Here is a 1,153,433-nt window from a genome sequence, read left to right on the forward strand (position 1 = left end):
TTTCATATATTAGATTTTTTTGCCACTACTACCCTAGTCCAAGTTCACCATCATTTTTGCCTGGATTACCTGACAGCATCTTTCTCACCTACTCTCCTTACAACCACATATACCATTGTTCCCTCTCCAGTGTCTCTCATAATCTTTTAAAATCAGAAATATGAATACATCACTCTTTGGCCTACAGCATTTCCCTGGCTTCTTAATGTTCTTAGGATAAAGTCCAACGTTTTTAACAAGGAAGTAAGATACCATGTGATCTGCTCCTGTCTACTTCTCCGGCCTGTCCCACACCCCTCTTTCCTTTACATTCTATGCTTCACTCATACTGGGTTTCATGTTTGCAGTGGCCAACACCTTTCAGACATTGTTTGGGTACTGGGAATACAGTAGTGAACAAGGTCAGGGATGTTATTCTTATAGAGAAGTTATATTCTTGAGAACAGTTAGGCTACCAGCAACCATGCCAATAAATGTCAAAGGTAATTTTAGATGGTACAGGTAAAAAGTATAAAGAAAATAAAACATTATGTGATAGAGAGAAAGTGATGACAAGCTCTTTGAGCTGGGAGGTCAGGAAAGATCTCTCTGAGTATTGAGCTCAGAAAGACAAGGAGTAGCCAGGTCAGCCCAGTTAATAATTGGGAACAGAGTGTTCCAGGTAGTGATGACAACAAAGATAAAGGCCCCCAGGCAGAAACAAGTATGTTTATGAAACAGACCAGTGTGGCTGGTCCACGCCATATACACATTAGTTTTCTATTACTGCTGTTAAAAATTACCACCAATTTAGTGGCTTAAAAAAATACACAAATTTACTACCTTACAGTTCTGGGAGCCAGAAGCCTGCTATCGGCCTCACTGGTCTAAAATCAGGACTGCAACCCTTGCTGGAGACTTTAAGAGAGAATATATCTTCTTGCTTTTCCAGGTTCTAGAGCTGCCCATACTCTGTGGCTCTTGGTCCTTGTCCTCCACCTTCAAAGCAAGGTGGTTTGAGTCTTTCCCTTATTGTGTTGTGTTTATAACCTTGCTTCTATCATCACATCTCATTCTCTGACTATGACTTCTCTGCTTTCTATATACTTTTAAGAATGCTTCTAGTTATATTGGACCACACAGATAATCCAAGGTAATCTACCCATGTTAAGGTCAGTTGATTAGCAGCCTTAATCCATCTGCCACCTCAATCCCCCTTAGCCATATACGGTAATTTATTCACACTCTCCAGGGATTAGGATGTGGCTATCTTCAAGAGAAAGGCATTTTTCTGCCTACCACAGGTAGAAAAGTATAGAAACCCTAAAAGGTGGGTTTGGACTAGATTATGAAAGATTTATAGGGTAGGTTAGAGAGTTTGGATTGTAATCCAAGTGAAAGGAACGTGCTTGGAGGGTGTCAAGCAGGGCACTGAAGTGATCTGAATTGCATTTTATAAGGAACATTCTGTTTGCAATGTGGAATTCAATTTCAGGTGGCAAAGAGTGGCAGCAAGGAGTCTAGTTAGGAAATATGTGAAGTTGTCTGCACTTAGTTAGTTGGGTTAAGGTGATAGCAAAAAAAAAAACTGAGAAAAGTGAATGATTATAGCATGTCTTCTGGAAGTTGAAACTTGCAAGGGAAGACAAGATTGAGAGATGAGCCCCTCATTTACTAAGATGGAGAAGACTAGAGAATCAGCAAATTTAAGGGGATGGGATGAATTTCTTTCCATGTTAACTTTGAGAGGTTCATTTGGTGGTCAAAAACACAATTATATCTGAGTCCAAATCTCAGCGGAAAAATCAGGCTTAGAGTTACGTATTTGACAGTTATGGCATAAGTGGGATTAGGGTGATGTCTCCTAAAGATACAGACACAGAGAAGTTAAAGGGCCTAGAAGCCAACCCTGGCTCCACTGTGAGTCAAGTAAAAGAAAGGTCTGCAAAGAAGACTGAGAAGGTGAGAAGAGATTGTTTCCAGCTTTTTCAAGAGGGGAGGAGGATGAGTAGCAGTGTGAATGCCAGTGAGAGATTAAATGGATGACAGAAAAGTACCTGTTGGGTTTGCAGTATGGTGGCTGTGCAGACCAAAAACAGCACAAGTAGCATGGTGGAAATGGGCACCTTACTGACGAGTGCTGAAGAGAGAAGTGGAGGTGGCTGGTATAGACAAGTCTTCTACATTCTCCAGTGTGCTATGTTCCAGCCCATTGTGAGGCCATTGCCCAAGATTTCCTCTGCCTGGTATCTCCTTCCTCCTTACTATGCCCTCCCCCACCATTGGTCCTTGCTAATTCAGCATTAAACTCTTTTACTCAACTCATTCATTGAATGAATGAACAAATTAATGTCATCTTTTAATACCTTGGATGAATGATATGGTCTTGTGTTTTTTGGTTTTTTTTTTCTATAGTTCATTGTCTACATGTGATGTTTTGCAGCCATTCATGAAATAATATAAACCTCTATCAAAAACACTTCAATTAATAGGTAATAAACATTTTGACTTGAGAAGTAATTCAGTATCTTTTGCAACACATTATTGGTGAAGAGCTTTCTAAGTCAATTCATTGTTGACACTGAGGAGCTACATGCTGTTCCCAAAAGCTAGCATTCCCCAAAGCTAACAAAAAAGCTATTCTGAAAGTCTGAAATACATTCTTTGTGGTTCTTATTATTTACTGGTTGGGTCACATTGGGAGACCCCCTAAACTCTCTAGGTCTCAGTGTCTTTATCTATAAAATAGAGGTCATTGCCCTTATTTTGCCCACCAAACAGGATTGTTAGAGTCAAATGAAATTAAATATGTGAGAACCCTTTGAAAATTCTAAAGCACTAAGAAAATCTAAAGTATTATTACCATTATGATTCCTTTTCAACACAAATCCTGTTACTGAAATGGAAAGATGAAAATACCCTCGCTTGCTTTCCTCCCTTTTAAACTTGGTATCCTCTTAAGGCACTTGCAGTAAGAGTAGATGGCATTAAGCCTCTTATCACTGTTTCAGGAGCCAAGCTTTCTAATATTTTTACTTGGATCCTGTTTGTACTGTAAGGCATTATCTGTTCCCTTCGTTTACCTCTCATGGGAAGAAAACAAGTCATTTGTGGACTTGGATTCTGTAGACAGAAAATGTGCCCTTCTTGTCTGATCAGAAATAGAGAATCTAAAAACATGAAACTTGAGGCGTTTCTTCAAAGTGTTGTGGGATTTGAGGTGAAGAATTTGAGAAAGACCAGTATTTTACCTAACAAAGATCTGTAAATATGGAAATGCGTTTGTGCTGTAAGAAATTTTCTAATATGTTTATATGGTATAGTAAATGTAGAGTGATTTTCACACACCATACAGAAGAATCCGTGTCATCACAGCTGTCCATTTCTAAGTGTATATACATATTAATACAGTACCTGGTGCAGTGATTAGAGGACAGACTGCAGAGATTCAAAGACCTTGGTGCAAGTTTCAGCTCTGCTGCTTGCTAATGTGTGGTTGTGTGCACATTATTAACCTCTCTAATTTGTGATTTCTCCACTTTAAATGGGAATTTTCTCATATGATGTTGTGAAGAATAAATAAAGTAACACAGAAAACATAATTTAGCTTATGTTAAGTGGTCAGTGAAGATTTGTGTTATCATACCGGTATTATATATTTAATCATAGATATTTATAATATATTTAGTTTAGTATAATTATATTAGTCATATGTAATTATATCAATTAATATACATGTATTATATTTTAGCATTATTAAAATAAAATTAATATATTCACATATTATTATGTATATTTCTTATCTTGCTATTGGGGTTGAATTGTGTCCCCAGTTCCTTGGTTGAAGTCCTAACATTCAATACCTCAGAATATGACTTTATTTGGAGATAATGTCTTTGCAGAGGTAATCAAGGTAAAATGAGATCAATTCAGTAGGACTGGTGTCTGTACAAAAAGAGGAAGTCAGAAGAATGGCATGTACACAGGGAGAAAACCATGTGAAGAAGAAGGCAGAAATCAAGGTGGCGCCTCTACAAGCCTTGGATAAGGATGTGACCAGCAAGCATCCAGGAGCTGGGCACGAGGCCTGAGCGGACTCTCCCTCGCAGCCCCTGGAAGGATCCAGGCCTGACAGGAGCCTCGATCTAAGACATCTGGCCTCCAGAACCAGGAGACAATAAATTTCTGTTGTTTAAGCCATTTGTTTGCGGTACTTTGTTACAACATTACTAATACCCTTCCCACTGGGAAAGGAGTGAACAGTCAGATAGATTTTAGAGGCAGCCACTTGGAAGGACCAGGATGCTCTCCTGTCCTTTCTGTCACTGTCCCCTAGTGAAACCCTGCTTCCCCTGCAGGTCCCCTCCAAAGCCATTTCCATCACAGCCTGTCCGAACCCTCTGGTCAGAAACGATTGCCTCCCTTTTGTCTTCACAACACAGAGAGGCAAGTATATTCCCTTAGTCTAGCCTTTCCCTCTGCAGTTCATCCTGCCAGTAAAACCAGATTATCTCACGTAAGAATCCTGATAACCTAGTTAATTTTTCACGCCGGTCTCCTACCCTTTCAATATGAAGGGTTTTGAGAACAAGGGTTGTCTTACTTATTTGGGGTATGTCAGTTGCATCCCCTACCAGCACAATACTGGCATAGAATGTTTGTAGAGGATGCTCAGTAAATATTTGAGAAATTGAACTGCTTTTCCCATTACTATTTCCTCATTTTAACTGCACTGTGAGAGGACCTTTCAGATAGGGAGGAACTGAAGTTCACTGGTGGCCAAAGGTAAGTACCTAAAATATATTTGTTGAGGTTTGTGGAAAGGGAACCTGTGGCCAAAAAGCAGCCAGGGAATAGAGTTTAGGGCACAGAGACAAGCAAACTAATTTAGTCCAGTTGAAGTCACAGATGGGATTGGATGTACAGCCTTGAGACAGTTCAGGGCTGGAGACTAAAGGTGGGTCAGGCTGGGAATCCTGGCTGTCACAGGGAAAGGAAGGTAAGGTCGTGGTGCCAGAACAGATGAGGACTGGGGCTGCTCGGGTGTGCAAGAGGGTATGGGGGAAAGAACAGGGAACCAAAGGGTCACTTTCATGCAGCTCCTGGTCTGGAGGGAGGAACTGGGACCTCAGCAGGAGAGACCTGAGGCCTGGGTACAAATAAGTTTGATGACATTTTCGAAGCCAAAAGTCAGAATATGTGATAAATGCAAATGAATGTATCTTAATAATAATATTGAATATTTGAAACTGGAATGATTCAACTTCCATATATTCTCTATGGCTGCAAATGTTACAGAAATGATTGTTGGAGGAGGCCTGCTGATGGTCTTTCCTTTTTCCCAGCTTCTGCCCTCTTTTTCTGTGTAGCCTGAATACTGAACTGAAATACATTTTCATTATGTTTTTGTCTTTACAGCAGGTGAATTGATTTTCTTTTTCTCTTTCTTAAAATGTTGATTAAATTAATTGGTTGTCCATACCTCGATGGACTTCTTTTCCACACTGCTTAAAATTTTCCTCCTTGCTCTAAGATCTCCTTTTTTCCTTTTTTAACTTTAGTATAAAAATCAATTTATTATACAGCAATTATGTAGAATGCTTTTTATCTATTTACAAAGAAAAATGACTTCTCCTGCCTCCCTGTCCATCCAAGTCATGACATTATGTTCTTAAGATGTAAGTACTTTCAAAGGAAAACCAAGGAGTGGTATCTTTATTTTTCAAATGAGGAAGCCCCCAGAAACATCACAAAATTATATGGAAATATTGGAAAATATTAAAATAAGTCTTTTATACACAAAGAACTGCTCTGTCCATCATAGTAAACATGATTTTGCCTTAAAAATAAGAAACACCTCTTCTGATGGGGGTGGGGAGAACCTTATCTCCCAATACATCATGTAGTTCAACATATAATTTAGGTGGGTTGAAATTTCTGCCTAATTCCATTAAACATTCCTTTTGTTAAATTAAAAATTTGAGTTATTAACAGATATGCTTACAATATTAAGTGTGTTTTCATTTCTGTGAATAGGGATATTTATTTGGGAAAAAAATTCAATTTTTTTTTTTAGAAGATCATTCAGTAATTTCTTTTTACATTTTTGTTTTAGGAAAATCACATTAAAAGTAAAATTTAAAATTTTTAAAATTTTGTTATTTAAAATTGTAACACTGAATGACAGGTTAAAATATTTACCTAATTCAATTTTTATGGTTAGATTACATAGCTCTGCATATTTCTGCCAGCCTGTGAATGGTTTATGGTTATAAGTATTTTATTAAACTTCACTGGAATTACAGACCAGATTGGAAATAGGGATCCTAAAATCTCTAACTCAATTGGGCTTATAAGTGTAAACTATCCAAGTTTTTCCCTTTGATCTGAGAGGTTACAAGCTGCCTTGTACATACAGCTGTTCGTCTTTGACATTCTACTGAAGGATGGCTTCCCTCTTTGCTCTGCAGGTATGAAGTCCGTGGAGGGACAGTGTTGAGCAGTGAGACTTCAGGGCCTCATTGACAATTATGAAAAAGCCAAGTACAGTGAATGACCAGTGACGTCTGTCTGCTCTGAGTCTCATTTTTACCTGGAATGCACTTTGATAACAAATTTTAGCCCATGTTTGACACCTAAGACTAGAGTCTAGTTGCTCCAAGGGGCTTTCTTCTTAGTCCAACTAGTCTTTTGTCTAACGGTCATCCTGGAACCTAGCTCTTATTTTAAAATGAGTTTCTGGGAGAGAACAATACTTACAACATGATTACAATGTTATAATGTGATGGGAGTGGTGGGTAAGCACCCTAGCACAAGTCATTTTTAGAAAACTATTTAGAAAAATAAGGCCAAAGGTAAGGGCATCAGACAGATGTCTGTTCATAAAAATGGTTCAGCTAGTAGACAAGGGGATGTTCTTACAGGGCACATGCAGTCTCTGTGCAGCTAGAGTAGACCAGTCATCTTTCCAAAAGTGGACGGATCCTGAGGCACAGTTCCAGGAAAGAAAAGTTAGGAAAAAGGCAGTGTGGCATTAGTACAGTGTCAGCTCACAGGTGGTGGGTCTTTTTGAATAGGGAAAATAATTTCAAAAGTAGAGCTCAGGAAAAATGGTGAAAAGGAAGGCAGAAAGCGCTTAGGATTGGAGCCAAGATGGCGGCGTGAGTAGAGCAGCGGAAATCTCCTCCCAAAACCACATATATCTATGAAAATATAACAAAGACAACTCTTCCTAGAATAAAGACCAGAGGACACAGGACAACATCCAGACCACATCCACACCTGCGAGAACCCAGTGCCTCGTAAAGGGGGTAGATACAAGCCTCGGCCCGGCGGGACCCGAGCACCCCTACCCCCAGCTCCAGGCGGGAGAAGAGTAGGCAGAGCGGGAGGGAGACGGAGCCCAGGACTGCCGAACACCCAGCCCCAGCCATCCCGGCCAGAGCGCAGACACAGTGCATGCACAGGGGGCCCTGGATACTAGGGAAACAGGGAAGCAAGAACAGGGAGTGGGTACCAGAGGCCTGGCACCGGAGGACATAAGAAAAGCAAGTGGCCATTTTTTTTTTGTTTTGTTTTGTTTTGGCGAGCGCTTTTTGGAAGTCTTAAAGGGATAGGGACCCCAATACTAGGGAAACAGGGCAGCAAGACCGGTGAGCAGATGCCTGAGGCTGGCGCAGGAGAATAAAGAAAAACGAGCGGCCATTTTTTATTTTTATTTTTATTTTTATTTTTATTTTTATTTTTATTTTTATTTATTTATTTATTTTTTGTGGTCGTTTACTTTTGGCAGGTGCTTTTCGGAAGTCTTAAACGGGCAGAGCAGGACACCTAAACCAGAGGTAGAGAATCCGGGGATCTCTGGGCACCCTAATACCCTGGGCTGCAGGGAGCTCGGAGGCCCCTTACAGAGATAAATAGCCTCCAGGCTGCTCCCCCTCCAATGCGGCTCCACCATTTTGGAGTAGCTGCCCGAGCCAGGCCACGCCCACAGCAACAGTGGAGACAAACTCCATAGCAGCCGGGCAGAAAGCAGAAGCCCTGTCTGTGCCAGCTACCCAGCACAAGCCACTAGAGGTCGCTGTTCTCCCAGGAGATGAGGGCCGCAAACCAACAAGAAGGGAAGTTCTTCCAGCCGTCACTCGCCCCAGCTCTGCAAACTATTCCTATCACCATGAAAAGGCAAAGCTACAGGCAGACAAAGATCACAGAGACAACACCAGAGAAGGAGACAGACCTAACCAGTCTCCCTGACAAAGAATTCAAAACAAGAATCATAAACATGCTGACAGAGATGCAGAGAAATACGCAAGAGATATGGGATGAAGTCCGGAGGGAGATCACAGATGCCAGAAAGGAGATCACAGAAATGAAACAAACTCTGGAAGGGTTTATAAGCAGAATGGATAGGATGAAAGAGGCCATTGATGGAATTGAAACAAGAGAACAGGAACGCATAGAAGCTGACATAGAGAGAGATAAAAGGATCTACAGGAATGAAACAATGTTAAGAGAACTGTGTGACCAATCCAAAAGGAACAATATCCGTATTATAGGGGTACCAGAAGAAGAAGAGAGAGGAAAAGGGATGGAAAGTATCTTGGAAGAAATAATTGCTGAAAACTTCCCCAAACTGGGGGAGGAAATAATCGAACAGACCACAGAAATACACAGAACCCCCAACAGGAAGGATCAAAGTATGACAACACCAAGACACATAATAATTAAAATGGCAAAGATCAAGGACAAGGAAAGAGTTTTAAAGGCAGCTAGAGAGAAAGAGGTCACCTATAAAGGAAAACCCATCAGGCTAACATCAGACTTCTTGACAGAAATGCTACAGGCCAGAAGAGAATGGCATGATATATTTAATGCAATGAAACAGAAGGGCCTTGAACCAAGGATACTGTATCCAGCATGACTATCATTCAAACATGATGGTGGGATTAAACAATTCCCAGACAAACAAAAGCTGAGGGAATTTGCTTCCCACAAACCACCTCTACAGAACATCTTACAGGGACCGCTCAAGATGGGAGCACTCCTAGAAAGAGCACAGCACAAAACACCCAACATATGAAGAATCGAGGAGGAGGAATAAGAAGGGAGAGAAGAAAAGAATCTCCAGACAGTGTATATAACAGCTCAGTAAGCGAGCTAAGTTAGACAGTAAGATACTAAAGAGGCTAACCTTGAACCTTTGGTAACCACAAATTCAAAGCCTGCACTGGCAATAAGTACATATCTTTCAATAGTCACCCTAAATGTTAATGGACTGAATGCACCAATCAAAAGACACAGAGTAACAGAATGGATAAAAAAGCAAGACCCATCTATATGCTGCTTACAAGAAACTCACCTCAAACCCAAAGACATGTACAGACTAAAAGTCAAGGGATGGAAAATCATATTTCAGGCAAACAACAGCGATAAGAAAGCAGGGGTTGCAGTACTAATATCAGACAAAATAGACTTCAAAACAAAAAAAGTAACAAAAGATAAAGAAGGACACTACATAAAGATAAAGGGCTCAGTCCAACAAGACGATATAACCATTCTAAATATATATGCACCCAACACAGAACCACCAGCATAAGTGAAACAAATACTAACAGAACTAAAGGGGGAAATAGACTGCAATGCATTCATTCTAGGAGACTTCAACACACCACTCACCCCAAAGGATAGATCCACCGGGCAGAAAATAAGTAAGGACATGGAAGCACTGAAAAACACAGTAGAGCAGATGGACCTAATAGACATCTACAGAAATATATATCCAAAAGCAACAGAATATACATTCTTCTCAAGAGCACATGGAATATTCTCCAGAATAGACCACATACTAGGCCACAAAAAGAGCCTCAGAAAATTCCAAAAGATTGAAATCCTACCAACCAACTTTTCAGACCACAAAGGCATAAAACTAGAAATAAACTGTACAAAGAAAGCAAAAGCTCTCAAACACATGGAGGCTTAACAACACGCTCCTAAATAATCAATGGATCAATGACCAAATCAAAATGGAGATCAAGCAATATATGGAAACAAATGACAACAACAACACTAAGCCCCAACTTTTGTGGGACACAGAAAAAGTAGTCTTAAGAGGAAAGTACATAGCAATCCAAGCATGTTTAAGAAAGGAAGAACAATCTCAAATGAATGGTCTAATGTCACAATTATAGAAATTGGAAAAAGAAGAACAAATGAGGCCTAAGGTCAGCAGAAGGAGGGACATAATAAAGATCAGAGAAGAAATAAATAAAATTGAGAAGAATACACCAATAGCAAAAATCAATGAAACCAAGAGCTGGTTCTTCGAGAAAATAAAAAAAATAGATAAGCCTCTAGCCAGACATATTAAGAGGAAAAGAGAGTCAACACAAATCAACAGTATCAGAAACGAGAAAGGAAAAATCACGACGGACCCCACAGAAATACAAAGAATTATTAAAGAATACTATGAAAGCCTATATGCTAACAAGCTGGGAAACCTAGGAGAAATGGACAACTTCCTAGAAAAATACAACCTTCCAAGACTGACCCAGAAAGAAACAGAAAATGTAAACAGACCAATTACCAGCAATGAAATTGAAGCGGTAATCAAAAAACTACCAAAGAACAAAACCCGCGGGCCAAATGGATTTACCTCAGAATTTTATCAGACATACAGGGAAGACATAATACCCATTCTCCTTAAAGTTTTCCAAAAAATAGAGGAGGAGGGGATACTCCCAAACTCATTCTATGAAGCTAACATCACCCTAATACAAAAACCAGGCAAAGACCCCACCAAAAAAGAAAACTACAGACCAATATCCCTGATGAACGTAGATGCAAAAATACTCAACAAAATATTACCAAACCGAATTCAAAAATACATCAAAAGGATCGTACACCATGACCAAGTGGGATTCATCCCAGGGATGCAAGGATGGTACAACATTCGAAAGTCCATCAACATCATCCACCACATCAACAAAAAGAAAGACAAAAACCACATGATCATCTCCATAGATGCTGAAAAAGCATTTGACAAAGTTCAACCTCCATTCATGATAAAAACTCTCAGCAAAATGGGAATAGAGGGCAAGTACCTCAACATAATAAAGGTCATCTATGATAAACCCACAGCCAACATTACATTGAACAGCGAGAAGCTGAAAGCATTTCCTCTGAGATCGGGAAATAGACAGGGATGCCCACTCTCTCCACTGTTATTTAACATAGTACTGGAGGTCCTAGCCACGGCAATCAGACAAAACAAAATCATACAAGGAATCCAGATTGGTAAAGAAGAAGTTAAACTGTCACTATTTTCAGATGACATGATACTGTATATAAAAAACCCTAAAGACTCCACCCCAAAACTACTAGAACTGATATCGGAATACAGCAAAGTTGCAGGATACAAAATCAACACACAGAAATCTGGCTTTCCTATACACTAACAATGAACCAATAGAAAGAGATATCAGGAAAACAACTCCATTCACAGTTGCATCAAAAAGAATAAAATACCTAGGCATAAACGTAACCAAAGAAGTGAAAGACTTATACTCTGAAAACTACAAGTCACTCTTAAGAGAAATTAAAGGGGACACTAACAGATGGAAACTCATCCCATGCTCGTGGCTAGGAAGAATTAATATCATCAAAATGGCCATCCTGCCCAAAGCAATATACAGATTTGATGCAATCCCTATGAAACTACCAGCAACATTCTTCAATGAACTAGAACAAATAATTCAAAAATTCATATGGAAACACCAAAGACCCCGAATAGCCAAAGCAATCCCGAGAAAGAAGAATAAAGTAGGGGGGATCTCACTCCCCAACTTCAAGCTCTATTATAAAGCCATAGTAAACAAGACAATTTGGTACTGGCACAAGAGCAGAGCCACAGACCAATGGAACAGACTAGAGAATCCAGACATTAACCCACACATATATGGTCAATTAATATTTGATAAAGGAGCCATGGACATACAATGGCGAAATGACAGTCTCTTCAACAGCTGGAGCTGGCAAAACTGGACAGCTACATGTAGGAGAATGAAACTGGACCATTGTCTAACCCCATATAGAAAAGAAAACTCAAAATGGATCAAAGACCTGAATGTAAGTCATGAAACCATTAAACTCTTGGAAGAAAACATAGGCAAAAACCTCTTAGACATAAACATGAGTGACCTCTTCTTGAACATATCTCCCCAGGCAAGGAAAACAACAGCAAAAATGAACAAGTGGGGCTATATTAAGCTGAAAAGCGTCTGTACAGCAAAAGCCACCATCAATAGAACAAAAAGGAATCCTACAGTATGGGAGAATATATTTGAAAATGACACATCCGTTAAAGGCTTGACGTCCAGAATATATAAAGAGCTCACATGCCTCAACAAACAAAAAACAAATATCCCAATTAAAAAATGGGCAGAGGAACTGAACAGACAGTTCTCCAAAACAGAAATACAGATGGCCAACAGACACATGAAAAGATGCTCCACATCGCTAATTATCAGAGAAATGCAAATTAAAACTACAGTGAGGTATCACCTCATACCAGTAAGGATGGCTTCCATCCAAAAGACAAACAACAACAAATGTTGGCGAGGCTGTGGAGAAAGGGGAACCCTCCTACACTGCTGGTGGGAATGTAAATTAGTTCAACCATTGTGGAAAGCTGTATGGTGGTACATCAAAATGCTCAAAACAGACTTACCATTTGACCCAGGAATTGCACTCTTAGGAATTTACCCTAAGAATGCAGCAATCAAGTATGAGAAAGACCAGTGCACCCCTATGTTTATCGCAGCACTACTTTCAATAGCCAAGAATTGGAAGCAACCTAAATGTCCATCGATAGATGAATGGATAAAGAAGATGTGGTACATATACACAATGGAATACTACTCAGCCATAAGAAAAGGGCAAATCCTACCATTTGCAGCAACATGGATGGAGCTGGAGGGTATTATGCTCAGTGAAACAAGCTAAGTGGAGAAAGAGAAATACCAAATGCTTTCACTCATCTATGGAATATAAGAACAAAGGAAAAACTGAAGGAATAAAACAGCAGCAGAATCACAGAACTCAAGAATGGACTAACAGGTACCAAAGGGAAAGGGACTGGGAAGGATGGGTGGGTAGGGATGTATAAGGGGGGGAGAAGAAGGGGTGTATTAAGATTAGCATGCATGGGGGCTGGGAGAAAAGGGAGGGCTGTATGACACAGAGAAGGCAAGTAGTGATTCTACAACATTTGCTATGCTGATGGACAGTGACTGTAAAGGGGTTTATAGGGGGGACCTGGTATAGAGGAGAGCCTAGTAAACATAATATTCGTCATGTAAGTGTAGATTAATGATACCAAAAAAAAAAGGCAGTTCCTGTGTGGAAACCTCCAATGAGTCCTACACAAGCGTATAAAGGGCATATAAAAGTGTAGGCAAAGGGTCTGTTTGTGTTTATACAGAGGATCAAAGCCTAATTGGGCTACCCCGAAAATGAACTAAGATACGATATGGAAAAGAACTTCCAACATCAGCACTCTCTGGAAGACTCATGCCAGAAGATGATCATCAAAAATCCCCAACAAAGATCCACACACTGCTACAGCTGTAGATGCACTCATCCCACCAGCTCCTGGACTTGCCATGGGAATGAGGAAGGAGATATCTAAGCTGGCCTGTGCATACAGTAAAACAACAAATTTGACTGGATCTATATTGTTGGAACTCAATCAAGAATTAGGAGAAGTGCAAATTGTAGCACTCCAAACTCTTACAACCACGGACTATTTACTGTTAAAAGAACATATGGGATGTGAACAGTCCCCAGGAATGGGTTGTTTTAATTTGTCTGATTTCTCTCAGACTGTTCAAGCTCAGTTGGACAATATCCACCATATCATAGATAAGTTTTCACAAATGCCTAAGGTGCCTAACTGGTTTTCTTGGTTTCGCTGGAGATGGCTGGTAATTACAGGTATGCTTTGGTTATGTAACTATACTCCTATTATGTTAATGTGTGTGCCCAATTTAAGTAGTAGTTTAAAACCTATACATGCTGAAGTTACTCTACAAGAAGATATGTCAAAGAAATAATCAGTCTTCCCATGTTTTCTTCCGCCTCCTACTTCTATAGCTTTTCTTCTTCCTTCCTAATTACAACCCTTAAATAGAATATGTGCCTCATATCAAATTTACCGAGTATCATAATTCTTCCAAGTGGTAAAGACACCTCAAGACAAATGCTGGGCATAGAAGCCACAGGGCATTAATATGCAAAGAATTAAAAGCTAACCTTTTCAAACAATAAGGCTTCTCTCTCACTTACCAACTTTACATTTCCCTGTATGGCCTCGGAAAAATGACTGGTTAGCCAAAGACGGGTAAGATTCCTCAAGGGAGGAACAACCTAAGACAGGCACAGTCACAGGGGGTTCATCAGGTGAGAAATTGGGGATCAACAGAGGTGAGGCTTAGAACCTCACCCCCCCTGTTCTGAGAGAAATCTTCTGCATACGTGGATGTTTTATTGCCCTTGTCTAGCTTGGATTAACACATAGTCTACAGGCACACACCTGATCATCTACATTTGCTCTCTTACAACACTAAACTAAGTTTTCTACCTTTATCTTGTATCTACCTACCACTTCAGCATTTTATTAAAAATAATAATAATAAAGAGAGAAATGTGGTATCCACATATAAATCAAGTATAAAAATCAAATGAGTATTCATATTAACTGACTGTTTATAGTTCATAATGCATGACCAAAACCAAAAGTTTCTGTGATGACTGCCCTTGTACTGCTCACCATGTAACTTATTCACTATGTAAGAATTTGTTCTCCATGTAAGAACTTTGTTATGCTTCAGAAGATTGGAGACTGACGAAAATTAGGCTTGGGGTAGATTAATGATTGTGCATTGAGCATTGACTCCCCTATACAGAATTTTATTGTTGTTAACAACCATTTGATCAATAAATATGAGAGATGCCCTCACAACAACAACAAGAAAAAAGTACACACTTCCAATTGTAAAATAAATAAGTAACCGGGATGCAATGTATAGCATAAAGAATATAGTCAAAATATTGTAACAACTTGGTATGGTGATAGCTGGTTCCTAGAATTATCATGTATATAAATGTTGAATCACTGTGTTGTACACCTGAAACTAATGTAATGTAATACTGTGTGTCAACTACCCTTCAATAAAAAATAATTATCTACAAAAAAAAAAAAAAATAAGGAAGGCAGAAAGGCACTGCCGAACATACTGTAATGTGCTGGGGCCACGGTAACAATTTAAATTTCTTTTTATTATTTCTCAAGATCAAAAGAACGTCTACCTTGCTTGGGAAACCCAAATCTATATTAATGGCTTAAGGAACTTTGCTCACCTCTTCTATTATTCTCAAAATGTCTAAATGAACAGGATTTGCAAAGACATCTTTTCAATGGATACTTCTATCTAACACAAGAATACCCATTTCTCTAATTCCCTGAGTTTAAATGAACTTCAATATATTTTTATTGTTAGGTAGTGCTGGTTGTCAGGAGTGAGGAGGAGAGCAGTACACAGGAAGAGGAGTGTGGGTCAGCCACAAAAAAGTGTCAGGTACTGGCATTGTCATTGGGCCATTTTCTCAAACTGACTGTAAAATGGGCTAACCATAAGCATTAATTATATAGGTATATAACTTTGTCTCTAACATAATCTGTCTTCAAATGTATAGACTACAGTCATGTTATGTTTCACAGAATTTCGGCTATGGCATATTCACTGGCTTCCACATGTGTCACCTATGGGCACATACTGGCTGCGGGCTGGTTTCCACCTATGCACTTCCAAGACTGTCTGGAAGCAGAACTCCTTTAATACTCCAGAAGCCCACTGTGTGCTGTATTGAGGGTGGGAGAGTTTTTGCCAAACAAAGTGATATTCAGTCACCTTAACGAAAGAGAAAAGCAGGTAAATTTACAACTTTTTCTTTTAAACTAATGAGCATTTGCTATTATAATATGTAGTAGATTGAGAAATGTTTCCATATTTTCCCCCTATATATTTTTTAGTAAATGAACAGTTAGGGATCCATCTGTGAGCCATTGGAAAGTGCTATACATTTAATTCAAAGTACTTTTTATTCATAACTTCCCCTTGACTCTTGTTCTTGAAGACTGTCTTCTTTTTTGTGGATTTTAAGAACATGTTCAAAGATATTTTTACAACTGCCATATGCTTGAGTTGATTGATAGTTTAAAACAGTGACGTCTGCTGTATAGACAAAGCCTTTTCTGTGAGCTGTAGCTCAGCTGAAGTGTTGGATGAGTTTAATAGAGAGGCGGTGGAGTAGAGGGGTTAAACAGTCCAAGCCCACCAGTGCTGCCATTTACTAGCTGCAGGCCCCTGGACAATTTGTTTAATCTCCCTGCCCCTCTGTTTCTTCTTTGATGAAACTGGTAACATTAAACTACCTTATAGGTTTATGAGGTTAAATGAGTTAATATTTACAAAGTAATGAGAATAATGTCTAACATAGTGGATATCATATAAATATTAAGTAAAATTCTTCCCATAATTGGCAATAAAAACATTTTTGATGGAATTCAGCTGTGCATTTCCTTGGTTAGTTATTACTTAACTTCATTTTCGTGTGGGTCCTTCTTAGGAAAATCTCTGGACCTTGTTTTTGGGCCTGGTCAATCGGAGATTATGAACCTGAGTAATGCACTTGGTCTGACAAGCTCTTTACATTCCCCAGGTCGGGTTTCAGCCAACAGCTGAGTGCTGCAGACCCTTGTTGCCTGAGAAGTTAGCTGAGAATTACTAGGAAAATTCTGACTGAGGGCAGTGGTAGAAGAACATTTCATTTCTGCTTTGGTGACTCAGAGTGAATCAAGGCATCAAGCTGTACTGCCCCTGAAGTTATGTGGTGTTGGGATGTGTGTATATATGGTAGGGAGGTGGATACAAGAAAAACGACAATTTCAAAAAAAAACAGCAGATACAGCTTGATGCACTTTTCTCCACTCTGCTGTTTTCAGTTAAAATCTACCGTAGAGTTATCTGCGTAGTGCTGTATGGAAGTCACCTTTCTTCGTTTTGCAGCTGCAGAGTTCTCCATATGGTTCAACCGGACAGCTGCTGAGGAACGCTGGAGTTGCACCTGTCCTTTGCTATTTCAAATAGTAGTATAAAGAATAGCCCTGTGCATGTATCATTCCATACTTCTGCCAGTGTATCTTTGGTTACATTGTTAGATGTCAAATTGCTGAATTACGAGATAAGTGCATTTGCAGTTCTGCTAGAATTGCCAAATTCTCCTTCAGAAGGGTTGTACCATTTTGAATTCAGATTGGCAGTGTAGGAATGCCTGTTTCTCCAAGGTCTTATTAACATATTTCAGATTTTTTCAATTGTACATCTATTAGATAAGAGAGATCTGACTGTAGTTTAATTTGCATTTCTCTTATTATGGGTGAGAATGAGCATCTTTTTATATAGTTAAGAACTATTTACATTTCTTTCTGTGGTTTATCTGTTAATAGCTTTAGCTCATTTTTTGGAAGGGTGTTGGCTTATTCCCTCCCTATGTTTAGAAACTCTGTTTCAGACTATTGTCCTGTTTTCTGTGCTAGAAATTGCAAATATTTCTCTCTCAGTTTGTCATCTGTCATTTTACTTTATTCATGGTACATTTCCTATGTAAAAGTTTTAATTTTTAAGGTTTTATGTAATCAAATTTATTAATGTTTTCTCTTATTCATTCTGGATTTTGAATTATATTTAGGAATGTTTTTATCAACTAGATTAGAAAGGGATTCACACATTTTTTTCAAGTACATGTGTTGTTTAATTTTTTTATGTTCAATGTCTGATCATTTTGGAATTTATCTCACACTGTAAGCCCCATACTGTGCTTTGGGCTGGCTGGGGAGTGGTAGGGGTGGACTGCAGGTGGGCAGCTGAGGGAAATGAAATGCGAGATTGTGTTATATCACCTCGCATTAAAGTGCTCTTACCAGAGGAATCAAAATGGCTCTTCAGATGAACTGAATAAATGGGCTCCAGGGGAATATGGTAAAATAGAATGGTAAAGAAATCAGTTCTGTCTGTCCAAACGAATTTAGTGATGTGCTTGAGGACACAAGGATATTCTTAGAAGAGAATGAAACAAATTCTGACAAATGCACTTACAGAATAAGATGATACAAAAGAGCTTTATTTCATGGGATACTCAAGAAAAGAATCTCAGTGACATGGCACTGTAGCTGGATCTGAAAGGATGAGTAGGAAGTCACCAAGAGAAGGGAAAGAAGGAGGGGTCATAGTAAAGGGGACATTTGCATGGCATGAAAATACTTGTCATGTTCTTGAAAAGGTGGGCGAGTTCCCTTGACTTGGTCATCCGCTGCATATGCGGTGAGGAGCAACAGATGAAAGAGAAGACTCAGCGATCCTGTTAGATCTCAGGTCAGGAAATGTTTTGTCAAAGGGCCATGCTGTAATATTTCAGGCTTGCAGACCTCTGCCACAATCACTGAATTCTTCTGATGTAGCCTGAAAGCTGCCATAGACAACATGAAAACAAGTGAGTCTGGCCGTATTTCAGCTGAATTTTATTTACAAAAACAGGTGGCAATCTGGATTTAGCCCATATGCCATGATTTGTCTTTTCCTAGATTAAAAGATTAGGATAGGAGAGCAAGTGGGAATATGGGGTGTTGGAAGCACAGCAAAGCCTAGCAAGTATAGGAAGAAAGTCAAAGCAACATCATTGTCTCTTTATTTTAGAAACCTCAAAGGGCTAAGACTTCATGCAGCTGTTATTATGATTTATGGAAATTGTATATAAATTTTAAGTCGGAATTTTCTTGACCTTCTATATTGAAAAACATGAGTTGTGCAAATCAGATAAGAATGATGATCTCATTTTGCCTTGCCCGAGTGGGAGCAGTAAAACCTAAATCTTCCAGAAACTTAGGTGATCTTACTCCAGTTACAAGCAAGTACAACCCTGTGCCAGAACTCTCAAAGTGGAGGAATTTTGACATTGGAAATCTGCCTCTAAGTGTGGTGATTAGGCAAGTGCGTCATTTTGATGATTAAACTTAGAGAAAATTTGAAGTTTATTCAAGCATTATGTAAAATTCTGATGAATTAAATCTTAGAGCAAAAGGAAAACCTCTTGATGATTTCAGTGGGATGCCTACATTTGGGGATCTGAAGGTTTAGATGGTTTAGATGGTTTCCAAATGCTTTTCAGATTTGCAGAGTCTACAACTATAGGCAGCTTAATAACAGAACCTATCAGAGCATTTGTTTTTGACCAGCTGTTGAATAATGGAGTTCATTTGTATAAATGCATTCCATTTTGGTAGTAGTACAAATCATTATTATGTATTTCAAGTAAGTCATCAGTTTAAGTACAAATTTTATTAAGTCACAATGGTGATGAGTATACAAAAATTCTTATGAAGATTAAAAAAAGCAGCTCTACATTTCTGAAGGAAAAAATCTAATAATTATTAAAGTGAAAATGACAACTTTCATCAAGGAACCAATGATGTTTCCATAATTACTAGTTTACATACATGTTTAAGTCGGTCATTATGTAAAGACTTTTTCATTTTTAGAATTCACTATAGTGAAGACAGTTATTGAGCTGGATCATTATCAAGAATGCCAGTGGGAAAAGCAAATTACCTTTCAACAAGATGGAAGTTTCATGTTAATACTAAATGGAATTCTCCAGTGTATCACCATACATTATGACATATACTTTTTGAAATATAAATATCTTGGACATTCACATGATTTCTTTCTTCTTGTTTGCTTGATTTGTCAGGAAGAAGCAGGCATGAAACATGTTTTCCCTTTTTTTCCAACTATTGCTCACTCTGCCTCCTGGGCTCTTCTGTCTTTTCCTCTCTTTACTACTCTCAATAAGTAAGGTTTTTCCATACAACAATACATATTTAAGCTCTTCAGTAATCAGTGGTCTGTGACCTAGATAATGACTTCGAAAGTGATCTCTTGCTTTAACCACCGATTATATTTGAAAGTTTGAATTTCACCTCCTGGGCTTCTACCTCGGGACTTACGATGATGGGGGTAGGGTTTGTGGAGGCAAGATTCAAGCAAGGGGATAGAAAGTGATTGTGAATTAAATATACACTATGTCCCAGGCACTATGTTAAATGTTTTCCATATATGATTTCATTTAAGGAGGTCAGAGTCCTGTGGACATCGGAGGAATCATATTAAGATGCATCTGACGAAACTATATAAATTATTTACCCCTCTTGTTTTAATGGGTTGACCAGGACATCCAGGAAGATGTTTTATATCTCATTAAAAATGACTAAAGAGTTTATAAACAAAGTGATCATTTCCTACTATTGCCCAGGTCTTCCTCTCCATTCTCCACCACTCGCAGCCCCCACCACAACTGAATACCTAATAAAATGTGCTTACTGAAATTTCTTTACATCACTTCAAAAGCTAGCATATAAAAGGAGAGGAGAGGAGGCTGGACCCCTAAGTAGTGTCCAAGCTGCGGTGGAGGGGAAGGATGGGCCATGCCAATGAGCTTGTCAATAGGGACCAAGGGAAGGGCCTTTCTCAGGAGAGCAGCATGATCTGACCTGTGCTTCAGACACGTAGGGGTTGGATTCTGGGGAGCCAAGACTAGTGGCCAGCGAGAGTGGTGTGAAAGCTTTTGTAATGTTCACATCAGGAATGGTGAGGATTGTGGTAATTGAAACAATGGAGGCGAGGATAGATTTGAGAATGGTTTAACCTTTGTTGTGTGTGGGGAAGAAAAAGAGAAAAGAGTCAACAATACCACCTAGATTTATGGATTGGATGACTAAGTAGAAGAAAGTGCCCTTAACCGAGGCAAAGAACACTTCCTGATTTATTAAACAAAGCAGTATTTTCAGAGTTCAACATGAGGCTTAATCTTGCACAGAGCAACACTGTCCAATATAAATACAATTCAAACCAAAACGTGAGCCACTTATGTAATTTTAGGTTTCCTACAAGCCATAGAAAGTAAAAAGAAACAGGTGAAGTTAATTTTAATAATATCTTTTGTTTAACCCAATACATTAAAAATATTATCTTTTAAACCTTAACCAATATAAAGTTGTTAGTGAGCATCTTATATTTTATTTTCATAGAATTCTTCAAAATCTGGTGTGTATTTCACACTTACACATCCCATTTCACCCTAGAAACATGTCGAATTCTCGACAGCCACATGTGACTACTGGCTACTGTATTGGACAATTCACCTGCAGGGCACCTGCATATACTTAAAGTGTTCTCTTCCATAAAGGAACCATCCAATTTCTGGAAAGTGACTAATAAACTAGTTCAGATAAACACTCAAACACAGCTCAAAAAGACGCCGTTTCAGTTACAAGAGAACAGAGAGATTAGCAGGAGATGTGATCTACACTGGGTTCTAAAAGGGAAAGATGTGTGATCTTTGGTAAGTCAATTTTTCTGCACCAGAGTAAATCTGTGTAGGACTCTTCACAGTTGACGTTCTATACCTGAGTCAAGAAACTGACTATTTTGTGCTGCTGCAGCAATTTTAACAATCGCAGCAGTGGTAATGATCACAGCAGACTTTCCAGTGTGTGCCAGGTACTGTATTAAATACTTTGCACATATGTAACAACGAGTCTCATGATCACAACTACCCTGTGCAGTAGGTTCTATTGTCCTGTTCATTTCACAGGTGAGGAAACTGAAGTACCGAGAGGTTATCTAAACACACAACAGAGCCAGTGGGTTGCAGTTTTGGGTTTAAAATGCAGCTACTCTCATTTTCAGGGCCATATGTTTAACCACTGCATATGCTGTTTCCTTAAAAAGTAAAAAATAAAAAAGCTGTTATTTGCTTTCAAACATCACAAACATCCATCTTTTTTAAGCTTCTAAAAATAATTTCAAAAGCAACTTTTGGGGTTGGCTTGGTTGACACAGATAATGCAGTGCACGTCCTCATTCTTAAAAGCCATGGTAATTGAAAAGAAAATAGAAAGGTAATTATTGCCTTCTCTTTTATCATCATAGCCCTTAAGCCAAACTCCTTTGACACTACAGGAAACAACAGAGGACAACAGGCAGAGATCTGAAGTTGTATAGTTCTCTATGTAAAAAGATAACTGTCCTCTCCAAGAGTAAAAACAAAATTAACAAAGTAATGAAAACTGGACCAATCCCTCTTTCCCTGAGAACCAGGCACAAGCAGTGGTATGCTGACAAATGTTTAACAACTGTCTGTCTGGAAAAAATGTATGTGTTCTATAAATAAATTTCTTATACATTTTATATATGGGATGTGTACCATACAGTTCATAAATAATAAATACTCTATACTCTTTACTGTAAAGTCCATACGGTCCACTGATTCCCCTAAAATGCTTTTTTTTTTGCTGAGCCTTTGCATCCATTGGTAACCTATCATAGCAATTGATGAATGAATATAGTTCAGAATATTGGTTCATATTTTCATTTATGTTAACCAGGAAGAGAACAATGAAATGATCAAGACATATGTCAGAGCGTCAGTCTTCAGTAGGTGACGCGGGTCTCTGCTGAATCAGAAAATGGCTTTTGAACAAAGGAAGATTATTTCCTCACTTATTTATGTTATTTGTAATGTAATATTTACAACAACATACTTTTCAGTTTCATCTGCACCATGAACATTTTCTCCTTCGCTTTTCAAATTCAAGACAATCAATAAACCAATCAAGCCCTCGTTTGTAGTGGTTTGCTAACTTGTGTAAATACCCCCAATTCCAGCTATTGACAGGATGTAACTGAATACTGAGTGGGGAAGAGATTCAGAGTGCACACAATTCATCATGTTGTATTTTTACTATATAGGAACAACAGATGTAAATAGCCTCAAGGCATAAAAACAGTAAAATGTAATAAAATAATTAGAAAGTGTTTCTTACCTTTGTTTTAAATTTAATTTACTTGATTGAAAGTTTATATAACCTTAATAACAGCTGTGTCAAACAACTGGCTCACAAAATTCCTTAAAAGTTAATAACCAGCTTTTATGAACCAGTACAAATCAACCCCAGCACAGCACTGGTACAAGTCCGGGTACCTTATATGCTAACTTACAAAGGAGAGTATGGAGGAAATCACATCCCCCAGCCTAGATACACAAGGGATTCAAAATCCTCATGAGCTGCTGCAGTTTGGAAAGATGATAGGGGACAGGAACTGGAGAAGCATAAATAAGTATTGTCCATTCAGTGCACTCATCAAAAAAAACCCACAACAACCCCTTGCTACACTTTACCAGAATCTTGATTTTAATAACCAATCAGGATCCTTGCAGAAAGGGATATTTAACTTAGATTTTTATGGAAACATCAAAAGCGTTTGTCAAGGATGACTAAGGCCATACTCTGTAATAAGATCTCTGTACAATTTAGAGTGTGTAAAAGTAACTACACAGAAAGCAGAATAATTTTTGTACAGGTGTCTGGTTCATCCTTGCTCAGGAATTGAGGACAGTGCTGTATCTGTTGTGACTGAATGGCTTGCCTGCCCCTCCACCTCTTCTGCTCCATGCCCCAAACAGCTGCCATAACTCAGATCTGCTCTGTCCTGAGATGTCTGCTTCTTGCTGCAAAGTCCTGGGTACAAAGTCAAGTCATTTCTCATGCATCTGCCTGAAGCCCACTCAGGGCTGTGAGGCTCATGTTTTCTGTCTTAGGAGGGACCGTGCAAGTCTCCAGCTCTTTGAGCCTTGCCCGAGGTGCTCCACGTGAACAGGGCCCCATGCCTGGGATCTCACTAGGGCATGAGCATTCTCCTACATTGCATCTAGTTCTCAGTGTCCAGTCTTAGAGAGTTTGGGAGGAAAATCCCTTCTTGACGGGGTTTGCTCTGACCACATATCAACTACTGCTGGGAAAATTCCTGGGCAAAACCAACAAATGTACTATTTGAATCTTGCCCACCTCCAGAACACATAAAATACAAATATGTAAAATACAAAGTAAAAATACAAATACATCATGTCATGATGTCACTACTGATATCAGGTGGGGTTTACTGGGTTAAACCATTACCGCAGTGCATCAGACCTCAATACTATTTAATTCATTTATTTATTTAATTTTGGAGTGGGATTTGGAGTAAGGCTATGATGATTTCAATATTATTTTAAAAACTTGTGACACTTCAGTCTGCTCCCCCTCCTCATTTGTATTTCTTGACTGGCTTATCATCTTAGTATTTCTTTTCACAATGCAGCTTCCTCAAACTGATTATTTAGATTGTCTTTTGCTGGGCTTTCCTCCAACTCTATTCTGTTTTTCTCAATTAACATCATATTTCTACAGTAGGACATTAGCTCTTCTGGCTCCAGGCTTGATCCATTCTCACTTGAGCCCCCCACACCATTGGCCCAATTTACATGTAGGGGATGTATTCATTCAAAAAATGTCTAGACCAGTCACATACAAAATTGTAAGGCAGAAAACTACTGGCTTTAATGCCTTGCCTTATAACACACCCTAGATTACAAGCTTCTTAAGGCAGGCATTTTATCTCATTCATCCACGTGCAGTGGGTTTCACTTTCATAATGTAGCCGCAAGTGAGATGTACAGAAAGTGTACCTTTATTCATCTGTCCTTGAATTCAATTTAGCTCTTTTCTACCCCTTTAAAGACACTCAGTGTCTTCTGATTTAAATAAGTCTTTTCCAGGAAATCACTTAAGTTCAAGATTGAAGCTCAGACCATCAGAATCCCAGCTCCCCACCATGGTTCCTCTCCTTGGTGGCTGGTTCTTGGCTTCGGCCTGGTATCCTGAGACTGTATCCAGCAAAGAAGACATTCTGTAACATTGGGTTGGGAGACACTGTCTTCCAGACTGGGCTCCTCTGTTCTGCTCTTTGGGGTGGCTATCCACATTGTCCCCACTGCTGGCCAAGCTCCTTATTCACTCTGTGGGTGTGGGGATGCACCTTGGAAGCTCCCCATTTCCCCTGCTTATTAGGATCTCCCTGCTCCTGGGGACCCCTTGTGACCTGGCTTACCTACTCTTTGACTCCCCAGCTTGTGTTATCAGCCCTGAGGCCCTCTGCCACAAGGGTATTTCCTCTCAGCTGTTGTGATTCCTCTGAGAGCCTGCCAGTGACTTCTCTGGGGGACATGAAATTTTGTTGATCCCCTCCATGCCCTCCGTGGTGGTTTCTGGGAGGTGTGGGTCATCTCAAGATCTCTGCAGGGCTGCCTCATTCAGTTTCAGGTGGAGATGGCATGTGAGCTTCTCCACCCTGAAATACTCAAGCCTATGGTTCATATTACCCTGCATCCCAGAGATTTAACCCAGGAAGGGACAGATTAAATGGTATAGCTCCTCATGAGTAGAATTCTCTCCTCCCTCTCTTCCAGTGCCCTCTTTGTGGAAGCAATGCTCCTCTTCTGTCTGCATCACTGTCTGTAGCCTTACTTGTCATGGTTTAAAAATCTCCACATTCAGTCTTCTGAATCTTGTTTTTCATATTAATAAGAAGCTTTTAGAATTTAGGAAACTCAAGTGCTGAGCTTCAATCATGGAAAGTCTAGTTTTCTTGACTAATATAGCTGGAATGTCTTTCAAAAGCCAATCTTGAAAGTGAAAAATCTTGAACTTCAAAGCTGAAGCCATTTCTCAATTCCAACTACGACAGGCTCTATCAATTTCTACACTTGCAAATGTAAAATGTAGTGCAGGACTGTTATCTTATTGTGACTCTCTCTGAAAAGTAGGAGGACTCAAAAGTCATAGATAAGCTATGCCAATGGGCCTCAGAACTTGAGAATGGGTGCTGTGTTACTTATGCCCTGGGAGCTGTGCAGTGCAGCCCTGTTAGAGTGGATTCATAAATAGGAGTGTAAGAATAAATTAAACAGCAGTTGTAATAAAATTGGAAGGAGAGGCCAATTCTGATCTCTGCTCTGTCACCTGCCTTGAGACCATGTCACACTTCTTTGGTCTGTTTGTGATTTTGCAATGGAGAATCCACATGGAGGCAGTTGTGACCTCTGGCTGAATGGGAGGAATATCATGTTGGTGAATACAATAAAGTAGGCATATGAACAAATGTCTTGATGCTATTTCATTATGTTCGTAACCTCAGAACCCAGAATGGTGTTTGGCATATATACCCTCAAGAAAGTATAAATTTATACGCTTATGTTTAATATGTAAATTGGGGAATAAATATATGACTGAACAGAACAACTGAAACTATATGTAGTATCTAATCCACCCCAAATACTATAGTTTTATGGTTGGGGAAATAACTGGGGTGCTTTCCACTTTGATAACTCCCTTGGAGGGACTCCACCCCAGAAGGCTCAGCCCCGGGCATTCCTCTTCAGCAGGGGGACCTGGAGAAGCAAGCCTGCCAAGAAGAGGCAGCTTGTCCTGTGTCTGCAGAGAACAGATCCAAATAAGAATGGGGAAGCTGCAGGGGGAAAAAATCAAAGAAGCAGATTCTAGTGACTGCAGTTATCTGAAGGTGAATTGCTACTAATCAAATTACCCATAGAATTTTATATGTCATTTGGATGAGATTTGTGATCTGTAGATAACAGGAACTCATCTAATTTAGGAAATATACCCCTTTTCTACCATTAGCAGTTGAAATGAGTTCATAACAAAGGGAGTCTAAATTCTTTGAAGCACTGTGGCAAAGGGCATAATAATTCTCTCTCAAGTATTTCATCATCTTCTGCCTCTTTTCAGTCACTTTGAGAGGATTTTTTAAAAACAGCCAAGCCTCAAATAACCATTTATTCCAACATATGATGGTGACAGGGACAGAACATAATCAAGTCATCAGGGCCTAACTGTGGCTCATTCTTTCTCTGTGGAAAGGAACAAATTGTTACTTGTTTTTACGGAAAGGACTATCATGATTCTTAGAACCCAGCTTTTATCCAAAATCCTCAAAGCCATTTGTAAGCATAAACTCATTAATTCCCACCCACCAAGCACTACTCAGAACGAAGGAAATGGAGGCAGTAGTGAAAGAATTACAAATACCACACTCGCTGCCATTTCCTGGGAGCAAACCTGATAAAATGTTGCATATTTACTTATTACACTGGAGGCTCAGACATGTTGAGTTGCTTGCCCAGGTTCAGTCTTAGTTAGTTGCTGGTGATAAGGAGGTAGCATGGTGAGGTTGCTCTATTCCTGGCCCCTGGTGCCAGCTTCCCTGGACTGAAACCCACCTACACCACCACTCCTCAGGTTTGTGACCTTGGATGAGTCAACCTCCCTGGGTTCCCATTTCCCCTTTGCAAAGTGGAGAGGATGATAATAATGGCCCCTATTTCATGGGGGCTGTTGTGAGGATTAAGTGAGTCAGGGGCTTAGAACAGTGCATGACACCTAGTAAATGCCATGGAGTGCTGGCTGTTGTGATTAGTCTGTGGTGGCAAGTAATGAGAACCCAACTCCCAGTAGCTTAAGCAGCAAAAGACGGCAGTGGCAGTATTTACTTCAGTCACGCCTTAGAAAAGAGGTTCAAATGGTGCTGTCGGGAAGCTCCCCAGTGCCTCAGCTGCTTCTCCTGGGCTTCAATGTACGTCAGACCAGCTATGTGGTGGCAAGATGGCTGTTGGCAGCAGCAGGGCTGCATTATCCCTCCAGTGAAAGAAAAAATTGTTAGGAAAATCTGGCAGAGGTCACAGGGAAGTGACCCAGCTTTGGTCAAATACCCTGAGGCATGAGACAAGCACTGAGGCAGGAGGGCTGGGTGTGTCCAGCCCACATGGCCTGAGGAGGGCTCCTGGGTAAAGGCCCCCAGGGTGATGCCCAAAGGAAGGGATCAGGGAGCAACATCAGTGAATATTACATATATATATATATATATTCTCAGGACCAGCAGGCGACATGACAGAGTGGAGATCAGAATCAGCCTGTCCCTCTAGCACAAGTTTTATTAAAACAACTCTTGTTTAATTTAGCCTTACACTCCTGTCTTTGAAGCTGTCCGAACAGGGCTGCACAGCTCCCGGGGCATAAGTAACACGGCGCCCGTTCTTGAGTTCTGAGACCCGCAGCACTGCTCTCCTATGCCTTTGAAGTTGTCCCACTTTTGCTGAGAAAGGCACAAGAAGGTAGTAGCCCTGGAATTCCTTTTACATCTGCGGTTGTAAAACAGGACCAAGCAGAAGATGTCTAATCCTACTTCTTACCAGATGCCACTCTAACTGTGCTAGCAGCCTTCTGAGAAACCAACCAGAAACGGCTGGTCTGCAATACCCGTGCTGTGAGTCAAGGCTTCCTCTTCCGGAGGCATGCCGATGTCCCGGCCGATGGACGCCAAGGCACTCAGGCCTTCTGTGACATTTTGGAGCTGGACAATAATCAGTAATAAGTAGGTTCATCACTGAAAAGTGTTTCACCTGACAAGCATCAATTTCCTGCTGTCTACCTGTGCCTGCTCAGTTTCAAAGCAGGGCTCTGTTAACACAATCATGACCCCTTTTTGCAGAAATATTTATAGTCTTCAAAGTATTGAAATGTCTTTATTAGCTGACTAATAATGGTGGCTAGAGTTTATTGAATTCCCCTGGAACCTCAATAGGTATCACTAATAAAGTAGAAGACCAAATAACAATTTCAGGAAAGCATAGCATAATAAAAGGAACATGTGTTTAGTTAGCATTACGTACACAGCAATTTTAGAAGTTATCCTTTCTAAATCCTAGCAAAAAAAATTGAAAAAATAAACTCTTTGTGGTTGATATTAGCATCTCATTTTATAGATGAGAAAAATCAGATCCAGAGAGATTAAGTAAAGGTGCACGAGTCCTACGGCATTAAACGGAAGAAACGGGGTTCACTCGTATGTCTGTCCTGCTTCGAACCCTGCCTTCCTTCCACCATTTTAACCCTTCCTTGCATAAACTTACTTTGAAGTTATGCTTTCAGTTTATACTTCTCTAGGCCCAGATTACTCAGCTCAGGTCCTGTAAGTCTTACTGAATGATGTGGTCTGAGCTGTATTTGAGGGCTGATTAGCCAATATGGATTTGAACCTTCCGAATCTCCTCACAAAATCACGGGTCCGTTTGATTGCAAACTTCAGAAAATAAGACTTGCCTTATTCAGGCTCACATCTAGGCTAAACAGCAAGGCGGGCAAGTGTATCCTTTCTCGGAAGACCGGTTCTTCATTTCGCTCTAAGAGACCCTTCCCTTCCCAATTCTTGGGTATCACTCACATTCATGACCCCACTGTGTTCCCTGGCCAGTGCTTTCCTGCCAACCCTGCCTCCCCAAAGCTTCACCAAACCTCATTGTAGTGAACACTCAGCACTCGTTGACATCTCGGCATCCTCTCCTGCTGCCTAGCACCCAGATGTTAATTTAGGGACTTGCCCCCAGCACGGTGTGTGATCTCAGGGCCTGCCTTATCCTTACAGAAGGCAGGTGGTTGCCTGAATGCCTTGCCCATGAGACCATTTCTTTAACACCCAGGGACTGCCAAGTGGAAGGTAAGCATGCAGATCAAGCACAACCAACCTGAGGCAAAGCTCTGGTGCTTTGCATCCTGAGGATGAGGCAAAGACACTTGAGAAGTTAAAATTGGTTCATTTTATAGGAAGCACCCTGGCCAGACCGCATCTGGCAGGATTGTCTCCTTCCTGTCCTCATCCTTCTTCTTCAGCTTTGACCTTCAACCCTGTGATATTCCCACAGTCTTTTTGAAACTTTCTTCCTTGTTTCAGAATAAGAAAGTTTTGTTTTGAAACCAAAGAACTCTCATCATAAACCTTCCCTCCTTGCTGGTGGCCTTTTCGTGGTACACCTCTCCCCATTTAACTGTCTTCTCACAGCTCACTGCCATGTTTTTCCTTAACCAACTCAGGGGAATCCTAAGGTCTTCATTCACCCTTTTCTGGCTCATGTAGTCTGTACTGCTGGGCATGACTGTTAAAGAAGGGGGTAATTGATCTGTTATGATGAGCTAGTGACAGAGAGAAGGGATGGGTAGGGTCCCTTTCTTGGCTTCCTCTTTGAGGCATTTACTCAGTTCATTAAGATGAACCTCTTCTCAACAGCTATTTGAAATCTATCTTGGACTTTGTCTTTGGATTATATTTGGGGCTTGGCATCTGGCCATTTATAATTGGCTTTCTTCTTTCCCAGGCTCCAGTGGACACTCTTCTCAAAAGGAGACTGGGAAGCATAAGAGACGCAGCTCAGAAGAGTTGAGTGCAGTACAGGTTGTGCAGAGCCTGGGGGTCCATATAAAAGCACAAGTAGATCCAGGCTCTGCCCTGTTTGAGACCTACAGGGAATTTCCCATGTGAACTCAAGGATTGTTTAAACCCTTCACGTGATGGAAGTTCAGACCCCCAGCTTCATCTCCAGTATCCTCACCTTTACGCCATATTCCCCAGCAAAGATAAACTAAGGATCCTTTCCTGTATGTGCCACTTTTTGTCTTTCCTCTGTGCCTTTTGTTCAGAATGCCCTTACTCTCATCCCCTCCACTGCCCCCACCTACTCTTGAGCAGGCCAATTGTTACTCATCTTTTAAGATCCATTCCTACCATTATCTCTTCTGGAAAGTGTTCTTTGATGACCTACTCCAATGCCTTACTCCTACCCTTTTTCAAATTCTCATTTATTTTTATATTCCTGGTGTTCAGCATTTTAAAGCTAATGATGATTATGAGGTCCTTAGGATGGATGGATGGTTGAATATAGCCCTTGTATAGTTGAAAAACATGGCAGCATAGGAAGTATTCCATGTGCAAGTCTTTTTAGATCAAAGCTCCCTAGTCTGTCGGGGTCTATTAGTAGTGATTCATTTCCAATCAATCATGATTCAATTTATTTGTAGAAGTCACTTAAGTCACCCAGTTAGGTCACTTAAATGACTCAGTTACGCCCATATAAATAACACCAGACATGACCTCGCTGACAGGCTCTCATTGTGACATTGTCTACTTAACCTGATTACCAAATTGATTATCAAGCACAGAACAATTACTGAAGAAAAATAGGACCTGATATCTCTTTAAAAATAGATGCTAAGGAAGCCAAAGGAAAATTAGAGTGGTCTGAAATTTCTGTGTCATAATGAGAGCACTCATAAAATAAATTTGTATGATTTAATTAGTGCCAGTAAGTTTTAAAAAACATTCCAGGGTAGCAATTGAAGATTTATCAGCTGACACAATGATGGAGTTACACATGTCTTTTTCATACTTCAAAAATACATGTCTCATTAAAGTATTTCCTCTTTTATAAATGCAATATTGCATTCATTGCCCCTAATTCTACCCAATCTTTCTAGAGGATTTTGTAGAAGTGGTGAATGTATGTACTATGTAGTTTCAACAGAATTAACATGTTTCCTTAGGAAGGTAATAATTGTGCCTTCGTTTCCTGCAAGACAGGGCCAGTGACTAAGGGGCTTCAAGCCCTCTTGCTGAGAGAATGGCAGTCAGTGGCTGCACAGACACAGCTGCAGCTGTTTTCCTGTTCTGCTATGAAACCATTATCCCAGCAGCAGTTGGGCCAGATAAGCAGCCAAGGCCACCAAAGGCACTTTTTTTTTACATGTTAAGGTTTTTCATAAATGCTTTGTTTTCTTGCCTTTCCTGGTGGGTTGAATATGTTGGAATATCTCCATACTTTGTAACATTTACTGCTGTGTCCCTTACACGAGCAGTTCAGAATTTGCGAGGCTTCCCCAGGTAAGTTTCATTTTATGAACTGAATTGGATTCATCTTTCAGTAAAGGTTATGAAATGCCTCTGGAATTCTTGAGGTCAAGTTGTTTACTCTTGAGGAGTAAACTCAAATGATGCTTCTAGAAGGGCTAAGGAAGAAGACAGGTGACAGGGAATAGTAAAAAAAAAAAGACAAAGGAACCAAGATCTAGTGAGCATCTACAATATGCATGGCACTATGACTGTCTTTAAAGATGCTATCTCATTTTACCTTCCCATCGACCCTTTGAGGAGAGTCCCCACTTGTCAAATCAGGACACTGGAATAAAGAGAAATTAAGGTAACACAGACAACTACCAAAGTCGCAGTTGAGATTCAAACTTAACTCTGTTCAACCTTCTCTGGGCTATCAGTCTGCCTCCTCTCTTTATTTGGAAGAGGCAGAGTCTTTGTGCCCCTGCACTGCATAGATGTCACTGGTCTCCAATGCCTTACTTATGTGCATCCACTGATAAATGTACAAGGCAGAATGTAATAATCAGTCTTCAATACATTCTAAGGGCAGTTAACGAACTATGAACTCTTGAACTACCTTAGTATTATGCATTGAAAATACGTGTAATTCCTTCTTCACTTCTTAATAGTTTCATCATCATTATATGCTAGTGTTCTCTCTCCTCTAATATGCTAAATAAGTTTGTGGAAAGCTGCCACAAAGAAACATAAATCTTACCCATGTCATTACCTTATAAATGAGGACTGTATTTTGAATTTCAACAAACCTTTTATGAAAGAGTAATACACTACTTAAGAGCCTGGGTTCAGGAGCCAGATTCCCTGGGTTGTAATCCCAGCTTTGCCGTTTCCTGGCCTGTCACCTTGGGCAAGATGCAACAGCCAGTTTCTTTAACCATAAAATGAAGATGCTAACAGTAATTCTTATCTCAGAAGGCTGTGGTGAATATTTCATAAATTAGAGTTCCCATACCTAGAACCAAACCAGGCACATGGTAAGTACTCAATAAATGCAGGCTGTTTCATTTCTTCTACACGTGAAGAAACAGGTTTGCAGCTCTAATTTCCTCGGGGCCCATGTTCTGTTGGTGACTGAGCTGCTGACACCTGGGTGCCCAGGACACTGCAGTGACATTCGGAGAAGTACTAGAACTTTCCCTCTACTGTTCTGCCTACTCCAAATAAACAGCCAGTGCTACTTCTGTGCTCTGAATGTCCACTGTCTACTGAAGGCATGGGTGGAGAATTCTTTTCCCAGATGGGGAATCTTCCTCAGAGTCCCTGGTTCTCTGCTGCCAAGCCAGCTGTCCCTGTCTTGGCCCTTCACACCAGCCCAGGGGCTCCCAGCACACCAAAATGTTATCAGACTCCACCAGGTCCATTATCTCACATCTATAATTCTGAAATCCAAAATGCTTTCAAATCTGAAAGCTCTTCTGTAACTCTTATGACTATAAACCTTGTTCAGACTTGAACCTATTTAGCAACAGGTCACCTGAATTGACATGATGCTGTTTATCCTTTGTATTTACTGCTCATGGTGTGTGTATTCACGGTGTACCGCAAACATACTAATGCTTTTGCTTACAGGATCCTGTCCCAGATCTCGGTGGGGATGCCTCTCAGTCAGGGTCTTGGCAAGAAGAGATGGGGCGCTCAGTCCAGGTGAATGACAGCTTAGTAAGGGAACTTCTGTGAAGGTGTGGGTGAGGGGAGGGGCCAACAGAGATGGTGCAAGAGGGATCACTGCTGCACCAGGAACCATCACCACCCCTAGTTCTGAAGGGCTAGATAGAGTTCCTGGAATCCAGAGAGAGTAGCCTGGGGCAGAGTGGCAGTGAGGAGCAACGGTCTTAGGTAGAAGGGGCCAGCTGGTAGCAAAGTAGCAAAGTCTGGGAAAGAAATCCTCAACCTGGATTTCCCCCCTGCCCCAGATCTCCTGCTGGTGCCTTTCTTTGGTAGCACCTACCTGAATCCAGAGGCAAGGGAGCTCATAGATGCAGACCAGAGGTGGGCCACCAGGACACTGAGCAGGGTGTTCGGGTGCAAGGAATACAGGAGGGCAAAAGAAAAGTATCCTGTGTGACATGTTCTGTAACACCCCATAGACATCACCTACTGTTCTTCTAAAACCTGAACACTCAAGGATGCTTGGCTCTATTTTATGAAATCAACAGCATGTCTACATTAAAAAAAATTAATACATACACATGAAACCTTATTTGGTTTGCAGTTTTAGAGTACCTCACAGACTTATGAACCATTTATAATTCCTTGGCTACTGTGAAAGATTGGAATTACTGCACTGAATAGTGCTATCTCATTCATTCACCTATTTATTCATTCATTCATTCACATGTTCGTTCATTCAGCAGTTATTCCTTACTGATTGCCTACTCTGCAAAACACCATGGGCTCTGGGGTACAGAGGCAAAAAGTGACACAAGCCCTTCCAGTAGTTTATGACTTAGTGAGAGGCATGAATTTGTTGGAAAATAGTAATACAATCCTAGGTTAGCAAACAGTTTGATCTCAAAGCTACCTTGCTCTTGCAGATTCTGTTTTGAGAAGGGTTTCTTGGACACAACTGGACTCAGAAAAAACCATTTGATCTATTAGCTGCACGTGACATGGGCCTAGAAGCGACCCCAGAACAGCGTGCAGTTTTGGCTGACTGCTTTCACTCCATGGCAGAATGAGCTTGTCCTTTAACAGAAGTAAGAGCAACTTCCACAGGAGGGCAGAAAGAGGGGTTACTTTGAGTTAGGAACACCTGAGGCATCTCCATGGGGGTAGGTGGAGGGTTGTTAAGGATTTCCAGACAGGAAAATGGCAGGTAGGAGCAGAGGCAACGTCAATGTGCAGGACAGGCCAGTTGAAGTGGGCCACAGTGTCTTGGGACTGAAAAGGTATTAGGTGGCCAAAACAGTTTAATGAGAACCTAGTCTAAGGAGTTGGGATTTCATTTTATAGCAAGCGGGTCACAACTGAGGGCTGCTGAGAAAGGGAAGTGTTGTGTTTCAGGAAAACCACTCTACCAGCACTTTGAAGAGGGGAAGGATTTAAGAGGAAGGTGATCAAAAATAATCCATGTCAAGGAAGAGTTGCCATCACCAAGGCAAGAGACGGTGGTGTGAGACCAAAGACAACAGCTGTGGGAAGAGAAGGTGTTTTTGGCAGACATTTGGGGAAAGAAATGACAGATTTGGAAACTGATTGGAGGGAACAGTCCAAGTGACTTCAGGGTGATAAACATGTGAATGAATATACCAGAGAAGGAGGATGGCCACTGATGCTGGCCTGCGGGTACCCTACTGCAATTTTGGACCTCCTGAAGCAGTAGGGCCAAAACATTTACAAGTGGTATTTAAAATTGTTTATCTATAGCTTAGAAAAAAAGTGCTGATAAGAAATTCCATACGCAGAAAAAAATTCCAATACTAAAATTCCTTATGGTAATTCCAAAATTCATAAAGGTATAAAAATTACATATTTTTAAAAAGTTTGGTACCAAAATTTATTTGGTGACAAGTACTTGACCTGAATAAATGTGAGGCTATTCATAGATTTTATTTACCTCACTTAGAGTCCATTTTTTTTTGCTGAAGAATTGATGTGTTTGAATACAGAGTGCTGTCCCAAACTGTGCTGGATTGAGTGTGTTCTATATTAAATGAAGCATGCACCAAACTACCTTTTAAAATTTAAAAAACTTACAAATTTGGAAACATGTCTGGCTGGCCCTAAAATATTAGGTAAGGCATTGTGGACATGTATCAATGCCTACATCATTAAAGCACATTTTATGAATGTGGTATCTCAGTTTTGATGCATTTGGAATAAAACACAGTAGGTGCACAGATGCATCTTTGTATCTGAAATTTTTGGAGAGGCAGCCTTCTTTGTATGTGCCTTTTCCACACAGTTGCTTGATATGTTTTTTTATTCACAAAATTGGGAGAATATGACGACGGACCTCATACAGTTGTTTAAAGAGCTAATGTACAGGATCCAACACATAGAAAATATTTTAGTAAATGTTAGTCATTATAATTCTACCCTTTAATCTACACAATGTTTTCTAAAAAGCATTTTGGATGAAAATGATTTTGCTGTCCCAACCTCGGAAAGGGCTGAGAAGACAAACGTCTCCCTTCTTGGTGAACGTGAAGCAAGTAGCTTAGAGAACCAGTATTTCTTGAGAACCTGGCATGGACTTTAACTCCACGAGGAAAATATCATTTCCCAGATGCAGCAACGGATTCTGAGATGTCAAGCAGTGTGACCCAGGTCACCCCTCACTGAGGGGTGCACTGACCTCTCTGGCCACTCCTAGCTCCTAGGGGAGCACAGCAGGTGAAACCCGGTGTCAGGGTGTGTAAGTGGGCCGGTGTGGTCCCCTTCTAGCACACTCCTGCTTCCCTTTTTAATTGGTGAAAACAATGCTGCCGGTCTTTCCATTTGCGCTCTTAGTTTTCTGTAGGTAAAGACATACTTCAGACTCAGAATCTCCGATTATGGCCCGTTTTACCTGCCTGCCTGGCACACTCTCCCCGCTAAATGAAGAACCTCTGGCTAGGGCACACATTCAGCCCATGATAATCACGTCTAACTCTCAGGCGACCCGAAAGCGCTATCTGTTCATGTGATCAGGATGGGGGGGAGGAAAGGGACTGGAGTGAGGTCAGAGTCTGGCTGCTGGGGCTTGTGGGGGGGCGGGTGGGGGGGGGAGGAAGCGGTCTGCTTACTGTGAGGGACGATTACCTGCCCCAAAGGAAACCAAGTTTATTGTAACTTGACCAAGTACACAGCGACGCAATCCGGCTCCTCGGTTCTTGATGTGGGGGCTTTGAATGAGACGGCGTCACAGTCTCTTCCCCTCTTCCCCAGACCCCACACTTAGCCCCGGCTCCCCTCCTTGCAGCCTCCTCTCCTTCCAGCCGGGCTCCCAGGCACGTTTCTTCTGCTGCCAGGCTGGAAAAGTTCCGGGCGACGGGATAAGCCTCCCGTTTGTGGGGGAGGCGGAGAGATGAGAAAAGGAAAAGAAACAGAAACAAAGCAAGAAAACTTTACCGGAGGAGTGAGCCCGAGCCCCGACGCTCCGCGGCCGGTGCCCAGCTTCCCGGAATCAGGGTCCTCCGCCCCCGCATCGTCCTCACCCCCATTCCTCCCCAGTCCCCCCAGCCGCCCACTCTTCCCCCCGGCGGTGGGGGTGGGGGCCGGCCGCGGGCGGGGCCGCCTCCCCGGGCGCTCCTGACAGCCGCGGGCGCACGGCCCCGGGCCGTGCCTCCGCGCGGGTGACGGGCCGGAGCGCCGGCCCAGCCTGGTCGCCGCTTTTGTTCTCCGGCTGGAGCGGAGCCATGCGCGGCTGACGATGGAGGTGGAGGACTCGGGCGGCGTGGTGCTGACCGCCTACCACTCGTACGCGCGCTCCCAGCCGCCCAGCTACGAGACGCGCTGCCCGCCCCGCGCCGCCAGCCACCCGGGCAGCAGGTACCCAGACGCTCCGGCGCGTGCGGGCGAGTCCCGGGCTGGGGCTCCTCTGGAACATGTGCCTCCGCCAGGGAGTAGGAACCCCCATCTCTCGATTGCGGTTCCAGGTTTTGGTGGACAGGATGAGGGAGCTCCCGTTCTTTGTGTCGTGCTTGCCTGGAAGTGGGAAGTGCCCGAAGTCTCACCCGGCAGTGGCCAGAAGGGTTGGCCAGCGGAGGTTGGCTGCGGAGCTGTGTTCTCGATGAATAGCCCTGTGCCTCATTTTTGCCAAATTCAACCCTTGAAGTACTGGAAAATTAAAAACAAAATCATTTAAAATGAAGTTCAAGGAGAAAATGAAAAGAGAATTGAAGTACATTGTCTTAAATCCTGCAATACTGCCGACAGTTTCTTTGGTAACTGCTTGCCACCTGAGTTCAAATGTAGGTGGAGCGATCCTCTAACAAGTAATCTCAGTAGACTTAAAAACAATTTTATTTCCAGGTTTTAAAGACCTTTAACTGTATAAATACATTGGCATCATTATTTTATTATTGCTAATGTTGACTCAATGCTGTAAATGAAATTATACTTCATTTCTTTTGGGTCAAAAGAAACCGATAGCCATCTCATTGTGCATTTAGATTTAATAAATCAGGGATCTATGTAAATTAGTCTGTATCCCTGTGTCCATCTATCTGATGCAAGGTCAAGGCCAATGAGACTTTCATTAATTAAATGAAAATTGGTAGACGCTTAGGAAGTTTCCTTGGTGTATTACAGTAACAAACAGGATGGTTTGATATCTGACACATATTTTGGGGAAGTATTTTTATTTAAGTGTGGTTATTTATCTATGGATGCTTTAATGAATGTTTTTCTTTATAAGTGTGGACTGGGAGTGGTGTGCTTTTTTGCATTGAGTTTATGATTTATTTTTTGTCATAATTCTATCTTTAGTTGTGTTATAATGATTATCTGTTTCCTAATTTAATTGATTTGTGAGGTTTTCAACAGATTGTGATTTTATTTCAAGGAGTACTCTTTTGGCTAGTATCCATCAGAAGAACAAACTGTTGCCATGAGATCTGTGTTAGGCTTGGCTAACAAAGACAATATTGTTTCTTCCAAAGAGAGCAAGTTGAGTGGAATCTTATTTCTATGTACAGACAGTGAGAAAATTAACATTTGTTTTCTAGCTTTAGAAACTGTGTATGTAATTTAAAAAAGCTATATGAAGATAACTTGCATTTGTCTTTAGGTTATTTTCTAAACATAATCCTTAACTATAGTCACTCAGATTGTGAGTAATTAAACAGATGTAAGTGATTTGACGAGAAGCTGGGGACTGGTTTGTACATTTTTAGATGGTCCTGGTTTAGCTGTCCTGTCTGTAATTCTCAGCAGCTGTCTAGGAGCATTAGCTAGATTGTGCCATTTGGGCTCTCTGAAACGACATCCGTTTCCAAAGCAAACTGGAGGAGAAGTTCCATTAACTCAGCATGTGGGCTTGTGGAATGATAATACACTAGAGCAGAAGAGTTGGGTGGTGTCATAGCTCGTGTTTTTTACCATATGGTTGCCAATTAGATTTATGTTGCACCAAGCTTGTATTTCTTGGTGACTGCCCTCCATCCTCTCTGTAGGAAACTTTGTGCCACTCACCCTCTGATGCTGGAGAACATTCCCCCAAAGTAAATCATGAGAGAATAGCTTAATTCCTTGGTTCCAGTAACTGCAATAAAAAAGAAGTTCCTGTATTTACCAGAAGCCAGAGGACACCATCAATCATGAATCTGATAACAGAAATAACCAGGCCCCAAGTTATTAACCGTTGACTCATTAACCTCTGATCAATACTTCCTTTCAAGCCAAGGAACCAGATCGCATTGTTCTCCTTATGAAGACAGCACTCTCTCTTTTGAGAATAGCCTTTCCTTTAAATTGCTTACGTATGTGTAACACATTTGTGAAGTAGTGCCCAGCATGGCACTAGGAAGCATGGACTCTTGTATCTGACTTTCTAAGGGTCATCACTCTGTAGCCCTGGTAGCATAGGTTCAATTCAAAGCAAGCCGTCCCCCTATTTGCAAGACTCCACTCCATCTGACCTTACATGCTTTTGATTTTTTTTTTCGGCCTATTTCTCCCACTAAAATATAATTTCTCCATCTCTCTTTCTCTCTCTTCACTGTTCTCTTTTCTTTACTATTGTATCCCAAGAACCTAGAGCAGTGTTTGGTAGGTTGTAGTAGCTCAATAAATATTTGTTAAATAAGTTAATGAATTCCTACCAAGATTATAAAATGGCTAAGATAAAACGGCAGGAATTTAAGCAGCAGAAGTCAGCCTGTTTGCTGCACTACGGGTCAGCAACCTGTTAGCCATGAGGGACTCAAAGGTGAATCAGACAAAGTCCTTGCCTTGAGATGTGGCTCTTCACCTCTCAGACCAATAGGATTTTTAGAAAAAAGCTTGAAGTAAGTAGCAATATTTTGAAATCAGGAGGCTTCAGATATAAATCTGGACTTCTGGCTTTCTAGTAAAAAGAAAAATGAAAGGATCCAGCAACATGGACCCTGCTGCTGGCTGCCAGTCCTGGCTGAAACAGGGTAACGGCTGCCCTTTACATGCCTCTCCCTGTAACTCTCCCACACTGAAGCTGCTGTCCTTGGCAATTTCTCTTGGGTCCTGCCCATTTTATTTTATGTTAAGTCGCCAGGATAAAGTATACCTGCCAGTTACTCAGGCTTGGTGTCAGACATCTAGACTCTGCCCATCCCCTGCGCTTACACCACGTATTACCACGTGTCTGGGCAACTTGCTTCAGCTTAGTCTTCCACGCCAAGGAAGCATCCGGTAATTGTTAGCTGTCTTATTCCTGCTGTCACTTTTAATCACCATTGTTGTTGATGTGAAGAGGCAAATAAAACATTTTTGGTACTTATCCTCAAAACTTACTCAGGCAGGAAAGAGACTTAAGAGTACTGTTTGTTGGGAGGAGGGAAAGTAATTCCTTATTTCACAGACCACTCTGTATTTACATTCTATTGCAAAGGATAGAAGACAATGAAGGATCATAAATTCTCAGTTCTGTTAAACCAATAACTTGAATTGTCTTTAGAATCATGTGATTTTTAGAGAGGCTAAGCCCCTAGACCCTTCTTCAAATCCCAGAGTGAAAATGGTGACGTACATATGAAATAATTTCACTTACGAAATGAGAGGTACTGAAGATAAATCTGGATATTGTGTTTTTCAAAGATTTTCATATGAATAATATAGACATTTTTTGGTGAAGATGCAGTATAAAATGGTCGTGAGTGTTTCTGATGTTTGTCTCGTTATACCATAAACTTCCTGAGAAAGGACATAAACAGAAGAAGAAAAGAACCAATTCTTCCTCAAAAACAAAGAAGCTAACCAAGGTTATCCTAGGAATTCTAATTCTACAGCAATGTTAAAGCTTTTTTAAAGGGAATATTGTTCCCTAATATTAAAATTGTTCATTCCAGTTGGAATGGCTTGATTAAAATGAAATTAATGATGATTACAAAGGAAAGATTTTATTTTCAGAAAAGACTAAATTTAGCAACTTTCAGGGACATATTTATTGGTACCTTCCGGACTGAAATTAATTAATTAGAAAGACATTTATTTCAGTGTGCTGACTCTTGCTCAGTTAAGCACTTACGTACACACAGGTACACCCGATTCTGGGGCATAGTAGTTACACTTTATTTCCAGAGAACTTAGAAATAATAATGAAGTAGGATTCTTAAAGAGAGAGTAAGATATTTATAAATCATTCTTTATGTTATGGTTGAAACCAGATTTGGTGTCTCTGGTTTCTTTTTACAGTGGGGGCCCTGCTGAGTGTAGGTGCCTCCATATATAGAGCTGTTTGAGAACATCTGGCACATTTCCTGAAGGGCCCCCACCCATAAGATGGCGAACTTCCTGCTTCTCTTCCAGGTCCTCGGTTCCCGCCAGCGCCACCTGAAGCCCAGTCACCCCTCACCCCCCTAATCCCAGCACCTAGCCAATAGCCACCAGCCCCATAGAAGTGACACCTCAATCAGCTCATGCCCCTTCCTATATAAACCAGCACCTTTCCCTAATAAAGCGGAATTCTCCGGTGAATTGCTGCTGTGTGTCGCTTCCTTCCTTTCATTGGTGCCGAAACCCGGGAGACGGGACACCCCAACTGGGCCCCGTCTTCCCCCGACACCAGCAGCAGCTTGCCCTCGTCCTCTTTTTCCGGCGCTGGCTCCTCACACTCAGCACTCCTCTTTGGCCTTTGGGTAAGTTTTCCCCCGGAGCGGGCCATTCTTCCCCGAGCTATCACAGCGCCATTGACCGTGATCGTCCGGCAAGGCCCTGACGCTTGGGGACGAGGAGGGAGCTCTCCCCGCCTCAGGCCTTCACGGCTGCGGCGGACGCTCAGGCCCCTCCTCCATCAGCCATAAACGAGGTGACTCCTTTGCGGGTGAGAACGCTCCCTTCCCGCCCCCCCCTTCCATTCCTTCCGCCGAAAATTCCTTCAGCCGAAAATTCCTAGTACAGGTACCTCGGACTCCGGCACTCTGCCTTCTTAGAGAAGTCTGGGTGACGACCCACACTTCCTAAGAAACCGACTCGTATACGAGTTTCCGCAGACCCCCAAGGATCGTCGGGGACGCCCTTTGTCTCCTTGCGGTCTGTTCCCAGTCCGAGGATCTCCGTTCGTCTTCCCCTGTTTGTTTCCTTCTCTGTCCTTTAGCCATGGGAGCCTCCTCATCCCTCCCTGAAAGTTCACCTCTTGAATGCCTGCTCAAGCATCTAGCCACCCTCTCCCTGACGCCTGATATAAAACCAAAACTTCTCCGCAAATACTGCTCCCAAGATTGGCCAACATACCCCCTAGACAATAACAACCAATGGCCCTCAGGGGGAGCTCTTGATCCTAACATCACTCACGATCTCTTTAACTACTGCCAGCGCCTGAAAAAATGGAAGGAGATTCCCTATACCGAAGCTTTCCGCCTCCTCCCCCTGCCTCCCCCCAAGTTCTCCTAGCCTGCAAGCCGTCTCCCCCACAGAAGCCTCCCACCCACTCCCTTCCCCCTCCTCTCCTGCAACAGCCCCTCCCCCTTCCTCCACTACCATCTCCTCCCCCACCTCACCCCCTGCAGATCAAGCCTGAGCATTTCAGCCCCCCTCTAACTAAGTCCCAGGAGCCTCCTCCGTCTTTGCCCCCATCACCTGTTTCTCCCCCACAGACTGAGCCAGAACCCTTCAGTCCCCCACTGCCGTGGGTCTCCGCTCTTGAGATATCTTCACCTGCTGCTTAATAGCAGGTCTGAAAAAGGCAGCTCGTAAAGTAGTCAATTTTCAAAAGCTCCAAGACATAATTCAAAGGAGGGAGGAGACTCCCTCCGAGTTCTTAGACAGACTCACTCAAGCCCTATTACAGTATACCAGCCTGGACCCAGAAGCGCCTGACGGAAGACATGTCCTCATGACATACTTCCTGGCTCAAAGCTACCCCGACATTAAAGCTAAACTCAAAAAGTTAGAACAGGGCCCCGCTACCCCACAGACTGAGATCCTAACAGTGGCCTTTAAAGTCTTCCATAACCGGGAGGAGGAGAAAGAACGCCGTAAACAAAAGGCTGATCAGGCCAATTTCCAAATGTTGGCCCAGCTGATAAAACCACAACCTGGGCATTCCTCTACAAACAAGCCCCCCACCCCCAGGAGCTTGTTTCAAGTGCGGAAAAGAAGGACATTGGTCAAGGGCGTGCCCCTCCCCCAGATCTCCTACCACCCCATGCTCCAGATGCCTCCCCAAAGGGGAGGCTGGACGAACAACCCCCATCCTAAGCCCGCCGTAGTGGGGCTGGCAGAAGAAGATTGACGGGGCCCGGGGGCTTCTTGCCCGACCATTTCCATCACCAAACAGGAGCCCAGGGTTACTTTAATAGTAGACGGTCGCCCCATCTCCTTCCTCCTAGATACAGGAGCCACCTTCTCAGTCTTGCGGGAATACCGGGGCCCTACCACACCTGCCATTACTCCTATAGTCGGGGTAGGAGGTAAACAGATTTTCCCATTAAACCCCCCCCTTTTATGCACAATCCAAGACAATCGCATACCTTTCTCCCACTCCTTCCTGGTTATGCCCCAGTGTCCCATCCCCTTACTAGGACGGGACATCCTTTCTCTCCTCCATGTTTCCATAACTATATCCACTCCCACAGCCCCCAGTACTCCCTTTCTGATGGCCCTCATAGCCGACGACCCCCCTCTACCCAATGAAAGCTCCAGTTCCGCCCTCATACACCCTGTAAATCCCAAAGTTTGGGACATTACAAGCCCCTCCGTGGCTCTATGTCCTCCTGCCTCTATCAAATTATGTGACCCCTCTCAGTATATCTGTCAGGCCCAATACCCCCTAACCACTTCAGCCCTCATAGGCCTCCAACCCATCATTCAAGATCTTTTAAACAAAAATTACCTCAGACCCACTCACTCCCTGTTTAATACCCCCATATTAGCTGTTAAAAAAACCAATGGATCTTTCTGCCTCGTCCAAGACCTTCACCTTGTCAACATGGCCATCGTCCCTATCCATCCCGTAGTTCCATATCCATACACACTTTTATCGCGGATCCCTGCCTCGGCCTCCCAGTTCTCAGTCCTAGATCTCAAGGATGCATTTTTTTTTTCTATCCCTCTGGACCCCTCCTCCCAAGATTTTTTACAGAGAATGGCTCCTCTCTGACCTGCCCGTTCCCCAAACCAAGACAGAAATCCTTTCCTTTCTAGGCCTTGCTGGGTATTTTAGAGCGTGGATCCCTAACTTCTCCCTGTTGGCAAGACCCCTATACGACCTCAGCAAGGGCCTCCCTGAAGAACCATTTTCCCCCTCACCCCGACACTCCTTCATTAAGCTCCGTGGAGCCCTTGTGGAAGCCCCAGCTCTCCATCTTCCTGATTTGTCGAAGCCCTTCTCATTATACATTCATGAGAGGTCCAGTCAAGCTCTAGGAGTCCTAGGCCAACATTATGGCCCATCCTTTGCCCCAGTAGCTTATCTTTCTAAGCAATTAGACCCCACAGTTCAGGGATGGGCCCCCTGCCTATGGGCATTACCCGCTGGACAGCTCTTGGAGAAGGAAGCTCATAAACTGACATTCGGGGCGCCCCTTACCATTCTGTCCCCACATCACCTGAAGGATCTCTTAACCTACAAAAGTTTACAGACTCTCCCTCCCTCCAGACTCCTGACCTTACTGTCCTCTTTCCTCCAAAATCCCGTTCACCCCCTTTGCCATCCATACCCGAATCATGACTTTTTCCTCCTTTACTGCTCTCTCGCTCTCTCTCGCTTTTTTTCCTCATTCCTATTGTCTTCCCCGCCACCCCAGCCTCCTTTGTATGGCGATTCAAAGTCAGACAGACTTACACACAGCATCAAACAAAAATTACCGCCCTCATTGCCACATCAGACTGCCCTCTGAAAGGCTGCTCCAAGCCTTTATACCTCCACTTTCCTCCCTCCACCAAAGTGTTCACTAGCAGCTACCTTTATTCTCCCTACCTCTGCTTCCTCTATGACCAAAAACAAGCCTGTTGCAGGTGATGGCCAGACAGGGGGATGGCAGGGGGATGTCCCTACTGGTCTTGCGCCATTCACTACATGGGTAACTCCCGGTACCCACAGTATTACTCCTCCAACCCATTCTCTTCAATACTAACAAACCCCTTCCTTACCTGGCTTTGGTCCATTGCAGGCCCTATAATAATCATTCTCCTCGCCTGTCTCTTCTTGCCTTGTAAAGTTTATCAAATCCCAAGTTGGTAAAATCTCTAATCAAACTTTTGACCAGCTTTTACTCAGGAACTACCAGCTTTTAGCCACAGAATATCCCTCACCCTCACGTAACCTCCTCACCACATACTGAGATGGACCCCTCTCTCCGCTGGAAACTGTTCCTGGAAACAATGGCCGCAGACGCCTGGCTTCTGGCACCCGTATCCTCTTGGCACCATTAGAATCACCAAGTCCTCGACCTATGGTTACAGGGAACCTTCATTGATTTCCAACCTGAAGAAGTCCACATCTACTCGTCCTTACTGTGGGGAGTCCTATCAACCCTTTCCTCCCAGTCCTCAAGCCCTCACTCCCTTCTCCACCCCCATTCAGCAGGAAGCAGTCAGAGAGAAAGCAACATCCACAACCCCATAGAGGAGAAAGGGGGGAATGAAGGGCCCCCACCAATAAGATGGCGAACTTCCTGCTTCTCTTCTGGGTCCTCGGTTCCCGCCGGCACCACCTGAAGCCCAACCACCCCTCGCCCCCCTAATCCCAGCACCTAGCCAATAACCACCAGCTCCGTAGAAGTGACACCTCAATCAGCTCATGCCCCTTCCTATATAACCCAGCACCTTTCCCTAATAAAGCGGAATTCTCCGGTGAATTGCTGCTGTGTGTCGCTCCTTCCTTTCATTTCCTTTGATCATGTCATTTGGCTAAACATTTGGCCATTTGCTCTGTCCATTTTAACCGGCTCAGTTCTCCCTGATCATTAATCCTTTAAGTATCTACAATAATTCAGGAAACTTTAAAGTGTTGTAGAGTCACTTTCATGTGAATAAGGATAACTTTTTTATTTTGATATAATACTAGACTTAGGGAAAACATGGGAACGTAGTATGGAGAGCTCCCTGTAACCTTCACCCAGCTCCCCTTCATGTTGACATTTTGTATAACCAGCGTTCCATTATCAAAACTGAAGAATTAACATTGGTATGGTACTATGAACTAAACTGTTCACTTTAACCTGACTGCAGCAGTTTTTCCCCAGCATTGGCATTTTTCTGTTGTCCAATAGAATCTGGAATGCCACACTGACTTGAATCATGCCTTCCCTACCTCCTCCAGTCTGTGACTGTCTGCCCTTGTCTTTTATGACCTTTTGGAGTACTCTCTTTTGGAGTACTGTTTTGTAGGAAGTCCCTCAGTTTGGGTTGGTCTGATGTCTTCTCATTATTGGTTTGAAGTTATGCATTTTGAGTGAGAATTCTGCAGAATGATGTCAGTCCCTTCTCAGTGCATACATTATACAAGGAGTATGTAATGTCAGTATGTCTCATTAATGTTGACATTAGTCCCGATCACCTGGTTAAGGTAGTTCCTGCCAGTTGTCCCTGCTGTAAAATAACCCTTTGCCCCTGTTTAATTAATAAGTATCTTGGGGGAGGTACTTTGTAACTATGAAATACCCTGTTTCTCTTCAAGTTTTCTTTTTCCTCCAGGGTTTTTAGCATCCATCTATTAATCTTGCCAGGAATATTTACCATGGTGTTCTAATGATGATTTTCTATTTTTCTCAATCCTTCTATGTTGATGTATTTTACATATAAAAAGTCACATTGAGTACTCTCACTGATTTTACCATTTTTAACTCCTTTACCCTTAAAAAGCCAACCAACTATAAATATGCATCAATAGTCTAACCTACTGTTCTCTTAACAATTTGGCAACAAATATGTAAAATGGTTTAATTTTATCTGAGTTCATGAAACCTATAATGATAAATTCCTTAATTTTCAACGTTACATGATTTCTTGGAAGCAAAATTTTTTATAGGCTTAAAACCAATCAGAAAGTTGCTAAATTAAATTCTGCATGAAGAGAAGGTAGTTGTTAAATCCCACTTTGCCTGGAGAGTGTTAGCAAGGCTCTGTTTTTATTTTCTTAGAACTATGTTTATATCTGACGGAAAACATTTTTCCCTTACCAGTGTTCCTGGGATGTTCCTTCAACATTTGCAAATGTATCATAACTTAAGTGAACATGCTAGTTTGCATATAAACAAATTTTCTTCTCAGTGCATCCTTAAACCAACCTTTTTCACTTTTGAAGTAATTGCCATCCTCAGTTTCCTCAATCTGCGGTCCCTGGATATCTGCTCCAGCAAAGTAAAATGTTCCCTAGCAAAGCACAGGAAGGGAATAAAGTGTTTCTCAGAAGAAAATTTTGGAAATAAAATGTATCCATTTTAACAATAGACTTTGTTTTGTGTTTAAGTCTCTTTGGATACAACAATAAAGTCAAACATACCCTTAAGTAGTGCAGAAATGAAACTTTTCTTAATGACTCACCATCAAAACAGTCTGATTATCCTGCTGTAGTAAAGACACTGAGGAGGGAGAATTTGCTTGCCTTCAGAGTGAACGTTTTCAGGCAGTCCTGAAAGCCTTTAGCAGTACTTCTGTTCTTTCTAATACCGTTATTTTAAACATGCTTTGTAATTTGCTTTTGATTAGGTAATCAAGCTTGTGAAAACTATAAAAAGAAAATGCTGTTCGAAGGGCTAAAATGTATAATCTAACAAAAGATTCTGATAGCATTTATTTGGGTTTCTTTGGTTTACTGTTTGCTTTCATCTTCTGGCTGTGTTCTGGTTTCCTGAGCTAATGGATTTTATATGAAGTATTATTCTTTATCACACAAAGTTCGTGTATCCATTTCTTTGTGCTTGTTAGAGGCTGTATGTCGAAACAAAATAATAATGTGCCCAAAAGCTTCAAGCTGCATTATTCTCTAAAGTGGGAACTAAAGGAGTAGATTGCTTTCCTCTCTATTAATCTTAATATTTGGGGTTTATGACACATTCTTTGGGTATCAAATCTGTACATCACTGTTCAATAAATGCTTATTATAGATAAAACTATTCATGTGATAGACATTAAGAGCCAAGCCATCCCAGGGATGGGAGAACATACCTTAGTACACACTTATGTCACTTAGAGAACCAGCTGTGCTGTCTCATCTTACTCTGAAAACTAATTAAATCTGTGCATTCCATTCTGATCCTTAGATGAATAGATGATGACTGCATACAAACACTCAATACAGAGGACAGGAAGGGGAAACTAGAAACCAAAGACGACTGAGTATGCAGGCTTTCTTTTAAATGGTCAGACACTTGAGATTGATTTCAGGGATTCCAAGTTGTGATGATGACTGTCTTTTATGGATAAGAGATAAATCTTCTTATTTAGGTGAAATTTTGTGGTAAGCCACGAAGTTTACTTCTGTATGTCTGTAATTTATAGAGAACCGAATCCCTTTGAAGTTTTCTGTTCAGTATTCATTTATGAAAATCAACTTAGAAAACACTGGTTGGTCCATTTGCCTTTATACAAAGGTTCATCAGTGTATGGTTTCATATTTATGTTGACAGAGCTGTAGAGAAATCTGATAGGTGTTCAGAAAAAATGGTGAACATACAAAATGACATTATAACTAATGATATGATATGTGATCTCTTCCTCCTCCACTTTTCCCTACCCTTCTTATTACCACTCCTAAAAATTCATGAGTAGCCTAAGTTAACATGTCAGTGTTTGGGACTAAACCCATGTTTAAATGGCAGGAGATTAAAAGCTAAACCAAGGAGAATAAATGTAGATAAAGAAGTAAGGACTAGATTTCCTTTCTGAAGATTTCCTTGACACTGGTAGCCGGATTGTCACCTGTAATAGTAATAACAGTCATTTGGTAATTAATCACTCACTGTCCTGTGATATCAGCTATTAAAAGAAAAGTCTAGTTTTATTGAGCCCTTATTTATTTTGACATGCATTACCTTGTCTAATCCTTGTAACAGTCCTATGACATAGGAAGAAACTGAGGCACAGGGAAGCAGCCCATGAACATAGTGAGTAATGACAGAGCCTGGATTCCCACCTGGTCTTTCGCAAACTGGTGCTTTTAACCTGTTGTTTAAATCTTGAAACATTATTTAATATGTTGTGGCTTTTGTGTCTTACTGCCTTAGTTTGGTTATAGGTTTTTTGAGAGTAGGGACAATATTAATTTATCTCCCTTAGCAAACCAAAAGTAGCAACTTTCAACATAGATGTTATACAAATATTCAGTTTGATATAGTCTTTCCTTTTGCAGTATTTTCTATTCTGTTTTAGTGAAATAAACATAGAGTGGGTTTGATGTGAATGGGTGCAAATAGTTTGAGAAATTTTGTTATCATTTAAGATAGTACAATATTAGGATTTTTCAATTTTAATTTAAAAGCTATATTCTTGCTCTTCATGCAGTTTTACTTAGGTAACAATATTTTAAAATAGACAGAATGTGCTGTAAAAGTCACTTAGCTTGACCAAGAAGGTTAAGTTCAAACAATCAGTAACAGGAAATCCTCCTATGGTTTGTTTGGGCAAAGGGGGAGGGCAATTTTTAATCCTTTATCCTTAGGATTATGTTCTTAGTAATTAGCTCTCAGAATTTTTCATTTCAATTTTGTCAATTGCTTTCTTGAACTACTAAGACAGATTTCTATGGTTAAAAACATATTTTTCACTGCATTCGTCACACTATGGCTTAAAGCATAAGAATTCCTAATGCAAGTTGAGAACCATGCTGCAGGATAGACTTCAGGAGGCTTTCTCTTTTCTCTCTCCCTGTTCAGTCAAGTTTTCCCGTTATCCTGATTTGAAAACAACCGAGGGACCAATCTAGGTCTTGGACCATGCTTTTGTGAAGTTCAGTGCTGTTCTAAATCTTGCTGAAAAATTTAGGATAAGGTAAGATAGATTGTGGCAATTCAGACACCGAACGGGCCATCCCTAGACTTCCATAGCCTGGGAACAGCCCTTATCCATTAGCGACCTTGGAACAGACAATACTGGCCTAAATTGGGCTGCAAGGTTGTCTAATTCAAAAATGAACCCAGGGCCCATTGTAGTCTGGATTTGAGTCTTCTGGAGAGATCAGAATTAAAATGGTCTTCAGGCTCTTTATTTATTTTTCAAGGTATTCATTTTTATACCCTTTGATTCTTAAGACACCAGACTACAGAGACTGGACAGTCATTTTAGTTATATACGAACTGTGTGATCTGCACTCCTCTGTTAACTGCCATACCTTAAGTCTCCTCTAACTATTCTTAACCAGCCAGGGAGTTGAGAGTGTGTTACTAACAGGAGCTAAGCTTCTTGAAAGACTGGTGATGAGTAAGGACTACGTGGAACAATCTCTGTGATACAACTGGAGAGCAAATTATGGCAAAGTATCTGGCCGAGATTCTCATAAGGAATTACCAGTGTGTTGAGCCAGACTTGATTTCATTCTGCTGACCCCTTGCCTCCCACTCAGACCACAACATGGACTAATGTGTTAGGGGAGTGGTCCAGTCAACAGCAAGGAAATCATGGAAGAGGAGAAATTGGCTCCCTGATGGGGAAACATGAGGGTATAGAACTAGGGAAAAAGTGGCCATGATTATGAGAATGGCATTTCCTTAGCTTCCTTTCAAACATGATTACAACTACTCATGTACCTTATCTCACTCGGTGTAACTTGGAGAGTCTCAAAACCATACTTGCTGCAACTTTTCATTGGCATCTTAAAGGAAAACATTTGCTGACCTCAATAGCGTGAGCAATTAAATGGGGAAAGAGCTGACTTTAAGCTTCCTCAGATTCTGTTTTTAAAAATAGAGGAAAGGATGACTAGCCCTTGTGATTTATAACATACCACAATTTAACTTCTGTCCCTCCTCATTTATAAAGCTCGGTGATTACAAGGGCAGCTTAGCCACTGTTTTTGTAAAGTGAATTGTGCTTAGTTGCAGAAAGCACTGCTCTAGAGGACTCCCACCTCTGCCAGTTGCTGGAAACATGTAATTGGAAAAAGCAGGTGATGTTCTGTCTGTTTAAAGCTGTGTCATCCTTTGTGGGGTAATGAGTCAACACCAGCTAAAACAACATGAGTCATTGCTTAGAAGAAGCCCAAATGAAACTGATTTTAATTATAGCCCTCCTAACCAAACATGATACTTCTCTTATCCAGACTTGAAAAAAGTTCCTATTATGAAAGTTCAAAAAAAAATTTCAGTTAACTGAATTTTACCCTGGTTTATTCTCTCCTGCCTCTTCTGCTCCCATCCCCACCTTGCTCAGACCCAATTCAGATCATTGCTCTTTTAACCTGGTTGCAGAACTTTTGGGTTAAAATCCACAAAATCAAAATTGTACTCTCATAACTGCTTTATCTGTTCCAGGTTCACCCAATCTTTTGGTCTGAAGTATAAAAGATGGTTTTAAGGAGGACTGTGACTATGGGTAGAGAAATAATCTAGAAGGTGAATGCTGTTCTTCAAGTAGAGAAGAAAAGGGCCTAGACTAGGGTTATGGGAGTTCGGATGAAGGGGAGTAATGGGTTCTGTGGAGAAAAGCATGAAGTTGGTATGATTTGGTAAGTAAAATTTTGCAGACCAGGAAAAAATAATTTGGGTTTCTGTTTTGAAGGGTTATGAACTTGAAATTGAAAATTCTAGTGAATGAGCTGATTGTGGGTGGGGAGGTGAGTTTAGCATATGAAATTTTGAGCTAATTGTGTATATGCCTGGCTGCTAGTTGGCTATACAAGTTGGAAACTTGGCAGGAGACCAGGGTTGAAAGTTCCAACCTATTTATTCATGGGAGTCTTCAGCATTTGGGGGATAGTGAAAAATGGGACTGAATGAGATCGGGCAGGAGGGAAGGGAGTGTCTGTAGGGACAACAGTGCCACAAAGATAGGAACCTGAGGAGCAAAGCCAGTAAGGAAAGGGAAGAGCACGGGGAGGCTCTGATGAAGAGCAGCAGGGTGAGTCCGTTCTGGAAGCCAGGGCGTCAGGCTCAGAATGAGCTCACTGCCACAGTAGCAACCACTAAATGATCAACAGAGACTGAAAACTGACCCCTGGATTTATCATGTGGCTCGAAAGGAAGATCTTTGCTGTGGCGGGTTTAGTGGAGTCACAGAGGTGGAAACCAGTTCGCTGCAGGCTGAGGAGTGAATGTGAGCTAAGAAATAAGAGGCAGCAAGTAGAACCTATTATGAAAGTCTAGCTTGTGGGATGGTGAAGAGAGAAAAGGCACACTAAAGGGGGGAGCTTTAAAAATTTACCAAAAATACTTGAAAATCTGGTCAAAGTCAAGAAGGAAACCTAATATTTCTAAAATGGAAGACTTAAACACATTAGCCTCCTACTTAAAATCCTTTGATAATGATGCTTTTGCATATAGGATGAAACTTTATCCCTAACCCCATAATAATATATAAACACGGTTATGACAAGAACACTATTTTCTTAATAGCTGAATCCTTAACTCCCTTCCCCGTCTCCCACCCAGGCCCTGGGACTCAGTAGTGTCTTAACAAATGGTTGCTGCACAAACATAGTGGAGGCTGAAATGTGGAAACATGACCTTTCCTTGGGGTGAGGATCACTACCTTTCAGAGGTCTTCCCTCATTGCCCTCCGCCTCAAACCAGGCTGGTCATATCTGTCTTCATGCCTTCCCTTTCCTGTACATTCTTCTTCTATTGCATCTATCCTACTAGTTATTAATAGTACTTATATTGTCCATCTCTTTAAAGCTCAGGTGCTTGTCGATGCCCAGGACCATACCTTACTCATCTCAGTATCCCTGGCCTAGTGCAGTGCAAGGTACACGTATGCTTACTGAGTAAATGAACAATTCATTCACTAAATAGTAGTGAAGGTAATAATCCTGTGAACTATATTGTATATTTTTCATAGTTTGCTAGTATTTTTTGACCCTAGAAGTGTTAGAACTGGTATTGCTAGGGAATATACTGTTCTGATCCTACATACCTTACATACTACCTTTCCCAGAATCTGCTAAATTCACCTTTATTCATAGGATAACATAAACATTTGATAATATGCTATGACATGAAGAATAATTAATAAAAATAAAAGCTGGCAGCAATTGTAAATGAGCATGCTTGACACATAGAACTGAGAGCAGCATGGATAATTAATAAATAGGAGGTAAATATACCCTCCATTATTTTAAAGATTAAGTTTTGCTTAAGGGTCATTTTACTTATCAAAACAAGGAGAATTTAAACTCTGATTCTCACAGTAAAAATGAATTGAACAAATATCCTCTGCGCCTCTGTAGGCCGTGCACTGGATCAGGTTGGGAGTGCTGGGGTTCTGTTCCCTGACCTCTGGAGTCTCTTCCAGCACTTGAATTCTGTTGTTCTTTAGCATGAAGTTGGAAATGAAGGTAATTAAGTAATCCAGGATCCTTAATCCAAACATAGTTTCTGCCGTGTACTAATTTTATAATGACACCTTTCCCCTTCTCATTTGCCTTTACTTGTTTACTTGGTCCCTCAGCTGTTGTCCTGTGTGGTGAGCACAAACTGTTGCCCAGTTATGTTATAATACCTTCAGTTACTCAAAGTGTGGTTTGGTTTCTTTCAGCCAGGCTGCCTAAATCAGGATAATAAGTCACTAAGGTGTGTTTGTCTTTCAGCTTTTCTTTGAAAAAGATAACCTATCCAATAACCTACCCATTAGGATCTTTATGTTTCAAGTGATTGTAAACTGGTGGCTCAATTAATAGGGATGTTGGTTGCTGTTTAAGAATGCCTCAGCCCTTCATTAATTTTTTGGGTTCAAGTTTGAAGTTAGCATTCATTAACAACATTTTTTTTTGAAAAATTAATTTTTTCAGTATCATTTATTCTAGATTTAATACTTCTACTCATATTCATACAAAATTAGAATAAACTTAATATAATTTAAATAAAGCTGAGAATTCCAAGAGACATGGGAACATGCTGTTGAATATTTTCTGTTTTTTAAGTAGTCCAACACACACACACACACACACACACACACACACACACTCTAAGGGGAAAAAATCTGTTTCACGTGTTCCCCTATTTTCTGCTTTTGAATTTTTTTTGAAAGACCAGGTCCCCAAACTGAGATAGCTGATGCCCTAAAGAAGGAATGTGTCTGTGCGAGGAGATGGACTTGGAGCCTTAGTAGGCATTTCCCCTCCACCAGGAAGCCCCCTCTCCCTCTCTTTCTCCTTGTTCCTGTCACCTTATCCTCTTATCCATTACTGTGGAGAAAAAACTCTGTAATGGCAATGATCCTAAAAATCTCCAATATTTCTGTAGACGTGTCCCAAACAAATTTTTTAAATCCTTTGTTTAGTTATTATAATAGTTAATTAAAAAAAACAGAGGTATATTCAATATACAGTAAAAAAAAAAATCAGTTTAGTGTTTAGGTGAACTTTGACCCCTGTAACTACCATCCAAAACAAGATATGGAACATTTTCATCACCTGAGAAATGCCCTTCATGCCCTTTTTTCTTCAGTTACCTCCTCCCTGCCAGTTTCTGCCTTCTATCACTGTTAAGTTAGTATTGCCTATTCTTGGAAGTCATATAAGCAGAATACTACAGTATATGTTATTTTGTGCCTGCCTTCCTTTACTCAGAATAATGGCTTTTGAGATTCAAACATTGTTTCATCAGCATCCAAAAGCGGTCAGAATGTGGGTAGAGCCTTTGGCTGCTTTATATTCTTGTCCTACCTGATTGCCATCCAGCTGTCTTACAGGCATTGGCCTCTGCACAGAAGCGGGCCAGGGAGCAGCGAGCAGGTTTAGGTTAAAACCCATCACAGTATCAGAATCTAAACAGTGTCTCCATGGTGGATCCGGGCACAACTGGGATGTAAGAAGGCTTATTTTGGTGTCTGCTGGGTTGGCTTTGTCTTCCTGGAGCCTTCCATTTCCCCATGTAGGGATCGTGTGAATTCCTACCAAGGGACTACCTGCTTAACTTAAGGTGTGTTACTTTTCCAAAGCACATGTACAGTTTTTAAGTCTTTAATGGTGAAATTCCAGATCTCATTCAGAAAACAGGATAATTCTTTAGGCGGGAAGTCACATACCTAAATGTATGTCATTTAGAACGCAGACTGGCAGAGTTTTTCTGCAAAGAGTCAATATTGTGGGCTTTTCTGGCCGTGTAATCTCTGTTGCAGCTCTGCTGTTCTTAGCACTAAAGCAGCAATAGATAAACCATTAGACGTGGCTGTGTTATGAAGCTTTATTTTATAACAGACAGTGGGCTGGACTGAGGCCTGTGGGGCATGTTGCTCAGAACCCTGATGTCAATAGCTTCTTCTGTCTACCCACAAGCCTTCATAGTAAAATGCAGGGAATTAGTTCTCCAGAACATGCAAAGCTGGAGGGAACTGTTAAAACTTCTCATTTCTTGGTGAAGACACTGAATCCCAGAGTAGTAACTTTTCAGTGTCCCAAAGAGTCGGTGGAAGAGCCTGGACAATTCAGAACTCACAAGTCTGAACAACTAATGTTCTTCGCCTGTTCAGTGTGGGGTGGATATGAGTCACATTACCTCTAACACACTATGTGATTGACATTTGGGGAACTATCTCAGCTCACTTATTTTAAAGGAATAAAAGAGAGAAAAACAGGAATTCAGGCAGTAGCCTTCTCAACACTGAAGCAAGGATTGACCAGGAAAGGATGAGAGTTATACATATAAAGAAAGATTAACTAATGAAAAAAACCCCAGTATATTGAATACTTTATCAAAGCAATTGTTTTAACATTTTAAATATATGCAAAAAGAAAAGAAACAGTTAACTGAGAAAATAGAGACCTCTAGATTCTCTGTTACTAAGTTCACCTATAGAGCTCTTCTTTTTCAGTAAATGTACATTGAGTGCCTTCTCTTGAAGGCGCAGTGAGGAATCAAAGCTGAACAAGATGCAGTTCTGTGCTGAGGGGCTTATAAGGGAGGCCGAGACAATTGGAGACCATGTCTTGTTTAGCTTTGAAGCTCTGGAGAGAACCGAGGCTTGGTTCTTAGAAATGGTGTTTGAGTTAGGCACACGGATGTACTGTGTGATGTGAGTAAATTATTGTATGTAGGGAAGCCTGAGGCAAAGAGAGGGCACAAGAAGGGGGCAATAATGCAGTTTGAGTGTATTGAGGATTGGTGAGTGAACTAGCAGTAGATTCTAAACACCGATTTATAGGATTTTATTTGTGAGATGGATTGGCTCAATGAACAAGATGTCAGAAAGCAATTGTTCCAGCCAAATCAATGAAAATAAATTAATAAAAGTACCTTTCTTTGAGAGGGTGTCTTCAACTCTTTATAGATAATATTGTGGATTGATGTAAAACACTAATCTTGAAAGAATCAAACTCAGTCATAAACTCAGTTCTCTTAGAACTCTTGAAAAGTTTAAGTGGTCCCACCAAAGCAAAATAAAATCAAATAATTGCTACAAACTAGCTTACACATTGGAAGTAGCTGGCTTAACAGTAATCATAAACATGTGCTAGAATCCTGGTAGTTTGGCCAAAGTCCCAGCAGCCTTGAGACCATACCAGGGCCACACATAGTTCTTACCCTGTTACCTTGGCGTGCAGTTGGATGACACGGCAGGATATTGTGGAAGACAGTTTTCCTGGGGTGGTGTACCCAAGGGGTACAGAGCAGGCTGAGGGAGAAGCCTTCAGTGCAACACTAAAGAAACCCTGAACCTCACTGGCATTCAGGTAATTCCATGTAGGCAAGAGTGTTACTAATATCAACAGATTTTAGAGGTCATCTCAAACTTGGTCAGCTGCAGTTAAGCCCATGGGCTGCCGGGGTTATGGAATACACCTCTGATTATTTTGGGGAAGTGGTGAAAGAGATTCAGTTGCAGGTTTTTTGCCTTCCTGAAATGACCCTACTCCTAGAATAGAATTTTCCACATACCCAAGCATGACTGGACCTCAGATTCAGCAAATATTCTATTAAGTGATTCATTTTTACTGCATCAGTACCTATTTGGGGGAACTCTATTACATTCAGAATATCTTTTTGTCTTTCCTGCTTTAGGATAAATTTATTTAAAGTCAAGTTACAAATTGTAATTATTTGTCGAACTGAATTATTGTTGAGTAATTTATAGCAATTGTCAAACTAAAAATTATTTGAACTATTGAAGCAAGATAACTTTTCACAAAGTGAACATGTACAGCAGATACTGTATTTTATTTTGGAATTTATGTTCATTACTCCAAGGTACCCAAATGAAAGCAAAAAGATGTGTATTTTATATTTTCTTGGTACTTCTAGCTTGGGGACCTGAGTTGTATTTTTACATAATGAAACAAGAAGATTGTTTTTCATCACGTAGTTCTCAGCTTTTTCGAGTCACAGAACTCTTTGGCAATCTAGTAAAAGCTTTGCTGCTCATAAAAAATATAAATTATGCATATGAAATTAAGTGCAAGTGTATGCATAATATATTTTATGCATAAATCAATATTTATATTGTACAAATTAGCCTGCTTTTTCAGGTGATTCATGGACTACAGGTTAAGAAAATGTTGGTCAGCTTAGTATTTAAAATTTCCTCTTCTTTTTTCTCCATCTAGTATATCTTCACATTTATAGCTACCATGACCATTTTATATGCCTAGAATTAAGAGTGTTTCCCTAGTACCTAGAAATTAGTTTTGAACAAATGTGGGACAAATTCAAGGCTAGAATGCCTGCTGTGTTGGGAGGCTGCCATTCTGTTTTGTCCTCTTGTAAGCAGGACGCTTCTTGGAGGCCTTGCCATGATGAGTGACGTCTGTAACTCTGGCATTTCTGGTTAATGTGAGAGAGCTGACAGGCAGAGGCCGGGAGTGGCCTGGGCTAACGCGATAATACCTGTATGAATAGGATATTTCTTCTTCTTTTTTTTTTTTTATCTTTTTGATATACATTTTTTTTCTTTTCTTTTCTTTCTTTATTTATTTATTTTGTAGATAATTATTTTTTATTGAAGGGTAGTTGGCACACAGTATTACATTAGTTTCAGGTGTACAACACAGTGATTCAACATTTATATACATGATAATTCTAGGTACCAGCTATCACCATACCAAGTTGTTACCATATTTTGACTATATTCCTTATGCTACACATTACATCCCGGTTACTTATTTATTTTACAATTGGAAGTGTGTACTTTTTTTTTTTTTGTGAGGGCTTCTCTCATATTTATTGATCAAATGGTTGTTAACAACAATAAAATTCCATATAGAGGAGTCAATGCTCAATGCACAATCATTAAACCACCCCAAGCCTAATTTTCATCAGTCTCAAATCTTCTGAAGCATAACGAACAAGTTCTTACATGGAGAACAAATTCTTACATATTGAATAAGTTACATGGTGAGCAGTACAAGGGCAGTCATCACAGAAACTTTTGGTTTTGCTCATGCATTATGAACTATAAACAGTCAGTTCAAATATGAATACTCATTTGATTTTTATACTTGATTTATATGTGGATACCACATTTCTCTATTATTATTATTTTTAATAAAATGCTGAACTGGTAGGTAGATACAAGATAAAGGTAGAAAACATAGTTTAGTGTTGTAAGAGAGCAAATGTAGATGATCAGGTGTGTGCCTGTAGACTATGTGTTAATCCAAGCCAGACAAGGGCAATAAGACATCCACGGATGCAGAAGATTTCTCTCAGAACAGGGGGGGTGAGGTTCTAAGCCTCACCTCTGTTGATCCCCAATTTCTCACCTGATGGCCCCCCTGTGACTGTGCCTGTCTTAGGTTGTTCCTCCCTTGAGGAATCTTACCCGTCTCTGGCTAACCAGTCATCTTCCGGGGCCATACAGGGAAATGTAAAGTTGGTAAGTGAGAGAGAAGCCTTATTGTTTGAAAAGGTTAGCTTTTTATTTCTTTGCATATTAATGCCCTGTGGCTTCTATGCCCAGCATTTGTCTTGAGGTGTCTTTACCACTTGGAAGAATTATGATACTCGGTAAATTTGATATGAGGCACATATTCTATTTAAGGGTTGTAATTAGGAAGGAAGAAGAAAAGCTATAGAAGTAGGAGGCGGAAGAAAACATGGGAAGACTGATTATTTCTTTGACATATCTTCTTGTAGAGTAACTTCAGCATGTATAGGTTTTAAACTACTACTTAAATTGGGCACACACATTAACATAATAGGAGTATAGTTACATAACCAAAGCATACCTGTAATTACCAGCCATCTCCAGCGAAACCAAGAAAACCAGTTAGGCACCTTAGGCATTTGTGAAAACTTATCTATGATATGGTGGATATTGTCCAACTGAGCTTGAACAGTCTGAGAGAAATCAGACAAAATAAAACAACTCATTCCTGGGGACTGTTCACATCCCATATGTTCTTTTAACAGTAAATAGTCTGTAGTTGTAAGATTTTGGAGCGCAACAATTTGCACTTCTCCTAATTCTTGGTTGAGTTCCAACAGTATAGATCCAGTCAAATTTGTTGTTTTACTGTATGCACAGGCCAGCTTACATATCTCCTTCTTCATTCCCATGGCAAGTCCAGGAACTGGTGGGATGAGTGCATCTACAGCTGTAGCAGTGCGTGGATCTTTGTTGGGGTTTTTTGATGATCATCTTCTGGCATGAGTCTTCCAGAGAGTGCTGATGTTGGAAGTTCTTCTTCATATCATATCTTAGTTCATTTTCGGAGTAGCCCAATTAGGCTTTGATCCTCTGTATAAACACAAACAGACCCTTTGCCTACACTTTTCTATGCCCTTTATACCCTTGTGTATAACTCATTGGAGGTCTCCACACAGGAACTGCCTTTTTTTTTTTTTTTTGGTGTCATTAATCTACACTTACATGATGAATATTATGTTTACTAGGCTCTCCCCTATACCAGGTCCCCCCAATAAAACCCTTTACAGTCACTGTCCATCAGCATAGCAAATGTTGTAGAATCACTACTTGCGTTCTCTGTGTTGTACAGCCCTCCCCTTTCTCCCACCACCCCCATGCATTCTAATATTAATACACCCCTTCTTCTCCCCCCCTTATCCCTCCCTACCCACCCATCCTTCCCAGTGCCTTTCCCTTTGGTACCTGTTAGTCCATTCTTGAGTTCTGTGATTCTGCTGCTGTTTTGTTCATTCAGTTTGTCCTTTGTTCTTATATTCCACAGATGAGTGAAATCATTTGGTATTTCTCTTTCTCCGCTTGGCTTGTTTCACTGAGCATAATACCCTCCAGCTCCATCCATGTTGCTGCAAATGGTAGGATTTTCCCTTTTCTTATGGCTGAGTAGTATTCCATTGTGTATATGTACCACTTCTTCTTTATCCATTCATCTATCGATGGACATTTAGGTTGCTTCCAATTCTTGGCTATTGTAAATAGTGCTGCGATAAACATAGGGGTGCACTGATCTTTCTCATACTTGATTGCTGCATTCTTAGGGTAAATTCCTAGGAGTGCAATTCCTGGGTCAAATGGTAAGTCTGTTTTGAGCATTTTGATGTACCTCCATACTGCTTTCCACAATGGTTGAACTAATTTACATTCCCACCAGCAGTGTAGGAGGGTTCCCCTTTCTCCCCAGGCTCGCCAATATTTGTTGTTGTTTGTCTTTTGGATGGAAGCCATCCATACTGGTATGAGGTGATACCTCATTGTGGTTTTAATTTGCATTTCTCTGATAATTAGTGATGTGGAGCATCTTTTCATGTGTCTGTTGCCCATCTGTGTTTCTTTTTTGGAGAACTGTCTGTTCAGTTCCTCTGCCCATTTTTTAATTGGGTTATTTGTTTTTTGTTTGTTGAGGCATGTGAGCTCTTTATATATTCTGGACGTCAAGCCTTTATCGGATGTGTCATTTTCAAAAATATTCTCCCATACTGTAGGGTTCCTTTTTGTTCTATTAATGGTGTCTTTTGCTGTACAGAAGCTTTTCAGCTTAATATAGTCCCACTTGTTCATTTTTGCTGTTGTTTTCCTTGCCCGGGGAGATATGTTCAAGAAGAGGTCACTCATGTTTATGTCTAAGAGGTTTTTGCCTATGTTTTCTTCCAAGAGTTTAATGGTTTCATGGCTTACATTCAGGTCTTTGATCCATTTTGAGTTTTCTTTTCTATATGGGGTTAGACATTGGTCCAGTTTCATTCTCCCACATGTAGCTGTCCAGTTTTGCCAGCACCATCTGTTGAAGAGACTGTCATTTCGCCATTGTATGTCCATGGCTCCTTTATCAAATATTAATTGACCATATATGTCTGGGTTAATGTCTGGATTCTCTAATCTGTTCCATTGGTCTGTGGCTCTGTACTTGTGCCAGTACCAAATTGTCTTGATTACTATGGCTTTATAGTAGAGCTTGAAGTTGGGGAGTGAGATCCCCCCTACTTTATTCTTTCTCAGGATTGCTTTGGCTATTCGGGGTCTTTGGTGTTTCCATATGAATTTTTGAATTATTTGTTCTAGTTCATTGAAGAATGTTGCTGGTAGTTTCATAGCGATTGCATCAAATCTGTATATTGCTTTGGGCAGGATGGCCATTTTGACAATATTAATTCTTCCTAGCCACGAGCATGGGATGCGTTTCCATCTGTTAGTGTCCCCTTTAATTTCTCTTAAGAGTGACTTGTAGTTTTCAGAGTATAAGTCTTTCACTTCTTTGGTTAGGTTTATTCCTAGGTATTTTATTTTTTTTGATGCAATTGTGAATGGAGGTTTTCCTGATTTCTCTTTCTGTTGGTTCATTGCTAGTGTATAGGAAAGCCACAGATTTCTGTGTGTTGATTTTGTATCCTGCAACTTTGCTGTATTCCAATATCAGTTCTTCTAGTTTTGGGGTGGAGTCTTTAGGGTTTTTTATGTACAGTATCATGTCATCTGCAAATAGTGACAGTTTAACTTCTTCTTTACCAATCTGGATTCCTTGTATTTTTTTGTTTTGTCTGATTGCCATGGCTAGGACCTCCCGTACTATGTTAAATAACAGTGGGGAGAGTGGGCATCCCTGTCTTGTTCCCGATCTCAGAGGAAATGCTTTCAGCTTCTCGCTGTTCAATATAATGTTGGCTGTGGGTTTGTCATAGATGACCTTTATTATGTTGAGGTACTTGCCCTCTATTCCCATTTTGCTGAGAGTTTTTATCATCAATGGAGGTTGAACTTTGTCAAATGCTTTTTCAGCATCTATGGAGATGATCATGTGGTTTTTGTCTTTCTTTTTGTTGATGTGGTGGATGATGTTGATGGACTTTCGAATGTTGTACCATCCTTGCATCCCTGGGATGAATCCCACTTGGTCATGGTGTACGATCCTTTTGATGTATTTTTGAATTCGGTTTGGTAATATTTTGTTGAGTATTTTTGCATCTACGTTCATCAGGGATATTGGTCTGTAGTTTTCTTTTTTGGTGGGGTCTTTGCCTGGTTTTGGTATTAGGGTGATATTAGCTTCATAGAATGAGTTTGGGAGTATCCCCTCCTCCTCTATTTTATGGAAAACTTTAAGGAGAATGGGTATTATGTCTTCCCTGTATGTCTGAGAAAATTCTGAGGTAAATCCATCTGGCCCGGGGGTTTCGTTCCTGGGTAGTTTTTTGATTACCGCTTCAATTTCGTTGCTGGTAATTGGTCTGTTTACATTTTCTGTTTCTTTCTGGGTCAGTCTTGGAAGGTTGTATTTTTCTAGGAAGTTGTCCATTTCTCCTAGGTTTCCCAGCTTGTTAGCATATAGGTTTTCACAGTATTCTCTAATAATTCTTTGTATTTCTGTGGGGTCCGTCGTGATTTTTCCTTTCTCATTTCTGATACTGTTGATTTGTGTTGACTCTCTTTTCCTCTTAATAAGTCTGGCTAGAGGCTTATCTATTTTGTTTATTTTCTCGAAGAACCAGCTCTTGGTTTCATTGATTTTTGCTATTGTTTTATTCTTCTGAATTTTATTTATTTCTTCTCTGATCTTTATTATGTCCCTCCTTCTGCTGACCTTAGGCCTCATGTGCTCTTCTTTTTCCAATTTCAATAATTGTGACATTAGACCATTCATTTGGGATTGTTCTTCCTTTTTTAAATATGCTTGGATTGCTATATACTTTCCTCTTAAGACTGCTTTTGCTGTGTCCCACAGAAGTTGGGGCTTAGTGTTGTTGTTGTCATTTGTTTCCATATATTGCTGGATCTCCATTTCGATTTGGTCATTGATCCATTGATTATTTAGGAGCGTGTTGTTAAGCCTCCATGTGTTTGTGAGCCTTTTTGCTTTCTTTGTACAGTTTATTTCTAGTTTTATGCCTTTGTGGTTTGAAAAGTTGGTTGGTAGGTTTTCAAACTTTTTAATTTTACTGAGGCTCTTTTTGTGGCCTAGTATGTGGTCTATTCTGGAGAATGTTCCATGTGCTCTTGGGAAGAATGTATATTCTGTTGCTTTTGGATGTAGAGTTCTATAGATGTCTATTAGGTCCATTTGCTCTACTGTGTTGTTCAGTGCTTCCGTGTCCTTACTTATTTCCTCCCATTGGATCTATCCTTTGGGGTGAGTGGTGTGTTGAAGTCTCTTAGAATGAATGCATTGCAGTCTATATCCCCCTTTAGTTCTGTTAGTATTTGTGTCACATATGCTGGTGCTCCTGTGTTGGGTGCATATATATTTAGAATGGTTATACCCTCTTGTTGGACTGAGCCCTTTATCATTATGTAATGTCCTTCTTTATCTCTTGTTACTTTCTTTGTTTTGAGGTCTATTTTGTCTGATATTAGTACTGCAACCCCTGCTTTCTTGTCGCTGTTGTTTCCCTGTAATATGTTTTTCCATCCCTTGACTTTTAGTCTGTACATGTCTTTGGGTTTGAGGTGAGTTTCTTGTAAGCAGCATATAGATGGGTCCTGCTTTTTTATCCATTCTATTACTCTGTGTCTTTTGATTGGTGCATTCAGCCCATTAACATTTAGGGTGACTATTGAAAGATATGTACTTATTGCCATTGCAGACTTTAAATTCACGGTTACCTAAGGTTCAAGGTTAGCCTCTTTAGTATCTTACTGCCTAACTTAGCTCGCTTATTGAGCTTTTATATGCACTGTCTGGAGATTCTTTTCTTCTCTCCCTTCTTATTCCTCCTCCTCCATTCTTCATATGTTGGGTGTTTTGTGCTGTGCTCTTTCTAGGAGTACTCCCAACTAGAGCAGTCCCTGTAAGATGTTCTGTAGAGGTGGTTTGTGGGAAGCAAATTCCCTCAGCTTTTGTTTGTCTGGGAATTGTTTAATCCCACCATCATATTTGAATGATAGTCGTGCTGGATACAGTGTCCTTGGTTCAAGGCCCTTCTGTTTCATTGCATTTAATATATCATGCCATTCTCTTCTGGCCTGTAAGATTTCTGTCGAGAAGTCTGATGTTAGCCTGATGGGTTTTCCTTTATAGGTGACCTTTTTCTCTCTAGCTGCCTTTAAAACTCTTTCCTTGTCCTTGATCTTTGCCATTTTAATTATTATGTGTCTTGGTGTTGTCCTCCTTGGATCCTTTCTGTTAGGGGTTCTGTGTATTTCCGTGGTCTGTTAGATTATTTCCTCCCCCAGTTTGGGGAAGTTTTCAGGAATTATTTCTTCCAAGATACTTTCCATCCCTTTTCTTCTCTCTTCTTCTTCTGGTACCCCTATAATACGGATATTGTTCCTTTTGGATTGGTCACACAGTTCTCTTAATATTGTTTCATTCCTGGAGATCCTTTTATCTCTCTCTATGTCAGCTTCTATGCGTTCCTGTTCTCTGGTTTCAATTCCATCAATGGCCTCTTGCATCCTATCCGTTCTGCTTATAAACCCTTCCAGAGTTTGTTTCATTTCTGTGATCTCCTTTCTGGCATCTTTGATCTCCCTCCGGACTTCATCCCATATCTCTTGCGTATTTCTCTGCATCTCTGTCAGCATGCTTATGATTCTTATTTTGAATTCTTTGTCAGGAAGACTGGTTAGGTCTGTCTCCTTCTCTGGTGTTGTCTCTGTGATCTTTGTCTGCCTGTAGCTTTGCCTTTTCATGGTGATAGGAATAGTTTGCAGAGCTGGGACGAGTGACGGCTGGAAGAACTTCCCTTCTTGTTGGTTTGTGGCCCTCCTCTCCTGGGAGAACAGCGACCTCTAGTGGCTCGTGCTGCGCAGCTGCGCGCAGACAGGGTTTCTGCTTCCTGCCCGGCTGCTGTGGAGTTTATCTTCCCAGTTGCTGTGGGCGTGGCCTGGCTCGGGCAGCTGCTCCAAAATGGTGGATTCCTGTTGGAGGGGGAGCGGCCTGGAGGCTATTTATCTCTGTAAGGGGCCTCCCTGCTCCCTGCAGCACAGGGGATTAGGGTGCCCAGAGATCCCCGGATTCCCTACCTCTGGATTAAGTGTCCCGCCCTGCCCCTTTAAGACATCCAAAAATCACCCGCCAAAACAAAACAACGACCACAAAAAAAAAAAAAAAAATTGTAAAATTAAAATAAATAAATAAATTAATAAAAAATGGCCGCTGGTTTTTCTTCATTCTTCGGTGCCAGCCTCAGGCATCTGCTCACTGGTCTTGCTTCCCTTTTTCCCTAGTATTTGGGTCCCTATCCCTTTAAGACTTCCAAAAAGCGTTTGCCAAAACAAAACAGCAAAAAAAAAAAAAAAAAAAAAAATGGCCACTCACTTTTCTTATGTCCTCCGGCACCAGGCCTCCAGTGCCCACTCACTGTTCTTGCTGCCCTGTTTTCCCAGTATCGAGGGCCCTGCACTGTGACCCGGATGGCTGGGGCTGGGTGTTCAGCAGTCCTGGGCTCCGTCTCCCTCCCACTCTGCCTACTCTTCTCCCGCCGGGAGCTGCGGGGAGGGATGCTCGGCTCCCGCAGCACCGGGGGTTGTATCTTACCCCCTTTACGAGGCACTGGGTTCTTGCAGGTGTGGACGTGATCTGGATGGTGTCCTGTGTCTTCTGGTCTTTATTCTGGGAAGAGTTGTCTTTGTTATATTTTCATAGATATATGTGGTTTTGGGAGGAGATTTCTGCTGCTCTACTCACGCCGCCATCTTGACTCCGATCTCCTGAAAGGATATTTCTATTCTCAGAAGTGAAAAATGTTGGCAGTTGACATTTACAGAGATCAGAGCACAAGAACGTATTGAATTTAGCCACTTCTCAAGGAAGGTGTAGAGGAGACAGAAGCCTTTCAGTATTTCACACATGAGGGGTAGGAATTATGCGAATTGTTGTCTAATAGGAAGACTAGGGAAATTAATCCTCTTAACTCCACACCCACCGTCCATGGCCCTTTTCCTTTCTGGAAGACTGCCCTGTGTTTCTAGTGCTTTCTTCAGGTCCCTATGCAGGTGTGCGACCCGTGCATGAGACCGCTGGTCCCTAGTCTTGTGCATCAAGACAGAAAGAAAAATGTTTGTTTATGCAAATGACATGTTTCTTAGATTAGTGATAAAGCTTCTAACGCATCTCCGACCAAAATAACCAGAACCACATGAGGCAAAAATGTTTGAACCAAAAGTCAACCTGAGCAAACAACTGATCTGACTGATCCGTTGGCATGTTTTCCATTCAGGAGGCTGTAAACCACTGCAAATAGAGATTCAAGAAAAGTTGGCTGCAGTCTTGAGTACCTAGTAGCCTATCTTTATAGGAAAGTTAGAACTATAAAAGCCAGATACTGCTCTCTCCTTCAAACATTCCTTAGTAACATTATCTGACAAATTTCTGGATGGGACAGAAAACCTCCCTTGAGATCTTATATTCTGCCTGGATCCCACACAGCCTGTTCATTGAGCAATCCTCACAGGACATGCAGGAAATCTAGCCTTATTTTTCCAGTGAGGAAACTGAGATGTTAAGGAAATTAAGCCTCCAATACTCAGTATTTTTGTATGATTTATTTGTGGGAAGGATTCATCATACTTTCTGAGATTGTCCTCTTGTGGTTTCTTCATATAGCACGTGGCATCACGACATAACATTTCTCTGTCCACAGACTAACACATGGTGTGTGTGTGTGTGTGGCAGATGTGGTCTTTTGTGGGGATGTGTGGCACCAATGGCCTAGGACCGCAACCTCCAGTCCTGGGATAGGAGGCTCGTTTGGAGCAGTGTTATCAGCTTACCCTTTGAAAAGAGGAGGAAGGCAATTATTTTGCATTGTCAGATTATTCTCAAGCAGTAGTTTAAGTGGTGGTGGCTTAAAGGACACACTTACTGCATATTAAGGTTCAGGGAGGAAAACATGACCTTCAGAATGTCATTTGTTTCTTTTTATGTAATTATTTTTTTCCAGTTTTATGGAGATATGGTTGACATACAGCACTAAGTTTCAGGTGTCTAGCATAATGATTGGGTTTACATATATATATTGTGAAATGGTTACCTCTGTAAGTTCAGTTAACATCCATCATCTCACAGAGATACAGAAAAAGAAAAGAAAAGGCAGAAATGTTTTTTTAAAAATGTCATTTCTAATAACTTTCAGTGCAGTTCTCTTTTCTGGGTTCCTTTTTCTCTGTCCTGGACTTTACCTCTGGGAGAAGGCAGCTTAGCCTGACCATGCCCTTTAAAGGTAGCCTGCCCTCCCTCACCCCTGGATCTGTATACTCACTCATCCCTGGGTCTGGATATGCAGTAATAAATGCTAACACTTATTTAGCTCTTGCTATAAAGTAGGCATGAGTCCAAGTGCTTTCATGTGCATTAAACTCCACAAGTTTCTCCTAAGAGCTAGGTACTGTTTTGCTTCTCATTTTACAGATTGGGAAGTGACACAGTGGGTAAGTAATTTGTCCAAATGAATAAAGCAGCTGCACTCCAAAACTATGCTGCTGCTTTTTTAAAATTATAGTAAAATATGTGTAATATAAGAGTTGGGCTTTTTCACTGCCATGCTTTGCGCCCTTTCTATGCATCCACTTCCTTTGCCTGAAGAGCCTTGTCCTTAGTCTTCACCGGGTTAAGGCCCATTGTTCTTAGGGATTGGGCCACAGTTTCTGTTGTCTAGAAAGCCTGCCCCAGCACCTCTTGTTCTTCTCTTCCAGTCTGTCTCCAGTTTACCTTCTCGTGTTCTCAGTGAACCCTGGGCAGCCCGCAGCCCAGTGATAATAGTGATATTACTCTGTAGTTGCTCCCTGTCCCCACACTAGGCTGCAACCTCCCTAAGAGGGTTTATCTTTGTATGTGAGTACCCAGCAACATGCCCTATAAATGTTTATGGAATGGAGGGAAGTAGGCAATGTATGAATTTTCTTTTCCAAAATTGGAAAACAAAATAATTGACACTGGTGAAAATTTATCACAGAAGACAGTGTTGTACAATAAGAAATAGAAAAAGAAACATTGAAACACAAGGAAATGCTAATCAGGGTTAAGTTCCACATAGTCAGTTGCTTATATTTTCACTTTGTCAGATTTTATTTCTTATAAAGAAAAAAAAAATCCCTGGGAGATGAATGAGAAAGGAAATGCTTTTGTTTTCAAACTGTAGAACTAGTTTCCATGACCTCACTGTGAGGTTGTCCCTCTTGGAGATAATATGTCCTCTGTATTTAGGGCTTGATAACTTAGGATAATTCAGTGCATGTCAGGGATAGCCATGAGGTATATACATGGGCATTGATATTTTGGGGGGCTGGAGCATAGAAAGGCAAAATGAGTTATGCCTGCTGACTCAGCAAGAAGAAATATCCAACTGGTGGGTGCACACATGCTGTACTGGGGTGTCTGGTGCCTTCTGGTTCTCTGCTGGGGTGCTCCACCCCCAGACAGTACTGCCAGATATAGGAAGAGCAACATCAGTAACATTCTAGCTTTTCTGTCCTTGGCACTCTCTAGGGTTATGAAGTTAATTGACAATTGCTAGGACAAAAGTTAATTTTCCTATTATAAAAAATAGCAAAGTCTTCTCCATTTTGAAGACATGCCTCCAAAACTCAAAAAAAAAAAAAAATACAAGCCATCTGGGAGAACCAACTTCATAAAATTGCATTTAATTAGAAAGAAAGGAAGGCTACATTTGTAGAACAGACCAATTTGATTAAACTACTAGGTAGATTCATTTTCAGGGCAGTCAAACTTTATTATATGCATTTAATTGACATTAAATTATATTACGAATTTAATTCTAGCTCCTTTTACAGATTGGCCAATGCCCATTCATCCTCGGCAGACTAGCAGATTTCTACTCAGCCATGCTTGTCATTAATTCTCATCACTGCTCCTGGAGGAAAACGAATGGGGCCAAATGGAATGCTTTTCCCTACTGAGTTCAACAGCCATAGTTTCTGGAACTGTTTCGTAAGATTATCCTAAGTCATTGGGTCCTCAGACCCACATTCAAACAATGAAGCAAAGCAGACCTTCCTACCTATTCTTATGGTATTACTGGCATCTAAAGCCAATAAAGAACTAGTGCTTAACTTTCAAATTTCCATACGTGCTTCCTTGGATCCTCTTTCTCCAACTCTGACTCTCACAATCTTCTCTGTCTATATCTGAGACCATCTGTGTTCATTTAATACAGACCTTATGCAGTTATAACAAAAGTTCTAGGCTCAGCAAAACAATTGCTAAGTTCACTTCAGCCGCCGCACAAAGAGGAGACCATATGTCACCAGAAAGGACTGCTGTGAAATGGGCTCTAGAAGCTTCTCTTTGGGCATGAGGTCAGTTCTTAGCCTGGGATTGCTGTGTGGTGGCATGCAGGCTTTACTGCTTCTCAGCTACAGAGCACGGACAGGTAACAATGAGGACTTGTTCTTCTCAACCCTTCTTAATCATCTCTGGTCACAGTTCAGGAATGCAGACATCAGGCTCCTAAGAAATGCAGTCAGTAACGTTGCACCAAGTTACGGGTTTATTTTTCCCTCTTTCTGTGCTCATAATCATTCTCTTTGCTTTTGCCTTTGACCCACTGGTTGATGATTTTTTTTCCCTGTTATTGCTATTAACACTATATAGAGGAATATTAAATGAGGTAAAAATAGAGCCTCAAACTCTTCCAATAAATCAATAGCTTTTGTGTCTCACAGAAATGTTGCTTATGTCAAGACTGAGTCTAGCCTATAATTTGTAAGGGGGCAGAGAAATAAGGGCTTCTAACATCTAGGGGCCCCATGGGAAATGGTACCAGTGGGCTTATTTGGTAGGTATTTTTTTTTAAGGAAAGAGTCTTTGAAAGAGACTTTAAATATTTCTTCTAATTCTTAGCACTATATTGCAATTGTAAAAGCTTAAAGTAAAAAAATTAATGAGAGCCACTGCATTTGTCTAATTAAAAATAAATTCCTTCAAATTAACCTTTCTAAATGCTTTTTAAAAAGGTATTCCTATTTTATTAATGCAAAGTGACAGTAAAAACAGGTGTTGCATTTTCAATGAGACCAAATTGAAATCAACTATATATATTTTTTGTTCTCTGTCCCCTATCTGTATATGTGGCTCATGGGGATAGTGCAATATTATGATTTCCTCTAGAACATATAATAGTTTCAGCTTATCCTACAATTGTAGTCTACATTTGGAAGAACAAACATAATATATAAAACCTCACATAGGATGAGGTTTGATTTGAGATTGACTTTTAAAAATCATTCTTAATAAAATGGATGTTTTAAAATTCAATGAAAGGATCCTATTAACAGAAATGGAACTGAGTTGAGACATCCTATTTTTGTTGCTTTTTTGAGTTTGATGGTGTAACCAGGGCATGGCCACTGTACTTTTCTAACTCTTTAGTAGAATTTCATCTTGAAACATTTCATGCTACCTATACTGATTTTTGTCTTAGTAAATGTGGTCTCTGTCCATAACAGACAAACAGGTTGCCAAGATTCTTATAGGAGTATACTTGTTAGGCTGATACACAGAGCAGTGCTCACTTCTCATAATTTGACAGGTCGAATTCTGGTCTATATTAGCAAACTTATTGATGTGAATCAATAGCTCTAAAATATATGATGCAATTGCTTTTCTGTTTGCAATTATTTCATCTTTGTTCTAAATGTCTGCTTATCTCAAATAAGACCATTTCATGAAGGAACAAGGTATCAGGTAATTAGGAAGAAACTACTATTTAAAACACTATATAGAATGGAATATATAATTTAGCTTTGGTCATGTGACTCTGAAGCTGTAATTACTTCCCTTACATCTTTAATGAAGTTCAGTTCTTTCTATTAAATGTGACCTTCACACCTCATTGCAGTTCTTCCAAAAAGGTGTCACACATCCAAGCAGCTTTTACAGGGAACCCTTAATGATGTGTCATTATCATAGTGAAATTAAACATATCTTTGGATAATTGAGACCATCTAGTCATGCTAAATCATGGTAGGAGAAGGTCTGTGATAGGGAAATTAAAGATGAATACAGTTCTGTATTAGGTGTCATAATCAGGATACGTTTAAAGACTAAGATCTGAAGAACCATACTGGCAAAAAAAGAGAGAACATTGTCAAAACTTTCAAATCACTAAGCAGGAGACATTGGGCAGGTGTCTGCCTCATGCTAATCCCATTGGCATGGAGAACATTTCCAGAACTAGTGACTGACTGTACGCTCCACATCTGTAGTTCTGTGACTGAGACCAGAGTGAAGTGGCGAAATCTCCTGCTTCAGGACTTTGGGAAACTGGTCTACAAATCGAGGGCAGGGATTTCCTCCCTTGCCTCTGCAGGTTAGTTTCCAAAGGGACTTCCCAAGCAATGTGGCGAATGAGGCACGGGAGCTGAGAAGCTTTATTTGCCTGCTGTGTTTCCCAAGTAGACCCATACGTACATGTCAGCGGATGGACGAATGCGATCCAAGGGTAAGGAAGCCAGGGAGTTTGTGAAGGAGACTGAAAGAAAAGAGTTTCCCAGAACAATTACAAAGCAATATGGAGAAAGCACAGGTCTACCAAGGTAATGGCTGGGTTGGGGATATTATCAGAAGCTTAGTGTCAGACAGCGAAATTGAATTGTGGCTTTTTGCCAAAAAGTGACAGCGTAATTCCTTAAGCATAGAAATATCCTTAGACTGGTGGTTACTGACAAGGAAGACACCATGATTTGGCAAAAGGACTGGAGGGAAATGAAGTGATTGAAATGAGAGAAATGGGGAAAGGCACCACTGAGCTCATGATGGTAAAAACGACTGATTTTAGGATGAGGGAAATGAGAGTCAGAATTATTAAAACCAAATGGAGCACTTACCAGCTTTTATACAGATATTGATTCCAAGCAGATGATAAACGATCATTTAAAATTCACATCTGATGTACCAAATTCTGTAAAATGCTTGAGAAGGAAGATCAATAGAATGTTCACTTTTATGAGCATCTGTGATTATAAACTAGAATTTATGGAGACAACTTTATGTAGCTTTAGCTGCACAGGACGTTTTTTGTTATATATATTTTGAGGTAGGGGAGGTTGGTGTTTGTTTTATATTGATTTTGCCTTGTAGGAGTGATAGAGTTAATCAAAGGCCCTAATGGATTTTATAGGTAGAAAAAAATGAAGTGAAAGATTCTTGTTAATAGAAAGCTTGGGGATGGGACCACACAAATGCTGGACAGAGAACAGCTATTGGTGGTGGTTGTCATAACCAGTGGTTTCTGGAGTTGCTGTAAAGAATGTCCTGAAACTAATTTGATAAAGAGATGGGAGCTGAATTTCATGCAATTTGGCTTGTGCCAGTTACACTGGTTGTGCATGTGAGATGAGTATTATATGTTACTATCCAAAATGGGACACCTTTTAAAGCAAAATGAGGTGCTATGCATTTATGCTTGAACAACAGGTATAAACTGAGATTCTTCTGAGCAAACCAGCATATGTGGTCACCCTATGCCTGAGTCCAAATACTATAAATTGCATTCCTAAAATGATTATCATTCCTGGACATTTGAGCCATTTCTTTATATTGTCAGTAAACATTAAGAATATCAGGTAAATTAGTTTATGTCTGAACTGCTACAGTTCATATATTGGTCACAAAAGAATCAGAGCATTTTGGTACTAAGTCACTGCTAATTTCACGTTCAGCCTCACCCATCGTGAAATGATAAACTTTGTTGGCTTTGAAAGAAGCAGATCGATGGTGAAGGGCAAGATTTCTGGAGCCAGACTCCTGGACTGGAATCCTGGCTCTTCTACCGGCTATGGAATACCAAGCACATAAAATATCCTTTCTGACTTTTTGCAAAGAATATGCCCTGTTTAACAGTTATCACAAATGAGAAATAGCCATATTTTTTGGGAGCGTGGAAACTGTTCAATGCAATGAGCTGTTCCTCTTTAACATGGGGAAGTTTGGGAAACAGGAGAAAGACCTGTTCTGTATTCTGTGGAGCCGTGCAGAATGGGGAGTAGAGCAGGACTGAAATACAGGAAGGGAAACAAATGGAGTAAAACCTAGAAAAGCAAAATGTCCCTAGAGAGATGGGTCAGAGGTAAACCTATGGAGAATAGAAACTTGGCCAGCATTACATTTGGGGGGAGTGTATTTGAATTAGAAATTATAGGGACATACTGATGGTTAATACTAAGTTTGAGTTTACAACTATCTAGGAAAATATAATTCATACAGATTTAGTAAAGGAACGTTTAAGTAGGGGTCCATGTCCTACTTAACTAATCTATTGAATTAAGAATTCATTAATGATCAGGATATATGTTATTTCCCAAAATTTTGTGACCTCTCTCGAGTTCCTTCTCTCCATCATTTCAAAGTTGGTGGGATCTGTGACATCTGAGACACAGGTACAGACTGAATAGACAATATTTTTGGCACCTTGGGCAAATTCTTAAAATTAAATCTAGTTTTCACACTACAGTGCCCCAGGAGAAAAATAATGAGCTCTGCCTGTATCATCTGTCAAGTCAGGAGGCTTTGAGGTGGTTTCCCTGGGCCGGTGATTCAGTGCCTGAGCTATGAATTTTTGACCCTGAGGGCTATTTTCCAAGTACCTTTAGTCTGTCCTTTTTTCTTTTTTCCCAAGTTTTTCAGAAAAGGAGTTTGGAAACAAACTGTAGCTTGAGCAACCCTTCCTTTTTACATAGGTCACTGCACGGAATTACAGATTTTCTAGGAATATTATGTAGAAAATTCAAAGTAAGCAATTCCTGTGGCAGTCATACCATCCTTGCATCAGATGAGAGTGGGGAGAGTACGGGTTTAAAATCCAAACAACATCAAAAAGATGCTGTGTTCTTTGGTTTAGTGCATAGAGTCTGCTCTTGAGTCTGTTGCTTGCTTACAATATTGCACCAGAAAGCAGGAAGGGAAGGAAATGTAAATGTAAATTATCTAATTTTCCTCCCAGGTGGTTGGTCTAGTAAATGTTTGTAGCATATAGATCTGAAATTGAGATTTTACTGTATTGGTGACTTTTTTTTCCCACTCTACATATGTCCACTTATTTACCTTAGATAAATGAGAGTTGTGGTATTTATTTATTTATTTTTCATGTAAAAGTGATGTTTGTAATTTTTTTAATTTTGGTATCATTAATGTACAATTACATGAGCAACATTATGGTTACTAGACTCCTCCCATTATCAATTCCCCACCACATACTCCCTTAGAGTCACTGTCCATCAACGTAGTAATTGCTATTGAATCACTACTTGTCTTCTCTGTGTTGTACTGCCTTCCTCATGCCCCCCACTTACATTATGCATGCTAACCATAATGCCCCTTTTTCCCCCTTATCCTTCCCTTCCCACACATTCTCCCCAGTCCCTTTCCCTTCAGTAACTGTTAGTCCATTCTTGGGTTCTGTGAGTCTGCTGCTGTTTTGTTCCTTCAGTTTTTCCTTTGTTCTTATACTCCACAGATGAGTGAAATCACTGGATACTTGTCTTTCTCTGCTGGCTTATCTCACTGAGCATAATACTCTCTAGCTCCATCCATGTTGTTGCAAATGGTAGGATTTGTTTTCTTCTTATGGCTGAATAATACTGCATTGTGTATATGTACCACATCTTCTTTATCCATTCATCTACTGATGGACACTTAGGTTGCTTCCATTTCTTGGCTATTGTAAATTGTGCTGTGACAAACATAGGGGTGCATGTGTCTTTTTGAAACTGGGATCCTGCATTCTTAGGGTAAATACCTAGGACTGGAATTCCTGGGTCAAATGGTATTTCTATTTTGAGCTTCTTGAGGAACCTCCATGCTGCTTTCCGCAATGGTTCAACAAATTTACATTCTCACGAGCAGTGTAGGAGGGTTCCCCTTTCTCCACATCCTCACCAACATTTGTCGTTGTTTGTCTTTTGAATGGTGGCCGTCCTAACTGGTGTGAGGTGATATCTCATTGTGGTTTTAGTTCACATTTCTCTGATGATTAGTGATGTGGAGCATCTTCTCAAGTGCCTATTGGCCATCTGAATTTCTTCTTTGGAGAAGTGTCTGTTCAGATCCTCTGCCCACTTTTTAATTGGATTATTTGCTTTTATTTTGTTGAGGTGCGTGAACTCTTTATGTATTTTGGATGTCAACTCCATATTGGATCTGTCATTTATGAATACATTCTCCCATACTGTAGGATGCCTTTTTGTTCTGTTGATGGTGTCCTTTGCTGTACAGAAGCTTTTCAGCTTGATATAGTCCCACTTGTTCATTTTTACTTTTGTTTCCCTTTCCCGAGGAGATATGTTCATGAAGAAGTTGCTCATGTTTATGTCCAAAAGATTTTTGCCTATGTTTTTTTCTAAGAGTTTTATGGTTTCATGACTTACATTCAGGTCTTTGATCCATATCGAGTTCACTTTTGTGTATGGAGTTAGACAATGATCCAGTTTCATTCTCTTACATGTAGCTGTCCAGTTTTGCCAACACCAGCTGTTAAAGTGGCTGTCATTTCCCCATTGTATATCTATGACTCTATCGTATATTAATTGACCATATATGTTTGGGTTAATATCTGAACTTTCTATTCTGTTCCACTGGTCTGTGGGTGTGTTCCTGTGCCAGTACCAAATTGCCTTGATTACTGTGGCTTTGTAGTAGAGCTTGATGTTGGGAAACGAGATCCCCCCTGCTTTATTCTTCCTTCTCAAGATTGTTTTGGCTATTCGGGATCTTTTGTGGTTCCATATGAATTTTAGAACTATTTGTTCCAGTTCATTGAAGAATGCTGTTGGTATTGTGATAGGGATTGGATTGAAACTGTAGATTGCTTTAGGCAGGATGGCCATTTTGACAATATTAATTCTTCCTCCTCAAGAGCATGGGATGAATTTCCATTTGTTGCTGTCCTATTTAATTTCTTGTAAGAGTGTTTTGTAGTTTTCAGGGTATGTGTCTTTCACTTCCTTGGTTAGGTTTATTCCTAGGTATTTTTTTCTTTTTGATGCAATTGGGAATGAAATTATTTTCCTGATTTCTCTTTCTGGTAGTTCATCATTAGTGTATAGGAAAGCAACAGATTTCAGTGTATTAATTTTGTATCCTGCAACTTTGCTGAATTCAGATATTAGTTCTAGTAGTTTTGGAATGCACACTTTAGGGTTTTTTATGTACAATATCATGTCATCTGCAAATAGTGACAGTTTGACTTCTTCCTTACCAGTCTGCATGCCTTGTATTTCTTTGTTTTGTCTGCTTGCCATGGCTAGTACTATGTTAAATAGCAGTGTGGAGAGTGGGCATCCCTGTCTTGTTCCTGATCTTAGGTGAAAAGCTTTCAGCTTCTTGCTGTTAAGTATGATGTTGGCTGTGGGTTTGTCATATATGGCCTTTATTATGTTGAGGTACTTGCCCTCTATGCCCATTTTGTTGAGAGTTTTTATCATGAATGGATGTTGAATTTTGTCAAATGCTTCTTCAACATCTATGGAGATGATCATGTGGTTTTTGTCCTTCTTTTTGTTGATGTGGGAAGTGATGTTGATGGATTTTCGAATGTTGTGCCATCCTTACATCCCTGAGATGAATCCCACTGGATCATCATGTATGATCCTCTTGCGGTTTGCTTATATTTTATTGAGTATTTTTTACATCTATGTTCATCAGGGATATAGGTCCTTAATTTTCTTTTTTTGTTGGGTCTCTGCCTGGTTTTGTTATTAGAGTGATGCTGGCTTCATAGGATGATTTTGGAAGTATTCCCTCTTCTTCTGCTCTTTGGAAAACTTTAAGGAGAATGGGTATTATGTCTTCTCGAAATGTCTGATAAAATTCAGCAGTGAATCCATCTGGCCCAGGGATTTTGTTCTTGGATAGTTTTTGATTACCAATTCAATTTGGTTGCTGGTAATTGGTCTGTTTAGATTTTTTGTCTCTTCCTTTGTCAGTCTTGGAAGGTTGAATTTTTTTAGAAAGTTGTCCATTTCTTCTAGGTTATCCAGTTTGTTAGCATATAGATTTTCGTAGTATTCTCTAATAATTCTTTGTATTTCTGTGGTGTCCATTGTGATTTTTTGTTTCTCATTTCTGATTCTGTTTATGCATGTAGATTCTCTTTTTTTCTTGATAAGTCTGGTTAAGGGTTTAGCTACTTTGTTTATTTTCTCCAAGAACTACTTCTTGGTTTCATTGATTTTTTCTGTTGTTTTATTCTTCTCAATTTTATTTATTTATTTTCTGATCTTTATTATGTTCTTCCTTCTGCTGACTTGGAGCTTCCTTTGTTGTTCTTTTTCCAGTTTCAATAATTGTGACTTTAGAGTATTCATTTGGGATTGTTCTTCCTTCTTTAAATAGGCCTGGATTGCTATATACTTTCCTCTTAGAACTGACTTTGCTGCATCCCACAGAAGTTGGGGCTTTGTGCTGTTGTTTTCATTTGTGTCCATATATTGCTTGATCTCTGTTTTAATTGGGTCATTCTGTGGTGTCCATTGTGATTTTTTGTTTCTCATTTCTGCTTCTGTTTAATAATACATTGATTATTTGGGAGCATGTTGTTAAGCCTCCATGTGTTTGTGAGCCTTTTTGTTTTCTATGTGCAATCAATTTCTAGTTTTATACCTTTGTGATCTGAGAAGTTGGCTGGGACAATTTCAGTCTTTTTGAATTTGCTGAGACTCTTTTTGTGGCCTAGTATGTGGTCTACTGTAGAAAATCTTCTATGTGCATTTGAGAAGAATGTGTGTCCTGCTGCTTTTGGGTGTAGAGTTCTATAGATGTCTGTTAGGTCCATCTGTTCTAGTGTGTTTTTCAGTGCCTCTGTGTCCTTACTTATTTTCTGTCTAGTTGATCTGTCCTTTGGAGTGAGTTGTGTGCTGCAGTCTCCTAAAATGAGTGCATTGCATTCTATTTTCTCCTTTAATTGTGTTAGTATTTGTTTCACATATGTCGATGCTCCTGTGTTGGGTGCATAGATAGTTATAATGGTTATATCCTCTTGTTGGACTGACCCCTTTATTATTATGTAATGTCCTTCTTTATCTCTTGTTACTTTCTTTGTTTTGTAGTATATTTTTGTCTGATACAAGTACCGCAACCCCTGCTTTTTTCTCCCTATTGTTTGCATGAATTAACTTTTTCCATCCCTTCACTTTTAGTCTGTGTATGTCTTTGGTTTTGAGGTGAGTCTCTTGTAAGCAGCATATAGATGGGTCTTGCTTTTATTCTATTATTCTGTGTCTTTTGATTGGTGCATTCTGTCCATTTACATTTAAGGTGATTATCGATAGATATGTTACCATTGCAGGCTTTGGATTCGTGGTTACCAGAGGTTCAAGGGTAGCTTCTTTACTATCTAACTGTCTAACTTTAACTCACTTATTGCACTATTATAAACACAGTCTGATGATTCTTTATTTTTTTCCCTTCTTATTCTTCCTCCTCCAGTCTTTATATGTTAGGTGTTTTATTCTGTACCCTTTTGTGTTTCCTTAGACTGATTTTTGTGGATAGCTGATTTTATTTTTTGCCTTTAGTTAGTGTTTGGTTGGTCTGCTTTCTTGGTGTGATTTTTTTCTCTGGTGACATCTGTTTTGCCTTAGGAATACTTCCATCTAGAACAGTCCCTTTAAAATACCCTGTAGAAGTGGTTTGTGGGAGGTGAATTCCCTCAGCTTTTGCTTATCTGGAAATTGTTCAATCCCTCCTTCAAAGTTAAATGATAAAATTGCTGGATGTAGTATTCTTGGTTCAAGGCCCTCCTTTTCCTTTGCATTAAATATATCATACCATTCACTTCTGCCCTATAAGGTTTCAATTGAGAAGTTTCATGATAGCCTGATAGGTTTTCCTTTGTAGGTGACCTTTTTTTTTCTCTCTGGCTGCTTTTATTACTCTGTCCTTTTCTTTGATCTTTGCCATTTAATTATTATATGTCTTGGTGTTTTCCTCCTTTGGTCCCTTGTGTTGGGAGATCTGTGGGCTTCCATAGTCTGAGAGACTATTTCTTCCCCAGTTTGGGGAAGTTTTCAGCAATTATTTCTTCAAAGACACTTTCTATCCCTTTTTCTCTCTCTTCTTTTTCTGGTACCCCTATTATGCAAATATTGTTCCATTTGGTTTGGTCACAGAGTTCTCTTAATATTCTTTCATTCCATAGATCCTTTTATCTCTCTCTGCCTCAGCTTTCTGTATTCCTGTTCTCTGTTTTCTACTCCATTAACACTCTCCTGCACCTCATCCAGTCTACTCTTAAGTCCTTCTTTTGATTGTGTCATTTCTATTATCTCCCTCTAGACTTCATCCCTTAGCTCTTACATATTTCTCTGCAAATCCATCAGCATGGTTATGACTTTTATTTTGAATTCTTTTTCAGGAAGATTGGTTATATCTCTCTCACCAGGCCCTGTCTCTGTCATGGTTTGGGTGATTTGGCATGGAGCAGGTTCTTCTGCCTTTTTATTGCAGTGGAAGTGATCGCCGGCAAGTGGCTCATGTGTCAGCTGGTAGAGTAATGTCCCTCCCTGCTTGCTGGTTGCTTTGCTCTTCTCCACTGCCTGTGCTGGTTATCCGAACACATGAGGCAGTCTCTGCGTTAATTCCCGGAGCTGCCATGGGCCAGGCGGCCCTCAGGATGTCCTAGGGCACTGTGGGGGCTCGCCAGTGTGCCTGGTATGTTCTCCTGTGAGAACGGGGCCCCTTCATGCCTTTCAGATTTTGCCCCAGCTTCCTCTGACTGTGCCAGGCAGCTGTACGCTGGAGGCAACCTCTGGGTCTGGTCCGGTTAGCTGCGCTCTTGGAGAAGACTCCGCGTGGTTGCTGTGGGTGGGGCTGCTCTCTGGCTGCTCCGCAGCCACAGCAGGTCTGCCAAATTGATTGCAGTGCCCTTGGGGGGCCGGGAGAATGAACGGCAGGTTGCCTTTCACTGTGAGGGGCCTTGGAGGTGTGCTACCACCCAGGGGTTCAGGGCGCCTGAAGTTCCCCAAGATTCCTAGCCTGCTGGGCTGAGTGTGTTGGGATGATTTTGTTCACCTGTTAAACCCTCGTCCCTTTAAGACTTTTAAAGCACCAGCTTTTCTTTTGTCTCAGGGGAGCCGGCTGTGGGGACCCAGTTGCAGTCTCCATCTTGGATTTTACTTTCCTATTTCTCTAATATCCACTACACCATGCAATGTGTGTCTGTGCTCCCAGTGCAGATTACTAGGGCTGGTTATTTAGCAGTCCTGTGCTTCCACTCCCTCCCCACTCTGATTCTTTTCCTCCTGCCGGTGAGCTGGGGTGGGAGGAGTGCTCAGGTCCTGCCGGGTTATGGTTTGTATCTTACCCTTTTCATGAGATGCTGAGTTCTCACAGATGTAGATGTAGCCTGGCTGTTGTACTGCATCTTCTGGTCTCTCTTTTAGGAATAGTTGTATGTTATATTTTCAAAAATATAGATGGTTTTGGGAGGAGATTTCTTCTGCCCTACTTATGCCACCATCTTGAGTGCCTCCTCAAGTTGTAGTTTTTAATCAGAGAAGATGAAAGGCAAAATAGGAAATAATGATTTTTTTATTGTAAGAGTCAAGTAAGGACATAAAACTGTCTCAGATTTGTTCTAAAGTAATGTGAAAGTTGCTTTATTAAGTGGATTTTTATTAATGAGATCATTTTTTATTATACTCATTGCCCATATGCACTGTATAATGTAAGTTTGAATAAATACTGGTTAAAATCAGTTAAAATTTAATACGTAATAAGCGTGGGGTTAGCTTTTACTTTTAAGTGCCTCTCTCTTTTCTTCTAATCTTTATTTCACCATTGATGCTTTATATGTAGTTTATAAAGAAACAAATTTAGATATCCTGGCATCTGGCTATCTAGTTCTTACACTAATTAGTTTAGACACAATTAGCCAAGTTTCAGAAAGTTTTGTTAAAGAGTTGGAGGCAAACTTGGAACCAAAGCAAGTTTTTTGAAAAGAAAAGCTTAACAATGATTAAGGAAATTCTATTTCTTATTTAAAACATCCTATTAGTGATCAAAGCTCCACTTTGGATAAAGTCTTTACCGTTTTGTGTAATAAATATAAAATTGAAATCGTCATCTTAATTCTGTGGTTCCCTAATTTATTACTAAAATGTTACTAATTTTTGCAAAGTTATTCTGCATGGTTGGTTAACATAAAAATATATATATTTAGACCTTGAACTCAGAACCTAACAAGTTTAAAAATTGTAAAATAATGTAGAGATGCTGTGGAGAAGTTTTAAATGAATGAAGGAGCTGACACCTGTAATTCATCTATGACAGGAAATAAATGCAGAGATTACAAGAGCAGGAACAAAAAGTAAAAAGTATCTCTAGTTTGAACTTTCACAGATTCTTATCAATCTGACCTGGAAAAAGAATTAAAAATATAACAGAGAAACTAGGCTGTCACACCCAGCTGCAGAGTTGCCCTGCTAAAAAGTAGCCTCACTTTAAATTTCACAGAGAAGTGGCTACTTCCCACTGAGTGTAATGGCAGAGTGTCCTGCAGTCAAAATTTTGGTCACAGGTGGTTGAATCTTTTCTCAAAAGGAGATTGATTAAGGTTGTAATCAGTACCTTGTTTGGCTTAAAGAGAAGGCTCGGCTAATTGTTGGCACTTTTCTAGGAGAGAGACATGAAAATAAAATTAGGAATTTTGGGGGTTTAAGAGGAACTTATGATACAAACATTTGCAGTAGGAGTTCACACAAAGAATTCACTATGCTAAAAAATGATGTGAATCTTCTCTGAAATGGAATTACTTCCTAATTATGCATGCCTGCATAAGTCCAATCAAACAAAACTATTTTGGAGAACCACAATGAATAGATAAGTTTTCTTTTCCCCTTTACAAATGTTGGGCAACATTAAAAGTTTGATGGCAGGAATTTTGCAAGTATGATTGTTTTTATCTTCCAGGAAAAATTGTTCCACAGTTTTTTATACTGTGATTGAAAGCTAAAGTAATATAATTCATAGAAGAACTATCAGAGCCAAGATCCTCTTGTTCTAAAACTTAAACTATAATTCCCATCCCACTAAGGAATTCTTAGGTCCAAGTAAGAAACAAATAGGAATTCATCAAGTGCCATGTAAAAAACAGTATAATGAACATACCATAAAATATTGAAAGTTAAATGCACAACTTCTATGAAAACTGTTTTAGAAAATAATGTTTAACACTAGTAAAAAAGTTTATTTTTTACTGACATTTTTATTGTTTTAAAAACACTTCCTAAAGTCACTTTGAGCTCCTTAGGAATGTGAAAGATTCCCAACTAGGAAAAGGGATTACTTTGATAAAGCAATAATTAGGATAGATTTCAAATTTATTATATCCAAATCTTATCTTAACTTGAAGCTACTGCAATAGAATTTGCCCTGTAAATCCTCTCTCACCATTACTATGGCTTTACACTGTAATCTTTAATTCATATGGAGGGATTTGTTACAGGTAGTCTGGGTGATTCAATCTGTTTAAAAGGAGGCAACACTGAAATGGACCTGTTCCTTCCGGTATTGATTTCACGTTGCCCATTTTACCTGGGAAGACCTATGGATAGGTGCTATATATCTGTGTCAGGGGTCCTTAGAATACAGGAAAATGACTTGATGAGATTGTACTTACATCTCTGTTGACAACAACCCTTTTCTCCCCCGAGTTCAATTGCGGACTTGAAATGCATGCAGCCATACACAAAAGAGTGCATATACTGTACAATTCCATTCATATACTGTACAATAGTAGCCGAAATGAATCTATGGAATTAGAGTTAAAGACAGTGGTGCCCCTAGGGGTGGCGGTGGGGGTGGTTAGGGTGTGGAAGGGACCTGGCACCATGGCTAAGTTACAGTATTTCATTAGGGCTCAGCTTCCTTGTCTGTAGAAAGGGGTGTATGTATAGTGTTCCTAGCACACACCGTGTTAAATGGTAAGGGTTTAATAAGCAACAGATACTCTCAGTAACCAGTGGTCTACAGACAGCCCCATAGGTTTCTCAGATTCCGAAGGCCCAATTCTGACTGGTCACCTTCCTTCCCCATTATCCACCCACTTGCTGGTGACCTGGGAATCATTCTCCATCCCCTGCCTCCCCTCCCCCATCAGTCACAGGGCCCACTAGCTAGCTTGCCAGTGTGTATCAGCATCTTGCCTCTCCATGGCCCGACTCAAGCCCTCAGCCTTTCTTACTTGTCTTCCTCCAAACTGCCTTCAAAAAACTTACAATGCAGACGGGTTTTTTTCAACAGGGGACTTCAGTTCACACCACATATGTTTCCTATTTGAAATTCTACAGTAGTTTCCCTTTTTCCTTAGGATGAACTCCCAACTGCTTATTAATATTTAAACTACCTTACTAGGCCTTACGTGACCTGATTTGCCTCTCCTTCCCTCCCTAGCTTCAACTCTTGCTATTCCTCCTTTACAGTCTATACTGCAAAAGGGTTAAATTTCATTCAGTTTCTCTTCAGCATGCGACACCCGACCCTTTCAGTTCACACATGTCATTAGCATGGCAATAGTAATAGGTGCAGTGAGGAAGCAAATTCTAATCTCTAATAGTAATAATAAATAGTAATATGTATAATAGTAATAATAAACAGGAATATTTCTGTTAGAAATTGTCCTCTCTCTGTGCCTTTTCCTTCCTCTCCCACTGTTATGGCCTGAATTGTGTTCCCCCATAATTCCAGTGCTGAGGTCCCAACACCCAGTACCTCAGAGTGACTGTATTTGGAGATAGGGCCTTTAAAGGGTTAATTATGTTAAAGTGGGGTCATTAGGGTGGGCCCTAATCCCATCTGACTGATCTTATAAAAGGAGGAAATCAGGACCCATAGTGGCCCCAAGGGAAGACCTGTGAGGACACAGTGAGAAGAGAGCTGCCCACACGCCAAGGAGAGAGGCCTCAGAATGAAACCAAGCCAGCTGACCGACACCTCCGTCTCGGACTTCCAGCCTCTGGAACTGAGAAAATATGTTTCTGTGTTTAAGACATTTAGTCCATGGTGCACTGTTACGGCAGCTCTAGCGAACTAACACACCCACGGGGAATCCATCCCCGTTCTTCAGGCCTGAGACTCGACATCTCCGTCTGGGACGCTGGTGCCCCTCCGCAGGCACAGGCACGTCAGAGCTGCGCCCACCATTCCCCATGGGCCAGGTCCTGGCCACAGCGCGCTGCCGTCCATCATCTCACTTCATTCTCATAAAACCTTTATGAGGGAGGTAGTTTCAGCATCCTAAATTTGCTGATCATAAAACTGGGGAAAGAGAGGTTGCTAACCATACAATCCTGTACAATTGCCAAGGTAGAATGTTCTTCGACAAGTATTAGTGCTTGACTCCAGACTCGCCTTTTGTACCTGACCATAGCATTCTTAGCATTCTTCCAAAGTGGTTGCAAATACTTGTTTGTCTCCTCTGCTCCTCTCTAAGCTCCGGGAGCCCAAAGTCTGTCCGGACTTTTCCCCAGCGATCTATCGGCTAGTGTCCAGTGCAGTGTGTGGCCCACAAATATCTGTTGGATGGTCCCAGCTCCAGTGCTGAGGCTGGCTGAGTCCTGGTTGCCTGCAGGTGGGGAAGGAGAGCAACACTGGGTGATCTTAAAGAAGAGAGGATGGAAGAGCAGGAGTGTGGCTGGGAGGGCTCCCCCGCCGTGGCCTCTCTTCTCTTCTCTCACATTGATTGTAGTTCTGTTTATTACAGTCTGGGATGGAAAGAATTAAAGCAGACAAGTAACCATCAAGAAGTATGACATATCCAGTCCATATCCCTACATCTGGTTGGCCATCTTGGATATTTTGTTCTACTGAAAATTTAAACAAAGACAGTTTTCATTAGAAATTTAGGATATGGATAATAAAAATCTAATTCTGCACAATTTAAGTTGTCCATGGAAAGAGTCCTCAGAGACATACAAGAATAAGACTGAATAAGTCGGTGAAACAAAGGGCAACCAGCTCTATTGTTGCATTGCTGGATGTTAGAAAGAAAAGAAAGCAAGTTGGCACATTCTCTAGAATTTCACACGCACTTTTTATAATCCAAGCTCCATTAACATTGGTGCAAGTCCCATGTCAAGATTGTGTGGCCACAGTGAGAGCTGGGCCAGGCTACTTCAGAATTAAAATTTTGAACTCAGAGAAGCTCTTAATTCATTTAATTTTTTGTGAGTTTTTATTAAGCACTTTATGTGTGCCAGACATTGTGGATATGAAGGTGATGGGACAATCTCTACCCTCAAAGGGTTTTCTGTCTGGTGGAAGAGACAGACATGAGAGCAAATAAATGCAATGTAGGAGACAGGGTCTGGGGAGAAATATGTTCAAGACCTGGGGACACAAAGGAGGCCATGGCCATCACAGGGGGACAGGAAAACTTCATAGGAGCAGGCCAGTTCTGTGAGGGAAACCCTTGGAACAAATATCACTCCACATAGAAATAAAACTAATTTTTTCAGACAAGTCTTCTGGCACATTACACAGAACTTTTCAGAAAAAAAGGATCATTACCAGAGGTGACTTTCAAAAAAAAATGATAACAGTGATAAATCACTAACTCTAGAGTTCTTTTTATTTTGTACTTCATGTGACTCCATTTTATTAGCAGCATTTATTTGGAATCTGTTCAGGAATTCAATTCAACATTTACTGAACACTTAACTTTGTTCTAGGCACTGTTCTAGGCTCTGGCATACACAGATATGTCAGCAGTTCACAGTCTCATAGGGAGACGCATACATAAATAAGTCTTTTAGAATACCATTGTTAATGGCCTCCAATAGTAAGTGTTCAATTCTTGAATTGTGAGGGGACTTGGGAAGATATCTTGGTGGTAGTACATCTGGATAGGGTTTTGGAAGATAAGTAAGATTTGGAATTTTCAGAAGAAACTGAAAATACAGAAGGACTGAGCATTACTTTTAAATGCAGTGTTTATGGAGGATTTTCTGTGTATCATATCAAATATAATTAATAAGTGTGTGTGCTGACCTTCTGTACTTATGTGCACTGCAACATATGTGACAAAGGACATGCATATTTTATGTTTATAAAGAAACTACAAAGAGCATAGTTTATTAATATTATTAGTATCATCTTAATCCAGATGTATGCAGATGAATAAAATGACAATTTAAGAAAGGCAATTAAGATTTTTTAATTTCCTGGGGCTGGGGCTGGGAGTGGGTTAACATCGCTGGTCAAAGTAGTTTTGTGTACCCACTGTTACACTGAATTTTGGTAGGCCTTCATCACAGCACAGAAAATTGGTTCTTCCCATCAGGAATTTAGGATTAGAAAGCCACGACAGAGTATCATACTTTTGCTGATTAAAAAAAAAAGACATACAGTGTAGGTGAAATGCAGAGCAAATCTAAGTGTCAGGCAAGGAGAAAGCTTAACAGTATTTCCTTAACACGTGTGTTTGTAAAAGAAAGATTAGTATCTTTTCATTTCCTGTAAGACAGAGATAACTTCCTTTCCTTTCCAGGAATATAGATGCAATAAGGGAATTGAAATTCTAGTTTAACTTACATACAAAGTGAGTAGCTTTCTAGAAAAAGGCTTTTATATCTTTTTATTAACATCAATTATATGAACATTACCCAAATCCTCTTATTATATTCCTGGCATGTATCACCAAGTATTTTTATATTCAGACTCCCACAATATTGAAATAATGATCTTTAATAAATTCAGGGTTTATATGCACCCACCACTCAACAAATATTTATTGAACCTATTAAGCATCAGGCCCTTTTCTCAGTATGGCAGGTATATAAGTATACAGAACAAAAAAAAATAATTTCTGCCCTCATGAAGTTTACATTCTAGTGGGTAGAAAAGAAAAGAAATGAAATGAAATTTTTAGTTAGTATGTAGTGTATTGTGTTCGGTGTTGTGGGGAACATAAATATCTAGGGGTGCCAGAAAACTGTTTGAGAGGTTGCTGCAATTTTAAAATGGGGTGGGAAGGACTGATTCACCAAGAAAAGGATGCTTGAATTTAGACCTGAAGAAGACCTCATCTGCTGGGGGAACAGCAAATGCAAAGGCCCTGGGGTCCCTATTGTTTCAAGAAACAGCAAGAAGACTGATGTTGCCATAATGGAGAGACTAACAGGGGGTAGGAGGAGATGATGCAGGAGAGGTAGTGGCAGGTCAGATAACACTGGCTCTAGTCAACCATTTTAAGAACTTTTATTTATAAACCTTTAGTCTAGATAATCATATGTTTATCACTGTGTAGAATATCTAGTTTGTATCATGCATTATGTGAAGTGCTGGGGACATAATAGGCTTTAATACTTGCCTTCTGATATACTACTTGCATTCAAGTAGTTTATATTATAGCAAAGAGTTTTCTTAAAAGTAATATAAATCAAACGTGTTGGGCCCTTATGTGCCGGGCATTACCCTAAGGCTCCTCTCTGTGATACCGTTACTATCACCTGTGGCTGGGGACACCCAGACACAACAAGGTCAAGTAACTGGCACAGTTTGCATGGTTAGCCATCAGCAGAGCTAGGCATCAAAGGCAGGAAGTCTCAGCTCAGAGTTCTGCCCTTGACCATGCTGCAGTCCAGCCTCTCAGAGCAGCCTGCCCCGTACAAGGATGCCCGTCTGAGGTTGGGTTGCCAGGCGAGCCATGCAGGTGTGGCATGAGCTTTGAGGCTGACAGATCCAATGTGACACTCTGGTCTCCCTTTGAATTTGCTCGGACAGTTTATATTGCTTGTACTTCAGTTTTTCTAATCCTTAGAAACAGGGGCAATAACATGTAACACCATAAATGCACCTTAAAGACATGTTGTCAATATTTAATTAGATGAGATGGAAACAACATAGCACAATGTTTGACCCACCCTCAGGAAACATTTAGTTTTTCCCTCTCCCTTTCCACAGGTCCATAAACATCACCCGGCGATTGAATTTTCCTTGCAGGTCTTCTGTTTAGGTGAATACTTGAGCAAGTATGATTTTTTCTTGTCTCAGGGACAGGTTCTTTAGATAGATGTAGTATCCTTTTCTTGTTCCAAGACCTGGGGGTTAGTTTTGTTTTTAGAACTGAACTGACTCTGTTTCCTTTGGGCCAGTGGAAGACAGGCATCTCTGCCGGGCACAGCTGTACCCTGCTTACCTTTCAGTATAACACCTTCTCCAGCGCTGTTACTAAGCTGTTTGCAAATGCTCTTGCAGCCTTCGCAGTGTGCTACTGTATTATTGAAAAGACTTTGCTTTCTGGCAGCTGACCTGCTTTTGCAAAGCTCACAGAGCCATATTATTGTTTCTCTATTGTGCTATATTTTTCCTGATTCAGTGTATCCATAGAGACAAAAAAATGTCATTCCCAGAAGTAGAGGACTTGTAAAAGTGTAAACTCCTGCAATGTGAATGCAAAGGTAGTAACTGGCACACAGGGAATTACTCTTCAGCTCATATAGCATCAGAGGCTAGCTCTGCGATCCTGGGCAAGCTGCTTAACCTCTCTGTGCCTCATACAGCATCAGAAGCCTAGCTGTGTAATCCTGGGTAATTTACTTAACCTTTGTGCCTCCATTTCTTCTTCTGCAAAATGGTGGTAATCATGGTAGAGCCTCATAAGGTGGTATTGAGGATGAGATTAGTTAGTGTAAGTAAAGAGCTGAGAACACTAATATGCACCTAGCAAATGTCTAACATGTTTTACCATTATTATTTCAAGCCTGGCATGACATCTTCATTGTATATGCCTCTCTATGAAAATATTAACTGCTGTTTGGCTTCCTAACATAAGAAACATAAACACTTGAGAAAAATAAAATGTTTTTATTTATTAATGATCACCGATGATCAAATTTAAAGACATAACCTATCAGGTGAGGCAAATAACTTGTTTGACCGGTAAGTGGAGAATCATGCTTGATTTTGTTATTTGTTCTTCTCTTGTTGAGGGTACATATGATTAGATAATAAAGGCTAAATAATACTCACAGGCTGCATAGTTTATTTCCTGTAGAAGAATTACCAAAGTTTGTTATTTACAACCCAAGCTTAAGAGCTATTGGAAATGGACAGTAAGATCAAGTTTTAGAAGAAGAACAGCATAAAAGCAACAGTTACCCTCTGACTTAATGCCCTTTGTATGCAGCTCAGTTAATAATCACTGGCACATAACTGTTAACAGTCAAAGTGGTCTGTTCACAGCTTACTATAAACGAGAATATTTGCCGTCCTGGATTCAGAGCACATTTCCTCCATTTGCTTCTTTTGTTCCCAGTAATCATTTGGGAACCATTTATGTTGTCAAGGAAGCAATAGTTTCACTTCTGGACTTTTTTATTGCAAAAAAGGGATGGGTTAAGACCTAGACATGTATTTAAAACTCACTTGTAAATGAAGGTATTAGCTAATAATAATTTTTCCCTAATTATCCAAGTACTATGACTTTAGTAATATATATTCACCCTTCATTTCCCCCTCCTGCTGTATGTGTTACTCTGAGATACTTTTTGGGTTTTTACTCTTCCTGGCATAAGTACTTTTGAAAATAAAAATCTGTGAGCATTTCCAGCTGAAAGAAGCTCGAGTTATAACACTGGTGAAGCTGATTTTTCTTTTGCCTATGAGTAAATTACTGCCACATGGAAAGCACAATAAAATCATCAGTCAGTGTTCAAAATGTTGTTATTAGAAGGACTTTACAAAAAGACAGAAAAGATAAAAGTAGTAAGTTTTGAGCAATGGCTAAATTTCCTTTGATCTCTTTGTCTCAGATGTTAAACTTGAGTATGTTTAGAAATGGCACTAGAATAATTCTTCTTTTCAGCAGAAACTGTCAAAATTTAATGATCAACCAAAATCATACACATTTCACCTTAGAACTGATGCCTTAACTGCCTCGTTTCCGATGGTAACTTGCTTCTTCCCTCTCCTGCTCCCTCCTTAACGTCACTTATTTTTTTCCCATTTCCATGACACTTCTTAGCTTCTTAAATTCCACATTATTTGCTTTTTTATTATCTTTATTATTATCTCCATCACTAGAATGAGGGTAAGGGTCTTTGTCTTGTTGCTTGATGAATCCCAAGTGCTGAGAGTTGTGTCTAGCTTATGGCAGAGTTAATAAATACCTGTTTGATGAATGAAAACTGTGACTAAGTTTTCTCTTTGTCCTGAGTGCAGTCATTATTCCTGAACGTTCAGAGGGACTGTTCGAAACGTATACCATATCGGAAGGCTCCCTGGGAGTTGTTGTCATTCAGATTTCTTAGTATACTTTGTACAAGTAAAATTTTGAGGAGGGAATAATGAAATTCTGCTTAGAATGATCTTTAATGGCTTCTCATTGTTTTCAGACAAGGACCAGAGGCCTACACAATCCCCAGCAACTACCTGAGCTGCAGACCCAGTCCCTGTTTCCCACAGTGGAGCCTGACTACAGCCATGTAACTTCCCGTGACTCCTCTACTCACGGGTCCAAACACAAAGCCCACCTGTCCTAGGGGCTTTCAATTAAAAAAGAAAAATATCCATGTGTACTACCTATCTAAATGTGTGTATACGTACATACACAGATTAAATTTGAAGTCTTCTTTGTCTCTACATGATAGTAAATAAAGACATTTGGTGTTTGGAAATGCAAATAAAACAAGGCATGTTATATACTTTTTCTAAGAGAAGAAAAACTGTTTTTCTTGAGGAGCCATCTGCCCCGCAGCATCTCTGCTCACAATTATCACTGAATTTGTAATGAACTGTTACAGTACTTGATGGTTTGTTCCGTATACTATCTAGTGAACCATGATTTAACCTATTTTCCAACTAGACTGCAAGGGCAGATTTCAAGTCTTAACCTCACCCTAGGGGCTGCAGCTCCTAGAATGGTCTCTTCTATCTTAGGGGTGCGCAGAAAACAAGAGCTGGCGATTCCATAGAAGACCTCACTATGAGTATCTGAACTGTACCTAATGCCACTGCAGTAAGCAGAATACTGGTTCCCAAAGATGCCCAAATCCTAACTCCTGAACCTGTGATGATGTCACCTTATATGGCAAGAGGAACTTGCAGGTGTGACTCAGTTCAGGATCTTAGATGGGGAAGATGGTCCTGGGTTATCCAGTGGGCTCATGCCAGCCACCAGGGTCCTTATTAGTCGGAGGCCGGAATGTTGGAAGGAGGTTTGAAGATGTCGCCTGCTGGCTTTGGATATGGAGAAACAAACCATGAGGCAAGAAACAGAGGAAGCTTCTAGAAGCTGGAAAGGGCAAAGGAAAGGCTTCTCAGAGCTTCCAAAAGAAATGCGGCGCCACAAAACCAGGGGCACTTCTGACCTAGAGAAACCCAACAATGTATTTGTGTTTTTTAAACCACCGAATTTGTGATAATGTGTTTGTGGGGAAGTTGGGGTTCCCATGGCCAGGATCCTCGCTGAACCTAAACTGCCTGATAATGTAACTGGCCTGTTGCTAGGCTGCCACTTCCACACCTTCAGGCAATAAGCTACTATTGTGCTATATAGAGAGCTCGGCCCAGTGCTCTGGGCGGAGGCAGAGACGCTAGTGCTCTACCTACCGCAGGGAGAACAAGGCGGGTAATAAACCCTTTCACCCCAAAGAACATTTTGCTGTCAATTTCTTTGGTCACATTGAATGCATAGCAAACTTGCCTGGGGCTGAAACCTGTTGGCAAGACAGTGTTACAGCAGAAATGGAAAACAGTACAACTACATTTTGGAAATAAATTAATCTGGTGTAAGAATCTACTCATTGCCTTCTCATAGTAGATTCTCCTTTCCCTGACTTCATCATTCTTCCTTGTATCACAAGAAATGACACAACTTTTGGAACAAGGGAGAAAATGAATTTACCATCTTGTCCAGTCAGCACCACAGTGTCCAGTCAGTTTATTTTGGGCTGTTTTTGTTCACTTATTTATTTTTGATAGATATTCTTTCAGTGGTAAAATTAGAGTTCCTTACAAGCAGGGTGTGAGGAAAAGAGATGATGTTCAGCATAATTAGCTAAATATCAGTATTAGAGGGGCATTTGGAAAGTCATAACTGCAGCTGGTCATAAAGAGCACACTTCTGTATGGGACAACAGCAGGGAATGTATGACTCCTGCAAAGCTGACAAACTCAACAGACTCTCTCGTTTGCTCTTAAGGAAGACAGTGCGTCCACTGCATGTTACGGCTGAAGGCCTGGGAAATTTGAAGCTTCAGTACCACAGCAAATGAGAGGGCTCACACATTTTGAATAAATATAAAGCTCTGAATGTAGTGGCAGGATATAGAGAATGGAGAGCCTTTTATTACTTTAAGAATTGTTATTCTAAAATAAGACCTTACTGTAAAGTCCATGAACCCTTGAAACACAAATATAGTCCAGTATTTGTATCCACAGGCATGTGCATTTTGCAGCAGAGCAATCTATAGCATTCCTCTGACCCTCAGGAAAAAATGCATAACCCTAAAATAAGCATTAGGAATACCTAATGCTTCATCATCATAATATTTTATTTAAAAAGTTTCTATACAGACTATGGTCTGCATAGAAAACTGTGAAATGTTGTATTTCTATTCTGTCTGGCTTGTGACTACGCTGATGCCTCTAGCCAAATAATCACATGTCAGGATCTCACCAGATCCTGCAGGTCAGGCTGGAAAGATGGAGGCAGAGTGAGGATTACCTCAGGAGTGCCAGCAGTGGTTCTGGGGTGGGACAGCCCATTCCTCACCAAGGCCTTTCTTCACTGCTGCGCTGTTGGGCATAGGTTTCTGTTCTGGGTATACTGAACTTAATGAAAATGGTAAAGGTACAGTTCCTGGAGAATGCAATTCTAGAGGCAGAGAAGCTGACCCTGTGAAAGATCACACATCATTTTGAGGACCTGACCACATTTACACTAAAAATGAAATGAATGGAAGGTAATCAACTGTACTAGGAAAATTCAGTACTACTGTGGATAAAGTGAAGGTTTCTATGGCCAGGATCCTCACCTGAACCTAAACTACTTGACGATGTAACTGGCTTGCTGTTAGGCTGCTGCTTACACACCTGTAGACAATAGGTTACTATTGACTGAGTCCCTATATAAAGAGCTCTGCTCAGTGGTCTGGGTGGAGGCAGAGACAAAGGAGGATTACAGACCTGCAGACTGCTGGATGCAGACATAATTCTAGTACTTGACCTATCACTCAGAGAACAAGCTGGGTAATAAACTCTGTCACCCCAAGAATATTTCTTGTCAGTCCTCGGTCTCACTAAATACATAGTGAACTTGCCTGGGGCTGAAACCCACTGGTAAGACAATTGGTAACATCAGCAGGATTCACTGTGGACTAAGGAAAAGAACAGGCTTCCCTTAAGAGAGGGATGCTTCAGCGGGCTGTCCCTATGAATGGGAGACAGTCGATTGTCCTCCAATGGGCATGTGGTCTGAGGTGGCTTGCCTCCTAGAAAACTGGGCCCCACCCCAAGATTGGGGGCAGGTGGAGGTGACACCTGATGAAGTAGGGGTGGCCTTTGGTATAGTAAGTAGGTCCTTTGATAAACAGAGTGCCTGTGAGGCAGCAGGAACAGTGGACTGGCTACCTTTCACAGTTTTAAAAAAGTTGAAGATGAGAAGAACATGCTCCTGAAAGAGACACAAGAAATGGCAGCACAAGAACACGAGCTGTGAACTGCTGTGGATTCATTGAAGAATGAAATGACATTGATACGAGAGGAGGCAGCACAAGAACGCTGGCTGTGAAGTGCTACCGAGGAGGTAAAAAATTTGTTGGTGACTGAAATGGCATCACTGCAAGGTACTGGGGAAGATGTAAAGGCCATGAAGGAAAAGGACAAACCCCTGCAAAAACCACAAGAGGGAGTGTGGGAAAGTGAGCTTCAAGGTCCAGTGGAGGAGGTAAAAGATTCCTTACAGATTGAGACAGCAGTGCTGCCAGGTGCTCTGAAGGAGACAAAGGCCATGGAGGAAAAGGACATACTCCCAAGGGAAGCACAGGAAGAGGCGGCATGAGAATGCCAGCTGCAAGGCATTGAAGGTAAGAAAGCTGCTGAGGACTGAGCTAGCATTGCTGTGAGGCACTGTAGAAAAGGTAAAGGATGTAACAGAGGAGGCACTCAGGGGAGTGAATAGAAAGGTGCCATCAACCCCAGAAATGGAAGAGCTGGGGAAGGATGAAGGGGTGGTGCCAGGGGCACTGACCCCTCCTCTGTTGAAAGCATGCTCAGTGGCTGTAAAGAAAATAAACACAGAGCAACCGAGGGTTCCCCAAGGAGAGGAGCAGCCCCCTCCCCAGGTTGTGGAGCACTCTATGCTCCGCAACTATACTCAGGCTAAGATGGTGGATTTGGGCTCCCGGTTTAGGCAGAAGCCCTCAGAGTCAATATAAGATTGGCTTCTGCATCTGTGGGATTTAGGGGAGGATGGAATTGTTCTGTCTGGATCAGAGACAGGAAAGCTGGAGTCCCTGACAGTACATCCTGCCTTGAGGCAGAGATTACAAAATGTACAATAGACCCCAGGAAATCACTCCCTCCTTGATTGGCTTATAGCTGCACTTCATGCTGTGTGGCCCAATCATGGTGATTTACCATTCTCCCCTGCTAGACAGCAGATGTATGCTGAGTTCCAACAGGTGTTATGAGAGATAGGCATAAGAAGTGCCATCTATAGTACAGAGAATTATGGCCCAGATGAGGAACCTTTTACTGCAGGGATGAGAAATGCAGTGCTTCATAGGACTCCCACATCCCTCTTTGTGTCTCTAGAGGCCATTCTTGTCCCTCATTTAGGGAAGCCCATAAATGAGGTTACCCACACACTAGAAGACTTAGGAGAGCCTAAAGCAATGAGAGAAATAGGGTCTGCAACTCAGGAATAAATAATGAAATGAAGTAAGGTCTGCTACTCAGAGGAAGAATTTAAAGGGCCCCATGAAGGTTATGAGGACCCAGATGTGGGTTGATTTAATATGGGCAGGAGCAAACTGAAGGAAATTAGATGGGAAGTCAATGAGAATCTTATTGGAGCTGTGGCGACAACTGAAACCAGAGCAGCAGTTCCAGCCATTTAGAACAAAGCGGCAAAGGCCAGAGACAGAATCTCAAGTCCAGCTTGTGCATTTGCAAGACTTCCTGCTGGAGGGTGAGCCAACCTCACTTGAGCCCACAGAGGAAGATGATTAGGGAGCATGGTTTGATTGAGGGGAAGGTTGAGGTAACTGCCCTGAGGGACCAGGGCTGGACCAGAGGCCACATGTTGAAATATATATCCATTGTTCCCCAGTGAACATACAATGTGTCCTGGCTCTGGTAGACACAGAGGCTGAATGTTCCCTGATTTATGAAACCCTGGACCATAAACTGAGTGGTTCCCATGACCTTCACTATCATAGATGCATATGGGGGTAAGCCTGTCAGGGTGAAACAAGCCCAAATCCCTTTGGGAATAGGGTGTCTCCCCCCAAAGGAGCATACTGTATATATCTCTCCCATTCCTGTGGGGAGATTATACTTTGGGAATTGATATCCTGCAGGGTCTCTGGTTGCAGACTACTACAGGTGAGTTCAGACTGAAGATACGTGTGTTGAAGGTAGTTCTGAAGGTCATGCAAGGCATCTGCCCATAGCTTTGCCTTTGCCTCAGAGGGTGACTAATAGCAAACAATACAAATTGCCTGGAGGGCATAAAAAAATTGTAGAAATCCTCCAGGAACTGGAAAATGTGGTATTATAAAGCCCACCCATAGTCCTTTCAATTCCCCAGTATGGCCAGTAAAAAAGCCAAATGGCTCCTGGCATATGACAGTGGATTACAGAGAATTGAATGAAGTTATACCTTCTGTGCATGCTGGCATCCCCTCTATTGCAGACCTGATGTATATCCTCAGTCACGAACTAGGAACATTCCATTATGTGGTAGATCTTGCTAAAGCCTTCTTTTCCATTGACATTGAGCAGGAAAGTCAGGAACAGTTTGCCTTCACGTGGGAAGGATAGCAATGGACATTCACTGTCCTTCCACAGAGGTACCTCCACAGCCCCACCATCTGTCATGGACTTGTAGCCCAGGACTTGGCAGCATGGGAGAAACTGCCAACAGTGCTACTGTACCATTATATTGATGATGTCATTCTTACGTCTGATTCTCTTTGAGATCTAGAAGGTGCAGCACCTAGACTGCTGCAACATCTATAGGAAAAAGAATGAGCTGTGAACAGCACCAAGTTTCAGGGAGCTGGTTTGTCAGTCAAATTCTTGGGGTCATCTGGTCAGGTAAGACCAAAGTTATACCAGAAGCAGTTATAGACAAAGTCCAGGTCTTTCCTACCCCTACAACTGTAGCATTGCTACAGGAGTTTCTGGGTCTTCTAGGCTACTGAAGAGTGTTTATCCCACACTTGGCACAAATTCTGAAGCCCTTATGCTGGTTGGTATGAAAGGGTATCAGGTGGTAGTGGAATGAGACATGTATCTGCCTTTACTACACCAAAACAGGCAGTCAAGGCTGTGCCGGCCTTCAGTGTGATAGACCCATCAAGGCCCTGTGAGCTGGATGTTCATGTGACTGGAGGCAGTTATGGCTGGGGTTTCTGGCAGTGGCTTGAACAGACACGCCAACCCGTTGGATTCTTGTCACAATTTTGGAAAGGGGGAGAGGAACAATATACCGTGACAGAAAAATAACTAGCTCCCATGTATCAAGCCTTGCTGGCTACAGAACCCATCACTGGAATGGGCCCAATAAAGGTAATAACCACCTGTCCCAAAATGAGGTGGATATGAGACTGGACAAAAAAGCCAAGGAATGGTGTTGCACAAATGCCTACACTGGCCAAGTGGGGTGCTTACCTACAGTAGCGTAGTGCCCTCTCTAGTAGCCCCCTGAGTGAAGAACTCCAGTGTTTATTGGGGCCAGTGACATATACTAGTGAAAAGCAGGAAGAATTTACTTTAGAACCATTAGTAGCACAGTTCTTATCGAAGGTAAGAGTCCCTGTACCCAAAGATGCATGGTACAGAGACGGCTCCATCCATGGGGAACCCCCAAATGGAGGGCAGTAGCTTTCTATCCTAAGACTGAGGCAATATGGGTGGAAAGTGGTGAGGGGAAGAGCAGTCAATGGGCAGAATTGCAGGCAGTGTGGCTTGTGATCACCCAGGCGCCCTCCCCAATAATTGTCTACACTGACAGCTGGGCTGTCTGTTGGGACTTGACCCTGTGGCTACCAACATGGTACCATGCCAACTAGTTGGTTGGTTACAGACCTCGTTGGGGGCCAGAATTGTGGCAAGACTTATGGGCACGTGGTCAGACTAATACAGTTAGAGTATATCATGTGTGAGGTCATTTGCCACTGGCATCCCCAGGAAATGATGAAGCAAATGAATTGGCCCAGGTATGTTGGCTGAAAGGAAAGCCTGCCTCTGATGTAGCCCAATGGTTACATCAGCATTTGTTGCATTCAGGGCAAAAGACAATGTGGGGTGTAGCCCATTGGTGGTGTTTGCCTGTGACCTTTGAAGAAGTCAGCCGAGCCTGGCAGGAGTGCATCAGGTGTTCTAAGAGGGACTTACACTGAGTCCCCACAGCTACATGGGACAATAGCTAAGGGGCTGATACCCCCTCATCAGGTGGCAGAGAGACTATATTGGGCCTCTGCCCTTGTCAGAATGGTACCAATATGCCATGATTTGTTTTTCCTACATGTTGTACAGACCAATAGATGACCAAAAGAGGCCTGGAGCATCTCTTTGCAGCCTATGGCTGACCACGGGTAATTGATAGGGATCAAGGCACCCAGTTTGCTGGACATGCACTACCAGAATGGGTGCAACAATTGGAAATCAAATGGAAGTTTAATGTGCCTTACAATCCTACCATGGCAGGTATGATAGAGAGGTACAATGGTTTGTTAAAATCTGGACTGAAGTCAGATACCAGTAGTCTGCAGGGTGATTGTCAGTCCACTTATGGACAGTGCTTTGGCATTTGAACAAGAAACCGCAAAAGAGAGCCCTGAACCCCCTAGACATGCTAATGAATATTGCTGCCTCCCCTATAAAACTGTAAGTACAAACAAAGGAAGAATGGTTGAAGCTGTGATTTGGCCACCAGAATAATATCTTGTTGCCAGCACCAGCTGCACTAAACCCTGGAGACTCCATTGAGTGGATGCAGCCTTGGACATTTTGACACCTGGGCCAACAATGACTGGCTGTGGGTAAAATTGTAATCTTTCCAGAATATCTCGCCTGGCTTTGGTACATCTGCATATCGACAGGCATTCAGAGGTGTTAAAAAGTAGACTTTAGTGCATTTGCATCTTTCATCTCCATATAAATGGGTAATTACCTGGGCAACAGAAGGCTTATCTGTACCTGAGAGGTGAGGGGGAGGGCTGGTGTTGTTACTGTGGGAGCAGGAGAGAGAGATGTGCCAGATGGCAGTTTTGTAATACCCTTTCACCCCAAAAGAGCATTTTGCGGTCAATTTCTTTGGTCACACTGAATCCATAGCGAACTTGCCTGGGCTGAAACCCATTGGCAAGACAAATTGGCATAGTTGGCAGGATTCACTGTTTGCCAAGGGAAGACAGTCTGCCCTTATGGGAAGGGTACTTCAGCAGGCTGCCTCTGTGAATGGGAGACAGTGGATTGTCCCCCAATGGGTATGTGGTCTGAGGTGGCTTTTCTACTAGAGGACTGGGCCCCACCCCAGGACTGGAGGCAAGTGGAGGTGACACCTGAAGTGGTAGGGGTGGCTCTTAATATAGTAAGCAGAGCCTTTGAGAAGCAGAGTGCCCATGAGGCAGTGGGGACTGTGGGTTGGCTGCTCCTCACGGTCTTAAAAAGGTGTACAGAGGAGACCCAAGAAATGGTGGTGCGAGAACGCGAGCTGCAAACTTCAGTAGATCCCCTGAGGAGGGAAGTGGCATTGCTGCAAGAGGCAGCACAAGAATGTGAGCTGCATACCTCTGTGGATTCCCTGAGGAAGAAGATGGCCTGGATGAGGGAGGAGGCAGCACGAGAGCACTGCCGGCAGCAATGCACCATTGGAGATGAGACGGCAGCACTGCCAGGTGTTCTGAAGGAGGAAGAGGCCATCAAGGAAAAAGATGAGCTCCTTAGGGAAGCACAGGCAGAGGTGGCACAAGAACATCTGCTGCGCAGCATTGAGCTGAAGGTAAGAGAGCTTCTGAAGACAGAAGTAGCATGCGAGGCACAATAGAAAAGGTAAAGATTGTAGCAGAGGAGGTACTAGGGGGAGGGGAGAGAAAGGTGCCATCAGCCCCAGAAATGGAAGAGCTAGAGCAAGATGAAGGGGTGGTGACAGAGGCACTGGCCCCTCCTGTATTGAAAGAATGCCCAGTGGTTGTAAAGAAAATAAAGACCCAGCAGCTGAAAGTTCCCCAAGGAGAGGAGCAGCCCCCTCCCCAGGTTATGGAGCACTCTATGGTCTGCCCCTATACTCAGGCTGAGCTGGTGGATTTGGGCTCCCAGTTTAGGCAGAAGTCCTCCGAGTCAATATCAGCTTGGCTCCTGCATCTGTAGGACTTAGGGGTAGATGGAATTGTTCTGTCAGGATCAGAGATGGGAAAGCTGTCTTCCCTGACAGTGCAGCCTGCCTTGAGGCAGTGATTACAAAATGCACATCAGACCCCAGGGAGTCACCCCCGCCTCAATTGGCTTATGGCTGCACTTTGTGCTGTGTGGCCCAATCTGGGTCATCTGCCATCCTCTCCTGTTAGATGGCAGACATATGCTGAGCTCCAACAGATGCTACAAGAGCTAGGCATAAGAAATGGCATCTATAGTACAGAGAATTATGGGCCAGATGAAGAGGTTTTCACTACTGGAATGAGAAATATTGTGCTTCAAATGGCTCCCACATCCCTCTTTGGGTCTCTAGTGGCCATTCTTTCCCCTCACTTAGGGCATCCCATAAGTGAGGTGACACATACAGTAGCAGACTTAGGAGAGGCTGAAGCAATGAGAATCCATAAAGAAATAAGACCTGTTACTCACAAGAAGAATTTACAGGGCCCATGAAGGTTATGAAGATCCAGATGTGGGTTGATTTAATACAGGTAAGAGCAGATGGAAAGAAATTAGATGGAAAGTCCAATAGGATCTTCCTAGAGCTATGGCAACAGCTGAAACCAGAGCAGCAGTTTCAGCCACTAAGACCAAAGAGGCAGAGGTCAAGAGACAGAGCCACAAGTCTAGCCTGTGTGTTTGCAAGATTTCTTGCTGGGAAACGAACCAACCTCACTTGAGCCCACACAAGAAGGTAATTGGAGAACATGGTTTGACTGAGGGAAAGGTCAAGCTATCTGCCCTGAGGGACCAGGTGGTGACTAGAGGCCACATGTTCAAATAGCTATCCATTGGTCCCCAGTGAACATACAATGTGTCCTGGCTCTGGTGTACACTGAGGCTGAATGTTCATTGATTCATGGTAACCCTGAGCGGTTCCCTGGGAACCCCACTATCAGAGATGAATATGGGGGGAAGGCTATCAGAGTAAAAAAAGCCCAAATCCCTTTGGGAATAGGGCATCTACCCCCAAAAGAGTATACTGTGTATGTACCTCCTATTCCTGAGTATATTTTGGGGATTGATATCCTTTAGGGTCTATAGTTGCAGACCACTGCAGGTGAGTTCAGACTGAGAGTACATGTGGTGAAAGCAGTTCTGAGGGGACATGGTAGGCACCCGCCCATAGCTTTGCCTGTGCCTCGGCGGGTGACTAATACCAAACAATACAAACTTCCTGGAGGGCATCAGGAGATTGGAGAAACTCTCCAAGAGCTAGAAAAGGTGGGTATTATAAATCCCACCCATAGTCCTTTCAATTCCCCAGTGTGGCCTGTAAAAAAGCAAGATGGCTCCTGGTGTATGACTGTGGATTACAGAGAACTGAATAAAGTCATACCCCCTATGCATGCTTCTGTCCCTTCTATTGCAGGCCTGATGGATACCCTCAACCATGAACTAGGAACATTCCATTATGTGGTAGATCTTGCTAATGCCTTCTTTTCCATTGACATTGAGCAGGAAAGTCAGGAACGGTTTGCCTTCACATGGGAAGGACAACAATGGACTTTCACCATCCTCCCGCAGGGATAACTCCACAGCCCCACCATCTGTCATGGACTTGTAGCCCAGGACTTGGCGACGTGGGAGAAACTGCTAACAGTACAGCTGTACCATTACATTGATGATGTCATGCTCACGTCTGATTCTCTTTGAGATCTAGAAGGTGCAGCACCTAGACTGCTGCAACATCTACAGGAGAAAGGATGGGCTGTGAACAGCACCAAGTTTCAGGCACCTGGTTTGTCTGTCAAATTCTTGGGGGTTGTCTGATCGGGTAAGACCAAGGTTATCACAGAAGCAGTTATAGACAAAGTCCAGGCCTTTCCTACCCCCACAACTGTAGCATTGCTACAGGAGTTTCTGAGTCTTCTAGGCTACTGGAGAGTGTTTATACTGCACTTGGCACAAATTCTGAAGCCCTTATACTGGTTGGTATGAAAGGGCATCAGGTGGGACTGGGATGAGACATGTGCATCTGCCTTTACTATAGCAAAATGGGAAGTCAAGGCCATGCAGGCCTTGAGTGTGATAGACCCATCAAGGCCCTGTGAGCTAGTGTTCATATCACTGAAGATGGTTATGGCTGGGGTCCCTGGCAGCGGCTTGAACGAACTCGCCAACACATTGGATTCTGGTCACAACTCTGGAAAGGGGCAGAGGTACGATACTCTTTTTTTTTTTTTTTTTTTTTAATAATTATTTTTTATTGAAGGGTAGTTGACACACAGTATTACATTACATGAGTTTCAAGTGTACAACACAGTGGTAGAACATTTATATACATAATTCTAGGTTCCAGCTATCACCCTACCAGGCTGTTACAATATCTTGACTATATTCCTTATGCTATACCTTACATCCCGGTTACTAATTTATTTTACCATTGGAAGTCTGTCCTTTTTTTTTTTTTTTTTTTTTTTTTTGTGAGGGCATCTCTCATATTTATTGATCAAATGGTTGTTAACGACAATAAAATTCTGTATAGGGGAGTCAATGCTCAATGCACAATCATTATTCCACCCCAAGCCTAATTTTTGTCAGTCTCCAATCTTCTGAGGCATAACAAACAAGTTTTTACATGTAGAACAAATTCTTACATAATGAATAAGTTACATAGTGAACAGTACAAGGGCAGTCATCACAGAAACTTTCGGTTTTGCTCATGCATTATGAACTATAAACAGTCAGTTCAAATATGAATACTCATTTGGTTTTTATACTTGATTTATATGTGGATACCACATTTCTCTCTTTATTATTATTATTTTTAATAAAATGCTGAAGTGGTAGGTAGATACAAGATAAAGGTAGAAAACATAGTTTAGTGTTGTAAGAGAGCACATGTAGATGATCAGGTGTGTGCCTGTAGACTATGTGTTAATCCAAGCTAGACCAGGGCAATAAAACATCCACGTATGCAGAAGATTTCTCTCAGAACGGGGGGGTGAGGTTCTAAGCCTCACCTCTGTTGATCCCCAATTTCTCACCTGATGGCCCCCCTGCGACTGTGCCTGTCTTAGGTTGTTCCTCCCTTGAGGAATCTTACCCGTCTCTGGCTAACCAGTCATCTTCCGGGGCCATACAGGGAAATGTGAAGTTGGTAAGTGAGAGGGAAGCCTTATTGTTTGAAAAGGTTAGCTTTTTACTTCTTTGCATATTTATGCCCTGTGGCTTCTATGCCCAGCATTTGTCTTGAGGTATCTTTACCACTTGGAGGAGTTATGATACTCGGTAAATTTGATATGAGGCACGAATTCTATTTAAGGGTTGTAATTAGGAAGGAAGAAGAAAAGCTATAGAAGTAGCAGGCGGAAGAAAACATGGGAAGATTGATTATTTCTTTGATATATCTTCTTGTAGAGTAACTTCAGCATGTATAGGTTTTAAGCTACTACTTAAATTGCACACACACATTAACATAATAGGAGTATAGTTACATAACCAAAGCATATCTGTAATTACCAGCCATCTGCAGTGAAACCAAGAAAACCAGTTAGGCACCTTAGGCATTTGTGAAAACTTATCTATGATATGGTGGATATTGTCCAAATGAACTTGAACAGTCTGAGAGAAATCAGACAAATTAAAACAACCCATTCCTGGGGACTGTTCACATGCCATATGTTCTTTTAACAATAAATAGTTTGTAGTTGTAAGACTTTGGAGCGCTACAATTTGCACTTCTCCAAATTCTTGGTTGAGTTCCAACAGTATAGATCCAGTCCAATTTTGTTGTTTTACTGTATGCACAGGCCAGCTTAGATATCTCCTTCCTCATTCCCATGGCAGGTCCAGGAACTGGTGGGATGAGTGCATCTACAGCTGTAGCAGTGCGTGGATCTTTGTTGGGGTTTTTTGATGATCATCTTCTGGCATGAGTCTTCCAGAGGGTGCAGATGTTGGAAGTTCTTTTTCATATCGTATCTTAGTTCATTTTCGGGGTAGCCCAATTAGGCTTTGATCCTCTGTATAAACACAAACAGACCCTTTGCCTACACTTTTATATGCCCTTTATACCCTTGTGTAGAACTCGTTGGAGGTTACCACACAGGAACTGCCCTTTTTTTTTTTTTTTTTTTGGTATCACTAATCTACACTTACATGACGAATATTATGTTTACTAGGCTCTCCCCTATACCAGGTCTCCCCTATAAACCCCTTTACAGTCACTGTCCATCAGCATAGCAAAATGTTGTAGAATCACTACTTGCCTTCTCTGTGTTGTACAGCCCTCCCTTTTCTCCTACCCCCCCATGCATGTTAATCTTAATACCCCCCTACTTCTCCCCCCCTTATCCCTCCCTACCCACCCATCCTCCCCAGTCCCTTCCCTTTGGTACCTGTTAGTCCATTCTTGAGTTCTGTGATTCTGCTGCTGTTTTGTTCCTTCAGTTTTTCCTTTGTTCTTATATTCCACAGATAAGTGAAATCATTTGGTATTTCTCTTTCTCCGCTTGGCTTGTTTCACTGAGCATAATACCCTCCAGCTCCATCCATGTTGCTGCAAATGATTGGATTTGCCCTTTTCTTATAGCTGAGTAGTACTCCATTGTGTATATGTACCACATCTTCTTTATCCATTCATCTATTGATGGACATTTAGGTTGCTTCCAATTCTTGGCTATTGTAAATAGTGCTGCAATAAACATAGGGGTGCATCTGTCTTTCTCAAACTTGATTGCTGCATTCTTAGGGTAAATTCCTAGGAGTGGAATTCCTGGGTCAAATGGTAAGTCTGTTTTGAGCATTTTGATGTACCTCCATACTGCTTTCCACAATGGTTGAACTAACTTACATTCCCACCAGCAGTGTAGGAGGGTTCCCCTTTCTCCACAGCCTCGCCAACATTTGTTGTTGTCTGTCTTTTGGATGGCAGCCATCCTTACTGGTGTGAGGTGATACCTCATTGTAGTTTTAATTTGCATTTCTCTGATAATTAGCGATGTGGAGCATCTTTTCATGTGTCTGTTGGCCATCTGTATTTCTTTTTTGGAGAACTGTCTGTTCAGTTCCTCTGCCCATTTTTTAATTGGGTTATTTGTTTTTTGTTTGTTGAGGCGTGAGAGCTCCTTATATATTCTGGACGTCAAGCCTTTATCGGATGTGTCATTTTCAAATATATTCTCCCATACTGTAGGGATCCTTCTTGTTCTATTGATGGTGTCTTTTGCTGTACAGAAGCTTTTCAGCTTAATATAGTCCCACTTACTCATTTTTGCTGTTGTTTTCCTTGCCCGGGGAGATATGTTCAAGAAGAGGTCACTCATGTTTATGTCTAAGAGGTTTTCGCCTATGTTTTCTTCCAAGAGTTTAATGGTTTCATGGCTTACATTCAGGTCTTTGATCCATTTTGAGTTTACTTTTGTATATGGGGTTAGACAATGGTCCAGTTTCATTCTCCTACATGTAGCTGTCCAGTTTTGCCAGCACCACCTGTTGAAGAGACTGTCATTTCGCCATTGTATGTCCATGGCTCCTTTATCAAATATTAATTGACCATATATGTCTGGGTTAATGTCTGGATTCTCTAGTCTGTTCCATTGGTCTGTGGCTCTGCTCTTGTGCCAGTACCAAATTGTCTTGATTACCATGGCTTTATAGTAGAGCTTGAAGTGGGGAGTGAGATCCCCCCTACTTTATTCTTCTTTCTCAGGATTGCTTTGGCTATTCGGGGTCTTTGGTGTTTCCATATGAATTTTTGAATTATTTGTTCCAGTTCATTGAAGAATGTTGCTGGTAGTTTCATAGGGATTGCATCAAATCTGTATATTGCTTTGGGCAGGATGGCCATTTTAACGATATTAATTCTTCCTAGCCACGAGTATGGGATGAGTTTCCATCTGTTAGTGTCCCCTTTAATTTCTCTTAAGAGTGACTTGTAGTTTTCAGAGTATAAGTCTTTCACTTCTTTGGTTAGGTTTATTCCTAGGTATTTTATTTTTTTTTGATGCAATTGTGAATGGAGTTGTTTTCCTGATTTCTCTCTCTGTTGGTTCATTGTTAGTATATAGGAAAGCCACAGATTTCTGTGTGTTGATTTTGTATCCTGCAACTTTGCTGTATTCCGATATCAGTTCTAGTAGTTTTGGGGTGGAGTCTTTAGGGTTTTTTATGTACAGTATCATGTCATCTGCAAATAGTGACAGTTTAACTTCTTCTTTACCAATCTGGATTCCTTGTATTTCTTTATTTTGTCTGATTGCTGTGGCTAGGACCTCCAGTACTATGTTAAATAACAGTGGAGAGAGTGGGCATCCCTGTCTAGTTCCCGATCTCAGAGGAAATGCTTTCAGCTTCTCGCTGTTCAATATAATGTTGGCTGTGGGTTTATCATAGATGGCCTTTATTATGTTGAGGTACTTGCCCTCTATTCCCATTTTGCTGAGAGTTTTTAACATGAATGGATGTTGAACTTTATCAAATGCTTTTTCAGCATCTATGGAGATGATCATGTGGTTGTTGTCTTTCTTTTTGTTGATGTGGTGGATGATGTTGATGGACTTTCGAATGTTGTACCCTCCTTGCATCCCTGGAATGAATCTCACTTGGTCATGGTGTATGATCCTTTTGATGTATTTTTGAATTCGGTTTGGTAATATTTTGTTGAGTATTTTTGCATCTACGTTCATCAGGGATATTGGTCTGTAGTTTTCTTTTTTGGTGGGGTCTTTGCCTGGTTTTGGTATTAGGGTGATGTTAGCTTCATAGAATGAGTTTGGGAGTATCCCCTCCTCCTCTATTTTTTGGAAAACTTTAAGGAAAATGGGTATTATGTCTTCCCTGTATGTCTGATAAAATTCCGAGGTAAATCCATCTGGCCCGGGGGTTTTGTTCTTTGGTAGTTTTTTGATTACCTCTTCAATTTCGTTGCTGGTAATTGGTCTGTTTAGATTTTCTGTTTCTTCCTGGGTCAATCTTGGAAGGTTATATTTTTCTAGGAAGTTGTCCATTTCTCCTAGGTTTCCCAGCTTGTTAGCATAGAGGTTTTCATAGTATTCTCCAATAATTCTTTGCATTTCCGTGGGGTCCGTCGTGATTTTTCCTTTCTCGTTTCTGATACTGTTGATTTGTGTTGACTCTCTTTTCTTCTTAATAAGTCTGGCTAGAGGCTTATCTATTTTGTTTATTTTCTCGAAGAACCAGCTCTTGGTTTCATTGATTTTTGCTATTGTTTTATTCTTCTCAATTTTATTTATTTCTTCTCTGATCTTTATTATGTCCCTCCTTCTGCTGACCTTAGGCCTCATCTGTTCTTCTTTTTCCAATTTCGATAATTGTGACATTAGACCATTCATTTGGGATTGCTCTTCCTTTTTTAAATATGCTTGGATTGCTATATACTTTCCTCTTAAGACTGCTTTTGCTGTGTCCCACAGTAGTTGGGGCTTAGTGTTGTTGTTGTCATTTGTTTCCATATATTGCTGGCTCTCCATTTTGATTTGGTCATTGATCCATTGATTATTTAGGAGCGTGTTGTTAAGCCTCCATGTGTTTGTGAGCCTCTTTGCTTTCTTTGTACAGTTTATTTCTAGTTTTATGCCTTTGTGGTCTGAAAAGTTGGTTGGTAGGATTTCAATCTTTTGGAATTTTCTGAGGCTCTTTTTGTGGCCTAGTATGTGGTCTATTCTGGAGAATGTTCCATGTGCACTTGAGAAGAATGTATATCCCGCTGCTTTTGGATGTAGAGTTCTATAGATGTCTATTAGGTCCATCTGCTCTACTGTGTTGTTCAGTGCTTCCGTGTCCTTACTTATTTTCTGCCCAGTGGATCTATCCTTTGGGGTGAGTGGTGTGTTGAAGTCTCCTAGAATGAATGCATTGCAGTCTATATCCCCCTTTAGTTCTGTTAGTATTTGTTTCACATATGCTGGTGCTCCTGTGTTGGGTGCATATATATTTAGAATGGTTATATCCTCTTGTTTGACTGAGCCCTTTATCATTATGTAGTGTCCTTCTTTATCTCTTTTTATTTTCTTTGTTTTGAAGTCTATTTTGTCTGATATTAGTACTGCAACCCCTGCTTTCTTCTCACTGTTGTTTGCTTGAAATATGTTTTTCCATCCCTTGACTTTTAGTCTGTACATGTCTTTGGGTTTGAGGTGAGTTTCTTGTAAGCAGCATATAGATGGGTCTTGCTTTTTTATCCATTCTGTTACTCTGTGTCTTTTGATTGGTGCATTCAACCCATTAACATTTAGGGTGACTATTGAAAGATATGTACTTATTGCCATTGCAGGCTTTAAATTCGTGGTTACCAAAGGTTCAAGGTTAGCCTCTTTAGTATCTTACTGCCTAACTTAGCTCGCTTATTGAGCTGTTATATACACTGTCTGGAGATTCTTTTCTTCTCTCCCTTCTTGTTCCTCCTCCTCGATTCTTCATATGTTGGGTGTTTTGTGCTGTGCTCTTTCTAGGAGTGCTCCCATCTAGAGCAGTCCCTGTAAGATGTTCTGTAGAGGTGGTTTGTGGGAAGCAAATTCTCTCAGCTTTTGTTTGTCTGGGAATTGTTTAATCCCACCGTCATATTTGAATGATAGTCGTGCTGGATACAGTATCCTTGGTTCAAGGCCCTTCTGTTTCATTGTATTAAATATATCATGCCATTCTCTTCTGGCCTGTAGGGTTTCTGTTGAGAAATCTGACGTTAGCCTGATGGGTTTCCCTTTATAGGTGACCTTTTTCTCTCTAGCTGCCTTTAACACTCTTTCCTTGTCCTTGATCTTTGCCATTTTAATTATTATGTGTCTTGGTGTTGCCCTTCTTGGATCCTTTCTGTTGGGGGTTCTGTGTATTTCCGTGGTCTGTTTGATTACTTCCTCCCCCAGTGTGGGGAAGTTTTCAGCAATTATTTCTTCTAAGATACTTTCCATCTCTTTGCCTCTCTCTTCTTCTTCTGGGACCCCTATAATACGGATATTGCTCCTTTTAGATTGGTCACACAGTTCTCTTAATATTGTTTCATTCCTGGAGATCCTTTTGTCTCTCTCTATGTCAGCTTCTATGCGTTCCTGTTCTCTGATTTCAATTCCATCAATGGCCTCTTGCATTCTATCCATTCTGCTTATAAACCCTTCCAGAGTTTGTTTCATTTCTGCGATCTCCTTTCTGGCATCTGTGATCTCTTTCCGGACTTCATCCCATTTTTCTTGCGTATTTCTCTGCATCTCTGTCAGCATGTTTATGATTCTTATTTTGAATTCTTTGTCAGGAAGACTGGTTAGGTCTGTCTCCTTCTCTGGTGTTGTCTCTGTGATCTTTGTCTGCCTGTAGCTTTGCCTTTTCATGGTGATAGGAATAGTCTGCAGAACTGGGACGAGTGACGGCTGGAAGGACTTCCTTTCTTGTTGGTTTGTGGCCCTCCTCTCCTGGGAGAACAGCGGCCTCTAGTGGCTTGTGCTGCGCAGCTGCGCGCAGACAGGGTTTCTGCTTCCTGCCCGGCTGCTATGGAGTTAATCTCCGCTGTTGCTGTGGGCGTGGCCTGGCTCGGGCAGCTACTCCAAAATGGTGGAGTCGCGTTGGAGCAGGAGCTGCTGGGAGGCTATTTATCTCCGTAAGGGGCCTCCCTGCTCCCTGCAGCCCAGGGGTTAGGGTGCCCAGAGATCCCGGATTCCCTACCTCTGGATTAAGTGGCCCGCCCTGCCCCTTTAAGACTTCCAAAAAGCACCCGCCAAAACAAAACAACGACCACAAAAAAAAACAAGAAAAAAAATTTTTTTAATTAAAAAAAAAAAATTTTTTTAATTAAAAAAAAAAAGGTGGTCGTTCGTTTTTCTTTATTCTCCGGTGCCAGCCTCAGGCCTCTGCTCACCGGTCTTTCTGCCCTGTTTCCCTAATATTGGGGTCCCTGTCCCTTTAAGACTTCCAAAAAGCGCTCGCCAAAACAAAGCAGCAAAAAAGCAAAAAAAAAAAAAAAATGGTCGCGCGCTTTTCTTATGTCCTCTGTCGCCCAGCCTCCAGTGCCTGCTCACTGTTCTTGCTGCCCTGTTTTCCCAGTATCGAGGGCCCTGCACTCTGGTCCGGATGACTGGGGCTGGGTGTTCGGCAGTCCTGGGCTCCGTCTCCCTCCCGCTCTGCCTGCTCTTCTCCCGCCGGGAGCTGGGGGGAGGGGCGCTCGGCTCCCGCGGGGCCGGGGCTTGTATCTTACCCCCTTCGCGAGGCGCTGGGTTCTCTCAGGTGCGGATGTGGTCTGGATATTGTCCTGTGTCCTCTGGTCTTTATTCTAGGAAGGGTTGTCTTTGTTATATTTTCATAGATATATGTTGTTTTGGGAGGAGATTTCCGCTGCTCTACTCACGCCGCCATCTTCCGCCCCACCACCGGTACGATACTCTTTGATAGAAAAACGACTGGCTGCTGTGTATCATGCCTTGCTGGCTACAGAGCCCATCGCTGGAATGGCCCCAATAAAGGTAATAACCACCTATCCCACCTTGGGGTGGGTACGAGACTGGACCCAAAACCAAGGAGTGGTGTGGCACAAATACCCACACTAGCGAAGTGGGGTGCTTATCTACAGCAGCGTAGTGCCCTCTCTAGTAGCCCCTTGAGTGAAGGACTCCAACGCTTGTTGGGGCCGGTGACATATACTAGTGAAAAGCAGGAAGAACTTGTTTTCGAACCATTAGCAGCAGAGAGTCCCTTCAGGAGGCAAAAGCCCCTATACCCGAAGAGGCATGGTACACAGATGGCTCCAGCCATGGGCTGCCCCAAAAATGGAGGGCCATAGCTTTCCATCCTAAGACTGAGACAATATGGATGGAAGATGGTGAGGGGAAGAGCAGCCAATGGGCAGAGTTGTGAGCTGTTTGGCTTGTGATCAGCAAGGACCCCTCCCCTATAGTTGTCTGCACTGACAGCTGGGCTGTCTATCGGGGCTTGCCCCTGTGGCTACCAACCTAGTACCATGCCAACTGGCTGGTTGGTCACCGACCCCTTTGGGGGCAAGAATTATGTCAAGACTTATGGGCCTGTGGTCAGACTAAAATAATTACAGTATACCATGTGACAGGTCATTTGCCACTGGCATCCCCAGGAAATGATGAGGCAGATAAATTGGCCCAGATACGTTGGTTAGAAGGAAAGCCTACGTCTGATGTAGCCCAATCGTTACATCAGTGTTGGTTGCATGTGGGGCAAAAGATAATGTGGGCTGTAGCCCATTGATGGGGCTTGCCTTTGACCTTCGAAGAAGTTAGTAGAGCCTGGCAGGAGTGTGTCATGTGCTCCAAAAGGGACTTACACTGAATTCCACAGCAACATGGGACAATAGCTAAGGGGCCTATACCTATATTGGGCCTCTACCTGTGTCAGAAGGATATCTGTACACGATGACTAGTGTAGACACAGCTACTGGACTTCTGGTTGTTTTTCCTACCTCTTGTGCAGACCAGAAGACGACCAAAAGAGGCCTGGAGTGTCTCTTTGCTGCCTATGGCTGACCACAGGTGATTGAGAGTGATCAGGGCACCCATTTTACTGGACATACACTGCAGGAATGGGTGCGACAGCTGGGAATCAAATGGAAGTTTCATGTGCCATACAATCCTACCACAGCAGGCATGATAGAGAGGCACAATGGCTTGTTAAAATCTGGACTAAAGTCAGATACCAATAGTCTGCGGAGATGGTCAGTCCGTTTATGGACTGTGCTATGGCATTTGAATGAGAGACCCCAAAAGAGAGCTCTGAGCCCCATAGACATTTTAACACATATGACTGCCTTCCCTATACAACTGCAAGTACAAACCAAGGAAGACTGGTTGAAGTTGAGCTTTGGCCACCAGAATATCTTGTTGCCAGCACCAACTGCACTAAACCCTGGAGACTCCATTGAGTGGATGTGGCCTTGGACATTTTGACACCTGGGCCAACAATGACTGGCCCTCCTGGCACCTTGGAGACAAGCCCTGGAAGCTGGCCTCCTGTATTTTTGGAGTAACAGCAGAGTGGCCCCTAAAGATCACAGTAGTATATCCTGATGGCCAGAGGTAGGAGCATCTTACCAGGGAGTTTTGTTTCAACATTATGGCCAGTGCATGCACCTCCAGTAGCACTATATATAGACTCCTCAGTAACCCCCAAAGGGAGAGGGGTACAGGTATGGTATACTAGACCTGGATGGAACCCCCTTCCTGCTACAGTCCTGTCATACTCTCTTGCACATATCCTACCTGATGAACAATATGTGCCTATGTTGGTGTCATTTAAACATGTGTCTTATTGCCCTTAAGGTCTTTGTGAATTGGGCACTCCCCTAGCAAAAAAGCTGCTACTCACTGGGGTGCATGGAGCTACCTATCCATACCACTACTAAATTTGAGTCATGAACTCATTTGAGTAGAATTGATTTTGAATATAGCTGAAAGAACCTCTTCAGGCTTGAAGATTATTATAATTTTTGTTACCTGTAACAAAATTTTGTTGTATCTTAATTTTGTTATTACCTCTATGTTGTTCTTATCCTCTGTTGCTGCTGTGGAATCTGGTTACAATGCTCCAGCTTTCTCACACAGGGACCACTGAAGACGACTGGGAATGTGTAGATTGTAAGGTGAGAATCCTTGAGGGGTAGAGTGTGGATAAAGTGAAGGATCCTCACCTGAACCTGAACTACTTGATGATGTAACTGGCCTGCTTCCAGGCTGCTGCTTCCACACCCCTAGGCAATAAGCTTTTATTGACTGAGTCACTATATAAAGTGCTCTGCTCAATGTTCTGGGTGGAGGCAGAGATGAAGGAGGATTACGGATCTGTAGACTGTTGGATGCAGATGTAATTCTAGTGCTCGACCTATCACTGGGAGAACAAGCCAGGTAATAAACCCTTTCACCCCAAGAATGTTCCATTGTCATTCTTCATTATCACTGAATCCATAGAGAACTTGCCTGGGGCTGAAACCCATTGGCAAGACAACTATAAGGTCCAGAAGGTGTTGATTACATGGTACATCTCATATCATCTACCTCTTCTCACTGAATTTCTAAAGCTAGATTGAAAATAATATATAAATGTACTTTGGGTCAAAATCAAATATTTGAAAATAAGGCACAAATACAAAACTGCTTACACTAAAGCTAGTACCTTACTAAGTTCATCTCATAATCTATCAGTATAGAGTATCCATTAAAGCAGGAGTTGGCAAATTATAGCCTACAGGCTAAATAGGGCTCAAACCACCTGTTTTTGTGCATCCCACAACCTAAAATGTTTTTGTGTAAATGAAAAAAAAAATCAAATGGCTGAAAAAAATAAGAGAAGAACATTTCAAGAAAATTTTCATGTGAAAATTATATGGAATTCAAATTCCAGTGCCTACAAATACACATTTCATAGGAATACAGCCACCGTCACCTGTTTACATGTTTTTTGTGGCTGCTTTTGGACTAAACCACAGAGTCAAACAGCTGCTGCAGAAACCACATAGTCCACAAATGCTGAAATATCCTAAGCCTTTGCAGGAAAAGATGCTGCCCTGTGTGTTAAGAGCTCAGGCTGCAGAAGGGAGCCCCATTCCCGCCTAGCTCTACCATGGAAGAGCTGTGTGACCTGAGGCAAGTTGCTTAAGTTGTCTGCACTTATTTCCTCATCTGTGTCTTCTACTTTCCAGGGTTGCTGTGTGGATTAAGAGAGTAAGAAAATGCAAAATGTGGGCACCACATTTGAGTTGAGTATCAGTGACCATCACTGCTATTTCTTACTGTAATTACACTAGCTCCCCATACCAGGTAAAGTATTCTACCTGCTGCAAATTTTCTGAAAATCTTGGTTGACATTAACTTACAGTTTCACCTACTCTAAAAATTATCTTTTCATTAATTGGTCATTATATCTTTGAAAATGTCCCAGTCTCCTACTCAAATGAAGACAATCTTCAATAACTGTGGCACTGTTTTGGCCATTAATTAGAAGTATAGTTCAAAAGACATTTTTAACATTAGTATCTTGTTCTATTCTGTTTCAAAACCACTTTTAAAATGCATCCCAGCTAGAAACATTGGCAAGTTAGATGATGTATTCCAGATTCTGATCCCTTTTCAACAGATAATTAAACTAGGACTCATAGGGTCAAGCAACTTTCTGGAAGCACAGGCCACCCTTAATTAAAATGAACATTCACTGACTTATATTTGGACTTTTGCTTTGCACTAGTCCGTGGCAGATTTCTTCAAACTAAAGCTTTGAACTTAACGGGTCTAGCCTAAAATTCAAAATAGTTTCTAGTCATACAAGTAGACAACTTACCATAACAATTTATCTTGGTCATGATGCTCATATTTGATTTAGAAATGCCAAAAATACATCCAGTTAATGCATTAAATATGAAAAGTCTTGCTGAAGAGACTCAATTTATTAATGATTCATTATAACTTCCTAAAGCATGTATTTGGAATTCATTTATAATTCATTTCACAGCTTAGTTGCAGTTCCCACAGAACAAATAGTTATCAAATATTATTCTGTTTAAAGTACTCCCTTCACATTTATTTGCAGAATAATAATTTTTTTTTCCAAATAAAGGCTAAACTTCCTTAAAGTATCCATTCCTCTATTCTAATTTAATGTGCATTTCCTGATAAAGTGATAGTAGTGGGTTTTCAGATATAACAGAGTACACTGTGCCACCAAACAAAAGAATAATTATTAAACATAATAGCTGGCTATAAATTGAACAAGATCTACATTTAGTACATCATAAATACTTATTAGAGAGTAACCATAGTAATTAAAAAACACAGTAATCAACACAATGGGAAAATAGCATCTTAAAACTCTGCCATGGTGAGGAAATCCTCACAACTAACCTACCAACAAACCATACACCACCGAATTACTATTTTCAGAATGACATCTGAATATCTGGACTGACTAGTACCAGCAGACTTACGAGAACAAGAAGGTAGAATATCTTAAGTCAGGCCACCGCTACCCCATCTGCAGCACTGACAGTTCACAGTCTCTAATTGCAACAGCTTAGCACAGCTACAGGGTAACTTCTAAAATGAGGGAGCACTGGCTTTGGAGTTAGAAACAACTGAGCTTAAATCGAGTTCTTCACTGCTGGTTGTGAAACCTTGGTCAAAATACTTAAATTCTCAATGCCAGAGTTGTTGTGTAAACTATTGTGGTGATAACTTTTGCAGTATATAAAAGTATCAAACCATTATGCTGTACACCTGAAACTATATAATATCATATGTCTATTATATCTCAATAAAAAATAAATTTAAAAGTTGTTAAGATAAAGATGTAATACATGACATAATTAGTAAATATCTGAAACAAAGTCCATGTTCCATAACTGGGTCTTCTTGTTCTTACTACTTCTGTAACTTCTGTGACTGACACCACCACATCCACTAATGTTACTGCATCTACTACTGCAACCATTCAGCAGTGATCACTGTATCTCACTGCTATTAGACCAGGTATTATCAGTGGTCACATGAAACTATAATAATTCAGAGTCTTTGGATCTAAACACATAAGGATAGCTAAAAGTTAAAAATCAATAAAAATTAATTTAATTCATAAATTAATAAAGTAATAAAATTTAAATTTAAAAAGAAGTAAACAAAGACAACATCAGATGTCAGTAAGGATGTGGAGAAATTGGGACCTTCATGTACCACTGGTGGAAGTGTAAAATGGCACCGCCAATTTGGAAAACAGTCTGGTAATGATAAACAAAGAGTTACCATATGACTCAGCAATTCTACTCTAGATACATACTCAAGAAAAATGAAAACATCTGTCCATACAAAAACATACACAAATGTTCCTAACAGCTGTAGGGAGAATGGAAGTTTCTATGGCCAGGATCCTCACCTGACCCTAAACTACTTGATGATTAATTGACCTATTGCTAGGCTAATGCTCACACACCTGTTGGCAATGAGCCATTATTGCTGGTGCTACTATATAAAGAACTCTGCACAGTGGTATCCACAGAGGCAGAGATGGAGATGGGCTTGCTGCATGCAGACTGCCCCAGAGGCAGACATGATTCCAGCACTCACCTTCCACTGTGATGACAAAGCTTGGTATAAACCTTTTACCCCTAAGGTTCCATTGTTGTTACTTGGTCTCACTGAATCCAGAGTGAACTTGCCCAGGGGCAATCCCCCTCAGGTGAGACAGCAGCATTATTCAAAACAGCCTGAAAGCAACTCAAGGGTCTATCAAGGATGAATGAGTAAACAAAATGCGGTATACCCATACAAGGGATTATGATTCAGAAATAAAAAGGAATGAGTACTGACACATGCTACAACATGAAGGAACCTTGTAAACATCATGCTAAGTGACAGAAACCAGATAGAAAAGGTCACATATTATATGATTTCATATATGATTCCCTGAAAATGAAATGTTCAGAACAGGTAAATCCACAGAGACACAAAATAGATAAATGAACCACAGGTGTGGAGGGAGAGGTGGAATGAAGAGTGATTGCTGATGGGTATAAGCTTTTTTTTGTGGGGGATTAAAATGTTCTAAACTTAGTGGTGATGGTTGCACAATTCTGGGAATATACTCAAAACCAATTAATTTTATGGTGTGTGAATTATATCTCAAGAAAGCTGTTTTAAAAATAGAATTAATCAAGCACATAAGGGTAACTACCTTTTTGGGGAGTGATAGGAAAAAAGTCAATCTTCACGGGATCTGCCGTGCTGTGCCAGGGAATGCCAGCACCACACACGAACCTCCAGGCAGGATAGGCAACAGGCTCAGCACAAAAGGCAAAGTAGTGTGGGGTTACAAGTGAGCCCTACTTTCCATCCTAGACCACTGCTCTCCCACTATGAAGTGGAATGTTTGTAACAACTAGTAGAACGTAAGAGTAGAAGGAGTAGGAAGACTATAAGCTCTCAAGTTGAAAACCTCTGTGAAAGCTGGGGTATAAAACCTGGTTTCCCCATATACCACCTTATGACCTTGGTATTACTTAACCTCTCTAGGACTTAGTTTCCTCATCTCTGAAATGGGTATAATGAGAGTACCTTATATCACACGGTTGTGGTAAGGATATACCATGGCATATAAAGGCCTTAGAAAAATGTCTGACAAAAACTAAGTGCTATCGTGGTCATTACTATCATTACTAATTTCGTTCTTATTCGACAGGCTGACTCTACTCTCAATATTCCAACAGAGGCATGCAGTACAAGCACATATGCTCACCTTAGCATTCCTCTGCAGAATTCCAATCAAACCCCTGTTTTGTTCACTAGGAGTGTGGACTTGTTCCATGTCCATCTACTGATGACAGTCACTTCCATGAGGCCCCTTCACTAACAGATAATGAAGGCACCTCGGGAGAGCAGCACAGGGCATTTGCACTGACTAATGACTAATAACTAGTAATAGATAGAAAGAGCCAGGCACAGGCCAGTTAGTTAACATACATTACTCACTGAATCTTCACAAGCCCATGAGGTAGGCATCATTAACCACATCACTTTACAGACAAGGCAAGTTCAAATAAGTTCCATAACCAAGTTAATAAAACAGTTAAATAAGAGTCAGAGCTGGAATCCAAACCCAGATCAGTTTATCCTATGGGACTTGACAACACATGATGCTGAATTAGATTTTTGATGGAAGAATAATTTGAAGAGAAATGAAGAATAAAGGAAGAGTACTTTTGGAGTAACAATCATTTCACACAAATAATAAGATGCCAAAGTACATGCAATGTCATTCATCCCTCCATTCACTGCCTCACACAGGCACACATATATTAAAAATCTACTATGTGCTGATGCCAGCAATAAAAATAATCTTTGAAGGATGCTGACTTGGAAAGAGAAAAATTATAGAATATGATCAGCACATTAATTAAGGAATACTGGAATATACTGGATGAAGAGGAGATCAATTGCTTTCTCAGCTGAAAAAAGATGACCCTATTCACTATCTTCAAACTCCTTAAACAAAAATTCAGAGAAAAAAACTGACACTCATTTTCAGTGTCTTTTTTGAAGATCAATTCCTTTTCTTTCTTGATGAATGGAATTTTTAAGCCATACTTCTGAATCTTGTTTCTGCTCAGAAAATTGCCAGCCCACAGACAACTTTTCCCCTCTATGTTATGGAGCAGGACAAGCATTTATCCAACTGCAGGACTGACTAGGGGAGGGTGCAGAATGGATGGTCCATCCCAGGAATGGGTTGCAAGAAGTCCGAGGCTATTCATGGGACCAAAAGCACTCCACATGCCCTAAGACATTTACGTCCATTCCAAGACTGACATACTGAATGGTATGTGGAAGCAATTCATTTCACATTTTATATAGCATCATTTTTTGAGTAGAGAGTGTTACTTGCATAAATATATCTTAACTTAGCCCTAAAATCCTAAAGGGATTTCCATTATGTCCACAACCACAAAGGTAACACTTAGTTGTTTGCTCTAACCCTGCCAGAAGTACCAGGTACTCTTCAACTCTTTTTCCTCTAATAAAGGACATGGCAATTATCATGAAAGAAAAAAAAATTGAGAATGTATATGAAATAGTTCTTTGGAAGGAACAGCTAAATTCTTGGAGATTTAAAAAGATAATGCTGAGATGGTAAATAAGAAATATACTAAATTCACTTTGAAGCTGAAGTTTTTCAAATGATACTTTAAGGTAAGGTGCTAATCTAATGCAATCATATAATAAGATGGCAAATGTGTTCAACTGGGTACTACAGTATGTATATTAGAAACAAGAAAATAATATTAAAATTATAAATAAGCTTTGATATACTATTAAGATTTAGCTTTTTCCTATAAATGCAATAGCTTTATAATGAAAGTTAAACAAGAATTCAGAGAAAAATCCTGCTCATTTTCAATGACAAAATATTACTGAATTTATGAAATAATTATGATACTCAAAAGTCATTCTCTGAGAACCATAAAAATAAACAATAAAAAGCCACAAATAAAAATGTAAGCAATACACTTAAAACTAAATTTAAAATAAAACACTGACAACAAGGTATATGGCAGAAAATACCTCCAACGTATTATTTCTGATTAGTGTTCAGCAGTTATTGTTTTCATCGTCAGAAGAATAATAATGTCAATCTACGGCTTGATAATCTGTGACCAACCCAAATACTCATCTTTACATTTTACTAAAATATATGTCCTGATTATTCTCAATGAGATAGATGAATTAGATATTTTTTCTCAAATCAGCCATATAGTAAATAGGATTTCTTTTAAATTATATCAAACTATGTTTTGAACTTAAACATATCTTGCTTAATAGTGCCTATTAAAATTAGTTGACTTCAGTCTTTTTATTATGAAAATAAAGTGTGCTTTGGTGGAAAATAATTTCTGAACTATCATATGCTATAGAAGATTTTTTAAATCCCACACCTTTCAGCTTTCTTTACAAGAGAAATGAAAACCTTGCATTTTAGGAAAATTTCATTTTGAAGGAGTGTGTATTTTTAAAAAACCAGACATCACAATGAGGACTACATAGAAATCTGTTAGTCAAACCTTTACTTCAAAATCTAACCTTTTGTTTTTAGTTGCAGTCACTGAGTGTTATTTCTATTTTCTTTTAATATGACAAATAAGAGTAGGAAACAAAGACTTAATTGTTAATATTTAAGGTGTTCAATGACAACAATTTCCAGAAAAATCTGATAATACTAACAATAAGAAGCTTTAAGAAATTATCAAGTCTTACAAGCAAACCCAAACAGGAATTTATTAGAATCCCTCTCAAAATTAGTCATGTCTAACCTATAGATTTCCCATTTCACATAGACATCCGTTAGAAAGCTCTCTACCCAAAGACATGTGACTAGAAATGAAGTCAAAGTTTTTATTCTTCTACTTTGCCAAAACATCAGTCTCTGTAGCCAGCCTCGCAGGAAGCATCAGTGAAAATGCCAGCATAACAATGTACTAATCTAAAACATGTACCTTTATTCTTTGGTCATCAGCATCTTTAATAGTAGCAACACAAATTAACCTGGGGTTTCATTTACCCACAACATCAAGTTTCATATTTGGCAGAAAACCATGAGGCAACCTCTGTAACATTACAAGTGCAGCAAGTCATGCAAAACTCAACAACTCAGATACGCTACTAAATTTTATCTAAAATGTTATTCATCGTACATTCAGATCTTTAATACACTGGAATTCAGTTTCAAGAGTTTATGCACATTATCTAGTTTCAAAAACCTGTGAGAGGGGAAATGGATTTTTGGTCAAGACAGGTAAGAAGACAGAGGCAGACTAAATCATAAATTCATTAATAATCACATCAAGGTTCCAAAAAGGATATTATTGTAGTTTATCTGTTGGTTTAGATGCTTTTTTTTCTTTTTTTGTGAAATTAAACCTTACAAATTAAGAAATTGTTGAATATTCTCACTGCCCAGTTATGGAGCATATGACCCAGAAGGCAAAATTATTTAATAAATGATTAAGAAGGATAAATATGATCCTTTACAAACCTAAATTTTAAAATAGATTTAAAAAACTGCATACCTTTGCTGTTAAACCATTTGTTTTCTTTCATTGATTTTATTTTTTACATAAAAAGTTCAGTAAAAATTGAATAAAGTAAAGTGATTTTTAAGCAGTAAATCAATCTTATCAACATAGCACAAGGCTGGCCGAAACCACAAGGCAGCGCTCTTTGGAATATTTACATGAAAACAAATTAAACCTTGCAGGAAAACTTCAACTGTCCTAACAAAGTCTTCCTGTGATCCCAGCACGGAGAGGCTGTAAGCAAAAAAAAAAAAAAAATATTTTCAATATATTCACATTTAAGATCATCAGGGTAAGGGGTCATGCGGAGGTATGCACATGGATCTGTGCGCTGACAGCACCACCAAGGAGACCCAGGTATGACAGTGAGGTCAGGCCTGGCCCAGGTCTTAGAGAAAAGGGTCTCCCATAAGCCCTCGCCTCTGCTGGCCTCTAACAACCATACCCCAACAGCTCACGACCAGGGATCACTTGTTGTAGATGGAGCTCATTTGTGTGGCTTTCAGTTGAAATCTGCAGGTTTGAATTCCCCAGGGTGATGTGTCATCAGCAGCACAGCCCTGACAGTGGGGTGGGGCAGAGAGGACCCGGAGGACTTCTCCCCAGAGTCTGTCCCCCTTGTTCACATGTCCTCTCACCCTGGCCCCACAAGTCACTCTAAGTCAGTGGCCTCTTAGGGTTTGTAAACAGCCCCAAACTTCTGCATATACTTCTTAATGTACTCCTTGGTTTTGAGTGTCACATCCTCATTGCACTCCAGGTCCTCTGGGTTCCTACAGTACTTCAGCTCCTTATTCATAATGCCGGGAGTCAGCTTTCGAGCGAGATGTCTGAAGTCTTCGGTTGTGGTAATTCCTCCTACTTTGCACTCAGGTTTCCAATAAGGGTTCAGGCACTGGACGATGAACTGGGACATCTCTTTTCTGAATACTTCTTTGCTTTTCTTAGCCAGCTCACTGGAAGTGTCTGCTTCTGCTGTCTTAGGCTTTTTTGAGGTCCTCATAGGGTTTTCATCATATGTTGGGGTTCCCAGGTCCACCTCAGCTTCACGCTCAAGGCTGGCGTCATCTCCTGGGCTTTCCCAAGTAGGAGGATCCCAGTGAGTCTGCCTTGTGATCACAGGATAGTAATAAATCTCTTCTGCATCTCGGGCTGTCTTCCAGTTGGGAGGTAAGACAATGGTGTTTGGTTTGGGAGGAGGTGGGGGATCCAGAAGATAATTTGTCACAACCATCTTTGGTGGCTGGAAGGGCTGAGGCTGCCCTGGTGCAACTATCGTAGTCACGGCTGCTGTTGACTGTACCATTACTCCTTGTGGGTGAGCTGTGAAAATCTGTTGTCCCTGGATGTATTGAAGATTTGGCTGGGCATAACTCTGTACAATTGGTGGAGTTGTCTGTGAAAAGGGTGATGTCACACCATAGACAGTTGGACAGGTCTGTCCTTGATAATATATGGTTGCTTGAGACTGTGCAGGAGAGTAGTGCTGTTGTACACTGACTGACTGTTGGTTTGAATCCCAAACACTGTAATTGGGTCCCTGGACTGGGCCTGGGGCTGGCACTGGCAAGACGGCAATGCTGGACTCTTGGTGTACCACACCATCACTCTGGCCCACATACTGTGAACTGGAAACTTCCACGGGGGCTGTCACATGTGTCACCACTGGCACAGCTGGAGGGGTACCAAGGGGTTCTGCAGAATGTTCTACTAAGGGCTGAGAATGATCATAAGGAGCAGGAGAACATACAGGGTCCAGGCTAGGTGTGGGGAGGAGCACCTTTCCAGCATTAGGGTTCCTGGGATCCACATAGGCCTGCATGGAATAACCTGGTGGGTAGCCAGCAAAGGGATGATGAGGGGCACTGTAGCCAAGAGAGTAATAGGGCAATGGAGACATCATTCCCAGGTTCTGCATCTGCTGCTGTTGTTTCTGAGCCTCCCGCTGAGCCACCTCTTGCTCAAAAAATTTCCGACGCTCCTCTATAGAAAGTTTATTGTGGTCTTTAATTTGTACTTTCTTTTTAGAAGTTAGTGTGTCATATCTGCCATCTGGGCTTTTCGTTCCCTGCTCATAGGCAGAAGGTGGTGAGAGGGAGCCCCTTCATTTCCTTTTCCCTTTATTTTGAGTTTGTTTGTCTGGGTCTCTCTCTCTTGACCTGTTAGGAGTTTTGGGGAAGCAATTTGATCTCTGAAGCCAACAGCTTCCTCTTTCAGTTATTGTTTTCTCCTTTTCAGCTTGACTTTTCTTTGGAATTCGATATAACTCCTGTAGGTCTTTCCAACTGTCCAGGAGCGTGGATGCCAAATCACTTATATCAACTGTTTTATCTGGCTCTTCCTGTCTCCTCTCAATTTCCACACCAGATACACCCTCTTCATCTTGGGATGGTGTTTCCTCAGCAATAGGTTCTTCTAGTTTTGTGCCATTGCTCTCTGTAGGCTCTATTTCAGTGTCAGCCTCTGGTTCAGATGTGGGTATCTTACTGGCCTCCACAGTGATTTCACTGTCAACTTTAGATTCAGGCAGTTGCTGTGTAAGTAGTTGTTGTAACTGTAACTCTTCCTCTTCTTCCACGGGGATGTTTCCTAACTGGTCAAGGTCCTCTTTGCCATCCTTGCCTTCTAGCTCACTGGTAGCATCAGAGATTGCAGTGTCCATGCTATTTTCACTAACAATTTTAAGTCTACGAAACATGAGCTTCTTGGGGGTGTCTGTGTCAGCTTCTGCTCTCAGCTTGGTGGAAGGATCGGGTGTGCTGAGTGCTGTATGAGCACGTGATGTATTCTCACTAGAATACCCATCTCCTTCACTCAACTGAGGCATGGCAGTCTTGGTCTGAGACCAACGTTGAATAATTGGAAGTACTTTCCTTTCCTCCAGCATATTTTTTGTAGGAATGGGTAAGTGTTCCAAAGTCTTTACAATCTCTTCTTGAAGCTTCTGGTTGCTTTCCTGGCCATCGCCTAGTTCTGCCATCCAGATCCACAACTAAGACAGCCCATAACGTTCCAGAAAAGATTTCAGGCAAGACTGTGAGTGTGTGTTCTGTATGAGCTTGAGACAGGTAAGTTTCTGCTCAAAAGTTTCAATTCTAACCATTAGCGGGGATAAACTGAGCACCTGGATTTTATCAGACAGGCCTTCCCCATTGTCCATCAGAGCTTCCAGCTCTGCATCCCCTGAATCCTTCTTACGAGATCGGTCCTTCTTCATTTTTCCCCCTGCTGCTCTGACAATGACTCTGTTCTCTCCTCCCAGGTAACCCCGGCAATTAGCTGACCCCAGAAACATTTCTGAGCTTCTTTTCCATATCTTTGGAACTGATAGTCAAATGTTAACTCTGAGCCTGATGGAAGCAGTTTGGTGGTAACAAACCCAACCCTCAGTTGTCTATTCACAATCCATTTCTGAGTCTCACAGTTCAGTTCACAGCTGTGGTTCATGAACCGAGAGCAATTTCCTTTCTGAGTGGCATCTATTATCTCATCATTCTTCAGGGCCATGAAATAGTAGTGGATGTTTCTGTTTCATGCATACTCCTTTACCCAAGCTTTAAACTCTTTACGATCAAGCACCTCACCACAATATTCCAGGACAAAGGTGTTTGAAGGGAGGACTTTGGCAGCTCTCAAGCCCCAGCATTTCTTTTCTGTGAGGATGACTTTCACATCCGCATGCTGTTTTCTCTCGAACCATCTATTGGAACAATAATCTCCATTTGGACACCGAGAAGAACATTCAATCATGAGGAGAAAATTAAGACAATCTTCCCCACACCCTATTTCACCTTGAGCTCTTTCATCTTTAGAAAGAGGTGTACACTCACACTGCATTCGCTTAATATCTCGATGAAATTTATCCTTCTTTCTTTCTGTTAAATAAACATTTTCATCAATCAGATCAAAGTGACAAGGCATCTTCCCATGCTTGGCACATTCCTTCCACCGCTGTGGGTCCCTGAAGTCCTCCATGACACAGGAAGGACCAACCAGTGTTGTGCCTGGGGTTACTGCTGTCTCTCCCTGTTCTAACTCCACTCTTTCTTTCTGTCATGAAGCTCACCATCAATTTCAGAATCACTCTCCAATCCCTGCCTCCTTTTTTTAAGAGGCTCTCTATCTTTCATATAATTTTTTTCTAAGTTTCTTGAAAGATCTTTCTTTCCATTCACAGCTAAAAAGTCCTTAATGGAATTGCTGCTTATTTCAGGTGCTTGCACTGACCCCTTATCCTTCTGAAGGGATAGGAAAAATTTACTGGACTGGCTTGAAAAGTGAGCTCCTCGTTGATCCCAATTCTCTTCCTCTTCATGATCATCTGTTAAGGAATCAGGTACCTGACCCTGAATTTGATCATATACAACCCCAGTTCCAGGTGGTCTACCTGCTGATCTTGGATCCCAGTAGCCATTGCCTTGCCAAGAATTACGAGTTCCACTGTATTGGTCTGTACTTGGCTCTTACTTCTGCCCACCATAGGCTCTGTAACTGCTGTGAGGTTTTTTATGTGGTAGTAGGCTTTTCTTGTTGAGAGAAGTCCCACCCCAGGTTTCTGAGCTCTTCCGATGAATGGAAGCCATCTACTCAGGAGATTTCACAAGACGAAGAAAAATTCAACTCTGTTTTTCCCAGTCTACTATCTGGCCTATAAGGGAACATGGTCTGATGCCGATATTTGTTTGGGACATCTTCAGAATCATCGGAAGAATGAACTGGCAGCTCTCCTTGTTGCCTAGAAACCATGTTGGCTTCCATTGTTTCCTGAGAATTTGGATGACCTGGAAGGTCAGAGTTCACATCTGCATAACTTGTACTATCAACTCCATCACTCTGAGGATGAGCAATTTCAGACATGTGGTTATCTATGTGTTTTCTTCTGGGCTGTGTAAAAGAAATTTCTGGATTCTTCTCTGTTCTTTATGAAAGAAGAAGTTCTCAGTTCGAGGACAGGCTTTACTTGCTATACTCTCAAATTTTTCCTCATATGAATGTCTCCTTGACTCCAATCTCTCATCTTCCCAGAGGTCAGAATAGTGTCTATAACTCTTATGGCTCTGAGAAGAACAAGGATTTGTTTCTTCCATAGGCAAAGTAGAATTCTTTGGCACAACCACAACAGACTGAAGACAGTTTCTTGGAACACTGCTCTCATCAGAATCTGTGTCTTCTGAATCACTTTCATCACCTGAACTTTCAGAAGAACCAGAATAATCTTCATGGACAGTAGACACAATCTCTGAGGCATGACCACTACTGTCACATTTTAAGGTATATGTTACACCATCTTGGAATTCCATGGTTAAATTCAAATCACAAGAAGAAAATACAACTTCAGAATCATCAGACATATGTGTATGTCCTCTTCCTTCTTCTTCATCTAAAGACATTTCTGATCTTCCTCTTTTATCAGGCACTCTGGAACTCCCTTCTTCTTGAGCCGCTTGCACACATTTTCTAGATAGCCCACTCTTATGCCTGCCTTCCCAGGAAGCAAATCCCCTTCCTGAATCAGGAAGGCCACTACCTACTTCTACTACTCTTTCTTTCTCTGCATGCTTTAAAAACTCTGTGCTTTTACTCTTCAAAATTGGATCCTGAACTGGAGATATGCTCTCTCCACACTGTAAGAGATTTAAACTGTCTTCTTTTACTCCTGGTGGAAGGCTCTGAAGAGATGAAGCAATACCTGAACTCCCTACAGGTTGATATAAATCACCAAAATGATTAATACAAGTTGAACTAGCACTACTGACACTCTGCTTATATTCTTCACATGTGAAGTTTGAGTGATCTGTCATATTCCTATTATAACATGTAACTTTTTTATTTCAAATGTACAGTCATAAAGCTATTTGCAGAAATCTTTGTAACTGAAGGCTCAATATTTTCAGCTTTGGAATGACACAAAGGAGGATTGTTGTCACTTGAAGTACAGTATGTATCTGAATCTTTGGTTTTACAGCAAGAAACTCTCATGTCAACTGATTCTTTAACTATTGTTTTTGAAAAATCTACAGTCATAACTGGCAAAGACATGAGTTTATTTTGGTGTGACGACACCAGACGTTCTGTTTCTCTAAATGGGCTTTCTGATTTATTATGCTGCATGCTAGTATCATCCAAGTCTTTTTCTTTACATCTATTAATATTCTGAAATCCATTTGATGAAAGCATGCATGCTTTGACCAAACAAGATACCGAGATCTAATCACACTATCTTCAGAAGACATCAAAACAGTGTCAGTTTTAGAAGTGTAACATGTTGCCAAATCAGATTCTGCCCCAGGAGATCCATTTATATTTAATTCTATGGGACAATAACTTCTTAACTGATCATTCTTCACTTTAGATAAAGAATCGAATTCCTTAATATTATCATGGCTATCATGTTCTACAAATTCAGACTTTAAAATAGGTGACTCATCTAGCTTTTTTAAAGTAGGTGAATCATTTATTCGATTTAATGGAGATACAGTCCCAGTGTTTTCTCTTTCAGGAATTTTCCTTATCATTCTTAATTCACTACCTGTTGAACAAGGAGTCTGTAAGCTAAAAGAATGAGAGTGTTTGATTTCCTCATTTAATTCTGTACAACACAAAGAATTTTTAAATTTATCACATTTGGGTATTGGTTTTGAAGTGCCAGATTTGTAACAGGAAGCACTATTCTCATGCTTGGAATATGATGAGCCCCATCCGAATCCCAGTTCATTATGGGGAGAACAACATCTTTTCATTTCTTCACATTCTGAAGTCCATTTGGATTCTCTTTCTATTTTTGAAGAATTCTTCCATCTTTTCTGCATCTCTAAGTAAGAGGACTCAGTTCTGTAGCCTGATCAGATTTAGAACAGGATGACAATGAGTTGAGGTGCGCCTCGAGTATGTCTTCTTATCCTCATCTTCTGAGTCAGAACTCTCTCATGCCCTGTTATCTGTATATGGCCGAGAATAGCGTGCCCTCTCTCGATAAGGGGAACTCCTATGATAACGGCGTTCAGAGTCATAATAATGGGATCGTTCTGTTCAGAAATAGGATAAACTAGTTCTAGAGCCTCTGTCAGATCTAGAACGAGATCTACTCCGCCTTTGCTCTCTCTCTGATCTACATGGAGAAGATATATACTGAGTTTCTCTTTCAAGTTTTGAGTAGCTAAAATATTTCTCATCCCTCTCTATTTTGGATTGTGACGATTTTCCTAAATCCTCACTTTTTAATGGTGCTAAGCTCTTTTTTGAATCTCTTTCCTTTTCAAGGCTTGAAAATTGTAAATCATGTGATCTTTGACTTGAGGAAGTCCATACAGAATCTTCATCAGATTCTGAACCAAGAAAGGTACCTTCAGATTGTGAGGATTTCTTCTTAGAACCTGTTTTTTAAAGCCCAAATTACTCCTACCACTATCTGGAATTTCTTCTTCCTTCCCAATCTGGGAATCTTCTTTCTGTGAGGAAATATTTGCTTGCTCATTCAACTTTTGAGTTATGTTCTCTTCTGAACTATTAGATACTGTGTCCTGTTTAGTGTCCACTTGGGAAGATTCTGATACAATTTTAACCAGTGTTTCTTTCAGGCTTCTTACTGCTACATCTACTGGTGCTGTCATCAGAACTATTACTGGTACATATGGCAAGGCCACTGGCTCTGTTACTGCTGCTGGTGGTGAGGATGTTGTGGCTTGGGGAGGCGGAGGTGGTGGAGGTGGAGATGAGGGTGGCGAGTCTACAGTTGTTGATTCTGCTATGACTGCTGGTAATGGTATTATGCAAGAAGGTGAAGATGCCACTGTTGTGGTAGTAGTCAGCAATGGCCTGGATGTTACATGAAGCAGATGTTTCTTAAAATGAATTTTGCCCAACTCTACTCTTGATTTTGGTGGGGAAGATTCTTCTGTAGTAGATAAGGTATCTCCAATCAATGTCCATTTTAATTTTAGGAGTCAAGTCTACTTGAGGTATAGCTGGGGAGTTTGGAGGATCATTTTGCTTGTCATTGCCATGTGCTGTCAGAAACCTGTTCTGCAAAGTTTTCCTGGTAAGGCTGAAGCTGAATGACACCCTCTGTCATCCCTGTTCCTCCAAATTAACTTTTGTCTTGGTGCCTTTGGGCAAAAACTGACTAGAAGGAACACCTTTGAACACTGATCCTTTGATGAAACCTGTTTTCTGTACATTTTCAATCTTTGCCTCATTTTCTTTTGGGGGTCACGTGCTCAGGGTTGTAGAAGTACCCTATCTTCAGAGGCGGCTGCAGCAGGCCAAACCATTTTTAAATAACACCACAATGTAATGTAAAGCCATAACCTGTGCTTTTGTTACTTCATCTGCAACATGTTAAACTGTATTAATTTAGGGTTTCTTCCAAGTCTTCAAGTGCTAGGAACCAGAGGTCTGTAATGATGGACACTCAGGAAATATTAAAGAAGATGGAGTTGGAAAATACACACTGGGACTTACCAAATCACTGAAAAATAACTTTCAAAAAGCAGAGTCAAAAGACAACTATGATAGTGTTTAAAGGTTGGCAGAAAGTTTCCCTTTGAAAACTATTATACATAAAAGAGTTCACTTGACTCTTGAAATCAAAGTGTACAAAATTCCTCAAATTTAGAAAAGTCAATAGGCAAATAATACCGTTATATATGTGAATAATTAACAGTTAAATCTTTCTCCAGTATCTTGTTTGTTTCCAGCTTTTGTGAAAGCGTATTTGCTTTCTAAAATGCACTACTGTATCTATAAGTAAGGAGTTATACTAACTATAATTAGGTCTCTGATCCTTGAAATTCTTTCTATTCTCCCAAAGGTCTCTGCCCTTACAATAAAGGTGATTGTGTCAGATTGCAGATGCCAAAAATATATAGTTTGAGGTGAACCCATAATAACCCTATCACAGAGCCTGGAAGTTGCCTTTTTAACTGTATCTTTTCAAGATTCTATTTTCTTGTAATTTTCTTCTTGGAAAAATAAAATGAGATTTGACAGAAATCAAAAGAAAAAGAGAATACAAGCAGCTGATATTTTGCTTATTGAGTGTTTTGCAATTCTTAAAACCTTTTTTAACACTCCAAAACTTCTGGTTTTCTTAATTTAATTATACTTCTTCCTCTAAATCCAGCCTATTGTAATCAATTTTTAATAAAAATGAAATAGCATTTAGTTTCAAATCCCTTTTGATCCATAGAAATCTCCTGATAAATGAGATTGTATGTAGAAGCCCACTGTATGAAATTCTGATTAAGGATAGTCAGGGAGCCTGGAATACACTGTTAGAGTTGACAGGGAACAGTTAGAAACCACTCATTTAGAATATATATATATATATATATACACTTTTTTTACAAAATAATTTATACTTGGTTCAACCCTGAAATAAATATATATGCATAATTGGAATTTAAAAAGTGATATACTAACAAATGCTAAAAGCAATGTTTCCCTCAAAATGGATAGAACTATTACACACACAGGCGACATACAATTCACTTATTTTATTCATTGTTGACATTCAAACAGTCCCTGAGATGGTGAAAGCTCTGACTGCACCAACAGAAGCAGAAATGAAGGACTCTATCATCAGAGGCTGACAAGGAGCCTTCAGGAGGCCAAGGGGCTGGTGGGGGTAGGAGGCTACTGTGTTCTTCAAAGAGGGATCTCACCACTGCATTTGTGTACAGAAACAACAGTAAATGAGTCCCCTCCTTTGCATTTTTAACTAAAAGCAAGGTAAACATTATGAATGGAACACTTCAATTTAAAAAGAAAACAGTAGAATAATTTTAAATGGCCAAATGAAGTCAATATGGACAATATTTAAGGGTAAGAGTGTATACAAATACAAACTTACCATTTTAAAAAGTTCAGCAGGAACCGCATAAGTTTGAATAACTTCCAGATAGTCTGTCCAGGAAAAATTTTCTGGATCAGGATAACCTGGGGAAAAAAAAGTAAATATCAAAAGTTTATTCATTGATATTGCGATTTCCATGACATTTGATAATAATAACACCTACTGTTAAGTTGAATGCTCTCTATTTAATAGCCCTGTGCTAAGAACTTTACATATACTACCTAACTTTAGTGTGTAACTTGTGAGAGGCTATTTTATCCCATAAAATTAGTACTCATTCACCGGTTCATCCATTCACTCAGAAAGGTTAAGCAGATTAGCCAAGATCAAATGGCAATGTGAGTACTTGGAAAAGCCAAATCATACCCAGAAGGACTCCTCAGAAGTCTGAAAAAAAACTCACAATCGCTGTCTGACCTCAAACTGTGAATTGATAATCTTTCCAATTCCTCCAATACTTCTGCATCTATTAGGGTTTTATTGTCATAAATAAATTTTTGTAATTGCAATTTCCCAGGTTTGCTATTTATCACTGCAATTAAAAATACATATTGGTATAAAATGGCATAAAGTACCCAATCTTTGAAAAAATTTCTATCTAATTGGGTTTTTTGTTTATCTTAGTAGTATTTTAGTCATAAGTACATTTGCCAGAGGTCTATATTATTGTGTCGTTTCCTTTTCCTTTCAAGGAATAAGTACTTAGATTGATTCATTAGCATTATTTTCTTTTGTCTGTAATAATAATTTTATTACTGCTTTTATTCTTAATACTTATTCCTCCTATTTTTTTAGGTTTGTTTTATACTGGTCTTATCAAATTGAATTGCAAACATAATTAATTAATTTTTTTTTGTTAAAAAATATCAAATTATTTAAGCCTGAACTTACAATCGTTGCCCCAAATATAGCTTTAGATATCTGGAAAAGCTTTAATGAACCTTTTATTTTTATCACTTTTACCTTCTAAAAAGTAATTATAATTATAATCTGTAATTATCATCTTGATTTAATCACTAGCCAAACATTTATTTTAAGAGAGAACCCAAGTGGTTGATTTTGTAGTTGTTTAAAGTTATTAACATTATCTAGTGTGCCACATGGTAGTTTCAGACTGTTACATGGTCTGTACAGTTCCTACTTGGGGGACTTTAAGGGTTTCTTTTTGGTACAATATAGGATTAACAGTTTAAAAAAATGTAAGTATATACATGTATGTAAACACATACATGTACGTTTTGAGGTATAATATCAATATACATTAATCAATTCACTCTAAATAGCTATATTATTCAAAAATCTGTTTATTCTCTATTTAAGCAAAACCATGAAGCAGATTGCTAAAATCTCTAAAATGCTTTTTCTGTACAGTTCTCTAGTATTTCTGATTATATTTCCTTCATACTGAAATTTTTATACCAAAATGAAATATATTTAAAGAAAACTATACAAATCAAGAGGACAGCCTGAAAATTTTTCACAAAGTTAGTATATTCCTGTGAGCAGAGCCTAGCCACTCCTCTCCGCTGTGCCCCCATCTGGTTACCTTCCCAGTTTCCTCAGTGAGAAACCCCTCCTGGATCCCAACCTTGGAGACAAGCTCTGCTTGTTACAGTTCTTCCTTCACGTAAATGGAGTCATTCACCATGTGCTCATCGGCGGTGGCCAGCCTTTGCTTAGCATTCTGACCAAGGTTCACGTAGACTACTGCACATGACCATTCCTCCTTTGTGTTGCATAATACTCCATTTAAATTTATCCATTCTACTGGTGATGGTTGGATCATTTCAATTTGGGTGCTATTATGGAAAGTACTGCTAAAAACATTCTAGAACATTCCCTTTGGTGACCAGAAGTATATGTTTCTGTTGAGATACATCCAGAGTAAAAGTGTTGGTTAATGGGGTATTTGCTTTATATTTCGATGTTACATTATTTGTATATAAAAGTACATGTAAAGTTCACTGCTAATTGCATTTTTTATTTAATATAGAGAAAATGTCCCTTTTGGACACATTTATTGTCTCAAATTCTTTTTTTTACTAAAAATTAATTAGTACACCACCCTGTTATTTTCTGTTTATATTTGCCTGGTAAAATTTTGCCCATCTTTTTTACTTCTATATTATTCATATTAATCTTATCTATTTTAAACATCTTATAAATGGACTTTTAAAATCATTTACATTACTTTCATAACTGGTTTGCTGTATCAAACTTCTGTAAAGGAGTTTTTCAGCTGGATATTTTTAAAAGCTCTCTTATGATTTCCTTTACTTTTTGTCCTTTTTGTCATGAGTTATGTTATATAGTTTATGTTGCAATAAGTACTTCTGCACTTGCATTTTTTTTTATAGTTTTTATCTTTAAAAACTGTCCAAACCCGTTCCTTGGATTTGGGATCTCCACATTTTTGCAAGAGCTCTGAAAATATGCATACTTTGTCCCTTCAGCACTGTGGTTCCCTCCACCCTGCTCTAGGTTCCTCACACAGGAACCCAACTGAAAGGTTCAGCGGTGACAGAAGTCAGTGTGTGGTGGGCTGAGGAATGAACGTGTAGTGAATACAAAAGGAAGCAATTAGTGCTGCTCCATCCCCTTAAAGAAACCTGGCATGTTGCTAAGAGAGGAACTATCCTTTTCACCCTTTTTGTGATCACTAAGCAAAAGACTGAATGTTTTCAGTGGTTCTTAAGCAATGGCTTCTCTGTGCTACTCTCCAGAAATGAGCCATGCATGTGCAAGAAGGGGAAAACATGTACCATACATACATTCCCAATGAATGAACCCAAAGAAGGAAGAATGTCTTACAGCCTAGGGAGGCTTAAAAAAGCCACCTACACCCACTGTCTTCCTCCTGGCCCCAGCTAGGCTTGGGGTGAGGGGCAGAAGTCAGGTAATAGAGAAAGGCACAGGGAACAGATGCATTCACAGAGCTGTGTGGAGATGCCATGATATAAGCTTTTCCAAAGTTTAAATTCCTACTAGAAACAAGGAGGAAATATATGACACTACCCCATGGAACAACAATAGTTTTTAACTTCTTCACTTGTCTTAAAAAAACAGTAACATATCACTGGCTTCCATTTATTGGTAAGCACTATATATAGAACCCCCTTTGCATTAGGTCACTTATTCCTTGCAGGTATCTGCACAGTTTCACTTTTTACACTCATTTTATAGGTAAGAGAGCTTGAGCAGCCTGCCCCATTACACAGTTAGAAAGTGGTCGAAATGGGATTGGAATGACTATGTCTGAGTCCATTACCCATGTACTAAACCACTGCATCCCCTGAGCATGTAACTCAGGGCATCCCCGGTCCAAGACAGCCCAACTGTGGGCCTTATGACCAAGTGTTTGAGCTGCCCTTGGAAGCCAACACGTAGTGTCACAAGGGTGAGCAGGTGGGAACATAGAAAGCTGGATGGGAGGCTGGGCTGTATGTTTAAATGTGTTCATTCATGTCCCACTGCATTCTACACTATTTAGAGTTTAAAATGTCAGAGATGGATAGCACCTGAAGAAAAGGAGGTCCAAGCTGTGGCTGTGGGCACAGATGGCTGAACCAAACAAGCGAAAAGTGTCAGATACTGGGATCAAGGAACTACACAGCAGGGCATAGGCCAGGCAGCTCCAGGATGTCCGTGTGGTGCTGGCAGTTGTCGGAGAGAAGAGGAAGATCTGGGGACAAATGCATCCGAGTTAGAGGATAACTGAGGTGACCAGATGACAGCAAGAGGGGATGAGGTGTGGTGGGCAGCAGAGCCTGAGACCTCAGGGAGAGCAGTGTTAGGAGAGCCCCCTTGGGACACTGCAAAATGTGTTATCGCTTTGGGGGCTGAGGGAAGTGGAGGTCTAGGGGCAGCACGGAAAGCCATGTGTGATAAAGCTGGGGTAGACGCAGGTCAATTCCAGCGCTTCGAGATGAAAGGATCCGAGTCAAGAAAAAGTTCTTAAAATGGATACAAACTCACAGGTGGGAGCAGAAATGGAGGAACTCAGGTCAAACCAGGTTAAGTGTAAATGCAAACACACCTAAATCCCATCATTCCAATGGCTTCCTGTTTCACTCAGGGAAAAAGCAAGTCCTTACAACAACGTACAAGCCCTTGAACAGCCCAACCCATCACCATTCCAGTTCATCTCCCCGTCACTCCCGTCCTGCTCCAGCTGGAACAGAGCACACTTCCTCCTCCTCAAGTTCTCCCACTTGCTGTTTCTTTACAGGAAGTGCTTCTCATACCCTCCAGGCTCCCCAGCTCACCTCCTTTCAGCTGCAGCTCCAATGTTACCTGAGCTCTCTATGTAGTACAGAATCCCCTCTCTGAATACATGTAACCTTCCTAACCTTGTTACCTGCCTTATTTGCTTCCATAGCACTTACCACCTAATATATACAAATATAAATATATTATAAAATATAAAATTATAAATAGATATATATAATTTATAAGTCATAAAATTATAAAGATAAAATATACAATTTTACATATTGATTGTTTCTCTTGCTCTCTTGAAACATAACTGCTTTATGATAGGAATTTATTTACTTCACTGATGTTTTCTCTGAGCCTAGAATAATGCCTAGCATACAGTTGTTATTAATAAATGTTTGGCAAATATTTAACTGAATGATATGTATTTCCTAGAAGTTTGGATTTAATGTTGTGGTGGGCAAGAATCACAGTGATAAGAGCTAAATATATTGGTCTAGCCTCAAAATACTAAATGGAACTCCAGTACAAAGTTGTTTCCTGCTGGCGCTGGTGGTATTTAGAGGCTCCATTAGAAAAGATGATGCTCCTATAACAGCATTGGCTATGGATTCAAATATCACTGTAGAGTGGATAATTCCAGTTGAAGGCCATGTGATTTATGGCATCTCTACATGGCAAATGTAATACTCCTCAACACTTTGTTCCATATAAGAAAGGCCAGCTTAAGTATAAGATTGGTTCCAGACTCATCTGATTATAAAATCTTCACTTATTTTTCCTCCAGGAACAATAACCTAAATAGAAATATAATTTTGACACTGAAATATATTTTCTAAAGAATTGGGATCATGAATTAATAGCAGAAGTCCTTAAGTTCCTGCCTCTGGTCTGGGTAACCAGTCCCATGGAATCTAGAGAAGCATGGCAACCATAATTACATCAGTGGCCAGTGCAGGAACCAAAAATCATAGGTGTCCTAGGACAAGCAATTTTTAAGTAATGGACAATAGTCCTGTTTAATAACCAGCAATAAAAAGGTATCTGCAAGAATCTTAGGAGAAGTTTCAATCATAACTGACAGAATATTGATCATAAATACATATGCTAAAGTAGACTTAAGAGGACACTTCATCTAACTCTTCATATTACTGAAGAGGAAGGTGAGATGTGGCATTTTAGTGACTTGTCCCAGGCAAGGCAACTAATAATGAAGTCAAAGCTAGAGCCCAGGTCTCCTGCCCTGCAGTTTACAGGAACCAAGACTTCTCAAGAGCTGCTTTCAGGTTTGGTGAGTGCTCTACAGGCTGTTGGGTACTAAGACCAAGAAAAGGCATCAATAGAGAAATGAAGGCCCTTTGAGTAGGACCATGGAAACCCAGACTGGGTTTGGCCATCATTTGAAGACTGTATTTTCTAAGAAAGCCCCTCAGATACTACTCATTTGTTTGTTTCAGGTAGCTCTCATGCAGAGCAGTTACTCATTCGAATGTCCAGGCTTCCCAGTGGTATAGTCTGAGCCTAATTCAGGTTCACCCAATTTTGTTTTCAAAAAACATGTTGAAACTGGCCTCACATTTATGGTACCTTAGATACCAGAAGTCCTGGCATCACAATTAAAGTTAAAATACCCTTTCTGAAAAAAAGAATACAAGTTAGAATCCATAATATTTATAACAAGATGTTAGATTTGTTCCTTGGTCATCAATCAGATCATTAAGTACATGGAGAACTCTTTGATCTATAGTATCGACAATAAGTACCTCAAGCATTTGTCAAAAAACTCGTTTTGTGATTGTTTTACTCAAAGTATGGCTGAGATGAAGTATATTCAGAATAGATTAAGAGAACAGAGTTTCTTCTATGTCTAGTTAAATCACCAAAAAACACCTAATATTTGCTTCATTGGCTGAGCTCTTAGTAGAATCATCTTCAAAAATGCCATGGCTTCCACAGTTCCTAATGCAACCTAAAGCTTGGTGTCAAAATTACTTCTGTTTTTCTCTCTGTTAATGTCTCTCTCTCTGTGTCTCAAAAGCTTGCATTATAGAAAGACACACTGGTTATTTTGATTCTATTGTGCTTCCAATTTCACTAACTACATAATATTCCACCAAGTAATATTCTAGGACTAACTTAATGATCCTCATATGTCTTTATTGTTCCTTGTTAATCCTCAGCTCCCACCTGTGCCTCATACTTAGTAGGCACTTAATTAACACTTGTTCAATTAATTCATTAATAATTTATATTTATCTCTAAAGTCTTACCTTCCTTATGCCAATAGAAACTGTCTATAGGAAACAGCACAGTGCCATTTAAAATATAGTAATTCTTTGTGTGTCTAAAAAGTGTTAATGGTTTACGTGATGATTAAAGGTTTATTTATACTGTAAATTTTGTTAATATAATTTAAGCTTTGCAAGAAAACTATGAAGTGAAGTTAAGTAGTTATTTGGTCCTAAAACAATATAACTTGCTAAAATATTTCTCTGCTCCTCAAACACCTAGAATATTTGCTAAGTATGTCCAGTGAACTGATGATTCTAGAGAATCTAGAGAAACCAACTGCTGTTATTCTGACAAAATACATTACCTCCTAAAGTATCTATTATTACAGCCTTATTTCTGAAAAATAAGCTTGCGTTTAGCATTCGTTCAGTCTTGAATGACTTCTAATTCAAAGATGTAGAATCAGCTCATACACTTAGCTCTGATTCCTTCTAAAGGCCACCAAAATATCAATAAAGGCATTTTTTAAATGTATGCTTATCAATACAGAAAATGTTGAATACATTTTAATACAACATGTCATATAATATGTTGCCTTCATAAAGAATTAGAACTATACCAGGTGAGTTGGAAGAGATTTGCCATGAGACACAGTAGAGCAAGATAAAAAGAACATGGGAAAATATGCACATAATATAATCTCATTTTTATAGCACAAACAATGATTTAAAAAGTAAATGGGTTCTAGAACATAAGGTTGTATGAGTGTGTGTGTAAATGTATATGTAATTATATGGAAATTAACAAAATGTGTAGAGCACAGAAAAGCTAATGGTTTAAATTATTTCCCTTTACCCTTTGGGAAAAGAGCCGAAGAACATTTCCTGGGCTCCTATCCTGTTAGATGCAGTTATGTAACTGTATTTGACAAATGCATGTGAGTAGAAATGCTGTGAAAGGCCACTTCTGAGTCTGGCCCCTAAAGCCCTCTCATGCAACCATCAGTTCCTGTCCCATTCTCAGGCTCAGTTGAAAGATTCCCAAGAACCCAGAGGATTGAGTCCATGGAGCAGAACTAACCCTTAATCAACTATGACTGTACCATGATAGGAGCAAGAAGTCAATTCTTAATGTATTAAGGCACTAAATTTTAGAGTGGTTTGGTATGCTGTTTAGCTGATGGTAATTAATACGGAGGGACTAGCAATAGTTGCTATTTCCTTGGAGGAAGATACTAACTTCAGTGGAAGTAGAAACAGAAGGTAAAAAAACACTGTAAATAAAAGTTTAAACAAAAAAGCAGAACTAAACTAATATGAGGACATAAAGCAACAATGTAAACTGGTAAAAACCCAAAAGCAGATGAGAAATGTCAACAAAATTTCTGGAAGTGTGAAAAAGAAATAAATCAATGAAATTTGATTTAAGGTAAAACATAAATCTGTTAAAGGAAAATCACCAGCAAGTTAATTTATGTCACAGAATTCTGGAAAACTTCAGGAATTTCAGAAACCAGAAACTTCTGAGGTAGTGTGGGACTCCCAACAGATTATTGTTTTAAAGGCCTCATAGAAACTGTTAGACCTGCTGGGTCATCTACTTTGCCCCACCTAACTAGGTACCTGCCTGTCCCACAGAAACACAAAATTCTGGAGGTTTTACTCTCTGGAAAGGTTGAAATTCAAAAGGTATAGATTTGGGGACCTTAGGTAACAATAAAGCTTACTCATAGAACAATGATCTCTCCACCTGCTCCCAGTACCTGGATCTCAAAGAGCTGGCAGCCTTTTCCCCTGGCTATCAACACTCTTTAAACAACACACATACACAAACATGCACACCAGGCAAAAGAAAGGCAAGGCCTTTCTTTGGAAATTGGACCAAGAGTCCTGGTTGTATTTTCATTTGGGGGTATCCAAACAAAACATCTTGGTTGTTAACAACTATGTACCCTACAGGGATGCCCACAATTTCACAAGCTTCATCAGGGCACCCAGATTTTACTATACTTCTCAGAATTTTTAAAATTAAAGGACAACTAAGGTACAACAGAAATTCAAAGACCCCAATAAATAGATAATAAAATGAAAAAAACATGAACAATAATAAAAAAAAGAAATTTAGGAAAACAGAGACGGTACAGGGAGAATACTTAAGCCGTAAAGTTTGAAAAGTAAATGAATCTCTAATCAATATCCATAGAGATATTAAGAGAAAACCCATGAAGTAAGAATGCCATTGGAAAGTAAGAAGGAGAGTTCCATTCGTGTGTATGATGGAAAAAGCCACAGAAGACAGTCACTCATTTCCTAAGAATGAGGAAAAGCCAGATATCTGAAAAAATCATAATTTTTTGATCCCATCAGAAAGCTAAAGATACAAAGATACAAAGTAAATGGAAATCCAAAGAGGGACAAGTTCCTCTAAGGAGAGTTCTAGGTCACTAGTCCCGTAGGGACCTGTGGCAGAGCACTGCAGGAAGAGGTAATTTCATCCAAATGAGTACAATGAAATCAGCTAAAATTTTAATAAATCCCTAAAGGCCAAGTGGGGTCAGCCTATCAGTGTGGAACAGCTGTCCCTAGACAGAAGGGGAGTTCACACTGACTCTCAAGTTCTTTTTAGTGGGCCTCTCCAAGTGCGCATGGAAAAGGTCAGAGGAAGTCTTCCTAGAAGACTGGAAAAGTCCCCTGTCCTGAGCACTAAAGATAAAAATTAGAAAGTAGCCAAAGGGAGAGTTAAAATGACATTCAGGGGAACAATGATAAGAGTGACAATAGATGTCTGAACAAAAATCATGATAGCCAGAGGACAATCAAGTGACATTTTTAAAGAAATGGAGGGGAGAAAAAGTCAATCCAGAATTCTATATCCATCACAAACATTTTTAAAAATTAAGGCAAAATAAAGGCTTTTTCAGGCAAAAACTATCTGAGATAATGCATTTCCAACAAACTTATGCTATAAGAAATTCTAAAGTAAGTTATTCAGGGAGAGGGGACATGAAAGAAATGAAACAGGATATGATACCACAGAAACATAAAGGATCATAAGAGGCTGCTATAAAATATGCCAAAAACTGAGCAACCTAGAAAAATGGATAAATTCCTAGAAACATCCAACCTTCTTACACTGATTCATGAAGAAACAAAAAGTCTGAGCAGACTAATAAGGAATAAGGATATTGGGGTAGTACTCAAATCTCCTAGCATTCAAAAGTCAGGGACCAGGTTGCTTCAGTTATAAATTCTACTAAACATTTAAGGAAGAATACCAATTTGTTTTAAAAGTTTCCATTAATTGAAGAGAAGGGAGCACTTCCAAACTCATTTTATAAGGCTAGCATTGCCCTGATACCAAAATCAGAAAAGGATGCCACATAAAAAGAGAATAACAGGTCAATACCTCTGACGAATAGAGACACAGACACCTTTAGGAAAATATTAGCAAACCTAATTCAACAACACATTAAATGGACTCATATACAACAATCAAGTGGGATTTATTCCAGGGATGAAAGGATGCTTCAGCATCTAGAAATCAGTCAATGTGATTTGTTAATGCACAACATTAACAAACTGAAGGATGAAAATCATGTGAGAAAACATGTGACAGTATTAAACATTCATTTATGATAAAAACTCTCAACAAAGTGGTTATAAAAGGAATACAAGTCAACATAATAAAGGCTATGTATGAAAAAACTAACAGCCAACATCACACTCAAGAATGAAAAACTGAAAGCTTTTACTCTAAATCAGGAGAAGGCATGTGAAGACAAAGGCAGAGGCGAGAGCCACCAGCCCAGCATCGCCTGGAGGCACCAGCAGCTGGAACAGGCGGGAATGATTCTCCTCAAGAGCCTTCAGAGAGCGCAGGTCCTTGCGGACGCGCTGATTTCAGACTGCTAGCCTCCAGAATTGAGGGAATAAGTTTCTGTCACTTTAAGCCACCGAGTTTATGGTAATTTTTTACAGCAGTCCTGGGAAACAAATCTACACCTGCTTATGACATTTTTGTCATATCTTCTGCTATGTGCTTCCAACCACAATCCCAATACAGGCATCATTATGATCTTCTCTTTGTTCTCTTTCTAAAACCAAATGATGGAAATATATCATGTGCTAGTAAGTAGACCTGAATGAGTCCAATAAAAAAGTGGCACAATGTAGTATAGTACTGCTTATGACTTAGTGAAAATACACAGTTTGGTATCTACGTCCAATTATGTGTTTTCTAACAAATTCTCTCCTTCTCTACACCCCCCACTGTATATTGGGAGCATATGCATATCAGTTGCTAGACCATCATTATTTTTATTAATGTATTGATACAAAATACTTATACATTCTCAAAAATATCCCTTTTTTGGGCATACACAAACTCAAAAATATTCATTTAAAAAAATGAAACAGTCCATTTTAAAATCAAATTAAAATGTAAACATCATCATTAGAAAAATAAATTTTAGCTTCATCAGATTTTCATAAAGATGGTGCTTCTAAACTGAATTTTAACAGCTAAAAGTAGTACCCATATTTGTTTTAAATGGGAAGGTGAAAGAAATGATAACTTATGTTTTCAAGTTGGAATTTGTTTCCCTTCTTTTAGGGAATTCTATAAATCAATATTACTAAGGAAAGAAAGACCATTTCAACAGTGAGCAGGGTGATCTGGAGTTAGAGACAGTCAGGCTGTGGGTTCAGGTAACGAGCATGAGGAAGAGGTGGAGAGAACAGGTTGCTAATTAACACAGGCCAGTGGGTCTCAGTCTCGACTACACATGAGAATCACCTGCAGAGATTCTGACTAATTAGTCTGGGATGAGGGTTGTCAAAGCTCCCAGGCAATTCTCACTTACACTCAGGGCAGCGAACCACTGATCCACACTGGCAGTTTGGAAAGTCCCGAAGTCTCACTCAGAAGAAGGTGTGTGCTCACCAACACAGAAGCAAGGAGATAGCCCTGAGCTTGCCCGGATCAGACCCCACCACGTGCCACACGATGTTCGGTCTCCCACAGTTCATTTGCTCCCCAGAAGTTACACAAGAGAGATACTGTTTTCACTGCACATCTGGGAAAAGTAAGGATCAGGAATTTTAAGTACCTCTGTCAAGGACATGATCCTCAAAACAAAAGAGATGGGTGGGAACAAGCACCACTTTCCTTCAAAATCAGTGTTTTCACTGATTCCTTGTCTATTTCCTACTAGTGCCAGTGCTGAGGAAAAGATAGAACCTAGCGGTCATTATTGAGCTTTCTGGAATGCATGGAGCTGCTACCTACAGGCTGCTTATGGCAAATAAAAGAAAAAAAATTTTCATTCTCAATGTAATGTTCATCCTCAAAAGCCAAACTGACCAATCTGTACAAAGGTGAGTGATGGCTTTGGGATTATCTGCAAGGCTAGGCTGAACTGCAGTCCCAGCTGGATAATCAAGCACTGATCTAATTGCTTCTGTGAAGGTATTTTGCAAAAGTGTTTAAATGCCCTAATCAATTGACTTTGTTAGTTAAAAGGGATTTTATCCTTTGGAGGTCTGACCTAATCTGGGGAACCCTTGAAAAGAGAGCCACACTCAGAGGCCCCAAACAGCTCCTTCCCTGTGGGGTTCCAATGTGTTCATGATATTCTTTTCCTGATCACCTGCCCTATATGGACTTCAGACTTCCTTAGCTAGCCCACACTAATTTAAAATTAGCTAGCTAGATTTTAAATCTCCTACTGGTTCCATTCTTCTCTTTGAACCCTTACAAGTTCAGTTACAAAAAACCCCCACAATTATGTATCTATGTGTAGGATCCTTGTTTCTAAAGAACTGTTTGAAGAAGCTCACTTAGAAAAGCACAAATTGCTCCAAGACAACTTGCCAGCCAGAAAAGATCCTACTTCATTCTTTTTTTTTGCTTTAGATCAGTGGCCTTCAAGTGTGCCACCCTATCCCACCCCCACCAATAGCACACATCCCAGTGGAAAACGTGTTACCAACACAGATTTCTCCAGCCCCAGTGTCTTGCCAATGGGTTTCAGCCATGGGCAAGTTCACTATGGAGTCAATGTGACCAAAGAAAATGACAGCAAAATGTTCTTTGGAGTGAAAGGGTTATACTCAACTTTATTCTCACAGTGGCAGGTCAGTCACTAAAATCCCGTTCACTCAGAGCAAGTCTGTATGCAGCAAGCCAGTCTCTGCCTCTGGGATCCTCTGTCTGCACTGCTGTTCTCTGGGCCCCTCTGTCCACAAAGCCATCCTCTGGGCCTCTGTCCTCTGTGCTGCCACCACTCCAGTCTCTGCTCTGCTCTCCTGCAGCCTTGCAGCCCTGCCACTGTGTCGTGCCCAGAGCACTGGGCGGAGCTCTTTTTGTAGAGTCAACAGTAATGTATTGCCCACAGGTGTGCAGTGAGCTCATCAACCAGGGCCAAGTGAGAATCCTGGCCACAGGAACTCTTATTTTATCCACACCCACCCAAGCCCACAGAGTCAGAACATCTAACAAGCTCTCATGTGATTCTGATGCACACTGAAGTTTGAGAACCAGTTCAGATGATGATGTAAGTTATAGATATTCATAAAAGTTTCCTAAAACATATAACATGAGATAAAACAAAGCAAAGCAAGTCCTAAGTTTATGACACTCATGTCTCTGTGCTTCACTGTAGAGCCTGCTGCCTTGGAAAGGAACTCTTCCAAATGGAAGTTTTGCCCACAGTATGTGAGCAGTGCAGACTGGCAACCTCCCATTCTGTAGTGCTGGCATCAACATCACGATGGCTTTATGACATTGTGGGTCACTGCTCACTCTCTTGCCTGAGGGCTTCAGTCCCGAGCACGTTCACTGTGGATTCAATGAGGCTGAGGAATGACAATGGAACTTTCTTGGGGTAAAACGGTTTATACCCGGCTTTATTCTTCCCCCGATAGGTAGAACACTGGAATCACATCTACATCCAGCAGTCAGCAGGTCCGAAACCCACCTCTGTTGCCTCCACTCAAAGCACTGGGCAGAGCTCTTTATATAGTGACTCAGTCAGTAAAAGCATATTGCCTACAGGTGTGGAAGCATTAACCTAGCAACAGGCCAGTTACATCATCAAGTAGTTTAGAGTCAGGAGAGGATCCTGGCCATAGGAACTTCCATTTTCCCCACACTCACTATTTGACTCTTTACTGACCAGGAAGTTGTCACTTGGGCCCTTTCACGTCAGGCAGTGGTGTCTCCATCCAGAATCCTCCTGTACCCTGCTTCCCAACCTTGCATTCCAATCTACAAGGCTCGGCTTCTGCCCAGCTACCATCCCATGTATTTGGGAGCAATTGCAGTGTGTTTCCCAAATAGCTTAGCTGATGACAGTTTGGTGCTCATGAGCTTATTTTGTGCATTTGACGCCTACTTTGGTCCTTTTGTTTTCCTTGACTCCATACCTATAAGCTAGTCTATGGAGTCATTGTCGGAAATTCATAGCTTTTGTCCCACATGGAAGTGGACAAGTCAGACTATTGCAAATACTTCACTATTTGAAAAATTAACTCAAGGTGCTCAGCCAGTGATGGGCCAGTGACATCAACCCAAACACTCCTTAAACACAGGAAGGAAGTCCAGTCTGATAGCCTCTCATCCCTCAGTTAGATCTTTGCATTGCCACAGGAAGTAAAATCTTTTTCAGTGTTTATTTGTATACTTAATTTTCTGTTCTGAAGCAGTATCATCTGGATGTCTCAGCAGAAGGAGCGACAGCAGTGTTGCAGATTTGAATAAGCCAGTTTACTCAAGTTTAACATCTTTGCATTTCCACATTCAACTCCATTTAAATAAGAATGTTTTATTTGGTCTGAGATAAAAATTCATGCACAATGCTCCTATCACAAGCCAACCTTCCTTGATGTTTTGGGGCCAAGCAGAAAGGTAGCAAAATAGTATTAACATTCTATAAACACCTTAGTCTTTTTTAAAGTTCATGGTAACTTTATAATACATATTCACATCACATCCCCATTTGAAATTGGTAAAAATTCTTTTCTCTAAATAGATTCAGGGGAGAAAAGGGAAGAAAACCTAAGCTGAAAACATTAGGTCAAACCTCATTCCTCAGTTAGATAGGCTTTGTTCATTCATTCCCCCATTTCTGCTTTCATCTATTCATTTCTTCATTCATTCTTTTGGTGAATATTTGTTGGATGCCTCCAATACATGACCGAGGCTTCAGTTATGAAATAACTTGATTGGTGCATGTATGTGTATATGGGGGAAGTACTATAAAAATGTGTTTAATTTTAATAATGTATCTGTTATTTTATGCTGTTGTGTGTGTATATTCTTTATTGTTTTACCATTAGGAACAACTAACATAACATTCCCACATATACGAAACGAAGAAAATCTCATACCTTTAGAAAAGGAAGCTTCACCCAACCACTCAATTTAAAATGTCAACTTAGTGTATGTAGGGAAAATGGAAGTTCCCACAGCCAGGATCCTCACCTGACTCTAATCTACTTGCCCACTGTGCACATGCAATGATGTAATACTTATCCTCCTGCACAGGCACACACTTGCATACCAGTGGCAATAAGCCATTACTGCCTATATTACTATGTAAAAAGCTCTGTCTAGTGCTAGCAGAGCAAAGGAGAGGCTAGAGGTGAGGGCCAAGCCCAGAGCAAAGAAAGAACTTGGAGCAGAGGCAGCACCTGGAGTAAAGGCTGGAGCAGAGGCAGAGAAGGAGATGGTTTGCAGATGGCCAGACACACACGTGATTCTAGCACTTGACCTACAACCATGAGAATAAACCTTTGTATAAGCCCCTTTTTACCCACAATGTTCTGTTGTCATTTTTCAGTCTCACCCAATCCAGAGTGAACTTCCTCAGAACTGAAACCCCCTTCAGCCTCGAGCTACAGTGTGATCAAATGCCAAAGATTCCTATCAGGAGGGTGAAAGCAAACATCCCAGTTGCCCAAAACAAGCAGTATTTCCAGACATGAATATTTCATCTACTCTTATTGTTTTGTCGTTCATTTAGATTGACCAGTGACTGTGTATGTGGCTGACTTTAGACAAATGGACACAATGGAGGCGATGTTAGTACTTTGACCAAATGACAAGTCCTACTTAACACTGTTAGACAGGAAAATAGATATGAGTGGGTGGAAAGAGAATAAGGCCAGGAAAGCCACCTAAAAAAGACCCAGAATTAATGAGTTAATCAGTTAAAGCTCAAAAAACTAGGAGTAACTTGGCCTGGAATGTTCGAATATTCCCCAGCTAAAGGAGGGTACCTCAGTATAGCCCATGTTGTTATTGTGTTAATCACGCAGGCCCAGCTTATTTTTTAACATTGCCTATATGCTGTTTTTTCTCCTTTAGCCCTAATCAAGTAATTTGCATCCTGGGCAACTAATTTAGCAAGTAGGCCTAGCCATAAACAACATAGTAAAAGGCAGGAAGGATTCCACTTTAAAAATAAGTTACATTTTAATATCCAGGAAGTTAAGAAGTAAGATTCTTAACTTACTCTTTAGCAAACAGACAATAACTCGGCCCACCTTGAGGGCTGGGCAGGCAGTCTTAATCCATATGTCCCCAAACCAGAAAGCTTCTCTCCTGGGACGGGACCAGAGCAGTACATTCCTTCTGTTAAGTAAATTTTAAATATTCAGAGACCACTTAACAAGTGTGCACTGCCAGCCCGTGGTCACATTCCTGAAAAATCCTTAAAAGGGTGCACTGCCAACCTTCCAGGGAAATCCTCTCTCTGAGGTCGCCCTAACTTTCTAAGTGTGTAGACTTTCTCTCCTTCAATCAAACTTAAACCTTTCAAGACGCTTCTCCTCCCTGTGGTTGCCTGCTGCACTTTTTCTTTCTTTAAGTAACTTTAAATATAACTTTTACTCTGCTTCACTACTGTCTGTGCCCTTCAATTGTTTGTTGCGGCAGGGACAAGGACTGAGGAAAATATACAACGCTCCCACCAACAACACTACTGTACATTTAAGAATGGTTAGGGATGGCAAATTTTATGTTACATGTTTAGCCATGATAAAAATAGTATCCAAGAGCAACTATGTATCTTCAAGGAACTAATATTGGTTTATAGTTTGTCTTTTGAAAGGTAGCAGTGAAGAGAGGCAGATGTTCTCCAAAACAACTGTGTGTTTAACTCTAGTTTGTCAGTTCTTGATAGCTTTTCAACTGCCATTATTCAATTTCTGAAACTTGGGGTCACTGACATATTGATGATCAGTTTCCACAATCCAGATCACAAGTTTCAGCCACTTCATGGTTTTTTGTCAATTTCTGGGAGAATATGAAAAACCATGTTAATTCTGGACATTTTAGGTGCATAAAGAAAACAAAAACAGATGTTACCTTGAAGGAATTGCAAGTAGCACCAGTGCATACCTTGCTTCGAGTGACCATTTACAGAGGATCTTGGGGGACCCAGGGCTGCTAGAATTCTGAAGGAGTATAATGAGTATCTCAGGAACAATCTCTCAACCTGTCAAAGGTGGGTGGCTGCCTGCAGCCAGTTCTCATTTTTCTCTGCCGTAACCATTGCTATAAATCTGACTGCCACTAAGGCTGCTTTAGGGAAACCAAGGCAAGCAGCAAGCTCTTTGTCAAAGACATAAAATTAATCCCTTTATTTCTGATGATCAGCCTGTGGACTTTTCCCTGGAGAGGGTAGGCTGGTGTACCTGGTGGAAACTGCTGTTTAATTCACTTTTTCTCCTCTAGCGAAGGCAGCTTTGCCAAGAAGACTAAATTCTGAGGTAATTGAATTAGTTGGCACTAAAGGCAGTCAATTTCTGGGTAATTTGTTTGGGCACCAATGTGAGCCACTTGGATTACTTCCTCAGCTACATAGGGTAGTCTTACGGATCCTTAGGGAATTGGGTTTCAATATTCTCTCTTCTAATGCGACTATCCTGGGCTTGATGTGGCCCTCCAAAGGACATGCTGCTTCAGCAGATTTTGGGATGAACCCATGCTGGTTAGAAAGTTTCAAGTGTTGAGTAAACTCTTCCCTATCATGAAGGCATAAATAACACCCTGTACTTTGACTCTTTTCACCACCAAGGTGCATGACTTTCTGTTACTTTCAGATGATGCTTACAAAATATTTTCATATCTCTCTATACATACATTTCATCCCCTATATTATGTACCCTTCTTCACATCCAATTCCACTAAAAACAGACAAAAACAAAACACAGTTAACCCTCCAACAATGAAGGAGTTAGGGGTGCCATCCCCCACACCCATGAAAATCTGTGTGTAACTTTCAACTCCCCCAGAGTTTAACTAGTGACAGCCTACTGTTAATTTTATGTTAGCAAGTAATAAAATAGACTAGCATCTACATGAATTTTATGCATTCATGACATACCCAACTTTTCTTAATTTTTCAATAGTTCTAGGGCATAGTGTTCATCTGTGAGTTTTTTCAAATTGCCATAAATCTTCAAAAAAAATTTCCAATATATTTATTCAAAAAAGTCCATGTCTAAGTGTTCACACACAGTTCAAACCCACGTTGTTCAAAAGTCAGCTGTATACAGCTGACCTTCTAGTTACTGCCACCACCCTCTAACTTCTCAGCTTCATAACCAGGATTATTTTAGCAAAGAGATATGAAGATCTTGGCATGAAGGACAACCTATATGTCTTACTCCTGTGCTCTCATCGCCCGTTCCTGAGATATGCAGTCATGTAGGGGTCCCATTCTTGACCCTCCAACCAAAGCAGGCTATCACCAACTTCTCCCCTCCAGCGATGGCCATATTAAAGAAACCAGTGCCCTTCTGTACTCCAGCTTGTGATTGGAAACCTGCTGTTCAGGGAGTAGAGATCAGGGTCGGGGTGGGCCAGGTGCTCATCAGAAGCAGAATAAAGATTGTTCGGGTTTTGAACTCAAGGCCAGAGAAAAGGGGAGAGTTTCAGGAGTGAGAGATAGAGAGGCATTCCCAGGGATAAAGTACATGTGGGGAGAATGGGGGAAGAAGGATGAAGTTATAAGACATAGGGGAAATATGAAACCTGGGACCATAGTGTGCCCCAGCTGGACCTCACGCTAGCATCACAGATAGAGGGCCCTTCCCCTACTTCTGTGCCCTTTTCCACCCATCCATCAAGTTCCTCCCATTTTACTCCCAGCAAAGAAAGAGGGTGTTCATGGTGAGAGAGAAAGCTGATCAAAACAATACCTCCCCCTCCCTGGATTGCCATGAACACACACCGTCAGAGGCTGCAGCTCAGAGGGAGCAAACCAAGCTCTCTCCAGACCTGGCCAGAGCCGGTAAGGGAACTTCTCAGCTCTCACCCACTGCATGGGTGCACAGCTGTGGCAAACTGTGGCATGAAGAGGTGCATGGCCCAATGTCGGCCAATTAAAAAAAGAAAAAGTATGCACTAAGCAAGTAAAATATGTCACCAAGTATTCAGACCCTGTCAAGTCCAGTGTCCCCACAACGTCATCCAAAAGCCAGCCAAGCAACAGGAGGCCCTGAGAATGGTGCCTCCTCCCATTAGCAGAAATTGTACTGCACCTCCCTCACCCCAGGTTAAATGCTGTAATCAATGTGTAAGCACTTGGAAGACTGCTCTGCGCATAGTAGGTTCCCAGTAAAGGTCTGCATGAGAGCTGAATGTCATCACCAGAGAGCAGCTTTGCATGCTGTAGGTCTGTCCCCATAAACACCCGAGCATAGCACGCCCTGAACTTTGGTTTAAGAAATGCTGATCCATCCTGGTCTGAGGACCCCATTGTTAGATTACATTGTTTCACCAGGTTTCCCATGGACCTGACAGAGGAAGGCCCTGCCACTGCCTGGGCATCAGTGTGTGATGCCCACAACAATTACAGGACGAGCAGGCACTGCCTACTGGGGCCTGGGAGCTCTGAAATACTTGTGGGCGCAGCAGCTGGGAGGTCTGTGGTGAGTCACAATACTATCCCTGAGTTGCACATGAGAAAAGAGGAAGAGGCAAGGAAACCAAGCTGAGTCTGCTCAGCTTGCATAAAAGTCAACTCTTCATTCATTCATTTATTCAAAACCTTAGTTTGAGTTCCTAAGTGCCCGACATGGGCAAGATGCTGATGATGTGGTAAAAACCTAACATGTGGAAGTGTGGCAGGGGGAGGGAAAACCTCATGAAACAGAACCTTTTCACTTGGTCAACGGCAGGCCTCCCTGCAGTAACCAGAGCAGCACCGGGGCCTCGCCCAAATCCCTGCCCATCACCTCTGTTCTGCAAAGCTGGTCCCTGCGAACACCCCGCACAGCGCCTGAAGGAATTCTTCCTGACTGCAGGGACACACTTGGCTCTCAGCTCTCTCTCTCAGACCAAGCCCCAAGTGCCGGGAACATAAAGTCCTGGAAGCAGCCTTCAAGCAATGATGGGTAAAACCCTCACTGTCTTACCCTCCGCTGGGATGCCACTGAGGCGTGCTCTATGCTGCCTCCCAGTGGCCAGAGAGCACCACGGGCTTCCTTGGTCTCCCATCTGACCTCCCCAACCCGTTACCTTGTTTCCTAACTCCACTTCCCAAATAAGCTATGTGTATTCACATCTTTGTCTGAGGACCTTCCTTGACAGGACCCCAACCAAAAATACCATATTACTTAGATTTTTCCGGATAGTTTCAGTTTTAAAAATTCCATCCTACCACTAAAAGGTCACATCTTCTGGTTTAGAAAACCATATATATGGCCACATAAGCTATCTACCAAAGGGTGATCATTGTTTGGAACCAGTAAAAACTCCCCAACTCCCACTGTTCTATCTTTATCTATGAATACCAGAAAGGAAAATAGGACAAGATATTAAGTTTTAAATGTTCTTTTTGTTAAGAAATTGCTTTGTATTTTAATTACTAAATATGGAGTTTGATTGATTTTTCTTGACACCTGGGATTGTAGAAAGTTTTCTGGCATGAAGTTCAACTCTCAGTCTAGCCACGATGAAGAGCCTTGGGGTTAATAAGTCCTGTGACGCTGGCTTTGCGCGGCCCTTGGTCCTGTCACCGAGCCCTTTGTTCCCTAAGGCAGCCATCACCAGCGTGCACCATGTCACAGCATATCCTTTAGGGCAAAAAGAGCATCAACTTGATTCTAGACAGTCTAGAAAGAAATACACATACGGGATCCAAAATGGAAAAAAAGATAAACAGTGAGCTTCAGAATTTTGTTTAGTGTCATGTCACTTGTCTCCCACAAGTCCTGATTTTAGCCAGACCTCCCTCAGGCCAGTCTGAAATCAGGACATTTTGAACTATTGGATCATAACTGAGCTGCATACAAAGGCTGCTGGTTTGCTATTTTTCTGTTTCATGCAAGGGATTGTGGGAACAAAAAGCTTTTTTTTTTTTTTTTTTAGCAGCTTTAGGTAATTGAAGCTCAAAAAAATCACAAAACTTTATGAAAACTGGCTAAAAGTATTTGGCTGATTGCGTTGTCATGTAAGAATTTTATACATCAGAGAAACCACAGTGGCAGAGACATGCAAACACACACCAAACACCCACTTGGCTTACCATTTTCTCAGAAACACCTATCAGTTAGTAGCACATTGCATATTCGTCTCACAGAAGACAGATCAATCTACAACAGCCACTGCTTGGCACTCACAAATTTGCTGGGGCATCCAAACCGGCTTTCTCCTTCACAGGCACTGTCTCAGAGGTAACCCTGGGAAGCAACATAAACAGATAATTTTAACAATAGTGATTTAGCAATCTCCACCCTTGGGAAAAAGAAAAGAAAGGTTACAAAGAGAGGACTAACGGTTTTTGTTAAAATACAGTTACCAATCTAACACAAGATAGAATATGTTTAGAAGATGGAAAAGCCAAAGTGAAATTTCATTATTAATTATGATAAACCAAAATCATCAGACAGATGGTAAAACATTAGAAATAGTTAAGTATGTAGCACGAGAGTTCTATTTCAGATTTTTTGAAACTATGATGTGCCAGCCTTCAGATACTTATTGTGGAAAATGCCTTTATTTCTGAAACAAGTAAAAAAATCAAAATAGGAATATGATTTTATGTATATCAAAATCAGATTAAGACACATATCACTAAGTCAATTTCAAAAAAAAAGGGGAACACTCAATTCAATCTAGCAAATTGTTTGCAAAGCATTACCAGAAGCTGGGTACTGTATTTAACCTCTCCGTGCTTGTTTCTATATCTGTAAAATGGAAAAATCATCAGACTCATCTCAAAATGTTGTCATGAGAATTAAATGAGTTAATAAATATAAAACACCTAGAATGATGCCTGGTAAATAGTACTATATGTATTAGCTTTTATTATCACCTTCATCACCATGATTATATACTGAGCACCATAGGAGACAGAAAACTGAGGTAGTCCTGCCCACGTGGGATTTGGCATGATTGTGGGAAAATATACAAAATACACAAGTAACTATAACACAAAGTCACATGCCCAAAGTCCCCTTAAAAGCTACCACAGCACACTCAGATGTGGAATCCTGGTTTGTTAAGACAAAATTATGTAAGGGAGGCTGTTCAACTAATACCATCACCCTGGCTATCAGAAGTTTGATTCTTACAGTCAAAGGGTCCACCCAGTTCAGGGGTCTGATACCCTGGAATTGTCTTTAAACTTGGGACTTTGGGCAAGTAGAGAAAGGAGTTGTTTAGAATAAATTCACCTATATTCTGTCAACTTTATGTCAGGATAAGTCATAAAAAATTTGCTGGCTCCATCTCCAGGCCTCTGTCACTAAAATGTGGAAGCCCTTCTCCAGCATGCTTACTGTCTGCTTGCAACCTCTTCTGGGATGTCCAGACAGGGATGTCTGCATCTTACTTCAGGGCACTCAGGGTTGACCAAAGATGGTTTCAGTTCCTGCTTTCTAACCCAGAAATGGCTGCATGATGAATGCTGCCCTGGTCTCTCCACACTAGGCATGTGCTGAGATCCATGGGCTGCTTGTCTGTTCCGTCCATGGATGAGCAGTGAACCATCCTAATTGCTGTGTACTTTGCCTGCTGTGGCCTTGGGGGACGTCTTTAAGCCCTAGAGGAGCACCTGCTTCTAACTTGGGGTTAGAACGGAATATATATCCCTCATTTGTGCCATGCTGCAGAACTCCCTGTGCTGATGTCCCTAAAAGGTTTCCCAGGCAACAGTAGCAAGGGGGCATTTTCAGCAAATTGGGATTTGCTGTGAATCATTTGGGGCTTGGTATCACATGGGTTGTGATGTGAGCACCGTAGTCAAGCTAGAGGGTGTCACAGATGAGAGAGGTCATACACGGATGGGCTAGTAGGTGGAGGTGGAGGTTGGAACATGGGTCAGGAAAGCTAAGGAATGGCATTTGACAAGGTCTTAGAAAAATTTATGAGGATGGAAAAGAAGTGGGATGGAAGGAGGGAAATATTCTAGATACTGATTATCCACTCTGCACCTAGGACCTTGGCACACGGTAGGTGCTCAACAAATATTTAGTGAATGAATAAATCAGGGAAGAGCACAGGCAAGGTGCAATGGTGAACAAGAATGATGGAGGTTTTCACAACACTTTAATTGTTCTATTTTGACTCTAACAGGAAACCCAAGTTGCAGTGCAATGGGAAACAAAGGTTTTTGAGTGTTAACAGTAATGCATCAGTAAGCAAAACTCATTTACTATTTTAAAACCTAGGCTTCTGTTTTAAATATAGACTGAATCTCTTCTTTCCTCTTTAATTTCCATCCTTCTTCCATCCCTTTCTGCTCTCTTTTCTCCCTTCTTTCTTGCCATTTCATTCTTAAAATGCCTACTATATATATTACTTCATATGTAAAGCACACATAATTCATGACTTGCAAAAGATTAGAAACAGACCTATGCAGTAATGTATTCATTGTTATAATTTCATAACAGATGTTCCAAACAATGAGACAAAGATGACTCCTTGCTGACCTTCCCATTCACTGTCTTCAAGTCAGCCAAATGGAACAGGGCTCCTGGGCGAGAGGATCTTCAAGGTTACAAACATGCCGCGGTGGTTACAAATCTGCGTGTCATAAATAATATTGCATTTACAAGTAAACTTGAAAAAGGTCAGCGCATTTTCTCTGCTCTTTTAAAGCTGTTCTCTTTAGTTATTAAAAGTGTTTGGGTTACAGATTAGCTTTCAGCCTTTACTAATGTCTCTCTTGCCTTGAAACCAAAACTGTGCTTGGAGAGAAACAATAAATGACTGGCCTATTTTACTGCATTTTTAAGTACCTCTGAAAATCATTTCATTTGTGAATTTGATTGCTGTCTTGGGCGAAAACATTTACCAGCCAAGGAGAAGAATCAGGAAGAGACAGAACCTAGTATTTAGAAAGAAGGAATGTCTTGTCCCAGGAAAATATTAGATAAAAAGCTAAAACCTCACCTCTTAGAAAAAATAGGATTCATTTTTTAAGGATTCAGGACTCTGTTAAAAAAATTACCTTATGAATACTTAATAATAGAAGTTGAAGTCCCTCTCCCATTTTTAGTCATACCAGGTAATTAGCATACTTTTTGAAGACACACCTTGAAAGAACAAAAGGTGGCTCCACTGAGAAGTAGGCGCAGGTTTTTTTCCTCTCTTGGGACCAGCTGCCTCCCCTCGCCTCTAAGTCACTCAAATCCTGCCTCCAGCCGTCTGGCGCAGAAGCAGAGAACAGGTCAGCTGCTCCAAGAGGAAACTTCCTCCGCAGGGAGTCGCAGCTCAGAGCTGCTGTGGGGCAGCTCCGCGGGCTCCAGCCGCCTGGCAGTGGGGCGGCAGCTCCCGCCTCGTCCGCCCTCACTAGCCCTGTCGTGGGAGCACTGAGGGACCTGGATTTCTTTTGTCATGCTTCCTTCCTTCCTCCCCAACTCTAAAATAAAACCATGCCCACATTTGCCGTGACCCCTAACCCCAAGGACAGTCTCTCTGCTTAGAAGCAGGCACGGTTTTCAGCGTGTAGACAGCCTTCCAGACCTGCTGCGCGCCCACATACGCAAAGATGGATGTAGTTGTGTGTGTGGATGCGTTAATTCAAAGGGTTGTATACTGAGGGTAGTAATCTGCAGTCAGGTTTTTAAAAATATTTTATGTATTATTAAATCTCCAAATAGATATAAACTAACCTGTAATGTGCCTAAGGTATACAAAACAGCAGTACAAGGAACACCTATGCATCTAACACCCAGTTTAAGAAACAGAATCTCACCTTTGATTTGGAATCTCCTTTAACCTCCCCCCTCCCCCCCTTCACCACTCACATCAATTTTGTACATATCATTCCTTTACCTTTCCTTATAGTTTTACATGGGTATGTCATCCCTCAACAGTCTGTTCTACAGTTTGTCATGGTTTTTGCACTACATGTAAATGGAATCAAATCCGTGTGTGTGTGTGTGTGTGTGTATCTGTAGCTTGTTCGTTTTCACTGTTCTACCATAGCTGATTGCACGAGTAGACCACCGCTGATGTATACATTTGATGATTGTCTATAAATTTAGGTTACTGTTAGTTTTTTGGTTTTATATTCCCCTGATGAATATGTACAAAAGTTTATCTAGGGCATATACCCAGGACTGGCCTGCCCAATGAGAATACACATCTTCAATTCAACTGATAATACCAAATTGTTTTTCAGATTTACTGTACCTCAATTACATTCCTGCAGGTAGTGGATAAAGGCTCTTGTTTCCTCCACATCCTGTCCAACTTGGACATTATTGGATTTTCAACATTCTGACAATAGGTGGCTGTGAAGGAGCCTCTCCTTGTTTTCATTTCATTTTTCTGATTGCTAATGTGGTTGATCATTTTGTCCTCATCTGTGAATGGCTTATTCATGTTTTGGGTCCATTTTTCTACTTGGTTATTTGTCTTTTGGAGAGAGGTGTTGTAGGAGCTCTTTATATTATTTATATATATTGCAACTATTTTCTCCCTGTTTCTGGCTTATATTTTTACTTTCTCTTGTTATCTTGTGATAAACAGAAGTTCTTAATTTCAGTTTAATCAAATGTATCAAAATTTACTTACTAAATTTATGATATTTTGTCTATCTTAAAGAACTCTTTACTTCCTCTGAGATTATAAAAGGAGTCTCTTTTTTGTTTTCTGTGAATTTACACTTTTGCCTTTCACATTTAAGTTTTTAATTTACCCAGAGTCATTTTTGTCTGATGAAAAATAATATTCAATTTTCATTGTTTTCATATGGATAATCTCTTGACCCCACCCCATTTACTGAAAAGTCCATCCTTTTCCTATTGATTTATAAAGCCAGCTCTGCAGGAACTCGTTTCCATATGCCTGTGGGTATGTTCCTGTGCTTGATATTTTGTTCCATTTGATGATTTTTCCTATGCAAATACCATTCAGTCTTATTTGTCATAGATTTGCATTAAGTGCTGATATTTAGTAGAGCAAATCCCCTACCTTATTCCTCTCACTCAGGAGTGTTTTGTAATTTTGTTTACTCTCATTCTTTATTTTGGAACCATGTCATCAAGTTCCATCAAAAGGAATCCCCCCCCCAAAAAAAAACTGTTGGGATTTTGATTGGAATGCATTGAATCTATAGATTATATTGGGGAAAACAACTATGCTTATATTATTAAGTACGTCAATTTATGGACATGAAATATAACTCATTCATTTTGATTTGCTTTACCATCTCTCAATAATGTTTTATACTGTTTTCATAAAGTTCTTTCACATCTTTTGTTAGATGTTTTTCTATATTGTTTATATTTTAATTGTTTTACATGATATTTTTTATCATACTTCACATTTGTCTCTAAAGTATACACATAGTTAGTTTTCATATTGATTTTTTGCCAATAAACTGCTAAAATTTTAATTATAAAAATGTACATATATATTTTTTCTCTATATAGACAATAATAGTATTTGAAAAGAATGAGTTTTTTTCCTTTTTTAAAAAAAGTCTTTGTAAACTTTCCCTTTTTTGTGTGCCTTACATCAGTTAAGAGCTCTAATGCAATGTTGAATGTTGGATAAAATGGTGATCATAAGCAATCTTATCTTGTTTATGGTTTTAAACAAAATGTGGTCATGGTAATGTTTCACTCACAACCCAAATAAGAAAGAATTAAAATACACCAGGCTGTGGGAGGAACTCAGATGGAACACAGACAGTTGAGCCTAACAATACAGAGATCACCATAGCCATGGGGATGGAGGGGGTGGGAATGTGGACAGGGGTGGGAAGAACTAATCTAATCATTTTGGAAAACAATATCTTGGTTGTACAGTGTAACTTTAGCCTGACAAAAGGACTGTGCTCCAATCTTGTACTCAAGATTGCAAATTCGTTTTTCACAGACTATGGCTTAGAGATTCTGAAGCTATTTTAGATGTATATTAGGATGAGAAAATTAGTAAATATAATGTGGATTATGAGAGCCAGGTTTCTCATTGTCAGAGAAAAGGGTTTCAAATAAGGACAGAGGGGTAAAGGCTAGAATGAACCTGGGGTGTTGGGTTGGAACATGTGGGCCGAGTGTGTTTTTTTATTATATGCAGGTATAGGAAAATCAATATCTCTTACACATTTTAAACTCATTTATTTTATATTAAATACCTTTTTAATACTCTATATATTCATTATATCTGAAATCTTTGCAGATCTGATTGTGTTCATTTCTATAATTCTAATTCTTCCACAGTGTTTTTGCTTTCAGATAAATAGGTGATAGATAGATGATAGATGATAGATAGATAGATAGATAGATAGATAGATAGATAGATAGATAGATAGACAGATAGATAGATAGATAGATAGATAATAGATATTATTTTAAGATATGAGCTCATGTTTTTCAGACCTTTATCTGTGGAAGTTCTTTGAAGCCTGGGCTGAAGGTGGCACCCTCTGGAAGGCTTGTATTAATATCAGCTGGTTGTCTGGGTTCCTTCTCCATTCTAGGTCACTTGAATTTGTGTTCTTGATTTGAGGTTTGTTGATCCAACACAACAGTGTGAAATCAGACTGAAAATGCATGGAGTCCAGTTTGTAGTTGCAAAATAAAAAAAAACCTTCATTAAACAGCATAGATATCTAATTAGCATTGTGGCTTTGGCCCCCTGTGGGCCTCACTTAGGCACTTCTGGGTAAAGTACCTGTACACTGAGGAAAAGGTTATGTAAGCTACAGCTAGCTATCAACCTGTCAGGCAAAGGACGTAAGACACAGGACAGGACCTCTTGCCATCTTAAGGAAAAATGCAAGCCAACCTCACCCTAATAGCAGGGCTGTTTCTGGCTTCTGGACAGCTTGCTCTCTTGTCTGGAGAATGTACTGTTCGCTTTAACCCAATAAATTCCTTGCTGGGTTTTTTCTTCTCATCTGGTCTCTCACTGAATTCTATCCTCTGAGAAGACAAGAACTGGGGAAACACAGTGCATTCTGCTGTAGCATCATGTGGAAACCGTGGGCAGGGAGTCAGTCTCCTACTCCTCCATCTCTCCCCCAGGATGGGACCTGAGGTTTGACTGGTGGACCCATAACCCATCACAAAGTAAACAAATACATAAAAACAAACAAAGCTCAGGAAGTGTGTGCCCTCAACACAGAAACCTAGTTCTTTGCTCTGCTTCCCACCCTGGGACCCCACTGTCATTTAGTGTTTAACCCAGGACTCCTTCACTCTTCCTGCCAATCAATGCAACTTAAAACATGTATCTCTGCACTTTATGCAGAATGTGTAGTTGTTCTGAGCAGAAGGGTTGGTGCTGGGCTGCCTCTAGCAACACTAGCAAAGCTAGGACACTCTGAGGATTTGTCTATACCAGGACTCTGTCCCATTGATTATCTCCTGTTATCCTCACACCAGCCCCAGGGGACAAGCACAATTGTTTTTGCTATTATACAAATAGTTTTAAGTACTCATATTTAAGGTCCCATCATCACATAGTTCAACTGTAAAATAAGTTTAGACATTGTGCTTCTTGAACATAATTCCTTGTTCAGAATTTTCTTCCAAGTCAGCACTAAAACAGCAGCTCTAAGACGAATTGAAATCCTGGTTGAGTATTTCCTCCAAGCAGTTTCATATTGCGTGTTACCTTGTAAGAATTATTTGACTAGATGGAAAAGAAAGGCACTCTCTGAATAAGTAACAAGATACAAACGTCTCATCTCAGAAGGAGGCATTTGAGGCCTATCATGGTTGTTCTGGAAAGCCTTCCGAGGATTATTGCATTACAGGGGGAAAATGTCTAATGTGTGTACCAAGAAAAGTGAAAGATTTAGACCCAAAACTGTCTCTGTTATTTTTTCCAGTTAAGGCTTGATAGGAAGCTCACTGTAGGTATTTTCATTTTATCATATTTAGAACATTAGGTTACTCTTCATTATAACTTATTTTGTCACTTTAAAAATATCCCTGAAAACTAAAGCAAAACAAATATATCCCTGATAATTCTATAATGTATCAGATATATTTTGTATAAATATAAATAATATATAAATATCTATTACTTGTATACATATAAAGAAATATAAACACAATTTTTATATATTTATAAAAATTACTTGAAAATAAACGATCCTTTCGGCAGACACACTAATTTAAATGATGTTAACAGACATTTTTAGTTGTATCTGTTTAGGGCTGCTTTCTGTAGAACCTTATTCTAAGGACAAAAATTTCAAGCAAAATTTGACACATTCACTCTGTTTACTGTTCCTTATGGCATTTTGAGTCCAGCAATAATTTGACAAATTTTTAGACCTCACAAGTAGATTTCTCTGTAAAATGCTGAGGATTTAAACATTGTCTAAAGCTTCACTGGGATAAAGCTGTTCTTATCAGCGTCGTGCCACAGGGGTGAAATGTGTGGATTTTCTGGAAGTAAATTTCTGTATTTAGTTGAAGCTACATCCAGTATACACACTCTGGCAGTAGTTTCTATGTGCATAACCTTTATAATATGTATCTGTCCTATATTGGGATGAATTGTTTTAGTTCAATAATAAAACAACATTGTCTTCCATGACTCCCCTATTTCATTTCATGTCACTGTTAAAGTCAGCATGAGAGATTAACTTTCATATGAGAAAACAATTCACTGATGGAGTTTGTCAGGGGAGACAAGAAACACATATGACTTTGTAACTACAGGGGAAAATCTGTCTCCCAGCCCGGGGCAAATTACCTTTGAAATCTAAATGAGTCAAAGGGAGAAATAAAGTTGAAGAAACCCATTTTTTGCTTACAAGCAGTTGTCCACTTCTGCTTACCCATGTATCTCAGGTCCTGGCTGCAAAAAGGGGCCCCACCCAACCTCTCTGGTCCAGATATGCCCTCACTCCCCCTTGTAATTACCTATTGATATGGAGATGAACTACTTCTCTCCACCCCTCAGAAACACCTATATATACAGAGATGCACTAAGGCCAGATGAGAGATTATGGAAATATTGCAATTTTACCCACAACTGTACCCATTCATATGAAGTTAGAAAGGACAGACAACATGAAGTGCATACATCTTCAGTGCCATGCTTTCCCATATTGCTTTCATTTGAATGAAGACCAGCCACCTAGAAAACTTGACAACTTTAACTAGAGAGCTAGTTACCTTTATAAAGCTGTAGAACACTAGCTCTTTGAAGATAGTAAAGCTTTTAAAGTTTGCTTTGAATACCTATCTCATTAACAAATTACAGGAAATTTAGTTTAATGTTATTTGGAACCCTTTGGATTATTTAATATTACATATTCATCTTCTTCAAAGGGTGTACTTTTGCTTATTTATCACATGGTATGATGCAGCTACTTGAAATCCTTTCCAGACTAAGTCAGAGTTTAAATACATACACACACAAAGTAAACTTTCCTCTTACTTAAGGTGCTGCTAGGGTTTCTTTCTTTCTTTCTTTCTTTTTTATTTTTTTTGTAGCAAAACCAAATTCTACAGATCCAGCTCCTTGGTAATACAAATATAAAATGCTTTCACATTTATTATTTCTTCATAGATTAAAAGCTAAACCTATGATATAGGCGAAAGGATACTATCGTCTCAATTTTATAGATGAGGAAATGGAGGCTCAGAAAGGATGGATATCCTGACCATTGTCAGAGGCACTTCAGGACAGAAGCAAGTCTATAATTCATCATGGCTGATGAACCGTGGAGTTTCAGATGAAGGAGGATGAAGCACATTGTCTTAGTCCATTCAGGTTGCTAAGACAAAACACCACAGACTGGGAGATTTATCAACAACAACCTTATTTCTCACAGTCCTGGCGGCTGGGAAGTCCAAGATCATAGTGTCAGCAGACCCAGCGTCTTCCTAGACCCCGTCTTTTCGTTGTAGCAAGGGATCTCTCTGGGGTCTCTTTTATGAAGGCAGTAATCCCATCAGATGAGGTCTCTACCTTCATGACCTAATCACCTTCCAAAAGACCTAACAACTACTACTATCACCTTGGGTGGTAGGTTTTCAACATAAATGAGGGAGTGGGACCCAAACATTCAGACTCTAGCGCATATATGGCATTAAATTTTCAGCATTGGAAGTATTCGTTTGGAAGAACTTCCTCACAGCCAATGCCGAAAAAGAGTATAAACCTTTCAGGAGCTCTGTAATATTGGGTTAATCATTCAGTTGCTTGGGCTAGGGAGGGATCTAAATTAAAGGATATCTTTTTCCTCCCCTAATCATATGGTATTTTGTTTTTTAGTTAATGAAGTTTTTAGGTCAAATAGGTAACAATCTAGAATATTGAGAGGATGGGAAGATATTTTGTTGCTGAATAACATATCCAGAGAAGACCACATTGAGGAAGCATAGAATTAACTTAAATTTATATATGTATATATTATTCCTGGAGAATGGCTGTCATGTAGTAGGCGCTCAATACGATTAGCAGCCTTTTGTGAACTGGTCTTTGAGTGTCGCACTGTGCCATATATATCTGCTGTTTGCCTGATTGATTTTGTGTCTGTTTAGGTTTCATTCCTCCTGCTGGTAACAGCACTTCAGATTTCCTTGGAAAGCCATTCTCTCAGTCCATGTGATCCTTCTAGAACTAAACATATCCTCCTTCCAGAGATGAGCACATGACCCAGGTTAATCAGCAAGATTCACAGTAAATAGCTGAAGGACGGGCAGGTAGACTGTTGATGTTCAGGCCTATACAAATATAGCCAGTGATGGGAGCAGCCATGGGTTGGGAGGGCTGAATTAATTTAATTTGAAAAGTGTGGATACTTCAGTGTGACTTGGCATCAAGCAGAAACATTACTGCTATTACAAATTTGACTTCTAGCACTGTGTTAGCCTCTCAGTCTTTTAAGATGTGCCATTACATGAATGGCTGTACAGTTTACATGTATGATCTACTTATTTCTCCCTTTATTTATATTCGAGCAGATCTTTCCACACTGGAGGAAGGACAAAAAAAACTCTTTGTCATTATCATCTCCTGGATACTACCCAGGAAGAGAACCTGTGCTTCAGACAGATAGACAACTTTGTCCTCATTTATTGGCCATTGGCTTAAAGCTTAGTTCCTGGGATGGGCTAGAGTTGGCCACTACAGGACTGGAGCCTAATTCTGTCATGAGAATAACATCAAATGAATCTACATTCAGGAAGCCTGATGAAATGATTGTTTGGGTGCTTGTTTTCATGAGATGAAATCCAGCCCTTCTCAAAAAACTCTTCGTGGGAACTTTATGCCACAACTGAAAGTTGTAGGAGCATCATAGCTGTTGCTATGGAGATGCTAAAGGTAGTCTTGACAGCCCAGTCTATCATAGGTGAGGACTAAAGCAAGGCAGGAATGCAAATTTTCTTTGGGGAAAGAGAAGGGGTGACACTGTTTAGTACAGGGACAGCCGGAGTGGTTGCAAACTGCTTCAGGAGCCTAGGAGGAGCAGAAAGCCGAGAAGGTCAGCAAGGCAAATTACAGCTGGTTTTCAAGGTTAGGTAGGAGTAGTCATTTAAAAGGGGAATAGAGACAGGGTGGTGGAGGCCCAACAGAAAGAGAGAGGGGAGCACTGGTCTTTTAGTAAGAAAGGCAGTCCCTCCCCTCACAGCAGTAGGCAGACAAGGGTTTTGATACTGTGAAATCACAGAGCCTAAAGCTAAGCAGAAGCACAGGGATTTTTGCGAAGGCCTGGGAGAAGTTACTAAGGATTTCTCTTTTGAAGCCATAAAGGAGAGAAAAGAGGAATCATAATGCTTGAGGATTAGTGACATAGGAACCAACTTCTGGCTTAGACCAGAGATTCTCAAGTGTTAATGTGCACACTTCCCCTGGAGGGAGAATCAAAAAGTTTCAGATCATGTAGCTCATGGAGTGACTTAAAAATCCTTCAGTGATTTACATTTGCATTAGAAATAAAATCCAAATTCTCTATCTTGGCCTTCAGAGCTGAACGGGGCTGGTCTAACCTTCCTCCCACCTCAGTTTACCGTTCGCTTCTTACGGGGACTGGAATGAACCTCACTGCCCGTCGTCTTCCTTGGCCACAATACCGCAAGCTTTCCTCCCCCGAGACCCATTGCCACAGCTGCCACAGCAGGGAACACACCACGGTGGCCCTCCCCGACTTGGTCTGGGCCTGCCCTCTCTCCCAGAAGACTCCCCAGCCCCCAGGAGCCTCCCTAATTACTTTCTCATCACTCAGAGTTTGTTACAACCTGTAATTATTTGGCTTATTCATTCATTTGTTTATCTTTCCTCATTAGAATGGTTATCCATTCAAATGCTTATTCAGTCAAACAATATTTACTCAGCCTTCCCAGTACTCACAACAGCACTTGCTTTTGGGGTTTATCAGTGAACAAAACAAAGATTCCCACCTTCATTCCTTACATAAAGGGGAAGGGAGACCACAGCAGATAAGCAAAGCCCCTAGTCTGTCAGATGGTGACATTTGCCCTGGACAATGTCAAGCAGGAAGGCAAGTGCCAAGGGCTGGGGGAGGGGCTGCAAAGCGGGCAGACTGCACCACCAGGCCCAGTGCGCAGCACAGCACAGAGCAAACACCCAGCCAGGAGTCTTTTTACATTCCTAACTCACCTGTAATCATGGTGGCACCCCACAGCTGGAGGGGAAAGCAGCTGCCATGCACTGCCTTAAACTTAATTGTTTTTAAACTCTCTCTATGCCCCTCCTGAAATGCAACTATCTGTGGGTTGCTTCTTTGCTTTCACGCAGTATTTTCTGGATTGCAGGATAGAATTGATTGCAAGGCTCACCAGACAACATACTAAATATTCACATCAAATCTAAGATGCATCTTGATATAAGACATATTAAAATGTTGGAAAATGTGGATCTTTTATCAAGGAACTATATTTAATTTTACCTTTACGAGTCATCAGTGGGGAAACCATGATTTCCATGTTGATTTTAGGCAAAGCACTTGTTGCCTGCAGGTAATAAAGTCATTACAGGAAAAAGTGCTTAAGGAGGAAAGACAGACTTAGTGCTTTATACAAAAGCTCAGAGTGCTAATAGATGTTGAAGTCCCTTGGTGCTGTGAGCCAGCTAGGAGTGGTAGGCAGGAATCCCACTATTACAATGTAAAGTGAAGTTTTCTTGTGGAAGGGTTTTAGGAATTACAAAGAGGAACCTGTACAGGGAGTGCTGCTCATTACAGAAAAATCCCAGTGTATTTTGCATTTAAAATGTCCTTTTCACATTTAAAACCAGCATGATAATCTCCAGAAATGCGTGTGATAAATAAGCCACTAACTCTGACTCTTCCCTCACTGCCAATGCCAAGCTGACAATGAAGTGGTTAGTTTGCTCCTGGAAAATCATGCCTGGTCGGCCTGGACAAGAAACCAACAAACCATGAAACGCATCCTCACATAGTGGTGTAGAAGGGGTCAGGGTCAAAAGTTATAATAAGCCCTAAGAGAATCACATTGTTCACCTGTCCTGCAGTTTGGTTTTATTGGACTTTTAATTTGCCATTGGTTTTGGCCTAGAAGTCTTTTGTTGCAGTGGAATTCAGCCTCTACTTTCTTTGGACTTCTCAATTATTCATACCAAATGGAGAGGCCATTAGTTATTCACTTAATCCCTCTGTGCTAAAATGCTCTTTGGATCCTTCTCATGCATTTTAGTTACTTAGACATACTTAGCCAAATAAATGACAACTCTGTGTTTTAGGAGCCATTCATGCATAGCCTTTGTTTCAACAATGGATTTCTAAATATGATATTATTATTCACAGCAAGACTGCTCAGGTCAGGGTCTGGTATGACTGATCATCGAAAGTGACTAGAGATGCCCCTTTGCACAGGCTGAAAGGCGGTCCATCCTTATTTCCAGCTCCGGCAAAGCTTCTACATTTTTTCCACCTGCCCAATCAATCAATACTGTTTTAATAACCTAGGTGGTGGTTATAAATCATCCATGATATGTCCAAAATGGTTTATTGCTGAGCCAACACAGGCTCATACTTGACCTGGGCACCTCTTGTACATTTCACAGTCCTCCGAGGCTGCCTCTCTGAGGGTGCTGAATGATTCTCGCAGGTGCCATCTCACACTTGCGCACAGCTGTGCACACCTCTTCCTTGCTCTGGGGCCTGCAGGAAGCTGCAGTACAGAGCCCAGAGTTTGGGAAGTAGGCTGGAGTTCACCCTCTGTTCCCTGCAGAAAGCAGTCCTGAGATACAATCCCAAGAGTTGTGGGCTGGACAGAGCACTGGTAGCCAGAGAGGAGGCCCTTGGAGAATATGCCCTTGTATTAGCTTTCCCTCCTTCCCTGCTTTATGCCCATTGTCCCTCATCCTGGCCCCCTGAAATATACCATCTGTGCAAGAGCCTTGTCTCAGGCTCTGCTTTGTGGAGGACACCAGGCAGCACAACACTATTTAGTTTATGTCTTTACACAGGAACAAATATTTCATATTTTCCTCAAAATAAAAAAGATACACCCCTGTTAGAAAACCACTAAGTCAACATATAGCCTGGTAAAATGCTAAAACCAGCTCCAAGAATCAGGAAACAGGGGCCCAGGGGCAGCTGTGGGCCGTCATCTGTCTGGTAAATATGCACTAGCATGAGCCAATACCAGGCTCTCTGCCATGGCAGGTACAACATAGGGGGGAGAGGGGTGTTAGCTAGTATCAGGCTTGGCCACCCTCCACCTCCATCTCCGTGGAGGAAACACATATAGGGCAGGTCACGGGTCAGAGGCCTGGGTTGGAATTCATCTTCAGGTTATTATTGTTGCCTATATTACATAGTATACTCAAGCAAAATGATTCCTATCACCTAATACTTAAAGCAATCATACTGTTTGGCTTGTGTGAGATGCTGTCAGGCTAGAAAGCTGTGTTAACCCTTCCAGGCCTCAGGTCCCCCCCAGCTTTCCACACCACAACGGCCTGACCTCAGAGCAGCGGTACCACCCAGAGAGGCCTTCCTGGGAGGTCAGGGGCCTGCCTGGGCTGGGCGGACCATGCCTCTGGGAGCCTGTAGGTGGTGCTAAGGCAGCACAGGACCCCAAGCTAAACTTGAGTTTCACATGCCCTTAAGTCCAAACAATGAAAGGTGATTCTTCCTTAGACCTTCAACCTGGACTGAATTTAGTAATTCTTAGTGTTCTGCAACTGTAATCTTGCCTTGCCAATGGGTTTCAGCCCCTGGTAAGTTTGCTATGTATTCATTGTACCAAAGAAAATGACAGTAAAATGTTCTTGGGGTGAAAGGGTTTACTCCCTGGCTTGCTCTCCTGGCAGTAGATCAAGCGCTAGGGTCTCTGCCTCTGCCCAGGGCCGAGCTCTCTATATAGCTCAATAATAGCTTATTGCCTCTGGGTGTGGAAATAGCAGTCTAACAACAGGCTAGTTACATCATCAAGTGGTTTAGGTTCAGTGAGGATCCTGGCCATAGGAACCCCAACTTCCCCACAAATCTCCACATCATTTGTCTTAAACTTACTTCTGGCTCTGTTCATCCCCAAAGTTCAAAATAGTTTCAATTCTCTCTGATGGCCTGTTTTGCCAGAGGCCTTATCTCACTTTCCTTCTCATGGTCTAGACCTAACATCTCAGTAGGAGCTCTGGAAATGCATCTGATGCCAATGAAGTATCCACCTAGATGAATCATTCATAGATGAACAAGCCAGGATTCTGGGGGGCCCAGTGGTTTGTTCAAAGCCACGCCAGCAGCCTTTGACCAGCTTAGGAGTTGCCTCAGGACCCCTGAAGTCTCTCTTTTGTTCCACATTACCTGGTTGCCAATTCTGAGAAGCACCAGATTATTCTCTTTATTATTGTTTGCAAAACATTTAAAAAAGTTTTTAGCATCTGAATTTAATATGAGTTAATCATTAATTTTTATTCCATGTACAGAGAAATTCACTTAATGGACATATTTGTTTATTAATACATATGACATATTTAATTAAAAAAGAAATCTTCATGTCAAGGTTCAAGAACCTCAATTTTCATCTACTTTAAGTTATTCATTGTGGTATCATTATACACAACAGCGGAATTGTATGATACTAAAAGTTCATTTATCCAACGTTAGTGGGGTGACAAAAAGCTAATTCAAAATATAAAGTCACCTTATTCCACATTTATAGGCCTCAAAATATTTTTGGAAAATGCTAACCATTTTGGATGGGTAGATTTCTTGAATACAAGGTATATAAAATATGGCATACAATCTAAGTGATTCAGTGGGGGCTGAGAATCCCAAATGAACTTTAGTTTTGCCCTGTGGAGTGGTATCTTCAGGCTGACAGCAGCCTCATTTGACTGCCTACCCCATTTGCTGTGGCAATAAAGGACTCTGGGCTCCTTACCCCTTTTCATTGTTTCTGCTTGTTTGGGTTCCACGTCTTCTGTTCACTACCATTCTGTCTGCTCTGCTTCCCCCTGCTCTATCTGTTTGTCTCTGATGATCTTCTTCACCCTGCCCACATCACCTAAAACTACACACAACTAACTACTTCCAATCCATTGTGGGTTGGGAAATTGTTTGTAAAACTATAATAAAAATAATCCCCCCAAATCATGTGCCTTGCATTAGAACACAGGGCAAGAAATATTGATAAAATTATTGCCATGAATGGCCTTTGAGACTTGGACATTGAGTTTGAGTTCTGCACCCAGTTTAAATGTGGGCAGGGGAGGGAGGTGGTTCATACATCAGGCAATGCTGGGGCACAAGCTGAGTATCCAAAAAGCCAATTCAATTCTGACTGTCTACCTGGAGGTAGCATCATGTCCTTCAGGTTAAAGGTTTAGTCCCACAAGACTGAGCCCCGCCCCACACCCCCTGTCCCCCGCCCCTAACACCACACACAGATATACACACACACACTTCAGCCTCCAGCTATAGAGCAGAGGCTCCAGTGACCCCTTCCTTAATTTTATTATTTTTCTAGATGGGATCACAGGACTCAGAAACATTTTCCTCACTAGATTATTATAAAAGGTGATCCCTCGGGAACAGCCAGACGGAAAAGATGGTAAGGTATGGGGAAGGGCAAGGAGCTTCCTGCCCTCCCCAGGCTTACCTCTCCCCAAATCTGCACACGATCACCAAGCAGGAAGCTCTCTGAAGCTCATTCTTTTGGGTAATGGAGGCTTCCTTACATAGGCATCATTGATGAAGTCATTAGCTACGGGTGCTGGCAGTCAGTCTCCAGCTCCTCTCCCCTCCCTGGAGGTCAGGGGAGGGACTGAAATTTCCCTTTCACCTGTAACCAATCGGCTCTAATCCTTAGGTGCTCTCCGAGAGCCACCTCATTAACAAACTCAGGTATGGTTAAAAGGGGTTTGTTATAAACACTAAGACACCTTTACCATCACTTAGCAAATTCCAAAGGTTTTAGGTATGGAGACCAAATATATTTCTTATTTTAAGTCACAATATCAAAGAGAACCTGCTTTTGGAGCACAGAGGCTTTTAGGCTAATGCTATGTGGTGAGCTTGCTTGATGAACAACTTCCAATTCTTTGAGGTTTTCAGTTTTCTTATTTATTAAGTTTAACGTGCTGATATATCCATTTAGCTGATTTTTCACTTTGGGGAGCTCTTGCCTAAGCATTTGCAAAATGCAGCGCACCAGTGGTAGAGACAGCTTAAGTATCAGCGAGGACTGCACGAGGTTTAAGAGAGTAGAAGAAATAAAATCACATAGTTTTCAAAGAGAAGAAACCAAGCAATATTAGCTTGCCATAGTCCTGGAGAAAAGCCAGTATTTTGGGGTTAGCTATCACCAGAGCTGCAATTTTAGAGCCGGGACTGGGAGTCAAGTTTGCTGGCTGAGGAAAGAATGTTCTAAAAGTATCCATACTTTCAGGAATGATGAGTAAATGTATGGCCCAACTCCAAACACCTTCTTTCGGAGCAGGTCTTCTCTTTGTCTGAAGACCTATTTAGCTGTTCTATAATTACTGGCCTTTTTTTCTCTTTATTGTGGAACCATGTCTAGTCTTTCTTATTATGGGACATGTCATATCTCTGGCTTAATTGCAAAATATTCCATAGCAAAAAGCCCTATTATTAATGATATTATTCAGCCAAATATGCTAAATTAAATATTGTCTATACTGCCCTTAATTTTAAGTACTCTGGGGAATGTAAAATCTCTGAAATGACATGATTTCTGTACCATACACTTAGCTTATCTGGCTCTTCACTGACGGGTTCTTTTCCAGCCTCTCCTTCGGCTCTTTGTTTGGATTTGGCAGCTCAGCTCTTCCTCCTCTTGTCCCCTGAATGAGGAGGCTCCCGCAGCCTAGCTAAGGGCCCTCTGCCTTCTCCACCCACGGCCTCTTCAGAAGCACACCTCCACACTCACAACTCCACTAGTAACTCCGGCACAGAACTCCCAGATCTACGTCTCATGCCAGCCACCCCCTCTCACCATACCTTCAAGGTCGGCCCAGTTCTCCTATTACTCAGCCCCAAAATCGGGAATGATTTTTCACTCAGTTAACTCTCAATAGTCTTGGGATGTCAAGCAAAAAACTTCACATCAATTTTCACTTCAAAATGTCTCCAAATCCTGCTCCGTTCGTTCTCTTTATTCTTTGCTACATCTGGACTCCCTCCCCTGCCCCCATAGAAGCCTCTGGATAATTGTGCTTGCCTTCTAACTGACCTCTCTGACTTCTGTTCTCCCATCCTGCATACAACCACGAGACTAATTTTTAAAATACGCTCTCTTAATTACATGACTTCCCTACTTAAAAATCTCCATTGGTTCCTTTTTGACTTACAACATAGAGTATAACTTCCTCTGCCTACCTTGCCAGGCTGTCTCTAGCTGGGTATGGGCTCCAGGGCAGCAGACACAGGTTCATGACCAACTCTGGCACTTACTAAACAATATGGAAGATCATACCTGCCTCAGAGCGTTTTGTGAAAATTAAATAAGATTTCCAATGTCAAGGACAGAGCTTGAAAGATGGTAAATGCTAAAAAAATATGTGCCATTTCCCAGACAACTTATCTTTTGATACGATTAGAAACAGTTACATTATTGACACTGGAACAAACCAGGCAGGACACTTGTGAAATGTGCTTGATGAATGTATACACGAGGCTGGGAATGTTCATTTGAGTGAGTGCTTTAGAGATGCCCTGATTTCAGAGATGACAAGTTCCACATTAAGAAAGTGGTCATGATGGCTGAGACGGAGGGGAACAGGGAGGCCACTGATGAGGAAGACTGTGATCCAGGGCGACAGCACTTCAACGATGAGACGGTCAGTGCCAAACCTAGGGGTCCGTATGAGCATTACTAATCACAGGTGTACCTTCTAAACTGATGCCTTGAGACTTCACAATGTCATGATCCTTCTCAACTGATGCAGTGTGAAGTCCACCACATTATCAATGATCCATTCTAGCTAAAACTTCTTCAATTCCATCCGTTAAGTCTTTGGAGAGAATTTCCATTTAGGTACAATTTCCAGAACACATACATATGGCAACCATACAACGTTAGGCTTGGAGCACTGCCTGCAGCAGGTGGTAACTGAAGACCTCTGGATCGACACCTACGTGGCCGTCTTCCCTCCCTACAACCCCACCTGTCAGTAGCCAAACATGCTGAGGATCCTGGGGCAGGTCATTCCTGTGAGATGCAGGACATCCTTTTTGTGCAACTTCTGGCTCTCCATCACCTGCTGGAGCTTTCTTAGAAATGCACGGTAGTCTGTGACTATATTCCCAGTCCTTTCCTTCCCCTTTTTCACAAGTCTCAGACCTTCATCTGACAGCTCACAGCCTTCCCCTGCTCCCTCCCATTTCGAATTCAAAGGCATAGCCCTTAAGAAATATTTTGTACATTTAATCCCACTTTGGCATCTGTTTCTCAGGGAACCAGAACTAACACTAATGGTGCTAGGAGTTGTCTAAAAAAATAGACAGTAAGGCTGGACTTGGAGACTGGCTCATTTACCCCTCAGGGGACAGAGAGAATGTCATTCTGAGTATTATGTGAGATCAAGTAAATCCCTGGCCCAAAGAAGGGCCCAATTGCTAAAGATTTTACTGATGGCAACCTGGGGAAAGTGCCAGGGAAGGAGAATAAATACCCTTGTAGGGGAAATTATTCAGATATTTGAAAAATATGTGGGAACAATGCCTATAAGGATGCTAGAGCTGGCTGGTTACTGTCAAGTTTATTGCTTCCCTACAGAGGAAAAATGGGAGATTGAGGGCCATTAGCAGACTAAGTGTGAGAGGCAGCTGGCCTCTTCGGTGCCTGACAAAGAGGCCCTTACATCCTGCTGCGGAAGAGTGCACACAGCTGTGAAACAGGCACAGGCCTTGATAGAATCACAGAGCTCCAGAGATATTTCAATACTCAGCCAAAGCCTGGCATGCTAAGGGCAGGCAGTAATAGGCTAGACCTGGCTCTTCCTAGTTCACGAGAGCCAATTATTAGCATCTCTGCAGAGCTCCACATTCAATGACATTGTACTCATAGCTTGAAATCAGCCATGGTGGAATATTTATACCATGGAAATGAGGAAATAGGAAGATTCAGGGGAATTTCCCCCCCTCCTTTTATCACACCTCTTGTTGGGGCTTTGGCTGATAAAGCCTGGGATTCTGTAAAATGGGAGGGAGACATCTGGTTGTGAATTCCAGCAGATGCTGGCTCTGCAGACCACCTGATCCCTCAGAACTCTCAGAGGTGGCCGACCCTCCCTTAGGGAGGACCAGTGAACCCTGAAAGCCAAAGCTGCTGCAGCAGATTCGCTTCTGCAGAGAACAAGCGTTGCCTCCACCATCTCTGCTAGCTTCCAGGCCTATAGAGGGTTAACCAGCATAATCTGGCTGGGAATGTATTGGACCTGATAAAGGAAGAAAGAGAATACAGAGGGAAGAAGCTGCAAGAATAATCTAGAATGGCCTCATGGGAACCAAGGGTAACTCTGGGTTTGGATTTGAGGGGAACAGAGTATAAGGCTGGATAAGAAGACTTTATTGATTCGAAGATGTTTTTGAAGACCCAGGATTTAACACCTTGGCAAGAACCCCAGGGAGGGTTACCAGATAAAATAAAAGTCTGTCTCATACAATATTTGGTGCACATTTAAGCTAAAAAGTATTTGTTGTTTATCTGAAAGTCAAACTCAACCATAAGAAATGGGCAAGCTTGCTCCTAGGGGAGTTCTTTGAAGTTAAATGTTTTTACCACAATAAAAACAATGTTTTTAAATGGATGTTCTAGTATTAAGAGTAGACAAAGGAGACAAAGGAGCAGAGAGACAATTTAGGAGTCTATTGCAAGGTTTAAAAAAGAAAAACATGATTGGCTTTGACCAATGTAGCAGCAGTACAGACAGTGTTAGCATTAAAAATATATATATTTTGTAAGTACAGACCATTGTTTTTCATGACACATTGTGACTTTGGGATACTTTGCCTGTGCAACTGGAAGGGTGGAGTTACCGTAGACAGAGATGAGGAAGGACTCCAAAGCAGCAGGTTTGGAGAGAGACCAGGAGCTCAGTAAAGGACAGGATCAGGCTGAGAAGTCAAGTAGACCTTTCAAGTGCCAGGAAGAATTTAGGAAGGGGTTTTAAGATGAAGATAAATATTTGGATTTTAATATCATGTGGGCTGTGCTTAAAGTCACATGAGTAAATGAGATTCCCAAAGGATGAGCACAGATAGAGAAGAGAAGGGGATTAAGTAATGAGCTCTGTGTAGGGTGGCCAACCATCTGAGTTTGCCTTTTATGGAGAAAATTCTGGAACATGAGACTTTGGGTTTTAAAATTTGAAAAGTCCAGGGCAAATAAGAATATGTTATTCACCCTAGTTCTGAGCACTGTAAATGACTACAAGGGAGAGAAATGAGCAAAGAGGCTAGAAAGAACAAGAGAGGTAATAGAATGGGAGTTTGTTTTCTGGAATCTAGAACAGAAAAAATACCAGTTGGTGCTGATGGGTCAAGCACAATGGAGACTGAGAATTGAACACTGGATTTACAAGTAAAGAGATGCAATATTATGATTTATAAGAAATATATATTTCATCATTTAGATTTTTCGTAGGTATTTGGTCTTCCTGCATGGTTCCTGGATCACAGATCTCAAAACCCTTGGAATTTTCTGAGTGATAAGAGGAATTCAGGTATCTTTCATTACATAATTTGGTCTCTTGTCCTTAGTCCTGAAAATGTTTCAGAACCATAAAGGATGGGGGCTAATTGAGAAGGGATCCAACCACGAATAGAAGGGTGGAAAGTTTAGCCCCACCTCTGCTTACTGGGGAAGGGAGAGAGACTTGAGGTCAAGTGAATCACTTGTGGGTTGATGATATAATCAATAATTCCTCCACAAAAACTCATAAGGAGGGGGTTTGGAGAGTTTCCAGGTCCCTAGTACTGGAGGGAGCAGAGCAGATCTTATTATCCATCCTAATGTGTGGGGGGCTATCTGGAGGTCCTTTGTTTCCTCTAAATCACTGATAACAGTAGCCACCTATGTAAATAGAAAAACCACTATTAATGTAGTTCTTTGTAGCTCCTATTTTTTTAATTATATGTTTAAATGGCAAGTGCATAAACAAAAATTATAAATGCATATTAATGGGCACACAACAAAAACATAATAGAAAATAGTATTTCACTTAAAAATAATATAAGGGAGACGGAGATATATAGAAGTGGTGTATTTATAGACTATGGAAAATAATTTCATATTATTCAAACTAGGTTGCTGTAAGTTTAAGATTAATTTTAGACCTATGGTCACCATTAAGAAATAAATTTAAAATATCTAGAAAGGGAAAGAAGAAAGGAATCAAAATGATATACTACAAAAATTAAACTAAATTTTAAAAACGCAATAATGTGCAAAGCAAGAGACAACAAAAACAGACGTACAGAAAAGAAAGAGCTAAATGGGAGAAGGAGTCTTCCTTAGTACTTATTTTTTACTTACTTCCTTAATACCTAAGTAAGAACCAAAAGTACTGAAAGTACTTACTTAAGTGTAAATGGATTAAACTGTTCAATCAAAAGGTAGAAATGGGCAGATTGGATGAATAAAATATAACCCATTTATATGATGTCTACAAAAGACTCAGTTAAGATACAAAGACACACAAGGTTGAAAGTAAAAAGACTGGAAAGAAAATCACTTGAAAATGGTCAACAAGTGAAATCCAAAGTAGCTATATTAAATCAGACAAAACAGACTTAAAATTAAAAAGTTTATAAAAGACAAATAAGGACATTACAATTTGATAAAAATTTTAATCAAGCAAAAAGACAATAACTATATATATATATATATACATACACAGTTAATCATAAAGCCCCCAAATATGTGAAGCCAAATTGAAGGATTAAAGAAAAAAAATAGACAGTTCTAGAATAATGTTGGGCAATTAGCAGAACAACATTATAAATCAATTAGCCATAAAAGACATACACTCACACAACATTCTACCCAAACCAGCATGATATGCATTCCTCTCAAGTGTGCATAGAACATTCCCTAGGGTAGACCACACGTAAAGCCAGAAAATATGTCTCAATAAATTACAAAATCTTGAAAATCACACAAAATATCATCTAAGAATACAATGGAGTGAGTTAGAAATCAGTGACAGGAGTCAAACTGGAAAATTCACAAATAAGTGGAATTAAAAATCACATTCTTAAACAAGCAGTGTGTCAGAGAAGTCATAAAGGAAATTAAAAAATAACTTGAGACAAATGAAAACAAAGCACAACATACCAAAACTTATGTGATGAAATGAAAATAGTCCTAAGAGGAACGTGTGTATGTATAAATGAATATATTAAAAAAGAAAAAAGATCTCAAATCAATAATTTAACTTACACCTCAAGGAACTTAAAAAAAAAAGCAAATTAAACCCAAAGCTAGTAGAGGAACAATAAAGATTAGAGTGGAACTGAAAGAGATAGGGAATATGAAATCAATAGAGAAAATCAACAAAAACCAAAGTATATCAACAAAATTGACAAAGCTTTAGCTAGACTAAGGGGAAAAAAAATCCCTAAATAGCTAAAATTGGAATTAAAAGTAGAATTGTTACTAACATCCTTACAGAAACACAGATGATCAAAATAGATTACTATGAGCAATCATATCTCAATAAATCTTATAACCTACATGATATCAGTAAATTTCTGGAAACAAACTACCAAAAGTATTTGTGTCTCACGAAGAAAAAGTTGTGACTCGGGAAAAAATAGAAAATCTGCAAAGACCTTTACCTGGTAAGGAGATGGCAACAGTGATCAAAGGCCTCTCAACCAAAAGTCTAGGACCAGATGTCTTCACTAGTGACCTTTACCAAATGTTTAAAGATGAATTAACACCAATCGTTTCCAAACTCTTCCAGAATATAGAATAGGAGGGAACACTTCCCTAATTCATTTTAGGAGGCCAGTATTACCCTGATACTAGACATTACAAGAAAACTATAGACAAATATTCATTATCAATAAGATGCAAAAACCTTAACAAAATACTAGGAAACTGAATTCAGCAGTATATTAAAAGGCTTATACACCATGAACAGGTGGAATTTATACCCACAATTCAAGCATGACTCAACTTAAGAAACTCAAACAGTATAACATACCACATTAATGGAATGAAGGAAAAAAGAAGCCCATTATATTCTCAATGGATGTAAAAAAAGCATTTAAAAAAAAATCCATCATCCTTTCACAAAAACATTCAGAAAACTAGGAATAGAAACAAGCTTCTTCAAAATGATAAAGGTGTTTATGAAAAACCCACAGCTAACATCATACTCAAAGGTGAAATGTTGAAAATCTTTCCTTTAAGCTCAGGAATAAGAAAAGGATGACCGCTTTCATAACTGCTATTCAACACTGTACTGGAAGATCCAGCCAGGGCAATTAGGCCAAATAAAGAAATAAAATTCATTTAACTAGAAAGGAAGTAAAACATCTCTATTTGAAGATGACATGATTCTGCACATAGAAAATTCAAAAGAACACACACACACACACACACACCCTACTAGATCTATTAAATGTATTCAGGGAGTTGGAGGAAACAAGATCAACATGAAAATATCAATTCTGCTTCCAGCAAAAGAAGCCATCAACAAAGTGAAAAGAAAACTAAGGAATAGGAAAAATATTTGCAAACCATATATCCAACAAGGGATTAATATCCAAAATATAAGAAGAAATCATATAACTCAATAATAAAAAAAAACAAATAACCCAATTAAAAAGTATGTAAAGGGAACTGAGTAGACATTTCTCCAAAGGAGATATACAAAAGGCCAACATGTACATGAAAAGATGCTCAACATCACTGGTCATTAGGGAAATGCAAATTAAAACCACAGTGAAATATCACCTTATACTTATTAGAATGGTCTTAATCAAAAAAGACAAAAGATAACCATTGCTGTCGTGGATGTGAAGAAAAGGGGACACTTGTGCATTGTTGGTGGGATTGTACTTTGGTGCAGCCACTATGGAAAATAATATGGAGGATCTTTAAAAAATTAAAAGTAAAACTACTGTATAATCTAGCAATTCCACCTCTAGGGATATATCCAAAGGAAACAGAAACACTAACTAGACAAGGTATTCACAGCAGTGCTATTTACAATAACCAATACATGGAAATAACTTGTGCCCATCAATTGATGAATGGATAAAATGTTGTGGTATAATTATACAATGGAATATTATTCAGCCATAAAAACAAGGAAATCCTACCTTTTGTGACCACATGGGTGGCACTCAGGGCATTATGCAAAGTACAATAAGTCAGAGAGAGAAAGACAAATGCTGTATGATCTTACATATATATGGAATCTTAAAATAAAACATGCTCATACAAAAAGAGATAAAACATGTGATTTCTAGAAGTGGTGGGTAGGGGGAAGGGGGAACTGGAGGGAGGTAGTCAAAAGGTACAAACTTCCAGCTGTAAGATGAATAAGACCTGTGCACTGAAAACTAAAACCATGGGTGAAATAAATTAAATACCTCAATATTTAAATGGAAAGATATGTTTGTTCATGGGTAGGAAGACACTATTAAGATGGTAATATAATCCAAAGTGATCTATAGATTCAAGTCAAAATTCCAATGGCCTTTTTTTTTCAGAAATGCAAAAGCCAACTTTCAAATTCATATGGAATTGAATGGAGTCCTGAATACCCAAAGCAATTTTGAAAAAGAAAAACAAATTTGGAGGACTCATACCTCCTGATTTCAAAACTTAGTACAGATCTGCAATAATGAAAGCAGAGTGGTACTGACATAAGTACAGACATATAGATCAATGGAATACAACAGACATCCTAGGTGTAAACCCTCCTGTATATGGTCAAATGAATTTGCAAAGAATTCCAAGACCATCCAATGGAGAAAGAATAGTTTCTTCAAAATATGGTGGTGCAATGACTGGATATTCACATGCAGAAGAATCAAGTTGGACCCTACCTCAAACCATATACAAATACTAATTCAAATGTGTCAATGACCTAAATGTAAGAGCTAAAATTATAAACCTCACAGAAGAGAATAGAGGGGTAAAAATCTTTACTAAATTGGATTTGGAAATGGCTTCTGCTTATGAAAAACAAATGCACAAGCAACAAAAGAAAAAATAAAGTTGAGTTCCTCATCAAAATTAAAACACATTTATACATCAAAGGACGTTATCAAGAGAGTGAAAAGACAATCTACAGAATGGGAGAAAATATTTGCAACTCAGATATCTGATAAGGATGTAGAATCTAGAATATATAAAGAATTCCTACAACTCAACAGCAACAAAAACAATAGCAAACAAAGTGGGCAAAGGACTTTAATAGACATTTCTCTAAAGAAGATATAAAAATAATAAATGGTCAACAATCACGTGAAAACATTCTCAGTATCATAGGGAAATGCAAATCTAAACTACAATGAGATACCACTTCACACCCACTAGGATGAGCTATAACAACAAGAAAAAGTAGAAAATACTAAGTGTTGGCCAGGATATGGAAAAATTGCAACACTCATATATGGCTAATAGGAATGTAAAATGGTTCAGCCAACATTTGCCAAAACAGTTTGGCAGTTCCTTGAAAAGCTGAACATAGAGTCATCATATGACCCAGCAATTATACTTCTAGATATATACCCACACTGAAAACAGAAGTTTACACAAACACCTGTACATGAATGCTCACCGTAGTACTATGCACAATAGCCAAAAGGTAGAAAAAACCCGAGTCCATCAATGGATCAATATACAAATAAGAAGTGGTATAGCCACACAGTGGAATAGTATTTGGCCATGAAGAGGAATAAACTATTATTACATGCTATAATATAGATGAATCTTAAAAAGACAGTGCTAAATGAAAGAAGGCAGATACAATAGGCCATCATATTGTATGATTCCATTTACACAAATGCCCCAAATAAGCAAATCTGTTGAGACAGAAAGCCAGTTAGTGGGTTGCCAGGGGCTGGGGGATGGAAGAATGGGGAGGAATTCCTTAAAGGGTATGGGATTTTCTTTTGGGGCCTGAAAAAGTGTTTTGGAACTACTTAGAGATGGTGGTTGCACAGCATTGTGAACTGCTTGCTTTAAAATGGCTAATTTTATGTAATGTGAATTTCACTTCCATAAAAATGAGAGAGAATAAGAGAAAAGAAATTAGATGTAGTGGATTTAGACAACTTTTAAGAAGTTTGCTGTGGATGAGAGTGAAGAAATGGAACTGTGGTTGGTGGGGGAAGTGTAATCAATAGGTTTTGTTTTCTTCTGGTTTAAGATGAAAGGAAGAAATTTAAGTGTGTTTCTTTGCTGATAAGAATTATCCATCAGAGAACTAATGACATAAGAGAGAGAGGTAAGAATTACTGCAAAGATATCCTTGAGTAAATGAAAAAGATGATTTTACCACCTAACAGAGATTTACCCTGAATAAATCACAACGGCACCTCCTAAAGTAAGACAACCTTAGGCAAACAGAAGGACTGACTGAGTTTAACCCACACTGAATAATAACATGGCAGTGCTGTTCAGAGTTACCTGTTTCTCCTGATTAGGGCACTGCTGAACCCTCAGGCCAACACGGGCAGGGAAATACCTGTTGTAGGACCTCTTTTCCCCTTTCCTGGGTCTGCGGAGTTTATTGACTCCCCTGTTTCATACTGGTTGACATCCATCTCAACTGAGCCCACACTGAATGGCTTCCACTCCTCAGTACAGACTGTTCTGTCTCTGACTCAGTATTTCAATTTAAGTCTTCGAAGTTCAGAGAATTTTTATTCTAGCTATACAGATTTTATCACAGAATTTCTATTACTAAAGTTTTCAAGTTTCTGTGGCATTTTACACATCATGCAATACATACAGCTCAAGAGATATGACTTTATCTAAACATAAATGCCCTCTGCAGATGCCTTCTGCAAAATGCAGGCTGTCACTGTATTATTTCTACAAAATATCTTCCTCAGGCAGAACGGGGTGGGTAATAGCTCTCTCTGGAGTTGAGGTTATCACCCTCCAGTTTCAGTGTCATCTTGAAGATCCCCCTGCCTTTTTCTCAGATGTTCTTTCACTATGCCTGTTTCCTATATCTGTCTAACACACACCTCAAATATAGAAATTAATCTCCAACATTCCCTGTGTACAGTTTCTTGGGGATTTGTGAGTTTATACCTTCAAAATCCACATGGTGGATTTTACCCAGAGACTCCTGAAGAGATTGCTCTGAACAGATACTACAGTTCACCATTTTCTATGAATAGTTCTGGGCACACTGTCTCCTGAGAATCTAAAAGGATGCTTAGTTACTACCTTCTTTATTTAGAGGTATTAGAATCTGACCAGACCTAATGATTTCAAATTACTTATTGTCACGATGCCCACTGGGAACCAAAAGCACTCTCAGTTTTCTTCTCCATCATATAGGTTGACTATATAGCAACACAATTAGCACACCAAGTATTATTTTTTTTTGCTTTTTTTTAAAAAATAATTTATTTATTTATTTTTATTTTTTTGAAGAACATTATGTTTACTAGGCTCTCCCCTATCCCAAGTCCTCCCCACAAACCCCATTACAGACACTGTCCATCAGCATACTAAGATGTTGTAGAATCACTACTTGTCTTCTCTGTGTTGCAAAGCCCTCCCCTTTCCCCCACCCCCCACATTATACATGCTAATCATAATACCTCCTTTCTTCTTCCCCTCCCTTATCCCTCCCTACCCTCCCATTCTCCCCAGTCTCTTTCCCTTTGGTAACTGTTAGTCCATTCTTGGGTTCTGTGATTCTGCTGCTGTTTTGTTCTTTCAGTTTTTCTTTTGTTCTTATACTCCACAGATGATTGAAATTATTTGGTATTTGTTTTTCTCTGCTTCGCTTATTTCACTAAGCATAATACCCTCTAGCTCCATCCATGTTGTTGCAAATTGTAGGATTTGTTTTCTTCTTATGGCTGAATAATATTCCATTGTGTATATGTACCAGATCTTTATCCATTCATCTACTGATGGACATTTAGGTTGCTTCCATTTCTTGGCTATTATAAATAGTGCTGCAATAAACATAGGGGTGCATCTGTCTTTTTAAAACTGGAGTGCCACATCGTTAGGGTAAATTCCTAGAAGTGGAATTCCTGGGTCAAATGGTAAGACTATTTTGAGCATTTTGAGGAACCTCCATACTGCTTTCCACAATGGTTGAACTAATTTACATTCCCACCAACAGTGTAGGAGAGCTCCCTTTTTTCCACAACCTCGCCAACATTTGTTGTTGTTTGTCTTTTGGATGGTGGCCATCCTTACTGGTGTGAGGTGATATCTCATTGTGATTTTAATTTGCATTTCTCTGATAACTAGTGATGTGGAGCATCTTTTCATGTGTCTGTTGGCCATCTGTATTTCTTTTTTGGAGAACTGTCTGTTCAGCTCCTCTGCCCATTTTTTAATTGGATTATTTTCTTTTTGGTTATTGAGGAGCGTGAGCTCTTTATATATTTTGGATGTCAAGCCTTTATTGGATCTGTCATTTACGAAAATATTCTCCCATACTGTAGGGTACCTTTTTGTTCTATTAATGGTGTCCTTTGATGTACAGAAGCTTTTCAGCTTGATATAGTCCCACTTGTTCATTTTTGTTTTTGTTTTCCTTGCCCGGGGAGATATATTCATGAAGAAGTCACTCATGTTTATGTCCATGAGATTTTTGCCTATGTTTTTTTCTAAGAGTTTTATGGTTTCATGACTTACATTCAGGTCTTTGATCCATTTTGAGTTTACTTCTGTGTATGGGATTAGACAGTGATCCAGTTTCATTCTCTTACATGTAGCTGTCCAGTTTGGCCAGCATCATCTGTTGAAGAGACTGTCATTTCCCCATTGTATGTCCATGGCTCCTTTATCGAATATTAATTGACCATATATGTTTGGGTTAATGTCTGGAGTCTCTAATCTGTTCCACTGGCCTGTGGCTCTGTTCTTGTGCCAGTACCAAATTGTCTTGATTACTGTGGCTTTGTAGTAGAGCTTGAAGTTGGAGAGTGAGATCCCCCCTACTTTATTCTTCTTTCTCAGGATTACTTTGGCTATTCAGGGTCTTGGTGTTTCCATATGAATTTTTGAACTATTTGTTCCAGTTCGCTGAAGAATGTTGTTGGTAATTTGATAGAGATTGCATTAAATCTGTATATTGCTTTGGGCAGGACGGCCATTTTGATGATATTAATTCTTCCTAACCGAGAGCATGGGATGAGTTTCCATTTGTTAGTGTCTTCTTTAACTTCTCTTAAGAGTGTCTTATTGTTGTCAGGGTATAGGTCTTTCACTTCTTTGGTTAGGTTTATTCTTAGGTATTTTATTCCTTTTGATGCAATTGTGAATGGAATTGTTTTCCTGATTTCTCTTTCTATTGGCTCATTGTTAGTGTAAAGGAAAGCCACAGATTTCTGTGTGTGAATTTTGTATCCTGCAACTTTTCTGTATTCCAATGTCAGTTCTAGTAGTTTTGGAGTGGAGTCTTTAGGGTTTTTTATGTACAATATCATGTCATCTGCAAATAGTGACAGTTTAACTTCTTCTTTACCAATCTGGATTCCTTGTATTTCTTTGTTTTGTCTAATTGCCATGGCTAGGACCTCCAGTACTATGTTAAATAACAGTGGGGAGAGTGGGCATCCCTGTCTTGTTCCCGATCTCAGAGGAAAAGCTTTCAGCTTCTCGCCATTCAGTATGATGTTGGCTGTGGGTTTATCGTATATGTCCTTTATTATGTTGAGGTACTTGCCCTCTATGCCCATTTTCCTGAGAGTTTTTATCATGAATGGATGTTGAATTTTGTCGAATGCTTTTTCAGCATCTATGGAGATGATCATGTGGTTTTTGTCTTTCTTTTTGTTGATGTGGTGGATGATGTTGATGGATTTTCAAATGATGTACCATCCTTGCATCCCTGGGATGAATTCTACTTGGTCATGGTGTATGATCCATTTCACATAATTTTGAAATTCGGTTTGCTAATATTTTATTGAGTGTTTTTGCATCTACGTTCATCAGGGATATTGGTCTGTAGTTTTCTTTTTTGGTGGGGTGTTTGCCTGGTTTTGGTATTAGGGTGATGTTGGCTTCATAGAATGAGTTTGGGAGTATTCCCTCCTCTTCTATTTTTTGGAAAACTTTAATGAGAATGGGTATTATATCTTCTCTGTATGTCTGATAAAATTCTGAGGTAAATCCATCTGGCCTGGTTTTTTTTTTCTTGGGTAGTTTTTGATTACCGCTTCAATTCCTTTGCTGGTAATTGGTTTGTTTAGATTTTGTGTTGCTTCCTTGGTCAGTCTTGGAAGGTTGTATTTTTCTAGGAAGTTGTCCATTTCTTCTATGTCTTCCAGCTTCTTAGCATATACGTTTTCATAGTATTCTCTAATAATTCTTTGTATTTCTGTGGGGTCCATCGTGATGTTTCCTTTCTTGTTTCTGATTCTGTTGATGTGTGTTAGTTCTCTTTTTCTCTTACTAAGTCTGGCTAGAGGCTTATCTCTTTTGTTTATTGTCTTGAAGAACCAGCTCTTGGTTTCATTGATTTTTCTGTTTAATTTTTCTCAATTTTATTTATTTCTTCTCTGATCTTTATTATGTCCCTCCTTCTGCTGACCTTAGGCCTCTTTGTTCTTCTTCTTCCAGTTTCGATAATTGTGACATTAGACTATTCAGTTGGGATTGTTTTTCCTTCTTTACATATGCCTGGATTGCTATATACTTCTCTCTTAAGACTGCTGTCGCTGCGTCCCACAGAAGTTGGGGTTTTGTGTTGTTGTTGTCATTTGTTTCCATATATTGCTTGATCTCTATTTTATTTGATCATTGATCCATTGATTATTTAGGAGCATGTTGTTAAGCCTCCATGTGTTTGTGAGCCTTTTTCCTTTCTTTGTACAATTTATTTCTAGTTTTATACCTTTGTGGTCTGAAAAATTGGTTGGTAGAATTTCAATCTTTTTGAATTTACTGAGGCTCTTCTTGTGGTCTAGTATGTGGTCTATTCTGGAGAATGTTCCATGTGCACTTGAGAAGAATGTGTATCCTGTTGCTTTTGGGTGTAGAGTTCTATAGATGACTATTAGGTCCATCTGTTCTAGTGTGTTGTTCAGTGCCTCTGTGTCCTTACTTATTTTCTGTCTGGTGGATCTGTCCTTTGGAGTGAATGGTGTGTTGAAGACTCCTAAAATTAATGCATTGCAATCTATTTCCTCCTTTAGTTCTGTTAGTATTTGTTTCACATATGCTGGTGCTCCTGTGTTGGGTGCATATATATTTATAATGGTTATATCCTCTTGTTGGACTGAGCCCTTTATCATTATGTAATTTCCTTCTTTATCTCTTGTTAATTTCTTTGTTTTGAAGTCTATTTTGTCTGATACTATAACTGCAACACCTGCTTTTTTCTCCCTTTTGTTTGCATGAAATATCTTTCTCTGTCCCTTGACTTTTAGTCTGTGCGTGTCTTTGGGTTTGAGGTGAGTCTCTTGTAAGTGGCATATAGATGGGTCTTGTTTTTTTATCCATTCTATTACTTTGTGTCTTGATTGGTGCATTCAGTCCATTTACATTTAGGGTAATTATCGATAGTGATGTACTTATTGCCATTTCAGGCTTTAGATTCATGGTTACCAAAGGTTACAGTTTACTTTCCTTACTATCTAAGAGTCTAACTTAACTCATTTAGTATGCTGTCACAAACACAATCTAAAGGTTCTTTTCTATTTCTCCTCCTTTTTCTTCCTCCTTCATTCTTTATATATTAGGTATCAAATTCTGTACTTTTTGTCTATTCCTTGATTGACTTTGGGGATAGTCAATTTAATTTTGCATTTGCCTCACAATCAGCTGATCCACCCTCCCTACCATGATTTTACTACCTCTGGTGACAGCTGTCCAACCCTCGGATCACTTCCATCTATAGCAGTCCCTCCAAAATAGACTGCAGAGATGGTTTCTGGGAGATAAACTCTCAGCATTTGCTTATCTGGAAATTGTTTAATCCCCCCTTCAGATTTAAATGATAATCTTGCTGGTTAAAGTAATCTTGGTTCCAGGCCCTTCTGCTTCATGGCATTAAATACATCATGCCACTCCCTTCTGGCCTGTAAGGTTTCTGCTGAGAAGTCTGTTTTTAGTTTGATGGGCTTTCCTTTGTATGTGATCTTATTTCTGCCTCTGGCTGCTTTTAGCAGTCTGTCCTTTTCCTTGATCTTTCCCATTTTAATTACTATGTGTCTTGCTATTATCTTCCTTGGGTCCCTTGCGTAGGGGGATCTGTGGATCTCCATGGCCTGAGAGACTATCTCCTTCCCCAGATTGGGGAAGTTTTCAGCAACTACCTCCTCAAAGACGCTTTCTATCCCTTTTTATCTCTCTTCTTCTTCTGGTATCCCTATAATGTGAATATTGTTCCGCTTGGATTGGTCACACAGTTCTCTCAATATTCTTTCATTTTTAGAGATCCTTTTTTCTCTCTGTGCCTCAGCTTCTTTGTATTCCTCTTCTCTAGTTTCTATTTCATTTATTGTCTCCTCCACCATATCCAACCTGCTTTTAATACTGTCCATCGTGTTCTTTAATGATTGGATCTCTGACCTAAATTCATTCCTGAGTTCTTGGATGTTGATGATTTTTATTTTGAACTCCCTTTCCGGAAGTGTCACAAGGTCCATATCATTTCAATCTTTCTCGGTAGTTGTATTAAGAATTTTACTCTGGACAAGGTTCCTTTGGCGTTTCATGTTTGTATATGGCACCCTCTAGTGTTCAGAAGCTCTATTCTGGAGTTGCTGAGCCCCTGAAGCAATGTCGGGGTCACAGAGGAGCGGTACTGGTGGTAGGAAAGAGCTGTTCCCCGCCTCCTGGCTCCTGTGTCTGTCTCCACTGCCTGTGCCAGTGGGCCCCGCACACAGGTAAAAGTTTTTGTCCCAGAACAGCCAGATATGGATCCCTGTTTTCCACAAGCAGCCAGAATCCCAGTATCCCCAGGAACTCTTCTTGTATTAACTTTTCAGCCCGGAAGTCATGAAAGTCTCATGAAAGCACCATGAAATGTAGGTTTGTGCTCCCAGCGCAGATCTCCGGAGCTAGGTATTCAGCAGTCCCAAACCTTCCACTTCCACCCTGCTCCGTTTGTCTTCCTCCCGCCAGTGAGCTGGGGTGGGGGAGGGGCTCAGCTCCCGTGGAGCCACAGCTCTGGTACGTTACCCCGTTTGCTGAGGTCTGCTCTTTTCTCCAGGTGTGTGCAGTCTGACGCGTCCTCTTTCCTGTTGCTCTCTCAGGATTAGTTGCGCCAATTAAATTTTCTAGTTGTATCCAGTTTTAGGAGGAAGCCTCTGTCTCTCCTCTCATGCTGCCATGTCACACCAAGTATTTTTTAACTGGAGGAAGAGACAATCTTTATACAGAGAAAAAGCTCAAACCCAAGTAACTCCTTCAATAATAATGTACACACCCAGAATTCAATCAGTTTTATTGTACAAAAGCTATTTCAAGAAAATACCTTATGTTTCTAATTTTATCAAAAGTGAGCTTAGTAACTCAATTCTAAAAAGACTCTGGATATAATTTTATTCTAATTAATTTTGTCATTTACATTTTACTTGGGATGCAAACTTTTCTTGCTAGTCTTTACATTACTCACAAAAAAACTCCATGGGATTCCACAAGAGTACAGAGATAAGTGCTGATTGCACACTGGAGAGCCTATGCAAGATTTAATCATAAAACTAATTATAAAGATAATTAACAAATCATTATTAGCTCCACATAAAAGACAACAGAAAATAACTCTCACTTTACATTGTGATTAAAGTCCAGGGTTCCTTACGCATTAATTAATTTTTCTGCTTTGATTGAATAAACCAAAAATAAATGTAAAAATTGAGTGTTAACGCAGTATTCTAAGAACGTATCATTTACAGAACATGTAACTGTGAGTCAGACATCTAGTGATCTGGGATCACCCACATTTAATATTAAATATTAAGATTAGTGGACTATATGCTTTATTTAGCCATAGGCTGAAAAACTGCTTCATTCATCTCTGTTCTCATATGACACACAAGAGAATCTAAATGTGTTCCAAAGTATAAAGTCCGTCCTATCATGAGGCAAGAGCTAAGGTACAGAAGTTACAACACTGAGCTAATGTCAACCCATTTACGGGGTTGTCCCTGGATGGGCGTAAAAGCAGCATCCTCTGGTACTTCAGTGTTCCCTGAATGGGCTCTGAAGCGTTTCCTTTTAGACTGACCACCTGTTATGGGCTGGATGTTGATTAGGTCATGAGGGCAGAGCCCATGAATGGGATTAATGCTCTTTTAAGAAGAGTCCAGAGGGCTAACTCTTTACCACCTGAGGACACAACAAGAAGGCAGCCATCTGTAAGCTAGGAAGACAGCTCTCACCAGGCACTGAGTCAGCCAACACTTTGATCTTTGACTTCCCAGTCTCCACAACTGTGGGAAATGAATTTCTGTCGGTAAGCCACTCAAGTCTGTGGTATTTTATTATAGCAGCATGAGGTAAGAGGTTTTCCCTCACTTTTTTTTTAATTCTCACTTTTGACCTTAGCTTATCATGTTTATGTAAATAAAACAGCTTGATAGACTAATTTTCTACTTTCCAGGTCTTGACCTTGGATTTGTTTTAATTGAAATACAAGTCTGACTGCTGTAACAAAGGGTGAAATAACAGTGGCTTTGTCAAGATAGGTTTGTATGTATACCTCCCACAGCAGCATGAGTGCAAATAGCCCAGAGCTAATACGGTACCTCTGTGGGGTTGGGGAGCTAGACTCCTTGCTCTGCTTTCCTTAACACGCAGCTTCCAGCTTATAGTCTGTGACTGAGCCCCTTGCCTCTACTTCTGTTCACTTTCCAGCCAGTGGGGAGGGGTAAAGAGAAAGTCGGAACCATCTCCCTTTCCCTTTAGGCAAACAACTCAGAAGGTGCATGCATCACGGTCAACTCAACATTCGACTGGCCAGACTGTATTTGCATGGCCATGTCTGGCTGCAAGGGAGCTAGGAAATGGAGCCTTTAACTGGTTAGCCATGGGTCCAGCAACTAAAACCGGGGCTAAAGGAAGAAATGGACAGGGGGAGACAGTAGCAGTTTCAACCACAGATTCCACTCCCTAGTTTCACTAACAGCCATTCTTTAGTAGGAGTGGCTTCTCCATGGATAGATATTTTCAACTTAAGCTACCTTTTGGGCCCAGCTCTGGGGATTTCCTCCGCCTGGTACTGCCCTCTTCAATAGCCTCTAACAAGTATAATCAGGCCCAACAGGTATAGTCTGGACAAAGAACTTAGTGTGGATCACTGAGGTAAAGGCAAGGCCTAATTATACAGAATATCCTAACATATGCTCTGACATTTCTGTCTTGAGCATTTAGATATTGCTATTGCTATAGGATAAACGTGTGATAGTTTTGCTGTTTGGAATGCAGCCAAGCAAACATCTTTTGGCACATTTGCTTTGCCAGCAAGTTACATCATGAGCTCTTTGGGGCCAAGAAAACACAGAAAGGGGTCAGGATCTCACACAAGTGGCCTTGATGGGGGCTTGTTTGCGTCACTAAAAGGAAATGAACAAACAGTTGTCCAGGAGCTGACTGCTTCAGGAGCTTTCTGCCACTTGGGCTGTGCTCAGAGCAGGAGGACAGCTGCCAGTTTGATTTTTGCTTGAGTGGAAATGTTTGGCATTTTGCAAAGGTTAAGAAGCCCTTTCATGAAGGTTATAAGATCATCTAATTTCAAAAGTGCTTGGTTATGCCTAGTAGTAAATCTTGAATAGTTCCAGAAAATGTAGAAATGACAAGCCATGGACCTTTTACTAAAAATTAAATGTAACTATCATATAAACTTTCATTCCCAAGCTCTAATCACCTGGTTATAATCAAAACTGAATTAGACTCTTTGGGAACCTTAGAGTGGCCAGTGTTTCCTTCTCAGGGAGTCTTGACATGTATTGGGGAAGGAAGATGGCTGGAAATAAGCCCCAAAGTCCTTTACATGGGACAATCCTTAGGCTAAGGGTCCTCACATAAAAAAGGGTCTCCAGATGCCTTGCCAATGGGTTTCAGCCCCAGGCAAGTTCACTATGGATTCAGTGTGACCAAAGAAAATGACAGTAAAACGTTCTTGGGGTGAAAGGGTTTATTACCCGGCTTGTTCTCCCAGCAGTAAGTCAAGCACTAGCATCACTGCCTCTGCCCAGAGCACTGGGCCGAGCTCTCGAAATACTACAATAATAGCTCATTGCCTATGAGTGTGGAAGCAGTAGCCTAGCATTTAGAACATACCATACATACAAAGAATTCCTCCAACCAACTAGGTGACTAGGTTTCAAACCATCCCTCAAATATACAAAGACTGAAAATCTTTCTACAGGAGTTACTACAAACTGTCATCAACTGTCTCCCTGATCTAAGGCTCAAAGTTTTCTTAGAATATCCACCTGATAAGTAATTTTAATTTTTAGTAGCTCAGTTTAAAATATAATTGTTCAAAAATGTGTGTAAGTGGTAAGAGTGAGTGGGCTTTTTAAGAACAACAGGTCCAGCAGCTGGGATGGAATTAAAACAGAAAATTCACTGAGCATTAATAATGCAAGAAGGATTCATGTTGAAAGAAAAGGATATCCAATTAAGAACATTTTGGTAAAATACAATTAATCGTGCTAATTTCAGTTTGGGATTAGTTGGAGGTATTCAGTTTGGGATAGGAGAAGTTTGATCCATTTGAAAAACAATGGTAATTAAAAGGTGAAGATAAAAATGTGAGTTAAAGGCACAGATTACAGCTATAGTTATATAGATAATAGCTATAGTTAAGAACATCTAAGATTTAAAACAATGAAATCAAAAGGAGGGAGGCCTAACGGAAATAGACCGTGTGCTTGTTTTTTGTTGTTAACCTGTAGAATGAGTCTGTCTGTTCTCTGCATATTCCTTTTTCCTAGCAAACAACTTGGGAAATGAGCTAGATAGGTAGAATAATAATCTTTTAAAATATAATTTTATATTACTAAGTAAAGGTACTAACTCAAGCTACAAAATGTTTGGAAAATAAAATAAAAATAATCATTCATAATATCATTACTATTGCAAACTTATTTCTGGTGTTTTCTTTCTATCTTTAAAATGTATGCATACAGTTGACCCTTGAACAACTGGAGGGTAGGGGTTCCCCACCCCCATGTGCATCAAGATCCCGGTATATTTTGACTCCCCCAAAACTTAAGTACTAATAGCCTACTGTGAACTGGAAGCCTTACCAATAACACAATGAACACATATTTGTATGTTGTATGTGTTTATTCTTGCAATAAGGTAAGCTAGAGAAAGAAAGGGTTCTTTCAAACTGTCACAAATCTCCAAAAAGTTTCCAATATTTTTATTGAAAAAAATCCCTGTATAAGTGGACCTACAGAGTTCAAACCCATGTTGTTCAAAGGTCAACTGTATTTTGTTTCTTTCATTCATTCATTCATTCTTTCATTCAGCAGTGAACAATATGGACTAAAAAAAATCCCTGCTTTCATGGAGATCACACTATTAGGGGAGAGAGCAGATAAAGGAGTAAATTAGTGCACTGTGTTCCAAGGTAGTGAGTGCAGTGGAGAAAATGATGCGGGAAGTGGGGATGGGCCCAGCGGCTACTTCCTCATTTTTAATAGAACTGTCAGAATGAGGCTCCACTCGGTGACCTTTGTGCCAAAGCAGGAAGCAGGTGGGGAGTGAGCCATGAGGGTGTTTGGGGACCAAGAGTCCAGGCACAGGAACTGGTGACTGCCAAGGCCATGCAGGGAAGCTTGCCTGGCAGGTCTGATGTGCTCCAGCACCACCTGGACTAGCGCTGGTCTCCTGGGGGGTCTGCCAGCCGGGGTGCTGCCGGGACCTGGAGGCCCTGTCTTCACTCACATCACTTGATTTATTCTAATCCCCCCAGGCCCCATGTTTTGCCTTGTTTTCCTTTAGGCCCCAACACCCGTTGTTAAGACTGTACCCCCCAGGGATACTGTCTAGTTAGTTACTCTTCTGAATGGAAATTTTTAATTGCAGTTTTTTTAGGTGGCCATTGATGATATATATACACATTTAATTTTAGTATATTTACTTTGTGATAATTGAATTCTTTTTAAATTCTCATAATTGGTCAGTTGTATTTTTGCCACTTTTAGATTTACAATTATGCCATCTACAAGGTGTAATAATTTATCTTTTCCTTTTCTATGCCTATACCTCCAATTTTTGTTTCCTGCCCTTTTGTAATTATCAGAAACTACCTAAAATACTAAACAATATTCATAATTTTGGGGTCCTTTATTTTATTCTGGATTTTCATGAAACTGTTTCTAGTAGTTACTGTTAGGTACTTTTGATTTAAACCACATATTATTCATCACTGTGAGAAAGCATCCTTTCATTCTCATTTCCACTCATGAAGTTATTAGGAATAGGCACTGATGGTAATCAAATTCCATTCTCAGTATCTATTTAGATTATTTATTTTAAAAGTTCAATCCTTTGATGTAATATACCAGTATTTAAGCATCTTCTAAAAAGGAACTTTAATTACATTTTTTAGTTGATTTTCATCATGAGGGGCTTGTAATATAGTATTGAAGTTTAGACACTGGTATTAATTGTGAGATGTGTACATGTGTGTTGAAGCTGCAATTTTCTTTGGGAAGCAGATATTTGATCAACATATTAAACAAGTAGGATTTTCATAGAAACCCAAACTGGTCAAAGAAAGCAAGAAATAGCATATATGAAGAACTGTTGCAGCAATTATCATCTGATTCAGAGCTACCCCAGGCAATGAAAGCAAGAAAGGACAGGGTTCTGTGCTCCCCTGCAGATGGGCTGGGCGCTGTGACATCAGATCTCAGGAGCGTGGCCCTGCTGCTGAAGTGGAGCACATGAGGATGGCGAAGCAGAACAACAAAAGGTGGTTGTCCTGCTGTGGAGGTACTTGATGATCAGTTTGGGGTACTTGTGGTGTCTGAGGCACTCATGGTTGTAATCAGTTGTGTGCTGGTGTAATGTAGCTTCTGAACATTTAAGTTTGGAGCTGTGTGCTCTGAGCACCTTTGGGAATATATATCATCTAAACAAGACCTGTCACCTGCATCTACTGCAGACAGATACTGAGGCTATGAGTTACGATTCTTCTAGCAATAATTCAAGAGTTTCCCAAAATCGTTTGTAAAAGTGTTGCACTGGAGAGGCTGGGAAGGTGCTGGAAGCTTATCACTAAGGAAGTCCTTGCAGCAAATTCTCAGTTTGTTCTGTGGTCTTTAAACGGGATTAAAAAAAGTTATTTACTAGAAAGAAAGAAGAAGGAAAGAAAGGAAGAATGGAAGAAAAAGAAAACATTTCCCCCAAATCAGAATTCCACAATGAGTACAGCAATTATGTTATATACTAACATCAGTGGGAGCTGAGGAATATATAAAATATTCAATACAAATATTTTGGAGAGCTGTCTTCACAACTTTCATAAGTTCACTTCCTGGAAACATCACTATGTCTCTGCCATGTTTTGTGAAATAATAACATCAGAGAAAATCATTAACACATACAAAATACAACAAACATTACAGGCATACCTCATTTTATTGTGCTTCACAGACACTGCATTTTTTACAAATTGAAGTTTTGTGGCATCCCTCCATTAAGCAAGTCTGTCAGCATGATTTTTCCAATATGATTTGCTCATTTTGTGTCTCTATCATATTTTGGTAATTCTCACAATATTTCAAATTTTCCCATTATATTTGTTAAGGTGATCTGTGAGCAGTGATCTTTGATGTTACTATTGTAATTTTAGAGGAGCACCACAAACCATGCCTATATAAGATGGTGAATCTAATGGGTAAATGTGTGTATTCTGATTGCTTCACTGACCGGCCATTTCCCCATCTTTCTGGTTCCTCAGGGCCTCCTATTCCCTGAGATACAACAATACTGGAATTAAGCCAGTTATTAATCCTGCAGTGACCTCTAAATGTTCAAGTGAAATGAAGAGTTGCATGTCTCACTTTAAGTCCAAAGCTACAAATCACTAAGCTTAATGAGGAAGGCATGTCAAATGCCGATAAGAGAGAGGAAAAGATGGAGGTGTGAGTAGGGTGGCAGAAATCTCTCCAAACCATATATATTTTGAAAATACAGCAAATACAACTATTCCTAAAAGAGTGACCAGAAGTTACAGTACACGAGCCAGTCTACGTCTGCAAGAACTCAACATCTCACAAAAAAGGGTAGGATACAAAGCCATGACCTGGCAGGACCCAAGCACTCACCCCAGCCCAGCTTACTGTCAGGATGAAAAGAATCAGAGCAGGTTGGGAGTGAAAGCACAGGACTCTGCTAAATAACCAGCCCTAGTAATCTGCCCTGGGAGCATAGACACACATTGCATGGTGCTCTGGATATTAGAGGAGCAGAGAAGCAAAATCCGAGACTAAGACTGTGAACAGATTCCCACAGCTGGCTACCCTGGGACAAAAGAAAAGCAGATACTTCAAAAGTCTTAAAGGGACAAGGGTTTAACAGGTGGACAAAATCGTCCTGGCATACTCAGCTCAGCAGGCTGGGAACTTTAAGGGACTTCAGGCACCGTATCCTCCTGGTTGGCCAAGAACCCTCACAGCATTAAGCAGCTTGCCATTCCTTCCTCCCAGACAACACCTGCAAGCAAACCAGTTGTACCCACCATTACTATAGACCAGCGGGAGAGCTACCCCGCCTACAGCAGCCACACAGCTTAACACAGAGGCTTCTCCCTGCATGCTGCTAACCAGCTCAAACCCAGAGGCTTCTCTCTGCATGCGGTTGACTGGTACAGACAGTGGAGACAGGAGCTGATAAAGGGAGGCACAAAGGGGCTTTGTCCTTGCAGCAGACAAAGGCACTACTGGCCTGTGACCCCCACCAATGCCCTACGCCATGCCAAGGACCACCCCAACCATGGCAGCCAAGGGGATTAACCCAGAGGCTGCTCCCTGTGCATGGTTAACCAGCACAGACAGAGAAGACAAGCAAGGCAACCACAAGCAGGAAGGGACTTCATTCTCCCAGCTGACACATGAGCCACTTGCCGGTGACCACTCCCATTGCCATGAAAAGGCAGAAGAACCTTGTTCAGCCCAAAATCCCTCAAACACCAGAAAGAGGACTTGGTGAGACTGAAATAAGCAATCTTCCTGAAAAAGAATTCAAAATAAAAATCATAAGCATAGAGAGAAATATTCAAGAGCTAAGGGATGAATTCAGTAGGGAGATAACAGAAATGAAACAAACAATGCAAAGATTTAAGAGCAGACTGGATGAGGTGGAAGAGACTGTTAATGGAATAGAAATCAGGGAACAGAACACATCTAGAAAGTGTCTTTGAAGAAATAATTGCTGAAAACATCCCCAATCTGGGGAAGGAAAAAGTCTCTCAGATCATGGAAGTCCACAGATCTCCCAACACAAGGGACCCAAGGAGGACAACACCAAGACAAATAATAATTAAAATGGCAAAGATCAAAGACAAGGACAGAGTATTAAAAGCAGCCAGAGGTGCTCACTTCGGCAGCACATACACTAACATTGGAATGAAACAGAGAAGATTAGCATGGCCCCTTTGCAAGGGTAACATACAAATTCATGAAGCGTTCCATATATTTTTTAAAAAAAAGAAAATATGTCACACTTCATGAAAAAAAAGTGCAGCCAGAGATAGAAAAAATATCACCTACAAAGGAAAACCCATCAGGCTATCATCAGACTTCTCAACAGAAATCTTATAGGCCAGAAGGGAATGGCATGATATATTCAATGCAATGAAACAGAAGGACCTTGAACCAAGAATACTGTAGCCAGCAAGATTATCATTTAAATTTGAAGGAGGGATTAAACAATTCCCTGATAAGCAAAAGTTGAGGGAATTTACCTCCTACAGACCACCTCTACAGTATATTTTAAAGGGACTGCTCTAGATGGAAGTATGCCTAAGGCTAAATACTTGTCACCAAAGAAAAAATGAAAACACAGCAAAGGAAGTAGACCAACTAAACACTAACTAAATGCAAAATAAAATCAGCTATCCACAAAGTCAGTCAAGGGAAACACAAAGAGTACAGAATAAAACACCTAACATACAAAGAGTGGAGGAGGAAGAAAAAGAAGGGAAAGAAATAAAGAATCATCACACTGTGTTTATAATAGCTTAATAAGTGAGTTAAGTTAGACGGTTAGATAGTAAAGAAGCTACCCTTGAATCTTTGGTAACCATGAATCCAAAGCCTGCAATGGCAATAAGTACATATCTATAGATAATCATCCTAAGTGTAAATGGACTGAATACACCAATCAAAAGACACAGAATTACACAAAGTATAAAAAACCAAGACCCATTTATATGCTGCCTACAAGAGACTCATGTCAAACCCAAAGACATACACAGACTAAAAGTGAAGGGATGGAAAAAGATATTTCATGCAAACAATAGGGAGAAAAAAGCAGGTGTTCCAGTACCTGTATCAGACAAAATAGACTTCAAAACAAAGAAAGTAACATGAAACAAAGAAGGACATTACAGAATGATAAAGGGGTCAATCCAACAAGAGGATATAACCATTATAAATATCTATGTACCCAACACAGGAGCACCGACATATGTGAAACAAATACTAACAGAATTAAAGGAGGAAATAGAATGCAATGCATTCATTTTAGGAGACTTCAACACACCACTCACCCCAAAGGACAGATCAAGCAGACAGAAATTAAGTACGGACACAGAGGCACTGAACAACACATTAGAACAGATGGATCTAGCAGACATCTATAAAGCATGCTACCCAAAAGCAGCAGGATACACATTCTTCTCAAGTGCACATAGAACATTTTCCAGAATAAATCATATACTAGGTGACAAAAAGAGCCTCAGTAAATTGAAAGAGATTGAAATCTACCAACCAACTTCTCAATCACAAAGCTATAAAACTAGAAATAAATTGTACAAAGAAAACAAAAAGGCTCACAACACATGGAGGCCTAACAACATCCTCCTAAATAATCAATGGATCAATGACCAAATTAAAACAGAGATCAAGAAAAATATGGAGACAAATGGAAGCAACAGCACAACACCCCAACTTCTGTAGGACACAGCAAAGGTAGTTCTAAGAGAAAAGTATATAGCAATCCAGGCCTATTTAAAGAAGGAAGAACAACTGTAAATGAAAAGTCTAAATTTATTATTGGGGAAATGACAGCCTCTTCAGCAGCTGGTGTTGGTGAAACTGGACAGCTACATGTAAGAGAATGAAACTGGATTACTGTCTAAATCCAGACACAAAAGTAAACTCAAAATGGATCAGACACCTGAATGTAAATCATGAAACCATAAAACTCTGAGAAGAAAACATATGCAAAAACACATGAACATATCTCCCCAGGCAAGGGAAAACAAGCAAAAATGACCAAGTGGGACTAAATCAAACTAAAAAGCTTTTGTACAGCAGAGGACACCATCAGTAGGGCAAAAAGGTATCCTGCAGTATGGAAGAATATATTCATAAATAACATATCTGATAAGGGGTTGACATCCAATATATACAAAGAGCTTACATACCTCAACAAAACAAAAAGCAAATAAGCCAATTAAAAAAGGTCAGAGGACCTGGATAGACACTTCTCCAAAGAAGAAATTTAGATTGCCAACAGGCACAGGAAAAGATACTCCACATCGCTAATCATCAGAGAAATGCAAATTAAAACCACAATGAGATAACACCTCACATCAGTCAGGATGTCTACCATCCAAAAGACAAACAACAACAGATGTTGGCGAGGATGTGGAGAAAGGGGAACCCTCCTACACTGCTGGTGGGAATGTAAATTAGTTCAGCCATTGTAGAAAGCAGTATGGAGGTTCCTCAAAAAACTCAAAATAGAAATACTATTTGTCCCAGGAATTCCACTTCTAGGAAATTACCCTAAGAATGCAGCAGCCTAGTTTCAAAAAGACATATGCACCCCTATGTTTATCACAGCACTATTTATAATGGCCAAGAAATGGAAGCAATCTAAGTGTCCATCAGTAGATGAATGGATAAAGAAGATGTAGTACATATACAGAATAGTGTATTACTTAGTCGTAAGAAGAAAAACAAATCCTACCATTTGTACCAACATGGAAGGAGCTAGAGGGTATTATTCTCAGTGAAATAAGTCAGGTGAAGAAAGACAAGTACCAAACGACTTCACTCATCTGTGGATATAAGAACAAAGCAAAAACTGAAGGAACAAAACAGCAGCAGAATCACAGAACCCAAGAATGGACTAACAGTTACCAAAGGGAAAGGGACTGGGGAGGGTGGGTGGGAAGGGGAATAAGGGGAATAAGGGGCATTACGATTAGCATACATAATGTAGGGTGGTGCCCAGGGAAGGCAGTATAGCACAGAGAAGACAAGTAGTGACTCTATAGCGTCTTACTATGCTGATGGACAGTGACTGTAATGGGATATGTGGTGGGGATTTGATAATGGGGGGATATCTAGTAACCACAATGTTGCTCATGTAATTGTATATTAATGATATCAAAATAAAAAAAAAAAGAAAGAAGAAAAAAAAGCCGAGATAGGCCAAAAGCCAGGTCTCTTGTGCCAAACAATTTCCCAACTTGTGAATGCAAAGGAAAAGTTCTTGAAGGAAACCGAAAGTGTGACTCCAGAGAACACACAAATGATAAGAAAATAAAACAGCCTTACTGTTGATATGGAGAGTTTTGGTGGTCTGGAAAGAAGATCAAACCAGCCACAACATTCTCTGAAGTCAAAGCCTAATCCAGAGCAAGGCCCACACTTGCTTTAATTCTGTGAAGGCTGAGAGAGGGGAGGAAGCTGCAGAAGAATAGTTGGAACCTAGCAAAGGATGGTTCATGAAGTTTAAGGGAAAAAGCTGTCTCCCTAACACAAAGCACAAGGTGAACAGTTAGTGTTGATGTGAAGCTGAAGCAGGTTACCCAGAAGATCTAGCTAAGCTTATTGATGAAGGTGGCTACACTGAACAATACATTTCAGTGTAGACAAAACAGTCTCAGAATGCAAGAAGATGGCATCTAGGACTTCATTGCTAAGGAGAAGTCAATGCTTGGTTTCAAAGCTTCAAAGGATAGGTTGACCCTCTTGTTGGAGAATAATCCAGCTGGTGACTAAGTTGAAGCCAATGTTCACTTACAATCTGCAAGATCGTAGGGCCCTTAATATTTATGCTAAATCTCCCCTGCTGTACTCTAGAAATGGAACAATAAAGCCTAGATGACAACAGACCTGTTACAACATTATTTACTGATTCACTGAGTATGTAACCTACTGTTGAGACCTACTACTCAGAAAAAAGATTCCTTTCAAAATTATTACTGCTCATTGACAATGTACCTGGTTACTCAACAGTTCTGATGGAGATGTACAAGGTTACTGTGTTTTAATGCCTGCAAACACAATGTCCATTTTGCAGCCCATGGATCAAGGAGTCATTTCAACTTTAAAGCCTTATTATTTAAGAAATACATTTTGTAAGGTTATAGCTGCCACATATAGAGATTCCTCTGATGGACCTGGGTCAAAGTAAATTTAAAAACTTCTAGCAAAAATTCACCATTCTGGATGTCATTAAGAACATTCATGATTTATGGGAAGAGGTCAAAATATCAACATGAACAGGAGTTTGGAAGAAGTTGATTCCAGCCCTCATGGGTAACTTTTGAGGGGTTCAAGACTTCAGCAGAGGATTCTCAGCAGATGTGATGGAAACAGCAAAAGAACTAGAATTAGAAATGGATCCTGAAGATGGGACTGAATTGCTGCTTCTCCTGATAAAACTTGAACAGATGAGAAATTACTTCTCATGGATGAACAAAGACAATGGTTTCTTGAGATGTAAACTATTCTTGGTGAAGATGCCATGAAGATTGTTGAAAGACAACAAATAAGGTTTATAATATTACATAAACATAGTTGACAAAGCAACCACAGGGTAGGAAAGGACTGACTCCTATTTTGGAAGAAGTTCTACTGTCGGTAAACATTATTATCAAACAGCATTGCATATTTCAGAGAAGTCATTTGTGAAAGTAAGATTCAATCAATGCAGCAAACTTAATTGTCTTATTTTAAGAAATTGCCGTAGCCACTCAGCCTTCAGCACCCACCACCCTGGTCAGTCATCAGCCAGCAACATGGAATCACGACCCTCCACCAGCAAAAAGAATACAACTCACTGAAAGCTCGGTCATGTTTATTATTTCTTAGTAACAAAGTACTTTGTAATTAAAGTTTGCACATTTTTTTATACATAATGTTATTGCACACTTATTAGACTACAGTATAGTATATATGTAACTTTTTTATGCAATGGGAAACCAAAAGATCCATTTGACTCAATTCATTGTAATATTTGCTCTGTTGCAGTGGCCTGAGAGAGAAAGGGTAATATCTGCCTTATCTTGTTTAATCCTCATTTCAACCCATGATTCTGTTGTTAAGGAAAAATTCTGAAATGTCCTAAATTAAGTATTGTAAGGGCCAGACAATGAGGGAGAAAGACAAGGGAAGGTAATCAGTTAATAGCAGCAGGACAGAGTTAACCAGAAACTCCACATTCCTGGATGAAGTCCTTTGAACAATTATCTACAAGGTCCACAGAACCACCCTTGTGTGCATGACCAGTGTCTGTCCATGATCAATAACCAATCCACAGGCCTTCTCTACGGACTAACCATCTAACCCTAGGCTTTCCCCACTTTGAGTTAGGCCACCTTCTTTATCTATAACCAATGTGAATTTAAAGAACTTTCTTTCCTTAAGACCCCTTGTAGTCCCCAGTTTCTTGTCTGGCAGACTTAAGTTGATCTGTTAACTGGCCTTGACACTGGTGAAACAGAAACTTTCTGTCCCAGGACTCAGTCCTTTTCCTGGTCACCTCTGTAATGGCTCAATTGGCCCTTTTATTTCAGAGATTTCTTGGTCTCCAGAGTTTCTGATTCATCACTGTGATCATGACCGATTCATAATGATGACTCTGAAACTCAGAAACATAACTTACATTTCCCTTAGTCACGTGGCTAGTAAGTGGGAAAACTTGAATTAAAAAAAAATCTTGCTGAGAGAGACGTATAGATGGCAAGAGGGTAAATTGACTAATCCAATCCAACAAATAGCGAACATCTGACATGAACCAGAGAAGGCTAGACTTGGTTATCAAGGAGGAAGTAGGTGAGAATCTTTAAGGTCTCCACTCACCTTGGTGCACTTTTCCTACCAACCTCCTTTCTTTCTCCCCTACTACAGCTTCCCTGTGACTTGCTGTATTTTAAAATTCTTTTGATTGCACTGCGGCTGAAAGGTAATAGTAGTAATGACACCAACAGCAGCAGAAATAATCACTAAAATTCATTGAACCTGTACTTAGTGGCAGCCATGGTTCTAAAGGCGTTAATTCCTTTACCACCCCCATCCCTCCAGCAACAGCCCACTGAGGTCAGCACAACGATTACTACCCAACATTAAGTCACTTGCCCGGGTTTGTAGAGATGGAAGTATCAGAGCCAGGCTATGAACTTGACCTCAGTTTTTCTAGTGATCAGTCCATGACTCAGGCCCCAGAAATCAGTGTGCTGTGGGCACCTGTTAGTATGTTCAATGGAAGGTATACAGATCAAGGGTGTATTCAGCCAGACAGTAGAGGTGTTCTTTTCACTCACTTCTGGCCTCTCCATTTAGGAAGTGGCATGAAGAAAATTGGCTGAAACCAGAGAAAAATATCACATCCAAAATTAAAAACTAATGAAAAATTAGGTTTGTGAAAAAAATATTAAGAGTTTGACTTATTTGGTGCATGGGAACGTCAGCAGAGGGATGACCTGAGTGTTTTCAATTACCTAAAGAACTATGTGTAAGGGTGATAACTCGTGATTAGCCATTTCTGCAGAAGGCACATTAGAGGAAATAGACATCTTGAAATAGAAGAGTTTAAAATAAAAGGTAATGCTTACTGACAGTTAAAAGAGAACCATTGGAAAAATCTACAAGGGGACATAGGGAATTCATGAGATTTAGAGAGGAGGGCATGAATTTCAGATGGTTAAAGTGTCATCCTGTAAGAGATTTGGACAAATGAGTGCTTTTCTGTGCAGCTCTAGCAGTTAATTTATTCCCTCGCTTTTTATTGAGTGTCCACCATTTGCCACTTACTGCGTAAGCTGCCTGGATACATGGTAGAGAGAAACTGATGTGGCTTGGTGTTCAAGAAATTTACAGTCTAATGGAGCAGACAGATAAAAAAATCAAATCACCTCCTAATAAACAGAAAACTGCTTGACTAGATATACTGATGACACCTCCCCCCACCCTCCATACCTACTTCCATTTGCTCAGCCAAACTGGGAGCCCAGCCCTGCTCAAGGCCTCAAGGGAGGCAGGAGGTGTGGAATGCCTGTGAAGTTTCTCAGGCTGGCTGCTTTAGTATAATAAAAACATAAACCCAAGGGATGGAGATTGTCTGAGGTAGAGGAAGTAGCTAGTCAGAGCAGAGAGATTTCTTTAGGCTTGAAGGGAAGGGAGAGAAAGAGAAAGATCCATGGTTCCTAGAGAGAATACCTCTAGTAGCAAGACCCCTGAAAATACGTGGGATCCAGGAACAGAGGGGATTTATCACCTTGATGAAGAAAAGTTCTGAGATGTCCTAAAGTTGACAGAAGGCCTGAAGTATTGAGGGGAGAGACAAGGGAAGGTCATCAGTCAATAGCCATGGGCTGTGGCTAACCAGAGACTCCACATTCCTGGATGAAGTCATTTGAACAATTAGCTAGAAGGTCCCCAGAACCACTCTCTTTAGCATGAATGGTGTTTGACCACCATCAACCACCAACCCATGGGCCTTCTCTACTGACTAACTCCCATCCCTGGACTTTCCCCACTTGATGTTAGCCTACCTTCCTGATCTATGACCAATTGTAAATTGAGGAAACCATCTTTCCTTGAGACCTTTTATAAATGTGCCCTGCTTCTTGAGCCTGGCAGACAAGCTGTTCCTGTTAACTGGCCTGGCCTTGCTGCTGGTGGGGCAGGAACGTCCAGTTCCAGGACTTGGTCCTTTTTCTGGCTGCATCTGTGAAGGCTCAATAAACCCTTGTATTTCAGCTATCCCTCAGTCTCTAGCAGTTCTGCTTTTTCCACCCACACCAACATCATGGCCCCACTGGGAGGTAGTGACACCACAGGAGAGAAATCTCTTCAAGTAAAGCAGCTCCATCTGGTTTATAGAATGGGTTTCAAATGAAGAGAGAACTCTGTGGCTGAAGTTTGAAAACTGCTGTAGAAATCATTTCTTGCATGGCTTTATTCTATGCAGTTTAGGCTGAGTTAGCTGTAGGACCTTTATGTTCAACACCGTGCATCACCAGCGTCACCAGCCCCACATGCAAGTTAGCATTTATGCTCTTGGCTCTCCCTCCATGAGCACCTGGCACACAGATACTGTCCCCAGGACAGGGCCTCCGCATTCCCTCTGCCACTTGCCATTCTTTATGTCCAACCCTTCCTCTTATTTCTCTTAGCCTTGCAAGGCTCTTCCTTCTTTGTTTTGGTTCCACCTATTTGCTTACATTGCACTGATGAATGAAAAATGTTCCCACTGGAAAGATATCAACAAAGTGTTAGCTTGGGTAGTGTTGTCATGGAATAATTTGCATATTAGACTAGTGGTTTCCGGAGAGAGGCACCACTATAGTAATAACAGTAGATATTTACCAAATGATGTCATTTACCAGGTGTCAGTTTCAATGTGTTAAAGGGATGATCTGCTTAATCCTTATAATAAACTACATAGAGCAAGCATTGTTATCAGTTCCCTTCTACAAAGAGGAAAATGAACATACAGAAATGTTAGGTAATTTGTTCTAGTTTACAAAACTAATAAAGTGGAGTTTTAACCCAGTTTGACTCTGGAATCCAAATTCTTAATCACTTTGCTATACTGCCTCCAAGCAAATAGAGTTTATTCTGTTATTCATTTGTATTTGTTGACTTCCTTATACAAATATAGTACCATTCTATGTATGGTGTAGTCACTGTTATGAGTCTATAAATCAGTTTCTCCAGTAAATCCTTACAATTTCTAAAACATGCAAATAAGGTAATAAATTTTCATTGCACATCTTTCCTAAGCATGAGGAGTGACCTTGGAGAATTTAAATTGTCCAGATGTATAAATTTCCATTATACATAATACAACAATCCATACACAGTAGGCTTAAAGTACACAGGATATTTATTTTATACTCTTTATTTAGGCCCATATTCTAATGCTTATTATTTAGTTTAATAATTTATATTCACATAATAAACAAAATAAGTCTGGTTATATTTGTTGAGCTGTTGGCTTTATCTATGAATTCATTCTTCTTTTTTACTTTCTTTTGAGAACCATGGAAAATGGATCTTACTTTTTTTCTTTAACTGAAGTATGGCTGACATAAATTTATATTAATTTCAGGTGTACAACATAATGATTCAACATTTATATGCATTATGAAATGATCATCATAAGTCTAGTACCATCTGTCACTATACAAGGCTATTACAATATTATTGACTATATTCCATATGCTGTATTTTACTCCCCTGTAAAATTTATTTTATAATTGGAAGATGGTACCTCTCAATCCCCTTCATCTATTTCATCCCTTACCCCACCCAGCTACCCTCAGGCAACCACCAGTTTGTCATCTGTATCTATAAATTTATTAGTTTTATGTTTTTTGTTCACTTGTTTTGTTTTCAAAATTCCATATTAGGTGAAACCATACAGCATCCATCTTTCTCTGCCTGGCTTATTTCACCTAGTGTAATACCTTTTAGGTCCATCCATGTTGTTGCAAATGGCAAGATGCCATTCTTTTTTTATGGCTGAATAATATTCCAGTGTATATATAACACATCTTCTTTATCCATTCATCCAATGAATATTAGGTTGTTTCCATACTGTGGCTATTATAAGTAATGCTGCAATAAACACAGGTATAGATATCTTTTCAAATTAGTGTTTTCATTTTCTTAGAATAAATACTCAGAAGTAGGGTTGTTAGATAATATGGTAGTTCTATTTTTCATTTTCTGAGTATCTTCCATAGTGCTTTCCATAATGGATGCAACAATTCATATTCTCACCAAGTACACAAGGTTCCCTTTCCTCCACATCCTCACCAACACTTGTTTTCTCTTGTCTTTTTTATAATAGTAGTTCTAACAGGTGTGAGTTGATATCTCACTGTGGTTTTGATTTGCATTTCCCTGACAATTAGTGATGTTAAGCACCTTTTCATATGTCTGTTGACTATCTGTATGTCTTCTTTGGGAAATGTCTATTTGAGTCCTCTGCCCATTTTTTAATCAGATTGTTTGTGTTCTTGGTTTTGAGTTGTGTAAGTTCTTTCTATTTTTTCAATATTAACCCCTCATTGGGTATATCATTTGCAAATGCAGTCTCCCATTCAGTAGGTTGCCTTTTTGTTTTGTTGACGATTTCCTTCACTGTGCAAAAGCTTTTTAGTTTGGTGCAGTTCCAATAGTTTATTTTTGCTTTTGTTGCCCTTGCCTAGGGAAACAGATCCAAAAAAATGTTGCTGAGCCTGCTGTCTGAGAGTTTACTATGTTTTCTTTTAAGGGTTTTATGGATTCAGGTCTGAAATTTAGGTCTTTAATCTATTTCAAGTTTATTTTTGTGGATGGTGTAAGATAGTGATCCTGTTTCATTCTCAGGCATGTCGCTGTCCAGTTTTCCCAACACTGTTTATTGAAGAGACTCTCATCTCCTGGGGCTACTTTTGATGTTTGGTAAATCTTAGCCTTAGTAATATTTTATAGGCCAGTAAATATCCGTGAATTAATGTATATGTTTATGAGTGTTTACATAGTAATCGAAAACTCTTTGTGCATCAGTGAAAGAATTAGGGTAGATCAGAGTCACCCATAGGTTTTAACCCATTTCTAAATGTGGGATTGCTACTGAAACAACAGTTACAAATAAAGTGGAAAACTGGTTCACTTGCCTGTTTAATTAAATCCAAACACTTATTTCACACCAAATATGTGCCTAGTTCAGCAAAGAATAATTTTTTTGGAAATATATACATAGACTGAATTTTTCCTGTCACTTTGGACAGCCAATTATTATGTCTTACAATTCACAAAACCTTTCACATAAATGATTTCATGTAAGCACAAAACCAGAGCTAAGAGGTCAGCATAAGGGTCATGGAACTGAGCCTCATTTTAAACCTGTTTCATTCCTCTAAATCCAAGGCTTTGTGTAACATAATGCAGGCTTTCCATGTATTGGGCCACAGCTTTCAAAAATAATTTTATTTTGTAGATTCATATTTTGTTAAAAATGTCCCTTTTTCTGCAGAATTGTAAGACCAAAGGTTCTTACCATGGAGTTCATGGGAGTATAGGGCATCCAAGTAGGGAGGGCTTCAGGTCTCTGTGGACCCCTTAAACCAGAGGGAAACTGTGCTGTGTCTGTGCAGGCAAGCATTTATTTGAGGAAATAGCTAATGGTTTTCAAAACATTCTTAAACATGTGGACCCCCTCCTTCCAAAAGGATGAGACCGCTGAGTTAGAGAGTCCCAACTCAGTCTCTGCTTTTCTCCTTCTGTGATCTGCTTCATGATTAAGGATTAAATATGATGTGGTCATGTCATGACAGTAATATCATCTGAATGAATTTATGAAGCCATGTGGCCCAAGTCTCGTTGCTTTGTTTCCTGCATTGTTAGGTGGCTGGGATATTGCATTTTGGTTTTTACCAATATTTGGAGGAGGATAATCTCACCATCAATTCTGAAATCCTACTGCTCAGTGTTGTTCAAAAGTGGAATTTAAAAATAAAAACTTTCTACATGATTTGGCTGAAAACCATAACCTAGAAAATAAGAGTACAGAACTTAAAGCAGGTAACCTGGCTTCTTATTTTGGCTCTAGAATTTACTAACTGTCAAGGTTTACTGAAATTTCAATGCTCAGGTATCCTTGTGTGTGTGAGGTAAATATACATAACATAAATTTACCATTTTTAAGTGTACTGATTATGAACATATTTTCCTCTACATACAGGTATTAGTGGTATTAAGTACATTCACATTGTTGTGCAGCCATTACCAACATCCAACTCCAGAACTTTTCATCTTCCTAAACTGAAACTCTGTACCCATAAAACATGAACTCCCCATTCCCTCATATCTCCACTGTCAAGCACCATTCTACTTTCTGTCTCTATGAATTTGACTACCATAGGAATTTGATTTAAGTAGAAGTAGACATTATTTCTCCTTCTGTGACTGGCTTATTTCACTTAGCCTGTCTGCAGGGTTCATCCATGTTACAGCATGTGTTAGCATTGCTTTCCTTTTGAAGGCTGAATGATACACCATTTTATATATATTTTATAATATACATTATATATATTGTATAATATATATACACATACATATGTATGTGTATATATTTTATACACACACATACCCCACATGTTGCTTCTGATTCACCCACAAGTCCTTTTTTCAAATAAGGCTTCAGGCTGCAGGCATTAGGACCCAGTATCTGTAGGTGGCTGTTATCTGACCTGTTAAAGTAGGATCCTTCTGAGGAGTCATGGGGGGGGACCTGTGTTAGCACCAACACAGTGCCTGGGCTGAGCTAAGCACATCATGAGTGTGTGAGTTATTACTACTGTGTATTCAGATAGTGGAATCAGTCACTAACAACTTGAGGGTGCTAATAGGACTCTTTCTTCACACCTCTTTTACATTTTTCTCAAAATTGGCAATGATGCCAACTGGAGAATCCCCAAAAGAAAACAAGAGGGACAAATCATGTGACCCATCCCCTCCTCTCATACATTTCTGCAGAGATGGTATGGAGTAAACTGGAAATTTGCACCCAGAATTCCCTTCCCTATTTGTATATTAACAGGCCACAGCAGGGCCTCCACCAGGGCAAGCGGTGGAAAGAAAACAGCTCTTCTCTCCTCCCCTCCCCTGGTACATAATCGGTCTGATGCCTGCTAGTCACCCACCCATGGAGTTTCTCTCGGAAAGGGCGAGTGGGAGAAGAAAGCACGCCACGGCCATCGGGGACAGATGGAGCAAGGGCTGGCTAGCAGACCTGAGTGAGCTGTGAGCAATAAACCTTGTTTTCCCAACCTGCCCTTTCCCTTGTCTTATTTCAGTTTAACTGGGTTCATAGAAAACTTGCCCCAGGCGGCACACTCCCTTACTCCCAAAGCTACAGATGGAATCTGGTTAAGACTGGTTCTGATCCTGAAAGAGAAACTAGCTGTGGAAAGCACAGACTGAGGGCCAACCGAGGGCCTTGCCACCCTGGTGATTAGGTCGGGAGGGGCTGCTGCTGTTAGGACACGAACATCTAGATTCCTGTCTTTCCCTGAAACAGTGGTGCATCTCAGGAGCGAAAGGGTGGGGAGATAAAACAGGTTTAGTCAACAAAATTCATTCTCCTCTACATACAGGGCTAATACCAAGTGAATGTAGAAATATGATCATCTTGAAGATTTTGCTCAATTTGAATTTTCCAAAGACAAGCATTAATTATATCTAAATGGACAAACCAAATGGAAATAAATATTGTGTACATAATATGGAGTACATAATGTGATAATAAAAATATACATATAAGTAATAAATTATATACATACAGGCATATGCACATATTTCCCTTTGGATGCAAAATTTATGAAATTTACTCAAAATTTCTGAAAATAAACATTGAATGCCTACTATATATCAGGCCCTCTCTCAGGGCAGGTAAGAGACCAGTGGTCAAAATAAACTGAGTCCCAGCTCTTACGAAACCTACATTCTAGTGCAGAATGAGAAAGACAGAAAGTAAGTAAATAAGGAAACAAACATGTAGCAAGTCACATGATGACGGGGAACTGGGTGCTGTTTTCTCTATGGTAATTTGAGCAGGACTGTCCTATAGGCACATAGGAAGACTTTTCCAGGAAGGTGAAACTGCCAGCACATCTCAGTTCCTTCTCTCTTAGATGCATACAAATAATGAAGTAGCTAAAATCAATAGTGTCTTAGAGTCACCAAAATATATACAAACACCTTTTTACTGATGACTGTTTTTATTTTCAAGGCAAATTAAATTAGAGATAATATGCTTCTCACTTAAGTTGAATTAAGCCAGAAACCAATACAATTCCCTATTCTCTTCTGTGATAATTCATTTTGGTGCATCCCTGTGAAAATATATAGTAATGGGAATAATGGAGACCCAACAAACCCTTTTTCGGAAAGCCTCATCATCACCCACTAGAGCATCTTTATTGAGTTGTCTTCTTAAAATTCATATGTTGATCTCCTAACATTCAGCATCTCAGAGTGTGAACTTAGCTGGAAATAAGGTCACTGCAAATGTAGTTAGGTTAGGATAAAGTCATTAAGTGAGTTCTAATCCAATATTACTAGTATCTTTATAAAAAAGGAGGAAATGTGGACAAAGAGACAGATATGCAGAGGGACAATGTGAGGAGATGCAGGTGGAAGACAGCCATCTCCATGCTGAGGAGAGAGGCCTGGATCCTTCCCCCACGGCCCTCAGAAGGCACCGGCCTTGTGTATACCTTGATCCTAGACTCCCAGCCTCCACATGAAACTTCATTGCAGCAGTCCTAGTAAACTAATACAATCGTAATCTTTAAACTATAATGTATTAACTTACAATTACAGTGAAATGAATACCTAGTGGATAAAAGCTCCAAAGGAATTCCCCCCAAAAATGTTCCCTTATGTCGTGGATGTTGTCACATTGGATAAAAATCTTTTATTAAAATAGTCATCCTTAAGGGTCTACAGTTTTCTCCCCAGAGCCAATGTAGAAAAAATACAGCCAATTTGTATGTTGTGTATAATGCTTGTCTTCTACATCTGCAGTTATATACAAATGTATAAATAACTTACATTATTTTTCTAATAAGGAGACAACCTACATTTCCATGCCTATTCTGCCTAATGACAGAAATTGTGGTTATTTCTCTGATTATTTCAGATTTGAACTTCAGTAATTTATGATTTTGCCTTCTTGCTGAGGAGCTTTCCATTTTGAAGTCAGCTATGGAGTGAAGTTGGGGGAGGCATGGGGAGGGATGGGGGAGCAGATTCTTTGCTGTGTGCAGCCTGTTCTTTCATCTGCTGGCATCTGCTGAGCCATAAGCCGTTCCCCTGGGGCCTGGCAGGGGCCATTCCTCCCCATTGGTACCTACCACTGTGGACACTGGCTTAGTGGGGTATAGCCCCACTGTGGAAGCAATCTTCCTGCTTTTTACTTCCAGGCTCCTTAAGATGCACCAGCCTTCTCTGATGTTATTCATGTCCTCTTCTGAAGGTGGTAGGAAGCTTTCGGATCTCTCTTATGCCCTTTGGAGGTTGCAGACAACTCCTGGGACTGTCCTAGGCCTGTCTTAGCCTATACCTTCCACCACTGCTCTTCAGGTGCTGCTGAATGGAGAGAGGATCTCACATCTGGCTTGCTGTACCAACTTTCTTGAACCTTACAAGTCACCCCTACCTTGGGCTCTCCTAATTTTCTGGGGCTCTCTCACTGGCTCCACCCACTGCACACACTTTTTGGAGCTAACTTGGCCCCCATGGGGGGCAGTGAAGTACAAGGCCCCCTAATCAGACTCACCACCAAGACCACTCTGGGAGTGCTTCCCTCTGCTATGCACAGAAATTTGTTTTTCAAGTGGATTGCCACCTTACAACCTGCCAAGCAATTTGTTTGCTTTCCACCTCCTAAAAGTTAAGTTTTGAGGTCTCTAGGTTTTGGAGCACAAAAGACCTACAAACAGAAGTCAGACAGGGCAGGTCCCAGGATCACAAGAGCAGAAATGCAGTGATGCCCAAAGGGAGTTACTCTGTCAAATATTATCCTGCTACAGAGGTTTTAATTTTGAGTGGTATATTCCTGGTTCTTTTTCCTAGCAGAAAGGGGTTTGCTTATTTTTTAATACTTTTATTGTTGATAAGGGCCTTTGTTATTCCAGTACCCTATTAGTTAGCTGGATGTTAAGAAAGCATATTAATTTGCATGTTTAGAAAAAGTAGTATTACGATGATGTTCCTGCTTTCATATTATTGAAGGATGCATTCAGGAATGAAAGCATATGGTTAATGATTAATTATTAAAAATGCTTATTAAGTTGAATATTTTCACAACAGATAAAATACCAACTGTCTTATAGTGTATGACTTAAAATGCAGTAGAACAACCAGTAAAACTGATGACTAATCTTCACTTTCACTTGTACTAATATTTATTTCCCTCTTCAAAAATACATATAATTTGTTAGTGTTTTTTTAAAAAATTGGCTTTTGTTCATGCTGAATCAACTTTACAGTTAGGAGGGGCTTTAAGATTTTTAGTTTCAGTTTTCTATTTTCTACTATAAATTGAGGTTCAGACTATTTAAGTGATTTTCCCAAGGTCACTGAGCAATCAAGATCTTCTGTTTCCCCAGGCCAAGAGTCATTTAACTAAATTGTGCTGGTTTTTATACCAAATTTAGAATATTCTTTATAAGGAACTGTTGTTTAACATATGTCTGATTATATCTGCCAAAATAGTAGCGGCGGGACTTGAAATAGGGGCAGAATCCAATTTATTAGCATGCTTTGCCAACCAAATATTGTTTCACTGACATAAAATTCTGCAGAATGTAGTTCACAGTCATCCTGAGACATTTTCCAGGTACTTTTTTTAGCACAGCCTGTAGAAAAATGAAACAGAGTCCTTTGTCCCATACTTAAAAGCAAACCAGATTGAGCTATTTGATGTTTTCATCCACTTTCAAAAATGATCAGTGATGCAGCTCTGAAGACTGAGGAATAGACCATGTGTTAAAGTACCATTATTTCTGGGAGAACTGTTAGCACATCAGATAATGTAATCCAGAGAGTGTGAATTGATTTGCAAAAACAATATAAGATGGAGGATTCTATTTAAACATATGAAACGAAGAGATGCTGTAAGAAGCCAAGGATGATAATGGATTGTAAGGTTTCTAGACAGTAATCATACTCCCAAAAGAGTGTTAATTTTGAGTAATGCAACCCCTATGTAGCAAGTGAAGAAAGAATTCAAGGGTTTCAAATGTCTTCAAAGACACATTCTGCCAAGGACACAACAGTCTGAATGCAAGATGGATCTTTCTAAAATGGCAAAGCTCTTTCCCCCTGCTCAGCAGGTGAAGGAAAATCATTGTGAAAGGAGGAAGGGGGAAGAAGTGTTGCAAGAGCAAGGAGGGCAGCCGATGTGGAAGGATGCACAGTGCAAGAAGGGTGAGCTCTGCAGAAGTGTTAAAGGCTCTGTGCTCACCAGTAGATCTGCCTGGACTGTCCCAGCAAGAGCAGAGGTGGGAGGGCAGCCTAGCAGGGGGACTGTGCAGTCAGACTGTCTGGCTTCAGATCTGGTTCCTTTGCTTTCTAGCTGTGGACTTTGGGCAGACCACTTTACTTGGAGGTTTGTGTGGAGGAGTTAATGAAAAGCATGTATGCAAAGTGCTTAGTGGGTATATGGAACCCAGGAAGTTTTCAATAAATGTTAACAGCTATTATATTAGCACAAGGTAGCATTTTATGAATGTTTTTTCTCTTTCTAACCTTCTTAAGGGGAGTTTTCTTAATACCTCCAGGAGAAGGCTTGGAGTCCCAGCAAGACAAGAGCAAGGCCCTGGGCCAAGAGTTTACTGATCTCGGGCAGTGGAACTGATAATTTATTAAATAGCAGCACATTAGTTTGCCAGGGTTGATCTAATTAAATAACACTGACTTGAGTGGCTTAAATAACAGAAATTTATTTTCTCACAGTTCTGGAAGCTTGAAATCCATCAAATAATGTAACACAGGAAGCATTAAACAGGGAGAGAAGGTATTGGCTGTGCTGGTTTCCCCTGAGGCCCCTCTCTTTGGTGTGCAGTGGCCAGGTTCTCGCTGCATCCTCACATGGTCTCCCCTCGGTCTGTGTGTTGTTTGTTTCCTCAGCTCCTCTTCATATAAGGACACCAGTCATATTGGATTAGGGTCCCCCATATGACCTCATTTTACCTTAATTAACTCTTTTAAGGTTCTATCTACACATACAGTCACATTCTGAGGTACTGGTGGTTAGGACTTGTACATAGAAATTCTATGGGGACACAGTTCATCCCACAAAAGGAAAACATACATGTCTATATCAACAGTTTAGTAATTATACCTAAATAATCACCTGCAATCTAGAAAAGTTATCTTTAATTTCAGTCTCCAAGTCCTTATGAAAGATCCCTCTTCTAGTGCTGATGAGTTAACTTACAGAGAGTAACACATTGTAAAAGGTCAGGTGCTCTCACATTGACTCACAAGGCCTGGCTTGAATCCTCTATCAACCACCTGAGAGTTTTGTGATCTCTGGATCTCTCCTAAATTCTACTCGTCTATAAAGTGGGGATGATAATCTCTACCTCAAAGGGCGACTGTGAAAATGAGATGAGGCAATGTACATAAGGCAATGGAGTAGGAATTCATGGAATGTTCTTTTTTTTTTAAGTACACATAACTAAACAAGTATAATCTGACTGAGGTTTGGTCATGAACTTGGTACTTAGGCAAGGAATCCTATTAATTATTTAAGCCCTCTATTACAAATACATTAGTTATAAAATAACTTCTTGGGGGGTATTATTTGGTTTGGAAGTGATGACTGGCCCCCAAGCAACCCTACTGAACCATGTGGTAGAAACAAAATGTTGAGGATGACAGAGTAATGTGATAGAAGAAGCCTGGTCCCTGATGACTCAGTAGCTGTTGTACAACCTTACACAGCCCAACTCTAGTCTTAAGTTATAGGGGGAAAAAAATAACTTCTGTCTTGTTCAGGCCACTATTATTTGGGAGTTTTGGCATTCACAGTTGAACCTCATCCTAACTTATATTAAAGTTTTCATATTAATAATTTTCCGTATTCTTTAATAGAGTTTACTGTATAATCTTAGTACAGTATCTGTTACATAGTTTAAATTGTAGCTGTCAGTGTCATCATATGAATATAGGTTCATAAGCTCCAAAAAAGTCAGTAAGAAAAATCTTCAGAATAAACTTGTTAAACAAGGTTGCAGGGACACAAATACACAGAGATCAATTGCATTCCTCTATGCAAGTAACACAAAGCTAGAAAATAAAAGAGATTCCATTCACAGCAAAGGCAAATCATTTGATTCTTGGAAATTTTTCAACTTGAATGCAAGATTTTATTAACAATAATTTAAAATCTCATAAGCAAAGAGAGAAACAAGAACAACAAAAAAAGACAAATCCCATACTACTGACTAAAAAAGACTGTTAAGAAATCAAGAAATATATGAAGAAATTAATAGAGTTTGTGATAAAACAGCAACAGACAGAGAACTTTTAAGGTGTCTAACACTGATCTCAGTCTTAATATGCATAACTCTTTACATACTTTAACTCTAATCCTATAGAGTAGACATTATTATAATGCATGTTTTTCAGAAAAGGAAATGAGTACAGAGAAATAAAGTGACTTTCCCAAGCTCACAAGCATACTAGAACTCTTCATTAAAGTACACACACACACACACATATACACACACACACACGTATGCATGCACACATAATAAAAAATACAACTAAATCCCCATTAAACAGACAAAAATTCAGTTATTTGATAGTGCTAGTTCTGAGATGGATATAAACATGTGACTACTGAAAAATAGAGCTTAACACCAAAGATGAATAACCTGTTGGATATATTCAGTTTAAAGGAAAATGTAACAAAATAAGAGGTAAATTGGTATTTTTATATTATAATTAAAACAAAGATTTTGTCCTTCAGGATAATGGCATATTGAGTTCATGCTTTGAAATACTCCCTCAACTCTAAAGGCTTAGCAATAAATTGATAAAAAAATAAAAATAAAAGCAAGGGAAAATTCAGATTCATAAACATGTAAAACCCTTCAGTGCATCAAAACTTTACCAGCAACTCAGAACAGTAAATAGGGATGAAGACTGTTACTACATTTGCTCCAGGTCTGGAACAAGTAGGTGGTAGCCAAGGAGTCCAGTTTCTGAGAGGTGGAGACAGGTTGAAGAACTCCCACAGGTTGGCGAACCAGAGCGGCTGCAGAGGGGCTCCCACACTCTGAAAGGAAGCTGGAGAAAAGGGTGGCCACCCACTACCTTATGCTGTGACTTTCAGCAAGCCATGGGCCCAAGCAGGTTGGAGAACAGACACAGCAACGTAGCTGGGAATTGAACCATGCCAGCCACCAGCTTGGCTTCAGGAATGGATATGTGCTATTTCCAATATTCCCACAACATTGTAAGAACTCAAAATCATTAACATGTCCATTCGTCTCAAATTGATGCCATTAAAATACATCATATTTTTTTCTGGAACTTTATAGACTGAATCTAATGTATTTTAGAAGAGAAAAGGGCCACAAATTGACATTAAATTTGTAAAGAAGAACAATAATGAGGGATGATCTTCAAATAGCAGGCTTATAATACAGCTAAGTTTTAATGAAAGTGAAAGACTAATACACCAATGAACCAGAAGAAAGAGCTCCAAAGCACAACTATGTCCATGGAAATCAGATAGATGACAGAAATAATAAGCCAGTGGGGAAAGGAAGGGTTCAATAAATGGTTTGAGGACAACTGATCACCCAAACTAATGATTACCCGTTAGGGAAAAATGTCACTCTCTACCATACAGACTATGAACAAAAGTCACTTCTTAGGTGAATTAAAGTGTGAAAATTAAAACATAGGAAAATAACTTTGTGACCTCAAGTCTCTTTGAGATGATACCAAAACACAAAATATACTTATGAAAAGATGGGGAAAATGTAACTGTTTGATAGTAAAATGAAAAACTGTGCACCAAAAAACACTATACACTGAAAATACAAGCCATAGATTAGAATATAGTTTGTGTGATGCACATAAACTGCAGAAGATTTGTATACAAAACATAAAGATCTACACACATTAAGAAATATGACAGAGCAATTCAACAGAGAAATGAGCAAACTATGTGAACAGGAAAATGACAGAGGAAGGAACTAGAAAGATGTTCAACTTCACTTGTGATCAGGAAAATGTAAAATTCACAGATGGGTGGAAAAAATGTAACTATTTTGCAGAGCAATTGGGTAAAAAGAACCACTTCTAAGTGCATATGTATATGTGTGTGTGTGTGTATATATATATATATATATATACACACACACACACACATTTCACTTATAGCTATATACATAGTATGTGTCTATGTTTATATATATGTAAACATATAAAATATACATATAATAAGCAGAAAAAGATGCAAGAGAATTTTTGTTGAGTTATGGTTTATACTCTTGAACAATTAGAAACAGACATGACCTTCAATCCGAAAAAAGATTATTTGGAACACTATACAGCCACTAAAATAAATACACACATATACAAGTTTCAAAGTGAGCAAACTTAATAGGATATTTCAACATACTATAAACAGCAAAACTAAAGCATATGTATAGAAAATACCATTTAAAGTTTAAAACATGCAATCATCCCATATATGCTTCATGTTTACATATGTATGTAGAAGTAGTATGAATCACATTTATAGTTACAGTAAACACCATGTTTGGAGTGACATTAGCTCCAGAGAGGGAAGGTAGGGATATAATTTGGGGAGGATTATATGGGGGCTTCAGCTACATCAATTGTATTTTATTTCTTTCCACTGAGGTATTTTCAGGGTATATTTTATAAATTTTTTCTGTGCATTTCTGTGTGATTCATACAATTGATACACTTTTTTAAAAAGCTTACTTTCCAAAAGATCCGAATAATTAAGACAAATCTATAATGGCTAACACTCAAGTTCCATTTGGTGATTGGTTAAAGGAAATGAACTAGGCATCCAAAAACAAGGAACCACAAATAAAAATTATCACACTGATTAATCCATATCTTTATCATTATTTAATGAACATAAAATGTAGCAATATTTTAGATATGATTATATACCTATTTACTAAGTACATTGAAACTATAAAATGTCAATTTATGGATCTGTTGGATCTGAGAATGACATATATTTTAAATGTTCTTAAATTTTAAATGTTTCTGGTCACATTTTCAACTCTTAGTTTTTCTGGAAAAGACACCTTGAACTGTGGAACTATTCAGTATTGTATGGAACAATAATCCTACTCTATGAAATATTGTCCAAATAATAAACAGATTAAAATGTTATTTACTTAGAAATATTTACAGTAATGCTATTTATTATTACAAACCCAAAACCATAACAGGGAAAACCCAAATGTCTAAGAGTAGAAGATGGCTGAGTAAAATATGTCAAATTACATAGAAGATCACCGAGGAGCTATAAAAATGTCCAGTGTGTGGCTCATGCTGATGCATTAAAGTATGAAATAAAATTAATTTTATCAAGCAGAGTTATGAAAGTGTCAACTGTGAAAACTATGCTGACACATGGTTATTAAAATTAAAATTAATTTGAAAAAGCAGAACATACCATTTCCTGATTTCATGATTTCCACTACGAAAAAAACAATACTTGGCAAAGATAAAGAAGAGAATTTGAAGAGAAATAAATAAATATAGTTCAGTTTATTGGATTCTTATTCTTTCACTTAAAGTTGCCTAAGTTGATTTGTATACTAAAACTACAGGGATTCTATCAGCAGTAGAATGATTTTATGAATAAATAAACATGTCTGTGTCCATGTAGTGTGATTAGAAAGCACTTGACTTTTTTCTTCTGATGTTGTCCATCCTCGAGGCAAGTAGCTACATGACGTGCTGGAAGAACAACATTTTTCCCTAATAGATGTGCCCAGTCTGAGCCATGTCAAAATTTTACAATTTGTTTGTTGCTTTGTTTCCCATATTGTAAAGAATATAGCTGATGCACAATAAAATGTTAAATCCATTCACATATGTCAACTAGAGTAGTTTATAGCAATCTTGTGGCCATGACTTACAAACCTATTTTTCATGTACAGCTCCATAGACCATTCTGTGCCATAGCTGAGGCTTATCTTCCATCTGAATCAAGACACACACAAATCAAAGGAACAAATAAACAACAAACAATCTAGCTTAGTTCCCCTGCTAAAACTCTTTTGTTATAAATGAATGCTTCAATGAAATTACAGAGGAGGTAAAATTCTAACAGAGATAATATTAGAATAAAATTAGTTCCCTGGGATAGAGAAGATGTGAATCATTTTTCAGAAGAACAAAATTATTTTTGAAGTCTCTTGTTTTATGTTAAAAAAACCAAGCACATTTTGTCTCTACTTCATAATATATCCATGTTTAATATAAAAATAATGTTATACATCATCAGCTGAATAATTTAATTCTCCCTCCTGCCAAAGCTACAGAAAAAATAATGTCCCAAGAAGATACCCATGGGTTTGTGTACTTCAGTATGTGGGGATTAACAAGCCTCTGTGAAGGGGTGAAGACTACACCCTGAACTGGAGGATCTGAATGACAGCATCAAAATCACGAAAGGAGGGAGAAGAGCTGATGTTCATTTTGTTTCTAAGACAGTTTTTGATTTGAAAGTTTTTTGTATTTCAACAACAAAATAAAATTAGTAAATTTTGTCCTTTACCTTAAAAAGGTAAGGGATGTTTATACTTTTTACTAGAAAAGAGTTTGTACATAGTTAATGACTTGTTTTCTGAACATTAGACTTACAGTTGGTGAAAAATAATATATAGTGCTAACTTTTCCTTCATAAAGTCTTTACATATTGAACTACTAAAAGAAATGATAGTAAATGTTTTGCTGTCAGATATTTAGCTATTTAAGATGTTCTCAAGGTCGGATTGTCAGAAATCAGTGAAATCTAACAATACTGTAGAAAAGAAGGAAAACAATAGAAAAAGTTATTTTCCCATTTACAAAGTAAGAAAAATGATGCTAATAACTCAATGTCATGAGAGAGATTAAGACTGAGTGAAATACTTAGAAAGAATGCACTAAATGGGTGTTGAAATATTGACAGAGTCAATACTGTACTACTGTAATTTGCTACTTAAAATTTTCCGGAAGAGCTTAAATGGAATGTAATGATGATAAAGAAGAAACACCTGGATAAATGTTGAATGATGCCTCTATAAAGAAGATTAATGCACAAAATTTTGAAAATGCTATTTGAATGTAGCATAAGTGGTAAATATAGTAATACAGTAAAATATAAGTAGAGCATAAGACCTTACCTATGTGCAAGTAAACAACGAACCAATCCAATGAACACTATTCAATGCATGGTACTCTGGTTTATTAGTACTTACACACATGAAAATTTTAATTTGATTATTAAGACTGTTGGTGATAAAATAGGAGTCCCATCTTTTGATTCATGTTTGCTGTTCATTTATCTTGGTTGATAGTTCATTTCCAGGCTTAAATTAGAGTCTGTGGAAGAAAGATGAGAGCAAAGGACGAGCCTATAGATTGGAACTCTATAACAGAAACCAGTGTGAGTATCAGGATTTATGTGTTGAGTTGGAACACAAGGTAAGATTATATGTGGTTCAAAAAGGTCAATCAGATTTTTTGGAAGATGTAGCTTATCAAGTTGCAGATCTAGAGTTCTGTTTAATAGCCTCTGTGTTGTTCTATATTCCTGAGTCCAAGGAGTAGGCCCTAAGGAGAACAAGAAATAAAGAAAAAGGAAATAAATGGTGGAAGAGAGATGAAGTTAATTTAGTTTGCAAAATGGTGATTGAAGGGTTAACGATAACCTCAAACAAATAGGTTAACTATCTACATTCATTTCACCATGATTAGTGATGGCAGACAGAGAAAGTAACATCCGAAGATATAATAAATGCAAATACACATGAGAAATATTATGTAGGTTCCTTAGGGTTTAGTTGTAGATGCAGCAACTCTTCTTTCATCAGCCTGTCATCCATAAGCATTTGTCGAGTAGTAGGTAATTGTCTGTTCTGGCAATTGTTTGTGCCCACCTACCTTTAGAGCCACTCTATTCATGAAGACAGGGATGAAATCTTGGAATCCTTGGCACTGAAAGGCTTAAAGTTCATCCAGTTCAATCCCATATTGGGGAACAAATTTCCTCCACAGTATATTTCTGACGAGCATCCACTCAGCTTTCCCTGGAACATGATGCAGTGGTTTTAATTCTAGAAACTTTTTGGGGGCACTTATCATGTACAAAGAACTGTGCAAGGGACTGAGAGGAAAATAAAATCAAATTAGAAAAGGAAACTTGGAAAACTCACTGAGTTCATCTTTGAAGTACCTATTCTGATCCAAACAATGCCACTAAAATACATTAAAATGATAAGGCAGTCATTTCCATGTTCTAGAAACAAGCACATGAAAACACAGTAAAGTGCAGGGGGAAAAACTAGGGGTTTCTGGGTCCTGAAATTTCAGAGATGAATGGCAGTTTCATTCTGGTCAAAAAAGCATGTCATGCTTAGTGGGGGACGGGAGCCAGACTCCCTGTCTAAAACTGAGGTTTGATGCTTTCTCGTATGCCTAAAGGAGCCTGAAAACAGCTACATGCTGTGTTCTTGCAGTGCATCAAAAAGAGGAAGGCGTAGGACTTAGACTAAGTTCCTCACTGTCTTGGTGACTGTGTCTGCAGTACTCTCAGCATCACCATAGAACGGAAGGCCAGTGCTGCCAAGAAAAGATCCAAATCTGGACAAGAATGTGAGCAGCAGATGGAAGCAAAAATGGAAGGCAGTGGAGAGTGGGAGAGGACAACACTGACCTCTTCTCAGACTCCTGAGATAATCAACACCGAGAAAAACAGTCAACAAACCAAAGCTGTAGGATGAATTTACCAGTAATAAAGTATGAATAAGAGAAACCCATCAAAACAACTTTAAAATAAGTATGTTTAATATCCTCCCAGAAATAAAGGGATAGAATCTATGAAATATGTCATTAGGCAAGGAGTGATAATTAACTATCTCAGTTGAAGCTGAATGGGCATCTGGTAATATCCAAACTTGTTCACGTAAAAACAAACAAAACATACTTGGTAATAAAAGAGAATGGAACTTCTTTAACCTATGAAAGGATCTCTGTAAGATCTTACAATAAACATAGTACCTTTAGAATCATCCCCATTAGAATCAGGAGCAAATTAAGGCTGCCCACGATCCCCTCCAAGTACTTGAGGTCCTAACTAATACACTAAGATTTAAAAGTATTTAAGAAAAAACATTATCATTTATAACCTTGAGTAAGGGAAGGATTTCCTTAAAAGACATGAAGCTCAGAAATTCTAAGGATAAAGGCTTGTGGTAAAAGGATTTGCACCAGGCTCATAATAGTTGTTGCCTTTGAGAAAGGGGGCAAAGGGAGACCAATGAAAGATGATGAAGGAATTCAACTTATATATCATGTTTTGTTTCTTAAGAAATGTTGAGTATAAAGTGTTAACAAATGTTCCTTCTGACTGATGGACGTATGGGTGCTGATTGCACTACCTTCTGCATTTTTCTGAAAAAAAAATTTTTTTTAAAAGGACAAAACTAACAACAAAACCCCACAGATAACTAAAAATATAAACAGTAGCTTAAAAAATATGGATCCTCTTCTTCAGAGACCATAGTTAACTGAGTTATATATGATGTAATAAATAATAAGAGTAAAAACCAGAAAAATGTAAATGCAATATATATGTATAATCAAAATGCTATGGGTAAGTAGGTGGAAAAAAAAGGAAGGCAACAAATTGATAAACACTTCATGGAAGAGATTTTGCTGGTGCTGAATACTCAAAGATACAGCATATTTCCATATCCAGAAAAAACCTTGATAGCAGAGTTTTCTTCATATGTAAGGTTTCGTGGGCAAACTGTCAAGACTTGCAGCCATTCTGAGAACAAGGAGTGTGTTGTCCACAGCGATGGAGTGGGAGATGGAGCTGGCTGTGATGCAGGGCAAAGCATGGTGGCCTTGAAGGGCTTAGGGTAACATTTGTACTTGGAACTGCAGGCAAGGAGAGCCATGGAAAAGTTTTTGAGGAGGTCTTTGAGGGAGAGAAGTATCTGCCCATTCTGAACTATACCTATGCCAGGTGTGGGCATCTTTAGCATTCTGAATATGTATCCTTGCTCACTTACAGGTTAAGAGTAGACCCATGAGTCAAGCTGGACCAATTAATCTTTTTCTTCCAGGAATGCAGATGTGGAATTCAGCATAGTGAATCAGTCTAGGAGGTGCTTGAACTGGGATGGCCGGGTGGCCACGTACTTCCTGCAGAGGCAGGGAACAGAGTGCGTGAAGAGCAGAAAGGACTTGAGGGACCAGAGAACCTGGAGTGATGGCCCAGTGCCTTGTGAGGTCAGGCTGTGCCCCTGGATTCTGAGTTCTGGAAAGACCTAAAAGATGCCTTTTTTCTAAGTGACCAATGGGGTTTTTTCCCTGGCTAAAGCCAAAGGGTAGGATTTGAAGGAGATTAGGCTCAGTGTCCTCAAAAGTTACAGAGGAGTCCAGTAAGGGCATGACCAGATGATGAAATAAATTTGGACAATTCTAGGGCCATTGATGACCTGTAAGGGAAGTGTTTTGGTAGACCATTGGGGGCAGATGCCAGACTTGGAGGCATTATGATGTGAGTGTACATTATAGATAGATTTTTATAGGACTTGGTAATTAAAGGACAAGGAGTGATAGGGCTACCAATGAGCGAAGCAAAGTCAAAGAAAGACTTCTGTTGCTATCACTCAGGAGGAAACCTGTGAACATCCTTGCAAACTAAAGGGAGATAATAAATAAGGAGGCAGGAATGGCTGAATAAGGGAGAACATTAATGCATAGTAATGATATGTACTGACCCACATTTTTGTGCAAAACATACACAGCTGTGTTTGTTCCTTATGACACTGTCCCTGAAATCAGAATGCTGAACTTATAGAGCATCCAAGCTTCAGGAGAAAAGAACATCTAGTAGTGACTGAATTTTCTCCAAGAGAAAAGAAGTAACATTACTTTAATGTCATAATAAACCTTTTGGGTCACATAGCTACTGCTGCATAAAAAACACCTCAACACATAAAACCATACCTCTACATCTTCCATGGCTCTCCTTGACCTACACTCCCAAGTTCAGATGTTACCCTAAGCTCAAGGTCAGCATGCTTTACCCCCACATCCAGCTCTATCTTCCACTTCATTGCTGTGGACAAGATACTCCCTATTTTCAGAATGGCCACAAGTCTTGTCGACTTGCCCATGAACCATTATCTGGGAACACTCTGTGACCAAGGTTTTCCTGAATATTGAAATATGCTGTATCTTTGAGAATTCAGCACCATTGGAATGTCTTCCATGAAGCATTTCTCCATGCTAGAGATTTAACACCACAATCATTTTTCATTCCTCACAAGTGTATAGCTTGGCTGGATGGCTCTGCTGATCTTGGCTCAGTTGATCCTGCTGGGCTCATTCATTCATGCCTATGTGGTCAGCTAGTGGGTGGTGGGGGGCTAAGTGCCCTTTCACACATTGAGAGCCTTAAATGGAAGAACTCTGGGCTATGTTCCATTCTCCAGTAGGTGAGCATAGTCTCAGGGTGATCATACAGAAACCAGACAGAAATCGGAGCACTCCAGGCCTCCGAGGTCTAAGCCTGGAGCTGGCACACTATCACTTCACCTCCTTCTATTGGTCAAGGTAAGGGCATCCCTGATTCAGGGAGTGGGGAAATCAGCTCTCATTCAGGGAGTGGGGAAATCAGCTCTCCCACTTAGGGAAAGAAGTACATAGTTACATTGTATAGGGTATGGGGAAAGGGAGGCCACTAATTGAGGCCATTAATTTAATTAATCCACCACATTTACAAAGAGCTGAGTTTTTCCTGTTTGAATGGAGTAGGGGAATATCTGAAGTGTCAATGAGGGGTTTTTCAAGGAGAGCATGAGGAACTCAGAAGTTTAATACTAAAATAGAAGGCTTAAAAACAACGTAGGAACAATTTCCTTACCCATATTTTATGTTCTCATCAGAGTTCAGGTTGGTGAGCCTTGTTCCATTCAGGGATATATATACACGTGTGTGTGTGTGTGTGTGTAATATGAGTAATTCAGGGTAAAATGAATAGCTCAGTCATACAGAGTAATTAACTTTCTTCAATCCAGAAATAGGGGAATATACAATATTCAAATTCAAAGTATTAACTGTATATTTGGCAATCTAAAAGTCTAAAGAAACATGCAGCTTCTTTCCCTTTTTACTTTTCACACAAATGTCACTTTAGTAGTATTAGATCAATTCGTATTTCTAAAATAGAAATTTATAAGAATCTGTATTGGGAGGATTAAAATAAAGAACAATAAATGCATAGTCAATCCAGAAAAAGTGGACTCTATATTTTTAATGGACTATTAGATTTTAAGATTATGTACTAAACAAAAGCTGATCTTTTAATTTTAGTTAAATGTTTAATGAAACATAAAATGGAAAATAATCCAAAATGGAAATAATCCAAATAGGTTTTATTTAGGTAGTTAGCATGCAAGTATGGTAAGGTTCTTTTGGATTTTTGAAATTGTCAAGAAGTTAAGAAAGCCATCCTCTGAGAGAGCTCAGAAGGAAAACAGAAGCAGCTCTCCCCAAGAGATAGTTAGTAAATGTATTGGTGATGGACTTCTTCAGAGCACCAAATCCAGTCAAGGGGGCTGGGGAATATACCCCAAGGACTGGAATGCAAAAGGAAAGCAGATCTCAATGAATAGTATCACATCCAGGTGCCACAGTCTTTGGGCCTCTTGGCTAGACACAGCCTTCTGGGACAATGTTTGTATCAGACAGTTGTCGCTTTTTGACACTTCCCATTACAAGAAGCCAGCTCTCCTTGTCCTGATTTCATGGTCACTTAGCAATCTTTTAACATAATTTGCCTTCCTTTGTACATTATAGTGGTGGGAATATGCTGACCCGAAAACATCTATCATTTTGGCATTTATTTCTATCAGTAGAATTGGCATTCTTGTTCTTGGCTGGTTCCCCTAGCCTGATCACTTCTGGGAACATTAACAAACTCAAGTTTTTGGACAATACTGAAAACTAGACCTAGACTCTGAATCTGGAGATCTCTGAAGTAAGTGCTGTGCCGAGAGACACATTGCATGGAGTCAGCAGGTTTCTTCATGATGGGTCACCAGGAGAGGCAGGAATAACCACCATCTTTCCTGAAAACCTAGCATGTGTTCTATATATATGCCATTTTTTATGTTCTAGGGAACTCATGTCTGGCTACAGTTATTTGGGGGCATATTATTCAAGAAAATATGAATTGCCTACCTCTAAACTCCCATTTCTCTTTTTCTAGATCTCAAACCTTGGGGATGGTATGGTTGTGTCACCAATATCTATGAAAATGAGATTACAGGGATTGACAGATTTCCTTCTGCAGTTTTCATGCCTTTTTCCAAACCCTAGTAGTTGATCCAGTGATGGTTGTAGAGGGAAGCGAAGCTGGCCTGTTGATATGATAATCCTTCTTTCGTTTAGTTTTTACAGATTCTAAGCATAAGTAGAAATATTGGGTACACAAATTTAAAAAAATTCCAGTGGATACAGTGTTTTTATGCTACTTTGTGATAGCTTTGTTCTGCTAAAAGAAAAGTACAAGTGTAAAAATAAACCAGATTTCCACTGAAACTTTAAATCATTATTCAAAATAGCATAATGTGTATATTGTTTATGAAGCTTTTTGGTATCATTTATTTAAAATTAGTTTTAATTCTTCGATATTTTTTGCAAACTTCTTTCTGAACCAATATTTACATTTAAATGCAATTCTATGCAATCATTTATATTTCAACCCATTGAAGGCAGTTTACTATTGGACAGTCCACTTAGGAAAACAAAACTGTAATGGAGAAAATATAGTGCGGTGCAGGAAAAATCATTAACAAATGGCATTTAATGTGAAATGAACTTGATGAAAATTATTATTGATAATGAATAGTGTGATAATTGTAGCTGCAATGAACAATGAAATAATTTGAGCTGCAATGGACAATCTGCTTGTGGACTAAGCATAAAATGTTGTTAAGATAACTTATCTTCAGTTATACTAAAGTGTGTAAAGGAATTCATTCTGTACTTAACTCTTGCAAATGATCCTAAGTATGTGCTAGGAAACAACTACAAATCCTAAAAACACATCTGTGTCATGGCCAATCCTGCTATTGATCAAATAATAAAGCAGTTTAATTTAATTATATTTGGAGAAAAATAACATATATACATCTAAAAATTATATATAAAATTTTAATGAAATATAAAAATTACATATATAACAAAAAGACCAAACTAGAAAAAAATAAATCTAAGAAATTTTAAATGAGTATTACCTGAATAAAGCCAATAACTACCTTAACAAAATCACTATCATTTCTACCCACGACAAATAAACATGTTAGAGAACTGCTGTGACATTTATGTTTTGGTGACCTGCAGAAAGGAATTCTTCTGTACTTTCCATGCCACCAGGGGTTCCTATCCTAACAACTAACCATCCTTACCTAGCTGGTCAGTATTGACTTTGCTACTAAGAGTGTGTGAGATTCAGATGAATTATAAAAATAAATGCTTAGTAACCTTCATAAGGGACCATTGCTAACATTACCATAATCAACAATGTGGCAATTTCATTTTGATCTACAGCTGTTCAAATAAAAGGAATTTACTACAACAGCTTTTCAAAAATTCTGTAATAAGTGTACCAATGCATTCTTGCTTATATTTCCATGTAATTTGAATAACAGTATCATTTAAAACAGATGTCAGCTTCTTTGAATATAATCATATGCTGTTGTCAGCATTATGCACCCACAGAATTACATTTAAGTAATCTAGGATGAGGTTCTCTGCTTGTGTACCTGTTTTATTGGTGCATTCTTTTCCTTGTTTAAACCCGGCTCATGTTTCTGTTTTCAGAAATATAAGCCAAATATATTCAATAAACATATTATAATAATAATTCTGTTTCCTCAAAACAGGTGAAGACAAGGTAAGGTGAGGTAAATTAACTCTATTTGGATTTCAATCCAATTTTCTTTGATTTTGTATAATATTAATATTGATTTTTATAAGGGGCAGGTGAAAACAGTAGTGCTCTTAACTCTTTCTGTGTTGGGAGCATTTTGATGTTTATATCACTTAAGACTTTATAGAGTTTTTAATGATAAACACCACTGGGAAGGACTGGGGTTGCTCTGCAGTATTTGAAGCCCTTATCCTGTATCTCTGCTCAGGTAAGTAGCAAGAAGAGAAACGGTCACCCACCCCACTGAGTCCCTCTCTAATTTCATGCAGTCAGGTGATCAGATATGCAATAGTGGTTCTCTTAAGTGTGTCTGCTGTCACAGAAATACACAATTCTATGAGGTCTTTAGCACAAACACATTAAAATTGGACGAAAATAAGTCCACTCCCTCATTAAATGTTCTCTGTAGCCAATACTGATGCCTTCTGCTCCCCTTTCTTTTTTTCTTTGCTGCAAATCTCTTTTTCTTAACTGATTAGAGCACAGAACACCGCTGGTGCTGTAGACTTACACATTTCTATGATCATGGTTCCTAACTTAAAAACTGCATTAGCAAAGGGTTTTTACACTTCTCTCTTCAATAACGCTGTTATGTTTCTACTGAAGTACCAGCCTCACCCGGAAAAAAACAGTTCTAGATGTTGAGTTCCGGTGGTCAAAAACAACCCAAAAAGATCATTTTGGAAATTATTATTGTTAATCACGTTAAATTATTGAATTTCTTGTTGGAAGCAACAAACTAATATTAATTTTGTACCTATCAGTTATTACTTGCATCCTAGAATTTATAGACAAGGCACCTCTATGAAAGAAAATTCCATTGAAAAAGCCACAAAAGTCTTTAATTACCAGGTATTTAAAATTATTAGCTAAAATAAATGATTGAATAAGTTCCTCTCCAAATCAGCGATAACGCTTTGTGAAAGCTCAACCTTAACCTGTAGGACTGTAAGTTCCATGAGGGTAGGGACCCCGTAGCTCTTGTTCCCTTATCAATCTCGGGCAGCTAGAACAGGGTCAGTCCACGTTTGTTCTCCACGCTTGCAGGGTATCTTTTATTTTGAAATGGCATTCGCGGACGCGAGTGCAGCAAAGTCAAGAGCGGGAAAGGGGCATCAGAGAGGAGGTTGCAAAACCTGAAAAAGCAGCAGGACAGAGGAATCCAGGAGGGAGAAGAGCATTTGGAATGGGAGCCCTGAGAGCTGGGGGGAAGCAAGGGTGAGGACCCGGGGATCCCATGGCGGGAGCAGGCAGTAGCCACGATTTGGGAGGCTCCTCCCGGAGACACCCGAGGAGAAAGGCGCATCTGAAGAGCAAAGCCGCAGCCGCCGTCGCGCACGTGGGAGCCACAACCCCGGCTTGCCCCGCGTCCCCTCGGCTTCCCTGGCGCAGAACCCGAAGTGAGGCAGGTGCGGTGGGAGCGCCGGCGGGCAGCGGGGGTCGCCCCCCACCCCGGACACGCCCCTCGCACGTGCACCTCGCGCCCTGCCTCCCGCGGCCCACGCCCGGCCAGCGGCGCCGCAGCCCGGGCCTCCAGAGCCCTGTCGCTCCGGCTCGCGCCCCGCCGGCCTGTGGCCCAGTCGGCGTTGCGGATGGCGCGGCTGTGTTCGGGTAAGGAGGACGCGGGCGGCCGAGCGGCGCGGGCGGGAGACCGCCGGGGCCCCGCCGCGGGGACTGGCCCCGGGCCCAGCGCCGGGCCGGGGGGCGTGCGCGTCGCCCGCGGCGAGGCCGGGCCGGCGGTGGGGGTCGTCAGGAGTCGGCGAGTCTTCTTTCCCCTTCGCTGCCGGGCGCGCGCCGGGTCCCCCGCGCGAGGTGCTGCCCCACTTGCTGCCCACTTCGGACGTGCGCGGCCGCTGCTCCGTCCCGCTGCCGTGCGCTGGGACGACTCCGCGCTCCAACGCCGGCTCAGGCCAGCGGGCGCCCGCGGGGTGCGTTTGGCTTTTGTTTCCTCGCGGGGCTGGCGGGCCCCATCTCTCGCTCCCCCACTTCGCTTGCAACTTCCCAGACCCCCTTTCCGGCCCCCAAGTCTGCCCAGCGCCACGGACGACTCTCACTTAAGGGTAAGTTGGTCACCACTAGGACTTGCCAGTGGTGGCACTGTCCCCGGATCCCGCCTCTGGAGCTGTTCTAGAAGATGCTTGGGACAGGCTCCAGGTTCAGTCCTTAGCCCAAATAAGAATAGTGGGATCTGGTGTTTTCTATTCCCCTAACTCAAAAAAGGTTAAAGTGGCCAACAGGTGGTGATGGGATGGAGTTTGTTCTTGATATTTGATAATAGAGACTTTGAATGCTTTTGGCTTTTCACGAGATGCTAAAAATGCCTACTTCAGTTCCTCCTTCTGGTATTCTAGAATTGGGAGAAAGTGTTGAAAGAGAGCTTTCTGGATCATCCAGATGGACTGGATTCTGCTACATTCAACTTGTGTAATTGTTGAGTAGGAAAGATGTGCTTACAGCTGCTATTAATTATGCTCTCGGATTGTGAGGTATATTGATGAGTTTGTATTACAGGTAGCCTTTGTGGAATTGTTTACTTAGCACTTTGCTGGACAATATCGTTGTGCCTATGAAAGCTCTCAATCTGTTTTCTAAGAAAGGGTATTTGGTGGGCAAGTGGTCCAGAGAAGACATTATTGAGGGAAGTTAAGGAACTGCCTTAACTTTGCTTTAAGGAGAAATACGTATATTTTTAAGTTCATCCTAAGAATCCTAGGTGAGCTGTACCATCTGTATATTGCATTGCAATATGTGTACGATTTGCATTGCAAGTTACACTTCTAATTCATCCTGACTTTTCTTAAAAAAACTTCAATTGTCATTTGTACAATAAATTATCTTCTGTGTATGTTCATACATAGGTATGTTGGGGAGATAAAACATACAAACCAAACCACTTGTGAACAAGAAGGATTTGAGACTAAAACATTCTAAAATGAAACACCAGCAGTGCCAAACAGACAATGGTCAGAAGGTTTGGCAAGAAGTGGGTCTTTTGGGTGTGGAGCGATCAGAAAAGGATACAGAAAGAGCTGTGTCTTGGGCAGAGTCTGGAGGAATGGATATAGTATCGACTGACAGGGAGAGGAAGAAGAGTTTGTGGGCCTCAGAGGGTGAAGGGGGCTTCATGCCTCAAAAGGAATGATTATGATTTATTTAAAAGAAAGATAATTTACAGTGTTCAGATTGGCCAGTGTGGACTGTCTGCTCTCCGCTCAAAGCCCCTTCCAGGCTGGGCCACTTTCTTCATGATACAGTGTGATTCCTTCTCTGTGAAGGTTTCCCTGATTTTACAACCTGAGTTTTTTCCTTTGACTTCCACTTTCCTTGGCTCATCTGTAAGTACATATAAAAAAACAGATTTTGTTTTGTTTTGATTGTTCAGACCTTAGATTTTGCTATTTCCCATTTATTTATTTAAAAAATTGAGACATACCACATTATATTAGTTCCAGGTGTACAACATAATGATGTGATATTTGTATGTACTGGGAAATGACTACCACAGTAAGTCTAGTCAACATTCATCACCACCTAGTTAAAATTTTTTGTGTGTGATGAAAAATTCCTAAGATCTACTGTCTTAGCAACTTTCAAATATACAGTACAGTATTATTAACTACAGTCACCATTATAGTCATAAAAACATTTTTGTATATTTTTCACACCTTCGTTTCTGTCTTTAAGTAACGCATATGTTCTTAAAAGGGCAGGAACAGTCCCTAGTTCTCTTTATTCAGAGTATTTTTGCACTGTGGTCATAGCTTTTTAACTTAAATGATAATTAGTCTGGTGCCTGGCATGGTACTTGACCATGGTTAAATGCATACCCAACAGTCCTATTTGTAGGAGTGAGTCTGTGTGTGAGCAGGCAGCTGCTGAGCAGAGCAATGGGGTAATAAAAGCAGCAGTCAGAGATCATTCTGGTTGCAAAGGGAGATTTGCAGATGGAAAGCCCTGGAGTTCTCACTGTGAAGAAGGGGGAGACCTGAAAGCCACGGGAGGGAGCTGGGTGGGCTGCATAGGAAGCACGAGGCCACCCACAGTCTGACCCAGGAAGCAGAAGAGCCCCAGCCTCTTTGCCCCCACGTCCCCATTCCTCCAAGTGTGTTGCAGGTTCCCCTTCAGTAGAGCTGATGGAGGGTTTGAAAATCACCATTAGAGAGTGTGTGAATTGTTTCAATCAATTATTTTAAAGAAGAAAGAATGCTGCTGCTGTTGAAATGGTGAAGTGAGCAGGAGAACCAGGGGTGGGTTGGGAACAGGGTGGGGCAGGTAAGTTTGGTTTTCACAATACTAAACTGTAAGACAATGGAGGTGCCCATGTGCGGAGAGGGTCTCTGATGGGGGCCAGGAGAAAGCCAGGTAGGATATATTCAGCAGCTACAGGAGTGCCAACAAAGAGCATGAGACAGGGTGAATAAATTAAGCACCATGACTGTGGGCTACACCCAGTGAAGAATCAGTGAGAGAAACTAAGACAGGGTCCGACGAGGGAAAACCAGGCATCACAGTAACAGGGAAGCCAGTGGCAGACCTGAGGAGGAGCTCAGTGAAAAGTCTCATCAGTGGCTGATGAAAAATCCCAGCCAAGAACTTGCCTAGAAAGAGGCAATCTCAGTGGTAAGGCTTTGGTGTGACCTCTTGGTAGTGTTTTGTCTTCTGTTTTAGGTATGTATGGACATTCCCCTTTCATTTGAATAGTGTTTTATATTCTATAAAGCATTTCCACCTTGTAACATTGGTAAACATATTTTAAGGATAGTTTTTTTTATAGGAGCTTATCTCCAAGTGAAGAAATGTTTTAGGTCCATTTAAAAACCAATGGGCTGTTCACATACTTCAAAGGGGCTCTTACAACAAGTAGTATAAATATAGATACTATGTAGTACTTCAGCAAAATAAAGGAAAAGCAGTGAATTAGAAGATACTTGGGAGAAACAAAACTCTTCAGTTCATTCACACCTATCATTTTTTGCACTATTTTTTTCTTTAAGAATAGTGCTTTAGAATAATTTATTCCTGCTTTAACTTGCAAATACATTTTCCACAGTAGCAATGGAAAAATGAAACATTTACTTCCAGCTCATCAGAGTTGCCACTGCTCTGCTCCCCAGGCCTATCTGCACCTTTTTGGGGGGATGTCACTACAGTCAGGCCCCTCATCAGCATCACCTGCAGAACCTTTATTTTGTGTTGATTTCAGCTTATGTGTGAAGCACTCTCTTAATGAAGCTAGATATTGTGGAGAACACTGCTGCCTCCCTTCTGAAGATGGATCTTGAATGATGGAAGTGACGGTTAAAAATTGACTAATAAATTGTTTAGAAAGTATCGGGTCGGGGATGGGGGTGACAGAGCAGCAATGCGTGCATCTTTTTTTTTTTTTTTTGTCACCATACCTACCTGAAGAGGACATGCAGCTAGAGGGACAGGCAGGCAATACAACACTTATATGCCCAGTGTTTTGGTGTGTAAGCTGTTATGATAGCTTTTAAGATTATGATAGATTTTTAGATTAAGTCATTGTTGCCTGGCTCCCTGTTCTTTTGAGGGGGGATGAGTTAAGGAACAAGGCATTTTTGCTGGGTGTACACTTGATACCAGTTGTGTGCTGAGTGTAAGGGGTTGATTAACACAGACATAACCCCTGCCTTCACGGAGTGTATAGTCTAGTGAGAGGGCAGATACTAAACAATCTTCTAAATAAATGCAAAAGGCACACTTTAAGTTAACTATGATAGAAGTCCAACAGGAATGCCTAATATGGGTTTGTGGGTCAGAAAAGGCCTCACTGAGGACAAGTAACTGCTAGGAGGGCAAAAAGAAGTTCAGGCAGAGGGAAGCACATGTGTGAAGCCCCCAAGGCGGGAGAGAGCTCCGTGCATCGGTGGGCAGGAGAGCCAGGGAGAAGGCATGGGCTGGGGGTTTTGCTGGGGAGGGGTAGTCAGGGCCAGAGTGGGAAGCCCTGGGAGGGCCATGTCAAGGATCGCGCATTGTTTTTCTTGCCGTGGGAAGGCTTTGCAGAGTCCCAGCAAGGGTGTGACATGATCTACTTTACTGCTTGATATCAGGAGAGGCCCACTCTGGCTGCCAGCTACAGAATACTATGCAGGTGGCAAGACCAGTCCCTGTGCCGTTACAGGCGTCCAGATGGGAGTCATAGTGCTTGGACCACAGAGGTGGGTGTGGAGATGAGTGCAAATGGAGGGACTTCAGGAGTATTTTGGAGGCAGAATTTACAAAACTGCTGGTGTGTTAGAGAGTAAGGGAAAGAGTCTGAGATTCTTCCCTGATCTTTTAGCATGAGACACTGAGTGAGTTTTCATAGATGGGGAAGACTGGGGAGAAACAAATTTGTTGTCTTTGCTTTAACCATTTTTCCAATGAAGGCTACTAGATATAAGCTATTTTTAGGGATAAAGCTCAGTGTCATCAGATGTGTCAGGCACCTACCACTGTGGTAGGTAAATGTTTCTGGAGTTTAGCAAATGTGGGATTTATTTCCCTATTCTGTGGCCGTGTATTTTGTGGCTCTCTAGCTCACACCTGATCTAATGACTCTTCCTGGATTGGAACAGCCAGTCTGTCTGCAAATGGAAACATGCACTCAAATAGAAGAGGCCCAGAACCTGTCAACTTCAGTCCTAACCAGCAAGGTCTCAAACTATTGGATGTGCTGTATGGACCATTCTTATTCATTTCCCTATGTTGTGGTGCCCAAACACTGATCCTAACCCCGGGAGATGCCTCAAGTCCCTGAAAGGTCTCTGGCCCTTCTGTTAGGGGCCTTTGCTTATTCCTCATGCTTCCTTCTTTTCTGAGCACATCAGACTTTAAAACGAGACTTTCTTGAGTGACAACATTTAAGAAATTGCTTTTGGTCCTTATTAGTTTTGTAATTTCTTCTAAATAAAAGCCATGGAGCAGATTTTAGACATGATTCCGTGCCTGTGTGTATGGATCCAAATTAGCACTGATGCCAGTTCAAGGCCCAGTTCATAGATGACAAATATTCTGCCATGGCCTTTGGTTTCCTAGATCTGGCCATGCATGGTACACTGACATGGTGCTGTTTGGCAAATGGAATTAAGACCTCAATCTAGGGTCACCAATTTGGATGTCTCAGAGGGCAAGGCAGGTAAGGGAACTGAATGAAGCAGGCAGATACAGGGAAACTCACAGTCTCATCTTGATTTCTCTTTAGTTTCCTCACGTTTGAGAACTGAGCATAGGTACTTCTCTGCTATAACACATTCTTGAATTATAGGGATAGTAAAAAGGGAGAAAAATCCCCTCAGTGCTGTGGGACACTAGGGAGTAGTGGAGACTCTGGCAAACTAGGGTTGTTATATAGTCTAAAAGAGTAGCTATTATGTAAAAAAAAGTCAAGTTGGTAATCTGTATTTTTAAAAATGTGAAACCTCCCTTATTAAAAATACTGGCTCAAACTTTTTAGGACACTGCTTAGGTAAACAGAATATATTTGCTGACCAGATAGAGTTCATAGGCTGCATTTTGCCATCTCTGACTTGTGGGCTTAGCTCTGTGATTAGCTGACTGTACTTTCCTTTTAATCAGATTGCTCTTCTTACTCATCATGAATGCCTTTCTTATTTATCATGATGGAGAATATCAGAAAACATTCCAGCTTCCTATTCCACTGATTCTGCCCATTTAAGTCTGACTTGAAGTCCAGGCGTGCAGAATGGGGAGCTGGGCCAAGCCCCTGACCCTGTAAAGCACATACTCCTGCTGTTTGTAGAGTTAACAAAATTTGGGTAGCTCTTAGGCTTTTTAAAGCTTTCATTCATGTTTCTATGGAATATTTTTACATATTCCCATTGTTAAAGTGTATCTTTTTCTCCAGTTGTCTTAAGAGTTTGTGTAACTTCTGGACACTCTTACTTTTTGTATGATTGGAGGCAACAATGTCTTCCTTTGCTTGTGGGCTTTTGTATGTTTGTACCTGCCTTTCTTGTGAATTTTCCTCCTCCAGGAAGCCTCCAAGTCTCCCTAAAACTGGATCCCTCCCTTTCCCCACTGTGTGCTCCCCCCACCCCCACCATGTGCTGTTGTCCACTGTTTCACTCTGAAGGGCAGATCCTTACTTCTCTGTGTTCCCTAGGGAACTTTTTGGATTAAGTTTACCATGTGTTTCCAAAGCCTAGAAATTTCTGGACATGTGTTAGCCAACAGTAAATTAAGGTTGAATGATTTTGAGTTTATTATTGACAGGCTTATACAGAAAAGAAATGTTACAAAATTCCTAGCATTTTATGATTCTGTGATTCAGTTAAGGCTTGGGATTTAGTTGAAAATATGAGCACTAACCTTTCAGCCACTCACTATTATTTTTCGTGGTTATATATCAAAAGGAAATATAAAGGCTCTTCTCTTTTTGCTTTATGGCAAAGAATATCCTTGAACTCCCTATCATTATGTTGTCTGTCTTGGTCCTAGACATTATCAAGGTGAATTATTAGGACGTCAGCATAGTGTTTCCAAATCTAAACTTATGCAATCAATTTTTGAGGATGGTTAGAACAAAGATTGTTTCCCCCCTTTTCTTCAGAAACTGTGAGCTTTCTGTGTTTATTCCCAGAAGATGTAGGGATGTTTTCTGGCCAGCTTAATACATGTAATTGAGCTTAGAATAGGAACTGTTGAGGCTAACAGACCAAGAACTTGAGAAGCCTCACCCAGTACAGGACAGCATCCTTTTGCTAAGTGTACTTGGAAAATTGCCATACTTATAGGTGATTTAAAAGTTGATGGAATTTTTTGTAGGGCAGTGAATATATTTCATTTGTTAATTAAATGCCCCAATTATTTGGTACTTTTTAGGAAGATAATAGTGTAAGTCACACTGCTGGATGCTGCATCCATGTAAATAAGCAGCTGTGAATGGGTGCCAGTCCTGCGGATGGACCCTGTATATGGTACAGAAGTGTCTCCACTTCCAGCTGTTGCCATCATTGTGTTTTGTGTGAATGGCAGTGCCCATCCATTTTACTGCAGCCGATCATTAGTAATCTTTTAGGGCCACTTTATTCTTCTGTGAGGACAGGGAGAGTATCATTGTCCACTTTTTCAGAACCTTGCATCTGTGTCCAAAACAATGCCCATTGCTATGGAGTAAATGGTGAGAGAAGGAAGACAGGACCCTGTGAAGGGAACAGTTACACATTAACCACTAACATGAGGCCCAGGTGCAAGGTTAGTAGACATCATTTTAAATTGGGTTTATGTCCAAATAAGTTGTTTTTCAAGAACTTTCTAGAACTTAGAGCTCAGAGTAGCTGTAACTTGTATCACAGGCCAGCTGTAGCTTATGAAGAAGCTTCTGCTGTTCCACATTTAGCAACTTAGACTCAGCATTTTTTTTTTAACTTTATGGAGTTTGGAAGTAATCTAGTTCAGAATTTTGTCGATTCTCTACAATAAACAGATGATTTTTTGTTGTAAGGGGCTATCCTGTGCTCTGTAGGATGGCTCTCTGGCCTCTACCCTCTAGATGTCTGTAGCACCTCCCCCCACACTGAGTTGTGACAAACAGAAATGTCTTCAGACATTTCCAAACATCTGCTGAGTAGGGGAACTTGCCTCTGGCTAAGAACCACTGATCTAATTCAGCCTGTTTATAGATGACAAATCAGAGGTCCAGTTACATTAAGCAATATTCCTAAAGCTAAAAGTCATTATGTCAGAAGATGTGTTAAAAACCAAATTATCTAACTTGAAGGAACGTCTTATCAATTCAAAACTCATTTTTCTTTTGTGGAAAATAGTTCTTAATGATAGTAAATGGTGCCTCTTGATTCTCTCTTGGCCTGACTAGCCAAATACAGCTGCCACTCCTGTTAATCAAACTGTAGCAAGGATGTAAAGTATTAACAGTACTTTGAAATCTTAACTTTCAAAGTAATTGAAATGTTAAGACATTGGTAAGTAAGAAAAATTTATAAAATATACTTTTTTAGGTTTTGGCCTCTATATTCTATGGCTTTATACTCTGCCTACCTCATAAATTTGTACTAATAATGAGGATAAAAAAATCCTTGTCACATGTATTTCTAACCTAATCCCTTACTGCAGGGATGCCAAAATAGTTTTACCTAAAACAGAAGTTCAGGGAAAGCCCTGATTTGTCCACATGTATGCCTCTGAGTAGTGGCAGAGTTGAAACTATGACCTGTCTGTCCTGAACCCGTTCCCCATAGGTTTTTGGCAAAGCACATTAACCTTTGTTTTCAGAGCCAGATTTTGCAATGAAGTTGTGTTCAGTAGCTTGGTGGGTTTTATTCTAGAGCCATAAGTGACCGTGTGCTTGCACAGTTGGGAATTCTGATGCCAGCAACATAAATATCTGCTAAGTAAGAGTATGTTCATTCATTCCATAAGTATTTATTCCAGTGTCTGCTTTGGTCAAGGATGTGCTAATCTGTGGATGTGAGGTATATGAGAAGGAGCAGACACTGAGACCCCAGGAAATCACAGTCAGGGAAAGAACTTCAAATTTGAGGCTCCTTTGTATCACATTAGAAAAGATGCGCTGGTTTATTCATGCATATTTCTTCATTTAACAGCATTTTTGAGTCCCTGTTGCATGGCAGGCATTGGCATCAGCTACTCTGTCCTTTTTGCCTAGGAAATACCCAGAATAAAGCTGGGAGGAAGGGATGATGTGCACTAGTGAGTGGGCCCTCAGACTCTGCAAGAGAGGACTAAGAAACACTAGTGCCTGTGGTGGCAAGGGAGCTGCCCTGCTTTTAAAAGTTAGAGTGAGAGTACCTTTGTAAAGTCCATAACTGACAAGCATTATTGTTCTGCTTCACAGATGGTACCTAGGAGCTGACTGTGGACGGTCGCACCCTGGCAGGGCTGTTACCGTCACGCCAGGTCTAGTCATTGTCAGCCCGATCATATAGTGCTCCCTCCAGAGACTATGCGTTACAGATGGAAAAAAATGTCTGAGCTTTTAATAAACCCCTTGTAGGGATGAGTGATGTGTTCAGGATAGTGCTATTTCTGTGTTGTTTATGTGGCCGCTGTTGGCATATGGCACAAAAGAAGAAAGAGTTCACTTTGTGGAAATTAAAAATCTGTTCTCATCTTTTAATGTTCTCATTGAATTTTATATCACAAGTGAAGAAAATAAATTCACCAATTATATGACCTTCTGCATGAGCATTAAAAAAGTTCTCCAAGTTTTTCCAGGCTGTCACTAAAAATGTCAGTCAGAATCTAAAATAAAAAAGAAATAGTATATAAATTATTTCGATTGATGATTTAATTCACATATCTTCTATAAATTCTTCTGATTTTTACCTAATCCACTTCAAAGATTCCATAATGAAGATTCCTATGGTTAAGTAAATGCACAGTTCCCTGTTTAACCTTCCTTAGGATCACACAGTTGTACAGCAATGAGGACTCTTTCTTCTGGGACTGAAAATGAGGACAACTTATAAAGAATGGACAGTAGATTGAGCTGTTTATCTATCTATCCATCTATCTATCTATCATCTATCTGTCTGTCTATCTTAATCTATCTAATCTATCTATTAATCTATCCTATCTATCTATCTATCTATCTATCTATCTATCTATCTATCTATCTATCTATCTATCTATCTATCTATCTATCTATCTATCTATCTATCTATCTATCTAATCTATCTATCTATCATCTATTTATGTTCACAGAGTTTGAACTTACTCCCACCCCTTGCCAGGAATAAAATAAAAGCTTTAGTGAATGGCTTTGGATGCACTTATCACCTGTATTCCACCTGTATTCCTTTTTACTTGTTTGTTGGGCCTATGTAGAATGAACTGAGGTAGAAGAAAGTTCATTAATGTTTATTTAAGGGTTACGACTTTATCAATTCTCTGATAACATATTTTTAGCACTCCCTTAGTATCCTGAGATGAAATTAGTAGGTAAATGAATTACCTATACCTATTTTCAAAAATGTCAATATAATGCCTATATATAATAAATGAAAGAAACAATGGAAGGTAATTTATACTACAGTGATATTTCAAAATGCTTGGACTTGATTAGTCTAGAAAATAAATTGAAGCAGTTGGATGCTTGTGCCTATGTTAAGATTCACCAATAAGAATGTTATCGTGGAGATTGTATCAAGGAATGGGATTCTGCACAGCGCTGTGCTCAGCGACATTTGTGAAATAGTGAACAATATTTGGTAAAGTTCCATATGAAACAAAGTAAAAACCTTTACTCAGTTTACACAGAGTTATATTCCTGGGGAAGACAGGAAATACTAAACCATGCAAAAAAATAATTTTTTATTATATGTAAAATGAAATTATGCCCAAGGTTTAGAGAGCATAATAGGTTTTTTTCACATACATGGATGTCAAGTGAGGCTAACTCTCACCTTAAAAAGTGAGTGTCTTTGCACTATCTCATTCCATTTTTTACAAAAAGGGCATTAGTTTTAGCATGTGGGGTTTACCTGTGTACGGCTTGGCTATCACAGTCCTTGTATGTCAACTGCATTCCCTCCTCATTTTCACTTTATTTGTATCTCCTAAGCTGCCCTCTTGCCCAGGGCAGTTGTTGCTATGGGTACTTTTTGAGGTTTGGTGTGAAAGGGGAGTGGGATTGGATTCCAGTACACTCTTAAAGCTTGAATATGGTGTAAGAAGCAAAAGAAATAAGACTCAAATTTCCACAAAGTATTATTTTAATGCTGTTTGACAACAAGGCAACATTCAGAGGATGAAATATAAGGTGAATGATAATGTCTGTAATGGTGCTTGTAAGTGAAAGTATGTGTCACATGCTGATATTACACAACCAAACACCACCAGGCACATGACATTATGGGGTTTATTGTTGATTTGGTAACCATTACTGTTCATGAGAGATCTAAAGGTATATTCCGCTTAAGTTCAGTTTGCTTGCTACCGTATAACTAGAATTAGATGTAAGCTTGTGTTTGAAGTATAGGGCGTTGTAGTCTTATGAAGTCTTTTTCTGATGATGCAAGCTAGAGATGAGAGGGGCTGACACAAGAGATAACTTAAAGTTAAAATTGTGTCTTAGTCCAAGAGCACAAATGGAGGGCACATTATAAGCCTTAGCTTCTGATCCTCAACAGTGAGGATGGGGGAGGTGTGGGAACCTGAGGGCTGTGGCTTAGTGGGTTTGGTCTCTGTCACTTGGCTACATTGGGAACAGAATTCAAAGCCTGGAGCCTCTCTGAACCTGCATTAGATAACAGTTCTCAGGAGGTATAGATGGAGTTTGGGGATAAGCATTAAGGCATTTTCTTGATTATTGCCTGTATGTTTAGAGCTCCTGGTAAGTTTCCCAAGCTGTTTACAAAAACCAGACTCATATTTTTATAGTCATTCTCCTTTGATATCATCTCTGACCTTTCACTTTTTGTCTCTTGTTTCATTTTGTCTATAGGCTAAGTGTAAAAACATCTGGGCAAAATGCACTTAGTTAGTTTATCAACTAATGTGGGCTTACACCTATACCCAATGCGAAGGAAGCAGAGAAAATTGGCATATTGTTCAAGGCTCAGTCTTTGAATCTCGGAAGGTTTGTTGATAGTCTCTAATTTTTTGGTAGAGTTAATGTAAAAGAATTTTTCAAAATTATGATGCAGACCATCATAACTTAGGATAATTTTCTCCATTTCTTTTTAACACCATACAAGGTGAATTTTAAAAATGTTTGGTATTTCTATAGTCTTTTATACTTTTATAAAATATCATGTGGATTTGTTATTACTTTTTTAAAACATGCTAGTATTGCTCTACAGTAATTACTCAAGGGCAGAGTTATCAGTGGCAGTTAATGCCATTTAAAATATGTCTTTGTTTTTATTTACAGACTTTTTAGTTGAATAAAAATGAGTTTTACATGTCATCTATTCAGAATTAGTGTAATAGAAGAAATGGTTTTATAGGTGAACTAAAGTGCTTAGTGTTTTGAATATTTCTGTGTATTATGCAAAGGAAATTCATATGAAAGGTCTTTTCGGGTTAGCTGAATAAAATTTACTGTTATTTCTCCATTAGCTATATTAACTAAGAGTTATTTTCTAAGATGTAAGTATAGTGAAACTTGACATTTTGCTAGTTTTTAAAAAGATGACAATGGCTAAGCTTTCTTTGCTTAATTATTCCAGTCAGTAGACGTAAAAATGAATTGGAAGTAAATGGTTATGGCTGACAATTAACATGCAGTTCAAAACCCCTTAGAACAAAGCCACTTAGACAGTTAGGTGGCACTGTTTCCTTTTCCTTTCCAAATGTTCTGCTAACTGTAATTAAAATATAAAGAAATTTCATGTGGCCTTATTTAGATATAGTCAGAGTAAAAACAAATAGGAAAAGTAAATTAGGAATCAGTTTAAGGTGAAGACCCAGCCTCCTTCTGTCATTGAAACATCTCTTCCAGCCCAGAAGCATAAAGCGACTGGTTGTTTTAGGTTGCTGAACAAACACGGGTGCTCTCTAGTGTTGCTCAAGGCAGGCCTCAAGGGTCAGGAACCTCACTGTCTCTTGCGGCCAGGCAGATAACTTGAGCAGGTGAAGTGGCCGGGTTCAGGTGGGTGGGGATACTGGGCTTGTGGGAGGATTGGTTTCTTTGGGAAGGAGTTTTTCTTTGTTGTCAGGCTTAATTTTTTTTTTCCCTGTGGAAGCCAGAAATACAATTATTTAAAATGTGTGTAAATTTCTGAGTTTTAAGTTGTGTGAGGCACAAAACAAAACATCTGCAGACTGAATTGGATCCAGATGGTCAGTCTGAGTCTTTTGGCATATGCAACAAGAGTGGGGAGGCAAGGAAACTGAGGAGAGAAAAGGCTATTTCCACAAGTTTAGAGCATTCTTCTTTGCATGTGCAATGTATAGTGAATTTATCGTGGACTCAGCTCTGTGAAGAGGCCCTAAGCCTACATGATGCCCTGGTGGTCCTTGTCATTGGCATTCTGACCCCAAGACTAGAGAAGGGACACTCCGCTCAACCCCTGCTGGCAGGGCATGGGCAGTGCTTGTCCCACCTGCAGGGGAGGAAGGTTCTCCAGCTCTCTTCTCTGCACTGAGCACTCGAGCATCTGCACCATTTGTTCCAGACAGGGCCCTCTGAACTCATAGCGCTTGGTATCTGAAGCAGTGGTTCCCGGATTTGGGGCTGTTTTATATATCAGAAATCTTTATGTGATCTTACAGAAAGTTGCTAACTTTTTATTTTCTGTAAAGAGACACTAACCAAGCCAGCTAACAGACATTACCTCCTCCTAAGAAGATAGTCTTAACAACAAAATGGTAGGAGGGAACATCATCCCCAAACAATAGGTTTTATATTCCAAGAAAGGACAGATGGCAATCTTTAGAAAACAGACACAGCAGAAGGGAGTTATTATGATGCTTCTCCAATGTGAAAAGTTTAAAAATAATTTTAAAAGTGATTTTATTGTTTCATATCAATTCTTTTCTTGACATGGATTTTTCAACTTAAGGCTCTTTGGGTGGGATTCAAAATAGAGATTAGATGTCCACCTGTTCGATGTCCACCCTTCCTAGTCTCGGATGCCCACAACAAGGACCACCCGGGTATCATGTAGCCTTAGGACCTCTTCGCAGAGATGAGTCTATGATCAATTCATTATATGTCACATGAGCAAAGATGAGTGCTCTAAACTTGTGGAAATAGCCTCTTCTCTCCCCCGTTTCCTTGCCTCCCCACCTGTTTGAGTACATTGATTTATTTTTTTTGTAACAACTTGAAAAAATCCAGTTACACATAGTTACTGACCAAAGAGGGTGTGGTTAACGCTAGTTTGCTCATACTATTGTACTTGGCATAATACAGGCTGCTTGTAGGTTTAGTATTTTAAAAATATAATGGTGTTTCTTTGCTATTGTGAATGCTTGTTCCCGCGGGATCTTGTGTCGTGGTGTTCAGAGGTAGGAAGCACACTCTGTGTGGACCTCCCGTGACTAGGCCTGTGGACGGTCTGCCCGGTCCTTCTCTGCATAGCCTGCCCCTGCCACACTTCTCTCCTCACCTTCTCTGATGTCTTGGCTCCTCTGAGTTTCTTCTTAGTTTAGTTTGTCTTTCCATTCATGCTTTAATAGCTTTTTTTTGTTGAGTTTCTCAGCATAAAATGCCCCAACTGGCTCTGATTCCTTGCTCAATCTTTTGTAGCTGAACTTATTTAATGTACTGCAGCTTCCTCAGCTGTATGGTAGGGATGGCACTAGGGGTCCTTGTGAAGATGTAATGACTTTCTAAGTAGGAAACATTTAGAACATAGTAGCGGATAGCTGTTGTTTCCGAAACTGTCAGTAACTGATCGTTAATTGTTGTAAACATGGATAAACCTTAATATTGCCCGAAATAGGTGGTATTTTTAGTTACACACTGCAGAATTTTATGGTTTTTCCCAAAAAGGGTAGGGAAAGATATGCTGAGGAACACATTTTCTTAAGGAATGTCACTGCCTTTGCTTGTCTGTCACAGGAGTAGTTTTCTTCCTCTATCAGAGATTGCTTCTCTGGTATATGGCTGCCACCTGCACATGAAATCCATACGCTTCCCAGCCCCATCTACAGAGAGCAATTTGGACTCATAATGGGTGGGATGAGATGTGCCAATAAGGGTCTACCAGGTAGGTGGTGACAGATGAGGTGCATGGATGTCCAGGCTGAAGAAGGGACTGTTCGTCTCCCACTGGGTGATGCCTCGCACTCAGGCCCAGAGTAATTGTCTAATGCAGTCAAGGATTCCTCTGGAGGCTTGTGTCAGTCCAAACTGGTTTTCCTGATGGGCTCCTTGAGGCTTTGTATTACCCATGTTGGCTGCTCAGTAAGTTTTTTTTTTTTTACAAATTGTGTGAATGATATTAAAATAATTGCATGATCTTAAAAAAAGGAGCTGTGTTTGAATCTTCACTTGGTAGATACTTTCTCTTTACTAAATGCTTTTTAAATACCAGAAATACAGTTTGAGAATGCAACCCATCTTCATTTACTGTAATAAGTTCAAAATTGTATTCTTGTCTCTTATTTTGCATGATTTGGATTATTTCTTTAGCCTAAGAGAGAAAATAATAATGATGAATATGTATTGTGAATATGTGAGTTTTAGTACTAGAATTACTTGGGTTCAAGTCTTGGTTTTGCTCAATACCTACTATCAGATCTTGGAAAGAAATAATCTTTTCCTTTTTTTATTGATATAATATCATTGGGGGTTATTATCAAAACAATCAAAAGGAAAACTGAATATAAAATACTCATGTGATCTGGTAATGTACTAGCTGCTGTGGAACAAAAATGATAGTCATGTCTCGATTTTTACAATGTTTACTAAGATTTTACTCCTTCCTAAGTGAAAGTTACCTTAGTTTTTCAAATGCTGCTACTATTAATCATTTTTTGAGATCTGTGATTAAAGTTATTATACCAAACACACTGCAGTGCTTATTTTTAGCACCGAGAACAGTAAATTGGGTATTTAGGCACACATGTCACAAATTTTGCATCAGGCCTGTCACTTTATTAATAATACAATTTTAAAAATAAAATTTTCCTTGACCCTGGGCTGATTTGACCCTTTTGCTTTATATTTCCTCATACTGCACACACATTACTCCCTTTCCCCTTTATATGTCAGGAAGGGTGGGACAACTGTTTTGGTTATCTTTGCCAAAAGAAATCCCAAAAATATTTGTTGAAACGTGGGAAGGAGAATATGATGAGTGGAAATAAGACAGATGGTCAGCTAAGCTAGTTTCACATTAGAGAAGCTGTTTGTTCATGTATAATGATCATTTCTCAATATCAAAGATAATCCTGGAAGTAACAGTTCATATATGTTATAAATGAACAGACATGAAGGAAAGAAATCTACATGTATTTCAAAGCATTGCGAATAATCAGTTCTACAGAGTGAGCCACATCCTTCTGTATATTGTGGGGAATATACATTTATTTTCATGAGATTATATTTGCAAAATGTGTCAGCAAATGATCCTTCCCTGTATCTCATATAGCTCCATGACTGTGCATTAAACAATCTTAAAAATAGTGTAAATATACAGTCTAAATACAGGAGAATTGAGGCTAGTTTATTCTTGGTGGTAAGGTGGGATCTCCCTCTTTTTTATTTTTGCTTTTTGTAGATTTACAGAGTTCACTGATTAGGTAAATATAGTGGCATTACTTCAAATCAAATCATTGACTGTCTGATACATCATAAGTAATTTCTTTATTCCTCTAGTAATTATTGGGGGCTTGGTGTGTATCAGGCAATGTTTTAGGCATTTGGGCCTCAGTAAGCAAAAAAAGGCCAAGATCCTTGGTGGAGCTTACATCTTACTTGGGGAGAGGTAGTCAATCATCATTTTACAAAGTGGCAAATGTCATGGAAAAGAGAACAAGTGGTGCAGGCTGAGAAGTCTGGGAGTGCTGGGAAGTGAGATACAGGATTCCCTGAGGAGGAGAGAGTCGAGCACAGTGGAAGATACCTGGGTAAGAGTTGCAGAGAGAGGAAGCAGCTAGAAGAGCCCCCCAGAGGCCTCTGGTGGGACAGCGCGGGCCTTTGTGAGCAGGGGGAGGGCAGAAGGGTGATCCGGTGAGGGTTTTGTGCAGGCTGCCATGGGGAGCCCCACAGGCAGGGGCAGAGGGCTGCTCTGGACCAACATGCTTTCAGGCTGTCATACTGGCTCAGGAGAGGACACACAGGCTGAGAGACACCTGCTCGGGAAGCGATGATCGAGGGGGTGGGGGTGATGTAGCTCCAACGAGGGTAAATGGTGAGAAGTGACTGTACTGCGGATGTACCATGAAGGTGGGCTGGCACGAGAGAGCTGCCACCTGAGGTGGAACAGGTCTGGGATGGGCAGGTGATTGCTGTGACAACAGGTTATTGAGACAAGGTTCTTAGAACAGGGTCTGCTCACAGTGGTACCCAAGAAATGTCAGCGTCTGTCCTTAGCAGCAGCAGTAGGAGGAGGAGTTGAGTGCTTTTACTTTTTATTTCAATATATTTGTGATCCCATCCCAGTATATCCTCTTGCTTCTTCGGATGAGAATTAAGTGGCTGGAAGAGAGTCCATGAGCCTGGCTGGACTTGACTGCAGTCAGGGGAGCTGTGCTCGACTTTGCCCCTTGCTAATTTCCAGTTTAGGGCAAGTCATTTACCTACCACCCACCATGACATAGTGGACCGAAAAACACACTGCATATCTGAAAAGCTTATATTTATAATGTATGATTATATTTTGTCCATTGATTCAGAAAAAATAAATATATATGTTAGGCTTTGTACCAGTTTTGTTTTATTTTTATCAAAGCAATACCTAACACCTATAAGAAATGAAAGAATCTAGGAAAGATTGTAACAGTAGTTTCATGCCCAGCACTCTCCATTCCTAGAAGCAAACTCTTCTGTTTTAGAGACTTTTCTGGCTGCTCCCCCTTCCCTTCTCCCCTCCCCTCCATTAAGCACAACTGATACCTGACCTCATTGCTCTGTTGACCCTCTGGGGTGGGTGGCCTGTTGGGAGAATCCAGGATGTCTTGGAGCACAGGGACATGGGCAGCTGTCTTGGGCCTGGGCCCTCAGTTCCACTTCTGAGTGGATTGGATTATCTGTTTCTAAAAAAACAAAAACAAAACAACCCAACAAAAATCCTCAACTTTTTATTATTATACTAATAAACTCATACATACAGTTTTGCATAGCCAATGTAATTGTAGGTCTTTCTGTGTGCTTTTATTTTCTTCTCCATTTGAGCTTGTCTTTCCCCTCCTCTCCTTCCCTTTGACCCACACCAGTGTCTTCTCTCTCCACTGGACTCTTGCTTTTCTCATACAAAAGTCCTCTCAAGTCAGCTGGGACAAATCTAATCCATTCTTTGAAAAGGCTGTATAATATTCCACAGGCATGATGAACCGTAATTTATTCTGAAATGTCTATATTGTTTGACATCAACTTTTTTTCCTCCCCAAGTTTGCTTCAAATAATGCTTCAGTAAACATCTATGAACATTTTTTCAGCCATTCCCATATTTTTGAGCATTAACTTTTTAAAATTTTTCTGTCCTTTATTTATTTTCTTCTTTTACTTCTGGTTTTTTTATTATTTAATGGTTATTCCATTCTTAATAAATTTGTTCTACATACTAGTATTTCTTTTTTTAAACCATAGGTTCTCAGGAGTGAATTCTTGGGATGACAGATATATATATTCTTTTATATTAATAGATCTATTCAGATTGCCTTCTTTTTAAAAAACATTTTCATTTGTTTATTTTTAACAAATAAAATTTGTGTATATTTAAGGTATATAACATGTTTTGATACATGTGTATACATTGTGATATGATTACCACAATCAAACTAATTAACATATCCTTTACCTTCTGTAGTTACCATTACCATTTTGTTTTTGGTGGTGACCACCCTTGAGATTTACTCTTAGCAAATTTAAGTTTATAATACATTATTAACTACATGACCATACTGTGCATTAGGTTTCCAGAACTCACTCATCTTATAACTGAAAGTTGTACCTTTTGATCAATATCTTCTCTATTCCCCCACATCCTAGCTTCTGGTAACCACCACTATATTTTCTGCTACTGTGAATTTGACTTTCTTTTTCTTTCTTTTTTTTAGATTCCACACATAAGTGAGATCATGAGATACTTGTCTTTTTGTGTCTGGCTTATTTCAGATAGCATAATATCCCTCCTGATTCATCTGTGTTCTGTCAAATGGCAAGATTTCCTCCTTCTATAATGCTGAATAATAATCCATTGTGGGGTATGTGTGTGTGTGTGTGTAACTTTGCTTATCCATTCATCTGTTGATGGACCCTTAGGTTGTTGCCCCATCTTGGCTACTGTGAGTAATGCTGCAGTGAACACAGGAATGCAGATAGCTCTTTGAGATAGCGGTTTTATTTCCTTTGAATGTATACCCAGAAGTGAGATTGCTGGATCATATGGAAATTCAGTTTTTAAGTTTTTGAGGAACCTCCATACTGTTTTCCTTAGTGGCTGTCCCAATTTACATTTTCACCAGCAGTGCACAAGGAGTCCCTTTTCTCTGCTTGCCAGTACTTGTTATCTTTTGATTCTTTTATAATAGCCACTCTAACAGGTGTGAGGTGATATCACTGTGGTTTTGATTCACATTTCCCTGATGGTTAGTGATGTTGGATATCTTTTTATACACTTGTGGGCCATTTGTATGTCTTTTGGAAAAATGTCTAATCAGATCTTTTGCCCATTTTAAAATCAGTTTATATATATAGATATTTTGCTATTAAGTTTTATGAGTTCTCTACATATTTTGGTTTTCCTCTTTTCTCCAGTTTTATTGAGATATAAGTGATACATAAACATTGTGTGAGTTTAAGGTATACAATGTGTTGATTTGATATTAAGCCCTTATCAGATATATGATTTGTAAATATTTTCTCACTCTGCAGTGTCTTTTCATTGTTGATTTTGAATGTTCCCTTTGCTATGCAGAAGCTTTTGGTTGGTGTAGTCCCAGTTGTTCACTTTTATTGCCTTTTTTCCCTATTGTTTTATACAGCACTGCATAAGTTTAAGGTTTGCAGCATAATGATTTGATTTACATGTACCTGTTGTGAAATGATGCCACAATAAGTTTGACATCCATCATCTCATATGGATACAAAAAGGAAAAAGAAGAAAGTCTTTTCTTATGATGAGGACTCAGGATCTATTCTTTTAATGATTTTCATATATACTATAAAGTAATTATTATAATCATTTTTTACATTATGTCCCTAGTACTTATTTTTTTAATAACTGTATGTTTGTAACTTTTGACCCTATTTCTCCATTTTCCCTTCTTTCACCCACTCTTTACCAACTCTCGTCCGTTTTTCTATGAGTCATTCTTTTAAGATTACATATGTGAGATCATATAGTATTTATTTTTTTCTATGTGACTTATTTCACTTGGCATAATGCCTTCAAGGTCCATCCATGTTGTCACAAATGCCAGGAGTTCCTCCTTTTTTATGGCTGAAAAGTATTCCACCACAATTTCTTTATCCATTCATATGTTAATGAACACTTAGATAATTTCCATGTGTTGGCTATTATAAATAATGCCATTGTGTACAAGGGGGTACAGATATCTCTTTGACATAGTGTTTTTGATTCCTTTGGATATGTTCTCAAAAGTAGAACTGCTGGGTCATATGGTATTTCTATTCTTAATTTTTTGAGGAACCTCCATACTGCTTTCCATAGTGGCTGCACCAATTTACATTCCCACCAGCAGTGCCAGAGATCCCTTTTCTCCATATCCTTGCCAACATTTGTTCTCTCTTACCTTTTTAATGCTAGCATTTTAACAGGTGATAGGTCACTGTGGTCTCTTTTCATTCATATATCTTTTGGAAACATCTATTCGGATCTTCTGCTCATTTTTAAATTGTATTATTTGTGTTTTTTTTGCTATTGAGCTGTGTGAGTTCTTTATATATTTTGGATATTAAGCCCGTATCAGATATATAATTTGCAAATATAGTCTACCATTTAGTAGGTTGCCTTTTCATTTTGTTGATGTTTTCTTTTGCTGTGCAGAAGCTTCTTAGTTTGATTAGTCCCACTTTTTTGGTTTTGATTTTGTTGCTTTTGTTTTAGGTGCCATATCCAAAAAATTATTGGAAGTCCCATGTCAAGGAGCTTTCTACCTCTGTTTTTTCTTCCGGGAATTTTATAGTTTTGGGTATTCCATTTAAGTCTTTAATCCATTTCAAATTAATTTTTGTGAGTGGCATAACAGGGTCCACTCACTTTCATTCTTTGATATGCAAATAAATATCCAGTTTTCCCAGCACTGGAACTGTCTTTTTTCCACTGAATATTCTTGGCTCTCTTGTCAAATTTTAGTTGACTGGGTATGCATGAGTTTATTTCTGGGCTTTTGATTCTGTTGCATTGATCTGTGTGTGTTGTTTTTATGCCAGTACCATACTGTTTTGATTACTATAATTTTATAGTATAAGTGAAGTCAAGAAGTGTGATGCATTCTTCTTTGTTTTTCTTTGTCAGGTTTGCTTTGACTCTTTGGATTCTTTTGTGGTTCCATAATAATTTTTATTTCCAAATAAATTTTAGGGTTGTTTTTACTACTGCAAAAAAGGCCACTGGAGTCTTCATAGGGATTGCATTGAATCTACAGATGGCTTTTGATAGTATTGACATTTTTGCAACATTAATTCTTCCAATCCATGAACATGGCATACCTTTCCATTCATTTGTGTCTTCTATATTTTTTGTCAATGTCTTGTAGTTTTCAGAGCAGATCTCTTTCACCTTCTTGGTTAAATTATATTCCTAAGCATTTTATTTTTCATGCTGTTGTACGTGGGATCATGTTCTTTATTTTTTTTTCCCAGGTAACTAGATGTTACTGTGCTTTTGTTGCTTTTGCTTGGGTGTCTTATCCAAACAGTCAAAGCCAAGACCAATGCCAAGGAGCTTTTATAATGTTTTCTTCTAGGTGATTTATGTTTTCAGGTCTTAAATTTAAATTTTTAATCCATTTGAGTTGATTTTTGTGTATGGTATAAGATCCAATTTTATTATTTTGCATGTGGATGCACAACTTTCCAAACGTCTTTTATTGAAGAGATTGTCCTTCCCCACTGTAATTCTTGTAATCTTTTAAAAAAATTATTTGACTGTGTAGGCATGCATTTATTTCCCGACTCTCTATTCCATCCCATAGGTCAGGATGTATGTTTTTATGCCAATACCATATGTTTTTGATTACTATAGATTTGTAATGGAGCTTGAAATCAGAAAGTATGATGTTACTGACTTTGTTCTTCTTGCTCAAGATATCTTTAGCTATTTGGTGTCTTGTGCTTTCATACAAATTTTAGGTGTTCTTTTTATCTGAATTTGTTGTGTGTGTAAAAAATGCTGTTGGAATTTTGATAGAGATTTTGGTGAATCTGTGCATACCTTTGGGTGGAACTGTAACAATACTAATTTTTCTAATCCTTGAACAAGGTATATCTTTCCACTTATTTGTGTCTTCATTGATTTCTTTCATCTCTTTATATAGTTTCAGTTTACATATTTTTCACCTCCTTGTTTAAATATATTCTTAAGTATTTTATTCCTTTGCCTGCTATTGTGAATGGGATTGTTTTTTTTAGTGTCTTTTTTCGATAGTTCATCGTTGATGTATACAAACACAACTGAAATTTGTGTGTTGATTTTGTATCCTCCAAGTTTGCTGGATTCATTTACTACTTTTAACAGTTTTCTGGGTTTTCTTTTTTGGTAGAATCTTTAGTGTTTCCTACATATAAGATAAAATCATCTGCAAATAGACAAAATTTTACTACTTCTTCCTTTCTGATTTTGATTATTTTTATTTCTTTTTCTTTCCTAATTGCTCTGGGTAATACTTTCAGTACTGTGCTGAATGAAAGTGACAAGAAGAGGCACCCTTGATTTATTCTTGATCTTAGATAAAAAGCCTTCAGTTTTTCACCATTGAGTATAATGTTACCTGTGGGCTTTTCATTTATGGCTTTTATATGTTAAGGTACATATTTCTTCTATATCTAACTTGTGAAGAGTTTTAATCATGAAAGTATATTGGAATGTGTCACATGCTTTTTCTGCATCTATTAAGATTATCATATGATTTTTACCTTTCATTCTGTTGATGTGGTATTTGTGTTATTGAAACTTTCTTACCTCCCAGGAAAAAATCCCACTTGATCATGGTGTGTAGTCCTTTTCATGTGCAATTAAATTTGGTTTGCTAGCATTTTGTTGATGATTTTTGCATTTATATTCATTAGGGATATTGGCCTGTAATTTTCTTTGCTTGTAGTGTGTGTCTGGTTTTGGTATCAAAGTAATGCTGGCCTGGTAAAATAAGTTTGGAAGTGTTCTTTTGTTTGGAAGAGTTTGAGAAGATTGATCTTAATTCTTTAAATGTTTGATAGAATTGACCAGTGAAATAGTCTTGCTCTGGCTTTTTCTTTGTTGGGAGATTTTTGATTACTAATTTAGTTTCCTTACTTGTTATTATTCTAATCAAATTTTCCATATCTTCATGATTCAGTTTTAGTATGTTGTTTCTAAGGGAGTTATCCATTTATTTTAATTATTGAATTTGTTGGTGTATAATTGTTTATAATAGTCTCTTATGATAAACCACATTTCTGTGTTAACAGTGACAATTCCTCCTCTTTCATTTCTGATTTTATTTATTTGAGTCTTCTCTATTTTTTCCTTAGTCTAGCTAATAACTCTCAATTTTGTTTATATTTTTTAAAACAACTGTTAGTTTCATTGATATTTTCTATTATCTTTTTAATTTTCTGTTTCATTTGTTTCTCCTCTGTTCTTAGTTGTTTACTTCCTTCTACTAACTTTGGGTTTAGTTCTTATTCTTCTAGTTTCTTGAGGTATGAAGTTGGGTTGAGATTTTTCTTTTTTCTTAATGTAAAAATGTATTAATTTCCCTCTTAGAATTTCTTTTGCTGTATCCTGTAAGTTTTAGTATGTTGTGTTTCCATTTTTGTTTTTCTTAAGACATTAGTCTCCACTTATTTGTGATTTTTCCAGATTTCCTCCTTTAACAGATTTCTAGTTTATGCCATTGTGGTTGGAAAAGTATTTGATATGATTTCAGTCTTCTTAAATTGTTAAGACTTGTTTTGTGACCTAACATATGATTTATCCTAGAGAATTATCTGTGATCCCTTGAAAAGAAAGTGTCTTCCACTGCTGTTTGATGGAGTACTCTGTATATGATTGTTAAAGCCATTTGTGGAAAGTGTAGTTTAGGTCCAATGTTTCCCTGTTTTTATTTTCTCTGGATGATCTTTCTGTTGTTCAAAGTGGTGTATTGAAGGTCCCTACCATTATAGTATTGCTATTTCTTCTTTCAGATCTGTGTATGTTTAGGTATCCAATGTTGGAGATATATATATTTATGATTGTTATTTCATCATGATGAATTAACCCTTTTATTACTAAGTGATAATCTTAGTTGTCTTTTATTAAAAATTTTGACTTTAAGCCTATTTTGTCTGATAGAAGCATAGCTACACCTGTTCTTTTTTGGTTTTTACTTGCATGCGATATGTTTTTCCATCCTTTCACTCTCAATCTCTTTTTCCTTAAAGCTTTAGTGAATCTTCAAGGTATCATATAGTTGTGTTGTGCTTTTTCATCCATTCTGCTACTCTGTATCTTTTGACTGGAGAATTTTGTCCATTTCCATTTAGAATAACTGTTACTAGATAAGTACTTTTGCTGGCTTGTTAATTATTTCTGGTGGTTTTTTAGACACTATTCCTTTCTTCCTCCCTTGCTATCTTCCTTTGTGATTCAGTGATTCTCTGTAACCATATGCTTTGATTGCTTTCATGGGCAGCTGTGGAGGCCTGGGCTGTTGTGATGGTGTGGGCTGGGGTGGCTGGGGAGAGGGGGAGCCCGGGATACTCAGTAGCTGGTGTCTGTGAACATGAAAGCCTGTGATCCTTCAGTGGCAAAAGTTTCTGGGTGTTCATGGCAAGTGTGCTGGTTGTTGATTTTCTCAGTGCGGAAAGAGGCTGAGGTTCTCTGCAGAGTAGTCTGCTCTGCTTTTCCTTGGAAGGGGAGCACTATCAGGGTGGGGAGATCCCTCATGGACGCAAGAAGAGGAAACTTTCCCTGACCTTTTGGTGTGGTTGTTCTCAGGCTTTTTGCTCCATTCTGTTTCTAAAGCTTCTTAAGTGGATTCCTGAGCAATCCCAGATGAGACTGTTTTCTGTGGGGCTTGCAGGTGGGTAGCTGTGTAATTGCTATTTGTGGGGGATGGAGGATCTCCTACTCTGCCATCTCAGTGACATCAAAGATCTCGGATTGATTTCAAAATCACATTTTATATCCACCAGCAAGTAAGTAGGTATTTTTTTTCCCACATCTCTAGTCAAAGCTCTTTTTAATTTCTTGTCATTCTGATGGGCATAGAAAGGATGTCTAATTACTATTTTAATGTACATTAACCAGAGTTTATGTCAGTTTTATCAATTTTCATATACTATATTTTGATGTTCAGCTGGGGAGGATGAGAATTATCCTTTTTTTTATACTACTCCCTCTCCTCTTTCTTACAGTATAATTGTTTCTTATTCCACCAACTTTTGACAATATCTCTTGGTGCCCTGCTTATCAAGATATGGATATTTGTGTCCTTCCTTCTTCCTCCATCTTCCTAAACTCCTACCTTCTGCCTTCTGTCAGTTACACTTGAACATTGTGAAAGACCTTAAGAGTTACATTTCCTTCTGTAACCACAGCCACATCCTCTTGTGTTTTGCCACTAGAAGACTCTGAAGGTTGAAAGCCATTGGTGTCTGCACGTATCACAGTGAGCATTTCATAATGTACATAATTGTTGAATCACTATGTTGTAGTTGGTCTGTAAGCTTCTCAGGAGCTTCTAGGTATAATCTGAAACATGCCTCCATATTCAAACAGCAGGAGAGACTGAAAAAGGAGGCAGGCCACTCCAGGTAGGTGGCAGGCTTAATAAGCAAGGGAACCTACATATGAGACTTGCCTTGGGTACTGCAAGATTAATAGTTCTCTGCACCTGCCTACCAAATCTTAAAAGGTTTTAAAGAGGCCTTAACTGGATTCTGTCACTATTTTGCCTAGATAGTCTAGCCCCACATCGTTATGTCAAGCGTCTGTCCTTGGGGCAGTCTCTGGGGTCAACTTTGGTCCCTTCTTGAGGACATTCCCCAACAGTTGTATACCTGAAATTAGTATAATATTGTATATCAACTACACTTCAACTTAAAAAAGGTTGAAAGCCAATAAACTATGTTTAAGACACAAAATATTAAAGAAGCTGGACTCAGAAATACCTTAAATCAGAACTTTCAAACTCTCCTGTCAAAGTATGCTAACTGCCAGTTGAGAAGAAATACATTTCTTCTCCTATAAACTCCAACTTTTATGTAGATATTCAGGCAGTGTTTCCTCTTCTGCACCTTAATATCCAGTTTTCTATTTTAGTAAATATGACTGGTAAATATAAGTTATTCTGTGAATCTGCTAATACAGTTAGGTTTCTGGGGAAGATATACGATTATATTGTAGCTTGAATACTTGTATATGTTCCTTAGTTGGATTAGCACAAATCTAACCCTTTGCTTCATTTTATAGACAAAGGAATAGTAGTAAAGCCATGATGTGATTTGCCCAAGTTCTGTTAGGTGAGGACCTCATGTTTCACTGACCCAATGTGGCTTCCAAGACTTTAATTTGGTAAATAGTTTATGGTTAGGGCCAACCTGTATTCCTAGCCTTATTTTCTTTTGAGTATGCTTAGGCCCAAAACCCTGGAGTCATTTTCTTTCTCCATAATCACTTGTCACCAGATCCTGGCAGCTCTACCTTTGAAATATATCTAGAGTGTGGCTCTTTCTTATGACCTCTAATGTACCACCTCTACCCAGCTGTTGTCATCTCATGTGGACCACTGAGACAGAGTCCTAATTGGCCTCCCTGTTTATACCCTTGCCTTCCATAGGGTTTTTAAAGGTCTTCCCTCTCTTCAGAACCCTAGGTCTTATTCATATTTCATTCATAATAAGATGAAAGTCCTTTCCATGATCTACAGGGTCTCTCATTATCTGCCTCTTCTCTTCCTCCTTGATCCCACCTCCTCCCTTCTACACCTTGCTTACTTTGCTCTACCAGATTGACTTCTTGTTATTCTTTGAGCAGGTTAATAAGCAACTACCACAGGACTTTTGCACTTCCCTTTGCTGGGAACATTCCTTACAGAGATATGTCAATTTTTGTTCCCTCATTCCTACATATTTGTGTTCAAATTATATATTATCAGAGAAACAGCTCTCACTCTAACACTTATCACTGTCTGACATATATATTATATATTTATTTGTTTATGGTCTACTATGAAGACAGGGGTGTTTTTTTTGTTCACTGTTTATATGCAGCTCCCTGAAAAATGCCTAGCATATAGTAAGTGCTCAGTAAAATATTTGTTGAATAAATGAATGAATCTTGCTATATTGCTCCTGGCCTTCAATAATTGACTCTAGTCAAATGAAACTGTAGTGGTGAGTTATTAAATCCCAAACATTTGTTATATGACATCTGTGCCAACATGTTATGCTCTTCTCCTTGCCATGTGTTCATTCACAAAGTTCTCATTTCCTCAAATGATTTTTGCTTTTTTTCTTATTCATATCTTCCCTATTCTTCAAGCTCAACTCAAATGCAGTTTCTTCAATGAAACATTCAATCCCCAAGTTGCAGTTAAGCACTTTCTCCTCTGTGTGCCCAGTGTGCTATTTGTAGTTCTATTTATTACTTTCTGTCTTGAATTACAGTTATTTATACACATGACTTACCTCTCCTCCTGGATGGAAAGAGCCTTTACAAAATCCTTTTACTGCCTTAGTGTTTGTTCTGGTGTTTTGATAGGCAAGGTACTTGTGAAGTGACTGTTGAAATGAACTGTATTTGATATTTAAATCTTTACCCATGGCATTGGCTCAAATTTAGAGACAGGTTCAAATTATAATTGATGTAAGTAAAGACTGGAGATTTTGGAGATTTTCTAAAGATAATAGTAGAAATTAAAGGGCTTACTGATGCACCATATAGGAATTGATTCATCTGGCCTTTTAGAGGGATATTTAAGAATACGAAATGTTTTCTAAAGTACTGTTGGACAGTGATTCTTTCCTTCAAAAGGATAAATAATTAACATATAATAACTAACAATTAAGCCTTAACATGTGGAGGAACTTTGAACTAATAATTCTAAAGCTCAGAAATACTTTCTTAGAGCTCTCAAGGAGTGGTTAAGCCACTGTTGCTTTGAGTGAAGGTGGTAATAGGTACGGGAATGAATTCTATACCCTGTTGAACCTGGTGCTTCTGAATGGGACCCTAGTCATCTCTCTTACCTATATTTTAGTGACTTTTGGAAATCTCTACCTTTTTCTTTTCACCTTTTTATCACACTCTTAACTCCACAGAAATGCCGACGGCTTCTGCTTGGAACTTACCAACTTCCCTCCCTTCTGCATTCAAGCCTTTGTGTGTGTCTTACTTCCTTCTCTGTTCTTCCTCAGAGGAAGACCTGTCTCTCATCTTTCCAAGGCTGAGGCTGTCAGAACCCTTAACCCCTTCAGGTCTGTGTCCACCAGCTGTTCCTTCTCTTCTGAACACTGTATCCCTTTTCCTGTCCTCCTCAACTGTCTCTCCATGTGTAGGACTGCTGAGTGTCCCCCCAACATGGTGGCTAGCTGCTTCCAGAATGGGCTCTCCAAGACAGGGAGCAAGCCACATGGGAGCTATCCTTTATGGCCCAGGCTTGGAAAGCGCAGAGTGTTGCATCTGCCACATTCTCTTTGGCTGAGTCACTAACTCTGCCCTGCATTAAATGGGCGTGGAATTAGAGACCACCCCTTGATGTGAGTATTGTAAAAACATTTGCAGTCATATTTTAAAATCACCACAGCATTGTTGGGAATGGTGTCCCAGGTTCAGGGCAAGAAGAGAGAATTTTATAACTTTTTTGATTTTTCAATAGGTAATATAGGCACATGGCACACAATTCAGAGAGAAAGTAAGTCTCCCTTCCACCTCATGCTCTGGCTACTCACTTGTACTCACTGAAGACAGCCATCATAATCACTTTGTGTATTTCTTTTCAGAGAGATTTCAATTCCGTGTGAATACAGGAATATGTATATTCATGTGCATGTATACATTAGCATATGTATGTATGTGTTTGTGTGCATGTATATGTATATATAATCAGCTTCAGTACAATTATATATTCCAGAAGAGAAATTGTGATGAGATTATGGGGAAAGGGCTCTGTTTACTCTCCTAGTGAACATGCCTGCCCAGAAGGGCAGCTGTGGTTGCTGCAGACCTTTCCTCTCTGAGGGAGGACAGCAGGTCCCAGACACGGCTGGCCCTCACAATGGTGAGGGAAGCTGCTTTCAGAAAGCCAGCTATTTGACCTCCATCTTTAGAGAATCTGATCTTGTAGGTTTGAAGTAGGGTCTGCAAACTTTTCTATTACATTTTTTCCAAGGATAAAATGGCATACCCTTTATGGAGGCAATTTGGTAATATCTTTAAAAATTACATCTGATCCTAAAGTCTTATTGAAAGATCTTTATTCTAAGTTACAGCAGCCAGTGTATGAGATGATATGTAGTCAGATTGCACAAGAAATTCATCAAAGTCAAAACTTAGAAAACATCCTACTAAGATACGTAGGTGGTATGGAGACTTGGGTGGTCAGGGATGGGGAAGGATCCTTGTTAGATTTTTCCCTTTGAGCCAGGTGAGTATATCACTTAATAAAAGAATGAGTGAATAAATAACTGTATGAATAAACAGAACAATATACAGCACAGTGCTCCCAGGGTCAGCTAGGTGTGTGACCCTCAAGAAAGGCGGCCTGAGAAGGTGGTAGAAATCCATCTCCTCTCTTCCCTTCCCCCATTTTTACTCTCCTCAGGAGCTTTATTTGCTTTTTGTTAGAACTGCTTCCTGGAATTTATGAGCTAACTAGTTAGCATTTCTGGTTTCCTTGTGTAGTTGACACTTTGTATCACCTTTTGTATTTTCACAACTATTTCAGTGGTAAGGCAGGAGGAGGGAGCCTGCCTGACACCTTTATTCATCCATTCACTTTTATTTAGGGGGCTTATTGAACTCTTAGTTAGCAGGGGCCAGGCGTTGTTCTGAGTGTGGGGGCTGTGCTGGCGAAGAACAGGGACGAGGGGCCTGACTGTGGAGTATATATACCACGTGGGCAGGATGGGCAACACTAAATGTGCAGAACAGACAAAGTAAGTTCACCTAGTGCTGAGTGATGACATTGAGACTGACATGTGGGTGTGTGGTAAGTCCAGGCGGCTGCTTCGGGTGATGGCTGTGCTTGCAGGGCGGGCCTCCACGAAGTGAGGCCTGGTGAGGAGAAGCAGGCAGCCTCGTGCAGATCTGGGCAGAGGGCACAGTGTGTGGAGATGCTGAGGAGCCTTGCTTGGCACCTCCCACAGTGGCTAGAGTGAGTGTGGTGGGCAAGGGGAAGGCCGACGGTAGAATGAAGCCACAGAGTCAGGGAGGGCTGGCCCGCACAGGGCCTTGGAGGACACAGTAGTGAGATTCGCTACAGAAGCTAGTTGCCTTAGGAAGCTAGCTGAAACAATCAGGGGAATGATGTGTTCTTAGCTACAACCTCTCAGACAAGTGTCTTGGCACCTCAGATTCAGCGTGTCTAAAGGTAAACTCATTACTTCATCCGTGATTTTGCACCTGTGCCTATTTCTTAGTGAAAGACACTGTTCCTACTATTGCCATGGTGGAAATTTGGCAATCCTTTCTTAATTATTGCTCATGTCTGTTCTGTGTCCAAGTCCTACTTGATTCCACCACGTTCTGTTTATATTTTCTATTTCTCCATCTTCACTGTTGTGGTTAAACCATCATCATTCCATTCATTCGTTTAAATCATGCCCCAGGCATTATTCCAGGTGTAGGAGATACAGTGATAAAGAGTCCCCCTTGGAACTTACAGTCTATTAAGAAAGACAGATAAATAAAATGGTGATGAAATAAGGTGTCATGGGAAGGAAAGCCATGCGTGGAAGTCAATAGCATGTCTCTCACCTGGGAGGCATTCGAGGACATGACATTTTAACTGGTCCCTGAAGGGTCAATAGGAGGTGGAGGACGTTCCAGGGAGTAGGCAGTGAGAAGAGAGGAAGGGAAGTTTGCAGCGCAGTCTGACCAGGGTCAGAGGTCGGCAAGCTGGGTAGGGGTTTAGGTCCACAGGAGTTTGGACTTTCCCTTAGGACAGAGAGAGCCACTGAAGGTTGATTACCAGGGTAGAGCTGAGGTCATATGGACACTTTAAGGCTATATATGGACAGTGGATTTAGAAGGCAGAGAGAGATGGAGTTACAGGGATAATTGGGGCTCATGCAGTAGTCTAGCTGGCTTCCAGTGCAAAGCTCCAGTGAGTCAGTATTTGAATTTCCTGTATGGACATGTAAGTTAATTCATCAGATCAAATCTGAGTTATGCAATAGCAGCTCAGATTTCCAAAATACACTAAAGCAGACCCTTTTTGGAAATCCACATTTTTCATGTAATTGTGAATGTCTTCAGATTTCAAAGCTTTATTGAATTGGGTCTGAAACAAATTTCACTTAAATATTGAATTAATTGAAAGTAATGCTCCTTCAGCAATTTCCTTTTGTCTTGTGTTTTAGTATTGGCAATAAATTCTAGTAATAGAAGAGGCAGTGTTGAGGTAGTGATATTGGGCAGTGTGGGTGATGTTCTAAGTGGAAACTGGTCACTTTATTATGGGAAGGAAGTAGGTGAAGGACACAGACAGGCAAGTGGTTTTACAGTGTTTCCAGTGGTACCAGGAACAGCCATGGGAGGGGAGGAACCACCACTTCGCGGCTAGGACCGCCCTCATTCTCCAATTTACCACCCTGGTCATTTGAATTTAATGAGCTGTTTGGAATTTTAAACATAATCATAGAAGAAGGGACCGCTTTCTTCATTTGTACAGTTTCTTGTGTTCATCTGTCCCACACACATTTTGTTGACAGTAACTGTGTGTTAGGTATTACCTAAGAGAAAGTGTGGATTTTCCAAATGAGATGAGCATCATGTCTGCCTTTTGTGTAAAAGATGTTATGAGGGATGTTATTTTGTAGCTCTCTTCATAAAACTTTTAACAAACACTTGTGTGCCAGGCTTTGTTCTCCACACTTGACCGATTTATTCATTTAATCGTCATGCTGTATATATGTGGTAGGTGCTACCAAGATTAGCATTTACACATATGGGAATGCAGCACAGAAGATAAGTAACTGCCTGTCACACAGCTCTCAGGTGGCAGAGCTGGACTTGAACCCAGACACTCCAGTTCCAGGGGTGGCTGTCGCAGAAGGTGAGGCAGGAGAGTGTGACAGCAGAGTATGTGTAGCTGTTTGGTTGTGTGTTCATGGGCTGAATGTGGTAAACAGGGCAGGGATTTTATTCTGCTTTCACTCTAGGAGACCACTGATAAGTGTGGAAAACATAAGATTAGAGTAATTTTTAAGAATCCTCTTTTAAATACATACTTCTGTTTCTGTTATAAATTCGTAAGACCATATTTTAAAGAAAACAATAGATTAGCTCAATCACTTATAAAAAACAAGAGTTTTTACTATGATTACCACTTTCAAGTTTACTTTATTTAAAAAATATTTTAGTCTATAGAAATGGTGAAGTGGGGTGTATTTCTTTTCATTAAATCTTTGACATTCGGGCACATCTGAAGCAGTTCACAAGCCAAGGCCTACCTGTGACCTCCTTTTATGTTCTCTGGGATTATTCTGTGATTTACTTCAAGACATATTTTGTTCAATGTCTAATCTGTCTAACTGTGTGCTTGCTTCACTGACACTGGGTCAGCTTCCTTGTTTATGGCAGGGATCACCATCATTTTTTGTAGAGTAACTTTTTTTTGTTTCATCACATCTTCAAGATCTCATTATGCGTGTAGAGAATGTTCTCGGCGGGGGTGGGGATTTGGTGGAGCTGAGCTTGGCAGCTGACCCTCAGGTGTGTAAATTAGAGAGGAACTGGTATCAGGAGACTCAGTAGGAGGGACCTCCCCACATTAAGCCTGTTGGCAAGCATGCAGAAAGTTGTTTAGAGGTGAAACATTTTGGCTGTCTTTAGGGAGCTTTGAGAAAGGACTATTCCATTTGGGTTGCTTCTTTGCTGCACATGAGACAAACTGTCTAATTCCCAGCATGAAGGGGTTGCAGACACAAGGTACTGAATAGCTTCTCAGAAACTGCAAAGCCCTATCTTCATGGTCCAGCCTCAGTATTTTTCCTGGAGAATTTTCCCCCCCAGAATATTGTGGGTAGAGGAACCCATGTTTAAGTATTAACACAAAATTTAATCAAACATATATGATTTTTGTACCATTCCCAGTTTTAGATGATGGTTTCCTAAAAGGAAAGATAGTACATGCAAAATGTGCTTTTCAACAGTAAAACACTTCATGGAGTGTCATCTGTGTCAGGAAGCTACCGAATTTGCATCTTTTTAAACATTGCAAGATGTAAATATAGTGAGTTAAATTCTTGGGGGAAGAAAGGTTTTTTAATTGAAAGGATTAAAGTTAGACCATGTTTTTTTTTTTTTTTTTTAAAGAAAATGGTCATAGATAAAATATTAAAGCAGTTTATAAACTTGCAAAACGTTATGTGTCTGTCCATTAAGTTAAAACTAGGGTGATCATATAATTTAATACATAGGCCAGAACGCTTTGAAGTGATGGGATTTAGCTGGAGGAGAAACAGTAGGTCAGCAGGTATTAACTGGACCTGCTGTGCAAATCAGGAGCTTTGATCACTCATAGTGCAAGAACGCTTGTTAAAAAATGAGTATTAAAATAAGGAAAATAAAATAAATATCTGAAAATTTAAATTTAATACTGAGAAGAATTATTATTGGGTGTGGGATTTGATTTCACCCTACTTAAAAATGAATGAGTTATCCTGTTACTGTTTCATGGATGCTGGTAGAAGATATGAGACTCCTGGATCGGAGACAAAGAGATTTATAATTTTTGACACTGCAAGTGGCATGTACATCAGCATATTTATGTTTGTTTCCCTTGCCCGTCAATCCCCACAGGGGCAGTTTGCTATGGCCCAGGTGAAGGCTGTGCACACAGTTATCTTTACAGCCCTATTGAGTCACACACTGAGGGGCCGCCACCATTTTCATAGTGAGCAGTAAGTAAACCTAGTCTTTACTTGGGGCAGGGGAGTGGGGTAAGGAGGACAGAGGTTAACTCAGCTCACAGCTGCCAGCCACATAGCAACCTAAGACGTGGCCTCAGTGAAAGGGCAGTGAGGGCTCTGCACCTTGGCACACCTGGCACAATGTGTTAGTGTGTGAGAGGCCCAGGAGGACTCGCTCTCCTGACAACTCTGTTATAAAGCATACTGGCTTTATGGTTTTTAGGCTCTGTTTATTGCCTCAATGCAGGAGGTGAAGAAAGAACATTGTTACCTGAATCATGGAATTTGGAAGGGTTTCTTTTCTTTTTTTTTTTTTTTTAATTTTATTTTGGTATCATTAATCTACAGTTACATGAAGGACATTATATTCACTAGACTCCCCCTCTCACCAAGTCCCCCCCACATACCTGTTCACAGTCACTGTCCATCAACATAGTAAGATGCTGCAAAATCACTACTTGTCTTCTCTGTGTTGCACAGCCCTCCCTGTGCCACACACACACTATACATGCTAATTGTAATGCCCTCTTTCTTTTTCCCTGCCCTTATCCCTCCCTTCCCACCCATCCTCCCAAGTCCCTTTCCCTTTGGTAACTATTAGTCCATTCTTGGGTTCTGTGATTCTGCTGCTGTTTTGTTCCTTAAGTTTTTCTTTGCTTTTATACTCAACATATGAGTGAAATCATTTGGTACTTGTCTTTCTCCACCTGGCTTATTTCACTGAGCATAATACCCTCTAGCTCCATCCATGTTGTTGCAAATGGTAGGATCTGTTTTTTTCTTATGGCTGAGTAATATTCCATTGTGTATATGTACCATATCTTCTTTATCCATACATCTACTGATGGACATTTAGGTTGCTTCCATTTCTTGGCTATTGTAAATAGTGCTGCGATAAACATAGGGGTGCATCTGTCTTTTTCAAACTAGAGTGCTGCATTCTTAGGGTAAATTCCTAGAAGCGGAATTCTTGGGTCAAATGGTATTTCTATTTTGAGCATTCTGAGGAACCTCCATACTACTTTCCACAATGGTTGAACTAATTTACATTCCCACCAGCAGTGTAGGAGGGTTGCCCTTTCTCCACAACCTCGCCAACATTTGTTGTTGTTTGCCTTTTCAATGATGGCAGCCATCCTTACTGGTGTGAGATGATATCTCATTGTGGTTTTAATTTGCATTTCTCTGATGACAAGAGATGTGGAGCATCTTTTCATGTGTCTGTTGGCCATCTGAATTTCTTCTTTAGAGAACTGTCTATTCAGCTCCTCTGCCCATTTTTTAATTGGATTATTTGCTTTTTGTTTCTTGAGGTGTGGGAGCTCCTTATATATTTTGGATGTCAACCCTTTATCAGATATATCGCTTATGAATACATTCTCCCATTCTGTAGGATGTCTTTCTGTTCAATTGATGGTGTCCTTTGCTGTACAGAAGCTTTTTAGCTTGATAGAGTCCAACTTGTTCATTTTTGCCTTTGTTTCCCTTGCCCGGGGAGATATGTTCATGAAGAGGTCACTCATGTTTATGTCTAAGAGGTTTTTGCCTATGTTTTCTTCCAAGAGTTTAATGGTTTCATGACTTACATTCAGGTCTTTGATCCATTTTGAGTTTACTTTTGTATATGGGGTTAGACAATGGTCCAGTTTCATTCTCCTACATGTAGCTGTCCAGTTTTGCCAGCAACACCTGTTGAAGCGACTGTCATTTCCCCATTGTATGTCCATGGCTCCTTTATCAAATATTAATTGACCATATATGTCTGGGTTAATGTCTGGATTCTCTAGTCCGTTCCATTGGTCTGTGGCTCTGCTCTTGTGCCAGTACCAAATTGTCTTGATTACAGTGGCTTTATAGTAGAGCTTGATGTTGGGGTGCGAGATCCCCCCCACTCTATTCTTCCTTCTCAGGATTGCTTTGGCTATTCAGGTTCTTTGGCAGTTCCATATGAATTTTTGAACTATTTGTTCCATTTCATTGAAGAATGCTGTTGGTAATTTGATAGGGATTGCATCAAATCTGTATATTGCTTTGGGCAGGATGGCCATTTTGATGATATTAATTATTCCTAGCCAGCAGCATGGGATGAGTTTCCATTTGTTAGTGACCTCTTTAATTACACTTAAGAGTGTCTTGTAGTTTTCAGGGTATAGGTCTTTCACTTCCTTGGTTAGGTTTATTCCTAAGTATTTTATTCTTTTTGATGCAATTGTGAATGGAATTTTTTTTTCCTCATTTCTCTTTCTATTAGTTCATTGTTAGTGTATAGGAAGGCTACAGATTTCTGTGTGTTAATTTTGTATCCTGCAATTTTGCTGAATTCTGATATTAGTTCTAGTAGTTTTGGAGTGGAGTCTTTAGGGTTTTTTATGTACAATATCATGTCATCTGCAAATAGTGACAGTTTGACTTCTTCTTTACCAATCTGGATTCCTTGTATTTCTTTGTTTTGTCTAATTACCATGGCTAGGACCTCCAGTACTATGTTGAATAACAGTGGGGAGAGTGAGCATCCCTGTCTTGTTCACAATCTCAGAGGAAAAGCTTTCAGCCTCTTGCTGTTCAGTATGATGTTAGCTGTGGGTTTATCATGTATGGCCTTTATTATGTTGAGGTACTTGCCCTCTATGCCCATTTTCCTGAGAGTTTTTATCATGAATGGATGTTGGATTTTGTCAAATGCTTTTTCAGCATCTATGGAGATGATCATGTGGTTTTTGTCCTTTTTGTTGATGTGGTGGATGATGTTGATGGATTTTCGAATATTGTCCCATCCTTGCATCCCTGGGATGAATCCCACTTGGTCATGGTGTATGATCCTCTTGATGTAGTTTTGAATTCGGTTTGCTAGTATTTTGTTGAGTATTTTTGCATCTACGATCATCAGGGATATTGGTCTGTAGTTTTCTTTTTTGGTGGGGTCTTTGCCTGGTTTTGGTATTAGGGTTATGTTGGCTTCATAGAATAAGTTTGGGAGTATTCGTCCTCTTCTATTTTTTGGAAAACTTTTAGGAGAATTAAAGGGCCCCCACCCACAAGATGGTGAACTTCCTGCTTCTCTTCCGGGTCCTCGGTTTCCACTGGCACCACCTGAAGCCCAATCACCTCTCTCCCCCCTCCCAATCCCAGCACCTAGCCAATAGCCACCAGCCCCGTAGAAGTAACACCACAATCACCCCATGCCCCTTCCTGTATAACCCAACACCTTTCCCTAATAAAGTGGAATTCTCCGGTGAATTGCTGCTGTGTGTCGCTCCCTTCCTTTAATTGGTGCCGAAACCCAGGAGACGGGACACCCCAACTGGGCCCCATCTTCCCCCTTCACCCTGACACCAGCATCAGCTTGCCCTCATCCTCTTTTTCCGGTGCTGGCTCATCACACTCACCACTCCTCTCTGGCCTTTGGGTAAGTTTGCCCCCAGGGTGGGCCACTCTTCCCCGCATAGTTTCCCTGGATCTATCGCAGCACCATTGACCGTGATTGTTCGGCAAGGCCCTGATGCTCGAGGACGAGGAGGGAACTCTCCCCGCCTTAGGCCTTCACGGCTGCGGCGGACCCTCAGGCCCTCCTCCAACAGCCATAAACGAGGTGACTCCTTTGCGGATGAGAACGCTCCCTTCCCCCCCCCCTCCTTCCGTTCCTTCCGCCGAAAACTCCTAGTACTAGGTACCTCGGACTCTGGCACTCTGCCTTCTTAGAGAAGTCTGGGTGACGACCCACACTTCCTAAGAAACCGACTCGTATACGAGTTTCCGCAGATCCCCAAGGATCATCGGGGACGCCCTTTGTCTCCTTGCCGTCTGCTCCCAGTCCGAGGATCTCCGTTCGTCTTCCCCTGTTTGTCTCCTTCTCTGTCCTTTAGCCACGGGAGCCTCCTCACCCCTCCCTGGAAGCTCACCTCTTGAATGCCTGCTCAAGCATCTAGCCACCCTCTCCCTAATGCCTGATATAAAACCAAAACTTCTCCGTAAACACTGCTCCCAAGATTGGCCAACATACCCCCTAGACAATAACAACCAATGGCCCGCAGGGGGAACTCTTGATCCTAACATCACTCGCGATCTCCTTAACTTCTGCCAGCGACTGAAAAAATGGAAGGAGATTCCCTATACCGAAGCTTTTCACCTCCTAGCTCAAAATCCCAGCCTCTGCACAACCTGTTCCCCGCCCCAAGTTCTCCTAGCCTGCAAGCCATCTCCCTCCAAGCCATCTCCCTCCCCTCCACACACTCCCAGTCCCTCCTCGATTACCTTTGACCCAGCTGACCGAGCCTCCGCCATACAGGCTTCCCCCTTCAGCCCCTCCCCCTCCTACGACCCCTCCGCCCTCTTCCGCCCCGGCCACCGCCTCCCCCTCCTCTCCTACAACAGCCCCTCCCCCTTCCTCCACCACCATCTCCTCCCCCACCTCACCCCCTTTGCAGTTCAAGCCTGAGCCTTTCAGCCCCCCTCCAACTAATTTCCAGGAGCCTCCTCTGTCTTTGCCCGCATCACCTGTTTCTCCCCCACAGACTGAGCCTGAACCCTTCAGTCCTCCTCAGACTCGGTCCCAAGGGCCTCCCAAAATTATTGCCCCCCTCCAAGAGGTAGCAGGATCCGAAGGCATCATGCGCGTTCACGTCCCTTTCTCCTTAGGAGATTTAGCACAACTGGAGAAACGCCTAGGTTCCTTTTCCACTGATCCCACGACATATATCAAGGAGTTTCTATGGACCCTCCAGTCATACAGCCTCACACATCATGACATTTTCATGCTCCTGGCCAATACCCTCCTTCCTGAAGAGCGCAGATGAGTTTGGGACTTCGCCCAAACGCATGCCACCGAAACCCGCAGGACTGACCCCACCTATCCCCTGGCCCCACCGCTGTCCCCGAACAAGACCCACGCTGGGATTATAACACCGCCGAGGGTCTCCGCTCTCGAGATATTTTTGCCTCCTGCTTAATAGCAGGTCTGAAAAAGGCAGCTCGTAAAGTAGTCAATTTTCAAAAGCTCCAAGACATAATTCAAAGGAGGGAGGAGACACCCTCTGAGTTCTTAGACAGACTCACTCAAGCCCTATCACAGTATACCAGCCTGGACCCAGAAACGCCTGACGGGAGACATGTCCTTATGACATACTTCCTGGCTCAAAGCTACCCCGACATTAAAGCTAAACTCAAAAAGTTAGAACAGGGCCCTGCTACCCCACAGACTGAGATCCTAACAGTGGCCTTTAAAGTCTTCCATAACCGGGAGGAGGAGAAAGAACGCCGTAAACAAAAGGCTGATCAGGCCAATTTCCAAATGTTGGCCCAGCTGATAAAACCACAACCTGGGCGTCCTTCTACAAACAAGCCCCCCACAGGAGCTTGTTTCAAGTGCGGACAAGAAGGACATTGGTCAAGGGCTAACACCCCATGCCCCAGATGCCACAAAAAGGGCCACTGGGGGTCTGATTGCCCAGCTACCCGAAGGGGAGGATGGACGAACAACCCCCATCCTAAGCCCGCTGTAGTGGGGCTGGTAGAAGAAGATTGACGGGGCCCGGGGGCTTCTCGCCCGACCATTTCCATCACCAAACAGGAGCCCAGGGTTACTTTAATAGTAGACGGTCGCCCCATCTCCTTCCTCCTAGATACAGGAGCCACCTTCTCAGTCTTGCGAGAATACCGGGGCCCTACCACGCCTGCCATTACTCCTATAGTCGGGGTAGGAGGTAAACAGATTTTCCCATTAACCCCCCCCTTTTATGCACAATCCAAGACAATCCCATACCTTTCTCCCACTCCTTCCTGGTTATGCCCCAGTGTCCCATCCCCTTACTAGGACGAGACATCCTTTCTCTCCTCCATGTTTCCATAACTATATCCACTCCCACAGCCCCCAGTACTCCCTAACCACTTTGGCCCTCATAGGCCTCCAACCCATCATTCAAGATCTTTTAAACAAAAATTACCTCAGACCCACTCACTCCCAATTTAATACCCCCATATTAGCTGTTAAAAAAAACCAATGGATCTTTCCGCCTTGTCCAAGACCTTTGCCTCATTAACATGGCCATCGTCCCTATCCATCCCTTAGTCCCAAATCCATACACCCTTTTATCGCAGATCCCTGCCTTGGCCTCCCACTTCTCAGTCCTAGATCTCAAGGACGCATTTTTTTTTTCTATCCCTCTGGACCCCTCCTCCCAAGATTTTTTACAGAGAATGGCTCCTCTCTGACCTGCCCGTTCCCAAAACCAAGACAGAAATCCTTTCCTTTCTAGGCCTGGCTGGGTATTTTAGACCGTGGATCCCTAACTTTTCCCTATTGGCAAGACCCCTATACGACCTCAGCAAGGGCTTCCCTGAAGAACCATTATCCTCCTCACCCCAACACTCCTTCATTAAGCTCCGTCAAACCCTTGTGGAAGCCCCAGCTCTCCATCTTCCTGATTTGTCGAAGCCCTTCTCATTATACATTCATGAGAGGTCCAGTCAAGCTCTAGGAGTCCTAGGCCAACATTATGGCCCATCCTTTGCCCCAGTAGTTTATCTTTCCAAGCAATTAGACCCTACAGTTCAGGGATGGGCCCCCTGCCTATGGGCATTAGCCGCTGGACAGCTCTTGCAGAAGGAAGCTCATAAACTGACATTCGGGGTGCCCCTTACCATTCTGTCCCCACATCACCTAAAGGATCTCTTAACCTACAAAAGTTTACAGACTCTCCCTCCCTCCAGACTCCTGACCTTACTGTCCTCTTTCCTCCAAAATCCAGGCATTTCTTTCCTCCCCTTCCTGCCCCTGAATCTGGCCACTCTTCTTCCTCTACCCTACTCTCCTCATACTCCCTTGCATGATTGCCTGGAAGCCCTTCACAACTTCCTTCTGTGCCACTCCACGATCTCCGAAGGAGCCCTCTCACACTCCGACCTCATCTGGTTTACTGATGGGTCCTCCTTTAAACATGAGGGCACCCATTACGCAGGATACGCAGTAGTCTCCCTTGAAGACGTCATCGAGGCACAAGCCCTACCCCCCGGTACAACCAGTCAACAGGCTGAACTCATTGCAGCCACCAGAGCTTGTACTCTGGCCCGGGACACGTCTCTCACACTGTACACTGACTCCAAATACGTATTCCACATTCTCTTTTCTCACGTGGCAGTATGGAAAGAACAAGGCCTCCTCACCACAAAAGGGAATTCCATCACTAATTCAGCCTTGATTACTAAACTTTTAGAGGCTTCACAACTCCCACACCGACTGGGCATAGTCCACTGCAAATCACATCAAAAGGACGACTCCCCCATTACAAGAGGTAACAATAAAGCTGACAGAGTAGCCCGGTCGATTGCTCTATCAGAAGAAGCACCAGACAGCGATCTGTCTACCCCTGTGGTTTTAGCCTTATCACAAGACACCCTCTGTTCCCAGGACAGAGTCTCTCTTCCACCTCTTACACGATCTGTTACATCCTAGCCCCCAATCCTTAATCCATTTTTTACAATCCTTTTTTTCTCTCTCTCCTGAAGACAAAACTCTACTTGACCAAATCACCCGCAGGTGCACCATTTGCCAATGCACTAACCCTAATACCCCCCTTCAAGGCCCGAACCTTCCCGGCTCATCAAGCACGGGGTAATGTCCCCACCGCGATTGGCAAATAGACTTCACTGACAAGCCCCCCATATGGCGCACCAGATACCTACTCGTATTAATAGATACATTTTCAGGATGGGTTGAGGCTTTCCCCACCACTAACAAACGAGCATCCACAGTTGCCTCTATCCTCCTCACCCAGATCTTTCCTAGGTTCGGGATGCCCACTTCCCTCCAATCAGATAACGGCCCTGAGTTCACTACCCAAATTATTCAGAACCTCTCCAAGTCACTCTCACTCCCCTGGCATCTACACTGTCCTTTTCGACCACAGGCTTCGGGAAAAGTAGAAAGAGCCAATAGGACTCTAAAAAACATCCTGACCAAACTATCTCTAGAACTACACCTTGACTGGGTTCGCCTACTTCCCTTAGCTCTACTCCACATTCGGGCCCTCCCAAAGAAATCTTCCTTCTTGTCACCCTTTGAGATCATGTACAGCTGCCCAATTCTACCCCCAGGGCTCCCTTCCCACAAAGGACCGATTCCTCCCAATATGGCCCTTCCGCTACTCTCTCTCCTCTGCACCGAATTGTGGAAATATCAAGATTGGCTCCTTCCTGATCCATCTGCCTCCCAAAATCCTCCTGTCTTACAGCCCCGCCAACTAGTGTTTTATAAGCCGCCAGAGGATCGGCCCTCTCTTACCCCAAAATGGGAAGGTCCACACCCAGTTATTCTCTGCACCCCCTTGGCCGCCAAGCTCTTACTGCCTGATAACTCTGTCACCCCTTAGATTCATTTCTCCAGGTTGAAACTAAACACCCAAGACCCACCTTCTCTGGACACTTAAGACCCATCAGTCACAATTCAGAGTCCTTCGGATACAGCCCAAGACGCTGTCTACTCTACCACGCCTCATCCCTCTGATCCCTTGAAACTCCGCATCTCCCGTTCACCCCCTTTGCCATCCATACCCGAATCATGACTTTTTCCTCCTTTACTGCTCTCTCGCTTTTTTTCCTCATTCCTATTGTCTTCCCCGCCACCCCAGCCTCCTTTGTATGGCGATTCAAAGTCAGACAGACTTACACACAGTATCAAACAAAAGTTACTACCCTCATTGCCACTTCAGACTGCCCTCTGAAAGGCTGCTCCGAGCCTTTATACCCCCACTTTCCTCCCTCCACCAAAGTGTTCACTAGCAGCTACCTTTATTCTCCCTACTTCTGCTTCCTCTATGACCAAAAACAAGCCTATTGCAGGCGATGGCCAGACACCTACGGGGGATGTCCCTACAGGTCTTGCATCATTCACTACATGGGTAACTCCCGGTGCCCACAGTGTTACTCCTCCAACCGTTTCATAAAATATCCCAACAGCTCATTCTCTTTATTAATCCCAGATCCCTGGAACTCTCGATGGGCCACCGGAGTCACAGCCTCAGTTTACTACAGGGGGTCCTTGACCCCCTACGGTACCTTTCATATCTCTCGAGAGTACATTCCCTCTCATTCCCAGATCTCTCAAGTTGCATCCAACATCAGACATTCTGAAAAAGTTATTGTCCAAACTCGTGACGGCACCTCTTCATCTTCTTACCCCCACTCCTACTCTTGGTTACAGCTCATCCAAGACACCACCATCTTTCTCAACCACACCCTCAACACCGCCAATTGTTTCTTGTGCGCATCACTACAGCGCCCACTGCTGGCCGCCGTGCCCCTTAATGTTTCCAACTACTCCTTCCATGCAGAAGGACAACCCTTCCATCCCCTGGCAGACATACCCCTATGGGAACCAGAATACACAGATAATCTCACCATCCACCACTGTGTAGGCCCAACCCCTCCCCCCTCCAGCACACTTCACTGTCTCTCTATCTACACCCCTACCTCCGGCTCTAAGACTTTTATGCAACCAGGTCACTTCTTTTGGTGCAATGGCAGTCTTTTTAACTCACTGCCTCCCAACTCCAATATACCCTGCATTCTTGTCACCCTAATCCCACAGCTTACACTTTACAGCATGGCAGAATTTCTTGAGCTCCAACCTCCCTTGCCCTCGTGCACAAAAAGGGCTGTTTTCCTTCCCATCATGGTTGGTATCTCTTTAACCACCTCAGCCATTGGGGCAGGGTTTTCGGGAGGAGCCTTGGGTCACTCTCTGTGGGCAATTAAAGATCTCAATGCCAAACTTGAGGGAGCCCTGACATCCACTGTCGATTCCCTGGCCTCTCTCCAAAGACAGGTCACTTCGCTAGCTAAGGTCACCCTTCAAAACCGGCGGGCCTTAGATCTGCTTACAGCCGAGAAGGGCGGCACCTGCGTCTTCCTTCGGGAAGAGTGCTGCTATTACATCAACGAATCCAGCATTGTAGAAACTGACATTACCAAACTCACCGACCTTGCCTCCAGCCTCCACTCTGCTTCCAATTCCAACCCATTCTCTTCAATACTAACAAACCCCTTCCTCACCTGGCTGTGGCCCATTGCAGGCCCCATAATAATCATTCTCCTTGCCTGTCTCTTCTTGCCTTGCATAATAAAGTTTATCAAATCCCAAGTCAGTAAAATCTCTAATCAAACTTTCAACCAGCTTTTACTCAGGAACTACCAGCTTTTAGCCACAGAAGATCCCTCACCCTCATGTGATCTCCTCACCACATGCTGAGATGGACCCCTCTCTCCGCTGGAAACTGTTCCTGGAAACAATGGCCGCAGACGCCTGGCTTCTGGCACCCATACTCTCTTGGCACCATTAGAATCAACAAGTCCTTGACCTATAGTTACAGGGAACCTTCATTGATTTCCAACCTGAAGAAGTCCACATCTACTCGTCCTTACTGTGGGGAGTCCTATCAACCCTTTCCTTCCAGTCCTCAAGCCCTCACTCCCTTCTCTGCCCCCGTTCAGCAGGAAGCAGTCAGAAAGAAAGCAACGTCCACAACCCCATAGAGGAGAAAGGGGGGAATGAAGGGCCCCCACCCACAAGATGGCGAACCTCCTGCTTCTCTTCCGGGTCCTTGGTTCCCACCAGCGCCACCTGAAGCCCAATCACCCCTCGGCCCCCTAATCCCAGCACCTAGCCAATAGCCACCAGCCCCATAGAAGTAACACCACAATCACCCCATGCCCCTTCCTATATAACCCAAAACCTTTCCCTAATAAAGCGGAATTCTCTGGTGAATTGCTGCTGTGTGTCGCTCCCTTCCTTTCAAGAATGGGTATTATGTCTTCTCTGTATGTCTGATAAAATTCCGAGGTAAATCCATGTGGCCCAGGGGTTTTGTTCTTGGGTAGTTTTTTGATTACCAATTCAATTTTGTTGCTGGTAGTTGGTCTGTTTAGATTTTCTGTTTCTTTCTGGGTCAGTCTTGGAAGGTTGCATTTTTCTAGGAAGTTGTCCATTTCTCCTAGGTTTCCCAGCTTGTTAGCATATAGGTTTTCATAGTAGCCTCTAAGAATTCTTTGTATTTCGGTGGGGTACGTTGTGATTTTTCCTTTCTCGTTTCTGATTCTGTTGATGTGTGTTGACTCTCTTTTCCTCTTAATAAGTCTGGTTAGAGGCTTATGTATTTTGTTTATTTTCTTGAAGAACCAGCCCTTGGTTTCATTGATTTTTTCTATTGTTTTATTCTCAATTTTATTTATTTCTTCCCTGATCTTTATTATGTCCCTCCTTCTGCTGACCTTAGGCCTCATTTGTTCTTCTTTTTCCAATTTCAATAATTGTGAGATTAGATTATTCATTTGGGATTGTTCTTCCTTCTTTAAATATGCCTGGATTGCTTTATACTTTCCTCTTACAACTGCTCTTGCTGTGTCCCACAGAAGCTGGGGCTTTGTGTTGTTCTTGTCATTTGTTTCCAAATATTGCTGGATTTCCATTTGAATTTGGTCGTTGATCCATTGATTGCTTAGGAGAATGTTGTTAAGACTTCATGTTTTTGTGAACTTTTTGCTTTCTTTGTACAATTTATTTCTAGTTTCATAACTTTGTGGTCTGAAAAGTTGGTTGGTAGTATTTCAATCTTTTGGAATTTACTGAGGTCTTTTTGTGGCCTAATATGTGGTCTCTTCTGGAGAATGTTCCATGTGCACTTGAGAAGAATATGTATCCTGTTGCTTTTGGATGTAGAGTTCTAAGGATGTCTATTAGGTCCATCTGTTCTAGTGTGTTGTTCAGTGCCTCTGTGTCCTTACTTATTTTCTGTCTGGTGGATCTATCCTTTGGAGTGAGTGGTGTGTTAAAGTCTCCTAAAATGAGTGCATTGCATTCTGTTTCCTCCTTTAAATCTGTTAGTATTTGTTTCACATATATTGGTGCTCCTGTATTGGGTGCATATATGTTTATAGTGGTTATATCCTCTTGTTGGACTGAGCCCTTTATCATTATGTAATGTCCTTCTTTATCTCCTGTACTTTCTTTATTTTGAAGTCTATTTTGTCTGATACTAGTATTGCAACACCTGCTTTTTTCTCTCTGTTGAAATATCTTTCTCCATCCCTTGACTTTTAATCTGTGCATGTCTTTGTGTTTGAGGTGAGTCTCTTGTAAGCAGCATATAGGTGGGTCTTGCTTTTTTATCCATTCTCTTACTCTGTGTCTTTTGATTGGTGCATTCAGTCCATTTGCATTTAGGGTGATTATTGAAAGATATGTACTTATTGCCATTGCAGGCTTTAGATTCGTGGTTACCAAAGGTTCAAGGTAAGCTTGTTTAGTACCTTACTGTCTGACTTAACTCGCTTATTGAGCTGTTATAAACACAGTCTGATGATTATTTCTTTCCCTTCTTTTTCCTCCTCTTCCATTCTTTGTATGTTGGGTGTTTTGTTCTGTGCTCTTTTTAGGAGTGCTCCCATCTAGCATAGTCCCTCTAGGATACCCTGTAGAGGTGGTTTGTGGGAGACAAATTACCTCACCTTTTGCTTGTCTGGGAATTGTTTAATCCCTCCTTCATATTTAAATGATAATCATGCTGGATACAGTATCCTTGGTTCAAGGCCCTTCTGTTTCTTTGCATTAAAGATATCATGCCATTGTATTCTGGCCTGTAAGGTTTCTGTTGAGAAGTCTGATGATAGCCTGATGGGTTTTCCTTTTTAGGTGACCTTTTTTGTCTCTCTGGTTGCCTTTAATACTCTGTCCTTGTCCTTGATCTTTGCCATTTTAATTATTATGTGTCTTGGTGTTGTCTTCTTTGGGTCCCATCTCTCGGGAGTTCTGTGTGCCTCCATAGTCTGAGCAACTATTTCCTCCCCTAGTTTGGGGAAGTTCTCAGCAATTATTTCTTCAAAGACACTTTCTATCCCTTTTTCTCTCTTCTTCTTCTGGTACCCCTATAATGTGGATATTGTTCCTTTTGGATTGGTCACACAGTTCTCTTAATATTGTTTCATTCCTGGAGATCCTTTTATGTCTCTCTATGCCAGCTTCTATGTGTTCCTGTTCTCTGGTTTCTATTCCATCAATGGCCTCTTGCATCTTATCCATTCTGCTTATAAATCCTTCCAGAGTTTGTTTCACTTCTGTAATCTCCCTCCAGACATCTGTAATCTCCTTCCAGACTTCATCCCTTAACTCTTGCATATTTCTCTGCAGCTCTGTCAGCATGTTTATGATTTTTATTTTGAATTCTTTTTCAGGGAGACTGGTTAGGTCTACCTCTGCAGATCCTTTCTCAAGTGTTGTTTGAAGTATCTTGGACTGGACCAGAATTTTTTGCCTTTTCATGGTGATAGTGTTGGCTGTAGGCAGGTTGCAGGTGTGTCAACTGGGAGAAGAAAGTCCTTTCGTGCTTGCTGGATGCCTTGCCCTTCTCCACTGCCTGTGACAGCTACCCGCACTCCTGGAGCAGCCACCGGGTTAGTCCCCTAAGTTGCTGTGGGTGGGGTCTCCATCAGAGCAGCACGGAGCCCTGCGGGGAGTGGCAGGCACACCAGGTGCACTTCTCTGTGCTAGCAGCACAGCTGCTGGGCAGCTGTGTGGCAGCAGCAGCCTTTGCATCTGGCCCGGGCAGCTGTGCATTGGCCTGGGATTCCAGTCGGCTGCTGGGAGCGTGCCTACCCCCTCTGGCTCCACTGCAGGTGCGCGTGGGGCTCTCCCGCGTGGGCCTCTACTGGGCTCCTCTGGCTTCACTGCCGCCGGTGCGTGAGAGTTGTGCCCAGGCTGTTCAGTCGCGCCACTGTGGGCTCACAAAAGCCTCTCCTGGTCCCCTCCTGCACTGTTGGCGTCCGTATCTGCTCCTGGTCCCTTCCGGCGCTGCCGTCCCTGGCATATGCTGTCAGTCTCCTGCTACTGGGCCGGTGTGTTGGGGTCCGCGCCAGTTGGAAGAATGACTGGCAGGCTGCTTAGTGCTGTGAGGGGCTTCAGAGCTGCACTGCTTCCCCGGGGTTTAGGGCGCCTAAGTTTCCCTGGGATTCCCAGCTGCTAGCTAAATTTGCTGGGACAACTTCATCCAGCTATGGGGTCCCTATCTCTTTAAGACTTGCAGAAAGCACTCGCTTTTCTTTTGTCTCAGGAGTGCCAGTTGCGGGGACCTGCCCACAGGTTTTGCTTTTCTGTTTCTCTAATATCCATCACCAAGTGCACCTTGTGTCTGAGTTCCGGGTGTGGATTTCTAGAGCTGGTTGTTTAGCCGTCCTGGGCTTTCACTCCCTTCCCGTTCTGACTCCTTTCTTCCTGCCGGGTTTTGGGGTGGGGGAGTGTTCAGGTCCCGCCTGGCCGTGGCTTGTATCTTACCCCCTTCATGTGATGTTGAATTCTCACAGATGTAGATGTATCCTGGCTGTTGTACTGCATCCACTGGTGTCTCTTTTAGGAATAGTTATATTTATTGTATTTTCATAAATATATATGTTTTGGGGAGGAGATTTCCTCTGAACTACTCATGCTGCCATATTCCCATGATCCTCAGCCAGGCATTTTTTAAAAAGAAATTTCCTTGCAGTGTTCTGAAAAGAAACACAAGGTCTAGAGGTCAGATTATTAGGCCTTCTGCTTCACTGAATGTTGGCATCTGTTTTCTTAACATCAGTTACCTACTGATTTGTAGCTAACCTCTAGAGGGCTCTAAGTACTCTCTCATTATTACCAAGCACCAGTCGTACTGCCCTATCATTCAGGAACTTGTGCAGTGGGCCTGTTTTAGAAAATATAATCTGCTGCACTAAGTCTTTTGGTGAAATTTCTGAGGATTATTTTCCCGGCAGGGTTAGTTTTCCTGAGGAGTGTGGAGTGTGATATGTTTGCATTTTCTGGGTGTGGCCCTCTTTCCTAACCTGAGGCTGAGTTGCCCTGGTGTCTAAGTGTTCTCAATCCCCAAGAGGCTCTTGGCAGGATCTAGTTCACCAGGCTGCCAGCCAGGCTCTCTTCCACTCTCATCAAAATTTACTTTTCACATACATTTTCAGAACTTTGCTCTTGACCTGCTATGTACTCTGATAGTTTATATTCTGGTTAGTCAGGTAACAGTACTGGTGTAAGCCAGGGGCTGAGAGACTATGGTTTATTGGCCAAATCAGATCTACTACTTGTCTTTATAAATATTTTTATTGGAATACAGCTGTGCCTATTTGCTCATATGATGTCTGTGGCTCCATTCGCACTATAGTAGCAGAGTTAAGTTATTGCAACAAAGACTGTATGGTCCTCAAAGCCGAAATATCTACTGTCTGGAGTTTTAAAGAAAAAATTTGCTAATGCTTGATCTAAGCTGATTAATCAACTAGACAGCTCACTCCTTGATGTGTCTGGTCTTGGCCAGGTGTGTCCCCACAATGCTGTGTGCATAGAAAGTGCTTTATCCAATGAAGAATGATAAGCATCTTTATGCTGATGAAATGTTAAGGAAAGAGGACCCATCTACCGTCTTGTATCTTAAGAGTGTATTTTGTTGGGGGGCAGTGCTTTCACCCAAGTATGAAGCAACTAAGGAGAGTCTGAGGAGGACTGTAGGGGAGGTTTCATCAGCCCAGCCACCCATTTACCTCCTCTCAGTTTCCCCGACTCTTTTCAGTACCCTTTGCCTCCCATGTAAATTTAACTTCCATGACTTCATCTCTGTAGGTCAATCATGGGTATGATTCTGCCACCAGGGAGCCAGAGATGGGAGGTAGACATCTGTCTCCACTTGTCCTTTGTTCCCACAGGCCTGTGAGCCTGCCATTCTGCTGAATAACATGTAGCAGCTCCGCATGGGCCGGCTAGTTCATCTGGTGTTCAGCTTAAGAGCCAGAAGTGTCCCCCCTTGCAGGCTTTGTTGAACTCACACAGGGACAATTTGCCACTTTCCAAGTCTCACTTGGCCTGTGTATTTCCTTCACGTGATGACACTGGGACCCGACTTCCCTATACCATGTGAATCACTGAGTTGAAGATTCATGCATCAGCCATTTATACCCTTATGCTCTCTGCCAGGCACTGTCCTGGGTACTATAGTTGGGCACACAAGTAAGAAAGTGAGACAGAATATAGACCTGCCTGTACCCCTTTCCTTCATGGCTGTATAGGGTGGTGAGCCAGGTCCGCTCTTTCTTCAGCAGGCCTTTTGTTTTCTCCCCTCTCCATTCAGGTACCTCTTGTCACTTTACAGCTGAACTATTGTAGCAAAGCTTCTAGCAGGGCTTTGAGACTCCGCAGCTCTTGGTACTCATCCTGAGTGTCACCACAAATCTGTTATGTATTCCCACTTCCAGCCAAATCCAGCTATGATTCCTTTGCTTGGTTTTCAGAGCCCTCCATGAAGCCTTCCTGAGCAACATTATTTCCTCTTTCTTCCAAAATAAATTGCGTTCTGTGTCTCTGAGATCTGTTTTCTGCTTCAGCCACCACTTATGTTATTTCCCTTGTCTGGAATGACCCTGTCTAAATACTGCTCATTCCTCTAGTTTGGGGTGTCTTAACCCAGTACTGTTGACATTCTTGGGCCAGATAGTTTTTTGTTGTGAGGGGTTGCCCTGTGCTTTATAAAATGTCTACTAGAATCCCCAGCCTCCTTCCACTAGATGCATAGTGTGCCCTCCACATCCAAGTCTCCTGGAGAGAGAGCAAGGACAGAGTAGTTCATTGACAGCCACTGCCCTTGGTAAGTTGTGGCCCTAGTCCTCCTGAAGCCTCCCTGTGGACTCTGGCATGCACTCACCTTCTCTTCTTTGGACTTCTGTAGGGCTTGTCCATGTCATGCATTGAACTTTTAATTGGACAGTTTGGTTTGCCAGTTGTTTTAAGTGAATAAATCCTGTTCCATAATTGGGTTGTAAGTTTCTCAAGTCAGGGACCATGTGGTATATACTCTTTTTGTATGACTTCTAGGAAGTTACTTAAACTCTATGCCTGAGTTTTCTCATCTGAAAAATGGGGATAATACCTCAGGGTTGTTCTGAAGTCAAATGTGTTAATACATGTAAAGTGCTTGGAAAGGTCCTTGGAGGATAATAATCAGCTGTTCAGATTTTGTTATTCTTTTATACCTACTGTCTAGCAAAGTGGTTAAGTCAATGGATAGTCAAGTTATTTTGCTTTTACTTATTTGAGGAGGTGACTGGGGTGGGAGCAAGTGGGCTCTACCCTTAGCAAGAAGGTTTGGTGTTTTCTCTCCCACATTCCCACCCCACTCAGTTTTACATTGTTGGCAAGAGATAAAGATAAGTACCAAAGTCTGCTTCACTCCCAGTCATGAAAAGGAAACATAAAACAGGTTATTAGTGGGTGACGGTGGCTGAAGAGAGTTCAGAGGTGGAGGCAAGAGATCCCAGAGTTGGCCTTTGGTGGGGGCAGTCCTCTGATTCATGCAGGGGCGTGTGTGCTCTGTGTCCTGGGCCTCTTCTGGGAGTTTTGCGGGAAGTTTGCTGATGTAGCATCCTTGGGCAGCACAGACAAAAAGTCTTTTCAACCAAATGTTTCTCCTGCATACTCCCAGAACTTAGTTACAAATTCTGATTTTATCACTTACTAGCCATGTGATGAACTCTGTGACCTCTGTGGAACATCCATTTATTTATAAATTGGAAATATTACATTAGTATCTACTCCACAGGGTTGAGGTAAGGTCTAAGTGAGATAATGTGGCATCCGTTATTTTGTGAGTAAAGCTCGTGGCAACTGTTGAAGGTGAATCATATCCTTTGTGACCATTGACACGGTTTATGATGAGCCCTTCCCAAGAAGATGGGAATCTGAAGTAGGGTGGCCTTCTGGCACAGCCTTGACCTTAGGGTGCTTTATCCAAGAGCATTCTGCCCTTAGGCCAGGTAGCCACAGGAAATTCTAACTTGCACAGCTGCTACAGAGCCTTCGTGAAGGACTATGGCGGCGATAAGAGGCAGTCAGCTGACTGTCCTGTTGCCAGCTTTATAGAGAAGGCTCAGCAGGTGGACTTGAAGAAGAGGCCTACCAAAGTAATATCCTCTGCCTCTCCAGGATGAGGACAGCCCCGGGGGAGGTAGCTCTAGGATGGTTAATCCTTAAACCTCCTAGGCTTGGTGAGAGGCCTGTTCTCAACAGGAGACTACTTATTTTTCAGGAAAGGCACATTGCCAATATTTTGGGCCTTCCGTAAGAGAGTTTAATTTTAATTGAGCTAAATTGGCAATGTCGGTGGAGTGTCTGTGCACTTGTTTTCTTACCTTTCCCAGTGATTATTTCCAGGAGAGTTTTGAAATTAGAGCACTCTATTCTATATTTTACTGGATATTGAGGAGTGTTCTCTGTTATGTATATGGAGAATAAGTTTTCTGACTACTCAGAAAAGAGAATTTGAGGCGATCAGTAGGACTTTTACAGAAAGGTTCTTAGCTCCTGTTGGGTGAGCCTCCATCCTTCCTGCTTTGCCTTCTCTGTTGGGAAATTGTGTCTCTGCCTAGTCTGGGGATTTTGGTAGTCACCTCACTGCCAGGCAGTGCTGTTTCTTCTCTTTGTAATGTAGAGATCTGTTCCACGATTGGTATTTTTTTGGCTAGAGTAAAATGAGATCTTCCTGTGGTTGTAGGGAGATGGCTAATTCCTGAATTTCTTATAAAAGCAATAATTTACATTCTTGAATCTTACAGAAAAAGTCAGGCAAACCAGGATATAAAATCTAGCATTTTGATAGCTTCCTAATATTTTTGAGCATAAAACAAATATCTGTATTCAGCAGAATATTAATGTCACAGCATAGTCTATTTGACTAGATTTTCTTTGAATATTTTTTCCAAGGACATAATAATTTAAAGTTGTATTCATTTAAAGTTGCATTCATAGCTTTGCTTTGCAACATAATAGAGATATTTAGAACTTGTGAATATCAATTATTTTGCATTGTGAACTTACTAGCTGTATGGTTTATATAGAAAGACTAAAAAATCTTCCCCAGTATTTACCTTTAGAGAAGCAAAAGCCTGTAAAATTATAAGGTTTGAAAGTTATTTACCTTAGTCTAGCCCATGCTTGTGTACAATTGAATTGATGAAAGCATGCTACCGCTGCCCTTCACACCTGCCATCCTGACAATGGGCTCCACTGGCTGAGCCTTCCATGAGGTGTGGTTAGCCCAGACTGTGAGACTTTTCTGAAGCTTGTTCGTTAACAGTCTCCTCTTTTTAATACAGGAAAGTAACCTTGATTAAGTAATTCAGCCTAGTGATTATAAAAAGTAAGTGACTAAGGGCCAAATCTGATGTGCTTTGAAGAAACAATGCAGTGTTTCAAGTAACATCTTAAGAGCTGGTGTTTTTGCACAAGGTGAATGGGGAGGAGCCAATTTATATTAGGAGATAGTCTGGATTTTGTTCTTCTCTTGACTTTACAAGTTTTTCTTGCTCTATGGGCATTGCTTTCTTTATCTGAAATATGGGATCTGATTCAAATAACTGTGGCTGCTTTATCTTTGTAAGAGAAGTATGAACATTTTTCCTAATTTAGATAGCTAAAATGTCTATTTTGAATAGGACGGTGACAATAAGAGAAATACTCTACTTTTTTCTTCTTCTGAAGAGGAAGCAGACAGAATAATTCAGAGCCAGTCTAAATTATCCCAAATGGTTGTTATATGGGCACTTATGATTAACCTACCTATATTTCTATTTGGCTTTACAATGTATATCTTTATTTCACAAAGCTACAAGGAAAATAACAGCTCCTTAGATATTCCATTAGACAGTGTGTTTCTTTGATCATTGTCTCTTTGTGTGTGTCTCTTTCTTTCTCTTTTTTTGCCTATATGAACATCATGTCTATACATTTTGTAATCTTTACAAACTTTTGTCTGGAAGGAAACACATCTGCATAAAACATGTTCATATATACTTTACATCATGATTTGATCATCTCAGCCTTAAATAGATGTTTTGGCAATGATTATAATTGCATTGATTTTAAGTATAAATATTCAAACTCAGGTTTTCAAAGATATATAACACCTTAGTAAAAGCAACATGAATTAACATTTTATTTAATTTGTGAACTTACATTATACTTATGATTTTTCTTTCCATAATATTTTTGGAAAAAAAACGGTCCTCACACTTGGTTACTAGTATTTTTCATTGGTATGGAAGCTAACAGTGCCTTTTGTGTACCTGCTTTTTTTTTCTATCAAATGTACATCACAGTGATTCGACAGTCCCTTTCCCCCTCCACACCACTTCCACCTTCTCTTCTCAACCTTGGCAACCACTAGTCACTTCTCAGTGTCTGTTAAACTAATGCCATTTTTTTCCCTTCTGTTTTGCTTTGTTTTTATATTCCACAAATAAGTGAAATCCTCTGGTATTTGTCTTCTCTGACTGGCTTATTTCACTGAGCATAATACCCTCTAGAGCCATCCATGTTATTGCAAATGGCAGGATTTCTTTTCTTCTTATGCCTGAATAATATTCCATTGTGTGTATGCACCACATCTTCTTTATCCATTCATCTATGGATGGGCACTTAGGTTGCTTCCATACCTTGGTTATTGTAAACAGTGTTGTGGTAAAAATAGGGGTGCATTTATCTTTTCAAATCAGGGATCTTGTTTTCTTTGGGTAAATTCCTAGGAGTGGAATTATTGGGTCAAATGGTATTTCTGTTTTTAGTTTTTTTGAGGAACCTCCATATTGCTTTCCACAGAGGTTTCACCAATTTGCAGTCCCACCAACAGTATAGGAGAGTTCCTATTTCTCCGCAGCCTTGCCAGCATTTGTTGTTTCTTGTCTTTTGGATAGTGGCCATCCTAACTGGTGTGAGGTGATATCTCATTGTGGTTTTAATTTGCATTTCCCTGATGAATAGTGATGTAGAGCATCTTTTCATGTGCCTGTTGGCCATTTGTATCTCTTCTTTGTAGAAGTTTCTGTTCAGGTCCTCCACCCGTTTTTTGATCAGGTTATTTGCTTTTTGGGTGTTGAGGAGTTTGAGTTCTTTATATATTTTGGATGTTAACCCCTCATCAGATCATTTATGAATATATTCTCCCATACTGTAGGATGACTTTTTGTTCTGCTGATGATGTCCTTTGATGTACAGAAGCTTTTTAGTTTGATGTAGTCCCACTTGTTTATGCTTTTGTTTCCTTTGCCTGAGAAGATATGTTCAGGAAAGAAGATCTCTTTATATTCAAGAGATTTTTGCCTATGTTTTCTTCTAAGAGTTTTGGGTTTCCTGACTTGCATTCAGGTCTTTGTTCCATTTCAAGTTTACTTTTGTATATAGAGTTAGACAGTAATCCAGTTTCATTCTCTTACATGTAGCTGTCCAGTTTTGCCAATACCAGTTGTTGAAGAGGCTGTTCTTTCCCCATTATATATTCATGACTCCTTTATCATATATTATCTTACCATAGATACATGGGTTTATATCTGGGCTCTCTATTCTGTTCCATTGATCAATGTGTCTGTTATTGTGCCAGTACCAAATTGTTTTGATTACTGCAGCTTTGTAGAAGAAGTTGAAGTCAGGGAGTTGAATCCCTCCTGCTTTATTCTTTTTTAGGATTCCTTTACCTATTCAGGGTCTTTTGTGGTTCCTTATGAATTTAGACCTATATGTTCTAGTTCATTGAAGAATGGTGTTGGTATTTTAAAAGGGATTGCATTGTATCTGTAAATTGCTTTAGGCAGGCTTGCCATTTTGACAATATTAATTCTTATCCATGAACATGGGATAGATTTCCATTATTTGGTGTCTTCTTTAATTTCTCTCATGAGTGTCTTGTAGGTTTCAGAGTATAGGTCTTTCACCTCATTGGTTAGGTTTATTCCTAGGTATTTTATTATTTTTTATGCAATTGTGAATGGAATTATTTTCCTGATTTCTCTTTCTGCTAGTTCATTGTTAGTATATAAGAATACAACAGATTTCTGTGTATTAATTTTGCATCCTGCAACTTTGCTGAATTTATTTTTTAGTTCTAGTAGTTTTTTGGTGGATTCTTTAGGGTTTTCTATGTATAATATCATGTCATCTGCAAATAGTGAGAGTTTAACTCCTTCCTTACCAATTTGGATGCCTTTTATTTCTTTGTGTTTTCTGATTGTTGTGGCTAGGACCTCCAGTACTATGTTGAATAAAAGTGGGGAGAGTAGACATCCTTGTCTTGTTCATGACCTTAGAGGAAAAACTTTCATCTTTTTGCTGTTAAGTATGATGTTGGCTGTGGGTTTGTTGCATATAGCCTTATTATGTTGAGGTACTATGCCCATTTTGTTGAGAGTTTTTATTATGAATGGATATTGACTTTTGTCATATGCCTTTTCGGCATCTATAGAAATGATCATGTGTGTTTTATCCTTCTTTTCATTTGGCATATGACATTGATGGATTTATGAATATTGTAGCATCCTTGCATCCCTGGAATAAATCCCATTTGGTCATCATGGATGATCTTTCTGATATATTTATGAATTTGGTTTGCTAATATTTTGTTGAGTATTTTTTCATCTATGTTCATCAGGGATATTGGTCTGTAATTTTCTTTTCTCGTAATGTCTTTGGTTTTGGTGATACTGGCCTCATAAAATGAGTTTGGAAGTATTCACTCTGCTTGTACTTTTTGGAAAACTTTAAGAAGGATGGGTACTAGCTCTTTAAATGTTTGGTAGAATTTGGCTGTGAATTCGTCTGGATGTGGAGTTTTGCTTTTGGGGAGTTTTTTTATTACCAGTTTGATTTCATTACCGGCAACTGGTCTATTCACATTTTCTGTTTCTTCCTGGGTCAGTCTTGGAAGATTGTATTTTTTAGGAAGTTGACTATTTCTTCTAAGTTGTCCAGTTTTTTGGCATATAATTTTTCATAGTATTCTCTGATAATTCTTTGTATTTCTGCTGTATCCATTGTGACTATTTCTTCTTTGTTTCAGGTGCTTTTTATGTGTGTATACTCTTTTTTCCTTGATAAAAGTCTGGCTAGGGGTTTACCTATTTTGTTCATTTTCTCAACTATTGTTTTCTTCTCAATTTTATTTATATCTGCTCTGATCTTTATTATGTCCCTCTTTGAACTGACTCATAGTTTCATTTGTTCTTCTTTTCCTAGTTTCTTTAATTGTTATTTTAGACTGTTTGGGATTGTTCCTGTTTCTTGAGGTAATCCTGTATTGCTATATATTTTCCTCTTAGAACTCCCTTTACCACCCTACAGATTTTGGGCTGTTGTGTTTTGTTTTCATTCGTCTCCATGTGTTGCTTGATTTCTGTTTAAATTTGTTCATTGATCCACTGATTATTCAAAAGTGTATTGTTTAGCCTTTATTTGTTTGTAAGTCTTTTTGTTTTATTTGTGTAATTTATTTCTACTTTCATACCATTGAGGTCTGAGAAGCTGCTTGATACAATTTCAATCTTTTTGAACTTAGGAGGCTCTTCTTGTGGCCTAGTATGTGATATATTCTGGAGAAGATTCCATGTAAACTTGAGAAAAATGTGTATCTTGATTCTTTTGGATGGAGTGTTCTGTAGATATCTGTTAAATCCATTTGATCTAATGTATTGTTCAGTGCCTCTGTTTCCTTTTTTATTTCCTATATCCTTGATCTCTCTATTGATGTGAGTGGTGTGTTAAAGTGTTCTAAAATGAATGTGTTGCAGTGTATTTCCTTCTCTAATTCTGTTAGTGTTTGTTTTACATATTTAGGTGCTCCTGTGTTGGGTGCATAGACATTTTTAATGTTTATATCCTCTTCTTGGACTGATCCTTTTATCATAATGTAAAGTCCTTCTTTGTCTCTTGTTACTTTCTTTGTTTTGAAATCAATTTTGTCTGATAAAAGTACTGCTGCTCCTGCTTTTTTCTCCCTATTATTTGCATGAAATATCTTTTTCCATCCCCTAACTTTTAGTCTGTGTATGTCTTTGGGTCTGAAATTAGTCTCTTGTAGGCAGCATATAGAAAAGTCTTGTTTCCTTATCCATTTTTCCACTCTTGTCTTTTGAATGGTTCATGTAGTCCATTTACCCTTTAAGCTGATTATTGATAGATACATACTTATTGCCATTTTTAAAATAGTTTCTGCATCTCTTTTCTGTTCCTTTCTTCCTCTCTTATATTTTTCTCTTGTTGATGGTTATTTTTAGTGTTGTGGTTGGATTTCTCTTTTTAAAATTTATTTATTTTTTGTGTGTATTTCATGTAGGCTTTAATTTTGTGTTTACCAAAGGTTCAAGGATAGTTTCTTTGCTATATAATAGTTTATCCAAATTGCTGATTATTCATTCAAGCACAATCTCAAGGTACTTTTTTCCTTCTTCCTTCTCCATATTTTTCATATTAGATGTCCTAATCTGCACTTTTTTTGTATACTTTGATTTTGTGTATAGTTGATTTTTCTTCTTTTGTTTTGTTTTAAATTTGTACTTGCTTGATAATTAGTTGGTATGCTACCTTTACTGTGGGTTTATTTTCATTGGTGAAAACTATGTAGCCTTAGGGGCATTTCCATCCACAGCAGTCCCTTTAACATATCATGTAAGACTGCTTAGTGGTAGAAATTGCCTCAACTTTTGTTTATCTGGAAATTATTTAATTTCTGCTTCAAATTCAAATGATGATCTCACCAGGTAGAGGATTCTTGGTTGGAGGTCCTTCTGTTTCAGTATATTAACTATTCATGCCACTCCCTTCTGGTCTGATGAATTTCTATTGAGAAATCTGCTGATAACCTGATGGGATTTCCTTTATAAGTAATCATTTTTCTCTCTCTGGCTGTATTCAATAATCTCTCCTTATCCTTGATCTTTACCATTTTAATTATTATATGTCTTTGTGTAGAATTTCTGGGGTTCCTTTTGTTAGGGGCTCTCCATATTTTCATGATCTGAATGTCTGTTTCCTTCCCTAGATTGGGGAAGTTTCCAACAATTATTTTTTAAAGAGACTTTCAATCCCTTTTGTGTGTTTTGTTCGGTTTGGTCACATAGCTGTCTTATCATTCTTTCATTCCTAGAGACCCTTTCTTCTCTCTGTTCTTCAGCTTCTTTGTTTTCCTGTTCCCTAATTTCTATTTCATTTACCATCTCCTCTACATGATCTCATTTACTTTTAAATCCCTCCATTGTATGTTTCATTTCAGATACTGTATTCTTCAGCTCTGAGTGGCTCATTTTCAGATTTTCTATCTCTTTGTTGAAGTCCTTCCTGAGATCTTGAATACTTTTATGTAAACCTGTAAGGATGTTTATGACTTTTATTTTGAAATCTTTATCAAGAAGATTGGTGATCTCTGTTCCATTTATCCCTCTTTCTGAAGTTCTGTCTTGTAGTTTTCTTTGGATCAGATTTCTCTGCCTGCTCATTTTGTCAGGGATTCTGTGTTTCTTGCTTTGTATCAGAAGTCTCTGCTATGCTTTCTGCTCTAAAGAGTAGCAGCTTTATGAAGAAGGTGTGCTATGTTGCCCGGAAGCTCAAGATTCTTTACTTTATAGTGCCTGGTTGTTTTGTGAGAGTACTAGTTGTTGACATGCCATGTATGGGGTGCCTTTCTGTCTGGCTTCTTAGTGGTCTCAGTCTGTGGGGACAGTTTGCTTGAGCTGCTTCAATATGTATTAAATATGTATTTAATCAGGAAACTCTGTTGAGCTTGCTGTGGGTGGGGCCACCCTCTGCCTGGCCTGTAGCAATGGTGGGGCTGTAAGGTTAATGGGGTGGGTGGACTAATGTGCCCTAGCTGGACACACAGTGCTAGCTTTGGACTCCTGCAGGGAGGAAGGAGCTCTTGGTGCTGGCTCCTCCAGGGACCTCTCTGGGTGGACTGAAGTGGAGCAAAGCCAGCTGGAAGAGTCTCCCTCTTTCTGCCAGGTAGCAAGGTCTGCTGCTGCCACTGTGCCAAATGGGTTAGTTTTTGGCAGCGCCTGTAGGGAGGTGCATCAGGGGTGCATTGTCAGCAAGGGGCATGAAGCATATGGAACTCCTGAGAATTCTTGATCTATTGGGCTGAGGAAGGGCTGGGGAGGTCTCCTCCACCTTCCCTTTCTCCTGAGGAGAGAGTTCCGTCCAACCCTCATCACCTCTGGTACCTGTCCCGCTGCTGGCAAGTCTTTCAAACTTCCACCTCTGCTTTGCCTCTTGGGATTGGTGGAGCATGCCTGTTCTCCACACTGGCTGGAGTTTCAGCCTCCCAGAGTGTTCTGCCTACCCCTGGTGTCCAACCCTGATAATCACCAGAACCTGATAAAATTTGGGCTTGTGCTCCTGGAGCAGATCTCCAGGGCCAGGTGTGCAGTGCTCCTGGGCTTCTACCCCCTCCCCACTCTGTTTCTCTTTCTCCTGCCTGTAGGCTGGTGTCAGGGGTGGGGTTTGGGTCCCACTTATCTCGGCTTGGCTGCTTCACCCTTTTCTTTGTGGACCTCTCTTCTTCCTCAGGTGTAGGGGGTCTGTTCTGCAGTCCTCAGATAGTTTTCAGGTCTGGTTGCATTTGATAAATTTTTCTCTTTTATATGTTTTTGGGAGGAGGTTTCTGTCTTTCTTTCCTATTCTGCCATCTTTAATCCGATCCTGGCCCTGTGTACCTGCTTTTAAAACATGCCTTAAATTTTGTTTATAAATACAAGTCTTCCACCTGAATTGCTTAAATATGTAAGACTGAGGCACTGAATTATATGAATAACAGTTATGAAGTCATTAGGTGATGTATAGAAAGTATGTATGATAGATAATTTTTTTAGTGTTATAATTAATCCTAATTTTAAATGTGATTAACAAACTACAGAAATATATTCTTTTGATTATATTTGAGAAATACATTCTTTTGATCACACTTATGTGTCAATTTGTGGTAAGTATACTTTTATGGGGTAACCTAATTTTGTTAGTTTAAAGTTTAGCAGCTCACTTAATCATGAAAAATTTGGTAAAAGACACTTCCCAGAGATTTTTATCTCATACTTAGGAGGTAACACTGAAATTTTATGTTTGAATTGTGGACTCTCTGTCCCCTGTAAAAATAAAGATTCAATTCATGTATTTTAAGAGGGGAGCCCTTAAAGTTTTGGTTTTGGGACCCAGTGATAAAAAATTATTGAAGACCCTAAAGGTGCTTTATATGTGTTTTATATATTTGTTGAAATAGAAAACAAAATTGAAAAAATTATAAGTATTTTTAGCATATTTAAAAATAACAGTAGTAAACTTGCTAACAAATAATGTTTTTATGAAAAATAACTACTAAAATAAAAATATTAGTGTCATTGTTTCACATTTTAGCAAGTGTCCTTAAATGTCTGGCTTAATAGAAGACAGCTAAATTCTCATAATCCGCTTCTGTATTTGGTCTATTGTGAAGTGTTGTGTTAGTCAAAGTGTATGAAGAAAATCCAGCTATGCACAGATGACAAGGGTGATGCTTTTACTCTCCAAAAGTGTCATTAGAGACTCTCAAGAACCCTCAGACCAACTTTGAGAACCAGTTTTAAGATGTTGCTGAAATGTTTGAAAGATCTCCTTTTCTTCTCTTCCTCTGGATATTAGAAACTGAGGGAGTAGGTTGATAATGAGAAGTCATCTATATTCCTGGAGTAAGATTTACTGCTGTTAGTAGTTATATGGAGTAAACATGTACTGCTTTTAAAACTCAGTGTCTGTATTTTGCAGTATGATTCAGTATAGCATCGAGGTTAGGTGGGTGTGTGAGGTCTAGATTGAGACTCCTGGGTTCAAGACTATTCTTCCCCCAACCTTGGGCAAATTCCTTAATCTCATAAATCTCAGTGTGTCCATCTATAAAAGGGGATTAGTAAGAGTATCTGCTTTCTAGAATTATGGTGAAGCCTTAGTGAGAAAACTCATATAAAGTATTTGAAAGTCTGGCATAGAGTAAGCACCAAGCAAGTTAGGTGTTGCTATTTTTATTGTTATTTCTGGGTTTTTAAAAATAGCTTGATGGTTATGCTAGACAGTAAACACCACTTTCTTTATCTTTGTAATTTTTCACATTATGCTTTCAGTTTGCTTTGGAATAATGGACTTGATCGTATTTTTCCTGATGTCAGGTTTATTACTGCAGTTTGGAGATAGTCTGCAAGATACAGGGGTTCCTTTTTTTTGTTTCTTTCATTTGTGAGGCAGAAGTTTGGGGGGGGCATAGGGACTGAGTGGGTAGGGTCTGCTTTTAGATATTTTATATATGGTTTTCCACATAAGAGTTTGTTTGAAGAAAGGCTTTCAAGGTTAAAGAAGAAAACCACTTATTGTTAACTTCCACTGTTTACCAGGTAAATATGTATTTGGTGATTTTTCTCTTTATTTTTTTTACACTAGGGATAGGATAGCTGTGTGTATCATTTAACTGTGTTCCTGACTTTTGTTCTAGACAATTATCTCTGTAAACAACCTCCTCATTTAACAGGAATCATGGGAAAGTGTTTCAGAATATAAGTTATTCTGTAGTCCATAGTAGATGAGTGCTTTTACTAGGCATCAGGGTATAAAAACACACACCTGCCTGCTCCTACGCCCCCAAAGCCAAAATGACTTGGGAATTGTGATTTAACATTTCTAATCAAAAATTGCATTTGTTTCTTTATATTTTATATCATTTTTCTTTTCCCATTACCTTCTTAAACTGTGTACAGAAGATGGTCAGTAAATGTTGTTCATCGACCAAAAAAGGCAAAGCTATAAAACTATCAGTTATGTTTATTTGGGGTTTTAGGGATTGCAACCTGAAAACATGAATTTGGGAGGTAACCCAAATGTATGCTCCAGAGAGAAGAAAGGGCTTAGGGCTTTTAAAGGCATAAAGGAAAATTCTGAGGATCTTAGAAGAATTGTTTTAAAAGAATTACAATTGGCTAAAGCTATTATGACCTACTTTTAGGTGTATACAATTGGTTGCTGAGGCAATTCACTAAGTAAAAAGTCCACTTTGTTGGAGGCAGATGTGTTTGTACAGGATGCTTATGGTTTGACAGAATGAATAGTACAGTGTTCCTCCGAGGACACTCAGTTTCACAGAAGAGGACGTGCAGAGATCCGATTCTCTTAACACCTCCTCCCCCACCAACTCTATCAAACTTTACTCGCATTGTCAATGTTAATTCCATTTTATCCACATTTACCTGTTGATACTAAGATCTCATAGGTCACAAGGAAGGGAAAGTGATATAAAAAGTACACATTTCGAAGTCAAAGATATTTGGGTTTAAATGCTGGCAGTGTTAATCATTCACTGGTGGTGTGATTGTGGGTAAGGTTTTGAATTTCTGTGAGCCTCATTTTAAAAATTAGCTATAATGACACATCACAGGATATTGTAAATTCTTTAGATTATATTAATGAAGTGTAGCCAGGGTTGGGGAAGCCTCATCCTTGAGAACAACATGGCTGGACCCATCAGCTGTTGCCAGGGGTTAGATCATGTGGTGCACACAGGCCACCCCCCAAGTAAATATGTGGATGGTGGGGGCGAGGGAGATAGGGCAACTCCTGAAAAAGGAATGTAAGGACAAGAGGCTGACAGACTATCATGACAATTTATGCTGGAAAGAGAACTTAATTTTAGTGTAAGAAGGTCTGTATTTGAGTCTTGGCTCTGCTCTTTTGAGCTATAATGGTCTGAGGCATTTCTTCTCCTGGGGCCATGAGTCTCATTGTCCTCATTGATGTCACATGCTCAGCACATTGCAGAACCTGGTTAACAGGTGAATCGCAGTTGTCACTGTTGGTGCAGCTACTGCTGTTTTTATTACTGCTGGTGTTATGATCAGTATCACTTATCCAGTAACCCCACCCAGCACCACTCCAGAGCCTCCAAGTGGCTGTGTGGGAAAGCAAGTTAACCACAGATACATATTGAAGTATTATTTAATCAATATCTCATAGTCTCATGTCATTCTTTTTACACAATCTTGGATATCTCAGTTTACCTCTTTTATAACATTCAAGGGATAAATCTCCTTTCATAATTTATTAGCTTTTGTAAAGTTTTTGAATCTTCCATATATAAGATCTTAGAAAAGTGACAATCTGTAGAGGAGTGGCTGATATAATGTCCCAGCTGTTTTCCTTAACATTCTCCTTAGTTCAACTTCTGTATTAACTATTGTATTTATGAGACAGATAATTACCTTTTTTAAAATTTTATTTTGATATCATTAATCTATAATTACATGAAGGACATTATGTTTACAAGGCTCCCCTTTCACCAAGTCTCCCCCACATCCCTGTTCACAGTCACTGTCCATCAACACAGTAAGATGCTGTAAAATCACTACTTGTCTTTTCTGTGCTGCACAGCCCTCCCCGTGCTACCCCCACACTATACATGCTAATCGTAATGCCCCCTTTCTTTTTTTCCCACCCTTATCCCTCCCTTCCCACCCGTCCTCCCCAGTCCGTTTCCCTTTGGTAACTATTAGTCCATTCTTGGGTTATGTGCTTCTGCTGCTGTTTTGTTCCTTCAGTTTTCTTTTGTTCTTATACTCCACATATGAGTGAATTCATTTGGTACTTGTCTTTCTCCGCCTGGCTTATTTCACTGAGCATAATACCCTCTAGCTCCATCCATGTTGTTGTGAATGGTAGGATTTGTTTTTTTCTTATGGCTGAGTAATATTCCATTGTGTATATGTACCACCTCTTCTTTATCCATTCATCTACTGATGAATATTTAGGTTGCTCCCATATCTTGGCTATTGTAAATAGTACAGCGATAAACATAGGGGTGTATCTGTCTTTTTCAAACTGGAGTGCTGCATTCTTGGTGTAAATTCCTAGAAGTGGAATGCCTAGGTCAAATGGTATTTCTTTTTTGAGCATTTTGAGGAACCTCCACACTGCTTTCCACAATGGTTGAACTAATTTACATTCCCACCAACAGTGTAGGAGGGTTCCCCTTTCTCCACAACCTCGCCAACATTTGTTGTTGTTTGTCCTTTGGATGGTAGCCATCCTTACTGGTGTGAGATGATATCTCATTGTGGTTTTAATTTGCATTTCTCTGATGACAAGCGATGTGGAGCATCTTTTCATGTGTCTGTTGGCCATCTGAATTTCTTCTTTAGAGAACTGTCTATTCAGCTCCTCTGCCCATTTTTTAATTGGATTATTTGCTTTTTGTTTGTTGAGGTGTGTGAGCTCTCTCTATATTTTGGATGTCAACCCTTTATCGGATCTGTCATTTTCGAATATATTCTCCCATACTGTAGGATACCTTTCTGTTCTATTGATGGTGTCCTTTGCTGTACAGAAGCTTTTCAGCTTGATATAGTCCCATTTGTTCATTTTTGCGTTTGTTTCCCTTGCCCAGGGAGATATGTTCAAGAAGGGGTCACTCATGTTTATGTCTAAGAGATTTTTGCCTATGTTTTTTTGTAAGAGTTTTATGGTTTCATGACTTACATTCAAGTCTTTGATCCATTTCGAATTTACTTTTGTGTATGGAGTTAGACAGTGATCCAGTTTCATTCTCTTACACATAGCTGTCCAGTTTTGCCAGCACCATCTGTTGAAGAGACTGTCATTTCTCCATTGTATGTCCATGGCCCCTTTATCGAATATTAGTTGACCATATATGTTTGGGTTAATGTTTGGAGTCTCTATTCTGTTCCATTAGTCTGTGGCTCTGTTCTTGTGCCAGTACCAAATTGTCTTGATTACTATGACTTTGTAGTAGAGCTTGAAGTTGGGGAGTGAGATCCCCCCCACTCTATTCTTCCTTCTCAGGATTGCCTTGGCTATTCGGGGTCTTTGGTGTTTCCATATGAAATTTTGAACTATTTGTTCTAGTTCATTGAAGAATGCTGTTGGTAGTTTGATAGAGATTGCATCAAATCTGTATATTGCTTTGGGCAGGATGGCCATTTTGACAATATTAATTCTTCCTAGCCAGGAGCATGGGATGAGTTTCCATTTGTTAGTGGCCTCTTTAATTTCTCTTAAGAGTGTCTTATAGTTTTCAGGGTATAGGTCTTTCACTTCCTTGGTTACGTTTATTCCTAGGTATTTTATTCTTTCTTTTTGATGCTATTGTGAATGGAATTGTGTTCATGATTTCTCTTTCTATTAGTTTATTGTTAGTGTATAGGAAAGCCACAGATTTCTGTGTGTTAATTTTGTATCCTGCCACTTTGCTGAATTCCGATATTAGCTCTAGTAGTTTCAGAGTGGAGTCTTTAGGGTTTTTTATGTACAATCTCATGTCATCTGCAAATAGTGACAGTTTGACTTCTTCTTTACCAATCTGGATTCCTTGTATTTCTTTGTTTTGTCTAATTGCCGTGGCTAGGACCTCCAGTACTGTGTTGAATAACAGTGGGGAGAGTGGGCATCCCTGCCTTGTTCCCGATCTCAGAGGAAAAGCTTTCAGCTTCTCGCCATTCAGTATGATGTTGGCTGTGGGTTTATCGTATATGTCCTTTATTATGTTGAGGTACTTGCCCTCTATACCCATTTTGTTGAGAGTTTTTGTCATGAATGGTTGTTGAATTTTATGGAATGCTTTTTCAGCATCTGTGGAGATGATCATGTGGTTTTTGTCTCTTTTTGTTGATGTGCTGGATCATGTTAATTGATTTTCGAATGTTGTCCCATCCTTGCATCCCTGGGATGAATCCCACTTGGTCATGTTGTACGATCCTCTTGATGTATTTTTGAATTCAGTTTGCTAGTATTTTGTTGAGTATTTTTGCATCTATGTTCATCAGGGATATTGGTCTGTAGTTTTCTTTTTTGGTGGGGTCTTTGCCTGGTTTTGGTATTAGGGTGATTTTGGCTTCATAGAATGAGTTAGGGAGTATTCCCTCCTCTTCTATTTTTTGGAAAACTTTAAGGAGAATGGGTATTATGTCTTCTCTGTATGTCTGATAAAATTCCTAGGTAAATCCATGTGGCCCAGGGGTTTTGTTCTTGGGTAATTTTTTGATTACCTCTTCAATTTTGCTGCTGGTAATTGGTCTGTTTAGATTTTCTGTTTCTTTCTGGGTCAGTCTTGGAAGGTTGCATTTTTCTAGGAAGCTGTCCATTTCTCCTAGGTTTCCCAGCTTGTTAGCATATAGGTTTTCATAGTAGCCTCTAAGAATTCTTTGTATTTCTGTGGGATCTGTCGTGATTTTTCCTTTCTCATTTCTGATTCTGTTGATGTGTGTTGACTCTCTTTTCCTCTTAATAAGTCTGGCTAGAGGCTTATCTATTTTGTTTATTTTCTCGAAGAAACAGCTCTTGGTTTCATTGATTTTTGCTATTGTTTTATTCTTCTCAATTTTATTTATATCTTCCCTGATCTTTATTATGTCCCTCCTTCTGCTGACCTTAGGCCTCATTTGTTCTTCTTTTTCCAATTTCGATAATTGTGACATTAGACCATTCATTTGGGATTGTTCTTCCTTCTTTAAATATGCCTGGATTGCTATATAGTTTCCTCTTAAGACTGCCTTTGCCGTGTCCCACAGTAGTTGGGGCTTTGTGGTGGTGTTGTCATTTGTTTCCATATATTGCTGGATCTCCATTTTGATTTGGTCATTGATCCATTGATTATTTAAGAGCGTGTTGTTAAGCCTCCATGTGTTTGTGAGCGTTTTTGCTTTCTTTGTACAGTTTATTTGTAGTTTTATGCCTTTGTGGTCTGAAAAGTTGGTTGGTAGGATTTCAATCTTTTGGAATTTACTGAAGCTGTTTTTGTGGCCTAGTATGTTTTCTATTCTGGAGAATGTTCCATGTGCACTTGAGAAGAATGTGTATCCTGTTGCTTTTGGATGTAGAGTTCTGTAGATGTCTATTAGGTCCATCTGTTCTAGTGTGTTGTTCAGTGCCTCTGTGTCCTTACTTATTTTCTGTCTGGTAGATCTGTCCTTTGGAGTGAATGGTGTGTTGAAGTCTCCTAGAATCAATGCATTGCATTCTATTTCCTCCTTTAATTCTGTTAGTGTTTGTTTCACATATGTGGGTGCTCCTGTATTGGGTGCAAATATAATTATAATGGTTATATCCTCTTGTTGGACTGAGCCTTTTATCATTATGTAATGTCCTTTCTTATCTTTTGTCACTTTCTTTATTTTGAAGTCTATTTTGTCTGATACCAGTATTGCAACACCTGCTTATTTCTCTCTGTTGTTTGTATGAAATATCTTTTTCCATCCCTTGACTTTAAGTCTGTGCATGTCTTTAGGTTTGAGGTGAGTCTCTTGTAAACAGCATATGGATGGGTGTTGCTTTTTTATCCATTCTATTTCTCTGTGTCTTTTGATTGGTGCATTCAGTCCATTTACATTGAGGGTGATTATTGAAAGGTATGTACTTATTGCCATTGCAGGCTTTAAGTTTGTGGTTACCAGAGGTTCAAGGTTACCTTCTTTACTATCTTACTGTCTAACTTAACTCGTTTATTGAGCTATTATAAACACGGTCTATTGATTCTTTATTTCTCTCTCTTCTTTTCCTCCTCCTCCCTTCTTCATATGTTGGGTGTTTTTTTCTGTGCTCTTTTTAGGAGTGCTCCCATCTAGAGCAATCCCTGTAAGATGCCCTGTAGAGGTGGCTTGTGGGATGCAAATTCCCTCAACTTTTGCTTGTCTGGGAATTGTTTAATCCCTCCTTCATATTTAAATGATAATCATGCTGGATACAGTATTCTTGCTTCGAGGCCCTTCTGTTTCATTGCATTAAGTATATCATGCCATTCTCTTCTGGCCTGTAGTGTTTCTGTTGAGAAGTCTGATGATAGCCTGATGGGTTTTCCTTTGTAGGTGACCTTTTTTTTTTTCTCTCTGGCGGCCTTTAATGCTTTGGCCTTGTCTTTGATCTTTGCCATTTTATTTATTATATGCCTTGGTGTTGCCCTCCTTGGATCCCTTGTCATGGGATTTCTGTGTACCTCTGTGGTCTGAGAGGCCATTTCCTCCCCTAGTTTGGGGAAGTTTTCAGCAATTATTTCTTCAAAGACACTTTCCATCCCTTTTCCTCTCTCATCTTCTTCTGATATCCCTATAATGCGGATATTGTTCCATTTCGATTGGTCATACAGTTCTCTTAAAATTCTTTCATTCTTGGAGATCCTTTTATCTCTCTCTGCATCAACTTCTCTGCATTCCTGTTCTCTGTTTTGTAGTCAATTAATGGTCTCTGCATCTCGTCCATTCTGTTTTGAAGTCTTTCCAGAGCTTGTTTTATTTCTGTATTCTCCCTCCTTAGTTCTTGCATATTTCTTTGCAAGCCCATCAGCATGGTTATGACTTTTGTTTTGAGTTCTTTTTCAGGAAGACTGGTTAAATCTGTCTCCCCAGGTTCCTACTTAGGGGAAGATGTAGAAGATGTCGAAGCTGTCTGGGTTAGTCTTGTCTGGATCAAATTTTTTTTGCCTTTTCATGTTGTTAGGTGCAATGATGAGGTATTGACTCGTCTGTCAGCTGGGAGGGCCAAACTTTTCACTTGCTCCTGGCCTTTCTTTACTGGGACAACTGCAACCCTTAGTGGCTTGTGTTGGGCAATTTCGTGTAGACTGGGTCTCTGTATCTTTCCTGGCCTGTATGGAGGAAGCTCCCTTGCTGTGGGTGTGGCCAGCCTTAGGCTCCTGCTCTGTTATGGCGGGGCCCCAGAGGGTTAATGGATGGGGTCTGTTTGGCTGTTTACCTCCGTGAGGGGTCTCAGAGCTGTTGCCCAGGGTGTTAGTGCGCCCAGAGTTCCCTGGAATTTCCAGCTGCTGGACTGTGACCCGGGATGCTTCTGTCCAGTTGTGGGGTCCCTGTCCCTTTAAGACTTTCAAAAAGCACTCGCTTTTCTTTGTCACAGGGGCACCGGCTTCAGAACCCACTCAAAGGTCTTACTGTCCTGTTTCCCTAGTATCCAAGACCCCACGCACGCACTGTGTCTGTGCTCTGGTGTGGATGGCTGGGGCTGGGTGTTTAGCAGTCCTGGGCTCCCTCTCCCTCCCCACTCCTACTCCTCTCCTCCCACCGGGAACTGGGGTGAGGGGCCTCGGGTCCTGCCGGGCTGCAGCTTGTATCTTACCCCCTTCACAAGGCTCTGGGTTCTTGCAGGTGTGGATGTAGTCTGGCTGTTTTCCTGTGTCTTCTGGTCTCTCTTTGAGGGATAGTTGTCTTTGTTGTATTTTCAAAAATATATATGTTTTTGGGAGGAGATTCCCACTGTCCTACTCATGCCGCCATCTTGGCTCTGTCTCTGCCAGAGAATTACCTTTTACTTGCCAACTTGTTATTAGTATATCGTGGTGGTTCTCAGTTATTAACTCATACTTAATTAATTATGAAACACAATGAGAGGAAAAAGAAAATTCTGTAATTTCCCAGATACTCCCTTTTAAGCTTTTGTGTTCACTGCCTTCTGTTTGCCACACACGTGAACACACACAGAGTGGGATGCAGAGAAGGCACATTTCTGTGATTAAAAAATTAATCTTAAAATGCTCCCAAGTTCTCTTTTTAAAGGATCTTCTTTGATTGTCTGGTGTTTCAACTCAGGGATGGATTCTCATTCTTTCCTACCCTCTGGGAATGTTTTATGCGGTTAAAATTGATATGTTGTAAAATCCTTTCAGAATTTCCTAGAAAAAATTATTTTGAATGCCTTGTAAAATTTTTTTTTCAAATATGTAATGGCTTTCCTCCTTTTGAAGAGTTATATATGTAGAAATGAAAAAAAAGATTTAGTGAAAACCTATTTCAGCCATTTGCTCAGGAATATACTATGGTATTGTTTTAGGTTATGATCTATCATTATATGTTGACCAGAGAATTAAGGAAATTACACAGTTTTGTATTTTAAAACAATTTCACAATGTCTTAAACAACTGATTAAATAAGATTCTAATGTTGTAGGACTGGGCTATGAAGCTGACTGGCACAAAATGGAACGGCTAGATTTTAAACAGTAAATAGGAAACAACCAAAATGCTTTACTTTGCAAGGCATTTTCAAAACCTGAAAACCTACGAGGACTGCCAACTTGAATATTTAACAGCCCAGAAATGAAAACCTCAGGTTAACACACTCGATGTGATATCATTCTGCCTCCTGTACTCTTGTGCAAAGGCTCTCCTAGTGGAAACCCCGAGTGCACTGTAGTGCCTGACTTCCTTGGGACTGTCCATGTACCAAGGACAGTCTGAATATTTGAAAGTCAAGTTTGTTGAGTATGGAAATTGTGAACTTACCTTATGCATAGGGTTTTTGAAGTTTGAGCCAGGTGAGATCATACAAGGTCTTGGATTTACCTTGAAGAGAACAGGCTTTGGGTAGGGAAATGAGTGGCCAGATGTAGGAGGTGGTTACTTACTTTTTTATTCATAAAGCCTTTTCTTTTGCTGCAGCTTTCTTTCTGTTTGGATAAATATTTTTGATACTGTGTCCTAAAACTTTGTTGGTTTTAGAGTAATCTGCTCTGTACAGAAGATAACGTTCATGCTTTAACTTTTAGAGGGTACTCCTAACCAGGCAGGGGGCATGGTGCAGGAAGCCCTGGAGTGGGCTTGGGTCCAACTCGCTCTAGACCTGAGCCTGTTATCAGCTAGTTGTGTAACCTTGTTGATTTGTTTGTCCTTCAGTTTCTCTTTCTGTAAAATGAAAAGGTTGGGTTGATTTGGATCAATATTTCATAGATTGTGTTTCCATCAAACAAATTCATTTAGTAGGTACTCTTGGGGGAAAAAGGATATATTTCAACGAAGGTTACAAGTAAAGCTTAAGTTCAAACTTTTCTTTCAATTGCAGATCTCACTACTTTTACTTTGTTAAAACTCTTCAAGAGAGATTTAGCATTCAGGGTTTCTCAAACTTATTTGATCATAGAGTTTAAGGTTATTGAGTTTAAGGTTTAAGAGGATGGGCTTTTGGAGGTAGTTCAGTTTGAATATCGGCTTTGTCCTTCACTGGCTAGATAACATTGAGCAAGTTACATAAACTCAGTTTCTCCATCTGTAAAATAGGGACTCTGAAGATTAATATTTGTAAAACATTTTGTAAAATCCCTAGCAACTAGTTAAATGCTCAGTAAGTGTTAGCAAGTCTTAGAAATAACAGATTATGATTCCATGATTGACTTATATCTCACTTGATTCTTATACTTTTTTATGATGGTGGTAGATGAAGAATTATTTCCATTTTATAGGAAACAAGATTAAAATTTAGAGAGTTTGACTATATCTTGCTGAAGGTGATAGTAAATGGTAGAGTCAAGACTTGAGTGGAACTTCTGATTTTGTATCTAATGATCTCTCTTTCTCCCAGGACTGCTTTCTGTAACACACATGGAAGTAAGTCAATAGGTTGAGATTCTGCTTCTGGAGTATTGTCAGTGTTGTGGACCTTCTTTTACACAATTGACTTGTGTGGAAGATGAAAGACCAAAATAAAGTTACAAAAGTGTAGGTTTAACCTAGACATCTTACAGATCATCTAATTCACTGATGTTACAAATGAGGTCATACACTACAGAACAGTAAAGTACTTGGTTTAAAGCTGCATAATTTATAGTGACATTCATTTCTCCACGCTAATGGAGGGGAAGGGTAGGTGAGACTGTGAAAGAGTAAACACATATGTGAAGTTTGCCCTGTTCTGTCTTTCTGTCCATGGTTTACTTGAGGAAATGTTTAGTGGCTACCGTTTCGTGGCTTCATATGAACAGCAGGAGAACAGTGAGATACTAAGATTATGTTCTGAACTTTAAAGCACTGAATGAACTCAGCCTGAAGATAAGCTGTTAATGGTTAGATGCATGAGTAATTCCATTTTGATGCTTCTATCGCAGTTTATGCATCTTATATAATCTGTAATGCTTAGGCAATTGATTTATCCATTAAGTCACCAGAACATCCTGCCAGTCTGTGTGCTTCATGCATATGGTTTGACTTTTCTTTCATGATTTTTTTAAAATACCCAGATTGTGATAATTGGGGCCCAGTAGTTGAAGAGAACTTCACAACTGCTTTTGTATATGTAATATTTTGATAGGGCAATTTAAAATCAAGCAATCCGCTTTTGGAGAACTCCTGCATTCATAGTAAGATCAAATCCCCTTTTTTCCTCTCAAATCTTCACTACCTGGAATTAGAATAGTTCATTGATTTAGGGTGGTTGGAGTGGGTAGTTTAATTTTATATTAAAATACCAAAATTAAATAAGTTGCAGAATGTAAAGAAGGTACAAGTCATCCTACCATTCAGAATGTTTTTAGTGCTTTTAGAGAACACTGAAACAATTTAGAGATTTTAATTTAAATCTTGTGGTCTGCTACAGGACACTGAATTTATGGCAGAAGACTGAATAAGAAGAATGTATTTAATGTGCACATGGCTACATCTTGTGGGTATTTTGAGTTTTCTGTACTTTTTTTAGGATATAGAAAAGATAAGTTTGTTTGGATGGATTACTTGAAGGCCTGCAAATTGCAAAATGCTCCCAAGAAATTATTCAGTAACAGAAGTTCTGTATTTTCCTCGTCAATGTAAATCGGATTTTTGCTTGAGCTTAAATTTCCGTAAAATTCAGTATATATTCTGTAGTATTTTAATCTTCTAAGAATCCTTAGCTTCTTATGACTTTTCTCACATAATTTTTCAGCTTCCTATGGGCATATCTTTATTTTCACCTTTAAATATACAATTATATACTTTAATTAGGTGGAGAGACTTCAAAATGTTATACTAAACCTGCTACATTTAAAATACCTTTCAGAAATGTTTTTTCCTTTCTGCTTCCAGTGGGTTGCTTGATTAAACTTAGTTTTGGTATTTTGAGATGAGTAGTTACCCCAGGTAGACTTTGAATGTGGCCAGCGTACTTGTAATTGCATGTAATTAGAATGAGGGTGATGTGTGGGGTGAAAGAGGGTTTGGGTAGAGCACACTCCCAGTGCCATGGGTGTCCCAGCAACCTAGAAAGTCTTCAGGAGAGAATGAGAGTGAGTCACAGCCTCCACCTCCTCTGAGCCTGTCTCCGGGCTCAGGAATGAGGCCACACATCCGGGAAGGGGGTAGTGCAGCCTAGAGTCAGAGGTCAGCCCTGCCGCGTACTGGCTTTGTGCCGGTCTGGGGCACACCCAGCTTCTCCATGCTTCAGTATCTTGTCCAAATCAGTGTTGTAGAACTTCTTGATGTGTTTCATAGAATTGTGTCAAGGAAAGAGAGTTATAGAAATGTGAGATTGCTATTAAACATGAGCTGTGCTGAAGGAAAACAAAAATCAGGGTTTGGTATGAATAGTAGAGAAGTAGGAAAAAACCCTGTTCTCTTCCCCAGATGTATGTAGACTTTCTAAATCCCAGGGCTGGCTAACTATAGCTCTATGAAAAGTGGTGTTTTGTCATTGTACTCCTATTGTAAATCATAGCCCTTACATTTTTAATACAAAAATATATGTGCAGATACTAAAAATGTTGACTATTTTTTTTTTGTATATATTTGTTCCTAGTAACTATATTTTTCTATTGCTATATTAATGGTATCTTTTAAAATATTTAGTGTTTCTTTTGCTGTTACTGTATAGAAATACAATTTATTTATTTATTTATTTTTTTTAAATATTTATTTTTTATTGAAGGGTAGTTGACACACAGTATTACATTACATGAGATTCAAGTGTACAACACAGTGGTAGAACATTTATATACATAATTCTAGGTTCCAGCTATCACCCTACCAGGCTGTTACAATATCTTGACTATATTCCTTATGCTATACATTACATCCCGGTTACTAATTTATTTTACCATTGGAAGTCTGTCCTTTTTTTTTTTTTTTTTTTTTTTGTGAGGGCATCTCTCATATTTATTGATCAAATGGTTGTTAACGACAATAAAATTCTGTATAGGGGAGTCAATGCTCAATGCACAATCATTAATCCACCCCAAGCCTAATTTTTGTCAGTCTCCAATCTTCTGAGGCATAACAAACAAGTTTTTACATGTAGAACAAATTCTTACATAATGAATAAGTTACATAGTGAACAGTACAAGGGCAGTCATCACAGAAACTTTCAGTTTTGCTCATGCATAATGAACTCTAAACAGTCAGTTCAAATATGAATATTCATTTGGTTTTTATACTTGATTTATATGTGGATACCACATTTCTCTCTTTATTATTATTATTTTTAATAAAATGCTGAAGTGGTAGGTAGATACAAGATAAAGGTAGAAAACATAGTTTAGTGTTGTAAGAGAGCACATGTAGATGATCAGGTGTGTGCCTGTAGACTATGTGTTAATCCAAGCTAGACCAGGGTAATAAAACTTCCACGTATGCAGAAGATTTCTCTCAGAACGGGGGGGTGAGGTTCTAAGCCTCACCTCTGTTGATCCCCAATTTCTCACCTGATGGCCCCCCTGCGACTGTGCCTGTCTTAGGTTGTTCCTCCCTTGAGGAATCTTACCCGTCTCTGGCTAACCAGTCATCTTCCGGGGCCATACAGGGAAATGTGAAGTTGGTAAGTGAGAGAGAAGCCTTATTGTTTGAAAAAGTTAGCTTTTTACTTCTTTGCATATTTATGCCCTGTGGCTTCTATGCCCAGCATTTGTCTTGAGGTATCTTTACCACTTGGAAGAATTATGATACTCGGTAAATTTGATATGAGGCACGAATTCTATTTAAGGGTTGTAATTAAGAAGGAAGAAGAAAAGCTATAGAAGTAGCAGGCGGAAGAAAACATGGGAAGATTGATTATTTCTTTGATATATCTTCTTGTAGAGTAACTTCAGCATGTATAGGTTTTAAGCTACTACTTAAATTGCACACACACATTAACATAATAGGAGTATAGTTACATAGCCAAAGCATATCTGTAATTACCAGCCATCTGCAGTGAAACCAAGAAAACCAGTTAGGCACCTTAGGCATTTGTGAAAACTTATCTATGATATGGTGGATATTGTCCAACTGAACTTGAACAGTCTGAGAGAAATCAGACAAATTAAAACAACCCATTCCTGGGGACTGTACACATGCCATATGTTCTTTTAACAGTAAATAGTCTGTAGTTGTAAGATTTTGGAGCGCTACAATTTGCACTTCTCCTAATTCTTGGTTGAGTTCCAACAGTATAGATCCAGTCCAATTTTGTTGTTTTACTGTATGCACAGGCCAGCTTAGATATCTCCTTCCTCATTCCCATGGCAAGTCCAGGAACTGGTGGGATGAGTGCATCTACAGCTGTAGCAGTGCGTGGATCTTTGTTGGGGTTTTTTGATGATCATCTTCTGGCATGAGTCTTCCAGAGAGTGCAGATGTTGGAAGTTCTTTTTCATATCGTATCTTAGTTCATTTTCGGGGTAGCCCAATTAGGCTTTGATCCTCTGTATAAACACAAACAGACCCTTTGCCTACACTTTTATATGCCCTTTATACCCTTGTGTAGAACTCATTGGAGGTTACCACACAGGAACTGCCCTTTTTTTTTTTTTTTTTTTTGCTATCACTAATCTACACTTACATGACGAATATTATGTTTACTAGGCTCTCCCCTATACCAGGTCTCCCCTATAAACCCCTTTACAGTCACTGTCCATCAGCATAGCAAAATGTTGTAGAATCACTACTTGCCTTCTCTGTGTTGTACAGCCCTCCCTTTTCTCCTACCCCCCCCATGCATGTTCATCTTAATACCCCCCTACTTCTCCCCCCCTTATCCCTCCCTACCCACCCATCTTCCCCAGTCCCTTTCCCTTTGGTACCTGTTAGTCCATTCTTGAGTTCTGTGATTCTGCTGCTGTTTTGTTCCTTCAGTTTTTCCTTTGTTCTTATATTCCACAGATAAGTGAAATCATTTGGTATTTCTCTTTCTCCGCTTGGCTTGTTTCACTGAGCATAATACCCTCCAGCTCCATCCATGTTGCTGCAAATGATTGGATTTGCCCTTTTCTTATGGCTGAGTAGTATTCCATTGTGTATATGTACCACATCTTCTTTATCCATTCATCTATTGATGGACATTTAGGTTGCTTCCAATTCTTGGCTATTGTAAATAGTGCTGCAATAAACATAGGGGTGCATCTGTCTTTCTCAAACTTGATTGCTGCGTTCTTAGGGTAAATTCCTAGGAGTGGAATTCCTGGGTCAAATGGTAAGTCTGTTTTGAGCATTTTGATGTACCTCCATACTGCTTTCCACAATGGTTGAACTAACTTACATTCCCACCAGCAGTGTAGGAGGGTTCCCCTTTCTCCACAGCCTCGCCAACATTTGTTGTTGTTTGTCTTTTGGATGGCAGCCATCCTTACTGGTGTGAGGTGATACCTCATTGTAGTTTTAATTTGCATTTCTCTGATAATTAGCGATGTGGAGCATCTTTTCATGTGTCTGTTGGCCATCTGTATTTCTTTTTTGGAGAACTGTCTGTTCAGTTCCTCTGCCCATTTTTTAATTGGGTTATTTGTTTTTTGTTTGTTGAGGCGAGAGAGCTCCTTATATATTCTGGACGTCAAGCCTTTATCGGATGTGTCATTTTCAAATATATTCTCCCATACTGTAGGGATCCTTCTTGTTCTATTGATGGTGTCTTTTGCTGTACAGAAGCTTTTCAGCTTAATATAGTCCCACTTACTCATTTTTGCTGTTGTTTTCCTTGCCCGGGGAGATATGTTCAAGAAGAGGTCACTCATGTTTATGTCTAAGAGGTTTTTGCCTATGTTTTCTTCCAAGAGTTTAATGGTTTCATGGCTTACATTAAGGTCTTTGATCCATTTTGAGTTTACTTTTGTATATGGGGTTAGACAATGGTCCAGTTTCATTCTCCTACATGTAGCTGTCCAGTTTTGCCAGCACCACCTGTTGAAGAGACTGTCATTTCGCCATTGTATGTCCATGGCTCCTTTATCAAATATTAATTGACCATATATGTCTGGGTTAATGTCTGGATTCTCTAGTCTGTTCCATTGGTCTGTGGCTCTGCTCTTGTGCCAGTACCAAATTGTCTTGATTACTATGGCTTTATAGTAGAGCTTGAAGTTGGGGAGTGAGATCCCCCCTACTTTATTCTTCTTTCTCAGGATTGCTTTGGCTATTCGGGGTCTTTGGTGTTTCCATATGAATTTTTGAATTATTTGTTCCAGTTCATTGAAGAATGTTGCTGGTAGTTTCATAGGGATTGCATCAAATCTGTATATTGCTTTGGGCAGGATGGCCATTTTGACGATATTAATTCTTCCTAGCCACGAGCATGGGATGAGTTTCCATCTGTTAGTGTCCCCTTTAATTTCTCTTAAGAGTGACTTGTAGTTTTCAGAGTATAAGTCTTTCACTTCTTTGGTTAGGTTTATTCCTAGGTACTTTATTTTTTTTTGATGCAATTGTGAATGGAGTTGTTTTCCTGATTTCTCTTTCTGTTGGTTCATTGTTAGTATATAGGAAAGCCACAGATTTCTGTGTGTTGATTTTGTATCCTGCAACTTTGCTGTATTCCGATATCAGTTCTAGTAGTTTTGGGGTGGAGTCTTTAGGGTTTTTTATGTACAGTATCATGTCATCTGCAAATAGTGACAGTTTAACTTCTTCTTTACCAATCTGGATTCCTTGTATTTCTTTATTTTGTCTGATTGCCGTGGCTAGGACCTCCAGTACTATGTTAAATAACAGTGGAGAGAGTGGGCATCCCTGTCTAGTTCCCGATCTCAGAGGAAATGCTTTCAGCTTCTCGCTGTTCAATATAATGTTGGCTGTGGGTTTATCATAGATGGCCTTTATTATGTTGAGGTACTTGCCCTCTATTCCCATTTTGCTGAGAGTTTTTAACATGAATGGATGTTGAACTTTGTCAAATGCTTTTTCAGCATCTATGGAGATGATCATGTGGTTTTTGTCTTTCTTTTTGTTGATGTGGTGGATGATGTTGATGGACTTTCGAATGTTGTACCATCCTTGCATCCCTGGAATGAATCCCACTTGGTCATGGTGTATGATCCGTTTGATGTATTTTTGAATTCGGTTTGCTAATATTTTGTTGAGTATTTTTGCATCTACGTTCATCAGGGATATTGGTCTGTAGTTTTCTTTTTTGGTAGGATCTTTGCCTGGTTTTGGTATTAGGGTGATGTTAGCTTCATAGAATGAATTTGGGAGTATCCCCTCCTCCTCTATTTTTTGGAAAACTTTAAGGAGAATGGGTATTATGTCTTCCCTGTATGTCTGATAAAATTCCGAGGTAAATCCATCTGGCCCGGGGGTTTTGTTCTTTGGTAGTTTTTTGATTACCTCTTCAATTTTGTTGCTGGTAATTGGTCTGTTTAGATTTTCTGTTTCTTCCTGGGTCAATCTTGGAAGGTTTTATTTTTCTAGGAAGTTGTCCATTTCTCCTAGGTTTCCCAGCTTGTTAGCATATAGGTTTTTATAGTATTCTCCAATAATTCTTTGCATTTCCGTGGGGTCCGTCGTGATTTTTCCTTTCTCGTTTCTGATACTGTTGATTTGTGTTGACTCTCTTTTCTTCTTAATAAGTCTGGCTAGAGGCTTATCTATTTTGTTTATTTTCTCGAAGAACCAGCTCTTGGTTTCATTGATTTTTGCTATTGTTTTATTCTTCTCAATTTTATTTATTTCTTCTCTGATCTTTATTATGTCCCTCCTTCTGCTGACCTTAGGCCTCATCTGTTCTTCTTTTTCCAATTTCGATAATTGTGACATTAGACCATTCATTTGGGATTGCTCTTCCTTTTTTAAATATGCTTGGATTGCTATATACTTTCCTCTTAAGACTGCTTTTGCTGTGTCCCACAGAAGTTGGGGCTTAGGGTTGTTGTTGTCATTTGTTTCCATATATTGCTGGCTCTCCATTTTGATTTGGTCATTGATCCATTGATTATTTAGGAGCGTGTTGTTAAGCCTCCATATGTTTGTGAGCCTCTTTGCTTTCTTTGTACAGTTTATTTCTAGTTTTATGCCTTTGTGGTCTGAAAAGTTGGTTGGTAGGATTTCAATCTTTTGGAGTTTTCTGAGGCTCTTTTTGTGGCCTAGTATGTGGTCTATTCTGGAGAATGTTCCATGTGCACTTGAGAAGAATGTATATCCCGCTGCTTTTGGATGTAGAGTTCTGTAGATGTCTATTAGGTCCATCTGCTCTACTGTGTTGTTCAGTGCTTCCGTGTCCTTACTTATTTTCTGCCCAGTGGATCTATCCTTTGGGCTGAGTGGTGTGTTGAAGTCTCCTAGAATGAATGCATTGCAGTCTATATCCCCCTTTTTAATTCTGTTAGTATTTGTTTCACATATGCTGGTGCTCCTGTGTTGGGTGCATATATATTTAGAATGGTTATATCCTCTTGTTTGACTGAGCCCTTTATCATTATGTAGTGTCCTTCTTTATCTCTTGTTACTTTCTTTGTTTTGAAGTCTATTTTGTCTGATATTAGTACTGCAACCCCTGCTTTCTTCTCACTGTTGTTTGCTTGAAATATGTTTTTCCATCCCTTGACTTTTAGTCTGTACATGTCTTTGAGTTTGAGGTGAGTTTCTTGTAAGCAGCATATAGATGGGTCTTGCTTTTTTATCCATTCTGTTACTCTGTGTCTTTTGATTGGTGCATTCAACCCATTAACATTTAGGGTGACTATTGAAAGATATGTACTTATTGCCATTGCAGGCTTTAAATTCGTGGTTACCAAAGGTTCAAGGTTAGCCTCTTTAGTATCTTACTGCCTAACTTAGCTCGCTTATTGAGCTGTTATATACACTGTCTGGAGCTTCTTTTCTTCTCTCCCTGCTTGTTCCTCCTCCTCGATTCTTCATATGTTGGGTGTTTTGTGCTGTGCTCCTTCTAGGAGTGCTCCCATCTAGAGCAGTCCCTGTAAGATGTTCTGTAGAGGTGGTTTGTGGAAAGCAAATTCCCTCAGCTTTTGTTTGTCTGGGAATTGTTTAATCCCACCATCATATTTGAATGATAGTCGTGCTGGATACAGTATCCTTGGTTCAAGGCCCTTCTGTTTCATTGTATTAAATATATCATGCCATTCTCTTCTGGCCTGTAGGGTTTCTGTTGAGAAATCTGACGTTAGCCTGATGGGTTTCCCTTTATAGGTGACCTTTTTCTCTCTAGCTGCCTTTAACACTCTTTCCTTGTCCTTGATCTTTGCCATTTTAATTATTATGTGTCTTGGTGTTGCCCTTCTTGGATCCTTTCTGTTGGGGGTTCTGTGTATTTCCGTGGTCTGTTTGATTACTTCCTCCCCCAGTGTGGGGAAGTTTTCAGCAATTATTTCTTCTAAGATACTTTCCATCTCTTTTCCTCTCTCTTCTTCTTCTGGGACCCCTATAATACGGATATTGTTCCTTTTAGATTGGTCACACAGTTCTCTTAATATTGTTTCATTCCTGGAGATCCTTTTGTCTCTCTCTATGTCAGCTTCTATGCGTTCCTGTTCTCTGATTTCAATTCCATCAATGGCCTCTTGCAGTCTATCCATTCTGCTTATAAACCCTTCCAGAGTTTGTTTCATTTCTGCGATCTCCTTTCTGGCATCTGTGATCTCTTTCCGGACTTCATCCCATTTTTCTTGCATATTTCTCTGCATCTCTGTCAGCATGTTTATGATTCTTATTTTGAATTCTTTGTCAGGAAGACTGGTTAGGTCTGTTTCCTTCTCTGGTGTTGTCTCTGTGATCTTTGTCTGCCTGTAGCTTTGCCTTTTCATGGTGATAGGAATAGTCTGCAGAACTGGGACGAGTGACGGCTGGAAGGACTTCCTTTCTTGTTGGTTTGTGGCCCTCCTCTCCTGGGAGAACAGCGGCCTCTAGTGGCTTGTGCTGCGCAGCTGCGCGCAGACAGGGTTTCTGCTTCCTGCCCGGCTGCTATGGAGTTAATCTCCGCTGTTGCTGTGGGCGTGGCCTGGCTCGGGCAGCTATTCCAAAATGGTGGAGTCGCGTTGGAGCAGGAGCTGCTGGGAGGCTATTTATCTCCGTAAGGGGCCTCCCTGCTCCCTGCAGCCCAGGGGTTAGGGTGCCCAGAGATCCCAGATTCCCTACCTCTGGATTAAGTGACCCGCCCTGCCCCTTTAAGACTTCCAAAAAGCACCCGCCAAAACAAAACAACGACCACAAAAAAAAACAAGAAAAAAAAATTTTTTTAATTAAAAAAAAAAAATTTTTTTTAATTAAAAAAAAAGGTGGTCGTTCGTTTTTCTTTATTCTCCGGTGCCAGCCTCAGGCCTCTGCTCACCGGTCTTTCTGCCCTGTTTCCCTAGTATTGGGGTCCCTGTCCCTTTAAGACTTCCAAAAAGCACTCGCCAAAACAAAGCAGCAAAAAAGCAAAAAAAAAAAAAATGGTCGCGCGCTTTTCTTATGTCCTCTGTCGCCCAGCCTCCAGTGCCTGCTCACTGTTCTTGCTGCCCTGTTTTCCCAGTATCGAGGGCCCTGCACTCTGGCCCGGATGGCTGGGGCTGGGTGTTCAGCAGTCCTGGGCTCCGTCTCCCTCCCGCTCTGCCTGCTCTTCTCCCGCCGGGAGCTGGGGGGAGGGGCGCTCGGCTCCCGCGGGGCCGGGGCTTGTATCTTACCCCCTTCACGAGGCGCTGGGTTCTCTCAGGTGCGGATGTGGTCTGGATATTGTCCTGTGTCCTCTGGTCTTTATTCTAGGAAGGGTTGTCTTTGTTATATTTTCATAGATATATGTTGTTTTGGGAGGAGATTTCCACTGCTCTACTCACGCCGCCATCTTCCGCCCCTTAAATGTTGACTATTTTTAACTGTAATTTTATTTATGGATTAGTGTATGTGTTCTTTAAATATTGAGAAAGCTATTTTCAGATCTGACCATAGTATATTTGGTAATTTTGTGCTAAATTGCCTATCTTTACTACTTTTCCAAATAATGCTATTTGGAAACTATTCAAAAGCTTATGGGGTGCATAGAAAATCATTTGATACTAGTGTATTCAGTAAAAATTATATTTTAAAATTAATATGGATTATTCTAAGAACTGAAGAGAGAAAATGACGAAGATAAGAGAACTAAAACCTACCTGCACAACAAAAGAGAAAAGCACCATGTAAAAGCTAGTCTCCCAGGTCTTTGTTATGAATGTAAACCTCCTAACAGTCAGTTGGAATATATTTACTGGCATTTGCTGGCTTCATTCCTGAGGAGGCTAAGTGTTGATACCCTGTAGACTTTTCTGATGCTAAAAATTTTACAGGTTTTGACAGTGGCTCAGTCCCGTTTGGTGTCCTTTTCCTTTTGTGGCTCTTCCCTCTGTTGCTGTGTTAGAATGGGCCAATGGCTAAAGGATTTCAGGTTGGAATGAAGCTGGAGGCCGTGGACAGGAAGAACCCTTCCTTGGTGTGTGTGGTGACCATAGCAGATGTTGATGATCGCTTACTAGTGCATTTTGACAATTGGGATGAGAGCGACGATTACTGGTGAGACACAATGTGCATTTATTTTTGTGTGTTTATGTTTGGTACTAAGAATTTATTTTATCCCAGTACTGTCACTGTTCTTGCTGTTCTAATAGTAACGAACATCAGGGATTTAGTGGTAGATTTTTCGCTACCTTGTCTTTCACATGAACTGCTGAATTAAAGAGCCCAAGTAACTTTTTCTCCATTCTGTGAGAGGTTCCCTAATGAGCCCTCATCTGAAATATATGGACAGTTCAGGGCACTTGTATAGAATGTGTCTAGTTTGTAAGGGAAGCATTTTTTGTGAAGAGGAAGTTAAGAAATTGCAATATTTTTTTCCTGAAAAAAGTGAGCTCAGCCTGCCGTATTTTTAAAAGGGATGATTCACAGAGGATTGAGTGAATTATTTGAAAGCCTGTGGGGAGCAGAAAAAATGTATGCTACAATGCCATTAAACTAACATTGCCTGAATGAACAGGGTTTTCTGGGTATAAACCTGAAATATGGAAGAGGGCCTGGCAAAAATAATTTTTTGTACTACTTCTTCACAGTATATCCCGAATAACTGACAAGTCCCAGCCGAAGACTGTAGTTCTACATGTGCATGAAGAGGGCCCTATTTTCTTCTTTGAACTAAGAAGAAGAGCATAATTAATTTCTGTATGTGTCTTATATAAAAAGGTCTGGGTTCCTTGAAAAGGAGAGAGAGGAAATTGTAAGCATATGGAGGCTGGTCTGCCCTATTAAAATTTGGACTGGCTTATTAATGTTTTCCTTGCTGCAGGCAAGAAGTGGTAGAAGTTTATTAAAATGTTCACCCTTTGGGAAATCACTAGCATTTCAGGTCCTGGTCAAACACCTTTTTTAAAAATGTTTTTCAATTTCAAGACGGTTATATGGAAGACATGTTGGTCACTCAGCTTACAAAATACAGTACTAAAAATTACTTCTAAATCTCTTTAGCTGTAAAATATTTTAGCTCTGAAGTAATATTTTCCAGTGTGTCACTTAATTTCCAGAATGGCCATTACTCTTGAATTCTTTCTCTGCTGTTGAGTAATGTGGGATCTAAACCAGTCCTGTTTCTGCAAGTGTGATGGAAATAGTCCTTATGGCCAGCCAGCTGGTTGTTGTCAGGAGAATGGAAGAACTCTGGTAACACCCCAAGGTGAGACTGGCTGGGTTTTTTTGAAGCCACCTCTGTGAGTGGCAGTGACTATTCCTATTTAGTTTATGCAAACCACATTTCAATTCAAAATGTCTGTGAAAATGCTTTGCAATATTCTGTTGTCCCCTAAGTGACCCAGATGTCTGAAATCTACACATCTGTACCCAAAAGGAAAATGAATTGTGTTTACAAAGATGTATTAGGCAGCTATTTAGAAAAAGTTGCTGAGGAATTTCTATCCCAACGAAATGAGTATAATTGCTGGGGATTGACATTTAAAACTAACTATCTCTACCTTCATCATTTATCTTATAACTTCCATTAATTTATTCATTGACCCATAAGATTATTGAATATACTTAACTTTGGAGTTCAATGTAGGAAATGTTGCCCTGTAAGAAGTGAGAATTAACTTAAAAATGTGTCTCCAAGCTTGCCAGACCCCTTCAGTAAACCAACTTAATGACTCAGCTAAACACTCAAGTAGGGACTTTCTCTAGTTAATCATATTTTTTTCTTATTACAGAAATATTGAGAAATGTTCTCTGTCATATCTCTTGTTTTCTTGTTTCAAACTGAATTTAAATATAATGGCTGTGTAATCTTAGCATTTTTGAAACACGTGTTCTGAAAGAAAACTATACCTTTCAATAAAAAATGTACAGGAAGAAATGCAGTGTAAGGAACATGTCATTCTAGAATGGAGCAGATCTTTAACCTTTAACCTTTTCATCTAAGTTATTCTGGAATTCTGTTTTTTAGTGTTTTTCCTCAATATGAAAGATGTTTGAATTTGTCATCAAATTCAGGAGTTCAGTGAAAAACCTGAAAAATTAAAAACAAGTAGAACAAAACAAAACAAACCAAAAACCACAACCTATTTAAAAACATCCAGTTAGGCTAGAAAGGTTTTATGAAATATGTATCATCTTCCTAAATTCTAATACTGATATGCAGAAAGATTGAGAAGTGTTTGCCCTGTTTTTCTGCAAAACAGGCAGATCCTAACTTTAGAATAATGTCCTTGAGGTGAGATGAAATGTTCCAGGGGTCCCAGAATATCTGGCATGAATTGGTGAGCCTGGAGATGAGCCCTCACTTCTGCACTTTCCCTTGTGAAGTAGTCTCTCTGTTGCTTCCAGCTGCTTTCGCTGGGCTGGCCTCACCGGCCGACTCAGGGCTTAAGTCCATCGCCCTGTCAGTTGGCACTGTGTGACTCTGGAACAGTCTTGCAGCACTGTAAAAATGGGATCCTTAAAGCCCAGTATCTTTCCATGGGTAACAGGAATGGAGGTCTGAGGGGAGCAGACCCCCCACACCCTAGGTGAGGCTGAAGCATTAAGGCCCCACTTGATGTGAACAGAAGGTTAGTTCATAAAGTCGATAAATAGCAGAACTCAATCCAGGCTTGTAGTTTTCACTGTGGAATTGATCGCTTCCATAAATATTGCCACCATGCTGAAATCTGAGTGATAGTATTAGCCTTAGACTAATTTAGCATTAGAAATCTTCAGTTCAGGGTCAAGTTATCCTGAGTTAAGTTTAAAATTCTGAGGAGATTTGGGCCCGATGTACAGTGTTTGAATTAGAATCTCCAATTAGCCTGCCTCTAAACCTCATCTATTTATTATATTCCTTTTACAAACTAAGGTTTTTTTTTATCCACTGAGGCACTGCCCTGGCTCCTTCATGTGTTCACATAAGCACTTTGTTTGGCATACTGTGCATTTCACCCTTTCAGCCTATGGCTCATTCACAAGCCCCGCCACCGTCACCGCCGTGGACGGAAGAGGTTTCCACACCCTTACCAGTCACCCTGTTCTCTCCTCCCTCTCAGGCCTAGGCACCCACTAATCTGCTGTATGTCTCCATGGACTTGGCTACCCTGGAAATTCATGAAAATTGAATCATACAGTGTATGGCCTTTTGTGTCTGGCTTCTTTGGCTTGGCATCACATTTTCAGGACTCAGGTTGTAGCATGTATCAGTACTTCATTCCTTTTTATTTACAAGTAATTTTCCAGTATATGAATATATCACATTTTGTGAATGCATTCATTGGGTGATGGGCTTTTGGGTTGTTTTCACTTTTTTACCATTATGAATAAGGCTGCTGTGAACTTCCATGTTTAAGTTTTTGAGTAGCAAATTTTCATCTCTCTTGGTGTCATGCTCAGAGTGGAATTGGTGGCTCATAGGGTAAGTGTGTGTGAGGAATCAGTAAACTATTTTCCAAAGTGGCTGCATGTTTTACATTCCCAGTATCAATGTATGAGTCCAATTTATTCACATCCTCACCAACACATTACTGTCTTTTTGATTACAGCCAGTCCTAGTGGATATGAAGTCATATGTCACTGTGGTTTTGATTTGCATCTTTCTAGTGACTAATGATGTTGAGTGTCTTTTCATGTGGTTATTGGTCATTTGTGTATCATCTTTCAAAGAAGATCTATTTAAGTCTTTTGCTCATCTTTAAATTGGGTTGTCTTTTAACTATTATTAGAGTTCTTTGATTAGATATTAGGCCCTGTTGTCTTTTTCACTTTCTTGATAGTTTCTTTCAAAGCACGAAAGTTTTTCATTTTGATCAAGTCCAATTTACCTATTTTTTCTTTTGTTGTTATGCTTATGGTATCTAAGCAAGTACTGCTGAATCTAAGTTCCCAAAGACTTGTCACAAAAGACCATACTTTCCCTGTTGATAGATCTTGCCAGATTTATTAAAAATCAGCTGATAATAGATGTATGTGTTTATTTCTGGACTCTCAATTCTATTCCATAGGTCTCTATGTCTGCTCTTACACCAGTGCCACACTTTGTTAATTACTGTAGCTTGTCAGAAAATATTGAAAATAGAATTTGTGAGTTCTCTAACTCTGATCTCTGTTCTTTTTCAAGATTGTTTTAGCTATTCTGAGTCACTTGCATTTCCCTGTGAATATTAGAATTAGCTTGCCAAGTTCTGCCTTAAAGAAGCCAAGTGGGACTTTGATAGGTATTGATGTGTATACAGATCAATTTTGGGAGTATTGCTATTTAAGAAGACTAAGTTTTCTAGCCCATGAACATGGAGCCTCTTTCCATTTATTTAGGCCTTCAATTTTCTTTCAGTGATGTCTTGTAGTTTTAAGACTACAAGTCCTGCACTTACATTATAAGTTTGTTCCTTAATATTCTACCTTTTCTAATTGAAGTGAAATTCACATAACATACAATTAACCATTTTAAAGTACAGAGTTCAATGCTAGTATGTTCATAATGTTATATAATCACCAGCTGTCTCTAAACATGCATTATTTAGTAGACAGTCCCCACTCCCTGCCTCCTATGCTCTGGTAACCTCTAATCTGCTTTCTATGGGTTTTCCTATTCTAAATATATTATACAAAATGAATCATGCAAAACATTACCTTTTGTGTCTGGCTTCTATCATGTAGTGTAATGTTTTTTAGGTTTATCCAAGTTGTAGCATATATCAGTACTTTGGTTCTTTTTATGACTGAATACTATTTGACTGTATGGATATAACACAATTTGTTTATCCATTCATCTGTTGATGGGTATTTGGTTTGTTTGTGCTTTTGGCTTTTATGAATAATGCAGCCATAAGTACTCCTATAGTTTTCTGTGTGGACATACGTCTTCATTTTTCTTGGCTATATACCTAAGAGTGTAATTGCTGAGTCAAAATGTGTTTAACATTTTGAGCAAACGACACTGTTTGCTGAAGCACCTCTGCCATTTTATATCTGTACTAGCAATATTATGATGGTTCCTATCTTTCAGCATCCTTGTCAACACTTGCTCTTTCCTATTTCTTGATTAAAACCATCCCATTGAGTGTGAAGTGGTATCTCATTGTGGTTTTGATTTGCATTTCTCTGACTAATGATGCTGATCATCTTTTCATGTGATTATTGGTCATTTGTATACCTTCTTTCAAGAAACATCTATTCAAATCCTTAGCCCACTTTTAAAAATTATATATTCTTTAAAATATTTTTATTTAAATATTTTATCATGTACCATTATTTATTATTTTTATTATAAGAATTCTTTATATATTCTAGATATTAAACCCATATTGTAAAAATGATTATCACATGTTTTTTCCATTCTATAGGTTGTATTTTCACATTCTTGATAATGTCCTTAGATACACAATAGTTTTTAATTTTGATGAAGTCTGATTTGCCTATTTTTTGTCTGTTGCTTATGCTTTGTTATTAAATCTAAGAATCCATTGTCATATTTGAGGTCATAAGGATTTACTCCTATGGTTTTTCCTGAGTATTTTATAGTTTCAGCTCCTATATTTGGGTTAGTGAACCACTTTGATTTAATTTTTGTATGTGAAGTAAAGTAGGCATCCAACTTCATTTTTTTTGCATCTGATTACCCGATTTTCCCAGTACTATTTGTTGAAGAAACTATTCTTTATCCATTGAATGATCTTGTCAACTTTGAAAATCAGCTGGCCATAGAATTTTAGGTTCATTTCTAGATTCTATTCTATTTCGTTGGTCTATGCCAGTATCACAGTGTTTTTTTTTTTTCCACCTTTTTTTAAGAAAAATTTTAAGTTACAGCAGAATTGAGAGGAGGGTACAAAGGTTTCCCATATACCTCTGTTCTCCACACGTGCACAACCTCACCCAATCAATAACAACATCCCCCAGCCACAGTGATACATTAATTTCAATTGATGACCCAAACTGACACATCATTATCACCCAAACTAAATAGTTTATTTATGGTTCATTCTTGGTAAAATACATTTTATGGGCTTGGACAAATGTGTAATGACATGTATTTATTATTATGCTATCAAAGAGAGTGTTTTCACTACTTTAAAAATCCTCTGTGTTCTGCCTAGTCATCTCTCACACTCCAAAATCTCTGGCAGCTAATTGTCTTTTTACTGTCTCTGTGGTTTTTCCCTTTCCATAATGTCATGTAGTTGGAATCATATAGGAGGTAGCCTTTTTAGGTTGCCTTCTTTCACTTAGTAATACATATTTAACATTCCTCCATGTCTTCTCATGACTTGTAGCTCATTTCTTCTTAGTGCTCAGTAATATTCCATTGTCTGGTTGCATCTCAGATTATTTATCCATTCACCTATTGGAGCACATCTTAGTTGTCTCCAAGTTTGGGAAATTATGAATAAAGCTGCTATAAAATCCATGGGGAAGTTTTTGTGTGGGCATGTTTTCAACTCCTTTGGGTAAATACCAAGCCATGAGATTGCTGGATGGTATGATAAGATGTTTAGTTCTGAAAGAATGCACGAAACTGTCTTCCAAAGTGGCTATAACAATAAATATTTCCACCAGCAATATATAAGAATTCTTGTTGCTCTACATCCTCACCAGCATTTGATGCTGTCAGTGTTTTAGATTTGGCCATTTGCCTATGTGCGCAGTGTTATGCCATTGTTGTTTTAATTTGCATTTCCTTGATGACACCTGATGCAGAGTGTCTTTCCATTTGCTTATTTGTCATCTGTAAATCTTCTTTAGTGCAGTGTCTGGTAAGGTTTTGGCTTGTTTTTAATCAGGTTGTTTGTTTTCTTATTGTTGAGTTTTGAGAGTTTTTCTTAATATGTGTATTTTCTATTGGTTCTTTTTCAGATATGTCTTTTGGAAATATTTTCTCCCAGTTGTGGTTTGTCTTTTCATTCACTTGACAGTGTGTATAGAAAAGCAGAAGTTTTTAATTTTAATGTAATTCAGCTTGTCACTGATTCCTTTCATAGATCATGCTTTTTGCATCATGTTAAAAGGTCATCCTCAAACCCAAGGTCATCTAGATTTTTTCCTATGTCACAGGAGTTTTATAGCTTTGCAGTTGACATTTAGGTCTGTGATCCAGTTGGAGTTAATTTTTGTGAGGAGAGTAGGGTGTAAGATCTGTGTCTACGTTCATTGTTCTGCATCTGGGATGTCCAGTTGTTTCAGCACTATTTGTTGTAAAGACTGTTTTTGGTCACTATATTGCCTTTGCTCCTTTGTCAAAGATCAGTTGACTGTGTTTATGTGAGTCTATATCTGGGCTCTCTGTTCTCTTCCATTGATCTGTGTACTTGTCTATTCTTTCACCAATACTATCCTGTCTTGATACCTGTAGCTGTATAGTAATTCTTAAAGTTGGGTAGAGTCAGTCCTTTATTCTTCTTCAATGTTGTGTTGGCTGTTTCTGTGTTTTTTTGTCTCTCCATGAGAACTTTGGAATGTTTGTCAATATCAACAAAGTGACTTGCTGGTATTTTTATTGGATCTGCCCTGCATCTATAGATCAAGTTGGGAAGGACTGCCATCCTGACAATATTGAGTCTTCTTATTTATGAACGTGGAATATTTCTCCATTTATTTAGTTGTTTGATTTATTTCAGCATAGTTTTATAGTTTTCCACATATATATATTGTCTGTATTTTATTAGATTTATACCTATTTAATTATTTTGGATGAAAGGTATTGTGTTTTTAATTTAAAATTTCACCTGTTCATTGCTGGTATATAGGAAAACAACTGACTTTTATATATTCCCCTTGTACTCTGCAGCCTTTCTGTAATTGCTTATTGGTTCCATGAAATTTTTTGTTGATGCTTTTGAATACTCTGTGCAGACCATCATGTCATTGCAAGCAAAGTTTTATTTCTTTCTTTTTAATTACTTATTTTGTTTTTATACCTTTTATTTCCTTTTCTTATCTTAGTGCATTAGTTAGGATATACCAAACTGTGGCTTTGTAGTCAGTTTTAAAATCTGGAAGTGTGAGCCCTCCATCTTTGTTTTTCTTTCAAGATTGTTTTGGCTCTTTGTGGTCCCTTGCAGTTCTATATGAACTTGAGGATTAGCTTTTCCATTTGTGGAAAAATGACTGTTGGGATTTTGATAAGGTTGCATTGAATGTAGGTTGCTTTAAGGAAGAGCACCATCTCAATAACACTGAGTTTTCCAATCCATGAACATGGGATGTCTTTTCACATATTTAGATGTCTTTAACAGTGGTATTTATAGTGTTCAGTGTACAAGTCTTATTTCCTTGGTTAAATTTATTTCTAGGTATTTTATTGTTTTGGTTGCTATTGTAAATGGAATTGTTTATTTCTGGCATAGGGAAACAACTGATTTTATATCCTGCAACTTTGCTGAATTCATGTATTAGCTCTAGTGGGACTTTGTGTAGACTCCAGGGGATTTTTCTTATATAGAATTGTGCAGTCTGTTAAAAAAACAAGGTTCCAAAAGACTCAAGTTTCCGAACTGAATGCTTTTAATTGTGTTTCTTGCCTAATTGTTCTTGCTAGGACTTCTAGTACAGTGGTGAATGTAGTAGCAAAAGTGGGCATTCTCATCTTTTTCCTAATCATAGGACAGAAAGATTTCAATCTCTTTCCATTGAGTTTGATGTTAGCTGTGGGTTTTTCATAAATGTCCTATTTCATGTGGAGAAGGTTACCTTCTACTCCTAATTTTCTACGTGTTTTTATTATGAAAGGAAGTTCAATTTGGTCCAAGGCTTTTTCTACATGTGTTGACATGATCAGTTGGAATGTTCTCCCCTTTGTTTCATGGTATATAATCCTTTTGATTACTCACTTTTTCATGGTGTATAATCCTGAGCAGGCCCTGCTCAGCTTTGTACAATTCTCTTGATGTTTTTTTTTTTATCTATATTCACAGGGATATGTTTTTTTTGTAATATCTTTAGTTTATACTTTTTAATGTTATTATAAATGGAATTGTTCTCTCAATTTCATCTTTAGATTGTCCATTGCTGTTATGTGGAAATATAATTGATTTTTGTTTAATGATCTTACATTCTGAATCTTGTTAAGTTAGTTTATCGCTCTAATTGTGTGTGTATGCATGTATGTGAGTGTGTATATTCCTTAGGATTTTCTATATGCAAAATTAGGTGATCTCTAGGTGTCATACTTCTTCCTTTCCATTCTGAATGCTTTTTATTTCTTCCCTAAATTATCTGGCTAGAACTTCCAGTGCACTGTTGAATAGTAGTTCCTTCTCTTGTTGTTGACCTTAGGGGAATGCCCAGTCTTTCCACATTAAGTATGATTGCTGTGGATTTTTGTAGATGCCCTTTATCAGACTGAGGAAATTCCCTTCTATTTCTAGTTTGTTTTATCATGAAAGGGCAGTCCTTTATTCTATTAATATGATGTTAACTACATTTATTGTTTTTCGTTTGCCAAACCAGTATTGTATTCCTGGATAAATTGCAGTATTGTGGATTTTATTAGGGAGTTTTGTGTCTGTATTCATAATCTCATCTACTCTTTTAAAATGTTTTTTTATTCCTAATAGAGTATCTAAGGCTGCTCTTAGTGCTAAGGAAAAACAAAGAACAATAAGTCACAAAGCTTAGTTATTTAAAAATATTCATGTCTTTAAGAAGGACTCAGCTGTGTCATAAAGGAGTTTCCTCTTACACAGTTACAGGAGTTGACCTTCAGTGTGGCCTTCACTGAATCTCAGAAAGTTTCCTATTTAATATGGTGATATGCAACATGAAAACTCAAGTAGATCAACCATTTAGTCAAGATATTAACAAGATATCATATGCAAAGGAACTGTGAGCAAAAGTTGGGTGAGGGCAATTAAAGCTTAGCAGTAAACAAAATTGCTTAAAGCTTGTGATGAGTTATGTTCATGTTGGCCTGTAGGTTTGTGAAAACACGAGTGCCCCAAAGATGTTAGGTCCCTATTAATTACATAAGAGGGTAAAGATTTGGAGCTATGGATAGTAGAAGGTGCCCTGAGTCAGGATAATAGAATGCTGTGTGAGGTAGCTCACAAATGGGAATTTAAACCAGATTTTAAAAGAAAAACCAAACACATCAGAGTGATCTTCAGATATTCTTTCCCCTATGACAAGGCTGGAGCTAAAAGTACTTGAAATATGTCTATGGTCCATATGTTTAAAATATGTATATTTTTAGAGTTTAAATATGTTAAAATATAAAACTAACACTGAATGATTTGTTTCTGTTAGCTATTTGGCTCTGCAATTTGTTAGCTGTAGCTATTTTGCTTAAAATGAATTTATATTTTAAACATTACTTATGTCTGTAGATTTTTACATTAAATTTTACTTTATGGTTGTAATTACATTGTTGTCAAAAAATATATTTGCTATATCTGTCTTAGCTTGTATGTGCATGCATGTGTGTACATGTGTATAATTGCCCTTCTGAGTGCACTTGAGAGTAGAACAGCATATGCTGATCTTTGTAGTTGCTGCTGGTATATATTTACAGCCTCATAGACTCCAGATAAGAGGCCTTCTGCAGAAGGAAAGAGAAAACCCAGTTTTTAAATATGTAAACTATAAAATGTAAAGGTAAATTTAATCCAATGTGTTACATCTTCTATTCTGTATCTTTCTTGAAAGGCCTAAAAAAAAAAATGGAAGAACCTTCTATTCCTTCAGAAGGGAATTTTAACTGAAGTTACATAATGACAAACATGTAGACATATAGAAAAACCTAGTAACACAAATCTTAGTATCTGAAGAAGAGACTCTCTTCTCTAGGATGGTAGTTAGGTCTCTTGGTGAGATCTTGATCCTCATTTGGGGTTGGGTAGGCAATGTTGAGCTAAAGCCAACTCCTTACAAATAAAGGTAAATATGATTCTTTTATTGAAGTAAAATCTCCTAGTAGCATAACTTTAGGTGGTACATTATATATAGCCAACTCTATGCAGTTAGAAATTAGATATATTGAAGAATGTTAAATGGATTTTCAATTAAAAGTTACATTTTTCCTCCTTTTTCAGATCTTTTGAATGGCAATGCTATTTTAAAAGTAACTGATTGCTTTGTATGTATATGAAATTTCCAGTACTCTGTATTGCTCAGAGTGGCTTGTTTACCACTTAGAACAGTATTGTGAAGACTGTGTGTTTTCTCAACAGCCCTTATGTGTGAAATTCTCTTCTGTAATCAGTGGCAGGAGCCTCTGCCCCAGCCAGCCTCCCACTCCTTGTTGGCAGGTAGACAGGAAATGCTGCGGAACCACATGGCTATCAGGGTCCCTCTGGCCGACAGCAGAGCACTGCCCCCCAGCAAGGATGACAATCCTGCATAGAGTGGCTCTTCACATGCAGGTTGCCAGTCACACATGAGGCACAGACTGCGTCTACACTCCAACTCAGCAAACACCTCCAGAGTGACTTCTCTGTTCATAGAATGGGAAAAACTGAAGAATAAAACATGATGCTCACTCTGAAGGAAGGGATCCATTTATGTTCTTGTAAAACTCTATTGAGATATAATTCACATGCTACACAATTCCTCAATTTGTAATTTATAATTCGTTGGTTTTAAACATATTTGCAGAGTAGTAAAACCATCAGCCCCATCAATTGTAGGTTTCCATCACCTGAAAAAGAAACCCTGAACCATGTAGCTATTACCGGCCATTCTCCCCAGCTCTTGGCACCCATTAATATAGTGCCTTTCTTTGTAGATCTGCCTAATCTGAATATTTCATGTAAGTAGAATCATATGTCTGGCTTCTTTCACTTAGCATAATGTAGCATGTATCAGCACACTGCTTTTTTTAATTCTAAATAATATCTTATGTACAGATAAACCACAATTTGTTTGTGTTCATCAGTTGGTGGGCTTTTGAGTTTCCACTTTTTGGGTATTTTGAAAAATGCTGCTCTGAATGTTAGTGCATGAGTTTTTGCATGAACATACATTGAGCTCTTGGGTATATACTTAGGAGTGAAATTGCTAGATCATATAGTAATTGTACATTTCACTTACTGAGTAGTTGCCAGACTCTCTGTCACAGAAGCTGCACCATTTTACATTCCCAGGAAGGGTACGAGGATTCCAGTTTCCCTGTAGTCTTGCTAATGCTCATTGTCTGTGTTTTGTTTATAGCCATCATACTCAGTGTGAAATGGAATCTTATTCTGGATCTCATTTTTCTTGAATGTCCAATATGATGTCACACATTGACCTACTTTCCTGTCAACTTTCTGAAGTTTTTGTCATTTATTTCAGTTTCATAGGTAAAGGACTGAGGTCCACAGAGATTAGATAACTGACCTCAGACTACTCATGTGGTAGTAGACCCTGTGAGTTGATTTCAAGAGCTCCTTTGCCCTCGCTCCTTCACCACTGAGAAAACTTCCTGCCAAACCATTTGAGATTAAAGTGCCCAAATAAAAGTTTGGCCAGTCACCCAATAATATCCTCTATGCAAATACAAATGAGCAGAGAAACAGGTTCAACCCAGGATCACATGTTGTGTTTACTTGTCATTTTTCCTTAGTGTCCTTCAATCTGCCTGAGCTCTTCAGTCCTGCGTTAGCTTTTATCTACCTGATTCTTCTGAAGAGTACAAGCCAGTTATTTTTCTCACTTAGGGTTTATCTACTGTTATCTCAGGAGTAGACATGAGCTGTGCTCCTGGGGAGACTATCACAGAAACTGTACTGTCTGGTCATTGCAGCCGTTCGGGTGGTGTGTGATTTCGGGCTCTCCCTCTCCTGCAGAATGTCATCTTTGGTCACTTGATTAAAGTGATGTGTACCAAGTTTCTCTACGGTAAAATTACTTCTTTTGTAATTAATACATATTTGCTGAAGAGTGACACTGAGATTGTTAATGCTCTATTACTCATCAAACTTTTGCTCACTAGTTCTTAGCATGTTATTGATATTTCTTAGATGAATTAGTTGTTAGTATGTTTGCCAGATGATGATTTTCTAAATCCATTATTCTTTCTATATTTATTAGCTTTGTTCCCCTTACTTATTTATTCAGTTGTTTGTTTATAGTATTAGTGAGTCATGGATCCCTGTTTCACTCATTGTGCTATAAACTGTTACTGTCCTTGTGTAGGACTTTGTGTAGGATAGAAGGTTGATGAGCAGCCTTCCCTGACCTGAGCTTGCTGGCAGTCTACTAGGGACTGCTTAGTAAGTTTATAAATAGCTGTTATGGATGATAGTAAGGAAATTGCTCAGAGGTAACACCTGGCCAGAAAGAAATAAAAACTCCTTTATGAAGAAAATTATATGATGGTGTGCTGCTGTGAAACAAATTAGCACAAATTTAGCGGCTTCAAATTTAGTAGCTTAAAACAACATAATTTATTATGTTAAAGTTCTGGCGGTCAGGATGTTGAGATGGGTGTTGCTTAAGGTTTGGAAGATAATAAGGAATTAGTAGGATGGGTAAATTGAGGTCATTTTATGAAAGATCTTTAAGAGCCTGAATGAGGAGTTTATAGTCTAATCTCTGTTGCAACTACATTTAAGCATTGTTTGGTAATAGGGGCAGATTAGAAAGGAAGAATGGGAAGACCATTAGGGAGATTCATTGTAGGTGAAAATAAGGAGTATGGGTCCTAGCTAGGCTGTGGCAGTGGAGCTAGGAAGATGGAAAACACTTGCAAATTGCTACCTATGGGCTTGATTCGACAAGTGACTGAGTAAGAAGACACATATAAGCTCTTTATTCAGTTTTTTGTGGTCTGGAGGGCTCTGTGAATTGATGGGCCAGGGAAATAAATCCTGACCTTGCAAAGCTTTTTTCTTGTAGATATCATGTTTTACAGAATATGTATTTCAATGTGATACCAAAAAGCCACTGAAGCAGAGAAAATATTTGATTTGCATATTTTGTTAACTGTGGGACAATTTTCTGTGGCCATTGGGTATAATGTGCAATATTGTTTTATGTTACTGTGTCTGTGCCTTGGGTAGACAGTTGGCTGTGGAGATCCTGTGAGACATTCCTGTGACTCCCTCAGTAGGTAAGCTGGCCGCTGCAGCCTGTGAGGGGATGTCTTTTCTCTTGTTCTTTAACTTGACTGCAAATTGTATCACCATTTTCCCCAGGCTTTCCATGGAAAGTGAACTCCCTACACATTTTGTACAGAAATTGTAAAATGATAGTGTCCTCTTTCTCTGTAAAGACTGTTCAGTCAACTAAATTCTAGTCTTCATGAATCAAAGTTTAATTTACCATTGGATCCTTATACATAATCACCAATGAAGTGAAGCTGTGGACTTCTTCTTTAAAATAAAAAGCAACCCTACATTCTTTTTCTTCTTATGAAAGTGGGTTTTTTTTGTACCATTTTATCCCACCCACCCTAACCCTTCACCCTTGGTAACCATCAGTCACTTCTCAGTGTCTATGAGTCTACTGCTATTTTGTCCATTTTGTTATGTTTTGTTTTTAGATTTCACAAATAAGTGAAAGTATATGGCATTTGTCTTTCTTTATCTGGCTTATTTCACTTAGCATAATACCCTCTAGGTCCATCCATGTTGTTGCAAAGAGCCGGATTTCTTGTTTTTTTATGGCTGAATAATATTCCATTGTGCATATGTACCCCATCTGCTTTATTCATTCATCTATTGATGGACACTCTCATTGCTTCCATGTCTGGCCTGTTGTAAAGAATGCAGCAATAGGGATGCATCTATCTTTTTGAATTGGGGATTTTGTTTTCTTCTGAAAAATTCCTGGAAGTGGAATTATTGTGTCATATATTTCTGTTTTTAGTTTTTTTGAAGAATCTCGATACTGCTTTCCACAGAGGCTGCACCAACTTAAATTCTAGCCAACAATGTCGGAGGGTTCCCTTTTCTCCACATCCTCTCCAACACTTGTTATTTCTTGTCTTTTGGATAGTGACCATTCTAACTGGTGTGAGGTGATATCTCATTGCGGTTTTGATTTGCATTTCCCTGATGATTGTGATAGTGATATGGAGCATCTTTTCATGTGCCTGCTGGTCATCTGTATTTCTTCTTTGTCAAAATGTCTGTTTAGATACTTCACGCATATTTTAATCAGGTTATTTGTTTTTTGGTGTTGAGATGTATGAGTTCTTTATATATTTTGGATATTAAGCCCTTATCAGAGAAATCATTTATGAATATGTTCTCCCAAACTATAATTAGCCTCTTTGTTCTGCTAAAGGTGCCCTTTGCTGTCAGAAGTATTTAGTTTGATGTAGTCCCACTTGTTCATTTTTTACTTTGCTTCTCTTACCTAAGGAGATGTGCCCAGGAAAATATTGCTCCTGCTTATGTTTAAGAGATTTTTACCTATGTTTTCTTCTAAGAGTTTTATGCTTTCTTGTCTTACATTTAGGTCTTTCATCCATTTTGAATTTATTTCTGTGCATGGAATTAGACAGTACTCCAGTTTCATTTCTTGCATGTAGCTGTCTTCTCAATACCAATTATTAAAGAGACTGTCTTTTCCCCATTGTATGTTCATGGCTCCCTCATCACATATTAATTGACCATATATGCTTGAGTTTATATCTGGGCTCTCTGTTTTGTTCCATTGACCTATGGGTCTGTTCTTATGCCAGTCTCATACTATTTTGATTACTGTAGCTTTGTAGTATTGCATGAAGTCAGGGGGTATAATACCCCCAACTTAGTTCCTCCTTCTCAGGTTTACATTGGCTATTCAGGATCTTTTGTCGTTGCATATGAATTTTAGGATTACTTGCTCAGTTTATTGAAAAATGCAGTTGGTATTTTGATAGGGATTGCATTGAATATGTAAATTTCTCTGGAAAAGATGACTATTTTGACAATATCAATTATTCCTATCCATGAACGTGGGATAGATTTCTACCTATTTGTTTTTCTTTAATGTCTCTCATGAGTATTTTACAGTTTTCAGAGCACAAGTCTTTCACCTCCTTACGTTTATTCCTAGGAATTTTTAGTCTTTTTGATGCAATTGTAAATGGAATTGTATTCCTCATTTCTCTTTTTACAGTATAAAACATCCATTTATTATAAAAGCTCTCAACAAAGTGGGTATAAAAGGAGTATAAGTCAACATTGTAAAGGTTATGTATGAAAAAACTAACAGCCAACATCACAATCAAGAATGAAAAACTGAAAGCTTTTACTCTAAATCAGGTTACCTACTCATACAGAAGTATAGATTTCTGGGTATTAATTTTGTTTCCTACAACTTTGCTGAATCTGGTTATTAGATCTAATAGTTTTTTGGTGATATCTGTAGGGATTCTATGTGTAATATAATGTCATGTGTAAATAGTGACAGTTTTACTTCTTCTTTACTAATTTGGGTGCTTTCTATCTCTTTTTCTTACCTGATTTCCATGGCTAGGATATCCAGTAGTACGTTGAATATGGAGAGGGTGGACATCCTTCTCTTGTTCCTGATATTTCAGCTTTTTACCATTGAGTATGTTAGTTGTATGTTTGTCATATATGGCCTATATTATTTTGAGGTACATACCCTCTACACCCATTTTGTTGAGAGTTTTTATGATGCCTTTAGCTTTGTTCTTTCTCAAGATTACTTTGGCTATTCAGGGTCTTTGTGGTTCCAAACAAGTCTTAGGATTATTCATTCTATTTCTGTGAAAGAAAATATTATTGGAATTTTTAAAGGGAGTGCTTTGAATCTGTAATTTGCTTTGAGTAGAATAGACATTTTAACAATATTAATTCTTCCAATCCATGAGCACTGATCCTTCCATTTGTGTCTTCTTCAGTTTTTTTTATTAATATCTTACAGTTATCATCATAGGTCTTTACTCCTTGGTTCAATATATTCCTAGGTATTTTATTCCTCCTGTTGCAATTATAAATAGGATGGTTTTCTTAATTTCTCTTCATGACAGTTTGTTATTAGTGTACAGAAACAGCATATTTTGTGTGCTACAACTTTACTGAATTTGTTTATTAGTTTTAACAGTTTTTGGTATACTCTTTAGTATTTTCTATATATAATATTGTATCATCTGTAAATAGCTGCAGTTTACCTCTTCCTTTCTAGTTCAGATAGTTTTTATTTTTTTTCCCTAATTGCTCTGACCTCTTATACCATAGAGGCTGGTTAAAAATTATAAGAGTAGGTATCCTGATATGGAGTAAAATCTTTCAGTTTTCATTCTTGAGTGTGATGTTGGCTGTTAGTTTCTTCATACATAGCCTTTATTATGTTGACTTGTATTTCTTTTATACCCACTTTGTTGAGAGTTTTTATCATAAATTCATGTTTAATACTGTCAAATGTTTTCTTGCATGATTTTCATCCTTCAGTTTGTTAATGTTGTGCATTAACAAATCACATTGACTGATTTCTGGATGCTGAACCATCCTTTCATCCCTGGAATAAATCCCACTTGATTGTTCTGTATGAGTCCATTTAATGCGTTGTTGAATTAGGTTTGCTAATATTTTCCTAAAGGTGTCTGTGTCTTTATTCGTCAGAGGTATTGACCCGTAATTCTCTTATTATGTGGCATCCTTTTCTGATTTTGGTATCAGGGCAATGCTAGCCTTATAAAATGAGTTTGGAAGTGCTCCCTTCTCTTCAATTAATGGAAACTTTTAAGAAGAATTGGTATTCTTCCTTAAATATTTATAAGAATTTATAACTGAAGCAATCTGGTCCTTGACTTTTGAATGCTAGGAGATTTGATTACTTCCCCAATATCCTTATTCCTTGTTGGTCTGTTCAGACTTTTTGTTTCTTCATGAATCAGTGTAAGAAGGTTGGATGTTTCTAGGAATTTATCCATTTTCCTAGGTTGCTCAGTTTTTGGCATATTTTATAGCAGCCTCTTGTGATCCTTTATGTTTCTGTGGTATCATCTGCATCATATCCTGTTTCATTTCTTTCATGTCCCCTCTCCCTGAATAACTTACTTTAGAATTTCTTATAGCACAAGTTTGTTGGAAATGCATTATCTCAGATAGTTTTTGCCTGAAAAAGCCTTTATTTTGCCTCCATTTTTAAACATGTTTGTTGTGGACATAGAATTCTGGATTGACTTTTTATCCCCTTCATTGCTTTAAAAATGTCACTTGATTGTCCTCTGGCTATCATGATTTTTGTTCAGACATCTATTGTCACTCTTATCATTGTTCCCCTGAATGACATTTAACTTTCCCTTTGGTTACTTTCTAATTTTTATCTTTAGTGCTCAGGACAGGGGACTTTTCCAGAGTTCTGGAAAGACTTCCCCTAACCTTTTCTATAAGCACTTGGAGAGGCCCACTAAAAAGAACTTCAGAGTCAGAATGAAGTTCCCTTCTGTCTAGGAACAGCTGTTCCACACTGATAGGCTGACCCCTCTTGGCCTTTAGGAATTTATGAGAATTTTAGCTGATTTCATTGTACTCATTTGGATGGAATTACCTCTTCCTGCAGTGCTCTGCCACAGGTCCCTAGAGGATGAGTGACCGTGAACTCTCCTTAGAAGAACTTGTCCACTCTTTGGATTTCCATTTACTTTGTTTCTTTGGATCTTTAGCTGTCTGATGGGATCAAAAAATTATGATTTTTTCAGATATCTGCTTTTCCTCATTCTTAGGAAATGATTAACAATCTTCTGTGGCTTTTTCCATCATACACACAAATGGAACCCTCCTTCATATTTTCCAATGGCATTCTTACTTCATGAGTTTTCTCTTAATATCTCCATGGATATTCATTAGAGGTTCATTTACTTTTTAAACTTTATTGCTTAGGTATTCTCACTGTAATGTCTCTGTTTTCCTAAATCTCCTTTTTCTGATTATTTCTCATGTTTTTTTCATTTTATTATCTATTTATTGGGGTCTTCGAATTTCTGTTGTACCTTAGTTGTCCTTTAATTTTAAAAATTCTGAGAAGTTTAGTAAAATCTGGGTGCCGTGATGAGGCTTGCGAAATTGTGAGCATCCCTGTACGGTACTTAGTTGTTAACAAACAAGATGTTTTGTTTGGATACCCCCAAATGAAAATACAACCAGGTCACTTGGTCCAATTTCCAAAGTAAGGCCTTGCCTTTCTTTTGCCTGGTGTGCATGTTTGTGTATGTGTGTTGTTAAAAGGGTGTGGATAGCCAGGGGAAAAGGCTGCCAGCTCTTTGAGATCCAGGTACTGGGAGCAGGTGGAGAGATCATTGTTCTGTGAGTAAGCTTTATCGTTACTTAAAGTCCTAAAATCTATACCTTCTGAATTTCAACCTTTCCAGAGACTTAAACTTCCAGCATTTTGTGTTACTGTGGGACAGGCAGGTGCCTAGATAGGTGGGGCAAAGTAGATGACCCAGCAGGTCTAACAGTTTCTATGAGGCCTTTAAAACAATCTGTTGGGAGTCCCACACTACCTCAGAAGTTTCTGGTTTCTGAAATTCCTGAAGTTTTCCAGAATTCTGTGACATAAATTAACTTGCTGGTGTTTCTCCTTTAACAGATTTATGTTTTACCTTAAATCATATTTCATTGATTTATTTCCTTTTCACACTTCCAGAAATTTTCTTGACATTTCTCATCTGCTTTTGGGTTTTTACCAGTTTACTTTGTTGGTTTATGTCCTCATATTAGTTTAGTTCTCTTTTTTTGTATAAACTTCTATTTATATTGTTTTTTTACCTTCTGTTTCTACTTCCACTGAAATTAGTACCTTTCTCCAAGGAAATAGCAACTATTGCTAGTCCCTCCATATTAATTACCATCAGCTAAACAGCATACCAAACCACTCTAAAATTTAGTGCCTTAATACATTAAGAATTGACTTCTTGCTCCTATCATGGTATAGTCATGGCTTTAGGGGCCAGACTCAGAAGTGGCCTTTCACAGCATTTCTACTGACATGCATTAGTCACAATACAGTTAAATAACTGCATCTAAGAGAATAGGATTCCAGGAAATGTACTTCGCCTCTTTTCCCAAAGGGTAAAGGGAAATAATTTAAACCATTAGCCTTTCTATGCTCTCCACATTTTGTTAATTTCCATATAATTACGTATACATTTACACACACACACTCATGCAGCCTTATGTTCCTGAACCCATTTACTTTTTAAATCATTGTTTGTGCTATAAAAATGAGATTATATTATGTGCATATTTTCCCATGTTCTTTTTATCTTGCTCCACTGTGTCTCATGGCAAATCTCTTCCAACTCACCTGGTATAGTTCTAATTCTTTATGAAGGCAACATATTATATGACATGTTGTATTAAAATGTATTCAACATTATCTGTATTGATAAGCATACATTTAAAAAATGCCTTTATTGATATTTTGGTGGCCTTTAGAAGGAATCAGAGATAAGTGTATGAGCTGATTCTACATCTTTGAATTAGAAGTCAGTCATTCAAGATTGAATGAATGCTAAACGCAAGCTTATTTTTCAGAAATAAGGCTGTAATAATAGATACTTTAGGAGGTAATGTATTTTGTCAGAATATCTGCAGTTGGTTTCTCTAGATTCTCTAGAATCATTAGTTCACTGGATATACTTAGGAAATATTCTAGGTGTTTGAGGAGCAGAGAAATATTTTAGCAAGTTATATTGTTTTAGGACCAAATAACTACTTAACTTCACTTCATAGTTTTCTTGCAAAGCTTAAATTATATTAACGAAATTTACAGTATAAATAAACCTTTAATCATAACATAAACCATTAACACTTTTTAGACACAAAGAATTACTATATTTTAAATGGCACTGTGCTGTTTCCTATAGATAGTTTCTATTGGCATGAGGAAGGTTAGACTTTAGAGAAAAATATAAAATATTAATGAATTTATTGAACAGGTATTAAATAAGTGCATGCTAAGAGTGAGGCACAGGTGGGAGCTGAGGATTTAACAAGGAAAAATATAGACATATGAGGATCATTAAGTGAGTCCTAGAATATTACTTGGTGGAATATTATGTAGTTAGTGAAATTGAAAGCACAATATAATCAAAATAACCAGTGTGTCTTTCTATAATGCAAGCTCTTGAGACACAGAGAGAGACATTAACAGAGAGAAAAACAGAAGTAATTACTCCATCTTGAATGCTTGACACCAAGCGTTAGGTTAGATTAGTAACTGTGGAAGCCACGGCCTTTCTGAAGATGATTCTACAAAGAGCTCAGCCAATGAAGCACATATTAGGTGTTTTCTGGTGATTTAACTAGACATAGTAGAAAGTCTGTTCTCTTAATCTATTCTGAATATAGTTCATCTCAGCCATACTTTGAGCAACACAATCGCAAAATGAGTTTTTTGACAAGTGCTTGAGGTACTTATTGTCGATACTATAGATCAAAGATTTCTCCATGTACTTAATGATCTGATTAATGACCAAGGAACAGAACTGATAAATGGTTATAAATATTATGGATTCTAACTTGTATTCTTTTTTTCAGAAAGGGTATTTTAACTTTAATTGTGATGCCAGGATTTCTGGCATCTAAGATACTGTAAATGTGAGGCCAGTTTCAATATGTTTTTTGAAAACAAAATTGGGTGAACCTGAATTAGGCTCACACTATACAATTGGGAAGCCTGGACATTCAAATGAGTAACTGCTCTGCATGAGAGCTACCTGAAACAAACAAATGAGTAGTATCTGAGGGGCTTTCTTAGAAAATACAGTCTTCAAATGATGGCCAAACCCAGTCTGGGTTTCCATGGTCGTACTCAAATGGCCTTCATTCCTCTATTGATGCCTTTTCTTGGTCTTAGTAGCCAGCAGCCTGTAGAGCACTCACCAAACCTGAAAGCAGCTCTTGAGAAGTCTTGGTTCCTGTAAACTGCAGGGCAAGAGACCTGGGCTCTAGCTTTGACTTCATTATCAGTTGCCTTGCCTGGGACAAGTCACTTAAATACCACGTCTCACCTTCCTCTTCAGTAATATGAAGGGTTAGATGAAGTGTCCTCTTAAGTCTACTTAACATATGTATTTATGATCAATATTCTGTCTGTTATGATTGAAACTTCTCCTAAGATTCTTGCAGATACCTTTTTATTGCTGGTTATTAAACAGGACTATTGTCCATTACTTAAAAATTGCTTGTCCTAGGACACCTATGATTTTTGGTTCCTGCACTGGCCACTGATGTAATTATGGTTGCCATGCTTCTCTAGATTCCATGGGACTGGTTACCCAGACCAGAGGCAGAAACTTGAGGACTTCTGCTATTAATTCATGATCCCAATTCTTTAGAAAATATATTTCAGTGTCAAAATTATATTTGTATTTAGGTCATTGTTCCTGGAGAAAAAATAAGTGAAGATTTTGTAATAAGATGAGTCTGTAACCAATCTTATACTTAAGCTGGTCTTTCTTATATGGAACAAAGAGTTGAGGAGTATTACATTTGCCATGTAGAGATGCCATAAATCAGATGGCCTTCAACTGGCATTATCCACTCTACAGTGATATTTGAATCCATAGCCAATGCTGTTATAGGAGCATCATCCTTTCTAATGGAGCCTCTAAATACCACCAGCGCCAGCAGTGAACAACTTTGTACTGGAGTTCCATTTAGTATTTTGAGGCTAGACCAATATATTTAGCTCTTATCACTGTGATTCTTGCCCACCACAACATTAAATCCAAACTCCTAGGAAATACATATCATTCAGTTAACAAATATTTGCCAAATATTTATTAGTAACAACTGTATACTAGGCATTATTCTAGGCTCAGAGAAAACATCAGTGAAGTAAATAAATTCCTATCATAAAGCATTTATGTTCCAAGAGAGCAAGAGAAACAACAGTATGTAAAATTGTATATTTATCTTTATAATTTTATAACTGATAAATTATAAATTATATATATATATATTTATAATTTTATATTTTATAACATATTTATATTTGTATATAATAGGTGATAAGTGGTATGGAAGCAAATAAGGCAGGTAATGAGGTTAGGAAGGGCACATGTATTCAGAGAGGGGATTCTGTATTACACAGAGAGCTCAGGTAACATTGGAGCTGCAGCTGAAAGGAGGTGAGCTGGGGAGCCTGGAGGGTATGAGAAGCACTTCCTGTAAAGAAACAGCAAGTGGGAGAACTTGAGGAGGAGGAAGTGTGCTCTGTTCTAGCTGGAGCAGGACGGGAGTGACGGGGAGATGAGCTGGAATGGTGATGGGTCGTGATCTTCAGGGGCTTGTAGGTTGTTGTAAGGACTTGCTTTTTCCCTGAGTGAAACAGGAAGCCATTGGAATGATGGGATTTAGGTGTGTTTGCATTTACAATTAACTTGGTTTGACTGGAGTTCCTCCATTTCTGTTCCCACCCCTGAATTCGTATCCATTTTAAGAACTTTTTCTTGTCTCACATCCTTTCAACTCAAAGCACTGGGATTGACCTGCATCTACCCCAGCTTTATCACACATGGTTTTCCATGCCACTCCTAGACCTCCACTTCCCTCAGCCCCCAAAAGCGGTAACACATTTTGCAGTGTCCCAAGGGGGTCCTCCTAACACTGCCCTCCCTGAGGTCTCAGGCTCTGCTGCCCACCACACCTCACCCCCTCTTGCTGTCATCTAGTCACCTCTAGTTATCCTCTAACACTGATGCAAGACATTTGTCCCCAGATCTTCCTCTTCTCTCCGACAACTGCCAGCACCACACAGACATCCTGGGGCTGCCTGGCCTATGCCCTGCTGTGTAGTTCCTTGATCCCAGTATCTGACACTTTTCCCTTGTTTGGTTCGGACATCTGTGCCTGTAGCCACAGCTTGGACCTCCTTTTCTTCAGGTGCTATCCATCTCTGACATTTTAAACTCTAAATAGTGTGGAATGCAGTGGGACATGAATGAACACATTTAAACATACAGCCCAGCCTCCCATCCAGCTTTCTATGTTCCCACCTGCTCACCCTTGTGACACTACATGTTGGCTTCCAAGGGCAGCTCAAACACTTGGTCATAAGGCCCACAGTTGGGCTGTCTTGGACCGGGGATGCCCTGAGTTACATGCTCAGGGGATGCAGTGGTTTAGTACATGGGTACTGGACTCAGACATAGTCATTCCAATCCAATTTCTACCACTTTCTAACTGTGTAATGGGGCAGGCTGCTCAAGCTCTCTTACCTATAAAATGTGTATAAAAAGTGATACTGTGCAGATACCTGCAAGGAGTAAGTGACCTAATGCAAATGGGGTTCTATATATAGTGCTTACCAATAAATGGAAGCCAGTGATACATTGTTTTTTTTTTGAGACAAGTGAAGAAGTTAAAAACTATTGTTGTTCCATGGGGTAGTGTCATATATTTCCTTCTTGTTTCAAGTGGGAATTTAAACTTTTAAAAAGCTTCTATCATGGCATCTTCACACAGCTCTGAGAATGCATCTGTTCCCTGTGCCTTTCTCTGTTACCTGACTTCTGCCCCTCACCCCAAGCCTAGCTGGGGCCAGGAGGAAGACAGTGGGCGTAGGTGGCTTTTTTAAGCCTCCCTAGGCTGTAAGACATTCTTCTCTCCTTTGGGTTCATTCATTGGGAATGTATGCATGGTACATGTTTTCCCCTTCTTGTGCATGCATGGCTCATTTCTGGAGAGTAGCACAGAGAAGCTATTGCTTAAGAACCATTGAAAACATTCAGTCTTTTAGTTTTGCTTAGTGATCACAAAAAGGGTGAAATGGATAGTTCCTCTCTTAGCAACATGCCAGGTTTCTTTAAGGGGATGGAGCAGCACTAATTTCTTCCTCTCGTATTCACTGCACATTCATTCCTCAGCCCACCACACACTCACTTCTTCTGTCACCGCTGAACCTTTCAGTTGGGCCCCTGGGTGAGGAATCTAGAGCAAGGTGGAGGGGACCACAGTGCTGAAGGGACAAAGTATGCATATATATTCAGAGCTCATGCAAAAATGTGGAGATCCCAAATCCAACGAACGGGTTTGGGCAGATTTTAAAGATAAAAACTAAAAAAAAAAATGCAAGTGCAGAAGTACTTATTGCAACATAAACTATATAACATAACTCATGACAAAAAGGACAAAAAGTAAAGGAAATCATAAGAGAGCTTTTAAAAATATCCAGCTAAAAAACTCATTTACAGACGTTTGATACAGCAAACCAGTTATGAAAGTAATGTAAATGATTTTAAAAGTCCATTTATAAGATGTTTAAAATAGATAAGATTAATATGAATAATATAGAAGTAAAAAAGATGGGCAAAATTTTACCAGGCAAATATAAGCAGAAAATAACAGAGTGGTGTACTAATTAATTTTTAGTAAAAAAAAGAATTTGAGACAAAATACGATAAATGTGTCCAAAAGGGACATTTTCTCTATATCAAATAAAAAATGCAATTAGCAGTGAACTTTACATGTACTTTTATATACAAATAATGTAGCATCGAAATATAAAGCAAATACCCCATTAATCAACACTTTTACTCTGGATGTATCTCAACAGAAACATATACTTCTGGTCACCAAAGGGAATGTTCTAGAATGTTTTTAGCAGTACTTTCCATAATAGCACCCAAATTGAAATGATCCAACCATCACCAGTAGAATGGATAAATTTAAATGGAGTATTATACAACACAAAGGAGGAATGGTCATGTGCAGTAGTCTACGTGAACCTTGGTCAGAATGCTAAGCAAAGGCTGGCCACCGCCGATGAGCACATGGTGAATGACTCCATTTACGTGAAGGAAGAACTGTAACAAGCAGAGCTTGTCTCCAAGGTTGGGATCCAGGAGGGGTTTCTCACTGAGGAAACTGGGAAGGTAACCAGATGGGGGCACAGTGGAGAGGAGTGGCTAGGTTCTGCTCACAGGAATATACTAACTTTGTGAAAAATTTTCAACTGTCCCCTTGATTTGTATAGTTTTCTTTTAAATATATTTCATTTTAGTATAAAAATTTCAGTATGAAGGAAATATAGTCAGAAATACTAGAGAAATGTACAGAAACGTATTTTAGAGATTTTAGCATTCTGCTTAATGGTGTTTGCTTAAATAGAGAATAAACAGATTTTTGAATAATATAGCTATTTAGATTTAATTAATTAATGCATATGATATTATACCTCAAAATGTACATGTATGTATTTACATACATGTATATACTTACATTTTTTTAACTGTTAATCCTATATTATACCAAAAAGAAATCCTTAAAGTCCCCGAAGTAGGAACTTTACAGACCATGTAACAGTCTGGAAATACCATGTGGCAAACTAGATACTGTTAATAACTTTAAACAACTACAAAAATAACCACTTGGGTTCTCTCTTAAAATAAATGTTTGGCTAGTGATTAAATCAAGATGACAATTACAGATTATAATTATGATTACTTTTTGGAAGGTAAAAGTGAGAAAACTAAAAGGTTCATTAAAGCTTTTCCAGATGTCTAAAGGTATATTTGGGGCAATGATTGTAAGTTCAGTCTTAAACGCTTTGATATTTTTTAACAAACAAAAATTAATCAATTATGTTTGCAATTCAATTTGGCGAGACCAGTATAAAACAAACCTAAAAACATTGGAGGAAGAAGTATTAAGAATAAACGTAGTAATGAAATAATTATTAAAGACAAAAGAAAATAATGCTAATGAATCAATCTAAGTACTTATTCCTTGAAAGGAAAAAGAAAACAATACAGTAATGTAGACAGACCTCTGGCAAATGTAATTTTGAGTAAAATAATACTAAGATAAACAAGAATCCCAATTAGATAGAAATGTTTTGAAAGATGGGGTACTTTATACCATTTTATACCAATGTATTTTTAAACTGCAGTGATAAACAGCAAAGCTGGGAAATTGCAATTACAAAAATTTATTTAAGACAATAAAACCCTAATAGATGCAGAAGTATTGGAGGAATTGGAAAGATTATCAATTCACAGTTTGAGGTCAGACAGTGATTGCGAGTTTTTTTCAAAGTTCTAAGGAGTCCTTCTGGGTATGATTTGGCTTTTCCAAGTACTCACATTGCCATTTGATCTTGGCCAATCTGCTTAACCTTTCTGAGTGAATGGATGAACCGGTGAATGAGTGCTCATTTTATGGGATAAAAGAGCCTCTCACAAGTTACAGACTAAGTTAGGTAATATATGTAAAGTTCTTAGCACAGGGCTTTTAAATAGAGAGCATTCAACTTAACAGTAGGTGTTATTATTATCAAATGTCATGGAAATCGCAATATCAATGAGTAAACTTTTGATATTTACATTTTTTTTTTCCAGGTTATCCTGATCCAGAAAATTTTTGCTGGACAGACTGTCTGGAAGTTACTCAAAGTTATGCAGTTCCTGCTGAACTTTTTAAAATGGTAAAATTTGTATTTGTATACACTCTTACCTTTAAATATTGTCCATATTGACTTAATTTGGACATTTAAAAATATTCTACTGTTTTCTTTTTAAATTCAAGTGTCCTATTCATAACCAATTTACCTTGTTTTCAGTTAAAAATGCAAAGGAGGGGACTTATATACTGTTGTTCCTGTACACAAATGTACTGGTGAGTTCCCTCTTTGAAGAACAGAGTGGCCTCCTACCTCCACCAGCCCCCTGGGCTCCTGAAGGCTCCTTGTGTGCCTCTGATGACAGAGTCCTTCATTTCCGGTTCTGTTGGTCCGGTCAGAGCTTTCACCGTCTCAGGGACTGTTTGAGTATCGACAATGAATGAAATAACTGAATTGTATGTAGCCTGTGTGTGTAATAATTCTATCCATTTTGAGGGAAACATTGCTCTTAGAATTTGTTAGTATATCACTTTTTAAATTCCAATTATGCATATATATTTATTTCAGGGTTGAAGAACCAAGTATAAATTATTTTGTAAAAAAAAACGTGTATTGATGTGTGTGTGTGTGTGTGTATATATATATATATATATATTCTAAATGTGTGGTTCTTAACTGTTCCCTGTCAACTCTAACAGTGTATTCCAGGCTCCCTGACTACCTTAATCAGAATTTCATACAGTGGGCTTCTACATACAATTTCATTTATCAGGAGTTTTCTATGGATGAAAAGAGATTTGAAACTAAATGCTATTTCATTTTTATTAAAAATTGATTATAATAGGCTGGATTTAGAGGAAAAAGTATAATCAAATTTAGAAAACCAGAGGTTTTGGAGTGATAAAAAAGGTTTTAAGAATTGCAAAACACTCAATAAGCAAAATACCAGCTCCTTGTATTCTCTTTTTCTTTTTCTTTCTGTCAAATCTCATTTTATTTTTCCAAGAAGAAAATTACAAGAAAATAGAATCTTGAAAAGATATAGTTAAAAAGGCAACTTCCAGGCTCTGTGATAGGTTATTATGGGTTCACCTCAAACTATATATCTTTGGCATCTGCAATGTGAAACAATTGCCTTCATTATAAGGGCAGTGACCTTGGGGAGAATAGAAAGATTTTCAAGGATCAGAGACCTAAATGTAGTTAGTATAACTCCTTACTTATAGATACAGTTGTGCATTTTGAAAAGCAAATATGCTTCCACAAAAGCTGGAAACAAACCTGATACTGGAGAAAGATTTAACTGTTTATTATTCACGTATATAAGGGTTTTATGTGCCTATTGACTTTTCTAAATTTGAGGAATTCAGTACACTTTGATTGCAAGAGTCAATTGAACACTTTTATGTATAATAGTTTTCAAAGGGAAACTTTCTGCCAACCTTTAAACACTATCATAGTTGTTTTTTGACTCTGCTTTTTGATAGTTATTTTTCAGTGATTGGTATGTCCCAGTGTGTATTTTCCAACTCCATCTTCTTTAATATTTCCTGAGTGTCCATCATTATAGACGTCTGGTTCCTAGCACTTGAAGACTTGGAAGAAACCCTAAATTAATGCAGTTTAACATGTTGCAGATGAAGTAACAAAAGCACAGGTTATGGCTTTACATTACATTGTGGTATGATTTAAAAATGGTTTGGTGGGCCGCCCAGCCACCACAGGACCAGCGGCCTGCTCCTCTCCCCTCCCGTCCCTTGCATAGCCCTGTTGCTGGGAGGGGGCTCGCGTCGCCGCCTCCATCCACTCCCGATGAGCAGCTGCCACCGCAGACACCTCCAAAGATGGGGTCTTCTACGACCCCGAGCACCTGACCCCCGAAAGAAAATGAGGCAAAGATTGAAAATGTGCAGAAAACAGGTTTCATCAAAGGACCAGTGTTCAAAGCTATTGCTTCTAGTCGGTTTTTGCCCAAAGGCACCAAGACAAAAGTTAATTTGGAAGAACAGGGATGACAGAAGGTGTCATTCAGCTTCAGCCTTACAAAGAAAACTTTACAGAACAGGTTTCTGACAGCACTTGGCAATGACAAGCAAAATGATCTTCCAAACTCCCCAGCTGTACCTCAAGTAGACTTGACTCCTAAAATTAAAATGGACATTGGAGATACCTTATCTACTACAGAAGAATCTTCCCCACCAAAATCAGGAGTAGAGTTGGGCAAAATTCATTTTAAGAAACATTTGCTTCATGTAACATTGAGGCCGTTGCTGACTACTAGCACAACAGTGGCATCTTCACCTTCTCACATAATACCATTACCAGCAGTCGTAGCAGAATCAACAACTGTAGACTCGCCACCGTCATCTCCTCCTCCACCAAGTCCTCCTCCCCAAGCCACAACACCCCCACCACCAGCACCAGTAACAGAGCCAGTGGCCTTGCCATACATACCAGTAACAGTTCTGATGACAGCACCAGGAGATGTAGCAGAAGCCTGAAAGAAACACCGGTTAAAATTGTATCAGAATCTTCCCAAGTGGACACTAAACAGGACAGAGTATCTAATAGTTCAGAAGAGGACATAAATCAAAAGTTGAATGAGCAAGGAAATATTTCCTCACAAAATAGAAGAGTCCCAGATTGGGAAGGAAAAAGAAATTCCAGATAGTTGTAGGAGTAATTTGGGCTCTAAAAAAACAGGTTCTAAGAAGAAATCCTCACAGTGTGAAGGCACCTTTCTGGTTCAGAATCTGATGAAGATTCTCTACAGACTTCTTCAAGTCAAAGATCACATAATTTAAAATTTTCAAGCCTTGAAAAGGAAAGAGATTTAAAAAAGAGCTTACTCCCATTAAAAAGTGAGGATTTAGGAAAATCGTCACAATCTAAAATAGGGATGATAAATATTTTAGCTACTCAAAACTTGAAAGAGATACTCAGTATATATCTTCTCGATGTAAATCAGAGAGAGAGTGAAGGCGGAGTAGATCTTGTTCTAGTTCTGACAGAGGCGCTAGAACTAGTTTATCCTATTTCTGGACAGAACGATCCCATTATTATGACTCTGAACGCCGTTACCATAGGAGTTCCCCTTATCGAGAGAGGGCACGCTATTCTCGGCCATATACAGATAACAGGGCATGGGAGAGTTCTGACTCAGAAGATGAGGATAAGAAGACATACTCGAGGCGCACCTCAACTCATCGCCATCCTATTCTGAATCTGATCGGGACTACAAAACTGAGTCCTCTTACTTAGAGATGGAGAACAGAGGGAAAAATTCTTCAAAACTAGACAGAGAATCCAAATGGACTTCAGAATGTGAAGAAATGAAAAGATGTTGTTCTCCCCATAATGAACTGGGATTTGGACGGGGCTCATCATATTCCAAGCATGAGAATAGTGCTTCCCGTTACAAATCTGCCACTTCAAAACCAGTACCCAAATGTGATAAATTTAAAAATTCTTTGTGTTGTACAGAATTAAATGAGGAAATCAAACACTCTCATTCTTTTAGCTTACAGACTCCTTGTTCAACAGGTAGTGAATTAAGAATGATAAGGAAAATTCCTGTAAGAGAAAAAACTGGGTCTGCATCTCCATTAAATCAATTAAATGATTCACCTACTTTAAAAAAGCTAGATGAGTCACCTATTTTAAAGTCTGAATTTGTAGAACATGATAGCCATGATAATATTAAGGAATTCGACTCTTTATCTAAAATGAAGAATGATCAATTAAGAAGTTATTGTCCCATAGAATTAAATATAAATGGATCTCCTGGGGCAGAATCTGATTTGGCAACATGTTGCACTTCTAAAACTGACACTGTTTTGATGTCTTCTGATGATAGTGTGACTGGATCTGCGGTATCTTGTTTGGTCAAAGCATGCATGCTTTCATCAAATGGATTTCAGAATATTAATAGATGTAAAGAAAAAGACTTGGATGATACTAGCATTCAGCATAATAAATCAGAAAGCCCATTTAGAGAAACAGAACATCTGTTGTCGTCACACCAGAATAAACTCATGTCTTTGCCAGATGTGACTGTAGATAATTCAAAAACAATAGTTAAAGAATCAGTTGACATGAGAGTTTCTTGCTGTAAAACGAAAGATGCAGATACATACTGTATTCAAGTGACAACAATTCTCCTTTGTGTCATTCTGAAGCTGAAAATATTGAACCTTCAGTTACAAAGATTTCTGCAAATAGCTTTATGACTGTACATTTGAAATCAAAAGCAGTTACATATGATAATAGGAATGTGACAGATCACTCAAACTTCACATGTGAAGAATATAAGCAGAGTGTCAGTAGTGCTAGTTCAACTTGTGTTAATCATTTTGATGATTTATGTCAACCTGTAGGGAGTTCAGGTATTGCTTCATCTCTTCAGAGCCTTCCACCAGGAGTAAAACTGGACAGTTTAAATCTCTTGAAGTGTGGAGAGAGCATATCTCCAGTTCAGGATCCTATTTAGAAGAGTAAAATCACAGCATTTTTAAAGCATGGAGAGAAAGAAACAGTAGTAGAAGTAGGTAGTGGCCTTCCTGATTCAGGAAGGGGATTTGCTTCCTGGGAAGGCAGGCATAAGAGTGGGCTATCTGGAAAATGTGTGCAAGGGGCTCAAGGAGAAGGGAGTTCCATATTGCCTGATAAAAGAGGAAGATCAGAAATGTCTTTAGATGAAGAAGAAGGAAGACGACATACACATATGTCTGATGATTCTGAAGTTGTATTTTCTTCTTGTGATTTGAATTTAACCATGGAAGACCATGATGGTGTAACATATACCTTAAAATGTGACAGTAGTAGTCATGCTTCAGAAATTGTGTCTACAGTCCATGAAGATTATTCTGGTTCTTCTGAAAGTTCAGGTGATGAAAGTGATTCAGAAGACACAGATTCTGATGATAGCAGTGTTCCAAGAAACTGTCTTCAGTCTGTTGTGGTTGTGCCAAAAAATTCTACTTTGCCTGTGGAAGAAACAAATCCTTGTTCTTCTCGGTGCAGTCAGAGTTATAGACACTATTCTGATCACTGGGAAGATGAGAGATTGGAGTCAAGGAGACTTTCATATGAGGAAAAATTTGAGAGTATAGCAAGTAAGGCCTGTCCTCGAAGTGAGAAGTTCTTCTTTCATAAAGGAACAGAGAAGAATCCAGAAATTTCTTTTACACAGCCCAGAAGAAAACATGTAGATAACCACTTGCCTTAAGTTGCTCATCTTCAGAGTGATGTAGTTAATAGTACAAGTTATGCAGATGTGAACTCTGACCTTCCAGGTCATCCAAATTCTCAGGAAACAGTGGGAGCCAACACGGTTTCTAGTTAACAAGGAGAGCTGCCAGTTCATTTTTCCGATGATTCTGAAGATGTCCCAAACAAATCTCGCCATCAGACCATGTTCCCTTATAGGCCAGTAGACAGGGAAAAAAAGAGTTGAGTTTTTCTTCGTCTTGTGAAATCTCCTGAGTAGATGGCTTCCATTCATCAGAAGAGCTCAGAAACCTGGGGTGGGACTTCTCTCAACAAGAAAAGCCTACTACCACATAAAAAACCTCACAGCAGTTATGGAGCCTATGGTGGGCACAAGTATGAGCCAAGTACAGACCAATATGGTGGGACTCGTAATTATTGGCAAGGCAATGGCTACTGGGATCCAAGATCAGCAGGTAGACCACCTGGAACTGTGCTTGTATATGATCAAATTCAGGGTCAGTTACCCGATTCCTTAACAGATGACCATGAAGAGGAGGAGAATTGGGATCAACGAGGAGCTCACTTTTCAAGCCAGTCCAGTAAATTTTTCCTATCCCTTCAGATGGATAAGGGGTCGATGCAAGCACCTGAAATAAGTAGCAATTCCATGAAGGACTCTTTAGCCGTAAATGAAAAGAAAGATCTTTGAAGAAACTTAGAAAAAAATGATACAAAAGATAGAAGGCCTCTTTAAAAAAGGAGGCAGGAATTGGAGAGTGATTCTGAAATTGATGGTGAGCTTCAGGACAGAAAGAAAGAAAGAGTGGAGTTAGAGCAGGGAGAGACAGCAGTAACCCCAGGCGCAACACTGGTTGAGACTTCCTGTGTCATGGAGGACTTCAGGGTCCCACAGCGGTGGAAGGAATGTGCCAAGCAAGGGAAGATGCCTTGTTACTTTGATCTGATTGAAGAAAATGTTTATTTAACAGAAAGAAAGGAGCAAATTTCATCGAGATATTAAGCGAATGCAGTGTGAGTGTACACCTCTTTCTAAAGATGAAAGAGCTCAAGATGAAATAGCATGTTGGGAAGATTATCTTAATCGTCTCCTCATGATTGAATGTTCTTCTCGGTGTCCAAATGGATATTATTGTTCCAATAGATGGTTCCAGAGAAAACAGCATGCAGATGTGGAAGTCATCCTCACAGAAAAGAAAGGCTGGGGCTTGAGAGCTGCCAAAGTCCTCCCTTCGAACACCTTTGTCCTGGAATATTGTGGTGATGTGCTTGATCGTAAAGAGTTTAAAGCCCGGGTAAAAGAGTATGCATGAAACAAAAATATCCGCTACTATTTCATGGCCCTGAAGAATGATGAGATAATAGATGCCACTCAGAAAGGAAATTGCTCTCGGTTCATGAACCACAGCTGTGAACTGAACTGTGAGACTCAGAAATGGATTGTGAATGGACAACTGAGGGTTGGGTTTTCTACCACCAAACCGGTTCCCTCAGGCTCAGAGTTAACATTTGACTATCAATACCAAATATATGGAAAAGAAGCTCAGAAATATTTCTGTGGGTCAGCTAATTGCCGGGGTTACCTTTGAGGAGAGAACAGAGTCAGTATGAGAGCAGCAGGAAGAAAAATGAAGAAGGAACAATCTTGTAAGAAGGAACAATCTTGTAAGAAGGGTTCAGTGGATACAGAGCTGGAAGCTCTGATGGACAATGGGGAAGGCCTGTCTGATAAAAACCAGGTGCTCAGCTTATCCCTGCTAATGGTTAGAATTGAAACGTTGGAGCAGAAACTTACCTGTCTCAAGCTCATACAGAACACACACTCACAGTCTTGCCTGAAGTCTTTTCTGGAACGTTATGGGCTGTCTTTGTTGTGGATTTGGATGGCAGAACTAGGCGATGGCCAGGAGAGCAACCAGAAGCTTCAAGAAGAGGTTATAAAGACTTTGGAACACTTACCCATTCCTACAAAAAATATGCTGGAGGAAAGCAAAGTACTTCCAATTATAAAACATTGGTCTCAGACCAAGAATGCCATGACTCAGTTGAGTGAAGGAGATGGGTATTCTAGTGAGAATACATCACGTGCTCATACAGCACTCAGCACACTCTATCCTTCCACCAAGCTGAGCACAGAAGCTGACACAGACACCCCCAAGAAGCTCATGTTTCATAGACTTAAAATTGTTAGTGAAAATGGCATGGACAGTGCAATCTCTGATGCTACCAGTGAGCTAGAAGGCAAGGATGGCAAAGAAGACCTTGACCAGTTAGGAAATATCCCTGTGGAAGAAGAGGAAGAGTTACAGTCACAACAGCTACTTACACAGCAACTGCCTGAATCTAAAGTTGACAGTGAAATCACTATGGAGGCCAGTAAGATACCCAAATCTGAACCAGAGACTGACACTGAAATAGAGCCTAAAGAGAGTAATGGCACAAAACCAGAAGAACCTATTGCTGAGGAAATACAATCCCAAGATGAAGAGGAGGGTGTATCTGGTGTGGAAAGTGAGAGGAGCCAGGAACAGCCAGATCAAACCGTAGATATAAGTGATTTGGCCACCAAGCTCCTGGACAGTTGGAAAGACCTACAGGAGGTATATCGAATTCCAAAGAAAAGTCAAACTGAAAAGGAGAATACAATAACTGAAAGAGGAAGGGATGCTGTTGGCTTCAGAGATCAAACAATTGCCCCAAAGACTCCTAACAAGTCAAGAGAGGGAGATCCAGAGAGGCAAACTCAAAATAAAGGGAAAAGGAAATGAAGGGGCTCCTTCCCACCACCTTGTGAATATGAGCAGGGAACGAAAAGCCCAGATGGCAGATATGACACGCTAACTTCTAAAACAAAGCACGAATTAAAGACCGCAATAAACTTTCTACAGATGAGCATCGGAAATTGTTTCAGCAAGAGGTGGCTCAGCGGGAGGCTCAGAAACAACAGCAGCAGATGCAGAACCTGGGAATGACGTCTCCATTGCCCTATGACTCTCTCTTGGCTACAATGCCCCTCATCATCCCTTTGCTGGCTACCCACCAGGTTATCCCATGCAGGCCTACGTGGATCCCAGCATCCCTAATGCTGGAAAGGTGCTCCTCCCCACACCTAGCATGGACCCCGTGTGTTCTCCTGCTCCTTATGATCATTCTCAGCCCTTAGTAGGACATTCTTCAGAATCCCTTGGTGCCCCTCTAGCTGTGCCAGTGGTGCCACATGTGAGAGCCCCCATGGAAGTTTCCAGTTCACAGTATGTGGCCCAGAGTGATGGTGTGGCGCACCAAGAGTCCAGCATTGCCGTCTTGCCAGTGCCAGCCCCAGGCCCGGTCCAGGGACACAATTACAGTGTTTGGGATTCAAACCAACAGTCTGTCAGTGTACAACAGCAGTACTCTCCTGCACAGTCTCAAGAAACCATATATTATCAAGGACAGACCTGTCCAACTGTCTGTGGTGTGACATCACGCTATTCACAGACAACTCCACCAATTGTACAGAGTTATGCCCAGCCAAATCTTCAATACATCCAGGGACAACAGATTTTCACAGCTCACCCACAAGGAGTAATGGTACAGTCAACAGCAGCTGTGACTACGATAGTTGCACTGGGGCATCCTGAGCCCTTACAGCCACCTGAGATGGTTGTGACAAATTATCTTCTGGATCTGCCATCCCCATCTCCTCCCAAACCAAACACCATTGTCTTACCCCACAACTGGAAGACAGCCCGAGATGCAGAAGAGAAGGTTTATTACTATCCTGTGATCACAAGCCAGACTCACTGGGATCCTCCTACTTGGGAAAGCCCAGGAGGTGATACCAGCCTTGAGCGTGAAGCTGAGGTGGACCTGGGAACCCCAACATATGATGAAAACCCTATGAGGACCTCAAAAAAGCCTAAGACAGCAGAAGCAGACACCTCCAGTGAGCTGGCTAAGAAAAGCAAAGAAGTATTCAGAAAAAAGATGTCCCAGTTCATCATCTAGTGCCTGAACCCTTATTGGAAACCTGACTGCAAAGTGGGAAGAATTACCACAACCGAAGACTTTAAACACCTCGCTGGAAAGCTGACTCCCGGCGTTATGAATAAGGAGCTGAAGTACTGTAGGAACCCAGAGGACCTGGAGTGCAATGAGGATGTGACACTCAAAACCAAGGAGTACATTAAGAAGTATATGCAGAAGTTTGGGGCTGTTTACAAACCCTAAGAGGCCACTGACTTAGAGTGACTTAGGGGGCCAGGGTGGGAGGACGTGTGAACAAGGGGGACAGACTCTGGGGAGAAGTCCTGTGGGTCCTCTCTGCCCCACCCCACGGTGAGGGCTGTGCTGCTGATGACACATCACCCTGGGGAATTCAAACCTGCAGATTTCAACTGAAAGCCACAAAAATGAGTTCCATCTACAAGTGATCCCTGGTCGTGAGCTGTTGGGGTATGGTTGTTAGAGGCCAGCAGAAATGAGGGCTTGTGGAAGACCCTTTTCTCTAAGACCTGGGCCAGGCCTGACCCTACTCTCAAACCTGGGTCTCCTTGGCGGTTCTGTCAGCGCACAGATCCATGCGCATCCCTCCCCATGACGCCTTACCTTGATGATCTGAATTATATTTTAATTCTATTAAATGTGAATATATTGAAAATAATTTGTTTTTTCCTCTTTTTTTTTTTTTTTTTTTGCTTTTAGCCTCTCTGTTCTAAGGATCACAGAAAAACTTTGTAAGGACAGTTGAAGTTTTCCTGCAAGGTTTAATTTGTTATCATGTAAATATTCCAAAGCAGGCTGCCTTGTGGTTTCGGACAGCCTTGTGCTATGTTGTAAGATTGATTTACTGCTTAAAATCACTTTACTTTATTCAATTTTTACTGAATTTTTTATGTAAAAAATAAAATCAATGAAAGAAAAAAAGTGGTTTAACAGCAAAGGTACGCAGTTTTTAAAATCTATTTTAAAATTCAGATTTGTAAAGGATCATATTTATCCTTTCTAATCATTTATTAAATAATTTTGCCTTCTGGGTCGTTATACTCCATAACTGGGCAGTGAGAATATTCAACAATTTTTTAATTTGTAAGGTCAATTTCACAAAAAATAGAAAAAAACATCTAAACCAACAGTAAACTATAATAAGATCCTTTTTGGAACCTCGATGTGATCATAAATGAATTTATGATTTAATCTGTCTCTGTCTTCTTACCTTTCTTGACCAAAAATTCATTTCCCCTCTCACAGGTTTTTGAAACTGGATAAAGTAATGTGCATAATCTCTTGAAACTAAATTCCAGTGTATTAAAGATCTGAATGTACGATGAGTAACATTTTAGAAAAAATTTAGTAGCGTGTCTGAGTTGCTGAGTTTTTCATGACTTGCTGCACTTGTAATGTTACAGAGGTTGCCTCATGGTTTTCTGCCAAATATGAAACTTGACGTTGTGGGTGAACGAAACCCCAGGTTAATTTGTGTTGCTGCTATTAAAGATGCTGATGACCAAAGAATAAAGGTACATGTTTTAGATTAGTACATTGTTATGCTGGCATTTTCACTGATGCTTCCTGCGAGGCTGGCTACAGAGACTGATGTTTTGGCACAGTAGAAGAATAAAAACATTGACTTCATTTCTAGTCACATGTCTTTGGGTAGAGAGCTTTCTAACGGATGTCTATGTGAAATGGGAAATCTATAGGTTAGACATGACTAATTTTGAGAGGGATTCTAATAAATTCCTGTTTGGATTTGCTGTTAAGACTTGATAATTTCTTAAAGCTTATTTTTGTTGGTATAATCAGATTTTTCTGGAAATTATTTTCAATGAACACCTTAAAAATTAACAATTAAGTCATTGTTTCCTACTCTTATTTGTCATATTAAAAGAAAATAGAAATAACACTCAGTGACTGTGACTAAAAACAAAAGGATAGATTTTGAAGTAAAGGCTTGACTAACAGATTTCTATGTAGTCCTTGTTGTGACGTCTGATTTTTTAAAATATGCACACCTTCAAAATGAAATTTTTCTAAAATGCAAGGTTTTCATTTTTCTTTTTCTTTTTATCTTTGGAGATAATTGAAGGGTAGTCGACACACAGTATTACATTAGTTTCAGGTGTACAACACAGTGATTCAACATTTATATACATGATAATTCTAGCTACCAGCTATCACCATACCAAGTTGTTACAATATTTTGACTATATTCCTTATGCTATATATTACATCCCGGTTACTTATTTATTTTACAATTGGAAGTATGTACATTTTTTTTTTTAGAGGGCATCTCTCATATTTATTAATCAAATGGTTGTTAACAACAACAAAATTCTGTATAGGGGAGTCAATGCTCAATGCACAATCATTAATCCACCCCAAGCCTAATTTTCGTCAGTCTCCAATATTCTGAAGCATAACGAACAAGTTCTCACATGGAGAACAAATTCTTACATAGTGAATAAGTTACATGGTGAACATTACAAGGGCAGTCATCACAGAAACTTTCAGTTTTGCTCATGCATTATGAACTATAAAGAGTCAGTTCAAATATGAATATTCGTTTGATTTTTATACTTGATTTATATGTGGATACCACATTTCTCTCTTTATAATTATTATTTTTAATAAAATGCTGAAGTGGTAGGTAGATACAAGATAAAGGTAGAAAAGATAGTTTAGTGTTGTAAGAGAGCAAATGTAGATGATCAGGTGTGTGCCTGTAGACTATGTGTTAATCCAAACTAGAAAGGGCAATAAAACATCCACGTATGCAGACTTCTCTCAGAACGGGGGGTGAGGTTCTAAGCTTCACCTCTGTTGATCCCCAGTTTCTCACCTGATGGCCCCCCTGTGACTGTGACTGTCTTAGGTTGTTCCTCCCTTGAGGAATCTTACCCGTCTCTGCCAAACCAATCATCTTCCGGGGCCATACAGGGAAATGTTAAGTTGGTAAGTGAGAGAGAAGCCTTATAGTTTGAAAAGGTTAGCTTTTTACTTCTTTGCATATTAATGCCCTGTGGTTTCTATGCCCAGCATTTGTCTTGAGGTATCGTGGCCACTTGGAAGAATTATAATACTCGGTAAATTTGATATGAGGCACAAATTCTATTTAAGGGTTGTAATTAGGAAGAAAGAAGAAAAGCTATAGAAGTAGCAGGCAGAAGAAAACATGGGAAGATTGATTATTTCTTTGACATATCTTCTTGTAGAGTAACTTCAGCATGGATAGGTTTTAAACTACTAATTAAATTGCGCACACACATTAACATAATAGCAGTATAGTGACATAACCAAAGCATACCTGTAATTAGCATCCATCTCCAGTGAAATCAAGAAAACCAGTTAGGCACCTTAGGGATTTGTGAAAACTTATCTATGATATGGTGGATATTGTCCAACTGAACTTGAACAGTCTGAGAGATATCAGACAAATTAAAACAACCCATTCCTGGGGAATGTTCACATCCCATATGTTCTTTTAACAGTAAATAGTCTGTAGTTGTAAGATTTTGGAGCGCTACAATTTGCACTTCTCCTAATTCTTGGTTGAGTTCTAACAATATAGATCCAGTCAAATTTGTTGTTTTACTCTATGCACAGGCCAGCTTAGATATCTCCTTCTTCATTCCCATGGCAAGTCCAGGAACTGGTGGGATGAGTGCATCTACACCTGTAGCAGTGTGTGGATCTCTGTTACGGTTTTTTGATGATCATCTTCTGGCATGAGTCTTCCAGAGAGTGCTGATGTTGGAAGTTCTTTTTCATATCATATCTTAGTTGATTTTTGGTGTAGCCAAATTAGGCTTTGATCCTCTGTATAAACACAAACAGGCCTTTTGCCTACACTTATAGGCCCTTTATACCCTTGTGTAGAACTCATTGGAGGTCACCAAACAGGAACTGCCTTTTTTTTTTTTTTGGTGTCATTAATCTACACTTACATGATGAATATTATGTTTACTAGGCTCTCCCCTATACCAGGTCCCCCCTATAAAACCCTTTACAGTCACTGTCCATCAGCATAGCAAAATGTTGTAGAATCACTACTTGCCTTCTCTGTGTTGTACAGCCCTCCCCTTTCTCCTACCCCCCCATGCATGCTAATCTTAATACCCCCCTTCTTCTTCCGCCCCCTTATCCCTCCCTACCCACCCATTCTCCCCAGTCCCTTTCCCTTTGGTACCTGTTAGTCCATTCTTGAGTTCTGTGATTCTGCTGCTGTTTTGTTCCTTCAGTTTTTCCTTTGTACTTATATTCCACAGATGAGTGAAATCATTTGGTATTTCTCTTTCTCTGCTTGGCTTGTTTCACTGAGCATAATTCCCTCCAGCTCCATCCATGTTGCTGCAAATGGTAGGATTTTCCATTTTCTTATGGCTGAGTAGTATTCAATTGTGTATATGTACCACATCTTCTTTATCCATTCAGCTATCGATGGACATGTACATTGCTTCCAATTCTTGGCTATTGTAAATAGTGCTGCGAAAAACATAGGGGTGCATTGGTCTTTCTCAAACTTGATTGCTGCATTCTTAGGGTAAATTCCTAGGAGTGCAATTCCTGGGTCAAATGGTATGTCTGTTTTGAGCATTTTGATGTACCTCCATACTGCTTTCCACAATGGTTGAACTAATTTACATTCCCACCAGCAGTGTAGGAGGGTTCCCCTTTCTCCACAGCCTCGCCAACATTTGTTGTTGTTTGTCTCATGGATGGCAGCCATCCTTACTGGTGTGAGGTGATACCTCATTGTAGTTTTCATTTGCATTTCCCTGATAATTAACGATGTGGAGTATCTTTTCATGTGTCTGTTGGCCATCTGTATTTCTTTTTTGGAGAACTGTCTGTTCAGTTCCTCTGCCCATTTTTTAATTGGGTTATTTGTTTTTTGTTTGTTGAGGCGTTTGAGCTCTTTATATATTCTGGACGTCAAGCCTTTATCGGATCTGTCGTTTTCAAATATATTCTCCCATTCTGTAGAGTTCCTTTTTGTTCTATTGATGGTGTCTTTTGCTGTACAGGAGCTTTTCAGCTTAATATAGTCCCACTTGTTCATTTTTGCTGTTGTTTTCCTTGCCCGGGGAGATATGTTCAAGAAGAGGTCACTCATGTTTATGTCTAAGAGGTTTTTGCCTATGTTTTCTTCCAAGAGTTTAATGGTTTCATTACTTACATTCAGGTCTTTGATCCATTTTGAGTTTACTTTTGTATATGGGGTTAGACAATGGTCCAGTTTCATGCTCCTACATGTAGCTGTCCAGTTTTGCCAGCTCCATCTGTTGAAGAGACTGTCATTTTCCATTGTATGTCCATGGCTCCTTTATCAAATATTAATTGACCATATACGTCTGAATTAATGTCTGGATTCTCTAGTTTATTCCATTGGTCTGTGGCTCTGTTCTTGTGCCAGTTCCAAATTGTCTTGATTACTATGGCTTTATAGTAGAGCTTGAAGTTGGGGAGTGAGATCCCCCCTACTTTATTCTTCTTTCTCAGGATTGCTTTGGCTATTCAGGGTCTTTGGTGTTTCCATATGAATATTTGAATTATTTGTTCCAGTTCATTGAAGAATGTTGCTGGTAGTTTCATAGGGATTGCATCAAATCTGTACATTGCTTTGGGCATGATGGCCATTTTGACGATATTAATTCTTCTTAGCCATGAGCATGTAATGAGTTTCCATCTGTTAGTGTCCCCTTTAATTTCTCTTAAGAGTGACTTGTAGTTTTCAGAGTAGAAGTCTTTCACTTCTTTGGTTAGGTTTATTCCTAAGTATTTTATTTTTTTTTATGCAGTTGTGAATGGAGTTGTTTTCCTGATTTCTCTTTCTGTTGGTTCATTGTTAGTGTATAGGAAAGCCAGATTTCTGTGTGTTGATTTTGTATCCTGCAACTTTGCTGTATTCTGATATCAGTTCTAGTAGTTTTGGGGTGGAGTCTTTAGGATTTTTTATGTACAGTATCATGTCATCTGCAAATAGTGACAGTTTAACTTCTTCTTTACCAATCTGGATTCCTTGTGTTTTTTTTGTTTTGTCTGATTACCGTGGCTAGGATCTCCAGTACTATGTTAAATAACAGTGTGGGGAGTGGGCATCCCTGTCTAGTTCCCGATCTCAGAGGAAAAGCTTTCAGCTTCTCGCCGTTCAATATAATGTTGGCTGTGCTTTTTTCCTAGATGGCCTTTATTATGTTGAGGTACTTGCCCTCTATTCCCATTTTGCTGAGACTTTTAATCATGAATGGATGTTGAACTTTGTCAAATGCTTTCTCAGCATCTATGGAGATGATCATGTGGTTTTTGTCTTTCTTTTTGTTGATTTGGCGGATGATATTGATAGACTTTCAAATGTTGTACCATCCTTGCGTCCCAGGGATGAATCCACTTGGTAATGGTGTATGATCCTTTTGATGTATTTTTGAATTCAGTTAGCTAATATTTTGTTGAGTATTTTTGCATCTACGTTCTTCAGGGATATTGGTTGGTAGTTTTCTTTTTTGGTGGGGTCTTTGCCTGGTTTTGGTATTAGGGTGATGTTGGCTTCATAGAATGAGTTTGGGAGTATCCCTTCCTCCTCTATTTTCTGGAAAACTTTAATGAGAATGGGTATTATGTCTTCCCTGTATGTCTGATAAAATTCCGAGGTAAATCCATCTGTCCCGGGGGTTTTGTTCTTTGGTAGTTTTTTGATTACCGCTTCAATTTCGTTGCTGGTAATTGGTCTGTTTAGATTTTCTGTTTCTTTCTGGGTCAGTCTTGAAAGGTTGTATTTTTCTAGAAAGTTGTCCATTTCTCCTAGGTTTCCCAGCTCGTAAGCATATAGGTTTTCATAGTATTCTCTAATATTCTTTGTATTTCTGTGGGGTCCGTCATGGTTTTTCCTTTCTCGTTTCTGATACTGTTGATTTGTGTTGACTCTCTTTTCCTCTTAATAAGTCTGGCTAGAGGCTTATGTGTTTTGTTTATTTTCTCGAAGAACCAGCTCTTGGTTTCATTGATTTTTGCTATTGTTTTATTCTTCTCAATTTTATTTATTTCTTCTCTGATCTTTATTATGTCCCTCCTTCTGCTGACCTTAGGTCTCATTTGTTCTTCTTTTTCAATTTCGATAATTGTGACATTAGACCATTCATTTGGGATTGTTCTTCCTTTTTTAAATATGCTTGGATTGCTATATACATTCCTCTTAAGACTGCTTTTGCTGTGTCCTACAGAAGTTGGGGCTTAGTGTTGTCATTTGTTTCCATATATTGCTGGATCTCCATTTTGATTTGTTCGTTGATCCATTGATAATTTAGGAACATGTTGTTAAGCCTCCATGTGAGCCTTTTTGCTTTCTTTGCACAATTTATTTCTAGTTTTATACCTTTGTGGTCTGAAAAGTTGGTTGGGAGGATTTCAATCTTTTGGAATTTACTGAGGCTCTTTTTGTGGCCTAGTATGTGGTCTATTCTGGGGAATATTCCATGTGCACTTGAGAAGAATGTGTATCCTGTTGCTTTTCAATGTAGAGTTCTGTAGATGTCTATTAGGTCCATCTGCTCTACTGTGTTGTTCAGTGCTTCCGTGTCCTTACTTATTTTCTGCCCAGTGGATCTATCCTTTGGGGTGAGTGGTGTGTTGAAGTCTCCTAGAATGAATGCATCGCAGTCTATTTCCCCCTTTAGTTCTGTTAGTATTTGTTTCACATATGCTGGTGCTCCTGTATTGGGTTCATATATATTTAAAATGGTTATATCCTCTTGTTTGGACTGAGCCGTTTATCATTATGTAGTGTCCTTCTTTATCTTGTTACTTTCTTTTTTTTGAAGTCTATTTTGTCTGATAATAGTACTACAACCCTTGCTTTCTTCTTGCTGTTGTTTGCCTGAAATATGTTTTTCCATCCCTTGACTTTTAGTCTGTACATGTATTTGGGTTTGAGGTGAGTTTCTTGTAAGCAGCATATAGATGGGTCTTTCTTTTTTATCCATTCTATTACTCTGTGTGTTTTGATTGGTGCATTCAGTCCATTAACATTTAGGGTGACTATTGAAAGATATGTACTTATTTCCGTTGCAGGCTTTAGATTCGTGGTTACCAAAGGTTCAAGGTTAGCGTCTTTAGTATCTTACTGCCTAAGTTAGCTCACTTATTGAGCTCTTATATACACTGTCTGGAGATTATTTTCTTCTCTCCCTTCTTATTCCTCCTCTTGCATTGTTCATATGTTGGGTGTTTTGTTCTGTGCTCTTTCTAGGAGTGCTCCCATCTAGAGCAGTCCCTGTAAGATGTCCTGTAGAGGTGGTTTGTGGGAAGCAAATTCCCTCAGCTTTTGTTTGTCTGGGAATTGTTTAATCCCACCGTCATATTTGAATGATAGTCGTGCTGGATACAGTATCCTTGGTTCAAGGCCCTTCTGTTTCATTGCATTAAATATATCATGCCATTCTCTTCTGGCCTGTAGGGTTTATGTTGAGAAGTCTGACGTTAGCCTGATGGGTTTTCCTTTATATGTGACCTTTTTCTCTCTAGCTGCCTTTAAAACTCTTTCCTTGTCCTTGATCTTTGCCATTTTAATTATTATGTGTCTTGTTGTTGTCCTTCTTGGATCCTTTCTATTGGGGGTTCTGTGTATTTCCGTGGTCTGTTCAATTATTTCCTCCCCCAGTTTGGGGAAATTTTCCGCAATTATTTCTTCCAAGATACTCTCCATCCCTTTTCCTGTCTCTTCTTCTTCTGGTACCCCTATAATACGGATATTGTTCCCTTTAGATTGGTCACACACTTCTCTTAATATTGTTTCATTCCTGGAGATCCTTTTATCTCTCTCTATGTCAGCTTCTATGCATTCCTGTTCTCTGGTTTCAATTCCATCAATGGCCTCTTGCATCCTATCCATTCTGCTTATAAACCCTTCCAGAGTTTGTTTCATTTCTGTAATCTCCTTTCTGGCATCTGTGTTCTCCCTCCGGACTTCATCCCATATCTCTTGCATATTTCTCTGCATCTCTGTCAGCATGTTTATGATTTTTGTTTTGAATTCTTTGTCAGGAAGACTGGTTAGGTCTGTCTCCTTCTCTGGTGTTGTCTCTGTGATCTTTGTCTGCCTGTAGCTTTGCCTTTTCATGGTGATAGGAATAGTTTGCAGAGCTGGGACGAGTGGCGGCTGGAAGAACTTCCCTTCTTGTTGGTTTGTGGCCCTCCTCTCCTGGGAGAACAGCGACCTCTAGTGGCTTGTGCTGGGCAGCTGCACACAGACAGGGCTTCTGCTTCCTGCCCGGCTGCTATGGAGTTTATCTCCACTGTTGCTGTGGGCGTGGTCTGGCTCGGGCTCCCGCTCCAAAGTGGTGGAGTTGCGTTGGAGCAGGAGCTGCTGGGAGGCTATTTATCTCCATGAGGGGCCTCCGTGCTCCCTGCAGCCCAGGGGATTAGGGTGCCCAGAGATTTCCAGATTCCCTACCTCTGGATTATGTGTCCCGCCCTGCCCCTTTAAGACTTCCAAAAAGCCCCCGCCAAAACAAAACAACGACCACAAAAAAAAGAAAAAAAAAATTTTTTTTTAATTAAAAAAATAATAAATAAATAAAAAATGGCGGCTCATTTTTCTTTATTCTCTGGCACCAGCCTCAGGCATCTGCTCACCGGTCTTGCTTCCCTGTTTCCCTAGTATTGGGGTCCCTATCCCTTTAAGACTTCCAAAAAGCGCTCGCCAAAACAAAACAGAAAAAAAAAAAAGGCCCCTCGTTATTCTTATGTCCTCTGGCACCAGGCCTCTGGTGCCCGCTCACCGTTCTTGCTGCCCTATTTCCCTAGTATCCAGGGCCCCGCACTTTGTCTGCGCTCTGGCCCGGATGGCTGGGGCTGGGTGTTCGGCAGTCCTGGGCTCCGTCTCCCTCCCGCTCTGCCTATTCTTCTCCCGCCGGGTGCTGGGGGGAGGGGCGCTTGAGTCCTGCCAGGCCAGGGCTTGTATCTTACCCCCTTTACAAGGCACTGGGTTCTCACAGGTGTGGATGTGGTCTGGATGTTGTCCTGTGTCCTCTGGTCTTTATTCGAGGAAGAGTTGTCTTTGTTATATTTTCATAGATATATGTGGTTTTGGGAGGAGATGTCCGCTGCTCTACTCACGCCACCAACTTGGCTCTACCCCCTTCATTTTTCTTATAAAGAAAGCTGTAAGATGTGGGATTCAGAAAATCTTCTATAGCATACGATAGTTTAGAAATTATTTTCTACCCAAGCACACTTTATTTTTATAATAATAAAAGGATTGAAGTTAACAGATTTTAATAGGCACTATTAAGCAAGATGTGTTTAAGTTCAAAACATAATTTGATATAATTTAAAAGAAATCTTGTTTACTATATATCAAATTTGAGAAAAAAAATTCTAATTCATCTATCTCATTGAGAATGATCAGGACATATATTTTAGTAAAATGTAAAGATGAGTATTTGAGTTGGTCATAGATTATCAAGCCATAGATTGACAATATTGTTTATTCTTCTGATGATGAAAACAATAACTGCTGAATACTAATCAGAAATAATACGTTGGAGGTATTTTATAGGAAACAAGATTAAAGTTTAGTGAGTTTGACTACCTTGCTGAAGGTAATAGTAAGTGGTAGAGTCAAGACTTGAATGGAAGTTCTGGTTTTGTATCTGATGATCTCTCCTTCTCCCAGGACTGCTTTCTGTAACACACATGGAAGTAAGTCAAACATTTCTTAGGTTGAGATTCTGCTTCTGGAGTATTGTCAGTGTTGTGGACCTTCTTTTACACAGTTGACTTGTGTGGAAGATGAAAGTCCAAAATAAAATTACAAAAGTGTCGATTTAACCTAGATCTCTTACAGATCATCTAATTCACTAATGTAACAAATGAGGTCATACACTACAGAACAGTAAAGGACTTGGTTTAAAGCTGCATAATTTATAGTGACATTCATTTCTCCATGCTAATGTAAGGGAAAATTAGGTGAGACTGTGGAAGAGTAAACACATATGTGAAGTTTGCCCTGTTCTGTCTTTCTGTCCATGGTTTACTTCAGGAAATATTTAGTGGCTACCGTTTTGTGTCTTCATATGAACAGCAGGAGAACAGTGAGATACTAAGATTATGTTCTGAACTAAAGCACTGAATGAACTCAGCCTGAAGATAAGCTGTTAATGGTTAGATGCATGAGCCAATTCCATTTTGATGCTCGTATCACAGTTTATGCATCTTATATAATCTGTAATGCTTAGGCAATTGATTTATCCATTAAGTCACCAGAACATCCTGCCAGTCTGTGTGCTTCATGCATGTGGTTTGACTTTTCTTTCATGATTTTTTGAAAAGACACAAATTGTGATAATTGGGGATCAGTAGTTGAAGAGAACTTCACAACTGCTTATGTATATGTAGTATTTTGATAGGGCAATTTAAAATCAAGCAATCAGCATTTGGAGAACTCCTGCATTCATAGTAAGATCAAATCCCCCTTTTTCCTCTCAAATCTTTACTACCTGGAATTAGAATAGTTCATTGATTTAGGGTGGTTGGAGTGGGTCATTTAATTTTATATTAAAATACCAAAATTAAATAAGTTGCAGAATGGAAAGAAGGTATAAGTTATCCTACCGTTCAGAATGTTTTTAGTGCTTTTACGTATTACTTAATTTTCTCTTATTAAGTCCCTTCAATACAGACTTAGGAATTTCACATAATGTTCCAAGGTTTTGGGATAGATGTAAGCAGGATGAAATGAAGTTTCAGGTAGGAACTAATTTGATGAGTTAATCAGTGCTTTGAATGAGATATTGCAAAAGTCAAATATGTTTAGACTGATGTAGAAAACCAGAGAAAACATCCATATATGAGGATGTGCACACAGATATTTAAGTTGTAGTACCTGCAGGGTTTCGAAGAATGCAAGTGCCCATCGAGTTGATTCCCAGCTCCTCTAAGAGGTTGTCCTGTGGCTTCCTCATGAGTGGGAGCAGCTCCCTGTGCCTCCCCAAGGCATTCCTTGGAGTGTAAATGTCATCTGGCAGCAGCTGCTGTGTAAACTCAGAACTATTTTGGATTTAAAATGTATAGACACAGAAAGTCCAGATGACTCGTGGCTATTATTAGTAACTAGAAAGAGAGCTTAGAGCAGATGGCGTGAGGGTGAGGTGAAAAGAGTGGAGGAAGTTCAGGGCTCTTTGAGGGCTGCTATCTGTGAAGTGCAGGAGTCCAGGCCAGCTGCAAACTACCATGGCCTCTGTTTGTGGTTCCACAGAAATGGTGTGGCCAACCCCTTGGGGATGAATCAAACACTGGCAGATCACTTTGCATGCACATAGTACTAGCTAAGATCTCAGTACTTTGATCTTCATCAATTTGGATTAAGAAAAATAATTCAAATTAGGATCAGATGGAGGTGATACAGTTTATTTTACCTAGTTCACTGTTTAGTCATAAATGATGTAAGTTAATGGAGTTAAACTTTTGCAGGAGAGGTTGACTTGAATATAACTGATAGATTTTAAGTCACTGAGATTAGTTTATTGAAGCCAGTCCTATGTTTGTGAATATAATCAAATGGTAATTCCTTAGAACTACTCCTTTTTCCAGATCTTTTATGTTCAGATAATTGTCTCTGGCTTGTAGGGTTGTTCCTTTTGGTAAGCTTCTGTACAGTAGCCATATGTTTTACTAGAGTTCTGAGGTGCTTTGTGGACAGAATGGAAGGAGTTTACTATTATCCAGTGCTTTGGCCTTCAGGCTTCAAAAACCCTCTGATGGCCTTGCCTTATCAGAGTGCTACTGAAAACATATCAACTGAATGGAGAGTTATTTTATTAAAAATCTTCTGAGAAACTTGCTTAGTGTATTCTTGACAGAATTCATTAAAAAATTCCATCTCTCTTATATTTCTGTACCTTTTTTCTCATCGCATCTACTTGACTGAAGCCCATGGACATCTTGCCCCCTCACGTCTGGTGTGTGAGTGCTCGTGGGCACAGGGAGTAGAATACACGTGATGGCGCCAAACAAGTGTGTTGTCGCCGTCAGGCTTTAACCATGGTGCTGACCTCATGAGCAGTCACGCTGGAATTTGTGTCATATAGTGTGTTATGTCAGTGAAAGCAAGCCAGTATGTTTTCCATCCTAATTACTCAAGTATGTGTTTGTTAGAGGCAAAATATGTGGAGTTTATTAAATAGAATGAGCCTGCTTAAAAAAATACTGCATTGAATTGTATTTGTAGTACACTGTAATTTATGTGTGCTTTTGTTCAGTTTATTGATAAGTTATGACTTTGATCATTTAGTTTATTCTAGAAATCCTCAAGAGGTATTTGGCTTATAAAATAAGAATTTATATAAACTCTGTTTGATATTTAATGATTCTTTAGGTAGATATGAAGAAGAGTTTAGAGAAAATGAAACCTAAGCAGGAAAATGTTTTGACAGTTTAAAGTACCTGAAAGAAGTCTGTTTTGATTTTTTACCAGCTTTTAAGGCTAGCATAGCAATTAAATCTATTTTTCTTTAAGTCTTCAGCACATAGTAAAGGAATTGAACAGATGGAGAAGTTTTATAGTCCATGATATAGTTTCCCTGCATCTTTGTGCATTTCACTGGGAGAAGCGAGGTCACTGCGTATTTTCAAAGGAGTCCATGGTTAAAGTTTTTCTGGCTTCTGCCTTGGGGAAGGCAAGGCTCATAGGTGGGAAAATGTGAGGGAGCTACTAATGACAAATGGACACAGTGTAGTTCATAATAATCTCATTAACCAATTAATTTTTAGATCAGAAGAAAGACAATGTAATGCAGGTTTCTTAGCTAGTGTGAGAACATTTAACTTCTTTTTTTTTGTCTAGAAAAACATTTTTTGTGTGTGTGAGGGCATCTCTCATATTTATTGATCAAATGGTTGTTAACAACAATAAAATTCTGTATAGGGGGGTCAATACTCAATGCACAATCATTAATCCACCCCAAGCCTAATTTTCGTCAGTCTCCAATCTTCTGATGCATAACGAACAAGTTCTTACATGGAGTACCAATTCTTACATAGTGAATAAGTTACATGGTGAACATTACAAGGGCAGTCATCACAGAAGCTTTCGGTTTTGTTCATGCATTATGAACTATAAACAGTCATTTCAAATATGAATATTCATTTGATTTTTATACTTGATTTATATGTGGATACCACATTTCTCTATTATTATTATTTTTAATGAAATGCTGAAGTGGTGGGTAGATACGAGATAAAGGTAGAAAACAGAGTTTAGTGTTGTAAGAGAGCAAATGTAGATGATCAGCTGTGTGCCTGTAGACTATGTGTTAATCCGAGCTAGACAAGGGCAATAAAACATCCATGTATGCAGAAGATTTCTCTCAGAACATGAGGGGGGAGGTTCTAAGCCTCACCTCTGCTGAGCCCCATTTTCTCACCTGATGGCCCCCTGCGACTGTGCCTGTCTTAGGTTGTTCCTCCCTTGAGGAATCTTACCCGTCTCTGCCAAACCAGTCATCTTCCGGGGTCATACAGGGAAATGTTAAGTTGGTAAGTGAGAGAGAAGCCTTATTGTTTGAAAAGGTTAGCTTTTTACTTCTTTGCATATTTATGCCATGTGGCTTCTATGCCCAGCATTTGTCTTGAGGTGTCTTTACCACTTGGAAGAATTATGATACTCGGTAAATTCGACATGTCACACGAATTCTATTTAAGGGTTGTAATTAGGTAGGAAGAAGAAAAGCTATAGAAGTAGTAGGTGGAAGAAAACCTGGGAAGATTGATTATTTCTTTGACATATCTTCTTGTAGAGTAACTTCAGCATGGATAGGTTTTAAACTACTAATTAAATTGTGCGCACACATTAACATAATAGGAGTACAGTTATGTAACCAAAGCATACCTGTAATTACCAGCCATCTCCAGTGAAACCAAGAAAACCAGTTAGGCACCTTAGGGATTTGTGAAAACTTATCTATGATATGGTGGATATTGTCCAACTGAACTTGAACAGTCTGAGAGAATTCAGATAAATTAAAACAACCCATTCCTGGGGACTGTTCACATCCCATATGTTCTTTTAACAGTAAATAGTCTGTGGTTGTAAGATTTTGGAGCGCTACTATTTGCACTTCTCCTAATTCTTGGTTGAGTTCCAACAGTATAGATCCAGTCAAATTTGTTGTTTTACTGTATGCACAGGCCAGCTTAGATATCTCCTTCATCCTTCCCTTGGCAATTCCAGGAGCTGGTGGGATGAGTGCATCTACACCTGTGGCAGTGCGTGGATCTTTGTTGGGGTTTTTTTTTGCTGATCATCTTCTGTCATGAGTCTTCCTGAGAGTGCTGATATTGGAAGTTCTTTTTCATATCGTATCTTAGTTCATTTTCAGGGTAGCCAAATTAGGCTTTGATACTCTGTATAAACACAAACAGACCCTTTGCCTACACTTTTATATGCCCTTCATATCATTGTGTAGAACTCATTGGAGGTCACCACACAGGAACTTCTTTTTTTTTTTTTATCATTACACTTACATGACGAATACTTTGTTTACTAGGCTCTCCCCTATACCAGGTCCCCCCTATACACTCCATTACAGTCACTGTCCATCAACGTAGCAAAATGTTGTAGAATCACTACTTGTCTTCCTTGTGTTGTTCAGCCCTCCCCTTTCTCCCACCACCCTATGGATGCTAATCTTAATACCCCCCTTTTCCTCCCCCCCTTATCCCTCCCTACCCACCCATCCTCCCCAGTCCCTTTCCCTTTGGTACCTGTTAGTCCCTTCTTGAGTTCTGTGTTTCTGCTGCTGTTTTGTTCCTTCAGTTTTTCCTTTGTTCTTATACTCCACAGATGAGTGAAATCATTTGGTATTTCTCTTTCTCTCTTTGGCTTGTTTCACTGAGCATAATACCCTCCAGCTCCATCCATGTTGCTGCAAATGGTAGGATTTGCCCTTTTCTTATAGCTGAGTAGTATTCCATTGTGTATATGTACCACATCTTCTTTATCCATTCATCTATCGATGAACATTTAGGTTGCTTCCAATTCTTGGCTATTGTAAATAGTGCTGTGATAAACATAGGGGTACATTGGTCTTTCTCATACTTGATTGCTGCATTCTTAGGGTAAATTCCTAGGAGTGCAGTTCCTGGGTCAAATGGTAAGTCTGTTTTGAGCATTTTGATGTACCTCCATACTGCTTTCCACAATGGTTGAACTAATTTACATTCCCACCAGCAGTGTAGGAGGGTTCCCCTTTCTCCACAGCCTCACCAATATTTGTTGTTGTTTGTCTTTTGGATGGCAGCCATCCTTACTGGTGTGAGGTGATACCTCATTGTAGTTTTAATTTGCATTTCTCTGATAATTAGCGATGTGGAGCATCTTTTCATGTGTCTGTTGGCCATCTGTATTTCTTTTTTGGAGAACCATCTGTTCAGTTCCTTTGCCCATTTTTTAATTGGGTTATTTGTTTTTTGTTTGTTGAGGCGTGTGAGCTCTTTATATATTCTGGACATCAAGCCTTTATCGGATGTGTCATTTTCAAATATATTCTCCCATACTGTAGGGATCCTTTTTCTTCTATTGATGGTGTCTTTTGCTGTACAGAAGCTTTTCAGCTTAATATAGTCCCACTTGTTCATTTTTGCTGTTATATTCCTTGCCCGGGGAGATATGTTCAAGAAGAGGTCACTCATGTTTATGTCTAAGAGGTTTTTGCCTATGTTTTCTTCCAAGAGTTTAATGGTTTCGTGACTTAGATTCAGGTCTTTGATCCATTTTGAGTTTACTTTTGTATGTGGGGTTAGACAATGGTCCAGTTTCATTCTCCTACATGTAGCTGTCCAGTTTTGCCAGCACCACCTGTTGAAGAGACTGTCATTTTGCCATTGTATGTCCATGGCTCCTTTATCAAATATTAATTGACCATATATGTCTGGGTTAATGTCTGGATTCTCTAGTCTGTTCCATTGGTCTGTGGCTCTGTTCTTGTGCCAGTTCCAAATTGCCTTGATTACTATGGCTTTATAATAGAGCTTGAAGTTGGGGAGTGAGATCCCCCCTACTTTATTCTTCTTTCTCAGGATTGCTTTGGCTATTCGGGGTCTTTGGTGGTTCCATATGAATTTTTGAATTATTTGTTCCAGTTCATTGAAGAATGTTGCTGGTAGTTTCATAGGGATTGCATCAAATCTGTATATTGCTTTGGGCAGGATGGCCATTTTGACGATGTTAATTCTTCCTACCCATGAGCATGGGATGCGTTTCCATCTGTTAGTGTCCCCTTTAATTTCTTTTAAGAGTGACTTGTAGTTTTCAGAGTATAAGTCTTTCACGTCTTTGGTTAGGTTTATTCCTAGGTATTTTATATTTTTTTGATGCAATTGTGAATGGAGTTGTTTTCCTGATTTCTCCTTCTGTTGGTTCATTGTTAATGTATAGGAAAGCCACAGATTTCTGTGTGTTGATTTTGTATCCTGCAACTGTGCTGTATTCCGATATCAGTTCTAGTAGTTCTGGGGTGGAGTCTTTAGGGTTTTTTATGTACAGTATCATGTCATCTGCAAATAGTGACAGTTTAACTTCTTCTTTACCAATCTGGATTCCTTCTATTTCGTTGTTTTGTCTGTTTGCCGTGACTAGGACATCCAGTACTATGTTAAATAACAGTGTGGAGAGTAGGCATCCCTGTCTAGTTCCCGATCTCAGAGGAAAAGCTTTCAGCTTCTCGCTGTTCAATATAATGTTGGCTGTGGGTTTTTGATAGATGGCCTTTATTATGCTGAGGTACTTGCCCTCTATTCCCATTTTGCTGTGAGTTTTTATCATGAATGGATGTTGAACTTTGTCAAATGCTTTTTCAGCATCTATGGAGATGATCATGTGGTTTTTGTCTTTCTTTTTGTTGATGTGGTGGATGATGTTGATGGACTTTCGAATGTTGTGCCATCCTTGCATCCCTGGGATGAATCCCACTTGGTCATGGTGTACGATCCTTTTGATGTATTTTTGAATTCGTTTTGCTAAAATTTTGTTGAGTATTTTTGCGTCTACGTTCATCAGGGATATTGGTCTGTAGTTTTCTTTTTTGGTGGTGTCTTTGCTTGGTTTTGGTATTAGGGTGATGTTAACTTCATAGAATGAGTTTGGGAGTATCCCCTCCTCTTCTGTTTTTTGGAAAACTTTAAAGAGAATGGGTATTATGTCTTCCCTGTATGTCTGATAAAATTCCGAGGTAAATCCATCTGGCCCGGGGGTTTTGTTCTTTGGTAGTTTTTTGATTACCGCTTCAATTTCGTTGCTGGTAATTGGTCTGTTTAGATTTTCTGTTTCTTTTTGGGTCAGTCTTGGAAGGTTGTATTTTTCTAGGAAGTTGTCCATTTCTCCTAAGTTTCCCAGCTTGTTAGCATATAGGTTTTCATAGTAGTCTCTAATAATTCTTTGTATTTCTGCGGGGTCCGTCGTGATTTTTCCTTTCTCGTTTCTGATACTGTTGATTTGTGTTGACTCTCTTTTCCTCTTAATAAGTCTGGCTAGAGGCTTATCTATTTAGTTTATTTTGTCGAAGAACCAGCTCTTGGTTTCATTGATTTTTGCTATTGTTTTATTCTTCTCAATTTTATTTATTTCTTCTCTGATCTTTATTATGTCCCTCCTTCTGCTGACCTTAGGCCTCATTTGTTCTTCTTTTTCCAATTTCGATAGTTGTGACATTAGACCGTTCATTTGGGATTGCTCTTCCTTTTTGAAATATGCTTGGATTGCTATATACTTTCCTCTTAAGACTGCTTTTGCTGTGTCCCACAGAAGTTGGGGCTTAGTGTTGTTGTTGTCATTTGTTTCCATATATTGCTGGATCTCCATTTTGATTTGGTGATTTATCCATTGATTATTTAGGAGCGTGTTGTTTAGCCTCCATGTGTTTGTGAGCCTTTTTGCTTACTTTGAACAGTTTTTTTCTAGTTTAATGACTTTGTGGTCTGAAAAGTTGGTTGGTATGGTTTCAGTCTTTTGGAATTTACTGAGGCTCTTTTTGTGTCCTAGTATGTGGTCTATTCTGGAGAATGTTCCATGTGCACTTGAGAAGAATGTGTATTCTGTTGCTTTTGGATGTAGAGTTCTAAGGATGTCTATTAGGTCCATCTGTTCTAGTGTGTTGTTCAGTGCCTCTGTGTCCTTACTTATTTTCTGTCTGGTGGATCTTTCCTTTGGAGTGAGTGGTGTGTTGAAGTCTCCTAGAATGAATGCATTGCATTCTATTTACTCCTTTCGTTCTATTAGAATTTGTTTCAGGTATGTTGGTGCTCCTGTATTGGGTACATATATGTTTATAATGGTTATATCCTCTTGATAGACTGAGCCCTTTCTAATTATGTAATGTCCTTCTTTGTCTTTTGTTACTTTCTTTATTTTGAAGTCTGTTTTGTCTGATACCAGAATTGCAACACCTGCTTTCTTCTCTCTGTTGTTTGCTTGAAATATCTTTTTCCATCCCTTGACTTTAAGTCTGTGCGCGTCTTTGGGTTTGAGGTGAGTCTCTTGTAAGCAGCATATGGATGGATCTTGCTTTTTTATCCATTCTATTACTCTGTGTCTTTTGATTGGTGCATTCAATCCATTTACATTTAGGGTGATTATTGAAAAGTATGAATTTATTGCCATTGCAGGCTTTAAGTTTGTGGTTACCAAAGGTTTAGGGTTAGCTTCTTTACTATCTTACTGTCTAACTTAACTCACTTGTTGAGCTATTATAAACACAGTCTGATGATTCTTTATTTCTCTCCCTTCTTATTCCTCCTCCTCCCTTCTTCATATGTTGGGTGTTTTGTTGTGTGCTCTTTTTAGGAGTGCTCCCATCTAGAGCAGTCCCTGTAGGATGCCCTGTAGAGGTGGTTTGTGGGAGGCAAATTCCCTCAACTTTTGCTTGTCTGGGAATTGTTTAATCCCTCCTTCATATTTAAATGATATTCGTGCTGGATACAGTAGTCTTGGTTCGAGGCCCTTCTGTTTCATTGCATTAAGTATATCATGCCATTCTCTTCTGGCCTGTAGTGTTTCTGTTGAGAAGTCTGATGATAGCCTGATGGGTTTTCCTTTGTAGGTAGGTAACCTTTTTTTTCTCTCTGGCTGCCTGTAATACTTTGTCCTTGTCTTTGATCTTTGCCATTTTAATTATTATGTGTCTTGGTGTTGCCCTCCTTGGATCCCTTGTCATGGGAGTTCTGTGTACCTCTGTGGTCTGAGAGGCCATTTCTTCCCCTAGTTTGGGGAAATTTTCAGCAATTATTTCTTCAAAGACATTTTCTATCCCCTTTTCTCTCTCTACTTCTTCTGGAATACCTATGATTCTTATATTTTTCCTTTTCGATTGGTCACTCAGCTCTCTTAAAATTCTTTCATTCCTGGAGATCCTTTTATCTCTCTCTGCATCAGCTTCTCTGCATTCCTGTTCTCTGTTTTCTAGTCCATTAATGGTCTCTTGCATCTCGTCCATTCTGTTTTGAAGTCCTTCCAGAGCTTGTTTTATTTCTGAATTCTCCTTCCTTAGTTCTTGCATATTTCTCTGCAAGTCCATCAGCATGGTTATTACTTTTGTTTTGAATTCTTTTTCAGGAAGACTGGCTAAATCTATCTCCCCAGATTCCTTCTCAGGGGAAAATGTAGCAGATGCCGAAGCTGTCTGGGTTAGTCTTGTCTGGATCATATTTTTTTGCCTTTTCATGTTGACAGGTGCTATTGACTGTCAGCTGGGAGGGCCAAAATTTTCACTTGCTACTGGCCTTTCTTTACTGGGAAACTGCGACCCCTAGTGACTTGTGTTGGGTATTTGCGTGTAGAGTGGGTCTTTGTGTCTTGCCTGGCCGGAAGGGAGAAATTTCCCTTTCTGTGGGCGGAATTTGTCTCAGGCTGCTTCTCTGCTTTTGCAGCGCCCGGTGGGGTAATGGATGGGGGTGCTGCTTGACTGTTTGCCTCCGTGAGGGGTCTCAGAGCTGTTGCCCAGGGGGTTATTGCACCCGGTTTTCCCTGTAATTTCCAGCTGCTGTACTGTGACCTGGGTTGTTTCCGTCAAGCTGTTAAGTCCCTGTCCCTTTAAGACTTTCAAAAAGCCCCCGCTTTTCTTTGTCACAGGGGCATCAGCTTCGGCACCCACTCAGAGGTCTTACTCCCTGTTCCCCCAGTATCCAGGGCCCCTCTGGGCACATACTGTGTCTGCGCTCTGTTCCGGATGGCTGGGGCTGAGTGTTCCGCAGTCCTGGGCTCCGTCTCCCTCCCGCTCTGCCTATTCTTCTCCCGCCGGGAGCTTGGGGGAGGGGCGCTCGGGTCCCGCCGGGCCGGGGCTTGTATCTTACCCCTTTCACCAGTCGCTGGGTTCTCGCTGGTGTAGCTGCAGTCTGGCCACTGTCCTGCGTCTTCTGGTCTCTCTTTTAGGGCTAGTTGTGTTTGTTGTATTTTCAAAAGTATATATGTTTTTGGGAGGAGATTCCCACTGTCCTACTCACGCCGCCATGTTGGCTCCGCCTCCTGTCTGAACTGTTTTGGACTGGACTATAATTTTTTGCCTTTTCACTGTGATAGCGTTGGCCGTAGGCAGCTTGCCGGTATGTCAGCTGGGAGAAGAAAGTCCTTTCCTGCTTGCTGGATGCCTTGCCGTTCTCTGCTGCCTGTGTCAGTTACCCGCATTCCTGGAGCAGCCACCAGGTTAATCCCCTAAGCTGCTGTATGTGGGGTCTCCGTCAGAGCAGCGCGGAGCCCTGCGGGGAGTGGCAGGCACGTCATGTGCGCTCCTACGCGATAGCAGCGCTCCTGCCAGGCAGCTGTGTGCCAGCAGCTGCTTTTCAGTCTGGCCCAGGTGGCTGTGCATTGGGCTGGGATTCTGGTCAGCTGCTGGGAGCGTGGTTGCTCGCTCTGGCACCACTGCAGTTGTGCGCTGGCCTCTACCGCGCGGACCTCTCCCGGGCTCTTCTGGCGCCACTGCCACCGGCGCATACGGGCCGCTACCGTGCTGTTCGGTTGCTGCCGTGGCATTCTCCCACGAAGTGCTTCTGGTCCCCTCTGGCGCTGCCACCCCCGGCATGCGTTACCACTCTTCCACTACTGGGCCTATGTGTTGGGGTCCGTACCAGTTGGGGGAACGACTAGCAGGCTACTTAGTGCTGTGAAGGACTTCAGAGCTGAACTGCCGCCCAGGGGTTTAGGGCACCAAAAGTTCCCCGGGATTCCCAGCTGCTGTCTTAGTGTGCCGGGACTACTTCATCCAGCTGTGGGGTCCCTGTCTCTTTAAGACTTATAAAAAGCACTCACTTTTCTTTTGTCTTAGGGGCGCCAGTTGCAGGGACCTTCCTGCAGGTTTTGCTTTTCCGTTTCTCTAATATCCAGCACCCCGTGCACCTTGTGTCTGCGCTCCAGGTGTGGATTTCTAGAGCTGGTTGTTTAGCTGTCCTGGGCTTTCACTCCCTCCTTGTTCCGACTCCTTTCTTCCCGCCAGGTTCTGGGATGGGGGAGCGTTCGGGTCCTGCCTGGCCACAGCTTTTATCTTACGCCCTTTGTATGATGTTGAGTTCTTGCAGATGTAGATGTATCCTGGCTGTTGTACTGCATCCACTTGTGTCTCTTTTAGGAATAGCTGTATTTATTGTATTTTCATAAATATATATATTTTTGGGAGGAGATTTCCACTGAACTGCTCACACCGCCATCTTCCCGTGATCCTCCAAAAGTGATTTTTTTACATTTACCTGTGTACAGTAATATTGGGAAGTTCATTTATTTCTAGTAGTTAGGTGGGTTTTTTTTAGATTTTCTTATGTTTGGAATTATTTTGCCTACACATAATAAGAGTTTTGTTTTCTTCCTTTCCAGTCCTTAATGCTTTTTACTTCTTCTTCTTGCATCATCACACTGGTTAGGACATCTAGTAAAATATTGATAGAACATGATAGTGGACATTTTGCCTTCTTTGCTATCCCAGGGAAAAGCGTTCAATAATTCACCATTCAATTTCTTCAAGATTAATTATAAGTAATCTTTATCAGAATCAGACAGATTCCCTTCTATTCCTAGTTTAATAAATTTAAAAAAATCATGAATTGGTGTTGCATTATGTCAACTGCTCTTTTTGTATCTGTTAGGATAATCATATCATTTCTTTTTCCTTTTGGCAAGGATTTTTGCATCTATGTTCATAAAAGTTTGGGCTGTAATTTCTTGTAATATCTCTGTCAGGTGTTGATATTAATGTTATCTTGTTTACAAAAAATAGAGTGAGAAGGTTAATTCTTTCCTATTCTCTGAAAGAGTTTATGTGAACTTTGTATTTCTTTCTTAAATATTTGCATATATTGCAGCTATATGGGCTTAGAGCTCTTTTTGTAGTAAGGTCTTAATAAAGGATTCATTTCCTTTAATAGGCAAAATAGTACCCAGATTTATAATTTTTTCTTGATTTAGTTGAATAGGTTTTCATTTTTAAGAAACTTTTGTTTAAATTGTCAAATTTGTTAATGAAGTTATTTATGAAATGCTTTTATTATCTTTCTAATATCTGTAAACTCTGTAGCTATGTTCTTATTCCTACCTGATATTTCAATTTGTATTTTCTGTTTTTTTCTTTGTCTGTGTTACTATAAGTTGATCCATAATTTTCATTAATCTTTTTAAAGAATAAACTTTTGGTTTTGTTGAGTTTTTCTATTATACATTTGAACTTGATTTCATTGATTTTTGCTATTTTTAAAATTTTTACTTCTGCTTTTTTTAGGATTTGATTTCCTGGTCTTTTTCTAGCCTCTTGATAAACCATTTATGGCTATAATTTCATTCTAAGCACCTGTTTTAGGTGTATCTTACAAATTCTGTTATGACATATCTTGTTTCATTCAGTTAAAAATATTTACATATTATTGTGATTTATTCTTTAGCAATGGATTGCTTGAAGTGTATTTTTCAGTTTCTAGGCATGTGAGGATTTCCTAATTGAATATTTCTTATTGACTTATGGCCTAATTCCATTGTGTTCAGAGAATATATTCTGAATGATTATGGTAACTTGAAGTTTGCTTTATGACTTAGCATGTAGTTAATTTTCATAAATGTTCCATGTGCATTTGAAATGAATTTGCATGTTATCTTTGTTGATACAGTGGTCTATAAATGCCCAAATTTGTTAATTGTGTTGTTGACATCTTCTGTATCCCTAATGATTTTATTTTTGGGGAGGACTGGGGGATTTGGTTGTTCTTTAAACTATTGAGAGTGTGTTTAAGTCTCTAGTGTTTTGGGATTTGTCTATTTCTTCTTTTAATTCTCAATTTTTGCTTTACATAATTGGATGCTTCATTTTTGAATGCACATCAATTCAAAATGTTATTTCTTCCTAATTATTGCCTTTGCTTTTATGAGATGTCTTTTTTTGTCTCTGGCAGTATTTCTTTGTCTTATGATATTAGCGTATCTTCATCATTTTTTTGTGTTTTCACAGTTTGTCTTTTTACATTAAAACATGAAAGCAAAAAACCTCTTCTGTATCCTTATATTTAAGGCATTTCTCCTCTGTGCAGCATATAAATGGGTTTAGTGTTTAGATTTCTTAAACCCACTCTGATTAGGTCCATTTTCATGTAATTAATGACTTGCATTCATATCTCTCACCTACTATTTGTATTCTATTTTGTACACCCTTTTGACCTGACATTTAGGTATTCTTTTACTAGCCATTTTGTAGTTACCTTAGGGATTACAAATCTGTATCCTTACTTTATTACAATATATTGTAATATATATTGTAAGTAAGGCAATATATTAGTTTGCTTTCCTCCCACTTTCTTAGAAAATGTTCATTCCATTTGGCCCCCTACCTTTTATGTTACTGTTGATATACCTGTTAATTCCAGACCATATATAAAACTCAGAAGACCTTAGTTTTATTATTAATTAATATTAATTTATATTTACCTACATACATATCTTTACTTTTTATCTTTTATTTCTTACTACATGTCTGTGTTCTGTTAGGGATAATTTTTCTTTTATCTGAAGAATTCTCCTCTTCCTCCTCCTTTTAGTATGTATACTACCAGTGGATTCACTGAGTTTTTATTGGTCCCAAGACATCTTTGTTTCATCTTATTTTTGAAGAATATTTCCATCGGTATAGTTTTCGTTGGCACTTCCTTTCTAGCATTTTAATGATGTCATCCCACTGTCTTCTGTCTTTCACTCTTTCTGTTGAAAGGCAGCTCTCTGTCTCATTGGTGGTCTTTGGCAGTAACTTGTTCTCTCCTCTCCACTTGCCTACTTTTAAGATTTTTCTGTTATATTAGCCCTCTTACTATCATGGGCCTAGATATGGATTTTTACAAATATTTATCTTACTTGGAGTTTGGAGAGCTTCTTTTATTTAAGCAAACTTTTTACTGATTTGTGATATATACATGTGAAATTGTATGGAATGTGTTTTTCTTGATTTTCTTCAAAGTGTACTGATCTGCCATAAAGCACTTCACTCTGCTTGAATGTTTTCAATAAAAGTTTCACAAAGTAGACACAGGTGTGCATCCAGCCATGATATTGTGAAACAGAAGTTACCTGCACTTCAAAAGCCTTTTCTCTTATCTCCTTCTAGTTATTATCTTCCAAGGGTAACAGCTATCTTGACTTCCAATGCTTTTGGTTAGTTTTGCCTATTACTGAACTTCATGTAAACAGAATTGTATGGTGTTTGCTCCTGTTACTAGCTTCATCAGTTAACACTATCGCTTGTGAGATTTGCCCAGTAGTTTTAGTTTGTCATTCTCATTATTGTATATTGCTTGTTTTATCTGATAGCTATACCATAATTTATCAACTCTCCTGTTGATGAATACTTTATTATTAGAAGTCTACTATGAATATTCTTATGTGTTTCTTGTTTAATATTTTTCTGCATTTATGTTACAAGGATATTGTTGTTAGGTCTTAGAATATGCATATGTTCAGTATTAATAAATATTCACAGAGCTTGGACAATCTGTAGTTTGATATGTTTCATCAGTTTTGGAAAATTTCTGGCAATTTTCCCTTCAAACATTGCTTTTTATTGGTTCTCATACTCTTTCCCTCTTTGGGACCCCCAGTTTCATTTTAATTCTTGCCACTCTTACAAGCATATCTTTTAGGCCCTTTTTCTGTATTTCCCGTTCTTCCTTTCTGTTGCTTCAGTTTGGATATTTTCTCTTGGCTTGTCATCCAGATTACTGCAGTATCAGTCTGCCATTAATTTATCTACCAGTGGGCTTCATGTATTATACTGTCCAGTACTAGAATTTCCATTTTGTTCTTTTTATATATTACAGATATCTGGTGGCCTTCTCTATCTTTTCATCTATTTTCACATCTTTCCTTAATTTTTTGAACATATTAGTCATAATTATTTTAAAATCCTTGACTCTTAACACTGATAAATGTATTACCTGTGGGTCTACTGTGGTTTTGGTCATACTTTCTTATATCTTATGCATAGTAATTTTTGAGTGAATGCTGGATTCAATTGTGTGTGAAAAGTTGTAGAGGCTCTACATGTTACAAACTGATACTATCTTCCTCTAGAAATGGTCTACTCTTTCCTCTGAGATGCAGAAAAATTTGGAATTAATCATCTTAATCTAGCTGAATCAAAGTTAGGTTAGAGTTTTTGTAAATCTCAGTCTCTCTGTTGGTCCCTATTCCTTAGGTATACCCTTTGGGACTTTAACTGAGAATCTGTTCTGTTTATCTCTTCTCCTTGTTTAGTCTTTAATTCTGATCTTTGTCTTCACAGTACTTCAGACACTTTAGAAAACTCTATATTGGTTATAGATCCTATGGCTTAACTTTTAACTTTTAGCCTTGCTGCATATCAGTGTAAAAACAGGTCATGCATTTGAGGGACTTCAGGTCTCTGATTCTGATCCTGTAGCCTCACAAGACCATTAAATGAAGAACTTATATATTCCTTCATATGAGCAAGTATAATCAGGACAGTGTGACGCAGCTGTTTTCACCTCTTGTCTCTCTGAGGTTCCCTCCCTCCTCCCTCCCAGTCTCCTCCCTTCCTCCCTCCCTCCCTCCCTCCCTCCTTCCTCCCTTCCTCCTTCCTTCCTTCCTTCCTTCCTTCCTTCCTTCCTTCCTTCCTTCCTTCCTTCCTTCCTTCCTTCCTTCCTTTCTTCCTTCCTTCTGTAGACTTTTTAGTTGTTATTACTTCCATATCTCTGATGCCTTAATTAACTTAATATTTTATTTAGCTTTTTATGATGGTCCTGAAGGAAGTATTGGTCTGCCATAAACTACTTTATTCTACTTTAATGTCTTCTATAAAGATTTATTTGCAAAATTGAATGACTGACATCCTAGGTCAGACCTATGATTTTAATTTAATCATTTAACTGCTAAATTTGATTTAGTAAGTGAATGTGATGTATTAGGAATGAAAGAATGACTACATATGGCCTTTGGAAGAATAACTTAAACTTTTTAGGGGATCTTTGAGGCATTTTATTAGAGAAAAAAGAAACATACTTTTTTAAACTGAGGTGTAGTTGAAATACGATCTTATATTGGTTTCAAGTATACAAGAAAGTGGTTCCACAGTTACCCGTATTATTAAATCCTCACCCACACTAGTGCTGTTGTTTTTAGTTTGTAAACACCTATTGATGAAGCCCCAATTCCATATATTTAGTGTGCTGTGAGAGCATGTTATTTTTATATCTAAGAAAGCAATTGATTTCTGAGTCATCAAGCCTTATTAGAGAGACAGATTTTGGAGAGACAAAGGTAAAACCTTAACGGTTCAGGAGAGGTGTTAGTACCTGCTTTTTTCATGTTGTTGGGGTTATATTTTCCTTTCAGTGATTTTGGCTGTATACAAAAGGGGACATTTCAGAGATAAATGAAATTCCCTTATTTAACTCCAAGCATAGATTTGGCAGAGCAAAGATACACAGACGTATGTCAAAAAAGGGTTAAAATTGCATGACTTGTAAGGAAATCAGCTTATATCTTTTTGGAGTAATCAGAAATCAATCTCCTTGCCCCAGAACAAACCATACCTTGAAAAACTAGAAGGTAGATATACTATATATGACCTTTCTGTAGAAACTATTGAATGTCTTCTAATATTAGACACTATTGAGTATAAGCTGTTCTATTATTTTAAGGTCCAGTGGTAAGAAAAAGCAATGCCAAATAAACAATTATGTTTTTACATCACTAAGAATTGATATTTTATTGAAAGAACTCATCTCTACTTACTTAAAAATATATTTTCATTATTTATTACTCTTGTACATACTCAAAAAGGAAAATATTAGCTTAAGAAGTTGGATCGGGCTTTTCTGAAACTTAGTCCCCTTCAGAGTCCAGGTCTACTGAAGCACTTTAGATTCACTCATCATGGCCTGTGTTTTCCCACATAGTATTATTGGCCTCTGTGCCCTCAGGAGTGTTAATGTTGAACTATTTCTTGAAAGAGTGTTTCAATATTGTCTCTGAGATTTTCTTCCGAGCTGTTGTCATATGTTCTGATCATTTTGATGGTGCCATCATATTGTTTATGTGACAACTGGGCCCTTATACCCCACGAGGTGCACCCAGATCTGTGCATGGGCAGGCAGTGATAATTACTTAAGAGCTGCTACCTGGCCTGCAGCACTGCAAGACCATCTTGATTTCAGGTGTGTTTAAATGCACAAAATGTGTTTTGTTATCAGTCAAACATGTCATACATTGGCATGTATTATGGACACTTAATATCTGGCTATACGTAATATGTTCTGTATTTCTGGCCACAGATTTATTTATCTTCTGGCAGACAGAATGGAGAGAAAGGATGAGTTTTAGTACACTGCTTGAGATTAATATATGATATTCAGGGGCTATGGGAGAGATAATTTTGACATCACTGTGTGACTAGGAACATAAAGAGGTACAAGAGACTCTGAAAGTGGAGGATAGAAAAAGTATATTATATTTCCATTGATTTGCCGGGGAGATTTTTGTAGTCTCTTCTCATGTAGCTAGAGTTATGCTCAGTGATATAAATACATATGCTAGCATCACTGCTCACCTCACCCATGCCCCTCCCTTGCATGCTAATCGCTTATTCATAAACAATTAGATGCTTTGCTTGCACAAAAATCTCATCTACTCTTGTCTCTACACCTTCCAAAACCATTCATTATCATTATTATTGATTCGTACTCTTTCAACACTTTATTTTATTTTGTTCCATCTCGTAATTTCTCTGAAATTCTAAATGTCACATTTTCTTAAATATCAAATAATTAACAGTTGTTTCCTTTTGAAATTATTGTTTATAATTTTGTGAGGTCTTTTAATGTGGCTGAAAGAGCTCTAAGACATTATAAAACCCAGACTGGATTCAGAGAGTACAGAGTTAGAGTAATGTTGGGATCATAATCCAAATCTGTCTTAGTATATTAAACTGGAGAACCATTTAGAGAGCAGTTGTCCTCTTGCTGTTGCTGCTCCCACTATTGCTTTTTGATTCTAAAATTCTTATTAGTCTGGGCCCTTTAAGTTACAAATGATGGAAATCGAACTCAAACTGGCTTAAGTAGAAAGGGATTCTATTAGCTCATAAAACAAGACATCCTACTGTGGTGTTGGATCAGGTATGGCTGGATCCAGGGCCTTGTCACTCTCAGCACTTGGTTCTGGCTTCTTCTTTGTTAACTTTGGTTTCAGTGAAGTTCATTTCTACTTAGTGGCCTCTGCAGCTCCTGACTCAATTGTTCTAACTTAACTATCTCACAAGAAATGTTCTCTTGCACAGTATTTCCAATCAGACTCCTGGAATCAAATCTCCATAGATTTTCTTGGTTTTCCTATCTATCCCTGAAGCAATTACTGTGGCCAGGAGAGTGGATTTTATTGAGTTTGTTCTTTCCATGTTACTTATCCTGGAACTATGTGGATTCCGAATGACACTCCCTGAAGTGAAAATCAAGTAGCTGGACAAAGAAGGAAGATGTTGGTCTAGCTTAACCAATGGATTCTCCACTGTAAGCATTAACCGAGTGGTCTTCAGCATTTGTAAACTATTTATCTCATTTGAGTACGAGGGGAAAGTAAAAACTATAGTAGTGAAACTGGAACTGGATCCAGGGAAATAGATCCCTGATCTCAACCCTGACTCTTTCAGGCTTGTAGGATAACATTACTTCCCTTCTTCAAAACTATGTCAATCAAATCAGATGGGCAAGAAGCTGATGACACACTAGGGAGGCAGTGTCAAGGTTGGAAATCTCCTTCCCTAGGAGTCAGGAGTCCCAGATGCTGCTTTCAGCTCTGAGAACATGTTATTTTTCTGATAGATTGTCAGCTCCTGGAGGGGAGAGACTGGGCTTGATCTTGCTTTTTAAATGTTTCATCTAAAGTTTTTTTCTAAGTCTCTCCTTCTATGTCTCCTGTCATATGTATGTTGGGACCTGTTATCTTCTGTGTCTATTCTCATTCAATATATGCTTGTGTGCATATGTATGTATAATTTATGTATGTATTAACATTTATTATACAAACATATGTATAATGTATATACACATATGATACATACATATATACATATATATGTATATATAATTTCCACTCTGTCAAACACAATATACTAGAGGCTAAAGAATTAGAAAATAAATAAGTGACTTCTTGTCAAGATGGTCAATTGAGTAGATGTAGGAAAAAAAAAGACATATTAGAGAAATATAACAAATGTATTTGTATTACACAGCTGAGCTTGGATAATTTAAAAGGGAAAGTCTTTAGATGCCAGAAATAAAGATAAAACTGAGTAAACAAATCATATATACCCATTAGGGACTTTGCATTTTATTCCTGCGTGGGTATAGGAACTGCAACCATAAGCTGCAAGCATGGTTTTGAGTTGCAAATTGTCTCTTCTCTACAGAGCTTAGACAAAGAAAATGTCCTAACTTTGAATAATAAACCTTCACTCACTGACTTATGTAGTAGCACAGAAGAGGTTCACCTCCACTAAAACATTGGTGGAAAAATAATCACCACAAAATCAGAAACCAAAACCTGTACTACACAACGGTGGCTGCATTGTCCCATGCCCAGCAATGCTGAAAGCTCAAGCTGTGGTAGCAAAACTGCCCCCTGACAGTATCTCAACCACCTGGGACACTCCCAGAACTCATAAGAAACTCCCTGAAGATGAGCTCACAGAATAAAACTACAGAATACACAAGTAATCCCATGAGAGTCAGCGACAACTCTGTGCTGGCTATCCAGATTTAATTATAATAATATTTTGCCATATTTGCTTCCATTTTCTAAAAGAACTGAAAGCATTATAATTGGTTGAAGTCTCTTGTCCCCAAACCTTTTATCTTCACCCTTCCTGAAATGTAAGTACTATGCTATAGTTTTGTGTTATTCTCAGTCATATCTTTATATTTTGAGTGGATGTCTATGACTCTGTAAGCAAATATTACAGAAATGTATTCTAGAGATTTTGTTCAAATCTGTTTTAGAGCTTTAGCTGTGATGGAATATACCTAGCTCATTTATTTTACATGCTGTTTATCCTTTTTTGACTATATCACAATTATGTATCCATTTTCCTATTGATGGGTGTTTTGAGTATTACCAAATTATTATAAGCAGTGCCACAATAAACATGTCCTTCTTGTACATGTGCTAGAGTTTTCCTATGTATCTAGAAACATCTGGATTTAACTGATAGTTGTACCAGTTTACACTTAGCAATATGTGAAAGTTATTGCGGCTTCACATTCTAATTCTTGATAAAATTTACCTTTGCCATTAAATGCATGGGTGTAAGAGGATTTTATTTTCAGTATGCATTTCCTTGTTTCTTTCTGATTCTTTCACAGATGTTAAGTCTTGCATATTCTTCTGGCAGATGCCCTTTTGCTTAAGAGAATCAGAGTCACTTTCTCTCACTTGTGATTTTTGTGTCCCTGTTGTCTTTTGTCCTTGCTCAGATTTCACTCAGTGGAGCTGGAAATGCTGGGGTTCAGCTAATGCCCTGTGTGTGTCAAGCAGTATGGAGGAGGCTAATGACCCTGGTTCAGTATAGACTTCTCCTTCCTTGTGAATAGTGTGGTCTAATGAAGGTAGGTAGGAGCAGTGCAGGGCCTCGCTTATCTGCCTCTTGCGAACTGCACATAATTGATGCTTGTTCTGTAGTTTTCTTGTGATATCTTTGTCTGGTTTTGGAATCAGGGCAATACTGGTTTCATAGAATGAGTTGAAAGTATCACTTCCTCTTCTCTCTTTTTTGGAAGAGTTTGTGGAGGATAAGTAATAATTATTTGAATATATGGTATAAATTTTCTGAGCCTGGGCTTTTCTTTTGCAAGTCTTTAAATTGCCTTTTTAACTCTTTTCTTATATGCATATTCAGATTTTCTTATTTCTTCTTGAGTATTTTCAGCAATTTGTATCTTTTTAGAAATTTAATGTAAGTTATCTAATTTGTCACAATACAGTTTTCATAGTATTCCCTTGTAGCCTTTTTGATTTTTGTAAGATCAGTATTGTTGTAACTTGTCTCATTCTGATTTTAGTAATTTGAATATTCCCTCTTTTTTCTTGGTCTGTCTAGCTAAAAATACGTCAGGTTTGCTTATCTTACTGACTACACTTTAAATTGCAAAGTTCTTAAACTTTTTCGTATCCAGTTTTTTTGCTTTACTTACTTCTATTATGGTTCATAATTTCTTGTTCATTTGTTAGGGACTTTTTTCTTTCATCTGTCTTTTTTGAGCATTCTAAACTTATTTATTTAAATATATTCATCCAAATTTTCTATAACTTAAATTTCACCAGGATGAATTCTTCCCCCAGTGACTGGTTTTATTGATTATCTTTCTTAGCATTTTATTTCTTTATGTATTTTTGAATTTTGATTTGGAAGCACACTTTGAGTAGGAGGACTTGGATTTTTCAGTCTGTGTGTTCCCATAGATTTTGGCTTTTTTATATTTGTGGTCACCTTCTACTCCCACTTCCTGGGGCCCGTTTCTTGGTCAGGAGTTCGTGTTGGTTCCTCCTGCCTTCTTAGAGCAGTTTTACAGCTCACCCCACCAGGCCCTTGTGACAGAAGTTCCATCTGGCTCCCATTCATGATCGCTGGAGCCTCCTGCCACCTCCGGGTGTCAAGGGGTAAACCTGGCTCCATGTCCATCTTGTGTCGATCACAACTCCTAACTTCTCCTGCCTTTCTTTCCTTCTGGACCCCAACAGACTCAAGGTTTTCAGCTTACTTGACACTTTGTTTTGATCTGCTGCACGTTTACAGAGAGGGTTATTTGGTGTATATTTTAATGGCTTTGATCTTTGTTTAGAGCAAAGGGTGTCTCAAAGCAGGGATAACAGTGCCATCTTGGCAGGAAGATCTGAAGAGTAAATTTGTACAAACTTAACTGGTTTAAGTTTGGTGACTTCAGTATGGGATAAACCCTTTAAGTGATTCTATCTTACAAGGAGAGATAATGTTTATGTATGTTATTTAGCCACTAGGTACGTTTGAATGGAGTGTACAATTGTAATGTTGTTTCAGAAAGAATTCAGACAGGCAGACCCCAAAATTGACGTATTAGTTTTCCCTGTGCTAATGTTGTCTGGGACTTGTATCTTTGGTGCTGCTTTTGTAATGTTGGGGAGGGGGGGAAGAGAGAAGGAGAGGGGGAGGGGAAGAAAAGGGTTATGTTTCTGATTATCTGATTTTATTACAGTTATACTGGTGACAGAAAAGAATATTTGAAGATATGTCTGATAAAGTACCAATTTATAACATTTTGAGTTTCAGAAACCCTGTGTGATACCTTTTGGGCTCTGAATCTTGGGACTTCCTGTGCTACTGTCATAAAGCTTTATGTGATACGTATGAGTCACAATAAGTACATGACTAACTGTTAATTTGTTAAGATTCCCAAATAGATAATAAAGATAAAATTTTTTTAAAAAGTAAGAGTAGGTGTCTGCCCTGATGTAAAGTACAGTGATGATATAAAGCAACTAAGGAGATAAGCTATGCATGAGGGCCAGGGATTCTCACAAAAACTTTAGTGTCAGTTTCTCACTTAGATCCTTGGATGTGGTAAGGATTTAGGTAGTGTACCTGGATGGTTGAGTCTCAGGTAACTAAATTTACAAGATAGCCAGGAAAACTGCAACATAGGGTAAGTGTTGGATGAAGGACTATAGACTTGTACTACCTGGGTAATTGTTTCATAACCTTGGGAAGTTATTTATCCCCTTGGTATTTCTTAATCTGTGAATTGAGTTTGATAATGGTACATATTTTCTTGGGTTGTTCTAAGTATTGATTGAAAGTCTATATGTAGAGGCATTATGCCTATACCAGCTGTATGTGATTACTCAGGTAATGTTAGCTAAGTACTAATACCAGTAAGGGGGAGCAATAATTCACACAGTGGTCAAAATGCCTCAGTTGTAATCATTTATTAATTTATTTGAACACTACTCTGTGTTACTAACATTGAATATCAACTGGATGAATAAATTTTAGCCTGGTAACAGTGACCATATGATTTATTGTTTAAACTGGAACAGTTTTGGGAGTGAAAGGCAGTGCTGTTAATAATCATTGCCAGGATAGGTGGCATGAGGCAGAACTATACTGGGTTATCTAAGGCATATGGCTACTCTAGTTATCTCCCTTTCTAGAATATCTTATGAATCATTCTTGTATATTCTGCAAAGTACCTGTGACTATATTGATGATAATAGGTGATCAATAAATATTTTTTGAAAGAGCTACCAAATACTAACTGGATATAGCAGACAAGTGCATTATTTTTGTTGTTTATAGGCTCCTTTAATTTGAAGTATTGAATTTGTTCATAAACTTTCTAAATTATAATTTAATTTGTCTGCTTATTTAGGAGGTCAGTAAGACAAGTGTTTGGCAATGTGCAGACATCTCCTAACCATGAAGGGAAATCAAACTGATTAAGAGGATTAATTTGAAAACTCAGTGCCCTATTTCCAAGTTTTCTACAGATATACAAATCACTTACATATGTTACCTGTCTTTTTTAAAATATAAAATATTATTTAAAAGGTTAGTTAATAAAAATCATTTGCAACGACTGTCTGTTCTAGTTTTGGATGTTGTCACAAACTGAGGTGCACTGGTGTGTAGCTCTGCTCCATCACTGCCCACCTTTCATTCCCCTAGGTGATAGATTTTTTAAAATTTATTTTAGAATGTGCTGTTACTCTTCCTTGTTTCTAAAATTATTTTGTTTCTTCAAAACTCAGCAAGGAAGCATGTGGCTGATGTGACACTGGGGGCCCCTGATAGACAATGTATCATGGACAATCAGAATAATCCAAATATTTTGATACTAAGGATATCAGGTTAAATATTTATCAAATGTATTCTAACCAACATCCTGAGAATTGACATTTGAAGGAATTATGTAAAACCCACCTGTTGGTTTGTCTGTGTGTCAGTTTGTCAACCACCTATCTATCTATCTATCTATCTATCTATCTATCTATCTATCTATCTATCTATCTATCTAATCTCTCTCTCTCTCTCTTTCTGTCATCTATCTGCTTACCATCTACTTCCTTTAACTTTTCTTTGATGGAATATTGTATTTGATTCCTTTTTCATCTGGCAGTAAAATCTTATATGAGTCTAGGTATCTGGTATATTTTTGCCTTATCTTTTCTAAATCTAAAGGGAACCCAATTGCTACAAGTTGTACTTTGAAACTTCTCAGTGTAAAATATTTTCATCTTTTTTTCAATACATAATATAAATTCAGGCTTTCTTGCTTTTTAAAACCGAGTTACTGAGATAATTATCAGAGATTAGTAAGACAGATCACTTAGATGGCAAGGAGAAAAGCCTCAGTAGCCAGATGATTTCAGCTTGACAAGCTGTGGCGTATTATTAGTCGTGAAATGCAGGCCAGACTTGGCACTGATAGTGTTTTGTGCAGTTACACAAATGCCTTTGCTAAAGGCATCGAGTCCAAACTGTTCATTTGCATAGATGTTCAGAGCATTAACTAGGAGCTAGGCATAGTAAATTATATTTACATCCTACAAAAATGAATGTCATATTAGTGAATTTAGTAGGTAAGTGCCTGTCTTAAGGACATAAATAAATATCAACTGACTAGAAGCAAACAGATGAGGAAGTTGTTTTTTTTAACATTAAAAAAGGGGGAAAGGAGTTGTTAGGCTTGAGAACCAGGCTCACCTAATCATGCAGCACTCTAAAAGGAGTAATGTGGATGGGAGCTGCTACCATCAGACTTGAGGTCAAGGCTTCTTTGTAATTCAGAGGTGCCTTTATGCAATTCAGGGCAACAAAAACTCACCGAGAGTCGCTGTGAGACACACTTTGTAGACAATGGAAAAATGAAGATTGGTGATTCACAATCTTGGTCGTCAGCATGCTTGTAGCCTCATAAGGGAGGATGTGTCTGTGAATTAAAAATGCAGTGTAGTGTTGAATGCTGTGGCAAATACGAGCACAGGCAGTTATTTATGGTAAGACACCTTGTCCATTGGGAGCAGAAGGTAAACAAGGAAAGCTTTTCTCAAGGATATGAAGTTTCTTTTAGTTGAATTAAAAAATGTTTAGTAGATTAAAAATCAACAAAATCTGGAGACAGAGTGCGGGTTGTGATGTGAAGTATGGAATGACGGCAATTCCCTGGTCTCTGGCAAAGTCGTCGTGGCCAAAAGTCATTCGCCCAAAAGGTGTCTTGGTTTGAATTAGAAAAAGATGTGTTTTCTTCCTGGCAGATGTAATCCCACGGCAGTGGCAACGGCGTGTGTGCAGAGCCCAGGGGTGGATTTCAGCTTCCACTTGCCCCTTGGCTGGTGCTCTTGTGCACTGCACAGTCTGAACAACTGTGTGGGCAGATGTGAGCAAATGGGTGGCCAATCATGTCATTAATGCATACAGGAGATGAGAGTAGAACTGGGAGGCAATGAAAGGGGAAACCATGAGCTCAGTGGTGAATATGTTGTATGATTTAGGGTCACTGTTTAGGTGGAAATATCAAGGAAGAAGTTGGATATATGGATTCTAAAACATTGGGCCTACAGATGATTTAGTTGTATTAATTTTTTTAAATTACCTGTCAGTTATAGTTAAAATTATTCAAAGTGAATGACCTTTTGAGTTATAACTCCAGTGGTACTCATGTATTACTAGTGGTTGGTTGTCCCAAATTGGTAACCTGCTGTATCAAAAAACTCATTCCAAATAATTTTTCAAAGAATGTCTACAATTTTTTATTAATGTACTGAAGAAGATCATGAGTCATGATAAATAGGATTGGTAAAAATTTTCTTATTTTCTCTGTTCCAGGTTGCTGTGTTATGCTGTGTGTGGCTAAGACCTCTTACCAAGAAAACATTTGCTTTGACCCTTGTGGACAGTCAGGCCGTGTGAGTACTGAAGCTGTACAGGCAGACTGGAGTGAATCTTAATTGGTTAGGACAGCTAAGTAAAAAGCTGGGAATTTTGTGATAGATAAGACCAAAAGAAATAGTATCTATTTTCTTTGTGATATAAATTCTAGAAAGCTCATTTCTTTTCCCCACTCCTTTATTATGCCAGAGGCTGTAAAATCAACAGTAAAATTTTTATGTCAGTTCATTTATCAGGGTACTTATGATAATAAGCTATAAGACATATAATTGAAAGTATTATTTGGGGTTTGTTTTTGTAATTTTTTTTTTTTTTTATTGAAGGGTAGTTAACAACAGTATTGCATTACATTAGTTTCAGGTGTACAACACAGTGATTCAACATTTATATACATGATAATTCTAGGTACCAGGTATCACCATACCAAATTGTTACAATATTTTGACTATATTCCTTATGCTATACATTACATCCCGGTTACTTATTTATTTTACAATTGGAAGTGTGTTTATATATATATATATATATATATATTTTTTTTTTGTGAGGGCATCTCTCATATTTATTGATCAAATAGTTGTTAACCACAATAAATTTCTATATAGGGGGGTCAGTACTCAATGCACAATCATTAATCCACCCCAAGCCTAATTTTCGTCAGTCTCCAATCTTCTGATGCATAACGAACAAATTCTTACATGGAGTACAAATTCTTACACAGTGAATAAGTTACATGGTGAGCAGTGCAAGGGCAGTCATCACAGAAGCTTTCGGTTTTGTTCACGCATTATGAACTATACACAGTCAGTTCAAATATGAATATTCATTTGATTTTAAAACTTGATTTATATGTGGATACCACATTTCTCTATTATTATTATTTTTAATAAAATGCTGAAGTGGTAGGTAGATACGAGATAAAGGTAGAAAACAGAGTTTAGTGTTGTAAGAGAGCAAATGTAGATGATCAGGTGTGTGCCTGTAGACTATGTGTTAATCCGAGCTAGACGAGGGCAATAAACATCCATGTATGCAGAAGATTTCTCTCAGAACATGAGGGGGGAGGTTCTAAGCATCACCTCTGTTGCTCCCCATTTTCTCACCAGATGGCCCCCTGCAACTGTGCTTGTCTTAGGTTGTTCCTCCCTTGAGGAATCTTACCCGTCTCTGGCTAACCAGTCATCTTCCGGGGCCATACAGGGAAATGTTAAGTTGGTAAGTGAGAGAGAAGCCTTATTGTTTGAAAAGGTTAGCTTTTTACTTCTTTGCATATTAATGCCCTGTGGCTTCTATGCCCAGCATTTGTCTTGAGGTATCTTTACCACTTGGAAGAATTATGATACTTGGTAAATTTGATATGAGGCACGAATTCTATTTAAGGGTTGTATTAGGAAGGAAGAAGAAAAGCTATAGAAGTAGCAGGCAGAAGAAAACATGGGGAGATTGATTATTTCTTTGACATATCTTCTTGTAGAGTAACTTCAGCATGTATAGGTTTTAAACTACTAATTAAATTGTGCACACACATTAACATAATAGGAATATAGTTACCTAACCAAAGCATACCTGTAATTACCAGCCATCTCCAGTGAAACCAAGAAAACCAGTTAGGCACCTTAGGCATTTGTGAAAACTTATCTATGATATGGTGGATATTGTCCAACTGAACTTAAACAGTCTGAGAGAATTCAGATAAACTAGAACAACCCATTCCTGGGGACTGTTCATATCCCATATGTTCTTTTAACGATAAATAGTCTGTGGTTGTAAGATTTTGGAGTGCTACAATTTGCACTTCTCCTAATTCTTGGTTGAGTTCCAACAGTATAGATCCAGTCCAATTTTTGTTTTACTGTATGCACAGGCCAGCTTAGATATCTCCGTCATCATTCCCATGGCAAGTCCAGGAACTGGTGGGATGAGTGCATCTACACCTGTGGCAGTGCGTGGATCTTTGCTGGAGTTTTTTTTTTTTTTGCTGATCATCTTCTGTCATGAGTCTTCCCGAGAGTGCTGATGTTGGAAGTTCTTTTTCATATCGTTTCTTAGTTCATTTTCGGGGTAGCCAAATTAGGCTTTGATCCTCTGCATAAACACAAACAGACCCTTTGCCTACACTTTTATATGCCCTTTATATCATTGTGTAGAACTCATTAGAGGGCACCACATAGGAACTGCCTTTTTTTTTTTTTTTTAATCATTAATCTATACTTACATGACAAATACTTTGTTTACTAGGCTCTCCCCTATACCAGGTCCCCCCTATATACTCCTTTACAGTCACTGTCCATCAGCGTAGCAAACTGTTGTAGAATCACTACTTGTTTTCTCTGTGTTGTACAGCCCTCTGCTTTCTCCCACCCCGCTATGGATGCTAATCTTAATACCCCTCTTTTTCTGCCCCCCCTTATCCCTCCCTACCCACCCATCCTCCCCAGTCCCTTTCCCTTTGGTACCTGTTAGTCCATTCTTGAGTTCTGTGATTCTGTTGCTGTTTTGTTCCTTCAGTATTTCCTTTGTTCTTATATTCCACAGATGAGTGAAATCATTTGGTATTTCTCTTTCCCTGCTTGGCTTGTTTCACTGAGCATAATACCCTCCAGCTCCATCCATGTTGCTGCAAATGGTTGGATTTGCCCTTTTCTTATGACTGAGTAGTATTCCATTGTGTATATGTACCACATCTTCTTTATCCATTCATCTATCGATGGACATTTAGGTTGCTTCCAATTCTTGGCTATTGAAAATAGTGCTGCGATAAACATAGGGGTACATTGGTCTTTCTCATACTTGATTGCTGCATTCTTAGGGTAAATTCCTAGGAGTGCAGTTCCTGGGTCAAATTGTAGGTCTGTTTTGAGCATTTTGATGTACCTCCATACTGCTTTCCACAATGGTTGAACAAGTTTACATTCCCACCAGCAGTGTAGGAGGGTTCGCCTTTCTCCACAGCCTCGCCAACATTTGTTGCTGTTTGTCTTTTGGATGGCAGCCATCCTTACTGGTGTGAGGTGATACCTCATTGTAGTTTTAATTTGCATTTCTCTGATAATTAGCGATGTGGAGCATCTTTTCATGTGTCTGTTGGCCATCTGTATTTCTTTTTTGGAGAACCATCTGTTCAGTTCCTTTGCCCATTTTTTAATTGGGTTATTTGTTTTTTGTTTGTTGAGGCATGTGAGCTCTTTATATATTCTGGACGTCAAGCCTTTATCGGATGTGTCATTTTCAAAGATATTCTCCCATACTGTAGGGTTCCTTTTTGTTCTATTGATGGTGTCTTTTGCTGTACAGAAGCTTTTCAGCCTAATATAGTCCCACTTGTTCATTTTTGCTGTTATATTCCTTGCCCGGGGAGATATGTTCAAGAAGAGGTCACTCATGTTTATGTCTAAGAGGTTTTTGCCTATGTTTTCTTCCAAGAGTTTAATGGTTTCGTGACTTAGATTCAGGTCTTTGATCCATTTTGAGTTTACTTTTGTATGTGGGGTTAGACAATGGTCCAGTTTCATTCTCCTACATGTAGCTGTCCAGTTTTGCCAGCACCATCTGTTGAAGAGACTGTCATTTTGCCATTGTATGTCCATGGCTCCTTTATCAAATATTAATTGACCATATATGTCTGGGTTAATGTCTGGATTGTCTAGTCTGTTCCATTGGTCTGTGGCTCTTGTGCCAGTTCCAAATTGCCTTGATTACTATGGCTTTATAATAGAGCTTGAAGTTGGGGAGTGAGATCCCCCCTACTTTATTCTTCTTTCTCAGGATTGCTTTGGCTATTCGGGGTCTTTGGTGGTTCCATATGAATTTTTGAATTATTTGTTCCAGTTCATTGAAGAATGTTGCTGGTAGTTTCATAGGGATTGCATCAAATCTGTATATTGCTTTGGGCAGGATTGCCATTTTGACGATGTTAATTCTTCCTAGCCATGAGCATGGGATGCGTTTCCATCTGTTAGTGTCCCCTTTAATTTCTTTTAAGAGTGACTTTTAGTTTTCAGAGTATAAGTCTTTCACGTCTTTGGTTAGGTTTATTCCTAGGTATTTTATTTTTTTTTGATGCAATTGTGAATGGAGTTGTTTTCCTGATTTCTCTTTCTGTTGGTTCATTGTTAGTGTATAGGAAAGCCACAGATTTCTGTGTGTTGATTTTGTATCCTGCAACTTTGCTGTATTCCGATATCAGTTCTTGTAGTTCTGGGGTGGAGTCTTTAGGGTTTTTTAATGTACAGTATCATGTCATCTGCAAATAGTGACAGTTTAACTTCTTCTTTACCAATCTGGATTCCTTCTATTTCTCTGTTTTGTCTGTTTGCCATGACTAGGACATCCAGTACTATGTTAAATAACAGTGTGGAGAGTAGGCATCCCTGTCTAGTTCCTGATCTCAGAGGAAAAGCTTTCAGCTTCTCGCTGTTCAATATAATGTTGGCTGTGGGTTTTTGATAGATGGCCTTTATTATGCTGAGGTACTTGCCCTCTATTTCCATTTTGCTGTGAGTTTTTATCATGAATGGATGTTGAACTTTGTCAAATGCTTTTTCAGCATCTATGGAGATGATCATGTGGTTTTTGTCTTTCTTTTTGTTGATGTGGTGGATGATGTTGATGGACTTCGAATGTTGTGCCATCCTTGCATCCCTGGGATGAATCCCACTTGGTCATGGTGTACGATGGTTTTGATGTATTTTTGAATTCGGTTTGCTAAAATTTTGTTGAGTATTTTTGCGTCTACGTTCATCAAGGATATTGGTCTGTAGTTTTCTTTTTTGTTGACGTCTTTGCATGGTTTTGGTATTAGGGTGATGTTAGCTTCATAGAATGAGTTTGGGAGTATCCCCTCCTCTTCTATTTCTTGGAAAACTTTAAGGAGAATGGGTATTATGTCTTCCCTGTATGTCTGATAAAATTCCGAGGTAAATCCATCTGGCCCGGGGGTTTTGTTCTTTGGTAGTTTTTTGATTACCGCTTCAATTTCGTTGCTGGTAATTGGTCTGTTTAGATTTTCTGTTTCTTTTTGGGTCAGTCTTGGAAGGTTGTATTTTTCTAGGAAGTTGTCCATTTCTCCTAAGTTTCCCAGCTTGTTAGCATATAGGTTTTCATAGTAGTCTCTAATAATTCTTTATATTTCTGCGGGGTCCGTCGTGATTTTTCCTTTCTCGTTTCTGATTCTGTAGATGTGTGTTGACTCTCTTTTTCTCTTAATAAGTCTGGCTAGAGGCTTATCTATTTTGTTTATTTTGTCGAAGAACCAGCTCTTGGTTTCATTGATTTTTGCTATTGTTTTATTCTTCTCAATTTTATTTATTTCTTCTCTGATCTTTATTATGTCCCTCCTTCTGCTGACCTTAGGCCTCATTTGTTCTTCTTTTTCCAATTTCGATAGTTGTGACATTAGACCGTTCATTTGGGATTGCTCTTCCTTTTTGAAATATGCTTGGATTGCTATATACTTTCCTCTTAAGACTGCTTTTGCTGTGTCCCACAGAAGTTGGGGCTTAGTGTTGTTGTTGTCATTTGTTTCCATATATTGCTGGATCTCCATTTTGATTTGGTCATTGATCCATTGATTATTTGGGAACGTGTTGTTTAGCTTCCATGTGTTTGTAAGCCTTTTTGCTTTCTTTGAACAGTTTATTTCTAGTTTAATGCCTTTGTGGTCTGAAAAGTTGGTTGGTAGGGTTTCAATCTTTTGGAATTTACTGAGGCTCTTTTTGTGTCCTAGTATGTGGTCTATTCTGGGGAATGTTCCATGTGCACTTGAGAAGAATGTGTATCCTGTTGCTTTTGGATGTAGAGTTCTAAGGATGTCTATTAGGTCCATCTGTTCTAGTGTGTTGTTCAGTGCCTCTGTGTCCTTACTTATTTTCTGTCTGGTGGATCTGTCTTTTGGAGTGAGTGGTGTGTTGAAGTCTCCTAGAATGAATGCATTGCATTCTATTTCCTCCTTTAGTTCTATTAATATTTGTTTCAGGTATGTTGGTGCTCCTGTATTGGGTGCATATATATTCATAATGATTATGTCCTCTTGATGGACTGAGCCCTTTATCATTATGTAATGTCCTTCTTTGTCTTTTGTTACTTTCTTTATTTTGAAGTCTGTTTTGTCTGATACCAGAATTGCAACACCTGCTTTCTTCTCTCTGTTGTTTGCTTGAAATATCTTTTTCCATCCCTTGACTTTAACTCTGTGCGCGTCTTTGGGTTTGAGGTGAGTCTCTTGTAAGCAGCATATGGATGGATCTTGCTTTTTTATCCATTCTATTTCTCTGTGTCTTTTGATTGGTGCATTCAGTCCATTTACATTTAGGGTGATTATTGAAAAGTATGAATTTATTGCCATTGCAGGCTTTAAGTTTGTGGTTACCAAAGGTTTAGGGTTAGCTTCTTTACTATCTTACTGTCTAACTTAACTCGCTTGTTGAGCTCTTATAAACACAGTCTGATGATTCTTTATTTCTCTCCCTTCTTATTCCTCCTCCTCCCTTCTTCATATGTTGGGTGTTTTGTTTTGTGCTCTTTTTAGGAGTGCTCCCATCTAGAGCAGTCCCTGTAGGATGCCCTGTAGAGGTGGTTTGTGGGAGGCAAATTCCCTCAACTTTTGCTTGTCTGGGAATTGTTTAATCCCTCCTTCATATTTAAATGATATTCGTGCTGGATACAGTGGTCTTGGTTCGAGGCCCTTCTGTTTCATTGCATTAAGTATATCATGCCATTCTCTTCTGGCCTGTAGGGTTTCTGTTGAGAAATCTGATGATAGCCTGATGGGTTTTCCTTTGTAGGTAGGTAACCTTTTTTTTCTCTCTGGCTGCCTGTAATACTTTGTCCTTGTCTTTGATCTTTGCCATTTTAATTATTATGTGTCTTGGTGTTGCCCTCCTTGGATCCCTTGTCATGGGAGTTCTGTGTACCTCTGTGGTCTGAGAGGCCATTTCTTCCCCTAGTTTGGGGAAATTTTCAGCAATTATTTCTTCAAAGACATTTTCTATCCCCTTTTCTCTCTCTACTTCTTCTGGAATACCTATGATTCTTATATTTTTCCTTTTCGATTGGTCACTCAGCTCTCTTAAAATTCTTTCATTCCTGGAGATCCTTTTATCTCTCTCTGCATCAGCTTCTCTGCATTCCTGTTCTCTGTTTTCTAGTCCATTAATGGTCTCTTGCATCTCGTCCATTCTGTTTTGAAGTCCTTCCAGAGCTTGTTTTATTTCTGAATTCTCCTTCCTTAGTTCTTGCATATTTCTCTGCAAGTCCATCAGCATGGTTATTACTTTTGTTTTGAATTCTTTTTCAGGAAGACTGGCTAAATCTATCTCCCCAGATTCCTTCTCAGGGGAAAATGTAGCAGATGCCGAAGCTGTCTGGGTTAGTCTTGTCTGGATCATATTTTTTTGCCTTTTCATGTTGACAGGTGCTATTGACTGTCAGCTGGGAGGGCCAAAATTTTCACTTGCTACTGGCCTTTCTTTACTGGGAAACTGCGACCCCTAGTGACTTGTGTTGGGTATTTGCGTGTAGAGTGGGTCTTTGTGTCTTGCCTGGCCGGAAGGGAGAAATTTCCCTTTCTGTGGGCGGAATTTGTCTCAGGCTGCTTCTCTGCTTTTGCAGCGCCCGGTGGGGTAATGGATGGGGGTGCTGCTTGACTGTTTGCCTCCGTGAGGGGTCTCAGAGCTGTTGCCCAGGGGGTTATTGCACCCGGTTTTCCCTGTAATTTCCAGCTGCTGTACTGTGACCTGGGTTGTTTCCGTCAAGCTGTTAAGTCCCTGTCCCTTTAAGACTTTCAAAAAGCCCCCGCTTTTCTTTGTCACAGGGGCATCAGCTTCGGCACCCACTCAGAGGTCTTACTCCCTGTTCCCCCAGTATCCAGGGCCCCTCTGGGCACATACTGTGTCTGCGCTCTGGCCCGGATGGCTGGGGCTGAGTGTTCCGCAGTCCTGGGCTCCGTCTCCCTCCCGCTCTGCCTATTCTTCTCCCGCCGGGAGCTTGGGGGAGGGGCGCTCGGGTCCCGCCGGGCCGGGGCTTGTATCTTACCCCTTTCACCAGTCGCTGGGTTCTCGCTGGTGTAGCTGCAGTCTGGCCACTGTCCTGCGTCTTCTGGTCTCTCTTTTAGGGCTAGTTGTGTTTGTTGTATTTTCAAAAGTATATATGTTTTTGGGAGGAGATTCCCACTGTCCTACTCATGCAGCCATGTTGGCTCCGCCTCCTGTTTTTGTAATTTTAAAGGGGCAAAACCCTACAACTTCCTGTGTGGCACTGTTCTAGAGAAACCCTAAGGAGTGCGACAGCGGCAATGAAACAACCCAACAGAGAGAGGAAGCTGAGCCTGGATTCCAAAGAGCATTGGAATCAGGATGGTTGCTTGGTAAGATGTTGATTCCTGGACCGTTTTTGTGCACTCACTGTGGGAATTCACAATGTAATCACATGGTTCACATAACCACAGTAGAGGTGTTTTTTCAATCACCTAAAACTGGTTGCTTCTGTTTGAGTTTTACATATAGTGGTATAGAATATGTGTCATTAAAGTCTGGTACATTTTAAAAGGTAATCTCATTTTAAAGGTGAAGGGAGACCCTTTCTTTTAGAAAGATGGGGGTTATTGTTTATTTATTACCAGTTAGGGTAGAGATTGTGCACTGTAAGGAGTTGTATTTGTCAGGGTTCTCCAGAGAAACAGAACCAATAGGAGTAGTTGACAGTCTGTCACGATCTCCGTCCCTACTCAGTGATGTTGAATTATATGTATGTGTGTATATATGTAGGGGAGAGAGAGGGATTTATTTTCAGGAATTGACTCATGTGGTTGTGGGGACTGACATGTCTGAAATGTACACAGCAGGTTGGCAGGCCAAGACCAGAGAAGAGTAGGTGGTGCAGGCTCACATCCAGAGGCATTCTGGAAGCAGAATTGGTCTGTCTTTTTTCTCAGAAGGTCTTCAAGTCTTAGGATGAGGCCCATCCACATTATGGAGGGTAATCTGCTTTATACAGAGTCTATTGTGTAAATGTTAATTATGTCTAAAAAATACATCGCAGTGACATCTTGACAGTGTTGCTGTATAATGTGCATGCCTCCAGTTACCTGTGCTGTTTCCTTATGAAAGGTTTTTGTATTCCTATGAATTTCAGGGTGGGCAGGAGGGATCAAGAGATCTCCATAGTGAGTGCTTTGGGGATGGTGGTGTTTTAGAGCATTCTCACTAACAACCTCATGGGCTCGCACCATCTATCTGGGCGTGGGTTTTGGGGTCTGAATGTGGGTTGTGGTTATGTGTTTACACATTAGAGTTGGTGAAATGACACAATATCATACATTATTTGGTTTGATGTCAGGTGGGGTGTATTTTGATGAACTCCAGCATTAAATGAAACATCATGTGATGATCTGGTCTATAACTGATGTTAAGATATTAATATAAGTCTGTGTTAAGCTGTAGAACTCTTTCTTCAGGATCCGCTTCACTGGGAGGTGTGGTGTTTAATATGGGGCTGAGGTCCAGTTCCCCCTGAGGTCCAGATTGGTTTTATCTCATAGACCAGTTCATGAGAGTTGAGTGCTCTAAATTTATCCCAGAGAACTTGCTGTCTGAGAGGGTGCTTGGACCAGACTTGGGAAGGCCTGCATTTATCTCAACTTATGTGAGGGTGCCATTCTTAGCATTTTTGGTTTTCTGTGTCTGCCCTCTGAGAAGACTGAGTATTTGATGTGTTCAAAGTTGTCCTTGGATAATGGTTCACTGGCTTTGGTCTCTGAGCCAGTAGCATTGGCATTGCCTGGAGGTCTGTGATGCGAATTCTTGAGCCCCATTCCCAGACTACTGAATCGGACACTCTGGGCGTGGGGCTCAGCGTTAGCTATTTCACCAAGCCCCTCAGGTGATTCTGACACATACTCATGTTTGAGAACCAGTGTCCTGGGGAAACAGACATATCTTACATTCTAACAATGCTATAGTTTCATCAAGTTTTTATTTTAATATTTGAGACCACTTCTTCTTTTCAGACATATTTCTTACCTTTTCTCATATCATTCCCCTTTAGACTGCTAACATTATTACCACTTGAGTTATCTTGCCCTACAACATGAGTATTTAACCTTCTGTCTTTTCTGTATTGGCACAAATCCCAGTTTTCTCTTAAAGCACAGCTTGATTTCTAATGTAATGTTGATGCCTTTACCAGTATTTCCATCCCACTTTGGGATTTTTCCCTTTTTTGAAGTGCTTTTTCCCTTTTTCAGAAGTGCTTAATGCTGTTTTAGTGTAGAGTCTTGTATAGCTAGATTTCCAAAAATATCTGTTAAATGATGTTCCTGATGTTTAATGGCATCTCCATGCAAATGTGATTCTTTGATCAATGGTAAGAAAATGATATTTCAAAGGGCCATATTACTAATTTGAGTTTTGAGGTGTTTGGAACATAAAATTATTTAAAGGATGTTCACATAGGGTAATTGAAAAGATACGCATTTAGAATGAATTCTGTATTGGATATCTTGGAGGTACAGTTCTTGTCATTGTTTTCAATTGTGCATAGTATTACATTCTGTGAATGTACCACAATTTATTAAATAGTGCCCTATTATAAACATTTAGTCGACTTTTATTTTTTGTTGTTACATACCTTTTATAACCAGTGTTATTATTCATATGTCTTAATATACTTTTACATTTAATTCACAGATAAATCTTACCAGTAGAGTTGTTATACTAAGGAGTATGTGCATTTAAAATTTTGGTAAGCTTTTCATATCATACTCACAAGATGTCACTCAATTTCTACCCTTTTTAACAGCATCTGCAAGAGGGCCTCTTTTCCTTAGGTTTTATTGCTGTCTTTTTATCTCTTTGTCTGCTGAAATCTCCCATGTGGATAAACTTCTGTTTAATGTGCTATCTCCATAGGGTTGCCACAGACTTGAACAGAGGTGTTTCCCTGTTCCTATTATGCTCTTAATATGTTACCCTTTTTCACAACATTCAGCCCAAAAACAAGTGTCATTTGGGTGCCATTTACTAGCCTTTCCCACCCACCTTTACAATTAACAAAGTGTGGGAACAAGGTATTTGAGCAAACAACATTTTTCTCATGGATGTTATTTAATAAATGTTTAGTGTGTATGTGGGGTATTCTGGACATAAAACCCCAAAGCATATGTAGACTGTAAAATTTCAAATTTCCTATATAAAAATGTAAGTTTCCCAAATAAAAATGCAAATTTTATTTGACTCTGCAAAAATAAAATGTATTGTCTCTAATTGTATATATAAAATATCTGATCCTGACTAATGTAAATTCCCATTCTTCCTCTCCCACTGAACCTCTTACAATTTACAAATGTATACCTAATTAGTGAATTATGATCTTTGAGAAACAAATACGAGGCAGTTATTCTCTAAAGGATCTTAGCATACTTGAGTAGAAGAGAATTAATTTACAAAGAGTGATGCAATACAATGAAGTTGTTTTGCAAATTAGGGCTCTTAAGCACATTCAGCCTTCAGGGAAGGGTAGGACTATTAGGAGCTCATGTCTGACCTTGAACAGTGAAGAGTATCTAAGATACCCATATTTAATGCTTTATTTAATTTATTTAATAAATACAAATATTTTTCATATGCATATTTGGTGCTATTGTAAGAAATGGCTGTTAAATCCAACCTGGTAAAATGCAGAATGAGAGAATACAACTTATTTGCATTTTAACACCTGGATGCTCTCTAGGCAGCTAACCTTGAAAGATAAGATAGTTGAAGGGTCATAGCAGAGATCTTCTGGGCCAAGGAGGCAGCATGAGCAGAGGTATGGGGTTGGAAGCAGTTAAACATATATAGTGTATGATGAGATTGTAATGACCTGTCTGATTGAGCAGATGTTGCTATTGGCAGTTTTGTAGAATTAGCTGGGGGTCAGGATATTTGGATTTTAGTCTTTGGCTCTAGTGATAATTATCTCTTTGATCAAGAACAAGCCCTTCACCAGACTGGGCTCATGTTCTTTGTCTGTAGGATAAGAGTGTTAGATTAGAAGGTCTTTAATGGTCTTTCCATTTCAATAAGTTTAAGATTTGGCATGTAATGAGACAGTAAGTAAGATGCCTGAAGTGGATGTCAGTGGCCAGACTTAGCAGGTCTTGATGTCAGAATGGAGAAAGTTGTTCTTGATTCTGTGGTCACTAAGCTTGATATAGTGGCAGGGGTCCCTTTTTTGACTTCAACTTGGGCAATGGGTAATGAAATCTTTTTTGGATTATTTTAAAATAGATATTGAGAAAATGTTTAGGGTGAGATTACTTTAGTTTCTTATTTTTCACTAGTACTTAACTTTTTATCATTTTGTTGGCCCACACAGGACTGATACCAGTTTGCCATGGCCAACAGAATTCACTTATATCTGGAGGAACCACAGAAGGGTGATTTTTATAAACTCTTTAGTTTTTTCTCATTGTTTTTGCATAAGCCTTAGCAAATATGTTTTAAAATATACCTGGGATTTTGTTTTTATTTAGGTATAGTTAGGCTAGCAGATGAAGAGACAACTGGTGTTGAAGAAATAGTTTGTTACTTCAGAGCAGGATCATCGCACCATGCAGGATCATATGGGTCTATCAGGAGGCAGAAGTGAGGGGAAAAGGTTGACAAAAGCCTTCATTTTATTATTTACAGGAAGGATTGGGTGAGACAGGACAGGCAGGATAAGCAGGTTTAGGATTGTCTAGTTGGAATAATTTCAGTGGTCTTGGGTGTGAGGATTGTCTTGAGCTGTGATGTGCCTGGCCCTGGGGTTATTTGGTGCAAGCAGGATGATAGTGTCCCAGGTTGGGACATGTGAAGGACCTGATAAAAAGAAGCGAGTGGGTTATGAACTCAGGGCTAATTGGTTTGTGCAACAAAGGCATGATTACAGGTAAATTGTTGGCTATCTCTAGGAATCAGCTCACCCGGAGAGGGACCATCCCTGTCCGCAAGCCCTCTATAGCCCCAGGGGGAAGTGGTGTTCCCAGCCCAGGGATTTACCTGGCATAGTTGGCAGGAACTGTAAACCTTTGTACCTTTGTGGCTGGGATGTTTGGATAGGCTCCCCCAGAGATGGTGGGGAGACACCCAGGAACCCCACTGTGGATGGGGGAGTTTCACCTGGGAGCCCTCTGTCAGGGGTGAGGCATCACCCATTATAGCTCAAGTGGGAAAACGTGTTCCCAGCCCAGGGTGAATAAACTAGTGAAACTGGTGAAGCCAAAAAATGTCTAGGGAAAGGATAAAGTGGGAGGAAACCATTTGCTGCTCACAAGAAGCCTGGCTCCTTTCACACCCCAGCTGCTGCTCTCCTGCACCCATCTCTCTTCCATTCACTGTGCGCTCGCCTCTCCCCCTGCCCCTTGGAGGAGTGTAAGAATGAGAATAAGTTAGCATAAGAGTAGCCATCTTAAGGGCCTAGAAGCAGTTTTCTGAAGTTGTGACTTAAAAGAAAAAAAACTGGAACTGGGTAAGGCCTTGGAAAACAAGTTAATCATGAACACCGGATGGGGGCAGCTGTGGCCTTCGGTCAGCTAACCTTGGTCAGTTAATCCTACATACCAAGTTTATCGTGCAGAACCTCCCTAACAATTGAGGAGTGGTCTTATCTTGCTCTTGCTTAACCCCAGGATGTATGTCTTGCAAAGATAATGTGCAGCTGTGGAAAATAACTAAGAGTTAAGTGTTTTGAAAATGCTATATAAACCCTTGGTTTTGAGTGCTTGGGGTCCTTGTTGAAACCCGCTGTGTTGGGCAGACACTTGGACCCCAGCTAGCTGGAATAACAATAAACCTCTTGCTTGTTGCATCGATCTGCTATGGCCTTTGTCTCCTCACTGGGGGGGAAGTGCAGACCGGAATAAGGGCGTTGGGTCTTACAGGAGCTCCCCAGGCACAGCCCCAGCGACTCAAGGTGCCGGACCAATGACAGCAGAGGGGAGGAGAGGAGAACTTCCCTGCACCCCTTGTAAACACCTCCTGATAAGGAAATGGACTAAGGCCAGGTGAGAGATTCTGGAACTATTGCAGTTTTACCCACAAGGGTGGGCATTCACCTGGGGATTCCCCAGTGGGGATTTGGTCTGGGATAAAGCCCTCCTAGATGAGTGGGCCCCCTGGAATTGGGGAAGGGGTGATGACACCGGAAGCTGTGGAATTAGCCTTCCATGAAATTAGTGACTGCTTAGAGGGCCTGAGTGGCCACAGGGCACACGAATTGTGGGATGGCTGTTTCTCATGGCACTGGAAAGAGTTACTGAGGAGAGAGACGCACTTCAGCATTGCTGGGATAAGCTGGGAGATGAGTTGTGGGATGCTCTGAAAACGGAAAGGAAGCTATTAAGAACTGGGGTCATGCTGCTGAGAGACATGCTAGTAGTGAGGGAGGAGGCAGCAGGAAAATCTGCTTTGTAAGAGGCCGTGGGATAGGGGAAGGGATGAGTGGTGCCTTCAGCGCTGGAGATGGTAAAAGAGACATCAGGGGAGGAGGAGCTGGCGAGGGGGAGGGGGAGGAGCTGAGGGCAGAACTGTTGCTGAGGCCCTGCCCAAGGCTCCAGCGCCTCCTGTATTAAAGGCCTATCTGGTTGTAATTAAGAAAATAAAAATGCAACAACCATGGGGTCCTCAGTGGGAGGAGTAGCCCCTTCCCCAGGTTGTGGAGCACTCCATGCTTGGTCCCTATACCCTGGATGAGCTGGTAGATTTGAGCATCCGGTTTCCACAGAAGCCCTCTGAACCTCTGGTACATGGCTTTTGCGTCTTTGGGACTTAGGGATAGAGAGTACTTTTCTGTCTGGGTCAGAAATGGATAAACTCCCTGATAACTCATCCCTCCCTCCAGCAGTGGTTGGAAAATTACTGTTGCTCCCTAGGGAATCATGCACTTCTGGACTGGCTGACAGCAGGCGGGCAACCCATGAGTGAGGCTACTGGTAGTTCAGCATATCTGGGGGAGGTTTAAACAATAAAAGCACGGAAGGAAGTATGGGCTAGGACTGAAAGGAGAGGTTCAAAGGGCCCTGTGAAGATCTAGAGGACACAGATGTGGGTTAAATTGATAAAGGCCAGGGTAGTGAAAGAAAAACTTGATGGGCAGGCAGCCCAATAGAATCTTGTTACAACTGTGGTACCAATTAAAGCCAGAGGAGTGGTTTCAGCAGCTTAAGTCCAAGATACGGAAACCAGAGGTAAAGCCCATGTCTGGCTTATGTGCCTGCAGGATATCCTGGGGGAAAGTACTCAACACTGCCTGAGCCCTCAGCCCCACAGGAGGGCTATTGGGTGTTGTGATTTGATTGAGTTGAGGGGCCAAGGTCCCCACCTGGGGGATGTGGTGGAGACTGGAGGCCACATGTAGAATTAGCAATTAATTGATCCCTCATGATTGTACAATGTTTCCTGGTGCTGGTGGACACAGGAGCTGAACGTTTTCTCATTTATGGCAACCCTGCATGCTTTCCTGCAACCCCTGTTATGATAGATGGCTATGGGGATAAGGCAGAAAGAGTGAGGAAAGCCCCAATCCCACTGGGAATAGGGCATTTACCTCCAGAGGAGTATACTGTGTACATTTCTTTCATCCCTGAATATATTTTGGGAGTCAATATCCTATAGGGCCTGTGGTTACAGACCACTGCAGGTGAGTTCAGACTGAGGGTATGTGTGGTAAAGGCAGTTCTGAGGGGACATACTAAGCACCCACCTGTAGCTCTGCCTGTATCTCAGTGGGTGACAAATACTAAGCAGTACAAATTGCCTGGAGGACACAAGGAAATTGGAGAAACTCTATAGAAGTTGGAGAAGGGGAGCATCATGAAGTCCACTCATAGTCCTTTTAATTCCCCAGTGTGGCCAGTGATTGCTCCCTGCATATGACCGTGGATTACTGGGAAATGAATAAAGTCACACCCCTTTTGCATGCTGCTGTCCTCTCTATAGCAGCTCTTATGGACACCCTCAGTCCTTAACGAGGGACGTATCATTATATTGTCTACCTTGCTAATGCTTTCTTCTCTGATGTATCACAGGAAATTCATAAATGGTTTACCTTCATGTGGGAAGGCCAGCAGTTGACATTCACTGTCGTTCCACAGTAATACTTCCAAAGTCCCACCTTTTGTCATGGACTTTTAACCCAGGACTTGGTCACATGGAAGAAACTGCAAATAGTGCGACTGTATCACTACATTGATGATATTATGTTCACGTCTGATTCTCTTGTACATTTAGGAGGGGCAGTTCTTAGACTGCTGCAACATGTGCAGAAGAAAGGATGGGCTGTGAATAGCACCAAGGTTCAGGGACCTGGTTTATCAGTAAAGTTCTTGGGGGTTGTCTGATCAGGTAAAACTAAAATTACTCCTGAAGCAGTCATAGATAAGGTCTAGGCTTTCCCTACCCCTACCAGTATTACAAGAGTTTTTGGGTCTTTTGGGCTACTGGAGAGTGTTTATCTTGCACTTGGCACAAATTCTGAGGCCTTTTATGCTGGTTGGAATGAAAGGGTATCAAGTGGGACTTCGATGAAACATGTGCAGCTTCTACTGCTGCCAAGTGGGCAGTCAAGGCTGTACAGGCCTTGAGTGTAATGGAGTCATCAGAGCCCTGTGAGCTTGATGTTCATGTAACCAAAATTGTTATTGATTTAGCCTCTGGCAGCGGCTTCAGTGGACCCACCAACATATTACATTCTGATTACAACTGTGGAAAGGAGCAGAGGTCTGATACACCTTGATAGAGGGACAACTGGCTGCTATGTACCATGCCTTGCTGGCTATGGATCCCAGCACTGGAACAGCTCCTACTGAGGTAATAATCACTAATCCCATTGCTGGGTGGGTACGAGACTGGACCCAAAGGTCCCTGAATGGTGTTGGACAGATGTCTACACTGGCCAAATGGAGGCACATATTTATATCAGTGTAGTGGCCTCTCCACTAGCCTCTAAAGTGCAGAACTCCAGTGCTTATAGGGCCAGTGACCTGTACTAGTGGAAAGCAGGAAGAACTTACCTTGGAGCTATTGTAGCTGAGAGTCCTTATCAGGAGGGAAAAGCTCCTATCCCTGAAGACGCTTGGTATACAGACGGCTCCAGTTATGGGCAGCCCCCGAAGTGGAGGGTTGTGGCTTTTCCATCCTAAGACTGAGACAATACGGATGGAGGATGGAGAATTGCGGGCAGTATGGCTCATGATCACCCAGAAGCCCTCCCTATAGTTGTCTGCATGGACAGCTGGGCCATCTGTGGGTGCTTGATCCTGTGGCTACCAACATGGTACCATGTCAACTGGATGGTTGGTCACTGGTCCCGTTGGAGGCAAAAACTGTGGCAAGAATGATGGGCCTCTAGTCAGACTCAGACTGTTATTGTATATTATGTGACTGGCCATTTGCCTTTGGCATCCCCAGGGAATGATGAAGCAGACACTTTGGCCCTGGTGCGCTGGCTAGAAGAAAAGCCTGCCTCTGATGTAGCCCAGTGGTTACATCATTGTTTGTTGCACATGGGGCAAAAGACTATGTGGGTTGTAGGCCATTGGTGGGGCTTGCCATTGACCTTTGAAGAAGTCAGCAGAGCCTGGCAAGAGTGCCCAGCCCTGCAGCAACATGGGACAGTAGCAAAGGGGCTGATACCCCTTGTCAGATGGCAGATAGACTACATATGGCCTCTGCTCATATCAGAGGATATTGCTATGCTATGACTTGTGTGGACACAGCTACTGGCCTGTTGGTTGGTTTTCCTGTATGTTGTGCAGATCAGCAAACCACCAAAAGAAGTCCAGAGCATCTCCTTGCAGGCTATGGCCAGCCACAGGTCATTGAGAGCGACCAAGGTACCCACTTTACTGGACATATGTTACAAGAAAGAGTGCAGCAATTAGGAATAAAGTGGAAGTTTCATATACCGTATAACCCTACTGGAGCAGGCATGAAAGAGAGGTACAATGGTTTGTTGAAATCTGGCCTGAAGTCAGACACCAGTAGTCTGTGGGGCTGGTCGATCTGCTTATGGGCAGTGCTATGGCGTTTGAGTGAGAAGCTGCGGAAGGGGGGAGCATTGAGCCCTGTAGACGTGCTAGTACACACTGCTGCCCCTCCTGTACAACTGCATATGCAAACCAAAGAGGAGTTATTGAAACCAGTGTATGGCCAGTGGGACAACATCCTGCTGCCAGCCCCAACTGCCCTAAAACCTGGAGACTCTGTTGCGGGCTGTGGCCGTGGACATTCAGACACATGGACCAGCAATGGCTGCCTCTTCTGGCACCTTGGGAACAAGGCCTGGAAGCTTGCCTCCTGTGTGTTCCTGTAATAACAGCAGCGTGGCTCCCAAAGATCATGGCAGTGTACCCAGAACAGCCAGGAGGTAAGAGCATCTTATGGGGAAGTTCTGTTTTTCCTTTGTGGCCAGTGCATTTACCTCTCATAGCCCTATGTATTGTCCCATCTGTCCTTCCCACTGGAAGTGGGGTGAAGTTCTGGTATGTCATGCCTGGATGAGACCCCATTCCTGCCACTGTCCTATCATAGGACCACTCTCTTGGGTGCATCCTACCTGATGACAGAAGTTGCCTATGCTGGTGCAATTAAAACATTTATCCTATCGCCCTTCAGGTTCTGAGTGTGCATGGAGCTCCCTACTGGTTTGGTTGTTGGCCGCCTGTGGAACAGGCAAGCTGGACTTAATCTGAGAAGGACTTTGAACCTAGCTGGATCCTCAGCCTTCAGGATTACGTTGCTACCTGTAGCTCTGCTCCAGTTTTCTTGAAGGGGACTGCAGAGACAGGGAGTGAGCCTGGCGGCCAGAGGGAATGAATGGAGCTAGGCCCCATTGTGAGCAACAAAGGGTTTCTGCCAATCTAGCCTTGCCATAGACTGATTTTGGTCACACTGGTTTATTTGCCCCAGGCCAGGAACACAGCTTCCCCCCTGAAGCCACACTCCCCAAATGTCAAAGCAACAGGCAGTAAAAAACATAATGATATGTAGATTTACATAGAATTGTAAGTATAATCATATGTTGATTTCTGTATATATAGAGAGATTTCACAGACTCTGGCTATATTATTATTTGAACAAAATGAGAACATTTCCTTCTGTCTCTCTGCATCAGAATTCCATACATCAATGGAAAGTAATCCTTTCCTGTATTTTTATCTGAGAGATTAATTTCATTTATCTTCAATTTGCACCTCACTTTGGATCAGAGCAAAAGAAAATTTGAAACATGGACATGACACAGCAGGTGAAATTAAAAGTGGTTTGTTACCAGAGTCAATAAGTAGAATTTCAGTCTTTTCTGTAGTTCATGAAACCGGGAAGCATCACACCCTCTCTTGTTATGAAGAGGAGCAGTAGAGTGCTCGGAAGTCCTGAGCGCACAAGGAGGAGGTCTGGCAGTGAAGGAGCGTGAGGGGCAGCATCTGCCAGTTCTAAGACCATGACTTGAAACTGCCAAACACAAATTTGTGGATGAAACTCCTTTGTTTTACTTCCTTGATTGGAATTCATAAACAGGGAAATGTAGACATTGATTAATTAGAAACATCACTATAACTTGTAGTAAAAGTATATGATGCATCCAGGGCCATTAGGGGAGAGAACATGAAGCCTTTTGGTTATTTTCCCACCGCGAAAATCTTCTCTGCCAGTACGATGGATTTTAAATTGACAAATGGAAATGTACCATAGCAGAGACTTATTTATGCTCCTTAAATCATTATCTCCCCTCCCCTTTTTCAGAGCACTATGATTTTTTCCCCTAATTTTATTTTTAATATTTAGAACTGAAGTTTGAAACCTGAGAAATCGCAGTAATGTTTTTTTTTTCCCTCAATTCATATTGATTTCCTCAAGGGTTCTGTCTGGAAGAAGAAGGAGAAGTGTTCATTTTTCTTTTTGTTTTTAAAAAATTAATTCTCTGTTCATTAATAGCAGTGTGGATTTATTGCCTTTATGAAATAATAAAATAGCCCAGAAAGAAGCAAAGAATGTTGAAGCTAGAAGGAGCTTTGGAGAACATTTAGTCCAATCCTTTTATTTTATTGACAAGAGAAATCAGGTACAGAGAATATAACTCATTTGTTCTCAGGTACATAGCTATTTATGGGTGGCGCTGGGTCTTGGCTAGGTCACCTGACCTCAAAGTCAGCATTTTTTTTGCTTTAGTGTATGATATTAAGTCCTCTTTTGTTTGTAAAATTGTTAAAAAATATAAGGTCATTACATAATAAGAAAAATGTAAATTCAATCTGAAATACAAAATTATGATCTTTCATTTGTCTATCTGCATATCTATAACCTTCATCCATATGAAAAACATATGTACATAATAGGCTGGGGCAATTTAACTCTGAAGTGAGACATAATGTTATTTTTGTGAGAAATAATGTTTCTTCTATCTAGGCAGATTTTCAATGGCAAATACAGAAGTGTGAACCAAACATCATAATCCACTGAGTGACAGCATATTATATATTTCTTTTTATATTTGAATGATACAGTGATTATAAAAGTGCTTCATTAGCTGTTCTGCTCACATAATCAACTCAGATACTATTTCTTGTTACTAATTCAGCTTTTGCATTAGAACCTTTATGAGAAGAAACTGGTAGTGTTTTGAGTTATGTAAATTTACCATGTATTGAGTGGATAAAGAGGGATAAAATTGGGGTAAAGAGCTACCATAGAAAATTAAACATGATTCAGCTCATCATTTCACATGCAGTAGAAGAGACGTATATAGGATTGGGTTACTGCTTCCCCACTCCCACTCCATGTGGCCATGTGGCTTATCATGTGGTCCACAGAGCTTCAGTGGTGGTATCAGCTGGGGCTTGTTGGAAACTAATAATCTCAGACCCCACCCCATTCCTACTAAATCAAGGTGTGTATTTTAACAAGATTCGCAGGTGATTCATATGCATGTTAAAATTTAAGAAGCACTGGGTTATAGTATTTGTTATCTATCTATCTATCTATCTATATATATATTTTTTAATTTGCCTTTAGTAAGCTCATCAAAATAGGCAAAGCCAGTAAGACAGATGACAGTAGTGCAGTGTGATAGATGGAGTAATAGAGATTTGTAAGGGTAAAGAGTACCCTTTACCAAATAGAGATTTGTAAGGGTAAAGGGTAAAAAGTAAAGGGTAAAAAAGTAAAAGAGATATTTCCAGCTTCAAAAGGTTGCCCAGTTTAGCATGGAGGGAGTAGGGAGTTGGAAGTAGGATCAAAGAAAGCTTTCTGACTTAACTCCTAAAGAATAAATAGGCATATTTTAGTTCTCTATTGCTGCATAACAAATTGCCACAAACTTAGCCACTTAAAACCATCAATTTATTATTACCTCACATTTTCTACAGGTTAAACATCCAGATGTAGCTTGAATGGATTCTCTGCTCAGTCTCAAAGGATAAAGTCAATTTGTTGGCCTGGCTGGTTTCCTTTTGGAGCTCTGTGTCCTCTTTCCAGCTCATGTGGTTGTTGGCAGAATTCTGTCCCTTTTGGCTATAGGAGAGTCTTATTTTTGTGCTTCTGCTAAGTAGGGGACATTCTCTGCTCCAGGAGGCCCTGCAGGCCCTTGCGGTATGACTATCTCATGGTGTGGCAGCCCACCCTCTCAGGGCTAGCAGAAGGCTCTTCCTCCAGTCAGCTGGGTGGAGTCAGGTATTGTAATGCAGTCAAGGGAGTGACTAACCCATCACCTTTGCCATTTTCTGTGGTCTAGAAACAAGCGACAGGTTCACCCTATTCAGTGGAGGGATTCCATAAGGATGAGGCTTGTTGGGGTCATCTGAGAATCCTGCCCATGCAAGGGGATTGGCTGGTAGAGGAGTGGGTGTGGATGTTAGAAACTGTAGAGTTCAGGGAGCTTGGAGCAGGGGCTAAGAAGGGAATAGAGTATGAATGATGAACTCTGGTAATTACTGAGTTTCAAGAGCTCATAGGGCATCCAGATGAAACTGCAGTGGGGCTTCAATCAACATGTTCAGAACTTGATAGAGGGAGGTGCAGACCCACTGCTTGTCCTGTTTGTGAGACTGGGAGTGACCTGGCTGGTGGGGAGGGCTGGGTGGAACAGGCTGTATGATGTGTATTCCCTGGAAGAGCAGCCAACGGCTGAGCATGGAAGAGGTGTTGTGCCAAAGGCAGCAAAGTGAGGCCAGAGAGGTGCAGGGAGTACGGGCAAGTGAGGTGTGGGGCAGGCAGGGTGAGGGCATGACGAGGAGGAGGGGACAGTAGAGTAAGCCTGGAATTCATTTTGTCCTCAATCACCCTGTCAATGAGAGCAAGCATCTGTCAAATAGCAGATAGAGCACAAACATGGGACATTGTATTTTATTTGCATCCTAAAACCCAGCATAGTTCTAGGAGTATAATAATTGTTCAACAAATGATTTTTAAATAGGTGATGACTTCAGTTAGGGTTTTGAGATTCTTTCCTCCCAGAACTCTTTTATCAGAGGCTGTGTTCATTGGAGATGTTTCTTCAGTTGGTGAACAAAAATAGGCAGGCAAACTTAATTTTTGGAAATTTGAAATCTGGCAAGATATCTGAGAGAACTACCACTAAGAGTCCACCATGTGTCATGGCTGTAATAAGACAGTGCCTACAGATCTCTAATCTTGAACAAAATCTGGCCAAAAAGTGGTGATTATTTCCAACTCACAGGTTAGGAACCTGAGGCTCATAGACATTCAGTCACCTGTGTTATCACACAGCTAAAATGGTGGGGCAGGGATTTGAACCATCAGCTGTTGGACTCTAAAAGAAAAACCAAACTCACTTATTGTGTATAAAACACTAAATAGCCCAGGAAGCATATTAAAACATGGCATTGGTACTCAAATTGACAGAAACAATAAATACAAGAGAAAAGCCAGACATAGGAGCAGATGCCCATGGGAATTTATGGTGCAGAGGAGGACTCTTCAGTGAGAGAACATGGGACAGGTGAATAGCCACCTGGGTAAAAGTGTTGTGCCTGTTCTTCACACCATGTTCAGCACAAATTCAGATTTATCAAAGATTTAAATATAAGAAACTGTAAATATAATAAACACAAATAATGTGGAAAGTTTTTATAATCTAGGAGTGGAGAAGGATTTGCTGTTACTCAGCTCTAGAAGCCATGAAGAAAAGTTTGATAATTTCACTTTTTAAACAACAAAACCTATGCATATTAAAACACTCCATAAGAAAAGTGAAAAAGAAAAGTGAGAAATTAGGAAAAAATAAATTATGCATCTCATGTTATAGACAAAGGACTAATCTTCCTAACTTATCAAAATCAAAAAATGAGTAATCATTCCAACAGAAAAATGGGCCAAAGATCTAAGGAGAGATTCCTCAGCAAAGGAAATACAAATGGCTTTTAAATATACAAAGTGATGTTCTACTTCTTCATAATGAAGCAAATGCAAATTAATGTTATAGTGAGAGCATTTTTCCTCATTTTTCATCCTCTTGTAAATTCCAATAATTTAATAACAACACACCCTTTTGGCAAGGCGAAGAGAACATGCCCTGATTCAAGGCCTGTAGACTGTTGGGTGAGGTAGGCTCCTGTAAGGAAGACCTGGTGAGTATTTACCAGCAGGAAAACACATGTAACCTTTGACCCATCAGTCCCACTTCTGAGAAATCATTCCATAGATTTTCTCACCATATGTAAATGACATAATGAGGCCCAAAGTCTGTGGAAGGAGGGACATAATAAAGATCAGAGCAGAAATAAAATCAAGAAGAGTAAAACAGTAGGAAGAATCAGTGAAATCAGGAGTTAGTTCTTAGAGAAAATAAACAAAGTAGATAAACCCCTAGGCAGGCTTATCAAGAAAAAAAGAGAATCTACATACAAAAACAGAATCAGAAATAAGAAAGGAAAATATCAGTACAGACTCCATGGAATACAAAGATCTATTAGAGAATACTATGAAAAATTATATGCTAACAAATTGAATAACCAAGAAGAAATGAACAACTTCCTAGAAAAATACAACCTTCCAAGACTGACCTAGGAAGAAACAAAATCTGAACAGACCAATTACCAGCAAGGAAATTGAATTGGTAATCAAAAATACCTAAGAACCAAACTCCTGGACCAGATGGCTTCACTGATGAATTTTATCAAACATTTAGTGAAGGCCTTGTACCCATCCTCAAAGTTTTCCAAAAAGTAGAAGAAGAGGGGATACTTTCAAACTCATTTTACGAGGCCAGCATTACTCTAATACTAAAACCAGGCAGAGACACCACAAAAGAAAAAGAAAATTACAGACCAATATCCCTGATGGACATAGATACAAAAATCTTCAACAAAATATTAGCAAGCTGAATTCAAAACTACATCAAAAAGATCATCCATCATGATCAAGAAGGATTTATTCCAGAGATGCAAGGATGGTACAATATTCAAAAATCCATTCACATCATACACCGCATCAACAAAGAGGGCAAAAATCACATGATCATCTCCATAGATCCTAAAAAAGCATTTGACAAAACTCAACATTTTATTCATGTATATAAAAACTCTCAACAATATGGGTATAGAGGGGAAGTACCTGAGCATAATAAAGGCCATATATGACAAACCCACAGTTAACATCATACTTACAAGTGAAAAGCTGAAAGCTTTTCCTCTAAGATTGGGAACAAGACAAGGATGCCTGCTTCTATTCAACATAGTACTGGAGGTCCTAGCCACAGCAATCAGACAACACAAAGAAATAAAAGGCATCCAGATTGGCAAGGAAGAAGTTAAACTGTCCCTGTTTGCAGATGACATGATATTATACGTAAAAAGCCCTAAAGAATCCACCCAAAACCTACTAGACTAATAACTGAATATAACAAAGTTGCAGGATATAAAATTAATACATAAAAATCTGTTGCATTCCTATATACTAATGATGAACTATTAGAAAGAGAAATCAGGAAAACAATTCCATTTACTATTGCATCAAAAAGAATAAAATACCTAGGAATAAACCTAACCAAGGAGGTGAAAGACCTATACCATGAGAACTACAAGACACTCATGAGAGAAAATAAAGAAGACACCACTAAATGTAAATACATCCTGTACTGATGGATAGGAAGAATTAATATTGTCAAAATGGCCATCCTGCCTAAAGTAATCTGCAGATTCAGTGCAATCCCTATTAAAATACCAACAGCATTCTTCAATGAAGTAGAACAAATAGTCCTAAAATTAATATGGAAGCACAAAAGACTCCAAAAAGCCAAAGCAATCCTGAGAAGGAAGAACTAAATAGGGGGGATTATGCTCCCTGACTTCAAGCTCTACTACAAAGCCACTGTAATGAAGACAATTTTGTACTGGCACAGGAACAGATCCATAGATCAATGGAACAGAATAAGGGACCCAGATATAAACTGAAGCATATATGGTCAATTAGTATATGATAAAGGAGCCACGGATATGCAATGGGGAAATGACAGCCTCTTCAGCAACTGGTGTTGGCAAAACTGGACAGCTACATGTAAAAGAAAGCAATTGTATTATTGTCTAACTCATACACAAAAGTAAACTCAAAATAGATCAATGATTTGAATGTAAGTCATGAAACCATAAAACTCTTAGAAGAAAATAGGCAAAAACCTCTTGAACATAATCATGATTAACTTTTTCCTAAATGCTTCTCCTTAGGCAAGGGAAACAAAAGCAAAAATGAACAAATGGGACTACATCAAGCCAAAAACCTTCTGTATAGTAAAGGACACCATCAGCATAACAAGAAGACCACCTACAGTATGGGAGAATATATATGTAAGTGACATATCCAACAAGGGGTTAACATCCAAAATATGTAAAGAACTCACATGCCTTAACACCCAAAAAACAAATAACCCAATAAAAAATGGGCAGAGGATCTGAACAGACACTTCTCCAAAGAAATTCAGATGGCCAACAGGCACATGAAAAGACACTCCACATCTCTAATGATCAGGGAAATGCAAATTAAAACCACAGTGAGATATCACCTTACACCAGTTAGGATGGCCACCATCCAGAAGACAAGGAACAAAATATGCTGGCGATGTTGTGGAGAAAGGGGAACCCTCCTACACTGCTGGTGGGAATGTAAATTAGTTCATCCATTGTAGAAAGCAATATGGAGGTTCCTCAAAAAACTAAAAATAGAGAAATATCACTTGACCCAGGAATTCTACTCCGAAGGAATTGGAATAGGAATTTACCCAAAGGAAACAAGATCTGAGTTTCAAAAAGACATATGCATCCCTATGTTTATCACAGCACTATTTACAATAGCCAAGATATGGAAGTAATCAAAGTGTCTATTAGTTGATTAATGGATAAAGAAGAGATGGTACATATACACAATGGAATATTATTCAGCCATAGTAAAAAAACAAATCCTATCATTTGCAGCAACATGGATGGAGTTAAAGGGTATTTTGCTCAGTGAAATAAGCCAGGTGGAGAAGGACAAGTACTAAATGATTTCACTCATTTATGGAGTATAACAACAAAGCAAAACTGAAGGAACAAAACAGCAGCAGACTCACAGACTCCAAGAAGGAACTAGCAGTTACCAAACAGAGGGGTTAGTGGAGAGTGGGTGGTGAGGGAGGGAGAAGGGGATTTAGGGACATTATGATTAGCACACATAATGTAGGGGGTCACAGGGAAGACAGTATAGCACAGAGAAGACAAGTTGTGACTCTATATCATCTTAGTTCGCTGATGGACAGTGACTGCAATGGGTTTTGTGGGGGGACTTGATAATAAGGGTGAATGTAATAACCACATTGTTGCTCATGTGAAACCTTCATAACATTGTATGTCAGTGATACCTTAAAAATAAAGAAAGGAAGGAAGGAGGGAAGGAAGGAAGAAAGGAAGAGGGTGGGAGGGAGGAAGGAAGGAAGGAAGGAAGAAAAAGATAAAGAGAGAAAGAGAAAAAGAAAAAAAAAGAAAAAGACATATATTCTAGTTTTTCATTATTGCATTATATGATTAGAATAAACATCAGGAACCATCTAACATCCATAAACATGGAACTAGTTAAATAACCATGAAATATACATTCAGTGTAATACTATGCAGCTTTGAGAAAAGAATGAGAATGCTCTTTATAACCTGTTAAAAATCTCTGAGTGACTTTGTTAGTGAACAGAGGTAGAAAACAGTGTGAGGATGTGCTGTCTGTGATGCACAAGAGCAAGAAAATAAGAGTATATATTTATGTTTATTTGTATTTATATATATAAAGCTTTGCAAGGATATATTAAAATCTAATAACAGTATAAACTGGGTGGAGGCCAGGTGGGGGAGGACAGATGGGAAACCTTTCATTGTATTAGTTGTATATTATATATAATATATATTTTTTTAATATAAAATAAAATAAATTGCATGTATAGAAAGATACCAAGTTAAAGCATCTCAAAGAATCTCTCCCAATCAATTATGTATGGCTATATAAGCAAAAGGCAGCCTGCTGCATGCGTCTTTGAACTTGTTAGTTTGCCTTCTCCATCAATAAAGAAACTTTAATCACGTATATGTGAAAGCTTTAATCATTCCATATATATATACATTATTTATTTGAAAACTATGAAAATTATATTTTGTACCTTAAAGCCATAGACTAAAAAAGAAACTTTAAAAGTGTAATATAAAAATGAAATTAATAGGGTTTAACAATTACAAATTAAGTTATGCTCATTAAAATATGAATATTCATGATTCTTTTTTGAAAGCTTGAGGCAAACTTTGAATTGCCATTATCTGAAGTCTGATTTTAGGTTTGGTGTTAATGGGATGACCAACCATCCTGGTTTGCTGTAACTGAGGCGTCCCCGAGGTGTGGCACTTCCGTGCTCTGACCAGGCCAGTCCTGGGCAAACTGGGGCAGTCATTCACAGCTGAAAAAGATAAAAGATATTCAAAGATATATAGGAATAAATTGAAGAATGATTCCTGGCCAAACTTACTAAATCATGATACTCATTTTTCAGAATCACCCATTAATTTATGTGAAGGTTTCATATATTTCAGCTGCTGAATTTTCATCTTCTTTGATGACAATCAGTTTTTCTTGGGAACTTATCAGAAGTATGGTAATATACGTACATGGAATATTTGTATTCCAATAGAGAATACAGAGCTCACTGAAACCCTCGTTTGGAAAATATTTAAAATTGGGAGACCGTTTCATCATTTTTACATGTACCATTATTATGAGATTTTAGAGGGGGCTTACATTGTTTATGGCCGCAAAATTATGTAAATGAAACACATTTCTGGATGATAATTAACACACGCTCTTTGACACTGTATCTTTGAAAAAAAGAAGCCATTGCCATAGTCTTTGTTAAATGGTCTGCTTTAGGAGTTGCTGTGAATGTGCCTGATGTATTGCCTGATCCATGGAGAAAAGCTCTGCTGTCTTCTTGTGGGTTGCCTGTAGTGTTCATCATATTTAGTTTGTGGTTCCTTCGCAGGAATCTTTGATGTCATTTGTCCATTCTGTGAAGATTGGTTTGGCTAAAATTAGAAAATGGTGTTTTTACTGAGCCTTGTAAACTACAGAAGATGCCAGTAGGCTGAAAGCAGTAATAAGATGGAGGGCTCTGATGTGGACATGCCTCTTGCTTGAGCCTGCCTTTCTTGGGACCATCAGACCCTGGGGTCCTGTTATGAAGGTACCCTTGTCAACTTTAATATTAACCCTATTGAAGCTCACTTTCTGCCATATTTTAGTCAACAAAGAATTAAGACAGTAAGGATTCCTTTCACATCTGAATGGACCGTGGTTTGCCCTTCCTGGCATTTGCACACCCACCCAGCAGGCATGGGCCACTGATATTTTGTCTCCTTCATTCACAGTGCTTTTCATGGCTTGGTTTCCTGCAAATGGAAAAGTTAGTTTTCATTGTTTTGAACATTATCCAAAAATTGGTCTAAACTACACGTCCTGTGTTTTAGGAGCAAGCTGAAGAAGAAAAGACCAGGGATGGTGCAACCTCTTTTAGTCACAGTAATCATCACTGCCCTTTACTGTTTTAGTTTACAAAGAGCAATAATTTTTAAGTGAAGTTTTGATTAGATAGTTGTTTTAGGCTTATTAATTTGAATCTCTAAGAATGCTATTCTTACCAGAGATGGGTTCTTGGTTTGGTCATGAGAAAGAACTCAAGAACAGATGCAAAAAACAGTTGAGCTTTAGAAATTTATTTGTAGAATAAGATTTTAAAGAAAGTGAGAGTACATGCCTGAGAGTTGAGTGTGGGCAGACCCAGAGGAGGTTGCCTTGAGGAAACAATAGGGAGCCTTTTTATGTAAAGGGAGATGAATATTCACTAAGTGGAAATAGGTTTCAAATGGAACAGGAAAGGTCTTCTTGGAGTTTGGGCTTGCTCTACCCTCATGTTGGGTGGGGGAGTTTTTGGGTTTATTTGCTTTTTATTGGAACTGTCATGGCATGAGGAGGCATGACTTTTACTGCACTAATGAGTGTATGATGTATTTGGGGGTGAAGTTTGGATCAACTTCTCCATGTTGGAACCAGATGGTTTCAGCCATTCAGTTATCTACACTGTAACTCCCCACATCCTGCAAGAAAGAACAGATTACATGGAATGTGTAGAATGGAGGTATTCAGCCAAATGTAAAATACCCACTCCCCTATCCCCCATATCCTGCTCTTGTCTGGCCTCTAAGAGTATCACTGAAAGTATGTTACATGCTATTCTGTAGACTTCATCAGTAACATCTAAGATTTTAAAATATGTACATCAAGAAAGTCTGAAGCTCTTACCTCATCTATTTGCCTTTTAAAAATGTTTTAAGCAAAATGACTTCTGATTTGTACACTTACTCTGTAAACCAAAAAATGAGATGCTGCTTAGTTTATTTGTAAGCTTGTCCCAGATTGGTTTAATTTTTTAATGATTGAATTCATACTTGGTATTGAAGTCACGTTTTAGAGGAGAAGGTACATTGCAGAAGATGAATAGCCCTCAATTTGGCTGTTAATAACATCAATAGGCTTTAGGTAATAGCTTTTTAATATTCAGCTAATTCTCTGATGCTTTTAATAATTTTTTCTGAGGAACATTATGTTTACTAGGTTCCTCCCATCACCAAGTTCCCCCCACATACCCCATTACAGTCACTGTCCTTCAGTGTAGTAAGATGTTGTAGAATCACTATTTGTCTTCTCTGTGTTGCACAGCCCTCTCTGTGCACCCCCCCAACATTATACATGCTAATCATAATGTCCCCTTTCTTCCCCCCCCCATTATCCCTTCCTTCCCACCCATCCTCCCTAGTCCCTTTCCCTTTGGTAACTGTTAGCCCACTCTTGGGTTCTGTGAGTCTGCTGCTGTTTTGCTCCTTCAGTTTTTTCTTTGTTCTTTTTTTTCTTTTTTTAATTTTAATTTTATTTTGGTATCATTAATCTACAATTACATAAAGGACATTATGTTTACTAGGCTCCCCCCTTCACCAAGTTCCCCCCACATACCCATTCACAGTCACTGTCCATCAACTTAGTAAGATGCTTTAAAATCACAACTTCTCTTCTCTGTGTTGCACAGCCCTCCCCATGCCCCCCCACACTATACATGTTAATCGTAATGCCCCCTTTCTTTTTTCCCGCCGTTATCCCTCCCTTCCCACCCATCCTCCCCAGTCCCTTTCCCTTTGGTAACTGTTAGTCCATTCTTGGGTTCTGTGCTTCTGCTGCTGTTTTGCTCCTTCAGTTTTCTTTTGTTCTTATACTCCACATATGAGTGAAATCATTTGGTACTTGTCTTTCTCCGCCTGGCTTATTTCACTGAGCATAATACCCTCTAGCTCCATCCATGTTGTTGCCAATGGTAGGATCTGTTTTTTTCTTATAGCTGAGTAATATTCCATTGTGTATATGTACCACATCTTCTTTATCAATTCATCTACTGATGGACATTTAGGTTGCTTCAATATCTTGGCTATTGTAAATAGTGCTGTGATAAACATAGGGGTGCATCTGCTTTTTTCAAACTGGAGTGCTGCATTCCTAGGGTAAATTCCTAGAGGTGGAATTCATGGGTCAAATGGTATTTCTATTTTGAGCATTTTGAGGAACCTCCATACTGCTTTCCACAATGGTTGAACTAATTTACATTCCCACCAGCAGTGTAGGAGGGTTCCCCTTTCTCCACAACCTTGCCAACATTTGTTGTTGTTTGTCTTTTCGATGGTAGGGATCCTTACTGGTGTGAGATGATATCTCATTGTGGTTTTAATTTGCATTTCTCTAATGACAAGCGATGTGGAGCATTTTTTCATGTGTCTGTTGGCCATCTGAATTTCTTCTTTAGAGAACTGTCTATTCAGTTCCTCTGCCCATTTTTTAGTTGGATTATTTCCTTTTTGTTTGTTGAGGTGTGTGAGCTCTTTATATATTTTGGAGGTCAACCCTTTGTTGGATCTGTCATTTATGAATATATTCTCCCCTACTGTAGGATACCTTTTTGTTCTATTGATGGTGTCCTTTGTTGTACAGAAACTTTTCAGCTTGAAATAGTCCCATTTGTTCATTGTTGCTTTTGTTTCCCTTGCCAGGGGAGATATGTTCAAGAAGAAGTCACTCATGTTTTTGTCTAAGAGATTGTTGCCTATGTTTTTTTCTAAGAGTTTTATGGTTTCATGACTTACGTTCAGGTCTTTGATCCATTTAGAATTTACTTTTGTGTATGGGGTTTGACAGTGATCCAGTTTCATTCTCTTACATGTAGCTGTCCAGTTTTGCCAGCACCCTCTGTTGAAGAGACTGTCATTTCCACATTGTATGTCCATGGCTCCTTTATCAAATATTAGTTGACCATATATGTTAGGGTTAATGTTTGGAGTCTCTATTTTGTTCCATTGGTTTGTGACTCTGTTGTTGTTCCAGTACCAAATTGTCTTGATTACTGTGGCTTTGTAGTAGAGCTTGAAGTTGGGGAGTGAGATCCCCCCCCACTTTATTCTTCCTTCTCAGGATTGCTTTAGCTATTTGGGGTCTTTGGTGTTTCCATATGAATTTTTGAACTATTTGTTCCAGTTTATTGAAGAATGCTGTTGGTAATTTGATAGGGATTGCATCAAATCTATATATTGCTTTGGACAGGATGCCCATTTTGATGATATTAATTCTTCCTAGCCAGGAGCATGGGATGAGTTTCCATTTGTTAGTGACCTCTTTAATTTCTCTTAAGAGGGTCTTAAAGTTTTCAGGGTATAGGTCTTTCACTTCCTTGGTTAGGTTTATTCCTAGGTATTTTATTCTTTTTGATGCTATTGTGAATGAAATTGTCTTCCTTATTTCTCTTTCTATTAGTTTATTGTTAGTGTATAGGCAAGCCACAGATTTCTGTGTGTTAATTTTGTATCCTGCAACTTTGCTGAATTCCGATATTAGCTGTAGTAGTTTCAGAGTGAAGTCTTTAGCGTTTTTTATGTACAATATCATGTCATCTGCAAATAGTGACAGTTCAACTTCTTCTTTACCAATCTGGATTCTTTGTATTTCTTTGTTTTGTCTAATTGCCGTGGCTAGGACCTCCAGTACTATGCTGAATAACAGTGGGGAGAGTGGGCATCCCTGTCTTGTTCCTGATCGCAGAGGAAAAGCTTTCAGCTTCTCGCCATTCAGTATGATGTTGGCTGTGGGTTTATCATATATGGCCTTTATTTTGTTGAGGTACTTGCCCTCTAACCCGTTTTGCTGAGAGTTTTTATCATGAATGGATGCTGAATTTTGTCAAATGCTTTTTCAGCATCTATGGAGATGATCATGTGGTTTTTGTCTTCTTTTTGTTGATGTGGTGGATCATGTTAATTGATTTTTGAATGTTGTACCATCCTTGCATCCCTGGGATGAATCCCACTTGGTCATAGTGTATGATCCTCTTGATGTAGTTTTGAATTCGGTTTGCTAATACTTTGTTGAGTATATTTGCATCTACGTTCATCAGGGATATTGGTCTGTAGTTTTCTTTTTTGGTGGGGTCTTTGCCTGGATTTGGTAGTAGGGTGATGTTAGCTTCATAGAATGAGTTTTGGAGGATTCCCTCCTCTTCTGTTTTTTGGAAAACTTTAAGGAGAATGGGTATTATGTCTTCTCTGTATATGTCTGATAAAATTCCGAGGTAAATCCATCTGGCCCGGGGGTTTTATTCTTGGGTAGTTTTTTTATTACTGCTTCAATTTCGTTGCTGGTAATTGGTCTGTTTAGATTTTCTGTTTCTTTTTGGGTCAGTCTTGGAAGGTTATATTTTTGTAGGAAGTTGTCCATGTCTCCTAGGTTTTGCAGCTTGTTAGCATATAGGTTTTCATAGTACTCTCTAATTATTCTTTGTATTTCTGTGGGGTCCATCGTGATTTTTCCTTTCTCGTTTCTGATTCTGTAGATGTGTGTTGACTCTCTTTTTCTCTTAATAAGTCTGGCTAGAGGCTTATCTATTTTGTTTATTTTCTCGAAGAACCAGCTCTTGGTTTCATTGATTTTTGCTATTGTTTTATTCTTCTCAATTTGATTTATTTTCTCTCTTATCTTTATTATGTCCCTCCTTCTGCTGACCTTAGGCCTCATTTGTTCTTCTTTTTCCAATTTTGGTACTTTGACATTAGACCATTCATTTGGGATTGTTCTTCCTTCTTTAAATATGCCTGGATTGCTATATACTCTCCTCTTAAGACTGCTTTTGCTGTATCCCACAGTAGTTGGGGCTTTGTGTTGTTGTTGTCATTTGTTTCCATATATTGCTGGATCTCCATTTTAATTTGGTCATTGATCCATTGATTATTTATGAGCATGTTGTTAAGCCTCCATGTGTTTGTGAGGCTTTTTGCTTTCTTTGTACCATTTATTTCTAATTTTATGCCTTTGTGGTCTAAAAAGTTGGCTGGTAGAATTTCAATCTTCTTGAATTTACTGAGGCCCTTTTTGTGGCCTAGTATGTGGTCTATTCTGGAGAATGTTCCATGTACACTTGAGAAGAATGTGTATCTTGTTGCTTTTGGATGTAGAGTTCTATAGATGTCTGTTAGGTCCTTCTGTTCTAGTGTGTTGTTCAGTGCCTCTGTGTCCTTACTCATTTTCTGTCTTGTGGATCTGTCCTTTGGAGTGAGTTGTGTGTTGAAGTCTCCAAAAATGAATGCATTGCATTTATTTCCTCCTTTAATTCTGTGAGTATTTGTTTCACATATGTTGGTGCTCCTGTATTGGGTGCATATATATTTGTAATGGTTATATTCTCTTGTTGGACTGAGCCCTTTTTTTCTTTATGTAATGATCTTCTTTATCTTTTATTACTTTCTTTGTTTTGAGGTCTATTTTGTCTGATACTCGTATTGCAACACCTGCTTTTTTCTCTGTGTTGTGTGCATGAAATATCTTTTTCTTTCCCTTGACTTTATGTCTGTGCATGTCTTTGGGTTTGAGGTGATTCTCTTGTAAGCAGCATATGGATGGGTCTTGCTTTTTTATCCATTCTATTACTCTGTGTCTTTTGATTGGTGCATTCAGTCCATTTACATTTAGGGTGATTATTGAAAGATATGTACTTATTGCCATTGCAGGCCTTAAGTTTGTGGTTACCAAAGGTTCATGGTTAGCTTCTTTACTATCTTACTGTCTAACTTAACTCACTTATTGAGCTATTATAAACACTTGTCTTATGATTCTTTATTTCTCTCCCTTCTTATTCCTCCTCCTCCATTCTTCATATGTTCAGTGTTTTGTTCTGTTCTCTTTTTAGGAGTGTTCCCATCTAGAGCAGTCCCTCTAAGATGCCCTGTAGAGGTGGTTTGTGGGAGGCAAATTCCCTCAACTTTTGTTTGTCTGGGAATTGTTTAATCCCTCCTTCATATTTAAATGATAATTGTGCTGGATACAGTATTCTTGGTTCGAGGCCCTTCTCTTTCATTGCATTAAGTATATCATGCCATTCTCTTCTGGCCTATAAGGTTTCTTTTGAGAAATCTGATGATAGCCTGATGGGTTTTCCTTTGTAGGTGACCTTTTTTTCTCTCTGGCTGCCTTTAATACTCTGTCCTTGTCTTTGATCTTTGCCATTTTAATTATTATGTGTCTTGGTGTTGCCCTCCTTGGATCCCTTGTCATGGGAGTTCTGTGTACCTCTGTGGTCTGAAAGGTCATTTCCTCCCCTAGTTTTGGGAAGTTTTCAGCAATTATTTCTTCAAAGACACTTTCTATCCCTTTTTCTCTCTCTTCTTCTTCTGGTACCCCTATAATGCGGATATTGTTCCATTTCGATTGGTCACTCAGCTCTCTTAAAATTCTTTCATTCCTGGAGATCCTTTTATCTCTCTCTCTGCATCAGCTTCTCTCTGTTCCTGTTCTCTGTTTTCTAGTCCATTAATGGTCTCTTGCATCTCGCCAATTCTGCTTTGAAGTCTTTCCAGAGCTTGTTTTATTTCTGTATTCTCCCTCCTTAGTTCTTGCATATTTCTTTGCAAGTCCATCATCATGGTTATGACTTTTGTTTTGAATTCTTTTTCAGAAAGATTGGTTAAATCTATCTCCCCAGGTTCCTTCTCAGGGGAAGATGTAGAGGATTTCGAAGATATATGGGTTAGTCTTGTCTGGATCGTATTTTTTTGCCTTTTCATGTTGATAGGTGCAGTGGTATGCTGTTGTCTCATCTGTCAGCTGGGAGAGCCATGACTCTTTCCATTTGCTCCTGGCCTTTCTTTACTGGTACAACTGCGACCCCTGGTGGGTTGTGTTGGTCAATTTCGTGTAGACTGGGTCTCTGTATCTTGCCTGGCTGGTATGATAGAAGCTCCCTTGCTGTGGGTGTGGCCATCCTCAGGCTGCAGCCCTGCTATGGTGGGGCCCTGGAGGGATAATGGACGGGGGCTGTTTGGCTGTTTACCTCCGTGAGGGGGTCTCAGAGCTGATGCCTAGGGAGTCAGTGCACCCAGAGTTCCCTGGAATTTCGAGCTGCTGGACTGTGACCTAGGATGCTTCCATCCAGCAGTGGGGTCCCTGTCCCTTTAAGACTTTCAAAAATCACTTGTTTTTCTTTGTCCCAGGGGTGCCGGCTGTGGTACCCCCTCACAGGTCTTACTGTCCTGCTTCCCTAGTTTCCAGCACCCCACAGATGCACTGTGTGTCTGCGCTCTGGTGCGGATGGCTAGGGCTGGGTGTTTAGCAGTCCTGGGCTCCCTGTCCCTCCCCACTCCGACTCCTCTCCTCCCGCCAGGAGCTGGGGTGAGGGGCCTCGGGTCCCGCCGGGCTGCGGCTTGTATCTCACCCCTTTCACCAGTTGCTGGGTTCTCACTGGTGTGGATGTGGTCTCGCTGTTGTCCTGTGTCTTCTGGTCTCTCTTTTAGGGATAGTTATATTTGTTGTATTTTCAAAAATATATATGTTTTTTGGAGGAGATTCCCACTGTCCTCTTCACGCTGCCATCTTTCCCTTTTTCCTTCTTTTTCTTTGTTCTTATACTTCACATATGAGTGAAATAATTTGATACTTGTCTTTTTCTGCCTGGGTTATTTCACTGAGCATAGTACCCTCTAGCTCCATCCATGTTGTTGCAAATGGTGGGATTTGTTTTCTTCTTATGGCTGAATAATATTCCATTGTGTATATGTACCACATCTTCTTTATCCATTCATCTACTAATGGACACTTATATTCCTTCCATTTCTTGGTTATTGTGAATAGTTCTGATGCTTTTAATTTAAACCAATAAATGCAGATGTTATTTCCCTGGAATTTATATTCCATATGTTTTGTCATTATTGCTATATAATCAGACAACTGTTACTAAGTTTTTTACAGGATGCAGTTGAATGTCCACCATTTTTATTCTTAATGAAAATGAATGTCCACTCTTTTATTTTTAATGGGAAGGATGCATATAAATTTGAAATTATTTTCTAATGTACCTTGAGTATTTGTTGAGTAAGCTTCTTATAAATAGTGGAAACAACTAAAAATATCTTGCAAAAGTTACAAACAAAAATTGAAAATTTTCTTAAAAGACCATTTTATATTGCTTAGCTTTGGGACAAAATGTTGAAAATTTGTGATCTTATACCTAAATGGTTTTTAAAATACAAATTGTTTTCAATTTTAAGCAAAATATGCTGCTTTAAATTTCTTCTCTGGCTGTTACCCCAGACCCATTATGTTCTTTGTTGAAAAAGCATACTGGAATGCAGTGATGTTATAATTATGTAACTTATTGTTCAGCTCCATTGAAATGCATTTCAGTTATGTAATACTGGTATTCAAGAAATAAATTTGGACTGTACCTGGTCCTAACAGCAGGGGTTTTTTTGTTTTTTTTTTTTTTAATGTCTTTTTCTTCTTCTCACAGAGAGGTTTGATTTATTATGTTGTTGTTCTCCCCTGCAGCTGTATTTTCACACTAATGTAAATTGTTTTAGGTTCTCTCACTCCATGGTTGCAGTATTTATTCTACAAAAAGAAAAGCTGAGTTACACCAACAATTTAAAAATGTTCAGTCCACAAAACTAAAGTTTCTTAGCAATTTAATATCTATAATTTCATTTTAACGAAGTATATATTTCTCTTGAATAGTTTTGCAGTTTAACAGAAAGTAACTTTTTGCCCTTGTTCTTCCATTGTGAGACTCATTTTGTAGCTAGTGGTCATTGTCAGGTCTCACCCTTCAGCTGACTCCTCCAATCTGATTTTGCTGTTACTATTTCCCTCCCTGCTGTGGAACATAGCTAGGAGGATGAGGTCTGCTTGTGAGTACAGATGCTGCACATTGCTAGTTGAAATGCAAATTTAATTATTTCAGGGGATTTTGAGTTAATGTATATTTTTAGTGGTATAAAAGAATCTATTATTCCCTAAAATGCCTGTTGTTCTGGAATTATAATGAGGATTTTCTTCTTATAGTTCCTGAAAATAGTTTAATCTTCTCTGTAGGCTGTTGGCAAAACAAGAGAGATCTAGTCACTTATGTCTTAAAAATAATAACAAGAGTAAATGAAAGCTATGTACACATACATATTTATATGTGAACAGAAAATTATAATGAAAAATAAACACTTCATTCTTAGTCATGATTTACAACAAGCAAGGTATTTGGAAATCATTACAAAGTAACTTACTAAATGCCCATTCTAAGCCATTTACATTGACCCCTGTGTTATAGGTGATAAAACCTTAAGAAGCCATTTGACTTCTTTAGGTGAACTTAAGTAGTTAGTGGTGGATCCAGAATTTGAATCTGCAACTAGCAAGTTCTAAACCTAACGTTCTGTCCACTTTAACTGTATTTCTTCTACTTTTAACATTTTCCTTTCTCTGTAGCTTTTAAGACAAAGATAGAGAAACCTGGACTCTTGCTTAGAAAAAGGATGGAAAAAAATAACTGCTTATAGTTAAGTGGTAATGGTATCTAGTATAGACCTGTGTGTCCTTGGGGCTTGGTTGAACTAGGCTCTTCTGGCACAGTCATGCCCAAGAGTAATTTTTTTGTTCTTTTGGAAACTCACTGAGCTGTATTATTCCTGGTGATTGAAAAAAATTAACAACTGTCTTAGATACCCCTAAGAGAAAGCTTTGAACTATTATCTGTTAATAACTATGTTTGATCAAAGTCATAGAATTAGTGTTGTCAATCAGTGTAATCCCAGACTTCAACATTTGTCACCAAAATAAAAACAAGTGATTTCTTCAATTGGACAAGTGATCTGGCCTTTTCCCTTATAAATTTTAAGTGTTCTTTTTAACTAATGCTAATATTTGGTTCAGTGTTGGGGCAGTGAGATCTTTATAAACATAAAAACACTGAAAGGAATTATAAAGGAAAATGAAATGGATACACATACAAATTAAACTCTACATAAAAGGACATCTAATAATAACATTCAATAATAAAATTAAAATAGAAAAAACAAACTAGTAGATATGGGTCACAACTATAACTGACAGAAGATCCATAACATATAAAGGGATTAGAAAAAACAATCAGACACACTAAGCTGTCAGTGCAAAAACAGACAAAGGGAATAAGGAGGTAATTCATGAAAAAGGAAATAAAAGTGTCAAAAATAAATATATTAAATATATTTAGTTTCAATATAAAGCAAAGACATACCAATTTAAGAGTAATGATGAACATTTTGAAACTTCCAAACTGACTATTCAAAAAAATGTTACTACCCCTTGCTGGTAAGATGGTGAAGACTGGCTCTCAGTACATTGTGACACAAGTATAAGTTGGTTCTGTCGTTTTGGAGGAGATGATTGATAGTATTTCTCAAACATGTTAAACATTTCCTTCATCTCAGGAACTCCACTTTTTGAATTTCTCCTAATGAAATAAACATGTGCATTGTATTTATGCATATGTATAAGTATGTACATTACATTTATGTGTATGTGTTAATCGTGGTACTAATTATGAATGGACAAGTGTTGAAAATAATCTAAGTGTCCAACATATTTGGAGTAGGTAAAACGTTGTGGTACAATTGAGTTTAGACAGTTGTGTTGTCACTTAAATGTTTTTGAAGAAGTTTAGCATTGGAGGGAGAACTTATGATAACATAAAGGAAAAAGAACCCTCAGGAGATTACTCTTGATGATTGTTGAGAAAAAGTCACATACCTATCCAACAGAAAGAAAGATGTTAACAATTGTTACCTCTCTATGCTTTGAGATAAAAAGCATATTTTCTGTTTTCTGAGTATTGTTTTACAATTAGTAGGTAATCATGGTGTCATCAGACAGATACTAAAAATGTTTAGAAACTCCTCAACATAAAAAGCTTCAATTTGTGGAGTGGAGGGTGTTTTTTGAATATCTGTTCTTTGATTTCTTTCTTTTTTTTGTAAATAGATTTTTCATTTTGGAATAATTTAGATTTAGAGAAAAGTTGCAGTACAGTACAGGGATAGTCCTATATACACTTTACCCAGTTTCTCCTAACATTGTTATCTTTTATGACCATAGAATATTTGTCAAAACTACAAAGTTAACACTGGTACACCACTATTCACTAAATCTCATGCTTTATTCAAATTTCCCCAGTTTGGGTACTAATGTCCTTTTTCTGTTCCAAGATCCAGCCCAGAATATCACTTTGCATTATCACTGCATGTAGATGTCTTCCATCTTCTTCTCTTACTTTGTTATCTGGTGGCCAGAAGTCACCACTAGCATATATGGTCCCTGAGATGCATTATTTCCTTACTGCCTTCAACTCCTCCTATCTCCACCATCTGGCATCTGCACTCAGTCATTCCCAGGGGACTCCTCTCTGCTTAGCTCGCCAGAGCCTCACGGATAGTCACTAACATTTTGTTAATTGGAGCCAGGGACCTTCAAATCATTGGAAGCTTTCATGCCCCTATTTTTCTTACTCTTTATATTTCACTTAGACATTAAAACAGGACTCTTCTTTGTTCCCTGATGGAGTCCACCTCTCCCGTGGTCCCTCATGCTGTAGCACCATCGCCACCCTGGAGTCAGTGTAGAATTCTGCAGCCATGGGTTACTCCTCCTCCTCATTTACCCCTGAGTCCACCCAAACAGTCATCAGTGTTTCTGTACTCATCTTTGTTATCTTTGTAATAATATCTCCCAATATAGAGCTGTGTCCATTTGCCTTTCCATTGTTTAGTGTTTTTATACCCTATCTTCCCCAACAAAAATTTATCTGAAATTCTGTCAGTAGAGTGCCTTGAATCCCTTCTCACTAGAGGCTTCTTACCATCTGACACTTGCCTGTCATCTGTCAACCGCACCTCCTACCGTTTTTCTCCAGCTGTGCAGAACATGGAGTTCAGACCTTCTGTCTAAGGAGTTTCCTCTGCCTGGTCGGTTCTTCTGGCTTTAGTTAGCTGGCTGCTACAACCTCATCATCTCCCCTACTTCCCTTATTTCATATTTGTCTCCATATTCTATTTTCTCTCAGCATATCTTAGAACATTGGTTTTAAAAAATTGTTTACAAAATATGCTTTTTCTCCCCCTTAAGTTAGGTGTCTTTTTAAAAGACATGCAATCATGTCCAATCTGCCAGTAGGATCTATTGTTTAGTGTACTAAAGTAATAATTTACTAAAGCTCTGAAGTATTAATTAGCTAAATGGCCTGAAGAAGAATTAACACAGCTTCCAAAAGTGCTTAAATTACTTTGAGGGAGTAGATTTGGTGCTGGGGGATATGGCTCATTAAGTGACTGAAAGATTCAAAGGCCCCTTGAGCATTACCCCAGGAGTATTCTGTTGGTAACTAGTTTACTTCCTGGGTGTAATGACAGAAGTACTTCCTTGCAAAATAACTATATGTTAGTATAGTACATAGAACTAATGTCTGGATTTTTAAAACTTTGTGAGAAGTCTGTTCGTTCACACCAAGGTATTCTTTTTTTTTTTTTTTTTTTTTATTGACAACAGTATTACATTACATTAGTTTCAGGTGTACAACACAGTGATTCAACATTTATATACATGATAATTCTAGGTACCAGCTATCACCATACCAAGTTGTTACAATATTTTGACTATATTCCTTATGCTATACATTACATCCCGGTTACTTATTTATTTTACAATTGGAAGTGTGTTTATATATATATATATATATATATATATATATATATGTATATATATATATATATATATATTTTTTTTTTTTTTGTGAGGGCATCTCTCATATTTATTGATCAAATAGTTGTTAACAACAATAAATTTCTGTATAGGGGGGTCAATACTCAATGCACAATCATTAATCCACCCGAAGCCTAATTTTCGTCAGTCTCCAATCTTCTGATGCATAATGAACAAATTCTTACATGGAGTACAAATTCTTACATAATGAATAAGTTACATGGTGAACAGTGCAAGGGCAGTCATCACAGAAGCTTTCGGTTTTGTTCATGCATTATGAACTATAAACAGTTCAAATATGAATATTCATTTGATTTTTAAACTCGATTTATATGTGGATACCACATTTCTCTCATTATTATTTTTAATAAAATGCTGAAGTGGTAGGTAGATACGAGATAAAGGTAGAAAACAGAGTTTAGTGTTGTAAGAGAGCAAATGTAGATGATCAGGTGTGTGCCTGTAGACTATGTGTTAATCCAAGCTAGACAAGGGCAATAAAACATCCACGTATGCAGAAGATTTCTCTCAGAACGGGGGGTGAGGTTGTAAGCCTCACCTCTGCTGCTCCCCATTTTCTCACCAGATGGCCCCCTGCGACTGTGCCTGTCTTAGGTTGTTCCTCCCTTGAGGAATCTTGCCCGTCTCTGGCTAACCAGTCATCTTCCGGGGCCATACAGGGAAATGTGAAGTTGGTAAGTGAGAGGGAAGCCTTATTGTTTGAAAAGGTTAGCTTTTTACTTCTTTGCATATTTATACCCTGTGGCTTCTATGCCCAGCATTTGTCTTGAGGTGTCTTTACCACTTGGAAGAATTATGATACTTGGTAAATTCGACATGTGGCACGAGTTCTATTTAAAGGTTGTGATTAGGTAGGAAGAAGAAAAGCTATAGAAGTAGCAGGCAGAAGAAAACCTGGGAAGATTGATTATTTCTTTGACATATCTTCTTGTAGAGTAACTTCAGCATGGATAGGTTTTAAACTACTAATTAAATTGTGCACACACATTAACATAATAGGAATATAGTTACCTAACCAAAGCATACCTGTAATTACCAGCCATCTCCAGTGAAGCCAAGAAAACCAGTTAGACACCTTAGGCATTTGTGAAAACTTATCTATGATATGGTGGATATTGTCCAACTGAACTTAAACAGTCTGAGAGAATTCAGATAAATTAGAACAACCCATTCCTGGGGACTGTTCACATCCCATATGTTCTTTTAACAATAAATAGTCTGTGGTTGTAAGATTTTGGAGTGCTACAATTTGCACTTCTCCTAATTCTTGGTTGAGTTCCAACAGTATAGATCCAGTCAAATTTGTTGTTTTACTGTATGCACAGGCCAGCTTAGATATCTCCTTCCTCATTCCCATGGCAAGTCCAGGAACTGGTGGGATGAGTGCATCTACACCTGTGGCAGTGCGTGGATCTTTGTTGGAGTTTTTTTTTTGCTGATCATCTTCTGTCATGAGTCTTCCCAAGAGTGCTGATGTTGGAAGTTCTTTTTCATATCGTATCTTAGTTCATTTTCGGGGTAGCCAAATTAGGCTTTGATCCTCTTTATAAACACAAACAGACCCTTTGCCTACACTTTTATATGCCGTTTATATCATTGTATAGAACTCATTGGAGGTCACCACAGTGGAACTGCTTTTTTTTTTTTTTAATCATTAATCTACACTTACATGATGAATACTTTGTTTACTAGGCTCTCCCCTATACCAGGTCCCCCCTATATACTCCTTTACAGTCACTGTCCAAAAGCGTAGCAAACTGTTGTAGAATCACTACTTGTCTTCTCTGTGTTATACAGCCCTCCCCTTTCTCCCAATCAGCTATGGATGCTAATCTTAATACCCCTCTTTTTCTGCCCCCCCTTATCCCTCCCTACACACCCATCCTCCCCAGTCCCTTTCCCTTTGGTACCTGTTAGTCCATTCTTGAGTTCTGTGATTCTGTTGCTGTTTTGTTCCTTCAGTTTTTCCTTTGTTCTTATATTCCACAGATGAGTGAAATCATTTGGTATTTCTCTTTCCCTGCTTGGCTTGTTTCACTGAGCATAATACCCTACAGCTCCATCCATGTTGCTGCAAATGGTTGGATTTGCCCTTTTCTTATGACTGAGTAGTATTCCATTGTGTATATGTACCACATCTTCTTTATCCATTCATCTATCGATGGACATTTAGGTTGCTTCCAATTCTTGGCTATTGTAAATAGTGCTGCGATAAACATAGGGGTACATTGGTCTTTCTCATACTTGATTGCTGCATTCTTAGGGTAAATTCCTAGGAGTGCAATTCCTGGGTCAAATGGTATGTCTGTTTTGAGCGTTTTGATGTACCTCCATACTGCTTTCCACAATGGTTGAACAAGTTTACATTCCCACCAGCAGTGTAGGAGGGTTCCCCTTTCTCCACAGCCTCGCCAACATTTGTTGTTGTTTGTCTTTTGGATGGCAGCCATCCTTACTGGTGTGAGGTGATACCTCATTGTAGTTTTAATTTGCATTTCTCTGATAATTAGCGATGTGGAGCATCTTTTCATGTGTCTGTTGGCCATCTGTATTTCTTTTTTGGGAACCGTCTGTTCAGTTCCTTTGCCCATTTTTTAATTGGGTTATTTGATTTTTGTTTGTTGAGGCGTGTGAGCTCTTTATATATTCTGGACATCAAGCCTTTATCGGATGTGTCATTTTCAAATATATTCTCCCATACTGTAGGGTTCCTTTTTGTTCTATTGATGGTGTCTTTTGCTGTACAGAAGCTTTTCAGCTTAATATAGTCCCACTTGTTCATTTTTGCTGTTGTTTTCCTTGCCCGGGGAGATATGTTCAAGAAGAGGTCACTCATGTTTATGTCTAAGAGGTTTTTGCCTATGTTTTCTTCCAAGAGTTTAATGGTTTCGTGACTTACATTCAGGTCTTTGTTCCATTTTGAGTTTACTTTTGTATATGGGGTTAGACAATGGTCCAGTTTCATTCTCCTACATGTAGCTGTCCAGTTTTGCCAGCACCATCTGTTGAAGAGACTGTCATTTCGTCATTGTATGTCCATGGCTTCTTTATCAAATATTAATTGACCATATATGTCTGGGTTAATGTCTGGTTTGTCTAGTCTGTTCCATTGGTCTGTGGCTCTGTTCTTGTGCTACTACCAAATTGTCTTGATTACTATGGCTTTATAATAGAGCTTGAAGTTGGGGAGTGAGATCCCCCCTACTTTATTCTTCTTTCTCAGGATTGCTTTGTCTATACGGGGTCTTTGGTGGTTCCATATGAATTTTTGAATTATTTGTTCCAGTTCATTGAAGAATGTTGCTGGTAGTTTCATAGGGATTGCATCAAATCTGTATATTGCTTTGGGCAGGATGGCCATTTTAACGATATTAATTCTTCCTAGCCACGAGCATGGGATGAGTTTCCATCTGTTAGTGTCCCCTTTAATTTCTCTTAAGAGTGACTTTTAGTTTTCAGAGTATAAGTCTTTCACTTCTTTGGTTAGGTTTATTCTAGGTATTTTATTTTTTCAATGCAATTGTGAATGGAGTTGTTTTCCTGATTTCTCTTTCTGTTGGTTCATTGTTGGTATTTAGGAAAGCCACAGATTTCTGTGTGTTGATTTTGTATCCTGCAACTTTGCTGTATTCTGATATCAGTTCTAGTAGTTCTGGGGTGGAGTCTTTAGGGTTTTTTATGTACAGTATCATGTCTTCTGCAAATAGTGACAGTTGAACTTCTTCTTTGCCAATCTGGATTCCTTGTATTTTTTTGTTTTGTCTGATTGCCGTGGCTAGGACCTCCAGTACTATGTTAAATAACAGTGGGGAGAGTGGGCATCCCTGTCTAGTTCCCGATCTCAGCAAAAATGCTTTCAGCTTCTCGCTGTTCAATATAATGTTGGCTGTGGGTTTTTCCTAGATGGCCTTTATTATGTTGAGGTACTTGCCCTCTATTCCCATTTTGCTGAGAGTTTTTATCATGAATGGATGTTGAACTTTGTCAAATGCTTTTTCAGCATCTATGGAGATGATCATGTGGTTTTTGTCTTTCTTTTTGTTGATGTGGTGGATGATGTTGATGGACTTTCGAATGTTGTGCCATCCTTGCATCCCTGGGATGAATCCCACTTGGTCATGGTGTACGATCCTTTTGATGTATTTTTGAATTCGTTTTGCTAAAATTTTGTTGAGTATTTTTGCGTCTACGTTCATCAGGGATATTGGTCTGTAGTTTTCTTTTTTGGTGGTGTCTTTGCCTGGTTTTGGTATTAGGGTGATGTTAGCTTCATAGAATGAGTTTGGGAGTATCCCCTCCTCTTCTATTTCTTGGAAAACTTTAAGGAGAATGGGTATTATGTCTTCCCTGTATGTCTGATAAAATTCTGAGGTAAATCCATCTGGCCCGGGGGTTTTGTTCTTTGGTAGTTTTTTGATTACCGCTTCAATTTCATTGCTGGTAATTGGTCTGTTTAGATTTTCTGTTTCTTTCTGGGTCAGTCTTGGAAGGTTGTATTTTTCTAGGAAGTTGTCCATTTCTCCTAGGTTTCCCAGCTTGTTAGCATATAGGTTTTCATAGTAGTCTCTAATAATTCTTTGTATTTCTGCGGGGTCCGTCGTGATTTTTCCTTTCTCGTTTCTGATACTGTTGATTTGTGTTGACTCTCTTTTCCTCTTAATAAGTCTGGCTAGAGGCTTATCTATTTAGTTTATTTTGTCGAAGAACCAGCTCTTGGTTTCATTGATTTTTGCTATTGTTTTATTCTTCTCAATTTTATTTATTTCTTCTCTGATCTTTATTATGTCCCTCCTTCTGCTGACCTTAGGCCTCATTTGTTCTTCTTTTTCCAATTTCGATAGTTGTGACATTAGACCGTTCATTTGGGATTGCTCTTCCTTTTTTAAATATTCTTGGATTGCTATATACTTTCCTCTTAAGACTGCTTTTTCTGTGTCCCAGGGAAGTTGGGTCTTAGTGTTGTTGTTGTCATTTGTTTCCATATATTGCTGGATCTCCATTTTGATTTGGTCATTGATCCATTGATTGTTTAGGTACGTGTTGTTTAGCCTCCATGTGTTTTTGAGCCTTTTTGCTTTCTTTGAACAGTTTATTTCTAGTTTAATGCCTTTGTGGTCTGAAAAGTTGGTTGGTAGGGTTTCAATCTTTTGGAATTTACTGAGGCTCTTTTTGTGTCCTAGTATGTGGTCTATTCTGGAGAATGTTCCATGTGCACTTGAGAAGAATGTGTATCCTGTTGCTTTTGGATGTAGAGTTCTAAGGATGTCTATTAGGTCCATCTGTTCTAGTGTGTTGTTCAGTGCCTCTGTGTCCTTACTTATTTTCTGTCTGGTGGATCTGTCCTTTGGGGTGAGTGGTGTGTTGAAGTCTCCTAGAATGAATGCATTGCATTCTATTTCCTCCTTTAGTTCTATTAATATTTGTTTCAGGTATGTTGGTGCTCCTGTATTGGGTGCATATATATTTATAATGGTTATATCCTCTTGATGGACTGAGCCCTTTATCATTATGTAATGTCCTTCTTTGTCTTTTGTTACTTTCTTTATTTTGAAGTCTGTTTTGTCTGATACCAGAATTGCAACACCTGCTTTCTTCTGTCTGTTGTTTGCTTGAAATATCTTTTTCCATCCCTTGACTTTAAGTCTGTGCGTGTCTTTGGGTTTAAGGTGAGTCTCTTGTAAGCAGCATATGGATGGATCTTGCTTTTTTATCCATTCTATTACTCTGTGTCTTTTGATTGGTGCATTCAGTCCGTTTTCATTTAGGGTGATTATTGAAAGGTATGAATTTATTGCCATTGCAGGCTTTAAGTTTGTGGTTACCAAAGGTTTAGGGTTAGGTTCTTTACTATCTTACTCTCTGACTTAACTCACTTGTTGAGCTATTATAAACACTGTCTGATGATTCTTTATTTCTCTCCCTTCTTATTCCTCCTCCTCCCTTCTTCATATGTTGGGTGTTTTGTTGTGTGCTCTTTTTAGGAGTGCTCCCATCTAGAGCAGTCCCTGTAGGATGCCCTGTAGAGGTGGTTTGTGGGAGGCAAATTCCCTCAACTTTTGCTTGTCTGGGAATTGTTTAATCCCTCCTTCATATTTAAATGATATTCGTGCTGGATACAGTAGTCTTGTTTCGAGGCCCTTCTGTTTCATTTCATTAAGTATATCCTGCCATTCTCTTCTGGCCTGTAGGGTTTCTGTTGAAAAGTCTGATGATAGCCTGAGGGTTTTCCTTTGTAGGTAGGTAACCTTTTTTTTCTCTCTGGCTGCCTTTAATACTTTGTCCTTGTCTTTGATCTTTGCCATTTTAATTATTATGTGTCTTGGTGTTGCCCTCCTTGGATCCCTTGTCATGGGAGTTCTGTGTACCTCTGTGGTCTGAGAGGCCATTTCTTCCCCTAGTTTGGGGAAATTTTCAGCAATTATTTCTTCAAAGACATTTTCTATCCCCTTTTCTCTCTCTACTTCTTCTGGAATACCTATAATTCTTATATTGTTCCTTTTCGTTTGGTCACTCAGCTCTCTTAAAATTCTTTCATTCCTGGAGATCCTTTTATCTCTCTCTGCATCAGCTTCTCTGCATTCCTGTTCTCTGTTTTCTAGTACATTAATGGTCTCTTGCATCTCGTCCATTCTGTTTTGAAGTCCTTCCAGAGCTTGTTTTATTTCTGAATTCTCCTTCCTTAGTTCTTGCATATTTCTCTGCAAGTCCATCAGCATGGTTATGACTTTTGTTTTGAATTCTTTTTCAGGAAGACTGGCTAAATCTATCTCCCCAGATTCCTTCTCAGGGGAAAATGTATCAGATGCCGAAGCTGTCTGGGTTAGTCTTGTCTGGATCATATTTTTTTGCCTTTTCATGTTGACAGGTGCTATTGACTGTCAGCTGGGAGGGCCAAAATTTTCACTTGCTACTGGCCTTTCTTTACTGGGACAACTGCGACCCCTAGTGGCTTGTTTTGGTAATTGCATGTAGAGTGGGTCTTTGTGCCTTGCCTGGCCGGGAGGGAGAAATTTCCCTTTCTGTGGGCGGAATTTTTCTCAGGCTGCTTCTCTGCTTTCGCAGCGCCGGGTGGGGTAATGGATGGGGGGGCTGCTTGACTGTTTACCTCCGTGAGGGGTCTCAGAGCTGTTGCCCAGGGGGTTAGTGCGCCCGGTTTTCCCTGTAATTTCTAGCTGCTCTACTGTGACCTGTGTTGTTTCCGTCAAGCTGTTAAGTCCCTGTCCCTTTAAGACTTTCAAAAAGCCTCCGCTTTTCTTTGTCACAGGGGCATCAGCTTCGGCACCCACTCAGGGGTCTTACTCCCTGTTTCCCAATATCCAGGGCCCTCTGCCCACGCATTGTGTCTGTGCTCTGGTGGGGGTGGCTGGGGCTGGTTGTTCAGCAGTCCTGTGCTCCGTCTCCCTCCCGCTCTGCCTATTCTTCTCCCGCCGGGAGCTGGGGGGAGGGGCGCTCGGGTCCCGCCAGGCCGGGGCTTGTATCTTACCCCTTTCACCATTCGCTGGCTTCTCGCTGGTGTAGCTGCAGTCTGGCCACTGTCCTGCGTCTTCTGGTCTCTCTTTTAGGGCTAGTTGTGTTTGTTGTATTTTCAAAAGTATATATTTTTTTGGGAGGAGATTCCCACTGTCCTACTCACGCCGCCATGTTGGCTCCGCCCCCACACCAAGGTATTCTTTACCTAAGAACTGATATCAATGTCAGAAAAGGAAAAATCAGTCGATTTTACTTTGATCAATTCTTATTATTATCAATGACATTTACCATCATTAAACACACAGTTAAAAATTTAGGCCTTTGGAGCCTTTGAACCTAAAAAGTTACATTTTCATTGAGCTGTGAAACTGTCACTGCAGGATAAGCAGGAAACTTCTTTCCAAGTAGTGAACTTTTTGTGGGTGAATCATCGTAAAATGAATCTGTGTGAACTTCAACAAAAATACTAGTCTGTAACAAATAGTTTTCAGTTGTTAAAAAGTAAAATTGAACCGAGTGAATTTGAAGTCTTTTATTAAATGACTCATGCATCAGGCAGCATCCCATCTGGCAAGGAGAGAGCCGCTTGAGTTGTACAGAATGGAAGGTTTTTGTGGGCAGAGGGGCAGGCCAGTTATTAACAAAAGAAAAGAAAGAACTTTTTCAGGCCAGGACACCTTTTCAGGGGGAAGGTAACTGCTGCAGGGTTTCTATCACACAGATCATTTCACTGTGCTGATCAGGAAATCTCAGGTGGACTGTGAAAAGGGAACTTTCCTTGGATAGGTTGAAACTGTGATTAAGTGTTGGTTTGCTGCCATGGGGGCATATGACTCAATTTTGGGCTTACTGAATCATTTTTAACAGAAATATATTTTAAAATAATTTATTTGTTCTTTATAACTTGGTTTATAAATGAGCTAATTCTTGAACATAACTAAGTGGCCAAACCTCTCCTACAGTATTCTGTCACTTATGGTGACTTAGTGGTGATGTGTATATATACTCTCAAAAAGGAAGGGGCACATGTGTTTTCTTCCTAGAGTCATTCAGGAGATGATGTGACTGAAATTGTAGAAAGCACAAATATAGGGCAAGGGCCTGTGTTCATAAAGCTTGTTGTATGAAGACAGTTTTTATAGGCCATGTTGAATTCTTTAATATATGAAAGCAGACTTCAGTAAAAATTTTAGTTCATTCATGAACTTCCTGATTATTTATGCTCTCTGTTTTCCTGTCTCATTACTTATTATTTATTAAGAAGCCTCCAGATTCTTTATACTCTCAGCTGTCCTGCAGTGGAAACTTTACTACATCTAACGTTAGAGGTCCCTGGTGAAAAATAACAGTATTGAACTCTGGAAAGGGGAGAGTACCCTGATTTTTAGATTGATTTAGCAATAGATAATGTCACAGAGCCACACTTAGCTCTAATGGGGATGTCTGTGATGCCTTCAAACTGTTCTCCTGCTCGAGTAAACATCACATCCTTTCCTCCTGCAGGTACACCTTGTTCCATTCCTAAAGCCAGAGATTTTGTTTCATTTTGAGGTTTAACCAAAGCGTTCTTTCCACTAATGAGCTTTGCTTTTGAAAAGGAAATATTTAGTTTTTGCTCAGCATAATTATCTTTTTGCTGCTGAGGTTAAAGCTGCTACCTTGGAGGCATTTCAATATTCCTTTGAGCCTAAACTATTTCTTTTTTTTTTTTGAGCCTAAACTATTTCATGTGAAACATTTTATTTGGACTATGGGCTTGTTTGCTGACATGCCCATTTTAAATGGCTGCTTCATCTCCCTGTGCTCTCTTACAACTGTAAAGAGAAAGCATTCTTTCCTGAAGTACATTTTTTAAAAAATTGAAAATTTCAAACTAATGGAAAGTTGCAAGTACAGCTCAACAAAACTTTTTCCTCACTCAGAGAGTAAGCTGGCTGCCCAATGCCTCCTCACCCACAAATGCTTCCATGTGCATTTACTGTATTTACTACAAACAAGTTCATGCCCTGCACAGCTATAATCCAACCATACAAACCAGGAGATTAAAGTTGATTCCTGACCGCCGCCCAAGATGCAGACCCCAGTCAGGTTTCACCAGTTAGTGGCCTTTCTGGTGAAAAGAGCCAGTTCGGAACACGAGGGGCATTCATTTGTCCTGTCTTTCTGGCCTCCTCGGCCTTCATCAGTTCCTCGGCCTTCCCTGGGTGTGCCTGAACAGGACACTTCTGAAGATTATAGGCCAGTTGTTTTGTGAATGTCCCTCATTTGGATTCGTCAGATATTTTCTCATGGTTAGATTCAGATTATGCAACTTTGGGGGAATATCACAGAAGTGATGCTTATATTTTCTCATGGCATCTTATCAGATGGCACCCAATTTTGATTTTTCCCATTTCTGATAACTTTGATCTCTTAATTAAGGTGGTGTCTGGCAGGTTTCTCCATTGTAAAGTTAAAATTGTTCTTTTAGAACCAATAAGTGTTTTATGGAAAGGTAATTAGAAGCTATAAGCATCCTGTTTTTCACCATTCTATTGATTTAATTTATCAATATGGACTTGATGGCTCTTTATTTCACTCATTGGATCTTAATTGATTTCTGTCATTATGCTGATAATCAAACTGACCCTCGTTGGGCCAGTAGGAGCCCCTTCATGTTGGTTTTGGAATCTCTTTGCTATGTTCCTATTGTTCTCTCAGCACTTCCGTGTTCCCTAGTGCGAGATGTTCAGGCTCACCTTGTGCTTCCCTTGCCCAGACCTCGGATCAGTGATTTCTCCAGAGAACTCTGCTTCTTCCTCATGGTTGCAGCTTACATGTGTTTGCAGCTGTTAGGCTGTCACCGCGCCCGGGGCCTCTCAGGGGACAAAGCTAAAGTATATCTCTTGTGTGTTTACACACACATCTACTTATATAAGCATACATTATGTATATATACACACAAATGCTTTATATTACTTTTTTTCTATATCAGTCTGCCTCTTTATATTGAAATCTATGAATTCACAGTTATACTTCCAATTCCAATCTGATCCCACAGGATTCACTATAGATTTTCCCCTTTGTATATTTGAATGTCAGTCTCTTACAGGAAGAAATGTGGCTCTCATCATCCTTCGTGTATTTGCTTATTTGCTCAATTGCCTTCTATATAATCACTGTCTTTGCTACACCCAACCCCTTCTGGCGGTTGGTTATAGGAAGAAACTGGAATCCAGAAGGCAGTGGAACGACTATTTAAAGGGTTGATGAATGTGTGGATTATTTTGGGATAAAAGGGATCTGATTTATATTTGATTTAAAGGCATTCTTATCTTAGCAGAGCCATGCCCAGTGATCCTAGAGAGAGGGAGATGCTCCCTGGTTTGGCAGCTGGGCTGCTCATCAGGTGCCCAAACCAAGACCTGGGAGGCCGTCTTGATGCCTTATTGTTTCCACTTCCCATAGGAGGTCTGTCGTCCTTCTGGAATATGTCTCCCATCTGTCTACTCTTTTCATCTTTCCTTAAATGTGAATCCTTATTCTTTTTCCTGACCATGGTACTACCTCCTTTGTTGCATTTCAACAAGAGTGCAGCTTAGGGGAAGTCCCCTTGGATCCGAGCTCTTATCCCTCACCTGGATGCCCCAGCTGGTTTTCCCCGACGTATTACTGAGGTGACCTGACCAGTCTCCATAGTGCAGCCACATTGTCCTTTTCAATACACACACCTGATCCTGTCAACATTCCTCTTGGCCTTGCCCCAACCTTTCAAATGCCTCCCATTGCTTGCAGGATAGGATATGGGCATCACTTGCCAAAGGCTTCTAACACCTGCAGAGTCTGGCTCTTGCCTCCTCAGCCGCCCGTCCAGCCACACACCCGCTCATCCCTTCTGCTCTGACTACACTGGCCTTAGTTCAGCTTCTGCCGCAGAACCCCGTACCTGCTGTGCTCCCTGCCTGGAATGGCTGCCCTCTCTCTCCAGGTCCTTCTTTTTCCTAACTATACTACATGTATGTTGCTGATGCAGGTTTTTAGTTTTAATGCCACTCATTAGGAACGCTTTCCCTGATTTCTCAAACTAGGCTGGGCTTCCTATTCTATGATCTCAAGGCCCTATATTTTATGAAAACACTTAATATAGTTTATAATTATATTTTAGATTATTTGATTCTGACCTACTACATTTTAAAACTTGTGAGGCCTCATGTCTATTTTTTGTCCATTGTTGTGTCCATAAAGCCTAGCACATAGTAAGGCCTTCATAGGTATTTGTTGAATAAATGACTAGAGAAAGCAGTTGATGTGGCTGGACATTGATTTGGGCCAGTCGAGAAGCACCTTGTTTCCTGTGCTGCGCTGGTTGGACAACATGCCATCGTTAATAAAGAAATGTTGAAGCTCTGGGCAGGAGAGTCATAGCATGTCTTGTGGAGAGAGAACTCCAGGGTAATCCCTGGAGCCAGGGGAGGGACTTGGGCAGAGAGGAAGGGGGGAGGGGTTGGTGTGCTGCCAAGAGCGGATGAGGGGCCTGTGCAACTGCTGCAGAGCCTGGTGACTGAGAGGAGGAGACAGATTCCAAAGACATCAGGAGGTAGGAGCTGCAGCATTTAGTAAATGACTGACTGAAACAGAAGCTGGTGAGAGGGGTCTCAGGGACAGCTCTGGATTTGAGAGTCATCAAGTGTGTAGGTAGTAGGGGAACCTGTGAGTACCTCTTTAGGGGAGCATGTTGAGAAGAGGCTGAGGATAACCCCTCAGATGGGGAGAGGGAGGGAGGCCAGGGCCGAACCAAGATGGGAGCGCTCAGCACAGTGAAAGGAGCTCTGGGTGGGCGACACCTTCGGGCTGAGCATGGTGTGCTGTTTATGTGCCCAGGATCTGACACAGCTTCCTGCCTGTGGTTGGCACCTGCAGTGAATGTGTCTCTGTGATAGAGATTTTGGAGTAGAAACAGTTTTTTCCCCAATAGAGCATGAGGTTATATAAAGCCAGGTTTAAGAGGTTTATGATGCTGCTATTTTAATTTTGCTGTATGTTGAAAAGTATTCTACCGAGATGAGCCTGTGGTTTGCCTTTTCTTTGTGCTTTTAATTATCTGTAGTTTTCTTCACAATGCCTAGGATCTTAGGAGATACTATTTTGCTGATAGATGTTGTCCTGGAGTTCGGTGAGGAAGAGGCTGGCAGGGACTAATGAAATCTTTGCTGTTGCTTTGAGTGTGCTTTCTAGGAATTTAATTTTAGTAAACTGTTTAGAGGCTTTTACATTAAAATTTTCCTTTAAACAGTATTAGTTTACCTTTCCACTAGTAGAAGTACTCTCGTTTGCCCCAGATGATCCACTAGTGCGCTGAGATTCAGTGTTCCTTCACGGAGTTTAGACGTACATTCACTGAGAAAGATTATTGTTTTGAAAGGTTAGCAAGCTGTGAGGTTAAGATATGATTTGGGAAATAATTTATTTTTTAAACACTCTAGTGTCAAGGGCAAAAGCAATCCTGAATAACATTTTAAGTATGTCCATTCACTGAAGCCCAAGAAGGGATATCTTGAATAGAGGAGAGTCTAAATTCTGGATTCTTAATCCACAGAATTCATCCAGTTAGTGAAAATAGCAGTAACAACTGGAGGTGTATTAAACAGATTACATTAGGTGTCTCCAGGATGCATAGAAGAGAAAGGTCAAGGGAAAAATGTACTTAATCACTTTATGAAAGGAATATTGCTATATCATATAGGTGGCTTATTAATTTATGACTTACAGCATGGTATTCCTAAGGGAGTATTTAATATTAACCCATAATTATGTGGGTGTTCTTTAAGGAGTCTCAGTGATGAAAATTATTTTCATAGACCTGCCTGCCCCACATCTACTACATGTGAAGGGGGAGATAGTTAACACTAGGAAATTTGCACACACATGTGCTCTTTAATGTAAACTTCACCATCACGTGAATATTCCATAAGAATTTTGGAATTCCTTTGCTCTGTCTTCCCCTCTAGTGACAGAACAGGGCCTGCATGGGAATCCTGATTCACCTTCAGCCCTGTTTTAAAGGGACCCTTCATCTTTTTGGTGATTTCTTCTTCATCCCTGTATTCCACCTTCACCCACCTGACTTGATCTCTCAGTTAAGGTGTTGACTCTTGCTTCCTCCTCTCCACCTTCTTTTTCTCCATCTTCTCTTCCTCCCTTTCCTTTCCTTTCTCTTTCTTTGCTTGCTCTTTCCTTGTATTCTCATACATTTCTCTTGTACTAGTTCTTCATTCTGTACCTTCCATTTAAGTGTTGAAATTCTCCTGTGTTTTAATGATGATTCTCATTTCAGTTTGCACTTTTCCTGTTGGTGACTTCTGTTACCTGGTTGCTGCCCCTGTCGTTGCTGCCTAGCTGCAGATCCAGATCTCGGCTGCAGCTGGTCACCCTTCACCACATCAATTCACACCCTCTTCAGTCATTCTTTTTCTCTGTTCTTGGCCTCTTTTAATGCTTCATCATTTGTTTTTTTTCCTATGTCTGAAACTAGTATGTGCCATATACATCTTTCTTATGAGAAAGGAAAACTAAAGATGTGGGAGAAGTTTTTTAAAAAGTAAAAGTGAAAGAAAATACCACATGCACCTCTATAGCAGCACATCTGGAACTCTGAGGGAGCTAGATGATTTCCGAGCAAACTAATGATCATCAAAATGCATCCAAGAAAAAGTTTAATATTTGAATAGGTTGTGCAGTAGAAGAAACTGGAAGATGAAGCCTAGCCAGGATTACAGCTGAACTGTTCTTTGTCTTTAAAAAAAAACAGACAATTCCAGTGTCATTCACACTCTTCCAGGACATCAAAAGTTGGAAATTTCTTTATAAAACCAGGATATAAATCCTGAGGAGGAATGTAGTGCAAAAATCAAAACTCTAGATTATAAACTCGTATCACATATAAAAATATTCTAAATAAATATTGGGAAATATAATCCAGAAGTATTTTCTAAAAAAAGAATATCCCATTACCAGGAAGGGTGTAATATTCAGTAATGTAAAATTCAACAATGAAACAGTTCAAATTTTTGAAATCTGTGAACATAATTCATAATCAGGGAACAAAAAGGGGAAACCATATAATGATTTTGAGAAAGCCCAACACTGAAATGGCTTGTGATAAATTTCACTGCCATACCTAGCAAAAATTCTAAGGTAAAATAGGCTTAAATATAATTCAAAATTACTAATCAAAATGTAATGGCAAAATAATAAATGGTAAAATATCATAAATCCTTTCAATGAACATCAGAAAATAGCAGTACCTAGTATCATCATTAATATTTAGTATTGTCTTAGAGAACTTAGTGAATGAAGTAAAAAGCAAGATTTAATAAGTGATATAAACTTTGGAAAGAAGATATAAACCTATTTTTTTGCAGATACATGACTTAATACTTAGAAAACCCAGAAGAATCTAATTATAAGCTATTAAAATTAATACAAAAATGTTGAGGTGGTTGATAGAGGATAAAAGTAAAACGTCATTAGTTTTTCTGTATGACAGTCATCAATACCTAGAAATTAAAATGGAAAAAATATTGCACCCATAAAAGCAATAAAATGTAAAATATTTAGAATGAATTGAAACAAAAAATGTGAATGACCTTATATTGAGGAAAACTAGAAAATTCTGTTGATGTGTATAAATGAATATTTGAACAAATGGAAAGACATAGCAAAAAATGTCAAGTCTCCTCATACTAATATTTAATTCAATTCTAAAATAGAATCCTAACTGGTTTTAATTTATACTGGATACAATTATTTTATACTGAAATACCCAACATTCTGTTGATACAGTAATAGACCAAGAATCTGTGGAACAGGGGGGCAGAGCCAAGATGGTGGCATGAGTAGAACAGTGGGAATCTCCTCCCAAAAACATATATATATTTTAAAATACAACAAATACAACTATCCCTAAAAGAGAAACCAGAAGACACAGGACAACAGCCAGACTACATCCACACCTGTGAGAAGGGGGTAAGATACAAGCCGTAGCCCAGCAGGACCCGAGCACCCCTCACCCAGGCTCCCGGTGGGAGGAGAGGAGTTGGAGCAGGGAGGGAGAGGGAGCCCAAAACTGCTAAACACCCAGCCCTAGCCATGCGCACTGGAGCGCAGACACAGTGCGTGCATGGGGTGCTGGAAACTAGGGGAAGAGGACAGTAAGACCTGTGAGGGGGTCCCTGCAGCCGGCACCCCAGGGACAAAGAAAAGTGAGTGTTTTTTGAAAGTCTTAAAGGAACAGCGACCCCACAGGTGGATGGAAGCGTCCTGGAACACTTAGCCCAGTGGCTGGGAATCCCGGGGAACTCTGGGTGCCCTAACCCCCTGGGCAGCAGCTCTGAGACCCCTCACAGCGATAAAGAGCCCCCCCGTCCGTTCCCTCTCCAGCGCCCCGCCATAGCAGAGCAGCAGCCTGAGGCTGGCCTCACTCACAGCAAGGGAGCTTCCTCCATAGCAGGCAGGCAAGAAACAGAGACCCAGTCTATGTGAAATTGACCAACACAAGCTGCTAGGGGTCGCCGTTGTCCCAGTAAAGATGGGCGAGGAACAAGTGGAAAGGGTCTTGGCTCTCCCAGCTGACAGATGAGTCAATAGCATACCACTGCATCTATCAACATGAAAAGGCAAAAAAATTTGATCCAGACCAGACTAAATCAGATATCTTCCACATCTTTCCCTGAGAAGGAATCTGGGGAGATAGATTTAACAAATCTTCCTGAAAAAGAATTCAAAACAAAAGTCATAACCATGCTGATGGACTTGCAAAGAAATATGCAAGAACTAAGGAGGGACAATACAGAAATAAAACAATATCTGGAAGGACGTCAAAGCAGAATGGACATTATATAAGAGACCATTAATGGAGTAGAAATCAGAGAACAGGAACACAGAGAAGCTGAGGCAGAGAGAGATAAAAGGATCTCCAGGAATGAAAGGATTTTAAGAGAACTGTGTGACCAATCGCAACAGAAAAATATCTGCATTATAGGGGTACCAGAAGAAGAAGAGAGAGAAAAAGGGATAGAAAGTGTCTTTGAAGAAATAATTGCTGAAAACTTCCCCAAACTAGGGGAGGAAATGGCCTCTCAGACCACAGAGGTATACAGAACTCCCATGACAAGGGATCCAAGGAGGGCAACACCAAGACACATAATAATTAAAATGGCAAAGATCAAAGACAAGGACAGAGTATTAATGGCAGCCAGAGAGCAAAAAAGGTCACCTACAAAGGAAAACCCATCAGGCTATCATCATATTTTTCAACAGAAACCTTATAGGCCAGAAGAGAATGCTATGATATATTTAATGCAATGAAACAGAAGGGCCCTGAACGAAGAATATTGTATCCAGCATGACTATCATTTAAATATGAAGGAGGGATTAAACAATTCTCAGACAAGAAAAAGTTGAGGGAATTTGCCTCCCACAAACCACCTCTACAGGGTATCTTAGAGGGACCGCTCTAGATGGGAACACTCCTAAAAAGAGCAGAGAAAAAAAACACCCAACATATGAAGAATGGAGGAGGAGGAATAAGAAGGGAGAGAAATAAAGAATCATAAGACAAGTGTTTATAATAGCTCAATAAGTGAGTTAAGTTAGACAGTAAGATAGTAAAGAAGCTAACCTTGAACCTTTGGTAACCACAAACTTAAAGCCTACAATGGTAATAAGTACCCTAAATGTAAATGGACTGAATGCACCAATCAAAAGACACAGAGTAATAGAATGGATAAAAAAGCAAGACCCATCTATATGCTGCTTACAAGAGACTAATCTCAAACCCAAAGACATGCACAGACTTAAAGTCAAGGGAAAGAAAAAGGTATTTCATGCAAACAACAGGGAGAAAAAAGCAGGTGTTGCAATACTAGTATAAGACAAAATAGACTACAAAACAAAGAAAGTAATGAGATAAAGAAGCACATTACATAATGATAAAGGGCTCAATCCAACAAGAGGATATAACCATTATAAATATATATGCACCCAATACAGGACCACCAACATATGTGAAACAAATGCTAACGGAATTAAAGGACGAAATAGAATGCAATGTATTCATTTTGGGAGACTTCAACACACCACTCACTCCAAAGGACAGATCCACCAGACAGAAAGTAAGTAAGGACACAGAGGCACTGAACAACACACTAGAACAGATGGACCTAATAGACATCTACAGAACTCTACATCCAAAAGCAACAGGATACACATTCTTCTCAAGTGCACATGGAACATTCTCCAGAATAGACCACATACTAGGCCACAAAAAGAGACTCAGTAAATTCCAAAAGATTGAAATCCTACCAACCAACTTTTCAGACCACAAAGGTATAAAACTTGAAATAAATTGTACAATGAAAGCAAAAAGGCTCACAAACACATGGAGGCTTAACAACACACTTCTAAATAGTCAATGGATCAATGACCAAATTGAAATGGAGATCCCGCAATATATGGAAACAAATGACAACAACAACACAAAGCCCCAACTTCTATTGGACGCAGCAAAAGCATTCTTAAGAGGAAAGTATGTAGCAATCAAGGCATATTTAAAGAAGGATGAACAATCCCAAATGAGTAGTCTAATGTCACAATTATCAAAGTTGGAAAAAGAAGAACAAAGACGCCTAAGGTCAGTAGAAGGAGGGACATAATAAAGATCAGAGAAGAAATAAATAAAATTGAGAAGAATAGAACAATAGAAAAATCAATGAAACCAAGAGCTGGTTCTTCCAGAGAATAAACAAAATAGATAAGCCTCTAGCCAGACTTATTAAGAAAAAAAAGAGAACCAACCCACATCAACAGAATCAGAAACGAGAAAGGAAACATCACGATGGACCCCACAGAAATACAAAGAATTATTAGAGAATACTATGAAAACCTATATGCTAAGAAGCTGGAAAACCTAGGAGAAATGAACAACTTCCTAGAAAAATACAACCTTCCAAGACTGACCCAGAAAGAAACAGAAAATCTAAATAGACCAATTACCAGCCATGAAATTGAAGCGGTAATCAAAAAACTACCTAAGAACAAACCCCCCGGGCAAGACGGATTTACCTCAGAATTTTATCAGACATACAGAGAACACAGAATATCCATTCTCCTTAAAGTTTTCCAAAAAATAGAAGAGGAGGGAATACTCCCAAACTCATTCTATGAAGCCAACATTACCCTAATACCAAAACCAGGGAAAGACCCCACCAAAAAAGAAAACTACAGACCAATATCCCTGATGAACGTAGATGCCAAAATACTCAACAAAATATTAGCAAACCGAATTCAAAAATACATCAAAAGGATCATACACCATGACCAAGTGGGATCCATCCCAGGGATGCAAGGATGGTACAACATTTGAAAATCCATCAACATCATCCACCACATCAACAAAAAGAAAGACAAAAACCACATGATCATCTCTACAGATGCTGAAAAAGCATTCGACAAAATTCAACATCCATTCATGATAAAAACTCTCAACAAAATGGGTATAGAGGGCAAGTACCTCAACATAATAAAGGCCATATATGATAAACCCACAGCCAACATCATACTGAACAGCGACAAGCTGAAAGCTTTTCCTCTGAGATCGGGAACAAGACAGGGATGCCCATTCTCCCCACTGTTAATCAACATAGTACTGGATGTCCTGGCCACTGCAATTAGACAATACAAACTAAATCCAAGGAATCCAGATTGGTAAAGAAGAAGTCAAACTGTCACTATTTGCAGATGACATGATATTGTACATAAAAAACCCTAAAGACTGCACACCAAAACTAGTAGAACTAAATCAGAATTCAGCAAAGTTGCAGGATACAAAATTAACACAGAAATCTGTGGCTTTCCTATACACTAACAATGAACTAATAGAAAGAGGAATCAAGAAAACAATTCCATTCACAATAGTCTCAAAAACTTAAAATATCTAGGAATAAACCTAACCAAGGAAGTGAAAGACCTATACCCTGAAAACTATAAGACACTCTTAAGAGAAATTAAAGAGGTAACTAAAAATGGAAACTCATCCCATGCTCCTGGCTAGGAAGAATTAATATTGTCAAAATGGCCATCCTGCCCAAAGCAATATACAGATTCAATGCAATCCCTATCAAATTACCAACAGCATTCTTCAATGAACTGGAACAAATAGTTCAAAAATTCATATGGAAACACCAAAGACTCTGAATAGCTAAAGCAATCCTGAGAAGGAAGAATAAAGTGGGACTGGGATCTCACTCCCCAACTTCACGCTCTACTACAAAGCCACAATAATCAAGACGATTTGGTACTGGCACAAGAACAGAGCCACAGACCAATGGAACAGAATACAGACTCCAAACATTAACCCAAACATTTACAGTCAACTAATATTTGGTAAAGGAGCCATGGACATACAATGGAGAAAATGACAGTCTCTTCAACAGATGGTGCTGGCAAAACTGGACAGCTACATGTAAGAGAATGAAACTGGATTACTGTCTAACCCCATACACAAAAGTAAATACGAAATGGATCAAAGACTTGAACATAAGTGATGAAACCATAAAACTCTTAGAAAAAAACATAGGCCAAAATCTCTTAGGTATAAACATGAGTGACCTCTTCTTGAACATATCTCCCTGGGAAGGGAAACAAAAGCAAAAATGAACACGTGGGACTTTATCAAGCTGAAAAGCTTCTGTACAGCAAAGGACACCATCAATAGAACAAAAAGGTACCCTATAGTATGGGAGAATATATTCATAAATGACAGATCCGATAAAGGGTTGACATCCAAAATATATAAAGAGCTCACACACCTCAACAAACAAAAAGGAAATAATCCAATTTAAAAATGGGCAGAGGAGCTGAATAGATAGTTCTCTGAAGAAATTCAGATGGCCAACAGACACCTGAAAAGATGCTCCACATCGCTTGTCATCAGAGAAATGCAAATTAAAACCACAATGAGATATCACCTCACACCAGTAAGGATGGCTACCATCCAAAAGACAAACAACAACAAATGTTGGCGAGGTTGTGGAGAAAGGGGAACCCTCCTACACTGCTGGTAGGAATGTAAATTAGTTCAACCATTGTGGAAATCAGTATGGAGATTCCTCAAAATGCTCAAAATAGAAATACCATTTGACTCAGGAATTCCACTTCTAGGAATCTACCCTAAGGATGCAGCACTCCAGTTTGAAAAAGACAGATGCACCCCTATGTTTATCGCTGCACTATTTACAATAGCCAAGAAATGGAAGCAACCTTAATGTGCATCTGTAGATGAATGGATAAAGAAGATGTGGTACATATGCAGAATGGAATATTACTCAGCTATAAGAAAAAAACAGATCCTACCATTTGCAGCAACATGGATGGAGCTAGAGGGTATTATGCTCAGGGAAATAAGCCAGGCAGAGAAAGACAAGTTCCAAATGATTTCACTCCTATGTGGAGTATAAGAACAAAGGAAAACTGAAGAAACAAAACAGCAGCAGAATCACAGAACCCAAGAATGGACTAACAATTACCAAAGGGAAAGAGATTGGGGAGGATGGTTGGGAAGGGAAGGATAAGGACGGGGAAAAAGAAAGGGGGCATTACGATTACCATATCTAGTGTGGGGGAGTACGGGGAGGGCTGTGCAACCCAGAGAAGAGAAGTAGTGATTTTACAGCATCTTACTATACTGATGGACAGTGACTGTGAAGGGGTATGTGGGTGGGACTTGGTGAAGTTTGGAGCCTAGTAAACATAATGTCCTTTATGTAATTGTTGATCAATGATACCAATATTAAAAAAAAAATGTCTCTGTGGAACAGAATCGGGAAACCAGAAAGAGATGTGAGAATGTAGTACATTACACATAGGCTAAATGCACACAGCACATATAAATAAATCAATCCAGAAGGACAAAGTATAGATTATTTAATAGACTCCATTGGCTAAACTCACCATCTATCTAAAATGGCATAAAAATGGGGTAAAAATGAATTCCAAAAATATTTAAAATGTGTTTCAAAAAGTTTTTACAAGAGTATTTTTAGGAGACTAAATGAATTCTTTAGGGGTGAGGAAGAATTCAGTCAAAAGTGGAGTCTCTATTCTATAAGAGAAATGGTAGACATCAAAATCAGTTTTTGTTTAATTGGAACATTTTGTTACTTCACTCTTTTTGGAGGATATTTGCATTGGATGTATAATTCTTATTTGTCAGTTTTAATGGTTTTCATTGCTTTAGAGATGTCATTCCATTATCTTCTTGCTTCCATTGTTTCTGATGAGAAGTCACCATATCTTAAAATTTTAGAGCCCCTCCTGCTAATATCACCTAACTCCTTTCTCTGCTTTACTTTCTCCATGTTTATTGCCATCTGACATATTTCCTATTTATCTTATCATCTGTTGTCACACACTAGAATTTATCATGTATAAAGGTCGGGATTTTCATTAGTTTATTTTGTGCTGTATTATATACACTTCTAGCATGTAATAAACATTAACCTAAGATGTACCAAGTGAAAAATAAAAATGGAGTGGTGTCCTCAAGACACTGTCAGTTGTTCTGCCCACTGTGTTCTTATAGCCCTTAGCTCATGTCTCTGCACTTGGATTTTCCTTGTTTTATAATAGTTTTGTGGTTAGTCACTAAGCTGCAAGCTCCGTAAGGACAGAAACTCTTATTCTTTGAATCATTAGCACCTAACACAGGGTCTGTGGCATAGGAGACCCTGTTTGTTGAACCAGCGAGTGCACCTGGCTCACATTGGTCTTCTCTGTCTTGTCGTGGGTCACTCATTCATCACCATAATCTCACGGCACTTCTGAAGCTCTCATTTCCATATGTATTCCTATAAGCCTTTGTCCTCATCACAGACTGTGCTTCCAGCCTTTCTCCTGGGCACCTCCACACTTCCTTGGAGCAGGACCCATTCCTTGTTTTCTTAGAGAAACTGTCCTGAAAATAATGCCACCACCTGCCCTTCATCCCATCTCTTTCTCTAGCTTTAGATGCCTGCTTTTTCCTGCATCTTTACTCAGTCTCTGCGCTGAAGTCTCAGGTAAAGGCCATTATATCCTTCTAGTTGGTAAATTCAGTGATCTCTGTTCAGGCCTCATGTTGTTTTACGCTTTCATCAAATTTAATAGTGACTGCTCTCTACCTCTTGACAGTATTTTCTCATTTATCCTGTTTCTATGGTAGTCCCTTCTCACTATCTTTTACTAATTGTCTTCTCCTGCCCACACCTTAAATATTGCCATTCCCTAGGATTCTTTGGGAATTTTTGGCTCTACCTACTTCATGCTCTGCTTACCCTCCCTGAGAATTTCCCAAAACACTGATGGCTACTAAATTAGATCCCCAGTCCTGAACTTTCCCTCTGAAAAATGTGTGTTTTTAATGCCTTCTAGATTAGTTCATCCTAAATATCCTTTTGACCCCATTAGATTTCAGAGATGCAGCATTTCTGAAAGTGTGTCCCTCTGCTCTCTAAGCCTGCTCCTTTAGTGCTGTCTTAATATTAGACACAAACATAAACTCAGCCTTCAAGCCAGAAATGTTCAAGTCCTCTCTTTCCCATCTCAGTGACTGTCCAGGTTTGTCTAGTCTCCCTTAGATCTCTCTCTGGACTCTGCTCCTTGGATCCCCACAGCAGCTCCCTCCAGTCAGGCCTCCTCATCCCATGCCTGCTTGTCCAAACAGCCTCCTTTCGCAAGTCTCTGTTTCCAGCCCTTCCTCCTTATTTTGTTCCATCATATTTATCTTATCTTCTGTTGTCACATACTAGAATTTATCGTGTATAAAGGTCGGGATTTTCATTAATTTATTTTGTGCTGTATTATATACACTTCTAGCATGTAATAAACATTAACCTAAGATGTACCAAGTGAAAAATAAAAATGGAGTGGTGTCCTCAAGACACTGTCAGTTGTTCCAAATGTCAGTTGTTCCAAGACACAGCAGTTAAAACACTGCTACAGTGATCTCTTTAAACAAAAAATCAAAACAACCAGAAAATAGTAGGCAAGGAGTAGGATTAATAAGACCAAAATTCATCATGACAATTCTTTCCTTAAAAGCATTCACTGGTTTCACAGCACGTAATAGGTTAAGACTGAAATTCTTCATGTGGTGTTTTAAGTAGATTCTTTCTTGTGCAAGAAATAGAGATTACTTAAGTTTTCTCAAGTAAGGGGCTGGACTATAAAAACAAATACCTGTAGGGGGAGGACAGAAACTCAGGGAAATTCAAAAACAAGACTAGTTGGAGTTCTCTCTGGCCCCTACTTGGAGCCACCTGCAGCAGGAGACTGGCCTCCGTTCTAGGGCTGTGGTTCTCAAACACTAGCTGCCTCAGAGTCATCTGGAGGGCTTGTGAGAACAGACTGCTGGGCCCCACGCCCAGAGTATCTAATTCTGGAGATACCCAGAATTTTAATTGATTCCCCAAATTTGTATTTCTAACAATTCCCCAGGTAATGTTGATGCTCCAGGTCTGGGTACCACACTTTGAGAAACTGTGTCCTTTAAGGCACGTGTCACATCATCTGGGATGCTTTTGTTGATGACATCAATCCAATTTAGTTTTCTATATATTTTGTAAGTTTCTTCATGTGATGTTAGAACAACAGTCTCAAACTTTAGCATGCCTCAGAATCTTAAAGGGATTGTTAAAATACAGATTGCTGGTCCCACCCCCAGAGTCTCTGAGTCACTAAGCCTGGGTCTCTAAACTGCATTTCTAATAGTTTCCCCAGAGAACGACCATACTTTGAAAAGCAAGAGTAACTTTCTTACACACTTTTCTTCTCTGCTAAACATTCTGATGTTAGTACTGTTGGGGAGGAAGAAATTTCCTCTGCCCTTTGAGGTTATTGTAGCTGGTCTAGGAATCAAGTTGACATGAGACAGATTAATAGGAGAAAAAAACAAATTTAATTATATATATACAGGGAAGCCATAGATGTGGATTTCAAAGACAATCAAGGAGAGTAGGTATATATGTCATCCTTAACCAAGGGAAGGGAGTAGGGGTCTGAGACTTGAAGGGGAAGCAACTCACAGGAATATGAAAAGAGTAAATGTTTGATAATTAAGTACTGCTGGGCCAAACAGTAACAATGAGGGGGCACTAAGAGGAATTTTAACCGACTGTCACATTCCTTCCAGTCCATCACGCCTAGCTGACATTATAACACAGCTACCTGCGGTGGTAGCTTTCTCCTGGGAGTAGCTCCCCTGTCTAAGTTCTTTTCATGCGGTTGGGTGGGGGGAGTGGTCCAAGTATCTTCCTTAGCCTTTTGGGCCTTGACTTTCAGCTCAAACCGATGTGCGTGTCCCAGTGGTGCGCCTTGGGGCGGCTGCCCCTGGTCCCTGCAGTCCCTGGCATCGTTCCTCACCTGAATGACTCCTGGCAACACCAGAGCACAGTACCTGCTGTAGGTGTGTGTGTATTGAATGCATTGTGATTCACCAGAGCTTGAATGTGAAATACTCTTCTTGACTGCAGCCTCCTAACCCCAGTCCATCTCACACCTTCAGGTCTGCGGGAGCTTGCAGGAGCACTCATGTCCTGGGCTTTGGCGCCTCTATTCCTTCTCACTGCCTCTCAGTTGTTTTCAGACTTCACGGGCCTCCCAGGCCAGTTGGGATCCCTTAAACATCTCGTTTTCTCATGGCTGAGAGTCTCTCATCCACTTGGCCATCTCCTCATCAGCTCCCAGCTGTCCACAAATTGAACCGTCTCCTCCCACCCCCAGACTGCCAAGAGCTGCTGGAGGGAGTCCCATGGGGCCAGCTGCCCCTCTGCAGAGTCACCGACTAACTGATGGGGCCTCAGAACTGTGTTGCATCCCTCACATGCCGTCCTACGTAGGTTTCGGTGACTCTCCCTTCCCTGGTGCTCTCAACATAACTGCTCTAACCTTGACTCTTAGCAGATACCTCCTACTTTGTGAAGGCTGCTGTCTGTGATGTCCCTCTGTCTTCTTCCCTAGCACCCCAAAAAATCCTCTGTCTTTAATATTGTTTTCACTGCCCACTCCTTTTTATCTCAGGGTCCTTCTTAGACATGGTCTCTGTTCTTCTCTTTCCTGTTGATTATCCCCTTTTCTGAGAGCCTCATTTCTCTCAGCTGATGAACTGAAATGCCCTCTTATCTTTATATTTCTTAAAAAAAGAATTCCTTTCTCATGACTGTCCCTGCCCAAACCCCAGCTCTCATGTCACCTGTATCTTCCACTTCATTTACAAGCCTCTTGAAGTGTAGTCCACATGTGCTGCATCCCAGATACATCCTGACTGTGTTTGGCCCCTTGCAGTCTGACTTCCGGTCTCATCCTTCCACTGAAACCTCCTCCCCGAGGGTGTAGTGACACCATGGCTGCCAAAGCAAGCAGATGCTTCTCTTCTTTTAGTCTTATTTGACCTTTTTCCATTTGATGGTGCTGATCCTCAGCCTGTGGGCAACCCTTTGACCCCTTCCCGGTCTTTTATGTTTCCCTGGAGCCCTCTTCCGACTCTGGTTATTCCTCACACTTCTCCCCAGCCCCTCACTCACTTCTGATGTGGATTCCTGTTCTGTCCTAGGTTCTTCTTTCTCAATATTTCTACATTGTTGCCTCTTGCTGGAAATTTTGAAATTGCATTTTGTTGCATATCTATGCCTAGATTACTCCAGATATCTGAAATTCAATGCATCTGAAAGTAACCCCACTTTTTGGGTAACATCCCATGTTGCCCCCTCAACTTGCTGATCTCTTCCTGGGTGCCTGGGACTGAACCTCATGATCATCTTTGCCTTCTCCCTGTACAACCCGGCCCCACAGCAGTTGTTTGCCATCATCAGTCATTTTCATTTCTGCAATGCTCCTCAGTTTTATTCTCAGTTTTCTTTAGGGGACACCCTGTTCTCTCTTGCAGGACTGTTGTGCTACTGCCTCAGTCTTCAGACCTCATCTCTCACGTCCATTTCATCCTCACTGGGCACTGATAAGTAAGTTCTTATCCTAACATTTTGCACACAGAAGTCTCTAATGCATCTCCAAGTCACAAGGATTAAGATCGCACTACTCAGAAGATTTTAAGAACTTTCATGATCTTGGTTTTGCCCCCTCCCCGTCCAGCGCCCAGCCTTGTGCTGCCCATACGTACACCTGCCCAGCCCTGTCAGTCCTACCCGACGTGACTTGGGCTGGCAGAAGAGGTGCTTCACTTCCCAGCCTCTCTTGCTATCTCCTGCTGCTCCTCTCTGGATAGCCTGCCAGATTTTTCTTTGTCTCAGAAAGCAACGGTTTCCAGGAGGCTGTCTATGTTCAGAATTAATTGTTCTTCATTTGGTTCCCAGACACATTGTTTGGGTTTCTTAACTAATGCGCATTACCATTCGTGTCTGCTTATTTATTCTCCAAAACATTTGAGTCCCATCACGTGTCACATTGGGGGTGACATTGGTCTGCATGTGTCTCCCCGGCCAGAGGGAATGCCAGGTGAGGACAAGAGTTGAGTTTCCTTTGTATCTCCCAGCACTCAGTACTTGCTTTGCCTTGGGAGATAGAGGAGCAATAAATGAGTTTGAAATTCATTTGTACTGAAATGAGAAGCAGCCTAAATGTGCAAATGAAAAATGTTTTAGGTAGAGCATGGACAAGTCCTTGCTACAGTGACAAGACAGAGTTATTAAAATGTGTGAGGTTGGAAAGTGTGTTGTACTCAGGGAGATGCTGCTTCAGGGGGTTATTACCCAGCAGCAATAAGTTGTTAACATGAGGAAAATTGTATCATTTCCAGTTGGTACCACAAAAGAAGGCATTGTTTATATCAGTGTCTAATAAAATTGTTTGGTTGCTACAGACAACTGTTTTTCTCACATATTCTAAGATGTTATCTCATGGAGCCGTATGCAGCATAACTTTTGAAATGAAACTGAAATATTGGTGTGAAGGGTTGTGTTTATAGCTAATGAAAGTTAGAAAGGTACTGCTCTGAGGCATGAGTCTTAGGATTTACATGGCTCTGTCCCGACACTCCATTCGTTCTTCCTCTCCCTGCCATTTTACATTTTAGTTCAGAAAATTACTAATAAATATTGTTTAGCTTCCTAGTACTGGATGTTCTTGTTGCCAAAGTGAGGGGTTCATCTATCAGTGATTTCAAACTGTGCTCTCTGGGGGATAAGTGGGAGGCTGTGAAGGTGGGAGTGTGGAGTGGCCAGAGTTGTTACACTGTGGGGTTTCAGTTCAGGGGCTCCTAGTGGGGTATTTTTCTAAATAAAAATAGGGTCATGTTAGGGAGAAATTGTAAGGTTTGAAAAAAATTAACAGGACTACATGACAACTAGGGCTTCTTTCTATGTTTAACTATCATGCTATGCTTGTTATGTCATGGATTTGGGTAAGAGTTGAGAACAAAGAGGCTAGCACACACATTTAGAAGACAGTTCATGTAAAGAATTGAAATACAAAGTAAAGGTTTTTTATTAAAGTAAACCCATTTATTCCAAATTTCAGATCTGGAATATTAAAGTACATCACAATTGTGGCTTAAAGAAACTAAAAAAAATCCCTCAAGAGTAATGGTATCCGGTCTGGTCTAAGTCATACTCCATGTGTGAGCCCCGTTTCACAAGGGCCATGTTGCTGACCAAGCCTGTTAGCACTTTGTAAAAGGAATGCTTCAAGGAGCTAAAACTGTGTATCTCAGTTGTTCTGCTGTCTACAAGGACACAGCCTGGCTCCGGATGGTGCACCTGTTCATTCTCAAAGTGATACCGTTTGCCTACACCATGGGGACAATTAGTCACCGCACCAGCCTTCATCCCATCCCAGCACTGACCCTGTCTTTCCTTGACATGCTTCCTGCTTAGCTTCTTTATTTTGCTACAGTGTTAGATTTGGTTTTCTCAGCAGGTGGCCCTTTACTCCCTGGCCCAGTGCAAAGGTGAATTCTCTCTCCCAACACTGCCCTCCTTGGACCATTATTTCTGTAGTTGACCAGCACTACCACTGGCCTGTGGGCACCAGTTTTGCTGGATCCAGTATGGGTCTGTCATTGACCCCTTTCATTGACCAAGCCTGTTAGCACTTTGTTCCTATAGGTTCCTATAGGCTTGGACCTGGGGTTGCAGGCAAGAAAAATAATTATGTTCAGTGGAGGGTACTGGTTCATGGCCTTGGTTTAAACAAGAATGTGTGCTGTGGAAATGTGACATGTACACAGTTACTTGAACTCCTCTAAAATCTTTTTTCAGTCTTTTTGCTTTCAGTTCCTAGCTTTTGCTCTTGCTAATCTGATGAATAAGCCAGCAAACCTCAAAGTGTGTGCAAAAAAAAAAACAGCAAAACTCAGTGAGTGGTAAAGTGTAAATATGTCATCTCTACAGGCACAGTTGCCACTTTTTGTGAGAGAAGTTGCTATGGTTTTTGCTGATCTTCAGGTGTGGCTGAGGCCATATAAACCAAACACCTCAGGTTTGCAGGTTTGAGGGCATCTTTCTTGCTTTTTAGAAGAAAGGAAACACAGGCATACGCACATGCACACAGCAGGCACACACCCCATCTAATACTGCTCAGAAAAATGGAAATGGCCTTTCCCCACAAAGGGTGGTGGTAAGATTTCTATTTTTTAAAAGCCAAATCCATCCACTTTTGTAGGGGAGTGGTTCTATATCATGGTGCCTTGGTAACCTTGCACATGTCCAAATAGGCCGTGTGGACAAGGCTTCCCTGGGAGTGATCTAAGTGTTGACAGAATGCCCTGTGATCCTTCCAACTGTGAGCACCCAGGAGGGCCCCTGAGAGCTTCCAGGAGATAATTTTTCATTTGCGTCCTGGCCTCCCCCATAGGCTGTCAAGAGAGTTTCTGTTGCCTCCTGGCTTCTAAGGAAGCTTGAGTTTTTTTGCTTCTCCTCTCCTTAGGGTACAGCTGCAGGCTATGGACCTGCCTAGTGGCAGCTGGAGCTTGCCTTCTCAGGAGTGGGGATCTGCATCTGGCCCCTCTTGTTTCAGTGTCACCCTGTGTGAGGGACACAGGGGAGGGGGCTGGCCTCTGGCTGCTTTTGCTTTCTGCGTGATCTGTAAGTAACAAACTGAATACAAGGAAGGGCTCAGTTGCTGCTGGCCAAATCTGTGAGCCCTTGCCTTGCATTGCTTGGCAGATCTCATCACCTTAACCCACTGATGTTCATATCTTTGTTTTCTTATGGTCTTTATTCGTATGTAAATGTGTACATTCTAATGTTAAAGTGCACATAAACAGTGCTCTAACTGTGCTTAATTTAATATTTACAAAAGTTATGTTGTGTGATCCTCATAACCATAATTAATTTGATCTCTGTTGTTGTTTATTTAGATTTTTTTCTAACTTTGTATTGTTGTCAAGGTTGCATTTATTCCTTTTGCATTTCTTTGGAATATAATGTTAAAATTCGGAAGAATAGATAGAGCAGTATTAATGCCTTATTTTTTTGGCTTATAAATACATATTGTCAAGATGACTTTGAAAAGGTTTTGTAAATTTACAAAGCCACCATGAATGAGTGAGCTTACGAATTTCCCTGCAGACTTAATTTCATGTTGTTTTTAAACTTAAAGGTGATATTTAATAGTCAACATTTTGACTATATATGCTGAAGTGAGGCATGTTGCATGGTGGGAGCACATGGACTGGAAATTTTGTTTAAATCCACACTTGTCCAGATGTCTGACCTCTGTAAACTTCAGTTTCTTAGAATTATAAAAATAACATTGAAAATCTAATATTCAATGCTGTAAAAAATAAATGGGAACATACCATACACATTCACACACATATGCTCACACACATGCCCCAACCACCTAACTTGATACCTGGCATATAATAGCTGTGTATTCAGTGACAAATAATGTACTATCAAATATATGTTGGGTATTCATAATGTTTTGGCATGAGAGTAATAATAGGAACATTTTGCTGCCATCAGTGTGCATAGTGAAAAGAAATGGAATTTATGGTTTACAAACCTGTGTGTATATCTAATATTCTATAAAACAAATGTCATATCTGTAGTATGTCGAGAAAACTGCATAAAAAATAAATTCAGTGCCTGAAGCAGCATTGTCTTGTAATTGGTTCCTTCTCTCCAGGAAACAGGTGAGTTGGCCAAAATAGATATCTTTGAATACATTTTAAAGTCAAAAGTACTATTCTGCCTGCCTTACTTCCCTTTAATTCATTAAACCAATATTTGTGGCCAGCCATGATTATAGCTCCTGGGATATAATGATAAACATGTTCAACAAGATCCCATCTTTTTACGAGCATACATTCAAATTCTAAATAAGCAAACTGGATCATTTTGGCTAATGCTAACTCCATCCGATGTAATCCCTATGAAGAGCAGTGAAACCAGGTGATGAGATGGGGTGATGGAATCCCTTTAGAAGCTGTGACCAGGGAAGGCCTGTCTGCAAGCTTTCCGGAATTCACTGTGTTTTCGGTCACCTCACCTGTAAGTGCTAGATTGCTGAGTGGTTCTCTTTCTTTACAAAAATATTCAAGTTGTTGAAAGTTGTTATTGTTTGATGTTTTCTTTTTCTGATAAAATTTAAGAGGTTCATTGCATATTTTTATGTGATCATAAAACAAGGTCTTAGATATGATTTACTTCTGAAATAATACATGACAGTTGGAAATATGATTAAATTGAGAAATTAGTCTTTTTAAGAACACAGCTGTTGTAGATAATGAATATCTATTTGTTTTAGCACCAGCACTGCTGTAATGTTTTTTTTTCTTCTGAAGCATATAATTGTAATGTAGTAAAATGCTTATGTGAAAATAGGGATGTTGAATAATCTTACTAGAGAATCTTCAGGGTCTGTCAAATTGCTTCTTTGTTTAGAAAAATGAAGTATCTCATGTGGTGTTAGAAGTGGCTAACTTGTTAAGTGCTGTAACAGGCCAGTCAACTATAAACTGTAAAAACTATAGACTGGAAATCACTTTATTATGTCTCACTATTTTCAAATAAAACATGAAAATCCACTGATAGCAATTCTGTTAGTTTTATTTGATGATTAAAATGCCTTTTAAAATTCTCATACTCAGAGTATTCCTCAGCAAGGACACGTTAGTGTTGTATTAATAAACAGTGAATGTTTATGTGTTCTATGTGCCTATTTTATTTATTTATTTATTTATTTATTTTGGTATCATTAATCTACAATTACATAAAGAACATTATGTTTACTAGGCTCCTACCTTAACCAAGCCCCCCTACAAACCCCATTACAGTCACTGTCCATCAGCACAGTAAGATGCTCTAGAATCACTGCTTGGCTTCTCTGTGTTGTACAGCCCTCCCTGTGCCCCCACACACATTATACATGCTAATCATAATGCCCCCTTTCTTTTTCCCTGCCCTTATCCCTCTCTTCCCACCCATCCTCCTCAGTCCCTTTCGCTTTGGTACTGTTAGTCCATTCTTGGGTTCTGTGATTGTGCTGCCGATTTGTTCCTTAAGTTTTTCTTTGCTCTTATACTCCACATATTATGAGTGAAATCATTTGGTACTTGTCTCTCTCTGCCCAGCTTATTTCACTAGCATAATACCCTCTAGCTCCATCCATGTTGTTGCAAATGGTAGGATTTGTTTTCTTCTTATGGCTGAGTAATATTCCATTGTGTATATGTACCACATCTTCTTTATCCATTCATCTACTGATGGACACTTAGGTTGCTTCCATTTCTTGGCTATTGTAAATAGTGCTGCGATAAATATAGGGGTGCATCTGTCTTTTTCAAACTGGGCTGCTGCATTCTTAGGGTAAATTCCTAGAAGTGGAATTCCTGGGTCAAATGGTATTTCTATTTTGAGCATTTTGAGGAATCTCCATACTGATTTCCACAGTGGTTGAACTAATTTACATTCCCACCAGCAGTGTAGGAGGGTTCCCCTTTCTCCACAACCTTGCCAACATTTGTTGTTGTTTGTCTTTTGGATGGTGGCAATCCTTACTGGTGTGAGGTGATATCTCATTGTGGTTTTAATTTGCATTTCTCTGATGACAAGCGATGTGGAGCATCTTTTCATGTGTCTGTTAGCCATCTGAATTTCTTCTTTGGAGAACTGTCTGTTCAGCTCCTCTGCTGATTTTTTAATTGGATTATTTGCTTTTCGTTTGTTCAGGTGTGTGAGCTCTTTATATATTTTGGATGTCAACCCTTTATTGGATCTGTCATTTACGAATATATTCTCCCATACTCTAGGGTACCTTTTTGTTCTATTGATGGTGTCCTTTGCTGTACAGAAGCTTTTCAGCTTGATATAGTCCCACTTGTTCATTTTTGCTTTTGTTTTCCTTGCCTGGGGAGATATGTTCATGAAGAAGTCACTCATGTTTATGTCCAAGAGATTTTTACCTATGTTTCTTTCTAAGAGTTATATGGTTTCATGACTTACATTCAGGTCTTTGATCCATTATGAATATACTTTTGTGTATGGGGTTTGACAGTGATCCAGTTTCATTCTCTTACATGGAGCTGTCCAGTTTTGCCAGCACCATCTGTTGAAGAGACTGTCATTTCCCCATTGTATGTCCATGGCTCCTTTATCGAATATTAATTGACCATATATGTGAGGATTAGTGTCTGGAGCCTCTAATCTGGTTTACTGGTCTATGGCTCTGTTTTTGTGTCAGTACCAAATTATCTTGATTACTGTGGCTTTGTAGTAGAGCTTGAACTTGGGGAGTGAGATCCCCCCAACTTTAGTCTTCCTTCTCAGGATTGCTTTGGGTATTTGGGCATTTGGTATTTCCATATGAATTTTTGAACTATTTGTTCCAGTTCGTTGGAGAATGCTATTGATAATTTGATAGGGATTGCATCAAATCTGTATATTGCTTTGGGCAGGATAGCCATTTTGACAATATTAATTCTTCCTAGCCAGGAGCATGGGATGAGTTTCCATTTGTTAGTGTCCTCTTTAATTTCTCTTAAGAGTGTCTTATAGTTTTCAGGGTATAGGTCTTTCGCTTCCTTGGTTAGGTTTATTCCTAGGGATTTTATTCTTTTTGATGCTATTGTGAAAGGAATTGTTTTCCTGATTTCTCTTTCTATTAGTTCATTGTTAGTGTATAGGAAAGCCACAGATTTCTGTGTGTTAATTTTGTACCCTGCAACTTTGCTGAATTCTGATATTAGTTCTAGTAGTTTTGGAGTGTAGTCTTTAGGGTTTTTTATGTACAATCTCATGTCATCTGCAAATAGTGACAGTTTGACTTCTTCTTTACCAATCTAGATTCCTTATATTTCTTTTTCTTTGTTTAATTGCTGTGGCTAGGACCTGTAGTACTAGGTTGAATAACAGTGGGGAGAGTGGGCATCCCTGTCTTGTTCCTGATCGCAGAGGAAAAGCTTTCAGCTTCTTGCTGTTCAGTATGATGTTGGCTGTGGGTTTATCATATATGGCCTTTATTATTTTGAGGTACTTGCCCTCTATGCCCGTTTTGTTGAGAGTTTTTATCATGAATGGATGTTGAATTTTGTCAAATGCTTTTTCAGCATCTATGGAGATGATCATGTGGTTTGTGTCCTTCTTTTTATTTATGTGGTGGTTGATGTTGATGGATTTTCAAATGTTGTACCATCCTTGCATCCCTGGGATGAATCCCACTTGGTCATGATGTTGATCCTTTTGATATATTTATGAACTCGGTTTTGTTAATATTTTGTTGAGTATTTTTGCATCTACGTTCATCAGGATGTTGATCTGTAATTTTCTTTTTTGATGGGCTTTTTACCTGTTTTAGGTATTAGGGTGATGTTGGCTTCATAGAATGAGTTTGGGAGTATTCCCTCCTCTTCCTTTTTTTGGAAAACTTTAAGAAGAATGGGTGTTATATCTTCTCTGTATGTCTGATAAAATTCCGAGGTAAATCTATATGGTCCAGGGTGTTTGTTCTTGGGTAGTTTTTTGATTACCAGTTCAATTTCTTTACTGGTAATTGGTTTGTTTAGATTTTGTGTTTCTTCCTTGGCCAGTCTTGGAAGGTTGTTTTGCTAGGAAGTTGTCCATTTCTTTTATGTTTTCTAGCTTGTTAGCATATACGTTTTCATAGTATTCTCTAATCATTCTTTTTATTTCTGTGGGGTCCATCGTGATATTTCCTTTCTCATTTCTGATTCTGTTGATGTGTGTTGATTCTCTTTTTCTCATAATAAGTCTGGCTAGAGGCTTATCTATTTTGTTTATTCTCTTGAAGAACCAGCTCTTGGTTTCATTGATTTTTCTATTGTTTTATTCTTCTCAATTTTATTTATTTCTTCTCTGATCTTTATTATGTCCCTCCTTCTGCTAACCTTAGGCCTCTTTTGTTCTTCTTCCAATTTCGATAATTGTGACATTAGACTATTCAGTTGGGATTGTTTTTCCTTCTTTAAATATGCCTGGATTGCTATATACTTTCCTCTTAAGACTGCTTTCACTGCGTCCCACAGAAGTTGGGGTTTTGTGTTGTTGTTGTCATTTGTTTCCATATATTGCTTGATCTCTATTTTAATTTGATCATTGATCCATTGATTATTTAGGAGCATGTTGTTAAGCCTCCATGTGTTTGTGAACCTTTTTCCTTTGTACAATTTATTTCTAGTTTTTTACCTTTGTGGTCTGAAAAATTGGTCGGTAGAATTTCAGTCTTTTTGAATTTACTGAAGCTCTTTTTGTGTCCTAGTATGTGGTCTATTGTGGAGACTGTTCCATGTGCAGTTGAGAAGAATGTGTGCCCTGTTGCTTTTGGATGTAGAGTTCTATAGATGTCTATTAGGACCATCTGTTCTAGTGTGTTGTTCAGTGCCTCTGTGTCCTTACTTATTTTCTGTCTGGTGGATCTATCATTTGGAGTGAGTGGTGTGTTGAAGTCTCCTAAAATGAGTGCATTGCATTTTATTTCCTCCGTCAATTCTGTTAGTTTTTGTTTCACATATGTTGGTGCTCCTGTGTTGGGTGCATATATATTTAGAATGGTTATATCCTCTTGTTGTACTGGCCCCCTTATCATTATGTAATGTCCTTCTTTCTCTCTTGTTACTTTCTTTGTTCTGAAGTCTATTTTGTCTGCTACTAGTACTGGAACACCTGCCTTTTTCTCCTTGTTTTTTGCATGAAATATCTTTTTCCATCCCTTGACTTTTCATCTGTGCATGTCTTTGTGTTTGAGGTGTGTCTCTTGTAGGCAGTGTATGTATGGTTCTTGCTTTTTTATCCATTCTATTACTCTGTGTCTTTTGATTGGTACATTCAGTCCATTTACATTTAGGGTGATTATTGGCAGATATGTACTTATTGCCATTGCAGGCTTTAGATTCATGCTTAACAAAGGTTCAAGGTTAGCTTGTTTACTACCTTACTGTCTAACTTAACTCGCTTATTGATCTATTATAAACACAGTCTGATGATTCTTTATTTCTCTCCCTTCTTATTCCTCCTCCTCCATTCTTTATATGTTGTGTGTTTTATTCTGTGCTCTTTTGTGTTTTCTTTGACTGCTTTTATGGATAGTTGATTTTATTTTTTGCCTTTAGTTAGTATTTAGTTGGTCTGCTTTCTTTGCTGTGATTTTATTTTCTCTGGTGACATCTATTTAGCCTTAGGAGTGCTGCCATCTAGAGGAGTCCCTCTAAAATACCCTGTAGAGGTGGTTTGTTGGAGGCAAATTCCCTCAACTTTTGCTGGTCTGGGAATTGTTTAATCCCTTCTTCATATTTAAATGATAATCGTGCTGGATATAGTATTCTTCGTTCAAGGCCCTTCTGTTTCATTGCATTAAATATATGATGCCATTCTCTTCTGGGCTGTAAGGTTTCTGTTGAGAATTCTGATGATAGCCTGATGGGTTTTCCTTTGTAGGTGACCTTTTTCTTCTCTCTAGCTGCCTTTTAAATTCTGTTGTTGTCCTTGAGCTTTGCCATTTTAAATATTATGTGTCTTGTTGTTGTTCTCTTTGGGTCCCTTCTGTTGGGGTTCTGTGTATTTCTGTGGTCTGAGTGACTATTTCCTCCACCAGTTTGAGGAGGTTTTTAGCAATTATTTCTTCAAAGACACTTTCTGTCCCCTTTTCTCTCTCTTTTTCTTCTGATACCCCTATAGTGTGGATATTGGTCCTTTTGAATTGGTCATACAGTTCTCTTAATGTGGTTTCAATCCTGGAGATCCTTTTATCTCTCTCTGCGTCAGTTTCTATGCGTTCCTGTTCTCTGATTTCTATTCCATCAATGGCCTCTTGCATCTCATCCATTCTGCTTTTAAATCCTTCCAGAGATTGTTTTATATCCCTATTCAACCTCCTTAGCTCTTGCATATTTTTCTGCAAGTACATCAGCATGGTTATGACCTTACTTTTAAATTCTTTTTCAGGAAGATTGGTTACGTCTATGTCTCCAGATTCCTTTTCAAGGGAAACTGTCTGGTTTAGTCTGGTCTTTATCAAATTCTTCTGCCTTTTCATGGCGATAGAGATAGTCGTGGGTAGTTGGCATGTGTCAGCTGGGAGAATGTCCCTTCTTGCTAGTTTGTGGCCTTCCTCTCCTGGGAGAATGGCGACCTCTAGCGGCTTGTGCTGGGCAGCTGTGCGCAGATGGCGTCTCTGATTCTTGCCCTGCCACTGTGAAGGAAGCTCCACACGTGGTTGCTGTGAGCTCCTCTATGGTGAGGTTGTGCTGGAGGCGAAACGAGTGGGAGGCTGTTTATCTCTGTGAGGAGCCTTGGTGCCGCGCTGCCGCCCAGGGGTTTAGGGCGCCCGGAGTTCCCTGGGTTCCCAGCTGTGAGCTGATTGTGCCTGGGCGCTTCCGTCCAGCTGTGAGGTCCCTGTCCCTTTAAGACTTTCAAAGGGCACTCGCTTTTCTTTGTCCCAGGGGCGCCGCCTGCGGGGACCCACTCACAGGTCTTACTGTCCTGTTTCCCTAGCATCCACCACACCACGCACTGTGTGTCTGCGCTCCAGTGAGGATGCCTAGGGCTGGGTATTTAGCAGTCCTGGGCTCCCTCTCCCTCCCCGCTCCGACTCCTCTCCTCCCTCGGGGAAGCTGGTGTGAGGGGTGTTCTGGTCCTGCTGGGCCGCGGCTTGTATCTTATCCCCTTTGTGAGGCACTGGGTTCTCGCAGGTGTGGATGTGGCCTGGTTGTTGTCCTGTATCTTCTGGTCTCTCTTTTTGGAATAGTTGTATTTGTTGTATTTTCAAAAATATATGTTTTTGGGAGGAGATTTCCGCTGCTCTACTCACGGCCCCATCTTGGCTCCAACCCCCAGATACATTTTTTTCTGTGTCTATTTTTAAACTATAAATTGATAATATATTTTCTTTATAACCTGGTTTAAATTACTCTCTTTTAATATAATATAAATAATATAAATTATTTATTTATTTTTTTAATCTACTAGACCAGGGACTGGGTTATATTTTTATTTGAACGGACAACACACTTCTTGACACATTTAAGCAGACCTCAAAAAATATTTTTTAAATGGTTAATAGTCTGTGTGGATTCTTCATGCATAACTTAATTGATTTTTGCCTGTTTTCCTATCAGGTAGATTTATTGCCTTGAAAGGTTTCAAATGTTGGACTTTGAGGTATATCTTACCACCTCTCACCATGAATGTTTGTGAAGTTCTGACCTTCTACCGTCTTATAGCAAGATAAATATTAAAGTTAATACAGAGCAAACTTTTTGACCAGTCTTCTCCAAGGATGTGTGTGTATGAGTGTGTGTTTGTGTGAGGGTGTGTGTATGATTAAGTAATACTTGTAGAGAATTTTAGTGCCATAGAAAGTAACTAATAAAGAATATTTACATTAATGCCACCACCCATTTATAGCTACTGATAATATTTTGCTGTTTCTTTCCAATTGCACTTTCTGTGCTTTTGGGTTTGTATATGTGGACATACATATAGTCATAGTGCCTTGCAAAAAAGATGCTTTATAAATATGTTTAATAAGTAAATAAGATAGATAATAACTTATTTTGAAAATCTAGGATCATATATTCTGTTTTCTGTCATGACATATTTACTTAATCCAGAAAAATCCCCAGATATTTAATAAAATATTTTTGGTAACTTCATAATCATGTACGTATATATGTATATCAATGTATATATATATGTTCATATATATAAATATAATTTTTTAAGCTTTCTTACATATTGATGTGATTTCTGCATTTTTGCTCTAGTGTTATGATATACATTTTTACCATCAGCTTTTATCATGATTATTTTCTTAGAATTTTAATTCTAAGGAGTATTGGTATATAGAATATAAACTCAAAACAATATTAATCCTTTTCACCAGATTTTTATTATTTAAAAATCATATTTCTATTGAATTACAAAGGATAGGTATTCATCCAGAAAATTTGAAAATCAGGAAAAAAAAATAGAAAGAAAATTGGGAATAAATTATTAATAATTCTGGCATCTAAGGATGACTTCATGTAAGGTTTTTGATTTGCATAATTTTAGTCTTTTTTATTTCCTTACATATTTTACTGAAAAGGATCATTGTTTTCTGAACTGCTTTTTTTCCCACTTAGTAGTGTATCATTAACATAACCTTTCTCTGCCATTAAAAAAAAGTAATTTTATGGCCTATTGACACACCTATACAATACATTCAATTAATGTTCTCTCGGTGGACCTTTAGTTTATCTCCCATGTTTCATTATTATGAAGAGTTCTAGGATCAAAACCCTCCCTGTGTTTGTCCCTTGGGCACATCCACTGTAATTAAATTAAGACAAGTTCCTAGAAGGAGGATTCCTGGCTTCAAGTATATGAATACTTTTTAAGGCTTTTGAGATATATTTCCACAGTGCCTTCTTACAAGTTGTATTAATTGACATTCGAACACCAAAAAGAGGTATGAAAATGAAAGATTATAAAAAATTTTCAGATCATTATCTTTAAATTAAACAAATCATCTTCTGGAAAACCCATCTCTGTCCGTGCTTTCATGAGTGGGGGAAGAGGGGGCCTGGGTGGAGTGGTCTTCAGTGGTCTTCATGAGGGTGGGCTGTGCTCTGAAGCCTGCTTGAAACCAGGAAAAGGTAACATGGAGTTGTTAGTGATTTTGCTACATGCTCATAGGAAGGGAGAGATCTGGGTCTTCTGATTACCGGTTTAACTAGTCAGCCTGCTCCTTGGGTTTATCTTCAATTAAATTTATTATTCTCCCACCACTGACTGTTTCAAGAAGAGTCACTGTGTTTTCTTTCCAGCTCCTCCAGCAGCTGCACAGGAGATGTGGTCTTGGGAGCAGTACCTGAAAGAACAGAAGTGTGCAGCAGCACCGCTTAGACTCTTTATAAAGGTGAACCTCTGGCGAAGGTCTTATGTTTCTGTGAGGAATCAACACTTAAGAGAATTAATTAAAATATCATTTGTCTGTATAGAACACCACCTATTTTACTTGTAGCCTTTGCTGGAAAATGACCTAACAAAGCTCATCGAAGCCTTAGTCACTCAGTGTTCTCTGGAGCTGGACTGCCAGGGCTCAAAACCCAAACTGCTGTCTGCTGGCCCTGGGGCCTTGGGCAAGTCTTTCTGTCTCTCTGTGCCTCAGTTTCCTCATCCTTAATGTAGGGAAATTATCATACCTACCTTCTTGGGTTGCTGGAAGACTAAACAGCTGTGCTTGTAAAGGATACAGAAGGCAACATGCACATACTCAGGAGAAAGTGTCAGTCTTTCTCTTTCTTAGCTGATGTTACTTGTGTATGTTCACCCAAGGGTCAGATTCCAGGGATCTGTTTCAGTGTGTTGAGTGGAAGTGGTGGGTCAGGCAGCATGTTAGAGGAGAAAGTGAAACCCCTAAATCGTAGCCTGCCTATATGCCCAGAGCAGACAATGTGGATGTGCTTGACCAAGTGATGATTGGCACCAGGGACTTGTGTCAGGGGCTCATCTTTACCCAAGGTGCCACGCCTTCTGCTGCCCTTTCTATTCTTCTCAGTCTGTGTTTTCAGCAGTTCAGGGCAACTTATATTTTAAAAGTCCATCATATTTGCATCATTGTATTGCATTTTGACCAGCAGTGAGAAGGTAAAACTTTTTATTTGCCTTCCTTTTCATGACATCTGCTGAGTAACACCTAACACATTTTATTATGTGAAAGGGCTAGTGATTATCATCCCAGACAAGGCAAGAGAATGGGGGAGATGAGGGTAGCAAACAAGGGAAGAAAGAGAAACCAAGTGCGGGCACCTCAACTTAAGAAATACTAAATATCATCTCACTGGTTCTCATCCCAGTCCACACCCTGGATGCTTTTGTGGAGCTTTGGAGCCTGCAGGTGTGTGTGTGTTCCTGAGACCTCCTCTGTCAGGACCTCCGAGGTGGGGCCTGGAAGTCTGAGGTTCGAGAAGCTCCAGGTCCCTGTGTGCAGAGCAGAGGCCCACTGTAGTAGCAGGTTTAAGAGCTATGCTGTTCCCATTTAGGAGTCAGGTCCCTGCTACCCCCACGTCGCTGTCATTTGATGAGACTCAGTGTAATTGTTTCACCAGAAGTATGTAAGTTCCCTTTGTGAGGGATTTCTTCTGCCTCTTCTTTCATGTATCCTCACAGTGCGCTCACACAATCAGTCAGTGTTGACTGACTTCTGGAAAACTTCCTTACTTGTGAGTGTGGACCGTCGTACAGGGGGCCGGCTCTGTCAGGACCAATCCCGTGTAACTGGCGGTTGCCCTTTCCCTCTCCCCCTGTGCCTGCCTCGGGCCCTTGCCGTGGGGGCCACCACAGGTCAGGACAGGAGAGGGCCAGCTGGGACCAGAAAAGGCCTGTCAGGTATTAGGATCCCTGAGGACAGGTGTAGCTCAGCCAGGGCCAAAGGACACAGGCAGGCTTGCAGCCTGATAGCTCAGCTAGTATGGGATCACTGTCTAAGGTCTCAAGGTAGCCAGAAGCCACAAACATGTAGGAATAGTCAGGAACGAAATGAGAACTTACATGTAATAAAATGGCCATGAATGATCCAGTGTCATAGGAATCAGACGTGCTTTAGGTCGGGACCCTGGGACAGGATCCCCTCTTACCCCCACCCAGGATTGAATCAGATATTTGGGTTTTAGGGGTGAAATGTGTCCTCATTTCCAGAGCCAGGCAGGTTTCAGCTGATGGCTGTGGGGTGTTAGAGTCTCTGTTCAGCTCCTGTGTTCTCCCTCAGCTCGGCGTGGCAGTGTGTTAACGTTACTTCCCAGAGTTTCTCCTTTAATTAAGACCCCTCAAGCCCCATCAACTTGTGTAAGAACACCTGTAGAATAAAGAATTTCTCCCCCAGATTTTCCCTTGTGACCTAGTAGTGTTAACTAAAAAACCTGCAAAGGGAAAATGTGGGGTTTCTGTTCCTGAAGTAAATACTTATGTATTGGGGACTGAGTGATACTAGGTCACGGGTCAAATAACTTTCCTCCCTTGACTTTGTAGAGATCTGACCAAGGAGGTACTGGCAAGCGCGAAGTGAGGGACAGCCTCACGGTGTGAAGACAGGAGTGGGTTCTCTTGGGAGGGTGTAGAGAGAATCTCTGAGCCTGGCTACGAGTGGAGAGTAGTAGTGAGCAGGGGATGCAGGATGATTCCTTGGCTGACAATGTGACTTCATCAAGCTCTTGAACTCTAGCATTTGTCAGCTCTGAAGGTGACAGTAAAGTGTTAGCATGTGAGAAAGCAGACACATCTGACATGTCAACACGACTTTCTCTTTACTCACAGTTTAGCAGTCAGTATGCTTAAGTTTTTAAGGCTGTACGTGTTTAAAGCACCATATATGACCTGGATATAAACATGAAGGAATTTATGACATGGCTTCTTAAAATTTTGCCATTCAGTTGGAATATAAGATATGCCCGTAAAACATGATAACAACATGAGGAAGAGGGTCCATGGTTGGGGGAATGCACCAGTAATGAGTCAGTAAGGGTGGCAGGCTGAGGTGGGCCCTCCTTTGGCCCTGAGTGTGGAGGAGAATGAAGCTTACCGTCATTATGTCTGAGGGGTCCGCATGACTGCAGAAGAAGCTGGTGTTCAACATAATGTTATTCTTACTCTACATTTGTATTCTAAGATGAAATAAATGTGGTTTATAATTGAAAGTAGGTTTCTATAGAATGAAAAGGGCAGATGGTGCATGTCAGCCCTCCAAGGAGGAGGATCAGCCCAAACTCAGTTTTGTATTGACACTGCGTTCTCAACTATTAAGGTTCATTTTCATTGTGTAAATATTAATAATGATGGTGTTCAGGTCAGCCAGCTGAGATGGAACTCTTCAGTTTTGACGTTGAAATGTTGAAAATAAAACTTAAATTAGTTTGCATACCCTGTGTGGAAAATTATGTAAAGGACATAGAGTATTGCTTTAGTTTTAATATATAATTTCCATCCTAATATTTAAGTTTTAGAAGATGTGCCAGTGACACACAGACACATACACGCAGTCAACTCTGTCATGCAAATCAGACACATATTCTACCAAGAAAATGTGTATATATCTTTAAAGGAGAGTATGCTTACTTTATTTGCACACACAGTTTTTGCATATTTGTAGGTGTATTTTAAATTTCTTTTGATACAAGATAGTAAAGTGTTTTATATTTTATAATTTATTTTACCGTCTGGTATAATGAGTGTACAAGGATATAAACACCTTCTGTTGACATAGAAAATTCAAAAACAGTTTCTTTTCATTATTGGTAAAATGTACCTCTCTTGATTTGACTTAAACTTTAAAATATTTTTTCTTTTCTTTTGAGGTTGGTCTTAAGAATCTTTCTCTCTTTGTTTCCCTGCCAGTCCATCACCTCAAGTCCAAATCAGTCATCCTGAAATCCAGGGCCCCACAGTAGCCCATCTGCAGATGCACATCAACACAGAGCTGCTTCCCTGCCTGTCGGGCTGCAGGGAGACGCACTGACCCTGCCTTTCGGGGTCTTTAAACAAGTTTGAAGGCCTTCGTGTCTTTTTTTCTGCAAACCTCATAGGTCCATGTCTGCCTGAGACCTTCTCCTCACTGAGGCGCTCCCAGCCTGCTCTCACTGTGCACGTGGACTTGAAGCCTTCATCTGCCCAACTCACATGGGTAGAGTCAGAGTCAGGGCACAGCACAGGAGTGGCCTGAGGACAGATGCTGTCTGACAGTGAGCAGACCCAGCTCTGCCTGCACCAGCTTTCCCCTCCTGCCCCCACCCCACTAGGGAAATAACACCTGTGGCATCATCAGGCCTCCCACCCAGGGAGTGTCCTCTCTGCGGACAGTGAGTCCCACCAAAGCACACATCCCTGTTTGTCATCCTTTGTCACTGGCTTCTATCCCCAGGCATTTGTTCTCCCCAGCGAGTGTCACATTGCTGGGAAGATGGGCTAGACGTGTGCTTAGGACTCTGAAAAGCAGGGACATGGCTACATTTTTGAAATAATTTGCTAATTCAAAACAAAGTAGAAGTCATCATAAGAAAAGTTAAAATGCTGTTAGAGTTCTTTATGTAAGTTTTGTAGTGTAGTGATATAGTTGTCATTTAAATTCCATGTAGCTAAGGTGGTGCATTAATTTCCTGCCGCTGCTGTAACAAGGTACCATAAACTTAGTGCCTTATAATAGCACAAATTTATTATCATGAAGTTCAGGAAGCCCCAAGTCTAAAATGGTGAGGCTGTGTTTTTCTGCATCCTGTAGGGGAGAATATGTTTCCTTGCCTTTTCCAGCAGCCAGAGGCCACCTGCTGCCTTTGGCTTGTGGTTCCACATCACTCCAGCCTCAGCTCCCATTGTCAGATCTCCTCTGACCTTCTTGCCTCCCTCTCGTAAGGACCCTTGTGATGACACTGGGTCCATCTGGATGTTCCAGGATTTTCAAGATTCTTAATTACATCGGCAGAGTCCATTTTGACATGTAAGATACCACATTCATGGGTTCGGGAATAGGACATAGACATCTTTAGGGCCACTGTTATGCCTACCACAGGTGCCATCCCTTTTCATAGCTGGTTCTGGTCTGTCCCTGCCTCTAGCCTAAGTGACTTCTCATGGGTCGGCTTCCTCCTGTCATTCTCCTGCAACCTCTGCACCCCTCACAAATGATGCAACATCCTTGATAGTTCAGCACGTCTGGCCCTCCTTTCTCCAGTCGAAATGCACACCTGCCTCCCCTGGTGGCCTCTGCTTCTGAGGAGTGCTTCCCTCTATGAAACCCACTTCTCCTTCCATCCAGGCCAGTAGGCCTGGCATTCTCCTAGCCCCCTGCCCACCCATTACTACCCTTTCACTGCCACCCCTGCCCAAGCCTCTGTGAGGTTTGTGCCATCTCATGGCTGTTCCTGCTCACTGCCTCATTAGTGTGCGTGTGTGTGTGTATGTGTCTCTGTGCATGTTCTCACCACTTCTCCTTGTGCCTTCCCTGTCCCCCCTCTGCTCCCCTCCCAGGGGAGGTCTTGTCCTTGGACATTCTCCTGCCCGGGTGACAGTCCACCTTCCCCCCTCATGCCCTGAGTGCTTCCATCCAAGGGCCGGGACCCCCTTCTCAGCTCAGCCCACCTGCCTCATGGCTGTACTTGCGAACGTCAGAACTGACCCTCTTCTGTGGTGTTGCTCTTCACCTCTCGCCATCCTGTCTTGCCCTCTGTCATCGAGCTCTCTCTCCTGGTACCCCGTTTCTTGTAACTAAGTTGTGTGGTTGTTTAATCTTCCTCCTTCTCCCTCTGGCTTCCCCTCGTCAGTTTATCCCCAGGTTCTGTTCCATCAGCCATTCTCCTGACAGGATCCTCAGCCCCCTTGTCACCTTGTCATCTTTTCCACATACACACCTGCCAAAATCTCAGCTCTGCATGAATCCTGTTTGCCTTCTGACTTCTGTACCTGGGCTGCCAAACAATGCAGAGAAGAACCTCAAAGCCTTGCAAACGGGCAGCACTGCAAACCTAGTCTCCACTGCTCTGAGCGGTGCCTGGCCATCCTTTGCAGTTGTCGTTCTGAGGGCTGTCTGTTGCCCAGAAGGGCAGTTCTCTCGGGCATCATCTGTCACTCTGGGCAGAAGGCGGTCACCTTTGGTGGGTGTGCTGAGATCCCCTTCAGCTCCTCCCACAAACCTGCCTCCCCGACACCTACTCCTCCCTCTTTCCCCTGCTGTCCTGGTGCCTCCTGTTGTGCTGGAGGAAGGTCCTCCTCCTGCCCATCATCCCTCTGCCTGTGCTCTGGACCCTTCCAACTGCAGTTTTTCTAGAGATAATCTATCTGTCAGTTAGCTCATGTCCTGCTTCTGAGTTAACTTTGCTTCCCTTCTGAACTTTTCCCTTTAGAATACAAATATGCTTAAGCCTGTTCTGTATTTAAGAAAACATACTGCCCCTTAATTCTGCATTTTCTTCTCTAATTCATTTCCTTGGTGCAGTCTAGCTTCTTGAAATTTCAGATGGCATTTTCTCTTTTCTTGATTTTTCTGACCTTTTCGCCTTCCAACCTTTGCAACCTGACATTTACTCCTACCACCACTGGAAAATACATCTGCAGATGTGGACGTGACCTCCAGGATTTCTCAGCCAGACCCACAGTAGGCATCATCTTTACCTCCTTCCCTCCAGAGCTCTGTCCACTGCCAGCATCTGATTTTCCTTATTCATAGCCACTCCTTGCCAGGCCTTCTGAAAGTCCTTTCCTTCCCCTGGCTTAGTCTTAGGGCCCCTTTCTGCATGACTCCTGGGGCATCTGGTCTGTCTCTTTCACTTCCATTCCACCTAGTTGCAATGGTTCCCTAATTCCCTGGTCTTCCTGACTCTTTGCCTGGATCAGCACATCCAAACTGGGCTCATCTTCTCTGCCTCCTTCCATGAGCCTTCTCTGGGCTCCTTGTCCCCTGCTAGCCAGCTGGAGTCCATTGTCTCTCTCTGCTCTGTGTATGTTTGGTAATCTGGTTGCTCAAGTTTTGCCTCTTAAATCTTCAGTTCCTTCTCCCTGCCCCTACCACTACTGCCTTCATTTAGGAAGAAGTCCTGTTGTGGGTTTTTTTTCCCACATAAATAATAGCAAAACTTTCTTAAGTGGTCTCTCTAGCCAGGCTGGCCCCACCTTGAACCTTTCCTGCACACTTGTTGTCAGCATGATCTTTGTAAAAAGTAGTTCTGTTTGTGTACTTCACATGTTTGACTGTCTTCTGTGTGACCAGTTCGTCTCTCAGTAGAACTGTAATCTCCTTGGCGACAGCCTGGGTCTCTTTATTTTTAAAATTCTCTGCTTTCTGGCTTTCTGGGAGAGGTGCCTTTTATTTACATGGCGCCTCACTCAGGCCTTTCGGCTTCTTTCTTCTCTCTTACAGAAGGTCCCTGATGCATTGTCCTGACCCTTCATTTATTTAACTGAAAATGGCAGATCATATCTCTCCCTTCTCAGGGACTGTTGAATAATTACATGTCATGTATATAAAGTGTCTGACGTACAGTTCACTTCATTAAATGTAAGCAATTCTTAGGTCATACTTTTCTCCAATTCTAGTCCTTTACTCTTCTGGAACCTTCTGTCTGCCCCTCCTGATAGCATGCGTTCAGAACACTTGCCAGGGCCCTGTCCCCCTAGGCTTTGTCCTTGTCAGGACTTCCCTGATTTGACCTCAGGAACACTCTTGCTGTGCTCCTTCAAGTGTGGCCTGCCAAACAGTGTGCCTGACTCGATTTCCTGATCTTCTGAACTTCAGGGTGTGTGCCAAATTTGGAAACCACCCGTCATTTGAGCTTTACCTGAATCTGAATGTTGGCAGATATTGGTGTCCCAAACCTTTCACTCTCCTGTTATGTAATTCTTCCTGCTTTGACAGTTAATGACTCACTGACTTTCTTCATGAGGAAAACAGAAATATTTCCTCTTTTGATTTCCTTTGTCTCCTAAAACTAGGCAAAATTACTCTGTGGATTTTGGTGTTTTTACTTTAACTCCCCTGCTTTCTTCAGTGGCATCTTTATCTAGGACACTCCTTACTCCACGTTCTTACATCATATGCTTTCCTTCTGCCTCTCTTAGAATCTCTAATAATCTGTTGTGATTTTCATCTGTTCTGATAAGGAAGTTCCAGCTATCTGTAGGATGTTGGGGGGAATATAATTCTTTGGGAAGAGTCTGGGAATAGTTGGGGAACAAAGACATCTTCCTAATTTAATCTGATTGTCCTCCATATAAGACAGTTTTATTTGAACACATTCCTGCTTGCTCTCCATTTTTCTTACTTGAAGTCCAAGTTAAAGGAACAGCTCTCTCACTCTCTCTAAATTTAACTTCTTCAGCCAGACCTGAATTATATATTTTTTAATCTGATTTTGCTAAATATGCCAATACATTAAATGGTATCTGTGAAACCTGTGTGTGTGCTTTGTTTTTGATAAAACCTGGATTTGTATTCAGGTCTCCAGGTGCAGAAAGATGCTGCCATGAAAATTCATGCTTGTCATAACTCCCTGTAAACTTCTTGGAATCTAGAACTTTTCTAACCAAAGCAATTCCATCAGATGTCAAGTTTGTGTGCCTTGACCGTGCTTCCATATTACTTGAGAGTCACTGAGAACACTACCATAGCTGTAATATAGACCCTTTTTCGACAAGGTTTAATTATTAATCATGGGCCACGTGATGACCATGCATCACTTTTTTAGTACTTGTATAAAGTGTAATGAAATAGCTCATGGTATTATGAATTCTGATATGTATTGTAGCCTGATATTAAAATTGTAGCCTCAGACCGTGTGCTATTTTTATTTCCCTAAAGTGTTTACTTATTTTTCTACCAACTGCTTTTGTCCTGTATATGTATTTTATTCCCTCTAGTTTTAAGATAACTTCCTTGGTTTTTAATAGTTCGCCCAGAAAAAAAGAAAAAAACATGTTTTGACAAAGACTTGTGTGTATTATGTTTAGATGTTTGTTTGGTTGGGATTTAAATCACAAGGCATATAGCTGTTCAGAGGGGTCTAAGGTAGGGCAGAGAAAGCAGTGAGTTTTAAAACTGAAATGTAGCCTCACAACATGAAGTCATTCAGACTGATTAATTGCTGTGACTCTGAAGAACAGAGCAGAGTTCCCATTCATGTTCATTTCTCATATTCTCTAAAGCTCTGAGTTCTGGGGCTAAACTGAAGAACATACTGATCTTGTGGCTCAGATGCCATTCCTATTCTTAGAATCCACTTCGCTGAAATAGTGTGCTTCACTGTCCCAGGGAGCTGTGACATGGTTGAGCAGATCTAAGTAGTGGAGCCAGAGAGCAGGGTCAGGCTGCTTTCCTCCTCTTGGCGGGTCTTAAAGTCCCAGGAAGGCAGCTTATCGGCAGTGCCAGCTGGAAGCCCAGTGTCATGTTCAAAGCTGTCCAGAGGAAGAGAAGGTAAAAATAGAAAATAGGGGTGTTCTGAATCAAGGGCAGACAGTTCCACAACTCTTCTGTAAAGGAAATTTATATTAGAAGCATCCTTGTCTTTTTTCCCTTTGAGAGTTTAGCCATTCGGGAAATGATATGTGGGTTCATTGTTTTAGATACTAGACTCAGAGGATTTGTGGAATCCACTCAGTGATGGCCAGTGTATTATCAGACAACTTTAGAATTTATTTTGAAAGAGCTCTTTATACAGTCCTTTATTTTATACTGTGTGTGTTCTTTTCCTTTGCTCATGAAGTTCTTTGTTGCTCTAAAGCTGCCGAAATTCAACATTTCACTCACACTTGTTATGTGCTTTCTTTTTCTTACAGACTAGAATTCAGTCAGTGGTTAGGTTAGGTGACTGGAGATACATTTAATTAGTCAAACTTCTTCCTTTCAGTAGATCAGTGGGTTCTGGGGAAATGGGAATTTTTGATCCAAGATTACAAGTAGAAGAGATTTACAAAAAAAAAAACCCACGAGGAATTACATTCACTAACTTATTACAGTATACTTTTGTTGTGCTGTGAATTCTGTGTTCTCTATTTGTAGAAGCCTGTTGGTATTATCTTGGCAGCAGTTTGGGATTCATAATTAATCTATAAAAATGTTCAAAATAATGAAGTAGTCTCTAAAATGAGAGTTTAAAAATACACAACCATCTATCCTTCACTGCCATCTTAACTGAAGCTTTGCAGCGATTTATGTTTAATTATGTAGGTGATCATTTTTCCCAATTAGCCTAACTATTTTGCCAAATAGATGGCAAAAATAAACGTCAGTTTGAAAAGCAGAATTTGAAGCATGCCTTTCTGCTTGGCCTGTGTATCATATCCATGAGGAACAGCTGCGGTGAACTGCTGTCTCTGCTTATTAAAGTCTCTTAAATATGGCATTTAGTCCATGGATTGATTAATGAGAGATTCTCTTAAAGGACAGCCATGTGACTCAGTCTTTTTTTAGGTCTTAGACCCCTTTGAACAGCTAATGAAAGCTATTGATAATCTCTTTAAAGAAGTGCTTAAATCCATTTGCACACAAAATTTTATATAAGATTCAGGAGGTTTCTAGAACCCCTGAAGTCATGGACCACACCCTGGCTCCACCATTAAAAACAACTACATTAAGATGTAATTTAAACAAGAATAGAAAAAAAAATGTGTGTATATATATTGAGGGAATGTGTATGTGCATATATATATTTTTAAGTTCTCAATTTTCTCTGATTAAAACATGTTTTAGAGAAAGCCAAGCAGGGGGGTGTTATAATATTCTTGATAATTTCCACTGTTAGCTCAGATGAAAATCATAAAGCTTCTTGAGGCAAAAGCAAGGAAGGAGTTTGATACCCTCTCATAGTCTGCTAGCATCTGGCAGTGACTATACTTTTGTGGTTGAAGATTCACTGCAAGATACCTGGGAGAACAGTGAAGCTGTAGTAATGCACACAGAAATTTGGAACTAAAAGGTAGATACAAAATATCATTGTTCATGAGCTGTCCATAAAGTCCTTAAAGGTATCGGTAGATGTTAATAAGATTATGAAAGTAAAAATTCCTGCATTATGGAAAACTTGGGAATTTCCTTCAAGGCTGCAACCTGGATGTCAGATGAAACTCCCCTGCCTCCTTCAGCCCTCTTCATGGCTCTTTTTGCCCTCCATCTATATTTATTGTTATATATGCTGTTGTGGTAGGAATATAAGTCACTTTTTCTCCCTAAATGGATAGTCACGTATCCTAATGCTGTTTATGTTTACTCCCCTGATTTCAACTGCCACCTTTGTTCTCTCTTAAATTCTCATTATATGGAGGTATGGCCCTCTCCATGGCACTCTTTACAAACTTATGACATCCGGGTATCATTTAATGGTAATATAGTACATATTCAGACCCCCGATTTTTAGATATTTTGGAAACTCATTTTAAGCTTTAATTATAAAATGAATGGTTAAAACTTATAATGTCTTTAGGCATTGAGTGGGGTAACGTGGCCTATAACCTTTCAGAATGATCTACCATTGTGACCATTGCCCATATGCTCAAGCCAGACACATGTTTTCATCTCTGGCACATAGTGTAACCTCTTGTGTTGTAATTTGATCATCTGTAAAAGCTATGTATAACATTGATTTCATAGGGTTTTTTTGATGGTTCGATGAATTGATATTTATTTATAAAATGCTTAGAACAGCATCTGGCCCAGAGTTAAATGCTATGTAAGTGCTTGGTGTATGAAAGTCATCTGAATATGGCTGATAAAGGATAGCTCAGGCTCTATAACCATTCCTTTTCATACCTTATTTTTTATTTCTGTTTAATAACAAAATTGTCTCTATTATAAGTTGTTGGTGATGATAGTAAGTGTTTGGTGGTTCTTCAGATAGATCTAGGTCATCTTGGAAATTCAGATCAAACATAAGCCCAGACTCCTTTTGTTTTATCAAATGATAAGTCAGCAAGAATATCCCAGTTAAAAATCTGGCAGGTTGATTCTCTACTTCAGAGAGAGCTGCAAATGCATTCATATTTTCTCTGGTTGTATTTGGCTCAGGAAAATGCTTTCCCATGTTCCTTTCAGCAGTGTTCGAATTTTTTACACTACCAAAAACACGATTGTTTTTTTTCATCATGGAATAGAGAAAATCAGGTGTTGATAAAGAGTTAAAAATTCTCTGTGGTCAAGCTGTTTGCCTACCTAAGACTTCCTGATATCATTTAAAAGTGTGATATTTCACCCCTGGAATGAGACATTGAGACAATTTGAGATTTTGAAGATGTTGCTGAGATAAACCATTTAAGAAAGTCACTGAATTCATGGAAGTGGTGTTTGGTGTTAGAAGAAATTTTGTTTTCATCACCTGCATATAAAATTCCCATGAGGATCTTTCCCTTTGACAGCCATCATGTGAAGATCTGCAAACCAGACACCTGTGGTCCTTGTCTGGTCCTTTGCACAGCAGCTAAATATGTGTGCCTCAGTGGCTCTGATTCTACTGCATGTCCAGTTTCTCCCATTTCTTTCAATGTTGAACCAAGATCAGGAAAATGTTGTTGTCTACCAACAATAAAATATATGGGTGCTCAGATAGAATCTTTCATTTAGCATAGTGACTCTTTTCTGTTACACACATGTATGTCTAGCTAATGCTGCACTGGTGCTCATGGCTGCCAAACTTCTGTAGTCTATATAGTGGCTCAAAAACAATACTTACGAGCATAATCCCTCTGCTCCTGTAGTGCGGTAAACCAAGTAAAATGTTGCCCAGAATTTCTCATGTATGTTTACTAAGGTGTCGAAGAGCTGTTCATGCTGTACATTTGTGACTTTGTCCATTCTTGTAGCAAAGATCTACTGGCACACACATGATAATGAGTGCCTAGTATTTCCTAAAGGAATGTTGCTGGTAGCCTTCTGCTTTTCTCTACTATGGTATTTTGTGGTTTTTTTTTTTTTTTTTGCTTTTTGTTTTCCTAATGCTCTGACTCATTTTACTTTTAAGTAATAGTATATCATTTGTACCTGCTTTTGCTATAACTTTCAATAACTCCTTCTCTATCATTAGTGACACAAATCATCAATTTCATACTAGAAAACATTATTTTGCCACTGTTCTGAGAAAAGAAAATGACAAAAAAAACCAACTTCTGTACCGAAGAATGCATGGCACTTCCTTGGAAATGCCCCTGAGGCCGTGCATGGCCTCCAGCCAGGTTGTGTTTTGTCTGCTTTGGTGCCAGTCTGTCCCCTTGTGTGGATCAAAGAGTTGGCAGCCTTTCAGAAGAGTTGGGTCCTTAGTTATGCTCTACTACTAAACTGGTTGGTAACCTTGAGCAATTCTCTTAACCTCTCTGGGCTTGAATTGATTTATCTGTAAAACCTTATGATTTTTTATGACCGAATTTAATGGGCTTGTTTGCTTTAAGTGTGTGATTCCACGTCCCCTTTTTCATTGTAAAATATCATTTTATAAGCACAGCTATCAATTTATGCTCATAAAATATAAGATTTTTAGCAAGGAAAAAAATTTAGTCTGCTATGAATAAACCATTAAATTGAAAAGAGATACATGCATGAAAGGCAGTGGTATTTCTCACTAAGTATTGCCTTCCAGATTATTAAAATGGATCTTTTTTTTTGTTTGAAACACTTCAAAGAATGCTACAGCTGTTTTAGCCGTATAGTGTTCCTTACAATATTATATAAAGCTCCCAAATGTTCAGCTGAGAAGCCATTTTGAAATGCTGACAGGAGTAATGTTGATCACTCTAACTCCCAGCAGTTGAGTTACTGCCAGTGTCTTGAATTCATCATTCCTGTGTGGTAAGATATGGTCTGCTCACTACAACACTGGTTCCTCCTCATCCCCAGTTTTGCATCTTTCAGTTTTGTTAAAACATGAAAAATGTTCTCTCAGTTTCTGCATTTCTTACATTTCCTTCCAACATTGTTAATATACTCCCCCTGTGGTCTCCCCTTTTCCTTTTCTCAGTGTTGCGTGTGCGCGTATGTATATATGAGTGGTGCTTTTAGAGTTAACTGAGAAATTTCCAAGCAGTGAACAGGAGGTAGTCACACAAAACTTGTTAAATACAATCTGCTGGAAAACAGAGTAGATGTGAGAAGCAGGCTGGGAGAATTAAAACACACACATGCCATTTATTTTTGCAGAAATAAAATATTCCTGAGAAATCATTCATTCTTACCATTTCATTTTCATTTTGGGTTTTGTCATCTTTTAAGTTTTTCTTTGGAAGCTTCTAAAGTCATCTGTGAATGTAAAGAAGTTTTTAACATTTTACAAGCTAGTTCATAAGGATTTTAAATTAATTCATATTCATACAAAAAAGGCACATACCCAAGTATGGAAAAGGTTGAATAAACTACTGTACTTACGCACAGTGGAGTATAACACAGCTATAAAAAAAGAGTGTGGGCAATCGCTGTGTTCTGACATGGAGTGATTTCCAGAGAAATTAGGAAGTGAAAATCCAGTTGCAAAATAGCATGTATAGTATTCTACCTTTTCTGTAAGAAGGAAGGGAAAGATAAGGAAAAATCATAAACATAACTGCTATTTTTACAAAAAGGAACCCAGGAAGGATAAGTCAGGAAACAGTGAGGTAGGTCCGGTGCCTGAGGTAGAATGCGGTGGGTAAAGTAGGGGAAGGAGAGAGGCTTTTTGATTACCTTTCTGTATAGCTTTAACTTCTGGAAGTATGTTAATATTCTACATATTAAAAAATACAAATAAATTGTTAAGACTGAAAGCAAATTGAAACAAGTGAATTTAACAGCATTTTAAGTGAATACCTGCACTGAAGAGAGGGAAAAATGATGAATCCAAGTAGTTGATGAATGCAGGTTTTAACTATACACCCCGTTAGTGCATGTCAGAGAGGCGGGTCACACTGCATCTAAATCCTCAGTTCTTTTTGTAGATTCGTTTACTATAGCAGGTGGGTAAAACAGTTCTGGACCTGTAGTAGATAAGCTATTGGATTTCGTCGTGTATGAGTAAATGTGTTGATCTTGTTAGAGGAGAAATACAAATACGATGGAAAAGGCAGAACAAACCCTTTGGGGATGGATTGGCATCAGACATATCTGTTTGAGCTTATGATTTATAATACATATATGTATGCATATATGGGTAAATGTTTATGTATGTATGTATGTGTTTGTTTTTTATGTAACTATAGAGTGAAGGAATAGGATGGCACTGTAATGGTGTGATCAAAATTAACATATCCAATGAGGGGACACATGGGCATCATGAGTCTTCAGAGGCGGTACCCTGAGAAGGGCTCATCGTCACCCATGTAGGATGCTGGAAAAATGCATGACCTGAACCTGGTCATGGGGAGACATAAGACAGATCTAAAATGAGGAACTCTCTATTTACAACAAATGGGGAATAAGGGGAAAATCTATGTTCTTTAAAAAATATCAGTATTATGAAAGATAAATGCTATAGAAATGTTCCAGATTGAGGGAGACTAAAGAGGTGTATCAACTAAATTTAGTATCTGACCCTAGACTGACTCCTGGTCTGGAGTGGGGGAAATGTTATAAAGTACACTGTTGGATAAATTGGAAAAACTGAAATATGACAGATTAGTTAAAAGTGATGTATAAATGTTAAATTCATAGAAGTTGATAACTGAGCTGTTGTATGTAAGAGATGTTCCTATTCACAGGGAAAATACACTGCTCTTAAGGAAAGCTATTTAGTATTCAAGGGTAAAGAGCCCTCAAATAATTCAGAAAAAAATCTTATGTGTATGTATGTATTTGTATATACACATAGACATGACAGACAGGAAGCAAGCGGAAATGACAAATGAGAGACTGTTAACCAATAAATAAATCTAAGCAAAGGCTGCATGTGTTCTTGGTACTATTCTTGCAAATTTTCTTTAAGTTTGACATTATTAACAAATGTAAAGATTTTTTCAAAAGAAGTAAATTTCACCCTAAAAATAGGCATTCATATGTTAAGCAGTAATAAGTAGTAACAAAATTGGTGATTAAAAAGCAGCTCTGGATTTAATAGAACTGGATTTTAATCATCATTTTCTATTAGTATACTTGTAAGTTTATTTTCAATTAAGACTAAATTGACTAGTAATGCTGAATCTGCTTGAAACTATCTGCTCAAAACTAATAATTCAGCAAAGCTGTGGGAAACAAGACCAGTATTAAAGGAAATAATATTAAACAGGAACCAATTAGTAAGTTTATATGAAATAGATAACATTTACAGTAGCAATGCACATTAAAAGACACACAGGCAAAAATACAACAGTTCTATTATTTTATTGAAGCATAGTTGATATATAATATTATATTGGTTTCAGTTGAACAACATAATGATTCAACAGTTACATATATTATTAAATCCTCACTCCAACTAGCGTAGTTACTCTCTATCAATGTACAAAGATGTTACAGAACTAGTGATTATATTCCCTATGAATATAACCAGGTAACTAATTTATAAAGGTCATCCAGTGACGAATTTATATTATGATTGAAATTTTGTGCCTCTATCCCCTTCACCTATTTCACTTACCCAACCTCTCCCTCCCCCATAGTAACCACCAGTTGCTTCTCTGTGTCTGAATCTACTGCTGTTTTGTTTATTTAGTTTTGTTTTGACAAAGCATTTTTGAAGTCTATGTGAAAATTTAAAAAACATCTTGGCCAAACAAAAATAATTAGATTAAATGGAGAGGGAACAAGCTTCTGAATTAGAATACTCAATTATATAAAGATTGCTGTCCAGATAGAAAGACTCATTATATGCAAATAAGACAATGTGATACAGGCAAATACAACAGTGAGCACAGTAAGAAGTCCAGAAATAGACCCACAGGTGTGTGGAAAAATGACACAGTAGAAGTAACTTTCCAGATCAATGAAAGGCAATCAAATACTTTAAAAAAAATTATTGAAGAATTTGTTTTTTTGTATGAAAAAATAGACTTCTATCTCACACCATAGAAAAAACCAGCTCCAGTTGTATTGTAGATTTTTAAGTTTGAAGAACAAAATTTTTAAAAGAACACAAGGAGAATATCCATGTAACTTCAGGGTTGTGAGGGATTTCGCAGGCGAGATGTGCAAGCTGTGCAGGAAATAATAATTGATATCTTTTCAGCATTAAAATAAAAATTTCTCTACAACGAAGTCATTGGAAACAAAGTGAAGACCCAAGTCCAGCCTGGGAATAGGTCATCAGCATAATCAACAGAGGATCGCTTCCTCTGTACAAGGATGAGCTCCTTTGAATCATCACAGAAACATGGGCAAAAGGAATGAACAGGGACTATAGTGCACAGGACATAAGAGTTTCACAGATGAACTGTATCAGAAATATATAAAAATGATTAAACCATAAACCGTCTTTGAGGGCCAAGTATATATGAGCAGCCTTCTGTCTTTGGAAGTTTGAGCTTCCAAACTAGTACAGTAAGTTTCTTGAGTGTATGCATAGGCACACAAAGTGTTTTTAATATCAAAGTATGAAGACATTTCAGTGGCTAATGTTATATTTTGAAATTTAATAGGACCAGTCCTTTTCGGAGCATGAAAATGGTTTTCAGGTTGGAATGAAATTAGAAGGCATTGACCCTTGACATCCATCTGTATTTTGTATACTTTCTATTGCTCAGGTAAGAGATGGTATTGTTGTCTTGGGATAATTGCACAGTGACAGCAAATAATTCTAGAGAATAATGAATTTGAATAATTTCTCTTATAAACAAGTTCCAGTACATTATAGATTTATTTTAATCAGTGGTGGATAAAATATGTTAAGAATTTTTTCCCCCTCCAAAGATTGATATTTTGGTAAATCCCTCATTTCTAGAAGCTGCTCTTGATTTAATTGGTAAATAGTTTTCACCTAAGGTTGATAACAATCAGTGGATCCCACAACATTGATTTTGTCTGTTTAAAGAGACACAGTTATTCAAGCTTTATCTGAACTAATGAGAAATGTATATGAAAATTATCTAGGCACATGAATTTTATATATATATATATATAGATATACATGCATTTTATGAAAATTAATGGAGTGAAAAGCCATTGATGAAAGTAAGTGGCTTATAAAATTTAATGTTTACTAAACATTTTGTTATTAAATTGATAAAAGACCTCTATGTTTTTAATAACATTAAACATAGGAAATACTATCCATTCAATTTATTGATTGATTATAGCTATTAAATTGTATAGTATGTTTACAGGACATATTTCTGAGACTATTTTATTATTTCCTTTACTGAGTACATTAGATCCATATGTTAGAATTGAAATAAGGTCACACTCATTTTGGTTTTGCCCTGTACATTGGCTTATATTGTCTTGGGATATGAATCCAAGCCAGACAGCGAGGGATGGGCTTTCTGAAAGGAATATTTGATAGGTATTGAATGAATAAATAAAGTTGTCAATTAATGGAAATATAAACTGACCTTTGAAGCCTAGACTGAATAAAAGGATAATTTTTTTTTGCAGGAAAAATTCTAGATACTTAAAAGATAATGTCTATTTTGTTAGCATTTTGTCTTACTCAGATGTCATCTATAAATTTATTCTATAATACAAACACAATTAGATGGAAGGATTAGTTCATACATGTTGATGGTACTGACGGAATATATGAATATTTTGTTAGTTTTGTGTATTCTTCAGATCCATGACATTTAATGAACAATTGAAAACATTCCATTTTGCAGGTGTGTGGTTACCATCTGAGACTTCATTTTGATGGTTATTTAAGCTGCTATGATTTTTGGACCAATGCTGGTTCCCCTGATATTCATCCAGTAGGGTGGTGTGAAAAGACCGAACATAAATTGCACATCCCTAATAAGCCAGGATGGAAAGAGATGAGTATTATGTTAACAACATTTCTTGAAATACTAACAAGAGAGCCTGGTATGAATTGATTTTCCAAATAAAAGTTTGATCCACAAAAAGCAGTAAGACTACAATATACCATTCTTAGAAATAAATAAATGTCTTTAAAAGAAAAGTATCAATGACTGTTTAGGTCAAATATTAGAGCATTTTATTTTACATAAAGTTTATTAAACCTTTTAAAGAGGGAAGAAATTAATGTTTAAATCATGGTTGAAATGATATATTTCACTTAATCGTTACTGTACAGTGGGGAAACCTGATTCACTGTATATCATTTGTTTCAAACAGAAATCCTAGGAAACAGGGAGTCAAGAAAGAAACAATTTCACTCTCTGTTTTCTTTTGATGAAAATTAAAAATCTCACCTTTGTCATTTGTTGTATGCTAAAGGAACCTGGGACCGGCAAGTGTACCTGAAGCTTTTTTTGTTTGCTCTGTGCTTGTGAGGTGAGGATTTGATCAGTAGAGCTGGCAGTGGGCTGGTTTCCTTACACATCAGACTGCTCTGCAAGGTGTCCTGTTTGAATGCTAGACAGTTTGATGACTGTGGCAGTTTCCAGTGTCAGTAAATAGTCATTTTAGTCTTAGCAACTAACTTAGGGTGTCCTTTGGGATCCATCCTCAAGACTAAAGGCAGTCGCCTAAGATTGCTCTTGCATGCAAGCTATTAACAGGCTACTGGCTGATTCATTCAGTAGATATTTGTGGAGCCCCTTATTATGTGCAGGCACAGGGGAAATGGCAGTGAGTGAATGACCCTTCTCTGTCTTCATGGGGCTTTTATGCTAGAGGAGGGAGGAAGAAGGATAAAGATACAGTGTCAAGCAGTGACAGGATTGGGGGACTGAGAGTAGTCAGGGATACTTTTTCAGATAGGGTGGTAAAGAAAGGTCTGGAACATAACTTGACAGATGCATGGATGAAATGGGAGGGAAGGCAGTGTGGCTACCTAGGTGGGAGTGCCTGTCAGCCAGGAAAGCAGGAGCAAATGCCCTGGGGTAAAGTGTTCTGGGTGCAGTTAAGGAAACCTGGGGAGATGAATGTGGCTGGAGCAGAGGCATGGATGAGAAGGTAAGAGATAGTCAGGGATGCAGCCAGGGCCCTGAAGGCTTTGCAAGGAGCTTGGCTTTTCTTTTAGTGTAACATTCAATCAGAAAATACTGAGCCCGTCTGATTTGGCCCAGCACCATGTGAGCCACTTCAGAGCATATGGATGGGAGGATAAGGCATTTTAAAAATGGGAAACCTGCAAAGATGTGGAGCAGAAAGCAGGAGCTGCCAAATGGTCTTTAGAACATGAAGGTTCTGTGATTGACCTCACGTGTCTGCCCATGAGGACATCGATGGTCTTGATGACATGGCTTCTTTAGGAGCAATGGCAGATTCAGGAACTTTTGTCTCTTCTCTTTGCCCATTTTGGAAAGCCTTCATGGGAGATGAGACTCTGTAATCAGGCCACCAGGGTTATCAATCCCATATGTTAATGAATTTTTAAAAATTGCAGGAATGATGTGAATGATGGGAAATCACACTTGACAGTTTTGATTTCATACATTAAACAGCACTGAAACAATTTAGAGATTTTAATTTAAATCTTGTGGTCTGCTAAAGGACACTGAATTTATGGCAGAAGACTGAATAAGAAGAATGTATTTAATGTGCACATGGCTACATCTTGTGGGTATTTTGAGTTTTCTGTACTTTTTTTAGGATATAGAAAAGATAAGTTTGTTTGGATGGATTACTTGAAGGCCTGCAAATTGCAAAATGCTCCCAAGAAATTATTCAGAAACAGAAGAAGTTCTGTAAGTATTTTCCTCCTCAATATAAATCAGATTTTTGCTTGAGCTTAAATTTCTGTAAAATTCAGTATATATTCTGTAGTATTTTAATCTTCCAAGAATCCTTAGCTTCTTATGACTTTTCTCACTTAATTTTTCAGCTTCCTATGGGCATATCTTTATTTTCACCTTTAAATATACAATTATGTACTTTAATTAGATGGAGAGACTTCAAAATGTTATACTAAACCTGCTACATTTAAAATGCCTATCAGAAATGTTTTTTCCTTTCTGCTTCCAGTGGATTGCTTGATTAAACTTAGTTTTAGTATTTTGAGATGAGTAGATACCCCAGGTAGACTTTGAATGTGGCCAGCATACTTGTAATTGCATGTAATTAGAATGAGGGTGATGTTTCTTACCTATTTAAGGGGTGAAAGAGGGTTTGGGTAGAGCACACTCCCAGTGCCATGGGTGTCCCAGCAACCTAGAAAGTCTTCAGGAGAGAATGAGAGTGAGTCACAGCCTCCACCTACTCCGAGCCCATCTCTGGGCTCAGCAGTGAGGCCACACATCCGGGAAGGGGGTAGTGCAGCCTAGAGTCAGAAGTCAGCCCTGCCACGTACTGGCTTTGTGCCGGTCTGGGACAAACCCAGCTTCTCCATGCTTCAGTATCCTGTCCAAATCAGTGTTGTAGAACCTTTTGATGTGTTTCATAGAATTGTGTCAAGGGAAGAGAGTTATAGAAATGTGAGATTGCTATTAAAAATGAACTGTGCTGAAGGAAAACAAAAATCAGGGTTTGGTATGAATAGTAGAGAAGTAGGAAAAAACCCTGTTCTCTTCCCCAGATGCATGTAGACTTCCTAAATGCCAGGGCTGGCTAATTATAGCTCTATGAAAAGTGGTGTTTTGTCATTGTACTCTTATTGTAAATCATAGCCCTTGTATTTTTAATACAAAAATATATGTGCAGATACTAAAAATGTTGACTATTTTTAACTGTAATTTTATTTATGGATTAGTGTATGTGTTCTTTAAATATTGAGGAAGCTATTTTCAGATCTGACCATAGTATATTTGGTAATTTTGTGCTAAATTGCCTATCTTTACTACTTTTCCAAATAATGCTATTTGGAAACTATTCAAAAGCTTATGGGGAGCATAGAAAATCATTTGATGCTAGTGTATTCAGTAAAAATTATATTTTAAAATTAATATGGATTATTCTAAGAACTGAAGGGGGGAAATGATGAAGATAAGAGAACTAAAACCTACCTGCACAACAAAAGAGAAAAGCACCATGTAAAAGCTAGTCTCCCAGGTCTTTGTTATGAATGTAAACCTCCTAACAGTCGGTTGGAATATATTTACTGGCATTTGCTGGCTTCATTCCTGAGGAGGCTAAGTGTTGATACCCTGTAGACTTTTCTGATGCTAAAAATTCTACAAGTTTTGACAGTGGCTCAGTCCCGTTTGGTGTCCTTTTCCTTTTGTGGCTCTTCCCTCTGTTGCTGTGTTAGAATGGGCCAATGGCTAAAGGGTTTCAGGTTGGAATGAAGCTGGAGGCCGTGGACAGGAAGAACCCTTCCTTGGTGTGTGTGGCGACCATAGCAGATGTTGATGATCGCTTACTAGTGCATTTTGACAATTGGGATGAGAGCTACGATTACTGGTGAGACACAATGTGCATTTATTTTTGTGTGTTTATGTTTGGTACTAAGAATTTATTTTATCCCAGTACTGTCACTGTTCTTGCTGTTCTAATAGTAATGAACATCAGGGATTTAGTGACAGATTTTTCGTTACCTTGTCTTTCACATGAGCTGTTGAATTAAAGAGCCCAAGTAACTTTTTCTCCATTCTGTGAGAGGTTCCCTAATGAGCCCTCATCTGAAATATATGGACAGTTCAGGGCAAATGTATAGAATGTGTCTAGTTTTTAAGGGAAGCACTTTTTGTGAATAGGAAGTTAAGAAATCGCAGTGTTTTTCCCTGAAAAAAAGTGAGCTCAGCCTGCCGTATTTTTAAAAAGGATGATTCACAGAAGATTGAGTGAATTATTTGAAAGCCTGTGGGGAGCAGAAAAAATGTATGCTACAATGCCATTAAATTAACATTGCCTGCATGAACAGGATTTTCTGGGTAAAAACCTGAAATATGGAAGAGGGCCTGGCAAAAATAATTTTTGTACAACTTCTTCACAGTATATCCAGAATTACTGACAAGTCTCAGCCGAAGTCTGTAGTTCTACATGTGCATGAAGAGGGCCCTATTTTCTTCTTTCAACTAAGAAGAAGAGCATAAATGATTTCTGCATGTGTCTTAGATAAAATGGTCTGGGTTCCTTGAAAAAGACAGAGAGGATACATTTTTGGAGGGCAGACCCAAGATGGCAATGTGAGTAGGACAGTGGGAATCTCCTCCCAAAAACATATATATTTTTGAAAATACAACAAATACAACTATCCCTAAAAGAGAGACCAGAAGACACAGGACAACAGCCAGACCACATCCACACCTGCGAGAACCCAGCGCCTGGTGAAAGGGGTAATATACAAGCCTCAGCCTGGCGGGACCCGAGGCCCCTCACCCCAGCTCCTGCGGGAGGAGAGGAGTCAGAGTGGGGAGGGAGAGGGAGCCCAGGACTGCTGAACACCTAGCCCTGGCCATCCGCACTAGAGCTCAGACACACAGTGCGTGCGTGGGGAGCTGGAAACTAGGGAAGCAGGACAGTAAGACCTGTGAGCGGGTCCAACAGCCGGCACCTCTGGAACAAAGAAAAGCAAGTACTTTTTGAAAGTCTTAAAGGGACAGGGACCCCACAACTGGACGGAAGCATCCTGGGTCACAGTCCAGCAGCTGGAAATTCCAGGGAACTCCAGGTGCACTAACCCCCTGGGCAACAGCTCTGAGACCCCTCACGGAGGTAAACAGCCAAACAGCCTCCTGTACATTACCCCTCCGGGGCCTCGCCATAGCATAGCAGCAGCCTGAGGCTGGCCACGCCCACAGCAAGGGAGCTTCCTTAATACCGGACCGGCAAGATACAGAGACCCAGTCTACATGCAATTGCCCAACAAAAGCCACTAGGGGTCGCAGTTGTCCCAGTAAAGAAAGGCCAGGAGCAAGTGGAAAAGTCTAAGCTCTCCCATCTGACAGACGCGTCAATAGCATACCACTACACCTATCAACATGAAAAGGCAAAAAAATTTGATCCAGACAAGACTAACCCAGACAGCTTCGACATCTTCTACATCTTCCCCTGAGAAGGAACTTGGGGAGATATATTTAACCAGTGTTGCTGAAAAAGAATTCAAAACAAAAGTCATAACCATGCTGATGGACTTGCAGAAAAATATGCAAGAACTAAGGAGGGAGAATATAGAAATAAAACAATCCATGGAAGGACTTCAAAGAAGAATGGACAAGATGCAAGAGACCATTAATGGACTAGAAAACATAGAACAGGAACGGAGAGAAGGTGATGCAGAGAGAGATAAAACGATCTCCAAGAATGAAAGAATATTAAGAGAACTGAGTGACAAATCAAAATGGAACAATATCCTCATTATAGGGGTACCAGAAGAAGAAGAGAGTGAAAAAGGGATAGAAAGTGTCTTTGAAGAAATAATTGCTGAAAACTTCCCCAAACTGGGGGAGGAAATGGCCTCTCAGACCACAGAGGTACAGAGAACTCCCATGACAAGGGATCCAAGGAGGGCAACACCAAGACACATAATAATTAAAATGGCAAAGATCAAAGACAAGGACAAACTATTAATGGCAGCCAGAGAGGAAAAAACAGTCACCTACAAAGGAAAACCCATCAGGTTATCATCAGACTTCTCAACAGAAACCTTACAGGCCAGAAGAGAATGGCATGATATACTTAATGCAATGAAACAGAAGGGCCTCGAACCAAGAATACTGTATCCAGCACGACGATCATTTAAATGTGAAGGAGGAATTAAACAATTCCCAGACAAGCAAAAGTTGAGGGAATTAGCCTCCCACAAACCACCTCTACAGGGCATCTTAGAGGGACTGCCCTAGATAGGAGCACTCTTAAAAAGAGCACAGAACAAAACACCCAACATATGAAGAATGGAGGAGGAAGAATAAGAAGGGAGAGAAATAAAGAATCATCAGACCATGTTTATAATAGCTCAATAAGCGAGTTAAGTTAGACAATAGGTAGTAAAGAAGCTAACCTTGAACCTTTGGTAACCACAAAATTAAAGCCTGCAATGACAATAACTACATACTTTTCAATAATCACCCTAAATGTAAATGGACTGAATGCACCAATCAAAAGACTCAGAGTAATAGAATGGATAAAAATGCAAGACCCATCCATATGCTGCTTACAAGAGACTAATCTCAAACCCAAAGACATGCACAGACTTAAAGTCAAAGGATGGAAAAAAATATTTCATGCAAACAACAGAGAGAAAAAAGCAGGTGTTGCAATACAAGTATCAAACAAAATAGACTTCAAAATAAAGAAAGTAACAAAAGATAAAGAAGGACATTACATAATGATAAAGGGCTCAGTCCAAGAAGAGTTTATAACCATTATAAATATATATGCACCCAATACAGGAGCACCAACATATGTGAAACAAATACTAACAGAATTAAAGGAGGAAAGAGAATGCAATGCATTCATTTTTGGAGATTTCAACACACCACTCACTCCAAAGGACAAATCCACCAGAGAGAAAATAAGTAAGGACACAGAGGAACTGAAAAACACCCCAGAACAGATGGACCTAATAGACATCTATAGAACTCTACATCCAGAAGCAACAGGATACACATTCTTCTCAAGTTCACATGGAACATTCTCCAGAATAGACTACATACTAGGCCACAAAAAGAGCCTCAGTAAATTCCAAACGATTGAAATCCTACCAACCAACTTTTCTGACCACAAAGGCAAAAAACTAGAAATAAATTGTACAGAGGAAGCAAAAAGACTCACAAACACATGGATGATTAACAACATGCTCCTAAATAATGAATGGATCAATGACCAAATTAAAATGGAGATCCAGCAATATCTGGAAACAAATGACAATAACACAAAGCCCCACTCCTGTGAGATACAGTAAAAGCAGTCTTAAGAGGAAAGTATATAGCAATCGAAGCATATTTAAAGAAGGAAGAACAATCCCAAATGAATAGTCTAATGTCACAATTATCGAAATTGGAAAAAGAAGAACAAATGAGGCCTAAGGTCAGCAGAAAGAGGGACATAATAAAGATCAGAGAAGAAATAAATAAAATTGAGAAGAATAAAACACTACCAAAAATCAATGAAACCAAGAGCTGGTTCTTTGAGAAAATAAACAAAATAGACAAGCCTCTAGCCAGACTTATTAAGAGGAAAAGAGAGTCAACACATATCAACAGAATCAGAAACAAGAAAGGAAAAATCACGACGGACCCAACAGAAATACAAAGAATAATTAGAGTGTACCATGAAAACCTATATGCTAACAAGCTGGGAAACCAAGGAGAAATGTACAACTTCCTAGAAAAATACAACCTTCCAAGACTGACCCAGAAAGAAACAGAAACTCTAAAGAGACCAATTACCAGCAACGAAATTAAAGCAGTAATCAGAAAACTACCAAAGAACAAAACCCCCGAGCCAGATGGATTTACCTCGGAATTTTATCAGACATACAGAGAAGACATAATACCCATTCTCCTTAAAGTTTTCCAAAAAATAGAAGAGGAGGGAATACTCCCAAACTCATTCTATGAAGCTAACATCACCCTAATACCAAAACCAGGCAAAGACCCCACCAAAAAAGAAAATACAGACCAATATCCCTGATGAACGTATATGCAAAAATACTCAACAAAATATTAGCAAACCAAATTCAAAAATACATCAAAAGGATCATACACCATGACCAAGTGGGATTCATCCCAGGGATGCAAGGATGTTACAACATTCGAAAATCCATCTACATGATCCACCACATCAACAAAAAGAAGACAAAAACCACATGATCATCTCCATAGATGCTGAAAAAGCATTCGATAAAATTCAACATCCATTCATGATAAAAACTCTCAGCAAAATGGGTGTAGATGGCAAGTACCTCAACATAATAAAGGCCATATATGATAAACCCACAGCCAACATCATACTGAACAGCGACAAGCTGAAAGCTTTTCCTCTGAGATCGGGAACAAGACAGGGATGCCTACTCTCCCCACTGTTATTCAACATAGTACTGGAGGTCCTAGCTACAGCACTTAGACAAAACAAAGAAATACAAGGAATCCATATTGGTAAAGAAGAAGTTAAACTGTCACTATTTGCAGATGACATGATATTGTACATAAAAAACCCAAAAGTCTCCTCTCCAAAAATACTAGAGCTAATATCGGAATTCATCAAAGTTTCAGGATACAACATTAACACACAGAAATCTGTGGCTTTCCTATACACTAACAATAAACTAATAGAAAGAGAAATCAGGAAGACAATTCCATTCACAATAGCATCAAAAAGAATAAAATACCTAGGAATAAACCTAACCAAGGAAGTGAAAGACCTATACTCTGAAAACTATAAGACACTCTTAAGAGAAATTAAAGAGGTCACTAACAAATGGAAACTCATCCCATGCTTGTGGCTAGGAAGAATTATTATCGTCAAAATGGCCATCCTGCCCAAAGCAATATACAGATTCGATGCAATCCCTATCAAATTACCAAAAGCATTCCTCAATGAACTGGAACAAATAGTTCAAAAATTCATATGGAAACACCAAAGACCCCGAATAGCCAAAGCAATCCTGAGAAGGAATAATAAAGTGGGGTGGGATCTCCCTCCCCAACTTCAAGCTCTACTACAAAGCCACTGTAATCAAGGCAATTTGGTACTGGCACAAGAACAGAGCCACAGACCAATGGAACAGAATAGAGACTCCAAACATTAACCCAAACATATATGGTCAACTAATATTCAATAAAGGGGCCATGGACATACAATGGGGAAATGACAGTCTCTTCAACAGATGGTGCTGGCAAAACTGGACAGCTACATGTAAGAGAATGAAACTGGATCACTGTCAAACCCCATATGAAAAAGTAAATTCGAAATGGATCAAAGACATGAATGTAAGTCATGAAACCATAAAACTCTTAGAAAAAAAACATAGGCAAAAATCTCTTAGACATAAACATGAGTGACCTCTTCTTGCACATATCTCCCCCGGCAAAGGAAACAAAAGGAAAAATGAACAAATGGGACTATATCAAGCTGAAAAGCTTCTGTACAGCAAAGGACACCATCAATAGAACAGAAAGGTACCCTACGGTATGGGAGAACGTATTTGTAAACGACAGTTCCAATAAAGGGTTGACCTCCAAAATATATAAAGAGCTCACACACCTCAACAAACAAAAAGCAAATAATCCAATTAAAAAATGGGCAGAGGAGCTGAATAGACAGTTGTCTAAAGAAGAAATTCAGATGGCCAACAGACACATGAAAAGATACTCCACATCGCTTGTCATCAGAGAAATGCAAATTAAAACCACAATGAGATATCATCTCACACCAGTAAGGATGGCTACCATCCAAAAGACAAACAACAACAAATGTTGGCGAGGTTGTGGAGAAAGGGGAACCCTCCTGCACTGCTGGTGGGAATGTAAATTAGTTCAACTATTGTGGAAAGCAGTATGGAGATTCCTCAAAATGCTCAAAATAGAAATACCATTTGACCCAGAAATTCCACTTCTAGGAATTTACCCTAAGAATGCAGCACTCCAGTTTGAAAAAGTCAGATGCACCCCTATGTTTATCGCTGCAGTATTTACAATAGCCAAGATATGGAAGCAACCTAAATGTCCATCAGTAGATGAATTGATAAAGAAGATGTGGTTCATATACACAATGGAATATTACTCAGCTATAAGGAAAAAACAGATCCTACCATTTGCAACAACATGGATGGAGCTAGAGGGTATTATCCTCAGTGAAATAAGCCAGGCAGAGAAAGACATGTACCAAATGATTTCAGTCATATGTGGAGTATAAGAACAAAAGAAAACTGAAGGAACAAGGCAGCAAGAGAATCACAGAACCCAAGAATGGACTGACAGTTACCAAAGGGAAAGGGACTGGGGAGGACGGATGGGAAGGGAGGGATAAGGGCGGGAAAAAAGAAAGGTTGCATTACGATTAACATGTATAGTGTGTGGGGTGCATGGGGTGGGCTGTGCAACACAGAGAAGACAAGTTGTGATTTTACATCATCTTACTATGTTGATAGACAGTGACTGTGAACGGGTATGTGGGGGGGACTTGGTGAGGGGGGAAGCCTAGTGAATATAATGTCCTTTATGTAATTGTAGATTAATGATACCAAAATAAAATTAAAAAAAGAAAAAAGAAAAAAAAAGAGAGAGAGGAAATTGTAAGTGTATGGAGGCTGGTCTGCCCTATTAAAATTTGGACTGGCTTATTAATGTTTTCCTTGCTGCAGGCAAGAAGTGGTAGATGTTTATTAAAATGTTCACCCTTTGAGAAATCACTAGCATTTCAGGTCCTTGTCAAACACCTTTTAAAAAAATGTTTTTAAATTTCAAGAAGGTTATATGCAAGACATGTTTGGTCACTCAGCTTACAAAATACAGTACTAAAAATTACTTCTAATTCTCTTTAGCTGTAAAATATTTTAGCTCTGAAGTAATATTTTCCAGTGTATCACTAAATTTTCAGAATGGTCATTACTCTTGAATTCTTTCTCTGCTGTTGAGTAATGTGGGATCTAAACCAGTCCTGTTTCTGCAAGTGTGATGGAAATAGTCCTTATGTCCAGCCAGCTGGTTGTTGTCAGGAGAATGGAAGAACTCTGGTAACACCCCAAGGTGAGACTGGCTGGGTTTTTTTGAAGCCACCTCTGTGAGTGGCAGTGACTATTCCTATTTTGTTTATGCAAACCACATTTCAATACAAAATGTCTGTGAAAATGCTGTGCAAGATTCTGTTGTCCCCTAAGTGCCCCAGATGTCTGAAATCTACACATCTGTACCCAAAAGGAAAATGAATTGTGTTTACAATGATGTATTAGGCAGTCATTTAGAAAAAGTTGCTGAGGAATTTCTATCCCAACGAAATGAGTATAATTGCTGGGGATTGACATTTAGAACTAACTACCTCTACCTTCATCATTTATCTTATAACTTCCACTAATTTATTCATTGACCCATAAGATTATTGAATATACTTAACTTTGGAGTTAAATGTAGGAAATGTTGCACTGTAAAAAATGAGAATTAACTTAAAAATGTGTCTCCAAGCTTGCCAGACCCCTTCAGTAAACCAACTTAATGACTCAGCTAAACACTCAAGTAGGGACTCTCTCTCTAGTTAATTGTATTTTTTCTCATTACAGAAATATTGGGAAATGTTCTCTATCAAATCTCTTATTTTCTTGTTTCAAACTGGATTTAAATATAATGGCTGTGTAATCTTAGCATTTTTGAAACACGTGTTCTGAAAGAAAACTATTCCTTTCAATAAAAAATGTACAGGAAGAAATGCAAAGTAAGGAACATGTCATTCTAGAATGGAGCAGATCTTTAACCTTTTCATCTGAATTATTCTGGAATTCTGTTTTTTGTGTTTTTCCTCAATATGAAAAATGTTAGAATTTGTCATCAAATTCAGGAGTTCAGTGAAAAAACCTGAAAAATTAAAGACAAGTAGAACAAAACAAAACAAAACAAAAACCACAGCCTATTTAAAAACATCCAGTTAGGCTAGAAAGATTTTATGAAATATGTATCATCTTCCTTATTTCTAATGTTGATATGCAGAAAGATTTAGAGTTGTTCACCCTGTTTTTCTGCAAAACAGGCAGATCCTAGCTTTAGAATAATGTCCTTGAGTTGAGGTGAAATGTTCCAGGGGTCTCAGAATATGTGGCATGAATTGGTGAGCCTGGAGATGAGCCCTCACTTCTGCACTTTCCCCTTGAAATCTGAGTGATAGTATTAGCCTTAGACTAATTTAGCATTAGAAATTCTTCAGTTCAGGGTCAAGCTATCCTCTCTGAGTTAAGTTTAAAATTCTGAGGAGATTTGATCCTGATGTACAGTGTTTGAATTAGAATCTCCAATTAGCCTGTGTCTAAACCTCATGTATTTATTATATTCCTTTTACAAACTAAAGGGTTTTTTAATCCACTGAGACACTGCCCCGGCTCCTTCGTGTGTTCACATAAGCACTTTGTTTGGCATACTGTGCATTTTGCCCTTTCAGCATACGGCTTATTCACAAGCCCCGCCACCGTCACCGCCGTGGACGGAAGAGGTTTCCACACCCTTACCAGTTACCCTGTTCTCTCCTCCCTCTCAGGCCTAGGCACCCACTAATCTGCTGTATGTATCCATGGACTTGGCTACTCTGGACATTCATGAAAATTGAATCATACAATGTGTGGCCTTTTGTGTCTGCTTCTTTTGCTTGGCATCACATTTTCAGGACTCAGGTTGTAGCATGAATCAGTACTTCATTCCTTTTTATTTACAAGTAATTTCCCAATATATGAATATATCACATTTTGTGAATGCATTCATTGGGTGATGGGCTTTTGGGTTGTTTTCACTTTTTTACCATTACAAATAAGGCTGCTGTGAAGTTTCATGTTTAAGTTTTTGAGTAGCAAATTTTCATCTCTCTTAGTGTCATGCTCAGAGTGGAATTGGTGTTTCATAGGGTAACTGTGTGTGAGGAATCAGTAAACTATTTTCCAAAGTGGCCGCACGTTTTACATTCCCAGTATCAATGTATGAGTCCAATTTCTTCACATCCTCACCAACACATTACTGTCTTTTTGATTACAGCCAGTCCTAGTGGATATGAAGTCATATGTCAATGTCGTTTTGATTTGCATCTTTCTAGTGACTAATGATGTTGAGTGTCTTTTCAAGTGGTTATTGGTCATTTGTGTATCATCTTTCAAAGAAGATCTATTTAAGTCTTTTGCTCATCTTTAAATTGGGTTGTCTTTTTACTATTGTCTAATAACTACTGAGTTATTAGAGTTCTTTGATTAGATATTAGGCCCTGCTGTCTTTTTCACTTTCTTGATAGTTTCTTTCAAAGCACAGAAGTTTTTCATTTTGATGAAGTCCTATTTACCTATTTTTTCTTCTGTTGTTATGCTTATGGTATCTAAGCAAGTACTACTGAATCTAAGTTCCCAAAGACTTGTCACAAAAGACCATACTTTCCCCATTGATAGATCGTGCCAGATTTATTAAAAATCAGCTGATAATAGATGTATGTGTTTATTTCTGGACTCTCAATTCTATTCCATAGGTCTGTATGTCTGCTCTTATACCAATGCCACACTTTGCTAATTACTGTATCTTGTCAGAAAATATTGAAAATAGAATTTGTGAGTCCTCTAACTCTGTTCTCTCTTCTTTTTCAAGATTCTTTTAGCTATTCTGAGTCACTTGCATTTCCCTGTGAATATTAGAATTAGCTTGCCAAGTTCTGCCTAAAAGAAGCCAAGTGGGACTTTGATAGTTATTGATGTGTATATAGATCAATCTTTGGGAGTATTGCCATTTAAGAAGACTAAGTTTTCTAGCCCATGAACATGGGGCCTCTTTCCATTTATTTAGGCCTTTAATTTTCTTTCAGTGATATCTTGTAGTTTTAAGACTGCAATTCACATAACATACAAATAACCATTTTAAAGTACACAGTTCAATGCTAGTATGTTCATAATGTTATATAACCACCAGTTGTCTCTAAACATGCTGTATTTAGTAGACAGTCCCCACTCCCTGCCTCCTATGCTCTGGTAACCTCTAATCTGCTTTCTATGGGTTTTCCTATTCTAAATATATTATACAAAATGAATTATGCAAAACATTACCTTTTGTGTCTGGCTTCTATCATGGAGTGTAATGTTTTTTAGGTTTATCCAAGTTGTAGCATATATCAGTACATTGGTTCTTTTTATGACTGAATACTATTTGACTATATGGATATAACACAATTTGTTTATCTGTTCATCTGTTGATGGGCATTTGGTTTGTTTGTGCTTTTGGCTTTTATGAATAATGCAGCCATAAGTACTCCTATACAGTTTTCTGTGTGGACATACGTCTTCATTTTTCTTGGCTATATACCTAAGAGTGTAATTGCTGAGTCAAAATGTGTTTAACATTTTGAGCAAATGACACTGTTCGCTGAAGCACCTGTGCCATTTTATATCTGTACTAGCAATGTTATGATGGTTCCTATCTTTCAGTATCCTTGTCAACACTTGCTCTTTCCTATTTCTTGATTAAAACCATCCCATTGAGTGTGAAGTGGTATCTCATTGTGGTTTTGATTTGCATTTCTCTGACTAATGATGTTGATCATCTTTTCATGTGATTATTGGTCATTTGTATAACTTATTTCAAGAAACATCTATTCAAATCCTTAGCCCACTTTTAAAAATTATATATTCTTTAAAATATTTTTATTTAAATATTTTATCATGTACCATTATTTATTATTTTTATTATAAGAATTCTTTATATATTCTAGATATTAAACCCATATTGTAAAAATGATTATCACATGTTTTTTCCGTTCTATAGGTTGTATTTTCACATTCTTGATAATGTCCTTAGATACACAATAGTTTTAATTTTGATGAAGTCTGATTTGCCTATTTTTTGTCTGTTGCTTATGCTTTGTTATTAAATCTAAGAATCCATTGTCATATTTGAGATCATAAGGATTTACTCCTATGTTTTTTCCTGAGTATTTTATAATTTTAGCTCCTATATTTGAGTTAGTGAACCATTTTGATTTAATTTTTGTGTATGAAGTAAAGTAGGCATCCAACTTCATTTTTCTGCATCTGATTACCCAATTTTCCCAGTACTATTTGTAGAAGAAACTATTCTTTATCCATTGAATGATCTTATCAACATCATTGAAAATCAGCTGGCCATAGATATTTAGGATCATTTCTAGACTTGATTCTATTTCATTGGTCCATGCCAGTATCACAGTGTTTTTCTTTCCAACATTTTTTAAGAAAAAATTTAAATTACAGCAGAATTGAGAGGAGGGTACAAAGGTTTCCCATATACCTCCATTCTCCACACATGCACAACCTCACCCAATCAATAACAACATCCCCCAGCCACAGTGATACATTAATTTCAATTGATGACCCAAACTGACACATCATTATCACCCAAACTAAATAGTTTATTTATGGTTCATTCTTGGTAAAATACATTTTATGGGCTTGGACAAATGTGTAATGACATGTATTTATTATTATGCTATCAAAGAGAGTGTTTTCACTACTTTAAAACCCTCTGTGCTCTGCTTAGTCATCTCTCACACTCCAAAATCTCTGGCAGCTAATAGTCTTTTTACTGTCTCTGTGGTTTTGCCCTTTCCAGAATGTCATGTAGTTGGAATCATGTAGGAGGTAGCCTTTTTAGATTGGCTTCTTTCACTTAGTAATACACATTTAACATTCCTCCATGTCTTCTCATGACTTAATAGCTCATTTCTTCTTAGCGCTCAGTAATATTCCATTGAATGGTTGCATCTCAGATTATTTATCCATTCACCTACTGGAGCACATCTTAGTTGTTTCCAAGTTTGGGAAATTATGAATAAAGCTGCTTTAAAATCTGTGGGGAAGTTTTTGTGTGGACGTGTTTTCAACTCCTTTGGGTAAATACCAAGGCATGAGATTGCTGGATGGTATGATAAGATGTTAAGTTCTGTAAGAATGCACTAAACTGTCTTCCAAAGTGGCTATAACAATAAATATTTCCACCAGCAATATATAAGAATTCTTGTTGCTCTACATCCTCACCAGCATTTGGTGCTGTCAGTGTTTTAGATTTGGCCATTTGCCTATGTGCACAGTGTTATGCCATTGTTGTTTTAATTTGCATTTCCTTGATGACACCTGATGCAGAGTGTCTTACCGTTTGCTTATTTGTCATTTGTAAATCTTCTTTAGTGCAGTGTCTGGTAAGGTTTTGGCTTGTTTTTAATCAGGTTGTTTGTTTTCTTATTGTTGAGTTTTAAGAGTTTTTCTTAATATGTGTATTTTGGATTGGTTCTTTTTCAGATATGTCTTTTGGAAATATTTTCTCCCAGTTGTGGCTTGTCTTTTCATTCACTTGACAGTGTGTATAGAAAAGCAGAAGTTTTTAATTTTAATGTAGTTCAGCTTGTCACTGATTCCTTTCATAGATCATGCTTTTTGCATCATGTTAAAAGGTCATCCTCAAACCCAAGGTCATCTAGATTTTTTCCTATGTCACAGGAGTTTTATAGCTTTGCAGTTGACATTTAGGTCTGTGATCCAGTTGGAGTTAATTTTTGTGAGGAGAGTAGGGTGTAAGATCTGTGTCTACGTTCATTGTTCTGCATCTGGGATGTCCAGTTGTTTCAGCACTATTTGTTGTAAAGACTGTTTTTGGTCACTATATTGCCTTTGCTCCTTTGTCAAAGATCAGTTGACTGTGTTTATGTGAGTCTATATCTGGGCTCTCTGTTCTCTTCCATTGATCTGTGTACTTGTCTATTCTTTCACCAATACTATCCTGTCTTGATACCTGTAGCTGTATAGTAATTCTTAAAGTTGGGTAGAGTCAGTCCTTTATTCTTCTTCAATGTTGTGTTGGTTGTTTCTGTGTCTTTTTGTCTCTCCATGAGAACTTTGGAATGTTTGTCAATATCAACAAAGTGACTTGCTGGTATTTTTATTGGAATCTGCACTGCATCTATAGATCAAGTTGGGAAGGACTGCCATCCTGACAATATTGAGTCTTCTTATTTATGAACGTGGAATATTTCTCCATTTATTTAGTTGTTTGATTTATTTCAGCATAGTTTTATAGTTTTCCACATATATATATTGTCTGTATTTTATTAGATTTATACCTATTTAATTATTTTGGATGAAAGGTATTGTGTTTTTAATTTAAAATTTCACCTGTTCATTGCTGGTATATAGGAAAACAACTGACTTTTATATATTCCCCTTGTACTCTGCAGCCTTTCTGTAATTGCTTATTGGTTCCATGAAATTTTTTGTTGATGCTTTTGAATACTCTGTGCAGACCATCATGTCATTGCAAGCAAAGTTTTATTTCTTTCTTTTTAATTACTTATTTTGTTTTTATACCTTTTATTTCCTTTTCTTATCTTAGTGCATTAGTTAGGATATACCAAACTGTGGCTTTGTAGTCAGTTTTAAAATCTGGAAGTGTGAGCCCTCCATCTTTGTTTTTCTTTCAAGATTGTTTTGGCTCTTTGTGGTCCCTTGCAGTTCTATATGAACTTGAGGATTAGCTTTTCCATTTGTGGAGAAATGACTGTTGGGATTTTGATAAGGTTGCATTGAATGTAGGTTGCTTTAAGGAAGAGCACCATCTCAATAACACTGAGTTTTCCAATCCATGAACACGGGATGTCTTTTCACTTATTTAGATGTCTTTAACAGTGGTATTTTTAGTGTTCAGTGTACAAGTCTTATTTCCTTGGTTAAATTTATTTCTAGGTATTTTATTGTTTTGGATGCTATTGTAAATGGAATTGTTTATTTCTGGCATAGGGAAACAACTGATTTTATATCCTGCAGCTTTACTGAATTCATGTATTAGCTCTAGTGGGACTTTGTGTAGACTCCAGGGGATTTTTCTTATATAGAATTGTGCAGTCTGTTAAAAAAACAAGGTTCCAAAAGACTCAAGTTTCCGAACTGAATGCTTTTAATTGTGTTTCTTGCCTAATTGTTCTTGCTAGGACTTCCAGTACAGTGGTGAATGTAGTAGCAAAAGTGGGCATTCTCATCTTTTTCCTAATCATAGGACAGAAAGATTTCAATCTCTTTCCATTGAGTTTGATGTTAGCTGTGGGTTTTTCATAAATATCCTATTTCATATGGAGAAGGTTACCTTCTACTCCTAATTTTCTAAGTGTTTTTATTGTGAATGGAAGTTCAATTTTGTCCAAGGCTTTTTCTACATGTGTTGACGTGATCAGTGGGAATGTTCTCCCCTTTGTTTCATGGTGTATAATCCTTTTGATTACTCACTTTTTCATGGTGTATAATCCTGAGCAGGCCCTGCTCAGCTTTGTACAATTCTCTTGATGTTTTTTTTTTTGATCTATATTCACAGGGATATGTTTTTTTTGTAATATCTTTAGTTTATACTTTTTAATGTTATTATAAATGGAATTGTTCTCTCAATTTCATCTTTAGATTGTCCATTGCTGTTATGTAGAAATATAATTGATTTTTGTTTAATGATCTTACATTCTGAACCTTGTTAAGTTAGTTTATCGCTCTAATTGTGTGTGCATGCATGTATGTGAGTGTGTATATTCCTTAGGATTTTCTATATGCAAAATTAGGTGATCTCTAGGTGTCATACTTCTTCCTTTCCATTCTGAATGCTTTTTATTTCTTCCCTAAATTATCCGGCTAGAACTTCCAGTGCACTGTTGAATAGTAGTTCCTTCTCTTGTTGATCTTAGGGGAATGCCCAGTCTTTCCACATTAAGTATGATTGCTGTGGATTTTTGTATATGCCCTTTATCAGACTGAGGAAATTCCCTTCTATTTCTAGTTTGTTTTATCATGAAAGGGCAGTCCTTTATTCTATTAATATGATGTTAACTGCATTTATTATTTTTCATTTGCCGAACAAGTATTGTATTCCTGGATAAATTGCACCATTCTGGATTTTATTAGGGAGTTTTGTGTCTGTATTCATAATCTCATCTACTCTTTTAAAATGTTTTTTTTATTCCTAATAGAGTATCTAAGGCTGCTCTTAGTGCTAAGGAAAAACAAAGAACAATAAGTCACAAAGCTTAGTTATTTAAAAATATTCATGTCTTTAAGAAGGACTCAGCTGTGTCATAAAGGAGTTTCGTCTTACACAGTTACAGGAGTTGACCTTCAGTGTGGCTTTCACTGAATCTCAGAAAGTTTCCTATTTAATATGGTGATATGCAACATGAAAACTCAAGTTGATCAACCATTTAGTCAAGATATTAACAAGATATCATATGCAAAGGAACTGTGAGCAAAAGTTGGGTGAGGGCAATTAAAGCTTAGCAGTAAACAAAATTGCTTAAAGCTTGTGATGAGTTATGTTCATGTTGGCCTGTAGGTTTGTGAAAACACGAGTGCCCCAAAGATGTTAGGTCCCTATTAATTACATAAGAGGGTAAAGATTTGGAGCTATGGATAGTAGAAGGTGCCCTGAGTCAGGATAATAGAATGCTGTGTGAGGTAGCTCACAAATGGGAATTTAAACCAGATTTTAAAAGAAAAACCAAACACATCAGAGTGATCTTCAGATATTCTTTCCCCTATGACAAGGCTGGAGCTAAAAGTACTTGAAATATGTCTATGGTCCATATGTTTAAAATATGTATATTTTTAGAGTTTAAATATGTTAAAATATAAAACTAACACTGAATGATTTGTTTCTGTTAGCTATTTGGCTCTGCAATTTGTTAGCTGTAGCTATTTTGCTTAAAATGAATTTATATTTTAAACATTACTTATGTCTGTAGATTTTTACATTAAATTTTACTTTATGGTTGTAATTACATTGTTGTCAAAAAATATATTTGCTATATCTGTCTTAGCTTGTATGTGCATGCATGTGTGTACATGTGTATAATTGCCCTTCTGAGTGCACTTGAGAGTAGAACAGCATATGCTGATCTTTGTAGTTGCTGCTGGTATATATTTACAGCCTCATAGACTCCAGATAAGAGGCCTTCTGCAGAAGGAAAGAGAAAACCCAGTTTTTAAATATGTAAACTATAAAATGTAAAGGTAAATTTAATCCAATGTGTTACATCTTCTATTCTGTATCTTTCTTGAGAGGCCTAAAAAAAAAAGGAAGAACCTTCTATTCCTTCAGAAGGGAATTTTAACTGAAGTTACATAATGACAAACATATAGACATATAGAAAAACCTAATAACACAAATCTTAGTATCTGAAGAAGAGACTCTCTTCTCTAGCATGGTAGTTAGGTCTCTTGGTGAGATCTTGATCCTCATTTCGGGTTGGGTAGGCAATGTTGAGCTAAAGCCAACTCCTTACAAATAAAGGTAAATATGATTCTTTTATTGAAGTAAAATCTCCTAGTAGCATAACTTTAGGTGGTACATTATATATAGCCAACTCTATGCAGTTAGAAATTAGATATATTGAAGAATGTTAAATGGATTTTCAATTAAAAGTTACATTTTTCCTCCTTTTTCAGATCTTTTGAATGGCAATGCTATTTTAAAAGTAACTGATTGCTTTGTATGTATATGAAATTTCCAGTACTCTGTATTGCTCAGAGTGGCTTGTTTACCACTTAGAACAGTATTGTGAAGACTGTGTGTTTTCTCAACAGCCCTTATGTGTGAAATTCTCTTCTGTAATCAGTGGCAGGAGCCTCTGCCCCAGCCAGCCTCCCACTCCTTGTTGGCAGGTAGACAGGAAATGCTGCGGAACCACATGGCTATCAGGGTCCCTCTGGCCGACAGCAGAGCACTGACCCCAGCAAGGATGACAATCCTGCATAGAGTGGCTCTCCACATGCAGGTTGCCAGTCACACATGAGGCACAGACTGCGTCTACACTCCAACTCAGCAAACACCTCCAGAGTGACTTCTCTGTTCATAGAATGGGAAAAACTGAAGAATAAAACATGATGCTCGCTCTGAAGGAAGGGATCCATTTATGTTCTTGTAAAACTCTATTGAGATGTAATTCACACGCTACACAATTCATCCATTTATAATTTATAATTCGTTGGTTTTTAAACATATTTGCAGAGTAGTAAAACCATCAGCCCCATCAATTGTAAGTTTCCATCACCTGAAAAAGAAACCCTGAACCATGTAGCTATTATCGGCCATTCTCCCCAGCTCTTGGCACCCATTAATATAGTGCCTTTCTTTATAGATTTGCCTATTCTGAATATTTCATGTAGGTAGAATCATATGTCTGGCTTCTTTCACTTAGCATAATGATAGAGTTCTTCCACAATGTAGCATGTATCAGCACACTGCTTATTTTTTTTTTCCAGTTTTTCTATTTCTCTGTCAGGTATATTATTTTATTTCATTTTTTGCATTTTAAATTTCATTTGTATTAGTGTATATTCCATGTCAGAACATAGTTGTTGTTTTTTTTCTGAAGAACATTATGTTTACTATGCTCTCCCCTACCCCATGTCCCCCTCACAAACCCCATTACAGCTACTGTTCATCAGCATAGTAAGATGTTGTAGAATCAGTACTTGTCTACTCTATGTTACACAGCCCTCCCCTTTCCCCCAACCCCCATTTTATACATACTAATCATACTACCCCCTTTCTTCTTCCCCGCCCTTATCCCTCCTTACCCTCCCATTCTCCCCAGTCTCTTTCCTTTTGGTAACTGTTACTCCATTCTTGGGTTCTGTGATTCTGCTGCTGTTTTGTTCCTTCAGTTATTCCTTTGTTCTTATACTCCACAGATGAGTGAAATCATTTGGTATTTGTCTTTCTCCACTTGGCTTATTTCACTGAGCATAATACCCTCTAGCTCCATCCATGTTGTTGCAAATGGTAGGATTTGTTTTCTTCTTATGGCTGAATAATATTCCATTGTGTGTATGTACCACATCTTCTTTATCCATTCATCTACTGATGGGCACTTAGGTTGTTTCCATTTCTTGGCTATTGTAAATAGTGCTGCGATAAACATAGGGGTGCATCTGTCTTTTTCAAACTGGAGTGCTGCATTCTTAGGGTAAGTTCCTAGAAGTGGAATTCTTGGGTCAAATGGTAAGTCTGTTTTGAGCATTTTGAGGAAACTCCATACTGCTTTCCACAATGGTAAAACTAATTTACATTCCTACCAGCAGTGTAGCAGGCTTCCCCTTTCTCCACAACCTCACCAACATTTGTTGTTGTTTGTCTTTTCGATAGTAGCCATCCTTACTGGTGTGAGGTGATATCTCATTGTGGTTTTAATTTGCATTTCTCTGATGACAAGCGATGTGGAGCATCTTTTCATGTGTCTGTTGGCCATCTGAATTTCTTCTTTAGACAACTGTCTATTCAGCTCCTCTGCCTATTTTTTAATTGTATTATTTGCTTTTTGTTTGTTGAGGTGTGTGTGCTTTTTATATATTTTGGATGTCAACCCTTTATTGGAACTGTCGTTTACAAATATATTCTCCCATACTGTAGGGTACCTTTTTGTTCTATTGATGGTGTCCTTTGCTGTACAGAAGCTTTTCAGCTTGATATAGTCCCACTTGTTCATTTTTGCTTTTGTTTTCCTTGCTTGGGGAGATATGTTTATGAAGAAGTTGCTAATGTTTATGTCCAAGAGATTTTTGCCTATGTTTTTTTCTAAGAGTTTTATGGTTTCATGACTTACATTCATGTCTTTGATCCATTTCGAATTTACTTTTGCGTATGGGGTTTGACAGTGATCCAGTTTCATTCTCTTACATGTAGCTGTCCAGTTTTGCCAACACCATCTGTTGAAGAGGCTGTCATTTCACCATTGTATGTCCATGGCTCCTTTATCGAATATTAATTGACTATATATGTTTGGGTTAATGTCTGGAGTCTCTAATCTGTTCCACTGGTCTGTGGCTCTGTTCTTGTGCCAGTACCAAATTGTCTTTATTACTATGGCTTTGTAGTAGAGCTTGAAGTTGGGGAGTGAGATCCCTCCCACTTTATTCTTCCTTCTCAGGATTGTGTTGGCTATTCAGGGTCTTTGGTGTTTCCATATGAATTTTTAACTATTTGTTCCAGTTCATTGAAGAATTTTGTTGGTAATTTGAAAGGGACTGCATCAAATCTGTATATTGCTTTGGGCAGGATGGCCATTTTGACGATATTAATTCTTCCTAGCCAGGAGCATGGGATGAGTTTTCATTTGTTAGTGTCCTCTTTAATTTCTCTTAAGAGTGTCTTATAGTTTTAAGGGTATAGGTCTTTCAGTTCTTTGGTTAGGTTTATTCCTAGGTATTTTATTCTTTTTGATGCAATTGTGAATGGAATTGTTTTCCTGATTTCTCTTTCTATTGGTTCATTGTTAGTGTATAGGAAATCCAGAGATTTCTGTATGTTAATTTTGTATCCTGCAACTTTGCTATATTCCAGTATCAGTTCTAGTTGTTTTGGAGTGCAGTCTTTAGGGTTTTTTATGTACAATATCATGTCATCTGCAAATAGTGACAGTTTAACTTCTTCTTTTCCAATCTGGATGCCTTGTATTTGTTTGTTTTGTCTAATTGCCGTGGCTAGGACCTCCAGTACTATGTTAAATAGCGGTGTGGAGAGTGGGCATCCCTGTCTTGTTCCTGATCTTAGAGGAAAAGCTTTCAGCTTCTCACTGTTCAGTATGATGTTGTCTGTGGGTTTATCATATATGGCCTTTATTATGTTGAGTTACTTGCCCTCTATATGCATTTTGCTGAGAGTTTTTATCATGAATGGATGTTGAATTTTGTCTAATGCTTTTTCAGCATCTATGGAGATGATCATGTGGTTTTTGTCTTTCTTTTTGTTTATGTGTTGGATGATGTTAATGGATTTTTGAATGTTGTACCATCCATGCATCCCTGAAATGATTCCCGCTTGGTCGTGGTGTATGATCCTATTGATATATTTTTGAATTTGGTTTGCTAATATTTTATTGAGTATTTTTGCATCTACATTCATCAGGGACATTGGTCTGTAATTTTCTTTTCTGGTGGGGTCTTTGCCTGGTTTTGGTATTAGGGTGATGTTGGCTTCATAGAATGAGTTTGGGAGTATTCCCTCCTCTTCTATTTTTTGGCACACTTTAAGGAGAATGGGTATTATATCTTCTCTGTATGTCTGATAAAATTCCGAGGTAAATCCATCTGGCCCGGGGGTTTTGTTCTTGGGTAGTTTTTTGATTACCGCTTCAATTTCATTGCTGGTAATTGGTTTGTTTAGATTTTGTGTTTCTTGGTCAGTTTTGGAAGGTTGTGTTTTTCTTGGAAGTTGTCCATTTCTTTTAGGTTTTCCAGCTTCTTAGCGTATAGGTTTTCATAGTAGTCTCCAATTATTCTTTGTATTTCTGTTGGGTCCGTCATGATGTTTCCTTTCTCATTTCTGGTTCTGTTGATGTTTGTTGATTCTCTTTTTCTCTTAATAAGTCTGGCTAGAGGCTTGTCTATTTTGTTTATTTTCTCAAAGAACCAGCTCTTGTTTTCATTGATTTTTGCTATTGTTTTATACTTCTCAATTTTGTTTATTTCTTCTCTGATCTTTATTATGTCCCTCCTTCTGCTGACTTTAGGCCTCATTTGTTCTTCTTTTTCCAATTTGATAATTACGACATTATACTATTCATTTGGGTTTGTTGTTCCTTCTCTAAATAAGCCTGGATTGCTATATACTTTCCTCTTCGGACTGCTTTCACTGTGTCCCACAGAAATTGGGGCTTTGTGTTGTTGTTGTCATTTATTTCCATATATTGCTGGATCTCCATTTTAATTTGTCCATTGATCCATTAACTATTTAGAAGCATGTTGTTAAGCCTCCATGTGTTTGTGAGCCTTTTTGCTTTCTTTGTACAATTTATTTCTAGTTTTGTACCTTGTGGTCTGAAAAGTTGGTTGGTAGAGTTTCAGTCTTTTTGAATTTAGTGAGGCTGTTTTTGTGGTCGAGTATGTGGTCTATTCTGGAGAATGTTCCATGTGCACTTGAGAAGAATGTGTATTCTGTTGCTTTTGGTTGTAGAGTTCTATAGATGTCTATTAGGTCCATCTGTTCTAGTGTGTTGTTCAGTGCCTCTGTGTCCTTAACTTATTTTCTGTTTGGTTGTCTGTCATTTGGAGTGAATGGTGTGTTGACGTCTCCCAAAATGAATGCATTGCAATCTATTTCCTCCTTTAGTTCTGTTAGTATTTGTTTCACATATGCTGGTGCTCCTGTGTTGGGTGCACTTATATTTAGAATGGTTATATCCTCTTGTTGGACTGAGCCCTTTATCATTATGTAATGTCCTTCTTTATCTATTGTTACTTTCTTTATTTTGAAGTCTATTTTGTCTGATACTAGTACTTGAATCCCTGCTTTTTTCTCCCTGTTGTTTGCATGAAATATCTTTTTCCATCCCTTGACTTTTCATCTGTGCATGTCTTTGGGTTTGATGTGAGTCTCTTATAAGCAGCATATAGATGGGTCTTTTTTTTTAATCTATTCAGTGACTCTCTGTCTTTTGATTGGTGCATTCAGTCCATTTACATTTAGGGTGATTATCGATAGGTATGTATTTATTGCCATTTCAGGCTTTAGATTCGTGGTTACCAAAGGTTTCAAGTTACTTTCCTTACTATCTAAGAGTCTAACTTAAGTCACTTAGTATGCTGTTACAAGCACAATCTAAAGGTTCTTTTGTGTTTCTCCTCCTTTTTCTTCCTCCTTCATTCTTTATGTATTAGGCATGAAATTCTGTAGTTTTTGTCTATCCCTTGATTGACATTGGGAATAGTCAATTTAATTTTGCATTTTCCTCGCAATCAGCTACTCCACCCTCCCTACTGTGGTTTTACTACCTCTGGTGACAGCTATCCCATGCTAGGAACACTTCCGTCTATAGCAGTCCCTCCAAAATAGACTGCAGAAATGGTTTGTGGGAGGTAAACTCCCTCAGCTTTTGCTTATCTGGCAATTGTTTAATCCGTCCTTCAAATATAAATGATAATCTTGCCAGATAAAGTAATCTTGGTTCCAGGCCCTTCTGCTTCATGGCATTAAGTACATCATGCCGCTCCCTTCTGGCCTGTAAGGTTTCTGCTGAGAAGTCTGATTTTAGCCTGATGGGCTTTCCTTTGTATGTGATCTTATTTCTGCCTCTGGCTGCTTTAACAGTCTGTCCTTATCCTTGATCTTTCCCATTTTAATTTCTATGTGTCTTGGTGTTGTCTTCCTTGGGTCCCTTGTGTTGGGATATCTGTGGATCTCCATATCCTGAGAGACTATCTTCTTCCCCAGATTGGGGAAGTTTTCAGCAACTACCTCCTCAAAGACATTTTCTATCCCTTTCTCTCTCTCTCTTCTTCTTCTGATATACCTTTAATGCTAATATTGTTCTGCTTGGATTGGTCACACAGTTCTCTCAATATTCTTTCATTTTTAGAGATCCTTTTTTGTCTCTGTGCCTCAGCTTCTTTGTATTCCTCTTCTCTAGTTTCTATTTCATTTATTTTCTCCTCCACCGTATCCAACCTGCTTTTAATACCCTCCCTCGTGCTCTTCAACGATTGGATCTCCAACCTGAATTAATTCCTGAGTTCTTAGATGTCTTTCCATACCTCCATTAGAATGTTGATGATTTTTATTTTGAACTCCCTTTTCAGGAAGAGTCACGAGGTCCATATCATTTTAGTCTTTCTTGGGAGTTGTATTAATAATTTTACTCTGGACAAGGTTCCTTTGGCATTTCATGTTTGTATATGGTGCCCTCTAGTGTCCAGAAGCTCTATTCTGGAGCTGCTCAGCCCCTGAAGCAATGTCCAGGGTCGCAGAAGGGCTGTAATGGTGCCTTGGGGAAGGAAAGAGCTGTTCCCCACCTCCTGGCTCCTGTGCCTGAGCCAGTGGGCCGGTCACGGAGGTATAAATTTTTGTCTCAGAGCAGCCGGATATGGATCCCTGCTTTCCACAAGCAGCCGGTATCCCAGTCTCCCCAGGAACTCTGCCTGTATTAACTTTCCAACCTGGTAGGCACGCAGGTCTCATGAAAGCACCATAAAATGATGGTTTGTGTTCCCAGAGCAGATAGCAGATCTCCAGAGCTAGGTATTCAGCAGTTACAAGCCTCCTACTCCCTCCCTGCTCCGTTTCTCTTCCTCCCGCCGGTGAGCTGGGGTGGTTGAGGGGCTCGGGTCCCGTGGAACCACAGCTCTGGTACGTTACCCCGTTCTGTGAGGTCTGCTCTTTTTTCCAGGTGTGTGCAGTCTGACACCATCTTCTTTCCTGTTGCTCTCTCAGGATTAGTTGCGCCAATTAAATTTTCTAAATGTATCCAGTTTTAGGAGGAAGCCTCTGTCTCTCCTTTCATGCTGCCATCTTTCTTTTTAATTCTAAATAATATCTTATGTACAGATAAAGCACAATTTGTTTATCTGTTCATCAGTTGGTGGGCTTTTCAGTTTCCATTTTTTGGCTATTTTGAAAAATGCTGCTCTGAATGTTAGTGCATGAGTTTTTGCATGAACATACATTGAGCTCTCTTGGGTATATACTTAGGAGTGGAATTGCTAGATCATATAGTAATTGTACATTTCACTTACTGAGTAGTTGCCAGACTCTCTGTCACCGAAGCTGCACCATTTTACCTTCCCAGGAAGGGTGTGAGGGTTCCAGTTTCCCTGTAGCCTTGCTAACACTCATTGTCTTGTTTATAGCCATCATACTCAGTGTGAAATGGAATCTTATTCTGGATCTCATTTTTCTTGAATGTCCAATATGATGTCACACATTGACCTACTTTGCTGTCAACTTTCTGAAGTTTTTGTCATTTATTTCAGTTTCATAGGTAAAGGACTGTGGTCCACAGAGATTAGATAACTGACCTCAGACTTCTCATGTGGTAGTAGACCCTGTGAGTTGATTTCAAGAGCTTCTTTGCCCTCTCTCCTTCACCACTGAAAAAACTTCCCACCAAACTGTTTGAGATTAAAGTGCCAAAATAAAAGTTTAGCCAGTCACCCAATAATATCCTCTATGCAAAAACAAATGAGCAGAGAAACAGGTTCAACTCAGGATCACATGTTGTATTTACTTATCATTTCTCCTTACTGTCCTTCAATCTGCTCGAGCACTTCAGTCCTGCATTGGCTTTTATCTACCTGACTCTTCTGAAGAGTACAAGCCAGTTATTTTTCTCACTTGGGGTTTATCTAATGTTACCTCAGGAGTACACGTGAGCTGTGCTCCTGGGGAGGATATCACAGAAACTGTACTGTCTTGTCATTGCAGCCTTTCGGCTGGTGCATGATTTCAGGCTCTCCCTCTCCTGCGGAATGTTATCTTTGGTCACTTGATTAAAGTGATGTGTGCCAAGTTTCTCTATGGTAAAATTACTTCTTTTGTAATTAATACACATTTGCTGAAGAGTGACACTGAGATTAAGTTAATGCTCTATTACTCATCAAACTGTTGCTCACTAGTTCTTAGCATCTTATTGATGTTTCTTAGATGAATTAGTTGTTAGTATGTTTGCCAGATGATGATTTTCTAATCCGTTATTCTTTCTCTATTTATTAGCTTTGTTCCCCTTACTTATTTATTCAGTTGTTTGTTTATAGTATTAGTGAGTCATGGATCCCTGTTTCATTCATTGTGCTATAAACTGTTACTGTCCTTGTGTAGGACTTTGGTGGGGGGAGCACGGGATAGAAGGTTGATGAGCAGCCTTCCCTGACCTGAGCTTGCTGGCAGTCTACTAGGGACTGCTTAGTAAGTTTATAAGTAGCTGTTATGGATGATAGCAAGGAAATTTCTCAGAGGTAACACCTGGCCAGAAAGAAAAAAAAGCTCCTTTATGAAGAAAATTATATGATGGTGTGCTGCTGTGAAACAAATTACCACAAAATTAGCGGCTTCAAATTTAGTAGCTTTATTTTTTTTTGAGAGGGCATCTCTCATATTTATTGATCAAATGGTTGTTAACAACAATAAAATTCTGTATAGGGGACTCAATGCACAATCATTAATCAACCCCAAGCCTAATTCTCAACATTCTCCAATCTTCTGAAGCATAACGAACAAGTTCTTACATGGTGAACAAATTCTTACATAGTGAACAAGTTCTTACATAGTGAACAGTGCAAGGGCAGTCATCACAGAAACTTTTGGTTTTGATCATGCATTATGAACTATAAACAATCAGGTCAAATATGAATATTCGTTTGATTTTTATACTTTATTTATATGTGAATCCCACATTTCTCCCTTATTATTATTATTATTTTTTTTTTTTAAATAAAATACTGAAGTGGTAGGTAGATGCAAGATAAAGGTAGAAAACATAGTTTAGTGCTGTAAGAGAGCAAATGTAGATGATCAGGTGTGTGCCTATAGACTAAGTATTAATCCAAGCTAGACAAGGGCAACAAAACATCCACGGATGCAGATTTCTCTCAGAACAGGGGGGGTGAGGTTCTAAGCCTCACCTCTGTTGATCCCCAATTTCTCACCTGATGGCCCCCCTGCAATTGTGCCTGTCTTAGGTTTTTCCTCCTTTGAGGAATCTTACCCATCTCTGGCTAACCAGTCATCTTCTGGGGCCATACAGGGAAATGTAAAGTTGGTAAGTGAGAGAGAAGCCATATTGTTTGAAAAGGTTAGCTTTTTACTTCTTTGCATATTTATGCCCTGTGGCTTTTATGCCCAGCATTTGTCTTGAGGTATCTTTACCACTTGGAAGAATTATGATACTCGGTAATTTCAAATTTAGTAGCTTTAAACAACACAATTTATTATGTTAAAGTTCTGGAGGTCAGGATGTTGAAATGGGTTTTGCTTAAGGTTTGGAAGATAATAAGGAATTAGTAGGATGGGTAAATTGAGGTCATTTTATGAAAGATCTTTAAGAGCCAGAATGAGGAGTTTATAGTCTAATCTCTGTTGTAACTACATTTAAGCATTATTTGGTAATAGGGGCAGATTAGAAAGGAAGAATGGGAAGACCATTAGGGAGATTCATTGTAGGTGAAAATAAGGGTATGGGTCCTAGCCAGGCTGTGGCAGTGGAGCTAGGAAGATGGAAAACACTTGCAAATTGCTACCTATGGGCTTGATTCGACAAGTGACTGAGTAAGAAGACACATATAAGCTCTTTATTCAGTTTTTTGTGGTCTGGAGGGCTCTGTGAATTGATGGGCCAGGGAAATAAATCCTGACCTTGCAAAGCTTTTTTCTTGTAGATATCATGTTTTACAGAATATGTATTTCAATGTGATACCAAAAAGCCACTGAAGCAGAGAAAATATTTGATTTGCATATTTTGTTAACTGTGGGACAATTTTCTGTGGCCATTGGGTATAATGTGCAATATTGTTTTATGTTACTGTGTCTGTGCCTTGGGTAGACAGTTGGCTGTGGAGATCCTGTGAGACATTCCTGTGACTCCCTCAGTAGGTGAGCTGGCCACCGCAGCCTGTGAGGGGATGTCTTTTCTCTTGTTCTTTAACTTGACTGCAAATCGTATCACCATTTTCCCCAGGCTTTCCATGGAAAGTGAACTCCCTATACATTTTGTACAGAAATTGTAAAAGGATAGTGTCCTCTTTCTCTGTAAAGACTGTTCAGTCAACTAAATTCTAGTCTTCATGAATCAAAGTTTAATTTACCATTGGATCCTTATACATAATCACCAATGAAGTGAAGCTGTGGACTTCTTCTTTAAAATAAAAAGCAACCCTACATTCTTTTTCTTCTTATGAAAGTGGGTTTTTTTGTACCATTTTATCCCACCCACCCTAACCCTTCACCCTTGGTAACCATCAGTCACTTCTCAGTGTCTATGAGTCTACTGCTATTTTGTCCATTTTGTTATGTTTTGTTTTTAGATTTCACAAATAAGTGAAAATATATGGTATTTGTCTTTCTTTATCTGGCTTATTTCACTTAGCATAATACCCTCTAGGTCCATCCATGTTGTTGCAAAGAGCCGGATTTCTTGTTTTTTTATGCCTGAATAATATTCCATTGTGCATATGTACCCCATCTGCTTTATCCATTCATCTATTGATGGACACTTTCGTTGCTTCCATGTATTGCCTGTTGTTAAGAATGCAGCAATAGGGATGCATCTATCTTTTTGAATTGGGGATTTTGTTTTCTTCTGAAAAATTCCTGGAAGTGGAATTATTGTGTCATTTATTTCTGTTTTTAGTTTTTCTGAAGAATCTCGATACTGCTTTCCACAGTGGCTGCACCAACTTAAATTCTAGCCAACAATGTAGGAGGGTTCCCTTTTCTCCACATCCTCTCCAACACTTGTTATTTCTTGTCTTTTGGATAGTGACCATTCTAACTGGTGTGAGGTGATATCTCATTGCAGTTTTGATTTGCATTTCCCTGATGATTGTGATAGTGATATGGAGCATCTTTTCATGTGCCTGCTGGTCATCTGTATTTCTTCTTTGTAAAAATGTCTGTTTAGATACTTCACGCATATTTTAATCAGGTTACTTGTTTTTTGGTGTTGAGATGTATGAGTTCTTTATATATTTTGGATATTAAGCCCTTATCAGAGAAATCATTTATGAATATGTTCTCCCAAACTATAATTAGCCTCTTTGTTCTGCTAATGGTGCCCTTTGCTGTCATAACTATTTAGTTTGATGTAGTCCCACTTGTTCATTTTTTATTTTTCTTCTCTTGCCTAAGGAGATGTGCCCAGGAAAATATTGCTCCTGCTTATGTTTAAGAGATTTTTACCTATGTTTTCTTCTAAGAGTTTTATGCTTTCTTGTCTTACATTTAGGTCTTTCATCCATTTTGAATTTATTTTTGTGCATGGAATTAGACAGTACTCCAGTTTCATTTCTTGCATGTAGCTGTCTTCTCAATACCAATTATTAAAGAGACTGTCTTTTCCCCATTGTATATTCATGGCTCCCTCATCACATATTAATTGACCATATATGCTTCAGTTTATATCTGGGCTCTCTATTTTGTTCCATTGACCTATGGGTCTGTTCTTATGCCAGTCTCATACTATTTTGATTACTGTAGTTTTGTAGTATTGCATGAAGTCAGGGGGTATAATACCCCCAACTTAGTTCCTCCTTCTCAGGTTTACATTGGCTATTCAGGGTCTTTTGTGGTTGCGTATGAATTTTAGGATTACTTGCTCAGTTTATTGAAAAATGCAGTTGCTATTTTGATAGGGATTGCATTGAATCTGTAAATTGCTTTGGGCAAGATGACTATTTTTACAATATCAATTATTCCTATCCATGAACGTGGGATAGATTTCTACCTATTTGTTTTTCTTTAATGTCTCTCATGAGTATTTTACAGTTTTTGGAGCACAAGTCTTTCACCTCCTTATGTTTATTCCTAGGAATTTTTAGTCTTTTTGATGCAATTGTAAATGGAATTGTATTCCTCATTTCTCTTTTTACAGTATAAAACATCCATTTATTATAAAAGCTCTCAACAAAGTGGGTATAAAAGGAGTATAAATCAACATTGTAAAGGTTATGTATGAAAAAACTAACAGCCAGCATCACAATCAAGAATGAAAAACTGAAAGCTTTTACTCTAAATCAGGATACCTACTCATACAGAAATACAGATTTCTGGGTATTAATTTTGTTTCCTACAACTTTGTTGAATCTGGTTATTAGATCTAATAGTTTTTTGGTGATATCTATAGGGATTCTATGTGTAATATAATGTCATGTGCAAATAGTGACAGTTTTACTTCTTCTTTACTAATTTGGGTGCTTTCTATCTCTTTTTCTTATCTGATTTCCATGGCTAGGATGTCCAGTAGTACGTTGAATATGGAGAGAGTGGACATCCTTGTCTTGTTCCTGATATTTCAGCTTTTTACCATTGAGTATGTTAGTTGTACATTTGTCATATATGGCCTATATTATTTTGAGGTACATACCCTCTACACCCATTTTGTTGAGAGTTTTTATAATGCCTTAGCTTTGTTCTTTCTCAAGATCACTTTGGCTATTCAGGGTCTTTGTGGTTCCACACAAGTCTTAGGATTATTCATTCTATTTCTGTGAAAGAAAATATTATTGGAATTTTTAAAGGGAGTGCTTTGAATCTGTAATTTGCTTTGAGTAGAATAGACATTTTAACAATATTAATTCTTCCAATCCATGAGCACAGAATATCCTCCCATTTATTTGTGTCTTCTTCAGTTTCTTTTATTAATATCTTACAGTTATCATCATAGGTCTTTACTCCTTGGTTCAATATATTCCTAGGTATTTTATTCCTCCTGTTGCAATTATAAATAGGATGGTTTTCTTAATTTCTCTTTATTACAGTTTGTTATTAGTGTACAGAAACAGCACATTTTGTGTGCTACAATTTTACTGAATTTGTTTATTAGTTTTAACAGTTTTTGGTATACTCTTTTGTATTTTCTATATATAATATTGTATCATCTGTAAATAGCTGCAGTTTACCTCTTCCTTTCTAGTTCAGATAGTTTTTATTTTTTTCCCTAATTGCTCAGACCTCTTATACCATAGAGGCTGGTTAAAAGTTGTAAGAGTAGGTATCCTGATTTAGAGTAAAATCTTTCAGTTTTTCATTCTTGAGTGTGATGTTGGCTGTTAGGTTTTTCATACATAGCCTTTATTATGTTGACTTGTATTCCTTTTATACCCACTTTGTTGAGAGTTTTTATCATAAATTCATGTTTAATACTGTCAGATGTTTTCTCGCATGATTTTCATCCTTCACTTTGTTAATGTTGTGCATTAACAAATCACATTGACTGATTTCTGGATGCTGAACCATCCTTTCATCCCTGGAATAAATCCCACTTGATTGTTCTGTATGAGTCCATTTAATGTGTTGTTGAATTAGGTTTGCTAATATTTTCCTAAAGGTGTCTGTGTCTCTATTCGTCAGAGGTATTGACCTGTAATTCTCTTTTTATGTGGCATTCTTTTCTGATTTTGGTATCAGGGCAATGCTAGCCTTATAAAATGAGATTGGAAGTGTTCCCTTCTCTTCAATTAATGGAAACTTTTAAGAAGAATTGGTATTCTTCCTTAAATGTTTATAAGAATTTATAACTAAAGCAATCTGGTCCTTGACTTTTGAATGCTAGGAGATTTGATTACTTTCCCAATATCCTTATTCCTTGTTGGTCTGTTCAGACTTTTTGTTTCTTCATGAATCAGTGTAAGAAGGTTGGATGTTTCTAGGAATTTATCCATTTTTCTAGGTTACTCACTTTTTGGCATATTTTATCGTAGCCTCTTATGATCCTTTATGTTTCTGTGGTATCATCTGCATCATATCCTGTTTCATTTCTTTCATGTCCCCTCTCCCTGAATAACTTACTTTAGAATTTCTTATAGCACAAGTTTGTTGGAAATGCATTATCTCAGATAGTTTTTGCCTGAAAAAGCCTTTATTTTGCCTCCATTTTTAAACATGTTTGTTATGGACATAGAATTATAGATTGACTTTTTATCCCCTTCATTGCTTTAAAAATGTCACTTGATTGTCCTCTGGCTATCATGATTTTTGTTCAGACATCTATTGTCACTCTTATCATTGTTCCCCTGAATGTCATTTAACTTTCCCTTTGGCTACTTTCTAATTTTTATCATTAGTGCTCTGGACAGGGGACTTTTCCAGACTTCTTTAAAGACTTCCCCTCACCTTTTCCATGAGCACTTGGAGAGGCCCACTAAAAAGAACTTCAGAGTCAGTATGAAGTTCCCTTCTGTCTAGGGACAGCTGTTCCACACTGATAGGCTGACCCCTCTTGGCCTTTAGGAATTTATGAGAATTTTAGCTGATTTCATTATACTCATTTGGATGGAATTAACTATTCCTGCAGTGCTCTGCCACAGGTCCCTAGAGGATGAGTGACCTAGAACTCTCCTTAGAAGAATTTGTCCACTCTTTGAATTTCCATTTACTTTGTTTCTTTGGATCTTTAGCTGTCTGATGGGATCAAAAAATTATGATTTTTTCAGATATCTGGCTTTTCCTCATTCTTAGGAAATGATTAACAGTCTTCTGTGGCTTTTTCCATCATACACACAAATGGAACCCTCCTTCTTACTTTCCAACGGCATTCTTACTTCATGAGTTTTCTCTTAATATCTCCATGGATATTCATTAGAGGTTCATTTACTTTTTAAACTTTTATGGCTTAGGTATTCTCCCTGTACTGTCTTTGTTTTCCTAAATCTCCTTTTTCTGGTTATTTCTCATGTTTTTTTCATTTTATTAACTATTTATTGGGGTCTTTGAATTTCTGTTGTACCTTAGTTGTCCTTTAATTTTAAAAATTCTGAGAAGTATGGTAAAATCTGGGTGCCGTGATGAGGCTTGTGAAATTGTGAGCATCCCTGTACGGTACTTAGTTGTTAACAAACAAGATGTTTTGTTTGGATACCCCCAAATGAAAATACAACCAGGACTCTTGGTCCAATTTCCAAAGTAAGGCCTTGCCTTTCTTTTGCCTGGTGTGCATGTTTGTGTATGTGTGTTGTTTAAAGGGTGTGGATAGCCAGGGGAAAAGGCTGCCAGCTCTTTGAGATCCAGGTACTGGGAGCAGGTGGGGAGATCATTGTTCTGTGAGTAAGCTTCATCGTTACTTAAGGTCCTAAAAGCTATACCTTCTGAATTTCAACCTTTCCAGAGACTAAAACTTCTAGCATTTTGTGTTACTGTGGGACAGGCAGGTGCCTAGTTAGGTGGGGCAAAGTAGATGACCCAGCAGGTCTAACAGTTTCTATGAGGCCTTTGAAACAATAATCTGTTGGGAGTCCCACACTACCTCAGAAGTTTCTGGTTTCTGAAATTCCTGAAGTTTTCCAGAATTCTGTGACATAAATTAACTTGCTGGTGTTTCTCCTTTACTGGTGTTTTTCCTTTAACAGATTTATGTTTTACCTTAAATCAGATTTCATTGATTTATTTCCTTTTCACACTTCCAGAAATTTTGTTGACATTTCTCATCTGCTTTTGGGTTTTTACCAGTTTACATTGTTGGTTTATGTCCTCATATTAGTTTAGTTCTGTTTTTTTTATAAACTTTTATTTATACTGTTTTTTTACCTTCTGTTTCTACTTCCACTGAAGTTAGTATCTTCCTCCAAGGAAATAGCAACTATTGCTAGTCCCTCCGTATTAATTACCATCAGCTAAACAGCATACCAAACCACTCTAAAATTTAGTGCCTTAATACATTAAGAATTGACTTCTTGCTCTTATCATGGTACAGTCATAGTTGATTAAGGGTTAGTTCTGCTCCATGAAATTATTCCTCTGGGTTCTTGGGAATCTTTCAGCTGAGCCTGAGAATGGGACAGGAACTGATGGTTGCATGAGAGGGCTTTAGGGGCCAGACTCAGAAGTGGCCTTTCACAGCATTTCTACTCACATGCATTAGTCACAATACAGTTAAATAACTGCATCTAAGAGGATAGGATCCCAGGAAATGTAGTTCGCCTCTTTTCCCAAAGGGTAAAAGGAAATATTTAAACCATTAGCCTTTCTATGCTCTCCACATTTTGTTAATTTCCATATAATTACATATACATTTACACATACACACTCATGCAGCCTTATGTTCCTGAACCCATTTACTTTTTAAATCATTGTTTGTGCTATAAAAATGAGATTATATTATGTGCATATTTTCCCATGTTCTTTTTATCTTGCTCCACTGTGTCTCATGGCAAATCTCTTCCAACTCACCTGGTATAGTTCTAATTCTTTATGAAGGCAACATATTATATGACATGTATTAAAATTTATTCAACATTTTCTATATTGATAAGCATACATTTAAAAAATGCCTTTATTGATATTTTGGTGGCCTTTAGAAGGAATCAGAGCTAAGTGTATGAGCTGATTTCTACATCTTTGAATTAAAAGTCAGTCATTCAAGATTGAATGAATGCTAAACGCAAGCTTATTTTTCAGAAATAAGGCTGTAATAATAGATACTTTAGGAGGTAATGTATTTTGTCAGAATATCTGCAGTTGGTTTCTCTAGATTCTCTAGAATCATCAGTTCACTGGATATACTTAGGAAATATTCTAGGTGTTTGAGGAGCAGAGAAATATTTTAGCAAGTTATATTGTTTTAGGATCAAATAACTACTTAACTTCACTTCATAGTTTTCTTGCAAAGCTTAAATTATATTAACAAAATTTACAGTATAAATAAACCTTTAATCATCACGTAAACCATTAACACTTTTTAGACACACAAAGAATTACTATATTTTAAATGGCACTGTGCTGTTTCCTATAGACAGTTTCTATTGGCATAAGGAAGGTAAGACTTTAGAGATAAATATAAATTATTAATGAATTAATTGAACAAGTGTTAATTAAGTGCCTACTAAGTATGAGGCACAGGTGGGAGCTGAGTATTAACAAGGAACAATAAAGGCATATGAGGATCATTAAGTTAGTCCTAGAATATTACTTGGTGGAATATTATGTAATTAGTGAAATTGGAAGCACAATAGAATCAAAATAACCAGTGTGTCTTTCTATAATGCAAGCTTTTGAGACACAGAGAGAGACATTAACAGAGAGAAAAACAGAAGTAATTTTGACACCAAGCTTTAGGTTGCATTAGGAACTGTGGAAGCCATGGCATTTTTGAAGATGATTCTACTAAGAGCTCAGCCAATGAAGCACATATTAGGTGTTTTTTGGTGATTTAACTAGACATAGAAGAAACTCTGTTCTCTTAATCTATTCTGAATATACTTCATCTCAGCCATACTTTGAGTAAAACAATCACAAAATGAGTTTTTTGACAAATGCTTGAGGTACTTATTGTCGATACTATAGATCAAAGAGTTCTCCATGTACTTAATGATCTGATTGATGACCAAGGAACAAATCTAACATCTTGTTATAAATATTATGGATTCTAACTTGTATTCTTTTTTTCAGAAAGGGTATTTTAACTTTAATTGTGATGCCAGGACTTCTGGTATCTAAGGTACCATAAATGTGAGGCCAGTTTCAACATGTTTTTTGAAAACAAAATTGGGTGAACCTGAATTAGGCTCAGACTATACCATTGGGAAGCCTGGACATTCGAATGAGTAACTGCTCTGCATGAGAGCTACCTGAAACAAACAAATGAGTAGTATCTGAGGGGCTTTCTTAGAAAATACAGTCTTCAAATGATGGCCAAACCCAGTCTGGGTTTCCATGGTCGTACTCAAATGGCCTTCATTCCTCTATTGATGCCTTTTCTTGGTCTTAGTAGCCAGCAGCCTGTAGAGCACTCACCAAACCTGAAAGCAGCTCTTGAGAAGTCTTGGTTCCTGTAAACTGCAGGGCAAGAGACCTGGGCTCTAGCTTTGACTTCATTATCAGTTGCCTTGCCTGGGACAAGTCACTTAAATACCACGTCTCACCTTCCTCTTCAGTAATATGAAGGGTTAGATGAAGTGTCCTCTTAAGTCTACTTAACATAAGTATTTATGATCAATATTCTGTCAGTTATGATTGAAACTTCTCCTAAGATTCTTGCAGATACCTTTTTATTGCTGGTTATTAAACAGGACTATTGTCCATTACTTAAAAATTGCTTGTCCTAGGACACCTATGATTTTTGGTTCCTGCACTGGCCACTGATGTAATTATGGTTGCCATGCTTCTCTAGATTCCATGGGACTGGTTACCCAGACCAGAGGCAGAAACTTGAGGACTTCTGCTATTAATTCATGATCCCAATTCTTTAGAAAATATATTTCAGTGTCAAAATTATATTTGTATTTAGGTCATTGTTCCTGGAGAAAAAATAAGTGAAGATTTTGTAATCAGATGAGTCTGTAACCGATCTTATACTTAAGCTGGCCTTTCTTATATGGAACAAAGAGTTGAGGAGTATTACATTTGCCATGTAGAGATGCCATAAATCACATGGCCTTCAACTGGAATTATCCACCCTACAGTGATATTTGAATCCCTAGCCAATGCTGTTATAGGACCTCCTTTCTAATGGAGCCTCTAAATACCACCAACGCCAGCAGGGAACAACTTTGTACTGGAGTTCCATTTAGTATTTTGAGGCTAGAACAATTTATTTAGCTCTTATCACTGTGATTCTTGCCCACCACAACATTAAATCCAAACTCCTAGGAAATACATATCATTCATTCAGTTAACAAATATTTGCCAAATATTTATTAGTAACAACTGTATACTAGGCATTATTCTAGGCTCAGAGAAAACATCAGTGAAGTAAATAAATTCCTATCATAAAGCATTTATGTTCCAAGAGAACAAGAGAAACAACAGTATGTAAAATTGTATATTTATCTTTATAATTTTATAACTTATAAATTATACATATATATTTATAATTTTATATTTTATAACATATTTATATTTGTATATATTAGGTGATAAGTGGTATGGAAGCAAATAAGGCAGGTAATGAGGTTAGGAAGGGCACATGTATTCAAAGAGGGGATTCTCTATTACACAGAGAGCTCAGGTAACATTGGAACTGCAGCTGAAAGGAGGTGAGCTGGGGAGCCTGGAGGGTATGAGAAACGCTTCCTGTAAAGAAACAGCAAGTGGGAGAACTTGAGGAGGAGGAAGTGTACTCTGTTCCAGCTGGAGCAGGACAGAAGTGACGGGGAGATGAGCTGGAATGGTGACGGGTCGTGCTCTTCAGGGGCTTGTAGGTTGTTGTAAGGACTTGCTTTTTCCCTGAGTGAAACAGGAAGCCATTGGAATGATGGGATTTAGGTGGTTTGCATTTACAATTAACTTGGTTTGACTGGAGTTCCTCCATTTCTGCTCCCACCCCTGAATTCGTATCCATTTTAAGAACTTTTTCTTGACTCACATCCTTTCAACTCAAAGCACTAGGATTGACCTGCGTCTACCCCAGCTTTATCATACATGGTTTTCCATGCCGCTCCTAGACCTCCACTTCCCTCAGCCCCCAAAGCGGTAACACATTTTGCAGTGTCCCAAGGGGGTCCTCCTAACACCGCCCTCCCTGAGGTCTCAGGCTCTGCTGCCCACCACACCTCACCCCCTCTTGCTGTCATCTGCTTACCTCTAGTTATCCTCTAACACTGATGCAAGACATTTGTCCCCAGATCTTCCTCTTCTCTCCGACAACTGCCAGCACCACACAGACATCCTGGGGCTGCCTGGCCTATGCCCTGCTGTGTAGTTCCTTGATCCCAGTATCTGACACTTTTCCCTTGTTTGGTTCGGACATCTGTGCCTGTAGCCACAGCTTGGACCTCCTTTTCTTCAGGTGCTATCCATCTCTGACATTTTAAACTCTAAATAGTGTGGAATGCAGTGGGACATGAATGAACACATTTAAACATACAGCCCAGCCTCCCATCCAGCTTTCTATGTTCCCACCTGCTCACCCTTGTGACACTATGTGTTGGCTTCCAAGGGCAGCTCAAACACTTGGTCATAAGGCCCACAGTTGGGCTGTCTTGGACCGGGGATGCCCTGAGTTACATGCTCAGGGGATGCAGTGGTTTAGTACATGGGTAATGGACTCAGACATAGTCATTCCAATCCCATTTCTACCACTTTCTAACTGTGTAATGGGGCAGGCTGCTCAAGCTCTCTTACCTATAAAATGAGTATAAAAAGTGATACTGTGCAGATACCTGCAAGGAGTAAGTGACCTAATGCAAAGGGGGTCCTACGTATAGTGCTTACCAATAAATGGAAGCCAGTGATATGTTGCTTTTTTAAGACAAGTGAAGAAGTTAAAAACTATTGTTGTTCCATGGGGTAGTGTCATATATTTCCTTCTTGTTTCAAGTAGGAATTTAAACTTCTGAAAAGCTTCTATCATGGCATCTTCACACAGCTCTGAGAATGCATCTGTTCCCTGTGCCTTTGTCTGTTACCTGACTTCTGCCCCTCACCCCAAGCCTAGCTGGGGCCAGGAGGAAGACAGTGGGCGTAGGTGGCTTTTTTAAGCCTCCCTGGGCTGTAAGACATTCTTCTCTTCTTTGGGTTCATTCATTGGGAATGTATGTATGGTACATGTTTTCCCCTTCTTGCACATGCGTGGCTCATTTCTGGAGAGTAGCACAGAGAAGCTATTGCTTAAGAACCATTGAAAACATTCAGTCTTTTATTTTTGCTTAGTGATCACAAAAAGGGTGAAAAGGATAGTTCCCCTCTTAGCAACATGCCAGGTTTCTTTAAGGGGATGGAGCAGCACTAATTGCTTCCTCTCGTATTCACTGCACATTCATTCCTTAGCCCACCACACACTGGCTTCTTCTGTCACTGCTGAACCTTTCAGTTGGGTGCCTCCGTGAGGAACCTAGAGCAGGGTTACTCAAACTTAGGCGGTTCCTGCTGAACTTTTTTAAATGGTAAGTTTGTATTTGTATACACTCTTACCCTTAAATATTGTCCATATTTACTTCATTTGGCCATTTAAAATTATTCTACTCTTTTCTTTTTAAATTCAAGTTTTCTATTCATAACCAGTTTACCTTGCTTTTAGGTAAAAATGCAAAGGAGGGGACTCATTTACTGTTGTTCCTGTACACAAATGCAGTGGTGAGTTCCCTCTTTGAAGAACACAGTGGCCTCCTGCCCCCACCAGCCCCCTGGCCTCCTGAAGGCTCCTTGTCAGCCTCTGATGACAGAGTCCTTCATTTCCAGTTCTGTTGGTGCAGTCAGAGCTTTCACCGTCTCAGGGACTGTTTGAATGTCAACAATGAATAAAATAAGTGAATTGTATGTCGCCTCTGTGTGTAATAGTTCTATCCATTTTGAGGGAAACATTCCTTTATCATTTGTTAGTATATCACTTTTTAAATTCCAATTATGCATATATATTTATTTCAGGGTTGAAGAACCAAGTATAAATTATTTTGTATTAAAAAAAGTGTGTATATATATATATATATATATATATATATTCTAAATGTGTGGTTCCTAACTGTTCCCTGTCAACTCTAACAGTGTATTCCAGGCTCCCTGACTACCTTAATCAGAATTTCATACAGTGGGCTTCTACATACAATTTCATTTATCAGGAGTTTTCTATGGATGAAAAGAGATTTGAAACTAAATGCTATTTCAATATATTAAAACTTGATTACAATAGGCTGGATTTAGAGGAAGAAGTATAGTCAAATTAAGAACACCAGAAGTTTTGGAGTGATAAAAAAGGTTTTAAGAATTGCAAAACACTCAGTAAGCAAAATATCAGCTGCTTGTATTCTCTTTTTCTTTTTCTTTCTGTCAAATCTCATTTTATTTTTCCAAGAAGAAAATTACAAGAAAATGGAATCTTGAAAAGATATAGTTAAAAGGGCAACTTCCAGGCTCTGTGATAGGGTTATTATGGGTTCACCTCAAACTAAACGTCTTTGGCATCTGCAATCTGAAATAATTGCCTTCATTATTAAGGCAGTGACCTTGGGGAGAATAGAAAGATTTCAATGATCAGAGACCTAATTATAGTTAGTATAACTCCTTTATAGATACAGTAGTGCATTTTAGAAAGCAAATGTACTTCCACAAAAGCTGGAAACAAACCAGATACTGGAGAAAGATTTAACTGTTTATTATTCACGTATATAAGGGTTTTATTTGCCTTTTCTAAATTTGAGGAATTCAGTACACTTTGATTGCAAGAGTCAATATAACACTTTTATGTATAATAGCTTTGAAAGGGAAACTTTCTGCCAACCTTTAAACACTATCATAGTTGTCTTTTGACTCTGTTTTTTGATAGTTATTTTTCAGTGATTGGTAAGTCCCAGTGTGTATTTTCCAACTCCATCTTCTTTAATATTTCCTGAGTGTCCATCATTATAGACCTTTGGTTCCTAGCACTTGGAGACTTGGAAGAAATCCTAAATTAATGCAGTTTAACATGTTGCAGATGAAATAACAAAAGCACAGGTTATGGCTTTACATAACATTGTGGTGTGATTTAAAATAGTTTGGGAGGCCACCCAGCCTCCACGGGACCAGCGGCCTGCTCCTCTCCTCTCCCGTCCCTCGTGTCGCGCTGCTGCGGGGAGTGGGCTAGCATTGCCACCTCCAGCCACTCCCGATGAAGCAGCTTCCGCCACAGCCACTTCCGAAGATGGGGTCTTCTACGACCCCGAGCACCCGACCCCCGAAAGAAAATGAGGCAAAGATTGAAAATGTGCAGAAAACAGGTTTCATCAAAGGACCAGTGTTCAAAGGTGTTGCTTCTAGTCAGTTTTTGCCCGAAGGCACCAAGACAAAAGTTAATTTGGAGGAACAGGGACGACAGAAGGTGTCATTCAGTTTCAGTCTTACCAAGAAAACTTTGCAGAACAGGTTTCTGACAGCACTTGGCGATGACAAGCAAAATGATCCTCCAAACTCCACAGCTGTACTTCAAGTAGACTTGACTCCTAAAATTAAAATGGACATTGGAGATACCTTATCTACTACAGAAGAATCTTCCCCACCAAAATCAAGAGTACAGTTGGGCAAAATTCATTTTAAGAAGCATTTCCTTCATGTAACATTCAGGCATTGCTGACTACTACCACAACAGTGGCATCTTCACCTTCTTGCATAATACCATTACCAGCAGTCATAGCAGAATCAACAACTGTAGACTCGCCACCCTCATCTCCACCTCCACTACCTCCTCCTCCCCAAGCCACAACATCCTCACCACCAGCAGCAGTAACAGAGCCAGTGGCCTTGCCATACATTCCAGTAACGGTTCTGATGACAGCACCAGGAGATGTAGCAGTTAGAAACCTGAAAGAACCACTGGTTAAAATTGTATCAGAATCTTCCCAAGTTTACACTAAACAGGACACAGTATCTAATAGTTCAGAAGAACACATAACTCAAAAGTTGAATGAGCAAGCAAATATTTCCTCACAAAATAGAAGAGTCCCAGATTGGGAAGGAAGAAGAAATTCCAGATTGTTGTAGGAGTAATTTGGGCTCTAAAAAAACAGGTTGTAAGAAAAAGTCCTCACAATCTGAAGGCACCTTTCTTGGTTCAGAATCTGATGAAGATTCTCTACGGACTTCCTCAAGTCAAAGATCACATGATTTAAAATTTTCAAGCCTTGAAAAGGAAAGAGATTCAAAAAAGAGCTTAGCACCATTAAAAAGTGAGGATTTAGGAAAATCGTCACGATCTAAAATAGGGATGATAAATATTTTAGCTACTCAAAACTTGAAAGAGATACTCAGTATATATCTTCTCGATGTAAATCAGAGAGAGAGTGAAGGCGGAGTAGATCTCGTTCTAGTTCTGACAGAGGCTCTAGAAGTAGTTTATCCTATTTCTGGACAGAACTATTCCATTATTATGACTCTGAACACCGTTACCATAGGAGTTCCCCTTATCGAGAGAGGGCACGCTATTCTCGGCCATATACAGATAACAGGGCATGGGAGAGTTCTGACTCAGAAGATGAGGATAAGAAGACATACTCGAGGCGCACCTCAACTCATCGCCATCCTATTCTGAATCTGATCGGGACTACAAAACTGAGTCCTCTTACTTAGAGATGGAGAAAACGCAACAATTCTTCAAAACTAGACAGAGAATCCAAAAGGAGTTCAGAAAGTGAAGCAATGAAAAGATGTTGTTCTCCCCATAATGAACTGGGATTCGGACGGGGCTCATCATATTCCAAGCATGAGAATATGCTTCCTGTTACAAATCTGCCACTTCAAAACCAATACCCAAATGTGATAAATTTAAAAATTCTTTGTGTTGTACAGAATTAAATGAGGAAATCAAACACTCTCATTCTTTTAGCTTACAGACTCCTTGTTCAACAGGTAGTGAATTAAGAATAAGGAAAATTCCTGAAAGAGAAAACACTGGGTCTGCATCTCCATTAAATCGATTAAATGATTCACCTACTTTAAAAAAGTTAGATGAGTCACCTATTTTAAAGTCTGAATTTGTAGAACATGATAGGCATGATAATATTAAGGAATTCGACTCTTTATCTAAAATGAAGAATGAACAATTAAGAAGTTATTGTCCCATAGAATTAAATATAAATGGATCACCTGGGGCAGAATCTGATTTGGCAACATTTTGCACTTCTAAAACTGACACTGTTTTGATGTCTTCTGATGATAGTGTGACTGGATCTGCGGTATCTTGTTTGGTGAAAGCATGCATGCTTTCATCAAATGGATTTCAGAATATTAATAGATGTAAAGAAAAAGACTTGGATGATACTAGCATGCAGCATAATAAATCAGAAAGCCCATTTAGAGAAACAGAACCTCTGGTGTCATCACACCAAAATAAACTCATGTCTTTGCCAGTTATGACTGTAGATTATTCAAAAACAATTGATAAAGAATCAGTTGACAAGAGAGTTTCTTGCTGTGAAACCAAAGATTCAGATACATACTTTACTTCAAGTGACAACAATTCTCCTTTGTGTCATTTCAAAGCTGAAAATATTGAGCCTTCAGTTACAAAGATTTCTGCAAATAGCTTTATGACTGTACATTTGAAATCAAAAACAGTTACATGTGATAATAGGAATGTGACAGATCACTCAAACTTCACGTGTGAAGAATATAAGCAGAGTGTCAGTAGTGCTAGTTCAACTTGTATTAATCATTTTGGTCATTTATATCAACCTGTAGGGAGTTCAGGTATTGCTTCATCCCTTCAGAGCCTTTCACCAGGAGTAAAACTGGACAGTTTAAATCTCTTGAAGTGTGGAGAGAGCATATCTCCAGTTCAGGATCCTATTTAGAAGAGTAAAAGCACAGCATTTTTAAAGCATGGAGAGAAAGAAACAGTAGTAGAAGTAGGTAGTGGCCTTCCTGATTCAGGAAGGGGATTTGCTTCCTGGGAAGGCAGGCATAAGAGTGGGCTATCTGGAAAATGTGTGCAAGCGGCTCAAGAAGAAGGGAGTTCCAGAGTGCCTGATAAAAGAGTTATGCAGATGTGAACTATGACCTTCCAGGTCATCCAAATTCTCAGGAAACAATGGGAGCCAACACGGTTTCTAGGTAACAAGGAGAGCTGCCAGTTCATTCTTCAGATGATTCTGAAGATGTCCCAAACAAATCTCGGCATCAGACCATGTTCCCTTATAGGCCAGAGTGTAGACAGGGAAAAACAGAGTTGAGTTTTTCTTCGTCTTGTGAAATCTCCTGTGTAGATGGCTTCCATTCATTGGAAAAGTTCAGTAACCTGGGGTGGGACTTCTCTCAACAAGAAAAGCGTACTACCACATAAAATCCTGACAGCAGTTATGGAGCCTATGGTGGGCAAAAGTATGAGCCAAGTACAGACCAATATGGTGGGACTCGTAATTATTGGCAAGGCAATGGCTACTGGGATCCAAAATCAGCAGGTAGACCACCTGGAACTGTGGTTGCATATGATCAAATTTAGGGACAAGTACCTGATTCCTTAACAGATGATTGTGAAGAGGAAGAGAATTGGGATCGCCGAGGAGCTCACTTTTCAGGCCAGCCCAGTAAATTTTTCCTATCCTTTCAGAAGGATAAGGGGTCGATGCAAGCACCTGAAATAAGCAGCAATTCCATTAAGGACTCTTTAGCTGTAAATGAAAAGAAAGATCTTTCAAGAAACTTAGAAAAAACTGATATGAAAGATAGAGGGCCTCTTAAAAAAAGGAGGCAGGAATTGGAGAGTGATTCTGAAATTGATGGTGAGCTTCAGGACAGAAAGAAAGAAACAGTGGAGTTAGAGCAGGGAGAGACAGCAGTAACCCCAGGCACAACACTGGTTGGGCCTTCCTGTGTCATGGAGGACTTCAGGGACCCACAGCGGTGGAAGGAATGTGCCAAACACAGGAAGATGCCTTGTTACTTTGATCTGATTGAAGAAAATGTTTATTTAACCAAAAGAAAGAATAATAAATTTCATCGAGATATTAAGCAAATGCAGTGTGAGTGTACACCTCTTTCTAAAGATGAAATAGCTCAAGGTGAAATAGCGTGTGGGTAAGATTGTCTTAATCACCTCCTCATGATGAATGTTCTTCTCGGTGTCCAAATGGAGATTATTGTTCCAATAGACGGTTCCAGAGAAAACAGCATGCGGAAGTGGAAGTCGTCCTCACAGAAGAGAAAGGCTGGGGCTTGAGAGCTACCAAAGACCTCCCTTCGAACACCTTTGTCCTGGAATATTGTGGTGATGTGCTTGATCATAAAGAGTTTAAAGCCCAGGTAAAAGAGTATGCATGAAACAAAAATATCCACTACTATTTCATGGCCCTGAAGAATGATGAGATAATAGATGCCACTCAGAAAGGAAATTGCTCTCGGTTCATGAACCACAGCTGTGAACCGAACTGTGAGACTCAGAAATGGATTGTGAATGGACAACTGAGGGTTGGGTTTTTTAACACCAAACTGGTTCCCTCAGGCTCAGAGTTAACATTTGACTATCAATAACAAATATATGGAAAAGAAGCTCAGAAATGTTTCTGTGGGTCAGCTAATTGCCGGGGTTACCTGGGAGGAGAGAACAGAGTCGGTATGAGAGCAGCAAGAGGAAAAATGAAGAAGGAACGATCTCGTAAGAAGGAACGATCTCGTAAGAAGGATTCAGGGGATGCAGAGCTGGAAGCTCTGATGGACAATGGGGAAGGCCTGTCTGATAAAAACCAGGTGCTCAGCTTATCCCTGCTAATGGTTAGAATTGAAACGTTGGAGCAGAAACTTACCTGTCTCAAGCTCATACAGAACACACACTCACAGTCTTGCCTGAAGTCTTTTCTGGAACGTTATGAGCTGTCTTTGTTGTGGATCTGGATGGCAGAACTAGGCGATGGCCAGGAAAGCAACCAGAAGCTTCAAGAAGAGATTATAAAGACTTTGGAACACTTACCCATTCCTACAAAATATATGTTGGAGGAAAGCAAAGTACGTCCAATTATTCAACGTTGGTCTCAGACCAAGACTGCCATCCCTCAGTTGAGTGAAGGAAGTGGGTATTCTAGTGAGAATTCATCACGTGCTCATACAGCACTCAACACACCCGATCCTTCCACCAAGCTGAGCACAGAAGCTGACACAGACACCCCCAAGAAGCTCATGTTTTGTAGACTTAAAATTGTTAGTGAAAATAGCATGGACAGTGCAATCTCTGATGCTACCAGTGAGCTAGAAAGCAATGATGGCAAAGAGGACCTTGAACAGTTAGGAAACATCCCCATGGAAGAAAAGGAAGAGTTACAGTCACAACTGTTACTTACACAGCAACTGCCTGAATCTAAAGTTGACAGTGAAATCACTGTGGAGGCCAGTAAGCTATCCACATCTGAACCAGAGGCTGACACTGAAATAGAGCCTAAAGAGAGCAATGGCACACACAGGGCATAAATATGCAAAGATGTAAAAAGCTAACCTTTTCAAACAATAAGGCTTCTCTCTCACTTACCAACTTTACATTTCCCTGTTTGGCCCCGGGAGATGACTGGTTAGCCAGAGACGGGTAAGATTCCTCAAGGGAGGAACAACCTAAGACAGGCACAGTCGCAGGGGTGCCATCAGGTGAGAAATTGGGGATCAACAGAGGTGAGGCTTAGAACCTTACCCCCCCTGTTCTAAGAGAAATCTTCTGCATTCGTGGATGTTTTATTGCCCTTGTCTAGCTTGGATTAACACATAGTCTACAGGCACACACCTGATCATCTACATTTGCTCTCTTACAACACTAAACTATGTTTTCTACCTTTATCTTGTATCTACCTACCACTTCAGCATTTTATTAAAAATAATAACAATATAGAGAGAAATGTGGTATCCACATATAAATCAAGTACAAAAATCAAATGAGTATTCATATTTGAACTGACTGTTTATAGTTCATAATGCATGAGCAAAACCGAAAGTTTCTGTGATGACTGCCCTTGTAATGTTCACCATGTAACTTATTCACTATGTAAGAATTTGTTCTCCATGTAAGAACTTGTTCGTTATGCTTCAGAAGATTGGAAACTGATGAAAATTAGGCTTGGGGTGGATTAATGATTGTGCATTGAGCATTGACTGCCCTATACAGAATTTTATTTTTGTTAACAACCATTTGATCAATAAATATGAGAGATGCCCTCAAAAAAAAAAAGAGAGCAATGGCACAAAACTAGAAGAACCTATTGCTGAGGAAACACCATCCCAAGATAAAGAGGAGGGTGTACCTGGTGTGGAAAGTGAGAGGAGCCAGGAACAGCCAGATAAAAGAGTAGATATAAGTGATTTGGCCACCAAGCTCCTAGACAGTTTTAAAGACCTACAGGAGGTATATCAAATTCCAAAGAAAAGTCGAACTGTAAAGGAGAATACTGTAACTGAAAGAGGAAGGGATGCTGTTGGATTCAGAGATCAAACAGCTGCCCCAAAGACTGCTAACAGGTCAAGAGCGAGAGATCCAGAGAAGCAAACTCAAAATAAAGAGAAAAGGAAATGAAGGAGCTTCCTCTCACCACCTTCTGCCTATGAGCGGGCAAAGAAATGGCTGGATGGCACATATGACACACTAACTTCTAAAAAGAAAGTACGAATTAAAGACTGCAATAAACTTTCTACGGATGAGTGTCGGAAATTGTTTGAGCAAGAGGTGGCTCAGCGGGAGGCTCAGAAACAACAGCAGCAGATGCAGAACCTAGGAATGACGTGTCCATTGCCCTATGACTCTCTTGGCTACAATGCCCCTCATCATCCCTTTGCTGGCTACCCACCAGGTTATCCCATGCAGGCCTATGTGGATCCCAGCATCCCTAATGCTGGAAAGGTGCTCCTCCCCACACCTAGCATGGACCCCGTGTGTTCTCCTGCTCCTTATGATCATTCTCAGCCCTTAGTAGGACATTCTTCAGAATCCCTTGCTGCCTCTCCAGCTGTGCCAGTGGTGCTACATGTGACAGCCCCCATGGAAGTTTCCAGTTCACAGTATGTGGCCCAGAGTGATGGTGTGGTACACCAAGACTCCAGCATTGCCGTCTTGCCAGTGCCAGTCCCAGGCTCAGTCCAGGGATACAGTTACAGTGTTTGGGATTCAAACCAACAGTCTGTCAGTGTACAACAGCAGTACTCTCCTGCACAGTCTCAAGCAACCATATATTATCAAGGACAGACCTGTCCAACTGTCTGTGGTGTGACATCACCCTATTCACAGACAACTCCACCAATTGTACAGAGTTATGCCTAGCCAAGTCTTCAATACATCCAGGGACAACAGATTTTCACAGCTCACCCACAAGGAGTAATGGTACAGCCAACGGTGGCTGTGACTACGATAGATGCACTGGGGCATCCTGAGCCCTTACAGCCACCTGAGATGGTTGTGACAAATTATCTTCTGGATCCCCCACCTCCTCCCAAACCAAACACCATTGTCTTACCTCCCAACTGGAAGACAGCCTGAGATGCAGAAGAGATTTATTACTATCCTGTGATCACAAGCCAGACTCACTGGGATCCTCCTACTTGGGAAAGCCCACGAGATGACGCCAGCCTTGAGCGTGAAGCTGAGGTGCACCTGGGAACCCCAACATATGATGAAAACCCTATGAGGACCTCAAAAAAGCCTAAGACAGCAGAAGCAGACACTTCCAGTGAGCTGGCCAAGAAAAGCAAAGAAGTATTCAGAAAAGAGATGTCCCAGTTCATCGTCCAGTGCCTGAACCCTTATTGGAAACCTGAGTGCAAAGTAGGAGGAATTACCACAACTGAAGACTTCAGACACCTCACTCGAAAGCTGACTCCCGGCATTATGAATAAGGAGCTGAAGTACTGTAGGAACCCAGAGGACCTAGAGTGCAATGAGGATGTGAAACTCAAAACCAAGGAGTACATTAAGAAGTATATGCAGAAGTTTGGGGCTGTTTACAAACCCTAAGAGGCCACTGACTTAGAGTGACTTACAGGGCCAGGGTAGGAGGATGGGTGAACAAGGGGGAGAGACTCTGGGGAGAAGTCCTGTGGGTCCTCTCTGCCCCACCCCACGGTGAGGGCTGTGCTGCTGATGACACATCACCCTGGGGAATTCAAACCTGCAGATTTCAACTGAAAGCCACAAAAATAAGCTCCATCTACAAGTGATCCCTGGTCGCGAGTTGTTGAGGTATCGTTGTTAGAGGCCAGCAGAGGCGAGGGCTTATGGAAGACCCTTTTCTCTAAGACCTGTGCCAGGCCTGACCCCACTCTCAAACCTGGGTCTCCTTGGCAGTGCTGTCAGCACACAGATCCATGCGCATCCCTCCCCATGACCTCTTACCCTGATGATCTGTATTATATTTTAATGTATATTAATTGTGAATATATTGAAAATAATTTGTTTTTTCCTGGTTTTTGTGGGGGTTTTTTTTTGCTTTTAGCTTCTCCGTGCTCGGATCTCAGGAAAACTTTGTAAAGACAGTTGAAGTTTTCCTGCAAGGTTTAATTTGTTATCATGTAAATGTTCCAAAGCAGGCTGCCTTGTGGTTTCAGCCAGCCTTGTGCTATGTTGATAATACTCATTTACTGCTTAAAATCACTTTAGTTTATTCAATTTTCACCGAACATTTTATGTAAAAAATAAAATCAATTAAAGAAAAATAATGGTTTAATAGCAAAGTTATGCAGTTTTTAAAATCTATTTTAAAACTTATATTTGTAAAGGATCATGTTTATCATTTCTAATCATTTATTAAATAATTTTGCCTTCTGGGTCATATACTCCATAACTGGGCAGTGAGAATATTCAACAATTTCTTAATTTGTAAGGTTAATTTCAAAAGAAAAGAAAAAGACATCTAAACCAACAGATAAACTATAATAAGATCCTTTTTGGAACCTCGATGTGATCATTAATGAATTTATGATTTAATCTGCCTCTGTCTTCTTACCTGTCTTGACCAAAAATTCGTTTCTCCTCTCACAGGTTTTTGAAACTGGATAAAGTAATGTGCATAAACTCTTGCAACTAAATTACAGTGTATTAAAGATCTGAATGTATGATGAGTAACATTTTAGAAAAAATTTAGTAGCGTGTCTTAGTTGTTGAGTTTTGCATGACTTGCTGCACTTGTAATGTTATAGAGGTTGCCTCATGGTTTTCTGCCGAATATGAAACTTGAAGTTGTTGGTAAATGAAACCCCAGGTTAATTCGTGTTGCTACTATTAAAGATGCTGATGACCAAAGAATAAAGGTACATGTTTTAGATTAGTACATTGTTATGCTGGCATTTTCACAGATGCTTCCTGCGAGACTGGCTACAGAGGCTGATGTTTGGCACAGTAGAAGAATAAAAACTTTGACTTCATTTCTAGTCACATGTCTTTGGGTAGAGAGCTTTCTAACGGATGTCTATGTGAAATGGGAAATCTATAGGTTAGACATGACTAATTTTGAGAGGGATTCTAATAAATTCCTGTTTGGATTTGCTGTTAAGACTTGATAATTTCTTAAAGCTTCTTTTTGTTGGTATTATCAGATTTTTCTGGAAATTGTTGTCATTGAACACCTTAAATATTAACAATTAAGTATTTGTTTCCTACTCTTATTTGTCATAGTAAGAGAAAATAGAAATAACACTCAGTGACTGTAACTAAAAACAAAAGGTTAGATTTTGAAGTAAAGGTTTGACTAACAGATTTCTATGTAGTCCTCATTGTAATGTCTGCTTTTTAAAAAATATACACACCTTCAAAATGTAATTTTCCTAAAATGCAAGGTTTTCATTTTTTCTTATAAAGAAAGCTGAAAGATGTGGGATTGAAAAAATCTTCCATAGCATACGATAGTTCAGAAATTATTTTGCACCTAAGCACACTTTATTTTCATAATAATAAAAAGATTGAAGTCAACAGATTTTAATAGGCACTATTAAGCAAGATGTGTTTAAGTTGAAAACATAGTTTGATATAATTTAAAAGATATCTTATTTACTATATGCCTAATTTGAGAAAAAAATATCTAATTCATCTATCTCATTGAGAATAATCAGGACATATATTTTAGTAAAATGTAAAGATGAGTATTTGAGTTGGTCATAAATTATCAAGTCATAGATTCACAATATTGTTTATTCTTCTGATGACAAAAACAATAACTACTGAACACTAATCAGAAATAATACGTTGGAGGTATTTTCTGCCATATACCTTGTCAGTGTTTTATTTTTAATTTAATTTTAAGCATATTTCTTACATTTTTGTTTATTTGTGGCTTTTTATGGCACTCAGAGAATGACTTTGAGTATCATAATTAATTCATAAATTCAGTAATATTTTGTCATTGAAAATGACCAGGATTTTTCTCTGACTTCTTAACTTTCATTATAAAGCTATTGCATTATAGGAAAAGCTAAACATTAATAGTATATCAAAGCTTATTTATATTTGTAATATTATTTTCTTGTGTTTCTAATATACATACTTTAGTACCCAGTTGAACACATTTGCCATCTTATTATATGATTGCATTAGATTAGCACCTTACCTTAAAGTATCATTTGAAAAACTTCAGCTTCAAAAGTGAATTTAGTATATTTCCTATTTACCATCTCAGCATTGATCTTTCTAAATCTCCAAGAATTTAGCTGATCCTTCCAAAGAAATATTTCATGTACATTCTCATTTTTCTTTCTTTCATGTTAATTACCATGTCCTTTATTAGAGGAAAAATAGTTGAAGAGTATCTGGTACTTCTGGCAGGGTTAGAGCAAACAAGTAAGTGTTACCTTTGTGGTTGTGGACATAATGGAAATCCCTTTAGGATTTTAGGGCTAAGTTAAGATATATTTATGCAAGTAACACTCTCTACTCGAAAAATGATGCTATATAAAATGTGAAATGAATTGCTTCCACATACCATTCAGTATGTCAGTCTTGGAATGAACATAAATGTCTTAGGGCTTGTGGAGTGCTTTTGGTCCCATGAATACCCTCGGACTTCTTGCAACCCATTCCTGGGATGGACCATCCATTCTGCACCCTCCCCTAGTCAGTCCTGCAGTTGGATAAATGCTTGTCCCGCTCCATGACGTAGAGGGGAAAAGTTGTCTGTGGGCTGGCAATTTTCTGAACAGAAACAAGATTCAGAAGTATGGCTTAAAAATTCCATTCATCAAGGAAGAAAAGGAATTGGTCTTCAAAAATGAGTGTCAGTTTTTTTCTCTGAATTTTTGTTTAAGGAAGTTGAAGATAGTGAATAGGGTCATCTTTTTTTCAGATGAGAAAGCAATTGATCTCCTCTTCATTCAGTATATTCCTGTATTCCTTAATTAATGTGCTGATCATATTCTATAATTTTTCTCTTTCCAAGTCAGCATCCTTCAAAGATTATTTTTATTGCTGGCATCAGCACATAGTAGATTCTTAATATATGTGTGCCTCTGTGAGGGAGTGAGTGGAGGGATGAATGGCATTGCATGTACTTTGGCATCCTATTATTTGTGTGAAATGATTGTTAGTCCAAAAGTACTCTTCATTTATTCTTCATTTCTCTTCAAATTATTCTTCCATCGAAAATCTAATTCAGCATCATGTGCTGTCAAGTCCCATGGGATAAACTGATCTGGGTTTGGATTCCAGCTCTGACTCTTATTTAACTGTGTTATTAACTTGGTTATGGAACTTATTTGAACTTGCCTTGTCTGTAAAGTGATGTGGTTAATGATGCCTACCTCATGAGGTTGTTGTGAAGATTCAGTGAGTAATGTATGTTAACTAACTGACCTGTGCCTGGCTCTTTCTATCACTTACTAATTATTCGTCATTAGTCAGTGCAAATGCCCTGTGCTGCTCTCCCGAGATGCGTCATTTTCTGTTAGTGAAGGGGCCTCATGGAAGTAACTGTCATCAGTAGATGGACATGGAACAAGCCCATACTCCTTGTGAACAAAACAGGGGTTTGATTGGAATTCTGCAGAGGAATGCTAAGGTGAGCATATGTGCTTGTACTGCATGCCTCTGTTGGAATGTTGAGAGTAGAGTCAGCCTGTCGAATAAGAATGATATTAGTAACGATAGTAATGACCACGATAGCACTTAGTTTTTATCAGACACTTTTCTAAGGCCTTTATATGTACTAGTGTATCCTCACCACAACCATGTGACATAAGGTACTCTCATTATACCCATTTCAGAGATGAGGAAACTAAGTCCTAGAGAGGTTAAGTAATACCAAGGTCATAAGGTGGTATATGGGGAAACCAGGTTTTATACCCCAGCTTTCACAGAGGTTTTCAACTTGAGAGCTTATAGTCTTCCTACTCCTTCTACTCTTACATTCTACTAGTTGTTACAAACATTCCACTTCATAGTGGGAGAGCAGTGGTCTAGGATGGAAAGTAGGGCTCACTTGTAACCCCACACTACTTTGCCTTTTGTGCTGAGTCTGTTCCCTATCCTGCCTGGTGTTGGCATTCCCTGGCACAGCATGGCAGATCCTGTGAAGATTGACTTTTTTCCTATCACTCCCCCAAAAAGGTAGTCGCCCTTATGTGCTTGATTAATTCTATTTTTAAAACAGCTTTCTTGAGATATAATTTACACACCATAAAATTAATTGGTTTTGAGTATATTCCCAGAATTGTGCACCAATCACCACTAAGTTTAGAACATTTTCATTCCCCACAAAAAAAAAGCTTATACCCATTAGCAATCACTCTTCATTCCACCTCTCCCTCCACACCTGTGGTTCACTTATCTATTTTGTGTCTCTGTGGATTTACCTGTTCTGAACATTTCATTTTCAGGGAATCATATATGAAATCATATCATATGTGACCTTTTCTATCTGGTTTCTGTCACTTAGCATGATGTTTACAAGGTTCCTCCATGTTGTACCATGTGTCAGTGCTCATTCTTTTTTATTTCTGAATCATAATCCCTCATATGGATATACCACATTTTGTTTACTCATTCATCCTTGAAAGACCCTTGAGGTGCTTTCAGGCTGTTTTGAATAATGCTGCTGTCTCACCCGAGGGGGACTGCCCCTGGGCAAATTCACTCTGGATTCCGTGAGACCAAGTAACAACAATGGAACCTTAGGGGTAAAAGGGTTTATACCAAGCTTTATCATCACAGTGGAAGGTGAGTGCTGGAATCATGTCTGCCTCTGGGGCAGTCTGCATGCAGCAAGCCCATCTCCATCTCTGCCTCTGGGGAGACCACTGGGCAGAGCTCTTTATATAATAGCACCAACAATAATGGCTCATTGCCAACAGGTGTGTGAGCATTAGTCTAGCAATAAGTCAATTAATCATCAAGTAGTTTAGTGTCAGGTGAGGATCCTGGCCATAGAAACTTCCATTCTCCCTACAGCTGCTAGGAACATTTGTGTATGTTTTTGTATGGACAGATGTTCACATTTTTCTTGAGTATGTATCTATAGTAGAATTGCTGGGTCATATGGTAACTCTTTGTTTAGCATTACCAGACTGTTTTCCAAATTGGCAGTGCCATTTTACACTTCCACCAGTGGTACATGAAGGTCCCAATTTCTTCACATCCTTAGTGACATTTGATGTTGTCTTTGTTTGCTTCTTTTTAAATTTAAATTTTATTAATTTATGAATTTATAAATTAAATTAATTTTTATTATTTTTTAACTTTTAGCTATCCTTATGTGTTTAGATGTAAAGACTCTGAATTATTATAGTTTCATGTGACCACTGGTAATACCTGGTCTAATAGCAGTGCAATTCAGTGATCATTGCTGAGTTGTTGCAGTAGTAGAAGCAGCAACAATAGTGGATGTGGTGGTGTCAGTCTCAGAAGTTACAAAAGTAGTAAGAGCAAGAAGACCCAATTATGGAATGTGGACTTTGTTCCAGATATTTACTAATTATGTCATATATTACATCTTTATCTTAACAACTTTTAAATTTATTTTTTATTGAGATCTAACAGACATATGACATTATATAGTTTCAGGTATACAGCATAATGGTTTGATACTTTTATATACTGCAAAAATGATCACCACAATAGTTTACACAACAACTCTGGCATGGAGAATTTAAGTACTTTGACCAAGGTTTCACAACCAGCAGTGAAGAACTGGATTTAAGCTCAGATGTTTCTAACTCCAAAGCCAGTGCTCTCTCATTTTAGAAGTTACCCTGTAGCTGTGCTAAGCTGTTGGAATTAGAGACTGTGAATTGTCAACATTGCGGATGGGGTAGCGCTGGCCTGACCCATGATATTCTACCTTCTTGTTCTCATAAGTCTGCTGGTACTAGTCAGTCCAGATATTCAGATATCACTCTGAAAATAGTAATTTGGTCATGTATGGTTTGTTGGTAGGTGAGTTGTGAGGATTTCCTCACCATGGCAGAGTTTTAAGATGCTATTTTCCATTGTGTTGATTACCGTGTTTATTAATTACTATGGTTACTCTCTAATAAATATTTATGAAGGACTAAATGTGTACCTTGTTCAATTTATAGCCAGCTATTATGTTTAATAATTATTCTTTTGTTTGGTGGCACAGTGTAGTCTGTTGTATGTAAAAACCCATTACTATCACTTTATCAGGAAATGCACATTAAATTACAATACACGAATGGATACTTTTAGGATGTTTAGCCTTTATTTGGAAAAAATATGTATTATTCTGCAAATAAATGTGAAGGGAGTACTTAAAACAGAATGATATTTGATAACTATTTGTTCTGTATGAACTGCAGCTAAGCTGTGAAATGAATTATAAATGAATTCCAAATACATGCTTTAGGAAGTTCTCATGAATCATTAATAAATTGAGTCTCTTCAGCAAGTCTTTTCATATTTAATGCATTAACTGGATGTATTTGTGGCATTTTTAAATGAAATACGAGCATCATGACCAAGAGAAATTATTATGGTAAGTTGTCTACTTGTATGACTAGAAACTTATTTTGAATTTTAGGTTAGACCAGTTAAGTTCAAAGCTTTGGTTTGAAGAAATCTGCCATGGACTAGTGCAAAGCAAAAGTCCAAATACAAGTCAGTGAATGTTCATTTTAATTAAGGGTTGCCTGTGCGTCCAGAAAGTTGCTTGACCCCATGAGTCCTAGTTTAATTATCTGTCAAAAAGGGATCAGAATCTGGAATACATCATCTAACTTGCCAATGTTTCTAGCTGGGATGCATTTTTAAAGTGGTTTTGAAACAGGATAGAACAAGATACATTAAAAATGTCTTTTGAGCTATACTTCTAATTAATGGACAAAACAGTGGCACAGTTAAAGATGACTGTCTTCATTTGAGTAGTAGACTGGGACGTTTTTAAAGATATAATAACCAATTAATGAAAAGATAATTTTTAGAGTAGGTGAAACTATAAGTTAATGTCAACCAAGATTTTCAGAAAATTTGCAGCAGGTAGAATGCTTTACCTGGTATGGGGAGCTAGCGTAATTACAGTAACAAATAGCAGTGATGGTCACCGATACTCAAGTCAAATGTGGTGCCCACGTTTTGCATTTTCTTACTCTCTTAATCCACACAGCAACCCTGAAAAGTAGAAGACACAGGTGAAGAAATAAGTGCAGACAACTTAAGCAACTTGCCTCAGGTCACACAGCTCTTCCGTGGTAGAGCTAGGCGGGAATGGGGCTCTCTTCTGCAGCCTGAGCTCTTAACACACAGGGCAGTATCTTTTTCTCAAAAGCTTAGGATATTTCAGCATTTGTGGACTATGTGGTTTCTGCAGCAGCTGTTTGACTCTGTAGTTTAGTCCAAAAGCAGCCACAAAAAACATGTAAACAGATGAGTGTGGCTGTATTCCTATGAAACTTGTATTTGTGGACACTGGAATTTAATTCCATATAATTTTCACATGAAAATTTTCTTGAAATGTTCTTCTTTTTATTTTTTTTCAGCCATTTGTTTTCATATACACAGAAACATTTTAGCTTGTGGGATGCACAAAAACAGGTGGTTTAGCCCTATTTAGCCTGTAGGGTATAATTTGCCAACTCCTGCTTTAATGGATACTCTATACTGACAGATTATGAGATGAACTTAGTAAGGTACTACCTTTAGTGTAAGCAGTTTTGAATTTGTGCCTTATTTTCAAATATTTGATTTTTGACCCAAAGTACATTTATATATTATTTTCAATCTAGTTCTAGAAATTCAGTTGGATGAGGTAGGTGATATGAGATGTACCATGTAATCAACAGCTTCTGGACTTCATAGTTGTCTTGCCAATGGGTTTCAGCCCCGGGCAAGTTCTCTATGGATTCAATGATAATGAAGAATGACAATGGAACATTCTTGGGGTGAAAGGGTTTATTACCTGGCTTGTTCTCCTGGCCATAGGTCGAGCAGGAGAATTAGATCTGCATCCAACAGTCTACAGATCCGTAATCCTCCTTCATCTCTGCCTCCACCCAGAACATTGAGCAGAGCACTGTATATAGTGACTCAGTCAATAAAAGCTTATTGCCTAGGGGTGTGGAAGCAGCAGCCTGGAAGCAGGCCAGTTACATCATCAAGTAGTTCAGGTTCAGGTGAGGATCCTTCACTTTATCCACACTCTACCCCTCAAGGATTCTCACCTTACAATCTACACATTCCCAGTCGTCTTCAGTGGTCCCTGTGTGAGAAAGCTGGAGCATTGTAACCAGATTCCACAGCAGCAACAGAGGATAACAACAACATAGAGATGATAACAAAATTAAGATACAACAAAATTTTGTTACAGGTACCAAAAATTATAATAATCTTCAAGCCTGGAGAGGTTCTTTCAGCTATATTTAAAACCAATTCTACTCAAATGAGTTCATGACTCAAAATCAGTAGTGGTATGGATAGGGAGCTCCATGCACCCCAGTGAGTAGCAGCTTTTTTGGTAGGGGTGTGCCCAATTCGCAAAGACTTTAAGGGCAATAAGACACAAGTTTTAATGACAACAACATAGGCACATATTATCCATCAGGTAGGATATGTGCAAGAGAGTGTGACAGGACTGTAGCAGAAAGGTGGTTCCATCCAGGTCTACTATACCATACCTGTACCTCTCTCCCTTTGGGGGTTACTGAGGAGTCTATAATGGTGCTACTGGACATGCATGCACTGGCCATAATGATGAAACAAAACTCCCCGGTAAGATGCTCCTACCTCTGGCCATCAGGTATACTACTGTGATCTTTAGGGGCCACTCTGCTGTTACTCCAGAAATACAGGAGGCCAGCTTCCAGGGCTTGTCTCCAAGGTGCCAGGAGGGCCAGTCATTGTTGGCCCAGGTGTCAAAATGTCCAAGGCCACATCCACTCAATGGAGTCTCCAGGGTTTAGTGCAGTTGGTGCTGGCAACAAGATATTCTTGTGGCCAAAGCTCTCCTTCAACCATTCTTCCTTTGTTTGTACTTGCAGTTGTATAGGGGAGGCAGCAATATGCATTAGCATGTCTAGGGGGTTCAGGGCTCTCTTTTGGGGTTTCTTGCTCAAATGCCAAAGCACTGTCCATAGTGGATTGACAGTCCCCCTGCAGACTGTTGGTGTCTGACTTCAGTCCAGATTTTAACAAACCATTGTACCTCTCTATCATACCTGCCATGGTAGGATTGTATGGCACATGAAACTTCCATTTGATTCCCAATTGCTGCACCCATTCTGGTAGTGCATTTCCAGCAAACTGGGTGCCTTGATCACTCTCAATTACCCGTGGTCAGCCATAGGCTGCAAAGAGATTCTCCAGGCCTCTTTTGGTCATCTATTGGTCTGTACAACATGTAGGAAAAACAATCAGAAGTCCAGTAGCTGTGTCCACATAAGTCATGGCATATTGGTACCTTTCTGACAAGGGCAGAGGCCCAATATAGTCTGTCTGCCACCTGACGAGGGGTATCAGCCCCTTCCTTAGCTATTGTCCCATGTAGCTGTGGGGACTCAGTGTAAGTCCCTCTTAGAACATATGATGCACTCCTGCCAGGCTCGGCTGACTTCTTCAAAGGTCACAGGCAAGCCCCACCAATGGGCTACACCCCACATTGTCTTTTGCCCTGCATGCAACAAATGCTGATGTAAACTTTGGGCTCCATCAGAGGCAGGCTTTCCTTTTAGTCAACATACCTGGGCCAATTCATCTGCTTCATCATTTCCTGGGGATGCCCGTGGTAAATGACCTCAGTGGCACATGATATACTCTAACTGTATTAGTCTGACCATGTGCCCATAAGTCTTGCCATAATTTTGGCCCCCAAAGAGGTCTGTGACCAACCAACTAGTTGGCATGGTACCATGTTGGTAGCCACAGGGTCAAGTCCCAATAGACAGCCCAGCTGTCAGTGTGACAGCTATTGGGGAGGGCTCCTGGGTGATCACAAGCCACACTGCCTGCAATTCTGCCCATTGACTGCTCTTCCCCTCACCACTTTCCACCCATATTGCCTCAGTCTTAGGATGGAAAGCTACTGCCCTCCATTTGGGGGCTTCCCATGGCTGGAGCCATCTCTGTACCATGCATCTTTGGGTATAGAAACTCTTAGCTTCAATAAGAACTGTGCTACTAATGGTTCTAAAGTAAATTCTTCCTCCTTTTCACTAGTATATGTCACTGGCCCCAATAAGCGCTGGAGTTCTTCACTCAGGGGGCTACTAGAGAGGGCACTACGCTGCTGTAGGTAAGCACCCCACTTGGCCAGTTGTAGGCATTTGTCCCACACCAATGGTCACAGACTTTTTTGTCCAGTCTCATACCCACCTCATTATGGGACAGGTGGTTATTACCTTTACTGGGGCCATTCCAGTGATGGGTTCTGTAGCCAGCAAGGCATGATAGATGGGAACCAGTTGTTTTTCTGTCAATGTATATCATTCCTCTCCCCCTTTCCAGAATTGTGACCAGAATCCAACGGGTTGGCGTGTCTGTTCAAGCCACTGCCAGAGACCCCAGCCATAACTACCTCCAGTCACATGAACATATATCTCATAGGGCCTTGGTAGGTCTAGCACACTGAAGGCCTGCACATCCTTGACTGCCTGTTTTGGTGTAGTAAAGGCAGATACAAGTCTCATCCCACTACCACCTGATACCCTTTCATACCAACCAGCATAAGGGCTTCAGAATTTGTGCCAGGTGTGGGATAAACACTCTCCAGTAGCCTAGAAGACCCAGAAACTCCTGTAGCAATGCTACAGTTGTAGGGGTAGGAAAGGCCTGGACTTTATCTATAACTGCTTATAGTATAACTTTGGTCTTACCTGACCAGATGACCCCAAGAATTTGACTGACAAATCAGGTGCCTGAACCTTGGTGCTGTTCACAGCTCATTCTTTTTCCTATCGATGTTGCAGCAGTCTAGGCGCTACACCTTCTAGATCTCAAAGAGAATCAGACGTAAGAATGACATCATCAATATAATGGTACAGCTACACTGTTGCCAGTTTCTCCCATGCTGCCAAGTCCTGGGCTACAAGTCCGTGACAGATGGTGAGGCTGTGGATGTACCCCTGTGGAAGGACAGTGAAAGTCCATTGCTATCCTTCCCATGTGAAGGCAAACTGTTCCTGACTTTCCTGCTCAATGTCAATGGAAAAGAAGGCATTAGCAAGATCTACCACATAATGGAATGTTCCTAGTTCATGACTGAGGATACACATCAGGTCTGCAATAGAGGGGATGGCAGCATGCATAGAAGGTATGACTTCATTCAGTTCTCTGTAATCTACTGTTATATGCCAGGAGCCTTTCGGCTTCTGTACTGGCCATACTGGGGAATTGAAAGGACTATGGATGTGCTTTATAATACCACATTTCCCAGTTCCTGGAGGATTTCTCCAATTCTTTTATGCCCTCCAGGCAATTTTTATTGTTTGCTATTAGTCACCCTCCGAGGCAAAGGCAAAGCTGTGGGCAGATGCCTAGCATGACCTTCACAACTGCCATCAACACACGTATCTTCAGTCTGAACTCTCCTGAAGTAGTCTGCAACCATAGTATATCAATTCCCAAAGTATAATCTCCCCACAGGGATGGGAGAGATATATACAGTATGTCCTTTGGGGGTAGACACCCTATTCCCAAAGGAATCTGGTCTTGTTTCACCCTGATAGGCTTACACCCATATCCATCTATGATAGTGGAGATCATGGGAAACCGCTCAGTTTATGGTCCAGGGTTGCCATAAATCAGGGAACATTCAGCTGCTGTGTCTACCAGAGACAGGTCACATTGTATGTTCACTGGGGAACAATGGATATATATTTCAACATGTGGCCTCTGGTCCAGCCCTGGTCCCTCAGGGCAGGTACCTCAACTTTCCCCTCAATCAAACCATGCTCCCCAATCATCTTCCTCTGTGGGCTCAAGTGAGGCTGGCTCATCCTCCAGCAGGAAGACTTGCAAACGCACAGGCTTCGACTTGAGATTCTGTCTCTGGCCTCTGCCGCTTTGTTCCAAAGGCTGGAACTGCTGCTCTGGTTTCAGTTGTTACCACATCTCCAATACGATTCTCTTTGACTTCCCATCTAATTTCCTTCAATTTGCTACTGCCCATATTAAATCAACTCACATCTGGGTCCTCATAACCTTCATGGGGCCCTTTAAATTCTTCCTCTGAGTAGCAGACCTTACTTCATTTCATTATTTATTCCTGAGTTGCAGACCCTATTTCTCTCATTGCTTTAGGCTCTCCTAAGTCTTCTAGTGTGTGGGTAACCTCATTTATGGACTTCCCTAAGTGAGGGACAAGAATGGCCTCTAGAGACACAAAGAGGGATGTTGGAGCCCTTTGAAGCACAGCATATCTCATCCCTGCAGTAAAAGGTTCCTCATCTGGGCCATAATTCTCTGTACTATAGATGGCACTTCTTATGCCTATCTCCCATAACACCTGTTGGAACTCAGCATACATCTGCTGTCTAGCAGGGGAGGATGGTAAATCACCCTGATTGGGCCACATAGCATGAAGTGCAGCCATAAGCCAATCAAGGAGGGAGTGATTTCCTGGGGTCTGTTGTACATTTTGTAATCTCTGCCTTAAGGCAGGATGTACTGTCAGGGACGCCAGCTTTCCTGTCTCTGATACAGACAGAACAATTCCATCCTCCCCTAAATCCCACAGATGCAGAAGCCAATCTTATATTGACTCTGAGGGCTTCTGCCTAAACCAGGAGCCCAAATCCACCAGCTCAGCCTGAGTATAGGTGCGGAGCATAGAGTGCTCCACGATCTGGGGAGGGGGCTGCTCCTCTCCTTGGGGAACCCTTGGTTGCTGTGTGTTTATTTTCTTTACAACCACTGAGCATGCTTTCAACAGAGGAGGGGTCAGTGCCCCTGGCACCACACCTTCATCCTTCCCCAGCTCCTCCATTTCTGAGATTGATGGCATCTTTCTTTTCACTCCCCTGAGTGCCTCCTCTGCTACATCCTTTACATTTTCTACAGTGACTCGCAGCAATGCTAGCTCAGTCCTCAGCAGCTCTCTTACCTTCAATGCCTTGCAGCTGGCATTCTCATGCCGCCTCTTCCTGTGCTTCCCTCAGGAGTATGTCCTTTTCCTCCATGGCCTTTGTCTCCTTCAGAGCACCTGGCAGCACTGCTGTCTCAATTTGTAAGGAATCTTTTACCTCCTCCACCAGACCTTGCAGCTCACTTTCCCACACTCCCTCTTGTGGTTTTTGCAGGGATCTGTCCTTTTCTTTCATGGCCATTACCTCTTCCACAGTACCTCATAGTGATGACATTTCAGTCACCAACAAATTTTTTACTTCCTCGGTAGCACTTCACAGCGAGCGTTCTTGTGCTGCCTCCTCTCGTATCAATGTCATTTCATTCTTCAATGAATCCACAGCATTTTACAGCTCGTGTTCTCATACTGCCATTTCTTTTGTCTCTTTCAGGAGCATGTTCTTCTCATCTTTAACTTTTTTTAAACTGTGAGAAGCAGCTAGCCCACAGTTCCTGCTGCCTCACAGGCACTCTGTTTATCAAAGGACCTACTTACTATACCAAGGGCCACCCCTGCTACATCAGGTGTCACCTCCACCTGCCTCCAATCTTGGGGTGGGGCCCACTCCTCTAGGAGGCAAGCCACCTCAGACCACATGCCCATTGAGGGAAAATCGACTGTCTCCCATTCATAGGGGCAGCCCGCTGAAGCACCCCTCCCATAAGGAAAGCCTGTTCTTTTCCTTGGTCCACAGTGAATCCTGCTGATGTTACCAATTGTCTTACCAGTGGGTTTCAGCCCCAGACAAGTTCACTATGTATTTAGTGAGACCGAGGACCGACAAGAAATATTCTTGGGGTGACAGAGTTTATTACCCAGCTTGTTCTCTGAGTGATAGGTCAAGCACTAGAATTATGTCTGCATCCAGCAGTCTGCAGGTCTGTAATCCTCCTTTGTCTCTGCCTCCACCCAGACCACTGAGCAGAGCTCTTTATATAGGGACTCAGTCAATAGTAGCCTATTGCCTAGAGGTGTATAAGCAGCAGCCTAACAACAAGCCAGTTTCATCGTCAAGTAGTTTAGGTTCAGGTGAGGATCCTGGCCATAGAAACGTTCACTTTATCCACAGTAGTACTGTATTTTCCTAGTACAGTTGATTATCTTCCAGTCATTTGATTTTTCATGTAAATGTAGTCAAGTCCTCAAAATGATGTGTGATATTTCACAGGGTCAGCTTCTGTGCCACTAGAATTGCATTCTCCAGGAACTGTACCTTTACCATTTTCATTAAGTTCAGTATACCCAGAACAGAAACCTATGCCCAACAGCGCAGCAGTGAAGAAAGGCCTTGGTGAGGAATGGGCTGTCCCACCCCAGAACCACTGCTGGCACTCCTGAGGTAATCCTCACTCTGCCTCCATCTTTCCAGCCTGACCTGCAGGATCTGGTGAGATCCTGACATGTGATTATTTGGCTAGAGGCATCTGCGTAGTCACAAGCCAGTCAGAATAGAAATACAACATTTCAGTTTTCTATGCAGACCATAGTCTGTATAGAAACTTTTTAAATAAAATATTATGATGATGAAGCATTAGGTATTCCTAACCCTTTTTTTAGGGTTATGCATTTTTCCTGAGGGTCAGAGGAATGCTATAGATTGCTCTGCTGCAAAATGCACATGCATATGGATACAAATACTGGACTATATTTGTGTTTCAAGGGTTCATGGACTTTACAGTAAGTTCTTATTTTAGAATAACAATTCTTAAGGTAATGAAAGGCTCCCCATTTTCTCTATCCTGCCACTACATTCAGAGCTTTATATTTATTCAAAATGTGTGAGCCCTCTCATTTGCTGTGGTACTGAAGCTTCTAATTTCCCAGGCCTTCAGCCGTAACATGCAGTGGACGCACTGTCTTCCTTAAGAGCAAACGAGAGAGTCTGTTGACTTTGTCAGCTTTGCAGGAGTCATACATTCTCTGCTGTTGTCCCATACAGAAGTGTGCTCTTTATGACCAGCTGCATTTATGACTTTCCAAATGCCCCTCTAATACTGATATTTAGCTAATTATGCTGAACATCATCTCTTTTCCTCACACCCTGCTTGTAAGGAACTCTATTTTTACCACTGAAAGAATATCTATCAAAAATAAATAAGTGAACAAAAACAGTGCAAAATAAACTGACTGGAGAAGATGGTGAATTCATTTTCCCCATTGTTCCAAAAGTTGTGTCATTTCTTGTGATACAAGGAAGAATGATGAAGTCAGGGAAAGGAGAATCTACTATGAGAAGGGAATGAGTAGATTCTTACACCAGATTAATTTATTTCCAAAATGTAGTTGTACTGTTTTCCATTTCTGCTGTAACACTGTCTTGCCAACGGGTTTCAGCCCCAGGCAAGTTTGCTATGCATTCAATGTGACCAAAGAAATTGACAGCAAAACGTTCTTTGGGGTGAAAGGGTTTATTACCCGCCTTGTTCTCCCTGCGGTAGGTCGAGCACTAGCGTCTCTGCCTCCGCCCAGAGCACTGGGCCGAGCTCTCTATATAGCACAATAGTAGCTTATTGCCTGAAGGTGTGGAAGAGGTAGCCTAGCAACAGGCCAGTTTCATCATCAGGTGGTTTACGTTCAGTGAGAATCCTGGCCATAGGAACCTCAACGTCCCCACAAACACATTATTACAAATTTGGTGGTTTAAAAAACCACAAATACATTGTTGGGTTTCTCTAGGTCAGAAGTGCCACTGGTTTTGTGGCGCTGCATTTCTTTGGAAGCTCTGAGAAGCCTTTCCTTTGCCCTTTCCAGCTTCTAGAAGCTTCTTCTGTTTCTTGCCTCATGGTTTGTTTCTCCATATCCAAAGCCAGCAGGCGACATCTTCAAACCTCCTTCCAACATTCTGGCCTCTGACTAATAAGGACCCTGGTGGCTGGCATGAGCCCACTGGATAACCCAGGACCATCTTCCCCATCTAAGATCCTGAATTGAGTCACACCTGCAAGTTCCTCTTGCCATATAAGGTGACATCATCACAGGTTCAGGAGTTAGGATTTGGGCATCTTTGGGAACCAGTATTCTGCTTACTGCAGTGGCATTAGGTACAGTTCAGATACTCATAGTGAGGTCTTCTATGGAATCGCCAGCTCTTGTTTTCTGCGCACCCCTAAGATAGAAGAGACCATTCTAGGAGCTGCAGCCCCTAGGGTGAGGTTAAGACTTGGAATCTGCCCTTGCAGTCTAGTTGTGAAAATAGGTTAAATCATGGTTCAATAGATAGTATATGGAACAAACCATCAAGTACTGTAACAGTTCATTACAAATTCAGTGATCATTGTGAGCAAAGATGCTGAGGGGCAGATGGCTCCTCAAGAACAGTTTTTCTTCTCTTAATAAAACTATATAACATGCCCTGTTTTGTTTGCATTTCCAAACACCAAATGCCTTTATTTACTATCTTGTAGAGACAAAGAGGACTTCAAATTTAATCTGTGTGTATGTATGCACACAGATAGATAGGTATATACACATGGATATTTTTCTTTTTTAATTGAAAGCCCCTAGGACAGGTGGGCTTTGTGTTTGGACCCGTGAGTAGAGGAGTCACGGGAAGTTACATGGCTGTAGTCGGGCTCCGCTGTGGGAAACAGGGACTGGGTCTGCAGCTCAGGTAGTTGCTGGGGATTATCTTTTCCTGCTGTTCCATTTTAGGGGCTTATTCCCAGCACCTACTATCCCAGGACTCCATCCAGGGGTGTATGTTTGTCCTTATTCCCTTGGCTGAACCTGCACTAGGCTGTGGAAGCAGTAGGACCGGGCCACATTCATGCAGACTGTGTACCCCTAATCCAAGGGTCACTGTTGGTGGAAAAAGAAGGGGTTTGTAGATCTTATAAAATCAGGGGATGGATTTGTGGAGATGAATCAAGGTTGAACTGAAATTGGGGCCAGAAGTGCAGGTAGGATGATGGCCTCAGTGAACAGGGTGATGATCTCTTAGGCAGGCCAGGCACAGCTGAAAGTATTCAGACAAGATGCCACCTCCTGGCTTCAGGATGAGCTGGCTGTAACAAAGGACAGGTGAGGGTTTTCTACAGCAGCAGAAGAATGCAGACTCACCATCACCTGGGAACATGCTAGAAATGGAGAATCGTGGGTCTCATCCCAGACCTGCTGAGTCAGAATCCGCATGTTTTATTCTCAAACACAAAAAAGGAATACTTGTTACCTAGAAAAAGGTGGTCTGCTTATCATAGGCTCTGGTTTTTAATACCTTCCTTCACATGGGCTGAGGGGACATGTAGGTGTGCACTGCTCTCCACAGTGAGTCAGGCAACAGTGACTGATTTTGACTCTGAATTCAGCAGACCAGTGCTCGAGCGTGTCTGCTCTTTGCTTTGGGGAGTGAGAATTATTATTGCCGGTTCCTTGCAGTTATATCCACCTGGTTCTCTCCTACTTCTTTGCTCCTTTCGAGTCTTCTTACTGGCTTCCTTCCTAACCTCTGCCCAAGCCTTGGCCTTTTTGTGTTTTCCTCTTGCCCTGGGGCTGGAAGCCTGGCTGCATATTTAAGTTGCCTAGGGGTCTGTAAGCTCTCCAGGGTGATTTTACTGTACTGCCCACTGAGCAGTCAGCCAGGTCCTCTCTCCCTAAGTGAACACATCCATTTCCTTGGTTGTACCTTATATTTGCTAAGAACTTTCAAATTTGAATCTATTGCCACGACCTCTCCTCAGAGCTCTAGGGCCATGTATTTAACTGTTATTTCACATCTTTTATATGTTTCATGTTAATGTGTCCCACACTGAATTTCTTAATCCACAGACCCAAACCCGTTTTTTTCCTTAATGTCCTCAACTTAATAAATGGCAGCTTATACACCAAATTCCTCAAAGCAGACACCTAGGAGCCATTCTGAAATCTACTCATCACAGAGCCACATATAGTCAGCCACCACATTGTACTGACTCTAACTCCCAAAACGATATCCTTAGTCTCCACACCTCTCTCTGTCATCCATGGCAGCCATCGCATGAGACTAACATTGTACTCTCTCACATGGACCACTTCAGTTGCCTAATATGTTTCTTCACATCCCTTCCAGTTATTCCATGCTACCTAGCAATCCCAAAGGAACCTAAAATAGTGGATTGGATCACATGACTCTCTTGCCTATACCGTCCAGAGTCTTCCTATTGCAGTTAGGTAAAAACAAATCTAACCCTCTTAATGTGGCCTACTGGGTCTTGCATATCTGTATTCAACTGCTCCTGCAACCTTCTCACCTTTGGAGAGCACTGTAAAATTTGGAAGAAAACAGAAAAATACCAGGATTGGGCTAGTGACTTTTATCAACTTTTAACAACTCTCTTTTAAGTTCAAAGGGATCATTTTAACTTTATGTGAATGGGTTGCACCCTACCCTCTCTTCTGCTTTTGAAAATGCCAGTATCCTTTCTTGAGAACTAGTTACATTCAAAACCCATGTGGGTAGGGACAACTCTTTCATGGCTGATTTCTATAACTGGCAACTGGCAAATTTTTCAAAATCAATTGTTAGGTGCATCTTGATTTCATAATCAATGGGCTGTAGTAGAGGAGTGGTATGAGGGATGTGCATGATAGAATTAGGGAAATAGAAAGAATTCCTTTTTCATGCTTTTTTCAGTGAAGATTTGTTTTATGAATTCAGCAGATATGGTTTGTATAATTCATGGAAGTGGGTTCAATTTTATGTGAAGGTACCAAAGTTATAAAGGGACAATAAAGTCTAAAGAAAACATTCCAATATTTGCACATATGAGCTACATGTAGATACTTTTAAGGTGTTAAAAATCGATAGAATCATGGGCTGACTTCAGAGGTTTTGCATAAAGAGCCTTCAGTGGAGCAGATGTTGTCCTGTTCACCACAAGCATCATGTAACTGCATTTGTGTTCCTTTTGCAAGGGCACTGCCGCCTTCTTCTGCTTCACGTGTCCTTCTGTAGTCCCACATTTCACTGGGAATGTAATTTTCTTATTCTCAAATGGATGAGAAATTAACAAATTTCTGAATGAGGTCAAGTTGAATCCTGAGGCTGGAGAAAAACAAAGAGCCATCCTGAGAGGTCTAACTTAACTTTATCTCCAGAAATGTCCCGCAAATGTGAACCCTAAGCCCGTTCTTGTGATTCTGCTCCACTCCCCAATCAGTTTATATTCCCATTCTCCAAGAAGACTATTTCACCCATCATCTGTCCTCACACCCTTCCCCTTATTCTCCTCTTGTAACCTTGCTTCTCATTCAGGAGGTAAATAGAAGAAATGCAAATAAAACTGCTTCTATCCCCATGGCCAAATCTACCTTCTATTCAAGTCTGAAAACACTCACTCAGAATTTGTATTTGTTTCAATGGGAGAATTATCTCTGCTCCTACCTGAAGCAATACACTCTCCTCTTATAGAATTTAATTTTTATCATAAGACTTAGTGTTATCTGACACTAAATTACATATCTGTTTATTTCTTTGTTTTCTGTTTTGCAAATAGAATGTAAGCTAATAGAGGAAGCACTTTTCTCTCTTGATAACCCAAGTACTCTTGATATCTCCAGTACCTATGTAACAGTACCTGGCATTTCACAGGGGTCAAATAAAAAATACTTAGTTACTGAATGAAGGAATGAATGAATGTGAGTTGTAAATAAAAATGTACTCATAGATTGTTTACTGGCAGTGACTTACTGTTTACTAAGGATTACTTATTATTCTTTATCAAAATAAATGTGCATTAACCCTTGACATTAATTAGATGCCCTCTGCATATTCTCTCTCAAAAGAGTAGCCATTTATAAGGCCCATGGGAAATTGGATTAATTGGTGATTTTGTATTACTACTATATCTTTAACAAGCAACATGGTAACTATAAACATGGCTAAGAATAATATAATACTTGACTTACTGAAATCATGCATGATTTCATTGTATATGATGCTTTCTTCTTTGGAATATTGACATAGTGAATTGTGGCAGTTATATAACAGTGTCAAAGAAGCATAGCCCATTATGGAACCATTATAGTAATAACACATGACAAACAGTGGGACTGTGGAGTAGTAATGGATACATAATGGATAATAAATGGTTGGAAATCAGAACCGTAATGGTTGCTAGTGATTTTCTTGTAATAATAACCTCCTTCTTTTAAAATAAATGTGAGTTTAATGTCAAAAACTGCCAGCCGCATGAAGGTCCCACATTACTTTTTCAGGGTGGCGCATTTCCCTTGGCTAAGCCTCTCCAACCAGAAACACAAGTTAATCCCTCTGCTTCCCAGCTGATGAGGCAGTTCCTCCAACAGCCTGTGTGCATGGTGTCCACAGCACATCTCCATCATGCAGTAGCATGGCATATCTTAATAAATAGAAAATTCCCAAACCCCAAATCTGTGTGTCCTATAATATACAAAATGTTGTTAGAGTGCCTCATTCACTGGGCTGCATAGTGATTTCTCACTTGCATGCGAGGCCCCTGAGTAAACCGTTTTATGCTGTAGTGTGTTTTGCTGTCTTCAGGAAACAAGCAGCCTTGACTCCTGTGATGTGTTCCCTGGTGTCCCGCTCGCCGCCTCATCTCTGGCTATCTTTGAGGTTCCGTTGTGACTTCTGAGGAAGCCTCCTCTTTCCAGGGGGAGTTGTCCATTCCTCTGCTGGCATTCCAGCCCAGTACCTTCCTCCTGGATGCTGCAAAGCTCTTCAGCTGCCTTGAGCCCTGGGTATTGCCGTGAGACCACAAAGGCAAATGTTTTGCTCCAATGACTAACCATAATTCATCTCTCAGTACTCCATGTGCTAGTTTGGTGCTAGAACAGTGATTTCCTTCTGTTGAAGTTCATTTTAATGTTTCTATTTCAGTTGCCTCCAAAAAGTATTCAAGAAAAAGGTCATAAAGTTCTCCCTGGGACCCCAAGTGTCTGCCCCTTGTCCTTCAGAGTCCTCTTTCTGCTTAGGGCTGTAAGGAGCATGGCCGAAACCTCCCCTTAAACGTGTCATTCCTCCCACCTCATGGCAATAGGGCTTATGTCACTTTCTCAAGACCATATTGCCACTTGTCCAGGTGATAAACTCCATCTGTGTTGACTATCAATAGGCTCTGTATAGGAATCATGGAAACATTCTCTCTGCTTCTCTTGTGTGGTAGCCACTCACCACATGTGGCTGTCGAGCAACTGAAATGTGGTGTGACTGAGGAACTGAATTTTTAATTTAAGTTTAATTAATTTAAATGTAAATTGCCATGTGAAGGCAGTGACTGTGGAATGGTGGCACATAGAAGTGGCAGCCAGTGTCCGTCCATCTGAAGAAGCCCCCTGCAAGGAGTGAGGAGTCCTTAGCTGCCCCCAGGAGGCTGATGCTGTGTGGGATTTGGGATCATCCATATATCGCTGTCTTCTCTGTCAACTCGTCATGATGGTTAGGTTCTGTTGTCTCTTTAACATCACTACCAAGTATCACAAACTATAGAAGCTTGAATGGATTTGTTTTTTCCTTTTGGAAAAAAAATAATCAGATGAGAAAAAGAAACTGGTTGAACACTTGGCAAAATCAGTAATTACTCAGTGATTACATCTCAAGACTGAAAATTGTCTAAATATTTAAATGGACCTTTTGATTTCTACCTGAAAATATGTTTTCAGGATTGTGAACATCATAATAAATAGATGCTTCCTTTCCATACTGAGAGGATATGTCTACAGTTCAGCAAGTTAATAACTGTATTCCAGTACTTGATATGACTAGCTTATCATTGTCACAATTTAAATTCCTTGTCAGACGGTGGGTTCCCTGGCACGCTGAAGGCCTGAGAGACCTTCATTTAATACTTTTAATGACACATGGTCCTTTTCTTTTCCATCTTGACTGATTTGTAGAGTTTTAGAAGTTAGGCGCTTTTGGGGTGACATTGAATTTGCTAAAGCTCAGAGCTGGCGGTGTAGAGGAAGAAATGGGCCAAGGAACACATAAGAAAAAACACAGAAACTAACATTTTTAGGCCCATGGTTATTCATTTCTTTGAAAAAATTATATATGTGAGCAGTCATCAGAGTATGACAGAAGCAGCAGAAATAAGGCAGAAGATTTTCTTAGACTTTAAGTCTCAAAGATTAGGATAAATGAAATACATTGAGAGTAGGAGAGAATTTCTAGGTTTTGAAATAGTGTTTTATCTTTTCCTGATAAATATGAGAAATCTTATTATAAACAGAAAATAAATCAGATTAGCTAGGTGGGGAAATGAAACAGACAGAGGGAGCTAAAATCACTGCTTTATTAATGTCAAGTGTGAGTGGTTACAGCCCTGCTTTGGTGCAGGGAATATGTTACGTTCAAGTTGTGTTCCCCACATTTTCATCATGAAGATGTATCTGCCATGAGTAATAGGATATTTCATCAGCAATAAAACATCCACAAAGAGAAACTGAAGAAGGGTGAAAGCAGGATTTAGATTAGCTTGAGAGATCACAGTAGTATCAAGAACGAGCAAGGGGTTCAAAGAAGTGGGCTGAATGAAGAGGCCCTGGGAGCGGGGAAAGGAAGTGGGGTCGCCGTGGATCTGCTAGCTCTAAGCTCTTCTGTTGCGCGCCCGTGGGCCCTGGGCTTTGGTCCCTTCCTTCAGATAGTTTTAGGATGGCAATGATAGCAAATGAATTTGTACCCGCAGAAAATTGGGCCTGGCAGTAAACCTAAGTGGAAGTCCAGGTCACCAACAAGACAACAGATGCGCCCACAGCCTGAAGCTGCACAGGCAGGTGGCACCCAAGAAAGGCCAGTGTCAGCCACGGGGGGCCCAAGAAAGAGGCCTGGTTCATACCATAGGGAATGGTTGCAGAAGCAGGGTTTTCTGCATCACCACCTGTCAGCAGCTGTTGCAGACCCCGTTTTCCAGTATCTGTAAATTACTCAGGGTCTTGCTTGGCTTTGCCTTTTGTATACAACTTCTTCTAGAAGGGATTCCTGAAGGGCTGTTTGTCAAGGTCTTCTGTTGCAAGCCGGAGAAACCCAGGGCCACCGCAGCATAAATGTAAACAGGGCGGGATTTCCTCATGCCCTGAAATGGAAGGACGTGTGGACCTGGTGACAAGTGTCCCTTAATCCAGAGTCTCAGACGACTCCGCCGGTCTTTCTCCTGCTCCCTCACTCCCTTTCCCTTCAGATCTTGTTGTCTGTCTCTGTATCTCTCTCTCTCCAGATCTTTCTCTCTGTCCCCCAACTTCCCCTCCCACTGTGGGTTAGCCTTTCCTCCTGAAAATGGGCTTCCTGGTTTAGATGTGGCGAGGCTGCCAGCAGTTCCATCCTCTTGTCGTCTGCCATGGGGACCACCACGTCCATAGTCTTCCCCACTGCTCTAGCAGAGAAGTCATGGAGAGGATTCTGATGGGGTCAAGAGCCAGCACCTACACCCCTCACTGGGGCCAGGGTCCTCTCACTGGCCCAATGGCCCTCATGGGGATTTGGAGTGAAGCGGAGACTTGCTGCCTGTACCTGCAGAGGTATCAGACCCCAAAGGAAGGCAGCTCACTGGTCAGATGAAATGTGAAGTCACTACAGTGTCATGCACCCCCGTCAGGGTCATCTCTGTCAGTCTCTTCAGGATGGAGGTGTGAAGTCAGCCATTTCTCATCCCCACTGGGACACACTTGGGTTTATTATTGAAATTGTTAGATGCTCAGAAGATTCAGGCTTTGCACCTGCTCTTCTCTTTGGGCCTTTGTCATCTGCATAAGGGGATCAGTGTTTTATACTTTAAAAGTTCTGGATACTTTCTTTTGGATAAATAGCTCTGTCTTGCCTTAGGGTTTTGGCCCTGGGCAAGTTCACTCTTGATTGGATGAAGCCAAAAAATGACAATGGAACATTCTTGGGTTGAAAGGGTTTATACCCAACTTTATTCTCCCAGAAATGGCAGGTCAAGCCCTAGAATCCCGTCCACCTCAGAGCTAGTCTGCATGTAGCAAGGCCCTCTTCCTCTGGGCCTCTCCACTGCCTGTGGCCATCTCAGTCTCTGGCTCTGTCTGTCTCTGCCCTCGGTGCTGCCACCACTCCAGCCTCTGCTCTCCTGCAGCCATGCAGTGCAGAGCACTGGCTGGAGCTCTTTATATAGAGTCAGTGATAACGTATTGCCCACACGGGTAGTGAGCAAGCCCACCAGGTCAGGTGAACATCCTGGCCATAGGAACTTACATTTTCTCTACAAGCTCCATAGGAGCAAATAGTTTTCATAAGTGATATGACTCTTCTAGTGACTACCTATTCGGAATTTGAACCCAAAACCCAAATTTTAAGAGTACAAATTATGTGTATTCACAGTCAAGATTCCAAGGTTCTATGGAAGAACAGCTGAAGGTCAGGGACTAATTAGGGTGTTCATTTCATTTGTGGAAGAAATAGACACCAAGAAAGTCATCAGTGATGTAAACATTCGCCTGTGTGTGCTTTCATGGTGGAGTGGGCTACTGTGTGACGGTGTGGGGCCGGAGAGGGGCGGTGAAGTTATAGGAGAAGCGTCAAGCTGGGGAGAGAGAATGAGAGGCCGAGTGGGCAAGGCAGATGGGCACAGAATAAAGACAGAGAGGAGCAGTCCACTGGGGGCCCATTCATCCCAGCCAGCTTCTCTGTTCTGGGTTTGTTTTGTAAAGAGTTCTTTAAAATTCCAGTTTGTTTTTCTAGCACAGGAAAATCCGGTTTTGTGGAAGACTTAATAAGCCCAATCAGATAAGCAATTGGCAGTTGGAGAAATTAAACTGAGCAGAGGCAGGGATTGCATGGAATTTTAAGAATGATTTCCCCTCAACAACAAAATATTTTATTTATCCCTAAAATAATGTTTACATAATAAAAATAAACTGCCATTTTTCAACTGAAGTAATTTTGGTGAGATTTTTCTGAGTTAGCTGTTCACATACATTTTTATGTACATTCCTCAGGCTGAAACTCGTAAGGGATTGATTCAGCCCAGTGTATCTGCCCCAAATGTAATTGTGTCACGTGATAAACTGCAGCTGTTTTCAGCCACGCATAACTCTTAACACCGAACAGAAAACCCTGATGAATCAGTTAGATCTTAGCTTCACCAAGTACTTATATGGTCAGTCATCCAGTACCTAGTAGGGGTGAGATAGTAGATGGCCCAACTCTGGAGTGCCTGAGTACTGGGGGCTTCCGCATGTTCAGGTGACGGGGAATTCGGAGGCCTCCCTGCCTTGGACCACCCAGCACTGAGGGCCAGGCTCTCCTAGCACAGCTCAGGTGGGTTTGCTCTCAGCCAGAACAGACCTTGGTTGTTGATTGACTAGAATCTCACACCATGATCTCTTGATATTTGTATTGTTCCCAACCTACTGTCACTTCACTGTCACTTCCAAATATTTTTTTTCATCTCTATGTGATCATATCATCCTATGATCCCAACTTACTGATGACTACTCTGTCAGACACTTTCATATGTTACAACTAGTAGGGAACCTTGAACTTGGGTAAATTTGACATCATTACCTCCATTCTGTAGGTGAGGACATTGAAGTTGAGGCTGTATTAAGTGTTATGATCAAGGTCACTCAGCTAACAAGAGGCAGGACTTGGATTCTGTGTGGGGTGTATATTTTGAAAGGGTCAAGGTGTTTTTCCTGCCCTGCCCTGTGAGCAGCGGCTTCTCTGTTTTGGCTGTGAGGGCCCTCCTCTGCGCCCCGGCCTCGGCAGGGCTCTGGGGAGCGGCGTGAAGACTGGGGGTCCTCTGGGGCTCTCCTGGGTGCTCTGCATCTTTGCTGTGGTTGTCCTGTCCACAGCCTGGTAATGAGCAGGTGCTGGGAGCCTTGCCTTCCTTGCTGACCCTTGGGCAGCTCTTGGACTGTGAGGCCAGTTCCAAGTTGAGGGCCGCAGCACACAGAGTGGGGACATGGAGACCTCCCTGTTAGATGCTCTGCTTTTGCTGGAGTAATTGTGAAGTATGCCCTTGTTTAGGCTGCACAGGTATGGGCTATAAGCGATTAGTGGGCCTCGTCCCACTGTGCTTGCTTTTAAGTTGGTAATAACTATGCCATAGTTGTCACTTTACTGAAAAACTATTTTTGAAAGAAATGGCAAAGATTATTATTATGGTGACATTGAGAAGCCTATATGTGGCATTTGTTCCAAATATGGCATTTGGGCCAGTTTTCAGAAGTGGGTGTGCGGCTCTGACCATCAGCCACTCCCTTTAGGAGAGAGGGCTCACTCAGATTCCTCAGTGAGTACCTGAATCGCAGGATATTTACTTATTTTGGTGGCCATGTGGGCAGGTGTGCCACTGAATTTCAGTAAAGCATGAAACTGTATATTCGAAATCAACATGATTGCTATGATTCAAATGATCAATATGATATGATAGCCATTATCAATTTGCATACTGGAAACCAGTATGATCACTGTATATGGCAAGTTAACATTCACTAATGCCTAAAATTCTTAGCAGTTAAAAACCACAGAATTTCTTTGACTTTTTCTTCAAGTGGGAAGAATTTAAATCTTTTTTTTTCTCAAATCTTTTTTCCTATCTTTAGTTCTGGAACACTTCACCAGAGGACATTAAATGGGGTATATGTCCCTCCTCGATCCCACAAAATACTGCATTGCAAGCTTGAGCCAAGTTTAATGATACAGTTGACCCTTGAACAACATGAGTTTGAACTGCACAATTCCACTTAACTGCAGGTTTTTTTCAATAAATATATTGAAAAATTTTTTGGAGATTTACAATTTGAAAAACATTTCCTTTAGCTTATTTTATTATAGGAATTTAATATATGATACATATTCAAAATGTGTTGTTTATGTTTCAGTAAGGCATCCCATCAATAGTAGACTATTAGTAGTTAAGTTTTGGGGAAATCCAAATTTATACTTGGAAGTTCCATTGCGTGCGGTTCAGCACCCCTAACTCCTGTGTTACAGGGTTCAACTGTACATACACCAAGGTTGAAAGACTTATTTGTCCTGATGTGTTTTTGGTCAAATATCAGGAGTTAGGGACAGTACAGTGGATTTGTTCTGATAAAAGCATTTAAGTGCATTCAAGTGTGGCCCAGATGCTGGGACTGTGACCCAGCCTCATCAGTCTGTCTGCCTCCCTTTCTCACAGAAACCAAAAAGCAGACCCTGCTCCTGCTCCTCAACAACCCCAAACCCACAGCCTTGCCACTGCTTACTCCTCTGATACTACCAGGAATGAGTCCTTCGCCTCTGTTTATGGTGCTTTGATTAGGAAGCCCAGACTCCCAGGGCACCCCTCAACTGTCCCATACCCCTGCCCCCAGTTTGTGACCTGTGCCCTCTGAAATCTCTTTTTCGGAACACTGTCCTCACTTTTCTACTCTAGACAAAATCTGGCTCCCACAGGACACTGCCTCATCTTGAGCCCTCTCCATGGAGTCCTGCAGCGTCTGGGAGCGAGAGGATTGTGCTCTGAGTAGCTCATTCTTGTTTCCAGGCCCTGTCCCACTCCCTCCCTGGACCCCTGTCACTGTGAGTCTCGTGTCTTCAGACTCTCTCCACCATCTGCTCATAGTTACAGTCACTACTGGTGACCCTCATTCTTGGTTATTTTTGGCACCAATTTACAGCCTTGTTGCCAACATACCTGTCTTCATTCGTGGTGGTTTCAGTGGACACATAGGGTCTGCCAACACTCTGTCTTCTCTCTGGATTATCTTGGCCTCCACCCTTTCTCAGCCACTGGTGCCTGTCATCTTACTTTAGTTCATGCTTTAAGATGCTATCATAATGACAATCATGTAACTTTGATAATTGCAGTTTCTTGTATCCTATTCTCTGACCACTCCCATTTTCTTTCTAGGCCATCCCTTGAACACCCCAACTCTGTCAGTCTCCCAACCCCTCAGGACCTTTGATCCGTCTATCTGCCACACTTTCACTGTCCCTTATCTTATTTTCCTGCTTTCTGCAGCATGAATTCCATGGACAGTGGGTATAAGCAGATCATTCCATACACTTTCAGGTTCAGTATCCTTTAGTTCATCTTATTTTCTTGTCAAAACCACTGTCTTGGCCAAAATCTAACTCTCTGCCTACTCTGTACCTGCCTCAGGAAGCTGATCAAAAAGTGGGCACAACCTGCTGTTTTCTTCCTGCAAAACCGCAGAACAGCCGGAGGTGATCTGGGCCTTGATTGACTCGGAATCTTTGTTTCCCTAATCTGTTGACTCTCATATTCTCCTGAATAACTATTTCACATCATTTCCCCTCCTACAATTTCCTCGTATCTCATCTGTTTCCTCAGCTGATGATGCTTAATATTTTCTATTCCACCTAGAAAATCAAAGCAGTCAGAATAGAACCTCCCTACATTCCCAAAGCCGTCTGTCCCCACCCGCCCGCTTCTGTCCGTGTGTATCCCTCCTTCCTTCCTGTTAATAGATGGGCCCCCCACCTTCCCATAGAAGGCAGCTCTCCTTGTGTGCAGCGCCACCCTTTCTGTTTCCTCAGCCACATGACAGCAACTCACCTCTTTCTTTTACCATCTGTTTCTCTTTCCACAAAATAATTTCCATCAACAAATAGAGCATTATTTTTGTCATTTTAAAAACATCATCTCCTGACTATTTCTCTGTTTATTTTTTTTTCTCCTGTTGAAAGGAAACCTCTTGGGAAGAGCTGTGTACACTTCTGCTGACACTTTATCCATCTGTCTTCCAGGGCACCACACTCTCCTGGTTTTGCTCCTTACTCATTAGCGCTCCTTCTCAGACTGCTTATCTCCCCAAACCCAAATACCAGTGTAAGCCACGGCTTGTCATCAGACCTCTTCTTCAGTTTTATTTACTTCTTTGTAATCTCATCCAATGTCATGGCTTTAAATATCATCCACATGCTGATAAACTCCACACTCCTATATCAAACACCCTTCTTGACATGTTCATTTGATATCTCATACACACCTTGGATTGACGTGTCCCCAATTCAAACATGCTATGACCTTCTCTACACTTTTTCCCCCTGCTGTCTTCTCCATCTCAGGTAGTGGCCACTCCATCCTTCCTGTTGCTTAAGTCAAAAACATGGCATTATCTTTGACTCCTCTCTTTCTGTCACAACTGATACTCAAATCTGACAGCAGAGTGTTTGCTATAGCTTTGAATGTCCACAGGATCAGGCTTCTCTCCACCTCTTCTGCTGACACCACTCTAGTCCAGGCCACTATCATCTCTCACCTGGATTATTATAATAGCTGCCTAACTGGTCTTCTAGCATATCATCAAGCCACCTCCCCTCTGCCCAGTCAGCACCCAGACAGGTTCTTGTGGAAACAGATCAGATACCTCTGTTACTCTTCTTCAAGAATACTCTAGTGCCTCTCTATTTCTCCTAAGAGTAAAAGCCAAAGTCCCTGAGGCCCTCCCTGATGTGGCACCAATGTTACCTCTCTGACTTCAACTCTGACTACTTCCTCCCTTGCTCATCCTACTTCACCTAAAGTAGACTTCTTGCTGTTCCTGAACATGTCGGTCTGCTGCCATGGGGTCTCTGCGTTGGCTATTCCCTTTTCCTGTGCTATTCTTCCTCATATATTCAAATATCTCCCTCTATTCTTTTAAGCCTCCCTTTGTCATTTTATTGAACTTTGCAACAACTTTTAGCTGGTACATTCCTGATCTCCTTGACTCTGCTCTATTTTTCCAGCTTTTACCACCTTCTAACTTACTAAAAATTCACCTATTGATAATATCTGATTATCTCTACTAAAATGTAAGCTTCAAAAGGCAAGTAATGTGTTTCCACTCTTTTGTCCACTGATATTGCTATTGCCTAAAATAATCCCAGGCATGTGTATTGAATAAATAAATGAATGATTGTTTAGAGTTCTGTCAATTCTGAATCTGTCTCATTGTCAGACTAGCAAGCATGTCATAGTGGAGTAAATATTTTTGGACCCATTCATGTTTATTTTTAATAAAGGAGAATTTATAGAGAGTTCGATGTACACATCTTAAGTAGTTCAACATGTTTTACATATGTATCTCTTCCTGTAACTACCATCCAGGTTAAAATAGAGAGCACTTCCATCACTCAAAATTTTCTTTTAAGTCCTCTTCAATCACTACTACAACCCCTTTCCATGCGTCTCCAGAGTAACCGTTATTCTGACTTGTATTTTACTATTAGATTAATTTTTCCTATTTTTGCATTTCTTAATGGATGGAATCATACACTGTGTACTCTTTTGTGTCAGACTTCTTTGATTTCGCTTTTTAACTTTCAATCTGTGTATCCTTACAGATTTAAGCAAATATGTAAAATAGATATAAAAACAGATGTTGTTGAGTTTTGCTTTCCATTTTATCTAGTAATCTCTAGATCTTGGTTTCTACCAGTTTGACTTGATGTGCTTAGGTGGGGTTTGCTTTGTGTTTTTCATGTTCATTCAATTCAGAAAATTGCGTCTGTTTCTGGAATATGTGGGTTGATATTCATCATAAGTTTTGGAAAATTCTCAGCCATTATCTCTTCAAACATCATCTGTGCTCATTTTCCGCCTCCTCTCCTTCTGAGTTAATAGTTACACATGTGTTAGGCTGACAGTATCCCACATCTCTCATGATCCGTTCTATTTCTTATCCAGTCTTTTATATCTTTGTGCTTCAATTTAGGTAACTTCTATTGATCTGTCTTTCATATCATTTATCCTTTCTACTTGCTGTTTCCAGTCTGCTGTTAAACTCCAGCAATGAATTCTTAATTTCAGATATGGAATTTTAAATTACAGAATATTAATTTTGTTCTCCTTTAGATAGTACATTTTTCTGTTGAATTTCTCCAACCTTTTTGTCCATTTTGTTTCTTTTTTTCTAGTTCTTTTGGCATATATGAAATTATTCTTTTAATGTCCTAGACTGCTAATTTCAACATCTGGATCATCTGTTGGTTTCTCTATGGGCTGTATTTTCTTTTGATTATGAGACACATTATCCTGTTTCTATATACACTGGATAATTTTTCATATATGCTAGGTATTGTTTATAAAAGGATTGTAGAGACAAAAGTTGGCATTATTTTCTCCTGGGGAGGCCATGCCTTTTCTTCTATTAGGCAGCTTGTGTGAAGGATTACAGTGGGTTGAAAGGTGGCCCTAGGAGAGATATCCACCTCCTAACCCCAGAACCTGTGATGTGCTTCATTCAGCACAAGGGTATCTGTAGTATACTTAAAGATCTTGAGATCATCCTGAATGGTCCAGGGAGGGCCTAAATCCAGTGACAAGCGTCCTTACAGGAGACAGAAGAGAAGACACAGAGGACAGTGGAGGGATGCAGTCTCAAGCCAAGGAACACTTGGAGCCACAGGATGCCTGGAGACTTGAAGCATGATTCCTCAGAATTTTCAGAGCAAGCTCAGCTCTGCCAATGCCTTGATTCCAGACTTCTGGCCTCCAGAACTGAGACAAAGAGTTTCTGTGATTTGAAGCCACTGACTTGTGGCTGTAGCAGCCCTAGAAAACTGGTGTGGAAACTGATCACTTTGATCGAGTTGGGAACTGAGCTGGGTCTGCAGCAGGCTGCAGGCTTAGTGTTAGTTCATCTCTAGCTCCAAATGTTTTGAGAAATGTGCACTACAGGCCCTCCCTCCAGTGATCTTGGACTAGGAGATATAGGAGATCTCTGCTTTGCAGCTGCTCCCCACAGCCTCCCGTGCCACCAGGCACTCAGCAACAGCAGGCTTCCTCCAGATCTGGTCCATGGAGACATGCAGAGGGCTTCTCACGGCAGCACTGGCTGCTGCTTCCTCCAGCAGAACCCTGCCCTTCGCATCAGGCCTCATCCTGTGCTTCCCCATGAAGCAGCTGACCGTCTCTGCTAGCATAGGAGGGGCCCTGCCTTGTCTGGTATTAAGATCATTTAGACATGTTTGCATCCACAATTAATTATAAAACTATGGTCTTATAGTTTTATAATTTCAGAGCAAGCTCAGCTCTGCCAATGCCTTGATTCCAGACTTCTGGCCTCCAGAACTGAGAGAAAGAGTTACTGTGATTTGAAGCCCCTGACTTGTGGCTGTACCAGCCCTAGAAAACTAGGGTGGAAACTGATCACTTTGATCTAGTTGGGAACTGAGCTGGGTCTGCAACAGGGTCTGCAAAGGCAGAACTCCCTAAAATGTCTGTTGCAGCTTAAATTTAATAAGAAAAGATAAGCTTTCATTATTAATTATACTATATACTATGTAAAAATTGTATGGCCATAGGAATGTATATATAAGTATATTAAAATATATTTGTATATAATTATACATATAACCTAAAATACATGTAATTATTAATACCTGTGGAGGTTAGTGAGACTCGTGTATGAGCTGCGTGAAGGCCAGTAGTTGCTAATTTCAAATTCCGTCGCTTTCAAGGTACAGAAGTGGGAAGAAGGCAGAGGATAAATGAATAGGCATAAATATCCAGGAACATGTGTGATGAAATATTGGAAACTGTTTCTGGCTTGACAATAATGACATTTTTGGGTTTTTATCCAAAATAAAGTAGAAAACTAGCCCTACATGATTAGATCTTTGTGTGATACTTTAAATTTACATTATGGTTAGCTCTCCAGGCATGGGAAGTTTAGAGAGCAAAGGCCAGGTTGCGAGTAGTTGTCTTAGTTTTTGTTTTTTTCTGTACCAAGAGTCCTGTTGGTAACAAATATATTTTCAAAAGAAATAATTTAGACTTTTGATACTGAATTATGAATAAAAATGTAAGAAAACACGAGCACACATGTTAATTACAAACATTGATACTCATCTTTTCCTTGAAAGTTATTCACTGGCTTGCATATTATTTATTTTCTCCAGAAATTTAATCCATTTTCAGAAGGCATTGTTCTGGTTGAGATAATTACTTGGTTATTACATGAAAAGAGAAGTCTCCTGTAATCAACTAGATGAATACCTGTTTCAGAGGGTACAGTACATGTAAATATGAGCAATTTATATAGAATTTTAAATTTATGACACAGTTTTGAGCTCAGTCTCCTTGTTCTTTAGCAGAAATACACATTTATTTTAATAACCCAGTGTACTTCACAGGACATGAATAAAATCAGTATGTAAATGAAACATACAAAACATAGATATTATTGTTAAAATAGAGCCAAGATCTTCATCTATTATGATTTGACTTTTAGATGAAAACCTTTGAATTAAGTAATGTTGGAGTGAAATAAAAGAGGTGTTTTTTTGTACAGAGAGACTAAACAAACCATTGAAAAAATAACCCCTGAAATATATTTGCTAAAAATAAGCATCCAGATCTTAACAAGCATTTCCTCTGAGTATGAATAGATGGTGATAATCAGTTTTCCAAAGGGACTTCTGTTTTCACCCATGTCACTGCTGACAGAGGTTGGCACATAGAAGTCCAGGATTATTAATGCCAAGATCTTGAGCGTCGTCTCGTCTGTTTCTGCCACCTGCCCCCAGTCCTCCCCCCTCCCCCACTGTCCTGTCCTTAGCCTCTCAGGGCTTCCCTATCTAGAGCAAACTGTTAAGTGCACGGTGTAGGTGCGCCATAGGAGGGGAGTCAGCTTCCTCGAAGCAGCCACACCCTGCCCCTGTGCAGCCCTTTACCCACCTCAGGGGAGGAAGACATCAACTGGAAGTGCCCTTGTGGTTTATAAGTTGCGGTCCCTACTTGCCTTTCTCATCCTGTACCACCCTCCACCTCTACTGATGACCTTGCCTCCCATTGGCCTGAGAAACTAGAAGCCGCCCTTTGTGGATCTCTCAACTTCTCCCCCTCCAGTTTTGCCACACTTAATTTGAGGCCTCTGAGCAAGCGGCCACTTTTCTGAGACTGCTTCACTTGTTTATCCCATTTCTGCCCAATTTCTTCATTTGTATCATCAGTCACTCTCTGCAGGGTCTTCCCATTAGGCTGAGATCCAGTTTCTGTGGTCCTAAGCACATCCTTCCTGAGGAAGTGCCACTGATACGCTTATCATGGCCACTGAAATAATTAAAAGTACATTACATTTATTTCCCTTTTTGCCGCCTATTCAGGCTTCAGACTCAGCTGGTCAATATTCTGTTGCCTTGGCAGATTCTCAAGATGGAGGTGTGAGTGGGGTGGAGGAAATCTCTCCCAAAAATCATATATATTTTGAAAATATAGCAAATACAACTATTCTACGGAGTGACCAGAAGATACAGTACACAAGCCAGGGTACACCTGTGAGAACCCAACATCCCACAGAAAAGGGTAAGATACACAGCCGTAACCTGGAGGGACATGAGCATACCCCCAACCCAGCTCACTGGGGGAGGAAAAGAATCAGAGGGAGGAGGGAGTGGAAGCACAGGACTACTAAATAACCAGCCCTAGTAATCTGCACCGGGAGCCCAGACACATATTGCATGGTGCACTGGGTATTAGAGGAGCAGAAAAGGAATATCTGAGATTAAGACTGTGAACAGGTTCACACAGCTGGCTGCCCTGAGACTAAAGAAAAGCAGGTGCATTAAAAGTCTTAAAGGGACAAGGGTTTAACAGATGGACAAAATAGTCCTGGCACACTCAGCCCAGCAGGCTGGGAATCTTAAGGAACTTCAGGTGCCCTAAACCCCTAGGTGGCAATGTAGCTCCAAACCCCCTCATGGCAATAAGCAGACTACTGTTTCTTCTCTCCCACTGGCACTGAAAGCAAACAGACTGACCCACCATTGCTTCAGAACAGTTAGGGAGGAGCCCTGCCTACAGCAACTACACAGCTTAACACAGAGGTTTCTCCCTGCACACAACTAACCAGTCCAGAACCAGAGGCTGCTCCCTGCATGCAATTTACTGTAACAGACAGCGGAGACTGGTACAGAGTCTGGAAGGCACAAAGGGGTATTATTCTTGCAGCAGAAAACTGCATGCCTGCAAACCCTGCCAGTGCCCTAGGGTATCCCAAGGTCCACCCCTCCCACAGCAGCTCTGGATTAACTCTGAGGGTGTTCCCTGTGCACAGTGGACTGGCATGGACAATGAAGATGGGTGCAGAGTCCAGGAAACATGAAGGGGCACTGTTCTCATGGCATAACACACGTTGCTCACCTGTGAACCCCGCCAGTGCCCTAGGCCATCCCAAGCATCACCCTGCTCAAGGCAGCTCAGGGGATTAACCCAGAGACTGCTCCGTGCTTGCAGTTAACCAGCAGAGACAGAGGAGAAAGGCAAGGTGACCAGCAAGCAGGAAGGGACTTTGTTCTTACAGCTGACACACATGACACTTGCTGGAAAACACTCCTATCGCCATGAAAAGGCAGAAGAACCTTGTTCAGTCCAATATCCCTCAAACACCAGAGATTGAAATCACCAATGTTCCTGAAAAAGACTTCAAAATAAATGTCATAAGGATGCTGATGGAGCTACAGAGAAATATTCAAGAGCTAAGGGATGGATTCAGGAGGGAGATAACAGAAATGAAACAAACAGTGGAGGTATTTAAAAGTAGACTGGATGAAGTGGAAGAGATTCTTAATGGAATAGAAATCAGAGAACAGGAATAATGAGAAGCTGAGGCAGAGAGAGATAAAAGGATCTCTAGAAATGAAATATTAAGAGAACTGTGTGACCAATCCAAATGGAACAATATTCATGTTATAGTGGTACCAGAAGAAGAAGAGAGAGAAAAAGGGATAGAAAGTGTCTTTGAAGAAATAATTACTGAAAACGTCCCCAATCTGGGGAAAGAAATAGTCTCTCAGACCATGGAATTCCACAGATCTCCCAACACAAGGGACCCAAGGAGGACAACACCAAGACATATAATATTTGAAGTGTCAAAGATCAAAGACATGGACAGAGTATTAAAAGCAGCCAGAGAGAGAAAAAAGATCACCTGCATAGGAAAACCCATCAGGCTATCAGACTTCTCAGCAGAAACCTTATAGGCCAGAAAGGAATGGCATGATATATTCAATGCAATGAAACAGAAGGGCCTCAAACCAAGAATACTGTATCCAGCAAGATTATCATTTAAATTTAAAGGAGGGATTAAATAACTCCCACATAAGCAAAAGTTGAGGGAATTTACCTCCCAAAAGCCTTCTGTACAGTGTATTTTAAAGGGAATGCTTTAGATGGAAGTATGCCTAAGGCTAAATAGCTGTCACCAGAGAAAATAAAAGCACAGCAAAGAAAGTAGACCAAACAAATACTAAGTAAATGCAAAATAAAACCAGCTATCCACAAAAATCAGTCAAGGGAAATGCAAAGATTACAGAAGAAAGCACCTAACATATAAAGAGTACAGGAGGAATAAAAAGAAGGGAGAGAAATAAAGAATCATCAGACTGTGTTTATAATAGCATAATAAGTGAGTTAAGTTACACCATTAGATAGTAAAGAATCTGCCCTTGAACCTTTGGTAACCACGAATCCAAAGCTTGAAATGGCAATACATATATACCAATCTATAATCACCCTAAATGGAAATGGACTGAACACAACAATCAAAAAACACAGAGTAACAGAATGGATGAAACAGAAAGACCCATATATATGCTGTCTATAAGAGACTCACTTCAAACACAAAGATACGTACAGACTAAAATTGAAGGGATGGAAAAAGATATTTCATGCAAATAATAGGGAGAAAAAAGCAGGTGTTCCAGTACTTGTATGAGACAAAATAGACTTCAAAACAAAGAAAGTAACAAGAGACACAGGACATTACATAATGATAAATGAGTCAGTCCAATAACAGAATATAACCATTATAAATGTCTATGCACCCAACACAGGAGCACTGACATATGTGAAACAAATACTAACAGAATTAAAGGAGGAAATAGAATGCAGTGCATTCATTTTAGAAGACTTCATCATACCACTCAATCCAAAGGACAGATCAAGCAGACAGAAAATAAGTAAGGACACAGAGGCACTGAACAACATATTAGAACAGATGGACCTAGCAGACATCTATAGAACATTCCACCCCAAGGCAGCAGTATACACATTCTTCTCAAGTGCACATGGAACATTTTTCAGAGTAGATCACATACTAGGCTACAAAAAGAGCCTCAGTAAATTTAAAAAGATTGAAATTGTACCAAACAACTTTTCAGATCACAAAGGTATAAAACAAGAAATAAATTTACAAAGAAAACAAAAAGGCTCACGAACACAAGGAGACTTAACAACATGCTCCTAAGTAGTTAATGGATCAATGACCAAATTAAAACAGAGATCAAGAAAAATATGGAGACAAATGAAAACAACAGCACAATGCCCCAAATTCTGTGGGATGCAGCAAAGGCAGTTCTAAGAGGAAAATATATCACAATCCAGGCCTATTATAAGAAGGAAGAAAAATCCCAAATGAATAGCCTACATTCACAATTACTGGAACTGCAAAAAGAAGAAAAAATTATGCCCAAAGTCAGCAGAAAGGAGCAACATAATAAATATCAGAGAAGAAATTTTAAAAATTGAGAAGAATAAAATTATAGAAAAAAAATTAATGAAACCAAGAGCTGGATCTTTGAGAAAATAAAATAGATAAACCTATAGCCAGAATTATTAAGAGAAGAAGACAATGTACACACATAAACACAATCAGAAATGAGAAAGGAAATATCATGAAAGAAACCACAGAAAAACAAAGAATTATTAGAGAATATTATGAAAATCTATGTGATAACACACTGGATAAACTTGAAGAAATGGACAACGTTCTAAAAAATACAAACTTCCAATACTGACCAAGGAAGAAACAGAAAATCTGAATAGACCAATTACTGGCAATAACATTGAATCGGTAATCAAAAAACTACCCAAGACCAAAACTCCCAAACTAGAAGGATTCACTGCTAGATTTTACAGACATTTAGAGAAGACATGACACCCATTCTCCTTAAAGTTTTCCAATAAATACAAGGGGAGCGAATACTTCCAAACTCATTCTATGAGGCCAGCATCACTCTAACACCAAAACCAGGCAAAGACACTACAAAAAAAAGAAAACTACAGACCAATACCCTGATGAACATAGATGCAACAATACTCAAAAAAATATTAGGAGAGGTGGAGCCAAAATGGCGGCATGAGTAGAGCAGCGGAAATCTCCTCCCTAAACCACATATATTTATGAAAATATAACAAAGACAACACTTCCTAGAATAGAGACCAGAGGACACAGGACAACATCCAGACCACATCCACACCTGCAAGAAACCAGCGCCTCACAAAGGGGGAGAGGAAGGCCAAAAACCAACAAGAAAGGAAGTTCTTCCAGTCGTCACTTGTCCCAGCTCTGCAAACTATTTCTATCACCATGAAAAGGCAAAATTACAGGCAAACCAAGATCACAGAGACAACACCAGAGGAGACATACCTAACCAGACTTCCTGAAAAAGAATTCAAAATAAAAATCATAAACATGCTGATGGAGATGCAGAGAAATATGCAAGAGCTAAGGGATGAAGTCCAGAGGGAGATCACAGAAGCCAGGAAGGAGATTACAGAAGTGGAACAAACTCTGGAAAGATTTATAAGCAGAATGGATAAGATGCAAGAGGCCATTGATGGAATTGAAACCAGAGAACAGGAACGCATAGAAGCTGACATAGAGAGAGATAAAAGGAACTCCAGGAATGAAACAATATTAAGAGAACTGTGTGACCAATCCAAAATGAACAATATCCGTATTATAGGGGTACCAGAAGAAGAAGAAGAGAGAAAAAGGGATAGAAAGTGTCTTTGAAGAAATAATTGCTGAAAACTTCCCCAAACTGGGGGAGGAAATAATCTAACAGACTATGGAAATACACAGAAATCCCAACAGAAAGGACCCAAGGAGGACAACACCAAGACACATAATAATTAAAATGGCAAATATCAAGGACAAGGAAAGAGTTTTAAAGGCAGCTAGAGAGAAAAAGGTCACCTATAAAGGAAAACCCATCAGGCTATCATCAGACTTCTCGACAGAAACCCTACAGGCCAGAAGAGAATGGCATGATATATTTAATGCAATGAAACAGAAGGGCCTTGAACCAAGGATTCTGTATCCAGAACGACTATCATTTAAATATGATGGCGGGATAAAAAATTCCCAGACAAGCAAAAGCTGAGGGAATTTGCTTCCACAAACCATCTCTACAGGGCATCTTACAGGGACTGCTCTAGATGGGAGCACTCCTAAAAACAGCACAGAACAAAACACCCAACATATGAAGAATGGAGGAGGAGGAATAAGAAGAGAGAGAAGAAAAGAATCTCCAGACAGTATATATAACAGCTCAATAAGAGAGCTATGATAGGCAGTAAGGAACTAAAGAGGCTAACCTTGAACCTTTGGTAACCACGAATTTAAAGCCTGCAATGGCAATAAGTACATATCTTTCAATAGTCACCCTAAATGTAAATGGACTTAATGCACCAATCAAAAGACACAGCGTAATAGAATGGATAAAAAAGCAAGACCCATCTTTATGCTGCTTACAAGAAAGTCACCTCAAACCCAAAGACATGCACAGACTAAAAGTCAAGGGATGGAAAAAGATATTTCAGGCAAACAACAACGAGAAGAAAGCAGGGGTTGCAGTACTAATATCAGACAAAATAGACTTCAAAACAAAGAAAGTAACAAGAGATAAAGAAGGACACTATATAATGATAAAGGGCTCAGTCCAACAAGAGGATATAACCATTCTAAATATATATGCACCCAATACAGGAGCACCAGCATATGTGAAACAAATACTAACGGAACTAAAGGGGGAAATAGACTGCAATGCATTCATTTTAGGAGACTTCAACACGCCACTCACCCCAAAGAAGAGATCCACCGGGCAGAAAATAAGTAAGGACACGGAGGCACTGAACAACACAGTAGAACAGTTGGACCTAATAGACATCTATAGAACTCTACATCCAAAAGCAACAGGATATACATTCTTCTCAAGTGCACATGGAACATTCTCCAGAATAGACCACATACTAGCCCAGAAAAAGAGCCTCAGTAAATTCCAAAGTATTGAAATTCTACCAACCAACTTTTCAGACCACAAAGGTATAAAACTAGAAATAAATTCTACAAAGAAAACAAAAAGGCTAACAAACACATGGAGGCTTAACAACATAATCCTAAATAATCAATGGATCAACGAACAAATTAAAATAGAGATCAAGGACTATATGAAAACAAATGACAAGAAGAACACAAAGCCCCAATTTCCGTGGGATGCAGTCTTAAGCAGTCTTAAGAGGAAAGTATATAGCGGTCCAGGCACACTTGAAGAAGGACGAACAATCCGAAATGAATAGTCTAACATCACAATTATTGAAACTGGAAAAAGAAGAACAAATGATGCCTAAAGTCAGCAGAAGGAGGGACATAATAAAGATCAGAGAAGAAATAAACAAAATTGAGAAGAATAAGACAATAGAAAAATTCAATGAAACCAAGAGCTGGTTCTTTGAGAAAATAAACAAAATAGATAAGCCTCTAGCCAAACTTATTAAGAGAAAAAAGAGAATCAACACAAATCAATAGAATCACAAAATAGAAAGGAAAAATCATGACAGACTCCACAGAAATACAAAGAATTATTAAAGACTACTATGAAAACCTATATGCCAACAAGCTGGAAAACCTAGAAGAAATGGACAACTTCCTAGAAAAATACAACCTTCCAAGACTGACCAAGGAAGAAAAACAAAAGTTAAACAAACCAGTTACGAGCAAAGAAATTGAAATGGTAATCAAAAAACTACCCAAGAACAAAACGCCCGGGCCACACGGATTTACCTCAGAATTTTATCAGACACACAGAGAAGACATAATACCCATTCTCCTTAAAGTTTTCCAAAAAATAGAAGAGGAGGGAATACTCCAAAACTCATTCTATGAAGCCAACATCACCCTAATACCAAAAGAAGGCAAAGACCCCACCAAGAAAGAAAATTACAGACCAATATCCCTGATGAATGTAGATGCAAAAATACTCAATAAAATATTAGCAAACTGAATTCAACAGTATATCAAAAGGATCATATAGCACGACCAAGTGGGATTCAACCCAGGCATGCAAGGATGGTACAACATTCGAAAATCCATCCACATCATCCACCACATCAACAAAAAGAAAGACAAAAACCGCATGATCATCTCCATAGATGCTGAAAAAGTATTTGACAAAATTCAACATCCATTCATGATAAAAACTCAACAAAATGGGTATAGAGGGCAAGTACCTCAACATAATAAAGGCCATATATGATAAACCCATAGCCAACATCATACTGAACAGCGAGAAGCTGAAAGCTTTTCCTCTGAGATCGGGTACTAGACAGGGATGCCCACTCTCCCCACTGTTATTTAACATAGTACTGGAGGTCCTAGCCACAGCAATCAGACAAAACAAAGAAATACAAGGAATCCAGATTGGTAAAGAAGAAGTCAAACTGTCACTATTTGCAGATGACATGATATTGTACATAAAAAACCCCAAAGACTCCACTCCAAAACTACTAGAACTGATATCAGAATACAGCAAAGTTGCAGGATACAAAATTAACACACAGAAATCTGTGGCTTTCCTATACACTAACAATGAGCCAATAGAAAGAGAAATCAGGAAAACAACTCCATTCACAATAGCATCAAAAAGAATAAAATACCTAGGAGTAAACCTAACCAAAGAAGTGAAAGACCTATACCCTGAAAACTACAAGTCACTCTTAAGAGAAATTAAAGGGGACACTTACAAATGGAAACTCATCCCATGCTCTTGGCTAGGAAGAATTAATATCGTCAAAATGGCCATCCTGCCCAAAGCAATTTACAGATTTGATGCAATCCCTATCAAATTACCAGCAACATTCTTCAATGAACTTTAGCAAATAGTTCAAAAATTCATATGGAATCACCAAAGACCCTGAATAGCCAAAGAAATCCTGAGAAAAAATAAAGTAGGGGGGATCTCACTCCCCAACTTCAAGCTCTACTACAAATCCATAGTAATCAAGACAATTTGGTACTTACACAAGAACAGAGCCACAGACCAATGGAACAGATTAGAGACTCCAGACATTAACCCAAACATATATGGTCAATTAATATTTGAAAAAGAAGCCATGGACATACAATGGCGAAATGACAGTCTCTTCAACAGAGGGTGCTGGCAAAACTGAACAGCTACATGGAGGAGAATGAAACTGGACCATTGTCTAACCCCATACACAAAAGTAAATTCAAAATGGATTAAAGACTTGAACGTAACTCATGAAACCATAAAACTCTTAGAAAAAAACATAGGCAAAAACCTCTTAGACATAAACATGAGTGACCTCTTCTTGAACATATCTCCCTGGGCAAGGAAAACAACAGCAAAAATGAGCAAGTGGGACTCTATTAAGCTGAAAAGCTTCTGTACAGCAAAAGACACCATCAATAGAACAAAAAGGTACCCTACAGTATAGGAGAATATATTTGTAAATGACAGATCCAATAAAGGCTTGATGTCCAAAATATATAAAGAGCTCACTCACTTCAACAAACAAAAAACAAATAATCCAATTAAAAAATGGGCAGAGGAACTGAACAGACAGTTCTCCAAAAAAGAAATGCAGATGGCCAACAGACACATGAAAAGATGCTCCACATAGCTAATCATCAGAGAAATGCTAATTAAAACCACAATGAGATATCACCTCACACAAGGAAGGATGGCTACCATCCAAAAGACAAACAACAACAAATGTTGGTGAGGTTGTGGAGAAAGGGGAAGCCTGCTACACTGCTGGTGGGAATGTAAATTAGGTCAACCATTGTGGAAAGCAGTATGGAGGTTCCTCAAAATGCTCAAAACAGACTTACCATTTGACCCAGGAATTCCACTCCTAGGAATTTACCCTAAGAACGCAGCACTCACGTTTGAAAAAGACAGATGCACCCCTATGTTTATCGCAGCACTATTTACAATAGCCAAGAACTGGAAGCAACCTAAGTGTCTTTCAGTAGCTGAATGGATAAAGAAGATCTGGTACATATACACAATGGAATATTATTCAGCCATAAGAAGAAAACAAATCCTACCATTTGCAACAACATGGATGGAGCTAGAGGGTATTATGCTCAGTGAAATAAGCCAAGCGGAGAAAGTGAAATACCGAATGATTTCACTCATCTGTGGAGTATAAGAACAAAGGAAAAACTGAAGGAACAAAACAGCAGCAGAATCACAGAACCCAACAATGGACTAACAGAGGATCAAAGCCTAATTTGGCTACCCAGAAAACGAATTAAGATACGATATGAAGAAGATCTTCCAACATCAACATTCTCTGGAAGAGTCATTCCAGAAGATGATCATCAAAAAACTGCAACAAAGATCCTGGTGCTGTTGCAGTTGTAGCTGCATTCATTCCACCAGTTCCTGGACTTGCCATTGGAATGAAGAAGGAGATATCTAAGCTGACCTGTGCATACAGTAAAACAACAAATTTGACTGGATCTATACTGTCGGAACTCAACCAAGAATTAGGAGAAGTGCAAGTTGCAGCGCTCCAAAATCTTGCGACTATAGACTATCTACTGTTAAAAGAACAATAGGGTGTTAACAGTTCTCAGGAATGTGTTGTTTTAATTTGTCTGATTTTTCTCAAACAACTCAAATTCACTTAGACAATATCCATCATATCATTGGTAAGTCTTCACAAATGCCTAGGGTGCCTAACTGGTTTTTTTTGTTTCACTGGAGATGGCTGGTAACTGTAGGTCTGCTTTGGTTATGTAGCTGTATTCCTATTATGTTAATGTGTGTATGCAATTTAATTAGTAGTTTAAAACCTATACACGCTTATGTTACTCTACAAGAAGATATGTCAAAGAAATAATCAATCTTCCCATGTTTTCTTCCATCTGCTACTTCTATAGCTTTTCTTCTTCCTTCCTAATTACAACCCTTAAGTTGAATTCGTGCCTCATATCGAAATTACCGAGTATCATAATTCTTCCAAGTGGTAAAGATACCTCAAGACAAGTGCTGGGCATAGAAGCCACAGGGCATAAATCTGCAAAGAAGTAAAAAGCTAACCTTTTCAAACAATTTTGCTTCTCTCTCACTTACCAACTTTACATTTCCCTGTATGGCCCCAGAAGATGACTGTTTAGCCAGAGGTGGGTAAGATTCCTCAAGGGAGGAACAACCTAAGATAGGCACAGTCACAGGGGGGCCATCAGGTGAGAAATTGGGGATCAACAGAGGTGAGGCTTAGAACCTCACACCCCCTGTTTTGAGAGAAATCTTCTGCATCAGTGGATGTTTTTTTGCCCTTGTCTAGCTTGGATTAATACTTAGTCTATAGGCACACACCTGATCATCTACATTTGCCTTCTTAAAGTACTAAACTATGTTTTCTACCTTTATCTTGCATCTACCTACCACTTCAGCGTTTTATTAAAAATAATAATAATAATAATAAGGGAGAAATGTGGGATTCACATATAAATCAAGTGTAAAAATCAAATGAATATTCATATTTGACCTGATTGTTTATAGTTCATAATGCATGATCAAAACTGAAATATTCTGTGATGACTGCCCTTGCACTGTTCACCATGTAAGAACTTATTCACTATATAAGAATTTGTTCACCATGTAAGAACTTGTTCGTTATGCTTCAGAAAATTGGAGACTGTTGAGAATTAGGCTTGGTGTTGATTAATGATTGTGCATTGAGTCCCCTATACAAAATTTTATTGTTGTTAACAACCATTTGATCAATAAATATGAGATATACCCTCTCAAAAATATATATATATTAGCAAACTGAATTAAAAAATATATCAAGAGGATCATACACCATGATCAAGTGGAATCATCCCAGGGATGCAAGGATGGCACAGCATTCAAAAATCCATCAACATCTTCCCCCACATCAACAAAAAGTAGGGCAAAACCCACATGATCATTTCCATAGATGCTGAAAAAGCATTTGACAAATTTCAACATCCATTCATGATAAAAAAATCTCAACAAATGGTGTAGGTGGCAAGTACCACAACATAATAAAGGCGTTATACTATAAAAACACAGCCAACATCATACTTAAGAGTGAGAAGCTGAAAGCTTTTCCCCTAATATCAGGAACAAGACAAGGATGCCCACTCTCCCCACTTTTATTCAACATAGTCCTGGAGCTTCTTGCCATGGCAATCAGACAACACAAAGAACTAAAAGGCATCCAGATTGGTAAGGAAGAAGTCAGACTGTCATTGTTTGCAGATGACATGATAGTGTACATAAAAAACCCCAAAGAATACACTCCAAAACTACTAGAACTAATATCTGAATTCAGCAAAGTTGCAGGATACAAAATTAACACACAGAAATCTGTGACTTTCCTATACATTAATGATGAACTAGCGGAAAGAGAAATCAGGAAAACAATTCCATTCAGAATTACATCAAAAAGAATAAAATACCTAGGAATAAACCTCACCAAGAAAGTGAAAGACCTATACCCTGAAAACTACAAGACATAAGAGAAATTAAAGAGGACACTAATTAGTGGAAATTCATCCCATGCTCTTGGCTAGGAAGAATTAATACTGTCAAAATGGCCATCCTGCCTAAAGCAATCTACAGATTCAATGCAATCCGTATCAAAACACCAACAGCATTCTTCAATGAACTGGAACAAAGAGTTCTAAAATTCATATGGAAACATAAATGATCCCATATAGCCAAAGCAATCCTGAGAAGGAAGAATAAAGCAGTGGGGATCTCACTTTCCAACTTCAAGCTCTAGTACAATGACACAGTAATCAAGACAATTTGGTACTGGCACAAGAACAGATCCATAGACCAGTGGAACAGAGTAGAGAGTTAAGATATTAACCCAAGCATATATGGTCAATTAATATATGATAAAGGAGGCATGGATATACAATGGGGAAATGACAGCTTCTTCAACAGCTGGTGTTGGCAAAACTGGACAGCTACATGTAAGAGAATGAAACTGGATCACTGTCTAACTCCATACACAAAAGTAAACCTGAAATGGATCAAAGACCTGAATGTATGTCATGAAACCATAAAACTCTTAGAAGAAAACATATGCAAAACTCTTAAATATTAACATGAAAAACTTCTTCATGAACATATCTCCCTGGGCAAGGGTAACAAAAGCAAAAATGAACAAGTGGGACTATGTCAGACTAAAAAACTTCTGTACCACAAAGGACACCATCAGTACAAAAAAAAGTATCCTATAGTATGGGAGAATATATTCATAAATGATATATCCAATAAGGGGTTGACATCAAAAATATACAAAGATCTCACACACCTCAGCAAACAAAAAGTAAATAGTCCAGTTAAAAAGTGGACAGAGGACATGAACAGACATTTCTCGAAAGAAGAAATTCAGATGGTCAAAAGGCACATGAAAAAATGCTCCACATCTCTTATCCTCAGAGAAATGCAAATTAAAACCACAGTGAGATGTCACCTCACACCAGTAAGGATCACCACCATCCAAAAGACATCAACAACAAATGTTGTTGAAGATGTGGAGAAAGGGGAACCCTCCTACACTACTGGTGGGAATGTAAATTAGTTCAACCATTGTGGAAAGCAGTATGGAGGTTCCTCAAAAAGCTAAAAATAGAAATACCATTTGGCCCAGGAATTCCACTCTTAGGACTTTACCCTAGGAATGCAGGAGCCCAGTTTGAAAAGGACATATGCACCCCTATGTTTATCACAACAATATTTACAATAGCCAAGAAATTGAAGCAGCCTAAGTGTCCATAAGTAGCTGAATGGATAAAAAAGATGTGGTACATATACACAATGGAATATTATTCACCCATAAGAAGAAAACAAATCCTACCATTTGTAACAACATGGATGGAGCTAGAGGGTATTATGCTCAGTGGAATAAGCCAGGCGGAGAAAGACAAGTATCAAATGATTTCACTCATCTGTGAAGTATAAGTACAAAGAAAAAACTGAAGGAACAAAACAGCAGCAGATTCACAGGACCCAAGAATGGACTAAGAGTTACCAAAGGGAAATGGACTGGGGAGGATGGGTGGGAAGGGAGGTATAAGTGACATGAGATGCATTGTGATTATCACACATAATGTAGGTGGGAGGCACAGGGAAAGCAGTATAGCTCAGAGAAGACAAGTAGTGATTCTATAGCATCTTACTATGCTGATGGACAGTGACTGTAATGGGGTATGTGGTGGGACTTGATAACGGGGGGAATCTAGTAACCACAATGTCTCTCATATAAGTGTATGTTAATAATACCAAAATAAAAATAATAAAATATTATAAATGAATAAATAAATCATGAGCATATAAAGAAAAAAGATTCTGTTGCCTTGCTGCAGTTGCTAAAGGTCACCATGGGCATTTTAAGTTCTTTGTGTCTTTTCTTTGGCCATGGTACAACTGACCACTCCTCCCTTTCTGAAACAGCCCTACCTTGACTGCTGTTTCTCATTCTTTCTTTGATTCTGTACCTTCTTGTCTTAAGGGCTTTTTATTGCTTTTTATTTCCCTGTCATATTTTTAATATAACTCCTCCGGAATTCTTTGTAGACTTATGTATCAATCAGGGTCCTCTTGAAACAGATGGCACATTGTTCACACTTTAGTAGAGGGCTATTTATGATGTTTTGGGCAGCACTGAAAGAAAGTGGTGAGGAATGGGGCTGGGCTCATCTGGAGAGAACAGGAGCTCCTGGAGAAGGCCCCAGGGCAGGAGTATGGCCTTAGATAGGGAACACCCACTGCCAGCCTGCAGGGAAAGAGGCCTGGGAATAAGCAACCCACCTCTTGTCTGTCTTCTTAACTCTACCCATATTTATCACTGGCCAAAACCTGTCAGAAACCTGGGGTTGAGAGCCACTGATATTATCCAAAAAGGTGTCTGTTTCCTCAGATCTAGAGGGAAGAAGAGAGAGTATTCCATCTCGCACTGTTAGGTCTGTGCCTTATCTTTCTCAACTGACAACTAGAAACTAATTTCCATTTCTCTGTGAGACATTTTCACTTGACTATCTTGTTGGTGCTTCAAATTTAATCAAATGGAATTCATTTTATTCTTCAACAAAATAAACAAAACAAAAATAAGAAAAATCTGCTTTTCCTGTGTTCACACCAAAAGGCACAGCCATTAACTGGGTTACCCATATTAAAAACTTCGTAATTTTCTCAAAGTTACACTTATACAAAGTGCAAAAAGTAATTCTGTAAATTTTGTTATATCCTCCTTCTCCCACATTTTCTCTTCTGCAGAGGCAACCACATTCATTTATTTTAGGTAATTGTTATGGTGTTTATAACTGCAACTCTCAACATAGATTTGTTTCCCAACTTCTTGACTTCTTTGTGGGATTCTCACTATGTGGATAGAGCTTTATCCCTCTCATAGCCTCCTCTCCATATACACGCTATTTGCTTCACCCATCTTCCCAGCATAGATTGAAATTTTAGTTAGATCAAAATTTTTCTTTATTCACTACACATTAGTCCACAAACCAAGATGAACATGTGTCCACTTTTGTATTCTAAAAGAATAAATGGCTTAAAAGAATCTCAGACACTTGTTTTAATTTCATATTACTTGAAAGGAAATAGAGTTGGTAGTTCAGAAATTAAATGGATCAGTCAGTAGATTTTAGTTAAATTTAAATGGGTCCTTTAGATATATTCATTCAGTAATGTTTACATAATTTGAATGGGTATATTTGAATCTATATAGTAACTTGTTCTTTCATCCAATAAATAGAGTGTTAAATGCTTCAACAAATGTGCTCCAGATACTATCTGGTACTGTTGACAAAAAAATTATTTTATTTTCAAATTTTATGTATAAGGAAGTTGAAAGTTGCCATGCTGTCCTAACAAGTAAAAAGCTCAACAGAATTAAAAATCAACAACTCTTTTTGTATCCATAAGTGAGAGGATGACACAGGGAAAACTGCTGCCCCCAAGACTGGGGAGAGAGGTGACTACAGGCAGTCATGGCTACCAGAGCAGAGACTCATGAGCAGAAACCCCCATGGGAACCAGTGCTGGGCTCGGAAAAAGAAAACCTGAACAGTAATTGACAAATTGCTGGAGGCGCAGTGTAGACAACTCTTAAGTTTAAAAACTCCAGGGACCCAGTCATGGAGGGTCCCCACAATATTGTGAAACTAACTTCTGGGATCTCCACCATGTTATACCAGGAGCTCAGCTACCATAAATACTGGAGAAAAATCCCCTTGTACAACAGCAGAAGGAGAGGAAAAGGAACACTTTGAAATATACCAGAGAACTGTGTTCTTCTCAAGAAGGCCCACCTTCAGGGGAAACTACATGACCAGAGTCTAGCCTGCAGGGGCATCAGAGACGAGCTGACTTGGGGGAAGGGAAAGGCCCAGCTCGGCCAGCTCTAGCCATCCCGTCCACCTGAAGGAGGAGAACAAGCCTGAAAAACACCTGTGAGGTTCATAGTCCAGAGGCACAGGCCCACTGAAACACAGAGACCTAATCACAGGACTGCAGAGCACATCCTCTCCTTGCCCTCCGCACCACATTAGTAAAGGCCTGTCTAGAACAGTTCACTTTAAATGGTACCTCATGTATAGCAATCAAGAAAAAATTACAAGTCACAGCAAAAGGCACACTATACAATCTGAAGAGACAGAGCAAGCATTAGAACCAGACATTGCAGGATGTTAGAATTATCAAAGTGGGAATTTAAAACAACTCTCATTAATTATTAAGGGTCCTAATGGATAAAGTAGATACATACAAGAACAGATGGCAATGTAAGCTGAGAGTGGAAATCCTGAGAAAGAACCATAAAGAAGTGCTACAGGTAAAAAGCACCATACCAGATATAGGAATGCCCTTGCTGAGGGAGGAATCCCTGAGCTTCAGGATTTCTCAGTGGAAACCTCCAAAACTAAAAAGCAGAGAGCGAAGATGGGAAAAAACATAACAATGTCCAAGGATTGTGGAACAAAAAGGAGTAACGTGTATAATGGGAATATCAGGGAGAACAGAGAGAAAAAGGAACAGAAAAAAAATTTGAGACAATAATGACTGAGAATTTCCACAAATTAATCTTGAACATCAAACCACAGATCCAGGTGGCACAGACAACACCAAGCAAAATAAGTGCAAAAAAACCCCCAGAAACTACACTTAGCTATATCATTTTCAAACTACAGAAAATCAAGGATTAAAAAGCCATCCTGAAAAAACTAAAGAGAGTAAAACCCCTCTCTAAGAGAGGAACTGTGATGAAGAATTACATCTGAGTTGACAGAAGCCTTGAAAGCAGGAATAGAGGGGAGTGAAATACTTAACGTTTTGAGAGAATATAATCACTAATCTAGAATTCCATATCCTGCAAAATTATCCTTTTAAAGTGAGGAAGAAATAAAGGCTTACTATAGAAAACAAAAATTAAAGGCATTTGTTGCCAATAGGACTTATTTGCAGTAAATGTTGAGTTATTTACTTATTTTGTGGTTTGTTTGGATGTATTTTTATTGAGTTATAGTTGATAAACAATATTATATTGTTTTTAGGTATACAATGTAGTGATTTGACAATTACATGTTATTAAATGCTCACCCCAACTAGTGTAGTTACTGTCCACATAGAAAGATGTTACACAGCTATAGATTATATTCTCTATGCTGTACTTCCATCCCCATAACTAATTTATATTAAGGCTGAATTTTGTGCCTCTTTCTCCCCTTCACCTATTTCACCCACCTGCAGTATCTGCTCCCTCATGGTAAACACCATTACTTCTCAGTGTCTCTGAGTCTATTGCTGTTTTGTTTGTTTGGTTTTGTCTTTAGATTCCACAGATAAGTAAAATCATGTGATATTTATCTTTCTCCACCTGGCTTATTTCACTTAGCCTAATATCCTCTAAGTCCATCCATGTTGTGGTAAAATGGCAGGATTTCTTTCTCTTTTATGTTGGAATAATATTCCATTGTAGATATGAATCATCTCTTTATCCATCCATCTATTGACAGTGTGGTTGCTTCTGTATTTTGGTTATTGCAAATAATATGGCAGTAAATACAGGAGTACATATGTCATTTTGAATCAAAGATTTTTTCTTCAGATAAATTCCTAGAAGTGGACTGACCGGGTTTTATGGTATTTCTATTTTTGCTTTTATGATAAAACTCCATACTTCTTTCTATAGTGGCTACACCAATTTACATTCCAACCAACAGTGTAGGAGTGTTCCTTTTTCTCCACATTCTCACAAACAATTGATATTTCTTGTCTTTCAGATTGTGGCCATTCTGACACTTGTGAGGTGATATGTCATTGTGGTTTTGATTTCATTTCCCTGATGATTAGTGATATGGAGCATCATTTCATGTGCCTGTTGGCCATCTGTATGTCTTCTTTGGAAAAATATCCATTCATGTCCTCTGCTCCTTTTTTATTTGGATAATTTAGTCTTTTTGGTGTTGAGTCATATGAGTTCATTACATATTTGAGATGTTAACCCATTATCAGATATACCATTTGTGAATGTATTCTCCCATACTGTAGGATGCCTTTTTGTTTTGTTGATGGTCTCCTTTGCTGTACAGAAGGTTTTTAGTTTGTATAGTCCCACTAATTTATTTTTACTTTTCTTTCCCTTGGCTGGGGAACATGTCCAGGAAAAAATTACTCTTGCTAATATTCATGAAATTTTTGCCTCTGTTTTCTTCTAAGAATTTTATGGTTTTGAGTCTCATATTTAGGTATTTCATCCATTTCAAGTTTACTCTTACGTATGGAGTTAGACAATAATCCAGTTTCATTCTCTTGTTGTAGCTGTCCAGTTTTCCCAACACCATTTACTGAAGAGGCCCTTTTTCCTCCTGTATATTCTCACCTCATTTGTCATATATTAATTAATTATACTTGTGTGGGTTTATTTCTGGGGTCTCTGTTCTCTTTCATTGATCTCTCTTGTGCCAGTATCATACTGTTTTTATTACTATAGCTTTGTAGTTTAGCTTGAGGTCCAGAAGCATTATACCCCTTTTTGTTCTTCTTTCTCATAATTTCTTTGGCTATTCAGGGTCTTCTGTGATTCCAAATAAATTTTAGGACTATTTGCTCTAGTTTTATTGAAAAATGCTATTAGTATTCTGACAGGGATTGAACTGAATTTGTAAATTGCTTTGGGCAGGATAGCCATTTTGACAATATTAATTCTTCCTATCCATGAGCGTGGCATAGATCTCCATTTATTTCTGTCTTCTTCAGTTTCTTTCATCAGTGTCTTACAGTTTTCAGAGTATAAGTCTTACCCTTCCTTGGTTAGGTTTATTCCTAGGTATTTTATTCTTTTTGATGCAATTGTAAATGGAATTGTTTTCCTCATTTCCCTTTCTACAAGTTCATTCTTAGTATTTCAGAGTACAACATATTTCTGTATATTGGTTTTGTATCATGTGACTTCCTGAATCCATTTATTAGTTTTAATAGTTTTTTGGTGGAGTCTAAAGTGACTCTATTTTCTATATATAGTGTCATGTCACCTGCAAGTAGTGACAGTTTAACTTCTTCCTTACCAATTTGGATGCATTTTATCTCTTTATCTTGTCTGATTGTCATGGCTAGGACCTCTAGCACTATATTCAATAAAAGTGGTGAGAGTTGACATCCTTGTCTTATTCATGATCTTAGAGGGAAAGCTTTCAGCTTTTCACCATTAAGTATGATATTAACTGTGGGTTTGTTGTATATGGCCTTTATTATGTCAAGGTATGTACCCTGTATACCCATTTTGCTGAGTTTTTATCATGAATGGATGTTGAATTTTTTCAAAAGCTTTTCAGCATCTATTTACATGATCATATAGTTTTTATCTTTCCTTTTGTTAATGTGGTATATCACATTGATTGATATGAATATTATACCACCCTTGGATCTCCGGAATAAATCTCTCTTGGTTATGATGGATGATCCTTTTGATGTATTTTTGAATTTGGTTTGCTGATATTTTGTTTAGGAGTGAACATATGTTCATCAGGGATATTGATCTGTAATTTTCTTTTTTTGTAGTGTCTTTTGTTTTGGCATTAAGAGTGATGCTAGCCCGATAGAATGAGTTTGGGTGTATTCCATCCTACTCTATTGTTAGAAATCTTTTAAGTAGGATGGGTATTAACTCATCTTTAAATGTTTGGTAGAATTCAACTGTGAAGCCATTTGCTCCTGGATTTCTTTTGTTGGGAATTTTTGCCTTACCAATTCAATTTCATTACTGGTATTTGATCTTTTCAGATTTTCAGTTCCTTCCTGAGTCAGTCTTGAAAGATTGTATGTTTCTAGGAATTTGTCTATTTCTTCTAAGTTTCCAGTTTATTGATATATAATTTTCATAGACTTCTCTTATAATTCTTTGAATGTCTATGGTGTTAGTCTTAATGTCTCCTTTTTTATTTCTGATTTTATTTATTTGTGTCCTCTCTCTTCTTTTCTTGATGTATCTTGCTAGGGGTTTGTCTATTTTGCTTATCTTCTCACAAAACCAACTCTTGGTTTCATTGATTTTTTTCCTATTGTTTTTTTCTTATTCTCCATTTTATTTATTTCTGTTCTGATCTTTATTAATGTTCCTCCTTCTACTAACTTTTGGGCTTTATTTGTTCTGCTTTTTCTAGTTACTTTAGTTGTGAGTTTAGACTGTTTATTTGGGATTGTTTTTGTTTCTTAAAGTAGGCCTGTATTTCTATGTACTTCCACTTAGAACAGAACTGCTTTTGTTACATGTCATATATTCTGAATCATTGTGTTTCTGTTTTCATTTGTCTCCATGTATTGCTTGATATCCTCTTTGATTTGTTCATTGATCAATTAATTATTTAGAAGCAGGCTATTTATCAATCATGAGTTTGTTTATGTTTTGTTTTCTTCATGTATTGATTTCTAATATCATACCACTGTGGTCTGAAAAGATGGTTGATACAATTGCAATAATTTTGAAGTTATTGAGGCTCTTTTTTGTCCTAATATATGATTTCTTCTGGAGAATGTTCCATATGCACTTGAGAAAAATGTATATCCTGATGATTTGGGTGGAATGTTCTCTATATATTTTTCAAGTCCATCTGGTCTAGAGTGCCTCTGTTTCCTTATTTATTTTCTGTCTGAATGATCTGTCTAATGACGTAAGTAGGATGTTAAAATCCTCTTAGATGATTGTGTTGCTGTCTGTTTCCCCCTCTAGGTCTGTTAGTATTTGTTTTATGTACTTAGGTGCTCCTATGTTGGGTGCATAGATATTTACAATTTTTATATCCTCTTGTTCGATTGATCACTTTATCATTATATAATGTCCTCCTTTGTCTCTTGTTACTTTCTTTGTTTTGAAGTCTATTTTTGTCTGATTCAAGAATTGATCATGCTTTTTTCTCCCTCATTTGCATGAAATGTCTTTCTCTATCCCTTCACTTTCAGTCTATGTATGTGTTTAGGTCTGAAATGAGTTTCCTGTAGGCAGAATATAGATGGGTCTTGTTTTTTTTATCCATTCTGCCACCCTATATCTTTTATGTGGTATACATTCAGTCCATTTACATTTAAGGTAATTATTGATATGTATGTACTTACTGACATTTTATTGTGTTCTGGTTGTTTTTGTAATTCTTCTGTTTCTTTCTTCTTCTCTTGCACTCTTCACTTATTGTTTAATGGTTTTCTTTAGTGTTTGGTTTTATTTTTTTCTTTTGTGTATCTGTAATAGGCTTTAGGTTTGTGGTTACCATATGGTTCATAGATAGTTTCTTAAATATGTAACAGTCTGCATTAAGTTGATGGTCTCTCAATTTCAAACACATTCTTAATATACTACTTTTTTCTTCTTCCTCCTCCACACTTTATGTGTAAGATGTAACAATTCACATCTTTTGGGTATCCCTTGACTGATTTTGTGTACAGTTGATTTTCTACTTAAAAAAATTTTTTGTTATCAAATGTACAGCACAGTGATTCAACAATCCTCCTCCCTTTCTCCCCACCCCTGCACTCTCCTTTCCCCCTGGGTAACCACCAGTCACTTCTCAGTGTCTATGACTCTAATGTTATTTTGTTACCTCTGTCTTGCTTTGTTTTTATATTTCACAAATAAGTGAAATCATATGGTATTTTTCTTTCTCCACCTAGCCTATTTCACTGAGCATAATACCCTCTAGAAGCATCCATGTTGTTGCAAATGGTAGAATTTCTTTTCTTTTTATGGGTGAATAATATTCCATTGTGTATATGTACCACATCTCCTTTATCCATTCATCTATCAATGGACACTTTGATTGCTTTCATATCTTGGCTATTGCAAACAGTGTGGTGATAAACATAGGGGTGCATGTATCTTTTTGAATCAGGGATTTTGTTTTCTTTGGGTAAATTCCTAGGGGTAGAACTGCTGTGCCATTTTTAGTTTTTATTCTATTGGCATTTTACTTTCAGTTTTTTGAGGAACCTCCATACTGCTTTCATACTTAATTAGTAATTGGCCTACTACCTTTACTGTAGGTTTATTTTCACTGGTGAATAATATTTATACTTAACATTTCCATTTGAAGAAGCCCCTGTTATATATTCTGTAAGGCTAGTTTAGTGGTGGTGAATTCTTTAAAACTTCATTCATCTGGGAAACTTTTAATCTCTTCAGTGCTGAATAATAACCTTGTTGGGTAAAGAACTCTTGGTTGTAGATTCTTCCCTTTCAATGCATTAAGTGTTTCATGACACTCCCTTCTGGCCTGTAAACTATGCACTGAGAAATCTGCTGATAGCCTTATGGGGTTGCCCTTATAGGTAAGTGTCTGCCTCTCTCTTGCCGCTTTTAAGATTCTCTCTTTATCTTTAATTTTTGCCATTTTAATTATTATATGTATTGGTGTTATCTTCCTGGGGTTCATCTTGTTAAGGGCTCTCTGTACTTCCAGAACCTGCATGTCTATTTCCTTCCCCTGATTAGGGAAGTTTTCAACTATCATTTCTTCAAAAGTCTTTCTATTCCTTTGTCTTTCTCTTCTCTTTCTGGGACCCCTTTTATGTGCATATTGTTTATTTTGGAATTATCACACAACTCTCTTATCATCTTATCATTTTTAGAAATTCTTTTTTTTCTGTTTTCCTCAGTTTGGTTAGTCTGCTGTTCCCTATCTTCCATTGCACTGATTCTTTTCTCTACTTCTAGCAATCTGCTATTCATTCTCTCTATTATATTTTTCATTTCAGTTTTTGTATTCCATAGTCTGTGTGGCTCTTTTTCATATTTTCTATCTCTTTGTGAAGTTCTTAGTGAGAACTTTTCCCTAGTTCAGTGAGCATCTTTATGACTGTTACTTTGAATTCTTTATCAAGAAGATTTCTATTGCTAATCTGTGTCATGTAGCTCTTTTACTGTGTTTTATCTTGTTCTTTTGTTTGGAATGTATACCTCTACCTCCTCATTTGTCTGGTTTTCTGGGTTTCTTCCTTTTTATTAGATAGATCACCTATGCCTCCTGGTCTTGAAAGTAATGGTCTTTTGAATTGGGCATTCTGTGATGCTCAGAAGCTCAAGATTCTTTGCTCACCAGTGCCTGGTACTCTTGTGGCTAAGCCACAATTGCTGTTGGGCTGTGTGTGGGGCTGCGTTTCTGCCTGTCTGACAGCAGTGACTGAATCCCACACCTTATGTCTGTATGCCCTTTGTGTGATGTGAGGCACTTCTGCGGACATTCATGTGGCCAAAGCTTTCCTCTACCTGCCAGTCAGCCACTGAGGCCACTGCTGGACTGGGTGTGCTAGGTGGCCGTGAGCTACTGGGGTTGAGACAATGAGTTGGAGCAGAGTTTAGTGCTGGCTCCCACAAGTGTCTGGGCAGTTGAGGTGAGCAAGGGCCGGGAGAGTTGGGAAACTGTAGTCTGCCCTCTGCCTGACAGCAATTGGGACCACCATGGAGCTGAGTGTGCCAAGCGGGGTATGTAAGCAGGGAAGTACATCTTCAGGCATGAGCTGCCAGTAAGGAAGACAGGATATGTTGAGGCTAGGTTCCATGAGCCCAACCAGCTGGGCTGAGGCAGGACTAAGAAAACTCTGGAGGGTGCACCCTTGCCCCTCTCACATACTTCCTGCTGCTGGTAAATCTTTCAAACTGCCACCTTTGTGTTAGGTCTCAGCAGGACTGACAGAGCATGCCTGACCTTCACAAGCAGCAGGGATCTCAGCTCCCCACAGTGCTCCAACCCTCCCTGGTGTCCAGCTCTGTTAGTCACCAAAGCCCAATGCAATGTTCTTGTTTTCCCACAGCAGACTTCTGGGGCCAGGTGGTGGGATTCCTGAGTGTTTATTCCCTCCCCATTCCTCTCCCTCCCGCTTGTGGGCTGGAATAGGGAAGGCCTCAGTCCCAATTGATCATGGCTATGCTAATTTACCCTTCTTTGTATGGTCTTCTCTTCTTCACCAGGAACATATGGTCTGTTCCACAGTCTTCTGGTCAATTTCAGGGTTCGTTGTATTTGCTGTAGTTGCTTCCTTGGGTTGTATGAAGGAGGAGGTTTTGCTTTGGCAGCCTAGAATACCATTTTTTGCCCTGTGCTTCAAGAAATTCTTTAGAGAGAAGGAAAATGATATAGGTAGAAACTCAACTTTATATAAAGAAAGAAAGAGCACTGAAGAAGGTATAAATGAAAGTAAGGTAAAAGCTTAATTTTTTTCACATTCTCAGTTAATTTAAGAGATTATAGTTTGTTCAAACTATAGAAACATCATATTCTATTATATAAGTTTATGTATGTATACCATATATAACATATATATATATATTTGGATGTTAACATATGTTTATATATATAAATGAAGTGAATAACAGCAGTGATACCAGAAAAAGGAGGAAGTCAGACATGTTCTTTGAAAACATCAGTAAAATTGATAACCCTCTAACCAGGCTAAGAAAAAAAAGAGAGTACATAAATTACTAATATCAGAAGTGAAAGGGGGGCATCACTATAGATCCCATAGACATTAAAAAGACAATAAAGGAATACTGCAAACAATTCTATGTGCACAAATTTGATAACCTAGATGAAGTAAACCAATTCTTTCAAAGATACAGTCTGCCAAAATGCATGCAAGGAGAAATGGACAATCTGAATAGGCCTATATCTGTCAAATAAGTTGAATCACAATTAATAACCTTCCAAAACAAAAAGTGCCAAGCCCCGATGGGTTCACTGAGAATTCTATCAAACATTTAAGGAAGAAATTTTACCAATTCTCTGTAATCTCTCTTCAGGATGGAAAGAGAGGGAATACTTTCTAACTCATTCTCTGAGGCCAGCATCAACCCATACAAGACATTACCAGAAAAGAAAAACTACAACCAATATTTGCCATGAACATAGATGCAAAAATCCACATTAAATTTAAAAATATATAAAAAGAATTATGCACCATAACCAAGTAGAATTTGCTCCAGATATGAAAGACTGGCTCAACATTTGAAAATCAATTAATGTAATACATCACATCAATAGGCTAAAAAAAGAAAAATCACATGGTCACATCAGTAGATGCAGAAAAAGCATTTGACAAAATTCAACACTTGTTTGTCATAAAAACTCTTAGTCATTTATATGAGTAACTTAGTACTTGCTACCAGTAAAATTGATGTCGTACTAATAAGTAGATTATAAAAATGGACAGGAAAAGTACATAACCTACTTATACATGTCTTCAAAAATTTTGGAAATGGTGCCAATGATACATCCAATTCATAAGTATACCTGTATGTCTGTATTTATATATACATTTCTATTTTGCTCATGCTACCCATGTAGATATTTCAGTTATATAAACAATTATTCATAAACTATATTGTATTTTCCATTGTGTTATTCAATGTTCCTTATATAAATTCCTGTACAATGAATTCCTATCAGTGGAAATTTTGGAACTTCTAACTGTTGTGGTTTTTCATATTATAATTGGAATTGTGTAATATTTTCCCTTTGTCATTGATTTTCTGGGAATTTTTTTATTTATAGCAATTATCTTTAGATTACCAAGAGTAATTATGTATCTTGGCTTACCTGGGATAATCCTAGGTATATTGGTGTTGTAATGTGTAATCATTATTAGTGCCTTCTCTTGCTCTAAAATATGTCCCATTTGGACAATAAATTATGTAGTCCCTCAGATATAACCATTTTTTATTCTCTTTCACATGCCTACCATTATTATCTCTTATTTTTTCTACATCTTCTTTTACTGTAAAGAACTCAAGTCCTTTTTGAGTTGGTGGTGTATAAATAATAAGTATAAATAATGATAGTAGAAAACCCTTGATGATTTGATATAGGATCCAAACTAGAAAAAATTCAGAATTTCCAGGCAAATGGGAAGTGCATGCTGAAACAGTGTTGGGTGTTCACTACAAGGGCTGGTGGCCTGGACAGAGGAAGGGCAGCAGCCTGGTGAATAACCAGAAGATGGTCTTTATACTAACAGTGAATGTGCAGTGCATGCTGCTTCAGTGCTTAATGTTTTACAAATTTATGGCAGAGCTTATGAATATATTTATGTTAGTTATAACCATAATCTGATTTGAGATTGTTTGTCCTCACACTGCTTATGAAGGAGATTTTTCTTCCTTTAATATCACCCACAGATATGTGGCCATGGAGCTCTGAATATGGCTATCATTATACCTTACTCTGATGACATAAAGATTTTTTAACAAGAATTAAAGCTCTGGGGATTCTATTAGAAATTTGGCACTTTTGTTTCTTGTGGGACTCTTACTGTGGGAAAACATGGGAAAAACTAATTGTATTTGTTATAACAGTAACCATAGAAATAGATAAATGGAAACCTATGCAGACATGTTTATCACAAATGGAAACATTTGGAGATGCATGTCCTCTGCATTAGGCCTTCAACCAGGTTCTCTTGGGCTCATAGTCTCACAAAATGAATAAAGGTCTGACTTAAGAAAAATAAGTTATTCTTGATTGCTTTAGATGTAAATGTGAATTTGTGGCAAGTTCATTTGATTAACATTCCTGTTACCTTGGTGATACCCTAAAAGAAACATTTCAAAAAGTTTTATCCAAAAACCACCTTCAGCAGAATAATGTTAGGTGTGTGGTTAAAGAAATGCAATTTCCAAGTATCATTCCTGACATTTCCCCACCCCTTGCACTGAATTAGAGTCCTGGTGGGGACAGGGGATTTAGGTTGGTATTTTGTTTACTAAATTTTGAAAATCACTGCCCAAGAAATATGCTGAGTTTGGACAATGGCCTTAAAAAATGGAAATAATTTTAAAGCTATGTGAAAATATTAATTTTCCAATTTAATGATTAAAAGTGTTTTTCTCTAATATTTACTAGAGGAATGGACTAGAAGGAAGAGGGATGCAATTTTATTTGCGAAGAAGCAGATGCGTTTAGGGGTAAAGGATAAGGAATTGAGATAATTTACAGGAAGAAAGGTGGAATTTGGGACTACTGAGAAGGCATGTAGGGCCACTAGTTTTCAAACTAGTCAACAACAATAATAATAGGCTTGTGGCCTGGGAGAGAGTGAGGGCTCTCAAATCACAATCAGTGACTTGGAAATGCCAGCCACATCTCTTAATCCCTGCATATCTCAGTAGCTTCTTTTATAAAATAGAGATAATGTGTGAGAGTAGTTTTTTAAAGTATATATACTTTTCTGTTATAATCCCCTTCCCTCAGTTCCCTCTCCTTCTGGTCTTGCCTGAATAGACATGGAAGATATTGACTCAATGTGGGATTAATGTTTAATATGTAAAAGGTAGTCTTAGATTATAGCCCTGTATTAGTCCATGTTACTTTGTTTTCATTATGAAAATACCTATTTTATATTTTAAAAATGTAATCTACCTCTGCTACAACAGATTCCTAGGATATTCCCAAATATCCTCACAATTTATATCCTTGCATGGAACTCTCAGTAAACTGTTCTGTTTATGACTGTTTTTGCCATTTACTGGCTGTATGATTTCAGCAAACCTCTTAAAAGATTCCTTTTCTTCATCTGTAAAAGCAACATATGTGACTATGAAGTGGACATTAAGTGAGCATATGTATATATTTTACAACTATGCCTGTAACATGTAAGCACACAGTAAAATTGAGTCCCCTGCTATAACAAGCACTCCTGCTCTTAGATTATGGTGGTATTTTATAGAGGCATGATATGTGCACCCTTGTCCTGCCGAGTAACAGAGGACTGGCCGCTGTCCTCCAGCAGCCCCCGTGCCATCCTGCAGCAGAGCCCTGCATCATAGGAAATAAGATTCACTGTAGACTCATTAGTACCAATAGGCATCTGGATAATATATGGAAAGTTCGTTCTTCTTTCTAGAATAAAATTGAAGACTAAGTCTAGTTAACTGAAAATGTATTCAGTTAAAGCTATAGTAGTTCAGGCACATTAAACCCTATTTATAAATAAGTTAACATCATATATATGCTTATAATTCATTCACCATAAGCCTTTAAAATAGATGAAGCCTCTGACAATAAAGAACACATATCTAATAAGCCTGTTAAAATGGAAATTAAAAACCATATAGCAGGAGCCGACAAGTATAATGACCACTTAGGCTAATGAAATTGTCATTGAGTATTAAATTTAGGTACAGTATTCCTAGGTAGACACCTGCTTGCTTTCCACCTGCCCAAAGGAAGAGCAAGGAGTGATAATTAGCATCATGCTTCTTATTCAGCCAGTGGTTTTTGAGGTCTGACAATAAGTAAGCCACAGTGCTAAGAATAATGGAGGCAGTGAAGATGATGAGACATAGTGGCAAAGCTCAGGGGCTGAGGAAAGTTCCTGGAGTGGACATTGGATGGTAAATGATAAAGCAAAGCTAGAAAAACAGTGCTAGTCCAGACAACTGGCAGCTCTGGATTTACACTAAGGGGTTTGTTCTTGATTTTCTATATGCTGACCTAGTTCTTAAATGTCCAAGTTATTTTACCAATCATTAAGAACTTCATGATACTAATCATTTACCAATAATTAATATTTACCAATCATTAATAAGGCATATAATGTTAATACCATCAGGAAATATCATTATCCATTGAAGGATAAGAGCTTGAGACAGTGGTTGATTCAATTATCTGGCCTTTGTTTTCCAGTTGATCAAAATCTGAGTGAGAAGGGTCTATATCTTTACTCAGCTTTATGCAAACCCAAATATGTGAAAAATCATAAACATATGAAGTACATCATTGGAGATGATTTGGTTTCCAAAAGTATTTCTTTGCTTTACAAAGGACTCTTTGTAAATATTCTTAAAATGCCAATCTCCTCTGTTAGCTTGATCATTTGGTTAGAATTCTTTTTTTTTTTAAATAATTATTTTTTATTGAAGTGTAGTTGACGCACAGTATTACATTACATTAGTTTCAAGTGTACAACACAGTGGTAGAATATTTATATACATAATTCTAGGTTCCAGCTATCACCCTACCAAGCTGTTACAATATCTTGACTATATTCCTTATGCTATACATTACATCCCGGTTACTTATTTATTTTACCATTGGAAGTCTGTCCTTTTTTTTTTTTTTTTTTTTTTTGTGAGGGCATCTCTCATATTTATTGATCAAATGGTTGTTAACGACAATAAAATTCTGTATAGGGGAGTCAATGCTCAATGCACAATCATTAATCCACCCCAAGCCTAATTTTCGTCTAGAATTCTTAATATTGGATTTTTACTCCAGATATCTGAAGATCTGCAGAAATGAAAACATCTTTCATAAGGATGTATATGGGTACAGATCTTGGTTATGTATTCCAAGTAGATGGCCCTTGTGGGCATTGAATCACTGGATTGAAGGGGCTATTTTTAATTCCCTTGGTTTCATTTTAAGTAAATTACAGTAGTCTTGGAAAGGATAATTTAATATTAATGAGCATAAGAAGAAAATATTGAAATAGAGTACATAAAAACATTGTATCTGCTTTCAAAAACATTTTTTAAAGATATTGTCTTCTTACATTTTTAGTTTTAGTCCTAAATTCCACAGTGGGATTCCCAAGTCCAGGTACAATAGCTGAAATAGGAAGTCTTTTCTCTTTGAAGCAGGATCTTACTGGAGTACTTGGCCTGTCCTGTTTGTGCTTATAGGTTACTTCCTTGCTTTTGAACATAAACAATTTGCAATGCAAACTTACAAAGACATTGAAATTAGTCGGTTTAAATAGTAAAGCTTGAGACATTTGTCTGTTTTGTCTTCATCCCATACACACTTAATGGGGGTAAATCCAAAGCAGCAGGCATCATCTGGGAAAGGAATGCCAATGTTGTCTTTTCACAACTGGATTATTTAGCTGCTTGGTATTGACAGTGTTATACAGTTTGACTATGTCTACCATTCTGATATATCACAATAAATAAATGTAGTAAAAGATAAGAATAGCCCCCTATGACAGCAGCTGAGTGTAGAAGTATTTTAAATAAGTTGGCTTTATTGATACATAATTTACAAATGACAAAATGTACAGACTTTTTGTGTACATTTTGATGAATTTCCTGTGCAGCCACACATGAGTCAAGACTTGGAATGGTTATAATGCCACAAAAGACTCCTCTGTAGTCAGTCCTACCCCCGCAATCCTCCCTCCCCACCAAGGCAACCACAACTTGATTTCTGTGCCTGTTGTCAAGTTTCCTATAAATGGAATAATAGAGCATGCATTATTTTGTGTCCACCTTCCTTTGCTCAACATGTCTGTTTGACTGATATATGTTCATATATGTATAAAGAGTTTATCCCTTTTTATTACTGACTACCATTCATTATATGCCTATACCACACTCAATTGTGAATGAATAATCCCTATTTGGGGGCATTTAGATTGTTTTCAGGTTTGACTAATATTATGAATGAAACTGTAAAGTACACTTGTTTATATAGCTTTGTATTTCTTTAATAAGTTATCATTGATATAAAATCGTATGAAGGTTTCACATGGGCAACATTGTGTTTACAACATTCACTCATATTATCAAGTCCCCCGCCCAGATGAGGTATCATTGCAGTCACTGTCCATCAGCATAGTAAGATGCTTTAGAGTCTTTACTTGTCTTCTCTATGCCTTATTGCCTTCCCTGTGACCTACCTATATTATGTGTGATAATTACAATGCACCTTAATCCCCTTCTTTCTCTGTCCCCACCCACTATCCCCAACCCCTTGCCTTGGTTACTGCTAGTCCCTTCTTGGAGTCTGTGAGTCTGTGCAGCTTCGTATTTTCATCTCTTTTGGGCAGAGCTGCCAGAAGTCATAGGGTAGGCATATGTTTAAATTTATCATCAAGTAGAAAAACATTTTCTAAAGTGATAGTACAATTTAACAGCCCTACTAACATCTAACATTGTATGAATGTTCTGCTGAGGCTCACTCAAGTGAGTATATAGTAATGTCTCATTTTGGTTTCTCCAGTGAATCGTGATGTAAAGAATTTTCTTATTTGCTTGTTGACTATTCATGAATGTTTTTTGTTTTGGGGTTTTTTTTTTCTATCATTAATCTACAATTTCATGAGCAACATTATGGTTACTAGACTCACCCCATCATCAAGTCCCCACCACATACCCCATTACAGTCACCGTCCATCAATGTAGTAAGATGCTATAGAGTCACTACTTGTCTTCTCTGGGTTGTACAGCCCTTCCCGTGACCCCCCTCCCCAACATTATGTCTGCTCATCGTGATGTCCCTTTTTCTCCCTTATCCCTCCCTTCCCACCGACCCTCCCCAATCCTTTTCCCCTTGGTAACCATTTGTCCATTCTCGGTTTCTGTGAGTCTGCAGCTGTTTTGTTCCTTCAGTTTTTTCTTTGTTCTTATATTCAAAGTAAGAGTGAAATCATTTGGTACTTGTTTCTCTCTGCCTGGCTTATTTCACTGAGCATAATACCCTCTAGCTCCATCCATGTTGTTGCAAATGGTAGGATTTGTTTTCTTCTTATGGCTGAATAATATTCTGTTGTGTATATGATATGTACCATATCTTCTATATCTATTCATCTACTGATGGACACTTAGGTTGCTTCCATTTCTTGGCCATTGTAAATAGTGCTGCGATAAACACAGGGGAGCATATGTCTTTTTAAAAGTGGGCTGCTGCATTCCTAGAGGAAATTCCTAGGAGTGGAATTCCTGGGTCAAATGGTATTTCTATTTTGAGTTTTTTGAGAAACATCCATATTGCTTTCCACAGTGGTTGAACTAATTTACATTCCCACCAGCAGTGTAGGAGGGTTCCCCCTTCTCCACATCCTCACCAACATTTGCTGTTGTTTGTCTTTTGGATGGCGGCCATCCTTACTGGTGTGCGGTGATATCTCATTGTGGCTTTAATTTGCATTTCTTTGATGACTAGTGATGTGGAGCATCTTTTCATGTGTCTGTTGGCCATCTGAATTTCTTCTTTGGAGAAGTGTCTGTTCAGATCCTCTTCCCATTTTTTAAATGCATTATTTGCTTTTTGTTTTTTGAGGTGTGGGAGCTCCTTATATATTTTGGATGTCAACCCTTTATCAGATATATCTCTTATGAATACATTCTCCCATTCTGTAGGATGTCTTTCTGTTCTATTGATGGTGTCCTTTGCTGTACAGAAGCTTTTCAGCTTGATATAGTCCCACTTGTTCATTTTTGCTTTTGTTTCCTTTCCCTGGGGAGATATGTTCATGAAGATGTTGATCATGTTTATGTCAAAGAGATTTTTGCCTTTGTTTTTTCTAAGTGTTTTATGGTTTCATGACTTACATTCAGGTCTTTGATCCATTTCGAATTGACATTCTGTATGGGGTTAGACAATGATCCAGTTTCATTCTCTTACATGTAGCTGTCCAGTTTTGCCAACACCACCTGTTGAAGAGGCTGTCATTTCCCCATTGTATATTCATGGCTCCTTTATCGTATATTAATTGACCATATATGTTTGGGTTAATATCTGGACTCTCTATTCTCTTCCACTGGTCTGTGGGTCTGTTTTTGTGCCAGTACCAAATTGTCTTGATTAGTGTATCTTTGTAGTAGAGCTTGAAGTTGGTAATTGAGATCCCCCACCACTGTATTCTTCCTTCTCAGGATTCCTTTGAATATTCAGGGTCTTTTGCAGTTCCATATGAATTTTAGAACTCTTTGCTCCAGGTCGTTGAAGAATGCTGTTGGTGTTTTTTTTCTTTCAGATTCTGCTTATAAATTTTTAAAATTTTATTTTGGTATCATTAATCTACAATTACATGAAGGACATTATGTTTACTAGGCTCCCCCCTTCACCAAGCGCCCCCCAAATCCCTGTTCACAGTCACTATCCATCAACTTAGTAAGATGCTATAAAATCACTACTTGTCTTCTCTGTGTTGCACAGCCCTCCCCGTGCCCCCCCAACACTATACATGTTAATCGTAATGCCTCCTTTCTTTTTTTCCTGCCCTTATCCCTCCCTTCCCACCCGTCCTCCCCAATCCCTTTCCCATTGGTAACTGTTAATCCATTCTTGGGTTCTGTGCTTCTGCTGCTGTTTTGTTCCTTCAGTTTTCTTTTGGCCTTATACTCCACATGTGAGTGAAATCATTTGGTACTTGTCTTTCTCCGCCTGAATTATTTCACTGAGCATAATACCGTCTAGCTCCATCCATGTTATTGCAAATGGTAGGATTTGTTTTTTTCTTATGGCTGAGTAATATTTCCATTGTGTATATGCACCACATCTTCTTTATCCATTCATCTACTGATGGACACTTAGGTTGCTTCCATATCTTGGCTATTGTAAATAGTGCAGTGATAAATATAGGGGTGCATCTGTCTTTTTCAAACTGGAGTGCTGCATTCTTGGGGTAAATTCCTAGAAGTGGAATTCCTGGGTTAAATGGTATTTCTATTTTGAGCATTTTGAGGAACCTCCATACTGCTTTCCACAATGGTAAAACTAATTTACATTCCCAAAGGCAGTGTAGGAGGGTTCCCCTTTCTCCACAACCTCACCAACATTTGTTGTTGTTTGTCTTTTGGATGGTAGCCATCCTTACTGGTGTGAGATGATATCGCATTGTGGTTTTAATTTGCATTTCACTGATGACAAGCGATGTGGAGCATCTTTTCATGTGTCTGTTGGCCATCTGAATTTCTTCTTTAGAGAACTGTCTATTCAGCTCCTCTGCCCATTTTTTAATTGGATTATTTGCTTTCTGCTTGTTGAGGTGTGTGAGCTCTTTATATATTTTGGATGTCAACCCTTTATCAGATCTGTCATTTACGAATATATTCTCCCATACTGTAGGGTACCTTTTTGTTCTATTGATGGTGTCCTTTGCTGTACAGAAGCTTTTCAGCTTGATATAGTCCCATTTGTTCATTTCTGCTTTTGTTTCCCTTGCCTCGGGAGGTATGTTCAAGAAGAGGTCACTCATGTTTATGTCTAAGACATTTTTGGCTATGTTTTTTTCTAAAAGTTTTATGGTTTCATGACTTACATTCAAGTCTTTGATCCATTTCGAATTTACTTTTGTGTATGGGGTTAGACAGTGATCCAGTTTCATTCTCTTACATGTAGCTGTCCAGTTTTGCCAGCTCCATCTGTTGAAGAGACTGTCATTTCCCCATTGTATATCCATGGCCCCTTTATCGAATATTAGTTGACCATATATGTTTGGGTTAATGTTTGGAGTCTCTAATATGTTCCACTGGTCTGTGGCTCTGTTCTTGTGCCAGTACCAAATTGTCTTGATGACTGTGGCTTTGTAGTAGAGCTTGAAGTTGGGGAGTGAGATCCCCCCCACTTGATTCTTCCTTCTTAGGATTGCTTTGGCTATTCGGGGTCTTTGGTGTTTCCATATGAATTTTTGAACTATTTGTTCCAGTTCACTGAAGAATGCTGTTGGTAATTTGATAGGGATTGCATTGAATCTGTATATTGCTTTGGGCAGGATGGCCATTTTGACAATATTAATTCTTCCTAGCCACGAGCATGGGATGAGTTTCCATTTGTTAGTGACCTCTTTAATTTCTCTTAAGAGTGTCTTATAGTTTTCAGGGTATAGGTCTTTCGCTTCCTTGGTTAGGTTTATTCCTAGGTATTTTATTCTCTTTGATGCTATTGTGAATGGATTTCTCTTTCCATTAGTTTATTTTTAGTGTATGAGAAAGCCACAGATTTCTGTGTGTTAATTTTGTATCCTACAACTTTGCTGAATTCCGATATTAGCTCTAGTAGTTTCAGATTGGAGTCTTTAGGGCTTTTTATATACAATATCATGTCATCTGCAAATAGTGACAGTTTAACTTCTTATTTACCAATCTGGATTCCTTCTATTTCTTTGTTTTGTGTAATTGCCATGGCTAGGACCTCCAGTACTATGTTGAATAACAGTGGGGAGAGTGGGCATCCCTGTCTTGTTCCTGATCACAGAGGAAAAGCTTTCAGCTTCTCGCTGTTCAGTATGATGTTGGCTGTGGGTTTATCATATATGGCCTTTATTATGTTGAGGTACTTTCCCTCTATACCCATTTTGTTGAGAGTTTTTATCATAAATGGACATTGAATTTAATCGAATGCTTTTTCAGCATCTATGGAGATGATCATGTGCTTTTTGTCTTTCTTTTTGTTGATGTGGTAGATGATGTAGATGGATATTCGAATGTTGTACCATCCTTGCATTCCTGGGATGAATCCCACTTGGTCATGGTGTATGATCCTTTTGATGTATTTTTGAATTCGGTTTGCTAATATTTTGTTGAGTATTTTTGCATCTACGTTCATCAGGGATATTGGTCTGTAGTTTTTTTTTTTGGTGGTGTCTTTGCCTGGTTTTGGTATTAGGGTGATGTTGGCTTCATAGAATGATTTTGGGAGTATTCCCTCCTCTTCTATTTTTTGGAAAACTTTAAGGAGAATGGGAATTCTGTATTCTCTGTATGTCTGATAAAATTCGGAGGTAAATCCATCTGACCCGGGGGTTTTTTTCTTTGGCAGTTTTTTGATTACCGCTTCAATTTCATTGCTGCTAATTGGTCTGTTTAGATTTTCTATTTCTTTCTGGGTCAGTCTTGGAAGGTTGTATATTTCTAGGAAGTTGTCCATTTCTCCTAGGTTTCCCAGCTTGTTAGCATATAGGTTTTCATAGTACTCTCTAATAATTCTTTATATTTCTGTGGGGTCCATCGTGATTTTTCCTTTCTCGTTTCTGATTCTGTTGACGTGTGTTGACTCTCTTTTCCTCTTAATAAGTCTGGCTAGAGGCTTACCTATTTTGTTTATTTTCTTGAAGAGCCAGCTCTTGGTTTCATTGATTTTTGCTATTGTTTTATTCTTCTCAATTTTATTTATTTCTTCTCTGATCTTTATTATGTACCTGCTTCTGCTGACCTTAGGCCACATTTGTTCTTCGTTTTCTAATTTTGATAATTGTGACATTAGACCGGTCATTTGGGATTGTTCTTCCTGCTTTAAATATGCCTGGATTGCTATATACTTTCCTCTTAAGACTGCTTTTGCTGTATCCCACAGTAGTTGGGGCTTTGTGTTGTTGTTGTTGTTTGTTTCCATATATTGCTGGATCTCCATTTTGATTTGGTCATTGATCCATTCATTATTTAGGAGCATGTTGTTAAGCCTCCATGTGTTTGTGAGCCTTTTTGCTTTCTTTGTACAATTTATTTCTAGTTTTATACCTTTGTGGTCTGAAAAGTTGGTTGGTAGGATTTCAATCTTTTGGAATTTACTGAGGCTCTTTTTGTGGCCTAGTATGTGGTCTATTCTAGAGAATGTTCCATTTGCACTTGAGAGGAATGTGTATCCTGTTGCTTTTGTGTGTAGATTTCTATGGATGTCTATTAGGTCCATCTGTTCTAGTGTGTTGTTCAGTGCCTCTGTGTCCTTACTTATTTTCTGTCTGGTGGATCTGTCCTTTGGAGTGAGTGGTGTGTTGAATTCTCCCAAATGAATTCATCACATTCTATTTCCCCCTTTAATTCTGTTAGTATTTGTTTCATATATGTTGGTGCTCCTGTATTGGGTGCATATATATTTATAATGGTTATATCCTCTTGTTGGACTGAACTCTTTATCATTATGTAATGTCCTTCTTTATCTTTTGTTACTTTCTTTATTTTGAAGTCTATTTTGTCTGATACCAGTATTGCAACACCTGCTCTTTTCTTTCTGTTGTTTTCATGAAATATCTTTTTCCATCCCTTGACTTTAAGTCTGTGCATGACTTTGGGTTTGAGGTGAGTCTCTTGTAAGCAACATATGGATGGGTGTTACTTTTTTATCCATTCTATTACTCTGTGTCTTTTGATTGGTGCATTCAGTTCATTTACATTTAGGGTGATTATTGAAATGTATGTATTTATTGCCATTGCAGGCTTTAAGTTTGTGGTTACGAAATGTTCAAGGTTAGCTTCTTTACTGTTTTACTGTCTAACTTAACTCGCTTATTGAGCTATTATAAACACAGTCTGATGATTCTTTATTTCTCTCCCTTCTTGTTCCTCCTCCTCCCTTCTTCATATGTTGGGTGTTTTATTCTGTGTTCTTTTTAGTAGTGTTCCCATCTAGAGCAGTCCCTGTAAGATGCCCTGTAGAGGTTCTTTGTGGGAGGGAAATTTCCTCAGCTTTTGCTTGTCTGGGAATTGTTTATTCCCTCCTTCATATTTAAATGATAGTCGTGCTGGATACAGTATTCTTGGTTTGCGGCCCTTCTGTTTCATTGCATTAAGTATTTCATGCTATTCTCTTCTGGCCTGTAGGATTTCAGTTGAGAAGTCTGATGAGAGTCTGATGGGTTTTCCTTTATAGGTGACCTTTTTTTTCTCTCTGGCTGCCTTTCATACTTTGTCCTTGTCTTTGATCTTTGCCATTTTAATTATTATGTATCTTGGTGTTGCCCTCCTTGGATCCCTTGTCATGGGAGTTCTGTGTACCTCTGTGGTCTGAGAGGCCATTTTCTCCCCTAGTTTGGGAAAGTTTTCAGTAATTATTTCTTCAAAGACACTTTCTATCCCTTTTTCTCTCTCTTCTTCTTCTGGTATCCCTATAATGCAGATATTTTTCCATTTTATTTGGTCACTCATTTCTCTTAAAATTCTTTCATTCCTGGAGTTCCTTTTATTTCTCTCTGCATCAACTTCTCTGCATTCCTGTTCTCTGTTTTCTAGTCCATTAATGGTCTCTTGCATCTCGTCCATTCTGTTTTGAAGTCCTTCCAGAGCTTGTTTTATTTCTGCGTTCTCCTTCCTTAGTTCTTGCATATTTCTCTGCAAGTCCATCAGCATGGTTATGACTTTTGTTTTGAATTCTTTTTCAGGAAGACTGGTTAAATCTATCTCCCCAGGTTCCTTCTCAGGGGAAGATGTAGAAGATGTCAAAGCTGTCTGGGTTAGTCTTGTCTGGTTCAAATTTTTTTGCCTTTTCGTGTTGTTAGATGCAATGATGGCTATTGACTCGTCTGTCAGCTGGGAGAGCCAAGACTTTCCACTTGCTCCTGGCCTTTCTTTACTGGGACAACTGCGAACCCTAGTGGCTTTTGTTGGGCAATTGCATGTAGACTGGGTCTCTGTATCTTGCCTGGCCAGTATTGAGGAAGCTCCCTTGCTGTGGGTGTAGCCAGCCTCAGGCTGTTGCTCTGCTATGGCGGGGCCCCGGAGGGATAATAGACGGGGGGATGTTTGGCTATTTACCTCTGTGAGGAGTCTCAGAGCTGCTGCCCAGGGCGTTAGTGCACCTGGAGTTTCCTGGAATTTCCAGCTGCTGGACTATGACCCAGGATGCTTCCATCCAGCAGTGGGGTCCCTGTCCCTTAAAGACTTTCAAAAAGCACTCGCTTTTCTTTGTCCCAGGGTGCTGGCTTCAGAACCTGCTCACAGGTCTTACTGTCCTGTTTCCCTAGTATCCAGGACCCCACACATACTACTTTTTTCATTCTACTGTGTCTGTGCTCTGGTGCAGATGGCTAGGGCTGGGTGTTCAGCAGTCCTGGGCTCCCTCTCCCTCCCCACTCCGACTCCTCTCCTCCCGCCGGAAGCTGGTGTGAGGGGCCTCGGGTCCCGCCAGGCTGGGGCTTGTATCTTACCCCCTTCGCGAGGCGCTGGGTTCTCGCAGGTGTGGATGTAGTCTTGCTGTTGTCCTGTGTCTTCTGGTCTCTCTTTTAGGATTAGTTTTATTTGTTGTATTTTCAAAAATATATATGTTTTTGGGAGGAGATTCCCACTGTCCTACTCATGCCGCCATCTTGGCTCCGCCCCCTGCTGTTGATATTTTGATATGGATTGCCTTGAATCTGTAGATTGCTTTAGGCAGGATTGCCATTTTGACAATATTAATTCTTCTTAGCCAAGAGCATGGGATGAGTTTCCATTTGTTAGTGTCCTCTTTAATTTCTCTTAAGAGTGTCTTGTAGTTTTCAGGGTATAGGTCTTTCACTTCCTTGGTTAGGTTTATTCCTAGGTATTTTATTCTTTTTGATGCAATTGTGAATTTAATTGTTTTCCTGATTTCTCTTTCTGCTAGCTCATTCTGTGTATAGGAATGCAACAGTTTTCTGTGTATTACTTTTGTATCCTTCAACTTTGCTGAATTCACATATTAGTTCCAGTAGTTTTGGAGTGGAGTCTTTAGGATTTTTTGTGTACAATATCATGTAGTCTGCATATAATGACAGTTTGACTTCTTCTTTACTCATCTGGATGCCTTTTATTTCTTTGCGTTGTCTGATTTACCGTGGCTAGGACCTCCAGTATTATGTTGAATAACAGTGTGGAGAGTGGACATCCCTGCCTTGTTCCCTATCTTAGGTGAAAAACTTTCAGCTTCTCACTGTTAAGTGTGATGTTGGCCACAGGTTTATCATATATGGCCTTTATTATGTTGAGGTACTTGCCCTCTATATCCTTTTTGTTCAGAATTTTTATCATGAATGGATGTTGAAATTGTTGAATGTATTATCAGCATCTATGGAGATGATCATGTGGTTTTGTCCTTTTTGTTGATGTGGTGGATGATGTTAATGAATTTTTTAATGTTGTACCATCCTTGCATCCCTGGGATGAATCCCACTTGATCATGGTGTATGATCCTCTTGATGTATTTTTGAATTAGATTTGCTAATATTTTGTTGAGTATTTTTGCATCTGTGTTCATCAGGGATATTGGTCTGTAATTTTCATTTTTGCTGGAGTCTTTGCCTGGCATTGGTATTAGAGTGACGCTGGCTTCATAGAATGAGTTTGGAAGTATTCCCTCTTCTTCTATTTTTTGGAAAACTTTAAGGAGAATAGGCATTATGTCTTCTCTATATTTCTGATTAAATTCAACAGTGAATCTCTCTGGACCAGGAGTTGGTTTCTTCGGTAGTTTTTTTTTTATTACCAATTCAATTTCGTTGCTGGTAATTGCACTGTTTGGATTTTCTGTTTGTTCCTTGGTCAGTGTTGGATGATTGTATTTTCCTAGGAAGTTGTCCATTTCTTCTGGGTTATCCAGTTTGTTAGCATATAAATTTTCATAGTATTCTCTAATCTTTGTTTTTCTGTGAGATCCATCATGCTTTTTCCTTTCTCATTTGTGATTCTGTTTATGTGTGTAGACTCTCTTTTTCTCTTAATAAGTCTGGCTACGGTTTTATCTATTTTGTTTTTTTTCTCTAAGGACCAGCTCTTGGTTTCGCTGATTTTTTCTATTGTTTTGTTCTTCTAAATTTTAGTTATTCTTCTCTGAGCTTTATTATGTCCTTCCTTCTGCTGACTTTGGCCCCATTTGTTCTTCTTTTTTCAGTTTCAATAACTGTGAATTTAGACTATTCATTTGGGATTGTTCTTCCTTCTTTAAATAGGCCTGGATTGCTATATACTCTCCTCTTAGAACTCCCTTCGCTGCATCTCACAGAAGTTGGGGCTTTGTGCTGTCATTGTCATTTGTCTTCATATATTGCTTGATCTCTGTTTTAATTTGGTCGTTGATCCATTGATTATTTAGGAGCATGTTGTTAAGCCTCCATGTGTTTGTGAGGCTTTTTGCTTTCTTTGTACAATTTATTTCTAGTTTTATACCTTTGTGGTCTGAAAAGTAGGTTGGTAGGATTTCAATCTTTTTGAATTTACTGAGTCTCTTTTTATGGCCTAGTATGTGGTCTATTCTGGAGAATGTTCCATGTGCACTTGAGAAGAATGTGTATCCTGTTGCTTTTGGATGTAGAGTTCTATAGATGTCTATTAGGTCCATCTGTTCTAATGTGTTTTTCAGTGCCTCTGTGTCCTTACTTATTTTCTGTCTGGTGGATCTGTCCTTTGAAGTGAGTGGTGTGTTGAAGTCTCCTAAAATGAATGCATTGCATTGTATTTCCTCCTTTAATTCTGTTAGCATTAGTTTCACATATGTTGTTGCTCCTGTGTTGGGTACATAGATATTTATAATGGATATGTCCTCTTGTTGGACTGCCCCTTTTATCATTATGTAATGTTCTTTATCTCTTTTTACATTGTTCTCAAGTCTATTTTGTCTGACACAAGTACTGGAACACTTGCTTTTTCTCCCCATTGTTTGCATGAAATATCTTTTTCCATTGCTTCACTTTTAGTCTGTGTATGTCTTTGGGTTTGAGGTGAGTCTCTTGAAAGCAACATAAAAATGGGTCTTGCTTTATCACCCATTCTACGACTCTGTGTCTTTTGATTGGTGCATTCAGTCCATTTACATTTATGGTGATTATCGATAGATATGTACTTACTGCCATTGCAGTCTTTGGATTCGTGGTTACCAAAGATTCAAGGGTAGCTTCTTTACTATCTAACCATCTAACTTACCTCTCTTATTAAGCTATTATAAACATAGTCTGATGATTCTTTATTTCTGTCCCTTCTTATTCTTCCTCCAACAATCTTTATATATATATATATATATATATATATATATATATATATATTCTGTACTCTTTTGCGTTTCCTTTGATTGCTTTTGTAGATAGTTGATTTTACTTTTTGCCTTTAGTTAGTATTTGTTTGGTTTGCTTTCTTTGCTGTGATTTTATTTTCTCTGGTGACATCTATTTAGCCTTAGGAGTGCTTCCATCTAGAGGAGTCCCTTTAAAATAACCTGTAGAGGTGGTTTGTGTGAGGCTAATTCCCTCAACTTTTGATTGTCTGGAAATTGTTTAATTCCTCCTTCAAATTTAAATGATAATCATGCTGGATACAGTATTCTTGGTTCAAGGCCCTTCTGTTTCATTGCATTAAATACATCATGCCATTCTCTTCTGGCCTGTAATGTTTCTCTTGAGAGGTCTGTTGATAGCCTGATGAGTTTTCCTTTGTAGGTGATTTTTTTCTCCCTCTGGCTGCCTTTAATACCCTGTCCTTATCTTTGATCTTTGCCATTTTAATTATTGTATGTCTTGGTATTTTCCTCCTTGGTCCCTTGTGTTGGGAGATCTGTGGGCTTCCATGGTCTCAGAGACTATTTCCTTCCCCAGCTTGGGGAAGTTTTCAGCAATTATTTCTTCAAAGGCACTTTCTATCCCTTTTTCTCGCTCTTCTTCTTGTAGTACCCCTATAATGGGAATATTGTTCCATTTGGATTGGTCACACAGTTCTCTTAATATTCTTTCATTCCTGGAGATTCTTGTATTTCTTTCTGCCTCAGCTTCACTGTATTCCTATTCTCTGATTTCTGTTCCATTAGCAGCCTCTTGCACCACGTCTAGTCTGCTCTTAAGACCTTCTATTGATTGTTTTATTTCTGTTATCTCCCTCTGGACTTCATCCTTAAGCTCTTGGATATTTCTCTGCATGTCCATTAGCATGGTTATGACTTTTATTTTTAAGTATTTTACAGGAAGATTAGTTATATCTATCTCACCAGGCTCTCTCTCTGGGGTTGTCTGAGTGAATTTTGAGTGGACGAGATTCTTCTGCCTTTTCATGGCTATAGAATTGGCCACAGGCAGGTGGCACATGTGTCAGCTGGGAGAACAAAGTCTCTTCCTGCTTGCTGGTTGCCTTGCCCTTCTCCGCTGCCTGTGTCAATTACCCGCACACAGGGAGCAGTCTGTGGGATAATCTCCTAAGCCGCTGTGGTCATGGTGGCCCTTGGGATAGCCTAGGGCCCTGTGGGGGGTCGCAGACACACTGGTGTGTTCTCCTGTGAGAACAGCACCCCTTTGTACCTTCTGGATCTTGCTCCAGCTTCCACTGCCTGTGACATTAACCCACACACCAGGAGCAGTCTCTGGGATAATCTCCTGAGCTGCCATTGGTGGGGCAGCCCTTGGGATAGCCTAGTGCACTGCGGGTGGTGGCAGACGTACTGGGTGTGTTCTTCTGTGAGAATGGCACCCCTTCTTGCCTTCTGGACCTTTCTCTGGCTTCTGCTGCCCGTTCCAGTTACCTGCATACTGGGAGCAGTCTCTGGGATAATCTACTGATCTGCTGTGTGCAGGGCGTCCTTCAGGATGGCCTAGGGCCATGCAGGGGTTGCAGACGCACTGGGTGTGTTTTTCTGTGAGAATGGCACCCCTTCATGCCTTCCGGACCTTGATCTGGCTTCCTCTGTCTGTACTGGGCAGTTTTGTGCCCACGGTAGCCTCTGGGTCTGTCCCAGTTTGTTGCGCTCTGGGATAAGACTCTGTGTGGTTGCTGTGGGTAGGGCTGTTCTCCGGCTGCTCCACAGCTGTGGTGGGTCAGTCAGTTTGCTTGCAGTGCCAACCTGGGGAAATGAATGGCAGGCTGCTTATCACTGTGAGGGGCTGTGGGGCTGCATTACTCCCAGGGGTTTAGGGCACCTGAAGTTCCTTAAAATTCCCAGCTTGCTGGGCTTTAGTGTGCCAGGTTGATTTTGTTTAGCTGTTAAGCCTTTCTCCCTTTAAGACTTTTAAAACATGCCTGCTTTTTCTTTTGTCCCAGGGGAACTGGCTGTGGGGACCTACTCACAGTCTCCATCTCAGATTTTACTTTTCCATTTCTCTAATATCAAGTACACCATGCAATGTGTATCTGTGCTCCCATTGCAGATTACTAGGGCTGGTTATTTAGTAGTCCTGTGATTCCACTCCTTCCCCACTCTGATTCTTTTTCTCCCACTGATCAGCTGTGGTTGGCGGGGGGTCAGGTCCTGCCAGATCACAGCTTTGTATCTTACCCATTTTGTGAGATGCTGAGTTCTTGCAGATGTGGATATAGCCTGGTTGTTGTACTGGATCTTCTGGTCTCTCTTTTAGGAATAGTTGTATTTGTACTATTTTCAAAAATATATATGGTTTTGGGAGGAGATTTCTGCAGCCATACTCACACCACCATCTTGATCCCCTCCTCTCATGAATCTCATGAATGTTTTTTTTTTGAACTATGAAGTCTTTTGTCCATTATATATTATGTTTTCAACAATTTTGTCAGATAAATGTGTTGCAAATGTTTGTGCCTTGGTTTTTCTTTTTATTAATAATAATTTTGAATACCAGAAGTTTTTCCATATGATGAAAATTGAATTTATCAGTTTATTATGGTAGTGCTGTCTCTGGGTTAAGAAATCCTTGAATATCCTGATATCATGAGGAGTTTATCTTCAGTTTTCTCCTTGAGTTTCATAGTTTTAGGCTTTATGTTTAGGTCTATAGTCCATTTCAAACTAATTTGCATGTTAGATGTGAGGTGTAGAGGTTAGCTTGTTCATTTTTTTTTCATGTGTGAATGTCTAGCTGATCCACTAGCATTTGTTGAAGAGAGTGCCTTTTCCCCAAGGAGTGCCCTTGTCATATTTGTTGAAAAGCAACTTACTATATATATGTGGATCAATATGTATACTATTCTGTTCCAACAATATATTTGCTTATTTTTAAGCCAAAGACCCCCCACTATCTTAATAACAGTGGCTTTATAGTAATTATAGAAATCACATAGAATGGATTTCCATCTTTGTACCTTGTTTTCATAATTTTTGTTCTCCAATCTGTTAATATTTACCTTCAGCCTGAAATACTTCCTGTAATATTTCTTGTAGTGCAAAAATAGAGTAATTCTCAGTTTTTATCTGAAAATTCCTTTGTCTTCTATTTGAGGGATATTTTTATAAGATATAAAGTGTTAGGTTGACAGCTTTTTTCTCTCAGTGCTTTCAAGATGTCATTTCATTGTCTTCTAGCCTCTACTGTTTCTGAAGAAAGGCTGGCCAACATTCCTATCATGGTCACCTGTATGTAATGTATTGTAGCTGTCTGGCTTCTTTCAAGATTTTTTCTTTACTCTTTCATTTTCAGTTATTTCACTATGACTTGTCTAGTTTTTATTTTCTTTGTGTTTATTCTTGGGTTTTGCTGTTCTTAAGCTTGTAAATTGTTATTTTTGACCAAGGTAGGGACATTTTTTGGGCATCATTCCTTCAACTTTTGTCTTGTTTAACCTCTATTCTCTCTCCTCTCCTTTTGTACTCTAAGTACATGTATGTTAGATCAGTTCATACTTCACAAATACCTGAGGCACTATTCATTTAAAAAAAATTTTTATTGTATGTACTTTAGATTATTACTTTCTGTAACTCTGTTGTCATGTTTGCTTAGCCATTTTTCTGCCATCTCCAGTCTGTTATCAAGCCTTTCCAGGAACTTTTCTATTTCAGGTATTTTGCTCTCAGTTCCAGAATTTCCATTTGTTTCTCCTTTATAGTTTCCATTTCCCTGCTGAGATTCCCTATCCATTCATTTATCAAGACCATTTTCCTTTAAGTCCTTGGAATATCTTAATAGCTACTTTAAAGTCCTTGTTGCTAATTACAACATCTGGGTCATCTCAAGGTCTGTTTCTATTGACTGCTTTTAAAAAAATTATGTGTGGCTCATATTCACCTGCTTATTTGCATGTCTAGTAAATTTATATTCTATGTTGGAAATTATGAATGATATACAGAGTTAGGAGTATTTGTCTTCCTTTAAGAAAGTGTACAGTTTGCCCTGTGAGACAGTGTTACTGGTGGTTCTTAATCTGGTTGAGGCTTCATTTTAGCCTTTTTTAGGGCTGCTCTAGAGTCCTTACTCTAGGACATGGTTCTTACTCCAAAAGTATGGCATTTTAGCTGTCTCAGTCAAATTTTCAAAGTATGATTGAGATCTCTCCACTCTGGTCTCTACTTTCCTAGTAATGTGTGATGTCAACCTCAAGAATCTTTGTTTTACTCTCAGCTCTGTATCAACTGTTTTCAGCGTGGCTTTGCCAACTCTCACCTTGTATCTGTGTAGTCCAGCCCTTGACCAAGGTCTTGTGAATAACCCCACAGACTTCTGGGAGCCCCTGCTCTGTAGCTTTCATTTCTCCAGTGTTTGTCTTCAATTTCCAACTGCTTTGTGATCTCTGAACAGCATAACACTACTTTGTTTATGTTTCTTCTGCCTGTGCTAGAGTCAGGAAATTGTCCAGGCTGGCATTCAGGGCTCATCTGAGTATACTTAGGGATTACATTTCTGTGCTGCCTATTGTTCAATGTCTGAGATAGTCACTTCATATATTTTGTCCAGATTTATAGCTGTTACTCTGAAAGGACTCTCTGTCATTTCCAGAAACCTATGTCTGATGGAAATGTTCTTTTGAAAGTAATTCCTAAGATTTCTGGCTCTCAAACTTTAGCATACATTAGATATATCTGTAGGACTTATTTACAGATTGTTAGACCCTGTCTTTTAAAGTTTCTGGCTCAGTAGGATTGACTTGGGGCTCAACAATTTACATTTGTAATACATATCCAGGTGATATTTGATACTGCTGGTCTAGGAACTACACTTTGAGAACCACTTGCATAGAAAGAGGATATTGAGAAAAAAAATGTTCTGACTTTATTTGGGACTTACTACACATAATTTTACCTTTTTTTTTGGTCCTATGCTGTGCATAATAGACATATTTCTGTTGATTTATTATAATTCTAGCCATCTTGCTCTTTTTATTCAAAGTATGGTTTTCAAAAAATTATAACATTTTTTCCATTGAAAAGGACCAATTCTTCATTTAATTGATAGTCAGAAAAAGAAAGTACATGAGAGAATAAGTAGTGTCAACCAGTAGGATTGCTTGACCTGGACTGTTTCTCTTCCTTAGGTTCCCTGACAGCTTGTGCATTATCACCTAGTAGCTGCTAAGATATATTCATCTGTCTTTCTCAGCAACACATTTTGTGTCCTCTTTGCCTCCATTGTTCCATGTCTTTTGTTTGTCAGGGTTTTGAAATTTATTGCTTCTTTTTACTCTAATCTGTGCATTTTCCCTCAGTGTAAGTTTGTAGTGATATCAAATTGGTGTCTCTTATTGTTGACGATGATGGCATGGTTCTTGCAGTGGCTACCAGGACAGGAAATGTCCTCTTAACAACATTATGGTATTTCTTCATTGGGAAAATGGATTGCTGTTAATTGTTTCAAATTCTAATTAATCCTTGACAGATGATTCTATTTACCAACTTTTTAAATTTCTTGGGAAAAAAACCAGTACAATAGCCTTTGGTGGCTAGATTAGAAGACTGTTTGATAGCACATATTAAATATTGTTTCAGCTATAATGTTGTGCTTAATACATTTCAATCTCGATTTCAAAGATCTCTTCTCCAATATTTTGATAAAAGTTAAAAAAATACTAATTAGTAAATATTAACTATTCAACAGATTCATTTTGATGGCTGGGACCACAAATATGACTACTGGATGGATGTAGACAGCCCTGATTCACCCAACTGGGTGGTGTGATGTGACAGGGCATCCACTGGAAGTGCCATATCGTGAGTATTTTGCTCTTTGTTGTTGCTTTTAAAATACTCATCCTGAATTCCTGTTAATGATGGTTTTTGTTCATGTCATTATAAGTATTTTAAACTAAATATCATATAGGTGAATTGAGTAATCAGCACTATAGCTACACTGAAAACTAATTATTCACAATTAGGCCTCAAAGGACATGCTTTATATAAATGAAAAGTAGTCTTCTTAAGGAATTATTTTGATAGTGTTGTCTAGATGAGTCTTTATTTTGTACATTTACTTTGGAAAACTGAGCCAGGTCTAAATCCATCTAATTTTAGTCATTGCTTTTAGTTAAAGTATGTTTTGGTTTCTGAAACATCCCATTTTAATTTTGATTTATAGAATAGATTTCGACAAGTTTCAGATAAAATGGAAATACTTTAAATTTCAGCAATTAAAAATTTCTTTAGTTGTAAAAATTTTGAAAAACATCTATTGCATAATTATCTTAATTATTTCTGTCCTTCTAACTACTTAAAAGGGAAATTAACCACTCTAAATTCTAATGAACTATAAATCAAAATATCTTATTCTTTTGTCTGAGGATTTCTTTGATCAGATTAACTAGTTCCAGGCATCTGCAAAAGCTCTCCATTCTTACATTTGTTTTGTTCTCCCACTGCTTCGTTGCCCTCCTTTTGGCTTCTTGGGATGAAGCTGGAATGATATTGTTAGTGAGGATGTCTTACGTGGAACAAGCCCAGTGATTCTTGAACCTTTTATCTAAAAGGAATAACTGCATCTTTGAAAGAATTCCTTAACTTCTTGTAGAAGTGAGAAGAATTCCTGACTTGGTAACCTGACAAACATTTTTATGTTATGCCAGGTTCTTCAGGAACTATAAATCAATAAAGTATAGGTCCTTACATAACTTATAGTTCATTAGCCAGTGTAAGATCTGTACACAGAGAATATAAAACAGGGAAACAATGGTCAGTTCCATGTTGGGGAAAAGTGTTAGCATTTTTGCTTTGTGGCTTTTCCTGATTCCACTTTTTCTCCTCCCTGATTGCACACTCCAGCATGCCAGGGGGAGCTTCTCGCTTTATGTTAATCACCCACATGCATACATCCATCCCTCATCCTGGTAACTTTCTCAGGCAGGAATGATTTCAGTGGAGGTAGGGATGGATCAGCATTTCATGTGCAGGGGCAGTTCTCTTCAGTCCACGTCCCCCATTGCCTACCTGGCTTCTTGACCTGAATGTCTTGAAAGCATCCTGAAGTCTAGGTATCAAACCTTAACTCCATCCCAAGCCAAAAACTTGCCTTCCTACTATAGTTCCTTCTTACTTCTGAAGTTCCTATTTCTTGCCCATAGTCACCTTCCTTATTCCTTCCTCACCCCACACCAGTCAACAACCAATCAACAACTCTTGTTGATTGTCCTTCCTTTTTTATAATAGAAGAATAGTTGCCATATAATATCATATTAGTTTGAGGTGTATAATTTTTTTATACACTTTCAAGTTTATTCATTAGAAATCAAGAGTTCTAAGATTTTATGAAGAGTATAGACTTTGAAAACAATCTCCAGGCTTCTGTCCTACCATGCTGGGTACAAAGACTGGTTACTTTGTCATCACATGTATTTAAAAAATGCTACCTCAAGATGTCCCCAAGAACACCACCCATCCTTTTATTTTAATCCATATGTCCTGGTAATGGTATACACACATTCTGACATTTTCAGTAAAGAAATTCTGTTGATGTTTCTGATACTCAAAGAGCACCATCACACAATTAGAATTGGATGATGGAAATAGGAGGCAAGAGGGAGGTTTAAACCATGTAAAATTTAACAAGGTTGGATACAAAGAAAGTCTGTGACAGATGTTCCATAATAAGTCCACCACCTTGAGAATAACTCTGACCTGACAGCAGTAGGAAGAAACTAACCAAAGTTCCAAGCTATGCTGCTCGAGGTGTCTGCATCCTGGCTTCGTCACTTCCTGAGTAACTTTAAGCAAGAAGGTTAATGTAACTGCTGACGCTATTTCCCTGCCTGTAAAACCAGGAGAGCTGCATACTCAACAGGGCTGTTGTAGATTAGATGAGATCCTGCATGAAACCGTGAAGTATAGTGTCCGGCATAGCAGCGACTCAGTAACAGTGGCTATTACTGTTAGCTGATCCTAAGCCCAACATAAGACAACAGTGTGACGAGACTAGTGACAAACTGATGCCACCTTGGCTTACCTTAGTAACATGCAGATAAGGTGGACTGCTGCTAACTTTGTATTGTTTTCATTGCATTACCTTCAACACTTTCACCTCAGGAAATTCTGATGGTTAACTGGTCTGGGGTGACTCTCCCAGGGGAAGCCAAGTTTGAGAACGACTGCCCTACGCATCATCTGAAGCACCCAGGAAGCTGCACTGCAAATGAAGGGCAGACTACTGTTGACCTAGCCACTCAGCTACTACTGACTAATGCGACACACCCTTGATTAGATCCTGATTTAGGGGCTGACTGGGGAAATTTTAATACTGATTGAATTACTAGATACTGGGACATTATCTATCTATGTGGTTACACAGAACAGTTATATTCAACAGTTGTACACATTACAGAATATTCAGCATAGTAAGTTTAGTTACCATCTGTCATCATATAAAGATATTACAATATTATTAATTATATGATCTATACTGTACTTTTATCTTCATGACTTATTTATTCTGTTACAAATTTATCTTCATCCCCTTCAACTATTTCACTGATAATCCTTTCTTCCCCTATGGCAACAACCAGATTGTTCTCTGGATTTATGAATTTATTCTATATTTTTGCTTGCTTATTCCTTTTTTTTATAGATCCAACATGTAAATGAAATCATATTTGTCTTTGTCTGACTTATTTCACTTAGTATAATACCTTCTAGGTGCATTTATGTTGTCACAAAAGACAAGGTTTCATTATTTTTATTAGCTAAGTAATATTTCACTATGCATATTATCACATCTTCTTTATCCATTCATCTATTGATGCACATCTAAGTTGCTTCCATATCTTGGCTATTGTAAATAATGCGGCAATAAACATAGAGGTACATACATCTTATCAAGTTAGTGATTTTGTTTTCTTTGGGTAAATACCCAGAAGTGGAATTACTGGATTTTATGGTATTTCTAGTTTTTAGTTTTTTGAGGAACCCCTGGACTGTTTCCCATAGTAGCTTTACCACTTTTTATTCAACATAGTACTAGAATTCCTAGCCACAGCAATCTGATAAGCCAAAGAAATAAATAGTAGCCAAGCTGAGAAGAAAGAAATCAAATTGTTACTACTTGCAGATGACATGATACTGTATGTATAAAACTCTGAATACTCCATGAAAAAAACTATTAGAACTAATAAATAAACTCAGTAAAGTTGCAGGATACAAAATCAAAATACAGAAATCCGTTGTGTTTCTATATACTAATAACAATCTGGTAGAAAGAGAAATTAAGAAAACAACCCTATTTACTATTGCATCAAAAAGGATAAAATACCTAGGAATAAATTTAACCAAGGAGATGAAAGATCTATACTCTGAAAACTCTAAGACATTGTTGCTCTTAATTTCTACAGAATCCATCTCTTACCACCTCCCTCCCCAGTGCCATTCCATCTGTGCTGTCAGCATAGTTACAAATGATTCAAAGAATGTGGCCTGCAGTCTGCTAGTTACTGAATTACACAGATCCTTCCAATGAGCCTAAAATGGATCTAAAGATTCAAGTTCTAGAGGCAGTATAGCCTACTGGTTAAACTATGAAATACGGAGTCACAGGGCTTGGATTTGAATCTGCTTTACTATCTGTGCCTATTTCCTTATAGACAGTGTGCCTATCTCCTAAATTAATAATGATCAAATGAGGTAAATGTATCTGTTACATTTAAAAAACTGCCTGGCTCATAAAATGTGCTCAATTAGTGTTATCTGCTATCAGGAAAAGATAAAACATTCTATAGATTTTAATTTTTACATGAAACTGTGTGAACTATTAATGATTACAAAAATTTAAATTATATTAAAATTAATATGTGACTGAAGTTTCCAAATAGTTTAATTCAGTTTTTTCTCACATTTGATTTCCATGTGTTCTTGACAATGTAATAAGATTCCTATTTTGTGTACTCACACTTAGGTAATTTGAATTTCTACAATTTAGGGGAATTGACTATGTTTAGTTGATCATGATATTCTATTACTGCTGTAGTTGCTTTTTGCTATAAACTTGTTTATTTAGATTAATCACTATTAATATGGCTTATAAGTACATTGGTAACACTGTGGTTTATAATTATTAATATCTACATTATTAGTTTTAACTTTTATACCTAGACTTTAAGACATGCTTATAATATGATTTAATACATATTACCCAAGTTTCTATTGATAAAACAAAAATACCTGTACACATCCTGTATTGTATAGACTTGAGCTGCCTTTGCACATACATAGGCCCTCCATACCTGAGTCTCCCATCATTTTCCACCAAGAATAGAATTACTTCATTAATACAAACATAATTGCTGGTAGTGCCTTGAATGTCAGCCTCATAAGATTCTGAAGATAATACATTGCATCTTTCCTCTTTGCCTTAGCTTCCCTTACAGAAAAATCACACCCCTCGGTTGGTGACAAATGCCTGTGGGGCAGGAGCAGTTGCCCCTACAGTATGAATTATATGCAGCATCTTTACTTTTATCCTGTTTTTTTATGGATGATATTTGTACAAACAACCATATCAAATCACTTTTTATTGCTGAGTGCTATTTAAAATCAAAGGGTTGGTCTTATTTACTCATATAATTCAAACAACTTGTATAGACATTATCTTTGATAATCACATAAAAATAATTACATTTTGAAAGTGATCTATAAAATTACACACACTTTATCACATATGACTAGATAATGTCATCTTACCAACGTTAATTTTCAGATATTTTAACTCACAGTGTTTTTTTATACTTTATTGTCTTACTTCTGTTATATTTATGTGATTCAACAATTACCTTCAGTGATTTATTATATATCATAAGATATGTTTATTGATCTAACATTGCAAAGACTCCTAAAAGTTTAGAGCTTAGAATCATCTTATGTGGTAGACAGTTTTTTAATCTATTGTTCTCACCTGTTTTTCTTTATGGCTGTTTTTCCCTTGACCCTTTTGCAGTATATGTGTAGTTCAGTATAATAATAAATGCCTTGGAAACAAAGAAATGAAAAATATACAAATATATAATGATATGAGTTTTTTCTATTTTGGTGAGCTTCCAGTTTCTGTTTGAGGAGCTACAGCTTACAAATATATGAAGTAAATAAAACCACACAGCTGCCTATGAATCAGTAAAAGTTAAACACGGATTGCTAATGTGGTTTTGAAGACAGAGCAGAATGGCACAGAGCTAGTCCAGCCAGGTCTCTTAGAATGGTGTTGACCTGAATTCAGAAAGTCACAGGGGACCTGGAACTGTGGGCAGAGAGTGGTGGCCTCTTTAGAGATGTAGACAGCACAGCATAAGCAAAATTGGAATTCATTGGTTATCATACAAATTTTTTTAGGATTTATTAAAATTTTATGTTTTTCTGAATTGAGTGGCAATGAGTCCCATTAGTTTGTTTCTGTTTTTCTAGTGCCTAATCAATGTATTTATACTTATTGCAGAAACTGAGCCAAGATATAATACATGCTATAGCTCCAAGCTTCTGCAGATATGTTTCTACTGTATACTTTGGCCAATACCATAATATTCAATCACAAAGGCCTAATAAAAGTTATTGGAAAGGTAACTGTGAAAAGCCTCTTGAGAGTGAAAGCTTGCATGTTTCCATTCAACTTGAAAGAGTGTGGGTGTGTATGGCCAGGTGACGATCGATGACATCCTTCTAGCCACCATTTCCAGCCCCACACACTCATCTGCAGTTTGCTCAGTATCCCACTACTGATGAAACTCTCCCTCCTTTTCTCATGCCATGAAGGCACAATTTGCCTGTTTTTTCTGATGTATGTATGGTCCTGCATGGTGGATTTTTTCTACACTTAGAATAAAAAATTGAATACTTAAGATTCAGCACCATTTTTAAGTCATCAAGATCTTTCTTTTGTGCTTTGAAATCCCTGAATGTCCTTACCAAGATATAAAAATATCAGAACCAAAAAAACCATGTGTACCTCAGGCATCTACTAGATTGCCTTTTGGCAATCTTTTTAGCCATATCATTTGGAAACTGTGATCTCAGTCACGTTTGATGCTAAGTTTCTTTAAGTAGAGATCATTTCTTTTATTATATGATTAATTATTTACCCACAGATTGCCTACTCCACTGGGCAATGAATAGGCTATCCAATAATCCTTTCTTTTGGAAATTAACCAAGCTCGAGAAGCACAATGATGGACTTTGGAGTTCGAAAACCTTGGATTTGAATTTCTATTCTGCTCTGACTGACTCTGTCTTTGGTCAAGTTACTTTACCTCTGGGACTTGCTGGCTTACAAGATTAAATACTGTAATGGCTGCTTTCACCAGTGGCGCCCAGTGGCCCTCCGGTAACCACAGGCTGAGGTGAAGAGCATAGGCTTATTTGCTTCCGTGCCACGATTTCTCTTCATTGATCCAGGAAATTGGGAGTTCGCTTTATTTCATAAACTTACACAACCAGTATGGTATTTTTCCTAAGCACTTATTATAATTACTTTATGTATGTATAAAGGGGTTTGCTGATGTCTGAGCAAATAATGACTAACATTTAGGACATTTCAAAACATTTAGATTTATTGACTTTTCTAGACCTTAGATCAATCAAACCCTATAAGCCCATTAAACTAGAACTAAAGAACTTTGCTGTTCTTTAAAAATCTGAATACATTATTGCAATTCTACACCCAATTTCCACATGTGGACTTCACCCCACCCCATCCTCCCCCCTACCTCACACCAAACAATTCTTCAACTCCAACTAGGTGTCCTGTAATTCACCTCAGTTATGACACTATTTACCTAGAGATAGAATCAGGTTCCATGGTTTAAAAACAGGCTCAGTTCTACAAGACTGCCTCCCTTCCCGATCACAAGACCAATCACAAGTCCAGGTTGTCACCTGTGCTTCTAACCAAGTGGCTAGAGATTGGAGGTTCCCGCAGCCCACTCCTTGGGTTCAACTTCTTTGCTAGAGTGTCTCACAGAAATCAGAAAAATGTTTTACTTACTAGATGGCAGGCTTATTATAAAAGGTTATAACTCAGGAGCAGCCAGATGGAAGAGGGCAAGATATGGGGAAGGGGTGTGGCACTTCCTCCCTCCCTGCTTCTCCATGTGTTCAAACTCCCTTCTTTTGGGTTTTTATGGAGGCTTCAGTACAAAGGCATGATTGATAAGATCATTGGCCGTTGGTGATTGAACTCAATGCCTCTCACCACTTCCCTCTCTGGCAGTGGGGCAGGGGGCCTGGGACTGGAAATCCCGAACCTCTGATCACATGGTTGGCTCCACTGGCGCCGGCCTCCATCCTTAGTTACTTTCCAGAGGCACCCGATCAGTACAACAAAAGGCACCTTTATTGCTCTCATCAAAGGAGATCCCAAGTGTTTTAGGAGTTCTGTGTCAGGACAGGGATGAAGACTAAGTATATATTTCTTACTATAAATCACAATATCATAATTATAAATATACCACCAGTGAAATAAAATTATTTGCACTGAGTTGTTCATTAGCTTTCTAGTTGTCAGACCAAATGGATATGATGGTCCATTCTCATATTTCTCATCCGAGCCCTCCCTATTAAGCACAGTTTACCATTTCCTTGCCCTGATTTGAGTAGTGGTACTTTATTCAGGTCTCCTCCTGCCCCTCTTCTCAGTCTACACAGGAGGCTCCTCTGCCTCTGGGTAGGCAGGGTCTGTATTCCTTGAGCCTGTTGTTCATCCTGCTAGCATTTGGGTAGAAGATGAAATCCTTTGCAGTCACTGGTCCTCTCCTTTCCAAAACTTTGATGTCCTTGGGATACAAATTGTCTCTTTATCCTCATCATCCTTTCTTCTGTTATATTAGAGTTACATTTTTCTTGCCCCTTCTATGTCTAGAACCCTCCGATGGCTTCTCATCTCACCCAGAGTTCATTCCAGGGCTCCCTCTTCCCCGGAGGAAGCTCCCAGCAGGTCATCTCACTCGTGGCTCCATCCAGCCTGCCACGCTGACCTGTGCAATATATCTAGCACACCAGCCTTACTTCACCATCCTCCTCTGCGCTTCTATTGGCTTAGAGCTTTGTGCCACCACATGCTTCCCAGGCTTGTTTAGATGTTCCCTCCCAGAGATGCCTTTTCTGCCCAAGCTGCCCACAGACAACAGCCCTGCCATTCTATAACCCCTTCAATGCCTCTGCACTTTTTGATGTCAATTCTTATGGGCTGATATGATGTGGTATGATTTCCTTCCTGACCCCTTATCCCTTAGTAGAGCACCTCTGCCAGGTGGCAGGGACTTTGTGATGCTGTTAGTCCTCCATTGCACAGTCTATATACCACCTGCCCGGAACAGTGCAGGCTCAGAGCTCAAGAGAAAGTCACTGAATGAGTGAATGAATGACCTGATGCCCCCACTTTTAGAAGGAGACCCCCTAGAGCAGGGTCTTCATATTATTCACCTGTGCTCCTTGAAATGTTCACAGTTCTTGCAGGTGGTAAATGCATGTCAGAAAATGCTTATAGAAGGATCCAGAAAGTGCTGATCCTGAAGCCACCTCCCCGCCCCTACCCCTGACTGCATACCCTTTGGACCATAGACTGCAACAACCCGGCCTGTGGCCTTCCTGCAATTATATGGCCTCCCTCAGTGGCCATTTGTCCAATTTGCTGGTTGTTTTCCTAACTTCCTGTATCTTGTAAATGTAATTCTTCTCTACTTAATTTCACCCTCACTGCCCCTTTAGTCCCTGTTTTAAAGACTCTTTTAGAAATCAGAGTTGAACAGCATAAAGTATTTGATTGCATGGAAATGCTTTGTTAATGTTTTAAGGTAGGAATAGAAATAATGCAATAGAAATATGACAGGCCCAAATGCCTCTCGTAAGACAGATGTAGAAGAACTAAAGAACTATTTTTTAAATTAAATGCTAATTTGGATGTGCCTCTTAGGAACAAATAGGCTTTTCTCACCAGGCTACACCTGAACTGGCACAGAGCCAGCACTCAAGGACAGAGAAGGTATGGGGGCACCTGGCCCTCCAGGACAGCACCCCAGTGCAGGTGACCACCCCATCAGGCGAAGCTGGCATCATGGGCTTGAGAGGAACAAAGCAGCTCTGTCAGCATGGATGTGAGAACAAGGAGATGCCAAGGGGATTTGAGTCATATTCTTGAAAAGTCCAAGCCAACCTAGAAAAGGTGCTTTATTCCTTCCTTGAGCATTATTACCAAAGATGTGGGTGTAGAACATAAAACGGGCAGAACCCTCCAAACTCACCAGGTCCCAGCCTATCCTGCTAAGGTGCCGAGGCCAGTGTTGGCACAGCTAGTCAGAGACAGAGGTGGATCTGTGGTCCAGGTCAGAGGACTTTCCTGACTTGCCTGAACCCTCCAGTGTGTACTTGTATAATCATGTACATCTCTCCCCTCCCTTTATCCTCCTTGAGCAGAAATGTGGATAGCCCAGCTGGGGGGAAAGGCAGCCCCCTCTGTTCTGCAGCACCAGCAGTGTAGCATGAAGCATGATGGTCATGGAGAGGGTGGCAAAAAATAAAAAGAGATGACTTTGCAGCATAGCCTCATACCTGGAGAGCCTGCAGTGACTGCATGTCATTTGTGATGATGAGCAGCTCACAGGCTGTGCAGCTATTCCTGGGGAAAAACCTGAACCTTATCTTTTCAACAGAGAAGCACATCATGGGCCTGGGTGGACTATTCTGGGTCCACACCTCAAGATATTTACCCTAAGTCATGTGGTCCTAGCTGCTTGCTCTAGGCCCCAAATCTCTCTTTACAGGGTTTTTAATTCTTTGATCCTGGTCTTCTGCTAACTTACCAGCCTGTTGAAAGACTCTGTGCCTTCTTACTGAGGCATAGAACTGCTGGGCCTCTTCTGTGTCCACACAGCTTATGCCAAAGCAGAAGTATGGCTTTGGGCTCATTAACAGGTTAACGGGGACATCAGCCATTGCTCTGTCTTCATCTTCTGCCATGTGGATCTTCCCATAGAGAGGCACAGCTACCACTTCGTACACCAAATGAAGTCAATTTGCCACCTGCCATTGCCCCCGCTTCATTGTGGTATCTCTATTCATAAAGAAATGCCCACTTCCATGGTAGGCTAATGAGGGAGGAGAGCAGAGAAGGAGATGCTAACAGAGAGGAGGGATGTGGGTCTGACCCCTCCCTGACCTCCTCCTCCTCCTCTCACTGCTCATCTGCTCCACTCAATCCTTTCTTTCAGTCTCTTGAATCAAATTCATTCTACCCCAGGGCCTTTTCATATGCCATCTTCTCTGTCCTGAAAAGTCAATCTGCTCTTTTAATAGATGGCTCTTCTTCACCCTTTAGAATTCATCTCAAATGCCCCCTTCTGAGAAAGACCTTTCCTGGCCACATTATCTAAAGAACAGCCACCATTAGTATTTCCCATTTCACCACTTTCTTTCCTCCATATGAAATGGCTCCATGTCATAATGTGCAGTTATTTAAATTATCTGTTTCCTGGCATTTTATCAGTCCTTATGAGACTCTAAGCTCCACAAATGGAGGGATGGTGGGTGTTGTGTCTGCGATAATCTCTCCAGTGTTTGACTTCCAGTAAATATTTATCTGTATATTCATTTGTCTGTCTAAGAGGTGGGTAATCACTGATGCCCAAACATGCATCTATAGAGACCACCTTGGACTCCTACCTATAATCTTTATGGAATGAATTCTTGGGTAGTAGGTATGCAGTTAGTCTAATCAGGCCTGGTAGGAGAGACATGGACCAACCACCTACCCCTCTGATAACAAAGAAAACTTTCATAAATAGAAAGTTGACAGGCAGAAAAAGGAGATTTCCTAGCTGGGCTCCATGTCTAAATAATTTTATCATTTTTCTTTCTTTAGCTTCTGTTTGATTTATGTTTGGAAGTAATTATGCTTGATTACAAAGTGAATTAAATGAAACATTATTATGAAGTTAAAGTGTATATTAATAGAAGAGTAGTACGAACTACAATAGTATCTACAGCCCTTATAATTTGTATTAAAGGCCTTGAAAACATTGCTAATTTATTTAATGTTAAGCATAAACAAACATAATAGAACATAATAAAATATATAGCTCATTTTTTTCCCATTTGGTTTATTACACAGCAGATGTATAAATATAAAGGAATGACTTTTAAATATACCAAATAGCCTAGTACATTGTTTATCCTGTTAAGTAAGATAAAATACTTAAATCTATATTAGGAAATGAGTGATTAATAACACCCTCTTGGACAAACATATGAGACCCTGTAGAATTAGAAAAGTTTAACTCTGTGGAAGGTGGAAATTAACTTAGATTATAAGCGTTTATGCAATTATGGTCCAGATTTGGAATGATAAATATGATGATGGATAGATGTCATTCCGAAGAAAATGTGAAGATTGTTAACTTAGCCAGGTAGCAGTACATTTTCAATTTCATTCTATTTTAAAGAGAATTTTATAAGGAATCTTTAGTACTTGCTCTTCCAAAATAACAGCAAGCAAGTAATCAGCAGTTTTAAGAGTCCCTAAGTACTCATTGACTTAATAGACAATTACAGCATATTGTGTTTAAAAAAAAAGTCAGCTCTTTTAGAAGTCCCTAATTACAGATTTACATGATAGACTTATCAAGGAAAAATAATACATTTCAAAATGTACTTACAGTCTTAATGATATGATCTGTTTTAAATGTTCCTTGTTGAAGTGTTTATCCTATGTGCTCTACCTTCCAGAGGTGTGAGGGCAGAACTCATTCCCTTTGCTCTAGAGCTTGGCCTTTGGGTGCCTAGTGATAGCTCAGAACCATTTTGGAGACTATTTTTCTCATCATAGCTAGACAACTTCACTCACTGCTGTCCACAGTTGTGATATAATGTCACAATGTGGTCTTAGTTGTCCCATTACAGGCCTGGTAGATTGTATCTCAGTAAGGCATAGCTCTGTTCAAAGTTTTTGACATTTACCACAAATAAATTTCTAAAAGTCATTGAATAACTCAGTGGTTGGATAACAGGCAAAATAGATTCTCACCTTGTCCTGGTTTGAGTCATATCTGGCCATAGATTTACGGATGTCAGCTTATCAGTGGCCAGTGGAATTCCTGGGTTGAGCAGGAGACCTTGCAGGATTTCTCTGAAAGACTCCTGTCACCTTCTAAGGAAGGGAAATGGGACAATATGTATAAACTCCTGCCCCTACATAGCCGAACGGGTCCTGATTAATGGAAACCTTGAGTGATCAACTGACTGCCTGAAAATAATACTTGAGAAAGGACTTTTACCATTTTAGAGGGTAGTGTTGCTGTTCATAAAGATGTTTTGGTCTCTCAAATGTAGTAAGCACTGTGGTGGACTGGAAAAGTCCTGGGGGGCACCGTTCTGCATGGGTGACCACAAAGATGAAGCTTGGAGGTGAGGTGGCCCGTGGAGAGCCCCGGGTGGGCTCACCCCGGCTGCTGCAGCATTCGGTAAGAACAAATGGAGGTTCCTCTTCCAAGGTGCTTACTCTTGTTCACACCAAGGTCTTCTTTCAGTCTTGGGGGTCAGAGTGGGGATGGGAAGCAGGTGAAGGCAGCTCCTGATGTAGCTTTAATGACACAACTGGTGGCATTAGTATTTGAAGATGTCTGGTTCACTTTTCTTTCATAGTATTAGAAAGATTAAAAACCAGTCCATTTTATGAGTAAATATATCCTTAAATGAATCCCTGGAATGCAAATAGAACCAAATGTTTTTTAATGTAAAATAAGCATTATGTATATACATTATGAAAGAAGCTATATAGAGGTTATTTGTGTGTTTTTTCATTTCATTGTGCATTCTAAGTAACCAAGAATCAAGAAAATGAAAATATATGTAAACCTAGAATTCAATCAATATGTGAATGACAAACTTACAGAACTGAACCGTTTATAGCATATTTGGGAACTAAGAGCCTTTGTTTTAAGTGTTATTTTTCATCTATGCTTTTGATATTCACTTCAGACCAGAAAGTAAAAATTAGAATATTCTTCCATAACAAAGCAACTAAGTTTCACTTGAACACATAAGATGATTATAATTATAAGGGGTGGCAGAAGGCCCTGTGCAGGTCTTCGGGCTGTTAACTGTCTGTACCTACACATCCAACAGTGGTGACTATAGGTCTTTCCTCCATGACCTGCTCACAGGATGACACATTTAGGAGCCCCTCATCCTGCGGGTTGCAGACGCAAAGCCAGAGCTACCTTGACCAGCCAGGAGCCTCTCTCAAATGTACTGAATATGATGTAACCCCTGGACTGTCTTTTACTGCATCTCACCCACCCAAGGTCATTCCTTAGGATGCTCCTAAGTTTACTTGCATCATTCCTTCCCAAAAATTCTCTATGTGATGTTATTTCTGTAGTCACTAAGAAGCTGAGCGTCATTAAGGGTGAAAATATATGTAAACTGATATATGGAAAATATATGTAAACATGGCTGTGGTAGCATGCCACTTTTCTTTCTGCAGCACTAACCTTCCACTCCAAGGTATTAGTCCCCTTGGATGACCCTGCATTCTCCTTGTTGCTGCTTTCGTTGCCTGTTTCCTGAACAGAAGCCTTTACATGCTAAGGAAGTGGCTGCGGAAGACTTCATTCTTTAGTTTGCAGCTCGTGTTCTTCAGAACGACAAGAACATCCTTGGTCAGCATCTTTGAAATCATTGTTCTCTTTTCCATATCAATGGACCTGTTTTGTAAGGAAGTCACTAGGAGAGGAGTCTTTTGATGTAATACCTCCAAATGTTATACAATGCCAGGCAGCCAGAGAAAATTCAGTAATGAAGCAGAGCTGCATCTGATTCTAGGGTCATCTTCTAAATTCAGCAAGTAGGCAAAATGAGTAAGTCAAAAAATGTGTTTACTCACAATTACTGAAAGTGTGTCTTTAGTAAGCCCAGCACAGCAGGTTATTCCTCCACAATCAAACTAGACAATTAGCATGTATTGAGCCTAAGGGGAAGTGACTGACGTGAGTTGAGGGTCATGCTGTATGGAAACCATATGGCATTTTTAAATACCAGGACCATTGCAAGCTCAGGAAGCTGCTCCATTGTGAGGAGCACATGAGGTCTGAGAGGAATGGAAGTCCTTGATTCCCTGCACACACTCCTCCCTACGCCCACTGCTGAGCAGTGTGGTGGCATCCCCCAGGTTGCACTCTGTTCATTTCAGATATTTGACTACCTTGGCATGCACAATTCTTCTTGCCATCTTCTGAGTCTAGGAATAGTGGTTTAAGAAGGTTTATGTATGTAAGCAAATATCTAAAGGTTTTAATTATAGCAGTTGCTTATTGGGCAGCACAGGAAAATGAGAAGAGCACAGATCTATAGTTAGGACCCTTGAATTCTTGTCCTAAATGCCATTAATATGACTTATGATCTGGCACAAATCATTCAACCTTCTAAACCTTTGTTTCCCTATTTGCAGTATATAAATGAATGGTCTAGGTCAGTGGTGCTCAACCTGATGGGGAGCGCTTAAGAAATAAGATTCACAAGCTTATCCCTGGAATTCTGAATTTGTGGGAACTGGAACTTTATATATCTAAACATCTCTGTGTCCCTTCTAGCTTTGTATGCCATTGACAGAGCCACTCTCCGTCCTCTAGTACACCCACAAGCAGTCCTTATCATCCTTATCCTGTATGACCATGGCCCCTGGCCTTCAGAGTCTGACTTAATGTTGTAGTCCCACTGTTATAGATGGGACTTGAAATGGCAGCCCTGGGAGCCATGCATGTGGACACTCACACAGCCACAGGCAAGTTAGAATTTGATGGTTAGACCATATGATAGGAACTTTCTCTCCTTCTCTGAGTGGAATCTTTATAATGAAAGTGAATGTTGTTATTTGCCATTTTGATCAGGCAGCATGTAAAGAGGGAATGTGGGTTGCTCTGTCTGTTTCATCCAATTATCTATATGGACACTGGGTGAAGTATCTTCTTCCTGTCAGAAACATGACCGTTCTGCCAAGACTATTCACAAGTTATTCGGTTCGGGAATGTCATTAATTATAGAGTTAGGTTTAGAATAATTATTAATTCTCTTTATATAAAATGTATATATACTTCTGAAATAACTCAGCATTTCCTATTAAGAATGCCCCAAAGCTCACTGGTAATGAAAGTCCTTAATGTTAGGCTATGTTAGGTCAAAGCTAATTTGAGGAGGGGCTAAGAACACCATAGTAACTGCTTTACATGTAATTTATGGAAAGATGTTATTGTCACCCTACTGAGGACTCTTGAGTTTAGAGTGTTTTAAATTCTTCTAAATAGCCAATTTCTTCTTTTGGTAAGAGGGAAAAAATCAGTTCAAGGATCAGGGAAGCTCAAAAAGAATTCATGAATGACCAAGATGTACGAGTACTTTAGGCCTGTCCCTCACTTCTCTTCAATAAATAAGAAAAATCCTAGGAATAAGGAGGGCTTACGCTTCCTTTTGGCTTCTGTTTAGTATCATGTTGAATGAGTCAAAAGAGACAATGAGAGAAAAGAGGGAGGAGGGAGAAAAGGAGAGAAGGAAGCAGAACTAGAAATAGAGAGTGAGAGGGTGAATGGGAAAGACAGGAGAGAAGGGGGCTGGTTTTATGACACTCTTACTTGTCCAGATGGAATAATCCATTTACGAAACCAAGTCCCAAGTTGCTCATGTTTTTAAAAGATTATTTCATATAAAAGACAAGCTAAATAAGGTTTAGGGCAAAAGAAATTGGTTTTAGTTTTTATAATATCTTTGAGAGAGAATTTGTATAGAAGTTCATGTTTAGAGCCCAAATGCACATCTGCCTTGATTTCTCTCTCAAGAATAATGAAAACGCTGACCTAGACCAGTCGCATGGAATAATAGCTGTGTTAAGCCCTCTCAGCACTGTGCTTCCCTTTGGTCCCTCTCAATAAGGTTCAGTGAGATATCAGGTAGGCTGAATTCAATTTATTTAGCTATGTGGAAACCAGTTTTCTGTGCCAATATCCATAAGTTTTTTTTTTCTGCTCTTAAAACTCTGTGCTTCTGCAATATATATGTGGACCTCTCCAGATTTTTTCCCCTTCCATAAATCAAGAGCATCATTTTTCTGATTTTTTTCAAACGTTAAAAAATAGGTTGGCATTTTATAAACACCTATGTTGTTTGGTAATGTAAGAAAAGCCTAGTTTTGTGTATTTAAACGACTGTGGTTTAAATTGATGGTACAGATTCTTTATTTTAAAATGCTGGTGTGACCTGTTAGAATGAGCCATGTCTCAAATTAAATCTGCATTTCCCTCTTTCTTCCATAGTGTCATCCCAGCATTCACTTTCTTCACTGCCTTGTCCCTGGTCCTTACAGTGGTTTCTGCCAGGTGTATACACAGCCAGATCTAAGACGTTTAATCCAGGTACCTCAGGCTGAATCATCCCATTTTCCAGCCAACCCCTGGTCTCCCCAGTACTGTCCCCATATTTAAACATGAGATCCTTTTTTCTAGGATCCTTATGTAATTAACCAATTACTCACTGTATTATTTTATCTTATTTAAAGCTCAACATGTGATAAATGCATTTTATTATATATGCTAGGAAAATCTTTGCCAGCTGCTCTGCTGTCTCCTATTAAATACTGAGCAAAGCACAGTATAACCTGTCTCACTTTGTACTGTTACTGTTCAGGAGCTCTGTCAGGTCTGTGAAAGGGACTTTTAGAAAACTGTCCATTGCTGTTGCAGTGTTTTCTTACCATGTGGTGCAGTAGACTAATTGTCACTGGTCCTTCAGGATGCTAATTAACATTTCTAAATGTTTTCTTGTGTTAGACAGATGCTTAGTTTACCTTCCCCTACTCATATTGCCATTGTTACATTTTAAAGGTTTTTATAGGTCATTAAAATAAGTATAACATTCATATTTTTAGGACTTTTTAAAACTTGTTTTGTAGCATTTCAATTTCACAAAATCCCTGTTCCATTTTTTCACATATCATGAAATTTGACATCCTGAAATCTACTAGAAGCAACCATAGTGTTTGGTTACATTATTTCCTTCTTCTGTTTGAGAAACTCACTATTATAGCACAACAGGTATTTATTGTCCCTAATTTCAGTAGGAGATGCAAAATAGGTATGATTAATCTATAATTTCAGTTTGAAAGATATGCTTATTATTTGCATTCTCTTACATTCAATGGTAATTATTCCATTAAATCTCCTTAGCAAACTGGAATATAAATTTCCTGGGGGATGGGGTGAGAAAAAAACCCAGGATACTAACCTAAAAGTTTCCAATCCAAAATATAGTGAAAGCTTCATTATTTGAAATGAGAACATGTGCATATCTGAATAGTTTGCTTTAATTTATTTTATTTTTTGAGCTCTAGATTTAATAATGTTGCTTCGCTTGCTCCATTGTTAATCTCAGTGGATGATCTTAGTGCTTATTTTGCTGAGAAAATTAAAGCTCTCAGTGGAAAAATTGGCCATCCTGCCACCCCCTGATGTACCAGCGCACCGCCCTCTGTGCATGCGGGCTTCCCCTCGCCTCCCTCCAACTGGGGGAGCAGCCCCTGCTCCCGCCAGCCTCAGCCCTCACTGGCCACGGCGCACCCCTGGGGACCCACTCAGGAACCTTACCCTCAGTCACACCCCCTCTCTGTAGATGATCAAATTTTCCCTCTGCTGAAACATTTCCTTCACCACTCAGAACAATAATAAAAATACTTTCTCACCCACAAACCCACTTTCATACCACCTTTTATATAAAAGCTCCTCAAAAAAGTTGTTTCAGCGATTGCTTTCCCTGTATTTCTCCTCCGTTCTCCCTGAACACCAGTTAGGCTTGCTTGTGTCGCTCACTGAAGCTGATCTTGCTGCCGTCCTCCTGGCCCTGCGCAGCCCCAAGGGGGGCCCGGCCGTCCTCCCATGAAGGGCATGCTCTCCTGGCTCTCCTGCCCTGGCCACGCCTTCTGGCCTCCTTTCACTCCTGCTCAGTCTCTGCCTGTTGTGTCCCCAGTGCTCAGGCCTCAGGCAGATACCGGTACTGACCCCCATCGGGCCGGCACCTCGTCGGCGGCCTCAGATGCCAGGCTGCCAGCACACTACAGCTGCAGTACAGGGTCCGCCTCAGGGCTCGTAAGCAGAAGCAGCAAAGCTTCTCAAAGAACAGGGCCTCACTAAGTGTGTCTCCCTGATGGAGGGCCCTCTTCACTTCCCAATGCCCCCCATCTAACCCAGAAGACAGGGGAGACCCTCCTGCTTTGGCCCATGGGATCACATCTCTTGCACCCTGTCCACTGTCCTTGCAGCTCCACCAAAATGGCCTTCCTGCCGTTGTCCCCAGACATCTCATGCCTTCACCCCACATGGAATCCCATTCAAACCTCAAGACTTCTTCCCCGAGGGCCCTGCCTTAAAGGCTCTCCCCTGCCACCCACCACTTATCTTCCTCACCCCACTTCATCTGCCTTCCTGGCACCATCACTTTCTGCACCACATTATGTTCTCTTTTGGCTCAAATTATGTCTTTGGCATCAGAAACTGAGCCCCATGGGGGCAGGTCAGTCTGTTTGGTTCATGGCCATAATTTCAGTGAATAACCTCAGAGGTTATTTTTATTTAAAAAATAAGAAATAAGGAATATTTAAGTATCTTAAATAAAATACCTGTCTGTTATCAGTGACATCTGAATCTGTTCTACTTTTCTGTATATCCTCTAGCACTGGGTGGACAGTACCACCCAATGCTAATGTCATTTCTCTGTAAAACGCTTGTTAAATGAATCAACTGAATTGAATCCTTTTTAGCAGTGGGTAATTAGTGCTGAAATAATGATAAAATGCTATGCTTGAGCCTTTCTTTCCCATGCTGACCAGCATCAGTCTCATGTATTTAAATGAATAGATCATTTTAATTTGCTTCAGTCAGTGCCAGTGCTGTCATTCTGCTCTGGGTTGGCTCAAGCCAAATGAAATAGCAATTCTGAGAGGAAACTGCTTTCTACTCAGAAGGAGGGAGATGATCTCAGCTTCTCACCCATCCTGGGTGTGATAATAAGCCTTTTCATTCACATCACTCATGGTTGCCACTTTTGGGCCATTTTGAAATAAAAGAGTTCTCTTTCTCATTTTCTAGAGATGAGTAAAATGTCTTTTATTTTTTTATTTTTCCCTTGATATTTTACGTTATCTTTGATAACAATAGGTTTAGTGCCTACATGCAATTCTAGTTTTTGTTTTAGAACAATTGCTTCATTTCACAGATGAAAAAATGAAATAAAATTGCTGTTTAATACTAGGGATTTTCAGTTGCAGGCAATACAAAAATACATTTACAATGGCATCATCAAAGAGAGGGCTGTTTTTCCTACATGACAGACACTGATGTGGTAGGTCCATTCTGGCAGGTCCAGGCTTTGGCTTCCTTTATTCTCTGCCTTCTTCAACACTCGTGTGTTTCTCCTGTCCTTGCTGCCTGGTGAGCCCTTACATCTGCCTTCTGTGAATGTTACAGAGGAGGAAATGGCAAAACCACACTAGCAACCTCCTCCTCCTTTCAGTAGGAAAGAAGCATTTATAGCCATCCTTGCATTACTGTTCCCTGAGGTCTTACGGTCCAGCACAAAGTCACATGACACATCTGGGTGTGGGAGACCCTCAGAAAGCCAGCACGTTCAGCTAGGCATGTTGCTCCCTGAGCCAGTCAGAGTTCAGTCAGCAGGAAAGAAGGGAATGGATGTTGGGCATGCAAAATGCTGTGGCAGCCATTTAATTCCGTATGAGTGGGGACCCACAAGGACGTTGTACTTTGAGCATCATATTAGTATGGGGCATTGCTCATTATTCAGATCATTTCTAGTTTATAAGGATATTTTCCATTTCTTTTTTGTCCTTGTGGAAAGAACTCAGTTTGAACATGTGGAGTTTGAAATGCCTTTAAGAGATCCCATGGAGTTGATAAATGAAACTGTAGAAATGGATAGCCCAGGAACAAACCTCAGCCTCTCTGACATTTCAAGGTTAACTAGAGGAGAAAAGCTGACCCAGGACATTACAAGAGAATGCCCGTTCGCAGCAGGGCAACTGTCAGTGTGACATCACCAGAGCCAGTGGACAATTATGATTCAAGGAGATAGTGGTTAACACTGCTGAGACACTGAGTGTGATGCACACCCAGGTGGACACATCGGGCTTGATGCATACAGGTCATTAGTGACCTTAGAAGGCAGAGAAGTGAGATACGAGGAAGTAGAGATGACTTTCTTGAGAAGTTTGGCTATGAGAGGAGCAGTGAACAGTAGCTAAAGGAGAATGTGGGTTCCAAGAAGAGTTTCCTGTTTTGTCTTTTTTTTTTTTTTTTCTGCTAGGGGAAACTGGAGTGATTAGAATATATGAGGACCCACATATCCTGGAGAATGAGGTGGGTGAGGCCCAGACATGATACGGTGAGGGACGGGCTTTGGAGAGGAGAGAGTGTTCCTTGCAATTGGATGGAAAGCAGGGAGGGAAATGATGCACCCAGACGCGCAAGCTCCTGTCTTCTCCGAGCTCAGCCACGGAGAGCGAAAGGGTGGAGGTCAGAGGAAGGTTGGGAGAGTGCAGAGCAGCCCAGGTGATGGTGGGGACAGTCGTTTTTAGTAATACCTCATCTGCACTAATGTGTAATTTTTTCCTGGAAGATCTTTAGTTATGCAAAACAGAGCAGCAGAAGAGTAAGATTGATCTGTGGTCGGCTTTATTTTTTCACAAGCATATGTGATAAAAGGTCAGAGAGGCAAGAGAGTTCAAGTTATTTGCAAGAGGGTCAAATACTGGTCAACAGAATCTAAGACGAGGGAAGGGAGTTATGATGAGAGGGGACTGAGGATAGGAAAAAAGGGACATCAGTGGCCTGAGAATTCCAGTGATGCTGAAAACATCATTAGAGTTTGGATAGCTGAGCAAGCAATCTGGAAGCAGATGACTTTGCAGTCCAATGGGCTGTTTGCTGAGTGATTTTAGAAGCACTGTCATTTTGGGTAATGACAAGATCCAGAGGGTTTTATTTGGAGGAGGAACAGACTGAGGAAAATCACACAACAGAGCAAGGGGGGTTACATCCTGATAATCTTAGTGATGGATTGCCTCGAGGGCTTGGCAGAATTCATCTTTGGCCTCGAGTGGTTATGTATAGTGTTGTGTAGTGTAGGATTGTATCATGTAGTATAAAGTCACATAGTATCATGTAGTATCCGGTAGTACTGTGTAGTATCAGGTAGTACCATGTAGTATCAGGTAGTAGCATATAGTAGCATGTAGTATCAGGTAGTACTGTGTAGTATTTGCTAGTATTGCATAATATCATGTGTGTAGTATCATGTACTATCGGATGGCACTGGGTAGTAGCATGTAGTATTGGGTAGTACTGTGTGGTATCAGGTAGTATCATGTAGTGTGGCCTGGGTCAGGCAGTTCTTTGTTCCGCTAGCTTTGACAGCTGCTTAGGTAAGCACAGGAGGGCCCTGGTCACTCACTGTCTTTGGCATGCCCCACTTGCTAACACAGCTTCTGTCCAGCATTTTGGGGAGATTTGCTGTGCTTGAGTGGGAGTTTCATGGGGAACCCGAACTAGACCTCCCCCTCTCACTTGATTATCTCATGGCTGGCTATATTGGTTTTGCTAGTATTATTCTTGGAATGAAATAAGTGAATATTCTCATATCATTTCTAAAAAATGTCTTCAATACCTGTGTATTTTGCTCTGCCTCTGATATTAGTTGCTGTTCATGTTACCTAATCCAGCACTGGTATTTTCTGCTGGATCATTTTATAAAACATCAGAAGTACCCAATAAGTGTTTGGGTGGTGGTTTGTTTTTAAATTGGAAAGTCTCAATGAATATCATTTACATATTTTAGTCTTTCTAGTTCTTCTTTACTGAGGGTGTTTTCAAGGTGTCTTCTTTTACTTCCTGAAGAAGCAAATGATGTGAAAATCCTTCCAGGTCAAGCTGTTTGTCCTACTCCAGGGTGCCGAGGAGTAGGCCATATCCGTGGTCCAGAGTATTCAGGACATCACAGGTAAAATTTTTTCTTATTTAAATTACTTCAGGGATGAATTAAAACATTATGCTGATTGGCATTTACAGGTAGCATCATAAATAACTCCCTTGGCCCAGGATGCCTCCCCTTCATTCTCCCTCTTTGACATTTCCTGCCTTCCCCAGAGCCCTCTTGGGCTCCCAAGGCTTTGTTCAGACTCACATCACCTTCCAGAGTCCCTGCTCTCTAACATTTCTTAACAAATCCACACACCTTGAAGGCCACTCACTGCTCTGTGTCCCAACCCAGTCCTGAATTTTCTCCATACATGTAGAATCTTGATTTCTTCTAGAAAAAATTCCAGAACCTCTTGCCTTTTTCCCTCTTGCTTTCTTTCAACTTGTCCCTATTAATATTTATCTCTGTGTCTTATTCATTTGTAGGTGAGATACTTCTGTGGCAGAATGGAAGCAAGTAAGTGTGAAGTTACATTGCAAAAATTAAGCCCAGGTTATAAATGATAGTAGTAAAGAGAGGATTATGCTTGTAAGGAAAAATAAGTACGAACAAATGTACTTTTTCTGTCCCCACCAAGCGGTAAAATAATGTATAGATGAATTATTCATATTGTTGATCTTGTTATACAATATATAAATTAAAACTGAAAAGAATTGACATGAAATTTATCCAAGTACATAAATGCATAAAACAAATACAATAGATAAGTACAAAGAGAAAAGAATAAGTCATAAAATATAAAATGTGAAGCAAGAAAATGTTTATTTGATCAAAAGATACCCAAATGGAAGTCTTCAGATGATTGCAGTCCTGGAAACCAGTGCTTAAAGCAGTTCTAAATGAATTGAAGCAAATGTTACTATAAGAAATAATGGTAAACACTCCCAAATAGCATACATGAATATGTTAAATGTGTAAATATAATAGTAATACATAAAAAAAAAAAAACAGTTTCCATACAAAAAAAAAAAGACATGCAAACACCTGGGTCACTTGGGCAGATGTGGAGCACTCCTGGGTTTGAAAAGCAGGGCGGGACCTGCTGGAGCTGGTGTGTTGTGTGAAGCAGGTGAAGGACCTGTGGTGGGAGGGAGGGAGGGAGGCTGCGGGCACGTCACTGGGATGGTGGTCTGTATTAGGTGAGGAGCTTGTTGAGTTGACAGCCACTCTCCAGACATCCCTAGGGAACATGGCTGTGAAGAATCTTGCTCACAATTTTCTTACGTGTTTTTTGTTTGCTTGTTTAATCTAAAGCTGCAAACTCCATTGTGGTTGTCACTAGTCGTATGTATCTGTTTAAATTAAAATTAAATGAAGTTAAAACTTCAGCTCCTTAGTCTCACTTAGCCACATTTCAAGTGCTCAGTGAGTTTACCGTGTTCAGAGGTTTTTGAGCGGCAGGTATTTCCGTATTAAATAACTGGCCATTTTAGTGCCTTCTTCAAAACTTGAATCGTTATCCTCAAAGTTAGGCAGCCCTGTTGCAGTTGGTCTGCACCTTCACTCTCTCCAGAGTTTACCTTCCTGTGGCCCGGGGACTAGAATCACAGACATTAGCCCGAACAGCTCGCTCAAAGCCTCTCCTCTCCAGATGACTTGCTTCCCACACGGGTCTTAAGGCAGCGCAGCTCATTTGCCTCCGCCTACTGGCCAGAATCACAGCAGGTGTGCTCCACCTTGTTCTGGCAGCTTCCCTGAACTTTTCTCATCTAGTATGGCACAAATAGGTCCGACTGTTGTTCTTATTTGTAGTATCTAATTATGAATAATATTGAGAATATGTGATGTCGTTTTCTCTACCACGTAGCCTTTAAATGTTGGCCTCAAAACTTATGGAAAAAACTTAGAAGACTGTGAAAATAAAGAAGAGTTTTAAAAAAGACATTCTAAGAAGCTTAGGGGGAAAAAAACGAAATACTGAACATATGTGCTAGTGAGAAAAATGGGACATTTTTAGGGAACCGAAAGACAGGAGACATTATATCTACTGACCTCACAATTGACAGGCCTGCTTGGGCAATGCCTTTGTAGTTGAGCCAGGGCCGGTCCTGGAACTTGAGCAGGGCTCGTTGGAGAAAGGGGGGAGTCTTGAAAAGGTTGAGGATTCCAGTATCTCAGAGAAGAATAGAAAAAGCAGTGAGTACCTGCAGTAAGCTTCTCCTTGGAGTGGAAAAGACAAAAAGTAGACAACCGGATATTTCTGGAACTTGCATTTAGAACTTATAAGTCATTTAAGCCATCAAATAAATAAATTCTGACTTAACCTCTGAAATGAAGAGCAGATAGATAGCTTTTATTATGTTTAACACTATTTTGTATTCAAGGAATGAGGACAAACCTCTTGGTGGAGTTTGTATTGATTATAAGGCAGTTATGGATAAAAGGTTGCCTCTAGGAGGCACTGGGCATTTCTCCTTTAATGATTTTCAGTGACAGGTCTGTCTTTGTCAAGTTAGCTTTGGGGTGCTAGAGTTACTCACTGACTGATTATATCCATTTTCAATTAATACAATTGATTTCTTTCTAAACTACCAATTCTGTTTTTAATTCACTCCAGGTCCTCACATTGTGAAAGTCATTTACCAAGTTCATCAACTATGAATATATGAACTATGAGTAACTGTGAGTATAATTTAAGAATTTACTTAAATCCTCTTTTAATTAATTGGGCAAAATGGTTTTGATATCATTCATAATCTCTGGGACTTGTTTTCATGCAATTTCTATTATTGTAGTCTATATTTCACATGGCTTTACAAGATGAAAAATACTGTTTTTCAGTATGTATCTTTGGTGGTATCTGTTGAAAATAATACACATACGCACACACAAACACACATGCACACACACCCTAACTATACCTGCTAGAAATCTGCATAACATACTCAAAGTTATCATTACACATTTTGCTTCTTAGGTGTCAATGAGACGGTAAGGAAGAGATGAGAATTTTAAAATGTTGCTGTATTCTCCGAGAATCCTAGATGTACTGCTATAATCATCTCTAGCTTGAGTTTCCCGAAGTATTTAAATCATAAGACACGCATATTCCAAAACATAAGTATTTTTTCTCTTGTCATAGATACATAACTTTACCAAAGTGTCATCATTCAACAGAATGCTTTTTACAATCTCTAGTCCTGAAGATTCTTAGGCAAATATTCTTTTTAAGAAAAGAAGAAAAAACAAAACCAGAAACCCCCTCCAGTTCTACTGAGACCTGTCTGAAACAACTGAAACAACTCCACTGACTTCTGCCTCCAACGCCCTGAGGAAGGGTCTGCAGCATAGGGCTCCACTTGAAGGAAGGTGGTTATTTTAGCTGCTTTTCTGTAAAATTCTCCCAGGCAGTGAAGTACTTGCAAGTAGTGAACCTTGTTTTTAGCATTTCATGTCAGAATTTCTGATTCAGATGTTGAAGGTTTGGTGTTTCAAAGGAAGTAAACAATGTTCTTAAAATAAGCTGTCAGCGTGTTGTTTTGTACAGCTGTCAAAGAGAATGGTGACATGGGATATCGCTGAAGACGTTTAAAAATAATATATTGCTCTAAGAGATCACATAGACCCTCCCTTAGTGTCCTTTTTGATGAATTTCAGACAGGTTTCTTTTAGTTTTCATTAAAATAGTCAAGGGGTTAACAATAACATTCCAACCTGTTTGGCATTCATGTAGAATCTGCATAAACCATTATTAGAAAGAAATTACATCAGTTCTTATCTGTATGAAAATAGGACTTTTGACACATAATTATCACACAATTTACATTTTATTTGAATGAATTTACATAGTGAGGAAGATGAAATAGGTGTATTTTTTAACACAAAAATTTAAAGATGACAATATTAGAACTACAAGATGTAAACTTACTTTAAAATCAGAGTCTAGGATTAGACATGAAGTTGTTTTTCTCTAAATGAGTAGAACAGACTCCAGGAGACTTGATCTGCCTCTGTGTCATAAAACATACAAAAGTAATATATTTGGGAACTAATAATTATCTTCTGCATGCAGAGAGCCAGGTATTGTTACAGCATAAAGCCCTCTTTCACTGGTGCTCCTGTGTGGGATGCAGGACACACATTGCTATTGTCACTTTGTCGGGAACACAAATAGAAAAGAAACATCTGCTCAGAAGTGAGGATGTCAGATAAATCTAAGACATTTTGGGTGTTCTTCATGGAAACATGTAGCACAAGTCAACCTCTATTCATGATTTATCTGGAATTGTTTTGTCAGCTTAAGAATAATGATGGAAATTATTTCAGGGGTTTTCTTCTTTTCGTGTGTGTGTGTGTGTGTGTGGTGTTAGTCTCTCTGTTGATGTTCAAAGTTTCAAACTGGCCTGGGTTGGGCTCCTAGACCTAGCACTTACCATGACATACGGGCCAAACTGCACTATTCTTAGCTTCGGTTTTCTCACTGGGAAATGGGAACTCTTTGCAATAGAAAAGGTTAAATTCCACAATGAGACTAAAATAGAGATAAGTCTTTATTCACTGTATAATATAGCATCATATTACTTATTACTTACTACTGAAAGCACAGCTATAGGAACTATAAGGAAAAACAATAGTATTTGCAGACTTTAATTCATCCATTTCAGATTATGATAAATAGGCAAAACAAATGCACAGAATATGAATAACCTAATTTTAAAAAATTGACTGCAAGATATATATCAAGCTGTAAGTATAACAAACTGACTTAAAAGCACTTTTCAAAACTCAACTATTTGGCCACAAACACTTTAAGAAACTCTGAAAACCAAAACATGTCAGACCCATTCTCTGAGCAAATGCAGTGAAACAAATTGTTGAGAAAAAAAACTCGTCACCTAGAAGACATGCAAAGACATTCATAAATATAATTTACAATTTATAAATAGAACTATAGGATCACAAGAGAACTCAAACCTGGATCTCAGAAAATCTGGATTTCTGAGACTCTGCAGAAGCCATTATTTGAAAGAAATTGCATAAGTTCTTATGTGCATGAAGAGGACTAGTATAATGAGAACACCAAAGGCACGAACCCTTGGGATATCAATGTGTGTATGTCCAGAGGTAACTTTATATCTGACACAAGGAAGACTGAAAATAAAGTAAATACTCATTTGAAAAGTTATCAGAGTTTTGAAATGATTGAAAAAGAAAAGAAATTTTAAACTAAAAGTTCAAGTGAAGAAATGGGAAAATGAAAGCCAGCGAGTGGGTGTGAGTATCCAAGAACAAAACAACACTACAGCAAATAGTATGCACAAGTGTGGCTGGGAAATGACCTTGGACGGTCCACACGGTGTTCTGAGAGGCCTCCTCTTGCTGAAGGAATTCATGGCACAGCTCTTGGGTTTCTTGCCGCATCGCTCTGAGTTTATGCAATGCTTTGTTTTTAATCATGGATCTTCCTTTTGAGACCTGTGGAATGCCCTTGGTCTCTTGCTCTCATAGATCTATCTCCCATCTTTCTTAGAAGTCACTACCTTTTGTAGGATTTGTTTCTGTGTCCTTTGTCATGCAGGGTGTAAACTCCTCCCCCCACCAGCCGTTGTTCTCCTGCTGCTTGGGTAGTTTTTGAGCAAATACAGTGCCACTTCAGAAGACAACCACCCATCAGGCCTCTGATGCCTCCCAGCCCTGCCAGGAACAGGCTCAGACTCCTGCTGGGTTCTTTCTCAACCCGGAAGCTCATCTCAGCTGCAGTTGGGCCAAGCAAGTGGCCTGTTTATCAACACCTCCTGCACCAGATGACCTTCCTGATGCTCTCTGTCCTTGCCCTCCAGTCTGAGTTGGTTTCTCTGCACAACCATCTTCCTGGGACATGCCTGCTTCCTGGAATTCCTTTTTCCTCCTTTCTGTAGGATCCTTCTTTTTCTGGATTCTGAGTCTTTTCTCTGGCTTATTTTCTCCTAGCTTTTCTGGATGGATTTGAGGGGAGTAATTATTATTTTTGTGTATCAAAATATCTTTTATCTCTCCTCAACCCGAGTAGTCTACTTGTGGATAGAATTGCAGTTGGAAACTTCTTCCTTCAGAATTATTGAAGGCACTGCTCCATTTTCCTCAGGTTTACCAGGATTCTACTGTTATTCAAATTTCAGTTCTCAAAAGGGTTGTTCTTCCTCTTCCCCTACCCCACTTTCTTCACAGCTCTCACCATCTGGACATTTTCAGGAGTTTGTCTTTATTTCGGGTGTTCTCAAATGGGTCTTTCCCCTATTCATTGATTCAATCTGGAAATGCATATTTTTTGTTTTCTGGGAAATGTCCCTATAGTATTTCTTGAGTAATACCCTCTTTTCTGTGTGCTCTGTTAGCCTTCCTGCACTGACACTCCCTCCAATCTTCCCTCCTGACTTTAAACTTTTTGTCTTTTGTTCTCTTCTATGGAATATTTCCTCAAATTTGACATGCAATCCTTTGATTGAAGTTTTTAATTGTACGATGACTTTTTTCAGTTTTTCAGTACTCATCCATATTCTCTGATTTGTTTGTTATTGCATCCTGTTCTTATTGGAAGGATTGGGTGTCTTTTCTTAACTCTCTGATGACGTTTGAGGCTGTTTTCCTGTTCACTGCATCAACTTTTTTCCAGGGCCTTATATTTTGATTTGGTTTTTGGTTAGCTAGTCAGCTTCCTTCTGTTATATGGAGACGTTTTTCAGACCCCAGCAGTCTCTCCTGCATTCACTTGAGCCTGAGACACCAGAAAGGTGGTGTGTAGTTTCTGTGCATGCTGGGGGCTGCCAGCAGGTGGCCTCATGGGCAGTGGCCGGGCCAGCACCTGGCCAACACTGAGGAGCCCCCATTACCAGTAGTGACAAGAAAGGAGCCTCTTCTTCTGAATAAGTTCCTTCTTAATTTATTGTCACCTTCAATTAAAGCTTTTACCATGCCACAAGAGTACCTTAATGACATGTGTTCACATTTATCTGATTCCTTTGTCACTTGGCCTGTCATTTTCTTTGACTTTGTGTAACCACACAGTGAAATTGAACTGGGTAGAAATTTAAAAATAAACTTGCAGCTGTATTTTTACTTTAATAAGTAAAAAGAAAAAGAGTATCTGACTTTAGATAATGCTGTTAATTCTCAAAATGACATGATTAATCGCCCAATTTAGGAAAAGCATTCATGAAGTAACAAAAGATCAGCCATGGGTCTTTAAAATCACTTCTGTCAATTACTGTAAAGTTCTTGAAGGTTAATGCATACATCTGATTTTAGTGAAATAGGAAATAATTTTGTAGAATTCTGTTTTTCCCTATTTTTAACAAAGAAGATTGCATATGAAATGCTTATTTTAGAGCAACTGGGGCATTGACTTCCAAAGATACTATATTTTTGACACATTCTAAAGATTTTATCAAGTATAATATTCCAAATTGCTTGAATTTCTAAGATTGTAGAGACTGTATCTTCTTTAAGATAAAAGCCAGTGTGACTTTAGTTTATTTCTGTGTGAGAATCATATATAGATATTAATAGGATGTCAAAATGATGATGCCTGATAATTTTAAATCACTTTAAAAAATCAAAATCAAAGTAAAATATAGACAAAGAAAATCCATTCCTTCAAAAGTTGGGAATATTACCATGTACGTTATTTTAAAATTGACACCATTTTACTACAAAATTAGTCCATGGTCAATAGTCACATATGTATAAGTATTCAAAAAGAAATAAAAACTACTCATAGTCAAACTACCAAGTTATATGCCTAAATCTGTTTCATTTTTCAGGCTTTTTTCTGCTTATATACATACACATTTTTTCCTAAGTGACATATGACAGATATACAATTTTTATCATTTATTTTTCAATAAAATATCAAATAGTTTTTCATGTTAAAAATTCTCATATGCATTAATCAGACACTATGTGATACACAAGTCTCATGACCATTGTGTCTTTGTGTTATGACATCTATATTAGTAAGAAATGACTCTTTATTTTTCTTTGACCTCTACTTTGTCTCATATTAATAGTGTAAAGCAGAATTATTTTAATTTTGAGTTTTCAGAATTTCTTTCTCTATTCTATTATTTTAGCCTGCCATATCACTTTATGTAGGTATGCTTTTTGTGAAAAACACATAACTGTTTTAAAAATAAAATCCCACCTAAGAGTCTTTTCCTGTTGGTAACAGAGTTTGATCTATTTGCAGTTATTGCTAAAAGGAAGGCTTTTCTAAGTTATTCTAAAGGTTTTCAGATGCATTCCTAAATCTACATTTATTTAACTTTGTAGTTTGACTATGAGTAGTTTTTATTTCTTTTTGAATACTTATACATATTATCTAATGTGACTATTGACCATGGACTGATTTTGTAGTACATAAGAAGAACATTAATCTTTGGCTTCCTTTGTGAAATAGAAGAAGTTAAATGCTTTTCTTTTTCCCCTGGTCCAGCAAACCAAGTTGTATTAATTGAGTATGAGGTCATATACCTTCCTTTCCAGTTTTTAAGCACTAGAGATCAACTCTTGGAAGGAAAGAAAGTGAGCAAATGATTTTGCAATCATATTTAAAACAACCATGTGCCTTTATTTCTATATATTTTACCGGTTCCAGTGGTAACCTCTGTCCTCTTTAGCCACATTTCCACATTTCTTGATTTAACATCTTTCATTTCTTGTTCTGGCACAGTGCTTTTCAAAGTTTGTTTTAATTTGTCTATAGTATCTTCATATTATATTTAAAACCTTTGCACATCAGAGAATGAAGCTCACCTATGAAGGTAATTTGAAAGGAGATAGATGTTTTGAGCCCAGATTTTTTCTTTCAGAGCTCCATACACATTGTTCCATTCATCTTCTGGGTTTGTTGTGGTGTTGGCAAAGTCTAATGCCAGCTCACTGATGGTGCTTCAGAGGCAGCCTGCCTGCCTTTCTTCAGAGTTTCCTATAGAATACCTTTATATCTATCTACCTGTACATGAAAGTTAAAATTCCCCTGCATATGTTTAGACATGGTTTTCTTTTCACTGACTTTATCCATAATACTCTGTTCTCTCACAGTTTTTAGGCCAAAGTCCTCCCTCAATCAGATCATTACTTCTCCCACTGTTTTTTTTTTAAAGTTTTGCTTGTATTCTAGCTATATTCTCTGCAGAATTTCTTAAATGATGTGGGGTTCTCTGCATCTGTCCCCTGTGTCTCTCAGCTTCTCTCGCTATTTTAGTTCGTCATCTGTGCTCTCAGAGTCCTAGGTAAAGCTAGTTTGATCTTCTGTGCCTCCACTGAGACTTTTCCATGTGGCAATAGTGTTACACCTGCTGGCAAGCTGTCCCAGCTTTCTTGTTTCATCTCCATCCACACTTACTACCTTAAGCAGGTATTAAGGGGAGACATTTCAGATACAGAGTTCATAGTTGATCCTAACACATACATATCCCTGCAGTGAAAGTTTCATTTCTCCATTTATTTTTTTCAAAATAAAAAGTTTCAAGTGGATTTAGCTCTTAATTAAAAAGTAATTTAAGAGGATTCTTTGTAATTTCAGGTAGTTGGAAGAAAGTTCACATCATCTCGGGTCTCAGTTTTTCATCTGCAAAACAAGATCATTGGATTAGATGATTTCTCATTTCCTTTTTAGTTACAATATTTGTGCTCTTATTTAGTGTAAGAGATGCATATCAGCATAATCTCTTAAGAGTGATAGCATTCTGACTAGATGAAACTTATTCCAAATCCAAGTAACTTACCCATTTGTGGACTTTACTGTTTATTAAAATGTAAATATAAAGATCTATATTCCAAGCATAATAACAAAACTATTGCTAGCAGAAGGACCTGGGTGGGAATAGCCCCTTCCCTAAATAACCTCAGGAATCAAGAGTAATGATCCTTCCATTATCTGTTAGGCACAAGAGGAAAAAAATATAAATCAATAATTAACTTGCTGTGATTTACTGGAGATACCCAAACTGCTAAAGAATTTTTCCTAGCTAGTATGAATGCATGGGAAACTCTATAGTGTGAATTAAAATGCATTATTTTTTCCCAAGAAATGACATCCCTAAGCCTAGGAAATTTGCCACTGCCTATATAGTGTCTTTCTTACAGATAAATTAAGCTTAACTGTATCATGCTTTTGGAGACTGTTCTCTTCATTTTTAGATAAACACCATTATTAAAAAGGTGATGGCTAAACTCCAAGGAGGTAATGTAGCCACAGCCAACCTGCCTTTATGAATGAGAATAATGTTGATTGTGCAGCATTTTTTTAGAAGTTACTTGCAGTGTGGACAATAAGGTGGATGAAGTTTGATACAAGATTTGTATGTTAATGTTTTTCCTTTGGAAAAAGCCTATTGTACAAGATAATAATCATAATAATATGTTATATTTGCATATGATTTAACGACTTACATAATGTTGGCATATGCATTATCTTATTTAATACACAGAGCAGCCCTGTGATGTAAGTTTTATTGTCTCTATTTTAGAAATGATAAAAGTGAGTCTTGGACAAATGCTGTCTTATCATGGTACAGCTATCAAATGGCTTATTTTAAATTGAATGTCTTCTAACTACTCCCAGATATACATATGGAACTGGAGTCGTAGTTAAAATAATGATTCTCATTTGTAGATTAGGAAGATTTAAGATCACAAAGGGAAATAGAAACTAAACTACACACAAACCTATGACATCTGGATAATCAGCTGTAAGGAGACTATTAAGCAAAGTTTTCTCACTTGACACAAAGGCAATACAAAATAATCTCCAGAATTTGTTCCAAACTGTAAACTTCTGGTTCTCAGCTCCAAAACACACACACACACACACACACACACACACACACACATGTTCTGACAGACAACCGTAGTTGTTGTTTATAATTTGTTATAGAAGATAAAGAAGAATATAAGCCACCTGAATGCCTTCCTTTTTTAGGTGCATAGAGCTGTTAAAGCACTCCTTGTAAAACATTAAATATCAATAAGAAACAGAAATCAGACATCTGAAATAAAAGCTCTAGTTATGAAAATATTAAGCTGGGTATGATGATTTTAATTATCCTTTTGTCTTGATTATTCTCATTTTAATGACATAATAAGCACAGCAGCATACTCCAATTTCTGTTATTATAATTTAGTGCCCACATGTGTCAGATTTAATATTCATTTGCTTGTCTTTATGTGGGGCCAGATGGGAGAGGTGCATTGCCTATTTATAGGAACTAGCTTCTATTACTGAATTTTCCAAATTCTTTCAGTGATAACAGTGGGGGCAATTGGTGGTTTAGGACTGCAATGGAAATGCCAGAACAATAATCCAAAGTAAATAATGAGGTGCCATATATCTACAAATGTCATGTCAATTGATAAAATAATCACAATGGCATTGACTTCTGTTGTAATAATACATGCTGCAGAAGGTTCAAGTATGAATGGAAAACAGATAAGTCTACATGTAATAAATGGAGCTTTGATCTTGGAGGCCTTTTGTAGAATGTATAAGCATAGATGATGTAGAAAATACCCAAACTGATTTCAAAAGATATGGCCATTCCATTCCTAGTTAAATGCCCAACAAAAATATGTGTGTAAGTTCACTGAGAGACTGGTACCAGAATATTCCTAGCAGCACTGTTTATAGAAGCTCAAACATGAATCTACTTAAATGCTCACCAACACCAAACAAATAAATTGTGGCACATTCATATGATGATCCTTACAACAGTGAGAACTGACAGACTCCCAGCTACACACAACGGCAGGCACGAAGCTCACAAACCTAACACTGACTGAAACGTTTGAACCAATGCAAAAGGTGAACACTGAATAATTCCATTAATAATAATTTTTAAAAAACAGGCAAAATCTGTCTCCTGGATAAACATTTAGGACTATGGTCACCCTTGCGGGAATGCCAGGCAGAGTGCCTGGAGGGCCTTCTGGGGAGATGCTCTCTTTCTTGATCTGGAGCTTGTGACAGAGGTGTTCAGTTTGTGAGAGGACATACAACCTGTGCATTCTGAGTGCATGGCCCACTTCAATAAAAAAAGTTTACACAATAAATTGCCTCCAGAATATTGAACTAGCCCTCCTGCTGACATTACTCACAACTTTCTATCAGTTGACCTCCACAGTGAGATAGGTCCGTTCGTCACACCAAGCTGGAAGGAATCCACCCAGGCTCTCCAAAAAGGAAGGACCTTATAGGGGATATCAGGTGCAGCGTGAGGGCTGCTCATGGCCACATCCACGCCCTGGCGCTCACTGACCATTTCATGTGACCCTCACTGAGGTCTGGTGCATGGTTTAGCAGGCCCCCAAACACATGTGGGCTGTTTTAAGCCTCCAGTGGCATTTCACGGTCCACAGTACTCACTTTAGCTTTTAATCTGCTTTGCCTGTTCCTATTATGGATTAAAAATGAACAAATAGAGAAGAGTAAAATGTTGAAATTTCCCTGAGTTAGGAATTAAGAGAATCTGCTTTTAAACCAGGTGTCTGGAATATATGACCCAGCTGTTGGCCTGTTTTTGCTTCTATTATACTTAACTTTGAGTAGGGTAGAGAGATGACTTTTCCTTCTTTGAGACAACATCAGAGAGGCATATCAGAATGATATGATGTGCTTAAATTTCTTTTAAGCAAAATTTGTATTTCATGAAAAGCCATGGTTTTCTGCTGGAATTAAACCAGGGACACACACACCTCCCCCACACAAGAAAGAACTATGGAGTTTTCTGGCAGAGGATATTTGGCCAGGCTACTGTGTGCTATGTAAACTGGATTGTAAAATGATGATAAAAATCTGAGGAAAAACAAAATAGCACATACCATTTTTTAAGTATTTCCTGAACAGTGATCCATGCATACAAGCTTGACACCCTGCCTCTTTCTCTCATCCCAACACTCACACATTTATCTAAGAATTCTTTGCTGGTAATTCACAAACACTAAAAAAAATCTTTTAACAAAGAACTACAAACCATGTTATGTTAAGCAGCAAGTTGATGTTCTATCCGGAGCACAGGAACATCTCTGAGCCCACATGCAGTGTTGGCGGGCTGTCTGCGGTTGTCAGCATTTTCATGCCTTTGTATTTCCAGCAAGTCATGATTCCTTTTGACAAGAGCTCCAAACAGCTTCTAAGTTTGGTTCACAGGTATAAGTGCTAAGAAATTCAGTACAGTATCCCTACATATTATACTTCTAAAAAAAAAAATCAAGCTAGCAACTGGGACAAAAGACACCAGTGTTTTCTCTTTCATGATCTATGGCTTCCTATAATTGCTATTGTTCATAATGTGGAAATTCAGGAATAGGCTGATGATATGCCACTCCAGGCAAGATGCCCATCAACCTGAAAAGGAGGCTGCTTGAAGGGGAGGATGCTGTTCTGGTAACCAAACAAATTGTGCAGATTCCTTGGGAAGTGCTGGATAAATTTAAACATGTAACTGAACTGAGTGATTGAAGTCCTCCATTATGATACATTAGAGCAGATGGTGAACCCCTAAAAGAACAGACCACTTAGTGTTCAGTTGATTATTTACTTCTGGTAACATAACAATATTTAAAAATAAAGCCACATAAAGTATACAATGAAATTTTTATGTGTTTTAAGGGTTTCTTATGAATGGAAAAGCTATATAAAAACACTTCAGAAATTTATAATGTAAAAAAAATAGTTAAAAATGTACATTTACATCTTCAATAGTTACTTATATCTTTAACAAAAACCTATCACATGGAATGGTTTATGTTTCTTTCTTTCTCATACAGTTTTCATCCTTTCATTGAATGAGTTTTATTTAATGCTCTTTATGTGTCCAGCACTGTGCTAGGTATAAGATCCCTTCCTGGTTCTGGTCCTAGAAGCTCACAGTCTAGGGAAGGAGATGAGTAATTCCTATAATATTGATTAAATGGTAAGAGAATGGTGTGTTAGGGAAGCTATGCATGGGTGGTCCTGTGGGAGTCTTTTGATCCAGTCTAAGAGTTTCAAGAAAAGTTTCCCAGAAAAAATTTCTTGAGTCCTGAGGGGTGAGTAAGATTTAACCAAGCAAAGGGTGAAAGAAGGGATACTCCAACAACAGGCAGCAGCTAAGATACAGAGCAAGTGCACATGCACGTGTGGGGGGGTGTTTGTGTGTGTGAGTGCACCTCCTTTCATGTGTCTGGAGCTTGGGGTGGGCTGGTGATAATGGGGGATGAAAAGTGACAGATAATGCTGAGATGTGACCAGAGTCACTCCCCCTGCAGTTCTAAAACTTGACAACATTTCTGGCCAGGGAACTTCATAGTCGCTTAGGTAAGGGGTTGAGAGCACAGACATTCATCTTGCATTCGGGTCTGAGCCCATTCAGCCTGGTTGTTGACTTTTTCTTGGGCCCTGTGCTGGTGGCTGACGGGTGCACTGTACTAACCTGCCTGACAGAGTAAATGTAAGGGCTGCCTTTTCCTTCTCACGTTAACAAGACAGAATATTAGACATTCTTTCTGTGAGTTATTTATCATTCCCCAGCTAGTCTAGGATGTGGGCCCCAGGAATACATCTTTTCTAATAATGCCATGGTGGTTTCATTGTTCATAATCCATTGGTAAGTTTTTCTAGTGACATTTCAAAATTGGGTTTCTGTTGTATGCCAAGATTTTGATATATGATGCTATATTTAGTTATCACAACAAACAATAGATATATCTCCATTTTGTAGATGAGTGAACTGTGATTGGTTTCAGAGGGTTAGCCGTCTTACTGGTTACCAGTAAGTGGCAGAGTCACAGTTTCAATATAAGTTGTGTGAGCTCATCATTGCACTGCGTACCATCTTCCTCTGCTGCTGTTAAAGCGAGATATGCCAGGATGCCTCACCTGCTGAGGAAATTCTACAGGCAGAGACACTGAGCAGCGCCGAGGCAGGCCCTGCAGCCCCTGCTCGAACTCAGGCACCCTGGCAGGTCTGTGAACTTCCCTTATTGTAGCTGTTCCATAGAAATTCTGAGTTCCTCCCCTCCTCTGCTTCACTCCAGACTGACCTCAGCTCCTACTGCACTGAAGAAATAATAACCAACTGGTCATGACTGCTTTCCTCCTGGAGAAGCAGAGATGTCCTGCTGCTCCTCTGAACCCCGTCTACCCCATCACCCATCCATCAATAAACCCATGTCTTCCTTCTAATGGCATCTTCCCCATAATACCTAAATATACTCTTAGGATATCCATAAAAAGGAAATCTGTCCAGCAGAGAAAAATGAACAAGATACAATGAGATGCAACATGCACAAATCTCACCAACGTGACATTTAGAGAAGAGGCCTCACCGAAACAAGGCATTCATTACAATGCAGATGGCACCAAGTTCTGTGACCCCCAGCCCTGTTGTGTAGGGATGTGTGCACAGCTGGTAAAACTAAATAAAAGTAAAGAAATGATAGCAGGATGGTGGGATCGGTGAGGGGCACACCGGGACCTGCAGTGCTGGCAGCGTTCCTTTCCTTGGCCATGGTGGTGGATATGCAGATCTTTGCTTTATAATCATGTTTTAATATATTTTGCCCTTTTTTTTATGTAGGATATAATGCAATAAAAAAGAAAAATAAAAAATTACATACTTAAATCTCTAATGTTATAAAAAAAGCTTTTTTCAACTCAAGTCCCTCTGTAACATTTCCTGTGTGCCCACTGCCCCTTCACCCCCAGACTTCCTGTGGGGAGGTGTGTCCTGCCTGCCCTCCAGTATTCCTTGGTGCCCCTTCAGGTGGCTTCTGGCCACAGTGTCCACTGACACCGCTCTCCTGGGTCACCTGCTGCCCCTTGGTGCTGGACCCTGTGGGTATTTCCAGGTCCTCACAGGTCCTGCTTCTGCACTGCTGCCTTACTGCTGACTGGCCTCCCTTTGCCTGGTTTCCACACTGCCTCTCCTGTCCTTCTCTTTAGTCATCGTTGCTGGCCTTCTTAAATTATCTTCCTCACTGTCCTCCCAGACCTTTGGCTCTCAGCAGACAGAATCACCAGAAAAGCCTTGTGTAAACACTGTGTCTGGATCCCACATCCCGGAAGCTCTGACTTCACTGACTTGGGGTAGGACCCAGGTGTCAGGGTTGTTTTCACGCTCTCTGAGTGGTTCTAATGTGCAGGGGGGCTGGAAACCCCTTCTCTCCTGCCTAGTCATCAGACTCCCCATGGGTTACTAATGGCTTAGTATGTTACTATGGCTTCAGTCTCAACGCTTCCGGCTTCCAGCAGCTGCCTCGAGCCTAAGTCAGTCCTAAGCAGAGACCTGTACATCCACCTACCCAGTGAGCATCACCTTTTGTCGGACACTTGCTAAGCTTGTCAGGCTTGTAGTCAAAGCTGAACTCATTGATTCACCAGAATTTCAGTGAGTGGGATGACCGTTCATCCAGTCACCAGCCTGTGAAGTGAGGAGTCATTCCTTTCCATCCCCTCCCTTACCCCTGCTATTTAGTCAGTCACCCCATCGTGTCAATAGCTTCTGCCTCCAAAATGTTCTTGAATGTGTCTTATCTGTTCTTAGTGCTACCTCAGTGCAGCCTATCTTTCTCGGTGAGTCGGCCAGCACCACGTAGGTGGAACGCCATTCAGTGTCCCTCACTGCCGTCATTCTGGCCTTTCCCACATGTGACACTGGGCCTCTCACCACTGTGCTGGAAATACCACTTGTTGGCTGCCCAATCCTCACAGAAACATTAAAATGACTCCTTAGGTCCATCTACACTCTGGCTGTGTACAGATGTGTGGGCTCAGATGTCTGAACATGCTTCCCCCACTGCTCGAAGTCCCCTTACCATAACTTCCCTGGGGTGACCCCCGCTCACATGACTTGGACATCTTTTTAAAAGAGTTCTGTGGTATCCCCTCTCTGTGTTGTGGAACCTCCTTTGTGCCCCAAAAGCATGATACCCCCCACCCCAGTGCACCTGAGCACTCTTGCCTGTCTGCTGACTTATTTTTCTCCAGCACCAGACAGCATTCCTGATGGTGGGCTCTGCCCTGCACCCTAGCCAGGTGCCTGGCACCCACATAATGGAAAGTAGTAAGGTAGCTTTCATAATTAAAAAATATTTTAGGAATTGCAATGTAAAGAGATAAATAATGGGAAACAATTTCTGAGTAAATAAAACAGCAAATATTTATGAAACAATGAAAGATGCAGTTCTCAGAATGTGATTTTGCCTCAGCGATATTTTGACTGTCTTAGTCCCTTCAGGCTGCTAAAACAAAAGACCTTAGCCTGGGTGGCTTATAAACAATAGAAAATTATTTCTTGCAGTTAAGAAGGCTGGAAGTCCAAGATCGAGGCACCGGCATGGTCCTGTTTTGGTGAGAGCCCTCTTCCTGGTTCAGAGCTGGTGCCCTCTGGCTGTGTCCTCGTGTGAAGGAAGGGGCAGGGAGCTCTGTGGGGCTCTTTAAGGAGGGCACTGATCTCACGCAGGGGGCTCCCCTCTTAGGACCTAAGCACCTCTCACAAGCCCCACCTCCTAACACCATCATGTAGGGCATTAGGATTTCAACACATATCTGGTGTGGGCTGGGGGGAACACAAACATTCAGTCTACAGCATTGACTAATTATTTATTCCAGTAACATTGGTTGAAATACTGCTGTGCCCAAGGCATTGTGTGAGAGACTGTAAGTGATAAAGGGAGTATACAGACTCTCAAGAAGCTGATTGTCTTGAGGTTGAAAATAATGTGAAATGTATGAATACAGATGATTCAATACAAAATAGAGAATGATGAGTATCTTAGAACAAGCATAGATAAGGCCTTAGGGTTTTGGTGATGGAGAGATGGATTTGTGGAGATGCTGGCACAGAGAGCTTCCCAGAGGAAGTGATGCTCACACTGTGATGTGTACGGAGTCAGCCTAATACCCTGGGTGGAGAAGAGGAGGGAAAGGAGGTTTCCTGGCAGAGGAGAGGCATGGCTCATTCCCACACCGACTTCAGGTTCCAGAGGTGAGTCCACACCAAACACATGAGCACCTTCTGTCTCCGCCTGCTTTATTTACTGTGGGAGTCCAGCTCCAGCCTAGGGGTGGGATGCCCGAAGGTGCAGGACGGAGTCGGCGTATGGAGAGACAGGACACGGAGTCAGATGGAGGTGGTCTCTCGACAAAGTGCTGATGACAGCTTTATTTATACTATTTTGCACAAGCATATGATTATTTTTTATTATTTTGATGATTAACTAGAATACACAGTTGGTTAATAAGTATAGGCAAGCTTTTTTCTTTCTTTCACTTTCTAATCTATTCATGGTTGGTCAAGCATTAGACAGGTGATTGTTTTTCTGTTCCTTGACCAAAACTTTTCCCATTAACATGTACTCTATTGTGTTTTACGTTTCTATGCAACACAGTTTTTAAGAAGTGCATGTGACTGTAGGAGTGTGCAGTATGTAGCAGCGACTATGGAGTCTATCAGCTCAGGGTGTAATACAGGTCACCTAGTGCCACAGTTAGCTAGGATTCTTTCCCACAAAAACATTCTTAGAGGCTTTAATAAATTTATAATCAATCTAAAATCATAAACTCATATCTTCATCTTATACTCCTTTATAGGGCACAGTAGGCAGCAAACTAAATTTCTTCTTCTTATCTACATTTTTCTTTCTTCTGTGTGGATACTAAAATCTCCCTAACATATGCTACACAAGTCTCTGTGACTCCACTACTGCAGAGACTAAACAAGTTCTTACATGGTGAACAATGCAACGGCATTCATATCATAGAAACTGTTTCTGTTTTAACTACAAACCTTAAACTATAAACAATCACGTCAATATAATGTATGATTATTCATTTGATTTTTATACTTTATATGTGAATCTAATAAAATGTTAATGTAGTAGGTAAATGCAAGATATAGATAGAAAGCATGATTTAGAACTGTAAGAAGGCAGGTGTAGATGATCAAGTTTGTGCCTACAGACCAGGTCTTAATCCAAGCTGAACAAGGGCAACAAAACATCCACAGGTGTAGAAGATTTCTCTCAAAACTGAGGGGGTGAGGTTCTAAGCCTCACCTCTGTTGGCCCCCTTTTTCTCACCTGATGGCCCCCCTGCGACTGTGCCTGTCTTAGGTTGTTCCTCCCTTGAGGAATCTTACCCATCTCTGGCTAACCAGCCATCTTATGGGGCCATACAGGAAGATGTAAAGCTGGTAAGTGAGAGAGAAGTAATATTCTTTGAAAAGGTTAGTTTTTCACTTCTTTGCAGATTTATGCTCCATGACTTCTGTGCCCAGCACTTGTTTTGAGGTATCTTTACTTCCTGGAATATGGTACTTGGTAATTTCATGTATGAGGCACAAATTCTAGTAAAGTTGAGGTACAAATTCGAGTTAAAGCGCTATGATTAGGAAAGAAGAAAAACAAACTATAGAAGTAGTAGAGGGAAGAAAACATGAGATGATAAATTAAGTGTCAACAGGGTTATTCTATTCAATATTTTCTCATGACTCTATTTCTATAAAACTTTCTGTCACTAGTTTTACTGGCATTGTAAACAAGGGGGGCATTCTCAGTGGAAATGGGGTGGTCAATGTTTGACTAACTAACAGCAGGTTTCTGTACTTTATACTAAGATCGCTAGTTGGCCCTGCGTGTTCTATTGTTCAGGAGCGCTGCCCTGAAAAGCTTTTGGGAAGTTTATGTTCTCATCATTTCTGTGCTGCTTAGCAAAGGTTAGCTTAGTCTTTGGCAACAATGCAAGTAAAAACAAAGCCAATAGTATAATGGAAAATAACAAAATCAATGTGGGTAATAGAGGGAGCCAGCTGCAAAGGCCCCTGATTTGTGGGGGGTCTTCCTCCAGCCTGAGCTTTGCTACGCAGCTTGAGTAGCATGGCTCCCAGCAATTTACCTTCATCGGAAACACTTTGTGTGTGTGTGTGTGTGTGTGTGTGTGTGTGTGTGTAGGAGTGTTCATTGCAGTAGCTCCAATGCCTAGAACAGCTTCTGGCACATGGTAAATGCTCAGTTAATACCTTTGGGAGGAAAGGGAAGGTATATGCAATTGAATTTGGTTTTGATCTCCAAGTTGGCAGACCATAATAGAAGGGGTGAAAATGGATTATGGACGGATTTCCATCAGGGCACATTGGAGCAATTTAAAATACTCTGTGTCATATTTACAATTATCTGGACTTTAAATGTCCAGTTTTTGACAAAGTAATTGTGACATGAAACTCGAGTTTTCTTTCGAGTCATCTGTTATTAGTAGGATGTGCAAAGGAAGCTGTCCCAGGAGTGGGGCAGGAGGAAGGTGACGGGGCAGGGCTTCTGGAACAGGCGGAGCAGCGCTGTCTGGGAAACCTGGTTCCATTCATATTATCTGTTGTGTTTCCAGATAAGGAAAAATAACAATTAGAGGACTGAGAGCCACTATCAAATACTTCTGTGTAATTCTTTCAGCATTTTGGAAGGGAAGTGTTATGTAAATACAAGTTGCTACTCCTTGTTTTTCATTTGCTTTTTTTCTCACACATCCCTCCACTTATGCATGTGTCATAGTTTGACTTTAAATGCAGCAAAGCTCTATCAGTTTGTGTGGTGATGCAATATAGCTTTTGAAACTGTTTTGAATATGCTTTCTTTGTTGAGTCTGTTCTTATCTCTCATAGCTTCTGAAAACAGAGGACCCAATTTCCATTTCAATGTAAGAATATGTTGGCCTTTTAATACTTATCAGATAAAATACTCAGACAAGCATGAAACATGAGAGAGTGATTTTTATTTCTCCAAAGACTCCTGTGTATTTTTTTTGTTTCATTATCAATATTTCCAATTCTGTAAAGTATTTTCTCATAATTTTATCTTTACTGAAATTGCTTTTGGGAAAACATTGAGTGAAAGATGCAGTATGCAAACAAATTGAATTAAATATGAAAGACAGATGATTTGAGCTCTGTTCTTATGATGTGCTGGGAAGTTAACCAGGCACAGTTCATTAACACTAATGGAAAAATTCATCATTTATTGTGTGCATTCCCAGAATTGTAGAGGCAACGTCTCTCCCTAATTTACTATGTAACTTGATTACTTCCAAATGTACTAAGATCCAAAAAGGAGCTATTTTATCAATCATGCATCTTAAATATTACTTCTCATTATTTAGATTTGAATTTCACTGAGAAGAGACTTCCTCTACCCAAATCGATATTTTCCCATAAATATATCTATGACATGCTAGACACTATAATCTTCTTAAGGTTTCCAAATAATAGGAGTATATACCTGCCATATTTTAGATATAAGATATATATTTTATTGTGCTTACATATCACTAAAGATGCAGAAAAAAATTGTTCTTTGAGTTTGACTCAGAAATCTATATGGAGTAGAGATTTCAAAATATGGGCATCTCTTACAGATGTGGAGATGAGTTATTTAATGTGGAACAAAGCTGAGACATTCGATGTGAGCAGGGAAAGGCTTATGTGTGACCAAAGAATGTGCACACCATGTATGTACCTACAGGCTCCAGCCCAGGATACACTCCAGTTAAACTTCACAAGACATGGCCATTCACTTTCCCAGTCCAGTGAATGTGAGTTACCAAAACAGAGAAAGGGAGAGGGACCTTTATTGGAAGGTCCACTTACTGCAGGAAAAGATAGGATCCTCACTTAACAAATAATTGAAGATGAGGATTGGTCCCTTTTTAAAAAGAGGTTTAATAGTTTATGTTAGAATTATAGAGCAGAACAGGACTGTTTTCACGGTGACATAAAGTTACATACTAGTGATTTCACATTGTGCATCCATGCATATGTGTATGTGTGTGTGTGTGTGTGTGTAATTGTCAAGAATTTGGGTACTAACATTGTTAAGCAAGAGGGCATCTCTACTAGTTAACTGTCAGTTTTTCCATAATTAAAATGTATCCAGGAACTCAAGAGACAAGGACTCATGCTCAAACACTAGATCAGTTCAAACCCTAGAGAAATGGAATCAGATGACCCTTGCAAGCAGGCTATTTCTCATCTTCTGTATTGTTCTTTTGCATTTTCAGCTGCATCTTACAGACTCTCCATTTCTGGTGAGAAAGAAAGGCCATCTGTCTTGACAACTCAATGATTCTGTGGCCTAAAGTGGGGCTTTTAGCAGAGCAGCTTGGCTATGCATCCAGTGGCCCAGGGGCTAGCCTGCTTTGAAACATTAATACATTATTTTTTAATCCAGTTCACTCTTTTAAAACATAACATCTTTATTAAAATATAATGCACATACCTGGAAATTCACCCATTAAAGTGTAAAATTCAGTGGTTTTTACTGAATTCACAAAGTTCTGCAACTATCACCACAGTCAGTGTTAGGATGTTCGTCATCAGCCCTCAGAGAAACCTTTCCCCCTTCACACTGGCTGCTCATTTTCTCTCCCTCTTTGCAGTGCTATCTATCTATTTTTCTTTCCTATTGAAGAAAAAAAGAGCACATTTTCTTACTGTCTTTTCCTGATCCCCCTTTCCCTGTTTGCCTCTCTTTTAAAGTTCTCTTTCTTTTCATTGCAAAAGGCAAACACATTTCTTCAGTATATTCATGCTGTCAGTTGGGGAAGAAAGGGAGGGAGGAGGGGAGAGGAGGGGAGGGGAGGAGGGAGTGGAGGTGAGGGTAGGAGGGAGCAGAGGTGAGGGCAGGAGGAAGGGAAAGAAGAAAGAGGTCACCATTACTCTGAAAACCTGAGAAGAGCTGGAAAAGAACAGGCACAGATGCAGGAAATAGGAACGCATCCTTCCAGCACCTTTCTCTTCTCCTTCTCTTGACACATTATTCCACCCATCATTTCTTGGTAGTTCTTTACTACAAACTCATTTGCTGTGACAGTTCTGAATTTATCTCACACCTGTCCTTGTATTATTCTCCAAAATAGTAACCACAGACAGACTAGTGACACATCGTTGCTGTCATCCACTGTGTCCTTTTTCTCTTTCTCTCACTCATACACACACACACACACACACACACATACACACCCCACACACAGCAGACAGATATAAATGGTGCATGTGTGAGAGCTGATGCTCATAAATGTACTGACATGACATTTCAAAAATAGTGTTTAACTATAGCAGTTACTTACTCTATTGTCAGAAATTTTAAATTTGAAACTTGGTAGGGATCTTGGGCATAAATGGAATTAGAGAGTTTTCCCACTGGAAATAGAGACGTTTGCTGCCTGCAAACCCCTTTGGGAATACTGAGCAAGTATGCATCACCATGTTCATTTCAAATCCTCTCTTAGGATGTACAGTAAATATTCATGATGAGACACATCCTGGGCTTTGCAGCCTGATACCTTACAGAGGCACCCTCCATTCACTCTGTGCAGACCCACCAAAGCCCACCCTTATTCTGGATAAGATTCTGTCAGCAGTGGTGCCCATGGGGTGACAGGTGATTCAGTGCCAGGAAAGTACACTGGCTTCTTCCCTTTTCTTTAACAGAAAAAGACCACAGGCAAGTATGAAAAAGTAATGAAATTCCCTCCTATTTTTAAAGAAAATGAAAAGGTCAGGAAAACCAGAGTTGTTGGAGACCTTCTGTGTGTCAGGCCTTATGGGCCCAGGTGTTTTTTAGGTTGCTGGGGTGTCTGGGTGGCCTCCAGGAGGCCCAGGAAGTCAGTGAAAGTAGGTACTATGTTTTGAGTGTATTTGCACATGTGTGTTTGTCAGCCAAGGAATCCATGATATTCAACAGATGTTCAAAAGCGTTTAACCTGAAATTGGCTCTGGAGTTGCACTGGTGAATCCTTCAAGGGGACCTATGGATGGAAGATCACACCTGAGAGACTGAGGCTGAGGGGGCCCGGGCTGCCTGTGTGAGGGTCACCCCAGCAGGCTGTGCACCTCGGGCTATCGTTGGTGCTGAAGAATTTGGAGTTGATTATCCAAGAATTGAGAAACGCAAACCTTGTAGCAATCACTGTGACAATGACTAAATCCATCTACATGCACATAATGCCTGCACAAATGACATAAAAAGTAAACCCAGAAGGAAATAGACAAAAACGTTGATGTTTGCAGTGAGAGTAGTGGGACAGTTTTTCTTCTACTAACATTCTATACTTGAAATTTTACAACTATAAACTATATACTATAATGTTTTATAGTTTTTCCAAAAACATAAATTTCAGTATAGAGTTTGAAAGCTAAACTGAGAACAAATGAAACCTTGCTCAGGCCCTAAGGTAATAAAATTCCTGGTAATTTTCATGGTCTGAACAGAGAAATATACTTCGCAGAAGTGCGGGCAGAAAGCATGGAGCTGAAATTGAAGGCTGTAAAGAATCAGAACACTTTTATAGGGATCTTGCTGTCAAACTGATAAAATTTAATGAGTCAATAGAGATGTAAACAATATTTTTAAATCTAACAAAGTGAACATTTAGGGTATTTGAAGTCCCAAAGAAGCTGCTACAAACAATAAACAAGAACAACCCCTGGGTGAGGGTGGGGTCATGGGTTAATTTCATGTTTTGTGGCAAGTGTTGCTTTAAAAAGTAGTCCATCATTGGTCTAAAAAGAACTTGACCATTTCTCAGAGAGAAGCCAGTGTGTGTTTTGTTGAGAAGGAGTTTTCATGTTTTGGACTAGTAAGAATCCTGATTTACCACCACTGCTTTCCTTCCTCGGGAACATTCCTACCTTCAAGTCTCTTCAGACATCCCCATCTGCACAGACTCACAGCCCATGGAGGCCTCAGCTTACCAAGAACAAAAGGGGGTGTGAGGTGTGTTCCTCCCAGGAAGGGAAAGTAAACACCAGCGCTGCTCTGTGCCCACATTCTAGAAAAGCCCATGTGCCCCAAGACCGACTGCTTCAATTACTTCCCAAGGAAGGCCTCCCAATCAGTGACTCTAGCTGTGAAATCCAGTTCTATGAAATCACACTGAAAGCAATTTATGGGCCTGAATAATCTATGCTCCTGCAAATTAGAGCTAGTTTCAGCTTTCTTAGATTGCAAAACTAACACATCTAGGGATCTTAAAATGCCAGCTTATCTAGACAGATTTGCCAACAAAAATATACAACTGGAAGAACATTTCTATTAAAACTATTTTTGGTACAAGCAAGTTTTTAAAAGATGGAAATTGACAAAGACCAAGCCTTTTCTGCTGTTTCAAATAGTATTTCCCCTCAGTGCAATACCCAAGTCCCACCTCCTGCCTGGAGTTTCCCCCTGGCCACACCAGTGATGCCTTTCTTGTCTGAAGAGCACTCTTCAGCACTAAAGCACAGTCCTTGCCGCATTTTTTTTTCTGGGGCTGGTATTTTACTGTGAGCTCTTTATTTTAAATCCATAACTCATGTTATTTGATGGATATACAGCTTCACAAATCACATAACCACTAGCACATGGAGCCCCAAGAATGCTGACGATATTCTGCATGTCAGTGGTGTTTCAGGCCCTTGGCATGATAGATCTGACAGCCAAGTATTTGTTTTTTTGACACACAGGAAAGCAATCACCCACTTATCTGGGTAAATACAGGAAGTACCACCCTTAGCTATATATTTCATTGGTCTAGGCCAGTAAAGATTCATCAGGAGCGACATTTCTGTGGGGAAGGATCCTGGCTTGACCAATTCAATACAGAGTATGTGACACTAGTAAGATTTTGAATGAATACAGGTCTTGGGTAATGAACTGTTACCTGATAATTTATTCATTAACTGGATATCCAGTTTTATTTATGTTGCAGAACTCAGTGCTCCATATGGTATCTGTAATGGCAGCTGATGCATCAAATGCTTACTGAATGCACACCAAACATTGTTCTAAGCACTTTGACATATTGCCTTATTTAATTCTCACAGTTTTACGTGACAGGTACTGTAAGTACCACTGTTAGAGGCCCAAAGAAACAGGGCTATTAAATGGAAGGGCTGAGATTCAAACCTGTGTAATCTGAGGACAGAGTCCCTGCTTATAATCATAACCCTTGCTGCATTTTAACCTGTTACAAATTAAGTCTCCAACCATTACAGTGTAATAGGGCTGAGAGTCTCCCTGCTCAGAGCAGAAGAGAAGGAAGTGTGGGTAGTGAGCAGAGGGTGGGAAGCCCGTTCACACCACGTCCTGCCTGTCGTCAAGTCCTGAGATCATCTGGGGGTTCAGTGGTTAATCCAGTGACTCACAAGAATTTGTCATCCAGCCAAAGAAAACAAGGTGAATTGGGCAGCATAGGCAAAAGTTTGGGTGATGTCCAGGAGACATCATGGAGTACAGTTACATGGAAGATGAGCAGGAGCCAGTCTGTGGTCAGGCTGAAGCTTGGAGCATGCATCCATCCTGGCCTTCAGCCACAGGTGTCTGTTAGTGACCCCCAAAGGTGTCTTCTTGCCTGACTTGTCACTCTGAGCGGTTGTCTGTCTCCGCTCACCTGCAGAGTCCAGAATTATCCTGTCAGTCCTGCAGTTTAAAATGGTAACAATAAAGCATGTTATCTTACCCTAAAATTGGCCGCTCGGCCTTACCCATTTTTATCATCACACTCACACACTTAAATTTCATTGTTTCCTTTAACAACTCCCAAATTAGTAAGTCCCCAAATCCCACTGTTTATCTTTTTACAGTACCTGTCAGAACCAACTTTTCCTGCTGCTCCTGTCACTCTTATCCAGACCCTCAAGCCTGCCATCTCTCCAGCTGGTACCCTCAGCCAGAGCTGCTAGGGTGACCTTTGAGTGGGCACCAACTTGGCCAGTTCAAGAATCTACTGCCTCTTTGATCACTTAACTCTGTGGGGAAAAAAGTTCCTATGGCCAGGATCCTAACCTGACCCTAAACTACTTGATGATGTAATTGGCCTATTGCTAGGCCACTTCTTCCACACCCACAGCCAATAAGCTATTATTGACTGAGTCACTATATAAAGAGCTCTGCCCAGTGTTCTGGGTGGAGGCAGAGACAAGGAGGATTACAGACCTCCAGAGTGCTGGATGCAGACATGATTCTAGTGCTCGACCTACCGCTATGAGTATAAAGCTGGATATAAACACTTTTACCCCAAGAATGTTTCATTGTCATTTCTCAGTGTCACCAAATCCATAGTGAACCTGCCCAGGGCTGAAACCCTCTGGCAAGACAAACTCTCTGCCAGACATTCAACCAAAACTGAGCATTTCGGAAGCTAGTGTCTCCAGCCCTGCTCCCATTTACTCTTCATCCAGAGACTGATTGAGGTTGGTCCTATTTAAAGAACTTGTCCCTATGTCCTCCTTGATCCTAAACTAAGAAACAACAGTATTGACAGCAAAAATGGTTTCATAAAAGCATGTCCCTCCTAGACTTTATTTTTCTAATGAAATAATGCATATACTATGATGTACATTCACCAAGATGCCTGTTTGCATATTAAATATTCAGTAAGCATATATTTCTATTACATAATTATATCATTTTAAACATGTACTATTCATAATAACAGTAAACCACAGTATACACTGCCTCTGCCTTGTAGGCTGTGGCTCCCACCCTTTGACCCTTGAGGTCAAAAGGCCTTCAAGGGAGGATCTTTGCCATCCTTTGGGTCACTAAATCCCTAGTACTCTGCTGTGCAGACCGCAGCATTCTGTAAATATTTGGGGATGGAATGAAATAACAGCAGCTTTGCCTCCTAGTCTCAGCCTCCACTAAATAGGATAGTCTTTGGAGGCTTGTGTAGCTATATTAGGTAGAATGTTGTATTTGGCTATGTAAATGTAACCTTAGTGTGTGTGTGTGTGTGTGTGTGTGTGTATATATATATATATATATATACACACACATATGTGGGTATGAAAAATTTAAGTTCTCATTCAAAAACATGCTAGGATGCAGGTTTTAAAATCTTTCTGGCAGGAAGTCAAGACTATGTCTTGTCTATTTTCTTCTCCTTTCTCACAGTTTTATAAATTATAACTTGTCCCAATAAAAAATTATCCAGATGGCCAGTTCTTCACATTACACTTCATTCCCTGCAGATAATGTGCCTTTAAAAGTTTCTAAAGAATCCCTCCCTTACCACAGTTCTATCCTTGCAGCAACTCAGTAAATTTCAGAGTAAAATTGAGAAAACACTGAACAGCTTAAATTCTCTCAAACTATCCTAATTTCCCTACTTGTTCTTATCTGTAATCAGCAATTCCAATAATGTTTTACAAATATATCATCAATATCCATTTGGCAAGGCACCTAATATGTGAAAGACATTAAGCCATGTGTTTCATCTTTTTTTATTTTCTCTAATGTAGTCAATGAAAATTCTAATCCCAGAAGCAGTCTAGACCCTGGCATCAGACTACCTGGGTTTCAGTCCTATTTCTACAACTTCTTAGCTGTGTGGCCTTGAATGGCTTATTTAACCTCTGTACCTCGGTTTTCTCGTTTATAAAGTGGAGATGCCTGTTTCATAGAGATATTGAGAGACTTGAATGATTCAACATATAAAAAGAGTTTAAGTCAGGTTATAGTGCAGAGTAAAAACTATAAAAGTGTAACCTGTTATTGATAATATAATGAATATTAGACTAATTAAGTTGTGTTTTGATAGCATCTTCCTTTACTTTTTAAAATAATTTTACTACCTAAATTTAGTAGAAATAAAAGCATCCATATATGTATTTTAGGTTAGCCTGATTATTTTTTTACAGAATATCTTACATGCTGATTCTCAATAACCAATAGTTAAAAGAAGTTACTTGAGCAAAATTTTAGAATAGTTTCTGGTAGAAAAAGTGGTACTGACCATATTTTCTTGAAACAAGTAGACTTTCATATTTAACCATGATTACATTGATGATTCCAGTATTTAATACCTCAGGTTAAAAAAAAAAACTTTTGAACAGCTTCCTTCAAGAGTTAATGAAATATTTCTAATGTTGGTTCTTAGGTCTAATTAGAACGGTCTTGCTTTACACACAGTAAATTACAGTACACATTAGCCTTTGGTGTGTTAACTAATTTAGAGGGAAGAGAATTGGTAATCAACTTCTTTAATATGGAGCCTGCCTATACATATTTGAACCTACAGATGAGTTCTTATTTGAAGGCTGTGGAATGATAAAAGGTCACCTCTTAAATACGGATCCAAAATGCATGCTTTTGTAGTACTCAGAAAGACTCCTTAATGTGCTGCTTGCAGGGGAGGGAGGAGCAGCAGGACTTCTGTGAATCCTCTTTTACCTGTTAGTGTTTGTGACTACTTAGTTCTAGTTGAAGGATGCTTTGTTCCCTGAGATGGGCTAGTTTCTCTTCCCTTTTTCGGTCACATAGACTGCACTCCTAATGTCAGCTCATAGGTTTGTCAAACTGATTGTGCCTTTATAATTTTGAGCAAGAACGTCCCAAAACAATGTTTGGATGCCCTGTTGTCACTGGGTCAGTATTAGCATTTAACACAGGGGTTAGATGCTTATGGGTATATATAAATACATAAGTAAACATATCTTCAATACGTTTCCATATAACTTTTTACAATTTTATTTAAAATTAAGTGTATTGAATTTAAACCATTTAAAAGATGGAATTATTTCATTATGATCCATAGCCAAACTGTATACCTTTAATTTATGGGTAATTTTTAAAAATTGTGCTTGGAGCATTTTTGAATTGAATTATTCTCCAGATGCCCTTTGGATGGCTTATCTGAAAAATGCTTTCGCTTCTGAGTGAAATTTTGTTTTTAAATAATGCATACTTATAAAAGGGGAAAAGTATACTTTCAAGGCCTTTGCAGAAATTAAGCGTATTTCAAACTACAATATTCCCATTGAAAATGCACCTGACAGTTTAAGTTATAAAAAATAACCTTGACATGTTCATACCACTTAACCCAAATATTAAACTTAAAACAATTGTATATAGTAATACAAATGTTCATTATAATAATAGAAATACAGACTTATCACTGTAGTTATTTTGAATGTGTTAATAATGTAACATGTTAATCACTTTGTTTAATTTACTGCTTAATTTTAACTATGTAGAGAATATTCTGTCAGAAAAATTTAAACTGCAGACTCTATTTATCAAGTTTTCTCCATGCATAGGTTATACAAATTACTTACTCATACATTAAGCTGGTTTCAGCATAAAATTTTAAAGGCTGTTGTTGTGCTACTTTGTATAATACTATCACATTCCTTGAGAACAATTCACACCTTGAAAGTTTCTAGTACTTGTAAACTAAAAACTTCAGAGCAAAGAGAATAAACACACACGCACAATAACTTTCACTCTTGATGCATTTTTCCTTCCCTGTATAATTTACTGAAAATACTGCCTGTAACTTAACAGCTCAGATACCATTTTTGTACACTCAATTAAAAGGTATCTGCTAATGCATACCAAGTAAATGTCATATTGTTACCAGAGATGGGTCCTTGGTCTCATTGTGATCTTTATTACATTAGTGAGTGCGTAATGTATTTGGAGGTGAAGTCGGAGTCAACTTCTCCATGTTGGAATCAGCCAGTTTGGGCTGGTATATTATCTATACCTTCACCCCCCATCCCATGAGAATAGCTTGTACAGAATGTATAGAATGTAAGCAAGCATCTGACCCAATTCCCCCTCCCTCTCCCTGCTTATGTCTAGCTGTCTACTTACTCTAATATGTTGGATTTGACTATTTGATATTAGAACAGACATTAATGAAATGAGTAAGTTCATATCTCTATGAAACAAAAATAAATGGAGCTTGATGTAATTTTTATATCTTTCTGTACATCAGCAGGGTTCATATTCTTCATTTGCACTCTAGTCTTTATCAGTTTCAAGTTTGTGAATATTTTTGAAAACCACATCAGGAGCCTAATAGGCTAAATTGTGATGGGGCCAAATCTTCAGGAAGGGGCTGGTTCTCCACCTCTGCAGTTGAGCCTTTGTTGTTTCATCTGGAGAATGGACAGAGGTGCTAGAAAGTGAAAAAAGCTGGATTAGTTTTTCTCTAAGGACAGAGGCAGCTTTTAGGAGGAAGGATTCAATCTGAAATAGCTAAATAGGGGACTGGACAGAGAAAAACCAACATGGGTTACATTTGGAGAAATTGATTAAGGGAGTAAGAGGAGAGATTGAGGACAGGATCTGTGCTGAGATATGCAAGTCTCTTTTCTAGGGTTTTTTGCTTGAAATCCTGCTTGGCATCAATGCAAGTGACATCCATAAATAAATATATATATATATATATATATATATATACTCACACAAACACATATATATAATTTATGTAAATTATATGTAACTTTATATCTATATGTCTGTTATTTCTTTAGACACTGATAGGTTGCTGATGAAGGGCTAAGACAGCTAAGTTTTACTTAGTTCACTGATATGAACAATTATAGCCCCTGATTTTAAGAAACTTACATAGTATAGAAGATGTAGATATACAAATAAGTTATCATTAGATAAACAGTCAAAAAAGTTTGAAATTATGTGCTAAATCTAGGAAGTATTGGTTATTCTGATGTAAGTAGAGCTTGACTTTTATAATAGTAATGATGAAAATGGAAAGGTGGCCTGGGTCAGATCAAGGGGTCTTTGAACACCATGTGAAAGAATTTTCAAGTTGGGTCCAAGAGCACATATTTATAATAGAAGGAAGGAAAGAAAGAATAGCTCCTTTTTTCTACATCTGCAGTGTGAAAATTGAGTTCCTATAACTAACAGTAATATGAATTATAGAAAGATAACTTCGAGTTGGAAGGAAATAGCCTTTGTTGAATGTACATAGGCCTGATGTTATACTAAGCATGCTATATCCATTGTAACCCTCAAATCGACCCAAAGAGGGAATGCTGTTCTTCATGTTATATGTGATCTACAGAGAGTGAGGATTAGTTATAGGAGGAAGATTGAAACCAAGTTAGGCTTGTCTCTAAAGTCCTTTTTGCTCTGCAGGATTCCCTGGGTGCTCTAGTTGAGTAAATAAATTATTCCTTTCAAAAGAGAAGTAAAGAAAGGATTGTTACCCTGGAGGAGATTTCAGTAAAGTTTCTTAACATTTAAAGGATCATTAAGGACTTCTCCTTCCAGAAAGATGCAATAGACATATTTTTTTATATTACACTAAAACCTGGACATTATACATAAAAATAAATATATGAAGGCACTGAAAGGTAGAGAGAAGGAGGCAGAACCAGCTAGAAACCTCAAGACTCAAGTAACCACAGAGGTGAATTCTCTGTGTATTTTTTCCCCTCATGTATGGGCTGGTTGTTTACATTTTTTTACTTGTTTCAAATGTGTTAATAATTGCTTGTTGGAGAATTTTTATTGTGTCTGCTTCACAATTCTGGTGAGATAATTCTAGCATTTGTGTTATCTTGATGTTGGCATTAGCAACATGCAAACATTAAAGTATAAAAATCACTGGTAAAATTAGGCATATAATTAAAATCAGAGTACTCTACTGTAATGGTGGTTCATCAATCACTTTAACTCTAGTAAAAAAGTTAAAAGAAAAAAGTTAAAAAGTAACTATAGCTTCAAAGAGATTAAAGATGGTGGTGTGAGACATGAGACAAAGGCCTCCTCCGAAAACCACATATAATACGAAAATATAATTAATACAACTAATCCTGAAAGAGAAACAGGAAAGAAGGCTGCGCCAGACTGCAAACACCTGGAGAAAAGAACAGACCTCAAGGAACAGGGTAATGTACCAAACATGATCCACTGGGAACCAAGCCCTTCCCCACCCCAGCTCACATGTGGGAGGAAGAGAAACAGAGTGGGGAGGGGGTGGAGGCCTGGGACTGCTGAACACCCAGCCCTGAAAATCTTCTCTGGGAGCACAGATCTACATTGCATGGTGCTCTGGTAATTAGTGGGGTTGGAAAGCTAAGACAGGTGGAATACCTGGAGAGACTGAGATTCCAGCCACCTGTGGAAAACAGGGATCCAAATCCTGCTTCTCTGGAACAAAAGAAAGGAGAGCACTCTGACAGACTCCCTAACAGTGAGAGGGCCACTAAAGGGGCAAGGATTGCACAGAGCTTACTGCTCAGGAGAAAGGACAGGTGGACAAAATTGTCTAGGTGCACTCTGCCCAACAGGTTGGGAACTTTCAGGAGATTCAGGTGCTCCATCCCCCTGGCTGGCTACTCAGCACCAAGGCCCTCCACAGTGATACGCAGCTTGCTGCACCTTCCTACCAGCCGGCCCACACCAGCTCTCGAACCTGCAGCCTCTGCCCTGGTGTCAGGCCAGCCAGAGGGAAGCCTTGCCTACAGCAGCTACAAACTCAAAGCATAGAGGCTTACACCTATGTGCTCAGCCCACTGGTTATGGCAGTGGCGACAAGCAGAACAGCCAGGAAGCAGGAAACAGCTCTTTCACCCTCCCGGGCACCAGCACCACTCCCCCACAACCCACGACATTGCTCCAGGGGCTGAGCACCTCCAGATGACAGATGACTTCTGGGCACTAGAGGGCACCACATACAAATATGAAACATCAAAAGAACCTAGTTCAAACCAAAATCCCACAAACACCATAAAAAGGGCCAAATGAAACTGAACTCATCAATCTTCTTGAAAGAGATTTCAAAATAAAAATCATAAACTTGCTCATGGAGGCACAGAAAAATATTCAAGGACTCAGGGAAAAATTCCAGATGTAGATTCAATCATTACAGAATACAGTATCAGAAATGAAACATACAATGGAGGAATTTAAAAGCAGATTAGATATAGTGGAGGAGATGGTAAATAGAATAGAAATTAGAGAAGAGGAATACAAAGAAACTGAGGCACAGAGGGAAAAAAGGATCTCTAGGTATGAAAGAATATTGAGAAAACTGTGTGACCAATCCAAATAGAACAATATTCATATTATAGGGTTACCAAAAGAGGAAGAGAGAGTAAAAGGATAGAAAGTGTCTTTGAGGAGGTAATTGCTGAAAATTTCCCCAATCTGGGGAAGGAGATATTCTCTCAGGCCATGAAAGTATACAGATCTCCCAACACAAGGGACACAAGGAAGACAACACCAAGACATATAATAATTAAATTGGCAAAGATCAAGGATTCATCCTCCCTAAAGCAATCTACAAATTCAATGCAATACCTATCAAAATACCAACAGCATCTTCAACGAACTAGAGCAAATAGTACTCAAATTCATATGGAACCACAAAAGACCCCTAATAGCCAAAGCAATCCTGAGAAGGAAGAATAAAGCTGGGGAGATTGCACTCTCTGAGTTCAAGCTCTACTTCAAAGCCATAGTAATCAAGACAATTTGGTACTGGCACAAGAACAGAGCCATAGACCAATGGAACAGACCAGAGAGCCCAGATGTAAACCCAAGCATATATGGTCAGGTAATATACAATAAAGGAGCCATGGACAGACAATGGGGAAATGACAGCCTCTTCAACAACTGGTGTTGGCAAAACTGGGCAGCTACATGCAAGAGAATGAAACTAGATTATTGTCTAACCCCATACATGAAAGTAAACTCAAAATGGATTAAAGAGCTGAATGTAAGTCATGAAACCATAAAACTCTTAGAAGACAACATAGGCAAAAAAAAAAAAAAAAACAAGCAACTTTTTCCTGAACCCATCTCCTTCGGCAAGGGAAACAAAAGTAAAAATAAACAAATGGCACTACATCAAGCTGAAAAGCTTCTGTACAGCAGAGGACATCATCAGCAGAACAAAAAGGTATCCTACACTATGGGAGAATATATTTTTAAACAACATACCTGACATTTGGATATTGTGTTAACATCCAAAATATATAAAGAACTCACATGCCTCAACAACTGAAAAGCAAATAACCTGATTAAAAAATAGGTGGAGGATATGAACAGACAGTTCTCCAAAGAAGAAATTCTGATGGCCAACAGCCACATGAAAAGATGCTCCATATTACTAATTATCAGGAAAATGCAAATTAAAACCACAATGAGGTATCACCTCACACCAGTTAGGATGGTGAGCATTGACAAGACTAAGAACAACAAATGCTTTCAAGGTTGTGGAGAAAGAGGAACCCTCCTGGCACTGCTGGTGGGAATGTAAACTATTTCAGCCATTGTGGAAAGCAATATGGAGGTTCCTCAAAAAACGAAAAATAGAAATAACATTTGACTCAGGAATTCTACTCCTAGGAATTTACCCAAAAAATATAAGTTCTTAGATTCACAAAGACCTATGCCCCCCTATGTTTATTGCATCACTACTTACAATAGTAAAGATATGGAAGCAACCTAAGTTTCCATCAGTAGATGACTGGATAAAGAAGCTGTGGTACATATACACTATCGAATACTATTCAGCCATAAGAAAGAAACAAATCCTACCATTTGCAGCAACATGAATGGAGCTGGAGGGTATTATGCTCAGTGAAATAAGCCAGGCAGAGAAAGACTAATACCAAGTGATTTCCCTCATTTGTGGAGTATAAAAACATAGCAAAACTGAAGGAACAAAACAGCAGCAGACTGACAAACTCCAAGAAGGGATTTTGGGGGGATGGAGAAGGGGATTTAGGGGTTTTACAATTAGTACACATGGTGTGGGGGGATCATGGGGAAGACAGTGTAGCACAGAGAAGACAAGTAGTGACTCCGTAGTATCTTACTCACCGATGGACAATGATTGCAATGGGGTATGGGGGGACTCAATAAAATGGATGAATGTAGTAACCACATTTTTTTTCATGTGAAACCTTCATAAGAGTGTATATCAGTAAAACCTTAATTTAAAAATTGTTTAAAAATTAACTATAGCTATAATAACTTGGATACATAATATAAAATATGTAAATAGTGACATCAATAGCATAAAAAGTAAGAACAAGAGGTAAAACATGGAGCTTTTATAAATGATGGAACTTAATGTTTTACCTGATTAAAATAGACTGTTGTAACTATGCTTTATGGCAAGACTTGTGGGTAATTACAAAGAAACCTGTAGTAAGTACCATGACAGAAAATATCATCAAATCATGAAGGAAGATAACAGGGAATGAGAAAAGGAACAAAGGAACTATAAAACATTCAGAAAATAATTAACAAAATGGTATTAGTAGGCTTCTGCCTATTAAGAACTATTTAAATATAATAAAAAAGATAGATGATTGAATGAAAAAGCAAGATCCAGCTATATATTACTTACTAGAGATCACTTTAGATCTAAAGACATATGTAGGTTTCAAGTAAAGGAATAGAAGCAGATATTCCATGCAAATGGTTACCAAGAGAGCAAGGCTAGGTAAATTTATGTCAGATTAGCAGACTTTAAGTCAAAAACTGTCATAAGAGACAAAAGGATAATTACATAGTGAGAAAGGTGTCAGTATATCAAAAGGATATAACAATTGTAAATATATATGTAGTCAACATCAGAGAACCTAAATATGTAAAACAAACATTAACAGAAATAAAGGGAGAAATAAACAATAAAAAAATAGTAGAAGACTTCAGTAGCTCAATTTGAGCAGTGGGTAGATCATCATCCAGACAGAAAAGCAATAAGGAACAGTGGACTTGAATATTACTATTGGCTATATGGACCTGACAGACATATAGAGAACATTCCATCCAAAAGTAATAAAATACACATTCTTCTTAAGCACACTGCATATACTCTCCAGGATAGATCATATGTTACATAACAAAACAAGTCTTAAAAAATCAAATAAGACTGAAATCATATCAAGTATGGATCTTTTCCAAACATAATGGTATGAAACCAGATATCAGTAACAGGAAGAAAATTAGAAAATTCAGAAATATGTGTATATTAACACATTTCTGAGCAACCAATAGGTCAAAGAAGAAATCAAAAAGGAATTAAAATGTATCTTGAAGCAAATAAAAATTAAACACAACATTTCAAACTTATGGGTTACAGGAAATACAATTCGAAGAGGAACGTTTATGTTGATAAATGCCTGCATTAAGAAAAAAGAAAGATCTCAAGTAAACAACCCAACTTTATACCTCAAGGAACTAGAGAAAAAAATAACAAAATAGACCAAAAATAGCAGAAGGAAAGACAAAATAAAAGTTAGCATAGAAATAAATGATAGAGAGACTAGAAATACAAAAGAAAGACCAATGAAACCATTCGTTTTTGAAAAGATTAAATTGATATACTTTTAACTAGACTAAGAGACGAGAAAGAAGGCACAAATAAGTAAGATGCTAAATGAAAGATAGTACATTACAACTGAAACCACAGAAATATAAAGACTCATAAGGGACTATGGTGAACAGTTATATGCCAATGAGCTGGATAACCTAGAAAAATGGATAAATTCTTAGAAAGACATAACCTACCCAGACTGAATCATGAAAAAACAGGAAATCTGAGCAGACCAATAGGAGTAAAGAGACTGAATGAGTAATTAAAAACTTCAAAACCAAGAGAAGTTGTTAACAAAGGACTTCACTTGTGAATTCTACTGAACACTTAAATAATTAATGCAAGTTTTTTTTCAAACTCTTCAAAAAAAGATTTTATGAGGTCATCATAACACTAATGCCAGAGCCAGAGGACAGTATAAGAAAATTAATTTATATGGCAATTTCCCTATGAACATACATGTAAAAAATCCTCAACAAAATGCTAGCAAACCAAATTCAACATGCACCAAAAGGATCATAAACCGTGACTGAGTGGGATTTATCCCTGGGATACAAAGATGGTTCACAAATGAAACCAATAAATGTGACTCACCACATTAACAGAATAAAGGATAAAAATCATACAGTATATACAGAAAAAAATTATATTTGATATAATTCAACATTCTTTCATGATAAAAACTCAACAAATTAGGTATTGAAAGACTATTTCAAAGTAAAAAAGGTGATATATGACAAGTAGATAAACAGTGTACTCAATGGTGAAAAGCTGAAAGTTTTTCCTCTAAAATGAGGAATAAAACAAGGAAGCCCACTCTTGACACTTATGTCTGACATAGTGCTGTCAGTCCTGCCCAGATAATTGGGCAAGAGAAAATAAATAGAAGAAAGTATCCAAATCAAAAAGAAAGAAGTAAAATTATCTCTGTTTGAAGATGACATGATTTTATATATGATAAACCCTGAAGACTACACTGAAAAACTGCTAGAACTAATGAATGAATTCAGTAAATTTTCAAACTAGAAAATCAACATACAAAAGTCAGATATGTTTCTATACATTAACAACAAAGTATCTGAAAAAGACATTGAGAGGATCACGGGAAGATGGCAGTGTGAGTAGTTCAGAGGAAATCTCCTCCCCAAAACATATATATTTATGAAAATACAATAAATACAACTATTCCTAAAAGAGACACCAGTGGATGCAGTACAACAGCCAGGATACATCTACATCTGTGAGAACTCAACATCTCACAAAGGGGGTAAGATACAAGCCACGGCCAGGCGGGATGCGAATGCTCCCCCACCCCAAAACCCAGCGGGAAGAAAGGAGTCAGAATGGGGAGGGAGTGAAAGCCCAGGACTGCTAAACAACCAGCTCTAGAAATCCGCACCCGGAACGCAGACACAAGGTGCACGGGGTGCTGGATATTAGAGAAACGGAAAAGCAAAACCTGTGGGCAGGTCCCTGCAACTGCCCACAAAAGAAAAGCGAGTGCTTTCTGCAAGTCTTAAAGAGACAGGGACGCCATAGCTGGACAAAATTGTCCCAGCAGCTGGGAATACCGGGGAAACTTAGGTGCCCTAAACGGAGGCAGTGCAGCTCTGAAGTCCCTCACAGGACTAGGCAGTCTGCCAGTCATTCCTCCAACTGGTGCGGACTCCGACACACAGGCCCAGTAACAGGAGAGTGGGAGTGCGCACCAGGGGCGGAAGCGCTAGAAGGAACCAAGAGCAGATCCGTGTGCCGCAGGGCTGGCCCGCAGTGGTGCGACCAAACAGCCCAGGCGTGGCTCGCGTGCACGGGGGCAGTGAAGCCAGAGCCCAGTAGAAGCCTGTGTGGAAAAGCCCCGTCCACACCGGCAGCAGAGCCAGAGGGAGCAGGAGAGCTCCCAGGAACCGACCGGAATCCCAGCCCAACGCACAGCCGCCCGGGTCAGACCCAAAGGATGCTGCTGCTATACAGCTGCCGGGCAGGGTCGCTGCTAGCATGGAGGAGCGCACCTGGCATGCCTGCCACTCCCCGCAGGGCTCCACGCTGCTCTGACGGACACCCTGCCCACAGCAGCTTAGGAGATGAACTTGGAGGCTGCTCCAGGAGTGCAGGTAGCTGTCACAGGCAGCGGAGAAGGGCAAGGCATCCATAAAGCAGGAAAGGACTTTCTTCTCCCAGCTGACACACCCGCAAACTGCCTACAGCCACTGCAATCACCATGAAAAGGCAAAAAAGTCTGGTCCAGACCAAGATAGTTACACCTGAGAAAGGATCTGCAGAGGCAGACCTAACCAGTCTCCCTGAAAAAGAATTCAAAATAAAAATCATAAACATGCTGACAGAGCTGCAGAGAAATATGCAGCTAAGGAATGAAGTCCGGAGGGAGATTACAGATGTCCAGAGGGAGATCACAGATGTCCAGAGGGAGATTACAGAAGTGAAACAAACTCTGGAAGGATTTATAAGCAGAATGGATAAGATGCAAGAGGTCATTGATGGAATAGAAACCAGAGAACAGGAACGCATAGAAGCTGATGCAGAGAGAGATAAAAGGATCTCCAGGAATGAAACAATATTAAGAAAACTGTGTGACCAATCCAAAAGGAACAATATCTGCATTATAGGGGTACCAGAGGAAGAAGAGAGAGAAAAAGGGACAGAAAGTGTCTCTGAAGAAATAATTGCTGAGAACTTCCCCAAACTGGGGGAGGAAATAGTTGCTCAGACTAAGGAGGCACACAGAACTCCCGAGAGATGGGATCCAAAGAGGTCAACACCAAGACACATAATAATTAAAATGGCAAAGATCAAGGACAGGGACAGAGTATTAAAGGCAGCCAGAGAGAGTAAAAAGGTCACCTACAAAGGAAAACCCATCAGGCTATCATCAGACTTCTCAACAGAAACCTTACAGGCCAGAAGAGAATGGCGTGATATATTTAATGCAACGAAACAGAAGGGCCCTGAACCAAGGATACTGTATCCAGCATGATTATCATTTAAATATGAAGGAGGGATTAAACAATTCCCAGACAAGCAAAAGTTGAGGGAATTTGCCTCCCACAAACCATCTCTACAGGGTATCTTAGAGGGACTTCTCTAGATGGGAGCACTCCTAAAAAGAGCACAGAACATAACACCCAACATATGGAGAATGGAGGAGGAGGAATAAGAAGGGAGAGAAATAATCATCAGTCAGTTTTTATAACAGCTCAATAAGCGAGTGAGGTCAGACAGTAAGGTAGTAAAGAGGCTAACATTGAACCCTTGGTAACTACAAATCTAAAGCCTGCAATGGCAATAAGTACATATCTTTCAATAATCACCCTAAATGTAAATGAACTGAATGCACCAATCAAAAGACACAGAGTAATAGAATGGATAAAAAAGCAAGACCCATGTATATGCTGCTTACAAGAGACTCACCTCAAACCCAAAGACATGAACAGATTAAAAGTCAAGGGTTGGAGAAAGATATTTCATGCAAACAACAGAGAGAAAAAAGCAGGTGTTGTAATACTAGTATCAAACAAAATAGACCTCAAAATAAAGAAAGTAACAAGAGATAAAGAAGGACATTACATAATGATAAAGGGCTCAGTCCTACAAGAGGATATAACCATTATAAACATACATGCACCCAACACAGGAGCACCAGTATATGTGAAACAAATACTAATAGAATTAAAGGAGGAAATAGAATGCAATCCATTCATTTTGGGAGACTTTAACACACCACTCACCCCAAAGGACAGATCCACCAGACAGAAAATAAGTAAGGACACAGAGGTACTGAACAACATGCTAGAACAGATGGACCTAATAGACATCTATAGAACTCTACATCCAAAAGCAACAGGATACACATTCTTCTCAAGTGCACATGGAACATTCTCCAGAATAGACCACATACTAGGCCACAAAAAGAACCTCAGTAAATTCCAAAAGATTGAAATCCTACCAACCAACTTCTCAGACCACAAAGGTAGAAAACTAGAAATAAATTGTACAAAGAAAGCAAAGAGGCTCACAAACACATGGAGGCTTAACAACATGCTCCTAAATAATCAATGGATCAATGACCAAATTAAAATGGAGATCCAGCAATATATGGGAACAAATGACAGCAATAACACAAAGCCCCAACTTCTGTGGGACACAGCAAAAGCAGTCTTAAGAGGAAAGTATATAGCAATCCAGGCATATTTAAAGAAGGAAGAACAATCCCAAATGAATGGTCTAATATCACAATTATCAAAATTAGACAACGAAGAACAAATGTGGCCTAAGGTCAGCAGAAGGAGGGACATAATAAAGATCAGAGAAGAAATAAATAAAATTGAGAAGAATAAAACAATAGCAAAAATCAATGAAACCAAGAGCTGGTTCTTCGAGAAAATAAACAAAATAGATAAGTCTCTAGCCAGACTTATTAAGAGAAAAAGAGAGCCAACACACATCAACAGAATTAGAAACGAGAAAGGAAAAATCATGACGAACCCCACAGAAATACAAAGAATTATTAGAGAATACTATGAAAACCTATATGCTAACAAGCTGGGAAACCTAGGAGAAATGGACAACTTCCTAGAAAAATACAACCTTCCAAGACTGACCCAGAAAGAAACAGAATCTCTAAACAGACCAATTACCAGCAATGAAATTGAAGTGGTAATCAAAAAACTACCAAAGAACAGAACCCCCTTGGCCAGATGGATTTACCTCAGAATTTTATCAGACATACAGGGAAGACATAATACCCATTCTCCTTAGAGTTTTCCAAAAAATAGAGGAGGAGGGGATACTCCCAAACTCATTCTATGAAGCTAACATCACCCTAATACCAAAACCAGGCAAAGACCCCACCAAAAAAGAAAACTACAGACCAATATCCCTGATGAACGTAGATGCAAAAATACTCAACAAAATATTAGCAAACCGAATTCAAAAATACACCAAAAGGATCATACACCATGACCAAGTAGGATTCCTCCCAGGGATGCAAGGATGGTACAACATTTGAAAGTCCATCAACATCATCCACCACATCAACAAAAAGAAAGACAAAAACCACATGATCATCTCCATAGATGCTGAAAAAGCATTCGATAAAATTCAACAACCATTCATGATAAAAACTCTCAACAAAATGGGCATAGAGGGCAAGTACCTCAACATAATAAAGGCCATATATGATAAACCCACAGCTAACATTATACTTAACAGCGAGAGGCTGAAAGCTTTTCCTCTGAGATTGGGAACAAGACAGGGATGCCCACTCTCCCCACTGTTATTCAACGTGATACTGGAGGTCCTAGCCACGACAATCAGACAAAACAAAGAAATACAAGGAATTCAGATTGATAAAGAAGAAGTTGAACTGTCACTATTTGCAGATGACATCATATTGTACATAAAAAACCCTAAAGACTCCACTGCAAAACTACTAGAACTGATATTGGAATTCCACAAAGTTTCAGGATACAAAATTAACACACAGAAATCTGTGGATTTCCTATACACTAACAATGAACCAATAGAAAGATAAATCAGGAAAACAATTCCATTGACAATAGCATCAAAAGAATAAAATACCTAGGAATAAACCTAAGCAAGGAAGTGAAAGACCTATACCCTGAAAACTACAAGACACTCTTAAGAGAAATTAAAGAGGTCACTAATAAATGGAAACTCATCCCATGCTCCTGGCTAGGAAGAATTAATATCGTCAAAATGGCCATCCTGCCCAAAGCAATATACAGATTCAGTGCAATCCCTATCAAATTACCAACAGCATTCTTCAGTGAACTGAAACAAATAGTTCAAAAATTCATGCGGAACCGCCAAAGACCCCGAATAGTCAAAGCAATCCTGAGAAGGGAGAATAAAGTGGGGTTGATCTCGCTCCCCAACTTCAAGCTCTGCTACAAAGCCACAGTAATCAAAACAATTTGGTACTGGCACAAGAACAGAGCCACAGACCACTGTAACAGAATAGAGACTCCAGACATTAACCCAAACATATATGGTCAATTAATATTTGATAAAGGAGCCATGGACATACAGTGGGGAAATGACAGTCTCTTCAACAGATGGTGCTGGCAAAACTGGACAGCTACATGTAAGAGAATGAAACTGGATTATTGTCTAACCCCATACACAAAAGTAAATTCAAAATGGATCAAAGGCCTGAATGTAAGTCATGAAACCATAAAACTCTTAGAAAAAAACATAGGCAAAAATCTCATGAACATAAACATGAGTGACTTCTTCATGAATATATCTCCCCAGGCAAGGGAAACAAAGGCAAAAATGAGCAAGTGGGACTATATCAAGCTAAAAAGCTTCTGTACAGCAAAGGACAACATCAATAGAACAAAAAGGTATCCTACAGTATGGGAGAACATATTCATAAATGACAGATCTGATAAAGGATTGACATCCAAAATATATAAAGAGCTCACATGCCTTAACAAACAGAAAGCAAATAATCCAATTAAAAAATGGGCAGAGGTGCTGAATAGACAGTTCTCTAAAGAAGAAATCCAGATGGCCAACAGGCACATGAAATGATGCTCCACATCGCTGATCATCAGAGAAATGCAAATTAAAACCACAATGAGATATCACCTCACACCAGTAAGGATCGCCATCATCGAAAAGACAAACAACAACAAATGCTGGCGAGGTTGTGGAGAAAGGGGAACCCTCCTACACTGCTGGTGGGAATGTAAACTAGTTCAACCATTGTGGAAAGCAGTATGGAGGTTCCTCAGAATGCTCAAAATAGAAATACCATTTGACCCAGGAATTCCACTTCTAGGAATTTACCCTAAGAATGCAGCACTCCAGTTTGAAAAAGACAGATGCACCCCTATGTTTACCACTGAACTGTTTACAATAGCCAAGATATGGAAGCAACCTAAGTGTCCATTAGTAGATGAATGGATAAAGAAGAGGTGGTACATATACACAATGGAATATTACGCAGCCATAAGAAAAAAACAGATCCTACCATTCGCAACAAAATGGATGGAGCTAGAGGATATTATGCTCAGTGAAATAAGCCAAGCAGAGAAGGACAAGTACCAAATGATTTCACTCATATGTGGAGTTTAAGAACAAAGGAAAACTGAGGGAACAAAACAGCAGCAGAATCACAGAACCCAAGAATGGACTAGTAGTTACCAAAGGGAAAGGGACTGGGAAGGATGCAAGGGAAGGGAGGGATAAGGGCAGGGAAAAAGAAAGAGGGCATTACGATTAGCATGTATAGTTCGTGGGGGACACAGGGAGGGGTGCACAACACAGAGAAGACAAGTAGTGATTTTACAGCATCTTACTACACAGATGGACAGTGACTGTGAAGGGGTATGTGGGGGGGACTTGGTGAAGGGGGGAACCTAGTAAACGTAATGTTCTTTCTGTAATTGTAGATTAATGATACCAAAATAAAAATAATAAATAAAAAGAAAAAAAAAGAAACACTGGACATGCCCTAGAAAATGGTCAAGGGATAGAAAAAAAAAAAAAAAGACATTGAGACCATCTTATTATAATAGCATCAAAAAGGATGATACTTAGGAATAAATTTAACCGAGGAGTGGAAAGATATGTACAGTTAAAACTATAAAAAACTATAAATTTTAAAAAGACACATAAATGGAATGATACCTGTGTTCATGGGTTGAAAGAATCAATGTTGTTAAAAATAGCTATACTACCCAAAGCTACCTACAATTCAATGCAATGCCTATCAAAATTCCAATGTAATTTTTCACCAAAGTAGGAAAACAGTCCTAAAATTAACGTGAAACTGAAAAAGAGCCTGGGCAGACAAAGCAATCTTGAGCAAGAGTAACAAAACTGGAGGTATCACACTGTTCCTGATTTCAAATTATCCTACACAGCTATAGTAATCAAAACAATATGCTGCTGGAATTAAAAATAAAAAAAGACACATAGCCATTGGAACAGAATAGAGCCCAGAAATAAGCCCACATATATATGGTGGTCAACTGATCTTTGAAATGGGTGTCAAGAATACACAATGGGGAAAAGATACTCTCTTCAATAAATGGTGTTCGGAAAAGTGCATATTCACCTGCAGAATGAAACTGGAGTCTTACCTTATAGTATACAAAAAAATCAACCCAAAATTAATTAGACTTAGGTGTAAGACCTGAAACTATGAAACTCCTAGAAGAAGATATAGGGGAAAAGCTCTTTGACGGTGATATTTGCAGTGATCTTTTCGGATATGACACTGAAAACACAGTCAACAAAGGCAAAAATAATCAAGTGGGATTATATAAAATTAAAAAGCATCTGCACAGCAAAGGAAACCAGAAACAAAATGAAAAGATAACCTACAGTATGGGAGAAAATACTTGCAAGCCATGTATATCTATGGGGTTAATATCCAAACCATATATATATAATATATATGGTAAATATCCAAATATGTAAAGAACTCATACAAGTCAATTGCAGAAAAGCAACCTGATTAAAAAATTCATAAAGGACTTCTTCAAAGAAGACGTACAAATAGCCAACCAGTACCTGAAACAGTGCTCAACATCACCAATCCTCAGAGAAGTGAAAATTAAAATTGCAGTGAGATAGTATCTCACACTTGTTAGGATGGCATTATAAAAGTAATAAAAGATAACAAGTGTTGGTGAGGACATGGAGAAAAGAAAACCCTCATGCACTATTGGTAGGAATGAAAAATGGAAATTAGTATGGAATTTCCTCAAAAAGAATTAAAAATATAACTACCATACGACCCAGCAATTCTCCTTCTGGTTATTTATGCAAGGAACTGAAATCAGGATCTTGAAGAGATAGCTGCACCCCCACGTTCACTGCAGCATTATTCACAATAGCCAAGATATGGAAACGACCTAAATGTCCATCAACAGATGAATGGATTTTTTAATGTAGTATATAGTATAATGTAGTATACAATAGAACGTTAGTCTTAAGAAAGAAGGAAATCTTGCTATTTACAACATAAATGAATCTGGAGGTCATTTTACTAAATGGAAAAAGCTAAATGCAGAAAGACAAATGGTATGTGATCTCACTTATATGTGGGATCTAATATAGACTGATAGAAGCAGAGCGTAGAATGGTGGATGCTAGAGGTTGGGGTGTGGGGAAGTGATGATGGTCAAAGGGTACAATATTACAGTTTTATAAGATAAATAAATTCTAGAGATGTGCTGTACAGCACAGGACCTATAGCTAACAATACTGTTTTGTATACTTAAAATTTGCTAAGAGATATTTCATTGTGTTCTTATTGCTAAAAAAAATCAAAAATAAATTATAAAGAGGGTGGGAGGAGACTTTGGGGGGTGATGCATATATGTATGGCTTTCAAGATGGTGTTGGTTTCATGGGTATAAACTTATTCTCAAATTCATCAAGTTGTAAACATTAATTATGTACATCTTTTCATATGTCAATCATACCTCGATAAGGTGGTTTTTGAAAAAGAAAACCAAATGGAAATTTTAGCACTGAAAATTCAATAACCATATAAAACAGATCATTAGCATTATATTTTGTATCAGAATAAGCCTTTTTAAAATCAAAAATTTATGAGTAATTTGTGCTGGGAACTTGCATGGATTAATCTCATTTACCTTTCACAAAAATCCCTATGTTACTATCACCATTTTATTGGTGAAGAAATGAAAAACACAGGTTGAATAAATCAGCACAAATTTCTTTTGCTAGGAGCTCTAATCTGGTTTCCTCTAATTCTAAAACCCATGCTTTTCAGCACTATACTAAACTGATTGCAGTGTTAATCTGAAATTCTCTTCCAACTTCCAGTTGACTATTTTCACTAGTCCATGATATCTAGCATGACTTCACTGCCTGAATTACCCCAGAGAAATGTAATTTTAGAACCCAATTTACTTCATCGAACTCTTTGAATTCTATAGCTATGGATTTATTTTAACTCTGTTTATGAAACTTTTGTTTTTAATATTTATACTCTTCTTACTGTGTGTATTAAATTTCTAACACTTTGAATGACAAGTGAAAGAATCAGTTATTTTATGGAGAAAATTTAGAGAAAAAGTACCCATAATATGTCTTTAACCTCAGTTTAAAATCACAGGAATTTGAAGGAGATTGACCCTCAAATCTTAGAATTTTATTGTAACAATTGGATTTTGCTCCTCTCTGTATTTGAGAGCAGTGTATAGAAATTGTGTTACATTATCATTAGATATTAAAGAGCTATAATGGTTCTTCCTTCCTGGTCTCTATTCCAGTACGTATCATTTGTACTTGCTCTTAATCCTCATACAAGTAAAATCCTCGAAGAAATCATACATTAGCTTTTAAAGCTTCTGTAGAAAGTATTCTAAGTATTCCATAATTTCAGTAATCTGCATTTTAGTGTTATCATACCTTTCAGTACCACTTGGCCAAAAAAAATCAGTATTAAGAATAGAAATGTTCATTTAACATGCTTATATGTAACTTCAGACTACCTACATGTAAAGACTTAAAAGAAGTGGCTTATTTTTTAAAGTTAAATGACAGAAGGAGCAGTACTCAGGTTCCTGGGAAACAGTGTGGGGTGGGGGTGCTACTTATCTCACGTGACCATTACGATTCAGGCACCTGACAACATGCAACCAGATCACAAGGCAGGCAGCATCTATTTATCTCACTCCTTTCCATTTCCTTGCTGACACCTTTCTTGCCCAGGCTCTGTGCCCTCTCTGATCTGACAGAGGCAGCCGTTCAGCCCACCATTCAGCCCTTCTGTGCTGCCCTTTAGTTCTAGGAGGCAAACCCTCTCAGACTACTTTTTCCAGGAATGCTTCCAAACAGGCTGCCTCCACACACCCCAGCAAGCCTCTGTCTTTTGAAGATAGGTAAAGACACTTAGAATCTAACCTCCCAACTTGTGTGATCCTTCTGTGTAGTCTTATCTATGTCTTAGATGGAAAAGAATATAATTGGCTACTAAAATAATAAAAACACAACAGGCCTTGCCAAGAGGTGGGTATAAGAGAGGAAGAACTCTTTAAAGTCTAGTGACATCTCTAATTTCTGTACTATATGAGGGTATATTCCTCAATCTGGGCTCCCCCTGGGAGTTTGTGCCTATTTTGGGCAACTCCACTTTGCAGAACCAGGGGAAATGTTGTCAACGACTTGACAATCTTCCTGAAATTCTGCTGACTGACTTTTTCATATATGTTTTGAAGTATAGCATTGAAGGGGCTATTTTATCTTTGCCATATTGCTGAAATTTGCAATGCTGCCCAATCTTTTTAATGTCACATCACAGAGAGAAAAAGATGATCAGCATTTGAGAACAAGTGAGGATTTAGGGCCTGGAGGAGGTGCTCAAGGCTGGAAAGACTGGCCTGGGACTTTGGTTTCCCAGGCGCCTCCTGGCCACCTCAAGGGTGTAGCTGTGCACCTATCCTAATGCTTAGGAAGCTACCGTCACATAAGTCATGACACCTTAGTTATAACCTTATAGTCCAAACTGTCCATCTCCCAGGATTTGACAGGGCGTGGCAGAGCAGGGTAATCAGAGAGAAGCAGGCACCAAATTTGCCAACTCAGGTATGAGAAAATGAACACATTGTTAATACAGAATGATAATCTAATTGAGTGATCAGACCTGGTATTCAAGGTTTTTGGCAATCAGTGGTCATCATCTGGACTTGGAATTGGGGCCAGATGGGAAGAATCCAAGATGAAGGCAGGGATCCCAGTTAGTGGGCAAAACACATAATAGGGAATAATTCATGGCGAGAAGCACATAGAAGACTGGCCTGGTAACGCCTGGGAAGTGGATCTCTGCTTGCTAGTTTGGGACTAGGGGACAGAGGTCTTGTCATGGGAACGGGCCATAGAACAGTAGGAACATAGTGCTTCTGTCACAACAGGGCCCCTGGATTCCAGTCATGGCAGCAGACAAGGCTTTTAGGAGCATATGCCTAGTTAGAGGCCCAGGGCCCACCAGGCTGACCAGACTCATGAACAAGGCAGGGACACAGGTGTCAGACCTGCTTCAGGTTCAGACCTTTGAACTTTAGAATGAACAACTGGGTTTCACAAATTACCTCCGGCCTCAGATTAGGATTGGTTTGGGAGAATATGGGGCAACTACACCAACCTATGGAATAAGGTGCCCCTGCCCTGAGAGGAAGGAAGGAGAATCCAGAGGCCGAGGACCCTCTGGCCTGACACAGAGCAGTGGTCCCACGGCAGCTGCTCCAGGCGCCGCCTCCAACCCCTGTCCCCGTTGCCACGCAGGCAGAGCCACGGCGGGGAACGCTGCTCTCAGAAGGAGCACAGGACAGATTACTTTTATTTTTCCCTTTACCCTCAGATGTTAAAAATTATACTTAAATACTCTGAAAAACAAAACTAGTATTTCATTTGCAGTCATTTTTATGTGTCTGTGTATGAATAAGAGGACAACTAAGCTATCAGTTTCATAAAATCTCTTTTAAAAGTTGTCTGCAACTGTCCAGCAGCTGTTTATTCAGTGTTTACCCTCTGTTCATCTCCCTTGCTGTTGGTGAGCATGGGGCTGACATTTTTTTGTAGGTTATTCTGTTGAACCTTATGAAATTCCCAATATTTGACCGTCTCTTAAAAACTGCACTTTCATATGAGTCAACCTAGTAGCTCTTGCTGTCTCATCCTTCTTTTCCTGCAAACAGCAAAAGAAATGGAATTAAGGAGGGAAGGGGAGACAGCCTACTCAGGCCAAACACCCACACCTTCCACTCGACCTGGCCACTCTGTGCTTCCCTCACAACCTGAGGTTGTTACACTTGCTCATCTTGGTCCATAATGAGCTGAAATTTGAATATGCTACTTCCCTGTCAGCCAGAAACTTGACATTTTACCTTGGCCAACAGAGCTTTATGGCACAGAAAATTCAACTTATGTCAACTTCCTATAGAGACTATGTCTTTGGAACCTTTTTTCCCCAAGCTCAGCTGAATGAAAAGTAAATGCTGAATGATTTTATTTATCACATCTAGGACAACCACTCCGGTCAGGCTTTTTCCTATGTATATAGTGTGCCAAACCATGCATGCAAGCAGTGTCACATACACACAACACATGCACACACATATGTATATACGGGTAAGGGTCTGAGTTTGCCAGAAAGGCAGGCAAAAGTGCGGGGTGCCGTCTTTTTAGCATAACTATTTCTCTTCAAAGAATGCACATAGGCATAGCGCAGCAATACAGAGGCTTGTTCTCAGCAGAACCCAGGTTGAAAAGGGTGAGGACCATTCTATCCTAAAGCCCATCTTCCCCACTTTTGTATATTCTCTTGTCTCCCATCATTATTTTCTTTCAAGTTCTCTAGCCAGCATCTTCTTCTGTGAAGTATGTTTTTGTCATTTAATATATTCTTTTGAATTTCACACTTCATTCTGACCTGTATAATCTGGAGGTGTGTTCTCACATGCTTTGCCTCATAGAATCGGGAAGCAGTCCACTATGGAGACACTAGGTATGTTCCAGTTAGATTTGCATACCATATTACTGGAGAGGCAGAGAGGAGCTACAATGAGATTAGGGAATAGACAAATGATTAAATGACTGGAGGGACTGATTTATGAATGAAGATTGAAGGAAACAACATTTCTCTCAGCTGATGCAAATACTAAGGATGGGGATCAATAGTAGCTGTCTACATTCCTGCACATGTGAGCCTTAGGAAAAGACAGCATTAGGGCCATGCAGCATGAGTCATGTATGGGTGATGATATGAAGTTAAGAAAACTCATGACCATAACCATCATTTAAAAATCTCAAATTGAAAGTATGTGTTAGGGAGAGCAAAGCTTCTGAGTAATGGTATCTTAATGAAAATTCATTTGCACTTGAAATAAGCATTTCCCAACCTCCCTCAGGTTACCCTAATGCCTTTTAACTTTTATTTGCAGAAAGTTTTTTTCTAAAATCTCCCTTAAATCTCATATGCTGCAGCTTAAACACATTACTACTGCTCCTTTGTTACTGGAAACAGCACCTTGTCATTTCATCACTGCTCACTCAGGACCCCAGCAGATGCTGCCATGTTTTCCCCTGTAAATGCCTGCCCTGGCTTCTCTTTGCACAACAGTTATGCCGTGTTTCCTGCATGTTTCTTTTTTTTTCTTTTTCTTGATGATATTAAAAACTTTGTCTCACTTCTGCCTACCCGATTGGTGCTAATAATCAAAAGTGTCAGGCAACTGGGAAAGTTGATTATCCTGTGTGAACCTGTTTTCTTACCTGTAAAATAAATACATGAATACCATCTTTGGGTATGTAGTAATAAATACTAGAAATAATATATGTAAAACAACTTGAATTATAATTGACCTATCATATACACTCAGTGGGGTAGCATTTTTTGTTCTTATTGTAAGTTGTATTTATTAGTAAATAGGTCCTAACTTTTCAGTAGATTTGTATTCTCTAAAGAGGATGTAGCATGTGATCAGTAATGAGTCACTGAGTCAATAACTGAATAAACCAACAAATAAATACCAATTATTACAAATTACAGGGCTGCATTTAAAGGGGCTCTCCTATCTGTAGCAGTGGCTGCTGATCACCCATGTTGCCAGCACAGACTGACACAGGTGTGTTGGGCCAGGCTGGTATCATCCTAACCATTTCATCTTGAATTCCAGAGGTCCATTCTAGATGTAGGTTGGTACTAAAGTCCCTTCTGGAGTTAGATTGCTTTTAGGCTCTCCCTGGAAAACTCAGTCTACTGTAAAATAGAGGAAAAACGGCATAAGTCTCTGATTTTATCATGGCCTTAAATAAAGAAAATTTCACCTATTCAGAAAGAATTTATTAGGCACTGGTAACTGCAAATTTATAGTAAACAGGAAATGAATTCCTAAAAAGAAACCAACCAACTGCCTAAATATTGATGCATTTGCCTACATGCTCCCCTTGATGCACAGGATGATAATTCTGTGATATTATAGCAGCTACCATTCAGTGGTATGTGGGTGGGTGTGCATGTATGCGTGTGTGCTGCGTCATGTCACAACAATCCTTACGGGTTGGATCTGACTTTCCCATGTCTCTGGGGAGAAATTGAAGCTCAGGCATGAAATGCCTTCCACAGGGTTGCGTGCAGATGGCCTCCTGCCACACCTGTGCTTTCTCCAAAGGCACTTTCTCTGAACGCAGCCACCTGAATCCTAGCAGCCGTGCAGCTGGGGCCTCTGGGACACAGGGATGTAGGCACCAGAATCTGACAGAGAACGTGTCAACAGAGGAGGAACCAGATCATTTGTCTTGGCGGGTCCTTCTGCCCCAGCCTGACATTAGGCTGTTGCCACAATCCAAGTGTACCATCCAGCCTTGACTTTCACTTATGAGTGTTCCTTCACACTCACACACAAGACTTCCTATCAAGTTTCAGGAGAAATAAGCAGAAATCCAGGTGCAGGACTTTGGGCTACATGAATGTTATGAAGTGAACACATAATATTCTCTGATGCTGGTAAATATTTTTAGTTACCCATAGTATTTTGTGATGTGGGTAGTCTAATAAGGGCATAAATAGTTGAGGATGCAAACTTTGAGTCAAGTGTTTATAGGACATTTTCATTGGTCCATTGGAAGCGCATCTTTGTGTTATTCTTAGATTTTTAAGTTCCCAAAATTGTAAAAACCATATGTGCTCATGCCTCTACCTGTAACACTCAGTGGCTCAGTACCTGTAGTCTAGAGCCTGAGGTTTTCTTGAAAGGCAGTTTGAAAAGAAACTTACTGGAGTGTGTTCAGTGAAAGAAGAATATCTCTAATTCAGTTTCTAAAATGTGGATGTCAATCTGTTCCATTGACAGTGGATCCCTGATTTATCACAGTAAACTGATGGCTGTGCTCTCGTTTCATACAAACCAGTGCTTTTGGCTGCCCGTATTCGGACATGAACTTGAAAAAGGAGGCAACTCTTCATGATCGTCTGAGAAAACAAACCCAGGCAAACTCGGAGTCAGATTTTTCACATTCAAAATCAAAAAACCTCTGCAGTTTGAACTTCAAAGGAAAACATGACAAGGTGAACAGTCAGCCCAGGTAAGGAACTGTTTGCAAATGTGAACCAGAAAATAAACCATACACAAGAAGAGTAAAGGAATAATTTGTTAATAGTAATAGTTCTTTATATCTCCTTGAATTAATTATTCTTATTTCTGGATAATAGTATGTTCACTGGCTCATAGAATTCATTTAAGCCTTGATCTTCAATTAAAATGTTTTATTACTTCATCCTCAAAGATTTCAGTTTGCCTCTTTCTAAATGTACGTTTTATGTGTAAGCAATAGAAAGCATATCTCACCTAAAATTCCATTAGATTCCCTTTCATCTCCAAAAGTTCTTTATTCATTGGAATGATTTCTTAGATGGCATCTCTTCTGGCACATGGCCGAGTGTTTGTACGCACTCGGGCATTCAGGGTTCCCTCTCTTGCCTGGTATTTGTCTTTGTCATTTTTAATCCAGATGTACCTCAGGTATAATTTCTTCTTTCTCTGAATTGCTTCCATTTTGATTTATTGACAACACATTATCCTTCTGTTCCTAAATGTAAACTTATATTTTAAATATCAGTTTTCAGTTTTTATTTACATATAGTTATTTTCTAAGGAGATGCAAATGCAAACTTATTTGATATTTTTAACCTGAATGAGTAAAAAGATCTAAGTAACATTTAATGAAAAGGAGCTCCATTCTCCATGCTGAGAATTATAAACGTAGGAAAACCTAACACTGCTTTGGTAATTGGAGACCAGACAGAGCTGGAGCCAAGGACATCTGGTCAGAGAGGTGAGAAGGGTTGTTTCCAGTCCCACTGCAGGCCGCAAGTGCTCATCCTCCAGCCCTTGGGAGCCGCCCAGCCCTCCCCATGTGGGCCTTCAGTGAGCTGCTGCTCAAGGGGCTGCTGCCTCTCCTAAGCCTCCTTGGCCTTGCTCTCCTCTCTCAGTGTGTGTAAAGGGAGGATGTGAATGTCTTCTGTGGGCCAGAGTTCCCACCAGAAGGACTTGCTGCCCACTGACACCTTCCGTCCCACCGAGATGCTCCACACCCCCAAGGGGAGGCCTGCTAATTACAAGAGTTTGGTGCAAAGGATACACGTTTCCACATGGATTTTACACCCTGAACTATGGATTTTGCTTTTTTTTTTTTTCATGCAAATGTTGTTATAGAGCATTTGTGTGCTGTATCACTTTTCTTAAATAGCTTATTTTGATTTTGATCACTCTGCACATGACTACACATGCGCTCTCCCTTATCGCATGATCTATATCCTATGGATATGCATGCCTCTCTATTTTTGTAGCTGTATCTTGCATTTTTATTTGTTTACACCCACTCCTCTTGCTGAAACTTCCCAGGGTCTAGTTGTTCTTTACCGCCTTCTCACACCCACACTGCTTACAACTTTAAGAAGTTTAGAGCTTGAACATCCTTTCCATTTCCTAGTTGAGTGAGAATTTTTTTCTTTTTCTTCAACCGTTTTCCAAGGAACAGTCTTTATTTATTCCAGAATTGCAGAGAACAGTACATCCATTTGCCCTTTTTATTTTTGTTCTATTTTGTTTTCTCTTTTCTCAAATAAAAACTCAAGTTCTCTTGTAAACATTTCAAGTATTCATCTCAGTGTCAAAAGTCAGAGAAACTAAAGAGAGCTTTGAACTGCTTTAAAAAAAAACGATACACTGTTGTATTCTCTCAGAGGTGAACTGAGCCTTTCCTCTCGGTAAACACAAATACATGGCCTTCCCTACGTGAACTACTCTTAGGAACTTACTCCTTACAGTACACTGTTATGTGCTTTTACCATTTTGTAGGGCTTTGCACTGAAATGTATCAGATAAGCATAATTAGAAAAGATAGAGGAAAGAACAGAGATGTCAGTTGATAATGGAGCAGGAAAGTCACACTTGATCCTATTCTGTCAAATTCTATTTCGTGAATGCACAGAAGTGTAAGTAGCTGAGTAGGGAGAGGGGAGTCACATGGCACACATTTTGGATTCTTACAACTCTTGTTGCTTTCAAATCAAGACCAAAGCCATCTTTGCACTCAAATCCCCACTCACTTTTTTAAAACCAATCATCATAACAACGTTTGGATGAATAGTATTGGCAGTAGCTCCCCCTTGTATCCTGCCCCATCCCCATGACATCCTGTTCATGGTCTAGAATTCCAGGGTGAGGAAAAAAGAAAGCAGGGAAGTCAACAAGGAATAATATGTAGGCCAATTAGGAGCAAATAAAATATATTTTAACTCTCCTCACTCTTAGTTGTAGTCATTTCCTGAGATTTTCGTCTAACCCATGTCTTTGCTCTTAAAATCACAAGATAATCAGGTCCAGGTGGAAGAGAATATTTAAATTCCATTTCTTTTCTTCTGTATATTAAGGAGAAAATATTTTTACTTGGCTCATGTCCAGCGATAAGCACGGGGGTTGGATTAGTGAAAATTAGAGTCACCATTTCTACTAGTCTCCTACCCACCCATCTATCCATTCCTCACTGAGCTCTGGACAGCCCTTCTGTATTTCTTACACAAGCAATACTTGTGACCTTAGAATCTCCAGATGTCTGAGAGTCCAAGTGCAAAATGTAAAATTAACTCTTGACAGTTCTTCCAAAATCAATTAGATTGCCCAGTGATTTAAGGAAATTTGTTTTTGCATCCCAGTTGTGTGATTATTTTTTTAAAGTGTATTTTTTCTCATATTAATCTTGGTGGAGGGAATTGTTACTAGTAAATTTTAACTCTCCATGATTTAATAGAGAAAATAGTCTAATTATGTTCATATTTTCTTAGTAGAGGATCAAGTTTTAATTTTGAGTGGATTATATATTACATATTTATAAGATTCACCTTTATAACAGTAAGATTACATGTTACTACTACTTTAAAAAGTCAGACTCAAAATAGGTCCATTACAGAAAAAAATACATACATATATATATATATATATATATATATTGTTTTTTCCTTGTGCTAATAGAGTAGTATAATATTCATGGTGCATTAAATGGAGGCAGATGAACTGATGTGTGAGTTTCTTTCATTTAGGGATGTATTCTAGGAGAAAAAATATGTTTAATTTGTTTAAAAGGTTACAGTTTGCACAAAAATTACCTTTGGATTTTCCCACAGTTTTGTGATTTGGCAGATATAACTGCCATTTGTGAATGAGGAAGTAGAGATCCTTCCTAGCAGATGATCTGGGACCCAAACATAGGTCTTCTGGTTAAACCTGTGTATTCCTAGGTTAGTAAGCTAATAGTAGTAACCGCCAGAAAGAGTAACAATAATAACTGTCTAGTATTAGTATCACACACTTGGGGCTGCAAAACATTGTGTTAGATGACTTTTGTACATCATTGTGTTAATTCTATTTCACCCTCCCAACAACCCAACCTGTGGTAAGTATTCTTATGCCAGTTTTATAATGTAGGCACCTAAACATTTAGAGAGGTTTGGGGAAATTGTACAAGATCACATGTAATCAGTAGAAAAGTTGAGATTTGTACCTAGAACTGCCAGACTCCAAATCCTATATGCATTTTAATTACTTTAGCCTAGCAAAAGAATGACAGTCTAAGGCTCTGAAAATGCCTGGCTGGGCTTATATTTAAACTACTTTCTACCTCTCTCTGAAATTCTTAGGGCCATTTTGTTTCTTATTTTGTGAAAAAAGAACTACTGAAGAGGAATAATCTTACCATGTTTTCCCAAAACTGTTTATTCTTATTGGTACTGTATATAATGTAAAATCTTCCACCCTGAAAACATTTCACTGTAATATTCCAAAGGCTTCTATTTGCAACAAGGAAATACAATTATACTCATCAAAACAGGTTCATCAAAAAGAAAATTACTTTGAAATGCAACTGTTAGCTGGCTTCCCCAGTCCTGAGTAGGGCATTTTTTCAGGCATTTCCCATCCACCTAACTATGCTTTAATAACTTCTTTGCCTCCCAAAAGCAGTGCTTAATATATTCTAATTCACACAATTGGTAGTACCAGAATTAGTTAAAATTCCTGTCGCATTCAGTCATTGCTGTTAAGAAAATATAAGAAAATGCCTAATAAAGTTCACTTTCTTTTTCCTCATGCCTGCCATATTATAAATTTAATGCACTTCCCTAAGGCCTATATTGATAATAAAAATGGCTGGGGAAAATTATGGTAATCAGAGAGAAAGGCATGTAGTGGAATAGTTCCTTAATGATCCTCATAATAAATTGCACTGCCCTAAGCCAACTAGTTTATTTCCACTACTCAAATTAGCTGCAACATAAATACCTTCTATGAGGTCCATTCTCAGAATTAAAAGAGCATTGGTTGGTTGTTCTATGTATTAACTTTCTGAGTTATTAAGTAGGTGTTCTTTAAGCCATCAGTCTTTTCTCTCAGTCCTTTCCACATAAATTCTCTGCATCGGGAGGTAAAGTCTGCTCAGTGTCCCACTCGCTCCTGTCATCACCCACAGTAGTTTCTGTTCCTTTGGGAGGCCTTGTTCCCTTCCTCCTACCTCCTTTACTCCTGCATCTTCTCCTTTCTCCAAGGCTCAACTCCGACTTCAAATTTTCTGTAGCACTGCCAACCTGTATGAGCTCGTGGTGGTTAGACATCCTGTTTTACATGTCTCCATGTTTCTAATACCAGGATAATGCCTGACACTTAGTAGGCACTCAACAAATTAAAAGATTGTGAGAAACCACTGTGTGCCAAGGATATAGATGTGTATGGCTCTGGGATATGGATCAAATAAGACATAGCCCCATTCCTTCTTCTTAGCATCCTTTGTGCTTTTGATCAAAACCACACATCAGTAGCCTGTGTGTGTGTCAACATTTGTCTTTTTAATACTTACGTTGTGTGTGTGCCTTTTTGTCTCAAAAAGGCTGGAGGCTGCTAAAGCATAAAAACCAATTTCATTTTTCTTTTTTCTTCTTTGCTGTTCACATTATAGGTTCTTGGTAAATCTAAGTTGATTAGTTCAGACATGTACATTAATTTTCCCCTAACAGTCTCAATTCACCTGCAAAATGAAAATAATATGAGGCTTAGATTTTGAATATAGGTATATAGATGTAGATAGATAAAGATAGAAATAAAGATATAATACTGGGCCTGGCACATGGTAGAGACTATTGGAACAATAGTCTCTTCTCCCTGGAGATTTGCTCCTGCAGGGTTGGGCCTGTTTTGTTCACCTCCTTACCCCTTGCACCTGAGTCAACACTTGGCCACCATAGAGGCTTCATGCATATTTGCCAAATGAATGAATATTGATGCAATGCACAAATCAATAGTCTTCCATTTTTTAAATATTGTTGATTTTAAAGTCTTGGAGTTAGGCTAGTTCTTGTTATGTATATAGCACACATCTTTGCACCAAACATAGAAATGGATACATTTATTTATTTAGTCTGAGATACTACTTAGCATCTGGAACTAAATTAAACGCCTTAATCAGTGAGCAGTGACCAAAACACCAAGACACCCAGTATCTTTTCCAGTCTGTTGAGGATTATGGCTGGACAAGAAAGCGATTGCCATCTAGACAAGCTCCCTCCCACTTCATACTTCCAGTAGAAGTCTGAGGAAGTCCTAGCCTTGCATGACAGTCCTGGAGCTTTACAATGGGAAACAACTCAGTAGACTATAATTCAACTTCTTCAACATAAAAATAAGGATATCAAAGCCAATGAGGAATTCCCCTATTGACATTGTCATTCATGACAATTTTGGGCCCTGATTCCCAGGGCATTGGCCTGTTCATTGTTCTGTACATTCCCCTACCCAGAATTAAGATTAGGGCAGAACAGAATTGGTTTATGGCATGGAATACCTGAATGACACGTTGCTGAATTCAGGATCCTGGCCATTACCAGGTGCCATAATTTGAGATACTCATTCATTCATTCATTCAACATTTATCCATTGAACAAATACTGAGCAAGATACTGTTCCAAAGTCTAGTGATACAGCAATTAAACAACAGACCAAAATTCTGCCCTTATTAACCTTTCACTTGGTGATAAGAAAATCACCCAACCTGCTAAGTGGCAGGACAAGGATTATAACTCAGGCAGGATCTCTCAAGTATCTGCAGATTTGACAGTGGGCATGGTGATTCACCCATTGCATCAATATTCATTCAATCAGCAAATATGCACAGAGCTTCTGCCTTGGCCAAGTGGTGTATTAGGTCCAAGGTGTAAGGGGGTGAACAAAACAGGCCCATCCCTGCAGGAGCAAATCTTCATGGAGAGGAGATTGAGGAAGAAAAGCAGAAGTGAACAATAAATGAGAGGAAAATCACAAATTGTGATAAATTCCATGGAGGAAGTGATAAGGGGAATAACACCCAAAATGGTCTCAACAATTATCTGCCTGAGCAAAGCCCTTAAGAAGAAAATGGTCTGTTGAGTGTTTTGCAAACTGAAAATTCAGTGAGTTGTGCCAGATCAACTCAGAGGTGTAGACAGAAGCTGTGATGAGATGAGAGGGTTTGGTCCTCATTGGTGTCTTCTTCCCTTGCTTCCTTTGACATCTTCTTTATAGTCTTGTGTTTCCTAAATAAATTTGCAGTCTTGCTGAAATGTCATAAAATAACCAATGTATGCCTTAAAAACATCTTTAATTATTTTTCTGAGCTTGTTCTAATAAGGCATTCTGTAATTTATTGTGGATCTCTGGATTTCTGGAATCCTGCCTTGGCCCAGGCCCTTGGTAATTAAATGATGTAGAACAGGGTGTGCTAAAATAAAATGTCCATGGCTCCTTACATAAAGGAAACACTGGTGTTCCTACACCCCAGGAAAACAACGCTTTGTTGCCCAAGCACCAGCAGGCATTTTTTCTCATCTACATTTTTAATCTGGCTTTAAAATAATTATTTCCTATTCATTGTGAACAGTCAAGTCAGGACATTTAACATGATTTTCTCTCATAACTAAAGCAACATTTGTGTATTACAGGAAAATTAGAAAACATAAATTAGTAAAAAGAAAAAAATTAAAAATTAAAAACATTAATAATGTCAATACCTTTTCCTATCAAACAGCATTAACTGAAACTTGTAAAAATATAATAAGATTCCCAGTGCAATAATTCAGGTAATATAGAACTTTTGAAAAAAATCATAACTTCTCACTCTCCACTCTTCAACTCTGATGCTGCACCCTGAGGATAGATTGTGTGGCTAGATTGTCATGTTATTTTTATTTGTGTTTTTTTTAACATTTTTTGTGTTTATGTATACATATAGATATGCAGAGACACATGGAGTATTTTTTTAAAATTTACATTAGCTTTTTAAATGTTTCTTTGAAGGTTAACTTATATAACTTATATATAACATAAACTTATAGATTATGACATAACCACGTTGACATGGGGGAAAGATGTCACATTCCTACAAGGTTAACACATGCCCAAGTCTTTAAATGCTGACATTAAATGCTGCAGCTTTAATAAAATGCACACATATTTTACCCAGTTTATAGTGGTGGTGCGAACAAGGCACCTGTAAATAAATCAGCCTTTAAGCCAGAAGAAAAATAATCTGATCTTGGGCTTTTATTTTTATATGGAAAATTTGTAAAGGCTTAGGCAACTAGTCTACCCATAAAGAAAGACCAAATGCACCTCATCCCTTATGGACAGTCATGTGAAGTCATCGTTTATTGGCTCAAAGAAAGTCTGACAACAAAAAAAAATATTAGCTGAAGAAAAACTTTTATGTTTTTAACAGTATGTCATGGATAATTTGCCATATTAACACAAAAGGATTCACACATTACTTGTAATAACCACAGCACATTCCATAGTGTGGATGTACCTTAACTTGTTAAGCTTATTCCCCTATTGACAAGTATTTAGGTTGTTTCCAGTGTTTTTCCTCTTGTAACTAATGCTGCAATAAACATTTAGTATGTGTATCGTTCATTGATGCTTTATAATGCAGTAGTTTAAATTTTTTAATCACTTTTCATGTACAAATTAAACATATTATATGAATCCCTCTTTGATGAAGTATTACAGGTCTTTGATCCATTTTGCTTTACTATATATAAATAAGCTCACATATACAAACATACACATACACAAGCGTGCACACATACACGAGAATGTAGAAAGCTTTGCCAGTCCTCAGAATTTGCCCTTTGATCCCAGCTCATGGCACACCACATCTCATTACCAATTCCTCTCTCACCTGCCCTCCACACGGCTATGTCTTTGCAATGTCCCTGTCTGTGCTTTCCTTTAGTAAATTTTTGTTTTGAGACCTAGTTCAAACTCATCTTTTCCCAAAAGCTTTCTCTAATCTCTCCAACCTTTTAATCAGAAAAATCCCCTCCTACTCTGTGATCCCATAGCAATTTCTTCATCTCTATTGTAGCCCTTTTCTCAGTCTACTTTGTGTGAAAGTTGGCAGTGCACACATCTGTATCCTGTTAGATTATGAGTCTCTTGGTGGCAGACAACATCTCGGCTAAATACAATGCCTGCATGTAGGGAAATCTCAAAGAAATGTTGATTGGACTTGAACAATTTGTCTAAAAATAAAAAGCCCTTTCAAGACCTATTATAACTAAATACAGTTATTAAGGCAATTTTGGGAAAAGATAGCAATGTTCAACAGTCACATGTGGTATGTATAATTTTGGCTTTATGGACCTTTTCCCTTTATTTGTAGAACAAGGGTCAGCAAACTTTTTCTGTAACAGCCAGATAGTAAATAGTTTTAAGTTCTACCAGCTGTAAGATCTGTGCGACAATTACCCAACTTGACCCTGTAGTGTGAAAGCAGCCACTGATGGTAAGGAAACAAATGAGCACTCTGTGTTCTAGTAAAATTTCATTTACAAAAACATGCAATGGACAGGATTTGACGTGAGGGCTATAGTTTGCCAACTCCTATTCTTAAGGAGTCTAGCTTTAGACTAACCTGAGTTAAATTCAAATTCTGGCTCTTCTACTTTGGCGCTTCTACTTACTGTGTGACTTTGGGTAATGTCTCTGTCTTTTTCAATACCTAAATATAAAATTGATACTACCTCCTTCATTTTAGGCATCTAGTTCAGGGACTAGCATTTACTGAGCACAGAAACAGTAGCCACTAATTTGCCTTGTTTAAAGTAGTAGAAGCATAGAAAGAGGGTCAGAGAACATGTAGCTCCTTTTTTCAACTGGAAATAGCAAAATCCTAAGGAAAAGGCAAGTAGAAAACCAACAGATAGCAGACTCTTGGACGACAGGGGCAGGCCTCACCAACAGAAGCAGTGATTCTAAGTCATTACACTCCACTGTAGAATGAATCAGGGATGGACAAACGGGTAGCTTGACATTTGCTGTGGCAACAGCAGTTTGCAAGGATCTAGGAGACTGTTTAGCGTGCCTGGAGCTATGACTACTGTATTAAAGGTGCGAGCCAGGCTTTAAGAATCATTGGTGAAGTATCAATACCTGGAGATTTCAATGATACTATCTTTTTAGCTAAAATACCAGCAAATATTAATCTTTGGCATGTCCCTGGCCTAATTGTGTCCAACATTTCTACTTCCTATATGCAATAGATTCTTTCAAGGTTCAATTGCTTTTTCCACTGCCATCAAGATAAGCCCAAACACTTGAGAACAGCATGCAAGGTGCCCCACTGCAGATGCTTCCGCCAAATAAGTTGATAAGCTTACTCATGTCCCCAAAGCACTCTCCCTTCAATTTTGCTTGTGCTCATTCTATTCCAGTACCTGTTTTTCGCCCACGCTGATTTTCCAGATCTTTACAAACCCAAAAGTCATCCACATCCCCGTCCTTTCAGATCAGACCAGCTACATCCTCTGCAGAGTTCCCCACTAACCCTGCGCCAAGCCGCATTGTCCCTCCCACCACCTGGAGCATTACTGACACTTCCTTTCTTTTGCTCTCCCTGTAACATGCCCTTCTTAATGCCTCTGTAAGTGCCCGGTAAACCCTAGATTACTGGAAGATGATGGATTGAGTAGAAACAAACCTGGGTTTGGAGTCCAACGATTTGAGTTTGTGTCCTGCTCCACCATGGACTCACTGTGGCCCAAGACAAGCAGGTGGTTTAATATCTCTGAGCCTGTTTCATTGTTTACAGCAAGGGTCCTAAACCTGCCTTAGAGAGAGTTTTTATGAGAATTAAATGAGATTAAGTGAACAAGGAGTCTGGGAATCCTTAGAAGATTCCTGGGAGGTCTACCTCAGTCAGGACATGTAACAGAGTCAGAACTGTTTACAGGGTTTGTCTCTCTAGAGGTGTAATAATTTTGAAGGCAAGAAGAGCTATACCAAAGTATATCTATGATTAATTTCAGGGCCTAGTAATATTTTAAAAAGTCACTCAGTAAACTTATTCTATTTATTTTTAAATGACTTTTTAAAATCCCCTTCAAAATTATATAAGCTATACTAGCTTATATTTTTTTTTAATTTTCGAAGATAGAGCCAGGTTCTTCATAAGCATATATAGGAGAAGGGTGCTTTAAGATGGCTTGAAAACCAACTCAGTTTCATAAAACATATAAAGTTTGAAAAATACCCAAATATTTGCCAAAAATATGTAAGTGGAGCTAAAATCGTTCTTCTCTTTCGATCTGATTCTTTGTAAAATGACTGTACTGGGCTGTTTAGTGCACATGCTGTGTCTCTAGCACTCCATGCTGAACAGCTCCCGCCACCAGATGCTCACTACTTAAATGTAAGTTTCTATCATTAATGTTCTTTTCTACAAGGATGAAAATAAGTCCTGATTTTATACTTTTATATACACACACACTATAAATATAGAGTGCATGACCTATATATATGATATACATAAAAAGAGAAAATAATGCAAATTAAGCATATTGAATTAATGAAAATATTCCACATTTTCTAGGCATGTCTATGATGCATAAGAGTTTGTAGACTGCTTTATAATATTTCACTAAATGTCCAGAAGAAATCCTGCCAGACAAGGACTGTTTCCATTCTGCAGATTGGGAAGCTGAGAGCTCTGGAGTTTAGACATGGACTGTGGGTCACAAACCTAGGGCATGGCTGTAAGACATGGGCCCAGGTTGTCCAGTACTGGGTGTACTGCTCTCTGGGTTGCACTGCAGGTGATTAACTACCTGGGTTAGTATTGTCCACCTTAGCTATGTAGGACCTCCTTTTGAGGTCCAAAGATAGGATTTCAATAGAAATTCTTTCTCAGTTTCTTGCTTTTTTGATAAAAAGAGTCTTAATGTTAAAAATATCTAACTGATAAATAGAATGTGTTTTGTTCATGGCATACATGTTTATAGAACATACAAACAAAATTACCCCAAATTATGTACAAGTCAGATCTGTATGTAAGGTTTTGATAAGTGAATCAGTTTACACACATAAAACAAAATTAAAATAGTACTTGTATGCCTAACTCAAAGGCATGTCAATGAAGAAAAAATGAGAGAGCTGCTGTCCAAGTACAATAAGAAAATACATTTGCAAAGGAAGATGTTATAATTTCCATTAAAATCATAGATATACACAGATAAATTAATCAACTATCTCAAGTCCTGTCTACCTGAAATTAATTACTAGGTAGTTAGCAACATTAGAAAGCTTCATATTAGCAACTTCCAAATTTATTACAATCTATGAGCCTCAAGTTTTAATAAAGTTCTTCGATGAGTTACGAAATTAATCCTTACTGCATTCTGGAGTATTTTAAAAGTTAATAAACCCTCTGACATTCAACAATGTAACCGAATTACTTTATACAGTTGTTTGAGCACAATGCCTACAATCTTCTGATTAAAATAAGTGCTAAAATCATTAGTAGCAATGTTTATTTACTCCCTACTACACCATCACCTACCATCCCTAACAGCTCCTCCTCAGGATCTGAAGAGATTGTTCTCCAGAGTTGTAGAAACTTTTGCTGTAGTAGAATAAGGTGGGATGAGGAGGACATTTCAGTTTCAGTCTTCAAAGTTAGAGTTTCTGAGTGGGGAGAAGGGTATTTTTAAAATCTTAGGTTGAAGAAAAATTCTAACAAGGCTCTGTGCAACAAAATACCTGCTAATTCACAATTGTTTACCCTGTGGTTTCTATTTAAATTTGTGCTGTTGTTATCATTTATTCCTACCTCACAGGATAATGAATTTAGATTTTATTTCTGTTCGTTGCCCAGACTTGTACAGCAGGCAAAGTGTTTGAAAATCAAAGGAAAGGAAGATGTTGACTTGGATAATCTCTTCAGAGGTTAAAAAAAAAACACTAGCAGAAACACAGACTATACTCTCTATTGTGAAAAATGTCTTACTTGATTGGTTGGTTTTATCACATAAGCAGGGAATGGTGGGGAAGCCCTTGACTAGCAGAGAAGAGATTGGTATTCCCAGCTCCAAACTATGAACGATAAGCATTTCTTGCTCTGAACCTTAATTTTCTCATTTTTTAAGTGAAAGGACTAGATTCTGTCATTTCTTGATTAGCTCAGCTATGGTCCACACTCATGATTGGACAGTTCTAAGTCTTTGGAAGTAAAGTCTCAGTGGTGGAATCTCTCCCTGCCATCTACAGAGGGCCTACAGAGAAACAGGAGTGTTTGATTGTGTTTTTATATGATAGTGGACTGAGAAATGCACCTTGTTAGTAAGACAGGAAAGATTATTGGAAAAAGAGTTTAACCATTAAAAGCTGATGGATTGCAAGAGTATAGGAAAAAGAATTGCATATTTTCATTTAATTAGGTTCCTTTCTAACTAAGACTTGATATAGACAGAATTTCATCTATAATTTTGAGGTTATATTGTAACATTCTAAGGAATAAGTTCCACTTGGTTGTGTTAATGCAGTGCAATCATTTTTATTTGATCAGATGAAAATATCAGTAATTTGTAATTAGCATTCTTATGTCTTCCCCCACAGTAGTTCTATATGTTTGTGTCTCCCACAGGAGATTCATTTATCTTCTAGAGGATATTGCCAAAAGTGCAACAGACTAGCACAGTTTGGTAACACTACTGCACCTCCAGTACCATTGCCCATCCTACTTCTGAAGAGAAAGTGTGCTTGACAGTCCTTGAGCAAGGGTGACTTATGAGCAAAGCTAACCCATTCATTTCAGAAAGGACAGCTCAGCTTGATAAGCTCTTCTTGTGGTTGGAAGAACTCTTGATTTCACCTCATCTACAAAGGGAGGAGAATTTTCTTCCTCAGAAAATGGAGGGCAGCTAAGTTATTTGGTTTCATTGTGCATCTGCAAATTTCTCACTAACCAGAAACATGTCTGTGTAATATGACCAGATCTGAACATGGTTTTAAATAAAATAAAATAACTGATAATCTTAGAAACTGCTTCCCGCAAATGTTCTAATGTGTTTTGCCAAGAATCTATTCAGTAAACAACATGTTTTGGAACGTGTAAAGGAGCCTTAAAACAGTGTCTGTTTTAATTCCTATTTTGACACTTTTAAAAATATCTCCACAAAGTAATTATGTATATATCCTTTTAAAACAGATACACATTCAGTTTTGTAGTTCACATAGTAAAATAGTAATGAGGATCATCCTTATAAAAATAGAAAATATCACTAGCAAAATGCATTTGCATAATGAAGGATGAAATCTAACTTGCTCAGTATGCACTTTTTCTTTTCTACATCATTTATAAAAGGTTTATAACCATATGCTTTAATTTATTCATGCATTTACAGTGCTTTTTGATTTAAACACTTTTATTCCCTCACAGCGAAGGTCAGTGTTAAAGATTCAGGGCAGCAACAATGTAAGAGTGTTCAGTGGAGCACCCTGCCCGGTGGGGAGCACACAGCTGCCTGGGGGCCCATAGCACCCTCTTGTTGAGGAGATGCCTTTAGGGATCCTTTGTAGGCCATGAAACTTAACAGGATTTATTTAGCATCTGCTTTCTATTCCAGCCTTTTGTCACCCAAGTAATTCTTCCTCTTATTAGACTAATTGTCATTATTGTAATTAAGCTAATTTTCTCTGGTTCTAACCTAGATGAAACAAAACAACAAGAATAAATATATTTCTACTGTGACATTAAATGATTATTTAATAATTCCCATTTATTTTCCATGAAGCTGTCAACCTGAGCATAAATTCCAAGTTCTTAGTTGTTTGATTGAGTTTTTGTTGTTATTGATGTTCTACACAGAGATTGGAAACACTTTTTTATTGAAATGTAATTGACATTATAATTAGTAATATTAATTTCATGAGTACAACTCAATTGGTTTGTTTTCTTTTCTTACTGAGTTATATGTGCTCTATATATATTTCAGATTTAACCCCTTCTTGGATGTATGATTTGCAAATATCTTCTTCTATTGAGTAGGTTGCCTTTTCATTTTATTGATTGTTTCCTTTGCTAGGCGGAAGTTTTTTTGACGTGGTCCTATTTGTTAATTTTTGCTTTTCTTCCTCTTTATTTTGGAGCTGTATCCAAAAATTCATCACTAAGATTTAAGTCAAGATAGTTACTGCCTATATTTTCTTTTTTTTGATCTATGTTTCAGGTTTTCCATTCAAGTCATCAATCCATTTTAAGTTAATTTTTGTACGTATTGTAATTAAGTGGTTCAATTTCATTATGTTGCTTATAGCTGTCCAGTTTTCCCAACACAACTTATTGAAGAAACTGTCCTTTCTCCGTTGTATATACTTGCCTACTTTGTTGTAAATTATTGAACATATATGCATGGGCTTATTTCTGGGGTCTCTATTCTGCTCCATTGCTCTATGGGTCTTTTTTTATGCCAATATCACACTGTTTTGATTACTACACCTTAGTAGTATAGTTTGAGATCAGGGAGCATGTTACCTCTGGCTTTGTTCTTTTTTCTCAGGATTGTATTGGCTATTCATGGTCTTTTGTAGTTCCATACAAATTTTAAAATTATTTGTTCTAGTTGTGTAAAAAATACCATTGGATTTTGATAAAGATCGCCTTGAATCTGTTGGTTGTTCAGGGTAGTATAGACATTTTAACAATATTAATTACTCTAGTCCATGAGTATAGAATATCTTTTCACTTATTAGACTCTTCTCCAATTTCTTCCATCAGTGTCTTATAATTTTTAGTGTATAGGTCTTTGACTTTCTTGGTTAAATTTATTCCTAAGTATTTTATTCGTCTTCATACAATTATAAATGGGATTGTTTTCTTAATTTCTCCTTCTGCTAGTTTGTTATTAGAGTATAAGCTTTTAGGATGTCATGTTTATGTTTCATTTGTCCCTATGTATTTTTTTTTCTCATTTGATTTCTTCAGTGACCCATTGTCATTCAGTAGCATTTTGCTAAATTAACATATTTTTGTAGTTTTTCCAGTTTTCATCTTATTGCTTTTTAGTTTCATACAGTTATGGTCAGAAAAGATGCCTGACATGATTTCAGTCAGTCTTCTTGAATTTATTGCGACTTGTTTTCTAACCTGGGTTCTACCTAGAGAAAGTTCAACATGCACTTGAGGAAAATGTGTTTTCTGCTGTTTTTAGTTGGAATACTCTGTGTATTACATTCATCTGTTCTAATGTTTTTTAAGGCCAAAGTTTCCATATTGATTTTCTGTCTGGCTGATCAATCCATTGAAGTAAGTGGTGTACTAAAATCCCATCGTATTATTGTATGGCTGTCAGTTTCCCACTTTATGCCCCTTAGTGTTTGCTTTATATATTTTGGTGTTCCTGTATTGGGTGCACATATATTTATAAATGTTATATATTTTTTTATGGATTTACCTCTTTATCATTATGTAATGTCACTCTTTGTCTTTTATTACAACCTTGTTTTAAACTGTATTTTGTCTGATATTAGTACATAGCTACACCAGATTTCTTTTCATTTCCATTTGCTTGGAATAACTTTTTCCATCCCTTCACTTTCAGTCTGTATGTGTTCTTAATTCTGAAGTGAATCTTTTTTCTTTTAATAGATGAGTCTTATATTTATTTAATCCATTCACCCACTCTATGTCATGACTGGAGAATTTAGACCATTTATATTTGAAGTGACTATTGGTAGGTGTGTACTTATTGCCATTTTGTTAATTTTTTCTGGTTATTTTGTACTTCTCTGTTTCTTTCTTCCCTTCTGATCTGATAACTTTTTTTAGTATTGTGTTTAGACTCCTCTCTCATTTTCTTCTGTGCATTTGTTAAGCGTTTTTGCTCTGTAGTTACCTTGATGACACCATGCTATGTATATAAGTCTATTTTAAATTGATAGAAACTTAAAATTGAATACATTCCAAACCACTACACTTTTATTCACTTCCTCATTTTATGATTTTTATGTTATGTTTTACATCTTTTTATATTAGGTATCCCTTAACTAATTATTGTAGCTTTAGTTTATTTATTTTTGTCTTTTGACCTTCAAACTAGCTTTATAATTGATTAATCAACTACCTTTACTATACGTTTGCCCTTTTCAGTGAGATTTTTACTTTCTTGTATTTTCTTGTTGTTAATTAATGCCATTTCTTTATAGCTTAAAGAAGTACTTTTAATATTTCTTATAAGGTTGCTTTAGAGGTAATAAACTCCTTTAGCTTTTGATTATCTGAAAAATTCCTTCTCTCTCCTGTTCTGAATGATAATCTTGCCAGGAACTGTTTTCTTGGTTGGAAGTTTTATTTCCTTTCATTATTTTGACTATGTCATGCCACTCCCTTCTGGCCAGCAAATTTCTGCTGAAAAAGCTGCTGATACCTTTGGGGTTTCCCTTGTACATAACAAGTTGTTTTCCTCTTGCTTCTTTTAAGATTGTCATTTTATCTTTAACTTTTGGCATTTTACTGTGTATTGATGTAGGCCTATTTGAGTTCATCTTATTAGTTACTTTCTGTGCTTTCTCCACCTGGGTGTGTTTCCTTCCCCAGAGTAGGGAAGTTTTCAGACACTATGTCTTCAAATAAGTTTTGTGTCCCTTTCTTCTCCTTCTGCAGCATCTATAATGCAGTTGTTATTCTGCTTGATGTTATCTTATAGGCCCCTAAAGTTATCTTCACTTTTAAGTTTTTTTTTTCTTTTGCTTCTCTGTCCAGGTGAGTTCTATTGCTTTGTCTTCCCGGTTGCTGATCCTTTCTTCTGTACCATTCAGTCTGCTGTTGAACCCCTCTAGTGTATTTTTCAGTTCAGTTCTTGTACTCTTCAGCTTTGTGACTTCTCTCTGGTACTTCTCATATTTTCTGTCTCTTTGCTGTGGTTCCCACTGTGTTCATCATTCTTCTCCTGAGGTTGGTGACATGTTCACAGTCATTACTTTGAACTTCTTATCAGGTAGATTACTTATCTCTGATTGATTAAAGTCTTTTACTGAACTGTTGTCTTGTTCTCTTGCTTGGAACACTTACCCCTGTGCCCCCCTTTGGTCTGATTTTCTGTGTTTATTTCTCTGTATTAGGCAAAACAGCTTGTTTATTTGTTTATCAGGTGAAACAGCTCCCTCTCCCAGTCTTGTAAGAGTGGTTTTCTGTAGTGGATCACCTTTGGGACCCAAAAGCGAATTCCCCCACTTATCAGTGCCAGGTACTCCAGGGGCAGCCACTGTGTGGGCTGTGCACACCTGCCAGCTTTGTCAGCGGCACTCATCAGTGTGGGTGAGAGGCAGGAGTTGTGCATTCTCCCTGCCATCTGTGGTGCAGGGGAGGGTGAGATGCCCCCACCTTTGCTAGCAGGTTAGAGGGAGATCACAAAATGGGCAAGTACCAAGTAGAGTGATACTACAGAAATGGCACACAGCCGCATTCAGCTGGGAGGGGGTCCCAGCAGGTTTCTGCCTCTCTGGCAGTCACTCGGAGATTAGTAAGTGCATCTCCTTTATATGTGATCCAGGTGCTTTTCAAACTGCTACCTTGTACTGGGTCCTAGAGTGAGTGAGGCTACATGCAAGCCTGTAGCAGCAGGTTCTCCATTCCCTACAGTTCTGTGGTTCTCCTGGATGTAATCCAGGTTTTGTTTTCTATGTTTGGAGGGCTCCTCTCTCTAGTGAAGGACCCAAGGGCTGGGGTGCCTGTTGTGGGGCACAAGCTCCCGTCACTCCTCAAGAAAAAGTTTTATATTTTTGAGATCCCTCCTGACTGTGGGTCATACTCCTGTGGTGTGGTTTTTGGTGACAGTGAGTTTCTGTCCCTCCTGCCCATCTCAGTGTGGCTCTTTTATCCTTTATTGTGGAGGCTTTTTCAGAGGAAATTTTCAGGACTTTTTCAGAGGAAATTATTCCATATGTATCTGTAGACTTCTTGTGTCCAAAATAGGAGGTGAGTCCACAATCTTCCTATGTTGCCATCTTGAACCACCTTCTGAATAATTATCTTCTTAATTCATCAGGAGTATTTTTATTAAAAGGAAAATGGGCTAAAATTTATTCTCCATTTTTTTCTATGAGGGAAAATAGTGTATTTTGAACTTTAGAGGTTGTGTGCATATGCATACACATGCATATGTGGCTTCTGTTTTTTGTATCTTGTGCTTGTTTTCAACTTCTACTTGAAAATATCTTTATTTTCTGAATCATGTTATTGAAAATACAGATGCTTGGCATATTCAATAAAAAAATCTTTTAAAGGCTAACCATAATTTTTTTCAAGCATATTTCTTAAACATTAAAAATTCTTTCCTTTCCTATAATAATGCTAAAAATAAGATTGGATGGTAGAATTTTTAATTTGTTTATAATGATATAAATTTGTCATGGAAAGCATAATTATCTGAAAGGATATTTGATAGTAAGTTGAGTTTGTCTTACTAATCTAAAGGCTTACAGTTAAGCTTATTAAGTGTCATATTTAAGACATGGCAAATGGTAATTATCCTTTGTGTCTTTTACTAAGTAAAATAATGCATGAGCATATAGATGACACATTTAGTGACACCAAGTGTCCCCTTTCTAAGACTGAATCGGGCATCATCTGCTCAGGAGCCTTCAGGCACCTTTGCTCAATGAGTGCCCCAGAGAAAACGCACAAAATCTGCTCCCTTGAACACAAGTTGAGTGAGGCTAATTAAAACTCATTTCCATTAAGAGTAAACGACCTGCTCATCTATGTGATCTGCTCTTCTGCACCCTTAGAGTGCCCCAGAACCAGAGCAGCTAAAACCCAGCTACTGGGTATCACACATGGAGGTCACTGTCAAGGCTACCACACTGTGCTTCTCCAGGAGTAACCTTTGGTATTGTGGAATTTCCAGATAGAAAACTTTCTCTCTTATTATTTCTCATTTTTGGCCTCAAATAGGCAACTAATGCTCATTTTTTAAAATCCAAAAATTTCATAAAGCAAAAAATTCAAGTGATAAACATGAAAAAGGTAAACACTGTTAATAAGTCCTTCACAAATTTATTTTGGACATAAGAATTCACCTTTTTATTTTCTTACCAGTATAGAATCATATTGTATTTGCTGACCTACAACTCATTTTTTTCCCACTTGCCGATGTATCATGATTATCTTTCTGAGTCAGTGCATATGCTTGGGTTCCTGTCTTTTTTTTAAAAAAAGTTAATTTTAAAACAAGTACACAAGAGATCACACCCATTTAATCACCACTCGGGTCAACAAATAGAATCTAAGTGGAAGCCCACCTCATGCCAACCAATTAGCATCCCTGGCCCGTATAGTCACTCTTCTGATTTCTGTTATTAGATTAACTTTGGCCCTGTTTTGAATATTTTATAAATGAAATCATACCATACGTATTATTTTATGACTGATTCTTTTTCTAATCTATTTGTGAGGTCCATCCAAATCATGGTTTTCTTATTCTCAATACTGCATATTATTCAATTTTATGAAGATACCACAATTTATTTATACATTTTAATGTTGGTTGTTTTCAGTTTTGCCCTCTTACCAATGGTGCCACTTGGAATATTGTATTATGTGATTTTGTGGATGTGTTTATATAATTCCATAGAATGCATAACTAAGAACAGAATTTCTGAGTAATTGGGTCTGCCTAAGTTCAACTTCAGGAGCTACTGTCAAATACTTTTACAAAGTGGTTGTACTAGTACATTCCTCCAGCGGTTTGGAAACTGCAGGTACTTCACATCCTTGCCAGCAGTTAGTATTTGTCACTCTCTTTAATCTTAGTCAGCCTTTGGGTTTACACTGGTAATTAATTATGCTTTTATTTTGCATTTCCCCAAGGCCTAATAAGCCTGAACACATTTTCATATATATTGGCTATTTGAGTGTCCTCTTTTGTGAAGTTTCTTTCTGATTTGTCTTTTATATTGTCTTTTTTCTTATTGCTATACAAGCAATTTTTTGTATCTGTGAGTCAATATTTTAGTACATATTTTGTGAATATCTTCTCCAGTCTGATTTATCATTTCACTTTCTTAGTGGTTCCTTGTGATGACAGAAATTCCAAAATTGAATACAGTCCATCAATCCTTTCCAAAATAATTAGTGCTTTTACTGTCCTAGTTTAAAAAATGTGCCCATTACATGTCTGTGAAGATATCCTGCTATTTTTTATTCTAGAATATTTACTGTTTCATCTTTCACATTTAGATCTGCAGTATACCTGGAACTAACCTTTTATACATGGTATAACATAGGGATCAAGATTCACTTTTCATATGAATACTCATGACCCCACACCATTTATTGATCCCATTGTGTTTGCCATAAATCAAGTAACTACATATGTGTGGATCAGTTTCTGGACTCTGTTCCATTAGTTTGTCTATTCTTGTACTAATACCATGCTATCTCAATTATGATAACTTTATATCATAACTCCTGATAGCTAAGAATGTCACTGCTCCAAGTTTCTTCTTTTTCTTTCAGATTGCCTGGCTATTGTCTCTTTGCATTTCTAATCAGCTTGTCTATTTACACACACACACACACAAACCAAACAACCTGCTCTGATTTTGAGTGGAATTGCAGTAAATCTATGGATTGATTTCAGGTGAACTGGCATCCTGAAATTCATGAGCATAGTATATCCTTCAATTTCATTAGGTCTTCTTAAATATTTTTTATAATATTAGGTAGTTTCTCAGCAGCAGGACCTCCAGTATAATGTTGAATGGATTAATGAAAACAGAGCATCTTCCTCTCATTATGCATCTCAGGAAGAAAGCATTTAGAAGTTTAACATCAAGTATCATCCATGCTATACTTTTTATAGTGCCCCTTAACTGGATGAGAAAATTGCCTCATTTTCTAGTTTGTGTTATTTTTATGAATAGGTATTTAAGTTTATCAAATGCTTCTTTTGCATTTATTGGGATGATTACATGATTTTTCTCCTTTATTCTGTTAATGTGGTGAATTATAATGATTACTGAGGAAATTCCTTATTGAAATATGTATTTTTAAAAGTGTGTAAATCATATGTGAATTACTTAGTGAATTTCAATAAATTAATTGTCATATTCCAGTTTCCAGATCAAAAAATAGAACCAGTATTCCTTTTGCAGTACAGGTAAACCTTACTTTGCTGAATATGCAATGAATTGCAATTACAATAGTTTAGTTAAATAACACTAGTCCTCCAGCAACACAAGTCAGATTTCAGTTGCCCCAGTATGTTAACCATAATTGTAGCTGGTTAGTGCACAAAATACTAGCTTGTTATACACAGATCACTGACCTAAAAAAGATCTGCATTATAATCAGTGACCAATGTCTGTTCTTTCAAAGTGTGTCAGAGATTGTTCCCAGCCTGTCTGTTACTCCATTCACACATTGACAGCATGTAGTTGTGTTCTCTGCTTACTCCCAGAGGAAAACACGTGCTATTTCACAAAACTAGATACTCCAAGGAGGAAATTTTTCTACTGAAGGTACAGTAAAGTTACAGTGATAACACTGGGAGTGAATTCTCATCATAGGTAAACAAATTTATAGAACAAAAAGCTGAGCATGGAAAATTGAGAGAAAAGGATGGTGGCATGAATAGTGTGGCAGAACTCTCCTCCCAAAACCACATGTATTTTGAAAATACAGCAAATACAACTATTCCTAGAAGAGTGACCAGAAGTAACAGTACACCAGCCAGTCTACATCTGGGAAAAGTCAACATCTCATGGAAAAGGGTAAGGTAAAAAAAAAAAGCTACCATCAGGCAGGACCCAACTACTGCCCCCACCCCAGCTCACCAGCAAGAGAAAAAGAATCAGAGAGAGAGCAGGGAGTGGAAGCACAGGACTGCTAAATACCCACCCCTAGAAATTGACCCGGAAGCACAGACCCACATTGCATGGTGCTCTGGAGATTGGAAGGGCTGAAAGGCAGAGTCTGAGACTAAGACTGTGAACAGGTTCCCACAACTGACTGCCCTAGCACAAAAGAAAAGTAGGCACTTCCAGGGACCTCTCAATGGTCAGAGGGCTCCTAGGGGGACAAGGGTTTGGGAGAAGGAACAGGTGGACAAAATTGTCCTGGCACACTCAGCCTAGAAGGCTGAGAACTTTCAGGAGCTTCAGGTACCCTATTCCCCTGGTTGGCAACACAGCTCCGAGGCCCCTCACCACAATAAGCAGCCTGCTGCTCCTTCCTCCCTACCAGCACCTATGTGCAAACTGGCGGTCCCTGCTATTGCTGCAGACCACCTGGATGGCACTCCCGCCTACAGCAACTACACAGCTTAACACAGAGGCTTTTCCCTGAGCACAGCTTACTGACCCAGACCTAGAGGCTGCTCCCTGTGCACAGTTGACTGGCACAGACAGCAGAGACAGGAGCTGAGACTGGGAGCAATGAAGGGCTTTGTAATCATGGCAGAACCTGCACTGCTCACCTGCGAACCCTCATCGCCCCCTGCCATCCTGAGGGCCACCCCACCCACAGCAGCTTAGGGGATTAACCCAGAGGCTGCTCCCTGTGCATAGTGAACCAGCACATTCAGCAAAGAAAGGCACGGTGACTGGAAAGAAAAAAGGGACTTTGTCCTCCCAGCTGACACATGCACCACTCGCCGGCGACCACTCCCATAGCTCCAGGATTATGAAAAGGCAGAAGAAACTTGTTCAATCCCAAATCCTTCAAACACCAGGAAGAGGGCTCACTGAGACTGACATCACCAATCTTCCTGAAAAAGAATTCAAAATAAAAGTCATAAGCATGCTAATGGAGCAAGAGAAAAATATTCAAGAGCTAAGGGATGAATTCAGGAGGGAGATAACTGAAATGAAACAAACAATGGAGGGATTTAAAAGCAGATTAGGTGACAGAGGAAACAGTGAATAGAATAGAAATCAGAGAACATGAATACAGAGAAGCTGAGGCAAAGAGAGAAAAAAGGATCTCTAGGTATGAAAGAATATTAAGAGAACTGTGACCAATCCAAATGGAACAATATTCGCATTATAGGGAAATCAGAAGAAAAAGAGAGAAAAAGGGATAGAAAGTGTCTTTGAAGACATAGTTGCTGAAAACTTCCCAATCTGGGAAGGAAATCGTATCTCAAGCCATGGAAGTCCAAAGATCTCGCAACACAAGGGACCCAAGGAGGACAACACCAGAACATATAATAATTAAAATGGCAAGAGATTCAAGATGGAAGTGTGAGAAGTGAGACAGAGAACTCCTCCCAAAATCACATATAATATGAAAATATAGTTAATACAACTAATCCTAAAAGAGCAACAAGGAAAGAAGACTGTGCCAGACTGCATACACCTGGAGAACAGAGCAGACCTCAGGAAACAGGATAATGTACCAAAGCCTTGATCTGGCGGGACCCTAGCCCTTCCCCCACACCAGTTCACTGGCAGGAGGAAGAGAAATGGAGCAGGGAGGGAGTGGAAGCCTTCGACTGCTGAACACTCAGCTCTGGAGATCTGCTTTGGGAGCACAAACATACATTGTGTTTGTAGAAGCTCCAGAAACTAGAGTTTCTGGGCACTAGAGAGCACCACATACAAATATGAAATGTCAAAGGAACCTATGGTTCAGACCAAACCTCACAAACACCAGAAAAAGGGACAAATGAAACTGAACTCACCAATCTTCCTGAAAGAGATTACAACATAAAAATCATAAACATGCCCATGGAGGTACAGAAAAATATTCCAGAATTCAGGGATTAATTTAGGACAGAGATTCAATCATTAAGAAATTCCATATCTGAAATGAAACATATAGTGAAGGGATTTCAAAGCAGATTAGTTGTAGTAGAAGAGATTGTAAATGAAATAGAAATTAGAGAAGAGGAATACAAAGAGGCTAAGGCACAGAGAGAAAAAAGGATCTCTAAGAATGAAAGAATATTGAGAGAACTATGTGACCCATCCAAATGTAACAATATTCACATTATAGGGGTATCAGAAGAAGAAGAGAGAGAAAAAGGAATAGAAAGTATCTTTGAGGAGGTAATTGCTAAAAACTTCCCCAATCAGGAGAACGAGATAATCTCAGGCCATGGAGGTGCACAGATCTCCCAACACAAGGGACCCAAGAAAGACAACATCAAGACATACAATAATTAAAATGGCAAAGATCAAGGATAAGAACAGACTTTTAAAAGCAGCTAGAGAGAGAGAAAAGATCACATACAAAAGAAAACCCAACAGGCTATCATCAGACTTCTCAACAGAAACCTTACAAGCCAGAAGGGAGTGGCCTGATATATTTAACGCAATGAAGCAGAAGGGCCTCAAACCAAGAATACTCTCCCTGCCAAGATTATCATTTAAATTTGAAGGAGGGATTAAACAATTTTTAGATAAGGAAAAGCTGAGAGAATTTACCTCCCACAAACCACCTCTACAGTCCATTTTGGAGGGACTGCTATAGATGGAAGTATTCCTAATTCTAAATAGCAGTCTCCAGGTTGGAAATAAAACCACACAAAGAAAGTTGAACAATTAATTACTAAGCAGATGCAAAATCAAATCAGCTACCCCCAAAGTCAATCAAGGGATAGGCAAAGAGTACAAAATATGATACCTAATTTATAAAGAATGGAGGAGGAAGAAAAAGGAGGGGAAAAAAACAACTTTTAGATTGTGTTTGTTATAGTATACTAAGTGAGTTAAATTAGACTGTTAGATAGTAAGTGAATTACCCTTGAACCTTTGGTAACCACGAATCTAAAGCCTGCAATGGCAATAAGTACATACCTATTGATAATCACACTAAATGTAAATGGACTGAATGCACCAATCAAAAGACACAGAGTCGCTGAATGGATAAAAAAAGAAGACCCGTCTATATGCTGCCTACAAAAGACTCACTTCAAACCCAAAGACATACACAGACTGAAAGTAACGGGATGGAAAAAGATATTTCATGCAACTAAAAGGGAGAAAGAAGCAGGAGTTGTAGTACTTGTATCAGACAAAATAGACTTCAAAACAAAGAAAGTCACAAGAGACAAAGAAGGACATTACATAGTCCAACAAGAGGGTATAACTATTGTAAATATATATGCAACCAATACAGGAGCACCTACATATGTGAAACAAATACTAATACAATTAAAGGAGGAAATGAAATGCAGTGCATTCATTTTAGGAGACTTCAACACATCACTCGCTCCAAAGAACAGATCAACCAGAAAGAAAGTAAGTAAGGAGACAGAGACACTGAACAACATATTAGAACAGATGGACCTAATGGACATCTACAGAACACTTCATCCAAAAGCAACAGGATACACATTCTTCTCAAGTGCACATGGAACATCTTCAAAAATAGATCATATACTAGGCCACAAAAAGAGCCTCAGTAAATTTGAAAAGATTGAAACTGTACCAACCAGCTTCTCAGACCACAAAGTTAAGAAACTAGAAATAAATTACACAAAGAAAATGAAAAAGCCCACAAACACATGGAGGCTTAATAATATGCTCCTAAATAATCAATGGATCAATGACCAAATAAAAACAGAGAGCAAGCAATATATGGAGACAAATGACAACAATAATTCAACTCCACAAATTCTGTGAGATGCAGCAAATGCCGTGCTAAGAGGGAAGTATATCGCAATAAAGGCCTACCTCAGGAAAGAAGAACAATCCAAAATTAACAGTATAAACTCACAATTAACATAACTAGAAAAAGAAGAACAAATGAAGCCCAGAGTCAGTAGAAGGAGGGACATAATAAAGGTTAGTGCAGAAATAAACAAAATAGAGAAGAATAAAACAATAGGAAGAATCAATGAAACCAGTAGCTGGTTCTTCAAGAAAATAAACAAAATAGATATATGCTTAGCCAAACTTATCAAGAAAAAAGGAGAGTTTACACACATAAACAGAATCAGAAATGAGAAAGTAAAAATCACTACAGACACCAAAGAAATACAAAGAATTATGAGAGACTACTATGAAAAATTATACGCTAAGAAACTGGATAACCTAGAAGAAATAGACAGCTTTCTAGAAAAATACAACATTTCAAGGCTGACCATGGAAGAAACAGAAAATCTGAATAGACAAATTACCAGAGAGAAAATTGAATTGGTAATCAGAAAACTAAGAACAAAACCCCTAGACAAGGTGGTTTCACTGCCCAATTTATAAAACATTTAGTGAAGACCAAATACACATCCGCTTTAAAGTTTTCCAGAAAGTAGAAGAGGAGGGAATACTCCCAAACTCATTCTATGAGGACAGCATCACTCTAACACCAAAACCAGGCAAAGACACCACAAAAAAAGAAAATTACAGACCAATATCCCTGATGAACATAGATACAAAAACACTCAACAAAATATTAGCAAACCAAATTCAAAAATACATCAAAAATATCTTCCAGCATGACCAAATGGGATTTATTCCAGGAATGCAAGGATGGTACAACATAGAAAATCCATCAACATCATCAACCACATCAACAAAAAGAAGGACAAAAACCACACGATCATCTCCATAGATGCTGAAAAAGCATTTGACAAAATTCAACATCCATGCATGGTAAAAACTCTCAACAAAATGGCTACAGAAGACAAGTACCTCAACATAATAAAGGCCATATATGATAACCCACAACCAACATTATACTTAACAGCGAGAAGCTGAAAGCTTTTCCTTTAAGACCAGGAACAAAACAAGGATGCCCACTCTCCCCACTTTTATTCAATGTAGTTCTGGAGGAACTAGCCACAGCAATCAGACCTCACAAAGAAATAAAAGGCATCCAGATTGGCAAGGAAGAAGTTAAACTATCTCTGTTTGCAGATGACATGATATTATATATAAAAAACCCTAAAGATTCCACTCCAAAACCACTAGATCTAATATCTGAATTCAAGATGTTGGATACAAAATTAATATACAAAAATCTGTTGCATTCCTATACACTAACAATGATGTAGCAGAAAGAGAAATTGGGAAAACAATTCCATTCACAATTGCATCAAAAAGAATAAAATACCTAGGAATAAACCTAACCAAGGAAGGGAAAGACTTATACCCTGAAAACTACAAGACACTCATTAGAGAAATTACAGAAGATACAAATGCTCATGGATAGGAAGAATTAATATTGTCAAAATGGCCATCCTACCTAAAGCAATCTACATTCAATGCAATCCCTATCAAAATACCTACAGCATTCTTCAACAAACTACAACAAATCATTCTAAAATTCATATGGAACCACAAAAGATCCTGAATAGCCAAAGCAATCCTGAGAAGGGAAAGTAAAGCAGTGGGGATTATGCTCTCCAACTTCAAGCTCTACTACAAAGCCACAGTAATCAAGACAATTTCATACTGGCACAAGAACAGCCCCATAGACAAGTGAAATAGACTAGAGAGCCCAGATATAAATCCACGCATATATGGTCAATTAATATTCGATAAAGGAGCCATGGATATGCAATGGTGAAATGACAGCCTCTTCAACAACTGCTGTTGGCCAAACAGGACAGCTACATGCAAGATAATTCAACTGGATTGTTGTCTAACCCCATACACAAAAGTAAACTCAAAATGGATCAAAGACCTGAATGTAGGTCATGAAACCATAAAACTCTTAGAAGAAAACATGGGCAAAACTATCTTGAGTATAAACATGAGCAACATTTTCCTGAATGCATCTTCTTGGGCAAGGGAAACAAAACCAAAAATGAATAAATGGGACTACATCATGCTAAAAAGCTCTGTACAGCAAAGGACACCATCAGCAGAACAAAAAATGCATCCTACAGTATGGGAGAATATATATATATATTTTTTGTTTTCAGCACTCAACATCTTCTTTTTGTTTTCATTTTTGTTTGAAGAACATTATGTTTATTAGACTCTCCCCTACCCCAAGTCGCCCTCACAAACCCCATTACAGTCACTGTCCATCAGCATAGTAAGATGTTGTAGAATCACTACTTGTCTTCCCTGTGTTGCACAGCCCTCCCCTTTCCCCCACCACCCACATTATACATGCTAATCATAATACCACCTTTCTTCTTCCTCACCCTTATCCCTCCCTACCCTCCTCTTCTCCCCAGTCTCTTTCCCTTTGGTAACTATTAGTCCATTCTTGGGTTCTGTGATTCTGCTGCTGTTTTGTTCCTTCAGTTTTTCCTATGTTCTTATACTCCACAGATGAGTGAAATCATTTGGTATTTGTCTTTCTCCGCTTGGCTTATTTCACTGAGCATAATACCCTCTAGCTCCATCCATGTTGTTGCAAACGGCAGGACTTGTTTTCTTCTTATGGCTGAATAATATTCCATTGTGTATATGTACACATCTTCTTTATCCATTCATCTACTGATGGACACTTAGGTAGCTTCCATTTCTTGGCTATTGTAAACAGTGCTGCGATAAACATAGGGTTGCATCTGTCTTTCTCAAACTGGAGTGGTGCATTCTTAGTGTAAATTCCTAGAAGTGGAATTCGTGGGTCAAACGGTAAGTCTATTTTGAGCATTTTGAGGGACCTCCATACTGCTTTCCACAATGGTTGAACTAATTTACATTCCCACCAGCAGTGTAGGAGGGTTCCCCTTTCTCCACAACCTCACCAGCATTTGTTGTTGTTTGTCTTTTGGATGGTAGCCATCCTTACTGGTGTGAGGTGATATCTCATTGTGGTTTTAATTTGCATTTCTCTGATAACTAGAGATGTGGAGCATCTTTTCATGTGTCTGTTGGCCATCTGAATTTCTTCTTTGGAAAACTGTCTGTTCAGCTCCTCTGCTCATTTTTTAATTAGATTATTTGCTTTTTGTTTCTTGAAGTGCATGAGCTCTTTACATATTTTGGATGTCAAGCCTTTATCGGATCTGTCACTTACGAATATATTCTCCCATACTGTAGGGTACCTTTTTGTTCTATTGATGGTGTCCTTTGCTGTACAGAAGCTTTTTAGCTTGATATCGTCCCACTTGTTCAATTTTGCTTTTGTTTTCCTTGCCCGGGGATATATATTCATGAAGAAGTCACTCATGTTTATGTCCAAGAGATTTTTGCCTATGTTTTTTTCTAAGAGTTTTATGGTTTCATGACTTACATTCAGGTCTTTGATCCATTCATAAATTACTTTTGTGTATGGGGTTAGACAGTGATCCAGTTTCATTCTCTTACATGTAGCTGTCCAGTTTTGCCAGCACCATCTGCTGAAGAGACTGTCATTTCCCCATTGTATGTCCATGGATCCTTTATCAAATATTAATTGACCATATATGTTTGAGTTAATGTCTGGAGTCTCTAATCTGTTCCACTGTTCTGTGGCTCTGTTCTTGTGCCAGTACCAAATTGTCTTGATTACTATGGCTTTGTAGTAGAGCTTGAAGTTGGGGAGTGAGATCCACCCCACTTTATTCTTCTTTCTCAGGATTGCTTTGGCTATTCGGGGTCTTTGTTGTTTCCATATGAATTTTTGAACTATTTGTTCCAGTTCATTGAAGAATGTTGTTGGTAATTTGATAGGGATTGCATCAAATCTGTATATTGCTTGGGTAGGATGGCCATTTTGACTATATTAATTGTTCCTAGCCAAGAGCATGGGATGAGTTTCCATTTGTTAGTGTCCTCTTTAATTTCTCTTAAGAGTGTCTTGTAGTTTCCAGGGTGTAGGTCTCTCACTTCTTTGGTTAGGTTTATTCCTAGGTATTTTATTCTTCTTGATGCAATTGTAAATGGAATTGTTTTCCTGATTTCTCTTTCTGTTGGTTCATTGTTAGTGTATAGGAAATCCACAGATTTCTGTGTGTTAATTTTGTATCCTGCAACTTTGCTGTATTGCAATATAAGTTCTAGTAGTTTTGGAGTGGAGCCTTTAGGGTTTTTTATGTACAATATCATGTCATCTGCAAATAGTGACAGTTTAACTTCTTCTTTACCAATGGGGATTCCTTGTATTTCTTTGTTTTGTCTAATTGCCATGGCTAAGACCTCCAGTACTATGTTAAATAACAGTGAGGAGGGTGGGCATCCCTGTCGTGTTCCCAATCTCTGAAGAAAAGCTTTCAGCTTCTCGCTGTTCAGTATGATGTTGGCTGTGGGTTTATCATGTATGGCCTTTATTATGTTGAGGTACTTGCCCTCTATTCCCATTTTGCTGAGAGTTTTTATCATGAATGGATGTTGAATTTTGTCAAATGCTTTTTCAGCAACTATGGAGATGCTCATGTGGTTTTTGTCTTTCTTTTTCTTCATGTGGTAGATGACGTTGATGGATTTTCAAATGTTGTACCATCCTTGCATCCCTGGGATGAATCCCACTTGGTCGTGGTGTATGATCCTTTTGATATATTTTTGAATTTGGTTTGCTAATATTTTATTGAGTATTTTTGCATCTACATTCATCAGGGATATTGGTCTGTAATTTTCTTTCTTTGTGGGGTCTTTGCCTGGTTTTGGTATTAGGGTGATGTTGGCTTCATAGAATGAGTTTTGGAGTATTCCCTCCTCTTCTATTTTTTGTCACAGCAGTATGGTGATTCCTTGAAAACTAAAAATAGAAACACCATTGACCCAGTAATTCCACTTCTAAGAATTTACCCTAAGAATGCAGGAGCCCAGTTTGAAAAAGACATATTTACTCCTATGTTTATTGCAGCCCTATTTACAATAGCCAAGACATGGAAGCAACCTAAGCATCCATCAGTAGATGAATGGATAAAGAAGATGTGGTACATATACACAATGGAATATTAGTCAACCATAAGAAGAAAACAAATCTGACCATTTGCAACAACATGGATGGAGCTAGAAGGTATTATGCTTTGTAGAATCAGCCAGGCAGAGAAAGACAAGTACCAAATGATATCACTCATCTGTGGAGTACAAGAACAAAGCAAAAACTGAAGGATCAAAATAGCAGCAGACTCACAGAACCCAAGAATGAGCTAATAGTTTCCAAAGGGAAAGGTATTGGGAGTGTGGGTTGGAAGGGAGGGATAAGGGAATTAAGGGGCATTATGATTAACACACATACTGTAGGTCAGGCATGGGGAAGGAAGTATAGCACAGAGAAAGCAAGATGTGACTCTATAGCATCTTACTATGCTGATGGACAGTGAATGTAGTGGGGTATATGGTGAGGACTTGATAAAGGTAGGAATCTAGTAACCACAATGTTGCTCATGTGATTGTGTATCAATGATACCTTAATAACAAAAAAAAACTGATCATGGAAATGCTGACACGGCGCCAGGATACATGCTAGCTGTGCTGTCAACAGAACTTAGTGAAAGCAGACTCAGTGACATAAATGTGAAGAAAGTGGTTGTGACAAACAAAATGAATGTGTCCCACAGGAAGTGACACTGGCCAAAAAAAAACAAGAAAACCTTCACATTAAAGGGTCTCTCAGAGGAACTTCGCAACATTGCAAATGTAAAAGAAAATATTGGAAGCTGATGCATGTTTAGAAATTAGCATGACAGTTTACCAAAGCATAGACATGCTTGTTCCACACAGTAGTTACAGGACAAGAAGAAGGCCAACACTGCTGAGACTCTTGGTAACGCTTTCCAAAGCAGTAACACTTTATGTCAGTGTTTTTAATGTTTCAAACCTTGAGTGTACTAAAAAAATATGAATACCATTTAAAAAATTTCCCTCAACAACTACAATCAGTACAGTACAACTACAGTAAGAGAGCTTTTAATATTTTGATCAAAATATGTAAGGCCATTAGGTTCATGTAAAATTAGAATAATTACATGTATATTACAACTCTCCCTGTTGATTATTAAGCTCACTTTGCATTAAGCCCACTTTCAGCTTGCAGTCACTTTTACATTCCATACTTCTATGTGAAGTGAGAATTGCCTATATTTTATAAATGACTTTTTCAAATATGTTCATGAAGGAAATTGGTCTGTAATTTGTCTCATAATAGCTCATCATGTTTTGGTATTAATAGTACAGTGGCTTCATAAAATGAATTGAAAAGTATTAGCTCTTTCTCCATTACCACAGAGTTTGTGTAAGATTAGTGACACTTCTTTCTTAACTGTTTAGATAAATTCACCAGAAAAATCTATCTAAGCCTGAATACTTTCTAATGAGAGCAATTTTAATTGTAGATTCAATTTCTTTAATAGATTGAGAACTTCAGATTTTTTAAATATCTTGCTTCAGGCTGTGTTGATTTTCTCTACTATGCATTTGTTCTCTCTTTATTAATTTCTCCTATTCCTGTTTCCACTTTCTTTGGGGTTTATTGTTACTATTTATCTGACTTATTTAAATGACTACTTCGATCATTTATATTTAAATTTACTTTAATATATATACTAGTAGCTATTAATATTAATCTAAGTGTAGCTTTTCTTGCATTCCACAGTTTTTGATTCGTCAAATTTTATAATCATTTAATTCAAAATATGTTCTCATTTACATTGTGGATTTGTTTTATCTATGAGTTGATGTATACCACTTCATTTCCAGACAGATGGGGATTTTGTTATCTTTTTTTGTTGTTCATTTCTAGCTTTATTGCATTGTGGTGAGAGAACATATTCTGAACAGCAAGTTTATTAATCGTGTTATTAGACCTTCTTTATCCTTAACTGATAGTTCTTTTTAGTCTGCTTGTTCTGTGGGTTCCTAAATAAATTGTTAAATCCCTCTGCTGTGATTGTGGCATTAATTATTCCTCCTTTACTGTATATATTTTAGGCTGTGTTATTAGGTTCATGTAAAGTTAGAATAATTATATATTCCTAGCCAATTCCCTCCTTTATCATTTTGAAATATGATACTTTATCTCTCCTACTACTTCTTTCCTAAAGTCTACTGTCTCTAATATTAATATCACTGAACCGCTTTTCTTCTGGTCAGTGTTATCTGGTCAGTGTTAGACTTCCCATCCTTTATGCCCTCCATCACTGTCCTTATGTTTTAGTATGTCTCTTTTAAATGGCATGTGATGTTTACTTCTATAGCCATCTGATGATAGTAGTCATTTAATTGGAGTAACTGATATACTTATATGTAAGTTATTACTGTTAAATTGGGTTTGCTTCTATCATCTTAATAATCATTTTTTATTTTTCTCACCAATTTCGCATTTGTTTTTATCTTGCTTTATTTTTTATTACATATGAATTTATTTTATTATATCATTTCCGTACCTATACTTGTTGGTTATGCATTTTAATATTCTTTTAGAAGATACAACTACACATACATCTTTGTATAGGATCAATTTTCCTTTGTATGAAAAATTCCTTTTTGTATTTCTTCTCGACTGTCTCCTAGCTATGTTTTCAAAAAGTAAGCTTTTCTTTGTCCAGAAATGGCATTTTTTTGCTTTAACTTTTGAGGAAAGTTGTTTTTCCTGGTTAGAATATTCTAGATTGCCTGTTGATTTTTTTTTCAAGCTTTAAAGTTGATACTCCTTTGTCTTCTGACCTTCAAGGTTTGTCTCAAGAATTCAGCCATTCTGTTGCCTTTGAAGGGGGTGTGTTTTGGAGTATATCAGTCTCTCTACCTGCTTATAACATTTTTCTGTTGTCATTTTGTTTTTCAGCAGTTATATTTTGAAGTATTCATGTGTATATTTCTACGTTTGTCTTTTGGTAATTCATTCTTAAGTCTGTGGGCTTATGCATTTCATTACTTTGAAATTTTTCTTGAACATTATCTCTTCAAATATTGTTTGTGTTGCATTCTCTACTTCTCTCCTTTCTGTTTTGAGAATCCATCCACAGATATACTAGGCTTTTTCTTGTTCATGTGTTTTACATGCTATTTTCTGTATTTTCCTTCTTTTTTGAATTATGTTCTTCAGTGTAGATTTTTTTTCTGCTGATTTTTCTTCAAAATTACCAATGTTCTCTTTCACTGTCTCCAAACTGCTACCATCCAACAAATTTGAATTTCTAATTAACTCTTTGTATATTTCCATTCTGAAATTTCCATATTCATGATTTTTAAATAGTTTATAGTTCATGGGTAAAATTCTCTGTTTTGCCAGAGTTATTAATTCTGTGCTTTATAATACCAGTATCTGCAGATAAATCTGCATCCAGTGGAGGAGAGTCAGCACTGATGTAGCATTAGGAAGTCAATCCGGAAGTTCTGAGGAAAATAAGATCAAGGATATAAATATTGTCAAACTAACAGGAAGAAGGAAAATCACAGCTAGGGAACCAAAGACAGGAAACAAGAGGCGTTTGAATAGTATTTCAGAAAGCTGCAACTTGTGCGCCTTCTCCACAGGTTTAAAAGATACAAGCCTTCTTGAGTATTTTTTTTTAATCTCATTTAGTTCTTTATGCAAAGTGACTCAGTTACAAAACTTACTACTTTTACACACACATAAAAAGCCCTCTGAGCAGCCTCTGTGCATCTATTTACCAGGAATTTCTAATCATTGGAATTATAATACAAGTACGTGTGAAGGGCTAGAGTTGGTGCTTTCAGTTTTACATTAAATCATTAAAGTTATTGTTTCTGTGCATGCCTGAAGATCTTTAACCATCACTGAATTAATAAGTTGTTGTTACTCATCCTACAGCATGCCTCATAGAGTTGCCTATGAAAGAGAGAGCTTAATAGAAACTTGATACCTATATCTGCTCTGGGTTTTTTTGGCTTTTGGGGTATTGTTTTCCACAAGGCTCACATTTGGCATTAGTGTCTTACCTATTGAAGGCATCTCTCTTGCTCTGTGGGGCATGACTGCTCAACAGGCAGTGACCCCAGCTTCAGCTCCACAGGCAGCAGCTGCCTGACTTGTGGAAGTGCCTGCAGTCCCCAGCAATGAATCTCATGCTTACTACAAAATTTCTTTATTAGGCTAGAGACTATCACCAGCATATCTTTTAAAGTTGGTGAAAATATATTCTTCCAGTTATAGTTTTTATGCTAAAGGATAGACAGAAACACAGAAAAGTATCAGCAGTCACAGTACATGTGATTTAGAAAAATGACTTATTTATGCTAAGAGTTATATGTATACTGAGTTTTAAGGGCCTTCCCAGGGTTCATGTCCTAAGGACTTGCTCTCACTTGAGGAAAGCAATGAGTCTGTGCAGCCTTCCTACTGACATTGTTTGTCCATGGGAATCAGCACAGCTAATAAGCAAATTACTGGTTTCAGCGTACATATAAAGATCTTGTAAGTCATCACTACCATCCTCACAATAAGATAAAAACTGGACATACTGAAAATCAACAACTCTTCTCAGATCCTTCAGAGAATTAAGATCCTTCCCTCAAGGGAAACAACCTTACCAGTGGCATATATGTCCTGGGGAAAGGCATTTAACAACTCCAATTCCCTGTAACCATGTCTCATATAATGGAAGGAAAAAGGCTAACTCTTCTGAAGGTCACATTCCAGGGAGTCAGGCACATTTTGAAAAACTGGTTTTAATCATAAGACTCTAGAACACTTCTCCCAGCCAGTACTTTAACCACCATATGAGTAGGGGTCTAATATAATAGCCATATACTAGAACAGAGAACTGTAACAGACTCTAAGAAGAAGTTTCTACGGAAACCCAAATACACCAGAGTAAACAGAAAGAACCTAGAGGAAACAAACCTTTGTCACCCCAAAACCAAACATTAAACTCAGCCTAACTCCTAACTGTATTAACATAATCTCACACCAAAATCCTTTTACCTAAGTTCCTATTATCTGATACATCAACTCAGGCTTTCAACAAAAAGTATAAGGCATGCTAAGAGGCAAGAAAAAAACAAAAACAAAAACCACCACAAACTGAAGAGAGAGAGAGCATCATCAGATCCAATCTCAGAAATGGTAGATAATTTGGAATTATCAGACTGGGAATTTAACTATGATATAATGATATAATGTAACTATGATTTAATAAAAACTCTGCTGGAAAAAGTAAGCAATAATATATAATATATATTATGATACAAGCAAAGAGATGAAAACGCTGAACAAGGAATCTAAACAGGAAATGCTAGGAATCAAAGACACTGTAAGAGAAATAAAATATGCTTTAGAGAGGCTCATCAGTAGCCTACTTATGATCAGGAAGACAATTAGGGAGCTTGAAGATATGTAAATGGAACTTCCAAAACTGAAAAGCAAAGAGAAAAAGAAATGAAAAAGATGTTACAGAATATCCAAAACCTGTGGGAAAATTGCAAAGGATGTAAAATATATGTTATGAGGATATAAGAAGAAAGATAAAAAGGAGAATATTTGAAATATTAATGGACAAGAATTTTCTGAAATTAATGACAAACACCAAACCACAAATCCAGGAAGCACAAAAAAACACTAAGTAGAACAAATACCAAAATTTCTACACTTAGCTATATCATATTCAAACTATACAAGTTAAAGACAGAAAAATCTTTAAGGAAGGCAGAAAAAAGCACCTTACCTATAGAGAAGCAATAATAAGAATTACATTGGATTTTCTTCAGAAACCATGAAAGCAAAAAGAAAGTGGAGTGAAACATTTAAAGTGTTAAAAAAAAAAACACAACCAAGAATTCTGTTCACAGTAAACTATCCTTCATAAGTGAAAGAGGAATAAAGACTTTCTGAGACAAATAAGAACTGAGGGAATTTGTCTTTGGTAGACCTGCCTTGCAAAAAGTGTTTGCAGAAGAGTTCTTTAGGGAGAAATAAAACAATACAAGTCAGAAAATCAGACTTACATAAAGAAAGAGCATTAATGAAAGAACAAATGAAAGTAAGGTAAAATCTCTTATTTTTTTATTTTTAATTGATCTACTAAATAAGTTTGTACAAGTGCCTTTCAAAATAATAATAACAATGTATTGGATGATTATAGCTTTTGGGGTAAGTTAAATGAATGATAGCAATATTACAAGGGATGGGAGGGAATACTCTGTTAGAAGGTGCTTGCACTCCCTGTGAATCATTATAATGTTACTTGAAGTAGGACTCTGATAAGTTATAAATATATATGACCAACCCTAGGACAACCACTAAAAATGTAATAGGAAGTATTATTGATATGCTATGAAAAGAGAGAAAAAAAAAAACATATAATGCTCAGTTGAGATCAGAGAAGGGAGAAAAAGAAGACAGCCAGAAAGAAGAAATAACAAGGACAACAAATTAAAAATGGAATAAATTCAAAATCACAAACCTAAATGTAAAATACAAAACTATAAAACTTCTAGAACACAGCATAAGAGAAAATGTAGATGGCCTTGTGTTTGGCAATAGGTTTCTAATTACAACAGCAAAAGTGTAATCCATGAGGGAGAAACTTGCTAAGTTGGACTTCATTAAAGCCAAAAACTTCTGTTCTGTAAAAGACATTGTTAAGCAAATGAAAAGACAAGCTTCAGACTGGGAGAAAATATTTGTAAAACATGTACCTGATAAAAGACTTGTGTCCAAAATATACAAAGAACTGTTAAAACTCAACAATAAGAAAACAACCCAATTTTTAAAGAGGCAAAGATCTTAACAGACACTTCAAACACAGATGGCAAGTAAGCATATGAAATGATGATGCTCACATCTAATGTCATTAGGGAGATGGAAATTAAAAACAACAATGCAATACCCCCACACACCTACTAAAATGGCTAAAACCCCTAAAACTGTGAGGATGTGGAGCAACAGGAACTCTCATTTATTATGATGGAAATGAAAACCGGTACGACTACCTTGGAAGAGTCTGCCAGTTTCTTACAAAGCTATACAGTCTCACCATATGATCCAGCAATCCTGCTCCTAAGTATTTATCCAAATGAGCTTAAAACTTACATTCAAACAAAAACCTACACACAAATGTTCATTCATAATTGCCCAAAGCTGAAAATACTTAAGATGTCTTTCAATAGATGACTGGATAAACAGACTGAGGAATATCCATACAATGAAATATTATTCAGCAATAAAAAGAGTTCAGAAAGGCATGGAGGATCCTTAAATGCATATTGTTAAGTGGAAGAAGCCAATCTGAAATTCCAACTACATATTCTATAAAAGGCAAAACTATAGCAACAACAGAAAGATCAGTGGTTGTTAGGAATTGGGGTGGGGCAAGGCAAGGAGAGACAAACGGGTGAAAAGCACAGGGGATTTGTAGCAAGGTGAAACCATTCCGTCTGAAGCTCTCCACCACAATGATGATACATGGCATGACACATTTGTCACAACCCACAGAACTCTATAACAAAGGCTGAATCCTAATGTAAACTATTGACTTCTGTTCCAATAGTAATGTATCAATATTGGTTTATTAATGATAAATATACCAATTAATGCAAGATCTTACTAATAGGGGCAGCTGGGGGGCTGGGAAAAGACAGAGTATATGGAAACCCTCCATACTATTTTCTCAATTTTTCTATAAACCTAAAACTGCCCTAAAAATAAAACATTGACTTTTTTTTAAAGCTGAATTTAAGTACTTGGTATCTTAGTAATGACTCAGCAGTATTTGGTGTGGAAGTGCGGGCCACCCAGAGATATGGGAGAAGCTGGAGTTAGGAGACAGGAAGGGAACTGTTTACAGTGGGTTAAAAGATGATTCTAGGGGCAGGAGCTTAGTACCCACAGTAAATGTAAAGGGGATATTCTGAGCACTAAGTGAAAGGAAACTGATGGCATGAATATTCCTAATTTTAATCTAGACAGTTTTCAACAGCTCTCATAAACATCTGCCGTGCTGTAAGACAACAGAGGTGATGTCCGCGTGCTGAGGAGCGCTCCTGCTCCATCTGTTCTTGATCCTACTCCCGGCAGGTGCTGTGCTAGTTTCTTTAGACATCAATTAAAATACTAATAATAAGAGCTTTCAAGGTAGAATGGAATGTAATAAAATTTTCTCATTAAAAAACAGAATTATTAGCCTTACTTTGCTTTAAAAAATAAATAACAGAGAGCTGTATCCTAATTTAGAGACCAGCTGAGAGCAGAGGTGTTGAGATAGAGATTTTGGAGGTGCTGCGAGTTAGTGATTAGTTTGTTTCTCTGTCAGAGGCTCTGAAACACTCACACTGGCGGGCCTGCTGGTCCCTTCATTGTAGCAGCTGGGAAGGCTCAAAGTGAGAGGAAAATTCTTGGAAGTGAGCAGAGGGGTCTGGTGCCTCACAGCCTTCTTTCTAGGATATATTAAGCTTTTTTTTTTTTCCGGTTGGCTTTTAACATGTTCTATATTGTCTCTTCCAAAAATTCCCTTCACCCTTATTTTCATGCAAACTCTTTTCTCAAGCTCCAGAAACTCATAAAAATGAGAAAGCGAGTTTTCTAGCTGGACTCAAGACCTAGTTTATAGTTTATAGACTTTGAAGACTAGTAAGTATTATTGACAAAATATTTTGAAAATTCAAATGTGGAGAAAAGTTACAGTGCAAGAATAAAGAAGTCTGAGTAAAAATAAATCTGCTTTAATAAGTAGATACTTATTTTTAGTTATAAGGCTTGCGGGACTGACAACTCTGAAAACTAAATTCAGCAGCACCGAGTCTGCTGTGATGTGGGCAGCCATGCCATAAGCTTCCTCAGAGTCTTCCCAAAATAACCCTTTCAAACTGGAATCTGCTGCTGACACATCCTCTTCTCCACACTGACACCGTCTCTGGTTATATTGGATGCATCTCTACCTGTCTAAATTACTCCAGCCTTGTGCATGGTTAGCCCCTTAACCAGTGTTAGGGGATAGTGACTGGACATGGGCTGTTGAGCTGAGGCGCCCCCGCTTGGTTGCCCTTCAGAGTTATGGCAGAGGGGGCAACCCGGAGACAACCAGAGAAACAGGTCTTTTTTCTAGAATAGAACTGTAGCTTTATGTTCCAACACTGCACAGTACTCTTTCTCCAGAGCTCAAACCAGATTCCTAGATTCTTCACCTTCTCTCCAGTGTCAGATCTGAGGGATGTGGGTATTCCCTTCTTGGAGTCTATGAATTGTAGGGGTGTATGTGCTTGGAGGGGACACCTCCAGAACAAAACACTTCTCTTCTTCACTCCTCATTTCTCCAGGGATTTGCCAGGCTTGCTTCCCTAGTCTCCAGTTTCAGTGGTAAAGGAGAATATCCCCAGCCTACAGCAAAGAGCCTTTACCCTGACCCAGGATCAGAGAGAGAAAGCCCCTGCATCGCTCCAACAGGTCGATCGCATGCGACACTTTTGTCTTGAAGATAGGGGCTGAGGACTTGGGAGGGAAGAAAATGGCCCTGATAGAGAGTCTCCTTGGAGAGAACATGCCTGTTATATGAGAAAAAGTTTTCTAAAAATGGGACTTCTGCCCCATAAGGACATAGTTATTGAAGAAGAGCTCAGGGCTTGTTCTAAAGGATACAGCACACAGGTGAGATGGGAAAGAAGGTTCAGGATGCTGGAGAAGTTGAGGGAATGATGCAGTGGAGTTTCTGTTCTTAAAAGGCCTTTAGCCAAAGGTTGTCTTGGGTTTCTCAACATGGACCACATTGGTATTTTGACATTCCATTATTGCTGAGAAAGGAGACTTTTAAATAGTAATGCCAAGCATCTTTTGTCTAAACAGAGAACCAGGATCTGATGTTCTCAATATATCTAAACAATTCTTCTATATCATTGAGCAGCCATCGTGTCAGATTCCTGAACTGAAATTCATTGGGTCTAAAAATCATTACTGATAAATAGAAAATGAGAGTGATGCTGAACCCAGAACATTTGGTTGCTTTCTTTAAAAGCCATGCTGATCTGTGATGTAGGTTGGGACACACAGGAAATTTTCATCTCCTTATAACTTAAAGGAATGGCTAGTAAAATGAGTAATTCTACATAAGTAAAGGGCATCTAATACTTCAGTCCCCTATGAAAATGTACCTGAAATATGTCTAGTATATTAATGAGGTAGTTGGTTGAGTCGTTCTGACTACATTGCATCTCTTCTTGTTGCCATGGTTACCATTGCCTTGTGAGGGTACCTCCTGTATTATTTGCATAGTAGACTATTAGGAAAGACATCAGTTTCTTCTCTATTTACCTTGTCCTCCCTCATTCACTGTTTTCTTAGGCTTTTCTTCATTGATTTGTTTTCTTTTATTGAACAATTGTAGACGATACCATTTCCCTTCAAATTTTGACTGCCTAGCCTTTAGTGGTTTTGATGTGCAGAAAATCAGATTATAAAATAATCGTAAGAAAATAAGTAACAAAATGACAAGTATTTAAGGAAACTAAAAACTGTTCCTTGAAAAGATAAGATTCCTGAGTTATTCTAGATGTAGCTTGCTGACATTTTTCCTTTATTTACCTTTAGAAAGATGAGGCTTTAAGACAAATTTTCCCCTAGTGGTAGAGTTTTCATTTATATACTTTGCCTAGTTTTTATTCTGCAACTTTGAAAGAGACACTCTTCTTTTAACTTTTCTTAGTAGTGGCATTAAATAATAGCTGTTTTCCTAATATGGTCACCTTGATGGTGAAAATGATAACACATTCATCTAGCACTTTGCATATTATAAAGCGATTATCAGCGCATTTTCCCTCTAAAAGACTGTGGTCACCATTTTACTCTCAAGATGATTGAAATGCAAAATGGCTGACTTGTCTCAGGTCACACCGCCAGCTGGGAGATGACAGAGTTTCAGCTTAGATTTCTCCCACCATGCAAAGCCCTCTCCTGGTAGCTGTTTCTTCTGACCTGCTCATGCGCCTAACTGTGTGGCTCAGTGGAAGGAACCATTGGAAGGAGAGCTGGGAGACCTGAGTTCAAGCCCAGCCAGAAGCTCAGTACCTACATTGCTGAGCTGCTTAGACTGTAGGCCTTGATTTCCCTACCTGTCAGAAGGAGACCATTTCTCCACCTCTCTAAGTAACAGTTGAGCAGATCAAAAGAGAAAATATGAAAGGGCATTAAAAATGAAGCACTGTGGATATGAGAGTATGACCAGCACTCATTCTCTGTAAATCATCAGAGGCAGATGAATAGCACCTAGAGTTCCCTCCTTACCTCCTGACTAAGGTGCCTCATGCTGGGTGGGCCCAGGGGCATGTGCTCTGAATGCTGGGGTGACTTCCGCCTCCTCTGACAGCTGCTAAGTTCTCACTTACACATAAAAGCAAACTTCTGCAGAAACTTTGGGAATTTGCTTTGTGTTGAACAGATTGACAATGAAGTCTGAAGGAGCCATTCCAGTGTTTCTGACGTTCTATTCTGCTTGGTGACAGTCCTTTTCTTAAGAAGAATGCCTTTCTGAATTGCCAGAAATTTCTCTTTGAAGATGACAGAATTGCTGTTCTACCATGAATGAATTTTCAAGCCCAAATCCTTTTTATTTTGAAGAAATATGGACATATCTACCCAAAGCTATGCTTTACCTCAAAAGAGCAGAAGCCCTGCTCTCCTGAATCACCAGGGACAGTCAGCCTTGCTCGTGAGGGCACCTCCGGACAGTCGCCTCTGGCCACTTAGGGAAGCATTCACTTTGGCTGCTGATATAATATGTTTAAAAAAGAAAGAGAAGTTGCGATGTGCAGAGAAGGCACTGATAATGAAAGTTCACCCATCTGCGCTTCACATACAGATCCTGAAGTACAGTGGACAGATCCTTTCCTGAGGGTCTGAGAATCCGGGTTCAGTCACTATTTCTGTGGCATCAGGCAACCCCTCCTGGGGTATCTGTCAGATCATGGGTTTTCATTTGGCTAAATTGCTGGAGGTGGGATTATTTGTTTCTATCAAAAAAATTTTTTTTGGCTCTTGTGAACACAAGAGTTGGGAAATAAGTTTTCAAAGTAATCTTTGTTTGAGTGTTGTTTTACTCTTTAGCCTTAAAGTTAAGAATGTTTCCTGAAAAATCTTTTTTAAATCACTCCACCCACCAAAAGGAACTCATCACAAACACCATGTCAAAGAATTTTTTCAACTCTACCTGCTCACCAGGGGTTCTGGTGGTCATGGCAATCACGACTGAGTGGCTTGCCCAGTGATTTGAAAGGTAATTAGTTTTGGGTGAAATGAGCATGATACCAGATATCATTAAACAATAGAAATTAACCTTGGAATAAATGCCAAAATGTCAGAAATTCCTTTGACAGGACAAGGTTAAAACCTCTTAAATATATCTAGAAAATTCCATAGAGAGGCTGCAATAGGTAAAATGATTTCTCTCTCATGTGTATCTGTCTATTCACTGAAAATAGGAGACATGTTCAGTTTGAGTTGCTTCTTCAGCAATAGACCGCATGGAAGTCTCTAGTCATACTGTCTCACAGATTCCTGAGGTAAAAGGTATCAGACCTTGGAAAGAGTTTTGAAAACAAGTAGTTTTCAGACTGTATTTTAGTGTCTTCCAATGGAGCATAGGGCAAACCTAGAAGTAAAGAGATAAAAGCTGAGCCATGGGGAGGGGCCGTAGCCACCCAGGCCTCCCCAGCCATGCAGGGCCCTTGAGGCCTTTCCACAGAGCTATTCTATGGGACCAGCATCATTCATCTGGTCACTGAACACATACCTTTTCCATGCCCAGTGTGATTCTAGGCATGGGGGGGACTTGAGTACACAGGAGCAGAGCTGGTCTCTGTTGTCATGGCACTCACAGTCCAGCGAGAGTGACTGACTGATCTGTATGATGTACAGCCCACCTAAGTGTCCTGAAAGGACAGGGCCGCTCCCAGATTTCAGGGAAGGCTTCATTGAGGACACAAGAACCCGCATCTGAAGGGCAAGGAGAAGCTAACTGGACGTTAGGGCAAGGGCAGGGGTGGAAGGTGTTTGCTGAATGTTTACATTAGCCGGCAATGTGAGTACTGTCTGTGGTAAATTGTTTGCTGGGTATCTGATATGATAGTCTTAATCCTATGTTGAGGGTACTGCTTTTCAACCCTTTTTACAGATTAGGAGAAACTAAGGCTCAGGAATCGAGCCATGTACTCTCAGTCCCACAGCTGAAGATGATGGGGCAGGTTGGTCTTGAGACAGGTTGGTCAAGACACCAGGTCTTCCTGGGGCCACAGCCTAGGCTCCACCCTGCATAGCCTCCTGATGCAAGCAGGCTGTGTGGGCCAGAGTGACAGGGATGCATCAGTCTGTCTGTCTGCCAAAAGATCACCATGAAGGATGTAGGCTGAGCCTGGTGCTCCAGCCCATTACTTCTCACCCCGAGCTGTATGACACTGTAAAGGTGGACTTTGAGAGTCTCTAGTGGGAAGGATATCACTAAGAATGGGCAGACAGGCGAGCACCAAGAGCCTTTGGGCACCCATCAAACAGGCACAACATGTGTGAAGTACAGAGCTGACCTGGGCCCGGTCTGTCGGACTTCTCAGAAGCACCTGCCTGTCATGGCTCCTCTTTCAGACCTCTGGCCTCCTAATGAGTTCGTCTGCCTTACTGTATATACGGCTTCACTCTCATTTAGATATGCCTGGTAGACAGAGCTTCTCGTAGGCCAGGACTCTGCTTGTTTTTGTACCCTCTGGGCCTGGCCCTGTGCTACTCTTGCAGTGGACACTCTGGACTGAAAGAATTTTGTGGCGTTTCTGGACCTGAGTCCCTTGTCCCTTTCTTTATGGAATGTTTGTTGCCTTATCAAATTTATATTTCAGTTCTGCAAGTAGTAGTTGCTTTACTAATACACATAAAGAGATTACAGATATCTTAATTATCTCAGCATAGTATGTTTTAAAAAGTCAACACTAACTGAAATATATAAGAAACCTCCTTATACTACTTAAAATTAGGAAAACATAATAAACAAGGACAAGATGATAATCACATGTTCAAACACTGGACTTGTTCTTTCCAGTATTAAATCTGTTGTGGGGAGTGTAAGTTGACAGAACTGTCTATCAGAATTCTCCGGATTGTAAGTGGTTTCTGCCTGGCCAGCTAATGCACACTAGTTCAGGTATCTGTGGCATCCAATTTGCATACTCCAATTTTAGGCCATTACAGTACATTTTCCAGTTTGTTGACTTGTTCTTGCTCTAAAACCTAACAATGTCAGAATTCTTTATGCCCATTAGCCTATTTACCCACTGAATCTTGAAACAGAAAATTCTTCACTATTGGTAAAGTAAGAAAGAGCTACTTGGCAAAACTTAGATCGATAATTCTGTCTTTTAATTCAGAAAGTTAGGTGGAAAAAAATTCATATAAATTTTGTGACTCATTTGTCCTTTCAGCTGTTAAGGTCAATCAAGGGTATTTGACTTTTTTGCCATTTTTTTTGCAACTTGGGAAATCAGTCTGGACAAATAATGTTTATTATTCCACAAGAGGCATATATAGTACAGTGAGCCCTATTCGTTGTGACCAGCATCTGGCTGGAAATAGGCACAATTCATGTTTACTATAATCCAATATATTGATTAATTGAAAGTTAACTATATGCCAACTGCTCTATTCTGAAAATTGAAATTAATTTGATAATGAAAATATGCTGAGCATATTTTACTGCTTTATGAGAAAGCAGTCCAGACTTCCTAAATGTGTGAGCCATTATTTTAACATCATTTTAAATTGTATTGATCGATGTGATAGTGCCAGTTTGGAGGAATTTCCAATCCATAACATGCTCTGAATACCTATTCTATATTCATAATTTTTAAACCAAAACATCAAAGAAAAAATGTTTATGAAATTGACTTAATGACAAATTTTTAGTCATTACTGTTTCTTTAAGGTCTTAGTAAGCCTTTGGAACTACCTCCAATTGCTTTTCAAAGAACTCCAAAACAGATATTTTATTACTGAAGAGTTGCTATTAGAGAAGCCACAGGGGAAGCCCATCAGAAATCAAGCACCCAGCTCAGTGGCCAAATAGGTACCATCAATATTTAATGATATAAAGTAACCAACAGATTGGAAATCATGCAAGACCCCTCTGGTGTTTCTGAGATAGCTGCTCCCATAGCCACAATTGCCACTTTGAATTGTCCCTGCTGTTAATACTTATCCTGCAAAGCCAGAAACTTTAAATGCCATGTAGCAAAAGCAACTGCTGAAATATAGGGCACTTATGATTCCAGGACTGCTCCCCTCGAGATGCATGCATCAGCATGCATCCCTCAGACTCCCAGCAAGTGACAGGGAGGAGGGCTGCTCTCTAGAACAAGGATCAGTGTCTCCATCAAAGTCACAGAGTAAATTCAATCCACTACTGAGACTTCAAGAAATAGTTGAATTCAGTCATTAAATCTGTCCTACCAAGGAAGGAAATGCACAAGGATTTCTAACTCAGTTCTTTCTTACATGAAGATAAAAATGCAGACTGTAATGGCCTCAGTGGCATCTCCTTGCTCCAGGTATGGCAAGATCTTAAACAGACTCCTTCTGCACTGGAAACTAAATTAGATCAGCACTGCGTGTTCTGTTGACTTGTGCATAGAGAAGATGCAGCAGGAATAAGACCCCAGGAGGTTCCACAGAGTATACCTCTGCACATGGCAGGCTGAGAAGGGGTCTCGGGGTCAACATCAAGGTCTCTCACAGCCAAACCCTCACCCTCAAAGCAGCTGCCACCACTGCCTCTCACATTTGCTTCTCCCAGAGATCTGCAGCAGGCAGAAAACTACTGTAATTATGTTGCCAACTGTGTTGATGTCACTTGCCCATGATTCTTTAATGTAGCATATTGAAAAAGCTAAGAACTTAAGAGCAAATCAATAGAAGTTATGCAACAAAAATTTGCTTAAAAAATTTTTTCCCACTACAAGCAGATTACCTACTGGGAAAAAAATTCTTCCCTTTACTGTCTCTCCTTCTCTCCATAGTTCTTCAGACCCATGCTATTTCCCTAAGAGAAAAAAAAAACTCCATTAAAAAGCATAAGTTGTACATTTCACAGCAGCAGCCCATGGAGCTGCTGGGAGACAATGTGGATCTATTCAAGTAGCAAACCTGAGAGCTCTGCACACTGGAGTCAGGTTATATTTGTATTTTAGAAACCATTAGGTACTGATTTTGTTGAGTTGATTAAAATTAGATACTTTAGAAATTAATGTGCACATGTATTAATAATAGAGAGCATCACCATTTATAAAGACTAAAGAATTTTGCTCTTAAACTGTAAAAGTTCTTCAGTGACATTATTAATATTTTTATCATTTTTTAGAGTACAAGGTCAACTGTTTCTCAGGATGGTGAGACTAGTTTTTCTACCTAAAATAAAAAGCAAAGCACCAGGATTTTATATGATTCTGAAGAATTTCTCTGACATACTGTGGAAGACTGTATGGGGAAAACAGGACTGAGTGGGAATTTAGGTTGTGCAGAGTTCTCTGCCTGGAGGGGAAGAATGATGAACATATTTTATCTGATGAACCACTTCAAAATGTTCAGAAGACTGTGCCAAGGCAAGGGGTACACCACGTGCCAGGCCAGGAGGTGCTCCTCTCGCTCCCCACAAACCTCTACATTAAGTCGTATTATCTTTTTAAAAAAATATGGAAAAACTGAAGTACACAGAATTTACATTATCTTCCCAGAAGCTAATAAATAGCTGACTGGCACCAGCACCAACATTGAACCCTTACTTTGACTTTCCCATATTGTGTCACTTCTTATAGCATTTATTAAATAGAGTCCTGTTCTGGCACTTTGCAATGATCTTTCTAAAGTTTGGTCTCTTAATTATTAAACCAAATGGAGTAGCATGAGTGCTGTGGGTACTTATTTTGCATACTCAAAATACTGTATTACTGCCTTGCTGAACTCATCCCTGTGTTTTTGCAACAGCATTTTGCCAGCACTTGACTGGTCAAAAATTTTTATTAAGTATAGAACAGAGTAGATTGTATAAGTGTTCTGTGCAAGTACAAATTGGACTTAACTGTGCAAAATCACTTTTCTGAAACCACTTTAATCACGTTGAAAAGTTCCTATTGTTGCTTCTGCTCTCTACTTTCCAAGAGGTCATCAGATCATGGATAAAGGAAAGATGCAGAGCTTGCTGAGCGGCAGCTTTGGCCCAGCTAGAGCTGTCGCGGGCCAGCTGCTCTGAGGGCCTGTTAAGACCCTGACCACATCTTCTGGAGACATGCAAGTTCAACTCACAGTCAACTCTGTTTTCAAGACTTAAAATTAAAATAACATTAAGTGTTGGAAGCAAAGCCAGTTCTGTGATCTTTGGGGGCAAATGTTCCTCTTTCCAATGAACCACTTCAAAATGTTAAGATTGTGCCACGGTAGGGTGTACACACTGCGTGCCAGGCCAGGAGGTGCTCCTTTCACTCCCCACAAATCTCTACATTAAGTTGTATTACCTTTTTTAAAAAAATTATGGAGAAACTGAAGTACAGAAAATGTAAGTATCTTCCCAGAGCCAGAAGCTAATACACAGCCGACTGGCCCCAGCACCAGTACTCGGTCACCACGAGGGCAGCATTGTGGGGCAGTGTCCTGACAATTAGTTTGGCAGCAGAGGCTGGAGTCTCCAATCTATGTTAAATCTTCACAATAAACACTTTCCTGAGTGCCAACTTGAGATGCAATGACAGATGCATTGGCTAGCTCCCCACCACTTTCATCTGTGGTCATGGCATGAACATAGGCTCACGTGTGTGTTTTCATCAAAGTACAACAAATCAGCCAGGTGTTCTTACTCTGCCTCAGAGAACTAGTGCTATATGTCAACATTCGTGTTCTCTTACTGCAGTCTTATAAGAATTTTTCTTAAAGTAGTCATCTGAGCACTTAACATTCCAAAAACAGTTCAAAATCTTGCCTAATCCAAGTGTCACCTAAAAAAGAAAGCAGTGTTTTATTTGTGCTTACTAGTTCTTGCTCTTGAGAAAACATCCATATTTAACTTAGAGTCAATGAAAGTCAATTACAAAACAATGAACCTACTAAAGGATCCTTTTACTCTAAGATCAGCCATTCAGCAAACATTTTATGGAGTAATTACTGTGTGTCTAGCACTGTGAGTTTCAGTCAACCAAACTGTGGCTAGATCAAAAGAAAGAAATATAGAAGTGAATTGTTTTTTAACAAGTTCTGGAAAATTCTGGTCATTGGAACTGAGATTTAAAAAATTGTCTTTCTGTAATTAAACTCAAAAACTTAGATCTCTTTTTACCTTGTGTTAAGAACACAGGAGGTATAAGAGTTTATGCATTCATTTATTTAATAAATATTTATAGATAGTCTGCTGCTTCACAAGCATTGTGTTAGACATTGGTACATTGCTTACCAAAAACAGAAGCCACTGTACCTTCATTGAATATTGCATTCTAGCTGGGAAACAGATTAGTCAAAAGACCATATTTTTAAATCCCAACCTGTATACGTGTGGCAAGTGCTATAGAGAAGAATTTATGTGAGGCTTTTAAGAGCCTATTTTTTATAAGGATTTGATGTAATTGAGGAAACGGTGAAGTTTCTGAGGAAGCGACATTTGAGCTCAGACCTAAGGGGTGAGCAGATGGTGGTGAGACAAGGTAGGGAAGAAGGGTGGTGGGCATGACAGCTTTGCAGAGGGCATCAGTAGAGAGTGCCAGGGACTAATAGTCCCACTACAGCTCGTGAGGGGCGCGTGGTTCAAGGTGAGCCTGGAGAAGCTGAGTCTGGTCTTTGTTCTGAAGCAGCAAGGCACTGATAGATTAAAGCAGGGAGAGTGGATGGTAGGGAACTGGGCAGAGTACATACAAGTAGGTCAGTTGTAAAACTACTGAAGTTTCCAGGGTGGAGATGATGATGACTCAGAGTTGCATGGTGGTGTGCAAGAGATGGAAACATAGTATATTCAAGGTGTATTCAAGAGATGAACCCCTGCAAGCCCTGGATATTGAGGATAAAAGACAGGGGGTGTTAAGGACGATTGAGCTGGTGGTGCCTTTCACTAAAATAAGGGAACTTGAACCAGATTCGGGATTTGAGGACAGTGGGGGCAGAGCTGAAGACATTGAGCTAAGTGTTAGAATGGGAGTTTGCAGAGGTCTTTGAGAAAGTGGGGGGAAATGTCAAGCCACAAGTATATGGACTAGAACCCGGAGGTGAATTTTAGCCGGAGGTTAACCTTGGTGGGTGGTTGTGCAGGGGTGGTAGTGGAACTCCTGGGTAGGTGCATCTCTTAGGGAGTGGGTGTGAAGGAGCAGGTGGGTTACAGCAAGACCTGGAGTGAAGTCTTGAGGAATTCTGACCATTAAAAGCTGGTTCAAAGGGGATGGTGTACTGGCTTACTGCCCTGGGGAGTGACACGGGACCCAGAAGATGCAGACCCCACAGGCCACACCAGCAGGATGGGAAGCCCCACAGGCCAGGCTGACCTTCTGCCTTGATGGCAGCTGCCTCCAGGTTGCCTGGGGCCGGCAGCTTCACCCCAAGCCTCGGAACATTCATCTGACTGTGTGGGTTAGCCGTGCTTGCTTTCTTAGTTGTGAGGACTGAGTAAGGTTATGGGTATAAACCAGCACCACACCTGGCTCCTGATGGGGATCCATAAAAGGTGTCAGAAGCTGCTGGTTTTGTTTTCTCTGTGATGCAGATGTTTCCCAGGCAGACCACACATTTGTTCTTTTTTAATTCTAACAGTCAAAGCAGAAAGACATTATGAATTTTATAGAAATGGTGTGATTTGTAGCAGTATTACTGTTCTGACTTAATCTTTTCCCCTGTGACTCTCCAGCTGAGGGTTGGGAGCCAGCAGGTCAGCTGTGGGGGAGCCAGAATGAGGGTCGAGCCAATCGTAAAATAGGATGTCTTAGGTGCTTGCTATTTTTGAGCCTCTCTTTTCAGACTAGGACTAAAGGAGGTTCCTTTCACAAACCATAAAATTCAAGTCTCCGGCCCTGAGCAGCTTAGGTCACTCAAAGGGCCCCGTGCCTCAAAACAGATGGCAGTAAAAAATTCACTCATTTAGGTTTATTTGCTTATCTGGTACCACACACAGTGCAGATGGGCCCAAGGCCTGTTGATCTTTGAGTATACCCCCAACTACAGGGGCTCACAACCGCTGGTTGCGGAGCAGACTGCAATTTGTCAAGTTTTTAGTTCTCTGGTGAACCAGAGTTTTCCTCATCTCAGCACTGCTGACATGCTGGGCAGATGATTCCCTGGGGTGGGTGAGGGCCGACCCGTCTGTGGTGGGGTGTTTAACAGCATCCCTGGCTTCCACTCCCTAGATGCTGGTAGCAGCTCCCCACAAGTTATAAGAACCAAAAACGCCTCTATACATTCCTAAATGTCCCCAGGGGAGGGGGACACCATCGCATTGGGCCAGGAACCACTGGATTAGAGGAAATCTAATGTCACCTATGTGTTGAACTTTTTAAAGTTTCTTGTATTATTCACAGACAAAAAGTCTGAGCTATAGCCTAGAATATCTTGCAGGGTTTATTTCTGAAAAGTAAGATTCTCAGTGTTTGTGTTTTCTTTCTGTATTCTTTTGGCTTTTCTGGAATTTGTCATATTTCTCCACTATACATATATTAATCTTACAGTTTAAAAGGGAAGGAACAAAAGAGTTAAATATATAAAAATGATTCTTTTAAGAGTATGTAACTAATTTCTTTCTGATATCCTGACACTCCTAACAATCATACTGACCTAAGCCAGTGAACATTGTATTATTCTTATTCTCACTGTGAATTTTGTTTAACTAATTTGTTAGGTAATTATAATTACTTTGAGTATTTCAATCAACAGTGTCATAATCTACTATTAATTCAAGTTCTAGATAAACAAATTCGTTGGTCACCGGGCACTGGATTTCAGTCTCAGAGACTCTTGGCTTTTTTTATAAAGAAAGGAGCTCATCCATCTTCAGGTGGCTTTGGGATGACTACATTTGTCAAATGTCACTGTTGAGTCCAGGGGCCCCAAATACAGGAAAGAAAAGGGTGTGTATGTATGATGTATTAATTAACTCATAGTCAAATTTAATTTTTAAAAAATCAGTCAAATAAGAGATTCTGTAAAACTCTAAATCAAAGACCCACAAGAGCACTCTGTTCACCATTCCATTCCGCGTCTTAGCAGCGTGCGGATCAGCTCACTAAAGCTTACAGAACACCAAGTAGAGTTGTGTTTTTTGTAGAATAACCAGTGCTGCAGAAGCTTGTCACCAGGCCATGCCCCGGAAGGGTGCACATTACTTTTAAGGTGTTTTGCATTTGTTAGGATGTGGTTTCTGTCAGTCCCCCACCCAGGGGAGTGAAGCCCAATAGCTAGCCCAGGAGACAGATGAAGGGAGTAGAATCGTTAGCTTGTCCTCCTCCTCTTCAAGTCACTGAATCAAAGCATTGCACAGATACTTCCAGCTCCTTCTTTCTCCACTTATCCTAACTTTTTCTGAAGTGCTGTTTCTACTGCCTGTGGATGTAGAAGTTACTTTCCCCCTTTATGTTTTTTCCAAGTTTCCCATCAGCTTCTTTCTTCCCAGGGCTAACTGTGTCTCTGGGCCCTTTTGCCTTTCTCTCCCTGTTCTGTAGAATACTGACTCTTTCATATTATTAATTAAACTTCTGTGCTGTCCTCTGAGAGACTGGGAGAGAGTGGGGAGTTGGTGAGGGTGAGCGGCACACCTGGATCCCTGGAGAGGCAGGCATTCCCTAAAATTAATCATTCAGCCTCCTTTATATGATCTCAAATGACATTATGCAGAGGAACAGAATAAAGGTTTCTAGATCATAAATCCTACAAGCCTATGTTAACACAGGCCACTTGACTGTGAAGTTGCAAGTGGCTGTAGATACAAACCTATATTCTATCAGTTACCATTTGCATATTGCAAACAAAATGACTGGTTACTATATATCAAGCCAATTTAACACAGGATTTGTAGAAACCAAGTTTCCAGTCTTCATTATACATCCAAGGGAAGCTTCCTGCCCAGATTTCCATGTGGAGCATGGTCATCATATCCCAATTAACTTCTTCACTTCAAGGCTAAGAAGCTTCTGGTTTCTGTGAATTTCTCAAGAGGCAAAGAATAGTCTCTACCAGCAATTTGTAAATGACTGAAAGTTGGGCACAGAGAAGTAGCATTTCCTGTATATTCTCTGTCTGTCTAAAATGAGATGAAGGAAGGAATTTATCTTCTCAAGAACACAAGAACACTCTGTTCATATTCCATTGTGCTTCTTGGAAGCAGGTGGATCAGCTCGCAGAAGCTCACAAAAGAAACTGAAATAATGTTTACTGATCATTCTGCTCCCATGAGGGAAAAAACATAAATCAGAAAAACAGCTGGGCTGGGAGCTTGGGCCACATGAGGCTTTTCTTAATGATCACAAACTCAGGCATCCTAACAAGTAACAGTTGGATTTATTAAGCATTTTATGGATCAGTCTAGTGAAAGAGCAATAAAATTGAAACAGATGGAGCTAGCTAGGTCAAGAGAAAGATGGGGTGGTAGAAATAATGAATTTGTTGGATATTTCACAGCAATACACTTATTGTATTTATGAAGGAAAAAACATCACTGGGTGTGACTTAGCTGCCTATGGTTTAAATAGTGCAGTTATGCTATATTCTGTGTTCATATATCTATTTTAAAATGTCTTATGTCATTATATAAGAGATTTTTAAATGCAGTGAAATTTAAAGCCAGAAAAGTCTTAAAATTTTAATAAAGTAGAAATTGAGAGAGCAGTAAATAAAAATAAAATTTTGGAAGCACTCTTTTGTTTTAGCCAAGTTTGAAGGAGAGGAAAAGCAAATGCTCTGGGCCTGCTAAGGTGGAACTGCTGACCAAGCTTTATCCTCCTGGAAACTGAGATTGAAAATATTTTTTTTCCTTTTCTTCCTTTTCTTTCTTTTCTGCAGTGAACTTGTAATTCTACCAGCTGATGCTGAAAGAATCACACATGCTCTGAGAAGAAAAGACAGGTAAACAAAAAGTAAATGGGTGTTACTTTTTTCCCCATTTTCTCTGAAAAGCTCCTTTTCTCTGAAAACAAACCTAATGCTTCATTTGTTTAGTAAAACAATGAAAACTAACACTATCAACACTCAGAAAATATACATATATATGTGTTCCTGCTTTCTTTCCTTTAATAGTCTAATGATCCCAGGCTTAGCTTTTTACTAGCTACTTGGCTTAGAATTTGGGGGAGGCTAAAAATATATTAATGATTTTTGAAAAGGTATTACAAGTTCTTGGTACAAAATTCAAATGGTGTAATGGAGTCCATAGTGAAAGGTAACCACCTCCCCTTCTCACATCTTAGAGCACCAGCTTCCCTCCCCAGGGAAATCACACTGATTCTTTTACTGTGTATCTCTCCAAAGAGAGTCTCTAGCTATTTAAGTACATGTGTATATTTACACAAATGATGGCATATAGTACACATTGGTAAATACCCGTCTTTCATTAGACTATAAAACTTGACCAACAGTTCATTCAGTACGTATGGAGTTCCTCACCCTTTTTACCACATGGATATACTATAATATACTTGACCCCTCCCTGCTGATGGTCGTCTAGGTGATTTTCAATGTTTGTTGCGTAAATCTTGTTATATTGTTATGTAAATGCTTGAAAGAGTGCTGTATATTTATTCATCATGTCACATTTGTGAGGTGCTCTGGGATAGATTCTGGAAGAAGAGTTGCTGGTCAGTGGACAAGTGCATTTGGATGATGCCAAACTTTTCTCCACAAATAAATGGATATATTCTCCCAACAGCAAGGTCATCAGGGCCTCTTTCCACAAATTGTATTGAGAAAATTGTCCATCTACACCAATCAAACATTAAAAAAAGAGTATTAAGAGTGAGAGTGAGCATCTTTTCATGTTTTGAGAGCCATTTGTATTCACTTTATTCTGTGAACACTCATTTAAATTGTGTTTCCATTTTTCTATTTAGTTATGGCTCTGAGTGAATACAAAGAGAAATTAGCCATTTTTCTGTATTGGGCATTACAACTACTTTTGCTCAGTCTATCATTTGTATATCATTTGTATATTTGTGGTTTCTAGTTTTATATCACACTGAAAGAGCTCTTCTTTCCTTAAAAAGAAATCTACCATGGTTTCTTGTCTTTCATTACTTCATTATTACAGTTGAGAAACTTGCTCATTTGGAATTTACATCTGTGTAATGTGTGAGGTAGAGACTTAACTGACCTTTGTCCTAGACACCTCCCCTCTTGTCCCCACTCTACTGATTGAATAGACCATCTTCTCCCCACTGTCCTGAAATCTCACCTTTATCCTGTATTAAAGTCCCTTCTGTCATTTTAGTTCATTTGCATTGGTCTGCCTGTCTGTTCATGTGTTAGTGCCATGTTATTCAAATTGCTTTAGCTTTATACTAGATTTTAGAACCTAAATAACCATTTGTCCCTCTTAATAGAACTTCCTTTCAGAATTTTCACAGCTACCCTTGACTGTTCATTTTTCAGATGAATTTTAGTATCACCTTTTCTGGTACAGAAACAAAATCCTGTTGGTAATCTTACTGAGGCTGCATTAAATTTATCTTTTAACTTTGAATCTGCTCCTTCATGAAGTTAAACACAATAAGCCTCTCCCAAACTCAAATCTTTCCTGTCCCATGATAGCATTTTCAGTTTTCTTCATGTAAAAACTACACTCTTCTTATGAAATTTATGCCTAAGCATATTTTTGTTGCTACAATAAAGGAAATAATTTCTTCCTTGATATCCTTTAGCTAGTGTTGTTTGTATGTAGAGGCTGTCAGTGTTTGTACATTAATTTTGACCCTGACACAGATTCCCTTCTTACCTGTAATTTTTTTCATACAATTGGGTTTTCCAGGGAAATAAATGCATCATCTACAAATAATTGTCATTTGACCTATTGAAAAAATGGTCTATTCTCATTTTTCCCTTACATGACTTTCAGACAGTGTATCTAAGCATTGTCTTTGGCAAGCAGGGGTCTCTGTGACTGCAGAGCTGGGGCACCCCTGTGGCCAGCAGGAACCCTGTTACTGCTCTCACGCAGTTACATATTTGCTTTTATTTTAATTTAGCTTGGTTAGCCTCTTACTTACTAAAAGAAATTCCAGTCACAAATTTCTCATATTTGTTTAGTACTAAAGAACAGTGGAGATTGGAGGTGGTAGTGATTTAAACTTTTATTTTATCGGTTTCCTTACAAATTCTGTTTAGCATCTGGAGAGAAGAAAGTGGTTAAGTTGCTGGTTTAAAATTACCCAGTTTAAAATATGTGGAGTATTATTTTAATACTGAGCATGTTTACTGTAGTTCCATTGCCTAAAAACTGGTAATGTCAGGAGCCACATCGTCTCCTTCTCCAATGTTCCTCAGGGTGGCCCCCAGCGTCACAGTGCTGCTCAGGCTCAGCAGCAGCTATGTTCCTCACTGGGGAGCGTGTGAGGCAGTTAAGACTCCTGGTTGAGAGAGTGTTGATCACCTTAGTTTTATTGTAGTTAAATTTAACATAGGGTGAGGAAAATTAATGCAGAAGTCATAGACTGAATGTCATCTCAGAATCCAGTTTGTTGTGCACCCCTTAACAAATCATTTAACCTCTTGTAAGAATGGAAATAGGTTAGCATAAGAGTAGCCATCTTAAGGGCCTAGAAGCCATTTTCTGAGTATGTGACTTAGAAAGAAAAACTGGAACTGGGTAAGGCTTGAAAAACAAGTTAATCATGAACACTGGGTTGTGGGCAGCTGTGACCCTTGGTCAGCTAACCTTGGTCAGCTAATCATACATACCAAGCTTATCGTGTGGAACCGCCCTAACAATTGAGGAGTGGTCTTATCTTGCTCTTGCTTAACCCCAGGATGTATGGCTTGCAAAAATAATGTGTAAGTGTGGAAAATTACTATGAGTTAAGTGCTTTGAAAATGCTATATAATCCCTTGGCTTTGAGTGCTCAGGGTCCTTGTTGAAACCTGCTGTGTCGGGCAGACACTTGGACAGCTAGTCCAAGACACTCGGGCAGCTAGCTGGAATAATAAACCTCTTGCTTGTTGCATCGATCTGCCGTGGCCCTCGTTTTCTCACCGGGGGGAAACGCTGACCGGAATAAGGCCGGTAGGTCTTACATTTGGGGGCTCGTCCGGGATCGCATGCCCCCCCCGGAGGAACGACAAGCCAAGGATGTCCCGGCCAGGTATTACTGTGTCTGTATCCGTGTGTCTCTTGTCAAACCTGTAATAACGTTTTGTGTTTAATCAGAAAGTGCCTTGCTGGCTGGTGAGTACACTCAGTGTTTTTGTTCGTGAACAAGCCTGTATAAGCCTGTAGGAGCTCCAATCTGTATCTGGGTCAGCATTGACTTAGGCGGACAAGCTGGCAGGTCACCGACCAGGGGTCTTGGGAGACGTCCCTTGCCCCCGTCTGGAGGATGAGGTCCTCATCTGTGAGGAAAGTCGGCTGCCGCTGCAGTCCAACAGGCTCTCAACTTACTTTCAGTTTTGCCACCACGGCCGTGGTAGATTCTTCTCTGTAGGCGCCTGTTTGTTAGCTATTGTGTTTATCTTAGTTTTGTTGTTGACGGAAAAAATGGGACAGATGCAGACTACTCCTTTAGACTTGACATTAAGACACTGGGGAGACGTAAAGAGTAGAGCACATAATCTGTCTGTTCTTGTTAAAAAGGATAAATGGAACACTCTGGCCTCGGCCGATTGGCTGGTTTTTCAGGTTGGCTGGCCTCCCGGGGGATCTTTCTCTCTTCCTCTTATACAGGCAGTCAAGAAGAAAGTTTTCGGTACCGGATCCCACGCACACCAAGACCAGATTCCTTACATTCTTGTCTGGGAAAACTTAGTCACAGAACCCCCCTCTTGGGTTCAGCCCTTCTTACCCCACCCATCTTCACAGGTTTTTGCGCTCCGCAGCGACCCGAAAGAACCTAAGAAAGTTCTGCCTTCACCCCCTGATGCAGATCTCCACCTCCTCGATTTTCCCCCTCCACACCCTCCTACCACTCCCCCCCAACCTGCCGCCCCCCAGTCCCTATTCCTTCCCCCCTCCCTCTCCTGTTCCTCCTGTCCCTCCCATTCCCATCATTCCCCCACCTCCTCCGACCCCTCAGGCCAGCGGAGGGCAGAACGTTGGCCCAACCGGAGGAACAAGGAGCCGCCAGGCCCCCTCACCAGGGGCCGCTGTGGCGCTTCCCCTTCGAGCCCTCGGTCCCCCCTCCAAGGATGGCCAGCAACTCCTACAGTATTGGCCTTTCTCTTCCTCAGACCTCTACAACTGGAAGACCCAAAATCCCCCTTTTCCAGAAAATCCCAGAGGGTTGACCAATCTGATTGAATCTTTACTTTTCACCCATCAGCCCACTTGGGATGACTGCAACCAGTTGTTACAGGTCCTGTTTACAACAGAAGAAAAAGACCAGATCCTCCTAGAGGCCCGGAAGAATGTACCGGGGACCGATGGGCAACCCACTCAGAACCCAGCCATTATCAAGGAAGGGTTCCCTCTGACCAGACCTGATTGGGACTTCAACACCCCGGAAGGTAAGGAGCACCTGAAAGTCTTCCGCCAGGCTCTGATGGCAGGTCTCCGGGGAGCGGCGAGGCACCCCACCAATTTGGCTAAGGTAAGGGGAGTCCTTCAAGGACCCAACAAATCCCCCTCAGCATTTTTAGAAAGACTCATGGAAGCTTTTCGGCAGTATACTCCATATGATCCAGTCAGTGAAGAACATAAAGCCACAGTTACTGTAGCTTTTATAGATCAGTCTAGTAAAGATATCAGGAGGAAATTGCAAAAGCTAGAAGGACTGCAGGACAAAACCCTGCGAGACTTAGTACAGGTGGCAGAGAAAGTGTATCATAATAGAGAGACAGAAGAAGAAAAAGAGAGTAGGAAGCTGCGAGAGACTGAAGAAAGAGAGCTGAGGGAAAAAAGACGGCAAGAACGCAACCTCCATAAAATCCTCACCACTGTTGTGAGAGAGACCAGAAAACCTAAACCAGGGCCAGGCGGCAGGAGACAACAGCAAATAAAGATCAGTGCACGTACTGTAAAGAGAAGGGACATTGGGCCAGAGAATGCCCAAACAAGAAAAAGAAACCTCAGCAGTGGGAAAAACCCGTTGCCCACCCCAAAATTCTAACCATGCACAAAGACAATGATTAGGGGGGACGGGGTTTGGAGCGCCTCCCCGAACCTTGGGTAACTTTAACTGTGGAGCGGAAGCCTACTCAATTCCTAGTAGACACCAGGGCACAGCATTCAGTATTGCAACAAGCTGACGGACTGCTCTCAAATCGGAAATCATGGGTCCAGGGAGCCACGGGAAATAAATTGTATTCTTGGACCACTGCACGGACGGTAGACCTGGGAACAGGATTAGTGTCTCACTCTTTCCTCGTGATCCCGGATTGCCCATATCCTTTATTAGGAAGAGATTTGCTCACAACAATGAAAGCCCAGATACATTTCCTGCCAGAGGGGCCGCAGCTTAAAAGACCCTCAGAGGACCCTATCCAGACATTGACTGTGATGTTAGAAAATGAGTATAGATTCTTTGAATTCGAAAAAGAGAACCCAGGCTCAGGAGACCTCAGCCTGTGGCTAAGAAAGTTCCCTCAGGCATGGGCAGAGACGGCGGGAATCAGGAAGGCTAAACATAGGCCGCCTGTCTATGTTGAACTAAAACCACAAGCCACCCCCATAGCAGTTCTCCAGTACCCTATGCTGAGAGAAGCCAGAGAAGGAATCCAGCCCCATATCACCCGATTCCTCCAGTTGGGGATATTGCACAGATGTCAATCTGCTTGGAACACCCCACTCCTTCCTCTGAGGAAGCCAGGCACAAATAAATATCGTACAGTCCAGGACCTGCGAGAAGTTAACAAGCAGGTAATAGACATTCATCCCACAGTTCCTAATCCTTATAATCTTTTAAGTTCCTTGCCACCTCTCTGAGGCTGGTATACCGTTTTAGATTTAAAAGATGCCTTCTTCTGCCTCCAACTTGTGCTGAAGAGTCAAGAGCTTTTCACCTTTGAATGGAGAGACCCAGACGGAGGGGTGATGGGGCAACTCATGTGGACTCGGCTCCCGCAAGGATTCAAAAATTCCCCCACCCTCTTCAATGAACTCTCAACCAAGACCTAGCACTATATCAAGAAGCTAACCCCCAGGTAACCTTGCTCTAATATGTTGATGATCTTCTGCTTGCAGCCGAAACAGAAGAAGATTGTCTAAAAGGGACAGAGAGACTTCTGGCAGAATTAGGAACTCTAGGATATCGGGCATCAGCCAAGAAAGCACAAATCTGCAAATGACAGGTAAGCTAACTGGGCTATGTGTTAAGAGAAGGGAAGAGGTGGCTGTCAGACGCGAGGAAAGACACTGTTCTCCATATCCCTCCGCCTGAGACTCCTAAGCAAGTCAGAGAATTCCTGGGGACAGTGGGATTTTGCAGGCTATGGATCCCTGGGTTCGCAGAGATGGCAGCCCCCCTTTACCTTCTCACCAAAGCCGGACCATTCTCTTGGGGAGAGAAAGAACAGAAGGCGTTTAATGCCATTAAGCTAGCATTGATGTCTGCCCCAGCTCGGGCTCCCCGATGTGACAAAACCTTTCCACCTGTTTGTGGCAGAGAACAGGGGGATAGCCAAAGGAGTGCTGACTCAGAAGCTCGGACCATGGAAATGGCCCATAGCATACCTGTTTAAGAAACTAGATCCGGTAGCCGCCAGCTGGCCTGCATGCTTAAAAATAATCGCCACAGCAGCAGTGCTAGTCAAAGATGCGGACAAATTGACTCTAGGGCAAAATCTAACCGTGACTGCTCTGCACATGCTAGAAAGCATAATCCAGCAGCCCCTGCATCGGTGGCTTACAAATGCCCGGATAACCCACTACCAGACCCTGTTACTCAACTCTGACCAGGTGACATTCTCTCCGCCGACCAGTCTCAATCCGGCCACTTTGCTGCCAGACCCCGATCTTGAACCCCTGGTGCATGACTGTCAGCAAGTATTAGCCGAAGCCCATGGGTGGCGTAAAGACTTGACTGACCTGCCTTTACCAGACGCTGAAGCCACCTGGTTCACAGATGGAAGCAGCTACCTAGACCAAGGAAAGCGTAAGGCAGGAGCAGCAGTGGTAGATGGAGAAAAAATAGTGTGGGCTCAGCCCCTCCCTGAGGGAACCTCTGCGCAGAAATCTGAGCTCATTGCTCTTACGAGAGCGCTAGAACTGGGGGCCAGGAAGAAAATTAACATCTTACAGATAGTAGGTATGCCTTTGTGACGGCACATATGCATGGAGCCATTTACCAACAAAGAGGACTCCTCACCGAAGGAAGAGAAATAAAAAACAAGCCAGAAATCACAGCACTCTTAGAAGCTCTGCACAAACCAGCTAAAGTAAGTATAATTCATTGCCCCAGTCACCAACACGGGAAGTCCCACATCGCCGTAGGCAATAATATGGCTGATCAGGCTGCCCAAGAAGCGGCCTTAAAGACAGTAGAAATCTTCCTCTCTGAAACCCCACCTGAGCCAAGCCTGCCACCCTATCAATATAGCCCAGCAGATCTAGAACTAATCTCCAAAGACCGTACTCACTATTTTGATAAACAGAAGAGAGCCTGGTGCACCCAAGATGAAAAAATCATCCTATCCCAAGCAACTGCCAAAGCCATAATCAAACAGATGCATCAGTGGACACACTTAGGAGTGCACAAACTTACTCAGACTGTCTTAAACTCCAGGTGGTATGTGCCGAACCTGCAGCAGATAGCTGAATCAGTAGTTAAGCCATGCATTCCTTGTCAAGAAACAAACTCACCTGGGAAGAAGAAATGGACTAGAAAATGGGCAAGAGGGAACAGGCCTGGACAGTTTTGGGAATTAGACTTTACTGAAATTAAACCAGGAAAGTATAAATTTAAGTATCTTCTAGTGTTTGTAGATACCTTTTCAGGATGGGTCGAAGCCTTTCCAACAAGGCAGGTAACGGCTGCTGTAGTAACAAAGAAAATACTAGAAGAAATATTTCCTCGATTTGGGATACCTAAGGTAATAGGATCTGACAATGGACCTGCTTTCATTGCCTGGGTAAGTCAGGGGGTCACTAAGTATTTGGGGACCAATTGGAAATTACATTGCATGTACAGACCCCAGAGTTCAGGGCAAGCAGAAAGAATGAATCAAACCCTAAAAGAGACCTTAACTAAATTGACCATAGAGACTGGCTCAGACTGGGTGGTGCTCCTTCCCCTAGCCTTGTTCTGAGCTCGGAATACCCCTACCCGTCTCAATCTAACCCCCTTTGAAATTTTGTACGGCTTCCCCGCCCCACTTACTTGCCTGCATGATCCCTTCCCCATTACCCAGACTGACAATCGCAATTTATATAATAGGTTGAAAGCTCTCCAGGCAGTCCAAAGGGAAGTGTGGACCCAACTAAAAGCAGTCTACGAGCCCGGCACTTCAGAAGCAGCCCACCCATTCCAAGTTGGAGACTTTGTGTTTGTAAGGCGACACTGAGCGCAGACCCTTGAGCCATGGTGGAAAGGACCCTACTTAGTGTTGCTGACCACCCCAACGGCAGTCAAAGTTGACGGGATTGCCACCTGGATCCACGCATCTCATGTGAAACCTGTTGTCTCAGCTGAGACAGCTGACGACCATCTCGCGTGGAGAGCCCAATCTACTGGGAATCCTCTCCAGCTTAAAATCACCAGAAGACCCCTAAAGTGACCAGGTGCACATCCGGAGACACCAACGCCGTTTAGCTGACCCACGCACTGTTCTCAAAAACTCTATTCCAAGATGACCATGTCAGCTGGACAAAGACAATCCTCAAAAGCTAAGACTGCACCATTCATATTATATGTATTGTGCCTTTCCCCTATTGCACTCAGCGACCCTAACCCCCATATCCCCTATCAGCTCACCTGGGAAATAGAGAACTGCGAAACTCATGAAATATACAACAGCACTTCCCACACGACCCCCTTAGGCACCTGGTTCCCTGACCTGTACTTTAACCTAGACAGAGTAGCAGACTTAGAAAAGAGAGGTGGAAAGGGCAGGAGTCAGCATTCAGACCCCCCGCTTCCCCGTGCCCCCCCAGCTCTGTCCTGTTGGAATGGGAGGGGGAGACTGGCGAGAAAAGCAGAGCCGAGTCTCTGTGAGTCGAAATGGGTTTTATGTGTGCCCGGGGTTTTGAACAGGGCCAGAGAAGCAGCAGTGTGGAGGGGCCGAGTCCCGATACTGTGCACGCTGGAGTTGTGTTACCACCAATGACGGGGAGTGGAAGTGGCGAGTAACTCCCCAGCTCATCACTCTCTCATTTGTTAAACCGTGCACCCGAACCAGGTACAATCCAGACTGTAATCTGCTCAGGCTCCAGTGGCAGTCAGGGTTAACCTGGGGCCTATATCTCTATCAGACCCCTCCTTTTGGAACCTTTATCCGAGTCAAATTAAAAGTTGAGCCAATGGTTGAGATAGCCTTAGGTCCAAATAAATTATTGAAACCTGAAGCACCCAAAACCCCCAGACAGCCCCTCAAGGCGACACAGCCCCCTAAGTCCCTTCCCCAGAGCCTGTTGAGCCCAGCTTGGACACCAGCCCCTGCTATAGAAAGCCAGCAATCCCGGCTCCTTAGTTTAATCAGGAGCACTTTCCAAGTTATCAACAATTCCCATCCCGAGCTAACTCGCTCCTGCTGGTTATGCTATGATGTTGCTCCCCCTTACTACGAAGGTATAGCATTTGTTAATGCTCTCAACCAGTCTTCTGACCCCTCCCAGTGTAGATGGCAGCAGAAAGGACCAAGACTCACTTTATCCTCTGTAAGTGGGCAAGGAACCTGCATTGGGAAAGTTCCTAAAACTTACATCTCCCTCTGCAACAGGACAGAAGTAATAAGCACCACCCCAACTTATTATATTCCCCCATCTAACGGGTGGTGGGCCTGTCAAACCGGAGTCACTCCATGTGTTCATTCCCAGAAGTTAGACAAAACTTCTGACTTTTGTATTCTAGTACAATTAATACCCTGCCTCATTTACCATCCTTATGACGAAGTCCTGTCCCAACTAGGCCAGTCTCTGCCTCGAGTCAAACAAGAACCCGTGAGTCTGACTATCTCCCTCTTACTAGGCCTCGGCCTAGGGGCGGCGGGGGTAGCCACAGGGGCATCCTCACTAGTTCTCCAAAACCAGCATTACCACAGTCTCAGAGAAGCCATAGATGCAGACTTGGAGGAGATAGAAAAATCCATATCCACCCTGCAAGACTCTTTAACTTCTTTGTCAGAAGTAGTCCTACAAAATAGAAGAGGTTTAGACATGTTATTCCTCCAACAAGGCAGACTGTGAGCTGCCCTTAAAGAAGAATGTTGCTTCTATGTAGATCATTCAGGAGTAGTAAAAGACTCCATGGCCAAAGTTAGAGAAGGGTTAGCTAAAAGAAAAAGAGAAAGAGAACAAAACCAAGGGTGGTTTGAGTCCTGGTTCAACTCCTCGCCATGGTTCACTACCCTCATCTCTACTCAATTAGGGCCACTAATAATCTTAATATTACTTCTAACCTTTGGCCCCTGCATCCTAAACCGCCTAGTTACCTTTATCAAAGAATGCATTAGCACCGTGCAAATCATGGTGTTGAGACAGAACTATCAGAGTATTGACCAAACAGATGACCTCTAGTTTCATGATTGAAATAGATACAAGAAGAAGAGGGGAATGTAAGAATGGAAATAAGTTAGCATAAGAGTAGCCATCTTAAGGGCCTAGAAGCCATTTTCTGAGTATGTGACTTAGAAAGAAAAACTGGAACTGGGTAAGGCTTGAAAAACAAGTTAATCATGAACACCGGGTTGTGCGCAGCTGTGACCCTTGGTCAGCTAACCTTGGTCAGTTAATCCTACATACCAAGCTTATCGTGCGGAACCGCCCTAACAATTGAGGAGTGGTCTTATCTTGCTCTTGCTTAACCCCAGGATGTATGACTTGCAAAAATAATGTGTAGCTGTGGAAAATTACTATGAGTTAAGTGCTTTGAAAATGCTATATAATCCCTTGGCTTTGAGTGCTCAGGGTCCTTGTTGAAACCTGCTGTGTCGGGCAGACACTTGGACAGCTAGTCCAAGACACTCGGGCAGCTAGCTGGAATAATAAACCTCTTGCTTGTTGCATCGCTCTGCCGTGGCCCTCGTTTTCTCACCGGGGGGAAATGCTGACCGGAATAAGGCCAGTAGGTCTTACACTCTCTATGAAATTTTCAATTTTTAAATGTGAATACTATTGAATACTCAATAATTTAATATTAGTATAAGTATTAATAGTAAATATTCAACTCCTTATATTTATAATCATATTCTACAGTCATTATTGAGTCCTCACTAACAGCTCTTTGTATCAATATTATTATTCACTGTGGCTATTCTGATCCCAGCATGGTATTTTAGATGAGTAAACTGGGTAGTTTTTCATGACTTCTGCACTCCTTCAGTAGAAGGAAGGAGTGGCTGGGATAACTCACCACCTTAGGTTTAATCAGCTGCTACCTTTTGCATACCTTAAGTCCATTGACTACCTTCCTGCAATTGATCGTTTACCACCTTCTCAGAAAGGTGATAAGGATTAATTGTTACCTCTTGCTAAAGGCATTGCAAAATGGAAATGTTAAATAATATAAATACAAGTACCCTGCCTAGGGATAAGACACTGGCATTGAAAAGCATTGTAAATGCTTATAAAGTATCTTAATTAAGAAGAATAAACCCTATTTGAAATAATAGTCAAAGGGGCAAGGTTCAAAATGTCCTTTAAATTACATATATACCAAGTTTTGACCTTCCTTCTAACCTGCACACTAGTATCTGTTTCTTGTTCTGACTGTACTGTTTATAATGTCCTAATTTTACAGCCCTGGGTAAGACCAGGAAGAAGACCATGGCAGAAAGGATCACTAGAAAGAAAAGCCGCAGGAGAGAAGCCAGTCATACCAAATGAATCTTGTTCATCTGCTGCTGACACCATTTCAGTGCTACTGATACCAGCAGTTGTTATCCTCCTAGACCTCAACTAGATGAGAGGCAAAATACCCACCAAACTGTACAATGCGGAGTAGGAGTCTGGAAACCAATGAGTGCTACAAAATGCCACATGGCACAGGTGTACAAGAGTAAAACAGAGTGAGTGGTTAACAATGGGGGGAGTGGAGTATATATGTCCACACAAAATGGGTTATTTAGATGCTGACAGCATGGCAAGATGTAGGCCTGTCCTGAGGATGGGATTCATCTTGAAAAAACCAGATGATCCTGGAGATTCATTAGGGGGGTGGGGGCGGGGGGCTGGGAGATAGGACCAGCACGTACCCCATGTGATTCTGAGACTTCTCAAGGAGGCAGCAAAGGCTTGCTTTTCTTTCCTGAGCTGAGGAGCAGTGCTCTGAAGTGTATGTGTCGTCACTTTTATCTGGAAAATCAACACTGCAGGTATCCATCAGTTGCTTAGCCAAGTATTTTAGCTCTGGAATGTCATTTTGTTTTGTTTTTACCAGACCCAAACCAAAATCCTTGTTTTCTAACACCCTCCACAGAATTGTTAACACTGCTGAGGCATTTGGAGGGATCCCACAAACTAAACACGATCACCCTGTGGAAGAGAGGTGGTTATTGATGGGCAGTTACGAGTAAGCAGGGAAAAGAAAAGAAGCTGCTTGGAAAAGAGGAACAGAAATTATTTTTAAATCCCCTTTGTGATTATGTAACTAAATGCAGGAGGCGTACTGAACTTTATTTTCAAGTATGTGACCTTTTCATGATCATAAACTACATACTAGAATGTGCCAGAATGTGCAGTAGTTCTAATCAGCCTATTGTGTAAAACCAACGACCAAACTGAAGAGGTTTTGTCAGAACCCACTGATTTGGGAGTCACTGTAAGCAGCACTCCTCAGCTGAGGTTGTCCTGTGGCCTTTTTAAAGTAGGGCAAAAAAAGGTACATTACACTATTCGGTTTTATTTCTTGCTTTAGGAAAATGAATGTGGTCAACACTAATTAAGTAGCAGAGGTGCTCTTTAAGCAATGGCATCTTTCAGCTTGTGCATCTTACAGGGAAAATGTGGGTGGTCTGTGTTCTCTGCGGGCTTTAGTGACTGTGATTTAGCAAGGCAGTATCTTGGAATATATTAGGAAATAACAATGACAGGTTCATTTTGTATTTAGTGCCCTGAAAAGCCCTTTATGTAAATGTAAAGGCTGTATTTATAATATAAAAATAGCTGGAAATTGCCAGCTCCTCAGTCAGTGTTTGTAAGGTGATACAGATGAGGGAAATCTAGGAATCCTCTGACTGCATTTGTGAGCATTAAATCTATATAGAAATGCAGGGGCATGCCCTCATTTTAAAGGAATTGCAAAAGGTGACCATCCAAACTTCAAAATAAATGAATTAGGGTAGTGTGAACATTGCAAAACAGTCCTGTTGAATAAGAAACAAGGAGCAACTCACAGCAGAGCAGTAGCAATGATCAACTTCACATAAATGAGAAATGGAGAGTTTGTCTCTATAAATCTGTGGTATGTAGCAACAAAAAAACAAAGGCCCTCTATTAAGAAAATGTTGATTTATGGACAACTTTTCAGGGGGGTACATCTATTACATAATGTGGGGATGCATTTCCTTTAATCTCAATGGAACTTTTTCCAAAATGGGAAATACGATACAAATAAGCCACACTGGTAGGCTTTAAAACGAGGATAGCAGACTTATAAAAAGCATCGTGATTATGTATTTGTATCGGCATTGTGTACAAATGGAAAGCTCACTGGGTTCAAGTCATAAGCCTCCCACTTTTCAACTACACAAACTTGGGCAAGTTTTTTAACTTCTCTAAGCCTCAGTTTCCACCTGGTAAATGACAGATAACTATACTCCCCAGTGGGCCTGAAGGCCAGGTGAAATGATATGTGAAAGGTACAGCCTGGCCCTTGGCATGTAGTGTATTGTTATTTCTTTTTATATGAAAATGGTTTTCAGTTAAAATTACTTTAAATACTTCTCCCAAGCAATTTTAGTAGATTGCAACCACCACCACCCTTTATTGTTTTCCACAATACTCTGCAGAGTGGTTGGCAAAAGTGGTACTTAATAAATGCCTGTAGCATGTTGAATTATTTAATGTTCATTAATTTCCTTTCTCATTTCTAAGAAAGCTCAATGCTTCCATAGGAAATCAGACACTTACTTCTACATTTTCCAATGGCATCTTCTCCACTCTATCAAAAGCAAAGAAAGCTAACTCACTTTCTGTAGATTTTTACTTTCTTTTCCATTTGACTATAAAAAAGTAGAGTTTTCTTTTATCTTTCTACGTATCTTGAGTCAGTGCACTGGGGTAAAAAACGTTTTCCACTTTTCTCATCTTTTCCAGTTTTTATTGTCATATCCAAAGCTAATAAGAGGAACTGTTCCAGTATATTCTTTCCCACAGAAGTCAGTATGTCTAGCCACATAAATGATTTATTTTAAAAGGTTAGTATAGTCATATCTGTACTGGACCAGTATATGAACAGGGCCAGTGCCCAGGGAGTGAGCTCACCTGCATCGAGCCCTGACCATACCCTAGGCACACCATCCTATGGGCTTCACATCTATAAGCTTGCTGAACCTTCACAGCATCCCACATGCTCTGGTTTTGCAGGGGAGTATCCCAAGGTCTAAGGGGTTCAGAAATTCAGGCATACTCACAAAGCGAGAAGTAAGGGTGGCAGTGGCACACGGAGCAGCATGCCACAGGAGTCACCGCTGCTCACAGCTGCCTGGCAGTGACAGCTGGGCTCTCCCAGCAGAAGGTACATGTGTTTAGTACTTGCTGACCTAGAAAAGGGAAGCACAATAAAACACTGTGAAATACACAAACTCTGGGTTTGACTTCTGGCTTACTGTATCTCAGTAACCATAAACCAAGTCACTTAATCTCCCAGTTCCTTAATTTTTGCAAAACAACAACAAATTACAGTCCCTACTTTACAGAGATGTTGTAGGGAGTAGATGTGATAATCCATGCAAAGCAAGTAGCACAGAGCCTGGCACACAGGTGGAAGATGAGGTTGTAAAGATGGATTTTTTAATGACCTTTTAAGTAATGCTAAAGAGCTTCAACTCTAATATGTTGACAGTAGGGAGTCATTGAAAGTTTATAAACTTGTCCAGGAGGTGCGTGATCAGATTTGTATTTTTGAACAATGAGTTTAAAAGCATGGTAGGGGATTAATGAGTGGGAGCAAGACCAGAAACAAGGACGCAGGGTGGGAACATTTCCTGTGGTCCATGCAAGAGGGAGTGAAGGTTTGAAGGGGGGGAAGTGGGGTAGAGATGGAAGAGCAGACCCCTAGGCACTGTGGAAGACGACTTGAAGGGGTTGAGTTGCCAATTTAATATTAGGGCCTTGGGTCTCTAGCAGCCAGGTGTATGGTGATGTTATGCACCCAAAATAGAAAATATGAAATGAGAAATACATTTCATGTGAAAATAATAAAGCTAGTTTTTAACGTTGAATTTTAGATTTCCTACCAAAAATTCTGAGAGAAAATGTCTATCAGAAACTGGCTTGAGAGTTCAAAGCTACATCTGAGATAGGAATCAACATTTGGGAATTATAGAGGGGGTGGCTTATGTACACCTGGGGAGTAAATGGTTACCAGCTGGTACTGATTCATCTTTAGCAAAATCACTCACAACAGGGTTTGTAATAGGTGCTCAGAAAATCTTCTTGGATGGAGGGGTGGATAGGAAGCAAATGGCTTGAGAGAGAACGTGATGTCAGGTGGGAAAGGGACCAGAAGAGAAGGAAAGGAGGGCCCGGGAGGAGGCCAGTGAAGGAGGCTGACAGAACTCACAGGAGTACCAGGAACACGGCCCCCTCTTAGCTGACCTCCATTTGTCTCTATTGAATAAGATTTTACAGATGCCCTAAAGATCAACGTTTTCCCCTTTGTTCACACCTCAAAAGTAGTCTGACTTACTGTGTTCAGTCACTTCAGAGCAGAGTGCCATGAAAGGCAGGAGCTCCTACCCCCAGAGAGCACTCCTGTTCCAGGCACAAAAGGGAGCTGCCTGTAAAGTACTGCACTTGCCAGCAAATCTTGTCTTTGAAATTAAGTGACTCATGGTCCTAGTTCTTTGTCTCCTTCAGTGCATTTTTCCATTGTCCCTTTCTGAAGTTGCTTAGCAAGCATCACTCTACCCTGCAGATAGACTATTAGTGGCATCTCCCACAGCTGCGTGGAAATACTTTGAAAAAAAAACAAACCTAAACTAAAATTTCCATCCTGCTCTGGATTTCAGTGAGGAGATCTGGGTCCAAGATGTGCTTTTGCCATGAGTGAGTCCCCCCTCAATTCCTCAGCCAACAGCAGGCTGGCCACCCCCACTGCCAGGGCCCCGGCACTGCTCTGCTCAAGGGGAACACTGATCTCGCTGCAAAATCCACTGGATGCTTTCAGAGCTTCCTGACTCGACCATGGAAAAGTGTTTGTCCCTGTGAGACCACTCCCACCTTCTTGAAAAATTCTAGTCTGGCTTCCTAGACATCACCCTCTCCTGGATTTTCTTCTTTCTGACCTCGCCTTCTTTGTCAGGGTCATTTGCTGCCTCCTTTCCTCTCTCTGACTTTCAGTATTATTCCATGGAGCTCTTGTCTCTACCAGTCTCTGAGTAATCTCATTCAGTCCTGTGACTTCCGAAGTTCTGTCTCCAGCTCATATCTCACTCTTGACCTCCATCTGCTTAATGAAGCCATCTACTCCAGACATAGGGAACTCTTTATCTCTTCCAAATCTAAACCAGAAAATGGCTACACTGTCCAACTGCCCAAGCCACAAACCTAGGATCATCCTTCCCTCCTGTCTTCATTAATCATTATATCCAATTAGAAACCAAACCTATTAATTCTGTATCCAGAGTCTTCTCTCCATCTATGCTGCCACTACCCCAGTCCAGCCACCAGCATCCCCCACCTTGCCTATAAGATTGTCTCCTTAGCTGGTCTTCCTGCCACTCTAGTACTCCTCAGTTTCTCATTTTCCCCTGTGCAATTAGAGTGACTTTCTAATTGAATCATGTCACTCAGTGTAACTCCCTTTAGGGGACTCTCCAATAACCTCAGAATAATAAGCTTTCAAGGATCTTCACGGTCATATCCTTGCTTACATCTCTAGCCCCGTATCTCTGCACTGCCATGCCTCTTATTTTCCTTCTAACCTCTAGCCTTTGCAAATATTGTTTCCTCTTCCCAGAACCTTCTCTTCTCCTCTCATCCACCTGACACCTGGCTAAATCAGAATCAACCCTCTCAGTTCAAACGAGACATCTTCCATCTTCAGTCACTATCATCACCACCCTTCCTCCCCCCAATAGAGAGCTCGTTTCTTAATTTCATAAACCATGGCATCCCTAGACATATGCCATCATGGCATTTATTATATGCTATTGTAATTGCTTGTTTAGCTATCCATTTCTCCCGTACAGTGGCTGCCTGGGGACAGGGACACATCCGCTATGTTCATCCCTGTGTCTGCTGTCCTAACTTGGTATCTAGCATACAGTCGTCATTCCAAAAACTTTCTGTGAATAAATGCTGCTCCCCAGGGATGCAGTGATAGACAACGTATGCATCCTGCCTTCAAGGAAGTCAGAATCTTATAAAGAAGAAAAGCTAATACCCACACAAGTTAGCACAGAAAAGGGAATGACTAACTTTGGAAGACCTGAGTTGGTCTTCAAAAAGTGAAAGGAGCCAACATAAGATACTCTCGCTTTGGACTGACTTGACCCTGCCACTAATTAGCCTTTTCCTCTTGGATAATTAGCTGTCTTCTCTGAACCTTAATTTCCTTCTCTAGAAAAGTGAAGATAATAATACCTCGCTTCACCAAACTGTAGGGAGGGTTAAATGGAAGGATTTAAATAAAGCATGCACATTATGATACCTAGTAGGTCCTCAGTAGATAGTAGCTGTTTTACAATTTGAATGAATTTAAATGTGTTAATATTCAATACGTCTTGAATGAATGAACCTGAAGACTAATGAAGAAAAAAAATCTATTTCTTGAATGTGACTAAAATTACAACTGCAGCCTGGCTCTACATGAAGGAAATTTCTGAACTATGGCCTGATATATAATTTATCATTTGCCTCCTTTAAACTGTAATAAACTATTAAGAACCAAAGGGGCAGCCTTTATACTAGAAAACTCCTTTTAATACAACCCAAAGGAATTGCTGCCTTCTTGCATAGAGTAATTTATTAACACTAGGTCATCTTTATTCATCCGCAGTTTAGAATCTGCATAATGTTACATAATATGCTCCTCTTCCCTGGAGCTCAGCCTCACCAGCCTGGTATACTTGGGAAAGTATATACTTTAAAAGTATAAGCTCTATGGTTGGCTGTGCAACAGCAGAAATGCATTTGAAGACGTGCTGTGAAGTGCAATTCCGACCAAAAGCTATATCCATATTACCTTTTATTTCCTTGGGAAAAAAGCTGCGTCCTATAAGCATGGTCCTTATGTTGAGGATGATCTAAAATATCTGAATACCTCGGTCCTAAGAGATAATGTGACATTTCTATCACCCGCTTGCACATCACTTTCAGAATGCCAACAACTTGATTTCAGTTAGTCGGGTCACTGGGATAAGGTTAAATCATTAATTAACTTGCATAGCTTCAGGCAACTTTGCAGGAATCCTGGCTGGTGTCTCTCTTTAACATTGCTAATCAGAATCTTTGCTCTCAGATTTTTTCTAAACCTTAACTCTTTAGGAACACAGATGCATCATTGGCTTGAGGTTCTCTAAGGAATTATCTACTTATCTAAGAATTAATGTTTCTGGTTAGATTCTTAGAAGTGGTTTGTTTACAGGAAGAACAAATACCAGTTTTCCTTCATCATTCAGGGTGGGGAGAAAATGATAGGGCTTTTTCCTGCTTGGTACTTTTTTATTTTTTTTATTTTGGTATCATTAATCTACAATTGCATGAGAAACATTATGTTTACTAGGCTCCCCCCTTCACCAAGTCCCCCCCACAAACCCCGTGACAGTCACTGTCCATCAGCGTAAGGCTTGGTACTTTTTAAGAATCCCATTGCATGCTCACAGCACAAGAAATGTCTCTCACTTTTAGAAGTAGGAGATGCTACTGAAATCTTTGGTAAACAGTCAATGTTAATTTCCATTCTAGAATCTACCAGAATTCTGTATCAATACTTTGATTTAGTTGTCCGTGGATAACAGAAAGATTTACTTCAGAAACTCCCGTGGTTCTGCATGGCCTATACAGTGGTACTAACCCCAGCTATACATCTGAATCCCCTGTGTAACCTTTTTTAAATGCACTTATTCAAGGCCCACCTAAAAGATTATAATTTGGAAATTCAGGAGAAGTTGCTAAACATATGTATAGTTTACACATCCACAGGTGATGTGGAAATGCATCTGAAGCCAGGAAATGACCCCCACAGTGTGGCAGTCCGTCCTCTTCACAGCCAGCCCTCAGTCCAGCTTTCAAGTCCCTCCCTCTGCAACCTGGCTCCAGCCTTGCTGGTCCTCCCATGTCTCCAGCTTCACAGTACCACCTCTGCCCCACTAACCTCTTCTCATCTAACATCCTACTCATCTCCTACAATAGTTACTCTTAACCTTTAACGTGCATTAAAAAAAACCTTGAAACACTGAAAAAGTCCTCTTCCCAGCACTCTCCATCCCAGAGACTGAGCTTCAGTAGGACTGGGGTGGGCCCAAGATGGGCACTTTTTTATAAGCTCCCTCCTTAGTCAGCTCCCGGACAAACGTGGCAGCACTTGGAAAACCAGCGCTTCCAGCTTTCTGCTCCTTCCTCTGGTCCCACAGTGCTTCCTTGTCCCATGCGTGTGCCCCCTGTATGAAATATTAGGGGCTGTTACCCAGGGGTCTGTATCGGGCAGGGACCAGCTTATCTTGACTTTTGTGTCCCTGCCCTTAATTTAGTGTCTGGCACAATTCAGAAAATGTGTGTTGAATAGACAGTAGTGTTTTGCGACATAACATGTATTTATCATTTTAAATTACAGTGTAAAATCTAGGAAAAGTAAATAAAATTCCACAGCTGCTGCTTCGTGACTCAGTGTCAGAATCAAGAGCAAATTGTTTTCCTTTCTCTCCAGGACTGCTTAGGTGCCAGGGTCTCCCACACTATCACTTCTTGAGGCCCAGAATTGTCTATTTTAATGTGAACTGCATTTAAATCTAGTTTACAGGTTTCTTTGAACATCAGCTCATGAAATATTTTTCCCACAGAAAAAAAATGCAGGATGCTTTTTTTGTCCATTGAGGACACCAAGTGCTTGTAGCTGTTTTCTTCTTTCTTTTTGCCAAATTCTGGGAATGGGCAAGACCAGGATCTTGCTGAGGGTGTGTGTCACCAGAATCCCATGTGTCCTGGGGAGTCTACATGCTTCACCACCCCCAGATACCGACTCTGATGGGCCGCTGCCACCCCTCTACTGTGTTCCTCCAGAGGGAAGCCAGGAGGCCCGGAGATCCCAGCTCGGCCTGCCTCTACAGCCTCTCCCGGTGGCCCAGCCACGGGGGCCACTGAGCTCTCCACAAGGGGCTGCTCATTGCCTGCCCCTCCCCTTCAGTTCTCAGCCTAGCTGTCAGCTTCACGGAAAGCCTCCCTGAGTCAGGGACCTCCCGGTCTCCTCCTGCACTGTGACGGGTGTTACAGACGTAGCACATCATCATAGAACTGCCTGTTTACATGCTGGTGACCCCCTCCACACCCTAAAAGCAGCTTGCACGCAGGAACTGTGCCATAACCACCATTTTTCCTTGTTACCTCATGATGTTCCTGGCTGTAATAAATGTTCAATAAATATTTGTTGAGTGCTGACAGAGTAGGAGAGGCCCAATGAAAAAGTGGTGACATAAATAAGGTAGCCACTCCTGAGGCAAGGAGAGCCCTCAGAATGCACCCCGGCCTCTGATAAAACCAGGTGCTGCAGTCTTTGCCCAGAGGACAGCGGGTGTCAGCTCACTAGTTGTAGCTGAGTTGTATGCTGCCATTCCTGACCTTCAGAGGCCACAAAATCATCTTTGCAATTTCATCTGTGTGAAAAATAGTTGAGTTAGAGGCATGGAACTAGTCCCTGTGGAACAATCAAAGACTAAAAAGACATGGCCCTTCCTGCAAATTGTTTTCACAGATACTAGGGCCATAATCACACAGGTAAGATTGCACAGGTAAGCGCTGAATGATGTCCAAGGAGTAACCACTGTAGTTGGCTTCCCATTACCTGCAGGGCGAAGTCCAAAATCCCACTTTTTCAAAACCCACCTCCATGTGACCCCTTCCAAATGCTCAGCCATGTCCCCTCTTGCTCCCTCACAGGAGTCCTCTTCTCTAACGGCTGCTCTGTCCTTGCTCTGCAGATAAACTGTGCTTAATCCCACTTCCACACCTTTGCATCCAGTGATAACCTTTCCTAGAATATTCACTTTACTCTGTTCTTCTGAGCTGTGCCCTTCAAGACCCGGCATCAGGCCCTCTGCTAAGTGGGCTCTTCCCTGACTGCCCCAGCAGGCTCACCAGCATCACATCCTGGCCCCTGACCACAGAGGAGCACTTACCTGCTGTAACATTCATAAGGCACTCAGTATAGACTACACTCAGGGTAGATGTGACTTATTTTAGTATAAGTGCTCTCTCTTCTCAAGGACCAGAGTTTGTGTGCTTTTTGATTCCCAATGCCCAGTGCAGAAAGTAGAGTCTCTGTAGTATTTGGAGTTGGGGATCACATCTGACTGGGCAGGACAATGAAGACCCCTGGAAGGACACCATGTAAAGGAAGACACTGGGGGCAGCCCAACCCCTACAGCTCTTGGGATGTAGAAACGAAAGTTCCACATTTTTTGCACAGTGTTGAGAAGAGCATCTTGCCTTGTGTCTTAGCTCTAGGCAGCACTGAGCAGGACCGGCCGCCCCTCTTCCTGGGAAGCTTCACCAGCGCCACCTCCTGGCCCCCAGCCGCATGACCAGCCCCTCCTTCTAGGACTTTATAGGGCTTCTTCCTCCTCTACCCTCCTTTAGAGTTTGGGTTGCTCAGGGCCCTGTCCCTTCTTAGGACTTCACCTCTTCCTTCTTTACACAGCCCCTCTGTGTCCACTCCATGGTAACTGTTAGAAGTCTATGAGCTGAACCCTTTGAAAACCACCTGTATCTCCAACCCACATCTCTCTCCTGAGCTCCAGACCTGGAAATTCAGCTCCTTGCCAGACACTGCATTTGTACGTCCCCAAGCACCTACATATCACCTTTCCTCCCCACAAAGCCCTTGTTCTTCCCATCTCTGTGTCAGTGGATGGCATTGCCCTCCACCTTGTGAAGCTAAAAAACAAGAGCAGTAGTAATGGCTGTTCTCTCTTATCAATATCATCCTATGATTATGAGTCCTGTTGATTCTACCTTTTGGTTCTTGTATCTACCCACTTTTCTCTGTTCCTGCTGTGACTGCCTGAGTCCAGGCCATCATGATTTCAGGCCTGATTACCTCGAAGGCCCCTGTTGTTCATCCTGTTTGCACCATTGTTCTCTCTAATCCAATCTTCATACTGCAAGGCAAAGTCAGATTTTTGAAAGTCAAATGCAATCATGTAAGATTTCTGCTCAGAGCTCTTCAAAGTTGCCCCACTGCTCGTAGAATAAAGTGAAGTTTTCTTACCATCCCTTCCATCCTAGCCTCTCCTTCCCCTTCCTGCCATCTCTTCTGCTCTCTACTCCTCTCTCTCACCTCTAGGCCTCTGCATCTGCTGGAGCCAGCCACCACCTTCTCTGCTGTCATACGTGCATGCCCCTGTTAGCCTGGCTAACTCCTGCTCATCTAGATTTTTATCTCAGTTTCGGCTTCTCTTGCCTGGTAGCCTTCTCTGACATTGGGGGCTGGCCAAGGTACCTTTCCTGGTAGCAGAGGAGCCCCAGCTTCTTTCATGCATTTTGTTAGACTCTACTGCTCATGTCATGTTGTGTCCCATTTGCCCAAAGGATGGGTGGATGGGTGAATGATCTGCTTAGCAAAAAGATAGCTTTTGTAGAAATCAATCTTCTTTAAAGAAGGAATAGAAGGAACACATTTGAGGGGATTCATGAATCGTATGTGAAATTTTAAGAGATGATAGAGATGCTACAGAGTATTTTATTTTAAACACGCCTTATTTATAGACAGCACTTTTGATAGTCAGTTCTGTTCTTTGCAGCCCCATATGAGTTAGTAGCCCCATATGAGGCAGAAGGAGCAGAAACTCTTCATTTATCAAAGAGTTAAAATTGAGGCCAAGAATAATGAAGTCTGTGGCTTAAGGTCACACAGATTTGCAACCTGGGACTAAACTAAAGTTGCCTCACTGTCACCCACACAGCCTCCACAGACCACTTCCTGCCTGAGGCCCTAAGGCTGGTTCCTGGAAAACAGAATAACTGTCATCTCTACCAGCAGTCTTGGAAAAAGAAAAAAAAGTGGTTGAGAAAACATGAGAAAAGAGCAAACATCAGATCAATGCCTTTCATTCACTCATTCAGCAAATATTTCGGAGGCACTGCTGGTTGTGTGCTATGTGCCATGCACTGGGACTAGAGTGCTGGGTACAAATGGACGGTGTGGCTGCCTGCTGTCCTGAGTGGGTTAGGCAGACTGACCAAAAATATGGAATATAGTGTGAATTACAATGGTGAGAAGAGCTATGAAGGGCAGGCAAGGGACATTTGACCAAATCAGGAAGGTTTTTAGAGCATATGGGGGAACAGTAGATGTTTGCTGGGCACTGGGGCTCAGAGAGGCATGAACAGAGTGAGAGATCCTGGAAGACCCCAAGCAGGAAGCCCCTCGGAAGGTCACAACCAGAGGAAGAGCACAGGTCCTCATCACTACTCAACACAGAAGGACATAAAGTATTAACATAAAGGCTTTTACACTTTCCATTCTGAGTTAGCACAAGACTGGTGCTCCAGTCACTTAGAGCTGCAAAATCAGGGGAAGAACAAGACAGCGAGAGAAGCTGGAGGTAGATAAAGCTAGCACAGAAAAGCAGCAAATGAATTTCCCTTCACTATTTTGTTCAACCCTTACAAAGCTGCCTTCTGTTTCTGATGGGCAGTTGTGTGCCCCCCAGAGCCTGCCTCTGGGTACTCATTGAAGGTCAGCCCAAACCAGGACATTTCTCAGCATCAGGACTAAACTTGCAGGGGCCCTGCAGGTAGTGACCATGACTACCTGCAAGGTTTGCTGACCTGCTGCCCCTTGAAGAATGAATGTGTGTACAAGGGATCCGCCAGCCTGAGGGACCGTGTGGCAGTGCGGCGCTCTGGCTGCCCTGTGGGATGGGAAGATGGGCGAGGAGAAGCGGGTGTCCAGTGTTGGGATGGGGGTTAGTCTCCTTAACAAAACCTTAAGTGACAAGAGGGACGGGATTGTGGCTGAGCATCTACAATGGTGCATTGAGCCATGAGAAATTACATGTGTTCTCATAGACTTTTACAAAGAGTTTAAGGTGAAAAATGCCAGGCCCATTAGTGTTTGACCATTTGCAAAGTATTTTCACATCATTGCCACTAATCAACAGAGAAAAATGGCTAATCCAGTTGATTTCTGGGAAAACTGACATCAAGATCAGATGCTTGTGTATGTTTTCAAAACACACCTTCTATGCCAGGGACTTGAAACCTGCAATTCCTCTTTACTACCTTTGCACCAACTTGCCTTGTTTCATGAGGTTCTTTTTTTTTTTCCCTCCCCAATCTTTATTTCATTGGCAGGTAAATAGACGTAACTTTAAATTTCCCAGTGCACTTGCTGTGTTGCTTCCAGAGAGCTCTTCACGACAGCTATCCTTCAACTCTTCATCTTACCATTTTATGATCATCACATCGTGCTTTGCCTTCTCCCTAATCCATGTCTAGTTTACAGATGTTAGTTACACTGCCCTGCAGAGCAGGCACTTGAACTAGCTCCCAAAACATCCAGCCTGCACAATTGGGTAATGACTAAAAATTGTGTTTTTAAAGAAAGCTTAATTTCACTATGCTTCAGGGCAAAGGACAAAAGAAAAGGTTCCTGTCCAGAAGCAAAGTTTACTACTAAAGGGAATTGGAAAAGCAGTCCAGGCAATTGTTATACAGGGAATGATGGTTTTTCCTTGACTTAAAAAACCTCTTTGATTCTCCTGCAGCCGATGATTCAGTTATTTTGTGGCATGCTTTTGTGTTATCACAGGAAATTATGAACATACAGAGTTTGGCCTCTGTCCTAAGAGGTCATTTGCATTCTTAAAAGCCACGGTGTTTACATTGAGCTGGTCTATCAGTAGCTGATGGGCACTTGCTCGTTGGAGGTGGAGATGTGGCAGGGCACCCAAGGGTCCTGGTGGGTTCCTGCCTCCACAGGGGTAAGTGCTTACAGGCCACAGCAGGGGTGGGGTGGGGGGTTCATTTTGAATAGATTGAGTAGGATTAAAAAACCTTGGTGACCAGAAAGTAGGGAGATGGATTAAGTAACAATTCATATGTGTCATTCAGAATGCAACCAAATCAACAGCTTTGCACACTGTCTTGTCCCGGTCCCATCTCCTTATTGTCATTTGAAGTCTGTAGAACTATCTTTGTCAGGTATCAGTGAGCAGAAACCTGGACCTCACCAGCAAATAACTGCAATTATTTTGAGAAGACAAGAGAATCTACTTCTACCTCTTGACTGTTTTTTATTTTTTATATCTTTCTGAATATGCTATTAGGGCTGACAGACTAAGTGAGGACTTGTCACATGCCACCTCAGCTGTCTTCTTGCGCATTTTCAGCCAACATTAAAAACACATATAGTAGTAATTAAGTCTTTTTTAAAAATCATCCTTTACTGGTAATGTGCTTTTCCATTCCCTCAATGAGACACCAAACCTTGATAAATTATTCTATTGGCAGCACTAAGAACAACAGAGCCTGTGTAACTGTAAACCCTTCCCATGCTGGTACTTAGCAAAGTAATTATCCAGCCTGATTTCCTCCCTTGAATAAGGAGGCCAGCATTAGCAGGTTTTCAGAGACATTCCCTCATTCTGTCTTTGGGGAGGCACCACTTGATAAGTAAAATTCTGAGGTGGGCGGCACCTGAAGGAGATGGTTGTGTTGCTTTAAAGCTTCACCTAATGTAAATTTTTATTGAATTTGGACTGCTGTTGAGGTCTAGTTGGGTATAAATCCAAAGAGAAGATCCTAAGTTCCCCTTTGTGATGAAAATTTTTCCATTTATTTTACTTCCATTTTGCCTTTTTAGAAAACTTAGAATAATTCAGGAAAAAAAATTATATTATGTAAATAAGAGGAGACAGATGGGTTAAAGGGGGAGAAGAATATTTCCATTTTAGCTCCGCTTTGGAAATCTAGGCCAACACTGATAAAAATTGAAGAAACACAGATTGAAACCAGATTTATCTTACAAGAGAAATGGTGCAGAATGAAGATGCCAAACGCAAGTGGCTGACCACAGAAACCATTTACACTGGCTTCAGAGAGGCTGTTTCCAACTGCAGTTGTTTGAATTGGGGTTTTTTAAAAATGATTTGAGTCATCGCCCATCACAATGAATCACAAACGATTTTTTTATGTGAAATTTGGGGGACACTTCAAAGACATAAAACTGATAATATCAGAGCTGCTCAACCTTCCATATTTATCCCATACTTCCTATTAGATTAGCAACATTTTAAAATCTGAACTCTCACTTGGTGACATTTTCATTAGCACTTATTCCATGTTCTGGTTTTTAAATTTTAATGCCTGTCTTTAAAAGAAAGAGAGAGTAGAGGCTTTTTAATCAGAAATGTATTACTTTCCATTTACCATCTTCAAAGAAAAAAACACCTTGAATAACTGGTCATAACTAGAATTTAAAGGAGTCACAGAAAATTTGATAAGGATAGAGAGTGCAAATGCCGATTCTGAAGAGCCAAAACTAAGGAGTCTGATGAGGGGCTAATGTACGTTTTTTGAACACTACATAAGAACTGATGAAAGAACTAACTGAAGTACAATTCTTAGTTCTGCAGTTTGATCGTGTAAGGGATGGTGGGAAACGTTCATAGTTTCAGTTAAGAATAGAAGAAAATTTCAGCGTCAGAGATAGAGGATGCACTAAGAATCCTTGCTTGTACTTGATTTGGCTTCTAGAATCTTGACTTGCCTGTACTTCGGAAACAGGGTTGCAACATGGTAAGTTAAGAGAGTCCTGATAGATACATAAAATTCAGAGGCTCTGAGAGCTCTCCTCAGCTCTGACCCCAAGGTCTTCACCCAGCCCATCATCTTCCACTTAGGGACTGAGGGCTTGCCTCATATGGGGCTGGATTTTCTCCCTCAAAGCATGCCCTGTTCCTGACAGCTTGGGCCTCAACTCCTACACTCACTCTCCCACCCCTACCTGGAAGTTTCCATGGACCCCTGGCCCTGCCTGCCCAAGATCCTGGCTATACATAACCAGAGAATCTCTCCCAAGCCCTTCTAGGTTCCTGTGCCTCACCACACCTGTGTGCCAAAATGCTCATGGCTGCACGAGAAGTAATTCCCGGCCCGCTGGAGAGCTTAAACCCTGAAATAGGTTCCTAAAGGAGGTCTATATAAAGGAGAGGTTCTCCCTTGCCTGAAATGCTTTCTGTCAGTCAGAGAACACACAGACTAACTGGTGCCTCATCCTGAGAGTTAGTAAACTTCAGGTTGTGTAAATGCATTGGCAAAAGAGAAAGGCCAAACTGTAACAAACGGTACCTAGTTTGGGAATGTATATAGAATCCAAACCCTTGGATAGAAATGTGCACCATCTGTATCCTTTCATTATTGAGAAGCAAGTGTACATCTCTGTCAGATACAGATGGACCCTCCTTGGGCTGCCCCTGCCCCTAATACAGCAGAACCCAAGCAGAAGACAAGACCAGAGCCTTCCTGAGGGGAAGAGGGGCGTGGGGTTACAGAGGGATGCATAGGAGAAGCCCCAGACGCTGGACAGGCTGCCCTCCCATTCTCATCCTGCTGAGATGGGTCCCATGGCCACTCACCCACTGAGACAGAAGAGGGATTTTGTTTGCTTATGGTTTTCTTCTAAATCAGGAAATGAGATAAGGAAGGAACCATATTTTGCCAATCTTCTGGTAAGGCAAGACACAAAGCATAACTTTCTTAACATTTTTTTTCCTTTTTAATTTTTGACTAAGTAGTATATTCATGTGGTACAAAAGTTTTTAAATATGTAAAAAGGTACCCAGTGAAAAGTCTCCCACCCATTCCATGTGAACAGTACTCCTCCCAACAGATCCCACCATTGTTAGTCTCCTGTGTATCCTTTTAGAGTTTATGCATACACAAGTAGAAATAAGGAAACCTAGAAAGCAGTTTAATGGCTGCGTAACAGTGTTCTGGTGCACCATCACATAGCCAGTCCTCCTGGTGGATGTGCGGACTATTTCCAGGCTTTGGTTGTTCAAACAGGGCTGTCATGAATGACCATGTACTTTTGTCATTTTTCTCATGTGCTAATAGGTCTATAGGATAAATTCCCAAAAGTAGAATGGCTGAATGAAAGCAAATATGCATTTGCCACTTTAGGAACAAATTGCCCAACATACACAATATACTGATTCACACTCTTCAGTAATTTTTGAGAATGCCAATCTCAAATTTTCTTTCTTAATACCAATTAAGTGTGTTATTAATCAATTACCTTGTTTGCCAACACAGTAATGCTATTTCAATGTTATTTTTTTTGGTATCATTAATCTACAATTACATAAGGAACATTGTTTACTAGACTCCCCCATCACCAAGTCCCCCCCATATACCCCATTACAGTCACTGTAAATCAGCATAGTAAGAGGCTATAGAATCACTACTTGTCCTCTCTGTGTTGTACAGTCCTCCCTGTGCCTCCCCCTACAATACGTCTGCTAATCGTAATGCCCCCTTTTCCCCCTTTTCCCTCCCTTCCCACCCATCCTCCCCAGTCCCTTTCTCTTTGGTAACTATTAATCCATTCTTGGGTTCTGTGTGTCTGCTGCTGTTTTGTTCCTTCAGTTTTTTTCTTTCTTCTTATACTCCACAAATGAGCGAAATCATTTGATACTTGTCTTTCTCCACCTGGCTTATTTCACTGAGCATAATGCCCTCTAGCTCTATCCATGTTGTTGCAAATGGTAGGATTTGTTCTCTTCTTATGGCTAAATAATATTCCATTGTGTATATGTACCACATCTTCTTTATCCATTCATCTACTGATGGATACTTACATTGCTTTCATGTCTTGGCTATTGTAAATAGTGCTGCAATAAACATAGGGGTACATGGCCTTTTCAAACAGGGCTGCTGCATTCTTAGGGGAAATTCCTAGAAGTGGAATTCCTGGGTCAAATGGTATTTCTATATTGAGTTATTTGAGGAACCTCCATACTGCTTTCCACAATGGTTGAACTAATTTACATTCCCACCAGCAGCGTAGGAGTGTTCCCCTTTCCCCACATCCTCACCAACATTTGTTGTTGTTTGTCTTGTGGATGGTGGTGATCCTTACTAGTGTGAGATGATATCTCATTGTGGTTTTAATTTGCATTTCTCTGATGATTAGTGATGTGGAGCATCTTTTCATGTGCCTGTTGTCCATCTGAATTTCTTCTTTGGAGAAGTGTCTGTTCAGATCCTGTGCCCATTTTTTAATTGGGTGTTTTGCTTTTTGCTTGTTGAGGTGCATGAGCTCTTTATATATTTTGGATGTCAACCCTTTATCAGATCTGTCATTTATGAATATATTCTCCCATACTATAGGATGCCTTTTTGTTCTATTGATGGTGTCCTTTGCTGTACAGAAGCTTTTCAGCTTGATATAGTCCCACTTGTTCATTTTTGCTTTTGTTTCCCTTGCCCAGGGAGATATGTTAATGAAGAAGTTGCTCATGTTTATGTCCAAGAGATTTTTGCCTATGCTTTTTTCTAAGAGTTTTATGGTTTCATGACTTACATTCACGTCATTGATCCATTCTGAATTTACTTTTGTGTATGGGCTTAGAAAATAATCCAGTTTCATTCTCTTCCATGTACCTGTCCAGTTTTGCCAACACCAGCTGTTGAAGAGGCTGTCATTTCCCCATTGTGTGTCCATGGCTCCTTTATCATATATTAATTGAACATATATGTTTGGGTTAATATCCGGACTCTCTATTCTGTTCCACTGGTCTGTGGGTCTGTTCTTGTGCCAGTATCAAATTGTCTTGATTACTGGGGCTTTGTAGTAGAGCTTGAAGTTGGGAAGCAAGATCCCCCTGCTTTATTCTTCCTTCTCAGGATTGCTTTGGCTATTCAGGGTCTTTTGTGGTTCCATATGAATTTTAAACCTATTTGTTCTAGTTGGTTGAAGAATGCTGTTGGTATATTTATAGGGATTGCAATGAATCTGTATATTGCTTTGGGCAGGATGGCCATTTTGACAATATTAATTCTTCCTAGCCAAGAGTGTAGGATGAGTTTCCATTTGTTAGTGTCCTCTTTAATTTCACTTAAGAGTGTCTTGTAGTCTTCAGGGTATAGGTCTTTCACTTCTTTGGTTAGGTTTATTCCTAGGTATTTTATTCTTTTTGATGCAATTGTGAATGGAATTGTTTTCCTGATTTCTCTTTCTACTGGTTCATTGTTAGTGTATAGGAAAGCCACAGATTTATGTGTGTTAATTTTGTATCCTGCAACTCTGCTGAATTCAGATATTAGTTCTAGTAGTTTTGGAGTGTATTCTTCAGTGTTTTTTTATGTACAATATCATGTCATCTGCAAACAATGACAGTCTGACTTCTTCCTTACCAATCTGGATGCCTTTTAGTTCTTTGTGTTGTCTGATTGCCATGGCAAGAAGCTCCAGGACTATGTTGAATATAAGTGGGGAGAGTGGGCATCCTTGTCTTGTTCCCAATATTAGGGGAAAAGCTTTCAGCTTCTCGCTGTTAAGTATGATGTTGGCGGTGTTTTTATAGTATAACACCTTTATTATGTTGAGGTACTTGCCCTCTATACCCATTTTGTTGAGAGTTTTTATCATGAATGGATGTTGAATTTTGTTGAATGCTTTTTCAGCATCTATGGAGATGATCATGTGGTTTTCATCTTTCTTTTTGTTGATGTGGTGGATGATGTTGATGGATTTTTGAATATTGTACCATCCTTGCATCCCTGAAATGAATCCCACTTGGTCATGGTGTATGATCCTCTTGATGTATTTTTGAATTTGGTTTGCTAATATTTTGTTAAGTATTTTTGCATCTATGTTCATCAGGGATATTGGTCTGTAATTTTCTTTTTTGGTGGGGTCTTTGCCTGGTTTTGGTATTAGAGTGATGTTGGCTTCATAGAATGAGTTTGGAAGTATTCCCTCCTATTCTATTTTTTGGAAAACTTTAAGGAGAATGGGTATTATATCTTCTCTATATGTCTGATAAATTTCAGTGGTGAATCCATCTGGCCCAGAGGTTTTGTTCTTGCATAGTTTTTTGATTACCATTTCAATTTCGTTGCTGGAAATTGGTCTGTTTAGATTTTCTGTTTCTTCCTTGGTCAGTCTTGGAAGGTTGTATTTTTCTAGGAAGTTGTCATTTCTTCTAGGTTTTCCAGCTTGTTAGCATATAGGTTTTCATAGTATTCTCTAATAATTCTTTATATTTCTGTGGGTTCCATCATGATTTTGCCTTTCTCATTTCTGATTCTGTTTATGTGTGTAGATTCTCTTTTTCTCTTAATAAGTCTGGCTAGGGGCTTATCTATTTTGTTTATTTTCTCAAAGAACCAGCTCTTGGTTTCATTGATTTTTTCTATTGTTTTATTCTTCTCAATTTTATTTATTTCTTCTCTGATCTTTATTATGTCCCTCCATCTGCTGACCTTAGGCCTCATTTGTTCTTCTTTTTCCAATTTCGATAATTGTGACATTAGACTATTCATATGGGATTGTTCTTCCTTCTTTAAATATGCCTGTATTGCTATATACTTTCCTCTTAAGACTGCTTTTGCTGCGTCCCGCAGAAGTTGGGGCTTTGTGCTGTTGTTGTCATTTGTCTCCATATATTGCTTGATCTCTATTTTAATTTGTTCATTGATCCATTGATTATTTAGGAGCATGTTGTTAAGCCTCCATGTGTTGTGAACCTTTTTGTTTTCTTTGTAAAATTTATTTCTAGTTTTATACCTTTGTGGTCTGAGAAGTTGGTTGGTAGAATTTCAATCTTTTTGAATTTACTGAGGCTCTTTTTGTGGCCTAGTATGTGGTCTATTCTGGAAAATGTTCCATGTGCACTTGAGAAGAATGTGTATTCTGCTGCTTTTGGGTGTAGAGTTCTATAGATGTCTATTAGGTCCATCTGTTCTAGTGTGTTGTTCAGTGCCTCTGTGTCCTTAACTTATTTTCTTTTTGGTTGTCTGTCATTTGGAGTGAATGGTGTGTTGACGTCTCCCAAAATGAATGCATTGCAATCTATTTCCTCCTTTAGTTCTGTTAGTATTTTTTTCACATATGCTGGTGCTCCTGTGTTGGGTGCATTTATATTTATAATGGTTATATCCCCTTGTTGGACTGAGCCCTTTATTATTATGTAATGTCCTTCTTTATCTCTTATTACTTTCTTTGTTTTAAAGTCTATTTTGTCTGATACAAGTATTGCAACACCTGCTTTTTTCTCCCTATTGTTTGCGTGAAATATCTTTTTCCATCCCTTCACTTTTAGTCTCTGTATGTCTTTGGGTTTGAGATGAGTCTCTTGTAAGCAGCATATAGATGGGTCTTGCTATTTTATCCATTCTATTACTCTGTGTCTTTAGATTGGTGCATTCAGTCCATTTACGTTTAGAGTGATTATTGAAAGATATGTATTTATTGCCATTGCAATGTTTAGATTCATGGTTACCAAGTTTCAAGGGTAGCTTCTTTACTATTTAACTGTGTAACTTAACTCACTTATTAAGCTATTATAAACACAGTGTCATGATTCTTTATTTCTCTCCCTTCTTATTCTTCCTCCTCCACTCTTTATATGTTAGGTGTTTTATTCTGTACTCTTTTGTGTCTCCTTTGACTGTTTTTGTGAATAGTTGATTTTATTTTTTGCATTTAGTTAGTATTTGGTTGGTCTGCTTTCTTTGCTGTGATTTCATTTTCTTTGGTGACATCTATTTAGCCTTAGGAGTGCTTTCATCTAGAGCATTCCCTTTAAAATATACTGTAGCTGTGTTTTGTGGGAGGCAAATTCCCTCAACTTTTCTTGTCTGGGAATTTTTTAATCCCTTCTTCATATTTAAATGATAATGGTGCTGGATACAGTATTCTTGGTTCAAGATCCTTCTGTTTCATTGCATTAAATATATGATGCCATTCTCTTCTGGCCTGTAGGGTTTCTGTTGAGAAGTCTGATGATAGCCTGATGGGTTTTCCTTTGTAGGTGATATTTTTTCTCTCTCTGGCTGCCTTTAATATTCTGTCCTTGTCTTTGATCTTTGCCATTTTAATTATTATATATCTTGGTGTTGTCCTCCTTGGGTCCCTTGTGTTGGGAGGTCTATGGGCTTCCATGGTCTGAGAGTCTATTTCCTCTCCCAGCTTGGGGAAGTTTTCAGCAATTATTTCTTCAAATACACTTTCTATCCCTTTTTCTCTCTTCTTCTTCTTCTGGCACCCCTATAATGTGAATATTGTTCCATTTGGATTGGTCATGCTGTTCTCTTAATATTCTTTCATTTCTAGATATCCTTTTATCTCTCTCTGCCTCAGCTTCTCTGTATTTCTCTTCTCTGATTTCTATTCCATTAACAGTCTCTTGCACCTCATCCAGTCTGCTCTTAAGTCCTTTCAGAGATTGTTTCATTTCTGTAATCTCCCTCCTGACTTCATCCCTTAGCTGTTGCATATTTCTCTACAGGTCCATCAGCATGGTTATGACCTTTATTTTGAATTATTTTTCAGAAAGATTGATTATATCTATCTCCCCAGGCCCTTTCTCTGGACTTTTCTGGGTGATTCTTGGCTGGAACAGATTCTTCTGCTTTTTCATAGTGATAGAGGTGGTTGTAGGCAGGTGGCACATGTGTCAGCTGGGAGAACAAAGTCCCTTCCTGCTTGCTGGTTGCCTTGCCCTTCTGCACTGCCTGTGTCAGTTAGCCGCACACCAGAGCAACCTCTGGGTTAATCCCCCGAGCTTCCGTGGGCAGCACAGCCCTCAGGGTAGCCTGGAGCCCTGTGGGGAGTGGCAGGCACACCAGGTGTGTTCTCCTGTGAGAGCAGCGCCCCTTCGTGCCTCGCCCTTGCAGCAGCCTATGGGTCTGTCCTGGGTAGCTGCGCACTGGGAGGAGACTCTGGGCAGTTGCTGTGGGCATGGCCGCTCTCCAGCTCCTCAGCCACTATGGTGGGGGTCTTCAAAGCTGCATTGCCACCCATGGGTTTAGGGCGCCTGAAGTTCCTCAGGATTCCCAGCCTGCTGGGCTGAGTGTGCCAGGATGATTTTGTCCAGCTGTTAAGCCCTTGTCCCTTTAAGCCTATTAAAAAGTGCCTGCTTTTCTTTTGTCTCAGGGGAGCCATCTGTGGGGATCTGCTCGCAGATTTTACTTTTCTGTTTCTCTAATATCCAGTACACCATGCAATGTGTGTCTGTGCTCCCGGTGCAGATTACTAGGGCTGGTTATTTAGCAGTCCTGTGCTTCCATTCCCTCCCCACTCTGACTTCTTTCCTCCCACCAGTGAGCTGGGGTAGAGGGAGTGCTCGGGTCTTGCCAGGTCACAGCTTTGTATCTTACCCTTTTAGTGAGATGCTGAGTTCTTGCAGATGTAGATGTAGCCTGGCTGTTTTGCTGTATCTTCTGGTCTCTCTGTTAGGTATAGTTGTATCTGTTGTATTTTTAAAAATATATATGGTTTTGGGAGGAGATTTCCCCTGCCCTACTCACACCGCCATCTTGGCTCTAATCTATTTCAGTATAATTTTAATTTGAGTTTTTTTATTGTGAGTTAGGTTGAGCATCTTTTCATATATTTGTTATTTGTGTTTCCCTTTCTGTGAACTTCTCCAGTTTTCTGTTGCCATGTTAGTCTTTGTATTACCCATTTCAAATTGAGCCCTTTCTCCATGATAGAAGTTGCAATATTGTTTGTTCCCATTTCATCTTTTGGCTTTTGACTTTGCTTATGGGTGTTGCGTTTGTTTATTTGGTTGGCTGCTTTAGGTTTCCCTTACCCTTATGTATTAGTCATTTTCCTTTCTTTTGGATTTTATAGTATAGTTAGAAAGGTCTTTCTCATGCCATGAGAAGATCCTGCTGTGTTTTCTTCTAGTACTTTTATATGAGTTTTTTTTACACATTAAATCTTATACTCATTTGGAATTTATCCCAGTGTTTCATGTCAGCTCTGAATCCAACTTTATTTTATTTTATTTGGTTTTGATTCAGAAGGCTACCCACTTGATTCAACACTGTTGGCATCATTTCCTCACTCATCTGAGACATCACCATAGCGTGCACCAAATGTCCGTAAGTCCATACTCTATCTAGGAACTTCTTATTCTGTTTCATTTGTCTGTCTGTTAATATACTGCTGCTATGTCATTTCAGTTCATGAAGTTCTGTAATGTTTTAAAATCTAGTAGGTCAGCCACTCTTGATCACTGTTCTTGTTTGTTTGTTTTGTTTTTCATGTGAACCTCAGAATCAGCTTGTTGGTGTCTTTATTGAGATCACGGCAAATTTATGATTGTAACTTTAGAAGTGAAACTTTTGTGCTGTTGATTGTTCTACAGAAACATGCTGAGTCTTTCAGTTTGCTGAAATCTTCTTTTGTGTCAATCAGTAGTGTTTAAATTTTTTCTTCGTGTAAGTATTACACATTTCTTGTTAACTGTCTTCCTAGGTATTTGATTATTATAAATGGGCTTTTCCATTATATCTTCTAACTGGAGGTTATTGGCATATATGAGGGCTTTTGCTGTCAGTGCTTTAATTCTGAACCCTGCTAATTTACTCAATTTTCTTAATTTATGTTGGATTTGTCACTTGAATCTCATGGTTTTCTGGTTTTACAATTATACTATCTGCAGTAATGATGGTTTTAACTTCTCCTTTCCAAATGTTACATTTCATATCTTTCTCTTGTCTAATGCATTGGTGTGTGACCCAGTAGGACAAGGATGCCCATAATAAATATAATGGTAATAGTGGGCATTCTTCTTATTCATAGATTTGTTTGAAATGACTCTAGTGTTCCCCCAATAAGCATGAAGTTAACTATTAGACAAAAATGGAGACACTTCATCATGTCAAGGATCTATCCAAGTCAGTTCCTTTACTGAATGTTTTTACCAATATTGGTTCCTGGATTTTGATAAATGCTTTTTAAAAATCTTTGGAGACAGATGATCATATACTTTTTATGCTTAGACTTTTTGATATGAATGAATTTCCTGTTGCTAAATTGTCCTTGCATTTTGGAAATAAACCTCATTTTGCCATGATACGTAATTTTGTATGCTACTAGTTAACTTCGATTTTGGCTTTGATGTTTATAAGCAAGAATGGTCAGTAGTTTTCTTTGATGTGTATGTGAGTGCAATCTTTGTCAGACTTGGGTGTCAATATTATACTTGCTTCATAAAACAAATTTGGAAGTTTTCCCCTTTTTCTGTGCTCTGGAGGAGTTTAAATAGCACTGGAATATTTTGCTCTCATACAGTTTGGTAGGAATTCCCTGAAACCACCAGACCTTTGAAAGTGCACAGTTCAGTGACCTGGAGCTTTTGCCACATGTGAAGAGTGATGGTGGGTTTTTGGTACTATTGTCTATTTCTTCTATAAAAATGAAACACATATGCTTACATTTTCTATTTCCTCTAAGAGAAGTTTGGTAAATTACTCTTCTTCAGAAAGTTATCCATTTAATCTGCTTTTCAAATGCATTTTACATAGAGTTAAACATAAGTGGTTTTTAAAAATTTCATGTTTCTGTTTGCCTCCATCATTTCAAATTTCCTATTATCTTTTTGTAACTCTTTTACTCAGTATGAGCTGATTCTTCTGACATTTTTGGGTGATTTTTCCCAAATTTAACAAGATTTGATTTTGTTCAAATGTTCATCATTATAATTTTAAATTTACATAAAACTTTTAGCTTTTCTTCTCTTCAAAGGATATTATCTACTTATTTCTTACTCTAAGCAATGAAATCATTGTTTTCTCCTCCTCCCCTTCACACCAGATTTCAAGAAAGAATTTTGCCTTCATTACTGTTTACCTTTATGCTGTTGAATACATGTGTGCTCCTGGGACTTGATTTGTTGGCTTTGAGTGATATCCTTTGACTCACAGTTCCTATATGTCAAGCAGTCAAAGACCTTATTCTACCTCTTACCTTATCACCCTTCCTTCCCCAGTGTTCTCGATCATCAGAGCATGTATTTTACTCCATCTGCCACCTTTACTCTCTTCTTTTTGTCTTGGGTCTGTAGTTGAAACTACTCACAGCTCAGCACTGGTCCTTCTAGTGTACTTTTCCTCTTCCAGTGACATCTTTAAGAAGGACTATTGGTAAACATTCCTTAAGTTCTTGCATGTTTGAAATTGTCTATAGCCTGTATATTTGAAGAAAAATTTAGTCAGACATAAAATCCTGTTTTACACTTTGAGTATATTATAGATGCAGCTCCACTGTCTTCTAGTTTATTTATATTGTAGAAAAATATATAAAACAATTTACCATTTTAGCCATTTTTAAGTACACAGTTCAATGGCATTAAGTATATGTACACTGTTGTGTGAGCATCCCCACCATCATCTCCAGAACCTTCTCATCACCCCAAACTGAAACTCTGCTCATTAAACAGTGACTCCCATTTCCACTCTCCCAAGCTCCAGTCAACCACTGTTCAACTTTAAATGTAATCATACACTATTTATCCTTTTTTCATTTAGCATAATGTCTTCAAGATTCATCCATGTTGTGGAATATATCAGAATTTCATTTCTTTTTAAAGTTAAATAGTATTCTACTGTATGTTCATACCACATTTTTTAATCCATTTATCTGTGGATGGACACTATAGGATTTCTTTACAGTTTTCTACAGGTAAGAGATATGATAACTTTACTTTTTTTCTTCTCAGTTTGGAGGCCTTTAAAGTTAGGAAGGGTGTCCTTCTCTTTAATTTTTTATAAAAGATTGAGAAGAACTGATATAAGTTCTTTCAATATTTGTTAGAACTCTCCAGTGAAGTCATCTGGTTTAGGATTTTTCTCTGTCAAGGGGTTTTTGATTGCTGATTCAGTCTCCTTAACTGGGTCTATTCAGATTTTCTATTTCTTCATTATTCTGTCTTGGTAGGTTTTGTGTTTCTGAGAATTTTTCTTCTTCACCTGTGTTATGCAGTTTGTGACACAATTATTTGTAGTACTCTCTTATAATCCTTTTTATTTTGTAAAGTTGGCAGTAAAGTCCCCACTTGCATTTCTGATTTTAGTAGTTTGAGTCAGCTTTCATAGCTTAAGTTTGTCAATTTTGTTAATCCTTTCAAAAAGCCAGCTCTTGGTTTCATTAACTTTCTATTCTCTGTGTTATCCATCTCCATTCTAATCTTTATTATTTCCTTCCTTCTGTTAGCTTTGAATTTGATTTGTTCTTCATTTTCTAGATCCTTACATTGTAAAGTCAGATAGTTGATTTGAAATCTTTCTTATTTTTTTAATGTAAACATTTATAGCTATATTTTCCTTTTAGCACTGCTTTCATGGCATCCTGTAAATTTAGGTATACTGTGTTTTCATTTAAATTTTTCTGTTTTATAACTTCCCTTGTGATTTCCCCTTTGAGACATTAAGAATGTATTGTTTAATTTCCACAAATTTGTGCATTTGTCAGTTTTCCTGCAATTATTGACTTCTATTCCATCCTGTTGTGGTTAGCAAAGATACTTTGTATCATATCTATCTTCTAAAATCTATTGAATCTTGTTCTGTGTCTACCCTGTGGTTTATCTTAGAGAATGTCCCATGTGTGCTTGAGAAGAATGTATATTCTGCTGTTACATAGAATGTTCTTACATGTATTTTAGATCAAGGTGGTTTACTCTGTTGTTCAGGTCCTCTATTTCCTTACTTACCTTATGTCTGGTTTGTTTTATCCATTATGTAAATGGGATTTTTAAGTCTCCAACTCTTACTGTAGAATAGTCTCTTTCTCCCTTCAGTTCTGTCACAGTTTTTGCTTCATATATTTTGCTAGGTACATAAATTTTATAGTTGTTTATCTTCTGGCCTTACTGTGCCTTTTGTTAATACATATCATTCTTTGCCTCCTGTAATCTTTTTTGATTTAAAGTTTGTTTTGCCTGACACTAGGATAGCCACTTCTGCTTTCTTTTGCTTATTATTTGCATGGAATATCTTTTCTCATCTTTTTGCTTTCAACATATTTGTGTCTTTGGATCTAAAATGAGTTTCTTGTTGATAGCATATAGTTGGATCACATTTTTTACCCCATTCTAACTATCTCTGTCTTTTGATTGAAGAATTTAGTCCATTTACATTTAAAGTAATTATTGATAATAAGGGACTTACTTTTGCCATTTTCTATTTGTTTTATATATACAAAATAAATTTGTAGAATTTTTGTCCCTCATTTCCTGTATTGCTGTCTTGTCTTATGTTTGTTGACTTTTTATTGTGAAATATTTTAATTTACCTTTCATTTCTTTTTGTGTATGTATGCTCAATCGTTACTTTCTTTTTGGTTACCGTAGAAATTACATTTAATGTCCTATTATAACACTCTAATTTGAATTTATAACACCATAACTTAGCATACAAAAACTGGGCCCCTATATAGCTCCATCCTCACCAACTTTTCATTGTTGATGTCACAAATTACATTTTTCTATTTTGTGTATCCAAAAATGTGGACTAATCATTGTTTTTATGAATTAGTCTTATAAATCATGTAGAACATACGTAGAGTTACAAACCAAAATTGTAATAATACTATATATTTGTCTATGTCATTATATTTGCCAGAGAACTTCATATTTGTGTATACCTTTGAGTACTGTCTAGCATCCTTTCATTTCAACTTTAACACTTCTTGTACAGCAAGTCTAGTAGCAACGAATCCTTTTAGCTTTTGTTTGTCTGGGAATGTCTAAATTCTCCCTATTTTTTGAAAGTCATTTTTGCCAGATGTAGAATTCTAAGATGATGGGGTTTTTTTCTTTTAGTACTTAAAATATATTATCCCATTGCATTCTGGCCTATAAGGTTTCTGCTGAGATAATCTTCTTGAGGATCTCTTCTACATGATAAGTTACTTTTGTTTTCATGTTTTCCCGGTTCCCTCTTTGGCACTGGATTTTAGCAGTTTGATTATATTGTGTATATACTTGCAGTTCATTGAGGTCCTTGGGTTTGTAGATCCATGTACTTCCTCAAATTTTGGGAAGCTTTCAGCCATTATTTCTCCAAATAATCTCTAAGCCCCCTCCCCACAGCCCCCTTCAATCCTCTCTTTCTCTCTCCGTTTTTGTTTTTCTCTTTTCTTTCTAGACTCCCGCAGGGCATGTGTTGGTCCGCTTGATGCTGTCCCACAGGTGCTAAGGTGGTATTCACTTTTCTTCAGTCTTTATTCTTTCTGTTCCTCAGACTTGAAAATTTCCATTGTCCTCTTCAGGTTTACTAACTCTTCTGCCTGCTCTTGAATCTGTTTTTGAATTCCTCTAGTGAATTTTTCATTTCAATTATTTTACTTTTCAGTTTCAGAAAATTTCTTTTCAGTCCTTTATGATTTCTCTCTTTATTGATATTTTCATTTTATTCATACATTTTTTTCTTGACTTTGTCCACATCTTCCTGTAGCTCTTTGAGCATCTTTAAGACAGTTATTTTAAAATCTGTTTAGTAAGTCTGCATCTGGTTTTAGGGATATTTTCTGTCAATTAATTTTTTCTTTTGAATGGATTATAGTTTCCTGTTTCTTTGTAGATCTTGTGATTTTTTTGTTGTGGAAAAATGAACATTTGAATCTCATTCAGGGTGAATCTCTTTAATAGAGAATAAGGTATCTCTATTAATCAGATTTTCTCCCTTCCTAGGGTTTGCTGTTCTGTTTTTGTTTCTAATGGTTGTTTTCTCATATCTTTTTGAGCCTGTGTCTTTCCCTGGGCATATGTAGCCCTTTCTAAACTCTCCCTTATATGCAGTTCTTTTTGGATATCCTGTACTAAATACGCAAAGGGGAAAGAGGGAAAAAATGAAGGGAAACAATTTTGGCACTGTCTGAATGAAGGCACTGTCTCTTTAAGTACCCTGGAAGTCACTTCAGCCAGTGTGGGTCACAACAACAGAGAGCCCTCCTGTGCCTGAACTTCCATAGTCAGAAGCAACAATCAAGGATCAAAACAGTTCCCTGATATTTGGAGGACAAGGTTATTGTCCTCTCCTGGCTCTTGCAGGTCATTTAAAGTTTGGTTTATTTTTCTTTTGTGGGGAGTGAATTCCTCTATCTTAACCTATGAAAGAAAAATACAACCGGGGGAAAAAAATCTCTGTGTTCCTTATATTTGTATAATGTATTCCACCAAGTTAGTTTTTCTCCTCATCTTTTAACAAATACCAATCTTCTATATGTGTTGAAATCAGGAGAGAAAATAAATTAAGATTTATTTTTGATACTGATGATTTTAGCTTTTATCCATTTAAAATATCCATGAATTTAGTATCTCATAATGCCTAAATCCTATTCCTTATAAGGTAACTCCTACTACTGTAATCCCCACCCCTCAACACTGGTGTCCCTAGCGTGATGTCTGGTGCTTTCCAGACCCTTAGCCATTGATCTCAAAATGCATAGCTGTTAGCATCTTCAGTGTGCTCCACAATGTCAGCTTATGTTCATCCATAGCTAATGGACATGGTCAGGCCCAGCCCTTTCCCATAGGAAAGCTTCCTCTGGCCTCCATGTTTGGGATGATGACATAGAGGGCAAGTGTGTGGGGCCCAGACCCCAGCATGTACCCAAGAAAGCTGCAGGGGGAGCCCCTGAGATGCCTTCCTGGGCTTCCATCACTGGTCTGTGTTTCTCACCCTGTTTTAGCCCAGACCTGTCTGATGTATGCGTCTCCCACCCTCCTTTAAGGAAGGTGAAAATTCAGAGTAACTGAAGCAGCGTTGCTTGGAACAAACGGCACTGATTTGGCCCTCCCTTGCCAAAGGTTTCTGTTTTCCTGCCCCTTAGCCTCTGCTTTCATTTTACTGCACTTGTTTTCACAGCATTAAAATCTGTCAAATTTTGAGTTCTCCTCAGCTCTCTGCCCAGTTCTGCATCCCCAGAAGGGTGAGGGTGTACCTTGGTGACACCACAGGCCAGATGGTCACTCAAACCTCAGGGAAGCAAGGTTGCCTGAAAAAATATTTCCCTACCTTCTTCACATTGACTAAATTCTAAGTTTCTACTTTTCCTATTTTCATAAATGACAAAAGCCATCTTGTAAATAACTTTTCACAAATACCTATCCATAATAGGTTGAGTTTTTTAAAAACCAGGTTTGAGGTTTGGCCTCTAGCATTTGTTTCCCATGGCAGTAAAGCTGGAGCTCGGCGGAATACACAGCGGTAAGAAGTTGGGATTTAATCAAATCCAGTGAGCCTACTGCTGTTTTATTTTATGAGTCCTTGATTGCATCTCTACCTTGCAGCATCCCTGAGTGGCATGGTTGCCCTGCAGAAAGCACAGATGGGGACTGTTAGTCTGGGCATCAAAACCACAGCCCTCCTGGATGCAACCACTTTCTCTAGCTGGTGTTCTGAATGTAGCTATTCTCCAACCATTTTGAAAAATAGCCTTAAATATATTTTTTTACAACCGCATTTCTGGATGCACCCTCTTCTATCAGTAGGAAAGTCTCCGTAAATCAAAATATGAAAAGAAGGATTATCTTGGTTTCAGGGAAGAAACCTGACCTGTGGACTGTGAGTAAAGGCATATAAAGGTATGACATTTAAATGGACAGTAAGATCATCATTTTACAAGTAGAAAAGAAAATTGAAAATTTCAAGGCAATTCCAGAGAGCAGAAGTGGGCTAATGGGTAAAAGTCTAAAGAGGCCATTTAACTCCAGTCCGCGGAAAGCCTGGCTAGCATTCAGAGCCATTCGCCTTGTGGGGGGTGGTGCTGTCACTGGAGGTGGCGGCAGGACATTGGCTCCTGCATCAAGGGAAACCCTGGACCCCTTTACCTCTGAGGAAAGCCTCCAGCACAGCCAGATGATCACCAGGGCCAAGTGTGAGCCCGCACTGCCTGGATCCAAATCCCTTAGCCCCTCTCTGCCTCAGTTTCCTCCCCTGTAATGGGTTGATAGTTGGGAAAAAAGTTTTTTAACTTATAACAATTACTAACAGGTATCTAGTATGTGCCATGTAACTGTTTGTTAAATGTAAGCGAGGAAAATAACTTTCTAATGTGTCTGAGGTATCACAGAGAATCTTCTTGAGCCTCCTTTGTGCCGAGCAGTAAACGAGACGGACCCAGGCCCAAACTCCTTGCAGCTCACAGCTTGTGCAAGAGAGTGTCAGGCACCTAGCCCACAGCCTAGAGAGGAGTTCATGACGGAGGACACTGGGGCAGGGGACTCACAGGTGTACTTCCATCCCAGGAGGAGGGCTGCCAGGGGCCTGACTGGGGAGGGAAGGAGGCAGTGGGCTCGTGTTCCTGGAAGAGGAAGAGTCCTGAATGGGGAAGCTGGGGACTGGTGGTTCTCCTGCCAGGATACTCGGCAGCTGCAGGCACTTTGAGGCTCTGCTGATTTCATTTAGGGCCATAATTCTTTATAGCCCCTAACTCATTCATTCAGTTAACTTCACTAACAGTGACAGTCCAGAACTTCCTGGCACAAAAACATGTATTTTTTTAAGTTACTCAATAAGAACTTTATTCAGTTTGAAGCATATGTACATTTTTTGAATTGTTGCAAATTCCATTCTTGTGCCATCTGAATAAAACTATTGGGGAGAAAAACAGTATTTATTCACATTGTGTCCTTGTAGGAAATAACAGCTATAATTACAATTCCACTCTTTAATTACTTTTGCTACATAGTTGAAATAACCAAAGGAATTGTGTAATTATTACAATAATGCATAATTTTGTAAAATTTTGTTTGAAGGATCTCTCAGTGGAATGATTTTCTTCGGTGAGCTACAAATAGTGAAGCAATTTGGTGTAAATTGACAGCTCTGGTTATATCTAATCCTAACAAAATGGAACAACAAAAACATACAAACACATCAATATGCTCTAAAAGAGCTTGTCCAGGTTACCATGTCGTATTTTAGTTTGGAAACAAAGGGTGAAATATACTTCCATGTCAATATTCCGAGGGCATATTCCCTTCTCTTTCAGTGAAATGTTCTAAAGTCTTGCTAGTCCATTTCACAGAGACCTGCCACCAGCTTCATGAAATCTGAGTGTGATGCTCTGAGCCCATTCCTGGGCTGAGTTTGTCCCTGAATTTACTTAGAACATTCATGCCACTTGGAAACACAGGGTACATCTTGGGAATGAATTGCTTAGGGACCTGAAAATTTCTAGTAAGAGGTTTGTATGGGAATGATGCCATGTGGAAACAGGACAGTGTCACAGAAGTCTTACTTATGTCACAAATGCCCTAAAAGGACATTGATTTGAGTGCAGGAAAGACAAGGCCATGGAGCCACCAGAGCTACTTTCCTCAGAACTTTCAGACACAGTGGACTTCCTGAAATGCTCTTTCTGCTCTCAGTTTCACACTCCACCAACCCATAATCTGCTTCCAGAGTGATCTTTCCAGAACCTAAATCCAATCCAGTTCTCTGTGTGCAGAGCTCCACCACGGCTCCCCAGGAGCTTCAGAGCATGTTCCCAGGGCTTGGTGTGGCTTCAGGGACCTCATGGTCTGTACCCACCTTGTTCTCCAACCTCACACCCCACATCTTCCCCACAGGAGGGTTTGCCCTTATTATGTCACACTACGGGTGGCTCCTCCAGGACAAGCAGTTCCATGTCTCCATAATGGAGCACATGGTGCTCCTCTGCCTGCAAGTGCCCTCTCCCCTCTCCCCGGTGGGCTCCTGTTCACCTTAAAACCCAACCTGAGTGTCTCCTTCCGTGGCCTACCATGCCCTCTTTGTTCTGCCTTCAAACTCAGTGCATGACTTTGTCACTGCATTTATTGCTTTGCCACAACTAATTATTCACACCTCTGCCTTTCCTGCTGGACTATGAGTTCATAAGGGTGAAAAATGAGACTTACTCATTTTTTGTCTTTCAAGCAGGGGGCGTAGCTTTGGATGAATGAATGCATTGTTGGTAAAAGTCTAGATCCCGGGGCTGTACAGTAGGTGCTCCCAGATGAGAGGGAAGAAGAGCAGAGGTATAAGAAAGTGCTCCTCCAGGAGGCACCAAGCCAAGATCCGAGTATCTCTGGAGTGGCCGACTTAACCTCGGACTGGGACAGCCAGTGTCCCAGTGTTCCAGATGAAAAAATATTTTACAGCTGAGCAGGATTCCAGTACAGAAACAGTCTCTGAATTTAAAGAGATTTTAAGGGTGACCTAGCTAGGAAAAGACCATTTGGGTAGATCCTCACTATTTTAAATTCATTAAAAACATTTTTGCCACTGCTCTCTGTGAAACTTTGTTTTACATCTGTTGTCTTCCTCCTTTCCCACCCTGGTATGGGGTAGTACCTGTGAGAATAAGTAAAGAGGCAACTCGGAGAGCTCTGATGTTGACTAAAGATGGAAGATCAAGTGACTGACCTGCAGGACAACTTGTGGAGAGGCATTTAAAGGCAACCCACAGGGTCTGTTAACTGCAAAGCCTTGTATATCTCAGGGACCAAATGAGAGAGAGGCTGCTCTAAAAATACTTAATATTCACTGGCTCATTTCCTTAACATGTAGTCATTAAACTCCTACTGTGTGCAAGGCACTGGATAGTTGTACAGTAACAGAGAATACACAAACATACACATATCTAAGCCCAGAGTGTGGTAAGAAAAACGGAGAAAAAGACAAATTCAGTTTCAGAGGGAGTGAAAGTAATATACGGGGGTGAAAGAAACCTAAATTGTATTTGGAAGTCAGAAAGGGCCTATCTGGAAGCGCCATCGCATCTGATCTCCTAGGAGTCAGCCAAGCAAGGAGAAGAGGTGAGGGCATTCCAGGAGGGAAGGGGAGCAAAATGCACCCAAGAGACTGGCAGAAGGCCCATTGTGGCGGGAACATGGGAATAAGGTGGATGGAGGCTGAGATGGTGTCAGCAAGGTGGGGAATAAATGAGGATATCAGGGAGAAAGGAAATAGTATTTATTCAGTGCTGGGCACCATATAATTTCCCTGTGTGTCTCATTTAGTCTTCACCACCACCTTTTACTGCTACTATCATTGTTGAGCACTGGTACAGAAGGGTAGCCCATCTTCGTTCTCAGGGCATCTTCCAGACTTTCAGGACTCAGAGTGAGTAATAACTCTCCAGGTTGAGCTGATGACTGTGAACTCAGATGAGATGTTTTATAGAGGAGGAAGTGGAAACCTCAGAGAGGTTAAGTAACAGGCCCATGGTCACATGGCTTGACTCGGGAATATCTGGAATTAGAACCCAGATCTCTGACTCCAGAATCCATGCCTGCTCAGTCCACACCTTATGCTTCAGGCAAAATAAGATAATGCTATGGTAGAAGTATGCATTGCTGCGGGAACACAGAAAGGCATACTTTGTTCCAGCCAGAAAAGAACAGGGAAAGTGTTACAGGCCTTCATTACAGTGAAATGAGTGGGCAGGCTAAATGGCATATCAGCTCCTGCTACTTCCGGCGCTGTGGCTCTGTGGAAGTCGTCCTTTTAAGGAAAGGGCTCTGGCTGGAATTATTCACAGCTCTACCTTAGCTCATTTTTTATTTAATAAATGTGATAAGATACTATCTATGAACACAAGCAAAATTAGTAGTGATGGGAGGTAGGGAGTAGAAAATAGTTTGCTTGGTAGCTTTTTTTCATAGGGAAACACAGTTCTGGGTTTGTGACTAAATTCTGTCTATTTGGAGGTGAAATTCCTTAGTTTTTCCTAAAGTTGAGATGCGCTCTTTTCTACAGGTAGCTTCAGTGAAGTCACCCATGTGATCATAGCAAACAACATTGCCTTCTCTTTGATTATCCGTTTCTTCAGTTTTATGCCTTGAAAGGAAACATAGATTTCTTTGGGGAAGAGATTCTCAGGAACCTATAATGAAGCACTAAGGAAGAGCAGAGTCATGAAGCAGCTGACACTGCAGAAGGCTCTGCTTCCGGGTCAAGAGTGGGAAGGCAATCGCACACCAGCCACAGCACGAGCTTAGTTCCCAAAGCAGAACCCTGAGAGGCTCGTCCAGGCCACCCTCCAACTTATCACTATCAAAACAGCCTTCTTAAAATCCTGTTTTGATCATCTTACTCACTTCTTCAGCCATTCTTGGCTCCCTACAGCCACAGCCATGAAACTCAAACTCCCTGATTGACATTCATAGGCCTCCAGGAGACTTCATGCATCTTTGGGGTGCTCTCTGCTGACTCCCCAGCTAGAAACTGAAGCTGGCCTCACTGCCACCCACCTAGTTGGCTGTATGTTTTAACCCCAGCTGGACTGTAAGACTCTTTGCTTGCCTGTCTCCTCGTCCTGCTCCCCCCACCTCCAGCAGCATCTGCCCAGCTCTTAGCTTGGCCTGCAGCAGGAACTGTCCTCAGGGAGCAGCCAGCCTATGTGATTGAAGGCTTTGCTTCTCAAGGTATGGTCCTGAGACCAGCCATTGGCATGAGAGCTTGTGATAAATATAGAATCTCAGCTCCCGCCCCATCCATTCTGCATTAGCAAGATTCCCACATGATCCATGTTGCACAGCAGTGTGAGTTCTGCCCTAAGACACTCACAGAGTCAGTTCAGTGGGCTAGCTGGTTTGTTTTGTCTGTATGCTTACTTTACAATGGCTACTACATACTTATGGATTTAAAATGTCTTTCCTTTAGCCAGCTGTTTTTGCGAGCTTGTTAATATAAATTACACCGTTTGGTTCTGGAAGTCACACTAAATTACAAGTAAGCAAATACAGATTTATCTCTATTGTTTGAAACATGAAAACTTCCCAGGTATTGCTCGTGTTGCCGTCTGCACATATTTATCAAGCTTTGCTTACTTTGGGGATATTGTGCTGTTCAAAGGTTGCAAATTGGCATTTACAGGCCATATTTGGTTGCACACATTTGTGTGGCCAACACAGTTTTCCTAAGTTTTTAATTCATTGTAAGCATTTAAAAGTAAATAGATTTGCACATAAAATAAAAATCCAGAATTCTGGCTTCTCTTGAAAACTGGGCACCCCTGGGCATAATGGCCCAATGGGCTGGTGCTGGGAGGTCTTCCCCCTGTCCCCTACAACCCTACCCACCTTGCCGTCTCCTTCCCTGAGGCTGCCTGCTCCTGTACACAGTGGGGTCTGAGATCCCTGCTAGGACCTAGAAGCACTCAGGGGTGATCCTATCTGTGGAGTTTGCCTCTGTATAGTCACCTCAGGGTCCTTGTACAGAAGCAGCCCCCATGCAGGAGAGAAGGGGACATAGGGTGATAAGGATAGAGACACCACCCTAGGCTAGAGTTTCTCAACCTAGTGACAGAAGGTCATAAAAATACCAGTGCCCACTCCCCATCCACACCCCCTTCCGAGAAATTCTGACTTAACTGGCATGGACATTGCCAGATTTTTAAATCCCAGAGGTGATTATAATCTGATTTGAGATTAGATCTAACCCATCTATATTACTTACAAAAAAAAAAGGGAAACATGCCAAAGTAAGAAAAAAATATACATGCGTATGCATAAATACATAAATTGACAGGATTCCTCTTGAAGCCTCATTATTCTGGACATTGGTGATTCAAGATACAAGATAGTTTTCTCCAGTGGCCTAACATTTACCTTTCTAACCTATAGAAAAAGAATTGACTAGGCAAATGAATACCATAAGCAAGATTGCTTTCAAATGCTTTAGTGAAACTAGATATTTTTTTATGTATTTAAATTCAAACACTGACTTAAGCTAAATATAATTTATATTCCCTATTACAAAAACAAAAATGTGGAAGATACCAGCAAGCACTGTGTGATATATCATATTCAGTCCTTCTGACAATTGTAGAGTTGTTTTTATTACATTGTCTAATACTGCATAGCCTGAAATTCTATTCATACTTTAATTACTTTAGAATAATGTTTATTACTGTTGGAGTTCAGCTGTCAGTGCCACAGGAGTGTTCACCCATGGATGTCTTCAGAGGATAACTCCCTCTAAAACTGAAGCTTTCATGGATACCCTTCCCCCTCCCAGGTCCGCAGATTGGCTGATGCGCTGCGGTGTTCTGGCAAAAAACCTCTGCCATTTCGGGCAGATTCTCTTGATTAGGGGTCTGACAATCACCAGAGTAATTCATGTGATGCCTTTATGCAGGAAATGTCATTATTTCTAATAGCTTACAGTGGTTGACTATGTAAAGGTAATTATGCTTAATTATATATTGTAATATCATTGGCCAGGCTTTGGATCTGGGTCTAAGTAAAATACAGTTAATGGGAAATTTTCCTCCAATTTTTTTTGGAGAAAGGAATTAAGTCCTGATGAAACTGAATGCAAATCCAGCAAGCAATCTCTTGCCAGAGAAAATGTTGGTGTAATATATCTGAATGGCCTAGTTTATCAATTCACATAGCTAAATCCCCAAATCATATATGCTGTTTTAGACTTATTTCAGAAGTTCTATTTCTCACCTTTCCACTAACCTACTTTTAGTAATTTTCTGTTCTGTTTTATGAACTTTTACCAAAATGCTGTCTGAATGAGGGAGTTGTTGAGAGATACATATTAAATAATATTCTTTATTATGATCACTGCTAAAAGTGGGAAGTGAGAGGGAGCTGGAGCTAATGCTCAGGCCAAGGGCTGGGGGGTTATTTTTCTGTGTTGCGCATTGTACGTTGATGGTAACAATGGATAAAATAGGATATAGCTCACTCCGAGTGGGCATGTCCACCTTCAGCTAAGTGGTAATGCAGCTCTGAGGCCAGCCTCCTGGGGTTTGCCTGCAGGCAGGGCTTGAGTGACAGGGGGGCACGGGGAAGGGTTCAGATTAACCTGAACTTGTTAAGACTCAAATGTCCTTCTACTGTTAAGAAACAAACCTTCTACTGTGCCTTCCCGCTCTCCCTGCTCCCTGCATTCCTCTCCCCAGGGAAGTCAGGCAAGACTGAAAGAAGCAACAGTGGCCGCTCAGGCCCTTCGCATCCCGCACGTGGTCCCCGGGCACCTGACAGCCAACCTGAGGGCCTCAGCAAAGCAGCCAGAACCAAAGGCATCAGAAACACATTCCAACCTCCCCACTTGCGGGAGGAGACACTACTTGCTCTTTCGTTTGGGAGTTACCTGTTCCCTGACCTGGAAGGAAAGATGGAAGACAAAACCCAAAAAAAGGGTAACATACATGGTGCTATCCCACACAGATGACTTTATTCCCATAGCAATTCTGTTACTGACTCCATTTTGTAGTTGAAAAAACTGAGGCTCTTTGTAGTCAGACATCTAGATGAAGCTCACACCGCGAGTGCCCGGCGGGGTCTGGGCTGGACCGAGCTTGTTGCCCGAGGCTGTGGCTCGCTCCACCGCACCAGTGAAATCACAACAGCCAGACACGCACAGGCAGAGCACCTGGTGGGACGAGTACACTCTGGTGCAGAACTGTTTGTTTGCCTTCAGCAGAATTTAACAGTGCCTATTTTGAAATCTTTGCTTAAGGGCATATTTTAAAGTTTAAGAAAGAGAGAAAAAAACCTTAACAGCCACCAGAGGAGAGGAAGGGAGACGAAACCTTCCTGAAGAGGTTTCCAGGGAATGTTTATTAAAGGTCACCTCATATTGGGACATAGCATGTAATCACTGATGTGTAAGCCTCATAGATAAAAAACAGCATTAAGTTCATGGGAAGAGCCATGAGATGGGTCAGGTGCCACGTTGGGCTCCTGTCTCTGGCATTTGCAGCCCTGTGACCACTGACCAATCACTAGGCAACAGGCACGTCCGGACCCTGGTATCTCCTACTATTGTTGTGGAACACAGGTACCACAGCCTATAAATTATACTTTGAAACCTGCGAGACTTAGGGAAAGGTGTTCTCCCCCATGCGTATTTACCGGTTCCTGGTCTGAGGGCAGCAGATCAAAAGCATGCATCTCTTTCCGCCTCTCTCCCCAGGCACTTTCTTGCTTTATTCTCAGGTGAACTGGCTGCTCCCCATATACATTTTATGGATTGGTTTTTGTCTTTGACCAGGTTACTCTTAGTTGCAGACCTAAACCAAGACTGCATTATTGCAGCCCTAGGTTGCTGGCTGGTCTGAGGTGTGCACACTCAGAGTCACTTCCACACTGTGTGCCTCTGACCCTTAGCGGTGTCCATGCCCTGGACCCCAACCACAAAACCCACCCATTGAGTTAGTTTGCCTCCCAGTGTATATGTGCAGTGTCCCCCACCCTGAGCCCCTTACTCCCTTCCCGGCTCTCTATTCTGGTCTTGGTCCAAGTGCGGGTGCTCTAAGCTCCGTCCCACACACATATCACTCCGCCCTCAAGGCTGGGCTTCTCCCTCCCAGGTAGACAAATAACTCTCTCAGCACGTTGTCTTCCTAAACCCTCATCTCCCGACCAGTGTTTGTCTGTGTGTTGACAGCATTCTTTACAAGGTAAATGCCCATAAGTTCTTTAATAAAGGCTATATAATATAGTGGTGAGGAGCGGGAAGCTAGAGATTCTAATTGTGAATCCCTACTCTGTCAATTTCTAGAAGATTCTCAGGCAGGTTCCATTCCTTCTCTGTGCCTCATTTTCCTCTCTTAAAATGTTTAGAACAGTGCCTGGCTCGTAGTAAGTCCTGTAGGACCTTATAAGTGGGACCTCAAGGGAATAAAAGGAAAGAGGACAGGATTTCAGTAGTTGGAACCTGAACCAGCACAACATAGCCCAATATTTAATAACCTATTCTTCACCTGCCACATTATCTCCCCCCCAGGGTTATTTCGGGTCAGCCCTAGCTAAGAGCCACCCTCCAGTTTCAGGCTAATTCCTTAGTATCGTCTTTCCCATTATTGCTTCTGGTTCAGCCCATTGTGTACCTCCTCATCGCAGCTTATTTTCTCCTTTATGTCTTCACTCGTTTGCCTCGCTCTCTCATTTGAACCTTGAGTAGGTAAGAGCTTTTTACTTAAATTTCAGTGCCGTTTATAAATAGGCTGCTTAGTTGCAGCCAGCAGGTAAAAGCTTTCATTAAATTGTTCCTCCTTCCTGTAGAGCTATTATCTGGAGCTCCAGAAAGGAAAAGTTGAGGACAGTGTTTTCCTGGTCTTTAAGGAGTCATAGTTTGAGGCTCAAGCAGCAGTTTTCCTTTTCCTTACCTAGAACTGACCAGTATGGTTTATTTTGGCTTCACAATAACTGGTTTATTTATGCTAGCTATGATCACACTAGCTAAGTGGATATCAGACAAGTACATTCTTAGAGACACACTCGGGAAGGCAAGCTCAGTTGTGATCACAGAAGCAGAAACAATCTAGCATCCTCCTCCTAATGCTTATCTTCATGTATTTCACTGACCAAGAAATCTTGTTGAATTTATCAATTCATAACACTTTGTTTCTTGTAATACAGCATGCAAAATATTTGAAAACCTTTAAAAACTTTAACCCAATAGATTCTCAAATTCCAAAACACTGCATTTTTATTCAGCAGAATATTATTCCCACTTACTGTATATGTATATTTATCTCCTTACAAAAAGAAGCTCACCTTTGCATTCCCCCACATCTTTTTCTTTCCAAGTTAAAACTAATGCTTCTTCATATATCAACTAATCATGTAAGTCTGCACATCTCCACCATTTGTGTTAACTTCTTTGTTGACAAAAAATTGAGTCTAAAAGTTGCATAAGTTGGATTTGTCAATATATAGTACTTTCATAGGGAGTATTGTAAATACTTGTATGAATTGCAAAATCCTTTAGCATGCTTTATATAACCTGTACATTCTTAATATTGTATGAATTTATCATTTTGTAAATGGTAGAATTGATCAATATGATTTTGACCAATAATCTACAACCTATACTTTTTTTCCCTCTGAGAAAAATTCTCCTGAAGGCAACCAAGATCATAATCCATGATTCAGGAACAAAGTCCAAAAATAATGAAAGAAACAAGGTTCAGGTTCACTCTGAATGCAAATGATTTTAACATACCAATTAATTTTCTTACCATGAAGGAAATGGGAACATCAACAGCAATAGCTCCCTTTGGTAAAATAATAAATTGAGATTAGGAGTATGGGACTACCCGGAAGTCTCCCTTTTCTGTTCAAAATTTGAAAAGGAATTGCCTCTGAAGTATTTTGAAAGGGTTTTTTTTCCCCCTAAATATTCAGTTATATCAAATATTTCTTGCATTGTTATAATTACATAATTAAGTATGTGTAGCATTTCCTTTGGAGTTAAATTCATCTGCCATCTTTTCAATCTTGAAAATCATGGTGGAAACCACTAAAAAGAGGAAGTCATGAGCAGAGAGAAGAGAAGCCATCTCCAGGTGGAATGTAAAAGCTGTAACAGTAGACTTGAGATGGGGCGAATTCTAAAATAAGGTGTATCTCAACAGTGAGATGCACAGCACTGTCTTACTTCAGAAATGTAGCCACAATTATTTATTCTTGCATTCCCCCAAAATAATACTGGTCTGTCCTAATAAGTTAACATGGCCTAAAAAGGAGTTTCAGATGATCTTGCTATTCCCAAGTTAGAATAAAACGTGACGTAATGCAGGTTCACCATGTAGCTGTATGAGGCCATGAGGACTGGAAGCTTGGGGGGAGTCATTCCCCGAAGATGCACAGATGGTTGCAGAACCAGGAGGCTCAGACTGGCCTCTGGAACCAGCTGCTCATCTTTCATTTTGTGCACGCTTTTCATCAGTGTATTCGTTCACCACTCAACCGTGTTCTCCACGTCTCCTCTTTTACATGGTTTATTAGAAGCTCTGCAGAATGTTTCTAAATATTACCCAATACAACAAACAAGGTTTTGAGAGCATGCTGACAGCTAACCTGAGTCAGTCTTCTTCCAGCACCAGCTTTCTTCTGGGTCTCTTCTTTGCTAACACCGTTTTATTTTAATCCCACCCACACAAACTCACAAATATTAGCAGCTTGCCTTTGACAGTTGATCATTAAGAATAGGATTCTGTTGTTGTTTGACGTGTTGGTGTTAACAATTCCCTTCTCTATAATTTTTTAATAGTGACCTGGTCATCTTGTGACTGATTCATCCTTAAGCATTCAGTCCTTAAGATGTAACCTCATTTGAGTGACACCACTTCCACAATGTCTTCAAGTGGAAAGTGGCCTTTTAGAGAAAATTACTGATTCCAAATGCAATTATTTTCACAGAGGCATAAAGCAGGGTTCTGTGTACAAGAATCATTTGCTTGAGAGAGAGACCCACCCCCCATGTCATTACAAAGAAGGCCTTCGTTGCCTTCGTGTTGGAAATGAAGGTCTCAATTCATGACAGACTGTTGCCTTCTGATATGAGCATCTGGAGATTCCCATAACAAAGACTCACTGTTTTTTTACATACAATCCATGTACAGAAGTAAAAGATTTAAGGAAATCGTCATCTTTCTGCTGAGGTGATTCAGCCTTTCAGACCATTTATTTCCTCAATCGTCCTGTGTGGTTACTTGAATTTCTGACATGATAGGTTTGAGGGGTTACCTAGAAGTTACCTAGAAATAATTACTTAGTAGTTACATTTACTAATACTCATAAAAAATATAACTTTCAAATTCTATGTCTTTTGGTATATTCACATAAATGGGAAACAAGAGTCAGTTAATCAACTCCAGGGTAAATCATGCTCTTAGCCCATCACAGTCCTACCCTTCTAAACATGCATGAATAAATGTGGTCACTTTGATCCAATCTTTTGTACATTTTTAAAATGAAAATTAGACTATCATTGTTACAAGTATTATAAATGTGTAAAAGCTGCACCTGAATCAAGTGTATAGCATAAATATGATAGGATCATAAACTTAATTCTTCTGAGCTTTAACTTATCCTGGTTAGTTTTTTAAATTGCAAAGAGTATTTGTCAATCTGTACTTTCTAAAAACACGCCTATCCATTGTGTGCTGGGCATTTTGCATGATATCTGGTAGACTATGCAGCCCAGGTTCCTGAGTGGTTCTGCTGTTGATTCCTCTAGTTCCATGCTTCCACATGGAGTTCTAATGGAAGGATGTGAGTTTCAGACAACAGAGGCCCTTTGCAGCCTAAATGAATGTTCTTGGCTTCTGTACTAATATACCATCAAGAAACAACCTCTGAATGTATCCACAGCTCAGCAGATCTGGGAAATCAGTTCTGCACAGTGCAAAGAAACCCCCAGGCTAAATAAAGAGAACAGATTGCCCAAGGAAGGATATCAAGGGGCATGCTAGGAAAATGTGAGGAGGGCAGGGTGGCAGAAGCAGGACCAAGGCACAGAGGAAGGGGTGGCCTGCATAGGAGAGATGCACAGGTCTTGCTCAGGAGGGAGTTGGTGTCTCTATTGGCCGACTCCCAATTTGCAAAAGAAGGTTGAAATGCAGACTGTAGTAGCTGATCAGATTCCTTTATTATCTCTTTGCTTCATAATTTGTTTTTAACTTATGCCAGGTACTTGTTCCTGCCATTAACCATTTGGAATTATTTTCCTTTCCTTTTTTCCAAAATTAACACACACGACACACACACACACAATACAAACATACTCTCTCACACAACACACACACAACATAATTTGAGAACAGTAGAAGTTTTATGTTTTCTTAAATGCTAATAAATTGGAAGCCATTGGATGTATTATCTGTGCATATTGACATCAGGTGGTGTTTGTTTAGCAGAGAAAATAGATGACAAAATGGAATAACTTTTGCTGGCTTAGAACCCAGTTTCTGACAAGATTTGAATCCTGTAATGAAGAGCATGGAGTTGTTGCATGTCTTACCAACTCCAGAACAAGTCAATGTTTAAAATGTTGGTATAATTTAGTGTTTCTTTCTATAATTCTCATACTTTTTAGAGAAAAGTCCAGTCTATAAAATATTAAAATTACTAATTTCTTCTTATAACAAGGAAGACCAGTCTTAATATTATATTCTGTTTTCCTGGTATATTTTCCAATCTTTGCAGCCCAGTGTGTCCTCTGTATTTAGCAGGTAAGCCCAGGTCTTGGTGTCCTCTGGGACAAGGGTGGCCCACGCTAAAATGCTTGAGTGCACCTATGACCTGTGTGTGCATGGGACCACTGGAACACAGGAGGGGCTCACCAGAAAGCTAAGTAGGAAAATTTGAGGTGAGCACAAACAAGGGACACGCTTCTCCCAGAGGCAGCTACCAAGGATTCTGCCTGTCCAGCCCCTGCCTTGCTGCATGTGAGGGACGGAGATGGAGGCCGCGCCAGCAACAGCCTTGCCCGGGTGCACCTCTGCGTCTTGCTTCTCTGACAGCAGGGAAAAAATTGGCAATACATACAGCTCCTAAAAAAAGAAAATACCCCATAAGCTGCTTCCTCATTGAATTTGCCCAAAAGTGAAATGAAAAAGAAGTCCACAAACTATGTATTTATGTGTTTTCAGCAAAAGAAGGGGACGCCCAGTTCAATCTGTGAGGGGCAGCCTGGCTTCTACTCTCTCTCAAAGGGTGAGGGAAAGAAGGAAAGGTGTCTTAAGGGTGGAACCTGCGTGGCCTTCCAGGCTGTCCCATGCTGGCAGAGGTCCTCCAGGGCCACTGTTCCAGGGAACAGCTCATGTGCAGGGCACGTGAGCACAGAAGCCTGGGAGACAGCCTGGCTCCCCAGACCCAGGTTAGCTCCTTGGGCCTTAGAGCGTCCCCAGCACCAGCTGATGCCTCTGCTTCTGTGTGTGGTCACGTCAGCGCCTCCCGGAGGGGAGCCCTTGGCACCGCCCCAGAGCAGCGTCTGCGCTGAGCTCCCAAAGGAAGGAGGCAGTTTTCCGGGCAGAGGCCACTAGGGGCCGCCGTGCTGCCCCTGGGCCGGCGGGTGGGGGCCCTCGCTTTCCTCTGGGGGCTGCTGCCTTCTGCACCCTGCCAGGCTGAGTTCTGGCTCCTGTCCTTCCCAAAGCTCCAAGATCTTCTTTGATCAGGGTTACGTGGGTCCCAGGAGCCTAGTTTATTTTGAGATAAACCTGACAATACTTCCGAAGATCTGTCTGGAGACAGAGGGAGCTTCTCAGGGGTCAGCACCCCAGCCCTGCCCTCATCTGCTGAATAACTTCTGCCAAGTCACCTAGTATCTGAGACCATTACCTTATCTGTAAAGAAGGGTGAATAGCATGGCCCCCCATGAATCACGTGGAGTAAATAAAACAAATGGTAAGAGTCCCAGCAAATGTTGCCCGTTAGCTTGCAGGGAACCCCAGGTTTGGACCAGCGCTGGTGAAGCTCTCTGAAACCCCAGTGGCACTGGTAGCCTTTGGGCACATTCCACTGGGTGCCGTTCGTTCTAGCACCTGGTGGAGGGCATCTGGCTGGCAGTCACAGTGTGGTACCCTGGGCTGCCTGCGCTCGCCATGCGCTGCGGAACCTGAAGTCCTTGGGAATCAGGCTGATCACCCACAACTCCTTGCTCAGGGAGTGTGTCCAGTGGTTGGGGACAGGGCAGGGCAGAGGGAAGGAGGCAGGTGCCACTCCTGGGTGGCACAGGGGAGCTACAGGCTTTCCATAGGTGCTGGGGCATCACCCCTACTCCCTTCTCACAGTTAACCTGCCTCAGGAGCTAAGCAAAAGGCTTTGAGCACCTCCTGTGCACCAGGTGCTATGCTAGTAGCTAGGCAGGGAGTGAGGCACAGAGGAATAATGTGGTGTCTACCAAAGAGGGAGGCTGTGTAGGACTTCGAGGTTTATAACTTTAGTTCACTTGCCCCTCCCAGCCTCCCTGATACTGGAGCTGCCTGGGCCTTTGCACAAATTGCTCTGTCCTGCTGTCCTGGAACAGGTGCCCTACACTGCCCTCTCCTCAAAGGTCTTCACTCCAAATCCATTTGCCTTGGGGACATGATGCTCCTTCCAATCCAGCACCACCCTCCAATGCTGGAATTAAGATGCAATGAAATTGCTTCATGCAAGGTAGTGTCTTCTTTTGTGGCGTCTTCACATGTGTAAAGAATGGGGGGCCTTTCAGATTTGTGAATGCCAACTCCAGCATGTTTTATTCTTCATATAACTGCACGTAGTGGGGTAGGAAGAGACAGGAAGGGGTGGCCACTTAGGAAGAGTGATCCAATTCCTGGTCAAGTTGAAACTAGTGCTCATTCAATTATGGTCTCATTTTTGCAAGTGAATGAAAAGGTCTTGAAGATGATAAAAAATACATGCTGAGTGATTGGGTTGTAGTAGACAATCAAAAGAAGTTAATTGAGAGGGGATCGGAAGATGGCGGAGTGAGTAGAGCAGTGGAAATCCCCTCCCAAAACCATATATATCTATGAAAATATAAAAAAGACAACTCTTCCTAGAATAAAGACCAGAGGACACAGGACAATATCCAGACCACATCCGCACCTGAGAGAACACAGCGCCTCGCAAAGGGGCTGCCCGAGCCAGGCCACGCCCAGAGCAACAGCTGAGATAAACTCCATAGCAGCCGGGCAGGAAGCTGAAACCCTGTCTGCGCGCAGCTGCCCAGCACAAGCCACTAGAGGTCGCTGTTCTCCCAGGAGAAGAGGGCAACAAACCAACAAGAACGGAAGTTCTTCCAGCCGTCACTTATCCCAGCTCTGCAAACTATTCCTATCACCATGAAAAGGCAAAGCTACAGGCAGACAAAGATCACAGAGACAACACCAGAGAAGGAGACAGACCTAACCAGTCTTTCTGACAAAGAATTCAAAATAAGAATCATAAACATGCTGACAGAGATGCAGAGAAATACGCAAGAGAAATGGGATGAAGTCCGGAGGGAGATCACAGATGCCAGAAAGGAGATCGCAGAAATGAAACAAACTCTGGAAGGGTTTATAAGCAGAATGGATAGGATGCAAGAGGCCATTGATGGAATAGACACCAGAGAACAGGAACACATAGAAGCTGACATAGAGAGAGATAAAAGGATCTCCAGGAATGAAACAATATTAAGAGAACTGTGTGACCAATCCAAAAGGAACAATATCCGTATTATAGGGGTTCCAGAAGAAGAAGAGAGAGGAAAAGAGATGGAAAGCATCTTAGAAGAAATAATTGCTGAAAACTTCCCCAAACTGGGGGAGGAAATAATCGAACAGACCACGGAAATACACAGAACCCCCAACAGAAAGGATCCAAGGAGGACAACACCAAGACACATAATAATTAAAATGGCAAAGATCAAGGACAAGGAAAGAGTTTTAAAGGCAGCTAGAGAGAAAAAGGTCACCTATAAAGGAAAACCCATCAGGCTAACATCAGACTTCTCGACAGAAACCCTACAGGCCAGAAGAGAATGGCATGATATATTTAATGCAATGAAACAGAAGGGCCTTGAACCAAGGATACTGTATCCAGCACGACTATCATTCAAATATGACGGTGGGATTAAACAATTCCCAGACAAACAAAAGCTGAGGGAATTTGCTTTCCACAAACCACCTCTACAGAACATCTTAGAGGGACTGCTCTAGATGGGAGCACTCCTAGAAAGAGCACAGCACAAAACACCCAACATATGAAGAATCAAGGAGGAGGAACAAGAAGGGAGAGAAGAAAACAATCTCCAGACAGTGTATATAACAGCTCAATAAGCGAGCTAAGTTAGGCAGTAAGATACTAAAGAGGCTAACCTTGAACCTTGTAACCACGAATTTAAAGCCTGCAATGGCAATAAGTACATATCTTTCAATAGTCACCCTAAATGTTAATGGGCTGAATGCACCAATCAAAAGACACAGAGTAATAGAATGGATAAAAAAGCAAGACCCTTCTATATGCTGCTTACAAGAACCTCATCTCAAACCCAAAGACATGTACAGACTAAAAGTCAAGGGATGGAAAAACATATTTCAGGCAAACAACAGCGAGAAGAAAGCAGGGGTTGCAGTACTAATATCAGACAAAATAGACTTCAAAACAAAGAAAGTAACAAGAGATAAAGAAGGAGACTACATAATGATAAAGGGCTCAGTCCAACAAGAGGATATAACCATTATAAATATATATGCACCCAACACAGGAGCACCAGCATATGTGAAACAAATACTAACAGAACTGAAGGGGGATATAGACTGCAATGCATTCATTCTAGGAGACTTCAACACACCACTCACCCCAAAGGATAGATCCACCGGGCAGAAAATAAGTAAGGACACGGAAGCACTGAACAACACAGTAAGAGCAGATGGACCTAATAGACATCTATAGAACTCCACATCCAAAAGCAACACGATGTACATTCTTCTCAAGTGCACATGGAACATTCTCCAGAATAGACCACATACTAGGCCACAAAAAGAGCCTCAGAAAATTCCAAAAGATTGAAATCCTACCAACCAACTTTTCATACCACAAAGGCATAAAACTAGAAATAAACTACACAAAGAAAGCAAAGAGGTTCACAAACACATGGAGGCTTAACAACACGCTCCTAAATAATCAATGGATCAATGACCAAATCAAAATGGAGATACAGCAATACATGGAAACATATGACAACAACAACACTAAGCCCCAACTTCGGTGGGACACAGCAAAAGCAGTCTTAAGAGGAAAGTATATAGCAATCCAAGCATATTTAAAAAAGGAAGAACAATCCCAAATGAATGGTCTAATGTTACAATTATCGAAATTGGAAAAAGAAGAACAAATGAGGCCTAAAGTCAGCAGAAGGAGGGACATAATAAAGATCAGAGAAGAAATAAATAAAATTGAGAAGAATAAAACAACAGCAAAAATCAATGAAAACAAGAGCTGGTTCTTCGAGAAAATAAACAAAATAGATAAGCCTCTAGCCAGACTTATTAAGAAGAAAAGAGAGTCAACACATATCAACAGTATCAGAAACAAGAAAGGAAAAATCACGACGGACCCCACAGAAATACAAAGAATTATTAGAGAATACTATGAAAACCTATATGATAACAAGCTGGAAAACCTAGGAGAAATGGACAACTTCCTAGAAAAATACAACCTTCCAAGACTGACCCAGAAAGAAACAGAAAATCTAAACAGACCAATTACCAGCAATGAAACTGAAGTGGTAATCAAAAAACTACCAAAGAACAAAACCCACAGGCCAGATGGATTTACCTCGGAATTTTATCAGACATACAGGGAAGGCATAATACCCATTCTCCTTAAAGTTTTCCAAAAAATAGAGGAGGAGGGGATACTCCCAAACTCATTCTATGAAGCCAACATCACCCTAATACCAAAACCAGGCAAAGACCCCACCAAAAAAGAAAACTACAGACCTATATCCCTGATGAACACAGATGCAAAAATACTCAACAAAATATTAGCAAACCGAATTCAAAAATTGATCAAAAGGATCGTACACCATGACCAAGTGGGATTCATCCCAGGGATGCAAGGATGACACAACATTCGAAAGTCCATCAACATCATCCACCACATCAACAAAAAGAAAGATGAAAACCACATGATCATCTCCATAGATGCTGAAAAAGCATTTGACAAAGTTCAACAACCATTCATGATAAAAACTCTCAGCAAAATGGGAATAGAGGGCAAGTACCTCAACATAATAAAGGCCATCTATGAAAAACCCACAGCCAACATTATATTGAACAGCGAGAAGCTGAAAGCTTTTCCTCTGAGATCAGGAACTAGACAGGGATGCCCACTCTCCCCACTGTTATTTAACATAGTACTGGAGGTCCTAGCCACGGCAATCAGACAAAACAAAAAAATACAAGGAATCCAGATTGGTAAAGAAGAAGTTAAACTGTCACTATTTGCAGTTGACATGATACTGTACATAAAAAACCCTAAAGACTCCACCCCAAAACTACTAGAACTGATATCGGAATACAGCAAAGTTGCAGGATACAAAATCAACACACAGAAATCTGTGGCTTTCCTATACACTAACAATGAACCAACAAAAAGAGAAATCAGGAAAACAACTCCATTCACAATTGCATCAAAAAAAATAAAATACCTTGGAATAAACCTAACCAAAGAAGTGAAAGACTTATACTCTGAAAACTACAAGTCACTCTTAAAAGAAATCAAAGGGGACACAAGCAGATGGAAATGCATCCCATGCTCATGGCTAGGAAGAATTAATATTGTCAAAATGGCCATCCTGCCCAAAGCAATATACAGATTTGATGCAATCCCTATGAAACTACCAGCAACATTCTTCAATGAACTGGAACAAATAATTCAAAAATTCATATGGAAACACCAAAGACCCCGAATAGCCAAAGCAATCCTGAGAAAGAAGAATAAAGTAGGAGGGATCTCACTCCCCAACTTCAAGCCCTACTATAAAGCCATAGTAATCAAGACAATTTGGTACTGGCACAAGAACAGAGCCACAGACCAATGGAACAGACTAGAGAATCCAGACATTAACCCAGACATATATGGTCAATTAATATTTGATAAAGGAGCCATGGACATACAATGGCGAAAGGACAGTCTCTTCAACAGATGGTGCTGGCAAAACTGGACAGCTACATGTAGGAGAATGAAACTGGACCATTCTCTAACCCCATATACAAAAGTAAACTCAAAATGGATCAAAGACCTGAATGTAAGTCATGAAACCATTAAACTTTTGGAAAAAAACATAGGCAAAAACCTCTTAGACATAAACATGAGTGACCTCTTCTTGAACATATCTCCCCGGGCAAGGAAAACAACAGCAAAAATGAACAAGTGGGACTATGTTAAGCTGAAAAGCTTCTGTACAGCAAAAGATACCATCAATAGAACAAAAAGGAACCCTACAGTATGGGAGAATATATTTGAAAATGACACATCCGATAAAGGTTTGACATCCAGAATATATAAAGAGCTCACATGCCTCAACAAACAAAAAACAAATAACCCAATTAAAAAATGGGCAGAGGAATTGAACAGACGGTTCTCCAAAAAAGAAATACAGATGGCCAACAGACACATGAAAAGATGCTCCACATCGCTAACTATCAGAGAAATGCAAATTAAAAATACAATGAGGTATCACCTCACACCAGTAAGGATGGCTGCCATCCAAAAGACAAACAACAACAAATGTTGGCGAGGCTGTGGAGAAAGGGGAACCCTCCTACACTGCTGGTGGGAATGTAAGTTAGTTCAACCACTGTGGAAAGCAGTATGGAGGTACATCAAAATGCTCAAAACAGACTTACCATTTGACCCAGGAATTGCACTCCTAGGAATTTACCCTAAGAATGCAGCAATCAAGTATGAGAAAGATCAGTGCACCCCTATGTTTATCTCAGCACTATTTACAATAGCCAAGAATTGGAAGCAACCTAAATGTCCATCGATAGATGAATGGATAAAGATGTGGTACATATACACAATGGAATACTACTCAGCCATAAGAAAAGGGCAAATCCTACCATTTGCAGCAACATGGATGGAGCTGGAGGGTATTATGCTCAGTGAAGCAAGCCAAGCAGAGAAAGAGAAATACCAAATGATTTCACTCATCTGTGGAATATAAGAACAAAGGAAAAACTGAAGGAACAAAACAGCAGCAGAATCACAGAACTCAAGAATGGACTAACAAGTACCAAAGGGAAAGGGACTGGGGAGGATGGGTGGATAGGGAGGGATAAATGGGGGGAGAAGTAGGGGGTATTAACATTAGCATGCATGGGGGGGTAGGAGAAAAGGGAGGGCTGTACAACACAGAGAAGGCAAGTAGTGATTCTACAACATTTTGCTATGCTGATGGACAGTGACTGTAAAAGGGTTTATGGGGGAGACCTGGTATAGGGGAGAACCTAGTAAACATAATATTCGTCATGTAAGTGTAGATTAGTGATACCAAAAACAAAACAAAAAAACAAAAAACAAAAAAAAAGGGCAGTTCCCGTGTGGTAACCTCCAATGAGTTCCACACAAGGGTATAAAGGGCATATAAAAGTGTAGGCAAAGGGTCTGTTTGTATTTATACAGAAGATCAAAGCCTAATTGGGCTACCCCGAAAAAGAACTTCCAACATCAGCATTCTCTGGAAGACTCATGCCAGAAGAAGATCATCAAAAAACCCCAACAAAGATCCACGCACTGCTACAGCTGTAGATGCACTCATCCCACCAGTTCCTGGACTTGCCATGGGAATGAAGAAGGAGATATCTAAGCTGGCCTGTGCATACAGTAAAACAGCAAATTTGACTGGATCTATACTGTTGGAACTCAACCAAGAATTAGGATAAGTGCAAATTGTAGCGCTCCAAAATCTTACAACTACAGACTATTTACTGTTAAAAGAACATAAGGGATGTGAACATTCCCCAGGAATGGGTTGTTTTAATTTGTCTGATTTCTCTCAGACTGTTCAAGTTCAGTTGGACAATATCCACCATGTCATAGATAAGTTTTCACAAATGCCTAAGGTGCCTAACTGGTTTTCTTGGTTTCACTGGAGATGGCTGGTAATTACAGGTATGCTTTGGTTATGTAACTATACTCCTATTATGTTAATGTGTGTGCGTAATTTAAGCAGTAGCTTAAAACCTATACATGCTGAAGTTACTCTACAAGAAGATATGTCAAAGAAATAATCAATCTTCCCATGTTTTCTTCCACCTGCTACTTCTATAGCTTTTCTTCTTCCTTCCTAATTACAACCCTTAAATAGAATTCGTGCCTCATCAAATTTACCGAGTATCATAATTCTTCCAAGTGGTAAAGATACCTCAAGACAAATGCTGGGCATAGAAGCTACAGGACATAAATATACAAAGAAATAAAAAGCTAACCATTTCAAACAATAAGGCTTCTCTCTCACTTACCAACTTTACATTTCCCTGTATGGCCCCAGAAGATGACTGGTTAGCCAGAGACGGGTAAGATTCCTCAAGGGAAGAACAACCTAAGACAGGCACAGTTGCAGGGGGGTCATCAGGTGAGAAATTGGGGATCAACAGAGGTGAGGCTTAGAACCTCCCCCACCCTGTTCTGAGAGAAATCTTCTGTATACATGGATGTTTTATTGCCCTTGTCTAGCTTGGATTAACACATAGTCTACAGGCACACACCTGATCATCTACATTTGCTCTCTTACAACACTAAACTATGTTTTCTACCTTTATCTTGTAGCTACCTACCAGTTCAGCATTTTATTAAAAATAATAATAATAGAGAAATGTGGTATCCACATATAAATCAAGTATAAAAATCAAATGAGTATGCATATTTGAACTGACTGTTCATAGTTCATAATGCATGAGCAAAACCGAAAATTTCTGTGATGACTGCCCTTGTACTGTTCACTATGTAACTTATTCACTATGTAAGAATTTGTTCTCCATGTAAGAACTTGTTTGTTATGCCTCAGAAGATTGGAGACTGATGAAAATTAGGCTTGGGGTCGATTAATGATTGTGCATTGAGCATTGACTCCCCTATACAGAATTTTATTGTTGTTAACAACCATTTGATCAATAAATATGAGAGATGCCCTCACAAACAAACAAACAAAAAAAAGTACACACTTCCAATGGTAAAATAAATAAGTAACCGGGATGTAATGTATAGCATAAGGAATATAGTCAAAATATTGTAACAACTTGGTATGGTGATAGCTGGTACCTAGAATTATCATGTATATAAATGTTGAATCACTATGTTGTACACCTGAAACTAATGTAATGTAATACTGTGTGTCAACTACCCTTCAATAAAAAATAATTATCTACAAAAAAAAAAGAAGTTAATTAATGATGTCTCAAGCTGCATGAAGCTGATATTAAACTAAAAGGTCACCCTTTAGCCATCAAAAAATATGCTGCACTGAGGCTTTTATTGGATGACTAATATATTGAAAGTTAATATGAATTTTTCTGCATCTTTGTTAAAATAAAAATCATGGCTGTTTGGTTCTGGAGTATCAAATTGAGGAGTGAGTTAGATTCAATATCACAAACAACTCCCAGTCTCGTCAGTAATGAGTATATTTAGCAAATGAGAGCCCACAGGATGGAAATTCATTGTTTTTGTTGGCACCGACTGAGTTAGCATTTGCCACTGCATTATTTGTCTCTGCAGTAAAATTCCTCAAATGGCTCAAGTCCCATTAGGTATTAAGCACCTGGACTGTGCTGTATCATGTGTCAGATCTGTAGTACCCCACAGGGATGTGAGGGTGAACTGGAACTGACTGCCCTTGGATTAATTTATACTCCACTAATGGAGCCTGCAAAGTAAACAAGGATCCCTGTGTAGTTAGTGGTGGGGGCCTGGAGGAGCCAAGCTGAGGAGGCCAGAGCCAACCCCTGATGGCTGAAAGTGCTGTGGGTGGCAATGAGGCCTGAGGGCCTCTGTTGTTCCAGAGACCCTAAGCCTCCAGGTCTGTGAACCAATGGGCATACTCCTGGGATTGGAGACTCTTCAAAATGGAGTTTGCTCAGGGGCAGACTCACAGAACCCAAGAAAGGACTAACAGTTACCAAAGGTAAAGGCACTGGGGAGAATGGGTGGGAAGGGAGGGATAAGGGGATTAAGGGGCATTATGATTAGCACACATAGTATAGGTGTGGCACGGGGAAGGCAGTATAGCACAGAGAAGACAAGTGGTGACTCTATAGCATCTTGCTACGCTGATGGACAGTGACTGTAATGGGGTATGTGGTGGGGACTTGATAATGGGGGGAATGTAGTACACAGTGTTGCTCATGCGAAATCTGAGCATAAGATTATATATCAATGATACCTTAATAAAAAAAAAAGTGGGGGTTTGCTAAGACAAAGTCAAATGAAGGAACTAAAACCCTGCTCTCAGAACAAAAGCTGAAGGCAGAATAGGGGTCAGTCTCACTCTAGGACTCTAAGGAGTATGCATTATTTGCCACTTCCCCAGCATGTTAAGTGACTTATTCCATCAGGATCCAGTTGTGTTTGACAGTAAACCCCTTAGGAAGCAGCTGTGGGCAGCAAGGCAAGGGGAGTCAGGAAGACCATGGGTCGGTGGGGAAGTGCTCTTGGGACCAGAGGAGATGGGGGCAGCTTCCAAAGGAGACAGAAGCACACATTTATTCATCCACTCAGCAGATATTGAGCATCAACTGTGTGCTACACAAATAGGTGGCTCAGGGATCGCGGCTAACAAACTGTGCAGCCAATACGAGAACATAGGTGGTTTCATCAGCTGGCTTCCCCCACTATGAGGTACTGTCCATGGTCCCAGGTCTCCTGTCTTCTCCCCTGTGTGGGGTGACCAGGGCTGGGTAGAAAGCAGACCATCCAGAGCCACACCTTCATTACTGCAACAAGAGCTGTGTTAATTCCTTCCAGCCCCCAGCCCCTGGAGAGGCCAGGCCCAGCACTCTTGCAGACTTGGACTGTCCTATAGATGGTAGATGGACCTTGAAATCTTCTAATAGCCATGTTTAAAATAATACAAAGAAAAAAAGTAAAATTGGTTTTAATGACATTTTATTTAACCCAATATATCCAAAATATCATTTCAACATGGAAATTAAGATTTAAAAATTATTTAGGAATATTTCATTTTTATTCTTTTTTATATCCTTTTTTTTTTTTTTTGTAGTGAGTCTTCAAAGTCCAGTCTTACACCTACATCCCATCTCAGGTACTCCATAGACCTGTGTGGCAAATGGCTGCTGCATTGGACTGTATGCGGAGCTAGAAAACCCAAGGTTCTTCATTCAACTTCTGATTCTCTTGATAGCCAAGGAAGTAGCTGGAAAATCCCTGACATTTCTGTGCTTCATCTCCCAATTTATATAAAATCAGTTAGGAAGAGACAGCTCTGTGATGAGGGATGACTAATAGGTACAGCTGTAAAGCGGTCTTGAGGATAGATGTATGAATTCCTAATAATCAAGGCATGAGAACACAGGACACAGTACCACCAACATATCACCCACTGGCAGTAGCCACCTGATTTAGCATGTGACCCCGAGCAGTGCCCAGGGCCCGCTGTAAATCACGTGGCCATTCCAAGAAAGCCACATCCCAACACACGCGTGGAGAGGTGTCTAGCCCAGCATGTTGGGCTCCTCTTGTTGTGTTTTTCACTCTTGTTTAAGGAAATTAATGGGTAGAGAAATGACAGAAGGAGCCCAGCCACATCGAAGTCAAGGGAAGATGATGCAGCCAGGAAGTAATGGCTCCACACAAGTCAGTACAAAGGCCTCGAAAGTCAATGATCATGGGGGGAAAATGTTGCCAAGTCAAAGTGCATTCAGAACATGTCCTCTGCTTTCCTATCCCTCTCCTTTCCCAGCAGCAGTCACTACCGGAGCCCTGCTGGCCTTCTCAGTCCATGCCGGGTAGACTGGTGAGAGCCAGACGGTGTCACAGATTGTACAGGAGGGGAGAAAATACATAACTGGGTCCTGGGACTGAGTGCCATTTTATTTTATTTTTTATTTTTTATTTTTTATTTTTTTATTTTTTTATTTTTTTGAGAGGGCATCTCTCATATTTATTGATCAAATGGTTGTTAACAACAATAAAATTCTGAATAGGGGAATCAATCGCACAATCATTAATAAACCCCAAGCCTAATTCTCAACAGTCTCCAGTCTTCTGAAGCATAACAAACAAGTCTCACATGGTGAACAAATTATTACATAGTGAATAAGTTCTTACATGGTGAACAGTGCAAGGGCAGTCATCACAGAAACTTTTGGTTTTGATCTCGCATTATGAACTATAAACAATCAGGTCAAATATGAATATTCGTTTGATTTTTATAATTGATTTATATGTGAATCCCACATTTCTCCCTTATTATTATTATGATTATTATTATTTTTTTTAATAAAATGCTGAAGTGGTAGGTAGATGCAAGATAAAGGTAGAAAACATAGTTTAGTGCTGTAAGAAAGCAAATGTACATGATCAGGTGTGTGCCTATAGACTAAGTATTAATCCAAGCTAGACAAGGGCAACAAAACATCCACGGATGCAGAAGATTTCTCTCAAAACAGGGGGGGTGGAGTTCTAAGCCCCACCTCTGTTGATCCCCAATTTCTCACCTGATGGCCCCCCTGCGACTGTGCCTGTCTTAGGTTGTTCCTCCCTTGAGGAATCTTACCCGTCTCTGACTAACCAGTCATCTTCCGGGGCCATACAGGGAAATGTAAAGTTTGTAAGTGAGAGAGAAGCAATATTGTTTGAAAAGGTTAGCTTTTCACTTCTTTGCAGATTTATGCCCTGTGGCTTCTATGCCCAGCATTTGTCTTGAGGTGTCTTTACCACTTGGAAGAATTATGATACTCGGTAATTTCGATATGAGGCACGAATTCTACTAAAGGGTTGTAATTAGGAAGGAAGAAGAAAAGCTATAGAAGTAGCAGGCGGAAGAAAACATGGGAAGATTGATTATTTCTTTGACATATATTCTTGTAGAGTAACTTCAGCATGTATAGGTTTTAAACTACTAATTAAATTGCATACACACATTAACATAATAGGAATACAGCTACATAACCAAAGCAGACCTACAATTACCAGCCATCTCCAGTGAAACCAAGAAAACCAGCTGGCACCCTAGGCATTTGTGAAAACTTATCAATGATATGATGGATATTGTCTAACTGAATTTGAATACTTTGAGAAAAATCAGACAAATTAAAACAACACATTCCTGGGAACTGTTCACATCCCATATGTTCTTTTAACAGTAGATAGTCCATAGTCGCAAGATTTTGGAGCGCTGCAACTTGCACTTCTCCTAATTCTTGGTTGAGTTCCAACAGTATAGATCCAGTCAAATTTGTTGTTTTACTGTATGCACAGGCCAGCTTAGATATCTCCTTCTTCATTCCAATGGCAAGTCCAGGAACCGGTGGGATGAATGAAGCTACAACTGCAACAGCACCAGGATCTTTGTTGAAGTTTTTTGATGATCATCTTCTGGAATGACTCTTCCAGAGAATGTTGATGTTGGAAGTTCTTCTTCATATCGTATCTTAATTCATTTTCTGGGTAGCCAAATTAGGCTTTGATCCTCTGTATAAAGACAAACAAACCCTTTGCCACACTTTGATATGCCCTTTATATCACTGTGAAGAACTTATTGGAGATCACCACACAGGAACTGCTTTTTTTTTTTTAAGAGAAAGGAATATTATCAGAAAAATGTACTTCCATAGCTGATCATCTGACAACCTTTAAATGATCAAAATTAAGGATATTTAAAGCATGCATTGTTGACTTACAGTTAGTTTTACCCTATCAGGGAGTAATCCCCCTTTTATTTCTTTTTTTTCTTTTTGTTATCATTAATCTACAATTACATTAAGAATATTATGTTTACTAGGCTCTCCCCTACACCAGGTCCCCCCCACAAACCCCTTTACAGTCACTGTCCCTCAGCATAGCAAAATGTTGTAGAATCACTACTTGCCTTCTCTGTGTTGTACAGCCCTCCCCTTTCTCCCACCCCCCCATTATGCATACTAATCATAATACCCACTTTCTTCTTCCCCCCCACTTATCGCTCCCTACCCACCCATCCTCCCCAGTCCCTTTCCCTTTGGTACATGTTAGTCCATTCTTGGGTTCTGTGATTCTGCTGCTGTTTTGTTCCTTCAGTTTTTCCTTTGTTCCTATACTCCACAGATGAGTGAAATCATTTGGTATTTCTCTTTCTCTGCTTGGCTTATTTCAATGAGCATAATACCCTCTAGCTCCATCCATGTTTTTGCAAATGGTAGGATTTGTTTTCTTCTTATGGCTGAGTAATATTCCATTGTGTATATGTACCACATCTTCTTTATTCATTCACCTACTGATGGACACTTAGGTTGCTTTCAATTCTTGGCTATTGTAAATAGTGCAGCGATAAACATAAGGGTGCATCTGTCTTTTTCAAACCTGAGTGCTGCATTCTTAGAGTAAATTCCTAGGAGTGGAATTCCTGGTCAAATGTTAGGTCTATTTTGAGCATTTTGAGGAACCTCCATACTGCTTTCTACAATGGTTGAACTAATTTACATTCCCAACAGCAGTGTAGGAGGGTTCCCCTTTCTCTACAACCTCGCCAACATTTGTTGTTGTTTGTCTTTTGGATGGTAGCCATCCTTACTGGTGTGAGGTGATACCTCATTGTGGTTTTAATTTGCATTTCTCTGATAATTAGCGATGTGGAGCATCTTTTCATGTGTCTGTTGACCATCTGTATTTCTTTTTTGAAGAACTGTCTGTTCAGTTCCTCTGCCCATTTTTTAATTGGATTATTTGACTTTTGTTTGTTGAGGCATGTGAGCTCTTTATATATTTTGGATGTCAAGCCTTTATCGGATCTGTCATTTACAAATATATTCTCCCATACTGTAGGGTACCTTTTTGTTCTATTGATGGTGTCTTTTGCTGTACAGAAGTTTTTCAGCTTAATAGAGTCCCACTTGTTCATTTTTGCTGTTGTTTTCCTGGCCCAGGGAGATATGTTCAAGAAGAGGTCACTCTTGTTTATGTCTAAGAGGTTTTTGCCTATGTTTTTTTCTAAGAGTTTTATGGTTTCATGACTTACATTCAGGTCTTTGATCCATTTTGAATTTACTTTTCTGTGTGGGGTCAGACAATGGTCCAGTTTCATTCTCCTACATGTAGTTGTCCAGTTTTGCCAGCACCATCTGTTGAAGAGACTGTCATTTCACCATTGTATGTCCATGGATCCTTTATCAAATATTAATTGACCATATATGTTTTGGTTAATGTCTGGAGTTTCTAATCTGTTCCACTGGTCTGTGGCTCTGTTCTTGTGCCAGTACCAAATTGTCTTGATTACTATGGCTTTGTAGTAGAGCTTGAAGTTGGGGAGTGAGATCCCCCCTACTTTATTCTTCTTTCTCAGGATTGCTTTGGCTATTCAGGGTCTTTGGTGTTTCCATATGAATTTTTGAACTATTTGTTCCAGTTCATTGAAGAATGTTGCTGGTAGTTTCATAGGGATTGCATCAAATCTGTATATTGCTTTGGGCAGGATGGCCATTTTGACGATATTAATTCTTCCTAGCCACGAGCATGGGATGAGTTTCCATTTGTTAGTGTCCCCTTTAATTTCTCTTAAGAGTGACTTGTAGTTTTCAGAGTATAAGTCTTTCACTTCTTTGATTAGGTTTATTCCTAGGTATTTTATTCTTTTTGATGCAATTCTGAATGGAGTTGTTTTCCTGATTTCTCTTTCTGTTGGTTCATTGTTAGTGTATAGGAAAGTCACAGATTTCTGTGTGTTAATTTTGTATCCTGCAACTTTGCTGTATTCCAATATCAGTTGTAGTAGTTTTGGAGTGGAGTCTTTGGGGTTTTTTATGTACAATATCATGTCATCTGCAAATAGTGACAGTTTAACTTCTTCTTTACCAATCTGGATTCCTTGTATTTCTTTGTTTTGACTGATTGTCGTGGCTATGACCTCCAGTACTATGTTAAATAACAGTGGGGAGAGTGGGCATCCCTGTCTTGCTCCCGATCTCAGAGGAAAAGCTTTCAGTTTCTCGCTGTTCAGTATTATGTTAGCTGTGGGTTTATCATAGATGGCCTTTATTATGTTGAGGTACTTGCCCTCTATACCCGTTTTGCTGAGAGTTTTTATCATGAATGGATGTTGAATTTTGTCAAATGCTTTTTCAGCATCTATGGAGATGATTATGTGGTTTTTGTGCTTCTTTTTGTTCATGTGGTGGATGATGTTGATGGATTTTCGAATGTTGTACCATCCTTGCATCCCTGGGATAAATCCCACTTGGTCGTGTTATATGATCCTTTTGATATATTTTTGAATTCGGTTTGCTAATATTCTATTGAGTATTTTTGCATCTGCATTCATCCGAGATATTGGTCTGTAGTCTTCTTTTTTGGTGGGGTCTTTGCCTGGTTTTGGTATTAGGGTGATGTTGGCTTCATATAATGAGTTTGGGGGTATTCCCTCCTCTTCTATTTTTTGGAAAACTTTAAGAAGAATGGTTATTATGTCTGCTCGATGTGTCTGATAAAATTCCAAGGTAAATCTGTCTGGCCCGGGGGTTTTGTTCTTGGGTAGTTTTTCATTACCATTTCAATTTCTTTGCTCGTAATTGGTTTGTTTAACTTTTGTGTTTCTTCCTTGGTTAGTCTTGGAAGGTTGTATTTTTCTAGGAAGTTATCCATTTCTTCTAGGTTTTCCAGCTTGTTGGCATATAGGTTTTCATAGTCGTCTTTAATAATTTTTTGTATTCATGTGGAGTCTGTCATGATTTTTCCATTCTCATTTGTGATTCTGTTGATTTGTGTTGATTCTCTTTTTCTCTTAATAAATTTGGCTAGAGGCTTATCTATTTTGTTTATTTTCTCAAAGAATCAGCTCTTGGTTTCATTGATTTTTGCTATTGTTTTATTCTTCTCAATTTTGTTTATTTCTTCTCTGATCTTTATTATGTCCCTCCTTCTGCTGACTTTAGGCCTCATTTGTTCTTCTTTTTCCAGTTTCAATAATTGTGATGTTAGACTATTCATTTGGGATTGTTCTTGCTTCTTCAAGTGTGCCTGGATCGCTATATACTTTCCTCTTAAGACTGCTTTCGCTGCGTCCCACAGAAGTTGGGGCTTTGTGTTGTTGTTGTCATTTGTATCCATATATTGCTTGATTTGTATTTTAATTTGTTCATTGATCCATTGATTATTTAGGAGCATGTTGTTAAGCCTCCATGTGTTTGTGAGCCTTTTTGTTTTCTTTGTAGAATTTATTTCTACTTTTATACCTTTGTAGTCTGAAAAGTTGGTTGGTAGAATTTCAATATTTTGGAATTTACTGTGGCTCTTTTTGTGGGCTAGTATGTGGTCTATTCTGGAGAATGTTCCATGTGCACTTGAGAAGAATGTATATCCTGTTGCTTTTGGATGTAGAGTTATATAGATGTCTATTAGGTCCATCTGTTCTACTGTGTTGTTCAGTGCCTCCATGTCCTTACTTATTTTCAGCCCAGTGGATCTATCCTTTAGGGTGAGTGGTGTGTTGAAGTCTCCTAAAATGACTGCATTGCAGTCTATTTCCCCCTTTAGTTTTGTTAGTATTTGTTTCACATATGCTGGTGCTCCTGTGTTGGGTGCATATATATTTAGAATGGTTATATCCTCTTGTTGGACTGCGCCCTTTATCATCATGTAGTGTCCTTCTTTATCTGTTGTTACTTTCTTTGTTTTGAAGTCTATTTTGTTTGATATTAGTACTGCAACCCTTGCTTTCTTATCGCTGTTGTTTGCCTGAAATAATTTTTGAATCCCTTGACTTTTAGTCTGTGCATGTCTTTGGGTTTGAGGTGAGTTTCTTGTGAGCAGCATATAGAACGGTCTTGCTTTTTTATCCATTCTATTACTCTGTGTCTTTTGATTGGTGCATTCAGTCCATTTACATTTAGGGTGACTATTGAAAAATATGTACTTATTGCCATTGCATGCTTTAAATTCATTGTTTACCAAAGGTTCAAAGTTAGCCTCTTTAGTATCTTACTGCCTAACTTAGCTTGCTTATTGAGCTGTTATATACACTGTCTGGAAATTCTTTTCTTCTCTCCCTTCTTATTCCTCCTCCTCCATTCTTCATATGTTGGGTGTTTTGTTCTGTGCTCTTTTTAGGAGTGCTCCCATCTAGAGCAGTCCCTCTAAGATGCCCTGTAGAGGTGGTTTGTGGGAGGCAAATTCCCTCTGCTTTTGCTTGTCTGGGAATTGTTTAATCCCTCCATCATATTTAAATGATAATCGTGCTGGATACAGTATCCTTGGTTCAAGGCCCTTCTGTTTCATTGCTTTAAATATATCATGCCATTCTCTTCTGGCCTGTAAGGTTTCTGTCGAGAAGTCTGATGATAGCCTGATGGGTTTTCCTTTATAGGTATCCTTTTTCTCTCTAGCTGCCTTTAAAACTCTCTCCTTGTCCTTGATCTTTGCCATTTTAATTATTATGTGCCTTGGTGTTGTCCTCCTTGGGTCCTTTCTGTTGCTGTGTATTTCTGTGGTCTGTTCGATTATTTCCTCCCCCAGTTTGGGGAAGTTTTCAGCTATTATTTCTTCAAAGACACTTTCTATCCCTTTTTCTCTCTTCTTCTTCTTCTGGTACCCCTATAATATGGATATTGTTCCTTTTGGATTGGTCACACAGTTCTCTTAATATTGTTTCATTCCTGTAGATCTTTTTATCTCTCTCTATGTCAGCTTATATGCATTTCTGTTCTCTGGTTTCTATTCCATCAGTGGCCTCTTGCATCTTATCCATTCTGGTTATAAATCCTTCCAGAATTTGTTTCCCTTCTGTAATCTCCTTCCTGGCATCTGTGATCTCCCTGCAGACTTCATCCCTTAGCTTTTGCATATTTCTCTGCATGTCTGTCAGCATGTTTATGATTCTTATTTTGAATTCTTTTTCAGAAGACTGGTTAGGTCTGTCTCCTTCTCTGGTGTTGTCTCTGTGATATTTGTCTGCCTGTAGCTTTGCCTTTTCATGGTGATAGAAATAGTTTGTAGAGCTGGCACGAGTGATGGCTGGAAGAACTTCCCTTCTTGTTGGTTTGTGGCCCTCCTCTGCTGGGAGAACAGCGACCTCTAGTGGCTTGTGCTGGGCAGCTGGGTGCAGACAGGGCTTCTGATTCCTGCCTGGCTGCTATGGAGTTAATCTCCGCTGTTGCTGTGGGCGTGGCCTGCCTCTGGCCACTTCTCCAATATGGTGGAGCCATGTTGGAGGGGGAGCGGCCGGGAGGCTATTTATCTCCGTGAGGGGCCTCCGTGCTCCCTGCTGCCCAGGGGGTTAGAGTGCCCAGAGATCCCCAGATTCCCTGCCTCTGGACTAAGTGACCTGGGACACTTCCGCCCGGTTTTGGGGTCCCTGTCCCTTTAAGACTTCCAAAAAGCACTCGCCAAAAAAAAAAAAAAAAATTAAATTAATAATTTAAAAAAAAGAAAAAAAAAAGCCACTCGCTTTTCTTTGTCCTCAGGCACCAGCCTCAGGGACCTGCTCACCGGTCTTGCTGCCCTGTTTCCCTAGTATCCAGCACCCCATGCATGCACTGTGTCTGCGCTCTGGTCCGGATGGCTAGGGCTGGGTGTTTAGCAGTTTTGGGCTCCTCTCCCTCCCTGCTCCAACTCTTCGCCTCCCGCCGGGAGCTGGGGGGAGATGCGCTTGGGTCCCTCTGGGCTGGGGCTTGTATCTTACCCCCTTCACGAGGCGCTGGGTTCTCGCAGGTGTGGATGTGATCTGGATGTTGTCCTGTGTCCTTTGGTCTCTACTCTAGGAAGAGTTGTCTTTGTTATATTTTCATAAATGTATGTGATTTTGGGAGGAGATTTCCACTGCTCTACTCATGCCACCATCTTGGCTCCACCCTCCCCATTTTATTTTTTGACTTCCTCCTTTCTTGAGCAAATAACACAGTAGAATTGCTACCGCATTCATTGATGAGAAGGTGGCTTGTGAAGTGGGTCTCCATTTTTAGTGGGATTAAAAATAACAGGAGGCCCAGTCTTGTAGCCTCTTGTTACCATTTATGACTCACTTGCTTCAGTTTGTGTGAACTTTTGTGAAGAAACAGCCATACATTTTATGAACACTTCCATAAAGGAGTTTCTTTTCCTTTGTGGGTGTAAAGGAGAAGTAGAAAAGAGGACTGAGGACCAAGATGACACCAGAGGACTACTTTCATGTTAGTTTCAGCTGAATTAAAATCTTTGAGTCTCGAAATACTTCTTTCAAGTCTGTGGAATGGGGAAACAGGCTGTGCAATACACCATGTCATGTGTCTGCTTGGTCATTTTACCTAAAGGACAGCCCCTGAGCCACACGCCATCTCAGCCCGCCCAGTCTGGCCGTCCCCATGAACGTGGAGAGGATGGCCTGCACCTGGCCAGGGCTTCCCATTTAAGAGCAGATAGTACTTAGCTTAGAGACTCACATCTCATCAGGGAGTCAGTTGGATTCCAGCAAGTCATTGCCTCTGCAAGAAAGGTAGTAACTTAACATTTTTAGAGAGGGAACTGTTCATTTCCTCTTCTCTGAGTACTGCTTAAATGATGCAGACCTATGGCCAAGTTTCCCAGTACTGTTGTCAGGGCCTCTTTAGATCCTGGAGCTGGACACAGAGCTGAGCCAGCGGGCCATGGAAACTTGAGAGCACTCCAAATCTCGAAGCACCTTGACTGAAATCATTAAACACTTCATAATGTATTTTTTTAAAGGTATAAGACCCAAAAGAAATGACCAAGTGAAAGAAAAATAGTAGTAAAAACATTCTTCCAACCGAACTTATCCTACAAATGGCAAACCAGTGAAGTGACAAGTTTTACATGCTCTGTTTTCTGGAAGGGGAGAGACATCTTAAAGGGAAAAAATGGACAGCTTTGTTGATTGTCGCTCACACATCATTTGAGGCAAAGCCAGGCTTACACACGTATTTCATTTTCCAACGCAAAAGGCATTTTGATTACTTAAAATGTTAAACCCTCCAGGAAGAGAGCTACTTTTGCAGGCTGAGTTTTCTTGGCTGACTTGTGGGGAGCTGGGTAGGAATCATTGGTGCAGTTTGGCGGCATAAGTGAGAAGCAGCCCCTATCCCTCTGCAGTGTTAGTGGACACAGGGCTGGATGGGGGGTGTAAGTTATCCAGTTAAGTAGCCCCTTTCTGCTCTCTGTTCCTGGTAGACTTCCTTTTCTAATCTGAAAGCCTGTTTATTCCAAGTGCCCCAAAACAGAATCACTGAATAAGAATGGTTTCTGAGGACAGTATACCTTCACCAGAGGCTTATGCTCTTTAATTTATTAACAACTACCTAGTGAGAATCTAATGTGACATGAGCTATGCTGGGCTTGGTAAAAAAAAGTTAAAATCAATGTATTCACATTTGATTAAAATGTATGCAAATTTTTAAGTAGATACTTTCCAAAGTCTAATTTTATGCACAGAATTTAAAATAATGCAAATCACCCCACATTTTAAAAGTCTGTCAAGAGCTGCATCATTTCAAAGCTGGCAGGCTGAGTGTGTTTTAACAGTGTTACATGCTTGCCACACATTGGCACCAGTTTGCTTGGGCAACGGACACCCCACCAGCGTTTGGCAGCCTCCAGTGGAATCTAAAATCATTTCCTTCCACTAGGATTCTGCAAATGATTTTGGTGACCACAGCACTGTCATTCCAGGATACTTCGGTATGAAATCTGAACATGACCCTGCAGATCTGGAGTTTCAGACTAAATTTCAGCTTTCACAGGTTTTAGGCCCATGTGGCCACAGCTTTGGAAATTTAATATGTCCGCACATTCACTATTGTTATAACTTAAAATATCTTGACATCTCATGTTAAAAAAAAATTCAACTGAGTAAATTTTAAAGATTTCACTGCCTTTATTCAACAATTCATGAATCGGGCAGCATCCCATTCAGCAGACAAAAAGGAGCTGTAGAAAGGGGGAAACTTTTATAGGCAGAAGGGGGCAGGGATAAGCAAACAGCACATTGTTTTAGGTAAGGTCTCCTCCCTTTGGGGGGCAACAGGGGTCTATCAGGCAGATTATACAACTTAGTGCCAACCAGGAAATTCCAGACTGACTGGTTGAGATGAGATTGCTAGGAAAGGCAGAAACTGCAGTTAGATTAGGTATTGGTGATCGTTTGGTGACAGGCTTAGCCCAAGGAACTCCATTTTTGGACCTGTTATCTCTTTTGTAACACTTTGAATAGTAATATAATGTCTGACATATATTGCACACTTATGATATACCAGGAGCTATTCTAATCAATCCCAACAACTCAGTGAGATAGAGGTACTATTATTACCCCATTTTAAAAACCTTGATACATGGGAGTTAAGTATCTCATCCAAGGCCTCTCAGCAAGTATGTGGGGACCAGGATTCACAACCAGGCAAGCTGGTGTGGACCCTGCCCTCTCTGCTTGTGCTACAGTCATCCTAGCATTCTCTTGGCTAGACCTGGTGATCCCATCCAAAACCTTCAGCTTTGGAAGAAATTAGACCTGGTAAATGGTACAGAGAAGGCAAAACAACCATCATGAAACACTCTCCAAAACGCATCCGCTCTCTTTTGTTATTACTGGAAAATTACTCTTGCACTGTGTTCATTTCAAATAATGCAACTTTCCTCCATAGAGCAGTAGTCCTGACCTTGAGAAGCTTGCAGTTGAGCTTCGAGCAGCACCTGACATTCAATGACTGGTTAGATATGCTGGGGACTCAGGAAGCCAAGTGCATTCTCCTTCCCTCTTCCTCCAGCTCTGCATGGTACACACTGTCAACTCCAGTCATTTCTTAGAGATGGTTATTCGAAACTCCCTGCTCAGAGACTCCCTCCCTAATCTAACAGGTGTCTTTTTGAGCAGGAAACTCACTTTCAGGCTTTCCATCTCATGTTGAAAGTTGATAATAATACTAAAACTGTTATCCATGTTCAGCACATAACTTGTTCTGGCAAGCATTCCCCAAAACCTGAGGTTGCAGATGAACAGACAAGACCCCAATTTGTGTGAGAACTTGACACCAGGCAGGGGAACACGACCCAGCCAACACAGGCCTTTCGCCATTGCCTGGAGAGGATGGCATATAGAGCCTTTTCCCCATCAGTTCTGCTCAGCCTTTAAGAAACCTAGCTTCCACCTTTCAAACAAATAATTTGATTTAATAGGGACACCGTTAATGGAATTTAGATGCCACAGAAAGCATAAAGTCAGCTGAGTTCACGTATGCAGTATGAAGATAGAGCTCTATACTTTTAGTTGTAACCGAAAGGTCATCTTACTACTTGAACTGACTGAAGTCCCCCATCTTCCAGAGCCCAGAACCTTGAAGAGCAGTGGACTAAGAAACCCCAGGGCTGTTCAGTGCTGGGAACCACACCCTAGGTTTATTTCCAAGTGGGGACCCTCAGCACCCAAGACAATCTGCTTCCAAAAAAACAATGTGGAAAATTTCTTGCTTGGAAACACTGATTTTTTGCCTTTATTGTGAATCACAGGAATCTGATCACCATTCTTCAACATCTCTGTACCTCCAAAACATAAAACTCATTGTCTTTTCAGTCATGATTGACTTACCTAGAGCTTGGGTTTGAAATACATTTGTGATTTTTTTTAAGTGCATGCTGTTTCAGCAAACACAACAGGTTGATTGATGCAGCAATTCTTTTCCATTTCAAAGCCCTGCTTTGGCTCGGGTCTTAATCCCTAGGAGCACATAGCTTTAACTCTTGGTTTCCCAGGAAAGCCCTTGGTGATTTCCATGTGGCTGTAACGGCAGACTTGTTCCGTGAGGCTTCCACCCGGGTTTCCAGGGTGTGTTTTGTACAGGCTCCTTCTCCAACGTGACAACTTCATTAAAGAACACTAACATTTGTAAACATACTGGCTTTTCGAAGAAGATGTGAAGCTTCCTTTCAGAACCCGCAGCCATCCATATTGTTGGATGAACTATGTGGAGGGAGATAACCTATTTACATACTAAAAAGGTCAGTGTTGGACAGTCAGTATTTAGAGATGAATTTGCGGCTGCTTACAACTTGAGCGTAAGATTTGGGGGAAGGCCACAATTTCACCAGCTCTTTATATGTGTAGATAGCATGCACTGGTAAGTATGAAGGATGTCTGTACCATGTAGTCAGGGTGGTGATGGATTGGCTCCTTCATAGCTGAAAACCTCTCTGATTACTAAGGGTATGTGATTGTGTGACCATGAGAAGGACAGGTCAGCCTCGCCTACTAAAAACTGTCATTAATTGGAGGTGGAAATATCTGCTGAATAGCTTTTCAGACTCCATTGGTAAAACACAAACCACCATAGTAGACTTTAAATTATGTGGCTACTGCTTACTTAACCTGCCATTTACATTAGGAAAGGTAGACTTGTAGGGCACTTAAAACATTCTCTTTTGGGGTCTTTCTTTTCAAAGTCTTTCGTAGTATCAACAGCTTTCTTTTGCTAATGTGTGTTGAAAGTGTTTTAGAAGTTGACATTTTCCTCTGAAATCCCTGCAATGTTTTTGCTCTGTATCCATTTGTACATTCAAAGCAAAACAATTAGCGAACTGAGATCCAAGGCTCCTTCTAAATGTCAGAATATACCAAAGTAGTAAAGTTACTCTAGAAAGGGGAAAACTAGTTCCGAGAGGCTGGGGAGAAGCATGAGGGTGAAGTGAAGTCTTCCTCCTTAGTGATACAAGCAGCGCATCTGGGGCAAGCAGGTAGCCATGGCCCTCATGCCTCAGGCCCATGGCATATTCCGAGTTTTTTCTCTGAAAAGACAGCAGCCATTCCACAGTGCCTGCACCTGGGCAGTCACATCTCAGCTGTGGCTGCTTTCCGGAAGTTCCAGTGAGGCATTGAGTCTTGCTGGGAGCTACAGCAGCAGCTGCTGCCCAGGTTCTCATGGGGACCTTGTGCTGTACTCTGTGTTCAGTGTCCCTCAGGAGACCTATCAAGGCAGACGTGGCCCTGGGCTCATTGCGTATTTGGAGACCCATGAGGCATCTTCCAGGAAGAAACTGTTCTCTGCGTGCATGCGCATCCCCGATAGCTCAATGTACTCATCCACTTAGTAGCCACATTCTGCAAGGCTCAAGCCCTCCTCTGATTCTTGATTTAGGGAGAGAGGAGCCAGTGGCAGTGATAAACCAGCCCTTCATTGACACTAAAAAGTGCCTCATAAAGATCATTTGCACTTGGTTAGCAAATAGCCACAGTCTTTGGGACCTATTGTAACTTCTATTTCTCAAGACCAGTGTTTCGAAAAAGAACAGTGGTGTCATCTGTCTCAGGGATTCCTCTTGGCACTGATGCCTCGTGACTAGAAGACCAGGGTCTGCACGTCCATGCACTTGGCCTAGCCTGCTGGGCCCTGTAGCAAGGTGCTGACCTACTGCTCAGTATCCACACATGGAAGCCTCACTCACAGTGCCTGCCCACCTCTCTTTCAGAGCATTTGTCCCAGAAGAAGTAGCAGGGACTGCGCCAGTTGGTCTTCCCATCAGCCATGTCAGCGCACCCTTTCTGGGACCTTCCCCTGGGCAAGGAGCAGCACCGCAAGCTGCTTCCAGGCATAGCTGACATTCAGGCCGGTGAGGTGGCCCGGTGGACAGCAGATGAGGTGGTGAGCGGGCTGCCCTGGGGCCCTGGAGGAACCGTGGCTGCTGAAGCCCCTGAGTCAGATTTAAGGTCCACACTTAAGGAAGAAGGCAGGCACGGCTTTGAGGAAATTAAGAAAACCAGGCTGCCTTTGCCCGCCTCTCCCCTGCACCATCTCCTTCCTCCTTGCCGAGGGCCCTGGGCTAATTTAGGCAGAGGAGACAAGCTCTGGCCCCACCTCACAGATTTACTTCCAGGAAGGAAGCACAGTCTGTGTAAGCAGCTCAGGTTTGCCTCCTGGCAACCCCTGTCGTAAGAGGTGCGCTCACCCACAAGGTGTCAGTGCCCTAAGGGGCTCCCTTTGTCTGGGGCCCCAGAAGACCCATTGATTCCACTGCAGGAGCTCTGGACTGCCATGTCCACTGAAGTCACAGAGATCCAGGCAACCTCAGGTTTATTTAAAGTAAATTACATCACAACATTTCACAAGATACTGTATGGAGGGAAAACTGGGTCCAATTTTAATATAAACATGCCTTACAACACAGGTGCTTAACAAGGATCAGGTAAGTCCCATTGCTTTACTGTGACACTGCAGAAATGCCTCATATATAAAGCAATGTTCTTTTAAGGAATACTCTCTCTGACTGACATTCCTTTTTAATAAAAGTCTTGTTTTCACTTGTCAGGACTTAATTTAACCTTTTTTTTTTAATGAAGAAAAACCCTGGGTCACTCTGAGGACAAGATAAAAGAGGAGCTGGAGTTAAATCAGTCAGACTGTTCCCTGAGCACTCACTGTGGTCACCAGTGACTCAGGCTCGGTCTCAGCCTTCTGTTTGGACAAGGAGAGTGGGGGTGTGGAGGGACCCTGTTCCTTCCTGCTCCTCCCAGGCACCCCACACAGCTGCCTGTGGACGCCACACTGCTGGGCCTCGCAGAGGGGCTGGCACCTCGTTCCCCCATACCCTACCTGCACCCTCTCTCCTTCCACGCCTTCCAAGGACCCGGGTGTTGGAAAGGGAGCACGGACGTGCTGGCTGTGTGTTTGGGGAGTGTCTAAATGTGATCCTGCTCCTTAAAGAGTAGGCGGAGCCTGCCCCCAACCCCTCTCCCCCCACTTATAAATTTTTACCCAGTTACAAAGCGTGCAGCAGCTTCATGTCCGCGCTGACTGAATTAAAACCTATTATGTCTATAATCAAATCATCTACGGCTTTGCCCTTGAGACCACCCCGCACATAATGGGGAGCTTGTCTGAGAACTCGGTTGGCAAGTCACTCGGTCTTGACTTTCATCCAAAGTTCCGCCGTTGTTTAAGTCAGACTGAGAGTGGCTCCACTTCACTTGTCCCTGCTCACCTTAAAATAATCCTCGGCTCCCCAGAGCCCTTAGCGTGCTGTTCACATGAGCTCCCTGCCTTTCCAGGCTTAGCTCCCCACCCACACACAACTCTCCCACCCTGGGCTGCAGAACCGCGCCCTCCCATCCCCCACACGTTGTTCTCATACGTGCGCAGCTGCTGCCACTCTTCCCCCCACCCCACCTCCCCATCCCCCCGCCCCCACCTGCTGTCCCTTCCAGCCAGCAGTTCCGCTCCTACAGGAGCCTCTGGCGGGTCAGCGCCCTCTGTGCTCCCATTTCATCTGACAGTCTCCCCTGGCTGACCTACACTCACTTGTCTGACCCTTGACCAGGTGAACAGAGACCTTATCTCCCTCACTTAGCATCTATCCTGAGAACCTCTCCGTATACCAGGTACTAAGTAGATAACCCAGTAAATGTTTGTTGAATGACAAGGACATTATGAGCTGGATTTTGAAACAAAAGTAGAATATGCCCAAGTAGGGAAAAGAAGGGAAGCTATTCTAGTTGAAGGGAAAACAGAAAGTTGCATGGAAATGAGCCTGACATATGAAGGAAGGCAGATACACCATGTGTCCTTTACTGCCTGCCATTAATAATGAGAGCCAACAACATTGTTATCATGACAGTAAGGCAAGTATCTTATTTTGTCCATTTTACAGATAGGGAAATTGAGGTACTAAAGGAAAATTAGGGAATAACAGGGAAATTGAGAGACTAAGTAACTTCTTCAGGCTGCACAGTGAGAGCCAGGTACTAAGCTGCTCTCTACCCAGCATGCCCACCTGGGAAGCAGCGGGAAGTAACCTGGGTAGGGATGAGCGGGGCCAGGGTGAGGCCGGGCACTGGCCGCATGTCAGTCAGCTGCAGCAGGAGCCTTCCTAGGTTCTTAGGCAGAAAATCACACTGTGGAGATGGTGCTTCAGGAAGACAAGGTGGCAAACATCTGCAAAAGGAAGGAAAACGAGAAGCCGAAGAGAGGGAGCCTCACCACCCAGGGAGCCCCCACACTCCACCCCCACCCCCAAGCCCTCCATTTGGAACAGCTGGGCCTGGACGGGCACTGTGTGAGGACCACCACGTGCCGTAGACTTAGTAAAGTCAAGAGCAATAGGACAGGGAAATGGATTAGATACAGAAGAGGAGGAAGTAAATGAGCCGAATGTGATTCCATTTAGATCTCAGCACCACACAGTTCAGTCCTTAATTAGGACAATAATAAGCAGGGGCAGCAGAGCCCATCAAATTCATCTGAGAGAAGGGAGAAATGGTGGTGCCATCAAAAGAAGTGTTCTTTCCAGAGAGGACCCGGGTTGAGGTGGTGGGAGAAGATGATGGATTTCCTGGGGGACTGTTGGAGTCACAGGTCCCTTCAGACTCCACAGTGGCTCAGAATGATTCCGCTGGGCAGAGCACTGGCTGGGCCCTGAAGGGGTGGGGCTTAGTGAGCCCTGGGACCACATCAGAAGGTGCAGGGGAAGGGCTGGAGGGGGCACCCAGGAGGGAAATGAGAAAGGAGGAGCAGGGAGTCCTGAGAGAAAAGTCTGGGAGGCAAGCCAGGGCTCTCCTGCAACAGGATTTGGGAAACTGTGTACACTGGGCAGTTCCTTCCTTAAGAGGAGGGCCTGACTCTTTATTAACTTCTCACCGGGGCCTTCATCCAAAAGGACCAGGAACCACTGTTTAAGGAACATGAAGCAGTAAACAGGAAATTGGTTGGTGGGGTGATAAGTGGGGGGGCTCCAATCTGACAAGTTTCAAGTCTGGCAGTGAATGCAAGAGATCCGAAGTGGTTAAAGGGGAATTCAGGCCTCGCTAGGATGCAGAAGGCTTCAGTGTGAAGTGACTCACCAAGGTCCAACTGAAACTGTTGCCCTCAAGGACTGTGAGACAGGCAGGCCTCAGTTCCTGAACTCTCTGTAATGGGCTCACATGGAATCCCAGCCTTTGACTGCTGGAAGAGGCCTTAAACATTTTCTAGATTAAAAATTAAACAACCATCAGAGAGACTGTCTTCATACAGCACTCCTGTTCACGGTGTTGTCATTATGGCGGCTTCCCTCAGAGATGTGCCCCAGAGAAAACAGGTGGGGTAATTTCCTAATGTTTACATATCTTTGTCTTGATATATCCTAACCACACAGCCCTGAGGACAAGGACCTCATGCTAAATGTCTTGAGGTATTCTCCCACTCGATAGCACACTTCTGGCACCAAAATAGGTCCTTAAAAAGAAGCTGTGGCAGGTTGAGAGTGGGGGCTTTGTGAGGCTTCTGTCTGTGTCTTGGGAAATAAGGCAGCAGCCCTCAGAAGGGAGCTCACTTGGGGCACTCCAGCTGAGTAACAACAACAGAGTTTGTGACTGTCTTAGATGCCACATTAAAAAGAGCAAGCGAAGTGGTAAGGATTTGAAAAGGCAGTTGAGGACGTGGCAGGTTGTGCTTTGTTTCCACTGGACAAAGTGTTGGAGGGGAATTGTGCCCAGAGCAGGGTGTATTAAAAATGATTTTGTGTGTCCTTGGGTTGAGTTCCATTCAGCAAATCTTAGGGCAGGAAGTATGTCTATGGCAGAAGGTGAAGCAGGAGAACCTTCCCTTTTGTCCGCCGCTGGCCTGGGAGGCACTCCCTCTGCCTTTATGTTACCTGGGAAGGGGAGCCTGCTCTGGGCCTTTGTAACATCCCCAAGCATGCAAGCTGATTTAACTCCCGTGTTGCTGTGGCTGTTTGTACTAGAGTGGTGTTTCCAAAGCAGAGGAGACTGTGAAGTCATAGTGGTTCTAAAATGAAAGACAAGACTAAATGCAGTTTCATAATTGTAGTGAAGGTTAACATTTATTGCAAAACCTTTGTTAGAAATGTGAGGGTGTGTGCACACTCCAGTTATGATTGGTGTGAAGGAAATTTCTTCCTCTGGGCCATGGAAATGGTCTGTGGAAGAGTGTAAGCATTTAAGAGTAGGGACTGAAATGTTTTTTATATCTGTTTATGTCTTTATAGCAAAAGACAAGATACTTTATTGCTCGAAGTATCTTGCAGGTGTCTGACAAATGTGTGAGTGAGTGAAGGAATAGGGAAGTGAATTTAAGCAGGACCCTCCTGCCAGATGTCCAGGGCACATGAGGGCAGGACATGCCACGTCATATGCAACTGGTGACCACAGGTGTGACTCAGGTATGCTTGGTGTACACATGGGCAATTTTATTTCTTATACAAAATTTCTTTTGAAGTAGCACCTATAAATTGCTCTAGCCTCAACCAAGTGCTCCCTAAATGTCCATTAACTTTAAAAGATGGTGGCTGCTTTAAGCAATCTTTACACAGGAGGGAATGTTCTGAAACATTCAGAATACTGCTAAGCAAAGCAGCCTTATACAATCAGGCCCTTAAAAAAAGGGCAAATAACAGATTCCATGGTTAAAAAATGAGACGTGGGCTGGAAACATCCCTGGTGGACCTTGAGCCAGTACAGTCAGGCACAGAGCTACAGGCTCAGCAAGACAGAATCCACCTTTCCGAAGGTTTAAGGGAACAGCAGCCCGCTGAGAACAGCCCTGCTGAGCTGCAGGGACGCCTGGAAAAGTAGGTCGCTGGGGCTGAGCCGGTAGAGTGATGGGCTCACCCAGCAGCCTGCAGTGTTGTCTTTCTCAGCCTCTCCAAACTGCTGTGTCATCCCAAGAATTAATTTATCAGTGTCCTTCCACCACAAAGTCTAGGTTTTAGCTGTGGGGCACCACGCTCCGAGAACTCTGAAGGCCAGCACTGGCCTGCACACCAGCTGTGCTTCCCAGAGCCACGGTCAGGGTCGTGCCAGCTCCCAGGGTGCTGTCACCTCAGGAGAACGGCCATCCATGCAGCCATCCGGGGTGGAGGCGAATGGGTGGTAGTTTCCTCTTTCATGGAGTTCACTCCATTCTGAACCGTCCTCCACATTTACCACAGACTCAAAGAACACAAGTTTTCCAGAAGAGAGCAAGAAGGAGACTTCCTGAGCCTGTTCCGTGATGTCTTAAAGCTCCTCACTCTCCATATAGAGAATCTGTAGCAAATTGGACTTTCTATTAAAGCTCAAAGTACAGTTTAGTCTTAGGGAGACTAGGTACTGAATAATGATACTGAAAAGCGATCAAGGCCCCTGAATATTTTTCCATTCCTGCCAGAAAAGTCTGCCTCAACAGATTTCATGGAACTTGTTTTTCACTTTGGAAAAAGGAAGATGGAACAGAATCAGAATGTTCTTCCAAAAAGACAGTTTTAGACACATGGAAGCAAATGGGATGTTGCTGCCCCCACTGTCTGTGGGTCGGGGGAACAGTGTGCGGCTGGACTGCCACCGCATCGAGGGCCACCAGCACTGGTCTGTTTACTCTCTGGTGTAAAGCATTATTTATTCCCACTGAAAACCCAACCTACCTCTGACATGGACAGTGATTCCTTGGCAAACAATACTGACAAGGGGGAATGTAATCCTTTTTCCATTTGCCTGCCTGGAAAAGGACATTTCAACTGTCAAAGCAGCACGCAGCCCTTTGCTGTGGAGAGAAGTTTCCAGAGCGTGTATTTAAAAGGCTCCATCTCTCAAAGCCCTTCACGTGGCTTGTGGAACACCCAGGTTCCTGCTGCTAGCATGGCTTCCCTCAGGAGCTGGTGATGGAGACACAGCAAAACATGTCTTTAGCTCATTCCTAGTCCCACATTTCAGTGTTAATTGTCCTACTCTGATATTCAGCCCCTCTTCCTGAGAAAAGCCATCTCAGAAGAACCTTCCTTTAGAACAGTGGCTTCTAACCAGGGAGACTTTGGCAACATCTGAACCCAGTTTTGGTTGTCACAGTGGTGATGGGGTGGGGTGGGAGTGACACATAGCAGCAGGTAGAGGTCAGCTTGCTGCTCATCACCTTGCAGTACAGAGGATGGCCCCATGGGGAAGAAGGGTCAGGCCCAGCAAGTCAGGGGTGCTGCGTGGAGAGGCCTGCTCCAGGGCGTTTTTCCTGGACTCTGCTGTGATTCTTTTTGCCCCACACAGGCCCCTAGACAGGTCTTCAGCATTGCCCACAGGACTGGGCACCCACCTCCCAGGGTCACCCAGCCTGGTCCCTCCACACACCACTAGATCATCTTTCACGATCTCTTGCACCAGGACAGCATTATCTGCACGTGAAAATCAATGGGGAAAACTAAAAATACATGCCCGGCTTTGGGACCAGATCCAGCTTGATGAGTTTGGAGTCTCTGTAACAAGTGTCAGGCCTTCCTTCACTTTGAGACCTCTCTAGGTGGTTCCAGGGATTGGCTAGGTGGGGAACCACTGCTCCAGGGCTCCCCGAGCCTGTGATAGAAGTGCAGGCCCCCAGAAACCAGGCCCTCCCCGCCACTGGCCGCACCTTCCCTTCTGCTGTGCAGCTCTGGCCAAACTTCCCGCTGTGATGACCTGGGTTCTTTGCCTCCTGCCTGTGGCCTTGCTCCTGTGCTGACACCTCTGTCTGTCTGCCCCGAGTCACCCGGGGAAGTACTGCACAGTCAGCGAGCAGTCCTATCTCAGCTGCCCCCTCCCTTGTGATGCCCCCCTGAGTTCCCACTGGAGCTCCCACTGTCCCTTAGAGAAGCCCATGGCCTGTACAACTCTGCTGGATTTTGCAGGCTTGACCATGTATTGCAGTGACTAGTTAGCCATCCTTTACTCAAACTAAACTCACTGAAAGCCCAGGCCTGAGCTCTCACAGGTCCAGCCTTCCAAGCCCTCAGCAGAGGCCCCACAAAGCCGTGGTCAGGACATATCCAGCCAGAAGAGCAGCCTAGGGAATGGGCTGCTCCCACCTTGCAGCCTACCAGGCCCCGGAAAGTCCCTCTATGCCCTGCTGTCACCTGCCAAGTTACTGTGTGTCTGTGACTTGACCAGCAGCACCCAAGGCTTTACTCAGCGAATACCAAACATATACTTCATGCTTCCAATCCACCTAGAAAGAAACAAAGCCCTATTAACTCAGAGAGCAGACAGCTTCCTGGGTGCAAGGACCACCAGCTGAGCAGGTGGGAGTTGTAAGAGCCAAGGCCAGCTTGTGGCATGCCAGCACCTCCCAAGGACCCCTAGGGCTTGAAGGTGCCACCGTGTGGCAGCATGATGACTAGTTGGGGAAGATTTTTTTTTTTATTCTCATCATCCCTTGCTTCGGAAGGGTGGTTGTAAATGAATCATGATAAAATATACCTGTGGCACCAGAGGTGAGTGAAGCAGGGCCAGCGTGCTGACCGCCCCTACAAAGATGTCCTGAAGTCAGGTTAAATATAGCTGTGAGTCAGCAGGGGCCAGAGCGCTGGGTGTGCACACAGGTGTCAGGCCTTAGGTTCGCCCTTTCAGTGTTGGTCCCTGGCCACTTTGTAAGCCTGAAACTAGCCAACGCTGAGAGGTTCTCTTCTGCAATGTGTGGGGAGGGGCCAGGGTCACTGGTATCTCCCAGAGGCCTGCAGGAGCCAGGTACTCCAGAGAGCTTTGACTGTAGGTCACGTTGACACAAGACCCTGAGCTCGCAGGCCTCCCTGTTAGATAGGACAGGAGGACGAGCACACACTGCTCCCTGGACACGAGGCAGAAAGCCAAGAAGAAACAAAACCAAGACCATCAATATCACCTCCCAGGATTCATTTACTCTCGCTTGCTAGCTTGCCTTTCATTCCATTCTGCACCAAGGCCAGACCTTGCCAGAAATGGCCAGAATGCAGCTGTCATTTTGGTGGCTGGGAATCTACAATTCATTGCATTTGTTCAGTCAGCTCCCCTAGACCTTCATGTGGAGCACTTGACGGCTTCCTGCACTTACAGCTTGACCACTGATCTCTCCTATTAAAAGGAATTTGAGGCCTGTGTGGATGGAGAAGGAGGTAAAAGTCTAGAGCAGGAAACCAAATTGAAGAGACTGATTCTCCAGAACCCTGAGTTGGAAGTCAGAAAACCTGAGTTCCAGCACCATCTCTGGCACTTTACTGGACATGTGTGATGTTATTAAACCTCTTAGGGCTTCAGCTTCACAGTCATGTATGAGGCAATTCACTTGGCCCTTGAGTCCCTGCTGTAGGCCAGCACCAGGCGAGTGCCTGAGACTCAGATGAGTGAGCTGGGCCATGGTCTGGGGTCTGCCAGGAGCCAGGTGAACATGTCCTTCTTTCTGACAGTCACTGTGAACGCTGCTGCACATGAGCCTCTACCCCCTGCCATCCCTGACCCCACAGGGTGGACAGGATCAAATAAGAGAAGGTTCCAGAAGGCCAGAGCTCCACTCAAATGGAGGCTGTCATTGTCATTATAACTGTGAACCTATGCAGGTCAGCCTGGAAATCAAAAGCCAGGAAAGACCCTGGGGGTTGGTCTAATGTCTGAGCTGGCAAATGCTAATGTGACCTGACAGTTACTATTTAAATCCCAAGTGTTTGAGGGATTTGAAGTATATTTTACTCAAATGTTGAATTACTACAACCCTAGAAATTTTCTCAGGTGCATGCTTAAATCCGGCTTTCATCCTGCGCTGCAGGTGGCTGAGTTTGTACGGTCGCTGCTGGGCTGTGAAGAGCACGCCAAGAGCTTCAAGAAAGAGGTAAGAAATGCACAAATTACACATATTTCTCTCATCTAGACCCAGAAGTGCTTTGTTTTCAACTACTTCAGTGTAAATAAGAGCAGTCTGGGGAGGCAAGAGAAAGGGGTCCAGGCAGGAAGGAGCCCAGCAGTACCGGTGGGACTCAGCAGGGCCGGCCTTACCCAGAGCTGGCAGACAGGATCTGCCTGGCTGCAGGTCAAATTGCTCAATTGCTTTGACTTGCTTATGTGTTGCTGTGTTTGTCACAGAAGGCTGTGGTGCTTAGCCCATATGGCATGCTCACGAAATAAACTATTTGGTGGAAGAATAGATGAACATGTTAATTAATATTTAGGGGTATCATGAAGCCTCTGCACTGGCCTCTTAAGGGTACGTTGGGGGCAGGGAGGAACCCTTGGGGAGGAGAGGGGACTGGTGTACTCCAAAGTGAAAGCAGGACCAACCTGTGTACCCCTGCTCTGCATCTGCTTCAAGAGGAATGCAGAGAAGCCACAAGCTCCTTCTATGGGGTATCACGTTCTGCCTCCTCCTGGCTGGGAATGTACTAAACAGCTTGATGTTTGTTCTGGAATTAGTATCCATAGCTCTGGGGGCCCCACAAGAGACTGCACCACTACAGAATGATAATGCTGGTAACAATGATAGTCACCACTAGTCATGAGTTTGCCATGTGCCCGGCCCTCCCTTGGCTAAGCACTTTCTAGTCACTGTCCTTGGTACCATACAACAGCTCTGCAGGGCAGCTCACCAATGAAGAAGCTAATAAGGATCTAGCCCATACCGATCTAATTCCAGAGCCTCCTTCATTGCTGCAGAATTCTCCAAGAAACTATAGATTAGAGACTCTAGGATGCATGCTGTCCCTCTCTAGAGGTCAGGGAATGCATGGCTCAGGGGAAGTACTACAAGTTTTGGGTCCTTAGACCACTCAGAGCCCAGCAAACCCTGTATCTCCAGGGAGCTTAGCATCAGGGTGACTGTTGTCTAGGAAACTGCCACTGGAAATGTGGGGCTCCCCTGGTTCTGCCTGAGCCCAATATGGCTTGGGCATAGTTAGCCAGCCTCCCACATACAGGCCACTCTGCATTTAGCAACACCCAAGACCCATCTTGTCTACAAATCTTGTAAGTCAAATTGCTCAAGCTTGGCTCTTAGAACCAGCAGTGTCACTGTGGGCAGATCACTGAGCCCCTCTTACTCTCCTGCACAGAACACAGACTTCCACAAGGGGACCTTTCCAGATGAGGATTAGTGTGTTCACAGTACCTGGCCGAGGCTGGTCCCAGAGTGGGGGCTCAATAAATGGCAGCAAGATAGAGCAGATGGTCTCCTCTGGAGTCCAGTGAGTGCTGCCTATAATCCCAACCTTGCCTGTAGAAGCTGTGACCTTGGGCAAATCATGAGGCTGCTAATTTTGGTTTCCTCATCTACTTTACAGGATTGTAGGGAGGATGAAATATATGCAACAGATTAGAGTAGTTTCATAAACCTTAACTGTTACCACCTTTACCATCACCACTGTTACCTCATTCTTAGGACAACTGGCTGTTGGGCCAGTGAGTCTTGCCTGAAAATGCTGGAGCTGAACCCAGGCTAGGGTATGGAAGTAGCGAGACTCTCCTCTGCTGTGGGAAATGTGCTCTCTACCCCATCGGAAAGGCATTCTGTTCTCTACATCTAGTGGAGGCTTCTGCATCCAACGAGATGTCATGAATGCACAGGAAGCTTTTTAAAACTTTAACTCCCAACCCAGGGTTCCTGGGTGATCTCTCCTTCCTTGGTGAGACAGTGACACTGAGGGTTTATATTGTTAATTAAAAAGGGTTAGAATCACAGTGCTCAGTTCATGAAAGTGTGTTACCGTAGAAAACTCTTTCATTCTGTCTTCTGGGTTCCAGAATCAAGAATCATTCTGAGCCAGTCTTTGTAAATAGACATTGTGGGTGTAGGACATGCCCACTCAGACTGGAACTCAAACTCAGACCATGTGGAGGCTTCTAGAAGCTGTGAGAAATGGCCTGCATGGTGGCCACTCACTGTCATGTGATCTCAGGAAACCTATTACATTTCAGACCATAATATGTTTTAAAAGTTAATAAGTAAAACATTTATTTTGTATGAGTTTTTGCTTATAATGGCATTTATTTTAGAAAGGAATCAAATACAGGAAAATTAAAAGGAGAAAATAAAAATCAAACCACTATTCCACCAACCAGATCTAACTTCCTTTAATATTGTTGTAAAGACTTCAAATGCTTTAACTATGTATATGTATACATGTGGTCCTGCACATTTGACAAATTAAAACTGAGATATCATTGTATGTATTCTATATTCTATATATGTGTGTACATTGTATATATCATTCTATATCATGTTTTGTTACTTAACGATACATGAAAAATTTCCCAAATCATTAACTTTCATTGAGATGTGAATTTCAGTGACTGCCTGGTACCCCACCTGTGATAATACCCCAATTTATTTACTTCAACTATTGTTGAAATTCTGGGTTGTTTTCAATATTTCACTACTGTAAGTAGCATTAGAGTACATGAATTGCAAACTGATTCCTTGGGAAAAATTCCTAGAGATTTACTTGGTGGGTGAAAATAGGTTATTTTTAAGGCTTCTGATACAAATGTGGGACAAGATTTTTAGCTGTTGTTATTTCATTGAGGTACATACAATAAAATGCACAAATCTTAGTGTACAGCTTGATGAATTTTGACATGTATATATACTCATGTAACTATTGCCCAAATCAAGATATCAAGTATTTTCACACTTTTTCACCTCCACCTATTTCACTCATCCCCCATCCCCTCCATGATGGCAACCATCAGTCTGTCTGTTCTTTGGGTCTATGAATCTGTTTCATTTTTGTTTGTTTTGTTTTTTAAATTCCATATATAGGTGAAATACATGATATTTGTCTCTCTCTGCCTGGCTTATTTCACTTACCATAATGCCCTCTAGGTCCATCCATACTGTCACAAATGGCAAGGCTTCATTCTTTTTTATGGCTTAACAATATTCCATTGTGTGTATATATACCACCTCTTTACCCATTTATCTGTTGATGGACACTTAGGTTGCTTCCATATCATGACTGCTGTAAGTAATGCAGCGATAAACATAGATATACATGTATCTTTTTGGATTACTGATTTTTGTTTTCTTTGGGTAAATTTCCAAAAGTGGAATTGCTAAGTCACATGGTATTTTTCTTTTTAGTTTTTTTGGGAAATCTCCATACTGCTTTCCATAGTGGCTGCACCAATTTACATTCCCACTAACAGTGCATGAAGGCTGCCTTTCCCCCACATCCTTGCCAGCACTTGGTATTTCTTGTCTTGTTGATAGTTGCTATTCTGACTGGTGTGAGGTGATATCTCACTGTGGTTTTGATTTGCATTTCCCTGATGATTAGCACTGCTAAGCATCTTTTCATGTGCCTGTTGGCCATCTGTATGTCTTCTTTAGAAAAAGGTCTATTCAGGTCTTCTGCCCATTTTTTAATCAAAATATGTGTGGTTTTTTTGGTGTTGAGTTGTGCTCTTTATATTTTTTTGATATCAGCTCCTTACCAGATATATCATCTGCAAATATCTTTTCCTGTATAGCAGGTTGCCTCTTCATTTTGCTGATGGTGTCCTTTGCTGTGCAGAAGCTCTTTAGTTTGATATAGTCCCAGGTCAAGATTATTAAAGCATGGTAATAGATACTTAGCCTCGGAAGAGTTCATGTATATAGAGTTTATATTTAACAGAATGAACACCTTTCTAATGTTACTTAGCTTCAGAGACCTAGGGGGAAATGGAGTTGAGCAGTGGTTGGGACTCAGCCATGGCAGAGGTGTGGTCACTCTGGGTTGTTGCTGAGCTCTGCAGGGAGTGTTACAGGCTCAGCACCCAGGAAGTGCTACAGGGGAAACAGGCTTAACAGCAGAATACTTTTATTTGTGTTTGTTTATTTACTTGCAGCAGATTGATGGCAAAGCCTTCCTGCTTCTGACCCAGACAGACATCATCAAGGTGATGAAGATCAAACTGGGTCCAACCCTGAAGATTTATAATTCTATCCTCATTTTCAGGAATTTCCCGGACCTCACTGAAGAAGATACTGCTTCAAGCCAAGAATCCAGGGGTTAAATGCGACCCGAACTGCCGTAGCACCAAGACCTTGCCCTTCAGCGTGAAGTTGGCCCACTTTAATATGATTTCAATGTCCCCATGCTCATATCAGTATTTAATCTGGACCTTTTAATGTGGCTGTGGTTTACAGTTTAGAGGGTCTGATGACTGATCAGGGCCACCAATGTGGAGGCTCCATTACCTGTATGGTTGGTGAGCATCTTTACCTTTTATGGGGGGCCTTTCAGCTCTGATATGTTACAATAAACAGACCAAAGAAGCCCCCCCCCAAAACACACACCTCTTCTTCTCTCTCACTATGAAAGAAGCCATTTCCCCTTTTGCAAGCATAAAGCCCTCAAGTGGTAAAATATTAGAAAAACAGTGTTCATCAATACATTGGTAATGTTTTCACTGGAACATCTGAGCTTGGTTCAGATTTGTCATCTGGCTGTAGTGAGTCTAAAAGACAGAGGCCTGGTGCCTAAAAAAGACTTCAATGGGAGATTTTTGTGTACTTGACTCAGGAAAGTGCCAATCTTAAAAAATATTAATAATAAGCACATGTTTTCATAATTCATTACTTCTCATCATAGTTCCAGTAACTATTTCTCGGTTGTGCTCCCAAGGTCTCCCAGTATATGCTCGGCAGTAGCAGGAGAACAGCCAGCCCTGGCACTTGGCAGAAGCCGGTGAGACTCTGCTGAGGCCCCTCCACCGCGATGCCTTGCAGGGCACCTGCGGAACACACGGAGACCTGTCCCCACGCTGCACTGGAAGCCTCCTCAGGACGACTGATTGGTCCCTCGGTCTGGCTGAGTGTGTGCAATGGGGAGCTCTGCTACCTCTGAGCTTTGTGTGCATCTTTGTAGAGAAACACCATTAAGAGGAAAGATCTCTAAACAGGGATTTTTGTATCTGTCATTTGTTTGAGCAGTTCTGATTTATTAGACTTTTATAGAAGTGACTGTGTCTGAGACACAGTTTTGAAAGACAGGCTCCTCTTTTCTTATACACTCCCAATAAGAGCTACAGGTGCCCCCATGGAGCTGGAAATCCATTGTCTTCTGAGGGGAGTGGGGAGAGAAGAGAAGCAGAGACTCAAGCCTGACCTGACCCATTCACTTCATTAGGAATCTTCTGGTGTTAGAAAAGTTAATTCTGCTTGGAGAGTTTCTCAAACTTTTAGTCACTGAAGAAAAATTATCTTTCTCTAAGGCATGCATATATTACATGTCTTTAGATCCTTATCTAAATGAAATCTTAATATATTATTGTTGGTATAAATTTTTGTTTCTGTGGAGTTTTGTTTGCTATTGATTTGTTTTATAGACTGCCATGTACAATTTAAATTTCTGCTTCTACTATGTTAAAATTTTAATATATTTTAAATGATAATAAAAAGATAATATAAAACCCCCACCTCACTGCCTCAATGAATATAGTTCCATAACCTATTTCCATGCCACAACCTGGAGTCGGTTTCTCCGCCAAGAGCAGAGATGGTGCTGTCTGCCCCACCAGCAAGGAGGTCACCAGTTTTGAGGACGTGGGATATGTTACCTTAGGGAAGTAAATTTAGCTGTTAGTAGCTGGAGAAATTAAATCGAAGAGGATTTTTGTTGTTAAAAAGAACATCAAAATTGCTTATTGTATGGGCTCCATATCCAATGGAGACATGAGATTTGTGGTTCATATTTTTAATACATGTCATTTCAACAACAGGATCTAGAACAGGACAGATAATACCAGCTAAATTAGGGTTGAACTATTGTGTTCCTAGAAGACAGTGTGCTCAGATAGGAAGAGCTCGACCTAGGTACCTAGCTACCAGGACATCCCCACTTTGTCACCCAAAGCTCCAACCTTAACATATTCAAAAAGCAATACAGATGGCCCCACCCAAGTGGACAATACCATCACCAGAGCAGCTGCCCAAGTCAGGAAACTGGGATCGTCTGACTCTTTGTCAGTGTCTGATGCTGGAAGTTAGGTTATTAGCAAGGATCCCAAGGGAGCTTAGAACTTCTGAGGCCATCATCTTTGAATGCCTGTAATTTCAGGTAAGTTTTACAAAAATAAATTCCTCTCACTTCCAACAATCCACAAACATTCCAAGAAAAATCTGTCCTTAATCATCTCTGAACACCTCTTTCTTTCTCAGTCCATGATTAGATCCCAACCTTGTAATAACCCTAAACAGATTCCAAAAGTAACAGACAGGGACTGACTCCTTGTTAACACAGGGCTCTGAGCTGTGGCATTTTCCCTTGTTGAGTGCTGATATTTCAACACCTCTGGGATGGATCTCTTGGCTGAGTTATCTTTGTCTATGGACTCTCTTTCTGATGAGTGAGGGTTGGAGGCAGAGAAGCATAAGGGAGAGTGCTTGGACTCTGGAGTGAGGCCAGGACTTGAATCCTGAGTCCTGTACCTGACCAGGAGCCTGATCCAGAAACATTTCTTAACCACCAAATGAAGGATCAACATTTACTCATTTTCTCTGAAACAATGAGCTTAGATTCCATTATGTTTGCTTCATATCATTTTGAAGAATATTCATTTTGTCTCTGCAACTCCCAGAGCTGAAAAAAAATTCTTGAATATGAAGTGTTTCTATGAATATGTTCTTAATAGTCAAGAATATATCCTTCATATTTTTTCTTATAAATTCTTAAAAACTTACTCTCCTTATAAATATATTCATGAAGAATATATTTGTTAATAATACAGTCTTGAATATTCAGAATTCTTAAAAATATATTCTTCCTATGAATAAACATATTAATGAATAATATATTTATAAGAAATCTTTCTTCATAAATACATTCTTGTTATACTCAGTCTCTGTCTCTCTCTGCCTTCAGTCTCAGTGCAGCAGACACTGGGTCAGCCCACCTCCTTAAAAGGCTGCTGGGCAGATAAAATGAACACTGGCCAGTTAGCACTCCAGAGTCACACAAGTAAATTTGCTGATGAGCCTTCTGGTGAAGTGGTGATCACAGTGTGATTGCTCAGGGAAATTACCTGCTTCCAAGTCTTTGCAACATACATGGTGCAAATGGATTTCAATCCAGTGATCAATGAAACACAGCAGGGCTGCCACTGCCTGGTACCTGGATGCTGGGCTGGGATGCACAGGGAAGCCCAGGAGGCCAGAAAGGCAGAGGTGAAGGGTTCTTGGGTGATGTGCACAGAGGACCTCAGGCACATTGACAACATGCTTCATTCTCCCCCCACCCTCCCACCCCCAGAGACCCGCTGTGCGAAGCTGCAGGATCCCCATCACCATTGGCTGCTGGTGGCCATAGGAATGCTATAGAGATGGAGAAAAATCAGTGGGGAAGGCTCCAGGGCAAAAATTAAAAAGTAAGAACCACCATTAAAAGGGGAATGAAAAGCAAAGGACAGAAGAAATGAGATTGAGTTTAAAATATTAAGAGTTTTTCTCTAAATGGTTCTATTTCATGGAATCAGACATAGTTGTATGAGGTTTTGCCCACAGGCAACACCCATCAATTTCCTATTTACATCTGTTTGAAATTAGATTGTGTTCCGTTTGATTGAGAAATATAGGCATCAAGGCAAATTGATTCATGAACCACACAACTGCTGAGCAATCCCCAGTAAACCCAGCTGTTCCCACAATGGATTTTTCACAATTGTTCAATTGCAACAAATAGCAATTGTGTTAAATACACATGGGGACTGTTGGAAATACAGGGGCCTGCATTTTACTGTGTGAAATGCTAGGGCTTCAGAGGGCTTTTAATAGGCAAAATATATCAGGAACTATTGGTTAATATTAGATCAGTTTCATTTTAAAAAGTAAATAAAAAGTGTGTTTACAGGATCTGCTCACAAAGAGACATGAGTCGCTTCATTGGATGGTTGCATGGATGGGTAAAGTACGTGTGACATGTGTTTCCATGAAAGCAGTTGTTTCTTTATAAACTGTTCCATGATTTGAGGTCAGTATCTGCCATAACAGTTTGCTTCTGAAGGCAGTGAAGTTATTATTTTGTTTTTTCTTTTCTTTTTGTCCCAAGCAGAAGCAATTTGAATTTCATTTGGCCTGGGTTCACTGGGTTTAATTTTAAACCAGTCAAAAATTAGTTTATTAGAGGAAAACTCACTCCAACAGATTGCTTGGTTTTGGTGATTGAAATTTGGTCTTTCATTTTTCAACCAATTTGCAAAGTTCTCCAGGAGATCCACTTATTTTTTTAAGACTAGATTTGTTCTTCACAAGCCCTTGTTACTATCAGTTTGAACCCTGGTCTTCCAGGGCTGTCAAAGATATCTACCCCCAGTGCCTTTTAGTCTTGAAAGTTAAGTCTTAGAGTAGGAGGAACAATATCAGATACACATCCATACTTATTCAGAAATTTTCTTCAAATAAATCAGCAAATAACACATAACAGACGTCCTTATCTTTATCCATTGTGGAAATTATTAAATTCATTCATTCAACAAATATTTACTGAGAGTCCCCTATGTGCCAGGAACTATTGGCATTTGGAAATCATCTGTGGACAAATAAATAAAAGTTGCTCCTTATTCAAGTGGGTGGAGACAGACAATAAATCAAAAGCATAAAAAAATGAAGATAAATAGTAATGGATAAAGAGAAAAAAGTCTAGGGTCTCACATAATGGAAATATGGTCTAATTGTCCAAAGATCACACAATATGAAGTCAGGTGGCATCACTGGGTGGCATCCCTGGCATTTAGGTATGTGATTCACATGTGGTTCATATGTCTGCACACTCCCAGGTGTTGCTGTGATTCCTTCTAGACCTGTGGTCTTGTTCTACTATTGTAAACTGCAGTTGTTCTCTTACCTCCCCATGGGACCTGGAACTACCTCCACACAGAGGTGCTTTTCGGCACGTACTGCTAACTGGCTGGCTCAAGGGTGTGAATATTATTTCTGAGTACCATTTGATGTTAGCAATTAAGTACTCTGTTACCTGGAAATTTCTGGACCTTTTCCCCTCAGATTCTAAATAGCAGTTAACAAGAAGTAATCAGAGATACTTCTAATGTGATTAAGTAAAATTGTCATCAGGCAGGTAATTTTAAATACTGCCATGCTTTAAATACAGGCTCATTAATTTTAGCTTAGTGGTGTTCTAATATTTATTATGCATACATAAGAATTTTAAATGTGGATGTGTTTTCACTTTGCTAGCTTGATAATCCTGCCACACAAAAATTGCCCAACTAATAATTCTTGCAGCCCTCCAGTAGAGTAGCTAAAGGTTAATTATGTGATTTTCAAGTACAATACTAAACTAAAAGGGATCATATCTCCATGAAATGCATCTGATAAAAAGGTGAGAAGACTTGACCTTTTGTATAAGTCAACACTAAGTACCTTGAATGGGTTCTGCATTACAGCTGTTTGAGATGCCCCCACAGGACAAATTTTTCAAATTAATCATTTTGGAGCTTGTTAGTTTGAAAATTGATCAACCATAGATGATGCACCATTTTAGGAAAAGCAATATTCATTTATTTAGCTCTAGGCAAATTATCTTAGACTGAAAGTCTGTAACAGCTTGTCAAGATGCTAATTTGGAGCAGGCTACTATTTGTGAACTTTTGGGGAAAAGACCAACTTTGCATGTCTGGGTAGCTGTTTGAAACTTGAAGAGTCATTGGGAACTTGTGGCCATTCTTGGCAGACTTGGGCTGACAGAACCTTACTTCACAATTTAATCAATACTCAGTGCAGACAACGGGAATACCTGTCTTCAGGAGGAAACAAAGAAATAAAGAACTCACTGATTTAAAAATATTAAACTCAGTTCCATGCTCCATTTTCTATCAGTATTAAGTCGGTAAAAAGTATTTGTTCTCACAAATCCATTGTGCCCAATTTTTCCATTTCTCAGACGAGTAAATCATTACATATACCCATCCTCGGAAGTAACTTCATAGCTTTCTTGACCTTGATGAGGTTCTGAAAATAAAGTAATAGATAAATAAAACATGATTTAAATAGTTGAGTCATGTGGTTACACTATTTTTATTATTCCATTTCCAAAATCCCCAGTGAAAGCACTTATAAGACCTCCTCCAGGGACTTTTTCAAGAAAGCCCCTTGAGGAAAGAGATTATGTCTTGTAAAATTCTACCTGTCTCATCAAGAGCACAACGACATACATACACTGGGTAAAGAGAATTGAATATTTAACAACTGGATGGTATATAGGAGGTACTCAATATATATTAAGTGAATAAATAAAGAACATGAAAGATACACTTTTTCAGATCAAGCTCTGACCATTCATACTGTGGCTTAAGATGTAAAAGATCTGATGTCTCCTACTACAGTAAAATCATCTTTCATGTCTTTTTGAAGACCCTAATCAAATCATCCCTGAGCTTTCTCTTCTCTGGTCTAAATCCCCCTTCTTTCCATTTGTTCCCATAGGTTTTAAACACTGAAACCTTAGTTTTGCCTCTACTGTTAATTTTCCTTTTCACCTAATCTTTGACCCCACGAAAACTCATAGCTATTTGCTTCCCTACAAAGTCCTCTTGTTATCTCTGAAGAGTCCTTTAGAAGCCAGCTGCCGTCACTCGGACCTATGGCTTCTTTCTGCTGTAAGTTAATGATGCTGTAGATGTTTTCACTCTCCCTCCCTGTTAACTCTCAGAAAAGTGTAATCTGTGGGCCACAGGTGGAAACAGCCCAGAAAGCCACTGAGTCATGCGGTCGGTAGTGAGATGACTCGCCAGAATAAACACGTGAGGCTCACTATCCTGAAGAGAATTCCCAGGGTCCATTATTTCGTTAATAGTTTCCCAAATGTTACACAAAACAAGCACCTAATGAAGAGGCTTTAGGCAGATTAGCATCCAGCTTACCAGAGTACTTCTACTGGGTTTCCTGTGTTTGGTGTCCCACATGTCCCATGTGTCTAGCTATTTGGTTTGGAGACTTTTCTATTTGGCCCATTTCATTTCATTTCTGCCCAGTCTGAATTTCTTTTGCATGCATAATTAATACCGCCTGGCTAAGCAACTCTGATACTTTCTTGTATTTCCTGCAGCACCTTGCCACAGGACTGTGGCAACACAGTAAATTGCTCGGTTCTGTGAAGTTGGTTGTGTAGCAAATTATTATGTTGGGTTTTTTTTCCTGAGGACCTTACTTTCAATCTGGAAACTCTCAATATCATTACTTGCTTTATAAATCTAACTATCAGCCAAATTCTTTCTGGTTCTATCTTTCACGAGTATTTTATGTCATGGCAAGGGACTCAGGCCAATGTGATCTATGATGATGTTGATGTGACAAGAATCAGTATGACCTCATCTGAACCAAGCACAGTCCTCACTTGGATGCAGATGTCAGCAAAGAGGAAAGCCCTGCCTTAGTAGGTAAGTTAATTACGGGATGTTCGCCCAAGTATCCTTGGTTTACTCCACCCAGAGTACTTATTTAACTAGGAGCTTGGGAGTGAGGAGGGAGAAGAAAAACTAGTTTACAAAAATAACTGTAGGGAAAACTAGGTAAAGCTACCTAATAATTTCAGCATTCATTCAGCATCACTGAGCTGTCCTGAAGTCAAACACTGTGCTCATCATACACCCACACATGCATTTTGATCTTTGAACTGTAATTAATGAATTGAATAAACAAAAGTCAGACGTATTAATTTTTAGACTGTGAAAAGTCCTTAATAGTGCTCACAAAATCTGATAAAGTATTTCAGAAGGTCTGAAATGTTTGAGTCATGTAAAGCAGGGGGTTTCTGATTATTTTTATTCATTCCACAGAAAGATATATGCTTTAGATAACAACACAGCACCCACACACACATTTTTTTTTAACGATGATCGCAACCCTTTACACTGACTTCATGACCAATGGGTTGTGACCACTAATGTGAAAAGCGCTGCCTTGGGATAATCTACAGGAGGGGCTCTCAGCCCCTGAGCACATGAATTCAGTGGGAGCTTTTTAAAATACATGATGCCTGAGCCTTACCCCAGTCCAAATGAATCCAAATCTGGAGGTGAGGTCTGAGCACGTATTTTGTTAAACACCAATTTTGTGATTTAATGATCAATGAGGGTTAGCAATCACTACTCTACGTAATAGGAAATGTTCTTTTAAAATAAACAATGACCATTTTAATCATATAAATAATATATACAACTAAAAAAATTCAAATAATATATATAGATAGTTATCAATAAAAACTAAGTTTCTGGCTCAACTCCTTACCATTCACATCTGCTGTCTAGAGGTAAACATTATAAACAGCTTCTTGTGTATCCTCCTCAAAATTATTGGGCTTATACAGGAATCTATATAGTTTCCTCAAGTTAATGTTTTCAGTTTCAGTATGTTGTAACTTTATAAAAACAATTTAGGAGCTGTTACTCTTATACACTTTGGAATAGTTTAGAGTTTAAATATCCCTTGAATTCAATTCATATAATTCACCTGAAAACATCTTATCTTGATCCTGTTTTAGCCTTTGACAAGTTTCTCCACAGTAATTTATCTGTCCTAGTGGAGTAACAAGATAAAATTCAGGACATCCAGTTTATTTTGAATTTCAGAAAAACAAGAAATAATTTTTTAATGTAAGTATGGCCCTTATAGTGCATGGAACAATTTTTTTTTAAATGAAAGACTGGAAACCATGAAACTCCTAGAAGAAAACATAGAAATAAAGCTCCTTGACATGGGTCTTGGTAATGATTTTTTGGATATGACACCTGAAGCACAAGCAACAAAATAAAAAAATACAAGTGAGACTGCATCAAACTTAAGAGCTTCTGCACAGCAAAGGACACCATCAATAATGTAAAAAGACAACCTATGGGATGGGAAAAAATATTTACAAACCATATATTTGATAAGGGGTTAATATCCAAAATATATAAAGAATACAACTCAAGAGCCAAAAAACAATAACTCAATTAAAAAATGGGCAAAAGACCTGAACAGACATTTCTGCAAAGAATATATATAAAAGGCCAACAAGTACATGAAAAGTGCAACATTACTAGTCATTAGGGGAAAGCAAACTAAAACCATAATGAAGAATCAGCTGTTAGAATGGCCATTGTCAAATAGACAAGAAAGAACAAGTATTGGCTGGATGTGAAGGAACGGGAACCTTGTGCACTGTTGGTGAGAATGTAAATTGGTGCAGCCACTATGGAACACTCTATGGAGGATCCTCAACAAATTAAAAATAGAACTAACACATGATCCAGCAATTCCATTCTGGGAATATATAAAAAACACTAATGCAAAATGGTATCTTCACATCTGTGTTCATAGAAACATTATTTATAAATGTCCAGACATGGAAACAATCTAAGTGTCTGATGGATGAATGGATAGAGAAGTTGTTATATATATATACAATGGAATACTATTCAGCTGTGAAAAAATGAGGAAATCCTACCATCTGTGACAACATGGATGGCCCTTGAAGGTGTTACACTAAGAAAAGTTAAATCAGACAGACAAAGACAAATACAGTATGATGTCACTTGTATTTGGAATGTAAAAGAAAAAATAAACTGAGATTGGACTTATGTTTATATGAGAGTGTGTGTTGGGCAGGGAGAGGAATTTGTTCTTCCAGTTTGTAGAAGAAATAAATACTAGGGATATCATGTATAACATGATGACTATAGCTAGCAAGGCTTTATGATGTAGAAAACTTGTCAAGAAAGTAAATCTATGAGTCTTTATCACAAGGAGGAAATGATTTTCGTTCTTTTCTTTTTAATATATCTTAAGAGAAGATGTATGTCAGGTGAACCTATTATTGTAATCACTTCACAATATATGTAAGTCAAACCATATATGTGCATGCCCTAAGCTCATAGAATGATGTGTGTCAGTTATTTCTCAATAAAACTGGGGGGAAAAAATGGACCATCCAAAAGACAGAGGTGCCACTGAACGGCTGCTGGGGCAGAAGGCAACTGCTCCTCAAGACCTCAGACCTTTCCCCTCATCCCTTTTGCTCTGTGTAGATGACGCGTTCACCGACATCTGTGGCTGCTGCCTGCGTTTTGTTTTCATCTTGCTTTCCAGCACCATCCAGCACAGTTACTGTTTAAATTGAATTGTACAGTTTTTAAATAAAAAGTGAGTTCAAACTTAATTACTTAAATTAAAATGAAAATAACTCAGTTCTCCAGTCACAGCTGTCCCACGGGCTAGTGGCTGCCATGTTTTCAGTGCGGATTATGGAAGCTTCCATGGCTGCAGAAAGTTGCATCACGCAGCTCTGCCCTAAGCTCTCGTTCTGGATGTAGAGCCAAGCACTCAGCAGTCGCCCTTGGAAAGCAGTCAGGTTGACAGCCCCCTGGGTCCTGCTCCTCTTCTTTCCAGAGACGACAGCAGATCACTGCTACTGGAGGGTGGAAAAACCCAAAGATGTCAACCCAGGAAAGAGATCTTTTATTCTAAATATTTCTGTCTGGAAAGGAAGAAATCGTGTGGTGCCATCTGGACCATAGTTTAGAGGCTGGTTTTACATTTTGAAAGAGAAAACAAAGGGGCCATAATTCCTGTTTCTTTTCCATTTTCTCCTCAGTCTTGGAGCGGTGAAGCACAGTCCCCTTTTCTCTGCATCCAACCCACCAACCAGCTTCCAGAATGGAAGAAGAGCAGGGAAAAAGGACAAAGCCTCCTTGTCCCTTGCAAAATACTTGTTTGAAGTTACAAGAACCAAACATCCATAGCGCTGAAACGCAGCTGCAGGGTCAGGCAGGGGTCAGGGAAGCAACTCCACAAAAGCAAAGGTGAAGGGAAAGCCCAGCTCCTTCCTGCCTCTTCCCTCGCCCTGCAGCTCCTTCTCTTGCCAACTGAAAGCTGGCAAAGCTCTTTCTCCTCTGCTCAGCCGCCAGTCCTTCCTCCTTGGAGCTAGGTCCTTGCTGCACTGCACTGAGGACAGCTAGCAGCCGCTGTCCCTTCTGGGAAGCAAAAGCAGCAGAGCCTGCCTCGGCGTGGGGCCCAGCGCCTGCCTCAGGCGGGGTGCGGAGAGGGGCTCGGTTGGGGGAAGGTCGGGCCCTTCACAGCCAGAAGTCAGAGCTGTGACCAGCTGAAGTCTCACAGGGCACGCGCCTTCTCCTGGGGATCTCTTGGGAACGAGCATTAGACATGGCAGCTCCTGCCACTGCAACTTACAAGTAACAGTAATAATGATAATGATAAAGTAACACTTTCTCAGCTTCCTTAATTCTCACAGTAGCTCTGCCCAGCAGCTACTTGTACTATCCTCATTATACAGCTGGGAAAACTGGCACAGGAAGGTCACACAAGTAGCGGTGGGATTGGGACCCCAATAGTCTGGGCTTAGAGGCTACCCTGCTTAACCACTATGCTAGCAGCATGGCAACAGAGTAATGCAAAAAACCCTGAGGAAACCAGACACATTTGCCACCAACCCGCATTCTGTGTTTCAAATCTTCTGATGATCTGACCCAGCTAGTTACTAACAAACCCCAGTGGGGCCCGTCAGCCTCCCACAGAGCAACTACGTAAAGACATATCCATTACACTGTCTTCCCAGCCCTGCCCAGCCAGGTCACCTTGCAGTAGGATGAGACAGAGTGTGGAAGGTGTGGTCCAAACCCTGCTAGTAGCAGATCATGAAGTGTACAGTGATTCACAGCACGATGTTTGCTTTCAGAGAAGACATCCAGGTCTGTTCCTTTGTTGCACAAATAATGCTGAGCCCTCAAAATGTGCTAGGGGTGGTGCTGGGCTTTATGGGAAACGGCACCCACTTTCAGGAGATCAGGTACTAGTCATGAGCCTTATTACCACCCTGCCCACCTGCCTGGAATTATTCCATGGGCTTCTCCTCTGGTGGGTCTTCCTAGCACAGTCTCTTCAAGTTACTTTCCCAGATTAAACCATGTCAAGCTCAGCAATAGCAGCAGTGAATTACCTGGGTTTGGTGCTCAGTTAACAATTGCTAAATGACTGAATGACTAAGTGAACAGGAATGTCTCCGATGCCTCCACTGTGATAATGTTTCCATTGTGAATTCCAAGAGTGTCCCAGGATTTCCTGGAAGTGTCTGCCCTGGCATCCGTCACCATCATTTCCTCCTTAGTAACCTGTGGCTGAGCTGCATTAAAGATAGAAAGCCCAGGGCACCCACGTCCGCTGAACCCTGTGAGCTGTGGGCCCAAGAAGCAGGCACGCAGCCCCATAGCTTTAGAGTTTATGTGGCATCAGAACCCCCGACCTGCTGCATCTGAGCTACATCTGGAAGTTGCCCTGCCTTTTCAACAGGGCCCACGCATTCCTCCTCTGGATTGGCATCCATTGGCACTGGGCAGGCTGAACGCCCAAGCCTGGGATAGTTTTCAGCCATGGGATCTCAGTGAGGCTTCTTTTCCTATTGGGGGAAGGCTAGCTTTCCAAGCCTGATTGGAGCCGGAAAATAGCATTCTTGGAAACCTAGTATGGAAGCATTGCTCGCCCTGGCCCTGGGGTAATTCCACCCTGCCATGTAGCTCAAACTGCTGCTGGGAAAACATATTTGCTTCAAATATAACTGGGAAGATGCTATGACATATAAGAAAGCCTTCAAAGTGAATAAGATGATGATTAATATAACATAGACTATTGAGCAAAGAACATAAATAACAAAAGTAAAATTACACATAACAATAAGATATAATAGTCGATATACTAGTAATCAGATAAATGTCAAAAGTTCAAACAAGGCCACACCATATTTTGATTCAGAAACATTTGAAACATGATGCACCGGCTGTAGGATCTGTGGATGGTGCCATGGGCATGTTCACATTGTTCTCTCCCCCGAGTCGATGGTCAAACGTTTTGCAAGATTTGTCAAACTGCTTTCTTTCCCTTCATGACCCCATAACACATGTTGATACCCAGTGATATGACATCCGCTCCCACAGTCCCCAGTATCTGTGCTACCAAAAATGATGAGCAAGCTCCTTGTGGTTAAACCCAGTACAAACTCTTCCATCATCATTGTGCCTGATTTACCAGCTGCATTGTGTACTGATAACTGACCCATTACTCTTATATTATCGTGCCTTCTGCCTCTTCTGGCCACTCCAGAAGCATGCACATGCTTCCTCTGTGAGTTTGTCTTCCTGTGCCTGTGTCGCTGGCCTCCCCACCACTCTGACCCCATAGAATCTCACTGGGCCATCTCATTAACCTGGATGGCACGTCTGAGAGTGATCCTTTGTGTACTCTTCAACCAAAATATTCTCTAAATAATTGTTCAATATTTGTTTAGAGGTAAAGCTTGTCTGGCCCACACAGGAAAGCCAAAACCCCAAAAGTTGATCAGACATCCTTTTCAGAAAGCAGACTATTAATTATCTGTTGGTCCTTGAATATTTTCCAACTGACTTACCAGAATATTACCCAGTAATAAGAGTTCTTACACATGTAATTTTTCTCTATCTTGCTGGAGATATTTGGCCTTCTTGCTAGGTTGGGCTCCTAGGTCACTACCTGGCATGCTTCTCACTCCATCTCAATGTACATCAATGACTCCTGAATCTATTGTCTTCAACCTGTATCCACTTGTATATCTTCTTCAAATTCAGGATACTCAAAACTAAACTGAAACCACCCAATCCCTGCTCTCTGTACACGTCCAGCCAGCTCCTCCACAACGTGCCCTTTCTGCTGGCTGGGCACCACCCACTGAGTCATACATGCTGGACAAACTCAGGAGCCTTCACCACTCTGCACTCCTGTATCTAATTAGTAACTGAATCCTACTTACTTCACTCCCTATATAACCTGAGAAATGTCCCCCTCCACCCTCCCTGCCATTCCCCTATTTAAATAAAAATTTTTTCTCATCTACATTACTTCTACAGCCTCCCAGCTGACCTCCTTGCCTCTATGCTCCTCCCACCTTCCATATGCTCTCTGCTTGGTAGCCTGCATGGCCTTTATACAATGCATATTTGATCACTTCCCTCTCCTAGTGAAGACATTTCAGTGGGTCTTTATTATCCCAAGATAATGGCCAAACTCCTCAAATGCCTTAGAAGAGTCTTTTAATATGGCCTTGCTGGTCTCTGCAGACTTTTGTCTCTGACATCTTATTATTCAGCATTATCATGACCCTTTCAGTAACTTGCATGTACCTGTACTCTCTCCAAAAGTCTTGGTATGTCGCATTTCTGCTGTCAAACACTCTGTCTTCTCCCACACAGGTGCAGTTGGATAATCTGCACTGTCTTTGGGGCTCAGCTGGCCCTCTCTCCTCACCAAGCCTCCTGGCCCACAGTGGCAGAGTCAGGAGTTCTGGCTCTATTGTCTGACAACACCAGGGACTTGCCACGTTTTGACAAATACAGAGCCATATGATAAACACTTCTTATTTTTCTCTGTCTCCTTCAAGCATAGGAGCTCCCTGGGGCTCCTGGCCGGCCCTTCCTCCTTTCTCTATAGCCACAGAGCCTGATGGAGCTGGGCACTGCCATAATCAGTATTCAATGAAAGAATAAAAGGAATATGTAACAAACTTCTGAAATATGCATGTCTTTCTAAGAATCTTCCCTAATAATCAGAAATGTAGTTTCCAATTTCTGCACAAATGTTTATTTAAAAATTATTATAATAAAAACTACTGGTAACAATATAAATGTGTAACAGAGGAAGAATGTTCGAGTTTATGATGAGTCTATGTGATAAAATGCTAAGTAACCATGTTATATTTCCTGTCAAATAATATTAAGGGAAGAAAAAAGTAGAACACAAAACTGTATATTGCAATTTAGTGTTTTTCAGATCTGTGTAGGACAAGACAGGAAAGGAATCTGACAAAACGTTAATAAATTTTACCATGAAGTGATGGGATCATGGGTCATTTACATGTTTTTCTAAGTTCTTTACTATCTTTTCCAAATGTTCTTAATTGAATGTTAAATAGCAATATTTTCGAATTGGAATTACACATGGGTGCATGGTCATGGGCACACGTGGGCTTCCTGGCATCTAAAGACCCACCTCAATGGAAAGGACTTTGAGTCCCACTTTGGGAGTGACTCTTGCAGGGACAAGCTGTATGCAACAACAGGATGTGTCTGCCACGCCAGGTTTGCCGAGCACCTCCCAAGGCTTCCTGATTAAGTTCTAAGGCCCCTATCAATACCTTAATCCACTCTTCTGTACCTGAACACGTGGGGCCTTTGTCCCTCATCACAGAACTTTTCTTCCCCTTTCCAATCAGCTTCATCCAGTGGACAAGCCAGTGCGCCCTCAAGTTCTTGGATTCTTCTGGAACCAAACGTGCCTACTCATAAGATCTTTACCTTTTGATTGTTCAATATGCAGACAACCTTCTGCCCTTAACCTGCTCAGCAGCTAGCTGCATGGCTGACTTTGGCAAAGTAGACTCTGAGAGCTGAAAGTTATGTTCTGGATCATCTGTATTAACCCCTTATTTTGCAAATGAGGACACTAAGGCCATACACAACAAGAAAGGGCAAAGCTTAAACCAGATTACATGTCTGGATTACATCTGCTCACATATTACCTAATGGTTTTACATGGTCATGAACCTATGCTCTCTTTGAAAGATTACCTAATTCTTTTAAGAACTGAAACTTTAACATGCTGATGAACTACATGGCATTTACCCAGGGTGTGGGCCTGAGAGACAAATGGAGCATTTGGGCCACTCACACTGATTTTACATTCTACTGAGATACTCTTAGATTCACATACAGAAGATATGTGTGGAAGACCAAGGACCAGACACTGAGAGTTAGCTGAGGATCTCCACCCCTCCTGTGCCCTGTGGAGGTATTCTGTATGTTCCCAATGAATTCTGTTTGCTACTTTGAGGCACCAGCCGTTGCTTCTCTCTTCAACTCTGACTTCTATCACCATTAACCCTAAAACCATTAGGTAAGCTTCCAATGCCTGCCAAAGGTGTGGGCTACTGTCCACCAGCAAGGTCTGCCCAGGGCTTGCGGGTATTTAATGTGGAAAGTGTATATGCCATGAGTAGGGCATGTCCTCTCTGCAGCCTGCCCTCCTCAGGTTTCCCACGTAAATCCATGGGACCTGGACTAGGGACAGTGCGGAGGCAGCTACCTGTCCCATTCACAACCACCCCCCTTCCAAAGCCTGCATGGTGACCTCAGTCAGTGCGTTCTGCTTAGCTATTCCCCCTCTCTGCTTGCCTTCTTTATTAGGACTCTCCCTGGTTCCTCAGACAGAAACCTTCAGCAGATCTACCTTGCTCCAGGTCTCCAGTCCCAGACATGCTTAAATCCTGAAGGGATTCAAGTGAGAATTCTTACAGCTGTACTGGTCCTGTGATGAGTCAAACATTCTGAGTGGATGAGCACCCCTAGCATCCACTTCATCCCTAATGAGGGTGCTGCCTTGCCCACCCAGGGTCACCCTCTCCACCTGCCCTCTAGGGAGAGTTCTGCTTTGACCAGCTCCATCCTGGACCTCATATGATACAGAATAAGGAGAAAGGGAGCAGAAGGAGGAGAGACACCAAGTCAGAAGTGGGAAGAGCTTATTCGTAGCTGAGAAAAAGAGGAACTTAGAAAGGGTTGCTGTGGATCACTTGAGTTACTTGCTTTAGAATGTGTTCTCATGGTGTGTATCTTTTTCTGGACAATCTCTCTTATGAGGGCTATGTGGATCATGGATTTAAAAGGACTGAATATTAAAAAAAAAATACTGATGAATATGGGGAATGGTTTATCCTTGTTTTTCCCCAAAATTGATCTATGTTAAAGAAAGCATGATAATATGCCATGTCTACAATATTACTTGGATTGGGGACAACATATCAGAATGAAATGAATGACTTCAAGAAAATTCCTAGCCCTCTGTCATGTCAACCATTCTAAAAATGCTACAGAATTGTATCCAAGAATTGAACTTCAAGGCCAGCTCTCGGGCCATCATATGATTCAGTTGGTCTTGCTTTTCTCATTAGCCATGAGGATCTTGGTCATTAACATATTGTATGGGGCTTTCTAGTTTCCAAGTGATTTCTCACGTATTAGCTAATGTGAATGTTCCGAACAGCCTGGGAATACATTGCATGTAAACTTAGCTCGATTAGGAGATAACAAAGCTGAGGTTCAGGAAGGTGTTAAATAACTTGCTCAAGGTCGTGTGGCCAGAAGGTGCTGTTGTGTTGGAAAAAACGGTCCAGAATGCAGATGAGTCAATATCCCCAAAGCCCTGATGAGATTCGGTTGAATGACTCAAGTGCCTTTGATACTGGCAGAGAGTGGGAGTGCCTATTAGTTGATTGTTAGCAGAAAAGAAGCTATTTAGATTATTAGAAATGTCCAGGCCTCAAAATGCAGGAAATCAGGTTGCTGTTAATTTAACTACTTCATATAGCTATTCTGTAATACTTTGGACTCCCTTTGTCCCATGCTGACAGCTCCATCTTCACAGAGATCCAGGAAAATTACTGAGGAATGTGGGTCTTGACAGTGATTCATAATAGTGGGGTGAGATTTCTGAAGTTACCAGCCAGGCTGGAGAACAAACCTGAAAATTCCCAGCAGGGATCTGGAAAAGCACCTGCAATAGGCTTTGCTGCCAGACTGCCTCGGTCCACCAAAGCCATTTAGGTCTGCACTGACAAGAAGAGGAGAGGCTCTTCTAAAATTCCTCTAGTTGATTGGTACAAAAATACCAAAAATATGCCAGTGAACGTGGTACCTGAGATTTTTGTGACCTGAACAGTATGGTGGTGCCACTCTCCCGAAGGTTACTACAGTTCACGTATAAAACTGTCCATAACAAGGGAAACCCATGCTTATCTCTTCCTCAAACACACTATCATCTTAAAATTATTTGGAAAACCCTTCCACTAAATACATTAGCAGTTAAAGCTCTGCTTAGGACCCTACTATCTGAGGTATGACCTACTTCTATAATACCTTGGAGATGCCCTTAAAATCTACCTGCCCTTCATGTGAAACACAGACAGCTCCTTTTCTTTGGGGAGATGGAAAAAGAGTCACAGACTAAGGGTCATTTTTGAGGAAGTGGAAGTACATGCTCAGAGGAAAAAAGAGGTGGTTTTCTGTATACACCTGGAACACTGAGTCCATGCTCTTCCTTGGGTGACTATGAGCCTACCCCAGTTTCCTGCCAGGTAACAATGCAGCAGAGATGGTCAGTCTACATTCCTTCTCTTTATTTTTAAGCCTTTTACTCACTACTCTTCTACTTTTCTATTTAAAGCTTTCCCACCTGCAAAATGATCTTTCCATCTCCCTCTGAATTTAAAACTCCCAACTCCTTACCTCTGATTTCAACTATTCCTTCTGATACTTGTTGAGTTGCTGTTTAGTTTGTGGCAGAAGCACATGAAATCATATGAATTTACAACCTGCTCCTCCTTTCCCTTCTAAGGAGGATGGTTCCCCAGAGATCTTTGTTTTGTCACACCCTCAAGACCATCTGGAAAGATGAGAGTATTTGGTGGGCACATGGCCTAAGGAACATAAAAAGAAAGGGAGAGAAGGAAAGCCAGGAGAAATAGATGGATGTTACGGGAGTAATAATTTGGGGAAAGAGAATAAACATTTAGAGAATTTTTAGAAAGTTTTGTTTTATGATGTAAGATGCAATCCAATCCTGCCTTTGTCTTCTGACACCCACCCTTCAGAAACCTTTAATAAAAATCTTCAGTAGTGCTGTGTGTGTGTGTGTGTGTGTGTGTGTGTGTGTGTGTGTGTATTTTTATGCAACGTACTGAGACTGACCTTCAGGTGAAAACTTACTGGCTACATTTAAATTATACAGTGTTATAGATTCTCTTATATAATTTTCCATGTGTGCATGTCTTGCCTCTTTCTAAATTATATATTTCTTAATGATAACTTGAGGCTATGCAATTATTCTCTGTAGGTAGCATATTGCCTGTCTTGTCTCACATCTGATAAATACTCATTAAATAGTTTATTTCTTGATTGACAGGAAAAGCATGTTTGGTTAAGAATTATTATAAATTGCTACACTGAGGATCCAATATTTTACACTGTGAGAGAATCAAGAACTTCAGTAAATGGACACATTTTTGTTGGGATTTTTTTTTTTTTTAAAGATACACCAATGACTCAGCATGACTATGTTCATATTAACCTTGGCAGTAAAAGCACAATACCCAGTCTTATGCTAAGAGAAACACAAATGCCTATAAGCCACTGTGTGCAGTTGGTGTCATTACTTTCCTACTTTCCAGTCAAATTTCTGAGCAGAGCAGTCACTGTGAGACCTGGCCTCAGACTTTGGAGGTTGTCTTAGGGGAAATAAACTGCGGGCTAAGAGGATTCTGAGCAGTGAATGCTGGTATGTCTTTAACAACAGATTTTAGGGAGAAGAGCCTGGGTCTGTAACGTGTGCCAATTTCCATGGCATAAGTACACTCATCACGGTGGATTTCAAGCTACCAATGTGATGTCACTGAATGCAGAATTGGAAAGAGATGTGCAAAACCAGCTCATGTACAAGTCAGTTTCAGCGCACCACTGATTCTAAGGCCATCCCCTGGTGGACACCCAAGGAGCAACCCAGCAAACCGCAGAGGAACTGAGGGTTTCCTTTAGACACCTGAGGCTGAGACTCAGGAAAGTTACACAATGTACCAAGAATTACTTTGAAACCATTACAGAAAAGAAAATATATATGGAATACAAATATAAGGCAGTCAACCAGCCAATCAAATATACCCTCTTACGGTATTGCATTTGCAAAGACTTCTCAAATTTCATCACCCCACTGGGCTCATGTAAGTGTACTAGGAGAGCCAGAATATCAGAATTATAGGCTGTTAAGACCTATACAGTGCATTCAACTAGCTCCTTCAAGGCACGAGATTTTATTCTGATGAAACACAGAACAAGGAATGTGCCAGCATCTGAACTTAGGTCAATCACCTGAAGATTTCTTCTCTGTTTGGTCCACTCTTCTGTGCCTTGATTCCCCCAGGGCTTAACACACATGTGCTAACACGCATAGGTCTGGGGACCCACGAAACTGGGAACAAGCTTAAAACTACTGAGAGCTTATTGAAAGTCAATTTCATTTGTTTAAAGCAATCTCTGGTATATGTTTTGCAAGTGGTATAAGTGTGTAGCAGGTACCAATATGCATCAGGGCCCAGCGACCCATCTTCCAACCCCTGACCTAATCCTATGCCTACTACAGGGGGAAGAGCTATAGATGGCAGCTGGCGAAAGGTTCTTATCCATTTTGATTAACTGACCCTTTTCTAATTAATCAATGAAAACACCTTCTCTAAAAGGTTATAAACACCTCTTTGCTAGGACTCATACATAATAATAATTCTTAGAAAAATGGCAAGAATCTTCCAGGTTTGTAAACCCAGTGAGGTGCATAATAAGACTATTTATCTTTCAGGCAAAAGAAGTCTTCCACTGAGCTGGGTGAAGGGACAGGGTTGTACGTCACATGCTCACTGTTATTTCCAATTATCTCTGTTATCCTTACCCCAGAATGTCTGTCCTTGACCCAGAACTTTTTGGTCCAGGTTTCCAGTTCTTTTATTAACTCCTGAAGTGACCTTGGGAAGTCACTGAAGCTACCTAGGTCTATCTTTTGTCTATAAAATGGGGTTTTTAAGAATCGATGTTTCTCCCTGTTCCCTTATGAAGGTAAAAAAATAACAGGTCTAAGACACCTTTTAAAAACATGAAATATTATGTTTTTTATAGAATTTTATATTGATTTCATGTTTCTTTTCCTGTATTGAAACCAAGAGGTGTCATAAGCAAAGTTTATATTATTTTCCCTGAATAAATTGCTTTCCACTTGCCTACACTAAAGCTCATTTGCTATTTCTCTACCCACTCATGAAACCTCATGAGATCTTGCTGTGGTTTATCTCTGTCTGTCTGACATTTCACTTTCATCCTTAGTTTTGGAGATCTCACTGTGTACTCTCCTATCCAAATCAGTTGTAAAACTATTCAATAGCCTCTTACATTTGTTCATCTGGAGAATCAACACCTCCACCTTTTATTTCCTATACAGTTAATTCTCTCTTTATGGCAAATTAAATACTACCCCACTTCACTCCCTGACTGGTGGTGGATGTGTTGTCTGTTCCACAGTTTTTCATCAGCATTCCTTCTCTCATCAAGGGGAAAGCACCAAATAAAGGCAAGACCAGACTATGTAGCAAACCTACCTGCTTGGACATCTCCTAGTGGGCTGAGTGCATCCTGGAGCCTCAGTTTTCTCCTCTGGAGAGGAAGGTAACACAGCAATCCTAAAGAAAGGCTCTAAGATGATGTTCTAAGACCAAGTATATCAAATGCCAAGTAGTGTATCTGACACACGGTATGTTTTTTATAAACACAAACTATCCTTATCAGTACCTAAAGCTGAAAACATTTATTTGCAGCAAACTTGTAGAAAAGCACCTGTGGACTATATTAGCCATACTCCAATGATGCAAACAACTTGCTTCTTTTCCATTTTTATCACACTATCAGGTTCAATGAAACAGTAACATCCCTTGATTTTCAGCGTTGATAGGTAATGATGACTCATTTCCAACTGACAAGATGTAGGCTTCGTTTTCCACACCAGTGGTGGTCCCTTTTAAAGCGGCTCTGCAATCATTGAGAGGAAGTGTGGGATCCCAAGCAATGGCTGTGGGTGTGATGAAGCCTGCAGAGCTGTTGGTTCCAGGCCCTGGAGTCTTTAGAGCCATCCTGTGCAAACCATGGACAAGCTGCATCAGTGGGAGCCACAACAACATGCTATCCAGTCAAATGCAAATCTATCCCTAAGGAACCACTGACCTGTTCCATTCAAGAGTGAAGGCTCATTTGGAAAGAGTTTCGCACTCCTTGGCAATCATGTTTCATGACCTCTGGCTCCACGGATACTAGACAGAGAGAGAGAGTTTCAACATGAACAGACTGTTTAAGAACTCTCTGGCCCAAGGTTTCCTAGGCTGAGTAAATGCAAGTTTGTGTGTGCAAGTGTGTGGGCATGTGGGCGCATGCACGTGAGTGTATGCATGTGTGTGCATGTGCAATTTATCAGGGAAAATGGAAGTAGCCAGGGAGAAGGGAAAGCATGATGGAGAAAGTGGAGCATTATGTAGTCTCACCACCATGTCCATTCACCTTCCTCTTGAAGTTTCCACATCACCACATATGACTACCTTCCTAACTGCATATTTCCAGGCAGTTGTACTGTCAGGTTCAATAAAGCAGCAGCATTTGCTAATGTTCAATGTTGAGAGGTAATGATGACTCATCTCAAACTCCAACAAACATATAAACTTCATTCTGCACAGAGTCAACGGTCCCTTATAAAGTTAACTGGCTAACTGCATAGTTCTATATATTTCCAGAAAATTGCAGAGATTCATATTATTGTTACCATGTCTTACAGGAAATGCAATGATTTCTTCCTACAAGAAAAAGACAGATAATTGCAGCCTGTGCTTTCCTAACTATTTTTGTTTGCAGAGTGGATTTCTCTCCAGCAACTTAGTCATACCTTTCCAGACACAAACTGAAGCCTTCTTTTCTATCAGGAGATTGACATTCTCATACAATGTTTCATTATAATGTGTTCAAAGGGCACACTTAAATATATGAAATGTATATGTAATAAAGTCATTGAATATTGGAGATATTATAAGCCTCAAGCTAACAGGCTGGCTTAATAAAGAACCACGATAGCTTGCAGAACAGATTCAGACTACAGGCTACGGCCACAATGAGGTCCCTCTCCCATGTCTCATACACCTGAATTCCAATTTTTTCAGGTGTTGCCCCGTGGAAGAATCTTTAACCAGGTTGCTTTGAAACTACTTTTTCCCACTTAATAAAAATGTGCTGTGTGGAATAAATAATGCCAAATTTAAAACATGATGACTTCATATAGGTTGTAGCTGCCTTTTATACCACCTTGAGCTTGGCTAGGTACCGAAAATACCAATAGCTTCTTGAAAGACACCACTCTGCTCAGCACTTAGTGTTTTTCTCAAGTGTTTGTGAAAACACTATCCTAGCACACCTTAGGGAATTTTCTTCCGGTGAAAAGTAAATTTTCATTTCTTTTATCCCTGTCCATGTGCACAAGTAGGAATTTGGTAAAACTATAATGAAAAGTGTTCCAGAATTGGTCTGCAGCATTGAAAATTCTGTCCTCCAAATAAAGACATGCCTAACAGTAAGAGAAAGGCTATGGCTTCCCAGTTAAATATTACCCTTAGCTAAACACCAACAACTTTCATTATTAGAATGCACTAAAAATAAGTTATTCACTACTTCTCCCCACCCACGACCCCCTGGAAGCGTGTAAGGAGTCATAACCCAGATGTCACTGTGGCTCTCCCGGACTCTTAGGAACCGTATCAGATTAGGGTAGGCTCTCTGCAGAAGCACAAAGCCAAGAAGGCTGTGAACTCCTAAAAAACTTACATCTTTGTGGCCACTTTTCACTTGTCTTGCTAGAGAGATGTGAAATTCAGATTCTTCCTCAACACACACACACACACTCAAAGCTGGCTTTATTGAAGGTTGGAGGATGATGAGAGAAGGTCACTTATTCAATGTATTTCAAAAGATAAAGCATCCTGCAAGACATGTTCCTTTCCTTAAATATCCTGTGGCCATTCTGTGGCCACCAGGTCTATTAGGGAGTGTCTCACTGACCTTTCCCCATGCGTTCATTATCCAGCCGCCTCTCCGCATTCCCACCCTCTGTACCTCCTGGACTGCCATCTGAATTGGCTTTCCAGAGTCCTTCCACCCCCTCCAGGACCTGCTTCCCAAATGCACTGAGGTTCTTGACAGGCAACATTGCTGGGTTACAGGGACCCTCTCAGAAAGGCAATGTAGTTATACATACCATTTTCCCATTACACAGTATACATTTTCCCTATGTTTTTAAAAATCTTTTTAAAAAATACTCTACTAATTTTCCACTTTTTCTCAGAGACCAGATTTGACTCACATTTTGTTGACATAACAATAAACTTAGTTGCTCCCTTAGAGAAGGATTCATTCTCTCTTTCACAATTTAACTGATAGTTAAATTGCCCACAGTAAGACTGATAGTGATTTTCTCTTCTTTAAAGGTCCTGATTGTGTTCCATGAAGCTTTTTTAAGTCTTGGTGAATAAATGCAGAATTTTATGTGGCTTTGAGAAGCTTAGGAAAATAGGTTCTTCCATACCTGAGGGGCAAAGAGCTACCACTGATCAATGCCTGCCTCTGTACTAATCTTTACATCATTTCTGCATTAAAGTCAGTATGCAGTTCCTTTTGAGAAATGTTCTGAATATATGTGTTTAATAACTATCTCAGGATATGCTAGTGGCATCATTGTATCAAGGAGCTTTCTAAAAAATGAAGTGCCCCCCCTTTAATGGTTTTATTTTTTCTTTCATACTGGAATTCATCCTTGTGGCAATTTTTCAGGTATCAGGACTAAATTTTAATGTCAAACACTTTCATGGGCCACTGTTAATTGAGAAACAGATTCCAAATGACCAGAACCTATTATGCCTTTAGGAACATTTTCATATGAGTGTGCATGTTGTGATTCACAATGGTATTTATGTTAGCTACCAAGTCTCTGAAGATTGGATTGTTAGGAGAGGCCTCTCTGAGGAGGTGACATGTGAGCTGAGATGAAGAAGCTGCCATGGGAAGATCAGAGGAATAGCAAGTGTAAAGGTCTTGAGGTGGCGCTGGGCCCGGGATGTTGAAAGGAGAGAAAGAGGCCAGTGTGGCGGGTGTAATGAGCAAGGGGCAGGATTCAAGAGGCTGGCAGGGACCAGACACCACAGGGCTTTGAAGGCAAGGTAAAAAGACTGGCCCTGACTGTAAGTGCAATGGGAAGTCATGGAGGGATGTAAGCAGGGGAGTGGCATTGATCTGATTTCAGTTTTTACAAGAATGCTTTGGCTGCTGTAGGAAAAAAGCTTGTGGGGTTAAGGGAGAAAGCAGGAGATCTTTCAGGAGGCCCCAGGTGAGAAGTGATGGGGCTCGGCCTGCAGTGGGAGCGGCTGAGGAGAGAGGAGTCAGAAGAGGAACTGCTGCCATACATACGTGTCCCACGCCACACCTGCACCAGTGCAGACCATACTGATATACAGGCATGGCAACCAGCGTCCCTTTGAGGTTTTTGGTTTAATGTATGGAAGCATAGGCTCCTTTCAATAACACCAGGTCCCTCTTGAGATCCGCTGCTTTAAAATATTGCAGCAGGCATGGTGGGAGACACATTTCCTCCTTTACATCATTAGGTGAACTTTCAGAAGTATCACATGAACTATTTTCATCTGCAAAATATTGGAGGTAATTCTTTTGCATCAGTGCCTGATGAGGCTTAATTAGTTAATGCTTACAGGGTGGTTAAAAATGAAAAATGAAAAATGTTTAAATGTCAGCTCTGACTCTGTCTAATTGTATTGTGAGCACTTAGCTCCGAAGCTTGCTGAGAATTCTTCTTTCAACCGACAGCTATTCTCAAGGGATGGTAACAAGGCAGAAGCAGACTTTTCTAACTGCAATCAAAAGTCCGTCTATCATTTCACACTTCTCCAGAAGGATATCGGGATCCAGTCCCCTAGAGAGGTCCTTTGTGATCTTTTAGAAAACCACATCAAATGGTCATTTTTATGAGAAAGAACAGATGCCCATAAAATATGACACTATTTGATATCATTAAAGAGTAAACCTTTTCAGGTAACTGTCTACATGAAATTAGCTACCTGAAACTGTCTACCAAAATTAGCTAAACTAAGAATGATTTGGTGCATTTCCCTACATGCAGGGAGGTATATTAGATAAGGCTTCCTCTTTTTCCCACATTTCAGGGTCATAGTTCAAGCAATGAGTGATGCAAATGAGTGACACTTCTAGAATCTGTCACCTTCTTGAGCATCTGTTAGCCACTAAATGGGCTGCCTCTTGTGGTCTTTTTGTGGATTTTCTATCTTTTCTTTCACAGTGAAGCCATCCGTTCTCATACACTGTAACTGTCAATTTTTTCTCCAAGAATTCCTCATCTGCTATTTTTAATCTGCTGCAGACTGGACAGCTAGCTATTGGAGTTGTGAGGATTTTGGGTGAACTAAATTGTGTATGTGCATTCTATGTGCTCACATGAGGCCACTCTTTCTTGAGTTTAAGTGTTTTGATTTCTACTATCTCTACCAGGACCCTGTGGAAGATTTTAGAGCACTGACATTACTTCATAAATGAAAAAGAAAACTAAGAAAGAACTTATCTTTCCCAGCCACCCTTACTATATTAGTTCCCTATTGCTGTGGCAACAAACTACTATAAACTTGCTGGCTTAGAATAATATGGATTTATGACCCTCCAGTTCTGGGGATCAGAAGTCCAAGGCAGGTCTCCCATAGGTTCAGGTCAAGGTGTCAGTAGGTCTGGCTCCTTTTGGAGACTTTAGAGGATAATCTGTGGCCTTGCCCTTTTCCAGCTTCCAGAACATGCCACTTTCCATGGCTCATAGCTTCATTCCATCTTCAAGGTCAGCAGGGAAGCATCTTCATCTCTCTCAATGACCCTCACACCCAAATCTCTGACTCTCTTGCCCATAGAAATATCACACTATTAGATATCATTAGAGAATAAACCCTTTCAGATAACTGTCTAGCTGAAGCATAGAATCATTCTTAGTTTAGATAATTTTGATGGATCTCTCTCAAATGTTGAACACATTTCCCTACATGTAGGTAGGTGTGTTAGGTATGACTTCATCTTTTTTGCACATTTTAGGGTCACAGTTCAAGCAATGAGTCTGTCATCACCTCTCCTTCTCTGATCCTTTTAAGGACCCCAGTGTTGATACTGGACCCATTCAGAGAATCTAGAATAATCTCCCTATCTCAATGTCTTTAATTTAACCACATCTACCTTGGAAGATAACATAACTGCAGTTTCCAGAAGCGATTAGGACATGGACATGTTTGGGGGAAGGCATTTGAGCCCACCATACTTGCCAAAGGTGAGTCTCTTTAGTGTCATGTTGGATGTGGAAACAGGCAGATGTTTATAATTTTTCTTAATTACCAAAGTTCTTAGAGCTCAAAAGGACCTAACAATCTGAACCAGTTAAGGAAATGGGAAAGCTTATTTCCTTCATGTTTAAGTCAATATGCAGGTATTCACCTACTTCCTGTCAGGGTGAGCATTCATCTAAACTTCCCGTTAGGGGCAGGGCCTCAGAGGGCTTTTACCTCTAGTCAGTTTACTCTGAAAGAGGACAAAAGTTCAGTCACGCAAATCTCGACCTACGCTTTTTCATTCACTCGCCCATCTGTGCATTAAGAAATAAAGATAAACAAGAGAGATGAGGTCTCTGCACTTCCTGGGTTTATATTCTCATTGGGAGAGGCAAACTCGAATAAGCAAATTTAAACAATGTGAAGCATGAATGGAGATCGTCATTAGGACCATGGAATAAATATCAGGGCCAGGGCTGCCAGCTAGTTGGACTTCAGAGAGAGCCTCTCTAAGCCAGGACAGTTACCTTGAGCTCTGGAAGATCAAGAGGCAACAATAGGAAGACTGTTCTAGCCAGAAGGAGCGATGCAAAGGTCCCAAAGTGGAAAGTGCCAAGGGCGCCGCAAAAGTGGTTAAAAGGTCGTGGGTAAAGGGGCAGGGAAAGGGCAACGGGACCCAGACCAAGCATAGCCTTTTGGCCTCAGTTTTATCTGACAGTAAATTGGGAATCATTAACATTTCTGGCAGCCGAATGATATGAGGAGACTGACATGTTTCTGAGGCCATGCTGCCCGCTGTAGGGAGATCAGATTGGACAAGAGTGAGAGTGGAAGCAGGAAGACGGCCTGGTGACCAGCACAAGGTGGTGGGTGGTGCCCAGGGAGGTGACCCGAAGGGGACCTATCCTAGTCGTGTGCTGAAGGTGGAATTGACAGGAAGTGCTCATTGGTGAGATGAGGTGGGTAGGAAAACTGAAGGGTACAGAATGATTTCTCCTTCTTTTTGGCTTATGAACTGGATGGATGATGGTAATGCCGTTTATCAAGAAGAGGAAGATAAGAGGGAAAACAAGTTTGCAGCAAAAATTAAGAACTCTCTTTTGGTTGTTTATTATTAAGAAGACCCTTAGACACACAAGTTGAAATGTCAGATAGGGCATTGGATATAGTCTTTAGCACAGGAGGAAACCAAACACAAAATGGCATTTGCTGTAGCACTGTCTCCTGTGATAGAATTTCTCTTTCCCCAGAGACAATTTTTCGCCCATAGGAGTTTCTATGGAGATAAACAACTTTTCCCACTTCTTGGGGTAACCCAGGTATGTTGCTTCATGAGGAAATATCCCTGAGTGTCAAGAATCTGTTTAGCTTTTAGACCTCAGAATCTGCAGCAATCACCAGAATTAACGAGCACCCCAAAATGTCAGTGGGTACTTACGTAGACTTAGAGTGTAACCAGAAAGAACTACCAAGTGTCTAGCACATAGAAGGTACATAAAGGCTTGTTGAATGAATGGTTTCCTTTAATTTCATTATCTTTTTTTATTGGGGTGAGACTCATTAACAAATATGAGTCTAATTGTACCTCAGGGGAGAAAAAGATATTTATAGTCTACAAGCTGGATGAGTGCTTCTCAGACCTCAATGTTCTATGAATCACTGGGGGTCTTGCTAAAAGGTAGGCTCTGGGGCTGTGCTTGAGGCCCTGCATTTCTAACAAACTCCTGGGGGCTGCTGAAACTGCTGGCTTTCCAATCACACTAATCACACTTTGAGTAGCAACCTACCATTGAATACTTCTTTCCATTTAATCAGGCATTCTTCCTGAAATGGATAAGATTAAGTGGGCAAGTCTTCCACAACCAAATATGGCCATAGAGACCATATGGTTTTTTACAGCAATTATTTTTAATTTTATCATTTGACATTCAACATTTCTGAGTATTGTTAGTTACCATTTTATGCTATCTTATTTTCCAGACATAAAACTGTAAGAGTCTAGAGATCACGGGCAAAGCTCTATGATTATTTCTGTATAACTAGATCCAAACCCCATTTCCATACCTTATACAAGGTAGCTTCCCAAGAAATGTTTGTTGACTGACTGATGGATGTCCCTAGTAGGGACTAAGGACTCATTAGCATTATTTCACTCGGAGAGAGCAAGATAGCTTTTGCCATAAAGCTTCAAATTGAAATTAGGTAGATTTGTAGTTATATATACATGCAATAAAGAAATAGAATGGGTAGGTCCATGTTAATACTCTGGGTTAATTGCATAATAGCATTCTTCTAAAAGTCACATAATTGAAGAGAAGTATTTCAGAGCACCTAGACTTCTACCTGCTTCTCAATTACAAAAAGATTACATAAAACTGTACATCCATATTAAAAACAAATTAAACAATAATCATGAATATTATCTGAAATAATAAAGTAACAGTGAGTAGCTGCTTCAAGTGAATTATCAGGAACATTTTCGTGATTGCTCTTTAATTAATTGCTCCATAATCTGAAAGCTTCTCTGCCTCTCAGTGTACGTGGTGGCATGATGTATTTGTTTCCCTAGACTCACTAACTGCTGAACAGTTTGTTCTCTCTATACCATGGTAATGAAAAGACCATTGAGTTATGTAGGAAAGCTATGTGTAGCTGCCCCTTGGGATTCAGTACTGTATTACATACTGCAATTAATATGAAGACCATTGTCTGAAGGATGGCATCTCTCCAGGGGCCGTCCCTTCCCCTCTGTGCTCACTTGGAAGAAACTTTTGGTGCAGTAGCCAGAGCAAGGTGGCTCCAGAATTCTGAGGATGAGCAGCTCTGACTTCTGTCCCCCAGCATATCTCAGAAGTGCAGCTCCAAGCCATGGTCCAGTCCCAGAAATAGCAGAGAGGAAGTGTAATCACAGCTGACTTTTCATTTTTCTTAAGTGTCAATTACCCAGTCATTCTTTAATGAACATTTTAAAAACATCAATTCTGGGTCAAGTGCTCTGCTTGTCTCTAGATGGAGACACAGAGACAGACTCACTGGGAGCTCTCAATCCACTAAAATGCATCTCTGAGAGGCCTGGGACTTCATCTGGCTCTTTCCAACTCTGTTTCCCAAATCCAAGCCAGTTTTGGTTTATAATCAATCTTCAAAAAATATTTCTCAAGTGAATGGATGGATGGATGGATGGGTATAGTGGGGAAGACAGATACATAAATTATTCACCTCTAGTTAATAGAGTATTTTATATAAAATTATACCAAAGCTACAATTTATGAAGCCCTCACGAAACCAAGGGCCAGGTAATGCCCTACGAACTCCACGCATTATCTATTTTAATCCTTCCAACCACCTCTGAGTAGCTGTGATTATCACACCATTGCACATTTGAAGAGCTGGCATGAAGACAGGCCACACGCTGCGCCGGAGCTCGCACTGCTGGTGATGAAGTGAGAGCTCAGAGTTAGGTCTGCTGACTCTAGAGTTCTTCACGGCTGCACCAGACTCCTCTCCTCCAACCTGGAATAGCCAGGAGCTTCCAATTATGGGTCCAAATTTAAAATGGAAGAAGGAAAAGTGTGGCTGATTTGCTGCCATGAGACACACTCAGTACGATAGCGAAAGCAGTCTTCATCCTGTCGTTAGAGCGCTCTGCTTTCCTCGGGGTCTCCCACAGCCGGAGCCCAAGGAGGAAGCCCGAAGACCCACCTATTGGCTAGAACAGTTAAAATGGTGAAGCTTACCTTAAAGACGACTCCGAGTGTCATTCATAGGTCAAAGTCAGCAGGTATTCCCTCTTCAAGACGAGCTGCAATAGAAAATCCTCACCTTCAGCAGTCTTTAATATCAAGAATGTGTTTCTGATGGCAGAATTGAAGGGTGGGGCAAAAAATGGTCAAGATTTTCTTTTTAAGTACCATTTTTCAGTGTAATAATTTCAAAATAATGCTGCCACATACAGTCCCATATTAAATGACAAAGGAGGCAAGCATATGTACCATGAAATATTTGAAATGAACCAGAGACTTACAAATCCTGAAGATTTCCTCTTCAGGTTATTTCCCACCACTTAAATTGGTAGGTGACTGTTAAGAGCTGTGGGTGTGCTGGGGAAGGTCTGTGTCAGCAGAGGCTGGGGACACTGAATGGCCAGAGGACCCTCAGAAGACCATGTACTGAGGATGGCTGGGAGATGAAAGCCTGGGGGTGGGATGACACCGAAACAAATGTACTCTTAAAGTGTTGCTGAAGGATGCCACCATATTTTTTTGAGACCTTCCCTCTACATTTCTAAACAAATGTTGAGGCATTTATTTGTCCTATTCTGTTCAGCCCCACAGATCCCCTGCCTGGAACAGAATTATAGATATTGAGGAGTGTGTCTCTTGACATTGTGTGATAGGCCAGGACCAGCTGGGCGAAGAAGCAGAAAGCATATTTAATAAAGTCACTCTAAAGCAGTGGTTCTCAAAGTCATTCCCATATTGGCAGCATCTGCTAAACAAGGCTTGGCACATTATTTTTCTGTAAAAGGCCAGAGAGTAAGTATTTGAAGCTGTGTGGGCCAAGAGGCAAAATTGAGGATTTTAGGTGGGTATTTATGCAACAGGGGAGGAAATAAAAATTCCACAAGTTTATTGATGAAATTCAAACTATAATATTGAAGATAATTTTTTCTAATACAAATTTGAGTATAATATTCTTATAATACAAATCTCACTACAATTGAGAAGAATGTAATTACTTAGTGGGAGATGGCATTTCACTTCATTGGAGTTCAAAATTTGGGTTTCCTCCAGAAAGAAACAGAAAATCTAAATAGACCAATTACCAGAAATGAAATTGAAGCAGTAATCCAAAAACTACCAAAGAACAAAACCCCCGGGCCAGACAGATTTCCCTCGGAATATTCTCAAACATACAGGGAAGACATAATACCCATTCTCCTTAAAGTTTTCCAAAAAATAGAAGAGGAGGGGATACTCCCAAACTCATTCTATGAAGCTAACATCACCCTAATACCAAAACCAGGCAAAGACCCCACCAAAAAAGAAAACTACAGACCAATATCCCTGATGAACATAGATGCAAAAATACTCAACAAAATATTAGCAAACCGAATTCAAAAATAGATCAAAAGGATCATACACCATGACCAAGTGGGATTCATCTCAGGGATGCAAGGATGGCACAACATTCGAAAATCCATCAACATCATCCACCACAACAACAAAAAGAAAGACGAAAACCACATGATCATCACCATAGATGCTGAAAAAGCATTTGACAAAGTTCAACAACCATTCATGATAAAAACTCTCAGCAAAATGGGAATAGAGGGCAAGTACCTCAACATAATAAAGGCCATCTATGAAAAACCCACAGCCAACATTATATTGAACAGCGAGAAGCTGAAAGCTTTTCCTCTGAGATCAGGAACTAGACAGGGATGCCCACTCTCCCCACTGTTATTTAACATAGTACTGGAGGTCCTAGCCACGGCAATCAGACAAAACAAAAAAATACAAGGAATCCACATTGGTAAAGAAGAAGTTAAACTGTCACTATTTGCAGATGACATGATACTGTACATAAAAAACCCTAAAGACTCCACCCCAAAACTACTAGAACTGATATCGGAATACAGCAAAGTTGCAGGATACAAAATCAACACACAGAAATCTGTGGCTTTCCTATACACTAACAATGAACCAACAGAAAGAGAAATCAGGAAAACAACTCCATTCACAATTGCAAAAAATAAAATAAAATACCTAGGAATAAACCTAACCAAAGAAGTGAAAGACTTATACTCTGAAAACTACAAGTCACTCTTAAGAGAAATTAAAGGGGACACTAACAAATGGAAACTCATCCCATGCTCGTGGCTAGGAAGAATTAATATCGTCAAAATGGCCATCCTGCCCAAAGCAATATACAGATTTGATGCAATCCCTATGAAACTACCAGCAACATTCTTCAATGAACTGGAACAAATAATTCAAAAATTCATATGGAAACACCAAAGACCCCGAATAGCCAAAGCAATCCTGAGAAAGAAGAATAAAGTAGGAGGGATCTCACTCCCCAACTTCAAGCTCTATTATAAAGCCATAGTAATCAAGACAATTTGGTACTGGCACAAGAACAGAGCCACAGACCAATGGAACAGACTAGAGAATCCAGACATTAACCCAGACATATATGGTCAATTAATATTTGACAAAGGAGCCATGGACATACAGTGGTGAAAGGACAGTCTCTTCAACAGATGGTGCTGGCAAAACTGGACAGCTACATGTAGTAGAATGAAACTGGACCATTCTCTAACCCCATATACAAAAGTAAACTCAAAATGGATCAAAGACCTGTATCTAAGTCACGAAACCATTAAACTCTTGGAAAAAAACAAAGGCAAAAACCTCTTAGACATAAACATGAGTGACCTCTTCTTGAACATTTCTCCACGGGCAAGGAAAACAACAGCAAAAATGAACAAGTGGGACTACATTAAGCTGAAAAGCTTCTGTACAGCAAAAGACACCATCAATAGAACAAAAAGGAACCCTACAGTATGGGAGAATATATTTGAAAATGGCACATCCGATAAAGGTTTGACATCCAGAATATATAAAGAGCTCACACACCTCAACAAACAAAAAAGAAATAACCCAATTAAAAAATGGGCAGAGGAACTGAACAGACGGTTCTCCAAAAAAGAAATACAGATGGCCAACAGACACATGAAAAGATGCTCCACATTGCTAACTATCAGAGAAATGCAAATTAAAACTACAATGAGATATCACCTCACACCAGTAAGGATGGCTGCCATCCAAAAGACAAACAACAACAAATGTTGGCGAGGCTGTGGAGAAAGGGGAACCCTCCTACACTGCTGGTGGGAATGTTAACTTGTTCAACCATTGTGGAAAGCAGTATGGAGGTACATCAAAATGCTCAAAACAGACATACCATTTGACCCAGGAATTGCACTCCTAGGAATTTACCCTAAGAATGCAGCAATCAAGTATGAGAAAGACCAATGTACCCCTATGTTTATCACAGCACTATTTACAATAGCCAAGAATTGGAAGCAACCTAAATGTCCATCGATAGATGAATGGATAAAGATGTGGTACATATACACAATGGAATACTACTCAGCCATAAGAAAAGGGCAAATCCTACCATTTGCAGCAACATGGATGGAACTGGAGGGTATTATGCTCAGTGAAACAAGCCAAGCGGAGAAAGAGAAATACCAAATGATTTCACTCATCTGTGGAATATAAGAACAAAGGAAAAACTGAAGGAACAAAACAGCAGCAGAATCACAGAACTCAAGAATGGACTAACAGGTACCAAAGGAAAAGGGACTGGGGAGGATGGCTGGGTAGGGAGGGATAAGTGGGGGGAGAAAAAGGGGTTGTTAAGATTAGCATCCATAGGGGGGTGGGAGAAAGGGGAGGGCTGTACAACACAGAGAAGCCAAGTAGTGAATCTACAACATTTTGCTGCACTGATGGACAGTGACTGTAAAGGGGTATATAGAGGGGACCTGGTATAGGGATGAGCCTAGTAAACAAAGTATTCGTCATGTAAGTGTAGATTAATGATAAAAAAAAAAAGCAGTTCCTGTGTAGTGACCTCCAATGAGTTCTATACAATGTCATAAATGGCATATAAAAGTGTAGGCAAAGGGTCTGTTTGTGTTTATACAGAGGATCAAAGCCTAATTTGGCTACCCCAAAAATGAACTAAGACACAATATGAAAAAGAACTTCCAACATCAGCACTCTCAGGAAGATTCATGCCAGAAGATAATCATCAAAACAACCCCAACAAAGATCCACGCACTGCTACAGGTGTAGATGCACTCATCACACCAATTCCTGGACTTGCCATCAGAATGAAGAAGGAGATATCTAAGCTGGCCTGTGCATACAGTAAAACAACAAATTTGACTGGATCTATACTGTTGGAACTCAACCAAGAATTAGGATAAGTGCAAATTGTAGCGCTCCAAAATCTTACAACTACAGACTATTTACTGTTAAAAGAACATAAGGGATGTGAACATTCCCCAGGAATGGGTTGTTTTAATTTGTCTGATTTCTCTCAGACTGTTCAAGTTCAGTTGGACAATATCCACCATGTCATAGATAAGTTTTCACAAATGCCTAAGGTGCCTAACTGGTTTTCTTGGTTTCACTGGAGATGGCTGGTAATTACAGGTATGCTTTGGTTATGTAACTATACTCCTATTATGTTAATGTGTGTGCACAATTTAATTAGTAGTTTAAAACCTATACATGCTGAAGTTACTCTACAAGAAGATATGTCAAAGAAATAATCAATCTTCCCATGTTTTCTGCTGCCTGCTACTTCTATAGCTTTTCTTCTTCCTTCCTAATTACAACCCTTAAATAGAATTTGTGTCTCATATCAAATTTACCGAGTATCATAATTCTTCCAAGTGGTAAAGATACCTCAAGACAAATGCTGGGCATAGAAGCTACAGGGCATAAATATGCAAAGAAATAAAAAGCTAACCATTTCAAACAATAAGGCTTCTCTCTCACTTACCAACTTGACATTTCCCTGTATGGCCCCGGAAGATGACTGGTTAGCCAGAGACGGGTAAGATTCCTCAAGGGAGGAACAACCTAAGACAGGCACAGTCGCAGGGGGGCCATCAGGTGAGAAAATGGGGATCAACAGAGGTGAGGCTTAGAACCTCCCCCCCCCGTTATGAGAGAAATCTTCTGCATACGTGGATGTTTTATTGCCCTTGTCTAGCTTGGATTAACACATAGTCTACAGGCACACACCTGATCAACTACATTTGCTCTCTTACAACACTAAACTATGTTTTCTACCTTTATCTCATATCTACCTACCACTTCAGCATTTTATTAAAAATAATAATAATAAAGAGAGAAATGTGGTATCCACATATAAATCAAGTATAAAAACCAAATGAGTATTCATATTTGAACTGACTGTTTAGAGTTCATAATGCATGAGCAAAACTGAAAGTTTCTGTGATGACTGCCCTTGTAATGTTCACCATGTAACTTATTCACTATGTAAGAATTTGTACTCCATGTAAGAACTTGTTCATTATGCTTCAGAAGATTGGAGACTGATGAAAATTAGGCTTGGGGTGGATTAATGATTGTGCATTGAGCATTGACCCCCCCTATACAGAATCTCATTGTTGTAAACAACCATTTGATCAATAAATATGAGAGATGCCCTCACAAAAAAAAAAAAAAATAGAAGTGCTGTAAGTGTAAAATACACCAGATTTTAAAGACTTACTACAGAAAAAAAGAATGAAAATATATCAAAATATTGATCACATGTTTAAATTATAGTATTTTGAATCTATTGGGTTATATAAAATCTATTATTAAAAAAAAAAATTTGGGTTTCCTATTGAGGAATCAATTGCAAAGGTTCATCTTTGAACCTTTATTACCTTGCAGGTCTTACAAAAACAGATGCCAACACAGATTTAGCCCTCAGGCCAGACCTGGAAACTTGTTAGAAAACATATTATAAGGTTCCACTCAAGACCTACTGAATTAGAAAATCTGGGGGTGAAGTCCACTAGCTGTGTGTTCACAAGCCCTCTGGGTAATTCTAAAGCGCCCTCACATTTGAGAACTACTGGTTTAAAGCTAATGTTTAAGGGTCAGAATTGGCCCCGCCCACCGTCTTACTACCATGGTAAAAGCCATTCCTCAATCCTTGTCTTTAGCCCTACCTTCCTCCTGCTATTATTTTAATGAGTTTGGGTATATATGTTTGTTTAGAAATAATCTTCTGGGTCTTAGGCAATTCATTTAAGAAACATGGCATGCCCAATCCTGCTCAGAGATTTCTAAGCAGAGAAGCAAGAACTCCTCTGGAAAAAGACTGAGAACCTGTGAGGAGAAAGCACGGCTACCCAAGGCCAGAAGGATGAACTCCCAGACACTCTGTTTTCAGCAGGTAGCCCTAGAGACTGGAAGTTGTGACTCCACCATTTTGGTTGCTACCTCAGAGCTATCTCTGGCCAGTGAAAAGTAAACAGAGCTACCATATAGATGCTGCTTCTTGGTTGAATTGGTGGGCTTGGTACTTAAAACCATTTCACACAGGCCATGAGTAATATTTTCATAGCAAACAAAGAGGGAGGAGATACAGAGACTGTCCCCTGGGTTAATTCTCCCTCTGACTTGTCTTGTCTCTAAAATGTTGCCTCAGTTTCTCCTTGTGCATGATGGAAATAACCAAACCCCAGTGACAGGATTGTCTTGAAAATAAGCTTTGGCTTGTGAAGATCTCTGCTGTGGACAGATGCTGAGAATTATTATTAGATATTATTGTTCTAACAAACCAACAAGATGCTGTTTATGCCAACAAAAAGGGTACAGAGAGCCTTTTATTCATGCAGTGTCTCTCCTGTGGCTAAACAGACCACTTCATTGTCCATCTGGTGCTTTTAAGCACACTGAATTTTTTGCTAAAAATTCAAGTAGTTCTTTAGGCCCATTGGACAGGATGCCTCTGCAAACATTTTAAATAGCTTCCCACTAGTCTAACCCCACTTCTCTCCATCATCAGAAATTCAGATCAGTTGAGTCACTTGGGAGTTAGACATCAAAGGGAAAAGGGGGAGGGATACTGATTCCTGGAGGGCTTCCACAAGTCTTTCCAGAGCACTGTCCTTGTGTTTCCCATTAATATTAGGTAACTGATCAAATTAGCTGGACATAGGAAGTCACAAAGAGCCAGACCCAAGTGGACAAGAAGTGGGATTTTAGATTTACAGGGGCAAAGCCGGGAAGGCTGTAGACATTAGAGGGGAGCCCTGTATTCTGTTTCTAAAGTTTTGCCTGTCTTAGGAGTTCAGTCTATTTTGCCTTCTGAGAGAGCTCAGAACCCTATTCCTTCACAGAACCCTTACTTGAGCTTAAGTTTCAGTGCAATAGATGCAGAGGAAAGACACATTTGCTCAAGTGCACAGGCTATGTCGGTGGGTTGATTGAAGACACTTTTAAAAAGAAACAGAAACAAAGGAGCTGAAAGAGAGTCTAGAAAATGTATCCCGAGGCAAATATTAAACTGCATCTATTTTAAAAATGAAAGTTGCACGAGGACAACTTGTTTGAACTAGCACTGAAACATAGGAAATAACAGGAAAAAACAGTAATGATCAAAAGAAAACACACCTTATAAAGAACGAACACCATAGTACCAAGAGGATGAAAAAATACTTAAAACAAATAAAGATAAAGTGTATATAGGGGTGAATCCATAACTGCCTCAAAAACTTTTACCTTAAAAGATGACTGTTGACTGTTATTTCTAATCCCCTTTTCATGATGTTCTCGTTACTTAGGTTATTTGTATAGTAATGCATAGGTTTTTAAAAAATCTTCTAGTGTTATAAAGCCAATACTTCTGAAAGGAAAGGTACCTCAGTGTAGTCGCAGAAATATTCCAGGTGGCTTTTACATATCAACCTGTTGACCTGTCAATGGTCTGCTAGCCTGAGCCTCCATTAAGTTTTGACCACTGACCCATGAATGATGTATTTTGTCCTAGTTTGCTTCCTTACATGTTTTCAAGTAGAGGTACTGGTTAGCAGTTAATTCTAGAAAAAGGTTTTTGCCAGAAAGTGCTTACTTCCAGAAGCTCTAGGCACAGGACAAGTTAGTTTTGCTTCCTTCTCAACTTGAAAATTTTGAAATTACTTCAGCTAAACTACAAAGTTTCACGTGCCTCCATTTCTTCTTTCTTTTTTTTCTGATGGGTTGGGGGGTGGGAGGGACAGTTTAAAATCTTTTATTTTTGAATAACTACAAATTCACAGGAAGTTACAAAGATATAGAGATTCTGTGAGCTCTTCACCCAGCTTCCGTCAATGCTAACATCTTGCATCACTGTATTACAATGTCAAAACCAGGAAACTAACATTGGTACAATCCACAGAACTTATTTAGAATTTACCCGTTACATATGCATTTATTTATGCATGTGTGTGCATGGAGCTGTATGTGATCCTGTGACATGTGTGGCTCATGCAATCAAGATACTTTGCCATCACCACATGGCTTCTTAGTGCTCTTCCTTTACAGCCACTCTCATTCCCACTCCCACCATCTCTAGTTCCTGAAAACCACCAATCTGTTCTCCCTTTCTATAATTATGTTCACTTCCTCATTTGTAAATGGGTTTGGCATTTTATATCTCATAGTTCAAGAAGTTCTTCACAAGAGCTGTTCTTTTTAATAATTTCCTTTTACTATAATCACAAAAGTTATCCTTGGTCACTTTGGAAATGTTTGACAAAGAAGAAAAATATACAAAGAAAAGAAATGAAAAAAGTATTACCTACGGTGTTCCATCACCCAGGAGATAAGTGCTGTGTCGTTTCAATGTGTTTCTCTACACTCTCCCCTATTCGGGGCTTCATCAAATGGAAAACTAACATTCTAAGAAGTCAGGGCTTGTTCTGGACAAAATCGTTCACATAGAATTTCCTTTTTATTTTGTATGAGTAAAGGAAGGCTCTCAGATGCACATTACAAAAACCCAACCAATAATGGCTTAATCATACCAGGGGATTTTATTTCTCGCTTGTGAGAAACTGGCAGGGCAGAACTGGGGCACTGGCTTGGGAGTTCCTGGGGAAGTCAGGCTCTTTTCAGAGCTCCACTATCCTGAGCAAGTTTGATATCATCTCTAGGCTTGTAGGTATCATTTTATCAATAACATAAGAAGTGTTCTTAGAAACCATCCTTCATAGACTTCTGCTTAAATCATTAGGCCAGAGCTGGGTCACACAGCCAACTTTTTTTTTTTAGCTGCAAAAGCAGACAAGATGATTATTTGGTTTCCCCCCATCTAGAGTAGATGACAGCAAGGGAGGAGGAAGTCAGCAAACCTCCTTTTAGGTAGCCAAATGGCAGCATTTGTCACGCCCTTCTATTGAAGTCCAAAATCACTCGTATTTGAACTTTACATATTTACATGTTTTTATATTTTAGACATTCTAACCTGTTATTGTCACTTACTGTATCATGAGCATTTCACATTCATATCAAAATTTCATGTAGTTACTCCACAGCAGGGGTCAGTAAACCATATGTGCAGTAAAGCCACCCCACTGCCTGTTTCTGGAAATAAAGTCTCACTGAGGCAGAGCCACATCAGTGTGTTCACACACTGCTTTTGCACTGCAGCCTCCAACTTGAGTATCACTGTAATCTCTAACTCAGACTACATGGCCAGGCAAGGCTGAAAGGAGTTACTATCTGGCTCAAGGTAGAAAGTTTGCTAACCTGAACTCAACAGCATCATCTTTAATGGGTACTGACTTTCCATATAATGGATGGCTAGCGCAATTCTCTACTTTTCAATATTGGAGCTCTAGTTTTCACTATTAAAAGAAAACAGTGATAGACATGTATGTAATTTTTTTCATATATCTCTAAGTATTTTCATAGACAGAAAGTGTAGTTTAGTAGTTAACAGCATGTTTTCTGAAGCTGGATTGTTGTGTTCTAATCTAGGCTTTACCAATCATTAGCTGTGCGACCTTGAGTAAATGATTTAACCTTTATGAACCTCAGTTTTCTCATCTGCAAAACCTACCTGCAAAAAACTGTTGTGAGGATTGTGTAAGTCAATACATGCATAGTGCTTAGATAAATGCCCAGTACACATAGCATTTAGCTATGTTATTACTTTTTGTCATTATTATCATTAGTAATAATTAAATACCTAAAAGTGGAATTGCTCAGAGTATGTAGATTTAAGAACTTATATTACTGCATGCAAATATGCTTTCCTAATTTCTGAGTAACAGTGAATATTCTCTTTTAGAAAAAATCAGATTTTTTTCCATTTTGAAAGGTGAATAATGGTATTTGAAATACAATTATTCTTAAATTTGCTTATTCTTTTATTATTAGTGAAATAATTTTCTTGCCTGACATTTGAATTTCCTATTTTATGGTTTTTCCCTTTATCCATTATTTTTAATTAAGATATTTTTAGGTATTGGAAACTTTTATCTATTAAGACTATTGATACTTTGGTGCCCATATTGAAAATTTTCCTCACTTCTTGTTTTTGAATTTTATGACATTCATTAACTAAGATGTTAAAAGATTTATGTACTGTAAACTACCAATTTTTTTCTTAATGTCTTTGATATTTGAGTCCTGATTAGAATGATTTTTACTATCCTGTGATTCAATGTATATTTACTTGCATTATCTTCAATTTATATGGTCTAATTTTTTTACTTTTAAATATTTAATCCATCTGGAATTCATTCTGGAGTGAAGTGAAAAGCAGGGACTAACTTTTTTTTTTTTTTTTAGCTGAATAGCTAACATGCAAGATTTGTTAAAAAATCTTGACCTACTTATGAAATATCACCTTTGACATATGTTAAAGGATTATCTTTCATTGACTTACCCATCCATGTAATGTCACCCTAAAACAACAAAGGTTATCAAACAGCAAACAAGTTTTTGGAGAATAGTAGAGGCACTGCAGTTCAGGACATGCAAACTATGGCAAACCATTGGCAAGTCAGGAGAACAAGGGAGGAGAAGATCCTGTAATAGAGGGAAGGAGGAAGTTGAGATGGGTTATTCTGAATAAACTTCATCATTGGAGAGTTGTGACGGCTTCTCATTGGCTGCAGGTGAGGGCTGTTGTGGCTGGGTGGAGAGGAAATCTTCCTCCTTCTTCCTGGACTGTGTAAGCTGCAAGCAGTGGCAGTGAGTGAGAACTCTTCTGCTTTGAATGAGGTTTCCTTCATGCATTTTCACAATATTCAAAAATTGCCTATATGCTTTTAATTATTAGAACTTTAAAATTTTACTCTAATGATGATTTTATTATAATACATTTGTATCTGTATTCTTTTTTCTTTAGTATTTTTTTACTTTTTATTTTTAAATATTATAGATTCACAGGAAGTTGAAAAGATTGTATAGAAAGGTTCTATCTACATTTTACCCAATATACCCAAGGGGTCACATGTTATATAATTATAGTACAATATCAAAAACAGGAAATTGACATTGGTACAATGTGTATATAGAGTTCCAGGCCATTTGTCATATGTCACATAACCACCACTGCAATCAAGTTTGCAAAACTATTTTATTGCCACAAAGATCTCCCTTATTCTACTACTTTATATTTGTTTTACATATATACAATTTATATTATATAATACATATTTATTTAATATTTATTTATAATTACACCCAATTATTATAATTACATCCCTACCATCCTGAGACTCCTGACCATCATCTGTAACCCTGACAGTCACTAACCTGTTCTCCATTTCTACAATTTTAGCATTTATAGAATATTACAGAAATGTAATTAAACTCTATAAATCTTTTTAGATTGGGTTTTGCACTCAGTATAATGCCCTTGAGACCCATCCAAATTTTTGTGTCTATCAATAATTTGTTCCTTTTTTATTGCTGAGTTATATTCCACAGTATGAATGTACTGCAGTTTAGCCATTCACCTATTGAGGGACATTTTGGCTGTTTCCAATTTTTGGCTATTACATATAAAGATGCTGCAAACAATTGTGTACAGGATTTTGTGTCATATAAGTTTTCATTTCTTTGGAATAAATGCCACATGTGTGAATACTAGGTTATATGACAAGAGTAAAAGAATGCTAAATTATTTTGAGTGACTATACCATTGTACATCCTCAGCAGCAATGTCAGAAAGACCCTATTTCTCTTCATCACCACAAGCCTTTGTTATTGTCACTATTTTTTGAAAACATTTCAGCTATTCTAGTAGAAATGTAGTGATAGCTCATTGCATTTAATTTGCATTTTCCAAATTGTTAGTGATGTTGAACATGTTTTCATGGGCTTATTCCTCATCCATACACCCTCTTTAATGAAATGTCTGTTCATGTCTATTGCCCATTTTTTAACTGGATGTTTTTAAACTGTTGAGTATTAAACTTTATATGTTGTTGTTATGAATCCTTTGTAAGATATGTGGTTTACAAATATTGTCTCCCAGCCTGTAACTTATCTTCTTATCCTCTTAACCATCTGTGAAAAGGTGGTCTTTCACAGAGAACAAAAACTTTAATATTGATGAGGTCCAATTTACTGATTTTTTTCTTGTCTGGATTGTATAATGTTTAAGAATTCCACCAAGCCCATATTTGTCTGTGGAAGCTGGGTTTTTCCTATATTTTATTCTAAACATTTTATAATTTTACAGTTTACTGTAAAATCAAATATATACTTTAGGTTATATTTTTAAGGTATAGGAGTGTTGATCCAGGCTTGTTTATTATCAATATGGACTCATGGGTGCTTATTTTACTCACTGTTATTATTCTACTTGTGTCTACACTTTAATCCAGAAATTCTCCTTCTATGACTTTTCCTAAAGAAAATAATGGCCTGGCACTACTTGTTTTTTCAAAAGAGCTTAACTTCTCATATTGCCCTATTTTTTACACAGAAGCTTTAGAATGTTTGATATTCCTTTATGAAGTATAAGTTACATAGCATAAAACTCATCCATTTTAGGTACACAATTCAGTGGTTTTAGTATATTTACAGAGTTGTGCAACCATCACCACAGCCCCACTTTTTAGAACATTTTTGTCACCCAAAAAAGAAACCTTGTACCCATTTGTAATCACTCCTCAATCTCACTCCCAGCCCTAGGCAACTACAAACCTATCTTCTGTCTCCATAGATTTGTCTTTTCTAGACTTTTCATATATATATGGAGTGATAGATTCCAATATGTGATCTTTTGCATCTAGTTCCTGGCACTGAGCATAGCATTGTTGAGATCATCCATGTTGTAGCATGTCAGTACTTCATTTCTTTTTTATTGCTGAGTAGTAGTATTTCATTGTGTGGCTGCACCACATTTTGGTTACCCATTCACAAGTTTACTGGCATTTGAGTTTCCACTTTTTAGTTATTATGAATAATGTTGCTATGAACATTCACAAGTTCTATATGGAAATATATTTTCATGTCTCTTGAGAAGATCTCTAGAATAATGTTGGTATGTTAAAAAATAAAAACCCAGTGAGGTTTTTCTTGGAATTGCTTTAAGCTAAGGGAAAAAACTGGCATCTTTATAGTATTGAGTGAGTCCTTATATCCAGAAAAGTGGTGTGTTCCTGAATTTATTGAAATGTCAGAACGTTCTTCCAATTCTTCTACTTACATAGGCTCCTTAGATAATCGAATGCTATCTAATATTTCTAGTTCATTTTAGTATACTTCCCTTCTGCCCATAAATCCATTCACTGTCTTGTATGTGGAAGGTATATGATAGATACTTGCTAGTCTTTTTTTTTTTGGCATTCAGGATGTAGCAGTGAACAAGACCAAATGTCTTCTCTCACTGAGTTTACTTTTTGAATGAAGAGAACATCTGCCTGAAATCTCAGTCCCTGATAGATGGTAAAGCAGTGACAGTGGCTAGTGATGGAAGTGAGAGATGGAGTTAGTATGGCAGGTGGAGGCCCAGAGGTTGGTGGCATCTTTCCAGTCAGGAAGGTCTCTGAGATGCAATGACTTCCATTTCCTAGACTACCATGCACCTAAGGTTCTGCCCTGACTTGGAGGCTGCAGTTGAGGGTAGAGGGGCAATGACAGAGCACATCTGTGCAGTCTGCTGGCCATGGGACGGGAGGGGAAGATGCACGAGCCAAGCTCTCAGCAGTGAACAACCTGCAGCAAAGCCAATGCGACAGGCACTACTACAAGCTCATCAGTTTGTAAGCCCTGTAATCCCCGGGAATTCCTCAGGGATATTATATATTATGCAGGGTATTGGCCCATGTGATTGACAACAAAACTCTAAAATATGTTGGTTTGGAGAGTGTGAGAAATGTGGCAGCCAGGGAGAAACATTGCCCTCTGAGAATGAGTTTAAGAAGAGAAAAATCCCAAGGAGGAGAGTAGACAGAGCTGGTAGCTACTAAGAGGAGAAGGCAAGTGGCATAGCTGGAGCTTGCTGAGAGGATGAAAAGGAGAGCCCCAGAGAGGCTGCATAGAGCGGGGGTTGGGGGGGCTCTGGCAAAGGGGAAGAAGAGTGTCACTTCCAGGACCATAGAGTTCCTGATCCCTGTGCCTGAGAACCCACCAGAGGGAGGGACTGGGGCTGGAGGAGGGACCCACCTGGGAAAGCTCTTAGAGAACTTTGCAAACAACTAGCCCACTGTCATCAGCCTCAGAGATATTGTGATGCAAAGCGTCAGATAATCTATGCGATGCAGGTTTCTGACACAATGCCAGAGACAGCAACACAGAGACAGGCTTGGATTTGACACAAACTTATGACTTCATTTACGTAGAGAAATATTTCATGAATGTTTCTCCCAAAACGAGCTCAAAGTGGGTTGAATCCTTTCTCTGTCTTAAAACCAGATAGGTCCCTCGGTACTTGCCCCTCTGAGGCTAGTGACTCTTGAATACAAATAATCAGAAGAGAAATTCCCCTGATGATCCTGAACCTTCTAGGTTCACTAATGATCAGGAGCAGGGAGTAAACAGCACCCTAACTAATGGGGACATGAAATGAAGGAGCCACAGACACCTGCAAGGACAGAGCGATGATAGCAAAGGATTTGCTTGAATAAAGAAAATTAGCGTTGGAAAAAAAATGAGATTCAGTTGAGGAAAAAGTGACAACTAATACCTCTGGGGTACTGCCCAGAAAAACACGGTAGTTAATGAGCTAGAGAAACCCAAAAAGCAGCGTTGTGGAAAGAGGCCAGAACAAAGAAAGCAGGTAGGTGTTTGCAGTATGATCCTGACGGTCAGTATATTAAGTGGGAAAAGCATAAGTAATGGCTGAAGACAAAGATTCTTAGTTATCTAACCATAGTGATAGCTAAGACCACATCTTAAATATTATATTCTTCAAAAATACTGGTGTTCCATAACTAGGTCAAGGTGTCCTATGGCTCAAATAAAAGGCTGTGTGCTTTTCCAATTTTTAGGATAAAAGTGTTCCTAATTTCACACAAAGCTTCCTAATTTCAAGGTTTTCTTCCATAAGTATTCCTGACATATTTTGATGCTTACTTTATTCCTGTGTAAGAATCAAATGTTAGATGGTTTGTGATTCAATCCAAAATCATACATGAATTTATTTTAAGATTGGAATCTCAAAATGTTCCAAGAAAAGATCTGAGATTTTCAAACATCCCACCTCCTAAAGAGCTTTGAGAATCACTAACCCAAGTGAGGGCAAAGTCCAGAGCAGTATAAAACCAAACCCGATAGGTTCTCCATGTTTTAGGACATTGTAATTTTGCTGTTTTGTGCAAACCAATGTTTCTAGTTACACAAGACAAGTAGAAAACAGTGGCCTAAAGAACATTACATAAATGACCTTTCTCCAGTTTCCACAGCTTTAAGTGAGACTATGAGGGATCAGAAGACAGGAAGGAATTTTTTTAAAGCTATCTAGTACTTTCTTCAAAATCACATCATTCAATACCAACCCGTCACCATTATGCATCATTTAAATAGGGCATTAATATGTATTGTGTCTAAGGGGTTATGCAATATGCCCTTGAGATTTTTTACAGCTGCAAAAGCAAAGAGGAAATCAAATTATCTAGTCTGACTTTCTACATCCTTTAAATAAATAGGACATTTTCAGTCTGTCCCTCTCCTTGTGAGGTCAACCATCACCCAGGAAAAGTGTACAAAATGATCATTTTGATGTGGTTTAGAACATGTCTTGCTTGGAGATGAAAAACTAGCTGGGTCCTTGATGTGTCTACCTGCCAGTGGAGATGGGCTCAGAACCTAAGAGAGCTAGTTTCATTGATGAAGTCCTGGAGCCTTCTCACTTCCTCCCAGCTGAGAGTTGTGGCTCTTCGTCCAGCCCTTCACTGTGCGCTCATCTTCAGCAGACTCCTGGAGATCCTTTACTGCTAACAGAGGACACTACAAATATTCTCTGAGTTCTAGCGGTTCTACTGTGAGCCATTCCATATGCACTCTGGCATGTGAGCTCTTAAAGTGACTGCTGCAAATTACCATCTTCTAATTCTTCTCCCTTGGGTCTTCGATTTTCTGTCTTGATCATAATATATTTATCTCTGTAAATGGGGAAAACAGCATTTCTTTGGGGGGGAAAAATTGGGGCTATAACACTGATTGGTATCGTATTTCCAGAAGTACAATTTTCTACCATTTTATTAATACTAATGCCATTAAAAGCCTAAAGTTATAAGTGATGAGGAGGAATTTGAAGACACAGCTTCACTTTTGTGAAGGTGACTCTATTAAGCTCTTTTATGATTTGCTGTAAATACTCAAAGCTCTACAGACCTTTCTGTAGCCAAACCCTGATCCTTGGAGGAAGTGGCTTTGGAGAATAATAAAAAACAGAAATGTTTTGAAACATTATCCCTTCTTTTTCTGCATATCATGTTCCAATATACCATACCAGTATATCTCACCTCTCTAAGAAGATGTGGAATCACTTTACTTGGCCTGTCAAGAAGTGAGCGATGCTGACATCTTTCTTGCTAGAAAAGAAATATTTGTGATGCTTTTCTGATGTAATGATACTTCAATCTTCTTCAGTATAAAGAAGTCAGCTCAGATTGTTGTCAGTAAGATTTTATAGAAATTCAAAGCTAAACTTAGTGTTAAAAATGTTGGTGCTTCTCCCCTTCAGGAAAAAAGATATTACTTTGAGCCCATTTTAATCACTTAATATATCTTTTGTAGTTCTGATAAGGTCAGAAAAGTTTCACTGGGTATAAATATGCTATGGGTGATGATATATGGTTGTATGTATTAGACATATATATGCTTTGTGATGGTAATTTTGGAGATTCAGTCTTCTCTTTTTAATGGCTCTATACCATCAAAGAATATAAATGTATTACAGATGTTACTATGGGGTCATCTGTAAGGGGCATGACATAAAAAAAAATAGGGTAGCACCCACTTCAAATGTGAAATTGAATTTGTCACTGTGGCCCTTCAGCACCTAATGGTCTTGAGCCCCAGACATTAAGAATCTATATTAACAAGCACAATAACTCAGCAGTGGGATTCTGAAGCATAGTGAAGTTAGGAAAGGCCCACAACCTGAAATCCTAAATAATACAGCAATAGTGGGGCTCATACGATATGATGGCATGGGGGTGAGTTTAAGGGAACTTGATTCTTCTTCAAAACACAATCCCCCTAGCAGAGAGGACACTTCAGAAAAGGGGGTGAAAAAGTGACCAGGAAGCCACTGCCATGGGGCTGGGACTCCCCCCAGCAATCCGTGGACCCTCTCCCTGTCGTTTGGATATGACCGAACCTTCACAGGTGGCTTTCACCTTCCACTGCATTTCCAATACCCAGGCCAGTGCCCAACACAGTCAGCACCCTATAAATGCTCACTGTCATCATCACAACCCCCAACATCTGAGTAATGCTGTGTGGGCCTCAGTGCCTGTACCCCAAACAATACCAACAGTGGTAGCTCCAAAGTGTCTGAGAAATATGGTGATGCAGTAGGATGGGGAACATTTACATAGCAGGTATTTGGCTTTTATCCTATATGTTGATTTAGGGGTGTTTTTTGGGATGGCAGAGATGTGGGGACCAGAACGCCTCTTCCCCCAGCTACTCCTGCAAGTGGCTGCTGATATTTCACCCTTTATAGACAATACAATGACGTTCAGACCCTTAAGTAACTTGGTTGATATCACACTGCTAAAAGGGGCCAGGTTACTTGAGTATAAACGGTCTGAATCCAAAGAATAATCCAAGAGTTGATCTTTTAGAAAGCTGGATCCAGTCATCAACTCCACCAAACCTGTCTCCTAAACAGATGCATAAGCTTGCAGCAGTGACCAGGTTTTAATCTTCTGCTCCTATGTGAACTAAAAACTGTGCTGCTCACCTGTGCAAGGAATGCACACATTTGGCCACAGATGTTATTCACTTCTAGGTTTGCTATTTGAAACAAACTGTTAAAAGCAAAATTCTGTCTTTCCCTGTCTCTCTCTCTCTCTCTCCCATGTATGTGCACACACATGCACACAAGGGTGGGGATCAGGTACATTCTGTTCCTTCATCCCTGAAATGAGAGGATCAGACTAGAGCAGTGGTTTTGGCATTTAATGTGCACACAAATCATCTGGGCATCTTGTTAAATGCAGATTCTAATTCAGCAGATTTGGGATGGGGGCCTTGATTCTGCACTTCTAACAAGTTCCCAGGTGGTGCTGATGGTCCACACCACATGTTCAGGAGCCAGGGACTGGAGTACCTGAGGCCCTTCCCACTCTGAGCATCTCACCCTACTCCCTAGGCACTGTACAACTATCAGAGAGGTCAGGTCCATATCATTCCTGCTCAGTGCACAGTTCTACACCTGTACTCCACTTAACCAAATCTATTCCAGGTCAAGGGTGGGATCCAGATCCATGAGGCATTCCTTAACTAGTGTTTTCTCTTCAATGAACATTTTTATCTAAAATCCTCTAGTACTTAGAAATTTTACCCTTTGCCTTCCATCAGTCCCTAATTATGTTGTGGTGCATCTAACTAAATTAGAGATTAATAAGGTCACACTAATAAGGTCTCTTACTAAGAAATTAATAACAGAAAATAATCTCTTAATTATTTTCTTTCCTCAGGAATATTTGTAAATGGCTGGTTCCCTTTCTGCCTTTAGCTTTCAGCACATGCGCACGCCCCTTCCCTGAATAACCCAAATGTAAATTATTCTCTTGCTGCCCCCACCATGGGCCAGTCATAGCACCATCCTTAAAGTTCTTTATAGCACTCATCAAGTTTTGAAATTTTGCTTGTTTACTTATTGTCTGTCCCCTGCACCCCTGCCCAAGAGAAAGGAACTTTGTTCACACGGTTCACCACTCTATCCCCAGGGCCTAAAATGGTAACTGTAACACAGTAGGTGCTCAATAAATATTTGTTGAGTAAGTGCAAGAATCAAATTGCTGGGTATAAAAGAGGTGCTCAAGAAAATGCTTACTGGATGAATCAGAGACCCATTATGCAGCCACTCATCTTGGAATCTTGCATTTCTTTAGTTTTGAAAATTAGTCCTTGTCTGCGTGTGTCTTCTTTCCCACTGGGTACTTACCGCAGCTCACATCACAATTAATTTTGAAAGAAGATCAGACATGTGAGTTCCTATTAGTTCTCAGTAAGACAAGTCATCTATCTGTAGTGCTTGTGGATTATAAGAAATAATAGGAGCGATGTTAGCGTGGACACTTAGGTTATGTTTTGGAAACACAGGGCAAATTTAGCTGTGGGTCTCTTCTTGGCTGTTCCATTGATGGAGCCCTTTCTGCAAAGCCCTTTCCAAACTCAGCTTTGATCTGCTTTCAGGGCTGCCAACACACCCAAGTTTCTCATCTCACACCTCAATTATTTTTTAAAGTACACAATCCACAGCACACAAAGCTTTGATGGTGTACATGGAAAATCATAGAAAATGCAGGCTATAGGGGAAAACTGAATGTACAAAATGAACCCACTTGTTAGACATCAGAGGAAACAACCTTTGGTGGGTCTCTAAATGAGAGCTTGTCTGGCTTGAATTCTTTGGCATCTTTCAAAAAACACAAGCTAAGGGCTTGATCGTGACCTTGACACTAGCATAAGTTTACCATTAGCTTCCAAACTGAAGTTCTGGGAAGTGATGCTCTCAAAGGTTCACTTGTGGAACTCTGGGGAATGAAGGCGGAGGCAAACACTCATCCCTCTGGCCTGGCAGTGTTCCATGGGGAAGGGCTAGAAGCACCATGCATGTAACCTCTGAGAAGCCCCAAGGCCAAGTGCAGCACAGCTATGCAAATGCCATCCTGGGGCTTCTAAATTCTATGGCTCCATGCAAGCTCTGCTCAGTGTTTTCGTTTCCTGCCTAATCTATTTCAAAAGAAATCTAATGAGACTTTAATCTACTATTGCATTTCATATTTTCTGTTTTATGAGGCTCTTTTAGCTTCTATATGTGCCAGGAAAAAACTGAGAGGCTCCCACAGTGTGTTGCATTGGAGTTGCAGATAAAAGGATGCACTGTTAAATCTGAATTTCAGATAAATAACAAATTGTTTTTAGGTATATAGGTTCCGTGCAATATTTTTATAGAGGCCCACAAAGGATGTGAGTTGCCACCCCACAGTGTACAATGAAATGGACAAATATTGGGATTTAAGAAATCTGGAAGCTCTGGAAGCTCTGAGCCAAAAGACCCTTAAAAGCGAGGATACCTAATTATTTCTCCTTTGCAGTGATTTCTCTAAAAGGAAACAATCTAATGCGGGATTTAAAACTTTCCCTTTATTATAGCTTGTTTTCTAGCATTCTCAACCTGAGCAGGTGTGGAGAGGAGGAAGGAGGTGGATTCTGAACACTGATCATCATCCAGATCCCTTATTGGCTTGAAAAGGGTGACAGAGGCCACCTTCCAAACAGGCTTCCATTCAGGAAATATTTCTGCTCCATCTCCACCTCAAACATTGTCCGCCTTTATAACATGGTATCTGCACGTCTGTGCCTTTGTCGTTCTGCTGTAAGGTGTGTGCTCTAGCTTCAAACACAAGTGAATGCCCTGTACGTTTAGGAGTCATCTGTAACTGGATCTATGGGCAGCAAAGCCCTCCTGTTTGGGTTCCGTGGATCTTCAGCACACACCCGTCCTCCCTGCCCCCCCCCCCGGATATTTCTGTCTGGACCCCAAAGTTCAGACGCTTGTTTCATCTGCTCTTCTGTTGTTTTCTTCTTGAATCCTGGCTGCCCCATTTCTTCCTTTTGCAATACTCCAAGGGGAATTTCCACTCTCTTCTCCCTGTCATTTTTTACTTTACAGTTGAGAGGACAGGGATGAGCTAGGAAACAGGATCTCGCTCCCCCTCTTGCATTTTTTAAATGACGCAGGGAGGGACTTTGGACATCCCCATCTCCCCCGAGGGTCCCCTCCGATGCTAACCCTGATTGCTGGGCAATCACAGTGTTCCTGTTAATGCTCGCTGATTGCCGCACGCGGTGGGCGCAGGAGCGGCTGCCCACGAAGGAGCCCCGAAGCAGATTCTGATCTCCGATGAGTCGCGGCCGCCCGCGTCCGGAGGCCTCGCTGGTCCCGGGAGGCCGGTCACGGAGCCTGGCACCGCTGAATCCAGCGCGAGAACCTGGGTCCCCAGACTCCCGGCGCAGCGGGGGCGGCTCCGCTTACCGGCCCGAGTTCGCTGGGGAACAACTTACTGTGCTCGCTGCGCGTCCACACTGCAAACTCCCGAGCGGGAGGGGGAAACGCGGCACTGGCTGCGGCGCGTCCCAGAGAACAGGCGACAAAAGCGAGAGAAGAGGGGAGGGAAGCAGGGCGGGCGAGCTGGGCGCGCCCTTCTCTCACGCTGGAGCGCCCCTCCGGGAGCGGCTGCCCCACCCGCAGGTCCTCGGCCGCCCGCGGCTCAGACAGGTAGTTGCAAGAAAGAGAACAAAGCTCCGGCGCGGGCAGGCGGAGGGCCGGGGCGGCCCGGAGCGGAAGGCAGAGGCCCAGCCGCCCCACGTCCGCCCCCCGCCCCGCCCGGGGACCCCGTGCCGCCCCGCCCCCCCTCGCGGTCCCCGGGCAGCGGCTCCGCAGAGGGAGCAGCGGCGGGGGAGGCGGCGCGGGGAGCGGGAGGCCAGCGGGGGCGGGGCGGGGGGCGGGCGCGCCCCGGAGCGGCGGAGCAGAGCTGGGGACCGGCTGCCATCCTGCAGCAATTTCCCTGTGTCATGGCTCCGGTCTCTTAGCAACAGCCGCGAGTCCGGCCGCCCCGAGCCGCAGCTGCCGCCGCCGCCGCCGCCGCGAGCTCAACTCCACCGGCAAAGCCCGGCGCGCCGCAGCGCTCCGCACAAAAGGGGCGCCGCGGGAGGGCGGCGGGAGAGCGGCTCCCCGGCGCAGGCGGGATGCGGACGACCTGACACTTCCTGGAAACTCTTGGAAATGGCTCCCGCCTCGGCACCGGAGGGGGCTGCCCTCGCTGGGCGGGCGCTCGCCCCCGCGGGGCTGCGGAGCCGCGCTCGGCTGCGGGGCCCCGAGGCGCTGGCCCTGCGCTCCGCCGCCGGCTCGGGCTGAAAAAGTTTCTCCATGGTTCCTTTGTGTCGCCCGAGTGCCCGGTTGCCGACCCCGAGCTGCCCCAGTCTTCCCGGGTAAGTGAGCGATATTGTTTGCTTAGAGTGCTGCCATTTTGAGCAATTTTGTCAGCGCGCGGCCCCCGGCTGCCCTCCCCACCCCTCCTGCCCCAAGCAGCAGTCCCGGCGTTGGGGAGGGAACAGTCATTTCTCCGGGCGGGCCACAGGGGATGCGCTGCCCCAAAAACGCAAGTTCAGGCTCGCCCTCACTTCGCTCCTGCCAGTCTTCTTTCCAGAGGCGGACTCCCAGCTGCTGCACTCATGTGACTCTAACATAAATTAGCAGACCGAAAAGAAGGGCAAGGGGCTCGCCGCCTGCCAGTTAGGGAGCGAGACTCGAGGACCCGGGTTGGGTCGCGAGCAGTGCAGGGCAGGGTGCTCTCAGCCTGTGGGCTCCGAGCCTCAGACACCGAGTGGGGCTTAATCCATCATGAGCTGAGAACTTGAACGTCTCTCTTGGAAGCAGTTGTATTTTTAGACATCCCTCCTTTGCTCCCCCATCCTCCATTCCTTAACCACGGCAAGACCATCACCAAGCAGTAAACTGCGAGGGCAGGCAACCTCGACTGCTAAGTTTGTTTTCCTATATTGTGTATGAAGAAAAGCCTCAAAGGTGTGGGTCTTCCTTGGCGTCTGACTTTCTGTCAGTATTTCACATCGGATGGCGGCGATACACTCTAAGGAGTTAAGCCTTCAACAGAGCCAAAGAAATAATAAATTAGGGAGTTGATTACTAACTATTAAACTAATTTTAAAGATCTGTAAACGACTGTTGAAATCCATTCCAGTCTTTCTTACATTCTATCTACCCAGAGCCAAAGCTGCCTTATGAGGAGAAATACATGTGGGTACCTTCCTCCTCGAAGACGAAGGGCATCCTAGTGCAGCTTATCAGCGTCCAACAAAATGTTAGCCCTTCCCTCCTGGAGAGCCATTCTGCCAACTGAGTCTGGGTTTGTTTCTAACATGTCTGGGGATCCTAAATCCTTCTTAAAATAATCACGAACTTCCAGATCATTACATTAAAGATGCGGGAGTCTAGGGATCACTTACCACACTAGTGTCTCTGTTACAACTACATGATAAATGGTGCCTATTCAGGAGAGGGAGGTGACGGATGGACAGTAAGCTACTCTTTTTTTTTTTTTAACCATCTGTTTGTACTGATTGGTGCAGTTCCTTCTTCAGACAAAATTAAAAAGATTTATAGATGCATTCTCTCGGCTAACCCCTCTCTAACCCACCTCATGTTTCTCCTTACTGAAAACCAACTAAGTTCCAAGGAGATTCTGATTTGCAAACATTGTAAAGAGCTGATTACCATTTGCTTTTCCACTGGTGGAGAAAAGATCCTGCCTATATTTATATAATGGAGACGATCAAGGACCAAAGCTCTTCCCCAGGCACCAATTAAAAGCAAAATTCTACCTAAGTAATCCTACGTTTTTAAGGGGTAATTTATTCTAAAATATGAAATATTTTATAAAATACCAACAAGCTTGTGAGTAATACCTGTGCCTCTCAAATTCATGCAGTGCCCTTAATTTTAGCATCTGTTATAGGAGGGAACACAACCAACAGAATAGAAAATGTTCTACTCTGGGGATATAGCAGCACTGAAAATCTTAGAACTGTTAATGCATCTGTGCATTTACCTGCCCAGGTTTTATTATATAAAGAACTAAACTTCCCATAAGATAGTCCCTTGATCGTTGCCACCCTCCCTTCCTAAAAATGACCTCATGAGAAAAAAAATGAAGAAAACGGCTTTCACTTGGGAAGGAAATGTCTTTCTACAAATCATCATTTTTATGTAGACTGCTGTACCTAGTTAATTGCCTACTCATTTGAATATTGGGATCCAGAAGAGTGCTAATGGCACAAGAATAAGGGGTCAGAAAGCTATTATGGCCGAATGTGGTTTTCTTTTTTTCTTTTTTTTTTTTAAAGATCATGATTTTCCCATGGGAGAAAAAAGATCTTTCTCTTGGAGATTTTAGGGAACTTCTCAAATTCCCTGATGAGATTTAGCACATGATACCTTTAAGGGAGTTCCTCAGAGGGAGGAGAGGAAGCCAGAAGGAAGAGCTTAGTTACATAACCAGTTACCTAAAACTAAATATTCCACCCCAAGAAGCTGTCCAGATGTTGCAGAAAAGAGATGAGGAAAAAGCTGGGAGAGGGATCTGCTTGCCTTTAGCTGTAGGAATAATAACGGGTGGGAGACAACTTTGTGAAGAGATTTATTGTCAGAATGTTGACATACCTTTATGGTCTCCCAGCAATGAACTCTCTATTAATTATCTGAGGTAAATAAGCCATCTGCCTGCCAGCATATGACCTTTAATCTTCATCCTGTGAAATGAATTCCTTTTATCTTTATGAAATAGTAACTTTTGCGACTCTTTGGCTGACTTTGGGCCTCACACTGACATATTTCCTCACTTAGAGACTTGAGAGTGCTGTGGCAGCTCCCTTGGTGAATCTTGATTCCAGTAGGGCAAAGGGAAAGGATTTTAGCAGGAAAGTCCTCAACTGCTACTTTGAGACCCTACATTCAGTTTCTGATGGTCAGAACTCCATTGGCTGCCAGCCAGGAGGGTTTGAAATGAACCATGCCGAGATATTACCTACAAAGTGTGTAGGGCCAAGGAGGGTCAGGTGGGGCGGGGAGAGGGCGATGTGTTCTTTCAAATTGTTTTATCACCTATCAAATATTGCAACAACTCTGCCCAGCCATGATCCATCTACCCCACCTCCTGGTCTCTATATCCGTCACTTACTCGGGTTAGTGGGTAAAGGCCCTTGGGGGCGGGAGGCACACACGTGGTGGGATCCAGCAGCTGGACAGTCGAAGCGCGTGGGTTTTTGAAGCCAAACCCATACCCTCTGACTGTCTTCCTCTGCTTTGCAGCAGGAGGAGGTGTTGGAGCAGCTAGTGGGCAGCTGGCACCCCCCTCCACCCCCGCACCAGCCTCCTCCGCCCCAGGGGCTAGCTGCGCACTCCACTGGCTCGCCATGATCGCCACCGGCGGCCTGCTGAGGATTTCCGCCAGAAAGCAGGATCCCCTCCGCCCCCCGAGCCAGGTCCCTAAGCGCAAGCGGAAAGCCAGGAAAAGGCGCAAGAACGACGTGGTGGTGGTGAAAGGCAAGCTAAAGCTGTGTTCCATCTCCGGGCTCATCGCCCTCTGCGGGATCCTGGTACTGCTGGTGGGCATAGCCATGGCCGTGGTGGGCTACTGGCCCAAAGCCAATGGGGCCAACAGGGAGGGGGGGAAGCAGCTGCGGCCCGCCGGCAGCGGCCACCGCCTCCCGACCATGGCCATCAGCCCCGGTGGCAGCAAAAACCGGTCCAGGGGCCTCCCGGGGATTCCAGGCAGTGCCAACTCCAGTTCTGCGGGCGCGCCGAGGAGCACACCTCCCGCGCGACCCGCTGTCCCCTCTTCGTCCTCCTCCTCGTCTGTGGGGTTCTTCTTCCGCATCTTCTCCGGCTACCTGCACTCTGACAAGCTCAAAGTCTTCGGACCCCTCATCATGGGCATCGGCATCTTCCTCTTCATCTGCGCCAACGCTGTGCTCCATGAGAACCGAGACCGAAAGACCAAGATCATCAACCTGCGGGACCTCTACTCCACCGTCATCGACGTGCACAGCCTTCGCGCCAAAGATCTGGCTGCCGCCGCGGCTGCGGCAGCCGCCGCCGCCGCCTCCTCCCCCTCGGCCCCCGCCTCGGCGACACCCGGGGCCGCGCCGCTCAATGGCTTCCTCAGCTACGTGCAGTCGCGGGGCCTGGAGCTGAAGCCAAGGAGCTGCAGCGCCGCGGGGGATGCCTTCGGGGCGGCGGCGATGCTGGCCAGGGGCTCGTGGCCGCACCCCGCGGCGCTGGGCGGGGACGATGGCAGGGCCAGGGGCGCCGCGTCCCCGCCGGATCTGGCCTCGTCCCCGCGCTGCCCGCGGGAGCCCCCGAGTCTGGCGGAGGCCGTGTACAGCATCTACCGCGAGCGCTCGGGCGTGGCGGGCCGTCGCCGGGCAGCCGCCGCTGTGGCCGCCGCCACCGCGGCCGCCAGCCGCAGCAGCAGCCCGGCGCCCTGCAGCCCACCCGAGAGCTGGGGGCGCCAGAGCACCGCCAGCTCCCTCGTGGGGTCCTCGCTGAGCGCCTTCGCGCTGTTGCCTTTGCAAGGGGATCGCGACGGGGATGGAGACGCGGGTGCGGAGGGCCCGAGCTGCAGCTGGCAGAGGCCGCCAGGGGAACGCGGCTCCCGGGAGATCCCACGGGGCGAACTTGACCTGGGCTTGACCGACCTCCGCGGTGCCCGGGGCGGCGCGCGCTGTGCGCCCAGCGGGGACGAGGAGCCTGAGGGCGCGGCGGCGGCGGGCACCGCCAGGGGGCGGGGCGGCCGCCTGCCCAGGACCGGCAGGTACGCAGCCCTGCGGCGCCGCAGCACCAGCGGGCTCCCTGATTGCCGAGCGCCGCGGTCCCCCGAGCCCCCGCCCTCCCCGCGCAGCGCGGACCTGGACTGGAGCCTTCTGACCAAAGCTGCCTCCCCGTCGCCCCCCTTGCGGCTGGAGGTCTCGCCCGCCGCCAGGCTGGACTCGCCGAAGTCCCAGACGGAAGACCCATCCTGCAGCAATAAGGGCTACACCCCCCTGAGGGAGGCCAGCACCTCCCTGAAATCGGTTGTGGACGCCGAGACCACTGAAAGTCAAGACTGTGAGGCCACCACCGTGCCAGGTGTGGAGCAGAGCCCTCCAGAGGATCCCAGCCAAGGACCACCCACAGCCCAGCCACCTCAGCAGGTGCAGAGGCAGTTTACAAACAAGGAGAAACTCTTCATGATTTCCCGGTCTCATGCCACAGGGGTAGAGGACGGAGAACTGGAAAGTACTGGCATTTAGAGAAAGAAGGAATGGGAGGAAAAAAGAAGTGAGAAAATAGGAGTAATGAATTAGTGAATTCATTGAATTCACTGGAATGAGTGAATTCAGTTTAACAGTTTCCTTTCCTTGTGGACTTACCCAAGGAAATTATCCAATACCCAAAGAGCTGCAGAATGTTATCCTTGAATTGCGGTCATGAGATTCCTGTAGATAACTCCAAGCAATTTTTTTTTAAAAAAAAAAGCAAACAGTCTTTATGTCCGATGGTGATTGTATGTTCCATGAAAACCAAATGTATTACAAGGTCAGCAATCTATTTCATTAGATAAAATTCCCTTAAGTTTCTTAGAATGAAAATTATATATTTTTGACAGTAATTGTGCACTTTACCCCAACTTTTCTTTTTGGGGAGAGGTCCCTAATTTCCCTAACCCCTGTGTTCTGCTGCTGGTTTTGTCCATGGCTGCCTGTGAATGACAAGCTTTTTTCCTCCTGTGCTTTTGCAGAGCATAGTAGGGTTTGTCTCTGTTCTTTGAGAACTGATCTCACTAAATGAAGTCAAAGCCAAAAGCATGAGTATATTGGGAAAGAGCATTTTCTTTGCCCCACCCCACTCCACTCACTCAGTAAACCCAAAGTCCTCTTCATTTTTTAAAAGGCTATTTACATTTTGCTACTAGGGTATCTAATGGAGACTGAAGTGGACCAGCAATCCTGAAGTGGACCAGCATCCTGACACCATCACATTCTTAAGTTCACTATATCAAGTACACAATACTTTATTGAGTATTATCACACCTGTATTGCAAATAACATTAATATTAAAAACATTTTTTAATAAAAGAAGTTTCCAAACAGTTAAAACATAATATCGCTTCATTTTGCCTTGGAACTAATGCTTCTAAACACATGTTAAACATTTAACAGTTCAGCTGGTAAATCTAAAGTATTTTGCTCTGACACTGCTACTAAGATTGTAGTTACCTTCTGGCAAAGTGCTCAGTGCTATCACCACTCAATCGGTTTCCAGTATATTTTAAAGTTTTAAACATCTGGGAGTTTCTCTTTCAAATGGAATGATACATTAAGCAAATAGTCATTTTCTTTAATACTCCTAGTTTACCTCAAAGTATTCATTTACAGAGCACCAGGCTTAATATTCCATTTGTGTCCTCTTGGAATTGACTTACTTGATTTTGATAAATTCATGATCTTAAATCCTTAGGCTAAATGGTAATGTTTTTATAATTTGGTAGGTTGTGTACACTGGATTTTCTTAAAAGTCAGTTAATTTTCAAGAACAGTAAACAATATATCATTGTGATGCCCTCTTCCTTTGAATGTGAGCTGAGAATCTTAATAGGTGTTTCTTTCTTTTGGCCATTTGGAGACAAGTTCTGCCATTGCATGCAGCTGAGACTATCATTGCAGGAGCTGAAAATACTGATTTTAAAGGAAAATCCAGTCAAAGGGGTAGTCATGTTGGTCCCCAGGAGTGAAGCAGTGGGTCCAGCAGAAAGAGTACAGACTCAGGAGTAAGACTGGGCCCCAGCTGTCAGTCTTGAACAAGTCACAAATGCTGAGTCTCAGTCATTCAGTCTATAAAATGGGGATACCTAGACATACCTCATGAGATGTGAGGGGGTAGAACAAAAGGTTATATGCAAAGAGCCGAGCAGAGTACCCGGCTTAGAGTATGTACTCAAAAAATGGTGGTTATTATAGTTATTATTATTTTTGTTATTATTATGATGATGATGGTATGTTTGAATGCATGCTGTAGAAGAATGGGTTTTTCCTGGGCTGACTTGAGCTCAAGAAAGCCTGGGCTAACAACATTGGGAATATCCGATTACTTTCTGCATGATTTTAGTCAAGTCACTTAATCCCTTTGGCCTCTGGTGAATGATATAATATTCGGCTCTAAAAGCTTTACTTAAATCCAGGGTATTTGTTTTGTCCTGGCTATAAGCATATTTGTATATAAAACTTTGCAAAGTGAGTTTATACTTCATAAACTACCTTTTACTGTAACCTTCTGTAATCAGTTTAAGAGGTCCTAACTTATTCTAAGATTGGATCTGAAGTAAGCTAAAACTTACTTTTTTTAAAGGTGTCGATTAATTTATTTGGCTCTTCTATGTAGCAAAGGTGAATTTCCACAAGTAAGAGAGACAAGCAAGTGTAACCATACCTCCAGGTAGTGTTGAATTTCAATAGTCTCAACTGTTTTATCACACTTCCAAAATATTTTCAAATTTCTCTAGTTTTCTTTGCTGTCGTCTTGCATACTGGGTAATTTATATACTGAGAGATTGATGAGTTGCTTAAAAGGAAAAACAAATTCCAGGGCTCTAAAATACTGTATCCAGTCCTCAGAAAATGCACTGTAAGACATGTAGCAAATAATAAAACCATGACCTCTTAGTTTAACTTTAAAAAGTTGGGCAGAAAAATATTTATCCCTTACAAACTTTAGAAAATTCAGTCCAACTAGTTGACTAGACTTAACCATACTGACTGCCTAGTTATATTAATCAGATTAAATATATAACTTGTAGTTCATATTGATCTCATGGACACAGGCCCTTGGAAATGTAATAATAATTTCAGAAACTCATTTAGCTCAGAATCAAGTCACATCTATCTTAACCATCCAGGAATTTAAATGAATATTCTTTTCCCTGAAGATAAAAAAGGATAAGCTCAATTTTCCATGTCTTGGGAGGAGCCCTGGCTTTCCACAGACCTCAGAAGGAATTCCCTGCAATCATCCTTGTCACAGAAGCAGATCTTCTGCCATACCAACCTAAATTTGTTCTCACTACTTACTGAGGGCTGTTCTGTTTACATGCTTTATACTTACTAGCTCCATTACTTCTCATAGCAACCCGACTGAACTAGGATTATTACTATCCTCATTTTACAGAGAAAGACACTGAGGTCAGGATGTTGGGGTGCTTACTCGGGTTACACAGTGGGTAAACAGAGGAGTCAAGATTTATACAGTTTTGCCTGAGAGATCCTTTCCCAAAAACCAATCTTAGGGATTTGCAGAGGTGTTAGAATGCACAGCCAGTTTAAAAGGTGGTGTTTGTGTTTAAATCTTCAGACTGGCATAAACAAGATTTCTTTTCTATGTGACTTTGAAGGGTTTCTTCTACCAACTCTATAGGACTGTTTGAAGGGATCTTAGTGATTGTGGGACTCCCTCCACTCTATTTATAAATGAGGTTGCTAAGAATTTGCAAGATGGAACAATTTGTTCAAAGACAAACAACTGTGGCAGGATTAGAATGTTAAAATAATTGCAATGGTTGGCATATGCATTCCCCCAACCCTGCCCAGACTTTTATTGTGTACTAGCTAGATGACAATGGGCAAGCTGCTTAGCCTCTCTGTGTCTCAGTTTCCTTTGCCATACCATTGTAATAATAATGGTGTCTACCTCTCAGGACTGGAGTGACTATTAAATGAATTACTATCTGTGAGAGTGCTTACAACAGGGTTGGCTCACAGAGTGCTTAAAGATTATTTTAGTTTTATTTAAAATTGAATCAACTGCTAAACAGAATCATTTCATATGGCCTTTCCTTTTATTGACAGAATAATTTTATGTTTAAAAATTGGAAGTGTAAGGCAACATAGCATAGTGGCTCCAAGTGTGACTTGGAGGGTTACATAACACTGTACCTGGGTTTCCACATCTTTAAATGGAGATAATAAATAGCATCTGACTCATGGAATTAATTATTTAAATGAGGACTAAACAAACTAATATACTGAAAGAACTAGAACAACTCCTGGTACAAATAAACCTTCAGTGAGTGTTAACTACTATTATTAAGGCAAAATACAGAAAAGTAATTAGTTGGCTAAATTTACTACTCGGTTGTTAAGACAACCGTAAACTTACTGTACTAAAAAGTCTTTATAATTTAGGTATATTAGAAAGAAAAAATAGATCTTAAAAAATGAGGGCTTCTGGTGCTACAATTCTTCCAAAAGAAAATATAACTAAGGAGAGCTAGATAGCTGCTCTGCCCAGTCCCACCATCCTGGCGTTACACAGCAATGACTGAGGACCCAAACTGGCTTACTTGGTTCTATGTGGCCATGTCTATTCCGTTTCCACTTACAGAGGCTGGTCACATCAGAAAAGCCAGGTTAACCCCTCAGTCCCAGCCCCTTTCTATTAGAGAGCTGACTGGGAGAAAGGCTCATGAAGACCCAAAGTGAGGAGCAGGTACATGTTGATGTACTTAAATGTCTAGACAAAAGTTCTTCCATACTGGTTTTCTCTAGTCATGTTGGATTATTTTAAAAGATGCAGTTTTGAAAAGTTTTGAGTTAGATAACTTAAAAAACTCCCCAACAACATAAAAATAGGACCAACTAAGCCGATGAATTTGTATTTTGATAAGAATAGTATTTTTGTCAAGATATAAAGCATATTTTACAGTCAAAGCATAGGATTGATACTTGCAAACTTTGCATTCCATAGACCTAGATTAATTTTCCATTTTTCTGCTAAAAATCATTGACTGAATATTGAGACCAAGTTTTTGAATGACTCTCAAAAGCAATTTTTTGAAGATTTTATTTTTCTTTTCTAAGAACATTTTTTTTTTAATTTTAAGACCCTTTATTTTCCTTTTGAGGGCAATTATCTTTGAAGTTTTTTCCTGCAAAAAGGAATGAATTTCTTTAAATGGATGTGAAAATTAAATGTTTTTATATTGTCACCAAAAATTGGGAGTTCATTTGCATTAACAACTTTAGTCAAACAGCTACCTGCCACTTCCCCAGACCTGTTGAGCTCCTTATTTGTAGAAGCCATCTATTTCTCTATCATGTCAGAAAAGCAAAGGGCTAGCATTGGATTTCTTAGGGGCATGAGCCACAGTAAGAGCTGTAAATGCCTACCATCCTGGGAATTTAGCTTTCACCCCAAAACCACTTTTGGGTTTCTATCCTTTGAAAATATAGTTATTTAACTTTGAACTGGCTCCCTACCCTTATCCCATCGATAATGCTAGACTGATATGGCCCTGCATGACAAGAGCAGACATTTGGCTGATTCACTAAGCTAACATAGATTTTTCTGCTCACGGTATATGTCTGGTCAAAAGTCTGAAAAAGCTGATGCAGATTTACCCGGAGAATCAGAGAGCCTGGTCCTGTCTCAACCTGCGCTGCTTTACCTGTGCTCCTGACCCCACACTGTGACTGAGTTCCGCCAAGTGCAACAGGTTGACTGTCAGTCACAAGGGAGGGAAAAAGGCCACAGAACCAGAGGTGGGAGGAAAAAGAAAATCCTGCGAAAAGAGAAAAAGACAAAGGTTAGAATCAGGAGGAAAGCTTTTTGTTTCACAACTGAGCATGTGGTTACTCTTGTTTGTAAATCACTTTTATGTAGACAGGTGTCTTAAAATGAAAGATTACAGCAACTTTTATTCCTTAGAAAACATTCTTTCAGCAAATTCATGGTTTGACATTAATTTGTATATTTTTCAATCTTTCAGAAATTCAACATAACATTTTGACATAAACCCATTTGATACTAGGAATTGCTAAGCATCTAATAATGTTTAGTCATGGAAAAGAAACTTATGGGCAAATTTACAAAGAATTGATTTTACACTGAAAAATTCTTTATACTGAAAAATATCTTTAAATTATGTCTATACTTACAAAGGAAGAAAATATGCAAGTTATTAGTTGGAACTGGTGTAATAAGTCAACTGAAGCAAGACGATAAACACTACTTTGTCTCAGTGTAGGGATTTGCTATTGCTTTATTTATGTGATAATTGCCTTACCATTTTATACAGATATAATGTAAAAGAAAATGATTCACCTGTAGGAGTACACAGCTTTGGCTTGAAGCAGCTGTCCTTCTGGAAAAATAGATGATTCATTTTTGTAGAGCTCAGGATACATTTTTAACTGCCTGTCATGAGTCAGGGAAGCACTGTGGTAGGTGGAAGGGATTAAACTATGAATAAGATACAATCACAGACCACAGGATTTGCAGTAGTATTGTTGTTGACACAGTAACAGAACCGATCATTTCAATACAATGTAAGTATCACGAGAAACGTATGGGATGCACCCTGCAGCTCAATCTTGAGAAATGAAGAAAATGTCAGCTACATGCCCAAAGGTGGAAAAGGTGTGTCGAACAGTGGACCCAGCAGGAGCACCTGCAGGAAGGTGAAACACAATTTAGCAAACCAGATCTTCATAAGACAGTTTGTATTTGACATTGCTCTAGTATCCCCACAATCACAGGCAAAATACAAAGTTTATTTTGAAAGAAACAAAAAGCTATCATGTGTCTGTCTGTTTTTGTCAATCATCTATCTATAGATATCTCCTTTTATAAGTAGTAGAAGCATAGTTGGTATTAAGATTAACATGATTTGGGTATTAAAATACTCAAAATACATATTATTTACCATTAGATATTTAATTATTCACCATTTATAACTGACCTCGACTAGCAGGATTTCTTAAATGAGAAATAGCAGTATGTGGAACTAACAAACCATGTTCTATTGGACCTAAACCATCTCTATGAGTGAGAATGATTTTTGCCAAACAATACACTACTTTAAAATAATCATTTAATTTAAACATTCAAGTTCTAGAAATCATTTCTCTGGATGTGGTATAAAGGGATGTGGGTGGGGAATCTGCCACTTGGCAATGTTGTGTGTTTCCAGGATGATGAATACTCTTGTGTTAATTCATGTCCTATAAGGATTGGGAACAGCATAAACTCAGGGGCTGTTTTATCAGGCCACAGGGTATTTTTCAGCATCTAGACATATTTCTACATCAATTTGCAACATAATTTTTAATAATAGAAAATATAATTGGTCTTTATTAACAAAAAGTCCCATTCCTATTTTCTCCTCATACCCATGTTCATGGCAAAGAAAAGATTATTTAAGGCTCAGTCATCCTCTTGCAAATGTGTCTGAAATATGTGCAAGTATTCTTCATGGTCTGGCACCCCAAAGATGATGCTTTCTAATTTCTAAATAGCCAATCTTTTTCAGGTATTTTCTGAAACCAGATTCAGCCAGAATAATGGTTTGGCACTGTATAAATGCACGCTGATCATTTACACACAAAGCTGCAAGCTAAAAGATAAGCCAAAAAAAAAAAATCTACTTTTCAATATAAAGTCTATTAAAGTAAAAAAAAAATAGTATTTTTCTGTTTGTTTGAATGTCCCACATTTTGATTTCTTCAAAAATCATTTTAGTGCATAAACACAATCAAAGCAAAAATATAAAATGTGTTTTTTCTTTTTTTAATCCATGAAAGTAAGAATTTTGCAAAAGCACTTTCCATTGCAGATAAAGTTCAGCAGATATTATCAATTGTAGTTTTATTATCAGAGCCACTAAATAAATCTTTCCAAGAGATATATTTATTGGTAACAGGTTTAATATTTGGAAATACTGGTATTAAGGACTATGATTAATATGATATGATAAATGTCAGGAAGCAAATAGAATTCTTGATAAAGCATGAAAATTCCAAAGGGCTAATATAGTCACCTAAATGCTAATTCTCTGCTTGTATAACTACACATCTCAATGTGTTTGGAGCACAAAATATTACTTCAGTGCTTGCACATTTGATTGTACAATTTCTTCCATTTGTATTACTAATTGCATTTCAGCCTCGTGCCTGAGAACATTCCTTGATTTATTAGTCTTATTGGGGATTACTACTTTACAAAAAAAATTGCATTTATAGTAATAGTAATAATAATAATAATAACAATAATGGGCTCAAAGGAGACCAAAAAGTAATTTGAGTACTCTACTCATAATATAGCATTGTTTGCACCCAATTTTTTATATCTCCTCAGAGAGTAAATTGAATGATGTCTTTTTGAAATATGTGCTTTCAAAAAGCCAAAACACAAAGTGCATGTTTGCAACCTTCTCATTTCTTCAATCCCATGGCTGTTGGATGTGAAAAACTTTCTTTTAATTTTACAGTATAATCTAAGTTGAGATATAGGGGGAATGTTTTCCAAGATTTCTGTTATTATAAATAAGTGAATGAAAAGGAAATTTAATAATGCTATATAACTTTGAAAAAAAAGCCAACTTTGATTAAGTCAATGGCAATTAAACAGAACACAAATAAATTGAACAGAGCATCTGGTTAGCCTGTATGAATCATCTTCAACAGCAGTACCAAATAATAGTAAGAAAAATAAATAAATAAAGTGATACAGAAAGAAGAAACTTACTTCAGGCATGATTAGGGCCATGAGTAAAAATAATCCAAGTTGATGTGTGGCAATTTTTAATGCAACATAATTTTAGAAAATTATTTAGCAATTGTGTAAATGTGACATGCCTGAAAAATGTTAATTAAACTGGTTTTCACAATGGTTGAGACGTATAATTATTTAGCCATGCTCCCACAGTCATTCGGAAGGATATTGTAAGCTCCAATTCTAAAAGTCTGTTTTGGATTATAACCCCTGGAGCTGGTGGGTGAATGCAGAGCCTTTTCTGTTCACAGAAAATGATGAGGTCCCAGATATGTCACCTCATTCTTCTCTGATTTTATTTGCACACATGAGGAAAAACAACTTCAACAGCAATGCAGATCGTTATACTTCAGTGCTTTCTCTTTTGCCCATATCATTAGCATACTTACCTCAGGGAAGAAAAAATCTGTAAAACAATACTAGGTTGGGTCTCGGAATGAAAAATCTAGCCATTGTATCCCCTGATTTACAAGCACTCCCTAAAATCTTAAAGGTAGAGAAGGAGATTGTTGAGAAGATGAGACAGAGAGGGCCTCTTCAAATCTGGAACATTTTACCATAATGTCCAAAAAACGGATACGAGTACTTGAGGTTAATTTCTGGATCTTGGCCTGTAATTAGGAATCGGGCTGTTAAATCAAAATCATAATTTGGGAATCATAATGTTGAAATGAAACTTAGGATTGATGACAGAAGTAGTAAGCAATAGTTTGCAATTTGGAGTTGCAAAAGTTACAGACTTCAGGAGATCTCAGGGGTGTGCACATGTACATCAGTGAGCCCAGTGAGACACAAAGTCCCCACTGCAACTCATTGCTTTACTATGAGGTCTGTGAACAAAAATCTCATGGTAAGAAATAAGTAAGTAGCTGTAAGTGGAAGGATAGCAAAGTAAGAAAACCTTGCTTCAAGCAGATACTAGTTCTTCTGACATGGGCTGCAACTTTAAGAAAAATCAACAATACTGAAAGTGAATTTCTGTGTCATTGAATTGTGTCAGAGCCCAAGCCAGGGAATAAACTTGCTCATATTTATACTAAAAAAGGAGATAGGTAAGATGCAAGATGTAAGATGAAGAATTCCATAGTCACTTTTTATAATATATTTTGGTTTTCATAATCAAATAGTTTATATTCTCATTATGCCTACTGTAGTTAATATTGTGAGCAGAAGTGAAGACCTGAAAAATCTTAGAGGTCTGCGTCTTGCCAAGTGGGCTTACTAAGACTAGAAAAAAAGCCCTGAAAGTGAAGGGAACCAAACAAATGCCAATTTTGCAGACACTGGAATTGATTTCAGACTAAATTTGCATAATTAAAATAAAATAGGAATAATTAGTTATGCAGCTAAATTGCTCAGATCAAGTGTACAGAATTCAGAGATGGACAAAGTAATTTTGAAAGAGTTTGTGTTTGTTCTGATGCCAGGTGGGGTTTTTTAAAGGGAAGATTTGCTATAGAGCACGTTCAAAGGACTCTTCTCAAAGTGTGACACCATAAACATTCATTTATGGAGATGCCATACACTTGAAATGAACCAAATTGTCTCTGGTTCAGTCTTTATACAACCAGTCGATGAATTTCTTCTTGAACTTCAAAGCAGAACATACTCTGTGTTCACAAAACAAGCAAAACAGCAATAGAAATGCAAATTTTATCTTATCACATTATATTTTGCCTAGGGAAGTTCATTTAAATCGTAATATTATTTTTCACTTCAATTTTAGTTTTCCATAGACTATAATAAAGGGTTCAAGGCTGGGTCTAATTAGCATATACATGGTGGGAATTTTACCACTGCTAAAGGATGAATCAATTCATATGTTAAAAACAATCTGTCCTGTCGTATCCTTATTGAACACCTACATTGATCATTGCCCAATCCTCCTTGAACTGTGTGCTAGAATGAGAAGGCTCTGGTGAGTGATTTCTTAACTATTTTAAACAGCAGAGTCAGTATTTAAAATATATCAATGCCCCATTTTCAGACTGCTTTATGGAAAATCACTTTCTCATGCCTTTATCCCTAAATGACTCAGATACCTTCACATTTTTTTAGTGTTCTAAAAATTTAGATTTCCCTGCATCCTGCTCCCCCTACTGTTCAGTAGGTGCATATATTTCTTAAGAAATAAATGCCACATTTTCAAGTATTATATGCTCTTTCTATAAAATGAATATTCCCCCCAACCCAGCTGTCCCTTTCCCCCTGGTTAAAATCTGAAGTAATCTAGATAATAAACATTTCTATCACCATTATCCCTATCAAGAGCATAAGCTCACTCCTTCACTCCTTATCCTCTTTGAATTCATTTCTGTAGCTGGGCATATGAACAAAATGTACACTGCAAGGCACACTGCCCATTTTTCTTCAACCAAAGCACTAATGCTGGCCACATCTCCCACCACCACTCATTTCATTTGTCCATTTATTCAGTAAACATTTATCACAAACCTTCTAATTTTCAAACCTGTGTTTAACAATGAAGATAGTAAATGGATGTATTTCTTGACCTTGAAATAATCATGGGCTAGTGGAGGACACTGATATATAAACAAATAATTTTAATGTATGGCCAGTGGAGAGGCATTTTATCAACATACCATATTTATTAAGAACACGAATTTTCAACTCTGAGCTAGCCCTAAGCAGTTTGTCACCTGCAAAATAGGATGATAATTGGACTTAAACTCAGAAGAACTTTGTAAGGATAAATGATATAAGGTATATAAGGCCCTGTATCTGGCATATAGTAGATGTTCAATAATTGTCAGCTGTTTTTGTTACTAGCCAATAATGTTACTATAATCATGAGCAATTATCTAGGTTTCCTGAAGAAGGCATTTCTCTCAGTCACTCATTACCTGGAAAGCCTTCATCTGTCTTGATATAGCATTTTGAATCAGTCAGGATTCAATGACAAGGAGAAGCACTATGAGTTACGGGACAAGGGATGTGGCACAGTCACGGGACCTTGATGTTGCAGGAGGTGCTGGAGGAAGTGAAGGTCCAGGAAGGAATCTGGAGTATCAGAGGTGGAGTCATCCACCTGAGAAGCAGCACATCCAACCATGAGAAGGTGCTGGAAGTGGAGACCTCCTGGGGTCACTGCAGGGAGCTGGGCTTCCCGGGTTTCCTGGGCGGCCACCAAGTGCTCGGGGTGGGGCTGAGGCTGCTGTTGTTCCACGTGGTCATCAGTCAGGAGGAAGAATGGGGTGTGGGGTGAAGGAGAGCACAGGCAAGCTGGATCCTTCTGGCTACCCTGGGTCTGCTGAGACTCCATATAACCTTCCAAGAGAATGAATCCAGCTTCGCTTATTTCCTCTGCAAATCAGTCTTTTGGCAACTCTGACTATGAATCACCCAGGGCAGCACCGTCTAAGAGAAGAAGACCCAGCTTCACCAAGCTGACATAGTTAGAAAAAAGCAGAGTCCATCTGTTATCAACTTGCATCCAAATATACCTCTTTAACCACATTGGACTTCCAAATGAAGACATAAGGGAATCATGCTTCTACCTAACATGATCCAGCTAAACACACTAACACTATCCCCACAAAAGAGAGTATAGGTTCAGTGTATTCTTCTTTGAGGGATATTCATTCCTCTTGTAGCTAAATCACACCCGACCCTCTGCTATCCTGTAGCTTAAATACTGAGATATAATAAGGCTAACCACTATTAATATGTCTTAAGTTAGACAAAAGAAGAGCTGTCTTGGGGAAAAAATAAGAAGTTTTCATATTTCCTATCCTCTTCACCTACAGCAAGCATGTCAGATGATCATGCTTCCTTCCCTTCCTGACGGGTGACCCAAACCCTCACTCCTGAAAGTGCTGTGCCAGGAAAATTCCTGCCTATGTCAGGTTGTTGTTTTTCTTTCCAGAACATGGGAATTCTCACCCTCAGGATCCCCTGCATTCCAGACAGATTCTCCTTGCCCTCGTTGTGTAATGGCAAACCAATTCCCCCCTGACTGTCAGGATCAACCACATCAGCTAGTGCAGTAACATCCCTCTCGGCTGGCAGGTTCACTGGCACCAACAGCCAAAAGAGGCCATGTGACAGTCTCAACTTCCAGCTTCATGGACTCAATACTGTATGTTTCAGTGGAAGCATTCCTTCCTTGGGAACTAAAATCTTTAGACCAGGAGAACCCAAAGTTGTAGGCTATCAGAAGCAAAAATCTTACTAAGAACTCCTCAGGAATAATAAAGTAATCACTCCGATTTCTGTACCTTGATTATTAGACCCATAAATCATGATTATGGAAGAAACACCAACGCATGCTGGCTGCTGACTCAGAGAATACACCGCGTTCCAGAGGATATTACCCAGCTCTGCAATGTGTTGCTGCACAGCTAATGCCACCTTCACAGGGCCATTCCACTGTTGTATCAGGCCAGCTGTTAAAACAGCTGAAACTGGTATATTCTGTGTATATTAGCCCATTGCCATACTCAACATTTGCTGCAAAATTAGTTATAGTGCCAGAATCAAAACTGTATGCAATACCCTGACGCTGAAAAAGACATTCTGAAAATGCACAGAGAGAGGTTTGGGCAGAAACTTTTATGTCCCCACTTGTATTTTTTATTTTAATAATTTGAATCTTCACTCTTTTTATCATAGTCCATCTAGCTTGGGATATTGGCTGTAGGAGAGCACCATAAGTGGAGGGATGAAGTGGAAGGGATTCATCAAAGATTATCTGGGGTGTCTTAGGGAGTAGAATGAAAAGGGGGGTAGGAAATACCATTTGGGACAGCTGCTGGACTTACAACAGTTCTTCCTCCATTGGGACCCCCTTAATATTGGGGGTCCCCACTGTCCATACCTCTGTGACATGACCATAGTTAATTGATTCAAGGATAGTCCCCTGTCTCACACTTGCCAGTCACAGTCTCTCTGCCATGGATTTAAAATGTGGAAGGGGGAGAACCTGAGACCAGCAGCCGTTGAGGCTGGGTCACCTTATATTATCAGCAGCATTCCAAACAGAAAGTCCCCAAAGTCCAGCCACTGAAGTTCAGGGATCTCCTGACTCTTGCATGTTAGGCCTGTTTTGGTTTGCTTAGATATAACAGGATTTCTCCAATTCATCCCCCCTCCATTTTTTGTTTTTACTTGTTGACTAGAGCTAGCTCTTGTGCTTACAACCAAAGGAACGTAAATTAACACAGGGAGGCACTGCAGTTCCTGCCTGCGGAGCTGACGGGCTCTCCTCGGTGGACTCAGCCCTCAGTCCATGTCAGGAAGGCCACAATGCCATGCATACAGTAAGGAGGCTTACTTGAACAAGAACAAGAACTTTGGACAAATTGATACCATGCATTCTTATAACAAATATTTTTACTACAATATTAAGTATTTTCACAAAAACACTTCCAAGTCATCATCGATACTCTTATCAATTAGCAACTGATACATAACTCCTAAAGAACAAATTAATTTGAACAGTCCCTTCAATTTGAACTGTAATAGGATTCAACTCTACTAGCGCTTTTTTTGTCTCAGTGGCTCCATATAAGTGAAATGTTTTTAATTTGGAGAAGAGATATCCTACATGAATTTTATTATCACCATTAGCTTTTAGATCACTCAAGTAGGAATCTATTTTCCTACCCTTAAGGTTTATGCTCATCCATATAAAAACATAAATAAGTAAATAAATAAATAAATAAAATTTAAGTGCATATTTGTTGCTCATTAACCTGAAAGAGTTCTTGCTTAGTGGGATTTTGGAATGTCTTCATATTGGATAGGGCCGACCCTCTCAGCACCTTCAGTTGAGGAAAGCACCCTTCCCTGATGCTCTCTGATATCATCTACCTCAACAGATGCCTAACTGAAAATATAGGTACAACATGAAGTCTATCCCATCCATTGTGGGTACCAGAAGTGGTTAGGGCTGGAGGCAGAGGAAAAGAACTCCTGAGTTGTTTCTTTCTGCTCTGGTGCCCTAGAGTAATGGTTCCCAAAATGGGTCCTTGACCAGCAGCATCAGGATGATCTGGTAAATGGGGTTCCCTGGACCCAATTTCAGTGCTTAGGGGCCCCCCAAACATAATACCAAGAACACCCTTTATGTGGAGATAGCCTGAGCCCAGGGCTCAGTCCTCCTAGATTGCCCCCTGTCTCCCCACTCCAGACCAAGTCGCAGCTCCAGGCTGTTACCTGGGCTTCTGATTGACTGGCTGCAGATTGGAGGTTTCAGCAACCTCTTCCTTAGGTTTGATTAATTTGCTAGAGTGGCTCACAGAACTCAGGGGAACATTTATTTATGTTTACCAGTGGCTTGCCAATGAGTTTCAGCCCTGGACAAGTTCACTATGGATCGAATGAGACCGAGGAATGACAATGGAACATTTTGAGGTTAAAAGGGTTTATTACCCGGCTTTGTTCTCCCGGCAATAGGTCAAGCACTAGAATTATGTCTGCATCCAACAGTCTACAGGTCTGTAATCCTCCTTTGTCTCTGCCTCCACGCAGAGCACTAGGCAGAGCTCTTTATATAGTGACTCAGTCAATAATAGCTTATTGCCTTCGGGTGTGGAAGCAGTAGCCTAGCAGCAGGCCCATTACATCAAGTAGTTTAGGTTTAGGTGCTGATCCCAGCCATAAAAACCTTCACTTTATCCACATAGACAATTAGCAGTGCATGAATTTGCTAGGACAAAATACTGCAGACTGGGTGGCTTCAATAGCAGAAATTCGTTTTCTTACAGTTCTGGAGGCTGGTCGTCCAACATCAAGGTGTCAGCAGGCTTGGTTTCTCCCAAGGCCTCTCTCTTTGGCTTGTAGAAAAGCTGTCTTCTTCCTGTATCTTCAGATGACCTTCCCAGGTAAGCCCCCCATAACCCCATTTTAATTTAATCACCTCTGCAAAGGCCTAATCTCCAATACAGTCACGTTCTGAGGTACTTCTAGGGCTTCAACTATGAATTTGGGGAGAACACAGTCCAGCCTGTAACATTCAGAGAGAAATAAGGTCTAATTGGTCAACCTTCCAAGAAGTCTGTTCTTAAGTAACTTCATTTCTTCAGACACCAAAGTCACCCTTGTCCACATCACACATTTATAACAATACCTTGAAGGGGCTTTTTAACTCAGGGCTTTACAAAGACAGTCGAAAGATTGTAAATGATTGACCCTTTTAATTCAATGAGAATTAAATAGACTTTCCCATTTACACAAGAATAGGTATGCTTACGTATACACAAGTAGAAGTGATGTGCAGTAAGGCTCCAGTATAAACACAACCTAATAAAAATAGGTGAATCTTTAAACTATTTGTAGCTAAAATTGTTCTTCTCTGGATTCTTATTCTCTTTATCCAGATAGAGTGTCCATCTCTCATAGTCTGTTTTCTGGGTCCTTCACAGAGTCACCATCACAAATTGCAGGGGCACCTTGCCTTTGGCCAGCCATTGCTCCAAGCACAGAATGGAAATCCCAGGTCACGGCTGGGAAGCTCTGTTTTGCCAGGAAACTGCTTCTTCCAGTAGGCAGAATGAAAAATGCCTCCTGTCAATTGTTTATTACCCAGGAAGTATGCCTCTCTCTGTCTGGATGTAAGTCTAAACACTATTGTTGTGCTGTAGGGTGGGTGGGGGACAGTTACATCATCCAAAGCTTTTGGTTGGCAGCGTGACTATCTGAGCCTTAGTAACCGCTTGAAAACAGGGCCTGAGTTAGAGATTTGCACACAGATCCTTCACTACTTCTGATACCACTGTCCTGGCTGAGTGTCAGGGGCTGGTGGTCTGAGCACTGTAATTTGCTGGTTCTGGTGAAATGGCCTCAAGTGGATGAAGGTTCAGCTCCTTAACCATTCAACAAGCAAGGAATTCAAAACCAAAGCCCATGCTTTACTTAAAGATTAGAGCCCAAGTCTGCCAGGAGGTCTTTAAATGTTACATTTTTATCAATCACCATCTTCTCCCTTAGCACTAGGTCCTCAGATTTTCCAAGTATTACAGGAGCTATGTGACTTTGAGGAGCCAGTCTGAACCCCTTTAGCATCACACATTTATAACAAAGATCCAGTGTGGTGCCTGATTTCAAGAGTTCACAGTTGGGATGAATGACATGTGGGTACAGTACACAACTCCTGAGAAGGTAATGAATGTCTGCTTGATATTTGCAATACTCCAGAATGCTCCTGTTCCATAGAGCTTGAGAATCTAAACCAGAATGTTATTGAAAAGGAAGTCTTAAATCACGTACACCAGTGTTGGTTCACAAGTACCTCAGGAGCTTCTGAGGTGTAATCTGACACCAGCCCCCATACGTGGAGGGGAGAAACTGAAGAAAGAGGCAGGCCACTCCAGATTGGTAGGGGGCAAGTTTCATAAGCAAGTGAACTTACGTAAGAGGCTTGTCTTGGGAGCCTTAGATGAGTAGATTTCCCTCCCCACCGCCAAATCTTAAAAGTGTTTATAGGAGCCTTAGCTGGATTCAGTCATTATACGTTCAGAAGGTCTAACACCACTGCCTCAAAGCTGTGTCCTTGGGGCAGCCTCTGGGAGTGGGGAAGGTAGGCAGAACCCATATTCCAAGGACAGAAGAAGGGAGAGGAGCCTCCTATTGCTGGGGCCAGGCTCACAGGCCAACTGGTGCTCACGTCTTCTCGAGGACCTTCTCAGCAACCAGAATTTTGAAAACCAAAGCAAATTCTACCATAGCCCAGTACTGAAGAAAAACAGGAGTGAGCAGATATTGCATGGACAGAATTACCCACCTGGATTAGGAGATAATTGTAGGTACAAGGAAGCAGACACAGAAACCAACAGGAAGAGTTGATGAGGAATTAAGGGAAAAGAGAGAAAGAAAAGGAAAAACACTGCAACTTTCAAAAGGAAGTTCTTATTTTCTGTAACTATTTGTATAGCTGCTCTATTACCACTGTTATGATTATTTATAGACAGTCAAAAGAGTCTCTTTCTTTCATGTGTAGGTTCCAATGAAAATCTGTCAGCAATTCCTCAGACCTGTGAAGGAAGGGCTGCCGCTGTGTTAGCGCCACAGATAACTCATGCAACCTGGCTCCAGCTCCCCCCAAATCAGTTTCTTTTTCAGTGAGAAATAAATGTTTGGAGCCCTTTATGTATAAGATAAGCAGTGAAAGGGCTTGGCGATGAGACAAAATAACTTGGCAAAGCCTTCATGGTGGTTTTCACTATTGGCCTCACCATGTGTCCAGTTCCATAAGCAGAGAGTTCTAACCCTCTATTTTCTTCCTTCTTTAATGAGTAAAAATATATTTTTGTGTGCAATGTGAATTTCCTCTCAGCTTCTCACAATTCAATGACTCCTGGCAACATCAAAGAACTGAGACAACAAAATGGGATGCTTTCTGAACATAAAGATGCTTGGTCCTTCAGTCTCTTTCAAGAAATAATGGTGTCGGTAACACCTCTCAGCTGAGATTATGTCATCACAAACAGTCCTGAAGAGCTGGAAAAATACTGGGTTGTTACGGCATGGGCATATATGCTATTTTCAAGCCAGAAAGGCACCTTGCATTTGGAGATATTAAGATTTCCTGGTATTTTATAATGATTACTGCATCTCAGGTATTCGGAGAAAGAGAAAAACGAAGTAGATAAAAAACCTGAAAATTACTAATTGCTTGATAAGAAATGACTGTCTAAACAACAACAAGCAGCTGGAAGGAATGCTGTTCTACAAACTACTCCAAAGCTGTGTGGCTTTGTAATGTTGCATATGGTAGATTTTTCTTATATGTGTGAAAAAGCTTGAAGTAACTTAAACCCCAACAAAATGTAACATGTCTCTTCCAGGCCCATCCACACCCTGAATCTCCTTTCTCTCTTCTGAAGTGGTCACCACTAGCTTTGTCCTGGCTCTGTGGAACCCAACACATGTCAGTGACTGGTAACCATGGGAAACAAGAAAAAGAAAAGCTGACTGCTTCCTAAATTCTTTTGAGTGTCCACATATGAAGATGAACTTCACATTACTCAGCAGAGGGGTCACTGAGTCCATCCTCAAATTGGCATGTGAACTTGTTCTGACCAAATAAGGTAGCCTAGTTGGGAACATTAATTTATATAAAACAGATTGTTAGTGTTCTGAAAAAATAGGCACTGATACCAAGTACCAGAGAATCCATCTAAAAATTAATCAACACTTGTAGTAAACCAATGGTCTCTACAGGGGTGACTGTGTTCCCCTTAGGGAACATTTGGCAAAGTCTGGGATATTTATGGTTGCCACAACTGGGGTGTGTGTGTGTGCTACTGACATCCAGTGGGTAGAGGCCAGGGATGCTGCTAGACATCCTAGCATGCACAGGAAAGCCTTCCCTGCCCACTCTCTCACTCAACAAAGAGTTAATAGGCTCAAAATGTCCATTTGTGCCCATATATGGCTACAATATGTTAAATTTAGCCACAGATGTTTTGTCACTTTTTCCATCAAGACATGGAGTCTATTTTCCAGCTTGCAGCTTGCCTTGACCCATCAGATGCAATGGCAAAAATGTTCAAATTCCAGAACTGAGGTCTCAAGAGGCAGTTTAGCTTCTGCCTGGGCTCCCTGAGACGGTCTGACATTTCATCTCAGGATGCTGCTCTGAGACCATCATGCCAGGAAAAAGCCCAAGAGGAAAGGTCAGGCAGACAGAAAGACCCAGCTGCTCCAGCCGGACCCACAAGTTCAATACCACAGCCACCCCACACCATGGTGTGGAATAATAAATGTGTTAAGTCATTAAGGTTTGGGCTGTTGGCTACAAAGCAATGGGTAACTGGAATTAGAGATACTTTTGGTGTGAGGAGAGCTTATTTTTTCCAGTGTTCTCCAAGCTATAACCTGTCAGGTCTCTATAAGAGGTCTGTCCAAAGTGGTCCCAGGGAGATCAGCATCCGAGGCTGTCACTCCTTTGGCTCCACTGACACAACCAAACCGATGACATTCTGCGGAGATTTCTGGTGAAATCGCCCTTCACTACTGAAAACATTCTAACCACCACTGGGTCCTGCTTTTTTCCCTTCTTACTCTTCATCCTGAGTCAGTAGCAATTTGAGTATGTTGAGCAGAAGAGAAGAGAACATGAATACTAAAACACAGTGCAGAAACAAGAGCCCCTGTTCCACCATTATACGGCTGCATCCTTGCATTCCACCTCCTGTCCTCTGGAAAACCCCAGAAGAGGCTATGATTCTACTCATAAGCACTAGGAGAATGTGGGGATTGCATCCCCTAGGATGTTTGTTCTCTTTGGTAACTCACAACCCAGGTAACCTGTAAACTTATCAAAGTGTGAAGGTCCAGCTGGGATATGGCATGAGGGGGACTGGGAGTGGAGGAGCAGTCTTCTACACTCTTTGTTGAGCTTAGGATGGCAGTGCTTGGGAGCTGTGAGGCCCCCCTCCATACTCAGCCTTACTTCTCTCTCCTCCCTACATCCTGAGTAGCAGAGTTCTCTAAGCAACCCTGCTTGCCCCACATTGCTCAGCATGCTACAATGGACCACAGGATTCCCTCCACTTCAACTCCAGGCACTGTTCACTGTCACACAGAAGGGGCTGGTTGACAGCCAAGGAATCTGTAGGCAAGTTGCTTCATCATGAATGTGAGTATCTTCCTGTAAGGAATAAAGAGGCCTTTGCATTGGGAAGAAGTCACTACATAGAATATCTGAAGGAAGCAGGATTGACTGTGGTCTGTGGGGAGCACCAGCCCCTTCAGCTCCACCTCCTGTGTGGTAGGGGACAGATGAGGGCGCACTACATCAGTGCGACCATGTCTTTGAGGGAATGAAAGCTACAGGCACGTCTCCAAATCCTGAATGGCACGTGGGGTCAGGTCACTTTCCTTATGCATCAGGGATTGTCTTAGAATTGACTGGGAATTTTTGTTCAATGCTGATAATTAGACCCATCCCGAGAGAGTCTGATAATATTTGACTGGGAGGGATCCTGGCATCATTTGCTCCTAATATGAAGGTATTTGGTTTTTGGTGGGAAACTGCTTTTATTCTTTCATTCCGTCTTCTGGGTCGAGGCGCTTGCCTTCTTCAGCCCCTGGACAGCTCCCTGCGGGCTCCACCCTCAGTTTAGCGCTGGAAGAAATTCACAGGCGTCAGCGCCCTCTGGTGTTGGCTAGTGCACTGTGCAATTCCTCAAGAAAAGACTATTATGCAGGTGATAGCCATTGAAGGAAAATTAGAAGATACAGACACACAGAAGGAAAAAATACAAAAATAACCTGCACTCCTCAGTGTTAACAACCTGTGTATATATTCACAGAATTTTTCCGTAAATTCCTCTTTTACCAAAACAGAAGTAAGTTATATATGCTGTCTTTTTATAGTATGAGTGTATTTTGATACAATTTAATTTTATATCATTTTAAAATTGCTTATATCATGGAATGGAATTTCAAACACAGCAGTAGTAAAAATATCTAACATGTAATGAGCACTTACTATATGCCAGAAAATATGCAAAGTACTTGCCATGGATAATCTCATTACACATTCACAACACCCTTATAAAGTAGGCACTATAATTATTCCCATTTTATAGGTAAGGATATTGATGTTACAGAGGTTTCATTTCTCTAAAGTGGTGGAACCAGAATCAGACATACACGCTACTCTGTTTTTCCAGGCATGGGATATAAAATCTGTCCCTTTTTGTTGTCACATTTGTTGTTTCTTTTGGGAGGTCATAAATTGTATTGTGGACCTCATGGACCCAAAGTTATTCATTTTAATGGTTTTACATCTACTACCAAACTTTTATCCAAAAATGCTGCACTGTAATCTCAGTAGAAGGCTATCAGAAAAGTGTGCTTGTGTATTCTTGTCTTTAAAAGCTTTCTGTTTTAAGTTTTAATATATATAAACACACACACATTAACGAAAGCTTTTAAGGGCCTCAGTAATTTTACGAGTGCAAAGGATTCCTGAGGGTAAAAGGTCAGAGATCCTCTGCACTAGCAAAAGCAGCTCCAAAAATCCCTCAGGGTGGCGCTCCCAAGATCCCCATCTCTTACCCCCACTTTTTGGCCCGTGGACTCTTCCCTTGGCTGCAAGACCAAGTCCTTCCCTTTCGCTAGTTTGCATTGTCATGGTCATCCCTCACTCCTTGTGTCAAACCCAGGGATGCTGTCAGCACTGGTCTAATCCCCACATATGTTGCCATACGTGTGACAATGATGCGGGCCAGCATTTCCAGAAAACCTTTGTTCCAAATATCCCATTGCCCCTCTTGCCCTACGCCAAGTGCACTGTGATGGGGTGGCCTGTGTCTCTAGAGGGGCGACCTAGTGGCATCGGGTTTGAATGGCACCTCTGCTTGGTGTTACCATAGGCTGGTAACTGTGGGTGAGTTATTTAAACTCTCTGGTCTTAGTTTCCTTATCCACAAAACATGAGAACATTACCTACATGTTTAGGGTTCTGAAAGTTAAATGAAATAATTAGGTAAAGTATCTAGTACCAAGCTTGACCAAGAATAGGAATTCAACATTGTCTAGTAGCAAACTGGTATCTTTTTTTTTAATTGAAGTAACTTTGATATACAATCTTATACTGGATTCAAATATACAACACAGTGGTTCAACAGTGCAGTTACTATCTGTCAACATAGGAAGATGTTACAGAATCATTAACTATATTCTCCATGCTGTACTACTAACCCTGTGACCAATTTATGATTGAGAATTTTTGTGCCAGATAAATGCACCCCAACGTTTATTGCCATATTATTTACAATAGCCAAGATATGGAATCAACCTAAGTGCCCATCAATAGATGAATGGATAAAGAAGATGTAGTACACATACACAATGGAATATTATTCAGCCATAAAATGAGAAATCCTGCCATTTGCAATAACATGGATGGATCTAGAGGGTATTATGCAAAGTGAATAAGCCAGATGGAGAAACAGATACCATATGACTTCACTTATTTGTGAAATATAAAAACAAGGTAAGTTGTATTTTTAAAAATAAGCCATTCACTCTATGTTTACAAATTAATGGACTTAAAATTGGCCATAGTACATTCTTACCTATTAAATCTCTGAAGTACCTATTGTCATAACCTCCTTTTATCTTAACATTTCTTGTCTTCTTTCTCTTTCCTTATTAACCTTTCCAGAGGCTTCTCTGTTTTATTCATCTTTTTCAAAGAACCTACTGGTGACATTAATTCTCTCCTTTTGTGTTTGCTTTCTATTTCATTAATGATGGCTTTTATCTTTATGATTTCCTTCATCTACTTCCTTTGGGATTAATTTGCTAGACTTCTTTTGTCTGTGCTTGTTTCTTATGTTGGATGCTTAGTGCCTTCATTTTGACCCTTTTCCTTGTAAATGAAAGTGTTAAAGGTTATAGATTTCCCTGTAAGTACCATACATTTCACAATTTTGGTACATATGATTTTGCTTCTCCTTTTACCCACAAGTTATTTAGAAGTTTAAAAATGTTTCCAAACTTACAGAATCCTTTTACTTTTGTTTTTATTCTTAACTGAATTACATTTTGGCCAGAGAATATGGTTTCCGTGATAGCAGTCCTTTGTTACTGTTGAGACTTTTAGGGCCTCACAGGAGATCAGTTTTTGAAAATGCTCGCATGTGTTTAGAAGAATATGCAGTCTTCAATTGTTCCATGCAATACTGCATGTATATAAACTTGTTAATTGCACTATTTAAACCTTCTAAATTATTATTCAGTTCTGTCTGCTTGAACTATTAACTTCTGAGAGGGATGTGTTAAAATCTCCTACTTGCTTCTGTTTTCTCTTTGTAGTTCTATTTAAAAAAATAAATTATGCTACAACAATTATAGCATTTCATATCTTCCTGATGAATTGAACTTTTTATCATTTTGAAGTGAATCTCTACCTAGTAATGCTTTTCACTTCAAGTCTTTTATCAGATATCAGCTAGCTGTATTGACTCTCTTCTGGCATATTTGACTGAAATTTATCTTTTTTGTTAATAATTTTCTGGTATATATTTTTCCATTCTCTGTCAATCTTTGCATTCTTACATCTTTTTTCTGTCAACAGTATGGCCGGACTTATAGAAATCAACTTCAGTGTGTTTTTTAGGATTTTTTTTTGCAAGGGGTTTGACTAATAAAACTGAAAAACCATCACTTTCTGTTTATCTTGCCTTCATTCTTGAAAAATGTTGTGAGTATAGAATTCCAGATGGTCAGTTCTCACCACCCAAAAGCTATTATTCCACTGTCTTCTGGCTTCCATTGCTGTGCTTGAGAAGTCAGGATTCATCTCATAGCCAGTCCTTTACAGGTCTTAGCTTTATCTTTCTCTGGCTTTTAAAAGATTATTTTCTTTTTGGTATTCTGAAGTTTCATATGTGTAGATGCTTGTTTTGTTTTTTAAATCATGTATCTTTCTTTTATCTGGGTTTCCTGGATGTGATATTCTCTCCCCAAATCTTCTTGCTTAATTTTTTTCTTCTTTTGAAATTTCAACTAAATATGTTAAATCTTGCTCAAGTCCCCTTTTCTCATAACCTCTTTTGTATTTTGTACTGCATTCTGCATAACTTTTAGATCTACCTTCTCATTGCTAATTTTCTTAGAAGTATGATTTGTTTAATGTGTCTAAGTTTTAAATTTTTAGTCATTGTATCTTTCAGTTCTAGAATTTGCTTTCATTCTCTTTCAACTCTGTATGATCATTCTTAATAGACTGTGTTTTATGTTCATCTTTCCATCTTTTTTTTTTTTCTTTAAACATGTAAAGTTATCATGCAGTCTGGGTATGATAGCACCAGTATCTGAAGTCTTTGTGAGTCTGTTTCTGTTGTTTATTTATTCTGTGGTTTTCATTCTTTTGATTAAAACCTGCTCACATCCCTTAGAATTTGACTGGTAGGAATTATTTGAAGTTTAAGTTGATGTTAGGTTCTTTTAGAGAACATTTGATTGCTTCTGTCTGCTGCTTGACTATACAGCTAACACGGTTCTGTTCTAAATTATCTGAAGTCTTTTCAGAGCACATTGGTAATATGAACTTGGACCAAATGCCTTTATAAAGACAAGCTCATGGACATGAATCCTCAAATGATATTTCCTCCCTTCACCTGGTACCAAGGGCAAGATAGTCTATTTCATTGTTGGCCTCTTCTGTATCCTGGTTTACTTCATACTAACTTGACACTGAAGGTGTAGCTCTATGGGATCACAAATTTATGCAGAGGACTCCCTGTCAGTTTTTCCCCAGCCCTGCACAACCCCTGTGCAGGGGCAGAAGGGAAGAGAGCATAAGTTCTCTAGATCTGGTGGAAGCTTTCAAGGTGAATGTTCACTGTGATTGTCTCTTTACCCTTCCAGATTCCTGCCTCCACTCAACAGGGATTTGTGGATTTCTTAATCTTATACCATCCATATTCCATGCATTTGAATCATTTGTTTTCATTTTTCTTTCCAATTTCACCAAAATTCTACTTGTTCAGATTGAAGTCATCCCAAATATCAAATCTTTCACACAGCTGGCAATGTAAATCCCAGACTTGTCCCAAGTTCCTTACTTTATGTGCCTTCTCTTTGTCCAGCTTTTTCTATCATTTTTTCTTTTTACCTGTTTTGCCTGTTTCTTCTTTTGAATTGTTTTGTTTTTACTTTCCCCTTTTCCCTATACTGATTTGTGATTCATTGTTTCCACTCTTTTTTGCCCTCAAAATGTTACCATGCATTACCTTAACCCTCCTGAATAACAATAGGGCCTTGGAAGGCCAGAGTCAATTATTCCCCTCCAACATATATGGTATTTTTAAAATCAGTATTTTAGCTCATTTAGGTGTTTTAATTTTATATAGCCTGCAGTTAAGGTGTTTTAATTTTCTATAGAAAATATTTGTTTAGATATACCTACATGCCTACCCATTTTTTGCTACCCACTTTTTCCTGAATCTCAGACCATCTCTCTGGCCTAATTTTCCTTCTTTTTGAAATATATCCTGTAGGAATCCCTTTGACCAAGTTCTGCTACTCATAAACTCTGGTTTTGTGTATATAAAAATGTCTTTAGTTCACCCTAGTTTTTAAAAGAAAATTTTACAGTGCATACAATTATGAGTTGGCAATTATTTTTTCTCAACATTTTGAAGACATTATTCCAATCTTTTTGCTTCTACTATTTATTTATACTGAGATGTCCACAGTAAAATTGATTTTCTCCTCTGGTCCCCTCTGTTCTATTTGTTTTCTTCTCAAACACTCACTAAATTTGTTAGGTCCCATTCTGTTTTCCATGTATATTAATATTTTTCCCCTAAATCATTTTATCACTGTTGCATTCTAGGTAACTGCAATGTATCTTGATGTTTATTAATCTTTCTTTTCCACAGGAGGTATAGAGCTTACTTTGATTTTTAATTTAATGTATTTTTATAATAAGTTTTATTGAAATATAGTTGTTATACAACCTCATACTGGTTTCAGGTAGACAATATAATGATTCAAGAATTGTACTTACTTTTAAAGTTAAAATATAATATTATTTCTTCATTTGTGTAAAATAGGCCATTTTGACAATTTCAAGAATTATACTTTTCATCTGCATATTTTTGATAATCTTTTGTTCCTGTTTTTTTTTTTCACCTATGTTTTATTTTAACAGTTCTTTCCTATTCCAATTCCTACTCCAATAATTGGATATGTTTGTGCAGGACAGGGAGTGGTCTAGACTGACTGTTTTTGCTAACTCTCACTCATGGTGATTTGTTTCCTTGGGCATTTGATAATTATATTTAATTTAATTTATATTTAATTTGGCCACAGAATTCATGGAAGTTCTGAGTTCTTGAATGATTTCCTCCGCAGAGAATGAGCCTACAGGGAATTGCTAACATCTCCAGGTATATCCATTTCATCTGTTGAGGGTCCCAGATTTAAGTTCCAAGTCTGCTGCCAGTGTGGGCCCTTGCCTCCAGGAACAACCTGGCTTTTTGGGTTTGCCTATGCTCAAGTTCATTTTTAGCCCACTGTTACATATTTATTGTTTGGGTTTTGTTTTTCCTGCTTGTTTTGACCATTAAAAAATGACCTTGTCTATAAACTCAATGGTGCTTGAAAAGTGTGCTTGTTATAATATATTCTGAATCTAGCAGTACTTCAGCTAACCAACCCTTCCTAATGTCTAACCTGCTTGTATCCCTGGGTGTTGGAAGTCTAATAAATAAATAAATAGTCAATACTTATTACTGATTTGGAAAAACACAGGTTTTACACCATGGGCCAACATGGCATCTAGTCTCAGAGTCTTGAGAAATTCATAAAACGGTATTCAAAGAAACTGACAGGTATAATTGATTGCTGCTGTGTTACATAGGCTTGAGAATCAGCATTCTTAAAATTGGAATTACGTCTGCATAACACAAACTTGTTTTGACACAGCTGCCATTTCAGATTTGAAGGACAGAATTTGGTAAGAGCTTTGAAGACAGCACGTACTTCAAAGTTGTTCCACAGTGCTCTGGTGGTGCCACTCACATCACTGCTTCCTGGGCAACTGTCTTCTGCCAGTTCATATCAAAATATGCATTTAGCATGAAGGGGAAAGTGACCTTTTTGCACCCCACATTTATTTCCTTCCTGTCTTCTACCCTTCTTTCTCTCCTCTTGTTAGCTGACCAAATTATATCTAGAACTTCAGCTTTAACTCTGAAGGAGCACAAACCATTAGGAGTTGAAGGGGTTCATGTCCAAGAATCTTAGACCCTCAAATATCAGAAACTTCCAAGACAGGAAAGAATTCACTGGGAAATAGGATGGTTTGTAGTGTTTTCTAGCTGTTAGAATAAGTAATTGATTTGGTGTTTTCATAATAAGATGTACCCTTTTATTTTCACTCTTCTCAGATTTGAATTAGGAAAGGCTTTTATTGTTCCTCTCTAAGTCCTGTATATAATGTAGAACTCATCTTGAAAAAGAGGGGGAAGAAAGGAAAACAGAAGTAGCAAAAAAAATAATGCATCTGGAGCTTATGGTTCCTGCCAACAGTAAAACCATTTCTTGTACTTTTGTACAAAAATGTTTCTTCCCATTTTATTTCCTTCTTGTGTACAAGGTAATTACCCTTTGGAGACAACTACAGGGAGAGGCTATGAGAATGTCTGATAATTTTTAATGTGTTTGCCTCTGTATTTTCTTTCTGACATTCTGCAAAGGAGAGTGCATCTGCCATGAAACATCAGCAGAGGATCACTTTATTAAATATTAAATACTGTTTTCTGCCTTTGCAAGTGTTTGTCCTATTCAAAATCCTCAAATGGTGAACGTGTATAGAATGGCAACCAAATCTTTATGAAACCACAAACTGCTCCTTGCAAAAGGCAGCCCATTGATATGCTGTTGTTTTCTTTCTAGCAGTTAGCCACCTGCTGCTTTTCCAATTTGAACAATTGTTATGATAGCATCCCTAATAATTGTTTTAATGGAAACCTCAGACAGTATATTTGTAGATTAGAAACAATCTTCAAGATTTACTGTACAAAAGACAATAATAATTCAAAATGAGAGGAAAAAGTAGGATATAAGCCTTATATTGCTTTTTCCAAAGCCAATATAGTGCCATCTGCTGGTCTAGAAATTATGACTGGGTTCTGGTTTGTAAGCTTTAATATGTTAAAGAAAACTTAGAACAGATTTTTAAAGTTATGAGAAATCTTCAGTCAGATTTTTTAAAAAGATTTTTATTCACCTGTTCTTGATATTTATCATACAGGAATTCACAGATTCTTTTTACTTAAGTCTCAAACTATAATCACCATGACTCCAAGGCATTCATACATATATTATTTTATATTGTGTGCTTTTTAAAATATAGGCTGAAAGGTTGACTTTCCTATTTCCCTTGATAGTCATAAAATCTTAGAAAGTTAATATTAATGTTTAATTACTTTTTTAGAAGCAAATTTCAAGGCTACAGGATTTAAAAAATCGATTATTTGAACATTTTATATGTGGTTTAAAACAAACTCTTCACAACCTCAGAAAACAACATTTATACTTATTTCAAACACTAGTAAACAGGTGGACTTTGGTTTTTAAATTTTTATGTATTTATTTATTTATTGAAGCACATGCAATAAAATGCACAAAGCTTACTGTACAGCTTGATGAATTTTGACATGTCTACACACTCATGTAACCATTTTCACCCAGGTCAAGATATGCAACACTGTCAGTAAACTTTTTCTCCCTTCACCTGTTTCATCCATTCCCCCCACCTCCCTCCCCTTTAGCAGCCACCAATCTGTTCTTTCCATCAGTGGGTCTGTTTCTTAACAGGTTTATTTTTAACAAGTCTAGGATAATTTCTTCCAATTATATAGTTATATACTTACTATTTCTCGTATCTATATCTTATTTGTTATATCTAGTTATCAGCAATTCTTTTTTCTGGTTTTCTGTAGTCTGACTGTATCTTCCAATATCCCAAATGCTCATTAACTGTATTGTTGCAGATAATCCAGATGGCTTCCAACAAAAGGGCATTTCTCCACCTTTGCACTTGGATCCCATTCCAAGGATGCCCAGCAGTTTGCATGCTGTGAACGGTGGGCTCACCATCTCAGTGTTTAGCCGCACCCTGGAACGTACCCTCTCTTTCCTCTGCACACTGATTAGATGTAATTTATGTTGATTCAGCTCTTCACAAATTGCCATCTGTCCACTTTGCCTTCTCTAATCCCTCATCTCGTTCCTTCATTGCATCTGGTTGAACTGGCAGAAGTCAGGTATTGGCTCAGAGCAAAGTCTCTCCATCAATCATGGATATCTAATTTGAAACTAACATCTCACTCATGATTGCCTTCTTTTCAATATCAACTGTGGCAATATTTTCATTTTGCTTTTCCTCCTCCTCCGCCACACAGGAAATACAGTGCAGCACCTACTGACATCCCTGGCTTCTGGGACCAGAATGAGCACACTTTCATCTCTATCCTACAAATGATCTGTCTTTGTTGGTATTCTCTGGTCTTGTTTTGTGCTTCCAGGAGCTAGATATGTGGAATATTCACAGTGATAATATGCAGATTCCTGCTTCCTCTTGTGCCTAGAGAACAGATCAATGTTACTGAAGATTTCTATCCCAAAGGGACTATCTTCACATTCTCTTTATAGATCTGAACAAATCTTTCTATAGTCATGTACTATAGGAAAAGTTATTTAATGCTAATTAAAAGTAGACCAGCATCATTTAATTAATAATTAATAAGAATGTTAAAGCATGATGAAAACCTCTGTGTAAACTGATTAAAATAAAGCATAAGTAAAAAAAAATCTTAATGTGTTTAGTAGTGCTTTTCTTAAGCCAAGATTTCTCAACCTTAGCACTATGGACATTTTGGGCCAAATAATTCTTGGTTGTATGGGGTGAGAGTACATTCTGTGTGTTGAGGGATGTTTAGCAGCATTGCTAGCTTCTACCCACTAGATGCTGGTAGTCCTCCTGTCCTCCATGTTGTGATAACCAAAAATATCTCCAGAGATTGCCAATATCCCTTGGGGAGTAAAACTGCCCCTTTCTTAAGAAGCAGTCATTACATATGAACACTAATGAATGAAAAATACTAAAATATGAGCCATCATCCAGAAACCCAGTTGGTTTTAGTTAGCTTGCAAAGGAACTCGCTGTAAATGAAATGTCAAAGGAATTCAAACGTGACATAAAATATAGAACTTACAACTGGAGAGGAATATAAAAATATGTCTTCCAGCAATGAAGAACTAGGATGTAGCTCACAATCATGGACTCTGGATATTCTCCCAGTAAAATTGGAGCCTGAACAAGGACTCATTAGTTTAATGTTCTGATAGAGATGTTCCCAAGTTCATATTTCTTATTTTGTAGGAAACCCCGAACCTGTGGGAACTTGTCATGGGTCACTGCTGGTGGCTAATTGCTTTCAGATCCACTGTTCTAATGTGTAGACTCTGAATGATAAAGAGTCTCCAAGGGTCTATGTTGTCATGGTTCTTGGCCATGAGCCTTCTGACTGTACTCTCATTGAGGGCCTACCTGTACTTGAGCAGTAGGCATTTCCTGGGAGCAGTGTCCTTGTGGTCAAAGTATTCATCAAACTATAGCAAATGGTAACTTTGTTACCATCTTCAGCCTGACTAAGCATGGACGTTATAAATCCTTTTTAGTTCCAAAGGATCTTTTCTGATGGACATATTAATCCATAAAAGGTATTCTATCTTCTATCATAACAAGGTTTCCTTGTTTCATGGAGTTGGGTATACTATGAGCTAAATCATGCCCCTGAAATATGAAATCCTACACAATAAAAATGTAATACAACCTGGTTAGTGTTGAAGCAGAAGTATAAGTCCTTCTTGTGTTATTAGAGGAATTGCATTTTATACAACCATTCACACTGTATCATGTCTACCACCTAAAATAATGCCTGGCTTTGAAATTTTGGGCTAGTGGAATCAGTCATGCACATCATGGTGGGTAGAGACAATATCTTATCACAGTTGTAAACGTAGGTGGCTGGACTTCGATAAATCTCAGTTTTTACATTTAAAAAAATGGGGGATGATAATAGTCCCTGTGCCACCTCAGTTTGTTTTGAGGGTTAAATGAGATACTAGGTATGAAACGTGATTTTGTATCTGTCACACATCAAGATCCTCTTGACTGCTAGGACTTAGTTACTAGAACTCTAGCAGCTCTTAGCTGCAAGGAGTTTATATCTAATTATATAATAAATATTTTTGTTATGAGGCTACTGGGTGAGAGCGATACTCTCTTCTACTTCAATAGGATTTTCTTGAAAGCCTAACCAGGGAAATCTACACCTAAGAAAGAAGTTGGCTCTCCTGGAAGTAACCCAAGAAATTTTTAAAGCTTGATAGAAGAGATTAGGAAAATAATTAGGATAAAAGTCACTGAAGTTAAGTAAAGAAATGTGATTTAAAAGAAAAGGAATCAATATAATGTGCTCTAGTTTAATAAACTAACAGAACATCCAAAGTCATCTTGAAATACAGAAAGAAGAGGGGAGCTCTCCAGCGGTCCACCCAGCTACCATCTTGCTTTGCGCTGTTTCAGTGACCTGGACTCAACCCCAGTCAGGAAGCAGATGACCCTCCTGCTGTCACATGGTCAGAAGGTCAGTAGGGGCCTAACATAATCACAGTGCCTGTGTCCTTCACCTCACTTCATCTCATCATTTAGCCATTTTACCATCTCATGTCATCACATGAAAGGTGAGTGCAGTACAGTAAGATGTTTTGAGAGAGGGAGAGAGACCACATTCATACCTTTATTCAGCATATTGTTATAATTGTTCTATTTTATTTTATTCTACTTATTAGTTACTGTTAATCTCTTACTGTGCCTAATTTATAAATTAAACTTTATCATAAGCACGTATGTATAGGAAAAAACGAAATATATTACAGGATTTGACACTATCTGCAGTTTCAGGCATCCACTGGGGCTCCTGAAACATAGTCCCGCAGATAAAAGGGTCTGCCGTACAGCAAGGATTTCAGTTTCTTTTTAACAGCGAGCTGGGGTCAAAGTGCCTTTGCAAGCAGACAGGCCACTTCACATTCCTCCAGTGGTGGACAGTGGTAGCTGCTGCATCAGATTTTCTGAGTTGCTAAAATCTGCTGCTGCTCTAATTTCTGCTTGCCAAGCTACCTTCTGAAAGTAATCTGACTTGCCTCTGGGAGATGGTGTGCTGGCACAGCCAGTATCAATGTGGTCTGCCTGGGAGTTACAGGGCTCGCTGTAAAAGCCACCTTTGCAAGGTCTGAGGGTTTGGTAAGTCTGAGACAGTTTGGGAAATACCTGAAGAATGAGGACATGCAAAGCTAAGGAGTGGACCTTCAAAGGCTGGTCCTGCCTCCGTGGACAGAAGGCTCTGCAGACAATAACTGAATTTAAACATCTCTATGTCAATAACCTTCATCTCTCTTCAATGCATAAATATTTTGCTCTATGCCACGTAACTTGAGAACCTCCTATGTTAGTCTAACTTACTGATAACTCTAATCATTCACTAATTTACTAAGAATTTTAGGTGTCTGAACATGGTTGGCCCTCTCTCTTACATAGCAAAATACTCAGTAACTAGTTAAATTAAAAATGTATAAATCTGCATATAAATTCAATGCATTCTACAAGAGTTGTGTGAAAATTATCTTCACAGGGTGAAAGTTCCAAGAATATCTAAAAGATATCCGAAGGATGTTTCTCTAAAGCAGAATTTGACTGCAGTGGATACCTTCAAAATGAAATTCAAATGTTAAGCTTTGATTAGTTAAAAAAAAAAAGGCTTACCACAAAAAAGGTAGCAGGGAGCATCAAAAATATTTTGAACACCTTAATAACTGGAAAGGTAATACCAAATAGAAATGTAAGCATTCTAACTATTAACCCAGATGAAAGATTTGCATAATACTACAGAGAGTACCAGCATTAGAAACTTCCTCAAAGGTCTGAGATTTGGGTCGGCATCCTTTCTTGTTACATAACTGCAATTACCTTCCATAGCAATTACCTTCCAGAAGTTTATGGCCTATAGAGTAGTCTGGCATCTACTGGAAGTCTGTTGGATCTTACAAGTAAAGTCATTGTTGAAGAAAGAATCATCAAGCTTGTGTATTCACTTGATGTTCTTCCAAAGGTTGCTTAGAGCTTTAATTTTTAGGAAAATGCAGAATCTGAAGATTAGAAGGTTCAGCCAAGGGGATTTCCATGCTGGTTGCACATTAGCACTGTTCAGAATCATCAGTGCTTGGAGACTTCCACATCCAATATAGAAATTTATTCTCACAACTAAAACAAGCTGGATAAATTACAAAATTAGAGGATTTTTTCCTTAAACCAACAGAGAGCTAAAGACATGTAGAAAATAAGGGAGTTAAATTTCAGAAAGCAATGAGCACCTGATTAGGAGATGCGTGGAGTGGCCCGAAGAGAAGCCCCTGTGGAAACAGGAGGGAGGGGAGGCCAGCTGCCTGAAGCTGGGGCTGCTGCAGCAAAGCTCTGCAGGGGGTGGCAGGCATTTCCTCACGGTGCTGGAGGCACAGGCCCAAGAGCAGGCCCAGCAGGGCTGGTTTCTCCCGAGGCCTCCCCTTGGCCTGTAGATGGCCGTCTTCTCCCTGTGTGATCCTCCCTCTCTGCTCACACCCGGGTCCACTCTGCCTTTTATAACACCAGCCATATTGGATTAAAGCCCACCTTGAAGACCTAATTCTACCTTAATTACCTCATTAATGTACTTCAAATACAGTTACTTTCCAAGGGACTAGGGCTTAGGACTTCAATACATGAATTTTGTACAAACACAATTCAGCCTGTAGCACCAGTCCAACTCTTAATGAATTTTAACAACCACAAGAGGGCCCTGATCGCAGAGCAAGACTCTAGCTACACCTCATTCCCACAGGTCTTCACTGAATGCTTGGGGCTAGTGTATCATTTTCCTGTTGCTGCGGTAACAAATTACCACAGGGTTTCTAGCTTAGAACAACACAAATACATCATCTGACAGTTGTGTAGGTCAGAAGTCGGCCGCCGGCTGCCGGAGCTGGCACCGCGGCACTGGCAGGGCCGTGTTCCCTCGGGGGCTCTGGGGGAGCACCCATCTCCTTGCCTTTTCCAGCTTCTACTGGCCACCTGCCTCCCCTGGCTGTGATCCCTTCCTGCACCTTCAAAGCCAGCAGCATAGTATCTTCTAATTTCTCAAGGACTCTGAGTTTTGCTTTCCTTGTCACATCTTCTCGCACTCTGACCCTCTCTGCCTTCCTCCCATACTTTTAAGGGTTTACCCAGATAATGCAGAATAATCTCCGTTCTGTAAGGTCATCTGACTGGCAACTTTGATTTCATTTGCAACCTTAGTTCCCCTTTTCCATGTAACCTAACACATTTCCAGCTGGGGGATTAGGATGTAGACATCTTTGAGGGGCCATTATTCTGCCTACCCTGCATTTTTATAAAAGAATGGTAGAAACGGAAGTAAATAACATTTATTCCATAAAAAGGCATATTCCTATTTAGGTCAAGCTGTTAGAATAGTGGTCACCTGTCAAGTGAAAGAGCTCTCCAGGATCTAACCAGTGCTTGTATCCCAGGCCCCCAGAAAAATAAGCCCTGACCCTGCTTTAAAACATTTGAAATTGGTAGTGAACTGAGTCAAACTAAAGGTGCCATAAAACTCAGACCCAACTCAACTGCCAGTCACACTGCATCAGGCCCTTCCCTCAACCTAGCAGCCTGACCCAAGTAAGCACATACTTTTTTATGGAGTAAATGTTATTTACTTCTGTCTCTATGATTCTTTTATAAAAATATATTCAAATAAAAGCCAATCTTATAAGGCACACAAAGGGGCAAGAAAATGTGACCTATGGTCAAAAATAGGAAAGAGTCGATAGAAGCAGACACAGATGACCCAGATATTGGACAGCCCAGATGGGGACTTTGAAATAACTCTGATAGAGATGCCAAAGGATGAAGACACGGAGAACTGCATACAAACTCTGAACTCCATTTAGTAAATTGTTTCTCACAGGGTTAGCGATTCTGCAACTACATTATGTGTATTGGGGTTGAACATAAGAAAATATGTTATAGATAATGAGAGTCAGGTTTCCCAAAGTCAGAGAAAAAAGTTATAAGTTGGAGAAGAAGAAAGGCAAATATGAGCCTCGAGGTGTTGGATTGGAATTGGAGACCTGGGTATGTATGTATGTGTGTTTTAGTGTGTATTTGATAAATATAAAAATTAATAGAGAGAGGTGTGAGTCTTTGTGGCATGTTGTCAACCTTTTCCACTAGATCCTTCGGCATCTTTTTTCTTTTCAGTTTTACTTAAAGTTGTGTGTAAACATAATATTTCTGAACTCTATCCTCTGAGAGGGACGGGGGGCAAGGGCATCCAAGCAGTGATGTGCACACTCAGAGCCCAGATCTTGGTTTTAAAATTCCATCCTCCAATTAAAGGAATCAGGACTCCTTGTAAAACAGAACTCAAGGGAATCTTGCAAGTGGGGCAGGGAAAATACAAGAAGAAACTGAAAAGAAGTACTCAAAAGAAGGTGGAGATATATTAAAAGGCATAGACACCAATATTAAAAAGCTCCCAATGGCCAAAGCTGGAACAATTGGAACAAGAAAATGAATAATAGTAGTCTTAGGTGATAATCTGTAGTGTAAGATAAATATTCACAAATCCATACTGACATACTGAATAAATAGATGGGGGAGAAGAGATAGCTCTTTCTTACAAACTTTCAATTAATCTGTGTAGAAAAAAAATAAGAGAAATAGCGAATTATCCTTCGAACTCCATAGTTAGAATTGTTGTGGGCAAGAACCACCCATTGTTGCTAAAGTAAGTAGACAAAAGTTTGAGGAAAAATGGAATATCTGTATAGTCTCAGTGGTTCTCCCCAAGAAATGTATTAACTGCAAAGAGAAAACTAAGAACTTCACAGCAGAGGAACTCAGAAGATAACCACCTTTACCAAGTGATCAAGGTTAACATCATCATTAATGTAAGACGTACCGATATTGAGTAGTCCCTGTTATAATACACATAGAAAGATCCATCACTTCTGCAGTATCTGCTAAAAATGCATGACCTCAACCTAATCATGAGAAAATATCTGACAAACCCAAATTGAGGAGTGATCTACAAAAACCAGTACTCTTCAAAAGTGTCAAGATCATGAAAGACAAGAACAGGCTGAGGAACAAACTGGGGGCTCCAATCATAACAACTAAACATAAGGTAGGATCCGCATTGGATTATGGGCCAGGAAAAAAGCCATTCCAGGAAAAATCTGGGCATATCTAAACTAAGTCTGTGTTGCAATTAGCAGGAATGTGCCCATGTTAGTTTCTGAGATTTTATAATTGTGCGAGTGGAACATTTGAGGAAGCAAGGCAAGGTATATGCAGATTCCCCTGTACCATTCTTGTACCTTTCCTGTAAATATTAAACAATTTTAAGTAAAACTAAAAAGAAAAAAGATGCCAAAGGATCTAGTGCAAAAGGTTAACAACATGCCACAAAGACTCAGAAACTACTCAAAAAGAACCAAGCAAAAATGTCAGAATGAAAGAATACTGATACCTGGGTGTCATCCAGCAGGTATCTGCTTTAATTATCTGAGGCAGGATGCAGACCGTTGGAGGGGTGTGTGTCTAACCTCCCAAGTAATTCTAATTACAGCCAAGGTGGGGAACTACTTGGGCTAGCTTATGCAAATTAACATTGAAATATAAATAAACCTTATACAGTGTGTCAAGAGTCCATAAGACTGCCCCCATGTTTGGAGGTTTACTAGAAGGACTCAGGGAATCAGCCGACTGTTTCATTCATGGCTAAGATTCCTTATAGCAACAGTAGGATAAACAGCTAGCTTGTAAGAGAAGAGACTGGAGTCTGGACAAGCCCTGTGCAGGCTTCCATGTCCCCTTTCCCTTCTATGAAGGGGGCCCTTGAGCATGCTCCTTTCTTCAAAGACAAGTGTGTGATGTTTCTGCCCAGGGAAATTAGAGAATGCAAGATTCTCATTAGAAAAGTTCAAGTTTTTATTGGTTGCTGCTCAAGTAGACAGCCTTTGCTTAACACATACCAAAATTCCAGACTCCAAGAGGGAAAACAGGTGTTCCACACAAAACCACATCGTACAAAGAGTTGAGGCCCCATGAGTCACCTTATCAGTCAGAAACATTTTATATCAACACAGGGAACAGTTTACAGTCACATTGTCAGATACCAGCCACAGGCCTGCCTTGCAAACAGGCCTAAAACTCTTTTCTGCACATATAGTAACTGATCAGCATGGCTCATGTTTTATGGGGCACATGTGAGAGGACAGTCATGGTACTAGCTACTGTACATACATGACCTCATATCATCCTTATGACAATTCCATAAGCTGGGCAATGTCTTCATTTTATAACTGAGAGAATTTGAGGCTTAGAATTAGAATTTACACCAAGAGGTAATTTATTCCAACTTCAGGCAGCCAGTAAATAGTTAACATCCAACTCATGGTTCAGTTCACATCCTCTTCTGAATCTTTTTACCATTGAAATTTGAGGTAAAAAATAGCTCTCCCTCTCTTTACCATAGAGCATTTTTTAGTTTAAATCATGAGGCCTCCAAAGCCCCTAAAAGAAATTATATCAATTCTATTTTTCTGTGGTTATCACCAGTGTAGGTAGTTTTAACAAAAAGAAGGATCTCAAGTATATCAATCAATGTGGCCTCTGAAAAAATCACCCTTAGAGGTTTCCCGAATCTCTCTTCCACATTACAATAGGATATGAAAATCTCACTTTCTCAAGTTTTTGTCAATTGGCCTATTTGTCTCCCCAATCTGTGTACCACCACCACCCTCCAATGGCTCCCACCACTTTTTAAGACAAGTAGGCTTTTGCTTTTCATATTGCTGACTTCTTCCATTTTTGGTTCCTTCTCTGCTTGGACCTTTGTAAGTGGTTATACTATGCACCACTTAAAGGTGCTGATAATTCACCAACCTGTTACAAAACATGCCTCCACAGACTCTCTGGTCCTCCCAGTTCAATAACCAGGAAGTTCAGTTGTAGTAGGAACATTCCTATGTACATTTCAGCAACTGGAAACAAAAAGGTAAAAGAGAGGTCCCTTCCACTCTGTGCAGCTCCCCCTTGCATTGTGCCCTAGAGGGCACCCACGGTCTTTCACTGAGATCCCAAGAGCTGGGCAGCCTGGGCTGGTGCAGCTGCGAGGCTGCCTGTGAGAACATCAAAGAGGATTCTCACCAGGCATTGCCAGGGCTGTTGCAAAGTTTATGTTGATTGAAACAAAGACACTGATTAAGAATTTTAAATAAAAGATAGCCTTAACAAAATAAAGAGTCTAAGTTTCTGGAACAGGAGTTGGCAAATTTTTTCTAAGTGGTGGACAGTAAACTATTTTAGGTTTTTCAGGCCATATACATCTGTTGCAGTGAGTCCACTCTACCTTGCAGTGTGCAAGGAGCCTTAGACAATCTTTAAATAAATGGACATGGCTGTGTTAAATAAAACTTTATTTACAAAAACAGGGGGAGGGTTGGATTTGGTTGGCAGGCAATAGTTTACCAATGCCTGTCCTAGAACATTAGCAGAATTTTGCTATCTGTAGTTTTCTAATTTAAGATACCCAGCAGATATTAACTCCTTTATTTATAACGTACATTATTCCTACCTCAACAAGGATACTCCCCATACTCAAATGCTAGAATTTACAGATGTGAAGTGCATTAGATTGGTCTATATATTTAACTTCCTTTATGACGGCTATCAGTACTAATGATTCTTAAATATACAAATGCAGATAGAGCCTGTGCATATGAATCAATAGCACATTAACCTTTCTAGTTGGCACAGCACCGCATTCTACATGGAGAACAATTGGGGTGTGACTGCTTTGGCAAAATGTGTTAAGTTGCAACTACAAAAGAATTATATCTGGATGCCTGTTCGGAATCATACATCTGGAAAAAAGCTAGGTTGTAGAATTAATAGCAGGTAGATGCTCCCACCACACAGATGTTCCTGGGAGACCAAAATTTACAAATACAAGAAAAATCTACACAAACTTTAGGTTCATAGTAGCTTTTTCCTAAATGCAGTCTGAATTGCAAAATGTGACTATGTTTATTCAGTGATTGAGTTGCACAAAATAACTCGATGAATGCTATGTAACACTATTTCAGTTTTAAAGGTCGATGTCCTGATGATTCTCCCTCTGCATTGAAATGATGCCCAGTTGTATCAAACAGTAATTACAACCAGTAGATGGCATCTAATAGCTAGCACAATATTTTAGACCTATTTTTAATATCAGACTTGCTGATTTATGAGGGCTTACCCTCTAATGTTATTTATATTGGGTCATTTTAATTTTGAGCCCTCATTTTAATTAATCAAAGTTGGATTTTAAATTCCCACCTAATAAATTCATATAAAGAGCTAAAAAATACAGAAAAAAAATCCCTCAATGTGAACCTGATAGCTCTACTACATTTCCATATAATAAACAGTCTAAATGCTCTGAGTTTTAAAAATAGATATAATTAAAAGACATTAAACAGTCAACACAGACATTCCAAATATAGTTAGTTCTTTATGATTGAGTAAAGCCAAGTTGCTAATTGCTGGACCAGGATCAAAAAATATAATGAATGTAACACCAAACACCATCCAACTGGGATAAATTCCATGGGAGTCAACTGCGTTTAAAAGTCTCACAAATAATTAAATTACTGACTAGGATAGACCAGAAGGAGAAAACCAATAGATTGAATTCTGTTCCTTAGAGGTCAGTTTGCTTTTCAGCTGACTGTATTAGCTATCTGCAACTGCAACAAACAAAAGTCATTAAAAACCCATCCATTTTCTTATGCAACCTCAACAAAACCTCAATGAATTTTACCATATGTAGATACTTTTTAAAAGAAAGCAGAATTTGCAAGTCTCAGTTCTTTCTCTTCCCTGCAGTGCTAATCAAAGTCAATATCTTAGAGTATAAATAATTTTGGGTAGAGAATAAACAGAATGTTTCTCACACATTTTCTAGGTTGTGATCTACATATTCCGGTGTTTGGGTTTGGGGTAGATGGATTACATAAATAAAATAGCCTTCTTGGAAATGGGAAGGACAGGGAAGAATAATCTAATCAGACACTTGTTTCTTACTTTAATCACAAGCCATAAAAACAGACAAATCCCATGTCATACTGCAGTAAAGGTTACATCAGCACTTCATACAGTATTTATAGTGTAAAAGAAGCCCTGCGGTCTGGCTCCATATGACATTAATCTTCCTGCTCTCTTTATCCTCTGCTACCCTAAGCCCCCTCATTCCCCCTACACCTCAGCCCCAGCTAAATGTGTTCCCTGGTGACATTCTGATAATGGAGATAACTGACTGTAGAATATTGATGGAACAAGGAATCTAGACCACAAAAAAATATATAGAACTGAACTGGCTCCTAGGAGAGCTGCATTTTAAGTGCCTTTGAAGTAGAGGGACCAACAACACCAGTTTACCCCAGACAGAGGGTGTGGAGAAAGTGAAGGTTCCTATGGCCAAGTTCCTGGCCCTGGTGGGCTTGCTCACTACATACATGTGGGCAATACGCTGTTACTGACTTTGTAAAAAGAACTCTGCCTAGTGCTCTGGGCTGCTGCACGGCTGCAGAGCTACAAGGCTGCAGGAGAGCAGAGATGGCTGTGGGGACAGAGACGAAGGAGGATTACAGACCTGCAGACTGGAGGATGCAGAGGTAATTCTAGTGCTTGACCTGTCGCCAGGATAACAAGCCTGGTAATTCACCCTTTTTCCTCAGGAACTTTCCTCAGAATTGCCATTCTTCGGTCTCATTGAATCCATAGTGAACTTGTTCGAGGCTGAAACCCGTTGGCAAGACAGAGGGGTTTCCCACATGTTGAACTTTCAGCATCAAGACAAATCCAGGACAAAGCTGGTCAAATGGTAACCCCATTTTTAAGAGGCTTATGTGTGGGGAAGTTGGGGTTCCTATGGCCAGGATCCTCACTGAACTTAAACAACCTGATAATGTAACTGGCCTGTTGCTAGGCTACCACTTCCACACCTTCAGGCAATAAGCTACTATTGCGCTATATAGAGAGCTCGGCCCAGTGCTCTGGGCGGAGGCAGAGACGCTAGTGCTCGACCTACCACCGGGTGAACAAGCTGGGTAATAAACCCGTTCACCCCCAAAGAATGTTTGCTGTTATTTTCTTTGGTCACATTGAATTCATAGCAAACTTGCCCAGGGCTGAAACACATTGGCAAGACACTATGGTTTTAGGATATGAAGATTTGATTCAAAAAAAGATTTATTACATCCTAGTCATGTAGAAAATCCTCATGGGCAAGACATGAAGTGAGACTCTACTATTTAATGCCACTGAGACCGGGTCAGGGTGTAATTCCCAAAAGAGCTGGGGAGCTTATCTGTGATCCCAGACTTCTTCCTTAAACTCAGTCGTCTAGGTGCCTAGGTTTAGGCAGGGTGGGGCAGAGCTTTGGGGAGCTAATAATTCAAGGAACTCGGTAGCAATTTGGAATGGCGTCTCAAATCAGATCTACTGGCATGCTTTTTCTATGATATTGCCCATTCTGTAATTCTCATTGAAAACTCATTTATACTCAGAAGAATAAATCACAGCAGCTGAAAAGGAGCTCAGTCATAAGGATTCAATCAACGTAATTATCATTCTCCACAACACTGCTGTGGAGAGCTTGAGGGCCGCCAGGTGGGTTTGAAGGCTTTGTGCCTGTGGTGTCTATGCTCAGTTCATGAAAAACTCCCTCGACAATTCTGGTAAACAAGTGATTGACAAATAGTTACTGAAATAGGGTGCAGGGCTGCATCATCACCTTCCTTCCAACCATCTAGGCAATGGAAACATGATTGAGCAATTGAATAATCAAAGGTATTAAATGGGCCCCTTGGTTATTATACCTGGAAAACTCAAAACTGCACTTTTCTCTAGCATAGAGTGTCACATAAATTGACTGCATTATAACAAACCCATCTGATGAATGTATCCTCATCTTACAAAGCAACATTTCACTTCAGCCTGCATCCTATGCTTGGTATCCTGATTCCACGTTCTTGCCTTACACCCTGATTTGCCAATGGATTTCAGCCCCAGGCAAGTTCGCTATGGATTCAATGTGACCAAAGAAATGAACAGCAAAATGTTCTTGGGGTGAAAGGGTTATACCCAACTTTATTTCCAGGTGGCAGGTCATTCACTAAAATCCCATTCACTCAGGGAGAGTCTGCACGCAGCAAACCAGTCTCTGCCTTTGGGCCCCTCTGTCTGCACAGCCATCCTCTGGGCCTCTCTGCACAGTCATCCCACACAGCCATCCTCTGGGCCTGTCCTCAGTGCTGCCACCACTCCAGCCTTTGCTCTGCTTTTCTGTAGCCTTGCAGCCCACCCACCATGTTGTGCCCAGAGCACGGGGTGGAGCTCTTTAAATAGAGTCAACAGCCATGTATTGCCCACAGATGTGCAGTGAGCTAGTCAACCAGGGCCAAGTGAGAATCTTGGCCACAGGAACTCTCATTTTATCTACACTCCACCTCTCCAGGATTCTCTCCTCTCAATCTATGAGCCCTCAGTCCTCTGCAATGGTCTCTATGCAAGGAAGCTCGAACATTGTTCTCTGGCCTCTCCAGCAAAAAGTCTTGCAGACAAACAGGCCAGACTTGTGGCTCTGTCTCTGACCTCTGCTTCTTCAGTCTTAATGGCTGGAACTGCTGCACTGGTTTCAGCTGTTGCCATAGCTCCAGTAAGATCCTATTTGGCTTCCTGTCTAATTTCCTTCCATCTACTCCTGCCCATATCAAATCAACCCACATCTGGGTCCTCATAACCCTCACAGGGCCCCTCAAATTCTTCTTGTGAGTAACAGGTCTTATTTCTTTCTGGGTTCTCATTGCCTCAGCCTCTCCTAAGTCAGCTACTGTATGTGTCACCTCGCATTTTGTAATTGCTGCCTCAAAGTGGGTTGCACTGTCAGGGAAGACAGCTTTCCCATCTCTGATCCTGACAGAACAATTCCATCCACCCCTAAGTCCCACAGCCACCAGCTTAGCCTAAGTATAGGGGCGGACCATAGAGTGCTCCACAACCTGGGGAGGGGGCTCCTTGGGGAACTTTCTTTGGGGAACTTTCAGCTGCTGGGTCTTTATTTTCTTTACAACCACTGGGTGTGCTTTCAATACAGGAGGGGCCAGTGCCTCCGGCACCACCCCTTCATCTTTCCCCAGCTCCTCCATTTCTGGGGCTGATGGCACCTTTCTCTCCCCTCCCCCAAGTGCCTCCTCTGCTACATCCTTTACCTTTTCTACACTGCCTCTCAGCAATGCTAGCTCAGTCTCAGAAGCTCTCTTACCTTTATCAAAATACTTTGCAGCTGATGTTCCCATGCCACCTCCACCTGTGCTTCCCTCAGGAGTTCATCTTTTTCCTTGATGGCCTCTTCCTCCTTCAGAATACCTGGCAGTGTTGCCATCTCATTCTGTAAGGAATTGTTTACCTCTCCAATGGCACAATGCTGCTGGCATTCTTGTGCTGCCTCCTCTTGCATCAATGCCATCTCCTTCCTCAGGAAATCCACGGAAGTTTGCAGTTCGTGTTCTCATGCCGGCATTTCTTGGGTCTCTTCTGTAGACCTTTTTAATTCTGTGAGAAGCAGCCAACCCACAGTCCCCGCTGCCTCACGGGCACTCTGTTTCTCAAAAGACCTACTTACTATACCAAGGGCCACCCCTACAGCCTCAGATGTCACCTCCACTTGCCTCCAGTCCTGAGGTAAGGCCCAGTCCTCTAGGAGGCAAGCCACCTCAGATCACATACCCACTGGGGGACAATCCACTGTCTCCCCATTCACAGGGGCAACCCGCTGAAGCACCCCTCCCATAAGGGAAGCCTGTATTTTTCCTTGGTCAACAATGAACCCTGCCAACTTTTGCCAATTGTCTTGCCAATGGGTTTCAGCCTCGGGCAAGTTCACTATGGATTCAATGTGACCAAAGAAATTGACAGCAAACATTCTTGGGGTGAAAGGGTTATATCCAACTTTATTTCCAGGTGGCAGTTCAGTCACTAAAATCCCATTCACTCAGAGCAAATCTGCATGTACCAGGCTGTTCTCTGCTTCTGGGCCCCTCTATATGCACAGCCATCCTCTGGGCCCCACTGTCCACACAGCTGTCCCACACAGCTGTCCTCTGGGCCTCTGTCCTCAGCACTGCCACCACTCCAGCCTCTGCTCTGCTCTCTTGCAGCCTTGCAGCCATGCCACCATGTCACACCCAGAGCACTGGGTGGAGCTCTTTATATAGAGTCAACAGCCATGTATTACCCACAGGTGTGCAATGAGCTAGTCAACCAGGGCCAAGTGAGAATCTTGGCCACAGGAACTCTCATTTTATCCACACACCCACCTCTGCTTCATCCACCACTCCCCTTTCCTTCCCAGGATTAGCATCAGTTCTGGGAATTATGCTCACTAGACTCTTGTTGTTTCTCAACAACCTTTGCTACTGATGGCATCTTTGAGCATCCATGTGTTTTTCTTGGGAAGCTGGCTTTGTGGAACCCTGCTGCCTGCAGTGAACACATTTACACAGGCCCCCGAAGAGAGCTGGAAGATCACCTGTGTAGGCAATAGTTTCCAGAATCCAGAAATAGTTCTACAGTACATGCAAATGCAAGTATGGGTACAGGACCATGGGCTTTGAGGCTCAAATGCAGCAATTCTATCCAAAAGGCCAGCATTTTGTAAAAGTAGACAAGAAAAGGTCTAACAGTAAGTTCTTCCCATGAGAAATCCTCCCCTCCTAACCAATTCAAAGTTTCTACCCATGGTAGGTCAACGGTGGCTTTTAAAAAAGCCTTCATTCATTTAAGGAAACATATTAACCTAGAAAGGTAATGAGTAGCAACGTATTACATGTAGTTATTCCAGAGTTCAACAGAAAGATAGAACAGATGTAATACATTTTGACCTCAGGTCCATAGGAGTAGGTATTTTAAGTAGGCAGGTAACTATTAGAGGTTTGGGAACAAATATACAGACAATCTACCTGACAGTCTTGTCAAGGGCCATTAGCACCTCTTCTCTAAAAGAGCTATTTATACTTTAGTTTGTAAATTAAAGATACTGGTGATTCCTATAACATACAGTGGTTTGAGTATGAGTCAGTACCTGCCTAGAGTTACCCCTGGCACACAGCAAACTTTGTTAGTATAATTATCATCTTTGAAATCATCACTCTTTCTGAATTTGGATGGAGGTTTTCTTGCTAAGAGAACAGGAGAAAGGAATTCTCCTTTTCAGTGGAAGCACTGTAATTGCCATGTTAGCCTTCCCAAGTCAAAAGTCTTCTTCAAACAGATGTTGTACAAGTCACTGGCTGTATTTATTGCTTCAGCAACAACAAATCTTAGCTTTTCTGGGATCATTTCAGGAATGTATTCTTTTCTGACATTATTACAAACTTCTGGAGTATCTCAGAAGTTCCAAAATTATGGCATCTAAGCAACATCTCCTAGATGGCCTTTTCATGCACAGGAAACACAATTCCTGTAAGACCTGTTATTTTGCTGTTATGTTAAAAATATGGCCACCGTAGTACACTTTCCACTCACACCTGCTTGTTCTCTGGCCAGCTCCTTCTGGGTCCCACGGTGCCAGCACATACTGATGAGACAAATCTGCTCATGTGTTAACTACTTGGTTCTTTCAAAGCTGATGTCTTTATCTCACCCAAAAAAAGCAAAGAATGTTGGACCTTTGTCAAGAAGCCTATAGAACTAAAAGGAACCTCTGCAAAACAATCACAAAGGCAACTGAATTATTTCAAAGAACACTACTGTGTGTCCAAAGGAAAATATCCTCTATTCAAGACCCAGTTCTGATGTAGGCCTGCTTTGTTAATTGTCCTCAAGTTCCCCAGTCACCTCTGTGCCCGCACTGGAAGTCAGCAGCACACCAGTGGTACTTCCTTATGGCATTTGTCATGTAGTAACTTACCTGCCTACAAGTCTTACCCATTCTGCCTCCTTTCCCCAACAGTTTATGTATCCTCCAGAGAGGGGCTTCTATGAACAGTCTCAGCAACTAGTACAGTATATAGCATAGAGCCAGTGCCCCCAAAATTCTTGTGAATTATGCAGACCTTATCAGTGCTCACCACAGCAGCACACAGAGGGCTATAATTCTGGGACTGCTGTAATCATGGCCCATATGCAGTTCTTTCTGGAAGGATGAGAGCAGAAGCAGTTAGTGTTGCTTCCAGGTTGACACTTACAAGGTGTGAGATCCCAACACCGTGGCAAATGTTCCACCTCAAGGTGGTGGCACCTCCGGGTACCTGAATGACAATGAAGAATGAGCTATCTGCTGTTCACTTGGGAGAAGATTGAAAAATAAACCTTTGTGATTTAAGCCACTAAGCTTTGAGGGGTTTTGTTACCCCAGCCTATCCAAGCCCATTCTGACTAATACACAATGAGTAACAAGTATTTTCATTTCATTGGATTCAGACATCAGATGGGAAGCATCATGGTGTCACTGGAAAAACATCAGGGGTCAGAAAATAAGATGCGTGCATGCATGTGCACTTGTATTTTAATCACTGACTAACTCTTGGAGCTTTTACTCCCTCAGGAGTAAAACTAGGATACTGCACCCAAATGGTGCTAAGATCTATGTACTATGATCCATGGACTTGAAGAAATTATAACCACTCTTTGGGTCAAATGTTCAAATTTAAGAGATTATTATCACATGGGCTGTAGGTCAGACAAGGTCACTGGTCACTATAAATTGAGACTGGAATCTTATTTACACATTAGCCAAGTGTTTTATATCTACTTAGCAAGAACTCTTCCCTCTAAAATTCATTTCCAGAACAGTTTCTATACAATTATATCTGCCCGAATTATCTGGTGATTAAACATAGATTTTGTCTGGCCCACTGAGCCTCCCAGGCACATTGGCACTGTAGAAACAGGAGCTGCTAGGGGGCTCTGTGGTTAGCCTGCTTGGTGCAGATCATCCCAGGGGCCACATCGGCTAGTGAGAATGACATCGTGGGTTTAATTCGGTGTACAGGTCTGGTTGGCTGCTTTTCCATTCAGGAAGATGGCTTTGAATTGATACAGGCAAACCTATGAGCTCATGGCTGATGAAGGCCCATTAAATGAGTGGAGGTCTACCATTTTTTCAGGGTATTTCAGGGTGTTTACACCAGGGGTAGCTGAGGACCCCTCATTCACTAGAGATGTGTTCTCCTCAGGGTTTAATCCAGTAAAAGAGCCAGAACTTGCTCCCTGCTGACCCTGCTCATCACCCAGGAAATGATGCCCAGATTCCAAGCTGTTGTAATATTTCTTGGCTTGTTCTTTAGAAGATGGCTATCTTGCCTATGGGCTTCAGCCCCAGACAAGTTTGCTATGGATTCAGTGTGACCAAAGAAAATGACATCAAAAGTTCTTTGAGGGTGAAAGGGTTTATTACCCGGCTTGTTCTCCAGCGGTAGGTCGAGCACTACCGTCTCTGCCTCCACCTAGAGCACTGGGCCGAGCTCTCTCTATATAGTGCAATAATAGCTGATTGCCTAAAGGTGTGGAAGCAGTAGCCTAGCAACAGGCCAGTTACATCATCAGGTGGTTTAAGTTCAGTGAGGATCCTGGCCATAGGAACACCAACTTCCCCACAGTGGCAATTCCAAAAAAGAGCAATCCTCTGCTTACGCAGTGCAGAAATGGCCCATTGTCATGCTGAAAATGGGGCATCCTCGTGACTAATCCTAGAGCCAAATATCCCTTGGTTCCCAGCCTGGGCTTCTGACCTCAGTCACCTAGGGACCCAAGCTGGGGGCTGGATTGAGCAGGCTGGGTGGGGTCAGGCATCTGTATTCCTTTCAGGATTGAGCAATTGGGTTGAGAATGAGGGATTTGCTCTAAGTTAAGTTAAAATAACTCGCCTGATTTTCCTACTTTGAGTAACCATTTGGGTAGGCTAGGAACAAGCCAGAGGCTGTCAACATTGAAGCTCTGTTCTGTTTTTTAAAAAGGCACCACTGGGAGCAGTTTTCATTCTCCGAGCCCCAGAGCATGGGCTTCTGCAGAGACAGCTGCAGCACTGAGCACAGGAGCACCTTTGCGGCCTCCGAATGCCAGCAGGTCCCGGAGAGGCTTGGAGCTCAGGTCCCAGGAAGCTTGGATTCCTCTGGAACTCTGAGCCCCCACTACACAGCCTGTTCCCTCTAGTGGTCTTCTACTGTCTCCAGCAAGGTCTGGAGAATTTGTGAGATAACCGGGTCATCATTTAGTTCTACAAGAATATATTTTTTTTAAAGGAACCTTTATTTTACTTCCTAGTAATTTTGAAAAGGCTTTCCACATTATTTCTCTACTTTGAGGGAACATTTTGATAATGGGATTTGCATCTTGGCCTCTTAATTACAGGTACATCTGGGGAGAGGATAGAACTATCTGTGTGAGGCCTGGAAGCAGCCCCCAAACCTTGACCATCTCCACCCTGCAGCTGAGGCCTATTTCTGTCATTAGTACTTTTCTGAGGAGGCAGGTGTGGCTGTCTTTCCCTAGCAGAAATGTGTAGAGACTCTTCAAGTTAATATCATCACCGTCAAGTACATGCATGGGCACTTACCATGGGCCAAGGGCCCATTGAGACTTTTAGAAATATTGTAATTTCATTCTTCACAGCAACCTTCATGGGACATACTATGACAGAAGAAGAGAACAAGGCTCAGAGAGCAACTTACTCAGAGATGCTCAGAAGTAGTGGAGATGAATCCACACCCATATCCTGCTGACCACATCCACTGAACTGGGGGTATTTAGATACCAGTGTTGGTACTCTGTAACTGAAGCAATAGTGGAGTGCATATATTGTAAACACAATTCAACATGGGACTATTATCTATTCCATTTTGGATGGGAAGGGCAGAAGTCTCACCCTGGGGTCAAGGGAACTCATTGGCTGAGCCTTCCCAGTTGCTTCTGACTTTGGAGTAGTTCACAGGATAGCTTGTTTCTGTTTGTGACAGTGTGGTATTCCTTAATGGGGTTGGGGGAGGTGCAAGTTGAGAATTTCATTGTGATGTTTCTTATAAATGAGAAGGCTTTGAAGATACCACCTGTGGAGAAAGTGCAGTTTCCTATGGCTAGGATTCTCACCTGGCCCTGGTCAGTGTGCTCACGATACATATGTGGGCAATATGTTGTTACTGACTCTATATAAAGAGCTCGGCCCAGGGCTCTGGGCTGCTGTACAGCTGTAGGGCTGCAAGGCTGCAGGAGAGCAGAGACTGGAGTGGTGGCAGCACCGAGGGACAGAAACTGAGACAGCTGTGGGGACAGAGAGGCCCAGAGACAGAGACTGGCTTGCTGCATCAGACTCGCTCTGAATGGACGGGATTCTAGAGATTCACCTGCCACAGTGGGAATAAAGTTGGATATAAACCTTTTCACCCCAAGAACACTCCATTGTCATTTTTTGGTATCATTGAATCCATAGTGAACTTGCCTGGGGCTGAAACCCACGGGCAAGACACCACCATGTCAACTTAAAAAAAAATTCAAAATAAAAAATGTCCAAGTCTTAGATATTCCTGATGATATAGGGTGAAGACATTGGGAATATTTGATTCAACAGACCATCCTGTGGCATTTGGGGCAGAGTTCCAGAACTGTAGCTGGCCTGCTTGGGGAGAAGCTAGCCTCTGTGGGGGAAATGCAGACCTCTACATGAGCCTCCTGGGAGCTCCATATGACCACCTACCTCCTCAAATGCCCTTTTAAGGCACAGTGTGGAAAGGGGGAAATGTTAAACTTTCCTTTAAAAGTCATTGTATTACACAGTTTTAATTGCATGAGTTAGGGAGCCAAAAATTAGAAGAAAAACAGTATTTTTTTCTAGGAAGAAACACAATACACATTTAATAGCTGTCTAACTGTGAGGACTAACTCCACAGGAAATATACTGACAGATGCCCAAGAGAAATTATCTTTATTTATTTTGAAGAAAAAACACAAGTGCAAAACCTCCTTGTGACATCTCTCCATTGAGTACCTCCTTCAATGCTAAGCAGGTGAAGGTAGGGGGGTAGGGGGAGCCTAGAGAATGAAGTGCCAGACTCGAGCTCAGGCCTGTGTTCCAGGGGGGCAGCGAGAAGCTGGCAAAAACTGCGTTGGAACCATGATCTCTTCTGTCCCTCCTGCACCAACTCAGCTGCTTAACACAGGATAGTTTAATTTTGATGCTTTGGGAGCAAGAAGAATTAAGCCCAAGAAATCTGTGAGGGTGTGGTGTCACCTTCTCTCTCTCTAGCACCCCAAGAGTGCCCTCCTCAGAGCCCAGCACCCACCCTGGGAAAGGTGTCTTACTCAGTGCAAACCGACGGCCAGCAAAAGCAAACATGCCCCGCAGCATGCCCTGCCCATCTCCTCTGGAGCCTTAGCTTCCCCTGGGTGCGAGCCTTCTGGAAACAGTAAAGGTGGATGAACAGCTGACTACAAGTGACACTTGCCCATGGCTTCTGGGGAGCCACTGACTGGAGTCCCCGAAGGAGAACTGGATTGTGTTTTCCGCTATCCAGATGATGAGTCCACAATATGGAATAGAGGCCTAACGCTGCTGCGGAGTATCTGAATCCCACTCCGCAGTGCTGCTTCCTGAGGCACTGTAACACAGACCTACCCAGAACTTCACCTATAGGAAAAACAGATTGCTTTCTGCTCCGTGGAGCAGGCAGTTATTTAGGGAAAACAAATGAATCATTCCAGGTTCATCTGGTGAGCCATAAACCCAGCACCATTTAAGTGCTCATGCTCAAAATAGTAGCAGCCCCAAGAGAGTAAAATTTGAGTCACTGCATCCAACCAGCAAAAGGCCATGTACTGTAAGTGAGGCTGTTCAAAAGTCCCAAGGGCAGCAGACTTCACAAAGTGGCCAAAAGCTGGAATTCTCTGGCTTTTGTTCTTTCCATGGGTGGAGGCTATGAGGGTTAGTTACCACAGGGAGGGGAGGGAAGGAGAAAAGAGAAGAGAGGGGATGAAAGGGAGGGAAATGGAGGGGATGAGAGGTGAGCCAAAAACTCAGTGTGGGGAAAATGGAAGTTCCTGTGGACAGGATCCTCACCTGACCCTAAACTACTTGAAGATGTAATTGGCCTACTGTGAGCCTAATGTTTGCATATTCATAGGCAATAAGCTATTATTGACTGAGACACTATATAAAGAGCTCCAGCCAGTGCCCTGGGCAGAGGCAGAGATGGAGAAGAATTACAGACCTGCAGACTGATGGATGCAGATGTGATTCTAGTGCTCAATTTACCACCAGGAGAATAAAGCTGGGTATAAACCCTTTTATCCCAAGAGCAGAGCATTCTTTTCTCAGACTCATCAAATCCATAGTGAACTTGCCCAGGCTGAAACCCTCAGGCAAGAACGTGGTCAGCCACATCTTGGGTAATAAATTTTCCCAGAACACTGGGGAAATTCACAACTTCCTTCTGTCCATAAGGATTCCTTTCTTTTTTCTCCAGAGTGAATACTACATAAGGGCATGACCAACAAAATATGTCTTAAATAGAGTTATTTGAGATCATGGATAACCCAAGATAGATTTTATACAAATGACAGCTGAGTGCCAAGTCCGTGTCCTGCAATCCTGCCCAGAATCTGCTGCTCTTCAGACACTCACTACACCATTCAGTTGGGAAAATTGTCCATCTTAGTGTCATATTAACAAGTTCCCCTTGCAAACATCCTTCTACTTCAGTTTTGCTGTGTTCCAGTGCCTAAAGAGCCCTGGAAAATTTACCTGCAAGAGGAGAACCATTAGACACTTGAATGTTACTAGATTGCTCTTCCTTCCTGGGAGACAAAGAAAAAACAAAAGCTCATTAAAGAACCAGGACTCAGAAAGGAGTGCTCACCCTTAAGGAAGGCATGAAAATACTCAGTGATGATATTGTGAACAACGTCCGCAAAGGCAGCAAGTCCTTCTGGACACCACTCCCAAGTCCCCTCAGCAGGAGGGGAATCAAACTGCCTTCCATGAATAAACACACTGTGTGCCATTATAAACACAGGCACCTTCCAAAATGATGCCAGCTGCCCTTTGCCTATTAATGCAAGGATACCCAAGTCATCACAGGCTGGGAGATAGACCACAGACTAGAATTTTCTAATCAGAACTAATCCCTCCAGTCATATAGCATTTGATACATCAAAGCCTTAATATTTGATACATCAAAGGCCTTCTCAGTAATTCTTCTGAGGAATCAAAAAACTATGCTAATGAGCATATGAGCTCCGTAGTTTTGAATCAGAACTCTTTTTCTTGCTTGGGATAACCTTTTTATGACTTCATTTGACTGAGGAAGCATCTGGATATGCGCTATGATTTAAGATGATCCAAGATTACCTTGCTCCAGAATACCTTCCTTGCCAGCGAGACAACCCCACATTAATGAATCTCTTAGGGATTTGAAGACCCCATTAAAATACATGTCCCGGAGACGTAATGCATAAAATGCAATCACCCATTAATACATTAGTATAGACTCATTTGTCCAATGGCCTCATTCTCTTAGGTGGTATTGAAGGGTAGGGACCCACAACAGATACCCTTGATGGAGCTTGGTTAGGCTAGAGGATCATTTTTTTGGGTATTGTTCCCTGAGGTAAGGGGAAAACATCTGAAGAAAAAGGAGTAAAGGCCTATAAAGAGGGGATAGGATTATTGGAAGCAGGTGGATCCTGAACTATCATTTGCATAATTCTAGACTTGAAGACTCAGAGAACAGAGCTTTGAAGGAGACCTATCTTCTTGCCACCCACCCCTATCTATAGTGCTGAGTCTGTAACCTCTCTGGGCTCTTTAATATCAACTGTAAATTTCGCCACAACACTAATTATATGCCATCACTTTGTTCACGTGACTGCCCCTCCTACCCTCTGCCACCGGCAGCAGGAAGGACCACATGCTCTCCCAAGCACCTAGTCCAATGCCTGGATCTCAGGAAGTCCTCAGATGCTTTATGAATGGATACATAATTAGCCTAGTTCATTTCATAAACCCATATAGGATTGAATAAGTTTGGTCTTTCTTCCATTTCATCTCAAATGAGGGTGCCTTCTTTTCTTTGACCACAGGGGCTTCTCAGCCAGGTTTTTACTGAAGTGTGCCTACTGGTAAGGCAAATAGCAAACAGATGCCTCTTCCTCATGGGCAAGCAACCCTGGCATACCACCACGACCAGATGAGGTCTCAGGGGGTTTCAGCCCGTGCACTTCTCCAGCTGGGCTCTTATGAGTCATACACCCTGTGTATGGTGCACACAGCCTACTTCTCGGCTCACCTTTTGCTGCAGTTGATGCAGAAATGCACTAACACAGACCTGACCACCACATTCAATTTCACTTGAACCTCTGAAGAGTTTCCGCTTCAAATGTGTACTTGAAGATACTGAAATAAAATACTCTACATGTGACTCCATGGAGAGAAGAGTATCAGTGTGAAAGTACATGATGGCCCCTCTGAGTTTTAAGAACTCATCCTTGCAAACACATTTGCATCGGCACAGGCTTGCACCAAGACTTAGACAATGGTGGATGCCAATCTGTGTGAGTTTTAACGTAAACACTGTCTCATGAGCATAATTAGTCCCAGTCGAGCTTACTCTCTGATATAAACAGCAGGAGGTGGACGAGGAGATCTTTACTCCAGAGCATATCTCTTCTCCCACTTCATTTCTACCAAAGTAGAGGCAGAAAGACTGAAAGGGATTCCATTCTAGTTTCCTTGGACATGGAAACCCTTGGTACTTGAAGCTCAATAACCCCAGGCCCTTTTGGCCCTGGAGCATCCCACTGTACACTGATGGGAGTAACACGCAAGATCTTGACTTGCAGTGTTTATGGAAGCCCACAGGTCCACCAGAGAGGAGCCCTGGTCTCTAATCCTAACAAAGAGTTTCCTTTTCTAAGCTTGATACTCTTTATTTCTTGTTCTGGTGGACTCTTCCGCATGTAACAGTGTATTCAATCCATTATTGCTTAAAGTGTTGGGTTTCACTTACATTCTTTTGCCCAATACTTTGTAGGGGCAGGGCTGTCCACCAAATTCACTTATGGATGTGGGGAAACTGTTCTTTGTCAAACACATCCCTGCTTTCTCTTGGGTATATCACACTGCTTTTTTCTGCCCCAGCTAATGCTGTCTATTCTAAATCCCCAAGAACACTTGAAAAAAAACCCCACATTTATCACGTATCTGTTCTCAGCGCTTCCACAAGCTTTAATCACAGCTCTCCTTCCACCTGAAAGCCCTTCTTCCTAGTCTTTCAAGTGACATAAAGCTAAAATTTTGATTTAAAGTTCACTCTGTGGAAAGCAAGGACAGATAGGTGGAAAACACTTCTCGTTTATCTTCCATAATAGGGCCTGTAGAGGTTTGGGAGACAGGCACTGAGTCAACACAGGTTCTCCAGCTTGTCTCTGCTAAAAAGTTTCATTATTTGGACATGCAAAATGACCCCACAGCCAATTTACAAAATCCAGTGACCTGAAGGTGGTGTAATAAACTTAGCTAAGAGTGTTAAACTTAAAAAGAGGATAATAATGTAGAACTGATTATCACGAACACACTGAATTGCATGCTTCAAAGTAAAGCTTCAAAAATTTCTTGGTCACTATTTTTTCTTGGCATTTTTGTCTCCAATGAGGATTGCTAAAATCTCTAAGCTTGTATTTTAGTAATAGACATCACAGATTGCATTCACATAATTGCTCCAAAATGATTAAAGAAAAATGGCAAAGTTGATGACTCCTTGGTCATTAACATTTCTCACATATTCATCAAATTCATTGGTCACCATCCTTCCTCTTTTAGACAGCAGTAAAATGGAGGCTTCACTCAAGTTAAGAAAGAAAAACTCTGCTTTGCCACATTGTACTTTACTGTAACTGGGCTATCCCAATCTCGCTACCTAATTGGCTGATGCCAACTGACCTAGACAGCTGATGCTAAATGACAGGGATAGTAACAAAAATACAAAGAAATCCCCACTGGGGCAGCTCTTTGTAAACTAGATTAATGGTCAAGGGAATACAATGCTTCAGCACTGTCCCCCAGCCCTAAATCACTGGTATAATTAAAAATTTTCTGTATGCTGAAGCTTCCACCAATATGATCCACTCACAATTTACTGTTGTTACAGACAGGCTTAAAGATGGTAATTTGAACCTGAAGATTTAATAGTACAAAGTATCTCATTTTTCTTACTTTGTACACTATACTTTGTGCCCATGATCACACATATATCAGCTCCCTGGTAGATATTCTGATTATGAAACTTTTTGTTAAGTATGAGTTCCAAATATTGTGTCGAAAAGGAAAGGGAACAAAGGGTTAGGCCTGAGTGTATTTTCTTAAATGACTTACTTAAACAACCGATGTTGGCAAAACACAACTGTAGTGAAATTGATATACAACTAAAAGAATTCTCACTGAGCATCAATTGTGAGCTGACATATGATAATATCGATGAGTTTTACCTGCTTTGGGAGCCTGATTATATATGAGTTCCTGAAGTTCTAATTTTTTTCCAGAATCTATAAAATCACACGGAGAGTGAAAAGAAAGAAAACACTACTTTCCTGCAGTATCTGAAGTGGTCAAGAGTATCTTATGCTGCCAAGACAAATTTTACTGTTTTCTAGATGAGTAGATGAAAGGAAAGGTGAATGGTTGTCAGTTTACCTGGGAAAAGCACATGGTACAAAGCTAGGAACTATCCAAGACCAGAGAGAGCTTTAAAATCCATGATAGGAAGGTAAGACTGAATAGACAGGGCATCTGGGGATGTTCTTAAGGCTGAGCAACCACCTTCTGTAAGAAAGGAGGAGGAAGAGCAAAGGCTTAGTGAGCACCATCAGCACAGGGCTTGGAAGCCTCTGGAAACTAAAGGGAGGCAGCCCTCCACAAAGTTCCTTGAGGATGTTTGATGCTCACTGGGGGCACTGAATTTAAATACAAGTTTTAAATGGGAAGCTAATCAGCAGCCTTCCCTGATTCAGTCTGTGCTCCCAGTAGAAACCACAGGGTGGTTTTTACTGAGCAAAGACAACAGGAGAGGACACTGCTTGCTGCCCGCATCTCCCCAGTGTGGGCCTTCCATTCTCTACGGACCTGCTAAGCAACGACTAGCATTCCAACCGCAGGAAGGCGGCTTCCTTACCAACACACTTATTTCCCAGGCATTGATTTGAATGCCTGCATGAGTCCATTTAAAGCAGATTGTTCCAAATTTGCCTGCAACCTGTGCACACAATCTTCTTCAGAAAAATCACCTACGTTTAACTTAGGCAGCTGTGCACACAGGCTGATGGACAACTGTCTGAAATTAGAGAGAAATAAAGTTGCTCTGTCCACAAATACTATGCCACTCCCCTATCTTCTGACTTTTTTAGCTCAAAGTGATTGATTTGCGTTCAAACAACATCTCCTAAAGGCTTAAATTAAAATTCAAATATGTTACCTGGGACGGGAAGTGCTCTCAATTATTCAAGTTTACTAATGCACTAACAAGGACTAACCTTTCTGATTAGAAAAAGTGTCTCCTTCAAGTGCACTGCCCTGGAAGACTAGATATACCCTTTGATTGGTTGTTTGGAGTGAGAGAGGCAGAACACCCAGCACCCAAGATTTTAGCCAGAGAGCATCTGCTGAGTATGTTCTGAATGTCAGTACTTCTATATATTTTAGTTAATCTTTATCACAACCACATGAGGGAGGTTTCAGCATCCTCAACTTACAGATAAGGACGCTAAACCTCAAAATTTAAAATAACTCTATATAGAGGCAGAGCCAAGAGTTAAGATCTGGTTTCTCAGACTCCGAAGCCCCAGCCATGGTCTGAGGGGTAGAGAACAATCCATGAGTACGTGAGAGAAGAGCCTCCGCTGCTCCCAGGCTCCCAAAAGCCAAAGAGGAAGGAGGCCAAGGGAGGTTCCTGCAAGCTCTTGGGCAGCTTGGGCTGCAGTAGGGCTGCACAGAGACCTCTCATCGTGGCACTGCTGTAAACCGTCATGACTTTCTAGACTGATGGAAATGAGTATCTTGATTCAGTGCTGGTTATACATTCATCACTACACACCTAACTGTACACTGAGGATCTGGGTCTTTGACAACATATAATTATAACATGGAAGTAAGTGATAAGCTTTACTTAAATCAAACACTTCCAGGACCAACTTTCAAGAGCCTGTTCTATCCTTTACTTTCCTTTTTGGTCAGAGCAGAGAAAAACAGTTTCCTCATTTAAGGGAATAGGATGGCTCTTTAAGACTTGTACAGAGCTCCTATAGATATCAAGAATATTTTAATAGGGTCCATGGGAGTTGGTGTCCCTTCTGATAACTCACACCTGAAGCTGCTGACAACGGAGGCAGGAATTCATGAAGAAAGTATCTCTGTGATGATAGTCCTAAGTTATAAATAAAATTCAGTGTTGCATTCATATAAATTAAATCCAACATCCAAAATAAATTCATGCAGCCCTTGAATATCAACTTCATTACAAAAACACAATGCTAATCAGATTATCTTTTTAAAAGTTGAAAAAGCTAACATAAGACTCACAGTGCAATGCTTATAGAACAATATAATTATTGTGGTCTTCATATAGGTGCCTGTTAACTGACTATTGAAATTGAAAAGCATTTCTATAATTAATCACATGCCATTTTCCAATTATAAATTTGATAGCATGAAACTGACACATCTTCAAAAGCAACTGACAGTAATAGCTTATTTTGGGGGAATGGATATTTTCTGAAATAGGATAGTTGCCAGACCAATATGTAGCTTTCTGCAGTCCTGTGCACAGAGGGAGCAAAGGGGAGGCAGCATGAAAGCACTGTTTCAAGCTCATCTTTGAATAGGTAGAAAAAGATGAAATTTGGAAGGAAAAAATCTTGGTATGATTACATATACTGTAGAGTTTGTCTGGACAGCTCAAGACAAGCCCTGAAGCTGAACAGCACGCCAGTTGCAATAGAAGCTCTTTACTCCTTAGTTTGTTAAATTCACCACCAACATCCCAAGATGCCAAAGTCTTAAGAACAGACAACAACAAAAATACAGTGACCAACTCTGCAATTTGACAAGCATGACTACTTGCTTTTACCTAATGACCCCAAGCTCTTAAAAATGAGCAAAATGACCTACAGAGATATGTCTCTCTCCTTTTATTCTCTAAAGGTAGGTATTCAGAAAACCCAAAAGACTCCTAGGAATGGGAGAGGGAGTGGAAAACCAACTTATTACCAACGTAATGCTATCTTTCAACTATTAAGAAACAAATTTGGCCGACACACTTTTGAACTCCCTCTTGGAGCTGGGCTGAGCTCTGAGACAGAAGGACAGGACACTTGTGAGAGGAGAGGTGGAGAAAACCAGCAATGCCCAGAGCACGGGGCTCTGCCTAAGCTGCAGAGTGGACTTCAGTGCCCGCCCTTAGAGGAGCCGTATGGCCAGTGCAAAGCACACCCGCAAAGGGCGACTTAGGAGCAGCCCAGTTTCACTTCCAGAAAAGTTGGGCTTTGCATTTTATGCACAGATCATCACAGCTAATATTTCCTTCCAAGGGCAAAGCTGTTCAGCGTCCCAGCTCCCAGGAAGCCAAACACAAAAGACAGAGTCTAGGAAATCAGGAGTCTCGGGTTTGTTTCGATTTGGCCCTCTACTCTTTGATGGTGAGCACCTTGCCTTACCTCTGGAGACTTCAGTTTCCTCCTCTCCACCATGAAATGTTAAATTAGATCATTTGTCAGGGCTTTTCTGCTCTAATTTAAATATTTCCTTATTTTCTCAAAGAGGAAAATAGACCCTGGGATAATCCTGGAGAAATGAAATTTTTCACCATCAGTGCTCACATCCTTTCTTTTTAGGCTGTTTCACAGATTCTCATGTACCTTGTTGTGAGTTGAAATGTGTCCACCGAAATCCATATGTTGAAGTCCTAATCTCCAGGACCTGAGGATGTGACTTAATTTGGAAAAAGAGTCATTGCAGGTGTAATTAGTTGAGATGAGGTCATACTGGAGTTGGGGTGACCCCTAATACAACATGACTGGCACCTTCATAAAGGGGAGACATGGACACAGAGAGTGGCAGGGAGGAGGCCTGTGGCCGTGAGTCACATGACCAAAGGCAAAGCAGGGCCGGAGGCTGGCACAGAGGCTTGGAGTGGGCCCTCCGTGGCGCTTTCAGAGAGTGCGCAGTCCTGCCTGCATCTTGATCCAGGGCTTTATCCTCCAAAATGGTGAGACAACGTCTGTTGTTGAAGCCACTCAATTTGTGGGCCTCTGTTACGGCAGCGCCAGCAAATGGACACATCTCTGCGCGTCACTTCCCCAGCCAATTATTCTGAGCAACATTCTCACTCAACTTCTCTTAAAACTCATGTCCTTCATTTCCTCCTTCAGGTCAGACTCAATGCTCTTGCCAAGTCCAGAGACCTTTTCCATAAATGTGAATGGCCTCTTGCCATTCAATTTTAGTAAGCAGTGTATAGGGTTAAACCATTAACTTCTCTATTCAATCATGAAAATTAAATTTAAATCTGCCCCCCCAACACACACACACACCCATACTCTCTTCCATTACCTAAGAGGCAAAATCTGTTTAAAACATTACAACCATGATGGCAGATGAGGGAGTAGTAATAAATAAGACATCCTGGAATAATCACAGGACATTACAGCATTTCCAGTACAAACCTTTTTCTTCCCAAAGATTGCTAAGCATTTTCTATTAGGCTCTATGCCAGTTCCCCTTAAAGAATATTGAACTGGATCTGGTGAGATTTAATGTGCCTGCCCGTTAGATTAGATTTTGCACCAACCACCTTACCCTCCAAGGAAGTGTCAAGTCCACCACCACTTGCAGAAATTGAAGTTGAGATAGGGACTATGTTAGCCACTTACATAAAAATACTGCTAAATAAAAATATAAAGCAAAATAGTTTAAGAAGGATATAATTTAATTTATAATTGTGGCCTTATAATATATAGAAAAAATTTAAAAAACACCCTCCCTTGAGTTTTTACAGTCCCTTATAAAGAGGGGGCTCTCCTTATTACAAAAATGGTCACATACAATACAGAGTGTGAAATACCACATTCAACTATAGCAACAAAATCTGAAAATAAACTATCCTAAATCAGCACTTCTCAAACTTTCATATGCAAAAGAATTTCTTGAACTAGTGTTAAAAATGCAGATTTCCAGCATATTCTGGCATATTCTGATTCAGTAGAACCTAAGAATCTGCATTTTAACAGGCGTCCTGGTGGATTCTGTAGCAGGAAATCCAAAGATAACCTTTTCAGAATCAGGTATCATTGTTATCTCATGCAATGTTTTCCTTCCCAGTAAAAAATGATTCATTAACTGTCCCTTTTTATAATAATCTTCTCTTTTAAGTAAGTATTCAAATCATAAAAACAGTCTATCAGACAATGTGTTCTGACTAATGGCTTAGAATCTGACTAATGGCCACGATCAACTGAAGCACCATCCTGGTCTCATGAGTCACAAGAGATTAATATGTGGCCCCAGTAGGACCAGAACTCACCTCTGCTCTTGCTCTCTGGTCTGCAGAGCCGCTTGGAGAAGCCCAGCGTTGTGCTGCTCAAGATGCCCTTTGGGAGCATTCAGCCATCTTGTGAAGGGTGCCAGCTCCCGATGTATCTAAGATCCAACATGCTGGGCCGCCCGGAGCAATGGGGAAGAGAGGTTTCCTCCAACTCTGTTTCAGCTCTATCCGCAGCGAGAATTGTATCAGCAACAATGATCTCAGCCAGCCCAAACACCTGTTATAAAACATTGTGGGTAGAATGGATAGAAAGAGGTTGGGAAGATAGAATCAGTGTGAGAAAATGTGGTTTGTCCCCTAGGCAAGTGTTCTTTATGGGACCCCTGGTCCTCCTAAGTCCCTACTGGTCCTGTTAAAACGTCCTGATCAAGTAAATGCCCAACAGAAGAAGGAACTTAAAGGAGGAAAAATCCACAAGTTTCCATCATGTTTTGTTAGTGGAAAAGACAGCCCCTATACGGACTGTACCAGAAAACAAATAAATCATTATGGGAAGTAAAAGTAAGGCCAGAGAAAGCAAAGGGTATCTGTGTTCATGCTTCCAGTAGGAAGGTGGAATGATACCAGGGTTAAGAATATTGGTTTTAGAGTTAGGCAAACCTGAGTTCCAGTCCCAGGCATATCACCGAATTATGTAGGACTAGTTACTTAATTGCTCTCAGGCTCAATTATTTCATCTGTATAATGGAGATGACAAAACTTTCTGTGTGGGATTGTTGTTAGAATCTAATTTATACACATACACATGTTTATGTAGTGTATATATGTATGTAGAATATATACACCCCTAGATGTATACATACTACACACACACACACACACTATATATATATATATGGAAAGAGAGAGCAAGTTAGCAAGCAGCACCCTGGCTGGCAAGGGTAATAGTAATTTATCATTATTAGGATAAGAAATGAGACACAATGACCAATTTAAACCTCTAACATTTGTGAAATAATTTTCCTTACTGATAGCTCATTTTGTTTGTGGGGGCTACAGGACCCTAACCACACAAAGAAGCCACTTATTTATAATTGCCCGTGTACCAGCCACCACAAATACAAAACCAAATGAGGCGTTGTAGTCTGGGCTCCCCTCCAACGTCACCATGACCCACTGTGCCTCAATTCTTTTACCTCCCGGTCTTTCCTATGGAAAATTTCTTGCATCTAATGGTTGGTTTCAATGGTAATTATGCTCGAGATCATTTGGACTATTATTTGAACCACTAGGGGCTTGTCTACCCACTATCATTTCTGCAAGAAGATGCAATATACATTTAAAACACTTATAAATTAGTGTTATGGAAACAAATGGTAGAGAGACAATTCTCCATAGGTCCCCAGTGATTCTCCCATCTTGCCAACAAAGCATTCACTTCCCCTTTCTTTCAGATTATCTCTTCAAGAATGTTTGTATAATGAACAGGCCTGGAGAAAGGGGATAGTTTCTCCTTCTAGAGCACAGGGAAAGTTTACATAAAGCCTTGGAAGATAAAATTGTGTCTTCCTTTCCTTTGGAGCAACAGAAAAGCATGCTTACTACTCATTATAAAGAGTAAGCTTCCCTATGCTCAAGAATCCTGTCCCATATTTTAACCTACTGTATGTGTAGGTGCTCTATGTCCCACTTCTCAGCACTTCCTGTGGAAATTGGGGCTTGGGTACTAATGCAATAATGCTGATATTCTGGTGCCTGTTATTGTCATCAGTAGAAACTTGTTCGTGACGTGACTCAATCTTGTGTCTTCTGCCAACATTTGTGAAACTACAGCAGGATAACTCTTAGCTTGCAAGTAACCACTCAGACACTTCACAGTTCCTGACACAAACTGTAGGGTGGGGCCACATCATTGCAGGTAGTAGCAACTTTTCTTTCAATTCTTCTTTCTCATGAATGGTGTGGGTTTACTACATTTTCAGCCTGGTCAAGAGGGTAAAGGGACACATATTAAAGTCTCCCACAAGTGAGATATCATATTTAAAGTCAAATGGCTTTTTGTTTCTCTTCCCTGTTTGTTTGAGGCTGTAAGGTAATTTTTCTTCAAACTCAAGTAATATCCTGAGAAAGGGAATAAAGGGAGGAAGGTGAAGAGCTCAGAAGTAGAAGAAGAGAATGAAGTAGGTAATAGGAACACATTTAAAAGATATTTAATAGAAAAACTGGATATCTGAATATAAGAAGTTTTTTTTTTTAAGAGATAAGTATATTGATGACCTGGCAAAATTGAAAAACTCACATCTAGTCACATCTTTTCCTAAAATTTCCAAAGAAAGCCCACAAAAGCTTCAAAATACTCTCCCTTGACCATGGGTCACTGGAATAGCTACAAGAGAACTCGACTCCTCTCTTTTTTGCTCCTTGGCATTTGGGGTTTCTTTTGCCATGTCTGTCTGCCTGTACCTAGTCCTATCACAGCCATGCTGCTGGACGTTGGCCCACCAAGTCTCCCACATGCTGACCTGGACAGTTTAGTCGGCTGAGGTATGTGGTTGGATGTTTCTTACTGCCTGCTCCTTCCTGGCAAGCTGTCCCTTGATATCCCTCCATTGTTTTTGCTCCACACCCTTCAGATAACATTCTTGTGAACTAATCAAGTACTGGAGACTCAACTGCCCTTGATCTTGTGGTCTCTTCATAACTGAGTTTGGAAATTTTGTCTCTGCCTGACCAACTCTTGAAGCAGGTTCTTGTTTTCTTGATGCTGCAGAAGCTCTACTGCTCCAGAGGAGCCTCTCCTGTGATCACTGCAGCTGGCTCAGGAGCCTAGAATGGCTCTGGCTGGTGTTGCCCCTCTCGGCACAGGACCATCAAGAGTGGTCCTCTGCCCGCAGGAACCCGAAGCTGTAGGGGACTTCTGCAGGCATGGCTGCTGCAGGCTTAGCATGGCCTCCTCTTGGCCTTGGGGCTGCAGCCAAGCCTTTCTCTATCACATGCTGCACCTCATTTGTTTCGGGGAGCTTCTTTCTTGAGGTTTCCACATTCACAGCACTTGGTCCCCTAGACCCTCAAGATCAGCAGCCTTTGTTCAGCACAGCTGCAAGTCCAGCCTCCCCCTGTGTAGGTTAGGATGGGGCTGCTCCTCCTGCAGAACCAAGTCACGCTCCTGCTCTGTCAAAACTCTTCTATTTATTATTTCTGCATCACCTATTTTTCCTGTCACTGGGACTGATGGTGTTGGGTAACACCCTGAGAACTTCTTCCAGGTCTCCCTCTTGCCGTGAGCTCATTACAGTCATCACTTCCTTTTTGGAGAACATGAATTCCACGCTTAACTTTCCTTGGACCTGTTCTAGCCTTGGAATTCTCAGCTCTTCCTTATCACAGATTTGCTGCAGTATTCCACTTAGGCCTTTTGTTTCTTTTTTCTTTACCTTCTCTTGGGCCAATTCCTTGGCATGGCTGTACTAACATTGGATCTTCTTCCCTAGAGCCAGAGTTTTTCAACTTCAAATTATTTCTCTTCAGTTTGAATGAGGTGAATCTCCTGGTAGGTAGCTCTGGGGTTCCCTGGTTTGGGAGTAGAACTGCTCTAGCTGATCACCTGGTACTTGCTTCCAGTGGATCTGCCATCTTGCAGTGTGGCATTTGTTCAGCAAGCCTGGGGCTGCCTCATGTCTGCAACTCAGTAATTGTTGCAGAAGGTAGATCATCTATCCTTGAGTAATTTCCTTATCTTATCACAGACTTTTAAATTAATTCTCCCTCTTGAATATTGAAGAAGCCTTCTGTCTCTGTCATGTCTGTCTCATGGTGGCATTGCTGTTGCTCTGGGTCCACAATAGTCAGAACTTCCTGCTCTTGGCCCTCAGGTTGCTGACTCACCACATTTTGCCTCTGACACAGTTGTTCTGTGCCTTCATCACCTGAGGGCTCCCTTCCTTCTGGAAGCGATATTGGTAACTCCAGAGCAGCCAGACCTTTCTCATCAGCCCAGTAGGCCTTGGTTCCTTAGAGAACTCTCACCTGGGCATGGCTACTCCCACTTACTGCCCCAGCATAATCAGGTTTTGACACTTCCACTTTGGCTGGTAATATTGTTTTCTTCTCCAAAATGACCGTCTTCTCTTCTAGGCATTTTAAGGAGCAACAGAAAGGTAAGCATCGTCACTAACAGAAACCCAGACCCTCAACAGCTCACCAAAAAATGTAGATGCCCAAGGTTATTATAAGCTGAAATCATGAGTGACATCAGAAAATTTAAGAATCTGTCAGGTGGGAGGGAGTATTTATTCTCTTATTTGTGCATTCAAGACTATAATCAGTATTGCAAAGTAGACCATTCTAGCAAAAGAGAAAACAATAAAAAAACAAAATCCGGCCAGAAATTGAGTATCCAGCTGTCCCTAATCCTTCTCCTAGTGCCTCTTCCCATGCTTTCAGTATGGCACTACCCTAAAAGGCATGTTCAGGTTTTGATCAGTACTATGCCTGTGCTTCTTTCCCCACCTGCCCACTGCCTGACGGAGACACATACCCACCCCAGCTTCCTCCTCTGGCCTGCCTCCCCACCAGCCTTTGCAAAAGCCTTGTGGAAGTGCAAATAAAGAGTTTGCTTTTCACAGCACTTCCTTACTCAAGTTTCTCAATCCAACACATTAACCTTCTGTTATTCCACAACTGCAATCTTTGGTAGGATAAAAAAGAATATAATTTTGACATTCAAACAGGCAATTCTTTTTCTTCCTCATTTGTATATTTTCCCATGACCCAATAGGAAACATCATGAACAGTGGGGTTAATGTTTAAATGTGTTCAAATCTTAATCTTATTTCTGTGATAACTTAGAAATTCCTCTGTATCTCCTAAGTAAACATGAATTCCTCAGTAGGAAGAACTGTGTCAAATTTATCTTTTATTTCTAGTGTTTAATGTATAATTCCTTCTCAGTAAATATTAGCCAAAATGTGAAATAAACTCTCCCTAAGGAACATGGTTATAAAGTCTATGTAAGTGGCTAACAATAATATGAAGAATACATGAGAAGCACCTTCATGAACTATGACAGACTGGAGACCAGCCTCTGCCACGACAGCGTTGAATGGCTCTGCTGACTGGTTTCCCATTGAAAATGGCGAAAATTATACAACAAACAAAACAAGTTTAAATTCTCTAGAAATTGTCCTAAAGGCAAACAGCAAACAAAACACCTATTTGAGAAAAACATGAAAATTCAGTCAAAATATTCAAGAGTCTGTGGTATTTGAACCAACATGACACTCTCTCTCCACCCTCCTCGCTCACCAGGGTGGGCACTGTACTCCAAGGGGTTGCAGCCAAGAACACAAGGCCCCCCCTCTACTCCTCCTCAGAGGGCTTTTCTCCCAGGAGGAGCAGGACTCCAGCATTTCCAATCCTGCCCCCAGCTACCTGTTTTGTGAGACAGAGGCTTTCCACTGGGAGTGGCATGCTAAGAATACAGGGACCCTAATTGTCACTGTCTTGGCTCAAGAGGTGGTGGTTCCACCCAAGAGGTACCAATGAGAGGCTGCTGCTCCTCTGCCTCACACAGGGTACTCAGGCCTCCCACTGCGGTGTCATTTAGAGAGAAGGCTGCCATTGTCCCTACATCCAGCTCCAGAGCCCTGGCTCAGAGATTTTGCCTGGATAGACATATGAATCAATGGAATAGAATTGGAACCCAAACATCTATGGTCAAGTAATTTTTCACAAGGGTTCCAAACATTCAACAGGAAAAGAATTCTTTTCAACAAATGGTGCTAGACAACTGGATAGCCACAAGCAAAAGAATGGAATTGGACCTTTACCTCATACCACATACAAAAATTAACCCAAAACAAACCAGGGACTAAAGGTAAAACCTAAAACTATAAAATTCATAGAAGAAAACATAAGGGTAAATATTCATAACCTTAGATTTGGCAAAGGATTCTTAAATTTATAACACCAAAAGCATGAGCAACAAAAGAAAAATAAAATTGGATGTTATTAAAATGAAAATCTTTTGTGCTTTGAAGGAAACCATCAAAAAAGTAAAATATTTGCAGAATGGGAGAAAATCTTTTGTCAAATTACTAATAAGAATATATTAACTTCCTGTATCTAGAATATATATATAGAACTATTACAGCTCAATAAGTAAAAGACAAATTACCCAATTAAAAAATGAGCAAAAGATTAGAATACACCTTTCTTCAGGAAAGATATGCAAACTTCCAATAAGCTTGAAACACAAAAAGATACTTGACATAATTAGTCATGAGGGAGCTGCAAATCAGAACCACACAATGAAATGCCACTTCACACCTATTAGAATGACTAGAATCAGAAAGTCCAATAATAACAAGTTTTGTGATAATATGTAGAAATCAAAACCCTCATACACTGCTGGTGGGACTGTAAAATGGTGCTCCCATTTTGTAAAATAGTCTGGCTTCTTCTCAAATGATTAAACACAGTTACCATATGACCCAGTAATTCCTTTCCTAAGTATACATCCAAGAGAAATGAACACATACGTCTTTACAAAAATTTGTACACAAATGCTTATAGAAACATTATTTATAGCATCTAAAAGCTGGAAACATCCCAACTGTCCAACAGACAAATGGACAAACTGTGGTATACATAATGGAATATTATTTGACCATAAAAAATCATACTGGTATATGCTACAACATGGATGAACCTTGAAAGCACTACACTAAGTGAAAGAAGTCAGGCAGAAAATACCACCTATCATATAATTTCATTCATAGGATAGTCCAGAACAGAGAAATCTATAGAGACAGAAAATACACGAACAGCTGGTTAGAGCTGAGGGAGTTAAGGGTGTGGTAGGTGAAGGATGTCTGTTTCTACTTTCGATCAAAATGTTCTAAAATTGTGGTGATGATTGCATATATTTTTGAATATATTAAAAATGGTTGAATTGTACACTTTGAGTGATTGTTTGGTATGTGAATTATATCTCAATAACCTGTTTATAAAATATGTAAAATAGTATTCACATGGAAATTAATATTTCTTCATTCCTGATTTATATGACATTTAAAGGGCCAATTATGCAATGTCATCATAACGCTCAGAAATCAACCTTTTTAATGCTTAAAGAAATCATTAAATTTTGTAAGTTATATTGAAACCTTTGGGTCACAGGGAGTTTACTGGTATAATTGTTACAAACAATCATCGTATCACTCAGAATGTGTTATTTAAAATTGAGAGAAAATTGGTTCTACTTTACTGAAAAGTCTATATTCTTCATATTAGCCTTAATGGTTTCTTTTCTTAGTACAAAGATAATTTAAAGGAAAAGTATGTTTAGGCTGTGGTTTGACAGTCCTCATTAGTGTATTCCAGTTTATTATACTTTGTTCATGTCTTCTTCTTCTACCCATACCACATTGTGTAATACTTAGAGTATCCCTTTCTAAATGTGAGATGAAATCATTCTGCAGAAATGAGAGAACTTTCACACAGGGTTGGAATTGTAATCAAAACTATAAGAAAAACACCTTCCTTAACGGCAGCAAATTTAATGGCTTTTTCCCTTCAATCAAAAGATTTTGGTTTGTAGCAGATTTTAAACCAAAGTAAGCACTGGTCTGTCTCATAAAATGATACCCCAAAAAAAAGAAATAGGGAGGCATTAGCATGGAAATAGCCAGGTACTCACTTTCAAATACTTGACTATTAACATCCATAAAGGGAAGCTGGTCATCACTCTCCTGTTTGTGGATGGTCAGCTGAAAATGAGAGGTAAAAAGTGATACCCAAACTGGTTTTCTAGAAGGACGCCCAGAGGGCTCCACCTAAGGAAACCTGTAGCTATATTCCCCAGGTAAGACCATTCACTATCATAGGATTACAGTTGAAGACAAGAGTAGGATATTTAATGGAGATATGTTAATAAGTAATGCATATGCTGCTTATGGATAAGGACTTTAAGAATTACTTCTATGTTATTCTGTTTTTATTTTCCTACATCATGAACCAATGCTTAACAATCTCTGAAAAAACATTCAAAGGACTCAAACAAATATTTGTGCACCAATGTTCATAACAGCACTATTCACAGTAGCCAAAAGATGGAAACAACCCATATTTCCATTGAAGGTTGACTAGGAAGTGAAATGTGATATAGACATACTATTGAATATTATTCAGCCTTAAAAGGAAGGAAATTCTGACGCATGGTACAACATGGATGAACCTTAAGGACATCATGCTAAGTGAAGTAAGCCAGTCACAAAAAAATAGATATTGTTTGATTCTACTTATATGAGGTACTTACAGTGGTCAGATTCATGGAGACACAGTAGGAATGGTGGGTGCCAGGGCCTGAGGGAGGAGGAAATGAGCTATTGTTTAATGGGTGCAGAGTTTCAGTTTAGAGAGATGAAAAAGTTCTGGAGATGGATGTTGGTAAAGGTTGCATAACAATCAGTTTTATTTCATACTTCTGAGTTTTACACTTAAAAATAGCTAAAAGAGTTTTATGTTATATGTATTTTGCCACAATAAAAATGCCTTAAAATTCATATACTTGCATAATTTACATAAGTTTTACAATTTAAAAATTTTACATGAATATATAAACTTAACATATATAATAAAAATAATAACAACATTCAAAGAGCTCAAATATCTCAACCGACTGACAGATCCTACACTACTCTAACATGGCAACAGGATTTGACTTACATCTTAGAAGGGGGATAGTCCAGATAAAGAACAGTTAATCCAGTAAAATAATAAAACAGTAAATAATGGTTTCTAGATTCTACTCAGTTACCTGCGGCTTTTCTGATTCCTTGTCTGAAACACAAGATCCAGACACTGCTGCTTTTCTTTCCTCTGGCAAATGAGATATTCCAGAACTTATTGCTTAGTGACTTTTAACATATGTGACATAATCTGAAAGGAATAATCAATGAGACTTCCTAGTCCCTGCAGATCCTTAGACCAAATAGTGTTGAGTCAGAGCAGCTCAGGCTAAATCAGATGAAAAGGTCACAGACAAACTGTGTGGCATCTGAGGATCTCGGAGAGTGGGTGATGGCCAGGGGTCTGCCCTGACTAGCTAATCAGAGTTCGTTCACAAGACACAGTCTGTTGCTGCTGAAGCTGAATGTTGGCTGATTATGAAATAATTGTTTGGTGATGACAAGTTAGGTTTCTTTTTAATTCAAGCATTCTGCGAGAAAGCATTCAGTAGGCAGGGAAACCAGGCAGAGTTAATGAAATGCCATTTGCTAGCACTGTTAGGCAGAATTCTCAATTTAGCAATCATTTACAAAAATTCAAACTGGAGTTGTAAGACACCATCAAATCAACCCCAGTGGTTAGACCTTGGTCATGTGGATAGCTTAATTAGAAGGGATTCTAGCTCCCACCGCTCCTAGCGGAAGCCCTCACCATACCACCAGTTTTGTTTTTATAAATATGGTTTTCAAAGTGTGATCCTAGAGTCAGAGCTTCAACATCACCTGGCAAATTGTTGGAAATGCAAATATTAGGGTCTTAACCCTGTCGGCTCCATCAGAAACTTTAGGAGGTTGGGGAGGTGCAGGGTGGAGGTGGAGGGTGTTGGGGTGGGAGCAAGCCCAGTGTTCTAGTTGATTCTAATGTGTATTGATGTTTGCAAACTACTGCTATATACTATGGTAAGTGGCACTCCTAATAAAGGCTCCAATATATATCAAGATACAAAATACTTCCTGAAATGAAGATTCTAATTACACATCATACAGGTTTGGTATGAAACTAAATTGTCTTGCATTCCAGTTACTTTAAAAATGCCTCTACTCAGGGTGGTTTGGTTAAGACCACAGCAGATGGAGAACTTACTGCATGTGCAACGACCACATAACCTTGGGTTTCTCAAGATAAACTGTTATATTCAGAGAGTGAATTTCCTTCTAGCAAATGTTGGCTGTCATCACCACAGAAACTAGACTACTTACTTAAAGTGAACTTTTTAATAAGTCAGAACTCCATCTACTCTTTTTCCCAGAACCTGTAATAACCTCTCTACAAGCAAGGGACTGAGAGCTTTTTAACAAAATCCATGGTGGGGAAAAAAATTAAGTGCCTCACTTCATTGTCTAAGATGCTGATTCCATTATTCAATTAGTAAGTTCTGTTATAACAACTTTGTACATACCAGCCCACCAAACTTCTGCCTCCCCAACCTTAGATCATTTGAGAAGCACATTTTCAGAAAGTTTTCACTCAATTTCTACATTGTCTGATTTAGCCAAATCAGCCACTAGAAGTTTACACAGGATTAAAAAAATTAGCATTCTCTTACATCTTGATCCATATATTCTCCATATAGCTAAGTTTAGGTGATAGTGAAAACTACTGAAGCTCTAGTGACGCTCCAAAGACTGACTTCCTGTAATACTGGCTCCCTTGGTATTACAGACTAAAGAACTCAGAAAACCTTGTACCAAGTTGTAATGATAACCATCTCTTTTATCTCTTACAGCTCCTCTCACTTTAACGTTAGGGAATACATTTTTGCTTCATTCTTACAGGGAAGGGTTTTTGTGAGGACACAGGGAACAAGACCCCAATTCTTGGGGACCCTGGGGACTCTCCCTGCAAGCTCTTACCTCGTTTTCCGCCAGCACTGTACATCTTTCCTTTTCTCCTCCATCTTCCCAGGAGCTCCTGCACCCTATCTGCTTGTATAGTGAGTGAACAGGTGTCCCCTGTGAACAGAATATGGGCTGGTTGGCAAAACCAGAGTTAAATAGAGAGTCCCCCTAAAGGGAGCATTTGGAAAGATGGGCTATGGTCAAAATATGGTCAAGGAGAGCAGACTTGCTTAATTTAAGGAGAGATAGATGCTTTATATTACCAGCAAAATGCCTGAAGTTATTGTGCTCTCACATTAGACTCATTTTAATTCCCCAAACTTCGGCAATGAGGGCTGGTCTAGCTTAGCTACTGGAAATGATATTTTGAAAAATTCAAGGAAGATGTTGAACAGTTTTGCAAGGAGTGTTCATCAGGCCCACACAACTTTCTATTTCAACTGTACTCGCATTTGGTGGTTCTTGTCCATCTTCTATTCTTTGGGGTCATTGTCACAGATTTGGTAGGAATTTCTTTAAATTGCTCTAATAAGGCTATATTACAATGTTATTTTTAGTATTACTAATTATTACTTTACTAATTTAATTATTTTGTTAATTATTGAATTAAGCTGTATTCTGCTCTAATGCCATATTTGTATTCCTGAAAAACTTATATCCTGAAAAATTACATGCTAAAATCTACTGGACTTATGGGAAAAAAAGGGTTAAAGTAGGCCTATGGAACTTTGTAATCAGAGAAGTAGAAAAACAGTAGCAACCTTGATTAAAATACTAGCACAGTTCATTCTCCATTGGCATTTGTATCTACATTCTCAGTCCAGATATCAGAGCATCTGTAAACCCTGGGGCCTATGTTTCCTCCCTCAAGATGTAGGTCCTTGAAGACATTGGCTTGTCTGGTAGAGACCAGTTTTATTAACAGATAACATATAATTTGGAGGTAGGCTTTTTTGCCAGTTTTTGTTGATACAGGAAAAAATGTCTGCAAATTTTTCTTCTGCATTTACAGCTTCCCCGGCTGGTTTAACCTTAGTGCACTGGTTCTCAAAGTGTGGTCCTCAGACCTGCAACTTCAGCAACATGCAGAAATTTGTTAGAAATGCATTCTGAGGCTGTCCACCAGATCCACTGAATCACACACCACTGGGGATAAAAGTTGGTGAAAAGAAGGAATTCAGCAATCTGTGTTTGGAAACAGTTTCCAAGTGATTCGGATGCAGCTAAATACTCAGGGCAACTGACATACTGAAAAACGTCACTGTTATTGAAGTCACTATAGCAGCCACTTCCTGCAGAGGGCGCTGTGCATGATTCAGGTTTCTCCCTTACGTCTTCAATATTGCTAAAACTTTGCTTTAATTGTGGGAAGCAGGCTCCCGATCTTGTCAGAACATTACCACACTGGAAGAGTCACATATTTACCGACACCACATCTGTGTTAAACTGACATCAATTCCCCATTGATTAATCGCATATGAACTGAGTCCTGTTAAAGAATCATGCTGCACTAAACAGACTGTGATAGAACAGAAGTGTGGGCACAAGTGGTAAAAGCACTGACTATAGAGCCCAACTGAAAAAATCACATAGTCTCCCACACCCTCTCCTCCTCCATCTGCAAAGGAGTATCATGGAGTGGCACTGTGTTCAAGTGAGATGATGCACATATAACATCTAGCATATGGTAGAAGCATAAATAAATTCTAATTCCCTATCCTTCATTGTTTTCCATATAAAACAATTTTTATAAAAAGAAAATTTAAAAAATAGAAGCTGAGTACATTTGTACAGATCTGATACCTGATTGCCTTCAAGACTGCCCTATTTCTTTTTCATGGGTATAGTTCTTGTTGGTCCTGACTCTTAAGAGATGTCAGGAGATATGCAGTGTGAATCAAATTAAAAATAAAAACTCAAGCTAACTAAAGGGATTGGGGGTGATACATCACTGTCTACAAAATCACCAAAAGATGTTTGGGAAATTAATAATTATGTAGTAACTATAATATAATAATATTAATATGATATAAACTTCTATAATAATAATTAATAATGATTTAAAATGATAAAGATGTCCCAAATATTATACCACATAAAAGATATTGATGGTTACACCAATAACAGTAATTTCTTTTAAACATCTACCATGTTACTGTGGTAGTAGATATTAAAGTAGAAGTTCTAATAATATTAGTAACAGTACTTCATGTTGTAGAACAGAAGAAAAGTCTGTCATGACCACAGCTCTATTTCCAGTATCTGACCCAGCACCAGGAACAAAGTATGTGTTCAATAAATATTTGTTGAATGAATGAATGGCATGTGTTAAGTAATTCAGTCTTTTCTCCTGCATCCCCATAATGCCAGCACTTGGTAGGCTGATAATACTAATTCAATTTTACAAAGAAACAGGAAGACCTAGAAAAGTAAAGTGATAGACACAGTAACTCAGAAAAATTAAGGTCAAAGTCTCAAAACTACTTGTTGTCAGAACTTCTTAGTTTCACAACTTAACGTAGAATATACAGAGACACAGTCTGCTCTGAAATATTTTAAATCTGTAGATGAGTTAAGTTCCAAACGTGGCTTTCTTCCCCTTGAAACTTATATTCAGTGCCACTGTACAGATGGCTGCCAACACACGCTTTGCCTGAAACACTGGGGTGAGAGTTCCTTTGTTAGAAGCATTTAAGAGAAGATAAGAGATAATGAATTTTTTTCCTATGGGCTTAGTCAGAGCTAAAACTCTCTGCTGAATATCATATTATTTTTCTTTAAAATATGAAATGTTATGACTTGTAGTAAAATAGATTGTCCTCAGTGATTGTCATTCAGAGGATACCGCCCCCAAGGATACACCACTGGCCCTGTGATCTTAGGGGAGGGTCATTTCCATTGGCTAAAGGAATACTTGTGATATCATTTTTTGTTGTTAGACAAATTGAGTCTTACAAATCTGAACAAATACCAGGCTATGAACAGCCATTCTATAATTATTAGTACAGATAAAGTACAGGTAACTTTCCCAGAGAAAATAAGACAATAGTTAAGGACTTACGGGCAAGAACGAAATAGGAATCAGGAAACTAAACAAAATCTGTGAGGTAAGGGAACCCAAGAGGCATCAACTCAAACATTACTGAATTAAGAAAACAAGAGTGGCAATGTTAACCACACAGCAGTATCTGAACTAGGCACAGGATGGAAAACAGTTGGCTGCACCTTCACAGACAATATGAAAGACAATGAAATACACAGGTAGATGCTCAAGTAGAAAGTGTGAAAAATTATTTATGCCACTTAATTTAGAATGGTCTTGTTTATTCTCCCCCAAGCATTTGATTTTTCTGAGTCCTGGTAAAAATAGACCACAGCAGCGAGCAAAACACTATCCCAGTCCACTGTACAATTATATCTACATGTAATGGGTGGTTCTCTCGGAAGTTATGCCAAGGATTCTCTCGTTCTCTTTCTTTCTCAGAAGATGTTTTATTAAAATAATTTTATTTGGTTGAAATTTTTACTTTTGAATGTTTTAGTGTGACAGAGTTGTGGTTCCAGCATGGAGACCTGCAGACTTGGAGATCTTTTGAAAGCAGAGGGAATGTTCTCCTTTGCTGATGGTTGTGCGCTTGATTTCAGATCGGAAAATCTGGGAATCTCACTATGCCTTTCTGAGCAGCTAAAAGACTCAGAAGTAGTTAAAATTTAGAAGCTGCATTAAATATGAGGTATTTAAATCTGAAACACCAGGGAGACTTTTTTTTTTGGAGCTAAGTGCTGATCTTGGATAGGAAAAAAATAGAAAGCATTATTATCTCCCACTCCAATTCATTTGAAGCTGAAGAAAATCTCATTCGATTTCATTCAAATTATGCTCTGGCTCTGTGTGAATGATCGCCTCTTGGCTAATAGCCCATGACGAGATGCGGGGTGTGTGTGTGTGTGTGTGTGTGTGTGTGTGTGTGTGAGTTATGCGATGACTTATTTTTGCAAAACATACAGTTAAGATTGTGGTTTAAGGGATATGAAGAATTTTATGGTGAAGTTTAGTAGAAATAACCTTAAATAGTAATTGATTTGTAGCACAATTACCATTTTGATTAATTTAGTGTTTCCCTGTGCCCAAGAGGTGGTGGGAGGGCCAGGCTGACAGCCTTTTGAATTACTGTTCTGTGTTTTGGGTATTAAAGTTGAAAAGTCCTTTTAAATCACTACTCTGGATCGAATTCAAGTGTTTTATTCAGTTTGATTTCTAATTAAAGAGGGCATTCAGTCACTGGAAAGTAAGATATACATTAAACAAAAATACTTTTATCCTGAACTTTTGTCCCTGAAAGTTGTGAGAATTTTTCCTTCAAAGGAAACAAGAGACTGCAAAAATCCTGTCAGTTTAAGGAAAACTTCCTGGGTGGTAAGGTAGGATTTGGATGACTGTCATCTTCTCTACATGGCCCCTCGTCCCCTTCCCAGGTCAAGGCTGGGCAGTCAGGATATTGCACTGAGCAGACCTCTGTCACACCAAGGCTGTCTCTCCTGCCTGAGAGATCGTGTTCACCAGGCACATCAAACCCCCCACCCCCACTAAGTCCTGTCTGCCCTTGTATTCTCTAGGGTCTTGCCTTCTCTATCATGGCAGTCAATGGGTGTGGGGAGATGAGTACATTCTTTTTGCAGAAGCCCAGCTAAAATATTTGCATTTTAATTGGGCCTCCCGCTAAATATTGAGCAGCATTAAGAATGCCTTTAACTGTGGTAATACCTCAAACTGTAGTTAGATGAAGGAAGCAAGAAAACAGTAGAAAGCAGGGTTCCTTCTGGAACCTCTTGAATTCATTCATTCATTAACTCATTGTCATTCATTCATTTTTTTCAGTCAATAAACTTTTTTTTAAGCATTGTGTGAGTTTCCTGTTATTGCTGTAACAAATCTCCATAAACTCAGTGGCTTAAAACAACACTACTTTATTCGTCTTTTTTTTATTAAGGTGTCATTGGTATACAATCTTATGAAAGTTTCACATGAGAACATTGTGGTTACTACATTCCCCCCTATTATCAAGTCCCCCCCACATATACCATTACAGTCACTGTCCATCAGCGTAGTAAGATGGACACTGTCTTCTCTGTGCTATGCTGCCTTCCCCATGCCCCCCTACATTATGTGTGCTAATCATAATGCCTCTTAATCCCTTTCTCCCTCCCTCCCCACCCATCCTCCCCAATCCCTTTCCCATTCTTGGGCTCTGTGAGTCTGCTGCTGTTTTGTTCCTTCAGTTTTTGCTTTGTTCTTATACTCCACAGATGAGTGAAATCATTTGCATTTGTCTTTCTCTGCCTGGCTTATTTCACTGAGCATAATACCCTCTAGCTCCATCCATGTTTTTGTAAATGGTGGAATTTGTTTTCTTCTTATGGATGAATAATATTCCATTGTGTATATGTACCACATCTTCTTTATCCATTCATCTACTGATGGACACTTAGGTTGCTTCCATGTCTTGGCTATTGTAAATAGTACTGCGATAAACATAGGGGTGCATAGGTCTTTTTGAATCTGGGATCTTCTTTTCCTCAGGTAAGTTCCTAGGAGTGGAATTCTATAATGGTATTTCTATTTTTTTTTTTTTTTGAGGAATCTCCATATTGCTTGCCACAATGGTTGAACTAATTTACACAGCCAACACTAATTTATTCTTAACAGCTCCGGAAGGCAGAAGTTTGATCAGTTCCACTGGGCAAAGGTCAAGGTGTTGGCAGGACAGAATCCTTCTGGAAGCTCAGAGGGGAGAATCTATTTATTGTCTTTGCCTTTTTCTGTTTCCACAGCCACCTGCTTTCTGTAGCTGGTGGCCCCTTCCTCCATCTTCAGAGTGCATCACTCCAATCTCTGCCTCCCTTTGTCACATCTCTTTCTCCTCTGGCTCTGTCTCCCCTTCTGTCTTCCTCTTACAGAGACTGCCAGGTCCAACCAGATAATCCAGGATAATACCATCTCAAAACTCCTAATCACTAAGGCCCTCTTGCTTAATAACTAACCTTCACAGGTTCTGGGGATTAGGACACAGACTTATTTGGGGGCCATCATGCAGCAACCCTGAGTACTGTGCACAAGATGTGGTACTTGATGCTTGGAGCTTGCTATGAGCAATGCAAAACTGAGCTAGTGTTTTAGAGTCAAACTCATCCCTAGGCATCATGTGGTTTGGTAAGGAAAATGAGATAGATGTATAATTGACAGATAAAAATGAGAATGCAATAAGATCAATGTAGGTGGAAAGCCATGGATGTTCAGAAGGGGGGAATTGTGTGATGGTGAATGGCAGACTTCCACTCAAAGTAGCTTTGAGACTTGGAGGAGAATAATGCAATAGTAAAGTCCAGAAAAGCCAGGAAGAGGGTAAATAAATAATTGTTAAGTGATGGTTAGACAAATCATGCCTAAAATTTTATGTGGAAATGAAGCAGTGGGAAATAAATTTCAAAGGCAAGTGTTTGAATGCTAGGTGAGGGGCTTGCATTATATGGTAGCCAGCAGGAAAGCCTTTGAAGAGCCATGTGCAGAGGCATGCTGTGGAAAGATTATACTGGGGACAGCAGTGTGCGCCGTCCTCAGCAAGGAGCACACCAAAGGCAGGGATGGTGAGTCAGGGTGCCAGGGACCTGGGTTCAAGTATCGACAGGAACACATTCCTTTCCTGGAAGACATACTTTGCTTCCATATGTGGGTTGTGGACCCTGAGACAGAATCAACTGAACACTGTAAAACCCATGAGAACTCCACCAGCCTTTCAGGCAACCCTCTTCATCCATTATTTAGGTTCAGATTATTACCTACAAAATCAGATTCTCTTAAGATTTATAATCAGTGCTATTATATTCAATCTTTTTCATGATGTGGTTAAAAAGAAAATAAATAACCCCAAAACCATGGCCTCTGGAGCAAGAAGACCATCACCTTTATATTTGTGGTATCTCCACTTCCTAGCTTCACGACCTTGCATGGGCTCCTTTAACCGCTCTGAGGCTCTGCAGTAATAATAACAGTGCCAGTTTTATGGGGTCATTTTAATTGAAAGGATGAGATAATATGTGAAGATGCTTTGTACGTTGGAAAGGGTATTACAAAATTTAATTCTCATTCCAAAAAATGGTACAGAGTCTGTCCTGCTGGAAAAGTATTTCTCCAGTGTGTTGTTGTGCTGGCCATCATGCAGATCAAATTAAGAGAGCAAATTGCCTGGCGTTGATGGCCCAGACTGGATCATCTATGGTTGCCTGATGTCTTGAGGATGTCCACTGGGCTGGTTTCCATCTTGGAAAGTCATGAGGCCCACAGAAAATCTGACTCAAGGGAGATATTGAAAGAGCCAGAGAGAGAGGATAATAAATCAGGAATTTAATTAGCAGAGTGACTCAGGTGGAAAGGTTGAAGCCTAACTGGGTTTCTGTTTACATTAAACAGATTTGATTTGTAATCTGACTCAATTAGGCAGAAATTAAATGCATCTGAGGCAGACATAGCATGGATGTAAATATCCTCTTTGGGGGAAAAAGAAACACCCAGTAAAATGATCACTCTTCATCTCTTTCTGCAGTCTTATCTTAGGAACCTACTCGTGGCCTTCTCTGCAGGCTATCAGTGATCGTCTTCTTACCCACCCCACCCCATCTCCATGCTTGCCTTAATCAAAATTAAAGGTACCATTCCCTTGGTAGCCCAAAATACTCGTGATAGATATTTGCAGACAACATGGCAAATGATTCCTTGCTAATATCATGGCAGTTACTCCAGTGTGTTTATAACTGCTATTTCAATATAGGTAGAATAAGAATTGAAGCAGAAATACTTCCTTAATACCAGGCGACTGTCAACCAACCATTATAAGCACGTTGGAGTAGATGTCATTGGGGAAGGCAGCCTTCTTTGTGATGCAAGAGCAAACTAAACTTCAGCTGGAACACTGAAATGTGTCCCACTCCTCACTGGAGAGAGCTGTCTTTTGTCAGTGTCACCTGGAGGCCAACCTTTGAGGGAGAGGCTAAACCAAAGCAAAAGTACGATTGAGGGGAGATTCAGAGTCTACACCTTTAGGACTGCTTGACTGTGACCCAGAACCCCAGACCTTTGGCCCCAAATCGACCACATGTTCTCCAGAACAGCATTTCTGTGTTCTTACCACCTCGGAGCAGAACCCAAAACACTGAAGTATGAGCTGCCATTACCGCTGGCGCAGTGAGTGGAGGGAGGAGGACATCTCCGGGGATGAGACTCTTCCAGCGCAGCTCGACCCAGGTCCTACCTCTGGGTTCCACAGCTCCTCTGGGGGGCTTCCTCTTGCCACTTCTCCTCCTTAGATCCCAAAGTCCTTCCTCCAGGCTGGGAGAGAGGGGAGCTAAGATTCAGACCTGTTTTCTCCAGGGTGTGTACTGATGCAGGGGAAGCAGTTGCTAATTCTGAGTAGTAGGCTTGAGAAGATGGGAACTGTGTGATCATGGTCCTCCAGAGGGGAGGGTGCTCAGCCAGCAGGACTCTTGGTGCTGAGGGAGCACTTGGGGGAGCAATGCCCAGCTCCCATGCTGGGGCCGGCACCCAGCTTCCAGGGCTGTGTGCTCATAGTCCTTACCCTGGCTCTGGACCAGTTTCTGGATGGCCCAGCCCACTCCCGCCAAAGCCAGATTATTTCCTTAAGTCTCCTTTCGGTTCCTGGAGGGCAAGGTCATTACCATAGCACATTGGATTCCTGTGGTTTGGCACCTGCCCCCAGTGCCAGCCCCCTCTGTGCCCACTTCGGTTCTATCTGTTCCCACACCTCTCCTAGCCCTTGCTTCTAGACTCCTCTCTTGGCCTCTCCATTTTGCCGTCCTGCATTCTCTAAGAAAAAAAAAACTCCATTAGCCATTTCCTCCTCTTACCATCTTGACACCTGGCCACGTCGCATGATCTACATGACTCCTGCCCCCGGAGCCTTTAGCAGGGATCATGGCATCAGCTTCCTCTCCACCTCAGGCTCAGCCCTGTCTGGGACTCCAGGACTAATTTTGACTCCCAGTGGAAGATATATAAGCCATCCTTTTAACTTAGATCTCTCTGGACACAAACCCTCCTATCTGACCCTTCTTCCCTAAGCCCTCTGTAGGATGGCTCATATCTGAGAATATCAATTATCACATTGTATAAGATTCTGACTGAAGATATTTTGGGAACTTAAAAGCCCATTTTGGCTCAAGAAGGATGTGTCTGTCCTTTTTGAAAAATAGCGGCAGACGGCTCCTATGTGATCACTACATGGCCTTTGTCCTCTCCGGCTGGCTACTAGAGCCATCCTTTTCTTTTTTCCCAAAGCAGGCTCCCACATGAAAGCATACACACCACATTTGGTTGTTAGGTCTCTTAAGTATTTTTCAAAATCTTGAACACTCTCCCATCACCCTCCTCTGTTTCTGAGAATAATATTTTAGTCTCTCATACTGTCTTTTATTTAAGAGACTGGGCTAGCTGTCTGGTAGAATGTCCCACAGCCAGGATTTGATGCTCGTTTCTTTTTGGTGTTATTTAACTTGTTCCTCTATTCCCTGGATTTCCAATGAAGTAAGTTAGGTTTAAAGGTTAATTAAATTCTAGTTGTTTAGAAAGAGTGCAGCTGACCCAATGCAGAGTTCAGGGAACCCAAACCTTCAGGCAGTTGAAAATCAGTACAGAATTTTTGACTCCACCAAGAATGAACTAGTAACAGCCTACTGTTGACCAGAAGCCTTACCAATAACATAGATAGTCAATGAACACATATTTTGGATATGTGTTATATATTATATTCTTACAATAAAGTAAGCTAGAGAAAAGAAAATTTTTTTTAATTGTTGCAAGTATCCCCCAATTTTCCAATTATTCATTTTAAAAATTCCATGTATACATAGACCCATGGTCAAACCCTTATTGTCCAAGGGTCAACTGTACTTCATACATGTGGTATACTTCATGTTCCTTCATATCAGGAGGCAAATGATGTTATTAGTGCACACATTTGCTTTCAACCCATAAAACCCCAAACCTTCCATTGCTGAGTGCTTTTATTTGTGTATAGAGGTTATGTGTTGGCATAAAGTTACCTCAGAGCTATAACTCTGGGCTTCTTTCTTATAAGTTGGTGTTATTTCCATGACTCATTGAGGATAAGCACTGTGTTAGCCAATGGGATATGCAAAGATATATGAAAGACAGGCCCTGTCTTCAGGGATAACACCAGGGGCCAGTGTTTTGGATGTGAAGTGCTGTGTCATAGGTGTACACAAACACACCATGTCATGTGGTACATATGGGGCTGTACATATAGTGGCCTGCAACATCACTGGGCTGACAACGAGAGTGCCTTCAACAGTGTGGAGTGACAGACGGGGGCCGAACCACCTCCAGACTCCAAGCTCACAGGAAGCTGCTGCCCCAAAACTCCTGAAGGCCTCCCTTCCTGCCTAGTACCCCCCACCCAGTGCCCACCGTGCGGGAAGGCAGAAGGGCCAGGGTGTCACAAAACAGGACCATCAATAAAATAATTTAAGACTGTTTCTTGAGCACCAAACAGAGGATTTTGTTCTTACTCTCTCAATGTTTGTATTTTTTAAAAATTGGCTCACATTGCACAACAGCAAGGCGTGTGTGCTGGCATTAAGTCAAACCCAAAACTCAAGTTGCTTTCAGTGCTCTAGGCTGTAAGGGACCAGATGCATGTGAGCAAACACATTCCTGACTCATGGTCATCTAGAAAGCCAGAGGCAACTGGATTCTGTTCAGCACAGACCTAGGACCCTTTTCTGAGCCAAAACTTGACCCCTGCTCCCTTCCATGTCTGCATGTAAACCCAACTTCAGAGCACTATTTCTGCACTCAAGTCTCATGCAGCGTTTATATACTGATCACTCAGGGAATCCAGCTTGATGAGCTTGATCCTGGTGGCTCCAACGGGATTGATTTTGGAAAGGCAGCCCTGTCTGGCTTTGCTAAAAGAGAACATGCTAGACAAGGGAAGCTAGCACAATTTTTACAATTATTGCAACAAGTGAACAACAGGATTCTGTCACTTTCTGAATCCTGCTCTAATCTTTGATGCAGTCAGGAGTTCCCAGGTGCCCATTTCTGTGACAGTTGCCTTTCACCAGACATTTCCCCGGATGTCTGGGATGCTCCCCAGAGAAGTGAGGCAATTGATGCAAAGGGCTCTGATCCACAGGAATGACCTGATGAAGTAGTGCTGATTACTTTTCACACGCATCTTCTTCATCATTAGCCAGCCCCAGCTTCCTTTCTCTAGATAAGAAAATAAAAAATAACAGACTGAGCAGAGAGAGCAAAGAGGCATATTTCAGCCAAAAAGCCCAGAAATGTGAAAAAGCAGCAAAATAAGATGAAATAAAAAGAATGCATCTGAGACCTCCCACCATGGGAGCAAATCCCGATCACCAGTGCACATGAACCCTGTTCACCCATCAAGGACCCACCATACTCCATAACAGCACACAGTCTCTTACTTAACATTTGTCCCAGGGAAGTATCTTTTAGACTTGCTTTTCATTACCAGCTGGTGAAAAAAATGGCTCTTTGGTAAATCAAGGCACAGAACAACTCTATAAAATCTTTTTTTAAAATTATAATATTCATCTTCCTACTTCTGGTGAAAGATTGAAATAAAGTCCAAGCTGTTTGACAGAATGCCATGCAGCTCTGCAAACCAGAGCCTGAGTGTGCTGTAGTCCATGTGATGTATATTTTTATTACTCAGGAGTTTGCATTTAATAAGTTATATGGCTACCCATTCACAGCCCTCCTGGCAGAATAGCTCATGACTATCGGGAAGGAAAAGCTCCATGTATTACGACTTTCATTCTCTCTACAGTCATCAAAAATGAATTTCCCCTGGCAAAACAGTTTATTTTGCAAATGAGTTTAAGTGATTCATAGGCTACTGAAAAATAGCATCTTGAAATTTATTCTTAAACATACTGCTTTATAAACTTAGTTCACACATATGGTGTTTCCCAGGCAAACATTCAAAGACAGGGATTTGTGAGCCTGTTGAGGGGATGAAATGAGGAAGAGGTAGGGAGCAGCTCCTGGTCATGCTGGGAGGAACCACACGGCCTGACGGGGATGGGCTCAAGCCCACATGCATAGGGTCCTGGATTTGGAAATCCATGAGGACAGAATCAGCCAACAGCAGAGAGGAGAGGAGAAAGGGTCCTTCCTCCCCTCCCTCCCTTCCTCCTCTTCATTCCTAGTCCACAGACAGAAAGGGCCACTTCACAGCTTTGAGCTTTGTAAGAAAAATCCAAAATTGTTTGGAATGATTCACAGAGCAAGAGTCACATAGCATCTGGAGCACAAAATGCTGGTGTACAGACGGCAGAATTCAGGAAGAGAATAATGTTCTGTAACTCCAAGCGCAGGGTCAGACCTGGAACTGGGAATGCAATAGCTACACAACTAATACGGGACCAGACTCTGAAACCTGGCAGACAAGTGTCCTGAGAGATGACTGGACAAAAGTCAACCATGAGTCAAGCCCGGGTAGGCACACAGCTTATCTCAGCCAACAGACTTCCTGGCCTTTTGAGAGACAGTGGGGCCATGTAGAAAAACAATTGATCTGGACCCAGAAGCCCAGTGTTCTGGCCCAAAACAAGTTACTTAACTTCAGTTTGGATCTCAGCTTCCTTCCCTATAAAACCTGCCTCACAGTGCCTTGATTAGGCCTCCACAAATAAGCCATCTTTCATTACATCGCATTCAGGAATACAGGAAATGGAAAGCAAATTCTGAGAAATCCCTGGGTTTTAGAGCTTTAAGAAACTGAGTACACCCAAGTGGTAAGAGACAGAATTGGGGCTGAAATGTGTATCTCCTCATTCCCTAAATGGGGCTCATTGTAAGTCACAGGAATGGGAGCCCAGTGCAAGCAGAAGGGGAAGGGGCTGTCTTCCCTTCCCTACAGATTTCCTCCCTCCTTGCCACCTGGTGTCTGAAGGGGCCAGCAAGGATGGGTCATAGCTAGGAATTATTCTTTCCCTGCACTGTTGATGGGATACTGAGAGGAACAGGGAAAAGCAATATATTATTTAAGACAATAAAAAACAAATAACAATAGCCAACTTTTATTGGGCACTTACTATATTCAAGGCACATAGCTAAGTGCTCTGTATCATTTATTTAAAATTCTTCATAACCACCTCAAAGGTGGATCAATGTGAATGCTACTATTCCTCTTATGATAGTTGAAGAAATTGTTACCTGCTCAAAATAAGACAGCTTGTGCCTGAAGGAAACAAGACAAGGACCCATCCTGTCTGCTTCCAGCGCCTGATGTTGTACCAGATCCAGGCAGTCGCAGAAGCCTCTGGCGCAACCATATCTCTATAAGGACCAGAGTGTGAGACTGGCTGTCAGCCAGCATGATGTGTTCAGGGCAGGTCTGGAGCTCAGCTGTGCCCATCTCTCTCTCTCTATTCCTTATTCACACCTTGGTCTCAGCCCCCAATCTAAAGAAAAGTGAGAGAAAATGGACCCATGCTACCAGAAGGGGAAGGGCCTCAGATTCCAGATGTTGGAAGGAGAGGAAGGAATTCAGTGTCAGCTTGAGTGTCGGAGGAGGCATCTTTCCCAGATTACTAGGAGGCCCTCAGTTCCCAGTAAGGAGAGGGGATCCTGAAGCACATCCAAGTGGCAGCCTTAAGAAACCGATGGGGTAGAAAGCAATTCGTGATGGAGTCGTCAACCACTGGAGGAAGCTGCCAGAAAGGGGGCAGCATCTCCTCTGACTCCTTGACAGGAGGGGACATTTCTGCACATCAGTGTGTCCCTGTGCATTGCAACACTAGAAAATTTAAATCAAAAATAAGATTTCCAGACGTGCATTTTCCTAACTTCTTCACACGGGTGTGCTATTAATATGGAAATGAGGAGAGAGCTTAATTATGTTTGACTGTTTGCTGGAAATAAAGCAAACATGCTGATATGCTAAGTATCATCAGATTTATAAAATGGGGTCAGGCTGATGTAGGCCTGATGGATTTCTTGTTGCTCATTATCCCACTGAATGGCTGGAATAAATTCAATGCTGAGAGAGGTCGGGCTGCAGCTGGGCCTCCTGCACCCCAGCACCCTACACAGTGCTCCGGAGAAGCCCGCTGGCCTTGGCAGTGACCTGGAGATGGAAGGCAGGCCTCCTCCCGCCAGCTCCTGTTCCTCCCCTCCAGCTGACCCCACCCACGGCTGCAAAGCTAGAGTGGAACATCAAAGGGCATGATTCTCAGCTGTGTATAAGTGATTTCTGTTTACAAAATGTCTCCACGTATATTGTCTCAATTAATCCTCCTAAGACTTCAGTGAGAAAAGCAAGACAGATATTTTTATCTGCCTGAGTTATAGATGAATAAATGAGGTCCAGAAAGAGGCTAAGGGATTTATTTGTTCAGTGTTACTCAACTCACAAGGCACAGACAGATCGCAGGACTTCTGCCCCACTGTGCCACAGGACTGCTGCCCCTGCTAGGGGTCCTCTCTGGCCTGAACTCTGCTCTGCCAGCCCCAGCTTCTTCTCTTCTTCTTTCTTTCTGGGAATGTAATTGATATGCAATATATATTGGTTTGTGGCTGCACCAATTTACATTCCCACGAACAGTGTAGGAGGGTTTCCTTTTCTGCACATCTTCACCATCATTTGTCATTTCCTGTCTTTTGGACAGCGGCCATTCTGACTGGTGTGAGGTGATATGTCATCATGGTTTTGATTTGCATTTCCCTGATGATTAGTGATGTGGAGCATCTTTTCATGTGTTGGCCATCTGTATTTCTTCTTTGGAAAAATGTCAATGCAGGTCCTCTGCCCATTTTTTAATCAGGTTATTTGGTTTTTGAGACATATGAGATCTTTATGTATTTTGGATGTTAGCCCCTTACCAGGTATACCATTTGTGAATATATTCTCCTGTACCACTGGTTATCCTTTTCTGTTATGTTAATAGTGTCCTTTTTTGTACAGAAGTTTTTCAGTTTGATGTAGTCCACTTGCTTAATTTTGCTTTTGTTTCCCTTGCCTGGGGAGTCATATCCAGAAAAAATTACTTATGGTTATGTTCAATAGATTTCTGCCTATATTTTCTGCTAAGACTTTCATGGTTTCATGTCTTTCATTTAGGTCTTTGATCCATTTCAAATTTACTTTCATTTATGGTGTTTAACAGTGATCCAGTATCATTTTCTTACATGTAGCTATCCAATTTTTCCAAAACCATTTATGAAAGAGACTGTTTTTTCCCTATTGTATATTCTTGCCTTCTTTGTCATATATTAATTGACCATATATATGTATGGGTTTATTTCTGGGCTATCTATTCTGTTCCATTGACCTATGTATCTCTTCTTGTGCCAGTACCATACTGTTTTAATCACTGTAGCTTTGTCATATAGCTTGAAGCCAGGTATCATGATACCCTCTGCTTTGTTCTTTCTAAAGATTGCTTTGGCTATTGGGGATCTTGTGGTTTCATATAAATTTAGAATTCTTTGCTCTTGTTTATTGAAAAATGCCATTGGTATCTTGACGGTACCAGCCCCAACTTAAATTCTGTTAATTACATGTTGAGGGGCTCATGCTCCCAGACATGGAGTAAGAGCCTCAGAGTGATTTCAGAACCAACTCCCTCTTCTTAATTAATTGATCTCTTCAAGAGACATGTATTGTGTGGCCATCTGTAGCCCCTGAGAAGACCACAGTGAATAAGAAAGAAAAGTGCCCACTCTCAGGGAGCTTATAGTTGGGGCTGTGCTCCTCAGACTTCAATGCCTGTGTGATTCACCCAGGGACTCTGACCAAAGGCAGATTCTGATTCAGTAGGTCTGAGCTGGGGCTTGAGATTCTACATCTTTAACAAGTGATGCTAGTGCTGGCATCCACAGACCACACTTTGAGTAGCCAGTGGCAGAAGGAACTGTTTTAGGATAATAGTAGAATGTGTAGGAGCCACAACAGGGGTTTGTAAGTTGGTCTAAGGGCACCTGTTTCAGAGTTGGGAAGTCAGAGAAGGCATCCTGGAGGAAAGGAAGGCTGCAGCTCCCCCAGGCTTCCACACAGGACTGGACTGGAAGGGGCCACTGCCCTCTGAGGGAGAGTGGGGAGGCTTTGTTCTGGGGGTGCCAGTGAGGGTGTGGATGGTCTGAACTAGACTGTGCCCTGGGGCTGAGGGGAAAGTGCAGATTAGCGCTGTATTATGTGGAGGTGCACTCCACTGGGTCACTGATCAGATGTGGGCCAGTGTGATTAGCATGTACTGTACTTGGTGCCTTTGACCTTGGTCTATGGTTCCTGAAATCAGACTTTGCTTTTTTTCCCTTTCCTTCCTTATGATTAAGCTCTTGCTTAGCTAGTAATGATGTTCATCTATTCTCTGAAATATGTGGAAGTTTCTTTTTCTCCATGTCTTATTCCCACCTGTCCTCGTGGGAACGGAAGTCTAGTCTGTCTGCTCAGCCCTCACCACTGGCTGCTGGTCAGCCTACAGTATGGCCTTGAAGTGCCCTCCACTTGCCCATCTCAATTTCCTTCCATCCTGAACTTTGTGGCCCTAGACCTTCCAGGTGCAGCACACCCAGACATTGAATGCTTGGGTCAGGACATGGAAATGTGCCCAATCAGAGCCCTGCTAAACTAAGACTCAAGACATTAGATTCCCAAGCAAGGAGGTATATTTTAAGCTATGTTAAACTCCTAATTAGGTGTTAGTTTTATTTACTGTCTGTCATGAAGAAAAGAATCCTTGTCCCAATGAGGATAAATGCCTCTCTGCATTACCCCATTGAGACTCACTTGTTTCTGCTGATGACTTTATTAAAAGGTAAGGAAATTGGGCCTGCTTATTAGCATCACAGCAGGAATCAGATCTTTCTTATAAATGAAGTTTCTGAGATCCTTTTTGAAATTGTAGATTGAGACAAACCAACTAAGAAGCCTGTTTAATTTACCAAGGCAGGGAATACTGACACAGGGTCTGAATATTGGTATTGAAAACATAAGATCAGAATTTCCAAGAGTACAAAAAAAATCCCATTGGGGCAATATTCATCGTTACAAAACTGCATTTCCTGCACCTGTATTAGGATTTGGAGACATGGGCCATGATTCCAAGATTACAGACTGAGATTTCAGAATCCTGTGGAAGGCTGCTGCAGGTTTGCACTCTGCCTGGCAGTGACGCTGTGACTCTGAGCTCTACAGAGACTTCTTGCCAATGGCAAATCCTTAGCAGAGACGTCTATTTCCTACTCAGAAAGGGTCCTTGACTCTTGAGTGCTGATGAAAGCTAACCTGTTTTTATCTCTCACTCAGACTGCTCCCACTCACCCAGCATTCCTATACTGAGCTGCGCATGACACTGCATTATTTTTAAAAAGTAGTCTTTCTCCATTTTCAAACCAGAAGATACAAGTCTTTTGATTAAAAAAACACTCTCTCTGATTTCTTGTTTGTAAGTAGCATTTCTTTTTGGAACCATAACACTTTGACCTCATAAGTGGAACAACTATGTTGAATGAAGGTGAAAATGAGAGGCAACCACAGCCTAGACTCTCCAAAGGAAACTCTCCACAATAAGGAATAAATACCTATTTTCTTTTTCTGAAAGTTCATAGGCGCTGGAGCTGTGAGAGGGCATCTCAGGGCAGAGATATGGTCGTGACTCCCTCTGTCCTCACCCCCTGTGCACTTCCCAGGGGTCCCCGGGAACTGGCCAGGCACAATATCCCAACATGCTCAATGGAAAGAATGGCCTACCCTGAGTGTCTTACACCCTAAAGCTCACCTCTTCTCAGAGTCACCAAATGAAGAGAACTTGCTTAGAAACAAGACAGACTCATACAGAGCCCCCCAAAACCAGAGGATCCCCATGGGAGTTCCTCATCACAGGTGAGAGGGCAGCAGGGGTGGACGCAGGAGACAGGGAGCAGGAAGGAGGCTGAGGTGGACGGAATCACAGCCAGAATCTGGGAGACCTGAGGGGTGCAGGTGCCATTTTGACAGGTGGGAGGGGATCTGACTGCAGGCACACGGCAGCACCTCTGGGAGGTCTGCAGCAGGTGGGCCTGGCCCAGCCCAGGGAAAGGCCAGTAGGCCCGGAAGGTGCCGGGAAGGCTGACAAAAACAAGGCAGAACCCTGACATCAAATGAATTTTCCATTCAGAGAGCCCAGGAAGGCAAACAAGAGCCCAGTGACAGAGCTGAGGAAATAGGGTGAGGCGTCGTCATTAGAACTAAGGAGCCAGAGGGCAGAGCCTGGCTCAGCCACAGTGGGAGGAAGCAGACTCCCTGTCCTGAGCCCAGGAGTGCCACCCTGGCCCCAGATCTGGGTCACAGAAAGTGGCAGTGTGGATGGGCATCTGGTGAGCAGGTGGTCACACCAGGTCACAGATACATCAGAGAGAACCATGGGGCTGAAGAAGGAATAGGGAAGGCTTTAAAAAAAAAAAACAGGACCAGCTGGTCAAACAGGTATGGAATAGTGTGGAATCAGACACATTGAATGCAACTCCACCATCAGGTTTGTGAAAGAAAGTGCTCACATGACTCAAATAAGTGCACGCGGCGCATGTGGCCATCCATGTGAGTGGTGTGTGCCTTTCTCTCGGAGAGGCTCCTGACTTCCCAGCCTGGTTTATGCCCTGGGTATCAGGCCTGTGGCTCTGAGTGTCACCCTACCCTACTTCAAATTGCAACTCAAAACTCATCTCTTTGAAGTAGTGATTTTTTCACCCTGACAAACTCATGTCCTGTCCAAGCAAATCTGAGCTTCAGCTTGTGTTCACTCCCCCTGCCCTTAGTGCTCCCAAGGTCAAATGCATATCAGTAGTGCATGTGGAAAATTATTCTTACCAGCAGTTACCCTGAGAACTGTTACTTCATAATTATTAGTATCATAAAAAAACATTCATTAGCACAGGCCTATACTAAGAATAAAAATCCTGTGTCAATATTAATTGTAACAGCTACTAGTAAAATGCAATTTGCAAATACCTGTGAAGTTCAAGTTCACTGTCATTCACTGGCACACAGAAATGATAGTGTAAAACCAAGGTAGCCTCAGTTCAGATGAGCAAAGAAAGGTGACAGCAGAGTGACCCTAATTAATGAATTTGCTAAAAGCCTTTCTCTGTTAATGGGTCCTTAGCCAAAGGTGAGGCTTTAATTAGGATATAAATTCCAGGTATATTGAGAGTATCTGTGGAAATGGAAAGGCTTCAACCCAACAAATAAGTATTGCTTACTGTGAATTGGGTACCAATGGTGCACAAAGATGAAAGAATCAGAGCTCTTCTCAAAGGCTCTCACCAGCTGGAGAAGATGACTTGAAGATATTTGTGAAGCAAGAACTAACAGGAGAGGGAGAGGTTGAAAATACAAGGCAAATGAAGTAAACTTCTGGAGGGGGCAACGAAGAACAAAGTTTGGAAAGATGGATTGATCCTGGACTGATCCTCATTCAAGGCTCAGGGAAGGCAAGACACCAAAGATTTGTAGTAACATCAACCAATAAGTTGAGGAACCTTCTCCAATAGGACCGGCAGCCTGGGTGTGTCAGTGGGTCCATTGCTGGGGGTTTGCTGGCATGATCAAGAGAAGAGGACTACGAGGCACTGAGCATGCCCCTAGACCATTCTCAGCTCCTTGCTGTGCTGGGAAGATGGAGAGGCTTCAGAGCAACTCACAGGCTAACTTGCACTGGAGGACTTGCCCGAAGAAGGGTGAGTGTAGCAGTGATGAGGGTGTGCATGGGGAATAGCAGGTGAAGAGTTACAGAGAGCAGTTCTTGGCAATAGCAAGCTTCTTGGTATAAGGCCGGGTGTGAGTGATGAGAGTGGCACAGAGGTGGAAGTTTCTGGATTTGAGGCTCTCAAAGTCCTGTGAAGTTAGACTGTCTGATGGACCATGCACATGAATACCAAAATCATTGCTGATGATAGCAGGGCAAAGTACAAGGAAAGTCTGTGTTGGGCTGCTTAGAGGACAGTGAGCGACATGGAGACTGGTAGACAGGAGTGTGAATGAGAGGTGGACAATGATGATCATAGCAGCCCCTGACTTACTCAGGTTAGAGTCTGTTTAGGAGTCTCCTACCTTAGCAGGTGAAGGCTGCCTTGCATTATGGCATCAGGATTGCTTCTCACACTCCCTTGTAGTGTCATTAAAGGCAGGTGACCAGGCTCTGCCAATCAGACATGCCAGCCCCAAACGTGCAGCAGAAAGCTCAAGCTTGCCCCCATTGCACAGGAGCCACTCTGGAAGAGGATGGCCGCCAATTTCCCATGCCCAGTTTCTTTCTGCAGAGGCACTGGAGTGCCAGGTGCTGGATAGGCCAGCAGTGGGTTTTCAGCAGATCAGTTCTGCAGAGCAGTTTTGGGCATTGCTTCTGATGGCACAACCTGTAAACTCAGCTCTCCAACTTGGAACCTCACCCTATCCTGCTATACCACCCCCACCATGTGATCTGATAGCTCTCCAGCATCCTTTGAAAATGCTCATTTTCAGTCCACATCAGCCAGGCAATTTCTGTTGCTTGCGAGCAAGGGAATCCTGACCGACCCTGGCATTGGCCACACTGAAAGCACCACAAAGAAGGACAGGTTTCCCCACAGGGGTTTGAAAGTAATGGTTTGTAAGAGGATTTGGAGGCAGGAAATGCTGATTACGTCTGACCTCATCCTTTAGCACCCTTTCTGTACTCTCTCCCTGGCACTTCTCTGTGCTTCCTGGAGTTTGTCAATTTCCTGTAGCCTTCTGAGATGGAGAAGGTTCATACTCCCACTCTCCTGTAACCTGTAAGTAGGGTACAGATCACATTCAGGTGCTGAACAGGTCTGGGTGGTGGTGCCTGGGGTCTCTATGTTGGCCAGTTCCATATCAGATTTGGTCTTGTATCCAGAGAGTGTCGTCAATGAAAATGGCAGTAACTTCAGGGGTTGCATACAGAGGGTGTGGCTAGCCTCCTCTGCCAATCTGAGCACCACAAGATAGACTAAATTCTGGTTGGGTCAACCCCATTCAGGAAGTCTAAGAAAAACTGAAGGGGTTCCTAACTTGAGACTCAAACTAGATAATAAAGAACTTGAGTTTAAAAAAAGGACATTTCCCAGTACAGAATGAACAAAATAGAATTTATGGAATCATTCATTTCTTAAGCAGAGATGTAAGTAAAGATAGAAATCATATGCAAAAATAGTGTTTTATGTCCCAGTGTGGTTCTTATATGAATAACCTGAGCTACAGTTGATTAGGGAATATCTCAGTGCTGGTTCTATTTAAATCCTTTTTCTATTAAGTCACCTACAGAGAGTTCTTTTCTGTATTCTAATCTGGTCCATGCCAATCAAAGTCAGACAATATTTATTACATGCTCATTATCTCACAGGCTCTGCTAAGTACTGGAATACAGCACTGGGTGTAATATAGTTGCCCCAGAAGGGAGCTTACAGCCTATCAGGGAACACAGCAACTGCATTACAGAGAGATGAGCAACCATCTGGAATTGGGAGAGGATATAGGACACCGGGGTGTCTGTCAGGCTGGCTGGTTTTTTGTGTCACAGTAATACACTATAAAGTTATCAGCTCACTTTCTGAAATTATTCAAAGTCTCTATTTTAATACTAATTTTATTGTTTTCTGTTTCTTACCCGTTTGCTCTTTCACATATCCATGATGGAATCTGGAGCCCCTGAAAATGTTTAGCAGTACAATCCTCTTCCAATGCAAAATATTCCGTGGATGTTTTCCATGAATGCCTCCTTTGAAATGTGTTCTGGGGATACTTTCTGTAATTGAGTGAGAGGGATTTTATAGTCTTTGCTGGATGCAAATTGGAGAAGACCACCAGCTCTAATAATGTCTTCCCGGAAGCTGTTTCCCCATCCTGGGTGACGATGTCTCATTTCCCATCATCGACTACCACCACCCTCCTGACCCAGATCCTATAGCTAGGGTTCAGAGCTATATCTTATTTAAAATAAAATGCTATCTTGCCATTGCCATTTCACTGGTTTAGCTGTACAGCAAGTGGGTTTCAGGGCATTTGAAAACTAAAGGCTTTAAAATGTTTAGCTTTTCCCCTTTAACAGTAATCTCCTTTGTCAACCCCTTAAATAAACACATTGTCCCCTGTTTGGTCTTTGCTCCTTTGCTCTCTCCCTCCCTGTCCCTTGGGATTCTCCTCCACAGATGTTCATAGGGTGTTGGAATTTGGTGGGGACCTTGAGGTCATCCCCTGTGATAATCCCTGACTTCCTTCTGCTCTTCTCAATGAAGCCCTTTCTTCAAAACAAATCTTGCAGAGAATCCAAAATATGAACCAGAAAAAGGGGGGGACTTTTGTTTTCTTCAGGGGTCAAGGGCCCAGCCCCTGCCTGCTGTCTCTTTGCACACCCATGCAGCAGTCCCTGATGCACCCAGTGACATCCTAGCAGAGCTCCTCAAAGTAGGTCCAGGGGTGCTTGCAGGAGACTCAGACTTCTGCCTCTGTGCCCCACCCACAACCCAGTGAATCAGAGTCTCAGGAGGGGGCCTGGGAATCTTCATTCTACAGAACCCTTCAGCCAAGTCTCCTACTCATAAAATGTGAAAACCACTGCTTATTGCTTCAAAGTGCATTTTAAAACTGCTTTTCTGAGACAACAGAGGATACTGCCACACCTCCAAACAGAGCGCAGCTCTATTTTCATCTCCATGTAAGGGACTGAGTTCATAGTAAGACCCCAGTTCCAGCTGCCTGCAGAGATCACCATGGGCTTTTCAAAAGCCAGTGTCAAAATGAATTCATGTTTTGTTCCTGCCCTACCTGCCATCCCGGCTCCGAGGTGACCTTGTGAAGGCCCCACAGCTGGCCTTTGGACCTGAAGTTGCGCTTCCCACCCATAATCTTGGTGACTCCCCGCTTCTCTTTGGCTTCCTGCCCAATGTCCATCTCTTGAACACCAGACCTCCTCCAGCACCACATCTCTTCAGAAAGATCCATGACGGTTGCTCCTGCACTGATAATACCTCCATCCTTTTCCCTCATAACATATACAGTGCCTTACACATTGGTGATCTCCAGGCTTGGTTAAGCTTTAGCACCAGCTAGGGAGCCTTTTGTAAATACCCACCAGGTCCCACCCAGAGATTCTGCTTTAATTGCCTGGGAGGAACACTGGGCATTGGTGGTGTTTTTTCAAGCTTTACCCAGTGCCTGACTCCTCCCAGTGCATGCACTTCTCCCATAAATTTAGTCTGAAGCAAAGGTTGAAAAGCAGCGCTCTAATCTGAGTAGAGTCAGGGGCATGTGTTTCCACCTAGTAACACTGTTAAGCCGGGTCAGTGACTAGCCAGCGTGGTGTGCGCCTTTGGATTGCAAGTCTTCCCTCCTTTTTGTAATTACTAAATGTTTATGGAGCTCCTAAGTTCTGCTGCTTATCAGACACCATCTTGGTCCCACTCTCTCTTTCACAGAGATGACAGTACTCTTAGTATTACCATTTATCCATTTTAGACTGCAATCCGATCAGTAAGATCCATGCCTAGCTTTCACATATAACCCTACACTCCCACGCAGTAAACTGCCCCTTGTAGGAGAAGCAGTGCGAATTGCAAAGCACACTTTCTTTGGTGACTGGCTGCCTGTGTTCAAATTCAGGATCTGACACTTCCTAGCTAGGTAGTTGAGCAAGTGACTTTACCTCTTTTGAACCTCATTTTCCTTATCCATTAAATATAGTATCATCTGTAGGATTGGTGTAAGAATTGCAGAAGGATGACAAGTTGGCCAGGTGCTCCTAATGAGGGTCCAACCAATATGGAGCTTTGTCTTCCCACTTGGAGAAAGCAGCCCACCCTTTCTAGGTGTGTCCAAGGTTGCACAGATTGTGCTGGAAAAAATTAGATGCAAGGTAGGACCTGTTTCCCTCTGCACAGAGGGTTAGGCAAAACATAAAAAGGAACAGATAGTTTATTACTGATTTTGTTTAAGTCAAATGAGAAAATGTTTGAGCTTTTAAACATGCTGCAGTTTTAAGACTCCCAGAAAAGTTTGGGTGGTGATGTTGTTCAGAAATCTGGGAAAGATGGCAGACAATCACCAAAGAAACAATACTTGAAATAAGAAAAGATGTAGCCTAGTTTGGCTAGCAGGTGAAGATGGAAGTAGGTTGGGGAGCAGAAGACTGATCCTGGCTCTGCTACTAACTAGCTGTACATCTTTGCAACAGTCTGAGCCACATTTTACTCACTGATTGAGTAAATCTTTAAAAATATAAAGTGCAGGAAAAGTGTTAGTGTTTTAAAATCCAGAGACAGAAATCTTTCTTAAGAAAAACATCCAAAGACTAATATGTGACCACATAACACCAAATTTTCTGTGCTGACATTAGTGTCATGGGTCTCCCTGCAGTGTGAGTGTGAGCACACCTGTGTTCTGCACTGGTTGCCATGAGCCCCTGAGTCTAGGTTGGACAGTTTTATAGCAGCTGAATGAGACAGGCTGAATGAGACAGGAGCTTACAGATTTCCAAAATGAAGAGCTTTCTGTTTTAAATGGTTTCTAGCATACTGATGTCATTTGACTTCTACAGAAAATTCCACTTTTATTATCATTCTTTCTATTTTGTCTATTAGGTGCTCATGGAGATAGTTCACTGTTTAAGAGCTATGCTAAGAGTGGCCTGGGTTCTATTTCACACCATTTCTCTACTTTTTTTCTTTTACCAGTACACTAAGCTGCAAAGTAATATAGTCCTTCCTTTTGTAAGAGAAGAGACTTTGCACATCTGCACAATTTTATGACAGATCTAACCTGAAATTCAATTTTTAAAGTATCTGTATTTTATTTTCTTCCAAAGCCATTACATTGTTCATTCTTAACCTGGCCTAAGCTAAAATGCTCATCACAGCCCCCTGTTAGCCTGGTTTTATGAAGGCAGCAGTGGGGTCAGTTATAAATGCAAGCCGACCTCTGTAAATTACTCAGCTCAGCACATCTAAGACAGAAAGTCCCTGGCGACTGTTCCCCAAGATGGCCCAGCAACTTACTGCTTCCTGATTTGGCTGAAATCAAGAAAGAGACATGATTATCATTATCTTACAGTCAGAAAGTTAAAACCAGGGAGTGACAAATCAATTCCCAAGGCATACATTTTCACTCATGAAAGTGGTAAAAATATAATCCTGAGATTCCCCTGTTGTTAGCCTTGAAAGGTAAAACATGCTGACAGATCTCTGAATGTCAGGGATTTTTCAAGACTCTGACATACTATTTTTCAAATGGAAACCGGTGACCACTGGATGACATAAGTACTCCGTGTGGTAAGTCCTTCAAACAAAGAGGAGGGTGGTGCTGGGGATTTTAGCCGAATCCTGAGTAGTTCTATTAGAATAGCGATCAGATCAATGTGAAATGTAATACTTTAATGACTGAGCTTCCCCTGGACTCTTGTTTTTAATTCTCTGTTCCCCAGAGAATAATTTTATTCTTTCAATCGAATCTTCCTGAGAGGAGGAGAAAGCGCAGGGGTAACAGTGGGTCAGGAAGGGCTGGAGGGTTCCGAAGGGAGGACAATCTTCCAGCAGACAGCGGGCAGCAGAGGGCGCTAGTAAGCACTTAACTTGGAGAGTCAGATTTCCCCATCCGTGTAACCTGCGCTGAGTTATCACCAGATTTAAACCTCGCTTCCTGCTTTGTTTCCCTACCTCCGATGGTTAGTATGAAATGAGATCATGACATACAACGCTGAAAGCACTACTTGGCACATAATGATTACTTACTAATTATGCAGAGTTTTAATTATTCAATCTTCTCAATATTTAATAATTTGTATAGTGAAGATCAGGGGGACAGTACATTTTGGGTGAATGAATGAAATATGTGACAGTTTGAATTGATCACTACTGGGACTAGCCAGTGTGTTCACCATCATCACCAGGAGTTCCTGGTAGACAGAAGTCTTCTGTGTTTATAGCCATCCTCTCTCCGCATGCCTTGATGGGTACACATGTATTTCACCCTTCCAGGCTGGGCCTGCAAGGGTAACCACGGCCCCAGCCTTAAAAGATCTGGGACCCAGAGGGGGAAATGAAATAGGTCTAATAAAGTCTATCAGCATCCAAAGGACCCTCTAAAAGAAATGACCACTATTTCTCTTCTGAAAATCATGCTAAAATTTATACCATTACATGATCTCCAAGAATGAAAAACTGTTTTCCAGTTGAATCAAGCAGTTCTCGTGTGTCTGCAATAGCCAGAGAGAAGTTGGCACAAAATGATGTGTTCTTTGGTCCATTCTCCTCTTAACCTTCTGGAAAGAGATCAATTTGGAGAAATTGAGGCAGTTTAACAGCTTTCAAAGGATAATTTATACTGAGGAGGAAATAGAATCCCACATCTGTCCAGGAACTATAGCTTTGTTTAAAAACATGCTGTTCATGTGTTGTTTCCAATATAAAATCCAGAAAGCAAACTAGAATCTTTTTTGCAGGGATGTATCACCTAATGGCTTGATGGTTTCATGAAGATCAAAAAATTATTTAAAAACTATTATGTGTCAGGCACTGGAAATGTGAAGTATTTCACATTAAATAACACATATAAAATAAAACACAATTTCTACCTGGAAAGGCCTCAAGTCAAGAGGGAGACACACCTGTAAACAGACAAGTATAGTAAAATACATCATACACATAAATGTGGGGGGTGGGGGGGAAGGGGTGGTAGAGGGGCCAATTCGGCCTGAAGGGATTAGAATTTTATGGAGTCAGTAAGCCTTCTCCTCCCTCTGAAAGGTTGAAAGGTGAGTGTTTACCAGGCAATCAAGGGTGAGGAAGGAAAATAGGGGGATTAGTCCAGACACAGAGAGAAGCGTAAAGGAAGATACAGAGGAAAGAAACCTGCCTGACTTCTACATCTGCAACCAGTTGGCTAAAGTTTGACTGCAGTGTAATGTGTCTGTGTATGGAGACAGAGCAGGGGCTTTAGCTCCCAGTCCAGCTCCCTCCACCTGCCTCCCCATGCTCTCTCCCACCAGCCGGGATTCTTGGTTACACGTACCAGAACCCTACTTTAGCTCTTCTAAACACACAGAGTGTCTATGGAATTTCTAGTCAAACAGGGTAAATTGAATACATGTGTTTACTTAGGCATCCTACTGAAATTCCACTAAAAGCACAGCTGGACAGTAAGGCATTTTTTAAATGATATAAGTAAATGAACAAGGACAATGAAAATGGGGAAAGAGATAGAATCAAAAAATATTTGGGAACTGAAAAGAAAATGGTTACCTGGTATCTGACTCAGAAGACCTAAGGAAATAGAACTCCTATAGAGGAAAAAAAAAGCAGTTATACAATTTGGTTTGCACCCCAGCAGACTCAAAGGCTCAGAAATTGGTGGCACAAGGTGACTCTGGAAGTGGTAAAGGTGGGGTTGAAGAACCACCAAAGACCCCGAATAGCCAAAGCAATCCTGAGAAAGAAGAATAAAGTAGGGGGGATCTCACTCCCCAACTTCAAGCTCTATTATAAAGCCATAGTAATCAAGACAATTTGGTACTGGCACAAGAACAGAGCCACAGACAAATGGAACAGACTAGACAAACCAGACATTAACCCAGACATATATGGTCAATTAATATTTGATAAAGGAGCCATGGACATACAATGGCGAAATGACAGTCTCTTCAACAGATGGTGCTGGCAAAACTGGACAGCTACATGTAGGAGAATGAAACTGGACCATTGTCTAACCCCATAGACAAAAGTAAACTCAAAATGGATCAAAGACCTGAATGTAAGTCACGAAACCATTAAACTCTTGGAAGAAAACATAGGCAAAAACCTCTTAGACATAAACATGAGTGACCTCTTCTTGAACATATCTCCCCGGGCAAGGAAAACAACAGCAAAAATGAACAAGTGGGACTATATTAAGCTGAAAAGCTTCTGTACAGCAAAAGACACCATCAATAGAACAAAAAGAAACCCTACAGTATGGGAGAATATCTTTGAAAATGACACATCCGATAAAGGCTTGACGTCCAGAATATATAAAGAGCTCACACGCCTCAACAAACAAAAAACAAATAACCCAATTAAAAAATGGGCAAAGGAACTGAACAGACGGTTCTCCAAAAAAGAAATACAGATGGCCAACAGACACATGAAAAGATGCTCCACATCGCTAATTATCAGAGAAATGCAAATTAAAACTACAATGAGGTATCACCTCACACCAGTAAGGATGGCTGCCATCCAAAAGACAAACAACAACAAATGTTGGCGAGGCTGTGGAGAAAGGGGAACCCTCCTACACTGCTGGTGGGAATGTAAGTTAGTTCAACCATTGTGGAAAGCAGTATGGAGGTACATCAAAATGCTCAAAACAGACCTACCATTTGACCCAGGAATTGCACTCCTAGGAATTTACCCTAAGAATGCAGCAATCAAGTATGAGAAAGATCAGTGCACCCCTATGTTTATCGCAGCACTATTTACAATAGCCAAGAATTGGAAGCAACCTAAATGTCCATCGATAGATGAATGGATAAAGAAGAAGTGGTACATATACACAATGGAATACTACTCAGCCATAAGAAAAGGGCAAATCCTACCATTTGCAGCAACATGGATGGAGCTGGAGGGTATTATGCTCAGTGAAACAAGCCAAGCAGAGAAAGAGAAATACCAAATGATTTCACTCATCTGTGGATTATAAGAACAAAGGAAAAACTGAAAGGACAAAACAGCAGCAGAATCACAGAACTCAAGAATGGACTAACAGGTACCAAAGGGAAAGGGACTGGGGAGGATGGGTGGGTAGGGAGGGATAGGGGGGGGAGAAAAAGGGGGGTATTAAGATTAGCATCCATAGGGGGGTGGGAGAAAGGGGAGGGCTGTACAACACAGAGAAGACAAGTAGTGATTCTACAACATTTTGCTACGCTGATGGACAGTGACTGTAAAGGAGTATATAGGGGGGACCTGGTATAGGGGAGAGCCTAGTAAACAAAGTATTCATCATGTAAGTGTAGATTAATGATAAAAAAAAGAAAAAGCAGTTCCTGTGTGGTGACCTCCAATGAGTTCTACACAATGATATAAAGGGCATATAAAAGTGTAGGCAAAGGGTCTGTTTGTGTTTATACAGAGGATCAAAGCCTAATTTGGCTACCCCGAAAATGAACTAAGATATGATATGAAAAAGAACTTCCAACATCAGCACTCTTGGGAAGACTCATGAAAGAAGATGATCAGCCAAAAAAAAAACCCCAACAAAGATCCATGCACTGCCACAGGTGTAGATGCACTCATCCCACCAGTTCCTGGACTTGCCATGGGAATGATGAAGGAGATATCTAAGCTGGCCTGTGCATACAGTAAAACAACAAATTTGACTGGATCTATACTGTTGGAACTCAACCAAAAATTAGGAGAAGTGCAAATTGTAGCACTCCAAAATCTTACAACCACAGACTATTTACTGTTAAAAGAAGATATGGGATGTGAACAGTCCCCAGGAATGGGTTGTTTTAATTTATCTGAATTCTCTCAGACTGTTCAAGTTCAGTTGGACAACATCCACCATATCATAGATAAGTTTTCACAAATGCCTAAGGTGCCTAACTGGTTTTCTTGGTTTCACTGGAGATGGCTGGTAATTACAGATATGCTTTGGTTACATAACTGTACTCCTATTATGTTAATGTGTGTGCATAATTTAATTAGTAGTTTAAAACCTATCCATGCTGAAGTTACTCTACAAGAAGATATGTCAAAGAAATAATCAATCTTCCCAGGTTTTCTTCCGCCTGCTACTTCTATAGCTTTTCTTCTTCCTACCTAATTACAACCCTTAAATAGAATTCAATGCACATGTCGAATTTACCGAGTATCATAATTCTTCCAAGTGGTAAAGACACCTCAAGACAAATGCTGGGCATAGAAGCCACAGGGTATAAATATGCAAAGAAGTAAAAAGCTAACCTTTTCAAACAATAAGGCTTCTCTCTCACTTACCAACTTTACATTTCCCTGTATGGCCCCGGAAGATGACTGGTTAGCAGAGACGGTAAGATTCCTCAAGGGAGGAACAACCTAAGACAGGCACAGTCGCAGGGGGCCATCAGGTGAGAAAATGGGGATCAACAGAGGTGAGGCTTAGAACCTCCCCCCTCATGTTCTGAGAGAAATCTTCTGCATACATGGATGTTTTATTGCCCTTGTCTAGCTTGGATTAACACATAGTCTACAGGCACACACCTGATCATCTACATTTGCTCTCTTACAACCCTAAACTCTGTTTTCTACCTTTATCTCGTATCTACCTACCACTTCAGCATTTTATTAAAAATAATAATAAGAGAGAAATGTGGTATCCACATATAAATCAAGTATAAAAATCAAATGAATATTCATATTTGAACTGACTGTTTATAGTTCATAATGCATGAACAAAACCGAAAGCTTCTGTGATGACTGCCCTTGTACTGTTCACCATGTAACTTATTCACTAAGTAAGAATTTTTACTCCATGTAAGAACTTGTTCGTTATGCATCAGAAGATTGGAGACTGAGAAAAATTAGGCTTGGGGTGGATTAATGATTGTGCATTGAGTATTGACCCCCCTATACAGAATTTTATTGTTGTTAACAACCATTTGATCAATAAATATGAGAGATGCCCTCACAAAAAAAAATTTTTTTAAATAAATAAATAGATAGATAGATAAATAAATAAATAAATAAAAGGTGGGGTTGAAAACAGACCGACTGGCTTGGAATCTGTTAAACAGTTACTGGAACTTCAAATCCCACCTCTGCTCTGAAGAGTCAGACAGCGGGTCCTCACTGCCACCCATCAGAAGACTGGGTATTTGTTCTTTGGAGAAAGCATAACAGCACTCTCTAGACTGAAAGATGACAGGCACAGATGAGGGTGAGAGAGTGTATTGAAAACAAAGAATTAATAACAGTTTATATATTGAATGATGGTAACCTCAGCCCTCCTCCCATAATTAGCTCCCAGTTGCTGGTGTCCAGGCTTCTTTCATCCCCCAAGTAGAAGATAGAAAGTTGTTGATGTTGTTCTGATCAGCCTACAAGAAAAGACCTATAAATGCTAACATGGTAAGTACAATGGCCAGGTGGGGCTCCTTGCAGTGAAACCCACCACCATCCAGCCCCATCAATATGGGGTTTCCAACTCAGCTCTTCAGTACCCTACTCTTGTAGAAGAGGACAGACAGCCCCTTATGTTATATACCAGACATTTGAGGAAATCTCCAACATGAAACTCAGAGACTATTATGGGTTGAATCATAAGCCCCAAAAGTTATATGTTGAAGTCCTAACCCTAGTATCTCATAAAGGGCCCTTATTTGGAAATGAGGTCATTAAAGATTTAATAATTAAGATGAAGTCATAGTGGATTAGGATGGGCTCCTAGTCCAATATGACTGATGCCCCTGAAAAGAATGCCATGTGGAAAGAAAGAGACACACACAGAGGGAAGGCAATGTGAAGAGACACAGGGAGAAGACAGCCATCTTTAGCCCAGGGGTGAATCTGAAGCAGATCTTTCTCTCGTAGTCCTCAGAAGAAACCAGCTCTGTTGACACCATTATCTCAGACTCCTAGCCTCCATAACTGTGAGACTATAAATTTCTATTGTTTTAAGATATTTAGTTTGTGGTATTTTGTTATAGTAATCCTAGCAAACTAATACAGAACCCAAGGCAAATAAATAACCAAGGCAAAGAAACTTAGGGAAAAACAAAAACAAAGACAAAATGAAATTATATACTAAGATAAAGTTAGAAAAAAACTCAACTATGCTTAATAGCCTCAGAAAGATAAGAGAAGACAGTCTATCCATAAAATCAAAGCAGTGTGCTCTTAAAAAATAACATTCAGAGAACTAAAATGGGCTATTCAAAATTAAAAATGAAATTAAAATATTTTTAAAAGCTTAATAGAAATGCTAAAAGGGAAAAGTTGAGTTAATTTCCCAGAAGACAGATTTTAAAATATCAGCATGATTTTTTAAAGGTGATAAAGAATAATTAAAGGAGAAACCCAGTAAGCCCCATCTATGAACAGTAAGAGAACCAGAAAAAGAGAAAAGAGAAAATGGAGAAAAGGACATAGTTGATGCAGCAATTCAAGGATTTTCCCCAAACTGAAGCCTTTGTGTTTCTAAATTAAAAGGACCCCATCCACTTCCCAACACATTAGATGGTAGAAGATCCACACAAAAGCATATCACCAAGAAAACAAACCATAGAAGATGGTGAATATTTTTAAAGGTACGCAAGGCAAAAATAGGTTATACACAAAATATCAAGAATTAGAATGGTACCAGGCTTCTTAAGAGTAACCTAGAAGATAGAAGATAATGAATCAATGTTTTCAAAATTTAATGCAAAGATTTCCATATCTCAACTTCTATTCCCAACTGAACTATCCATCAAGTATGAAGTGAAATGTTTCAGAAATTTTACTTCACAAGTGTTTTCTCAAGAAGCTACTAGCAAATTTGTTCCATCCAAAAACCAAGTAAATCAAGAAAGAGGGAAAAAGAAAAATGATATTCAGAAAACAGAGGATCCAATACTAGAAAGAAACAAACAAAAAGAAAGGGAGAAACTGCACATCAGGCCTAGAAAGCAACTAGTGCAAGGAAATAGGGAAAAAAGAAAAAAGGGCTTCAGAAGATATGTCTCTAAGAAAAATGATTGATTGATAGAAGTAGATAGACAGTAGGTAGATATAAATAGAATTGATATGTTCCTAATGTGTTCTAATATATGGAGAAGAGATATCCAGTTCTATTGACAAATTTGGCAGAAGTGATGGATACATGGAACACCATGCCTAGGAATAAATGAGCTAATCGTTAACTCCAGATAGGTGGAGTGTTCTGAAAGGAAGGAATGGGGATCAGGAAATAATGTACGTGCAGCTGTAAGCAACTTTTCGTGCTTGTAATAATATAAACATTGAAAATTGAACCCAAAACTAAATTAATCAGGTTGTGAGGATGGGGAATAGGGTGTGTGTGTAAGGGGAGGGAAGAAGGCTGCTGTTTTCCTAGTGAGTTATTTTAGAACTATCTAATTCTTAAAATGGTGAACATTGTTACCATTTTTTTTTTGGCCAAAAATTAGGCATTTATTGGAAGGATACAAAGGGCTCACAGACTCTGGAACGGTTAGGTTTAGAAAATGAGTGGGAATCAAGCTGGGGCGTGGGGGGCAACAGCAACAGATATACCTTCCATTGGTCTCTGGCTAAGTGTAGGTCTTGTTCCCAAACCCTGGCTGCCAGCGGGTGGGAGAGCAGGAGATTTCCTCCTTCAGCTTGCACAGTTGCAGTACTTTTCGGCGTTCTAGAAATAAGGAACTCCTCCCCTCAGGAGATAAAAACCAAGGGCAGTTAGTGGGATACACAAAGGAGGAAAGGGCCTCTCCCCCCTCCACCGCCCCCGCCCCCACATTCCCTCATGTTTGTCAGTTTGCAAATAGCCCAGTTTATGGACTTCTTGCACTTCTAAGTTCATGGCCATCAGCTCCCTCTCACTCAGTATTCTGGGCTGCCAGGGCTGGTGGCTCCCAGCTGGAGGCAGCTCTCCTGCTTGGGAGAAAGAGTCTGTGCGGTGTGGGCCCTGCAGCTTCCGTGCGGGAGTAAGCCTGGAGGCTTTCCTGGCCTGGGTGAGAAGCCTCTACGGATCTGTTAGCTTGGAGGAAAGGAGGGCGTGCTCGAATACAGACTGCAGCTGCCTGGAGCATGGGAGGGGGAGGGATAACACAGTGAGAAGCGTGATCAAGCCTCTGTTCTTTGGGCAGTACTCAAGGAAATCAAAATCCTTTGTTTATCTTCCGGCAACCTCATTCATTCCCTGAACTCATCAGTGGTAAAAGGGTGGCAAGTGTTATCTTCATTTCCACATAGTGGGTGGGAAACTGGGGAAGGGGCCACAGGGACCTGGAACCCGGTTGCCAGACAGCAAGGGCAGAGGGGCTTGCCTCGGCCTAGGAGCCAGGACGGGCCTCAGTCTCTGCGACTTTCTGCCTCTGCCCAGACCACAGTCAGTGGAGGCACAGCTCAGGGTGGCCCTCAAGCAATCACGAGTAGAAAGTAGACACATTCCTTCCTAGAAAACCACAGGACTTGAGGTCTGTGCATGTTGGGGCTGGAGGGGTGGAGGGAGGTGGGGCTTTATTCCGTAACATTTACTTTTATCAGAAGAGCAGTTTGCTTTGGATATTCTTTGTTTCACATATTTATTAATTCACTCAAAATTATTTCTTGAGTGGCTACTGTTCTCCAGGCCCTGTGCCAGGCACCAGAATACAAAAAGGAACAACATGGGTTACCCTTGCTCCCAGGAGCTTCTAGTCAATTAGAGGTGACAGACCGAAGAGTGAGCATGATAAAGCAACCAGGTTGGTGCAGCCACAGGAGAAAAAAAAACCAGTTCATTCTCCTGTGGGAGAATAAAGTGGAACCCATCCCAGCCTGCAGAGGTGAGAGAAGGTCCCCTGCAGGGAGCAAACCTGGGTTCAGTCTGAAAGAGTGAAGGGTGCTCTGCAGGACAGGAAGGGGTCTTTTAAAACTGTTATGCCATAGGTAGGAGAGACTAACAGGGGCCCTCAGTGCCTCAAGCATCCTTCTTAAAGGAGGAATTGCTTAGAGGGATCAAGCAAAAACTCTATTTTTCATCCTTTGACAGTGACTTTCCCCTGTATGTAGCAGGCAGGGAGTGTCCGACACATGTTTCTCACTGCAACACACAAGGAGTGATGATTTATAACCCTGCGACCTGGACGCAGGCCTTTGGACACTCACCCAATCCACTCAGGAACAGATTAGGAAACAGCCAACGGGGGGAAAGTCTCAGCCTTAACGGCAGCATCCTTATCCTCTTTTCATCTCAGAGCTGCGTACAACGGGAAGAGTTAAGGAAGGCTATTACATCACTATGGGAAAGAAAAATGTGTTTTATTTGAACATATTTTGGGGGTGCAAAAGAAAACATCAAACTGTGAATAGAACCCTCTTCTAATAATAGCATGTCTGCTGGCATGCTGCAGGGGCGGCTTCTTAGAATCCCTAGTGGATATGAGGTAAGCGTTGTTCAGCTGCCTGGTGCTGGGTCTACCTGCCTCCAGCTCGCACTCCGCTCATCCTTACTCTGGAGCTGCTGTTCATCGGGGAGTGAGGTTCAGTTAAAAGGCCTCAATTTCAGTGCATTTGTTTCATCAGGTTATGAGTAAGGAACACAGTTCTTTCACTCAGGCTTCCAGGTGACAGATGAGGAGGAAATTGGATACCCGGGGAACAGGAGGGTAATACTCAGGGACATAGGCAGCCCATCAGGCAGCTTTACTTAGGAGTACCTAGGCATCGAAAGATTTCCCTGTACCCCAGAGGCAGAGAATAGCTTGCCAAAGCAGAGAAGAGCAGCTTCGTAAGGCAATAGCACATCACAGCTCTGACTTGTGGGGTTGGTTCTGAGAGCAGTAAAGCAGCTGTGTTAGATTCAGGCACTTCATAGCCCCGTGGTTTCAGTAACTGGCTTAACGTAATTACTCTGTTAAAAAGTGTTATAGCCAATTGCAGGCATGAAAAACCAGAATTGACAACTTGTATTCTCACATATACACCCACAGGCAAGTCTCACGTTAGTGGTCCACCATACATTCCTTACAGATTCCCCTCTAATCATCTGGCAGTGTAGCCAGGCTAACCTCCACACATGGAAGGCACATTCTTTTCCACCAAGATGGCTGCTAGGAAGGTAATTAGATTCCACCAAGATGGCTGCCATCATCAGAGAAGCCTTGGACTGAATGCCCAGTTGTGATTTCTTTTTGCAACAGGGCAGCTGGGACCCCGCTAGACCTGATGGGATTCTGAGCAGAGCAGAGCTTTCAGGTCAGTGTCCCCTGCTGGTCTGGTTCACACAGGGATCACGGGGGTAAGACAATTCCAGAAGCCAGAGGACTCCACTCAACATCAGCCCAGTGTTTCAAGCCTTGGAACTCCGTGCTGAACCTGGAATTAACCAGGAAACCAGTGCAGCAAGCAATGAATTTGAGCAGAATGAGCTTTGAAATTTATTCAGAACGGCACCATGGTATTCATCTACTACAATTTTCACACTGCCAGAGATAGGTAGGGTGAGTTTTTAATTGTCTAAAGGGGATGACTCCACGGATTATTACTATAAATGATTCCTGTGGAAGAACAATGTCTTCCAATTAGATATGAACCAAATTAATGTGAGTCTGGGACACAATTAGGTATTTTCTTCTTACAAAGACAAAGTGGATATCTGAAGCTATTAAGTTAAACAGTTAAACAGAACCCCAAACCCATTAAAATGACTCCATAGAGAGCTAAGCTGAAAACTTTATTCTGTGACCTTTGATTATAAGGACGTCACTCTCCTAGCTGCTCAGCTCTGTGCCTGTGGCCTGTCACCAAGGGGAAGCTTCAGTATTAAAACTTCTAGAAAGTCTTGAGTGGCTCTGTAGGTTATCCTTCATCATTACCTCCTTCTCCCCTTTCTTGGGAGTGTGCCTCTAAGACTCTAAGGGAGGATAGGAGACAAGCTCCCTTTTCCCCTCCACTGGACTGTCCATCTCAGTAAGGTTTTATTGTCTCGATTTGGAAATGCCTGGCTGCCTCATAAAATGAGCCAATTGTCTGAGTGATGAGCCCAGCTCTGTATGTTCCACTGAATCGTGATGGAGTCGGGCTTTCCAGCATCCCCACCCTCCCATGTTATATTATCAGCAACTTTGGTGGCCCATTCCCCATATGCAGGTGAACACACATATTATAATGGATCACCTCCACATCCCAAATCCATACCATTGCCCCAAGTCCATTTAAATATGACCCTGAAGCCAGGGCAAGTATGAGATAGCTGACCTTGAAACATCTGTTTCTGGGCTAACAAGGTGTGTTTACACTGCCCTAGCAAAGGAGAAAGTGATTTGTCCATGCTACTCATGATTGCACAAGGAAGAGAAAATCTGACTTATTGTTACTTAGTTACCTAGGATCTATTCCCCCACCCCACACCCTTTCCAACTGCTTGGGGAGTTAGTATATATTAAAGCCATTAGGTCAAGGATACTCATTCCAAGGATTAATGTTGTGCCAGATGTTCCCCTGCTCAAATGAAACATTGACCACAGTTCTGTGTGGCCATGTTTAAATGCAAGAGTAGTGATGGTATGGACTCCCATCAAGCCCAGCTACCATTTATCCACATAAGAACAAGGAATCATTTCTTGCTTCCATGTCATGAGCCAACAATCACAGAACAGTTGTAATATTTCAATCTTTAGTTTTTCTTAGTGGTGTTCTTTTATCTCATAAAATTTTGAATTTGTTCATTCTCTGACACTTATAGATTTAGAATTCTTCTTGAGACCTGAATTTCCAAGAAGGCCAGATTATACAAGTCCTTCAGTAGATTATTAATTACCATAGTGTTGGCTGTGAACCAAGCTGACTATCATGACATCATTAAGAATCAGTTCTTAAATACTTTAGAACTGACAAACCAAATCATTGGTTTGACTGACAAAACAAATCGTTGATAGGAAACCATTATAATTATGTTCAATAATTTCATTATAATCCAATATTGGGTTAATCTAGTTCGGCATAACAACATTACCATAAATTTAGCTACTTAAAACAATGCACCTATATTATCTTGCAGTTTCTGTGGGTCAGGAATCTGGACACAGCTTAACTGGGTCCAATGCCCAGCATCTCTCACAGAGTTGTTACCAAGGTATCAGTCTGGATTAGGATCTCATCTGAAGCTGGACTGGGGGAGAATCTGCTTCCAAGCATGTATGGTTGTGGCAGGATTCAGTTTCTTGTGGGCTATTGTTTCCTGGCTTTTGACAGGGGCGTCACCCACATTTCTTTGCCTTGTGGAGCTCTCTTACAGCAGCTTATTTAATCAGCCATCAAGACAGGAGTCAATGGAGAGAGCCTGCTAGCAAGATTGAAATTAGAATCTTATGTGACATAATCATGAAAGTAACATCACATAGTCTTCTGTAATTTATTATTGAGAAGCAAGTCACAGGTCCTACCTATACTCACAGAAAAGGGATTACCCAGACATGAATACCAGTAGAGGAAGATAACTGGGGAGCTGTCTTAGTGTCTGTCCACCATGAAAATATTTAGAAAGAACAAAGGATTGATCTCTGTAGGAAACCCCCTTTAAAAGTTTAAGTGTAAACCATAAAGGGGAAAAAAATATTGGTGGCAGCAACTCTAAATAAAACTTTGCTGTAGGAGTGAGAAAGCAACAAGTATAGATGGTCTGTTAATCAGAGAGAAGGAATAAGAAGAAAAATTAATAAGTTATTCTTTGTAAAGAAGTAAGGACAAAGCGAGCCAGAGTAACTCAATTCAACACATATTTAGTGAGCATTCATATAATCCTGCCCTGCCTTACATGTTAATACACACAGCAAGGAGATGGTGGGAGTATGAAGAAAGATAAAAAGAAGTAATACATGGTCTTTTCCTCTCAAGTTGCTTGCAACGATAGCAAATATTTATATTGATTTTATCCTTAACCAGGCAAAACCCTAATAACTTTACACAAATCACCTAATTTAAACATCAAAACAACCCTATAAACCTGGTATTATTACTGCTCCCATGAAAATGAGAAAACTAAGGCATGGAGGGGTTAATGACTTGGCCAAGAGCACAGAGCAGGTAACCGAGGAAGGGTGGCTCCAAAGTCTATGCTCAGCGCCAACGGTCACCATGGACCAAATCTGATGAACTACCTGCTTTGTAAATAGAGTTTTATTGAAACATAGACCATGCCCATTTGGTTACATGTCTATGACAGCTTTCACATTACAGTGGCAGAGCTGAGAAGTTGCCCATATGGCCTGCAATACCTAAAGTATTTACAGTTTGGCCCTTTACAGAAAAAATTTGCCAGCCCTTGCTTAAACCACTACAGCATAATAATACCTCTTTCCTAAGAGACAGACATATCATTTACCGAGTTCTAAAATACGAGATGGAATATGAACTGCATAGAGGTACAGAGAAAATGGAACACTGTTACTGCATTTTTCTTGGAAACAGTGGTGATGTGTGCCTTGTTGGGGGGTTCATTGTGGATGGGGGTGCTCTGATTTCCTGGTCATAAAGCTGTTGTACTTTTCTAAAAAGTGGAAACAAGAAAGCACAGGTAAAGACCAAGGATATGAGAGCTGGATTTGGCAGCTTTAGAAAAAAAAGAGCAACTGGGAGGAAGACTTATATCCTATAGTAGTTGCCGCAAATAATTATGTTACTGTGTTTACGCAAATAAAGTAAGAAAATCTAATTAAACGCCTTGACTCTAAAAAGCCACTTTCACCCCTAAACTTAAATACTCATATGTAACTTCTTCTAACAAAATCAAGCACTTATTAGGGAAAGAATATATGAAGTATGCAAATTTAAACTGCCCTTTGAATCCTAAAAAGCTTAGGAAGACATTACAGTTAAGCTGACTACTGAAAGCCTGCTTATTAGTCACCATGGCATCCATCTGGACCTGCTTTGTCCAATTCCTTTAACTCTTGCCCCTAACTAGATTATTCTCATTTTTTTCATCACTTAGTTAATTCATACCAAGGGGTTCATCAAGGAAATAACCTTATTCAGGACACTTAAAAGTGGGTGTATATTTGCTTTGATCTCTTGTTTATCTTAGGTACTTGCTAATGGTAATAACTGGACTGTGAGGTTGACATTCTACAGTGCCTGACACTGCGGTTCACTGGTTGGTGTTACTGGTCTCAGTAACAAAAGCAGCCATCTTCCTGGGTTTTTCTTGAAAATGTAACTTGTTTCTCTGATAGTAAATACCACTTGAGATAAAGTTGAAAACAGAAAACCTAATAAAAGACATGTTGGACCATCTTTCTCTAGAGCTTCAGAAAAAGTTTGGGGTTTCATAAGTAGTACATGACGTAGCTTAGGCACATGCAAAGATTGATAGGCACTCCACCACTCCAAGATTTCCCCTGGTGATCATAGCTATGGAGTTTCACTGTTCTCCAAATTGTTATTACATGCTTCCCGGTTTTTTCAGCCTATTTTGCTATCACTTATGTTCTTCTAGTTTTAATTCTCATTTTATGTTTTTGGCAAAATAGAGGTAAGTTAAATGAGGTTGAAGTTGTTTGTAGTCAATTGCAGTCAGTTGCTGTTAAATATGTATGAAGGTTATAGGATCAGGGCCTCACTTGCTAGAAGAAATAAATTTTTTTATTTTGCACATTTTCTACCCATAGGCATTTTTAAAGAGACTTCTCAGCACACCCCAAGCTTTAGCTAAGCCACATTCCATTCCATTTCTAGCTACACATTCTTTTTCTTTAAATATCATCCCATTTCCAGAAAGAAGTTCAGATTATGCCCAAAAAGTTTAGATAATTTCTGACAAAGTAGATGATAATTGAATTATTGTATAAGGTTTTGTTCTCCCCTGCTTCTCAATCCTTCAGGAGTCCTGTCCATTTCACTGTAAGATGAGGAAGGATAAGGCTTACCCAGGAGGCCTGAGTTTGATTCCCTATCAGACTCCCTCTTCCCCAGCACTATATGGAGGCAGGAGTCACAAGAGTGAGTGAATACACCACCCAGATGAACACTTCGATTTTCTTCTAAGAAATGAGATATTAATGATACGTAGAAATGTTAAATACAGACCTTCTCCACTACAAACAGAAGGCTGGGTTTACTTTACTTTCCATTCTCATTTATTTCTCTCTTCCATAGAAAATCCTAAGTTTAACATTAAGAAAATTCCTACAACTCCTATAAATGAAAAAGATATTGGAAAATATCACAAGGCATCAGAGCATGAACCAAAGGGCTGGGCATGGGTGGAAAGGAAATAAGACCGCACAGAGGGGCAGCATGATGGCAGAGCAGTGAGGGTGCTCACTCTCCCCATGGGGGTGCTGCCTCTTCCTCTCGGGTCCTGACTTCCTCAAGAGTAAACTAGAGTCATCACATTTTCTGCTAATTTACCAGGCCTTATCAAAGCAGGCAAGTAAGAAAACTCTCTTTAGATCATCTACCAAAAGTATCAGACACCAGTATACTAGGTAGTGGATAATATTGTATTTCAAAATAGAGATTCCTTTTTCCACATACCCCTTTCTATGGCTGTCTCCCTGTGAGAGGAGCAAACATCTATGCCCCATTGATGTTAAGTTCCTTGCTTTGACAAATGAAAAGGAAGCAGAAATGATCTTTCTGAGAAAAGATTTAATGGCCATCACGTGGCCATGCCATGCTGTCACTTCCCTCTGCCAAGAGATGAGTAATGTTGGAATAGGAACTGTGACAACTACCTGGCTCTCAGATGAAGATATGCAGCTGACTCACAGATGGCATGTAATGTGAGCAAGAAATAAACCTTTATTGCTGTCAGCTGCTGAAAGTCTGGGGCTGTTTGTTACTGTAGTGTAACTGAGCCTAAGCAGACTGACATGTATTATTTGGAAAATTCTGGTATCGTTTAATAGGTGGAGCAGAAGTCTAAAGTATTTGCGTTGGCCTCATCCAACACAGTTTGATAAGTATTTTCGCTTCTTAATGACCCATCCTTATATTTATTTAATTAATAATTCAACAAATATTTCTTATGTCTTGAGTGCTTGCCATGTACCTTGCATACTGTTAAACATTTGAACACAGGGGTACAATATGTACCTCTAGGAGCACATAATCTAGAGAGGTAGATGGACATTAAATAACCAACCACACAAATAAATACAAAATTACTAATTGTGAAACTGCTATGAAGAAAAAATAAAGGGCTCGATGATAGAATAGCAGGGGCACTGAGCTAGACTGTGCAGTCAAAGCAGTTTGTTCTGTGCATCTAAAGCAGAGAGACCTGCAGCATGAGTAGAAATTAGCCAGTAGGAGCATGAGTGTCTCAGGCAGAGAGAGCAGAATATGCTGCTGTTCTGCTGTGAGGAGGAATTGAGTGTTTGAGGAAAGAAGGACAATGTTGCTGGAACATGGAGTGATGGGGAGAAGAAAAAAGCAAACGAGGAAAGAGAGCAAGATCAGGAAAGTTCCTGGAGGTAGGGTGTCCACATGCCCCGGTGTGCCCAGGTCCTACTGAATGCCTCTTGCCAACCCTTTTCTCCCTCAACGGGCCTCAATTTGGATGATAAATTATATATCCACCATACTCCTCTGTCATTTTAAAGATTTTCTGATTTTATGCCAAAAGCAGAGGGAAGGGAAGCCGCTGGAGGAGAGTGAGCCGATCAGATGTGTATAGTAAAAAGATAACTGGTTTCCAAAGAGAAGATGGCAACAGTGAAAAAAATGGAGACCAATGTGGAAGCTATAGACATGGACGAGGAGAGAGAGGGTGGGGAGATGGCGAGTTATGAAGATAAGAGCTGTACTTTTAGTAGCAAACCATGGCTTAAGTTCCTCTATTGATTCCTTTGTTGCTGGCCAAAGGATCATAAGGTAATCCTCCTTAGATGAAGTGGTAAAACCATTAGTTTTTGATTAAGGTTATCCTTATACCAAATCCCACTGCCTTTACCTTCAAATTATCTGCATTCCCATGAAAATGAAACAAATGGTTTCATGTTTCACATCATATTTTCTCCTCTATGGACCATGTTGGCTGCTGGCATCTTCATGGTCCCTCTTTCCTCTCATTCCAGTTCCTCTTCTCCTTGGCCTTATCCTCTTCCTCCACATGAAGTTCATTTCCAAATTCCTTTCTTCCTCTGTTCTACATTCCCTTTTCTGCTCTTAGAAAATAAGGACAAAACAGGAAATATTTTAGGTGTAGAAGATTAAGGAATATACACTTACCGTGTTAATAGTGCATTTTCTGTTTAACTTAGTTTATATTTCATTAAATGATATGTATGACTACTCTGAATGAATAAATTATTGATCTAATTTTTCTTCCTGTTTATTGACTGGATTACCATCGAATGGTGCCAGAAGGTTAGTTCCTGGCCAATATACGTTGTGGAGAGATGGGTAGAAAACTAGGTAAAGATACATCTTCTAGGAATGTGAAGACTCCTCTCTGGGCTTCAGTTTCTCCACCTGTGAGGAAATAACGTTCAATTATATGATTTCCAAGAAATACCTAATTTTATTACTTTCTGATGCCACTCTAAGACATTAATCTGAAAGTTAGCATTCAAGACTGGTCATTCAGTTGGGTCTCAAGTCGGTCCATTTTTACTGGACTGCATATTATTAGTGAAAATATTTGTGCCTCAAAGATAAGACAACCAGATGAGAAAAAATGTCCCTGTCCTTCAGATTCAGAAAGGAAAAGGCATTGTTCTTTGGTGGTAGTCAGAAGCCAGGAACAGTCATCAGAACTCATTTGATCAATGACATTTCTGTCATCAGACGTGCTTATGAAAGTCAGCTAATCAGGGACAGCCTGTGTTTCTGACAGTCATGTCTGTCATGTGTGGGTAAGAGTCTCACACAGAGGTCAGTCAATCCCTAAACACTCGCACTAGTGAAAGCCCACCGATCCCTGGACTCCACTCTTCCTAAGCTCTGTATGAGATCAGCAGTTTACTTTGACCTTAGAGACTGTGCCTTGTAAGCAAATACAGCTCTCTCTTTTATTAGCAAGCAATATATATGATATTGACTTACAGCCTTTTCCTTTAAGACAAGGAATTTCTGGGATTTCCTTCAACCCACATACCTGGAATTTCTTTACAATTCCATTTAATCTTATTCTTCTTAAAGAGAGGCAATTTGTTATGTATGGAACCAAGTGTGATTTAAAAGTTTAATGAATGTGTAACTCAAAAGACCCTCATTTAAAAATACATAATCAGATCAGGTATTCCACGTTTTGACCCAGAAAATAGAGAAACATCATAACTAAAAGGTCAGACTTCTAGGAGTTTGGGGAATGTGGGGCAGCCACATGAGTTAGCTTTGAGAAATTGTGTTAACTTTGAAAAGAAGGCGTTCAGGTGGTCTTTTTCTATAGTACAAGAAATATATAGAGCCTCAAAGCTGGGAAGGAAGGAACCCAGGCAAAGATGGAATGCAGATTTTTGGAAAGTTTTCCCTGATCATAAGTATTCCTAAATTCCCCAGCTTAGTCTTCACACATATGAATATTTTTTATGCTGTTTAAATTTTCTATATTCCCTCTTGTTTCTACTTCATTCTGCAGTAACATCCTTTCTGAAAATGTCAGGCTGAGAGAAAGGATGATCTTCAGTGAATCTCCCTGAGGACCATCCTGTGAGAGGATGAAAGGGGAGGTGAAAAATCAAGGGGAATGTTAAAGTAATGTGAATTTAAACAACTATGAAATGACTTCCACCTTTCAAATTAGCAAGTTAAATATAATATGCCCAGTAAGCAAATGTGTTAGGAAACTGTCACTCTCATGTTCTTCTGATACAAACATAAAATAATAAATTTTCTAGAGGATGATTTTGTAATATTTATCAAGAAGATTTAGAATATGCGTAACATCTAACTAAGGCAGTGAATCCTAGGATACAGGATAAGTAAGGGCTGTATCCTAAGGAAATGATGCTAGATACACAAAAGTACATAGAGAAAGGTGTTCTCACAAGGAATAAGGGCTCACAGTGCTTATATCTGGGGTGTGTAATTAATGGGATTCCTATCTTCTTTTTTTTTCTTCTCATTTGTTTCTAAATTGTTAAGAGAACTTGTTTTGTTTTGGTGATGAAGGGGTAAATAAATTTCAGAAAAAAATGAGAAATTGAAGGAGAGCTTCACATCCCTCTCAGGTGACATTTTCCTTCTGGTGACAATGGCCTCCCCTGCCCCACTGATGCCAGGGGAGTGACCCAAACACTGGGAATTTCATGCCAGTTGGGAGGTGAGGGAGTCATCATGGAAGTCATGGTAGGAGGGCCAGAACGGGGCAACTCAAGCCTTTCTGCGGCCTCTCTATGTCATTCATCCCTGTGCTTAGGACTGGAGGGGGATGGTTCTAGAAAACACCCTCTGAGTCCCCCAACTTACACAGATTCTGCAGGAGCCCAACATAAGAATAAGAGGGGACATTGCATTTACCCAAGGCCGGGGACCCACTTCCTGTTGGGCTCGCTGCCCGCTTTGCCTCAGGCTCGTTCTGAGACCGCTCAGCCCAGCGCCCACAGAGGGGACCTACTTCATGGTTGGGTTAACTCCCTCGCTATTTGGGTATTTTTATTTGCTGCTGTTTCCCTGGTTCTGTCTTGCTTTTGAGGAGTCATTAAGCTACATAAGCAAACCATATTTAGGGGGCTGCACAGCTGCAGAGGCTCATGGATTTTTCGTGGTGAACAAATCTCCATGTTTTTAAAGCTCAGCTGTTTGAAACATGCTGAATGCAAAAATCACTGGTGAGTTACAATGTGTTAAATGACCATAATTAAAGGCATCTATATTATGACACAGTTCATGATATTTCATTGCAAAAAATTAAAGCTGGAGCACCTAGAGTGGTGAGCATTATATTCTTTATCCCTTTTACAGAACTGAGGAAGAATGGCACAAAAGCAATGTTGAAATAGAATTGTGTTAAAGGAAAAGGTATATTACTTGGATTCTTTTAGCCTCTTTAGAACCCTCAGCAAATGATTTTTATATAATGTTGTACATTGTCTCCATGCTTTTCTTCTATTTTACAGAAGAATAGGGGGTAAATTACATTTTAACAAATTTTCCAGCAGATGATAGTGTCTAGATAACTAGCCTGTTGTTTTTTTAATTTGGGACTTTTGCATTAAATGGTTGTGAAAACAAGACATGAAATACTAAACTCTCCTTGAATTCAGCATAATATTTGGCAGCTTAGGAGAAGAGCTTCCTGGTCAGTTACTAAATCACACTTACTCATTTAAATGAAAACTTGGAATTTTCCAGGATCTCCAATTAGTATTTCCCTACTTTGTACCTAGAAACCTCTATTTGACACAGTTTACTTTCCCTTGTACATACCTCTGAGTTTACATACATACATCTATTCCCACTAAAAGTCTAAATTGAATGGCTAGTTCTTAATACTTTTCATAAATGGTTGAATGAAATTTCCAAATGCTTTTAAAATACAAATCCTAAGATTGATATATGCCTTCTAGTGTGGACAACTTACAATATTCTATGCTAACATGATTTATGGGCCCGATTTGACAAAGGTTTTAGTGCGGTCAATTATTCAGACTGTTGGTAGTCATTCTGCTCGAGTAAGCACCGTGGCATTCAGCTCTTGTGGATGACAAATGCTCTGGATTCCAAACCTGTTGCTGTCATTTGACATTCTGGGCTCACCTTTTTATTTTGTGTCCTCAAGGAGAAAGTATGGCTCATAAAGCCAAACTTGTCACCAGGATATTAAAAGAGTACACATAATTATTGTCAAATGCTTTATACGTACAGAATGGTACTGCTTGCTACACCCTGAACTTGACAGTCCCTTTTAACTCCAGATTGGGGGCCAACAACTTGACTCAACTGAAAAAGTTGTGGCCCCATACCTCACTTTAGGCAGTAGTTCTCCACTTAGATTTCCCTGGGACACTTTTCAGGTAAAAAGATGCCCAGGTCTCACATTGGGTCAGGATATCTGGGGGCAGTTCATTGCATCTCATATGACTATCTCCTTCAAGGGGAATGAAAAGTCATTGCCCAGCAACTATATGCCCTGAAGGGCGCTAATGTTTACATGTGTTTTTTATGTAGTCTTCACAACACTGTTGGTCTATTTTACAGATGAGGAAATAGAGATTTAGACTTCAGATGCTTCAAACTTGCCAAGATCACAGTTTCCAAATGCATCACCAGACTATAACTCAGCCCTCTGTGTCCCCAGACTCCAAGTCTGTCCTCTGCCATTCTGCCTCCACAAGCAAACATTTGCAAGCCTGGCAGAGAACAAGAATTTGGCAAAGAACTGGAGACAGGCAGCAGTGTCTTCAGCCCAGTACCAGGCCCATCTGCTGTTTTCACCTGGGGTTCAAGCTCCTGAGAACTGGTGGGGAGTTTTCCAGGAAAGGCAACCTCTTGATTGGCTGTGGGTCAGGTTCCTACCATTGCTTATCTTTGTTGCCTTCTGCAGCTCTGTGCAGACAAGCTAAAGGTTCAAAACAGATGCCACTTGATCGCAGGGCTCTGTTTAAGCAAGATATTTCCATGCATGGCCAATGATAACAATGGCTTGTGGATCTGGTTTCAAAAGATTCTACTAAAATGAAAATCCCAAAGAACAGATGGAATCCTAAGTCTCTGTCCATAATGTAGTAAATATTTATAACAAAAAAGTTTGTTTTGATGCTTACATTTGTGCTGTGACTGCACTTGAAGGCAATGAGGGATTTTTCCAAAAGGTATTTATTTAGTTGTGAAAAAGATGTTCTGTGCTTTTTGGTTTAATCTCAAGTCTTCCTGGAGAGAGGAAGACAATTGTCAGGAGGGGCTCAGCATTTGTGGGGCAGAAGGTAAGAGTAGATGAAGGTAATCCTTCTTTTATAAGGAGGAGAGAACATCAAGGAGAGAAAGCCTCCACTGGAAGACAATGCCGCACAATGGAAAGGCATAAGCATTGTAATTAGAAAAATCTGGGTTCAAATCCTGATTTGCCTTATGTAAACAATTATTCATTTAATAAGTTCTAATCCTATGCCCGATACTGAGTTAGGTATTAAATACACAGGGATAAGTAAGGAATAGTTCCTGGGAGCACAATCTAGAAATATATACACATTTTTAAATGTTTAAACTTATGATGGCTAAGCACAATGATGAATGGGTACTAGGGAGGCAAAAAGAATGGACATCCATAAAGCCAGGGGGAGTGGGAGGCCAGGAAGCCTTGCTTACTGATGACTTTCAGGTGAGTAACTTACTCTCTAAGCATCCGTTTTCCCAAACTGATTATAGCTATCTTGCTGGATTGTTGTCAGAATTAAATTAAATGTGTTACATGCAATGTGTGTGTGGAACCAGATAGTAGAATTTCTATAAATAGTGATAGTGTTAATAATAATGATTGTGCTGACAAAGATGGTATTGACATAAATGACAAATGGATCAAAAATTAAAGAAGCCTGGCAGTGGTCTGAAGAGCCAACTACTTTGTCCCTCAAACTTAGGTTGGGCATCCATGTGCCTCTGTGCTCTGAGCATGCTGCAATGTAAGTATCACTTAATTCTGTTAAACTGTGAGCTCACTGAGGACAGGCATAACTCTGCCTATGAACCATTGAGTCTGAAGGATTTAGCCTCGACCCTAACATGTTATGGTAGTCTTTCCATACATGTTCATGGAGAGAAGACATGGAAAAGAAAGAAGAGATGGAGAGGGAAAAGTAGATGAAAGGAAGAAGGGAGAAGTTAGGCAAAATCATCGTTTGAGGACACCACATGCTCCCAGTCCCTAACCTCTATGTCATACTTCATAGCAACCCTTTCTGTAACCAACTCATCATTCCACTACTCATCATTCTCTAGGCAGGCACCAGGCACACCTCAGCCCTGATTTCCTTCCTCTTCCTCTTCTCTCCTTCCTAGAGGGTTGAAATACTGGCCATGCCATGCTCTGAACATAACTTTTTAATCTCTCTGAGTCAAGTGAAGATAAGTCCAGTTAAACATGGCAGACTGAAATATACATTAAGTCTACATCTTCCTAATATTCTATTATAATTACAGTGAACGTTTTTAAAATGGGAGAGGCAATCAACTTACAAAAGCAAAGGTGATGGCAGAGAAGGGTGATTAAAAATGTTTTAAAGTTGGAAAGCTCATGGAACAAAGATAAGTGGCTGAGAACTCAGCCTGAAGAGAGAAAATCAATAATGAGCAGCTGACTCATTTCACTGGACTTCAGAAATGCTCAGAAACTGTAGGTACCTGGAACCTCTGAAGGCTAAGTTATGGGTAAGGCTTAGAAAAACAAAGCACCAAACCCCCAGATTTCCTCCTTGGTCTGTCCAGCCAGGCTACTGCCCCTAGTATATCCTTGACTAAGATATGGAAGTTTCCTCTCTAAAAAGCTTGAACTAGAGATACTCTGCATTTCAAATGCCAGATAGAGATGAAGTTGGAGGCATAGCACTATGCCAAAACTAGGAAGAATAAATGAAAGTCAATGTATCAGTATGTGACACTCCCCTAAGCCTCCTTCTGTTGCTACCAGCATCTTGGCGGCCAGAACTCTTCCACAAGGAAGGGATTATAAGCCTCCTGTCAGGGAAATTCAGGCAATTAAAACCACCTACAGACACTAAGTCAGGAGTATTCCAACAAAATGGCAAAGTCCCTGAAGCAAATTCCACTGCTAGACAATTCTCATCCACACAAAAGAGCCTCCAACCTTCATTTAAATGCCCTGCTTTTAAATAAATACAGACAGCCAGAATTCCCAGACATTTGAGGAAATCTAATACCATGAAAGAAAAAAAAAACAAAAAATAAAGAAATGAGAGAAGGAAGAAACTTGGAAGAAATAGATACAATGTAGTGAACAGAAGAAAACATCAATTAATATGCTCAGCCATTAAAAGAAAGGATTAATGCCTTCAAAATTCTAAGAGAAAAGTATAGCCAATCTAGAATTCCATACTCAAACTAATCAAGGGTAGTAATAGAATCAAACTATTTTCAGACATTCAAAATATCAATATTTTACTTCTCAGGAGCCTTTTCTTAGTTAGCCACTGGATGTCAGGGAAGACGATAAGAGAAATTCCAGCGTGGCAGTTGTATATCAGGGTAGGGATTCCATCCAGACTGTAGCAGAATAGTGGGTTTCACCAGGAATATCTTCAAATTAAAAAAAAAAAAGGAACCATATATTGTCTGTGCATTGTAACATACTGAAGGATGTTTACTATTGTTTTGGACAAAAATTAGTGTTAGGCTCATTGAAAGATAAATAAACAAAATCACAGTAGTATTAACTCCAGAGGTGAAGAGGTGAAAAAAGGTTGTAAGATAAAGGAATAAAATCATTATGCTATAGCTCAGCTGTATGTAATACTCTATACATATAATTATATAAGCACTGAATATTTATTTAACCAGAAACTGTGGCATAACTACCAGGAGGAGGTGGGTGAAGGGAAATGTGCATGGAGTGTCAGGAGGAAGGAGGGAGAACTAAACCCTTATCATTCATAGTAAACAAGTTAAGATATCATAAATAAAACTGAAAAGTCAGTAATTAGCACTATAAGCAGAATATTTAGAAAAATGGAGAAAAACACCAGAAGAAATGGCTAAATACATTAAATGGACTCCCTCACTTGAACAGAAGTTGCAGATGAGAAGATGCAAGTCTGTACATGTATTATTTTTTTAATATTAAATGTATAATGCACAAATTCCCTAGCAATTGCACTGCACACAATAGGGACTCAAGAAGTGGCTATAGCCATTGATGAAGTTGCTCAAAGCAGCACCCACTGTTCCTTGTGACCCTCCCTCACAGAAACCCCTTTGGAAGAACTTGGAGAGGCTGGTGGGAGGTGTGGGTGGGGAGGCAGACATCTGTGGGGAAAAGCACCATTACTTATAGATTTCTCCTTTTTCTTAAAATATTACAGTGTAACTAAGTATATGTTTATAATATAAAACATAAAGAATAATCACATCCCCTTCGATCTGATGCCCACTGTTTACCAGCTGCAAATATGGGGGGACACTAGCTGAAGAGAGGTCTACTGTGAGTGCGGCTTGCTCCTTCAGCGCTGACCTAGGAGCTGGTGTCACAGTCAAGCAGAATCCACTAGAAACCAGCGTGATGAAAGAGGTCACAGCCACCTGGACGGAGATTCTTACATGTTTTTTCTTTCCTGAAGATACAAGAGCTTGAAGTTGAACATACAGGGAAGAACTCGGTTGTCTCCCTCATGGAACTCTTATCTGGCAGGCTGGTCAGCGACTGTGACCCTCCTTGTCCTTCTCCATCCTTGATAAGGTAAGAAAATCCACCTCAGTATTATTGCTTTAAGTCTGTTTGATATTCCACGATGCACATACAAATCTAGAGCTTTTTTGAGAAAGAAAACAACTTCTACAAGGGCAAGACAAGGAAATAACTGCTCTGCAAAATGGACTTTACAGTGTGGTGCAGAGCTTTCCGCTCAGGTTAGTACATCAAAACAAGGCATCCTTCCCCATGTGTTTCCTGTTATCCTAAGGCCTATTCTCCACTGACCAGGAGAAGTGTGAACTTCGGAGTCACGTCACAGCCAGCAGTGACAACAAAAGCGGTAGCTTCATGTTGTAGGCCTCCGTCAGTAACGAGCAGCCAGTCTGCAGACCCAGACAGGGAGCTCACAGGGGGGGTTGGCTGCTGCAGGCGCCAGGCTCTGGCTGAGACTCTCGCATTGCCATCTTAGCTCTGCCCTCAGAAATGTGCATCTGTGTGGAAACGATTCCTCTGGGCTTTCATTTCCTCATCAGGGAAGCAAGGTTGGATGTTGTCTGAGTTTCCTCACAACTGGACTCCTAATGTTCCTTCTCTGTCATTCCAGAACTGTAAATATCATGGCTGGCTCACTCCAGCTCCAGCTCGTCTTGTAATCTGAGGCTGGCTGGGTGACTGAGTGCTAATTTCCTTTTCTTTAGTGGAGCAAAACAACAGTACCTTTCCCACATTGTTTTGAGGATTAAATGAGAGCATGGAACTCCCATGTTGGCCATAGCACGTGGCCCAGAGGAACTTGTCACCAACCCAGTATTGATATTCTCCCTCATCTCCTAGCAGCTGGCCAGGGCCCATGGAGGAAAAGGGCTGGTAACATCCCTAGAAGTGACTGAGGACCAGCCACTAAAAAGTTTGCTAAATCCTGATATGATAAAGAGTTGAGGAGGATGGGTGAGGACGAGCATTATCAGAGCAAAAACTCAGTCCCGGGAAGCCAGGATTAAAGAAAGGCAGCGATGCTCTCACTTCCACACCACATGTACTACAACTGGAAAGATTCAGTGAGGATTAGCATGGCCCCTGTACAAGGATGACACCATATTCATGAAGCATTCTGTATTTTCTAAATATTCACATATTAACTGTATCATTGTTCCCCCAATTTTTTCAGTTTGAATTATTCAAATTTGCTTTAAAATCTTTCATAAAAATGAAATACTAACTAAAAATAGACAAAAAAAGAAAAACAAAATAAATTTTTAAAAAAAACAGCAATGATAGAAACTACAAGTTCCACAAGGCAAAATAGATTTTTTAAGAACCCAGAGGGGACACGATGAGTTTTTCACAACTATAAAGATGTAGTTCTGGCCCTAGAGCTGTTGCAAAAGGCTCCATGCACACCTTCACACACACATGTGTATACAAGCATCCACACACATATGCTTGCTCTCATTCTCTCTCTCTCTCTCTCTCTCTCTCTCTCTCTCTCTCTCTCTCTCTCTCTCTCACACACACACACACACGGAGCTCTGTCCAAACTGGATTCATTAGGTTGTTGGCTATGTCAAGGCTATAGTTATTGTTCATTATTCAAAAAGTGTCATAAACATATAAGCTACCTTACAATGGATGTGGCCCTGCTGAATAACAACAACAGCAAGATGAAAAGGTTACCTTCTTGCCCCAAGGAGCTTGCAGTTCAAAACCTGACACATGAAAGTTTAGGACTAGTCCCATGCTCACTTGCAGAAATGTATCATGGAGAAACCACAAGCTCTTAGCAGGTAGCTGCAGTTATGGTACAGGTTTTCCAGGAGGTTTCTGAGGTTGTGCGTAGAAGCTTAAGTTGTATAAGGCTATTGTATCTCAGTTAACAAGCAAAAGAGGAGGTGGACAGAGAGAATAAGGGTGGTTCAGTGCTAAACATATCTTGGAATCTGAAAAATGTTTGTCCAATCTAGGAACTCGTTCCTTCTGACACCCAGGCATCTCCCTTAAGGGACGGAAGTGAACAATGACAGCACCTAATGTAAGCAAGGTGCATCCACGTCCTGTGGCTCCCCTATGACTCCTGTGAACTCAGTGAGTGAGTCAGGCTCCGTTCTCCTGGCCATAGAGAGATTGGCTGTTGTGCCCAAGGTCACAGAAGGCAACAGAGCTGCCATTTCAATCAGGTGCAATCCACTCCAAGGCCTTTCCAGGCCAGGCTACTTCCTTGTCATCAGACTATGAATACAACAAATTTCAAATTTCCTCTTCTTACTCTTCCAGCTCATCTAGCTGCTCACTCAAATCCAGTAGGAAAAGTACGTGGAAGTCCACCAGCTGAGAAGGGGAAGACATCCACATAGCAGAGGTCTATTATTATCAGCTTTGCTCATAGACTTTGAGACAGGCTGAGGAGGCAGAGAGGCATCCTAGGCTAGGCTGGCCTGATTCCTTCAGCTGAGAATGCACAGTGGGGAATGAAGTGATGATTTCAGGCCAGTCTCTGGGAGGCAGGGGAGAGAGAGAGTTAGCCCAAGTCTCTGGAATATTACTTAGTGGACTATAGCAGATAATAAAAATATATGATTATTAATTGACCAATAGATTAATCTTGGCCAGTGCCTTGCAAGACTGTGAGACATTTATCACCAAAAAGAACTGTGCAGACAAGGTGGATATACCAATAACACAGGCAAAGTACACAACCACCCAGGAGGTATGGTTCTGGGGGAGTCAACACCTAGGTCTCTAAATAATTGCATTTTCCTGCTAGTTGATCCCTAAAATTCCACACTTAGAGTTTCACCTCTTTAGCTTCCTTTATTCACATTGTTGATTTTGATCTTACTCTGTAAGCCAGGCCCTGCCTGGGTTGGACTGGAGATACAGTTGGCAAGATGAGAATTTGCTGATTATCCCAGGGGAAAGACAAACAAATGCAAAGGCAACTAAAACATAGGAGTGAGCCGGGGTGGGGAGGGGCATGGGGTCAGGTAGGCAACAAAGAACAGGTGAGTGTGCCACACGAATGGAGATGTCGGCCCCAGGCACAGAGGCGAGCCCTGTGCAAGGGACAGCAAAGTGTTCAGAGCATGCAGTGCAGCCAGGAGTCAGGTCCTCAGACCATGTTCTGCTGGGCAGAGGATGCTGGAAGGCAAAGATGTTACACAAGGGAGTGATGTCATCGTATTTGTATGTTAAAATGCAAATAAGGACAAAAACAAGGCGTTTGGATTGTGTAATCCATGATGTCATTTAGATTCTGATATAAACATCCTAAGAAGGGATGATGATTTTTCAAGTTGTGGATCCTTTGGAGTGAGTACAGGATTCAAAGCCTAGCTTTTCTATTAAGGAAGAAGAATGCCAATGCGGGTCCAAGCGCCTGAGGGGAGCAAAAGGAGGTCCTCAGAGGGAAGGTGGACGTGTGGCGCACACAGGCAAGCAGTGACTCACTCTTGTTGATGTCTCGCTCTTGTCCGGCTAGGCCTGTGAACAGAGGAATGGAAGTCATGTAAGCTCATTAGTTTTATTTAACCTATCAGAAATTATTTCATAAACTTAAGCCCCAATTTTAACCACTTGTAGAAGGGAGAGTCTTTATAGCAGAATTGGCCTTACCTGAAGGATAAGATGTGAAGGAAGTTGTGGTACCTTTGGTTAAGGTCCATATTCAGTCACCTCAAAAAGTTTAACTAAAGTTGAGTTTACCTACACAAAATGTGATTTTGGAAATAGCAGCTAAAGTCTGACAAATAATTACCCCTCCGTACCCCTTCATGAAGGGGTAGAGAAAAGAAGTAAGTATGTGCAAATATTTGCCAAATGTCTGCCACACTGCAGGCAGCATGGCAGGCCCCGGGGCAGGGCAGAGAACAGAGAGGCATAGCCTGAGATTTCAAGGTTCTTCTGTTCTTGTTAGGGAAATAGACACAGTCTATGAAAGAAATAGGCAAAAGAATTAGCGGTCTGGAGGAATAACGGAGGGGGAGTTTAACCAGGCAACAGGATGTGCTGACTCTGACATCACAGAGAGAGGGCAAGACAGGCTTACAGGGTGATGTTTAAGCTGAGAACTGGATTTAAGGAAGAATTGGCCAGGGGATGTGTGAGGGAGAGCGATGGGGCTGAGAAAAAGGCATGTGCACGGAGCAGTCTCTGTGAAAATCGGGGTGTGCACAAAGTGCAGTGGAGGGTCAGGGGAAGACAGCAGCCAAAACCAGGGAAGATGGAAGCCAACAGTGAGCTGGCGGGAGTCCGCATCCAGGGGCCCTGCTGCCCTGCAGATCTCTGACTCCTGCACAATGGTGTTGGGTCAGTTGTTCATGTGACTGCAACATATCTAAAAACCCAACAATCAACACAACGGACTGTAATGGTGGGATATACCATTGCACTGTCTCTAGTAATTTGAGAAAAACAAACAAATAGGAAATGCTGAGAATTCACTCCCAGGGAGCCAATTTTCCATTATGACTGTACAGAGAGAATGTGAGAGCAAAAATCTATGGGGAGAACAAGCAAGCAGGCCTGGGAAATTTGGATGAAAAGAAAGGTCTATTTTATTTTTCCTGAGTGGATGACATTGCAGTTGAATTTACTTTTATCTTCAAAGACAGAGGAATTCTATAGTCTTTTTATTTTCCTAAAAAAAAAAAAGTCACTCTCTGCTTCCAGATTGCTTAGCCCAAGGAAATGTTACTGTGCTGTCAGGAGGTGGGAAGTCCAAGAAGTAAATAGAGCATGAGCTGCTCCTGAGGTATAGATGTCTTTCTATGTCTGACATTTGGAAAAGGAGTTCTCAAAATGTACATAGGAAAAAAAATCAACTTCAATTATCACTTTGAAGTTAATCATAAAAATGCAAGAACTCTGACACTATTGATTTTACTGTATGCTTCCCTCACCTCTCAAAAATCAAGACAGCCATCATACTTGCATCTGGACATCTTACTGGCTGGAGGTTATTAGGTTTAGGGAGTGTGTTATTCCCTTTGGGTATCCACATCATTGCTTTCCCAGGACTCAGTCCTTACAACCAGGCCGTGGGGAACACTGGTGCTGTGAGGCTTCTTTTAGATCTGCCAGTACTGAAAGGAGCTGTGTGGACAGCCCTAAAATTGGAAACCAAATAATATTACATGTGAATTATTAGGTCACGTAAAGAAAAATTCTAATATCCTTCTTCCAAAATGTTTCTGCCTTTCATATCCTTTTAGTGTTACCTTTATTATGTAAAATTATGAAAGATAAATACCTATCATCTCCTAAAAGTTGCAGTTTCAGCAGGTCGCTCTCAGTGACAGTGCGGTTCCCGTGTGCAATGGCTCTCTCCTGGAAAAGAAAGTGCTTGGGTTGAAAAGTCTGGTCCTGTCTTGTAAAATCCTCTTCAAGCCTACTCCATTTCAGAATGAAAATCTGACATCACATCAATAAGAAGCTTGAAACTATTTACATTTGCTCCCTCTCAACATCTTGTGTCAGAATAATGAAAAGCTCTATGCCTCCTTGACTGAAGGCTGACATTCTGTCCTTCATGGACTTCTACTCACCATAGAAGGAAATGGAGAAATAATTTTCAGAGTTCCTATTGATCTGGCATTGCATTAACTGTCTGCTGAGCCAAGCTATTTATTGACTAGATGTTAGCCGGCTACTTCTAATCAGCTCAGCTTTCCTGAGCAGATTTTAGGACTGGGTTGGGGTGGGGGTGGGTAAAGACACCAGGATGGGATTCTCTGAAGCTGTCGCAGAGCTGTCTGTATGACCCCAAAAATCTTTCTTCTGTTCCAATCATGTTTTAAAGAGTTGAAAAACAATGTTTGGGTCTTAGTCACAAATGACCACTTGCCTGGGGAACATGAAGTTGTCCCTCGGAAAAGATTGCTGAGCCACACAAAATGACATTTCTTTCTTCCATAGAGTTAGATGGTGAAGTTTGCATGGTAAGACCATCTTTTTCCTTTTAGCCATTGACCTCATTTAAGTCACATCCTCTTAGGAGCCACTCTTGTCTACTTAAACTCACTCTTTGAAACACTTTAGAATTTCAAAGAAAATCAGGAATAGCCAACTTAAAAAAAATAGACTCAATATATGCTACATACAGAAACGAACTTACCCAAATCATTAAGTGCACAGTTTGATATACATTTACAAAGTGAACACATCTCTGTGTGACCAGAACAGAGATCAAGAAACACAGCATTACTGGCACCCCAGAAAACCTCCTCTGTCACTGGGCTCCAGAAGGGAAACCATTATGTGGGCTTTCAACACCAGAGATTAGTTTTGTCTGTTTTTGAACTTCATATAAAAGGAAAAATATGATATGTAAAATTTTGTCTCTAGCTTCCTTTACTCAACATTCTCTTTGTAAGGTTCAACCAACAGAATTTTGAGGCTAAGTTACATAAAAAAAAGAGATGATATATGGTCTATAATTTTTTTTGCCTGATTTTGGCAGGTGTTTATAAAAAGCCAAAACTGAACCCCTGAGCCTTTATTAATTGAAGTTTAGCAGACATACCAAACTAGTGCAGATAATCTTGAACAGAATGTGCTTTGAGTAAGTGGGGACTGACATGTCAAATTACTTCAGAAATATTTAAAGGGGTCCAGGTCCAACAGAAACATAGTAAGCACTCACACAATTTCAAGTTTGATACAGCTGTATTCCCATTTATGATATTACAGTGACTCCCTGCTTCAAAAACTTTGCAAAATTCTTCTAAGCTTCTTAAATTCCCTGCAGCTTAGAGACAATGTATAAATATGCACAGGGTTTTCCAAAGCAAAAACTTCTCCTTTTCTTGGCTCCTGACAATGAAACCAACAAGTCACTTTACTGGAACAAGATGCAAAACACAATAATATTGAATTTGAACATCAGTTTTAAAAGCAACTCTTTTTAATTTCTGGAGCTAATAATTCAGAGAGGCAGAATATTAATGAGACCTTGTCAGATAGTTTAGCTCATATAGTTAGGATTTCTTTCTGCTTTTAGAAACAAAAATAAACTGTAATTTATATATAACTAAGTTTTCCTTCATACTTTACCATAAAAGCCCAAATTACCTTTCCTGATATTAAATCACTCATCCTCATTTCAGTAGAAGGGATGTTTGATTTTTCTCTTGCTTGAAGAAGGGGCACCAGAAGGGGATGTATAGAAAAGCTCCCTCATCCTGAACTGGCATTTGAGAGACCAAGATAAATACAAGGTAAAATTACAAAGGCGTGGAGAATCCAAAGCTAGCATAGTTTCAATGCCCAGTTAAGTCTCAAAACCTTGCACAGAGCACTGTGCATATGTGGAAGAGGTCTGTGCACTCATCCTTCCTTTACAAATTGTGTAAATTTGTAAAGGAAGGTCTATTGTGTACTTACCATGCACCCAGCACAAGTGGGTAATAGTTTACCAGATGAATAAAAGTTGTGACTATATCAGAAAAATGCATACTTGGGACCAACTGTGTGCTGATAAACAGTCTCTTTGGGGGAAAAAGTTCCTAATTGTACTGTTCACCAAGTTCCATGATGTAAATATTCTCTCCATGTCCAATTTCAAAGATACTAGTGTGAAGTCACTGAACAGCAATGGGGATGAACTGACTTGCCTCTTGTGAGCAGGCAGAAGCCAACAGTTCCCGGACATCCCTGCCTTGAAACGTGCTGGAGGTGTTGGAATAATGGATCCATGAAACAGGAGAAAGGCAGCATCAACAGTAGTGGACCTTCTTATCAATTAATCAAAGAAAACTGAGTGTGCATTCTAGGACTCCGAAAACTCACATGCGTGGTCTCTCATTCAAGTCTAACAGAGCCGAAAAGCAACCAATGGTTTTCCAGGGGAGAGCAGCACACACAGAATGATTTCCCAGGGCAGTGATCTGGAAGAGTTCCAGAAGTCTGAGGGCCCACATAGCTTCTGTGCAATGTCCCCAGGATGTTCTGAAATTCTCATAGTTAGCACCATTTTTTAGGGTCAAATCTTTGTGTGCCCAAATGCCAGCATCTCTGAGAAACGTAGCAAGTTGTGCCCCTGGTTGAGCCAGCAGCTGGGCAATCCAGGAGGAATGCTGACCGAGCAATAAAGGGCTGGTTCCACTCCTGGCTTGCTAATAACTGATTGTCACACATGTGGTGAGTGCCCTCACCATTCCGAGCCTCAGTCTCCTTGCAGACCCCATGACGTGCTGCAGATCACCTCTGCGTGCAGTAGCCCCCTCAGCCTGGACTACTCCAGCACAGTTACTGGCTCTGTCTTACAGATCCCATGCTTTGACAGTGTTCTTTACGTGGAGTTGGCAGACTAGATATGGCAGTGGAGAAAGATGTCTGTCGACTTTTTCTCAGTTACTTTCTGTAAATAATTCACACTAAATCTCGTATGAAATAGAACTTTTCTCTTGGGGATTCCTGTGAAGACCACCAGCTCTTAATGTTTTCTAAAGGGTCTCAAGACCTCCAGAGAAAGATGTCATTGCAACTAGGAACATCAAACTTGCTGGAGCCTAAGAAGGCCACATATATTGTAGAATGCAGCATTCTTTTGTAGGTCAAAAGGAAAGCCTAAGAGAGACGCCCAGGATGTTGAACACCACGAATACAGCTGGATTCAAGAGTTTTCATATTCATATAGTAAACTGGGCGTGAGTTTTTGGGAGTGAGCTACCAGCCACTCCTTCCTACCCCTCCTCCATATTCCTGGAGTGTGTATGCATTTTTATCATCCTCCTAAGTCTCTTAAAAGTTACAGCCTAGTTACCACATGCTAGAATCCACTTGGTCAGCAGTAATGGGCAAACACAGCTGTGCTAATTTAACACTGCTCATCGTAATTGTACCCCAACTCACCATAGACCCTGGCAACACATAGAGCTGCACCTGAGCAGGCTCCAACGAGCCCTCCAGTGCCCTTCAGAACCCATGTCCCAGAGGTCCAACACAACCCTGTCATTGCCCTGGCTCTCACCTCATGTCTGGAGAAAGACAAATTTTGCCAAATCATAATTTTTAAATAACTTGACATTTTTTTTAAAAAGCCTCTTTATAGCTTGCCCTCCAGTCATTTTTAGGTAAAGAAATGTTTTTCCAAATCCTTGCTTATTCCTAGTGAGGAGGCATCTCTCAGTCAGAGAAAATTTTAGTGGCTTTAAAATTTTAACAAATAAAATTTGTGCGCAGGCACCTTGCCTGAGCTGACATCAGCATGTCCCTGATAGCCAGTTGGCATTAGAGCTCCAGGATAAGAAGAGGGGACATTAAAAGTAAATTGTCAGGGGTAAAGGTTATTTGAGGTCTTGCAACCCTAGCTGTGTCAGAGTTTTTCCAAAGACAGTGAAGCATGTGGTTAAGAGGATCCATTGATTGATGGAACAAAATGGGCTTCCACAGGTGGAGAACCTTCTTCATTTATCTATTTATATTTGCATCCTAAATTTTTTTCTGATTATTAAAGAAATGCAAGCTTGTAAAAATGCAAGTGGTAAAGAATATAAAAAATAAAAGCAAATGTTCCCTGTAATCACATACTCTGAAATAACCACAGTTATTTTATATAGACTTCCCAGAGGTTTTATGCATACATGAATATCTACATAATAATTACCATTATTTTATAAAATGGACCACAGTGTGTGTGTGTGCATGCGTGTGTGTATATATATATATACTATTTTACAACTTTTTTCACCCCAGTTATCTAAGACATCTTTTTATGTCAGTCCATGAAGTTCTATGCCTTCTTTTTAAGGATTGGACAAAAAAACCTTCCTTTGGAATAGAAGCATCATTGTAATTTTTTGTGAAGGGAGCATGAGGCTGACAGTGTCCCATTTCACAGACAGATAAATAAAGATTCAGAGAGGGTGCCTGCCCCTCCCAGAGTGCAGATCCAGACGACACCCAAATGTAGCCCAGATCTTCACACTTTGGGCTTCAAGGCACACTTTCCTTCCCTAATGCCAGTCCCTTGTCTCTGCTCTCTCAAAATATAAGTCAAAATGATCACTTTTGAGCAGGTTAAGCTGTGCTAACCGTCGACTGATTTTGCAGGTTGCTGCCAAAAAGGATATGCAAATAATCGTTAAACCACAGGGGATGGTCATTCATCCCTGCAAGAACTAAAAATAAACCCACTGGGTTTTCTCTGCTCCATTTTCCAACAGAAACGCAAAGAGAACCAATGATACATTGGCTTAGAAATGCTTATGTATGTTCCCTTAAGAGAAACAAGTCCTTTGGAAATTAGTTATTTAGTGCTCCCAGTTAACATGCAGAGACATCATAAGCTTCCCATTCTCTCTTGACTGAGAAGACAGCTATCCTTTTGGGGTGAGTAGAGGTCTGACACTGGGGAACACTTTGGGCTGCTTCTGCTTGGAAGGGCTGGACAACTCCTGATGCCCCACACTTGGAGCTCTAGCTGCCTGACCTCCAGGACATGTGGTCCTGGTCCCTGTCCTTCCACCCGAATGCCTGGCCTTCCCTGTGCAGCTACTAAAATACAGTGCACTCTACTTGGCCACGTCTGAATTCCTGCTGCTCTGCCCAGCCTTGAGCCCTCTGCTGCTCCTAGCTTCTCCTGCCTGGATCAGCTTCGTCCTAGCTTGTACTTTGCCTCCCTCCTTCTGGCTCCCTGCAGCAGTCAGCCTGTCTACTTGGCCTTATTTGCTGGCCCATTTTTATTTGCTCTGTCACTGAATTCTGTTGATTCTTCAGACATGTCTAGTCCAGGCTCTCTGCATCATCCCCGCCCTCTGTACTCAGCCCAGAGCCCAGCTCACCTTAACCTCGGCTCTTGCTAGCAGTTGCCCTGTAGACGTGAACCTTCAAGGTTCAACTCAGAGCAGACAACCTACCCCTGCCTTCAGGAAGCCTTCTGGAAGGAAAGTTCCAGTTATGCCCATTCTGTCTTTTAAAACTATCAGTGGTTCACACAGTCAAGTCCTTGAATACTAATAACAGAGGATTTTTTATCAAAAGAGCTGTGTTAGGTTAACAACTATGAAACATTCTTTTCTCACCTGAAAAGTCTTTGTCACTTGGATAAAATAGATACTAAGCATTGTGTCATGGTAAGAATAAATTTAAAATAGATAAATAAAAATGTAAAAATTTCAGTGGAGCCCCATTGCAGGTGTTCATTAGTTCACTCAGCAGATGCTTTTTGGTGCTGAGATGCCATGGATGAGTCCCAGCTTCACCCCTGTCCACAGAGGTGCACAGCCAGCCTGGAGAATGAACCAGGGAGTGAAGGAGCCAGGGAATGAACCGAACCGAGGCTGGACCGGGATCGGGCAGGACCCAGGAGGCCAGGTGCTGAGGGGCTCGGAGGACGTGCTTGGAGGAGGGGAGCCCAGGCCGCAGTGAGTGCTGAAGGAGGGATGGAAGTCAGCCTGGAGGCCAAGGGGGCCACGACCTCCAGGGTCTGTCCCAGCCAGAGTTTCTAAGCTCGTCCCCACTCCCACCCAGCTTCATTCGGTGGCATCTTGGCACACCTCACCTCTCCTCTTGCATTTCCTGTAAGTAGAAATCCTCCTTCAGTGGAGGGCACCCATCGTCTCTGCCATTCCTTTCAACTCTCCCCCGAGGGCACATCCGCATCAGCAGTTCTGTCCACATCCATGTACTCATTCCACAGTTACTTTGCAAACTTTACAGGGTGCTGCTTTGTATCGGGTGTGGAATTATGAACTAACTATAGACACAAGGAGACAAAAAAGTCTTCACGTCCCCGCTAAGGAATCCGCCATCCATTGCCGTAAGCAGCTTAACCCAACACCTGGCCGCTGCTGTGACATCGGATGTGACAGATGCTTTATGTCATAATCTGATCCCCATCGGTGAGTTAACGTCTGTTTCTTCTCTCCATTTTTCTTAATTCTGGTTGTAACTCATGTCTTTATCACTCATGAATTTGCCCCATTCTACCGCATGTTCCTGGTTTCCTTGGCATCCTTTCCCGACTTGACTGCAGTTCCTATGGTCAGGACTCTCTTTCTTTACTCTACTCCCCATAATGTCCAGCAAAGTTATCGGTCCATATTTATCCCAGAACACTGTAAGGTACCGGGCCCTCACAATGAGGCCCTTGGCCTCTGGGGTCCCCCAGCTGAGTAGGAACCAGAATTTGCTTGTGCTGTAGAGCGTGGAGCCAGCACACCACACAAGGCCCGGGACGGTCACCTTTACTGCTGTGAGTGGGTGGGCGGGAGAGGAAACGGCACCACGGCCATGCACGACCTTAGTCTGGACCCCGTCTGCCTCACCTGGTCCCCTGGATCTTCCTCACTGGTCACTCATGGGGAAACATCCTTCCTCTGGCACATTCTCCTACCACAAATGCACCCTGGCGTTTCTGTTGTTCAAAGCTGCACTCGCTGGAGCACATTCCCATCTAATTCAATAAATTCCTTTTATTACTAAGCCAGAGCTGCAATGATTTATCTCCCAATCTCAGATCATTTTGACTCTAACATATACTTAAATTACAAACCATGTCAGGAAAACATCTCATTTTCCATAAGTAGTAATAGGTTTAAAAGTTACAGGATAATATTTTATAGAGAAAAGATTGAACTCTGTCATTTCCTTCCTAAGCCTGAAATAAGTAACACAAATATAATAGGCTTTTTTTTTTTAATTTTCTGGTGACTTTGGAAAACATTTAGATGGGAACTGCTTCCCTTTCCCTTGAAGGTAGAGATTTAAATGCTATAGATTTTAGGAAATATCTTTAGAAGTTTTCACCTTGTCGTCAGTTGAGGATTGCTGATGAACTATGAACTGATGTTTAAATCACATTTAATTGAAACAGAAATACAAAATTGGATTTCTTCTGGATTCTGTCCTGTCGTGTCAAAATTTTAATGAGCCTTACATGTAGAACCTTGACAGCAGGTATATTAATGCTAACTTCAGCCGCAGTCATATTTGCAGAAGAGTTACCAATGCAGTGAGTTATGAGAAATGTTCCTGTTGCATATACATATAGATAAACAAATGAATAAATACATAAATAAAGTTGAAATAAAACCAAAGACCTAAAAGTTACCAGGATATTTTGGCAACTTCCCTCTCATATGTTTTCTTTTTTCATAATAAACTCATTTACAAAATAAGAACAGAAGTTGTTCTGGAAATATTCAATCACATCAAAGGTAGGACTAATGATAAACTTAACTTGTTCTTTACACTTCTTCCCTTTAGCCACAAATGTAATTTTAAGAAAGCAGAGTTCCTGTAAGGGAAACATCTGTTTCTCTATTTATAAAACTACTGAAAAAACTGTAATGAAATGCAGTGGACATAATTTTTTAAATAGCCTTTCTTAAAGAAAACATTTCAGTCTATCAATTTTATCTCATTAGTAATGGGTCATTTTAACTGCAGAATATTAGAACTCATTTCCCATTATCACCACTAATCAGAATACAGAGTCCCAAATGCTGATGATTTTGACAAATTCATGTTGTTGATAAAATGAAAATCATATTTGTTTGCAATCAAATGACAGGTTATCATGCCTTCATAACTTAAGAGTTGAATTTCACTTATTTTCAAAACTCTGAAACTCAAGAGCTATATTTTCTCTGTTATCTAGAACCATAATCAGCAGTGGTTATTTTGTATTGCTTTGTAACACATCACAATCACTGAATGCAGCTGGTAGCATGAAGCAAGGTTAATTGGATTGATAACATGGCAATATCCAAATGGCTGAATATTTTAGCATCACATTTACTGGAAAGCTGAAAGCATTCTTCATTTCCCGCCTCATGTCTGATTAGAAGATAGCCCCAAAGTTTTACTGCTTAACCTTGTGGACTTGACCTCTTCCCTCAAGTGCTTAACTAGTCACCTTGGCACTGACCAGTCACTAATTCAGATGGAATAGCAGAGCCAGTCTCATTCCGTTTTACGAGGAGAGAGGTTTTCCATAGTGCAGCACTGCTCGATTTGTTTTTACTTTGCTTTTCAGAAGCTCTCATTCTTTCACTGCCCAGGAAAAGGGAAGGTTTCTCTCTGTGCCTGACAGGGCAGCTCATGGGCAATCAGGGTATGTGCTCCTGGGGCCTGCTGGGCATGGCTGCCACCTGAAAATAGGTGGCCTGCTTCCACCAGGCATCTGCTTATCTAGTTAATGGTTTTGATGTGTACACAAAACACTCAGGAGGATACTTGCAAAGAGAATCTGGTTCTGAAGCCGTTAGCTAATTCCAGGTTCCACCTCCCACTCCGATGCCCTAGAAGTCTCATCACATATGCCCTAAGCCACAGCTGACTGTGCATACAAGTTACATTCTCTCTGGTAATCATCAGAACAAATTTTCAAGTTGATACTATAATCCCATTTTACAGATTAGAAACTGGGATTCAATAACTTTCCTAAAGTCTCACATCTAGTAGATGCAGGAATCGGGATTTGACTTCTAAATTGTAAGTCCTCTTTTCATCCTCTGAGCCAGGTTGCCCTCCCAGTAAGCACTCGGTACTGGTGTTCCAGTTTCTGAGCAATGAGGCAGCCCCTTTTAGCCCCTACCCCTGATTCAGTGGGTCAACCCATCTGGCTTTTCCTAAGCCACTCATGGCTGGACGGGTTTTGGTATTTTATAGCTGTCTGTCTTCTCTCCCACATGGGTGGGTGTGTTGGGATGCTGGGCCATCTGCTCCTCCAGCCTCTGCCAAATTAGAATTTCTTTCCATTTCCCTCCAGCCACCCTGGCAGTTCCTACTCCTCCATTCCCTTTGTATTCCAGACCAATGACTTTTTTCATTCCATACACTTCTTGAAGACTGCTGGTTCCATTTCAAATACTCTGCTTACCTATCTTCTAAAGGTGAACATTTTCAGTCCAATATTTTAAGGCCATCAAGATGTTAAGTTCTGGAACCAACAGATCAACAGTAATGGCTCTGCTAATTACCAGCTGAGTGACCTTGGGCAAGTGGCTTTACCTCTCTGAATCTGTTTTCTCATCTACAGAATGGACAGAGTAATACCAATCTCATAGGGTAGTTGCAAGAACTCAGTGAACTTCCTTTTGCAAAAGATCACTCAGCAACACTTGATACCAAGGCCAGCACATTTCACACCAAGCCAGAAAGAGAATGGTGCTCCCTGGTGTTACACAGTTGTAGAGTGCACAACCTGTGCAATTGTATGTAACAGTCCTGCCTGGTGCACAGTTAACAATCAGTAAATATTAGCATTCATTCCATTCCTTCTTGCTAATTGCTGCTTTAGAGAACAAATTGTAATGGACCCTTTAAGTGTCTCTGTGAGATAGGTAGAGCAGATAGAGTCTACAGCCAGTATTAAAGTAAAGATTTGAAGAAAATAGCCGTGCTGTTCTCCTCATCCACATAAATTAAGGAAAATTTTCACATAAATAAGTAGGTGGCAATAGCTGTCTGTTGGTATGTCTTCTGCCCACTGTGTGGAATGGTTGTGGGCCTGAGTCATTCAACTGTTCCTTTAGCCCAAGAGAAATGTGCAGACTCCTCACAGTGGCACAGATGCAGCAGCTTCCGGGTGCTCTGTCCTCAGCCTGTCTGCAGACTAGCTGTTTAACTCAGACTGCTCACTTCTACACACTGTACTGTTGCCAGGAAAGTCTCAGATATTGAATACTGTATATTTCCCACTCATTCCCTCTGGTTCAATGTAATGCCAGAGAACTTTCTGGCAAGGTCTCTGTGAAGGGAGGTCATCTGAGCCATTTTCTAGCCAAAATCTTTTAAAGTCCCATGTTAGTATTATTATTTCCCTAGCCCATTGTCTGATAATAAATATCCTTCTAATCTCTTGACCTGGCCATGATTATCTGAATTACTGTCCTATTGTTAGCTTTCTCTTCATAGCCAAGTTCCTTAGATATGTGATCCATACTTATTCTCTCTATTGTGTCTGCTTCCTATACTTTAGACTCTATAATCTGGCTTCTATTTCCCTTAAAATTCTCTCCTTCCTCTGTTTCTTGGCATTTCTCCAGACTCTCCCCTCTTTTTTTTCCCTTGAGTTCACCAATGACTTCTTCCTAGTCAAATGCTAGCCTTACCAGGCTCCAAAGAAATTCAGTGGAGAAAGGAAAGTCTTTTCCTCAAGTGATATCACAGCAACTGGAAATCGATATGGGAAAAAAATTAACTTTATCCCCTACTAAACAATTCTAACTTTTATATCCCAAATTTAATTAGATCTAGACATAAACATTCAATCTTAAAGTCTCTAGAAGAAATCATAGGAGAGACTCTTTGTGATCTTGAAGTAAGCAAGGATTTCTTAGACAGGACCTAAAAAATATTAACTTTCAGCGTTAAAAAGTGATGTTAGACTTCATCAAAATTCTAAACCTCTACTCAACAATAAAGAACCATGAAGGAAATGAGTTGGTGAACCATAAGCTATCAGAAAATATTCCTATTGGTTATATCTGACAAAGGACTTGTACACAGAATATATAAAGATGTCTTACAACCTAATAATAAGAAAGTAAAAACACCAATAAAAATGGCCAGAAAAAAAAAACCCTTGGACACAGAAATGGCTAATAAGCCTATGGAAAAGTATTCAACAACATCAGTCATCAGGGGAATGAAAATTTAAATGACTGACAATATCAAAAAGTTGGTGAGAATCAGAGCAACTAGAACTCCTGTACATTCTGGCAGAGGTGCAAAATGGTACAGTTTGGAAGACTCTCTACTAGTTCCTTATAACACTGAAAATATAACTATAACATGCCCAGCAATTTTGCTCCTGGGTATTGCCCAAGAGAAATTAAATCACACATTAAAAAAAAGAGAGAGAGACTTTTATAAGAATGCACACTGCTCCTTTATTAAAGATAGCCAAAACTGGGGGAAAATAGTGACCATCAAGAGAAGAATGGATTTTAAAAGCACAGCAGAGCAATACAATGGAATCCTACTCAGACTAAAAAGGAGCAATACGTGTAATGACATAGATGGCACTCAAAAACATGCTGAGTGAATGAAGACAGACATCAAAGAGTATGTCCTATGTGGTTGTGTTTATATGAAGTTCAAGAACAGGCAAAACTAGTTATAGAGATAGAAATCAGAACAGTGGGGTTCTCTGACGTGGGCAGTGGGGTGGGAGTAGATTGACTAGTTGGGGACACAAGCAAACTTCCTGGGGAGGTGGAAATGTTCTATATCTTACAGGAATGTGAATTCCATGCAGGTATGTATTTGTCAAAACGCATTGAATGTGTGCACCTAAGATCTGTGAATTTCACTGAAAATTGTAAATCAATGAAAACAAATTTTTAAAGAAACTAAACTTCCCCTTCCCATACTTTTTGCTATTGTCTAATCTCTCTTCAAACCATGACCTCAGCTTTGGGGGCTCCTCTTCTTGTTGCCATGCTTCATTCTGTGTGCTGCCAAAGGGTCGGCCCTCATTCCCGTACCCTCTCCCTTTTCATTTTCTTATTCATTCATTCATCCTGAGCCCACCCACTGTCAAGATACAATACAACTAAATTCATAGACTAGATGTTTATTTCTTAGCAAGGCTGGAGGACATTCCTTTCGAACCTAAGAGAATGTGCCCCCAGTGACTCACATACCACCAATCCTCCCTTCAGCCCACTACTTTCTATCTCCCTCTGAAACTAAGCAAAACCAAATTGTTTACCTGGAAATATCATAAGAACCCCAAATATCAGAGCCAGCTTGGCTCCTTCAGGCCTCCTAAACCCGTGTCATGATGTCATTCTTGCATGCGGGAAACAGGCTTCTCCTTTGGTTTGAATCCTGTCTCATTCAGAGGTTGAAATCACTAGAGAGTGATCATAGCTTATTCTGGTGTCCCAGTGGCATCTAAGTGCATTGCTGGTGTTCAGTAAATATTAATAAGTAATAACAACCATGTGTTTGAGTAAGAGAACCAAGCCTCAGGCACAATGTGAGCAGAGAAACTAAACAACAAATTCTGAAGCTTTCTACACTTATTAATTAAGATTAGAGAGCTAGCAAACTATGTAAGAAAAATGAAGCAATCTTTTATATTCAGGCCTAGAAACGCCCAGGATGATTTAATTTTACTGGGTTCTCTTTGTTTTGTTTTATTTTCTTTGTGTTTGGAAAAGAGCCCTAACTCAGACAGCCATAAAGGAAAGTCATTAGAAACTGCAACTGAAAAGCATACAGCTGTTATTTCCTTAGCTAATCTTTATTACTCAACTGAATACTCAGGAATATACAAAAGGATAAAGGCTTGTGGAGAATCTGACAAGGGGTCTGGCTACAACATTTTTAAAAAGAATTGTCCAGACCAAGTAATTTTCTTGTTCCAGCTCTTTATACCAAAGACACTGAAAGACTTGTTCCATTTTCCAGAAATACTTTTGTCTGATTTTTCTGAAGCTGGTGCCACGTGACTGTGGAGTGAAGTTACCGACACATGTCCTCACTGCTTTTACTGCAGCTGCTAAAGAAATGCCTGATGCCTGGAGATCTTTCATAATACACATCTTGTTTTACAGAATTGAAATCATTGAGCCACTGGGGAAGCATTTCTCTAAGCAAAAGGACACAAAACCTTGAGCTAGATGAATTACCTTGTGAGTTTAGAGACAGAAAAAACTGCTTTAACAAGAGATGGGGGAGAGGAGAGAAAAAGATCAGGAGAGGTCTCAGAGAGGAAGTGCATTTGAATTGGACCTTGAAGAGTGATTAGATCTGGTTATGTGGATATTGAAGACACGGGCTTTGCACAGAACAGCAAAAGCATTAAACCTTCCAAAGGCTTTTCCCGGTCCTACATTCTTGTAAATGACCTGCCCCTCATCCCTCTTTTCTTTTGCTTCTCTCTCCCCTCGCTGCCCACTAAGCCTGACTCACTCCAGCCTTCCTTCCCAGGCCTTCTACATGACATTTGTCGCTGTCCCTCTGGAATGTTCTTCTCCCAACTTTTATAAGGTGGTCTCCTCTTCATGTGATCATCTTTCAGCCTTCCCTGACCAACCTGCCACCCCCACCAGGCACTCCTTATCCTATTGCCCTGTAAAGTGCTCTCAAGAGCTTGCATCACTAACTAAAACAGTCTTAATTATCTTATTGCACATTTCTTGTAAGTTTTCTGTAAGGACCAAACATTGTCTTTTCATTTCTGCATTTTCAATGCTTAGAATAATATCTGCTGTAAAGCAAGCACTCATCAAATGAATGAATGAAGAATGCAAGGAGGAAAATGCCCTTGTTCCTTGAAATTCCTTGGGAAATGCAAGGAATGAGTGAGAATGAGAGTAGTTCCCTTTCCATACAGTTTCGCCTGGATGAAGAAAAAAGCTGTGGGTGCTGTGGCCACAGAGTCAGATTGGAAGCCCAGTTTTGGTGGGCCTCAGGGGCCTCAGATGCAGGTCAATGAGCTTGTGAACAAGTTTGCAGTGGACAGAAGGAGTGCGGCAACCAAAATATGAGTGCGACACACAGGCAGGGGTCTTGGTAACGACTATGCCTATGAGGAGCCAGTGCCTGCTTCTGTCCGCAGTAGTGACAGGAGCAGAGCCATGCTGAAGGGAGATTAAAGCAGGGCCAGCATGGAGGATGGACCTGCGGGAGGAGGGCGAGAGGATGGGAGACTAGCGGTGACCATAATGACAATGGGAGCAATGGCGATTGACTGAAGGCTGGCTGGGTGCCAGGCCCGCTGCTGTGCACAGTCACTACACCATCTCACCAGTGCTTTCAGGAAGTCCACGCAGAAATACCATCCCCACTCTACAGGAAAGAAGAGCGAAGCATGAAGAAGCCAAGTAACTCGGTCCAGGCCGCAAAACTCAGCAGAGCAAACTGGGGAAAATCTGACTAGAGTGTTCCCAGAAGCCAAGTGTGGCGGACATCAGTGCTTTCAGCAGACATCTCCGTCTGCTGCCTTGCTGGGCGTCCACCACCTGGGCGTGGCTGCATGACATGCTGAGGCCAGGGGAATGTGAAGGGAAGTGGTAAGTGTCACTTCTAGTTGGAGCTTCTGAGAAGCAGTATGAAATTCACCCAAAGTCTTCTTCTGTCTGCCACAGATGCCAGTAACGCTGCCATGTGCCTGCTCTGGAGCCCTGCTGGGGAATTCCTCAGAGTGCAGCCCCCAGCCAGGCTGTGGTGGACAAATTAGAACAGCTTAGGCTGTTCTGAACCACTGAGATTGGAGTGTCTTGGTTTTTTTTTTTAAACACAGCATTATCCAGTCTAGCTTGCCTTATACAAGGAGGTCACCACAGAGTTCACTGGACAAGAACTGAGTATCATCAGCAAGGGCCCTGGGAGGATGCCTCCAAAGAGATAGTTTGCATCTTGATCGAATTGTGCCGCAGATGGAGCCACACCCTCTTATTTCTGCTCCTTTCCGCACCACCCTCCGTTTTGGACTTCAGGATGGAAGATTGAGTTAATCTCCCTCTTTGGTCACTAAATTACTCCTCGGTATTATCAACATTGGCCCAGGCCAGGTTCTTATTTTATTTTTATCTCTTCATCTTGATTCCCAAGTCGATTTTTCCTTAACTATATTTGTGTCCTTGTAAAATGTTGTTGTGAGCTCATGTTTTTATTTTACACAATTGTTATTCTAAAAGGCTTGTTCTGCCTGTTAAGCTGTTTTATTATTGTTTTCACTTCACTCTGTTCTCTGCATGTGGCTACAGGCACATTCGGTTTATTGCTTCTCCCGGCTTCGCAGGGTTTCACAGTAGATGTCCACTGCTTGTCACCTGTCCACGGCGCTGATGAGGAACACGAGATCATAGCCCAGTCAGCTTTCCTACACCATGCCTAAATGAAATCCAGCACACACTCCCTTACAAAATCCACAATAATTGTTCTGAGATAGGTAGCAAGAGTCACTTGGCCATAAGTCCAGGCACACCTAATTCCATGAAATGCTTCTGGATCACCACATACTTCAAAATGGCTGCATGAATTCACACTGCTCCCAGCTGCACAAGAGTCCTGGCCCCCCACAGGGTGACCAGCTTTTGTTTTTATCACATCTGTAAAACAGTCTTACCCCTTTCTTTTCTGTCCTGTCCACAGTAACTTCCCCAGGAGGAGCCAGCTTTGTTCGGTGCCATGAAGTCACTGCTCCTCAGGGGAGAGGCTTCTGCAAGGCCACCTCTCCAGGGCTGCTGGGCTCAGCCCAGCTACATCCTCAGCCAGATCCCTGGGGTGAGGGACGCTGTACTGTCAGCTCTTACAGCCCCAGTGCCTAGTCAGGGGCACAGTAGGCACTCAAGGAATATTTAAGGCTTTGCTGAATTTGCCACGAGAGGTTCAGTAACTTACTCTTTCAGCACCCTGCTAATTATTAAATGTGGCCTGAAAGACAGGATGACATTTCCCAAGATGCCTGTGTTCTGGGGGTAATTCTCTTCAACAAGAAGGATAATGAGCCACACGTTTTAATTATTGCAAGGATACTGTGTGGCCCATGGTTCTCTGAGCTACGCACATGCCTTAAGCCTGGATTCTCAAGATTACATTTGCTTTTCATGTGAGGTTCACCCATTTCCCATTTCCTTCTTTCTACTTTCATTCTTCAGGGAATTTGAATGAAAATACCTTCTTTGCTTTACAAACTAGACATGAGCAGATTTATCGCTTCAGATTATAAAACAAACAGCTCTAGCAAAACCCACAAAGCCAATCTTTTAGGAACAAAATATCAGACCCTGGGCTCCCCTGAGGATGAGCCGTCACTCGCATGAGCAGGCAGCAGCTCTATCCCCTCCTCAGTGGCAAAAGGGAGCATTTATGATGGCTACAAATAAATGTGAGAATGCATGTCTCCCCAGCTTAAACATAATTAGCACAAATGCCAGGTAAATAATTCTGGGAAGCTCATCCGTGCTGCATTTGGCTTCCTCCCAGCCTCTCCTCCACGCCGACCTGCAGAGCCATCAGCTTATGTGCCTGGGGCCTGCTCAGGTCACAATCTGCCTCTCAGCCTTTTCTTTAGTATTTGTCATTGTCACCAGAATGATGCATTTGATTAAAAAAAAAAAACCAACAAGTCTGGGAGCAAAACCTTGATTAGGAGAAATGTTTGAGCAGGGGGGAGTTTGATTAATTCCATGTTCTAGGTAACTGAGAGTTAAGAAATCCTTTTCACTTCAGTCCTTGCGATTGAAAGCATTTCTAAAATGAATTACTCCATACTCCTGTCTTTATAAGCACAGAGAGGAAAGAGGGTAGAATCTTTCTTTGAGGACAGAAGGTCAGCAGTAATTCTTGGCCATCATTCTGGAAAGCCAACTATAAGACTATTCATGCAGATGTAGAAGGTACTGAAACTGGATGAGGACAAATCCTCGTGCCCTCTAGGAGCTGATATTTAGAAATAAGTCTTTCTGTTTCCTTTTTGTAATTTGCTATTGGAGGCATAAAAGGGTCTGGTTAATTGAGGGTCATCATTATTTGGAGCCCAGACAATTGAAATTCTTATTTTTCATTTAGAATCTTAGTGAATAGCTGTTTGATTTATTTTCTAATTAAATATTAAATAACTGAATAAACTAACTTCAGGTTCTTGAGTCCATAAACTCATGTTCTGCTGTAGATGAGACTGCCTCTTAAAAAGGATGAACGTTGTCCAGAGTGCATTAAGTATAATTTTGATACAACATTGATCCATACTGCATATTAGGGGAAATGCCGGCTCTTTAAACACTTACGATTTTTTTTAAAGCAAATAACCCTAGCTTATCTAAATGTGTTATACAAACTTCTGTTTTGGAAAGACAGTGTAGTATAATGGACTGACTTCTGACTTTGAAGTCAGGCATATCTGAATGACTTGTAGCCCCACCCCTGCAGGAAAGTTATTCAACCTCTCAGAGCCTCAGCTTCCTCATATGAAAAATGAACATAAAAATTCTTTACAGGGCCAACATTTAAAGGAGAGGATATGTGTGAGAACCTGGTGCCCAGTGATTGATGAAAGTCAGATCTTCTCCCATGCTTTAAAAATGAATTGTATCATATATTGTATTGACCAAAATCAAATAATCTTTCTATTTATCCTAGAATTGTAACATCACCTGCTCAGGTCATACCTGCTACAGATTCTATTGTGATGGTTCACTTTATGTGTCAAATTGACTGGGCCAAGGGATGCCCAGGTATCTAGTTAAACATTATTCCTGGATGTATCTGTGAAGTATCTCTGGATGAGATCAGTATTTGAATTGGTGGACTCAGTAGAACAGATTCCAGTCCCAAGATAGAACAAAAGGTCGAGGAAGAGAGAATTTGTACCATGTCATCTCTGCCTGCTTCTCAAGCTAGCATGTTGGTCTTCTGCCTTTCAACAGGTATATATACCATTGGCTTCCCTGGTTCTCAGGCTGTAAGACTCAGACTGAACCACATGACTGGCTTTCCTGGGCTCCAACTTGCAGATGACAGATTGTGGGTACAGATAATCAGCCCCCACAATCACACACACAAGTCAATTCCTTCTAATAAATCTCCTATTGGTTCTGTTTCTCTGGAGAACCCTGACTAACTAGGACACCATTTCAAGGACGAAGTCTCTACCAACTGACCCTGATTAGAACTGTTCATAGAACTTTAGCCTTCTCAGCCCACCTGGTAAGGGCCCTGGTTTATTTAAATGACAGGGAGACCATAGCTTCAGAATGGCCAGTATGGGAATTCTCAAGGTATTTTTACACAAAATCATCTCACTTTTTTCTTTGTTTTTTTTTTAGTTATCTTCCACAGTGGCAAAGCCAATTTCAGTGATATGTTAGAGACCAAACTCTGTGTTCACCCAGGTTCAAAAGAAAGAAGCAGTGTAAATGATGGCATTTTCTTGCAGGTCTTTGGGACAGGTTACCTCATTTGATATCTCACTGCAGAGAGAAATGACACCAAACCACTTTGTAAACAGGTTTTGAATCAGTGGCCTCACATGAGCCCTCATGCCTCAGCCCCTGGCCTGGGACAGTGAATTTAGAGGAAAGTAGGGTGTCCCAAGACTCCTGCTGCCTCTCCCCTCCACTGCTCCCCAAAGCTAAAAGCACAGACTGAATCCTTACTAGCAGTGAAAATGTAAGCAAAATGTATTTAACTTTCTTCCTTTGTAAATGGAAAATAAAAATCCCTACTCAGAAGGGTTGCTGTGACAGTTGAAGTAATGTATTTAATAGCCATATAGGAGGCTCTCCACAATGGCCAGTATTTTCTGCAGGCACAGAGAGTAGACATAGGAAACACACTATAAAATGACCTTGACTTTTCCTCCTAACTCAGGTTTCCTCCCAAACTTGAATTCTCCTCCTAAACTTGCTGACTTGTCAAAGATAGGGAGCAACGGGAATTGCCATGCATAGCCAATGGAGTATAAAGTGGTGTAATCATTTTGGGAAAGTATTTGGAAGTTCGTAAGTTGATCATACACTTACCATATGACCCAGCAATACCACTTCTAAATGTATACTCAAGAGAAATGTATATATGTCCCCAAAAAGGACTTGTACAAGAATATTCACATCAGCTTTATTCATAATAGCCAAAAACTTAAAAATAGACCAAATGGTCAGCTGGTTAGTGGATAAGCAGGCTATGGTATATCTATACAATGGAATACTAATCAGCCATAAAAAAGAAGGAACTACCAATACATACAAAAATATGAGTTCATCTGAAAAATATTATATTCAACAAAGGAAGCCAGACACAAGAAAATATACACTCTATAATCCCCAAGTTCAAGAACTTCAATGATAGACAGTAAAATAGAGGTTACCTGGGAGGATGGCATGGTGGTATTAACAGGAAAGGAACCTAAGAGAATTTTCCAAGGTGATGGACATAACCTAAATGTTGATTTGGATGATGGCAGCACAGATAAGTACAAAATCATCCAGCTATACCTTTATGATATGCGTACTTCATAAATTATACCTTAAAAATAGACTTAAGATTCCCTTTGGCAATTAACACCATGAAAAAACTCTCAAGCCATTATTAGCACAGTAATTTGTGGGAGTCAGAGAAGCCTAAACACCCCCATATCCCTTCCATCACCTCTCTGGGTACACATGCATAGACATTTCTTGGCTCTCTGATAGCCATTATCTCCAGCAATTTAGCAGATATTGCCATATTTCTGTGACATGATGAGATAAAGAAAGAATACAATAATGTCTTTTCTTTCTGGATTTTATAATGTAGGTACAGGAAGGAAGTCTCTAATTTGGTATTGGGAAAGAGAATTAGAAAATATCCATGTGTAGGAGCATGTTTTCATCCAGCTTGAATTTTGCCTAAGAACATGAGGAATTCTCTTGCATCATGCAGGGGACAGAAGCCTGACCCCCCCAGAGGAGGCTTTGCTTAATATGGCTCTTCATTACAGACCCAATCTGCTGGGAAGGACTGGGAATCCTCATGCCCTGAATCCCCAGATTGTGACTCAGGCTGGTTTTTCCTAACACATCATTTCACTCTTTCATCTACCTTCAAAGAGCTTGAAAATATGTTTATGAATTACTTACTTTTGTGGAACCTATTAAATTAGAAGCCTCTTTTCTTAATATAACAAGTAGATTAGAATGTGAGTAATTTCATGGTCTGCAAAGACAGTGAAATGTTTATTTAATTCCAGTGAGGCATGCTGTAATGCGTGTTCATAAGGCAAAAGCATACTTATTATGAACCAGGAATTACTATTTGCAGGCAGGACAGTGGCTGTGCATAGAGTGCTGGGGTCCCTGTCCACCCACTGTGAGGTCACCTAACGTTCACATGTGCTCCGGGCCTTGGGCAGAAGCATGTCCTGGCTTGGAGGACCTGGGTATTCTCTAAGAGGGCAGGCACCTTTTAGGATCAGAATCATCCAGCATTGAATTTAGAACAACCTAGGGGCAAATGTTCATTTTACAACTGTTCCTTGCACATAATGATCATTAACAGCATCTACTGTCTGAAGTGCCAACTGGGAGCTGGGAGCTGTGTCACAGGCCTGATCTTACCTATTAACTACAGCAGCTCTGTAAAACTAAGGTCACTGTTTTAGGGGTTAATATTTAGTGAACATTTAGAAAGTCCAAGGCACTTAATCCTTACACCAATCCCACAAAGAAGGAACAATTATTCTCTCCCTTTACTGTCGAGAAATCTGAGGTTTAAGAGGTCACACAACTAACTAGTCTGAAGGCCATACACTTCTTAAGCTGCAGAAGCCTGACTGCATTTACTTCAGTCTAACACCAGTGTCTGAGCTCCTCACTCACAGCCTTATCTCAGACCAGGTTTGCATCAAGCTGGTTGATGGAGAAAGGAGAAAGCTGGTGCAAAAGCCAGTTCCCTGGGCTTGGGGAATGCAGGGGTGGTAGACTCTGCTCAGCCACAGTGATGGGCGCTGGAGAAAGGAGTGGAGGCAGCTCTGCAAACCCAGTGGCTGGCTGTGTGTGCATGCATGTGTGCACACGAGCATCGGTGGTGGTGGTAATAACCATGAAGGTGGTGATGTGAGTGGGGGTGGGGAGGCATGCCAGGAGGGCACCACAGCCTCCATCCTAATTTTGGAAGCAGGTGTCCTGTCTCTGTGGTGGGCCTGTTTCTAATGGGAGAGTCCAGAGCCAAAGGAAGGTGGATCTCTTTCCCAGAGCATTAAAGTGCTTGGGCACAAAAACAAAACTCGACCCAGTGGCCCAAGATCACAGGAAATGTTTTTTACGTGGCAATGTATTTTCAATTTTTAGTGTTTTCTGTCTGGAATTATTAACAATATCTGTCTGTATAATTTATTTCCCCAGATGGAATATTTGTTAGTTACTAGAAGGCTGGCCTGTCAGTGTCCCACCCAAGACCCTCCCTGCTCCTGGCGTCCCTGACCAACACTTCAGGCACCGATCCTGGGCCTACAGGTGGCCACATTCTGACCAGAGGCTGCCCTGCCAGGGACTCAAGTGCAGGTGGAAAAAGCCCCCAATCACTGGCTGACAGGAATGATGCCCCAGTCCCCTCAGCAGGGAGAGCCCAGAGTAGCTTCCACACTGTCGCACAGGGCTCTCTGGTGCGATTTTGCCCCAGACCGCACCAGGCCCTGGTGTAACCTTCATCTTCTTTCCCTCCTTCACGTTTTCATGTCCCCATTTCCCTCCTAGGATCACCTCCCAAATCTACTCCCTGCCCTGGAATTTTTGCCCTGGTTTCCAGCTCCTGAGAGAGCCCAAACTAAGTTCCCAGGAGCAGCATCCAGATGGGAGGTGCTCCAAGGGTGGGCACAGCAGGAGCTGGTTGGAACATGGGTTTCTCAGGCCCCACCCCCTACCTACCCAAGTACAAGTGGGGTGGGCACAGAACTCAGTGATTTAACAAGCTTTCAGATGATGTTTTTTTCTTTTTTTGTTTTTAGTTTTCAGTCTTATTGAGATATAATTGACATACCACACTGTGGAAGTTTAAGACGTACAGCATATTGATTTGATATACTCACAGGTGCAAAATGATCACAGCAGGTGTAGTTAACATAGTTATCACCTCATGTAGCAAAACTGTGTGTGCCAAGAGAAGTTTTAATATCTACTCACTTAGCAACTTTCAAATATACAACCCAGTACTGCTGACAATCATCACCATGCTCTCCATGACATCCCTGTGACTTACTCATCTGATAACTGGAAGTCTGTACTTCTGACTACCTGCCCCCATCTCCCTACCTCTGGGAACCTCCAATCTGTTCTCCATGTCTATGAGTTTGGTTTTTTCTAGATTCCACACATAAATGATACCATATGGTATTTGTATTTGTCTGGCTTATTTCACTTAGAAGAATGCTCTCTGGGTCCATCCACATCATTGCAAATAGCAGGATTATCTCCTTTTTTATGGTGGAGAAGTATTCCACTGTGCGTATGTGCCACATCTTCTTTATCTGTTCATCCATTCATGGACACCACTTGTTTCCATGTCTTGGCTCTTGTAAATAAGTCTCCAGTGAACATGCGGGTGCAGATGTCTCTTTGAGATAGTGCTTTTGTTTCCTTTGGATATATTCCCAGAAGCAGACTTGCCCCTCCAGATGGTTCTGATGCACAATAAAGTTTAAGAATCACTGACCTAGATGTAAATAAGCACATGTTTACTGCACAAATAAGAGAATGAATGAGGGAAAGGTTTAGTTAACATATTTATCACCTCATGTAGCAAAACTGTGTGTGCCATGCCTTAGTCATGACCAGTCAAAGTAGGGACTACACACACCTCAGAACCTTCCTGAGAAGTCTGAGGAGCCTTTCAGGCTGGCCAAAGTAAAGAAGAAACCTGCCTCAGGTAAGAGCCATTGCTGCAACTCAGCCAGCTCGAGGCCAGCAGCAGGCTGCAGCGTCAGATGGCAGCCCTGACGGGGTCAGTCTCTCCAGATACTGACCTCATTCCACAGGGTTCCATCTTTGCTTAGGATTAAGTAGCCAACGGTCAAAGTCTGTGTTCTTTATTTATTATTTTGGGGGGATTTAAGTTTCCCTTTCCAAGGTACCAAGATCTTCTTTCAGTTCTAGAAAATGCTGATCATGTGAGTTACCGAATGTGATCCATGGCTCGCCATCAGGAGTGATCACCAATGCCAGCTTCTCTGTGAGAGGCAGCAAGGGTGCCCTGGGGCTGAGGGAGAAGCGTGCTCCTGAGGTTCCCTCTGCCCACCCCCACTCCCACCGCTTCCCCACCTCACTCCCTCACACCAGGGGAAAACACCAGAGCACATGGCCAGAGCGAGCTCCAGAGAGGATGGGGAAGGCTCAGGGAAGAGCTCCAAGCGAGCAAGGTGTCTGAGACAGAGGAAAGAGATGAAGCCGTGGGGTCGCCAGGAGGTAGCAAAGCCAAGCGCCCCTGGACTCAGCAGCACACTTTGCTCTCACACCAGTGCTGGGTCCCTCTTTCAGAGTGCTGAATGGTGGGACCCACAAGGGGAGCCTTCTCAGTGCCTTGAAGTTAAGTGTCTTGCTGAACAAAACATGAACACCTTGCCCCCCTACAGTTTTGTGGTGCTGGGCAAGTCACCTTCCTCTCTGTACCTCACAATTGGGACAGAAGTCCTGACCATATTCTTTCAGATCTATGATTTTTATGTCCACTGATGCTCTACCTTAGAGCCTTTTTTATAAGGTAACAGGGCCCAAGAATTCCTTATGCTGATGCCAAGGCCAGCAGCCCTGGGCGAGTTTGAGAACCAGTTGTTTTTGGCTGGAGACTCTGCTCTTTAGTCTCCACTGGTCTCAGACAACACTCTGAGTGCCATGGTGCTGGGATGACCTCCTAATCCCAGGTCTCAGGTGTCCAGTAGCCATCAGGGTTTATTAATGACACGATCTTCCTGGGGAGAGCCACTCGCCGGAACATCACACCCTTCGGGACCAAGGGATCAATGATGGGCAGAGCCTTGACCTGTGCTAATGGGCTGACAGGAGAGAACATTTTCCCTTTGGCCTTTTGACTACAGCGTCCCACATCCGTGAGCTAGTCCATCAGTCATGCTAATGGAAGACATGTCTTGAGTAAAGGCTGCAAAATACATGGGGTGGATAACCTCATACCTTACCCCTCCATGAGCAAAGCAAGCACTGTTAGATGTCATGTGTACGTGTGTCCAAGGGATGCCTGGTGCTCAGGCTTATTGCAAGAGGGCTGTCTGAGGCTGTTTAAATGGTAGCATGTCATTCACTTGGTTTGTGTCAAGATGCCAGGGAGGGCCACTAAAATCTTCAGAGGTTATCTCTGTATTCTTTCTTGCTTTTCTTACCATGAAGTGTGCCACCCCAAAGTCTCTGATCTTCAGGGGGAAGCAACTTTAGACTTCTCTGTGTGACCCTGAGTGTGTTTGCTTTGGAATCTCAAGGGCTACCTGTGACATTTGAGCCCTTGGTGACCCTGTTTCCCTGCAGAGCATGTCCAGAGCAGCACTATGGACAACAGCACTTTTATTTCAAAATACAACCTTTGTTGCACTGTCACTATCTCTTATTACTATTTTCCTTGAAACTGTTGTAAATTTTGAAGTACTTTGTTCAGATGCTTTGTTTTGCCCAGTGTCTATAGCTATGAACATGTTTTTCAGACAAGATATTTATAAAACAATTGACATACCACTGCTGTGGCCGTAAGAAATGGAAGTAGGAGGACACACAAAAGGGGAACAGGCAATTGAATCTGTCTTAAAAGATGGGCAAAGCAGGGGGCTCCATTTGCTGAATAGAATGTTATGTACTCTTCTGTCATTGTACTAGCTCATTTATTCAGTTCCAGAAATTTCTCATGACAAACTATAAATGAGTCCATGTTAACAATATTCTCTAATTTCAGTGAAGACTGCAGACTAAGTCAGCCCACCCAAGTTCAGATCCTGCCCCCATCACTTGGGATAGACACTTATTCCTCCTATGCTTCAATTTCCTCATTAAAAATTATGTTTGAATTTGTGGTACTTAGAATATAATAAAATTAGAATTTCAAATTAGTGGGAGGAAAATTACGTCAAAGAAAAACAGTGCCAGAAAAATTGTTTAATTATTTAGATAAAATATTTTACAGTGTTAAATGTTAAAACAAAAAAAAGAAAAGAAAAAATAGTTAGACAATTAACTCAAGAGAACATATTTGGACCATAAATATAAAGGAAAAACATAATAGATTTGATGATGTAAAATTAACTTTATCAAAAAACAAAATTGAAAGGCAAGTGATCAGCAGGAAAAATATAACCTTTCCAATATAAATGAATGGTAAATGCTTGTTCTTCTTACAGAAGAAGCTTTTAAAATCAGGAGAAAAGCAATGACACTCTAATAGAAATGGACAAAAGACACGATCAAGAAATTCACCATAGAAGTAGCACAAATGAAAACTAAATCTGTGATAAATATTCCATTGCAACAAGAATCAGAAAAGCACAAATTAAAAATAAAAATGAGATGCCATTTTGTATCTATTTAATTTGTAATATTTACAAAGAAACAATAACCAGTGTTGGTAAAGATTTGGGAAAATAACCATTGTGATATGTCACTTATAGGAGCATTAATTTAGTAAAGAAAAGCTTTGATTTTAGTACAATTTCAACAAATACTGATTGAGCACATATAATTATGTGCCAAGCACCAGGTCAGATTTGGGGACATAACTGTCAACATGACTGTAAAGGATCCTGTACTTCTGGGCCTTCAATCTACATGCAGGAGGTTGAGGGAGGGTGGAAAAATAGAGAAAGAGCATAATTAGAACTACATAGTTTATAATAGTATTAATGATGTAACAATATTCAAACTTCACAGACTTGATAGCCCCTGACTGAAAAGCTACAGAATTTCAGGAGGAATATCTACCCACACTCATCTCCAGTCACCCTCTCTTGACTTTGCTCAGTTTTTGGAGGGGAATTCCCAGGAGTTTTCTCACATAATCAGAAAAAAAATTGTCAGTAACCATCCTATCTCCTATTCTTCTCTTCCCCTAAATTAGTTGAGCAGCTATTTCACCTTGCCACAGCCACAGGGGCCTCTATGACAGGGAGTCTGCACTGCAAGGGCATCCTCTCCAGTACCCTCAAAACCATAAAACAGAGCCAAGGAAGGCTCTGCTCTATTCAGGCCTTCCTTCAGCAGAGGGGCTGCGCTCTATTCCACAGAGAAATATGGGCCATCAGGTTTCTGTACTTTTAAAGCATCTGATGCTGGCTTTTTTCCCAGGAGATATTTCAACCTGAGAGATATTACAGAAGTTAGTGAGAAGTACACACTCCAGTAATTTTGGGGAAGTGAGAAAAGCTCTGGGGCTGCCTCAGGTTGTTTTGAACTGATGTATGTGGGGGCAGGTGATTGGACGCAGCAGCGAGGCAAGGAGGCAAAGGAGGGAGAAATAGGCTCACTGTCTTTTCTTCCTTGAGTTGTCCTGACATGATCTTTGTCTGCTCCTTCTGCAAGTCAGCTGCCACAGTCCATGTCACTGGATGTACAGGGCACTGTCAGAGGCAATGAGCTGAAGAAAAAGAGAAAGGGGAAGAAGACAATACCCATTAGAGCCCACAGCTGGAATTCTCCACAATAGTAACTTGATGGGAGAGGGCTGAGGAGTGAGGGACCTAGACAGATACAAGAATGTGCTCGAACATTTACTAGTCAGTGGGAAAATAAAGATATTGCTGAGTTTTTAAAAAAATCAATAGGGTAAATAATCATGAACAGTTTTACATTAAGGACATATAAGGACAAAAATAAAATATTTAGCCTTTAAACCATCAGAAGAAAACTCGATCCATGCAAAGCAAAGCAGAAAAGGAGAAACAGAGTAAACAAAATAGAGAAAAACTAAAATGGCATATATGAAACAGAATGTCAGAAACTATTCCTAATATTATATATTAGAGTAATCAATAAATATAAATGAGCTAAACTCATATATTAAAGGACAGAAGTTTCAGATTGGATTTAGCAGGAACCAAAGTTTACAGTATATTGTCTGCAAGAGAATGCTTGAAACAAAAAAGACACAGAAAAATGATGGAAGAAGTTGAAACAGGTAAATTTGAAATAAAAGAAATCTTATTATCTGACAATAGAGAACATAAATCAAAAAGGACAAAGAGCTGTTTGGTAAGTGAAGAAATAAACAAGTATGACTCTCATATATATACATACACCTAAATGTAGCCTCCAACTGTATCAAAGAACACTGACAGAACATCAGGAAGAAATAAATAAAGCCATAATTTTCATTTTCAAGATAATCTTAAAAGATATTGGCCAAAAAATTTTCCAAACTATAAAACCATTGAACTACAAATTCAAGAAGCTCTAAGAACCCTCAGAATGAATACAGAGACATATTTCAGTTAAAATGATGAAAAACAAAAAAGCAAGAGAAAACATTTTAAACCATCTGGAGAAAAAAAACATGCTATCTTCAAAAGAACAACATTAAGATCAATCTCTTACTTCTTAACAGAAATGAAATCATAAGAAAACGTGTCATCAAGAAGTGCTGAAAAGAAATGGCTGCCATCTAGAATACTCTACCCAGTGAAAATATCCTATCCAGATGAAAGAAAAATAGAGAAAAGATTGAAGCAGATCTTTTGCAACAGAAGATACATAAATAGTCCATAAACACATAAAAAAATGTTCTATATAATTGGTCATCAAGAAAATGAAATTTAAACCATAATAAGATACCAGTACACACTGGCAGAATGGCTAACTATATATATTTTTTAATGTTAAAATTTAAGTGTGGTTGTAGAACAAACTGAAACTCTCATTAGTTTTTGGTGGAATATAAAATGATCTGACCACTTTGGGAAAAGTTTTGGCAGTTTATATATATATGTATAAAACTAAACATGCAATCACGTCCCAGCTATTACATTTCTAAAGAAATGAAAACGTGTTCACCAAAAGACTTGGACAAGAATGTTCATAGCAGCTTTATTCATAAAAGCCCCAGACTAAAAACAACCCAGGGTCTGTTAACAAGAGAATGGAAAAACAAGCAGGTAAATTCATACAATGAAATCCAGCTCCACAACAAAAAGTAACTAATTTTTCCTGGTACTTGCAACACTGTGGATAAATCTCAAAAAGAGAATGCTATTTGAAAGAAGCTTTACACAAAAGAGTACACACATTGTGTAATTCCATTATATTATGATTATTTTCACTGTAGATAAGTTTTGCCCACTTAGAAGTTCGTACAAATGAGTCATCAAAAGAAAACCTATAAATGAGCTGAACTCTATTTAAGGCTACATATACTGAAATATTTATGGGAAAGTATATTGATGCTCCAGTTTGCTTTAAAATGCACCCAAAATTAGATTGATTAATACATGGATAGAAGGATGGATGGGTAGATATGAGACAACATAAGTAAATGTTAGTGGTAGGATCTAGGTAGCAATTATTTATTCACTATAAAATGTTTAACTTTTCTGTATATCTGAAAATATTTGTAATAAAATACTGCACAAAAATACACAAGACCCTTAAGAAGATTGTTAAATTTTACTGAAAGTCATACAATATTTTATTACTAAACGGAGAGACATTCCATGCTTTTTTGTTGGATGAGATGCAAATTCACAAAGAAGTAAATTCTCCTCAAATTAATATGCAAGATAACTAACTCAACTTTGAAAAAAGAGAAGTAAAGAATGAAAACTTGTCTAGCAGATATCTTAAGATATTAGAAAACCACTGTTAGAATAACTTACAATACTGATACAAGAGCAGCCAAATTGGCCAAAAAGAGAGCTTAGAGAGAGATCCATATATATATATATATATATGGGGTCATCACAGGGAGCAGATGTGGCCTCACAGATCAGCTGGGGACTTGTTTAGTGGCTGGTGCTTGTACTAAATGGGGAAATAGAAAATGGAATCCCTTCAAAATTCCACAAACAAAATGAAGACCAGATGGATTACATGTGAAGCATAAAAGCTATAATGTTATTAGAAGACCACATAGTAAACTATTTCATGACCAGAGAAGAGGAAAGTACTTCTTCCACAGCCTCACAGCTTCAAACAGGCCCATCCAGGTCTCCCATTTCCCCACTTTCCAGCTGGGCCCCAGTGCTGTGACTGATTCTTCCTCCATCATATCAGCTCCCCAAAGCAGACACCTGAAGGTCAGATGCCCAGTGTTTCAATCATCAGACAGAATCATAGTTTATAATCCTCTAAAACATACTGCATATCATGTATATTTTTAAAAAACAATAACAACATTATATGAAGATCATATTGTTATGTTAAAAAACCACCATTATATGAAGATCGTAATATTATGCTAAAATATCATGTATGAGCAAACACCTAAATGTGAGCAACAGAACCAACAGATCTGTTTTGGTGGTAAGACAAGCATTGTTGTGCATTTTATGTATTTGACATATTCTGTATTGAGCAGATAGTACCTTTATAATTAGGGGGGAAAACTTGTTTCCCCTGAATAGGCCAGGTGAAATGAGAACGGTGTTTGAGTGTGGGACTACATTACTTACAGAGCAAAAATGGATGCTGGTATAATGTAGCACTGGGTTGAGAGAAAACTAGGTCTAAACTGCTTCTGTATTTTCCACGCTTGAGAACATCATGCTGAACGTCCACTAGGTGTTGGATTGACTTGACTTGCTGACCCTGAAACTTCTACTGGGACTGCAAAAAAATAAACCTGCCTGAAAGTGCACACTTTTATTTTTAAATCTAGCAAATACACATGAGCATGTGTGTACACACACACACACACACACCCCTCTGGATTTGGGAAGGTCTGTGAATTTGTTCTGGTGATCTATTGCTCTGTTTTCACCAGCTTCTCGTTCCACCAGTTTGCTGCTGCTAACTGGGGGCAAAGGGGCTTGGTTCACTGAACTGAGAATATTTCTCAACTTTGACTATATTTACAAGATATTATTCCATAATAAATACATTCACAAGTTTCTATTGAAAATATTGTCAATTTTTGATTTTCAACTCTAAGACCTCACATTTTAAAGGTCCTTGTTAACAGATGTGAAATCTGATGGGCAAATTCTAAATCAATGACGACCTGGTACACATGGGTATAAAATGTGCACCATCCTAAAGCTGAGGCCCACTAGCTCTGGAACTGGGTGAATGAAGATCAGCCTGTACACTGATGAGAATTATTTTTAGTAATGACTTTGTTTTGGAGTTTGGAGTGCTATCCTTAGGAATCTGCACTTTGGAAGTGGAGTCTGAATGGATGCTTCATATATGCAGAGACATTAAGAGAACTAAAAGAAGCAGAACTGTGCAACACAGAGAAGACAAGTAGTGATTCTACAGCATCTTACTATGCTGATGGACAGTGACTGTAATGGGGTTTGTGTGGGGGGACTTGTTGAAGGGGAGAGCCTAGTAAACATAATGTTCTTCATGTAATTGTAGATTAATGATAACAAAAAAAAAAAGCAGAACTGGATTTGCAACTTTAACACACTTTTGCAAAAATTGAATATTTCTCTATATTGACCAAACATGTATTTAACATCTATATTAAAACAAGCACTGTACTAGACTCTGGAGTTTCAGAAACATTCATGACCTCCCTTTCTCTATCTTTTCCCTCCCTCCTCTTTTCCCTTCCTTACTCCATCTCTCTCTTCTTTTATTTCTACTTTCTGCAATTGTTTAACTATGAAACTTCTCTCTGCATAGCAATCTGCTACCTGCTTTGCCTGTTTTGAGAAATAAATAACCCTTTCCCTTGCTTCCAGGAACATGGACTCTAACTAAAGTGTGACACATGTGCACACAAAAAGTCAAAACCCAATATAAAAACATGATTAAATTACAAAATAGAAGAGGTGTTACAAGATAGCAGTATAAATAGATGGATGTAAAATAGGTGGTCTATAAACAGCCTGAAGAAAAAGGAGACCAACTTTTGCTGGAGAAATCTTTACACTCTCTAGCCAGTTAGACAAATTTGCATTATGGAGCAACTAGGAAGAGACACAGAAATTGGGTTTAACTGAAATGGATCACGCTGAATGTTTAGGCAAGGTTAGACCTCAGATGGGGCAAGAAGGAAGGTTCCTGCAAAGTGGAATGGACAGGGAAGGCACAGACCCAGGGAGGCCTGTGGTGCGACTGGGAAAGGAGCACAGCAATCTCACCGGGACAGAAGCTCCTGCAGGAAAATACAGGAGGTATGCAGGTTTTCCATCTGCCTCCTTTGTCCCTGTTAATATGAATTCAGATAGAATTTGGACAGGAGTCCAGAGGAGTGTGCTGGAACAACTCATTTAAAATATGGCATCAGAGCACACCTGGCAGGCAGTGTTTTCAGAGTGACTAGCTCCTTCCCTGGACCATCTTACGCAGCCATCAGAACTAAGGGGGTAATAAATCCTGAAAGGGTCTGTGTCTGGAGCCTAATGAGTGAGGCCAAAGCCATTTCACTGGATGTTAATTAGACTCAGCTTTAAACAGATTCAATCACTGAACCCATGTTTTAATCTAATCATGTGATTTGCATCATTTTTCTATAGTTGATGGTAATTGAACACAGCAATTAGCTAACAGGAAGTGTGGGACGATATATTTTCTCCATGACTGCACCTTAAAACTTTTATTCTAGTAAACCTAAGGGTAGTTTCTGGAAGCTATTAAGCAACTATAGCTGCCTAAAGAAGCTTACTTAATTTTAAAGATCTCCTTGGTGTCCTATCTGATCCACGTATCTTAATAATATAAGTAGTATTACTTAAAATGTGTAATTTTCTTAAATGAATTTTTAAATGAAATTTAGGTGGTTATAATAAAAATCATCTAGAGACTTAGAATATTTTATGGTCTGCAAGTAAACTAAAAAATCAACAAGCACCATAAAACTCTTAGAAGAAAACATAGGCAAAACTCTCTTGAATATAAACATAAGCAACTTTTGTTGTTGTTGTTGTTATCATTAATCTACAATTACATGAGGAACATTATGTTTACTAGACTCCCCCTTCACTAAGTCCCCCCCCACAAACCCCATTACAGTCACTGTCCATCATCATAGTAAGATGCTGTAGAGTCACTACTTGTCTTCTCTGTGTAACATGAGCAACTTTTTCATGAACATATCTTCTTGGGCAAGGGAAACAAAAGCAAAAATGAACAAGTGGGACTATATCAAACTAAAAGTCTTCTGTACATCAAAGGACACCATCAGTAGAAAAAAAGGCATCCTACAGGATGGGAGAATATATTCATAAATAACATATCCAATAAGGGGTTAACATCCAAAATGTATAAAGAGTTCACATGCCTCCACATCCAAAAAGCAAACAACCTGATTAAAAAATGGGCACAGGATCTGAACAGACACTTCTCCAAAGAAGAAATTCAGATGGCCAACAGGCACATGAAAAGATGCTCCACATCACTAATTATCAGGGAAATGCAAAGTAAAACCACAATGAGATACCACCTCATACCAGTTAGGATGGCCAACATCCAAAAAACAAGGAACAACAAATGCTGGTGAGGATGCAGAGAAAAGGGAACCCTCCTACACTGCTGGTGGGAATGTGGAAAGCAATATGGAGGTTCCTCAAAAAACTAAAAATAGAAATATCATTTGACCCAGGAATTCCACTTTTAGGAATTTACCCAAAGAAAAGAAGATCACAGATTCAAAAAGACATATGTACCCCTATGTTTATTACAGCACTATTCACAATAGCCAAGAAATGGAAGCAACTTAAGTGTCCATCAGTAGATGAATGGATAAAGAAGAGGTGGTACATAAACACTATGGAATATTATTCAGCCATAAGAAGAAAACAAATCCTACCATTTGCAACAACATGGATGGAGCTAAAGGGTATCATGTCCAGTGAACTAAGCCAGGTGGAGAAAGATAAGTACCAAATGATTTCACTCATCTGTGGAGTGTAACAACAAAGCAAAACTGAAGGAACAAAACAGCAGCAGACTCACAGAACCCAAGAATGGACTAGCGGTTACCAAAGGGAAAGGGGCTGGGGAAGGTGGGTGGGAAGGGAGGGAGAAGGGGACTAAGGGGTATTATAATTAGCACACATAATATACGGGGGGCACAGGGAAGGCAAGTAGTGACTCTATAGCATCTTACTATGCTGATGGACAGTGACTACAGTGGGGTGTGGGTGGGGGACTTGACAATAGGGGTGAATGTAGTAACCACAATGTTGCTCATGTGAAACCTAAGCATAAGACTGTCTATCAATGATACTTTAATAAAAAAGAAAAAAACAATAAGCAAAAAAATACTGTTGGGAATTTTCCAAGTAAGGTACATGGAGCCCCTGGAATTAGTAAGTGGCCCCCTAAATGCATGTGTAAAACATTACAGCTGCTTTGCAGAAACAGGACAGCACTACAGACTTGTAATTGGGCATAGGAAGACTGAAACACTGTCCCAGTCTGTACTGACAAAATTTCCCAGAGTGTCTTTCAGACTCCAGGTTTAAATCATCAAATTCCTCAGAGTGGAAATGGCAAGTGCCTCACCCATGGAAGGTCCTGATGCTAATAAATCATAGTACCCCTTCTGCTGAGTCTGAAGGCAGCCTCAGAATCCTTCTTAGCTTATTACATCAACTAGCATTACCCATTTGTAAGAGCTGTTACATGAGATGGAATCTACTTGTATTCTTGACATCGATTCATTTCTGCATGATGCACAGATAGTACATTGCCAGAGTAAATCATGGAACAAAAACTCAATAAGCCCTCAGGAAGATGACATATTGAGCCTGGTGGTATTCATTTCTTCACACATTTGAAAAATATCTGCAGAGGACCTGCTAGGTGCTGGGGATACAGAAATGAAGAAGAAATACTCAGTACCTGCCTCTTTCACATTTACTATGTAATATAAGAATTCCTCATTATTCTCTACATGCATATATGGTTGCAAATGAAATTACATCCAATATTTAAGAGTAGAAATTGTATCAACAATGTGGTGATGAGATGAAGGAGTGGTGGGGAGAGTTAGGTTGAATCATATAAAGTTGCCATTTTCATAGGTCAAGGATTGTCAAGTATCAGCAGTTTCAAAGAGTTCAACCTGTTATTTAGTGAGATGGTCAGGAATTTGAAGGGTTGGCACTTGAGCTGATTACCCAACAAGAGGAAGACACAGACATGCAAATACCTGAAATGGAGTTCTCCAGACAGGAGAAGAGCAAGTGTGGAGGTGCCCAGGCAGCAATAAACAGGATTGAGGGACAGTGGAACCAAATGGCTGAGTTACAGAGAACCAAAGAGAGATGGGTGGGAGGTGTGGTGGAAAAGATGGACAAAGGCCAAGGCAAGGAGGCCAAGTTCTTCAATAAGGAGTATGGACTTTCTTCTGGCTGCAATGGAGGTTTTCAGCAGGGGAGTCCAGTGATCTAATAAAGGCAGATTTTAGAAGATTGCCCTGGCTGCTGCATGGCAAATACCAATAGGTAAGACAGAGTGGTAGCAGAAAGACAACTCAGAAGGGAGCTGCGATTGTCCAGCCGAAGGACAATAGTGGCTTGAACTAGAAGGGCGGCTGATGAGCAAATGAACATCTCTGGATTCCAGCTACATTTTAGTAGAGCTAACTGGCCTTATTATAGTAACAACTGCAGTCTTACTAATCATAAGCAAGATCCACCAATGATTTTTGTCTATAGAATATTTGCTATGTGCCAGGCCTGTTGCTAAGCGGCTTGCACACATTCTTTAATTCACATAAAGTAGATGAGGAAACAACTCAGAAAAATTAAGTAGCTTGTCTGAGAGCATATGGTGGTGAACGAAGTGGTGAAACTCGAATTCAAACTAAATGGGTCTGATTCCCATGGAGGTAGAGCTTCAGACCACTGTAAGTTCTGCACGTCAGACCAGAAGCCCAGAGTGGTGAGCTAATGTAAGGGATGTGTAAGTGGGCAGAATGAGATCCAGAAAATTTCCACAGAAAGCATTCCAGAAGTGAAGAAGGGAGGGGGGGAAAGGACAGTAGAGGTGGGACATAAAATAAAACACTACCTTTAGCCAGTGACAGGTACTGAAGCATCAAGATGCTTCTTTTCTCAACCAATACTTTCCCTCCCTATAAAGGTGCATGGATTTGCCAGTCAAGCACGGGTATCCTTCATTCATATACAGCCTCTCACCCTGGCCCTGGGTGGCCTGTTCTCTATGGGGCTCTGAGGCTCAAACACACCTGACTAGTATTCAGTCTCTTTCCCAGCTGCTTCAGGGTTGTCAGGAAAACAGGCTAAATTTTACACAAACACCACAGTCATCAACAAGGACTCCCTGGAATGCATCCAATTGACTTGTTTGAAATCTCTCTGACCCCTACACAGTTCCAGGGAACTGGACCTAGGATTATTCTGGATGAATATTCCTCCTTCAATGGGAGGAATATTTTGAGTTAAGTGAGTTTGCGATAAGAGGTATAAGTGGGAAAGGAGACCACTTGAAATGGACAGTATAGTTGCAAAGCTAGTGGAGTCAACTTATCAAACAGAACAGTTTGTCCTGCATCAAAAAACAAAAATGAGCAAGGTTCTTTTTTATCAGAGCTGTTCGGCCTTCTGAGAGGGAAGCAGGGTCACAAATAGTGAAATAGGCTGAGAAAACAGTGTGGCTGCCAATACAGGGAACCCATACTGGTGACAGTATAGAAAGGACTGGAAGGGCCTCTTTCTCTCCATTCATAGTTTTATCTTTGAGTTCAAAGCACACATTACAGTCTGCTCTCAATAATCCATCATTGGTTCTTTCCTTGCCACTTGCTCTGTCTTTTTCAGGAGCTGACAGTAGTACCTGGCTTGGGAGAGACTAAATGAGGCCTGTGTTAGTTCCCGAGCATAGGCATGTGACTGTGTTCCATAGTCAAGGTAACACATCATGACATTTCTCTCCTTTGAGTAATTGGCATCTTTTTCCTTCAGTTAGAATGACACTCAGGAGTTGTACAGTTGACTCAATCAGCATGGGTTTGAACTGTGAGGCTCCACTTACACACAAACTGTTTTCAATAAATTCATTGGAAAATTTTTTTGGAGATTGGTGACAATGTTAGAAAACATTTTCTTTTCTCTAGCTTTTGATATTGTGAGAATACAGTATATAACACATGTAACATACAAAACATGTGTTAGTAACTGTTTGTGCTATTGTAAGGTCAGCAGTAAGCTATTGGTAGTTAAGACTGGGGGGAGTCAAAACAACCCCTGCATTGTTCAAGGGTCAGCTGCACTCCTACACGTAACTAAACAAGAGCACTTCTTGGAGCAACTATTTGTAAGTCTAGTGCCTCTCTGCTGGGACTAGAGAGAACTGCTTTGTTAAATTGCTTCTCTGTGGTGTTCCTGATAAAACTTACTTAATATGAAAAATAATGTTATTACCAAACATAATCTTCCTATCAGGACTCCAGATTCCATGTTTTACATGTTCAAATCAGGCAGCAAAATTAATTAACTCATGACATTCAGAGGTCTGGGAACTTCAGGAGTCGAGGGTCATGGAGAACCTGGGAAAACCTTGATTACAATGAAATGTTAACAGCTAATTATACATCTGCACAGGAAAGATCAATATGACACAGTGGAGCCTCATCTCTAATTGCCTAGTGGAGCAGCAAAACACTTGGGAAATGAGAATTTTGGTACAAATGGGATACTGGGAGCGATGCCTCTAAGAGCAGCAAGGAGGCAGAAGGCGCGAGGACTGTGGAGTGATGAGGGGTTTTACCTCCATTCTCCTGCTTGGGAAAGTCACTCATCCACTTAGTGTCACCTTCCTCGTGTCCATTTGCTGGGCCACAGCTACTGATGACAATCGTATTGCAGCAAGACATTCAACCTTTATTTTCCAGGCTAAAAGAACAGGTTAATAATGCGGCTTCTCCTTCAGTGCTCTGTGACATTTACAAACCCCAAAGGGACACTAGAGTCTAAATCCATAGAGGGATATGCCTTTTTAAAGAAAGTATTGAAGTAGATGCAGCAGGTGACATTAATCCCAAATAAAACCCCTTCAGGCACAGGTAACTGTGACCACTTTGCTTCATACTGTTCTATGGACGGGGTGCAGAGAGATCCACTGCAGGAGCCGGGATTCCTTACTAACCACAGGTACCTGCTTTCAGCCCCAGCGCTGGCTCTGATATGTAGTGACAGAAATGCGTGAGGCCATGCTAAACGTGGACTGCTTCTAAGTGAAGGTGCAACTTTCATATTAATGCTCAGCTTATTTCAACATCTCTGAATAAAGTGGACCATTTGGGTAAAGCTGCATGGGTGGGTCTGCACAGCAGACCTCCAGCACCAGCCGGGGCCTCAGCTCTAGGCAGAACTCTGTATTACCAGTCAGGGCAGGCTACATGCTAAAGCGAACAACATCTCAGTGTCTTCATCCACAAGGGTTTATTTTTTCCTCCTTTCACAGTTCCCTTGTGTCAGTAGTGGGGTTTGGGGGTGAGAGGCCCCAAGCTCCTACCGTCTAATGAGTCCACCATCCTCTAGGCCATGGCTTTGCCAACTGAGCCCTGTAGATGCATCTTTTGGCCTGACTAATCTTTCTTGTAGGATGTTTGACAGCATCCCTGGCTTCTACCCACCAGATGCCAATAGTAGCCCTGAGTTATGGCAATCGGAAATGTCTCCAGATGTTGTCAAATGTCACCTGAGAGTCAAAACCACCTCCTGCCCTCCCACCAGGCCTCCCCCACCATTGTTAAGAATCGGTGCCCTAGGACTTGGGAGTCCTCCCCCAGATTCTCTGGCTTTAGTCAGATAATAAAGGGAAGGAGAGGAGGCCCCTCCGCTCACAGATGCTTCAGCCCTACCTGACTGTGACCCACCCTGGGCTCACATTTCACTGGTGAACTAATCACCTGTCCCCACCCAGAATCAGGAGACTCGGAGATGTCACATGCTTAGGAAAAAGAGGGAACTGAAATCAGAGTGCTAGCTGTCTGTGTCCCAAACCATCTGAAGAAAAGGGACACATGGGACAAAGGGAGTGGTGTTGACAGACAGATGTTCTCAGGCTTTCTCTGCACTGTGGCACTTGTTCATCCAGTTCCTTCCCCTTCCCATCGCTTTGGGAAGGTTTCCATCATGGCCAATTGGTTTCTCTGCCTTTCTAGATTCAGAATTGAGATAAAAGAAAATAACAAGGCTAGAAGAAGAAATAGGCAGTCTTCATGATATTTGAAAAATACAATTGCACATGAAATTTATGTTGAAAATATTAGTTAGTCACTGAATTATGTTCCCTTGACCTCAAGGTATGTCTTCAATAGGGTTACAAACAACTAGGGTTTAGATGAGTGTAGACAGAGAAAGAGTTCTGTTAATCAACTAGACAGGAAAAACAGGGAAGGCTTAATTTGTGATTGGAAACAAATATGCATTTCCCTGCAGTTACTGGGTCCAAAGAAAACCAAACATGTGGTAAGCAGAATGTGAAGGTCTATATCAAAAAGTGAAGCTGACTTTTAGTGTCCAAGAGAGGTGTACAGAATATGGGAGGCCACAAAACCTAGGGTTTCTCAAACTTTAAGATGCATTTGATAGGAATCTTTTTAAACTGAAGACTCAGCCAGTGTGTCTGAGACCTGGCCCAACATTCTGCATTTCTATGAGCTCTTGGCTACTGCTGCTGCTGGCGGTGGTGGTCTTGGGACAACAGTTTGAATGGCAGGGAAATAGTAATACTATATATATTTGGAATATATGCATGAGGCTGATCCTGGTGAAAATTTGCCCAAGTAGACTCAGAAACTTCTATGCCTTTAAGAAGTAGAAGGAATCTTAGACCTTTTCACATTTTTTAAATTTCAGTTAGAGGGGTCCCAAGGCTTATAAACATCTGAGCTTCAAGGTATTTAAGGGTGAAAGGGAAACGGAAGTGTGCACAGAGTCCCCAGGGAGACTGTAGAACATGGTAAAGCAACACAGATCATTTTTATGAATAAGTCCTGGAATGAAGTGCTCTCATATTTCCTCTTAGCCAGCAACAGATAGGTGTCATTATCCTTCATAGCAAGATGGCATTGCTGCTGAACACGTCCATCTGCTTCCAGTCTCTATGAGGAGTACTCACCAAGCCATGTGAGACCCTGACAATGTACATGGTACCTGACATTGCTAGGCCTCTGCCTCAAATTCCTGTGTCACTGTGCTCAGAACCTTTGAAAATTCACCACTGAAGGAAAAAATGTGCACTCCATCTCTAATATCCGTAACCATTAAAAAGAGTTGCAAATAGTTAAATTTTTTAACAGCTAGAACAATTGGCTCAGGTTAATCTGCCTTTATTAATAAAAGCATTAGTACCAAATTTTATGTAGTTCCAAAACAATTGTAAAATGAACATCAGTATCCTTGGGATGTTTTCCCAAATGCACTCTGAAATTGTCCATATTCAGAATGACTAACATAAATATTGTACTTTCTAACATGCTACCTTCTTTATTTGCCCTTCAATATCAGGAATAATTTTTCCTATTTTTCCTTCCTATGCTTACCCCAATTCATCTGTGGTGATGATAAATTGCAATTCTTTTCACCTAGATGCCCTTATTGCTATGCAAATTTTTCTTTTTTTTTACTTACAGACAATAACAATTTCCTGGGCAACCCAGATAAAATAATATTGCCACTTCCCAGTATTAAATAAGGTTAAAAATATGTCTTATAAGATCAACAGAATAATAAAAATAAAATCTTAGAAAATTCTATTAAAAAAGGACTTCAACACAAAGATGCTTTGTAAAGAAATGAAAGCTAGCCCCAGTACAAGTGATTAGAAACTTTGGAAGCAGCCCAGCTCATCTTTATGCTCTGAGAATGTTCCTTCCATGCTCTATGAAACTCATCCAAATAGGCAGAGAGAGAGTTATGTGTACTCCAAAGATGCTGGAAGCCACATAAGTATAAACTTAGAGAAAATGTAGGTGAAATAGTTTAGCTTCTCTTCATTTCTCCTTTGACTAACTTGAAAGACATACATTTGTGGTGGCTCCAGGTCTCTCACTTTAGATTCATAGAAAATAGTTAAGTTTCAGAGATGTTCCCCATTTCTGTGCATAGGGAAAATCTCAGAGAATCAAGTTCAGCACTCAGGAAAGCCTGTGTTTGTGGCCACATTGCAGTATTACTGATAATTTAGCATTCTATAAATCAAATCACACTGATATATTTGCTAGTTACCTACTTTAATGTTAACATTTACTGAACACTTTAGGATACACATCTAGATCTGTAATGATTATTAAAACAGGCTCTCAGACTTTTAAATCAATTTTGACATTATCATAGAGAAATAATTACAACTTGTTTCTAAAATTCAAAAAAATCCTTAGCTATTCTAGTTAGAAAAATCAATACCAGAATTTTGTAATAGCTTTAGCTTTTGACTGTGTAAATACAATTTAAGAAATAATGTATCATTGATTTGTTTCCAAAATGCACAAAAGGTGAAAGTGCCATTAGGACATTGTCAGGACAAAATAAGAATCAAAGCAATCTCTTTGATTAATATAAGTATATGCTTTCCAACTTTTGAACAGATTCTGTTTTTTGTAAGCAGACAAAACTCAGAGGAATTTACATGTTACTAAATGTCCTTCCAGATGTTATAATGTAATCCCAAATTTCTTTAAGAAATTTGGACTTTATATCAACACTTAACCCATCTAGTACTAGATAGATAATAAAAAGAGAGAGAGAGAATAAATGAATGAGAGAGAGAGATAGAAAGGAAAGGTTAGGAAGATGAAAGAGAGAGAGAGAAAGGAAGGATGGAAGGAAGGAAGGAAGGATGGAAGGAAGGAAGGAAGGAAGGAAGGAAGGAAGGAAGGAAGGAAGGAAGGAAGGAAGGAAGGAAGGAAGGAAGGAAGGGAGGGAGGGAGGGAGGGAGGGAGGTTCCTTCTACTGTTTTCCATTTATTGCAATCCACAATCCTTCTCATCCTATTTCAAAAGCCATCTAGTAATAACAATAAATAAAACCTCTCTATATTTAATGTCAATACCCTTCACTCTTCTAATTCTGGCTTCATTGTCTTCAGTAAGAAGCTGGAATCTCATGATCTCAACAATTCCGAGTCTAAGCTAAACTTAAAGATGGGAAGAAGAGGAATAAAAACTTGTTTCATATTTTTAAAATGCTGATGCTTCCCATGGTGTAGAATAACGTGGCCCCTCAGCGCTGAGTCGGAGAGCACGAGGGCGTCCAGGGAGAAGACATGCCCTGACCAATAGATAAGCTCCCGGACTGAGTAAGGCAGGGTGGAGAGCACTTCTCAGGCAGCGCCATCCCAGTATAGAACATCATGAAATATTTATTGTGTTTTTATGTTGCTGTTCTGGGTAGTGAGGAAGTAACCTCAAGGAAAACACAGTCCAAGGAAAGACACACATAAAATATTTAACTTTTTTTTAACAACTCTAAGATTTTAACCATAAAGAAAAAAATTGTAGGAAAACTTGTATCTCAGGTCAGGCATGGGTCTCTTGTTTCTTCTGGCAGATCCTGCTTACTTTTCAACTAGTGCTTCTTAAACACCTGCATCGTGTTTAGCTCTGCAAGGGTCCATGGGGCTGCAAGCCCACAGGAGGCTCAGACTTTCTCCTTGGGGTCGAGGGATCTTCCCAAAGCTCCATCGTGATCAAGTCAGCCTCTGCTTAAGACTTAATGGCTCCGTTCTGTCCATAACATAAAAATCCAAATTCTGTTATTAACTTGGTCTAAAGGAACCTGGACAGTGGGTCCATGTCACCTCTCAAGACTCCATTCCCACCATGGATTCTCTACTTGGACCCAGGGAAAGCTTCTTGCAGGTCTCCCAACCCCCACGCCCTCTGCACCACCCTGAGCTCTCCTCTCTGCCCCTTCCCCACCTCTTCACACTCTGAGGTCACACCTTCCCTCAGCACTCAGGTGTAGCACCTGGCACCTGACCTAATAGCCTGTTTGATTGACTATCTCCTACCATCTATGGGCTCCCTGAGGGACAAGGCAGGCCGCCTCTCTGGCATATAACCCTCACGCCCCACACTGCACCACAGAATTGGTACACACTGGCAAATGCCTGCTACTTCACTGAAGCATGGAATTCATTCACTTTGCATAATTTTCCACTGATGGCAGACTTTCTCTGGCAGTGGAAAAGGGCAGGGGGTCCTTCTCATATGCCTATGATGAAGTCACTTTAGCCAACCTCTCTGAGTCCTATTTTCCCAGGCTTTCACACAGAGATGGCAACAGTGAGACCCAGTTGTGAGAACTGAATAAATAGGAGAACGCTTTAAATCTGTAACAGATGATGGGTGTATGATGTCCACAGGTGAGAACCTCAGGGGCTCTGCTTTCCCTCTAGGACTGATGAAAGCCTGGAGGGCTGCACTCATTGGTGCTGGCCCCGGGTGCCCAGATCTGTTAGGGAGGATGACATTCTTGCCCCTCTAAAATCCCTTGTAGGTTACATAATAGTAGAAGGAGAAATAGTTGTAGCTTATTTTAAAAGGACAAGAGAGCATTTGCTATCTGGAAGACAAGCATGCCAGAACTCTTGAGTCCCCGTGTACCGTCTGCCCGCACCTTTTAGGCCAGTGAGCTTCAAGCCCTGGAGCCAGGAGCTTCTGAGTTTGCTCCAACCCAGGCACTGCCTGCACAGTGATTCTTCCCCTATTCAGGCAGAAGTCATATAGGCCTAGTTAACAGAGATTTACAATAAAGGCTTGAAATCCCCGTATGGGTTTGAACACAATAGGAAAAGGAATGCAAGGGAAAAAAGGGTACGTTTCCTTGAGCTGGTCATGAGTCTAGGTTTTGGGATATGGGCCACTGTGGTGGTCATCCTGTTCCCTCAAAAAAAAAAAAAAAAAAGAATCCTATACACATGCAGGAATAACAAGGAAAAGTAAGGAATACTCTAGCTTTGGGTGAAAACTGGGAGAGAAAGCCCTCAATGTCTTTCTGCTCTGAGCAAGTCTACCTCAAGATTAGCACAACCAATGTGTCTTACTCTTTGCAGACAGCGACTGACATTTTTGGCTCCAAAGTACATCACACAATTTGCAAACTAAACCTGCTCTTCCCTACCTGGGTTTTAGGAAGGCTTGTCTGCTTGGATGAGTCTCAGTGGGACAGAAGCCCTGTTAAATGCTAAGTCATCAGTGTGCTCTAACTGGTTCTCAGTTGCGTGGGTGTCCTGGCAGCACTACACGAAGGTTGGAGGAATGGAATACATTCTGAAGCTGCACTGTCACGCAAGAATTTCCGGGTGCAGGTGGCCTTGTGGCCTTGCTTGCCCTGTAAACCGCCCTTGGAACACAGCTGCCTCCAGAAGCACCCCTCACCCCAAAGACTGCTGACAGAAAATCCTACATTGCTTTTTGATCATAACACTCTCATTTATGCAAATCTGTCAGTAAAGGAAATTGCTGTCACTCTCTGCCCTAATTTTATCCCTCAGAGCCTCAAAATTTGTATTTTTTATGATTAAACCTTCACAAAATCCATATTGCCAAAAATGCTACTAAATTTTTCATTTCCAACAGGGCATGTTTGTGAGCCCATTTCTAGCCTCTTCGTAGGTAAGGAGGCCTTGAGCCTGGCAGAGGGGCAGGACCAGGATGGGTGGGGGACAGGACGCACAGTGCTTCAGGACCAGACTCCAGCCCGGAGTGAAAGCCTGGAAGCCACTGAAACGTGACACTTCCCTCCACCTAGGAGCCCAGTTCTGTGCATCTGGCAACAAAGCTTTAATGATCGCTGGGTGATGGTCTGAACGTTAACACACACAGGGCCTCTGGGATGAGCACTTCTCATCCCTCCTCAACCCAGAAGCCATATTACTTGGGCCAAACTCTGAGGGGGAAATGATGACAATTTATTTGGGAGAAGAAAGTGAGATAAAACTCTTTCCTCTTTTCCCCTTTAACTGCTTACCTTTCTCTCTTCCTTTTCCCTTCCCTCCCCTCATTCTCCTCACCTTGCCTTCTTTCTTTTCTCTTTCTTCCTTCTCATTTCTTTCTTCCTTTAAGGAGGAGACCCTTGATTCAAATAAGTTTACATTTTTCAACTAAATGCATGAAGTATAACTGCTCTGATTAACACTGTGAGCAGCACCAGCTCAGATTCCCCTCCTGTTCCCCCCACTAGAGAGTGCTCCCCACACCGCACAAATACACCTGTGCACACATGCTCACACCCACATGAACACACATGTGCACACATATACACTCAAACATACACATGCAGCACGCACATGTTCATACAAATGTGAACCCAGCACATGCTCACAAATACCACACACACACCCATTCACATAGCACAGTGGGCCTTGCAGCCTCTGAAGGCCTGAGGGCTTCTTAAAGCTTGCTGTGAAAACCACTATTCTCATATACTTTTGGAAACAGCATTTGAGTCATACTCCCTGGAATTTTGGAATACAAATTCTCAAATGAACTTGTTTCAAGCTGAACAACTTGCCCTCTGTTCACAGAATCCACTTTCCTCTTAAATTTGAGAAGCAAAATCCACACACAACCATGTGAGGTAGTTGGAGCTACAGTTCCCATTCCAGATCCCAGGGCAGGCAGGCATCATGCACAAGCACGTGGTCATCGGCAAGCCCTGCCTCGTGATGGTTTCCAGGGCATTAGGACGTTGACCCCAGGAGGGTGAGGAGTACCCATCAGATTCTGCCATGGAATTGAGATCTGCCACTACCTTCCTGTCCTCTCAGACTCACTCTTTGTGGCCCTGAGCTGGTAGGACATTTGGTAAGGGTGGCTGCCCCCTGCACCGGGGCTGGGGACAGAGTGCACTCCTGGCCACCAGGACCAGGTTAGGCAGAGAAACTGGGCCTCCCTGTTTGTGTTCAAAAGCTCCAGCTCCAGCCCATGAGGCAGTTAATTTAGCATTAAAAATGCTGCACTAAACATACTATTAAGCGTGGTTGCCTGGAAAAGCTCATAAAGGTATGTTGCAGCTTTTTCCTTTCTCTGCAGCACAGCCCCGCAGTGCCCATCCTTACATTCAAGTCCAAATTTTGGAGAACAGGTGGCCCAATGCCAAAAGGTGAGTTATATCCTTGTCCATTAAGCTGTGTTTTTAAATAATTTGCAGAATTTGCAGGAAAGCAATATAAGGTCTTGTTTTCATTTCAAGAACTTATGGGCTCTGGACCTGCAGAAGAAGCTGTGAGTGCAGTAATGTGAAGATACCATTTCTGATAGTGATGGGAATGAAGGCAGAACACAGTGTTTTCCAGTTTAAGGGGTTACTCCGAAGGAACCAGCCCAGATTAGCACCATACCATCAATGCCGAAGTTCCCACACCTCCAAAAAGCAATAGCAACTACCCATCTGTCTGGTTTCCTCCACCCTCAGCTTTAGGCTACCTTTTTCCCTAGTTAACCAAGAAACACCATGCCCCCTGTCCAACTCAGATTGTAACTCTCAGATTACACAACCTGGAGAAAAAGGCATGACGGCTAGAGCAGACTGGGAGCAGAAATGGTAAGGATTCCCTTGAGAGAATCTGCAGAAAATTCTTGCTGTGGTGAGGGCAGAAAGGGCTTGGGAAAAGGAGAGAAGGCGGGTGGCAATTATATAGGCATATACATAGAAAGGGTCCTTACTGCAGTTCTTACTGCCAAGCTGACATTTAAGAGAGAAAATGTAAGAAGTAATCAAGGTTTATTTCTTGATTGCAGCAAGCATTTCCTCGAGGCCTGTGATGCATAGTGTGGTACAAATTGTTTTTAAACTATCCAAAAGCCATAAGGGAGGTGCAGGGCCACTGTGGGGAGTTATAACTGTGTGCTGTGAGGAGTTACAGCCTGACTGCTCTGGGTCTGGAAGAATGGGTTCATCAGGGAGGTCAGAGGGCTGGAAGGTTTGTGCATGCAAGAACATGTTTAGAATACCTGGAGCATGGTGTTCAAGGGTGAGGGCCGTGGTAGAAAATACACTGCAAAAGTAAGAAAGGGTTCTATAATCATGCTGATAAATTTGAGCCCATCATGGATCAAATGGGTCTAGGGATCCAGTGTCCAATTTAGAAATATAATTTTTGTGTACACCAGAGTGGATACACCAGCGGGGATCTGTGAGTGGAAAGGAAGTCAAATGCCGTTGAGCAAGGTCTTGGAAGAGGTGATAAGGGCCCCATCTAAGGAATGGCCAGGTGGAGAGGAAGGGTTGTATCTGAAAGAATCTCTGGAGGGAGAAACAAGAGACTCAGGGATGCAGTGAAGGAGGGGCATTAAGAGTGAAGGATGCTCAAGGATGATGGTGAACTTCATGACTTGATTAGGCAGCTGTATTTTCTCTGCCAAGGCCTGAGGAGAGGCAACCTAAGGGAGGCCCTCTACCCATTCTGAGATCCTGACAGGGATCGTCATGAGCCACTTCCTCTTCCTCACCCTCCCAGAAAAGATGACATAAAACCTTTCCAGAACTCTTAAGACATTCATTATCTTGTTCTTTCACTATATTATTTCCAAATAGGAAGCCAATTTAGGCTGGGGAATTACCTTTAGTTCTGTCAAATGTAACTAGTAATACATACTGGTTCAACCTTCTTCAGCCTGTCATTTCATTTATGAGATGGGGAAATGAACCAGAGTCTTTTTCTGCTTGAAAAGATGCTAGCTCTTCTCTTGGAAATAGCCAATCAATAAACATTTAAAGATCAAGACCTTGTTCCCACCAACACTGCAATATTGGTCATGTTGGCTCTCTGAAGGACTGGGCCCTTCCTTCTCTGCAGGACTGGGAGCTTCAATTTTCCAATAACATAGCCCAGTGCAGTGGAATATGTTCCTTTTTTGGGTTAATTGTATTCTTTGGCCAAGAAATCTCACATTGTTTGGTAGAGTCCTGGCCCATTACCAATTACTAATGGGCAGTCCCGTGACTTTGAGCCCATCATTGGCTGGAAGGATTGTTCCAAGGTTTTAAGAGTTGATATGCAAACAGGAAGAGGGGAATGTGGGACTTGGTACGCATGGACCAAGTCAAATATTTTTAGCTATTTCTGCAAATTGCTTGTGAGGCACCTCTTTAAAGTGGTTTCAAAAGTCTTCAAATCCTTGATTTGTAAAAATGCTATGAGTCCCTCAACTGTTCCTATACCAGATATCTTTACATCTAATAAAACCATCTTCTCCATTTAAAATTCATTCTATCCACTTTCTAGTCCATTATGCTACTCTGGCTAATAGAACAGAAACATCTGTCTTTGACAGTTGTATTTAGAGTTACTCCACAAATGTAGATTTCCATAAAAATAAAAAGAAATGGAATCCAGAACAATTCTTCCAAGTGTGCTACCTGATTTTTATTGCATTTACCTCTGGATGTTTTTTAGGGCTGGGGCATATTTATTTTTATTTTAAAAATTTAAAAGAAGAGACTTTATTTTTAAGTTCATACATAAGTCTTGGCCTGCTACAGTTTTGTGTCTCAATCAGTAAAGCATAATTTAAATGAGCATACAAGATTGTGAGAGGTTCTTAGATAATAAATGCCCTTCCTTTAAGAGTTCTAATGTTTTCGAAACTGAACAAATCAACCATGTTGATTCATACATCCTACTCAGGGTTGCCAGATTCAGCAAATAAGAATATGGGATCTCCAGTTAAATTTGAATTTCAGATAAATAACAATTTTTAGTGTAAGTATGTTCTATGCACTATGTGGGACATAATTTTACTAAAAAAAAAGTACTCGTTATTCATCTGATATTTACACTAGACACCCTCCATTTTATCTGGTAAACCTAAACCATCTATAAATTGAGGGTTAACACTGAAACCTCTTAACTCTGGCTTCCTTGACATTTTGTGTCTTTGCATAAGACATTTTTAACCATTGGAATATTTTCTTTTGGAAAATAGCCCCTCTCTCTGTGCCTTTAGAGAGTGCTTTTGACAGGACACTGTCATGCTAGATTCTTAGTAACAGAGATATGGGGCTTCCTCAAAGGACAAATGCTAAATCTCTAAGGAAAAAATATGAATTCCCATGAGTAGACACATGGAAAGATGGTTTTCTCTCCATTTCACTCACAACATGTGAAATGAAATGGGGATCCAATCAATATTCTGGACCACCAGGGAGGTTAAGGCTGTGTGTTCAAAGTCATTCAAAGGTTAAGGCATTATTTAACACAGTTCTTAGGCCATGAAGATGTTAGCTGAGTCTACAGCTAAGACTGTAATATGCTCTAAATATGGGCTTTTTGTAGCCATTTCTCTAAATTTCATTTGACAGAGACAAAGAATTCCACTTAGATTCCAATGAAATTGCTTTACTCTTAGACAGACCATCTTAAGCATGTGTCACTTCACAAGGGGAGGCTCAGGAGAGCACTTAGCATATTTTTCATAGGTTCCCACACAGACAAAAGCTCCTATTTTCACTTCCTCTGGAAAGCTGCTGACCTTAATTTCCCCTTCTCTCGCAGGATGAGAAGATTAAGGGAAAAAACTGACATGTCCATGAGGTCATTTAAAGACCTAAGACAACCCAATTTATAAAGATATTATAGGACATCTGTATTAATCCAATCCTTAATTTGCTACAATCCTAAACTCTCTTCTGAGTGAGGATCATGTGCTGACCTTGGAGATGGAGAACAACACTGTGCTTTTGTAGAAGAGGCACTGATGCCCAAAGAGGGCGTGCCTTGCCCACAGTCACACATCGAACATAAGACACAGTTGTATCTCACACCCAGGTTTCCTGAATCTTTTCTCCCATAATTATTTCTATCTTATCAATTTACTCTATGCATAGGTGAAAAACAGTTTGGGTATTTATTGTTTAAAAACAAAAGCCAGAATACCCACATTCACAACAGCTGAGAAGAAGAAGCAACTCAAGTGTCCAAAGATGAATGACGGGATAAACAAAGTGTGGCCACTACATACATGGAGTATTATTCAGCCTTCAAAAGGAATACATTTCTGACCTAGGCTACAACACAGATGAATCTTGAGGACACTGAGCAAACTGAAATGGGCCAGTCACAAAAGGACAAATACTGTATGGTTCCATTTCTATGAGGTCCCTACAGTAGTCAAATTCATGGAGACAGAAAGTAGAATGGTGGTTGCCAGGGGCTGAGGGTAGGGGGAAGGGAAGTTAGTATCTAATGGGGACAGTTTCCATTTTCAGCAAGATGGAGAGTTCTGGAGATTGCCTGTCACAAGTGTGCATGTACTTCCACTACTGAACTGTACTCTTAAAAATGGTCAATTTGGTAAATTTTATGTTATGTACTTTCAACCACAATTTTTAAAAAGCCTCATCAGACAAAAGGAACCTGATTTTCTGAGATTCTAAGACTCTTTTCAAGTGCTATACCAATAAGAATTGGGTTTAAAACTGAGAACAGGCTGTAAGCATTCAATGATGTAAAGGAAATAACAGTGGTTAGGAATTCTACATCTAGGGCAGACACTGGTGGCCTTTAGAAAGGAGGATGCAATGCTTTTGGGGTCACCTGAGTGGGTAGGACAGAGAACTGCAGGCAGGAGACCCATCCCATCCTAGGACATCTCCCAGGGCTCCGCCATGTCATGCAGGAGACTCAATTTGGTTGAGCATTTTCAGTACAAAAATGTGAATAGTCCTAGAAGGGTTATATTCCAAAACCCCTAGCCCAATACAGTGGCCTTCTCTGGGCTTCCCAACTGATATCCTCTCTCCAATACATTCTCTGTTCTGGAGCCCCCTCCTTTTTCACCTGTAGCACCCCAAACTCCTCCTGCCCAGCACTTAGCAAAGGATGTGATTCACCTGTCATATGTTTTATGTTTAAAATCTGTCCACCCTCAGCTCCCTGAAGGCAGGCATGGCTCCTCCTCTGTTCTTGTGACTTGAGTCTACCATACTGTTTAGAACAGACCAGGCTCACAGTAAATAATTGTAAATGTCTGGGTCTGTTAACAAGTAGCTTAGAAGCTGAGGAGGTCTGTGAAGCTCAGAGAGGCAGTGAGAAAGTGAGGATGCTGAGGTGCCACTCAAGTTCCCCCTCCCATCTGCTCAGTAGCTATAAAATGAACATTCTACCCAGACCCCCATTAAACATGATGTGAAGACCTCCTACAGGAAGCACTACTTTAATTCAATTTCCAACTTTTAAGACAGGGTGAGTAAAATAAAAGCATATTTTTTAACCCTTCCTATTTCAATCCTATCTGTTTGAACACTGTAAACTTTTCCTATTTGATGCTTAATGGGAACTAGCACTAATTATACAAAATAGGACAACCACACCTTTTTCCCAGTATTTTAGCAGAATATAATCAGAGTGTGTATAAATGTATTTTTTCCAAACACTTTTTGCCAGTACCTTTAATATGTGGCCTATTAAATATTCTTTATATGTGATCTATTAAATTTGCTTCTATGGTAATTAAAACATCAAATAACAATCCTTTGTGAAATCTCTCTCCATGACCACCAGGTCCTGTAGATTTTCTCTGTAGAAAGAAACTACAAGGAGAGAGGACTGAGCTGTGTATGTTCTGAGCCAGGTTTTGAGATTTTGCATCAGTGCTGTAAGTTACAGTATTATACATCTGCTAAGCCACTTAAATTGAATCTAGGACCATATCGTAACCAAAATTTATTCACTGTTGCCTTCCTCCATAGAAAAGCAAAACAAGCTGATGGCTTATTGTATTATAAGTGATTTTAACAGAAACATTTTCCATTTTGTCATTTTTCTCCTATGAAAAATCAATTGCAAAAGTCTCTGTCTAAGGTCAAAGGGTTGCAAAGCCATTTGAAAAACCATTGGCTTGTTTTGGAAGTTGGAAAATGATATTTTAAAAATACATATTCAACAGAAAATAGGAAACATTTCATTCTCTACTTTCCTGTTTTCCACAAAATAAAATACCCAAGGATGTAACAAAGCTTGACATGAACCTCTAACTCCCCTGTACACGTAGGAAACTACCAATGAGGTGGAAGCCAGCCAGCTTCCTTTGTTTCCTGGGCTGTATATCATTTCAAATATCACTTCAGCACCGTGTGGAAGTTTCAGGTGGATTTCTGATTGGATGAAATAAAATATGAGATTTTTTGTTACCAATTGGCTTCATTCCTGATGAACGTTTGGTGTTTTTCCCCAAAACTCAAAAATACTTCTTTTTTCTAAAGACTTCCCGTTTCTCTCCTTCCCATTACTACATTGGTTCCATTTAGACCATGTGTCACCATGAGACCCCAGGTGGTAAAGCTCCCACTTTGAAATAAGCCTGAAAAAGTTGGCAGTGCCTCGCCTGGAATGTCACAATTTGATAGCATAACACAAGACTTTCCAGCCTAGTATTTAAGAAACGAAAGCCAACATCTGCTCTCCTTGGGGTCTAAGCAAATTACTCTTTACTCAGCAAAACTACCTTTTCATTCCTCCTCTTAGATGGCTCAGTTTTATAACTGGCAAGGAACACTCACAGCGATATTTGTAAGGCAACAATTTCTTGATTGATGCTAATGATTTCCAGATGTCCTAGTGTCTCCTCTCTTCTTGATGTTGCATTTTAATATTTCCTTCAGCCATTTAGGTTTTCAAAACCAAAGTTATTCTAACATGAAGTAATGACAAAAATTAACAGGGTCAAGCTCAAGTTTTGGCTTCTAAGCTGAAATCTGGATGGTAGAAATGAATGTAGTTATGTAACTCATATAAAGGTGAAACATGGAATAAAATAATACAAAAAAAGTCTTTATGTAAAAAATTCCTCCCGGTACACAGTATAGTGGTTCCTCAAAAAATTAAAATATGATCCACCAATTCCACTTCTGGGTATATACCCAAAAGAATTAAAAATAGGTTCTTGAAGAGATATTTGTATGCTCATGTTCATAGAAACATTACTCACAATAGTCAAGAGGAAAAAGCAACCCAGGTGTCCATCAACAAATGAACAAATAAACTTTGTTCACAAAGTTCTCTTCATTTCAAAGTGGGAGCTTTACCACCTGGGTCTCATGGTGACACATAGTCTCAATGGAACCAATGTAGCATGGGGCTGATGGCCTCTGCACAAACTCAAGTCTCATCTCCCCCTACCCCCTCCTCACCTGCGCAGCCCCAGTTGCCAGAGACAGAGCCTGACTGACCCGACTCTGGGCAGGCTGAGGATCTGGGCAGGCTCACACCACATGGAGCTAGAGGGAGGGGCCTCTGCATGATTGCTAGCATGTGCAGAAAAAGAGTATTGCGGAGCTGTACAACAACAAAAACTGTTCATTTCACTTTATTTTGATCCCCTTTTCCACTTGAACTTGTATTCTCTCGGGTCTAGAAATGATTCTGTTCCAGAGAGAAGAGGCCTTGAGGCAGGCAGTGTTACCAATTTCATTCTACTCATAAATTGCCCAACTTTAAGCATATATTCATCCAACTCATGTCAGAACATGAATCAGAATAGAATATGCCAAATCTTGCTCTGAAGTCATTTCTAATATCATGTCCTTCGGATACTAATGAAAAAAGTCTCTGGATCTAAGTTTTTGGCCTGTCCCATATAATGAGGTGTCAGATCACTGTCACAGCATTTAAAGCAAGGGAAAAAGTTAATGATGAACAAATAATGCATGGTCTATGTAAAAATAACAAGGATGTGTTCCTTACTTTCCTTATCTATCATTCTAAGTGCCATGGGATCAAATCCCTGAGAAAGTGCAGCCTAAGCCGTCTACTAATGTGATTGGAATTCAGTTTTAACAGAATAAGCTAAATACAGAGAGTTTTAGCCATGTTTAATATTCTGGGGGAATATCCACTTTCAGTGAATAATATATAAGCAGTTAAAAGTACTTTGTTTGCTCCCCTATCTGTCATGAGCACTGATTTGAAATTGGAATGCCTGCACAAAGATCATAATAACATTGTTAATGTTTTTCTGATTGTGGAGGACAATATCTTATACTTTGTCTGAGATGTCTACAGAGAACTATTAACCACTGTGCAATTAGAATCAGGTTTATAAGGTCTGGAAGACATTAATTCAATTTTAAAACATTGTAAGGAGATTGTGATAGTTTATGTAATATCTCTCAGCACTCTGCAGGCACACCTCAGTGATATTGTGGGTTCAGTTCCAGACCACTTCAATAAAGGTGAGTCAAATAAATGTTTTGGTTTCCTAGTGCATATATAAGTTATGTTTACCCCATACCGTAGTCTATAAAGTGTGCAATGGTGTTATGTCTGAAACAACAATATACATACCTTAATTAAAAATATTTTATGACTAAAAATTGCTAACCACTTTCTGAGCTTTCACCAAGTCATAATCACTTTGTGGGTGGAGGGTCTTGCTTTTGATGTTGAGGCTGTTGACTGATGAGAGTGGTGGTTGCTGAAGGCTGGGGTGGCTGTGGCAATTTCTGAAAAGAAGTGAAGGCTGCAGCATTGACTGAATCTTCCCTTCATGAACAATTTCTCTGTAGCATCCAATGCCATTTGATAGCATTTTACCCACAATAGAACTTTGAAAATTAGAGTCAGTCCTCTCATGCCTTGCCACACCTTTCTTAATGAAGTTTATGTAATATTCTAAACTCACCTATAAGAAGCAGCTCTTCATCTATTAAAATGTTACTATGAGATTATAACAATTCAGTCACATTTTCAGGCTCCACCTCTAATTCCAGTTCTCTTGCTGTTTCTATCACCTCAGCAGTTACTTCATCCTCTGAGGTCCTGAACTCCTCAAAGTCATCCAGGAGGCTTGGAATCAAATTCTTCAAAACTCCTATTCATGTTGATATTTTGACCTCTTCCCATGAATCATAAATGTTCTTAATGGCACCTAGAATGGAGAATCCATTCAAGAAGGTTTTCAATTTACTTTGCCCAGATTCATCAGAAGAGCCACTATCTATTGCAGTTATAGCTTTACAAAATTTATTTCTTAAATAATAAAACTTGAAAGTCAAAATGAATCCTTGATCCATGGGCTGCAAAATGGATATTGTGTTAGCAGCATGAAAACAATGTTGACCTTGCTGTCTGTCTCCATCAGAACTCTTGGGTGACCAGGTGCATTGTCAGCAAGCAGTAATATTTTGAAAGAAATCTTTTTCTTTTTTGAGCAGTGGGTCTCAATAGTGGGCTTAAATATTCAGTAAGTCAAGTAAACAGACGTGCTTTAATCTAGGCTGTGTTGTTCCATTTCTAGAGCACAGACAGAGTAGTTTTAGCATAATTTCTAAGGGCCCTACCATTTTCGGAATGGTAAGTGAGCACTGGCTTCAACTTAAAGTCACCAGCCTTAGTAGCCCCCCAAAAGAGGGTCAGCCTGTCCTTTGAATCAAAGCCAGGCATTGATTTCTCCTCTCTAGCCATGAAAGCCTAGATTCTTCCAATACAAGGCTATTTTGTCTACATTGAAAATTTGGGGTTTAGTCTACCCACCTTCATCAGTTATCTTATCTTAGGTGGATCTTCTGGATAACTTGCAGCTTCTCCCTCAGCCCTTCTGCTTCACCTTGCACTTTTATGTCGTGGAGATGGCTTCTTTCCTTAAACCTCCTGAACCAACTTCTACTAGCTTGCAACTTCTTCTGCAGCTTCTCCCCACTCTCCACCTTCACAGAATTGAAGAGAGTGAGGGCCTTACTCTGGATTAGGCTTTGGTTTCAGGGAATATTGTTAGATCTTCTATCCAGATCACTCAAATTTTCTCCATAACAGCAGTAGGGCTGTTCCACTTCCTCATTATTTGTGTGCTCCCTGGAGTAGCATTTTTAATTTCCTTCCAACTTTTTCCTTGAATTCACAGTTTGGCTGTTTGGCACAAGAGGCCTATTCTGGCTTTCAACATGCCTTCCTCACTAAAGCTTGATCATTTCTAAATTTTGATTAAAGTGAGAGACATGAAACTCTTCCTCTCACTTGAACACTTAGAGGCCTAATTTCAATACTGTTGTGTCTTGAGGAATAGGGAGGCCCAAGGAGAAGGGGAGAGACTGGGGGATGGCAGGTCAGCAGAGCCTTTAACCATGAGGTTCTCCATCTTACATGGGTGCTGTTCATGGTATCCCAAAACAATTACAAAAGTAACATCAATCATAACTGATCATAGGTCATCATAACAAATATATAAATAATGAAAAAATTTGGAGTATTGTGAGAATTACCAAAATGGGACACAGAGCCATGAAGTTAGCAAATGCCATTGGAAAAAGGGTGCCGGTAGACCTGCTCAGCACAGGGTTACCACAAACCTTTAATTTGCAAAAAACGCAGTATCTGTGAAGTTCAATAAAGTGAAGCCCAATAAAATGAGGTACGCCTGTACTTCTCTTGATAACAAATTTACCAGACACTCTTTACACTGGAAAATACAAGATAGTTGGGGAAAAGTTCAGACTGAGGAAAAAACTGTAAGGTAAGATTTTTCCAATATTATAAAATATTTGAAAGCTATACTGTTCCATATTAATGAAATTTTTTGAAATTACCTGTATTTCCAATCTTTTTAGTAATTTTAGCTTTAGAATATTATCCTCCACTTGACACTGAAAACTTAATTCACCCTTCTTGCAAGCATTAAATGAATATAAAAGACCGTCTCAGCCTTTGATGCCACTGGGGAAGAGTTTTTACAGGCATGATCATTTGCACTGATGACTCTGTTATGGTGCTCTATAACAAGAGCGATGGGAATTAAAATTTTGAACTTGAGTGTGTCATCATTGCCTCCAAGAACACTACCCTTCTCTTTCCTGGCTTGCACTTGACTATCTATAAAGGAACCAGTAAGTAAAAGCACCAACTCATGTAGTTGGTTCTGGAATTCAAAAAACTTCCATGAAGAATGCTATTCCACAAATGTTTAAACTGAGAATGAGATGTGGACTCCAGAAGAGACAAGTCTGTGGGAAATAGGTGAAGAGTTGGTGATCATCTTCATTTTTCAAAGGGCCTTTTCTACCTCTATTACTTTTGTCTGACTGTGGTCCAGCTCTTGAGAAGTCTATTTTAGCATCCACCATCACGGCGAGAGCTCTTTCAATAAGCAGAACAGGAACTGCTACAATGGTGACACAATTTCAGCCAGAAACTAGATTTGCCTCCAGGGAGTGAAGGCAGCTCTGTGCATGTTAAATTTTGTATGTGGTTGAAATCTCCTTCCCCTCTACTGGGTCTAAAAGGGAATAAAATGCACGTTTTAATTTGTAAGTCCTTTATTTGTTATCAGAGGAATATTTTAATGCATCTTACATAATTCTTTAAAAGATGACACCAAGAATAACCTGCAAAACTTAGGCTCTTAGATTTGCCCAATTTCATCCAAATATAGTATACAGCATTACTGCATCTATCTTATGTCCTGAGGTATTCCAAATTTGACTTCAGTGAAACTGTAAACATTCTTTTTCTATTATTTCCTTACTTGTTGTTAATCCCACTCATCTGACACCAAACGAAATGGTGTCGTCTTTCCCTATATATATGTATAACAGTAACAATATTACACACAGCTGTAATAGGAGGATAACTCCATTTGGGTTCCAAGACCTGATTTCAATGTGCATAAGTATGTGGGAGGGGGTCTTCCCACACATACAACACCAAGCAATTCTCAGACACCAGCAGGGTGTTTCTGATGCTATCTTTGGGGAGACAGCACCAGATTCCCCAGGTGAAGGGCTCTGTCCTACAAGACTGCCCTTCCTCTCCCACTCCAGACACCAGCTGCAAGCCCCAGGCAGTTAACCCTGTGCTTCTGACATACCGGCTACAGATTGGAGGTTCCCACAACCTCCCCTTTAGGTTCGATTAACTTGGCTAGAGCAGCACACAGAACTCAGGAAAACACGTTTATCAGTTTAATAAAAGATACTCTAAAGAGTACAAGTTAACAGCCAGTTCAAGAGAGACACAGGGCAAGGTCCCAAAAAAAGGAGCTTCCATCCTTGTGGAGCTTGGGGCCTGGCTTAGGGGCACATGGAGGCGTTCTGGTTCCCCAAGCATAGAAGCTCTCCCGACTGAGAAGCAGGATCCAACCGAGCAGAGCAGAGGGTGATAAGCTCTTCTCACAGGTTTTGTGAGGGCTTCAATGCATAGTCATGATTGACCAAATTATTGGCCATTGGCTGATTCAGCCTCCAGCCTCTGCCCTTGGAGGATCCAAAGTCTCTCATTAACATGACAAAACACCCATTTCACCTTTAAGACTCTGCAGTGTTTCCAGGGACTGTGGAATAAGACCAAATATACCTGGGAAATATATATTTGGTCATATGAATGACCAAATATGTATTTCTTATAACTCATTATATAACCCTTGTGAATAACTATTTATTATGTGTTATTGGTGAGACTTTTCCTCAAGGTTCCTAAAGCACATTCATAGAATCCCCTTGGGGGTCTTTTAAAAATGCAGATGCCACTCACATACATACACAGTCAACTGATCTTTGACAAAGAAGCAAAAGCAAAACAATGGAGGAAAAATAGTCTTTTCAATAAATGGTGCTGAAACAACTGTACACCCATATGCAAAAACAAAATGAATCTAGACACAGACCCTACACTCTTCACAAAAATTAACTCAAAATGGGTCATAGACCTAAATGTAAAATGCAAAACTATAATATTCCTAGAAGAAAACAGGAGAATATATAGGTGACCTCGGCAGTGACTTTTTAGACACAATAGAGTCATGATCCATGAAAGTAATAATTGATAAGATGGACTTCATTAAAATTAAAAACTTCTGCTCCGTGAAAGATAATGTTAAAAAAATGAGAAAACAAGGTGCAGACTGGGAGAAAATGCTTGCAAAAGACACATCTGATAAGAAATTATTTCTCTGAAATACACAAAGAGCTCTTAAAATTCAGCACTGAGAAAACAAACCACCGAGTTTAAAAAATGGGCCAAAAGAGGGGCGGAAGATGGCGGCGTGAGTAGAGCAGCGGAAATCTCCTCCCAAAACAACATATATCTATGAAAATATAACAAAGACAACCCTTCCTAGAATAAAGACCAGAGGACACAGGACAATATCCAGACCACATCCATACCTGAGAGAACCCAGCGCCTCGCGAAGGGGGTAAGATACAAGCCCCGGCCCCACGGGAGCCGAGCGCCCCTCCCCACAGCTCCCAGCGGGAGAAGAGCAGGCAGAGCGGGAGGGAGACGGAGCCCAGGACTGCCGAACACCCAGCCCCAGCCATCCAGGCCAGAGTGCAGGGCCCTCGATACTAGGAAAACAGGGCAGCAAGAACAGTGAGCAGGCACTGGAGGCTGGGCGACAGAGGACATAAGAAAAGCGCGCAACCATTTTTTTTTTTTGCTTTTTTTGCTGTTTTGTTTTGGCGAGCGCTTTTTGGAAGTCTTAAAGGGATAGGGACCCCAATACTAGGGAAACAGGGCAGAAAGACCGGTGAGCAGAGGCCTGAGGCTGGCACCGGAGAATAAAGAAAAACGAACGACCACCCCTTTTTTTTTTTTTTTTTTAATTAAAAACTTTTTTTTTTTTAATTTAAAAATTATTTTTTCTTTTTTTTTTTTTTGGTGGTCGTTGTTTTGTTTTGGCGGGTGCTTTTTGGAAGTCTTAAAGGGGCAGGGCGGGTCACTTAATCAAGAGGTAGGGAATCCGGGATCTCTGGGCACCCTAACCCCTGGGCTGCAGGGAGCAGGAAGGCCCCTTACGGAGATAAACAGCCTCCCGGCCGCTCCTGCTCCCAATGCGACTCCACCACTTTGGAGTAGCTGCCCGAGCCAGGCCACGCCCACAGCAACAGTGGAGATTAAATCCATAGCAGCCGGGCAGGAAGCAGAAGCCTTGTCTGCGCGCAGCTGCGCAGCACAAGCCACTAGAGGTCGCTGTTCTCCCAGGAGAGGAGGGCCACAAACCAACAAGAAAGGAAGTCCTTCCAGCCGTCACTCGTCCCAGCTCTGCAAACTATTCCTATCACCATGAAAAGGCAAAGCTACAGGCAAAGATCACAGAGACAACACCAGAGAAGGAGACAGACCTAACCAGTCTTCCTGAAAAAGAATTCAAAATAAGAATCATAAACATGCTGACAGAGATGCAGAGAAATACACAAGAGAAATGGGATGAAGTCCGGAGGGAGATCACAGATGCCAGAAAGGAGATCGCAGAAATGAAACAAACTCTGGAAGGGTTTATAAGCAGAATGGATAGGATGCAAGAGGCCATTGATGGAATTGAAATCAGAGAACAGGAACGCATAGAAGCTGACATAGAGAGAGACAAAAGGATCTCCAGGAATGAAACAATATTAAGAGAACTGTGTGACCAATCTAAAAGGAACAATATCCGTATTATAGGGGTCCCAGAAGAAGAAGAGAGAGGAAAAGAGATGGAAAGTATCTTAGAAGAAATAATTGCTGAAAACTTCCCCACACTGGGGGAGGAAGTAATCGAACAGACCACAGAAATACACAGAACCCCCAACAGAAAGGATCCAAGAAGGACAACACCAAGACACATAATAATTAAAATGGCAAAGATCAAGGACAAGGAAAGAGTGTTAAAGGCAGCTAGAGAGAAAAAGGTCACCTATAAAGGGAAACCCATCAGGCTAACGTCAGATTTCTCAACAGAAACTCTACAGGCCAGAAGAGAATGGCATGATATATTTAATACAATGAAACAGAAGGGCCTTGAACCAAGGATACTGTATCCAGCACGACTATCATTCAAATATGACGGTGGGATTAAACAATTCCCAGACAAACAAAAGCTGAGGGAATTTGCTTTCCACAAACCACCACTACAGAACATCTTACAGGGACTGCTCTAGATGGGAGCACTCCTAGAAAGAGCACAGCACAAAACACCCAACATATGAAGAATCGAGGAGGAGGAACAAGAAGGGAGAGAAGAAAAGAATCTCCAGACAGTGTATATAACAGCTCAATAAGCGAGCTAAGTTAGGCAGTAAGATACTAAAGAGGCTAACCTTGAACCTTTGGTAACCACGAATTTAAACCCTGCAATGGCAATAAGTACATATCTTTCAATAGTCACCCTAAATGTTAATGGGTTGAATGCACCAATCAAAAGACACAGAGTAACAGAATGGATAAAAAAGCAAGACCCATCTATATGCTGCTTACAAGAAACTCACCTCAAACCCAAAGACATGTACAGACTAAAAGTCAAGGGATGGAAAAACATATTTCAAGCAAACAACAGTGAGAAGAAAGCAGGGGTTGCAGTACTAATATCAGACAAAATAGACTTCAAAACAAAGAAAGTAACAAGAGATAAAGAAGGACACTACATAATGATAAAGGGCTCAGTCAAACAAGAGGATATAACCATTCTAAATATATATGCACCCAACACAGGAGCACCAGCATATGTGAAACAAATACTAACAGAACTAAAGGGGGATATAGACTGCAATGCATTCATTCTAGGAGACTTCAACACACCACTCACCCCAAAGGATAGATCCACTGGGCAGAAAATAAGTAAGGACACGGAAGCACTGAAAAACACAGTAGAGCAGATGGACCTAATAGACATCTATAGAACTCTACATCCAAAAGCAGCGGGATATACATTCTTCTCAAGTGCACATGGAACATTCTCCAGAATAGACCACATACTAGGCCACAAAAAGAGCCTCAGAAAATTCCAAAAGATTGAAATCCTACCAACCAATTTTCAGACCACAAAGGCATAAAACTAGAAATAAACTGTACAAAGAAAGCAAAGAGGCTCACAAACACATGGAGGCTTAACAACACGCTCCTAAATAATCAATGGATCAATGAAAAAATCAAAATGGAGATCCAGCAATATATGGAAACAAATGACAACAACAACACTAAGCCCCAACTTCTGTGGGATGCAGCAAAAGCAGTCTTAAGAGGAAAGTATATAGCAATCCAAGCATATTTAAAAAAGGAAGAGCAATCCCAAATGAATGGTCTAATGTCACAATTATCAAAATTGGAAAAAGAAGAACAGATGAGGCCTAAGGTCAGCAGAAGGAGGGACATAATAAAGATCAGAGAAGAAATAAATAAAATTGAGAAGAATAAAACAATAGCAAAAATCAATGAAACCAAGAGCTGGTTCTTCGAGAAAATAAACAAAATAGATAAGCCTCTAGCCAGACTTATTAAGAAGAAAAGAGAGTCAACACAAATCAACAGTATCAGAAACGAGAAAGGAAAAATCATGACGGACCCCACGGAAATGCAAAGAATTATTGCAGAATACTATGAAAACCTATATGCTAACAAGCTGGGAAACCTAGGAAAAATGGACAACTTCCTAGAAAAATATAACCTTCCAAGATTGACCCAGGAAGAAACAGAAAATCTAAACAGACCAATTACCAGCAACGAAATTGAAGCGGTAATCAAAAAACTACCAAAGAACAAAACCCCCGGGCCAGATGGATTTACCTCGGAATTTTATCAGACATACAGGGAAGACATAATACCCATTCTCCTTAGAGTTTTCCAAAAAATAGAGGAGGAGGGGATACTCCCAAACTCATTCTATGAAGCTAACATCACCCTAATACCAAAACCAGGCAAAGACCCCACCAAAAAAGAAAACTACAGACCAATATCCCTGATGAACGTAGATGCAAAAATACTCAACAAAATATTAGCAAACCGAATTCAAAAATACATCAAAAGGATCATACACCATGACCAAGTGGGATTCATCCCAGGGATGCAAGGATGGCACAACATTCGAAAGTCCATCATCATCCACCACATCAACAAAAAGAAAGACAAAAACCACATGATCATCTCCATAGATGCTGAAAAAGCATTTGACAAAGTTCAACATCCATTCATGTTAAAAACTCTCAGCAAAATGGGAATAGAGGGCAAGTACCTCAACATAATAAAGGCCATCTATGATAAACCCACAGCCAACATTATACTGAACAGCGAGAAGCTGAAAGCATTTCCTCTGAGATCGGGAACTAGACAGGGATGCCCACTCTCTCCACTGTTATTTAACATAGTACTGGAAGTCCTAGCCACGGCAATCAGACAAAATAAAGAAATACAAGGAATCCAGATTGGTAAAGAAGAAGTTAAACTGTCACTATTTGCAGATGACATGATACTGTACATAAAAAACCCTAAAGACTCCACCCCAAAACTACTAGAACTGATATCGGAATACAGCAAAGTTGCAGGATACAAAATCAACACACAGAAATCTGTGGCTTTCCTGTATACTAACAATGAACCAACAGAAAGAGAAATCAGGAAGACAACTCCATTCACAATTGCATCAAAAAAAATAAAATACCTAGGAATAAACCTAACCAAAGAAGTGAAAGACTTATACTCTGAAAACTACAAGTCACTCTTAAGAGAAATTCAATGGGACACTAACAGATGGAAACTCATCCCATGCTCGTGGCTAGGAAGAATTAATATCGTTAAAATGGCCATCCTGCCCAAAGCAATATACAGATTTGATGCAATCCCTATGAAACTACCAGCAACATTCTTCAATGAACTGGAACAAATAATTCAAAAATTCATATGGAAACACAAAAGACCCCGAATAGCCAAAGCAATCCTGAGAAAGAAGAATAAAGTAGGGGGGATCTCACACCCCAACTTCAAGCTCTACTATAAAGCCATAGTAATCAAGACAATTTGGTACTGGCACAAGAGCAGAGCCACAGACCAATGGAACAGACTAGAGAATCCAGACATTAACCCAGACATATATGGTCAATTAATATTTGATAAAGGAGCCATGGACATACAATGGCGAAATGACAGTCTCTTCAACAGGTGGTGCTGGCAAAACTGGGCAGCTACATGTAGGAGAATGAAACTGGACCATTGTCTAACCCCATATACAAAAGTAAACTCAAAATGGATCAAAGACCTGAATGTAAGCCATGAAACCATTAAACTCTTGGAAGAAAACATAGGCAAAAACCTCTTAGACATAAACATGAGTGACCTCTTCTTGAACATATCTCCCCGGGCAAGGAAAACAACAGCAAAAATGAGTAAGTGGGACTATATTAAGCTGAAAAGCTTCTGTACAGCAAATGACACCATCAATAGAACAAGAAGAATCCCTACAGTATGGGAGAATATATTTGAAAATGACACATCCGATAAAGGCTTGACGTCCAGAATATATAAGGAGCTCACACGCCTCAACAAACAAAAAACAAATAACCCAATTAAAAAATGGGCAGAGGAACTGAACAGACAGTTCTCCAAAAAAGAAATACAGATGGCCAACAGACACATGAAAAGATGCTCCACATCGCTAATTATCAGAGAAATGCAAATTAAAACTACAATGAGGTATCACCTCACACCAGTAAGGATGGCTGCCATCCAAAAGACAAACAACAACAAATGTTGGCGAGGCTGTGGAGAAAGGGGAACCCTCCTACACTGCTGGTGGGAATGTAAGTTAGTTCAACCATTGTGGAAAGCAGTATGGAGGTACATCAAAATGCTCAAAACAGACCTACCATTTGACCCAGGAATTGCACTCCTAGGAATTTACCCTAAGAACGCAGCAATCAAGTTTGAGAAAGACAGATGCACCCCTATGTTTATTGGAGCACTATTTACAATAACCAAGAATTGGAAGCAACCTAAATGTCCATCAATAGATGACTGGATAAAGAAGATGTGGTACATATACACAATGGAATACTACTCAGCCATAAGAAAAGGGCAAATCCAATCATTTCCAGCAACATGGATGGAGCTGGAGGGTATTATGCTCAGTGAAACAAGCCAAGCGGAGAAAGAGAAATACCAAATGATTTCACTCATCTGTGGAATATAAGAACAAAGGAAAAACTGAAGGAACAAAACAGCAGCAGAATCACAGAACTCAAGAATGGACTAACAGGTACCAAAGGGAAAGGGACTGGGGAGGATGGGTGGGTAGGGAGGGATAAGGGGGGGAGAAGTAGGGGGTATTAAGATTAACATGCATGGGGGGGTAGGAGAAAAGGGAGGGCTGTACAACACAGAGAAGGCAAGTAGTGATTCTACAACATTTTGCTATGCTGATGGACAATGACTGTAAAGGGGTTTATAGGGGAGACCTGGTATAGAGGAGAGCCTAGTAAGCATAATATTCGTCATGTAAGTGTAGATTAGTGATACCAAAAACAAAGAAAAAAAAAAAGGGCAGTTCCTGTGTGGTAACCTCCAACGAGTTCTACACAAGGGTATAAAGGGCATATAAAAGTGTAGGCAAAGGGTCTGTTTGTGTTTATACAGAGGATCAAAGCCTAATTGGGCTACCCCGAAAATGAACTAAGATACGATATGAAAAAGAACTTCCAACATCAGCACTCTCTGGAAGACTCATGCCAGAAGATGATCATCAAAAAACCCCAACAAAGATCCACGCACTGCTACAGCTGTAGATGCACTCATCCCACCCGTTCCTGGACTTGCCATGGGAATGAGGAAGGAGATATCTAAGCTGGCCTGTGCATACAGTAAAACAACAAATTTGACTGGATCTATACTGTTGGAACTCAACCAAGAATTTGGAGAAGTGCAAATTGTAGCGCTCCAAAGTCTTACAACTACAGACTATTTACTGTTAAAAGAACATATGGCATGTGAACAGTCCCCAGGAATGGGTTGTTTTAATTTGTCTGATTTCTCTCAGACTGTTCAAGTTCAGTTGGACAATATCCACCATGTCATAGATAAGTTTTCACAAATGCCTAAGATGCCTAACTGGTTTACTTGGTTTCACTGGAGATGGCTGGTAATTACAGATATGTTTTGGTTATGTAACTATACTCCTATTATGTTAATGTGTGTGCGCAATTTAAGTAGTAGCTTAAAACCTATTCATGCTGAAGTACTCTACAAGAAGATATGCCAAAGAAATAATAAATCTTCCCGTGTTTTCTTCCGCCTGCTACTTCTATAGCTTTTCTTCTTCCTTCCTAATTACAACCCTTAAATAGAATTCATGCCTCGTATCAAATTTACCGAGTATCATAATTCTTCCAAGTGGTAAAGATACCTCAAGACAAATGCTGGGCATAGAAGCTACAGGGCATAAATATGCAAAGAAGTAAAAAGCTAACCTTTTCAAACAATAAGGCTTCTCTCTCACTTACCAACTTCACATTTCCCTGTATGGCCCCGGAAGATGACTGGTTAGCCAGAGACGGGTAAGATTCCTCAAGGGAGGAACAACCTAAGACAGGCACAGTCGCAGGGGGGCCATCAGGTGAGCAATTGGGGATCAACAGCGGTGAGGCTTAGAACCTCACCCCCCCTGTTCTGAGAGAAATCTTCTGCATATGTGGATGTTTTATTGCCCTGGTCTAGCTTGGATTAACACATAGTCTACAGGCACACACCTGATCATCTACATTTGCTCTCTTACAACACTAAACTATGTTTTCTACCTTTATCTTGTATCTACCTACCACTTCAGCATTTTATTAAAAATAATAATAATAAAGAGAGAAATGTGGTATCCACATATAAATCAAGTATAAAAACCAAATGAGTATTCATATTTGAACTGACTGTTTATAGTTCATAATGCATGAGCAAAACCGAAAGTTTCTGTGATGACTGCCCTTGTACTGTTCACTATGTAACTTATTCATTATGTAAGAATTTGTTCTCCATGTAAGAACTTGTTAGTTATGCCTCAGAAGATTGGAGACTGACGAAAATTAGGCTTGGGGTGGATTAATGATTGTGCATTGAGCATTGACTCCCCTATACAGAATTTTATTGTCGTTAACAACCATTTGATCAATAAATATGAGAGATGCCCTCACAAAAAAAAAAAAAAAGGACAGACTTCCAATGGTAAAATAAATAAGTAACCGGGATGTAATGTATAGCATAAGGAATATAGTCAAGATATTGTAACAGCTTGGTAGGGTGATAGCTGGAACCTCGAATTATGTGTATAAATGTTCTACCACTGTGTTGTACACTTGAAACTAATGTAATGTAATACTGTGCGTCAACTACCCTTCAATAAAAAATAATTATTTAAAATAAAAAAAAAAAATGGGCCAAAAACCTTAACAGATACTTCACCAAAGATGGCAAAAAGGCATGTGAAAAGATTCTTCATATCATATCAGGGAAATTCACATTAAAACAACAGTGACATAACACTACAAATTTATTAGAATGGACAAAATCCAGAACACTGATAACACCAAATGCTGTCAAAGATGTGGAGCAACAGGAACTCTCACTCATTGTTGATGGGAATGAAAAATGGTGCAGCTACTTTGGGTGAAAGTTTGGCAGTTTCTTACTTAATTAAATATACTTAGACCATACGATCCAAAAATCTCACTCCTTGGTATGTACCCAGAAAAGCCCACACAAAAGCCTACACATAGATGTTTATAGCAGTTTTATTAAAAACTGAATTAAAATTTGCAAACAGCCTAGAGGAGCTTCAGTAGGTGAATGGCTAAACTCTAGTACATCCAGACAATGGAATGTTATTCAGAAAAGAAATGAGCAATTAAGCCATGAGAAAACAGAGAAGAACATTAAATGCATAATAGTATGGGAAAGAAGCCAATCTGAATAGGCTACACACTGTATGATTCCAATTATAGATATTCTAGAACAGGTAAAATTTTGAAGACAGTCAAAAGATCAGTGGTTGCCAGATCAAGAGTAGCAGTAGTGGTAGTACTGATGAATAGGTGAAGCACAGAGGATTTTTAGGGCAGTGAAAGCACTCTGTATGATACCGTAACGATTGGTATATGTCATCACCCATCTGTCCAAACCCATAGAATGTACACCACCAAGAGTGAACCATAATGCAAACTATGGGCCTTGGGTGATTATGACGTGTCTGTGTAGGTTCTTCAGTTCTAGCAAATGCACTAGTCAAGTACAGGATGGGAGCGTCTGTACATACATGTGTGAGGGTACATGTGAAGTCTCTATAATGTCCCATCAACTGTGTTATGAACCTAACACTACTCTAAAACAGTAAAGTCTCAATATAAAAATTTTTTAAATACATTAAAAAACAACAGATAACAGATGCCCAAATCCCTAGTTAAGTTCTACTGAATCCATACCCCTGGAAATAGGGTTTAGGCTTGTGAGTTTGAAAAAGGACCCCACATCATTCCAATGTGCACCCTGATTTGTAAATTCCATGAGCACCATGGCATTTTATAAATTCCTGTTATTCAGATTGCATTTAAAATGAGATTTAAAAAAAAAACCTTTAACATGGATATTAAATTATTGGAGATGATGGGGAAAGGACAAGATTATGTTTCGCCTCCTTTTGCCTAAACTGTGCCTCTTCTGTCATGTGAAAAGAAGCAACAATGTGGAAATTCTATTGCTCTAATATATCTGCTTCCTCAAAGTCCTAGCTCAAGGTGTGATGCCGCTTTAAAAGCCCAATGCTGTCTTTCAGTATGACCAAATGAACTCTTTTCACTTGTATCCCCAACGTCTGCTTTCCAATTTCTGATTCTGTTTGCAGCTTGGAGGTACAATATATTCTTAAAACCTCTTTAAAATTCCTTCCAGATTCTCTAAACAGGCTCCTGGAGAAATGCTACAAAATGTATATCACAAGTTCTATACGGTATAGATTTCTTTTTAATTCACATTACATCATTGGTTTTTGAAGCAGCTGCTTTGAAAGAAATATTTTTCCTTCTCCCATCTCAAATAAATAATGCTTAGAAGCTAAGATGATAAGAGATCTTGGGAAAAAAGAATCATAGAAGACTCAAGCTTCTCAACAGAGTAGAATTTCTTAAAAGCAGAATAGCTAATTCATTTTTTAGTGAAGTTTAGGCGTTATGGACACCTCGAGTCACCCTCCACACACACAAACACATAAAAAGACTATTTAGCTCAGACTGTCACAGTGAAGATGGAACCTATAAAATGAGCTTAACCTCTGGGCATAATAATGGGAGACAACAAAGTATATATTGCCTACCTGTGCCATACTAGAGGATGAGTAAGCTAAGAAAATACTTGCCAGAATTCTCAGTCCTTATAGCATTAAGATTGTATTGAAATGTGCAGTCCTTATTAAGTTAAGAAAATTCTTCATTAAATACAGTGTTTTATAGACTTTAGTTTCCAGCTTTTGTTAATGGTGAAGTAGGTTGATCAGACTTACCCTCCCTGAGGTAAAAAAGATAAATCTGGAAAAATAGAAAACAAAAGAACTCTCTGAAGTGACCAAAAGTAAGCAGAAACTGGAAGGGACTCTACTCTTGAAATATCAAATGAAGTGGGTGATATTTGCTAATCTGTGATTTTTTGCTTGAGTGCACTCCTTAATCTCCATGTATTTAGGCAGCAGAAATATGCAACCTCACTGGCTTAAGGTACCAGGGGACAGATTTAGAGGCTCACAGAGAAATAAGCAGATTATGGGGGAAATCTTAGAAGGAAAAGAGTCTCAAAGGTTAAGCACAAAAATTTGTGTTAAAAAATATGAATAAATTCTTGGCAGACTTCTAAATGAAATATATATGGAGGTGATCACAGGAGGGCCCACACAAAAAGAAAGAGTTAAAAGTTGAAGGAACTGAGCAGAGATTTCAACTGCTGCCAATCATATGAGAGAGAGATGGGAGTTCAAATCCATTCAAGTCAACTGCCACCCAGAATGAAAGCTACTCTTCAGAAGAATTTCATAGAATCCAGAGTCTCTATAATGTGTCATTCATAATGCCCATCATCCAAACAAAATTCACCACACCTACAAAGAAACAGAAAAATGGAACACACATTTTTTAAAAAGGTAGTCAACATAAATAGACACTGAGGTGACCCAGATATTGGAATTAACAGAGAAAGATTTTAGAATAGCAAGAATAAATATGTTGAGTCTTAAAAGAAGATACATGAACAATGAATAAACAGATACAATATCTTCACAAAGAAATAGAAAGAATAAAAAAGAATGCAATGGCAATTCTAGAGATGAATAACTATGATGAAAAACTCACTGGATGGATTAGTAGCAATACAAGAAAGAGTTAATGATTTTTTAAAAATTATTAATCATTGCAAACAACAGAGAGAAAAAGACTGAAGAAAAATGAACAGAATCTTAGAGACCATTGAGATAATATCAGTTGTCACAGAAGAAAAGATGGAATGAGAGTGAAAAAAAATCTTAGGATATAATGGTTAAAATGTCCCAAATTTAATAAAGATTTAAGAATCTCCATAAACTCCAAATAGAATAAATACAAAGAAAACTACACTCAGCACATCATAGTCAACAGCTAACATCCAAATATTAGGCGAAAATCTTGAAAGCAGACAGAAAATAATAATGGGGTAACAATGATAAGAATGATGGCGACTTCTCACCAGAAACAATGGAGGTTAAAAAATAGTTGCATGACATCTCTGAAGTATTGAAAGATATTGAATCAATGCACAGTTCTATAGCCAGCAAAACTATCCTTCAAAAATTGATCACAAAATAGATATTTTCAGATAAAAACTAATTCATCACCAGAAGACCTATATTACAAAACACATTGAAATAATTTCTTCAAGCTAAAGAAAAATGGCACCAGATAGTGATGCAGCTTTAAGGAAGGAATAAATATCATTGTAAATTATAAATATGTGGGTAATAATAAAATACTGTATCTCTCTATATATACATACATACATACACATCCTTTTTCTTTTAGTTTCTTTAAAAAACATATAAGTGTTTACAGCAGGATTTGTGACATGATTTTCCATTCTCTGAATTGGGTAGTCCAAAGGCTTTCCATGAAGCTTTAAGCACACTGAATGGAAGCCATGAAGTTTCTACCTCTAGGCAAGCCTTTTGTACATTGAAATTTGCCATTCATTTGATGTCCACATACATAGTAGAGTCCTTGAGAACAAATTTAATTCTTTGGTGCAAAGAAATGAAGTATCTCATAAGAATAGAGATATCCTTATGTTTCTGGTCTTAATATAGAATTAGATTTTCCACATAAATAATTTTTCTGTAACTTAAACTTTATTATTTTAACTGCAAGACAGTAATGTTTCTAAAATATTTTTCTTTCCATCCTAACAGGAATATAGTGAACACACCGTAGTCTTTCATTTATGATTTACATTAATATTTAAGGACACCATGCCACTGAAGTTATTCAGTTAATGTATGATTTTTGATCCCTTCAAGTAATGACATCAGACTACTGTGCTTTTTGAATTCATATGTTTCATTCATTTATTCACCTCTTCATCTATTAATTAATTTACTAAAGTAAACACATGCACTCTCCTAGATATTAAAGATATAGTGATGAATAAAACTATCCCAGTCTTTGAAGAGCTCACAGTAAAGGAAGACAAAGAAGTAAAAAGATAGTCTTACTAGACAATGCATGATCTGATCTTTGGAATTAAACATTGCATTATTTTAAAATATGTTTTTTCCTCTCTTGAATAAAAACATGAACAACTTCTGCATGAATATATCTCCACAGGCAAGGGAAACAAAAGCAAAAATGAACAAGTAGGACTATACCAAACTAAAAAGCTTCTGTACAGCAAAGGACACCATCAGTAGAACAAAAAGGTAACCTACAGTATGGGAGAATATATTCATAAATGACATATCCAATAAGGAGTTGACATCCAAAATATACAAAGAGCTCACACACCTCAACAAACAAAAAGCAAATAATCCAATTAAAAAATGGGCAGAGGATCTGAACAGACACTTCTCCAAAGAAGAAATTCAGATGGCCAACAGGCACATGAAAAGATGCTCCATATCGCTAATCATCAGAGAAATGCAAATTAAAACCACAATGAGATATCACCTCACACCATTCAGGATGGCCATGGCCACCATCCAAAAGACAAACAACAAATGTTGGTGAGGTTGTGGAGAAAGGGGAACCCTCCTACACTGCTGGTGGGAATGTAAATTAGTTCAATCATTGTGGAAAGCAGTATGGAGGTTCCTCAAAAAACTCAAAATAGAAATACCATTTGACCCAGGAATTCCACTCCTTGGAATTTACCCTAATAGTGCAGCAGCCCAGTTTGAAAAAGACATATTCACCCCTATGTTTATTGCAGCACTATTCACAATAGCCAAGAAATGGAAGCAACCTAAGTGTCCATCAGTAGATGAATGGATAAAGAAGATGTGCTACATACACACAATGGAATATTATTCCATTTGCAACAACATGGATGGAGATAGAGGGTATTATGCTCAGTGAAATAAGCCAGGTGGAGAAAGACAAGTATCAAATGATTTCACTCATCTGTGGAGTATAAGAACAAAGCAAAAACTGAAGGAACAAAACAGCAGTAGATTCACAGAACCCAAGAATGGACTAACAGTTACCAAAGGGAAAGGGACAGGGAAGGATGGGTGGGAAGGGAGGGATAGGGGAAAAAGGGGGCATTACAATTAGCACACATAATGTAGGGGCAGGGACACGGGGAAGGCACTATAGCACAGAGAAGACAAGTAGTGACTCTATAGCATCTTACTATGCTGGATGGACCGTGACTGTAATGGGGTATGTGGTGGGGACTTGATAATGGAGGGAATCTAGTAACCACAATGTTGTTCATGTAATTGTATATTAATGATACCAAAATAATAATAATAAATTCAAAAAATAAAATATAAAATATAATACATTTTTTTCATTTCTTAGCTGTGTGTTCTTGTGTCTGTTAATTACCCTTTCTGAATCTAAGTTTTATCATCTTTAAAAATGAGAAATTGATAGCTCCTTATAGAGTTCTTAGGAGGCAAAGGTCTGGTCCTACAACATATTCGGCATTTTAAGATGTGAATGTTATTATCAAGTATCATGACAGCACAGAATACTATAAAAGTACTCAGAAGAAACAGAAAATTTCCTAGAGATTGTGATATATTTGTTTTCTTTGTAATTTGTTCCTCTTTTGGTCAGTGGGTCATAATCCATCCACCTCTGATCCTTAGGGTTCTAGGGAGATGAGGAGCGTGAGAGCTATCAGCATTGAAACAGGAGAAATTAAGCTAAGATACATTCTTCACAACAACACTGGGTGTCTGCACTGGTAGTCATAGGAGCTTTCTTGTGCTGACAAATATCCAAGAGACAGAAGCAGCAGATTTAATAAGAAATCACACTGATGGGTCATACTTGGGATGTCAGTCTCTCTTTGAAACTGGAGGAAAAGATAGTCTTTGCCTTGTCTGTGAAGCTGCCTTCCTCCATTGGCTGGGATGAAATAAAGGCTCAATAAACACCTCATACACAGAAACATACAAACATGACCTGGATTCTTCTCCTACATGAACCCAGGGCATGCACATAGATATGTACAATGGGTTAGGATGCTAAGACTCAAGTAAGGAAAATGTTGATGCTTAAATGGAAACATTAGATTTCATCCTACAGGCAAGTTATAGCTACTAAAAATTTTGAACAGAAGAATCATATGATCAAAATGATGTTTGAGGAATACCCCTCCAAGGGTGGGTGATGGAGCAATTTGTGAAACTGCAAATTGCTACTATCATCTTCTAAAAGGTAATAGTAAAATGCTCAAGAAAGCACTATGGTGCACCACATTTCAAATTCCCTCAAGCACTAATAAGAGATTTCAATCTTTGCATGATAATACTGATGTCAACAATAAATAGTTAAAAGTTGCTGAGTGTTATATAAACCCTCACATAAATTGCCAAATGATTTTCAACAAAGATACCAAGACCATTCATAAGGGAAAGGGTAGACTTTTCAATAAATGATGTTGAGAAAACTGGATATCCACATGCACAAAAATGAAGTTAAAATCTTACCTTATACCATATACAAAAATTAACTTAAAGTGGACCACAGACATAAAAGTAAGAGCTGAAATGATAAACTATTAGGAGAAACACAGCAGAAGAGCTTTACAGCATGGGGTTTGGCACAGATTTTTCGGATATGACACCAAAAGCACAACCAAAGGAAAAATAGATAAAAATTTAAAACTTCTGTTCATCAAAGGACTCAATTAACAGAGTGTAAAGGCAGCCCACGGAATGGGAGAAAATATTTGCAGATCATAAATCTAATAAGGTGTTAATATTCAGAATATATAAAGCACTCTCATAATTCACCAACAAAAAAAACAACGCAATTTTAAAAATTAACAAAAGACTGGAATAGATAATTCTCCAAAGAAGATAAACAAATGTCCAACAAACATGAAAAGATGCTCAATATCACTCATCATTAGGGAAATGCCAATCAAAACCACAATGAGATACCATTTCACGTCCATTAGCATTAGCATGGCTACTATAAGAAGAAAAAGAATAATTGCAAGTGTTGGCAAAGATGTAAAAAAATTAGAACCCTTATACACTGTTAGTGGAAATGTAAAATGGTTAAAATGCTATAGAAAAGAGTATCACAATTCCTCAAAAAATTGAAAATAGTTTTACTATACAATTTGGCAATTCCACTTCTGGGTATATATCCAAAAGGAGTGAAAGCAGGGTCACAAAAAGATATGTATGCATACATGCTCACAGCAACGTTATTCACAGTGACCAAAAGGGGGAGGCAACGCTGGCATCCCCTGATTGATGAATGGATAAATGAAGTGTGTGCATAATATAAAATGGGATATTATTCAGCCTTAAAAAGGAAAGAAATTCTGACACATGGCACAACACAAAACTTGGGGACATCTAGATAACCCCTTTAAGTGGAATCTTATAGTGTTCCTTTGTATGTGACTGACTTATTTCACTTAGTATGAAACTTGGGGACATTATACTGTAAGATTCCACTTAAAGGAGTTATCTAGAATAGTTAAACTCATAGAGACAAAGGAGAGTCGTGGTTGCCAGGGACTGGGGGAGAGGGAGGACTGGAGAGTTATCATTAAATGGGTACAGTTTCAGTTGGTAAAAATGCACAAGTTCTGTCACAGACACCAAGAAGGGACTAGCATTACCAAAGGGAAGGGGTTGGGAAAGGCGGGTGCGGAGGGAGGGAGAAGGGGATTAAGGGGATCTAATTAGCAATCACAATATAGCAAGATCATGGGGAAGGCAGTACAGCACAGAGAAGACAATGACTCTATAACATCTTACCATACTGATAGTGACAGCAATAGAAGGGGAGAGGACTTAATAATACGGTGAATGTTGAAACCACTTTGTTGTTTATGTGAAATCATCATACAATTGCCTGTCAATAATACTTTAATAAAAAAATAATCATTGGAAACTGGAAAAAAAATCCACAAGTTTTGGAAGTCAGTTGCACAACACGATGAATGTACTTAACACCACTGAGCTGTATGCTGAAAAATGGTTAAGATGGCAAATTTTATAATAAACATATTTATACTACAATTTCAAAAAAATGTTTAATCTTTAAGGAGTCTTTTACCATAACCTTGTACTTGTAAAGAAAATCTCATCAGAACATGTTTTGTGTTTCACCCAAGTGCATGAGTTGGAGCCAGTACTAAGGAAGCCACTTAATTAAATTTTACTCTAGAATCATCCAATCACCCACACTAAAGGATATAGGAAGAGAGGGACTGGGCACTTCCTGACTTTCTTCTCACATGGCCAGAGAAAACTCTCAAGATGACTTTCTGATGGGGGAGCAAAGCTTTGCTGTCTCTCCAGTGTGGAAGAAAACAAAGTCTGCATGCATTTCTCTCTGTTTCTGCTTTCCCACATGCAATAGACCAAGGAAATAAAAGCAATACACCATCTTTCCTTCCCTATGCCTCACGTGTACCATCAAAAATCCAAACCTAGTATGTTCCTGGGAAGAAGACCTTGGGACTCTATTTTCTAGAAAGAGCAGGTTCTCAGAGTGATCCCCACTAGCGATATCACCGGGTTCTTATCAGAAACTCTGGGTGGGACTCAGCAATCCACAGATTGCTTTACTAAGCCCTGCTGAAGTTCAAGAACATGGTAAATATGAATGCCACTACCACTCATGGCATATGAGTCTGTGAAAGAAGGAGAAGGAGGGGAATTTTCAAACCAGAAAGCATGAGTGTAAATTAAATGTTTATGGTTTTTGTGCTATGTTGACAATTCCTTTGCAAAGGGTGAAGTGCATTATCTCATCCAGTCTTCATAATAACCCCATCAGGGAGGCACTATTATTATTCCCATTTTACAGATGAGAAAACTGGTTTAAGAGGTTAAATTGCTTGCCTATGGTCACACCGCTGGAGTGAGTAGCAAAGCTTGAATTTAAAACTGGGTAGGTGTGAGCTTGCTGGGCATGTATTGTTCTCTGTTGGATAGATGTCCCTGGACAATGAACTTGAGAAGTCTTAGTCCCTAACCCAGAATCATGTGTGACTCACCATGCTCCTTTGCATACAGTCTGCTTCTACTTGCTGTCTTTATTTCTACTGAAAACCCCTACCACATGCCTCCCTCTTTTCATCCAGGAATTGAAATGGACCCTTTTCATTCTGATGGCAAGTGAGTTTTCCTTAAACCCATGGAAAATGTGTCTTTCAACCTGTCAGAGCCCATTTCAGAGAGCTCTAAACATCAAACCTCTGTGTGCCTTATGTCCTTGCCTGCTTGGCCTCACCCTGCAATGATGGCTTCTCACTCCAGCAACACACTTTGGTTTGTTACTCCCTCTCCTCAAATACATTCCCTCCTCCCTGCACCAGTAAGTGTCTTTCCAGCCTCAGGAACTTTCTGTGGTCTCCCCAGCCAGCTCCACTCTTCAGCTCGTGCTGTCTTCAGTACTGGGATATTCTGCCTTCCCACTGTGTCCGTTCGAATCCCGTCCCTCATCATCTCTTGGCCTGAGCCCACACCGACCCTTTCCTTCCCTTGCCCTCCTTCAGTGTTCACTGCCTGCTGCAGAGTCCTCTCTACTTTATGCAACAAGGCCCCCTCGGTATGTATATACTACATAAATGTATGACCTTATGTGCATTTTAACACATCACAAAGATAGAAATTAAAACATTGGTGTTGCTGACATTTCTTCCCTTTGTCTTGAAAGATCATCCTTAGGGGCCCTAGGGTGCAACCCCTCCCCCCACGATGCAGTCCCCAGGACCTGACCACTCACATGGCCCTGTCATCTCATGCTGCCAGCTTTCCATGTTCAGTTTGTCACGTGCCCCTACTCTATCTTCTTAAAAAGCATACTGTGTGTTCTTAAGGGGAACGAATTCTGTTTACAGTGACTAAAATGGAGTACCACAAAGCGGGTGCCCAGTTCCCTACTAACACCAGCTCACTGACGTCCCCTGCACACGGTTGAACATGCTGAGCTGCCTAGGCTGCTGGGTGTGGTTGGATCATGGCTCCTGCTCGTTGGGTAAAAGAAAATAGTAATGGTTTAGGTTTGTCTAACTTCAAAGGAAAGCCAGGCACTTAATAAATTCTGGTATCATTTGGCCAGTTTTTGTGAAACTGAGGATCTCTGAAAGAATAGTCTGACTTGCAGCCCACGACAGAATAAAATATTTTACCAAATCTTGGCATGTTGAGAATAATGTGACTTTTTTGCTTCCCTCCCATATTCCTTGCCTCTCTCTTTTTTTCTTTTTCTTTTCTTTTTTTCTCTCCTAGTTTATCTCCTAGACATATAACATTATGTAAGTTTAAAGTTTACACAGTATATAACACAGTATTACAAGTAATAATCACCAAACTGTACATTAGATCCAGAACCTGTTAATCTTATAACTGGAGGTTTGTACCTTTTGACCAGTATCTCCCCAATTCCCCCATCTCCCCGTCCCTGGAAACCATCGCAGTGCTGTTTCTCTGAGCTTGGCTCTTCGCAATTCCATATGTCAGTGATAACTTGTAATTTATTTTTCTCTGATTTATTTTACTCAGCATAATGCCCTCAAGTTTCATCCAAGTTGTCACAAAGGGCAGGACTTTTTTCTTTCTCATGACTGAATAATATACATATATGTATATAGTATGAATGTATGTATTATATGAATAATGTCACATGAATATATATATTATATAAATAATCTATTATATGTGGATTCTATATATATATATATGTGTGTGTGTGTGTGTGTGTGTGTGTGTGTGTGTGTATATATATATCTTCTTTATCCATTCATCCATTGCTGTGCACTTAGGTTATTCCCATATCTTAGCTATTGTGATGATGCCACTGTAAACAATGGATTGCAGATATCTCTATGAGAACCTGATTTCAATACCTTTGGATAAATACCCAGAGGTAGAACTGTTGGATTCCCATGGTGGTTCTATTTTTAGTTTTTTAAAGAAACTCCATACTGTTTTCCATAGTGGCTGAACCAATTTTCATTCCCACCAACAGTGCAAAAGGATTGCCTTTTCTCCGCACCATTGCCATCACTTGTTCTTTCCTCCCTCCTCTTTTTGAATCCTATATCCATGCCCCTAGATTACCCTGAGGGCATATTGCATTCTCTGAAGCACCTAGTAAATAAAAGGTGACACTATGCACCCTGACCTACATCTGATGAACATAATGTTTTAAAACAATTCCTTCACTCTAATAAGTTTCAGTCAGTCATTGCTCAGGATAATAACCTTGGTTGGGAAGAGTGGAGAATCCTATTACTAAGGTGTGCTTTTCTTCTTTATCTTAAATGTCATTTTCACATCTTTTAATGTAGTCTTATGCTATTAAAAATTTCTGAAACATGTCTCATTTCTTTCTGTTCTTCCTCTCATGTTTTACACCTTTGTTAATTATCTGGATGTTGAAGAAAGTAGCACTTAAGTGAAATTTGCCAGTGCTGACAAATTAGATTGTTGCAAAGGGTTCTAAGAGAGGGAAGAAAGATGCGTAGAAAATAAAAAGTCACACTATTCTTAATAAATAATGAGAAAATGTCTAGCCATTTCCATGAGTGATTCATTTGAAGCATTAACACCCTAACTTAGACATGCAATAATATTGGCAAGGAAAACAAAACTCAATAGCAAGACCTATTTCCCATAATGCTTAGCTTAAAATGCCAGGGGCATTGCCCTGTTCCACTCAGAGGAAGAAGATGCTTTTATTGAACGTTGATGAAAGAACTTTACCAGTCAATAGTGTGATCTTGTATAGGACTTTGGAAGGCAGAGTCTGGCCAGGAAGGAGCCACTCTCCTGGCCCCTGCAGAGCTGACCTTGGATGATTCCACAGTGTGAGCCCTCCCTATCAATCCTCCAGTCTGATGCCATGCTGGAGCTCACTGCACCTGCAAAATCATGAGGATGATCTCACATGGTCAAGGCCAAGTTGGAGACCAAGGTAGCAGCAAAGTTGGACCAAAATCCAAAGGCGTTCCCCTTTCCCCCAGAGCTCTGGTGATCTGTGGGGCATAATGCGTACAATTATCATTATTGTCATTATCATTATGCGACTTTTCATTTCCTAATCATCTGCCTTGCTATCACTTATTAAGCCACTATATGTACAGAAACTACTTTCTCACCTCCTCATAATCACCTGGCAAAGCGAGTGTCATAATACTCTTCCCCTGAGGAGAACATACATTGAGAGGGGTGGTCACTTGCCCAGATTCTAGAAGTCAAGAGAGCCAGATTTCTCAACTCAGCCTTTCCCACTTCACTGTGCTATTTCTTGTCTTTATTACTGAGTGGCTACTACTTGTTACATGCTCACTGTGTATAAATATAGGTCTAGGCACACTTATCTCCCAACAGGCTAGCCCAGCTCCTCTGGTTCCTGAATCCACCACCTTTCCTCTGAGTTTTGTTGTTGCTGTGACAGCTCAGTCTCTTCTGGGTCTCTGTGACTTCTCTCTGAAATCTCCGGTAGCAAGCAGCTATGTTGACATTTCCCTGAAGTGCTCTTGATGTCCCCCATCCCACCTAACCATTCCAGCAGAATGAGTGTCCAAAGGAGAAATGTTTTTTGTCCTCATTTTGAATGTGTTTAAAACACTGGGCTCTCCACAAAATCCCTTAACTCAACATTAACACAGTGATACAAAGAAGTTAATTTTTATATGCATTTTTATTTGTTATTTCTATACTAGAGTTCTTTAACTCTAACTGAAGATTCTAGTCTTGACAGAGGCCTAACTTTGTGAGATGTAGGAGGTGAGAAAAAATAGACTTAGTCTAACTATGAGAAAAGTATCTTAAGGATTTTAAAAAATCATTTTCCAAGCACCTTTCCCACCTACATTTCAAGTCAAGAAGAATGTTACCAAATAACTTTTCTTAAAGTAGGTCCTTTGGATTCTATGAAATAGTAATGTTTCAAAGAGTGTAAAGATTTTAGGAGAATGGTTCTCAAAGTGTGGTCATGGGAATTGTGGGCAGTGCCTGAAACCCTTGTAGGAAGGCTACAAAGTTAAAACTATTTTCCTGACCAAATTAAGACATTATTGCCTTTTTACTCATACTCCCTTGAGTGTACAGTTTTTCAGAGGCTACATGACATGTAATTATATCATTGCACTGACAGCTTGTATTCTTATATTTTAAAAATTTCTTACTTCTACTTTCTAAAATGATAAATGTTGGTACAATCTACATAAGCAAAAGCTTTCTGGGGTAACCAACATTTTTTAAGATGCAAAATGATTATGAAACCAGAAGTCTGCGAGCTGCTTTTCCAAGAAATAACTGTTCATTTGAAATTATCTCATGAAATATGCAGAAAGAAAGCACCACATCACTAGGATGCTGTTGGTGATGGAGGAGGTAGTAAGAGGAAAAGTAATATGCATTACACTATTCCCAGAGACCACTCCAAGGATGTCAGGCTGAGACACACATCTAGCAAATTCTATGAACATACAGTAGCAAACCAAGGGGATGGAAACAAAAAAGAAGTGGTCTATCCATAATATGAACACTCATTCAGAGTTAAGACCCAGCAAAAATGAGTTGACTTGGATGGGGAATTCAAAGAAAATATTAAAATGAAAATTGGTGTCCACACACATTAGGTTTCCCACCCAGGTTCATTTGGCCAAAATAAGTACCGGGAAAGCATTCTGAGGCATGATTGGTATAATCTGCAATGTCTATTTGCATTTGAGGAGTACATAAAGAAAATTGGAGGCAAATGCCATATCTGCCTGGCATGGGCTTTTCTTTGCACCCCAATGACAGATGTGGAGAAATACTGGCTCTACAGAGAGCCCACTTGTTGAATCTTGTCGAGGACGGTATGCCGAGGACAGAGATGAGGTGCAGTCTCAAAGCTGCTCATGGTAGGTATTGCAAAAGCAGGCTGATAAGTTATTCTTTGAGCAATCAAGCCACAATAATACCACATTTGATGTTTTTGTTTCCACACAAGGTTGTAATTATCTGATAAAATAAGTAGTCCTGATGTCCACTGCTAATTTCTTCAGAACTTTGAGAAATAAAGAAGAATGAATTGTCCGCTTTTGAGGGCCAAGTTCTGAGAAAGCTATCTCTTAATATTGATCAATGTACTTAATATACTAGCAGCTTTCTACAAAGCTCTATATTTTCAAGTAATAGCTGAAAAACTCAAAAATCATTTTTAAACAGTCATTCAAGACAATATCAGAAAACACTTCATGTAGAAAGAAATTTGAATTATCCAGAAATTCTGGGTACCCCTGGTTAATTATATATTCTCATCAATCATCACTAGATAAAGAACACCCAAAGAAAAAAGACCCTTAGCATAGTCTATATTGCTGCCTAATTCAAAAGTATTCAAGCAATTGTTGCACAAAAAATATGAATGTACTTAATGTCACCAAAATATACATTAGAAAATGGTTAAGATGGTAACTTTTATGTTATATACAGGCATATCCCAGAAGAATTGTGGGTTTGGTTTCAGAGCACCACAGTAAAGAATAACAATAAAGTGAGTCAAATAAATGTTTGGTTTCCTGGTGCATATAAAAGTTTTGTTCACCCATACTATAGTCTATTAAGTGTGCAAAAGTATTTGTCTAAAAAAGCAATGCATACCTTAATGTAAAAATACTTTATTGCTAAAAAATGCTAGCCACCATCTGAGATTTCAGTGAGTTGTAATCTCTTTGTGGGTGGAGGGTCTTGCCTCATGTTGATGGCTGCTGACAGATCAGAGTAGTGGTTGCTGAGGTTGGGGTGGCTGTGGCAATTTCTTAAAAGAAAACAGCAATGAAGTTTGCCTTATCAATTGACTCTTCCTTTCATGAACAATTTGTAGCATCCAGTGTTATTTGACAGCATTTTACCCACAGTAGAACTTCTTGTCAAACTTGAGTGGACCCTGCAACTGTGTGTCAAGTAAGTTTATATAATATTCTAAATCTCTTGCTGTCATTTCAACAATCTTCACAGCATCTTCACTAGAAGATTCCATCTCATGAGACACTTCCTTTGCTCATCTGTAACAGGTCCTCATCCATTCAAGTTTTATCATGAGGTTGCAGCACTTAAATTACATCTTCACACTCCACATTTACTTCTAGTTCTCCTACCATTTCCACCACATCTGCTATTACTTCATCCCCTGAAGTCTTGACCCTCAAAGTCATCCATGAAGGTTGGAATCAATTTCTTCTAATTTCTGTTTCTATTGATTTTTTTGCCTCTTTTCATGAATCACCAATGTTCTTAATGGCATCTGGAATGGTGAATCATTTCCAGAAGGTTTTCAATTTACTTTTTCCAGGTCCATCAGAGTAATCATTATTTACAGCAGCTATAGCCTTACAAGAATGTATTTCTTAAGTAATAAGACTTGAAAGTCAAAATAACTCCTTGAATCATGGGCTGCAGAATAGATGTTGTGTTAGCAGGCATAATGACAACATTAATCTCACTGTCCATCTCCACCAGAGCTCTTGGTTGGGCAGATGCACTGTCAATGAGCAGTCATATTTTGAAAGGAATCTTTTTTCTGAGGAATAGATCTCAACAGTGGGCTTGAAATATTCAGCAAACCATATTGTAAACAGGTGTTCTGTCATCTAGACTTTGTTGTTCCATTTATAAGGCAGAGGCAGAGTAGATTTAACTTAGTTCTTAAGGGACCAAGGGTTTTCAGAGCACTGGGTTCAACTTAAAGTCACCAGCTGCATTAGCCCCCAACAAGAGGGTCAGCCTGTCCTTTGAAGCTTTGAAGCCAGGCATTGACTTCTCTTTGGCTAAGAAAGTGCTAAATTGCATTTTCCAATAAAAGGCTGTTTCATCTGCAATGAAAATCTGTTGTTTAGTGGAGCCACCTTTATTAATTACCTTATCTAGATCCTCTGCTAACTCGCTGCAGCTTCCATCAGCACTTGCTGCTTCATCTTGCATTTGTATGTTAAGAAGATGATTTCTTTCCTTACACCCATCTTTGCTAGCTTCCAACTTGTCTTCTGCAGCTTCTTTCCCTATCTCTGTCTTCACAGAATTGAAGAGAACAAGGGCCTTGCTCTGGATTAGATTTTGGCTTCAGGAAACACTGTGGCTGGTTAGATCTTCTATCCAGATCACTGAAACTTTCTCCATATCAGCAGTAAGGCTGTTTCACTTTCTCATCATTTGTGTGTCCACTGGAGCAGCACTTTTAATTTCCTAAAAGAACTTTTCCTTTGCATTCACAACTTTGTTGCAGGAGGCCTAGTTTCAGCCTATCCTGGCTTTTGACATGCCTTCTTCACTAAGCTGAATCATTTCTAGCTCACCTGCGGGAGGAAGAGAAATGGAGCGGGGAGGGAGTGGAGGCCTGGGACTCTTGAATACCTAACTCTGGAGATCTACTCTGGGAGGACAAACCTACATTTCATGGTGCTTTCATGATACTCTCAAGATTAGGGGGTTGGAAAGCTAAGACAGGCAGAATACCTAGAGAGACTGAGATTCCAGTTGTTTGTGGAAAGCAGGGATCCATATCCAGCTGCTCTGGGACAAAAGAAAGACAGGCAGTCTGTGAGACTTTCTAACAGCAAGAGGGCTGCAAAAGGGCAAGGATTGCACAGAGCTTACTGCTCAGGAGAAAGGACAGGTAGACAAAATTTTCTGGGCGCACTTTTCCCAGAAGGTTGGGAACTTTCTCAATCTTCAGGAGCTCCAGCTCCCTGGCTGGCTACACAGCTCGAAAGACCCCCTCTATGATACGCAGCCTACTTCACCTTTGTCCCAGCCACCTCCACCTGGCTCAAAAACCAGCAAACCCTACCCTGGCATTATGCCAGCCAGAGGAAAGCCCCGTCTACAGCAACTACAAACACAAAGCATAGAGGCTTATACCAGTGGGCTTGGCCCACTGGTTCTGGCAGCGGAGACAGGCATCGCAGCCAGGAAGCAGGAAATAGCTCTTTCCTTCCCCTAGGCATCAATACTGCTCCCCTGAGCAGCTCCAAAGAGTTGAGCTTCTGGGCACTAGAGGCGCCATATACAAATATAAAATGCCAAATAAATCTGGTTCAAAATCAAATTGTGAATACAACACCTGAGAAAGATTCAAAGGAAATCAACATCATGAATCTCCGTGAAAGGGATTTCAAAATAAAAATCATTAACATGCTCATGGAGGTACAGAAAAATATTCAAGAACTCAGGAATGAATTCCAGTCAGAGATCCAATCATTGAAGAGCACAATGGAGGGTATTAAAAGCAAATTAGATATGGTGGAGGAGATGATAAATGAAATAGAAATTAGAGAAGAGGAATACAAAGAAGCTGAGATATAGATAGAAAAAAAGGATCTCTAAGAATGAAAGAATATTGTGAGAACTGTGTGACTAATCCAAATGGAACAATATTTGCATTATAGGGGTACCAAAAGAAGAAGAAGAGAGAAAAAGGGATAGCAAGTGTCTTTGAGGAGGTAATTGCTGAAAACTTCCCCAATCTGGGGAAGGAGATAGTCTCTCAGGCCATGGAGGTGCACAGATCTACCAACACAAGGGACCCAAGGAGGACAACACCAAGACATATAGTAATTAAAATGGCAAAGATCAAGGATAAGGACAGACTATTAAAAGCAGCCATAGAGAAAAATAAGATCACATACAAAGGAAAGCCCATCAGGCTATCATCAGACTTCTCAACAGAAACCTCACAGGCCAGAAGGGAGTGGCATGATGTATTTAATGCAATGAAGCAGAAGGGCCTGGAACCAAGAATACTTTATCCAGCAAGATTATCATTTAAATTTGAAGGAGGGATTAAAAAATTTCCAGATAAGCAAAAGCTGAGAGAATTTACCTCCCACAAACGATCTCTACAGTGTATTTTTGAGGGACTGCTATAGATGGAAGTGTTCCTAAGGTTTAATAATTGTCACCAGAGGTAATAAAACCACAGTAAAGAAAGTAGAACAGTTAATTACTAAGCAAATGCAAAATTAAATCAACTATCTCCAAAGTCAATCAAAGGATAGACAAAGAGTACAGAATACGATACCTAATATATAAAGAATGGAGTAGGAAGAAAAAGGAGGAGAAAAAAAGAAGCTTTATATTGTGTTTGTAATAGCATATTAAGTGAGTTAAGTTACACTCTTAGATAGCAAGGAAGTTAACCTTGAACCTTTGGTAACCACGAATCTAAAGCCTGCACTGGCAGTAAGTACATACCTATCAATAATCACCCTAAATGTAAATGGATTGAATGCACCAATCAAAAGACACAGAGTCACTGAATGGATAAAAAAACAAGACCCAGCTATATGCTGCCTACAAGAGGTTCCCTTTAAACCCAAAGATACACAGACTGAAAGTGAAGGGATGGGAAAAGATATTTCATGCAACTAATAGGGAGAAAAAAGCAGGAGTTGCAGTACTTGTATCAGACAAAATAGACTTCAAAACAAAGAAAGTCACAAGAGACAGAGAAGGACATTACATAATGATAAAGGGGTCAATCCAACAAGAATATATAACCATTGTAAATATCTATGCACCCAACAAAGGAGCACCTACATATGTGAAACAAATAGTAACAGAATTAAAAGGAGAAATAGAATGCAATACACTCATTCCAGGAGACATCAAAACTCCACTCACTCTGAAGGACAGATCAACCAGACAGAAAATAAGTAAGGAGACAAATGCACTGAACAACACATTAGAATAGATGGACCTAACAGACATCTACAGAACTCTACCCCCAAAAGCAGCAAAATACACATTCTTCTCAAGTACACATGAAATATTTTCAAGAATAGATCATATACTAGGCCACAAAAAGAGCCTCAGTAAATTCAAAAAGATTGAAATTGTACCAACCAGTTTCTCAGACTACAAAGGTATGAAACTAGAAATAAATTACACAAAGAAAATGAAAAATCCCCAAAATACATGGAGGCTTAATAACATGCTCCTAAATAATCAATGGATCAATGACCAAATAAAAACAGAGATCAAGTAATATGTGGAGACAAATGACAACAATAATTCAACACCACAAAAATCTGTGAGACACAGTGAAGGCCATGCTCTATTGCAAATATAGAGGAAAGTATATTGGAATACAGGCCTACCTCAGGAAAGAAGAACAATCCCAAATTAACTCTCTAAACTCACAATTAATGAAACTCGAAAAAGAAGAGCAAATGAGGCCCTAAGTCAGTAGAAGGAGGCACATAATAAGGATTAGAGCAGAAATAAATAAAATTGAGATGAATAAAACAATAGAAAGAATCAATGAAAGTAAGCACTGGTTCTTAGAGAAAATAGACAAAATAGATAAACCCATAGCAAAACTTATCAATAAAAAAAGAGAGTCTCCTCCATGTAAGAACTTGTTTGTTATGCCTCAGAAGATTGGAGACTGACAAAAATTAGGCTTGGGGTGGATTAATGATTGTGCATTGAGCATTGACTCCCCTATACCGAATTTTATTGTTGTTAACAACCATTTGATCAATAAATATGAGAGATGCCCTCACAAAAAAAAAAAAAAAAAAAAAAGTACACACTTCCAATGGTAAAATAAATAAGTAACCGGGATGTAATGTATAGCATAAGGAATATAGTCAAGATATTTTAACAGCTTGGTATGGTGATAGCTGGTACCTAGAATTGTCATGTATATAAATCTTGAATCACTATATTGTACACCTGAAACTAATGTAATGTAATACTGTGTGTCAACTACCCTTCAATAAAAAATTATCTACAAAAAAAAAAAAAAAGAGAGTCTCCCCAAATAAAAAGAATCAGAAATGAGAAAGGAAAGGAAAAATCACTATGGACACCACAGAAATACAAAGAATTATTAGAGAATACTAAGAAAAATTATATGGCAACAAACAGGATAACCTATGAGAAATGGACAACTTTCTAGAAAAATACAACCTTCCAAGGCTGACCCAGAAAGAAACAGAAAATCTGAAGAGATAAGTTATCAGCAATGAAATTGAATTGGTAATCAAAAAACTACCTAAGAGCAAACCCATTGACCAGATGGTGTCACCACTGAATTTTATCAAACATTTAGTGAAGACCTAATACCCATCCTCCTTAAAGTTTTCCAAAGAGTAGAAGAAGAGGTAATACTTCCAACCTCATTCTATGAGGTCAACACCACTCTAATATCAAAACCAGGCAAAGACACCACAGAAAAAGAAAATTACAGACCAATATCCCTGATGAACATAGATGCAAAAAAACTCAAAAAAATGTTAGCAAACTGAATTCAAAAATACATCAAAAAGATCATCCATCATGCTCAAGTAGGATTTGTTCCAGAGATGTAAGGATCATACAACATTCAAAACTCCATCAACATCATCCATCATTTCAACAAAAAGGACAAAAACACATGATCATCTCCGTAGATGCTGAAGATGCATTTAACAAAATTCAACATCTGCTAATGATAAAAACTCAACCAAATAGGTATAGAGGGCAAGTACCTCAACAAAATAAAGGCCATATATGACAAAGCCACAACCAACATTATACTTAACAGTGAAAAGCTAAAAGCTTTTCTTTTAAGATCAGGAACAAGACAAGGATGCCCACTCTCCCCATTTTTATTGAACATAGTTCTGGAGGTCCTAGCCATGGCAATCAGACAACACAAAGAAATAACAGGCATCCAGGTTGTCAAGGAAGAAGTTAAACTGTCCCTGTTTGCAGATGACATGATATTGTACATAAAAAACCCTAAAGAGTCAATTCCAAAACTACAAGATCTAATATCTAAATTCAGCAAAGTTGCAGGACACAAAATTAATACACAAAAAATCTGTTGTATTCCTATACACTAATGATGAACTAGCAGAAAGAGAAATCAAGAAAACAATTCCATTCACAGTTGCATCAAAAAGAATAAAATACCTAGGAATAAACCTAACCAAGGAAGTGAAAGACGTATACCCTGAAAACTACAAGACCGTCATGAGAGAAATTAAAGAAGATACTAATTAATGGAAACACATCCTGTGCTCATGGATAGGATGAATTAATATTGTCAAAATGGCCATTCTGCCTAAAGCAATCTGCAGATTCAGTGCAATCCCTATCAAAATATCAACAACATTCTTCAACAAACTGGAACAGATAGTTCTAAAATTCATATGGAACCACAAAAGACCCCAAATAGCCAGAGCAATCCTGAGAAGGAAGAAAAAAGCTGGGGAGTATGCTCCCCAACTTCAAGCTCTACTACAAAGCCACAGTAATCAAGACAATTTGGTATTGGCACAAGAACAGAACCATAGACCAATGGAACAGATTAGAGACTGCAGATATAAACCCAAACATATATGGTCAATTAATATATGATAAAGGAGCCATGGATATACAATGGGGAAATGACAGCCTCTTCAACAACCGGTGTTGGCAAAACTGGACAGCTACATAAAAAAGCATGAAACTGGATTATTGTTTAATATCATACACAAAAGTAAACTTGAAATGGATCAAAGACTTGAATGTAAGTCATGAAACCATAAAACTCTTAGAAGACAACATAGGGAAACATCTCCTGAATATAAGCATGAGCAACTTCTTCATGAACCCATCTCCTTGAGCAAGGGAAACAAAAGCAAAAATGAACAAGTGGGACTACACCAAACTAAAAAGTTTCTGTATGGCAAAGGACACTAACAACAGAATAAAAAGGCATCCTACAGTAAGGGAGAATATATTTGTAAATGATGTGTCTGACAAGGGGTTAACATCCAAAATATTAAAAAACTCACACAACTCGACAACCAAAAAGCAAATAACCCAATTAAAAAATGGGCTCAGGACCTGAACAGACACTTCTCCAAAGAAGAAATTCAGATGGCCAACAGATACATGAAAAGATGCTCCACATCGCTAATCATCAGGGAAATGCAAATTAAAACCACAGTGAGATATCACCTCACACCAGTAAGGATAATCAGCATCAAAAAGACTAAGAACAGCAAATGTTGGCAAAGATGCAGAGAAAGGGGAACCCTCCTACACTGCTGGTGGGAATGTAAACTAGTTCTCCATTGTGGAAAGCAATATGGAGGTTCCTCAAAAAACTTAAAACAGGGGGGCGGAGCCAAGATGGCGGCATGAGTAGAGCAGCGGAAATCTCCTCCCAAAACCACGTATATCTATGAAAATATAACAAAGACAACTCTTCCTAGAATAAAGACCAGAGGACACAGGACAACATTCAGACCACATCCACACCTGTGAGAACCCAGCACCTCGCTAAGGGGGTAAGATACAAGCTCCGGCCTGGCAGGACCTGAGCGCCCTTCCCCCCAGCTCCCCACAGGAGAAGAGGCAGAGCGGAAGGGAGAGGGAGCCCAGGACTGCTGAACACCCAGCCCCAGCCACCCGGACCAGAGCGTAGACACAGTGCATGCACGGAGCCCTGGATACTAGGGAAACAGGGCAGCAAGAACGGTGAGGGGGTACTGGAGGCCTGGGGGCAGAGGACATAAGAAAAGCGAACGGCCATTTTTTTGTTGTTGTTGTTTCGTTGAGGTGAGTGCTTTTTGGAAGTCTTAAAGGGACAGGGATCTCAATACTAGGGAAACAGGACAGCAAGACTGGTGAGTGGGAATCGGAGGCCGGCGTCAGAGAACAAAAGAAAAGCGAGTGGCCATTTTTTGTTGTTGTTGTTGTTGTTTTGTTTTGGTGAGTGCTTTTTGGAAGTCTTAAAGGGATAGGGACCCCAATACTAGGGAAACAGGGAAGCAAGAATGGTGAGCGGGTGCCTGACACTGGCGGTGGAGAATAAAGAAAAACGAACGGCCATTTTTTATTTTACTTATTTATTTTTTTAATAATTTTTTTTTTTTTTAATTTTTTTGTGTTCGTTCTTTTGTTTTGGCCGGTGCTTTTAGGAAGTCTTAAAGGGGCAGGGTGGGACACTTAATCCACAGGTAGGGAATCCAGGGATCTCTGGGCCCTCTAATCCCCTGGGCTGCAGGGAGCACGGAGGCCCCTTACAGAGATAAATAGCCTCCTGGCTGCTCCACCTCCAACGCAACTCCACCACTTTGGAGTAGCAGCCCAAGCCAGGCCATGCCCACAGCAATAGCGGAGAAAATCTCCATAGCAGCCAGGCAGGAAGCAGAAGCCCTGTCTGCGCGCAGCTGCACAGCATAAGCCACTAGAGGTCGCTGTTCTCCCAGGAGAGGAAGGCCACAAACCAACAAGAAGGGAAGTTCTTCCAGACATCACTCATCCCAGCTCTGCAAACTATACCTATCACCATGAAAAGACAAAATTACAGGCAAACCAAGATTACAGAGACACCAGAGAAGGAAACAGACCTAACCAGTCTTCCTCACAAAGAATTCTAAATAAAAATCATAAATATGCTGAAAGAGATGCAGAGAAATACACAAGAGAAATGGGATGAAGTCCGGAGGGAGATCACAGATGCCAGAAAGGAGATTACAGAAATGAAACAAACTCTGGAAGGATTTATAAGCAGAATGGATAAGATGCAAGAGGCCATTGATGGAATTGAAATCAGAGAACAGGAACGCATAGAAACTGACATAGAGAGAGATAAAAGGATCTCCAGGAATGAAAGAATATTAAGAGAACTGTGTGACCAATCCAAAATGAACAATATCCGTATTATAGGGGTACCAGAAGAAGAAGAGAGAGAAAAAGGGATCAAAAGTGTCTTTGAAGAAATAATTGCTGAAAACTTCCCCAAACTGGGGGAGGAAATAATCGAACAGACCACGGAAATACACAGAACCCCCAACAGAAAGGTCTCAAGGAGGATAACACCAAGACACATAATAATTAAAATGTCAAAGATTAAGGACAAGGAAAGAGTTTTAAAGGCAGCTAGAGAGAAAAAGGTCACCTATAAAGGAAAACCCATCAGGCTAACATCAGACTTCTTGACAGAAACCCTACAGGCCAGAAGAGAATGGCATGATATATTTAATGCAATGAAACAGAAGGGCCTTGAACCAAGGATACTGTATCCAGCATGACTATCATTTAAATATGATGGCGGGATTAAACAATTCCCAGACAAGCAAAAGCTGAGGGAATTTGCTTCCCACAAACCACCTCTACAGAACATCTTACAGGGACTGCTCTAGATGGGAGCACTCCTAGAAAGAGCACACAACAAAACACATAAAATATGAAGAATGAAGGAGGAAGAATAAGAAGGGAGAGAAGAAAAGAAACTCCAGGGTATATAACAGCTCAATAAGTGACCTAAGTTAGGCAGTAAGACACTAACAAAAAGAGGCTACCCTTGAACCTTCGGTAACCACGAAATTAAAGCCTGAAATGTCAATAAGTACATACCTATCGATAATCAACCTAAATGTAAATGGACTGAATGCACCAATCAAAAGACAGAGAGTCACTGAATGGATAAAAAAACAAGACCCATCTATATGCTGCTTACAAGAAACTCACCTCAAACCCAAAGACATGTACAGACTAAAAGTCAAGGGATGGAAAATCATATTTCAGGCAAACAACAGCAAGAAGAAAGCAGGGGTTGCAGTACTAATATCAGACAAAATAGACTTCAAAACAAAAAAAGTAACAAGAGATAACGAAGGACACTACATAATGACAAAGGGCTCAGTCCAACAAGAGGAAATAACCATTCTAAATATATATGCACCCAACACAGGAGCACCAGCATATGTGAAACAAATACTAACAGAACTAAAGGGGGAAATAGACTGCAATGCATTCATTCTAGGAGACTTCAACACTCCACTCACCCCAAAGGATAGATCCACCAGCCAGAAAATAAGTAAGGACATGGAAGCACTGAACAACACAGTACAGCAGATGGACCTAATAGACATCTATAGAACTCTACATCCAAAAGCAACAGGATATACATTCTTCTCAAGTGCACATGGAACATTCTCCAGAATAGACCACATACTAGCCCACAAAAAGAGCCTCAGCAAAATTCAAAATACTGAAATTTTACCAACCAATTTTTCAGACCACAAAGGTATAAAACTAGAAATAAATTCTACAAAGAAAACAAAATGGCTCACAAACACATGGAGGCTTAACAATATGCTCCTAAATAATCAATGGATCAACAAACAAATTAAAATAGAGATCAAGGGATATATAGAAACAAATGACAACAATAACACAAAGCCCCAACTTCTGTGGGATGCAGCGAAAGCAGTCTTAAGAGGAAAGTATATAGTGATCCAGGCACACATGAAGAAGCAAGAACAATCCGAAATGAATAGTCTAACATCACAATTATCGAAATTGGAAAAAGAAGAGCAAGTGAGGCCTAAAGTCAGCAGAAGGAGGGACATAATAAAGATCAGAGAAGAAATATAAAAAATTGAGAAGCATAAAACAATAGCAAAAATCAATGAAACTAAGAGTTAATTCTTTGAGAAAATAAACAAAATAGATAAGCCTCTACCCAAACTTATTAAGAGAAAAAGAGAATCAAAACAAATCAACAGAATCACAAATGAGAACGGAAAAATCACGACAGACTCCACAGAAATACAAAGAATTATTAAAGACTACTATGAAAACCTATATTCCAACAAGCTGGAAAACCTAGAAGAAATGGACAACTTCCTAGAAAAATACAACCTTCCAAGACTGACCAAGGAAGAAACACAAAAGTTAAACAAACCAATTACGAGCAAAGAAATTGAAACGGTAATAAAAAAATTACCCAAGAACAAAACACCCAGGCAGGACAGATTTACCTCGGAATTTTATCAGACACACAGAGAAGACATAATACCCATTCTCCTTAAAGTTTTCCAAAAAAATAGAAGAGGAGGAAATACATCCAAACTCATTCTATGAAGCCAACATCACCCTAATACCAAAACCAGGCAAAGACTCCACCAAAAAAGAAAATTACAGACCAATATCCCTGATGAATGTAGATGCAAAAATACTTAATAAAATATAAGCAAACTGAATACAAAAGTATATCAAAAGGATCATACACCATGACCAAGAGGGATTCATCCCAGGGATGCAAGGATGGTACAACATTCGAAAATCTATCAACATCATCCACCACATCAACAAAAAGAAACACAAAAACCACATGATCATCTCCATAGAGGTTGAAAAAGCAATTGACAAAATTCAACATCCATTCATGATAAAAACTCTCAGCAAAATGGAAATAGAGGGCGAGTACCTCAACATAATAAAAGCCATATATCATAAACCCACAGCCAACATTATACGGAACAGCAAGAAGCTGAAAGCTTTTCCTCTGAGATCGGGAACTAGACAGGGATGCCCACTCGCCCCACTGCTGTTTAGCATAGTACTGGAGGTCCTAGCCATGGCAATCAGACAAAACAAAGAAATACAGGGAATCCAGATTGGTAAAGAAGAAGTTAAACTGTCACTATTTGCAGATGACATGATATTGTACATAAAAAACCCTAAAGTCTCCACTCCAAAACTACTAGAACTGATATCGGAATACAGCAAAGTTGCAGGATACAAAATTAACACACAGAAATCTGTGGCTTTCCTATACACTAACAATGAACCAATAGAAAGAGAAATCAGGAAAACAATTCCATTCACAATTGCATCAAAAAGAATAAAATACCTAGGAATAAATCTAACCAAGGAAGTGAAAGAGCTATACTCTGAAAATTACAAGTCACTCTTAAGAGAAATTAAAGGGGACACTAACAAATGGAAACTCATCCCATGCTCTTGGCTAGGAAGAATTAATATCGTCAAAATGGCCATCCTGCCCAAAGCAATATACAGATTTGATGCAATCCCTATCAAATTATCAGCAACATTCCTCAATGAAGTGGAACAAATAATTCAAAAATTCATATGGAAACACCAAAGACCCCGAATAGCCAAAGCAATCCTGAGAAAGAAGAATAAAGTAGGGGGGATCTCACTCCCCAACTTCAAGCTCTACTATAAAGCCAAAGTAATCAAGACAATTTGGTACTGGCACAAGAACAGAGCCACAAACCAGTGGAACAGACTAGAGACTCCAGACATTAACCCAAACATATATGGTCAATTAATATTTGATAAAGGAGCCATGGACATACAATGGCGAAATGACAGTCTCTTCAACAGATGGTGCTGGCAAAACTGGACAGCTACATGTAGGAGAATGAAACTGGACCATTGTCTAACCCCATATACAAAAGTAAATTCAAAATGGATCAAAGACCTGAATGTAAGTCATGAAACCATTAAACTCTTGGAAAAAAACATAGGCAAAAACCTCTTAGACATAAACATGAGTAACCTCTTCTTGAACATATCTCCCCAGGCAAGGAAAACAACAGCAAAAATGAACAAGTGGGACTACACTAAGCTGAAAAGCTTCTGTACAGCAAAAGATACCATCAATAGAACAAAAAGGAACCCTACAGTATGGGAGAATATATTTGTAAATGACAGATCCGATAAAGGCTTGATGTCCAAAATATATAAAGAGCTCACACACCTCAACAAAAAAAAATCAAATAACCCAATTAAAAAATGGGCAGAGGAACTGAACAAACAGTTCTCCAAAAAAGAAATACAGATGGCCAACAGACACATGAAAAGATGCTCCACATCACTAATTATCAGAGAAATGCAAATTAAAACTACAATGAGGTATCACCTCACACCAGTAAGGATGGCTGCCATCCAAAAGACAAACAACAACAAATGTTGGCGAGGCTGTGGAGAAAAGGGAACCCTCCTACACTGCTGGTAGGAATGTAAACTAGTTCAACCATTGTGGAAAGCAGTATGGAGTTCATCAAAATGCTCAAAACAGACTTAGCATTTGACCCAGGAATTGCACTCCTAGGAATTTACCCTAAGAACGCAGCAATGAAGTTTGAGAAAGACAGATGCACCCCTATGTTTATCACAGCACTATTTACAATAGCTAAGAATTGGAAACAACCTAAATGTCCATCGGTAGATGGATGGATAAAGAAGATGTGGTACATATACACAATGGAATACTACTCAGCCATAAGAAGAGGGCAAATCCTACCATTTGCAGCAGCATGGATGGAGCTGGAGGGTATTATGCTCAGTGAAACAAGCCAAGCGGAGAAAGAGAAATACCAAATGATTTCACTCATCTGTGGAGTATAAGAACAAAGGAAAAACTGAAGGAACAAAACAACAGCAGAATCACAGAACCCAAGAATGGACTAACAGGTACCAAAGGGAAAGGGACTGGGGAGGATGGGTGGGTAGGGAGGGATAAGGCGGGGGGAGGAAGAAGGGGGTATTAAGATCAGCATGCATGGGGGGGTGGGAGAAAGGGGAGGGCTGTACAACACAGAGAAGACAAGTAGTGATTCTACAACATTTAGCTATGCTGATGGACAGTGACTGTAAAGAGGTTTATAGCGGGAACCTGGTACAGGGGAGAGCCTAGTAAACATAATATTCTTCATGTAAGTGTAGATTAAAGATAACAAAAAAAGAAAGAAAGAAAGAAAAGGGGGATTACTCCCTGATAGGATAAAACTAACTGTAAATCAATGATTAATGCATACTTTAAATATCCTTAATTTTGATCACTTAAAGGGTGTCAGATGATCGGCTATGGAGGTACACTTTTCTGATAATATTCCTGTCTCTTAAAAAAAAAAAAAAAAGCAGTTCCTGTGTGGTGACCTCCAATGAGTTCTACACAATGGTATAAAGGGCAGATCAAAGTGTGGGCAAAGGGTCTGTTTGTGTTTATACAGAGGATCAAAACCTAATTTCGCTACCCAGAAAATGAACTAAGATACAATATGAAGGAAGAACTTCCAACATCAGCACTCTCTGGAAGAGTCATACCAGAAGATGATCATCAAAAAACCTCAACAAAGATCCAGGCCATGCTGCAGTTGTAGCTGCATTCATCCCACCGGTTCCTGGACTTGCCATTGGAATAAAGAAGGAGATATCTAAGCTGGCCTGTGCATACAGTAAAACAACAAATTTGACTGGATCTACACTGTTGGAACTCAACCAAGAATTAGGAGAAGTGCAAGTTGTAGCTCTCCAAAATCTTACAACTACAGACTATCTACTGTTAAAAGAACATATGGGATGTGAACAGTTTCCAGGAATGGGCTGTTTAAATTGTCTGATTTCTCTCAGACTGTTCAGGTACAGTTGGACGATATCCATCATATCATAGACAAATTTTCACAAATGCCTAGGGTGCCTAACTGGTTTTCTTGGCTTCACTGGAGATTGCTGGTAATTATAGATCTGCTTTGGTTATATAACCGTATTCCTATTATGTTAATGTGTGTGCACAATTTAATTAGTAGTTTAAAACCTATACATGCTTAAGTTACTCTACAAGAAGATATGTCAAAGAAATAATCAATCTTCCCATGTTTTCTTCCATCTGCTACCTCTATAGCTTTTCTTCTTCCTTCCTAATTACAACCCGTAAATAGAATTCGTGCCTCATATCGAATTTACCGAGTATCATAATTCCTCCAAGTGCTAAAGATACCTCAAGACAAATGCTGGGCATAGAAGCCACAGGGCATAAATCTGCAAAGAAATAAAAAGCTAACCTTTTCAAACAATAAGGCTTCTCTCTCACTTACCAACTCTACATTTCCCTGTATGGCCCCAAAAGATGACTGGTTAGCCAGAGACGGGTAAGATTCCTCAAGGGAGGAACAACCTAAGACAGGCACAGTCGCATAGGACTTTTAAGCATATTTTAAACGCATTACATTAAGTTAAAATTCTGGGAGTTGAGAATAATCATAATTGACCTGATTGTTTATAGTTCATGATGCGTGATCAAAACCGAAAGTTTCTGTGATGACTGCCCTTGCACTGCTCACCATGTAAGAACTTATTCACTATGTAAGAACTTGTTCACCATGTAAGAACTTGTTCGTTATGCTTCAGAAGATTGGAGACTGACGAGAATTAGGCTTGGGGTGTATTAATGATTGTGCATTGAGCATTGACTTCCCTATACAGGATTCTATTGTTTTAACAACCATTTGATCAATAAATATGAGAGATGCCCTCTCAAAAAAAAAAAAACTTAAAACAGAACTACCATTTGACCTGGTAATCCAACTCCTTGGAATTTACCCAAAGAATACAACTTCTCAGACTCAGAAAGACACATGCACCCCTATGTTTATTGCAGCACTATTTACAATAGCCAAGAAATGGAAGCAACCTAAGTGTCCATCAGTAGATGAATGGATAAAGAAGATGTGGTATATATACACAATGGAATACTATTCAGCCATAAGAAAGAAACAAATTCTACCATTTGCAACAACATGGATGGAGCTGGAGGACATTATGCTCAGTGAAATAAAACAGGCGGAAAAAGACAATCACCAAATGATTTTCCTCATTTGTGGAATATAACAACGAAGCAAAACTGCAGGAACAAAATAGCAGCAGACTCACAGACTCCAAGAAGGGACTAGTGGTTACCAAAGGAGAGAGGTGTCTGAGGGAGGGTGGGGAGGGAGGGAGAAGGGGATTGAGGGGTATTATGTTTAGTACACATGGTGTGTGGGGTCACGGGGAAAACAGTGTAGCACAGAAAAGGCAAACAGTGAATCTGTGACATCTTACTACACTAAAGGACAGGACTGCATTGGGGTATGGGTGGGACTTGATAATATGGGTGAATGTAGTAACCACATTGTTTTTACATGTGAAACCTTCAGAAGAGTGTCTATCAATAATTCCTTAATAAAAAATTAAAAAAAAAAAAGAAAACCACTCCATCCGTGCTCCGAGTTGTCTAAATCAAGACAACTTCTGGAGTTAGGCAGAAAAATGTGCCAGACCACATTTACCAGGTTCCATTTTCAACAAGCAGGAATCCACACTTCAGTGATGAAATGGATATACTTCTGTTCTTCGCTCATGAAGATTATTTTAATTGCTATATATGTAGGTGTTGTAAAAATGATCAAATTATGAACAACAGACTTTTGTACCCTGGAGTATCCTTGGCTTATTGGGGAGTTATTTGCAAAAACTATCACCTTGTAAAACTAATACTTAGTGCCCATGTTTAACTGCAACATTTGTGCTGCTATTTGGACTGTTTAGACTCATCTTTAGATATCAATTTACAAAATCAGTATTCTAGCACTTGAGCCTTTGAGAAATATGACCTGTGAACCTGGGCTACAGTTTTTAAAAATAAGTAAAAATGGTAGTTACTGAATGACAAGTTTTTCACAATATTTATTAAGTGAAAATAATCAGGCTATCAAGCTGTAATATGCAGCAAGATTCTATTTTTATATATGATGAATATATACAAGCATAAGCTGTCAAGAATTTAAAACAGCAAATGTAATAGTAATACAATAATCTGGGTATGGGAGTGTGGGAAGGTGTGGAAAGATACGGTGGCTTATATTAAATAAGAAATGGAACTTACCAAACAGCTAAATAAAATGGCTTTTAATGTAAAATGATTCTACACATCTAAATTTAGTCTACCAAAGATAAATCAGCCAGCAACTTGGGACATTAATTATGTTCCAATCTTCTAACCAAAATAGGCATGGGTTTGATTCACTAAATTAAGGTATAATTCTATATACAAAAGCCTTTTCAAAACTCAGTAAAACAGGTAGCTAACTAATGCCCTGAGGGAATTTGGAAACTATTAGCATTATAAACCAGAGGATATTTTTCTTCAAAATTGAATGTCAAGAATACACACACACACACACACACACACACACACACACACACACACACATATGCTTTTCGTAAAATAGAAAAAAATCTACCCAGGATATGGTATGCTGGCATTTAAAATATTCCCTATTATTTTGTCCAATTCTAAGGTCAATAATTATATACCCAAAGCATGCCTATCAGCATAGTATTAGAAAAGCCATTCCAACATAATAGGCTATATTAGCATCCAGCTCACAATTGTTTTTCTAAACTTTGTGAAATATAAAATGATAAATCTGTTGTAATGAATGATTGACAAGTTACGGAAAACAACCATAAAAATGCACTGAGCTTAGAAAGGGGCATTACAGTCATAGACAGGTAAGGTTTGGGTACAAACATGCTCTCATTGTTCTCTCAACTCATGTAATGGATTTATTCATTTAAAGAGAAAAGAATAAAAATATTGATAAATAATATTACCTGAGGCAAGTTTTCCTGACATCAATCAAGGAGCTGGCATCTCCTTCATCGATTTTCTCTAAGGCAATGTCACTAATAAATACATTGTAATGATAACAAAAATTATGTGAAAGAAAGGTCAAAATATCTCTTCTCTCCTTATTGAAGAACAGAGATTTTCCAGACCCTTCTTACATTTTTCCATCAGAAGTGCTAAATTTGACTTTGGCTTATGGATTTCAAACTTTATCACAAACCTACAGTACTCAAAACAGTGTATGTATATTTATCTAAAGGAAGTGAAATCAGTATCTCAAGAAGATATCTGCCCTCTCCTGTTCATTGCAGCATTATTCACAAGAGTTAAAACATGGAAATAACCTGTGTCTATTGACAGATAAATGGACAAAAAAAATGTGTGTGTATGTATGTGTGTGTATACAAATTCATTGAGTATATATGTACAATGAATATATATATTCATTCCATTGTTTTCCATATGTATAAACAGTGGAATATTAATCAACCATAAAAAGAAGGAAATCTTGCCATTTGTGACAATGTGGATGGACCGTGAGGCCAACATGCTAAGTAAGATAAGTCAGACAGACAAAGAAAAGTACTGTATGATCTCACTCATATGTGGAATCTAAAAAGATTGAACTCATAGAAACAGAGAGTAGAAGGGTAGTTGCTGGGAGCTGAGCAGTGGGGAAACGGGGAGATGTTGGTAAAGGTACAAGCTGTGACCTTTAAGATGAGTAAGTTCTGGGGATCTGCTATACAGACCAGTGACTACAGTTATACTACTGTATTGTATACTTGTAAGTTGCTATGGGAGTAGAGCTTTAATGTTCTTCACCATAACAACAGCAAAATGATAATTTTGTGAGGTGAAGGATCATACTGTGGTAAACATTTTGCAGTATGTAAGCATATCAAATAATCACACTGCATACCCTAAATTTACACAATGTTACATGTCAGTTATATCTCAGTAAAACTGGAGGGACTGGGGAGGTGGAAAATGCCAAATTTGTGATTCTGTGTGAACTATTATAGGCCTGGACTGTGAAGAAAAGGCAAAAACATGCCAAAAAAAAATCCATTTGAACTTATAAATCACTGTATGTTGCAAATCTGGCACTTTCATACTGCTTGGAATATCTTTCTAAATGAAGGGAAAGTGACTATTATTAATTACACTAACCAAGATAATTTTATTTTCTCTATATTGTATCACATAATTTAAATCAAGGAAGAAAATTGTCCAAAATAAGGAGGAAATCTGTGAACAAAGCATTAGGAATGAATTAATTCTTTCTATCAAAAGTATGTCCTGTGCACCTGCTAAAATAATAATTATCATTGCTTACCATTTGTCCAGAATTTTTCTAGCACTTTAAAATATTAACCATGTGAAGCCTCACAATTTCCCACCATGGAAAGGATCTACCAGCATTCCATTTGACGGATAACGAAATCCAATGAGATACGTACTTCAGTGGCCCCTTTTTGCTGACAAAGAAGTTGTCATTTGCCCCTGGTCAGAAAGACAGAATCAGAATTCATCCCTGGCAGTCTGGCTCCAGATATGGGTAGCTTTTTTCTAGGTGCAGATGTTTTAGATAAAGAGAACAAAACCCTAACCTTGTCTTCAGGGGAATGACAGCCTTGTCAGGAAATCCCATCAATCAATCAATCGATACTGAACGATAAGTGTTTGGTGGGTGGGGAGGACCTACAGAATGTTATGTGAATCTAATTTAAGTTGAGAAAGACAGTTTTGTGGGATGAATAAACCTTCGCAAGGTGGGGAGATAGAAGAAGGATCTGGGCAGGTAAACAGCAAGGGAGGAGGCCAAGAGGTGGAAGAGCTCATTGCAACCTTAGAACACAAAGTGAGGCCAGGGTAGGGTGAGGTGGGAGAAGATACAGGTAGGCAGGTGGCAAGCCCAGACTGGGTTCAAATAAACATTTTTAAATTTTATTTAAGGTGAGTGGAAGGTCACTGGAAAGTATTAAGGTGGGATCCCTCTGGCTGGTGCAGAAGTATGTGCTAGAGGACAGCAAGGAGAGAAGATGGCAAGACACCAGTTAGGAGGGTACTGCTGGCCCAGCAAGGGAAGATGGAGGTTTGGAAACATCACAGGCAATGCAAGAAGTGGACACATTCAGGTTCTACTCTGGAGGTAGGTCTGGCCAAACTGCCAGCTCACCAGGTGACTCAAGACCCCACAAGATTCCTTGCCATTTGTGCATAAATAAAGGTTTAAAAGTTGAAACATTGAAAGAAATGTCTTTTTCTTATAGATTTTAAACCCTGGATTTGGATTATATTTTTAAAAATAAGCCTTGTTCTGGACTAACAGTTACCGAAGGGAAAGGGGATGGGGAAGACTGGAGGGGAGGGAGGGAGAAGGGGACTAAGGGGTATTAGGATCAGCACACATAATGTAGGGGGGAGCACTGGGAAGGCAGTACAGCACAGAGAAGACAAGAAATGACTCTGTAGCATCTTACCACACTGATGTAACAGTGACTGCAGTGGGGTGAGGGGGACTTGATAATATGGGTCAGTGTTGTAACCATAATGTTGCTCATATGAAACCTTCATAAGATTGTGTATCAATGATACCTTAATAAAAAAAGATATCATATCATCAGCAAAAATAATAATAATAAGCCTTGTTCTAAAAAGGTAATCTACAGTATGGGAGAATATATTCATAAATGACTTATCCAATAAGGAGTTAACATCCAAAATATACAAAGAGCTCACATGCCTTAATACCCAAAAAACAAATGAACCAATCAAAAAATGGGCAGAGGACCTGAACAGACACTTCTCCAAAGAAGAAATGCAGATGGCCAACAGGCACATGAAAAGATGCTCCACATCACTAATCAGCAGGGAAATGCAAATTAAAACCACAATGAAATATCACCTCACACCAGTGAGGATGACCAACATCCGAAAGGCAGGGAACAATAAATGCTGATGAGGATGCAGAGAAAGGGGAACCCTCCTACACTGTTGGTGGGAATGTAAATCAGTTCAACCATTGTGGAAAGCAATATGGAGGTTCCTCAAAAAACTGTAAGTAGAAATACCATTCGACCCAGGAATTCCACTCTTAGGAATTTACCCAAAGAAAACAAGATCACAGATTCAAAAACATATGCACCCCTATGTTTATCACAGTACTGCTTATAATACCCAAGGTATGGAAGCAACCTAAGTGTCCATGTGGGTAAAATTGTATCATTTCCAGAGTATCTTGCCTGGCTTTAGTTCATTTGCATATCCTCATGGGTGGAGAGAAGTTCATCTCTATGTCAATGGGTAATTACCTGAGCAACCAAGGGCATGTCTTAACTTGAGAGTTTAAAAGGGAGGGGCTTGCTTGCTTGCTTGCTTGCTTCTTCAGGAGCAGAGGAGAGAGATGGTCCTGGACTGAAGTTTGAAGGAACAAAATAGCAGTAGACTCACAGAACCCAAGAAAGGACTAGTGGTTACCAAAGGGGTGGGTGGTTGGGGAGGGTTGGGGTGGGGCAGGGAGGGAGAGGGGATTAAGGGGCTTTATGATTAGCACTCACAATATAGATAGGTCACTGGGGAAGGCAGTACAGCATGGAGAAGGTAAGTAATAACACTGTAGAATCTTACTACGCTGATGGACACTGATTGCAACAGGTTGGGTGGGGGATTTGAGAATATGGGTGAATATTGAAACCACAATGTTGCTCATGTGAAACCTTCATAAGGTTGTAAATCAATGATACCTTAATTTAAAAAAATAAGCCTGTTCTTTTGATGGATCAATGATAAATGAAATAGGAGAACACTAACAAGTTTGCTTAAAAACTGATGATTGAGCAATTCTCTGGAGCATTCCTTCCCTTTACAGTGTCACTTATGCAGTAATCTACTTAGGAAATTGCATATAACCTAGTTCTCTACAGTTCTAAAGAAACCCTTCATGTAGCAGAAATAATCAGATTGGTGCCTCTATCAGATCCCTTCTCCTGATGTCTCCATTCTGGCACAGTTCTGCAGCAGCCCCTGTCCCAGGGGAGGACCCTACCACTGAAACAACTGACTAGATGACAAAAGTGAGCATGAGGCCAGAGACAGAGCCTAGCAAGGTCTAGGAGCCCTACCGCCAAGGTTATAGAATGCTGTCACCACTGACACTGGCCAGTCAAGCCTTGACCTGAACGAGCCCCAGCTGATTTCATAAGAGTATTATAAAGATGCACTAAAAGGGTAATAATTCAACCCAGAGAATATCTATTTTCAATCTGCACAATATCTAACCAACCACAGAGCCCTCTTCTGGCCCATATTCTGTTTAATGAGCTTTTCCTCTTTCCTCTCATCTGGAAATAGAACTTTAGGTACAGGGAGCTCAAGCAGCCACTGCCACAGATAAACTCAGGGGCCCCCAGCCTGGATGGAGTTCCTGAAGACAGTCAGAGTGGAAGCCTGACAAGACATGGCCCACTTCCTTTAGGATGCAGGGGGACCTAAACATACAGAGACTTACCGCTAAAGCCCCAAGCAGCATCAAGTGACCAGCGAGTGCAGGGATCCAGCCAGCTTTTTGCCCAGATGTGTGCTTACAGGGATGTGTTCTACTAGACGGGACGTCTGTTTTTAACCTTCAGGAAAAGCAGCCCTTCGGGTTGGCAGTGGCCTTGCACTTTTAAACCTCAAATACAATATAAAATATGATCAATACCCATCCCCTTAACAAAATGGAGGAAGCATATGCCAATAGCACCCCAGGTTAATTGGAGAAGGTGGGCTTTCTTGCTGTGGTAGCAACTGGGCTTCTGAGCTTAGTGTTCAACTGACTGGAAGGTATTTGGTGATCTCTTATAGTCAAAATAAAAATTTACTAAATCTTGGTTAGTGAAAATAAAAATTGCCTAACCCGCTCCAATATGTGGATCTTCATGGCAAAGATTGTGGCTTTGATTTAAAAAGATAAAAAGTAGAGATCAAATTAATATTCAGTTTAGTTATCAGCACGGGCTTAAGGTAATACAAGTGTCAGCCACTGCCAACTTTCAGTCAGTCTTACAACGTATTTTGAAAACTTCTTGCTTCATAAAACTTGACAAAGAATTCATTTTTCTGATAATTAACTTTGACTTATTTCTGAGTTTGCATGCTTCACCCCAGATCAGAAAATAATCTAAGCAGTTTCCGCATGTATTCTTTTCACAGGCTGGAGTACATTAAGCAAAGAACAAGGAAACATCAAATCCTTTACAATGACTACAATCTGCAGTTAGGGAGAAGGTTTATTGATCAGTTACTGCTGTTTGATATTTTGTTGCAAAGGGCAAAGCCTACTCTGGATCTTTCTGCCCTCGGAAACTTGGTTAAATTTTTATTGTAATTTAGAGACATTTTTTTTAATAAAATAAAAAATCATTTTGGAGCTAATGCATGCCATGCCAAACCTAACAATTTCTGGAGAACAGAAGATTCACTGAAGATCCAATAGTTTTAAGTATTGGAGTACCACCTCACTTTGGGGAGTCATTGGTTAGGAGTATAGAAGAATCTGACTTTTAAAAAAAATTGCAGGCTTCACATCAATGGCATTTTTAAACTTCTTCAAGTTATTCACTGTAAGGAGCTTGAGGAGGATGAGGATGGTGGCTTTGATGATAACACTGTCATTCTTGTGGCTCTTTATAGTTTCTGAAGCCCTTACATTGAATTATTTCATTTAGTACCACCTATTTGATAAGACTGAATGCAAATCCCAGTTTACATAAGGAAATTGAGATTCAGAGAGGTTAATCCTGAGATCACACAGCCAGTTAAGAAACAGCCTTGGGGAAGAACTTGGAAGGCAAATCATAACTTCATTTGACTTTTTGCTTAATATTTTGAAGTTTTCAGCAGCAGAATGGCAGCATCAGGAAGAAAAGATTTACCCTGCAATGACAACCCTTCAGGTTGTGCATCAGTAGGCATAGGATGCCAGAGATGAATTTTGGCAGCCTGTGTTAGCAATGATGGCTCCTTTGAGAAAACATGGAAAGGTTTTCCTAATGCATAAACTGGATAGCTATTTTTTCAGAGTCCAAAATTTAGTTTGAAGGCTACACACTAATGAAATAAACTTAAGAGAAATAACCCTCTTTTGAGCTATCTCAATATTCCATTAAGGAAGTGCTGAAACTTTTAAAAGGTAGAATACCTAAAATTTCTGTTGCAGTTATATCTTTCATTCATTTATTACTATCGTAATGAAATATCTACCTAGATACTTTGGGGAATTTATAGAAAATAAAAATAACTGTTTTGTAATTCCAAATATAAATCACCATGTCTTACACATTGTCTCCATTAATAATAGTAGGATTGGCCTCAGTGAAACCTGCTCTCTAAATAGCACTCAGATGTGTTCTCAGAGTCTTCTGAAGTATACAGAATAAGGTACATTAAAAGTCTGATGGCTAATCAATGCTGAAAATTTGTCCAGTGTGTATGAGTTTCCATTTCATTTGGTATAAATGCTTTCCAAAGACTATTGGCTTACAATGGACCAAGCTGGACACAGGGTTTTAATAATACAAGAAAGGGATTTATTTCCCTTCTGAACTGAGTTTCCATCTTAAAAAAAAGAAGGTGCTAATTTTGAAGTTTTGTGAACCCCATTAACTAGTTATTTTTGCTCAAAGAGACTTTTGTTGCACAGGAGGAAGATGTCTAAAATGTCTTTTTAACAGACTACATGGTTTTAAAGAATATATTTGGGAATATTTTTAGAACCTTTGATTTTAATGCTTGGTGGTATATAACTTAGCCATTTGGTCCAATAAATGGTTAATTGATACCTAACAGAATTTTGTTTTCAGATTACCTACTTTACTTCATATTCACCAAACACAGTCTTCTTCTGTCTTTAGGTTTTTGATAACTTTTCACTACACTCTGCCTTTAATATTTATAGGACTCCCATCTATAAAACCCTTCAAGGTAAGACCATTTGGTTTCAATCTCTCAAGTCACATTGACAACTACTTAGTATGTGGGTGTACCTATAGTTAGTCGAAAATATATTTATGTGTTTCTGTAATTTCATCCATTCATTTAACAAGTATTTATTGAGGGTCTGTTGTATTCCAGGTTCTAATATAGATACTGGGGATGTAGCAGTAAACAAAACAGGCTAAAACCTACACTTTTCATAGAATTTATAGTCTAGGCCAGGGGAGGAGGCAGACTATATTGCATAAGGACAACCTATACTATGTTAGACTATACATGCTATAGAGAAAAATTCAGCCTTGAGAGAGGGAAGGTTGGTTGGAAGGAGGGAGTACAGGTTTAAATGTGGTGCCCAGAAAGATACATTTGAGCAAAGAGCTGCAGGTGATAGGAGTTACAGGGATACCTAGGGAAGAATGTCTCAGGTAGAGGAAGGAGGATGCCTGGCATGTTCCAGGAGCAGCACAGAAACCAGGGTGCCTGGAATAGGGCCCAAAGTGGAGAGCAGCAGGAGATGAGGAACAGGAGGCGTTGGGGCAAGAAGTAAATCTATTAGGATTTAGACTTTTTTCATTTTGACAAGGTTGGAGCCATTGAGCAGGGAAGTTAAATGATATGATTTAATTTTTGAAACTATCATTTGGTCTGCTGGTCTGACAACAGTGTTTAGGAGAGCCAAGACCAACATGGGGGACAGGGTAGGAGGTGATTATAATAATCAAGACCTGGCTGAAAACCTAGTTGGACCTGGCTGAGAGTAAAAGAAGTAGAATTTGCTACAGATTAGGTCTGGGATGTGAAACAATTGGTTTTTTCAAGGCTAACTTCAGGGTTTTGACCTGAATAGCTACAAGGACAGGAAAGTCATTTTACTGATGTGGTATGGTCAGGAGCTACCAGCAGTATGAGGGACCCAGGAGACTGAGATAGAAGATGCTGTGGTGAAGCCAGGGGCCCAGGGGGCTGCAAGGGCAGGGGGCAGCAGCTGAGGCAAGGGTGCAGGGGCGTCTGATGTGGTCAGAAGATTGTTGCATAAGGCCCGCTGGAGCAAGTAATGGGTGTCGGGTTTCTCTCTGTCAGAGGACGGATTTATAAATATAGAAAGTGGGAAGGCTGGAAAAACCCCGGGAAGTGTTGGGTTAGAATTGGAGCTATTGGTGTGAACTCATGAGAGAGATGGAGATATAGGTCTATATCTCTGTATGTTTACATGGATACATATTTATAAATGGATATATAGAGGTTACATAGATATACACACATATAGAAATAGACATAAATGTGTATGTGTGCTTTTGTGTGAATATGTATCATTTATTTCCTAGCTCTATCCATTGACAGAGCCTAGAGGTAATGATATGCCAGTATAATGAGCATATTGGGTGCCCAGATCACATTTCTAAATGCCATCCTCCATTAAAAGTAGCCAGGGCTCTTTAAAGAACTGGCTGATTCAAGGACTGGGACAGGGACAGTACAAAATGAGCCTGGAACATCTTGATGTGCTGGAAAGTAAGAGGATGCCTAAAGAACAATGTGGCACATCAGAGGGACCTAAGAGCTTGACGAGACACCCTCTGGCCAAATTTGGGACAATCTGAGCATCAAAATAAATAATGAGAGTAACAGAATACAACTCATTGAATGGAATAGGAATTCATGAGTCTACATGAACAAAAATAAATAAATGTAGGGAAGGGAAAGATTTTTGCAGAAGAATGCCAATTAATAAATGTAAAGGGAATGATGCAAATGGGAGACTGTCATTTGGCAACCATCATAGTGGTGGTTGATTCAGATGGGAGACATCAGTTCTCATAAGACTGGTTAGTGAAGGCTCAGTCAGGAACAGAATATTGATGTACCCTTGAAATATATCCCTACAGAATATTTATCGATTATAAAGGGGGAAATGGTGACTTTATAATGGAGAATTCCAGTGGTCACCAATCCTAGTGATCAAGGTTAACATCACAGTGGTGGAATCATTCAACATTACCTACCTCTTAATGGTAATGTACTGTCAAGAGCACAGATATTCCTGACAAGAGTGGATGGCCTAGGCTGGACATCAGAAACATCAGATAGATGCAGGTTGAGATCCATGAAATCTACAGAATGAAAGGAATATGGTTTTTAAAGTTGTTAAGAGCATGAAAGACAGGGAAAAACTGAAGAACTGTAGCAGATTAATGGAGAATAAAGAGACATGTCAACCAAATGTAATATGTGATCCTGGATTAGGTCTGAACCAAAAGTAAAGAAGACACATTTTAGGTAAAGTTGGAGGAATTTGAATGGATTCTATAGATTGGTTGTATTGTGCTTATGGGGAAGAGAATGCTGGTTTGGGGAAATACATACACTGGAGTTGTTACACTGCAGTATATACACTAGTGCCCCATGTCTACACTTAAATGTTTCAGGAAAAGAATACTGATCATGAGTATCTATCTAGAGAAAAAGAGAGACATCAGACATAAGGTGATAACAATTGAGAAAACCAGAAAAGATGACATGGGAGCTCTGCGTACCATATCTTTGTAAGTTTGAAATTATTTCAAAATAAATCACTAAAAAGTGACTTCATTGGTATTGGAGTCTAATCTTTTCTGTTTACAAAAAGGAAACACTGCATGATGTCACTAAGATCCCCAAAGTTGTGAACAAACAGTGACGTGAAGATGTATGAGCTTTAGTGAACAGGGAACTAGATATCAAGAGTCAATCCCCCATTCAAAATGTGTACAAAAATGCCGGCTATACCAATATCAGCATGTTGAAAAAAGGTATGTTGCTGGAAGGACTGGCTTGGAGCACTGCATTCTTAAAATAAGAGGCAGTTTGGCGGTAGGAGATGTGAAAGATTGTGAAACCAGGTCATGTGAGGAGAGGCTGAAGGGGCAGGGCATGGTTAGCCAGGATAAAATAAGTCACATAAGGGATCTGTTATTTGTCTTAAACACTTTGGAAGGTTTCTTGTGAAATAGATTTAGATGTTTGTGTGGCAACCAAGCCTAAAGTCAGACCCAACCAGTAAAAAAATGCAGCGTTACAGGTTTCATCTTCAAGTAAGGAAAATGGAATGGATTTAGGGTTAGTGAGATTCTCATCAAAAGGGATGCATAAGCAGGCTGAGCACTTGATGGGAATATTTTATCAGAAACAAATATCAAAAGTATTAGGGACTTTAAAGCCCTTTTTGAACACTGTTTTTAACAATAGCTCCTATTGAATGCTTATGATATGCAAAACATTGCGCCAAGCATTACAGATGCGTTATCTCAGTTAAACCTTACCACAGCTCTTTCTTCTTTACATAGAAGAAAATGAAGCTTAAACAATATGTCCCACATGCAAATCAAACGTATTACACACAAAAGTGTTGGAGCCAGGATCCAGCCCTATGTCTGCTGACACCATAAGCCATTCTAGGATTCTTAGCTTGTATACTTCCTGCCTTTAAGTCCCAGCTTTTGTCTACTCTTACAGAATCTGAAGCTATTGGTCTGTCCAATGAACCAATAGGTGTCCATTGCTTTCTCTCAAACTTCTCAATGGACTCTCCAATGGTCTCTTCCCATTCTTTCTCATTCCTCTCCTCTGTCCTACATAATGCCTTCTCATTCACTTGAGCCTTAGGTTAGTCTCTACTCTTACGGAAACTGGTCTTGTTTAGTTCGTGCTTTACTTGGCTATCAACACATCAGATACACTTCCGTGTTACTGATCACTAAGAGCCCCCATCTCTATCCCCATGCTCAGTTTTTATCATGTACAATTCCAGTAATTGAGTTACTCTGCACTCAAACTTGAGCAAGCCACACCTTCATTCTACTCACTGTTTCACTCAGTTCAGGTCAAAGTGCAATTCATTAAGCAAGCACTTAACCTGGAGTATTGAAAAGTCTTGTGAATTCTTTGCCTCTGAAGTCTGCCACTTAGCTACAGGGGGATAAAAAAGTTAATCATTCATTCCCAAAGTGGACCCAAGATGTTAGGATCTCAATAAACAAAACTATGCCTTAAAATGCAAGGAACCAGTGCTATAAAACAGCATTTCAAGTTACAACTCAAGTGGCTTCCTGAATGGTGCCAACTTCCCCAGTATGCCCTGTGAAGAGCCACCTTCTGACTTCCTTTAGGAATGCCCCTCCCTCCTGCATCACCCTGATGAGGATTCTACAAAGCACAGCTAGATGTGGGTTTGAGTGTGCAAACTTTGTCTTGCCTAACAGTGCCACACCTACCTGCACTTGAAAAACAGACGTTCCCCTAACAGGTTATAAATGTGCTATATGGGAAGTTAATTTTGAAATGTTATTAAACTAATAAGTACTTGTCAGTGTAACTCTCCCACATACACGCAGGAGTGAGACATTTCTGGTTGATTGGATGGCTTTCCAGACTAGTGCATTTCATATTCTTAGTTTTTCTCTTCCAGAAGACCAAATCAATTTTCCAGAAAGCATGACTTCAAGAGATACTAAAAGACACAACGAAGAGTGCACGTGAATGCCCTGGGAGATGCTCAGTGAACTACCGTCCCAGTCTTTGGAAGGGGAGTGGAAGAAGAAAGATAATGTTACACTTGTATATTTAAAAGGCCCAAGAGTTGTGCAAAACACAGCTCTCATCTATGCCTCGGCACAAACTTTCATGGCCCAACTTGTGACAGCAGAACCAAGCAAGCGTGTAGTTGACATGCTGAGCTTTCAGGACTGGAGGCTCGGTAGGCACCAGTCGGGGTGGGCAGCTTTTCGGGTGCTGGAACCAAACCCCTCCAGAGCAGCAGTGCAGGCTGGTTGAGAAATAAAGGGACTTACCTTCACATGTTTAGCATTTCACATGAGCTTTGTGCGAAGCTTAAATGAAAACAGCGCGCAAACCACCTTCTGGCTCACATCCCTGCAGTTTGCCGCTGTGACGTTAAGTCTTTCCAGAGATGACACAAATTTAATACCAGCAAAAGCAACCAAGTTACGAGGTCCCCGTAAGGCATACGAAGGGCGTTTCCCAAATCCGTTTTCCTCCAATTCTCAACCTACACGGAAGTGTGTGTGTGTTTGTGTGTGTGCTAGATTCTTTCTCTGTACAGGCTGAGCTCTTGCAAAAGCCTGAGCAGCTCCCAGAACTCGCAGGCCTGCAAGAAGACCGGCACTCCGGGAGCTGGAGGTTGGGAGGCGGGGGCGGGACGGGGCCGAGCGCGGGGAACGCCCAGGCGCGGGGCGCAGCCAACCGGCGGAAGGAGAGGGCGGGCCCGCGCGAGCAGAGCGGCGCGGGTTGTCACAGGCGCCCGACGCGCGCTGCAGGTGGCAACTTAGAGGTGCCGCCGTCACCGCTGCTGGAGCAGCTCGGGTCTGGCGGCCCCCTCCAGCCTCCGCGAGCCCTTTCCCGCAGCCAAGCCCGAGACCAGACCCGGGCCAACCCGAAGGAAAAAGCCGCTGCGCAGGGACCTGTGAGCAGCCCTACCTCTCTTCTGCCCTTGCGCTACTTTTTTTCTTGGAGGAAGGTTGTGACTGGGGGCTGCGAACAGGCTCGGGGGTGGCGGACGGGAGAGGAAGACTCCCGGTGACCCAGGTGAGCGTCTTTCCTTTCTGGGGCCCCGTCCTTCTCGGAGGCTGAGCTCAGGCCCCGACGCCGACTTCGCGGGTGGGCAGGGGCCGGGGCGCGGGCGTCTGCCCTTGGCTCGAGGTCGATGAGGGAAAAAGCGAGGAAGGGGCGAGGCTGGCCCGGCCAAGGTCTGCCTACCCGGGACCGCCTGGACTGGGTAGGGACTCCTGGGCAGGCACCCCGAAGCGAGGGCGGCCAGAGAGGTGCCTTGAGGTAGCCGGAGGGCTTGAGCCCTGATTCAGGTTGGCGGGGATCGCCCCCGTGCGCGCAGTGCGGGAGCCGCAGCGGGAGCCGGGCGCGGCGCCTCTGCGAACCCTCCGAGCGAGATCGCGGGGCCCGGAGAGCGCAGGAATCTTCAGTCCCTGCGAGCCCAAGGCGCTGGAGGACGTCATCCCTCTCGGCTCTGGCAACCCCTCCTCCGCCCCTCTGGCCTCCACCCCTCCGCGCCCGCGGATCAGCCTATTCGAGATGCCCTGCCCCTCCAACTCACCCAGGGCTTGCTGCTGTCACTCCCCTGCCTGCCCGCAGAGTTGGAGCGCCCCTGGCTCCGGCTGCTCTAGAGAGAGACATCAGATATAAGGTGATAATAATTGAGAAAACCAGGAAAGATGGACATGGGACAGGCCAGTTATCTGCGCGGAAGGCGGAGGTGAGCGCAGACTCGCGCTCAGTGCTCCCTCCATCCCCACACTCCTGCAGCTTGAACCGCTAGCCCAGGGACCGGGATCTTAAAAGCCAAACCTTGCACGCTCTGGGAATTTGAGGGGCCTCCTAGGATGGTGCGAGCCTTGGAGAAGAGGCGAGAGCCTCTGCCTCCATTGGTCTTTTCAGCCACTGCTTTAAAGTGGGCAGTGGCTCTGACCTCAGGGTCCCGGCTTGGGGCGTGGGGGTGCTGGCGCCTGTGAGTGAGTGTGTGTGTGAGAGTGTGTGAGATCCTCCACGGGGCAGAGGCGCAGGAGCCCGCTCCGCCTGCCCGACCAAGCCGCAGGGCCCGTCCGTCCCACGCTGTGAGCTGTGCACCGATGCACCCCGGCAACTCCGCGCTGTGGGCTCCTAGGCTTGCCCCAGGGTGAAAATCATCTGATCAGAGGGTCGGGTGGGGAATCGAGGCGCTACCGAGGCGAATAAAGCGGTTTTTGAAATCCGGGGGAGCGCCCCTCGCCGGGAGTCATCTTCCCGCCGCTGGCTGTAAGGACCTCGGGTGGCGGCTGGTGAAGGCGGGCGCTTGCTCCATCGAGGGCGTCTCACCACTCGAGAAGCAGAAGTTAGGGCCGCAGAGCACGCGAAGTCCCTTGGCGCGTCAAGCTCGGAGGCCGAGGAGCTAGGAGCCTGGGCCGGCGGGGGGCGCTCTCCGCGGACCAGGGGATTGCTGGCACTGGCTGCGGGCGCGTGGGAGGGCGCGGCAGGCTTGGGGCTGCGGCGGGCTGGCCGGCACCCGAGTTGCGCTGGAAGTTGAGGTCGGGGTCCGCACCGCGTGGTGTCAGCCCTCGCGGCGCCTGCGGGTTCGGATGCAGCAGCCATGCGGCGCGTTCGGCCGCCCCTTAGCCCGCCCGCCGCGGCTTTCGATTTTCATTCTGCAGAAGTGATGCCTCGGCGCCCAGAAAGCCTAAGGCACTGGCGGAGAGATCCCCTCGGGAGCTAGGGGCGGCGTCCGACAGACGCGGAAAGGGAAAACGCGGGGATCCTGCGGGCAAGTACAGTCGCCCTAAGGCGGCGGTGAGCGCCAAAGATCCCCCAGGCAAGGCAAGGCTAACCCAGACTGGAGGTGCTCCCGGCCCTTGGCGCCGCTCTCCCGAGGATACACGGCGTCAGAAGCCCTCCACTCCTACCCCCGGGCTCATGGGCAACTCCTGGGTAATTCCCTCGGAAGTACATTGGATTAAGGCTGGGCCGGGAGAGGGCTGGAATCCACGAAATGAGTGAAAGTAGAAACGGACGTAAATCCCAAATCTAATTCCGGTTTAAGCCTAAATTCCATTTGATTGGAAGCAGACTCTAATCTGGTAGAGCAGGGTCTGGGCGGGGGCCCTATATCGCATGACAGTTACTAAAGGGCCTGACAAGGTCAGTCGCACCCAAGCTGGAATTGTGCGGCATGTGGAGGCGGGGTGGGGGTGGGGGTGGGGTGCATTTACAACAGGGAAGGATTCAAGTCCAAGTTGGTTTTGAAATGACCTTGCAGGCCTCCTTCTCCTTCCCATATCTGCCATGGGCATTTCCCAGGGGACCAGTCACAGTTCAGACTTACGTGACATCAAGGGGTTAAAGATCTTTCCCATTACTTTCCAAAGAGGACTTGTAAATGGCCTTCTTAGAAAGTGTAGTAACCTCAGGAAAACATTCTCTGTTCTGAGGAGCAAATATGTAAAATGAAAATTTTATAACTTAGACTATGATCCCTCAATCCCCTTAAAGGAATTTAAGTTACTGACATTAGGCACTCTTTCTCATCCTTCTTCCTCAGGGCCTGGTATATAGCAGGTGTTCAACTAACATTTATAGACTGGTGTTTATAATGAAAAAATTGACCTGAAGACATTTAATAATTTCTAGCATCAATCATTATTCAAATAAGAATATTAAAGTAATCATCATAGTCATTTTGATGACTAAAGTTCATTGTTTCATTACATTTTTAAAAACTATTTGGTATTGGTGAAGTCACTTTAAATAAAAACACACTTAAAATATTAGGAACTTTAGAAATAACAGAATGACACTTGGATGGTTGATTGAATACCATTTAGAAATGGGGATCTCACTACTTGGACAAGTGTATTCATTTTAGATACAGTCATTATTCAAATGTTAGGAACTCAAGGGTGAACATGACAGAGCCTCTGCCCACACATTCTAGTTGTGGCCCAAAAAGAAGCATGATTTGGGTGCTGTTGTAGACACGTGAGAAAGTTAAGGGATTTCAGCAAAGTGATCCCACAGTTTGCAGAGTTTAAGCAGCAGCAAGAGAAACTTCACCAGGGAAAAAGGTTGGCGTGCCTATCTGCTCATTCCTTCTGGTTTCATATTCTGAGCCTCTTCTCTCCTACAGGCCACCATTCTTATTTAAAAACAGCCTGCACATCTCTCTGTTTCTTCTGTTCTTGAGGCCAAAGAGCCACAGATACTTCAATTGACAGCTCTCCTTATAACACACTGAACATGCTTTCTCTGAAAATAGAAGGAGCAAAAACAAAAAGAGGATGATTTCTTTAGGACTTAAAGTCGGGGTGGGATGGCTGTGACTGGTTCGTTAAAAATGTCCAGGAGGCCTGATGAGTCACAGTCCATGCTGGGCAGCTACTTCCTCATGTGGAAGGAGAGTAATAATTTTCACCTGCCACACTGTGAGAATTCATTTATGACTTCAGAGTTATCAGAGGAACCCAGAAGGAAAGTGTGAGACCTGGCACATGGAGCACAGAATTTTCTGATTCAGAACTAGTTAACCAAGAAAGGCAAGACATGCAATTAGTTAGAAAGCAAGACTTTTCAATGGAGAACCAGAGATTTAAAAGCCATTGAACCATATTCTTCATAGTAAATTTGGAGAAATGCAGATAGCTATTAGTTTATGATTTGTCATTTTGTCAGGGAGTGAAAGAAATGGCAACATAGAAATCAAGGTAGCCACCAAATTGCTGAGGAGAAGAAAATAATTTATTTTACATCACTAGTAGTTGAATAGCATGTGGGACTTTTGTTTTGGAGCCTTTGGTGCCATGAAGGCATGTCTCATAAAAAACAGTTCCGATAAATGTGTACTTCAGTACTATGGGTCACATAGGCTAAAGTGAATATAAGAGATCATATCCTGAGGGTACTGTGGATGGAATTCAAGACATGTGAATCCTGCATAATGAGAGTGAACTGCTAAGTAGGTTAAAAGAAGTCATGAGAAGAAAGGGATGTCACTGAATGTATTTGGGGGATGATCAGGAGAGACTACCATCAAGTAGAATGATCAAAGATCAGAACAGGAGAGAAGATAGAACAGGCCTTGACGAATGCACAGTAGTATTCATGTTGGGGACACTGAACTTACAGGGGGAGAGCTTTCATTCCTAGCATGGTGGAAAGCAAGGACAGGAATCAGAACTCAGTCACCTCACTGCTAACTCCAGCACGTTACTCAAAGTCTCTGAGCCCCAGCATTACCATCAGTAACATGAGGAAAGAATGCTGCCTGGTGAGGAGTCAGTAACATGTGAAACACCTCCCAGCCTAGCTTTTAGGTTCACTGCCCTGGCGACAAGCTTCTGGTTTTCTAGAAGCAGGAGTGAGGGTTGGCTGGATGAATTATTATCCAGACTATACCTTAACTCTTCAGCCTCCATTAGAAATCTAGTCTCACATTCCTGCCTGACAGGTGGCTATTTTTACCCAGCTGTTCCAGTCACCTCAAACTGAATGTCTAAAAATTTCATTCATCAGTTTCGTACTTTCTGGCCTTAGCCCAGTATGACAGGTCAGTTGCCAGGCTGGAAACCGGGTCTTCATTTTGTATTCTCCCATTGCTCTCCCACAGACACACACCACAGAAAGGTCAGTGGTCATATTGTGGAGAATTCCTCATCACTTCTGTTCTATCATATTGACACCAGTCTACCCCAGGCCCTTGTCATCTGCTAGGACTGCTGTGGTCATCATCCTGTCCCACTCTCACCCCATCTCTCCTAACTTCTGCTTCCAGTCTAATCCTTAAGACCCCAGTCAAACACCCCCTGCCTCATGAGGTTTTTCTAGATTGTTCTCAGTTCTCTCTCCCTCTTTCATTTGCAGCTCTTTCTTTTTCCTCCCCCATGGCAGGTACCATGCATTTATTCTTTAGTGTGTTCCTGTTGACTGAGAGCTTACTCATCTTTGTATTCACCACTAAGTAGTGCCCAGAGCAGGGGCTTGACAAGTTTTCACTGAGGGAATGATTGTGTAGGGATGCCCCAAACCCAAGGCAAGTCTGTATGAAGAAGACGTAGCCAGCCCTCAGTCAGATCCTTGTAGGCACAGTTGAAAAAAAGCAGTTATCCGGAAACTTCACAAACCACCCTCTACCTCATTTTTGTCTCATTATTTAAGCTTTAATTATTCATGAATAATTTAAGCTTTGGTGGCTGGGAGAATCTGTATAATTATTAACAGTTTTCATTGTAGGGATGAGCTTATAGTTATGGGAGCTGGACAGAGCTTTGGAAAGCAGACTAGAATATGGAGAGCCAAGCTGACAGTGAGGCTGAAAAAGAAATGAAATATGCTGGCAAGATGCCCATTAAGTGCTGAATACATCCAGAAATATGTGAGTGAATTCTTGGTTTAGGACTTATGAGTTTGTCTGATTTAGAATCTTTTGCAGGAAGATGTTCATCTGATTGCTTTCACAGCTCCTTAATTTTCATAATTAATCACACCTGTGTTAATTAGCATGGGTAGTCACTCAAATGTTTCTGATACAGAAGAATGAAAAGACGAAGCCATTACTTGTGTGTATACAAGACAGGTGGACAAACAAATTATTGTAAAAAGCTTGGCAGCTTTCATATTCCAGGAACAGAAGTGCTTCCAAACAATCTTAAATATACAAGCTTTCAAACCTGAGAGGATAAATTCATCCTCATCAAGTAGTTATAAACAGCCATTGCTCATGACAAATGAGCTAGAAGGAAAAAAAAAGAGCATGATCAGGTTCTGAGGTTTTGAGTTGCTAGGAATTATACACTTTATTATAATGTTAGGATTATATATTCAGAACTTTTCTGGAATGTGAGAAATTGGATGGCTCTAAGTGATCAGGAGATGTTCTATCTACATTACATATATTTTGACTCATGGTTTTAACATATGTCTACATATGTTAAGTCTATATAAATATGTTTCAGACTGGAAAAAATGTTGATTATCCACTAAATGAAAACATTTGGCCACACATGTGTGATTCTGATCAGGATACTGTTTCAAACCCAGTTCATCTGACTGCTTACTTAGCCTTTCTCAGCTGCAGCTTCCTCATTGGCAAATGGAAATAGTAGTATTCCCTTTATCACACAGAAGATAAAAAAACTAAGTGACATCATAAAGTGAGGTACAATACTTTAATAACTAGTCTGATAGTTTTTAAAAACCAGCATTATGCTGTATAAATCTCTCCATCTCTGTAACCTCTTCAGTATAAAATTACATCATGGGTGATGCACAAGAACTAATTCAAATGCAAGCAAATATTTAATCAGAGATTTGTATTCCCCTTTAAATAGAGAACTTACTTCTTTCCTGCTACAGCCACAACATTTTGCAGAGCTAAATCATCAAACAGGAGTCCGTGTGGGCAAAGACCATGTGAAAAAGCTAGAAATCTGATTTAAAACAGATGAAGATACACTTGCATTCCACCTAAAGTAACAGTTGTTTCTTTAATGTTGGGTGCCCTTTTTAGTTTGCATTGCGAATAAGAATATCTATACAAAATGAGAATGTGTAAAAATATGTAGCCTGCAGACCATAAAGAGAAGAATAAACATGACATAAAATGAGCAAGACAGCTTTCCTCTTATGTCCAGCACACATCCCAGCAGGTAGGGAGGCTGAGAGAAGTATCTTTTGGAGCAAAGGGGAAAACGTTTCATATGTGGGTGGAAGATGGGGTAAGAACAAGTAAACAGGTGCCCCACTTTGCCTATTTTCCCCTCTATTTCTCAGTGCTCTTTCATGCCAATTCCTGAAACACCATTTATCACAGTCTGAATGATGGCTTTCAGCATAAATCCTTAAAAATTGTTTAAAAAATATCATTTTTGGACAATGGTCTCCCTGTCTTCACTCTCTTTTACACTCCTGTATGCCCTAAAGTTCTGTCCCTGACCCATATACACACATCAGGGTCTCTGTGCTGTCTTAGTCAGGATTGCCTTGGAAACAGACACTGAGATAAGGATTTGGGTGCAAGTGAGAGATGATCAAGCTGCCACACTCACCCAGCTGCACTCCAATACCAGTAGCTGAATGTCTGGGGATAAATCACCTAAGATTTCTGAGTCTCAGTTTCTCCACAAAGCTGAATTAGGAATACCTACAGAGCAAAGTTATATCAGAACTAGAAGTAATACTTACAAAATGTCTGGCATAAAGTAAGTACTCAAAAAAGTATATCCATTCCTTTGTGTCATATGATGTATGTCTTATTAACATTTAATTCAGTCTGAAAATTCATATTTACCCAAACAACTTTTATTCTCAATATTTATGTTTCAAGCTTTGGGTCCTGACTATGTTTGTTTGTTTGTTTGTTTGTTTGTTTAATGTTGGTATCATTAATATACAATCACATGAGCAATATTGTGGTTACTAGATTCCCCCCACTATCAAGTCCCCACCATATACCCCATTACAGTCACTGTCCGTCAGGATAGTAAGATACTATAGAGTCACTACTTGTCTTCTCTGTGCTATACTGCCTTCCCCGTGCCCCGCCACATTAAGTGTGCTAATCGTAATGCCCCTTATTCCCCTTAACCCACTCTTCCCACCCACAATCCCCAGTTCCTTTCCCTTTGGCAACTGTTAGTCTATTCTTGTGTTCTGTGAGTCTGCTGCTGTTTTGTTCCTTCAGTTTTTGCTTTGTTCTTATACACTACAGATGAGTGAGATCATTTGGTACTTGTCTTTCTATGCCTGGCTTATTTCACTGAGCATAATGCCCTCTAGCTCCATCCATGTTGTTGCAAATGGTAGGATTTGTTTTCTTCTTATGGCTGAATAATATTCCATTGTGTATATGTACCACATCTTCTCTATCCATTCATCTACTGATAGACACCTAGGTTGCCTCCATTTCTTGGCTATTGAAATAGTGCTGTGATAAACATAGGGGTACATATGTCTTTTTGAAACTGGGATCCTGCATTCTTAGGGTAAATTCTTAGGAGTGGAATTCCTGGGCCAAATGGTATTTCTATTTGTAGTTTTCTGAGGAACCTCCATACTGCTTTCTACAACAGGTAAACTAATTTACATTCCCACCAGCAGTCTAGGAGGGTTCCCCTTTCTCCACATCATTGCCAGCATTTGTTGTTCCTAGTCTTTTCTATGTTGGCCATCCTAACTGGTGTGAGGTGATATCTCACCATGGATTCAATTTGCATTTCCCTGATGATTAGCAATGTGGAGCATCCCCTCATGTGCCCGTTGGCCATCTGAACTTCTTTGGAGAATTGTCTGTTCATATCCTCCACCCACTTTTTAATAGGGTTATTTGCTTTTTGGGTGTTGAGGCATGTGAGCTCCCCATATACTTTGGATGCTAACCCCTCATCAGATATCTCATTTACAAATATATTCTCCCACACCATAGGATGCTTTCCTGTTCTGCTGATAGTGTCCTTTGCTGCACAAAAGCTCCTTAGCATGATGTAGTCCCACCTGTGCACCTTTGATTTTGTTTCCCTTGCCCTAGGAGATGCGCCCAGGAAAAAAGTTGCTCACGTTTATATTCAAGAGACCTCTGCCTATATTTTCTTCCAAGAGTTCCATGGTTTCACGGCTTACACTCAGGTCCTCGATCCATCCTGAGTTTACCTTTGTGTATGGGGTCAGACAATAATCCAGCTTCATTCTTCCGCATGCAGCCATCCAACCCTGCCAACACCAGCCATTGAAGAGGCTGTCACCTGCCCACTGCATATCCATGGCTGCTCCATTGTATATCGATTGACCTGGGTCTACATCTGGGCTCTCCAATATGTCCCATTGGTCCATGGGTCTGTTCCTGTGCCAGCACCAAATTGTCTTGACTACTGTGGCTTTATAGTAGAGCTTGAAGCCGGGGAGTGCAATCTGCCCAGCTCTGTTCCTCCCTTTCAGTATTGCTTTGGCCATTGGGGGTCTTTCCATATGAACTCCAGAACTACTGGATGCCCTCCAACACTTTGTGTTGTCTGATTGTCCTGGCCAGGATCTCCAGAACTATGTTGAATAAAAGTGGGGATAGTGGGCATCCCTGTCTTGTTCCTGATCTTAAAGGAAAAGCTTTCAGCTTTTCACTGTTAAGTATGACGTTGGCTGTGAGTTTGTCATATATAGCCTTTATTATGTTGAGGTACTTGCCCTCTATGCCCATTTTGTTGACAGTTTTTATCATGAATGGATGTTGAATTTTGTCAAATGCTTTTTCAGCATCTATGGAGATGATTATGTGGTTTATGTTCTCTATTTGTTGATGAGGTGGATGATGTTGATGGATTTTCGAATGTTGTACCATCCTTGCATCCCTTAGATGAATCCCACTTGATCATGGTGGATGATCTTTTTGATGTATTTTTGAATTTGGTTTGCTAATATTTGGTTGAGTATTTTTGGATCTATGCTCATCAGGGATATTGGTCTGTAATTTTCTTTTTTGGGGGTGTCTTTGCCTGGTTTTGATATTAGAGTGATGCTGGCCTCATAGAATGAGTTTGGAAGTATTCCGTCCTCTTCTACTTTTTGGAAAACTTAAACAAAAATGGATATTAGGTCTTCACTAAATGTTTGATAAAATTCAGCAGTGAAGCCATCTGCTCCAGGGGATTTGTTCTTAGGTAGTTTTTTGATTACCAGTTCAATTTCATTGCTGGTAATTGGTCTGTTCAGATTTTCTGTTTCTTCCTGGGTCAGCCTTGGAATGTTGTATTTTTCTAGAAAGTTGTCCATTTCTTCTAGGTTATCCAGTTTGTTAGCATATAATTTTCATAGTATTCTCTCATAATTCTTTGTATTTCTGTGGTGTCCATAGTGATGTTTTCTTTCTCATTTCTGATTCTGTTTATGTGGGTAGACTCTCTTTTTCTTGATAAGTCTGGCTATAGGTTTTTCTATTTTGTTCATTTTCTCGAGGAACCAGCTCCTGCTTTTACTGATTCTTTCTATTGTTTATTCTTCTCAATTTTATTTATTTCTGCCCTAATCTTACTATGTGCCTCCTTCTACTGACTTTGGGCCTCATTTGTTTTTTTTTTCTAGTTTTGTTAATTGTTAGTTTAGACTGTTCATATGGGATTGTTCTTCTTTCCTGATGTAAGCCTGTATTGCAATATACTTCCCTCTTAGCATGGCCTTCACTGTGTCCCACAGATTTTGCATTGTTGAATTATTGTTGTCATTTGTCCCCATATATTGCTTGATCTCTGTTTTTATTTGGTCATTGATCCATTGATTATTTAGGAGCATGTTATTAAACCTCCATGGGATTTTTTGTTTTCTTTGTGTAACTGATTTCTAGTTTCATACCTTTGTGATCTGAGAAGCTGGTTGGGACAATTTCAATCTTTTTGAATTTACTGAGGCTCTTTTTGTGGCCTAGTATATGATATATTTTTTAAAATGTTCCATGTGCACTTGAGAAGAACGTGTATCTTGTTGCTTTTGGATGGAGTATTCTGTAGATGTCCATTAGGTCCATCTATTCTAATATGTTGTTCAGTGCCTCTGTCTCCTTACTTATTTTCTGTCTGGTTGATCTGTCCTTTGGAGTGAGTGGTGTGTTGAAGTCTCCCAAAATGAATGCATTGCATTCTATTTCCCCCTTTAATTCTGTTAGTATTTGTTTCACATATGTAGGTGATCCTGTGTTGGGTGCATAGATATTTATAATAGTTATATTCTCTTGTTGGACTGACCCCTTTATCATTATGTAATGTTCTTTGTCTCTTATTTTCTGTTTTGAAGTGTATTTTGTCTGATACAATTACTGCAACTCCTGCTTTTTTCTCCCTATTAGGTGCATGAAATATCTTTTTCTATCCCTTTACTTTCTGACTATGTTCATTTTTTAACACTGAAAAAATAAACTTTACTCCTGAGTAAAATTAATTTTCTTTTTGCCACTTTCCAAGTGTTTTTTTTAATAGTAACCAAAGCAAAATACAATGAGGAAGATAAACTTGCTAATCCTACTACAAAATGTTTCTGCATTTCAAAATACAATAGAAATGATTATTTTGTTGATCTACCCCCTTTAATGTACATCTTTCATGTTGGAAAAATAATGAGTGTTATAGACATTTATCTCTGTCTGAGCTAAAATATTCTGTGACAAATTCCTTTAGACTGCTTGATCTATGGTTCTACACTGATCTACACTGTTCATTTAATTACCAAGGTAACAAAGTAAAATGCTGCACTTTGTTTTTTTTTCAGATGGACAGAGCTGAGCTTGATCTGGGTTTTTAGAAGAGCATTTTATTTTTTAATGGATGCAAGAGTAACCTGTGTTTCCCAGGTCAAACAGTTTAATACTGTGTTCAATTGTATTTCTTTAACTCTACCACCACCTGCAACAGTGGTAATTGTAACCATAGTCAAATTTCTCCTTACTGGCCTTAACAGTCTTGGGGCTCTCTCCCCTGCTTGAAAAACCAAACCTTCTCCTTGCTGCTTGCACCTCACTGTTTTTATTTATTCTGGCCACCATAGAGACATTTAATATCAGCCGAAGGTGCCAGTGGATGATGCTAAATTCATTGTGGCCTGAACCCACCAAAGAGTCCCGCAAACTGCCAGCAGGGGAAGTGTTCCTCGGCTTTGGTCTGGACTGGGTGCAGGTTCTGGATCACTGCTCAGTCCTCTCTGTTAACCCCGTGGCCCCATGACATCCAGCAGTCATCCCCTAATTCTGTAATCACAGTGAAGCTGTTCTGTCCTGCAAAACTCAGACATGAGCATCTGGGTGCTAGGGTAGTGACATTCTCCATGTCATATCCAAATCTGGTACAGCTTCCATGTTTTCTTATAAAATGCCTATACCTAGTAAATGCTTGAACAAGTGTACCCACCTTGTAAGCTTATGAAATTTTGGAATTTCTCAAGTAGACAATGGGAACTATGGAAGGATTTTATGCAGACGAGTAATATGAGGAGGCAAGACATAGGAAGATTACTCCCGCTATGGGTGGACAAAGTTCGATGGCATAACAGGCCATAAAGTTGAGCAGCTAGCACCTAGCACCGCTTCTCACACAGACCTTGGACCAAGGACCTTGATTCTCTTCTCTTTTGACCTGAGTACTTTCCCGGGAGACCCTTAATTTATCTTTTATGGTTAGATATTGGAATAACAAAAGCCAAAAGGCATGCACCTTATTTTTAAAAGGTTGAATGACTTAGATACTTTTCTCTGACAAAATTTATGAATCCCGGGGAATATTACCATGCTACAACATAATCTATATTGTATTTATCAAGGATGAGTAATTTGTGCTATTCTTAGCTATTTGCTTCCTTTGAAAACATATTAAACGTGAAAATGAATTAGGTAATACAAGAATGAGTAATGCTGCTTTAGTGTACGTGTGGCCCAGCTGTCAAACCTTTTCACTGTGGTGGTTTGTTTTATGTCTCCTACTTTTAATATATGAGTATCCTCTTATCTTTCAGATTACTTCACGTAGAATTTTGCCTTAAGTGTAGCTCTCCTTTTCCTGTGGTACAGTTAGAAGATAACTAAGTGTTCTTCAGGAAAAATCAGCACTTGATGTAATTTTCCAGATTGTGTCACTTAATGTCCCCGGATGACAGTTTACTCATCTTTATGATGGAGTTACAGCTGCTTCCGATTTCAAATCTACAACCCTAAAGCATCATCAAAGATGAAAAACCTTTTGTTTTTTAAACCTGATAACATAGTCTATGTATCATGATAGTTTTTACAGGTCAGTGTTATTGAAACACAATTTTGGCATGAGGAAATGAAAATATCAGTCTGCACAGAATCTGCACTATTTAAAATACTAAAGAATTCTTTAGTAATAATAATAATAATAACACTGATGATGGTTATTCTACTGTTTTTCTGAGTTGGCTCAGAACTTTCACTGTTTAATCATGTGTCCTGGAATTTCATTTTCTTTTCCTCTCCATTTTCCTCTTCTCATAAATTTGGATGATTTCAAAGATATTCCAGGTAATCTTTACAAAACTTAGCAAGATGACTTATCTGTGTAGTTTCCATTAAAACCTGTTGAAATGATAAATACAGGCTAACATACAGCACATTCTTTAAAATGTTTTCTCTGGACCTCCATTTGGTGTAAGGAAAAGGAGTGCTGGTTACATGTGACTAGCTGTTAGTCTGGGGGAAGATAAAAGTCCACTAGGCAGGGCTGGAATGTAGCAGGTGGCTTACACTATGACCTGCTTACATGATACTCAGAGAGCTGCTGGGCTGAGCCTCTGGTGGCTTTCCATAGGAATGCAGTTAACTTAGTGCCTGCAAATAAGTTTATTTTGAGAAAATGTATCCGACCCATAAAATCATTGCTCTGATCAAAAGTATAATTTTAACAAGATGGAAATATGAGTTGAAAATAAAGAAAAAGGAATCATTTCCTCACATTACACTTCTGGTTGTGGAAGAAAGTGGGCACCATGAGTGTTTTCCCATTCCCATTCTCAGCGGAGCAAGTTGCATTCTCTTCACGGAATTTCTTCAGAGTCCAATGTGGCCTTCTTCTTTTCCTGCCCATTGCCCCTGAACATCACCCTGGCTCCCCACCCTGAACTCTTATTAGCCAAGAGCAGGATTGGGGGGGGTTGTCCTTTTACATAGGGCACAAAGTAGATGTTCAATAAATGCAAATAATTACAGTGACTTGACTTAGCATTGTGGACCAGGACAGAAATCAGAGCACATCTGTTCACGTATGTTCAGAGAAGTTAGTTGGCTGAGCTAATCAGAGTGATACTTTAAAGGCCTCTGTCTCTATTAAATCTCTCCCTGCAGCATGGGCAAGCACTGATTATCCCTTTAACACCAGAGTGCTGTGAGCATGTGCGTGCTCCAGTCCTGAACACACTGAGTTCTATTCCAGACACATTCTTTTCTTGAGGGTTGGATGACTTTCTTGTTGTAGGAACAAGCTGAATCTGTCCACGTGGGTTGCTTGCTGGAGATTTAGTCTAGTTCTTACCCCCTTTTTGTTGACTCTTCTCTCTTCACAAAGAGACACTGAATTCAGGAATGTGCTTTTCAGCATTGACCTACTGAAGTCTTAGTGTAGTGTGCACGTGATGTGAAAGCCAGCATCAAAAATGTGGGCAGGACAAGGTCAGTGAACACTGAATGTTTTGAAACCTTTATTTTTCAATCACATTCACATGGGGAAGAAACTGTGTTAGCAGTGTCATACACCCTTTGACACAGGTTAAGTAATGTTGCTGATATCATCTTCTCTCTTTTGAGCCCATGGTCTTCTTTTACACTTTTTACTTTTCCCCCATAAGGAATGCCTGCATATCTTATACTTTGGGAGGTTTAGGCAATCCTTTTCTGAGTTATTTTTCAGAGCAGGAGACAAGCAATGATCAAAGAGTTGTTTAATGGGTGCTGTGCATTTTGTTTCTAAGAGCATGGAAATGCTTCTTTTCTTCAGCCTCTGGCATTTTTCAGCCCTAGG

General features: G+C 40.1%; 4 protein-coding genes, 2 non-coding genes and 2 pseudogenes across 6 annotated transcripts; 7 read left to right on the plus strand and 1 right to left on the minus strand.

Annotated features, from left to right (window-relative positions):
• Positions 1-121,043: 121,043 nt before the first annotated feature.
• Positions 121,044-127,215, minus strand: LOC118932244 (histone-lysine N-methyltransferase SETD2-like). The gene is given in 7 exon segments (XM_036925530.2): positions 121,044-123,679; positions 123,682-124,437; positions 124,440-124,900; positions 124,902-125,310; positions 125,313-126,223; positions 126,225-126,594; positions 126,597-127,215. Coding segments are annotated over 7 exon segments (6,147 nt in total). The 5' UTR covers positions 127,201-127,215.
• A 67,096-nt stretch (positions 127,216-194,311) lies between these two features.
• Positions 194,312-194,418, plus strand: LOC118932246 (U6 spliceosomal RNA). The gene has a single exon (XR_005032670.2). It is a non-coding gene; the product is annotated as a U6 spliceosomal RNA (small nuclear RNA).
• Positions 194,419-338,364: 143,946 nt separating this feature from the next.
• Positions 338,365-842,018, plus strand: L3MBTL4 (L3MBTL histone methyl-lysine binding protein 4). The gene is given in 23 exon segments (XM_057504056.1): positions 338,365-338,425; positions 384,922-385,001; positions 393,247-393,346; positions 413,984-414,035; positions 466,435-466,526; positions 483,665-483,769; positions 484,841-484,974; positions 486,736-486,832; positions 488,332-488,483; position 494,194; positions 495,637-495,712; positions 512,907-512,927; positions 517,798-517,819; positions 525,942-525,984; positions 536,666-536,776; positions 616,697-616,755; positions 616,757-616,809; positions 638,994-639,096; positions 692,081-692,254; positions 704,402-704,472; positions 828,764-828,933; positions 837,799-837,861; positions 841,851-842,018. Coding segments are annotated over 23 exon segments (1,950 nt in total). The 5' UTR covers positions 338,365-338,422.
• LOC118922699 (histone-lysine N-methyltransferase SETD2-like) lies at positions 341,378-348,301 on the plus strand (annotated as a pseudogene).
• LOC118922692 (histone-lysine N-methyltransferase SETD2-like) lies at positions 527,685-537,170 on the plus strand (annotated as a pseudogene).
• Positions 842,019-898,213: 56,195 nt separating the features above from the next.
• On the plus strand, positions 898,214-908,540 carry LOC118922773 (transmembrane protein 200C). Its single transcript, XM_036905912.2, has one exon. The coding sequence runs from the start codon at positions 898,261-898,263 to the stop codon at positions 900,136-900,138; it is 1,878 nt and encodes a 625-aa protein (XP_036761807.2). The 5' UTR covers positions 898,214-898,260; the 3' UTR covers positions 900,139-908,540.
• LOC130684208 (transmembrane protein 200C-like) lies at positions 898,261-900,138 on the plus strand. Its single transcript, XM_057504333.1, has one exon. It carries the CDS (start codon positions 898,261-898,263, stop codon positions 900,136-900,138), a length of 1,878 nt encoding a protein of 625 aa, XP_057360316.1.
• Positions 908,541-1,023,334: 114,794 nt separating the features above from the next.
• Positions 1,023,335-1,023,442, plus strand: LOC118922778 (U6 spliceosomal RNA). The gene has a single exon (XR_005028881.1). It is a non-coding gene; the product is annotated as a U6 spliceosomal RNA (small nuclear RNA).
• Positions 1,023,443-1,153,433: the final 129,991 nt, after the last annotated feature.

Source organism: Manis pentadactyla, chromosome 6 (assembly GCF_030020395.1).
Source record: "Manis pentadactyla isolate mManPen7 chromosome 6, mManPen7.hap1, whole genome shotgun sequence".
In the NCBI taxonomy this organism is placed as follows: domain Eukaryota; kingdom Metazoa; phylum Chordata; class Mammalia; order Pholidota; family Manidae; genus Manis; species Manis pentadactyla.

Bases quoted from the DNA above. Each gene is read 5' to 3' on its own strand.
- LOC118922773 (XM_036905912.2), top strand. From the start codon at position 898,261: ATGATCGCCACCGGCGGCCTGCTGAGGATTTCCGCCAGAAAGCAGGAT.
- LOC130684208 (XM_057504333.1), top strand. From the start codon at position 898,261: ATGATCGCCACCGGCGGCCTGCTGAGGATTTCCGCCAGAAAGCAGGAT.